At 38.2% G+C, this 1,121,245-nt stretch overlaps 32 protein-coding genes and 1 long non-coding RNA gene across 51 annotated transcripts; 18 read left to right on the forward strand and 15 right to left on the reverse strand.

Moving 5' to 3' along the window:
* Positions 1 to 2,784: 2,784 nt before the first annotated feature.
* On the forward strand, positions 2,785 to 46,239 carry LOC5571202 (probable cation-transporting ATPase 13A3). The gene is made up of 3 exons (XM_001659538.2): positions 2,785 to 3,713; positions 3,912 to 4,822; positions 40,613 to 46,239. Exons 2-3 carry the CDS (start codon positions 4,302 to 4,304, stop codon positions 44,058 to 44,060), a joined length of 3,969 nt encoding a protein of 1,322 aa, XP_001659588.2. The 5' UTR covers positions 2,785 to 3,713; positions 3,912 to 4,301; the 3' UTR covers positions 44,061 to 46,239.
* An 11,354-nt stretch (positions 46,240 to 57,593) lies between these two features.
* Positions 57,594 to 64,311, forward strand: LOC5571203 (sulfotransferase 1 family member D1). Its single transcript, XM_001659537.2, has 3 exons — positions 57,594 to 57,845; positions 57,927 to 58,106; positions 63,463 to 64,311. The coding sequence occupies exons 1-3, from the start codon at positions 57,688 to 57,690 to the stop codon at positions 64,130 to 64,132; spliced, it is 1,008 nt and encodes a 335-aa protein (XP_001659587.1). The 5' UTR covers positions 57,594 to 57,687; the 3' UTR covers positions 64,133 to 64,311.
* A 10,683-nt stretch (positions 64,312 to 74,994) lies between these two features.
* LOC5571204 (host cell factor) lies at positions 74,995 to 125,932 on the forward strand. 5 transcript variants are annotated; one of them, XM_021850595.1, is made up of 11 exons: positions 74,995 to 75,217; positions 83,515 to 84,017; positions 93,048 to 93,752; positions 93,819 to 93,970; positions 94,562 to 94,952; positions 106,245 to 107,512; positions 112,776 to 114,086; positions 114,578 to 114,936; positions 115,026 to 115,653; positions 116,139 to 116,745; positions 124,237 to 125,932. In XM_021850595.1, exons 2-11 carry the CDS (start codon positions 83,804 to 83,806, stop codon positions 124,395 to 124,397), a joined length of 5,796 nt encoding a protein of 1,931 aa, XP_021706287.1. In that variant the 5' UTR covers positions 74,995 to 75,217; positions 83,515 to 83,803; the 3' UTR covers positions 124,398 to 125,932. The 5 variants fall into 5 exon arrangements, with proteins under 5 accessions (XP_021706287.1, XP_021706286.1, XP_021706289.1 ...); XM_021850594.1 differs by having other exon boundaries at positions 74,995 to 75,212; XM_021850597.1 differs by having other exon boundaries at positions 74,995 to 75,212; positions 93,819 to 93,964.
* On the reverse strand, positions 117,798 to 119,111 carry LOC110678065. The gene is made up of 2 exons (XM_021850599.1): positions 118,734 to 119,111; positions 117,798 to 118,679 (listed from the first exon to the last, which is right to left on the reverse strand). Exons 1-2 carry the CDS (start codon positions 119,032 to 119,034, stop codon positions 118,261 to 118,263), a joined length of 720 nt encoding a protein of 239 aa, XP_021706291.1. The 5' UTR covers positions 119,035 to 119,111; the 3' UTR covers positions 117,798 to 118,260.
* Positions 125,933 to 131,831: 5,899 nt separating the features above from the next.
* On the reverse strand, positions 131,832 to 497,532 carry LOC5571208 (xaa-Pro dipeptidase). Of its 3 annotated transcripts, XM_021852482.1 has the most exons (10): positions 497,206 to 497,532; positions 361,039 to 361,056; positions 264,991 to 265,238; positions 245,192 to 245,383; positions 208,074 to 208,121; positions 152,329 to 152,390; positions 152,220 to 152,264; positions 132,328 to 133,042; positions 132,111 to 132,262; positions 131,832 to 132,045 (listed from the first exon to the last, which is right to left on the reverse strand). In XM_021852482.1, the coding sequence occupies exons 3-10, from the start codon at positions 265,192 to 265,194 to the stop codon at positions 132,012 to 132,014; spliced, it is 1,452 nt and encodes a 483-aa protein (XP_021708174.1). In that variant the 5' UTR covers positions 265,195 to 265,238; positions 361,039 to 361,056; positions 497,206 to 497,532; the 3' UTR covers positions 131,832 to 132,011. The 3 variants fall into 3 exon arrangements, with proteins under 3 accessions (XP_021708174.1, XP_001659582.2, XP_021708173.1); XM_001659532.2 differs by lacking the exon at positions 361,039 to 361,056; XM_021852481.1 differs by lacking the exons at positions 361,039 to 361,056; positions 497,206 to 497,532 and adding an exon at positions 265,358 to 265,488.
* On the forward strand, positions 140,395 to 143,342 carry LOC5571205 (FAST kinase domain-containing protein 3, mitochondrial). The gene is made up of 2 exons (XM_001659535.2): positions 140,395 to 141,856; positions 142,198 to 143,342. The coding sequence occupies exons 1-2, from the start codon at positions 140,702 to 140,704 to the stop codon at positions 143,083 to 143,085; spliced, it is 2,043 nt and encodes a 680-aa protein (XP_001659585.2). The 5' UTR covers positions 140,395 to 140,701; the 3' UTR covers positions 143,086 to 143,342.
* LOC5571206 lies at positions 156,021 to 157,333 on the forward strand. Its single transcript, XM_001659534.2, has 3 exons — positions 156,021 to 156,399; positions 156,457 to 156,819; positions 156,881 to 157,333. Exons 1-3 carry the CDS (start codon positions 156,190 to 156,192, stop codon positions 157,055 to 157,057), a joined length of 750 nt encoding a protein of 249 aa, XP_001659584.2. The 5' UTR covers positions 156,021 to 156,189; the 3' UTR covers positions 157,058 to 157,333.
* LOC110678198 (40S ribosomal protein S20-like) lies at positions 299,444 to 339,000 on the reverse strand. Its single transcript, XM_021850826.1, has 2 exons — positions 338,786 to 339,000; positions 299,444 to 299,763 (listed from the first exon to the last, which is right to left on the reverse strand). The coding sequence occupies exons 1-2, from the start codon at positions 338,998 to 339,000 to the stop codon at positions 299,526 to 299,528; spliced, it is 453 nt and encodes a 150-aa protein (XP_021706518.1). The 3' UTR covers positions 299,444 to 299,525.
* On the forward strand, positions 482,302 to 482,938 carry LOC110678896. The gene is made up of 2 exons (XR_002502026.1): positions 482,302 to 482,696; positions 482,775 to 482,938. It is a non-coding gene; the product is annotated as an uncharacterized LOC110678896 (long non-coding RNA).
* LOC5571200 (bolA-like protein 3) lies at positions 496,144 to 497,161 on the forward strand. The gene is made up of 3 exons (XM_001659531.2): positions 496,144 to 496,341; positions 496,474 to 496,563; positions 496,911 to 497,161. The coding sequence occupies exons 1-3, from the start codon at positions 496,297 to 496,299 to the stop codon at positions 497,097 to 497,099; spliced, it is 324 nt and encodes a 107-aa protein (XP_001659581.1). The 5' UTR covers positions 496,144 to 496,296; the 3' UTR covers positions 497,100 to 497,161.
* Positions 497,533 to 500,503: 2,971 nt separating the features above from the next.
* LOC5571199 (zinc finger protein 350) lies at positions 500,504 to 502,484 on the forward strand. Its single transcript, XM_001659529.2, has 4 exons — positions 500,504 to 500,759; positions 500,820 to 501,710; positions 501,850 to 502,069; positions 502,132 to 502,484. The coding sequence occupies exons 1-4, from the start codon at positions 500,618 to 500,620 to the stop codon at positions 502,406 to 502,408; spliced, it is 1,530 nt and encodes a 509-aa protein (XP_001659579.2). The 5' UTR covers positions 500,504 to 500,617; the 3' UTR covers positions 502,409 to 502,484.
* Positions 502,485 to 512,100: 9,616 nt separating this feature from the next.
* On the forward strand, positions 512,101 to 514,197 carry LOC110673992 (zinc finger and SCAN domain-containing protein 31-like). Its single transcript, XM_001661988.2, has 4 exons — positions 512,101 to 512,407; positions 512,471 to 513,412; positions 513,582 to 513,801; positions 513,862 to 514,197. The coding sequence occupies exons 1-4, from the start codon at positions 512,269 to 512,271 to the stop codon at positions 514,142 to 514,144; spliced, it is 1,584 nt and encodes a 527-aa protein (XP_001662038.2). The 5' UTR covers positions 512,101 to 512,268; the 3' UTR covers positions 514,145 to 514,197.
* A 10,358-nt stretch (positions 514,198 to 524,555) lies between these two features.
* Positions 524,556 to 528,508, reverse strand: LOC5575528 (zinc finger protein 449). The gene is made up of 4 exons (XM_001661986.2): positions 527,632 to 528,508; positions 527,234 to 527,571; positions 525,162 to 525,381; positions 524,556 to 525,102 (listed from the first exon to the last, which is right to left on the reverse strand). The coding sequence occupies exons 1-4, from the start codon at positions 528,225 to 528,227 to the stop codon at positions 524,826 to 524,828; spliced, it is 1,431 nt and encodes a 476-aa protein (XP_001662036.2). The 5' UTR covers positions 528,228 to 528,508; the 3' UTR covers positions 524,556 to 524,825.
* Positions 528,509 to 538,537: 10,029 nt separating this feature from the next.
* On the forward strand, positions 538,538 to 548,783 carry LOC110678386 (zinc finger protein 43-like). Of its 2 annotated transcripts, XM_021851214.1 has the most exons (6): positions 538,538 to 538,647; positions 538,707 to 538,894; positions 539,152 to 539,737; positions 547,252 to 547,862; positions 548,097 to 548,319; positions 548,387 to 548,783. In XM_021851214.1, exons 2-6 carry the CDS (start codon positions 538,771 to 538,773, stop codon positions 548,688 to 548,690), a joined length of 1,848 nt encoding a protein of 615 aa, XP_021706906.1. In that variant the 5' UTR covers positions 538,538 to 538,647; positions 538,707 to 538,770; the 3' UTR covers positions 548,691 to 548,783. The 2 variants fall into 2 exon arrangements, with proteins under 2 accessions (XP_021706906.1, XP_021706907.1); XM_021851215.1 differs by lacking the exon at positions 538,538 to 538,647 and having other exon boundaries at positions 538,654 to 538,894.
* An 8,108-nt stretch (positions 548,784 to 556,891) lies between these two features.
* LOC5575529 (histone H1A, sperm) lies at positions 556,892 to 557,470 on the reverse strand. The gene has a single exon (XM_001661985.2). It carries the CDS (start codon positions 557,468 to 557,470, stop codon positions 556,892 to 556,894), a length of 579 nt encoding a protein of 192 aa, XP_001662035.1.
* Positions 557,471 to 558,470: 1,000 nt separating this feature from the next.
* LOC5575530 (histone H1) lies at positions 558,471 to 559,540 on the reverse strand. Its single transcript, XM_001661984.2, has one exon. The coding sequence runs from the start codon at positions 559,450 to 559,452 to the stop codon at positions 558,847 to 558,849; it is 606 nt and encodes a 201-aa protein (XP_001662034.1). The 5' UTR covers positions 559,453 to 559,540; the 3' UTR covers positions 558,471 to 558,846.
* Positions 559,541 to 570,710: 11,170 nt separating this feature from the next.
* On the forward strand, positions 570,711 to 592,923 carry LOC5575531 (zinc finger protein 620). 3 transcript variants are annotated; one of them, XM_021849680.1, is made up of 6 exons: positions 570,711 to 571,016; positions 571,068 to 571,605; positions 576,040 to 576,491; positions 576,555 to 576,774; positions 577,129 to 577,370; positions 592,481 to 592,923. In XM_021849680.1, the coding sequence occupies exons 1-5, from the start codon at positions 570,860 to 570,862 to the stop codon at positions 577,331 to 577,333; spliced, it is 1,572 nt and encodes a 523-aa protein (XP_021705372.1). In that variant the 5' UTR covers positions 570,711 to 570,859; the 3' UTR covers positions 577,334 to 577,370; positions 592,481 to 592,923. The 3 variants fall into 3 exon arrangements, with proteins under 3 accessions (XP_021705372.1, XP_021705371.1, XP_021705370.1); XM_021849679.1 differs by having other exon boundaries at positions 592,548 to 592,574; XM_021849678.1 differs by lacking the exon at positions 592,481 to 592,923 and having other exon boundaries at positions 577,129 to 577,435.
* Positions 592,924 to 593,903: 980 nt separating this feature from the next.
* LOC5575533 (mannose-1-phosphate guanyltransferase alpha-A) lies at positions 593,904 to 597,557 on the reverse strand. Its single transcript, XM_001661982.2, has 5 exons — positions 597,318 to 597,557; positions 596,857 to 597,227; positions 594,542 to 595,054; positions 594,363 to 594,483; positions 593,904 to 594,302 (listed from the first exon to the last, which is right to left on the reverse strand). Exons 1-5 carry the CDS (start codon positions 597,355 to 597,357, stop codon positions 594,058 to 594,060), a joined length of 1,290 nt encoding a protein of 429 aa, XP_001662032.1. The 5' UTR covers positions 597,358 to 597,557; the 3' UTR covers positions 593,904 to 594,057.
* A 5,301-nt stretch (positions 597,558 to 602,858) lies between these two features.
* On the reverse strand, positions 602,859 to 692,355 carry LOC5575534. Of its 3 annotated transcripts, none has more exons than XM_021854988.1 (3): positions 692,075 to 692,355; positions 666,337 to 666,496; positions 602,859 to 610,816 (listed from the first exon to the last, which is right to left on the reverse strand). In XM_021854988.1, exon 3 carries the CDS (start codon positions 610,123 to 610,125, stop codon positions 605,242 to 605,244), a length of 4,884 nt encoding a protein of 1,627 aa, XP_021710680.1. In that variant the 5' UTR covers positions 610,126 to 610,816; positions 666,337 to 666,496; positions 692,075 to 692,355; the 3' UTR covers positions 602,859 to 605,241. The 3 variants fall into 3 exon arrangements, with proteins under 3 accessions (XP_021710680.1, XP_021710681.1, XP_001662031.1); XM_021854989.1 differs by lacking the exon at positions 692,075 to 692,355 and adding an exon at positions 691,395 to 691,867; XM_001661981.2 differs by lacking the exons at positions 666,337 to 666,496; positions 692,075 to 692,355 and adding an exon at positions 639,955 to 640,214.
* Positions 692,356 to 718,498: 26,143 nt separating this feature from the next.
* Positions 718,499 to 865,110, reverse strand: LOC5575535 (myosin-IB). 3 transcript variants are annotated; one of them, XM_021852953.1, is made up of 10 exons: positions 864,991 to 865,110; positions 853,117 to 853,558; positions 740,860 to 741,010; positions 740,426 to 740,541; positions 730,028 to 730,490; positions 728,653 to 728,859; positions 726,850 to 728,586; positions 726,476 to 726,786; positions 726,318 to 726,417; positions 718,499 to 719,267 (listed from the first exon to the last, which is right to left on the reverse strand). In XM_021852953.1, the coding sequence occupies exons 3-10, from the start codon at positions 740,983 to 740,985 to the stop codon at positions 719,253 to 719,255; spliced, it is 3,075 nt and encodes a 1,024-aa protein (XP_021708645.1). In that variant the 5' UTR covers positions 740,986 to 741,010; positions 853,117 to 853,558; positions 864,991 to 865,110; the 3' UTR covers positions 718,499 to 719,252. The 3 variants fall into 3 exon arrangements, with proteins under 3 accessions (XP_021708645.1, XP_021708644.1, XP_021708643.1); XM_021852952.1 differs by lacking the exons at positions 853,117 to 853,558; positions 864,991 to 865,110 and adding an exon at positions 774,542 to 774,722; XM_021852951.1 differs by lacking the exons at positions 853,117 to 853,558; positions 864,991 to 865,110 and adding an exon at positions 757,480 to 757,636.
* A 23,151-nt stretch (positions 865,111 to 888,261) lies between these two features.
* On the forward strand, positions 888,262 to 899,012 carry LOC5571906 (syntaxin-7). The gene is made up of 5 exons (XM_001659949.2): positions 888,262 to 888,515; positions 896,922 to 897,266; positions 897,326 to 897,491; positions 897,557 to 897,845; positions 898,234 to 899,012. Exons 2-5 carry the CDS (start codon positions 896,989 to 896,991, stop codon positions 898,410 to 898,412), a joined length of 912 nt encoding a protein of 303 aa, XP_001659999.1. The 5' UTR covers positions 888,262 to 888,515; positions 896,922 to 896,988; the 3' UTR covers positions 898,413 to 899,012.
* Positions 899,013 to 909,142: 10,130 nt separating this feature from the next.
* Positions 909,143 to 911,173, forward strand: LOC110678861. The gene is made up of 2 exons (XM_021852393.1): positions 909,143 to 909,414; positions 909,495 to 911,173. Exons 1-2 carry the CDS (start codon positions 909,385 to 909,387, stop codon positions 911,061 to 911,063), a joined length of 1,599 nt encoding a protein of 532 aa, XP_021708085.1. The 5' UTR covers positions 909,143 to 909,384; the 3' UTR covers positions 911,064 to 911,173.
* A 5,959-nt stretch (positions 911,174 to 917,132) lies between these two features.
* LOC5571905 (synembryn) lies at positions 917,133 to 924,399 on the forward strand. Its single transcript, XM_021855029.1, has 3 exons — positions 917,133 to 917,763; positions 922,799 to 922,973; positions 923,035 to 924,399. Exons 1-3 carry the CDS (start codon positions 917,315 to 917,317, stop codon positions 924,022 to 924,024), a joined length of 1,614 nt encoding a protein of 537 aa, XP_021710721.1. The 5' UTR covers positions 917,133 to 917,314; the 3' UTR covers positions 924,025 to 924,399.
* A 42-nt stretch (positions 924,400 to 924,441) lies between these two features.
* On the reverse strand, positions 924,442 to 936,978 carry LOC5571907 (NADH dehydrogenase [ubiquinone] 1 alpha subcomplex subunit 9, mitochondrial). The gene is made up of 3 exons (XM_001659951.2): positions 936,789 to 936,978; positions 935,605 to 936,674; positions 924,442 to 924,685 (listed from the first exon to the last, which is right to left on the reverse strand). Exons 1-3 carry the CDS (start codon positions 936,826 to 936,828, stop codon positions 924,590 to 924,592), a joined length of 1,206 nt encoding a protein of 401 aa, XP_001660001.1. The 5' UTR covers positions 936,829 to 936,978; the 3' UTR covers positions 924,442 to 924,589.
* Positions 936,979 to 943,654: 6,676 nt separating this feature from the next.
* LOC5571904 (CCR4-NOT transcription complex subunit 7) lies at positions 943,655 to 977,796 on the forward strand. Of its 3 annotated transcripts, XM_021855131.1 has the most exons (5): positions 943,655 to 943,963; positions 944,029 to 944,106; positions 961,027 to 961,485; positions 970,934 to 971,737; positions 976,720 to 977,796. In XM_021855131.1, the coding sequence occupies exons 4-5, from the start codon at positions 970,937 to 970,939 to the stop codon at positions 977,041 to 977,043; spliced, it is 1,125 nt and encodes a 374-aa protein (XP_021710823.1). In that variant the 5' UTR covers positions 943,655 to 943,963; positions 944,029 to 944,106; positions 961,027 to 961,485; positions 970,934 to 970,936; the 3' UTR covers positions 977,044 to 977,796. The 3 variants fall into 3 exon arrangements, with proteins under 3 accessions (XP_021710823.1, XP_001660003.1, XP_001660002.1); XM_001659953.2 differs by lacking the exon at positions 961,027 to 961,485; XM_001659952.2 differs by lacking the exons at positions 943,655 to 943,963; positions 944,029 to 944,106; positions 961,027 to 961,485 and adding an exon at positions 958,887 to 959,053.
* A 22,235-nt stretch (positions 977,797 to 1,000,031) lies between these two features.
* On the reverse strand, positions 1,000,032 to 1,046,181 carry LOC5571908. Of its 4 annotated transcripts, none has more exons than XM_021851008.1 (5): positions 1,045,992 to 1,046,181; positions 1,044,960 to 1,045,427; positions 1,013,593 to 1,014,781; positions 1,010,845 to 1,013,528; positions 1,000,032 to 1,005,026 (listed from the first exon to the last, which is right to left on the reverse strand). In XM_021851008.1, the coding sequence occupies exons 3-5, from the start codon at positions 1,014,767 to 1,014,769 to the stop codon at positions 1,001,070 to 1,001,072; spliced, it is 7,818 nt and encodes a 2,605-aa protein (XP_021706700.1). In that variant the 5' UTR covers positions 1,014,770 to 1,014,781; positions 1,044,960 to 1,045,427; positions 1,045,992 to 1,046,181; the 3' UTR covers positions 1,000,032 to 1,001,069. The 4 variants fall into 4 exon arrangements, with proteins under 4 accessions (XP_021706700.1, XP_021706697.1, XP_021706699.1 ...); XM_021851005.1 differs by having other exon boundaries at positions 1,044,960 to 1,045,430; XM_021851007.1 differs by having other exon boundaries at positions 1,044,960 to 1,045,430; positions 1,045,988 to 1,046,181.
* An 8,451-nt stretch (positions 1,046,182 to 1,054,632) lies between these two features.
* On the forward strand, positions 1,054,633 to 1,056,165 carry LOC110679573 (zinc finger protein 277-like). The gene has a single exon (XM_021854599.1). It carries the CDS (start codon positions 1,054,764 to 1,054,766, stop codon positions 1,056,114 to 1,056,116), a length of 1,353 nt encoding a protein of 450 aa, XP_021710291.1. The 5' UTR covers positions 1,054,633 to 1,054,763; the 3' UTR covers positions 1,056,117 to 1,056,165.
* Positions 1,056,083 to 1,057,738, reverse strand: LOC110679574 (GSK3-beta interaction protein). The gene is made up of 2 exons (XM_021854600.1): positions 1,056,857 to 1,057,738; positions 1,056,083 to 1,056,231 (listed from the first exon to the last, which is right to left on the reverse strand). The coding sequence occupies exon 1, from the start codon at positions 1,057,659 to 1,057,661 to the stop codon at positions 1,057,239 to 1,057,241; it is 423 nt and encodes a 140-aa protein (XP_021710292.1). The 5' UTR covers positions 1,057,662 to 1,057,738; the 3' UTR covers positions 1,056,083 to 1,056,231; positions 1,056,857 to 1,057,238.
* A 398-nt stretch (positions 1,057,739 to 1,058,136) lies between these two features.
* Positions 1,058,137 to 1,070,380, forward strand: LOC5574819. The gene is made up of 5 exons (XM_021854598.1): positions 1,058,137 to 1,058,455; positions 1,058,517 to 1,059,063; positions 1,067,467 to 1,068,937; positions 1,069,405 to 1,069,591; positions 1,069,656 to 1,070,380. Coding segments are annotated over exons 1-5 (2,277 nt in total). The 5' UTR covers positions 1,058,137 to 1,058,454; the 3' UTR covers positions 1,069,727 to 1,070,380.
* Positions 1,070,381 to 1,075,370: 4,990 nt separating this feature from the next.
* On the reverse strand, positions 1,075,371 to 1,077,453 carry LOC5574818 (odorant receptor 94b). The gene is made up of 5 exons (XM_021855870.1): positions 1,076,925 to 1,077,453; positions 1,076,504 to 1,076,863; positions 1,076,345 to 1,076,444; positions 1,076,029 to 1,076,277; positions 1,075,371 to 1,075,971 (listed from the first exon to the last, which is right to left on the reverse strand). Exons 1-5 carry the CDS (start codon positions 1,077,389 to 1,077,391, stop codon positions 1,075,918 to 1,075,920), a joined length of 1,230 nt encoding a protein of 409 aa, XP_021711562.1. The 5' UTR covers positions 1,077,392 to 1,077,453; the 3' UTR covers positions 1,075,371 to 1,075,917.
* A 983-nt stretch (positions 1,077,454 to 1,078,436) lies between these two features.
* Positions 1,078,437 to 1,089,317, reverse strand: LOC5574817 (RNA-binding motif protein, X-linked 2). Its single transcript, XM_021855871.1, has 2 exons — positions 1,089,164 to 1,089,317; positions 1,078,437 to 1,078,868 (listed from the first exon to the last, which is right to left on the reverse strand). The coding sequence occupies exons 1-2, from the start codon at positions 1,089,175 to 1,089,177 to the stop codon at positions 1,078,466 to 1,078,468; spliced, it is 417 nt and encodes a 138-aa protein (XP_021711563.1). The 5' UTR covers positions 1,089,178 to 1,089,317; the 3' UTR covers positions 1,078,437 to 1,078,465.
* Positions 1,089,318 to 1,089,365: 48 nt separating this feature from the next.
* Positions 1,089,366 to 1,090,367, forward strand: LOC5574816 (V-type proton ATPase subunit F). The gene is made up of 5 exons (XM_001655326.2): positions 1,089,366 to 1,089,495; positions 1,089,563 to 1,089,633; positions 1,089,746 to 1,089,827; positions 1,089,934 to 1,090,139; positions 1,090,208 to 1,090,367. Exons 2-5 carry the CDS (start codon positions 1,089,580 to 1,089,582, stop codon positions 1,090,247 to 1,090,249), a joined length of 384 nt encoding a protein of 127 aa, XP_001655376.1. The 5' UTR covers positions 1,089,366 to 1,089,495; positions 1,089,563 to 1,089,579; the 3' UTR covers positions 1,090,250 to 1,090,367.
* An 880-nt stretch (positions 1,090,368 to 1,091,247) lies between these two features.
* LOC5574815 (ATP-dependent RNA helicase Ddx1) lies at positions 1,091,248 to 1,105,850 on the reverse strand. Its single transcript, XM_001655325.2, has 3 exons — positions 1,105,659 to 1,105,850; positions 1,103,896 to 1,105,599; positions 1,091,248 to 1,091,791 (listed from the first exon to the last, which is right to left on the reverse strand). Exons 1-3 carry the CDS (start codon positions 1,105,672 to 1,105,674, stop codon positions 1,091,331 to 1,091,333), a joined length of 2,181 nt encoding a protein of 726 aa, XP_001655375.2. The 5' UTR covers positions 1,105,675 to 1,105,850; the 3' UTR covers positions 1,091,248 to 1,091,330.
* Between the last annotated feature and the right edge of the window lie 15,395 nt (positions 1,105,851 to 1,121,245).

Raw genomic sequence — 1,121,245 nt, forward strand, 5'->3', positions numbered from 1 at the left:
CACGCCATCAAGCCCTTTCCAACCATATAAGTGCATGCATCATGGCGCCTGATACCAACTGTGCGAAGACAAACCCCTCCCGGCAAATGTTTCACTGATGGGTTTTGTTGATTATGCGTACGGATCCTTGGTGTTTTCCAGTGAATTCCGTAGCCACCGTAGATCAGTGGATCGAAGCATCGCTAAAGAGCTAACTGGAGTTCAACCGCCGTTTGAATTGGCCAACTGTCGCCGAAGTGATATGATAGCAGAAACTGAAATTCCACCAGACGATCGTGTTGCTTCCAATCCAGCTACGGTGGAGCGCGACGAGATCAAACGAGACCAGTTCAGAATGGAACGACTGGCATATTCAGCTGATGTATGTACAGTACACTTCCTTTCATTTTCCCTTCTTGATCCCTCAATTGTTTCCATTAAACTGAGTGAATAAAATTATAAAATAAATTCTTTACTAAAAATATTGTGTTAGTTTATAATTATTTAACGGGCAATTCCCTTTCCGTCACCTCTTAAATCGTGTAAATTGAATTCGTGTTACAAGTGTGGGAAGTGAGTCCGCCCCGCAGTGATTCTTCCGAATAGACCCTGAGAGGCCTTAAATGTTAATAGTTCAGAAAATTTTGCCTAAATATTTAGTTTTTTTTTAAATGAAGTTTTTTAAAGTTTTTTTAGTGTTAATTCTCTTACATAGTTTTCTAGTTTCCTTTTCTACTTAAAATAAATAAATTACCAAAATGAATTAATGATTAACTGAATTAGTAACAAAGGGAAGAGTAACATATTCACGTTTCGGAGATCAACCGGTCCTAAGGGCTTTTTTAGCCTATTGGTAACGTCTACGGCTACAAAGTACACTGATAAAAAACTACACGTAAAGGTCGTGTGTTTTACTTATAGATTTGCGCAATGAGGAAAACCACATGACTTGAGTGTGGTAGCCATATGGATTTCGTCATTGACTTCACGGTATAATAACATATGTATCAACATTAGGTTGTCATGTGAAACAAACATGAATGTCTAAATATTAAGTCATGAAAACCAACTGATTTGCTTATTAAATTCAAAATTTAGTAGTTTTAGTCATGTGATAGAACATGAATGTCATGAGACTGAAAGAAGAAATTTGATAGAAGTAATGCAATTTATTTATAGAAAATTAGAATGAACTCCTCATCTTATCTCGGAAATCTTCACTAATAGGAAGAAAAATGAATCCGCAAATATTCCTCTAACACTTCAGAATTGGCTTCTTCTCTTTGGAACATGATGATGACTGTCGATCGACATGAGGTTCGACCGCAATTTAGTTCACTATGAGTTGATTACTAATAATTTGGAAATTTGGAACACGGGAATCGATTTCAAATCGACCAACTTGAACATGATGATCATGTCACAAGATAACCATAAGTTAAACACACTGAATCTGTGTTGGGTGATGATCTATGTACCCATAGGTTGACGCATACGAATTTGAAATGGAAAGCTTCAGGAACTTATGTGAAAAATTATGGAATTCATGTTGTCGGTTGATGAATCAGTCCATGAAGCAAAACTAAAGAATTGAATGTGTAACACACACAAAGTTTGTAAGAAAATCACAACAAATCGAAATAGATGTTCATGAATCGATCCTTAATTTCAAACATACGGATCAAACGTGTGGATTCTTCTCAGTGTGATGCCATACTGATGGTTTCCGGGGTCGATTGCTGGTCCAGCATCTAGCACGAACGCAAAAATAGCAACTTTGACAATGAAAGTTCTCAGTTAATAACTGTGTAAGTGCTCAATGAACACTAAGCCGAGAAGCAGCCTCTGAAACGCATAGTTTGGCTAAATGGAACTCTTCGTGAAATAGTGAGCTATCATGCGTCTCCACAATTTTCATTAGAAATTCAGAACTTTGTGGAGAGCGCATGGAGGCTGCTTATGCTACGCACCCAATTGAATTTAATTATGTAACTGGTTATGTCTTTTTTTTTTGTTGAGAAGAAACATCGTAATTCTACGGTAGGATATAGAGCTGTCAAATTAAAAGTTTAAGTCCCATGCCAACACCCCATTCAGAATCTTGTATCGACATCCAAGTCCGATGGCCATCAATAACGAAATTTTAAGACGCATTAGCAGATAAACGAAATCAATTGCCTCATTAGGTCCCACAGATAAATCATCTCTCACCGCCCCTACACATTGTTTATAACGTCTGAATAGCTCAGATACAGCTTATCGAGCCGTGCCGATACCGACAACAATCGATCACCACGTGCGGTTATCAGGGGCGTTCCTACGCGAATGCTGAATGCCACTTTCCATAGCTGCGGAACCTTGTTAGGGTAAATCACCCGCGATAGTGTGATGCGATGCGGGCATTCTCTCAAGGTAGCATTCCAACTGGATTTGCTGCACGTGCATTCTGGTGCATTGCATTTCTAGATTTTCCAACTGGAGAACGGCTCATATTTCGTTCGGCGGTGATTTACTCTAAACGTTTTTATTACACCTTCAGAGTGCAATTCGTGGCTATTCAGGTAGAACATCGGAACGCTAATTTGTTGAGCTGAGCCGAGATATGAGGTGGTTGCTTGCCTGAGGCAGCTGGCGTTTTCTGTTAGGCTCATCAACCGCAGTGTTCGCGCTTATCGTTCGGCAGTTATAGCACTACCCGTCCATGTGCTTGTTATTTCTTTGAGTTTATTGTGTGTTGGTGCAACGTTACTCACCAAAGCTTGGCAAAGACTAATAGGTAGGTACAGGCATAGGAATTGTGATTCGAGCTGTTGGGGTGGTGAGTTTTAACATTCTGTGCTATAATCTCTATCTCGTGCAGCGCAAAATGTCAGCCTTATGGAGTGAAAATTTTTGACAGACCCAGTCGAGATCGAGCCAGTCAGCCAGTTCAGACCAGTCCAGTACGGTACGGTCGGTTCAACCTTCAACTCGTGTACGCGAATTGCGAATTGCGGTCCGCATTGGGATACAGTCGGAACATTTTGGGAAATTTTTGGTGCCTTACAGCTTGCAAGTGGAGGTAGCCATTTCCGTGTCGATTGTCGTCGCGTCATTTGAAGGAATGAAACTGATTCGGTGATAGGAAAGTGATTTTCTGCGTAGGGAATGCTTGAAAAAGGTGCTTTGTTCAAGTGACGGGGAAAAAAAGTGTGACCAACAACGAGGAGGAAGAATTATATGTACCCAAGTGCTTTTTTCGCCTTGAGGAAGGTGTGAAAACAGAGATTGAGAGCGTGTGGGTCTCGTGGAAAGTGGGGTTTCCTGTGCGAAATTGTGTCGGACAGTGGCCTAGGCCAATGAGCTGAGGCGGCAAGGATTTTCGTGGGGTGGTCACCGAAGAGTGCAGCCCGATGTAGTTCCTTAAACAAACGCGATTTAGAATTTTACACATCAAGGGTATCACAAAACCAGAACACTGCATGCCGCTATCCCTTGAGATCATACAAAATACCAGGTTCTGCACCAATATGGTTTTTGTGTGATTGACAAGTGTTGATAAAAGCGGCAGTATTATCAATTCACACGAGCACCGAAATCAACCATCGGGAGCATTCGAAGCAAAGCATTCGAGTCTAGGATTTTCGTTCGTCTGCGAAGCAAAGGAAACCGATTGCGTGTCACATTTTCGGAATCTTGGGAGATAACCTGACTGATTGGCTGGAGTGAGGCGGGTAGCTGTTACTAGAAGCGAGGTATAGATTGTTCCAAAGAATAAAAGAAATCACGTCACGTACTGACGTGCTTATATAATTGACCCTCCGAAAGGAGCTATCGTCAGCTCGGTCAACCCACGCGGCAGCCGGCTGTATTATAGCTGCCTTTTTTCCTAAGCCAAAGACAAACTTCAACGTAGCTCTAATTGAGCATTATCTCGTCCTCTTTATCCTTAGGATTTCCCATCGAATCGATGAGCGAATAAATCCCGTCCAGCGAGTCGCAAACCTACTCACCCAGTCTGGCAAACAGCGAAACCATTTGCCACCGTAGCCAACGTGCCATGCACCAAGCTTGTTTCTGCAGAACTGCTATGAACGTCGTCTATCACCGCTTCGTGAGGAGATAGCATAGCCACAACGGTATAGAAGAATATCGCTGATTAACAGCCTCTACGATTGCCACCGCCATCATCTCGCAGCACAACCATCGGCATCAATTACTACTACTGCTGCTCTTACAATCAGACAGTCACAATTATTTCAGTTTGATTTCCCGCACCAAAATCACTAGAGCAAAACCTCCCTGACGTCCTCGTCGTCACTATAGCGAGGCACCTGTTAGCCATGCCACACGACAACAACAAAGAACATCCTCCGCCTAGCAGCGGAGGTCCCACTTCACCCGTCCCGTCCCTGAAAGCCGACATCCCGGACCAGGCCAACGGCTACCAAGAGCTCTACAGTTCAATGCGTAGCAACAAATCCAACAAGTCCAAAACGTCCATCTACGATCGGAATCATGAAAAGCAACACCCGGACGGGATGTCCACCCTGGTCGAACTCCTCACCGAAACCTCTCAAGCGTCCACGCACGACATCCTGAACGATGGCGAAGAGGACCAGATGTTCATCACCGGCTACGAAAAGTCCCCCGTCAAGTCATTCTTCTGCTACTTTGGATTCTTCCTAACGCTCGGAATCATGCGGCTGGTGATGCACTGGTGGCAACACTGGCTACTGCTGGCAACCCATCGGAAATGCTCACTGGAAGTGGCCCAGAAGGTGCTGGTGCATGAGCGCTACCAGGGCAAGCACGACGCCTTCTACGTCAAGAACGTCATCAACATGGACTCCGAATCGATCAAGTAAGTTTCATTAGCTCTGAACAACCTCACTTCGAAACGAGCGAACAGAACTTGTTGCGCTCGAGTGCATATTCAACAACTGATTACTGACTTATCGCAACCATCATCATCAGTGGGGTATAGACGATGCGGCTCATCATGAACCGACGACAGCAGAGCGCACAGCAGATTGATGCTAATCAAGCCCCTAGTTAGTCGTTCGCGGCAATAATTGTAACCTTGCGAAAGCTACTTAGTTTGTGGTCATTTCTATTTCCGTGCAATCTTTCTATATTGATCAATATCAACACTTATCAATATTTATACACATTTTCTTATGGTTCAAAACAATGCATTTATTGCGATTGGCTGTGTGATTCGGAGAAAACATCAGAACGTTTGTTCATTATTTGCATTTGGAAAAATGATAATGCCAATTTTCATTGAATTTGCATTCTGTTATTTATTCAATTGAGTTATTTATTCAATTCAATCAATTCAATTCAATTCAATTCAAAATATTACATCATTGGTCATGTTTTATTGATTTAAGAAGTGGCACAGTAAGGTGAAGCAAAAATTCTACCTTATTATAGGATTGCATGACATTTCTCAGAAACTCTTTCCCCATAATGACATACCCTAGATCGCCATCCCCCAGAATGGAACATTCCGCAGAGAACCATTTCCCAGACTATTAAAATCGAGGTTGATGGTAATACTAAAGAATGAACACATTTCACTATAAAATACGGGAAAAGTATGTTGCGGCTTGTTTTTAGAAAGTTTTCAACAGCTGAAATTCGTTTGCTCTTCTAAATTAAAATCACTACACACTACATTTGCGGATTTATATGCAAATATTAAAAATTTGTAAGATTTTAGCATTTTTGAAATGCTCACCAACAATCTGTTCTACGATTACTGTTTGTTGAAGTCATAATGAGTTCGTCACTTATTCTTGCCAGCCTAGTTGTAGTAGAACAAATCTTTTAACGAAAACCATTTTTACAAACTGAGGCCATTTTTGTAATCTAAGTGAGAAATATCCATATAGCTTTAAACGCCTAGAGGTATGCAACGCCCTATAAATGTTCCGTAATTCATTCAATTTTGTTCGATTTGTACTCCATTATCAAAGTTACCCCAGAACAGAAAACCGACTTTCGATTATATGATAAATTATATATCCATTCAGGATGAATCTTTTGGCAATCTGTCAACTGCAATCGATAGTTAGGATGCCAGTACTTGTTTTAAAAATATAAATTATAATTCTTTGAAACAGAATATGTACATAAATATTCAAGTTTTCTTCGAAAAAAAACTATCAAAGTTACCCCGTTTTACGGTACTTTTCTTAATCGATTAGCGGTTCTCTCAGGTTTCATTGTTCTCGGCATTTATGGCAAGATGTGTTTAGTCGAGAATGAGCTTATAATCTATAATATCTCCTTCTGTTGATTGCTGATCATTCTTTCTAGTTCAGCACCCAGTCTCTAAAGACTATTCTTGCACCTATTTGAACTGCATCACTTTTCGGAGAAACGAGTCATTCGGGGAGCTGGCATTTGGGGAAATGACATTCGGGAAAAAGTAGCACAATCTAGTAAAAAAAAGTTGTAAAATTGTTAAACAGAATTTTTCCCCTTAAGATTTTGGTCGGTATGGCTATGAACCTCATAGTAATTTATTTTGGCTTTTCATAACCACCTCCTTCCCTCCTTTCCAGTTTTTTCTCCTTACAAACGTTTTGAAGTTTGTATGAGCCGTAGTCTTTGGCCAAACCCTTCCTTCTCATAGATGACCAAGTAGTTTATGGACGACACCTTAGATAGTTTGCCTGAGACAAGGGAAGAAAACACTCGCCTTTTATAAGTTATTTTTTAGAACACAATTCCGGTTTTATTCGCTTGAGATCCATAATAATGAAATTGACGAAGTAATATTTTAGGTGAATTGACGTCAGTGTCCGGGATTCTGTCAGCTTCTGGGAATTCAAATCAATCCGGAAGGTAAATTTTAAATGCATAAAATTGAATCTGGGTGATATCCTATTCTGGGGAAAGGATTTTTTGGGGAATCTCATTCTGGAAAACGGGATTTTGGGGAACGTAATACTGAGAAATGTCGTTCTGGGGTTTGACTTTCTGGGAAATGTCCTTCAACCTATAGGAAGTAATATCTGAAATGTTAGTTTGTTTTCCTTTGGTGTTACCGATAACTCAGTAAAAACTTTTAACAACTGAACAGTCAGTAGTTGTTTTAACTAACTTTTTGTCCAGTTCATCAATGTTTCAACATTCAGATAAATTCAGTTGTTACAACTAGGTACTGTAGTTCAGCAAAAAGAGACAAATATTACTTAACCTCAGTAGTTACCAGCTGAAATGTCGATATTTTATGTGAATTACAATTCGGGTTCAGTATAAAAAAGTACCAGACAAACAAATCCTGATTAGGTGTTGAGGAATGATTATCGCTCAATAGGACTTATTATTCATTATCTGTAGTTTCGCTAAACGAAGTTATGTCCAATAGGGCGATATTCAAAACTGAAAAGGCAATATCCAATCGCGAAACGCAACATACTGTTAGCCATCTATACTTTGGTAGCGCAACTAGTCAGATGATGAGAGATTTGATTTTTCACGCATCCATCACATGCCGCTGTGGGGAAAAATGTTTTATTTTCCTGATATAAGACGGTTCACAGTGAAACAGTTAGGCGGAAAAGGTAGGAATATCCATTCTCTTTGTTCTACATACGTTTGTTTTTTGTATTATTGCACTACTTCCAAAAAAATTGAGATCCGGCTGGTAGGAGCACTAGTTTGAGGTTGGAAAACCAGGATATGTGAGGTTAGTTTCATTGGAACTTTCGCCTGAGCGATTTTTGCGCTTGAATAAAACACGTTTCGGGACATTCTCCGCTGCCCCTAAAAATACCATTGGGTAGATAAATGAATTCTCTACCATTGGATGTCATTCAATTTCATACATAAGTGAAGTAAGCGGTGAAAATAAATATTTTGTTCCGAATGTTTTGAAACCATGAATGAGTTTGACATAGCTCTCGTCAACCATCATCGTGACGACAGCAGCACACCCCACCGGACGAATTGTCGTATTGGGAGCGAATAGATGACTCTTTTTCAGTGGTAGTAAAAACGAAATCTTGAAGCAAAGAAATCACAATGGAAGATGAACTAAACACAAAAAGTTATGTATTCATATTACGCTTGATTTCTAATCACTACTTTTTCGCTCCAGTTTCCTAATTGCAAGTAATTTACGTTTTTCATTATTTTCCATACGTTTTGACAGTTCACCGACTACCATTCTTCCATGCGCTTGTGTTTGAAATTTGAGAAATTTGAGAATCCAGCGTAGCGCGATCAGTGAAAGGAATACACACATCAGTGTCGCCGCTAGGCGGCCAGCACAGATAAACTGAATGTTCGAAGGGTCGTTGTCTGTACTTTTTGCCACTGGCGCCAACTGTTAGCGATTAAGATCAAAATAAACAGTCGTTATCCTATTGATTTTTTTTTGTTCAAATTACTTAGAAATTGTATTCTAAACGTGGAGCAAAATTTTGAAACCAAAGTGGGCCAAAGCTGATTGAATATTTCTATGACAGCAATACTTCATACACCCTCTTCATACCAACCGCTTTTTACGACTGTTATCGGGGGGTCGTAAAAAGAATCGGTCGTAAACAAATCAGGGTTATTATTGTGTTTTTGTAAAATGCAACGTCTGGATGTGGAAAGACTGATCCGAGATATTCGGCAAAGTCGAAGCATGGGTTGAGAACTTTTCAAAATGGCCGTTCAAGTTTTCGTATTTTGGTAGTAGATGGCAACACTGCTCGATTGTTATCAAAAGAGCCAATTATATGGAGGTGTGATATGCAAATACCAATAAATTTTAAAGGTAACGATACCGAATGTTCACCAAAGTTGAAGGAAATGTTGCGTGCAGTCGGCCGAAGCACAAATGTTCATGTGGCTGGCAACACTGTTTAAGAAGAATAAAGAAAAGATCAAAACCATAAGACTTGAGCGGAATATAAAAATAGAATGCTTAGCAACATAGCAATACTCTTCAACTGTAATCCAGTTTTTCATTAAGTGTTCAACATTTTGTCGTAGCTGGCAACACTGCTCAAGTAAAATTGTGCCACCAGGCAGTACTAGTGTGCATATAATTTTTGTTTTGCGGATAGCTCAGGATCCTGGCCACTTAGAAAGGTGGCGTCTTCGGCAAAGTTATTCAGTAGCTCAAGGAATATCATTATTCTTGCCAAGAGATTCGAGATTTTGCCATCAGGTGGCGCTCGTGAACATGAAACCTTTATTTTGCGTATACCTCAGGATTCTGACCATTCAAAAAGATGGCGTCTTCGACAAAGTTATTCAGTTGCACATTGGCTACCATCATTTAAGTCAAGAGATTCGAGATTTTGCCACCAAGTGACACTAGTGAGCATGGAACTTTTGTTTTGCGGATATCTCAGGATCCTGACCGCTCAGAAACATGGCGTCTTGGTTGCATACTCACTAGCGCCGCCAGGTGGCAAAATTTTGAATCTCATAGCTTTTATAATGATAGCGCTTGAGCTACTGAACAACTTTACCGAAGGCGGCATCTTTAGGCCAGGATCCTGAGATATCCGCAAAACCAAAATTCTATGCTCGCCTGGTGGCAAAATTTTGAATCTCATAGCTTTTATAATGCTAGTCCTTGAGCTAATGAACAACATTGCCGAAGACGCCATCTTTCTAAGTGGTTAGGATCCTGAAATATCCACAAAACAATATTTCGATGCTCACTAACGCCGCCAGGTGGCAGAATTCCTCATTTCAATGATCATCGCATGTTAACCCTTAATCTAGTGAACAATTTTGCTGAAAATCATGACCATCTATTTTTAATACTTTTTAAGATCATTTATAAAAACGGTCGTTAATCTGAATTTCGATCGCAAAAAAGTGGTCGTAAAAAGAACCGTCGTAAAAAGAGGTTGGAGTGTACCAGTCAAAATTGAATGGTACAATAATTCACCAGAAATTTGCCATAAATATACTGCCGCGAATCGCAAGTCAGTCCCATCAGCGTTTTCGTCAAAATTGTGTTGGTTTCAGTTTTCAACATATTTTCCAATGCCCTTTCAACTGCACTAATGGAACAATATAGTTTGTTCGGAAAAAATAAGAAAAAACAGCAAGTTTCTGCACGGTGTAACACAAAAAAGAACCGTGTTCTGATCATCTTTGCATTTTTCTCGGATAAATGTCACAGTGAAATCCAAGTTGTGAAAGTTTCATCAAGATTGAAACATGTTCAAATGTTCTGGAATTTTTTGAATATTCCTATGAAAAACGAGTTTGTAAACATCTTATTCGATTCTCTCAATGCCTACTTTTTAAAGATGGGACCGACTTGCGATTCACGGCAGTAATAGTTGCGTTAAAATTACCCAAATGGCTGTATTCCCCAAAATAGAGCAAAGTGGGGCAGAATAACAACCTTTACGAAATAATCAATGCTACACTAAGGCAGTTGAAAATAAATAATTACTAAACAATTGGCTAAAATTTTGCTTAACAGGCTTATGCCAGAATAAAGTCTGTCCCACTTAGAGTTCGGCTGTACAAAATGAGAGATTTCTCCAAGAGGTGACAATTTACAAAAAATCTTAATGGGGACTATGCATCTGAAAAAAAAAGTAATCGCCTATCTAGATGCGTGGGAAATTTCTTGCAAGCAATGCTCACGAAAAGCATTTTTCTTTTATCGCAGTACGCAGTTAAAAACGTATGTTAATTCAAATAAAGCTCTCTGTAGAAAATTTCCAACTGTGAAGATGCAGAACAATCTTCGGTCTCTAGCAACAATGGTTGTCTAACTAACATTCCTTCCCTTCCCCAATGAGCGTAAGGACGTGGCCGGCACCGTTATTGACTTTAAATATTTGAGCTCTCGATTTGTGCACATTGAGGAATGGTAAGCTAATCTCAAGCCCCATTCATTAAAACTCTGTGCAACCTCGTTTGCTCTGGACAATCACGGAGTAGCAACTACGAATTGTACGGTCATTTATGCTCATGCTCATAAAGCTCACTCACACAAAAATGCGGAAGAAATGGTCAAGAAATTTTCTACAAGTGAGCTTTATTTCAAGTAACATACGTTTTTAACTGTGTACTGCGATATTTGAATATTCCTATGGAAAACGAGTTTGTAAACTTCTTATTCGATTTTCTCAATGCCTACTTTTTAAATATGGGACCGACTTGCGATTCACGGCGGTAATATATTTATTCAATGAGAAAAAAATATTCTATAGCAATTTCAAGTTCTAATGTGAACCTTTAATGTCATATCAAGAGAAATTTAACCTTAATAGCTTTAAAAATTTTCTTAAATGAAATTTTCTCAATGTTCATAAAAATGTACTGCACTTGCTATCTGGAATGCAGTAAAGTGCAATTCCCAGACAACCAGAAATCGCATGAAAGTTCACGTTACAACTCGTTTATTCATACTAATTACATCAAACCCGCAAAACACCGTGGATAAACTCGTCAGATTGGTGAGTTTCCTCGCATAAAACACTTCTTTTCTGAGTTCATTTATACATTTTGTTTCGTCTCGTACACTCGTACAAAATAAGTCGAATCAATCCGTAGCAGCTGTCAAATCAACGTTTGTTATCATAAGTTAAGTCGCATAAGATCACAGGTTAGTTCGGTAGCATATTTATACACTCGCAATGTATGTTATTATTCATCACATAATATATGCACGCATATCGCCTCCACTTTTGTACGTAGAAGGCCTTTTCGCGACATCTTATAAGTGAAATTTTGCACATATAATGCCTCCAGGTGATTTCGTTATACGTACATTTTGGTTGTCTGGGTTGGCATTAACACTTCAATCGTCGCGCTGTTGTATTTTGTACAACAGTGGTGAAAAAACCATGCTTTTCGTACACAGCATCAGCGTGGTGGTTCTGACGGTGGGAAACCACGTGACGACTGAAGGGTTAAAATCTTCCTTTTGATTTTCGTATGTTCATTAGGGCGGCCCATAATTTTCAAACCGTTAAAGATTACGTACACACTTAAAAAAATTACGGATTACGGTAAAATTTCACCTTAATCTCAACAGCTGAAGGCTCGGTGAAAAATCACCGAACAATCTGTAAAATCGTTGAACACAATCATAAAGAAAAACAAGAAAATGGTTCAACCGGGAATTGAACTCCCGACCTGCCGATCAGGAAGCAGGCTTGCTACCACTAAGCCAGCTTACACTGCTTATAAGTGGTGTGCAAAAATTGAAACAAAAGGAAGCTCATGCCTGCTAGAGCGGCTGTCACACGATTTCACAGAAGTTCGGTGAAAATAATGCTTTTACCGAACTGTTCGTTAAAATTTCACAGGGTTACAGTAAAATGGTTTGTTTCACGGATTTTTTCCGGTAAAATAGTAGATTACACCGATTTTCTTCGATAAAATAGCTGATTTCACGGATTTTGACGGTAGAATAGTAGATTTCACAGGAAAATCTGTATTTTTACTGTTTACAGTTCAATTTCGGTGATACTGCGATTTATTTTAAGTGTGTACGAAGATGGCACTTCGTCAGTGATGGATTATAAGTGTCTTCGAAAGAAATATGAAATGTCTCAATGAACAACTTAGCAGAAATTTTTTGCTAGGACGCTTTGCATCATGCATTTATGTATCATATCTTGAGTGATAGAGGTTTTGGCCGTCGAAAACAGCGTTCTGCTGAACTGTGCACAAGTGTGAGTGGAATTTATTTAGTCTAAGGGCACAGACAAACATACGTCACACATTGCCCTGAAAATTTTGAATCACCCCTCATCAATCAATTTTACTAAGAAACGAGCTGTCATGATGTAAACTGAAATGTCATAGAGATTTTAGATTGAAATATGTTTGGTTTAATTAGGTATAATATCAAAATGCCGAGACTGAGGCGTAACAAAAGTGTACAAAAAACTTTTTTTTTTCATTACTAAACAACCCAACAAATAACAATAATAAAAGATTGTTTTCCATATTTTTCTTGGCAATGGAAGTAATTCAAATCAAAAAAATAAGCCAACATAATGATAAAACTTGTTCTTAGGCTTGTGGGTTGCGCCTATTTAAGATATAGAGTTGGGAGCCTTCCTTAGCCGAGTGGTTAGAGTCCGCGGCTACAAAGCAAGCCATGCTGAAGGTGTCTGGGTTCAATTCCCGGTCAGTCCAGGATCTTTTCGTAATGGAAATTTCCTTGACTTTCCTGGACATAGAGTATCATCGTACCTGCCACACGATATACGAATGCGAAAATGGCAACTTTGGCATAGACAGCTCTCAGTTAATAACTGTGGAAGTGCTCATAAGAACACTAAGCTGAGAAGCAGGCTCTGTTCCAGTGGGGACGTTAATGCTAAGAAGAAGAAAGTTCGGGTTCTAAAAGTCAAATTCAAAAATAACATTCATTGCATTAAAAATATTCTTTTCAACAAAATAACAAATCTCGACATCTCACACCACCCTACTGAGACGGTGCATGCACCAACCAAGTTAAGACATGTTCATTGCCTGGTTTGGCTTTCCTTGCTTCAAAGACCTCCTCCTTTTTAGTCATCACTTCCTCCGTACAAACTCGCAAACCGCATGAAACCGGATCACCTCCAGTTCGCGCTTATTTCTGACTCACCTCAGCACAATGCGCCGAACAAACCACAACAACACCAAAATAAAAAAGAACCAACTTCACCACACGAAAACAAATTTAATAAGCACTTTTTGGGGCATCGCTTGGCATTCCGCCGGGGCTATCACCACCTACCTACCTGCCAATCTACTGGTATGGCTCAGGTGTTCCATTTAGCAGTTATACGTTTTATGTATGCTTCGGTTCAATCTCAAACTAACTGCGTTTCGTTTCAGTCTGAACTAAAAAGAAAGTTATTAAATGCGTTTTCGAATCATCAAAGTTTTCTATTCGATTTTGAAGAATTGAAGTGTATGAAAAAAAAAATTCTAAAAGCAGAAGATGAGAGATTTACAGTGATTTTTTAGACAAATTCACAAACATTTGAAATAATTAGGAACAAAAATTAGACAATTTTTCATCACGACAATCCGTTATGAAACGGCCTACTTGCCTGCACAGAAATGTGCAATGTTGAAATAATCATTTTGCGATTTCTCATCGTAATAGGCTGTTTTTCATCACGCCAATCTGTCATGGAACGGCCTACTTTCCTGCATTGAAGTATGCAGTGCAGGAATAGTCATTACGCAACTGAAACCAGTGCTGTAATGATCCATTACGCATCGCTTTCTCATTACGCAGCTGTTTTGAGTTACGTAATAAGTCATAACACAACCTTTTTTCAGAAATTGTAAAATAAAGGTGAATGCATTCCGATATTTCTGAGTGGTTCAAGTGGTTTTCCACGAAATTGTAAAAAAAATATTGTACGTAACTCGTTGCAGTACTCGATTTTTAACAGCACTTGTTTTGATTATCAACCTCAGCAAGTTCGTTAGATAAAAGTGCAACTTGTATTTCCATTATTTCAAAATTTCTGAAAATTATTGTGATTCATCGAAATGCTTTGTGTAATATTCATTATGCAACTGATTTTTGACAGTCAAACATGTGCGTTAGTGTGGCGCGAAATGCGCAATACCTACTTTGTCGCAAATTTTGGAACCCGAATCGTAACTACATTATGGTCAGTGGCACACATGGTCGATGTCTTGAATCGATAACTAACTATAAAGCTGATCGTATAGGTAACCACTCTAATGGAGATTCTATATGCATAGCGATGACGGAACGTTCCTCCTTTTCTTCGCATTCGAGAGAAACAACAACTGTCGTCATATTCATGTCATAAAAGATAAATAGACAAGCGGTGGGTTGGCTGGGTGATGACGATGTAGTCAACAGCATCGACGTCTATCGACCGACATTCCTTTCCAGAGACGAACGGAACGAAACGTGTACAATCTTGATCCGAGCAGGCACGTTTGGCGGGAAACGAACTCTGGATTGGAAGGATTTTAAATTAAATTTTTGGACACCTAACGAGTGGAAGGTGTGTAGGCTGGAATGTGTTTTTTGTGCGACTCGAACAATGAACCAAACGGATTTACTTTGGAAAACCGGCTGGAGCGCGTTGGAATGTTTGCATTTCTCGGAAAAAGTTAGTAAGTCGAATTTGCAACAAATGATTAATGGCTGAAGAAGGTGAATGTCTTCTTTCGTCCGCGGCTTCAAAGCAAAGCCATGCTGTAAGTATCTGGGTTAGTTCCTTGATTTGCCTGGGCATAAAGTATCGACATGCGACATAGAATGCGGAAATGGAAGAAAGCTTTTAGTTAATAACTGGGGAAGTAAGTACTCATTGAACATTGAACATACTGAAGCTGAGAAGCAGACTCGGTCTCAGCTGGGACGTATTACCAAGAAGAAGACGAAGAAGGTGAATGCTGCAAAGTTCGGTAAAAGTTATAAATGGGTTTATAAATCGGTGTTGGAAGATTTCCATGTGATTCGGCATATCCTAGTATCTGTCATCTCAAATAGATGCAATTATCGTGAACTACATTACATACTAGATTTCCACTTCTTTCTGAGATTAAGTCCCAAATGGAATAAAGCCCGTTTCTAAGTGTTCTTATGACCACTTTGACAGTTATTGACTGAAAGCATTTTTCGTCAATAGGGTCCAAAAAATTGTGTTTTTGCGTAGTAGTAGCGTGTTGCTACTACTTTGGCAAATTTTCCCGCTCAAATAACACTTAAACTATGATTTAAAAAATGAGTCCAAATTCGATTTATGGTGCTAAATTTAGCGTTTTTGCAATTTCGCTACGTATCAGCCTACTTGTTATTACCAGAATGGATCACATAACGCCTACTTTTCCTATCACATAAAACAGTGCTGAAAAGTGCACTTTTCAGTTCTGTTTTCGGAGTTGCCAATATACCTAATATCTGAGTGCGTCCATTAGACTAATGCAAATTTTGAAGTTTTTGCTCCCCTATGCTTAAACGGTGTCAATTATGATGAAAATCATTCTCCCAAAATTTGAAGTGATTTGGAAGAAATTTGGTTGTGCACAAGCCGTTTGTAGTTTATATGGAAATAACTATGGGAAAGCCAATCCTTTTGTGTTCAGTCCTCTATCTGCTCGTCATAATAATATATGAAAAAGCGAACACACTCTTCCCATGTAAAATCTTCCCAGCTACAACTTTGCCGAAGACCACATTTTGTTGGGACGCAAGGATAATTTGTTATTCTTGATTCCAAAGTCTAAACCATGCTGAGATGATCATTCAAATACTTTCAGCGCAACACTGCTTTTTTGCTGTAGAACATAGTAGCCTGGATTACTTTGATCTATTCTTCCCGCCAGGAGCACCACTGTTGCCTGCCGAATAGTTGGTGAAGCATGCTACATGCAAACCAACTTTATGATGATGAATAACAATTTATCCTGACGTCCAATCAAAAAGTAGTCTTCGGCAATGTTGTAGCTGGGAGGATTTTACATTAGAAGAATTAATTCACGTTTCCATAAAATTTTATGACGAAGAAATAGAAGGCTTGACACAAAAGATTGTCGTTTTCCATAGTAATCTCCATATAAACTTCAAATGGCGTGTGCACAGTCAAATTTCTTCCGAATCACTTCAAACTTTGGGAGGATGCTTTTTACCATAATTTAAATCTTTTAAGCATAGGGGAGCAAAAATTTTGAAATTTGCATCACTCTAGCGTCCATACACCATACGTTAAATTACTCTGGAATTCTCAATGACTTAATCAACTAGCTTCAGATTTTACATCCGTCGTAAGATCAAAATTCGATTCAGGTCAGGGATTCTAATTTGGAATTGGATCTTCTAGCAGACGTAGGCAAGGCAATTCACTCTCTGAAAAGTCGTGATTTTCTTCCGATTGTTCGTGTTAGCAGTTCGGCACATGAAGAATTAGGTGAACAAAAACATAGTACCTAGACAATTTTGTGCGGTGTCTTACTTGCTTTGTCTTCGAATGTAGAATATAGACCAGTAATGAAGGCGTGAAAATGTGTGACAGTCATTCAAGCCTACGTGATTGAAAAACAGTAAGCTGTTACTTCCCTTTGATGTCCATGTGGATTCTCTTGAAATATGTTAATGTTTCTAGAAATAATTCAACTTCAACGGCATTTTTCGTAATTCAAAAACAGTTGTATGCAACTTGTTGCAAAACTCGATTTTTTCAGCACTCGTCGTTATTATCCAACTCAGCAAGCCTCGTTGGATGAAACTCGTGCTGAAAAAATCACCATTTTGCAACTTGTTCCATAAATAACTACTATGATGCTAAATGGCAATTTTAATCTATTTAATATTTAATCTAACCCTATCTCCAAACATTTTAATGAAAACCTATGTCATAGCAGCAACAAGACATTCTAGCGGTTTACTGTTATTAAGTTTCACAAAATTCTAAAAAGTTTGAACATGTGTATTGTTTGGAAATTCTTTCACAGTTTCCATGCAGCTACTGATACATGACTAGATCAGATCGTACATTAAGTGCCAGTATAAATTGATGGGATTTCAGAAGAATCCACTATGGGCGGTTTCCATACAGACTGGCGGCCAAAAATATTTTTTCCATCTCATGTCGTATTTATGAGTTTTATGATACAAATTTGATGTTTTATTTTCAAAAACAAGTTTTCGAGACTAACTTTTGAATAGGGCCTATAGCGAAATATTAAACTATGTTACTTATAATGCATATAAGCCATTTATGCGATTAACGTTGTGCAAACCATTATAAATATCAAAACTTGCATAGAAATGATAATATGAATGATTTAGCGAAATTCAGTTATTTTCTGAATTAGTTTTTAGCTGTTTTCAATAGGAAATGGTTAAAAATATTAGAAAAATTCAAAAAGCCTTAAATTAAAAAAGTGCAAATTTGTGCAGCTAAATTCTTTACGATCCTTTAGTTTACATCCCAAAGTACCCTTGGAACTGAATTTAAGCCTGGGACAACTTGGGACAAAAAAGTGCTCGATGTGTTAACTATAAGCTTATTCGATTTTTTTAACCACTTTATAAAAAACATCATAAAAGCCACTATTTTGGAGCTTTTTTTATTGTTTCTAGGAAGCCTTTTTTGTAAGCTTTCAAATGGTGTAAAAACATTTTACGTAAGTATTATAGAAAAAAAGTTATATTCATTTGAGTAAACCATAGTTTTTGTTAATAAAAACAAGTTTTTCTCCATAGGCTCAACTTTGGCACCTCATATCTGAGTGTGCAATGCAAATCATGCCCTAATATTTTGAGGATTTCTTAGCAGACATGTTTACAATGAAATGGCGAACAAGAATTGAAATTTGGGGCACATCACTATTTTGATTATTGGCCACCTGATAAGCCATAGTGGAATCTCCCCAGCAAACCAGTGATCATATAAGGATGTTATTGTTAAATTGTATAAATATTCAGTTTGTGTTGTAATTGAAAACGATGCAAAACTGAGTTGTTTTAAGTTGATTATGGAGCATATTTAAATTTGCATCTTATCAAATTTCAATTAACAAAATATGTAACTTCAAGTTGTCATTCCCTTACGATTTTTACTTGACTTGATTTGGTTATATTATAATCTTAAATGTGTGATTAGATATATGTTTATTTGATGTAAATATAAACAAGGGAAGATTACACGTTACCGTATGCTTCTCAAAACCAGACATAAACCGAAAAAAAGTTATTTCTTAATAAACTAAATATTGGATAATTAATCGTCACAAACTTACAGAAACACAGTAACATCACTTTATATACAATTTCTGTTCAATTTCTTCCGTAATCACTTCACTTTGAGAAGGATGTACTGGGGGAGCGACTGAGATCCCAATTTGGACCGTATTTGTTTCCCATTCTAACAGTGTCATTACAGCTGCATAATTTTATTCGATGAATATGGTCAATCACACAGAAAGTTCCTTCAGCGTTTTACTGGTTTCTTAAAAGAGCTCTAATTTTATTAATTCAATAACTGATGGTCAGAAATATGTTTTCTTCACTTTGCTTTGGTCTGTTTGTAAAAATTAAGTCATACAAACTGCAACGCAATGTCAATGGTTGTAATAAACCCCAAATCAACTTGTCTGGAATTGTAATAGATGAAATGTAAAGATTTCACTACAAAAACTTAAAGTAATTAGTATTATGTTTTACACGAATGATTAGATTTTCATGACTAAATTGAGAAGCTGTCAATAATGTACTGATGGTACATTTTCAAACAACATTTACTTTTCATCCTTAATTTCAGTCACTATCAGCTGGTTTTGACACGAGTACACGACTAGCTGGAGCATGAGAACAAAGACAATGGCTGCAAACAAACAATGACTCATACAAAAAAAACGGGACAAGGGGAGGGGAGGGGGTAAATAAAGTCTAAATTTGACGTGACAAAATGTGTGGGGATGGTACACATTTATTTTAAGCTGAAATTGTGTACAGTGCATATCGAATATTGGCTGAATATACAGAAAATTATTCGGATAGATATATCATTACTACAACATTATGAGGCCCATGAACAATCCCAATGTAACTGTTATGCGGTTATATTTAGTAATGTGACAAAACAACTTGGTATTTTATTTTCGAAATTTCTTGAACAATCTTAAAGATTTTATTAAGTCGGTCGAAAATATTTATGCGTTCCACGGTATTAGTTCGAAATCATCAAAAATGTCGAATGTTTCACGTGTCTTTGTCATCAGAGATATTCCATGTTTTCTAGTTTATAGAATTCTCATGATGATTTTGAACTACCATGCATCCCCGCCAATTTGAACGGTATCTCATCCAAACCATCAAGGTTAATTTTCAATTTGAACGAGGTTTGGTTATTTTGTTTTGGTTCTGCGTTTTGTTTCACGACGTTCCATTTAACTTTACTTTACTTTTTGAATTTCAGATATTGGGCCATGATATAAAAGGTTCCCATAGATAGAGGTGAAACCGTATAAATGTTCAACTGACTATAATGAAGTTTGAACCCAGAGAGGTTTTATCATCGTCAATTTGGCTTCCTGATATCAACAAAATAATGATAATAACCATTTTTACTAAAATTTAACAATATTTTTTCCTGTTTGCGTTTAAGAACCCTATTCACTTCCACAAATTTGTCACCATATTGAAAAAAAGGTAAATATAAAAGTTGAAATTTTCTGCGCCATCTGTGGTGGGGTTACGAAGTAAATGTTCTGGTCACCCGAAGTGCATATTATTTGAAAATTTTTATCAGTAGACACCATGCCGATAAAAGCATGTTTCAACATGCTACAACGAAAAGTTCACATTCTTTACAGATTAGTGGGGCTCAGTTTAGTTTATTATTTCAAACTATTTAACCATTAGGTCTTTCGGGTCCGATTAGATTCGGAACCGTTCAGAATGTTATGTAAGCTTAAGTTTAAATTACTGAACTAATTTTTTAAATTATACAGCATTACAAGCATTGGATTTTGCTCATAATACCGTTAATTCTCCAATAGCTTACTCAATTCAAGGAAAATTGCCTATCTTCAGGCGTATTCTGCACATTTCCAATGTTTAATTTTATAATTTAATGATGAAATACAAGAGTTGTAAAGTAAATAGTGATCAATATGCTTACTTGGGCACCTCCAAGATTCAGGGTTTTCCTGTGACGAATTGTCTAAAATTTTACCATAAGAAACACCTCCATATAACGCTCATTGTGGCCAAATATGAGCACAATATATTTAAAAAACCCTTCTGTCGAAGCAAACTAATAGTGCTAAGAATAGGATCCAGCTCCCTAAGCGCTATTTAGGCAAAACATATTTTGTGCCTTATTAGATTTTTCATGAACTTTAGAGATGCTAAGGATGTTTACTTAGAAATAAAAATGATTTTATTTTTGACTGGAATGTTTTGTAAGTTTTTGTGTTGTTCTTTATTTTTAAAATATATATGGCAAATAGAATTATTTTGTAATCGTCAAATACGTTGGTCCCATTTAATGTGTAATAAAATAAATATATAAAAGAATAAGAGGCTGGTGTAAACAGATACCAGAATTTGAATAGTCCCACATCTCCGAGAAGTTCCCTAGAAGTTAGCTGTGGAAATATTAGTGAAAGCTGCTTAAAATAATCATCGGAACTGAAATTGATCAGAACATTGATGTTTCTAAGAGTTCCGCTTTATATAACCGTCAAAGAGTCGATTTTGACGTTTATTCGAAGAGTAAACATTGAACTCAAAATTCTCAACACAGATCGCCCGAGTGAGTGTCCAAAGAGACAAAAGCAGCACGCTGCTCTAGAGTATGTTACCGAACTCTGATGATGTCGAGGAGTATTATCAAGCCTGGCCGTAAGTTCCTCATGAGTGTAGTTTAGCATCTTAAACAAGTTTTAGCTATTCCCAAATATACCATATAAGTTTAGCTAAGTCCATTCTTCAAATCAAGACTAAAATTTAGCTCATACAGAATTATGATCAACTGGAAGATAAAAAAATGAAATGAAGCGACCTTTATTATTATTATTATTAATATTATTATTATTATTATTATTATTATTATTATTATTATTATTATTATTATTATTATTATTATTATTATTATTATTATTATTATTATTATTATTATTATTATTATTATTATTATTATTATTATTATTATTATTATTATTATTATTATTATTAATATTATTATTATTATTATTATTATTATTATTATTATTATTATTATTATTATTATTATTATTATTATTATTATTATTATTATTATTATTATTATTATTATTATTATTATTATTATTATTATTATTATTATTATTATCATTATTATTATTATTAAACTAAATTAAGTGAACTCTAATTGTGCATAAAACCAATGTCTAGTTGTGAAAACGCTGAGTCCAAAAACACTTTAGTATTTATTATGGGGTCATCTGCAAATCATAAGAACATTATACATAAATAATTAATCTAGCTTTAGTAGCTAATTTGGTCATAAGTCGTACATTTCGTTAAAAATATCACTTTTATCAAATTGTCTTCTCAATAACATTTAAAATCTGATTCTTCTAGAGTTGTGATTCACTTGCCTTTTCTTTTTTTTTTTTTCTTCAGATTGGCAAGAAACTAATTCCACAGATCTTTCTTTAGAGTTGTACAATTCAAGTGTGTACAACTTTAAAGAAAGATCTGTGGAATTAACCTCTTGCCAATCTGAAGAAAAAAAGAAATGCATTTAAAAAAAACATTCTTCAATATTCAATATTGTACACCAAAATCAAAAAGGTAATTGCCTCTGGGACTTCCACCCTCACAAAAACCTGGAAACATACAGCTCATCAATAAACTTCAGCATATACACACTTTTTTGATAAATGTACTTCCTAGAATTCAACCCTGATGAAAAATCACGCTCTTTGCCAACACTCTGTGCTTCCCGCCTAAAATTTCCCTATCACCTAGGTACTTCGCGAGTGTCTGTGCGAAAGAACGATATTGCTTATCTCTATGGTGGTCATTACCATCTGATAAAGGTCGTTCGCGGGGTTTTGCGTAAGTGGGGTGTTTCACGACCCTGTCGAGTGCTACTTGGTACTCAGTAGGGGAAACTGGGGAGCTCTGATGAGCTCTGACATTATCTTTCCTGATAGACGAAGTATTGCCGGAAGCTACTTAGAATAGAATTGTTTTAGATTCAGAGAAAATAGGGTGGGCTCAATTCTACCCAGTCTCCCCTTTACAACTCGTCTTTGCGGTCTAGCTTAGCTAGAGTGCCGATTCACTTCGCATGCAAATTTTTCGTGGAACAAACTTCTCCAGAATCCATCTTGAAGGGGGTTTTTCTTCCGGTGATTTTGCGCTTCATGTAATCCACACACACATCCACTTCGGTGTGCAAAAAGGGGAACCTCATAATGACGTTCTAACGAGCTGCCAAATTGTGATTGCCGCGATTTCAGGTATCTGATCTGTTTTTTTCCTATTTTTGAGCGCTGCTGTGGCAAAAAAATGAGAAACAACGAACAACACGATAATGCGCCATATCAGCACCCTATTTACTGACCGTAAAAGCATAACTGCATCATGTGGAAAAAGAGGCAAGGCATTTAGGAAATAGCGCTCAAAGTTTGAAGTTTGTCTTCTTACACAAATGTTCATAATTTTCTAAAACAGCACCACTGCATAGATTACTCATTCTATTATATTGTTCAGCAAAAATATAATCTTGTACATAGTCACATATTGCAGCTGCTATTGGGGTTCAAAATTCATATAGAGACTGTGCCTTTAGTTTTCAATCTGACTTGATATTTTTCCACAACATTTTCAAACAAAGTATTTATTAAAACATAACTGTTGTGATGAAAAACGGTGTTGGTTCGAATATTCATATGGGACAGTTATACTTTCATGGGCTGCTAACCGATCTATGCTGCGTTTGTCGGTCGTCGAATGCCTGTTGTTTGGCAAGAGTTCAAGGACAGAGGCCGTATCCTAGTTTTACGACCTCTTTCCCGTACGAACACGAACTGCGGTGAAGGAAATTGTTTTATCGTGCTCCTAGATACCTACACCTGGCTAGCAGGCATCATTTCGGTCGAAGACTCTATGTTCCTTGCTCTGGACAAGTGCTATTGTTCCGGTTTGCATACATAGTTTCAATGAAAAAAATGTGAAGCATTTTTTGTCATTGTATACCTACTAGGTATCTATCCTGAAGTACCATCAGATTTTCTGTGTCTGTCTATGGTTTGCAATCGGATGACAGATGAAACAAGGATCTACGAAGTTTTCCAACAATTGAGGCAACTGGCGGTGACGGGAGCAATTCTTTCTCGAGAGATAAGGATTTTATAGCTTTGCACCGTTTCGACAAGACAACGTGTGCATGGATACAGAAATTTATTTCAGAGGATGCTGTCGACGTGTTAGTCATAGGTTGAATATTTTGCTTATCATCTCAGGCTTCTTCTTTCTTTCTGGAATTACGTCACAACTGGGACAAAGCATGCTTTTTAGCTTTGTGTTCTGTGAGTTCTTCTACGGTTTCTTTTTTAATTAAATTATTAGTATCATTTCAAAAATTACATTAATTTCTAATATATGGGTTTTCTGTGTTAGGAAACCCTATCATCCTAATTCGATAAAACTAAATTAAACTTTGCCACTACTATTCAGAATTTTTACAGGTAAGTTGATATCACCTGTTTATAAGAGAAAAAAAAAGCTTTCATAACCAAACTTAACTTGAATATAAAACGCATTTATCGTGGCAATAGAAGATTACATCGACTTTTGCTTAAAAGTATTAATATTCCATATTTGTTACAGTGATTCAACATTGAGATTGAGTATTTTATGAAACTCAAAATCATCTGAGAAAATCAGTCCAATGATTTAAATGAATCCATATCATGTGCACCATAATTCCAAGAAATCTATACGTGCTTGACCTTTGAACGGCCTTCGGTCGGTTTACACAAGCCGCTTGTTACGGTCATATCGCTTCGTTGCCTTATGGCAAATACCCTCGTTGTCACACTTTACTCATCGCTTATTTCACGATGGGCTCTTTCTGAATGAACTGTGCGACTTCCTGCCAGGTCATTCAATTTGTCACTCTGCCGTTTTGTTTGGGTGCAATCTACGATGGGACGCATTACTCATCACTTAAAAGCATCACCTTCGTCACTTGCCGGTGGAATTCGTTCGGTAGAGACTTTCACCATGTGGCCAAATTGGCCCGGTTGAGCTCTGCTGGAGTCGCGTAATTTCCTAATCATTTCGAGTAATTGGAGAGGTGCAATCAGTCTGATAACCGTTACTAATACAGACGGTTTATGGCGCCTTATATGTTTCTCGCACCCTGTCGATAAGATTATGTATTGCTATGCAGAGTGTGGTCGGCTCTTGTATTGGATGTTGCCATCAATGGAAGACTCATTTTTTGGGGTATGGTGCTTCGAGATAAGACGCTTGATTGCTGGTTATCAATGTGCGAATAACGTGCTATAATTCCCAATTCAGCGCTATGATTGAATATTAGTACTAGTAGAGGTATTGTTTGTCATTATAAACTGTACATTCCAATTGGCAACAGATAATGGAATTTTCAGAATATTCAAGTTTGTAGATAGGTGATATCAGGGACATTGATAGACGCAGTTGGTGGTCTAATTGCAACCGCTTCTGCTTCATAAGCAGGTCATGGATTAAATCCCAGACCCTTCCCTGTCCTCGTACTTTGTAGTTGTATCTTTGCCTTGCTTCTATCTTCTACTCCTTAATCTGTCACACTTAAACTAATCGTTTATAGCAATAGCTAGACAGGACAAGAAAACATTTCCCTACGCTTCCTTTCTTCCATCATTATAGCACGTCTTTTCTTACGCCTGATACAAAGGCAGTCTGCTAACCAAAAGCAAGCCTCTCTGCCATAAACTTACCTTACCCTTTATACGCTCTCGCATGAACTGGCGTAGATGCAGAGGTATATCCGGTCTACTGGGGGCCTCCCCCTTTCCGTCATTGGTATTAATTTTTCGTTATCTGAAGCTTTTAATATCGAATTTATGTAAAAAAAATGAAAAATGATATTTTTGTACTTCATATTTTTTGAGCCACTAGGAACGTGTGCCAATAGTAGCGCTATTTCTGCTTTCTGATCCCATAGGATCACTACCAGAAAAAATAGTAGTTGTACCTACCTAAACACCATAAAATCTATGGCGTAAATTGGGTCTATATATGTTTTATTGTTTGAATGTTTAAGCAAGGTTAAAACAATTATTGTTCTACAGTGTTCCAGAACATTTTTATTGCTGTTTCATGTTTGTTTAAAATAGCAAAAAAATGATCCATAAGCTAGATGGAAGTTCCCTTTATGCAGTCCACAGACGCTCAGACGGTTTGACCAACATTGACTCCACACCTAAGTTAGTCAAACCGTTTGACCGACTGTCAAAGTTCGTTGCAGGAACACTATGTGTTTGTTATTTTTTTCGAATTCTTTAGAATATTTCAAAAAAATTTAGGCACTAACCATAGAGAGGAGTTCAGAACTTTAAAAATTTAAGTACCGGACGAAATGGATATTGATGTGGAATTCCAGTTATAATTTGCACAAAGCATTTCGGCAAAACTCTAAAATTATTTCGAAGATTATTCTGAACAGTTTTCGATGTGGGAATGGCAATGGGAATTTCTCCAAACACACTATTCAGAATGTTTTGGCGGTGTCCTCTAGTTACTCTACCTTGTAGTTTTTCCAGCGATACATGGGATTGCATCAGAAATTCTTCCTGGGATCCTAACAGGAATGCTATGGAGAAAATCCTTCAGATATACCTTCAGGAATTCATCAATGCATTCTTCATTTTTCAAAGTTTCCTCTGTAAATTATTCCGGGCTTCCTCCACTGTTTCCTTCAAAGATCAATCCAATTAAAATCTCAAATGATTTCTTCAGAGCTTACTCCAAAGCTGCCTCCATGAATTTCATGTAGAAGTTAATTTCGAAGATTCCATCACGCTTTATTCCAGAAATCAGATCACAAATTCTATCAGAAACTCCTCAAGATTCCTCAAGAAATTTATCACCAGAGATCCCCCCAAGACTTTTTTCAGGACTTCCTCCTAGGATTCCTCGTTAACTTCCTCCAGGAGTTCTGCGTTTCTTTAGCGATTCTCCAACGCTTCCTTTAAGAATTCCATCCAAAAATCCAACAAAGATTTATTTAAGAATATTCACATTCACATTACGTTTGATTTCTAGTCACTACTTTCTCAATCCACTTTACATAGTTTACGTTATTAATTATTTTCCATACGTTTTGACAGTTCTCGACTACCAGTCTTCCTCGAGCTTGCGTTGGAAGTTTGAGAAATTTGAGAACCGAGTGTAGCGCGTTCAGTGAGTAGAATACAAACATCAGTGTCGCCGCTGGGCGGCCAATGAGAGAAACTGAGTGTTCGAAAGGTTGATGTCTGTACTTTTTGTCGCTTACGCCAACTGCTGGCATTCAAGAACGATGTAAACAGTCGTTCTTAAATGCCCAGTCCAGCAAAAATTCAGGAATTCCTAAGCAGATTCTTTGAGGATTCATTTTCTGCGCTTCCACCAGGAATTCCTCTAGAAATTCCTAAAGAGATTGCTCATGGAATCCCTCCCTAGAAATTAATATAAGGACTCCATCAAAATTCCACTAGGAGATCTTCATATTAAAAATCTTCTAGTGGTTTTTGTAGTGATTTCCCTATGATTTCCTCTACAGATTCCTACAGAAACTCCTGATAAGATTCTTGATGGAACACCTGATAGGAACCCTAGAGGAACTCCTTATCCCTAGAAGAAACCCTGAAAGAATTCCTTGACGATCTCATGCTAGGGATTACAGAAGAATTTCCGATTTAATCCCTAAAAAACTCTCAATGGAATCTATGAAGGAACTCCTGACGGGATCCTTGCAGAGAAGTTCCGCCCTGGAAGGATTCCTGATAACATGCCTTGCGGATCTCCTTATAAAATCCCAAAAAAATCCTGATGGAATGTCATGAGGAATCCATGATATAATGTCTAGACGAATTTCAGGTGCAATCTCCCAAGGAATTAGTGATGGAATCCCTAGAGAAACTCTGATAGAATCTCTGGGGGAGTTCCATGTCGAATCTTTAAAGGAATTGCCAATTAAATCACTGGAGGAACTCGTGATGTAATCCCTATAAGAACTCCCTATGTAAAAGAACTTTTTATGTAATCCCCAAAAGAACTTCTGATGTAATCCCTGGAAAATTTCCAGGTGGAACCTCTGAAGGAACTTTTGATGGAATTGCCAGAGGAACTCCTGATGGAATCCCTATAGGAACTCCCAATGAAATTCCTTGATGAATCCCTGATAAGATTCCTGATGGAACCCATGATAGAATATCCAGAGGAACTCCTTATGATATCACTAGAAGAAATCCTGATGGAATTCCTTAAGGAACTCTTAATATAATGCCTGTAGGAACTTCTGATAGAATCGCCTGGAGGAATTCCAGGTGTAATCACTGCAAAATGGTCGGAAAAAAGTAAAGTTTGGCCAAAACTAGTTTTATCGTCTTAATCGATGAAATATGTAATCTGAATATGTTATTTGACGTTTATATTGTTTCAGCATGGGTAACTTTTTTTAGTTTTTTTTTTTATTACTAATGCAATCAAACTTGGTTAAAAGTACAAATTTCGATTGTATTTGACTGAGTTTGACCAAAATAAGTATGAAGAGTGGTTAAAAATATTTTAAATGAACTGTGTATGAAAAATATCATCAGAATATATGTAAAATATTGAATTATTCAAATAGCTCTAACATGAAAATCAGCAAATTTCTGCAAAAAAAAAGTAATCTTTTTTTGTGAGATCTAAGGATGCTTTTTGATGTGCAATTTTCGAAATGGCGGCGACATGACGCGACAAGAGTGGTTTTTATGACCAAAATCATCAAAATTACTAAAATGTAATATTAAATAGTATTAAAACTACAACCAAATATTTTTCTGTCCTCTTGCTCGACAAAAGTGTTAAACCATAAGCTTTCAGATAGTATGTAACTTTGGCGAAATATTGCGTTCCTCAAATATAAGTCATGTACTTTATTCTATGACGGTAACATTTTTAATTTTTTTGGCTTCAGTCAATATGACGTCACAAAAGTCAAAGAAATTTAAATTTTAGTTCAATTTCATTTTAGGATCATAATAATATAACACATGAGGCATATTTTAAAATGATAAAAACGTAAAAATCTCAAAAATGGTTTGGTAGTTTTGGCCACCCCTTTATATGGAGCCCGACCATTGTGCACTGAAAGAACTCCTGATGGAATTCCTAGAAAAACTCCTGATAGCATCCTCAGGAGGAGTTCCAGGCGGAATTTCCGAGGGAACTACTGATGGATTTCCTGGAGACACTTCTGTTGAAACTTTTGATGGAATTCCAGGAGAAGCTTCTGATTAATTTGCTAGAGGAACTCCTGATGGAATCCCTAGAGCAGTTCCAGGTGCAATCCCTATAGAAACTCCTGATGGAATCCCTGCACGAATTCCAAACTCTTGATGGAATCCCTAATAGAGAAACTTTCGATGAAATCCCTAGAGGGACTCCTGATAGAAAACCTTGAAGGAACTTTTGATAGAATTCTTCTTGGAATTCATGATAGAACCATTTAAAGAACACCTGATTGAATTCCTGGACGAACTCGTGTTTGAATCCCTAAAATAACTCCTAATCCCCAAAGGAACTACTAATGGAATCCCTGGAGGATATTTAAATGGCTTTCTTGGTGGAATTCTTACAATAACTTTTGATGGAAACTTTTGAAGTTCTCTTGATGGAATCCCTGGAAGAACTTTTTTAGAAATTCCTCCTGATAAAATCCCTCGAGGAACTCCTGATGCGATTCTAGGTGAACTTTCGCAAGGAATTCCTAAAAGAATCCTTACAGGAATTCTTAGTTAAATCAATGGAGAAATTAAATGTTATATTGATGTTACGAATTGTGTCTACAGTGGAAATTATTTATTGTTAAAGAAATTACTTTAGAATTCTTTAGGAAATTCCTGGGATTCTTCCTTAAATCACTCATGAATCCTTCAAACCCCCGTGGAATTGTTCTGGTAAACACAGAATTCGTACAGATATCGCTCTGTAATTCTTCCAAAGAATATTTCGTTACCCCTCCGATATTTTTCAGAGATTCATCCGTTCCCTTTGTTATTCTTCTTGGCATCTTTTTGGAATACTTGCTTAAATCGCTCTGCGGTTTTTGCGTGTATGTCCTTAAGGATTATTTTTAATATCCTGGAAATTAAATTCTTCGAAATTTTTGAAAATTCTTTCAGAAATACTTTGGAAAATTCTACCAAAAATCCTGAATTCTTCCGGATATTTTTTTTACGATTTTACCAAACATTCTATTAGGACTGTACTATAAATTCTTCTGAAATTCTTCCGAAAATAACTCTGGAATTTATTCCGGAAATACTTTTGGGATTCTTACGAAGATGCCTCTGGGATGTTTTCGGAAATCCTCTTGTAATATTTTCGGATATCTTTCGAGGATTCTTCCGAAAACCTTTTCAAAATCATTCTGTTATTTTTACGTCAATATCCTTGAATTACTTTGGGACTCGTCCAAAAATCCTGTTGGAATTCTTCAGGATATCTTTGAAGGAATCTTTTAGAAAACCTTCTGGGATTCTTTTGAAAACCTTTCTTAGGATCCTTCAATTGCTTCCTACTAGATTTTTTTTCGAGGATTCCATCCTGAATTTTTCAAGAAAACTCTCTGTGATTATTCTTTTGAGCGTCTTCTTATAATTCTGAAATTCTTCTGGAATATCGCTAGACTTCATTCAGAAATCCTGATGGATGGTTTCAAAATATCTTTAGAAGATTCTTCCAGACAGTGATTACAGTGATATCCAAAAGAATCCCAGAAGTTATTTCGCAAGAATCCCTGGTTTTAAGGTTTTAAGGAAATTCATAGGCATCCAGACGAATTAATGAATATTTTCCAGAATAACTCCAGAGCGATGTTCAGAGGAACTCCAGAAATATTTACAGAAGAATTTCAAAAGGAAATTCCGGAGCTATTCTAGACTTTCAGAAGAATCTCAGAGATAGTTTTATAGAGTCCCAGAGGACTGTCCGGAAGTTTTCTTAAGGAATTTCCGTTTGAATTCAAGAGGGGTTTTCAGAATTTCACTAAGATTTTAGAAAATTTCGAAAGATATTAACTGTTGAATCGCAAAAAAAACTCATGAACATTCCCCGAAGAATTACTGAGAGATTCTATCACAATATTAGAATTCCAGGTGGATATTTATAGCAGTATTTCCATTAGAATAGAAGAAGAATATCTAGAAAAGGGCAGTAGAAATTCCAAACATTTTCTGAGTTATCGGAAGAATTTTGTGAGAAATTTCTTGAAAAAATTCGAATGGATTTCCATAAAAAAGATTGTTAAATATACCCCAGAGAGGAAAAATCCCAAAAATTTAAACGTAATAATCTGGCAGTGAGTCAATTAATTTCCTTGAAGATTTTTTTGCTATAGTTTCAGATGGATTTCCGGGAGAATCCCCAGAAGAATCGGAATAATCATGAGAGAATCTAAGGGGTCATGCAAAAACTACGTCACGCTCTAGGGGGGGGGGGAGCCAAGCGTGACAAGCCTTACAAAATTTTCAGAGGAATCATTTAAAAAGTGTGACAAAGGGGGGGGAGGGGGTCGAAAAAGTTGAAATTTAGCGTGACATAATTTGTATACCATCCCTAAGAGGGATATCAAAATGTCCCAATGACATTCACGTAAGAATTACTGAACGATTTCTGGAAAACATTTCAGAGGGTTTAATATGATAGTTTTGGATGGATTTACGGAAGAAATTCTGAGGGATTTTTTTTTAAGAAACTCCGGAAGACTTCTGGACAATTCTTCAAAAAAATATTCAGGAGAATCCCAGATCTTTTCAAAGAATTCCATCCCTCGGATTGCTTTCAATAATAAAAACATTTTCGGCAAAGTTCCAGGGAAATGTTTGCGGAAGAAACCCGGAGAGATTTCCTGTGAAATGATTCAATTGATAATCTTAGATAAACTTTCGGAAGAATTCCAGAATAAATGAAAGGAGCTTTTGAATGCATATACTTTAGTCATTCGGTGACTATTTTTTTCCGAATCTTCTGCTATGCTGAAGATTGATTTAAGCTGTCCTAACTGCAGCCAATACCCAAACTAGACAGCTATTAGCTTATTTGCAATCTCAGCATGAGAAAAACGAGCAGCGAAACATACAAATCGGTATCTATTAAAAGTGTCCATATGCGAAAAAGCACAGAATACACTGTTCAACACGCATAAAGCGATAATGCCTGATTCAGATTCTGATTTGCCCCGTCTCAGTATCGGACGATTACATGGAAGTTGCATCGAAAGTATTTTGAGTGTCGACATGACCCTGTTTACATTCATACAGAAGATCCTTTGAAAAGGTTTGACGGGAAACCAACTGCTTCCGGGAGATCCGATATTAGTTAGATGGTTCCACTTCAAAGATTTGGGAAACGATTGATGAACATGCTGCGCGTCCACCATAGAAATCATGAAAATTCTCATAGTATTGTTTATTGATTTTCTGCCCTTAATCCTTCAGTTTTCATGCATGACCCCACTTGTCGTCCACAGCTGTTTAAAGAACAGACAGCTTCGTAGCAATTGTCATGCATAAAACATAACACGATTCCCGTTATGATGGAAAGGTGATGTGCGACACCACTATTGAGTGATCAAATATTGAAAGCGAAGAAACGTGATATAGAATCCACAATCTACTATCACACAACAATAGTAGCATAAGTTTTCGAAGCTATAGCACAAGCATCATTTGAAATATCAGAACTATGACGAATTACTGGAGAAAAAAAACTCTGATCCTTCAACGTAAATACTATTTACTACTGTAAAGGCTGCTGCACGATCCAGCATTGACCGGCACCAATTATAATTATTCGACGTGAATCTGCATGTTTTAGCGATGGTCTTACTTATGAATATTGAACGCTCAAACAGATGCTAGCCCACTTGTAAAACCCTCTCTATAAACAACACCTAGTATACTGGCGATCAAAGGTCACGTTTAGTGAATCGATCTCTAGCAGAGTGTCGGCTGTTGATCAACGGTGTCGGTGCAAGGTTTCATCGCATATTTGATGGTGGATATCATCGTAACGTGTCCAATACCAGTTCCTTTACGCTGGAACGGATTGCTCAGAATAGATTGTTTAATAAATGTGATTAGCGACTAGCGTGCTTTCATAGCAGCTGCTTTTTCTTCTTATCTGATGTTACGTCTCAACTCGGACCGTGCCTGCTTCTCAGCTTAGTGATCTATGAACAGTTTCACAGTTACTGAATAAACTTTGCAGTTACTGAATAAAGTTGCCAGTTTGCCAATAAACATCTAACGTACACCCCCGTTAATTTGAACGGTACCTCATGCAAACCATCGGGGTTCATTTTGAATTTGAACATCTAGTCACCCTAGAAACGTGATTCTGGTCACCTCGTTCACTGTTTTGTTTTGATTCTGCGTTCCGTTCCACAGCGTTCCATTTCAGTTTACTCCGTTCCATGAGCTAAATGACGTTTGAACCATTTTTAATCTGAACGATGTGCAAATTAGCGGTGTGCAGATTAAAAAGTGTTCAGATTAAATGTGGTCAAAACAACGGGAGTGCCCGGTACTGAATTTTCCATATCGTGTGATAAAACCACAAAGTTAGGACTGCTATATGCCTCGGAATGACACTTGATCGAATCGAGATTTGAACCCGACATTCGCAGTATGGCTTAATTGAATAAATCTGCGTTCACAGGAATGACGATCCTTCATGGTAGCGCATATCAATTTATTTATTTCAAAGAAAACTAGGTGATAAAGTTTTGGGTTTGGTTGCTCATTAAAAAATGAGAAATCTAAATCACAATACCAAAAAGCAAGAAAAATAAATCAATTCTACAAGATCGACAAGTAGTTGGCGGCAAAAATAAACATTGGAAACGTTTCGATTCGTTTTCAACAAACTGTGAATCTACGAATAAAAAACAACAGCGGTGACGACGGCGACAAAAAGGACGCGCAATTTACTCTAGGATTGATAATTAATCGAAATCGAACTCTCATGGGAATCGGAGCGTCACTTCCACTCGAATCTATTGGATATTTGTTTGTCATTGCAATTTATTAGCTAGGTCGATTTTGACTACTGTTGACTTCCAATTGCGCAAATCGTTCGAAACTTGGATCGGCACCAAAAAAGAATGAATGGTGGGACCCGGTACACTGTAGCTACCGACTTAAAAGTGTATTTCGGCGAGTCAAGTGACTGGCTGGCGTTTTTCGCAACTTGTTGGCCTAGGACGATTGACGGTGTAATGGGACGTCGAGAAGCACATGGATCGGTATTAATTGAACTGCAGTTAATTTGCTGTGATGTGTTGTTTTTTTTCCCTTGCATTGGTGTGATATATCTTAATGCAAATCGATCCGATGCCAATGTTGCACTTTCGGAACTGACCTTAGCCAAGGGCCGTGAGAGTGGAATTTGGTTAATGCATACAACTTGCGAAAAGGAAGTATGATATTGATTCCAGTAATGAAACACCATTGGTTTGAGCATTGCAGTAATTCAGTAGAGGTTGATAAACTTTTGAATTTCAGAAACAGAGTGGTTTATCATTTGAGGCCTTCCTTAGCCTAGTGGTAACGTTCGCGGCAGAAAAGCTGAAGGCGTCTGGGTTCAATCCCCGATCGGTCCAGGATCTTTTCGTAATGGAATTTTTTTTGACTTCCCTGGGCATAGAGTATAATCGTACATGCCACACGATACACGAATTGCGAAAAATGGCAACTTTGGCAAAAGATAGCTATCAGTTAATAACTGTGGAAGTGCTCTGAACACTAAGCTGATGAGCAGGCTCTATTTCAATGAGACGACCCTCAACTTGGTCTTATTTTTACAAGGGGGAAATCTGCCTAGAGACACCTGAAACCTCAAGTGGTGTACAGAGTGCATAGACATTACCCTCAGCCTTAGACCCTTATCTCCCCGGAACCACCTTACGGCATTTTTTTGGGGAGGGGGCAGTGCATATAGGTATAGCACTTAACACATGTAGCAGAAGTAGCCTAGACAAACTGCTTCTCCTAGCCGACTTAAATAATGTTACAGGGGGCCAGTGTCGGCAGTGCTAATTCTCTGAAGCCAACTCTTGGTCGGCGCGCCATAGGCGCTGCGATTCTAGCATAATGTGAGTGACGGCCGTAGTTATTGCATTTCAGCACTCGGCATCCGCACACACTCTCTGGATTGTATTTTCGGGGACGTGTCCCCTCCGCATATAACGAGCATGCGATCTCTCACAATCATGAAACGCGGGGAATCTAACACGACATGCTCCGCTGTTTCCTCCACACCAGCACAATTGGGGCACGCAGGAAGTGCCCGGACCTATGCAAGTACTGCCTAGCAACCATGTCCTGACAGAAACTGCGTCAGGTAGAAGTTCACTGCCCCATGGTTTCTTTTATACCAATCTAACACATTTGGTATTAGCTGATGGATCACCTTTAGTGGAGTTATCCCATTCCTGCTGCCAACTTCTAAGCGTTGCCTCTTTACATGCGTTGCAGACTTCTCCGGTACTTCTTTGGTTGAAGCATTGAACATCTTCCTTGATGATAAGCCCGATGGGCGTCATCCCAGCTATGATGCACCCGGCCTCTTTTGAAACCGTTCGGTATGCGCTTGCTACTCTTAAGTAAATGATTATATACGTGCTTTCCAAATGCTTTAGGTTTCTGCCCGTTTTAAGCCCTTTTACAGGTACATTCAACGTGGCTAGCGAAGCTGAGCTTGCCATCGATCATTACCCCAAAGATGTCTTAGTGATCGCTTGGAATCTATGGTGCAATCATCTACCGAGATAAGCACCCGTTGCTCGGACTTGCGGTTGTTGACCACCACCACCTCAGTCTTGTGATGGGCATGTTCTAGACTTCATCCATTTCTCGACTATGGAGATAGAGTGCGCTGCTGTTAACTCTCCAACATTCCTCCATCGATTCTCCATAAACCAACAATCTTAATACCCTGCCCCTTCAGCCTCAGTACGTCATCGTACATCGCATTCCATAACATCGGGTCCAGGATTGAACCTTGAGGTACTCCCGTTGTGATTCGAACGCTTTTCTGTTCCTCCTCAGTGTCATACAGTAGCATCATACAATCAAAGTAGCTTACATAACTGCACCGATACCTTGAGGCGCTGAAGTGCGTGGGCTATCGCTTCCCCCCTCATAGCCTTTATCCACACGTTCTTTTCAGCACAAGTCATCGCTTCCTTCAATGTGCTCGGCTCATCCGTTTCCAGTGCTACCATGCCCATCGCGTAGTCACTGAATCTTGCCGGCAGCGCTCCACGAGTTGTGCGCCGCGATTCCGACCGTTGGTTTACCAGACGTCCAGCAGTCTGCTCAGTATCCGCTTCTCGATCCTCTTGGGCACAAGCTTCTTCTTCGCCTGGAAACTCGTCTGCAGTACCATGGAAGTTATCCTCTTCGTCGTTGTCAGGTCTCCTAATCGCCTTCGGTAACGGCTCCAAGTCAATCATCGAATCGGTGTCCTCAACATTCTTGGGCTCAGCCGGTGCCCTTTCCTCCACCTGTAGCAGTCCGAACTCCAGATTCTCCACAAAACGGACATCTCGGCTTATCGTGCCTTCACTTCCATCTTCTTGCGCTTTTCCGCCGGTATCTGCACCAATTCCTCGCTTCCAAAAAGATTTTCAGGTGCTCGAAAGACGGTTTTCGGCCGTATCACCGTTCAAACAGACTCTTGCCGATTGATCGTGACGGCAAACGATGTTGGAGATACGTTGCAGTCACCCCATTTCCTACACATGGGCATTTCCTTCAGGTAGCGGTTGCGTCTCTACACCCTATTCTGTTTCGACGAGTATGGAGCCGTGAACTGGTGGATGATCCCTTGCTTCGCAAGAATCCCTGCAACTCCTAGGCAACGTATTCACCGCCACCGTCCGATTGCAACACTCGAGGAGTTTTTCCGATCTGTGTCTTGCAGAACAGCACAAAGTCCTTCCTCCGAAACAAGTAAACGAAAGTCATTCTAGAGTAATCGTGTAAGTGCTGGTTTCTGCTTGGTGTCGTGCTTGGACATCGAGTATCTGCTTCGAACCGCGGTTGACTGTCTTCGGAAACAGAATCCTTGGCATCTTCGCCTCCAGGCAGCATCGGCAAACCGTACGCACACTGCAGTCCAGCAGTTTCATGCCGTCAGCTGCACCGCTTTTGTGAACTACTAGGATCACTTCAACGTCCCGATGGCTGATACGCCTGTGCCACGTATGCTGGCAGTCGAGTGTAGGGGTTCCTGGGGTAATATGCACCACTTAAGGAAAATGTACCGAAATGAACACTAAACAACATGTATGTAGTGTTTTTATACACGAATCTGGTTGGTTTGGGTTCACCCTATATGGTGTTGAGCGTATTTTCATCATAATTACAGTAGATTGTTCGAAAAATTAAAGTTTTTCCAAACACTACTTTTGCATGAATTAGGATTGATGCGGGGCACGATGCACCACTTTTTGGGGCAGAACGCACCACAACATTGAGGCAAGACGCACCTAAACAAAGGGGCATTATGCACCACAACAATGAGGCAAGATGCACCATCGTGTTTTAAACGTAATTTTATTTATCGTAAAATCACGAGTTTTGGATGATTTTCGTCTACAAGATGATACAATTGTGCATAAATACGTTAATAAAGACTTCAAATGACCTAACTTTTATGATAGTAGTTAATTTTGGAATGGATCGTTCTGCCCCGACCAATGGAATGCATGTTGCCCCAACCGGGTGCTTAACAGAAAATGTTATGGAAACTAGAAATCGTTGTGATATTTCGCCAAATCATGTCATCAACAACTTACCCAGTCTCTATTCATCTGTTTTATGGTGGAAGGTTGTAAAAATTCTCAATTCATCGCTTTCAAAACAACAAGTAAATGATCGGGAGCGTTACATCAAAATCGTACTTTTCGAATTTATTGTTCTATCTCCCTGTTAATTTTTTCAAGATGTGTCAAATTCTCAGGGCGTCAACAATTTGCAACATTTCTTCATTCCGCATAGTGTTTTTCTCTCAAAACTTGTTCAATTCAGATAAATTGACAAAGTGCGTTTCGCCCCGGCAATGCATATTACCCCAGGAGCCCCTATGTGCTTCGTCCGCACTCACTACCGCTTGAACCGGAACTCGAAGTCTGTACAAGCTGCCATACTGATTGGCTATAACTGCTATCTCGCCACTGTTCTTAGGTATCTCACATCCGTTTTTCCCGAAAACAACATTAAAGCATTTGTTGGTTAGGGTACTCACCGAAACTAATCCACTTGTCAACTTTGGAACGTGAAGCACATCTGACAAGGTTAAGTCCACAGACGATCCTTCGTCCTTCACACTGGTAATCCTTCCGCTACCGTTCCATGTCGGCGTCTTCTCTCAACTCCAGATGGGTAAGATTCTTGAGAACCTCGGATCACTTGTCGTGGTAGTCCTTCAATGCTTGCCACGCATCCTTCGCACTGGTGCAGCTCCTCACTAGGCTCGTTTGGCTGTCATCGATGCAAAGGCCAATCGTCGCACGGGCCTTCAAATCCGCCAAGTTCCAGTCGTTGGTAACCGGTTCTGGTTTTGCCTGACTGATGACGTCCCACGTCCCTGAATTTCCAGCATTGGTAATTGCGGTTCGACAACTTCGGGAGTGGGAACTGTGGTGTACAGGATCTGGATTATAAAAAAATATAATACAATGATTACAATGATACTGCATGCACGGGCCACTTAGCAAAATAGGAGTGTAGAATTGCTTCACTGAAGTCAGTCGTTTGTACAAAATTCTTGTGAAATCCAAGGATTTCTAAGAGAACGAAATTCGCTTGTCCGATGTAACTACGAGTCTCTGGCTTCGGGTCGCAGTATCTTAACCAGTGTTGGTAGACTCACACTCAAATCTTAATCATCGAGTTCTCCCGCGAGGGAAAAAGTTTGGAGGCATGGATCTTGACTTCTAGTGCTCCGATTTACCAGAAATTTTTGTCGCAGTTAAGAAATAACGTGAATTTTACTCAACAGAAAACTCTTAACATTTCAAACACAAGCTTATAAGTCATTCAAAATTTCTCATTTTGTTAAAAATTACAAAAAAAAAATAAAATACTATTTTGAAAACAATGAATTTGAATGCAAAATATTCTTTTACAAACCCGTTTCCAAGAGCCTTATTTCAGAAGATCAGAATATGTACTATGAAAAATAGTGCTCCTCGAGATTCTGATTGAACCTTTTACAAGCTTGAAACTTGAGTTCAGTTTCACACATTTTATACAATCTAAATCATAGAACAGTAGAGTATCAGTTCATATGAATCCAACTAACGAGCATGCAACAGCTGTACCGTTTTGTTTAATAAACACCTCCCTATCAGCAAACACTATCTCGTTTTGCACAGATTTGCAGCTGCCCTGATGCCTTCGCGTGACTCGCTCTAATCAAATAATTGTCACCGTCCCTTGGGAAGGTAACACTGAACGAAAGCTCCTGCCCCAAATTGAATGATTTGCAATTCACACGGTTGCAAACCTCAATATTCACTATTTTGAATGAAAATAGAAGAATATGATGCATCTGCTACCTATTGAGCAAAATTCATCCAATTCGACGATGAGTTTTAGTATATATTTGAGTGGCAATAATTAGATAGTTGAATTAAAATGTCACAAACGAAAAACATGCAACTACTAAAGGATTTTATTATGTCCTATGTACCAAAACAAAAATCATTCAATTATCGTCTGAGTTGTCATGTGGACAGATAATGATCGTAGATTTCAAACCATCTTTGTTAATCCTAGAAAAATATGGCGGCAGCAGCTTGATGGTCGGTATTTTTTTGTCTATTTAACAGGTAAGTGCATTGAATTATCAATAATTATCGTTGTTTCCAGCATCTGTTTATTACCTTCAAGCATACCAAACACAACAACGCTCTCTAACCAACGATGTTGGTGCAGAAATCATGGATCAACAACAGGCTCTTTCCGGACTATGCTTCGGTCACACGTGTGTTCCTGCAAATCTAAACTTGTGATTATCGAATGATTTGTGTGAATAAAAAACTAAATAACCACTGCTTGTGATGTACGCAAACCCACAATTGTTTAGTCATTATTTGTGTTCAACTTGAATTGCTTTAAAATATGAAAAAGTATGTAACGGATTGTTTACATCTATGTATGAAAATCATTCAATATTCAACATCTTTTGCAACGATGAAAACATTCCAAGACTGGATGATTTTCATCCAGTGTAATTTGTAAACAGATGATTTTGACAGGGATGAAAATCATCTTGAATGTGTCTGAAAATAGGTATGGGGCTAGGATGAGGCAAAAATCATTCATTTTAAGGCGGGAGATTTTGTTCAGTGAACGTGCATTACACATGCGAATCTGAAATCTGCAGCCTCCTGACACCGCCCATACAACCCCATTGAAAAATAACGAGCAAACATCTCTGGTTCCCACTGGGAAGTGATTCCCACTGACAGCTCAATGTTTGTAAACAAATAACCATTTGCGGAATAACAATCGATGATGGCGAAATCTTTTTCTCCGAAAAATTTCTTCTCTCGCATAACAACAGTTATTCGAACAAACAAACGGTTGCAAACTATTGGATTGCAGTACAGCAAGTCAATTCGGGTTGATGTGATTAGCTAAAACACATTTTAGTATTGGAGGAAAAATTCCCTAATATGATTAGGCCAATGTACGTTGTTGCTCTTGAGTTTGATGTTAACCACGAAAACATGGCTGCCTAGCACCGGATTGGAAATCTGGGACACATATGTCATATGTGTATTTGCTGCATCAACCATCCCCTTTAACTGACCCCACATGTGCTTACATTTCGATCAAAATTTCCCAGTATCTACATAGTAGCTAACCCCCACCTTCTCCTCTTGTTTCTTTCCAGGGAAATCGCCTCCAACTCCAAACGCCTTTCGCCCAACGGAAAGAACGTCGTCAAAGAGCTCGAACATATCGGCATCACCGATCGGGTGCAGTTCATCCAACAAATCACCCCGTTCCAGGTGGCGTTTCACCAGTCCGGCGGCAAATTCGACCACTACAATGAAATTCGGTTCTTCAGCTGCAAGAAGCTACGCTACATCTGGAACAAGGACTCCAAGCGGTTCGTCAAGCTGACCGGGCTGGATGTGCGCGTTCCCAGCGTGACCATTCACCACACCAAGGGCCTTTCGGTGTACGAGCAGAACATCCGGCGACTGGTCTACGGAACGAACGAGATTCTGATTCCGCTGAAGGGCGTCTTCACGTTGCTGTTTCTGGAAGTGCTGAACCCATTCTACGTCTTTCAGATCTTCTCCGTCATGTTGTGGTTTGTGTACGATTACTACTACTATGCAACGGTTATTATTCTGATGAGCGGTTTCGGTATTACGGCGTCCATTCTCCAAACGCAGAAGAATCAGAAGGCGCTGTATTCCACGGTCAAGAATAGCGATACGGCGATGGTCGTTCGGGATAACTGCGAATCGGAGCAAATCGAAACCAGGTTCTTGGTACCGGGTGATGTGGTGGAAATTCCGGCCACTGGGTGTACGATGCAGTGTGACGCTGTGCTAATCTCTGGAAACTGTATCTTGGACGAATCGATGCTAACGGGGGAGAGCGTCCCAGTTACGAAAACGCCGCTCCCGTTGAAACGCGATTTGAACTACGATCACAAGGAACACGCCCGGCACACACTGTTCTGCGGAACAAAGGTAATCCAGACTCGATACATTGGCAGTGAGAAGGTCTTGGTGAAGGTGATCAACACGGGTAACATCACGGCCAAGGGTGGATTGATCCGATCGATTCTATACCCTCCTCCAGTAGACTACAAATTTGAAAAGGATTCGTACAAATTCATCATGGTATTGGCGTTCCTTGCAGGATGCGGTTTCCTCTACACCGTAGTCACAAAGATCATGCGTGGTGTTGGAGCACTGAAGATCATTGTCGAATCTCTGGATTTGATCACCATCGCTGTCCCTCCAGCTTTGCCCGCAGCTATGACCGTTGGCCGCATGTACGCTCAGAAGCGACTGCAGAAGAACAACATCTACTGCGTGTCACCGCGAGCGATCAACGTATCCGGCAGTATCGATTGTGTGTGTTTCGATAAAACTGGTACCTTGACCGAGGATGGGCTGGATATGTGGGGTGTCCTGCCCAAAGACTCCACCAACAACTTCCAGATTCCGCTCACTCAAATCACCCGGCTTCCAATGACGGAACACTTGCTCAGCGGAATGGTAACGTGTCACTCGATCACCTTCGTCAACGGAGAAATGCGAGGCGATCCACTGGATCTCAAGATCTTTGAATCAACAGGCTGGATTTTGGAGGAAGCGAACGTTTCCGATGAGACCAAGTACGATCTGCTGTTCCCAACAATCGTGAAGCCCCCGCGAGGCGGTTCCAAGGACGACCTAAATCTGGAACTGGACGTGGCGTACGATAACTCCAACGATATTGGCATTGTGCGGGAGTTTTCGTTCACCAGCGCTCTGCAGCGGATGTCGGTGATCACTAGAAAGCTGTCGGACAATCACTTCAATGTATACGTAAAAGGCTCGCCGGAGATGATCAGCAGCCTGTGCAAGCCGGAGAGCATCCCAGAAGATTTCACCACGAAACTAGGATTCTACGCACAGCAAGGTTACCGGATCATTGCGATCGCTTACAAGTCGTTGGATAAGAAGATGAACTACTCAAAGGTTCAGAAGGTGTCCAGGGAGAAGGTTGAATGCGATTTGGAATTTTTGGGTTTCGTGATCTTAGAAAATCGTTTGAAGGCGGACACGGAGGAGGTGATCGAGAGTTTGAATGTGGCGAATGTGCGATGCATTATGGTTACTGGCGATAACTTACTCACAGCGGCGAGTGTGGCTCATGATTGCGGGATGGTTATGCCTGGTCAGAGTTTGGTGACGCTGACGGCTCACGTGGACAAAAATAACCCGAACAAGCACTTCCTCAGTTATGATATAACGGGTCAACCGCAGCTGACGCAGTCGGATATAATCAACGATAACAAGGTTACCGACGACAAGCGAAACGGAAACTATACGCTTATGACCCAATCCAACAGTATCAGCAGTTGCGATACGGTCGATACCTGCACGATCTCGACACAGTTAAGTGGGTTCGATAAGGAAGAGCATCAGATCGCTATCGAGGGCGACAGTGATAAAAGTGTATCGGTGGGTGCCCAGGGTGGATCGTTCCGATTCGCTTTGACCGGAAAAACGTGGGCGGTCGTCAAAGAGCACTTCCCGGAGTTGGTACCAACGATCATAACGTTCGGAACGGTGTTTGCTCGGATGTCGCCGGATCAGAAACAGCACTTGATCACGGATTTGCAAAACTTAGGATACTACGTTGCTATGTGCGGTGATGGCGCCAATGACTGTGGAGCGTTGAAAGCTGCGCATACTGGGATTTCGTTGTCAGAAGCTGAGAGTTCGGTGGCGTCACCATTTACTTCGAAGAGTCCAACGATTGCTTGTGTACCAAAGGTGATCAAGGAGGGCCGAGCGGCATTGGTTACATCGTTTGGAATTTTTAAATACATGGCTGCATATTCGTTGGTGCAGTTTGCTTCCGTCTTGATCCTCTACTCGATCGATTCCAATCTGACAGATCTGGAGTTCCTATACATTGATCTCTTCATCATCTCGGTGACTGCGTTCTTCTTCGGCAAAACTTCGTCCTACGATGGACCGCTGGTGAAACAAGTCCCGTCAAACTCGCTTATATCGCTGAGTCCACTGCTATCGCTAGGGCTACATTTGATCGTGGCATTAGGATTCCAAGTTGCTGGCTGGTATCACATCCAGGCTCAATCTTGGTTCGTACCTTTCAACTACAGTGACGAACTGGCTCTGAACGATCTCGGATGTTACGAAAATTATGCCATCTTCAGCATCTCCTGCTACCAGTACATCATCCTCGCGATTGTATTCTCCAAGGGAGCTCCCTATCGCAAGTCCATCTTCTCAAACTACGGCTTCTTGGTCAGCATAATCATCAACACGGCTTTATCGATCTTGCTGACCCTGTACCCGCCCATGTGGCTTCAGGATCTCTTCCAACTAGTCATCCCCCAGGAGGACATCACCTTCCGAGCCTATTTGGTCGGGTATGGATTGGCTAACTTCATCATCGCACTGTTCATCGAGAAGTTCATCATCGACGAGATCGCGTTCAAGAAGCTACGCTACCGGTGGCACAACATCGCCAAGTCCCGGCGCAAGTACTTATTGATCGAGCACAACTTCCGTAAAGAAGTGCAGCACCCGAGCGATTTTAAAACCGTGCTCGGCTGGTCTAGCGAGAAGTACGATTACTGACATCACCTCCAGCGGGTGTTGAAACTAGTGGCGAGTGTGGTGATGAGCGATCGGCAAGCGTGGCTTCTAAGGCTTCAGCAGCGGATTGAACTTCGGTAGCGATCGCTACGAGCTGAATTTTAAGGGAACCGTCAAGTCATGAAGTTCTGTTTCACAGAGCAGCAGCGGAAAACTGCCAAGCGTTTAGGTTTTGATTCTGATAGGATTATTTTTGCAATGGAAACGCGCATTGTAGTTGCATGCATTAGGATGATTTTTTTTTAAAAGGCAATTGTGAAGTTCAGAATATTAGTTCTCCGGTGATTAGAGATGTAAGTGCCATAATTGTATTATGTTTTCATTAGGACTCCAGGACAAACGCTAGGGCAAATAAAGTTTACACATGTGATAATAGCGGAATGCTGGATTTTGGGCAAATCTGAACTACGGAAAGATGACGACGAGCAGGAGAAGGTTCACAAGAATACAGGAAATTTCGTGGCGCTGTGCAGAATCGAAATCAAAGGAAGACAATAATCAAAATTTGTACAGAAAAGAAGTAAAGAAAAATCAAGCCTCTGTAATTAGTGATAATTTCCAACTGGCTTTTGGCTGGAGTTCTCCTTCGCTTCTGCACGCGAAAATTGAGTACACGTTTGACGTTAGTAGGAGTGGGAGTTGATGTGGAAACTCAATTGACGACCATTATCGGATGGATATTGAATTCGACTTTGTCATATTTACTATTCCACTAATCGAAGGGAATGACTCTTTTTTCTGTAATAGAAAAATCCTTGCAACTCAAGTTCTCTCATAAACCAGTAATAGCGATTGTTACATTTTGAGGTTTGTCTGCTTCAGAAAACTTGTGTTATTTCCTTCGATTCAAACTACAACCCAAGTAAAATTTTAGGTTTTATTGTAGAAGGGTTATAACTAACTAAAACCCAAAAATATGTTTCTAAAACTATAATAAAACGCAATTTTTTACTTGGGAAAGCACAATACTAGTTTGGAATCGTCAAATCGTGCACGAATCAAAATTATTGTTTAATGCATTTTACAATTGAACAGTTCGATGGATTTTAGAAGCCGTCAATCTTCTTCATCGATGGGAGAACATGGTCAAAAGAAGAAAGCATAAAAGTGTTCCCAGCAGTTCTACTTTAAAAGAGTATAAAATCAACTTAAAAATCGCATGTTTTGCAAGTGACATAAATTCAAAGAAAAAAACTTATATATCAAACAATTGGCAGTTTTAGGTTAAAACAAAACAAAATAAAACATACACAAGCAAGCTGACACATTCTCACTTTACTGTACACCTTTAGTCATATTTGCGAGTCACAAAATATATAAAAAAAATGTTTCAATCCAAAACCTCTAGAGAAAATTATGAAGTCACGCCTTCCCTTCTGAGAAGCGTTAGCTATTTAGGATTTGTAGGTATGTAGCAAGATTTTCTAAAACAAATATTACCACAATGCATCTCACAGCCAAACGCCTAGCGACCGCTGAGAGAACACTCCAAGTGCTAGATCGATTTTGATTTACTTCTATTAAGCAAAGCTCGCGGTGTTGGTCAGGAATTTCATTTATAGTCAATTTATTTAAGCAACTTTGCGTCTGCAATAGAAACCGGGAATTTTCCGTGGCCACTATATTTCAAACACTATCATAAATACAACCACAAATATATACAACAAGGACCTCTGAATTATTTTGTTCATACACTTTGTTAAACTCCCCGATACCAAATAGGCGTAAGTTGCAAAACCGAACTGTCTTATTCGATAATAGTTGTTGATCTTTCGAAATGAGGCACTCTTAAGAAAAAAAAAATGACTCTTCCTCACTGAATCACACAAAACCATATTAGTGTGTTTGTACCGCGTATTTGTGTAGCAATTTTTTTGTTCACTTAAAATTTATATTAATGAATAGTAACTTATTGTATGCAGGCAAACAAGCGAAATTCAAACAGACGTGCAAATGCTTCAGATCGATTGCTTTCGGATCAAATACTAGAAGAATCAAACATGGAAATCGTAGAAATAAATCAAGGCAATTCAAAAGGCGGGGTTTGAAAGCAGACGATCGAGGTGGAATCAAGAAATCTACAAGGAAAAACAACTCACACTTTGTACATATACCGGGAAATATTTTACAAACCAACAAATAAAGGTTACTATATCACGAATTTCGGTTGACTAATGTTTAATTGTATGGAACATATTGTGAAACAAAGTCCCTCGTCTTCTTCAAATCATGTCTAACATGTTTACCTTAACGAACAAGCGACATAATATTAAAAACTGATACAGACACAAACGATCATTACTTCAACAGGTGCTCAATGTAATCTCCAAATGAATTGCATCGATTTGTTTTATTTTGATGACGATTTTCAGCACTGATATTATTTTTGATTGAGTATTTCAGGGTAGGAAAAAAAATTATATGACGTTATAAGGTTCACCATTCTACCAAAGACGAAATAAAGACCGCCATGTTCCATACAGTTGCTCAAAATTTTATGCACGTAAGGTAACACTGCAGAACACGTTTTTGTCTCAAGTACCAAAATACCACGATTTAGTTATATAAGGGTTGGTGAATCCATTGCCGTTTTGAAAAAGATCATAGCACGTCTAGTTTTTTTAATGGCTGTTGAAAATGCAAAATTTGACTATTTCAGTCAACTTGCATGCAAGTTTGCCAGCTTGTTAGACAATTTATTTGCTATTTTTGCCACAGAATTCAAACTTTATGTGTATAACAATACTTATCAACTAGAGTCATAGTACTTTCGATGCTCAAAAGTAAATTTTTGATGGTTTAGAAAAGTGTTGTATTTTTTCATAAGGTACCGCGGGGCAAGTGGGTAGATGGGGTAAGTGAAAACAATTGATATATTTTACTGAATATGTGAATTAACGTTTTAAACTCATGCGTAAACCTTTGAGGTCATTGAGAACATTACGATAGGTTAGAGATTTCTGAGATTTTTCAGCCATTATTGCATAATAGAGTGAAAAATTGTTAACCTGTCAACTGTTACTCCGTAACAAGTTGGCGGCGTACAATCTTATTTTATTATTTGCAGTGGAAAAATGTTGCGGAAAATAATTTCCTGTACCACTTCTTAGTTGTCCTCTGTGACAGTTTCAAACTGCAATAAAAAAGTTTTAGAATTAATTCGACGTAGACCTAAAAATAACTAAATTTAAACACCGTTAATTTTCTTATCAGGTGGGGCAAGTGAAAAGTTTATCATTAGAGATTGAATTTGTGTTTTCTCTTTAAGTAGCCATAAGTAAACATGGTTCGCAATTATTATAGAAAAACATAACGTGTTGATAATTCAAGAAACACTATACTCAAGCGTTAAAAGCTATTAGAAATCATGGAAATTCTCTAAAATATGTTGCCAAACATTACAATATCAATATGTCTACTTCGGGCAGCCAATTAAAAGGAAGACGTTGATTGAAAAGTTGCAATATTAGGGAACACACGGAAATCTCGTGAAATGTCTATGTAAAGCTAGTTCAAAACATAAAAATGGGGTATAGGTCTATCCACATAAAAGACCCAAAATACGTTATTGAAGGATTCGGTTTGATTTCTCCCGAAGAGTTATCCGACGTCATATCCGACTTTCTCAAAACCAAATAACGAGCGGTGGAAATTCTATAGAGCAGAAATGCAATTGCTGTCCTATAATGTAAGAACTGACATTGGAAATGTTGCATTTATAATGTTGTCGAATCATTTCAACTAACATAACTGAACAGAAGAAAGTTGAAGTGAAAAGAATAACATTTTCTTTGTTACTTGTGTTATTGTTCATTGGGAAGCTTTAACAAGTGTTAAAGCTAATAGAAATCGTGAATATAACTGTTTGTTTTTGAATTTATTGTTCAAAACGGTAAACTTTTCACTTGCCCCACTTTTGGGGCAAGTGATAAGTAAAGAGACATTTTTCAAAAACTTTTTCTGTATTTTTTTCTTCAATTTTTCATAAAAATCAATTTCAACATGCTGCTTATATATGGTGGTAGTCAAGCTTAAAAATATACACATCCTCATTTGTTTCAATTTAAAGTCTCTAGAATTGGAAGAATCTCAACTATGCGAATTCCATTACCCACTTGCCCCACGGTACCTTATAAGAGAAACGAAGAATTTTGTACGGAGAATGCAAGCATGTTAAAACAATCGATTCAGTCTAATTTTGATCGTTTAAATTTCAACCAAATTATATCTGAAATGAAAGTGAAAGTCCTATTTTGCATGCTTGGTGGATTAGATCACCAAAAAGTTTGAAAACTCATACTTTAAATTTCATGTAAACATCAATGAAACCAGTGTTTTATACAACTTTGGCGACCTGTGGCCAACAATTGTGACGTGTAGGAAAATTTCTGAGAACGTAATGACATTCAGCAACCCCAAACCTACTAGAGGCACAAAATTTGATCCTGGAGACATGCAGAAATCTCATTTTTGTTACTTTGTGAGCAAATCTAGAAAGCCGTGAAAAGTGTACGGCGATCTGTCAAACTATGGTATTGCGGCGCTTATTTTAAATCCACATCCAGCGGCGGCGGTAACGCGCAGAAGATATGCGCGCAATTCAAACTAAACGTCAAAATTCAAGTAGGCTTGGATTTTTTCGTTCTTCAAGGACGCAAATGTTTTAAATTTGCTAAATCTGAAACATTTGATGATTTTCATTATCGCTGCGACGGTATATTGACATTTTCATATAATCGCATTACGTGGATTTATCTTGCAGAGCACAATACCTTTGTACTGTAAATGCAGTACTAGAAGTGGTACCCAATCTGAACTTGGGTTGTTTGCCTCAGCATCAGCAATCCATTCTCCCTATAGGGCTCTGCACTGTTTTGATTTTGTGTAGAATTTTGACGTTTAGTGACCTTGTTGTTTACAAATTTTATGTGAGAGTGAAAGGAAGAGGAAGATTTTTGTGCAGTGACCCATAGAGCTTAGTGACATGTGAACACACGAACACTCGTATACGCTCATCATACACAGTTTGTTTTTGTTTTCCTCAACGAAACTTGCACACGCTTTCCATACTCATCAAAATGCATATGGAAATATTACCCAATTTGAAATTTGTTTACCCAGATTCTTGGTGTTTATTGAGTCAGAGTGCATACCGTGGTGCATCAATGCCCGGACACTTAAGTCGACACAAATGTTCAAATTCCAATATGAATGTGTTGTTTCAGAAAATCCTTAACGTTACAGTGTTTTGAACATTGTTTCAACCCAGATCTTTACGAAAGTGATGAACTTTTTGATAAAAAACATGATTTTAACTAGAAAATCATTCAAATATTAGAGCATGTCTTGTCTATAAATCCGGACACCTGATGCAAGTGGTGTCTTTAAATCCGGACACTTTTGGATCGAAATCCAGGCAACTGTTTAAAAGCATGTAATTTTCGTTTAATTTTAATGAAAATCATATCAACACACAATCAAATATCACTCTTTCATAAATATGATATCTGCGTTTACCATATTGAGGATTTTGCCCTCAAATAGACTCACACCCAAACAATTTTGTCACACCAAAATATTCTCCCACCATGTTTGGCATATATTGGATGGCGTCGTAGCTAACAAAACCAACAAGTAACGCACATGTAACGCATTATGTTGGATTGTACATTGAATGCAAGTTGCGTGCTTCTATTAAAGTGCCATAGAAACTGACGTGTGAGTATTTATTTTTCCACGTTCAAAATGTGCATGAGAATCTATTCCTCAACAAAACGAACAATACAATATCAAAAATAATAGCGAGTTCGCAATATTAGTGATTTGATTACCTGAGCTGAAGTTCATGTGAATTGAATTGCAGTTGATGCGGCTCGATATACTCAAGATATACTCAATTTATTTAACACTCTTTTGAATTCTGATAATTTACTATACTTTACATTTTTATTTTTCAAGTTTCTTCATATTTTTTCCTCCACGGAGCTTTTTTACACTAGTCAAACGTGGGTCTTTACGCACCAATAAAATAACATTTCAAACATGAAACACAACAGTGGAGTCACAGAGCCTTTAAATATATCTTCCTAAACACTTATCGATAAAACTTTCTATAGAAATGTATTTCACAAACTTTTTCTGCAACCAAAAATTGTTCGCGCGTTCATCGATTGTTGAACTTGAGTTGGGGTTGGATCGCGACGAAATGACGTCCAGCATAAACCAATTATTTGTTTTTATTTTTATTAATTATTTTACAGTGGCTACTAGATTGAAAATGAAAATAAAATTATCAGCATTGTCAAAAATAAAGGGAGAAAATAAAAACCAAACATATAATAATTTAATTTTAACTCTAATTAATCAATATAATCAGTGTCCGGATATCGGTACCATCCGGATTTTGATTCACCACGGTACTATCAGGTCCGTCCCACTCGGGCTCAAATTGGGTACCACTTCTAGTACTGCATTTGGTCCCTCAGTAGTGCAAAAGGTACCCAAGTTTAACAGATCGCAGTACACTTTGAACGGCATTCTAGATTATCTTATGAGCCATAAAATTTAGGGCAACTGCAAGTGACATGAGGGTCTTTAATTTGTCTTTGGTACTATTTTCCTCTGAGTTTCACAACTACATCCAATTAGAGCACCCACACCATTGAGCGTGATGGTTTATGGACAAAAGGTCGAAAGACAAAAGGTCGAAAGACAAAAGGTCGAAAACAATTTGCATGGTGTAAAATTTGTCCTTCTTTGAAAACATATTTTCGACCTTTTGTCCCTACTTTTTTGTTCTTCGACCTTCTGTCCTTTCGACCTTTTGTCTTTCGACCTTCTGTCCTTTCGACCTTTTGTCTTTCGACCTTTTGTCATAGATTCGAGCGTGATAACCACTATGGTCTAATCCACCGGTGTACTAAATTCACTCAGTATGAGAATTGTGACACTTAAGCGGGGCACGCTCCCGTTGATCCCCACGTGATCTGGACCCGCTCTAGTGTCAAAATCCTTTGACCGAGTCAGTTTAGTACACCAGTGGATAAGACCGTAGGCTAATTTTCAAAGCTAAACAATCACTTCGACAACTGGTGGCTAGTAGGAGAACCGTCAAAAAAGGTTGAGTTGAGAACGCACCGTGTGCGGCATAGGGCAGCGTCCATTTATTACGTATCGCTAAAATTGGAAATTTTTAAGCACCTACCACCCCTAACCCCTCTGTAACTCTTTCTGTATGAAAATTTTTTTTGTGTGCGTGAGCCGTAACGCTTGAGCCTACTCCCCCCTCCCCATCGAGCGTTACGTAATTTGTGGATGCCGCCTAGGATGGAGCACATAATTTACACTCTTTTCTCGGAATAGTTATTTTGTAGACGATCAGAGAGCATTGAAAACCATGATAAACTTTTTTTCCTTCAATAATGTACAGATCTGGTCAGTGAGTGGGATAAAATTGGAAAATTAATGTTTGGCAAAATAGGTTATAAACTTCCGGAATCCGGTTAGTGGTTAAATTTGTTGTGAAATCACGAGTATCGCAAGAATAAAGGGTTAAAATTATTATGCTAATGGAAAATAGTTCAATAATTGTTTGATTATTACCTAATTTTTAAGTTGAAAATTTGAATTTTCGACGTAACCAAACATTTTCAGTGACGTTTCTTGCCTTCTTCCCCAGCGACCTATGATGGTGGCGCATTATATTTGCCTATAGCCTGATGATGAAGTAGGAGTCGCGCTCAATAAATGAAAGATAAAGTTTGACCGCGTCTGATTTTGAGGAAAGTTTTGCGATATAGGGAGTCGATGCCGGTTATGGACCCTTTGCGTATTATGGACCCCCTACAGAAAAACATAATACACATAACATAACACTCAAAGCAACTTTATTTCTACACTCAGGCAAATAAATTAACGAATTTCATAAATTTTCCCTTATGAAGCATTGAAAAATGTACAAAAACCTATTTCAAAAGGCTATTATGGATTTCATACCATTGAAATGATAACCATAATTGATAACATAGTTAATTATAATGAACGTTCACAAATTTCATTGCGCGCCTTATGATTTCCATTGCTGTCATTAGTCATTTCCTTAATGATACCATCTTTCATAAGGCTATTATAGATTTCATATTAGTCCAATGAAAACCATAATTGCGAAGCATGTTAAACCTCATTAACGTATATCAATTTCATTAAGCCACCTTATGAAGCTCATAGCTCTCATCACTGTGAAAAACTCATAAGGTTGTTATTATGAAAATTTGCAAATGGAAGCATAATTGGATGCTGATTGCGGATTCATTTACTGAAGCATCATATTTTTTTAGAATATTCTAAAAGGTAATAAGTTGGTAATTTTTCAGAGCATTTGAAATTAATACGGATTTGAATTTTCAGGTATAATTCCATTGACAGAACAGTCATTCGACTGGAGAGCAGAATGATCGTTGACATTCCACAAACTGCAGTCAACTTTTTTACAAGTCTAGTTATGAGGAAGGAACTACGGCAATGGATGATCGTGAAAATAAAAAAAAAAAAAAAACAAAGGAATAATTATACAGATCATTAAAAAGAGAAAATGGTTCAATTCAATAGCATATTACATTAATATCTATTTCATCTTGGAAAATGGCTTAACAAACTTAACTAGAAATCGAATTTTCATTTTTCGCCGCATCACTGCTCGATATTCAATAGTACCATATAGTACTTTACTGCATAATACTGCATTATTATTCGAGCAGCAACATGTCAAAGTAGGTGGAAATTCGATTTCTGCACGTTAGGTAATCAATAACCTAATATTAAGTAAATTAACGCATTGGAAATTCTGTAAATATTCAGAATGGAATGTATAGTCCACGAGGTATACAAAATGAATGAAGAAATAATAATTAATGTTATAAAAAGTAATGAAGTTTATACTACTGAAAGAAGAAATTCTTAAAATATCATATCAATATTCATAAGGCTGTTTTATGAAATAAGCAAGACACCACATTGGCATGATTCAGTTCAATTCATAAGGTGAATCAATGAAATACATACCGATTTCTTGTGGCAAATAAACATAAGGGGAAACAATGGATATTCGTAGTACTTTTGCCTGAGTGTATGAAAATCCACCGGGGGAACTTCGATTACATTGTTAGTCAGCAGTTTCAGGCAAAATATTTGGTTTGCGACGCATAAATACAGATATTTGAACAGTTTTGTAAATGAAACCACACAAGAGGGTCCATAATACGCATTTCCAGGTGGGTCCATAATAGGCTCGTCGGCAGCGAGCCGGATTACATGGGAATCAAATGGAGGGTCCATAATACGCAACGTCAAATTTGTAAACAATCCTATTATGGACCCCGGGAGGGTCCATAATAGGCATTCGGACAACAGTTTTTCAAATGCATATTTCGCTGGAAAAATCGTATGATTTTGTATGTTTCATAGACGTACTATGAAGTAAAGACATTGAATTTGTTGTTAGACTCCACAAAACGTATATGCGTATGAGATATCATTGCGGAAAAGCGTCTAGAATGAATTTCAGCTACTAAGGGGTCCATTACTAGCATTGAAACCCTAAATAATGAATTTTCGTTCGGATTAAATTTTAAGAGGACTGAGATATAGCAAGGTTCTTGAAAATGAAGGACTCTAGCGTACCGCGTACAAGTCGAACATAGCGCATTCGGTAAAATAAGCAAACCCCTGTAACCCCTGGGTTTTCATCGACCTTTTAGTAGTTTAAGAAGCAAGTATGAAATAAACCCAACAGCAGAATAGTTTGTCATCTGTTACAAACGACACGTAGTTACGTTATCCATTTAAACCCAGAATGCTTAAATGATAATTAAGCCAAATTCAAACCTGTTCTATCCAAAATATGGCTAAGAGCTGATTTCTTCACCTTCAGCCTTAAACTATGTTTACCCATGTAAAGGAATTACAACGACTCCTATAATAATTCATAAAGTGATTGATTGTGTTCATCAGGAAATTTATTCAGCAATTCCTCGATAATTTAATTAAAAATATTCTAGAGCAAATTCTTGAGAAATCTTTAGAGCACTTTTGTAACAGTTCAGGTGGAGTTCATGGAAGAATCCCCAGTTAAAATCATAGAGCGATTTTTAAGAAAATTTTCGCTGCAATGAATACGAACGGAAACGCGATAATAGAACAACATTGCAGAAGAAAATGGGGCTATTGGCCAAAGTCACATTAACATGAAAACCAGAGCGTTGTAAAAATGTTTTGAAAAAGTGTTTGACAGCTCTGTCGGTGTGAACCGACAGATGATTAGAAAACGCATTAATGTAAACAGACATAGGGTAATAGCACCGATTTTGTCCAATCTAACAGAAATATCTTTAAAAATTACTTGGGAAGCCCTATTTATATTGACTAATCCGGTGGATATGATACACCGTGCAGCTGTTGTAAAATTTCCAAAAATACGCTGTTATCCAAAATTCTACGCGGTGAATGGTTCAGGAAAGGAACAATCGCGTTTGATGAAACACTGCAATGTTATCTCACATAAGAATGAGATAAAAAGGAAGCAAACCAACGCCACGTGTTCTTTTGAGCAAATTCGCTAACACTACAATTAGGGTGTCAATGCTAGTAATGGACCCCTTAGTAGCTGAAATTCATTCTCGATGCCTTTCCGCAATTATATATCAGGCGGATATACGTTTTGTGGAGTCTTATAACAAGTTCAATGTCTTTACTTCACAGTACACTTATGCAACATACAAAATCATACGATTTTCCCAGAGAAATATACATTTGGAAAACTGTTGTCCGAATGCCTATTATGGACCCTCCCGGGGTCCATAATAGGATTGTTTACAAATTTGACGTTGCGTATTATGGACCCTGCATTTGATTCCCATGTAGTCCGGCTCGCTGCCGACGTGCCTATTATGGACCCACCTGGAAATGCGTATTATGGACCCTCTTGTGTGGTTTCATTTACAAAACTGTTCAAATATCTGTATTTAAGCGCTTCAAACCAAATATTTTGCCTGAAACTGCTGACTAACAATGCAATCGAAGTTCCCCCGGTGGATTTTCATAGGAATAAGGTTGCTTTGAGTGTTAATTTTATGTTTTTCTGTAGGGGGTCCATAATACGCAAAGGGTCCATAACCGGCATCGACTCCCTATGTCAAACGCAAGCTTTCAATCTAATTTTGTATGAAAAATATCTTTTGTATGAAAAATATCGGAAGCGAAACCATTTTTTTCGCTTTGAAGATCTCGGTGGTCAATACAGGCCACCATAACCAGTTTCGGCCAGAGATTTAGCTTCGGTTCCTAAATTTACTTATCACATTGATTTCATATGAAAGTGGTCAAATTAGAAGAGAGTTTTGAATCAATTTGGACGAGTAAATGAATATTGCCCAATCATGTGAATGCGGTCTACTGAACACAAAAGGTTTCATGCTGATTGACTATGTCAAAATGTGTAAAATCCACTATGGCTACGACTGGCATATGGCCACAATCGGGGCTTCTACTCCACATGCAATTTGTTTGCGTACTACCGAGAAAATTACAAAAGAAAAACGCCATCAACTTAAGGCCCTTGTAGAAATTGAGCAAATTTCAAAACGGATAAAAGCAGTATTATTCCTTATAGGTAACAATCGTAGAAAAAAAAAGCTGTTTTAGTTACGAAATGGAAAGACCACAGACAAACACACGTAACACTGAAGAAATTTCCATCGACCACTCATTTAACAATCATTTCAAATTCGCTATGTTACAAATCTCACACCCAGAGGCGCGCGCATCGTTTTTCTTCGCGTTTGACGTTTCACACTACCGCCATCTGCCGGTCTCGTTACACGAAACACCTTTTCGTGTAACATGCTCACCAGATGATGGTGTAAACTGGGCGATGGAATATGAATAAATTTGTTCTAACTGTTACGTCTGTTTGTCTGTGGAAAGAATGTGTGTTTTTATTTTCCCAGATTTGGTAATTATTACGGAGAAAACTGCATTTTTAGTTTTGACATTTGATAATTTTACTAGGGACTTTATTGCCGAGAATACGTAAACTCCCATACTTCCTCAAATCGTTTCTGGAAGATCCGTTGAGTAATTTTGGGGAAATTTGCGAATAACTTTCTAATTCAAAGATTACCAAAGAATTCCTGCTTTGATTTGTTTAAGATAGTTAATAATTTGGATGGCAAAATAAGAGGGAATAATAATTCCTTACGGTGCCTTTCAACATTAATTTTAGTTCAAGCGGTTTTTTGACTGTTGGATGATTTCTGGAAATATTTTTATCAGATATCTGAGTTTCTGGTGGACTTAGAGAATTCCTCAGGAAATTTCATATCACACAATTATTTTTTTATCTTTCAAAAATTCATATATGAGATTTATATTATTAGAAATGCAATTGATATTGTTTCGATAGACCATTCTTGTTCCGTCTTAGCTACACTACACAGCTACACACAATCTTCATGAATAATTTCAATAGGTTACTATGCTTTACCTCCACATGAAGTACTAAGAAAATTCTTGAATAATTCTTGAACAATAATTATTAGCTAATTGTCGCTATAAACCGGCCTCCTCGCTCTTACTCGACCGCTAACGGAGAAGTGCATCAATGTCGTTTGTTCACATTTTTCCCTCTCTCATTCGGTTCGCCTAGAGCAGTGGTTTTCAACCATAATTTTTCATACATTTCTTTTTCCAGCTGATCAGAATTGATTACAAATATTTGTTTTTTCGACGCGATGAAAGTATAAAAAGTTATTAATCTTATTATAGTTATCAGAAAAAAAAATGAACCCAATACCCTTCCAAATAAACTTTTATCGCGAACGTGTATCGTAATTCTAGTTCGTTGTCTAGTAAGGTGCTTTCTTCAAAGGGCAAAATGCTCACTGGAAGCATTGTCGGTATCTTTTTAAAATATCTCTGAAATTTTCTGGAATCAACTACTCTCACAACCCGCACTCTGTTTCTCGATCAAAATGTCAATAGTTTCAAAATTCCATATTTTGCTGTTTTTTTTAACAATTCGCAGTTGATTCTTTGATTTTTCATTGTTGAGATAATATGAATTTTCACCGAAATAACTAAATGTTATTTAAAAGGCGCGTGTGGCTTAAATTAGATTTCCCAGGATCATTGCTTTGATCCCTTCTTGCAGCGTATTTGCAGTGTTCAATATTCCTCTGCTGAAAATTAAATTGTTTTAAGATTTTTATCTGAAATAAATCTCCAAACACCAATTTGTTTCAGCATAAATAAAAACTGGTTTAGATTTAGCCGTTAAGTACAAGTCTAAGCCATACATTTCACAAAAAATAATTTCTTCAAAAATCACTATTCTTTATGGAGGAATGACGATTGTAGAAATTTTATAAGGGATGCGTGGAACGAAGCAGGTTGAAACCCTCTGGCCTAGAGCGTGATAGGCTTAGTTGAGAAATTGTTGAAATGGTCAGCTGAATCCAATGCCCACATCAACACACAGCGCCAGTCGCTTATTGCGCTTATTCGAAGCACGCAGCAAAGTGTTTAACGGTGCTCTACGACAAACAATCCAACTGATATGGCATACGAGTACATCGCAATAGATGATCCCGTCTTCAGGGCAACCTGCGAAGAACGGAACCAGAAGGATTATGTGCTGGTCAAACCGAAGGATTTCAGCAAAGTGCCCATAACGCTTCCGAATTGGGCGCCAGAACCGTGCTGTTTGGACACAAGGTTTGTCGAGATTTTCTTATCGCACTGTACCTAAATATAATCAAATCAAACCGCAAACACGGCATTTGTGTTGTTGTGCAGATATCAGAAGCTGGACCAGCGCATTAAAGGTATGGAAATCAAACCGGACGATGTGTGGCTGGTAACGTACCCGAAGAGTGGAACCACTTGGTGCCAGGAAATGATATGGCTCATCTGCAATGATCTGGACTACGAAAAAGCTGCCACGGTTAAGCTACATGCTCGATTCCCGTTTCTAGAGTGAGTACCTACTAGACTCATGCAAATTTTGAAGTTATTACTTCCGTGAACGGTTCAAAAGTAGTTCTCTCAAAGTTTCAAATGATTTCAAGGACATTTGGCGTCGCATAGCTTTTCAATGTTGTATATGTTCATCTGGTTCCTGGTCTGTTTTCAATAATGTTGACAATGTCAACCAACTGAATGCAGGTTCAATCATTTGCTAATACACTTTTTTTATAAATATAATTTCGAACAATACATTAGGGCGATTCAAGTTTTAAAAATGTTTGAAAATCCAATCTCCCATATGCTCCTTACCATAAAAATAGTGTTCTGTGAAATATTCAATGTTCTATGTGGTGATTTAAAGGTCCAAAGACAAGGTAGGAAATTACTATGGAGAAATTTTGAGAAATGTTCCAAACACGCTAGTACTGTAATGTAAGTAGAAACTTATCATCCCATATTGAAAATTCATTGTTCAAACCTTCATGAAGGATGTTGCTGAAGAAAGAAATCCTCTTTGAGCTAATTTTGTTTGAGATTTTTGTACATGTTTGCAGGGCTATAATCCCGATGTGGGGTATTTAGAGGTGCGGGCGAACATCAAATTAGTATATGTGATAACATCAGTTTTGAAGAGGTAGTTGTGCTATGCCAACTTCGGCGAGCCGAAAGTTCACGAAGTAGCCGAAGATGACGTCACGTTGCGAAAGCTGCGAACAAAATTTTTCGCAGCCTTGTCGTCACCATCAGCTGATCGTATTGTTTACATCTTTTTCGTGACTAATACAAGCAAACACATACTAAGAGCCGGACCTGTTATATATGACATTGCTATAATCCCATATTAAGCTGAATAATAGCAAACAAACTCATGCATACACTCCCGTGCAGAAGTTTGGGATCACCCCCTCAAAAACATACAAAAGTGTTCTGTCCATATTTGTGTGATCAAACGTCCAATTGAAACCCTTTAAGCCGCATTCGAAAGACAAAGAGTTATTCTTACTTCGTATATATTTTTCCAAAAACATTTTTAGAATTTCGTATAGGGGAACTGTGGGTAAAATGAACAGGGGGGGTAAAATGAACAGGTTAGTGTTTTACGGTAATTATGCTATAAATCTATGCAAAACATAGCACCATCCTTAATCCTTAGACTAAGAAACTATTTCGACAACTCTAGCGCGATCTAGACCTGCCAAAAGCTGGAAAAGTAAACAAAAACAAAGTACGCCTCTCCGTTTTCTCATATGATGTAAATTTTCACTCGTGGAATTTAAGGTTTTTATGACTAAAATCATCAAAAATCTATTGAACTACGTAGCACATCATATCTTTAAGGTATTTATGATAAGTAGATGGAAATTTAGAGTATTTTTATCTTCTGAATTTTTAGAACAAATGATTTAATTCTGTTGATTCTATGCGGGTAAAATGAACCACTCGACATGGGGGTAATATGAACACCATGGCAGGCAGAATACTACCGGATTTTATTTCAGATGCCGAGATTTTTCCGGAGAAAATACAAAGACGAACTTCGACAGCCATCCAAATGGTCGCAGCTAAACGTTCCATCGATTCCGGAATGTCTTGATCATGTAGGTACCAGATGCCAAGAATCGTGCCACATCCCGTTCAATTCAAATGGTGTTCATTTTACCCCCACTGCATGTTCATTTTACCCCCATCATGTGTTCATTTTACCCCCAGTATATGTTCATATTACCCCCATTGTATGTTCATTTTACCCACATGTTTGGAACATTGACTCTGTGGAAAGAAATTTTCAAAATTATAATAATGATGATAAAATTCTATTTCCATCACAATATTTCAACTTGTTACATTGCATAAACATCCTTCTTCAATTCTGAGCTATTGAGCTTTTTTGAGCGCAAATAACGGTGCGTACATGATTGGTTTGAGATTTCACAGATTTTTCGTGTTTTAAGTAAGTTCAGGTGAACCCAAACTTTTGCACGATACACCATACTGAGGGGTGAACCCAAACTTTTGCACGATGACTTGAATGACTGTTTCGTTTCGTTAGTGCTCTTCAAAGAATATAAGATTACGGTTCTAATGACACCTTGTTTTAAAATTTTGGTCGATCCAATGCTGAGTAAATTTCAATTGGACGTGTAATCACAGAGATATGGACTGACCACTTTTGCATGTTTTTTAGGGGGTGAACCCGAACTTATGTACGAGAGTGTATCTCTTCTCCTGTCCGTCGGATTGTATTTCTCTCTCCAGCAAATTTCTTTATTATGGTTTGAAGAATGAGTTTTTATATGGGATAATAACACGGCGTAACAAAAATGGCATTTTTGCGTGTCTCAAAGAACCAAATTATGTATCTCTTGTAGATTTGGGGTTGCTGAATCTGATGCCGTTCTCAGACATGTTCCAGCACGTCACAATTTTTAGATACAGGTCCCCAAAGTTGTATAAAACACTGGGTTTGGGGATGTTTAAATAACATTTAAAGTATGATTTATCAAGTTGTTTTGTAATCTTATTTATCAAGCATGTATGATAGGGCTTAAACTTTTATTTTACGTATAATTTGGTTGGAATTGAACGATTAAACTTAGATTCAATCGATTTTTTCAACATGCTTGCAGTTTCCATACAAAATTCTTCGTTTCTCTTATATGGCAAAATACAATACTTTTTTAAGCCATCAAAAAATAATTTTTGAGCACCGACAATATTATAAACTCTTATGATAAGTGTTGTTTAACACATAAAGTTTGAATTCTATGGCAAATTAAGCAAATGAATTGCCATACAAGCTGGCAAACTTGCATGCAACTTGGCTGATATAGTCAAATTTTGAATTTTCAGCAGGGAATATCTCAGACGTGCTATGATATTTTTGAAAACGGAAATAGATTCAGAAACCCTTAATTGAGTAAATAGTGGTATTTTGATGCCTGAGACAAAAACTTGTTCCGCAGTGCAAGTTTGTACTTACATTATAGTACTAGCGCGTTTAGAACATATCTTAAAATTTCTCCATAGTAATTGACACATAAACCTACATTGTCTTTGGGCCACCTTCAAATCACCACCTAGAAAGCTGAAAATTTCACAGAACACTATTTTTATAGTAAGGATGGTAAGTGAAGAGCGGCACGAGGAAGAACACTCAGAGGAAATAATACACCCGAGGGCTTTCTCAGAGGCGAGCAAGAGAAACGCCTTTCTGCTTTGGAAGTTCAACTAGTAGTGATATTTATTCATCATCAATAACAGTTACAGGATTGTCAGAAGGGCGGTTATGTCAAGGTAAATAGAATGGAGGGGAATCGGTTGGGTCATACGCTGTTAATACCCCCCTTCAAGCCGATAACCCTTTTGCCCCACCGGTGGGGCAAGAGTTCGTATCTAGTGTGGGGTAAAAGTTCGCTGGCTAAAACACAAAATGTCGATATTTCTATGACAGGCATACTTTACACCAGCCGTAAACTTAAGTTTGCCGAAAAATACACACTAAATTTTCATCAAAAAATTGCCCAAAACAAGGTTAATTGTGATATACTCAAAAATAGCAGTTATTCGCTAAACTAAGTGGAAATGTAAAATTTTGGTGACATTTTTAGCACGATCAGACAAATTTTGCTAAATTTGAAGATAACATGTGGATTTTAGGCAATTTTCATTTTTTTTCCGTGAGTTTATACATGGGTCGAACTTTTGCCCCGCTGATCCCACTATGGGCTAAAAATTGTTTCCAAGCATTTATGCAAAAACTAATACACCTTAAAGCATCCTTATGATAGGCCTAGAAACGCCCTTTAATAAAATATTGAAAAAGATTTTATTTTCAATTGGTTCCATGCAACGAAAGTTTGACCAAAAATTACAATATTCACGTCGAAAAACAACAAATAGCCATAACTTTTCCGAATCTCAATCGATTTTTATGATATTTGGAGTGAAAGTCTCTTACTTGAATAACATTCGAGCCACCATGACATTTATATGTTTTGTTTTGAATTGAGCTAGAAATCTTAAAAAGAAACTCTTGCCCCATTCGAACTTTTGCCCCACTTTACTCTAATCATTTATTAAATTTTTGATTTTTTATAGTCACTTGAGAGAACTTTCAAGACGACTTTGAACAAACGTTTAGTTTTGTCGTCATAAGTAAACAAATTGTGCTTCTTCTCTTCAAGAACAAGTCCGCGATTTTAAAGAGTTTCCGGCAAAACGCGACAGTCTCCTTTCCTTGCGATTTAAAAGGAGACCATGATTCCCCTAATGGAGTTCAAGATCTGCTGCCTAAATCCCCCAAATTCGTAGCAACTGATCATGATAGGCGGCACTCTTTGCTTCCTCACATGAGTCAAAGAGCCTGGGCTAGGGACTGCTTCGATTTGTGGTTCGGAAAATTTGTCTAGAGCATCGAACTGATTGCTCACTTCGATGCAATTACTAACGTTATCCATTTCACCTTTGGAAGAAAGCGCGCATTCCCAAAAAACGTCCTTTCTTCCTTTCTTGCCACGTTTAGTGGCAGTTTTAAATCCCACTTTTTTTGAAGGAAGCTGTGATTTCAGAGATTCACCCATCCGTTTGTTTGTAGTTGAAACCATGTTTAGTGAACGGTGTCCTAGAAGGACTAGCTAGCTGGCTTTCGCTAACGGGTCCACCGAAAAATTGAAGGCACGGGTCCAAACAAGGATCGTAAAGGAATCAATAGAAGAAAAAATAGTACTGATAAGCACTGTTTTAGTGGCACTGAAAAGCACCGTTTTTTTATTTTAGTACTGAAAATTACTGTTTTTAAACACTAAGAAATACTGTTTTATTGCATTACGTAGTTAAAAATACTGCAAAGAGCAGAGAGAATTCGTGTACGCACAGCACGAAGGTACGATGCGCACTGTTTCAGCTCTTTAATATAGTTTAAGCATAGGAGAGCCAAAACTTCAAAATTTGTTTCAGCCTGGTGAGAACTTTCATCATACAAAATATTGAATTACAGTCAACTCTCCCTCACTCGATATCGAGTTAGAGAACTATAGTAGAAGTTGATTTTCATGGCTACCTCGATGGTCCCTTGGATCACATTTGTACTGGTTCTGTGAGGGCCCTTTCACAAATTTCATAACGCTGAAGGGGGTGGGTGGGTATCCTAACGTTGTTACGGCTCATGCAAATATAGAAGATTATTAATACAAAAAGCGTCACGAGGGGGTGGGTGTCCAAAATGATCAATTTAAGCGTTATGAAATATACGAACAAGCCCTGTTCTATAACTCCCTAACTCTATGGTCCCTTCAATATCTAGTTATGGATAGTTAACTATACTATGATCAGCAATCGTTCACTAATGTTTCCCTTTTCTATTCAGAATCGGAGGCATTCGTGACCTGCCCCCAGGAATGGACCCCTTCCAGGAGGCTATTTCGATGGCTTCCCCAAGGTTGATCAAATCCCACCTACCGGTTGCCTTTCTACCCGATCAGATGTGGACCGTCAAACCGAAAATGGTCTACGTCCACAGAAACCCCAAATCGGTCGCCGTGTCTTACTACCATCATTCGGTTTCACTTCACGAGTACAGAGGAACGATGGATCAGTTCATACGCTCGTTCATGAAGGAACTCGAATATTATTCGCCGTACCATCGCCACGTGATTGAGTATCACCATTTGGACTACCAGGACAATATCCTACACCTGCGCTATGAAGACATGAAAAAAGATCTTAAATCGTCCCTCCAACGTGTGAGTGCCTTCTTCAACAAATCCTACACTGATGAGCAACTGAACGCTTTGGCGCAGCATCTTTCGTTCGACACGATGAAAAACAACAGTTCCGTCAATTTTCGCGAGTGGGTCGAGTTTCTGTTGGAGAAAACTAACCGCACTGACAAGCTGAGTGATCAGGACTATCTGTTCATAAGGCGTGGGGAAGTGGATGGATGGCGCCGAGAGCTGGATCCCGAGTTGATGAAAGAGCTGGACGAGTGGACCAAACGCAAAGTTGAGGATCCGAAACACATGAAACTGTTCGAGTAGGTTATAAAACAAAAAATATGTGCTAATCACAATCGATTTGGATAAAATCTTGCAATAAGACAAAGAACTCTTAGAAATTAGGACAAATAATGCGTATTTGGATAATAAGCTTTGTAAGACTACTAAAAGCAAGAATGTCTTTTAAATAAACAAAATCATGTTTATCATTTCAAACGTTACATTATCTTCCCATCAGTGTTTGGATTTTGATCCGAATAAGCCGATCGAACCATATTCGAAGAGTGTAACAGTTCGCGAACCATAACAGTTCGTTGCACATCGCATTCGGAAAGCCCTATGAATGTTAACATTCACGTGATTCACTCGTTTGGTACGTGGCACGAGAGCGTTCAAGAGCAGCAACTCTCACAGCCTGCAACAGTATCGAGCCATTTTATTTTGCATACAATTGGAAATAACTTTCATATTTTCTGGTAATGCCAGCGAATGTTACAAGTGTTGGCACACAGTGATCGGCGCCAAACAGTGGATGGTGTGTGTCTGTCTTGTTTTCTTTGATGGCTCGTTATCTTCAACGAACGCTAAATGCCATGCGTGTTGTATGAATGCAGGCGGTTAAATGGGATGAAATTATGGCTCGTGTGTCAATGATCGTTAATTTTTCCAAAGTCTGCTTCCCATATCAAGGTGTTCTATGTTAGGCAATTCTAATTTGGTCAAAGATTGGTATGTTAATAACATATTACCACAGACAAACAGACGTAACACTTAGAACAAATCACGATCCAAATCATAGTCGAGAGAACATGTACGCCCAATGCTAAAATCGGTGTGTTTGGCCGGTGGGCCAATAGATGGCGGTAGTGTGGTCGATCGCGAACAAAATCGATGCGAGTGCTGCGCGTGGTGGATTGACCACCTTCAATATATTTGAAATGACCGTTAAAAAGATGGTCGTTGGATAATGATGAGAGTTTGGCGTCTGTTTGTCTGTGATACAACAGTATACTGTAAAACAACAACTTATGGAGCATCTACAACCGGATGATGATGGTGTGAACTGGGCGATGGATTTGGAAGAAATTTGTTCTAGGTGTCTGTTTGTCTGTGATATGCGTTTCATATAAAAAAAAACTCATAAATGGGTGAGTCAATTACCTGTTTATAAGTAAACTAATCTTATAATGATAATGATCTATAGCATGTATATTTAAGTAATTTCTCTTTACAGTATACTGTAAACTCAGCATTACACTGTAAACTCGACATTACTCTTTAATGTGGAAAAAATACCCATTATTTTCTGATATACACTGTAAACTCGTCATTACCCTTTAAAGAATAAAAAATGCCCATTTTTTGCTGATATATGCAGCTGTCAAAATAATGGGTACTTCAAAAATTTCAACAAAGAGTAATATTTGCCCATTTCCAAGTTTCATGGGTTTACCCTTTAATGGGTGAAAATTGTATTAGGTATGTATGCTCAGTCACAATCGAAACTTTTCGAAGAAGGTTGTTCTGTGATCTTGGAAGCACCAATAATGATGGAACATTGAAAACAAGTAAGTATAATAAATTTGAGTTGTTTTGAATTTGTACCCGAGGGTAACATTATCATGTATTTGTAGGCTAATTAATCAAAAAAACCTTCCGGGTGACTGGTTCCCTATCAGCTCGAAACGTGAAGTTCCAGAATTCTACGATTCGGCCAATGTCTTGAACAATCCCGTTGAGTTCAACCTGTGTTTGAGTGTGCATTATTTATAATTTTTCTATTCAATAAATCCATTTTACATATATAGCTATATACATCTTTTATTTTGATACTTTGAAATACAATTTTTATGAAAATATGCTTTGGAAATCGCCAAGAATCAACCAGAAAAAGGAGTAAATTTTACCCTTTTTCCAATTTGGTTTCTATTCGGAAAGTGGGTAAAATTCACTCGTTGACTTGACGTACAAGCCACTTACTCTTTAATGAGTAAAGGCCCTTTACTCTTTTTATGAGTTAAACTAGTTTCTCTCAAAGAGGGTACTTTTTTACTCTTTAAAGGGTACTTTGGTCTTACAGTGTATGGAAACGTCAAAATAAGGGGTATTTTATTTTTCCAGATAATGGGTATTTTTTGCCCTTTTATATGTTGCGTTCTTTTACTCTATAATGGGTGAAAAAATCCTTGCGATTCAATAATAGTGGAATTCCCCATTAGACTATTCAGCAGTTTTTGTTCACAGCAGTAGTTAGTTTCCACAACAAAGAAAAAAGTGTTTAGAAACACTAGAAGGTCAAGGTAGGTGCACTAAATAAATTCTTTTTCCTGCCGTGTGCGCTAACTAGATGAAAAATTAAATTTTACAGGATGATTTTTTTGCCGAGTATATCCCGCATAAGAATGTCCTGGCGGAGAAGCAGCCCCATTTTCCAGGCCAGCAACCTCAAATGCTGATAATCCCTTGCATTAGACCAAACATAATTGTTGTTTATTGTTAATTTTAATTGAATAAATTGATGTTTTTATATTATGGAATATAATGGAATCCTACATTGTTCATTTTTCTACGAAAATACCATACAAATCATAATCTATTCCCATATATAAAAAAGAGTAAAATTTACTCTGTTCATCAAAACATGTTTTTCGAATAGTGGGTAAAATTCACTCGTTGATCTGACGTACAAGCCGTTTACTCTTTAATGAGTACAGGGCCTTTACTCTTTTTATGAGTTAAACTAGTTTCTCTCAAAGTGGGTACTTTTTTACTCTTTAAAGGGTACTTTGACCTTACAGTGTACCCTTAAAAGTATAAAAAATGCCCAATTTTTGCTGATATATGCAGCTGTCAAAATAATGGGTGTTTCAAAATTTCCAATAAAGGGTATTTTATGCCCATTTACATATTCCGTTCATTTACTCTTTAATGGGTGAAAATTTTCTTGACAACAATCGGTCAGCATTGTTTGAGATGTGCTTCAAAGTTTTTTTTTCCATAATAACTAAATAAGTTTGCAGAATGCGGGAAGGTCCAAAAGGTAGATACATGAATTGCTTTTATTGACATGTCGCATCTATTAAACAATCTGATTTTACAGGTCCAGCCTCATCTTCCAGGTCCAAAAACAAACTGATGGATGAAGAGGATGCATGGAGATATTGATCGGAATAATAGTATATTTTATGATGCATTAAATAAATTTGTTTATATTTATAAAGTTTTTTTGTTGATTATTCTATGAATATGAATATGAAAATTAAACAAGATTTCTATCTACAAAAGAGAGTAAATTTTACTCTGTTTCTTACAAAATATGTTTTGGATAATGGGTAAAATTTACTCGTTAATTTGACGTACAAGCCGTCAACTCTTTAAAGCCTAGCACAGACAAACAGACGTCACACTCTCATCATTGTCCATCGACCACTTTTTTAACGATCGATTCAAAAATATGGTAGGTGGCCAATCCGCCACCCGCAGCGCTCGCATCGTTTTTGTTCGCGTTAGACGTTTACACACTACCGCCACCTGTTGGCCTGTCGGCCAACCACACAAATTTTAGCATTGGGCGTACATGTCCTCGTGACTATGATTTTGATCGATATTTGTTCTAAGTGTTACGTCTGTTTGTCTGTGAGCCTAGTATCAACATCCTAAGTAGAGCGGTCAAGTACAATTTGTTGCTAATTACCAAAGTAATTTTGACAGCTTGATCCAGAATAAGCGAAGTGTCACTTTTACTTGCGGAATAATTGAGCGGCACATTTTTCCGTACGGAATAGTGACAGCTCCATTTGATTTGTACAGCAGGCGTTACCAATGTTACGAAATCAGCTCTGCTTGTCAACAGGATACAGCTCAAGTAATTTGAACAGCTGAAGTATTTCTTGACCATTACTTGTCCTATCCTTTTGCACAGTACTTACGAAGTGGATACCAACCATAAAGAGTACACGGTTGTTTGCGAATACCCTTTAATCAGTAAAAATTTACCCATTTTCGAATAGGGCACGGATCTGTCAAAACATGGGTGAATTTGAAATCTCGTAAGGGGTAAAAATTTACCCATTTCTAGAATCTTCTCTAGTTCTCAATAATGGGTGAAAAATAGTTAGAAATATTCCGCTCGTTAATATTTATTAATAAAAGAGTTTGAAAATTAATATATTACCACGCACAGGGAAGGTAAGTGATGCATGTTGTAGATAATTTGGCAATAACAGAAATTTATTCTCTTTTTCTGCACTTCTAGACTGCATCAAAGTTTGCACCGAGAGCTTCACTGGATTTTTCCTGCAGATACATACGTGCATTTAAAAAACTGCTTAATCAAACGTATTGATGTTTTTTTTAATAAATCGCATGAAAATAATGTTTTCGGAGATGATTATTGAAGCAGGACGAAAAGTTTCCCTAAATTGTCATAATTCTTAATAGCTCCATTGACCATTCTCAAAATGGGTAAATTTTTACCCTTTTTATGCCGTGAACGTGATGTACAAAAATGGGTAAAAATTTACCCATCCATTGACAGAAACCGCTTTTACTCGTTAAAGAGTAAACCGTGTTCACTCATTAAATGTGGAGAGGCACTTCTAGCGAAAATGGGTGAATTTTTACCCATTAAAGGGTAAACGCAAACTACCGTGGGAAGGCCCTTTACTATTTTATGAGTTAAACTAGTTTCTCTCAAAGTGGGTACTTTTTTACCCTTTAAAGGATACTTTGACCTTACAGTGTAAGCTTGGGTTGAATGAACTCAATTTTGCGTTGAATCAAACCAAATTTAAGTAAATTTTTATTATGGCTTTAAAGGCAAAGTACCTACACGCTAAGATAAGTCTACCCAAATATGGGTAAAGTTTACCCATAATCGTCGAAAAGTGCACACACTCATTTTATGGGTAATGTTCTATTTACCTATTTATGAGTAAAGTTAGTTTACCCATAAATCGGTACTTGTTCAGCGTTTAAAACATAGGAATTTTCACCCATATATGGGTAAATTATAAAAAATTGGCTTCTATTATTAAAATAAATAAAAAATCAAACATTTGAATCGTACGGTGAATTTTATGATTAGCAAATACAATTATATCATAAAAACTTAGGCGAGAAATTTGTAGAGGAAACTTGTTTAAGCCCAGGGCCGGAACTGATGAAACAGCGATGGAAATCCCCATCCTCTCCACTTCCTTTCTAGAGGGATAATACTCTGTGAAGTTAAGATTAGATCACATGTAAAATCATTATTCAGACTATTATAAACTTAATGTACTTACCGCAGCGTTTGTCGATTGATTTATTATTTTGCGTTACGTGTTGCATCAGTAATTTTTGTAGAAGAAGGTTTTGAAGCAACATTGTGGCTGAAAGCAATAAAATGACATTATGCGTGATAAACGCAATTCATATAAGATTAAGCTTACCTCCTTTCGATGTATTTTGTTTGAATACAAATTTTAAACAAAATAAATAATGTATAACCCTACAAGTTAAGATGACGCCTGCTCTACGAAAACGAAAACGAAAAAGTCCAAAAATTTTCACTCATTTATGGGTATGAATGGTTTACCCATAATATGGGTGAAATATACCGTTTTTTATTAGTATATTTTACCCATATTATGGGTAATGTGATGAAAACCCATATTTGGGTGATTTCAATACCCATTTATGGGTAATCTCATCTAAGCGTGTAATGGAGGCCTTGGAGATTTAGCCAAATTTGGGTTATTGGGCTCAACTACGGTTTTGCGTTGAAACAACTCAAATTTGAGTAGATCCGCGTTGCCGTGTAATTTTCACGCGAAATTCTTATGCTGCATGGTCACAATTGGAGTCCCACACGGAGAAATGCGAAACCACAACGAAAGGGCCCATTCACAAATTTCATATCGCCAAAAATGGTCATTTTTGACACCCACCCACCGCCTCGTAACACATTTCGTATGGATATTTTTCGAATTTTGTATGAGGTGTAACATTCTAACGACAAACCAACTTTACCCCCAAAAGCGTTATAAATTTGTGAATGGGCCCTGAGAGCCAACACAACAGTAACAACACAGACAGACGTTTAAGCAGGAACAAAATTATTCAAATTTCCTGTGTAAATTCTACCGTGGTGCCACCTAGGGAGCAAATTTCCACAGTACAGTGACAGTTCGTAAAACCACGTGGCTCCGAGTTCTCTCTTACCACCCAATCCACCACCCACTGAACAAAAATATCAAAACAATCACTTTAAAAATGATTCACACAATTACTTTCACGCCAATTTAGTGATATGAGTAACGATCACTCAAGGGCATTTTGACTAGCATGAAACTGTGGGTAAATTGAATTCCAACATATTGTAAAAATTTCAATGGGTTTTATTGACTCTTAGTAAGAGAAATTAGATACAAAAGGAAACATCACTCACCCAACGCAAAAAAGGTGCTTTGTTTTTAGCGTTGAGCATTTCGGCTGCGGGAGCGATTGTGTGTCATGCGAAGTGTGATCGGGACGCGGGTGGCGGGACGCATACGCCACTAACGCCATCTGTTAGCTTATTGCCAGTTGGCGATTTGTGGCGGCCATATTTTTACACAAGTTGCTGAGTCTAACTTGAACGTCTGTCTGCGGTAACAACAACAAGGGGTCATGCACAAATTACGTCACGCTCCAAGGGGGGGAGGGGTTCATACCAAGCGTGACAAGCCTTACAAAAATTTTGGAGGACTCATACAAAAAACGTGACAAAGGGGGGGGAGGGGTCAAAAAAGTTGAAATTTAGCGTGACATAATTTGTGTACCATCCCCAAGTGCGTCAAGCTGTACCACTCAAGGGCATGACACATTTCTAACACATTGATCCTGTGAGGGGTCAGATACTATCAATTCCCCAACACATTCACAGATTTCATAACGCTAAAAATGACCAGAAAATGGTCATTTTTGGTACCCATCCACACTGTTTATATGGATATTCTACAAATTTTGTATAAGCCGTAACATCATTAGGACACCCACCCACCCATTTCAGCGTTATGAAATTTGAGGATGCGTCCTTTTCTACTGTTATGTTAGGTCCACCGTTTTTCAGGATGCCTAAACCTCCTCCCCCTCCGTCACGCTTTTTCCAATACTTTATACACATACTGCCACACTTTCGTAGACCACCCCTCTCTCAAATGAAGGACGTCATTTTTAAATGACCCCTTAGTTGTATCGTTCAATGATACAATGATTTTCAAGCCTGCTGTAGAACTACGACAGCTGCGGTAGAACTTGGCGCCTACCGCAGAACGAACAATTTCCAACAGAACCGCAAATTAAAATTCTTCCATTTCGACGATATTTTCCGCCTTTCCGACGATATTCCATGCCATTCTTCCATTCCGACGATATTCCTTAGCCGAGTGATTAGGGCTTATTCACAAATTAACTAACGATGTTAAATGCCCTTAGAGTCCGCGGCTACAAAGCAAAGCCATGCTGAAGGTGTCTGGGTTCGATTCCCGGTCGGTCCAGGATCTTTTCGTAATGGAAATTTCCTTGACTTCCCTGGGCATAGAGTATCATCGTATCTGCCACACGATATACGAATGCTAAAAAGGCAACTTTGGCAAAGAAAGCTCTCAGTTAATAACTGTGGAAGTGCTCATAAGAACACTAAGCTGAGAAACAGGCTCTGTCCCAGTGAGACGTAATTCCAAAAAGAAGAAGTCTTTAGTTGTGTTATGTATTGGGGCCTATTCACAAATTTCATAACGCTGATGGGGGTGGGTGGCTCATACAAAATATGCATTACAATTTTTCCATTGATTTTTACACCCCCTCCCCCCTCGTAGCATTTAGTCACAAATGCCTCCCTTGGAAAATACGTAGCATACGAAAGACAACCCCCCCCCCCCTCCCCCCTATAATATTTTATTTGTTTTCCTCAGCGATTGGGCTAAAACGAAATATTAAATCCAGATCTATTAAACAAAGTTTGATATTAATTACTGATATGAATAAAAGTTTCCAGTTTATACAGGTTAAATTGAATTTTTATTACTTTTGATGTTGTTACAATGAATATCTTGATGCGGATTGATAAAGCCAAAAGAATTAAGTAAGGGTTCAAAATATTGTATAATGTAATGAACAGAAGAATTTTTATTTTTGTGGTTAAGAAACAGATTTCAGTGAAAATGCAAAACAAAATACCTTTATTTGAAATAAATCTTCGACAGAGACCAGATAGAGAAATAATAACAATTATAATATTTGAATTATTTATTTCATAGCAATTTACGTACAATCATCTTTATTAATATTTCAACTAAACTTCTTTAGCATTTCCCATACTGAAATATTCTTACACAACTCATACTGAAACAATGAAATAATAAAAATGCTATTTATTTGCTAAAACAATGAAAAACAGTTTTTTATCGAGCTTTTTTGTTAGACTTAATAAAGTTTAGTTTCAGCTTCAAAACATTAATATGATAAGATTGAAAATTTTCTAAGAAATGTTGAGTTTTCCTAATAAAAGCAATTAGAAAAACTTAACATTCCTTAGAACATTTTCAAGCTTATCATATTAATGTTTTAAAGCTGAAACTAAAATTTATTAAGTCGAACAAAAAAGCTTGATAAGAAACTGTTTGTCATTTTTTCCAGCGTTACTCTTTTTACCTACATTATTCAAAATGCTACGTCCATTAGTTGAGACCCCTCCCTCCCCCTCGTCTCACATTGTCACAAATTAGTGAAGCCTCCCCCCTAAAATGCTGCGTCATTTATGGACGACCCCTTAATTTTTTTTGGCAAAACGATAACATGTTTAGTATACCGCTTCGCGACTAAAAATGGATGAACCAACGTGCGAAGTTCGATTTTTGACCAGCTTTGCCGCGTCGCGAGTCACTTCGCTATAGTGCGCACCTATGCCCTCCGCTGTGTGCATCATGCGCACTATTGAAGGCCCAAACGCAATGATAGCGGAACGGCAACGGAATGCGGAACCGGTTCGCCAGCATGAATCACAACATCTCGACTGAGCTGACAACAAATGAAATTGGATCAACACTGAGTCGACGAGCTGATTATAGTTCATGCTGGCGAACCGGTTCCGCATTCCGTTGCCGTTCCGCTATCATTGCGTTTGGGCCTTGAGAATCGAGTTGCGACGCGGCGAGGTTAGTCAAAAATCAAACTACTTCGCACCTTGGTTAACCCATTTCCTAACGCGAGGCAGTATATTTACAACTTTAAATCATGTCAAGAAACAAATTATTTTAAGGAAAATACATAAGGAAAGCCAGTTAGCAAGATAAGTTAACTATAGGTGCTAATTGTGATTGGCTAGTTGCTTCTGTTCAATGCTACGATGAAGAGAAGACCCACCTCTACTTCCCAGAGGTGATAGTTTTCATTCTGGACCATTCATTTGCTTGGAAACAAGGAGCTACCCAGTCGGTTACCAATGGCTTTTAGTGCGACATCACAAGTTTTGCAAGATTTAAAAATTATTAATAAAGTAATTCTGTTACTTTAAGCTAGGTATGCTGTTCCGCCAGGTCCGTCCCACTCGGGCTCTGATTTGGTACCACTTCTAGTATTGCATTTGGTCCCTCGGTAATGCAAAAGGTACCCAAGTTTGACAGATCGCAGTACACTTTTTACGGCATTCTAGATTACCTTATGAGCCATAAACTTTTGGGCAACTGCAAGGGACATGGGAGTCTCTAATCTATGGTTCCGTTCAAGAAAAGAAAAAAATCTGCGTAAAGCCTGATCCGCTGCTGACAAACAATTTCTCGGCCTATTTTGATGCATGGAAAATTTCTGCAAGGAATCGATCAAAAATCTCGCGTAACAATTCAAAAGGGCCAATCTTCAGATCGTTGACTCTGAGAAAATTCGATTTGAATATTATTCACCACATTTTCAATTCCTATTTTTCAGTATTCAATTCAATCAATGTGATTTCTTGCTAGTTGAGTGACGAATTACTATTACTACACGCTAATAATTGATTTTATTCTGAAAACTGACAAAAATGTGGAAAAAATCATAAGTTTAAATGCTTGGCCCATTTTCGATTTTCATCAAGGCATGGGCCTTTTTTATTGGCCAAAATAGAATTTTATTAGCGTGCTTGGCCCAAGGCTAGGCCTTTTCGGTTGTCAATGAATGAGCAAGAGAGAGTCATTGGCCTCTCACCATGCTAAGGCCAATGACAGTTTGCGAAATTTTCTGATTGTAGGCCCTCTTGATGGAGCGAGAACCAATCATTGGCCTTTTCGAGTGGGGGCCAATGAATGATTTGGAAAAAAGCGGTTATTGGCCGTTTTGAAAACCGAGTTTATAACGGTAAGTTTTATGATTATGTTGACAATGTTTGCATAGTTTGTGGGTGTTGGGAGATGCTATCGAATGGTATCAAAACCCGATTTGTTTACAATTTGATCATTGGCCCTTTAGAACTGTTACGCGAGAAATGCTCTTTTTTCTGATCGCAGTACGCAGTTGAAAAGAAATCAGTTCAAATGGTAGTCGCTGTAGAAAATTTCTGCAAGGAATCGGCGAGAAATTTCTTTAGCGATTCCTTTTCAGTAGCAAAAAAATGTTCAAGAAATTCTCCACAGTGAGCTCCATTTGGATTGACATTTCTTTTCAACTGCGTACTGTGATCAAAGAAAAATGCTTTTCTTGAGCATTTCTTGCAAGAAATTTCCCACGCATCGAGATAGGCGATTACTTTTCTGTTGAAGTGCATACTTCGCTTTAGGCTTTTTTCAAATGTTGAACCCGTAAATCCCATGCAGCACACAGGATGACGTTGACGTTAAACCACTCGCACGGCACCACTTTTTCGCCCGCATCGCTCATCGGGTACCCCTTTTCACAAAAGCGTCGAAAATTTTTTCGCATCGACCGCCGCCATTATCATCCTTCAGCATCATCAGCAGCAGCTAGAGTGTGAAGCTTCTTCTCGGTTTATACGCGGACGCCATTGTTTATTTTCTGCCCGCTAAGCAGCGACAAATCCGCCGTTCCGGTTTACGTTTCGACGCGTAAATAGTGCGTAACCGGTGCATATCGGAGTGCTGGGTGCCGTGGTGATAAAGTGCTTAACGTACGGTAACGGTGGGAGGGCGATTTTCCGTTTTTCAAGTCAGAAGTAACCAGGAACTTGGGCAACAAAAACGGAGACGACGACGATAGCGAAAGGGGATTTGAACATTTTGCTTGCGATACTGTTCTATCTTTACAGTGATGGTGCTCTTCGCGCACAAGGATCGAAGGTGAATGTGCAAGCGAGAGGTTGCTAGGATTTTGTTTCACTCTATATTACTGTGCTCTTCTTGCGTTTGCTGTTGAGGGATAGTTAGAAGCGAGATGGACATATAGTTGAGATAGTAATAGGGCCAGTGCAGTTGCTAGAGTGAAATGCGAAATGTTTGTGTTTGCCGGGCGAGTTTCGGTAGTTCTGCTCTAGCTCATTAATAGCTTCAGTGGTGTAAGTAGTAAAGCTGGGAGTGATACAGATAGGTAGTAAGTTGAAAAAGGACAGGTGAGTGTAGCGCTATTTTGTTTGTACGAAATTTGGTCCTGCTTATTTTTGTGCTTGTGCGCAATCGACAAATTTTATCTCTTTGCATACAGTGCAACAGGGATGTGATGGTATTTAGTTCTGCGTTCATACTTCATACGGTATGCGCGTTTAGCGGTACATTATTTTCATTTTAATTAAATAATAATCAAAAATTTTGATTTTTTAAGAAAAATATAAAATTTCACAAAAATTATCAAAAAAATCAAAAATTTCCGTTTTTCCTAGTTTTGCAGCCATTAGGGCCAACGGAGTTTTTGCTGTTTTTATTTTTTCATGAAAGTTCAGAAAATTTTACGTCTACTGTCAAATTTTCAGCGATGTATGTTATTTAGTTTTTGAGATATATATTTTTGAAAATAAAAAATCAGTCATTTTTTCGGCACACACTGTAGGTCTCAGCGCATTAGATTTTTTATTTTTAATATACAGTTGAAACTCCATGAGTCGATGTTCCATTACTCGATATCGATTCATGGAACCATACAAAATTCCAAAAATCATGGTTACTAAGATGGTCCCTCCAAACAGCTCTGCATAGAATATCTGTTCCATTACTTGATATTTCCATGAGTTGATGGTCCCTCCAATATCGACTCATGGAGGTTTGACTGTATCTCAAAAACTTAAAAACATACATCGCTGAAAATTTGACAGTAAATGTAAAATTTCTGAACTTTCAAGAAAAATTAGAACAGCTATAGCCCCTTTAATCCCAAGAGCTTCAAAACACGACAAACGGAATTTTTTGATATATTTGTCATGTAAAAAACAATTTTTGTGAAACTTTATATATTTCTTGAATAGTCAAAATCTTACCTTAAGGTGAAACTCCTTTGAATCCACTAATAACTGTATAAAAGTAGTGGTACAGAAAAAAAAATCTCCTATTTGTTGGTAATAGTGAAAGTATAATTGATAAGGCGTTGTTGCCAGTAATCGCTACTTCAATTTGAGTCTTTTCCCCTTCGACTAAATAAGATTACTTGATGTCGTACGTAACCATCAACGTATCTGACAGCCCTGCTAGCGAGCAGCCGACGTAAAATTAGAAAAATAAAAAAAGCGAAATGCTGTGATCAAGTGATTGTTTTTAGCACGGTTTGGTGAATTTTTAAGTTGTTTTCATCAGAAATCCACCAGTAATTGCTGTTTAATAAACAAGTAGTGAAAGTAAACTGTGTTGGAGGTTCTACGTTTAGCAAAAGTGGTAAAATTCGGCGAAAAGTGTTCTTCGTTCGCAGGCGGATAAGTGTAAACAATTGTAGCAAAGTTTAACGTCCGAGTTGAAAATTAGCACGGTTCACGAAATTTTCACCAGCTACTAGTGTTAAAACTACGGAAATCGTAAGGTATTAGTGTTCTGATGTCTCGTTAGCAATTTGGGAGTGAACTTAGTGTAGGTAAGTGAAATATTTTGAGAAATAATGTGGATTTCCAGAAATGTGTTTGTATATGTGAGGAAGCCATTTTCACTGCCATGACAGGGATTCTTTCCTATATGTCCTTAAGAGCGGAAACGGTTTCCGTATGAAAACAATAACGTTTTTTCCATCATTTTTTCATCTTCGCATTTCTATCACCAGCATGCTGATGGTGACGATTTTCCACGGAAAGAAGATAGAATAATACGATCCGTGGGTATCTGCAGTGGATTTGACCTCTCCTCGCAGCAAACTTTCACGAAATTAAGAATGATTCGAAAAAAGTCCAAAATGTAAACAACAGGACCAGTACCTGTCAAAATTGGGTCCTAAAATGTTTAATGAATTCTCGTTTTTATTCAATAATACGAAAGAGCATGTTCTTCCAACTACTTTAGCAAGTTTTCCTGCTCAAATAACGGCTATATCATTTTTTAACTTCAATTTTAAAAATGGTTCCAAATATCAACCTTGACACTTGTGATCTTGTTTGACATTCACTTTTTCGACAAAAATGCCACAGGGCATATAGTTTTAACACTGGGGTTGTTCCTATCTGACATTTCGGAAGGGACACGGAAAACAAAATATACCCAAAATTCGAGTTTAAACCAAGGGGTGTGACAAAATCTCAAAAATCATAAAAAAAATGTTTTTTGTACTTAAACCAATGAAAATCATTTAAAAATTGAGTAAACATGTATTTCTGCCCTAAACTTAAGCGTTTGGTAATAAAATTGAGACAGGGCTTTAGGCCCCTATTGATGCGTGACGTCACAGTGCAGTGGAGTATTCAAACAAATCTTGATTACTTTTTCAAATTGACGTAAATAGCCTTCATGAGGTTTGGAAACCACACAGGTAGTGCTTAGTGAGGCCCAAGCAGGACAGTTCGGTTTTGCGTCGTCCGATCGATTTTGCACACAATTTCGCGCGTTTTCGTCGCCGGAGATTTTTTTTTTCTGTTTTGGAGCGTCTTGCTGGGTAGTGCTTAGTGAGGCCCAAGCAGGACAGTTCGGTTTTGCGTCGTCCGATCGATTTTGCTCACGATTTCGCGCGTTTTCGTCGCCGGAGATTTTTTTTTTTCTGTTTTGGAGCGTCTTGCTGGGTAGTGCTTAGTGAGGCCCAAGCAGGACAGTTCGGTTTTGCGTCATCCGATCGATTTTGCTCACGATTTCGCGCGTTTTCGTCGCCGGAGATTTTTTTTTTTTTTTTTCTGTTTTGGAGCGTCTTGCTGGGTAGTGCTTAGTGAGGCCCAAGCAGGACAGTTCGGTTTTGCGTCGTCCGATCGATTTTGCTCACAATTTCGCGCGTTTTCGTCGCCGGAGATTTTTTTTTTCTGTTTTGGAGCGTCTTGCTGGGTAGTGCTTAGTGAGGCCCAAGCAGGACAGTTCGGTTTGCGTCGTCCGATCGATTTTGCTCACGATTTCGCGCGTTTTCGTCGCCGGAGATTTATTTTTTTTCTGTTTTGGAGCGTCTTGCTGGGTAGTGCTTCGTGAGGCCCAAGCAGGACAGTTCGGTTTTGCGTCGGCCGTTAGATTTTGCTCACGATTTCGCGCGTTTTCGTCGCCGGAGATTTTTTTCCCCTGTTTTGGAGCGTCTTGCTGGGTAGTGCTTCGTGAGGCCCAAGCAGGACAGTTCGGTTTTGCGTCGTCCGATAGATTTTGCTCACGATTTTGCGCGTTTTCGTCGCCGGAGATTTATTTTTTTTCTGTTTTGGAGCGTCTTGCTGGGTAGTGCTTCGTGAGGCCCAAGCAGGACAGTTCGGTTTTGCGTCGGCCGTTAGATTTTGCTCACGATTTCGCGCGTGTTTTCGTAGCCGGAGAATTTTTTTTTTCCCTGTTTTGGAGCGTCTTGCTGGGTAGGTATTTGGGAAGGCCCAAGCAAGACGGTTTGTTTTCGGAACGCCAAGAAGTTTTGCTGTCAGTGTCAGTTTTGTGTTCAGTCGAGAATGGATTACCAACTGGTGAGTTCGTTTCATGCTTATGATAACACATTTTTTCTTGAAAGCGTAACTTTTATGTAATACTTAAACAAACTTTGTATGGTTCGTCACTATAAGTGTCGGCATTATGCTATTTTCTTATACAATTTCAATAAACATATATTTTTCTCTTTTTGACATTATTGAAAATTATCTTTTGAATTGTTCGACATTGTGAATGTTGACGTATTTTTTAAAACTTCTACCATATCGAGACAAAATGCACAGTAATACTCATATGTCATTTTCAAACAAACTATGTATGGTTCGTCACTACAAGTGTCGGCATTATTCTTGTTTCATATAATTTAAAATATATACATGTAATTTTCAGTTTTCGTCATTAATAAAAACGTCTTTTGAATTGTTCGACATTATAGATGTTGACGTATTTTTTAAAGTTTCTACCAAAAACTTCTCGAGACAAAAATACAAAACTAGCTTTAAATATAAGTCGTATATTTCCCCCTTGTCCATGGATCGCATCACCGACCAGAGGTGACTCCCAGATCTTTTCCTCCCTCACTAATAAACACCCTTCCCGTGGTGATTGTGGAGATGCAGAGGTATTCTCGGTCTCTAGAAGCAACAATCATTACACCCTAACATTCCTTCCCCATCCCAACTGACTGTAAGGACTTGGCCGGCGCCGTTATTGATCAATAATATTGGATCTGCTAAAATTGCACTTCGAGAGTAAGCGGAAACTCCCATCCCTTATTCATTTGGATCGTAGTGCAATTCTTACCAGTTCCGATCAATCACGGAGTAGCAACCATTGACATGTACAGTCAGTCTATGCTATGCTTCATGAGGTTTGGAAACCACACAACCTGCCTTTTTAAACTGTTTCAAAATTAATCCCCTTTTAAACATGTTTTCGTTGCGTATACATTAGCCTGGGACACGGTTATATGAAAAAAAAATCTCGCTCCAGTCCACTTTTTCGATTGCATTTAGGTCCCATACCAACCGTGTAAAATTTCATCACGATCGGGGTAACTATATTTTAGCGCCAGCCGTTCGAAGTTTGTATGGGATTTGCTATGGGAAAACTTACTTTTGCAAAGAAAAATCGCCAGAGGTCGCCCATTGACCTTTATAAAAATTCTGAACACAGACCTCGATAGGTATTTCTATGATGAACAACATTGTCGAAGACCGCAAAGCAATCCGATGCTTGTGAAAAAAGTTATTAAGCATAGGCTATTCGGAAATTTTGCCCGATTTTGTTATTATTGTTATTTCTTTACGTGTTAATCAACGTCGCCTTGCCAATAGGTTTTTATTGAATAACTTTTTTCACAAGTGTCGGATTGTTTCGCGGTCTTCGGCAATATTCTTCATCGTATATAATATCATGTCTCTGGCCGGATGCAGCACGTGGTCCTTCCGTTGAGAAATTCTCATTTTAAGTCTATTTGAATCGTTAAGCAATGTAGGGTAAAAAACTACTTGGGCACTTCCATGGTTGACTTTTGGCATGCGGGATTTTTGAGGACCAATTTGTCTGAAGTTTTTCAATCAAAAGCACTTTAATACGACGCATATTGTGGCCAAATAGGGCTCAGTAGCTTTTCAAAACTACATAAGCTTCAGTTAAATTATTCTTGAAATAATATTCAATGCTATCCCTGCGTCTGAATTATAATTGTTAGTGAATGTAAAATAAAGTTTTTGGTGTTTAATTTGTTTTCGGTATTGAAGTTTGTCAGCATTGATCATGGTTTTCACTTTTGTTTTCCTCTAGAAAGTGATCCTTGTTTGACTCATAACTGCGGCTTCATCGGCGAATTTTGATTAAAAATAAGTTCTGGCAGAAGCAAGGCTCTTCAAAAAAGTGAGTGGACAAGAATCGAAACAAATTCAAACTGTAGCATAACAGTGACAATGACGACGATGGCAACAACGAAGTAGTAATGCATATGCGTGTGGCACAACATAATCTACCGAGTAGAAACAATCGTTAACTGAGACTAGTAACAGAATCACAGAAGACAATGACCGAAGTGATGGTGTAGCAAGACTATTCAGAAATTCAAAGCCAGAAATGATCCTGAATGAAAAGCAACAACTCAATCATGGATTTAAATATATTAGAGTGGAATACCGTATTATATGATTTAGTACGCTATAATGTATACTCCTTGGTTTACTATCAATTGACGTTTATCCAGTAAGTCAACGTGAACACCACTGATGCATGCCCGCAGAGTTTCAAGTTCTTATCGTGTTCCTGTGAACCCACGACCCGAAAATACGCACGAAACCGTAAATGTGAAATTTCAAAAATGTCAAGCGAGAGCTCCAATTTAAGAAAGAAAATGGAAATACATAACAGATATTCCAGGAGTTTTTTTTTAGTAAATTTGATGACTGAAATTGATTAGTGGATTCGGTATCGTAGAACATGTATGGCGAATAATTTACTAATCATCGCTACCGGTAACCGATACCATTAAATCATACATGCTAGACCAGTTTCTGTCACGTAAAGCATTGACATGCTCTTTCTCGAAGAATTCAGATCTATTGCAAAAACAGTTGCAACGTCTGAGTACCAATGGCTACCAACGTTAGACATAGCTAATCGATCTGTACGGAACCCCACAAGATGCCTTAATCGCGCTAATGAAAAGAAGCATGAAAATGGTTACAATGATTAATCTTGACAATGCGAGTACACTCTTGAAATTAACATCAAAACAAAGTCAGAAAGTACCTCGTTCATATAATCTACAAGATTTGTAAGACTCCGCATACCTAAACCAGAAGGAGCAGTACAAACTATTTAGCAGTAACCAGATCTTCAACCTGATTGAAGCTCAGCAATATATACTATATATTATATAGCTGTTAAATCTCATCCAGATGTATCAAATGTCCTGTGATGTCCTTAACACTGTTCATCATCGATTGCACATCGGATAGACAATAACTGGAATCGAACTATTATGCTTATTACTGAAGAGAGAGCCAATAGCACTGACGAAAGGATGTTAGAACCTGAGTTGAATCAAGAAACTATTCAAGCATGTAAGTGAAAATGTTGCAGACGTACTAATGAAGTTTGAGAACAATGAAAAATGGTACAAAAATCAGGATGACACATGAATGCGAAGAATGTGTACGCGCGCAAATCGGTTGAAGCAAAAGCAAATAATTTTGTGCTCCTGGTCAACAGAGACGTTAGCGAACATTCTGTCAAATTTGCTGAAACGAACAACGTTATGAATCATGTTTATCTATTGTAGTTATCTGTCATCAATTAAATTCTAATTGGGATGTGTTCATAAGAAAATGTCAATTAAAAAAGTTCCCATTAGAACACAAACTAGGCAACATAATCGTTTGTTTCAAGCTACCAGCGTATGATTAGCTGGTTCGATGTACCTTCGTTTTAATTTAAAATTCAAACCAGTTACTTATCATAAGGTGACGTCCTAAACTCACCTCCGATAAATGTGTGTGCCTCAAATCGCTTAAGCAAGTGGTGAAAAAGGGAAATAGACGACGTTGAAACATTACCTCTTCATGCAGGTGTAAGCGAGAAATCATTCATCATAGGTATGTTTCTGATTCAATTGAAACGAAATACTGCGTGACAACTACATAGAATTTACTTCATTGTCAATACACAAAAATGCTATATCAATCACGCAATTTGCTGACGTGAGAAGGAAGATCGTTGCTTTATCTCTTTTCCGACACCCACTCGCATAGGAGACATTGCCGCTTACACTCACACCTTCGAATCGACCAGAGGTAAACAATTTCCTTCTCACTGAACCCATATAGTTTTGTTTCAATCGCACCAAAGCCAAAACAGAAATCGAAAATTCAAAATAATCGAACTTTAGGGATCATCCGTTGCTTACGTCGTGGAATCATCGGAAGAGCATATATCAGTCGTATGCTATAACTTCAATATGATTCTATTGAGGACTTTCTTACCTAAGAGCAATGGTAATTGTTAAAATAAATAATCAAGTAATCGAGCATCCAAAATGAGGATTATTTATAAAAGGAGCAGAAAATCAAATGAATTTAGATTTTTATTGTCGCACCGCCACCAAACCGGATCACGCCAGTGAGACTCGCGACGCGCCTCACCTCGCCGCATTTTGAAATCAGTTTGTTTAATGTGGCGCTGCATTCTTACGATTTTTATGAACACAGCGCACTATTCACATATTAGCTGCGACGCACGGGCCCGAGAAAACAATAATTTTAAATAATTTTTGGTCTTGATTTCTACCGGATACATAATAATGTGTCGTAATCACTGAACGTTTACTTATGCGAAAAGCGAGAAAGAGCATCATCAAGTTATAGAACAGCACCATTGAAGCAAGCAGGACAGATGATGAAGAGTGCATAGTGATTCCTAGTTATTCTTATTCTTTCATCCATTCAGCAAAGTAGCCAAACTCCGGTAGTGTGAAAAAACGCAAAGTTTGGCTCGAACATTCTGCATCGAAACCCGAAAGGAATAGCCAACTAAACGCGAAATAGAAAGAAGAAAAACTGATCAGTGTAGGAAAAAAAGTGTAGAACGATTTTTTTTCAATGAAAAATCAAGTGAACGATACTTGCAAAGTGCAAAGTTTATTAATCGGTGACGCGTAGTGGCATTATTTGATCAAGAACTCCACCGACAGTGAAGTAATAGTTCAGAGTGAAAATTTTCGCATCTTCTGTGTGGCATGACAGCCATATCGGAAGTGGCTGCTGGCACCGAACTGGTCCCAGCATCCGCGAAGAATAATGCCATCCTCCGATGGAAGCGCGTAACAAATCCCAGTGGGCCGCAGCCACGGCCTCGTCATGGCCATCGGGCCGTTAACATCAAGGAGCTAATGGTGGTCTTTGGCGGTGGAAACGAAGGAATCGTCGATGAGTTACATGTCTACAATACAGGTAATTGATACTGAGTAGGTGATTGATATAGGTGTTTCTATACTTTTCAGGGACTGTTAAGGCGGCTAAGACACAGATTGTTGATAGTCCGTCAATGTTTTCAAACATTTTATCGTTCGATAAGTCAAACATTATCCATCATGATCAGCAAGTAAAACTTCGTTTCGCCCTGCAAAGAGAGAAAGGTACATTTTCTCAATCTTTCACTACCACTAGAAGAGCGCCCAGAGGCCCCAGTAAGCGTAGCAAAATCGCCGCCATATTGAATTTTTCAAAGTCGAAGCGGTGTCTTCTTCCAGGCAGGTGCCTTGATTCGAGGGCAGCAAGTTGTGTTGTTCTTCTGCGCGGCCAGTGTCGTCCGTCAGGGCGGCTGCGCTGTAATAGCAAACTTGGAACAGAAAGAGACGCAAGATGAGGACAATCCCTGTTGGAACGTTGGCAGCAAGTTGTCGCAGTCTCGACATTCGTGTTATGAGATAGCAACTATGCATGTCAAAGATAAAAAGTTAAACATAGAGACTAAAACGAACCAGAAAAGGACGGTGCGTGCACTTGGATTTGTGACATTCGGAATAGAAGACAACAGACCGATGCATTGGACTAGCAGTACGAAAAGGATGCCGATCAAAACGAGTTTTCCAGAAGTTCATATTGGATCGTTAGTTCCTACGTTGCATATTTTCAACTGGGGAGAACGTACAATCCAATTGGGAAGTGATCGAGTTGAACAAGCTACCCTAAGTTTGAATAACTTGTATGAACATGATATCTTGAATAAGAAGTAAAACAAGAACGAACGATTTAATAGATAAAATCAAAATTCTTAATTTTGAAAAAGAGCTATTAAACTGTCTTACCTCAATAAGTTGAAACCCAATAAGATTTCCCGCGCTTAGTCAAATAAAGCTGGTAATGTACGAATCCTGGTAAAATCTATAAATTTTGCAAACATACTTGCCACCGTCGGATGGTGACTGAGACACACTAACCCTTTTTGAATACATTAGCCTTACACACAAATACACGGCAAAATGAACCACCGCATTCTTCAACGTGTCTTAAATTGAATTTTAATGTGTGTTCTTTGTAAGATAACAGATTAAGACAGAAGCTCCTAAAGTTAGACTACCGATTGATAGACCAGCTCGCTACGATGAGGCTCCGATTTATGACGCGCGATGCACAAGCAGCACGAAAGAAAGGAGAGAATACGCTTGCTGTAATGAAAGGAAAGGCTTGTGGGTTTGAAACGAAGTTGTCAGGAGTCTCAATTGATAGACAAGCCTTAGTCAGTCAGCTGGGACTAAAAATGCTTTCAATGAAATGTATGTAATGTATTCGGAAGATGGCCAAAGCCGGAAGATACGATGAGCAAGGCATGTGCAAGAATGTCGGACAGCTGCAAAGATGATGTATGCTTCGGATCCTGTTGGTACAAGAAGATGTGGCGCGTAACGAGCTAGGTGGGCGGATCAAGTACACAGAGATTTAGCGAGCGTAGGGCAGAACCGAAGATGGGCCACAAACTGAACATCGTGGCGTGAAATTGTCGATTCATAGTTATCTGTTAAGATTTTAACTAAATAAATGCAATACCAATCAAGTTGAAGGCCTAATGCTGATGAAACTGCGTCCAAAACACTCGGTCGTTAACAATGTACGGTATCGACGCCCGCCTCGGTTTATCCTAGCGCGACTGACACAACCGAACGTTGCCACCACATACGCGCAGCATCTCGATGTAGCACTGACGGAAGAGGATTCTCTCGCAGTCTCGACATTCGTGTTATGAGATAGCAACTATGCATGTCAAAGATAAAAAGTTAAACATAGAGACTAAAACGAACCAGAAAAGGACGGTGCGTGCACTTGGATTTGTGACATTCGGAATAGAAGACAACAGACCGATGCATTGGACTAGCAGTACGAAAAGGATGCCGATCAAAACGAGTTTTCCAGAAGTTCATATTGGATCGTTAGTTCCTACGTTGCATATTTTCAACTGGGGAGAACGTACAATCCAATTGGGAAGTGATCGAGTTGAACAAGCTACCCTAAGTTTGAATAACTTGTATGAACATGATATCTTGAATAAGAAGTAAAACAAGAACGAACGATTTAATAGATAAAATCAAAATTCTTAATTTTGAAAAAGAGCTATTAAACTGTCTTACCTCAATAAGTTGAAACCCAATAAGATTTCCCGCGCTTAGTCAAATAAAGCTGGTAATGTACGAATCCTGGTAAAATCTATAAATTTTGCAAACATACTTGCCACCGTCGGATGGTGACTGAGACACACTAACCCTTTTTGAATACATTAGCCTTACACACAAATACACGGCAAAATGAACCACCGCATTCTTCAACGTGTCTTAAATTGAATTTTAATGTGTGTTCTTTGTAAGATAACAGATTAAGACAGAAGCTCCTAAAGTTAGACTACCGATTGATAGACCAGCTCGCTACGATGAGGCTCCGATTTATGACGCGCGATGCACAAGCAGCACGAAAGAAAGGAGAGAATACGCTTGCTGTAATGAAAGGAAAGGCTTGTGGGTTTGAAACGAAGTTGTCAGGAGTCTCAATTGATAGACAACTACTTGCCACCGTCGGATGGTGACTGAGACACACTAACCCTTTTTGAATACATTAGCCTTACACACAAATACACGGCAAAATGAACCACCGCATTCTTCAACGTGTCTTAAATTGAATTTTAATGTGTGTTCTTTGTAAGATAACAGATTAAGACAGAAGCTCCTAAAGTTAGACTACCGATTGATAGACCAGCTCGCTACGATGAGGCTCCGATTTATGACGCGCGATGCACAAGCAGCACGAAAGAAAGGAGAGAATACGCTTGCTGTAATGAAAGGAAAGGCTTGTGGGTTTGAAACGAAGTTGTCAGGAGTCTCAATTGATAGACAAGCCTTAGTCAGTCAGCTGGGACTAAAAATGCTTTCAATGAAATGTATGTAATGTATTCGGAAGATGGCCAAAGCCGGAAGATACGATGAGCAAGGCATGTGCAAGAATGTCGGACAGCTGCAAAGATGATGTATGCTTCGGATCCTGTTGGTACAAGAAGATGTGGCGCGTAACGAGCTAGGTGGGCGGATCAAGTACACAGAGATTTAGCGAGCGTAGGGCAGAACCGAAGATGGGCCACAAACTGAACATCGTGGCGTGAAATTGTCGATTCATAGTTATCTGTTAAGATTTTAACTAAATAAATGCAATACCAATCAAGTTGAAGGCCTAATGCTGATGAAACTGCGTCCAAAACACTCGGTCGTTAACAATGTACGGTATCGACGCCCGCCTCGGTTTATCCTAGCGCGACTGACACAACCGAACGTTGCCACCACATACGCGCAGCATCTCGATGTAGCACTGACGGAAGAGGATTCTCTCGCAGTCTCGACATTCGTGTTATGAGATAGCAACTATGCATGTCAAAGATAAAAAGTTAAACATAGAGACTAAAACGAACCAGAAAAGGACGGTGCGTGCACTTGGATTTGTGACATTCGGAATAGAAGACAACAGACCGATGCATTGGACTAGCAGTACGAAAAGGATGCCGATCAAAACGAGTTTTCCAGAAGTTCATATTGGATCGTTAGTTCCTACGTTGCATATTTTCAACTGGGGAGAACGTACAATCCAATTGGGAAGTGATCGAGTTGAACAAGCTACCCTAAGTTTGAATAACTTGTATGAACATGATATCTTGAATAAGAAGTAAAACAAGAACGAACGATTTAATAGATAAAATCAAAATTCTTAATTTTGAAAAAGAGCTATTAAACTGTCTTACCTCAATAAGTTGAAACCCAATAAGATTTCCCGCGCTTAGTCAAATAAAGCTGGTAATGTACGAATCCTGGTAAAATCTATAAATTTTGCAAACATACTTGCCACCGTCGGATGGTGACTGAGACACACTAACCCTTTTTGAATACATTAGCCTTACACACAAATACACGGCAAAATGAACCACCGCATTCTTCAACGTGTCTTAAATTGAATTTTAATGTGTGTTCTTTGTAAGATAACAGATTAAGACAGAAGCTCCTAAAGTTAGACTACCGATTGATAGACCAGCTCGCTACGATGAGGCTCCGATTTATGACGCGCGATGCACAAGCAGCACGAAAGAAAGGAGAGAATACGCTTGCTGTAATGAAAGGAAAGGCTTGTGGGTTTGAAACGAAGTTGTCAGGAGTCTCAATTGATAGACAAGCCTTAGTCAGTCAGCTGGGACTAAAAATGCTTTCAATGAAATGTATGTAATGTATTCGGAAGATGGCCAAAGCCGGAAGATACGATGAGCAAGGCATGTGCAAGAATGTCGGACAGCTGCAAAGATGATGTATGCTTCGGATCCTGTTGGTACAAGAAGATGTGGCGCGTAACGAGCTAGGTGGGCGGATCAAGTACACAGAGATTTAGCGAGCGTAGGGCAGAACCGAAGATGGGCCACAAACTGAACATCGTGGCGTGAAATTGTCGATTCATAGTTATCTGTTTAGATGTTAACTAAATAAATGCAATACCGATCAAGTTGAAGGCCTAATGCTGATGAAACTGCGTCCAAAACACTCCGTCGTTAACAATGTACGGTATCGACGCCCGCCTCGGTTTATCCTAGCGCGACTGACACAACCGAACGTTGCCACCACATACGCGCAGCATCTCGATGTAGCACTGACGGAAGAGGATTCTCTCGCCGAAATCCCTCTCGAGGACTGCTGGAGTACCATAAAAGCAGCCATCAACAACGCAGCCGAGAGCATCAACGGGTACGTGGAAAGGAGGGCATGTAACGATTGGTTCGGCGAAGAATGCAGGCAAGTATTTGAAGGAGAAGGATGCAATGCGAGCTGCAATGCTACAGTAAAGAACGCTACAAAACGTGGAACGATGTAAAAGAAACAAAAAGCTGGAAACCTGCCTCCGGAACATAAGCGCCGCCTGGAAGATGCGGAATATGAAAAAATGGAGCAGCTGCATGGTTCACAAGAAACGCGTAAATTCTACGAGAAGTTTAACACATCCCGAAAAGGCTTCGTGCCGCGAGCCGAAATGTGAAGGGATAAGGATGGAAGCATCCAGACGGACGAACGTGACGTGATCTAAAGGTGAAAACAGCACTACGACGAACAACCTGAATGGCATGGAGAACACTGGCGCAGAGGGCCACGACAGCCAGCTCAAGAACAACAAGGCGGCTGATAAGGATGTTATTGTAGCTGCACTCATCAAAATGTTCCCGGTTGGCCGCCTGTATGCACCAGTTGATTGCCATTATCTGGAAAATGGAACAGCCCCATCAACAGATAAGGCATAAAAATTGGAATGTGGAAACTATCGTGCGATCACTGTTCTGAATGTTGCCTACAAAGTGCTATCCCAGATTATCTTCCGTCGTCTATCGCCAATAGCAAATGAGTTTGTGGGAAGTTATCAAGCTGGTTTCATCAACCGCTTCCAAATCCTTCAGAAATGCCGTAAAGATCAAGTCCAACACATCACCTGTATGGAAGTTTTCCCCGAGGAACTCAGAAGAGTAATAAGAGCAACGATAGACGGTGTGCATAATAGCGTGAAGATTTCGGGCGAATATTCCAGTTCGTTTGAATCTCGCCGGGGACTTTGACAGGGTCATGGACTTTCGTGCCTGCTGTTCAACATTGCGTTAGAAGTTGTCATGCTGAAAGCCGGGTTCAATAACCGAGGTACGATTTTTACAAGATCTAGCCAATTTGTTTGTTTCGCGGATGATATTTATATTCTCAGTAGAACATTTGGAACGGTAGCAGATCTGTACACTTGTCTAAATCGTGAAGCGACAAAAGTCGGTTTGATTGTGAATCCGTCAAAAACAAATTTCATGCTGATAGGCGGAACCGAGCGTGACAGAGCCCGCCTAGGAAGCAGCGTTATGATATACGGGGATACTTTCGAGGTGGGTGATGAGTTCGTTCACCTCGGATCCTTGTTCACGGCTGATAACGTTAGTCGTGAAATACGTAGACGCATCATCTGTGGAAGTCATGCCTACTATGGGCTCCAGAAGAAGCTGCGATCGAGAAAGATTCACCCCGCACCAATTGTAGCATGTACAACCGCTGATCCTAGATGACCTGCAAACACTTGGAGTGTTCGAACGATGGGTGCTCAGGACCAGGCGGTGTGCAGGAGAATGAACCACGAGCTCACTATGCTCTACAGCACAGTGTTCCAGAAGGTGGCTAAAGCCGAAAAGGTGCGTTGGTCAGGCCATGTTGCAAGACTACCGGATAACAACCCTGCAACGATGGGGTTCGCGTGATCAAGTGAAACAAGATCTGGAGAGTGTGGGCCAACATCGAAATTGGAGGACCACAGCCAATAAATTGGCGTAACATCGTTAACGCGGTTTTATCAAATTAATTGATGTAACACCAAGTAAATAAATAATAATCGATCAAGAGGAGAAAATTAGACAACGATTCAATACACGTCTACTGGGAGATGCTACAGTAGAAGTCTTTCATCCAAGACCCATGCTGCAGATATTCCCGAAGATGACATTTTTAAGAAGAATGGATCATCATAAAAAAGCGCGTTAGCGGTAATCGGCTCCAGAAAATAAATTAAAACACTAGTCGATGAAGATTAGAAATCCCCAGAAATTGGCGTTATCTGTCTTCCCTGTAATATCTGACGTTGCCTAGACAGCTTCTTACCGACCTATCTGATCAAATAGAACACTGGTTGGAACATTTCGAAAACTCGACCACTCCATGAACTTCTGGGCATGATTCGACACATAATTCTCATCAACACCAAAATTCTATCATTGCAAGAGGTAGCTGTCCGAAGCATAAAATCGATTTGGTAGCACAATTGGTCCACCAACTATTCTGCAATATCTAAGAAACCAAGAACATTTCGGACGATTGGATGCAAGGCACCTTAATGTAGTTATTCAACAATGGTGACCTGGCATCACATTGTGCACTGCAGTTCTCACAGTTTTGTGCAAAATTACCCTTACCAAATACAGGAGTAGGTTAAGGTTATTCAGCGACAACAGCAGGCAAAATTTCGTGTCAAACGATCTTGGGGGCCCAGATAGCCGTAGCGGTAAACGCGCAGCTATTCAGCAAGACCAAGCTGAGGGTCGTGGGTTCGAATCCCACCGGTCGAGGATCTTTTCGGGTTGGAAATTTTCTCGACTTCCCAGGGCATAGAGTATCTTCGTACCTGCCACACGGATATACACATGCAAAAATAGTCATTGGCATAGTAAGCTCTCAGTTAATAACTGTGGAAGTGCTCATAAGAACACTAAGCTGAGAAGCAGGCTCTGTCCCAGTGGGGACGTAACTCCAAAAAGAAGAAGAAGATCTTGTGTGAACCGTATTGTCATACTCCGTATCAAACTACTACAAGTTAACAAAATCCAAGAGTACCCTAATTTGTGTCCATTGTCTACGAAAAAGCATTTGATCGATGCACAAAATATATGTGACATATCCTGACCATGAGGTCTCATTGAAGCACAATACGAGGCATCCACATGTACAGTTTTACACAAACGTCTTGTCTGACCCCATACGGGTCTTAGCTGAAGGGAGACGATGTATAAAATTATTCTTGTTCATCGCAATCGATGTTTATCAATTCGCTCAACGGTGCTCTGACATACAGAATAAGGTAAAAGATCTCGCAGCACACTCTGCAGTGACAGGTTGACGTCGACAATATAAAATTATTGGATGTAAACACATTAAGGTCAACGTGGCGTAGTTGTTTACAGGTTTGTTTTAAAAATGGATGGTCATGGATTTAGTTACCGGCCTACCCAACAAAAAAAAAACTCGGTCAAGACCCCAGCGGAGCCATCCTGCCCAACACCATTACCGTCTGTCAGAGGACGCACGATTGATTCACTTCTAAGCGATCGCACTCAAAAGACGAACCTCGATAGTACGGCTATCGATCAACAGAAATGATCGTTGGACCCTTCGGATGCACTGAGCTAGCTACTGGACATGTGCTCTTCGATTCACCGGCGAATAGAGAATGCAAGAGGCAGCGTCATCAGATCCAAAACATGTGTCTCCGGGGATTACTTTAAGAATGTCTCCAGAGCTTACTTCAGGAATACCTGTACGGTGTCCTGCAGGAATACTTTCACGCTTTCCTTCAGGGATTTCTGCATAAATTCCACCTAAGGTTTTTTCAGGAATACCTCCAGGGATTTCCTCAGGAGTACATCCAGGGAATCCTTCAGGAATTCATACAGAGATTCCTTCAGGAATTTCTCCAGTGAATCTTTCAGAAATACCTCCATGGATTCTTTCAGGAATACTTTCAAAGATCCTTCAGGGATTCCTTCAGGAATACCTGCAGGAATTCCTTTAGGATTACCTCCAATGATTCCTTCCCGAATACCTCCAATTATTCCTACAGGAATATTTTCGGGAATATCTCCAGGGATTCGTTCAGGAATACATCCAGGGATATGTTCAAGAACATCTCCAGGGATTTCTTCAAAAATACCTCCAGGGGTTCCTTCAGGAATACCTCCAGGGATTCCTTTAGGAATACCTCCAGGGATTCCTTTAGGAATACCTCCAGGGATTCCTTTAGGAATACCTCCAGGGATTCCTTTAGGAATACCTCCAGGGATTCTTTCATGAATATATCGCACACTAAATTATTGCAGATAGATGTTTAATGGACAAGGATTTCTTACCATCCGTTGTAACGAACATTGTATCCAGCATTGAAAAAGGAAATCCAGAAAATCCCAAATGATGATCAATTCTCAGCCTTTTATTAGCATTCGGATTGATTAGTCCCTTACAAATAGTAGAGCAGATCGATCCTTGAGTGCAATGCATTGAAAATCCTTACGAGAGCGACCCATACATCTGATGGTATTAATTTCTCGATGCTACTACCGTTAATCTATAATTCAATACATAATATCTACCGATATCACAATTTTCTTCCGTATTTCATCTCCAGCTACCAACCAGTGGTACGTGCCAGCCACCAAGGGAGATGTTCCGCCGGGATGTGCCGCGTACGGATTCGTCGTCGACGGAACCCGCATCTTGGTTTTCGGCGGTATGGTCGAGTACGGCAAGTACTCCAACGAACTGTATGAACTCCAGGCTACCAAATGGGAGTGGAAGAAACTGAAGCCCAAACCGCCAGAGTCCGGACTGCCACCGTGCCGACGGTTGGGTCACAGCTTTACGCTGGTCGGCGACAAGATCTATCTGTTTGGCGGCCTTGCCAACGAAAGTGACGACCCGAAGAATAATATTCCCAAGTATCTCAATGATTTGTACATTTTGGAGATCAAGAACAATCAACTGCAGTGGGAGATACCGACGACCTTCGGCGAGAGTCCACCACCGAGAGAGTCACACACTGCAGTATCTTGGTACGATAAGAAGCAAAAGAAATACTGGCTGGTCATCTACGGGGGTATGTCCGGATGTCGACTGGGTGACCTTTGGCTGCTCGATACGGACACTATGTCCTGGACTAGACCTCGAACCAGTGGCCCTCTTCCACTTCCACGGTCGCTGCACAGCTCGACCCTCATCGGCAACCGGATGTACGTCTTCGGTGGATGGGTCCCACTGGTCATGGAAGACGTCAAAGCCGAGAAACACGAAAAGGAATGGAAGTGTACCAATACGCTCGCTTGTTTGAATCTCGGTGAGTTCGATGTTCTGAACTGCGTACGATAGTTTAAGCATTTGACGACCTTATTCTCCTTCACAGAAACAATGACCTGGGAGGAGCTGGACCTAGACACGGAAGAGGACAACATGCCTCGGGCCCGAGCCGGACACTGCGCCGTCGGAATTCACACCCGGCTGTACATCTGGTCCGGACGCGATGGCTACAGGAAGGCCTGGAACAACCAGGTCAGGGTGAGCTCTGTTTTCTACAATTAAGTTATCGGTGTGAACGATTTCAATTGAAAACATTGAAAAGTGCAGCACTTTTATACTCGTCCGCTTGTGTATTGATAATGCTTTATGCCTAGCGCGATGGAGCACAAAAACTCTAGATGTAGCATTTGTTTCTATTTTGCTCGCACCGGAAGCGGCCCGGATGTTCAGCATTCGTTATGCACAATGGCCCCTCAGAAGGGTCTTTTCAGAATTTACTTATCATATTTCCAATTGGATTCAAGCTGTGAGGTTTGAGACTTCCTCAAACAATTTCACTCGCAATCATCTACCTATCGTCCATTATTCATGCTCTGATTTCATTCACTACGATATACTTTACCAAATTCACACTGATTCTTAATTTAGTTGAGAGCTCTTTTACTACCTTATTTTATGTGTTTTTGTTCGGTTTTAAACATTCAAAATTTATCCCTTACGAAGTGCCGACATCTGTTGTTGCAGCTTCCTTCCCTGGTTCTGCTTTTTAGGTTGTCTCTTTCTATGCTCCAAAATTGGTTCGATGAATAGCTTTTAACATAAAAACAACCTCGTCCTCCTTCTCAATAGGTTTGCTGCAAAGATCTGTGGTACTTGGAAGTGGAACGGCCAACAGCCGCATCCCGCGTCCAGTTGGTTCGAGCTTCAACGCACTCGCTCGAGCTCTGTTGGCCATCGGTGCCCTCGGCGGCCTACTACATTCTGGAAGTGCAGAAGATACCGCAACCTCCCCCAACACCACCGGCAGCGCCAGCACCGGCTCCGGTTCCGAGCATTACTCCAACGCCGGCAGCTGCCGCCGCAGCATCCCCGGCCCATACTCCAGCGGCCATCGCTTCCCCAATCGCTGCCATTCCGCAACCTGTACCAGTGGCTGCAGCAGCCGCCGGATCGATGTCTCCAGCAGCGGCACAGCTTCCGGCAGGGCTTACCAGCGGGGAACCTCATCTGCCGCAACCAAGTGAGTTATTTTCAATATCCGGACGTAGTACCAGGAGAGACATTCCGACCTTTTAATAGATTGTTCCGTTTAAATTGTGGATACAAGACTGGATTTTCGATAAACGGGTTGTCACTTCTCGTTACAGTCATTTATTAATTATCAAAAATGTTACCAGTTTGGACCAGTACCTGAAAGAGAAGCTCGTTAAAACATACAAATTAACGATCACAAGTATTACAGATTTCTATTCGTTATTAATTTTGTTACATATTGTTTTGTTGCCCTATAATTAGCAAATCTGCTGACCATGTAATTTGTTTTGTTTCCTTATTTACTCGAAAATCTCGAGTATAATTTAAAAAAAAAAACAAATAAATCTCATTTTTAAAGTTTTAAATGATGTTGTGTTTAAAAATATCAACAAAAACAATGGAAAATACCCGCCGCGACTTTTGGACAAAAGGACTCTCAACTACTTTTGATATCCCTTGCTCAAGGAACAGTTTCAAGAATTCGATTCAACCTTCTTGGGCGATGTGCTCGAGTTCAGAGGTGCGGTAGAAAGAAACTAGTCATCTCTTTTATTCGCTCTGGACTGGAGCACATTAATTCTAGGGATCTGTTATTTGGATGACTACAGACTATTGTCACGCCAGTGCCGGAAATCCATTGTACAACTCTAAGTAACCATCACACTGGGGTCTACCCGTTTGGCATAATGCCATTTGGCATAATAGTCGTTTGGCATAAAGGCCGTTTGGCATAATGGTCGTTTGGCATAATTTGAAAAAGAAAGATACTGCAGTGGTACAGTAAAATGCAAGACCATAAGATGCGTCATAAAATACCATGTACCTTATTCCGTACAGGCTCCCGAAGTCATGTATGATGCAACTTCAAAAGAGCTTTATTGGATATGGGTTTCCTTGGAAAATGAAGATTATAGATATGCCCTATCAATAACTGACAACGGAATGTACGATCGTGAGCAGTTTATTCACACCCATTTGCTTAATGGAAGGAATTTGATTAAATTCAATGTTTTTCACAATTATGCCAAATGGCGATTATGCCAAACGACCGTTATGCCAAACAACTATTATGCCATACGGCATTATGCCAAACAGGGTAGACCCGCACACTGAACTCTGTCGTATTTTATTAGGCAGGGTAGGGTAACATAATTAAAGGTTGTCCTAGAATTACGTGTCCCTACTTTTAGATTCTTCAGTAACGATGGGGTCTACCCCGTATGACATAATGCCGTTCGGCACATTTTTTTTTCATTATAGCCAAACGTTAGTTAAGGTTAAACCACAGACAAAGTTAAACAGTTTGGAATCTTACTTCTAAGATTGCACTGAAACTTCAAAGGCACTAATCTCACGAAGAAAACATCCAACAAGGGTGCACTATTTATTTTGGTTTTGTGCTCTAGCAGGAAGGTTAAGAGGAAAATAACCATAATCGTTTTACAAATTTTCAAAACCAGTTTTTTGCTCAAATTTGAAGCAATGTTCATGAAAATTTATCATTGCATTACACTTGCTATCTACCGTGAAGGCCCCATACTCTGCGCACTTAAGGCTTTTCAAATTTCAAACAGCTGTAATTAATTGAAAACAAAACACAATAGTCTGAAATTTTCGGAGCAAATACTTATTGATCTTATGTGGGGATTGCTCATCAAACCTTCCGGTCCGCCTCATAGTTACGTACTATTTGGTGCTGGGTGTAGTTCTTGTTTTTCCAGCTGTATTGAAAAGCATGAGCCATAGTCTTTGGCATACAATTGGATCTTTCTTTAGCAGAAAAGAACCGAAATGTCTATCGACGACCGGTGATTGCTAGCAGATATAGTGGAGAGCTTGTCTTGATACGTTCATCGCTTCAAGCTAGTTGAAAAACTGAATACACTGATTGCCTGTCGATCAGAGCCGAACTAGGCATAGATCGTCTACATACATCTGAATCTACATGTCTCCGATGTATTACATCGTTCCAGGTGGGAGTTATCTGATATGTGAATATGGTACCATAACAGAATTTTTCATCTGGATGAAGTGATAAATCATAATATTCCGCAAACTGTATCACACATCTACAGAATGTATTGCGTGAAGTTAAGACATAGCAGAGTATTGGGTACATAGGACCAAGTCCCTGCCGGGTAGCGCGAAACTGATGAGCGATAGACAATAGAATCAACAACACTGCCATAAGGGATAGTAAGCATGTGACTATTGTCGAAACTATGATTAGGAGGCAAATCAACATCCCAAGATCAATTTTTTTGTTACAACCCAATGTAGGTATTATTAAATTAGGCTGTAGAAAATGATAAATATCTGATCACTTATGAATGTGTTGCAAGGTAATAAATGCTCGTAGTCTGTTTTCTTCGAATACATATGTATAAATTGTTAAAATTGCCGAAGCATACGCGGAATTTATTAAACGGATTATGAAATTAGGACTGAAATCATAATGATGATAGATTATCAACTTTCCTTTCGTCGTGCTATTTGTTACCGTTAGAATCACCAAACTGATTGGTTTCCCACTACATACACCAATACAACTGCACGAAAACTGAAGTATTATAATCGCGCGTTGAAACTTATTCAATATCCATATATTACATTAATAAATTCTTGTATACAGCTGGTATAAATAACAGAATCATCAACAGGAAAACAGGATGCTTGTTTTATTAAACATACTCAATCTGCACCTAAAATCTCGGATCCAAATAGTTTTCTAAATAAAAATTGTGTCTAAATAAAACGTGGAGGCCAACAAAACATAATTGAGTAGGAGTTTACAAGTTACTTAGGGCTTGAAAGCACATGAAAAGCAGTTTAAATTAATCTATTAGTAGATCAACACTAATGCTCACATTTTTATATTCTCATTTCATCATGGTCCTCATTGCTCGAGCGGAGATGAACACCCTGGAGATGGAAAAAATCGACAGCGCTACGACAAGGAAACGTAACAGATGAGAAACTATCGATACATTTATCAATTATAAAACCCCGTTTTAATGTTAACACTTTGTTTCTGTTTTTTTCGTTTCAGCAATCAAACAACCGAACCAACTCTACTATCTTTTCATTTCTTCTTCGTTATACTTATAGTCCCTCTGGCACTGAACCGAGTGGTGCGCCTTCCGCTTTTATTAGCGCTGTCTTTGCTGTACGTTGAGCATGGTGTCGGAGGTGGTGTGCTCTGTAGAACATCTGATGTGCTACACGGCGCGCCACTTCCGGCATTTTGTTTGGCGTGCGGGATGGGCAGTGCTGGTGATGAGGTGGAGGGCGCTATTCGGTTTAGTGCCAGAGGGACTATATCTATTTAATGTATCTGAAACTCGTGGGACCGCTTTAATTCCGGCGCCTGCTTGTGGAAGAACCCGGTGTGCTAAACGGTATAGGACATGTTAACGGGGGAGGCTTGGTAGGTCCTCACCCAGCCCGTGTCTAGATTGGCGGACAATTGTCTGCCAGGGTGTGGATTGAGCAATTACAATTACAATTACAAATACTTATTGATCTTATGTATAAGGAATAAATATAAAAGTTTCACTAAGTAATGATTTTTATTGCATTTTTTTAATTTTTCTCAAGGGTGTCCGTGTTCCTAACTCTGCGCACTCATTTTTGCAATGCTCCTTATTCTGCGCATTTAGGTTCCTAACTCTGCGCACTCGATAAATTCTTTATAACAGTTAAAGTATTTTACTAAAAGCATTACTAGCAGTTAAACTCTGAATTAATCTTCATTTTCTTACTTTATACGACTTTACGTCCCTAGTGGAGCGTGGAATGTCTGTAACATAGAAGTTTACTAAATGAAGTGAATTTTATCTATAATTCAATCCATGATAATTAGTGTTAATGAATGCCATTAAGGGCAACTCTTAAAATAATCGAAATTACAATCACACGTACAAACTACGTCTTTTTTGCGTTCACTTTTGGCGTGTAAAGGAAAATTAGCTTGGACTGTTTATGTATTTTCATTAGAAAATATAAAACCCAAATTTGTTTGGTTCTGTTCGGGTCCGGATTCGGTATTAAATAATTGTCTCGGATTCGGGTCGGATCCGGGTTTGAAGTAAATAAATAAGAACCTGGTTCGGGTTTGTTATATGTAAAACCCAGAGTCTATATACAGAGAGTTGCGCGAAGAGGCTTCTTTGAATGATTGTTCTCCTTTTTCTTCAAAAATAGCCCCTCCCCATTAAACATTTGACAGTTCAACAGCCGACTAAATTGGTTGCAAAATCGGTCGATTATTGCACCGTCGCTTATGGAAGATTAACACAAGGATCAATCGAATATCATCCGATTTAATAGGGTGGGCCGACGCAATCCTACTAAATAGGTGGATAAATCGGTATTTTAAGTAAAATCCAAGCAAGTTGACCTACTAAAACGCAGATTTCCTCGGTCACCCGATTTAATCTAGCGATTAGTCAGTTGTTCGCTGTGTTAAACTTCCATAAGCGTCGGTGCAACAACCAATTTAGTCGGCTGTTGAACTGTCAAATGTTTAATGGGGCTATTTGTTATGCTGGTCTGCTCGATAGGTAGACGGTTTGACAGTTCGATAGGTAGATTTGGTTTCACTCTTCGCGCAACTCTTCATTTATAGACTCTGGTAAAACCCGAACATTTCTACTAAATACGAAGAATAGTTTAAGCGAAAGGGTATATCCATTCTTCATGTATTGTTCATCAATCAATCGAGAAGTATCGCCACTCTGTATAAGCGTGACGTAATTAATGAACGATTCCTATTGCAGATCAATAACAGTACTTTATTGGCGTTTCTATATAGCAAATACGATTAAACCTCGGTGTTCCATTACTCGATATTGACTCATGAAACTATACAAAATATCTAAATTATTTTATTGCATGGTTAGGGAGCATTCAAAAATTACGTCCATCGTTGAGGGGAGGAAGAGTCTATGACAATGTGACATTAGGTACTGTAAAAATCGCGACAGGGACTGAGGAGACGGAGTGTAGAAATCCTTAAAATGTGAAGGACGTCATTTTTTAATCTTCCCTTACTATGATGGTCCCCTCAAACAATTTTCCAAAGCATTTCTATTCCATATCACGATGGTGTCGACAAGTCGATGGTTCCCTTCAATATCGACCTCTGGAGGGTTGATTGTTTGTTGAAAATAACGTTTTATAACTGCTGCGCATAGTAAGGAACATAGTTGAAAAAAGGGTTCCTTACTATGCGCACTTAAGAAGAATAAGAAAATGAAGGAAAAAAAAGTTGCACTTTACCAGTGATGATTGCTCGATAAATAAACTAGTGCCTACGTACTAAAAATCTGAAACATATTCTCTTTAATTTGCTTCAAATGACTTAAGTGATGAGGTACTCCCTTAGCATTTTTGCTAACGGGCAGTCAATTTGGACGTTTTTCAATATTTTTAAAGCTATTTCATTTTTTATTAGAGTAATAAACATAATTTGTCAAGAAAATTCTTCGCGTACTTTTTTATTACTATTGTAGCAATATATGAAACAAAAATTGTAAACAAAAATTTAAGTGTTTTACCAGATTTTGGTGAATTTTGGTAAAAGTGCGCAGAGTTAGGAGCTGCGCAGAGTTAGGGGCCCTCACGGTATAATGCAATGATAGATTTTCATGAAGATTTCTTAAAAATTGAGCGGAAAAACTGGTTTTTCATTTTTGATGATTGCTGATGATTGAATGATGAAGTGCAATGTAATGCTAGATTTTCATGAACATTGCTTTGATCTTGAGCAAAAAAATACTGGTTTTGAAGTTTTTAAAACGATGATGGTTATTTTCCTCTTAAAATAAGAAGATCAGGAAAGATTCCCTTCTATTTCTCCAGTTCAGTGCCTTTGAAAAAATGAGTAGGGTCACAAGTCGGCCATTGTGACGGCCATCTTTGGATTCCGAGATGCTTCACCTTAACATCTACACAGATACCACTGAATCAACAATTTCGCAGTACAATACTTGGTTCGTTGTCGCATCTCTCCATCCTTGGTTCTGCCTCAAGCTCCCAAAATCGTTGCGCACTTGATTCACCTACCTAGCTCGCTGCACTCCATGCCTTCTTGTACCAGCCGGGTTCGAAGCGAACATCATTTTTGCAGGGTTGTTGTCCGGCATTCTTCCAACATGTCCTGCCCATCGTATCCTCCCAGCTTTGGCTACCTTCTGAATGCATTGAGAATTTGCTCGTTGGGGCTCCGCTACATGGAATGACTCGATGGTTGAAAGAGTAGATGTCAAACTGACTTTGAAGTCTGTACACCGTCGTACTGAAGTCTTCGTCGCTTCTGTTGTCCGTATCTGCTTTCTATTTTGCGGCATCAGCCATAGAATGTTTTGAACAATGCGATCCAATAAGCCATTTTACGAGACGTTTCGGAACAGCTGATCGCCGAAACGGCGTCAATTGACAGGAGACCTGGGATTAAATCCAGCGTGATTTTTAACAACGCCTCATCTTACCAAACGAGGACATGAAGAAAATGACAAAAAAGAGATTTAAAAATGTTTGTTACTGCAACTTTACACCTAGTTATTGTATCAGCTACCTCTTTTTCACCTATATTTCACATAAAAAGGCATTTTTGTGATCAGAAATATTTTAATATTTTTTCTCCATTTAAGTTTTCGCCTGTATGAAAAGCTACGCTAGAAATGCGCACAGTCATCAACCATCATCATCGCCAAAACTGACGACGATGATTGAAAAATCCCAGATCTCCTGTCATTTGACCTGCTTCGTAAAATGGCTCATTTGAGGTATTGGGTACTGCTGGCGATGATGTGATTTCTTTCCCGGTGCAACCCGCCGTTCCAGTCAGGAAATCGTTCTGATCGAAGAGTTATGTTTGGGTTGCCGAGGCTTCTTTTGGTGGTAATTCGCAGGTGATAATGATATAGTTCTTAGTGTCAATTCTGAACACTTGAGGGTCAAACAAAATGCAACGGCATTACGGCAAGAACGGCAACACCGACTCGGATGACATTTCAATGTTTTGATCAATCAGATTCAACATGGATTTGACAAGTAGAGTGCAGATCAAGATGGGCTTGCCGTTTTGCCGTTATACCGTACTGCCGTTCACATTGTGTTCGGGGCTTTACGCTTTGGATGTGCTTTCTTTTGGCAGAATTGGCAACTGATTCTCGTAAGACACCAGGGTCTTCTGATTTTCGATTTCGATAAACGATGGTATGATTGGTTTGGGTTTGGAATTATGCATCCTCCTCAGCCAACGAACGCCATTCGGGATTCCCGAATCCATTGCGGAGTGCGTTAAGCTTCTTATAGAACTTCCGTGTTCCTTGAGACCTGCACAGCTGTTCCATCTCCTCGCACTCCATACCCGCCGGTCACCCTGAGTGTTTAAATCTCCTTTGAATTTTGACATCGTGGTTTGGGCAGCTATCCTATTCGTGTTCGAGCTGCGCGTAAAAAGCGTCTGCATCATTTTTGCTTCCGGAGAGAGGGCTGTTTAAGTTTAAATTTTGATACTGAAGTCGAAAAACCGGCATTTGATCCTCAACTTGCACATTCTCTCATTAATCGGCCACCAACCAATCACGCGCTTCTGCATAACATCCAACATTATTATATAAGCTGCTCCAAGCTCGTGTGTGTTGCCGAAGCTCTGGTAAATGGTATGATTACTTCTAAACGTTTGCACCATTAATCCATTTCAACACACTTTCTGCATCGCTACGGTGCCGAAAACGACGTGACGTTCAACACATCGGCGAGTATGCGTGTACTCCCGATAAAGTTGAGAGGTTTACAGTTCCACATACCGAGCTTCTAATCAATAGGCTCTTTTCGTCGCCGATTATCTATCCCGGTTCGTATTCTCTCGTTGATTACACTTGTTTTTTTTACGGCTGTCTTGCAGGGCCTGACACCAACCCCCTTGATTTCCGGATGACCATTTCCCTTAAATTTTCGGAGGGCCATAGTGCACATTTTGGCTCAGAGTCCTTACTTAGAGTTCAGCCGCTCCTAACATGGAGTACAAACGCTCCAGGTTTGCAGAAGTAAATGCGATTTGGCACCTTTTCCCCAAATTGGGGAACCGTATGTCCTTACAGGTCGAAGTACACATTTAAACACCAACATTTTGTTTCTAGTTGATAACTTTGAATTGAACGCCGATAAATTAGCGAATACAAAGATCGGACCGATCGGACTGACTTGTCCAGTTTATCTATGGAGTACTGCTCCAAGATATTTGCTTTCATCTACCCAGGCTGAAGCCTGTCCGTTCGTGGTTATTTCTGTTCTTGGAAGGCTTCGAGCTGACCTTTTCTTGGTAAAAAGATTTGATTTTGCGTTTCAGTTGCATTGATTTTAATTCGTCATTTGCGCTGGTATTCTTCCGGGATGTTGAAGTTTCGCAACAATTTGAGTTGGATCCTTGTCGGCAGCTAAGAATGTCGTGTCATTCGCAAAAAAAGCATCCACTACTCCGTCTACCATCAGCGTATCGGAAGTAAAAATGTTGTTAAAAGCTGAACTCAAGACCAATCCTTGAGGAACGCCAAATGGTATAGAGTGTATGGTGGACCTACAACCGTTGACCACTATTTGGAGTTTTCTATCAGGCAGGAACGAATGAATGATTTCAACCAAGTAAAGCGTGCAGTTGGTTTGATATAACTTGAAGACTACGGCCTCCTGCATACCGAGTCGTAGTCGTTTCAACATAATCGTTCTAGGATTTTACTCAGGCTAATACGGCTGCATGGTCGATAGTTTCCCGGGAACGTAATATTTTCATTTGGTTTTGGAATTGCAATTACAAAAGCATACGGCAGGAAAATAAGTTGCCCTGAGACATGCATTAACGATCTTCGTCAAAGCAACGAGTGCTTTTTTCGGAAGGTGTTTAAGAACTACATTTTTAATGCCATCCAAGCCAGCAGCTTTTTTGGACTTCATTGAACAAATTGTTGACATTATTTCTTTTGGCTTGGCTAGAATACTCGGATCCAAAATAAATTCACCATGTTTAACAGTTTCAATAGTACTGTTCACTTTTGATGTAGTCTGTGCATCTCCTTCGAGCTGACGTGTGCAGTAGCAAAGGAAGTCGCGAATGCTTCTGCCTTTTGAGTGGAGCTGACTATCAACTTTCCATTCACTTTGAGCTGTAGACTGTATTTTACGTGATTCCGGAGGAATCTGCTAATTTTCCAAAATTGATTGCATCCGTTATCTGGGTTTAATTGAGCATCTCGCCAAAGTTCTTATAACGATGATCAGCACATTTACTGCGAATAATGATATTATGCTGTTCGACTATCGAACTCATACTGATGCTGACGTCACCGAGCATTTCTTAGTCTAATTGAAATCTTTTACATCATTGAAACATCTTTTCTGATGATGGGCGCTCTAGACATCATTCCAGTTATGCATCACGTTCCTGCCTCTTTGGAAACCGATAGATACGCACTTGCTACTCTCAAGCACATAATCCTATACCTACGTGCTTTCCAACCGCTTTAGGTTTATGTTTGTTTTAAGTGCTTTTGACCAGATGACCTCCAATGCCTATGTATGCAAAACGCTACGCCTGCTCAGGAGCTTAAGTTTGCTGGCAATTACAGGAGAACTGCCGCAATAGTCGTAGGTGACGTTTTTACAGGCAAATAAACCGTGGCTAGTGAGGCTGAGCTTGTTTTCGATGATTGCCTGATATGTTATAGTTGACCACCAGTACCTCAAGCTTATGGTGGGCTAGCCCCAATTGTTTAGACCTCATCCAGAGGCTATGGAGATAGAGTATGTTGCAGCCAACTATTACCTTCATCGATTCGCCATAAATCACTAGGGTGATGTCATCGACGAAACCTAACATCCTAATATCCGTCGAAAGAGGCAATCTCAGTACGGGATAGTACATCACATTCCACACGCAGCGAACTGGACCTTCGAAATTCATACATTTTGCCTTATGAAAGATGGAACGGTTATCGCAATACGAACGCGTTATGTATCGTTTTAGCATCACTCAACATCATGGCGTCGATAGGCGCGGGGTGTACAACCGAGCCTATCGATCGCAAGGTCATTGGTTCGATTGCAGGTTGCCGCGAAAACTATTTTTGTTTTCAAATTTTGGTTTCATAAGGTAAATTTATGAATTTCAACCCGACTCCTTGTGGCGAATTTTCATAAGGGGTTCCTATGTTTATCGATAGTCCATTTGCCTGAGTGCATAACACCAGCCCCAGGATTGAACCTTGAGATACTCCCGCGGTAATTCGAACGATTTTCAGCCCCTCTTCTGTATCACAAAACGATTACTTTGCAGTGATTTCTAAATTGATGGTAAACAGAAATGTTTTTTTTTTTCAAAATTGAACATTTTTTTCCAAAAAGACTAAATAAGGCAAACTAAATTTCTCTGGCTCATATTCTGCCGACTAGAAGAATCCCATATGTTACCCAGTCCTTGGAAGAATTTATGTGGAAAAGAAGTTTTACAAAAATCAATCAGATTCTTCACAAAAATTTGAGAATCATTGTCACAAAATGTTTGACATGATGTTTACGAAAAACTTAGCGCTAAATTCTCCTACAATGTTGAACAGAAAACTCTTAGAAACAATAGCAAGAATCCTAGCCAGGATTACCATTGGAACCAAAAAATCATTCTTGCTAGATCATGGGTTGGATTTTTCACAAAATTCTTCACTCAGCAGACAGCATCCAGAACAAGATTTCAAAAACAAAACTTGGACTATATTCTAACGGAAATCTGGACAAAATTTTGTCAAATTCATAAAGAGGATTCTCGCAAAATTTTGTGCAGATATCTTACACAAGTAAAAAGAATCTCGAATAATTCGAGGTGGTATTCCGACAGAATCCTATGATGCTATCTGACAGGGTTCTGAGTAAGATTCTTATGAAATTCTTTATATAATTCTCAATAGATAGGGATGGATTAAAGTTTGACGTAATTCTGAACAATTCTCACAAAATCTTTTTTATTCGAAACGTTTTTTACTGATCGGTTTTTGATCGATTACGAAAATTTTGCAATTTCTTGCTCAATGAGCTCTAATAAATTGGGCCCGCCACACAATATTGTTTCTAAGATTTTGGCTGCGTTCCTGAAAGTTTGGGCCTGCCATAAGTAGAATCATATCCTCTTTTTTTGTGATGATCCAAACTCTACATTTGATATATTCACATGCACTTTTCAAATTTACGTTCTAAACTACCCCTCCATTTTCTTTCTCCCCAGTTATCAAAACCCTTCCGGGTCGTGCCGTGGCATCGCCAATCGCCGTGTCCCCATCACCAGTGGCCGTTCATCCGTCAGCATCCCCGCTGGCTGGCAGTGCCAGTCCGAACATTTTGCAAACTGCCGCCCAAGCCATCAGCAGTCCGGTGCACAATCCACCCGGAATGCAATCGCCAACGCCGATTGCCATGGCCGCCGTACCATCCTCCCCGGTGCACAGTGTCACTTCGCCTCCGGTACAGCGCATCGTCACCAAGGTTCAAGCGGCCAAACCGCTTCAACAACAGCAACCGCAGCAACCGAAACAGGTGCTCACTCCAAGCTCTCCGATTCTTCAGCAGCAACCAACGCAGATCATCCAGACCCAGGTTCAAGCTCAACCGATTGTGCAACAGCAGCAAGTTACTCAGATCACCCAACAGCAACCGCAAACGATCCGCGTGGTCAGCGGAACGGGTGCCATTTCAAATGCCCAACAGATCACAACAGGTGCAGGAACTCCAATCCGGGTGCTGTCTTCGACCGGACAGCAAGTACGGATTGCCACTCAGCAACCGGTGGTTAATGTTAGCACCGCCACCGTTCAGCAAATGGGCGGTCAACAAACTGCTACGGTACTGCGCGGTCAGAACATCGTCACCGCCGGCGGTCAACTGCAACAGCAGCGTATTGTCAGTGCTCCGGCAGGATCGACCACTACTACCGCTACGATAGGTGGCAAACAGATTATATTGCAGAAGCCGTTGACTATCGTAGGTGGAACCGCTGGGGGAACTGCTACCGGTACGATCAATAACGCTGTCAATCAGCCACAGATCGTTACCCTGGTCAAGACCAGTCAGGGAATGACCGTTCAAACCCTGCCGAAAATGAACGTACTACAAAAGGGAACGGTAGCGGGAACCATCCAACAACCGCAGCAGATTGTCACGTCGAACATTATCGGAGGCGGTGGTACCATTCAGCAGGCGACTGTTGGTGGCCAGAAGACGGCTGTTATCGGAGGCAACGTGGTCAAGTTGATGTCGTCCACCGGAACGATAGGTGGCAAACAGATCCTGATGAAGAATCCGAACATTGTTCAGGTTGGCAAGGTGGCTACGAATGTTGCCGGCAAACCCACGCTGGTCATCACCAATAAGGCCGGTCAGCAAATTCGAACCGGCAATCAACAAGTCATCGTGGTGACGACTCCACAGGGTATCCGTACCGTCAGTGGAACCGTCACGTCGTCAGCGAATAATTTCGTCTCACTGTCAACTTCACAGGTAATTTGGAGTGGAAGACTGGGCTGGTAGCAGGTCTCTTTTTAAAAACTTGGGCACTTTAATGCAAGTTTAATGCAAGTCTCTAATTTTAGTGGATTGTCTCTAAGGTCACATTTTTTTCTCTTTCTGCTTGCACCTTCTTCCAACCTCCACTAACACGAATATTCCACAGGTTCTTCTTACATTCCTTGAGAAAAAGCTTCAGGAATTGTCCGAATTATTTATCCAAGCATTTATTCCAAGCATCTCTCCAGAAATTCCTCTAGAGATTTCCTTACCAATTCTCCCGATATTTCAAAAGATTCTCTGAAGAATTTCTCTAGAATTACCACCAGAAAATCCTTTAGCACTCCAACGCCACTAGATCTAGCAATTCCTACAGGGATTATTCTGAAAACTTCACCAAGAACTATCCCAACATTTCCTCCAAAGAATTTTACATAAACTCTTTCATCGAGTTCACCAGGAGATTCGTTTGAAGATTTTTCCCAGAGGTTGTACAAAAATTCTTCTACGAGTTGCTACGCAGATTTTCCCAGTTATTTTTCCATACATTTTTTTATACGAAATCCGTCAAGATTTCATCCCCAGTTTCTTCCAAGAATTGCTCCAAAAATCTTAGAGGTATTTCTCAATGAATTCCACCAGGAGTCATTAAGTGCCTTCACAAATTTCTCTGGATATTTCTCCAGTATCTCATCAAATAATTAATCCTCCAGTTCTTCCAAACATGTTCGATTAATTTCTTAAATATAATCTTTATGGATTATTCAAATTTCTTCAAGTTTCACAGCTGTTAATACTACAGTAGTTATTTCTGCGATTTCCTTCTCAAATAACTTCACAGATTCAGTCTAATATTTTTAGGAAACTCCATCAGAAAATCCTAAAGAATTTCCACAGCAGATGACTTTAGAATATCCTAAAATCTTCCGGATTTCTAAAGAATTTCTTCAATAATTTGTAAGGTATTCCTAATAAAAATTCCCAATGGAAATAATTTCAGGATAAATTATTAAAAATTTCAGAAAAAATAGGAAGAATCTTTGGAGTAATCAATAAAGGTATTCTTAGAGAAACTCCTGATTGACATCTTAAAGAAATCCTTATCCTGATTGTAGAAAATTCTTAAAAATCACTGATATTGATCCCTAACGAAAATCTTGGGGAAAAATCTATGAAAGAATCACTGGATGATTTCCTGGAGGAACTCCTGGTAGATTCTATGGAATAACTTCAAGGGTTGTTCTTATAAAAATTCCAAGTTGGATTCTTAAAGTCCGTAGAAAATTCTTAAATGAACTATAAATCTAACAGGGCTGGTAGGTCTTTTTTAGAGACGGGCCCTATTTTTAATGGAAGTCCCTAAAGTATCTTTGTACTAAAAACGGTCTCTGAAGTCACTATTTACTATCTCCTTGCAGAGAGTTTTGATTCGAAACACCTAATCAGGAATTTCCACAGGGATTACTCTGAAAATTTTCCAGCATACTTTTACAGAATTTCTTTCAGAAATTTTCCACTAGTTCCAGATTTTTTCCAGTAATTACTTAGCAGATGTTCCAGAAAATCTGACTGAAGTTCTTTTTTGATAATCCCCAAGGGTTTATTTAATATTTTTTAAGAAATTTGTGGAATGACTTCCAGGAATCCCTTCGTAAATTCATATACGGTCTTTCATAGAAAATGATCAGGAATTATTTCAGGGATTATTTCAGGAGATCTATGAATAAATTGCATAATAATAATTTGACCAGTTATTTATAGTTAAATTTAATAAGTGAGAGATACACTATATTTTTCTAGAATTCAACCGCTGCTGAGCAATTCTCGCTGAAACCAGGCCGCCATCGGCACCCATCGTTAGAATTCCAATTTTATGTCACTGATCGCTAGTTTTCGATAAAACTTAAGGGTGTTCCTTTCTGTTTTCTCAAATTGGTGGACCCCTCGTACGCCAGCTAGCTGAGCAGTTTGCAAAAAAGCCCATTTTTTGATAAATCTTGGGTATTTCTTCACGGGATATGTCTCATATTTCACATGGAACACATAGCAAACTAAGTGGCATCGTATAGAGAAAGGATATAGCTTTCATTTAAACTCGAAAAAAATTGGCGGCCATTTTGAATTTGGTCGCCATCTTGAATTTTGTTAGAAAAATCGTTTTTTCACCATTAGCGCACCGCTAGTTTTGAATTCTGAGATCACCATCAGAAAGCTGAGGAAAAATTGCGTAAGATAGGCTACAAAAACTAGGTGAGCAATGGTACACTGAAATAAATTTTATTGTAGAAACTACTGAATCCATGGTAAAATTAAGAACTGCACCTACGATTTTCAACCGACTACATTAATCTGTTAACTCTACCATAACATAGTCAACAAGAAAATATATTCTGTTTATTTAACCAGAGTTGTAGTATTTATGACTAGAAACATTCTAGATTTGACAAGTTTGGCATTGTACTTTTCACCATACTGTGTTGTACGGTGGGTGTCACGGATTGAAATACAATGCTTTGTAGTCGAGGCTACTATAAACATAGTCACATTTACTACACTGCTCAGTGATTTTTACCAGATTATAGTAAACTTAACAGATTTTTGTAGTCGGTTGAAAATCGTTGGTGCAGTTCTTAATTCTACCATGGATTCGGTAGATTATACAACAATATTTGTTTGCGTGTATTTACCCTATGATATGAACGATTTTTAAATCATGTTCTACTATTTTGACGTATATGGCAAGTTCAATCAATGCAAACATCATTTTTTTGTACAACAAAGAAACAAGTTTTCGATCGTTGGTGTATTATTTGAGACAGATGAAGAATAGGAGTATTATTTTGAGTGAAAAAATCTGGCGGCCATCTTGGATTTTGCCGCCATCTTGGTTTTAAGTAGTACAATGAGTTTTCACCTTGATAGCACTCAACATGTTGAATTTTAATGCTACCTTTACACTTATTCTTCTTCTTGTTCTTCTTTTTCCTGACGTTACGTCCCTACTGGAACAGAGACAGCCCCTCAGTTTAACTAGCTTTGAAAACAAATTTTCAAATATGATTTTTTAACGCTTATTTGCTACCTGAATGATTCTTCTGCATATCTTCGAGTTGAAATTAGCATTATTTCTTACATTTATTTGGTCTTAAACTATTGATAGAAATGAACAATCAGTGGAACAACTGAGATAGGATAAGAAAAATAGAATCTGATTGTTTTTTTTTAACGGAGGCCTCATAATTCAACATGATGAGCACTGAGATGGTAAAAAATCATTCAACTGCTAAAAACCAAGATGGCGTCGGAATCCAAGATGGCCGCCAGATTTTCCAACCTCGAAATGATACTCGGCATTACGTCCACATTTTTCACATGCATGCTGGGCGGTACTAAAAACAATACTTTATGGCTCAGAAAATCAAGGATGTTTTTTTGCTTCAAGATTTAAGATTTCCATTCTAAATTAATGCACTTTTGTCAATGTTTTACTACAGATATTACCACAAGACTTACTAATGTCCCGACGCGCAATCTATAAACTTCATTCAATGAACAACAATGCATATGGTAAAAATATGTTTGTTTAATACAATCAATGTTTTTGGACGGTTTTCATTTATTGAATTTTTTTATTCATTATTACTGAATTCTAAAATATGTCGAAGAATTATTCTGTTGTCAGAAATCGCATTATAAAAGAAAATTCCTATTTAATAACCTGTATTTATGATTAATAAAGCTGAGTATCAGGCTCGGTTCCAGTAGGGACGTAACGTCAGGAAAATTAAGAATAATAAGAAGAAGAGTATACGTAACCTTTCTTTATTGATAGCCTCTAAATTCAACATGCTGAGTGCTATCAAGGTGAAAAATTTATTCTTCTACCTAAAATCAAGATGGCGTCAAAATCCAAGATGGCCGCCATATTTTTTCACTCAAAATAATATTCTTATTCTTCACTCGACTCGAATAAAACACCAAAGGTTGAGAACTTGTTTCTTTGTAGTACAAAAAAGATTTTTGTATTGATTGCACTCGCCATATACGTCAAAATTGTATAACATGATTTAGAAAATCGTTCATTTGATAGGGTAAATACCATTGCTCACCTAGTTTTTGTAGCCTATCTTACGCAATTTTTCCTCAGCTTTCTGATGGTGATCTCAGAATTCAAAACTAGCGGTGCGCTAATGGTAAAAAACGAATTTTCTAACAAAATTCAAGATGGCGGCCAAATTTAAAATGGCCGCCAATTTTTTTCGAGTTCAAATGAAAGCTATATCCTTTCTCTATACGATGCCACTAAGTTTGTTATGTGTTCCTAGCGAAATATGAGACATATCCCGTGAAGAAATACCCAAGATTTATCAAAAAATGGGCTTTTTTGCAAACTGTTCAGCTAGCTGGCGTACGAGGGGTTCACCAATTTGAGAAAAAAGAAAGGACCACCCTTAAGTTTTATCGAAAACTAGCGATCAGTGACATAAAATTGGAATTCTAACGATGGGTGCCGATGGCGGCCTGGTTTCAGCGAGAATTGCTCTGCTATAGGAACAACTTCAGGTTATTTGTAATTTGTTGTTCAAATTTCAGCCAATTCGGACTGCCAAAAGCTAACATATAGAGGCATTTTGTATGGAAAACCACATCTGTTGAATAAGGCTGTGAACCGTTTCACCAATTCGTTTACCTTTTAGTTAAAATTTGACTGTTTGATAGTTATTTCCTCTTCGGTTGAAAATAAACCTGCTCTGGGGCATGGTTAAACTTGACAGTTCAAAAGTTATTTTGTGCCGGAAATTTGAGAATAACTACTATGTATCTGTCAACTTTGTTTTGAAATACTATTCGTCTTTCAAAATTCAAATGGGTCGACCGCAAACTTAAATTTAACCAAGAGAGGGGGAAATAACTATCGAAACGTCAGACTTTAAATAAAAGTTAAACGAATCGGTGAAACGGTTCACTGCCTAACTCCTGTCACTGACTGTAGGTAAAATTTTAGGTTCTTATTTTCAGACATGAGGTCTCTATTGTTGAGCATCTATTTTCAAGACATCTAGTTGCTACCAGCCCTGAGAGCGGACCATCTAGCATAATGGACATTTGACATAAACAAAATTATACTCGTTCTTTCAAATGAGGCTTGTTCATGATGTAAAGATATTATGCCAAATGACCATCATGCCTAATGGCCCATGCTCATATTATCGTTTCATGGTAAGAAAATCTCAAAAAAATCTCGTTCTAATTTCAGATGATCAATACAATATCTACGTCCCGTGCCACAAACATCGGTGGAGCAACCGTTTTGCAAGCGGGCACGGCTGGAACCGCCGGTACTGCCAATATCGGTGGACAAGCCATCAAGCTGCGGGCTGTTCAAGGAGGAAAGCCCATTACCTTCACCGTTCCCGTTGGAGGACTGCAAGCAGCGGGTCAGAAGATCAGTGGCACGCAGATAATCAACATGCAGCAGAAGTCCCTCACGATTGGTGGCAAGGCCGTCACTGTTCAGCTAGCTCCCTCGGCTGGCGGCCAGAAAACGGTTACCATTGTTCCATCGTCGACCGGAGCAGGCACTGCTGGAGGAATTGGAACCACCATGACAGGCGTTCATGGTCAGCAAAAGATTGTCATGTTGCCATCGAAGACGACTACGCGGATAGTGACTCAACAGCAATATCAGCAGATTCAACTTCAGCAACAGCAAGCGCAACTCCAACAGCAACAACAGCAGCAGCAGCAGGAACAGGTTTCGACGGATGCCGCGTTCGCCGCCCTGGCTGCTGAAGCCGGTCTGATTGAGAATGACGGCGATCAAATTGAGCAAATGGATGGATGCTTCGATATGTTCGGTTCAGACGACGACTCAGACGAGGAAGGACAGCTAGGTGCTCAAATCATAGAAGTTGAATCGATGGAAGGTGCTTCTAAATGTAAAAAGATGAAGCTATGGCCTGGCGTCATAGAACAGCTGGACGGATGCAACGATTTCCTTTCTTCCGATGACGACGAAGACGTTGCTATGGAGGAAACTGTGTCGAGGCGGACACCTCGGTACGTACGATTAGGACTGTTTGGAGGTGCTGCAGCAATTGGGACCCCGGAGGGAGAATCGACCCAAGAGCAAGATCCGCTTGCTCAAGGTGAACCACCGGCGGAAGGTACAGCGGCTGCAGCGGAAGGTGCCGAAGGCCACGCAGAAGCCAATGCTGCCGAATCGATGGATCAGGATGAACCGATGGAGGCAGATGCTGCGGCTACTGCATCAGAGTCGCAACAGCAAGCAGGTGATGAGGGTGTTTCTTCGGCCAGTGGCTTAGACGATCAGCAGCAACTTCTGTCCGGAGAGGAAGCCGGGGAAGTCGATTCCAGTCAAACTGCAAATGGTGATTTACCTCCACCGCAGCCGTCGGAAGCTACCGAAGGTGATGCTCCGGATGCCAGTGAGGCTACAGCGGCCACCGCAGAGCCGGCTGATGTTTCGATGGAGGACGTAGCCCTCCTGGCGGGCAGTGGTGTCACCGAAGCGGAGCAAAGTGGGTTTGCGGAATCGACAAACAATGTGAGTTTAAGCTATTGAAACCTTTTTTTTCGAATTGTATTGAGTTGTACGTTTTATAATTAAAGAAACAGTACAGTTAATTGTGTGGTAAACGATAAATAAAAAAAAACACATTTCGGACAACCCAAGTTTGTATCAAGCACTAAAATTCGGTTTGAGATATTCAGAAAATGTTGCGTTTAGCGATGTAACTGCTTCTAATGCCTCGTTTTAAAATATTCTTCTACGGATTTCAAAATTTCGGAATTATTCGATCAAATTCACGCACACACCAGCAAATATGTTGCCAAAATGTGACAATCATGGAGATGTAGAGCTAATCTTGGTCCGGTAACAATGGATGGCACAACTTTTTTCCTCGAAAATGTACATTCTGTTGGTTCGTTGTGCAATTTCGTTTGTTCTACTCAATCAATGCTCATGTTCATACATTGTGCATAGCCCTAGTAACAAGTCCTCATATTCGATTCCAACCCACTATTCCCCTACAGATGTCCTTCGGCGATCAACCGGATAGCAGTGCCACGTCCACGCAAGACGCGGTGAAGGATGCCCTCAGTGCAACTACCGCTGTGATGACTGGCAGTCCCGATGACACGAGCTCAAAGATGGCCGATTCAGCCTTAGCACCACCCATGACCACATCCGGTACTCCCGGAACGGTTCAACTGTTGAACGCTGACGGCACTTCGACAACCGCCACCACAATGGTCGTCAGTGTGAACAGCGCTCCCACTGCATCGGAAACCGAAGCGGCCAACATTCTCACTACCATCAAAAGCGGAGAGCTGCTTTCTCTGCAAAATGCCGATCTGCTCGCCGCTGCTGGTTCCGGTAGCGACAATATTATGTGAGTGTAAAATTGAATTCAGTTTGGAACTGCGTTACCATTTCTCGGAACCTAACTTTCAACACCGTTACTGTTTTCTTCCTTCTCAGACAACTCAACTCTGGTCTGCTGCAGTCAAGTAGTACAATGGAAGGCTTCACGAGATCTTTATCCGGCGAAACGCAAACCATCACGTTCAAAACGACCGGAAACGGTAGCGAACTAACCCAGGTTGCTACCTTGGCCGATGGAACTCAACTGGTAGCACAGCTTCCCAGCAGTTCCATGGTCAAATCGGAAGACCCTACAAACACCATTAACACTAGCACCGGAGGACATCTGGATGCACTGGCAGAGGCCGCTGCCTCGGCAACTTCCGTACTTTCAGATCTGATGAGCACGACGTCGTCATCGACGGTTTCATCATCCCCCTCGGGAGTGCTCACCATCGCTGCAAGTCCACAGACCCAGCAGCCAACGGCCACCACCATCAAGTACTTCGATGCCAACTCCGCCAACTCCAAGCAGTTTATGTTGACTTCGCCTGTGTTACAATCACCGGTAAATCCCCCGGCCAATATTTTGAGCAATAGCAGCAACGGAACGATGAATTCATCTGTCCCGACGGTCGTCACAACGATTCCTGGAACTACTGCTAATCCAGCAAGTAATAAGATAATCACCTCTACGAAAACCATACGGGGAACGAACGCCAAGGCGAAAGACGAAAAGGAAGACGTAAGTATTTTAATAATACTCACATATCGTAAATGGGGCAAACAGAAACACTTGCAGACATATTATTTGAATGTGTGTACAACTGTAACCATTCACTAACAAAAGAAGTACAGCCCTTCAAGTTCTCTGGGGTCATATTGACCCCAGAAAACAGACAAAGGGTTAATCGTACAATTGGTTATAGTGTTTATCAACGAGTCCTTGAGCATCAATACAGTACTGATACTGTTAAACACATTTTTAAGCTTTAAATTTGTCAAAGACCGTTTTAAAATCGAAGTTCTAAGACGCATGAGATTTCAATATTTTCTTTTTATCATATTCACGAAAAACGCTGCAAATTTAATTTGAAAATCAAACTGAACTAATGTAACAAAATATATTTTAAAATATTTTTATAGTTTATCTTGATATAATAGTACAATTTTTAACTGTAGGTCGATTTGTTTCTATTGTAACACTTCTTAAATCTTTTATCCTTCCAGGCCAAACCCAAAATTAAAGACGAATCGGAAAAGTGGTACACCGTGGGCATCTTCAAGACCCTATCGCACACTGTGTCCAACTTTGTCGACTTCGACGAGTGGAACTGCCTGTACGACGGCGATACGCTCACCGCGGACAACCTTCCGGATTTGGTCAAGTACAAGAGGATAAATCTGGAACCGGGTTGTGCCTATCGATTCCGCGTGGCGTCCATTAACAGTTGCGGCCGGGGCGAATGGAGCGACGTGGCACCCTTCAAGACCTGTCTGCCAGGCTTCCCCGGTGCACCATCGGCTATCAAGATTTCGAAATCGACCGACGGAGCTCACCTATCGTGGGAACCGCCACCATCGACCACCGGCGACATTTTGGAGTACTCCGTTTACCTGGCGGTCAAGTCGCAAAATGCCAAGGATAAGGCCAACCAATCGGCGCAGCTTGCATTCGTGCGGGTCTACTGCGGACCGAACAATCAGTGTACGGTGCCGAATCAATCGCTGCTGACGGCGCACGTTGACCAGACATCCAAACCGGCGATCATTTTCCGCATTGCGGCACGCAACGACAAGGGCTACGGACCGGCCACGCAAGTCAGGTGGCTGCAAGGTGAGTTGGTATTTTAAAAGTTTACAGTGCTGGTACCAAGTCTCTTTTAAGAAACTTGGTCACTATTTTAATGTGTATCTTCTTCTTTCTGGCGTTACGTCCCTACTGGGACAGAGCCTGCTTCTCAGCTTAGAGTTTTTATGAGCACTTCCACAGTTATTAACTGAGAGCTTACCATGCCAATGACAATTTTTGCATGCGTAAATCGTGTGGCAGGTACGAAGATATTGTATGCCCTGGGAAGTCGAGAAAATTTCCAACCCGAAAAAATCCTCGACCGGTGGGATTCAAACCCACGACCCTCAGCCTGGTCTTGCTGAATAGCTGCGCGTTTACCACTACGGCTATCTGGGCCCCTAATGCGTCTCTTAAAAGTCTCTATTTTTAACTAGAGATCTGGAGAGCCTTCGGGCCGCGATGGGGCGAATAGGAATACTGTTCAGTAAATATCAATACTTTTTTTCATTTTAAATGAAAAATAAACTCTTTTTCAAGTACATCTCAAAGAAATATCCCAAGGTAGGGACACTTACGTATTCTCGGCAGCTTAAGCCGATGCCGTGCTTCTTTTGTAATTTTCTCGGACATCAGCAGACAAATTCCGTGTTTGTCTATTTACATTTATGCGTTGCCTAATCCTCTATCGATACACACCGACATTAGACAGTTTCACTAAAAACAAAATTTCTGGGATTCAACCAGTCACCCCTAGTCATAGTTGCAATACTAAAACAAACCACCAGACAAATTTTTATCCAATTTGTAGAAGATTAGGAGGTGCCTCAAATCGAATTTGTGTTTTTTGGCTATTTTTTACATTCAAAAAATTCTAACGAGAATTTAGAAAAACGAAAATCAAAATAAATACCACTAGTTGAACGTATTATTAGTACTTTACAACTTTTGAGAACACTGTATGCCGATTAGAGATGGTTTTGACCTCATAAAATTTATTTCTGTTCATTAAAGTACCTGTAAAACATACATTTCTTTACAGTTTTTGTTCTACGAGATTCTTAACCTCATGCCTAATCATAAAAGTTCAACCGTAGTACCGTGTACGCACCTAACTTTGCGCAGTTAAGAAATTCTAATCTTATTTTCTCTACAAAAAATGCCAAAATATGTTTTTAAGTATTTAAATCGTTGTCAACGATTGGCCTTTAACCCTTTAGTAAGGAGCATAGTTAAAAAAGAATAATAGTGAATTATAAAAATTGAATGAAATGTAAAAGGTGATTCAATACCGTGTGCCTAACATTGCGCATAAAATCTAGATTGTGCCAAACTTTGCGCATGATGTTCCTAACATTGCGCATGGTTTAAAATTCTCGTTTGTTCTAAATAATTTCAGTTTCTATTTTACTTATAATTTTCGCTCAAACAGGAGTTGCTTTGTAGTCCATTTTGCTGCAAATAATAAAAAAAAAACTTTAGTTGAGGCACGTTAAAAGGAACATGCTTTACGTTCTTTATTTGATTTGATATTTTCAAAATTACAATCAAGTTCGCAGTTCATAAACGTGGCTTTTGTGTCTTAGTTTTCGGACGTTGTTTTACATAACTAGTTTTCTTCTTCCTTTTTGTTTCTCTGGCAGCTTTCTTTTCTTGGCGTTTCTGTTCTTCGTTTTCCTTATTCTGTTCCATCTCTTTGTACCATTCTCGGAACTCCTCGCTCGTAGCCACTGCAGGTGGTCGTGGACGATTTGACTTCGCACGCTTTGGTGATTTTCTTGAAACCGTTGGTATGGTGAATGCTTTCTCAAGAAAATCCTCTCGGCTGTTCATGTCTTCAGCCGGACGTGATGACTTTGACGAGCTTGCAGAAATAGTAGGCTCTAACGGAAGTTCAAGCGAGTTTTCATCAAGAGATTTTTCATTCACAATGCTGTCCAATAGTGCTGCAAAACTTCGGTTGTCTGCAGTGCGCTCATCTATAATATAATTAAAATGAATCATTTGAATGAGTGCATTATAAAAAATATTACCTTCAAGGGAAGCTTCGTCGAATCCTTGGAAAGCATCAACTAGTTCGGAAGATGTTTCGTTGGACGAACGGAATACATGATTTTTCTTGATTTGCTGCCATACGTAAAATAAGTTCGTATCCTCCGCTGGTCCTGGCCACACGGCAGCAGCTTGATGTTCCATAAACAACTTCAGCTGACCAACTTTGAGATAGTCCTCAAGAGACGAAAGTAATGCGACCTGCGCATCCTCGGGGTCACTGGAATTGTCTGTGCCATTACTTGCCGCTTCAGGATCTGCGTTGTGGACCTCCGGAAGCATCGCGTAATTTACGGCGTTCGGGTCCCAAGGCACGAGACCACATTTTCGAAAACCATTCGTTAATGTGTTCTTCAAATTTTCCATGTCATCGACAGCTTTCTTAAGCAGCGGTGTGAATTCGTGCTTGGCGATTGATTCTCCCGCATGATGAGTCCTCCATTCTATCAGCCTTTTGTTCCAACGAGCTTTGAGAGGTCTGAAAAATGCCACATCCAGAGGCTGAAGGATGTGGGTTGCATTCGGGAAGAGACAAATCAACTCAATTCCGTTTTCTCTACAAAACTCTGTGGTTTGATAAGAGACGTGCGATGTGTGACCATCTACATATACAATTACCGGAAGGGTAATTTTCATCTTGAGAAGCCAAGGGTGAAAAATATTCTTCAGATAATAGTAAAACGTCTCCTGGTTCATCCATCCCGATTGGGTCTTTCCCACTGCCCAGCCAGAGGGAGCATGTCTGGCTATTTCAGCTGGCATTCGCTGTTTGTAGGGAAACAGAACAAGAGGAGTCGCCAAACTTCCAGCCGCGTTAGCCGCAAATAAAGTGGTATATGCTTCTTTCTCCGAATTTGCGCAGTTCGTGTGTACGTATTTGGCTCCGGTTTTCGCAAAAACTTCTTCTCTGGTTGGAACCAGACGGATGGCTGATTCGTCCATATTGAACACACGGACGGGATCAGCAGCGACATGGTTAAGTTTGCTCGTGTCAAAGTATGATTGAATGTGATCAAACCACACTCGAATTTTCGTTTCCGTTACAGTTGCCCGTTGCTTCGACAGCGCACTAGGAATTCGACGAGATATGTTGGGATGCCGTCTGAGGAACAATTTAAGCCACTTTCTACCGGGAATTCCATCGTTGAACGGGCTTTTTCTGTCGGACAATTTGAACAAATATGCGACGGAAGTTTTTAGCCGTTGTCCATCAACCGGGAAGCCAACCTTCGCGCTATCAATGATCCAGCTTACAATAAAAGTCTCCTCTTCCTTTGTCAACACAGTCGGCCTTCCGGGATTTTTCGATGCACGCTTTGCCCTCAGCTTCATACGAACTGTACTTTCTGGAACATTACATTGAGCCGCTGCCCTACGGATTGGGTAACCGTTTCTGGCAAGATCGACAGCTTTCGCCACCTGCGTTGACGAATAAACCATGTACTTACGAGCCATTTCGAGTTGCTAGAAGTGCGCAAAAAATTAGAACACAATGTAAAATATGGTTCCCAACATTGCGCATCACTTTTTTCTAATTTAAATGCAAAATATAACCTGAAAAAACAATGTAATACAAATAATATTACCTTCCTTGCTATTACACCGCAGAAATTTTCATCACAACACAGTTTTATCACGAAAATTATTGATTTTTGACAGAGGCACTCTTTAGCGCTTGTACTAAGACAATGAAAAAGTTGACGTTTGTCTCTGTGACGATAGGGTTTTTTATTTATTTATTATCATCAAAGAGGTTTCCATAGTAAACAAATGCACGTCAAGTCCTTATTACACATAAACAATTGTTTTGCTGCGTTTCAAATGTTTGAAAAATCAATATTTTATTGGATTTTTTGAAAAAATCAGGACATTGCGCAAAGTTAGGAGCTGCGCAAAGTTAGGTGCGTACACGGTACCATTCCTTTGTCATTTCTGAACATTATTGTAGTACATCATTTTTGTATCCGAATTACAGATAAATTGTAAAAAAATATCTCAAATACGACATTCCTCATTCCCCTGCATTTAGAGCTGCTGCCAAATGGCGCAATTGCTGACATGTTTCAAAATTGAACATAGTAGCTTTGCTTTTTCAATGATGGATGATGATTGAAGAAAATAGCTATCAAATGTCATCAACGCAGTCGTGTTTCAAACAACATTTGCATTTGATGCCAAGTAATTACCAGGCTTGATAGAAACTCCTCTGCGAGGCAAAGAGGAGGCGATTTTGCCGTTTTTCTGAGGAGAATAAAATGAACTCAAAATTTTCAACACAGATCCTCAAGCAATTCGAGTGCGAGTGCAAAAAAATGTGAGGATTTTTTCAGGTACTCTCTCTCTTTCGTTGCGATGCTCACCATAACTCACACTTCAAAAGAACTCTTGAGTCTGCCGCTCGAACAGACAGTCCTCGGGGAGTTGTGAGAGCTCCCTTTTTTTATGGAATTTTACTCTGTTGTGTTTTGTGCTGCATCTTCCTCACTCATTTTTCGTTGCCTCTCTGCTTAGCATTTTTTCGCTCCCTCCCAAAGAGACAAAGGCAGCACGCTGCTCTAGAGTATGTCACCAAACTCTGATGATGTTGAGGAGAATTATCAAGCCTAGTAATTACATATGTGATATAGCCCCGAGGTCAAGCTTCTCGGCTACTGATCTTGAAGATCGGAGTTCAATTATGATTCTTTCGAATCTTTTTATTTTTTTATGTTGTTGATCATAAGTGGATGCGCGGCTCATGATTTTAGGAATGTGATTCATGATTTCGAGCGATCCGCAACAAAAACATAACGCATTTGTTGTGTTACGGCAATTTGACTCATCATGGTGTATTTTTATGGTGTATTTTCATAAGCTGAGAACACTCTGAAATCATGATATCATGAGCCATCATTTTGTTTTTGGATTATGACTTCTACCCGTGCAGAAATGTTGATGAATTTTCAAATATTTTTCATGAAAAATTTATACAGCAATCTTCAGTTGAAACATTCTATGAATTATACTTAAAGTAATTCCAAGAAGACCTTTGAGGCAATTACTGATGCCACTTTGAAGAAATTTCTAGAAATAAAAACTTAAAGGAACTTTCATATGATTTTTTAGGAATTTCGGTATCCTAAGAAAAAATCTAAGACAATGCAATGGTCATGTAGAATCATCTGAATGATTCCGGTTGTCTTAATGGCCAGTTCAAAATTGCCGATCGAGGGGAACAGTACGAATCGAATCTTTAGAATTTTTCCAATAAGTAATTCACCAAGACGTTAAATGGACTCGTTATTAAAGACACGTTCAGGACCTCTCTTTGCTTACTGTTAAAGCCTCATAGGCAGTGCATAGGGGGAGGGGGTTGGTTTTGGGGGTTCACAAGCCACAAGGGTTCATATGCAGTGTATAAAGATCGTTTTGGTGCAAAAATTGAATGGAATTGTGAGGGCCTCTTCTCCCCCTGATAAACAAAAAAAACCTGGCTACGCCCATGTCCCTCGCCCCCTCTATAGCCTATGTAGGTTGTAAACGTAGTTCATAAGCAAATATTAACACGTCAAAATTTGAAAAACAGAAACAAAAAATATGACCCGATTTTGTCAGGTTCCCCATTTTGTCAGCCTAAAATTCATCGAGGTCCCTACTGTATCGCATTGACAAAAATTCAAAAAAGGAAAAACTTTCATATTTTTTGCTATATGCAAAATAACTTTCACCGGGATAATTTCGAGCGGATTACATTTCTCCTCAAGAAAAGTTCTAAACAAACATAACGCATGTTCGTTTGGCTCACACTTTGACAGCTCTCGCTGTTCGATTGGCCCAATGAGAATATATACTAAGGTGTGGAAGAAGAAGCAAAGGCTATGTATTAGTAACAAGAAAAAACGTAAACAAAAATCTAATACGTCACTATTTTACACTGCTTCTTATGGGAGCTCGCTTGCTTGTAGTTGTGATACATTTGGCACCGTACACGGATGTCACTCACACTAAATGTCAGCTTCCGCGTATCTCTCTTATAAAGGATCACTACTAACCATATTTCAGCTGGATAAACTATTGTTCAGCTAGTAATGTTACTTGTGAGTTCTTGTCCCGCCTTACCCTACTGTGAAAATGTCCCTAAGGGATGGTACACAAATTATGTCACGCTAAATTTCACCTTTATTAACCCACGGAATCAAGATCAATCATGCCCGGATCGCGTTGTGCGAGTGTGTAAAGACATACGTGATCAGTCGAGAATGAATTACCAACTGGTGAGCTCGTTTCATGCTTAAGATAACAAATTTTTATCTAAACAACGTTACGTTTATGTAATTTTCGAACGTATATATATCGCAGGGAAATCGTTGAAGAATCACTGAATAAAATCCTCATGGAATATTTGAGGTAATTCTTCAAGGAATAGTTAACCCTCTAATACCCAACCCCGCCTTTAGACGGGGTACACTTTGGAATTTTGTGTATTTTTCCGTAGCTCGGATATCAAAGTGATATTATTTTTGGCATGAACCTTGACTCATAACACGCATATAAGAAAAGTTTTTTATGGCTTTTTAAACTTTTTTGTGTTTTTGAAAAATGTTTGAAAATTTTTATTCTTATATAACGTACAAATGCCTAGGGCTCATTTAACGTGTAATATAAAAAATCGTACCTTTTATATTTTTCTACTATCAACCTATCCCAGAAGAAGAGCTTGGTGGTATTAAAATAATTTCTAACCTGTTTTTCCGTTAATTACACGGAAAATAAAAATATTTCCAGAAAAATATTTAAAATTTAATGTTTTTAAAAGTACCGTAAAAACCTGAATTTTTATAATTGCCAAAAATCAGTAACTACAAGAGGCTTCAAGAAAAAATGGAAAAGAATAGGGATGTTCAAAAATAAATATTATAAAAATCAAAAGCCAAAATTTATAGATTTGCGAATAAAAATTAATCATTGCCCAAAACGTGTTTAGAATGATTTTAGATAACTAAAAATGATATTTGGATCGAAAATAAAAATTTGGGTATTAGAGGGTTAATGAAATTCCTGTGGTTATATTCAAGAAAGTTCCAAGTCGGATTGTTGAAAGCATCAAAACAAAATTTTTAGTGGCATTCCTTAAGATGTCCTTAAAGTCAATAAATGAAGAATTCCTGAAGAAACCTTCGAAGTAAAATCTTAAGGGAACTGTGAGCAAATTCTGATGAAATTCCTTGTGAGTTGTGATAATCATGAAAAAAAAATACGTATAGTAATATAAGCAATCGTACTTCTCGTAATGTAACGAGGAATTCCTAAAAAATGTCTTAGAAACATTTATAAAGAAATACCTTATCAGATTGTATGAGGAATCAAACTCCTGTATCCTGGTTCCTGTTTGATCTCTTTAGGTCCCTTTATAACTGCATTTAGTTGTTACCAACCAGCCCTTTGATGGCTGTCAAATTAGGTACTTAAATCTAACCGTTCTGGATTTTCTGTTCCTTTTTCCAGATCCCCAATCGGCCAAAGGAACGCCTGCCCCCGGCGCCGCAGGTCAAGGCACTGGACCGTCTTCGGCGGCGGTGAAACGACTTAGCGACAAATCTCCCTCGACGAACACGAAACGGGCAAAAACGGGCGTCAACTCGTCGATGATTACATCGCCGAACTAGGTGGGTTCCGTTGCGATTCGGTTCATACGTCGATGGTTGTAAAATGTACAGGACTATAAGAAACAGGATCGGTGTGCGATCGGAAGCAAATCGTGTAAAAAGTAGCGTCGCAAATGTAGTTTTAATAATCGGATAAAGTGTTAGGGCAAACCATATTATTACAACATATTTAGAAGAAGTTCAGACATTCATTTTCGGTTGAACGGAAACAGAATCGATTGGAGAGAACGCAATTGCATGAGTGTGATGTGTTATATATTTTTTCCTGGTCGGAAAAGCTTATTTTATGGATTGAGATATGCTACTCCCAGCTCTTTATACATAGAAATTGAAGTTGAAGGTAAGCGCAACTGAAGTTTGGCTTTTTGTCTCGTTAGTGCTTAGGGAAATGAAGAAATTTGCGGAATTTTCTATTAACCAGTTTTAAGAATGTCACTTATTAATTTACATAGCTAATTTTGAAGAATGCGACACATCCAGCAGAATTAGCAGAAGGAAGAGATTTAGCGCAAATAACAGTTGTGTGTGTGCTGATACAGAAAGACGAAGCGGATAATAATTAAATGAACATATTAGCTTTAGGAACACAAAATATAGTAGTGTACACAAACAAGATCGAAATGAACCCCTATAAACAGACAAAATGGTTGTTTTCTCGGTTTCAATTTCGTTATAATTTATGTGAATCGCAGAGATAAAGGAACAACTCTAAACTTTACTAAACTTTAAAATATGTATTCATTTTTTCACTTGAGAATGATTATTTAAGAAATGATATTTCAATCCGTGACATATTCAAGGGACGATACACATTGCAAACTGATTTCTGTATTGAGTTGTTGAAAGGTAAGCTCATAATGAAAACTGGAAATATGATTTTGTTTGTAACAACTCTCTCAACATACATCCCAACCATATTACATTGGGAAATATTATTCTGGTGGGGTGAGATGATGTGGCTCGATAACAGGAAGCACCTTCAAGCTGCCTCGTCTCACCTCATCCGTTGAATAGCCCCAGTTATTAGATCTAACATTCTCCTAATGAAAACGAAATGAAAGCAGGATCTCTTCATCCTACAGACATTATGCACATATTAACAAATTGATGCTATTCCTAATTGATAGTTGTTGTGATTTCCTAAGCAAATATAAGAAAACCCTATTGATGAACGTGTTTCCTTTGATTTTTAGTTGGTTTTGTGCGTGAATCTACTAAGGCGGTTAAACTACTTTCATTCGACGATTATGAGTGTGTCAGTGCAACAAGCTGTAGAATGAATGGACGTGGAAAAAAAATATATGCGCGATAGATCCCTTTTCTGTTTTGAAAGCTTATTCTACTCACACATGATGCATGATTTATACAGAAAACCCATTATAATAGATCGCAGAAGGATAGAACTAGAAACCCTCAATACATATAGAAATCAACAAGCAGAAAAATGGAATGGAATCCGATTCCTCGATTTTTTCTTATTTCTCGGGAAGCAGAAAAAAGTAATAAAGCTGTAAGGTATTTGTTAAAACATTCAATTGGCATGTGTTCAAATTTGGCATTTATAAGATCCGAACAACCTCTTACTCTCCTCTGAGTGGCAAAACTGCTGTCACAGTCGTTAGTCTATACTGTCAAGAATTTTACGAACAACCTCAAAGTGATTTGCACGAGTGGCGCAATTTTGGGCTTATTCTACGAGTGGATTGAGGTGAGGAATTTCGGACGAATCTGTTCTACGGTCGGTAAAGGATGTACGGAATCAAATTGCACCACTTTTTACCCGTTGGATTTTTCCTATTTGGGTGTTATTTGTTCAATGTGTATTTGATTACGCTGTATAAGCAGGGTGTCTACTACCTGGAAAAACCTGGAAAACCTGGAATTATCAGGAAATTTTATTCAACCTGGAAAAAACCTGGAATTCTCAGGGAAATTCGATCACAATCAGGGAAATTATTTGAAGGCAGTAATTCATCGTACAATATTTTCACGACAAAGGATTTTTGCGTCAAAACGCAGAGTAACCATTATTTGCTAGAAAATTCGCTTGAATTGAAAAAAATTTGGCTGCGCCGCTATCAAAACGCTATTTGACGATCATTTCGAGTATGAAATTTTGTCAACTTACCAAAACATGATTGACGTTTTCAATATTTTTACATGTAATCAGTAAAGGATTAACTTATCTAGGGCCGGTGGCAGGTTTCTTTTTAGTTAATTGGTCTTTATTTCAATTCAAGTCTCTGAAAAGTTACTATTTTTTATTAAAGGTCTCTAAAATCTCTATTTTCACCAAAATGGCCTCTGAAGTCTTTTTTTATCTTATCTTGCTTGCAGATGCAGATAATTAATATGCTGAATTTCTTCTTATATTTCTTAAGTACAGTTTCAGGAATTATCCTAATGGTTTTTTCCAGACTTCATTTAAAATACTATCAAGAACTACTACAGGGTTCTTTCCAGAAATTTCTTTACCAACTCTCTACTCTTATCCAGAGTTTGCCTTAGGAAATCCTTGAACACTTCAACGTTATTACCTCTTGTAATTTTCTCAGAAATTACTTTGAACAATTTTCCAAAGACTATCCCAGGACTTTCTCCAGTTATTTTTTTCACTAAATTTTCAATCGAGTTCTTCAGTCGTTACTCTAAGAGATCTTCAAAGATTTCTACAGAATTTGCCAAGAAAACCCGCAAAGGTAAATTCCAGAGATTTTGGTACATTTAGTTCTAGGTTTTGTTTTCAAGAAAACCTACTTTAAATTTCTACGCCATTTCATCTACGGATATTCCATGTTTCATGATTGAGTTTTCTAGATTTTATTCAAGAAATTTTTCCAGCATTGCAACCAAGGATTACTGGAGTTCTTTCAAAAAAATTTCTAAGAATTACTCAAAATCTCCCCATGGAATATTCATTTTAGGTTCCACACCAGTTAACGCTACTGCATTTTTTTTTTCAAGAAATCCTCCGATCATTCATACTTTTTTTATGGATTTCGTCCTATGTTTTTCGAGGAGTTCCTTTACAAAATCCGGCGGAATATTATCCAGAGATTCATTTAATTTTTTTTTTCAATTATCTTAGCAAAAATCTAAAAAATCTTGTGAATTTTCCTCAAGAGTGAGTTCTTCTCGAAATCCTTGTTCATCAAGGGTGACTTAAGAACATACGCAAATTTGTACAGAAGTTACCCTAAGATTTGCTTACAATTATTTGATTCCCTAAGACATATTAGGAGCAATCTCTGGAATAATCCCACTAAATTTCTCTAATGGTTAAAATCTCAAAGAAATTTGTAAAAATCCTGAGAAATCCTTGGAAACATCTGGTTGAATATTCCAACATGTTTTAAACAGGAGTCCTGGAGGATGTTCTATTTTGAGCTATTCAAAACATTTTTTTTAGAAATTCATTGAGAAAATTATTAGAGAGATTTCATGGAAAATAATCACTAAACGAACTTTTGAAGAAAAAAAAATCTCTCATATAAAGTTATACATCCATTCTCTGATAAATGTCTGGTCGTATCAAACTCTTTTCTCCTGGTTACTGTTAGGTCTCGTTTTTTTTTTTTATTACCGTTTGGTCTCTTTTCGGTCTCTTTTTGGTTCCTGCTTACTTTTTTCAAGAGATACAGTTAGTCGCTTCAAAAACTGCTTCATGCACAATTTTTAAAATTATTGGAAGATATTTGATTTCATTACTAAAAAAATCCAAGAAGACGCATATTGATGCCCTTAACAGTTCCGGTCAGTTCACGATGATGAACAGAGCTTTTATATGCAATAAAAGATTATTGGCAAATAAAATTCATTTAAATAAAACTTGAACTTTGGTACTTTTTTTAATTATGAATCGTGGTTTACGGTTAACCAGCCGAGTGGAGTTTAACAACTACCGAAAAGCTAAACATTACATATACTTTGTAAATGCATTAAAAGGACAAATTGATGTGAAGTTTTGCGAAAAAGTTACACGTCTTCTCAGTGAGAACCGAACTCACGACTCCCTGATCTCTAGTTAGAGCGCGTTACCCCTACGCCATGAGAGCACTCATAGACGCAGAAGTTAACCTGAATTCGATTTCAGCTCAATAATCACGTGGTCCTTTTTCGCCTTTTTTTTGAAATCTGGAAAAACCTGGAAATATCAGGGAATTTCATTTCGGTTAACGAGTAGACACCCTGATAAGTTTCACTAGAAGATGTGCAATGGTTGTGAAGAACACCAGCGTCGCATTATCCACGTACTTCGAAAATCCGGATCTATCTCATCGTGCCATCAGCAGAAAGTTTGAAATTGTACATTCTACGGTGTCTCGTGTTTTAAATCGGTACCACGAACGTTTGATCATTTAAAAAATGGCAAAAATAGATATCCGTTTAGTGTTAAGGATCACAAACGGGTAGTTCAAGCTTTCAAGAGCAATCTCAACAGTTCAGTTCGAGATGTGGCGAAGAAACTGAATCTATCCAAAACTTTCGTGCAAGATGCGAAAAATAAGGGGGGTCCGAAGCCTTGAGGTTACGCTTTCGCTTCAAAAGCGGAAGGTCATGGGTTCGATTCCCAGCTCCTCCACAAAAAAAACCCGTCCAGGCACCAGAAGACGCCGCACTCAGGACCGTGCTTTGGGGAGCACATCCATCCTCCTTCAGTATGAGATGGTGATGGTGACTGAGACAAACTGATTCTCTTCGAAGGCAGCTAGCCTCAAACGACTCAGGAAAACACGGCAAAAATGAACCACACCAAGAGCAATGGACTAGGGCTTATGGAAATCGATGGGACTAACAGCAGAGCACTCTCCTACCTGCTCGGTGTGCGAGTAAAAGAGTAGAAGAGAGTGAAAGTAGATTTAAGTATAGATTAGTTGAAAATAGATCTGTATCGGTAAAGACCCTCCCCTTGGTTATGCGACCTTGCCGCGATGGGAGGGCATAATCCATTAGCCCATATGATGGAAACCAAAGGCGTAACCTGTAGTGGTGGTATCACATTTTGGTATTTTTTGCTTAAAGCCGCGTCATAATTCATATGGCATAGACGCAATAATATCTCGGATGTGATCCAACGGACATTCTGCGTCATTGATAGAATTGATGCCCATTTCAAATAATTAATCTATTCGAAGTGGACATTAATACTATTGGTGACGTTCAGTTTGCCTTTTGCTAACCAGAATGATCCGTAGCCACTCTTACTATTAGCTAGCTAGATACATCGTTATCATATACGACGTAGGGAATACTTAGGAACTCTTAGGAAAATGACTAGTAGATTCACTGAGTAGAAATGAGTGGCGACAATCTTATTTTAATATGGTTTTTACATTGCCATAATAAGAAATACCTCTTTTGTAACAGCGGTATAAATAATCTAATTCCAGCTTCATTTTCGCAAAATTTACAAGTAGAAAGTAGGCGTTGTGAAGCATTGCATTTGCCACCGAAAAGTGAAAAAGGAGACTGTAATAGAAGCCTAAGGTAACTTTACTCTTCAATATTCACTATAAAAATGACTATGGAAAGTAAGACGCTGAGATCGATCATTAGGGTACACTTGCTAGTTTCGAAAAATTGTTGAACAGACAAGGAAAGCGACTTTTTTCTTGAAGGATATATGAACGTAATAACCAATAAATACTTATAACAACAAAAAATGAAATTAACTAGAACTACTACTAAACAGCCTAATTTTGTTAAGACTTGACGACACTTGACATTTAAGACTCTAATCTTACGTAAAAGACAATCAGAATAGCACTTGAATGACAAATTATTCAAAACCATTTCGACTAGACAGTATTAGTAATGCACTACTATTTCAAACAAATTCTACACTACTATTTCAAACAAATTCTAATGGAGCTGCTGATTTTCATAATGCTTCCTTTTCTCAGAAGCAAGGGAATATGGGTACTTTTCAAAAACTACCACGTCACAATACTAATAAAAAAACAGTGTTCATGTGGGCGCCATTGCCTAGTCCGTCTGAGTATTGGTCCTGGTAGAGGGGAAACTTGGCAAAAGCCAGACCGAGGGTTCAGCCTTGACAAGTTAAGCTGTCAGGCAGCTCCAACTGAATACCATACAAAAAAAAAAAAAAAAAAAAAAAAAAAAAAAAAAAAAAAAAAAAAAAAAAAATAGATCTGTATCGGTAAAGAAGCTACAGATGAACTGATTTCCGACACAGTAGTGGCCACGAGCACAGAGTGCCTTTAAAATAAATATAAGGAAAAAACGTGAAGGACACGTACAAAGTCCAAAAAGGCGCCTAATCGCGATGAACGGCAGAATACAGTAGGTAAAACACGTGCACGGTAGCTCTACACCCAGATGTTGACGGAACCACATTGCCTCGTTATGGAGACGTATGTATGTAAAAGCAAACTTCCGACAGCTTCCGGGACTCCAGTTTTTCACTGCTCATCATAAATTCGATGTCCCTTTTTTTTCTATCTTTATTAACGAGATTTTTAGGCCTGGGCTAGTTCATCTCGGGACCAACGGCTTTACTTCCCTTCCGAAGGAAGTCGTCACTGAAATTTTTTGTGACTATTTCGGGGATAGGATTCGATCCCAGGTCCACGGCGTGAGAGGCGTGTATTCTAACCACTACACCAGGTCGATGTCCCTGAGAACGTTAGAAAGCAGAATTTGCTCGTATGGAAAGCGGAGCGTCCCATTAAAATTGAATAAAACAAACATAGAAAAATACTCATAAAATATTTTCTTTTACTACCTGAAAGTTTGAAGATGATTCATTGAACGTGCGAATTTTGCCAAATATTTGTGTGTGTCGCAGTTTGCTCCCGCACACCTTTTACTCGACTCAAGTGACTTTTCATTTAAGAGAGTAAGAAGTAAAGAGGTGTAAGCAAAGGGAAGTTTCTTCAGCGATTTTTCAATCCATACAAATTATAAGGGAACCGATGAAACAAACAAATCGCGCACAACACAGCTCTCTATCTTTGGAAATACAGAAATCCTCAGAGCTTACGATTTTTTTTTTGTAATTTCTTTAAACGGTTTATAAAGCTGAAGAAGAACATTATTTCCCATCCATAACCCGTTCAATTCTTTATCGTAGAAGCTTTCCCTTCAACAAACTCGCTTTTTTGGTTTAATCTAGGATTAAAAATGTAGTTTTTGAGGAACTGGACGGGTGTTATTCGGCCGAATATTCGTTTGATCGAATAATAATTTCTCAAGTGTTCAGTATAAGGCCGACTATTTCTAATAGAGTAAGGTGGGAGAGAGAAAACTAATTATTTTTTGTGATTCTTAACTTCTGAGGTATTAATACAGTATGAAAGCGATAATACCTATGACCTATGACGATAGATAACAATACGTATGAAATTATGCAACATATGTTTTTAATATAAGGATAATTTCGGCCTTCATAAAAAACGAACCACAAACCAGGAAAACATTTTTCTATAGATTTGTATATATCATCATTTTGTACGTTTAAAAACTTTTTTAAAGAATATGTAGGCTGATTACATCATTTTGGAAGAGAAGTATGCATGCTTCTACCTTAGGTTAGTGTTACAGTGTTTATCAAAATCTTGTAGAAGTATAACGGATCGACGACTTCCGCCGCTTTCAACGTGCCATCCATGCTTCAATTTCCTCAACTCTGAAAATATAAAACAATTTCAAGTTACTTAGCTCACATCACACATGCAATATCGCGTGACTTACGTTCTTGGCACAACGGTGAAATTGTCGATTCCGGTCTTGGTGATCAGAACATCATCCTCAATGCGCACACCGCCAAAGTTACGGAAGCGATCGATTTGCTCCTTGACCAGGAACTTGCTCAGGTTCGGATCGGCGAACGCCTTGTTGAGTAACTGTAAGATAGAAAAGTACGCGAATAATAACTTGTAACCAGCTCACCCAAAAACCTCGCTCTTACCGGTTCAATGAAGTAGCATCCGGGTTCAATCGTAACGTACATTCCGGCCACCAAAGTACGCGCCATTCGCAGCCGATTGGCACCGGGCTGTGTCGGACGCTCCGGGCAGTGCGTCAGATATCCGCCGACATCGTGCACGTCCAGCCCAATCAAATGGCCCAGCCCATGCGGTTGGAAAATGGCGTTCAACCCAGCGCTCATCATCTCATCAACATCTCCCTGCAGCAATCCACCCTTTTTCATCTCGCCGAGCATGACACGATTGGCCAACAGGTGCATATCGACCCAGGAAACACCCTCCTTGGCAGCGCCACATACGGCATCCCTTGCCGCCAACACAGCGTTGTAGATCAGCTTCTGATCATCGGTGAACTTGCCGTTGACCGGGAAGCTGCACGTAATGTCCGCAGCATAGCCATTGTAGTTGGCACCCATGTCGAACAGACACATCTCGCCGTCCTTAATAAGGCGATCGTTTGGCGAACCTGCGTGGCCGTAGTGTAAGATGGCCGAATTGGTCCCGGCGCCACAGATGCACGTATATGACACGTGTCGGCAGCCACCGACCGAATACGCGTGGTGTAGAAACTCGGCCTCGCCTTGGTATTCATGCCATCCGGGGCGGATGTTCTTCATCACTCGCTTATGCGCATCAGAGGAAACCTTGGCCACGTAACGGAGGACCTCCGCCTCGGCTGGGGACTTGATGACGCGGCTGAAATAAACGAGAAATGTATATTTAGATGCGAGCGGCAATCATCAATTGAGCTTTGGGAGATTGTTACGTAGACAAAATAGTCGAAGCGTGCAGCTATTCAGCAAGACCGAGTTGAGGGTCTTGAGTTCGAATGCAGTTAGTTAAGAATCTTTCCATAATGCAATTTTTTTCTACTTCTCAGGACATAGAGTATCATCGTTCCTGTCACACGATATACGCATGTAAACATTATCAATTGGCAAAGATATTAAGTGATAATAAGAACACAAGCTGAGAAGCAGACGCTGCCCCAGTTGGTACGTTACGCCGGAAAGAAGAAGAAGAAGAGCGCAGATCTAACGGCTGTTTCTCCGATATAACTATGACGTTAGAACTTAACATAGCACTACGCAGGTATCCACAAGCCCTTTATTGGACATGATTATTTTATACGGCTAATATCAAGGACCTTGATTCAAGGCTTATAAGCATTATTTCAGCCGTATATCAACACTTTGGCCCCAAGTACAGCTTATTGGTTACTGGGTAGCATATCGTGGCGACGGATAAAGTTAATATTGATGGAGCTCGTCTTGAGAAGTTGATGCATTACCCTGCGAAACGTGTAAGCTCTACGACAAGGTCAATACCGTACACCCCCGTTAATTTGAACGGTACCTCATGCAAACCATCGGGGTTCATTTTTAATTTGAACATCTAGTCACCCTAGAAACGCGTTTCTGGTCACCTCTTTCACTGTTTTGTTTTGATTCTGCGTTCCGTTCTACAGCGTTCCATTCCACTTTAGTCCGTTCCATGAGCTAAATGACGTTTGAACCATTTTTAATTTGAACGATGTGCAAATTAGCGGGGTACAAATTAAAAAGTGTTCAAATTAAATGTGGTCAAACCAACGGGGGTACCCGGTATATCTCCTCAATGTTTCATTTCGCTTGCTAAGATATGCAGGCGTAACGACGGAAACATCTTGACGAACGAACGTAGAGGCTATCGAACCGAAAGGTGAAACCAGTAATACGATGAAAAGATGCATAGAGCACAGGCAGTAAAGGTCAAGACAGCGAAGAAAATGTCAATTCCGGCACTTTATAGGAAGGTCAACCGACACCCTTTGGCATCAGTTTACGTTCGCCTATTTCTCGTACAAAACTTAAACATGGACGCCCATGAAGACATCCACATACACCTTACATTTGTGACCCTACATATCGAAACCATCAACACATGGGCCAATACCAACGGCTTTACTTCCCTTCCGAAGGAATTTTTTTTTCTATCTTTATTAACGAGATTTTTAGCCCTGGGCTAGTTCATCTCGGGACCAACGGCTTCATTTCCCTTCCGAAGGAAGTCGTCATAAGTGACTATCTCGGGGATAGGATAGGATCCGAAGGAAGACGTGATCAGAGATTTTATGGCTCAGAAATTCCCGACGGCGTCGAGAGGAATCGATACTCGACCGATTGGGGTGGGAGTAGGCTTATCAGAAGAATGTATCAGAAAGAAGAACATTTTGCTTTACTGGTTTTGAAGGAATGTTTTTGCAAAAAAAATTGAATCATTTGTACGAGAAACAACATAAATCCATCAAAAAGTTTCAAGGAAGCAAAAACTTGTATCAAACAAACCTTAGTTTTCTATTTTCTTCGCTACAAAACTTAAGTTGAGGCAACCTTAGAAAAATATTGGTTTTGGTCTAGTTTTTTAGACAATAATCACTAATTTTGTTGAATATATTCGAGCCCAAAAAATGTATTTGTTACATTATAAACGAATTTTAAATGATGTTTGTGCCTCTGTGGAACAATATATTTATGGGAATTCACTCGAAATTATTGGTAATGGTGGCTGATGATTGGACATGCAAAGTGAGAGGACGACAAAGATTTTGATAAAGGTATCCTTTTAAGGACTTATCAAACATTATCTAGAATACAAACTAAAAATACTATATTGCATTCTCAACTCAAAGAAAATGTACAATAAACAGGTGTCTTAAACTATTCTCAAATTGAAAACAAAAAAGTAGTGAAATTTTGCATTAACATTAAGTTTAAAAGTAAAAAATCCTCCATCCTTTTTCAAGACTAGTAAATAGATAGAAAATCTAACGAACAAATACTTCAAAAACTAATAGATATGAAATTAGATATTCGATTAATTTGAAAAAGGAGGACATTTCTAGACCAAAGAAGGATGAGGGAACATAGGATTAAGAAAGAGGACATGTCTTCCCGAAGGCTACCAATTGGAAAGCCTATATGAGAGGCATAAGCGCGGCTGTTGCTGCCTCAAGGCGGAAATCTTTCGAATCAACAGCTAACAGATAGATTTAGGCATTTGTCGGCATGAATAGCCTCTAATAGAACTAGCGGTACCGTAGCTGTTGGGTGGATGAGAGATTTTCCTTAAAGAAGACCTGAATCGGGTTCGGGTTGAAACTGTGATTCAGAACGGGTTCCGCAAGTTCCAACCTGATTCAAAAACGTTTGTTTGTGAAATTTCAGGTTAGTTTCGTTGGCACTCCTGTTTGGGACGCCCTAACCGGGATCACGGTCAGTTTGAGCGCGCACCTCATTTGACGTTTCCAAATGTAAAAAAGCATCCCAATGCAGGGGTGGAATCGAACAACTGTTGCAAAATCACCACGCTGATACACATAGGGTTAAATAAACTGTGCCGTATCTCGAAATATTTTTCAAAATGTGGTGAGTATCCATGTTTTCAAAAATTTGTAAGAAAATCAGGTGTGCATATAAACAAAATCTGAAAGCGTAATATTCATTAAAAATGATTGTCTTTCGAAGAAAAATACAAAAACTGGGGGTTGGATCTGACGGAAATGGTCTATTGCCACTAGACCATCGACGCCGCTCATTCGTCGTCTATAACATGTAGTCTGTTTGTCAATTTGAGTCTTGTGGAGAATTTTGTTTTAAAACATTGTATGCCCATGGCCATGATGAACGATTTCATGTGACCCGCAGCATTTACCTTGGGAATAAACAGCAGCAGCAGCGACGAATGTGTAAAATTTATTCCGATAGGAGTCCTTCTCCGGTTGCTGGTTGACGATTAATAGACCATTTCCGTGAAAATTTTTTAATGGCTTATATGCTTTCTGTCAATTTACTGAACAAACTTTCCCAAGGAACCCATATGTTTTGAAGCCCCTAACTATTGAAAAACAGTAAAAAACTGGCGGCACGACATTATACCCCACGGTCTCCTACAATTATTTCTCTCCGATTTTTATCATACCCCTTTTCTCCTATGATTTTTGTCTCCACGTTGTGGTGAATATTTGATCAGCTGATTCGGGTCAATCATGACAGATACCTTTATTTATGTTTTCATCCGCCACTTCCACCGTGGCTGGAATCATCAAAACAATCCCGGAAACCATCTCGGTGCTGCTGCTGGTCGTCAATCATCATTGTTCTACTAATTTGATGAAGAGTTCCAGCCAGGGATCCAGCACTACTACTATTCATTACTATCGCCTGTGGCTGCTGTGGTGCTCCGCTTGGATATGAAAATGGTCTTGCTCTCTTCCGGTTTCGTGGTTGGCTGAGGGTGGCGAAAAGAATTTCGCGGAAATCCGGAAGATCGCTGCTGATCGAGAGTGCAAGAGGTCCTTGATTGGATCATCCTTCTGTTTGGATTCCTATCTTCCATTGGAATCGAGTAATCGAAAGTTTGCTGTCGCACGGTGATATCTTCGTCCCCAGTTTGCCACCGGGGAGCAGAGCCCTTTTCGAGAACTATCGCGGAGCACGGCAGAGTCTTCCGGCGCGAAGATGAAGGAAATATTTGCTGTGGTCGTGGAGGATTTTTCGGGAAGACCTTCTCCTTTTTCTTCTTGGCATTACGTCCTCACTGGGACAGAGCCTGCTTCTCAGCTTAGTGTTCTTATGAGCACTTCTACAGTTATCAACTGAGAGCTTTCTTTGCCAAACTTGCCATTTTTGCATTCGTATACCGTGTGACAAGTACGATTATACTCTATGCCCAGGGAAGTCAAGGAAATTTCCATTACGAAGAGATCCTGGCCGGACCGGGAATCGAACCCAGACACCTTAAGCATGGCTGTGCTTTGTAGCCGCGGACTCTAACCAAATGGGCGGGAAGACCTATTTGAGTAGTAAAACGGGGAAGTTTGTATGCTCCATTGACCATATGGTTCCGGAACAATTTGACGACGTAAGCAGCAGATATCAAACGGTAATTGCTACCGTTGTGAGTCCGTTTTGCCGTGTCGTGTGCTTGATTTGACATTTCATTGTGTCTACAAACACTCAACGCAGGGGTGAGATTGAAAGTTGTGGAAAAATCTCCACTTTGTTTATCCACAGGGTTGAAACAACTGTGCCGCACTACTCAAAATGTGGTGAATTCTCTAGTTTTCAAAAAATTATAATAAAATCAGGAGTACATATAAATTAGATCTGAAAGCGTCAATAATCATTAAAAACAATCATCTTTCGAATAAAAATATAAAAATAGGGGGTAAGGTCTGACGGAAATGGTCTATTAACTTGCGCGTGGCTGATTGACTGTTTAACGATAAACTTGCGACGATCGGCACGCCACCATATTTCATATAACGGAAGTTATTAGAACTAACTTGGAGGTGATGTTTTGGAGGCTATTTGGCAATTTGGAGGTTAAAATCACCTCCAAACACTAGCGATTTTGCGGTGGGATGTTGACGTTTGATCACGAATTGAGTTTAGTTGGCTTCGACTGAACACGATAGAATAAAGAGGAGTGGGTGGGTGGGTGTTGAAAATGGTCATTTTTAGCGTTACGAAATTTGTGAATGAACCCTAAAGTTATTAATAGTCTAAATCTAAACACTTCCGTGACGCGACCGATTTTCTTTTTTCGAAATTGTGCCCAAGTATGTTGCCCTAAGACGTTAAAACATGTTACGGGTCGCCATGTACAAAATGAGCCATTTTACGAAGCTGGTCAAATGACAGGAGACCTGGGAGAATCCAATCATCGTCGTCAGTTTTCGCGATGATGATGGTTGATGACTGCGCGTATTTCTAGCGTAGCTTTTCATACAGGCAAAAACTTAAATGATGATGATGATGATGATGATTATTTAGCCACCATCAGCGCAAGGATTACCTATGGCTGCAGAATCATACCGGGATGGTATGATCTACCTGATGGTTTGTTGTAGCAGGGCTAGTCAATATCTTTGAAGACCTTTGGAAGACAACACTAAGGCTGTTTTCTCATGACAAAAGGCTGGCGACCCCACGCACTTTCATCCAGTCGACAATTCAATTAACTCCCTTAGGCTACCCCTCCCCAATACCCAATATATAGTAATATATCATACATAGTGTTATTGAAGTATCTTACCGTTAAATTATAGAAATAAAGAAATTATAAATTATACTCAGCTTAATCCAAATAAACTCAAAAACAACGTCCGGGAAAGTATTTCAAGCTTGAAAGTCAACCAGTTTGAAACATGAAATGAACATCAAAAAACGACCTCTTGAATATTTTGCTTCCAACAGATCCAAAAGTTCGTCTCCAGAACGGATTAATCTGGAAACGGATCACTTCCAAACGCTCGTCACGAGCTCCAAATCTAGAAAAACAGATCACTTCCAAACGCTCGCCACAATCTCCTGGAACTTGTATTCGAAACGCCACAGCACACACGGAAACCGAAACCTCGAACAGCTTCTATGGTTCCGAAAATTTTCTCCTCCTGCAACTTGACCAGATTGGGATAGTCATACAGGCAAAAACTTAAATGGAGAAAAAATATTAAAAATTACAGATCACAAAAGTGTCTTTTTATGTGCAATATGGGTAACAAAGAGGTAGCTAATACAAAAACTAGGTGTAATGTTACAGTAACGAACATGTTTGGATCTCTTTTTTGTCATTTTCTCCATCTCTCCGTTTGCTACGATAAGGCGTTGTTAAAAATCACGCTGGATTTAATCCCAGGTCTCCTGTCAATTGACGCCGTTGCGGCGATCAGCTGCTCCGAAACGTCTCGTAAAATGGCTCACGGAGATGTGAAACAACTTAAAATCAAGATAAAAAGTACTCAAAATGAAGTCCTTACCTAAAGCCCCAAGCACAATGTGAGCGGCAGCGCGGTACAACGGCAAAACGGCAAGCCCATCTTGATCTACACTCTACTTGTCAAGTGAATGTTGGAAAGGATTTAGTCAACATTGGATTGAAAAGTAAAGTGTAGGTCAAGAAGGGCATGCCGTTTTGCCGTTGTACCGCGTTGCCGTTCACATTGTGCTTGGGGCCTAACACTGCAGATTTAAATACAATTTAATTCTGTTTTTTAAATGCATTTAACTCAAACTCGTAGTACAACCAAAACTACCTAATTTTGAGTTATTTCATAGTTGGAAGGAACACGATTGTTTTGTTTTGCTTCCTATTCTGAGAAAGTATCCAAAATTAAGTACTGATCCAGTACTTAGTTTTGGATGAAAATTTTATGTGTTGTCATGGATCGAATGCAAGTGGGATTCGTGGTAAGTAATTTAGTTTGCTTTTTCCATTCAATTTTGCGGTATTTAATGTTAATTAATTTTCAAGGCATCGTCAAACTCAAGCTGGCCCAGCAATATATCCAATTTTTTGGAATTCACAGTCGAGAACAAACAGGTAAGTTTTCAATAATAATTTGTGAACGCATCGAGTTTTTAAAGCTCTATATTTCTATACTTTACAGCACGAGGATATCGACATTCAAGGTTGAGAGGCTAATCGCAGTTTATCACAGCGGAAACGTTCGGACACGGAAGATACCAGTCGAGGGCAGATTTGGACAACAGAGACAAAAACAGTGAAATAACAATAGTGAAAAATATATCTCCTGTGTGATTTTGTGTTTGATTGAATAAAGCATAATTTGTTTCATTTGGTACAATTAATGGTATTAATTGACTTATATGTAGTACATATTTGAACATTTGGAAAAAAATCAGCTTCAGCACAACACTTTGTATTGAGTACTTTTCATCCAATATCGACTAATCGCTAAATAGTTAAAATCACTAAAATCGAAGAATAAGTGGAATGAGACAATATTAAGTACTTTGCCAACAACTCAATTTTGAATCATTCCACTTAGCTGTCAAGATGAGTGAAAAAGACTTGATTTTGAGTTGTTTCACATCTCTGTGCTTATAGCCGAAATTCAATAATTGAATGGGGGAATTATTCCCCCATCGATTTTCCCACCCATTCCCACCATTCATCTAAACCTTGAATCACATCAAACGCACGAACGCACCACCCTGTTATGCTTTGTTTACCACCCACTTTTGCTTCCACATCGTTTTGACAGTTATCGCCACCCGCTCATCGCGGCGCAGAGTTGTTTTCATTTTTCTTCGTTTCTCTGTTTTGCTCCCATCCATCATATCAGACAGCACGCCCTTTCCACCTCTTTGGTTATCGATCGGGAGATTTCGCAATCAGCTGGTGGAGCGCGAAGGTGCTGCTCTTGTGAAACAAAGGTGGAAAAGTTCCGCGAATCGAAAAGTGTGTTAAAAACTTGCATCCTCATCGTGTTTGGTAGAAAATGTGGTGCTAATCACTGCGAAGAATTAGCTGTTTTGTGAGCAACTTTCGAAGTAGATTGCCGACAAGATGTCTCGCTGTGTGTTGAGCCCTCTGAGACTTTATCGGACCGGATCTGGTTTGCAGCATTTTCTGCCAAGCTTCGCCAGGGCTTGCCTATTTTCGTCGCAAGGAGCTGCTGGAGACGGGAAAGGTAACAGCGGTGGTGGCAAAGGTTTCGTCCGGAATACGACCATTCTGGTGCAGCAAGGTTGTGACATCCAGGAACTTCCGGTGGTGGTCCGGAAGATTGCCGAGGACGAGTTTGCTGCTTTCATATCGAACAAGATCATTGATAGTCAGCCTCCACCAGGGGCAGTAGCTGCTAATGGTGAATCGAATGGCGCAGTTGGACTCGATGCCAATGCAAACGATGGCAATCAAGATGAAATCAAAAAGACCATTGAAGAGTGTCTCACAGCGCAGGGAGTCTGTCTGGTGGTGGAAGCGCTGAGCGAGAAAGAATTCACTCCGGATGTGGCGGTGCGAGCGGTGGAAAAGATTTTGAAAATCGAGAATCTGTTGGAATTGAAGCACCTGGAGAACAGGGAGGAGTTCGAGAAGATCGTCAGCTGTATCGTTTATCGCGGGGACAATCAAACGGTGCTGGAGGTTCTGGATGGGCTACGAAATTACATGGAGCTGACCAAAACGATCGACATGCTGGGGAACGAGCTGGTCTATCGGTGCTCTGAAACCAAGTTGACAATTGAGCAATGCTGCGAGGCCATCGAAAGTCTGACCCAATGTCGTCGATACGACATGGTGGAGAAGTTCTGGAGTGGACTCGCAGATCAGGAGAAGCAGATCGATGATAAGAACATTCATAAGGTTTTTGCTATTCTGCCATACCTGAAAGTAAGCCGAAGGGCTGTTCTGAACGTATTAGAGCGGAGAATTCCCTCCGTCTGGTGGCAAATGTCCCCCAACACTACGATCGATGTCCTTCAATCGCTGGAAACGTGCAAACTATCCCCATTTAGGATAACCCAAACCTTGGCGCGATGGTTGAATACAAACATTCACGCCGTGAGCGAAGACCAGCTGGAAGCGGTGTTGGAATCTTTTACGAATCTAGGCTACTCCGAGAATCAAATCGAGCGGGCCATCGAACGATACGTGAAGAACAAGGGCGTCAAAATTGTCTCGCAAAGTTTGATTGTGACCATTTTGAAACATTGTCAGGTGAGTGTTACGCAGTACAAGGCTAGTAGTAGGTCTCTTTTTATAGACTTATGGGTTTATTCTACGACTGGCGTGAGGTGACAATTGTCGGTCTCGTATAGCGAGGTGACAATTCTCGACTCGAGTGAAGTGACTCGCCGGGTAAATCAAATGGAGAGTCACTTCACTCGAGTCGAGAATTGTCACCTCGCTATACGAGACCGACAATTGTCACCTCACGCCAGTCGTAGAATAAATCCGTTAGTCACTATTTGATTGCAGGTCTCTAAAAAGTGACTATTTTCAATAGCAGGTCTTAATTAATCATTGTCTTCAACTAAAATCGTTTCCCTTTATTTCAGGCTTTCCGTCTGAGAAACTCGCACATTCTGAATGGTTGCAGCGAGTTTTTCATAGCCCATCATGAAAATCTTGATCCCGGTTATCTACGTGCAATTTTCTGCCCTTTCGGTTATCTTGACTATCAGCCCGTCAACAGTAACAAGTTTTGGGAAACACTCGACATGTATCTGGATCTCAATTTCACCAAAATACACCCCATGGAAATCATCGACATCATGTTTAGCTACGTTAGCCTCGAGCGTTATCCGCTAATGTTCGTGAACCGGATTTTTAATCCCTATTTCCTGGATGTGTTGCATGCTCGGACCCGCCCGGAGCGACTCAACCGGGTTAGAAGCCTGATCAAAGTTTTCGACACAAGCCTCACACTGGAATGTCCGGATTATGATGGTCCACTTCTGCCACGTGACCACTCCGCCAAAACCTTGTTCCACGACGGGCGTATCAAAAGAATCGTCAACTACATCACCCCGGAGTTGCAGAAACTTGCCGGCGGACCAGATTGTATGACCAAATTCACCATATTGCAGCACCTGCCGGTTCACGAGCTATACCTAGTCGATGCCATCTTCCACCCGTGCGGAATGGGAAACATTTTCTCCCTCAACACGATGAAGGAGCGTAACATCAACGTCGCAGTGCTAGTAATGCTCCCGGAGTTCTTCAACAGCACCGGAGAACATCTGATCGGATCGCAAGCGATGCGGATTCGACACCTGCGGCGCTTAGGATTGCGTGTGGTGACCTTACGATTTGATACGTTGTACAAACTGAAGGTACATCCGGCCGAGCTGGAGAAGTACCTGGTCGAGCGAATGAAGCAAGCGTTGGATGCACTGCCGACACCAAAGAGGACGACGGGTCCTGATCCTGAAGAGAGTGAATAATTTTGCTGAGCGAAATCAGAAGACTGGTTTGATACTTAGAGCAGTGAAGTTCATACACAAATGATTGTGATACTTACTTAAGTATGTAACAAGCTTACAATAGCTAGCACAAGATTACTTGACCCATTATTAAAAGCATGGATACATTTTTTCAGTTTACAAATGTAAGCAACGTAAATTTTACCTGTAATGGCACGTTTTAAATTATCAAAATAAATATATTGCGGAATGGTTAAACCTCTCCCGTAAAGACCTAACCAACATGATGTTAAATTACATTTAATATCTTTCGAAAAAAAAAAACTCAAAATTCCTCACACTCAGTTTAAGTTGTAGAAGTAGTAATTGTAGAAATGTCTTTCATTCTGAACAAATCTATGCAGTCAGTGGCATACCAGCATTAGGCGTGGTCCACAAATCACGTAACACATTAGGGCAGAGGTTCCTCAACATTTTTGAAATTGTGGTCCCTTTCAATTACTACAAACATCCGATTGACATCTGGAAATAAATTTGTTATCAAAATCAAAATATGGTGCAAACAGAATTTACTGACATATGTAGGTACATTAGACTGATGCAAATTTTGGAGTTTTTGCTCCCCTATGCTTAAACGATGTCAATTATGATGAAAATGATCCTCCCAAAGTTTGAAATTTGGTTGTGCAAACGCTATTTGAAGTTTATATGGAAATTACTATGGAAAAGGCAAACCTTTTGTGTTCAGTCCTCTAACTGATCGACATAATAATCTATGGAAAAGTAAACACACTCATCTCATGTGAAAACTTCCCAGCTACAACTTTGCCGAAGACCACTTTTCGATGGGACGTAAGGATAATTTGTTATTTTTGATAACAAAGTCTAAATCATGTTTAGATGATCATTCACTTAGTTTCAGAGCAACACTGCTTTTTTGCTGTAGAACATAGTAGCCTGGATTACTTTGATCTATTCTTCCCGCCAGGAGCCCCACTGTTGCCTGCCAAACAGTTGGTGAAGCATGCTACATGTAAACCAACTTTATGATGATGAATAACAATTTATCCTGAGGTCCAATCAAAAAGTGGTCTTCGGCAAAGTTGTAGCTGGGAGAATTTCACATTAGAAGAATTTGTTCATTTTTCCATAAAATATTATGATGAAGAGATAGAGGGCTGAACACAAAAGATTGGCGTTTTCCATAGTAATCTCTATATAAACTTCAAATGGCGTGTGCACAGTCAAATTTCTTCCGAATCATTTCAAACTTTGGGAGGATGCTAATTACCATAAATAAAATCGTTTAAGCATAGGGCAGCAAACATTTCAAAATTTGCATCACTCTAAGGTACATCTATGTTACTATCATTTTGCACTGTTCTTCCCAAAAATTCAACAAGGCTATCACAAAGAATCCAATGTTTTTATCACAGATCCAAAGAAGATCTATCAAGGATCCTTTATGAAGAATCAGAGAAGACATTCCAAAGTCATGGAATGCATCAATAGATATTCTTGATAGATACAAATCACTGAACATGTAAGAAATCTGCCATATCCTGTGTTCAAAGTCCGCATATATCACTCTCATAAGGGAAAGGTGAGATTCCAGCTAATTTGCGTCAGCATTTTGTCACAGACTTTTCAAAAATTCATTAGATACTCCCTAGAAAATAACATCAAAAGGTTTTCCGACTTTTATTCAAAGATTTTCTCACGATATGTCATATCCTTTTTTTTTCTCAAATTCCGAACACACTCATTTTCTGAATATGAGTCAAAACGGTACATTTAGAAATCCTGATTATAACTTAGAGAGTATTCCGCCGGTGATTTGTAAAGTGGTGAAAAAGTAAATAATTTTGAATTTCTTGAATTCTACAAATAGTTCGCAAAGGAACTCCCTACGATTTTTCAGAGGATCTCGCCAGGATTGGCACAGATCTCTGGCGCGATCTGTCTAGAACAGGCCTGCTCAATCTTTTTGAACCAAGGGCCAAATAGCAGAAACAATTTTGTTTGGCGGACCATGTTTTTAAATTGTCAAATATTCGCATGAAACATGACAAAACGAAGTGAGTCCTTTTTTTTGGAGATCGAAAAACAGAACATCCTGCTGAGTTTAGTAAGATTCACACGATTTCGAATGCAAGCTTGCCAAGGACATTTTTAACGATCTGCCTTATTTTCGGGCCATGTGAGAATATTGTCCAGGATTTCATTTTTCATTTATTCCTGCATATGATATTTTAATGATCATGACCAGGAATGTGTGAAAACGCCGATCAAGCATTTGCGAATATCTTTTAGAATTCTGTCCACGATTGTACAAGAACTGTTCCTAGAACCGTTTCAGAATCTCGCTCAATATGCATTTCAAAATACTATTTTGAAATGTTTGAGAATGCTGTCTCAAATTTCAAAACAAATCTGCTCATACTTCTATTATAAATTAACCTAAGCTTCTTTCATTTTAGAAAATTTCGTATCCTATCCAATTATAAAATTCTTTCATAATCCTGACCATGTTACCTTTCTTTACCGCAAGCTTTGTTCAACAATTTAACTGTCAAATGGAAGTTCTAAAAAAGTGCTTGAACAAATAATAATAATTATTAAAAAATTATAATTGTTGCAAATAATTATTCAAAGTTATTATAAAATTTTCTGATTGAAAATCAATAGTTAGTTCATCGTTTTCCAATAGTTTGAACCAAGATTTAGATTCATCAATCTATGCAGTCCGTGGGTGCGAGGTGAGGTAAGCTGCGAGGGAGGTGGAAGAAATGTCTGGAAGTACGTTGTATGTGATTGTGGAAAATAAAACTTCAAAGTGTTTTTGACTATTTTGATTTTGAATTCTGGAATACAAAGTTGCTTAACCCTCTAATACCCAATTTTTATTTTCGATTTAAGTATTATTTTTCGTTATCTAAAATCGTTCTAAACACGTTTTGGGCATTTACTTAATTTTATTCGCCAATTTTAAAAATTTTGGTTTTTTGATTTTTGTAATTTTTATTTTCGAACATCCCTAGCTTTTTTCATTTTTTCTTGAAGCCTTTTCTAGTTGTTGATTTTTGGCAATAATATAAATTTTAATTGTTACGGTATTTTGAAAAATATTAAATTTTTAATTTTTTTTCGGAGCGTATTTTATTTTCCGTGTAACTAACGGAAACACAGGTTTGAAATGATTTTAATACCACCAGGCTCTTCGTTTGTGATAGGTTAATCGTAGAAAAATATAAGAGGTACGATTTTTTATATTACACGTTAAATGAAGCCCAGGCATTTGTAGGTTATATAAGAATGCAATTTATCAAACAATTTCTAAAAATACAAAAAAGTTTCAAAAGTCATAAAAAACTTTTCTTATATGCGTGTTATGAGTCAAGGTATAAGCCAAAAATAAAATCATTTTGATTTCCGAGCTACGAAAAAATACACAAAATTCCAAATTGTACCCCGTCTAAAGGCGGGGTTGGGTATTAGAGGATTAAAGAAGTTGTTGCAATAATAAGTGCTTTTAATCAATCAAACTCTTCAGACATGTGAATGGTTGTGAAACCATGTCTCATCCAAAACAATCACGCCAGCTGTCATCTAGTATTTCAACATGACGGATTTAGTGTTTCAACACACTGGACTACCTCCCTTTTATATACCTTGTTTTGAACCTTAGGTTACTTATTTCGATGTTAAATAAGACCAATGAGCATATAAATTCGTTAACGTAATGTAAGTAACCCGATGCTGTTTTTCCATAGAAAATGTCCAAGTTTAGAGTTTTATATCTCAGCTTCTGCTTGTCCAAATCGGCTGAAATTTGGATGATGAACTTCAAACATGAGCACTTTGTATAAAAACAGCATTTTACTAGCTTTTGTCACTGACTGTATTTGACCGATCTTCTCCATACACATAAAGCTCGCTTAGCCTCCCTTTAGAAAGAATACAAGGATTGCCCTTAAATTTTCACAGTAGCAAATTAATAAATTTGAGATTGTAATTTAAGATGAAGATACATCGAAGCCAAACCTCGAATTTTTAAAAGCTCAGATCTCAAGAACCAGACAACCGTTCGCGCTGGAAAGTTGATTGATTGGTCGGTCATCATCAGCGAGGGATCGATGAGTTAACCTTCGGGTTGTCATGCTGTTATAGGGGAACTGTGGGTAAAATGAACAGGTTTGTGTTTTACGGTAATTATGCTATAAATCTATGCAAAACATTGCACCATCCTAAATCCTCAGACTATTTCGACAAGTCTAGCGCGATCTAGAATTGTCAAAAGCTGGAAAAGTAAACAAAAACAAAGTACACCTCTCCGTTTTCTCATATGATGTAAATTTTCACTCGTGGAATTTAAGGTTTTTACGACTAAAACCATCAAAAATCTATTTAAATGCGTAGCACATCATATCTTTAAAGTATTTATGATAAGTAGACGGAAATTGAAAGTATTTTTATCTTCTACTTTCGTAGAACAAATGATTTGAAGATGTTGATTCTTTGGGGGTAAAATGAACCACTCGAGATGGGGATAATATGAAAACCATCGCAGGGTGAATACAACTGGATTTTATTTCAGATGCCGAGAGTTGGACAAAACATTTGCAACTTTTTTTTATTTTCCATACAAAATGATTAACTTTGGTAAGCTAGATCTCAGTTATTTATGGACCGATTCTAATGAAATTTTCACAGAACATCAGACATAACTTGAATTTCAACATATAATTTAGAATGATTTTTCCAATCACGAGTTTGAATGTAATAACGATTTAACTGAAGTGGAATTTTATACGAAAAATTCAAAACTATTTATCTCAAAATCTGATAGCCCTACTCAAAAACTGTTTTCAGCAAACTTGTTCATTTCGTCAAAATCTACTACTTTACTGAAGATACCCTCCTATTCATCCAATGTGTTTAGTTACGTCAATTACGAAAAATCGTGAAAATCACTTCAATCATGAAACTTTTGTTTTTTTTCAGAAATCTCAGGAGCCTGACCGCTTAGAAAGATAGTATCTTGGACAAAGTGAGGGCTTTCATTGTTTGAGCCAAGAAATAGGATATTTTGCCACTAGGTGTGTGTGAGCATGAAACTTTTACTTTTCGGATACTTCAGAATCCTGACTTTTTAAAAAGATGGCATTTTCGGCAAAGTTGTTCAGAAACTCAGGGGCTATCATTATTTAACCCAATCTTAATTATTAAACAATTAAACAAAGAAAGCATCTGAGCTTCTGAACAACTGCCGATGACGCCATACTTCTAAGTGATCAGGCTCCTGAGATATTTTCAAAACAAATGTTTTATGCTTACTAGCGCCGCCTGGTGGCAAAATTTTGAATCGACTAGCTTTAGGGGCCCAGATAGTCGTAGCGGTAAACGCGCAGCTATTCAGCAAGACCAAGCTGAGGGTCGTTGGTTCGAATCCCACCGGTCGAGGATCTTTTCAGGTTGGAAATTTTCTCGACTTCCCTGGGCATAGAGTATCTTCGTACCTGCCACACGATATACACATGCAAAAATGGTCATTGGCAAGCTCTCAGTTAATAACTGTGGAAGTGCTCATAAGAACACTAAGCTGAGAAGCAGGCTCTGTCCCAGTGGGGACGTAACGCCAGAAAGAAGAAGAAGAAGAAGCTCAAACAATCATAGTCCTTGAATTACCGAACAACTGCTGAAGATGCCATCTTTCTAAGCGGTCAGGCTCCTGGGATATTCGCAAAACCAAAGGTGTTGTACAGAATACAACGCGCGACTACTTGCGTTCCAAAAATTCGCGCGGCGACCGAAAAATTAAATTTTTGGCACAAACGGTTGTCTGGTTTTCTAGATTTGTGCTCTTAAAAATTCGAGGTTTGCCTTCAATGCATCTTAACTTTAAGATTTATTTGGTTTTATCATTATACCTGGTCATCATACTCTACATTTTTCCCGAGAGTTTTTTATTTCGGATGTGACTCCCTGCATAAATGCTATTACGGATTTATCCAATAAGTTTCCAAGAAATCATCAGATAATTCTTCATGCATTCACACAAATACTAATCCAGCTATCCTTTCTCGAATAATGTCGAGATTTACTTCTGTAATCATTGTAGCGACTCTGGCAAAACTTATTCCTGAGGGTTTACAGCGAATCTACTAAGAAACATTTCAGCAGTTAATCATGATACTCGTTCCTCAACAAATTTCTTCAGGGATATCTAAAATTTATGCAATATTTCAGGCATTCATTTCTTCTCATCTTCAGGATATTTTAAGGTGAAACAGTTTAGAATCAACTTCAAAGATTGCACTAAAACTTCAAAGGCACAAATCTCGCGAAGAGAGCATCCAACAACAGTGCACTTTTTATTTTGGCTTTGTGCACTAGCATAAAGCTTAAAATAAGAAGATCAGAAACGTTTGCCAACTATTTCTCCAGTTTAGCGCCTTTGAAATCGTGAGTAGGGGCACAAGTCGGCCATCTTTGGATTCCGAGATGTTTCACCTTAAAGGATTACTGCAGACAATACTCCACAAATTTTCAACGTTTTGTCAGAACCAGGGCCGTATTTATGGGGGGTCCAAGGAGGCCATCATTGATCATAATTTGCACTTCTGAGGGTTTTAAAGCAGCTCAAGCCTATCTTCTGGTAATTAAAACATAGTGGGCTTCGTGGCGTTTTGGTAAATGTTACCAAGCATTTACCCACATTGAGTCAAGGAGTGTGGGTTCGATTTCCGCTTCAGTCCAGAAAACTTTTTGTCAGGAACGTATTTCTGTGCCACGTTGCATGCTAGTCCGTTGTCTTGTGTGGTGCTTCCTTCGAAGGACAAATCGTCCACTGGAAGCATCAACGTGTCGATGTACTTTTAAAAAGATAAAACAAACTTATCCAGAACATTGAGCATAAAAGTTATAGTGAAATTACCAATGCGAATATCCTAGTAAGGACACAATCGTATATGATACGATAAAAGAGTACAAATATGGAGACGTACGTTTTTTACATGCAGTTTAATGACGCATGTACATATATCACCTCCACATACTCTTATTCACTATCCTATACGAGTTTATGTGCACTGGGATACTATAGCATCAAATCAAATCAAATATTTGAAACCAAAATGAAATGTCCAGTTTTGCTCTTATCATTGTGTGAGCTTTATCGACGATGCACCATCGAAAATGCGGAATAATTCAGAGGAGGTGGATTCGATTTTTCAACAAATCATTTTGTTGAAACTTCTTCCGGAGACTACTCCTATATTCGGCGTTGGGACAAACAAATGGCTTTGGTGAGTTCGTTCTGATTAAAATGCTTCTTTTATGCTTCAATTTGGGCAATTTCATTAGGGTTGGGTCAATTTATCTTCTCGTTTTAGAGAGCGATTAATGGCGCTTAAACCAAAGCTAATTAGCTAGGACATTAGGTGGAAACACCTGTGTCCCATCCCTGGAAAACAAGCGCGTATGGAGTGACATAAACTTTCTTAGCTACATCACTCCCAACGTTGATAAAAACACTTCATTCACACATGTCCCCAATTACAAAAGATACACTTATCTACGCATACACTAAATTTGAATTCGGTCGCATCACTCGCTTATTGTGAATCCAAGGCCATCACCCTTTCCTATATCCAACTCCTTGACATCTATGAGGGCGTCGGTGAGTCGCTGGCCTCTTTTTAAGTAGGTGTCATACCATCATCATCCTTTCCTTTCCTCGTAACGGAGAAGAAGGGCGTGGCCGGCAATGGAAATTGTCCAATAGCAATAGCAAAGCAATTGAAATAAGAGTAGTAAAGTAACTAACATGACAGCTTTCAGTATGCAATCTACGAAATACTCCGTTACCATGCAACGAAACGTAACGCAACGCAACTGGGATACTATAGCATCAAATCAGGTCCGTCCTACTCGGGCTCAGATTGGGTACCACTTCTAGTACTGCATTTGGTCCCTCATTGTTTTCTGGGAAAAATGCCCCCACAAGACTCTGGCCCCGGGGCCCCCACGGTTGTAAATCCGGCCCTGGCCTGAACAGAAATATATGTATGAACACCGCTAAGAAAAACTTAGAGAACTCCTGAGAAATATCGAAATCAATGGAGCAATTGTTGGAATAACTCCCTGTTAGAAGTAGCTTCGGGAGGAATCGCGGGACTAATCGAAGAAATGTCTATTAAAATTTCTGTAGTGAAATGAATCAATGAAAGAACTCCAGAAAGTATACCGAGAGAAATTTGTGAGACAATTCCTGGGAAAAATGGTTAAGAAGTTCCTGAGGAGATTATAGATAAATTTTGGTAAATAATCAGCGTAAAAACTAATAGAAAAAATCTTGTAACATTTACTGGAAAATTCCTTGAGATTTTCTTGAAGAAGAATTTCTGGTGGAATTTGTGGTAGGGGATGGTACACAAAATATGCCATGCTAAAAATACACTCTTTCCATTTCTACCCCCCCCCCCCCCCTCTTCCCCCACGCTTTCTGTATAAGTGAAAATTTTGTAAGGCTTGTCACGCTATCCATGACACCCTCCCCAGGAGAAATCGTTGTAGACGAATTCCCTAAAAATCCTAAAATGAGAGGAGAATTTCTTAGGGAGCTAAGCAGTAATTTAAAGAATACCTGTGAACACTTCTGAAGCATTTTTTGGGAACATTGGGTATTATTGGAGAATTTGAAGGATTTTTATGATTCTACCTGGAAAATACTGCAGCAATACCTGGAGATTGTCTGTAACAACTGCTGAGATAATACTAGGACGAATCCTTGTTGAAATTCCTAGAGACCTATCTCAAGTAGTATTTAGAAGAATTCAAGAAGAACTTGTGGAGTAATTCCTCTGAAGAAATCTCTGAGGCCTCCAGGATCTGCACCAGAATTACGAACAAGGATTTATCTAGGAATCTTTGCGGAAATTGAGATGGGAATCAGCCCAAGAATCAGGAATTCAGAAAATATATCAGCAAGCCGGAAAAGATTTCGCAAGGAATTTATCGAGCACCTCTTCAAATAATCCACTAATAAAAACTATGCAGATTTCTGTTAAAAACTTCATCGCCGTTTTGAGTGATTAATATAATAATGAAAAATCGGCGGTGGTTGGGCTTCAACGAGACACAAAGATACGTACCATTCAGCGATTACCGGAAACAGGATATCCGAGTCGACGACAAACCTGCAAAAGTACACAAAACGAATCAATCATGATCAGCCCATTCTTTTATTGCATTAGGTCCTACTTTTCGATTCCTTTGAAGTTGGCTGGCTTTGCCTCCAGTCCGCTATCCGCGTTGGGGCCACACTGTAAGAAAAGATAATACAGTCATCGAATTAGGTTCAGAGAATACAAATTGAATCGATAATCGAATCACAGTACATGCTTAAGCTAATCACAGGGTATTGATTGGATGATTGCTATCATTGTGACACGGAGAAGGCTCTTCCCCAAACGAAGGTCATCAGGGTCTTTAATGGACGATTAGGGCCACTTAAAAGTATTTATGGTGTACCTGTTCTCGCTGGTCGGAGTCGTTGTCGAAGTCAATTATCTTTATTTGACTCCAACTCTGACACGTGCGATGCCCATTGATTGACGATCTAAGGTCCCTTGTTTGTATCTATTAACTCTGTTCATTGGTCGTGGCATATTCGTACTCAGAGCGTCGCCATCTGTACTACTTATCTCATCTAGAAGGCAATTTATATGACGCTTGAATAGGTAAAAGATATGTACCACTAGTTCGTTTCAAACCGATATCACATGTACTACTCATTCCAAGTGGATAAGCCGCTAGTGAGTATTGCATTGCCGATCCAGAGAAGACGAACGGAACGCTTTAGTACCTAATGTGAATCACTAAAATCAAATTATCAAATACTCAGAAGGTTACATACTTAAAACATTCATGAGCCTAAAGGGTCAGCAATTAATAAAATTAAAAAAAAACAATCTCTGTTACTCAATACCAGGTTTTACAATGCGCTAAAAATTGACCGAAGAAAGTGTGTGGCGCTATCTTTTATTCCGATTCAGATAATCACGTTCTGGAATCTGCTCTTCAAAAGGCGTATATCAAACTTTATGACTTTTCATTTACCTTTTACTATAGTTTGTTAGCGTGTGAAAAAGTCTAGAAAAAAGGGTCAATTTGATTTGTTTATGAAAAGTTTAAGGATCATCTTTTTTAGAAAACTCGTCTTGCCGATCCACACCTACTTTTTTTTTAATTTCTTTATTAGTATCATTCCAAACATTACATTCATTTCTTATATCTAGGTGTTCTGTGTTATTAGACAACATTATCATCCTAATTTTGTAAAACAAATTTAAGATTTTATTAACATTTTGTTAACAACATATTACATTTCATTTGCCGTAGCAGTTCAGATTTTTACAGGTGAGTTGATTTCACCTGCTTAAAAGAGAAAAAAAACGCTTTGAATATACTTAACCTAACTTAACCTAAACATATAACGCATTAATCGTGAATTGTAACGATTTTTGCCTGAAATTATTTATTATTTTATTTGACATTTGTTCCAATGTTTCAACATTGGATATTCTATGTAACTCATTGGTACTATACCAGGGAGGAAGCCTCAGAATCATTTTCAAAATTTTATTTTGAATTCTCTGCAGAGCTTTCTTCCTGGTATTACAACAGCTAGTCCATATTGGTACAGCATACAACATGGCTGGCCTGAAAATTTGTTTGAATATCAAAAGCTTGTTTTTAAGACAAAGTTTTGATTTTCCATTAATAAGGGGATAGAGACATTTTACATATTTGTTACATTTGGCTTGAATGCCCTCAATGTGATTTTTGAAAGTGAAATTCTTATCTAGCATGAGCCCTAGATACTTAACTTCATCTGACCAATTTATTGGAACCCCTCTCATCGTGACAACATGTCTACTTGAAGGTTTCAAATAAAGAGCTTTTGGTTTATGTGGGAATATTATGAGTTGAGTTTTGGAAGCATTAGGAGAAATCTTCCATTTTTGCAAGTATGAAGAAAAAATATCCAAACTTTTTTTGCAATCGACTACAGATGACACGCAGGCTTCGTCCTTTGGCGGAGAGGCCTGTGTCATCCGCAAACAAAGATTTTTGACATCCCTGAGGTAACTCAGGTAAGTCAGATGTGAAAATAGTGTACGGTATTGTATTGGTACGAAAATGCTGCCTTGAGGAACACCAGCTCTTACAGGAAGTCTTTCAGATCTGGAGTTCTGATAATTAACCTGAAGTGTACGATTTGACAGATAACTTTGAATTATTCTAACAATGTATGTTGGAAAATTAAAGTTTTTTAATTTTATAATCAAACTTTCATGCCAGACACTGTCGAATGCTTTTTCTATGTCTAGAAGAGCAAGACCAGTAGAATAGCCTTCAGATTTGTTGGAACGGATCAAATTTGTTACACGTAAAAGTTGATGAGTGGTCGAATGTCCGTGGCGGAATCCGAACTGTTCATTGGCAAAAATTGAATTTTCGTTGATGTGGGCCATCATTCTGTTCAAAATAACCTTTTCAAAAAGTTTACTGATGGAGGAAAGCAAACTGATTGCACGATAGCTAGAAGCTTCTGCAGGATTTTTGTCTGGTTTTAAAATTGGAACAACCTTAGCATTTTTACATTTGTCAGGAAAATATGCTAATTGAAAACATTTGTTAAATATATCAATTGAAAATGATAAGCTACTTTCTGAAAGTTTCTTGATGAGGATGTAGAAAATTCCATCATCGCCAGGAGCTTTCATATTTTTGAATTTTTAATAATAGTTCTCACTTCTTCCAAATCAGTCTCCCAGGCATTTTCGAAAACGTTCTCTTGATTGAGAATATTTTCGAACTCCTGAGTAACTTCATCTTCAATTGGACTAGTAAGTCCTAAATTAAAATTGTGCGCACTTTCAAACTGCATGGCAAGTTTTTGAGCTTTTTCGCAATTAGTTAGTAATAATTTGTTTTCCTCTTTCAATGCCGGTATTGGCTTCTGAGGTTTTTTCAAGATTTTAGATAATTTCCAAAAGGGCTTAGAGCCGGGGTCCAATTGAGAAATTTTATTTTCAAAATTTTTGTTTCTTAATTGAGCAAAACGTTTCTTGATTTCTTTCTGCAAATCCTGCCATATAATTTTCATAGCAGGATCGCGAGTGCGTTGAAATTGCCTTCTCCTCACGTTTTTAAGACGGATCAAGAGTTTAAGATCATCGTCTATAATCACGGATTCAAATTTTACTTCACATTTTGGAATTGCAATGCTCCGGGCTTCAACAATGGAATTTGTTAAAGTTTCAAGAGCATTGTCAATATCAAGTTTAGTTTCTAAAGAAATGTTAACATCAAGATTAGAGTCAACATACGTTTTATATATATTCCAGTCGGCTCGTAAATAATTGAAAGTGGAGCTGATAGGATTGAGAATCGCTTCTTGGGATATTTGAAATGTAACAGGGACATGATCAGAATCAAAATCAGCATGAGTAACTAATTGGCTACAAAGATGACTAGAGTCGGTTAAGACCAAATCAATCGTAGATGGATTTCTAGAAGAGGACAAACATGTAGGGCTATCAGGGTATTGAATCCACACCCTACTAATTTGTATCAAATCGGGTTATACGTAGGTCAAAATAGCCGTAGCGGTAAACGGGGTCGCCGGTCGAGGATCTTTTCGTAAAGGAAATGTTCTCGACTTTTCCGGGCATAGAGTATCTTCTCGATCTCCTACAAAAATGTTCAATTTGCAAAGAAAGCTCTCAGTTAATAACTGTGGAGGTGTTCATCAGAATAATACGCTACGAAGCAGGCTCTGTTCCAATTTGGACATAACGCTAGAAAGAAGAAGAAGAAGATGTAAACCTTCCTTGAGTTTCCAGATAACCTACTGAGCAATTGTTGTTGATTGAAACACTGTAGTTAGACATCTAATAACAGAAGCTACAAATCGACACTCATGTCTGGTTACGCTATAGTGGCACAACTTGATAGAGCTATGATTCACACTGGAAATTTGCAGATATTAACGCATCGTTAGTCCAGAGATAACATCAGCCAGACGGTAATTATTTCTGCCAAAGCACCCAGCTAATGAGTCCGGTTAGTAGACCAACCCTAGCCATCATCCCGATGATCACACGTTTATCTGCCACATGGTTGATCGTTGTCATCCTTCAACTGCTCCAGAGGAACCTCAATATGTTAGCAGTGAATTTCGGGTTTACACTCCTGGTTGTACTAACCCTAACGTTGAGCGTCGTCAAAAGTAGTCCAACAAAGAATCCACTTGTTCGGAATGAGGTAAATTTGTTTAAATTTGAGGACATTTCAGTAGCATGATTGACTATCGATTCGTAGGGAAAGACCACCTACAAAATCCGTCTCACCAAAGCCATCTGCGTAGATCTTCCGTACGAAATAGCCTGGAATGTGACCTGCCGATTGAAGCTGTATCGAGATCAACCCTCCAGGATGCTGTTTCGCGTCGAGGTCGATCAGGTGGATCATATTTTTCTCACCTTCGCAATGTACTACAAGTACCATCTGACCTATCAACCGCTGCTGATGGAGACCACCTTCGACGTGTGCAGCTATCTGGAGAAGTTCAAGAACCGCGGCTATGCGAGTGTAGCTCCCTCGCTGGACCAAACGGCAATGTTCATTCTGAGTATCCTGGAGAAGAACAACCCGACGGCCATCCGCACGGGCTGCCCGTATAAGGTTGGTAGAACTTCCTATTGTGGGTCAAACGATTTAGTATGGTTTTCCAAACTTATTTCAGGGTGTCGTCGCGTTCGAAGATTTCAGAATTGATGAGTCCATGGCTCCGCAGTTTCTGCCTGCCGGAGAGTATCGACTGGATATGCGATACTTCAACGAAAAAAATCAAACAGTCATGCATTCGCAGGTATTTGGTTCGGTTCGAGCCATCGGCATTGTGGATTTGTCGATGGGATAAATGCTGTTCCGACGTGAAAGCATGCCAATGTTAATTATGCTACTACATGCCAGCAATAAATTAAACGTTATTTGCTCCAGTGCTTTGGATGGAGTTTGAATTCTAATTCCGAGGAAAGAAGTCTATACGACAACCCTGTTCCATCAGGAATCTGCAGAACACGTGCAGGGCTGGTAGCGACTTACTACCTTTAACATAAGAAATTTAGAGACCTTATGCTTAAAAAAAGAGACCAAACAAGAACAAAAACGAAATCGAACGGGAGCCAAAAAGAGAACACACAGGAACCAAGAAAACAGAAATGATCCAAACAGGAATCAGAATATAAAAGTTTAGTATCCAGCAATCCAGCCAGACATTTCTCTACGAACATTTTTTTTTGGGAATTACAAGTATTACTAACAAGTGCTGTTAAATGTCAAAATTTTGGAAAAATTAAAATGCTTATAGTATTCTCGCATGCGAAATATCGCATAAGCAAATATTGGCAATCGATAGTAATTCGGAAAAGGTCACCGGGAAAAACATTTTCCGATGACTTTTTCCACTAGGAGCGATGATATTAGCAATATTCAAATGTCAAAGTCACGTGAAATTCATGACATTTAACAGCCCTGATTACTACTCGTATTACTGCCTGAATTTTTTCAAGTTGTTTTTCCTGGAATTTCATCACTAACTACTTCAAATATTTGCCGTAAAAAAATCATTTACTGATTCTTTTAAGGCCTTCTTAAGGAGTTCCTCCTTGAAATTGGTTCAAGGTACTTTGAAGAATTCAACTTGAAATTTTTTTATAGATAACCCCAGCAATTACTCCAGATTTCTTAAAAATTCTTGTACAAGTTTCTCAAGAAAATCCTGAAGTTCATCCAGTGAGTCTTTAATTGATTCGCTATGATTTCACCTATGATTCCCGTTTGGGTCAGTGGTTCCGAACCGGTGGTCCACAGACGTGACGGCATCTCAGAGGGTTCGCGAAGTCATTATAACTAAAGGTAGTTTATCTTGATTTATGATTAATATGAGGAGTCTCTTGTCACGCCTGTCTTGCAAAGGATCAATGTTAGCAGTGTTCAGATTTTTTACATTTCGAAATTCTTGAAATTTTATTAAGTTGGTACTTTTTTTCTACATAATTACGTATAAATAAAATACTTGACAAAGTCATCCTGTCATTGAGAGAATACAAGCATAGTTTTTCTCATCAGCTGCATTGTTTCCAACGTAAACTTGAAAACTAAATTTCGTTCCTCGAAGTATCCAAAGGAACATCAACTTTCACTTCTGGTATATTATTGGATGCATAATTGGAAGATTTTGCCAGCTTTTTAGGCAAGATCGTCAAAATGTTGTTCAAAACGGATTGAAGAAATTCTTCACAGTTTTCACTCAAACCATTGGAGGAATCTTCTGGAATTCATAGAAAGATTTTGAAGGAGAAAAGATTTTTGACTGATGTATGCAGTACTAAGATTTCCTAGATTAAATTTTCTGCGAAGATCCAACGGCGAAACTTGCCTCCCATGAAGTTCATTAGCATGTTTCATAAAATATTTAAATCAGCTTGCAGGTTTAAAACTTGGTAGGAACTTATCCTATTTTTGAACTATTTGTTAGATGGATTTCGATGGAATCAATTGGGATACAATTTTCAAATCTTTCTGAAACTCTTTTGGGATGATTTTCAGAGAAATGGTTGTACTTCTGGAAATATCTTTGACAAAATAATTGCGGAAGATTTTAGTTTCAACTGTCTGCCTGTTTGTTTTTGTTTTATGTATGTATGTATGATTCGAGGGGCCCAGATAGCCGTAGCGGTAAACGCGCAGCTATTCAGCATGACCATGCTGAGGGTCGTGGGTTCGAATCCCGCTGGTCGAGGATCTTTTCGTAAAAGGAAATTTTCTCGATTCCCAGGGCATAGAGTATCTTCGTACCTGCCACACGATATACGCATGCAAAAATGGTCATTGGCACAGTAAGCTCTCAGTTAATAACTGTGGAAGTGCTCATAAGAACACTAAGCTGAGAAGCAGGCTCTGTCCCAGTTGGGACGTAACGCCAGAAAGAAGAAGAAGAATGAATCTTTTTCAGTTCTGTATCGGACTTTTGGATGTCTGGTATTCTCATTTGTTAGTATACTTAGTGATTTCCAGATGATCTTGGCAGAAATTTTGCATTATCTTTGATGTCTAACAGACGCGACTTTTTCGTGTGTCTTTCAAGGACAGATATTTGGAAGGTTTTCATGAACTTTGATTCTGAGGGGTCCGTGGAATTTTTGTTGGACGTCTAAGGGGGCCGTGACCTTGAGTACCACTGGTTTCTTAGAATTCTTCAAAATTGTCGAGCAGTTTTTCCTAGATTTCAACAATTAGTTTATTTAAGGACTTCAGAAATCCTATTCTTATTTATACTAGAATTTATCAAGCCTATTATTTATATTGGAATTTATCCAGGGAACCATTTTTTTAAGATTTCATTGGAGAAATCTCTGAAAAATCCACAAAACATCGCTAAAACAAATCCTATAGTAATTGCTAACGAAACTTCTGTAGAATACGGGAGAGGATCTCTAAAAAACTCTTTATCCAGTCCACATTTTGGTTGGTATAACTTTGGTTATACATCATACTATATGAACCTTTCCATCGTATAAAATGCATGTAAAGACCATATACCTACCATAGTGGAGGATATATACGTACTTCGCACGACTTCTTCAGACTTTCTGAGGTCATCGATACGATACGCAACGACCGACGAGGAATGCTGTATCTTCTGAAGGCAACGAGTAATCCTTGATAAAATACTAGTATCTTATGTAAAAATGTCTAAGGAATTTAATGGAAATGGTTCTGATAGCCGCACTGATTGTTATTATGCCCATTTTATCCAAATTCCCCATTTTTTTAGATTTTTGTTAGGATTTCTCACATTATATGCAGGGAACTGTGTATGAGCTATTGAAATAACGATTTTTAGACAATACACATATAAAGATGTGAGTGCAAAAGTTGGACCTGACCGCACGAATAGTTATCATGTCCATTTCACCTAAATTCCCCAATTTATCGGATTTTTCATATGATTTATCATATTATACGCAGAAAAACCGTTATGACGTTTTTTAAGTGATAATAGCCTAGAGCAGTGATTCCCAAAGTGGGCGAATTCGCCCCCCTGGGAGCGATTTTTACGGCCAGAGGGGCGAAAGTGCTAGAAAGGGGGCGAAAGTGGGAGCAATAGATTCAATGTTTAATAGAGACACTCATATTTTAATGCAACCATATACATCTGAGAAGGAATTTATTTGGCACCTAACAATTTTATCTGTTCTTTACCTCTACACGCGCTCGTTTTTGAATTATGATAGACAAATTTAACGATTGTCATTGAGATCTGAATCTTTTTTTTTTTTTCAAATTGAATATTGAGAAGAATTTTTAGGTTTAAAATACGTCCTGGCGGAAGTAATAATGTAGTATTGATATGAATAGTAACCTACGCCTTCATAGATTTGATTACTTAGTCTCCACGTCAAATTTTAACAAAAGCTTAATTTTCAGAAGACCTCTCAAAGCACAATGACAATCATCAAAATTGTGAACACTGTTTCATTGAAATTGAATTTACTTTCCATGTATTATTTTCAAAATATTTTATTCTGAGATAACCTATCAAAATATTTGGAGAAAAACGCTTACAATTTGTTATGGATCGATAAAAATGCGAAGATTATTGTGATTAAAACTCAAAATTTGGCTCTCTTTCATACAAATATACTTTCTTCAGTAATCTAAACCAAATTTTAACACGCTTTTAACTTCACTTTTTTGCTGAGAGTAAAATAATGGTGCATCAGCCATTGGGCCATAAGAAATAAATCATATCAATTTCATATTATTTTAAGTACAAAGGTATCGACCGTGATAATTATATTTTGAATTTGTTTATCGGCATATCGGTCTGACCACAAGGAAGGACGTTTGATTTTACCCAAAATTCCTATATTTCAGTCTCTTGACTTCTCATATTTTTTTCAGGAAAGCTGATAATGAACTTTGCAATAACTAAGACTGACAGCACGGATTGGTATCATGCTCTTTTAATCGAAATTCCTCTTTTTATCAGGCTTTGGTGAGATTTCTCATATCATGAGGAATTTATTATGATCGTTTTCTGGGCAATTGTAGTCGAAGAAAATAAGTACTGGAATCAACAGTTACACAAGGATTATGATCATGCTCATTTCACCCAAATTCTCCATATTTATCTGATCCTTGATTGGGCTTCTTCTAGTATAAGCAAAAATAACCTCTAATGAGTTATTTAGGTAATTTTATCTAAGCAGTAATTTAAACTGGGCGAACGAATTGTTAAAATGTTAATTTGACCCACATTTCTAATTAAATCACAAATGTAATGTATTTCTAATGCTATGTCCAAGAAATTCTATTATGAGCTATTGAAATAACGATTTCTAAGTGATAATAGTCTAAGAAAATTTATGTATGAATAGAAACTGATCGCAAGGTTCATTATTATGCTCAATTTACACATATTTCCATTTTCATAAAACTATAAACAAAATTGAAATGGGGAATATAAGTAAAATAAGCATGATAACGATCTGCGCGGTCAGTTATAATCACTATACTTTCTTCCTTAGACTATTGTCGTCTAGATAATTTGATTTCAAATTACAATAGCAACGACTGTTTTTTTAAATAAAAATAATCAATTAAGTAAATTAAGCATAAGACAATACGTGCGATCAGTTCCACTTCTAGCAGTAATTTCCTTAGACTGTTGTCACTTAGAAAACGTCATTTCAACTATTTATAAAGTTTAATTGCTTACATGAGAGTGACGATTAGCAGTCCTTGCAGAAGCCTGATCATATGGGGAATTTGGGTAAAATGAGCATGATACCCTTCCGTGCGGTCTGTTTAAATTCCTGCACTCACTTTCTTAGACTGTTGTCACTTGGAAAACTTTATTCCAGTAGCCCATTATCAGCTTTTCTACATGTAATAACAAAAATCTTTTAAAAGGTTTGAAAAAATTAGGGAATTTGGGTAAAATGAGTATGATACCTATCCTTGCGGCAGTTTTAATTAATGCACTTACTTTCTTAGACTATTATCGCTGCAAAAACGTAATGTTTATACTGCCCATAACTTTGTCACATTCGACATTTTTGACAATTTCGAATTAATACCAGGGTGAGTCATCAAATGATAAATGCTTTCCATCAACTCACTGAAATTTGTTAGTTTGTTCTAGAAAATCCGAAAAAATACCAAGTTGTTTGGTCACATTAGTAATTGTAACTGCATAAAAGTCAGATTGAGATTATACATGAGTCCAATAATGAAGTAGCGATGAATCTATTAGAGTTATGTTTCGACTATTTACCAAGTAAGCGATATGATTTGTACAAAATTTCAGCCTCAAATAAGCACTTTTGAATTTTTGATAATTTTTAGAAATTGTAGTTGCGTTCCATACTGCCATAAAATTCACACTTGGTTCACAAATTTACGCAATGCCTACTTTTGTCGAATGTTACAAATATGAAGTTACGGGCAGTGTAGCTCATAAACGGTATCACCAAGGTATCTAGAAGGGAGGTAATCCAATCTGCCAGATTCTTCATTCCGCCATTTTGAAACAATAGGCGACTTTGTTCTGGTTGAAGTTTAACGCACCGTTAGCAGGCTCATGGACGAGAAAATTTTCACTCAACTGCTCTTACTAGCAGTAAATAACCCCTAACAATTCCATAGAAACGGTAGATTGAAGAACAGAGTACACAAAGCCGCCAGCTAATCAACTCGCCAGCTGTCACTTCCACTTCCCATGCAGCTGACCTTACTTCGCACCCACTGACTGCTTAGATTGCTGAACCTTCACTTCAATAAATCTTGGGTATCACCATCATATACTATGGTGGTTGTGCTACTTTTCCCCGAATGTCGGTTCCCCGAATTTCGGTTCCCCAAATTTCGTTTCCCCGAACGCCGTTTCCCCCAATGGTCCAGTTCGCCGTTAAGTTTTTAACCATCATAATTGTCATAACTTTTTGCATTTGAAGGCGTAGAACGAACCAGTCATCGAATATATATTTTTTACATCCTTCTTTATTTACCATCCTCAGCATTTTTGGCAATATGTATTTAGCCGAAAATGTTCAAATATCGCCTTCATTTGCTAGAATAGTCTTAAGCAGGGTTGGGAAAAAATCTGAAATTCACTCTACAGTAGCCAAGCAAGGCAAATCACAGTCATCGAAGCCAGTGAAACTCACGCCCATCGCTGCTCTAGGCAAAAAGCCTTGAAAATAGCAAAACAACCATTGCTAAGGGCAACCCAAAATTACTGAAGAAAAATGTTCTTTTTCCCGCTGCATTTCCCGTATTTGAAGCCTTCAATGACACTACCGATTCAGAAAATTCATGCACCCAACATAGGCTTCTTGGTGAGATTCACGTTTTTGAACTACTCCACGTGAGTTTCTCGAAATTCAAGCCTACTACACGCTATGTCTGAACCAGACGATTAAAATAATCGAATGTACATAGGATTTTTTCTCGCTAGAGATCAGTACCGCCGTGCGGGGTGACATTGGGCCTAGGGGGTGACTTTGACCGCCTCTATCGATGCATCTCATGGCTAGTAGGAATGTCAAAAAACTAATCTATGACCATTTATTGGCTATTTATAACGTATTCTTGAAGCTTGACACATTGTTTTCATTATTCTGGCATTAGCTTGCTGTAAAAACCTTGGCCCAAAGTCACCCTTATGGCCCAATGTCACCCCGCCTTACGGTATTTGATCCATATTTTCATAATAGGAAGGTTTTAAAATATTCTATCGGTGAATTTTTTTTCCATACATTTTATATGGGCTGAAATGCGCTGAATGAAATAGCTGAAAAGTGTAAAAAAATCAAAATTTCACCGATAGAATATTTTAAAACTTTCCGATTATGAAAATATGGATCAAATAGCGAGAAAAATCCGATGTACATTCGATTTTTATAATCGTCTGGTTCAGACATAGCGTGTACTACTATTACCATTCCCAGCACTGGTCTTAAGTACTTTTTAACCGCATCACTTTTCGGGGAAACGGATCATTCGGGGGAACGGGTCGTTCGGATAACTGGCATTCGGGGAAATAACATTCGGGGAAACGACATTTGACGTTATTTGAACAACTCATAAACGGTTTCTTTGTAGGTGAGAAATCCTACGAAATGTCTGATAAAAATGGGAAATTTGGATAAAATGGGTATGATAATGATCCATGCGTTCAGGTCCAACTCCTGTACTCACATCTTTATTCTCGTATCGTCTAAACTGCCCATAAAAGCATAACTGTCCCATATGGAATTAGTTGGCATTGAGAAAACAGCGATCAAAGTTTGAATTTTGTCTTCTCAAACAAATTTTCATAATTTTCTAATACATTTTTGCATGTTATATTCATTTGGCATTACCGCACAATTAACGCAAAATGAGTAATCAGCCAAAAATATGAACTTGTCCGAAATTCACGTTTTGCAGTTGCTATTTTGATTGAAAGTTCATATAGAGACTGTTATGCCTTTATTTTTCAATATGGGACTGCGTCAACTACATATTTTTCCACGACATTTTCAAACAAAGTGTGTAAATTTTTATATGCTTAGTAAAGTAAGGGGAAATCCCCCAGTACCGGACAGCACCCAATACCGGACAAAGTCGAAAAATTGAGAAATCATGCTCCAATCAAGATGGTTTATTATAAGAAAAGAAACTTATTATGGAGACTAGTATTTGCATAGAATAACACTTCCTTGAAATATGCAAGCTTTTTTTGGAAAAGTAGGAATGTTTAAAAATCGTCAAAAATTTGACGTATCTCCTTAAATTTGAGTCTATTCAGTAATTATTTAGAATATGACAAAATACTTTGGATCACGCAAGCATAATCCAACATAATCATAATTTCATAGTAAAAATGTATTTTCTACTATAATTGACAAAATGTTAACAAACTACAATTTAGGTTAAGCACCTCCTGTCCCTCAGTTTCAGACAGCTTGATTTGTTACATGATATCTTTGTAATATTTGCAGCAGTGTCTCAAAATACATCCATTTTTCATGGATTCCATCGATCATGGTATCAAACATGCAATAAAATTAACAATAATGCACATTTAGAACAATATCGTAAAACGTGCTATTTTTCATCATATATGAAAGAAGTTTTTAATAAACATTTTGCAAACTAAGAAAAACTCAAATCGTTCTTGTAAATGTTGCAAATGCATTGAGTTGGCAATAAAATACTATTCCTATAATAAAAACATTGAGTGATGTTCAAATTTACAGAATTCGATGCATTTTCAGATCGTGTCCGGTATTGGGTGCCAACTTTTAAGATCGATAAATTTGGTATTAAAATACATCTTCAAAGTGCAATGTCAAAATGTACATTTTTATCTTCAAATTTATTTTTGTACACTATAAAAATGATAATATTTATCATAAATGGGTAACAGGAGCACATAAAACCAATATTTTGTGAATTATGAATTTAGTGGCTTAAGTGTCCGGTACTGGGGGATCTCCCCCTATATGTTGGAATATGAATGTTGCGATGAAAAAGGGTGTTGGTTCGAAAATCTATATGAGACAGTTATGCTTTTATGGGCAGTGAAGAACGTTATAAACATAAATAGTTTCCCTGCATATAATATGTGAAGTATTATCAAAAACCTGATAAATTGGAGAATTTGGGTAAAACGAGCTTGGTACCTATCCGACCGGTTAGTTTTAATTCATGCACTCCTTCTCTAGACTATATATAGACGCGGTGCAACAAATTTTTGAAGAAAATTAAAAAATATCCCGCCTACCTACCTTGAAAAAATAAATCGAGATATGTTTGGACGAACTGCAGGAGTAATTCGTGGATGAAATTTTGGAGAAATCTCTGGAAAAATGTCTAAAAAATCAATGCTGAATCGCAAAGTGAAAAATTCCTGGAAGAGTTTTAGCTAGATTTTCAGTAATAAACCCTGGAAGAATGGAAGCAATGGAAGCAAGTGGATGGAAAAATAACTGAGCAATCGGCATAGGAACTATTTGATGGTTTTTTTGTACGAACACTTGGAACGATCTAACTTTGGATTAAACCTTTGGGAATTTTCTTGGAAGAACTCCTGAAGAAATCTTTGGGAGATTTACTAAAGTAACTACTGGAAAAATCGATGGAAAAGTAAAAATCACGTAAGAATCTCCGAAGGAGATCCTAAAATAGTATTTTGAAAAAAATTTATAGTAATCTCTGTAAAAAATCCTGATTATTTACTTCGAATTATAGTTTACTGCAAGAAGAAGGGAAATAGTGACTTTGAAGATCTTTTTTTATTAAAAAAGAGACCTTTAATTAAAAATAGAGACTTGCTTTAAAAATTGCTCTTTATTTGATACCTTCAAGTAGTCATGTTGCCACGATGAGAGGGATTCCAATAAATTTTTCAGAAGAAATTAAGTATCTAAGGCTTATGCTAGATAAAAAATCAACTTTCAAAAATCACGTTGCGGGCATTCATGTCAAATGCAACAATTATATAAAACGTCTTTATACACTAATTAAAAGAAAATCAAAACTTGAATTCCGAACAAATTTTAAAGTCAGCCATGCTGTGTTTGGGGCCTTCGTTAGCCGAGTGGTTAGGGTTCGCGATTACAAAGCAAAGCCATGCTGAAGGTGTCTGGGTTCGATTCTCGGTCGGTCCAGGATCTTTTCGTAATGTAAATTTCCTTGACTTCCCTGGGCATAAAGTATCATCGTACCTGCCACACGATATACGAATGCAAAAATGCCAACTTAGGCAAAGAAAGCTCTCAGTAAAAAAAAACTATGGAAGTGCTCATTAGAACACTACGCTGAATAGGCGGCTCTGTCCCAGTAGGGACGTAAATGCCAATAGGAAGAAGATGCTTTATGCTGTACCAATATGGACTAGCTGTTTTAATACCAGGAAGAATGCTCTGCAGAGGATTCAAATAAAATTTTAAAAATGATTCTGAAGCTCCAATGTTGAAACATTGGGACAAATGTCAAATAAAATTAATAATAATTCTGAATCAAAAAAACCTTGCTATCTTCTATTGCCACGATTAATGCGTTGTATATCTAGGTTAAGTTAATTGAAACCGTTTTTTTTTCTTATGGGCAGGTGAAATCAACTAACCTTTGTGAAATGCTACGGCAAATTATTTGGTAATACAAAATGTTAATAAAAGAATCTTAATTTAGTTATAAAATTTATCAAATTAACATGATAGCATTCCTAATACTTAAAACCTATATATAAGAAATGAATGTAATGTTTGGATTAAAATAAAAAGAGGCCTGCTACCAGCCCAGCACATGGAATCTATGGAGAAATCAAGACGTAATTTCCGTTATATAATTATTCCAACCAACCACTCAATACCAGTTCGTATCCCAATCCATCACCCCAAAACTCGCAAACTTCAACAGTTTTGATTTCCCCAAAGCCCATCGCCATGCTGGTGTATTTTTAGCCATAGTAGAATTGTTTTCCCAGTGCGCACTAATCCGATACGAACACGGCGACGACAACTACAAAAACGTTTCCCGCCCAGAGGCCAATCAGTAAACATTCTGTACGCGCCTCCTCAAGGACTCCGTTCAATAACCCTAATCGTAACCGGGAAGCTCAAAACCGCGTTGGCGAAAATATTTTTGTTTTTGTTTGCGTTTTGGATTCGGTGGATTTTGTTATCACACTCAACGTACGACGCGTGCAGTGATAGGTGTTTAGCTGTTGATTATAGATTGACTTTGGTGCATAATTTAATAGAAGCCTTTGATGAAAAGCGTTATAAGTATTGTTATGTAACCAGCAATCAATTGACTACACAAGTGCGTCACGAGCATCTTCACAGTTTCAACTCAATTTGTATTCAATTTATTTCTAATAAACGTGCATGTAATTTGATTTGTTAGCTTATATAAAGTCCATCGTAACCTCATAAGTAACCCTTATAATTTAATTTCTAGTATGGTTCCTTGAGTCGAGTTCTAAGTCGTGGAACATCGACTTATTCAGACTAGCTAAATCATTCGGCACTTAACCTGTCCACCTAGCTCTCACAGCGCTCTAAGCCTTGTCACACCAATCGAATCCACAGGGAACAGCGTCTTTGCTGCTCTAAGTTTCAGACGAGTAAACAGATATGTCATGTTTTGTAATGTTTTGCCGACAATGCCATATCAACCGCGAAGCAAACAAATTGATTGGATCTGTTAAAAATCGGGCGTTCTTCAGCTGTTATACAATGCTTATGCGGTAATCTCGCAGATATTCAACAAGACCTAGCTGAGGGTCGTGGGTTCGAATTCTACCAGTCAAGGGTCTTTTTGTAAGGGAAGTGTTTGCCAAACGATAAACACATGTGCAAGGCCCTTAACAATAAAATCAGCAACAAACTGCGGTTCCCGTAATAATTTACACCGAAAAAAAATTTTTTTTTCTACTAAATGTGAAAATTGTGACATGTTTGAAATGTCATAACTTTTTTGTTTATTGGCTTACCATCACCAAATTTTTATGGTAGATAGCTAATATAATGGACCGTTTTCCCTCAAAAAATTACGTTGGTATTCCGATAGGGTGGTCAGTGAGATATTTGAGTTTTTGTGACAAAAATGATGTTTTTTAACGCAAAAAAAAAAAAAAAAATTTTACTGTGTGTATTTTTTTTGGAATCTTTATTTAGTTGTCTAACTTTGTTTCTTTAGTTGTCTAACAATCGAACGAACCGTTTTTGCTGTGCAGCTTTTTGAATATTTTTGAACCATTTTCACATACACCCTTTTGAAAAGTTAGTCGTGACTCAACTTGAAGATTTGATATCGGAAAATGACGATTTAGATGGAACTGAAAAACTGTGCAAAGTTTCAGATATTTTTGAAATGGTCGATCAGAATCGACTTGCATGCCTCCGTGGAATCCCTCACATGCAAAAATGGTCAATTAATAAAGAAAGCCAGAGAATACATCATTTTTTTTTATTTTATACTAGTGGTCCCGGCAAGTCTGCTCTCGATTTCCCGATTATTCCGGATACTTTCCCGAACATATTCTTTGCACGAACACGTCGCATGCCTTGTTGAGTGCAACAATGAAAAACTTACGTCAATCCGTTGATCCGTACTCAACCCAACTCGTGACATACCTCCATTTGTTTTGCCAGGTCGTCCGTTTTGGACACGGCTCGGACCTATGTTCCATTTTTATTTATACAGGTTTTTAAAATATGTACTAGTATCTCAGTTATCGATTGCATCTGAAGGAAGGATAATTTTCATATAATTAAACATCGAATTTCGGTTTTGTGGCAAATTCCATAATAGATATGTAAACACATGAGAATCAACAATCAAACTACTATTTGCACTTGGAACTTGATTGGAGAATGTTAATAGAGAACGTGGAGAATTTTTTTTGGTAAAACAACAATATTTATAGAAAAAATCATCTACACAAGTGATTTAAGATATGTATGACGAACATCACTATAAGTCTGTATGGATGGGCATAAAATAATATTTCTGAAAAGATATCGATTGATATTCACTTTACGATCTCCAATTCAACATAAATCCATCGTTTTTGGAATATTAAAAAAGTATGAATAACAGGGCATTGCATACTTCTAGGAGTCCAATATTACAGTCAACTCTTCAAAACTTGATATTGAAGGGATCATCGAATTAGGGAAGTATCGAGTTATAGAACATAAAACCAATGCAAATGCGATCTCAGGGAACATTGAGGTAGACATGAAAATCAACTTCTACTAAACAGGCTCTGCTCCAATTGGAATGTAATGTCAGAAAAAAGATTAAGAAGAAAACTACTAAGCATGTGTTGAAATTAAATTACAGCTTTCAGCTTAATCCAGTAAATATCTGTCATAGTCTGCTCAATCCAAGAAGCAATTGGTGAGCTCGTTCCATTTTATTTTTTTTTTTGAATGAGTAATACATAATAATACTAAAACACACTGTTCAGAAAATTTCTCACCTTATGTGAACCAAACAGCACCCGAAATGAAGAAAAAATACTTGTATATTTATTATTATTCTTAAAGTTTAAATTATGCTACTCCAAAGCAAAGTACAAACAACAAACAAAGGAGTGCATTTGTAATCCTGCAATCACAATCTAGCCTAGCAAGCCAGTTTGCCTAATGGACCCATGGAGATGCAAATGCAATCCAGTTTGGTTCTTCTCGTCGTAAGCCTTCATCGATATGTAGTAATTCCCAGGAGGCATCAAAGATAAAGTGAAATTTTGCGGTATTATGAGATCACCAGAATTATACAAGCCCTCAATTGGGCAGGGACGGGTCAACAAATGGCCCGCAAATCTTTTGATCGTCAAATACACGTGATCGACAATTGGATTCATGTTTTCCAGGCGTCCATCTAGCACAGAGCACACATCAATCACCATCTTCGGAAACATTGGCCTGGGGCGAACCGTCTTCACGAACCACTCCACACTGAAGTACATCTTCGCCACCCTACTGAACCGAATGGCCATATTCATCTGGGACGGTTTGTTACGGAACAGCTTCAGCTCGCAACGCTCCACCGTCGACAGGGGATACGGTTGATCCACACAGACAAGGCGTGTGAAACGGATTGTCGTACCTATTGAGGAATCCTGCAAGGGATGTTTGCTAAATTTAGTTTTTTTTATTTGAAAATTTCAATTGCTGTTGTATATTTACATCAGATGCCGTAAATCGGAAAACTGAAACGAAGAATGCAGTTTCGAGTGCGATTCTTACCACCCAGCGAACCATTATCTCAGAATAATCCCTCAGTATAAAACACTGATCGCCCGGTGCGGGCGTAGGGAGGTTTCAAATTTTTCGCCACGCAAAATTCAAACAATTTTCTGGCCATTACCGTTGAATTTCGGCGCAATTGGAATGTGTCACGCGAGCTCTCGTATCCGCCGGGGTGATGACAACGGTTTATAACGCGGGCACAAAGGTCGAAAAGAAAAAAAATTGACCAAAACTAGTTTTATCGCCTTAATTGAAGAAATATTCAATTTTGAAATGCTATTTGATATTTTTAATGTTTCATAAGGGACTATTCACAAACTGCGTAACGTTTCATTACAAATGCAATCAAATTTGATTGCAAACTCAAATTTTGTTTTTATATGATAGAGTTCGATCAAAGTGTGTTTGAAGAGTGGAAAAATAGTTTTGAAATGATTTTGTTATAAAAATATTGTCAAACTTCCTGTAAAATATTGGATTTTTCAAACAGCCCTGATTCAAAACCAGCAAATTTCAAAAAACCAACAAATAAAAAAGAAGTAAATGCAAAATTTGAACACTTTTTTGTGATATCTGAGGATGCTTTCTAGTGGCTAATCAAAATGGCGGCGACATAACGCGTCACGAGTTCTTTTCCATGTTAAAAATCATCAAAATTAAAGTAAAAGACATTACTTTAACTATTTTTTTCATCGCTATGTATAATCAAATTATTAGCTTTCAGATGATGCATAATATTAGGGAAGTATTCAATTTCTGATGAACGACCCATCCATTTAACCCTTTACCAGCAGCTTATTATATTTTTGTACCAATTTTTAAAAAGTTCTTAAAAAACTTTTCTATTTTAAGAATTTGTGTCGATATTGACCATCAGTCATATGGTTTTAAAGATATTCCGATGTTCCTTGGAGGACTGACATTTCCTATTAAAATTAATTTGGCCGCCATTTTGTTTTTACTAAATTTATCAAAAAAAAAAATGTGGACAACACAATGTTAAATAAGGAGTTGCTTTGAAAATATCATACACAACGGTTGAGAAGTCTCTAAGAAATCTAAAAATTACAATTGGCTATTTTTTTAAGTTTTCAAGATATTTTTCGGCCGGAGTGGTACCAGAAACATTAATGCTCAGTACTCAAAAATGGCTTTTTTTTACAAAATACTCTTATCAAAGTATTATTTCACAAAGCGAATAGCCGAACATGAGCATGACCATGACCGTAAAATTCGTAGTTGCTACTCCGTGATTGACAAGAATCATCGAAATTGTAAGGTAACCAACAGATGTAGCTTGGGAGTAGCATACCATCTTCAATGTACATTTTCGAGGACTCTGAAATTAGTAATGTCAATAATGGCGCCGGCCACGTCCTTACGGTCATCGGGGAAGGGAAGGAATGTTAGTGTGACATCCATTGTTACTAAAGACCGAGTATACCTCTGCATCTTCATGGTTGCCACGGGAAGGAGTTTTGTTAGTGGGAAGGCTTTGAAGCTACATGATCAGGATTCACCTAGGTAAGTGATGCGATTCATGTCACCTCTGTTTAAAAAGTTATCTATCAATGCGTCGACATCTTAAACATCAAACTATTCAAAGGAATGAATCTCGAAATGTTATAAAACATGAATAAGCGCTTATGTCAACACTTAAAGTGACGAACCAATAATAGTTTGTTCAATAAATTCATAAAAAAATACATGTTATGATACAAATGTGTTATTACAAGCATGAAACGAGCTCACCAGTTGGTAATCCATCCTCGACTACAGTTATAGTCAGTCGACTAGTTGCAATCGCAGCGTCAACACGAATAGGCAGGAATATAAAATAACTCCGATGGCGTGCGAATGAAGTGCTAACTGAAAAAAAAAGATCACTCCGAGCCCGCGAAAAATGAATCGGACAGCTTGGGCCTTCGCAAAGCACTCTTCAAAAACCGAATAGCCGAACATGAGAAAAACTATGTAGGCTGAGATATATACGTGGCTATTGACTGACGAAGGATTTTTTGGAATATTTTCGGATCAGATAAGTTAGCAACAGCGCGGCCTACATCATCAGTTCATCGATCCCATAATCTCATCAGAAGACGGATGACAGATCCCAGATCACTTTCTTCGATAATCTAAACAATGATGCTATCCTAAGTCTCAAAATATACTTTGTCAAGTTCTCGAATTTGGAAGGATTAACTGATGACCAATGATCAAAATCAACACAGTAACACAGTAAACTTGCGGAAAAATGCTTCAACGGTTGCGATCGTCGATAAGTAACCACCATCGCAAAGATCATTAAGTCTGCAGCAATCACAAGATAAAGACGAGCATATAAGTAGATGCTAAAGTACAAAAGTTAAGAAAAAAACTATTGTGTAAAGTGGTACAAGTGAGGAAAGATATAAATCCAGGACCCCGTAGTTCACCAGTAGTTTTACCTGTAATCTACGTCGGAGATTATCCTGAGTTGCGCCTTGGGCCGGAGCCTGTTTTCGTCGAAGTCGCCGGAAGGGTATCGTGGTCATCTCGGATTGGCCATACCTAGGAGTTGGCCCAGAGTAGAACCGCGCGCCTCTCCGTAGAAGGCCATCGTGAGCCGTTAGACGCCGTTAGACGCCACCAAGGCGCGGCCATTTTGTAAACGGCCTAAAGTCAAGGAGTCGAAGGGCAGTGTGAAGGGGAGTAGTGCCAGCCGGCTGTCCACCCCAAACGAGGCCGTGAAGAAGAAGGTGAAGTACCCGCCGACCGTCTAGCCGAAGCTAGAAATAGAGGGGAACCGCTCAGGAAGGAAAAGAGGTGAAGTAGCAGGACAAGAAGAACGGGCCCCACCCATAGTGAAGAAGAAGACAATAAGTGAGGTAGGAGATAGCGTTAAGAAAGTGGGAGAATAAAGGTACCTTTTGTGCGAAGATTTAATTAAAGTGGGTTTGTGTTCAGCAAAGGTAGTTTAGTGTGTTCTTGGTCGCGATAGTCAAACACGTACGCCGACCCTGAGGCAATTGAAGAGAGGGGAGTCTCACCTCTGCATCTCCACAATCATCACGGGAAAGGTGTGGTTAGTGAGGAAGGAAAAAGATCTAGGAGTCACCTTTGGTCGGTGATGCGATTATAAAAAAGTCGACATTCATAATATCGAACTATTCAAAGGTTATTTTTAATAATGACGAAAACAGAAAGGTTTGTGTATTTTAAAATTGTATGCAACGAAAAAAAGGGTATTGTCGACACATGTAATGACGAACCATTCAAAGTTTGTTTGAAAAAAAAAGTCACGTCGCAACAAAAAAATGGCTTACGTCGACATTCATATTGTCGAACTATTCAAAGGTTATTTTTAGCAATGACGAAAACATAAAGGTATATTAAATTTAAATGAAACACGAAAAAGTCGACACTTGTTGTGACGAACCATTCAGTAGCTTTGCAACGATAAAAATGAATTATCATGAGCATGGAACGATCTCACCAATAGCTCATCCAGAAGCTTTTCGCACTTGAACAACACGAATCGAACACGATTGGTCTTTATTCCGCCGCTCGTCCATCCGCAACATGCAACCTAATCAAACGACCTCGCGCTACTGATTGTGTTTTTCCGCACTCAAATAACGCGAATCAAACACGATTGGTCTTGATTTTGTCGCTCGTCCTACCGGAACATGTAATCGAATCAACCACGCACTACTGTCAATTCTTTTGTCCGCTCTCGAATAACGCAAACCGAACACGTTTGGTCTTTATTCTGTCGCTCGTCCGGATCATGCAACCGAATCAAACGACCATGCACTACTCTGTAAATACTGCTGCTCTCATTATTATAACAAACAATACCGGCGCCGGCTGCGTCCAAATGCAGATTAATTTGAGGTTGAGAGGGAAATGTTAACGTGTTACTTGCTTTATAAAAGCCGAGGATTCCTCCACTTTCACAAGAAAACCCTGGGAGTTTGGATATGGGAAAAGATTATAAATATGTAATTTGAAATGAATACTTGAGCATACACACGAACGAGCAAAACTGATAATGCGATTGCTAAGCGAACAAGATACGATCCGGATTCCATCGCTCGCCCACAAAGGAGCATGCAATAGATTCAACAGATCAAACCCTACTGTCAATTTTCGTTTTTCTCACTCGCATGCTTTGTTTGTTCGCACAACGCGAACCGGACACAATTTATTCGGATTCCGTCGCTCGCCCACAAAAGAGCGTACAACAGATTCAACTCACTACAAGTCACCTGAAGAGATCAAAAATGGAATAAATAATTCACTTGGATCTTCCCCAGCCCAAGTATTGATTATGGAAAAGAGAACCCAATCTGGCGTTCGTCGGAAAGGGCTTTCTCAAGCATATTATTTAGTTCACTTTACTGTAAAAATCCACCACAAATATCTACAGAAAGTTCGACGATAATTCCCTTAGGTACTTTTTGGAAGTTTTTTTTTTTTTAATTCAATCATTGATATTTTCGGATGACATCCAAAATTTGGACTAAGAAGATGGATTTCAATACTTTTCAAAGAAATCTCAATTAAGAGAATCAGAAAAGTAGATTTCAGTATTGTAGCATCATAAGAATATAATTAATACGATATGTTCTAAAATAATAATTAATACAAAAATCTCAAAATCATTTACTTAAGTTTTGGTCGCCTCTTTGCATGGAGCCTGACCATTGTGGGGTGGTTGCGAATTCAAATTGATGTTGTTTCTCTTCGAATGAAACACTGTTTGTTTCGTCTCCACTTTCGCACAGAGGCCAATGAGATAACAGATCGTAAATTGTGGTAAGTTTTTTTTTCCACTTCATCCCCGGGCTCTACAGACAGGGTCCCGACGTGAGAAGTTTCAAAGCAGCAGGATATTTATTGGCAGACGATTCAAGGTTAGTATACAAACTGCGTTATTTCAAATGGTGAGTCTGACCTTCAAACCAGGCCCGAAAGCTAAATCACACGATTACCTGACTCAGAATGAAGTCTAATTCTAGTACAGAGCTGTTCCATTTTTGGGAATGTTTTTTTTTCAGGTTGGATGGAATATATTCTTACACTGTTTTAGTACTAGGTTCAGTATGAATCAACTAAAGCTAACGGAGTTCCTTTTTCGCTTAGCACATGTAAAGCTTGTTTGTTAATACTTCGAGCTGATTAGTGGAATACCTATAAATAAATATAACCTAATTTAATACTATACCATTCAATTCCACTAGAGTTGTAAACTTTGACAGATACGCGTATTCCGACATCAACTGTAAGGTCGTCTTCTGTGTCGAGTACTAGATTCGAGTCGAGTCTATTACACGACACTGAAGAAGGCCTTGTAGTTTGGGTCGAAATATGTGTATCTATCAAAGGATACAAAGTTGAGTGGAATTAAATGGTATAGTATGAAAGGTGAAAACGGCACTTCGATGAACACCTGAATTAAACATAGGATATGGCAATATTCTAACGTAACGAACATTTTTTGACTTGGGAATAAAACATACTTTATGCCCTAGTTCAGAAATGTTCGTTACGTTAGAATCCTGCAATAAAAGATTTAGTAATTCTACAAAATCTTGGACGTACACTTCAGTTCGTTTAATATCGTTCAGATCTCTCCGACTCGGGATGAATAATTTTTAATTGCAATGAAAAATACGTAGTCAATAACAGGAAGGCACTGTATCGAAATTCTAATCCCTTTCTTGCTTCACCATCGTGTCCTCGATTCACTTCCCATTAGGAAGTGTGTTTGTCTGTCTGTCTGTCTGTTTTATATATCGAACCCATTCATCAAGAAGAAAAAAGTAAGTAGACTTCTTGTCTACTGGAGCAACAACAAAAACACCAAACCCTCCCCAAGTTTCTCAGAGTGGTTAGGTTTTATAACTTTTTGTTTTGCTCCAAACAGCCGAAGACCGGTATAAGGTAACCGCTATCGTCGCGTTTTGCCCGGGGTCAACCAGCAAAGCGCCGGTATATGTAATGCACGATGACGCATAACCGACGACGGAACCCATTAGCAGTACAGGGTGTCCGCTTATTATCGGTGCAAACTTTGAAGAGCCATGCCTCTCAGTAACCAAGCTGAACAAATTGATGTTTCCTACACGGTTTAATATCTTGACCAATTATATTCTTAATCAGGGCTGTTAAATGTCATGAATTTCGCGTTACTTTTACATTTGAATATTGCTAATATCATCACTCCTAGTGGGAAAAGTCATCGGAAAATGTTTTTCCCGGTAACCTTTTCCGAATTACTATCGGTTGTACACATTTGCTGATGCGGTATTTCGCATGCGAGAGCAATAAGCATTTTAATTTTCCTAAAATTTTGACATTTAAGAGCACTGTTAAGCACTGTTCTAAGTAGTGAGTGTCAATTTCTGATTTCAAATATTCATTATACTAAGCCAAATTTTTTAAACTCTTTAGTGCTTTATGACGGAGGAGAAATGTTTTTCGAACTTACTGGATTTTAACTGTATAATTCTCTAGTTTTATCCTGAAGAATCTAGAAGCCAAGAATCTTAAGATCATCTAAAATATTAAGGGGGCATTTGGATTTATTTCTTTCCCATATTTTCTTGTCCGGGTAATATACGGACACCCTGTAGTCACGCGATGCTCGGGCGGGATCGGACATGGCTGGCTAGACGATGCGTAGACATAAAATGGCACCAAGCCAGCCAGCCAGACAGACAGACACAGCTTTTGGTGGAAACTAGCTTCATCATAGATGCGTGAATCCAATCAACCAATTTCGGGCAATGGATTGGCTTCATGACCTTCTGGCCGGTACTGGTGTGGAGGTACAAACCGTTGAATCGATACCTATTTGTATTCAATGAGCATATTGTTGAGTCGAAACCGAATTATAGCTGGAACATTTGATTCTTATCGAGTATTTCCGACAAGAAAGAATTTCGGAATCAAATTATCAGATATTATTTAGAGAACATTATTGAAGATCCTTGCTCAAATTGTGAAATTGATCCGAATTCTGAAATAAATTCAAATTTCATTCTCACAGTATCCAATATCCAATTTTTAGGATTCCATTTGTAAGGCTGACATGGAACCTCATAAACTTTAATAATGTCCTTTAATAATATAGAAGTTGGAACTTTAGAATCAAATGTAATGGAAAAATCAAACACACACATATGATAAATACATATTAATTTCTTGCTTTTGATGGTGCAGACTTCTCGATTTTAAAGACATGAAACTTGTTGTTAGGCTGCACAAAATGTATATCCGTCGTGCCGAAAAACGCCGAAGCTACTAAGGGGTCCATTACTAGCAATGAAACTCTAGAATTTTTTGAAAAAATCGAATAGGATCAAAAATCAATATGCACTGTGTTTTAAAATAATTTAATAATGTTTTTTTGAGTTTCCTGTTATACGTGCGCAATGTAGAAAATTCAGGCAGCTAAATATTTTGCAACGCTTTTTTTTTTCGTTGGCTCGCATTTTTATTTTGGTTTGCTTTGCGATCGACGACGATTCGCGGGGGCACGATTTTGCATTGGCCATGTCAGACCAGACCAGTAGTGGTGGTGCTGTAGTTTGGCAGGAAGCTTCGAATTGAAGCCAAGGTGGTTGAGTTTATTTTTCTTTTGGCACTCGGGGGCTCTATTTCTCATTCGCACTCATCATGGTGCGGTGGGTTATGAACGTTTCGACGTTGATTTTTTTATGTTCGGTGTTTCGGTAGCCTGTTAGAGCGAGGTGATCTATCGTTGACGGTCGTTTCAAGGAAATTTGCTAAATTTTTCAAGAGCACCCTCTTATGGGGTCAGCCAATCAATCGGTTTGGCTTCATGAGTGTGAGTTTAGGAATGAAAATCTAAAGGAATTGCCAAACGTTTTCAAATCTCTCATGAACTTTGAAAGGAAGGAAGTTTTTAATCCCAAAATTTCACTGCTTTGTGAAGTTAAAACATTACTAACAAATAGCGAAGCATTGATTTTTGTAGCATAGATTGGAAGCGATTCGCACATTTTTTTCTGAACCAACACATCACGTGTATAATTTTAATACACTGTGAAAACAGCTAATAGGCTAATTTATTCTTCTTTTTGTAAAGTGTATGATACATAAAGATGCTTTGTAATACTAAGTATATCTGTTTGTCATGAATTTTGAGAAGATAAAGCAGCACAAAAACGTCTTTTTAGGATGTGTTAAAATTACACACATAGTGAATTTGTTCAGAAGGTCTCAATTTTGTGTAACTTTGTTTCAGAGTGCACGATAATTGAACGAGGACTGTCGATTGAGTTTAAACCTAAAAATAACCAAATTTCGCACAATGCACCAAATATAGCTGATGGTCATGGCCTAGCACTTCATTGAAAACGTTTTCGATGGTGACGTTGTCAATGGCGATGAATAGCCTCTGCTGTCTGTCTTGTCTACTCTCAATAGCAAAATGGATCGACTGACGCCACTGTTGAATAACCCCGCGTATTGTTCGTTGTCTTCGTTATACCGTCATTGAAAAACCCGACCGCGCGGTTTCGCGAAAACCGTTGCACAGTTTCAGCTGATTTCGTCAATGTGTGTGATTGCATGTGTAGAAAGCAAATAATCAAAATAGAAAAGTCTATAACGAAACAGCATCAGGCGCCTTCTTCAACCTCTTCGCATATGGTGAGAGTTGATTAGATATTGGAGAGATGAAATTAGTAGGTATATAAGACATGGGAGTGTTTTAAAATGCACCTTCAAGATACACTGGAACGGTTTATACAATGCATACCTATACGAAGCATATTCAGCAATGAAGGAAGCCACAGATCAAAATTGATCAATTGGTAACATTTTAAACGTGATCAGTTCTCTAAATTTGTAAATTGCTTCTCAACGCCATTGAAAATTAACATCCTGCAAGTGGCATGGATTTGTTATAGAACGAGCTGGAACGAGAGTTCTAGAATTTGATTGAAACACCTCTTCATTTTTATTAGTGATGACAGAGGATGAAATACGGAGGAACTTTTATTACCGATATTGCTATTGGATAACAAGGAAGGAATGTCAAAAATATAACAGCCTGCGATAAGATTTACCAGATAACCAGAGATGTAAACTTTAAGGATAATGCTTTTTGGAAGAAATAACAAATTTTGAGTAAACGATTTTTTTTTCTTTTTAAAATACATACATAATTACGTATGGTTTAAAAATAGATTGAACGAGATTACAGAAGTACAAGTATTTTCATCGCAGGTCAAACATCACTTGAAGTTTACTTAACAGAAAATACACAGCATTGGAAAAATACTTTTCAGTTATTGCAAATCTTCTATTTGACTTTTTTGCTCTCGTGGAAATGTCCGGGCCTTACTGAAGGTGTCGGAGGTCGAATTTCTCAGACGATCAGCAGACACATACCTCGCATCTTTTGCAATTTTCTCAGCATCAGCAACACCTGAAATTGCTCAAGAAAGTCCTTAGCATTCCCGGAATTCATTCAGTAATTCTTTCATGAATCTCCCTAGAATTTCCCCCACAACTTTTGTTTGGGACTTTTACATGAACCAGTAATTGCTCTAAGGTTTACTCTAGAAATTCCTTCGGAGATTTCTAAGGGTTTCCTACCAAATTTTCGTTCAGTATTTCTTTAATTTTTTCAACAATAGACGCGCCAACTCGAACAAATGTTGGCAGCACCCTCTCAGATTTCAATAAAACTTTCTGGGTGTGTAAACCTTGATTAACTAAGCCACTTTGCGTACTTAGTTTTCCCAAAATTTATCTGGACTATCTCATGGAAAGAACTCAATTCAAATCCGATGTTTTTCAAAATAATGTTTTCAAAACATAGCAACTCCTACAAAAAAGTGTTGTATTGATGACTTGTAGATAATTGTCAAAAGTTTTGAATAAACATACAAAAAATATCTCATTTCAGGCTCGCACTGAAAAAAAAGTCAACCAACAAAATATTTTTTTTTTTAATTCGATGAAATTTTGTCTCAAGATGAGTAATTCTGTTTACTACTAAACGTCCATACATCGCAAGATGGACACTCATGGGGAAAAAAGTTTTTTTTTTTTCAACAAAAATGACCTAAATAAAATTTGGACGGTATTATTTTCAAGCAAAACTAAACAAGTGAAAGTCACAATTTTCTCAGAATTCAATGAAACTCAATAAGCAAGTCAATTTGGTATAATCAGTTTACTCTAAATTATCGAGAATTTCATATTAAAATTGTCTTATTTATGACCTACACTGAAAAAATAGAAAACAAATAGAAACAAAATTTAAACTCGATTTAATAATAACATTGATAAAATGGCCATTTTTTATTGAAATGGATTTTTTTCTCAAGATAGTTAATTGTGTATTGAGAAAAAATATTTTTCTAACACAATCTCAATCCTCTCAGAATAAAAAGAATCTCAATAAGCTAGTCAATTGTATCTAATCTGTTTACTTTAAACTAAACAGATTAGACGAAATTGACTCAATTATTGAGATTCATTGAATTCTTATATGACTTACTTACTTGTTCAGTTTTATTTGAAAATGAAACGCTAAGAAAAATATTTAATACAATAAATTTTTTTTTGTTAGAAAAACTTCATTTCATCAAAAATGCCAATATACGGACGGTTGGTAGTCAACACAATTACCTAGCTAGAGAAAAAATCCATTTTAATAAAAAATGGCCATTTTTTATTAAACCGACTTTAAATTTTGAATATATTTTTTTTCAGTGGTCATAAATGATACAATTTTAATTTGAAATGGTCGATAATTAAGAGTAAACTGATTGTACCAAATTGACTCGCTAATTGAGTGAAATTGCTTTTGATTAGTTTGGTTTGAAAATGGCATGCTAAAAATATACAGCATGAAAAAGTTTTTGTTAGAAAACAATTTTTTTATTTTGAAAAGTGACCATCTCGCGCTGTGTGGACGTTTGGTGTAAACATAATTACCTATCTTAAGATCAAATTTTATCAAAATAAATAGTGACAATTGTGATATTTTTTTTAGTTGAGGTCGAAATACGCGTATTTGTCCAAGGATACAAACTCTAGTGAAATTAAACAGTATAGTACTAAATTCGGTTTTTCATCTATTTTGAAAATCTTTTTTTTATAGTGCTAGCCTGGAATGAAGTTGTAAAAAGTCGGGTTAAAAAAGGTTGGCTTTTTCCAAAAGATAGTTCAGATAAATTCCAACACATCCAATTCCATTGAAATCTGAGAGCGTGCTGCCAACTCGGAATACGAATTGGCGCCAAATATTAACCCATTTGCTTTGAGAAAATTATGATTCAAATTTCTCAGGATTTGCTCCAAAGATTTCTTCCATTTCCTTCAGGACTGTTTAAATTCTGCTAGATTTCTATACAGGATTTCTCCAGCAATATGTCAAAAAATAATAATATAAAAAAAAATTGAATGTCCGGATGATTTTTCTAAAGGAAATCCTAAAGGAATCACTGATAAAAGTCCTGGTGAAACATATGATAAACCCTTACCGTAGAGAACTATTACATACATCGTGAGATGAGCACTTTTATGAAAAACAAAAACTTTTTCTTGTCCTAAATAAAATTTTTCTTGTCTTAAATAAAATTTTGACCGTATTATTTTCAAGCAAAACTAGACAAGCGAAAGTCACAATTTTCTCAGATTTCAATGAAACTCAATAAGCGAATCAATTTATTTTAATCAGTTTGCTCGAAATTATCGAGAATTTCATATAAAAATTGTCTCATTTATGACTTACACTGAAAAAAAAATGATATTCAAAATTCAAAGTCGATTCAATAAAATATGATCATTTTTATTGAAATGGATTTTTTTTCTCAAGATGTGTAATTGTGTTAACTAGCAACTTTCCATATATCGTGAGATGGACACTTTTAAGAAAAAATGTTTTTCTAGCCGAAAATTGCAAATTTTAGCGTTACGTTTTTATGCACGCTGCCAAAGAACCTAGAAAAAGTATTTCATCAAAAAATTATAACAAAATAAAAATGAAATGGTATTTGGATGTCACGAGTTGGCTTGAGAACGGGATAACGGTTTTGCAAGAATTTTTCACTATTATATACATCCAGGACTCCAAAGTGATCGTGCGAGGGAAAACTTTTGAAAATCCATTGCAAACGTTGGAAAATTGAAAAAAAAATCATAATGTTATACTGTATAGTATAAATATGTACGAATGGTCACAAACATATCCCTTTCGGGACGAACCAGCACAATTGTGCTGTTCGGCACCCTTGACATCGAATGACTATTTCAGCCAATAAATCATTGTTTTACTAAACTTTTTCGATTTCGATTATTGAATTATCATTGATACTTGTAATCAAGCACAACAGCTTTTGTTTACATCGTGTTTAGAAAACACCAGCTCAGGGTAAACAAAAAGTAAACAAACACCGTAAGAATTGAAAAAGTTTTATCTGTCGCAACTTTTCAACTATTCGTTATTTCTAGGTATGCACAGATACGAATCGAGAGTGAAAGAGTCATTCTTTGAAATGGTGAAGACCAAATGAGAATTGATTCACACAGCAAATATTTTTGGAGGGACAAAGTGGGACCAGCACAATTGTGCTGGTGCCGGCACTTACCCGGTCGATGTTCGTTGTAGACTACTAATTTTCATTTTCAGTATTATGATCGAATTGTGGCTGAATCTGGTTCTAATGTCCACAATAGTGCATAATATTGCATTAAAATATGAATGAGTGATTTCATACGAATCATAAGGATGATGTACCGTTCGAAAACTATGTAACAGAAACTCATAGCTTTGGTTTAAAAACTTTAAACCATATTGAAATAGATTGGGAATCACATTTAATGTTTTAAATCTCCTTTAGCAAAGTTTAAGACAAAGTAAAAGTTTAGGGGATCGTTCAAAAATTACGTCATTCATTTAGGGGAGTAGAGGTGTATGAAAGTGCGACAGTGCATGTGGGCAAAAGCGTGATAGTGGACATGGGGAGGATTTAGATTGACTTAAAAACAATGGACGTAATTTTTGAATTTCCCCTTGGCTTGATAATCGATCAATACCATGTTGACGCGACAATCCATTTTGATGTTCTACAATGTATGCCGGTTCAATATCTGCCATAATATTTATGAAATTTGACAACTGAAGCTGAAAACCTTTACTTACTGTTTGCTTCCGAACCACAGAGTCCTTTAAATGGCATACTATTAATATATGCAGCCTATGCTAGTCTTCTTCTTCTTGGCATTACATCCTCACTGGGGCAGAGCCTGCTTCTCAGCTCAGTGTTCTTATGAGCACTTCCATAGTTATTACCTGAGAGCTTCCATTGCCAAAGTTGCCATTTTCACATTCGTATATTATGTGGCAAGTACGATGAAACTCTGTGCCCAGGGAAGTCAAAGAAATTTCCATTACGAAAAGATCCTGGACTGACCGGGAATCGAACCCAGATACCTTCAGGCTTTGCTTTTTAGTCGTGGACTCTAACCACTCGGCTAAGGAAGGCCCCTGCAGGTATTACTCGCAAAAATGTTGTTTATGATGTATGAAATGCGTTTGAAATAGTCTACATAACAATTAAACAATGTATGAAGTTATGGAGTCTAGATTATCCGCTCATATAAAAAATATCGTTTCATTCCTTTTACGTTTAAAAATATATTGTCTAAATCTGGAATTTTGAGACTTAGATAAGCTGATATATTAAAAATAAAAATCTGTACTTTATTGCCGCATTGGAAATATGCACAGCTGAGTAGTCGACAAACGAATTACATACATTCTCGAGTATCAGTAAATCGTGCTTCGTTACTTGACAACCTACCCAACAAACATTTTCGCTGAATAAGAGCTGAAAACATCACTCTTAAGCTTATTTCAGATTAAGAAACCATTGTTCAGCTATTGATGTTACTTGGGTAGCAATTATTTGTTAAAAATGAAAAACCGAAAAACAGCCGAGTTCACGGAAAAGAAATTTGGTATGTAGGTTCATTCATGAATTTCTCTAAAAATTTCTCTAAAGGTTAAGATGCATCGAAGCCAAACCTCGAATTTTCAAGAGCACATATCTAGAGAACCAGGTAATCATTTGTACTGGAAATTTAACTCATTGGTCACATTTTGTTACATTCTTTCAGGGGTTTTTTTAAAAGTAATATCTCGAAGATTTCCTTTAAAATTTGCTCCTAATGTTTTATTGGTTTTCTGCCTTGAATAACTCTATAAGCTCTTGAAAGTATCCCTTCAAAACTACATTTTGATGAAATTTGCTCACAGTATTCTTAATGTAGTTTGGCCTAGGACTCATCAATAGTTTCAAAAACTCCTCTTAAAACTGTCTTAGAGATTCCTTCAGAAATTCCTCTTATTTCACTTCTTTTTTTTTTGCAAAATTGCTAAGATTATGAAGGATTCTTACTGGAATCATCTCACGAGATTTTTCATTAATTCGACCAGGAATTTCACGAAGATCTTTTTCAAGCATTTAATCATCCCATAGGTATGGAAATAATTTCAGATATTTATTCACGACTTTATCGAATGTCGTTTATGAATACCTCTAAGAACACAAAAAAAATCGCAAACTAAAGAAAGTTTCTTAAAATATTATTTTTTAATTTTCATACTGGAAACAATTCCAGGTCAAATTCTTGGTGAAACTTTCAAAACAATTCTATAAAAATCTTAAAAACAGTTCTGGATTAATTTAAAAATGTTTTAAAATTTACATAGAAATCTCCAGTTAAAATATTCTATGAATTAGACTTAAAGGAATTGCAAGAAGAGCTTTAAGGCAATTACTGATGCCATTTTAAAAGAAATTCTGGAAAAAAACCTAAAGAAATTTTCGATTGATTTTTCTTAGGAATTGCGGTGTCCTAAGAAAAATGCTTAGATAATTCAACGGTTAGGTAGAACTAAGATTCAGATTGATGCCGGTTGTCTTACAGGTCAGAGCAAGATTGCCGATCAAAGGGATCCTTTGGCGTGAAATTTGAGAATGAAATTGTGAGGGCCGCTTTTCTCCCCCTGATAAACAAAAAAAAACTGACTACGCCCATGTCCCTCGCCCCCTTTAAAAGCTATGTAGGTCGTAAACGTAGTTCATAAGCAAATATTAACACGTTAAAATTTGAAAAACAGAACCAAAATATATGTCCCGATTTTGTCAGGTTCCCCATTTTGTCAGCCTAAAATTCATCGGGGGCTGTCAAAATCGGGTCTCTACTGTATTACAATGACTTAAATTCCATTTTAAGCAAATAGGCTCGATGTAAAAAATAAAATAAAGTAAATTTGAAATTGGGAGCCAGATAGCCATAACGGTATACACGCAGATACTAAGCAAGATCATGCTGAGGGTCGTAGGTTAGAGTCCAGCCGGTCGAGCATCTTTTCGTAAAGGGAATTTTTTCGACTTCCCTGAGCGTTGAGTATGATCGTACCTGTCACACGATATACACATGCAACATTGGTCGATTGACAAAGAGAGCTGTTAGTTAATATCTGTGGAAGTGCTCATGAGAAGTTGAGAAGCAGGCTTCTTTAGCGTCAGAAAGAAGAAGAAGAAATTTTATGGTAATTATTTGCACTTAAAAACGTCCAAGCTGTCGGGCACATATGACGTAAATTCACATGATTTTTTAGGAAAGCTGCTTACGCAGACAGAAATTTTTTGACGTTTCCATTTTAGCTCTAGGAATAAAATGAATGATTCCAGTTATTTAAAATAAATTAGTTCCATGTTACCAACCTTAACAAAAACATCGTTCAAGCATCATTTGAAGGAGGGCTATGTGATTTCCAAAGTGGTAGTGTATATGTTGGGTAAAGTGAGTGAAAGAGGTTGGAGGGAGTCTCTAAAAAAATAATTTATTTTTTTTAAGTCTAGTACACGACTCTGACAACGGCCTTATAGTGGAGGTCGAATTATGCGTAACTGTCAAATGATACAAACTGTAGTGGAATAAAATGATATAGTTCTCAATACGGTTTTCATTTATTTATAGGTATTCCACTAAACAATTCGAAGGTTTATTATTATTTTCAATTTTAATTTTTATTGCATAATTATTTTTGAGGAAAAATCCCACATAATTTAGGAGGATATAAACAAAAATAGCAAAACAAAGACGATTTGATTGAGCCAATTAGTTTTCAAGTTATTCACACATGTATGTTTACCCATTTTTATATGACGTAGATTAGTTCTTGAATAATCTCGATAAACGTCATCGTCACGTGATGCATTGAATCTTAGAGAGAATATGAAGTATTTTTATCTCTCGTACATTGTTCTCGCTCCATTTATAAAAAAAATCATATTAATTAAAGTACATTATTTTTTTAAATTTCAATGTGCATTAAAAAAACATAATTATTTCTGAATTTTTGGGTCACCCTATCTCACGAAAGAGCAGCCTAATGACGAAATAAAAAAATACGGGTCCCAAATTTTTTAAAAAGGCATGACTTGAACAACTTTCTAAAACAATAAAAAAAAAAAATGTTCCGAACATCGACCGCCTTGGGGACGGACCAGCACAATTGTGCTGGTCTGAATTTGACCCTAAAAAGTTCATGGAGTGATAGAATAGCCAAAATAAAGGATGTTTTGTTCTACGAGATGATGAGTTTATAAGGTAAATTTTGAAATAATCACTCAAATATGGTCCGTCCCGAAAGGGATATGAAAAGCGATCTAGAGGCGGTGATTTTTGAAGAATCCATGGGAATTTACTTGAGAAATTACTCGAGAAATCGATAAGAAGACTGCTGGATTAATCCAGCACGGGATGCTAGTGCAATCCCTGAAGAAAGTTCCAGGAGAAGCTTCATGAGGAATCCCTGATCGAATAAAATGAGGAATTTCTTAAAGATTGAGTGGAATAATCTCTTGACACAATTTCTAGGAAATCAGAGCGGAAATTTTTCAAGGAAACCTTGAGGATTTATGTAAGCTTTTTGGAATAATTTCTAAACGAAGTTTCGTCAACACTAGATTACATATTTTTTAGGATAACTACTGAAGTAGTCAGTAGAATTACTGGAGAAACTTTAGAACGAAATCCTTCCGTTTTTTTGGTGTAATTCTTTTAGAAACATCAAGAGGTATTTCAAAACGAATTTCCGTAGGATTTTTAAAAGAAATTTCAGATTAGTTATTTGAAAAATACTTCAAAAACTTCTTCTCTGGAAAAATGTCTCCAGAACTCCTAGGAAAAAAAAAGTTACTTTAAAGACCATTTTCCTTCAAAACCTTATTATGAAAACAAACAAAGGATCTATGGATCTAGTTATATATTTTTACAGATTTTCAATATGAACGCATCAAAAATGATTCTCTCCACTTCAAATGCTAAAAATATATAGTCCTAAAAGCAAATTGTCTCATGCCAATGAAATTTTCCGTGCGTCCATTCATTAAGCCCAACCCAATTATGCATGAATGTAGGTTGTAGTGTACCGAAAGAAATTTGATACAAATTGAACACACGAACCGCTTGTTTCAAGTTAAATCAAGTTATTTGGTACCGAATTGGTTTCGTCCTCCCACGTTCCCGAGTACCCGAGTAGAAAGTGTTTCGTATCGACAATTACTGAGGTGTGACATGGAAAGATGAAATTCTATTTGTTGTCCTTATTGGAAAGTCTGGTCTCAAGGATAAAACATCGAAGCGAAATATATTGTGTTGATATAAGTAGTATCGAAGAAATAATATTTGAAATATTCAGTGTTAAGCATAACCTGGAGGATCTGCTTGTTTTTGATTTAAAAAAAAATTTGGGGTGGGTAATGTCTATTACATTACCGCGGGGTTGACGTAGAACTACGATGATTAATAATTTGATTTGTCATGTGTATGAGTTTGTAAGTGTACTAGTTTTGTGTTGTTATTGATCGGATGAAGTTTTCAGAAGTTAACTCTTTTTGGACTCATTTTGGTAGTCCTAAACAAAACCATTTGGCGTTCTGTGGTTCCGAGAACCAGTGTTATGTGTTCCAGGAATAATGCCAGATGATTGAATTTGTTTGTTTGGTCGTTGCTTCCTTGTGTTGCTTGGTTGGGTGATCGGTTTCTGGCTCCAGCTGTAGTTCGCCAAACTCCTCCAGTAGATTAGATGTTTGATAGCTCGGGTGCTTCGATTGTTAGAATCGATAGAATCGGTCCAGTGCTTTGGTATGTAGCAATATCCATTGCATGAGCATTTAGTATTTGACGCAGTTTGTCTCAAAGCGTCACTAATCGATGATTGCCTAAGCGCTGCAGCTCATTCCTTAAGTCAACCCTCTTGGGAGAATTGCTGCCTTTGGCGTGATGGAACTTGAAAAAATTGGTAGAGTTTGTCAAAAATAGTCCTTGCAGTGAAGTAACCCGCGACAAACCAACATACACCAATTGCTGATCCTGGCTTTTGTCATAGTCGTACACGACCTCGGGGAAAGTTCCACCTTGCGACTTATGAACAGTAAAAGCACAGGCACTAACCATCGGGAACTGAATGCGTTTGCATTTGATTATGCCGCACAGTTTGAAAGTTAAATAAAAATTCTCTATATTTTGAACTCTTATAACTGTTTGCTGGTTTAACGAAATTCCTTGAATGGCACCTCAATTGAAAGACAAGACATCAAAGGGTCATGTCGTTTACTTACTGAATCCCACATACCTGTCCAAATAGTTTAATTACTGTTTTAAAAGAGAACGTTGATTCAAGCAAATTTATAAATAGGGGTGCTAGAGAAAATTTGACGTCATTTGCTTTCCATTCTCCGCTTGGATCGCATCTCAGCAGGCAAAAGATCGTCTGGCTCTGACCGGGCGTGCTTCTCAGGCACAGACATCGATAGCGAAGGACCTCCCCGTTTGTCTTGCTTCGCTCAAATCAAACTGTCGAGCGAGCGAGAGAAGATGCCGTCCGAAGCCAAAGCCATCAGCGCTGCCACCGCCAAGAAAAAGAAGAAGAAGAAGAAGAGGAAGCAGTCCACAGGAAAATTTGCGGTCGAACTGTGAACACGGTTGGGCAAGTCATTCTCGCTTTGTGCTTCACCGCTTGTTTGCGTTCACCCAGCCAGATTTAAAAGAGAAATATTTCCGACTTTATATATGACTTCTAATATTCCTAAATCAATTTCACAGCTTCATACAAAATTTCATTTGTCATGAATAATTTATGACTAAACATTTTGAGACTGTAATCGCGGACGCTGCTGCAGTGCCGTCGGGGTGAGTGCTCAACATTCCACAACAATCGTAAAATAGAGTGGCTTTTCCAACAGCGTCTTTGATTTTCCATGTTTTATGGGAAGACTTTGATTAGCAAAATTATCACATGTAACAAAATTGCGACATATTAAGAATGCATTTGAAAAGATATTCTCATTGAACAATTGTAATAATTTTGGATCAGAAATTTACCTTCATAATAAAGAAAACTATTGATTATCAATAGCTCGTATTGAATATTTAGTTAATGTCAATCCTTCCAGCAATTCATGTTCGACCAATTTCTCACGCATTAGCATTCTCCGCAATTTTCAAGTAATTCCAAGCCCAACACATTATTGGCACATACCCATTTCCCAGATTGGTCGATCAGGAAGCGAAGAGCACAAAAGGGAGGAGCATCATCTTCTATTCTGAGGTTATAAAACATGCTTCCTTCGTCAGATTCAGTATCATTCCAATTCCGCTTTCGAGCTGTTAAGAGCTCCTCCGAACTTGCTCAGCGAGAAGTACCTCGCTGCTAGAAATCTGCTGAGCTGTTAATCTTCAAGCTGCCAATCCAGCATCTGGTTTGTGAAATCGCTCAAGATTCCTAGGTTGACCGATCCCCGCTTCTAGATTTCGACTCGTGGTCACAGCATCCAAGCTCAATTGGCCCTTTTCAGGGCCAACATACGTTCATAGAAGGGTTTATTGGATGATATTTACTGATTTATCTATAATGATCTAAATATCGCGGTATACTACAATTTGGTTCACATAATTTACCCCACAAAATAACATGAATTTGAGAATTTACCGCTGCAGCGCCGTCGGACCGTAATAACATCATACTACTCAGCATTGTATGATATTTCTAACAGCATCGTTGATTTATCATATAATAGGGGAACACTTCCTAAATTCTCGAGTATGGAAATTGGAAAATGTATTAAAATTGCGACAGATTTTAAATACTGTTCAATAAACTGTTTCCTGACCAATTGTAATGAGCAACTATTGATCTGATTTTTTTCTACATGTTAGTCTATTGCAAATGTCATAGTATATAAATCAGAACACATTGAACATTGATCAGAAATATTTAAAAATTGCACGAAACCAAAACATGCGTGATTTTAATTTATTGTAAGCTACTAAAATAATGTTGATATTTTTACTGTCCATACGAACGCGCATGTGAATTTTCCATGATATGTAAATCACTAACCAAGACATCAACTTCATGTATCTTATCCTAGATTGGTCAATCAGAAGAAGGCGAAGAATACGGAAGAAAGGAGCATCGTCTGCAATTCAAGTTATGTAAAACATACTATCTTCGACAGATTCGGTTCATTTAAGGGACGAATGACCTTCGGATTAAAATCCCTCTGTAACAACAACAAGATTCGGTTCATTTCATTTACACTTTCGAGCTAGTAAGAACTTCTCGTGATAAACACAGTATAGCTAGTAATATTTCTTAATGTGCTTACCACATACTTGCTATAATATCTTAATTCATCTCGTAGCATCATACAATATCTGATTTATCACGAATAATCGACAATACGACAATTTGAGGATGGTCCGAGAACGCAATAGACAACATGTAGAAAAATCAATTCAGATCAATTGTTGCTCATTACAATTGGTCAAGAAACAGTTTATTGAACAGTATTTAAAATCGGTCGCAATTTTAATACATTTCCCAATTTCCATACTCGAGAAATTTGGAAGCGGGGGCCATGACTGGTCCTTTCTGGAAATATTCGTGGGGAGAAACTCGACCCTTTGCTGCAGGAATTTCATTAACAACTCTTTGGCAAAGCATAAATTTTCCGAGGAAAGTTCTGCTAAAAGTGAACTTTTTCAAAACAACTCTTTTTGATTGGAACATTTATCAACAACTCTTTGTCAAGTAAAATCATCCTAAATAACTCTTTGCTCCATCGCCAAACCAAACCATTTCATTGAATTCATCAAGTACAAGAATATGAATGGTAAGGAGAGGCAGATGGTGTGTATTTCGCTGGCGTTAGTTTCCAACAGGTCGCCGGTTGGCGCTGACTACTAATCCGTCCACTGAATGTTTTTCAGTTGTTGCTTTCGCTTCGTTGCTCTCTGGTTCCGTTCGCTACTCGCACACTGCTGTGGCTTTCACGCGCTCTTCTTTGCTGCTCCGTTGCTTGATCCGTTCGTTATGCCGTTCGATTTGTGAATGAGCTGGGAGCAGAACAACCAGCGGTTTTATTTGCTCGAGCTCCGTTCACCGATGGCGAGTGGTGGGGCTCTCCCTTGATTGTTTCGTCACTCCGTTCGCTACTCGCACGCAATTGGTTATTGCTTTCGCGCTATTTTCGTTGATGGTGTGATTCTTCGCTGAGTAAAAAAACTGCAACTCTTTTGATTTTTCATGCAAAATGACCAACTTTGATAAACTATATCTCAGTTATTTATGGACCGATTTGAATGAAATTTTCACATAATATCAGACATAACTTAAATTTTAACATATATTTTTGAGTGATTTTTCCAATCACACGTTGAAAAGCAGTAACGGTTTGACTTAAGTGAATTTTTTGACGTTTTTTTTATAATTGACATAACTAAACATATTGAAGGAAAAGCTTCATGGTATCTTCAGCAAAGTTGTAGATTTTTGACGAGATGAATAAGTTTGCTGAAGACAGTTTTTGTGTAAGGCTATCAGATTTTAAGATAAAAAGTTTTGAATTTTTCGTCGAAAATTACAGTTTAGTCAAACCGTTATTACCTATAAACTTGTGATTGGAAAAATTATTCAAAAATATATGTTAAAATTCAAGTTACATCTGATGTTCTGTAAATGCAAAAATGGAAACTTTGGCAAAGAAAGCTCTCAGTTAATAACTGTGGAAGTGTCATAAGAACACTAAGCTGAGAAGCAGGCTCTGTCCCAGTGAGGACGTTAATGCCAAAAAGAAGAAGAATAAGAAGATGTGGATAAGTTCTCAGTTTATTCGACAAACCAGCTAAATATTTCATGGGTGCACAACAGCAACAGGGTAGCGGATCACAGGGATTTAGTTGAAATCTGGAAACGTAGCTCAATAGTGAGCAAGTTCGGAGGAGCTCTTACCAGCTCGAAAGCGGAAATGGAATGAAACTGACTCCCTCGAAGGCAACATGTTTTATAACCTTGGAATAGCAGATGATGCTCCTCCCTTTTGTGCTATTCGTTTTCTGATCGACCAACCCGGAAAAGGGTATGTGCTAATAATGTGTTGGGCTTGGAATTACTTGAAAATTGTGGAGAATACTAATACGTGAGAAATTGGTCGAACATGAATTGTTGGAATGATTGGCATTCCCTAAATATTCAATACGAGCTATTGATAATCAATAGTTTTCTTTATTATGACGGTAAATTTCTGATCCATGGGTGCCAAAATTATTGCAATTGTTCAATGAGAATGTCTTATCAAAAGCATTCTTAATATGTCGCAATTTTGTTACATGGGATAATTTTCCTAATCAAAGTGTTCCCATAAAATATGGAACATAAAAGGCGCTGTTGGAAAAGCCACTCTGTATTACAATCGTTGTGAAATGTTGAGCACTCATCCCGACGGCATTGCAGCAGCGTCCGCGAGTACAATCTCAAATGGTTGAGTCATAAATCATTCATGACAAATGAAATTTTGTATGAAGCTGTGAAATTGATTTAGGAATATTAGAAGTTATAAATAAAGTCGGAAATATTTCTCTTTTAACTCTTTTCCACAAATTTGATGGCTCTGAAAAGAACCGATGGCTTTGTTAGCTTCGATGTTGTTACGGATAAATAACACTGCTCGGACCAGCAAAACTCAGGGGGCTTCTTGTATTTGCTCCTATCGGGATTGCTTCTTGACCACCAATGATGATTTCATCACGAGTCGAAATTTTGATGCGCGGGTCAACAGCTCCTCGGCCGATAATTTGCGGCGGCGATGACGATGGCTGGGTGAACGCAAACAAGCGGTGAACCACAAAGCGAGAATGACTCGCCCGACCGTGTTCACAGCTCGACCGCAAATTCACCTGTGGACTGCTTCCTCTTCTTCTTCTAGGCGGCGGCAGCGGTGATGGCTTTAGCTTCGGACGGCATCTTCTCTCGCTCGCTCGACAGTTTGATTTGAGCGAAGCAAGGCAAACGGGGGGGCCCTCGCTATCGATGTCTGTGCCTGAGAAGCACGCCCGGTCAGAGCAAGCCGATCTGTCGCCTGCTGAGATGCGAGCCAATCGGAGAGTGAAAAGCAAATGACGTCAAATTTTCTCTAGCCACCCCTATTTATAGATTTGCTTGAAATCAATGTTCACTTTTAAAACAATTATTAAACTATTTGAACAGGTATTTGGGATTCAGTAAGTAAACGACATGAAGCTTTGATGTCTTATCTTTCGATTGAGGTGCTAATCAAGAAATTTCGTTAAGCCAGCGAAAAGTTATAAACGTTTAAAATATTTCATGCCAGCGTAACGCTCTTGGTTTTGAAATTCCAATTTCACTCCTGTATAGAGAAGAAAGACGTACTTCTACGTCAAAATAGACTCAAAATAAATGAAATCAAATTAAAATTATCTTTTAAGAGCGATTCTTTCTGTTATTTCAACTTAATTAATAATAATCGATACCAATAATGTATGATAACAATTTTGGTATGATAACTGAATGACTAAAATGACATACTTATCATTGGAAAAAGGTACTAATAAAATTCATATTAATTATTTTATGGGACAGATTATAATACAACAAAAGTTAATGTTTCCAATGCGTTCCATTTTGTCCATTCGGGTCCACTTCGCTACTCCATTCAGTAGACTATGTGATATGTCGCAGCTGTGTTGTTTGAGAAAATTGATACATTTCAGTTGAACCGACCATCACCCCATATAGAGTAAGGCGGAGCAAAAGTTCGAATAGGGCAAAAGTTTCTTTTCATGATTTCTAACTCAATTCCAACCAGATGTTTGTTATAAATGTAATGATTGTTCGAATACTGTACAAGTAAAACACTTCTACGCCAAATATCCATATATTATAGACATTGATTGAGATTTGGAGAGTTATGTATTACTTGCATAGTAGGGCAAAAGTTCGAGCCGTATTACCATACAGGAAAACTTGTAAATTGCCAAAAAAAAAAAAAAACATTTTTTAACACAATTATTTTAAAGTTTTAACGAAATATGTCTGATCGCGCGAAAAAATAAAACACCAAAATGTTATATTTCAGTCAGTGTGTTTTTGCTCCATACAAGTTTCAAATTCTTGAACCAACAGTGGGACAATATTTTGTTCAAGACAATTATAATAATTTAAAAATTATAGCTAAAAATTAATGAATCTTTTACCTCAAAGTTTGTTCAGCAAATTGTGACCAACATGTAAAAGGTTCACTGTGTGCTTTTTATTTCATTACAGCTGTTTTTTTTTCATAACTATACACTATTTCTCTGAGGACTTTTGCCCCACATTACACCATATTATACACATCACTGTTAGTCGCCCATTCATCGGTCATCTACTGTGTTGTGGGGGCGGACATGCGTGCACGCGTGATGAGCAACCGAATCGCCCAGCACTCGATCGATACGTAAACGTAGGTATACCTATTTGCATACATGCCTTGCCCATCCAAATCCAACCTACTAAATGTCTAATGACCATGATGTCGATGATGTACGAACGGCTAAATTTACCTATCGCAACGGGAAAAGTGGAGCGTGGTCACTTTATTGTAAATATTTACATTCTTGCCGGACGAATCAGTTTGAAATGTTCCGCACCATGTTTGACTTCGTTCGAGGAATTTGGCAACGTGCTGAGCATTAGCCGAAAAATTACTACATTATAGTTGAACGGGTTTGCGATTTAGTGAGTTCATCTTTCTATTTGGTATGAACTCTAAAAATGAAATTGTCTTTCAATACTGAAACACTATTTTTTAACCATTTTAATGATATGTATTTATTTTGCAAAACAATATACCGAACAATATAAACAAATATCCGAACAAGCATTGATATTTTCAGAACTCTCAAATGTCGAGGATTTAAAACATAAAAAAATTGATCTTGTGAATAAATTTCAGTGGTTTTCTCGAAAAAAAATCGCTTTAAAAGTTCGGAATATGAGTTATGTTCGGAATTTGAGACTAAACAATATTTTCAAGAGCAACGATATCTCTTATCATTGATTACTTTAAACGTTTTAAACTGTTATTTCGGTTGGAAACAAACATCAGCTTTTGTTGTTTCATCATACTAATAACATAAAAAAGTAAATTAAGTAAGTTCAGTCAACTCGCCGTAACTCAATATTGGAGGAACCGTCGAAGTAGGGAGGTATCGAGTTATAGATCATAAAACCAGTGTAAATGCGATACAAGGGACCATCGAGGTAGCCATGAAAACCAACTAATCTAACTCGATATCGAGAGTAGAAGCATTAACCTAAGAATGCTAATGTCGCTGCTGTTCGTGTTACCAACATCTAGTTTGCCACAAACTGACAGCGTGAGTACCGGGCTTCAAAGTGTCAGATTAATTTTAAGAACCAAAACAACATCATGGTGTAGAACAAACAATGAAAACCGTAATTTAAGGTGCAAGAAAAAATGGCACAAAAGTCAGAACTGAAAAAGCAGTTTTCTCCTTTTAAAACAACAAATTGATGAAAATAAAAACACACAGACTTTTTATTTGGCAAATAAAAGAGCTGTGTGTTTCTATTTTCTTCGATTTGTTTATTTTAAAAGAGAAAACTGCTTTTTCATTTTTGACTTTTGCACCATTTTTACTTGGGCCTTAAGGTAATAAAAATTGAAATCAGTTTTGTGACAACTACGCTATTAGCGTTCTACTACTAATAATTCTATTATATCGAGATACGGAATGTTGATTAAGGGAGATTTGACTGTAAATCATAAATAGAGGCTCAATAAACATTACTGAACGAAGGCGCCTACAAGAAGATTGAAGAATAAAGAGCATAAAAGCATTAAACGCACATTAAACGAGTTAGATTATGTCAATATAAGAACTCAAATGATCAATGTGTTTCAGTTGCAATACCACGCAGCAAATTCTGCGACAACATAACAGGCACTTGTTTGTCAACTCGAAAAGTTTCCACTAGGTTCCGTAATTGTAACATCAACAGAGAAAATCACAACGGCAGCTAATTTGCACCAAACATACACCCAAAAACGTGTGTAAATTCGCTGAAGTCACCGTCCTGTCGTATTGTGCCGAAGAAAATAAATAATCATCGTAGCGGGACATTTTGCGGAATCGCTCCTATCATACAAATCGCCTACTTTTCGTATGAGGTGGATGTGCGAATACGGTCCAATTTTCGGCACACTACTGTTGTGTATGTGTGTGTGGAGAAATTGCTGTGTCGATGGTACTTTTCCGATGTCGCCCAACAAGCGCCGGACGTGCGCAAATATCCGATTATTGCACTTTATTCTGGCTTATCGTCACTTTGACTCATGACAGTCAGGTTTTTCTGACTCAGCGTCTTTAAATTGTATCCGTCTCTAATAAACTAAGATCTCATTATATTGTATGCTACGAATAAGCTAACAAAAGGGTTTAAGATAATTTGTCACTACGCTTAATTACAAAAGTTTTTTTTAACTCTTGTTATTAATTGCTATTGTAGTTATGAAGTATATTTATATTGAAGTTTTTTATTACTACTTTAAAATTACATTATATAGAGGTGTAACTTTAATCAAATTACTACCCATATCACCTTATAGGCAATAATCTCTTCAGAGAGACATCTTGCAAAATAGCGGGAATTCTCTGTAATCGAGCTAATCGCGATGCAAATTTTGACTGGGTACAATACAAACACGGTTGTCTAGGTTATTTTGACAACGCCAACAGCGACTGTTTGTTATTATCATTTTAACCTACGTGTTTTTGATAAGCGGGCGGTCATTTAATAGCTGGCACCTATAAAAATGTCTCTTTAAATTTGTTTGCTGATTGTACCTAATGTGTGCAAGTGAAATTTTATTAGACTGAGAGTCATGAGTAGGTACTTGATTATCGAAAGGATGTCTGCATGTCGGTTCAAAATATTACGTTAGTCATTCAACCACCTAAAAAGCTTTATTCTATAGTTCCTAACCGAAACGACCACTTTTGTCATATTATGCACCCTCTCAACACTGTTTGTATAGTTATATTGAAGTCAACTTTCATTAATTTGATATTGAAGAGACAATCGAGTTATGGAACATAATTAGTGATACTGCGTTTCAAGGGACCACCGAGGTAGCCGTTAGAATAAAATGTTGTTATGGTTCTCTAACTGGAAATAGAGATATGAAATCTCTATGATAAAAAATTAAAAATAAGCATCCATGGACATCAGTGGAAAGCATTAGAGAAGAGTGCTCGTAGAAGTTTAAACTTATAGAATTAATTCTTAAGGCAAATGCAGGAAAAAATACTTCAGAAGTTCGTTAAGGAATCCTTGGGGAGCTCTCTTAGAAGTAATATTATGAGAATTAAAGAAAAAATTCTCGATGAAGCCCGTGGAGAAATGCTGAAGAGAAACTCAGTACGAATTAATGCAGGAATTTGTGGAGCGATTATTATAAGTCTCTAAACAAATTCCTGAAAAAAACCTGCCAAGACCTCCCGGAGCAAGACATGAACCCCAAATGGCCGTAGTGATAAAAGCGCACATATTCAGCAAGACTAAATTATGTCGCAAATAGGACGTAACACGAGAAAGAAGAAGAAGAAGAAGAAGAAGAAGAAGAAGAAGGAAACATGAAGTGATCCGTGGTTTTTTTTCTGGAGGGGACATAGAGGGGGCCTCTCATATTTTGGAGTCAGAGACGAGATATCCATCCCAATAATTACAAAAATTAAATTCTCATAGTTTTTGGGTTTTTTTGCGATTGTACTTTTAATAATCTTGGTGGATTTGTCTCAAATCGTTCATGAATTTTCAAATGTTTTATCAATGGTTTTTTCAGGATTATCTTCAGCAACGCCTCCATTTTTTTTCGGGTAAATCTTGCAAATCTCGCAATAAGTTTATGAAATTCACGAATTTCCCACGAAATTCACGAATTTCACTCTTGCACGGATTTATCCTAGAGTTCCTTAGCAAGTAACACCAGCTAATTCTTCAAGGTTTTCGCAAAATTTCCTTCTGAGTTTTCCTCAGACTATTTATCTAAATTGGCTTTTACAAACCCAATTCAATAATTCTTACAGTAGATTATTAAATTACAAAAAAAAAAAAAAATCCAAAACTTCAACAAGAATTATTAATAGATTCTTCCAAGAATACCCGACCAGAACCACATAACAAGATTATAACACATTCCTATCAGCACCAGTTAAAAATAACAGAAGTTGATAAAATGTTGTTATCAAGATGGCTTTGTTCTCAGCCTTTTATATTTTTAGTAACACGTTTATAACAATATTTGTTATATTTTTGACATCGTATTAATAAGTTTGTTGCAAATATTATCCGATGTCATAAACAGTAACTTAGTTTGCAATAATTTTGTTATTTTGTAACATCCTTGCAACACATTCTAATATAATTGTAACACGGTCTGTTAGATTTTAGATTCATTTTGTGCAAATTTTGTTAGAATTTTTGTTATTTTAACTACTAACGGTACATGTTTTATAACAACTGGTGATATAAAAAAATCATATCAGGGGAACACATTCTGTTATAATCTTGTTTCGTCCGTCTGGTCGGGTACATATTCCTTTTTATACTTCTATACATTTTTCATGGTAATTCTATAAGACATTTTCATTGCTTTATCTCAAAACTATCTCAAAGTATTGATCTTATTCAGAGATTCCGTTATTGTGTGCTCTAGAAATATAAAAAAAACGCAAAGTAAACTACTAGCGATTCTATAGATTTCGCCGGAAATTCATTCAGAGTTTTCTCTAGGATTCCGTTTCCATATTTTTCTACACATTATACCAGATATTTTTCCAATATATTTTCAAGTTACTTTCTTTGAAAGCGTGCCAGCGAATCTTCCTGGATTCATTTTGAATTTTCATCAGAAATCGTTCAAGTCAGGTTTCTTCAGTGAATTTTGCAATTTATTCAGGCCCAGTTAACGCCCAGGTAAGGTAGTAAGCATTTAAAAAAGCATTTATGTAGCCGTATATGCGCCTTTACTGCAGGTTATTAAATGCCAGCGAGCCGTATATGCGCCTTAAATGCTACCAAAATGCAGGTTTTGGCCCGATATACGGCTGCTTAAATGCTAACCCTTCAGGAATTTCGTATCGAACTGTCAAAAAATGAAAACGTCTTGAACGTAACGTGTCACTCTCACATGAAACCAATCAAAACAAAATTTCTCTCCCCACACCACAACCTCCTACTCTCCTCTCCCCCTTCTAACTTCATTTTTCATCACATTCTCACTGCTGGTCCCTGTTCGTATCGCATCTCTCTTGTACTACATATGTTAGTTATTCGTCAACCCACCGGGAATTTAATCCTGCGACCCTTAGCTTGTTGAGCGCATCGCGCTGCAGGATAGTCTAAAGATGAAATGTTAATGTGAATTGATTGTTTGCTCTATTTAAACTTTGCTACCACAGGATTTGTGTTTTGGATGAGTAAACGAAATAGAACTTAGAAAAGGCATTGACTCTGGCAGCATCTCTCTCGTGTTGGTGTAATGCACCCAAGTACATGGTTAGAAAAGTAAGAAGGGATTTGTCGTCGTTGGCGTTGGTATGAACGTGACCCTCGTGTAGATCACCGACACACCCTTTCATGTCATTCAACCTAACCGTAAACACTGAACATAATTATATTATTTTGTACGATGTAGGCACAATATTCAATTAATTGCTCGATAGGATTTCAATTAGTGATCAAACGTCAACATCCCACCGCCAAATCGCTAGTGTTTGGAGGGGATTTCAACCTCCAAATTGCCAAATAACCTCCAAATCATCACCTCCAAGTTAGTTCTTATAGCCTCCGTTATATGAAATATGGTGGCGCGTCGATCGTCGCAAGTTTATCGTTAAACAGTCAATATGATTTTACTGTCTTGGTCTCGTGTTTGTTGTCCCAGTGTTCTTATTTTCTACTCCCAGTGTCCCTCTTATTTTAATGCAAAGCAATGAAAATAGTATCGGAAATTTATCAGCGTTCATGTAATCACATTTATCGCATACTGTGTTTCAGTTTTCTTTGTTACTAAAACAGTACTGATTAATTATACTACTAAAATCATGTCTTCGTGATACCTCTGGAAGGTAGGAAAGGGTGTCATGCAGGCCAGTGAGAAATATCATGAAAATATTTGTTTCTCATAGCAGGTTCGTGGCAGTATAAAGACAGTTGAGATGCTCTGAAAACAAAACAAATTGCGCATTTGAAATGCTGATTAACAGTTGAAAACATTTGAATAGCAGTTCTTTTGCTAATTTGAGGCACCTAAGCAATCAGTATGCTATATTAGGGCAGTGTGCACATGAAATGCAATTAGAAGACTGATTTACGGCTTATTCATATGCTTATTGGTTACCTGGGCGGTATTCTCCACAAGTTTTTTTTTCTGTTAATCTAATAAGCCTTTTCTTGGTACGCTCATTTCTAAAACAACCATTTCGGGTTTCCATTCTCAAGCGATTTCTTCAAGAAAACAACTCCAAGCATCGCTTATTGCAGAACAATAATTTTCCCGAAGCTCAAGCTGAGCCGCACGACAACAAAAAATATAATACAATTTCCTCTACGCTAAACAAAATTGAAACAAATCTTGTTACAATTTAAACAAAAATGCGACTCATTATGTTTTAAATTAAACACAAATATAACAGAATTATAATAAAATTTGTTATGTTCTTTACATAAACAAAAGCGCACATAAGCAATTTCCCCTAGATTTTTTTTTTTTATCACGAACTGTTATTATTATTATTGTCTTTATTAAAGAGACTTTCAGCCATTGGCTGATACGTCTCGACATATCAAGAATTGTGTTATAATTATGTTTTAAATTTAAACAAATTTGAGGCAGCCATTTTTATTATAATTGATTTTTTTAAAATTATGTAACAATGTGCTTCATCATTTACGTTACGTAAATGAACGAAAATGAAACAAAATTTGATATTTGTAACAAATCTTGATGTGATTGTGATACAATTTTGATGTGATCCACTGGTCGGATACTGTGCACGTGCTGTAGCCTTATGGGCAGGAGCCACAAGATACAAGATAATCTCTACTGTAATCCTTACAGCGATTTCTCTATGGATTCCACAAGCGGTTTCCCTGAGATTGCTCCAAGAAACAAAATTTGTTCGCTACCAGAACTATTCTGATAGGGCTCCAAAAGTACCTTCAGCAATTCAATCATGAATTTTGCCAGGATTTTTTGCAGGAATATTTCTACAGGGATTTCGCCAAGAGTTTCTGAAGGATGTTTCTTCCGGAATGTCTCCAGTGATTTCTGCAAAGATTCCTCCAGTAAAATCTTTACTAGAATTTCTCGAGGAATTTCTGCAAGTATTCTTCAGGGAACTTTTAAAGATTAATTCTGGGACTCCTCCCGATATTCCTCCACATTTTTTTTCAGACACCCGACCAAATCACATAACGAGATTATTACATATTGTAACAAAAGCTGTTAAAAATAACAGAAGACTTAATTTTGTTATCAAGATGGCTTTGTTGTTAACTTGTCACATTTTTCGTAACAAATTTATTACAACATTTGTTAGTTTAACTAGTAACGGTATATGTTTCATAACAACTGGTGATATAATAAAATCATATCAGTGCAAAAATTTCTGTTACAATATTGTTTCTTCTATCTGGTCGGTAACTCTTCTAAGCATTCCTCCAAGACTATCTCTACAGGGATTTATGCGGAGATGTGTTTAAGATATTTACTTTACTCCAGATATTTCTCCAGTTATTTCTCCATAATATTCTCTGGTAGTCTTCAAGACATGCTTCAACGAAATATTCCTGAGATTTCTCCCTGGATGGCTCCAGAAATTCGCCTGGAGAAATTCATCTAGGGATTCTACAAGAAATAACTTCATGATTTCCTATAAGGACGCCTATAGAGTTTACTTTAGAAATTCGTTCAAGCATGCTTCCAGGAAATCGCTACATGAATTCTTCTAAGGATTTTCTCAGGTAATCTTCAAGGGATTCCCCTTAATTTTTTTTCCGGAGACTTGTTCTGGGCCTCCAAAAACTCCTTCGGGGAATTCTTCGAGAGTTCTTCTAGAAATTCCTTCATAGATTTACTCATGAATTCCTCCAGAGATTTCATCAAAATGAATGAGAATACATCCAGAATTTCACCTGCCATTTTTTTTAAAGATACCTCTAGAAACTCCTTTTCTAAAGAAGTTAAAAAAAACCTAGATAAGCTCCTAAAGAAATCCTGGAGCAATCCCTGGAGAAGCCGAAAAAAAGGGCACCTACACGTGAACGACTTGTCCTTTGAAAGAAGCTTTACACCTAACAACGGACTAGCATGGAACGCCACAATCGAAACACGTTCCCGACGAAAAGTTTTCCGAATTGAAGCGAGAATCAAACCCTCACTCCTTGTTCGATGCGGCTAAATGCTTTGTAATTCTAGAAGAAAAATTTTAGTAACCCCACTTGAGTTATTGTCGGTTAAATTCGTGGAAAAATCTCTGAAGTAATTTTTGCAGGAGCCTGTCGAGGAAATCTCTGGAGGAATTTATGAAAAAATCCCTGCAACATAAAATATGTTTTTTTTTCAATGGCTTTTTATAATGAAGACTGCGTAGACGAAAAGCATATTACATTAAAATGAAAGAACGAATTCCTTATCGAAACCATGGGGAAAATCATGGAGGGATTGCTATGATTTTCATGGAGCCTTATCGGAACTGGTTTAAAATGTATCATGGAGAACAATAGTTCTTCCTGGAGGAATCTCTGGCAAGAATCCTAGTGAAGAAATTGCTGTAAGGATTACGGTTGAGATTATATTGGATCTTGTGGCTCCTGCCCATGAGGATACAGCACGTGCACAGTATCCGACCAGTGGATTACAACTAAATTGTACCAAAATTGTAATCCCTGAAGAACTCGTCGAAATAATTCCTGGAGAATTCTCTGGAAGAGTCTCTGGAGAAGTTTAGAGAGAAATTCTTGAATAAATCTCTGGAGGTTTCCCTAAAAGAACATCTGCTGCCCTATTTGAGCAGGTCTCAAAATTGCGAATGGTGTCAAATGATATAACTTGCTAGCAATAACATGTCGTTCACTTATCCAAATCATGAATTATGACTTATCGATTGATTCCGATTTCTTATATTACATTTTTATTTATAATTTGATAATAACGGATATATTACATTTTTACTTTAAATTTGGTAATAACGGAAATGAAATTCGAGTATGATAACTTTATGTCTCAGAGGCTTATACAGCCTTAGTGATAAACGCGCAGCTCTCAGCAAGATCAAACTGAGGGGCCTGGGTTTGAATCCCACCGGTAGAGCATCTTTCCGGGTTGCAAATTTTCTCGACATCCCAGGCATACAGTATCATCGTGCTTGCCAAACGATATACATAGGCAAAAATAGTCAAATGGCAAACCTCTCCGTTAATAACGCTCATAAGAACACTAAGCTGAGATGCGGGCTCTGCAGGGGCATAACGTCAGGTATATGTCATGGTGTCCATTTATATCTGGATGAAAAATCGTGTATTTTGAGCCGTCGCATGATGGAAATATATGATGATCTGAAAATGTCCACATCACATCCTAGCGGAACCAGTTCCGACTTTGCGAAAAAGGACCGCGTGATTATTGAGCTGAAATCGAATTCAGGTAAACTTCTGCGTTCATGAGTCCTCTCATGGCGTAGTGGTAACGCACCCCAACTAGAGATCGGGGAGTCGTGAGTTCGATTCTCACTGAGAAAACGTGTAACTTTTTCGCAAATTTTCACATCAATTTGTCCATCTAATCCAATTGCAAATTATATGTAATGTTTAGCTTTTCGGTAGATGTTTATTCAGTTATTGAAAGAAAATCTTAAGCACAATCTTCCGATCGATGTGATTAGATGTACTGAAATCCGTTTCTGTGCTCTAACAGAGTGTTTCAAACAAAAAAGTCATAAATTAAATCATTAAGGTGAAGATAAATCGAAGCCAAACTTCAAATTTTCAAGAGCACGGATCTGGAGAACTGATCACCCGTTTAAACTGAAAACTTAATCGATTGGTCACTACCAGCTAGTGACCAATCGATTAAGTTTTCAGCCTGAACGGATGTTCGGTTCTCCAGATTCGTGCTCTTGAAAATTTGAGGTTTGGCTTCGATTCATATTCACCTTAAGTCTACTAATGGCAATCCTTCCATGTAGGACGTTATCATACACTCACTTCCTACCGCCATATCTCAGCGGTTCTAGTCAAATGAATCTATTTTTCTGGCATAACAAGTGTATAATATAGCCTTTATCGTATAACTGAGATAACGCTGTGGGAGGTATGCGCATAGATGCTGTTCAATTATATTGAATGTATTTCCCAAAAAGAAAAGAAAAGAGAAACCAAAAGAGCGAAACACTTCCGTTCTAAAGAAATATCTACTTGAAGGAATATTAAAAAGATTTCTGGAAAGACAATCTAAAGAAACTCAAGAGGGAAAATCTTGAAGAAAATTTCTTCGAATTTGAAGAAGGATTCTTGTAGAAATACCTGATCAATTTATATGAAGTATTAGTAGAGTAACTCAGACAAGAACTACTTAATGAAACCCTGGAAAAAATAATTATCCTAGGATAATTTGGAAAATTTGGATGAATGTCTGGAGTAGTTTATATAGGAATTTGAATGAAATCTGTAAAACATTGTAGAAGTCCCCCATTTTTGAACCATAACGTGGAGTTTTTTTTAATGTTACGCTGGCAATTATCAATCCATCTTGTTATAAAAAAAATAATATTGACTAAAACGCAAATATGGAACGACTTCCAACAATTCAGAGTTTATTTGCAGACCTGTTTGTAGACACATTCCATTTTGTCGTTGTTATTGTTTACACGGTAAATAGAAACGGCATTTGGAACAGCAAAGTTTGATACAAACAATTCTGGGAAGACGTTACATCGATAACAGCAGTTTTCAGTGGAACAGCTATCGATAAACGTCTGATTGGCAAATCGCTGCTCCTCGCAACAAACATACCCACATCCAATCAGCCCTTCCATGTCGGTCAGCTACGTGGAACGGCTTTTTGCACACCTTCCGTTGAGTCATGCCCACTTCCGTTGTTGGGCTTAAAACGCAAGCTCGGGTGTTGATAATGAATACTGAAGAAAACATTTTAATTGCAGTTCAACGACAATGACAACATCACATCGCCCAGTCAGTGGTTGGTGCTTAGCTGGAAGGGTAGTCGTCGTATCAATATCCGCTGACGTGAGGTGCCTCGTGAGCGAAAAATAAAAGTACAAACGCTAACTGCAAACATAAACATAAATAAATGATGCCGCGCTGATTATGGCTCTGAAGCATCGTCAGACAACTGACGAAAGCGCGCCGTGCTCGTCGAAAGGAAGAATGTCGTTGACGCAATTGATAGGCGCGACGTCGCACAGAGGAGTGACTAGAACAATTTCGTGACCATAATATTAAATTTAAAAAATTTAAATTTTTGCTCAATATTAAATTTAAAAAATTTAAATCGCTTGCTTCTGCGGGAGTAGGCAACGAATACTTGTTCGACGTACAATGCACTTATCTAATTATATCGCGAATCAGGTTATACTACTTGGATCGCATTACCAATCAAAGGTGACTCTCATATCCTTACCTTATCCCACTAACCCAATGTCTATTCCATGACAACTGTAGAGATGCAGAGTCTCTATTAACTGGTTGTCTAACTAACATTCCTTCGCTTACCCGATGAACGTAAGGACGTGGCCAGCGTGAAAAATATACTGTTCATTAATGTTTAAATGAAATTTACACTATGATGGAAATAGTTTGAATAATTATGTGACATTAAATCATTTAAAACTAACGACAATTTTTCATCAATTGCTTGGCCCCTTGTGAGCCAGGGGCTCATTAATTAAAAAACTGTTTTCACCTGTTGTAACAATTCAAAAACTCTTTGAAGGGTCCATCAAAAGAAACCATTATTTTCGTTTTTGTTTTTATGGTTACATGAGTCGATATTAAGTAATGGAACATCTACTCATAGAGGTTTTATTGTATGATAGTTTTGTCAATATTTGGGCAAAAAAGACCATTAAGGGCAGACAATGATTTTGGCCATGATTGACTCCAATTACTCCTGTGTGCTTGGTAGTCGTTGTCGAAGAGACCCAACTTTGCACGCACTGTTCGGCTGCTCGAATACGTGCTGAATCTTTGTTTCGTGACTTGTAACTTGTAGGGACATAGCTCTAGCTATGATAGATAGTAAGATCAAGCGCGAGATTGGGACATCCAGTCAGCGCGCGATCGACAAGCATGTATGAATGAATGGAAGCTTCATTACTTGATTGCTGCTCTGGATGAATAGTATACGAGAAGTTATCGCCGCAGCTTGACGACAGGATGGAAACTGTTAAGTTGAATAATGTTGATAATTAACACAGGAAATTGGAAGAGTCATACTGAGCTACAATGTCAAGGCTGGGGATTTAATGGAATCATTAAATACTGTGTAGTTTGAGCACAATAATGATGCTTTTAACATTATTTCAACATCATTAAGAATGAAGTTCCGTAATAAGCAATCAGTTGAAGTCGAGAGGGTTTTTATGAACTCTAAACATATATTCACAAGTACTTACCAAGGTGAGTAGGACGGATGGATTGAGTTCTCCAAGTTTGACGTCAATCTGTAAGACAAAAATGATAAATTTGAGATACAAAAGGTTCGAGGCAGTTTGATAGTACAGATATAATGCATTTCAATATGAAAGATAAGTAGCACAAATGAAATATTTGTATAAACACAGAACTAAGCATAACATCATGCACGAGATAAATCGACCTAGTTTGATTGAACCATTTTTTTTTTGTTAAATTTTAAACATGGATTTTTTTGTTTTTAAATCCTAATTAGCTGTTGAATATCAAAATTAGAATTTTTATTAAAACCAACTGGTGTATTGAGTATTTTTAACCCAAGGTTTCATGGTTTCACAACAATAATAAATGGTTCTTCCAAACTAATTTCTTAGTTGTTACAAACCAACTTAAATGTTTTTACTTATAATAAGGTTATTAGGGTCTTCCTTAGCCGAGTGGTTCGACTACAAAGCAAAGCTATGCTGAAGGTATCTTTTTGTAATGGAAATTTCGTTGACTTCTCTGGGCATACAGTATCATCGTACCTGCCACATGATAAACGAATACGAAAATGACAACTTTGGCAAAGAAAGTTCTCAGTTAACGCTCAACGCTTCGTCATCGTAATCATCGTCATTATCGAAACTTCAAAAGCAGTTTTTCTGTCAAAATCTAAAAATTATTCGATGAAAATGTGTTCACTGTGTTTCGGTTGGAGAATAGAATACAGTGAACACATTTTCATGTAAATTATCTGGATTTTGAACGAAAAAAGTGCTCTTGAAAATTTCAAAATCAATGACGGATCCTGCCCCTTTAAAAACTGTGGAAGAGGTCATCGAACACTAAGCTGAGAAGATGGTTATGTCCCAATAAAGACGACGACCAAGAAGAATAAGATGTTACAGAAAATCTCGCATAAACACAGTCAGAAATTTTATCCATACTCGGTTTTCCTGATTTGCAAAACATGTTGTACGCAATTCGGTGCAGATCTCGATTTTTGCAACAATTGATGTAATTATCTAACTTGGATAGCCTTGTTGGGTAGATTTAAGTATTTTGCTATGACAATCGTCATTCTGCACCTTGTTGTGTAAACAACTACTACCATATTATAATTTTGTGATTGATAAGCCATAAGTGACTATTCCTTACGACTAATGAACATTCCGAGCTGCAAATACATATTTGGCACCCACTGACATTCCACAATAACTTGGTCATCCCTTGTTTGCTTGAAAATGCATCCGTGTTTCCCGCCAAAAACCATCAACTATCGAAGGACTGTTTCTAAGCTAGGTAACGTAATCAAATTGGCCACTTTAAGTTGGATTCATAGCTTATCTAATAACAACAGCGCCCAGTTTATTGGAATATTGCCCTCAGACCAGCATTGCCAAGTTTTGACTCAAATCCCACAGGCTAGGGAGCAAATGATGTGACGGCGTGTTACAAACGTGGCATGTCCGGTCGTTGTCCACCGTCGAAAACACTGCAACCCCAAAGCAAAGGAAGTTTGAACACATCCAACCTGAATGTGTTTCGTCCAACTCCACCCCAGTTCACGGTATCAGACGTATTCTAAATATAGGGGCAAAAATTTCACTCTTCCTGAATTTGGCGAACAAGCGCAAAACCGCAAAATACCGCGCGACATCACGAGATCGTCAAACGAACGGAGAAACAGTGGCTGCGATTGTTGTGATTGCCAGCGGCACACTATGAGCCAGAAATCAAAATTCACGACCAAAGTTTAACTAACTTTTTTAAATAGTATGAACCGGTCGGTCCCGAATCTTTTCGTGAAGGAAATTTCCTTGACTTCTCTGGACATAAAGTATCATCGTACCTACCACACGATATAAGAATGCAAAAATGGCAGCTTTGGTAAAAAAGCTCTTATTTAATAACAAGGGCCTTCCTTAGCCGAGTGGTTACAGTCCACGGCTACAAAGTACAGTCTTGCTGAAGGTGTCTGGGTTCGATTCCCGGTCGGTCCAGGATCTTTTCGTAAAGGAAATTTCCTTGACTTCCCTGAGCATAGAGTATCATCGTATTTGTCATACGATGTACGTATGCGAAAATGGCAACTTTGGCAGAGAAAGCTCTCAGTTAATAACTGTGGAAGTGCTCATTGAACACTAAGCTGAGAAGCAGCTGCCGTCCCAGTAAGGACGTAATACCAAAAAGAAGAAGAAGGATAGAGATGATTTTTTTATTATTGAGAACATATATTATAATGTACCTAAGGTTTTATTCGATTTATCACACAATTTGACTCACTTTATGGTGTTAAATTTTGTTCAAACAGAAAAACTTCAGGTGGGCTAACAATGCGATTCTCATTATTCAAATTGTTGGATTATACCGTTTTGATTCATATCACGGACAGCTTCAAATTCCGGACACTCTACTTTGTATGGGAAACATTTCACATGAAAGGTTTCAATTTTTTCCGTTCAAAAGTTGTCACTTTCAAGGCTCATTTCAACAAACATTTTCCATAGATATCTATGAAAATTTATAATACCCAACTTCCGTAGGCGTCTCTCTAGTGGTTTAGCAATTTCATTTGATGATTTGACTTTTCTATTTGTGATTTGTTTGACCTGGCCGGAATTCGAATCGAAGTGTCCGGAATATGAGGCAAAAGTAAGGAAGCGTCCGGAATAAGAGTCATGTAAACTCCACACACTTCTATTTGTTTAAAATTATTCATGTTTCGAAATCGAAATCTTCACTCACCATTCGAAAGTTAAGGGTTTTGAAGGTTCGATAACGCGGAGGAATCATACGGAGTGATTTATTATACATGTTTTTTTGTGAGTTATACTTCACTGAGACCTCAAGTGTCCGTAATATGAATCAAAACGGTACTGTTGGAAGGAGATTTTCTTTGTCCCGCGGGTTTCGCGTAAGTGTCTCCCTACAGGTTCGCCACACCCTTTTTTGGCCCTTCATACAACGGTATGAAATGTACAGAAAAGCTGAAATGGATAGCTGTTTCTACTATCTGAAAGAAAAAATGTTTGTTTATCCGACCATAATTCAAAAAAATCATAAAATAAGGTTTTCACATCTAAAATCGACGTTAAAGATGTAAATCTTATGCTACGTGTGTAATAAATAATAATAATAAAGAGGAAAATTTTGATGAACTTCTACATGGAACCGATGAGAGAATCATGGACAAATTCGTAGAGGATTTAAGCATCTGATGTTAACTCTGGGATGACTTGTGTCTTGGTAAAAGATGACTTGTGGAAGACATATTGGTATCAGGAGTAGTGTATGAAGGAAATTTAGCTAAATTAATGTATGATGAAATTCCTGGAGAAAATCATGAAAAATGCCAATTAATAATATGAGCAATGATTCTTGTTGTAACTCAGAGTTTCTCAATATCAGTCATATCAACTGATAGCTGATGCACTAAAACTATCAATATCACTTGCGAGCTATCATTATCACTTTGATTTGTCAAAAATATCGATCGGATAAATTTCTAATTTATTAAGGATCAAATTATGTATCTCAAGAAAATTTGAGGTTGTTGAATCTGATGTGGCTCTCAGAAAATTTCCTAGCACGTAGCAATTTTGAACTAGAAAAATAGAAAATACTGGTTTTATTATTGTTAACATAAAATTTAAAAAACGATTGATCAAACTTTCAAGTGATCTAATCCACCAATCATGCGGAATAGGATTTCAACCTTCATGTAAGATATAACTTGGTTTGCATTATTTTAACCGTGTAACATTTAGCTTAATCGATTTTTTTCAGCATGTCTGCAGTCTAGAAACAGAATTCTGTGTTTCTGTTATATGGAAAGCTACAGTACCCGACCAGATGATTACAACAGAATTGTAACAGATTTTGTAACTCAGTAGGCGCGTTTTTTACGACAAAATATGTTATAATTTTGGCTGGTTAGTATTTAAAATAACAAAAATTATAACACAATCTCCTCTACACTAAGCAAAATTGAAACAGAATATTTTATAATTTAAACAAAAATGTAACTCATTATGTTTCAAATCAAAATAAAATATAACACATTTTGTACTTTTCCATGACTGAATTATAAAAAAAATTGTTATAATCAAATGCTCTAATTTTTTTAAAAATAAATTGAAACAAATTTGAAACAGCCTTTATTATTATAACTGATTTTGTTTTGATTGTGTTATTATATATCCATCAACTCAATCTGGTTCTAACAAAAATGAAACAAAATTTGTTATTTGTAACAAATCTTGATATAATTGTGCTGCAGTTTTGTTGTAATCCACGGGCCGGTTACTAATCTTAAGCTTCAAAAAATAACTTTATGGTGAAGATGAATCGAAGCCGAATCTCAAATTTTAAAGAGCACGAATCTGGAGAACCAAACATCCGTTTAAGCTGAAAACTTAATCGATTAGTCACTAGCTGGTGGTGACCAATCGATTAAGTTTTCAGCTCAAACGGGTGTTCGGTTCTCTAGATTTGTGCTCTTGAAAATTTGAGGTTTGGCTTCGATTCATCTTCACCTTATTGTATTATAAATTTTGAATTCTGCCTTAAATTAAGCAATCAAATCGTCATAGAAGCTGATAAACTTATATGCAAGTTGCCTGATATCGTGAAATAATGCTTTTTAGCAGTCAAAAACTAGACGTGCTACAATATTTTTGAAAGCGACAATGGATTCAGCAACCCTCAGATAAGTAAACAGCGGTGTTTCCGTGCTCGAGACAAAAAATTCATATCATTTTCGCCAATGATTTAATAATACTATGATTCTATGGGGCCGTTCATTAATAACGTAAGGGGTTATGGGGGGAGGGGGGATTGAGATTTATTACGCGTCAAACAAATTATTTTTGGTTTTCATACAAAAAATCTTGGTCCGTCCCTATGATGATTCATGGCTTTGTTAAAGATTATGTATAACACATACAGTGGATTAAAAAATATACTTAGTACCGTCGATGGGACTAGGGTCTAGGGGGTGAGATTGGGTCAAAACGGAAAATTATGATTTATGAAATATTTCAGCTAATAACGCTGATATCACTAGAATTAATCATTCATATGTTAGGGAACACATTATTACACATAATTCATCACAATATACATTTTAAGAATTAGTAGTTTTTGTTTACTATATCAATAAACTTGTATGTTGAAACTAGATAAAATTTACAACATTAAATTTTCTCCTGTGCAAAGTATAACGCATGTACTTTAACCTCTATCGTTGTATTAGTAGAAGGTTGAAAGTCCTTTCATTACACTTCACAAGTATTTCCCGGAATCAAATTGATTTTTCCCCAAAAATTTCATTTTTTTCGGTACAATGTCTAAAACATTGAAAATGGGGGTGAGATTGGGTCAAGCAAGAACGATAGTAAATGAAATTGCAAGACCACTTTTTTGACATTTTACGGTGCCGTGTGTTCTCATTCCTCATTAAGATGTGTTTATTCTTTCTAAATACAGTATCTCTGAACATCAAACAAGGCTACTTGAGGATTCCGTGCATTGAATAACAATGCAACGCATTTCGACAACTTCTCAAACCAGCAACTGTGTTTCGTGCGCAGCACCATCGTAAAATTTTATCAAATGGATTTTTTTTATTTAATTATTTATTAGTGTTTTCATGTAATAGAAACATCTCACGAAAGTACGAATGAGTTGGATCGCTGTCAGTGCGCATCGTACCTTCGTGCTGTGCGTACACGAATTCTCTCTGCTCTTGGAAGTTTTCTTAAAAACTACCTAAAGTAATAAAACAGTACTTTTCAGTGCTACAAAAACAGTACTTTTCAGTGCTAAAATTAAAAACGGTACTTTTCAGTGCTACTTAAACAGTACTTTTCAGTACTATTTTTTTCTACTATTGATCCCTTTACGATCCTTGTTTGGACCCGTGCCTTCGATTTTTCGTTGGACCCGTTGGCGAAAGCTAGCGGTGGTAATCCTTCTTGGACACCGTCTAGGGAAAAAACCTCTCGAAGGTCACGTCTTTCTCGTTTATTAACTAAACATGGTATCAACAACTAACAAAAGGAAGGGTGAATCTCTGAATTCACTACTTCCTTCCAAAAAAGTGGGTTTTAAAACTGTCACTACACGTGGCAAGAATGGAAGAAAGGACGCTTCTCCGGAATGCGAAGTTTCTTCCAAGGGTGAAATGAATAATTGTATTGAAATGAGCAATCAGTTCGATGCTCTAGACAAATTTTCCGAACACCAAATCGAAGCAGCCTCTAGCCCAGGCTCTTTGATTCAAGTGAGGAAGCAAAGAGTGCCGCCTATCGTGGTCAGTTGTTCCGAATTTGGAGGATTTAGGCAGGAGATCTTGAACTCCATTAGGGGAATCAAGGTTTCCTTCCAAATCGCAAAGAAAGGAGACTGTCGCGTTTTGCCGGAAACTCTTAAAGATCGTGAACTTCTTCTCAGATATCTTGAAGAGAAGAAGCACAAATTTTTTACTTATGACGACAAAACTGAACGTTTGTTCAAAGTCGTCTTGAAAGGTCTCTCAAGTGACTATAAGTCACCTGAAGAGATCAAAAATGGAATAAATGATTTACTTGGATTTTCCCCAGTCCAAGTAATCATTATGAAAAAGAGAACCCAATCTGGCATTGTTCGGAAAGGGCTTTCTCAAGAATATTATTTAGTTCACTTTAACAAAAAAGAACTAAATAATATTAAAGCTTTAGAAAAAGCTAAACTTATGTTCGATGTCCGTGTGACGTGGGAACATTTCCAGAAACCTGGAGGAAATTACCAGAACCCCACTCAGTGCCGTCGGTGCCAAAAGTGGGGTCATGGTACAAAAAATTGTCGCATGGATGCTAAATGCATGATTTGCGGAGGTTCTTCTCACGCTAAGGACGACTGTCCTGTGAAAGAAGATACCAGAAAATTTCAATGCGCCAATTGCAAGGGCCCTCACAAAGCTAACTTTTGGGAATGCATTTCACGCAAAAGAGTCGTTGAGGCTCGTGCCAAGCAGATGAAGGATAATATCCGTTACGATAACGGTCGTTTCCGGAATTTGCCTGGTAGAGTATCGAACAATGCTCATTTTTCAGTTAACGATCGCTTGATTAGGAATCATACCCACCAGGAAGATCATAATCATGCTCATTCACAAACAAATTTTAATCCGTCGGGTAGCCGTTCGAATCTTTCAATTTCGAATGTATCTACCCACGGTAAATCCTTTGCCGATATCGTAGCAGGTAATTTGAACTCTTCCCCTGTTCGTTCCATGAGTACCCATTCTACTTGTTTCAAATCAAATGGAAAAAACCCTACCGCCACAGGTAACTCCTACCCCGCTTCTTCGTCTACCGAAAATTCCAATGGGAAATCATCAGATGATATGTCTGCCTCTGATTTTAATTTTCTAACTGAACAATTGAATCTAATGATTGATGCAATGTTCAAAGCCACCACTATGACTGAAGCAGTCCAAGTAGGTGTAAAATTTACAAATAAAATTGTTATTGGATTACGTTTTTCTAATGGATCCAAATAATAATTTAAATATTTTAAATTGGAATGCTCGTTCTCTGAATGGTAAAGAGGACGAGCTGTTTAATTTTCTTACAGCTAATAACGTGCATATAGCAGTTATTACCGAAACTTATTTAAAACCTGGATCCAAATTTAAAAAAGATCCTAACTTTTTTGTTTATCGTAATGATCGACTTGATGGGGCATGTGGGGGAGTTGCAATCATCATTCATAGGCGTATAAAACATCAACTGTTTTCGTCATTTGAAACTAAAGTTTTTGAAACTTTAGGTGTTTCTGTTGAAACACAGTTTGGTAAATATACTTTCATAGCTGCCTATTTGCCTTTTCAATGCTCTGGACAGCAAGTTAATTGGCTTCAAACTGACTTGCGAAAATTAACTCGCAATAAGTCAAAATTTTTTGTCATTGGTGACTTTAATGCCAAACATCGGTCATGGAATAATTCTCAAAGTAATTCCAACGGCAGAATTTTATTTGATGAGTGCTCTTCAGGATATTTCTCAATTCAATACCCTGATAGCCCTACATGTTTTTCCTCTTCTAGAAATCCATCTACGATTGACTTGGTCTTAACCGACTCTAGTCATCTTTGTAGCCAATTAGTTACTCATGCTGATTTTGATTCCGATCATGTCCCTGTTACATTTCAAATATCGCATGAAGCGATTCTCAATCCTATCAGCTCCACTTTCAATTATTTACGAGCCGACTGGAATATATATGAAACGTATGTTGACTCTAATCTTGATGTTAACATTTCTTTAGAAACTAAACTTGATATTGACAATGCTCTTGAAACTTTAACAAATTCCATTGTTGAAGCCAGAAACATTGCAATTCCAAAATGTGAAGTAAAATTTGAATCCGTGATTATAGACGATGATCTTAAACTCTTGATCCGTCTTAAAAACGTGAGGAGAAGGCAATTTCAACGCACTCGTGATCCTGCTTTGAAAATTATATGGCAGGATTTGCAGAAAGAAATCAAGAAACGTTTTGCAGATTTAAGAAACAAAAATTTTGAAAATAAAATTTCTCAATTGGACCCCGGCTCTAAGCCCTTCTGGAAATTATCTAAAATCTTGAAAAAACCTCAGAAGCCTATACCGGCATTGAAAGAGGAAAACAAATTATTACTAACTAATTGCGAAAAAGCTCAAAAACTTGCTATGCAGTTTGAAAGTGCGCACAATTTTAATTTAGGACTTACTAGTCCAATTGAAAATGAAGTTACTCAGGAGTTCGAAAATATTCTCAATCAAGAGAACGTTTTCGAAAATGCCTGGGAGACTGATTTGGAAGAAGTGAGAACTATTATTAAAAAATTCAAAAACATGAAAGCTCCTGGCGATGATGGAATTTTCTACATCCTCATCAAGAAACTTCCAGAAAGTAGCTTATCATTTTTAGTTGATATATTTAACAAATGTTTTCAATTAGCATATTTTCCTGACAAATGGAAAAATGCTAAGGTTGTTCCAATTTTAAAACCAGACAAAAATCCTGCAGAAGCTTCTAGCTATCGTCCAATCAGTTTGCTTTCCTCCATCAGTAAACTTTTTGAAAAGGTTATTTTGAACAGAATGATGGCCCACATCAACGAGAATTCAATTTTTGCCAATGAACAGTTCGGATTCCGCCATGGACATTCGACCACTCATCAACTTTTACGTGTAACAAATTTGATCCGTTCCAACAAATCTGAAGGCTACTCTACTGGTCTTGCTCTTCTAGACATAGAAAAAGCATTCGACAGTGTTTGGCATGAAGGTTTGATTGTAAAATTGAAAGATTTTAATTTTCCAACATACATTGTTAGAATAATTCAAAGTTATCTGTCAAATCGTACACTTCAGGTTAATTATCAGAACTCCAGATCTGAAAGACTTCCTGTAAGAGCTGGTGTTCCCCAAGGCAGCATTTTGGGACCAATATTATACAATATTTTCACATCTGACTTACCTGAGTTACCTCAGGGATGTCAAAAATCTTTGTTTGCGGATGACACAGGCCTCTCCGCCAAAGGACGAAGCCTGCGTGTCATCTGTAGTCGATTGCAAAAAAGTTTGGATATTTTTTCTTCATACTTGCAAAAATGGAAGATTTCTCCTAATGCTTCCAAAACTCAACTAATAATATTCCCACATAAACCAAAAGCTCTTTATTTGAAACCTTCAAGTAGACATGTTGTCACGATGAGAGGGGTTCCAATAAATTGGTCAGATGAAGTTAAGTATCTAGGACTCATGCTAGATAAGAATTTAACTTTCAAAAATCACATTGAGGGCATTCAAGCCAAATGTAACAAATATGTAAAATGTCTCTATCCCCTTATTAATAGAAAATCAAAACTTTGTCTTAAGAACAAGCTTTTGATATTCAAACAAATTTTCAGGCCAGCCATGTTGTATGCAGTACCAATATGGACTAGCTGTTGTAATACCAGGAAGAAGGCTCTGCAAAGAATTCAAAATAAAATTTTGAAAATGATTCTGAGGCTTCCTCCCTGGTATAGTACCAATGAGTTACATAGGATATCCAATGTTGAAACATTGGAACAAATGTCAAATAAAATAATCAATAATTTCAGGCAAAAATCGTTACAATCTTCTATTGCCACGATTAATGCGTTATATGTTTAGGTTAAGTTAGGTTAAGTATATTAAAAACTTTTTTTTTTTCTCTTATAAGCAGGTGAAATCAACTCACCTGTAAAAAATCTGAACTGCTACGGCAAATGAAATGTAATATGTTGTTAACAAAATGTTAATAAAATCTTAGATTTGTTTTACCAAATTAGGATGATAGTGTTGTCTAATAACACAGAACACCTAGATATAAGAAATAATGAATGTAATGTTTGGAATGATACTAATAAAGAAATTTAAAAAAAAAGTTGGATCGCTGAAATACCGGGATTATGACGTCAACATCTGTCTGAAATGTATTGATCGAGTAATGTCGCACCGTAATATAACTATTTGCAAAGGTTTAAAATAATCACTGTTTCAGTACACCTCTGGGAAAACTGAATAGGCTTTATGGCAATGGTGATGAGACTTTGAAGATAATTTGAGGGAAACAAAACAGGAATATTTATGTAAACTTGACGATAAATGTTGGGTCTCATATATTTTCTCATAGCTCTTCAAATTTTTGGTAAAATCGTTCATCTAAGTGGGTTTATCATACTCGTGAAACATCTAAGATATCTTTTCGTCTTGTTTGCATCGTATTTCATCAATATTTTTCAGCTGTGAATGGTTTTGCAATAATATTCTCAAAAACAAGTTATTTCAATTCCTGTGACCCAATGTCACCCCCTCTATGGGGTGAGATTGGGTCATTTTTCATTCACTTGTAGTGCCGCTGTGAATAAATATTTTTCAATAATTTTTTGAACAGTTGTTAATATACCATCGAAGTACATAAACACCAAATTTGAAGTTTATTGGAGCTAAATTGCGATAGTTATTCAATAAACAAATCGTACATATGCCTTTTTTGACCCATTGTCACCCCCAACGACGGTAGATCTAAAGAATGAAATGCCAATTTCAAACAATTATGACTTGCTGATACTATGTTTATCACTTCTTAGAGTATTCTGAGCAACTTCAAACTGTTTCTTCAAAATACTTTGAAATTCTTCAAATTAATCCGTGATGTGGAATGTAAGCAAATTTCAAAGAAAAATACCACAGTCAATGTTTTTTTTTTTCGACAATTCATAATTCTTACAAATTTTCTCAATTCAATTCAAAATGAAAGTGATTACGAATTATGAAAGTGTTTGAAATCTTGCCACCAAATTTCGATTTCAGACCCATAGTGCAGCAGCCGCACATCGAGTGTCCACTTTATGGTGCAATTCCCGAAATTTCCGCTTTGAGCATTGAGATAGGCGGCGGCGCCCACCACATTCGCGAGTGCGGCAGCTTTTTTTTATCGCTCTCTAGAAGAAACAAAAATTCAACGGAAATCTTTCAGTATTCGGTTTGTGAGATCATCGCGCCCGGCCGACGCGACGTCCACAACAGTCTGGCTGAACGCCTACGGTCCCCATCTCGCTTGGATGACAGTTTTAAGCGACGAATTAATTTAGCAGAGCACTTTTTGACAACTCTAAACAAATGTTGGCAGTAATTAACAGTGGAAAATTGTGTCGCTGCTCACTGTATGCTCATGGGAATCTCAGCATTTTTTTTAAGTAAGATGCAATTCATTGCGCTTGAAATTAGAGATTATGAGTTTGAGTTCAAGAAGGTCAGATTTTTATCCTTGTTTCCAGTTCAATTAATTCTGATTTAAATTGTTAGGGTAACTTCTAAAGAAATATATATAGAAATGCTTTGAACGTAGATATGCCGAAAGACCTGATAGAATAATTGCAACTCGAGCTCAAAGAATAACTCTGTGTTCAATTCTTAGAAGACTTTCAGATAGCTTGGGATTTCATTCAGTATATGAATTTGATAATGAAATTGCCACATATATCTGAATTTCCATATTCTACTTCCAATAGCTCAATGTCATCAATAAAGTTTGATTTGTGTGGTACCACACAATAATTTGTTTAGAAACGTGAATTGGAATTCTACTACAACTATCGAATCTACAATGGGAATAGACCTAAAATTATTCCTATGTGAACAGAAGAATCAACTTTGTCACCAAATTTTGCTGAAACAGTGTTACTTGATGATTCACAAAATGCGTATTTTCTAATGTCTTCTGAAGCCGAAAACAGGGTTTTAGAACCCTAACTGTACCTAATGGTTACCAGTATACAAAATGATCCAGTAAAAAGAGTGAAAGCCAAATGGAGATTTTTTGAATTATATACAAATATGCAGTTTTGCAAACTCTTCATAAATTTAATTCTGAAGAGAAGTGTTTTAAACGACTAAAAATTGGTTAATTCACTCAAAGCCTCATTTTTTTAACTTACAATTCAAGCACCTTAAACTCTAAATATGTTTGGCTCAATTTTGAAAATATCTCTTTTTATGTGATACGAATTCAGATGCATAAACGATTTTTTGGCTTTAAATACTTTAGAAAAATGTTCCGCTATCCACAGTATACCTCTATGTAAAGAATTTCACTTTGAAGATAACAATATTTGGCAATGAAAATAATCTAACGCCAATTTGGGGTAGCCAAACAGTAGCAAATAAAAGCACCTCCAACTTGGTGTCGATGCGAGGCAAGAAGCGAATTTCTGCGGAAATCGGAAAGAAAACGCCGCGCGGAGAAAATAGCAAACGAACGGAACTTTGGACCCGCTTCAGTTAATCGCGATTGAGGTGCAGTAGGAACGCGTTTATAGATTGAATGGATGGAATGGATGGACGGGTGAGAGGGGCAAAAACAACAGTTAAATGTAAACAAAAACAAATCTCCATTTCTCCGACAGCCAGCGGTGTTATGGGACTTGGCAGGCACTACCTTACCTCACTCAGTATATACACTAACGTTAAAAAGTTTGATGTCACCCCAGAGAAACGTATAATTTAATTGTTTTATCCATATTTCTTTGATTACACGTCTAAAAAATAAACATAAATCTACATAAAACTCTGTAGCTGGTTCGAAAGGCAATTTTTTATATTTTAATTAGGGGGAGGTCTTCCAGTACCGGACACCTAAGCCACTAAATGCATAATTAAAAAACTATTGATTTTATGCGGTCTTGGTGCTCATTTATGATAAATATTATCATTTTTGTTGCGTACAAAAATAAATTTGAAAACATAAATATGAATTTTGACATGAAATATGAATAATTGCCAAATTTAGGCGAAAAATTTGAAAACAATTCAAGAACAATGAAACAGTCATTCAACGCCTCCTGCAAAAGTTCGGGTCACCTCTCAGTATGATGTATTGTCGAAAAATGGTAGAGAAATTAACAAAAATAACAAACTTTACTAAGGGATGATCCCAAACATTCGCAGCTGACTTGAATGATTTTTATTGATTTTAAATAGGTTTCAGGTTTTTCAGCCAAAACCTTGCAAGTCTCCTACAAAAAATAAAATTTTAATGCCACATTGATTTAATATTATGATCGTTCCAATGCTAAAAAATGAATAGTCTTGTTTTTTTTCAGTGTAATGTTCGAGAAATGTCTCAACTTCAGGTAAAAGTTTTGTTGGTAAAATAAAAAAAAATCAGAGGGGGTTGTGTACAAGACACGACCGCATGACGTTAACTACGCCAAGTGATTTGCACATTTGAATTTTAGTCAATTGTCATAATTGCAGCCTTCCTTTAGTTATTCCTTTAGTTATCATCAGTCATCGATTTTCTATTTGCCGTATGTAAATTTCAATACGACAAATTGTCAATTATTCATGAAAAGGGCTGTTAGATTCGAGTAACACCCAATTTTCAATAATTTATCATCAAAATCCCTTAGTTTTCTCCATTTGAGTGAAATGTTGTACCGATTGGGGGGAAAATATTGAAAATCTACCAAAATCTAACATAATTTCGTGACGGTCGCCACATTTTAATTTTCCAATTGACACCCAGTATATTGCCGTAAGACGTAGTTAACGTCAAAAATTGTCAAAATAAGAATAACTCATTGCCTTTCCAATGAGCCCTAGAGAGTATCAATTAGACGTGTAATCACATATATATGGACAAAACACTTTTGTATGTTTTATAGGATGATCCAAACTATTGCACGGGAGTGTACATCTTTATAGAGCGACGACGACGCTGATTGTAGCGGGGAGCAGCCGCCATGCGCTGATGATTTTGTTTTGATGTTTTGATTGAAGAGCGAACTTTTTTTTCTATTTGCATTCCAAGCAGTGCAGAGACGAGTCGAGGGCATCGCCGATTGATGTAATCGTAGACTATTCTATTCCCGGCGCTAGCCTGCCAGTCCACGGTGTTCCGCGAAAGTTTGTTAGCAACGTGTTCGTTAACGGGAAATACTTGTTCGGATGTGTTTAATTTAATAGTAGCAAAATATTTCAGTTGAAATTTGAATAAGTAGACCATTCTTCAATCTAGAAATTGATTCGTAATTGGAGTTCTATGTACTCCAGATAGCACTACAATCAAGACCTATTTTATTTTTGAAGATACACGTTTTCAAAATGTTGGTAGATATTTAGCGAATCCACAATCTTAATGTGTCAGCTTTAGATTATTATAAGTATCACTATAAAAAACTTTGTTAAAATTTAATAAGGAAACTAAAATTTTATAAAATAAGACCATTGACATTAATCAATTAAATTCTCCTTTTTTCGATTCCTTCGATAACATACATAGCTACGCACTATATAAACTTCGGAGATGCATTGAATTTGTTGAAAATAGAAAAAAATGATGATAACCGCTGTTCGCGCGCACTACACGGTCTTTCGGACACTGCACTTAAAACTCGTTTTTACAATTAAAACATTGAACAGTTTATTTACGCAAAAACACAACACTTTATTGCAACGCGAACACAAACAGTAATTTATTGCCGTCTTATACGGCCGACTGGCGATGTGTAGATCGCGACGGACTGTTTTCAACTGCCAGCTGATTGCTGGCTGGCTGGCTGGCTGGCGATCGAGAAGCGATCGGAGAGCAATTATACATAACATAAATATAAACGTACACAAACAATAGGGACGGACTGACCAGATGCGTGCGGCAGAAAAAGACCACTCTATCAACGGTGGTTGTGGATCGCATCTGATCACTCACGATTCCCGTCGGTCGGGCAACAGTGGTAGATTGTTTTTTGGCTTCAACATTTGCCGGCCGCCTTGAAATGCCCTGATTTCAACTACTACCTGCTCTAGCTATCGGCTTTTCTGTTTTGCTAAACTATTTCTGACTTAGTTATATACTACACTCTCAATAACACATATGAAACTGACACATTTCTCTGCAATTGGCAGACTGGACTACTGGGATTGGTTAGCTGGTCTGCTATTGTGCTGCCGCTGATACTGGTAGTGGACTGACCATGACCTACATTCGATCAGCTGAGTTGCATTCTGCTACTGGTAGGTGGTAGTTGACTCGTAGTGCATCTCGTCGGTAGCGGTTTTCCTCGGGATGGTGAAAAAGAGGATGTAATATCGTGGAGAAGTGCAGTATAAAACCGGAACAACTTACCTGGCAGACCTTTTTGGCTGCCTGACGATATTTCCTCAATAGTCTGCCAGGGTTGTCCAGTACTTCGACGACGACTTCAAATGAGAACACAGAGATAGAACTTGATGTTGATGGTGTGGAGATTAAACTTGGCGTTGTTGACACGGCGGTGCTGAACTCGAGGTTGATGACACGGATGGTATTCCTGCTGGTGATGCTTTCAGCTGCCTCGGCGGCAGGGCTGACAGTATGCTTGGATGGAACGGAGATTTCAGTTGCCTCTGCGGCACGACTGACGGAGTGGTTCGATCGGGTGCAAATTTTCAGTTGCCTTTGTGGCCGGACTGACGGACGGAATCGAACGATCGGCGGTTTCAGCTGCCTCTGCGGCTAAGGCTGACGGAACGGTCGAACAGATGTTCGACTGGTGGTGGCTTCTCTGGAATCAGATGAGCGGGTGCTAATTAAATTGAATTTATGTTACAAAAAACGACTTGCCCGGAACGGAGGCCCTCGTGGCCTCCGCGGACGACCTCTGGCGTCGATGAACTCCCACAAACGATTACATTCCGACGGTAGATTTTCTCCTTCACTGCTCCGAATGGCTGAACGATGGTGTAATCGATGGACGAACTGGCCAAGCTCGTTGACGACTACTACGTTGGGCCAGGGGTTGGATTGTACACTCCTTCCCCGTATTGCAGTTATTGCGGAGAGTACCTCGGAAAGTTCAAACAGGACTTAAATGAGTACCACGTACTGACAGAGCACTGCCGCGCAGTGCGGGCGCTAAGCGCTGCTGAGGCTTCCAGAAAAGCCAGACAGGAACAGATACTGAATGCTCATGCAACAAGGAACCACCACCGGACAAAACAGATTACCTCAGAGGCTCAGAGACAACTCGAGATTCAGCGTTTCGTGCTTGAATCTTCCAGAGAGGGGAAATGGGCGGATCGTGACTGCGAAAAAGAATTTGGATTAACTTTTTGCAAGTTTATACAATACATAACTTAACTGGCATGAGGAGGCCGGTTGGCCTCCGCCGTTGGAGGAGTTCTAGTTCTCCTCGTCTGGCTTTGAAAGATTGTTCCTTCTTCTGGCGAGTAACAACGTGTCGCCCGTCTTCATCCCGAACCGAAGATCTCTTCACAAGCTGACTCTTCCGTTGAATGGTTGCTGTAGAGCACACGTGTGTTAGGGAAACTGGACTCTGCACTGAATTGTCCGGAACACGGCCGGAAACTATCCACCCAAACACTGTTCTCTGCAAAGTTGGACCACCTATCGTCGCCTTTTGTCGCTCGTTGCAAAGCAGGTCCATGTAGTACTCGGCTCCGATGATTAGGTCGATTGGGCCCGGCTCATGGAAACGTGGATCCGCCAGGATCATGTCCTCAGGCAAGTTCCAACTTGATGAATCGACAACGGTAGTTGGTAGCGAAACAGTCAGCTCCGGCAATATATGGAACTGCATCTCCTCTGCGTACTCTGAAACAGTTCCGGATCGTGGACACACCAACGCTGTAACTGACTTCGAAGACACCGACTGCGAGGGTCCGATTCCCTGGACCGACAAATACGAGGGACTTTCTTGGAAGTTCATCTTACTCGAGAAGCTCTTGGTCATCAAGCAATGCTGGGAACAAGAGTCCAGCAAAGCTCGTGCTAAAATAGACTTGCCATAGCGATCGTGGATCTTGACAAGTGCCGTAGACAGGAGTATGTTTTGTGTGTGAGTAACAGGCAGTGAAACGAGATTTTGACTTGAGGTGGGAGTTTGTTCTGTGGCTGATCGTGTGTGCGTGTATTGCGAGTTGGCAGAGGTAGCTGTGTTGGTGTTCTGTGTCTGTTGGTTTGGTCGCGCTGAACTGGATTGTGGCTGTTGTTGCTGTTGGGACTGCACCGGCGGTATTGACTGCGAGTGTGGAACGGAGGATCGCATTTCTCCACCATGCAACATGGAGTGGTGCTTTTGGTGACAATGTCGGCATTCTCCTCGCTCGCATGTCCTAGCTAAATGTCCGGGTTTGAGGCAATTCCAACACAAGCGCGCTCTTGATACTGCTTCGTTCCGTTCAGCAACCTTCATCCTCTGGAACTTCGCACACTGAAACGCAGAATGCCAGAACTCGTTGCAGAAAATGCATCTGCCGGAAGACCTGACGATAGTTTGGCAAACTGTCGGATTAGGCGATCGTTGGTGCTGATCTCCATAGCTGAATTTCAGCGGAGCTACCGATTGAAGAACTGCACAGTAGTTCCGAAGAAAAGCGATGAGATTCTGGTAGGTCGGGACATTTTTTGAATTGTGGTGCGTTTCCCAGTTTCGCAAAGTGGCAGGATCTAATCGACTGCACACCATATACACCAGAAGAGTACTCCAGTTCGCTGTTTTCTCGCCAATCTTGTCAAGCATTTGGAGATTCTTCTCAAACTCACTTATCAAGTGGTTGACTTGCTTTTTATTCTCGTAGCGCGCTTGCAGTGCCTGCCACGCTACGGCGTAATTTGCAGCGGAGAGTTCCACTGAACTGATCTCCTGTAACGCTTCACCAGATAGGGACGACCGCAGATAACTAAATTTGTCCATTTCCATCAGCTGTGTGTTGCTGTCGATCAGGCTCAGGAAACTGTCCCGGAAGGTGATCCAGTCTCGAACCTTCCCACTGAACGTCGGCAGTTTGATTTCCGGTAACTTCACCCTCGGAAATATCGCAACCTGAGCAGCTGCACCGGTTTCCACTGAGACTTGAACCGCATTCTTCTCCAACAACTTCAGAATTTCCGCCTTGGCGATGAAGTAACGATCTTCAAAGTTGCTCAGCGTCTCCAAGTTCTTCGCCTGTTGAGTTTCTTCTGCTTTCACGTCTGGATCTTCATCCACTGCAAGCTCATCCAGAAGAAGCTCGATTTTCTGACGCACCTCGAAGAACTCACTGTACGTCGCATCTAGAACCTGCATCCGAACTTGGGCCTGTTTCTCATCTCTCTCCGGATTGTAGTTCGTCAAAAAGCGCTCTGTGCCATCCAACGTGTTGAACAGCTGCCGTTCTCGTTTCTGTAGACCACGCAAACTGCTCGTCATCTTAGAGTACATCACCACTTTCAGCAAGAAAAATATGCACTTCACTCCACTGTGATCAGCATCGATCTGATTCGATCCTGTTCTAATTCACACACTGCAACCAAATCCACTTATGCACTTTCACTCCCGATCAACTCGACGTTCCACTGACTCGAAACCGCGAAGCAACAACTGATTGACTTGCAACCCAATAGATGATAGCAGCCAAGGTAAACGACCAAAAATTTAAACCGACAAATCCAGCGGTACCAATCAGACCACCAATATTTTGTGACAGACACAGGGCTACTTGCCATTAAATGAAAACCTCGCATGCAAATCACGAATTTATTTTATTTCAGCCACATGCAATTGACGCAAACTCATGCAAAATACTTCCCAATCGTCGTCCAGTCCGTTTGGTCCCCGTCTTGCCCTATTCGATGGTGCTGTTGAAAAATCGATGGCGCTGCCACGGCGGCGCGGGAAGAGTTGATCGATGGCGCTTCTCGCACAATGTCTCCAGGGGGAAGATGGCCACGAACAATTCCACCACGAGAATAAAGCGCCTAATCACAAGCCACTTCGTCAAAGACAATCACTAACACACATTTTTCGGTGAATTTTTCACGCACTTTTGCACTTTCTGCGACCCACAATTGCTCTTTGACGCAAGCCACCGTGGGGAGAAAAGTGCACACACTGTATGCCTTTGGCAGAATTTCACGGTTCACTGTTTCGTTCACAGTTCAGAGTGTTATTTGTCCGAAAGTTACCGTCGGATCCGGCTCGAAGGACCAAATGTTCGCGCGCACTACACGGTCTTTCGGACACTGCACTTAAAACTCGTTTTTACAATTAAAACATTGAACAGTTTATTTACGCAAAAACACAACACTTTATTGCAACGCGAACACAAACAGTAATTTATTGCCGTCTTATACGGCCGACTGGCGATGTGTAGATCGCGACGGACTGTTTTCAACTGCCAGCTGATTGCTGGCTGGCTGGCTGGCTGGCGATCGAGAAGCGATCGGAGAGCAATTATACACTCAAAATAATCCAAACTTCATTACTACGTGAAAAATCACGTAGATCCTAAATAATGAACTTTTTCTGACTTTACCTGACTAAGGTAACAGTTACCGAGCCATAGATAAACACAATATGTTGTTCTGGTCATTTTCACAGTATCAACCTATCGCTCTTACGTGAAAACAACGTACACGCTCCAATTCATTTCGACCGTGTTCACTTCATGATTCATTTTGTGTTGTGATCAATTCAAAGATGGCGTCAGTTGTGAATAAACGTTAAGAGTTGGTAGATTGATTTTGTTCGTTTATCTGCTAAATTCAAAAGTATATTTTTATTAGGTTTTTCTCATATTAATTTGAATACTATTATTAAAACAATCATTGGACCATTTTTCTAGAAGGCGTCAAATAGAGTTTGCAATGTGAATCAGATTTGCAAACGGTTCCGGAAGAGACGGTGCTGGCTAAACTGTTCTTCTTTTAATGAAAATTGAGCGTAAGTAAACTTATTATATGGTGTAATGGTGAAAAAATAGTCATATTTGTGACATTCTCCCTCTGGCACAGGAGCATCGTCTGCGACCACTTGGCGGAAGATTCGAGCCCGAATTATATTAGAACAAGGTGATTTCGTTAACAACTTAAATTAAACTGTGTCGGTATCTAATGTTGAATAAATACAATGACTACGGTTGAACAAAAGTAATTATTTATTTTATATCATTAAATTGAAGAGAATACCAAAAATACAAGCAAAACTATTTGCAGCTATACCGAATCCTAGTAAAATTCACTGGAAATGCACCTTGAGTTCCATCAAGCTATTTGGTGAAATGTACGAACAAAAACACGTAGCTATTACGCGGTTCTCCGATGAAGTGAAACAAGTTCTTTGGTTCATTCATTCATTCATGATTCATTCATCGTCACCTACGATCCCCGTAAAAGCTACGTGGAAAGTGCGATGGAAAAAAACCACGTATGTTTCCACGTAACAATGACGTTTGGATTATTTTGAGTGTACATAACATAAATATAAACGTACACAAACAATAGGGACGGACTGACCAGATGCGTGCGGCAGAAAAAGACCACTCTATCAACGGTGGTTGTGGATCGCATCTGATCACTCACGATTCCCGTCGGTCGGGCAACAGTGGTAGATTGTTTTTTGGCTTCAACAACCGCCAAAAATGATCTAAAACTCTAAAATTCATACAAGTCGCGAAAAAATATAATCAAAAATGCTAATCATCAAGCTGTACAGAAACTAGTGGCGTTTTATAAAACTTTACAGTGTATATTTTTAGGGTAAATTCGATTTATGAGCAACTTGTGATAACTTTCAATAATAAAACAAAGGTAAATGTGTTTCAATTTACCAGCAATTGGTAATATGGCAACACTGCTTTGTTCTTTTCGAAAGATCACCACGACTTTTTCTAGCTTTATAATAAGCATTGCTCGTTTAGGGTCGTCACTGCGTACAACCAGCGTATTCGAGATTTTCCACGAAGTCGCCTACGTTTACCTGGTTCCCTGCTGAATATTGTTTTCGCAATTATTTCTTCCGACATTCGCATCAAGTGACCAGCTCACTAAAGTCTGCCGTATTTCATACACTTAATAATATTCGCATTTTACACTTGATACAACTCGTTATTCATGCGTCTGCGACACAGTATTGTCGCAGCACTTTACGCTCGAAAACATTGAAGGCTTTCTGGTCTGCACGCTCAAAAAAGAGTTCTGGAAAACGTGAACTGTCAAATATACACCGTGAACTACCATCATGTTTACGCATAAACATGATTTAGTTCACGGTGTATTTTTGCTTGTTGACGAGTTCACGTCTGCTGTTCACGGATACGAGTACGGATTTTTTTCTGTGAGCCTATTTCAACGTCCACGCTTCAAGCCATCGGAAGAATCAATGATTTATACAGAGCAAATTTTGTTTTCGTTTGCAAGCTGCGGTACCAAATCTGGTTACGTAGCCCGTAAAATTCACTATTCGCAGCCGCAACACGTCTTTTCACTACAGCGGGAAACGTCATTGTTACATATCACAAGTTTTCCAAGATAAATAAACTCTTTAATAACTTCAAACACTATCTCAGCACCAACATCACTAGGCCTACTTCTATGTCTACCTCTGCAACCATGTACTTCGTTTTGATAGAAATAAAGATCAGGCCTATCGTGGCGCTTCTTTTGCTTGGTAGTAGTTCGTGAATAAATAACCAAGCAAGCGAGACAGTTTTTCATGTTCGCGTCGTCGGAGTGCTTTTCTCGGTCTACGCGTAATTTGTGCCAAGCAAACAATAATATGGATGATGTATTTTGGGTTGGCCTGTGACCAGCAGAGCACTCAAATGAAGCGATTTCAACAAGGAGCTTTGGACTACCTCCTCTCTTTTGTTAACATTTCGTGGATTTAGGGCGGACTCTTCGATCCCATCTTTTGGGAATATTCTGTCAATCGAGGGCTTGATTTTACAGTTGTTTGTGAAAACTTTCTTCTGGAAGGAGATTCTTTTTCCCTGACGCGGTTTTCGTGCAAATGTCTCTACTTGCGGGTCCGCACACCCATTTTTAGCTCTTCTTGATCTTAATCAAATTGCTATTCAGCTTATTCCAGTGCTATGGCCAGATGCCTTGCTACAATAGATGGTGGAATCTAATCGTCATCATCATCAATTAAAGATCAGGACTATCATCGCTGTTCCATCTTCGAAGGAACCAAGACCTCCCTCACTGACCTGCGATCGATTCCAGTAAGGTCGATATCGTCCACAAAGCCAAAAAGCGCGTGCGACCGTGTGACGTAAGTGGCATTTTTTAGAGGTCATATTACGAGGTTGACACCTCGTCTGCAATCCGAACACTTGATTTCGAACCATCCAGCGTTGCATGTATCAATCTAATTAGTTTCGCCTGAAAACCATGTTCAAGCATTATCTGCCACAGTTCATTTCTTTTCAGCGCGCCAGTATTTTGTACGCCGAATTCAGCAAGGTAATCGGTGTACTCCAGTCTATGACCTTTCTTGTAGATTGGATGTATGAGGCCATCCAATCAGTCGGTGGTCATTTCATCGTCACCCCAAACTTCCAGAAGTACTCGGTGGATCGACTGCTCCCTTCCGTGCTTGAGAAGTTCGACCGGGATCTTGCCCTTCCCAGCAGCCTTACAGTTCTTCAGCTCGCGGACAGACTTTTTAACCTCTCTAGCACGAAGTAGGTAGCGCAACCCCAAACTGATGGTTAGGTGGCCTATTAAAGACATTTCACCAAACAAGAAAGCGTAGGCGGTCAATTGCGTCCAGATTCCGGAATAAAAAATGAATGAAATAATTCCCTACTCATTGATTTACGCTCTCTAACTCTTAACCATAACTAAGTATCAGTTTTGTTGTTTTCATTTATATTCTCCTGTACCTATATGAAAAATCAGAATGGTCATATTATTATTAAATACAGTGCTTCCAGTAGCATTACACTAAACACTCAAATTACGAATTTACGAAGTAAATTGAATTTACGTCACATTTTAAGAAGGAAATTCAATTTACGTCACTTTTTTTTACGAAGTGTGTAAATTGAGTTTAGACAATTATGTGGGAAATCATGTAATAAAATGACCTCCGGTTGGAGAAAATCGTTGGAAACGAATATATGACAAAAGGTCGAAAAACAAAACCTCAAAAGGACAGAAGGTCGAAAGACAAAAGGTTGAAAAGACAAAAGATCGAATAACAAATAAGTAGGGACAAAATATCGAAAATCTTTTTTCAAAGAAGGAAAAATTTCCCACCAGGCAAATCATTTTCGACCTTTTGTCCTTTCGACCTTTTGTATTTCGACTTTTTGTCCTTTCAACGTTTTATCTTTTGACTTTTTGTCCATAAACCGATGGAAACCCATGCAAAATGAGTATTTTCAGAACGGGCATGACGATTGGATGACGAAAATCGATGTCCGACGCCACTTTATATGAAGATTCAAGATTTTATGCCACAGCTAAATACAATCAATATACAACTGCTTACGCTCGTAGATCCTATATTCCGTGGATTTCTTTTTGGTCCTCCAGAAGATGCATATGAATCAGTCCAATACTACGTTACCTTATATGAAAGATTAAGGTTATATGCCATAACTTAAAACTATTGCAAGAACACTGGTTATATTTGTAGATCCTAAGGCCTGTATTACATAGTCCTTGAAAAACCAAAAACATCAGTACAAATCAGTACATTGATCCATTTACTTATATGCCGAGTTAAAATTTTATGCCACAAATAAATATCATCATATATTGATGCTTACGTTTGTACATACTCAGCCCTATACACCTGATTCTGTTTTTGCACGGATTTTTTTTTTACACGGCCGTGCAAAAAAAGTTTCCATACATTTTTTTCCGCCAAAACCTTAATTTTGCATGAAACGTTGAGAAATGGTGTTACTTTTTTTGCACGGTTTTTGAAATTTTGAACTGAAAACTTTTTTTGCACGGTACGCATCCCCCGTGCAAAAACAGAATCGGGTGTATTCCGTGGAGTCCTTAGAACATCGACAGAACTCAATTCAATACTTCATTTACCAATGTGAATAGTAAGGGGCCTTGGTAATATTAAAGAACTATCTATTGATAATTGGTTACGCTTGTAGATCCTATGGCCTATATTCGATAGACATCTAGGAGGAAATACGCACAAATAAATACAATACATCGTTTACTCACATGAATGGTTAGAAGCCTTTGGAATACAGTCAGGTGTCCTATAAGGCGCTGCCACCCACAGCAATTACTCAGCAGTTGATCATGTGATGAAGCTGATTTTTCGTAGATTACTAAGGCATAGTATAAGCTTATAACCTACCTAATTTCACCAGAATTGATAGAACAGTAGCTGAGAGAGCGTCAAATAGGAGACCTAACTGTATATGAAAACTTACCTTAAATCACTTATTACGGCCGTAGATCCCAAGGCCTATAGGCAATGGAGTCCTTGGAGGACTATGAACATCCGTATAAACCAATAAAATATTCCGATGAATTAAATGAATTCTTCTTTCTGGCGTTATGTCCTTACTGGGGCAAAGCCTGCTCCTCAGATTAGTGTTCTTATGAGCACTTCCACAGTTATTAACTGAGAGCTTTCTTTGCCGATTGACCATTTTTGCATGCGTATATCGTGAGGCAGGTACAAAGATACTCTATGCCCTGGGAATCGAGAAAATTTCCTTTACGAAAAGATCCTCGACCAGCGGGATTCGAACCCACGACCCTCAGAATGGTCATGCTGAATAGCTGCGCGTTTACCGCTACGGCTATCTGAGTCCCTGGTTAAGAGACTGTGCCATATAAAAAAAACTATCGATAGACCTTTGATCACGCTTGTAGATCCTAAGGCCTGTATTCGATGCAGACCTTGGAGGACCTAGTAAATCGGTACAAAATATAACAATACTCAATTTACTACTATGAAAAGATAAGAGCCTGTGCCATATGAAAAACATCAAAAGTTTGCTAAATATGCCAGTACATTGCCGGTATGTATTGCAGGAAGTTTTTAGATGAACTAAAACACCTGTTGTACTCACTTAGTTTCCAAAACTCTGATCTGACAATACAAACCATTCTTTAAAATATAAGAATCTTCTAGGCTCCAGTATTGTGAGATATTCTTCTACATAGAAATGATTAATCGATCTCCATTAACTCATATAGAAGCACTCCAGAGCTCTTGGAAGGCCTTAAGACGAAGTAAGCCGTCATTGAAATTTGTATGCGTCGTTGATGATTGTTGCTTATTCATCTCACGATTTCGAATCAAAGAAAATCAGTTGGTTTTGCAATGACACAGCTGAAAAACTATCAGCATACTTTATGCATGTTAGCGCGTACAGTGATACTTTTTCAAATCAATATAAACTATCAATACTGAGTTTTCACTTTGAAGAGCAAGCTGAAAAGTCATCATTGTTGCCAAAACGAATTACGGGCTACTTAACCTCAACTTGCACACATTCTAGCTTGATTAACCCCTCTACCGACAGCTTCATTTTTTACCACAAAAAAATCAAACAGCGATAACTTTTTTGTTTTTCCGCAAATTTGCACCATTTTTTTCGCAAGCCTTTTAAAAAATTCTTCTATTTTTAGAATCTGTATCAGTATTGATTCTTGGTCATATGGTTTTGAAGATATTCAGACATTTTTTTTAGTCAATTTTCAAAAGACATAAATGTGGGCTATACAACGTCAGATTATAAGGAGCTCCTCTGAAAAAATCGTATAAATCGGTTAAGTTGTCTCCAAGAAATGTTCCGTAACCGGTCGTTTGAGAACGTCGCGACCCATTGGAAGCCCACACAATAGAAACCTCAGCCAGCGCAGTTGCTGGCTAGTGTAGTGTGCTATTCCTATACCTAAAAAACAATGCGCCTAGCCCGAGAAGGCATTGGATATATATAGAAAGCGTTGTGTTTGGATGGGCATCTAATTCTTCCGAAAGAGGTGCACTTTGCGAAAAAAGACCACGTGATTATTGAGCTGAAATCGAATTCAGGTTAACTTCTGCGTTCATGAGTCCTCTCATGGCGTAGTGGTAACGCGCCCCAACTAGAGATCGGGGAGTCGTGAGTTCGATTCTCACTGAGAAGACGTGTAACTTTTTCGCAAATCTTCACATCAATTTGTCCATCTAATCCAATTGCAAATTATATGTAATGTTTAGCTTTTCGGTAGTTGTTAAACTTCCACTCGGCTGGTTAGCCATAAACCACAATTCATAATTAAAAACAAGTATACAAAATGATGTTTTTTGAAGTTTTTAAGATCTTCATACGGCCAGATTGGTAGAGGAAACAAAATTGTTCATTACTCAAAAACGGTTGCACCAATTTGCTTCATTTTTTTTACAATAGACTCTCATTGAAGTATTGTTTTGAACAGCGAATAACCGATCATGATAAAAATTCTGTGGACTGAGATATTTACGTAAATGATGGAAAAACGTCGTTCCCCCAAGAAATTCCAGAATATCTCCGGAATCAGGTTCTTAAAATAGAAGAGTGTTTGCGAAAAAATGGTGCAAAAATATCGAAAATATTTTTATGTGGTTAAAAGATGAAGCTGCCGGTAGAGGGGTTAAGAACCAAATAAATCAATAATATGTTAAAAATACTAAAAGAGTATTAATTTCTTACAAGTAGACTCCAAATGGAAAAACCTCGTTTTACGAACTGAGCTCTCTCGTTTTACGCACTGATTCAATTTACCTAACCAATTCCATTCACGAACCTCTAATCAAGTTTGACAAATGAGGTTACAGTGTATGTATTATGATTACTAAGTCATCTTCTAATCCAGAAAAAAAATCGAACAAACACTTTTCCGTCCTTGTTGAGCAATTATATTGATCTCACACAATATATAACAGCTATTCTAGTACCTAATATTTATTTTTATTGTATCATTATACTGTTGCTCTAACATCTGCGGACTGTCGTCGTGTTCGGCCTTAAAGTCACATTCCAACAGAGTGGAAATTGGGCCACCACACCACCGCCGTGTGCCGGCTTTTTGCGTCTCAATCCTGTAGGATATTGTATGTACGTAAATAGAAGGAAGGTCGGCCAAAGCAAACCGGAACGGTTTGAATTATGTAATAAGGTTTCCCCATTCCACCCCAAGGTATCCAATGGTTCTCAGCATTTTTTCCCCATGAGGCACTTGTTACGTGTGACTGGATAAGGTATGGGACAGTTGACAGCCTTCTATAATTATACGATTCAAATGATGGATTATCCAATTAGCTTAGCGGAGAAGGTCGGAGGCTACAAATAGCGAGGGGATGGGTTTGATTCTCATAGGGTGAAGAAATTTTCCAATAGCCGAGCCGCAGTTTCACGCAATGATAGACTTTTATTTTAATCAATAACTTAGAAAGTTCACATCATCGAACACAAATATTTAAGCATTTCGTATCATATGAGCAGACGAAATTCTGACGTCAGCTTAGGTGAAATGATGAGCCAAATGAGCAAGTGAAGGTTTTGTTTTTAAAAATATAGAAGAATCTGTAGCGCGTGCCATTGATTATACGCACGTCAAGCTAAGGGTCGCGTGGGATAGTCAGTTGACTGGCAGCCAAGAAAGTACGTGTCCTAATTAACTTTTAATGCAGCCAAGCGCCAAGTATATTTGTTTACACAATCGGTGTCCTATTCGTTGGCTTTGTTTGAAAAAGGACAATGAATTGGCATCAGCCGAGCAAAGTTCACGGCTTTCAAAATAACCCAAACAATAACAACACTTTGCTTAAGAAAGGCGTGTTTTGTTCTGAGAATGTCCATAAATCACGCCTAGTGAAATTTCGCCCAAGACTTAGACCTCCCTCATAAAAGCCTCATATTCAAACCTCCTAACACATTATAAGCATCCTAAAATTTCAAAGCAATTAGGTTTAGAAATATTCAATGATGATTTTAGGTTATTTTTCTTTTCAAAAAAGTGTTTTTTCCTGAAGTTTTGGAAGGTATTACTAATTGCACTGAAATCTTGTAGTTGAGCTATAGCCGCACAAAAATCTAAAAAAAATCGTTTTGTAAATTAAAAACAAGTTGGAGACAACTCAATCAATTCACGTATTTTTTTAGAGAAATTGTGAAATTGTATGGTCTATACGTTTTTTTGTTGAATAATTTATTACACACAAAATGACAGTCGAAGGATTTTTTTTTATAGAAAATTGAGGATCCCAACGAACATTGGAATACCTCCAAATCAGGTAACCAATGATAACCATTAACGAAAATTCTGAGAAATAAAATGGTGTAAAAACATAAAAATTAGCAAAGATATCGTGATTTAAACATTGTTTCGTTGTAATAAATATGCTTGCCAACCTCTTGAACGGTTAACACTGCTCTTCTGTTATAAGTTCATTTTTCGCACACTTTTTCCACTCGATTGGCCTCGAAGCATCATTCAACAGGGTACTTGTATCAGAAATGCCACAAGCTTGTCTCACTTTCTCTGATTGATATTGGAAAAATTTTGCACCGACACGTCGTTTATTTGCCTGCTTTTTAGGGTTACCAGACGTACTCTTTTAAGAGTACATGTACTCTTTTTTACCTTAAAAATTTGTGTACTATTCTTTTTTACTAAACGAGTCAATTGTACTCTTTTCTAGATATCACTGACGGTTGTTGAACAAATCAAAAAATATTTTGAAAAAAAAAAAACAAATTAAACTCTTTCCCATGGGAACAGCTAAAACAACATACAGCAAACAAATATTAGCTAAATCGAATTGGTATAATTGATTACAAAATTTTTATACGCTCAGTTATCTTGTTAAATATATAAAAAAGATAACGGTGAAACTATTCATAAACAAATATTATTGAAATTATTTTGGACAATTTACAACAACTTATGTTCAAGATTTTAACTTCAAGCACTTTTTCTAGAAACGTCGTCTTGGAGATTCCGTGGTTCAACAATACTGCAGGAATACAACGAAAATAAACAATAAAACCAACCAAACTCAATCTTTTACAATGTTCTAACAATTCGATATTGATTTTTCTTACGGGCTTTCTTGCAATGATCGATTTCTCTTTATCGTTGCTCTCTTCACAACACTTATGGTGAAACATATCGGAATCCAAAGATGGCCGTCACAATGACCGACTTTTGCCCCTACTCACTTTTGCAAAAGCACTAAACTGAAGAAATATTTGGCAAACGTTTTTGATCTTCCTTTTTTAAGCTTTCTACTTGTGGCAAAATAAAAATGCATTTTTGTTGGAAGATTTCTTCGCGAGATTAGTGCCTTTAAAGCTGTAGTGCAATCGTAGAAGTTTGCTTCCGAACTGTTTCACCTTAAAATAAAGATAAAGCTTGAGATTCTATTCATACTCAAGGTTTAAAAATTTGTTATTCTTAGTTCTTCTGTTTTCCTTTAAAAACATATATTGTTAAAAATTCGAAACATTCTTTCTTCAAATATTTGTTGGATCACAATATTATGAAAAAAATCGAACAGCTCTTTTTATTAAAGTTTTGATCATGAAAGTTTTGACTGCATAAATCGATTCACTTAGAATTATAATGCAAAGTTTGGTAAGCAAGCATATTATAGAAATGTATAATGAAAACATAGGAATCATGCCTCCTAGGCAAACTTAACAGTGATTTAAATGAAAAAATATGAATTTGATTATGAATCTGTCAATTTATGTTTGTATTAGGTGGAAAATGTGTGATAAGCACAAATTTTGTTTGTTTTTTTTTTATTTTTAATCGTCAATAAGATTAATGCAATCAAAGACTTTTGATAAAAAAAAATGGATTAAAATTGGTCAAAACAAGTAAATTAAGACAAAATATCAGTAATAAGTGCGATTTCAATAATTTTTTGTACTCTTTAGTACTCTTTTACAGAGTTGAAAAAATGTACTCTTTCCGGTGAGTTCAAATATGGTAACCCTACTGCTTTTTATGCACAATCAACAACGTCTTCTTTTGTCGCTTCTTTGTTTTGCTTTCCATTTTCTCTGTTGTTGCTGTTGTTTGCTTTCCTCCTTTCTCTCTCGTCCCCCGCATTCGATCCACACCATTTCTCGATTCGAGGCCACTGCTACTTTGTTTTTGCCTATTGTTTTCATTTCCCTCTAATTTGTGAAACCGTTTTTCCTCATTGAACCCCCACCGAAAATGTTGGATTGTTATGGTCGCTCTTTCTCGGGCGTGTTTCTAATTTTAGCAATCCGAAAACTGCAGCCAACAACGGTGATGCGGCAATAAAATTTCGACGCGAAAATAAAAACAAACGCAAATTGAGCGACAGCGAACGTGGCGCGCCAGTGGTTTCCAAACTTTTTGAAATCGTGTCGATCTTATACTGATAACATGTTTTGTCTTATTAAAAAAAAACGTTTGTATGAACAACGAAATCATTCGTTTTCTGCAACGGAACAGTAATCAGCTTCGTAAAAAAATCAATCTTCAAATCAAAACAAAAAATTGGGTCCTAAAATTTTTAATGAAATCTTGTTTTTATTTAATAACACGGAAGAGCATGTTACCGCAACTCCTATAGCAATTTTTCCTGCTCAAATAAGGACTATATCATGTTTAAACTTCAATAAAAAAATTTGGTCCATGAATGAACCTTGACACTTTTGATCATGTTTGACGTTCGCTTAGTCGTCAAAAACATCACAGGGCTTTTAGTTTTAACACTAGGGTTGTTCCTATCTGACATTTCGGAAGGGACACGGAAAACAAAATATACCCAAAAATTTGAGTTTAAGCCAAGGGGTGTGACAAAATCTAAAGAAACATAAAAAAATGGTTTTCGGGCTTAAACCAACGGAGAACATTAAAAAATTGAGTAAATACGTGTTTTTGGCCTAAACTTAAGCGTTTAGCACTAAAATTGGGACAGGGCTTTAGGACCCTATTGCTATATTGTATCAAACATTTAATAATCGAAATTCTATTTCGTATTGAGAACGAATATAGAAACACAATGTACAAATCAAATGTTTAGAGCTATAGTGCATTCGATGAAATTAGTTCGTGCATTTCACAAAACATACAGTATTGCGCAATACATTTGCAACTTTTTCGTTTTTTCCATACAAAATGGACAATTGTGGAGGCTTAGACCTCAGTTATTCATAGACAGATTTGAATGAAATGTTCACGGCACGTTAGGCATAACTCGAATTTCAAAATACAGACCGGACTCGATTATCCGGAGACTCGATTATCCGGGATTCGAATTTTAGACTCGATTAACCGGAATTTGTTTTTTGATGATCTTGTTTTTCAATTTTTTGCATAAATCTGAGAAAATTTGGTATTGCAATAAACAATATGAATGGTTTTGCAGTTTTGAACGTATTTAAGAAAAAGATAATATTTAAGTTCTTTTATTGAAGATTTTAATTTTTTTCTTAGGCTGTGAACCGTTTCACCAGTTCGTTTAACTATTAGTTAAAATTTGACATTTCAATAGTTATTTTCCCCTCAAATGGTTAAATTGAACATCGCAGTCGACCCATTTGAGCTTTGACAGTCGAGTAGTTATTTCAGAACAAAGTTGACAGATGGTTAATTATTCTCAAATTCACGGGAGCAAAAAATAACTTTCGAATTGTCAAGTTTAACCATGCTCCAGAGCAGGGTTATTTCTAACCGGAGGGGAAATAACTATCGAGCTGTCAAATTTTAACTAAAAGTTAAACGAACTGGTGAAACGGTTCACAGCCTTAGTGATTCGATTATCCAGAGGATTCGATTATCCGAAGTGAAAAATCGATACTCCGGATAATCGAGTCCGACCTGTATATATTCGAAGTATTTTTCCAATCACGAGTTCAAAAGCAATAACGGTTTGACTAAAGTGAATTTGTAGCCAATTTTTTTTTATTAATTTATAGGTGCAGATATACTTGGCACATCCATGATTCACTTTGGGGGGTTTTTTCGGCCGAGTTGACTGAAAATAAAGTGAATAAAAAATGGCAAGAATTGGATCCGGCTCCCTATAACTCAAAAAGTTAGAGGAATAGTGTAAGCTGTATTCTTAGCAAAGTTGTTAATTTATACAAGATGAACAAGTTTGCTGAAGTCAGTTGTTGTATAGGGTAGTCCTTATTTTTAGATCATTCGTTTATAATTTTTCGTCAAAAAATTCACTTCAGTCAAACCGTTATTAACTTTGAACTCATGATTGGAAAAATCGTTCAAAAACATTTGCTAAAATTAAAAATAAATTAACTTAAAATTTAAGTTATTTATAAATTTGATAATTTTGTATGGAAAATCGAAAAAGTTGCAAATATTGTGTTCAATACTGTACGATTTACTGGGATAAGTTAAGCAGTTCAAACGTAAACAAAAATATACTAAAACGTTCATTTACGAATTGAGAAACTCGTATTTTACAAATACCGGGTTTAGCCACTTTTAATCTGAACACTTGTTAATCTGCACAACGTTCAAAATTAAAATAGTTCAAGCGTCTATGGATCGGAGTAAAGTGAAATGAAACGTAGTGAAACGAAACGCAGAATCAAAAGATAACAGTCAAAAGGGTAACCCGAAATACGGTTTTAGGGTGACTATAAGTTCAAATTGGAAATGAACCCGACGGTTTGCTTGAGATATCGTTTAAATAAGCGGGGGTGTACGATATTTTATAAAATTGCTGGATCGCGAGATTCGGTCAATTACCAATATTACGAAATGTATGTTGAAAAATAAAACTCTTTACCATGCAGTACATTTCATACCCAAATCACGTGGGCATCACATGATGATAACATGAAGTCAAGAAGTATCTAAAGAAATGAATCAAAAATAAAACTTGAACGAAGTTTAATACAGAATAATTGGGATTAATCTTTAAAATGACATTATCAATATGGAATTGATAAAAATGTTGATTTATTGATTTTAAAATGCAGTATTGCAATTTGATCTTCGTTAGTTCAACGAATCGATTCTTCGGTACATTAACGAAACGATTTTTCATCTGCTTGTTAGGTTGTGAACAGTACTTTTCATTGTTTTTTTGTTATTAGATTTAGATAATACAGTTTACAGTTTTCCGGCGACATGCATCTCAGTAACACTACCGCCACATGTTGAGCGAGAAGTATGTAAATATCATTTTGCCAAATTTCAAACCATCGTGCAATCAAAAACTGATGATTGAGAAAGAATACACGGGAAATATTCTGTATTAAGAATTACTATTTTAATAACGCCTATTCTCAAAACTACAATGGAATTTCAGATCAAATTACTATGTTTATAGTATATTAGGGGCCTAGATAGCCGTAGCGGTAAACGCGCAGCTATTCAGGAAGACCAAGCTGAGGGTCGTGGGTTCGAATCCCACCGGTCGAGGATCTTTTCGGGTTGGAAATTTTCTCGACTTACCAGGGCATCAAGTATCTTCGTACCTACCACACGATATACGCATGCAAAAATGGTCATTGGCATAGTAAGCTCTCAGTTAATAACTGGTGGAAGTGCTCATTAGAACACTAAGCTGAGAAGCAGGCTCTGTCCCAGTGGGGACGTACGCCAGAAAGAAAAAGATAGTATATTACATTAGACAGAAACAATTTTCACCAATCTGATTTCGACTACAGACATTTTTTACATTTTTTTTTGCATGTAGAAAACAAATACACAAATTGAATGACATCAGTCTTAGAATAACATGTGAAAAGAGCTTAACTCAGATATGTAAACAAATATTTTTTTTTTGCTGAGAAACATTGCTATCTACTCATCTTACTGCTGACAGTTTTGAAAGTTTTCGTTTTATGATAATTATCAAAGGGCCTATACCAAATCAGAGCACCAGTTCGACGTGACTCGTTTCAAAAGGAACTAACTAGAATGTGATGAAAAACTGATAATCACATTTAAAAAAGCATATGAATCTTCTTCAAACCTTTTCTATGTAATTGTTGGGCCTTTACATCGATTCACGCTTACACTTTATCAGATAAATAATACTTGGTTCCAGTAATAGAGCAACGATATTGATTTAAATGTGTGGATTAGATTTGCCGCTACTGAAGATGAAATCGACTTGTCTACAAAAAATATAGCAGTCAGTTTCAAATGTTACGTGAAATATGTTGAGATGAACCAGCCTGGGGCTGAAAATCTCTTAAATAAAGATAACAATAATAACAATGTTATGCGAAAGATGATTCAACTTATTGTGTACTAGTTGACTCTTAACTCACCAGAGAGCGCTATTCATGTCGTCTGTATAGAATGGCAACTTTTTTTTAAAACTTTTTGTAATATTTTCCTTATGAATTCAGATATTTACCTTGAAATATTGACAAATAAATTTGGACAATCAGTATTTCGTTGATCTCTATGAGTCTACTATTTTTTTTTTATTCAACTGCATTCAACAACCTCAAAAATTTAGAACTAAAAATTACTCTCTGAAGCGAAACTAAGCGCAAGACCAATATTGATAAACATTACTATGAATTAAAATATGCCATATACACTAGATTTAAGTACCCAAAAACTGAACAAGGTGTTCAAAACCTTACAATTATAAATTTAGAGGTAGCGTACTTCTGGTAAGTATACCATAGGGGCAAGTAGATCACTCCTGATTTGGTTTTATAAAATCGAGAAAACATATTTTCTCTTTGAGTTTAACAATATGTTCCCAAATATTTCGGAATACAATTAACAAAATATGATAAAAATTGCTTTATTTTTACACGCGTTTTTTTCGATAACGGGTTCGACAACCAGTAATTACTGGATTTTTATAAGATTTTGTTTTTTTTTTTCAAATAGCATGGTAGAAGGTAAATTATAAACAGCTTCTCTAATGTACGTTACATACATGCAACTGATCAAATGTATAAACTGTTGTGACATTTGAACGAAAAAGTACCTGGGTTAGTTCATATTGGAACCAACGGGTTTATATCCCCTCCGAAAGAAGTCGTCACCATAACTTTTACGTAATAAGGGAGTATCTCGGGAATGGCATTGATCTCAGGTTTTCGGCGTAAGAGGCGTGTGTTCTAACAACTACACCAGGCGTCCCCAGCAAATATATATTTTTTGGGGTAAGTGTGTCACCTATTTAATAAACGAAAAATTGTTGACTAAAATTAATGAAAATGAAAACATTATTTACGAAATCATAATAATATATCAAATTGAGGCACCAGTAGTGTTCTCTGGAGTATAGAACATTTTGCTCCCAAAGTGATTTTTCCCCAAATGTTCAATAATAACATGTTTTTTTTCGGCGTGTTGAATACTTCTTTGCTTACCTACATCAATGTTATACCGTTAAAGAGCTGATCTAATGCAATATTATACAAATCCGCCGTAATCTATGGTAACACATAGTTCGCATGGAATGGCGACAAAAATAACAATTGAGGAAGTTAGAGGCAAAGGGATGTATGTGACAAAAACCTAGTTGAGGAAATCGACTTTAAAGGTTTTTTTAACAACTTTTCATTCCATACAAATTTTATGGGAGCCAGAAAACAAGCCAATATTCTACGATTTTTTTTTTTGAACGGAAAACTCACGAAAAAAAATACATTTAGAAAGCTTGAAAATAATAGAAATTTTTGGTACGCTTAATTCCAAACCGACCAAAATGTCACTTACACCCGATTGCGTTTGGGTCCCTCAATTTCAGTTATTTTAATTGACTTAAAGAGTTCCCCATGTGATGAACCTTGTTCTAAACTAAAGTATCCACTAATGACGGTAAACTTAAAATATGTTTAAAATTGATATTAATTTAAATAATAAACAAAGAAATTTTCATTGCACTTACAAACTCGTGCAATGTTTATTCGGTGGCCGTCTTATCAAGTGTTGAAACATACGTTATTTTGAATGATATTTGAGAAGCTTGAAAACTAAAAAAAATTGCTTTTTTGAAATTATTCTCTTAGAAAAATGGCACACAATTATGAACAGACTTCCGAGTTAGTTAGTTAGTTTTGGCTCAACGCGCAGCGCACTTGTATAAGTTCTGTGGCGCACCGTTTGGAAACTACTGCGTTACGGTGAAGGAGAAACTAATTTGATGAGAAACGTGAATTAACCGCCTGCCAAACCTTGATCGATGTGTGGTGGTTGGGGGCGACATAGAGGTAGCGAGGTTTGGGACAAGGCGCGGTTTGTTATGGTTGCATAAAGCATCGTGGCCCGGCGGCGGCGACGACGGCATTGGAAGCGGAATCTGCGCCTGCAATCGTGTTGCAAATCGAGTAAGCAATTCCGAAAACAATCGCTTTCCACAGTTAGTTCGAGTGTGGGTGGGCGTCGATCAATGACGTCCGAGTTTGAGTGGCAATAATACCGTATGCTGATGGGCAATCGGTAGCTGCAGAGCTCGTTTCTTCGGTTTCCTTAATTACTCATCAAATTAATCTTTTATTATTGTTGATCATTAAACTGACAATGATATTTTTGACTTTCAAGTTAGGCGCATTTGGAATGTGATCGCTTAGCCATAGATACTTGAAATCAAATTGAATATCCCCATGAGAACTTTCATGTACCATCTTCAGAAGTATCGAAATTTAATTACCTGGATTGCATCTGATCCTAATCCTGTTAAGTTTTATAGAGATATTGCTTAAAAATAGAAAATGTGTTCCCTATAAGTTTTTTTGCGGTATTTCCTAGAGTCGTTCAAAAATATTGCAAACCATTTTTGACTTTAAATGTTCGTACGTTTAGTTCTGAGTGTTTCCTATAAAAAATGGGAATGTTCGAGACTTACCTCATCCGCGTAGTACACCGCATCGACCTCGTACTTCTGCTTGAAATCGTCACACGAGAGCAATGGGCCCATCCAAACGGCATACTCGGACGGAAGGCGCGGCACGAACAAGGTGGTACTTCCGGTCGCGACGTCAACAGTACCGTAGCAGCCGGGTTCCGTTACGCCGAACAGGTACATGAAGTATGACTCCTATGGGAGAAAGAATAGAATATAAGACAAATGGAATTAGTTGAGATGTACGAGAATACACTCCACAAACATGGCTCGTGAGCAAATCATTAATTCATTGACGTCAGCTTCCACAATTGGACCGGAATCATCGTTGAACAGTTAATCTATAATAATGGCATAAAGTTTTTTAAAGCCGTATCAACCTAACGAGCTTGGAGAAAAACTTGAATGAATAGCTTTGATTATACAGTACATATACCAAAAGTTATCTAGTTATGTTTGAGGCTGAGCAAATACGTACAATGTAATTCTAAAGTAATCGTACAAAACGATCGGAGAAGGGTCGGCTCAAAGCTGTGGGCTTTGCAGCCTGAGTTGATCATTGGCAACAATATTCTACAGACTGCTTTTACCTTTCAGTCGCATGGCCGATACAGCCATAACAAAATAATGTAAATGATTTCTTAATTCGAGCCACTATGGATATAACCATACGTAGAGCGACTAGGCATTACTGTAGTTCATGAAAATCTGAATTTCATTTAAATTTAGGTGTCATATATGACTCAATGGCAACACCGATTGATTGATTTGACCAGTCTAAGAGAAAATGTCTTCAAACATATATGGAAAGCCCTATTTATACTACAAATATGTCAAACGCAAGCTTTCAATTCATATAATGTATGAACAATATCGGAAATAAACTGAAACCATTTTTTCGCTTTCGCTCGTTGGTTAATATTGGCCGTCAGAACAAGTTTCGGCCAGAGATTTAACTTCGGTTCCTAAATTGGCCACCCGGGTAGAGGAGAATAGCAAAAGAATAACAAAATTTACTATTAAAATAGAATGTTTGAATAGCAAAATTTGTTCTTTGTTTGTTTGAAATAAGAGATAAAATAACAAAAATAATAACTAAGTTTGTATGGCATAAAAACTAAATAATAACATATTTTGCCATTGTAATAACAAAATAATAGCAAAAATATAGGCTACCGTAAATAACAAAATATGTTATTATTTAGATATTGATAACAAAATAATAACTAAATAAGCTATTCACAAGTAGATTAAAAAATGGTAATTTTAGTTCTTTGACTTTAATATCTAAATTTGGCATGATTGAAAAATAAACTTTTTGCTTTTCTGCTATAATACTTCTGCTTTTTAATCTTCAATGAATATCATACGAATAGTAAAATGAGTTATTATGGCAAAATTTGATGTTTGTTTGTTCTCATGAAATATTTAAATAAACTTTTCAAATATCAAAATAATGACATATTTCACTGTGATGGCGATGTTTGTTATTCTTTAGATATTTAATAGTTTTTTAGTATGTTTGCACAAATAACAAATTTTACAATGATAGTATATTTTGTTGTTGATTAGTTATTACATGACTTTCAAGGATAACATACCAATGACAAAATTTGCTATGATTGTATGTTTTGCTATTGATAAGATATTTATATCATATATTAATAACATAATAATGGTTAAACCAGATATGATTGCAAAATTTGTTCTGATATTACCGTTATTTTGTTATTCACCTCTACCCGGGCAATCATATTGATTTCTTATGAGAGTGGCTAAATTAGGAGAACCCTGGCCAGATTAGGTGTAGGGGAGTAAAAACTATAAGGAAAATAATTCTTTTCTTTATGTTTTGAATTAATTAGGACGAGTGATTGAATGTTGCTCTATTATATGAATGTGGTCCACTGAACACAAAAGATTTGCTGCTGGTTGGCTATGTAAAACAGTGAATAATCCACTATGACTACAACTGGCGTATGGCCAAAAATGGTGTTTCTACCCTAAAGCTAATTCGTCCACCTTTCCATCACCACCGAAAACTTTGAACGTTTGACAAAACTTTATTTAATCGTAAAGACATCGTGGTAACAAAAATATGGGAGATGAAAATTTCATAGAACGCTATTTTTATTACTTTTACGGCAAGTAAGATGGGAGGCTGGATTATCTTTTTTATGATTCTGAACCACCTTATTGTTCAGTTTTGCCTGGGTATGTGGAACATATTCGGTGTAACCAGGTTAACTCTGGTTGGTCTTTCAACCTTGTAATAACCATTTCAACGGCTTCATCCCATTACTCCGAACACCATTACCCCGAACGCCACTACCCCGAATGGGTCACTACCCCGAAAGCCATTACCCCGAATGGGTCAATACCCCGAACGCCGCTACCCCGCATGAGCCATTACCCCGAAAAGTATGAGAGACAGTACTGTACTGTATCTTGTTTTGTGGGCTAAAATGTTGACCATACTTTTACAAAGGATTGACCATTCATATATACGTCTCTAATGTAAACTGGTAATAAATGGTGCATTAAATTCATCGTTAAGGGCATTAAGTCATTCATTGAAATTAATCTTGCTGTCATTTTAATCAGAAATTTTCCCTTCTTTCATCTTATTGTCAGGTCAGGTGTCTTATGGAACTGCTCACCACTTTGAAGTCATTATCATTTATTCATTGTCTGAAATCGAACACAACTATTTTTGGTGGTTATCTTATCGAAATTCAGGTGAATGATCCACCAAACCAACGAAAGTTTTTACTGTAGCGGCGATCAGAGGTCACCGTTTTTATAACATGTACAAGAGTAATAGCGTTTCTATGCCACAGCGGAACGATTGTCTATCATATTGGTCTTTGCGGGTTCCATAGAACACCACTTGCAGGGATAATATCAGGGTGATCTTCTATTGCCATCTTTTACGAAACAAAATCTTTTAGAAGATCTTAATGCTAGAAGACCTGCATCTAAAAAAACTGAGTTAAAGAAGTGGGTAGCAGCGTGTTAAAGGAGACTTTAATACATCCTTATTTTGTGCATATTATAGCCCTCCTTTTCATTATAAATCCACCGTATCGCCAGCTTTCTAGACGAATCCTGACAATATACCTTCCCCAACCTCCAACTCCGTAGCACTTATGAGGGTGTCGCTGAGTCGGTGGCCTCTCATTAAGTAAGTGCTGCATCAACATTTCCTTCCCCTATCCCAAGTTACGGTAAAGATGGGCGTGGCCGGGAATAGCGATATTCATGCTTTTAGTATTCTTGTTTATGATTTGAACAGGGTATACTCCCCTGCCTTGTTCTTGAAAGTAGTCAGGATGAGATTATCAAAAAGAAACATGAATGTTGCTAGTATCCAATCTACGAAGTATACCGTAACTACGCTAACGCTATTATAGCCCTCCTTTTCATTATAAATCCACCCTTCTTTTCGAAATAGTCTTTTCTTCAGAAAATTGCAGTGTGGCTGTGTGAATCTCAACAAAATTAGAGGACAAATCCAAACGAAACATATTATATAAAATTCATTTGCTGAAAATCTAGCCCCTTTTTGACCTTTTTGTATTTGAAAAATACATTGTTGAGCCAAACTTGTTTAATTCTCATATGGAATAGTACAATTATCTCCCCACCTTCTAATTATGATTAGTTTCAAAATGTTATGCATTCGGGGTAATGACGTTCGGGGTAGTGACCCATTCGAGGAAGTGGCGTTCGGGGTAATGACCCATTCGGGGTAATGACTTTCGGAGTAATGGCTTTCGGGGTAATGACATTCGGGGTAGTGTCATAGAGTAATTTCAACTCATTCATCATTTGATGAATCATGACGTTTGAAGTATCGCTCGAAAACTTTTGATAACATTCGGGGTTTACATAACAACATAGGTTTACATAACAACCCCAACTAAGCACAACTTCTTCTTCTACTTCTTCTTGGCATTTACGTCCCCACTGGGACAAAGCCTGCTTCTCAGCGTAGTGTTCTTATAAGCACTTCCACAGTTATTAACTGAGAGCTTTCTTTGCCAAAGTTGCCATTTTCGCATTCGTATATCGTGTGGCAGGTACGATGATACTCTATGCCCAGGGAAGTCAAGGAAATTTCCATTACGAAAAGATTCTGGACCGACCGGGATTCGAACCCAGACACCTTCAGCATGGCTTTGCTTTGTAGCCGTGGACTCTAACCACTCGGCTAAGGAAGGCCCCACAACTAATCCCCTTTATTTTGAAGAAACATATTAGAAACATGTTATAAAACAACCAAATAATGGCAGTTTTAGCAGAGTAAGATCATCCTGGGTATGTACGGATTAGATACGTTACACTATGGAGAGGAGAAGCTATGGGTGCTAGTTTGTGTGGTAAATAATATATGAGTCTAAGAAAATAGATGCTGTATTAGTGATTCGACCATAATTTGTGGTATAAACAAATATATTTGCAATCATAGATCGTAAAAAAAGATTTGCCATACTAGCTAGATGTATCCATGTATCAAAGCCATATCTACTCAAATCGTTAAATGGAAAAATGATTTTATCGATTCAAACCAATTGGAATTGCTTTCTTACGTCACATATCAGGTGCAATTTAAATTGCATCCATAGAACGGAAATCCCTAGCAAAACAGTTTTGCTACTGCTCTGCTGCAGTTGTTGCTCGCTAATAATTGCATACTGCGCTCGTATATGCACGTAACAATACGGTAGCATTCGTTGCTGCTGTCGTCATCATTGCCGTTGTTATTCATTGCCCAGGGCAGGAAACAGATTAGACATATACACCGGCACCGAATGAGAGTCAAGTCCGAGAGTCGTATCACCAGCAAACTCAGTCCTCTTTCGGACGATGAGTCCGGTCCAGTTGTGCTCTACGATAATGCAGAATTCATAAACTGACCGGTCCGCAGAACTTCACGTCTTGTTTACTCCATAGTTATCTCCGACGATGCGAAAGGGGGAGACTAGGGTTGGCTTCAATTTTGTGTAAAAATATCATATATGTTAGTTAGAAGATGTCTGATTTGGACCCACCCTAGCTAGATGTCTGATTTGGACCCACCCTAGCTAGTACAATATTGCAATTAACGTACAAAACAACGTCCGGAATCCGGACGCAAGTCATACATCCCGGAGCAACAATCACACACATATACTGCAGAACATCGGTAGGGATATAAAGTAAACAATCCCGTCCACCCCCGCAGTTTATCACATTTCGCCATCAATGAAGCTTCCGTACAGTTAGCGCCTCCGGTACCGTAATATGGGGTAAAATTGATTGCTGGGTGTCAGTGATCAGGTCAAAACCAAATAGCAATCTCTTTCAAGGATGCGAAATGCGTCGTAAGCATCGGAGATATTTTATGTGTTTTACTTTAAAACTACGTAATGGTGATTTAAAAGTATTTTATTTTTCAAAAAACTTGCTTTTGTAAGATTTGAAGTTTTTAAATTCCTAGGTGATACTAGGTTCAAACAGTCAGTACTAAACAATAGCCTGAGGCTAATCTTACGTGCAAACTTTGAGTTTTCAAAATATTGCGTGAGCTTAAATATCTTTTCCATTTGGTAAATTATACAGCTTTCCCAGCTTAGTTCTTCAATAATATAATCAGTTGTTCACGGAAAAACGTACTGATTTCAAAGAAAATTGCCTGCTTTTACTCATTCGACGATGATTTCATAAGTTTAGTTTTAATGGTTTTAATAGTTCAAATTGCCAAATAAACGTGTTGTAAAATATTTGTTCCCATTTTTTGATTCAGTGGCCACCGGCACACATAGTTAGAATTCATTTTTTTTTTGTTATTTTTTGACAGAGTATGCTAAAACTAGAGGATAAACAAACGTTTTACTTTATTCAAATTGGTGGAACCCTCGTTAGCCAGTAAGTCAAACATATTGAGAAAATGATTTTTTTCATGAATCTTAGGTATTTATTCACTTAACATGTCTCAAATATATATCGGGGGCCTGGCATTGCTCAAATGAGAAATATGTAATGGTCTTATCCTTAAGAATATATGGTTATTACGCATTTCTTTCATTACTGGACTATCGCAGAAATTTTCACACGTGTGGAAACTTTTATTAAGTTGCGCGATGGCATGAAACCGAATCGGTGTCTTCAACGAACTAATTCTTAGCACATATCATAGAATGAGTGCACTTTCGCACTTATGAAGCCGGACTGCAAACCAGTGGTTGAAGAAATACAAAAAAAAATGATGATCAATTCCATCCTGGAGTGGTATTTTAAATTTTTAATTTGCATGCTTGTAAATGAAAAGTTTTATTAACTCATAAAAATCAACGATGCATCAATTTTGTCAAAATTAGTTTGACAATATCTGAATTCCTAAGTACAAAATAGTGATCAATTTTTTCCCGGCTTACGGTACCTATCTTCCAGTACGTTTTCTTCGATGACGATTCAAGGGGTTGTTGTTCATATCAAAGCTTAATCAGTGCAGTAGAGTTTTACGAGTTGTATCACTCGTGTGACGACCACCATGTCGCCTGTTTAATTCGTCTTCATAATGATAATGACTGGCGGTCTTGCTTAGCTCAGTTGGCATAGGCGCAGCTTTAAAGTTTCGAGAGTTCGACTCCCAAACCAATTTGAGAAAAAACATAGTGCAACATATCTGTTCTTTAACGTATTGCGAAAACACCTCTCCTTAAGCGAAGTTACGATTGAGATGCGCGTGTCCTGGAATAGCACTATTCATGATTTTGGTATTCTTGCTCCAAATTGGGTCAGGGTTCACTTCAAAAAATTGTTCCTTAAAGCAATCTAGATGAAGTAATCTAAAGGAAATTTAGTATTGTTGGTATCTAATCTACGAAGTATGTTGTAACAGTACCTTAACGCTAAAATTAACGCTAACTATTGCAAGAAACATTGTATAGATACGTTTAGGCTGGAAAATAATCTCTGTTCCAGTTGGGAAGTAATTGCGTAAACTAAAAGAAGACTTATAATGGTCATCACCACGTACCACAGCACAGCACGACACATAGTTGCTATACATATGGTGACAGCCATCCGCAGCGATGCTCAGGCAATCCCGGGCAAATTACGGTCACTGATAATGGGGTGTGATATCGCGTTTTCCGCCGTTCTCTCTACTGCGATGCGATGCGTAAATTTAACGCGGTAGGTAGATACGAGGACGCACAAGTACGCAAATCAACACAAACCGCCATGTAAGCATTAATGATAACGATTATGGGAATCTCTTTTTTTGCTGCAGTTGTGGGAAAGGTACCTAGTTGATAGTGGTGAAATTAAGGTGATACGGTGCGGGTTTCATGTTGCTCAACGTAGGCTCGTTTCGTTTGTAGGTATATGGCATATATGACCTAGAAAGTTGTTCAATAGTGGTATCATATTGGAACCTATCTGGTGATATGATACGTGTAAAATGAGGTTATTAAGCAGTGAAGAGTTGTATGTTGCTCACTCACAAAGTTGAAATCATGCCACTTGGAATTTCACAAAACGTTACTAGTGCTGGCAATATAAACTTAAAAAAAAACCATAAAGAACAGTCAAGTTGTTTAATTAACATCTAAACAAACAACATTGAATTATCAAATTAACTAGACAATACTCGCCAAATCATTGTCTGCTTACAGTAGCGTTACTGTCCGGAATTCTAGCGACATGTTCCGCACATAGTATCCTTCCTGCTTTCGCCATATTTTAATACTTGAACTTGGCTCACCGTGGACCCACCCATGGTTCATCCTTCGCCGTCACGCACGATCTCCTGCACACTGCCGTTCAAAAAGCTCAAGTGCTTGCACTATATTCTACGTTTTGTAGTCATAGAGAACTACCTGTCTTATAAGCGCTTTGTAAGTGGCATATTTTAGCAGCCATTAACGAAGATGTCGAACGCTACCCCATTACCTTGAATGCCATTAATCCGATTCCTCCGAATCTCATTAAACTGCGGAAATGTCATCCAGGGTAATTGTGCATTCGGGACAACAGCCGGCTCTAGGTCTGGACTTCAGGGAGATGGAATTCGGGGTAATGGGTTTCGGAGTTATGGGGTAGAATCGCGACACAGCAAACCCGCCTATTCCGAGACAGAAAGCACCACCTGGAAGAGCCGAAATGCCGAACGATGATGTTACTGTACCGTTCTCAAGAAACGCAAAAATTTTGTTAGAAGCTCAGCGCATCCCACAAAGGCTTCATACTGCGAGCTGAAGTCTGCAGGGTAAAGAACGGGAGCAACTTGGTGAGGTGATCGAAAGGTGGAAGCAGCACTACGATGAACACTTGAATGGCGAAGAGAGCACAGGCATCGAGGTTCAGGACAGCAAAGATGATGGCTACGTTAGCACACACAGACAGTGGAAACCAATCAGTTCCCGCAATGGGGGAAGTTAAGGATGCCATTTAAAAGCTTAAGAACAACAAGGCCGCTTGCGTGGATAGTCTTTTTCTTTCTGGCGTTACGTCCTCAATGGGACAGAGCTTGCTTCTCAGCTTAGTGTTCTTATGAGCACTTCCACAGTTATTAACTGAGAGAGCTTACTATGCCAATGACCATTTTTGCTTGTGTATATCGTGTGGCAGGTACGAAGATACTCTATGCCCAGGGAAGTCGAGAAAATTTCCAACCCGAAAAGATCCTCGACCGGTGGGATTCGAACCCACAACCCTCAGCTTGGTCTTGCTGAATAGCTGCGCGTTTACCGCTACGGCTATCTTGGCCCCATGATGCGTGGATAGTATCGCAGCCAAATTCAAATGGATGGGCCCGGAGAGGTTGGCATTTTGTCTGCATCGGCTTGTAGTCACACGGCAACGCGGATCTACTTCAACCTGAGTTGTTTCAACGCAAAGCCGTAGTTGAGGCCAATAAACCAAATTTGGTTAAATTTAAAAGGCCTCCATAAGGTACTTTGACTTTTAAGACCTGAGAAAAATATACTTAAATGTAGTTTGATTGAACGCAAAATTGAGTTAAGTCATCCCATTCTTCTTCTTTCTGGCGTTACGTCCCCACTGGGACAGAGCCTGCTTCTCAGCTTAGTGTTCTTATGAGCACTTCCACAGTTATTAACTGAGAGAGCTTACTATGCCAATGACCATTTTTGCTTGTGTATATCGTGTGGCAGGTACGAAGATACTCTATGCCCAGGGAAGTCGAGAAAATTTCCAACCCGAAAAGATCCTCGACCGGTGGGATTCGAACCCACGACCCTCAGCTTGGTCTTGCTGAATAGTTGCGCGTTTACCGCTACGGCTATCTGGGCCCCTATCCCATACTTGAGAATAATGCATTTACCCAAATTTAGCCTATTGGGCCAAACTACCCCCATTAGGTAGGTGGGGAAGAGTGAGTGAGAGAGAGAATACCTAGTGATTTTGAGTTGAGAGAATAATCGAATATACTTAATTTTGAGTAAAGTCAACTAAAAAATTAGGTAAAATGTTTTTTTTTTCGTGCGGAATCTGAGAGACGACACAGCTACCAGAGCAATGGAAGCTATTTAGGCGCTATTTGTGCCATATACAAAACAGGCGACAAACTGCTTTGTGAAAACTGAATCTATGACATTAGGTCGAAAGACATTTGGTCGAATGAAATTTAGTCGAATGACGTTTGGTCGAAAGTACGTTTGGTCGAATGGACATTTGGTCGAACAGTTTTAATTGCAACAGAAAGCATATGACATTTGATCGTACCAACATTATGTGGAAAGGATATTTGGTCGAATCTAAGTAGTATGAAAACAAAGATTTACGTTTAGTACGATTATCGTCGGAAGTAACATTTTGTCAATAATACACAGAATGGTTGAATAGTAGAAAAAGGTATCAGCCATTTAACCAACAATCTATATGCGATTGGCAAAACTTTGTTATTAAATTTGATGGACCCTACACTCCCAACATATTGATCAAGCTGGATTTATAAGCTAATCTTATATGGAAGCAAGCCGACTTTTGTCACCTCAATCACCTCGTCTTTCTTTGCCCGGTGCATAATTTATTTATTTATTCATATTTTATGTATTTAAAGCTTCTACCGCAAATCCTGTTAGGCAGCTTCCATTTATTCTTCTTCTTCTTTCTGACGTTACGTCCCCACTGGGACAGAGCCTGCTTCTCAGCTTAGTATTCTTATGAGCACTTCCACAGATATTGACTGAGAGCTTACTATGCCAATGACCATTTTTGCATGTGTATATCGTGTGGCAGGTACGAAGATACTCTATGCCCTGGGAAGTCGAGAAAATTTCCAACCCGAAAAGATCCTCGACCGGTGGGATTTGAACCCACGACCCTCAGCTTGGTCTTGCTGAATAGCTGCGCGTTTACCGCTACGGCTATCTGGGCCCCACGTCCATTTATTACGTAACGCTAAAATTGGAAATTGTTGGCACCCTCCCTTTCTGTAACGCTTTTTGTATGAAAAATTTCAAATTTTTGTATGAGCCGTAACGCTAGAGCCTACTCCCCCCTCCCCCTAGAGTGTTACGTAATTAATGGATGCCGCTTTATTCATCAGAGGTCATCAACATCGTCAGCAAAGCCATATATTTGCAAAGCCAATCGCTCATAAATAGAGTTATCGATATTTAACATTCACTTCGCCGTAAGGGTTTCCAAAAGCAAATTTTTCCTGTCGTTTCGTTTAAATCTTACCCTCGTCCGTCAGCTGCAAGACTCGGAATTCAAAGAAAGATCCCGAGCACTCTCTCCAAATGCTTCTATCAGATGAAGGTCAGCAGTTCATTACGAAGAACGATAATATTTGAAAAGAATTATGAATTTTAAAAAATCAAAAAAGTCACATCGTTGAGCAATAAAATAACTTTGGGAGCAGTTTTTCAAAGAATGATGTCATTTTAAAAGAATAATAAATTCACTAGAACTAAATATTTTAGTCAATGTAGCTTTTAAAAGTTTATTTGTATAATCATTGAAATCCTAGATATTGGCAGAACTTCAAAACACAAACGAATAGATTTATGAAATTTTAAAATATACACAAAATTTCCCATTTTTCATTGAATGACAGGTTCAGATTGTTAAAAAGAATACGTAAACTTACCAACTTTGCAAAACTTAGTCAATAGTAGTCAATTTTATTAAATGATCTTTCAATAAACCTTTCAAAAATATGCTTTCGAGTAAATTACCGTTCAACAAAAACGAAATGTTCTAAAGCTTTTCGACCAAATGACCGTTCGGCCAATTGTCCCTTCGACCAAATATACTTTTGACCAAATGACATTCGACGAAACCAAATATCATTCGACGAAATGTTCTAAAGCCGTAAAAACTATCACCGTCTACAAAGTGCTATCCCAGATAATCTTCCGTCGTATAGCTCCCATAACAAAAAAAATCGTGGGAAATTATCAAGCGGGATTCATCGATGGCCTAAATGACCTAATTCATCCATCCCAAGGAATCTATGACATTTGGTCGAAAGACATTTGGTCGAATGACATTTGGTCGAAAGTACATTTGGTCGAATGGACATTTCGTCGAATGGACATTTGTTCGAAAATGTTTAGTTGTAACAGGAAGCATATGATATTTGGCCGAACCGACATTTCGTGGAAAAGATAGTGGTCGAATCTAAATAGTATGAAAACGAAGGTTTACCTTTTACCCGTAACGCGGGTAGATCACCTTTTCGTGGTGCGTTACGGGGTAAGATCTACCAATTTGAACCCTAGTCTCATCTTGTTTGTCGAGCTAGGGTAATATGTTCTGGTAATTCAAGGATTCGCGGTACAAAGTCCTTGTTACTGGCAAAAGTTTCTGAAAATTAATCTATTTTACCTAGCAGATGATTAAAGACTCGGAGTTGGTCAGTCCCGAGACTACACTTGAAGCCAGGATAACAATCATGAGTATTAACTCAACAAGGACTGTAAGTACTGGTAATTCAAGGACTCACGTGAATTCTGATTACTAAACAAATGTTCTAGCTTGATTCGGTTTTGCTGCTAGTATAAAGCCCCTTTTTTCTAGTATTTTTCTGGGACTAAACTAAAAGCGAAACAAGGATGGGACTAGAGCTCCGTTGCATGGTCAAATATCAGTAGTACCGATTTGGTTTCTCAGAAATTTAATCGATTATGTTTGCTAAGGGGCGCGCCTTCGCTGAAATGTAAATTTCTATGAAGGGTGTAAATAGCGGGACCTTTTCATCATAGTCGATTTGTATCAATATCTGAGGAATCAAAACAAGAACTGTACAGAAATCTATGCTTCATTACCTATCAATGGAAATGGAGTAATGCGACATGCACTATACACTAAGGATACGGGTAATGCCACAATACATCTAAATACTGGTCGCAGTGGCGCATACGAACAGGAAAAAAAGGTTTACCTTTAGTCTAACTATCGTCGAGAGATTAACGACAAAATGCTGTTAATACAAAAGTGATTGAATAATTGAAAGAGTATCAGTCATTTGACCAATATTCCATATACGCAATCCCACTTTTGACGCCTCAGTCAACTCGTCTTCCCATAGATTTGCTTAAAGAATATTATTAAGCTGGAAGTCACAATAAGCCAATTGGCCATAAGTAGAGATACCGACACCTAAAAATCACTTCGCCATAAAGGGTTTGCTCAAACAAAATTTTTCCTTCCGTTTTATTCCTAATTTCCACATCAAAAATCTTACCCACGTCCATAAACTGCAAGACACGTAATTCAAAGAAAGATACCGAGTACTCTCTCCGAATGCTTCCATCAGGTGAAGATCAGCAGTTCATTACGAAGAATGGTGACATTTCAAAAGAATAATAAATAATAAAAACATTATGTTCACATCGTGGAGCAATAAAATAACATTTTTAGTAGTTTTTTTCAAAGAATGATGAAATTTTCAAAGAATAATAAATTCATTAGAGATAAACAGTTCAGGCAATGTACAAAAAACCTACATCTGAAACTAAACGTCATTCGACCAAAATAAATGTTTCAAAGCAATTCGACCAAATGTCCTTTCGACCAAATGTACTTTCGACCAAATGTCATTCGACGAAATGTCCTAAAGCCCATCCCAAGGCGGCATACGAGGCTGTAGGACATTTAGTCGAAAGACATTTGGTCGAATGACGTTTGGTCGAATGATATTTAATCGGAAGTACATTTGGTCGAATGACTTGAGATTGATTGAAAAATCGTTTGCTTCAACAGATATAAAACCGCACTAGAGTTTGTGCTCAATGAATGATCTCAAGTTTATGTTGGGAAAACATAGTTTCCATTAGAATCAATAATGGTCTTTCTGCTTAATAATTGTTACCGACTCTTTACAACGTAATAAGTATGTATACTAGTATATCAAGAGGCATTAGCATTATCAATTAAAAGACGGGACGTTTTGTTTTACCTAACTTTGTACTAGTTCAAGGGCAATTGTGTCAAATGCTATAAAATTATGTTTATCACATTTATTATTTAATTAGCAGATTTTAAATTCTATATGAAATAGTATCCTATTTATTCACACTTTTTAATTATGATGCGTGGTATACGGCTAACCAGCCGAAAAACTAATCATTACATCCCAAGTAACATTTTGAGTTTTTTCATTTACTACAAGCTGTTGTTACCACCATATCGTTAAAACTCATTTTAGAACTTATTAGTCTTAATAACCTTAATAAACCTTTGCTTAAACTCTGTTAAGCCCGAAAAGGCCCACACTACAGGAGGTTGTTAAGACTATACCTTAAACCCGTTTCTAAACTTCTTAGTTTTGTATCGTATGAATACATCTACCCTTGTAGTATGGTATAAAACATTCATAAGAGCTATTGTATTGTATTATTGAGCTCAACTAGCGGTATTAAATCTTTTACGATATCCTAATACACAGAATAAAACCAATGTTAAGAGCATATGATTGAACAAACACCAACCAATAATTTGTTTATAAACCATAACCTTTTTTTGATATTGAAACCATCATGATGTCTGCCGACTCATAATAATAAATTAAAATAATCATTTTTTGCGTGGCAGAAAATTTTCTTACTAGCGCGTGAAATTCCTGCCAACAAAAATTTACTGGTGGAATGACATAAAATTTTTCGATTTACAGCAACGCGCCACAATTACGACATCATTATTGGCTATCCAATATTTTACTCCATTCCATTTTCAGAATGATTTCATGCTCATCTCAATCATAAATTGGAATTTCCCACGCATATTGTAATTATCAATCCGAAACGGCGACAATAAAAATGGATTCCATCCAGTTAAATCTTGCTGGTCTTGTCTGGGATGGTTTAAGATCAATTGGTGATTATTCCGAACAATATAATCATTCATAAACGCTTTTGATCTTAAGAACCCGTGCGCAAAACCCTCACTGGCTAAAATATTCCTAAACCAGAATATTTGTTCTGCACTAAGACAAATTGGTTTTTTGGGAGCCTTGACTTAAACTTAATGCACTCAGGAAAGCTAGTGCTGTCAAAAAGGTCAATAAATCGGAAGATTCGATATTGTGATGTAATTAATTTTATTAAATTTGTGCCGTAATGTATCTGACTGTTTTATTGGAATGAATTATTATAATAAAGCCAGTCGTGCTTGATCGGTTGTATTGATGCAGAAAACGGTAAGTGATAAGTGCCTGAAAAATAAAAGCTTTTTTCGTGTAGCTCAGCTGTTGTGTGCAGCATATTTGTCCCACTAGAACGGGAAGTTCAGGCAAGTATGGGAAAAATATGCGATATTCTGTTAATTCTTCGAGAGGAATGTTTGTCATTTCTATGTTTGCGTTCTATTTAATCCATAATCAACTACGTGATTATCATTATCAACATAATGATATTGATACCCACACGTAGACTGCATTCCAATAACATGCATCAGACAGTCGAGATTTAAGAAGGCTTTAACATGACTTAGCGTAGTCTTAGAAGTTTTATTTATGCCTTGACAAGACAAGCAAGATGAGGTTTTAAGTATAGGTTTTAATAGACACTACACAGTTCCTTCAAAATACAATTTATTATCAAAAAATGTGGCCAGCAAATAAGTTTTAACAGGAGCTCTTATAGATATCTACAAAGCATTTTAAAGTGGGTTTTACCGAAAAGAACGTTTGGCACTTTGCAATGCTTTATTAAACCTGTTAGGAATACATCTCTAATAAAACCTCTAAAATAACATCTAAGATCAAAAAGCACTGAAATTGTTACTTGGGATATACTTTGCAATTAGATTAAATGGACAAATTGATGTGGAATTTTCGAAAAAGTTACACGTCTTCTCGGTGAGAATCGAGCTCACGACTCCCTGTTTACTGATTGGGCGCATTACCCCTACATTACACCACTACGAGAGGACTCATGGACACAGAAGTCAAGCTGTATTCGAACTGTGACAGATTTATTCACTCGCCTGCAACGTGAAGCAAGGAAAGTCGGACTGGTAGTGAATTCGTCAAAAGCAAAGTACATGCTGACATGGATTCTACCCCATTACCCCGTATGCCATTTCCCCGAATGCAATCACCCCGAATTCCATTACCCTGAATGTACTAGTACCCCGAATTCCATCACCCCGAAAGCTATTTCCCAGAATTTACAATTATCTTGACATGATAATATTGATGACATTTCTCCACGATATTGGAATTCGGAGTGATGGGTCGTTCGGGGTTTTGGAATTCGGGGTAACGGCGTTCGGGTTAATGGCATTCGGGATAATGGGGTAGAATCGCTGACATGGGATCATCCATAAACCACGAGGTCATTTAGGGGGGAAAGGGGTTCTGGCCAATGATCACGGTCCATACAAATTAAAAAAAAAACTTGTGTGGACAAAAGACCATGAGGGAAGGATGGGAGTTCTGGAAATCCAAAAAAATGACGACGTGGATAATGGACGATCCTTTTGTGGAACTGAACTCAATAGGTTCACCTTGGAATCATTGTCGCGTTAGACGGGAATACTTCTAAGATGCTGGATGAGTTCGCCTGAAGACGGCTGAAAACAACGTTAGTCGAGGAAGCCGACCCGACACAAATCACTTAACTAGCGGGGGCCTCTGGAGTCGACCCTTCTGATGGTCGTGGAGGACCTGCAAGCTTCAGGGGTTCTCGAATGTTGGGTTCTTATGACGATCTTCGGCAGTGTGCAGGAGAATGATGGGTGGTGGATAATAAAAGACCACGAGCTTGCCCATCTCTACGGTGAACGCAATCTCCTGAAGGTAGCTAAACATGGAAGGGTACGCTGGGCAGGGCATGTTGAAAGAATGTCAGACAACAACCCTGCAAAAACGGTGTTCGTTTCGAATGGCGTGTGGCACAGCGAGCTAGGTGGATATCCCAGGTGAACCAGGACCTAGAGAACGTGGATCGCAGCCGAGGATGACCATGGGCAATACGGTCATTACGGAAGGGAAGGAATGTTAGTTAGACAAACATTGTTACTAAAGACCGAAGAATCTTCTGTAAATCCACAGTTGTCTTAGAATGAATATTGAGTTAGTGGGATGAGGTCTGGGAGCCACGTATGGTTGGTGGTATGATTCATTATATATTCACGCCTCACCGGGTTCGTTATACAGTTAACTCTCCCTTACTCGATATTCTGTATCTCGATATCAAGTTAGAGAACCATAGTAAAAATTGATTTTCATGGCTAACTCGATGGTTCCTTGGATCGCAGTTGCGCTGGTTTTATGTTCTATAATTCGATACCTCCCTAACTCGATGGTTCCTTCAATATCGAGTTATGGAGAGTTGACTGTACTACTCGCTCGCTCCCCCAGAAGCCAGCGACACAATTAACGGGCTTTAGGACATTTCGTCGAATGACATTTGGTCGAATGACGTTTGGTCGAATGACATTTGGTCGAAAGTACATTTGGTCGAAAGGACATTTGGTCGAATGGACATTTGGTCGAATTGCATTGGAACATTAATTTTGGTCGAATGACGGCTAGTTGGACGGAAAAATGGTTGAAAGCTTATTTTGAACTGCTTCGTTGGAAGATAATTCTTTGGAATAATCTGAATCATTAACTTCGAATAACATTTTATGTAGTCTTAATTTTAAATTTCATACATCTTTTGATTTGTAATTTGAAGTTATGCCAAAATCTAGGCTTTCGATGATTATTCAAATGTAGTTTTTTTTTACATTGACTGAAATATTTAGCTCTAGTTATTTTATTATTCTTTGAAAATATCGTCATTCTTCGGCTGCTCATCAAGTTTATATTTCATTACTCAATGATGTGAACATAATGTTTTCATTATTTATTATTCCTTTGAAATGTAGTCATTCTTCGAAATTAACTGCTGATCTTAATCTGATGGACGAATTCAGAGAAATGAATTGCAGCTTACGGACGTGGGTAAGATTGTTGAATGCGGTAATCAGAATTAAAACGGCAGGAAAAAATTGCTTTAGAAAATCCTTCAGGACGAAGTGAATAAAAAACTACAAACTTTTAACACTTCACTTTAACAAAAAAAAATAAAATACTAAAATCACTTGTAAGGCGAGCAAATACCTTTTTAATTTGTAAAAGTGAAGTGTTAAAGTTTGTAGTTTTAAACAAACTCTAATAATCTCTCCCCTAAATTTAATATAAAAAGTGTAACGAAGTGAATGTTAGGTGTCGGTAACTCTACTTATGGTTAATTGGCTTATTATGACTTCCAGCTTAATAACATTCCAAAAACAAACATATGGCTTTGCTGGCAGTGTTTATGACATCCAGTGAATAACAGAGTTTGTTGCAGAAAATTGAAAATTAAGCTAATTCTATGTACCGGGTAAGTAAAGACGAGTTGACTGAGACTTCCATCTATGATCAGCTTATCTCGAATCGAGTTTGCAGTAGAAGCTTTGAATTATTACAAATGAAAATTGTGCTAATTCTATGTATCGGGAAAGAGAAGGCGACAAAATTTAGGATCAGCTTATCTCGAATCGCAGAACGGACCTGAACGAAAAAGCAGCATGAAAAGTCAAAAACCGCCAGAGGTTGATTATTATGTTGGGAGAGCATCCATCAAATTGAATAACAAAATGTTGCTAATCGCATAGAGATTATTGGTAAAATGGATAATGCTTTTTCGATTATTCAACCATTCTCGTATTAGCGACAAAATGCTACTCTCTAAATATGCTATGCTTTCTGTTGCAACTAAACCTTTTCGACCAAATGTCCATTCGACGGAATGTTCGTTCGACCAAATGTACTTTCGACCAAACGTCATTCGATCATATGTCATTCGACCAAATGTCTTTCGACCAAATGTCATAGATTCCAATTAACGGACCGAACACTACTGACTTGCTTCGTTAAGACAAAACAATCGGGAGCTAAGTTGGAGTATTTTACAAACGGGCAATAATTATGTCGGATCTCAGGTTAGTAACAAATTTATTTTTTGATTTCAGAAGATCAATACTTTATTTATGAAAAACTTTATCTTGCATCATATAGGTTCTTATGAGATATACTGGAGAGGTTCAAATAATAATTCTGAAAGGAAGCTGATTAGATGAGGTTTCTGGAAGGCTTTCGATAAGATCCCTGGTCGCTTTCTTATAAGTTGCCTGAAAGGTATTGTGATGTGAAATTGAGATAAAAATAGTGGTTTCTGTTGAGAACTCTGCAATGTTTCTGAAGAGAATCCTGGAAAGTTTGCATCAGAATCTTGAAAAGATTTTATGGGAATCCTGGAAGAATAATAATGAAAATTCGTGAAGGATTCTGCTGGTAACCCATGGAGTATTCTGATGAGAATCCAAGAAGTATTCTGACGACAATAATGGAAGGATTCTGATGATAATACTGAATGAAATTCCAGGAAGTTTTATGATGAGTACCATGAAAGAATTTTGAAGAGAATATTGAAAGTATTTCTGATGGTTCTGATGAAAATCCGGCGAGGATTCTGATGAGAATTCTTCAAGGAAACTGTGTGAGTTCTAATGAAAGTCCTGCAAAGAATCTGATGAGAATCCGGGAAGGATTATGATGAGAATTTTATAAGGTCTCATCAGAAACTTTCTAGGATCTTCATCAGAATCCTTTCAGGATACTCAATAGAAACAAAATTTTATAAACAAAGAATTGAAATTCCTTCATCAAAAAGTGGAGCTTTGTTACTAACCTGAGTTTCGGCATATTGATCGACCATATCCAAAATATTCCATTTCTGCTTCCGATAGTTTAACTTTTACGACACCGTAACATTCAATATTTCTCATGATGAGAATTTGCATAAAATTTGTATTTTTGTGCCACACTTGCTCCCGATGGTCATCTTTTGTCTACCCACTCGACATGTGATCATATACGTCACAGTATAGAACTAAACATTAGATTTAGGTTGGTTCTCCGGGATCGCATACTTGGAGATCCATTCCTCATATGTCTGGACACGTCAAATGCTCAAGCAATTATTGCAATAATTGGTTGGTGGTTTAAAAATGTTCCACATGAGATCTCAAGATTGAATACATACTGTACAGGTCGGACTCGATTATCCGGAGGCTCGATTATTCGGTGACTCGAATATCCGGGATTCGATTATCCGGAATTTTAGACTCGATTATCCGGAATTGGTTTTTTGATGTCTTGTTTTTCAAACTATAACAGTAGCTTCTGAAGGTTCAATTTTAGTTATGGGTGTAACATACATTGTTTGCATTCAAATTTTTAAGGATATATATCTGATGCTAAGAGAGTTCACTATAACAACAAAATACCATAAATCTCGACTCACCTGCCGGAAGACGTAATCCACATCGGTGTCATAGTGGCTGATATTGTCGCCACCCTGCAGCAAAATCAGCGCTGTTCCATCGAACTTACGCACCTTCCGCAGCTCCCCAATGACCTTTTCCCGGTTCTCGCGGAACATTGTCATCGGAATGGGCAAAGTTTGAGCTCCCATCCAGAATGCGGCTCCCTTATCGCTGGCGGCCATTGTTGCAATAGTTTCAGGTTACACTATAGGAGAATGTTTTCAAGCTGAAAATAGAGCGAGATAGGAACCGATACACAAATCGATTAGATTTGGCTTTTGCGAGGGAAAACAATCAGCTGCTTATTAAGATAAGTCCCAACTTGTTAGAAAACTGTTTACTAACGATTTTTAACGGATGTATGTTCCTGAGGAATGTCGCAACTGGAATGCTACTCTCCACGTCACCTGCCGGGCACTAAATAACAATTGAATGATTAAACCAGAGAGTGGCTTGTCGTCCCCAGCAAGTGATTGTTGAGGGCTAATCAAGTTGTATAATCAGTCAAGTCAGCTGATAGTCAACCGAGTCGCTTTCAATGGTCAATAGAGGGATTTGTGCCAACAAATCAATCATCGTCGTCGGTGAGAATCTCTTACTAGTGCTGCCAAGTGGTTCAAAATTCGCATGAAATCAAATTCAAGATATTCGTCCAGAGAAGAAATGAGTTCACAACAAATCTTCGCCGCCATCGCAAAGAAGACATCGCGTGTGTGATCATACAAACAGAGCCAAAATAAACAGTCCAAGTCGCGGACGCAAATCCCGCCTAAACAGAGCATCGCACGTTCAGCGAGGGTTTTTCGTGCGCTAATCCACTTGTAAACAGAAACACAAATAGTCACCATGAGTAAAAAAACGGTCGGGTAAGCGTTTCAAGGAAACAACGGCCGACATACGCCAGATGGATGTGTCAGGGACACTGAAGGGGGTTTGTTCTTGGACTTGCTAGTTCGAAAATGAATTCATCTAAATTTTGAGTTGTGGATATTTAGATATGTTTTCTAACTTACTAACTCACGCTTACACCATGCTATATTTAAAGTTTTTGAAGATCTGATCAGTTTCGCTTAATATTATCCAAGAGCTAATTGGAATACGTATGAAACATACACCAATTTATGTAGCAAACTTGACCTAAACACTTCTTTGCAAACGAAATTTGATATTGACTATGTTCTCGAAACATTAAAAAAATCCATCGTTGTAGTAAGGGGTATTCTCGATAGCAATACGTCAAGTGAAATTTGGATCTGTTATAAGCTTAGCTTAGCTTAGCTTCAATCTACACTTATCAATGGTTGCTATTCCGTGATTGACCGAAGTCAGTGAAGATGCACAAAGAATCAACTAGAAGTTCGGCTGAGATTGGTCATAATCTTCTTCAGTGTGCATAATTGAGTGTAACGGTGCCGGGCACGTTCTTGTAGTCAGGTGGGATTGGGAGAAGGAATGTTAGTGTATAACCAATGCTATTTGGAGACCGTGTTTACCTCTGCATCTCCACAAAGGTTACTGGGAGGCATGTTTGTCAATGGAGAGGATCGTCGGGTCGCAGAATTCACTTTGATAAGCGATTAGACCATGATACATTATTTGTGAGGTATAAACATGCTTTTAAATAAAATATTTGAATTGATAAGAAAAATAGAAGTAGAAGAAAATAATGTCGAAACTTGAAGTGACGAACCACTCAAAGCTTGTTGAACAAATAGTTAAACATAACATTCCTACAGCTGCCTGGACGAAAGCATATATTACCATATTTTACTCATATGGAAAGAAATAAAACTCGACTGGCTGGACCATCACAGCATACTCTTATGCCGACACTTACAGTGGCGATCCATTCAAAGTTTTTTTTTTCAATAACAAATAAATTATATATATATATAAAAACATCTGTAAAACATAAATAATTTAAGAATTAGAGTTTTTGTCAACACTCACAGTGACGAACCATTAATGATTTATTGATAAATCATATTTACGTCCCACCGTTGTAGCGAATAAATGTGCTCTTACAGATTTGAAGTGAAAGCATGAAACGAGCTCACCAATTGATCCTTCACCCTCGATTGAGCAGCCACAAGCAGCTTTCAGCTTTACTTAAAACCAGTGAATGAAATTATCGCGGAAATGAGACGAAAATAGGCATTTTTCAAGCAACCCGACAATTAGTTGCCGCCTTTATCTGCGAGAAACAGATTTCGTGAACTGCTATAATTGTTGATCATTCTACTGACGAAAAGCCAAGATCGATCCGATCATATGCACTGATCCAACTTTATCGGCTCTGAACTTATCGCGATAATTATCACAAGGGAAGTACTAAAAATGTTTGCCGCCGAAGGGGTTTGAACCCATGCTCATGAGCAAAAACCTTTTCAAAACGCGCGAGCATCATAATCACTCGACCACGCCAGTTGGACGGAGGGGGAGAAAAATTTGGTATATAAAAGCTACATGCGGAAGCGAAGGACACTCAAAACGACGAAACAAGAGTAGAAAAGAAGGAAGACAACTTTTCGTTGCTGGTGATGATATAAATTCGCTGCTGCAGATCTCGTGAGAGCACACTCTCACAGTGCTGGACGGGTAGGATATTATCGCACGTCTCTTTTAACCGGAAAATCGGCTTGAGCGATAGGCTTATGATTATCGCCGTAACCGATAATTTCACTCCCTGCTTAAAACATATAGACTAACTGAGAAACGCGATTCTTTTTCCGCACTCGCACCACGCGACCGCACACGATTGGTCTTGATTCCGTCGGTCACCCTAAAGAAGCATACAATGGAATCAAAAGATTACACACTAGGGGAAAAGCACTAATTTTCGACCTACAAGAATCCTGTGCCAAATTTCGGATTTTCATACAAAGTAGGCCAAAATCGTATGGATGGGTCGAAAATTGGTGCTTTTCCCCTATTTAATTAGGTAAAGAATGCATAGCAACGAAAAAGCCCATGTTGATCACATTGGCGCTTACGTCGAATATGCAAACATAGGCAGCGGAAAAAACTCTGGAAAATTTACAAAAAATGGACGAATTCCTCAAAGAATCTCCTGAGTATTTTTCAAGTAATTCCTGTGGAATTCGAATCGCTATGCCATCCTTCGCCGAAGACGCCATCTTTCAAAGTGGTCAGGATCCTGAGATATTCGCAAAACAAAAGTTCCATGCACACTAGACTACCTGGTGGCGCAATTTTACTTGAGCAGTGTTGCCAGCTACGACAAAATTTTGAACCCTTCATGAAAAACTGGATTACAGTTGAAGAGTATTGCTATGTTTCTAGGCATTCTATTTTTCTATTCCGACCCGACCGATTCTTTCTAAGACCCTTCGATAACGGTCGTAAAAAGAGGTGGGGGTGTATATCATAAGCCATTCATTTGTCTACTTCATAAAACACGCTATTTTATCATTGGTCCTATACTACAACAGTGTAACAAAAAAAAAACCATACTACATTCAGTACAATTATACCAATGGAAATAAAAAGTGTTTATATATTGGATACGGTGTAAGGAATTGTTCCAAGAAAATCCACAATAATTTATTCTGAAGTTTTAGAAGAAATTCGTTTATGGATTTTCTCTGGAAATACAACTAGAATTCCGAAAGGAGCACCTTCTCTAACATCTCATTCAGGAATTACTTTTGTAGTTCTTTCAAACGTATCTCGAGTAATTTCACAAGTCAAAATATTCAGTTCCTCAAATCGTGCCTTTTCAAATTTCATCAGAGACTCCATCCTGTGTTTCCTTCAGAAAATTCTGCATGATATTAGTCAGGGATTCAGTTTTTTTAATAGCATTAGCAATTTATTAAAATAATAGAAAAATCGTTGAGCGGGGTAATATTAGGTCATGAGGAAGACTTTGAGCCATTAAAGTAAACTAATATTAGATGTCCTGATTGAAAATCTAGGATAAAAATCTTAGAATAAAACTTCAAAAAACCACTGGAAGAAATGTATGCGCCTTTGGAACGTTATTGGGATGAGTCAAAAAGATGGTTGAATTCGTGAAGCTGTATTGACACGAATATGTTTATCAGAAGTCATCTCATAGATCATCTCTAGAAGTAGCCATTTTTGAGTTACTTCAAGTTGAATGCAAAAATGTATTGTTTAAATAATGCAATAGAATATTTTCATAAGTTATTCTTGATGGAGAATCAAAACCAATAGGTTTTATAAAGTGTAGGTTATTTGTCTCTCTACTGACATATTTTTCTTGATATAGAATAGCGAATAATTGATGTAAATGGCTTATTTTATGATGCTATTTGCAAGATTTCTCCTGGCATTCAGGCAAGGAAACATTCTGAAACTCGGGTTCTAAGAGGAATCGTAACAGAAATACCAGTTGTACCCCTGATTCATGAAGGGTTCAAAATTTTGTCGTAGCTGGCAACACTGCTCAAGTAAAATTGCGCCACCAGGTAGTCTAGTGTGCATGGAACTTTTGTTTTGCGAATATCTCAGGATCCTGACCACTTTGAAAGATGGCGTCTTCGGCGAAGTTGTTCAGTAACTCAAGGACTATCATTATTCTAGTCAAGAAATACGAGATTTTTTCACCATGCGGCGCTAGTGAACTTGAAAATTTTGTATTGCGGATATCTCAGGATCCTGACTACTTAGAAAGATGGAATCTTCGGCAAAGTTGTTCAATAGTTCTAGGACTATTATTATGCTAGTCAAGAAATTCTAGATTTTCCCACCAGACAGTGCAAGGCAGTTTGACGGTACTAGTGGGTATGATTTTTTGACAATAATCTCGAACTTCTTGGCCGAAATAAATTATTTTTATGAAGACGCCATCTTTCTAAATAGTCAGGGCTACAAGATATCTTTAGAATAAAAATTCCGTGCTCACTTAGTGGCAAAACTTCGAATCTCTCTGGTAGAATAATTATAGATCTTGGGCTACTAAACAACTTTGCCGAAAACGTAATCTTACTAGGTGTTCAAAATCATGAGATATTTGCAAAACAAAAGTTTCATGAACACTAGCGCTGCTTGGTGGCTAAATTTTGAATCTCATAGCTTTTATAATGATAGCGCTTGAACTAGTGAACAACTCCTATTTCTAAGTGGTCAGGATACTGAGATAACCGCAAAACAAAAGTGCCAAGCTAACTAGCACCGCCTGGTGGCAGAATTCCGCAATTCAATGACCACCACATGTTAGCCCTTAATCTACTGAACAAGTAGTACATACAAGAACAGGAAGTATTTCAAAGCAGGCATATAACACTCGTTATGCCAAATGTTTATTATGCCAAACGTCCCTATGCGAAATGGGACACCCCCAAAGAAATTAACAGAAGATTTAGTGGAAACATTTCCTGATATCCAACCGTGGATAATTTTCAGAGTAGTAGTATTGGAATACTCAAAGGTATCATGGTGCAAATTCTGGATAAACTACTTCAAGAAGGAATCACTTGTGGTGTATTTGAAGTTATAAGCAGTGCTGGAAAAGTTCGCATCACGAAGCAGCTCACGAGTGTATACCAACGCATAACGAGCATCAAAGACTCGGGAACTGGCTAGGTGTCAGTAAGTCCGCACCCGTCTGCTCGGGAGAACATGTCAAAAAAAGTAGCAACAAGCTCGGGAGCGTTTACTCGCGAGTAACTATGCAAGGTGTGATTTATTATGGTTTTGACAGACAAATTAATTGTATAACCATCATATCGACAGTAAACTACTAGTTTGTAGTCAAAAGCCCTTGAAAACCATAAATCTCGGAGGGGACGCAGCTTTTTTTTCCCAAAAGCACAATATGACTCTGAACAGCTCCGAACACGTTCGCGAATCACTTTTAGCTTCAGTTACTCGGGAGCCGACAGATGCGAGTAAACCAGTGCTCTGACGCTTGGGAGCGTTTGGTTTTGATATTGTTCCAGTTCAGAAGAAGTGTTCGCCACTTTCCATCACTGGTTATAAGTCCTTCAGAGTATTCCAGTATCGCTGGAGAAATCACTTGAAGGATTCTGAAGAAACACAAAATCTAGAAAAAAAACACGTTAAAGTATCTCAACAGATCTCTGAAGCATTTTAAATTTTTAACGAAGATTCGCAGCAAGCAGAAGAATAAAAAAAAATGAATTGGAGACCATTTTGGTTCTTAACCTCGTCGACTTAGAGACTTTTTGTAGACTTGCATTAAAATAGTGATCCAAGTCTCTAAAAGGAGACCTACTACCAGTCCTGCGAAAAGTATTAATAATCATCTTGGACCTCTAGTTTGCCAGAACAAAAGTTTTGGTGAATAAGGAATGCCTTTGATGTTGCTCGAACACTTTGGCCCTCGTCATTTTGATGGTAATCCAAAAAGGTAAATATGTTTATTGAAATAGTTAAAACTATATCACAAGGATTACCAGTGCGCACATAGCCCAAAATCCGTGTCCTGGATGCACTTCTGGTTGAGTTTTTCTGACGGGTCCCCATTCAATGGTGGATGATTTTGAAAATGAGTCCATCCCGCTACACACGATCGTTTCTTGTCAATCAAACACAACAACGACGACGACTCCTCCGGCGACAACGAACTACAGCCCGGCTGAAAATAGTTTCTCTTCTGTGACCGTAAGCAGAATCTTGGGAACAGGAGGCAGACAGACAGCTCCACTGGGAAATGACAAATTTGAGGACAGCGGCCTGGCGTGGACTTCGGCTGTGACCGTGTGTTGTATAGAACAATTTGACCGGCGATGGTAGAGGCGTTACATCGGCGACAGACATGGCGTTCTGAATTTCCGTCTAGAATAGACGATCCAATTTAGCACTAAAAATAGAGATTCGGTGTTCTACATGAGGAAAAGTGCTCTGTCGGATTCCGACACCGGATTTCACCGGTTATAATGGGAGAGAATGTTTTCTGCTGCAGACAGACGATAATTAATCTCCATGGGAGGTGGGACATCAATCTCGGGATAATGCAATGGGGAATAGTTTTGGTTGAATAAAAAAGCTATTATGTTACTCTTTCGGTGACTATTCAAACATCCATTTTTATTCTGCACCATTTCTCGGCTTCGATTCTGATTGTTTGATTTCTTCCTTCAATTTCCGATTTCTACGCGTTACATCACAATCTCTATCGTTTCGAATTTGAAATGCTAAAATATCGCCAATCTGTGAACCAAATCTTCACCAAATGTTTCGATGCGCACCATATCAGGGTAGTTCAAATAACGCAAAGTTTGTAAATTCCATCTCCTGTATTTTTTTAAACAATCTTCAAGATTAAAACAGAGTTCGGCCAATTTTTCAGCCATTTCCAAAGACGATGTGTGTTGGGATGGGATTCCAATGTGGATTTTGGAGCTTCATTCTGGGGTTTATGGACGAAAGGTCTAAAAGACAGAAGGTCGAAAGACAAAAGGTCGAAAGGACAAAAGGTCGAAAATGATTTGTATGGTGGGAAAATTTTCCTTCTTTAAAAATATATTTTCGACCTTTTGTCCATTCTATTTCTTCTTCGACCTTTTGTCTATTCGACCTTTTGTCTTTCGACCTTTTGTCATAGATTCTCTCAGTGTGCACCCTTAGATCTCAATATGGATCTTGGGATTCCAGGGTGGATTATGGCATTTCAGTGACAATGCTTTGATAACAGTGTTAATCCTGAGATTGTAATGTGGATCGTATGGTTTCAGTGTGGATCCTCTTTCACTAAGCAATACCAAGCTTGAATCCAATCGAAATGACAGAATTCACGGTATAATGGAATACAGACATACAGAGAGTTTTTTCATATGAGTTTTCATAAAAACCATCAACGTTTTGAAATTCTTACCAAAATGGGCGAAAATTTTGAAGTTTTTTATTTTAATCATAAATATCTCAAGGAAGATATGTGACATGAGATTTTCAAACTTCTTTTTTTTTGTAATTTGAACCACCCTAGCCACACAAGTTCCCATCCCAGCTCCGGTCGACGCAGCCTTATTGGAACGCCGAGGAATTGCACACGTAAACATGAGAACGCCACTGAGTCAGACCGCCGTCGCGGCCAAATGTTTACAGTGGCGCAAAATGCTAAAATATGCCTCGGCCAGCATAGAATGGCACCCGGAGGGGCCTTATTACGAAATCCGACCCGGTGAAAATATTGGGAGCGCCAATAGCCTCCGTCTGTGGGATTGTTTCGTTCAGACGCCGATATTTTTGAATAAACATTTGACCCGTGCACATATTGTGCTTCTCGGAAGTTTCACCCAATTCGAAGGCAAACTTTAATGTGGCGGATAAGCTATCATAAATATGCGATAATGGATAAGAGCCGCAGTTTTGGAGTGATTTCCCTATACTTAACAGGGAGTTTTGGGACAAATTCTTACACTTTCTTCCTTCCAGTGGATTACACTTGCCTTTGAAGGAAGCTCATTCTTCACTATGCTGTAAGCGACAATACACTTATATAGGTCAAAATACGCGTATCTGTCGAAGGATACAAACTCTAGTGAATTTAAATGGTATTCCACTAAACAGCTCGAAGATTTATTATCATCTTGGATTCGATGCTAAATTTATCAGCTATTTTTGTTGGATGTACACGTACGGAATCTGAAAAGAGTAGGGTTACCATCTGTCCTGATTTTTGAGTTTCTTTTGAGGTGTCTTGATTTATTTTTCAAGTTTAATTAACTAATTACTGAGGCGTCCAATTTGAAAATGGTCTTCGACAAAATTGTAGCTGATTATTATATCTCACAGTATCAACGTAGTTCTAATCCCCAAGGACATATGGGAAAACACTATGATCGATTGAATAATTTGCTTGCATTTCCCATAGTAATTCCCATATAAACTTTGAAGGGCTTGTGCAGTCTCAGTTTTCATCCGAATGAGCTCAAATTTTGGGAGGATACTCAGAATTTGATCTTCAATCGAATGAGCGGTGTGGAGTAAAAACGATTTTTTGACCCACTCTAGTATGTATATTTATTTTATGAACTTATATATGGAATTGAAACTTTCATCGAGCTTAAGACCAACGAAACTGTCTTTCACAATGATTACATATAAAAATAATGTACCCTAAACAACAAAAATTTAAAATAAAAAAAATGTTCGGGATCCCTCGGTGGATTTTTTTTATGGAACACGTCAAATGAAAGCTAAAACATATATTTTCGAATATTGAAAGATGCCTATTTTTTGTGATAAACCTCTCCCATATACACACCGTGACACGTGTTAGTAATTAAAAAAAACTATCGCTAATACATCAAAAGTTAATGAAAGGTGTTGAAACCTACAGCTAAAATATCACAAACAGTTTAAAACCTTCAAGCTAAATAGTACCGATCTTTGTTTGTCATCACCCCAACAGTTGGTAATTAGACATTATCGAAATAAAGTATATATCACCTCAGCTAGGTTACCATTGGTTAAAACGTACGACGTAGACCAACAGCTAGGAGCTTTAAGACCTCGCAAGAATACCTGGACCAAAGCGATTCGTATCAATTTCCTTCCACGAGCCCAATGGCTGCGTTGGTTGGTGGCTGCTTTGACACTACTCCACTAGTCCTCAATAGGGTCTTCGGTAAGCTCTTCCTCATCCGGCAATGCTGGTCATTGGCGTAGGAACAGGGGGGGCCAGGGGGGCTTGGCCCCCTCCAGAATCATCCAGGCCCCCCCCCCCAGAATTTTTGATTATAATAAAAATACAATTTAAAAATAACGATTTAACATGAAGCAAAATCTTTGGAATCAAAAAATGACTCTTATTATTAAAAAAATCTCTTCAGTAGTTACGTTATTTTAGAGAAAACATCGCTTGTCTTACACAGCATCAGCGTGGTGGTTCTGACTTCGGTGAATCGCGCGAAAACCGAAAGCTTAACCGTCTGGCTGTCGATCGATTGGTTACTGTTAGAACTAGATTCTTGTTGGATGCAATAAGTGCAATTTTTCGAAATTTCTGCTGCAAAAAAAACCGTGATACAAAAAATCGTCAGTATTCTGGAGATTTGATTAAAAAAATTGTTTTATTCTGAAAAATGTTTCAGCACAAAGCAGCATATTCCCTGCATCCTGATTACTCTTTTTTGTTTTTGAGGATACCCTGCTTCAGGTGTCCGGAGATGATAATTTCCCTTATGAGAATTCACTAAAGAAACCCATATATTTACTTCAACTCGTATTATGTTCAAAAAATAATTGAAAAAATAGAAAAAAAAATACTAAAAAAATTTCTTAGACAATACATAGGGGCAGAATGGCAGAAATTTAACCTGGAGTGAGAAAATGTTACGAAATCGACCATAGTGTTTCATTCCAGCAATAAATTCTCTTAAACTATATTTTTCCAAGAAAAGTTATTATTTCATTTGTCATTTTAATAATTTCCAACAGATTGTAGCCATTTTTTATAACTTTTCGATATGCTTTATAGAATTGCAATACAATCAAATTCCTCAAGGAATGTTGAAAGGTGGCTTTAGAAGTTTTGCAATTCTCTTGGAAATTTGTTGATTAATATTGTATGTGGGACTTGTTCATACTTTCAAAGCAAATTCCTCCTGATGGGCATCCATTCCTTCTATGTCTTTTTTTTTTAGAAAATTGATTCCGAAATATGTTTCCGGATTTACCTAAACATGTTACTCTATCTATCAAAAATTCAGTTTTCCCTCGCAATTTCTCCAAAAAACATTATTTTGTCAAATCCAATATTGAGATATTTCGCTAAAAATACTACTAGAAATTCTGCTGTGATTAATTTTTCAAATAGTTTTCCCATATATTTTATTACAAATTCTTCAGCGAAGTTCATCAAAAATCCTTGAGAATTTTTTCCAAAATACTTCACAAATTTCGTCAAAAATTATTCTATGTTTTTCATTCTAGAAACTTTGCTTTAAATCCCTGGGTTGTTCAAGAATTTAAAAAAATGGTTTTGAAGCGTCTCTTGCCTTCGAATCTTCAGAGGAAATTTGTTCAAAACCCCAGTAAAACTTTTGCTTCAGAAATTAGCATGGCGGTAAAGGAATCTGTGGAGAAACATGAAGCTGAATAACTGGAAAGGGGGAAAGGATTTATTGTGATATTCATAAAAAATTGTATTGATGTTCCTTAAAACACTTCTTCAGAAATAGTTTTACCAATAATTGTCACAATTTATATTCTTGGATGCAATACGAGGGCGGCATTCTTAGAGGCTCTCTGGCAGAGTTCTAGAAATCCAGAAGTCCAGAAGGATAGATTTCTAGGATAATTTCTAATGGATGGAACTTCTTGAGAAATATGTTTTATTTGTTAATTCATTGAAAAGGTTTTGAATAAAATAGATTATAAATTATTTTTTATTGTGCTATTGCACATCTATTAGTCTACCTGCTTCAACATTTTGTAGGTTCTTGTTCCTTCGCATGACGCTTTGAAGAACTTCGTGCGAAACATTTACCATACTCCGAAAAGCAACATTTCAAAGAATCTAAGAAAAGGTAAACTACCGGAGGTTTAAAAAGTTACCGATTTTTTATACGTATGGTTCCTGATTTTTGAAAATCCAAAATTCTTCAACAAATTTTCTGGGTAATGCAAAAATTTTTCTTAACATTTTAATTTATTCAAATCTTACATTACAAATTTTACCAAAACAATCTACAGTAATATTACTAAAAAATACCGGCAATATTTTCGCGTCAAACTTCTTCTTCTTCTTTCTGGCGTTACGTCCCCACTGGGACAGAGCCTGCTTCTCAGCTTAGTGTTTAATGAGCACTTCCACAGTTATTCACTGAGAGCTTACTATGCCAATGACCATTTTTGCATGTGTATATCGTGTGGCAGGTACGAAGATACTCTATGCCCTGGGAAGTCGAGAAAGTTTCCAACCCAAAAAGATCCTCGACCGGTGGGATTCGAACCCACGACCCTCAGCTTGGTCTTGCTGAATAGCTGCGCGTTTACCGCTACGGCTATCTGGGCCCCGCGTCAAACTTCTACAGTGCTGAAAAATAATTGATAAAAGACCATTCAAAAAAAAAAAAATTGTTTGTAATTTCTAAAGGTAGGAAAAAATGTTTTTTTTTTCTAGTTGAATATGTTTACCATAGTATAATAAAACTTCGGAGTTCATACAAAAAATTATCTATGCTTTTAGTTACAAAGTTTTTCAGTAAAAATTCCACCTGTTTTAACGCCAATCGTTTTCTACTATGAAAAACGAAGAAACAAGATAAAGCATTTTAGTAAATCATACAAGGACAATTTAAGGTTGTCTGTGAGGTACATTGTTAACATGTTGCAGAAATTCTACGGTTTAATTTTTGCATTTAACGACAAGGATTTAGTAAATTTTTCACAATTATAGTTAATTTACAATTATTCATATAATTACCAACAAAAGTTCTTTCAAATCTTTTTTGTATGTGTTTTTCTAGAAATCTGATATGGTGTGATTCGTATAGGAATTTGTAAAGCAATCTCTAAAAATATTGAAATATTCCTGGAGTAGTTTTTGAACCTAAAAATAGACGGTGGATAAATTTTTAAATGTTATGTTCGGAAGAATCCTGAGATTACCATTCGGAAAAAATGGAGTTATTTCTAGAACCTGACAAAATACTTGATGCCAGAATGGAAATCAAGTATTTTAAAATTGTTTAACAAGTTCAAGAATAAATAGAAAAATCCAAGTAAATCTGATGAGAAATATCTTCAAAAAATTCCCAAAAGAATTTTAGTGCGGTTCAAAGAAAAACAAAAAAACTTTGGAAAATACTAAGATAAATCAGGGAAACAATAATATAATTCCTCAGGAAATCCCTGAACAAATGACTCGGGAAATATTTAAGTATTTTTGCGGAAGAGTTTTTGAAAGAACAGTAGAACGTATTCTGCTGGGAACTTTATAGGAATTTTAGAATCCTTAATCATCTCTTAGATAAGCATTTTTAGAAAATAACAAAACATATTTTCGAGGGAGTTTTGAAGCATCCCGCTGTTTGATTTTAGAGAAATATAAAAAATAATTATCTGTGAAGAAATGCAGATAAATCTGCGGAGAATTTATTTGAAAAATCATTAACAACATTTTCCCAATTGAGTTCTTTTTTGGAATATTACGAGAAATCCTTAGAGTAACACCTGGAAAAACCATTTTTTTTTGCAGGAAATCTGGATAATTTTTGCTGCGATTTTTTCAAACAATCCTGTATAGAAACTTTAGGAAGAACTTCAAAAGCAAAGTTGGAAAAAGTGTTGGAATACTCTGTGAAGAATCCGTGGGATGAGTTTTGGCTTGGTGATCTTGAAAACATTTTCAGTGAGACTCTTAGAATTTTTTGTACTTCTTTTTGGAGAAATCCTCAGTTTATCTTGAAAATCATAAACAACTTAATAATGAAAAATTGGAGGATGCTTTAAACTTACAATTGGATTTTATATGTAATAAGTACGTAGAAGACCTTCCAGGAGAAATGGTTAAAAGAAGTTCTAAAGCATTCTCTGACAGCATTTTCTGGTGAGATCAGACAGTCTGGGAATAGTTTTCCGTGAAAATCCCAGGACGTACCTAATACGTGAAAACTGGTAAGAGAGCTCTTGAAGAAATAGTGGAAGAATCACAAATACTTGTGAGTATTTTTTGCTAGAATTCTTGAAAAATTTTCGACTGGATTACTGGATCTTTTCCGTAGCGAAAGTTGAAATTTTTAAATATCACTGATGTGTCCGGAAATGAGACAAAATAACAAATAAATAAAATCAATACTGTTAAAACTACGAGATTTGTTAAAATCTCGATTATTGTGACCAGGATTGGAAAAAAATCTGAAATTAATTCTACAGTAGCCAAACAAAGTCAATCGCAGTCAGCAAAGCCAGTGAAACTCACGCCTATCGCTGCTGTAGGAAAAGAGCCTTGAAAATTGCAAACACCCGTTGCTAAGGGCAACCCAAAATTACTGTAGAAAAATGTTCTATTTCCCACTGCATTTCCCGCATTTAGAGCCTTCAATTACTCTAACGATTTAGAAAATTCATGCACGCAACATAGGCTACTCGATGAGAATCACGTTTTTGAACTACTGTACTGGGAAAGCCACGTGATTTTCGCGAAATTCAAGCCTACTACTATTACCATTCCCAGCACTGCACAGTGGACTTTTTTGCAAAAAAATGTCTTTAAATTCAATATCTCTGGATGCCGCTGGAATAAAATCGATCTTTTTACCGTAAAAGAAAGATATTTTTATGGACTAAACGATAGTGAGGTGTGTGTTCACTGCACGTTATTTTTTCGTACGATTTTGACCTATTAAATGTCATTTTACCCTATTTTCAATGGAAATTATATATCTGTAAATCAATATCTCTGGATTCCGCTGGAATAAATTCGATCTTTTTACCGCAAAAGAAAGATTTTTTCATGGACTAAACGATAGTGAGATGAGTGTTCACTGCACGTTATTTTTTCGTACGGTTTTGACCTATTAAAGGTCATTTTACCCTATTTCCAATGGAAATGATACATTCATAAATTAATATCTCTGGATTCCGCTGGAATAAAATCGATCTTTTTACTGCAAAAGAAAGATATTTTTATGGCCGAAACGATAGTGAGGTGAGAGTTTACTGCACGTTATTTTTTCGTACGGTTTTGACCTATTAAAGGTCATTTTACACTATTTTCAATGGAAATTATATATTTGTAAATCAATATCTCTGGATTCCGCTGGAATAAATTCGATCTTTTTACCGCAAAAGAAAGATTTTTTCATGGACTAAACGATAGTGAGATGAGTGTTCACTGCACGTTATTTTTTCGTACGGTTTTGGCCTATTAAAGGTCATTTTACCCTATTTTCAATGGAAATGATACATTCATAAATTAATATCTCTGGATTCCGCTGGAATAAAATCGATCTTTTTACTGCAAAAGAAAGATATTTTTATGGGCAAAACGAAAGTAAGGTGAATGTTCACTGCACGTTATTTTTTCGTACGGTTTTGACCTATTAAAGGTCATTTTACCCTATTTTCAATGGAAATTATATATTTGTAAATCAATATCTCTGGATTCCGCTGGAATAAATTCGATCTTTTTACCGCAAAAGAAAGATTTTTTCATGGACTAAACGATAGTGAGATGAGTGTTCACTGCACGTTATTTTTTCGTACGGTTTTGGCCTATTAAAGGTCATTTTACCCTATTTTCAATGGAAATGATACATTCATAAATTAATATCTCTGGATTCCGCTGGAATAAAATCGATCTTTTTACTGCAAAAGAAAGATATTTTTATGGGCAAAACGAAAGTAAGGTGAATGTTCACTGCACGTTATTTTTTCGTACGGTTTTGACCTATTAAAAGTCATTTTACCCTATTTTCAATGGAAATGATACATTCATAAATCAATATCTCTGGATTCCGCTGGAATAAAATCGATCTTTTCACTGCAAAGGAAAGATATTTTTATGGCCAAAACGATAGTGAGGTGAGAGTTTCCTGCACGTTATTTTTTCGTACGATTTTGGCCTATTAAAGGTCATTTTACCCTATTTTCAATCGAAGTTATACATTCATAATTCAATATCTCTGGATTCCGCTGGAATAAAATCAATTTTTTTTTACCGTCAAAGAAATTTTTTTTATATGGGCAAAATGTGAGTGTTTTTATGGGATTTAGATGTTTATAAATATATATCTATAGACTCCGCTGAGATAGAAACGAACCTCTGAAGAAAGATTATTTCATATTTAAATGGATGGTGGGATGAGTATTCGCGGCAAACGAGTTTTTTGCACGAGTTTGTCCGACCGATTGTCAAATTACTGTTTTTGTTAGAAATTATATACTTTTTAATCAATATCTCCGAATTTTGCAGAGATATAACCGATATTTTGCCTCAAAAGAAAGACATTCTCAATAGCAAAACAATATTGAGGTGAGAAGGTGGGGAACGTGATTTTTGCGTACGATTTTTGCCAATTGAAGGTTACTTTTTTATATCATTTTTTTTATAGGAATGAGATATTCACTAATCGTTTCTTTTGATTCCGCTGAGATACTACTCGAGGTAGTAAGAGTCAAAAATTTCATGAGTAAATTAATGGTGGAGTGAGTACTTACGGTACGTTATTTTTTCGCATAGGTTTGTCCTATCAAAGGTAATTTGACCCTGTATTTGTTAGAAAAGAGATACCTCAATATAAACCTTACCATCGATAAATATATATAAAGTAGTTATTAATATGGGTTATGCTCTGATTTTTTGTTATGTTAAAACATTCTAGAAATAATTATCTAATCGGTACTTGGTCGTTGTCAATACTTAAAGTAGATAGGTGTAATGATTTTTTATTGGATGCGAGTAACTGACGCTGAAAAAGACAACTGGTAATCGAAAACGCGTATCTGTCAAAAGATAATTAATCAGTATGGAATTAAGAGGTACAATAATCAAATCATTTTTTTTGTTCCTGTTCGTTGCAATTAGTAAATACTGAGTGCAAGTGTCTAACTCGGCCATATTAAAAATAATCTAGCACCTTGAAATTCGACCTCAACCTTCTCATAAGAATTATTATTATTATAGCTTTATTAAGGAGATTTTCAGCCCTAGGCTGGTTCATCTCCGTGACTCATAAGAAGGATTTTTTCATTAAAAAGTCGAAAATCGATTATACACCAGAAGAATCTAGTAATTCCACTTAAAAATATTGTCGAGAGTGGGTATAATGACCATCAAATAACTAAATCGGTAAGAAAAATCGCGCGCCCTAATTACTCACCCAATTATCATGTTACTCGTGAAACTTAGTTACTTTTTAGGTAAAAAGTTCGTTTCTATCTGAGCGGAACCAAATATGATATTTATAAAAATCTCATTTCTATGAAAAATGAAAATCAATTCTAACAAAACAGAAAAACTCATGCAAATAAATCGTGTGTCGAGATTATTCAACAAACCATTAATAATTTAAAAATTAACCTTACGAAACAGTACCTTACTGTGAAAACTTACCCCATCATCGTTTTGCCCATGAAAAATCTTTATTTTGCGGTTAAAAATATGATTTTAATGCAGTGGAATCCAGAGATATTGATTTATGAATATATCATTCCAATTGAAAATAGGATAAAAAGCCCATTGATAGGTCAAACTTGTACGAAAAAATAACGTGCAGTAAACTTTCACCTCACTACCGTTTCGCCCATAAAAATATCTTTCTTTTGCAGTAAAAAGATCGATTTTATTCCAGCGGAATCCAGAGATATTGAATTATGAATGTATAATTTCCATTGAAAATAGGGTAAAATGACCTTTAATAGGCCAAAACCGTACGAAAAAATAACGTCCAGTGAACACTCACCTCACTATCGTCTAGCCCATGCAAAACTCTTTCTTTTGCGGTAATAAGATTGATTTTATTCCAGCGGAATCCAGAGATATTGATTTATAAATATATCATTTCCATTGAAAATAGGGTAAAATGACCTTTAATAGGTCAAAACCGTTCGAATAAAACAACGTGCAGTGAACTTTCACCTGAATATCGTTTTGCTCATAAAAATATCTTTCTTTTGCAGTAAAAAGATCGATTTTATTCCAGCGGAATCCAGAGATATTAACTTATGAATGTATAACTTCCATTGAAAATAGGGTAAAATGACCTTCAACAGGCCAAAACCGTACGAAAAAATAACGTGCAGTGAACACTCATTTCACTATCGTTTAGTCCATGAAAAAATCTTTCTTTTGCGGTAAAAAGATCGAATTTATTCCAGCGGAATCCAGAGATATTGATTTACAAATATATAATTTCCATTGAAAATAGAGTAAAATTACCATTAATAGGTCAAAACCGTACAAAAAATAACGTGCAGTGAACACACACCTCACTATCGTTTAGTCCATGAAAAAATCTTTCTTTTGCGGTAAAAAGATCGAATTTATTCCAGCGGAATCCAGAGATATTGATCTACAAATATATAATTTCCATTGAAAATAGGGTAAAATGACCTTTAATAGGTCAAAACCGTACGAAAAAATAACGTGCAGTGAACACACACCTCACTATCGTTTAGCCATGAAAAAATCTTTCTTTTGCGGTAAAAAGATCGATTTTATTCCAGCGGCATCCAGAGATATTGAATTTAAAGACATTTTTTTGCAGAAAAGTCCACTGTGCACTGGTTGTGACCAACATTACTTCTGTAAGACAGATTTTTGCTAGGCCCCCCCTAGGCCCCCTCCAGAAAAAAATCCTAGCTACGCCAATGACGCTGGTTCAAGGCTTTGCGCGTAATCAGTTGCGACTTCAAGCTCTTAGTCAGTGCCATTAAGCTGAGAAGCAGTCCCAGTGGGGACGTTATGCTCCCCACAAGAAGGAGAATTTCTGAAACAATTCTTGAGATATCCTTGAAAGCACACGGGAAAAAAACCCCAAACTTTATTATTCATGATATCATGACCACGAGTCATGATGACGATTATTATGAATAATAAACACTGGTTTCATGAACATAAGTCATAATCGTCCAGAGCGTTATGCCAAAGATATTTCCGCGTTCAAAAGTGACGCTGCGTCATATAATCATGACGCTGAGTCATGGAACCATGACTTCTTTTTATGAATTCATGAATTTTCATAATCACGAATTAAAATAACCAGATTTGGGCGCACTTCACGTTACGCAAATCTGTCAGCCATTTTTCTCATTTGATTCAGAGCGTCTTTTGCGATCGGCGGTGTTTTACTGTGAGAAAAAGTAAATTCGGCGAAAAAATAATACGAAACGTGCAAAGGGTAAGGGGGATGAAAAAACCTTGTTATCATGAACCACCACCTTCTTGAATCCAGACTCAGCTTGCTACTTTTCATCGCCAATCTGGAATCATAAATGACAGGTTTTCTATCGGTTCTATGTATAGGATAGGTTTTCTATCGGAAGAGCATTCGAACGTAAATAAGAATAGGGGTGTTAATCTCTAAAAATAGAATTATAAGTGAAAGGTACCTAAATTCATAAAGAGTGCTTATGCTTTCATGAACTGTGTTCATGATTACAGTTCAAATGCTTCATGATATCATGACGCACCCTGCCACTTTTCATCTCCAAAATTGGAATTATAAAAGACTGGTACCTAAATTCATGAATAGTGCTAATGTTTTCATGAATTGTGTTCATGATTCCAGATCAGATGCTTCATGATTCATGACGCAATTTGCCACTTTTCATATCCAAAATTAGAATCATAAATGACAGGTATCTATATTCATGAATAGTGCTTATGCTTTCATGATTTCAGATCAGATGCTTAATGAAATCATGACGCAGTTTGCCACTTTTCATATCCAAAATGGAATAAGGAGATCTTTTAAGCATTCACAATATTGTGAGAAATGAAATCATAATATTGAAAAGGTCTAAAGTTGATTCAATCCTCTAACGCTCAAGAAACATGTACAGCACTATCAATTTCCATCGAATCCAATGCAAAATCGAAAAAGTGAAAGTGATAGTTCAATCTGTTTTGAGCTAAATAAACTGAAAATATCCACCTTTTTCAAGCTCTTCAACATATGTTTAGGTGATTTTTCTGTCCAATCGTAAAACATTCGTAGAAAAATTGCTTATTTTTTGACTCCCACACAATTTGTTTTGGAATGAAAAAATGCAAAAATAAATGAAAACCATTCTTTGCCATGCAACTTGATAATTGAAATAAGAACGAGCTGATGAATTATCAATATCTAATATCTAAATGGTGTCAAAACTTATGAGCTCCATGAGACTTGCTCCAACCACTTGTTTAGCTAAAAAAAATAAAACGGAGTTCTTACACCGCCAAGAACTCACCCAAGGGAAACGGGGCTTCGGTAATTATCATCCATTTCCGGTTCGCTCAACTTTCTTCCAAATGATTGCTGGGTAAGTAAGTAAGTATGTACCCTACGCATAAAACATGTAGTAAATATTTATGATCTGCTCTAGCTGCAAAGCGACCGGATTCTACGAAGGTCAACGATCACGAAGAACCCTGGCGTAGAAGAAAAAAAAAGCTTCAATCCCATCAGACCTGAATGGGCAATTATTCGCTTCATGTTGCTGTCATAATTAGTTGTGGGTAATCACTGCCGCAACAACCTTCCCCCCATCAAAGGGTAAAAGTACCAATTATGGATATAGTAACAATTGCAAAGTGGAATAAATATAACATTTTTGTGTATCTCAAGGATCGAATCATATGTGTTTGGGGTTGCTAAATATTATTCGTTTCTTCAAAATCTTCAAAAAATAACTTTTTGATATGTATTATTCAGTACATAAAGTCTGAAGCAAATGTAACGAATAAACTAACTTGCATGCATTATAATTGGTATACCTAACCTAGTCGTCATCATCATTGGTAGGCTCTTTACCATTCGTAAAGGGGTTGTAGCTGTTCTTCAGTGGATAACGCTGATAGGAAATCAGCTTATTCACGAAACTATGACGCGACGTATAGGGAGCTGCTGAGCATTGGTGCGCCGTGACGATTCATATGCTATCTAGGTTTCACTGATTGTTACGTCCAAGGGAAACCATTTTACGGCAATGCGATAACGTTTTGTTTTGTCTGTGATGATATGACTGTTTGATGTAGCAACTGATTCGTCGAACATTGGACAGCGAATCATGTGCCCATTACTGGTGGCTGCTATCTGCGATGGCAAAACATGTGATCTGAAACGTGTGTTAGTGAAGTAGTAAACGACGTGAGTTGGTAAACATTGGTCAAAAGTAAATACAAGGCGGGACACATGATCCACCTATCATCACTATGAAAGTTATTTTATGTGAGGACTGTGACGAACTTGATTTTTAAAATTCAAACAATGATAACGTTAAAATCAATGCAAGTGTATAAACTTCAGGTTTTTCAAATTTTAAAGCAACAGTGTCAGAAATATGTCACACGTGTAAAAAATCTATTTTCAGTATCTATCATCATATGCTGCACATTATAAGAGACTGTTTAACGTATACTGCTACAACTTTGATCAGATTGGGGGGATAGTAGTGCATGATGAAACCCCTCTAAACATGCTCCAAACTTGGGGGACACTGTTGCTATTGGAAGTTCGTGGATTGTTTATCGTGCCAGTAAAGAAAAACACCTACCCGCAACGGTAAACAAGCGAGAAAAATGGATTTTATCATCGTTCTTTCTTTGTGGCTCTCGTTCGCTGCTTCCATTTATCAAACTTGTTACAGCTTGCGATACATTGACGATCTCACGATCCCACCGCAACAGATGGGATGTTTTTCTTTGCTTGCTTTGATCGTTCTTCATACTCAAATGAGAGCGAATCCTGCAATGCCTGGGTATATCTCAAAATCCAGATAATTTCGAAACTTGGGGTCTTCAGTAAAGTTGTTCTGAAGGAGGAGCGCTATCTGATGGTACCATTTAAAGTTGTTCAGTAGCTCAAGGGTTTCTATTATTTTAGTTAATTACAAATTTTACGGCTTAGATAAAGAAAGGCATTGGGCTACTGAAAAACTTTGCCGAAGACGCCATCTTTCTAAGTGATCAGGCTCCTGAGATATCTGCAAAACAAAAATGTCATGCTCACTAGCGCCGCTTACTGGCAAAATTTTTGAATCAACTAGGTATCCTTGGAAAATGCTTATCAAAATGAACCTCCAAAGTGAGAACCTTTGAGCGGTAATTATTGAAACACTTCGTCTGAAATGTTTCCCATACAAAATCGAGTGTACGGAATTTGAATCAGAACGGAAATCATTTTATTCTGTTATGTTACCTGAACTTCTAGATTCTTCTACGGAAATTAGGACTGGAAAAGCAAAAATATCTTATCAATCAATCCAAATAAATTTCACGTCTTTTGATTGTTCTTGTTTACTCTGCACCCATGCGCTCAATATCTAACCTCAAAGCGAACATTGAAGTCAACTCAAGCATGTCCGTTCCAATTAGCACCACCAAACGTCAGGGATGATAACAGCTTAAAGTTTGATCTAAGCATGGCGAGAAGAAAACTTCCTATTAGTGTGACTGCTTAGCCGGTGATCGTGATCTCAAATACCCGTAGATAAAGCAAAGAAGAAGAAAAAACATGATAGGGAGACCCATCTATGGAATCGACGGTCGCAAATGCTAATTGAAATGACTTGAACGTGCCGGAGTAAACTAGATCGAGGTGAGTACACATCACATTCACCGGGTGCATTACGAGGCGCTTCGTATATGTTGGTATCTATAGTTTGAGACACGAACGCTCAGAAGAGCCTCTAGGCCGCTGGATGCACTGGATTTCGATTAAATAAACTTCTCTTTGGTTGTGTAAATATCTGCCGCTTGCTGGAAGCTTGTGTGACAGATGATTAGGAAAGGCATTCTCTTGCGCGCGGGTGCTTTCGTAATGTATTTCAGTTGATGCTATATAAGATCTAGTTGGGAGGAGGTATGTTTGATAGTAAACAGTACCATAAACTTAATGGGACTGCATTCATTCAAAGTAACCGTTCTATGATAAATACGGCGATAGACTGTTGAATTTGGTGAGCTCGTTTTATACTATTTTTTTTCTTTAATCTCCTACACGCAACAAGGGACTGCAATATTTTAATACAATTACATACTCTGTATATGATATTACTAAGAAGACAACTTGTACCGTCTTCAGCTGAAGGCTGTACGGACTAAACGTTCATTAACATAAGGCAACGGACAATATGGAACACCTATTAGCCCAATGAAGTGTTTTTTTTTTTTTGTTTGACGAAAAGTTTCCTCCTTTGCCAGGAAGAATTTTCCTTAGACGAAAGGTTTCAGTAACGATTGCGATATGTATGTTATTATCTGTTAAAAAGCTCAACAGGAAAGGAAAGAATAATTTCTTCTTTTTTACCACACAGAAAACGAGCATTCCAATTTGGAATATGGGCGACGTTGGCATAGGTAGCTCCATTCGAATTGACAAAATACGAACGGTTACACGCGTCAGTGTGGGTATGACTAAAATTTGATTGTTGATTTACATGAATTTGATTTACCCGGCAATGTGTGTGATTATTAATCAAGTGATGAGAATTGCTTGTGATTCAGCAGATAAATTACGGGTACGATAATTGTTCCCGTTCATCTGCCTGGTACGGTCCTCCACAGTCGTTTGTGTGAAGGGCAATCGCAAAAGATGAACATATAATTGCCCCTGAAATCTACAAATATAAGCTTTTCGGTATCTTCTTTCACAAAACACATGTCTATCTTTAGAGTGAAAAGAGTCTCTATAACTGAATTTTTCTGTCCGTTCACCCCTGGGGAAAACCGAATTTCAGATTCATTAGGTATCCCGACTAAGGGTCAGAGTTGCTCGAAGTCACTATCAATGCTTACAATTTGCTGATTTGTACAGGCCGACTGCGATACAAATTGCATCATTCCATATCACATCAACATCATGCTGTCTACTCCATCACCAGTGCATTGATGGCGATAGACTATGGCATAGGTTCCCAAACTTTTCGAGTGCGCGACCCACCTAGCTGTCTGGCATATTCTTCGCGACCCACCAGGTGAAAAAAGTTGATAAATTAATTTTTCCACTAAAATTTTTGAAGTCTATCGTTACTTTTTGAAAATGACATGCACCGCGAACGTTTAAATTACAAAGTCTACGATGTTGCTTACATTTCAATGTGACTAATTCTCGTTCAATTGACAACAACAATCACATCGAAATATTCTATTCCACCATATTACATATTTGATGGGAATATAAACTTTTCATAAAATTTTACGAACCAAGGAAAACAGTTTTTCTCAGCTAAAAAGTTATTTATTTTTTGATATTTAAGATAATTATTTTTTTCTGAGCTGGAAATTTCAACAGTAAGAGTACTGTTTATCAATTAAACTCACTGAACTCCCAATATTTGTGATAGAATTATTTGAACAAAGATTTCAAATTTCATTTTTGCTAAATTTATTGTACCGTTTTGACTCATATTCCGAACACTTAAGGCCAACAGTGACTTCATATGCATCTGATAGGCATAAATCGGCAGATATTTGGGTAAATTTTAATTTACTCGCAAAGCCTAACTGTTAGCTGTTGGGTGTACCGATAATAATGTTGATTTCATTAGTTTTAGTATTGTTTTTATGTTAAAGTATGGAACAACATTTTGACTCAAATGCCGAACACTGTGTTCATTCTGTCTCATATTCCGAACACCTTGATTCAAATTCCGAACAGCACGAAAAAATCGTATTCAAATTAATAATTTCGCAAATTAATGTACTTAAGCTTGTTCTTCAGGTCTGAAACTAGAGAATCATCACTACTCCCGCAGTATAATTTATATTGGAGGCGTTAAAATTGAATTACAATTGACTGCCATTTCCTTGTTATGTGGTGACATATTTCAGCGAAACATTTCAACCAAATCGCCATACAAAAACCGAGTGTTCGGAATATGAGTCTGTTCGGAATTTGAGACAAAACGGTACACAGCAAAAAGTTGTGACTATTAAGTAGCACGCAATTTGGAAATCAACGGAAAATTGTGGCAGGCATTTGAAAATTACAAGCGTTAGCCAACAGCTGAAGCAAATCAGACCATCTGTCAACCAATCATGACCCTTGCAATAACAAATTCAGTTCAGTGCGCTAGAAATTTATTGTTGGCTGCTCTTTCAAATTCACGATGAAACCGCCAACCATCGAGCGATTCTGTGACACATTCATTTAAGAAAGAAGCTGTTCCACTTTCATTTTTCATTTACTGAGATGGTGAAACAGCCGAGAAAGCTGGAGCGTGTAGCTATCACTAAAGGGTCGCGAGTTCGATTCTTGGATACATTTCTGTATTTTCTCTTTTAATTTTGAAGCTATCATCAACTTATTTTCAAACCAGCAGCAATGTAGTTTTAAGATCGCACATAATGATGAATATATTTTGATACATTCAATCCGTCATAGTTTTAGACGTTTCGTTCGCACTATGTTTGTTTCCGAAATTTGCCACAAAAATGTAGTATGTAAATCTATAAATTTATCCAAACTCCTTGTACAGTTACGTTAATGTGAAAAAAATCACCATATTTATACAAAACTTTTCTTATACGAGAAAAAAGTTTTGTTTGAAACGAAATGTTTTTAAAGCTTCAATTTTCTAACATCTTTCAAAAAAAAAAAAATAAAATAAATGCCATATCAAGTGTTTTGATCATCAGTACTTATGACTGTTAGGCTCTAGAAGAAATGCTGAAATGAATAAATGGGAACAATTTCAAACCATTTGCTTCGAATCGAGGAGACATATGAAAATGTAGGAAAAAATCTAAGTCGATCAACACAAAATGAGATATTTTTTCGCGACCCACCAGAGAGCAGCTCACGACCCCCCTGGGGGTCGCGACCCACAGTTTGGGAAACTATGGACTATGGATATTACTGATAGGTTAAGTTTAGATTTAAATTAAGCAGGTAAAATGGCAATTCATCAGTACGATATTTTCGACAGTGTTGCAGATAGATTGAAACAATGTGTTGGTCACTGAAAAACATCAATAGCATGGATAATGACCACGTGATCACTCATTCTGCAGTAATTTTGATCTAGATTGCGATGTCGCATCACTGATGTTGGTTGTAAAATCAAAGTGATATTGATAGCTCGCAAGTGATATTGATAGTTTTAGACCATCAGCCATCAGCTGATTTGATTGATATTAAGCAACTCTGCTAAGGGTACATAACAAAATTATATCAACATATGTTATTATGTTATAAGGTTTTTTTTTCGAACATAGGTTGTTATAAACTTGATGCAGGATGTTGTTAAAATAACTAAAATTATAACAAAAAGTGCATGAATAGTAACATATACATAACAAAATGTGTTTTAATTATAGCAAAAACATATCAAACCAAGTTATAATATTTGATACAAAGTATCAAAATTATAAAACTGTTCGATATAAGATAATAATGTTTTTTATTGAAATGCATTACTATCTATTTAATTTTGTTATAAAGCTGTTAAAAATAAACAAACAATATCTTAAAGGGAAATAAAACACATTATGTTATATTTTTGTTTTAATATGTTCTGTGAATAACGGAGCCTAACAAAATTATATCATAATATGATATGCATATAAAATTTTATTATATTTTTGCTACAAGCCTCTAGTCGGTATAACTTGGTCTTTGTTTCTTAACGAAAAGACTTCCAGATGAAAGAAGAATCTCCAGGTCAGGAGCGAAATAATTTCATGAACTGAACCCTATGATGAAAAATGTAGTGGGAACAGTTTTTCTTACATTTGGTCGATTTTCTCCATACAAACTTAAAGCTAGTTTACTAGTTTAGCTTTCCCTTAGAGTTGACGGATCCCGCTCAAACTTTCACAGAAGTTTCAACAGGTCCAAATTAACAATTTTTTTTACAGTTGGGCTTAGTGATACTTAGTTTGTTATAAGAGTGTATTATTACATAGTTTCATTTTTTTTTGCATATATGATATTACTTTTTAAATGAGATTTAAGAATAATTTCTACATGCATAAGCTTTAAAATAAAACTAAGATTATCTCTAGAGATATTCAAAGGAAATTCCGGGAATATTTGCAGTTTAACCCTTGCCAGCTAAGATTTTACCAGCTTCCTTGCGAAATGCTCGAGAAATTATTCAAAACCCTGTTATTTGACGGTGCGAATCAAAAAAATCAAAAATCTGCCTTGTTTTCATCACATGGTCAATTTCTCTCGAATCTATCTCAAGGATTTTCGGGTAGATTTTCAACTGTAATAGTTATCTTTGGTAGGTTTCTATGAATATTCTTGACGGTTATTTTTTAATGTTTTCAGAGAGTTCCTGGAGATTTTTAAACTAATTCTTCCCATGTCTGATAACTAGCAGTAAAAAAACCAATTTGTTCTCCTAAGAGGTGCATTAGCAAGTCTTAACTTCTACAATTCAACCAATATTTAAAAGACATGGACACCGTCTTCATCCATTTAGCTGCACAGACTGTAACTTGACACTAGACAACGGACAAGCATACTCCAATGGTCCAGCCGAGAAACATTCCTGACGAAAAGTTTTCAATGGCTGCAGCGGGAATCGAAGCCTACGAGGACTCCAGGAATTTTATAAAATTGCAAGTTTTAAAATTTGACCTTCAGTGATGTATTTATAACTTTGTTATTTCCAACCAATTTCAAACCTTACAACATCATTCTCTTCAAAATTAAATTCATAAAAAATTGTAGAACATCGAATTTCTTTGTTGGACCATAACTTCATGAATACTGAACCAATTATTTTAGAAAGAAAATTAGTTGTTTAAAATTGTGAATACAACATATTTGAATAAAAAACGTTTTGACCCAGTTATTCAACAAAAACTTCTTAAAAACAAAATTTTCGACGAAAAATACCATTTTTTTCATTTTTTTCAGCAAGACCAAGCTGAGGGTCGTGGGTTCGAATCCCACCGGTCGAGGATCTTTTCGGGTAGGAAATTTTCTCGACTTCCCAGGGCATAGAGTATCTTCGTACCTGCCACACGATATACACATGCAAAAATGGTCATTGGCATAGTAAGCTCTCAGTTAATAACTGTGGAAGTGCTCATAAGAACACTAAGCTGAGAAGCAGGCTCTGTCCCAGTGGGGACGTAACGCCAGAAAGAAGAACCATTTTTTTCATATCCTGTGAAACGTTAAAACTAAATCTGAAACTGGTGTTTCATATGTGTTAAACGTTAGAAAAGGTCATCAATCATAAAACAAAAATATGTTTGCGTTTATTAATATATTTTGGTACTATTCATCTCGTAGTTATAGAAACATCAGTTTAATAGTAAAAATGTAGTTTCCGGCAATAAATCAACAATCCATATAAATCCTTTTTTTTTTCCTTTTAAATAAGTACTTGTGTAGTTTTTGTTGGATAACTAAGTCAAAACACTTGTTATGTTGAATATACAATTTAAAACAACTAAATTAGCTTCAAAAGCATGAAGAAAGATTTGAAATCAATTGAGTATTCGTGATGATACGATCAAACAAAGATGATTTTTTTAGTACAATGAGTAAAAAAGTAGAAAGCTATTTTTAACTAATACTTGTTTTAATTTTAGACAAATTTGCTGTCCTACAAAATTTCCATAAATTTAATTTCAAAGAGAATGATTATAAAATTGGTTCTAAAATAACAAAGTTATGAAGATTTCACTGAATGTCATATTTTATCGCTTGAAAATTCACCTTCAAGCCGCTTGCGCCAACTTTAAATCATAATATTTTTAGCTATTTTTTTAGTTGAAGGTTTTTCTTTTTATGTGAATTGAATTCAGAAGAGCACACGAGTTTTTGATTTAAGAAATTTTCGAAAATTAAGCAGCATTCTAGGGGAGAGGAGTTCAAAAAACTAAAAGGGTACTTTTTGAATCTTCCCTTATTCAGAAGGCAACCCTAAAGTAACAATTAATGCAGCTTGATTGGGTTTTTATGTAATCCTTGATTAACTCCCACAATTGTCTCTGAACAAAATCATACATTTTCGAGAAAAACTTGAGGGACATACTAGACAAACTATCAAAACAATTGAAAAAAAAAATCAATCGAATCTCTGGATAATATTTTGCAGCAATTCCTTGAGTTTTGTGATCGGAAGAATGCTGGCTTAAAACCTTAAAAAAAAACTTTTGACAAGTCCATGGAAATTTTGCTATTAACTGTTAGGAAGAGCTGCATGAGCAAATCTTGGATAAAATGCAAGTGAAATTCCTAGAGAAATTTCAAGAGGAATCCGAAGTCAAAAATATTGAAAAATGGTTGTGAGAGTAATACATTTAATACATTTACTTGAATATTCCTAGGAGGAATTTTTGTAGCTACTCCTGGAAGTAAATGTGATAGTTTTTGTCGGAATTTATATGAAGAAGGCAGAAAGGATAACTGTAAAATTTGAGGTGGGAAATCTTAAAGATCATCCTAAAAAAAATCCCTAAAAGAATTTCTTAAAAATTTAAAAAAATATCTCTATGGATTTTCTCAGAAGAACTGCGCGCGCGAACGAATGTGTTGAAAATTAATCGGTCACGTTTTATCGTCTCCGCAAATTCTTAGATATTGCTAGTGCAGTTTTTGAAAAAAGTGTCGGAAAAAAAAACGGTTTATTTTGCACGCTTTCTGCTTGACAGTGCTTCGTTAATGCTCAAGCAAAAGTTGAAGATGCTTCGATGCCAGGTCTCAAATTTTTGGGGAGCACAAGTCTGGAGAGCCAGAAAGCGGATCGGGCTGAAGGCTTGATCGAACTCGCTGGTGGTGACCAATCAGATTTTCAGGCAGAACCGTTGCCTGGTACTCTAGATTTGTGCTCTTGATGGTTGACTCTTGACTTCGTTTCATCATCACCAGGATTTGTATGCAAGAAATATCGAAATCTATCGAAAATCCTTAGAGCTACAAATCCTCAAAGTTGAAGAATGTGGAAATATTGTCAAAAGAAGCCCCGTTTGCCGGTACTGACAGGTGATTTTTTGAACTAGTTGCACGAATCGCATCACTTACTAAGGTGAATCCTGATCTTGCAGCTATAATCCCTCCCCACTAAAAAAAGCTCCTTTCCATGACAACCATGGAGATGCAGAGGTGATCTCGGTCTCTAGTAACAATGTGTGTCCTTCCCTTCCCCGATTACCGTAAGGACGTGGCCGGTGCCGTTATTGACTTTATAGTGTATGGAGTTCTCGAAAGTGTACATTGAAGATGGAATGCTACTCTCAAGCTACATCTCTTGGTTCCTTGTGCAACTTCGATTATCGAAGTAGCAACTACGAATTGTACGGTCATCAATGATTGTGCTTATGCTTTTCTTGGAAAAACTTTTGTAGGAGTCTTTGGAAGTTTTCTTATGATAACTATTGGTAAAATCTGTGAAAGAATCAATCGAAAAATATATGGATCTTGAGAAAGTCTCTGGAAAATTAATGGAGGTAGCGGAATTTGGGGCAAGTATGCCACCTTAAGCAAATTGTTCTCTAACTTTGCCTGGAGCTTATAAAATGCACCAATTTAGCCTCATGAGGTTAGTATCACATCTTTTCATAACCACTGTGCCATTTAAAAAGAAAATAATTTCAAAAAATATTAAATTTGGAGCTTCTCAAATATCATCCAAAATAACCTATTTTTCGACACTATGGGGCAAGTGTGCCACCCATATGGGGCAAGACGGCCACCGAATGAACATCGCATGTAATTCTACTTGTAATGAAATTTTCTTTACATCCTATTAATATTACTTACAAAGCAGACGCTAATCGATAATTTTAAAAATAATTTTAAGTTTACCGTAATGAGGGGAGGCTTTATAACAAGGTTCAAAACATGCGTAACTCCCTATTACTCAATTCGAATTACTAAAATGGTTATTTTTGTCTCGATTCAATACAATATATGTATTACCCTTATATTATGGCGAATATGTATAATATTAAACTAGATCAGCACTAAATAACGGTAAAAAAAAAATGATGTAAATTTGAAAAACGGTACTTAATAAGCCGAATAACATGTTATTATTGAATATTTTGAGAAAAAATCGCTTTGGGGGGAAAAATGTCAGTTATTCCCCTACTATAGTTCAGAAACTACTACTGGTGCCTCATTTTAGTTTATTATTATGATTTTGTTGATGGTGTTTACATTTTTTTATATTTCACTCCAATAATTTTTGTTTATCAAAAAGGTGGCACACTTGCCCCAATAAGTGTACTTTTCAACCAAACTGGATTTCGTGTGTAAAACTTAATACTTTTTTCGTTCAAATGCCACAATAAGTTACACATTTCAACAGTTTCACGACGTACAGTACGTTATAAAAATCTGTTAATAATTTATCTTTCACCATGCTATTTAAATTTGGTTGTCTTTGCACAAGTCGATGTAAATACGTGAAAAATAGAGCAATTTCCATCATATTTTGATCATTGTATTGTGAACTATAAGGGAACATATTGTTAAGCTCAAAGAGAAAATATATATTGTAGTTTTTATAAAAAGCAGGGGTGGCACACTTGCCCCTATGGCACACTTGCCCCAAAGTCCGCTACCTAAAAACGTTGGTGTGCTCAAGAATGTTCTGGAGCAAATTCTGAAAAAAAAATCTAAGCATTCCTTAAAACACTATTGAATTTTTGGAAGAATTAGTAGAGGAAACACCAGAGGAATTTTCGGAAAGATATCTTTTAGATTTCCAGAGAGTATGCCAGAAGCTAAAGACGTCACTAGCAGAATTCCTAATGCTTTTCCTCGAGAAAGCTGAGACGAAATTCATGGAGAAAATCTCATAGAAAATATCCCTTAGTTACCATACATTGTTGTTAATCTGATGAAAACCCTGAATGGTTCAACGATAAGAATAGCAACAAACAATAATCGCTCGTCTTCCAGATGACTGTTGCTGATAATGATTCTAAATCGTAAAGACTTTGCCACCTCCGGTCTACAACACACATCGTTCCGAACAGTCTGTAGCCCACCTCCGCCTCCCATTCGAACACACATTGTTTGTTATTGTTTTCGTTACGGACGACGACGATAAACCCACCACTAGTTAGAGGCCACCGAAGAGAGCATGCGCCGACCCGCAATGTTTTGTTGTGCTGCGATGAAAGTTTCACTCCAATCATCATCATCATCATCATCATCATCGTCAACGGCGTCCTTCTCTCAATGGTTTCCCTTTTATGGGAAAGCACCCCTCGAATTCACCACCCACTTCGTTTGGTACAAAGTTGCAGTCTCTTGCCACCGGGTGGGTGGGAAACTGGGTAAATATAGAATAAGCGAGGTCGGTGTCTCTCTCTATTATGCACAGAGGTCCAGCTGGAGAATAACCCCAATTACTGTACAATTGAGCTTCTTTTCCTCGGAATCCCCGAATGACCCGTTCAAGTTCAAAAGATTTAAGGAATAGGCTTCAGTAACAGAGTGGTGAAATAGAAAGAAAGATAAGCAATCGAAGGATCAAGATAATTGGCCATATATCGCGAAATGCTAAGGACGGTGAAACTCGAAAGAACCGCCGATCAATTAAAGAAGAGTACATATCGGATAAAAAGACTTGTTGATCACCTTGAAATGTATAAGGTTATGATAATCATGAATGCCAAATTTTTTTCGGGAAAATGGGCTATCCGGGGAAACGGGGAAACGCCATTCGGGGATTCGAGAATCGGGGAAAAGTAGCACAACCTTCTATTCATAGCTTTACGGTGAAAATAAAACCAAACATTCATCTTCAAAACCAGATAGTTAGGATTACATACAATACATAGATGAGAAAAATGGTCTCATCATGTTTGAAAGCTGAATTGCTGCATAAACTTTAAATTTTATTTGAAAACTCGACTTTTTCATCTTCACAAAAACCCGTGAAATTTTGGATTTCAGCTATTGTCCGACATTTTCCCGAAAACCATTTCTCCAAATGACGTTTTCCCGAATCAATTTTTCCCCCGAAAACTGTTTTTCCGAATGTACAATATCACCGAAAAAAGAATGTAATATTTAAAGATACAAAAAAAAAATTCTAATCCGAAACAACAATTATAATTTAAATAAAAATAATCAACAGGATAGTACTCTTAACAAAAATAAATTATTATGTATGAAAAATATAATTTCCAAAACAATTTCTATGAATAATAATAGTAAAATATAGAGAATACGGAATATTCGTCGACCACTGTGTTACGGCGGCAGGGCACTGTATTGATTCATGGTAGAGTTCAGGATCCGTTTCGAACTGTAGGGTGAAACGAGGTGGTGGTAAGGATATCTGGGGAGCTCGTGATCCTTATGTACAATGAAGTTCGCTTGCATTGGATTTCTGAGTTGGGTGGTTGACGGAGATGTACAGTTTTATCCACATCCACATATGTGGGTGTATGTTTGTAAGTGTCTGTGTGCGGAACCGGGGATGATGTTCTTTCAGCTCCACCATGACAAACTACGGCGAAAGCTGAGCAACCGAAAGGGATTTGCGGAAGGTAAGGAGCCCGGAGCAATGTAAACGATGGGAATCTATTTCTGTTGTGTCGAGGATTAATTTCATATCAACTGACAAATTGATTGGACTTGAACGAGTGCATTGTGTCGAATATCGACGTTTATTGCGTGAGCAGTTTATGGTATTTATGCGCTAGATGTGGTTTGGCGATCAGAAGGTAATTGATGTTAAATAAATTTATAAGAGCATTAATTTATAACAGCACAAAAAAAAACAAAGCTATTGTGAAGCAAGTTGAGATTTAGAAAAATGACCAAAATGTTATCATAAAAACAGGACCCTTTATGAAATAGTTCCGATTTAACCGGTTAATAACCGAGCTAATATTGAATAATGTGATACATAAAATATCAAATAAAATGAAATCAGAACTAATATTTATTGACGATTAGCTTCAATAGAGTATTAGGCTAGTGAGCTCGTTTCATGCATTTTTTTAGATACGAATATTAAGAACTTTAATTTAATTCGAATTAAATGCAACAAGTATTTTTCATGTACCACAATCTAAATTGCATATGATTTCCGATTGGCTTGGAACCTGGATCCAATTGGGAGATTTTACATTAAAAACATTTTAAAAAAAAATACACCAAACCGTAATGCTTCTAGTGGACGATTTGTCCTTTTGTTTCTCAGTACAGAAGAAAAGTATTCTAGTTTCATTTTATATATGCTTTCAAAACAGAATCGCGAGTACGTTGAAATTGCCTCTGTTCATGTTTTTATGATAAGTAACAAGCTCAAGATCGTAGTTATAATTACTAAACCGAATTTCACGTCAAATTTTGGTATCGTCGTACCTCTTGCGTCAACAATGGAATTTTAGGAATGATTGTGTTAAGATTGCTGTCGATGTACGGTTTATATATCTTAATCAGCTCTATGCAGGGTTTTTTTTTTTGAATTTCTTTATTGGTATCATTCCACACATTACATTCATTTCTTATATCTACGTGTTCTGTGTTATTAGACAACACTATCATCCTAATTTGGTAAAACAAATTTAAGATTTTATTAACATTTTGTTAACAACATATTACATTTCATTTGCCGTATCAGTTCAGATTTTTTACAGGTGAGTTGATTCCACCTGCTTATAAGAGAAAAATCTATGCAGGGGTTTAATTCTGAGAAAATTGAGAGTATCTCTCACTTATCATTCCCTGTAACAATCATGTAACACAGTACATCATGAGAATCTGATCATCATCTTCTGCTACAGCTCTGACTGTATCGAAGGATAACAGTGCATGATAAAACCCAACTAAACAAGCTCCAAACATTGGGGACAGTATTACTACCGGATGTTCGAGGATTGTTTTTATAGTGTTTTATTTTATTTTATTTTTGTAACTTTTTAATATAAAAAGTTAAACCCATTGCATTGGGGAACGCAACAAGAACGAATCGCTCAAGGGTCGGCGATGGTGACCTCGACCTCTACACCGGGTTCGATGTTGATCGAGGTGATCTGCTTGACGATCTCCGATGGCGAGTGCAGATCGATGATACGCTTGTGCAGGCGCATCTGGAAGCGATCCCAAGTCTTGGAACCCTCACCGCAAGGGGTCTTACGGGTGGTGATACGCAGGATCTTGGTTGGCATGCGAACTGGGCCCTTAACACGCAGCTTCTGCTGTTTATCACTCCTATAAGATAAATCACCAATGATAAAAAGCGAGGCTCTTGTTCGCTGCTGTTATTTATCAAGCTTGTTAGAACTTGCGAAACATTGCAGATCATGGACAGACTACAGATGTGTTGTTCTTCTTCTCTTGTTTTTTCGTGCTGTGCAATTAAATCCGGAGAAAATCGCGAATTTGACGAAACTGACAAAATGTACGCAACTGAACAAAGTAAGCTGCTCACAAACTTTTCCCCTTCTGATAGTTTAACTAGTTGAAAACCCGAAATCAAATAGTGAACACGGCGTAGCAGTAATAGGTGATATTGAAAATAATATCGATGACGGGCGATGCTAACATGTTCGAGTACTTTTCAGGCGATACTTAGTAAATACTTTTTAAACGAAAAACCAAAGGTAACTAAAGGAGCTATGTGTCGTATTTTAATGGTTTAAAAATTGGTTTATGAATTGTGAATTTCATCTATCTTCTTCTATATAAATAAAAATGGAGTGGTGTTTGTATGTCACGAAATGGCTTACAAACGGGTAAACGGATTTGAATGATTTTTTCTCCGTTTTGTTCGACGTGTTTGTGTGTATAAAAATCTGAGAATCTGAAATACGAGAGTGAACGGAACTGTCATTGTGTATGGGATATAGCGTTTTTGAACAGCCTAATTGATGGCTGGCAAGGCCAAGTTTGCCGGGTTAAAAATATTTAAGTTTGAGTATATGTTCTCCAATTGCTATTTTAAATTGTACTTGTAAATTTCATTCGTTATTTTCCCATCGTTATTGATTTATCAGTTGAGCCCTAATCGCAAATCTCCTTTGAAATGTTAATAAATTGTGCTCTGTGTAAAACTGATAGGATTGAGAATAACTTCATGTAAAATTTGAAATGTAACTGAAAATGTATAAAACCAGAATCAAAGCAAACATGAGTTACCAGTTGCCTTTGGTCAACTTTGGTTAACAAAATTCGGTGAGACCTAATCGATAGTTGAAGGATTTGTAAAAGAGAAAAAAAAACAAGAAGGTGTATCAGGGTATAGAGTTGCTCGCTGTCACTATCAAAGCTTCACGGTGCCCCGACAGACCGTTATTATGCAAAATAAATATCCATCAAATCTGAGTACAGGGCTCGATTCCTTATATTATTTTGCACCTCTGGGCCAATTTTTAAAAAAATTCCTAGGAAGAATCTCGAAAAATCTTGATTTGAAGTTTTTGACTAAAAATTCCAATATAAACCATATTAAAATTACGTAAGAGCACTGAAAAAACCTACAAAAACGCACAAAAAGTTGATCAATTTGTTCTAAATAAGTATAAAATAAATACCGTTGTTATAATTAGAAATGTTTACATCTAATTTAGCTTACCGGAGTGGCTTAATAATGTTTTTTTTTATAGTTTACTAGTGTAAGTTTAATTGATTGTTGTTTTCTACGTTAAGCCGGCTTAAAATTAGCTGATTTCGACTGGCCGACTGCGATACAACTCAGATTATTCTGTATATCATCAACATCATGCTGGTTAGGGGTCGTCCATAAATGACGTAGCTTTTTAGGGGGAGGGGGGTCTTTACGAATTTGTGACTATGTGTGACGAGGGGGGGGGGAGGGGTCCTAGCTAGTGGACGTAGCATTTTGAATCACGGCGGTAAAATGAGAGGCGCTGAAAAAAATTAAGTACAATTATTTTTTACCAAACTTCTTTTTTCTTTGTTTGACTCATAAAGTTGGGTTCTAAAATGATGATTCAGCTTTAAAACATCCATATGACAAGATTGAAAGAAATCTAAGAAATTTAAGATTTTCTGTAGTGCAATCAAACAGATTTTTTTATGCTTTAAATAATTATGCGAACATTATATTCATGTATTAATAAATTAATTTATAAAAATATAAATTGAAAGATAATTATTAAAAATCAAGGCTTTAACGACTTGGAAAACATTGATTTAGTTTTGTTCAGAGTTCTGCTAGAGCTTATTTCTTTAAAAAAAAAAACATATGTTCGCTTTGGCAAATATTACATTAAAACAAGATATTCATTCCGTGAATTATTCTCTCAATGTTGCAGAAGCTCTCCACCCAATCAATTCATCGATTTATTTTGATATATCAATGCTCTTGATGGAATAACCTTAATTAAAATTGATGGAAAAGCCTGGACAACAGATTCAACTTGGTAATTTGAAGAAAGATTATGCTTAGTATTTAATTGTTTCGTTATAGGTTGTGTAAGATTATTTCAGTATGGAGAAAGATAATGAAGTTGAGCTGAAATATTAATAAAGTTGAATAATCGCTAAGATTTTCTGAACATTACAAATATTACAAGTGTAATCTTTTCTACATCTGGCAACTGATTGCTAAATGGATTTGAATTTTGATAATAATGACGAATATCCATTTCAAATTAAATATATCTTATCTTGATCATTTTCATAGAAATATGTTTCCTAACAACGAATAATTAAAAAACAATCCTCTAATATAACTAAATGTCTTTTGAACATATTATAAAATCTATTGTACCCTAACTCGTTACTGTTAGCTTCATCAATCCACTCGAAGATTTTTCCTTTTTTCTATATTTTCAGCTGTAAACTAATTTTTCATGGTAACAACAGCAAAAGTAATACAATTTAGCCAACAACTTAAACAGGAACAAGTTTGTTTAAAACTGTTCTCCAAATTACTTTTGAGCGTTACGACAAATCAAACATTTATTCGTTAGATTATCCTTACGTTTCAGTCAGTAATTAATATCAAAATCTGTATTGAACTTCCGAATTCTAATTTTTTGTTTGAAAACAAATAAAAAAAAAATGTAGGGGGAGGGGTGCTTGATATGCTACGTATTTTCCAAGGGGGGTATCAGCATTTGTGACGAAATGCTACGAGGGGGGAGGGGGTGTAAAAAATCAGTGAAAAAATGCTACGTCATTTATGGACGGCCCCTTATATTCAGCAAATACCTTCACCGTTCAGCATGCATTGTTACTTGGGTATCTCATCTGCAAGGAGCATCAAAATTTAGTTCAGGGTTATTTTTGTTTGTAACACTTTTGTACAAACAAAAATAACCTTGATCTAAATTGTGATGCTCCTGAGGAAGTGGTGTTTCATAAAAAATGATTAAATCATTCGACAAACTCTGCTCCAGATGTAGTAGAAACAATTATGTCTCAGCATTTGCTTTTTCAATCATTTGTTGTCAAACTTATCCTGCTTCAGTATGAATTGTGTGTAAGCATAGCTTTTCATGTTTTCAGAACCAGTAAATCATAATAATATGCTGACAGGTACCCACCCACTCATCAATCATTTGGAGCCACTGCTGCAAATCAACCTGTGACCTTTCGCCATCCCACCGTTCAGCGACATACATTCCTCACGTTTCGAAGATGCTATGACTGTTACAGAGTTACGAGGATAACAAGCACGGCGTTAGCAGGTGGATTCCCATGCAGCTGTTATATCATGCAATAACACTTAAGTAACCATGAACCGGGAGCAATGCATTTACAACCTGTGCACTCACTCACACAACTATCACTCCAAAATACATATAAGTACTCATGGAAAGAGTATCCATCCTTCATCCACCATCCCACCAACACTTGCTCAAAACCTGCCTCGCCACCCATGTAGACGAATGTGGGCTGGCCAAGTTCTAGCCCCCTCGTCATTTTCCAGAAATTTCCATTCAGATCCGTCGACTGCATGGCCGCAGGTTGTTGTACAAACATTGCTCCCCGTTTTCCGGAAAACTTTGCAGCAGCGCCTCCGAAACCGAAATCGTCATGTGCAGTAGTAGTGCATTTGAGGGTGTGGGTGGTCGCGTTATAACTAGACACGGTTCTGAACTATGAACTCTGGGAGCACCCACCCCCTATCATTGGTATGAAAATGAGAATGAAAACAGAGGAAAACAAAACGGGACTCCAGGTGTAGTACACCTACGCTGAACACCCGAACGATGCACCGGGGGAGAATGGGAGCGTAGGATGCAAAAATAAATCTTTCCAATGCGCTTGTTGCAGCTGATGTGGGAGGGTGTCCCGTGTGGGCGTTTGACGAAGAATGAATCGGTGGGAAAATGTTTTTGAAGGGCGGTCTTCGAGAACATTGTAACAGGCAATTTTTCACTGGCTTTAGAATTTGTCTTGCTCTATTTTGAACTCATGGGGAACACTCCAACGGAGCATCAACGAACATAACAGTTGATCATGCTAAGAATAGATAAGTTTCATTGAGTAGAATTCCATATATTTTATAGGCAACGGAGAGAATAGGATTCAATTGGATTAGATTTGTGTTTGAATTTAAGATTGAATTTGTGATTAGATTTATAATTGTGTTTGGGGTTTAACGCAGGGTATCCATTCAAAAATATTTTTTCAATTCCCGGATTTTTCCCGGATGCATGAAAGTTTAATCATATCATGATTTTTCAACTTGATTTTTTGATATTTTATTCGATTTTCAAAACATTCGTTTTCAAGCTTTGGATTTTAAGCAGTACTTTTCATCATTGGAATTTCAGGCTGCTTGATAATATCATAAAAGTAAGATTATGATATATTGGAAATTTAGCAGTACCATTAAACTTGCATAAATATTGGATTACTAGTGGTCCCGGCAAACTTCGTCTTGCCATCAAGTAGGCTGTTGAAAAATATCATGAAATCTTCTATACAAAACGGTAAATTAGTTTACTCCCGTTTTCCTAAATATTCCGAAAACTTTCCTAGACTTTTTCCCCGCACGAACACGTCGCATCCCCTGTCGAATAAAACAGTGAAAGAATTATGCAAATCCGTTGACACGTTCAAAAGCCATTTCGTGACATACAAACACCATTCCATTTTTATTTATATAGAAGATATAGAGTAGACGATTTATCAGGTATTTCAATACAATTACTACAGATTTTGTAAATTTTGTATTTGCTTGCTCTTGGATGTTAGCTATTGAGTGGTACAAAACTATTCAAAACATTTTTCCGAGATGGGCCAGCCTCGGGCTGCAAATGTCGTAATAAAGATAATAATAATGGTAATTATCAAAACATTTCAAATTTGGAGAACTAGATTTAAGTTATTTAAGAATAAATTTTGATTTTACAATACAGAAGGATTTCAAACCAGCAGTTTGAAACGTGTTGAAAAAAATTGGGGTGGGTAATGTCTATTACATTACCGCGGGGTTGACGTAGAACTACGATGATTAATAATTTGATTTGTCAAGTGTATGAATTTGTAAGTGTACTAGTTTTGTGTTGTTATTGAACGGATGAAGTTTTCAGAAGTATACTCTTTTTGGACTCATTTTGGTAGTCCTGAAAAGAACCATTTATCGTTCTGTAGTTCCGAGAACCATTGTTTGGTGTTCCAGGAATAATGCCAGATGATTGAATTTGTTTTTTGGTCGTTGCTTCCTTGTGTTGCTTGGTTGGGTGATCGGTTTCTGGCTCCAGCTGTAGTTCGCCAAACTCCTCCAGTAGATTAGATGTTTGATAGCTCGGGTGCTTCGATCGTTAGAATCGATAGAATCGGTCCAGTGCTTTGGTCTGTAGCAATATCCATTGCATGAGCATTTAGGCTCTGTACATTGATACTCATCAATATGCAGGCTTGGCCGCTATGATCCAGTATTTCACGCAGTTTGTCTCAAAGCGTCACTAATCGATGATTGCCTAAGCGCTGCAACTCATTCATCAAGTCAACCCTCTTGGGAGAATTGCTGCCTTTGGCGTGATGGAACTTAAAAAGTAAGAGGTTGTTTCCGAGATACGACCGCCAAAGTGACGTTGGATAACATTAGCATCTTCTATTTCCTGGCTTGAGACCGTCACGAACTTATGAAAGATTTCTGAGAGAACAGCACCAATTTTCGACCCAACACTAACTTTCGACCGATTTTCGATACGGTTTTGGCCTACTTTGTATGAAAATCCGAAAATTGGCACAGAATTCTTGTAGGTCGAAAATAAGTGCTCTTCTAATCAATTTTCACACTATTTGTTGCATGCCATTGTTGACCTATTATGAACATTTTGTGTTATTATTTGATTAACTCTTCAACCGGTCGATGGAAGAAGAAGCATGAGCGATAACGTTTGTTCAACAAACAAATATTGCGCTTGAAGGTCCACGCATGATCCACTAAGATTGATTGCTTAAGTGGATTCCGAAGCCTTTCGATACTCGTCGTATCCGTGGCGAACGTGCTGAAACTGCATTGAAGCACAATTTACAACAACTGCCCTTTTCAGGGCAACAATTGATTAAATAATTAATTTAGTTATCAATTATAGTTTCGGATGATTAGTTTTCAACGGAGATAAATGGCAAACAAAGTTTAACATAGGTTCCCGTCGTTGGGGTCGGGCGGCGGTAGCATTTTCGCAGTCTTTTCTGTGTGCGTATTTCCATTCGATCGACAATGTCTTACCAAATCGAAACGTCAACAAAGCTGTTGCTGATTAGTTTTAACTCTGTGTTCGACGAGTTTATACTGATCGCTCTAGTATCATTTATGTAGCGACGGCGACAACGGCATTATGCGATCATCTCTAAATGCGAAACAAACCGGGAGGGATTCTTCATTCAAGTGCCGTTCGCAATTTATCCGACTCATGCACACACTGTCGAGGATCGCCTCGCGCCCGCACAATGGGAAATTTATTTCCCATTTATGGTTGCGTGCAAATGACTGACCAAAATCTGAATCAATCACATCCAATCATCAAAATGTCGCTCTTCACGGTGGAAAATTCTCACAACTCTTTTAAAATGAAATTGTCGTCCTGAAAAGGACGGTTGGTGGTAGTCACCGTCGATCAAACTGGGTTTTCATTCCATTGTTAGACAGAAACACACCAAAAGATCACCGAAAACGATTAAATTAAAATGCGGTCGGTAATTTTGTGCTCTCTTGTCCATTCTTGTATTCGATGGTTTGCTCACTCCTCCGACAGCTTTTAGCTTGGGAATAAACAGCAGCAGCAGCGACGAACGTGTAAATTTTATTCCGATATGAGTCCTTCTCCGGTTGCTGGTCAACGATTGACTAATGCGCGCGTGAAGTCGAGTTTGGTTGGCTTCGACTGAACACGAGATAATAAAGAGAAGTAAGAAGAAGACCGAAAGGGGCGTTTCCTTTTGAATGACGAAAGTGGCTAAGATATCGCGCAATGATGTCTGTGTCAGGAATACACAAGAAAAATGTGCTTTTCTGTGAAAAATAAGACATGCTTCGATATTTCCCAATTTTTCAAAAGTTTAGTCATGATAATCAATAGTTTTCATTGTTGGAGTAGATTAAAAAGATTTCCAGTCGATTGGTGCTCTGTCCCAGTGAGGACGTTAATGCCAAGAAGAAGAATAAGAAGATGTGAATAAGTTCTCAGTTTATTCGACAAACCAGCTAAATATTTCATGGGTGCACAACAGCAACAGGGTAGCGGATCACAGGGATTAAGTTGAAATCTGGAAACGTAGCTCAATCTTGAAATCATGAGCGATTTCACAAACCAGATTCTGGATTAACGGCTAGCAGGCTTCTAGCAGCGAGGTACTTCTCGCTAAGCAAGTTCGGAGGAGCTCTTACCAGCTCGAAAGCGGAAATGGAATGAAACTGAATCCAACGAAGGCAGCATGTTTTATAACCTTGGAATAGCAGATGATGCTCCTCCCTTTTGTGCTCTTCGCTTTCTGATCGACCAATCTGGGAAATGGGTATGTGCCAATAATGTGTTGGGCTTGCAATTACTTAAAAATTGTGGAGAATACTAATACGTGAGAAATTGGTCGAATATGAATTGTTGGAATGATTGGCATTCCCTAAATATTCAATACGAGCTATTGATAATCAATAGTTTTCTTTATTATGACGGTAAATTTCTGATCCATGGGTGCCAAAATTATTACAATTGTTCAATGAGAATGTCTTTTCAAAAGCATTCTAAATATGTCGCAATTTTGTTACATGGGATAATTTTCCTAATTAAAGTGTTCCCATAAAATATGGAACAAAAAAGGCGCTGTTGGAAAAGCCACTCTATTTTACAATCGTTGTGAAATGTTGAACACTCACCCCGACGGCACTGCAGCAGCGTCCGCGAGTACAATCTCAAATGGTTGAGTCATAAATTATTCATGACAAATGAAATTTTGTATGAAGCCGTGAAATTGATTTAGGAATATTAGAAGCTATAAATAAAGTCGTAAATATTTCTCTTTTAACTCTTTTCCACAAATTTGATGGCTCTGAAAAGAACCGATGGCTTTGTTAGCTTCGATGTTGTTACGGATAAATAACACTTCTCGGACCAGCAAAACTCAGGGGGCTTCTGGTATTTGCTTCTAACGGGATTGCTTCTTGACCACCAATGATGATTTCATCACCAGTCGAAATTTTGAAGCGCGGGTCAACAGCTCCTCGGCCGATGAAATTTGCTTTGGCGATGACGATGGCTGGGTGAACGCAAACAAGCGGTGAAGCACAAAGCGAGAATGGCTCGCTCGACCGTGTTCACAGTTCGACCGCAAATTCACCTGTGGACTGCTTCCTCTTATTCTTCTAGGCGGCGACAGCTGTGATGGCTTTGGCTTCGGACGGCATCTTCTTTCGCTCGCTCAACAGTTTGATTTGAGCGAAGCAAGACAAACGGGGGCGTCCTTCGCTATCGATGTCTGTGCCTGAGAGGCACGCCCGGTCAGAGCAAGCCGATCTGTCGCCTGCTGAGATGCGAGCCAATCGGAGAGTGAAAAGCAAATGACGTCAAATTTTCTCTAGATACCCCTATTTATAGATTTGCTTGAAATCAACGTTCTATTTTAAAACAGTTATTAAACTATTTGGACAGGTATGTGGGATTCAGTAAGTAAACGACATGAAGCTTTGATGTCTTATCTTTCGATTGAGGTGCTAATCAAGAAATTTCGTTAGGCCAGCGAAAAGTTATAAACGTTTAAAATATTTCATGCCAGCGTAACGCTCTTGGTTTTGAAATTCCAATTTCACTCCTGTATAGAGAAGAAAGACGTACTTCTACGTCAAAAACAAAAAAGAAAAAAAATCAGGGTCGATAATTTTCCCGGAAAACTCAGTTGGAATTTTTTTGTTTTCCCCTGACACTACTTACTTTGAAAAATTATAACTCAAGAACGAAGCATCGTAGAAACAAAGTTTTTTTATGATAATGAAAACAAATTTTCTCAGGAATAAAAAAAAAATTAACTGTAAACAGTTTTCCACAAAACTTTCCACCGTTGAGAAAATTTGTAAAGAAAAGCCGGAAAAACTATGCTCCAACTCGTGGAAAATTTTCAAATAAAATATTTTTGAGAAGATAATTTCATAAGCTTTAATCGCTGAAATTTTTGATATGTACTTTTTTTTCGTTTTTGAGTTATGGCCAATTTTGTAAAAAATGGGCATTTTGAGCCTTTTCTTTGAAAAATCATAACTCAAGAACGAAGCACCGTAGAAACAAAGCTTTTTATGAAAATGAAAGCAAATTTTCTCAGGAATAAAACAAAATATTAACTGGAAACAGTTTTCCACCAAATTTTTTACCGTTGAGAAAATTCGTAAAGAAAAGCCGGAAAAACTATGCTCCAACTCGTGGAAAATTTTCAAAAAAATATTTTTGAGAAGATAATTGCATAAGCTTCAATTGCTGAAATTTTTGAAATGTACTTTTTTTTCGTTTTTGAGTTATGGCCAAAATTTTGTAAAAAATGTGCTAATGTGCCATTTTGAACCTTTTCTTTGAAAAATCATAACTCAAGAAAGAAGCATCGCAGAAACAAAGTTTTTTTTTATGATAATGAAAGCAAATTTTCTCAGGGATAAAAAAAATATTAACTGGAAACAGTTTTCCACCAAATTTTGCACTGTTGAGAAAATTCGTAAAGAAAAGCCGGAAAAACTATGTTCCAAAGTGGAAAACTTTCAAAAATATATTTTTGAGAAGGTAATTTCATAAGCTTTAATCGCTGAAATTTTTGAAATGTACTTTTTTTTTTCGTTTTTGAGTTATGGCCAATTTTGTGGAAAATGACCATATAAGCCTTTTCTTTGAAAATCCACATTTCAATCGAAGCATCGGAAAAACAAAGATTTTTTATCAAAGCAATTGCAAATTTTCTAAAACATCTGAAAAAAAGATATGGAATTGGTTTCAATGAAGTATATGTCGGAATGGATGATATTTTTCATGAAAAATTACATCGCTAAGAAAAACTGAAAAAAACTGTTTCTGCCTCAATTTTTCATTACACTGAAAAGGGATTCTTTCTTTTCTATGGAACAAATAAGATTATTATTATTTTTTTTATTTTATTTATTCAATTATTCAGTATATAACTTACATTTTCATCTTAATACTATCTATTTTTTCAACCGGGAAGATTGTCTTTGGTTTCTAACACCAGAAGATTTTCGTTTCTTTGTATTATTAGGAACAAAGCATGCTGTATTTTCTTGGTTTTCATGTGCATCTGAGAATTCACTAGCAAAAATGCTTCGTTCGTCTTTTGGTATAAATGAATGATATTTTTTTGTTCCAGGAATTGGAACAAGGTTAGAAAATCTTTCCTGAAGAAATTTTTCAGCCTCTGAATAGTCATTTTCAGTTGCATAGATAAATTCCCAATCTTTTCAAATTGGTGTTTCACTTTTTGCGACACAGCCCAGTCGAAAAATTGTTTGGCGTTATTAATTTCTGCTGACTTCCTAATACTAGCATCTCTAGCCATTCGCTGTTTTTGTTTCGAATTTCCCGGTTGGATGGACATCCCCCCGAACGGTTCAACTTGAAATTGAATTGAGAATTAAATCTGGGACTAATTTAGGATTACCTTCGCAATTGAATTTGGGGTTAAATTTGGTATTAAATTTGCTATTGAATTTGGGCTTTTTATGTTACAAATTTTGGGTAGAATTTGGAATTGAATTTGGGATTGAATTTGTGATTACATTTCTGGATGAATTTGAGAATGAATGATTGATTTTGGGATTGAATTTTGAACTAAATTTGCGATGATTGAATTTAGGATTGGATGTGGGATTTAATATGAAATTGTATGTGTAATTGAATTGGAGATTCATTTTGGGATTGAACATTGGACTGAATTAGTGGTTGAATTTGAAATTGAATTCAGGATTGGATTTGGGATCGAATTTTGAATTGAGATGAATTTGGAATTAAAGCACTACCTATCTTGTATCTTCATGGCTACATCGTAGCGTCACGCCATTGCCAGTTGTATTGTAGAGCTCAATCTTCGTCGGTCTTGGGCAATAGTAATCCAGTTGCCCCGAACGTTTAGGGCCGCCAGGTCATCTTTCACTGCGTACAGCCAACGCATTCGTGGTCTTCCACGAAGTCGCCTACCTCTACCTGGTTTCCTGCTGAATATTATTTTCACAATTGTATCTTCCGACATTCGCACTAAGTGACCATCCCACTGAAGTCTGACTTATTTCGCACGCTAAATAATGTTCGCATCTTTATACACTTGATACAACTAGTAATTCATGCGTCTGCGCCACACATCATTATTAGTTTCCCACCGAATATTGCCCGCAGCAATTTCCGTTCGAAAACACCGAAGGCTTTCGTGTCTACCTCTTTCAACGTCAACGCTTCGTATCCGTAGAGAGCCACCGGAAGAATCAATGTTTTATACATGTCGAATTTTGTTTCTGTTTACAAGTTGCGGAACTCAAGCTGGTTACGTAGTCCGTAAAAGGGCCTATTCGCAGCCGCAACACTTCTTTTTACTTCGCGGGAAATGACGTTCTCACATATCACAAGTGTTCCAAGGTAAACAAATTCTTCAACAACTTCAAATACATCCTCATCAAATACTACCTCAACACACCACCAAGCCTACCTCTATCTCTACCTGTAATTTTGTACTTCGTTTTGGAAGGATTGATTGTCAGGCCTATCCTTGCTGTCTCCTTCTTCAACCTCCATTGACCTGCGATCGATTCAAATAAAGTCGATATCGTCCGCAAAGCCAAGGAGTATGTGCGACCTTGTGATTATACCGCTGTTTAACTGCATACCAGATCCCCTAACAGCACCTTCGAGTACAAATGTTGAACAGCAAAATCCGAAAGTGCGAATCCCTGCTTCAATCTGTCTAACGGTACAAACGAGGTTAACACCTCGTCTGCAATCCGAACACTTGGTTTCGAACCATCCAGTGTAGCACATATCAGACTAATTAGTTTCGCCTGAAAACCATGTTCCGATATTATCTGGCTCATCTCATTTCTTTCCACTGATTCGTACACCGCCTTGAAATCAATAAACAGATGGTGATCCTGCGAGTTATCTGCTCCGTTGTCAAGCAGCCCTTACGAAAATCAGCTTGGTATTCGCCGACAAAGGACTTTTCGAGCGGTTCCAGTCTGTTGAACAGGATGTGCGACAGTATTTTGTACGCCCAATCCACCTGGATAATTCCACTGTAATTGGCACACTCCAGTCTGTGTCCTTTCTAGTAGATTGTACGTATGAGGCCATTGAACTAGCCGGTGCACATTTCTTCGTTCTCCCATGCAGCAGCCTAACAGTTCTTCGACTCGCTAAAAGCCTTTATAATATTTTCTATGGTCGATGGGTTCACAGATTAGTCATCATCATCAATGTTCACCCTGTTTCTCGTTATATTTCCTTTTTCTCCGTTCAACAACTACTGCAAGAGCTCCTTTCACCTGGCATCCACCGCCATTTTATCGATCAGCAAATCCTCTCCTCGAACAATCCACATGACGAGCACTGGCACGGTATTGTGTCGCGCGCCATTGACCGTTGCATAAAATCTCCACATATAGTTCCGATTCATGTTACCTTGAACTTCAGCTACCACACTTTCTTCGTGTTGTATTTTCTTTCTGCGGTGGATTCGCTTTTCTTCGGCTCTCGCTGCCCTATACCGCTGTATTCTGTCAGATGCATACGGCTTCTGGCGACATTCTTCATGTCTGTCACTCTCTGGCACTCTACACCAGTGGTAGAACCAGTCATTTCGTCTTCGTCGTTGACTAGTGCCAATCACGTGCCGTTGTTGTCACAGTTGTCGTCTGCTGGCGGTACTGTACAGCTACCCCATCAATCTGCAAGTGTTGCATATTGGAGCCCAGCGTTCTTTTAGTTCTAGAATTTGTGACGCTGGATAACCACGCCCGAACTTTAGCTACAACGAGATAAGGATCCGAATCGATATTTGGGCCACGGAAGGCCTCGACATACATGGCATCTGAGAAATATCACTCATCAACCAGCACGTGGTCTATTTGGCAACAGGCATCATCACTCAAGTGTCACCAAATGTGTTTGCGGAGATTCTTGCGTGCGAAGTAGATACTGCTGATCCCTCTAGCAGCAGTGAAAATTATAAGCCGCACGCCATTATCATTGGTAACGGAATGGAGGCTTTCCGTTCCTATGACAGGTCGGAAGAAGTCTTATTTCTCGTTCTGCGCATTAACGTCCGCCGATGACTATTTTGACATCTTGTTTTAAGTACTCTCCGTAGGTCTTATCTAGGATTCCATAGAACTCATCCTTCATGTCATCGAACTTATCGTTTGTTGTGGCGCATATATGCTGATTGAGCTGTAGTTGAAGAACTTGCCTTTTAATCTCAATACACAGATTCCATCGCTTATCCACCGAATAGTTCGCTTCATCTGCTTCCTAAACACTAAGGAGCCAACTCCACGTCCTGCTCTGTCACCGCCGCTGTATTACTTAAATGAAGTGTTGGCGATGGGATCCACCGCTCGGAATTCACGTTTTCCGATTTTCGGCCAGTGTATTTCCTGAATAGCTGCCCCGTCTCCGACATTCCGCAGATCAAGAGCCAGCCAGATTGATAGTTCTAATGATCAAAGACCCGACGTTCCAAACGTTGTCCCTCATTCGTTGCCGGGTCTGTTGGTGAAACACTTATTGAGTTTTTGACATTTCACTTGACTTCATCACTCACCTTGCTTGTACTTGAGCTTGATTGGCAGCCCGTTGTTGGTACTCCAGTATCGCCAGGTCAGCTAAACTTGCAAAAGGAATCAACTAGATGACTGCTTGGGACTAACAGACACCCTCAGTATTTAAGTGCTGATGATATTTTATTTTAGGAAATAATGGCACCAGCCAGAATGCAGACCAATGAGGGGATTGGAGGAATTGAGGATGCATTAAAATTGCTCCCACAGTAGACCGGATACACCCCTGCATCTACGCCATTTCATGCTGGAAGGTGTAGAGGTGGTAAATGTATGGCAGAGAGGTTAGCTGATTGGTTAGCAGACTGCCTATGTATCAGGCGTAAAGAAGGGCGTGCTATAATGATGGAAAATAGAAGCGTAGGGGATCGGTTCTTCTTTTTTTTTTGGCCGTCTCTTGTTCTAGCAAATGCTATGAACTGTGATAGATCAACTGTGATATATTAAGAGTGGAAGATAGAAGTAATTAAACGATACAACTACAAAGTACGTGGAAAGGAATGGGTCTGCTTATGAAGCTGAAGCGGTAGTCATTGGACCACCAACCCCATCATTTCACTTTACTCCATCACATCATCACTCACCTTGCAAAAATAAGGAAACACTTTAAAAATAACTAGTAAGAGCATGAGGTGGAATGCCAAGAGATGGAGTTACTGTACCGTTCTCAAGAAACGCGGAAGTTCTATCAGAAGCTCAACACGTCCCGCAAAGGCTTCGTGCCGCGAGCTGAGATTTGCCGGGATAAGGATGGGAGCATCTTGACGGACGGACGCGAGGTGATCGAAAGGTGGAAGCAGCACTACGATGAACACCTGAATGGCGCAGATAACACAGGCACAGAAGATCAGGACTACGTCAGCACAGCGGACAGCGGAAACCAACCAGCTCCCACGATGGGGGAAGTTAAGGATGCCATTCAACAGCTCAAGAACAACAAGGCCGCTGGCAAGGATGGTATCGGAGCCGAACTTATCTAGATGGGCCGGGACAGGTTGGCCGCTTGTCTGCATCGGCTGATATTCAAAATCTGGGAAACGGAACAACTACCGGAGGAGTGGAAGCAAGACGTTATATGCCCTATCTACAAAAAGGGCGACAAACTGGAGTGTGAAAATTATCGTGTAATCACCATCCTAAACGCCGCCTACAAAGTGCTATCCCATATTCTCTTCCGTCGTCTATCACCTATAGCAAACGAGTTCGTGGGAAGTTATCAAGCAATCGACGGCCGCTCGACAACGGACCAGATCTTTTCCGTGCGGCAAATCCTCCAGAAATGCCGTGAGTACCAGGTCCCTACGCACCATTTGTTCATCGATTTCAAAGCGGCATACGATAGTATCGACCGCGTAGAGCTATGGAAAATCATGGACGAAAACAGCTTTCCCGGGAAGCTCACAAGATTGATCAGAGCAACGATGGATGGTATGCAAAACTGCGTGAAGATTTCGGGCGAACACTCCAGTTCATTCGAGTCTCGACGGGGACTACGACAGGGCGATGGACTTTCGTGCCTGTTGTTCAATATTGCGCTTGAAGGTGTTATGCGGAGAGCCGGACTTAACAGTCGAGGCACGATTTTCACGAGATCCGGACAATTTGTTTGCTTCGCGGACGACATGGATATTATTGGGAGAAAATTTGAAACGGTGGCAGATTTGTTCACCCGCCTAAAATGCGAAGCAACAAGAGTCGGGCTAATGGTGAATGCGTCGAAAACAAAGTACATGCTGGTTGGCGGAACTGAGCGCGACAGGACCCGCCTAGGAAGCAGTGTTACGATAGACGGAGATACCTTCGAGGTGGTGGACGAGTTCGTCTACCTCGGATCCTTGTTGACGGCTGATAACAATGTTAGTCGAGAAATACGAAGGCGCATCATCAGCGGAAGTTGTGCCTACTATGGGCTCCAGAAGAAACTGCGGTCAAGAAAGATTCACCCCCGCATCAAATGTACGATGTACAAAACGCTCATAAGACCGGTAATCCTCTACAGGCATGAGGCGTGGACTATGCTCGAGGAGGACTTGCAAGCTCTTGGGGTTTTCGAACGCCGAGTGCTCAGAACGATCTTCGGCGGCGTACAGGAGAATGGCGTGTGGCGGCGAAGGATGAACCACGAGCTCGCTCAACTCTACTGCGAACCCAGTATCGTGAAGGTAGCTAAAGCTGGAAGGATACTTTTTGTCTATGACTGTGTCGAGAGCGATATCTGCGAGGATGGGCGAAAGTGAACTACCCATTGCTGTGCCGAAAATCTGTCTGAAATACTGTCCTTCAAACCTGAATGTTCTCTCTCCCTTTTCCAATTCCAATATTGAAAAAATATGTGGATGATATTTTCATTGCTATCCCTGTCGATGCCATGGAACTAGTTGTACAAGAGTTCAACCGCCACGAAGAGAGGTTACAATTTACAATCGAAACCGAAATAGAAGGAAAATTACCCTACTTGGATATGACTGTCATCAGAACGGAGGATCAATCCCTACATACTGAATGGTTCATCAAACCCATCGCTTCAGGAAGGATACTAAACTGGCATTCCTTTCACCTACCGAAATACAAGGTAAACGTAGCAAGAAACTTCATACACCGTGTCTGTGCTCTGTCCACCAACCTAAACACCACAGCGAAGAAGGCAATCGTACAGAAGCATCTCATCAAAAATGGATACCCAAGAACACTAATCAACAGAATCTTCCACTTTTACAACAACCAAACAAACCATCATCAACGACAGCAACAACCCGCCTCGATCTCAGAGTTTTCTATCCAATCACCACCAGCAATTACAGTCAATCAATCGACTCTCTCGAACATAGGATGTTCGTCCACGACAATAAGGTCCAACACTGTGTCATCACTACAACCAATTATCGAAGTCAACAACAATCCCTCGACGCCTGAAATCAGCAACCGACTCTCCATCCCGAAATCCATCAATCGTTATTTCAACAACAAACCAGAAATCCAACCGCATCTACCGATCCATTCCATAAATCGCTGGAGTGTCGGAACGAATCATTCGGGTTCTAAACAGAGACTACAACAACATCATGATAGCATGCAGACAAACCAAAACAATCCAACGCTTCCACACATTTGTAAAAGACCCTATTGATAAGCTAGATCGTAGTAAAATAATATACAAAATGCCATGCAGCAACTGCCAACAGTGCTACATAGGTATGACAAGAAACAGATTAAAAACAAGATTATACGGACACAAAACACACACCAACAAACTTTATAGATACAGGGTTAGGGTACAGCAAAACAGATGCAGACATGCTATCACTAAAAGAGAAAACAGCACTTATCGAACATTGTATTGACCACGACCACCGTTTCGATATGGATCGCGTAACAGTATTAGACAGTAGCAACCACATAAATACACATACCTTTTTGGAAATGTGTCATATCACTAATACACCACATACAGTAAACCATCGCACAGATATTAGTGGCTTAAAGTCAACATACGCAGCCATTCTACAAACCATATATGATACATTTCAAGATCGTCAAATTTCAAATCAACCACCATCTTCGAACCAACCGTTACCGCCTTCAGATGTGTAGTGCAGTTGAAGTGGTTATATTAAGTGAAATTCAAAGAAAAGTTGCTACGTTTCACTTAATACTATGTGTAGGTTCTATCGTAGTAACATGCTAAATTATAAAACTTAAATTTACGTCCGTTCACAGCCCATGTACAAATTCCAAAACCTTGACACCAACAGTTATATGTTAACATACACAAAGAACGATTAAGAAAAAGAAGACTCGATTCTGAGTCGAAACGTCGGGAAAAATCTAAAAACATCGTTTTGATTCCTCCCAAGACTGCAGTGCCGAATCCAGTAGCTATAAAATTACGTTTCTAATGAAATAGATCGTATTTCTGTATTCTGACACAGTTTCAAGGATTTTTCCAGTTCTTGAATAAAGGTCACTCCTGCGATTATTTTTCTACATGACTTATATAGAAATGGTATATATGAAGCTTACAGAATCGTTGAAAGCAATTTGTGTGCTTAAAAGTATCCAACCTCCAACTCTGGCCATTATAGTGTTTCATAAGGGTGATTTAACAATATTTTAATGATATTTTCAAAACCAAATTTTTGAAAAATGAAATGAAAAATGGGTTCTGAATCATGCCATATAAATTCATGGACATCTTGAGGCCTTGACAAGTTTTTCATTCTTGTGTTATGAAGACCAAGCGAATAACGTTTGTTACATACAATTTGAATAAAAAAAAATAAGAAGTTATAGCTATTTTTGTGATTTTTTTATCCAATATTGTATGGGTCAGAAAAATGTTAAATTTTCGTTTTAGGAAACATATAAACATTACCTCCATCGTTTTCTTCCCTCCCAACAATTTTTCCTCGCTTTTATATTTTTGGGAAGTTCCCTTATCCACTATCTTCGCATGATATTCCCAAGGCCTGGGTACACAAGGATTAATCCCTATTCGAAATCCGGGATTGGCAGTCTGCTGCAATCCCCCTATTCGGTTCGTCAAATACAAATCTGCCTCGGTCGTTAGCGATGTGGGTTTTCCTTTCAAGGTCGTCCACCTTTTTCCTGCCGTGGTTCGTTCACATATGGAAGTGTTCCTTCGCTACAAGCACATAATGTGCTTACCCATTGGATTTATGTAGTATACCACGTCATGCGATTATCGTAACGATGGACAACTATTTAGTGATGGAAATAGAGCTGGTCAGAAATATCAAACAATACAATGGTAACTATATGATTCAACGATAAATTCTATTTAGCAGAGTTGATAGACTCACACTCAAGTTCCAGTTATAGAGTTCTCCTGCTAGAGCAATCTCATTTGAGACCTGCTCCACAACTCACGCATGAGATTTTGATGGTAAATCACTATCTCACGTTCGTGCCGTCAAAAATGATTCGGAAATGTCAAAAACCCAATATGATAGTAGACATTGGAAAATTATGTTATATTTTTAGCAGAAAAACAAGGAATAAATTGTTTGCTTGATAAAATTGTGGAAATAACCCAATTATTTAAACGGAGGAGCCAACTCATGCAGCTGTTCAGTTGCTTCAATTAAAAATGAGATATGAGAATTTCGTAACGCTGCTATTTTGGCCATCTGTTGGATGGAACATTCCCACTGTGCTCCCCAGCGAAACGAACGACATCGGAAAAGTCTGATTTATGTGTGGTCGATTGCTGGGGCGGTCATAATCAAATTTTCCCACCCAACAGTGAACTCGGGCAACAGCAGCTCACTTCAGTGTGCCAGTGTCGAGGAGAAAAGCTTTCCATTTTCCAGCAATCATCGACCCAATAAAGTGCAACATTTTTGCTCGTCGCGAATCGTGTCGTCGTTCGGTGTTGCGTGTTCACTACCTTGTTTGTACATAGGGTAACTTCCTGTAATACGTCCCATCCGGTCAAAATGCCCATTTAATTTTCAAGGGATTCAAGCTTATTATGCGGTACATGGGGCCTTCCTTAGCCGGGTGGTTAGAGTCCGTGGCTACATAGCAAAGCCATGCTGAAGGTGTCTGGGTTCGATTCCCGTTCGGTCCAGGATCTTTTCGTAATGGAAATTTCCCTGACTTCCTTGAACAAATCAAACGACCTTTTGAAACAAAAACAGATTAACCTATTTCCTATTAGTGATTAGTGATCATCTGATTTTTGACTAATACTACAGTCGCCTCTCCACATCTCGATATCGAAGGGACCATCGAGATAGGGAGAGATCGAGACAAAGAAGAAATTTTTGATGAATACTAGATTGAAAAACACTCCGTTGCCAAAAAAGCAATACACAAACAAACATCATTTTGCGCTCCTAATTTGTTTTGAATCCCAAAACTTTGATCTAGTAACCTTCGATAATGTTCATATCGAAATACGGAGAGAATCTTGAGAACGAAAAATTAACAGAAACACATCGAGATATGGAGATATCGAGATAAGGAGGATATCGAAATATGGAGAATGAAAATGTATGCAGACTGAAGGGACTTATGAAATCATCGACATAGGGAGAGATATCGAGATGTAGAACATCGAGATGTAGAGAGTCGACTGTAGCTTAATTGAATTGGTACGAATAACTCAATAATGATTAGAAAGAATTTATACGGTCCTATTAACTCCTATACAAATAGTTAACATAATTTTTTTCCCTGCCAGGAAAAAAGAGCAGTAGAGCTAGACAACGTTATAAACAACGCCTTGAGGTAATCAGCATGAAAAAAAAATACATTCGTTGCAGCGATATATGTTGTAGTTTTTCCTTAGAGGGGGGCGTATTATACCTGTTTACCTTACAACTTCTTTTACGGGGGATATACCTTCCTAACTTAGTAGACCTGCATCTCGTATCGACCCACCTCATCCCGACCAAATAAGTCTTGACAGGAGAGTGGCTGAAATATATGCGAGCTCTGAAACTGCCATCGAGTTGTTGCTCGTTCATTTTGCTACTATCAATCGTTGCCCGTACCAGTGCTGCTGCTCCGTGGCTGTATATGAAAATTGAATAGCGTAAGATGGGGCAAAAGAAACTTTCACTCTAAACATTATAGAAAGCGATTGAGATATGGAAAAAGTTATGGCAAGCTGTTGTTTTTTGACATGGAAATTGCAATTTTTTATCAAATTTCCATTACATAGAGAGAAATAAAAATGAAATCTCACTCGATTTTTATGAAAGAATGCTTTAGGTGTATTAGTTTTTGCATAAACCCTTTTGAGCCCTATAGTGAGGCTAAATTTCTAGCCATCATGTGATAAAGTTCTCACAGCTCAAAATTCATAAATTTCCTTTAAATTAAATGATATATCCTAATCACGCAAAAAAGTAACTTAAATTTCCTGTTAAACTGCTTTTTTTTGGGAATATTACAATTTTCTCTTTTCTGGAGGAATTTCCGATCAAAATTTACCATTCACCGGAAAGACAAAAGTTCGTCTAAAACAGTTATCTTTAAATTGTTTAACCTTGGTTATTACTAAGTATAAATAATTATGAATCATGAATTTGTTCCACAAAAGATATTGAAGGGACACTGTGTGGTATTTGTTCATTGTCAAACAAAAAAAAGACGATGATCGTACTTTTGCCCCATCTTACTCTATATTGTAGGTACCTTCCTACATATGGCCGCCGGGGAGGTGCAACAGCAGCATTGCGAAAGATTGAGGCTTTTGGGTTAGGAGTTGGAAAGCTGCGAGTGCGATGCTCCACCGGAGAAAACGGAAGGCCGATCACCGGCAGCAACAACAACGGACGGAAAGTGTGCTGACGATATGACGATTAAGGAAGGGATGGCCATATTTAGCAACACATGGCTGCAAGCAAGGGAAACTCTGAAATCGCTCGGAAGTTGAACCGATGGTACAGGTGGATGCGCGCAAATGAAAACAAACATCCATAGCCGTGTTAGCGGCTATAGAATGGACGGGGATGTCGACGGACGATATTTATGGCTATTGGTATAGACCGCTCCCCGAGTTTGACCTCCATTCGAGCGCAAATGCGACCTGTTTTATTTGTAACGTAACACGGTTGTAAAGCGATTGCAAAAAGGTGCGAATGTGACATGGTATCAGAAGGCTGACTCCAGAGGCACGTTTCCCACCAATTGGGACAATTGCGTAATAAGGAAGGAGGAAAGGTTGTTTATCACATAATTTCAAATTGTCCTGAGGCTTAAATTCGACGGAAACGGAAGAAAATTGCGAACGGATCTTTAGGTCGTTGAATTTTATTCTTTCCATCAGTCATGAAACTGATCGGAGAGCATATATTCTCAATTAAACAACATCGGAGGTAAGTATCTCCCTCGAGAGCCAACTTATTAGGGATCTGCTTCGCAAATCTCACGCTTGAGATTTTGATGCAAAATCACTCAATCAACTCAAAACGTTGATTCAACCGCAAAAACTCGTCAAGCCCGAATGTTGTTGTTTACGTTAAAAAGGACTACTATAATTTTACCAGACTACCAATAAATTATTGCCGTGTGTGAGTAAACTGTGGAAATACGAGACAATGAGTCAAAAAGATGAGCCAACGCATCCATGATTTTTTGACTGCTGAGATGCGTGATTGAAAACTCACGCATGAAAAATTTCAAGCGTGAGTTAAGAGAAATTGAGTTTTTCACAACACTGTCCAGCATTAAATAGATATTGGTCATTGAAGCAAATGTTATAACGACGATCTATAAACTTGTTAAAAAAACTCAATATCCGCCCATTTTCGACTCAATCTCCCTTATCCGTCTCATTATCGACTCAATCACTATTTTAACCTAGTGTTTAAGTCATTATCTACTCTGTTATCATTTATTCTCGACTCAATCTCTTCCTAACTTCTTCTCATTCCAGCCTCAGAATCACCACATTCTCTACTCTTCTCATTTCAGTCTCAAACTGTTCATTAACTTATTCTGAATCACTTCTTCTCAAACTCAATTACTGTTCATTAGTGACTCAATCCCTATCCAATTCTTGATTTGGACTCTATATGATTTGGACTCTATATATGAACTCTATATCTATGAACTCAATTTCAAATAATTTCAAACGATTGTCGTTTATCCTTGAATCAATCTTTATCAGTGCTCACTTGCATCAAAATGTGTTTACTCTTGAGACAATTACATTAAGAGCTATCATTCAACTCATTTTCAATAATGTTTACACTTTTTTCATAAATCAATCCTCATATTCTCGACACATTATCCGATATTTACTCGTTATTCACCTTTTTAAGACTCAGTCATTGTTGATTATTCGAAATATCCACTCATTCAGCAATCTACACTTAGCATTTAGCATTTTGCACAATTTCGTCGTAGGTGGTACAGTCCTAGACCATGGTATGATTGTTCCCGTCCGTAACCAAAGTCAGAAATTGAGGACTAACCTCTAACTCTTAGATAATATTGACGCATCATCCAATAATCGAGAGCTATCCTGGCCACGTTCTTGCGAAAGCTGGGGAATGGGAAAGGATGATTGATTGAACACTTAGGGAGACTTACGGCTTCGGCACCATTCGACTATTATCGGCAACCAAATTTCAAACTCCAAATACACAGTATTTCATGATCAAAACACATCAATGAAAACATTCAGATGATTCTTTGTTCTGCCCGCTTCCCGCTGACGAGATTTCCGAGACTAAACAAACAATATCGCTAGAGCTGTCATCAATTAAAATGAACACGCCTCAAAATGCGGCTGATTTGGAGCTGCCGAAGAGATTGACCAGCAGCTCTTATGGGAAAGTTGCCGAAGAGAATGAGACTGCCAGCAAAAGTCACACTGACAAGAGATGTTCGCAGCGTTGTAAAAACGTTTATAAAAGGGTTTTGACAAGTTTGTCGGTGCAAATCGACAGAGGATTGAGCAACGCATAAATGTAAACAGACAAATACGGAATTTGTCAGCTGATGTGCGAGAAAATTACAAAAGAAGCGCGGCATCGGCTTAGACTGCCGAGAATACGTAAGTTCCCCTACTTAAGACAGATGCAGATAACTCTGCGACCTCTTATAGGTGTTACAGGATGTTGTGGAATGTTCATGGAAAGGGTAGTGGCCGAACGCCGTTTGGCCGAATGCCAACTGGCCGAACGGGTCGTTTTAATTTGCATAAATCATTAAGATCTGATATTCAACATTATAAATGAAGAGTTTTGCACCGTTTAAAATATATCGGATGTGGCCATTTGGACGTAACGCCTGGAACAACCGGCTATAGATTTGTTAGATACTAATTCATTTCAATTCTCGAAAAGTAGAAATCAAACATAATTGTGCACTAAAATGCGTTTCCATAAGCACAGATGTTCAGATACAAATTGGCCACTTTTCCGTAAGTTTGAGCCGTACCGGGACCCGAAAATGGTCATATGTAGGATTAATCAAATGCAATACTCATAGTTATCCAATTCAATCGTTTCTCAAAAGATTTACACAGATGCAATTTTCATAAAATTCCGTCATGTAGTGGCCACATTATAACTGATTCCGGAAATTATCTGTGGCTTGTCATTTTCCTACCTTCAGGGGCTCAAACGCACAGCACCACCTTCTCACCCGACCTGACCCTATGATCCATCGGAAGAACTCCGACCACAGGAATATTTCCGCATTCCTCTGTCCACTTCTAGAAACTAGATATGTGTACCAGTATACTGACAAAAAATCATTTGATTCCATTAAAAATTCGCTGAGCGGTGAGGGTTTTAGAATTTTTGCTTTCACTCAGGCCTATACGGGTTAAAAAGATTGCAACGTGCAAACTGAACTCTGCAGCGACTAGGTGTACACTGTTTCTCCATTGTAATAAAAATAAACCTAAACTTCGTATTATGTTGTGAATTTTATTGCTAGAACTGTGGAATAATTTACTAAGTATGAAACTTGAGGGATCGAAGCAAACCGATCCTGCAGAAGGGCGAATGAGTCGTAAACCATTTTAGTTACTGACAAAAGATGATGACAAACGCAATGAGAAAACTGTCTACTGGTAGCTATTGCCGCTAGTAGAGAAGTGGATAGTTGCTCATATTCTGGATACTCTACTTTCAGCTCTGACTGTTTCTTGATCTGATGAAAACAGCAAATTTATTTTTTTGAGTTTTGTCATTTTAAATGTTTGTCCTAGAGTTTGCCTTTATATGATTGCATCTTGTAAACTATTTGAAATTTTGGAATGTAACTTCCAGACAATATGTTCCTTATATTAAATGTAAAACTTATGTAATTTCGATGCAGAAATGGTTTCTGTAACCAAAGTCAAAATGATTTAACATTTTATGTGTTATGAAGAATCACCACCACTCATTTTCTGATCAATTTTGTCTCATGAACAAACTCTATTCATTCTTGACATTTTTTACACCCCATTCTGAATCCAATCTCTCTTTATTATCATAATGGGGAAATCAGTCAAAACATGCCAACATGGCAGCATTTTGAATTCTTATCTATTTGCTGGACGGATACGGGTTAAAACTATTGTTATGGTAACTTGTTCTTATTTGAAAAAATAGGGTATTTTTGAATGCATTTAAAACCTTCTTGATTGTATTATTGAAGGCATTTAAAGTGTTCTTAAACATATTAAAAAAAAAGGTATCTAATCATATGCAACTAGATGAAGGATAGCTCAAAACCTAGAATGCATAGCTCAGATAAATTTAACATAAACCCGAAGGAAATGACTTGGAAACTAAATTGAACAAAGTTGTAAGAAATATAATTTGTAAACAGAATACTTCATATATGGTATTCCCAAGTTCATAATGCTATTTAGCTATCAAAATATAAAAATCACTTTGACGAAAATCACTACATATTCTTCTAGAATCCAGACTATCCTTAATCGTCCCTTCTCGTCATAGCGCTCTTTAAAAATAATCCTGCCAAAACTTCGCATGAATCCCCAATGTAAGTTCTAGATATCATACCGCGACGAACATTGCGACAAACGCCCATAAACTGCAGAATCATGCCATGTTGTAAAACACTTAAGCACACTTTAGTGCGATATTAAAACCCTGCTGTGTCTCATATACCTATGGACGGACATCGTTAATGCGTCAATGTGAGTTTCAACCTGCGTGCTTATGAAACCATACCGCCGAGTAAGGAGGTAAAAAAATTGGTACCTTGCGGACGCTTACTGGGGTTTTAGTCCAACTTACACGATGCGTTTTTACACATACACTGCCGTGCAAAAGTTTGGGGTCAACCTTAAAGAAACAAACCTGAGGTTTTTTTTTCATTTATCTGTGATTACAAGTCTGATTGAAACTTTGAAACATTCGGTAGTCACTGAGTTGATCTTTCTTCCTAGATATTTGGATTGAAACATTTTTTGAATTTCGTTTACTATATTTTTTATTGAAGTAGTGACATTTTCCTTTTTTATAAACAACCATAGCTAAATTTATTTTGCAATATGACTTAAATGACTAATTTATTTATTATGAGAAGATTCCGATTTTTGTACCAAAATGACCTTCAAAGAGGATATAATTAAGATTTTGATAACAAATTGAACGAATCCTGTGGTCAACCCAATACTGAGAAAATTGGCTTTGTTTTCAAGTATGAATTTGTCATACATGTCCCTACTTTAAGTAAAACTATAGTAAACGAAGTTCGAAAAATGTTTCGATTAAAATACCTAGGGAGTTATATCAAGCCATTGACATTCGAATTTGCCATTAGAGAGATTCAATCAGATGTGGAATTACAGAGAGATCCACAACAATCTTTGTTATTTTTTGAGAGTATTCCCAAACTTTTACACATGAGTGCACCTTGCACAGTTGCCGCCATATGTGCACTGCCGTTCGTGTACTACACTGATAAGGAAAAAAGGCCGGTTCTGGGGCACGGCACTTGGAAAGCAGACAGAGCAAACACAAAGCAAAAACACGGTCCAGTGTACTCAACCCCTTTTTCTACAAGTGCGACAAGAATGTGAATGTGACTTACTGATTCTACGTGAAAAGAGAAGAAAACAACTCTGACTAAACTACCCCAGTAATAAAGTACTGAAGGTGACGAGAACTTGGACAAGACAATACACATTTCACTATCTTGGAACTATTTTTATATTTCATTACAATAACATTCAACAGCTAGGGTGTACCTCGAATTGAGCAGAATGGTATCATTTAAAGAATTTTCATTCGAAAATAAAGTATTGACTCATATCCAATTGTTGAGTTTGAGCATACAAATCTTGGAACTATTTCTATAAATAATCCTATATTAATCTCTGATGAAATTTCGGTAGAAAATTCTGAAAAACTCTTAAAACCCACATAATTCTCGAGAAAGTGTTTATGAATTTTCTAGATAAATTGATAAGAAAATTGTGGAAGAAATGATCAATCAAATCCCAAGTTTCTTGAAAAACAGCGAATGTTATCTTTGAAGATTTGTTATAAGAATGACCAGAATAATTGTTGTTCATATTTTATTTTTGAAAGCTTAAATTAAATTCTGAAGAATAAATGGAGATCTAACATGAGAAGCCACTCAACAATTGATAGAAAAAAAGCAATGTAGGAAAATATCTAGAAAAAAAAAATCAGGAAGAACTTCATGAGAAATGTCTTGTCGAAATGATTTAGGACTTCCTGGAAGAGTTCTCAATAGATTTCCTGAAATAGTCATTGGAGGTATTTTGAAGCAATTCCAGAGACAAACCGGAGATGAATTCATTGAAGAAACCATATGAAAACAGCTGAAAGAAAATTGGCGTGTTAACTCCTTGATGAATTCTGTAGTTTAGAAGATCTTTTGTATGAATCATTGGAAGATCTGCTAGAGTAACTATTGGAGAAATCGGTGGAAGAATGTATGGACAAATCTCTGAAGGAAATCCCAAAATATAGTATCTAGGACAAATCTCAAAGTTTTCCGCTTCCAAATGAATTAAGGCAGTTCAGTTGGATTTTCTGCAGCAAATTTTGGAATTTCTCTAAATATTCCCTGAAAAGACTCTGGGGGATTTTCTGGAAAAATCCCTGAAGAAATTACTAGGGGAATTCCTGAAGCTTGTCCTCGAGGAATCTGAAAATAATAGCATAAGAGCATCTGCTGGTTTTAGTAAAATATAGAATCACTGCAAGAAGGGAAAATAGTGACTTTAAATACCATTTGTTTAAAAACGAGACTTTAAAGAAGTTCCATAAAAATAGAGACTTTTTAGACACATCAAAAGAGTGACCAGATCATTGATGACTTACACAACATGGCTTCAATATTTGGAAAAAGCATTGTAGGTTCACTTATGATATTCGAAGTATTATTTTGCTAAATATCAGATGCATAAGATCTAGAACTTCAAAACACGTTCTTGAAGTGGTCATCTAACTATTCATATCGCTTAGTTGTAAGAACAGCAAAAAGCCACCGGAGGAAGCAAACTGGTCTCCAATGAATTATTGAAGGTTTTGTGGCCGACAAAGCGCACTCCACAAAGAAACACAAGACGCTCAAGAAGAAGTAGAGCAAAACACAAACAATACGGCGATTCGTTTGTTGGCACTTTTGGCCCAGCGTTGTCCACCTTGCACTTTTACGAATACTGAGTACCCTCGCAAAAAAGTATCACTGCGTATATTAGCGATAAGAACAGTTGATGCTAGGGCGTTGTGTTAAGTGCAGAGGTAGCACCTAGTAAAAGATATGGCTCCCTTCGTGAATGAAATATATGACATGAATCATTTGCACTTGTGCTAAAAAAAACACGCAATCCTAAAAGGGTTAGATAAGGACGCTTATGATGGATGATTTCTCCATTTACTATATTCCGGGGTACGTTTTCAGTATGAGTCATAGTTCACATTTTTTCAGTAAACTCAAAATTTGGTTAATGAAATTTAAAGTCAAATATCATTCCAATCAGACATCAAGATACAAAAGAAGAGAAGAACCTGTTGATGAATCTACTTGAAGTCGTGGGCAGGCATTGCAGAATTCGCACTCATTTGAATTTGAAGCACGATAAAAGCAAGCGAAGAAAAAACATTAAATCTGCATCGATCCATGATCGCAAGTTCTAACAAGTATGATCAATAACAGCAGCAAACGAGAGCCACAAGGAGAGAACGATGATAAAACCAATTTATCTCACTTATTTACGATTAGAGATTGACGTTTTATTTTACTGACACGATAAACAATCCTAGAACACACGAATAGAAATTCTATCTCGCAGGTTTGGAGCTTTATCATTCACTGTTATCGCCCCGATCTAATCAAAGCTGCAGCAGAGGATGATAAGCAGACTCTCGTGATGTGCTGCGGATCATGATTGTTACAGAGAGCGATGAGTGAGAGATACTCTCAATTTACTCAGCATTCAATTCCTGGTCGCGGGAGAAATACTCCCATATCCGCATATTTGTAACATTCAACAAAAATAGGTTTTGAGGAAATGGAGTACCAAGTGTGTATTTTTATTAGAAAGAAACTGAATTTTTTTAAAATTACCTGTAACAGTGGTTTTTCGAGTTTTTTACGCTCGAAAAAAGTGTAAGATATAGGGTTCCTCATAGATATTGAAAAAGGTAGCTTTTATTTCAATGTTAAAAAACAGTATTTTTAACAGAAAATCGTTTTTGTATTTCAAAATACTGTGTTCTGTTAATCCTCGAACATCCGGATGCCCTCTATAACTTGAGCCTGAAAAAGACAGGAACAGGTTCGAAAACATTTTATGATGAACCATATTCTGAACCAATTCGAAAAACCAAAATGTATCTGTATGTCCCTTTTTTGCAGATTGCAATGAATCACTCCGGATAATCGAATCCTCCGGATCATCGAACCACTAAAAGCAAAATTAAAATCTGTGATAAAAGAAATAAAAGTTATCTTTTTCCGTTGTTTTATTTATATAATGCAGTGGCGTAGCCAGAAATTATTTCTAGGAATAGAAAAATATAATTTTTGACCGTCATACACAAAAAATCTTTTTCGAACCCCCTTTTCTTACGTACGCCCAAAACTGCTAAACCATTCATATTGTATAATGCAATAATAAATTATATCAAAATTATGCATAAAAACTGAAAAACAAGAATATCAAAAAATATATTTCGAATAATCGAGTATAAAAACCCGGATAATCGAGTCCGACATGTATTTCAAGGTATCTTAGAAAACATTCCTACAGAAATTCTTCCAGAAAAAATAAGATTTATTCTAGGATTGAAGGTCTCATAACAATTTTTCAGATACCTATATCTTCGGTTTCAGAACCAATCCTTCATCAATTACCCACAGAATATCCCTGGAAAAGCTCCATACATTCTTCCATGGATTATTCCAAAAGAAATCTATTAAGAATTCTTCAACGAGTTTAATAATAAGATGAACCAGAATCTCGTCATAAAATTCTGCCGAAATTTCGAGGTCCTTCAAAGATTACTTGAATTATTTTTGAAATAAATTCACAATGGATTCTTCAATTTAAAAATTCTCTCAGAGTTTAGAACCACAAAATGATACAGAATTTTTCAAGTAACTCTTCCAAGAATTCCACTCGAAATATTTAAGGGATTTCCTCTAGAAATCCTGCGGGAAATTATGCAGGGTTTCGTTTGGTAGATTTTTCAATAATTATTTCAAGAGATCCGTAGATCTTTAAAAAACTTCTCTCTTGCAGGAATTTATCGATTGTACGACATTTCCCAGAAACCCATTCCCCAGAATGACGTTCCCCAGAACGCCATTCCCCAGAAAGGGACATTCCCCAGAATTCCATTCCCCAGAATAGGACATTACTCAGAAAACCATTCCCCAGAATGGGACATTCCTCATAAAAAAAATATAGGAAATTTTTGGGCTGTTAAAATCCAGGTAAATGGTAAATAGTGAACACAAATAACTGGAAAATTTAGGGAAAATCAAATTTTAGCTTTCATGGCTCAATTTTTTTTTCAACGACAAAACTTCCTGTTTGTTATAGTCTTTTATTAACTAAATGAGAATCTACAAATTAATATATCAAGAAATTCCAGTTCATTACAGCGCCAACTATGGTCGGAAATGTTATTAGAACCGTTTGGACAATTTTCATGTATTTGGATGACTTTCTCCTAACAAACTTCAAGCTCGTAAAAACCCCACCTTAGAGTTGATGGATGCTGCTCCGCATCCATCCTCTAATTGATTAAAGTAGTTTGCTGTAAAAAGGAATTATCAAAGACAAAGGAAATTTTCTAGTGTATTTATATTTCATTATTCTTCATAATTACGAACACAATAAACCTAGGAAGAACAGCTAATGTTCAAAAGAAGAGAAAACATGCTATGAAAGCAAAAAAAAAACAAATTCCATCAATTTATTTCGTGAATATAAAGAATACTACAGTAATACAAGTCACCTAAAATACAATTAGAAAGAACAGCCATTTTTAAAAGAAGGCAGAATAACTATGAATACAAAACTAATAATTTTTCGAATAGCTTGGATAAAGTTTGATCATAAAAAAGAGTATAACATACATATTTAAGAGCAGTTTATCTTAAACAGTTTTTCTACTTTTCCAAGAATGTCGGTTCCCCGAACGCCAGTTCACCAAATACTCCGTTTTCCCGAATAGCCCAATTCCCCGAAAAGTTTTTAGCTCTCATAATAGCCATAACTTTTTGTGCTTCAAGGTGATGAACGAACCGGTCATCTGATATGCACCCTTCTTTACACACTTAAATTATTTCACCGACCTCAGTAAAATTTTTCGCCGAGAACCCAACAGCTGAGAATACGGTAATTTTTAACGCCGAATTTCGGTACTTATTTTACCGAGATTTCAGCAATCCAAATTTTTAGCCGAGATCTCGGCGAACGTTACCGAGATTCGGTGAACGTTTACCGAGATCTCGGTAAGTTTTACCGAGAATCGTCAAATGATTACCGAGATATCAGCTGTTGGGTTCTCGGCGAAACCGTTTAAGTGTGTACTGGATTGGTGATTCTTCCGAGTTTAACCGATCTTGGCATTTTTGGCAATGATCTTATAATCTCCTCATTTTGATTACTTATAAATCTTGCTAGTTCAGAACCCAGTCCCTAGTCTATTCTTGTACCTGTTTACACTGCATCGCTTTTCGAGGCAACAGGTCATTCGGGGAAATGGCTTTCGGTGAAATGGGTCATTCTGAGACCTGGCATTCGGGGAAAAGTAACACAATCATGTTGAACAGCTTATAAACAGCATTTTCTCTATAAGATTTTGGTCGGGTCTGGCCATGAATCACGTAGACATTTATTTAATATTTTCAAGACCACTTCATTCTCGCTGATCATTTGGGCCGTAATCTTTGGCCAAAACCTTCTCACCCCATATATGACCAAATAACTTGTGGGGGACTTCTTAGATGGTTTGCCTGAGACAAGCAAACATTTAAAAGGTTTTTTTGGACTCAACTTGTATTCGCTTGAGATCCATAATGATGATTTTAATGAAATAACATTTTGGGTGAATTGATGTTGATGTCCGGAATTCATAGCGTCTGGGAATTCAAATCAGTTCGATAAGTTCATTTTTTTAACGACAAAAGACTTAAAAAAAACCAAATTTATTTCTTTCCGCTATTTAAAAATGTATTAAAACAATTCTGGGGAATGGTTTTCTGGGGAATGGTTTTCTGGGGAATGGTTTTCTGGGGAATGGATTTCTGGGGAATATCTCATTCTGGGGAATGGGATTCTGGGGAACGTCATTCTGGGGAATGTCATTCTGGGAAATGTCCTACAACCGAATTTATCATGTTTTTCATCAGTTATATCTTTAAGTTTCTTAAATGAATATCTACCGGGGTTTTTTAATCCCCACCAAATATTTCTGAAAAATTTCCTTTGCACCTTGGACAAATTTCTAGTGAAATCCTGTACGAATTCTTTGAGTACTTCTTTGTGAATTTCAGAGGGTAGCTTTGGAAAAAAATCTGAGAGTACCATTAGAAAAGAATCTGGTTTAATAGTTCAAGGCATTCATTTATTTAGTTGACATCTCAACAGATAACACTGAACCAACAATTTCACGCCACAATACTCGGTTCGTGGCCGCATCTCTCCATCCCACATTGGTCTAGTTTTGAAAAATCATGACAGAAATTACGAGTTCTCAATATTTTACTAGTTTTAACCATTACAAGTGTTTTGGAACTTGATTTAGGGTGGAAGACTCTATTTTGGGTAGTCACAAGTTTTTGGTTAGGGCAAAATTCTAACAAAAATGCTGTTTTCATACGTTTTTTGACTGTCAACTTTTTCAAACAACTATCGCTCAGATAAACTTAGGCAAGAAGAATCTTCTTCAGTCGATTTCTTAGTCTTAAACGCGCGTCTGAGCAAGATCGTTGACCAGAAAAAATATGCTGAAACTAAAATTTGCACGGGTTTTGGTGAAAATTGATTAGTTGAGTTTTGAAGCAAAAATTTAGGTTTTTGGACATGTACAGCTATTTAACGTCTGAACATGTATTCTCGTTCGTATTTTCAACTATCTGATATAGTGTTTGCTTTTGTTTTCCATCAAAAAACTAAGTTTGGAAATGGGGTTTTTGCTAGCTACTAAATCTGGACCAATGTGCATCCTCGGTTCTGCCTCACGCTCGCCAAATCGATGCGCACTTGATCCGCCCACCTAGCTCGTTGCGCTCCAAGCCCTCTTGTACCAATCAGATCCGAAGCGAACACCATCTTCGCAGGGTTGCTGTCCGGCATTCTTGCAACATTCCCTGCCCATCGTATCCTTCCAGCTTTGGCCACCTTCTGGATACTGGGTTCGCCGTAGAGTTTGGCGAGCTCGTGGTTCATCCTTCGCCGCCACACAACGTTTTCCCGCAAACCGCCAAAGCACCCGATGTTCGTAGACTCCAAGTGCTTGCAAGTCCTCCTCGAGCATCATCCACGTTTCATGACCGTAGGGGACTACCGGCCTTATGAGCGTTTTGTACATTTGGTGTGGGGGTAATTTTTTTTGCCGCAGCTTCTTGTGGGGGCCATAGTAGGCCCGACTTCCACTGATGATGCGCCTCCGCATTTCATGGCTAACGTTATTGTTGGCCGGCAGCAAGGATCTAAGGTAGACGAACTCGTCGACCACCTCAAACGTATCCCCGTCTATCGTAACACTGCTACCTAAGCGAGCCCTGTCGCGCTCGGCCACAACAGCTAGCATGTACTCTGTCTTGGACGCATTCACCGAATAGGTCATAAGGCTGAATGAGTTAAAACATTATAGAAGACATCTGCTTTCATAAATGATCTTTCAATGCAATTTTTTAAAATTATTTTGATATAAGGAAAGACTTAAAGATGAAGCTTTGCTGTATTAGGAAATTAATTCCAATTTTATAAAGACTAGAACGCGCAAAAGTTAGTCGACAAAAAAATCGTATCTTTTAGTCAAAACTAATAATACAAAACCGTCTTATTTTCTTTTGGTAACCTAATTCATATATTCAAAAGAAAAAATATTCGTTTATTATTTTGGTTTGCCAAATTCGAACTGCCGTCCTTTCAGGTTAACCTCTATCCGTAAAATTTTGCACAGTGGTCTCATCGACCTTATTCGCCGCTGAACGCCAATTTAATTTGAACTGCTCAGTGCTTGGATTTTGATCCGAATAAGCCGATCGAACAATATTCAGAGAGTGTTACAGTTCGCGAATCACAACAGTTCATGGCACATCGCATTCGGAGCGCCCTATGAATGTAAACATTCACTCTCTCGTTTGGTACGTGGCACGAGAGCGTTCAAGAGCAGCAACTCTCACAGATTGCAACAGTATAGAGCCATTCGGGTGATTTATGTTTTGCAATTAAATTGGTAATAACTTTCATATTTTCTGGTAATGCCGCCTTTAACAACCTTATTATAATCCATTGGACCATTGAACACCCCTTTAGTTGCAAACATAGCACAGCAAATAAAAAATATTCGCCTCTGTTTCTTGATCAGAATGAGAGTGGGTCAGCGAATGTTACAAGTGTTGACACACAATGATCGGCGCCAAAAAGTGGGTGGTGTGTGTCTGTCTTATTTTCGTTCATGGCTCGTTATCTCCCACGAACGATAAATGTCATGCGTGTTATTAAATTATGGCTCGTGTATCAATGATCATTGAATTTTCCAAAACCTGAAACTGCTGCTTGTTTTCCACGGATTTATTAGTTGTTTTGAAATTCCATCTGACCAAGGCCCAATACCGTTCGATAGGACGGAATTCTGGGCTGTTGGGAGGGCTGTGGTCTTTGGGTTCCAAAACCACGTTTTTCGCTTCGTACACGGGTAAAAATGCGGCACTCAAAACAAGCAGAAAAGGTCATGATTTTGGGAGGAACGTGTATTTTCATGTTATGAAAATACACCATGACCAAAGGTCATGAAATCATGAATCTTTTTACCGTAACGCCAGCTGTACGTTACGTTTCCAAAGCGTAAATTCAAATCATCAAATCATAAACTATGTATGCTGGAACCATGAAATAAATTCATGAAAACATAAACACTATTCATGGATTTAGATACCTGTCATTTATGATTCCAGTTTTGTTGATGAAAAGTGGAAATTTGAGTCATGAAATCATGACGCAGGATCATGAAATCATGAATTAAGTTCATGAAAACATACAAACGTCAATTATGATCCCAGTATATTTGTTATAGGTAAACAAATAACATGAAAATGGATTTTGTGCCGGTAGTTTCGGAATAAATTGTGAGAAGAGTCAACTTAACGAGTGCCACATCTTTGGCAGGAACGCGAACATCCGGTGGTTAGGTTTGCACGCAAAATGTCAATTTAAACATCAATTGAATTGGCACATCGTCCCTGCGCTGCAAAATGCTGGTGGATTGTATTGGCGATGGAAAAATCCTAAACGACTCTGCGGGCGTGGAAAGTGGTAAAGATCATCCGGCTGCCGAAGGTTTGTGTGAGCTGCTCTATTGTAAGATGTGGAGAACGCATCACATCCGAACATTTAAATCCGCCGACGCATTTGTCAAGCAAAACCTTCGTCAATCATCCTCGGTACTGAATGATCAGTGTGAAAGCTTGTAAGTACATATTCGCACATTTGATAGCACCGGCAGTTTAATTGGGTCATCGGGAATGTCATCGATATGATGGCAAAGTTCTGACGAGCATGGTATTCAAATTAATCACTTCCGCAAACAAAACTTATTTATAATTTCACTGAAAAAAAAACACTACCGATCGCAAAAGACGTGTTGACTTAAATGAAAAAAGTGACAGTTGGATTTATGTAACGCCCTGAGCTCACAAATTCTTGATTAATAGTAATGGTTTCATGACTTATAGTCATGATATTATGAAACATAAAATTTTATGATTTCATGACTTTTTGTTCATGATTCCGGAAACGGATTTTTTTCCGTGTACCACTCGATTGCCTTTTTCCCATAATGACAGCTCGCCAAATCTGGCCAGAATACCACAGGTCTATTATGTTGCTTTAGGAATGGTAGAAGACGCTTTTCGAGGCACTCCTAGATGTAGATCTTATGATTGATGGTTCCCGTAGTGATGGAAACGTCACTTTTTAGACCACAAGAACGTATGACGTGCCAGACGAGATATTGTCTCGGAAATTTCGATAGTTTTGAAAATTTCGCCCACCCTTTTACTGATCTGGTTTAACTCCTGCCCCGGAAGCTGTTTCAACATGAGTTTCGTGAGAGAACCTCGAATTCTCTTGCTGTGCGACCAAATTTTTGACACACTGTTTTTTCTTTTGTAATTTTTTGTTCAACCACAATTTTGTAAAAAAAATTGGCTTGTTTATACATTTATAGCTTGGGTGAAAATAGTTGAAACGATGAGTAACATATCTGCAAAAAAAACTATAAATACAGCTGATATTTCAATTACTAAAACTTTCGTTATTTTGAGCGACTGCACCTGGTGTTTAAATTTTATCCTTTGTACTGTGAGAAAAATCAAATTTAGTAATAATAAAATTGAGGATATTTGTAGTTCTCTGCCAAAATGTCATGCCGATTGCTCATAAAGAAACAAAGTTACAGCATGCCAAAGTTGAGCGTTTTGTATGGAAATCGGCTTCCACTACTATTTTTCTGAACATGAGTATGACAGCAAAACTAGAATGAGGAGGCTTATTAAAAGAAGAAGTAAATGAGTCACATGACGCCAGGTACAAAGACATTGGTTGTAAGAACAGTGTAATCCGAAAGCAATTTCAACAGAAGAATCTCCGTTGAAAACATTAACGCTGAGCTACCATAATGAGCAAGAACGGGCTCATGTTTGTTTTTAAGAGTTTCGTTTATTACAGTTAGCTCCATTGAAAACATTATTTCTTCTATGGTGATAAGCTTACCACCACTAGAGTGCTTGAGGACCACCTATATTCTAACGAGCCCTCTTCAAAAATGATTAAAAGTATTCCAGATAATCAACCAAAATGCTAAAAAAACATAAACAAATCATTGAAAAAACTGCTCTAATTGAGTTTAGTAGGATTCGGTCTAATGATCCATTCGTACGTACTTCGGCGTGATAGTCCATTCGGAATAATGTCATTCGGCTTAATGACTGTCGGACACCGTATCAAACTATATCATTTTTAAAAACAAACTCAGACCTGATCAAGCGAATCATTTGAAGGGTAAGGCTAACCTGAAGTCGAAAATTAATTGACAACATTCTTTCAATTCGAAATCGCCTTTATTTGTAAATGAAAAACTGATTCATAGCGAAATTACTAAAACTGGCATATAAGTGGCCAATATCCTCAGAATAGTTTGACTTTCAAATTTGATGACCTGGATGAAACCAGTTCTACGTTGTTGCGGAGAAAAACAGAAAAATTACTCAAGACCAAAGCTCGTCCCATTGTCCAATATAATTCTCACATAATGTTCATATTTGAAGCCCTAAAAACACGTTGAAGTGGCAACAGAATGTTGAAAGTTGTTTTTACCAAATCTGAACCAGCGACCTATCGGAATAACTTCGAAATGGTGGACATTTCGGATATTTCCAATGATACCCAAAATATTAAACATTCACGTGATTCCATCGAAGCTAAAAAGAAAGCAATTAGTTGCAGCATTTTTAAATGTTAGAGTAAGGTGGGGCAAAAGTTCGACCTTAGTGGTATAATCAAAATTGTCAGGAAAACAATAGCAGTTAAAAAAACAAATACCATACAGTGAACCTTCAACATATTGGCTATAATTTTTCTGAGCAAACTTGTGTCAAAATATTTACTCATTTTTAGTTATAACAGTTTCAAAATTGATTGTCTTATTCGAACTTTTGCCCCACCGGTGGGGCAAGAGTTCGAATCTAGTGTGGGGCAAAAGTTCGCTGGCTAAAACACGAAATATCGATCCTTTTATGACAGGCATACCTTACACCAGCCGTAAACTTAAGTTTAACGAAAAATACACACTAAATTTTCATCAAAAAATTGCCCAAAACCGAGTTAATTGTAATATACTCAAAAATATCAGTTTTTTGCAAAACTAAGTGGAAATGTAAAATTTTGGTGACAATTTTCACACGATCAGACAAATTTAACTGAATTTGAAGTAATATGTGCATTTTAGGCAATTTGCAAATTTTTGCGTGATTTTATACATGGGTCGAACTTTTGCCCCGCTGATTCGAACTTTTGCCCCACTATGGGCCAAAAATTGTTTTCAAGCATTTATGCAAAAACTAATACACCTCAAAGCAACCTTATGATAGGTCTAGAAACGCCCTTACATAAAATATTGAAAAAGATTTTATCTTTAATTAGTTCCATGCAACGAAAGTTTGACCAAAAATTACAATATTCACGTCGAAAAACAACAAATAGCCATAACTTTTCCAAATCTCAATCGATTTTTATGATATTTGGATTGAAGGTCTCTTACTTGAATAGCATTCAAACCACTATGACATTTATAAGATTTGCTTTGAATTGAGCTAGAAATCTTAAAAAGAAACTCTTACCCCACTCGAACTTTTGCCCCACTTTACTCTATCCTTTTGCTGGACGGATATGGATCAATAAAAACTACTTTTACGACATTAGATTTTTATCACACGGAAAAAAATCCGTTTCCGGAATCATGAACAAAAAGTCATGAAATCATAAAATTTTATGTTTCATAATATCATGACTATAAGTCATGAAACCATTACTATTAATCAAGAATTTGTGAGCTCAGGGCGTTACATAAATCCAACTGTCACTTTTTTCATTTAAGTCAACACGTCTTTTGCGATCGGTAGTGTTTTTTTTTCAGTGAAATTATAAATAAGTTTTGTTTGCGGAAGTGATTAATTTGAATACCATGCTCGTCAGAACTTTGCCATCATATCGATGACATTCCCGATGACCCAATTAAACTGCCGGTGCTATCAAATGTGCGAATATGTACTTACAAGCTTTCACACTGATCATTCAGTACCGAGGATGATTGACGAAGGTTTTGCTTGACAAATGCGTCGGCGGATTTAAATGTTCGGATGTGATGCGTTCTCCACATCTTACAATAGAGCAGCTCACACAAACCTTCGGCAGCCGGATGATCTTTACCACTTTCCACGCCCGCAGAGTCGTTTAGGATTTTTCCATCGCCAATACAATCCACCAGCATTTTGCAGCGCAGGGACGATGTGCCAATTCAATTGATGTTTAAATTGACATTTTGCGTGCAAACCTAACCACCGGATGTTCGCGTTCCTGCCAAAGATGTGGCACTCGTTAAGTTGACTCTTCTCACAATTTATTCCGAAACTACCGGCACAAAATCCATTTTCATGTTATTTGTTTACCTATAACAAATATACTGGGATCATAATTGACGTTTGTATGTTTTCATGAACTTAATTCATGATTTCATGATCCTGCGTCATGATTTCATGACTCAAATTTCCACTTTTCATCAACAAAACTGGAATCATAAATGACAGGTATCTAAATCCATGAATAGTGTTTATGTTTTCATGAATTTATTTCATGGTTCCAGCATACATAGTTTATGATTTGATGATTTGAATTTACGCTTTGGAAACGTAACGTACAGCTGGCGTTACGGTAAAAAGATTCATGATTTCATGACCTTTGGTCATGGTGTATTTTCATAACATGAAAATACACGTTCCTCCCAAAATCATGACCTTTTCTGCTTGTTTTGAGTGCCGCATTTTTACCCGTGCAGAATCATATCACTAAGTATAGCTGAACTTCAAATGAGATTCCAGAAATTAAAAACTTATGTGCCGGCCTATAACTGTCAATGTCTGAACTAGCATTGGGCATTTCTGAAAATCGATGTTTTCATTCCGATTAATCGATTGTTTTCAATCGATGTTTAGAGCATCCAAAATCAAGTGAATCGATCATTCGATATTTTGTTTCGGTTCATTAGGATGAGTTTAACAAATATTTTCTAGTGAATTGATGAAAAGTCAACTTTATTTCAAACCAGCCTTGGAGTGTTTATTCTGTTCTATATGATTTCAAGCATGATTTAAGGCGAAGTAGGCCGTCATTGAAATTTGTACGCGTCGTTGATGATTGTTGTTAATTCATCTCACAATTTCGAATAAAAGAAAATCAGTTGGCTTTGCACTGACACAACTGAAAAAGTATAAGCATACTTTATGCATGTTAGCGCGTACAGTGATACTTTTTCAAGTCAATATAAACTATCAAGACTGAGTTATATCACTTTGAAAGGCAAGCTGAAAAGTTATCATTGCTGCCAAAACGAATGACGGGCTACTTAGCCTTAATTGATAGATGTAAAAACGGGTACAAATGCCTTTACTCTCATTAATTTCAAACTAATCTGGAGATCGAGTGTATCCATGTTCTGAGCTCCAGAACAGTTTGGGTGACCAAAGTCTACTGAATACTCACATGATACTATTAGATATTCCAAAAGATTCGCTAAATAAACTCAACATAGCAAAACAAGAGTATGATGTACCTGTCAATCCTAAGTTTCGGGACAGTTTAGAGAACCTATAATATTGCAGGAATTAGGTTTCAAAACGCTTTACGGTTCAAAACAACTCTTATAATTTCGAATGAATCATTTAGGTATTTATTTTGTTGAACTTCTCTTTGTTCGTGATGTCCTGGACTGCAGATGAGCCCTTAAACGTATAAAATCATTTTTTTCTGATTTGATTCTCAGTTTACAATAACGAGATAAGGACAGAAACGGATCATACTCCAAATTATTACATTGATATTATTGTAGCAAGAATTAAGGTTATGTGAGTCGACGCCTCACCCCAAATCTGCATAGGCTCAAATCAGTAGAACCAAAATGTAGCTCAAATCTAAAAATTTTATCGATTGGTCATCAAAAGAGAACTACCAATCGATCAAATTTTCGTCTTGAGTGAATCTGGAGAACCTAACCTCCAGGTTTTTGCTATTGAAAGATCTAGTTGTGGACTTAAGTATTGCTACCTTTGTTTCACGATAATAAGTAGGGTAAATTGGTATAATGCGCCCCAACTGGACAATACGCCCCAATTCATTTTACAGGGATTGAGGCTTCTTTAGTGCGTAAATATGATTACATATCTTAAATATCCGCGAAAAAATGATGTTGCGCATATAAGATCTTTGGGAAGTATAAATAACCAACAGAAAAACCAAAAATATCAAAAATCAGTTTTTTGGCGTAACATTTTGGGTCCGATAGGGAAGCCTCGTTGTAAATGAAGCCCATCCTTTACTATTGTACTTATTAAGGTACCGCGGGGCAAGTGGGAACTAAAAAAACGATAGTTCCAACAAATTTTTCAATACAATTTGCAAATGACAATATTTTTCAAATCCAACATCACAATCACATGTTGGCAACATATTTACTGCTGTGTGCATGAAACTTATCGAATAATTTCGAAATTGTGAAAACCTTGGAAGAAAATTTTAGAATGAGCCATTGGACGCAGTTACCTCGCTAAACGGGGCAAGTGGGACACATCCAATTTCATGCGTCAATACACATCAGTAGGTCAACCATTACAATAATAGCATTGATAAATCATAGATTTTTAAATTTAAGTTCATATTTGATGTTCATAAGGGATCAACCATAAAATACGTGACGTTTTAGGAAGAAAACCTTTATTTAATAGTATGTCAGCTCACATTTAATATTAACTAAAAATTCCTTAATAAAAGCGTAAAAAGGAAATAAACATGTTCAAAATATATCATTTATAAGTTTTTAATCAAAATGTAGCACATAAACAATCAATAATTGACGAAATTATAAATATGTTTTGTTATTTTTTATATGCATGACAGAAAATCACTTAATGGGGTGGAATTGTTTTGCATAACTACTTAATTTGGTAGAAATAGCAAATAAAGTTCAAATACAATAGAAAAGTAATCGTTCTCATGATGCATTTCAAATTTCAACTTTGTGTTTGTTCAATTTTGAAGTCGTATTTCAAAAATAAAAAATAAATAAAATAATAAAGAATAATTACACTTTTCTTCTCCCTCTTATGCAATTATGTAATTTGAGATTGATCTTTTTTTTGATAAAATTCATTTTTTTGAATGTTTTAGTGCTACTCTCTAGGAAAATGTATGAAACGTCTACGAAAAGTATTGATTCTGGTTTTTGTTTTGATAGGTCCCACTTACCCCGGGTACAAACATATTTTGGGGTAAGATAGACCATAAAAAATTTCATATGAAATGAAAACAAAATACTGGTTTATCGTTAACAGCTTGTAATAATACTTAAAATTGTAGCTTACAGATGGAAATTCGATTTATAACACATTTATTTTTTGCGAGCCAATGCAAGACGTGAAACGTGTCACAATTTATCATGCAAGTTAAAAATGGCGCAGAACTGACAACTGTTACATGAACCACATGGTAATAAAAATAACAATATTTTTAGTACTAAATACATTCCTTGTCATTGTATCTTCAACTTTCTAGAGGAATACCACCATGAAAAACTTTTCCTAAGTGAGCTATGACGAAACGCCCCACTTACCCCGTATTGTCACTTGCCCCGGGGTACCTTACAAAAACTTTAACCGGAAGACGACTGCTAATGGACCCCTTTAAGCTTAGCAAGTGGTGGAATTCTTCTTGGAAACATTTCTACAATGCTACGAAACTTTTTCTACGGGAGGGGCATATTGCCCGGTTTGTTTTGAAACGTCAATATTTCGACCATTTACAGAAAACGTCTTCTACTCTTTTTAGAAGCCACCTGGCAAGAAAAAGTTGCATGCAGAGCATGACCAAATAAGTAAATAATACTTTGACACCAAAAACTATAGAAGTAATGCATTTGCCACTGCGATAGAGCAGTTTTTCCTAAGGGGGGGGGGGCGTATTATACCTGTTTACCCTATTGGTTATTGCTTTCAATACGATCGAAAATGATTCTCAGTCCCGTAGACACCTTCAACCGATGCTCATCCATCACTTTTCTTCACACAACCCACTTCATCACATCATCCATAATGACCAAACCGCACCATAGCGCCAAGGTGACAACCACTTTCCTCTCTTCTTGACTTTTTTTGTGCAGATATTCCTTTTTGTACCCTCGAAAATCCGTCATCACCTTGTGGTCAACCAAAGAAAACACAGTCCCACACTTGAACGAATTCGAGTCCACCAAAGAGTGCGTACCTCTACCAAACTAATAGCATTTGTTCAAGCAGGCTGTGCGATTGCACAGTGTAGGTAACTACGACGATAATGCGTACGTGAGAAATCGACAAAGCCGGCAGTTTATGGAAGAGCGGAAAAGAAGAAACCGCAACCAAAACAAAAACAACAACAACGTACGCCAAAGACTGGTCGCGAGTTTATGGAGTCGAGGGGTATATAAATCAATAGCTAGTGCTGACGCGGCTACAAAATGGCGTCAGCAAACCTGTTACCATTCAACCGGTCGTCCAAGACTCCCCAAACGGCGACCGTGTCGCGCTTTGCGGCGGTTAGTTTTCTTCTTCAATCACCGCTTGTACCTATATCGAACGATAATCGAAGCGGACCTAGACAGCTTGGTGAATGCAACACGAACGATTTGAGTCAAAGTAGGCCTCCCAAGATGGGGGAGCGGAGATGCGAACGCATCGGAAACCAACAAGGAGATTTGGAAGCAGACAAACAATACTGGACGGCAATGGATGTTCATTGTTTTCAATGTTATTAGTTTTCACTAATGCTTTTTATTCAAGTTTTTTGTGTTTTCACTTTTCTGGTTTTTTGTTTAGATTTTTACCTTTACAACAGGGAGTCACTTAAAACTAAATTATTACAGTTGAATTTTTTGGATTTTACAGTATTTTTTGTGTTTTTTTCCGTGTTTGGATCAACATACTCTTTCGATTGTTTCTTTTTTCAGTGTACTTGTATATCGGATGTGTATGTGTGCTCCAACACTGTCAAAAATTTTTGTTCTTGTCCTAATGCAATTCTGCTCTGAATGTTCGTTTCCATTCCTTTATCGATGAATGCCGTTCTGGAGATTTTGATGTGTTTGTGTGAGTGTGCTTTTGTTTATTATTTTACGTGTGTGCAAACAAACAGGAAAAGAACGTCACTCTCGCGATCAAGCAACCAATCAAAGGGTTGTTAAAGCAAACTGACACTGGCACACCTCAAAATAAACTCAGCGAGCGGCTGTCAAACCATTCAGTCGGAGATCGACAATCAGAATGAATTAAAAAATGGTGAAAATAGGAAAATAAATTTTGCCTACATTACTTTTTTTGTTGTTAATGCAACTTTTGTTTTGCAGTTTTGTTCATTCATGGTTTTATTTCCGAACCAAACGTCAGAAATTGATTTGCCTAGGATTTCTTTAGTGTTTTTCGTGTTTTTGTTTGTGAGTGTAATTTTGTTTATTTTGATTTGCTTACACAGTAGCTATAATATATACAAAACGTCACAAAAATACAAACGGATTTGTTGAGAAAATTACACAATAATAGCTAGTAGTAGAAGTAATAGTGATAGTAGCAATAGTTGTTTTGCAGCTCAGTAGAAGTCTCTCGCTCTCTTTCTAAAACAGAGTGGAGTGGGTGTGTCTGTGTTTGTGTTTATGTGTCAAGAACTACCCTGTTTTCACTAACTTCCAATATTCGTGTCGATTTAACTCCAGCAGTTATTTCGGACACGGTTACCGCTTACATTCCAATACAATGGGTACTATCATAATATATAGCGATTAATGCTTGCAGATGTTATAAGACTATATAGATGTCGCTTTGTAGTGTTAATATAAATTTAATAATTGAATTTCATACGATATTATTACGCTCTTTAAATTACATAATAAGGTACCAAGGAACATTGTTATTGTTGCTGTTGTTTTCTCACGCAAAGAGAACAATTGTGTGGGTTTATTCGAAAACCAAACTCAAGCCGAAACGAGGCGAACTGAAAAAGTTGGGAACAATTTACTCGATTTTTTTAACTCTTTTTTTATAACACGCCGCCTAAGCGATTTTACACGTTTCACCCGAATTTGAATAAGTGTGTTTATGTCAGTGTGTACGTGTCTGAGTGTGTGTCTAAATGTTCATCTACTCTCATTCGCACAACAGTCGTTCTTTAGTTGACTTCATACCATTTAAAAGATTATAAATGCATTTCTTTTTTTCTTTGAATAACTTGCCTTAAAAGTTACCGTTGTTTTCACTAATGTTTTACATTGTTTTTCATCGATAAATACCAATCTAGCCTACTTGTGTTGATTTTTTCTTTTATTTCACTAATATTTACCACCATTCGGAGCCAAGTGTTTGTCTATTTTCATTATCGTTATGATTATTATTATTAGCCTTACGTTTTGAGTAGGGTGTGTCCAACACATCTTCTGTTCTGTTTACACTGTTTGTGGCGGATTAAAATTGAATGTGCATGTACGCGTGTCTTTGTGTTGATGTGTTTTTACATGTTTACTGACGGAACGGAATTTGAGTTGCGTTTTGCGGTGTTTTTTACTTTGTTACTGTTGGTTTTCCCACATCTAGATTTGAGTTGTTCTGATTTTTAAAGTTGGTATGTTTTGAAAACTGCAGAAACGGATCTGTTATAGTTGAATGTATTTGCTTTTTTTGTTTGTTTTCATTTTTTTTCAATCTTCAATTCGATTACAACTACACACAGAGACTAAAAGATCTATTCTAAATCATTCCATTTCATATTATTCGCGATAGAAGCTTGTGTGTTTGCGTTTGCCTCGGTTTTACTTTTCCAGCGCTTGCTGTGATCTCTTCTGCTGGAGTAGAACAGCAACGAAAGGATGGATAAAGTTCAAATTAAGCTGACATGTCAAACGGAGACATAAGCGTAAGCGCAATTTTCTATTGTGTTTTGAGGGGGCATTAAAAGAAGAGTTTGTTATCGCAAACGAGAATAGTTTTCGCAGTCGGGGGAAACGTCAAAATTTGCTTCGTTTTCCTTCATCTGGCTTTTGCTTGCGCCGGTTACTCAATACACAGAGGAAGGGGAATAATCCTAAAACGGATTGTAAATTTTCTGCTGTTCTGGTTTTGTTTTTTTTTTCACTAATAATATTTGCTTACGCGCGAGTCCTTTCTCACTTTTTCTACGATAAGAAAAAATGAGCAGCAGGTAGAGAAACAAAACAACTAACACTAAAATGAGAAGGGGAGTAAAAACCTTCGAACGTCTCTGGGCAAAACGGAACGAGAGAAACACTAACTAAATTCGATACACGTACTATTTGTATACTATGTTTTCCTTCATTTTTATATTATTCAGATTGGTTTGTTGAAAAAAAGCGAAACTAAAACTGAAGAAAATGAAACTTTAGTTATTTTTTGAACCAGCTTCTCTTCGGAGTAATTACACTGAAAAATCATCATTTTTAAAGTCAATGATTTTCATATAGTAGCCAATGTGTCACTTATTGATAGATTTTCATTGTACTTTGATAAATCAAAAAAACTTACGTCACATAATTTATCATGTGAAAATCATTAAAATTCAAACTGATGTTTCCGCTCAGTGTAGTGAGATCTAGGATCGAAAGATTTTTTGGAAAATAAGTCGAGCATAAATCAATATTTTGGCAATTTTCGATTACTTTTATACAAAAAAAATCAGTTAGTGAATCTGTTTTTATGCAGAGATAGGAAAGGGATCAAAAGTCAAATTTCAAATATTCAATTAGAAGAGCCTATCTAAACAGCATTCGCAAGTACACCATTCGCTTCTTGATTTATTCGATGAGTTTCTATTGTTTCTAAACTTCCAGCGGACTTTTTCGGTTCTTTAAAACGAAAAAAAAAACGCAACAGATGTCAAACTTATCGGCCCATGGCATTTCGGCCCCTCAGTTCGCTAATAACTCAAATTAGTTTCGCTGACTGTTTCGATCGGGTGAAGGGATCTTGTGGCTCTCTTGTGAGCCGGTTCCTCAAACCTTCGATGGCCGAAACAGAAAACGGTGGGGCATCTATAAGCTTATTATCAGTCTTTTGGAGATAGGAGAAAGCACAGCCACAATCTGAAAGTCGCGATACGTGTTATTTTTTTGTCGCTTTTGTCTTGTCGCAGATGCTTGCTTCAATCGAATATGCACTACACGTAGCATTCTGTCAACGATGGTGGTCATATTGCATTGCCTAGACTTTAAATTATAAACAGTAAACAAACAAACGCGGGAAAAAGTCCATTTCCTTGTGGGAGAAAATGTGGCCTCGCGACAGCCAATGCTACTACTGCGCGTTAGAAAAATGCTACTTCTAAAATTTCTTAAACTCTAAATATTTGGAGCCGGAAAATGCGACAAGCTTGACATCATTCTACACATCATAACCGAATTGGAAGATTTGATTGAAAATAGTTTAAAACGAATCGTTCGTATTAATAAGCTCTTCCCTGCACTTTCCGCCAACTGCGATCGCAGCAGCCACCAACTACATTCATCGCGCGTATTTATAAACATAAATAAACGGCGGCCATTTTGGATGTTTTGCGCGCCTCTGCTTTGAACACATCGTCGCCCGTAGCAGTATGCCACGGCGTGCACTAACACCAACGCGAAGCGATTTCTCGTTTGTCATCGTCGTCGGGCAAAGGAAAACCGCAAGACATGATTTTCAAAAGACAAAGCCAATACATTCACTTCTGTGGCCGCCGATTGCCGTTCGATTGTTGCGACGAACTCGCTGACTGCCATCGATTGATTTTGTCGGGCTTCGTTTGCCCGGAGAGAAAATCGCTTCACGTATTGCATCATCTTTTTTTCGTTCGCGGAATCGCGTGTTCAACGTGCAAAGGTCACACACTACCAAAAATTCATCGAGTTTATTCAATGACCTGACCGTCCAGCATGTAGAATACGCACCGTGCGCGCAAACATACACAAAAAGCTCTGATCTAGAATGCGGGCAACACCCCGAATGAGTTTTTTTTTGTTTTGTTTGTGTGTGTATGCGCAGGCCCGAGCGTTTGCGTGTCTACTGATATTGATTTTTTGACGAGTACTTTCGAGAAAACCGATTCAAAGTAGGCGAGATGCTTTAAAAATAAAGATTGGGACCTACTGTGTAACGGATTGCTTCTTTTTCTATGGCTACTGCGATTTGCATGCGATAGTTAAGACGAAGAGCTTGTAAAACAGGAAAAATCGCGATTGAAACTTTCGTTTAACTAACCGAAAAACTGCCGGGATTATGATTTTTATGTATGAAACTAAACTTTCCTTCTCACTTCAATTTTACCTTGCGGTCACTAATTTTCAATTGGTTTGTTCTAGAATAAATTACGTGTTTTCATCATCATCAGTCATCCTGTCAGAACTACTCATCCAACTGCTCGGTCATACAGAACTGTTCTGTATTGGTTTGCTCCGGCATTACGCACTCGTTCTATCTCTCACAATCGATCATTCTCGTCATCGTCGCCCTCCTTGCGACCATTCTCAACTACTGTAGTAACTTAGTGATACGAATAAAATTACAGACAAAAGATAACTTAAGACTCTAGCTGACACATCACCACGATCGGCGATCGGGACTCTTCGTCGCTCTCGTAAAAGTACCGCTGCTTGGGTGATAGGCCGTGCTGTAACCGCCGCACGGCCTCCTTCACCAGGTTGTTGTTTTTCAGCAGGGTCTGCAGGAACTCGTACGGGTCTTCTATCGTTTCCTCCTCCGGTTGTTTCTTGCAGGATTTGATCGGTCGCTTCTCGCCATTCCCACAGGCGGGTTCCGACCAAGATCGACATGGTATGTGATAGGGTGAGGGTCGCGAGCTACGCGAAGGCTGATGGGCGGGTTTGGCTTTCAGGCGGAGATTTTCTCGAATTTCGTGCACTAGCTCTTCGACCGCTAGTACATCGTTAGTCTGCTTGCTGGGCATCGTCGTACTGGTGCTGCTTCTGCTACTACCGCTGACAACCACCACCGGAGGTTGATCCTGTTGCTCGTTGTTTTCAATTATTGCAAAATTTATCAGACTATCTTCAACACCGACACACAATTCCACAAGCTTTCGAAATTCTTCCAACTAATAAAACTTCTCTCACAATATGGATGATTCCCTTAATTCACTCTCACACCAATTACGGTTCCGCTGGATAGGTCCCGTTAGCTTTCCAAACTTCTACGAGTGAAGTGGTAAACCACTGTGCACAATTTCTTCACCACGAACACAGAATCAGAGCTTCACTTCCGCTTTCTCCTTAGATGTCGCTGCAATTGCTGTGATCACTTCTCTTCCACGAATCGCCAACACACAAAATACGATAATTTTGTTTTTGCTGGCTGGAACAGTAGGCTGCGGAAATGACGATTCACTTCTCTGGCAGCGATTAATTCGATCAAGTAACTTTCTATGACCCGACGATACAGTAGATGGGTCTTCTTTATTTTTTGTCGAGAAGTGTAAACAGAGTAATATATTTTTCTGCGTTCACTTCGTCTGCTTCGCCTCCAGTGCGATTTTTTTGCTCTCAATTAAAGCTACTATTTTTCCACTTAGCAGTATAACTTCACAGATTACGATATCACTTCCGAACGGACGAACCAACGACCGTACGAGGGGAGCTCTTCAACTTTCCTTTCTCTTGCGTGCGAGTTATGTATATTGCTATGCTCGGACGCGAACCGTTGTATGTTTTGCTCTCTATCTCCTCTGTGCTGCTGGCTTGGTTATTCTTCTTCTCTTCGACGGCTCCCGTTGTCGTAGTAGTAGTCGTCGTCTCTCGTAGTCTTTTTTTACTCGGCGCGGCAGGTAGAATGTATGTGAAACTGTTTTGCTTTGCTTTGCTTATGTACAGAGTTGGCCTTATGTGTTTGCCTTCACTAGTAGTTTATTTACAGGGAGCGAATAGCGACGCGGTGCTACCGTCTCGAATGTCTACAGCCGACTGAGAGCGAACGAGCCAATGTTTTTCCTTTTAGCGAGCGAGCAGCCACGAACCCCGGGCCAGTCAGCGCGAGTTGCCCGATACGGGCGAAAAGCACCGAACGTGACCCGATTGTACTCCCGGGTAAGAGGGTAATCGTACCTGTTTCTGGTAATTGCCTGAAAAAGGGTATTTTCAAAAATCCTCTTTTATTCGAAAATATACTTGAAAACAATGCATTTCACAATAATCTTCTCATTTACGCCATAAATAAGCATCTCTTACCCTACGGAATCCGTTACATCACAATCGAGTGCAGGATTTTCTCCGCAATCGGGTAACCCCAAGCCGAAGTCCAGCCGAAGCTCACCCGAACGGTTGTACAAGAGGAAAAAACACAAATATTGTTGCTCTCTCTCACTCCCACTGCTGTTCAAATTCCAACCCCAATCTGAACCCGGCCAACTTTGATGATCATCAACCGCCGCCGAGCGAAGGCAGAAAACTCATTCACCTCGTTCGACATATTTTCTCGCTTCGCATGTCTCTCTGCTCCACCTCGATACTTCGTGCGTTGCCCAGGGGCGCCCACCAATACACTGCAAATACCCAAAACGGGCAATACCGAACGCGCCAGTGTTGTTTTTGTTTTGACGCGGGTTTGCCTTTCCTTTCAACCATTCACCGCTGACGATCGATGATGGCGACGATGACGGTTGATGATGGGTGTGTGTAGATTGTAAACTATACAAACCGATGGAGTGGTCTGCTGACTCCGTGGAAGTGGCTGACACCTCCGGCGCTTCCGCCTGCGTCTCATCCGCTGTTCAGGCAGGAATTAGATTGCTCTATGTTTTGAACTGAGGGTTGGCCAAGTCATCTCCCTGCAACCGCCAGCTACCTAGAGAGGGCCGCAGTACGTGGGAGACGTGGGCAGAAAGTCGATAAAACCATTCTCCCCCATGTTTAATGTTTTGTATGCTGTTGCCACAAAAGACACTTCGATAAACTCGCAGCAAGCCATGAAGTGGCGTACTTTCTAGCAACTCACTGTCTCTCAAACAGAAGCTAGACCGCCCAGGCCTGCTAAATTGAACCGAACCGAATAGAGAAATGCACTTTTGGGGCAAATTTCTCCAAATTTTCGAGTTTCGCCCGTCGCATGTGAGTTGAAAGCTAATTGAGTGCAAAGCAGAAATTAGGGGGTGCACGTACGGGACTTTCTTCATGCTGCATCACCCTTTACATTGCACACGTATGTAATTCTCCCTCTGCTTCTTCAACCGCCATACGGTTGCAAACCCACGCGCAAGCCGAAGATCCATCGAAAGCAAATCGTGGGAATGCTCGCTCGAAACCTGTGGGAACATGTCCGATCGAGTCCACGGCCAACGACTGTCGCACGTTGGGAATCGACAGTAACGGCAATGAAACGACTCCGAACAAGGATGCCCTCGTCGATCATCATAATGATGATCATCTCGTTTTCACGGTGGGAAGACATGCTTTTTGCGGCGACACAGAAAACCAAACATCGACTGCTGAGCGAAGAAAAGGTACAATCGCGGACCATGGTTTCATGGGAAACACGATACTGAGGTCGACGACGCTACAAAAGGAAGAACCTCTCTGCTCCACCCAACTGCCCACCACACCCAATACGATACCCACGCAACTGAATAACAACATAAGAACCGGTATGATGCAGAATTTCACAGCAATGCAAACACGGACGACAGTGATGGTGCGATAAGACCCGTTTTTGGACGACGGAATAATTGTTATCAATTGCGAGCTGAAGTTTGTGACAAGATTTCGCAGCATTACCATCAATAATACTGGGAAGGCGTAGCTGATAAGCGCTTGAGTCCGCAGGAATCACGGGCGCAGTCCAAGGTTGTCGCATTGCCTGTCGCCGGGTTTGATCGAGATTGACGGAATGGAGATTAGACTTTTATGGTGAAGTGTAAATAAACAAGCTCAGAAGGATGCATTTTTGATCGGTTGGTCGATATGCACTAGAAGATGATAAGTGAAACTGGTGAGAAAATCTCTAGAGCATAGTAAGCATGGATATCTCAGTAGTCACCCGTGGTCTTATGGTCAAACGCTAGGATAAGATAGAACACGAGAGATCACATTGGCACTTGTTATGTGTTCTATAACTCGATACCTTCATATCTCGATAATCCCATCAATATCGAGTTATGAAGAGTTGATTGTAAACGGAAATGTTTATTTTGTTTGTCTATACAATTCAAAATACAATTCTATACATTCAAGTTTGAAACATAATAATGCATTATTATGTGCATAATGCATAATGTACAATAATGTGCATTATTAATGCACATGAACTCTGCTTTCTTAAAGCAGACGCACAAACACACACACACGATTATTATTATTTTTTTTTGTTGCTATCGAGGTGACGCGTCTCTGTGCATCCAGATCATTTTTTTTTTTGTCAAACCATGTAAAGCTATAAGCCATTTTACGAGACGTTTCGGAACAGCTGATCGCTGAAGCGGCATCTATTGACAGGAGACCTGGGATTAAATCCAGCGTGATTTTTAACAACGCCTCATCTTACTAAACGGGGCATGGAGAAAATGGTAAAAAAGAGACCTAAAAATGTTCGTTACTGCAACATTACACCTAGATATTGTATAAGCCATCTATATTTCACATAAAAAGGCATGTTTGTGATCAGAAATATTTTAATATTTTTTCTCCATTTATGTTTTTGCCTGTATGAAAAGCTACGCTAAAAATGCACACAGTTATCAGCCATCATCATCGCGAAAACAGACGACAATGATTGAAAAGTCTCAGGTTTCCTGTCATTTGACCTGCTTCGTAAAATGGCTTATTACCAATTAATATTTGACCAACTTTCTCGAGAAATACAATTTAACCGTTAGAAAATGAACCTTCTTGCATCATGAAAATTCTTGCTTTCAGTGTTCCTAAACGCTTGAAGGTATAACCTTCATGATCATGACCCCAAAATTACCATCAATAGCCAAGATAACGAACTGAGAATCGGTTTCCCTGAAGTTGTTTCCCATCTAATTCCACAACCTCAATCATTGGAGATTTGTTTTCTAACTTGAACCCTTGCTTATATCATATAGCAGCACATACAAAGCTGCAAAAAAAAACGCCAGTTCAAGGTTGTATCGGTTAACATTATGATGGCGGTCGCTGGCCGCACCACGCCGAGCTCCATATTGCACAATCTCGGAAAAGAGCTGCTCCTGGCCTGGGGCGGGCCTCCCCGGCGGAAGGATGATGACTGGTGTTTATTTTCACCCACCCGAGAGCAAGTAGAACCCATAAGGTTGAGAACCTGGCTCGTATCTGCGGTAAAGACGGTAGGTAGTCACGGTGTGTCTAAAACCGTTATTGATGAAAAAATTGACCATCGATTCTGCACCCACCACTCGAAACATATGGTATTACTATATCCTCTTTGTAGATTTGAAAATGTTTCATTGAGGGAAATGTAAGTGGTAGTAATTTGAAGATTTTCAAGATTCAAGAAATTTTTCTATGTTCGAAAACAATTCCATGCGATACATCATTCATCAATCATCTATTTATCTATCTATATAAATAAAAATGGAATGGTGTTTGTATGTCACGAAATGACTTACGAGCGGGTCAACGGATTTGAATGATTTATTCTCCGTTTTGTTCATCCAGGGTTCCGACGTGTTTGTGTGTATGGAAAGCCCAGGATATTCACCGGGAAAGTCGGAAAAAACGAGAGTGAACGTAACTGTCATTTTGTATGGGACGATCCTTGGCGATTTTCAACAGCCTACTTGATGGCAAGACGAAGTTTGCCGGGACCACTAGTAATCAAATAAAATATCAATCAGTTTCACATTCAGCATTCAGGTGAAAACAGATGTGCGTCAACATTCGGATTGTACTGTTTTTCACGATAACTAACACGATCTGTAACTTTGGCGAATACTAAATGGAACTGAACACAATATTAGTTATCTTATAACTGATGTAACTAACAACTGCTTCACAAAAGCTTATAAAATATGTTGATAAGATCGAACAGATTATTCAACCAAGATTGAAAAAAAAATGTTTTGCTTTTAACTGCCACACATAAAAATGTACTGAAAGCATGAAATAAAAATCATTGAATTAGATCTAAAAATAGAATTTATCCGATGAAATTGCATTTCTTTCATTAATACTCCTCCTATCAATGAGAAGAGGACAGACACTTTTTCCTATTCGGACACCAAACTTTCAAGTATTTGTTTTACAAGCTTGATAAGCAGATTGGAGGGCTTTTTAATTCTTTATTTATATCATGCATTTAAGATTTGGAATAAGTTCCCCATGCAGTATCTTCTTATTTTTTCTGGGCATTTTGTCCTCACTGGTTCAGAGCCTGCATCTCAGCTGTTCTAAGTGACCTAAGTGCACAATTATTAAGAGCACAGTTACCGTTTTGATGCATATTACGGACAGCCTCGAATTCCGGACACTCTACTTTATATGGGAAACATTTCACACGAAATGTTTCAATTTTTACCGTTCAAAAGTCCTCACTTTCAAGGATCATGTTAATAAACATTTTCCATAGATATCTATGAAAATGTATAATGCCCAACTTCCTTAGGCGTCTCTCTAGTGGTTTAACGATTTCATTTGATGATTTGACTTTTTTATTTATGATTTGTTTGACCTGTCCGCATTTCGAATCGAAGTGTCCGGAATATGAGGCAAAAGTGAGAAAGCGTCCGGAATCAGAGTCATGTAAAGTCCACACATTTCTATTTATCTAAAATTATTCATGTTTTGGAATCGAAATTTATTCTCACCATTCGAAAGTTAATGGGTTTGAAGGTTCGATAACGTGGAGGAATCATACTGAGTGATTTATTTTGCATGCTTTTTTGTGAGTTATACTTCACAAAGACCTCAAGTGTCCGTAAAATGAATCAAAACATCAAATTAGTCATTTTTCATATTCGTATATGGTACGACAGGAACACTCAGAAACACGGGTAGACACAGAATTACTAAATTTTAGTAAATAATGACTGTTTTCTATCTGCATTTCTATAATTCTGTAGGGAATTTTATTCCTGCTTGTCAATTCGTCTGGGTTTAAGCATCACTAAACTTCAACCCAGTCGAAATGACAGTTAGTGTAAATATTCGCAGCAGAATGAAAGAGAGGCAGATAGAAAATAGTAATCAATGCAAAAACTTTAGTAATTCTGTGACTATTTTTATTTCTGAGTGTAGGATGATCAGTGATGAAAATATTTGCATCACGAAGCAATGAGTAAGTTCGTACTCGCTTGCTCGGGAGAACATACCAAAAGAAATAGCAAAAAGTTCGCGAATAACCGAACGAAGTATGATATAAGTTGGTTTTGACAAACAAATCAATTGTACCAATATCAATTAAATCGAAAGTAACTACTAGTTTGTAATATAAAATCTTTTAAACCCAGAAATCGCGAAGGAGAAATAGCTTTTTTTTTTCGTTTACTCGCGAGCACGACAGATGCGAGTAAATCAGCACTGTGATGCTCGCGAGCATTTTGTTTTGTTTTTATTTCGGTTCTGTCTACTGTTCGCTACTTTCCATCGCTGACAATGATACTCTATGCCCATTCAAGGAAATTTCCATTACGGACCGCTCAAGATTTTCAAAATTATCATGAGTATTTTTAATTCAGCAAAATTGACAAATTACTATGAAGAATGTCTATCTTAAGGTGATTCAAGGTAATTTCAATTGTTTAAAAAATAACTCAAAATGTAAATGACTTGTAAAACTTCATATTTGACTTCAGGTCACGGGAGACAAGTGTCGGTACTTGTTTTGAAAATATAAAACTTGCATCATTTGCATTTTAGAACGAATTACTTAATAAATATTTAAAAAAAAAAATCAATGTTACCCCACGTTACGGAACGAAATCATGCTGAGCTTTTCAGCCGTTGAATATTTTGTCCCTACCCAGATTTACTATGTTCAACTAAAAAACTGTAAAACTTCCAAAACAATGTCAATTTTTGGAATTTTGATTTTTTGAGCATATTTGAAAGCACTACAATAAACAGATATCATTGTATCTTGAGATTCCATCAACGAAATGTTATCGAATTTAAAGGGAAGAAGCATAGACATACGAATCAAATCAAATTTAATGTGCTTTATCTTTGCATATGGCAGTTATTACTGAGACTTATTTTAAACCTCGCTCCACAACTCAAAAGCATAGCATAGCATAGCATAGACTGAGGGAGTTTCCGCTTATTCTCGAAGTGCAATTTTAGCAGATCTAATATTATTGAACAATAACGGCGCCGGCCAAGTTGGGATGGGGAAGAAATGTTGGGGTGTAATGATTGATACTTCTTAGAGACCGAGAATACCTCTACATCTCCACAATCACCACGGGAAGGATGTTTATTAGTAAGGAAGGAAAAGATCTGAGATTGGTCAGTGATGCGATCCATGGATGAGGAGAAAAAATACGACTTGAACTTGAAGCTAGTTTTTTTTTGTCTTGAGAAGTTTTTGGTAGAAGATTTAAAAAATACGTCAACATCCATTATGTCGAACCATTCAAAAGATGTTTTTAGTAATGGCGAAAAGAGGAAAATATATGTATATATTTCAAATAATATGAAACAAGAACAAGAGCTGTGAAATGGTGAGCCGACAACTTGGAAGAAGCGTCCAAAATAGCTCTGGTCCTCACAAGTCCCTACCTCACGCTTCCTCGGGTCAAACGATGACAAAGACCACCAGCTAAGGGTTGCGTACTTAGCTGGTAGTGCAGCCACTGTTGTCCTTCTGACATCAGCTAGAGTGAGGAGGTGCGTCTCGAGCGTCTGCTCACCAAGGAGGTGCGGCTCAAACAGACCGGTTTAGTTATCCTTCGCCAAACCACCCTACGGGGAATTACATACATTTAGGCGTATTCTCCAAATCAGCTTGAAATCAATATCTGGGTTAGAACAACTTTAACAAACATAATAACAAATAAATCATTTTGGAATTTAGGGTAAACATACCAATTATGGGTAATTAGCCCTATATTTGGACAATATCGAATAATATTCAATTTCATGGGCACAGTACTCTGTTTCCGAATACAATGAAGAGAACGGTTGTACATAAATATGTATAATCCTGCAAATGACCACTGGACCGAGCCCAGTGGAGAAGAATTATCCATTCGGCGTAGATTCAACGTAGCGGATTGTAGCCCATCAAGTATCAAGTACGAGTCGTAATGACGAACCATACATAGTATGTACGAAAATTACATGAGAGTAACGCTGAAAAGTTGTTTGGCCTCTATGCTTGATTGTAAAATGAACAAAAAAATCCAACATATACTGTTAGAACAATCCAAAATTATCTGTTAAATCGTACACTTCAGGGTAATTATCAGAATTCCAAGTGTCTTTCAGACTTGTGAGAGCTGATGTTCCTCAAGGCAGCATATTACACATATTTTCACATCTGACTTACCTGAGTTATCTCAGGGATGACAAAATATATGATACATAAATGATGATACAGACCTCTCCGCCAAAAGACGCCACACTTTCAAAAATGGAAGATTTATCCGAATGCTTCCAAAACTCAACTTATAATATTTCAACATAAACCAAAAGCTCTTTATTTGAAACCTTCAAGTAGACATGTTGTCACGATGATAGAGGTTCCAATAAATTGGTCAGATGAAGTTAAGTATCTAGGGCTCTTGCTTGATAATAATTTAACTTCCAAACATCACATCGGGGGTATTCAAACTAAATGTAACAAATATATGAAATGTCTTTATCCACTCGCTCATTAACAGAATATCAACACTTTGTCTTAAGAACAAGCTTTTGATGTTAATAAAGAATTAAAAGAAAATTTTTTAATGCTTTACCAATATGGACTAGCTGATATAATACCAAGAAGAAACCTCTGCAGAGGATTCAAAATAAAATTTGAAAAATGATTCTGAAGCTCCCTCACTTTAATATAACTTTTAATAATTTTAGACAAAAACCGTTGCAATCTTCCACTGTCACGATTAATGCGTTGTATATTTAGGTTAAGTTAATTGAAAGCGTTTTTTTTTTTCTTATAGGCAAGTGAAATCAACCCACCTGTAAAAATATTGAACTGTTACGGTAAATCAAATGTAAAATGTCGTTAACAAAAGCTTAATTTAGTTGTACCAATTTAAGATGATAGTGTTTTCAACCACAGAACACAGAGGGACTTTTTTTTGTTAACAACGATTTCAGACACACCGTAGTGGTATATAAGGATTGCAAGTGTGTTTGAGTGTGGGTGCCAAACGCTTTCGGATGTCTGACTCCGAGTGTCCTCTTTCCACGTAAGATTTTCCTCGTAGGTACATACATTGTTGCCATTCGTTCGCCCATTTATCTGCCCAGCAATATTGGCGGAGTGACATGGGGGTGGTTGTTTTTCGCATCTATAGCTAGATTTCCCCACACAAAAGGGAGGCATGGGACTGAGAGGTCATTAATCAACCGATACGTTCTAGATGCCGACGAAGATCTGCTGCCAACCAGTCAACAACGCCAACGAGCCCGCAAACATCCCTTCCTTTAGCAAACTCGTTGGAGCAATCGTTTTCCACTGGCAAAAACCGGAATTTTCCTTCCTTTGCATTCTGATGACACAAACAAACTTGAAACAGGAAGAATCGAGAGCAACATGACCTAATTTTAGGATCCCCCTGGAAAACGATTGCAAAAGAACAACAAGCTTTTCCGACACAAGCACCCACGACACGACCCCATCTTTCTAAAGATCTCGAGAGATGTTTGTACACCGAAGACGGTATTTTCTTCGGAAGTGGGGCGGCGACGGCGCTTTCCATTTCCATCACAGTTTGGTGTTTGAAGGTCAAAAAGGATATCGCATTCCTGCTGCAGGGTGGCAGCAATAATGATAGCAACAGCAAGCATCGGTAAGCTTATGAGCGCAGAATGTGAATGAAAATGTGTTTTTGTGCGTTTAGCGCGAAGTTTTCCCGGTTCAAAGAAGCGAGTGCTCTAAATAATGTATAATAAATAATTTATTTAGCTGAAATGATTTTGGAAACCGTGATGATTGATGGCTGGTTTATGCTTATTTCGAAGGAAGTGTATCACGATCCCCATTCGTGTTCTGGATGAATGGACTACAAAAGAGTGTTTGAAGCATTCACGAAATGGATGGAACAAATTAAATTAGATAATTATACCGGAAAAATTCACATTTCGTTGTAAGACGTCAACGACCGAACGAGGTTCTGATTAATTCAGATTTTAAGCCATGTTCATCATACATTTCTGGATAATCTAAAACATTTTCATCTAGTGAAATGATGCTGAAATGTATGTATTCTATCGGCTCTTGACTGTAATGGTTTAGATTAGATGAAACAAACAAGGGTAGTATAGAAGCATGGCCACTAGGCCGAATACCGTTTGGCCGAATGCCGGTTACGAACAAAAAATATTCAAAATGCATCAACGCTGATGTATAGGTTGGTTCGTCTCTGGGTTTCCAACGGTATGCTATGGGGTTTAAAGTGTTTTTCAATTATTTTATCCGGTTTTTTTAGTTATGCTGATATAAAGGATATTTACATTTCACTTGCCTAAATTTTCATAAGACATTTTTCCTTCTTTTGATCATTGGCAGGCTGGCTTTCAAAAGAAGATATTTTTTCATAATTATGGAAATCAAGGCTTATAATATGTTCATAAAGAGTCTTATCCAAAACATTATATTAGCCAAGGGATTATCTTAGAAGAGAAGCAATTCTCGCTGAAACCAGGCCGCCATCGGCACCCATCGTTAAAATTCTGATTTGATGTCACTGATCGCTAGTATATGCTAAAACTAAAGGGTGGTTCTTTCGGTTTTCTCAAATTGGCGGACCCCTCTTACGCCAGCTAGCAAAACAGCTTGCAAAAAATCCCATTTTTTTTGTTTCTTTATTAAGGTGAATTTTAGCACATTAACATATGGCTAGATGTTCACCCAATCCCATTTTTTGATAAATTTTAGGTATTTCTTCACGTGATATGTCTCATATTTCACTTGAAACACATAGCGAACTTGGTGGCATCGTATAGAGGAAGGATATACAGTCAACCCTCCATGAGTCGATGTTGAAGGGACCATCAACTCATGGAATATCGAGCCATGGAACAGCAATGCTATGGGAAGCTATTTAAGGGGACCATCATAGCAACCATGAAATTTTATTTTTAGTATGGTTCCATGAGTCGATATCGAGTAATGGAACATCGACTCATGGAGGTTTAACTGTAGTTTTCATCTGAGACAAAAAATTTCATTGATTGCACTCGTAATATACGTCAAAATCGTAGAGCATGATTTGGAAAATCGTTCATTTCATAGGGTAAATACCATTGCTCACCTAGTTTTTGCAGCCTATTTTACTTAGTTTTTCTCAGCTTTCTGAAGGTGGCCTAAGAATTCTAAACGAACGGGACGCTAATGGTGAAAGAAGTGAAAAAACGGTTTTTCTAACAACGTTCAAGATGGCGGGCAAATTAAATATAACCGCCAAAATGTGTTTAGTCACAGATGAAAGCTATATCCTTCCTCTATACGATATCACTAAGTTTGCTATGTGATGTGTTCCAAGGGAAATATGAGACATATCACGTGAAGAAATACCAAAGATTAATCAAAAAATGGGCTTTTTCACAAATTGTTTAGCTACTAGCTACGAGGGGTCTACCAATTTGAGAAAACCGAAAGGACCACTCTTTAGTTTTAGCATATACTAGTGATCAGTGACATAAAATGGAATTCTAACGATGAGTGCCCATGGCGGCCTGGTTTCAGCGAGAATTGCTCAGAGATGTCCTTCACCTCCAAGATAAAGATTGCAACGTGTGAACTGAACTCTGCATCGTGGCTTGCCTATATCAGTAAATCGAACGACTCGGTGAACACTTACATCAAAGAAGTTCACTGTTTCTCCGTTGTGAAAAGAAATAGCCAAACCTTCTGGTTGGTAGAACTATGATACAATTTACTTAGTACGGTTCGAGACATCGAAGCAAACCGATTTTGTAGAAGGACGAATAAGTCGTAAGCCGTATTATTTACAGTCAAACGCTGAACTGCAGTTCACTATTGTTTTCAATTTCAGCCAAACGGCATTCGGCCGAATGATCCGGAACCAGCTACAGTAAGTAGTCCATGCTAGTAGAATTAACAGTACTAATACTTACCAAATCAGTTATGAATTTCTGAAACGAAACAAAGAATAATGAAACTATTACTTTGGTGAATTTTAGAAACAAATGTTATAGTAATAGTTGAACTATAAAGAAGCACACTTAAACTATAAATACACAATATTACAAAGTTAAACCAGCATTTGTACTCCAGAAGGATGTTTAAGATTTCTTCCACATTTTTTCATTATGGAATATACTTGCTGGCTACACGATAGCGGTTACTTGAAAGGCTGGTAGACATCTTAGCTTAGCTTAGCTTAAACTGACTACGCATATCAATGGTTGTTATTCCGTGATTGACCGAAGTCAGTGAAGATGCACAAAGAATCAACTAGAAGTTCGGCTTGGATTGGCCAAAATCTTCTTCAGTGTGCATAATTTATTGCCTCTATTTACACAGAGTCAATAACGGCTCCGGCCACGTCCTTGCAGCCAGGTGGAATTGGGGGAAATAACGTTAGTGTGTAACCTTTACTATTTGGAGACCGTGTTTTCCTCTGCATCTCCACAAAGTTTACTGGGAGGGATGTTTGTTAGTGGGGAGGATCGTTGGGTCACAGGATTCACTTTAATAAGCGATTAGACCATGATAAACGATTAATTTTAAGATATAAACATGCTTATTAATATATTGTATTCCATTGATATGAAAAATTTTCATGTAGAAGAAAATAATGTCGATACTTGAAGTGATAAGCGCAACATTCCTATGGCTGTCAGAAAGAAAGCATGTGTTATCATATTTTACTCATATGAAAATAAAAAAAACTCGATTGGCTGGACCATCATAGAACAACAATCTTATTTACGTCCCACCGTTGTAACGATTAAATGTGCATTCACACATATTTTACAGATTTGAAATGAAAACATGAAACGAGCTCACCAATTGATTCTTCATCCTTGACTGAGCAGCCACAATCTTCTTTCGGCTTCACTTAAAGCATACAGTCAAATGAGAAAGAAATCACTCTGGAGACGCGATAAAAATAATTCTTTAGCGTTTCATGCAAAAGATTGCTCTGATGTAAAAAAAACACGAACAATTGGGCTTCCACGAAGGACTACTCAGCAAAAATACTCGCTAACCGAAAGAGAGTAACATAACAACAACGAGACCGACTCGTTTGCTCAGGCCATATTAAAGCTCTCAAAAACAAAAAGAGTACGCGCAACCCAAAAGGGTAAAAACCGGGATTGCTTCGGGCTTTCTCGACGCACTGCCTGGCAAAAGAACGCGCAACCCGAACAGGGGAAAAAATGACACTTCTTGTTTTAAAATTGACACATGTATGGCTGGTAGACATCTAACGAATTACAGAATTTCAGTGCAGAAAGCTTTTAGTAGATGTATGCTGAATCTCAACAATTTGGTTTTCTAAAAATATCAACTCAGCATATTCATACGAGCCTTGGTCAGTTCCTTATTATTTATTCACAAATTTCATAAAGCTAAAAATGACCATTTTTGACACCCACCCACCTCCTCATAATGTATTTTTTTTTGCATAAAATTTTTTCAAATTTTGTATGAACTGTAACAACTTAAAGACACCAACCTACCCCCTTCAGCGTTATGGAATTTGTGAATGAAACCACAGTATCTATGTCTTTTCGCCCGCACTATCTTCAGTGTCTTCTGAAAATTTCTCAATAATGGCTCATTCCGGGTAGTGGCGTTCAGGATAGTGGCATTCGAAATATTATCGTTTGGGCCAAAGGGGTGGAGCCAGCAAAACAGTTTTCAACTAGTTTGCATTGAGAGCAAAAATAGTTATGAATTTGATTTCATGGGAATATATTTCTGCTCTTAGTTTTATCATTTTAACCGTTAAAACGACTATCAAAATTTGCGAAATCCCAGCATAAAAAATAGTTTTCAACATCATTGCAATGCCTTAATTTGATATTTCTTAACAAATGTCTTATGTTCGGGAAACCACAGCTCCGGTGCTGATAATCAATTTGTATCTCCAAAAGAATTGGCTGCAATTCTTAATTATCACACCTGAGGTTAAATAAGGGTTCTAGCTTGGATTTTCATCATTAGTATTACATAGTGTATTCTGTAATTTTACATTTGACGTTACTCAATCGGTTCCAAACTAGTTTTTTCATTACTATTTGCATTTTAATTGTGCCAAGCCTAATATGATTTTTTATCTCTATCTAAAGCAGGGCTACTCAATCTTTTTAAATCGCGGACAAACATCTTAGAAACATTCTATGCTGCGGGCCAAATGTTTTTATGCGGCATTTTCAAAATGTATGGAAAAAATAAATTGAAGTGATAAAAATTCTTTTGGATGTATTGGAGATAGATATTTTCGTCTTTAAAGGGAGGCCTGTGTCATCCGCAAAGTTATTTTGACATCCTTGAGATAAGTCAGATGTAAAAAGTTTGTATAATATTGATCCCAAAATGCTGCCTTGAGCAGTTCTTACAGAAAGTCTTTCGGACTTAGAATTATGGTAATTAAAATAAAGTGTTCGATTTGACATATAATTAAGGATGTAAGCATGTTGAAAATTAGTTTTTTTCTTTTTATTTTGCAATCAAACTTTCAAGCCACAAACGGTCGAATATGTTTTTCTATATCTAGAGGAGCAAGACCAGTTGTTTGCTTCTTTAATAATTTTGCAGAATATTTTGTGAGAATTGTGCTCATGATTTCTTCAGAATCCAGTCCAGGAACATTTGAAAACAAATATGTTATCTCTTAAACGTTATCTCTCAAACGCCTTTCCATGGCGACTATGGAAATACAGAGGCATTCGCGATATCTATAAGCAATAGTTCTATAACTATCATTTCTTCTCTTTTCCCGATAAATTTTGAGCTACCGAATTGAGTACGTTGAGCTTGGTTAGCTATTTACAAGCCCTATTCATGGCATCTCTTTGCAAGTTCGATTGTTCTGATTCATGTCATTCACGGAGTAACAACTACGAATTGTACGGACATCTATGCTATGTTATGTTAGAGCTGATGCTACTTGATTTATGGACAACCCCTACTCTCAAGTGTTCGACTTCATTGGTATGTGTCTGATCTTCCTAATATTACATCTTTATTGAGCCTGTTAATCATCTTGGAGATCCAGTAGTACCTTCACACACCGGGAGAATTTCTTTGACTGAGTACTATTGTCAGGTTTGATGATACCTTACACCCTTAGTTTTTCTCCTGAGATTGGCTTAATAAAATTTTGTCTGAAAACTATCACCACTGGGACGTAGAGGATCTTCTTTTCATCACAGCATTGTAGAATAAAGTGTAAATCCATTCGTTTGCTCGGTAACAACAAGCTACGCACTCGGTTACCAATGGCTTTTAGGGCGAGATCGCAAGTTATGCGAAAAATCTCGCTTCTTCGATTTTGACCGAGATTATGCTAACAAATTTTCGGGATACTTTGTAACGAAGCATGATGATTTCAGTACACCGAAGATGCATTTCAACAAACTTCATAAGTTGCAATTGTTGTTTGTCCGTCTAGCGTGACGATTGCCGACCAAGATGTACTGTTACCAACCATAAGATTGTACAGGCATTTGTTTAGCTCTCAAAAAACACGTTAGCCAGTTCCAAGTTTATGGAAAACAAACGTTTCCCTCTCCGTGTATGGTACATTGTTTGCTAATAACTTCATTTTGCACATCTCTGTTCTCGGTCTCTCCAAGCTGTTGCCGACTTCAGGGTTGCCCTTTTCTAAATCACCCTACCAGAGCTGCAAATGCAATGGGCAAATTGAAATTGCATTCCAGTCGACAACAGAGTTTAACTCACCAATACCACACGGCAAAATGTCCGACGACCACACACCGCTCAGTGTCTTTACTAAGCACAATCGCTCGGTGAATTCCGTGCCGCAGCAGTGCAAACGTAAACAAACAACACTGGTTATTTACCAAACAACTATTTAGCTCTGAGAATGCGAATTGCCTATCGGTTTTGCCTTCATTCGACTGCCTATGGTGCAGGAGATGCATACGTCAATTTGCAATGCGCACCGCATTTATTCCAAGGCGCCGCGCGTCGTTTTTTCGCCGTGACGCAAACCGCGACGACGATCGTTAACAGATCTCTCATCTCGTCTTGTCCAAAGTACCGTAAATCGGGGGCTAATTGATCAAAATTTTAGAACTTATTGGTATATTATCTTCAACTTTTCACATATTGTCAAACTACTTTCAACCAGAACAGTACTTCGCTAATCCCTTTCAACCCACGTAATTGATTTTTAAGAAACAACAGTCATAAGCTCATAACATAACCCCAACAATTGAAAAAATGAAAATAATAATATAGGGCGTAATTGATCACTATATAAAACATGTTTTGAAATGTAAGTGTTTTATCGGTCCTCTGAATTTGAAAAACGTGACAAAACTCTTACAATTCTCACATAACTTTTGATTGGTAATCGAGTGTGAAGCTCCTTGTTTCTCAAGCAAATATATGAAACAAAACAAAAACTATAGCCACTGGAAAATAGAGAAGAATCTTCTTTCAACGCAACATTGTTAAATAAAGTGTAAATCCCTTCATTTGCTTATTAACAGCAGACTATATACTCGGATACCAATGTTTTAGGGTGAGATCATAAATTAAGCGAGAATTGTACCATTTGAATCTCTAAAATTTATTCAAGAAGTCGTAAGTCAGATGAGTAAACAAAAGTAGTTTATCAATACTACGTTTTTCGAAGTATAAAACAAGTTAAAATCAACATTAGACCTTGAATATCTGTATAGCGAACGAAACGCCAAGCATCCTTCAAAAGAATTGTAACTCAGGACCAGAGCCGTAGCGCGGTCTCATGGCGCCCTTGGCGAACCGACATTTGAGCGCCCCTTGTTTGAAGCTCAAGTTGTTTTTAAATATATTAAGAAAGCATTATATTACCTGTAATACGCGAAATTCTAGCGCGACTTCTGTAAAAATGGTTCATCAAAATTCTCAAGGATTATGATATTGCTGTTTATTAAAACTTTGTATACAGACATTCAATGATGGAATAAAGTTCTGTAAGAAGTCATACACAGCATACCAAATTTTATACTCAGGAGGATTATCTGATAGCCCGGAAGTTATTGAATTTTCTAATACATTTCCTGTTAAAACCACTGGGATCTATTGAAATATCAGTATAGTGTATATTCCCTAAGAAATGCTTGTTGACAATTGCTGACCCATATACTTTTGCTTAAGTTTCTTAAATTCTTGTCCAATAGAGTAAAACTTAGTATTATGGCTTTTCACTACTGTTCTCATTTCAATGTCAAATATTTTTTTAATAGCTTGATACGGAATGATGTGAGAATTGTTCTGAATATTCGATCTGATTCTTGAATAAGATACTATTCGATTCAAAATCACGTGAAAACGCCCTCCAAAGCTGACTAGGGATCCTACTTAAAATTTTGTCAAAAACTCGCATGGTATTCTGTCAAAGTCCCATATACATGCAGGCCTGGATTTGGGGGGGGGGGTGTTTGCCGAGGGGGCAAATGCCCCGGGCCCCCCGATCAAGGGGACCCCTAGAGAAGGGAAAAAAGTGAAACACAAATTAATGAAATATTTTCTACATCAATGATTTTAAATTTAAAGACATATCGGAAACGATTTCTAACAGATGTATTATGACATGAAATTATATTATTGTAAAGTAAGTAGTAAATTAAATCGCATGTAACTGAATTTTTCAGTATCAATGAAAACATTGCAATTCTCTGATGAAAATCATCGAAGTTATATCGAAAACTTTAAAACTCTTTTTGGTTTCTTATACAGCAAACTGTCACAGTTTTCTGGAAAGATACTGTCATAATTACAGTACTTTATGTCCTGGAATGATCATTAAAAGACTAAGACACTAAGTAATTCACATTTTTTTTGTATTTGATTACCAGGGTACTGAAGCTGTTATTCTATCAAAAACATTCAAAATTCAAACGGTAATTCGATATTTCTTTATTTTACTGTACCCTTGTGATATATTTATAATTTTGTTTTAATATTTTCATAGTTTTGTTTAAATATATCAATATTTACCAAAGCTCAGAATTTACCAAAATGTCTGACCCAAATCTACATTATTTAAATTTAGTTATATTTTTAGTTATATATTTTCCCTGATCCCCAAATTACTAACCCAAGGTAATTTGGATATGGTGTTTGTAAAATTTCCGCTCGAGGACTAACTGTTGTCAATATCTGGGCCATAAAAATTATAAACATTCCTTTTGAGCCTGCCTTCTGAAGACATGAGCCTTGGGGAAGGCTCAAATAGCTAATTCTGAAAGTTGTTAGTTGACCAAAAGTGAAGTTCATGTGCTTTTCTGAAAGCAATTGCTTCCTGTCCGCAATTACTAGTTGTATATCTGATTAAAGCAACGCTAGACAATCGTTTGTTCCTTTTCCGTTACGAACATAAAATTGATTTTTGAAGCGTATAGTTCAATCCAGTCGTTTTAGGATCATATTTTTATAACAGTGATGGTGGGAGATCAGAAATTTTCTACACAATAAAATAAAATAGCTTATCGATTTTCTCATTGCTTCATGTGCAAGTATTTTATGCTGATGATTAATTTTGCGCAACCTTAACGAAGTGATGTGGGTATAGTCATGTTCGAGTGATAATACATTTTTTTAGTTTTCCTAATATATCATTTTCAAAATACTAAACTTGCCTATACTAAACGTTTCCTGCACATTTTGTGTCAAGGACCCCCTTCAAGAGATCTGACCCGGGCCCCATGAATCCCAAATCCGGCACTGCATACATGTATACCTATGTGGAAATTTTAAAAGAGATTTTTTAATGGACATTATGTCCTGATTTGTGTGATAATATGAGTAATAATTATGTGGAATCCTACTGTTTCATTTTTACTGAAAAAATAGTAAATTAATTGACCAAACCTTTTTTTCTGCTAGTGCACAAAATACTTAAATTAGAATTTCACTGTTGTTCGCGGCTTCTTTCAAAAGATTTGTGCCTTTAAAGTTTTGATTCAATATTTCATTTGTCTTCTTAACTGTTTCGCCTTTACCTTTATTTTTGTGTAGAGATCTCCAAATCATTGCTGGAATTGGAAAGTTTTTATTTAATGTACATTGATAAGTTTGAGGTTTGTCACAGGAGTTTTAAATTAACTATATTTTTAATTTTTCTGCATTTTTTCAAGATTCTTCAAAAATATTTTATTAAAATCAATTGAGTAACACTATTTTCAAATTCTCATTTTTCACCTTGTTTTTCTGGTGTTACATCTTAACTGGGACAAAGCCTGCTTTTCAGATAAACCTGCCTAAACTAAGTGGTGTTCTTATGAGCACTTCCGCAGTTTTTACTGAAAGCTATACTTGCCAATTGACCAATTTTGCATTTGGATTGGATATCGTGTAGCAAGCACGTATATTCGTATATTCTATTCCCAGGAGAATATAAGTTTTAAACTAACAACCCTCATTGTAGCTGCGCGTTTTTCGCTAGGACTATCTAGGTCCCATAATTTGCATGGTCATGTTTAGAGTTTTTTTAACTGTCTCTTTGAGAGACCCCCTAATGAAATATGTCTGTTCTAAATGTTTACAAATTATGGCACGCATTTTGGCGCCCCCTAAAGGCTGGCGCCCTTGGCGGGTGCCAACCTGGCCAATAGCACGCTACGGCACTGCTCAGGACCGAACTGGTCAAATTTACCCCAGTGATCAATTTGACTCCGGATTACGGTACTAGTATCAGGCGCAGCAGGCGGCGAATTGCGCGCTTCGCTCGGTCCGGTCTGTTTCGATCGACCGTTGTAACGAGATTTGCACATGCAGGACCGCGCCGCCGTTTGTATTTGGGTGGTACAGAAACGAGTGCACCACCATCTGCGAAAACTGTAAATATTTGCACGAGTCTTGGCGAACAGAAAATGAGCACATACTTACTAAGTGCAGTTAGTGCAATAACAACAACACAACTGCGAGACGGGGAGAGACCTCGATGGTATCGCTTTCTTTGCATTTGCAGCTTGTTCAGAGCGAGTAAGAAGCGATCTCTTGGCTTTTTTTAAATATTTTGGAAAATAGAAATAGTTAGAAGAAGTATTCTGCTGATTTTAAGCAACATTTTTAGTTTAACTATTAAGCTAAACTTAGCTCAACTCAGCATATCTTTCTATCTTCTATCTTCTTTATTATATCTTCTATCTTCTATCTTCTATCTTCTATCTTCTATCTTCTATCTTCTATCTTCTATCTTCTATCTTCTATTTCTATCTTCTATCTTCTATCTTCTATCTTCTATCTTCTATCTTCTATCTTCTATCTTCTATCTTCTATCTTCTATCTTCTATCTTCTATCTTCTATCTTCTATCTTCTATCTTCTATCTTCTATCTTCTATCTTCTATCTTCTATTCTTCTATCTTCTATCTTCTATCTTCTATCTTCTATCTTCTATCTTCTATCTTCTATCTTCTATCTTCTATCTTCTATCTTCTATCTTCTATCTTCTATCTTCTATCTTCTATCTTCTATCTTCTATCTTCTATCTTCTATCTTCTATCTTCTATCTTCTATCTTCTATCTTCTATCTTCTATCTTCTATCTTCTATCTTCTATCTTCTATCTTCTATCTTCTATCTTCTATCTTCTATCTTCTATCTTCTATCTTCTATCTTCTATCTTCTATCTTCTATCTTCTATCTTCTATCTTCTATCTTCTATCTTCTATCTTCTATCTTCTATCTTCTATCTTCTATCTTCTATCTTCTATCTTCTATCTTCTATCTTCTATCTTCTATCTTCTATCTTCTATCTTCTATCTTCTATCTTCTATCTTCTATCTTCTATCTTCTATCTTCTATCTTCTATCTTCTATCTTCTATCTTCTATCTTTCTCTATCTTCTATCTTCTATCTTCTATCTTCTATCTTCTATCTTCTATCTTCTATCTTCTATCTTCTATCTTCTATCTTCTATCTTCTATCTTCTATCTTCTATCTTCTATCTTCTATCTTCTATCTTCTATCTTCTATCTTCTATCTTCTATCTTCTATCTTCTATCTTCTATCTTCTATCTTCTATCTTCTATCTTCTATCTTCTATCTTCTATCTTCTATCTTCTATCTTCTATCTTCTATCTTCTATCTTCTATCTTCTATCTTCTATCTTCTATCTTCTATCTTCTATCTTCTATCTTCTATCTTCTATCTTCTATCTTCTATCTTCTATCTTCTATCTTCTATCTTCTATCTTCTATCTTCTATCTTCTATCTTCTATCTTCTATCTTCTATCTTCTATCTTCTATCTTCTATCTTCTATCTTCTATCTTCTATCTTCTATCTTCTATCTTCTATCTTCTATCTTCTATCTTCTATCTTCTATCTTCTATCTTCTATCTTCTATCTTCTATCTTCTATCTTCTATCTATCTTCTATCTTCTATCTTCTATCTTCTATCTTCTATCTTCTATCTTCTATCTTCTATCTTCTATCTTCTATCTTCTATCTTCTATCTTCTATCTTCTATCTTCTATCTTCTATCTTCTATCTTCTATCTTCTATCTTCTATCTTCTATCTTCTATCTTCTATCTTCTATCTTCTATCTTCTATCTTCTATCTTCTATCTTCTATCTTCTATCTTCTATCTTCTATCTTCTATCTTCTATCTTCTATCTTCTATCTTCTATCTTCTATCTTCTATCTTCTATCTTCTATCTTCTATCTTCTATCTTCTATCTTCTATCTTCTATCTTCTATCTTCTATCTTCTATCTTCTATCTTCTATCTTCTATCTTCTATCTTCTATCTTCTATCTTCTATCTTCTATCTTCTATCTTCTATCTTCTATCTTCTATCTTCTATCTTCTATCTTCTATCTTCTATCTTCTATCTTCTATCTTCTATCTTCTATCTTCTATCTTCTATCTTCTATCTTCTATCTTCTATCTTCTATCTTCTATCTTCTATCTTCTATCTTCTATCTTCTATCTTCTATCTTCTATCTTCTATCTTCTATCTTCTATCTTCTATCTTCTATCTTCTATCTTCTATCTTCTATCTTCTATCTTCTATCTTCTATCTTCTATCTTCTATCTTCTATCTTCTATCTTCTATCTTCTATCTTCTATCTTCTATCTTCTATCTTCTATCTTCTATCTTCTATCTTCTATCTTCTATCTTCTATCTTCTATCTTCTATCTTCTATCTTCTATCTTCTATCTTCTATCTTCTATCTTCTATCTTCTATCTTCTATCTTCTATCTTCTATCTTCTATCTTCTATCTTCTATCTTCTATCTTCTATCTTCTATCTTCTATCTTCTATCTTCTATCTTCTATCTTCTATCTTCTATCTTTTATCTTCTATCTTCTATCTTCTATCTTCTATCTTCTATCTTCTATTTTGAAAATTCTGCCACAGTTAAGTTCCTGAAGTGTTCCGACGCGTTTATGTACATTATACGCTAGGACGCATCATGACGTTTTTCAACAGTCTACTTGATGACAAAACAAAGTTTGCCGGGATCACTAGTTTAATATAAAAATGATCGCAAAATGTTCGTAACTGATGAAACCGTTTATGTGCTATTCCTGCAGGAAGTTCTGGGTAAATTGGTAATGAAATCTCTGTTTTAATTCATCTATGACTTTTCATGGAAGGAACTCATGAAGGGCTTTGGGAAAAAAACACATGGATTAATTCCTGAACATATTCCTTTTAAGAATATCCGAAGAATAATTTTGAAGAACTCTTGCAGAAATCACGAAGTAATACTTGAACAAATATGTTTGGGTGATTCTTGGAAAATTTCTTCAAAAGTTCCTGGAAAGAACCTTGGTATTATAATTAAAGAACTTAAAGAAATTTTTGCAAGAACATTTGAAAGAATTCTCACAATTCTTAGAAGAGAATATACGGGAGATAATTCTTAAGGAATAGTTGGAAGGATCTTCGTTGACGTTTTTGCAGAACTCCTGAACCTGAAAAAATATATGGAGAAATCTACTAAATTCTCCAATCTCTGGAGAAATTTCAAAAGAAATCTCTTTATTAACTCTAATGAGCAGTACTGGAAGTGTTACTGAGACAATCTTAAGATTAACCTTAAGGGCAGATGAATTATAGGAGAATGTTTTGGAAAAATCCCTAGGCAGCATGATTGTGCGATATTTGCCAGAAAACCATTCGCCAGAAAACTATTCGCCAGAATGACATTCGCCAGAAAGTACCATATGCCAGAAAACCATTTGCCAGAATGTACCATTCGCCAGAAAACCATTCGCCAGAATGTACCATTCCCCAGAATTTACTATCCCCTAGATTTTTTTATTTTATTTTCAGGTAAATCAAGTTTGCAATTGTAGAGCCTTAAAAAATGTGTGAGATTATTTTGGTTCATATACTCAAAAAAGTACAGTGTCTCTTGGACACAATCTACCGTTGACTTAGTGAGCAAGCTTCGAATATCCATATTCTAATTGTTGGACTAGGTACATATTATGAAAATATCGATTTCTAGAGCATTCAACAATCAACATCAATATTTGAAGTTTTATAAATATGAATTGAAAAAGCAACACTTAATGCTGGGGGACCGTGGAACTAGAAAGAATATACAATATAATAACAGTTGCATTCATTAAAAGCTGCTTCACTATGAATGAAAGATACTGCTTACTGCATACGCCATCTTCTATCTTCTATCTTCTATCTTCTATCTTCTATCTTCTATCTTCTATCTTCTATCTTCTATCTTCTATCTTCTATCTTCTATCTTCTATCTTCTATCTTCTATCTTCTATCTTCTATCTTTCTATCTTCTATCTTCTATCTTCTATCTTCTATCTTCTATCTTCTATCTTCTATCTTCTATCTTCTATCTTCTATCTTCTATCTTCTATCTTCTATCTTCTATCTTCTATCTTCTATCTTCTATCTTCTATCTTCTATCTTCTATCTTCTATCTTCTATCTTCTATCTTCTATCTTCTATCTTCTATCTTCTATCTTCTATCTTCTATCTTCTATCTTCTATCTTCTATCTTCTATCTTCTATCTTCTATCTTCTATCTTCTATCTTCTATCTTCTATCTTCTATCTTCTATCTTCTATCTTCTATCTTCTATCTTCTATCTTCTATCTTCTATCTTCTATCTTCTATCTTCTATCTTCTATCTTCTATCTTCTATCTTCTATCTTCTATCTTCTATCTTCTATCTTCTATCTTCTATCTTCTATCTTCTATCTTCTATCTTCTATCTTCTATCTTCTATCTTCTATCTTCTATCTTCTATCTTCTATCTTCTATCTTCTATCTTCTATCTTCTATCTTCTATCTTCTATCTTCTATCTTCTATCTTCTATCTTCTATCTTCTATCTTCTATCTTCTATCTTCTATCTTCTATCTTCTATCTTCTATCTTCTATCTTCTATCTTCTATCTTCTATCTTCTATCTTCTATCTTCTATCTTCTATCTTCTATCTTCTATCTTCTATCTTCTATCTTCTATCTTCTATCTTCTATCTTCTATCTTCTATCTTCTATCTTCTATCTTCTATCTTCTATCTTCTATCTTCTATCTTCTATCTTCTATCTTCTATCTTCTATCTTCTATCTTCTATCTTCTATCTTCTATCTTCTATCTTCTATCTTCTATCTTCTATCTTCTATCTTCTATCTTCTATCTTCTATCTTCTATCTTCTATCTTCTATCTTCTATCTTCTATCTTCTATCTTCTATCTTCTATCTTCTATCTTCTATCTTCTATCTTCTATCTTCTATCTTCTATCTTCTATCTTCTATCTTCTATCTTCTATCGTCTATCTTCTATCTTCTTATCTTCTATCTTCTATCTTCTATCTTCTATCTTCTATCTTCTATCTTCTATCTTCTATCTTCTATCTTCTATCTTCTATCTTCTATCTTCTATCTTCTATCTTCTATCTTCTATCTTCTATCTTCTATCTTCTATCTTCTATCTTCTATCTTCTATCTTCTATTTTGAAAAATTCTGCCACAGTTAAGTTCCTGAAGTGTTCCGACGCGTTTATGTACATTATACGCTAGGACGCATCAATGACGTTTTTCAACAGTCTACTTGATGACAAAACAAAGTTTGCCGGGATCACTAGTTTAATATAAAAATGATCGCAAAATGTTCGTAACTGATGAAACCGTTTATGTGCTATTCCTGCAGGAAGTTCTGGGTAAATTGGTAATGAAATCTCTGTTTTAATTCATCTATGACTTTTCATGGAAGGAACTCATGAAGGGCTTTGGGAAAAAAACACATGGATTAATTCCTGAACATATTCCTTTTAAGAATATCCGAAGAATAATTTTGAAGAACTCTTGCAGAAATCACGAAGTAATACTTGAACAAATATGTTTGGGTGATTCTTGGAAAATTTCTTCAAAAGTTCCTGGAAAGAACCTTGGTATTATAATTAAAGAACTTAAAGAAATTTTTGCAAGAACATTTGAAAGAATTCTCACAATTCTTAGAAGAGAATATACGGGAGATAATTCTTAAGGAATAGTTGGAAGGATCTTCGTTGACGTTTTTGCAGAACTCCTGAACCTGAAAAAATATATGGAGAAATCTACTAAATTCTCCAATCTCTGGAGAAATTTCAAAAGAAATCTCTTTATTAACTCTAATGAGCAGTACTGGAAGTGTTACTGAGACAATCTTAAGATTAACCTTAAGGGCAGATGAATTATAGGAGAATGTTTTGGAAGAATCCCTAGGCAGCATGATTGTGCGATATTTGCCAGAAAACCATTCGCCAGAAAACTATTCGCCAGAATGACATTCGCCAGAAAGTACCATATGCCAGAAAACCATTTGCCAGAATGTACCATTCGCCAGAAAACCATTCGCCAGAAAACCATTCGCCAGAATGTACCATTCCCCAGAATTTACTATCCCCTAGATTTTTTTATTTTATTTTCAGGTAAATCAAGTTTGCAATTGTAGAGCCTTAAAAAATGTGTGAGATTATTTTGGTTCATATACTCAAAAAAGTACAGTGTCTCTTGGACACAATCTACCGTTGACTTAGTGAGCAAGCTTCGAATATCCATATTCTAATTGTTGGACTAGGTACATATTATGAAAATATCGATTTCTAGAGCATTCAACAATCAACATCAATATTTGAAGTTTTATAAATATGAATTGAAAAAGCAACACTTAATGCTGGGGGACCGTGGAACTAGAAAGAATATACAATATAATAACAGTTGCATTCATTAAAAGCTGCTTCACTATGAATGAAAGATACTGCTTACTGCATACGCCATCTTCTATCTTCTATCTTCTATCTTCTATCTTCTATCTTCTATCTTCTATCTTCTATCTTCTATCTTCTATCTTCTATCTTCTATCTTCTATCTTCTATCTTCTATCTTCTATCTTCTATCTTCTATCTTCTATCTTCTATCTTCTATCTTCTATCTTCTATCTTCTATCTTCTATCTTCTATCTTCTATCTTCTATCTTCTATCTTCTATCTTCTATCTTCTATCTTCTATCTTCTATCTTCTATCTTCTATCTTCTATCTTCTATCTTCTATCTTCTATCTTCTATCTTCTATCTTCTATCTTCTATCTTCTATCTTCTATCTTCTATCTTCTATCTTCTATCTTCTATCTTCTATCTTCTATCTTCTATCTTCTATCTTCTATCTTCTATCTTCTATCTTCTATCTTCTATCTTCTATCTTCTATCTTCTATCTTCTATCTTCTATCTTCTATCTTCTATCTTCTATCTTCTATCTTCTATCTTTCTTCTATCTTCTATCTTCTATCTTCTATCTTCTATCTTCTATCTTCTATCTTCTATCTTCTATCTTCTATCTTCTATCTTCTATCTTCTATCTTCTATCTTCTATCTTCTATCTTCTATCTTCTATCTTCTATCTTCTATCTTCTATCTTCTATCTTCTATCTTCTATCTTCTATCTTCTATCTTCTATCTTCTATCTTCTATCTTCTATCTTCTATCTTCTATCTTCTATCTTCTATCTTCTATCTTCTATCTTCTATCTTCTATCTTCTATCTTCTATCTTCTATCTTCTATCTTCTATCTTCTATCTTCTATCTTCTATCTTCTATCTTCTATCTTCTATCTTCTATCTTCTATCTTCTATCTTCTATCTTCTATCTTCTATCTTCTATCTTCTATCTTCTATCTTCTATCTTCTATCTTCTATCTTCTATCTTCTATCTTCTATCTTCTATCTTCTATCTTCTATCTTCTATCTTCTATCTTCTATCTTCTATCTTCTATCTTCTATCTTCTATTTTGAAAATTCTGCCACAGTTAAGTTCCTGAAGTGTTCCGACGCGTTTATGTACATTATACGCTAGGACGCATCATGACGTTTTTCAACAGTCTACTTGATGACAAAACAAAGTTTGCCGGGATCACTAGTTTAATATAAAAATGATCGCAAAATGTTCGTAACTGATGAAACCGTTTATGTGCTATTCCTGCAGGAAGTTCTGGGTAAATTGGTAATGAAATCTCTGTTTTAATTCATCTATGACTTTTCATGGAAGGAACTCATGAAGGGCTTTGGGAAAAAAACACATGGATTAATTCCTGAACATATTCCTTTTAAGAATATCCGAAGAATAATTTTGAAGAACTCTTGCAGAAATCACGAAGTAATACTTGAACAAATATGTTTGGGTGATTCTTGGAAAATTTCTTCAAAAGTTCCTGGAAAGAACCTTGGTATTATAATTAAAGAACTTAAAGAAATTTTTGCAAGAACATTTGAAAGAATTCTCACAATTCTTAGAAGAGAATATACGGGAGATAATTCTTAAGGAATAGTTGGAAGGATCTTCGTTGACGTTTTTGCAGAACTCCTGAACCTGAAAAAATATATGGAGAAATCTACTAAATTCTCCAATCTCTGGAGAAATTTCAAAAGAAATCTCTTTATTAACTCTAATGAGCAGTACTGGAAGTGTTACTGAGACAATCTTAAGATTAACCTTAAGGGCAGATGAATTATAGGAGAATGTTTTGGAAGAATCCCTAGGCAGCATGATTGTGCGATATTTGCCAGAAAACCATTCGCCAGAAAACTATTCGCCAGAATGACATTCGCCAGAAAGTACCATATGCCAGAAAACCATTTGCCAGAATGTACCATTCGCCAGAAAACCATTCGCCAGAAAACCATTCGCCAGAATGTACCATTCCCCAGAATTTACTATCCCCTAGATTTTTTTATTTTATTTTCAGGTAAATCAAGTTTGCAATTGTAGAGCCTTAAAAAATGTGTGAGATTATTTTGGTTCATATACTCAAAAAAGTACAGTGTCTCTTGGACACAATCTACCGTTGACTTAGTGAGCAAGCTTCGAATATCCATATTCTAATTGTTGGACTAGGTACATATTATGAAAATATCGATTTCTAGAGCATTCAACAATCAACATCAATATTTGAAGTTTTATAAATATGAATTGAAAAAGCAACACTTAATGCTGGGGGACCGTGGAACTAGAAAGAATATACAATATAATAACAGTTGCATTCATTAAAAGCTGCTTCACTATGAATGAAAGATACTGCTTACTGATGTAAAGTTTAATACTTAGCATGACTGATAGCATAGTAAGTTTTTTTTAATATACGTTGTCCTTGTAAAATGGTATTAGGGTAAAAGCACCGGTTTTGGCCAGCCTAAGAGAAAATGATAATAAAAATTAAATGGAAAGCCGTATTTATACTACAAATATGTCAAATGCAAGCTTTCAATCCATATTATGTGTGAAAAACATCAAAGCTATGCTAAAACCATTTTTTCGCTTTGAAAATGCCGTTGGTCAATATAGGCCAATGGAACCAGTTTCGACCAGAGATTTTGGATATGTAAAACGGTGTATAATCCCCTGTGGCTATAACTGGCGTATGGCCAAAACGGGTGCTTCTACCCTACGGTTTGAAAGGCTTCACAAGATGTTCACCCTTCTTTTCAGCAAAAGCTGTTCTTCAAAGTTTTGCTTCTTCTACAAGATTTCAATATACATTGCAACTATCGTTCTACAGATGTTATAGCATGAGATTATGCTATTTTATAATTATCTTTCTGTTTTTTTCAGTTTCAATTATTTTTTTTTTATATATTATTAAGTTTTACAGGGAATTATTGTTTGGAATATTTCACAAGTATTGCTCCCTTCTTTTCATCATAAGCTGTTCTTAAAAGTTTTGTTGCTTCTTAAGGGCTAGTTCAATGGATATTTACAAGATTTCGATATACGTTGCAGCTATTTGTGCCGTCAGTTCGATGAAGTAATTAATGCCTGCACTCGCAAACCAAATTTACATTTACTATAACATTTTTCAGGAGGAGGACAAATAAGACAGTTGTAAAATTAATAGGAACATCCTATATATGGAGAATGGAGAATTCTTATTGACCAAACACCATGTCAAGTAGTGGTCAGCAAATACTCTTTTTTGAATACTTTTTCATGTACTGAAATTTAGGTACCATTATTACTAAAAACCTTTTGGTCTATTTTTACCCGAATGTTGTTCCCTCGAATATCATTTCCCCGAACGCCAGACACCCGAATGACACTTTTTCCTGCAATCCATTATCCCGAATGACCCAAAATTTGTATGGATCGTGGTATTATGATAGAACCACCCACTTCTACTCCCTTTTGAACGACCACGTGATTCATGGATGGCCCCAAAATAGATGCAGTTCAAAATGGATAAGAAACAATCTTCAGAGACAGAGTGGTGAACTAGAAAGAACGATAAAGAAGACAAGAAAAAATGCTGAGTTCGGAGAAACTTTAAAGAACCGCTGATCAAAAAAGAAGGGTGTATTTCATATGAACCGTTCATCACCCTGAAATAATCAATAAGTTCTGATAATTATGAGTGCCAAAACATTTTCGAGGAAATAGTCCACTTGAGAAAACGGGGTATTCTGGGAAACGACATTCGAGGTATCGATATTCGGGAGAAAGTAGCACAACCCCAATAAACTGTCAATTGAAAAGCAAAAAACATCTGGTAGTTGCACGAAAAATTCTGTACAATACAATATTCTGAAGAAGAACAGCTCGAGGTGACAGGAAATGAAATTTTCTTAAAACTAGGTAAAACAGCTCAGAATATTGTATCAAAACCTGATAGGCAAAAATCTCATGAGAGATGTAGAATAACAGTGTTATATTGTCTCCGCTCTGTGCACTTGAAGTAAGCTTAAAATGAGAAGAACGAGATAGTTACCGTACTATTTTTCAATTTAGTGCTTTTGAACATGTGAAAAGTGGCACAAGTCGAATATTGTGACGGCCATCCTTGGATTCCGAGATGTTTCATGATCAAAATCGACAAGAAAAATAATTCTGGGGAATGGTACTTTCTGGCGAATGGTACATTCTGGCAAATGGTTTTCTGGTAAATGGTACATTCTGGCGAATGGTTTTCTGGCAGATGTCATTCTGGCGAATAGTTTTCTGGCGAATGGTTTTCTGGCAAATATCGCACAATCGGCAGCATCCATTTATCACGTAACGCGAAAATCTAACGCTTCCTGTTGGCAAATTTAGAGTCGTAACGCTAGAGCTTATCCCCTTCCTTTCAAGCGTTACATTATTTGTGGACTGCGCCCCAGAGGAATGCCACAGAGCTTCTTATGCTTCTTCCTAAAAAAAAATTGAAATGTCTTAGAAAAATCCTTTTAGAAATCATTCAGAGGTATTATTCAATAAATGTTAAAAGAAATTGAAGGAGCACTGTGAAAATTCCTAAATAATCTTTTCGGAAAAACTTTTGAAGAAATACATCAAGGAAGAGAGAAAGAGACCATCGAAGGATTTACTAGAAGAAATTTCTTGAAAGAATTTTCGGAAAAAATCTCAGAAAATCTATAAAGAAATTCACAGAGGAATCGCTAGAAAAAATCCGTTGACAAATTCTGCTACAATCCCCTAAGAGTTTTTTTTTTAATTTACTTCAAGTAGTCCTGCGCGGAAATTGGGAAAACTTCTGCCTACAAATTGTGAAAGCTTCTTCTCGGAAGCTGGGAAAGTTTCTACTCACAAGCTTGCAGATCGTCTGCTCAGAAGCTAGGAGCACTTCTGCTCAGAAGCTGGAAAAGCTTCTATTCAGAAGTTGGAAAAACTTCTGGCCAGAAGCTAAGAGAGGTTCCGCTCAGAAGCTAGGGAAGCTTCTGAACAGAATCTGGGAAAGCATCTGCTCAGAAGCTGGGAAAGCTTCTGCTCAGAAGCTGGGAAAGCTTCTGCTCAGAAGCTGGGAAAGCTTCTGCTCAGAAGCTGGGAAAGCTTCTGCTCAGAAGCTGGGAAAGCTTCTGCTCAGAAGCTGGGAAAGCTTCTGCTCAGAAGCTGCAAAAGCTTCTGCTCAGAAGCTGCAAAAGCTTCTGCTCAGAAGCTGGAAAAGCTTCTGCTCAGAAGCTGGGAAAGCTTCTGCTCAGAAGTTGGGAAAGCTTCTCCTCAGAAGCTGGGAAAGCTTCTGCTCAGAAGCTGGGAAAGCTTCTGCTCAGAAGCTGGGAAAGCTTCTGCTGAGAAGTTGGGAAGACTTCTGCTCAGAAGTTAAGAGAGATTACACTCACAAGCTAGGGAAGCTTCTGTAGAAGCTGGGAAAGCATCTGTTTAGAAGCTTAGAAAGCTTCTGCTTAGAAGCTGGGAAAGCAACTGCTCGGAAGCTGGGATAGCTTTTGCTCAGAAGCTGAGAAAGCTTCTATTCAGAAGCTGGGAAAGCTTCTGCTCAGAAGCTGGGAATGTTTCTGCTCATAAGCTGGGATTGCTTCTGCACGGAAACTGGGATAACTTCTGCTCAGAAGCTGGAAAGCTTCTGTACAGAATCCAAGAGAGCTTCTGCTGGGGAAGCTCCTGCTCAGAACCTGAAAGAGCTTCTGCTCGTAGATGGGGAAGTTTCTGCGCAGAAGCTGGGGAAGCTTTTACTCAGAAGCTAGGGAAGCTCCTACACAGAAGCTGGGGAAGCTTCTACTCAGAAGCTGGGGAAGCTTCTGCTCAGAAGCTGGGAGAACTTCTGCTCAGAAGCTGAAAATTGCATCTGCTCAGAAGCTGGGGAAGCTTCTACTCAGAAGCTGGGGAAGCTTCTACTCAGAAGCTGGGAAAGCATCTGCTCAGAAGCTGGGAAAGCTTCTGCTCAGAAGCTGGGAGAACTTCTGCTTAGAAGCTGAAAATTGCATCTGCTCAGAAGCTGGAAAAGCTTCTGCTGAGAAGGTGGGAAAGCTTCTGCTGAGAAGTTGGGAAAGCTCCTTCTCAGAAGCTTAGAAATTTTTGCTCGGTAGCTGGGAAAGCTTCTGCTCGTAAACTGGGAAAACTTCTGCTCAAAAGCTGGGAGAGCTTCTGTTTAGAATCTAAGAAAGCTTCTACTCTGAAGGTGGGAAAGCCTCTGCTCAGAAGCTGGGAATGCTCCTTACGGAAGCTGGGAAAGCTCCTTCCGGGGAAGCTCCGTCCTGAAGTTGAGAAAACTTTTAGATCCCTCAAAGAATTCTTTAAAAACAGCTCTAAAGATCAATTATAATCTGTAGAGATCTGTAAACATCTCAACTTCTGAATCTCAGCAGAACAGGATAAAATTTTGAGGAGTACTAGCATTGAATCACTAGGCAAAACAACATTACCATCAAGCATTTTTTTATGCTATGGTAACCTCATAGATAGGTTAGTTAATCGATGATTCCGACCACGATGATGATTCAAACGGTTTCTGCTGGCTTAAAATGCCAAATAACTGAACAACAGAGCAACGTACAACAGTTTCTCAACTGTTCGATGTCGATGATGATGATGACGACGACGACGACGACGACGACGACGACGACTACAATCCGATCGCTTTCTTCTACCCTTCACTTGGAAACTCGTGATTCATCTAACGACCAATCTTCACTCCCATTCACAACAACGAACCGGAGAAGCTCTGAAGACTCAAATGGTACCGAATGATGACGATGAAGACGGTGACGGGCTGTTGTTTCCCTTCTGCCATCCACTTAAAATCTTCCAGAAGACAAAAAGAAAGAATGCAGCAATCTCCCTTACACGGATAGAAAAACAAATGCACATTGAAACAAAAATAGTGCTTGTTGTTTTCAATCACAGATTTTTGTTTGAAATTATCGGAAATATTACAGTTTTTATTATATTTAATAAGTTATAAAGTATTGAGGTTTTTTAGATATGACGTTTTTTTTGATACTACAAAACAAGTATATGAGTGAAATCTTATAGAAATAAAAACCATTCCTTCTAATGGTTTTACATATAACAATAATTTCAAATCTAAACCAATTTGATTACCGTAAAATGGGGTAAAGTTGATCACTTTTGAGCGATTATAGTCAATAAGATCTGGTGGGATGCATGTATTATCATCCAAATATTTTTAACACCAGTACTGGATGAATGTTTATCAAATTATGTAGGGGGAATTTTAACCAAATGCTGTTATAATAACAAAAATAATTTTTAGTAATCGAAAAGTGAAGTTTTTGTTTACGGGGTGAAGTTGATTATATACTGTGATAGGTTTCCAAAAGTAAAAAGACATGCTTTTCACTAAATATGGGGTCGCTGAATTCGAATCAAGCCTCAAAAATCTTACAACTTGTTGATAAATCGATAAATTTTGGAATTGAAGCTTATGAATGAAAGAATAAAACACATTAAACGCCTAAATGTAGGCAATTTTCTTTGAAATTGACGACTTGTTCACGAAAAGAACATATTTTATCTTCGGAAATGATTTCTTATACTCAATTCAAATTCGAAACTGGATTCAGAAAAGAAGTGTGGAATTTATGAGACAGTTCATTTGAATGGTGTATTTGTATGGGCTCGGTAAAACTCGATTGTTTGAAGAAGAACCCTTCAACAGTTCATAAAACATTTTCTGAAAATTCTGTTTTTTTTTTCATAGTATAATTATCTCCAATGTCAATTCAAATTTAGAAACATCAAGAGCAGTTATCAGACAATACGACATCACAGAAATTTTGAAAATCGAAATCTAATTATAGCTCTACTGGCAGACTAAACATGTGGGTACGGGAATGATCAAATTCACCCCACTGATCAACTACACCCCGAATTACGGTACCCATTTCCTCGGTATTCTGACATGAAAGAAAACAAAATGTAGAAATATCAACAATTAATATAAACTGAAAAAAATGTTTACGGTTACGATAATTTTGATACTGATGATCCCTGGATAGCATTTCGTGTTTGACCGTTTCAAATTGTTTCAAATTTCTTTGACCAAATTCTGAAAATTTGATGAAGATTCCGAAGTTTGCAGTAGTATTCTCTGCGTGTACAGCCCATGGAACTATCATCCTAGCGGTAGACGATCAAGTTCTCCGTTAAATGAAAGGCTGGCAGCCGAACTGGCAAGACCTGGATTGCGCAGCACACGGTGTCAAAATCCACTTCCCATACGGAAACCAAAACGAACGACGACAAATGCCAAACGAAGCTCGGACAAAAAAAAAACATGCCCGAACAGCTGTTTTCAAACCTGTATGCGACGATGCCTTACGTAAATTTCTTCCAAGACGTCGTTGGGTTGTTTCGGTGGCTCAAAGACTTCGCCGAGAGGAACGAGAGGTTTCTTTTTGTTTTGGTTTGGCAGTGCGTCGTTTCACCCGACAACGATCTTTTTTTTCTGCACCACCGCATAATGACAAATATATAAGTTTGGGCAAGAAAAAATAAGTTAGGCTCTGTGTGTTGCGTTGGGGTCTCTGGAATAATGATACGCAAAGATGAAAACCGGAAGCGAACCAGACGAATCGGCTTTCGAATAAGGTTGCATATGCGGGAGAATACGGAGAAGAAAGTGCACTCAGTGGGCAGATGGTTGCAAGATGGATTTTTGTGATATTTCATTATTTCATATTTGGCAAAAAGTAGATATTTCAATCTGCCACAGAAAATACAATTATTATCGGTCATGGTGCTTCAATTACATCGTAGAAATTGAACAAGCGTATCTAAGATGCTGGGAAAGCTCATCTCAAAGACTTGCAGAGTTTCTCCCGAACGATAGATAAAAAAGACAAATGTTTGGATTAAAAATTCGTTTTAGAACCATGATCAAACCACAAAGGATATCTCGAGCTCTCCCAAGAAGTGGGTAAGCTTTAGCCCATAAGGTTCTTGAAGGTTCTTGAAGAAGCTGAAAAAGCTTCTCCCAGAAGCTGAAAATCCTTCCCTTAAAAGCTGGAAAAGCTTCTTCCATAACCTGGAAAAGCTTCTTCCATAAGCTGGAAAAGCTTCTCCTAGAGGTAGGAAAAGCTTCTCCCAGAAGCTGAAATAGTTTCACCCAGAAACTGGAATAGTTTCTCCCAGAAGCTGAAAAAGCTTCTCCCAAAAGCTGGAAAAGCATCTCCTAGGAGCTGGAAAAGCTTCTCCAAAAAGCTGTAAAAGCTTCTCCCAGAAACTGGAAAAGCTTCTCTCAAATGCTGGAAAAGCTTCTCCCAGCAGCTGAAAAGCGAGTCCCAGAAGCTGGAAAAGCTTCTCCCAGGAGGTGGAAAAGTTTCTCCCAGGAGCTGGGAAACCTTCTCTCAGGAGCAGGAAAAGCTTCTTCCAGGAGCTGGAAGAGCTTCTCCCAGGAGCTGTAAAACCTTCTACCAGGAGCTGGAAAAGCATCTCTCAGTAGCTGGAAAACATTCTCCCAGGAGCTGGAATAGCTTCTCCTATAATAAAAAAAAAGTAAAGAAGCTGGGAAAAATTCTCACAGCTGGAAAAACTTCTCCCAGAAGCTGGAAGAGCTACTCCCAGAAGTTGGAAGAGCTTCTCCCAGAAGCTGGAAAAGCTTCTCCCAGAAACTGGAAAAGCTTCTCCCAGAAACTGGAAAAGCTTCTTTCCAGAAGCTGGAAAAGCTTCTTCCCAAAAGCTGGAAAAGCTTCTTCCCAGAAGCTGGAAAAGATTCTCGCAGAAGCTGGAAAAGCTTCTTATAGATGCAGGGAAAGCTTCTCCCAGGAGCTGGAAAAGCTTTTGCCAGAGGTAGTGAAAGTTTTTTTCCGAGAAGCTGGAAAAGTTTCTCCTAGAAGCTGGAAAAGCTTCTCCTAGAAACTGGAAAAGTTTCTCCTAGAAGCTGGAAAAGCTTCTTCCCAGAAGCTGGAAAAGCTTCTTCCCAAAAGCAGGAAAAGCTTCTCCCAGAAGCTGGAAAAACTTCTCCCAGATGCTGGGAAAGCTTCTCTCAGAAGCTGGGAAAGCTTCTCCCAGAAGGTGGAAAAGCTTCTCCCAGAAGCTGGAAAAGCTTTTCCCAAAAGCTGGAAGAGCTTCTCCCAGAAGCTGGAAAAGCTTCTCCCAGAAGCTGGAAAAGCTTTTCCCAAAAGCTGGAAGAGCTTCTCCCAGAAGCTGGAAAAGCTTTTCCCAGAAGCTGGAAAAGCTTTTCCCAGAAGCTGGAAAAGCTTCTCCCAGAAGCTGGAAAAGCTTTTCCCAAAAGCTGGAAAAACTTCTCCCAGAAGCTGGAAAAGCTTCTCCCATAAGCTGGAAAAGCTTTTCCCAAAAGCTGGAAGAGCTTCTCCCAGAAGCTGGAAAAGCTTCTCCCAGAAGCTGGAAAAGCTTTTCCCAAAAGCTGGAAGAGCTTCTCCCAGAAGCTGGAAAAGCTTTTCCCAGAAGCTGGAAAAGCTTTTCCCAGAAGCTGGAAAAGCTTCTCCCAGAAGCTGGAAAAGCTTTTCCCAGAAGCTGGAAAAACTTCTCCCAGAAGCTAAAAAAGCTTCTCCCAGAAGCTGGAAAAGCTTTTCTCAAAAGCTGGAAGAGCTTCTCCCAGAAGCTGGAAAAGCTTTTCCCAGAAGCTGGAAAAGCTTTTCCCAGAAGCTAGAAAAGCTTCTCCCAGAAGCTGGAAAATCTTCTCCCAGAAGCTGGGAAAGTTTCTCCCAGAAGCTGGAAAAGCTTCTCCCAGAAGCTGGAAAAGCTTCTCCCAGAAGCTGGAAAAGCTTCTCCCAAAAGCTGTAAAAACTTCTCCCAACAGCTGGAAAAGCTTATCCCTGAAGATAGAAATGCTTCACCCAGAAGCTGGAAAAGCTTATCGCAGAAGCTGGAAAAGCTTTTCCCAGAAGCTACTCTTACAAGTGCATCATGGTAAAGCTTACCTATATCCATTATCCCAAAAAAAAATTATCCGTGAGCTGAAAAGACTTCTCTTGAAGTATCGAAAAGCTTTCTTCACAAGTAGGAAAACTTGAGCCCAGCAGCTGTTAAAGCTTTGCGTTATGAACTGAACAAATTCTCATCTCTCTTTAATAGCCGGATAGAGCTTCTACCACACGCTTTAAAAGCTTTTTTAAGAAGCCCGGAAAACTTATAACAAAGTTTGGAAAGCCTTCTCTTAGGGAATGGAAAAGCTTCTTTAGCATAATCTGGAGGAACTATTCCAGAAGTTTTTCCTCACCCAGACGAACAAACTTCACTCAGAAGCATGAACGCGCATTTTCCAGAACTCGAACGAGATTTTCTCAAAAGCTGGAACGAGCATCTTTCAAATATTCGACGATCATCTCTCAGAAGCTTGAAAGAGGTTTGCTCAAAAGCTTTTACGTAGTTTTCTCGGAAACTTCAAAACCATTTCTCAAAAGCGTAGACAACCTACATTTACAACCTTAAACGATCTTTTCTCAGCATTTTAAAGAAGTTTTCCCAGAAACTTGAAGATTTTCTCTAAGAAGCTTGAACGAACTGCTCGCACAAGAATGATGCACAAGAAGCTTGATGGAATTTCGTTCAGAAGCTTGAACATACTCTTTTGAAGTTGGAATGAGCTTCTCTTAGAACAAAATTTCCTCAGAAGCTTGAACGAGCTACTTTCAAAAATTCGAGCGAGCTTCTCCTGGTATCATGATCATCTTTTCTCAGAAGCTTCTACAAGTTTCTCTCAGAAGCTTGCGGAATTTATCTCAGATATTTGAGGAACTTCTTCCAATAGTTTGATGAGCTTCTCTCGTTAGCTTGAAGAGCTTTCCTTAGAAGCTTCATGGAGAAACTCGTTCAAGTTTCTGAGCGAAGCTCTTGAGGATTATTACAGAAGCTGCAATAATCCTCAAGAGCTTCTCTCAGAAGCTTGAACGAGTTTCTCCAAGAAGCTTGAATAAGCTTCTCCCAGAAGTGGATGAAACCCCGAATTTAGTACTATACTATTTAATTCTACTAGAGTTTGTATTCTTTGACAGATACGCGTATTTCGACCTCAATTGTAAGGCCGTCTTCAGTGTCGTGTACTAGACTCGACTTGTACACGACACAGAAGACGGCCTTACAGTTGAGGTCGAAATACGCATATCTGTCAAAGGATACAAACTCTAATGGAATTAAACAGTATTGTACTAACTTCCGTTTTTCATCTTCTTATAGGTATTCCACTAAACGGCTCGAAGATTCATTATTCTCCCAGAGTCTTGAACCAACTTCTTCCACAGGCATGAACTAGCTTCTCTCAGGAGCTTGAAAAGTTTCTCTCAGACGCTTGAACAGCTTCTCTCAGAAGCTTGAACGAGCTTCTCTCAGAAGCTTGAACAGCTTCTCTCAGAAGCTTGAACGAGCTTCTCTCAGAAGCTTGAATGAGCTTCTCTCAGAAGCTTGAACGAGCTTCTCTCAGAAGCTTGAATGAGCTTCTCTCAGAAGTTTGAATGAGCTTCTCTTAGAAGGTTGAAGAACTTCTTTCATAAGCATGGACGAGCTTCTCTTCGAAGCTTAACCAGCTGTTCTCAGTAGTTTAAACAAGCTTCTCTCTGAAGCTTGAATGAGTTTCTCTCCGAAGCATAACAAGAATCTTTCAGTAGCTTAAACGATATTTTCTTAGCCGCTTGAACGAACATCTCTCAGAAGCTTGAACGACCTTCTCGCAGACGCTTAAACGAGTTTCTTCCAGAAACTTCAACAAGATTCTTCCACAGGCACGAACGAGCTTCTCTCAGAAGATTGAATGCGCTTCTCTCAGAAGCTCGAATGAGCTTCTCTCAAAAGATTGAAGAGCTTTTCTTTAAGCAAGAAGATCTATTTTCATAAGCTTGAACGAGCTTCTCTTCGAAGCTTTTCACAATCTTCTCCCAGAAGCTGGGAAAGTTTCTCCCAGAAGCTGGAAAAGCTTCTCCCAGAAGCTGGAAAAGCTTCTCCCAGAAGCTGGAAAAGCTTCTCCCAAAAGCTGTAAAAACTTCTCCCAACAGCTGGAAAAGCAGTGTGTACGAGCTTCTCTCTGAAGCTTGAATAAGCTTATCTCCGAAACATAACAAGAATCTCTGAGTAGCGGAATGAACGAACATCTCTTTGAAGCTCGCACGAGCTTCTTTGTTTGAGCGAACTTTTCTTCGAACGAAGATGATTAAACGAGTATCTTGCAAAAGCTCGGGTGAACATCTCTCGGAAGCTTGAATTAACTTCTCTTAGAAGCTTGAGTGAATTTCTTTAAGAAACTTAAAAGAGAAGCTTTATTGTACGTTTTTTCAAAACACTTTTGTTCAGAAGCTTGAACAAACTTCTCTTGAAAGCTTCAATGTTCTTTTCACTGAAAGTTTCGTTCAGAAGCTCGTTAACATCTGTCAGAATATTACATCTAAAATAAATTAGCACAGTGAATAAGATTTCTCCAGCGATCGAAAAGCATTTTGTATTTTTACATATCTCGATCTTCCTTTCTTATAATAAATGAGACTGACGAAATAATTTCCTTAAAAATATTAAGATCACCATAATAACCTATATAAGTTTCTCCAAACATATTAGTTTTTCTAGTAACCAAGATTTTTTTTAACAAATAAACGTCTCACATCGTTTTCTATTCGATAGTACCTTTCCAATTATAATCCTACAACAACAGTCCGTTCAAATGACGAACCGATGATCCAGATTTACGCCAAAAAATGACTCAAGAAAACGGTTAATGATGTGCATCCGTTTTGTTCATTGTCTGCCGTCGCGTTGTTGCGTCTTGCTTTTTCTCGGGATTTCTCAAGTGCAAACCCCACATCTCAAAACAACAATAGTAAACAAACCGCGCGCGCACTTCTCCTCTGCCTCTACTCACTGTATTGCATCCATCGTGAGTAAAGCCAAACGGTACCTCGGTCTTTTTTTTTCGTTTCTATTTTTATTTCTACCATTCATGGCTATGATGCACTTTGCGGCGCACTGTTCACGCTATTTGGCTGCTGCAACATCCTCGAGTGCATGTCCCGCTATATTGCCAACGTTGTTTGTTGATGCTTTTGCCGTTTCTTATAACAAAGTTGCACAGAAAGGCCAGAGTTTCATCTAGAAAGCAAAGTTATAAATCCATGATAATACCAGTAAATTACGCTGCTAAATTTTAATAGCTAATCATAGCAATTGTTGTTACTGGTTTTATAATGGTTTTATTACTGACTCAAATCCAAAAATTGGTCTACTAACCCATAATGAAACCAAATTTTCTAACTGGGTAGACAAAAGGTAAAATCTATGACCACAAGTCGAAAGGACAAAAAGTCAAAAAGACAAAAGGTAGAGAGCACAAATGCTTAGCTCGTATTGGCACTGCTAGGCAAACCATTCGAACAATTCAGTTCACAATCTCTGCAAGCAATTGTACGACCACGTCATCGCCGTCATATACAGCGTTGGTCGACGCTGTCGTCATCAGCACCATCATCATGAACAAATTGTGAGCACCTTGTTTCTCTTCAAATTCAATAGGTGAATCAAGCCGTGTGTCTCAATCCGCACTGGCATTGCAGCCTAATGCATGAATGAAAGTCACGCTCGCGCTGCATCGTTAGCATCCAGTAGACTAAAGTTGTGGGAGTTGCTGCCCCGCGGTATGAATTTCAATCCAAACGTCATTCGCGAAACTGGGTGAGCGTAGCTGTCTTGGTTTCGAATGCAAACTCATTCCACATGTGTGAATCGAGCAACAGTTCTACTTGGGTTTTTGCGATGGAGCACAGCCCCTGAGTTAAAGGTTCTGAGCACCTTGTTTTTTAAGCTCATTGCAGCTCAAACTTTTAAAGCAGTTTCATTAAATCACTGGCAGGTATACCTACTGCGCTCAATGAGTAAGGCTGCATGTCTAGGTTGTATGTATGATACACACCGGCGGCAGTATGACGATGTGCTGTAAACTCATGACTCACCTTGTGGATGTTGTTTACGTCGATACCAAAACATGTGACTTAATCACGATGAGACAGTGGGATTTTTCGATTGCAAACGATGATTGGAACAAATATGAGGACCAGGGTTCTGAATTTTCGTATCAATGATGAGAAATCTACGATTTTTCGCACGTAAGGAGAATGCTTTTTTCGCTTCCTCGCGTGAACATCTATTATCGCTCACACTAATTTTCCCTGGAGCTACGATGGTGGATAACCGAAAATCACTCCACACTGTGGATAATTTGATTTTCACTCCATCATATTTTCGCTCACCAACTGCTCCGGAGAATTATCACTATGTGGATAAACAAAAACTAGTGCCGGCGATGGGATTCGAACCTAGAACATTGCTAAAAACAACCGCGATGCGTGCACGCTAACCATGCTACCACACCAACTTGACGAAAGGAGTGGTTAATTTGGTGCATAAAAGCAACTGCTGCTCGTGGCGATGGATACAGGAAAAATTCTCCATGGATCGGAGAAAGAGAAAACAAACTTCTCACAGCTGCGGAAATGTGCAATTATCTATTTTCGCTTTGTTTTGTGGACGGATAAAATCCCAAGGCAGCTGATCGCTGAAAATTGCTGTGAGGGATAAATCCATTATCGTGAGAGTGAGTGAGAATTCGGAAGCCTGATGAGGACATTTAGTTGCAAGTTTTGCAACAATTTAGCAAAACAATCATTTTAATTCAAGGTTTTCAATCAAACATTCCGATTGTCTACGATTATTTTTTGAAGGAGCTTCTTTCATAAACTTACATCGCAGAAATTCAAACGAGTTTCTCTTAGAAACTAAAACAAACTTATTGCAAAATCTAGGAAACTTCAATGATTTGCATTCTTACAATGTTTAACGGATTTTTATCCTAATCTTGAAAGCACATCTCTCAAAATCTTGAGCAAATTTTATTTCAATGAGTTTTTTTTCAAAAAGTTTAACAGGGATGTCTCAGAAGCTCAATAGACCTACTCTGTACTCTGTAAAGCTTGAACAAGCATCTCATATGTAGTATTCTAGCTTCTACCACAAGTATAAACGAGCTTATCTTAAGAGCTTGGACAAGCATTGCAGGGCCCAGATAGCCGTAGCGGTAAACGTGCAGCTATTCAGCAAGACCAAGCTGAGGGTCGTGGGTTCGAATTCCACTGGTCGAGGATCTTTTCGTGTTGGAAATTTTCTCGATTTCCCTGGGCATATAGTGAGTATCTTCGTACCTGCCACACGATATACGAATGCAAACATGGTCAAGCGGCAAAGAAAGCTCTCAGTTAATAACTGTGGAAGTGCTCATAAGAACACTAAGCTGAGAAGCAGGCTCTGTCCCAGTCGGGACGTAACGCCAGAAAGAAGAAGAAGAAGAAGCATTGTAGAATTCGTTCTCATTTGATTTCGAAGCACGAAGCAAGCGAAGAAAAACATCACTTCTGTTTCGGTCCATGATCGACGGCAATGTTTCACAAGTTGTAACAAGTTTGATAAATGAAACCAGTGAACGAGTGCCCCAAATAGAGAACGATGATAAAACCCATTTTTCTCGCTTATTTCACATTGGGGGTAGGTGTTTTATTTAACAGGCGTGATAAACAATTCCCAAACAACAGATAGCAATAGACTCCCAGGTTTGGAACTTGTTTAGATGGATTTTGTAGCAGAAGGCTCTCAGAGTTACAAAGAGCGGTAAGTGAGAGACACTCTCAATTTTCTCAGAGTTCAATCCATGTTGCTTTAAGTTTAAGCTTTAACTAAAAAGTAGATTGGAGTACCTTGTACCTTTCAATTCCGCCCTAAATGCTTATCTTTGACAGATACGCGTATTTCGACTACCAGTTGCAGTCTTCTTCATTGTCAGTTACTCGAAAAGACTGCAAGTGGTAGTCAAAATACGCGTATCTGTCAAAGATAAGCATTTAGGGCGGAATTAAAAGGTACAAGGTACTCCAATCTACTTTTTAGTTTCTCTATTGAGATTCTGCTCAGGGGATTCGAATACATTGAAAAGAGTTAAACTTTAAACAGTTTCCTTAAGGAAAATCTCTCTCGTGTAAATTCTTGACCAACTCCCAAAATTTCTTACTAAAACTTGACGAGGTGTTCCTAAAAGCATCGAAAGCTTTTTCAGAAGCATAAGCGAGTTTCTTGCAGAATTATCTTCTTCTCTCAAAAAAGATTCAAAAGCTCTTCTCAGAAGCTTGAATGATGTTCGAACAACATTGTCTCATAAGCTTGCACTAGCTTCTCCCACAAACTAAACCTAGCTTTTAAGGTTCTAACAGATATTTGATCAACATTCTACTATAAACTTGTTAACTTGTTTTAAGTAAATCTTAAATAGCTTATTTAAGATGCTTGAAGACGCTTCTCTCCCTATTACTTTCATTGAGAACAAACTTAATAGCTTATTTAAGATGTTTGAAGAAGTTTCTTTCCCTATTACTTTCATTGAGATCATGTACAGGCGACTATGACGGGTTTAGTGGTCTTATGGCTACCGCTTATAGTTGGTGCATAGTATACCGTGAACACATTTTCTTTTAAACTATGTTGATTTTGAAAATTCTGAAAATGATGACGAACCCTGCCCCCCCCCCTCCTTAATGCATCACATTTAAGGTGAATCATCCCGGAATCCAAACAATGGCCGACTTGTGTCTCTACTCACGTTTTCAAATTCACTTAACTGGAAATAGAGTTGGCTAACGTTTCTTATCATCTTATTTAAAGTTTTCTGCTTGCGCACAAAGCCCGAATAAAAAGGGCACTGTTGTTGAATGGTTTCTTCTCGAGATTAGTGCCTTTGACGTTTTAGTGCAATCTCAAAAGTTTGATTCCAAACTGTTTTACCTTAAACGATTCGTTTACAGCAAACGCTAGAACATGCACGGACAAGAAACCGTTTCCCTACGCTTCCATTCTTCCATCATTATAGCACGCCATTCCTTACTCTTGATAGTTTGCTATCCAAATTCAAGTTTCTCTGCTATAAAATTTACCACCCCTACATCTTTCCGCATAAACTGGCGTAGATGCACGGGTATATCCGATCTACGTTAAACCAGTTCTAAATGCATCACCAATTCCTCCCCCTTCACCTCATTGATCAACATTCTGACGTGGTAGGAACCATTATTTCCTAAAAGTAGATCACCAGCACTTATACACTGATAGTGTCTGTTAGTCGTAAGCATTTATCTAATTGGTTCCTTGTATAAGTGGAGCTGATCTGGCGATACTGGAATAGCTACTACAGGCGGCCAATCAAGCTCAAACTCAAGCTCATTGGGAACATGAACGGGCGTCTGTCAAATGCATGCACGAGCTTCTGAAAAATGCTTAAACTTTTTTTTCAGGAACATTTTCAGGAGCATGAAAACATATGTCTGAAGCAAGAACACTGAACAAACTTCTCTCTCCCATACGGTGGAACGAGATTCATTCATAATTTTAAATGAGAGTCACTCATGAGAATGAAGTACTCATCTTAGACCTGCAATAGCTGCTCTGAGAAGTTTCAAGAACAATTTTAACTGAAGATTATATAAAATTATCTCAAAATATGGTATTATCCCGTTGTGCTGAATGCCGTTAGTTCAAATTCCGTTAGATCGAATGTAATTCAGCCAAAAGCCATTACCCCGAAAGGGTCGTTAGGCCGAAAATGTTTCATAGTTCTTATTGGTCGTGAGGCCGAATGGGTTGTTAAATATTTGGATAAAGTATTTTTCCATTACCTCAAATGTTACAATATCCGCTGTGAAATATATCAAGGAGAAAAAACAAAGATAAATGTGTTAGCCATGTGAAGCAGTAGTTTATGTTCTTCATCTTAAGCAGTCAAATGTTATTTTGGCCTAACGAACCTTTCGGCCTAACAACATTTTCAGCCTAACGGTATTCGGCCTTACGACGTTCGGCCTAACGACATGTTCGCTCAGAATATAAACAAATCTATCGATGAACTTCTATCCATAGTAAACATAGCTTAGAGAAGCTTGTCATTTCGTCTCTAGCACTTCAGAACAAACTATTCTCATGAATTTTGAAAAGCTTCTCAAGAAATTTTCACTCCTCAGAAACTTCAAAAGTCTGCTTTTAGAAGGTTAAACTTGTTTTGTTAAATCTTGAACGTGCTTCTCTCAAAAACTTGAAAACTAGAATGTACATTTAAGATAAGCTATAAAAGCTTAGAAAGGTTTCTCAGAAGCAACAACGAGGTTCCTTAAAGCTGAACCTACTTGTTACTTAGCTTCAATAGCTTCTATTTAGAGTTGAGAAAAAAGTTATTCTTAGAGATTGGAAGTTCTGTAGAGTAATGCGAGGCAAAGGTTCGCACCTAACGTTTCGCAGATAGTATCTATTAAGCTAAAAACATGTAATCTCCGTCTTGCAATGCAAATTGTACATCAACATATTACCATCATAATATATTACTAGATTTTTAAAAGTATCGCTTGTATCTCTCTCTTGGCATTAAGTTCTTATAGTTCTTATCTTAGTTCTTTTTCAATTTTTATTGAACAATTAGGAATATTACAACAGAACAACTCGAAAACACAATTTTATTAATAACTTCGTAGTAGTTTGATGATATTGCTTGTGTTTATATCTTTAAACAACCGACCTAATTAGATATCAAACCCATACAGTGTTGCCAGGGTTTCTTACTTGTTTGATGTAAAAGACCCACTAAAAGACACTAAGTATTGTAAAGAACTTGTTCAGGAATTGCAACGAATTTCCCTTATAATTTAGAACAATCTCATTTCACAAGGTTCACTGAAAGGGTTTATCCAAAAAGAGCGTTAAAGATTTTATCACAGAAGATTGGGCGTAAATCTTTTAGAAGTTTGAAAAGCTTCTACCAGCAGATTGAATAGTTTCACTTTGAACTCAAAAAACTCAATTAAAAGTTTCCTCAGAATATTTAAAAATGTTTTCTAATCTGGAACGATTTTGAACAGGAACGAACTTCTCCTTAACAACTTCAACGATCACAAGATCTTCATGCAGCCAGATCGGTTCCATAACCATTAATTCTATTTTATAAGAAAACGGTTGCACCAATTTGCTTCATTTTTTCACAACCGGCTCACAAGTATCGTTTCTAAAAATGAATAATCACATATGAGAAAAATTATGGAATATCTTCAAAATTACATAAACATTTGAAGATTGTTTAGGTATTGTCCATAAAGATTGAATTTAAAAGAGCTTTTTCAAAATTAATTATAAATGGTGCGATATTTCTAAAAATAATAAGCTCACGATCACGATATAAATATTTATTCCGGCAAAACAATGACGCAGATGGGGGTGACTCATTTCGCATAAAGATAATAGACGTTTGGACTGGTTATTTGGGATAATGAACATTTCGCATAAAGCAATTTAATATGATGACAGGTAGCATTTTGAAGAAGGCACATAATTATATTTATGTAAAACGTCCACTCTAAAATAATGAAAAACGTTCTTATGTGAAACGTCTTTATGCGAAATGTCTCACCCCTGACGCTGACTTTAATAAGGTTAGGTTTTGGGTAATCAACTACAGGAAATTATTCTCAATCCTATCAGCTCCACTTTCAATTATTTACGAGCCGACTGGAATATATATAAAACATTTATTGACTCTAATCTTGATGTTAATATTCCCTTACAATCAAAACTTGATATTGACAATGCTCTTGAAACTTTAACAAATTCCATTGTTGAAGCCAGGAGCATTGCAATTCCAAAATGTGAAGTAAAATTTGAATCCGTGATTATAGACGATGATCTTAAACTCTTGATCCGTCTTAAAAATGTGAGGAGAAGGCAATTTCAACGCACTCGTGATCCTGCTATGAAAATTATATGGCAGGATTTGCAGAAAGAAATCAAGAAACGTTTTGCTCAATTAAGAAACAAAAATTTTGAAAATCAGATTTCTCAATTGGACCCTGGCTCTAAGCCCTTCTGGAAATTATCTAAAATTTTGAAAAAACCTCAGAAGCCAATACCGGCATTAAAAGAGGAAAACAAATTATTACTAACTAATTGTGAAAAAGCTCAAAAACTTGCTATGCAGTTTGAAAGTGCGCACAATTTTAATTTAGGACTTACTAGTCCAATTGAAAATCAAGTTACTCAGGACTTCGAAAATATTCTCAATCAAGAGAACGTTTTCGAAAATGCCTGGGAGACTGATTTGGAAGAAGTGAGAACTATTATTAAAAAATTCAAAAACATGAAAGCTCCTGGCGATGATGGAATTTTCTACATCCTCATCAATAAACTTCCAGAAAGTAGCTTATCATTTTTAGTTGATATATTTAACAAATGTTTTCAATTAGCATATTTTCCTGACAAATGGAAAAATGCTAAGGTTGTTCCAATTTTAAAACCAGACAAAAATCCTGCAGAAGCTTCTAGCTATCGTCCAATCAGTTTGCTATCCTCCATCAGTAAACTTTTTGAAAAGGTTATTTTGAACAGAATGATGGCCCACATCAACGAAAATTCAATTTTTGCCAATGAACAGTTCGGATTCCGCCATGGACATTCGACCACTCATCAACTCTTACGTGTAACAAATTTGATCCGTTCCAACAAATCTGAAGGCTACTCTACTGGTCTTGCTCTCCTAGACATAGAAAAAGCATTCGACAGTGTTTGGCATGAAGGTTTGATTGTAAAATTAAAAAACTTTAATTTTCCAACATACATTGTTAGAATAATTCAAAGTTATCTGTCAAATCGTACACTTCAGGTTAATTATCAAAACTCCAGATCTGAAAGACTTCCTGTAAGAGCTGGTGTTCCTCAAGGCAGCATTTTGGGACCAATATTATACAATATTTTCACATCTGACTTACCTGAGTTACCTCAGGGATGTCAAAAATCTTTGTTTGCGGATGACACAGGCCTCTCCGCCAAAGGACGAAGCTTGCGCGTCATCTGTAGTCGATTGCAAAAAAGTTTGGATATTTTTTCTTCATACTTGCAAAAATGGAAGATTTCTCCTAATGCTTCCAAAACTCAACTAATAATATTCCCACATAAACCAAAAGCTCTTTATTTGAAACCTTCAAGTAGACATGTTGTCACGATGAGAGGGGTTCCAATAAATTGGTCAGATGAAGTTAAGTATCTAGGGCTCATGCTAGATAAGAATTTAACTTTCAAAAATCACATTGAGGGCATTCAAGCCAAATGTAACAAATATGTAAAATGTCTCTATCCCCTTATTAATAGAAAATCAAAACTTTGTCTTAAGAACAAGCTTTTGATATTCAAACAAGCCAGCCATGTTGTATGCTGTACCAATATGGACTAGCTGTTGTAGTACCAGGAAGAAAGCTCTGCAGAGAATTCAAAATAAAATTTTGAAAATAATTCTGAGGCTTCCTCCCTGGGATAGTACCAATGAGTTACATAGAATATCCAATGTTGAAACATTGGAACAAATGTCAAATAAAATGATCAATAATTTCAGGCAAAAATCGTTACAATCTTCTATTGCAACGATTAATGCGTTATATGTTTAGGTTAAGTTAGGTTAAGTATATTCAAAGCGTTTTTTTTTCTCTTATAAGCAGGTGAAAACAACTCACCTGTAAAAAATCTGAACTGCTACGGCAAATGAAATGTAATATGTTGTTAACAAAATGTTAATAAAATCTTAGATTTGTTTTACCAAATTAGGATGATAGTGTTGTCTAATTACACAGAACACCTAGATATAAGAAATAATGAATGTAATGTTTGGAATGATACTAATAAAGAAATTAAAAAAAAAAAAAAAGAGGAAGATATGAAGAAAAAATGGACTTCCACGCAAAAAAAGTTGGTTCAAGTGTTGTACAGGACTTTATGACTAGTGTGAAGAGACAGGTTCGTGCATTAGGATATCGAATTGAAATTGAATAAAACAAACATGGGAATTCAGTGCGCATCGTACCTTCGTGCTGTGCGTACACGAATTCTCTCTGCTCTTGGAAGTTTTCTTAAAAACTACCTAAAGCAATAAAACAGTACTTTCCAGTGCTACAAAAACAGTACTTTTCAGTGCTAAAATTAAAAACGGTGCTTTTCAGTGCTACTAAAACAGTACTTTTCAGTACTATTTTTTCTACTATTGATCCCTTTACGATCCTTGTTTGGACCCGTGCCTTCGATTTTTCGTTGGACCCGTTGGCGAAAGCTAGCGGTGGTAATCCTACTTGGACACCGTCTTGGGAAAAAACCTTTCGAAGGTCACGTCTTCTTTCGTTTATTAATTAAACATGGTATCAACAACAAACAAAAGGAAGGGTGAATCTCTGAATTCACTACTTCCTTCCAAAAAAGTGGGTTTTAAAACTGTCACTACACGTGGCAAGAATGGAAGAAAGGACGCTCCTCCGGAATGCGTTCTTCCAAGGGTGAAATGAATAATTGTATCGAAATGAGCAATCAGTTCGATGCTCTAGACAAATTTTCCGAACACCAAATCGAAGCAGCCTCTAGCCCAGGCTCTTTGATTCAAGTGAGGAAGCAAAGAGTGCCGCCTATCGTGGTCAGTTGTTCCGAATTTGGGGGATTTAGGCAGGAGATCTTGAACTCCATTAGGGGAATCAAGGTTTCCTTCCAAATCGCAAAGAAAGGAGACTGTCGCGTTTTGCCGGAAACTCTTAAAGATCGTGAGCTTCTTCTCAAACATCTTGAAGAGAAGAAGCACAAGTTTTTTACTTATGACGACAAAACTGAACGTTTGTTCAAAGTTGTCTTGAAAGGTCTCTCAAGTGACTATAAATCACCTGAAGAGATCAAAAATGGAATAAATGATTTACTTGGATTTTCCCCAGTCCAAGTAATCATTATGAAAAAGAGAACCCAATCTGGCATTGTTCGGAAAGGGCTTTCTCAAGAATTTTATTTAGTTCACTTTAACAAAAAAGAACTAAATAATATTAAAGCTTTAGAAAAAGCAAAACTTTTGTTTGATGTCCGTGTGACATGGGAACATTTCCAGAAACCTGGAGGAAATTACCAGAACCCCACTCAGTGCCGTCGGTGCCAAAAGTGGGGTCATGGTACAAAAAATTGTCGCATGGATGCTAAATGCATGATTTGCGGAGGTTCTTCTCACGCCAAAGACGTCTGTCCAGTGAAGGAAGATACCACCAAATTCATATGTTGTAATTGCGGGGCTAACCATAAGTCCAATTTTTGGAATTGTCCTTCACGCAAAAAGGTCATTGAGGCTCGTGCCAGGCAGATGAAAGATAATATCCGTTACGATAATGGTCGTTTCCGGAATTTGCCTGGTAGAGTATCGAACAATGCTCATTTTTCAGTTAACGATCGCTTGATCATGAATCATACCCATCAGGAAGATCATAAGCATGCTCATTCACAAACTAATTTTAATCCGTCGGGTAGCCGTTCGAATCTTTCAATTTCGAATGTATCTACCCACGGTAAATCCTTTGCCGATATCGTAGCAGGAAATTTGAACTCCTCCCCTGTTCGATCCATGGGTACCCATTCTACTTGTTTCAAATCAAATGGAAAAAACCCTACCGCCACAGGTAACTCCGCTTTTTCGTCTACCGGAAATTCCAATGGGAAATCACATGACATGTCTGCCTCTGATTTTAATTTTCTAACTGAACAATTGAATCTAATGATTGATGCAATGTTCAAAGCCACCACTATGACTGAAGCAGTCCAAGTAGGTGTAAAATTTACAAATCAAATTGTTATTGGATTACGTTTTTCTAATGGATCCAAATAATAATTTAAATATTTTAAATTGGAATGCTCGTTCTCTGAATGGTAAAGAGGACGAGCTGTTTAATTTTCTTACGGTTAATAACGTGCATATAGCAGTTATTACCGAAACGTATTTAAAACCTGGATCTAAACTCAAAAGAGATCCTAACTTTTTTGTTTATCGTAATGATAGACTTGATGGGGCAGAGTAGTGTGTGGTCTTCCGATTCCATGGCATGCTCTTGCAGGGCGAGCGACGGAATCAAGACCAATTGTTTTCGGTCCGCGTGGCGCGAGTGCGAAAAAATATTCGCGTTAGTAGTGTGTGGTCTTCCGATTCCATGGCATGCTCTTGCAGGGTGAGCGATGGAATCAAGACCAATCGTTTTCGGTCCGCGTGGCGCGAGTGCGAAAAGAGATCCGCGTTAGTAGTGTGTGGTCTTCCGATTCCATGGCAAGCTCCTGCAGGGCGAGCGACGGAATCAAGACCAATTGTTTTCGGTCCGCGTGGCGCGAGTGCGAAAAAATATTCGCGTTAGTAGTGTGTGGTCTTCCGATTCCATGGCAAGCTCCTGCAGGGCGAGCGACGGAATCAAGACCAATTGTTTTCGGTCCGCGTGGCGCGAGTGCGAAAAGAGATTCGCGTTAGTAGTGTGTGGTCTTCCGATTCCATGGCATGCTCTTGCAGGGTGAGCGATGGAATCAAGACCAATCGTTTTCGGTCCGCGTGGCGCGAGTGCGAAAAGAGATCCGCGTTAGTAGTGTGTGGTCTTCCGATTCCATGGCAAGCTCCTGCAGGGCGAGCGACGGAATCAAGACCAATTGTTTTCGGTCCGCGTGGCGCGAGTGCGAAAAAATATTCGCGTTAGTAGTGTGTGGTCTTCCGATTCCATGGCATGCTCTTGCAGGGTGAGCGATGGAATCAAGACCAATCGTTTTCGGTCCGCGTGGCGCGAGTGCGAAAAGAGATCCGCGTTAGTAGTGTGTGGTCTTCCGATTCCATGGCAAGCTCCTGCAGGGCGAGCGATGGAATCAAGACCAATCGTTTTCGGTCCGCGTGGCGCGAGTGCGAAAAGAGATCCGCGTTAGTAGTGTGTGGTCTTCCGATTCCATGGCAAGCTCCTGCAGGGCGAGCGACGGAATCAAGACCAATTGTTTTCGGTCCGCGTGGCGCGAGTGCGAAAAAATATTCGCGTTAGTAGTGTGTGGTCTTCCGATTCCATGGCATGCTCTTGCAGGGTGAGCGATGGAATCAAGACCAATCGTTTTCGGTCCGCGTGGCGCGAGTGCGAAAAGAGATCCGCGTTAGTAGTGTGTGGTCTTCCGATTCCATGGCAAGCTCCTGCAGGGCGAGCGACGGAATCAAGACCAATCGTTTTCGGTCCGCGTGGCGCGAGTGCGAAAAAAATATTCGCGTTTCTCAGTTAGTATGTATGCTTCAAATAAAGCTGAAAATTGTGGCTGCTTAATCAAGGATGAAGGATCAATTGGTGAGCTCGTTTCATGCTTTTTTAATCTATAAAATATGTATGACCGCACATTCAATCGTTACAACGGTGGGACATAAATATGATTATTCAACAAACTATGAATGGTTCGTCACTGTAAGTGTCGGCATAAACTCTAATTCATATTTTTATGCATAAAATCCTTCCTTTTACCTTTATTTTTATTAAAAAAGGCTTTGAATGGTTTGGTCTGTTTGTCTGTGCTAGAAGTATAGACTTGCAAAACGTTAATTTTATTCAAAACACTTTGAATGGTTCGCCACTGTAAGTGTCGGCATAAGAATATTATGTGATGATCCAGCCAATCGATTTATATTTTTTAATTTGAGTAAAATATTGTTACACATGCTTTCGTCATAACAGCTGTAGGAATGTTGCTTTTACCTATTTGTTCAACAAACTTTGAATGGTTCGTCACTTCATGTAACGACATTATTTACTCCTATTTTAAAATTTTCCATGTCAATTGAATATATTATATTCCTAAGCATGTAAACAAATAATCGTTTATCATGGTCTAATCGCTTATCAAAGTGAATCCTGTGACCCAACGATCCTCCCCATTAACAACCATCCCTCCCAGTAACCTTTGTGGAGATGCAGAGGTAAACACGGTCTCCAAATAGCAAAGGTTACACACTAACATTCCTTCCCTCAACCCCACCTGACTGCAAGGACGTGGCCGGCGCCGTTATTGACCATGAATGAATAGAGGCACTGAATTATGCACACTGAAGAAGATTATGGCCAATCCCAGCCGAACTTCTAGTTGATTCTTTGTGCATCTTCACTGACTTTGGTCAATCACGGAATAGCAACCATTGATATGTGTAGTCAGTCTAAGCTAAGCTAAGCTAATGATAGACTTGATGGGGCATGTGGGGGAGTTGCAATCATCATTCATAGGCGTATAAAACATCAACTGTTTTCATCATTTGAAACTAAAGTTTTTGAAACTTTAGGTGTTTCTGTTGAAACACAGTTTGGTAAATATACTTTCATAGCTGCCTATTTGCCTTTTCAATGCTCTGGGCAGCAAGTTAATTTGCTCCAAACTGACTTGCGTAAATTGACTCGCAATAAGTCAAAATTTTTTGTCATTGGTGACTTTAATGCCAAACATCGGTCATGGAATAATTCTCAAAGTAATTCCAACGGCAGAATTTTATTTGATGAGTGCTCTTCAGGATATTTCTCAATTCAATACCCTGATAGCCCCACATGTTTTTCCTCTTCTAGAAATCCATCTACGATTGATTTGGTCTTAACCGACTCTAGTCATCTTTGTAGCCAACTGATTACTCATGCTGATTTTGATTCTGATCATGTCCCTGTTACATTTCAAATATCCCAAGAAGCGATTCTCAATCCTATCAGCTCCACTTTCAATTATTTACGAGCCGACTGGAATATATATAAAACGTATGTTGACTCCAATCTTGATGTTAACATTTCTTTAGAAACTAAATTTGATATTGACAATGCTCTTGAAACTTTAACAAATTCCATTGTTGAAGCCCGGAGCATTGCAATTCCAAAATGTGAAGTAAAATTTGAATCCGTGATTATAGACGATGATCTTAAACTCTTGATCCGTCTTAAAAACGTGAGGAGAAGGCAATTTCAACGCACTCGCGATCCTGCTATGAAAATTATATGGCAGGATTTGCAGAAAGAAATCAAGAAACGTTTTGCTCAATTAAGAAACAAAAATTTTGAAAATAAAATTTCTCAAATGGACCCTGGCTCTAAGTCCTTTTGGAAATTATCGAAAATCTTAAAAAAAACCTCAGAAGCCAATACCGGCATTGAAAGAGGAAAACAAATTATTACTAACTAATTGCGAAAAAGCTCAAAAACTTGCTATGCAGTTTGAAAGTGCGCACAATTTTAATTTAGGACTTACTAGTCCAATTGAAAATGAAGTTACTCAGGAGTTCGAAAATATTCTCAATCAAGAGAACGTTTTCGAAAATGCCTGGGAGACTGATTTGGAAGAAGTGAGAACTATTATTAAAAAATTCAAAAACATGAAAGCTCCTGGCGATGATGGAATTTTCTACATCCTCATCAAGAAACTTCCAGAAAGTAGCTTATCATTTTTAGTTGATATATTTAACAAATGTTTTCAATTAGCATATTTTCCTGACAAATGGAAAAATGCTAAGGTTGTTCCAATTTTAAAACCAGACAAAAATCCTGCAGAAGCTTCTAGCTATCGTCCAATCAGTTTGCTTTCCTCCATCAGTAAACTTTTTGAAAAGGTTATTTTGAACAGAATGATGGCCCACATCAACGAAAATTCAATTTTTGCCAATGAACAGTTCGGATTCCGCCATGGACATTCGACCACTCATCAACTTTTACGTGTAACAAATTTGATCCGTTCCAACAAATCTGAAGGCTATTCTACTGGTCTTGCTCTTCTAGACATAGAAAAAGCATTCGACAGTGTTTGGCATGAAGGTTTGATTGTAAAATTAAAAAACTTTAATTTTCCAACATACATTGTTAGAATAATTCAAAGTTATCTGTCAAATCGTACACTTCAGGTTAATTATCAGAACTCCAGATCTGAAAGACTTCCTGTAAGAGCTGGTGTTCCTCAAGGCAGCATTTTGGGACCAATATTATACAATATTTTCACATCTGACTTACCTGAGTTACCTCAGGGATGTCAAAAATCTTTATTTGCGGATGACACAGGCCTCTCCGCCAAAGGACGAAGCCTGCGTGTCATCTGTAGTCGATTGCAAAAAAGTTTGGATATTTTTTCTTCATACTTGCAAAAATGGAAGATTTCTCCTAATGCTTCCAAAACTCAACTAATAATATTCCCACATAAACCAAAAGCTCTTTATTTGAAACCTTCAAGTAGACATGTTGTCACGATGAGAGGGGTTCCAATAAATTGGTCAGATGAAGTTAAGTATCTAGGGCTCATGCTAGATAAGAATTTAACTTTCAAAAATCACATTGAGGGCATTCAAGCCAAATGTAATAAATATGTAAAATGTCTCTATCCCCTTATTAATAGAAAATCAAAACTTTGTCTTAAGAACAAGCTGTTGATATTCAAACAAATTTTCAGGCCAGCCATGTTGTATGCTGTACCAATATGGACTAGCTGTTGTAATACCAGGAAGAAAGCTCTGCAGAGAATTCAAAATAAAATTTTGAAAATGATTCTGAGGCTTCCTCCCTGGTATAGTACCAATGAGTTACATAGAATATCCAATGTTGAAACATTGGAACAAATGTCAAATAAAATAATTAATAATTTCAGGCAAAAATCGTTACAATCTTCTATTGCCACGATTAATGCGTTATATGTTTAGGTTAAGTTAGGTTAAGTATATTAAAAACATTTTTTTTTCTCTTATAAGCAGGTGAAATCAACTCACCTGTAAAAAAAAAACTGAACTGCTACGGCAAATGAAATGTAATATGTTGTTAACAAAATGTTAATTAAATCTTAAATTTGTTTTACCAAATTAGGATGATAGTGTTGTCAAATAACACAGAACACCTAGATATAAGAAATGAATGTAATGTTTGGAATGATACTAATAAAGAAATTAAAAAAAAAAAAAAAAAAAAAAAACATGGGAAAATATTCATAACATGTTTTATTTTACTACCTGAAAGTTTGAAGATGTTTGGTTGAACGCGCGAATTTTTCCAAATATTTGTGTTTGTCGCAATTTGATTCCGGTCCCCCCTTTAGATTCTCATATTTAAACCTATTTATATATTTAAGGTGAAACAGTTTGGAATCATCTTCTAAGATTGCACTGAAACTTCAAAGGCACAAATCTCACGAAGAACGCATCCATCAACAGTGAACTTTTTATTTTGGCTTTGTGCACTAGCAGAAAGCTTAAAATAAGAAGATCAGAAACGTTTGCCAACTATTTCTCCAGTTTAGTGCCTTTGAAAACGTGAGTAGGGGCACAAGTCGGCCATTGTGGCGGCCATTTTTGGATTCCGAGATGTTTCACCTTAATTCAGATGTTCCAGGTTAAGGATTCTCACTAGCCGAATCTTGAATTACATCCTTATAGAACTTCTTGAGGAAATCATGAACCATAAAATTTAGTTTTTAGAATGATTCATATTCAGATTCACAGATATTAAATATTGGTTATTTGGACTTAGATATTTAAATACAGATATTCAGATATTTTGGTTCAGATCTTCAATACCAGATATTCAGATTCACATATTTGAATTAAGAAATTAAAATCTCAATAATAGAGAAAAAATATTTAGGTGTTTAGATTTAGATTCAGATATCCAGATTCAGATTTTAAAAGTTGAGGTATTCAGGTACAGATATTCCAATTCGATATTCAGATTCACATATTCGAGTTCAACTATACAAATTCAGATATTTAAATTCAGATATTTAAATTCAGATATTTAGATTCAGATTCAGATATTCAGATTCAGATATTCAGATTCAGATATTCAGATTCAGATATTCAGATTCAGATATTCAGATTTAGATATTCAGATTCAGATATTCAGATTCAGATATTCAGATTTAGATATTCAGATTCAGATATTCAGATCCAGATATTCAGATTCAGATATTCAGATTCAGATATTCAGATTCAGATATTCAATTTCAGATATTCAGATTCAAATATTCAGATTTAGATATTCAGATATCCAGATTCCGATATTCTGATTCAAATATTCAGATTCAGATATTCAGTTTCAGATATTCTGATTCAGATATTCAGATTATTCAGATATTCAGATTCAGATGGTCAGATACCGTTTTGAATCATATTACGGACAGCTTCAAATTCCGGACACTCGGCTTTGTATGGGAAACATTTCACACGAAATGTTTCAATTTTCGCTGTTCAAAAGTTATCACTTTCGAAGCTCGTTATAATAAGCTTTTTCCATAAAAATCTATGCAAACTTATAATGTCCATCTGCCTTAGACGTCTCAACTGATGGTTTGACTTTTCTATAAATGATTTTCATGAGCTGTCCGCAATTCGAATCAAAGTGTCCGGAATATGAGGCAAAAGTGAGGAAGCGTCCGGAATAAGAATCATGAAAAGGCAACCCATTTCAATTTATTTAAGATTATTCAAGTTGTGGAAGCGTATTCTTTACCCACCATTCGAAAGTTAAAGTTTTCCGACGCTCGCTAACGCTGAAAAATCATACAGAATGATTTATTTTGTATGCTCTATGCTGAGTTATACTTCACTAAGGCCTTAAGTGTCCGTAATATGAATCAAAACGGTATTTAGGTTCAGAATGTCAGATTCAGATATACAGATCTTCAATCCCAGATATTCAGATTCAGATGTTCAATTTCAGATAATCAGATTCAGATTCAGGTATTTCGATATTTGAGGCCTTCCTTATTTGAGTGGTTCTCAACTTCAGATAAGTATTTAAATTTATTGAGTTGTAAGTTGTTATGATCAAAAGTATAATGACTGCTCCGTTTCTGTATTATTCGAACATGCTGCCTATATATGCAGCAGACACTCCCAAATACCCCGATAAACTTATGTAAACATTCAGCAAAAAACGACAAAAGAGTGTAAAATTAGGTCACATTCATCACCGCCGGTCGCGGCCAATCCTCCGGGGACAAGCGTGACGCACACATATCAATTATGCGAGCGCAAAAAAGGCAGCCAACAAAACATTTTCAACAGTTACTGGCTGCCGCAGCCACTACATACCAACAGCTCGATGTTCAGTTCATATTTACAACATAGGCTGCAAACCCATTGGGTACAAGTAGTTATCGGTGGTGAGTTCACTCGTTCGTACATTACCAGCAGGTTTACCAGCAGCCGTTGATCTGTTGAAGTGACCGCGCGTGAAATTGTGCATTTTAGTGTCAGTTTCACCTTGTTGGGCATGCACATTAGGGTGTTACCCGAGCAACACACTTGTTATAATTGTGTATTATCAACTGAAATATGACTAGTTTTGGTCATATATCAGTTGATAATACACAATTATAACATGTGTGTTGCTGGGGTACAGATAAAATAATCAATGTTTGAAAAGTCATGGTGCTCAACCCCAATACGAAAGATATGATATGATTTTTCTAACATTGATATTTCCTGGAACACCCTAATGCACATAGGCGCGCGCACTGCACAGCCTGTACCGAAAAGTGCACAACCGGCGATGGCGGGGATAAGGGTACATGCAACTCATAATAATTCTAGAAAGATTCGCGAACTAGGCGAAACTGACAAAATGTACACAATTTAAGAAACTATAGCGTTGAAATGGTAGCTTGATTGTCTATTCACTGCACTTAAGCTTTTCCCCTATCGATAATTTAACTATTCAAAAAACGCAAATTTGTAAGAGACGAAACTTCACTTCATGCAAAACCACACACTGTATTGATTACGCCTGTGTTTTTGTTTATCATAGTGATGGGCGCATCTGAAATCGAAATCAAAACACGGCGAAAGTAAACGGCGACACTGCAAACAAAAAATAAACAAGGCGTACATGGCGGGCTTAATTGAAGCCAGAATGTAAACACGGCGCAAAAGTAATAGGCGACACTGAAAATGATATCAAACATTGGGCGATACTGTCATTCTCGAGTACGTTTTAGGCGAAACCTTTAAAGATTTTTTGAGTACGAAATAGCTAGGGGAATTGCAGGAGATGTGTGTGGTATTAGGGTGGGGCTTATTTCCAAAAATCTTCCGTAGTCAGGATTTACAAAGTGGAAAATGATCATCGGTCCCAAAATAACATCCTGTGAAAAAATGAGAATTTTTGGCGAAGGTTCAGAGGTGGCGCAAAGGGCGTATGTGCAGTTTTCCCATTTTAGTGAACTCTGAAAAATTTTGGTATGCTTTTCAGCTTATTTTGGTGATTTTAGGACCCTGAAGGGCAAAAAATAACCTCAAAATTGCGATATCTCCACTCCTTTAGATGATATTTGACGAAATATATTTTATGCATGCGATTTTTGGCCCTTGAATAGGATACGCTGGCTGATTACTATGAACCCGAATAAGCATATGAACAGCTGGGAAGAATTCCTATGCTAGTAGAATGGAACAAAGAGTAAAGAAGAATGAGAGAAAGAACAAAGGACACAGAAGAATGTAAGGTGGGGTGGGTTAAACAGGTGGGAGGGTTTTGAACCATCTCTAGTTTTCGACCCATGCATACGATTTTAGATTACTCTTTATGGAAAAATTGCAATAACGGCTAAAATGTCCTCAACTCCATGCGAAGTTTCATCATTATTCTTCTGGTAGATATATATCAATGCATGTCCACTTTATTGCTTTAGTTCAATAATCGTTTGGTTGTGTTTTTTTCCTGAATGATGATGGCAATATATCCAAAGGGAACGTTGCAAAATATACATCCTGGAAATTCAGCCTCACGCAGTATCTATTGAGTTCATAACCAATTTATATAATTATTTATGTATACATAGGACATCCTGTGAAAATTCCTTCATGTAGCTCTGTCGCAATTCCAAAAAAATGTGTTTCAGAACTGTGAAGACTTAATTTTGGTTTTATTCGAGAGGTTTGCAACCTGAAGTGCTTTATCTCTTGCACCCTATAGAAGTTCGTGCACTAATTTGAAGTTTGTTGTTTATATACATCGATTTCAAATACAGATGTAGAACGATGTATTGAACTTTAACTGCATTTTCGTTCGTCCGAAGTTGTGTTGAAGGTGTTGTGGCGAAAGTGAAGTATTGGAAGCCCAAACGCAATGAATTGCTGAAATGGCATCCTAATCCAGATATTCCTGTGGAAATTCTTAGAGGAAGTGCTATTGCTAGAAAGCAGAAATCGTTTATGGATTTACCTAATAAGGATATATTGTGCGGGATCAAATTCCGAACACTTAAGAAATGAATCTAAACTCTTCCACTTTATAAAAAAAACTCCTTCTATTTGTATAAAGTGTACGGATTTTGAGCCTGTATGGATTTAGGTCCCCTCTGTTATTTCTTTCAGATTATAAAAGCAATTTCTAGAGTTATATCAAACGGACATTCTAAAATACTAAATTAGTGTTAAACTTGCATATAATCACATCTCATACATCCAACCGAGATATTTTCACGGTTCCGTAGTTGATTCTAATATAATATCATCAGTTACACCCTCCCACCTCTTTAACCCACCCCACCTTACATTCGTCTGTGTTCTTTGTTCTTTCTCTCATTCTTCTTTGCTCTTTGTTCCATTCTACTAGCATAGGAATCCTCCCCAGCTATTCATGTGCTTATTCGGGTTCATAGTAATCAGTCAGCGTAACCTACTCAAGGGCCAAAAATCGCATGCACAAAATATATTTTGTCAAATATCATCTAAAGGAGTGGAGATATCGCAATTTTGAGGTTATTTTTTGCCCTTAAGGGTCCTAAAATCACCAAAATAAGCTGAAAAGCATACCAAAATTTTTCAGAGTTCACTAAAATGGGAAAACTGCACATACGCCCTTTGCGCCACCTCTGAACCTTCGCCAAAAATTCTCATTTTTTCACAGGATGTTATTTTGGGACCGATGATCATTTTCCACTTTGTAAATCCTGACTACGGAAGATTTTTGGAAATAAGCCCCATCCTAGTGTGGTATTGATGAGGATTTTAAAACTAGGTTTATGAAATGTTTATTAAAATGAAAAGGTTAAAGTTTGAGTATATTTTCTCCAATTGGGATTTAAAATTGCACATGAGAATTTCATTGATTATTTTCTCATTGTTATTGATTTGTCAGATAGGCCCTTATCGCGAATCCCTCTTGAATTGCTGAAAAGGTGCGGAATGGCGATCGTCCTCGTCGTCGTCGTCGCCGGCGTCGGCGTCGTTTGGTGTGCTGACAAAAACAAAAACAAACCAAACCCCCACGCCGATGACCTATCGTATGTACAGGGTGTCTGGCTGCTGGCATGACGGTGGCGGCAAACTACTTTAATGTACTCTACCTACCTACATAAGGATCGAACTTGGGTCTCCAGTATTTGCGCGATTTTATGGATATGGGTAGGTTGGTACATACACTCCCGTGCAAAAGTTTGGGCTCACCTCCTAAAAACATAAGAAAGTGTATTGTTTATATCTTTGTGGTTACAAGTCTAATTCAAACTCTCTATGGCTCGTTCGAGGAGAAACATGGATTATTTTCAATCAAAATTTACAATCAATGAGGCTTTAGACTTTTGCACCGGAGTGTAACTGATGATGGATGTGGGAGGTATGGCGCGACTTGCAAGTAGGTAGTAGCTATGCCTACAGACGAGTCAACGTCGCGCGAATCGACCAGGCTTGTCTTGTCATACCTAAATGTAGATACGTCGATTATGCAACGTGGCGTGAGTTGCGGGTTTTACCTACACGACACCCTCCCCCCGTATGCCACCCCATCGTGTACCTGTTCAGAATTCCTATGCTAGTAGAATGGAACAAAGAGTAAAGAAGAATGAGAGAAAGAACAAAGGACACAGAAGAATGTAAGGTGGGGTGGGTTAAACAGGTGGGAGGGTTTTGAACCATCTCTAGTTTTCGACCCATGCATACGATTTTAGATTACTCTTTATGGAAAAATTGCAATAACGGCTAAAATGTCCTCAACTCCATGCGAAGTTTCATCATTATTCTTCTGGTAGATATATATCAATGCATGTCCACTTTATTGCTTTAGTTCAATAATCGTTTGGTTGTGTTTTTTTCCTGAATGATGATGGCAATATATCCAAAGGGAACGTTGCAAAATATACATCCTGGAAATTCAGCCTCACGCAGTATCTATTGAGTTCATAACCAATTTATATAATTATTTATGTATACATAGGACATCCTGTGAAAATTCCTTCATGTAGCTCTGTCGCAATTCCAAAAAAATGTGTTTCAGAACTGTGAAGACTTAATTTTGGTTTTATTCGAGAGGTTTGCAACCTGAAGTGCTTTATCTCTTGCACCCTATAGAAGTTCGTGCACTAATTTGAAGTTTGTTGTTTATATACATCGATTTCAAATACAGATGTAGAACGATGTATTGAACTTTAACTGCATTTTCGTTCGTCCGAAGTTGTGTTGAAGGTGTTGTGGCGAAAGTGAAGTATTGGAAGCCCAAACGCAATGAATTGCTGAAATGGCATCCTAATCCAGATATTCCTGTGGAAATTCTTAGAGGAAGTGCTATTGCTAGAAAGCAGAAATCGTTTATGGATTTACCTAATAAGGATATATTGTGCGGGATCAAATTCCGAACACTTAAGAAATGAATCTAAACTCTTCCACTTTATAAAAAAAACTCCTTCTATTTGTATAAAGTGTACGGATTTTGAGCCTGTATGGATTTAGGTCCCCTCTGTTATTTCTTTCAGATTATAAAAGCAATTTCTAGAGTTATATCAAACGGACATTCTAAAATACTAAATTAGTGTTAAACTTGCATATAATCACATCTCATACATCCAACCGAGATATTTTCACGGTTCCGTAGTTGATTCTAATATAATATCATCAGTTACACCCTCCCACCTCTTTAACCCACCCCACCTTACATTCGTCTGTGTTCTTTGTTCTTTCTCTCATTCTTCTTTGCTCTTTGTTCCATTCTACTAGCATAGGAATCCTCCCCAGCTATTCATGTGCTTATTCGGGTTCATAGTAATCAGTCAGCGTAACCTACTCAAGGGCCAAAAATCGCATGCACAAAATATATTTTGTCAAATATCATCTAAAGGAGTGGAGATATCGCAATTTTGAGGTTATTTTTTGCCCTTAAGGGTCCTAAAATCACCAAAATAAGCTGAAAAGCATACCAAAATTTTTCAGAGTTCACTAAAATGGGAAAACTGCACATACGCCCTTTGCGCCACCTCTGAACCTTCGCCAAAAATTCTCATTTTTTCACAGGATGTTATTTTGGGACCGATGATCATTTTCCACTTTGTAAATCCTGACTACGGAAGATTTTTGGAAATAAGCCCCATCCTAGTGTGGTATTGATGAGGATTTTAAAACTAGGTTTATGAAATGTTTATTAAAATGAAAAGGTTAAAGTTTGAGTATATTTTCTCCAATTGGGATTTAAAATTGCACATGAGAATTTCATTGATTATTTTCTCATTGTTATTGATTTGTCAGATAGGCCCTTATCGCGAATCCCTCTTGAATTGCTGAAAAGGTGCGGAATGGCGATCGTCCTCGTCGTCGTCGTCGCCGGCGTCGGCGTCGTTTGGTGTGCTGACAAAAACAAAAACAAACCAAACCCCCACGCCGATGACCTATCGTATGTACAGGGTGTCTGGCTGCTGGCATGACGGTGGCGGCAAACTACTTTAATGTACTCTACCTACCTACATAAGGATCGAACTTGGGTCTCCAGTATTTGCGCGATTTTATGGATATGGGTAGGTTGGTACATACACTCCCGTGCAAAAGTTTGGGCTCACCTCCTAAAAACATAAGAAAGTGTATTGTTTATATCTTTGTGGTTACAAGTCTAATTCAAACTCTCTATGGCTCGTTCGAGGAGAAACATGGATTATTTTCAATCAAAATTTACAATCAATGAGGCTTTAGACTTTTGCACCGGAGTGTAACTGATGATGGATGTGGGAGGTATGGCGCGACTTGCAAGTAGGTAGTAGCTATGCCTACAGACGAGTCAACGTCGCGCGAATCGACCAGGCTTGTCTTGTCATACCTAAATGTAGATACGTCGATTATGCAACGTGGCGTGAGTTGCGGGTTTTACCTACACGACACCCTCCCCCCGTATGCCACCCCATCGTGTACCTGTTCAGAAATACAACACGTCATTGTCAGGGTTCTCTATTGGATGATGACGGTGATTAGGTGATGCATTTCGCGGGAATTAGATCGCCGGCATCGGCACTTGATCGGATAGTTACGCGACGAACTATTCAAGTTCATCCGATAATACAATAGCAGAGCGAGAGAAAATAGACCGAAAAACAGGATTAGTCTTCTTAAGTAATCTGGAATATTTTAAGAAACTATGCTTGCAAGGCCGTACTCAATGACCAAAATAAAGGGTGTACGGAATCAAATTGCACCCGTTGGGTATTTTCTTTTGAAATTGTGTGTGTGTAATTTGTTCAGTGTGTATTTGTTTACACTATGTAAGTTTCACGAGATGTGCAATCGTTGTGAAGATGGAGTCGGAAGAACAGCAGCGGCGCAAAGAAATTTTGCACACGAACCTCGAAAATCCGGATCAGAGCGGTTCCACGCCGTTTCGCAAACCCGATTATTTTTGTATTTTTTGAATCGCCTGGAAATTTGTATACAGATTCTTTATGACCAAAAATGCCATTATGCACTTTCAGACCGCCATTTTGAACCTCGTCTTATTTTTGAGAAGGGCGTATCGGAAAATGCATGGCAAATCTTTAAAAAACTGTAACTTGAAAACGGTTTGTCCGATCGATTTGAGATTCTCTACAAATTAGTAGGTATTGCTTAGGACTATATGGAGAAAAATATGCACGGTAAAAAAAGTTACAGATTATTTTTTATTTCAAAAACAAAATTTTAAAATCGATTTTCTCCAGAAACGCAGTTTTGATTTTTTTTTATTTTTGGATATGTTTTAGGGGACAACTTATGTGATTTATTGCACAATGTTTCAAAATGGAAGAATTATGGACAAAAAAGTTATGATTTTTTAAAAAATTACAGATTTTGAAAAAAAAATCGAAATAGAGGAAAACAATAATTTTTTGTGTGATTATTTGAAAGTACAGAAAAATTGCAATCGAAAAGTACTTAAGTAAATTTTTTCTAGGTTGCATCAATTTCGAGATATACTCATATTTATATAAAATTTTCAAATAAAAAAAGAAAAATAGGCTCTTTTCAAGCATATTTCGTGTTTCTCCATTCCAGAAAAAAAATATTTTGATTGAGCGAATCGTAGCTTAATCGTTTATCGTTTGATCAAAACATTTATGCTTAAGTATTGAAAAAAGAGTGCACGGTAAAAAATATAAACGATATTTTCAAATGAAAATTTGAAGCTAATAGTTCTTAAAAACCGCAACATTGATGTTTTTAATTTTTGGATATATTTTGCGGTTGTTGTAGGTATTGTTTAGGACTATTTGGAAAAAAAATATGCACGGTAAAAAATAATGACAGATTTTTTCAATAAAAAAAATTAAAATCGATTTTCTATGAAAATGCATCTGTGATTTTTATTATTTTTGGACATGTTTTAGGGGACAACTTATGTGATTTATTGCACAATGTTTCATAATGGAAGAATTATGGACAAAAAAGTTATAACTTTATAAAATATTACAAATTTTGAAAAAAATCGAAATAAAGGAAAACAATATTTTTTATGTGTATATTTGATAGTACAGAAAATACATTGGAAGAGTACTTAAGTAAAATTGTTCTAGATTCTACTACCTTTGAACGAAGCGTTTTATCAGAAATCGAAGAGAATGGCATTGACGAATTACAATTTGAACTGTGGGTCACAACCGACAGGTGTGATATTGAAACTTTTTTAAAGAAGCCTGATGAATTTGTATCATATTTTACTCGTAAATTGGAGAAACTAATACCTCATGATTTCATCAAAACAGAGCAAGCTACATTTTGAAATCACACAAAAAACAATTTGATAGAAGGTGAATTTGTGGTAATTTGTGATTTTTCGGAAAACTACACATTTATTCTTCAAGATGAAGTTCAAAGCTATCATTGGAATACTCAGCAAGCTACTTTGCATCCGTTTGTAATATATTATCGTCAAGATGACAAAGTCAATCATTTAAGTTTTGTTGTAATTTCAGAAGATTTGCGCCACGATTCTGTATCTGTTAACTTATCTAAAATGATAGATTTTTTGCGATTGGATCACAAATTAACTGTCAACAAGTATATTTTATGTCTGACGGAGCTGCATCACAGTATAAAAATAGGAGAAACTTTTCAACTCTTTGGCAATTTTAAATCAAATATGATATAGAATTTGAATGGCATTTTTTTGCAACATCACATGGAAAAGGGCCATGCGATGCCATAGGAGGGACACTAAAACGTATGGCTACCAGAGCCAGTCTTGCCAAAGAACGTGAACATCCGATAAAAATGCTAAGGAATTATATGATTGGGCTCAAAATCGGAAAGAAGAGCAGCTTACACAAATCTTCTTTTGTTATTCAACTACTGAGGAATATGATATCATTGCATAAGAACTTAACCAACTATTTTCAAACAAACTCCTTCTGGTTGTACGATCTTGCCGCGATGAGAGGGCTTTACCCATTAGCCGGGCTTAGCCCTGGGGACCAAAGGTACACCGTTGTGACAGAATCACATTTTTAATGCCACGTTTAGATTTACCGTGTATATCTCGGAAGTGATGCATCTCAGCTAAATTTTACTTGAGTATTTTTCGATAGAAATTTTTCATATTTAAAAATATATAGTTATTTTTCTGTACTCAAACAAACGCACCAATAATATCGTTTTACATAAATTCGTTTTTTTTTTCTTATATACTTTATTTTTTATCCAAAAATTTTCTGTTTTGAGGCATTGTGCAAGAAATTACAAACAATATGCTGCAAAACATATCCAAAAATTAATAACATCAATTTTGCGGTTTTTAAGAACAATGAACTTCAAATTTTCATTTGAAAATTTCGTTTATATTTTTTTTTACCGTGCATCCTTTTTAAATACTTTAGTATATAGGTTTTGATCAAACAATAAACAATTCAGCTACGATTCTTTCAATCAAAATAAAATATTTCTGGAATGGAGCAACACGAAATATGTTTGAAAAGGGCCTATTTTACTTTTTTTATTTGAAAATTTTATATAAATATGAGTACATCTCGAAATTCATGCAACCTAGAAAAAATTTATTTAAGTACTTTTCGATTGCAATTTTTCTGTACTTTCAAATAATCACATAAAAAAATATTGTTTTCCTCTATTTCGATTTTTTTTTCAAAATCTGTAATTTTTTAAAAAATCATAACTTTTTTGTCCATAATTCTTCCATTTTGAAACATTGTGCAATAAATCACATAAGTTGTCCCCTAAAACATATCCAAAAATAAAAAAATCGAAGCTGCGTTTCTGGAGAAAATCGATTTTAAAATTTTGTTTTTGAAATAAAAAATAATCTGTAACTTTTTTTAACCGTGCATATTTTTCTCCATATAGTCCAAAGCAATACCTACAACTTTGTAGAAGATCTCAAATCGATCGGACAAACCGTTTTCGAGTTACAGTTTTTTAAAGATTTGCTATGCATTTTCCGATACGCCCTTCTCAAAAATAAGACGAGGTTCAAAATGGCGGTCTGAAGGTGCAAAATGGCATTTTTGGTCATAAATAATCTGTATGCAAATTTTCAGGCGATTCAAAAAATACAAAAATTAAATTTAAAGAAAAATTCGTCATGTTCGGTGGAATTGCTCATCAACCTCATCGTACCATCAGCAGGAAGCTGGGAATGGTACATTCTACGGTGTCTCGTGTTTTAAATCGGTACCACGAACGTTTGACTATCGATCGGAAAAAGTGGCATATATGAAACTGTATAGTGTTAAGGATCACAAACCGGTGGATCAAGCTTTCAAGAGAAATCCCAACAGTTCAGTTCGAGATGTGGCGAAACTGAATTTATCCAAAACTTTTACGCAAGATGCGAAAAACGTGAAGCACGACATACGTACAAAGTCAAAAAGGCGCCTAATCGCGACGAACGGCAGGAGCATAGAGCGTTATGGATGATGGGACGTATTGAAAAGCAGACTTCCGGCACTTTCTGAGGCTCCAGTTTTCCACTGCTCATCATAAATTCGATGCCCCTGTGGACGTTAGAAAGCAGAATATGTCAAAATTTGTTAAAAAAAAAGTCTGATTTGGCAAGCAATTTGCTCGTGTGGAAAGCGGAGCACCCCATTCGTGACAAATGGAACGGTCAATGGGCAGGTGTACATAAAGGAATGCCAAAAGCGTCTACTTCTTCTTCTGAGGGCACACGATAGTCCTATGGTTTTCTGGTCTGATTTCGCCTCGTGCTATTACTCGAAAAAGGTTTTGGAGGGATACAAGGCTAAGGGGGTCAATTTCGTGCCGAAGCATCTCAACCCCCCGAACACACCGGAACTGCGGCCAATTGAAAAGTACTGGGCCATCATGAGCAGGCACTTAGGAAGCCTAAGAAAGCGAAATCCGAGGAAGATATGAAGAAAAAATGGACAGCCACGCAAAAAAAGATGTTCCAAGTGTTGTGCAGGACCTTATGAGTAGTGTGAAGAGAAAAGTTCGTGAATTTGGGTATGGAATTTAAATTGAATAAAACAAACATGGGAAAATATTCATAACATGTTTTACTTTACTCCCTGAAAGTTTGAAGATGATTTGTTAAACGTGCGAATTTTGCCAAATATTTGTGTGTGTCGCAATTAGATTCCGTACACCCTTTTTATCCTTTATCGTTCACATACAGAAAACGTAAGATTTTTGCATACGAAATGTAAGATATCAATACAAATACTGTATAAAAACCTTACATTATCCGTATATGAAAAATATTATACTATATTTGTAAGGTATACATGCAATATTTTTCACAATTTTACAGATACTATTAAGATGTATTACTTCTGCTGGAACTCTTTTAGGATTTCCTACAGATTTCAGAGATACTGCTTCAAAAATAGTAGGCTTTTGCTGCCTTCATGAATTGTCTTAAACTTGTTTTATTCAAGGTCCATCCAAGTATTTATCTTGGATTTTTCAAGGTTCATCCAAGTATTTATCTGAAGATACTACTGATAAATCCTCCAGAAATTTATCAAACAAATTGTCCATAAAACTTCTTCCGCCTGGAGTTTTTAAAGAAACTACACCATGAATTCCTGAGGGTATTTCAGAAATACTTTCATTTTTTTCACAGAAGATTTCCCTAACTATTTATCTTTTTTTGAGGTTCCTTCAGTATTACTACGAAATATTTCTGCACAGATGTTTTCTGGCAGATCTTCTCAATTGTACCCAGTAGTTCACCTAAGATAAGTGCTCTTGATGAAACGCATTCAGGATTTTTTTCTTTTTTTTAGAGATTCTTTGATCATTTGAGGAATTTTAGGTCTCTAAAAAATCTTGATTTATAAAGAAATTGATAAGGATAAATAAATAAAATTAAAATAAATCGTATTTAGTACTATACCTTTTAATTCCAACCAGAACTTGTAAACGATTTTACAGTTGGTGAGGAAATACGGTATTCTACTAAACAGCTCGTAGATTTATTATCTAACTGGAGATATATAAGGCATCAATAGAAAAATTCTGAATTTAAACTCTAGACCGTAAGAATCCTAGAACGAATGAAAGGAGGAATCCATGGAAGAATTTTAGAAAGCTATCTCATTAAGAATCCCAGGAATTTGTATACAAAACTTCTGGAAAACAGATAGCAGGTTTTTTTTAAGTATTCGTCATTGCCAGATAATTAATAGAAATAAAAACAAAATAGTACCCCCAGTCAGACGTCAACTCATTGCCAGTGCTAGTTAAATTTTAAAATCGGTGACGAACGCAGCGCAACATTTAGTCAACGAAATAGTGCTGAAATTATATTCTTTGATTAATGTTTCATCATGAAAGTGAAAAGCAACGATTATTCAAGGATTTGGCTACCAAGCGGTCTTAAAATATAGTGTGTATTAACATTAAAAGTAGTGAACGGAAGCTGTCCTAGATCTCAGGCAAGTGGTTTTAAATCCGGACATCATTTTAAATCCACATTTTTACTTGTGCGAGCTTGTATTTCAATAAAATGAATTTAATACCAATACAACATTATTGTAAAAAGTGTTATCAGTGAATAGAAAGCCTAAAAACAATTTATTCGCATAATCAATAAACCAGTTTAAACCCGCAGCGCCAAACCAGATATTTTTTGTCTCAAGTGAGGTAATCAAAACCAAAAGCTGTTTATTTCTCATACAGTTATATGCGTTAAAGCTAAAAATTCTTATATATGTGGCATTTATCGATTAAAGCTATGCCTCTGTTTTCCCGGTTCGATGACAAGACTTATCTCATTGTACTAGCAATTTACACGCTCTAATTGACGGATTTCACGCCAACTCGACACGCGATTGGCGGCACCCCTTCAGAATTCAATGAAATTTTGTGGATGTCAAAAGTATGTGAAACTAAGATACTTTGCATATTTTGTATTTTCAAAATCGATCTAGAGTAACATTTGAAAAGGGTCAAGTTTTTTTTTACTTTTTTTATAAACCCGTATAACTCGAAAACGGTAAGACCTACAAAAAAGTGTTGTATGGGGGACTGTCGTGAAATTTCCTGAAGTCTTAGAAAAAAATATTGAAAAAATAAAAACACATTTTCTACACCGAAAAAACAATGATTCAAAACTTTAAAGTCGATTAAAAAAAACGGCCATTTCAGATTTTGATCATCCTTAAGCAAAAAGTTTCGTAATTAAATTTACCTACTAAAATTCGTCCATACATTGCAAATTGGGCATATTTTAGGGAAAAAAGTTTTTCTAACAACGAATTTTTTAAGTCCAAAATTTTTTTTTTGTTTTTTTTTTTATTTCGCTTTAAATAGTCTAGTATGCTCATATTTTGAAGTGATAAATGAGTTTTAATCACAAAATAGATTATATTTGTTTTATTGGGAGTAGTTAAAAGAAATAAAACGGAATTATACAGTTTTTTTAAATTAAATACAATTGATCTCGCACCAAACTGCTTATGAGAAAATGAACTCCGTCTAACAATCCGATGGGTTTTTAATGGTTGGAAAGATATCACAATAATATTTTATTTCTTATTTGGTCAAAGCCAATCTTAACAGGTGTCTGGAAAGGGTCAATATTATGCTTATAAAAAAAAGTCGTGGTTTTTTTTTATCATGCATCATTATTTTTATTATTGCTATATATCCTAAAACGTAGTATCTGCACATGAATATTTACATTATGTTTGGGCTTTACTGAATAAATTGAATAGTTTTGGTTCATCCTCTGAATTGGTATACCGTTTGGATGCAATTTGTGTATCACTAATAGGCATAAAACAATGATATTTTTGGGTACCAGGGACAGTTTTAACCTTATCAAACAATTCCATCAATTCCTCTGACATTTTAACATACTGTTCATTAGATATATAACAGAAATTTAATTTGGTGATACATGTATCAGTTTGTTTCACTGCCCAGTCGAATAGTTCTCGCGGAGTTGCGATTGTGTTTCCATAGTCTTTTGCAAGACTTGCTCTTTTTGCCATTCGCTTGAGAGTGCCACCAATAGCGTCACAGGGGCCTTTGCCGTGGGATGTGGCAAAAAAGTGCCATTCTGCTTCCAATCCATATATTTTCTTGTAATTACATAAGCTGGTAAATTTTTTTTTATTTTTATAATGAGCTGCAGCTCCATCTGACATAAAAATAACTTTTGAGAAATTTATTTTTTGTTTAACAAAATTTATCAATTTTGAAATAAATAGCTGAACTGCTACTGTATCATGGGTCAACCCTTCTGATATTATAATAAAACTAACGTTTTCCAATTTATTATCTTTTTTATGGTAAATCTCGAATGGGTGTATCGTTGCTTGGGAATTATTCCAGTGATATCCTTGAGCAGCGTTTTGTATGATAAAACTATAATTTTCAGAAAAGTCGCTAATTACCAGTATTTCACCTTGTTTTAAGGAGTTTTGTTTTTTGTTTCGTAGAAAAGAAGACTGTTCTTTGCAAATAAAATCATGAGTTATTAGCATAACAGTTTTTCACAAATTTCTGCCTGAGAGACAATTCCTAAACTGTTAAGCATTAATTTAACATTTTCGTGGTATATGCACACACATACATTGTGAATTCCTGTGCTATCGAGAAGCCTACAATGTTTAGGCTTCAACATAGTAAACAAAGTAAAACCAATTTCTACATTTTGGCATCTTTCTTCAAAAATCATGTACGCCTCTTTAAGAGACATCATCAATAGACGCTTTTGAACTTATTCTTTACTACCATTTCGGTACTCAGAAACGAAGTCATTGGCTCCTGGCATAGGCCTACTAATATCATCACTATCAAAGAAATCAATAACAACCTGTTTATCTGTTTCACTAATTCCATGCCCACTTCGAGCCCTTGTGGTACATAGAATGCCCTGTTCATTCACAAGTTGTTTCATTTGTCTTACCATGTAAACTGGTGCCTCGAACTCCTCGACAATTTTGTTGATCGACCACGACTTAGGAAGAACCGATAATATTTTCAACTGGTCATTTCTGTCAATACCAGGTGAGTTGAATTTTTCTTTCAACTGATTGATGATTTCCTCGAATGCCTCCACCTTGTCGACGTCCATTGCATCCATGCCTAGTATGTCATGACGTACAGCTTTGGTGATCTCCACTGACTTTTTAATTCGATAGTCCAAGCTCCTCATGTTTCTCGACGAGATTGGGGATAAATTCAAAGTTTCAATAATACTGTTGAATTTTTCCACGTTGTAGGCTGCTTCTGAAATATACAATAATGTCGAATTAATATATTGATATGGGTTCTATGTAAACAATCATTGTCGTTTAATATGCTGCAAAGTAAATTTATCTTACCTAGCATTTCATTGGAGGCCTGACCGCTTATGGATTTTGATTCACTTCGCCTCCACCCGAACGTCGTTTTTTCTTAGGCGGACTTCTGTGGAGCCTGATCACTAAGCGACATGACTCACAAATATGCATAGTTTCATCAAGCTGATGACTATATCCCATAGCACGTATGTGTTCCATCATTGTTGGTGACAAGTTTCGCAACTGGCTACGCCTGCACTTAGGATTGTTTATACCGGCGCAACATCTTGAAATTTTAGTGCGCGTTAAATCTTGTTGATCCATCTTTAACTTCTTTTCACAAATGACTTAGATAAAATGAAAAGAGTTTTATTGACATCAAGCTTAAATAGTTATATGCATAGGTAGAACGACAATTATAAGTTAAATACCTATCTTTCTATACACTCACGCGGTGATTGTTGAGTAACTCAGGTCGTTAACGGACATTTTAGGTAGATTACAATACAAACATTATTTCTTATTCATCTGGCTTGTAACGCAGGTACGTTTAGTAGTATTTTCTAGAAGAAAATTTAATGGGGTATGGATCAGGTTGTTTCTTTTCAATGTTTGCAATCTTTCGAACCATAAAAATCCGTCGGAGTTGATTTTCTCATAGGCAGAGGCGAAATCCATAGATTGCCTTCATTCAAAAAACATAATCACTGCATAATTCCGTTTTTTAACTATTCTCAATAAAAAATACAATTTATTTCTGATTCAAACTCATTTATCACTTGAAAACACGATCATATTTGACGGTTTAGAACAAAATCTTTGAAAAAAAAATTCAGTTTTGGACTTGAAAAATTCGATGTTAGAAAAACTTTTTTCCCTAAAATATGCCCTATTTGCAATGTATGGATGACTTTTAGTAAATTTAATTACGAAACTTTTTGCTTAAGGATGATCAAAATCTGAAATGGCCGTTTTTTTTAAATCGACTTTAAAGTTTTGAATATTTTTTTTTTCAGTGTAGAAAATGTGTTTTTATTTTTTCAATATTTTTCTCTAAAACGTCAGGAAATTTCACGACAGTCCCCCATACAACACTTTTTTGTAGGTCTTACCGTTTTCGAGTTATACGGGTTTATAAAAAAAGTAAAAAAAATCTTTGACCCTTTCCAAATGTTAGTCTAGAACGATTTTGAAAAAAAAACAAAGTATGTAAAGTATCTTAGTTTCACATAGTCTTTACACCCAGAAAGTTTCATTGAATTCTGAAGGGGTGCTGCCAATCCCTTTGTCGAGTTGGCGTGAATCCGTCAATTGTAATTTTTAACGTAAAATGTATCATTATTAGCAAGATATAATGTATAAATGTCTGTTGGATAATTGGACTTCAACTTTAATCGATGAAAACCTATTCAAAACTGAGTTTGAAGACACACCCTTGCTTAAGCGTCCGAGTATTGATGCATCACGGTATTTTTTTCTCTAACCAAAACACAGTGAACACATTTTCATCGAAAAATGTTTAGTTTTGAGCAGAAAATGTGCTTTTGAAGTTCCGATGATGACAATTATTACGATGACAGATCCTTGAACGTTAATAGAGATGAGCTTACAATAAACAATGCGTAAATTTTGAAAAAAAAATAAGATTTTATGGAAAAATTGCCGAACAAAAATTCTACACATAAATCTAACTTGAGAAAATCGACTTGCGATTAATTATAAGAAAACAAGTTTATTGGATTAATCTTGTTAGAATTACAACAACATTTTTTCTACAACGACTTCATTCAACGTCGATTATTGATATCTGGACAAAAGTCATCGGTAAAAGACTAAATTGTCAAACATAATTCTCACAGAACTCTGGAAATCAATTTGACCAACATCTGAGAGTAATTTACGAAGAATTGTTGGCAGAACAGACAGGCTCTTTACAATATTTCAAAGCGAATTTTCGAAAAATTCTGGACACGATTTTCACGGATAACATGTGTAGGATTCTCACAAAATCTTCAACATGATACCATAAATTTCTGGCCAGGATTTTTTAAGAATTTATCACGTAATTTTCTAGAATCCTTGACAATGCTACAATATAACCCTACGTAGGGTTTTCACAGAATCTCAGGCGAATTCATAATAGAATTTTGAGCAGATTTCTGTTGCAAATTGGACAACATTGATGATTTGATTTGTAAGGCAACATTCTAGGTAGAGATGTGAAAGTAGCATTTCAAAATGAATATTTAGCTAGATTATAAAGGCACATTTCTTTAAAATCCTGCACAGTATTCTTACTTAATTCTAACCAAAACTTTCGCAAGAAAAAAGCTGGATTTTCACTCGTTCTTGGTAATAATTTTAACAAAATCTTTTTGGGGATTTCGACTGCGAGGTTTAATGCTGTGTATGGTTTTTATAAAATACTGGACATTACTCTCACAAATTCTGAAGAATATTGTAGGCTAGATTTTTACATGATTTCGAAAGCGATTTTCAAATATGTATAATTATGCTTCATTCACTTATTTTTGTCGGATTTCATAAACATCATTTACTGAATTTTGTCACAAAATTCTTTCTGCGATTTTGCTCGCGGTTCAAAAAAAAAGGCAGACTTGCAGGCAAATGCCGGCGCGTATTTTCTTCGAAGAAAAAATAATTCTTGCTGGTGAGTAGTTGAAGAAACTTTCTTCTTTTCGAAGAAATCTTTCGCCAGAATTCACCTACTGCTCTATGGTAACAATCGTAGTAAAAAATAAGATATTTTTTGTTTTCTATTATTATTTTTTCAGTTATTTTGTTGTACAAAAATGATGTTAGCATTGATTGCATTCGTCATGTCGGTCAAAACCGTAGAACATTATTTAGAAAATCTCACTTTTCCGATGGTGACTTTAGAATTTTAAGCGGGCGACGCGCTAGTGAAAAAACGGTGTTTCTTTTAAAACTCAAAATGGCAATCAAATTCAAAATGGCAGCCAACATTTGTTTTATTTGGCTTTAGCACATTTCATCGAATGACATTTGATCGAATGTTGTTTAGTCGAATGACATTTGGTCGAAACTACATTTGGTCGAAAGGACATTCGGTCGAATAGACATTTGGTTGAATTCCTTTGGAACATTTCGTCGAAGACGTTTAATTGGAAGGAAATTTGGTTGAAAGCTTATTTTCAAATGATTTATTGAAAGATCATTTGGTAAAATTGATAATTGTTTTCTAAATTTAGCAAAGTTGGTAATACAAGGTATTCTTTTGAATAATCTGAATCATTAATAGTTGATGAATACAAAATGGAAATAGAAGACTACATCTATTTAAATTACATACATCTTCTGATTGTGATGCCAAAGTCTAAGATTACGATGATTATTGTAATGTACTCTCTAGAAATAGCTTTTTTTGTTTATTGACTGAATTATTTATTGATTGACTGAAATATTTAGTCTTTAGAAGTAGTATTTTTCGTTCATTGACTAAAATATTTAGCTTTTAGAAGTAGTTTTTTTTTGTTCATTGACTGAGATATTTAGCTCTAGTGAATTTATTATTCTTTGAAAATATCATCATCTTTTAAAAACTGCTTAACTTAAAAAGTTTTTATTTTATTACTCAACGATGTTAACATAATGTTTTCATTATTTATTATTCACTTGAAATGTCATCATTCTTCGTAAGGATCATCTGATGGTAGATTTCGGATAGAGTGCTTTGGGATCTTTCTTTAAAGTCCGGGTCTTGCAGCTTACAGACGTGGGTGAGATTTTTGAATGCGGCAATAAGAATTAAAACGGCAGGAAAATGCTTTGAGGAAAACCTTTATGGCGAAGTGAATGTTAGGTGTCGGTAACTCTACTTATGACCAATTGGCTTATTGTGACTTCCAGCTAATAAGCTAATAGTAATAACATTCCTCAAGCAAATATATGGTTTTGCTGACAATGTTGATGACCTTGGCTGAATAACAGAGTTTGTAGTAGAAGCTTTGGATTATTAAAAAAAAGAATATTGTGCTAATTCTATGTATAGGGTAAGGGAAGACTAGTTGACTGAGGAGACAAAAGTTGGATTGCTTTCATATAGTATCAGCATATCTCGAATCGCAGAACATGCCTGAACGCAAAAGTAGCATGAAAATTAAAAACGCAAGAGGTTGATCAATATGGTGGGAGAGCGTCCATCAAATTGAATAACAAAATTTTACTAATCGCATAGAGATTATTGGTTAAATGGCTGATACTTTTTTTATATTATTCAATCACTCTTGCATTAGCGACAAAATGCTACTCTCGACGATAGTCAGACTAAACGTAAAACTTTGTTTCCATACTATTTAGATTCGACCACTATCCTTTCCACGAAATGTCGGTTCGACCAAATATCATATGCTTTCTGCTGCAACAAAACCTTTTCGACCAAATGTCCATTCGACGAAGTGTCCGTTCGACCAAATGTCATAGGTTCGTTTTACAGTGGGATTCCGTTTTTGGCAACAAAGTTTAAATTTTCAGTTGCCAAAAACGGAACCGTGCCAAAATCGGAACCCATATTTCAAATTTTATATTTCAATTATTGGTTTTGAAATCATCATTGCAATGTTAATACATCATTTTTATGGTATCATAAGGCTTTGAGACTTTGAAAAAGTTCACTTCGAAGTATTTTTCCGAAGGGTTATACTATGCTATGAATCTATAGCCCCGTAATGTTAAATCTGGCAAACGTTTTTCTGATGGCGTTTTTATGCCTCAACGTCTTCAATTATATTTAGGTTTTTTTTTTATTTTTTGTATAAAAGGGCCTTGTAAAACCAATAATCGCATAAGTGACCTTTATTCAAGAACTAGACATTTTCTTAAAACTATGAAAGAACACGAAAAAAATATTTTTGTTTTCTTATAAAGACGTATCTACGAATCAAAAGCGCTGGGTACTGCATAACGGCATTAGCTTTTTTTTTAATTGAATGAACATTAAAAATCAGTTTAACTTTTAGAGTTAAGCATAAAATATGAAAAAATCGGTAAGTTTAGAATTGCTCTTTCAATTTATGTTTCTGATAAAGTAAAGCATTTTAAAATGAACGGTTAACTGCAATCAAAAGGGCAAACATAAAGATGAGATGATGCATAAATGTGACTTGTAATTCTGTAGAATTTAATTTTTACTTGAAATAATTTTTCATTGAGCTTGATATATGTTTTACACCTACCTTATGGAATCAACTGAAATTTACAGGATCCTGTTATGAAACCTCAAGAACCTTATAGGAATCTTCAGGTTCTCATAAGAAATATACAGAAAAATACTTGAGCTCTGAAGCATCTTGCCAAGCATCTTGCATAGGAAGGATCTTGCATAGAGTTCTCAGGATCTTGCTAAGGATTTTGCTAGGAGTCAATATCTTGGAATTCCGCTGCGATGTTGCTGAAAATTCTCAAGTCTCCGATGAAAAAACATTTTAAGTTTATTATTATTAGGCTACCACTAGCACACCTCAAATTCCTCTGGGAACCTTTTCAAAACCCCCAAGCTTTCGCCGGAAATATTAAAAATACCACTAGAAATTCTCATTATCCCGCTTTAAATTTACAGGACTCCCTAGTGTTTATTAGGAATTACCAGATTTTGGACATAATTCTCCATAACCATTTATACACTCTAAGGATCCCTCAAGAAGCCCTCAGTGTCCACTTGGAATCTGCAGATATCCTCATGAATTCGTTAAAATTTTTGGAAAGTCCAACAAGAACCAAGAATCCCTTAAGGATTCTCCAGGGTACAGTTAGGAATCTCATAGACTCAGCTCGTAAGGAACATTTTGATGATGTTAAGACACGTATGCTTGATTACAGAATTCTGGATCGTCTCTTAACAAATCTAACGCCTTCTAGAGTCTATAGAAAAAAGGAAACGTAGCTTTCAATAGTTCACGCAGAGAGGTCAATATACACACCAATACCACAGACAAATAGTTAAAACACTCTCAGTCGTATTTATCGCACGCTTCAATGATATTATTGAGAATACATAAATTGTAGTTTGGACTGTATTCGCATTTGTCATGTTATTTAATGAAATTTATTAAAAGTTATGATGCACGACATTTTGCTGTACATGTTTGTATATATTATTGCGGTGTTTGATTTACATGCGCTATGTTTGTAAATCCATAATTATAAAGACAGTGAGCCAAAAAGATGAGACAAAATTTATGATTGTAACTCTGTGTGAGTCATAGATTTTTTGTTGCTCTTATGTCGGTGCTGAGGCTTTGTTCAAACAAGCTGTTCCAAATCTGAAGAATAGTGTTTTTTTATTGTATCGCCTACTGGCAGACTCAAGTGGGCTGGACACTCAATATGAATGCCTAAGAAAAGAGTCTTTAGTTGAGATACTGGTGGAGATTATTGGCCTCATGAAACGTTGTCAATGTATGACCAATGACCATTCTGAAGTAAATAAGCGCGTACGCGAGTCCTTAGTAGTTGGTGAGATTTGGGGAAATATCGACGAAAATTGTGCTTTGGAATGTAATCAGTGTGGAGGTGACATGCTGTTCAAATGACTAAAGCAACAGACACGATAATATTTACAAAAAAATACAAATTTTAATGGTATTGAAAAATGTTGCCAAAAACGGATCCATTTTGTTGCCAAAATCGGGGGGTGCCAAAATCGGAGCATGCCAAAAACGGAGCATGCCAAAAACGGAATCCCACTGTACTTCAAATGAAAGCTACACCTTTCTTATATACGATGCCACTCTGTTATGTTCTACAATGGAAAAATAAAACATATCACGTAAAAAAATATCTAAGATATGATATCTAAATTGATTGAAATGTAAAACAATGCATCATATGTAGTAGATCCTTCAATTAATTGAAAAAAAATCGCTCAGTCGAGTGTTCATATAATGAGTGATGATGATACGACCAACAAAGCATTCTTGGATCTATAAACTGTTGAAATAATTAAACTGAAATGTCACTTGAAACAATTCAAATAATTAATTTACGATGATTAGTAATGGAAGTGTTACCTAGATTTCTTCGTAAACTTGATAAAAAAAACTTAAATGAAATTCAGGTAAAACATAAGCCCTCATAAAACAAAATTTCAGTGGAATAGGTCTATCGTTCAAACGCATTTCACAACAGTTTGTTTATATTGCCTGAGTCGTTGCCTCACCGGGGTACGAGTTGTTTACCAACAAATCGCAGTTTTCACTCACAAACTTGATCTATGACTATGACTCAACAACCCCCGCTCGTTTCGAGTGGTGAACGAACCTTGACGTGTCATTTTCAACCCCAACCCCAAAAAGTGCGCAAATCAATGCGTCAGCGTGGCGGCCGTTGAGTGAGTGCAGCAGCTTCGGCAAACTCGTTATAAGGCTTAATTCTACCGCTGCAGCAGCTGATGCCAATGGAACACACTATTATTGTCGAAGTCACTTTGAACTGGACGACCGACAAACAGCTGCCGCCACACCGCCTCGGTAATTGCGATTGTGTACAAGTAATGAACAAAACAACGCTACCTTGTGTTTTGGTGGCGGTCAGCTAGCTTGATCACTAGCCTCCAGTAGTAGGTAAGTAAAGTAGCACGTATACATGCCGGTTTAGAAGCTTCTGGAAATTCTCTCTCTCTAGAGCCGGACAATTCCGGACCAGAACTGTAGTGGAATGAGACATAAAATGAGGGAAGAAGTGGACAGACAACGTTCACCCAAATTAGTAAGCAACTTTGATTCAAGTTCAAATAAACAAGCTTGTTGTCGGTTTTAGAGTGTGAAGCAGGGCGTTCGAAAATTTAATGCATCGATTGTCACGTATCGGGGTTATGAATGAGAGTAAACAACAACAGATGATGTTATGATTCAAGTTGTTGTTATACAGAGCGACAGGTTTGTGACTTTCCAATGTGGAATACTTCAAATCCGGTACGGCTGCATTGGAGTGAGTCACAAGGTTTGTTTTTGCTGGGAAGTACAGATTCAAGTATTACACCCTTTCAAGCCGTCTCCAACACATTCTTCCATTCCTAACATTTGAATCATAATATAACATACAAAGAACAGAAAAAAGGTTTTTCTTTAACTGAACGAAGTTCATAAAATCCTTTAAGATTGTTTTCTTCTGGTATATAAAATAGGATAGAGTCCTTTTGAATGTGGATACAGCTCATAGTAGTTCACTTTTTTCAATTTATTTGGTGAGCTCGTTTCACGTTGTTTTTTTACGAGTGCCAGGGACCTAATGTTATTGATTTTTTTTTTCTTTCAGCATTAGATCCACGTAGATAAAGTACATGCTTGGTGTTCTAAGTACGCGTCTACAGTTCCACTACTACTTGGAATATTAAGATGCAGAAGCTGTAGTTACAGAAAGCTGATAAATTGATTATGTCAACGTCAGAAATGTGAAAAACGCTTTTTAGCAGCTTTAAGCTTTGTAAAATAACTAAAACTGTTGGCAGCTTTCTGAAAGAAAACAATATTAAAATGATTAACATAGTAGGTAATCGTTCTTTTTTCAAATAGAAACGTTAAAATTGGGATTCAATTCTGGAGCAGAAAATTGACAAGACACGTTTTTATTGTGAATTTTATAGAATAGATTGTTATGAGAAAACCGCCATAATTTTTTCATTCTTACCACTAGATAGCCTTTTCTAGCCATGTGGAACAGTCTGCGCCTACAAATCAAGCATGGCTTTTGAAATCTGGAATGAATTCCCGGTAGGTCCGGAATCTTTCCGTTATGGATATTTCCTTGACTTCCCTGGACATAGAATATCCTCGTGCCCGGCAACACAATATACGAATGCGAAAACGGCAATGACAGAGAAACCTCTCAGTCAATAACTGTGGAAGTGCTTATAGAACACTGATCTGCGAAGCAAGCTCTGCCCCAGTGGGGACGGAATGCCATTATATTCACAGTGTGCAAGAGCCTGTTTTTCAGTTTGGTGTTTTATAAGCACTTCCAAAGTTATTGACTGAGAGCTTTCTTTGTTATAATCTTTGCATTCGTACATCATATGGCTGATATGATGAAACTTATGCCTAGCGAAGACTTTTAAATTTCATAACCAAAATATTTTAGAACCTCTAAGAATCGATCCCTGATACTCTTAACATTTTTACATCAAATGAAAGCTATTCATCCTACCCATGGTTTATGAAACACCGGATTTAGAGAAGTTACAGGAAGAAATGATCAGGAAAAAATCTATAAGGGATAAGGGATTCGAGAATGAATTGAAAGAAATTTTCCTGTACATGTTTCTAGAAGGATTCGTGAAGGATTCTCTGAAAAATCACTCTAAGAATTTTGTGAGAAATATTTTGAGTAATTCCCAACAATCTACGCATGGATGCGAGTAACTGACACTAAAGTAGACTGCAAGTGGTAGTCGCAGTACGGGTATCTGTCAAAAGATAAGAAATTGGGGCGGAATTGAAAGGTACAATTGTCAAATCCACTTTTTTGATCCTCTTTATATAGTCTTCAGTGTAGTCAAGCATAGAGAATGATCAAGCATGGTCCATCCGTACTCAAGAGGATTGTTAGTTGCATTTTTAGATTATAATGTGCTGAATTTCTCTATTTTAATAGGTGTTTGTTTATAATTGAAAAGTATTGTAAGCTTTTTCTCCCATTTCAACACTGTTTATAACCGTCTTCATTGCGAAATTCACTCTGCTGATCGCAGAAAGTTCAACTTTTTTGCCATCATTCAACTTTTCCACGGTTGAAACTCCGTTTGATTCCGATTCCTTGTTTGGCAGGCGCACTTCGTCGCTACTTAGCGTACATGGACCAGCACAGCCGACAACCTTTCGGAATGGGAACGAACGTGACTGTGTCGTGCCAATTCCAAGAAAGCTTAAAAGCGCAAAAAGGCACTGAACAGCGCACAAAAACCCACCAAACGAAACGAACGAAAAACACACATTCCTCTGAAGAACAGTGCAAACAGCAGGAAAACGGCCTAACAAACGGCAGACACAGGGGGCTCTCCCGACCGTTATTATCAGAAAAAGTAATCTTTATCAAATTGGTTCTCATCTGTCCCGTCATTATGAAATAAAAATCAAATTAGAGTACAGGGCCCGATTTCTAAGGTCATTCTACACCTCTGGACCAATTTTTAATGATGAAGGTCGAGAAATCTTTATTTGAAGTTTTTAGCCAGAAAATTAAAAAATAAACATTTTAAAATTACGCAATAACACCAAAAAATTCACAAAAACGCTCAAAAAATTGGCCAAGTTGTTTTCGATTAATACATAATTGTTCTTTCTCTACATGGCATTACGCCCTCACTGGAACAAAGCCTGGTTCTCATCTTAATGGTTAATGAGCTCTTCCACAGTTATTATCTGAGAGCTTTCTTTGCCAAAGTTGTCATTTTCGCATTCGTATATCGTGTGGCAGGTACGATGATACTCTATGCCCAGTCAAGGAAATTGCATTACGAAAAGTTCTTCTATTTAACCCTCTAATACCCAACCCCGCCTTTAGACGGGGTACACTTTGGAATTTTATGTATTTTTTCGTAGCTCGGAAATCAAAATGATTTTATTTTTGGCTTATACCTTGACTCATAACACGCATATAAGAAAAGTTTTTTATGACTTTTGAAACTTTTTTGTATTTTTAGAAATTGTTTGAAAAATTGCATTCTTATATAACCTACAAATGCCTGGGCTTCATTTAACGTGTTATATAAAAAATCGTACCTTTTATATTTTTCTACGATTAACCTATCACAAACGAGGAGCCTGGTGGTATTAAAATCATTTCAAATCTGTTTTTCCGTTAGTTACACGGAAAATAAAATACGCTCCGAAAAAAAATTAAAAATTTAATATTTTTCAAAATACCGTAACAATTAAAATTTGTATTATTGCCAAAAATCAACAACTAGAAAAGGCTTCAAGAAAAAATGAAAAAAGCTAGGGATGTTCAAAAATAAAAATTATAAAAATCAAAAAATAAAATTTAAAAATTTGCGAATAAAAATAAATAAATGCCCAAAACGTGTTTAGAACGATTTTAGATAACGAAAAATAATACTTAAATCGAAAATAAAAATTTGGGTATTAGAGGGTTAAAGTTTGAGGTATATAGGGAAATTGTTAAAATTCATCTAAAGTTTTCCGGGAAAATAGGCCACTATATTTTTTTTGAATTTCACTTTTGGTCCTATTTCCACGAGCTCTACCTCTGGTGAAAATTTCATGCAAATCGGAGAGCCTCCGGCCCAAACCTGTCCGATAATTTAAAAAAATGCCCATCTACTCATTTTCGCAAATTTCAGGTTAAACGAAGTGAGTGTTACTCTAATTTAGACATTTGACAGTGTGAAAACTGTTCAGCAAGTGCCAATAAACATTGAAATACTGAATTAAATAAAAACTATACATGCACAATAGGCAAATATTAGAGGAGTTAAAATCCATGCACAACTTAACCTAAAACACACACATTTCACAGCGACAGCACGGTCAGAAATTGCACAGACAGTTGTCAGTAGTACAGACGAAAAACCAAGCGACTGGGAACTCTAAACGTAAATAATTTGTGATTATGTATAATTAAAATGAGTTTAGAATGATATCCTAAAACACTGAAATCGAAACACAAATATTTTCAAGACAAAGTAGACAGCCACACTGATAAAATGCTTTCTCCTTAAGGGTTTTTATAACCTACCCTATCCTATCAGCAATGAACGGTTACATGAGCATGAGCATGAGCATGAGCAGCATGAGCATGATTGACCGCCCGCAGTTGCTACTTCGTTATTGCAAGAACAGCTGTACTTACACAGGGAACCAACAGATGCTACTCAGGATCAGTAGCATCTTCAATGTGTAAGTACTGCTGTTGCTCTCATTATTATAACAAACAATACCGGCGCCGGCTGCGTCCGAATGCAGGTCAATTTGGGAATGGGAGGGAAATGTTGAAGTGTTACTTGCTTTATGGAAGCCGGGGAGTCCTCTGCACTTCCACAAGAAAACACTGGGAGTTTGGATATGGGAAAGGATTCGTTTTGGTAAACGATAAAGATATATTGTTTAATGAATACGTGAACTTATACACGAATGATCGATACCGATACACTATGCGAACCGAACACGATCCGAATTCCGTCGCTCGCCCTTAAAGGAGCATGCAACAGATTCAACGGATTTAACACTACTCCCTATCAGCAATGAACGGTTACAATTGGAAATATTAGTTTTTGCATAAATGTTTCGAAAACTTGTACAATTCAGCAAACGTGAAACATTTGATAAATATTCTTTGAAGCAAAGTAATGTTATGAAATGTTAAATGGAAGAGCTGGACCCAAGTGACATTTTCAGAGCTGCTTGAGTTTATTTGTGTTTAATGAGAGTTGTATGTATGCCTGTGATTGATAATTTCATCAATAAAAGTTCCATTAAATAAACGTCCTTCAGAATCCCGATAAAACCATATTAAAACTAATCGCTATTACATCTTATTGCCTCTTAATTCTATTTTAACTTAGTTTTTTTGATGGTTAAGCCTCAAAAAGGGCGTAAACCTTTTTTTTCAATCTATCGATTTAAAACTCCATCTATTTCTTTTGAATTTTTGGACTTTATCATAAAAGATGGAGTAACTTCAAAGCTTTTTTTAGTTTAACCATAGAAAGCGACCGGTATTCACAGATTTGATATTAGATATTTTTCTCATAATAACGTTCTGGAGAGCACCATAGCACAGGTTTGCTTTCGGTTTTTTTTTGCCAATTGGCCAAACACGGCTTGAGTCGGGGTGGAACCGGGCCAGGCGATGGTGGCGACGCTGAAGATGCGATGCGGTCTGTTGGTAAACATTGACCAGAACACGAAGCCAGTTTACGCCGGCCAGCCGGTTCGGTGCGCAGCAAGGAATGCGGACAAAACAAAACCCAAACGAAGAAAAGCACACACATTACAACAATCTTTTACCGGCGAGGTTCCCTTCTCGTTCTTCGCGTGGAATAATACTTTAAACCTCTTTATTTGTGCGGTCAATTTGGTTCTGGTCGTCCCGGGTGGAATACGAAATTCGATTTTTTGGGGCAGCCAAATTAACAAGCATTTAAAGAAGGGGGTTACTCCGTGTTTCATTAAAAAGCAGTCAATAAAATGACATGAGCAGAAGTTTGAAAAGATTTACAACAAAAAAACAAGAACCACTAAATCGATAAAAATAAGCAAGTATGATTGCTATTTATAAAACTTCAAGTGTTAGTTCTGATTTTTATTTGCCAAATTTTCAATATTGTTATTGTTTTTCTTGGAAAATAATTAATTCCAAAATGCTGATTTCTAATTTCGTATAACCCTTTTTTGCTATTTTTTTCAGCGTAAAATATTAACTGCTATTTTGGAATTTTTAATTGAAAATATATACCCAATTGTTGCTTGTTTTGATTTTATTGAATGTTTTCGGGTAAAATAGTGATGGTTATCTATTTCCTAGAACATTATTTTTTCATCTCTTGGGGCTGATGCCCGAAGAGTCCGTTCTTGGCGTTGAATGAACTCGGGTTCGACACACGCCCGCGGATCGGTTTTGGTTTTGGTTTTGGGGCCGCGTGAGAAGAGTTGAACTGCGATTCGGCGATCGTTGACCGCTTTCCTGCTGCTTGCGTGGATGATGGGATTTCTGTTGTTGTTGTTTTTTTCTCGGGGGGGAATTACAGCCAAAAGTGGCGAGCGAGATCCGGATGGGAAGAGTGTGACCACGTGGGCGGGGTATTTCGTTGTTTGACGTGAATGGGAGATTCCTAGAGGAAGAGTCGTTGATCCCAACGACGATCGTATCTGATTCATAGCTCTATAAATTTGGTCAAGAAATGATGGGGGTATGGTGGGAATGATAATTGTACACATTATATATATTTTATTGACAGGATGAACGCATTAGGCAACTCAGCAAACAGGGCATTGAAGCTCAAAAGGTTGTTAACCAATTATTATTTAAAATATTCAATAAAAATGTTGACACCTTTTTGAAACTCCGACATGGAATTGAACAAAACGTTGGAAAATTAATGTTTTTCGATCTTCTGAGTGTGAATTGCCACACATGATAGATTGAATGAATCCTTTTAGATTGAGTAGGTACTCCTTAATCAAGAATCAACCTTCTCATATTTAACGTTAGATTGAATGCTGATAAGATAAGATTCCTGAGCTACTTCAGTAGCTTCTTCTTCTTCTCTTCTCTCTGGCATTACGTCCCAACTGAGACAGAGCTAGACCTCGAATCGAGGTTTCCTGTATCCTATTCCGAGTAGGAATCAATATTTTGGTATTGTTATGGTATTTTTATGGTATTTAAAATATTGTTTAAAACAAATCAAAATACGGCATTGGAATACTCGAAAGCTATTGAGGACTGCTCAAGGTACCGTAATTTCGGGTGAAATTGATCATTTTTCACTGTTTTCTTGGTATGTTTTCTAAAATGTTATCAAAACCATACAACTAAATGCAGAAAAACAAGTAGGACGGTGAACCTCGAAGGCTCATGGACCGAATTTTTTTAACAAATGTGGTGTTAGTGCCAAAAATCAGCTCTAAAATTAAAAATCGGGGTGAAATTGATCACTTGACAAAGTTATTATTGTTAGTTTCGAATTCAACTTTACAAACTTAATTTGGGCCTCCTGAATCCAAATATGCTTGCAAAATTCTTAACGAGACAATATTTATGGAAATAATCAATAATTAAATTTCAAGAATACCGCAAAAAACACCTAAATGTAGGCAATTTCCAAAGAATTTCCCTACTTTGTAACGAAAATTAAATTTTTCAACAAAACGAGCAAATTGGTTTGGTTTTGATAGTAAAATCTTTTTTGGAGATATATTTTAGCATCCTCACAAACTTTTAGGTTTACCCCATGTCCAAATCCTAGACATTTAGAACTAGAAGTTTATAGATGATTATTGATTTCACACCATACTTGATTCTAGAATTTTACATTATTTTCAAAGAAATAAACATTCTGTGACACAAAAAACTTCACTATACACAATTAGACATTATTTAAGACAAACAACGTTCATTTACTATAGGTTGCAATGAATTTGGTGCACTATTAGTAAGAAATAAAATCGCATGACACGGTGTTCAATTTCACCCTACTGATCAATTACACCCGAATTTACGGTATTGAACTATTATTGAAAAATTTCATTTTTGTGTGAAAATCAATCATGTAACATTACGCAATACCTGATTCATCTACATTTTTTTTGTAGAATATGTATGGATATTATCTGCATGGCTATTTAATACCTTATTTAGGTCGTAAGCATTGAAGATTATCTGATAAGGAAAAGCTCAGGTTGATATTCGGCAGCAGTTTTACTCTGGTCGGGGTACACCCCAAAATTAAAAATAACCCCTAATCGATTCTTCCAAATTCATTGCCCCTAAGGCCAGGTGGCAAACAGACAATTGCGATTAGGTGAACAAACCTGGCGGAAGAATTCTCGCTCCACAACACACGCAGTGTTAACGCAGCAATTTTCAGACAGGTGAAAGAACTTCACCGCGTGCGATTGGACTCTAGGAAAAAAAAACAAAAAAAATAAGTGAGAAGGTGCTGCAAGACAAAGGGCAGGTGCGGAAACCAGGTTGATGAAGTCGTTGGCGATCTCTTGCTGCTTCGTTTTTATCGACTAAACCGACATTCATCCACGAGATCCCCCTAGAGGCTATGTGGCGATCGATGAGTGTGGCCCACCGCTCACGCCTTCTTCTGGCCAAGAGCAATGGAATCCATTATTCGCTTCTCTTCGGGTTCGTTCAATGGACACGTACACTCCCGTGCAAAATTTTATGATAACCCCAAAAAATATATCGAAAGAAGTATTTATTGTCCGTATCCTAGTCATTATCTTTATTTCAGTGATGGAAAGTGACGGACATGTCTGTTGAATGGGAACAAAAACAGAAAAAAATGTTCACGGGCCTCAGAGTGCTGATTTACTCGCATCTGTCGTGCTCGCGAGTAAACGAAGCTGAAATGATTCGTGAACCTGTTTAGAGCTGTTTTTGTGTCAATTGGGCTTTTGGGAAAAAGCTTTATGGTTATTAAGGGTTTTTTTACTACGAACTCAGGTTAACTTCAGCGCTCATGAGGCCTCTTGTGGTGTAGGGGTAACGCGTACAAACTGTTAGATAACTGTTTGTTTAATGGATAAACTTTTGATTTGTCTGTCAAAATCGCAAGAAATCACAACTTGTTCGATTACTCGCTAGTAAATATTCGCGAACTATTTCTGTGGTATATTCTCTCCAGCAGGCCGGTGCGAGTCTATCATGCTTGTTTTGCGTTGGTTTACACTCGTGAGGTGCATCGTGATGCGAACATTTCCACCACTGCTCTATGGTTCACTCGGAAAGCAATGTGAGGACTTTTACCAAATGAGTATCTTGCAAATTTGTAACTTTGGAAATCTCTTGCTATAAAAAAGAGCCCAAAATCAAGATCGAACAGAAACTAAAACAAGAACTAAGAAAACAGAAGGAATCTTAGCCCCAGGGATAAAAGTTTTATTAGAAAAAGTTTCCTTCAGATAAAAATATTGAAATTCAAATGTAGTGTAAACTGAGGAATAGAGTAAAAATAAACGAAATTCATCTATTGTTACGGTATTTAGTTTAATTTTCAACTAAAAATGCTAGAATGCTACATGATCGTGTAAATTTAAAGTGCACTAGATTGAAAAATAAGCGATTTATCATTGAGATTTCAGTTTATTTTGATGCTCCAAATATGTGCATGTAAATCAATTTAAATTCACAACATATTTTTAGCTGTGTACTACTCTGATGAGCTCTTCAGGAGTTCAATAAGTGATTCTCTTAGGGGCTTTCTAATAACTTCCTTCAATGATTTTGTTTAAAATACCTTCAAAATCCAATCTGGTAATCCCAGAAATAACCTTATAAATTTCAGCAGGCATTCATTCAAAGAATCACTTTTTTTAAGCCCCTAGTCCTCCATTATCCATCCAGTGATTTTTCCATTAAATTTCTACGTATTTCTACCAGATTTTAATTTAGAAAATATACACGAATTCAACCAACAAAGAACTACTCCACACATTCCTCCTAAGATTCTTTCAGAAATTTGTTGAAAAATGGCCAAAATAAGTCTTCAAATAATTTGAGAGGCATTCTCCTATGAATGTCGCCAGGGAAATGTCAAGGGTTTTTTTTTCTAGAATAGCCTCTCATTTATTCTAAAATAGCATTTCATTAATGAACTCCTGCAAGGAACTTTGAAAAAAAATACTGGACTCTTGAGCAAGTCTTTCAGGATTTGCTAGATGAATTGCAATCATAATTATTGAATAAAATAACCAACCGAACATCGGAAATGATAAATCGAAAAACATTGGATGGAATCCCCGAAAAAAAATTGTAAAGGAATCTTTGAAATTTACACATGTGAACACATGTGAAACAATTTATAATCTTTTGTAGAAACCGTGAAGATTTTACTTGAGAAATGTTTCGAAGAGCTGCAGGAGCATTGCTGGAACAGTTTTCAAATGATTTCCTCAAATAATCCTTGGAGGTTTTTCAAGCAATTCCTAGGATAAACCGTGGATGTATTCTAGAAAGAATCCTTCTGAAATTGCCTGGAAGCATAACTGGAATCGTCGTAGAAATTTTTGGAGGTTTCGCTGGAAAAAAAATCCTTTAAAGAATTTCATAAAAATCTCTGGAATAAAGATTTCATTGGAAAGACTCCTGTAGGAATTATTGAAAAATTTATAAGAGTAAAAATGGAGAAGTAGAAAAATATCTGCAGAAAAATCCCAAGATAATCTGTGGGAAAATATTTTAGAGTGTTCTCTGTGGAAATTACTGGTGGTAGTAGCCTTGAAGTGTTCAAGCATTTCCTGCAACAAATTTTGGGGAAATTTCTCTAAACGTCTCTTGAGAAATCACTGTCATAATTTCAGAAAGAATTCGTAGAAATATATCTACAAAAATGTCTATAGAAACTCCTGGAGAAGTCCGTAATAATATTCCATAAGAAATCTCTGGATAAATCAATAAAAGACTTCCTGAAGCTTTTCTTCTTGAGAAATCTGAAACAAAATAACTGAAAAAATATGGAAGAAACGGATAAAAGTCTTACAAAGTTTAAACTGCAGCCAAGACTGCAAGAAAAATAAGGATTTTTTCCTTATCATGGTAATCCGCGTAAAGTTTTCAACACGGTATTTTGAGAAAAAATATGACTTTGTAAATATTGACCTTTTTTTGATTTTGCTTACTAAGTTTGAACCTAAAATAGTAACATTTTTCAAAAAATACGCTAATAAATATGGCTCGTTTTTTTAACATTGCGTAGACCAAAATTTCTTCAGAAAATATAGGAAATACGATTAAAATGTCGCATTGACATCAAAGGAGAATGGCCAAAAATTAATGGAGTTTGATCCATACTGTGTAAATGACTCAGACCTCATTCGAAAGATAAACGAAACGAAGTCTATATGGGGCCAAAATTTTATGGTAAGCTTCAGTTTTGTGGTTTTGTAGTTATTATTCTCACACTGTATTTCTTTAATAATTTTTAACAAAGTCAATGTTACTCACAACTGGGGATTTTTTTTTATTACCGTACGGGTTTGGGCCGAAGGGTCTCAGATTCTCATGAAACTTTTTCCACAGGCAGGGCTCATGGATATATGAATAAAAAAAAATTGAGAAAAATTCAGGGTCGCCTATTTTTCCGGAAAACTCAGGTGGAAATTTTTTGTTTTCCCTTGACACTACTAACTTTGAAAAATCATAACTCAAGAACGAAGCATCGTAGAAACAAAGTTTTATATGAAAATTCATGCAAATTTTCTCAAAAATCCAAAAAAAATATGAACTGGAAAAAGTTTTCCACAAAATTTTTCACCGTTGGGAAAATTTGTAAAGAAAAGCCGGAAAAACTATGCCCGAACTCGTGGAAAATTTTCAAAAAAATATTTTCGAGAAGGTAATTTTATAAGCTTTAAACACTGAAATCTTTGGAATGAACTTTTTTTTCGTTTTTGAGTTATGGCCAATTTTGTGAAAAATGTCCAGATGTGCCATATAGGACTTTTCTTTGAAAAATCATAACTCAAGAACGAAACATTGTAGAAACAAAGTTTTTATATGAAAATTTAAGCAAATTTTCTCAGAAATCCAAAAAAAATGGAACTGGAAAAAGTTTTCCACAAAATTTTTCACCGTTGGGGAAATTCATAAAGAAAAGCTGGAAAATCTATGCCCGAACTCGCGGAAATTTTTTAATAAAATATTTTTAAGAAAGAAACTTTACAAACTTCAATTCTGGTAACTTTTAGGATGTACTTTTCTTTAGTTCCTGATCTATGGTCAATTTTGTAAAAAATGCAAAGATTTGCCATACATGCCTTTTCGTTTAAAAATCATGACTCAAGACTTGTCGAACCGGATTCAAATTATCTCAAAAATATGAAATTTTTGAAATGGAATCAGTTTCCCAGGACATTTTTTACTGTTTATGAAAACAAATAATGAAAACCCGATTAGCTATTCCAGCTTTCAAACAAAGTATATTTGAAAAGAGCGATCAATAAGATTCAATCCTACAATATTTTACAATACGCTCATTTTTCGTTCCTAAAACGAAAATCTTCTGGTGGTAGCAACCAAAGGCAATCTTCCCGGTTGAAAAAATAGATAGTTTTAAGATAAAATGTAAGTTATGTACTGAATAATTAAATAAATAAAATTAATGAAAAATATAAAAAGAATCTTATTTGCTCCATAGAAAAGAAAGAATCCCTTGGAATGGAAAAGAAACAGTTTTTTCAGCTTTGCTTAACGGTGTAATGTTTCATGAAAAATATAATCCAATCCGACTTACACTTCATTAAAACCAATCCCATGTCGATTCTTTCAGATCTATTAGAAAATTTGCAATTGCTTTGATAAAAAACCTTGTTTTTCTTATGCTTCGATTGAAATATGGGTTTTCAAAGAAAAGGCTAATATGGTCATTTTTCACAAAATTGATCATAACTCAGAAACAAAAAAAAAAGTACATCCTAAAAGTTACTAGAATTGAAGTTTATAAAGTTTCCTTCTCAAAAATTTTAATAAAAATTTTCCGTGAGTTCAGGCATAGATTTTCCAGCTTTTCTTTATGAATTTCCCTAACGGTGGAAAATTTTGTGGAAAACTTTTTCTAGTTCATATTTTTTTTTGGATTTCTGAGAAAATTTGCTTAAATTTTCATATAAAAACTTTGTTTCTACAATGTTTCGTTCTTGAGTTATGATTTTTCAAAGAAAAGTCTTATATGGCACATCTGGACATTTTTCACAAAATTGGCCATAACTCAAAAACGAAAAAAAAGTGCATCCCAAAAATTTCAGTGATTAAAGCTTATAAAATTACCTTCTCGAAAATATTTTTTTGAAAATTTTCCACGAGTTCGGGCATAGTTTTTCCGGTTTTTTTTACGAATTTTCCCAACGGTGGAAAATTTTGTGGAAAACTTTTTCCAGTTCATATTTTTTTTTTTTTTGATTTTTGAGAAAATTTGCTTAAATTTTCACATAAAAACTTTGTTTCTACGATGCTTCGTTCTTGAGTTATGATTTTTCAAAGTAAGTAGCGTCAAGGGAAAACAAAAATTTTCCACCTGAGTTTTCCGGAAAAATAGGCGATCCTGGATTTTTCTCATTTTTTTTTATTCATATATCTATGAGCCCTGCCTGTGGAAAAAGTTTCATGAAAATCTGAGACTCTTCGGCCCAATTTGTACGATAGTAAAAAAAAATCCCCAACTGTCTTATAGAGCTTGTAACTCTTAAGATAATACATCAAAATAACCAACAAGTAATATATTATCTATATAAATAAAAATGGAGTGGTGTCACGAAATGACTTGAGAACGGGACAACCGATTTGCAAAATTCTATCACTGTTGTGTTCTTGAAGGATTGCGATGTGTTCGTGTAACGAAAAAGTTTAGGGAAGTACTCGGCAAAATAGGTAAAACGGGAGAGTATTAATTTGTCATTCTGTATGGGCGGTTCAATGACATTTTTCAACAGCCTACTTGATGGCAAGACGAAGTTTGCCGGGACCACTAGTTTTAAGTAAAAAAATTTTTAGGTGAAAAAAAGAATGTGATAGTGTATGAAATTAGGAAATGAACGAAAAATAATGCGTTAGAGTGATATATTGTGCTATTCAGACATCACTATCTGCAATTTTCAACCTATTCAGCTTACTCAGTGGTAAAAATTTCACGAAGATTCACGCATATTTGCAAAAGTTATCGAAGTTGGAGTGCATAAGACGTGAGAGAATTTTGCACAATTTCTTTGAAAACCAATCACAAACAAGAGAAATGATTGCGAAAATTTTTAAATTTTTAAATTCTGCACCTATAATTTTACCGTGTAGAACTGATATGGATACAGATATGCTCAAATAAGTTTTTGCAGATGAATTCACTTGCAAATTGCTGGTTTGACAAGCAAAACATAACTTTTTTCATCAGTGGAACAAACAAATTAACAAATTTGCAAATGAAAGTATCTTTAGAATAGATTTTTTTCCATTCATTCAATCGAACCTCACGGGACAGGTTCTAATCCGACTTAGGGTTTATGCACAAATTATGTCACGCTTCAAAGGAAGGGAGGAGGGGGTGAGGCCAAGTTGTGACAAGCCTTACAAAATTTTCGGAGGATTTAAACAAAAAACGTGACAAAGGGGAAGAGGAGGTCGACAAAGTTGAAATTTGATATGGCATAACCATCCCTTAGCCACTTGCCATTGCTGACCTGACGTCATAGCATGGTATGTCAACAACAAAAGTCGAACAATTTCATAACCAAAGAAATTCTACAGGTTCAAGCAACGATTTTTTTAATATCTGATGAAACCCCAAATTTAGTTTCATATACAGTGAAACCTCCATGAGTCGATATTGAAGGGACGATCGACTCATGGAAATATCGAGTCATGGAACAGCAACCCTTTGGAAAGCTGCTTCTAGGGACCATCATAGTAACCATGAAATTTTGTTTTTAGTATGGTTCCATGAGTCGATATCGAGTCATGGAACATCGACTCATGGAGGTATCACTGTATATGCTCATTGTCACAATTTAACATTGAAATAAACAGTTTGCTCAGTCAAATAAAACAAACAGATTAGATTGAGGATTGCAAACTAACAAAAGATATACCAACATAAATCTTATTTCACGATTTTCGAAGAAATCATAATCGTTTTTTTTTTTTTTGTGAAGTATCGACTGTATGGTTTAATTTTATTATTTCGGCAACGCAGTCTTTGTTAAGATAAAACGAGGTGCTTATTTGCCCAACACGAGTCGCGTCGAAACGTCAGGCAAATAAGCACCTCGTTTCATCTTAATATAGACTGCGTTGCTGAAATATTAAGATTATAATCGGTTTGGGCGTTTAGGTTTTTATCTTGAAGTTAATATAAAATGCTACAAAATGATGTGCAACGTTTTTTTTTTCTTGGAGAAGTTACTTATTTTGATCGTAAATACTGCATAATAGAAACAGTTATTTAATCTATCTAGCAATCAAGTCGTATTGTGAAGCCTTAGCAATTTTTTCTTGTGCTTTTTCTCGATTTCCCGGTTGTTTCCCATGTTTTCCAGATCATTTGTAATTCTCGTGTTTTTTTTCTGATTCTCCAGGATTTCCCGGCTGGATGGACACCCTGCACAAACAGTGGCTACTTCTCCAAAGCAATGTACTTAAACAGTGATTAGATCGATCTTCAGTTCATTAATTCAATTACTAAATTAAATGTTTTGCCAGAAATCAATATATGGCTGGTTAAGACTTGGCTGGCGTATCATTGGTAACTTGCGTACCTGAAGGAATAGTGTAGATTCTACCCATTCGCACCTTTGCGATGATCTAAGCAGCCGCTAATTGACTTGACTGATTTTTGCAGTATAGTAAACCCTTAAAAAATAAAAACAAGAATATTTGGTTCCTATGCACCATCTGTCCATTTAGTTCCAAACGGCATACAAAATATCGACTGTACATATAGAAAGACGATCATGGACGAGGAACAGCTTTCTCTGGAAGGTAAAAAAAAAACAGATTAGAGCGACGGAAAACGGTGAAGATCTCGGAAACTATAGTTCGTTTCTATTCCGCAGGCAAGGCAATGGACTGCCGTGCCTGTTGTTCAATATTGTGGACTCTAAAAGAACCTGCGATTGAAGAAGTTCAGAAACGTAGAATATGCTGGAGGAAGTCCTGCAATCGATTTTTAGTCATAATTATGTTTGGTAGATCCTCATTATCTATAAATAAATTAACATTGTTCGGAAATAACCAATCTCGAATTTTACGACAACAACCTTATTCATATAAAAATTCACCTGGGTAATGGACACAGACGGAGCCCATAATAGGAAAACACTTTTCCAAATGTACATTTCGCTGGAAAATTTGAATGATTTTTGTTTTAAAAACGTACTATAAATTAAAGATATGGAACATGTTAGACTGCACAAAACGTATTTCCGTCTGAGATATCATTGCAGAAAAGCATCAAAAATGAATTTCAGCTACTAAGAGGTCCATTACTAGCAATGAAACCCTAGACTTCGTCTCGTATTCGCGAGTCTTTCGATTGAGATATAAACGATTAGTGTACGCTATTTAGACCAGATGGCTAATTCTCCTTTTGGTCCATTTAAAGCTGAGAAAATTTACAAATTGAAGTAAGATTCACTCATTGTCTTTCGAATGAGCCTTAGAAATTTTCAAATAAACATAGGCACAGATATGTGGACAAAACACTTTTTGTATGTTGTGTATGTTTTTTTCGCGGGCGACCCCAAACTATTGCACGGGAGTGTTTAAGACTGGGGTGTTCAGTCTGCGGTATTTCACTTCTCGTCTGAACCTTCGCTATTTACCCCTTTCAAGCAGCACGATCAGCGCCGCTTTTCTTATGCTTATGCTTGGTCTGAGCAGGTCAACAACTACTACACCGCACACTTCCATCCCCCGCTGAGTTGATACATACATATGTATGCTGCTCTTTCTCGCCAATGATGATGACGGTGATGATAATCATCATCATTACCACACTACCATCGCATGACGATCATGTTCAGCTTTATTTTTATTTTTCTTCCAGTTCTGTTTTTACTTCATGTTTCTCCACATAGGCAGAGCGGTTGCGCACTCAAACGGAACGAGGTTGCCGACTGGCTGTGCTTTGCCTGGTTCAACTCCCTGCCATCCCTGCCTCTTCCTCCGATCTCTGTCTGTGAAGCCGCCGACACTTCAATTCAACGTTCGTTTTGCTCCCTTTGTTATTGTTGTTCCTTCTTCGAACCTGCGGCGTTGGGAGAAAACGATCGCCGCAGTTTCGAGATGGAAGAACAAGAAAACGCGAAGAAGTTTCTTCTTTTACCACCATCTCTCTCGACATTCATTCAATCTTCGCCTCGATCTCCCAGCTCTCCTCACGATCTGGATATTTCTGGTTTCGGAGCACAAGGAGTTCTTGTCGTCTTGTGTTTCGTCGCCTTCTCCGTCCTCAAGCTATTTCTTTGTGTGTGATACATTGCCCATCATGATCGCGTCGCTTCAGTATTTTCCCGCGTAAATTTTGTTTACGGTTTTTGCTTGTTTCCACCCCCTCTTCGGCTTTCCACCCCCGGCAGAATGTCTCGCACAGCATGCAACTGACTGCTGTTGCATGGTGCAGCACTTGAATGGTGTCCGACGACGATGTCTGGCGTCCACATTTTTCTCCGAATAAGCTCAGCTCCTACACATCTTCTACACCTACCTTCTGCTTGTTGACTTCGGCTAAGATTTATCTACCAGGTAACAAATTTTACGACTTTAGGATCCGAATGCAGATCAGCTATGGAGTGACTTGTTTACCAAGACGGTGTGAAGTCTGAGACTGATTTGTTCTTATTTCTCTCCGCTTCGGAAACTATTGAAGTCGAATTAGGTTTTCCAAGAAGCCCTCGAAATTTCCGTCACGTGATCGTCCAAGGTGGTCTTCGTCATGTTTGCTCTTATCGCATACTAACGTAAATTTAATGCAATGAAGATATCGATGATACGAAAGGTTTTAGGATAAAAAAGTCAAACGGGGAATTTACTTCTCTTAAAGATTGTGCCATAAATGCATATATCATAATTGATTTTAAAAACATGTTTGTAATATGTCATGAAATGTTCTTCTGAGTATGAGAATACGTTTAGGGGTTATGCATTTGCTCGGGTTTCTGGCAAAGTCCCAAGCTGAGGGTCTGTATGTAAGTGAAACTGGAAATGGATTGTGGCTGCTCAGTCCAGGATGAAGGATCAATTAATGAGTTCGTTTCATGCTGTAAATATTGTTTTTCAACAAACTATGAACGGTTTGTCACTATGAGTGTTGGCTTAAACTTTTATTCATAAATTATTTATGTTTTCTTCATATTTTGTTTTCATTTTTTTTTAAGTTACGTCGATTTAAAAAGTAATCGAGAATTGTTGAACACTATTTATTTATTGTTTTTTTTATTGTAGATGTGTCAAATAATAAAATCTCGCGGAACATTACTAAAGGACCTATGTGCAAATGAGATATCCTCTCCTCTCTCGTTCTCTTTCGATTATAACAGTGGAAAACTAAAGATTTTGGGAAGTCTTTCACTATAGATCGAAAGTCAAGAAAGTAAACAAAGAGAGCCTCTCAATGTTAGATAGGTCCTTTAGAAACGTTGCGCGAGAAATCTTAACTTCTTGATACTGTACAAATCGTTCCTCGCCACGCCCCGCGGATATATCTTGCTCGAATGCTACTTTAAGTTTGAGGTATCGGTTAAACAGGAATCTTCTTTCTTAAGTTTGCCTGAACACTTTTTTTTTTGCAAAATTAAAAGCCTAAAAATTTATGAAAAACAGAATTTTTAATATTGTTATCTTTATAGACGAGATTTGCAGCCGGTAAAGCTTTTTTTTTATTCTATGAAAGCCAAAAAAACGATGACTGCTCAAAATAAGGTCTGCGTCTTTCAAACATTTTGCAGAACATTTGTTGTGATCAAAACTTATGAAGTATTTTTTTTTTTTACCAATTCATTTATTTAAGGCTCTATCGCGTTTAACGCTTTACGGAGCCGAGATTCATTTTTGTACTTTTTTACAATTGTTTAACTTCTTAAGTACCAAGTTTAGTCCGGGTTGGAGCCAGGGTACTCGTGGCAACTCGAGGTTAGTGGTCACAAATATTTTTAGGAAGGGCTAGGTTGGGATTGGGTTACAGGGTTCTTTGCAGCTCATCCGGGAGGTATTTCATGGTTGCTCGTTTGTCGTATCATGGCGTATACCAACTTCATGTGGGTTTTCGATTGCCGGATGGCCAGGAACATCAATCCAACACAAATGGGACATAACACAGAGAGAAAAAAAAAACTGGGGAAGAGAACACAAGAGAATTAAACTTTTATACAACACAAGCGAAGATAATCGTAAATCGACAACATGTAGACGAGATCGCGGGAGCCCAGCACATCTCTAACTGAAACATAGGGTTGTCTACCTCGGGCCGCAAGGGTATCCATAAGTTGTGCTCTGGAGGCGTCCATATCCGGGCACTGCCAAACTACGTGATCGATGTCATCATAACCGGAACCACACCTATTACATATATTGCTCAGCGCGAGGTTGATCCTGTGCAAATGTGCGTCTAGCGAGTAATGGTTGGACATAAGTCTTGACATCACGCGAATGAAATCTCGACTTACATCCCAACCTTTCCACCACGCTCGCAAGGAAACTCTAGGGATTATGGAATGTAACCACCGTCCCAGTTGGTCATTTAGCCAGTCGCTTTGCCAACCGTGAAGAGAACTTTGACGTACTAAATGAAACAATTCATCGTGTGAAATTCTTCTATCATATATCTCACCTTCCTCAGCGCCCACCTTTGCGAGAGAGTCCGCCTTCTCATTGCCATAAATTAAGCAATGTGAGGGGACCCATACAAAGGTAATCTTATATGATCTTTCGACCAGTGCACACATCTGCTCTCTTATTTTTGTAAGAAAGTAAGATGCATGCTTTACAGGTTTCATCGATCGGAGTGCCTCAATAGAACTGAGACTATCCGAGAAGATGAAGAAGTGGTCTGCGGGCATGTTAGAGATCATCCCCAAAGCGAAGTTGATTGCTGCCAGCTCAGCAACATAAACCGTGCAAGGATCCTGAAGTTTTCGGAAGGCGGAAGAGTTTTCATTGAAGACACCGAAGCCAGTGGATCCATTTATACGGGACCCGTCAGTGAAATATCTCCTGTAGGAATCGACATTCTGGTACTTTGCGTTAAAAATACGTGGGATAGTAATACATCGAAGTTGATCTGGAATTCCATGAATAGCTTGTTTCATGGACAGATCATATTCAACAGAGGAACTGTCATTGGTGAAGCGTACACGTGGAGGGTTATAACATGGAAGGCTAATATCAGATGACATGTAGTAGAGATAAACTCTCATGAATTTTGACTGAGTGTTCAGTTTGAGCAATTCTTCGAAGTTTTCGATGACGAGTGTGTTGCTCACTCCACACTTAATAAGTATTCTTAGCGAGAGCTCCCAGAATCGGTTTTGTAGCGGTAAAACCCCTGCCAGAACCTCTAGGCTCGCATTATGTGTCGAGTGCATACACCCTAAGGCGATACGCAAACAACGATATTGAATTCGTTCCAATTTAATCAAGTGGCAGTTTGCTGCTGAGAGAAAACAGAAAGAGCCATACTCTAGAACAGAGAGAATGGTTGTTTTATAGAGTTTTATGAGGTCTTCCGGGTGAGCACCCCACCATGTTCCGGTAATTGTTCGTAGAAAATTGATCCTTTGTTGGCATTTTTCCGTTAAATACCTAATATGAGTTCGCCAAGTGCCTTTTGAATCAAACCAGACCCCAAGGTATTTTGAAGTCAAAGACTGGTCGATGTCTGTTCCCAAAAGCTTAAGCTTTAGTTGGGCAGGATTCCGCTTCCTTGAAAATACGACCAGTTGAGTTTTTTGCGGAGCAAACTCGATCCCTAAATTTCTAGCCCAAGTGGATAGATTATCAAGGGAATTTTGCAATGGTCTTTGCAAGATTTCCGCTCGTGGGCCCTTCATAGAAACCACAGCATCATCTGCAAGTTGTCTTAGCGTGCATGGTTCTTCCAAACAGTTGTCAATATCTTTAACATAAAAATTATAAAGCAAGGGACTCAGACATGAGCCTTGGGGAAGGCCCATATAGCTAATTCTGGAAGTTGTCAGTTGACCGAGAGTGAAGCTCATGTGTTTTTCTGACAACAGATTGTACAAGAAATTATTCAATATTCCAGGTAATCCACTATTGTGCAGGCTTTCTGACAATATTTCTATGGAAACTGAATCAAAAGCGCCCTTAATATCCAAGAAAACCGAAGCCAATTGCTCCTTGTCCGCAAAGGCTAGTTGAATATCTGATGAAAGCAACGCTAGACAATCGTTTGTTCCTTTGCCCTTGCGAAAGCCAAATTGTGTACTGGAAAGCATGTTGTTTGATTCGACCCAGTGATCAAGTCGGGATAGGATCATTTTTTCTAACAATTTCCTTAAACATGATAACATAGCGATCGGGCGGTACGAATTATGATCAGACGCTGGTTTCCCAGGCTTTTGAATAGCTATTACTTTGACCTGTCTCCATTCAGGTGGAACAATGTTGTGCTCCATGAATAAGTTGAACAGGTCAAGCAACCGTCTTTTAGCGATATCAGGGAGATTTTTAAGAAGATTGAACTTAATCATATCGCGTCCCGGAGAGGAGTTGTTTGATGAAAGAAGAGCCATAGAAAATTCCAGCATAGTGAATGGTCTGTCCAACGCATCGTCTCTCTGGGTTTCCCAGGATGGCGGTTGAGCTGGAACTGAGTCTGGACAGACCTTTTTCGCGAAGTTGAATATCCAACGATTGGAGTATTCGTCACTCTCATTTGAGGATGAGCGGTTTCGCATGTTGCGAGCCACTCTCCAAAGCGTCGTCATTGAAGTTTCTCGTGAGAGGCCATCGATGAAACGTCGCCAATAGCTACGCTTCTTCGCTTTAATAAGATTCTTCAGTCTTTTTTCGAGCTTCGAGTACTCTAAATAAAGTTCTGAGGTACCATATCTACGAAAAGCTTTAAAGGCATTGGATTTTTCTCGATACAACTGAGTGCATTCATCATCCCAACCAGGTGTGGCTGGTCGTCTTTTGAAGGATGCACTTGGAACTCGTTGCTTTTGGGATTCTAATGCACTTTTATAAATCAATTCTGTTAGGAATCGATACTCATCCAACGGTGGGAGAGTGTTGAATGATTCGATACCAAAGGTTACCGCTGATGCAAATTTTTGCCAATCGATATTCCTAGTGAGGTCAAAAGGAACCTGAATTGACTGTTCTGACCTTTCAAAATTATTTCTGATAGAAGTTATTATGGGCAAGTGATCACTACCATGGGGGTCATCGATCACCTTCCACATGCAATCGAATGATAGTGAACTTGATCCCAAAGACAGGTCAAGGCGGCTTTCTTTGCCGTCGGATGAAATACGTGTCACTTCACCTGTGTTCAAAATGTTCAAGTTGAAATCGTCGCATAAGTCATAGAAAATAGCCGCTCTATAATCGTCATAAGATTCGCCCCATCCAGTACCATGTGAGTTCATATCACCCAGTATTAAAACTGGAGATGAGAGCATGGAGACTGCATTCCAGAGATGACGGCGGTTTATTGAAACTCTTGGAGGAATATAAACAGAAGCTACGCAAAGGTCTTTACCCTTTACGCTTATTTGGCAAGCAACGATTTCTATGCCTGGATGAGTCGGGATGGGGATTCTGTAGAATGAATGGCACTTTTTGATCCCTAAAAGCACTCCCCCGTAATTATCATCTCGATCCTGGCGTATAATGTTAAAATCGTAGAAGTTAAGATCATCTTCAGAAGAAAGCCATGTTTCACAGAGTGCAAATATATCACAATCGGAGTTGTGAAGCAAAAACTTAAATGTGTCTAATTTAGGTTTTAGACTATGACAGTTCCACTGTAGCACAGTGATCATATCTTGTACCTCACTCGATGAATTATCCATCGAAAGATATGATCGAAGCAAGGAGGGGCCACGAAATAGTCAATTCCCTGAGATACTCTTCTATTGCGGGGAGAAAAAGGTCGAGTATGCCTCTGAATGAGTCTGAAACTCCGAGGGCATTGCATATGCGATCCACAAGGGCCGTAAAAGTTATCAGTCCTCGCTTGGCCCCGGGGGTTTTCGAGGAAGAGCGAGGGACTTCAGTAGCTTTTTTCTTGCTATCTTGTCTAGAGCTTCTTTTTGAAGTATATTTAATCGGTGGAGGCGGGGGCGGCAGATCTTTGCTGCAACACGGAACGGAAGCATCAAAGACCTGTTTCTTCGGCAATTTCAAATTTGCCCCACCTCCTTTTGAATTAGGCAAACTTTTGAGGGAAGATTTCATTACCTTTCGGCGCAGTCCCGGAGAAGATTGAGACTTTCGTTTACCGGGTGCGCGTACCTCCGAAGAATCTCCCCCATCGGTTTCGTCGTCGTTCGCTTCATCGGAAGACAACTCTTGAAAAGAGTTACCAACTGGGATGGCTGATGAAGACTCTTTTGCGGACGGATTTAAAGATTTTACCATTTCCGCGTATGTCTTCTTGGAGCGCTTCACAATTGAGCGACTCTCATTTCGAATGCGTCTTTTATAAGCCGGGCATTTCTGCAGGTCATGAAGTTCCTCGCGACAGTAGCTACATTTTTCGGCTTCCTGTGTGCAAGCATCTTCCAAGTGAGCTTGGTTGCATTTGCCACAACGGGGCTTGTTGTCGCAATAGCTAGCACTGTGGCCAAGCTGCTTGCAGTTGGTACAATTGAATACCTTCGGCACGTAAAGACGCACTGGGTAAAAAGCACTGTCAATACAAACAAATTTCGGGAGGACGGAACCGGGGAAAGTCACTCGAAACGAGGCTGACGGCGAAAACACTTTCTTATTTCCTTCCATGGAAACTGATTGTAATTGTTTACAATCCAGTATAGCCACATCAGGAATGGACCGGTTCTCAAAGACGCCTTTGCCAGTCTTAATGTCTTCGCATGTTAGACTCGCGTCGATAATTTTCCCTTCCACCTCGACTTCTCGTGCCGGCACATAGACGCAATATTCCACAGTAAAAGCCTCATGCTGAGCAATTTCATTCGCTGCTTTGTAACTAGGTGCAGTTACACGCAGCTTGGATTCTTTCACTTGGTGAATAACGGTCCCAGGATATTTACGCGTCAGCTCCCGAGAAATCGAGAGCACGTTCAAAATCTTCTTTTTGCGCCGGAAATAGACAACCCAAGGCCCAGCCGAAGACGGTTGATAGAACCGCGTTCGAGCAACGAGATCTCTAGGAGGCGTATCGCCTCCATCCGATTCATCCATGCGGAAAAAAGCTTAACCGCAACCAAATGAAGAAAAAAAAAATAATAATAAAAAAAAAAACAAAAACAGAAAAAATATGTGTAAAAAAAAATTATTAATCAGTGGACTATATTGTACACACCTCCCCTAAATGGGTAAATCAAATTCACAAAAAAAAAAAAAAAAAAATTAACCAATCAGTGGGCTATTTTGTACCCAACTCCCCTATATGGGCAAAATTGCACCGGGAGAGAGACAGAGGAGGAGCGAAAAACAACCTTGAACTCAACACTGTTGTTCGGAGATGCGAAAGCAATTCAATAGATAATGTATACTTATCCGTTCTACAGCAGGAGAACGTCCACGCGCCGTAGGTAGTAGACCGACCGGGTCGGCCTTCTGCCTTGTTGTTGTTCTCGGTGCGGGAGAAAAATCAATCACCGATAATTGATGATGGGCGATGATTTTATTGCGGTGGAACGATACTAGTTTCACTAGTTCGCTTCCTTCGCAAAGCGCAATCGTCTAAGCACTCACTTTGCACAAAACTGAAACTTGTTTAACTCACTAATTAAACCAAAAACCCACGCGGGCGGTGGGGAAAAAGGCCTAAATGAACTCTGCAAAAAGTGCCGTACGATGAGACCGGGATCCTGTCGACCGACTCGTTCAAGCGCTAAGCAAGGAATGAACTTATGAAGTATTAGAAATATGTAATTGTTACTATGAGTTTTTTTTTAAGTGGACTACTGTGCAGCAATTTGATGCAATATTTTAGGAAATTTCAGGACAACAAATAAATGGATTTTTAGATGAAACTATAGAAGAACTTTTTGATGAATTGTTATCAAAATTTCTTAGCGAATATAAGACTTGAATTTTAAAGGGTATTTCAGCGTAATGATGTTTGGCAAAAATTTGTCAGAATTTGTAAAGTACGTAATTTTCAACAACTTTTTTTTAGAAAGTCAGATTTTTGCTAAAAATTATTCAAATCTTTGAGCAAAACATCCATACTACTTCCTCAAGAACTGTGTCACAAACTTTTCCGAAAGTTTTTCTTTCAGAATTATAAGATTCTTAACTCTTCCACAATATATTTTAAGGAACCAGAGTAAATCGTTGTCATTTAGATATTAAGGATCTTTAAGTTATTCACAAGATCTTTAAATAACTCAATTTTATAGTTCATATTTCATGACGCCCGTTTTGGGAACCTACATTGTATACATAATAGGTCATAAAACCAAACCCCATAAAATCCCGATGATTATGCATTCCTCACAAAAATTTACGATCGAAAATATTCCTCTCGTACAGAAACAGAACCTACATCATCCGCCAAAGCATCGCTTCTCGCACTTGCTTGCTCCCTGTGATGACTTTGCAGCATATCGATCCAGAAAAACCGGCTCAACTCTCGAAGGAGCCACCGCATTTGTACCAAGCCGTCCCTGTGTCTGTAACTCAACCTCGACAGGAAAAAAAGAAGGTTCTCTCAAATTTCGCCAAGTTAACCACACCAGGCCAGCATACTGACCTTCTTGAAGCCAAGCATATTGCTAATATGGCAACTCAGCACGCAAAACGTTTATCCAACCAGGAAAACTGGACAGATCGATTCGTTTGCATTCCCTCGGCGGCGGATTATTGCAAATAATTCTGATAGGAGGATTAATTTTCCGGGGGCACAAAAGCCCTTTCACAAAACGCTATTTCACAACTGGTTGATATTGGATTTAAGAACGTCCTAAGCAAGGAGGTCAGTAGTTCTCAAACGATACCATTTTCAAACAAAGGAAATAGATTCAGGATAGTTAGTTACGTGCATATATCGTGATCCCTTCGTTTCAGATGGAGCTGGATAAGCATCTTCCAGAATCTGAAAAAGCTTCTCCTAGAAGCTGGAAAAGTTTATTGCAAAAGCTGGAAAGCTTCTCCCAGAAGCTGGAAAAGCATCTATCAAAAGCTGTATAAGCGATTCTACCCCATTACCCCGAATGCCATTTCCCCGAATGCCATCACCCCGAATGCCATCACCCCGAATGCCATCACCCCGAATGCCATTACCCCGAATGTACCACTACCCCGAATTCCATTACCCCGAATGCTATTTCCCCGAATTTACAATTATCTTCACATGATGATATTGATGACTTTTCCCCATCATATTGGAATTCGGGGTAATGTCATTCGGGGTGATGGATCGTTCGGGGTTTTGGATTTCGGGGTAATGGCGTTCGGGTTAATGGCATTCGGGGTAATGGGATTCGGGGTAATGGGGTAGAATCTGTATAAGCTAATCCCAGAAACTGATCTGGCAAAGCTACTTTTAGAAGATGGAAAAGAAGCTCAAAACAGCTTATTTCAGATGCTGAGCTTTATGCAAATGCTTACGGAAACATTAGCAAACTGCACCAGCATTTCGAGTTTTCTTAAAAAAATTAAAGTTTTTATCTGGGTTTTTGCAAGTAATGCGTTCGAAAACTTCTCTAGCTTCACTACTAATTAGCAAAGCTTGTCTCAAGCTTCTTTCCACATATTCTGAAGGTTTTCTGAATGTCTTAAAGAGCTATTCTTACGAGCCAAGAGTATCACTTAAAAGTACTAGACGAATTTTACTTGAAACAGCCTCTGTCAGATTGAGTATCTTGGTTAGACTAAGATTGATAAAAGCATGGACAAGTCACTTTCAGTCTCAACACATTGCTCCTCTAAACAAACAAATTTCATCCAGACGATAGACCTAGCTTCAGTCCATGCTAAGTTCACTCTGAAGCTTAGAGCATCTCATGTAATCTAGAACGAGTTTCACTTAGACGCTTGAACTAGTTTCTCTCAAATGCTTTGACGAGCTATTCACAGAGCTCGAATGAACTTCGTTCAAAATCTTGTACGAACGTTCTCCAAAAGTAAAGGCAAAGCTTTGCTCAGAAGCTAGTAGAGCTTCTCCATAAGCAGATTAAGCTTCTCTCTCAGAACCTAGTAAAGCTAGAAGCTATAAGAGCTTTGCTCAGAACCATGAACGAGCTTCTCTCAGCATCTTGAAGAGTTTCTCATAAGAGCTTTAAGACTTCAGATGCTTTAAAAGGTTCTATAAGAAGTTTCAAAAGTTTTTCTAGAACTCTAGAAAGGCTTCTTCCTTTTTTTTTCAGAAAACTATAGTAAAAATGAAAATCTATCCTACGAATAACGAAGACTTTGAAATATTATCCGAACGTCATATCTACTAGTATAAATTGATCTCCAAAACATATCAAGGTTTTGAATTAATGGAATAATGTCCCCGGGAAATTTGCTAATTTATTTAACAGCTTTGTATCTTAAGATGCTGTTAAAATATAAGGATTGTATTTGAGGAACAGTTGAACCTCAGATGAAAATTTAAAGGCTGCTTGTCCGATTATTTCTAAAACGTATAATAGGACCATGAACGAAACTCAAGGAGGAGCATAATCTTTCGAAATTTCTTGTTTCATATTATAATAAATCTTTGACGAGTTTCAGGAGAGACCGTGTTGAAATAAATACCAGAATCCTGAAAGATTTTGAATACTTTCATGTTGAATTAACCTATAGGGTGCCAGATCCTATTCTTGACACTTTTGATTCACTTCGGCAGTGTTTTTTTGTAAGCTTATGTTATGCTTATGTATGCTGAGTAGGCCTTTAATCTATCAGCGCTTTGAGATACCTATATAGGATAAAGAAGTACTTGGGCACACTAAAACAAAAAGCCCTTTAATACGACGTATATTGCGGCCAAATATGAGCTCAAAAACTTCCAAAAAACTCCTGCCGAAGTCAATCAAAAGTGCCAAGAATTGGACCCGGCTCCTAACAAGTTGAAAATATTAGATGCACATAAAGATCATCTAGAGGTGACATTGTCAATAAACTCTTTTTTTCCAACACCTTTTGATTCCCTGAGAAACTTTATTGAATGGAGATGAACCAGCCACCGGTTGAAAAACTAGGTAATAATAAAAATTAAAATAATAATAATAACAACAATAACATAGTTGAAGATACGAATTTTCTTAACTTTCAAAATCATGATCCAGTTTGTAGTTTAGCTTCTCACTAGCGCCATCTACTGTGGAAATTCCAAGTGGATGTGTAGGGGAAGGGGTGGTAATATGAACAGGGGTGGTTAAATGAACACCATGCCTTTTACCGAGAAACAACAAATCTCGATTTTTTTTTATCACGCACGGACGATTTCGAGCATAAATCGGAGTGTTCGGGTTGATACGAAGGTCAACTTAAGTGAAAATATCAACGAAAACTAAGATTTTAGAAAACCACGTTTTAAATTTAGAACTGACATAACTTTTAGCTCGGAGGTCTTGAGGTTTGTCAGTAAGGTGAATATCGTTATGATATGATGTCAAATCTGATACCTTTAGATTTCTGTTTGAATGGGTCACAATCATTATTGGATATATTTTCGGGAATGCAATGAAACATTTTAGAAAGATTTGTTTTGCTCACGTGTTTTACATGATGTTCATTTTACCACAATCTGACATTTCTGTCAAAGTGTGAGCCAATCGCGCAGCGAGAGCTGTCAAAGCGTGAGCCAAACGAACAGGCGTTATGTTTGTTTTGAACTTTTCTTGAGGAGTAATGTAATCCGCTTGAAATTATTTCGGTGAAAGTTGTTTTGCATAGAGCAAAAAATATGAAATATTTACCTTTTTTTAATTTTTTTCAATGCGATATTTAGTTAGTGATTTTTTCTGCTGTTTATTAGTTTGGAAATGTAGCTCAAAGATCTATAATGAAACAAAATACACTTTTTAGCAATTCGAAAGTCATGTCCGAGTTATAATATTATTCTCGACGCCGAGCAAACTCAGCACTGCTGGTGTGTTGTTCCGCTAATCTCTCATATAAAGGATCACTAGTTACAACTTGCGATACATTGTCGATCGTAGACCGCAACAGATGGGATGTTTTTCTTTGCTTGCTTTGATCGTGCTTCATACTCAAATGAGAGCGAATTCTGCAAAGCCTGTCTGAGGCGATCAAAAATTATACAACATGAGCAAATTAGATGATCGCTTCATAGTTGCATTCTGTGATTGACCAGAACAATCGAAGTTGCTCAGAGATTCAAAGAACGGGGCTTCACGCTAAACTTACTAAACTCAAAAATAAGTGCCGAGCGCACAAAATCTGCCTCATTTCGTGCAGCACAGATTCTGTGCAGAGGGGGCTGTACACAGTTTTGTGCAAACGGTGGTAAACAAACCGAATGAGTGAAATGCGCACAGAGGAGGAACGCTTGGAATGCGGAATTCGCTTCCATTTTTATTTTGCTTCTGAAAACATTAAAAAAACATTACAATTTAAAAGATTTTCAGAGATTTTTTCATTTGAGTAGCCGAAGCGAATGCAAATGGAGAAAAAAACTTTCGCATTTGCGACCATGTTCCGGCTTTTCGCTAGAAAAAATCCCGGAAAACTCCTCATCCTACCAACGGCCAACTGTTTGCTGCCGCGCGGGAGATGATTGACAGTTTCGTTTCCATCGATCCCCGCACAGCCGAAGGTCAACACGTCGGCTACTCATAGAATGAGTGCGACCTACACAGAATTTTCACTCAGTCAGCCAGTTCTGCATTGGTTGCCTCATTCTGTGTAGTTTTAACACATGGGCTGCGTGGAGCTGGCTTAGCGTGTTGGGATTAGCTTACACTGAGCCAAAAATTGCGTACGAATTTCATAAGAGAACGCTTGTGAATTGATTTCTTGACTGGTTTTCTCTCTTTCATAAGACTCTTATGAAACACAAAACGTCCGATATTCACAAGAAATTCTTGTCGTTATCATTAGAGATCTTATGAATATCTTTATTTTCCTAAATTCAAAGAGCGATTCTCTAAATACATAATGGTCCTAAAGAATTCCATAATTGATATCTATGATCCTTCATAAGAGTATCTTATGATATTATACCTATTTGTATTATGAACGCAATGATCGATGGAAGTTCACAAGTTTTTCTTATGAGTCTCATTAGATGTTTCTTATGTCTTTATTCCAAAAGAATTTCGTATGAAATTCTTACGAGGTTTTTGATAGGAAGTCGACTGTTTTTCACAAGTGTTACTATAACACTAAGTCAATAACGGCGCCGGCCACGTCGGAAAGGATGTTAATTAGACAACCATTGTTACTGGAGGTCAAATACACCTCTGCATCTCCACAGTTGTCATCGAAAGGATAGTGGGTTAGCGGGGTAAGATAGGGATTAGGGGGTCACCCTTATTTAGTGATAGGATCCATGATATATGCACGCCTAACCGGGTTCGCTAAATGACTTGATCGCATTGCACGCCGAACTATCCTGATTGATCCCGATTGTTAAATAATATTTGAATAAACACTGTTTCTCGATAGCAGTAGCCACAAACTAGAAGATAATTATTAATTACTGATTGGAGAACATTTGGTATGGTTAAGGTTATCACTTACAATTTCAGTGTTTGTATCAAATTTGAAGAATATTCTCATTATTAGCTTTACTAAAGAGCTTTACAAAAGGTTACTCAGCAAATCAAAAGTGAATTGTGGAAGAAAACTTGATAATAATAGTGGATTGTGGCTTCTCATTATGTTTTTTTTTATTTTCTAAAACATTAAAGATTACAATCTTTACGTTTCATTAAAATTGCTCATGACCAGTAATAAATTGGGAACACCTGTCCTATCAACTTGAGAAAAAACTCTTTAAGTGCCTCAGCAAAAATTTGCCGTTTGTTTACACTCGTATCGCTCACGCTTTCGATAACAGCGTACTTCTTCTTTAGAAGACGACGACGACGACCACTACTACTTATACGGGCAAACTCTCTACAATAGCCGTCGGCTCCGTCTCGCGCTCCTGCGGTCACGTTAGCAAAATCCAAAATCGGTCGGGGAGCAAGAATTGAAGGAAAAAAAAGAAGGGTTTAACAACCGAATTCAAGGTTAGAAGCAGGAAGCCGGGTATACATAGGGGAGCCAGTAGTGTCGGGAATAGCAAAGCAGGGTCGGTGCGCGCTGATCTGGTTCTAAGCAGAGCAAAAGCAAAGTGGCTGCCTAACCACTCAGTGGGCACTCTTGTGGAAAATTTTGGATTGCGTCGTCTAGGCGTAGCACTATGGGCATAGTTGCATATAGTTTGGTGGCCAAAAATATTGTTTCCGTATTATGTCATATTTATGAGTTCTGTAATACAAATTTGTTTCAGCTGATATTGTAGGAAAATTTATGGAAATAAAAAAAAACAATGATTTCTAATGAAACAGTGCAAATGCAACAAGATGATTCGATCTTATAATTATTATTATTTTTAGATTTTTGTCCCCCTGATCGCCTATAGTGCGTATTCGTCGATGAATGATGTGGTGATGCGATGCGGCGCTCCCTCGATGGATCGCGTGATCCGGGAAGAATGGGGAAGTCCGTCGCAGAAACTGCTTTCGTGTTTAGGCCGCGTGCGAATTTGATAGAACGACATTTTTTTATTCACGCAGTGTTTTGGTTGGATTTTTTTTTTACCCGGTGGGGTGAGACGAGTTCAAGTTGTAAATTAGATGAATTCTAATTTACGCCTGATATGACGGGATGAGTGTGGTTGGTGTTTGGAATTCTTAACTAGACTTGGATGATGCCAGCTGCCTGTCAGTATGACGAGGGTTTAGCAAAATTAGATTTATTACGTTTCATGAAAACTAACTAGCTGATTATGGCAGGGATATTGAGTAAAGAAACCTAAAATGATTTAATCTCATTGTATCCAGAATTTGGGACAAAATTACAAGGTGGGAGATATTTTAATTTAACATGAATAAGATCTTGGAAATTCAGAAATTTTGAGACAGCACCACCATTTACATGAAAACCAACAAGACGTTGAAAACCTAGAATCTAAAATATTCAATAACCACGATTTGGAAGTCCTTGAGGAACACCAGCTCTTACACGGAGAAATCAGATAACTCAAAAAATAAGTTCTTTAAACTCAAATTTGGGTAAACTGCCTTTAGTTTTAATTTGGGTTGTTTTTCCTCTCTCTCAACAGCATTGTTGTCAAAAACAGAGAGACGCGCACCGACCCATCGTCAAAGTTCAATGGAATATGCCAAAGTTGGGTTCTTCGAATTTACCTAAAGTTAATTTGCTTCAACCCACTACGGAGTCTTCGAAAACTAACGCTGGGTAGATTTTTATTTGCACTGAGTTATTTTTTTCGCTGTTATCAAAGGGAAACTACCTAATGATAGCTATATGTCTGTTAACCCAAATTTGGGTTATCCCACGGAAGAGCCGAATTGCGTCAAAAGAAGTCAAAGTTGGGTTGATTTGTGGCTCCGTGTACAGCTTCATCCCAAAACCATCGAATGCTTTTTCCTTTCTCTATATCTAGAAGAACATGACCAGTAGAATAGCCTGCAGATTTGTTGGAACGAATCAAATATGTTGATGAGTGGTCGAAAGTCCATGTCTTAATTCGAACTATTCATTGGCAAACATTGAATTTTCGTTTATATGAACCATCATACTGTGCATAATGACCTTAATTCCTGAAACAAACAGTTGAATCACATTGTCCTTTTCTTCTCCGAAACTTATTTTGTCCTTTCATCAAAATCGCGCATAATCGTTACCTGTAACGAAAGAAAAACAACAAGAATTTTAGCATAAGGTTAACAATTACTGAAGATAGTCTATGTTAATAACATATGTTACAATCCAAATAATAACGTCAACATGTACACTGAACTTTTTGAGATTTTTCAAGTGATTTTGAGATTTGAAGTAACATAAAATAGATAATAGACTATGAGCTTTGAATCTCAACAGTTTCATTTCAGAACAACACGTTAATCTGCTAGAACTGACAATTTTGTTTACAAACATATACTTCTTCCGCATTGTGATTCCCATCTTGTTGTGCACCGTTTCAAGTTATTCAAATTTATGATAACCATCGGCAATTTAGCACACGAGTCTTACTTAACAAACCACTCATCCCACCCAACCGCCATGAGTTCAATGGACTAATTTATCTCTGTTTAGTCTAGTCTCCACGGGGAAATCCTATACACGTTCCAGGTTGAAATAAAAAGAAATAATAAAAACAATCCAAGCAATTTGCAACGGCCACTCAACGATTCGCGTTTTGTTTATCCAGCTATTCACACCGCAGTGTTGTTGTGGTTCTAGCCAACGTGAAATCCGAACCAGCGCTTGATGTGCGCTTTTCATTTTCATATTAACAACTTACACGCGCGTGCTATCTAGAAAACTAATACGGTCTAGTTTCACTGTTTACCTACAGTTTGCTGACAAGCGAAGTCAATTTCATGCACAGACATGTATCGTTGACAATCTCAAGTGATGAAAGTTCAGAGGGAATCAAATGGGAATTTCGTCCAATACTAGGGCAGAAACAAATTTTTCAAATCTTTTTGTTAGTATCATTTTAAAAATTACAAACAAAACGTATGATTTCAAATATTTAATGTAATCCTCTTATGAATTTCAAGCATTCATATCATGTATCGTATCTAGGTGTTCTGTGAAAGGCAACACAATCAGCCTAATTTGGAAAAAAAAACTGAACTGAGCTATTGTTAACATTTTGTTAACAGTAAAATTGTTAAAAGCAACAATTTTGTTGTTCATTTGCCACGGCAGCTCATATTTTTTTGAATCAAATTCACCTTCTTAACCTTGAACCAGTGTTTGGATTTCGATCAGAATAAGCCGATCGAACCATATTCGGAGAGTGTTACAGTTCGCGAACCATAACAGTTCGTGGCACATCGTATTCGGAGATCCCTATGAATGTTAACATTCACTCTCTCGTTTGGTACGTGGCACGAGAGCGTTCAATAGCAGCAACTCTCACAGACTGCAACAGTATCGAGCCATTCGGGCGGTTTATGTTTTGGATAAAATTGGTAATAACTTTCATATCATTTCTGGTAATGCACCCCTTAACAACCAAATTATAATTTATTGGACCATTAAACAATGGTTGCAAACATAGCACAGAAAATAAAAAAAAATCGCCTCTGTTTCTTGATCAGAATAAGAGTGGGTCAGCGAATGTTACAAGTGTTGACACACAGTGATCGGGGCCAAACAGTGGGTGGTGTGTGTCTGTCTTGTTTTCGTTCATGGTTCGTTATCTTCCACGAACGATAAATGTCATGCGCGTTGTATGAATGAAGGCGGATAAATGGGCTGAAACTATGGCTCGCTTGTCAATGATGTTTAAATTTTCCAAAGCCTGCCTTGAACAAATGCAAATGTTGCAAATGCGCATTCTCAATATTTCATTATTTTTCACCATTACAAGTGTTTTGGAACATGATTTGGGGTTGAAGGCTCTATTTTAGACAAAGTCACATTTGTTTTAATTCTTTTATAGCAAAATTCTAACAAAGAAGCTGTTTTTCGTACATTTCTCGACATTCAACTTGTTCAAACAGCTATAGTTTAGGCAAACTTAGGCAAGAAAAATCTTCTTCAATCGATTCCTTAGTCTTGAACGCGCGTTTGAGCAAGATATCTCCTCGGGAGTGACGGGGAGCGATTTGTACAGTATAAAAATGCTCTTCTTCAATTATTTGAAGTACCTACAACAACAAGTATAAAATATACTGAAACCCAACTTTGCACATCCAATTCTGCTAATAGGAGGTTGCCCTAGAAATTCTTACAAGATTTATGCTCCAAATAGCTTTGAGAATTCAACCAGAATTTTTTCCAAAGGTACCTCCTAAAACTCTTATTTATTCGTCAAGGAATAACTTTTCGGATACTCGATTTTTTTACTCTTTAGATTTCTTCCGGTATTCTCACAGATTTTTTTAAAGTCCTCAAACAATTTTTTAACAAATGCATCCATTTATTGTACTCTTTATAGTCCTAAAATTTTCTTCAAAAGTTTGTTACGAGTTAGGATTCATCCATTAACTTCCTCAAGGATATAACAAAAAATGTTCCGCAGAATCCTATACGAACAACCAAAACGTACGTATAACGAAATCACCTTTTGCGTTAAGCGAAGTAATGTTCCCGTAAAAGATGTCAAAACGCCTTAAAAGAGGAGGCGATATATGTGCATATGTTATATGATGAAATTTGGCAGGCAATGCAAGTGACATTGACAGCTGCTACGGATTGATTCGATTTACTTTCTTCACATATGCAGAACAAAATAAAATGCACAGATGAACTCAGAAAATAGCGTTTTACTAGAGGAAACTCGTCAATCGAACGATTTCATGCACCGTGTTGTCAGTGCCGTAGCGTGCGGTTGGCCAGGTTGGCACCCGCCAGGGGCGCCAGCATTCAGAGGGCGCCAAAATCCGCAATGCACTTGACAAGATTTTGGAAGAGACATTTTCAACAAGACGTCAATTTCACATAACAGCGAAGAATTGAAAAATTAGATTTGGTGAACATTTTATGAAGTTTACTTTAAAATTGTTTAATTTCAAAATTTCGCATACGTCGTTTACACATAAATTTATTTTTTATTTGATTTAAGTTTCAAAATAAGAACGCACAAGGTGTTTTATATATTGCGTTTATTTTACAAGCCCAAACTGACATTTGTTCGACAAATATGTTCACTGTGTTTCGAATGCAGAATAGAATACAGTGATAAATATTTTCATGTAAACTTCGATGATTTTGAACGAAAAAAAAAATGCTTTTAAAAATATATTCTGAATTCTAAGGTTTTTTAAGTTTTGGGCAGAGTTTTTACATTATCTTTAGCAAGATTCACACTAAATATAGATTAGAATTGTTGCACAATGCTCAACACAATCTGTGATTTTTTGGCAGCTCCTTCTCTTTGCGTTGCAAAGAGGAGGAGATTTTACCGTTTTTCTGAGGAGAAAAAGATGAACTCAAAATTTTCATCACGGATTCTCAAGCGATTCGAGTGCAAAACAAAATGCGAGGATTTTTTTGTGGTTCTCTCTCTCTCTTGTTGTGATGCTCACCATGCTACCCATATTTGCATGGATGACGTAACCACCAGCACTATCTTTGCTGAAAAAACGCATTTTTGTGTTCCCAGCTGCAATTTTGAACATTTCAACAATTTCGTTCGATCAAAGAATCTGTGCATATGCTTAAGATTGAAATTCAAAAATTGACTAGGGGAGACTGTTTGAATAATTTCTTACTTTTGTCATCTGCAGACGCATACGTCGTTTTATCCGTCAGTTTGATGAACGATTATATGGATGAATTCACGTATATACCAGGTCACTGTCATAGTAATCTGGTTTACACGCTAAACTATTTGAATAAACACTCTACAAGCCGGATGTTTCTTCGGATTAGTTGTTATATGTGCTAATATCAATACATTTTTCTCCTATAGTTCAAATATTGCAGAACAATTATGCGTTTTGCGGACATGCGCAACCAGTGTATTATTAGGTAAAGAATGTAAGGTACACCGGGGAAAGTGGGTGGGGCAAGTTGAAATGCGAAGTTTTGAATATGATGCAAATATATTTTATCAGATTTTTCTTCCCCAAAAGCTTGTTCCATCTTTGCAGTCAAATTTCGCAACATTATAAAAATTCAATATGATACCTTGCCTTAAGTCGCTATAGAATTTCAAATAGAAGCCGTCTGGAATTTTTATGGAATGTTAGGCTTGTTTTATGAATAGAACAAAGATAAGTTTTGTTTTAATCTTTGACAAGGGGGCGCTCAAATGGGGGTTCGCCAAGGGCGCCATGATGCAACGCTACGGCTCTGCGTGTTGTGTGAATATAATGCAATTTGTACAAGCGAACAACTTGTTACGCATATTTTTATGTGACTTCAAGTTGTCTAGGTAGGAATTTGACCAAAGATTTTCCAGATTTTTGTTTCAACAGAAGTCTTTGTAAAGTTTTTCAAAAATTCTCCATAAATTCATTCAGTGTCCCTTCCGCAGACATCCTTCGGGTTCGTTCTAAGTTTCTTTAAGAATTTAACCAGGTAGTTCTCCAAGGAAATTCTTCAAAGTATCTTCCAGTGATTCCTTCAAGAATATCTGCAAACATTTCTCCAGAAAATACCAGACACAAAAGTCAATTTGGACAAATTGAGATTAATAGAATTGTTCTGGTGGGCTTCGATCCCACGACTCCCAATACGCTAGACTGGGCGCGTCAACCAACTGCGCCACAGAACGGGTAATGATTCTGCAGCGCAATCGGCCAACCTGAAACCAAAGTCCGTCACGACCCCATTTTCTCCTTCACAACCAAATTGTCCAAATAGACTTTTGTGTCTACGACCTTCAGGTATTTTCAAAACACCGTCGGCTGGTTAAGCCGTAATAGACATGACAACCCTAGTTGAGTATTCCCCCAGAGATTATCCAAAAAAGTCCTTTAGAAATTTGTACAAATTTTGTCTAATCATTCCTATAGAAATTTTCTCAAAGAGCTAGCCAGGAAATATTAGAGAATTTATTTCAAGAATTTATGATAGAGCAAACAAACCACAATTATCTGGAAGAATCCCTATTGAAATTTGTATAGGAATAATTAGGGGAAATTGCCTATAAAACTAAGAATCGCTAGAGAGTAGAGATATTTAGTAAGATTTTTTCGAGGAACTGCATAGAAAAATTCTGGACGAATTGTCATGAGTATTTTTGCTTATTCTCGAAATGCATATTTTATCAGATTTCATATTATTGATCAATAAAGGCGCCGACTAGGTCCTGACAGTCAGTTAGGATGGAGAAGAATAATAGTGGGTAAAAAGTATTGCTTCTAGAGATCCATAATGACCACAGGAAGAAGATCTGTAAGTTATTTTTTTGATCAGTGATGCGACTCTAATTTGAAACTAGTTTTGCATTTTTTGTCTCGTGGTGAAAAGATATTTTTCAGGAACCGTTTAGGAAAGCGGAACCGTTTCGCCAGCATGAACTATAACCTGCTTGTCGACTTAGTGTTGGTTCACTTTCATTCATTGACAGCTCAGTCGATATGGTGTAATTAATTCTGGCCATTTCGCTATCATTGCGTTTGGGCCTTAAGGGTTTACGTCGACGCTTGTAGTGAGGAATCATCAAAAATGTGTTTCAAAATTATTTAAACGAAACGTTGCCACGATAAAAATTGATTATCATAAGCATGAAACGAGCTCACCAGTTGATAATCCTGCTTCGACTGCAGACAAAAATTTCTTTTCGCACTCGAACAACGCAAACCGAACACATTATATCTTGATTCCGTCACTCACCTCACAGGGGTAGTTTGTCTACCAAATGTCCGGTGACAAATCTAAAACCGAAAATAGTGACTTTAGAATATCTTTTATTTAAAAAAGAGAATCTAGAGAGCTCCCATTGTAATTAGAAACTTCTAGAGACCTGCATTGAAGTAGTGACAAACTCTCTAAAAAGAGACCTGCTACCAGCCCTGCACTGAGATGGGTGCTAGAAATTATCTCTAGGCTTCTTGAAATGTTTTCATATCACAAGAACATAGGACAAGCGCTTCCTCCATATTGTACAGATCAATTTTGTTGAAGTGAACAGCACTGAGAAGTACTGTTGTATTGCTATAAATGGTATGAATCACTTGAATAGACAGGACGCATGTAATAATAAGGGTAAAGTAGGGTAACGTTTAGAATACCTCAGAAAACAAATGTTTATGCTTGAATGCCATTTTTTTCCTAAACAAAGATTTCAAACAAATAAAAGATGAACCTTGTATTGACAACTTGGAGAAATCACAAATTCAAACTAAGATTATCATTGCTTCCGAAACTATGAGAATAAGAAGAAATTTTCATGTACTTCACTAGAGATCTAATAAAAAAGATGTCAAGAATACTGACTAACATCTGGATCCGGAAGATAAATTTACTTTTTCTTTAAAGCAAAAGTCTTGTTTATTAATTTGTTTCAGTCTCATATTGCAGAATGATTTTTTTTTGTAATTGTATTTATTGAACTTGATTGTCTTTCGAAGGGAAATACAAAGTATGCATGGTTAGATGTGACGCAAAAGCACTATGTGTCATTTTAACATTCTCAACTTCAGTTTACGCAAAGCAAACAGTATCCCCGCTGACGGCACATTTCTGGAACGCCAACAAGCAGTTATCCAGCTCCCACCGGAAAATCGAATCGGGACGCATATGCTATAACTTTGTCGAACCCGTCGTCAGTATACAACACATAGAACCACCCATCAGCTATGAGTAGTTTTATGAATGGGTGTTTGAACTTAGAAATATTCAAGGTTACCAGGAAGACGCACACCCTTATACGGCGAAACCCGTGCCCGTTTGGAACAGGAATCGTAGGGTGGGGCTTGTGCGGATACCCAGTTAAGGTGACTCATTTTCACATGAAAAAAATGTAATAGAAGTTTACGAGGCTTGCCGATTTTATAATTAAGACACATCTGTAAAAATCGAGTTCTGCTACAAGTAACGCACTACATTTTTTGTAATTTCTCATAGTAATAGGTTGTTTATCATCACGTCAATCTTTCATGAAACGGCCTTACGGGTGTTCAATAAATAATTTAAAAAAAATCAGTCATGGTACCAAAAAAATTCAACGAATCCAGTATTGTTTTATTACACACAAAATGTTTATTCTTCAAAAAAACGTTAATAAATATTAGAGGAGGGGCCCTGATCAGCCATACGACGCAACTTAGTCGCGATGCTCTCAGAAGAGCGCTGGACGGCACTGATGTCCATCTTCCGGATACAATTTCGGTTCCTCGTGGTCAACTGCATCGTATCCTCGTCCCGCCAGTTATTTTTGTACACTAGGGCACTAAGGAAGCCGAGAAAATCATCAACGGGACGGCACTGGGGCAAGTTGTTCGGATTTCTTTCTTGTTACGATAAAACCGTTAAACCGTACAACACGCTCTCGGAGTGCTTGCTGTTTCGACGCCATCTTCGATTGAACTGACAGCACCCGACCGAAAAGAAACATGTCACCCCATTTTAGGGAGTTCAGAGAGAAATTCTCTTGGAGGGAAACAAATTACGCTCTTTACTTCAATTATAAAAAGGTATTGAAATCATTATCATTTTTTACTAAACGCGTACCCCAGTGGTCACCAAACTGCGGCCCGCGGGCCGCATGCGGCCCTCAGGAAGGTTTTGTGCGGCCCGCGGAGTGATTTTGAATATTGGAGTTGTGCGGCCCGCATCTTGTGATTTCAGAAGTTATCTTAGATAACTAGATATCTTCTGCAATATCTGGCAAAGTAAGCCATTCGATAATTTTCCAGATTTTCTCTTCCTCATGCAATGGTTATCAAGAAACGAAGGAAAACAATTTCAATTTCTTATTCCTTTGTTTGTTTGATAACCCATAGTTTCTTCAAGTCTGATATCATCGTTTCTTTAAAACACCAAAGTTTTCAACGTTCCAGTAGCGCAGTTTTCAAAGTTCAAGTAAAAAAGCGATTTTTCTAAGTATTTTTTTATTTTAATTCTAAAATAACGCTGAAGTCATAGTTTTCATTCGGCTAAGGTTTTTTTTTTCTTCTATGGAGGTTAATTGTTGTCATTATTCTAATGTTACAATTATTGTATTAAAAATGTTTATAATATTGAAGATTTATCAAATCCATCCTCATCTTTAAATAATACACTCGCCTTATCTTTCATTTTCGGAAATCCTATAATTTTTGACATTTATCTTTGCACGAAGGATGAACTCTTGAGAATCCAGGGACCTCAGTGTTATTTGAAAAGATGAAAGAAATCGCTAGTAACTGCCAGACATAATAAGCACGCAAATTCCGGAAATCACTTGCCGACCCCTAAAACAAGATGTGACACCTGGCTTCTTATTAGTTCTCTTCTTCTCTTGCATGATCCTTGTGTTGCCAGAAAACTGGTACACATCATTGAAAATTGAAAAGGAGAGAAAAAAAGCTGAACACAGAAGGTGCTGAAGCTTCTTCTTCTTTTCTGGCGTTACGTCCCCACTGGGACAGAGCCTGCTTCTCAGCTTAGTGTTCTTATGAGCACTTCCACAGTTATCAACTGAGAGCTTACTATGCCAATGACCATTTTTGCATGCGTATATCGTGTGGCAGGTACGAAGATACCCTATGCCCTGGGAAGTCGAGAAAATTTCCAACCCGAAAAGATCCTCGACCGGTGGGATTCGAACCCACGACCCTCAGCTTGGTCTTGCTGAATAGCTGCGCGTTTACCGCTACGGCTATCTGGGCCCAAGGTGCTGAAGCTATCGTACAATAATCATTGATGGTAACGCTGTCTGGCGGACCAATCAGAGGCTGGTTCATTTGGCACGAAATTTAAGTAAGTGTTGTCGATTCTCGTTTCAAATCGACCCCAATCGTTCAAGTTAAGTAACAAATGTCGAAAAACTTGTTTAAATGAGTCGTGCCAATCGAATTTTTTTGGTCGAAAGTAATTCTAAGCGAGTCGTTTTGGTCGAACTTATATGTTTACATCTAGTGGCCCGCGACGTGTTTTAAGAGCAAAAGGGTGGCCCGCACAACCATTTAGGCTGAGGACCACTGGCGTACCCTATCACGTTCTAGTAAAACACTATCTGGAGTACTGGATTTCGAACGGAATTTTACGTGACGTGTTATTGTACTGCTTATTACTTCAAATAAAAGTTTAACATGGTCTAATCACCTATCAAAATGTATCCTGTGATCCTACTAACCTCCCTATCATCAAACATCTCTTCCAGTGGCTTTTGTGGAAATGCAAACACGGTCTCCAAATAGCAAATGTTACAAAATAATATTGACCTGATATGAATAGAGGCGCTGAATTATGTGTATGCTTACTAAAATACTGGCTCCCCTATGGTAAAACGGGAAACTCCACAGAAAAAATGTATTTTAAGAAGTTGTTTATTGCAGCCTTCTATACACTGATTGGAGAATCTGCAAACTGCTAACAAAAGAAATTCAAAAACTACACACTTAAAACAGAATGCCGATCTCAGCTGTGCAAATCTCGGTTAAATTTCGTTTGCAGACATCTCAGCAAAATTGACATTTGATGTCAGCGGCATCCAAAGGTGCTGCTATAAACAAACTAACTTTAACAGTAGCTTCTGGGGATCCGAATGGGGGGTGTAACTTAAGATGTTTGTACTTTGATGATTATGGGCCACCCTCATACCCAGTAAAACAGGAGGAACAGCCGCTAAGTATCCCCACGAGGCTCTTTGTCAGCGGCGGTGCGGTAGTTGGGGCGTTGGGGATTGTTGTGTTTACCGACCGGGATCATCGCAGAAAGGCACAGGGACGGGACTCGGACGGACACGTTACTTTGTTGATGTTGTTAAAATGTACGGAAACCGGCAGGCGCAAGCTAACTAGCTATTGCTACATCATCATCATCGAATGACTTTATGGTGGCCTGATTGCTTTGCGTTGTCGTAGTCGTCGTCGTCGTTGCTGTGGAATGGGCGATAGGTCTGCGAAATATGACACATTCTGCGGCTGTTGAATTTCTAATCTGCTCCACGAGGCGACACTTGACGCTCCGGGACTAAGACCTGGCTGATGGGGTTTCCAATGGATTGGGCTTGCCGTGGAGGAGATAACGCTTAGCCGTGAAGACACAAAGGGTGATTTGGCGAAAAACGTGTACGGAAACAGGAACCTAGAACTGCGCGTCATCTTTATTGATCGTGTTGGTTTGAGTTGAAGAAAGCTAATCTTGCATTGTTCGATTGATGACAGTAATAATAATAATAATCATAGTTTACTATTGAAATGCGATTGAATGATTGTCTGCTTCTTGAACATCCGTGATCTGATTCAATCTAGAATAAAATTGAGATCACAATTTGAGATTTTGTTTACAGATTATGTACATCATAATTTTCATATTTCGTCTTGAAGATCTTTCAAGTGACTATTCGTCCCCTGAAGAGATCAAAAATGGAATAAATGATTTACTTGGATTTTCTCCGATCCAAGTAATCATTATGATAAAAAGAGAACTCAATCTGGCATTCTTCGAAAATTATAATATTAAAGCTCAGAAAAAAAAAATCCAGAAACCTAGAAGAAATTTCCAAAATCCACGCAGTGCCGTCGGTGCCAAAAGAGGGGTTATGGTACTAAACATTGCCGTATGGATGCTAAATCCACGCTAAGGACGTCTGTCCTGTGAAGGACGATACCAAAAACGTTTGTATGCACAAATTGTGGGGGCAATCATAAGTCTAACTTTTGGCATTGCCCTTCGCGTAGGCGAGTCGTCAAGACTCGTGCCAGGTAGATGAACGCTAATGTTTTACTTCCGGAATTCCCTTGGTATCGAACAATTCTCATTTTTCACTTAACGGTCGCTTGATTAAGAATAATACCCATCAGGTTATAATCCACTCATTCACAAACCAATTTTATTCCGTTTGGTAGACGTTCGAGTATTTTAAATTCGAATGGATCTACCCAAAGAAAACCCTATGCCGATATCATAGCAGGTAATTTAAACTCTTCCCCTTTACATGCTACGAGTAACCGTTCAAATTGTTGCGAAATAAATGAAAAAGGAAACTTTTATTCCGCCTCTTCGTCTACCGAAAATCCTAACGGAAAATCATCAGATAATGTACCTACTTCAAGTAGTATGTCTCCTCCCTCTGATTTTAATTTTCTAAATGAACAATTGAATCTAATGATTGATGCAATGTTCAAAACCACCACTATGACTGAAGCAATACAAGTTGGGGTAAATTTTCTTATCAAATTGTTGTTGGATTACGTTTCTCTAATGGATCCAAATAATGATTTTAATATTATAAATTGGAATGCTCGTTTTTTCAATGGTAAAGAGGACAAGCTGTTTAATTTTCTTACAGATAATAACGTACATATAGCAGTTATTACTGAAACCTATTTGAAACCTGGATCCAAACTCAAAAGAGTTCCAAACTTTTTTGTTTATCATAATGATCGACTTGATGGGGCATGTGGGGGAGTTGCAATCATTATTCATAGGCGTATAAAACATCAACTGTTTTCGTCATTTGAAACTAAAGTTTTTGAAACTTTAGGTGTTTCTGTTGAAACACAGCAAGATAAATATACTTTCATATCTGTCTATTTGCCTTTTCAATGCTGTGGGCAGCAAGTTAATTTGCTCCAAACTGACTTGCGAAAATTGACTCGCAATAAGTCATTTTTTTGTCATCGGTGACTTTAATGCCAAACATCGGTCATGGAATAATTCACAAATTATTTCAACCGGCAGAATTTTATTTGATGAGTTCTCTTCAGGATATTTCTCAATTCAATACCCTGATAGCCTTACATGTTTTTCCTTTTTTAGAAACCCATCTAAGATTGATTTGGTCTTAAACGACTGTAGTCATCTTTGTAGCCAACTGATTACTCATACTGGTTTTGATTCTGATCATGTCCCTGTTACATTTCAAATATCCCATGAAGCGATTCTCAATCCTATCTGCTCCACTTTCAATTATTTTCGAGCCGACTGGAAGATATACGAAACATATATTGACTAATCTTGATGTTAACATTTCTTTACAAACAAAACTTGATATTGACAATGTTCTTGAAACTTCAACAAATTACATTTTTGAAGCCAGGAGCATTGCAATTCTAAAATGTGAAGTATGTATGTATGTATATTTATTAGAGACCGTTTAACCATTTGGTCATTCCGGTCGTTGATTTTATGTTAAATACAATTTGGTCTTATTATGTTGTTCACTTCTTAATTCTAACACTTTTTAAAAGGTTCTATGTTCCATTTGTTTCCGTGGTTGGAGATTTCTGCCTAGACATCAAGGGCTGCTACAGATTTTGCAGCTTTTATTGCGGTTTTCTTCCACTGTTTCCTTAGGATAGTGAGGATGCCGATGAGCAGTTGTATTGTTGAGATTACAAGGATCAGGTTAATCTTCCATTCGTGGTCTTCTAGAAGTCCGGTGTGGACTTCCTGATGCTCGATGATGGTGACGTCCTGGTCACCGTTTTGGGTGGGTTTCTTGTAGTTGTCGTTGCCCATGATGTTGATGAGGTTTGGTTTTCCACTGGTGGTCGATAATATTACTGATGCTTGTTTGTCATTCGTCGACGGTATAAGTAGGAGAATTATGCTGACATGTTGGCTTGATGGTGGATGGCTTTTGCAGCTTAATGTTGGATCAGCATTGGTGTGCGTTTTTGGTGTTTTTTGTAGGTTTATATCAGCTTGTCGAGTTTGCAGTCTTTCAGAAATTGTTTTGTTTTTTCAAGGGTGCTCGTGTCGTTCCCCAACAGTTCATGCAGGGAATTGCCGAGTTTGTAATTTCTGCGCTCTGTTTCGTAGAGACGACATTTGATTAGTATGTGGCTTACGGTGATTGGTTCACCGCATGTTCTACAAATTGCTGGATCTTGTAGTTCGGCGGTTTGGCTTCTGAGGCCATTACAGTTCCATTGGATTAATTCTGCTGTTGTTTGATGTATAATAGAGGGGTCCATATTCAGTTCCTTTGTTTGTTGAGCTAGTCTTCTTCAATGATTGAATCATCAGATTCAATCACTAATGACTGTGTGTCCATTTTTTTGCAGGATTTTTTTCTTAATGGTGACGTTTGATAGTCTGAGCTTTGCCTTCCATGTTTCGTTCCGGATTCAATGTTTTGAGCTTGTGTTTTTTTCCTTTCGGTGGATTGAATCCACTTCGAAAGGTCGTCGTATTCTTTCTCTGCGCGTTTCCGAGCTGTTCTTTCTTCCGTCATCCTGTTTAGTGCCTTTTGGTAATTTCCGTTAGTTTTATGAACTTCCATTTCCAGTGACTTGATTTTGTTTTCGTATGCTTTGATCATTTCCTTGAACTCGTTTTCTCTTTGCAATGCAGCTTTCTCGTAAACCTCTGCTGTCGCTTGTTTAACTTGTTCCGCATAGCTTTTCTTCTGTTCTGCTTCAATTAACTTTTTGGCTTCCCAGTAGCTTATTCTCTTATCTACTTTCAGCTTCGTGATTTTAACTTGTTCTTGGTATTTTTCGCACTCGTTGCTGAGAGCATTGTGTTTGCCCTTGCAGTTTATGCATTTTTCTTCTTCTTCACAGGATTCACTGTGATAAACTTGGCTGCACTTTCTACATGTTTTTTCTCTTTTGCACTCTCTTCCTAGATGTCCGAACTGTAGACAGTTAGAAGCATCTTAGTGGCCTTGGATAATACGGCCTTGCTACCACTGATAGATATCCAATTTTAAAGTTTGATGGGGGGACACTTTCACGTGTACAATGAAGGATGAGGTTTTTTGGAGTTCCGCATCCCTTTTCCTCATAATTCGTTCCACTTTTGTCACGCCTTGTGGTTTCAGTACTTTTTCGATTTCCGAGTCTTCTTCGTACAGCAGTTCTCTATCTGAGATCACTACGCGACAGGTGTTGAGCGACCTGTGCTCAACAACCGACACTTCGTAATTTCCCATTTTTTCCAACTTCATCATCACTTTTGCTTGTTTTTCCGATTTTGTCAACACCAAGATTTTGCCATCGCTAGTTTTTTTCATAGATTGCACTTCACCGCATGTAGCTTTGACGGTTTTTTCCACCAGAATTGGAGAAGCTTTGGCAAGGTTTTCGTCTTCGGATTTGCACTGAATTACAAGATAAGTCCCGTTTGATTTGTTCGGGTTTTCTCCCAAGACGGGAAAGGCCCCAGTTCCGCCGCTGGGAGGCGGCATTGCGGAATTTGATCCCCCCTGAGGGGTGTATGGTTCTTGATTTATTATTTATGCACTGATTTGTTCGCTATGTCACCTCGCGGTCACCTGCTTGCACTGCGTAATTTGATCCCTCCCGATGGTTGGTGTCGGCGAAGTTAAATTAAATTGCTTTATCGCACCGATTTGTATGCACGTCCGAATGCACCGGATAGTTAAACTCGACTGAAAATGTGAAGTAAAATTTGAATCCGTGATTACAGACGATGTTCTTCAACTCTTGATCTGTGATTGATTGGACCTTGGCTCTAAGCCCTTTTGGAAATTATCTAAAATTTTGAAAAAAAAAAAAAAACTCTGAAGCCAATAACGGCATTGAAAGAGGAAAACAAACTATTACTAATTGCGAAAAAGCTCAAAAACTTGCTATGCAGTTTGAAAGCACGCACAATTTTAATTTAGGACTTACTAGTCACGTTTTCGGAAATTCCTGAAAGAATGATTTGGAAGAAGTGAGAACTATTACTAAAAAAATTAAAAATATGAAAGCTCCTGGCGATGATGTAATTTTTTACATCTTCATTAAGAAACTTCCAGAGAGTAGCTTATCATTCTTAGTTGATATATTGGACAAATGTTTTCAGTTGGCATATTTTCCTGACCAATGTAAAAATATCAAAGTTGTACCATTTTTAGAACTGGATAAAAATCCTGCCGATGCTTCTGAATATCGTTCAATCAGATTTCTTTCCTCTATCAGCAAATTTTCTGAAAAAGTTATTTTGAACATAATATTTTTTATCAGCGAAAATTCATTTATTTACATGGACATCACATGGATGACTCATTAAATTTAACGTTCAACGAATTTTTTTCGGTCAAAGAAATCAAAAGGATATTCAAATTCTTGCACTTTTGGACATAGAAAAGCATAAGAATGTTCTCTTCTCTTCTGAGAATTGTTATTACTGAATATATTTATATCACGAACAAAACCATAGAATACGATTATAAACACTAAAATTCATCGCTTTCAAAATCTAACACGACAATCAATCCACCCAGCTTTATTGCTCCTCATCAACAATTCCAACATCCCGGCCACTGCCCTCATTCTTCTACAAGTCGTTAAACTTGCCACATTTGTTGCGTCCAAACTCGACGGCGAATTGCTTCGTCATCGTCGTTCATCATCATCTCCCCAAACAGTTTGTGCGTAGCTATCTTACGACGGATCTCTTCTTCAAACAGACGAACCTCTTCTGGGCGATGGAAATCATCATTCCATTCGATCCATCCGTTCCGACTTTTTCGGTAAACCGGGGATGTTTTGCCGTGGGATGTTTGATTTACAAATGTGTTTTATCTACTTTCTTCTGGTTGGTACTGGTCGGCGGGCACTTCTTGTTTGAACCAGTGAAATGCACGACTATCATTGTGTACTCGACGTTTCACTTCCTTTCTCTTTTCCCTTCGTTTTGTCGGATTTCTACGCTTTTCATTGCTCCGTCAAGTATCGGTTAAGTGACTTTTGACTTTCAATTTATGAGAGAATTTTCACGCTTAGTTCCACGTTACATTCCAAGATTCTAAATTGGGCATCGTAACATAAGAATAAACTGTTTTCAAAGTCACCTCGATCATCAACTCCTTTCCCGCATAAAAGTAAACCATTGGATGTATGATAAATACCATTGGGTAACTATTGATCAGTTGAAATATTTACCCGTCATATGTACTATGTGTTCACAGTCTGAAATAGATCATTGAAGGTCACTTTTTCGGCACTCATCGCATCAAAATAGCGGCGCCAACGTATATTGGATTTCACATTGTGACAGTATTGCTGTTCTGTCAAACATACAAGACTACGGTGGCGCTATCTATGCTTTCTATAACGATCGTTTTGATTATTTTAATGATCAACCAGGCCCATGGTACGGGACGACTTTTAGCGTAGTCAACATCTCCATGTGTTTACTCATTTTCGGGTGATTTGAATCGAGAGTTTAATCAGAATGCGAAGTTTTGTTTAATGTTTACGATCCATAATTGAGCAAGTTTCGCAATCAAATCACTGATTGCTTGCTTGGAGGCTTGCAGGATGCCTTTTAACGTTTGCAACTTTTTGGCACATTATTAGCTGATTTAACAATATCAAAAATTGATAATCAAACCATAGCAAACAATTAAACAAAACAATGGTATTTATTTTCACAGTGCTTACAACTGACAGTGGGGGATATTCACTTATGGACCAATGCACGAGTTTACTAATTTGACGTTTGAGCGGTGCCTAATTCACTCGTTGCCATGGTCACGTAAAAAACACGGCACCGCTCAAACGTCAAATAGTGAACTCGTGCATCGGTCCATTGCCCGGGACATCCTGGCTACGAAGAACACTGTGTATCGATATATGGTTGTGTATCAGTAAATGGATTGCCGGGAATGCAACATATTAGACGTCAATAATTATTTGACTACTTTCAATTTATCAATACCATTCGCTGTTTGGTAAAATTCTACGATTCCTGTATCGTAATTTTCTACCATAATTTCTATGGTTTACATATGGTTACAAATGGTGATGTTGCAATGAATGGTCTTTCTACAGCTTTTCTTGACCCGGGTAGCCCGACTTAACTCTCCGTCTCAAGGTTTCAAATATTTACTTCGGCCTGCTTTGCCGGTTGATCGGTCGGCCTTTGTTATTATTTTTTTCCCGTCTCTGCTTTGTTTCACTCTTCTTGCTCAACAGTTTTCGTTCTGTTGTGTTTTTTCTTCCTTCCCGAGTCGGCAATGACGATGATCGCATTTTGAGCGCCAACTGCACAGCGTGTCTGGGTTTTCTTCTCTTAGTTGCGTTGCGGCCATATACATCATCCGTTTCGATCCATGGATATGGAGAAACATGACGATGATGGACCGCCGGTCGAGGGCTTTGGACTCTCTTGGGATGCCGCATGGTTTCACGTCTCGCTTCTTGCGCATTCTAACCTCGAAACGACGAACACTCAACTCCAAGAAGAAACGAACGTCTTTTTTTGCTCGAATCGATTCGTCGAGAAGAGAAAAAAAAAACGCAAAAAGAACAATAACCCCATCTTCTAATAACGACGATAAACTTACAGCGAAAGAGACGCAACAACTAAGACCAAAACAACAACAACAACCGGCTGGAGCCGGTTCGAAAATTGAAGCAGTAAAAGAAGGTAATGCTTCGGTAAATTCGTGGAAGCGCTGGCCGACAAAAGCCACGACGCAGCACCGCGCGAAAGCAACTTGTCCGAACAGGAACAAACTGGAACGGTAGGAATTATTCCCACTTTACAACCATTATCACGCACCATCAGATATCGGGCCACCACCACCACGGTCAACTGTCAGATATACTACAGTGACGTTTTAACAATAACGAGCCATATTGTGCGTCGTATATTTACACACAAACCGAAGGGCACACGGATGACAGTGATATTTTGCTGCGTCGCAGTAGGCATCGACTTGGGGGCACCACCGCCGGGCTTGCCGGTTTGTTTACAACGCCTAAAATGAAAACAACAACACTCTCTAATCAATGTGCCCTTCGTTTCCGTTAGAAAGGAAACGTACACATGGTAGGCCTGGTTCGACCTCGTGCTTCCCATAGGTACTCCTCGGAAGTTTCTACAAAAATAGAACGAGGGTTTTGTTTACGTGTACTTACAGACATTAGAAGGGGCTCATCTCCATCCGAGGGGCGTAAATAGCCTCTGACTGTGTGATAATAGCTTTGTTTTCAAAAGATTTCATATAGTTGAGAGTTTTCGGAAGCAGAACATAACATAGGTCTAAAATTACTTATCAGTCAAGGGCAGCGCGAGAATCTGGTTCTGTTTACGGTTACTACGCCATATTTTACTACGCCATAATGTCGTAATCGCAAGGTCGCAGTTTGTTTGTTGATATTGATAGATTTTGGAAAAAATGAGTAAATATTGACACATCGGTTATTGTTTTGCTTATGCGTTGATGATGGTGTCTGATCAGTGGTTTATGGAACAAGTTGCAGAATGTTGATTTTTGCAGTAGTAGTAGGATAATTACGACGAGTGCTGTAAAAATCGAGTTCTGCAACGAGTTACGTACAAAATTTTTTGCAATTTCGTAGAAGACCACTTGAGGGTATCAGAAATTATATCGGAATGCATTCAGCATTATTTTACAATTTCTGAAAAATTGTTGTGTTATGATTCATTACGCAACTCAACAAAGTGGCGTAATGAGAAAGCGTTGCGTAATGAATCATTACAGCACTGGTTTCAGTTGCGTAATGACTTTTCCCGCACTGCATACTTCAGTGCAGGAAAGTAGGCCGTTTCATGACAGATTGGCGTGATAAAAAACAGCCTATTATGATGAGAAATTGCAAAAATAATTTTTCACTAGCAATTTCTTAATCAAACCATGTGACATTCAAATTTTCTTGGTCTTGTTTTTAAACTCTCTTGAAAACATTGGGTTGCCATGTTATTTATGTAAGAGTTCAAGCTACATAGGCCTTTTCATTTGTGTCAAACATTTTTCGAATCAGCTGGTTTGCAAAGTCTCGTGGAAAGGTCTATTCAGCACCAACTGACAATAATTTAACATCTGTCATTCAATCGTTACAATTTGTGAATGTATTTTTAGTGTTAAAACGTACACTTGTGGGTCTCATCGAACGTTTACTGTGCTTTGAACGTTTTCGGCAAGAATCCAACAGCTAAGATCTCGATAATTATTTGCCGAACCTCGGTAAAACCTTTACCGAATAGGATACGTCTCGCTATGGCAGGTTGGGATTATGAACGATGCGTGATAAAATCGTTCCCAGATTTCAATCGCTCTTTTATATCTTTTTTCAATCGATTGTAGAACATTACGTACTATTAAACGTATATAATATACTTATTGCATAGCCAACAACATATGCCGAGTTTCATCAAAAAATTACGTCTATAAGCCCCACTGTGAAAAAAGCTTTCATTCTGGAAAGTCAGGCAGCCATCGTTGTGTTCAACTGAAAGCTTTTGCCACTTGCTAACAGATGGCTTCGGCACAGCGGGCCGTTAAATTATGAAATGTGGTAAATATTTATTGTTGAGATTTTTGAAATGATTTACTGAAACATATTCAAAAATTCATACACGATTATTTTTCTCCAACCTAAATTGGATACATGCTCATTCAGTGTTACAATTTCTTTATAGATCTTTGTCCAGTGATGGCGATCGCCAACGATTCAAAACGAATCAATATCGATCGCTATCGAAATTCACTGCCCGCATAGAAAAATACATTTTGCCTTACATTCCAAACAATAAATTGCTTCTAACTGGTAATGTTAATGTATCACAAACAGTCAATTTCATGTTGAACAATACGAGATCCCACATTTTAAACAATAAAGAAAAGTTTATGTAATCCATGACATACAGTAACAATTCATTATGCTGTCGTGATACTGTTAAATGGTATATGAATGAAGGCTCGCGAGATATGGTAGAAAAATATCATTACCTTCTGACGAATTGTTATTAATTATATTTGCGCAACACACTACTACACGTACACTTCACTGTATGTTACAGATCTTCGACAGTTTGGCAAACAGTATCACGTTTTGGTATTCGTAAATGGAAAAAACATCACTCTGCTGCACACGCTCAACAAAAATGAAAGAATGGTTGAGTAGGTTTCATGAAACAGACATTCTTTTACTGGACTTTCACATATCTCATCCGAAAAAAAAATGCACGACTGAGGGTACAGTACAAATTTTGTTTCGGTTTCAATCTTATTTTCACTTTTTGTTCGGGATTTAAAAAAAAAACTTTTTTGTGACTGTGAAAATTCGAAACTAATGTGTAATTTTTTAAGCGTGTTAAGTTTGTTTGCCTCCGACGTAGAAAAAAAGAAAAAAAAGTTGTGAAGCGAAAAAAGGTGAATCAATTTGTGTTGAATGTTGTATTTTTCAAAAAGAAGTGTTCCAATGAGGTTTCTACTACTTTTCGGGAACGAAAACCTCTGCGCCTTGTGTAAAATTGAAACCTCCGGATGTGAAGCCTGCATCAAAACCAATTCAAACACAACATCCCGCTCGGACCGATATATCCCCGTAGGGTTCGTCATCGCTCGGTCCCCAGCAATCAACAAGCGGATTATCTACAACAAGCATTCGACGGATAACACTTTCGGCGAACCTAAATCATTGCAAACCCGGGACAAATTCAGCACATTTTATAAATGTGATCGCGAAGTACATAGTTGGGTGAGTTTGTAATCGTAAAATATTATTGAAAATATTGGTTTTATGTTTTTTAACCTCATCTTGTCTCATTTTTCATAGGATCTATTTCCCTTCGGCAAAAGGAAATGACAGCGGCCGAAATTCAGCAGCTTTTACCAATCAGAAGAGCTCGGCAAAAGTGATTTTTGTGTGACTTCGCAAATCTAGGAAATCCGGAAAATGATTTCATTTTTATAAGTGAAAATATATTATAAGCATTTCAACATTGTGTTTGTTGTTTTTAAACTTGAAGAAGAAAAAGAAAACAGTATAGTATGGGGTGAAAATACTATAACGCACCGTTAAACAATCATTACACGTACGTTATTTATTTCTTTTCCGGCTTTATGGGTTTACTATTTTGAAACTGTTTGTCTTACAGTAAAATGAGCGAAAAATGGATGGTATATCTACAATTTGACAAATTGTAAACGCTAAAATTTGTTCGGGAAAATTGGCGTTTTTTTATGGTTACATAACTTAACCGCCTATTCCCCATATTGTGATTTTCGCAATTACCATTTCCCAGACTGTAAAAACCGTTACCGATACGGTTGGTTTATTGTTTTTTTGGATGTCAAATGAAATTATTCATATATTGTCGCAAATTGTGGAGGATAATAAAGGAAATAGTAGAAATATAGTTTACAATTATGCGGGTGACTGGTTGACCGGGTAATCCAATCAGGGCTGGTAGCGCCACCAATGGCTTTTAGAGCGAGATCATAAGTTATGCGAGAAATATTATATTTTCTTAGTGGAAGACAATTTACAGTGCTATGATTTAGTGGAAAATATGGACAAATCCATTCCCTATGTTCTACATTGAGATCCAGCCGGTAAGAATGGATCATTAAAATAACCAAAACGGCCGCTATGGAAAGCATAGATAGCGCCACCGTAGCCTTGTGTGTTTGACATAACAGCAATGCTGTCACAATGTTAAATCCCATATACTGTGGCGCCTTCGTTTTGATGCGGTGAGCACTTGCAAAAACTACCTTCAGTGATCCATTCTCTAAGTTGAGATTGACAAACTTAGTTATTAGAGGTTAGTTTCGTTGGCCTTCCTGTACGGGGCGTTCTGACACAGTAAAGTTGAGTCCGCACCTGGTTTGACGTTTAAACGGTAAATAAACATCTCAATGTAGAAGTGGGACCCAGAAAATAAATATTCTGAAAAAATTTAGTAGAATCAAACATTTAAAAACAAGCTATAAATAGATACTCAAGCAAGGTATGCTGTTCCGGTGAAGAAAAGTAAATATTTCTGCGAAAAAAATGGCTAAGAAAATGTCTACAGTGAGCTCCATTTAAATGGACTTTTTTTTTTCAACTGCGATCGAAGAAAAATGCGTTTCTTGAACATTTCTTGCAAGAAATTTCCAACGCAACGAGATAGGTTTTTACTTTTCTGTTGAAGTGCACACTTCCCATTACTGAAAAGCTGAGCAACAAATAATCCTAATATTCAAATGTTTGTTAGGTTTGTTTGCCTTTCTAGCTTCAAATGGGAAGTATGCACTTCAACAGAGAAGTAAAAGCATATCTGGATCCGTGTGAAATTTCTTGCAAGAGATGCTCAAGAAAAACTATAGCTTCTTCTTTTCTTCTTTTCGGCATTACGTCCCCACTGGGACAGAGCCTGCATCTCAGCGTAGTGTTCTAAGAGCACTTCCACAGTTATTAACTGAGAGCTTACTATGCCAATGACCATTTTTGCATGTGTATATCGTGTGGCAGGTACGAAGATACTCTATGCCCTGGGAAGTCGAGAAAATTTCCAACCCGAAAAGATCCTCGACCAGTGGGATTCGAACCCACGACCTTGCTGAATAGCTTGCTGGTCTTGCTGAATAGCTGCGCGTTTACCGCTACGGCTATATGGGCCCATATAGCTATAGCTATAGCTAAAGGGTTGGAAATTCACATTAATTTTGCACCTTGATTCAGCCAATCTAAAATTTAAAACTGCATACTGTTTTATCCAGCTTTTTACGCTAGCCATGCTATAAAATCTTTGACAGAAGCTGACTATCACCACTGAACTGAAACTCGAAAATAAATCCTTAGTAACCCATCACTCACTGAAATAATTTTCGTTGCTACCCAAACTAACATCTAATTCCGATTTGATGTTACTTGCTGTAGCGGAAACTTGATTTGTTGGAGAATTCATCATTTTATTCGCCATTTCCGCCAGCTTCCCGATAGTACTGTCGCTGATTGTGAGAAAAGCCTTGACACTCGACGACATCAGTTGCAAAAACAACATCTTGAGAAGGTCGTCTGTGACATTCAATCCGGCGGCAAGCTACATCATTTTCGCGAGGAAATGCGTTGGCCGCATGTCTCCCGACGTTCCAGTCTTCCCTCTGCGGACAGTTGAAACAGTTGGGTTAGATATGAAAACAAGGATAAAGACAGAAAAAATGTTAGTGATTGTTACATGCTTTGCTGCAGTATTGGCCTACATTGAAGTCATACAAAATTCGCTCTTTGGATTCCCACTATAACAATTCCTGAGACTAATGATAAACAACAAAAAATGAATCCGAAAGAGCGAAAACCTTGATGTTCCAATGTAGGACAATCCAGCTTTATTGCATGTGAGTAGTTCTTAGTGATATTCTCACAACGGCCATTCAGAATGGTTCGACTGATGTAGATAAAAGATCATTGTGATAGAATTAACGCGACATGTTAGTAAGCTCAGAACGATTATTGTATTTGCAACTGTTACGCTAAGGGTCGGTTATTGTATATAACTTTTAGATAAGCAGAAGTAAAGCAGGAACGCGAAGTAATGACCTTCCATCCCATATTCAAGTGCTCCCCACAAGCACAACACTTCATTCTGGCACTTTGGAACGTCCATGTTGTAACTTGTTCACATAAGAAATCTGCCTCGACCGAGTTGGCAGAACGTGCCCATACCCCTTTCTGAACAGAAGGACAGGGCCAATAACGAATAAGATTAGTTTCGCAAATTCGTTTGATTGACAGAAAGAAAAACAATGTATTTTGACGGTTCGTCAAGGCATGCTGAGGATATATTTCCAAGTTTCAGTTCAGTGCTGATAGTCGGCATCTGCCAAATATTTTATAGCATATTGTTTTTATGGCGAGCGTAAAAAGCTGGATATACTGCTTCGCTTAGCTTAGCTTAGCTTAGCTTAGACTGACTACACATATCAATGGTTGCTATTCCGTGATTGACCGAGGTCAGTGAAAATGCACAAAGAATCAACTAGAAGATCGGCTGGGATTGGCCAAAATCTTCTTCAGTGTGCATAATTCAGTGCCTCTATTTATACATGGTCAATAACGGCGCCGGCCACGTCCTTGCAGTCAGGTGGGATTGGGGGAAGGAATGTTAGTGTGTAACCTTTGCTATTTGGAGACCGTGTTTGCCTCTGCATCTCCACAAAGGTTACTGGGAGGGATGTTTGTTAATGGGGAGGATCGTTGGGTCACAGGATTCACTTTGATAAGTGATTAGACCATGATAAATAATTATTTGTGAGCTATAAATATGCTTATATGTAAATATAAAATTTTCTATTTGGTGTGAACAATATCTATGTAGAGAAAAATTATGCCGACACTTGAGGTGACGAACTTATCAAAGTTTGTTGAATAAAGTGAACCTTTCGCAAGTCTACACTCGTAGTGTCGAACCATTCAAAGTTTTTTTTTTAATTACAAAAATAAAAGTAAAAGGAAAAAGGTGTTTTGAGTAAAAAAAATTTGACGTAAATAATTTATGAATCAGAGTTTATGTCGACACTCACAGTGACGAACATTTCATAGTTTGTTTAAAAATTATTAAAGGTGCAATCATACATATTTTATAGATTAGATATAGTAGCATGAAACGAGCTCACCAATTGATCCGTCATCCTTGAGCAGCAACAATCCACTTTCAGCTTCACTCGTTTGCTCGGCTATATGAAAACACACAGAGAAAATAGGCGCGCGTCCCGAGAGGGAAAACAACTGACGACTGCTCGGGCTTTCTTGACGCACTGCCAAGGAGCAAGCGTCAACGTCGAAAGATCAAAAAGAACTTATCGAACGCGGCACTTTTTCACTTTACTCGACCGATGCGCGACATGTTTGATCCTGCCCTCATCGCCGGCCCCCGCAGGAGCAAGCATCAAGGTCGAAGGATCAAACACAACTAAGCGATCACGCCACTTTTTCACTTTCACTCGACCGACGCGCGACATGTTTGATCCTGTCCTCATCGCCGGCCCCCGCAGGAGCAAGCATCAAGGTCGAAGGATCAAACACAACTAAGCGATCACGCCACTTTTTCACTTTCACTCGACCGACGCGCGACATGTTTGATCCTGCCCTCATCGCCGGCCCCCGCAGGAGCAAACGTCAAGGTCGAAGGATCAAACACAACTCAATCCGTAAAAAGCTGGATATACTGCTTCGCGTTAAAAAAGTGGGTTAACCAACGTGCGAAGTTTGATTTTTGACCAACGTCGCCACGTCACAACTCAATTCTCAATAGTGCGCAAATGCACATGGCGGACGGCATAGATGCGCACTATAGCGAAGTGACTCGCGACGCGGCGAAGTTCGCACGATGGCTCACACATTTTTAGTCGCGAAGCAGTACAATTCCGTTGAAAACTTTTGTTCAAACCAAATTGGAAAGGTGAATATGTTTCCTGTTTTTAGTCTCCTTTGTATTATTTATATACTTGTACTTCAATCAAGTTCTGTATGATTCGGTAAAAAATGACATCTTTGCAAAATAAACCAATTTTTTTTTTCGTAGCGGGCATTGCAAAGTTATGTAAGTCCTTTATTACCTTTAATGAAAAAAACATGTGTTTTGTTGATTCCAGAACAATCAAAACAATCAAATCATGTTGAATCACTTGATATTTGAGTTGCTGAATCAATTACCAGTTCCTAAAATAACACTTCTTTTTCTCATAGAGACTGTTTAAAATGCATTATTAAACAATTGCAGTCAACTTGTATGTAAATTTACCAGCTTGTCTGGCAAATTATTTTCTCTATTTTATTTAAAATACTTTCGATGCGCAAAACCTATTTTTTACCCAAGTATTATTATTTGTAGCTGAATCACAGTTTAATCAATTGATGTATGGTTTAGAGTAGCTTGTTAAACTCTTATTCTGCAACAATGTTTGTTGGATATGTTGGATATATCTTTTATATGGCAGGATAAAAATATTTTATCCTGCCATATAAAAGAAACTATGAATTTTGTATGGAGAGCGTTTTGAAAAAAAAAAAGATGTATTCAAACCAAACTATATCGAAACAAAACCAGTATTTTGTACAGCTTTGAGGACCTGTAGCTCGAAATGGTAGCATGTTATATCATTTCCGAAAACGGCATCAGATTCAACAACCTCCAATTTGCACAAGATACATGATTTAACTCTTGAGATTTTTGTTATGCCACAGTCGGCCACGAAACCTGGAGAGAGAAGGACCGTTTTCATATTCAAATGGGGCACCACCACAGCAGCACCAGGCGAAGGCAGGGCTGACTTTTCCTCAGTGCTAACAGGAAAACACAAAGAGTTTGCACTTTGTGTTTATCATAAATGTGAGTGCAGTGCGACAGCTACACATGTTAACTGGTTCTAATCTCGAGGCCTCAATATTTGTGCTTCTGCTCTCGCTGCCATGCATCCTTCGACACAAAGTGTTGATGGAACATGATGAATACGCACTTTTTGTGTGGCTCATTGAGTACCTAAAAAATGGGGCCTCTATTGGGAAATATGGGAGAATTTTTGGAACGGGACCGACGAGTAGATGACGGAAATCGAAGTCCGACGCCATTTTGGAATCCAAAATGGTAACTTCCGGTTTGTGAAAATCACATCAAACCCATGCAATGTGGGTATTTTTGGAAGTCGCCACCTTGGATTCCAAAACAACGTAGGACATCGATTTCCGTCAACTACTCATCGGCCTCGTTCTAAAAATACCCATATTGTATATCGATTTTCGTCATCTACTCGTTGGTCTCGTTCTGAAAATTCTCCCATATTTCCCAATAGAAGACCCATTTTGTAGGTAGTCAATGAGCCACACAAAAATAGGTATAAAGTAAAAAGAGCCAAATTTCGTACACTTTGAGAATGTTTTGCCAACACACTCCGTCTGCATCACTCTTTGCATAATCGCTTACACTCTCTTCCCTACTGCGCGTCCTCATTGAGTTCGTGTTGTTACACTATGCGCGCGTCTGTCTCCTCTTTGTGCAGTGGTTAAATTCTGCTCTTTGCGCGCTTTGTGCGAGTTGATGCCAGCCCAGGGCGAACGAGATGAAGAGGGTACCCACCGTAGACGTAAAACATTTTATCGTGACGGGAAATTAGGAGAACTACAACGATGGGAAATATTTGGGGAGTCTAGAGAATTGAGGAAATAATATTGTTTATGCGAGCATTGGTTTCGGTGATGGAACCAAAGTTAGAAACAGCGTCCAAGATGGTTTCCAGGATGGTTTTGGATATTACAGTCACGGAAGTGGCACGGAAAACAGCACCCAAAAAATATTGAATAGTCCATTTCGCACCATAAACATCTGTTGGTCATGTCGCACGAAATACGATTATAGGCTTTTTCACGTGAGGTTTCAAATCAGCTGAATCGGAGGCTCTTTGGCAGTTTTCGATGAAAATGACAGGCCCGTGTAAGCTCCGGTCTTCCATCGATGTAAACAATGCATAGACGAACCTGTCACATGAAAAAAGCCTATGAGCAACAAGTCCTGCAGAAAGCGCTCATGTAAAACATCAAACACGAAAAACGATGCCCGCGCTTTTGGTCGAGTTCACTGTGGCTGTGAACCGTTTCACCAATGTCTAACTTATAGTTAAAATTTGACATTTCGATAGATAGTTTCCCCTCAAAATTAAATTGAATTTCGTGGTCGACCCATTTGAGTTTAGACAGTCAAATAATGTTTCAGAATAAAGTTGACAGATGATTAGTTATTTTCACATTACCGGGAGTAGAAAAGACCTGGCAAGTTTAACCATGCTCCAGAATAGGGTTATTTTCAAGCGGAGGGGAAATAACTATTGAACTGTCAAATTTTAACAAAAACCTAAACGAATTGGTGAATCGCTTCTCAGCCTTGGGTGTGCGCCAGGGTAGACGCGTCACGCGAAGCGATGCGAAAATCCGTTGGAGTTTGACATTTCATTATTAATAATTGTTATTCCTTCCCGTGCAATTTTCGCTTCGCAATTCGCGTCTACCCTGGTCGCGCCCTTAGAATGCCAATTTTCGTCTAACTTTAATCGAGATTTGCGCAGCCGAATACTCGGAAATCAAATTTAATGAGATCTCATTAAATAAAAGCCTGTAGTAGTGCTTCGTCACTGTAGGCAATTTAACATTTTGTTAGCTGGATCTAAATATAGAAAGATTCACGAATCAGGCGAAACTGACAAAATGTACACAATTTAAGAAAATATAGCGTTGAAATTATAGCTCGATTGTCTATTCACTACACTTGCACTTTTCCCTTATCGATAATTGAACTATTCAAAAAACGCAAATTTGTAGAAGACGAAACTTCAATTCATGCCAAACCACACACTTTATTGATTACGCCTGTGTTTTTGTTTATCAAAGTGATGGGCGCATCTGAAATCGAAACCAAAACACGGCGAGAGTAAACGGCGACACTGCAAACGAAAAATAAACAAGGCGTACATGGCGGGCTTAATTGAAACCAGAATGTAAACACGGCGCAAAAGTAATAGGCGACACTGAAAATAATATCGATTACAGGCTCATAACATTGGGCGATACTGGCATTCTTGAGTGCGTTTAAGGCGAAACCTTATAATATTTTTTAGTACGAAATAGCTAGGGAAATTGTAGGAGATGTGTGTGGTATTGATGAGGATTTTAAAACTAGGTTTATAAAATGTGTATTAAAGTGAAAAGTTTAAAGTTCGAGTATATTTTCTCCAATGGGGATTAAAATTTGCACATGAGAATTTCATTGGTTATTTTCTCATTGTTATTGAATTGTCAGATAGGCCCTTATCGCGAATCCCTCTCGAAATTAAATCGAGAAACCGAGATTCGCACAACCGAGCTTACGAAAACAAAATTAGCATAGACCAATCCAATTGCCTGCGTGGTAGTGCAATGTTGACAAAATTTTCTTCGTTTGCTGTGAGAACTGTCACAACATTGCTTCTGTTTGCTGTGAGAAAGCAAACATAAACATAATTGCTGCAGAGCATTCACTTTCTTGTTAGACTGACGTTGACCGTAAGCTCAGATGACGTCAAACATACATCGATACGTTTTCATTTTGAGGAAATAGACTTGTATAAGATTTATCGTGTGTTGATGTTCGTGGCAGTTTGCTTGTAGACGTCTATGTGAAGTATGAAAATAGGAAATTTGGAAAATGACCATTTAATGCGTGGTCAATGGATGTTTCGTCAGGGTTATGGTTTCCTTGGGAAAGTTTGTCCAGTAAATTTAAATAAAGGTTATGAGCAAATCTAATTTTTACACGGAAGTGGTCCATCACGATGCTGTAAAAATCGAGTTTTGCAATTAGTTGATTACAATTTTTTTGCAATTTCTTAAAAGAGCACTTGAAGTACCAGACACGTTCTCCATTATTTTGCAATTTCTGTCAACTATTTTGTAATGATTTGTTACGCAACTCAAACGTTTTGCATATTGCGTCATTACGCAAGTGAAACCAGTTCCGTGTTGGCTATTATGATACAGTGGGATTCCGGTTTTGGCATGCTCCATTTCTGGCACCCCCCGATTTTGGCAACAAAATGGATCCGTTTTTGGCAACATCAAAGAATACCATTAAAATTTGTATATTTTTTGTAAATATTATCATATCTGTTGCTTTAGACATTTGAATAGCAGGTCAACTACCCATGGATTACATTCCAGAGCTCTATTTTCGTGGATATTCCCCCAAATCTCCAACTACTAAGAGCTTCAGTACGCGCTTATTGACTTCGAGATGGTCATTGGTAAAGCATTCTTAATGACGTTTCATGAGGCCATTAATCTCCACCAGTATCTCAATTAGAGACCAATCTCTTACTCTTACATTCATACTGAGTGACAAGCCCACTTGAGACTGCCAGAAGGTAAGAAAAACTTTAGAAAAAAATTCTCCAGATTTTGAACAGCTTGTTTGAACTAAGCACTAGATCTTTCTGCGTCAACTATTCAGAGCTACGTTCCCTCTTTAAGACGTTAGATTTATTAATATACGATTCCAGAATTCTAAACTCTTAAGATTTCTGGAGTGTCCTGTAAATTACTAGCGAGGTAATGTGAATGTCTAGTAGTATTTTGAGTATTTCTGGCGAAATCTTGGGGATTTTCAACAGGTTTTCAAATGAATGTGAGGAGTACTATAAGTAGCTTAAGAATAATAAACTTTTGAAAATTTTCATCAAAGGCTTGAGAGTTTTCAGCAATGTCTCAGCGGAGTCCCAAGATGTTAATTTCTATATCCTTAACGAGATCCAGGGAATTCTAGGCGAGATCCTACGGATTCCTAGAAAGATGCTTCAGATTCCTAGCGTTTTCCTGTAGATTCCTTACGAGAGCACCTGAAGATTCCTATCAGGCTCTTGAGGTTTCATTGCAGAATCCTGTAGATTTCCGTTGATTTAATAAGGTAGGTGTACAACATGATTGTGCTAGTTTTCTCCGAATGTCGATTCCCCGAATGGCATTTCCCCGAAAGACCCATTTCCCATAAAAGTGATGCAGTTGACAGAGGTACAAAAATAGTTTTTAGTGACAGGGTGCTGAACTAGACAGACCGATGAACATTCAAAAGAAGGAGACATTTCGTTCTAGACTAAACACATATTTCCAAAAATGCTGAGCACAGTAAAACTCGAAAGAATCGCCACTCAAATATAAATGAGTGTATATCGATGACATCAAAATGCAACAATTAGTGACAATTATGAATACTAAAAACTTTTCTGGGAACTTGGCTATTCGGGGAAAGTAGCACAACGTAAAACACATATCAAGCTCAATTGAGACTCATTTCAACTAAAAATTATAAGAAGCTTGTTTGTGTATTCTACAAAGTTACGAGTCGTGGATCATGAGATGTAGTTGTTTATGTTTGCTTTTTTTTACTCCAATTAATCATTCATTATGGAATGCTTTACCTTATCAGAAACATAAATTAAAGGAACAAATGTTAACCTACTGAATTATGGTCAAATTATATGCTGAAGCCTAGAAAATAAACTGATTTTTCATGTTCAATAAATTTAAAAAAATCTAATGCCGTTTTGTAATACCCAGCGCTTTTGTTTTGTAATAACGTCTTCGTAAGAATACAGTAATAATCTTTTTTTTCGTATTTTTCCACAGCTTCATGAAAATTACCAGTTTTTGAATAGAGGTCACTTATGCGATTATTGATTTACAGTGTGCTTCGTGAAGCCCAAGCTGGACAGTTCGGTTTTGCGTCGTCCGATAGATTTTGCTCATGGTTTCGCGCGTGGTTTCGTCGCCGAAGATTTTTTTTTCTGTTTTGAAGCGTCTTGCTGGGTAGGTATTTGGGAAGGCACAAGAAAGACGGTTTGTTTTCGGGACGCCAATGCGTTTTACGATTACCAACTGGTGAGTTCATTTCATGCTTGTGATAACACATTTTTTTCTTGAAAGCGTAACTTTTTAGTAATATTAAAACAAATTTTGTATGGTTCGTCACTATAAGTGTCGGCATTATGCTTTTTTCTTATACAATTTCAATATACATATATTTTTCTCTTTTTGACATTATTAAAAATTATTTTTTGAATTGTTCGACATTGTGAATGTTGACGTATTTTTTAAAACTTCTACCATATCGAGACAAAATGCACAGTAATACTCATATGTAATTTCCAAACAAACTATGTTTAATTCGTCACTATAAGTGTCGGCATTATTTCTGTTTCATATAATTTAAAATATATACATGTAATTTTCAGTTTTCGTCATTAATAGAAACATCTTTTGAATTGTTCGACATTATAGATGTTGACGTATTTTTTAAAGCTTCTACCAAAAACTTCTCGAGACAAAAAAAACTAGCTTTAAATATAAGTCGTATATTTCCCCCTTGTCCATGGATCGCATCATCGACCAGAGGTGACTCCCAGATCTTTTCCTCCCTCACTAATAAACACTCTTCCCGTGGTGATTGTGGAGATGCAGAGGTATTCTCGGTCTCTAGAAGCAACAATCATTACACCCTAACATTCCTTCCCCATCCCAACTGACTGTAAGGACTAAGCCGGCGCCGTTATTGATCAATAATATTAGATCTGCTAAAATTGCACTTCGAGAGTAAGCGGAAACTCCCATCCCTTAATCATTTGGATCATAGTGCAATTCTTACCAGTTCCGATCAATCACGGAGTAGAAACCATTGACATGTACAGTCAGTCTATGCTATGCTTATGCGATTATTGATTATTGACAAAAAGTGTATATAAAGCACCTAAAAAATCATTGAAGAAGTTGTGGTGTAAAAAGTATGTAGAACGTTTGTCACAAAGACCATTACGGGGCTATGGATTCGTAGTACAGTACAACCCTAGTGAAAACTGCTTCGAAGTGAACCGTTCCGAAGTCTCGATTCAATATGGGCCATAAGGATGATGTAATATTACTCTAATGATGTTTTCAAAACCAATAGTTGAGAAATAAAATATAAAATATGGGTTCCGATTTTGGCACGGTTCCGTTTTTGGCAACTGAAAATTTCGACTTTGTTGCCAAAAACGGAATCCCACTGTACTGCTTTATTTGTTTGTTTTATTAGTTTATATTGGTTGTGTAAAAAAACTACGAAATTTTTAAATTTTGTGTGGACAAAAAGATCACAAGTGAGTAGAAGGTTAGTCAGAAAATCCATTAAATAGTTATTTATGCAACAAGTTGCAAAATGATGATTTTTTCAGCACGAGTTGTACATTTATCCAACGAGGCTCACCGAGTTGGATAAATACAACGAGTGCTGAAAAAATCGAGTTTTGCAACGAGTTGCATACAACATTTTTTGCTATTACGAAAAACTCCGTTTAAGCTAGATCATTTCCTAAAGCACAAACAAACATTTCAACAGAAACCACGTGGGCATACATCCACGCGTAGTATCATTTCAGTATTTTTCAATCGCGTAGGCTGCGACATAGTAGTATCTACGAATGTCACAAATTTTCTCGTTCACAGACCTATATTCCCTATTGGTGGACAGAACAGGTAAGACGACGCGTACCGTAGCGGATTCTGCTGCCACCTCTACGAATTCTGAACGATCCCAAACCAGTATTGTCAGTCAACCGATAGAAAATGCAGTTCACCGGTAATGGATTTTTCTCGTTATCCGTGCAAGATACCCTGCATCAGAAGTAGGGTGCATTAGTGTATATCCAAATGCGAATTGAATGCACCACTTCCGAAGTTGGGTATCTCGCATAGATTCTGATAAAATTCCAACATTGGTGAGAAACCGATTCTAACTTTTTATCGCGCCGACAGTATCACCAGTCTTGCATCTGTATCGCGCATCAGCTATAGAGTCAGATGCTATGGCAGAATAGACTGGAATATTTGGCTGATGCCTCTCAAACAATACTGAAAAGTGCTACTTTTCAGCACCGAAAACAGTGCTGAAAAGTAGCACTTTTCAGCATTGTTTTTATTTTGGTAGGAAAAGCAGGCCATTATGTAGAGCAAATTGTCAGTGAAAATTTGATTGATTTGCAACGGAATAACAAAATAGTAGTTTACGGAACAAGTTGCAGAATGATGATTTTTACAGCACGAGTCGTAAATTTATCCTACGAGGCTTGCCGAGTAGGATAATTACGACGAGTGCTGTAAAAATCGAGTTCTGCAACGAGTTACGTACAACATTTTTTGCAATTTCGTTGAAGACCACTTGAGGGTATCAGAAATAATATCGGAATGCATTCACCATCATTTTACAATTTCTGAAAAATGGTTGGGTAATGATTCATTACGCAACTCAAAACAGTTGCGTAATGAGAAAGCGTTGCGTAATGAATCATTACAGCACTGGTTTCAGTTGCGTAATGACTACTCCCGCACTGCATACTTCAGTGCAGGAAAGTAGGCCGTTTCATGACAGATTGGCGTGATGAAAATCAGCCTATTACGATGAGAAATTGCAAAAAAAATATTATGATTTTATGACCGCATTTTTCAATTACCGTTCCACTGTTCGCAATTAAGCTTCCGGCTCGCAAGACAGTAAGGCAAGCTTTTAAAAGCTTTGCAGTCCCCCCCCCCTTTGTTCCAAAAGGGCAAATCCGTGAAGCAACATTTCGCGGAAGGGGTGGGTCGGTAAAGTAGGCGAAACATCAACCCAAAGCAAAGATCTGTTTCATAACAATCGTCGGTCCGGCGCCGCAAGTTCCACAACATTTTTATGCTGCTCGCAGCATCGTTTCTGCTCCGGAAAAAAGTGCAAATTATCTGTTGTTCTTCAAATTGATAGTGTTAAGGTTAAATTTTAGTCATAATGAGCGGTCAAATGATGCGGCTTGCCGGGAAGCGATACATTTCGGTGAGTAAAAATCCGTATCAAGAGGATTTTCCGGGTTTGGGGGTTATGTTTACATTGTTTTCATCTGTCAGGCTTGCTGTGGTCGAAATGGAGAGTCGCAGTAAAATTTAAATGGTTTTGGTAATTTTTCAGATCTTGAGTCGAGTTTGGTCAGGAACAAACGGAGCAGCCAAAAATTCAGAAGATGCCCTCCGAAAAACACTTCAGAACAAATTTCCGCAGGTATGTTGTTGAAATATTGTACCTTGTCTGTATTGATTCAATCATTATCAGTTTAATTTAGTACTATCTTCAAATTAACCTACATTGCAAAATTGTCCCAGGGCGGGTAGCGAGTCCCTTTTCTGTGACTCGATCACTATTTTTACAAAACGGATTACTGAGGGATCTGATGAAGAAATAAACTATGATGTTGATAAGCTTCCCTTATCTTAGAGTATGAAAACAAACTATTACCTGATCTCAAAATTAAAATAATTTAGGTCAAAAATCAGCATACAAAATTCTGAGTCACTAAAAGTACTATTATACCAGCCCTGTTATCCTAATCGTTATTGTTTAACCAACAGGCCAAAAGCGTGATGGTGAACGATATCTCCGGTGGCTGTGGCTCAATGTACGAAATCTACGTAGAGGCCATCGAGTTCAAGGGGCTGTCTACAGTGAAGCAACACCGGCTGATAACGGAAACCCTAAAAAGCGAAATCAAAGACATGCACGGCCTCAGGATACATACGGCAGTGCCGCCCAGTGAGTGAACCGAAACGGCGTAGAAGATTGTAAAACAACCAATAAACGTTATACTGTGATCCCCCCAAAAGAAAACTATGAATCTCTTGAAAAGAAATGGGGACAATGACTCACCTTTTGACGATGCAAATGGGGGGGGGTTGATTCCAAGGACGATTCACTTTATACACAAAATATTCAACGACAAACTTTGGATCCGAAACACAACCGACTGAAACACTGGACCGATTAAAATTGGATATTCACTCAAGCAGCATTCCTTCAATCACTCTTACCGCACTGATAAGTGATAACACACTTTGAAACGGAAACCGCAAACCAACGCAACGATATAAAACTCTAGTGATTTTGCAAACGAACGCAATTTTTGCATGGGGAGGATAGAAAGATGCAACACAACTAATTTTGTTTTGTTTGTTCAGTGAAAGCACCCGCTCAGCTGTTTGGCTGCGAAATCGAGATGACTGATGGAATGCTTTCTCTACTTTACCGATATTATTTAAGGCAGTGTGGAACTTATTCGAGGGGTCCACCAGTGCCGTTCGGCACCTCATCTTCATAGCTTTTGCATTGTTTTATGCCTAGCTGCCTCTCTATCATTTTGCTGTGAATTTTTACACTAAATGTCATTTTGACTGCTGGGTTGATGCTTAACGATGCTTCAACCCTGGAGAATTGACAAAATTTGTATATCCTAAAGGATCAAAATTCTCTGCAGAATAAGAGAGAGAGGCATCCGCTTTCCCTATAGGCCTATTCACATGACGTCTCAAATCAGCTGATCGGGAAGCACTTTGACATTTCTCGCGTAACTTTTCAAAACGGCCTATCTAACAATTCACACATTTCGAGTAAATCGAGCTTGAAGGTTGTGAAAATATATTTTGAAACTGTATCAAAATGAAACAATTTTTCCCCACTGTGTTGCTTGTAGAGGGAAGCAGTGTAATAGAGTTCAACGTAAGAAATGAAATTTTGTCAATTTATTTGGAAATTACACTGAAATCTATAAAAACATCAAATAGGACGTTTTGACCAAAAATATGTACATAGGATAAATCACATAGGTCGTTCTGTTTCAACAATTGTTACATTGGACATTCATCACATTGGTCATTTTTTTTTTTCAGTTATAGTACATCGAACATTTTGATTTGAGTACAAAGCAAGCATGTTTTATTTCATTTTGTATCCACGTGCGTTGAACTGCTTCAACATTCAAGATGAACTGCTCATTTTGTTGCGGTGTGATAATCGCAGGCACCAGCTGTGCTTTGTTTTGATTCATTTGAAGAAGGGACGAATGACCTTCGGTTTAAAGTCTCTCACAAACAACAACAATTTGATTCATTCAATGCCACGCCGTCACTTTTTCCCCTCCGTCTATGTGACCTATGTAACAACAGAAGGAGGGGAAACGTTGAGCTGTATTTGGGACTTTTTGCTTTCTCGCTGTTCCTCTCTCAATCTTCCCCCCGTTTCAATGCTGGTTTCGCCCACACTTGTTCGTGTGTGAGTTACCCACTGCACGACGGGTGGTGACGACTGTGTTGCATTCGGCACCAGCCGTCGGCGCAAACAAGAAATAGCGGTGGGAAATGATGACGATGACGGCGCCGTCGATTGTGTTGTAGGAAACCAATGCCAAACAAATACATACAGCTTCTCCGCTCTTCGGTGAATGATTGCTCTGCAAATATATGTGCGCAAGTCGCGCATGCACGTTGCTCGTGTTGCTGCCGTGAAGCATATGTATATGCTTCATCGACCATGAATCTGAATCGGATTGATACAATAAGATCATGATGCTCAATATCATTTCCCTACATGCACTCAATACGCTGATAACATGAAAAGAGAACTGGCAGCTGAGCGAATGCTGATCCAATGCAGTTTAAGGGTTCATTCATTTATTTCATAACGCTGAAATTGGCCATTTTGGGCACCCACCCACCGCCTAGTAACGCTTTTTGTATGAATGTTATTCAGTTTTTGTATGGGCCGTAACATCGCTAGGACACCCACCCACCCCCTCTAGCGTTATGAAATTTGTGAATGGGCCCTAAGCCTAAAACATGATTTGGCAAAAAGACCAAAATACAGTTTTGTGTACCTCGTTCTCTTTTTTTTATTTAGCATATTCAATATTGCGAGGCAGAGCGACTCTGAAAATATCGACATTTTGTTGCGGTGTGCTAATCGGAGACACCAGCTGTGCTTTGTTTTGATTCATTCAATCCCACGACGTCACTGACGTCACTTCTTCCCGTCCGTCTATGTGTCCGATGTAACAACAGAAGGAGGGGAAACGTTGAGCTGTATGTAGGACATTTTGCTCTCTCACTGATTCTCCCTCAATTTTCCCCCCGTTTTTATGACGGTTTCGCCCACATGATCATGTGTGAGTTTCCCACTGCATGACGTGGTGATGGTGACGGCTGTGTTGCAATCAGCACCAGCCGTCGGTTGAAACAAGAAATTGCGGTGGGGAATGATGACGATGACGACGCCGTCCATCTTGTTGTAGGAACTCGAGAAAGGAGCCCACGCCTAACAAATACATACAGCTTCTCCTCTCTTCGGTGATTGATCGCTCTGCAAATATGTGTGAGCAAGTCGCGCATGTACGTTGCTCGTGTTGCTGCCGGGAAGCATATTTATATGCTTAATTGACCATGCATCTTAATCAGATTGATACAATGACATCATGATGCTCAATCTTGTGCTCAATATCATTCCCCTATATGCACGCAATGCGCTAATAATATGAAAAGAGAAGTTGCAGCTGATCCAATCCAGCGAAACGGTAAAACATGGTTTGTCAAAAAGACCAAAATACAGTTTTGTGTAACTCATTCTCTTTTTGTCACTTGAGCGTTTTCAATGTTGCGAGGCAGTGTGACTCTGAAAATATCGACTGAAATGATTGAGAAGCAGTTATTATGGCATTCTATACATCTAAGTAGTGTCTCAGACACGCTTCTACAAATCATTCTACCTTGTAAACTCCGTTCCAAAGCTTTATTTAGGAATGTCCAATGTAACATTAGAATCGTGTTTATTCATAAATGTTACATAGGACATGTGGTTGGTTCTCTGATCAAAGGTCCAATGTAACAATTGATTAAAAGCGATGCAGTTTTGAACATTGGTCATTTTATTAAACTTTTAATAGATTAATTTGTTGTTAATATATCAGAACGAGTGTTCTAGTGTGCTGCTAAGTGGTGCAACGCAAATGATTTGCAACGATAATCTCGATTTGTTTACATTTGTTACTTAGGACGTTTTGAAAAGTTACGCGAGATTTCTTCTATGAAAATGACAGGCCTGTGTTAGCACCGGTCCTTCACCGATGTAAACAAATGCATAGACGGATCTGTCACATGAAAAGGCCTATCAGCAATCAAATATGTGGAACTTATGTTTTATATTTACATGGAGCTCTTCTGTTTTACAAAACTTTTTCATTAGTTTCTAAGTTTTTATTTAATAACACCGATTGATTGCTGCATTATAGACAGAAATGCCGCGAGTGAGTAAAAAACGGCAAGCAGCCAAGAATCGGTATGCAATGAGAAAACTTGCATGCCTAACAGGTCAGGTTTTGCCAAATCCGTTCGGACAACCCGCAGGTTCCGGACCGTGGATCAAACTGCCCCCGGAAGGTAATTTCAACTTTTCACTATATAGCAAGAATTGAAATAATCAATTATATCTCATTCCAGAGGAAGAACCGATCCCAACGGAACCGACCGTGGACATACACGTCAAGCAGGAACTGTTGGAACTGGACGCGAATCCTTTCGCTCCGGAACACCTGGAGGAAGAAATCAAAGTTGAAGTGTTGGAACCGACGGAGACGGAACCCGATCCGATCGGTGAGTTGCAGTTGGATTACGCTGAAGACCGGAAGCCACTGGATGATCTTCCGGCGATCACTTTGGCAGAACCAGAACCACCCACCGACATAACTTGCCAGTTTTGTCTGAAGCAGTTCCGGGAAAGCGTCGGGAGAGGAGTTATCACCCGGAAGAGGATTGCTTTCGTGCTGGGCGTTCGGAAATGGGGCCCGACTCATCAGCATCTGGACTGCTGCAAGGATTGCAAGAAAATGTTTGATCTGTTCTACGACTTTAAGAGGTCCTGCCTGGCCGCTTTGGCCCGGCCTCTGTTTCTGCTAAGCTGCACTAAAAAAGAAGTATCGACCGAGGTGATCGATTTGAGACCCAAGAATGTTCGGATGAAGAAAAGGAAACAGCCGAAGCCTGAATCTCCCCCTGCTTTGCCTCCGAGTTCGAACGATAACTCGGACGTTGAAGTTGATGACGAACAGGTAAATCCTGATCCTCCGGACGATGTAGACGGAACGATGACGGATCAGTCCACCACAGAAGAGATTGCACCTAACGAAAGCGAAGAGAACACCAACCAACCGAAAAAGCGACGCAAATATTGCTACCGGTGCAAAGAGTTCTACGAAACGGAAGCCCTCTATCTGGAGCACAAACCAACGTGCACCAAACCGGCCAGAGATCCGCCCCCTTTGGAATGTTCCTTGTGTGCGAGAAGGTTTACGCGTCCCGATAAGCTGATGTATCATATGAACAAGCATAATGGTAAGAATATAGAAATACAAGTGACGTTAGAGACCATTTTCGTTAAAATCGAGACCTTGGAGACCTTTCATTAAAATTAGAAACTTTTACATGAGTAAACATACCTGCTACAAACTCTGCACTTCTCGATCGATTCCAGGAGTACGAACGGTTCCCTGTCGGCGAGAAGGCTGTACCAAGATGTTCTTCGATACCAACAATCGGCACAACCACGAACAGCACTGCGGCCAGGATGTGCAGGTGATCTGCAGCATTTGTGGTGCCATCTTCCGTTCGAAGGGTGCCCTCAGGGCGCACATGCCTTCCCACGGGGAACCCACGGTCGTATGTGAAGTGTGCAACAAGGCTTTCCACACGAGGTGAGATCTTTTGAACTCATCTTCTTAGCATGCTTCTCTATATCATTATCATCTTCCCGTAGGGCCAAGCTCAAGAAGCACATGTCCGTCCACTCGGAGGAACGCCGATTCCAGTGCAAAGTCTGCGGCAAGCGGTTCAAATCTCACGAAGCCAATCGGGTTCACCAGCGGATCCACACCCAGGAGAAGCCGTACATTTGTCACATCTGTGGGATGGCTTTTACCTACAACTGTTTGCTCAAGACGCACTTGGAGAGGGGCCATGAAGTGGTCGATTCGCCCCAGAAGGAGCTGATGCAAGCATCCAGGGCTCTGGAGATGGCGGGCGGTGGCTATTGAGCGCGGGGAAGCATGCGAGGTGTATGGTAAGGTAAAGCATACTCTTTGAATACTGAATTTAGTTGTATCGTAATGATAGAAAGTAGTTTTTAAATACGTTGAAGAATCCTTGCAAGTACAAAACCAAGATCTATCATTGCAGTTTCTTCGTTATTGTAGTACCTATTTTCGATGCTTAAGTCCTCCAATGTAATATTCACGTGTTCGTCGTATCGTTGTTTCCACCTTTCAATCACCATAGTCCAAAAATTTCTCCAGCGATTTTTCAAGGGGAATCGCTAAGAAAGTAATTCGGTCGAAGCTGAATCGAGTTGAGGCTGAATCTGTGAATCGACAAAGAATTTCTCATGAAGTGCCTTAACAAATTTCCCTAGGTATTTCTGCAGCATTTTATCCAGAAATTTCTCTTACAGTTTTTCCAAGCATTTCTTGAGTAATTTCCTAAGTGAAATCTTTATGGATTCTTCGATAGTTTATATAAGGTGTCTCACACCAATTCAGATTAGTATTCAATAAGCACATTTGTTTCACTGAGAGGTTTCTATGTCAATTTACCATTTTCGCATTCGTATCATTGTGTGGCAGGTACTATGATAGTCTATGCCAACGGAAATTGAGAAAATTTCCTGAACCGGACCGGGAATCGAGTGTTATGTCTTGTTTCACGTCACCGTTTCGTGAATGCCGAGAATCGAACCCTGGCCAGCGTGGTCTTGCTTTGCAGCCCTGAGCTTGCGCAACTCTACGGTGTACCCAGTATGCAGAAAGTCGCCAAAGCTGGGCGGGACACGTTGTGAGAATGCCGGACAACAATCCCGCAAAAATAGTGTTCACCTCAAATCCGGCCGGTACAAGACGAAGGGGAGCGCAACGAGCTAGGTGGTTTGAACAAGTGGAGCAGGATCTTGGGAAGTGTGGGGCGGTCGAGAAATTGGAGGTTAGCAGCCATGGACCGAGTTAGTTGGCGTAACATTGTGGCGCAGGTCATGTCTTAAAGGACGTAGAGCCAGCAAAAGTAAAGTCAACTACCAATGGCTTTTAGGGCGAGCGAGTCTTCATTTGATGCCATATGGCACATATGGCATATGTGATGATTTGCTCCCGAGCCCAGAATCCATTCAATACACGATTTTTTCTTCAGTTCATCTTTTTGTTCTTGTGACAGTACAAGCGCAATTTCTACTAGAAGTGTGAGGAACATCAATTGAAAAGACTTGTTTCCGAGCCTCTAGCTTTGTCAGCCCGGATTCAATGCATTTCTTCATTTTGTTCATTTGACCTTTTGAGAGATTTTTGCGCCATTTTATGTTTGAACCATTCTTGCTTCGAGGTTGTTCGGTACCAATCTTATCTGCAATACTAGGTTCAACAGGATAATAGACCATTTCCGTCAAATTTTTTTATTGGCCCATATGCTTCCTGTTATTTTACTGAACAAACTTTTCTAAGGAACCAATGTGTTTTGAAGCCTCTAACTATTAGAAAACAATGAAAAACTGGCGGCACGTTAGTTCTCCCCTCGGTCCCCTACAATTTATTTCACCTCGAAAAAACGCAGACCCCTTTTTACCCTATGATTTTACCATCACGTTGTGGTGAGTTTTTGATCAGCTGGCATTACAGATGATTTTTGTTTATATTTACATTCATCATAATGGGCTTCGCAGGTTTCGCTACCGGGTCACAGAAATCTCCGCGGAAACAGCCTTTACGGACTCTAAAGCATCGTTTTATGACCGTCAACGTCGCCAGAATTATTTTCCATCTTCTCCCGCACCCGGGGCACGATACATGCCGACTTCTACATTGTGGCTGCTGTTAATCTACGCAAGGAGTGTGCTACTCAAACAGAACAGATGCCTGATATCTTTCTGTTTCATGTCAACGAGAACGAATGATCCGGAAGATTTTCGATTTGAGACAGCAGCAGCAGCGCAAAATGTGGCTGCTGCTGCCTCAAGGCGCAAATCTTCCGGACCATCAGCCTACAGTTTGGTCAGGTATTTGTCAGCATGAGTAGCATAAATTATGATACCTAAAGTCATTCATAATGAAATTTTTTTAATTTCGAATCTGTGGAGGGAAACATTATAATTTCCCGCTGGGAAACGATTTACAAGGCTATAACTTTGTATAAAGGGTGGAAAAATTCATACTGAAAGTTCTACAATTGCTTGTTTTCCATATTATTCCAAAGTTTTCAGAAAAATTGTGATCCGGCCGGTGAGAATTCTAAGCTGAGATCTGCAAACTAAGTTATTTGAGATTAGTTTCGGTGGCGCTCCTGTCTGGGGGCGCCCTGACCGGGATCTCGCAGTCAATCCGAGCGCGGACCTGATTTGACGTTTCTTAATGTAAATAAGCATCCCAATGCAGGGGTGTGATCCAAATTTACCACGATGTATACCCATAGGGTTGAACAAACTGTGCCGCATCTCGAATTATTTTTCAAAATGTGGTGAGTATCCATGTTTTCAAAAATTTGTAAGAAAATCAGGAGGGCATATAATTGATACCATTGATACCATTTTCATCATTGTCACTACACGCAAAAAAATTGTGCGGTAAGAACTACTATTTTAGGGGGTTAACTTAAGCGCTCGCACCGGCAATTTTCAGCAGACCAGAAATGCGCTTGATTTTACCATGTTTGTAGTCGAAATTAGATTGTTGTAAATTATTTCTGTCAAATGTACCAGTTATATGGTGGGATGTACCGTAAACATAGTAAATTGGTCTAAAATTCCATGGTAGTTTCAAGAATGGGCGTAGTCAGCTACAATAGTAATTATTACCACAGAATTTTTTCCCGTGTATCAATCGGGTCATCATGTTTTGGAAAATTTAGAATGGACGAGGAACATGATTGAACTTCTGTAGCGGAGTCGCTCGAAAGAAGTTGTTCTCCAGCTTCTACGATACCGTCGGTCACTTTTGTGTCCAATGTTCAATCCCACGCAGATTACCTGAGTTTTCTGCGTTTTTGGAAGAATCCGTCATGGTGTCAGAACAGGATATAGGGTGAATGAATGGAAATCTTTTGAGAATAGCGATATTGTAACAAAACAGGAATATTAATCCATTTATGGTCAGAAAATTTTAAAAGGAAATAAATAAGAATAATAATAAAATATAATAAAAATAAAATCAACAAGAATAATAATAATGACAAATATATAAACAGATAAATTATTGAATAATCGAATTCAGTAGTAATGCACATAAATTGTTCCTTAAGTTGAATTATGTATCAGAGTAAATTATGTTACGTATAACAATGTCATGTATTGTATTTTTTGCCATAATCCAAAGTGCGATCGCAGCTCAGTTTGGAAGCTGCGAGCTTAATTGCACGTTGAAAGAAAATTACTCACTACATAGTATAAAAACGTTGCTAATTTCTAATACCACAAACAGCTGAATAGTTGGGAATTCACATCACTGATTCGTATTTTCAGGCAGACAAGAGACCTACGAATAATAATTGATGAAAATGCAACCCTTTTGAAGTGAAATTCATACTTCTGAAACGTAATTATCTAAAGTTGCACAACATTTCTTTTATTTTCTTCATTATTGACATAGTGTGTAAGAGATCTGTTAAGCCGTTTATTTACATTCGTGAAAGCCGCCCGGAGTGTTCACAGCCGCAGGGCCATTGTTTCGACTTTGACATTAGCTTCGCATCTAGAAAAGTTCGCACCTCATGAGCAGGCGCGATTACGGTTTGGTGCTGCGAAGTCAATATTATATTTTTTTAACATGTGATATTTATTGTTCAATAGACCATTTCCGTGAAATTTTTTTATTGGCTTATATGCTTTCTGTCAATTTACTGAACAAACTTTCCTAAGGAACCGATATGTTTTGGGGCCTTTAACTGTTAGAAAACAATGAAAAACTTGCGGCACGTTAGTTCACCCCTCGGTCCCCTACAATTTGTTTCACCTCGAAAAAATGCAGACCCCTTTTTCCCCTATAATTTTGCCACCACGTTGTGGTGAATTTACGATCAGCTGGCATGACCAGATGATTTTTGTTTATGTTTTCATTCATCATAATGGGCTCCGTTGCGGTTTCGCTCCCTTCTTCCTTCACGGCTCCTGAAGTCTCCGTAATCACCGCGGAAACCACCCGAATAAAAAATACAATACAAAAACAATATAACGTATTGTAACAGTACCATTCAATATATTGGAAATACAATACAGTATATGTAAAATGACAATACAATTACAGTACAATATATTGTTTTGAACAGTTCACTGTACGGTTTATGAGATTTTTGCAATATAATGTATGGGTGGTTAAGTATCGTAACAATACAAATATAGATATTTTCTCATACAAAAATTTTGAAAATACAATACGATATAATGTTCATGTATTGTCTTGATTAGCAATTCGTGTATTGTTGTACAATACAAAAACAATTCAACGAACTGTATCATGGTTGCATTCGTCGTTACGGCTAATGTCAAGTGACTTCTAAAAAACTACTTATTTTTACTTTTTGAATATTTTTCACCCAACATTTCTTGCTTTCTGAACTTGTTTTGTTTATTTCTTTGAGCAAAGCTACATAGAAAAAAGCAACAGTTGTTTTACGCAAAAATAGGAATTTGACCAAAATTGTAAGGTATAAAACCAATTAAAAACAATACAATGTTCTGTTATTGGGGGGGTCTGTAGTCTTGAGGTTACGCTTTCGCTTCATAAGCGGAAGGTCATGGGTTCGATTCCCAGCCCCTCCACAAAAAAAAACGTCCAGCCACCAGAAGACGCCTCACGGAGGACCGTGCTTTGGGGAGCACATCCATCCTCCGTCAGTATCAGATGGTGACTGAGACAAACTGACCCTCTTCGCAGGCAGCTAGCCTCACTAATAGGAGAGCTCTCTCCTACCTGCTCGGTGTGAGAGTAAAAGAGTAGGAGAGAGTAGGAGTAGGAGAGAGTGACAAGCACGGAGCGCCTTAAAAAAAAAAAAAAAAAAAAAAAAAAAAAAAAAAAAAAAAAAAAAAAAAAAAAAAAAAGGTTCTGTTACAATATATTATATTGTTTTTGAACTATATATCCAAACAAGAATAATGTTGCTCGACATTCAATTACAATACGCTGTATTGTATCTAATACGTTATATTGTACATTAATGGTTTATTCCATTCACTGAATGATACGTTTTAATCCGGGCACCTTCACTGCTTCGGCCGGTTATGACCGCACCCGGCGAACGGTTCTGTAACGCAAGGATTGTAGTCGACAGATGAGTGATCTCTCTGCTTTGTGCCGACGAGGATTGAAGGGATTGAATATGCCGGAAGATTTCCGCCTAGAGGCAGCAACGGCCGCTCAAAATTTCCTTACGCGGCTGCTGCTGCCTCAAGGCGGAAATCTTCCGGATCAACAGCCAACAGATAGATTAAGGCATTTGTCGGCATGAATAGTAAAAATAGCCTCTAATAGAACTAGCGGTACCGTAACTGCTGGGTGGATGAGAGATTTGTTGTTAGGGGGTGGTTTTGAATTTTGAATCTGCGGAGGAAAATATATTGCTGTTTGCCTTTGAGGTGCAAATCTTCACTAAACGTCCTCCAAATGCGGTAACACAAAACAATCAAAGGACACCTAGCAACGGTCATACAAATCACCGCCGACCTAGCAAGAAAAATGTATCTTTGACATCGCATTTCTTGTGGAAAATCTTATCGCGTTTGGTGTTCCCGCATTTGATATTTGCATTTCAAACGCACACAGCAATATTTTCCTAAAGGAAGACTTGAATCGGGTTGGAGTTGGAACTATTATTCAGAACGGGTTGCGCCAGTTCCAACCTGGTTTAAAAACGTTTGTTAGAGTAGTTTCGGTGGCGCTCCTGTTTGGGGCGCCCTGACCGGGATCACGGTCAGTTTGAACGCGCACCTGATTTGACGTTTGCAAATGTAAACAAGCATCCCAATGCAGGGGTGTTATCGAAAAACTGATGCAAAATCACCACGCTGATACCCATAGGGTTGAACAAACTGTGCCGCATCTCGAATTATTTTTCAAAATGTGGTGGGTATCCATGTTTTCAAAAATTTGTATGAAAATCAGGAGTGCATATAAACAAAATCTGAAAGCGTTAATATTCATTAAAAATGATTGTCTTTCGAAGCAAAATACAAAAACTGGGGGTTAGATCTGACGGAAATGGTCTATTAATTTACGTCCCACATGCAATATTTCATGGAAGTTTCCAGACAAGCAATGACGATTTTATCTACAACAAAATTATTGTAGCTTCATCGTCGTCATTCATGATGGCCGTTTACTACGCCCTTTAACTTTCCATTATTGTCAAAAAACAATTCAAGGAAATTACACTTTTGCTCGGTTTCCTACGTGTACACTCGTAAGCAAACAGAAGAGCCTTTTGCGCCACAATTCACTAATTTTCTTCTCGAAGTTCACTCTGAAAAACACGATCAGAATTTGAGCCTGCGAATACACTTGTCTACACGGAAACAGTGTTGCCAGAACACCTTGCAACTTACTTCTTTGCTTGTTTTGCTCTGACTTCGCTGCAAACGCACTTCCCGATCCATCCGAAACACAATTAACGATTGAACCGTTCTCTCTTCCCGATTGTTTCTACCTTCAGCCAATAATCGTGCCTTCGCAATGTCCTATTTCAACAGATCATCTCCAAGGTTCTCCATAGCCGTAGTGACAACATCATAAGACGACGGCAGTGAAATGAACAACTGACTTATGGCATCAAACTTCGAAATAATAGCTCCAGCTCCTTTTAACATACGGATCTACTCATCGAAGCGACTGAAATGGTCCATTAGCGGTGTTCTTTCTTCCATCTTAAGCGTTGCCAGGGATCTTCGAATATAGGTTTGCATTGCAAAACCCTTCTTCGCAAACGTATTCGCTAGGGAGCTCCACATCTCTTTCGCAGTATTCTTGTCACGCACGTTGTTGGCACGGTAAATGGCTGGGCATGGCGTACCATTGGTACCTCGCGTTCCTGCAGGAATAAAATAGACCCCTTTGTGACCCCTTTTGCCCAGCAACTCCTATCCCTATCATCCTCGGTGGAAACTTTGGTCGTAAGCTGACAGGGAAGGGGCGGTTTGCTGCGGCAACACACACGAGCTGGGAACAGCTTTTATAGTGATGGGTGATATGCAGAGGGGCGTGATCGGGTGGTGGCCGATCAATGAGACAATGTGCAAGTTGAGGCTCAAAAACCGGATCTTTAACTTCAGCATAATAAACGTACACAGCCCTCACTCAGGAAGCACTGATGATGACAAAGATGCTTTTTACGCGCAGCTCGAACGCGAGTACGATAGCTGCCCAAGCTACGGCGTCAAAATCATCATAGGGGATCTAAACGCTCAGGTTGGCCAGGAGGAGGAGTTCAGACCGACTATTGAAAAGTTCAGCGCCCACCGGCTGACGAACGAAAACGGCTTACGTTTAATTGATTTCGCCGCCTCCAAGAATATGACCATTCGTAGCACCTACTTCCAGCACAGCCTTTCCTTATCTGGTGATGGTTAAACTGCGCCCAAAACTCTCCGTCGTCAACATCGTACGGTACCGGCCTCCCCGGTATGATCTAGAGCATCTTAAGCAAACGGATGTCGCAACTGCGTACGCGCAGCACCTCGAGGCTGCTTTACCGGAAGAGGGTGAGCTGGATGAAGCTCCTCTTGAGGACTTCTGGAGAACAGTGAAAGCAGCCATCAACGATGCAGCTGAGAGCATCTTCGGGTACGTAGGACGGAGTTGACGGAACGATTGGTTTGACGATGAATGTAGGCAGATTCTGGAGGAGAAGAATGCAGCGCGGGCGTTCATGCTGCAGCGAGGGACCCGGCAGAACGTGGAACGTTATAGATGGAAACGGCAACAGCAGACCCGCCTCTTTCGGGAGAAAAAACGCCGCTTGGAGGGGACGGAGTGCGAGGAGATGGAACAGCTGTGCCGGTCTCAAGAAACACGTATGTTCTATCAGAAGCTCAACGCATCCCGCAACGGCTTCGTGCCGGGAGCCGAGATGTGCAGGGATAAGGAAGGGAGCATTTTTACGGACGAGCGTGAGGTGATTGAAAGGTGGAAGCAGCACTTCGACGAACACCTGAATGGCGCTGAGAGAACAGACAATGAAGCTTCCGGACGATTGGAAGGAAGGGATTATATGCTCCATCTACAAGAAAGGCGACAAGTTAGATTGTGAGAACTTTTGAGCGATCAACTTTTGGCAGATCTGTACACCCGCCTGAAACGCGAGGCAGCAAAGGTTGGATTGGTGCTGAATGCGGCCAAGACAAAATACATGCTAGCTGGTGGGGCCAAGCGCAACAGGGCTCGCCTAGGTAGCAGTGTTACGATAGACGGGGATACATTCGAGGTAGTCGTCGAGTTCGTCTACCTTGGATCCTTGCTGACGGCTGACAATAACGTTAGCCGTAAAATACGGAGGCGCATCATCATTGGAAGTCGGGTCTACTATGGCTTCCACAAGAAGCTGCGGTCAAAAAAGATTCACACCTGCACTAAATGTATCATGTACAAAACGCTCATAAGGTCGGTAGTCTTCTACGGGCATGAAACTTTGGCGGTGTGCAGGAAATCGGTGTATGGCGGCGACGGATGAACCACGAGCTCGCCCAACTCTACGGCGAACCCAGTATCCAGAAGGTGGCCAAAGCTGGAAGGATACGATGGGCAGGGCATGTTGCAAGAATGCCGGACAGCCACTCTGCAAAGATGGTGTTCGCTTCGGATCCGGTTGGTACAAGAAGGCGTAGAGCGCAGCGAGCTAGGTGGGCGGATCAAGTGCGTATAGATTTGGCGAGCGTGGGGCAGAATCGAGGATGTAGAGATACGGCCACGAACCGAGTATTGTGGCGTGAAATTGTTGATTCAGTGTTATCAGTTTAGATGTTAACTAAATAAATGAATTGTCACGCACGTTTCTAGATGCAAATCAGCAATGTAGGCCACCAGAAAAGCTTGTCTATGAGCTTCATTCGTGAGAGCATCCTTCGTAAGCATCTCTTTGACTTCGTGAGCTGCCATCTGCATTTCTACTCGGAACTTCCATACGTCGTATCCCTCTCCAGCAAATTGTACAATTTCAACCTTGGCAGCACCCAACAACCTTGTATCCTTTTCGTAGATCTTTAACAAACTTAACGTTTTTCAATAGCTGTTAAGGTATAAACAACCTATTAGTAACCAAGGTGGGGATAGATTTTTCGGTTTCATAGGGCAAATTGATGAATTTCAACCCGATTTCTGGTAGCGAATTTTCATAAGGGTTGCATCCCGCATAACTTATGTATATTCGCTTTATCGTAGCATTGTTAAACAACATTACAATCCATTCGTTTGCTCAGTAAAAACAAGCTAACACTTGACTACCTATTTCTCTTAGAGCGAAATCAAAAGTCAAGCGAGAATTATGCGAAAGATGAAATAGATTTTCGGTACAGATAAAAATGGGGTATCACTGCTCGTATCCCATTTGCCCCTAAAAAGATGAAAATGTAAAATGTTATTTATTTATTTTATTTTATTATTTTTATTGAAAATTATAGTTTGTGCACCCTGATACCCCATTTTCCCCTAAAAGTTATGACGCACGCATGCTTGTGACTGTGGATTTTATTTGTGGATTATATGTTTTGTTGATATGCATAGGGGAGGGGCTGTGCAGTCAGTACAGTAATCGAACAGATGAAGACTCGGTGTTATCCAAGTTGCAGTGATTTACAATACCTATATCAAATTTAAATTAGAGTTGTCGGAACAAGTCACAGTTTGTTCAATAAATTGAATCTACACCCACAAAATCGACCATGCCAAGGTCCAAAAAAGCAAAAGCAGCAAAAATGAGGGAGGCAGCGAAAAAACTGGCTCGCCAATCTGCCCAGGCTTTGCTAAATCCTTTTTCACTCAATCAGCTGCCCAATGCAGACACCCCGGATTTAAACAATGGTAAGTTACTTTGGTATCGTAAAATTAATATGATCCTACGGTAATTCTCATATCAACTTTCAGAAGGGACTGCGATCCCTTTGGAACCGATCATCACCATCAGCGTCAAACAGGAACCGGAACGGGAAATCGAAGTGAGTTCTTTCGAAGCGGAAGTCAAAGTGGAGCCGCTGGAACCGGCGACGGAAGGGGAAGAACTGGACCCAATCGGGGCAGCCAATGATGAACCAGAGGAGTTTGACCAGAAGCATTTCGAGCTGGCACCGTTAGACCCGCATGATCCCCGCTGCCAGTTCTGCTTAAAACCCTTCCGGGAATCCGGAGGACAAGGCATCATTTCGCGGAAACGGATTGTGTTCGTCTTGGGCGAACGGCGCTGGGGATCTCCTCGGGAGCATCCTAGGTGCTGCAATAGTTGCAAGCAGCTATTCGAGCTGTTCTACGAGTTCAAGAGATCCTGTTTGATAGCTTTGACCCGACCGGAACTGCTTTTAGCCAGCTTGGCTAAAACTGAGAGGCACGAGGTGCCCGTTCTGGAAGGGGAGACAAAGTTCAAATGGATCCAAGGGTCCACGGAAGAAACAGAAGTCGAAGATCCCGAGTCACATCCGCAGGATATGGAGCAAAGGAATGAAGGACTGGGAGTAGATTTTCAGGAAAAGGAGATTGAAGAAAATCAGGTTTCTCAATTTCTTGACGATACGGACGATAAGCAAGATCGTACCGAGAATTATTCTGATTGGGAATCTGAAAAATCATACCCTGAAACAGGGGACTTATCGTCGAAGGAAGGCCACACTAAGCGGCAGAACAAGAAGCCTAAGGACAGTACAAGGAAGTACTGTTTCCGTTGTAAGAAGTTTTACGAAACGGAAGCCGTCTACTGGGAGCACAAACCAAGCTGCACCAGACCACCGCGAGATCCACCACCGCTGGCGTGTCCTCAGTGTCCGAAGAGGTTCAATCGCCAGGAGCAGCTGATGTATCACGTTAACCAACATAATGGTAAGTTTTGTGTTAAAAATTCATTTCAGGGCTGAGCAATTGCTTAGGTACCTAAGTCATTATTTGATCATTATTTCCTCAGATCTGGTCACCTAAATAACTGTTTCTGGCAGCATTTTTCGCTACCAGCCCTGAAATTCTCGATAAAATTTAAAGGAGGTTTTTCCAGGAATAAGAACGGTGCCCTGCCGCCGAGAGGGTTGCACAAAAATGTTCTTCCGGCCCAGCGTTCGCCAAAGGCACGAATTGTTTTGCGGTAAGGATCCGCAGATTATGTGCACCATGTGCGCCGCTATCTTTCGCTCGAGTAGCGCCTTGGCAGCTCACATGGCCACCCATGGGGATCCGACGTACATCTGCGAGGTGTGCAACAAGGGATTCTACACGAAGTAAGTTTAGAATGTTGAATTTGCGTGACCCACGATCTCGATTCATTTCCTCACTTGTAGAGCTAGTCTGCAAAAGCACGCTCCAGCCCACTCCGGGGAGCGGAAATTCGAGTGCAAAGTGTGCGGCAAGCGTTTCAAGTCCTACGAAGCCAATCGGGTGCACCAGCGGATCCACACCCAGGAAAAGCCGTACATTTGTCCCAACTGCGGTATGGCTTTCATGTACAAGTGCATACTGAAAACGCACCTGCAGAAGGGGCAGTGCGTCGGACAGGCTTCGGTGGAATTAGCGCAAAATGAGTTGGCTAAAGCCACCAGTTCCATGGAGATCCAGATGACTTAGATTGAAGGTAGGAAGGTTTTGAATTAGCAATAAAGGACGCGCTATTAGTTGGAGATTCGTCTACCAATTGTGAGAAAGCCATGAATTCAAAAAGCCAAATCGTAAGTACAATCATCCCAAAGTTACATTATTGTTTATATTTATTAAAGTAGTTTTTCGCCATTGGCCAGTTCGCCGCAAACTAATGCGGAAACTAATGAATGGGGTGGCTAATAAACAATTGCAGCGTTATCGCGTATCTTCAATCGCAGGATCGACGTGTATTACGAAGCGGATCCAATGATATCGTTCAACCGACCAGCAGCAGCGTCAGGAGTGTTGCGTATAGGGCTCATTCACAAATTTCATAAAGCTGAAGGGGGTGGGTGGGTGTCCCCATGATGTTACAGCTCATACAAAATTTGTAGAACACCCATACGAGGGGGTGGGTGGGTGTCAAAAATGGTCATGAATGGCGTTATTAAATATGTGAATGAACCCATAGCATATCAATCATTTAGAGGATGCAGAAACTCAATCAGAACACACTACGACTAGCTTAGGCTACAGGCCTCCGATAGGAATAAAAATAAATTACAAGAGAGGTCAAATTTCAGTTGATGTCGTGGAATGTGCGTGAATGCTCCGAGGCCCGAAATAGATAATTCCTCCGGAAACTAGAATGTCGGAATGTATGGTGGAAATCGATAATTATATTTGGTTCAACGCCAACAGTGAAACGATAATAGATCGGATAGGTGGTGGCTGACGTGTTCGGAGAAAAAATTCTCATGATATCGACTTACATCAGATCAGAAAACCAAACGGAAAACCCGGAGTTTCAAATACTATTGTCGCGCGCCCACCAAATCGGAACGCGCGTGTGGGGCACGCGACGTGTGACTCGTTCCCGACATTACTGCCATAATGACATGTGTGGCGCTGCATTCTTACGATGTTCATGAATACAGCGCACTATTCAAATATAAGTCGCGTCGCTTGGAGATTGAGAAAAAATATATTTAAGAAAAAATGTTTGTCCTTATTTCTGTCGGATCCATAATATTCAGATATATTGTTATTCTTCCTCAAGCTATAAAAACCAATTAATCATCATTGGGAACTGTAACGCTCATAACGGTAAAAGGGATTTGTCAACGGAGTACACCGGGTTAATAGGAAAGAGTTCATTACATGAATATTGAAATCATGTTCCCAGCTAGATCACGTAATTATGATAAAAATACAGTTCATGAAACTCCAGTTCATGAGAGCCTATGATTCCTTCCATCTGAAGTGATTACAAAATGATGGAACGCATCTTAAAAAAAAAAAAACAGCACGACGGATGAACGAAAACATATAAATAGTAAAGGAGCAAAGCGCCTCAAATTTGATTTAGACTCACTAAAGAACAACTAAGACGAAAGGACAAGATTCTAAGCAAGGATCAATGATCATCTACAAAGACATCAATCGATAGTCGTGGGAAATTATGTAGAAGACAAGTAGACTAGAATCAAAGAAGCAACGTCCAAAGCTGAAAAAATAGTTCTTCAAAAACCAGGATCGCCGCTAACTCCGCGACGGGTAAACGCATCGAAGAACTATTTTAATGCACATCATACACATCATAGAAGCAAAACAGACTGGAAAAATTAAAAAGCAAGCGAACCTTGATCATTTTAACGACAAGGTGAAATTCTTCCTGTTTGAAATCGAAGGAGGAAGTCCGCTGTCTCAAATGACGAAAACTTTCCGTTCTATAAGGAAGCACAAAGGGAACCACACATCCCAAAAAAGACTGATATATTCCTATTCAAACTGGAACTGGTTTGTCAGATCATGACAGTCGAGTTTATTTAGAGGATAACGACAGGGACGCAGTGGAAGAGCCTACAAAGAAGAAGGTCAGATATATTATTTGGAACATGCCCGGCGATTCTTGTTTTCTAAAATGGAAGCGAATGGATGAATAACCACAACTACTTAAACAAGTGTTTAGAACGAACGTCACCCCAAAAGAGTTGAAGGCTACTGTCTAAATTCCTATACCCAAAACGCATAATCCTCAATCCATTGATGACTTGAGGTATATAACCCTATGCGCTCCACCGTTTATAAAATACACGCGAAAATTCTTCTGGATCGATTAAAGCAGCAAATTGAGCCGATTCCGACATACCAGATGGCATTTTAGGCAAAAAGAAGCGCCGCTGACCACATTTTTGCGCTGAGAAGGATTTTGGATGAACGGTGGAGAAAATGTTACAAAGCATGTCCCAAGCAAGGTCCCAAGATATTGAACAAGCGTTCGACAAGGTGGATACATCCAAAACCGGCGAGATTCTAATAGACATGGGCGTATCGAAAGCATTAGTGAACAGAATAGTAGAAGTATGGTTACATAGAACAACTGTGCCCTCGACTATTCATAATCTGATGTTTATTTATCGAACGAGAGAGGAAGTGGAGAGACTGTCTAAGATACTAGAACCATTGCTGTTTTCAAATGGTTTGGAAATAAATGTTCGCAAAACGAAAGTTCTATATTGCAATCCCGATACAACAAACAACATGGCTTTGGAGACAATCGCCAAATTTGTAAAACACAAATTGCCGGTAGTGGCGATCATGAAAAACCTAAGTGCTCAGATTACCAGAAGTCTGACACGTGGAGCAGCAACAGCAGATCGCATACGTAATGTGCAAAAGGTATTCATTTCAGCACCATTTGTGCTCATTAAAAAAAAATACCACACCAGTAGTTTCACGGAAGTTTTTACCGTTATCACACGGAATCGAGATTAGCTTCGAAAGATGGAAAATGAAATGCTTCTAACACTAGAAGGCCTAAGCGTCTAAGAAGATGAGCAAGGTATTAATCAAAAAGAAAATGCTGACCCCGAGGATTCTACAGGAGACCAGCAAGCATCTGAAATTGCTGGATCGCTTGACGCAAATGATGTTGATGATTATCAAAAAGCTGCTCTAAAGTGGCTAAAAGGATACACAATAAATAACCATGTATGACCATTTTTCCTCGCAGAGAGAAGCTTTTAAAAAGTCAGGTTTTATTGTAAAATGCTGGATAGATTCAAAAGTGTTAAAAAAGGCTGATATGGATTGAAAGCTTATTTCTGAATTTCATAGTTTATAACAATTTCAAGATTCGAGGAACAAAATACATTTTCAGGAATATTAGCACTTCACTTTGGGGCTCAGATAGCCGTTGCGGTCAACGCGCAGCTATTAAGCAAGACCAAGCTGAGGGTCGTGGGTTCGAATCCCACCGGTCGAGGATCTTTTCGGGTTGGAAATTTTCTAAGCTCACAGTTAATAACTGTGGAAGTGCTCATAAGAACACTAAGCTGAGAAGCAGGCTTTGTCCCAGTGGGGACGTAACGCCAGAAAGAAGAAGAAGAAGCACTTCAGTAACACATTTTGACAGAGTTTTCTCTGTGAAGTATATTCGAAGTATTATCTGAAACATCATATAGCCAGGAGACAATTTAACCTGTTCTTCTTCTTTCTGGCGTTACGTCCCAACTAGGACAAAGCCTGCTTCTCAGATTAGTGTTCTTATGAGCACTTCCACAGTTATTAACTGAGAGCTTTCTTTGCCGGTTGACCATTTTTGCATGTGTATATCGTGTGGCAGGTACGAAGACACTCTATGCCCTGGGAATCGAGAAAATTTCCTTTACGAAAAGATCCTCGACCAGCGGGATTCGAACCCACGACCCTCAGCATGGTCATGCTGAATAGCTGCGCGTTTACCGCTACGGCTATCTGGACCCTGTTAGTGAGGTCAATTTGAGGGTGCCCCGTATGATCATATTGCCCCTACTAGAGAGCACATGATGTACAAAACCCTAAAAAGAACAATACATTTCAGACAGTTCTTGAAGGGATATGTGATTTTAGAAGCATTAGCAGCAAATTCGTTCAGCAATCACTAAGCTATAGTTTAAGCAAGGAACCATTCCTCGTCGTGCGCTCTATCGAGACGGTCGATATTATTCCGTGCACTTACCTTTCGTTATTTTGCGGTAGAGTTTTTTCTCCACACGCAAGTTTTCAAATAGTGGAGTTTTTTATATCATACGCTCATCCTATCAGTGAACGAAAATTGGTATTTCGCGCAACACGTGGAAGCAGCTAGTCTTGGCATAGTCCAACGGCTAGACTGTGCATCATCTAAGGGCAAACCGGGGGTCCCCCCTTCCCGACATCTACCATCGTGCTCATCGCAGTCATACATCAGCGGGCTTTCATCGTAGTACCCAGCTCCAGTAGATCGAACGAGCCAAGGTCATCAACGAGCAAACGCCAGTTGACTACCTACAGTAAGCAGATAACACGCGGTGTGTGGTTAGGTAAATTGTTCCTCCTTCCTTGGGTTGCATTGTTTGCCGTTGGTCGGTCAATTTCATATTCTTTGGTCGAATAGTTACACAGTGGTCTCGCAGTATATTTTTTCTCAACTAAAATAGAACCCAATTTTTTTTTTGAATTATTTTTTATTATAAATTGATATTTTCGTGTCGCATTAATAGCGATTAATTCACTTAACAGTACAAAAACGTATTTTTTTTATTAATTTTTTTTTGCATATATATACATTTTTTTTCACGTTTTTTATTATTATTGATATTGGAGTTTTTCTCGAAGCGTAATACAACGCTACATTTCTTGAGTTTTGTGAGCTAAATTAATTAAAAGCTCCTTGCAAATATTGGTTAGGTAATTGATTTTTCCTTTGTGTCTAAAATTACTGCACAATGGATCCAAATGATGAAGGCGGGGGCAATTCGCAGTTCCTAATATCTTCCGAAGATGAATCAAACACTAATCATGCTCAAAATAGGACCTCTATGGAGACCAGTGATCGTGAACAGGCAAATAGAATTGCTTCCTACGAGCTCTTCTCGATGGAGTACAGAGTATACATACCAAGTCGAGACATTGAGATCGCAGGGGTTGTCACCGAACCGCATTTGAGTTGCGCTGACATCAAAGCTGGTGCTGGAGGGTTTAAAAACCGTGCTGTTCCCCCAGTCACTATCCTTGATGTCAGACAAATTAATCAGGTGGCTCCTGATGGCACAAAACTGCCCTCAAATTCGTTTTGCGTCACATTCTCTGGATCGGCGCTTCCGGACTACTTGGTGATCGGGAAACTTCGGTTACCCGTTCGCCTCTATAAACCTACGGTCATGCACTGTGATAAGTGCCAACAGATTGGTCATACCACACCTTTCTGTTGTAACAAACCTCGATGCGCTAAATGTGGTGAGCAACATGTTGAGGGTGCCTGCAGTACAGAACCTAAGTGTACATGTTGTGGTCAAGCTCCACATGAGCTCACCACATGTCCTAGGTATATAGAGAGGGAGAAACATCAAATTCGATCTCTACAGCAGCGATCGAAGCGTTCTTACGCAGAAATGCTGAAGAAGATCGCCCCAGCTGTTGCTCCGCCAGCCCAACCGATAGCTAGCAACAATATCTTCACCTCCCTAGCTGACGATGAGCAAGGTTCTGACTCTGAGGAGGGTGAAGAGTATACTATTGTGCAAACAGGATCAAAGAGAAAGCGAGCTGTTGCTAGACAGCTGCGACATCGTCAGCACATTTCTCAAAACGCACAGCAGGAACTCCGACCCTCCCTGAAAAAGTCAAGAAGTGGCGGAAATGCTTTTAAAGCGAATCCACCAGGTTTCAGACTTGTCCCTGGAGACTTTCCGTCACTTCCGGGATCATCTAAAACCCCAGATATCCCAGTTTTTCGCCCAGAAAGCCAACACGCAAATATTCCTTCGGCTCGACAGGAAAGTGTCGAAATTTCCGACAAACTAACACTTTCTGGGATTGTGGAAATCATCTTCAAAATATTGGAAGTTTCTCCCGCAACAAGAAACCTCATTAACATGGCTCTTCCTTTCGTAAAACCTCTTCTGAAACGTCTGTTTTCACAATGGCCGATCCTTGATTCGTTCATATCTCTCGATGGATAATTCAACCAACGAGGTCGGGGATATGATCGAGATCCTACAGTGGAATTGTAGAAGCCTTCTTAAAAATATCGATGCGTTTAAATTTTTAGTCCACAGCACGCGCTGTGACGTATTCGCCCTTAGTGAAACATGGCTCACTTCTGATAAAGATATTTCTTTCCACGATTTTAACATTATCCGCCAGGATCGAGGGGACGGTTATGGAGGGGTGTTATTGGGGATCAGAAAACTCCACTCCTTTTATAGAGTTGACTTCCCTCCGATGACTGGCACCGAAGTAGTCGCATTGCAGGTCACGATACGAGGCAAAAGCTTTAGCATAGCAAGTGTGTACCTGCCGCCGAGCGCCAGGGTATCTCGCAGGGACCTTGCAGCCATCTGCGGCGCCATGCCAGCTCCAAGGTTAGTCGTTGGCGATTTTAATTCGCACGGTACAGCCTGGGGGTCAATGTATGACGATAACCGTTCGTCCTTGATATACGACTTGTGCGACGACTTCAACTTGACAATTTTAAACACTGGGGAAGCAACACGAGTAAAACCTCCAGCTCCACCAAGCATGTTAGACCTCTCAATCTGTTCGAGTTCGCTATCATTGGATTGCACGTGGAAAGTGATTCAAGATCCCCATGGTAGTGAACACCTGTCTATCAAAATTTCTATCACCAATGATTCGTGTCAGGCCCGCCAGATCGACTTAGCGTATGACCTCACGAAACATATTTGGGTTTATTCTACGACTGGCGTGAGGTGACAATTGTCGGTGTCGTATAGCGAGGTGACAATCCTCGACTCGAGTGAAGTGACTCTCCATTTGATTTACATGGCGAGTCACTTCACTCGAGCCGAGAATTGTCACCTCGCTATACGACACCGACAATTGTCACCTCACGCCAGTCGTAGAATAAACCCAATTGACTGGGGAAAGTACGCTGAGTTGATCATCGATGGCGAGCAGTCGGTCGAATTACTTCCTCCGTTGGAAGAGTATCAGTTCCTATCCGAATTAATCGTCAACAGTGCTATTCAAGCACAGCGTCGACCAATACCGGGATCGAAAGTTCGACGTCGGCCACCCACCCCGTGGTGGGATGAGGAGTGCACCGCAGTATATCGGGAAAAATCCGCCGCGTTTAAAGAATACCGGAAACGCGGTTCTCGGGAAAACTACGAGCGCTATACCTCCCTTGAACGCAAGTTTGGTAGCCTTGTCAAAGCGAAGAAACGAGGATATTGGCGAAATTTCGTAAACGGTCTTTCGAGAGAAACGTCGATGACAGCATTATGGTCCGCCGGGAGAAGAATGCGCAACGCGTCGTCGGTAAATGAAGATAAAGAACACTCTTCTAGGTGGATCTTCCAGTTCGCTAAGAAAGTGTGTCCTGACTCCGTTCCCGTGTACAGGACGGTTCGCGCTTGTTTGCCAGAGAGAAACGAAGTTGATAGACCCTTTTCGATGCTTGAGTTCTCACTTGCTCTCCTTTCATGTAACAACTCCGCCCCAGGAATGGATAGGATTAAGTTCAACTTGCTCAAAAACCTCCCAGACGTCGCGAAGAGGCGCTTTTTGGACTTATACAATCAGTTTCTTGAAGGCAACATTGTTCCGGATGATTGGAGACAAGTGAGAGTAATTGCCATCCAAAAGCCCGGAAAACCCGCGTCGGATTACAACTCGTACCGCCCTATCGCGATGCTGCAGTGCTTACGCAAGCTGTTAGAGAAGATGATTCTTTATCGGCTTGACAAATGGGTTGAATCGAACGGCTTTCTCTCAGATACGCAATTTGGTTTCCGCAGAGGCAAAGGAACGAACAACTGTCTTGCGTTACTTTCAACAGAAATCCAACTAGCCTATGCTCAAAAGGAGCAAATGGGCTCAGTATTTTTGGACATTAAGGGGGCTTTTGATTCAGTATGCATAGATGTCCTTTCTGACAAACTCCATGATTGTGGGCTTTCATTATTATTAAACAACTACTTGTATAATTTGTTGTCTGAGAAACGTATGAACTTTTCTCACGGTACCTCGACAACTTCACGAATAAGTTACATGGGTCTCCCCCAGGGCTCATGTTTAAGTCCCCTTCTTTACAATTTCTATGTCAGAGACATTGATAATTGTCTCGTGGAAAATTGCTCGCTAAGACAGCTTGCGGATGATGCCGTTGTTTCTGTAACAGGACCAGGGGCGGATGATTTGCAAAGACCACTGCAAGATACTCTAGACAATTTGTCTACTTGGGCCTTGAAGCTGGGTATCGAATTTTCCCCGGAGAAAACTGAGTTGGTTGTCTTTTCTAAGAAGCGTGATCCTGCAAAGGTAGAGCTTCAACTCATGGGTAAGGAGCTTGCTCAGGGTATTTCACACATGTATCTAGGGGCCTAGTTCGACTCTAAATGCACCTGGGGAAAGCACATCAAATATTTGTATCAGAAATGCCAGCAACGAATCAACTTCATGCGTACCCTCACTGGAACATGGTGGTGAGCCCACCCGGAAGATCTGATAAAGCTTTATCGAACAACGATTTTGTCGGTCCTCGAATACGGTAGCTTTTGTTTTCAATCCGCCGCGAAAACACACATCCTGAAGCTGGAGCGTATCCAGTATCGTTGTCTTCGGATCGCGCTAGGATGCATGTCCTCAACTCATATGATGAGTTTAGAAGTTTTAGCAGGAGTACTGCCTTTATCAGATCGTTTCGCGGAATTATCGCTACGCTTCCTCATCCGATGTGAGGTGTTAAATCCATTGGTGATTGGAAATTTTGAAAAGCTAATCGAACGAAATCCTCAAACAAAATTTATGACACTGTACTACTGGTACATGAGTCTGGAGGTTAACCCTTCATTGAATGCTCCAAATCGTAGTTGCTTCCCAGACTTCTCCAGTTCTACTGTAGGTTTTGATCCATGGAATTCCAGATCATCTCCGATCGGAGTATATTCCACTAATTTTTGCAAACAAGTTCGGTCATGTCAGCAGCGACAGAACGTTTTACACTGATGGGTCAAAAACAAATGATTCCACTGGATTTGGTGTTTATAACGAATTTCATAGTGCCGCCCACAAACTTCAAAACCCTTGTTCGGTATACGTCGCAGAATTAGCGACTATACACTATGCATTAGAGCGAATAGCCTCTCTTCCCTCTGATCGATATTTCATTTTTACGGATAGCCTCAGCTCCATTGAGGCTATACGTTCAATGAGGCCGGTAAAGCACTCCTCGTATTTCCTTCGCGAAATACGATCTTCACTGAGTGCTTTATCGAATCACACCATCACCTTGGTATGGGTCCCTTCACATTGTTCGATACCGGGCAATGAGAAAGCAGACTCACTCGGCAAGGTGGGCGCTATGGAAGGCGATATTTATGGCCGTCAAATCGCCTTCTATGAATTTTTCGCTATTGCTCGTCAGCAAACCCTGCTCAGTTGGCAACAAAAACGGGACAATGGTGACTTGGGTAGGTGGTTGCATTCCATTCTCCCTCGGGTGTCCAAGAAGCCGTGGTATAAAGGGTTAGACATGAGTCGAGACTTTATCAAGGTAATGTGTCGGCTGATGTCCAACCACTACTCTTTGGGATCGCACCTCTATCGAATAGGGCTCTCAGACAGTAACCGTTGCGGTTGTGGTGCAGGATACAGAGACATCAATCACGTGGTGTGGTACTGTTCCGAATACGGCATTGCCAGATCCGATTTATGTGAATCCCTCAGGGCCCGAGGGAAACCAGATAAGGAAGACATTAGAGATGTTCTGGGTAGGCTGGATTTCGATTACATTATGCTTATTTACAAATTTTTGAAGCAAAATGATGTCATTGTTTGATTTCCCATTCTCGCTGTCCACATAATCCCCTTTTTGGTCTCGTTTGTCCACCTTGTCCCCTCGAAACACGTTTGTTTGTACCGTTACAGGTTGTCGTCATGTCCACTCAACGGTTGACCTGCAGCAACAACGATACTCACTACCACGCTGAACGTCAACATGTAAACCTTAACCCTATCCTCTCCTTCATTTTTTTTGTTATCCTTAACCTCGGCCAAACCGCGAGTTTTACGGTTCCCCAAAACTAATATAGATTATTAAGAAGCAATTATGAATTTGTAAAAAAAAATCAATTGAATTCGGCTCCGTTATGCCTAGTGGCGCTTGAGCCTGTTAAATAAACGTTAAAGTAAAAAAAAAAAAGCAAGGATCCAACCAGCGGGTTGCCTTCTGAAGTTCTTTGTTGGGAGGCCATTGAATCCTAAATGCGAACGTCACATTTGACACTTCAGACTGGGCGTATTAAAACAGTCGCAAAATCAAAATTAATAGAGCTCACTTAAGAATTGGCAGTGAATTATAACGAAGCTCAAAAATTGTCGTTGAAAGGATTCTTCAAAATTATCGACATATGCAGAGAAGTAATCATATTTATCATCGAATATGTACCGTAATGTGCCATAATTCCGTGCGCAATTAATAATGGTATTGTGCTGAAATACCATGATGTATTATAATTAAATACGGATAGCGAAATTGACAAGTCAAAAGTTCTAAAAAAAAGCATGCAGTTCTAAACCAAATACGCGAAATTAGATAACGTTCTGAATTGGGGCACTTTACGGTATCTGTTTTTCTTGAGATTTTCGTGCTCTTATCCTAATGTCCTCATCCATCGTATTAAAACCAGCCGATCGTTGAATCGGAAGAATTAACGTTGGCTTTCAGTTTTGGCTGGTTCAGTTCTCCCGGGTCGTGTCCTCTCTCCAGGTGCGCCTTCAGTCCACAGTTATATCGGAAGGCCCTGCTGCAAATGTGGCACGCGTATGGCCGCTCCTCGGTGTGAACTCGCTGATGCACGCGATTGGCTTCCTTCGACTTGAAGCGCTTTCCGCAAACGTTGCACTCGTGGTTACGCGCATCGGAGTGCACCGAGGCGTGCTTGTCCAGCTTGGCTCTGAAAAAGGGACTGATTAGGATTAGGAGTTCGGAAACACTTGCTATAAGGTGACTCACTTCCGATAGAAACCCTTGCCGCACACCTTGCAGAAGAACTTCAGTTCTCCGTGACCGGCCATGTGAGTCCGCAGGGCACTCATCGAACGGAAGATTGCGGCACACACACTGCACATGATCTTTACGTCCTTGCCGCAGCCAATCTCGTGCGCGTGGCGATGCTGAGTATCGAAGAACTTCTTGTCGCAGCCTTCGCGACGACAGGCGACCGTGCGTATGCCTGAAAAAGATACGAATAGAATAGATTTATGGATTACAATGATGAATTGAGAGAAAGCTCCCTATGGGCACTGATAAATCTTTCTCTAGAAATTGAAGAAGTGCTAATGCAGTTGGCAAATCTTCATTTTGGAGCTGGAATATTTTCACACCACTGGATCTGAAGAAGCTTTCCTCGGAAAGTGTGAAAGCTTCCCCCAGAAGCTGGAAAGGCTGTAAAATCTTCCCATTGTAGCTGGAAATGCTTCTCTCTAAAGCTGGGAAAGCTTTTATCGGAAGCTGAAAAAGCTTTCCCCGTAGGAGATGGAAAACCTTCTTATTAAAGCTGAAAAAGTTTCCTATCGAAAGACAGAAAAGCTTCCTATCAGAAGTTGGAGAAGTTTCCCTTGGAATCTGAAGAAGCTTTCATAAGAAGCTGGAAAAGTTTCCTTTGGAAAAACTGGAAAACCCTGTTACTAACGTTGGATAAGCTTCATATGGAAACTGGAAATTTTACCCGAGAAGCCGAAAAATCTTCCCATTGAAGTCGGGACAGCTTTTATTGGAAGCGGGAAATGTTTATCCCGTAAAAGATAGTAAAAGTTCTTACTGAAACTGAGAGAGCTGAGCTTCTCATTGAAAGTTGGAAAGCTTCCTATCAGATGCAGAAAACGGTTCTCACACAAGTTGGAAAAGCTTCATCTTGAAGCTGGAAGAATTTTTCCCGAAAGTGGGAGAAGCTTCCCTTAGATGCTGAGAAAGCTTTCTTCGGAAGCAGGAGGTTTCACCCGGAAAAAAATGGAAGACTAAAGCTAGAAATTCTTCTCATCGGATGCTGGAAAAGCTTGCAGTCAGAAGTTGAAGAAGATTTAAATCAATAGCTGAAGATGCTTACAGACAGAAGCTGAAAACGCTTCTCACTGGGAAAGCTTCCCATCGTAAGCTGGAAAAGTTTTCCATCGGAAGTTGGAAAAGCTTTCCACAGAAATTGGAAAATTTTCCCTTGGATAACCGGAAAAGCTTCCCATCGAAAGCTGGGGCCTCCCATGGAAACTGAAGCTTCTCACAGAAGCTGGAAAACCTTCCCACGGATACCGATCGCTCCTCAAGCTGGAAATTTTTCCCATAAAGTCTAGAAAAGCTTCCGTCTAAAGCTAGAGAAGTTTCCCACCAAACTATAAAAGTTTTACACTTTAAGGTGAAGATGCATCGAAGCCAAACCTCGAATTTTCAAGAGCACAAATCTAGAGAACCAGACAACCGTTCGTGTTGAAAATCTAATCGATTGGTCACCACCAGCAAGTGACCAGTGAGTAGCATTTTCAGCACAAACGGTTGTCTGGTTCTCTAGATTTGTGCTCTTGAAAATTCGAGGTTTGGCTTCGATGCATCTTCACGTTAAATGAAAAAGGTTTGAAGTTTGGAAAGCTCTCCATTGGAGTTGAGAGAGCTTTCCAAATTGAAAAAGCTTCTTCCTGAAGTTTGGAAAGCTTTCCACTGAAGCTGGAAAACCGTCTTCTTGAAAAGGTTCGTACTAGAGCCAATTTCGAAACAGTAATTTATCGTTCTTTTTCTTCTTCTATTCTAATCGGTGATGCCTTTCTTTTGCGTAATCCCACCTTCTAATGGATCAGCATCTAAGGCTATATGTCCAACCTATTTCTATTTATACTCCGTGATGTTTAAAATGCTTAAACCTGCTTTATTCATCACAAGAATGTTTCTGTGTCCGTAGATTTCCCTTTTCTTTTTACGCCCCGGAGGGGGCCGTCTATCCCTTACAGCTAAAGAAGTGAAGGGGATGGGAATCTAACCCATGACCTCATTATCAATCAAACGTGTAGACAACTACTCTACATCCTCCCGTAACTTACCGTTGTGTCTATTCATGTGAAGAGTCCATTGTTTCTCGGTTGTGAAGGTATTCGAGCACAGCTCACACGTATATGTAGTTTTCTTCCGCCTCTGATATTTCTTTCGAGGGATTTCTTCGGATTCCGCCTTAGGCGTTGCCGAAGGATTACCTTCTTCTTCGGTTGCTGATTGGTTTGCTGTAGGAAGTTCATCGTTCGGCGTTTTCGGTGTCTTGGCTTTGGGCTTTACACTTCTGCGTTTCTTGGGCTTGGTTGGGCTCAAATCATCGCTTGAGGATGGTGGAACACTAGAGCTACTGTCAGTTTCTTTTGGTACGGTTTCCGGTTGAACCATGTCCCTGATTTAGATTAGATAAACTTTAAATGATTGAACAGTTTATAGGTAATTCTGAACTTACTTTGGACTGTCTAAACGTGATTTATCGTTATTCTGAGCTGCCTCTGGAAGGGGTTCCACGAAGGTATCATCGTCATCATCCTGAAACCCCTTTTCATCCATATCCGAGTCACATATCTCCTGAAGCGGAGGTTCAAAACTTCCGCCCACTTTTTCGACGGTCGGTTCCGAAGGGATTTTCAAATCCCGTTCGTTGCTGGTTACATTCTTCTCGGACAACAGGACCTTCGCTCGAGCTATGGCTGCCAGGCAGGATTTTTTGAACTCGTAAAACATATCGAACATAGTTTTACACTCCTGGCAGCAATCCGGATGATCCGAATCTGGTGCCCACTTGCGTACACCCAGAACGTAAGTAATTGTTTTGCGCGTGGTAACAGCCGGGCCTCCGGATTCGGAAACTAGCTTGGAGCAGAACTGGCATCGCGATCCGTCCGAGCACTGATCGATCGGGTCATCTAGCGGTACCAGTGGTTCCACCTTAATTTCCTCCATGTGGTCCATTTTCAGTGAATGCAGTTCGACCTTTGGCAGGGGTTCTTCCTTGATCTCCTCGGTCGCGACGGTTGCCTTAGCTTTCCTCGGATACCTGGGCATTTTCACTTGGATTACACTACCAACATCAATTTAAGGGATTTCAAATCCGGAGGCTGAAGACGCCGCTTCTGGAACGATGATTTCGGCGGTGGTTTTCCGGAGAAAAGTTTGTATGATACAGTCGACCCACAGTTATGGATAGCCCACTGTTATGGATAACTCACAGATATGAATCAATCGATTTTTGAATCATTTAGATATAAAATTATTTAAAATTAGTTTCATGAAAACAGAAGCGCAACTTTTTACAAACATTGGAATGATTAAAACCATCTTCCACAAACATGATCCATCGGTGCTTAACGAACAAAGATGCCAGATAATTTATCTCCATAATGACACGGAAAAATGTCTTCTAATGACTTCCACACTCTGAAAAAAAACTAAATATTTATTGTCGCACCGCCACCAAACCGGATCGCGCCATGGCCAATGGCCAATTCAACGAACTGTATTTCAATTAGTGGTGAAAAGTATAGAATTTGTATTTCGTATGGATTATCCCCCAACTTGCCGGATATTCGTACTGTTGGCACGTCCGGCAAAATAATTTTAACTCTTATAGAAGTAAATATATTTATCATGATTGCATTCGTCGTCACAGCTAATGTCAAGTGGCTTCTACAAAACTACTTATTTTTACTTTTTGAATATTTTTCACCCCACATTTCTTGCTTTCTGAACTTGTTTTGTTTACTTCTTTCAACCAAGGTACACAGAAAAAAGCAACAGTTGTTTTACGTGAAAACAGGAATTTGCCCAAAATTGTAAGGTATAAAACCAAAAAAAAACAATAAAATGTTCTGTTACAATATATTATATTGTTTTTAAATTGTATATCCAAACTGCAAAATGGTGAGTCGACAATCAGGAAGGAGCGACCAACACAGCTCTGGTCCTCACAAGTTCCTACCTCGCGCTTCCATGGGTCAAGTGATGACAAAGACCGCCAGCTAAGGGTTGCGTACTTAGCTGGTAGTGCAGCCTGGGCACTGTTGTCCTTCTGGCATCAGCTAGAGTGAGGAGATGCGTTTTGAGCGTCTGTACATCAGGAGGTGCGGCTCAAACAGCGTCTGTTCTGGCATCCAGCGGCTGAGTATGAAACGCTGTATCACGTCAGCTACACCTAAGATGGCAGTCCCATCAACGTGATGTAGGTAGTGCGACCCCGGTAAGGTAGCATACCGAATTCATTACCCACCACGAAAAATGGAGAAAGAAGAAGACGTTATTTTCGGCAACCGACCTGACAACGAAATAAGGACTATGATTGGAAACTCGGTACCTGGAACGTCAGGACCTTAAATGAACCTGGACGAGTGAGCCTTTTGGCTCGTGAATTGCGAAAAGTTGGCGTGTGCGTGGCTGCAATTCAGGAAGTGCGTTGGCTAAGGGTTCATTTATTTATTTCATAACGCCGAAAATGGCCAATTTTGATACCCACCCAGCCCCTCGTAACACTTTTTGTATGAATAGTTTACAAAATTTGTATGAGCCGTAACATCATGAGGAGACCCACCCACCCCCTTTAGCGTTATGAAATTTGTGAATGAGCCCTAAGATCTGAAGAACGTGAATTCAGAGCGGTAGACCCCATCGCTAACACCGCTTTAAAATACAACATCTACCACAGCGGTGGCGATAAAGCTGAACACGGAGTCGGTTTCATAGTGATCGGGAAGCAGATGAAGCGCGTTATTAGGTGGAAGCCGATCAACGAGCGGATCTGCGTATTGAGGATTCGGGGCAAGTTCTTCAACTACAGCCTGATCAACGTATATGCACCGACTAACGACAAACCCGATGACGTGAAGGACGCGTTTTATGAATGTCTCGACAAGACCTATGGAGAATGCCCAAAACACGACGTGAAAATTGTCATCGGCGACGCTAATGCGCAGGTCGGAAAAGAGGACTTCTTCCGCCCTATCATTGGTAAAGAGAGCCTTCACTCTGTTACCAACGACAACGGCCTACGTTTAATGAACTTTGCTGCCACCAGGGGATGGCCATCAGTAGCACTTACTTTGCCCGCAAGGATATCCGCAAGCACACCTGGCAACACCCAAATGGCGAACTTTGTGACCAAATCGACCATGTTCTGGTAGACGGCCGACATTTTTCCGATGTCATTGATGTTAGAACTTTTAGGAGTCCTAATATCGACTCAGACCACTATCTCGTTGTAAGCAAAATTCGGGCGCGATTATCAACCGTTTCGAGTTCTAGAAATCGACAATCGTTGCGTTTCAATATCCAACGCCTGTCAGCAGATGGCGTAGCAGCGGACTACCATCAAAAGCTCGACGAGCGGATTAGCGAAATCGACGAAAGCGTCAACCTCAGCGTTCTGTGGGAGTCAGTCCACGGAGCGGTGAGCACAGTAGCGCGAGAAGTGGTAGGTACTGCTCAACGGAGACCAAAGAACGGTTGGTTCGACGAGGAGTGCCAGAGAAAGACGAACGAGAAGAACTTGGCTAGAAGCCGGATGCTGGTGTCTGGTACCCGTCAGAGCAGAGAGCGGTACAAGGAAGCAAGGGCAGCCGAAAAACGGATCCATCGCAGAAAGAAAAAGGAGCATGAAGAGGCAGTTATTGCTCAGGCGCAAGATGCTATGGAACAGAACAACATGCGACGGTTCTACGAGTCCGTAAATGGTGTGCGGAGAAAAACAGCGCCGTCTCCGGCCATGTGCAACGACCGCGAAGGAAACTTGCTGACGGATAAAACAATGGTGGCCGCCAGGTGGAAAGAGTACTTCGAGTCATTGTTAAACGGAGATAATGGAAGTGGATCTGGTAGCAGAATTCAAATCGATGACGATGGACAGTCTGTGGAACCTCCAACGCTAGATGAGGTAAAAAAAGCTATCAATGGGCTGAAGAACAACAAGGCTGCTGGGAAGGTCGAGCTCCCGGCCGAACTTCTCAAACACGGAAGTGAGCAGCTGCACGAACTCCTCCACCGTATCATATTGAGGATATGGGAGGAAGAACAAATGCCTACTAGTTGGTTGGAAGGTCTCATCTCCCCTCTGTACAAGAAAGGGCATCGACTGGAGTGCGCCAATTACCGAGGGATAACACTCCTTAATTCGGCGTACAAAATCATGTCTGGAATTCTGTTCAACAGATTGAGACCGTATGAGGAGTCCTTTGTCGGCGAATACAAAGCTGGTTTTCGAGAGGGCCGATCAACGACGGATCAAATGTTTACCCTGCGTCAAATCCTAGATAAATTCCGGGAGTACAACTTGCAGACTCATCATCTATTTGTAGATTTCAAAGCAGCGTACGATTCAGTGAAGAGAAGCGAGTTGTGGCAAATTATGTCCGAACATGGCTTTCCGGCGAAGCTGATTAGACTGATTCGTGCAACGCTTGATGGATTGAAATCAAGTGTGCGGATGGTGGACGAGATTTCGTCATTGTTCGTAACCTTAGATGGATTGAAACAGGGTGACGCTCTTTCTAACTTGCTGTTTAACATAGCGCTCGAAGGTGCTATCAGGAGAGCCGGTGTGCAGAGAAGTGGTACCATTATCACACGTTCTCATATGCTCCTTGGCTTTGCGGACGATATCGACATCATCGGGATTGACCGTCGGGCAGTGAAAGAGGCATTCGTGCCTTTCAAGAGGGAGACAGCGAGGATTGGGCTCACGATCAACACCACAAAAACGAAGTACATGATAGCTGGTGGTCAACGTGGGTCCGGACGTGTTAGTGGTAACGAAATGGTGCTAGGTGGTGAAAAGTTTGAAGTGGTGGAAGAATTTGTGTATCTTGGAACACTAGTGACATGCGATAATGATGTTACCCGCGAGGTGAAAAGACGTATTGCAGCTGCGAATCGGGCTTTCTACGGGCTCCGTAACCAGCTGAAGTCCCGTAGCCTGCAAACGAAAACAAAACTCGCGTTATATAAGACACTGATCCTTCCGGTTGTCCTATATGGCCATGAATCATGGACATTGAAGGAAGTCGACCGGAGAGCTTTCGAAGTGTTTGAACGTAAAGTGCTGCGAACAATACTCGGCAGTAAACTAGATAACGGCATCTGGCGGCGTCGCATGAATCACGAGTTGTACCAAGTGTATAAAGAGGTGGATATTGTCAAGCGCATAAAACAGGGCAGGCTGCGTTGGGCTGGTCACGTTGCCCGTATGCCGGAAGAACGACAAGCAAAGATAATATTCAACAGAGAACCCGGACGAGGCCGCCGACTTCATGGCAGGCCGCGCACACGATGGCTTTTTGCGGTTGAGGAGGACTTAAGGGCACTTAACGTTCAGGGCGACTGGAAGCGATTGGCCCAGGACCGAGCCCAGTGGAGAAGACTCATCCATTTGGCGCAGATTCATCTTGTAGCCCATCAAGTATCAAGTATCAAGTAAGTATCCAAACAAGAATAATGTAGCTTCGACATTCAATTACAATACGCTGTATTGTATCCAATGCGTTATATTGTACATAAATGGTTTATTCCATTCACTGAATTATACGTTTTTATCCGGGCAGTGAGACTCGCGACGCGCCTCAACTTGTCACATTTTAAAATCAGTTTTTTAGTGTGGCGCTGCATTCTTACGATTTTTATGAACACAACGCACTATTCACATATTAGCTGCGACGCACTGGGTCCGAGAAAACAATAATTATAAATAAATGTTGGTCTTGATATCTACCGGATACATAATATAATAAATCTTCAGGGAGTTTAGTTTTTTCGACTTTGGTTTAGTGGAATATATATTAGCGCATTTGCTCAAAAGGACACGCGGCGTTCCCCAGAGGAAGGAACAACCGCGGTTTTGCTCCCTTTTTACTTCATTCTCATGGGAGATAACATTGCGGTGTTTCGGCAAACGCGGCTGTTCCTTTCCTGGACCATTCGCCGCGTGGAATATCGAGCAAATGGTTCAATTTAAACCATTTCAATAATGGTACATTGGACCGTAAACCTACTATAGCTGGATAATGTTTCGACTGCAGTAGCTAAGGTTTTCAAAGATTCGACCGTATAATGGGTTGTTGAGAATATTTATCATTTGAAAATTATTTTTTTCTCACACAAATTCAAAACAACTATCTAGTAAGGTGAACAATTACACTACGTGAGAATAGGAACTATCCCTGTTAAGTGGTCGTCTATTAATTACAAAAGACCACTTCGATTTTTTTTGGTATGAGAAATAACAATAATTTGTATTTATGCCTCATAAGGTTTCTAACCCCCCTAACTCATTACGTAATTAATGGACGGCCACAAACGGCCTCAGAATGAAAACGTATCGATGTTTGTTTGATGTCATTGAGCTTTCGGTCAACGGCATGCCAACAAGGAAGTGGTTGCTTTGCAGCATTTCTGTTTATATTTGGATTTTCACAGCAAACAAATGTTGGAAGCGAAGCGACTATGAAACTCCAGTAGGCTATGGCTAGCTGACGTATAATTGTAAATGAGTAGAAAAATAAATTTGTTCATTCTGTTCTTGCCCACTGAAGTAGAAGGTTGTTTTTATTATTACGACTACGGCCCACCTTCCCATAGGTTATTGGCCCAGAATATTTTACTGCGAGTAGTTCAGAAGTTTATTTTCAAGATTACGATGGACGGTGGAAAGTTTAGCGTTGAAAAGCTACGAAGCGGCGGATATGAAACTTGGCGGTTCAAAGTTGAGATGCTGTTAGTCCGGGAGAATTTGTGGAAGTACGTTTCGGAGGCCGCCCCCAACCCTCTGACGGACGCCTGGAAGGAAGGCGATGCGAAAGCCCGGGCTACGATTGCTCTTCTGGTGGACGACTGCCAACATCCGTTGATTCGCGATAGCAAGACGGCGCAATCTACGTGGGACAACATCAAGAATCACCATCAAAAGACGACCATGACGACGAAGGTATCGCTTTTGAAGAAGCTGTGCCGGGCGGAATACAATGAAAACGGCGACATGGAAGGACACTTGTTCAAGATGGAAGAACTTTTCTCAAGTCTGGCGAACGCGGGTCAGGAACTGGATGCGAACCTGAAAGTGGCAATGGTTCTGAAGAGCATGCCAGATTCCTTCGACAACCTGACAACGGCTTTGGAGACCCGTGAAGACAAGGACCTCACTATGGATTTGGTAAAAGGCAAATTACTGGATGAAGCACAGAAGAGAATGGAGAAGACCCATCCAAGCGAATCCATCCTACGTGTCGGTGCCGAGAAGAAGATCATTTGCCATCAATGTCGCAAGCCAGGCCACATGAAGCGTGACTGTCCGATGATGAAGAACGAAGGTTCATCCACATCCGGTGGACGAAGCGGCGGTCAAAACGGTCAACCGAAGCACAAGCCCAAGGGGAAAGCAGCGAAGACCACACCTTTTGCATTCACGGTGTCCAAGAACCGGAAGCTGATGAAGACGTGGATCGTTGATTCCGGGGCAACCGCCCATATGTGTTGCGACCGGTCATTTTTTCAAGCGTTGAAACCTAGTTCGGAAGTGACCATTACTCTAGCTGATGGTAACGAGACGGCTGTCCAGGGAATTGGTTCCGGCCGTTTGTTATGCTATGACGATAGCGGAAATCAGCAAGAAGTCATCCTCAGTGACGTGTTCTACGTGCCTGATCTGGAATCTAACTTGGTTTCCGTCGGATGTCTGGTCAACAAGGGAGCTGAGGTCACATTTGGAAAATCCCGAGGCTGTGTGATTCAATGCGGAGGCGTTGTCGCAGCTGTTGCGCAGAAGGTAGGTGGCCTATACCAACTCAACACAGGTGCCGAGCGAAGCATGAACGTTGTGCACCACACGAAGGACTGCATTCATTCTTGGCACCGCAAGCTGGGACATCGAGATCCAGAAGCGATCCAGCGAGTTGTGCGTGAAGGCTTAGCGAAGGGAGTGTCGATCAAGAAATGTGACATTTACCAGACCTGCGAGTGTTGTGCTGAAGGCAAGATTGCACGGAAGCCATTCCCGAGGAAGACGGAGCGACAATCGACAAAAGTTTTGGACCTGATTCATACGGACATCTGCGGTCCGATGAATACTGTGACGCCTGGCGGATCAAGATATTTCCTTACAATGATCGACGACCACAGTCGCTACACTGTGGTGTATTTCTTGAAGCGAAAATCGGATGCCGCGGACGTGATCAAGGAGTACGTTACCATGGTTCGCAACCGGTTTGGACGAAATCCGGTAGCAGTCCGCTCTGACCAGGGCGGTGAGTACAAGGCGAAGCGCTTGGGACAATTCTATCGAGCCAACGGAATCGTTCCGCAGTATACGGCAGGTTACTCCCCTCAACAAAATGGAGTTGCGGAACGCAAAAATCGTACGCTAGTGGAAATGGCCCGCTGCATGTTACTCGATGCAAAGCTTGGCCACCGTTACTGGGCTGAAGCCATCAATGCAGCAGTGTATCTCCAGAACATCCTTCCGTCAAGATCCGTTGAGAAGACTTCTTTTGAACTGTGGTACGGGAAGCAACCGGACTACAGCAATCTGCACATTTTTGGAAGTGCGGCTATCGTGCACGTACCGGCCGAGAAACGGAAGAAGCTAGATCCAAAGGGGAAGAAGCTAACATTCGTCGGGTATGCCGATAATCATAAAGCGTTCCGGTTCATCGATGTGTCCACCGACAAGGTTACCATCAGTCGTGATGCGCAGTTCATAGAGATGGAGGAGCCGAAGACACAGAATTCTTTCGATCATCCGGGATCACTGCAAGTTGTGGAGTATGAACCCGAAGTCATTCCGTTCTATCCTGGTCCAGAAGAAGAAGATGATGACAACGTGGATGAAGATTACGAAGAAGATGATAACGCCGGCGAAGATGCTGAAGAAGGTAGCAACGCCGACGAAGATGATGAAATTAACAACGTCGATGAAACTCTGGTTGAGGAGGAGCATGCAGCTACGGATTCCAGTATGTACGAAACCCCAAACGAAGACGACGGCAGCGAAACCGATACGCCTGTGAGACGATCTTCCCGCAGCACAAAGGGTGTGTTGCCGCAACGGTACAGAGAAACAACTGGAATGGTGAGAAAACTGACTGACGAACCAAGGACGTACAAGGAAGCCATGAGAGGACCTGAAGCTGAACTATGGAAGGCCGCTATGGACGACGAGATGAAGTCACTGCAAGAAAACGGTACGTGGCAACTGACTGGTTTACCACCGGGCCGCAAAGCGATAGGCAGTAAGTGGATCTTCAAGCGGAAACTAGATGAAGATGGCAACGTGGTGAGATACAAGGCCCGTCTAGTTGCGCAAGGCTTCACCCAAAAGTTTGGGACAGACTATGATGAGGTCTTTGCGCCAGTGGTTCGTCAAGTTACGTTTCGAGTGCTGCTAACGGTTGCCAGCCAACGAGGAATGCTGGTGAAACATGCTGATGTGAAGACCGCCTACCTCAACGGAGAACTGAAGGAATCAATTTTCATGCGACAGCCCCCCGGATACGAAACTGAAGATATGAATGCGGTGTGCTCGTTACAAAGATCCTTGTACGGACTGAAGCAAGCGGGCCATGTTTGGAACAAGAAGTTTGATCAAGTCTTGAAGCAGATGAGGTTCCAGCAGTCGAAGAACGACCCGTGCCTGTACGTGCGGCGCAACGGAGCACACTACACGTATCTGGTAATTTATGTGGACGACATGGTGATTGCCTGCAACGATGAAGAGGAGTATGAAGAGATCATCAAAACTCTAAACCGGAATTTCAAGGTAACATCGTTGGGCGATATCAGTCACTTTCTTGGAATCAAGATCAAACGCAACGAGAAAGGATTTTCCTTGAACCAGCAGACGTACATTCAACAAGTCTTGGAGCGATTCGGCATGGATCAAGCGAAGCCGTCCAAGTATCCTCTTGATCCTGGCCACATTCAGCAAAAGGAGGAGCAAGAGAAGCTGGCCAACAACCATCAATATGCCAGTCTCATTGGAAGTTTGCTGTACGTGGCGGTGAATACTAGGCCGGATATTGCGGTAAGCGTTTCAATTCTAGGAAGATCGGTAAGTGCACCAACACATGCCGATTGGAACGAAGCTAAGCGAATACTTCGCTACCTCAAGCTAACCATGGACCACGAACTTGTGCTGGGAGAAGACGAATCCGACCTGGAAATATACGTAGATGCGGACTGGGCGAATGACGCGAAGAGTCGCAAATCCAACTCTGGGTACCTTTTCCTGTTCGGCGGTGGTCCAATATGCTGGGGGTCCCGCAAGCAAACATGCGTCGCCCTCAGTAGCACCGAAGCTGAATTTGTAGCACTGGCGGAGAGCTGTCAAGAGCTACAATGGATTGACCGATTGCTAACGGATTTTTCGATGAAAACTATCAAGCCGATCCTGATTCATGAGGACAATCAATCCTGCATTAAGCAAATGGAGTCCGGACGTGCCACCAACCGTTCGAAACACGTGGATACGAAATACCATTTCGTTTACCAACTGATGGCGGATGGCGTGATCCGGATGCAGTATTGCCCAACCGAGCACATGATAGCCGACATGTTAACAAAGCCCCTGACCAACGTGCAGCTGACCAGATTCAGAGAAGCAGCTGGAGTTTATCCGTCGAGGAGGAGTGTTGGAAGCGAAGCGACTATGAAACTCCAGTAGGCTATGGCTAGCTGACGTATAATTGTAAATGAGTAGAAAAATAAATTTGTTCATTCTGTTCTTGCCCACTGAAGTAGAAGGTTGTTTTTATTATTACGACTACGGCCCACCTTCCCATAACAAAAGCAATGTTGTGACAGTTCTCACAGCAAACAAAGAAAATTTTGTCAACATTGCACTACTACGCAGGCAATTGGATTGGACTATTCAGATCCAAGTAATCGTTATTAGTTGTGAGCAAAAAGCGAGTAACTCAAGCTTGCTCTGTGTTCAAAATGTTGTTCTGAGTAAAGCTGTCCCGCCCTAGGAACTATCCCTGTTAAGTGGTCGTCTATTAATTACAAAAAACCACTTCGAAATTTTTTTTGTATGAGAAATAAAAATAATTTGTATTTCTCGCATACTCTGAGATAACGCCCTAAAAGCCATTGGTAACCACGTGTGTAGCTCGTTGTTTCTGAGCAAATGAAAGAATAAGCACCCAAACCAACATCACGGGCAGGTAGATAATGATCTTTTCTTCCCTATAGCGTTTATCAATAACATGAAAATACATTCAAATGCTCAGAAACAACGAGCTACACACATGGTTACCAATGGCTTTTAGGGCGAGATCAGAAATTATGCGAGATTTATGCCTCATAAGGTTTCTAACCCCCCCTAACTCATTACGTAATTAATGGACGGCCACGAACGAGTGAAATTGTTCCACAAATATGTTCCACACAAAGAAACGTCAGATTGCAAAACTTTCAGCCCTCAGTCTGCTTCTGAATTTTGGTGAGCTCGTTTGTATGTTTTGTTATTTGTATCGATTATTGGTGCGCTTATATTTTGCTTAATTTCTTCAGAAATCTACGTTGTCCATACAATAATTATCGAGTGGTGTTGAGCTGTCTGCTGTTGTAAGTCAAAATGAAGCTTACAAAAGCCAAACTGGCCGCTCGAAAGCGGGAAGAGGCAAAAAGAAAAGCCAAGGAAAGTTTACTGCAGCCGAAGCAAGAGCTGAACCCAGTGACACTGGAAATGCAAGTGGAAGGTAATTGTAATTGTAATTGTAATTTTATTGATCACGGTATCCTATCAGTGTACACTTTTTATCAGGACAAGGAAAATCAAATATATTTGAAGAAAATCTACTTTTGAAACAACAAACATTTACAAATCACTAAATCATTTAGAAACTACGAAAAAGATTAAATGAAAAGTCAAGAGTTATTCTAGTCTAATTATTGCTTTCTTTCTTGAGTGGCCAACTTTCTGTACGGGACACATTTTCATCGTTCTATCTTCCAGTTGATCCGACTCATCCAGAAGAAGTCAAGCAGGAACCACAATGGGAAACACTGAAAGATGTGCTAAATGAGGAAGTCAAAGTGGAACCACTGGAGTCCACCGAGGAAGGCCCGGATCCGATCGGTGGTCAGCAGTTGACGGTTCCGGTGATCCCATTGCAACCGAAACTGGAATACGAAACTGATCGGTGCCAGTTCTGTTTGAGTTCCTTCGACGAAGTCGGCGGTCGAGCGTTTGTCAACCGACGGAAGGTCGTATTTGTCCTGGGACTGCGAAGAGGAAGGATTCGTCAGCAGAACCCAGAATGCTGTCAATGTTGCAAGCTACTGTTCGACCAGTCGTTCGGTTTTAAGAAGTCCTGCCTGGCTGCGTTGGCTATTTCGGAGAAAGTGCTGGCCTCTGGTGAACGGAAGGACGAGTACGAGATTGTCGATTTGAAAGCAGCTTTTGGAATCCCACTGAAAACGGCTGCCGATCGGAGCGGGGAAAGTGGTATGGATGAGATGGGAAAGGCTGGAGCTTCGTCACTGGCGGGAGAAGTATCGAGCATGGAATGCAGTATTTGCAAGGAGAAGTTTTTCGAATGGTGAGATATAACTTTTAGTATTACAAACTACTTGTCTCTAATTTAATGCAAGTCTCTTAAAAGCTCATGTTTTTAACGGAAGGTCTCTAAAGTCTCTATTTAAACCAGTCACAAGTAACATTTTTCATTATACTGCTTGACGTGAATCCGGTTGCCAAATTTTAGAGGTTTCTGAGAAGCCTACAGAACCTTTTTTGGCTACTATTTCACAGGTTCTTCTCAGATACCTTGGAAAAAAGCTGCGGAAATTCTGATAGTGATTTATTTAGAAATTTCTGTTGGCATACTTTCGGGAACTGCTTCAGAGAACTTTTTGAGAATTACAAGTATTACTGTATGCATTCTTCAAGATTTTTCCCATGATTTTCATCAGATGTCCCACATGTTCCTCAACGGCTTTCTCAAGGAATTCCTCCATGAAATAAGTTCAAGATACCTTCAAGAAATCAATCTGGAATTTTTCTAGAATAACCCAGAAATTACTCCAGAGACTTCAATATATTTTTTTCAGGGATTCCTTCGAAGATTCTTTCACGTTTTTTTCAAGAAAATCGTGGATTTTATCCAGTGGTGAATTTTTAATCAATTCCGCTAGGACTTTTACCTCCTGCTCAGGACATTTTCAAGAACTCGAGCAATCATTTCTCTAGAGATGTCTGTAAAGAATTCCTCTTAGGATAACTTAAGAAATCAATCCAGAAATTTCTTATATGTTCCCAAATTTCCCAAAAAAAAAATCAAAGACATTTTTAATACATCATTGGAAAAATCGCTGGAAAAATCCAAAGTATTTCATTAGAAATCCTATAGCAATTCCTAAGAAAACTTCTGTAGAAATTTATGATGAACTCTTTCGTAGATCTCTAAAACTCCCCAAGTTCTGAAAATTTTTAGCCCTAGGCTAGTTCATCTCGGAACCAACGACTGTGCTTCCTTCCGTCTAACTTTTTCGTCATAAGCGACTCGGGGATGGGATTCGATCTCAGGTCCTTGGCGTGAGAAGCGTGTTCTTGCACCAGATCCGTCCCCCTTTCCTCCAGATATTTTTTGAGTAATTCTTTCATCGATTTCGCCAGTTGTTATTGAACGATATCTTCCAAATGTTTGGAGGTGCTCTTCCAAGATAATCCACAAAAATCAATTTCAGAGTTTTTGAATGAATTCTTTCAATATTTTCCAGGAAGTTCAACAAGATTTTCCACTCCATTTTTTTAAGCTATGTTTGCAGGCATTTTCATATGAATTTCTACAAGAACTCATCCACATTTACTCCTAGAGTTCCTCCGTTCGTTTTACACAAATTTCTTTCGAGACTTCGTCGGATTATTTTCAAGGAATTCCTGCAGGATATCATCCGGAGATTTCATAGATTATTTTTATCAATTGTCTTAGCAATTTGTCTAGAAAATCCTTTTTCCTCAAATGATTTCCTCAAGAGTCCATGGACCGGAAAAATCATTTGAAGACTTCATAGGGAAATTATTCAAACAATTTCTGGCATAATTCCTGAAGGAATCTCTGGAGATATTCTGGGAGAAATTTTTGATTTAAATCCTAAAGAAATTTTGTACAACAATTTTGTAGGCACTTCTAGAAAATCTGCGGAGAAAATAATGGAAAAATTGTAGAATATGTTCTGAACGAGAATCTCCCTGAGAAACCGATTGCATGATCATTGTGTAAACTCCTGGTGGACTTAGAATTGTCTTGAAAAATTTCTAAGAGATTCTTTGGAGTAATTTCTTATGGAATCCTTAGGTAATTTCAGTAACCAAAGTTTTGATGGAATCCTTAAATAGTTCGTAGAAATCACTAAATTAATTCTTGAAGAAATCTTTGGAGTAGTATATGGAAAAAACTTTGGATGAATACCTGAGTCAATTCCTGCAGAAAATAATGAAAATAATAATTGAAAAAGGAAATCGAGCAGTAAAACTTGTCGTGTTGTCATGAGGAGTTCTCAAAAAATGCCTTCAAAATATTTTTATTGAAATATCAAGTAAGATTCTCTTAGGAATTCGTTCTCTTTCTGATTCCTATGTGGACTCTTCTTTCATACAAAAAGTATCTTCTTCTCCTTCTTCTTCTTGGCATTACGTCCTCACTGGAACAGAGCCTACTTCTCAGCTTTGTATTGAACACACATTGAGCACTCCACAGTTATTAGCTGAGAGCTTTCCTGGCCAAAGTTGCCATTACTTGATTCGTAGACGTGTGGCAAGTAATATGCACAGGGAAGTCAAGCAAATCTCCATTACGAAAAGATACTGGACCGACCGGGAATCGAACCTTCAGCATGGTTTTGCTTTGTAGCCGCGAACTCTAACCACTCGGCTAAGGAAGGCAAAAAGTCTCTATGGTTCCTATTTTTAAGACACTTAGTCGCTACCAGCCCTGACTGCAGACGTTCTGCAGATATCAGGACGTGTAGTACATCTCTTTTTCAATACTTGGCCATTATTTTTTTAATCAATCCTCTTAAAAGTCTCTATTTTCAATGAAAGATCACTTTTACCAAATTGATCTGAAAAGTCACTTTGTTTCCCTTTTACTTACAGTGAATCCTAGTGCGAAACTATATTAGCTCTAGCTCCTTCAGAGACTCACGCGATTATCCCACAGATTTGTCAAGAATTTCTTCTGTAATTTTTCGAACGAAGATTCACCCTGTCCTTTGGTTCAGAAAGGGGTATGGGCGCGTTCTGCCAACTCGGTCGAGGCAGATTTCTTGTGTGAACAAGTTACAACATGGACGTTCTAAAGTGCCAGAATGAAGTGTTGTGCTTGTGGGGAGCACTTGAAGATGGGATGGAAGGTCATTACTTCGCGTTCGTGCTTTACTCCTGCTTATCTTAAAAGTTATAGACAATAACCGATCCTAAGTTTAACTATCGAAATTAACAGTTGCAAATACAATAATCGTTCTGAGTTCACTAACATGTCGTCGCGTTAATTTTATCATAATGATCTTTTATCTACATCCGTCGAACCATGCTGAATGGCCGTTGTGAGAATATCACCAAGAACTTCTCACATGCATTAAAGCTGAATTGTCCTACATTGAAACATTGAGGTTTTCGCTCTTTTGGATTCATTTGTTGTTGTTCGTCCTCAGTATTGTTGAGATGTCCTGAATGCCGCACATGGCGTACAGTGATCATTGCCATGGAGTTTCTCGTAAGCTGCATGGGGATTGTTATCATGGGAATCCAAAGAGCGAATTTTCTATGATTTCATTGTAGGCCAATACAGCAATAAAGCATGTAAAAATCACTAACTTTTCTTCTCTCTTTATCCTTGTTTTCATATCTAACCCGCCATTACAACGAGGAAAAATCCATTGGAGAGGAAAGACATGGCACCGTATTGGCCGAGAAAAGTTAAGTATCATGTTTTTGTAAATATTCTTATTACTGATTGCAAGGTGAATCAGATTAACTAAATTTTAAACTAATAACAAACTTGTTCCACAGAGCTATTTACAAAACACCACCCAAAATCCCTCCTTTCCCATATCCTTAGGCAAAACACTTCACTACCGCTATATGTATGACTGATTCATGTTCTTTTGACCTTGCATCATTCATACGTGTATTGGAAGTCAAGAGTAGAAGCAAAACTTAAAGAACCTTCTGGTCAAAGATGTTGCGTTGCCTACTTCCCAAACTCCAAAACCCTCCGGTGTATTATGGACGGTGTGAGTTTTCAAACTTATGCTGGAGACTTGGCCCCTGACCCCCTTGTACATCAATAAAATAAAATAAAATAAAATAATTTTTCGAACGAAGATTCAGGAATTCCTCTAGTGAGTTCTGCTGGAATACTTTCAAGGCCTCCTCTACAAATTCTTTAGGAGATTCCCACCAATTCTCCCAGGAATTCGTTTAGGGATTTTATGGTTTCCTGCCCAACAAAAATTCCTCCAGGTCTTGTTCTCTATTAGAATGTAGGATTCTAAAATGTCTTTATTTTTAATGGAAGGTCTCTTTTTTACAATGATGGTCTCTAATGTCATTTTCCTTCTTTTCCGCCTTGTGAATTATTCTGTGCATAGTGATAGAGGCTCCAGAGATTTTTCTGCGACTATTCCACAGATTCTCCAGGAATTACTTCACGGATTCCTCAAGGAAATGCTTCAAGAATCCTTGTAATAATTTCTCCAGCAATACGTCTATAGATATTTCCACCAATTCTCCCAAGAATTCGATTAGAAATTCCTCTAGCGATTTCTTAAAAAATGTTTAGTTTATTTATTTTCCTGATTTTTTTACTGGATACCAGTACTTCTTTAATAATATTCGTAGGAAATACTTTGAAAAAAATCTTAAGGATTAGCCCAGGATTTCCTCCAGTTGTTGCTCCATCGATTCCCAAATTTGTACAGAAGTTCTTCTAAAAATACCGACAAAGGGTTTTTCTTCTGATTTTTTGCTAAAAAACGTTCAAGATTTTTTTCAGAAAATTCAACAAGAATCCTTCCTTCACTTCCTAGGCCGATTTTGTCAGTTACTGTTCCAACAATTTTAATAAAAATTCCTTAAAAAATTGATCAACGATTTCTTCCAGGAATTGCTAAAATTTCCGTCAGGAATTATTCAAGGAAGTCTAGTAAGATTTTTTCCAGAATGTCTGGATTTGTCGAAGACATTTCTAATGCAATCTCTGAAACTTAATTAACCAGACTGAACTGTTAAATTTTTGGAAGAATTAGAAGGCCCCTATAAATTACTATATGAACTTCTGAAGAAATTTTCGGAAACTTTGGATGATTTAATTTCTGCTAATCTGCTAATCTGCTAATATCAACGCACCCCCTAGCCATGGCCAATCTGCGTTGTTTACACAAACATCCCTATAAACCTCACGCTGGGAAATACGTTTACCAAAAAAGGCGTTATGAGGTTCTGCACTGCATTCTTGTATTGGATTTACTTTAATGGCATTGTTGTTAGCAATTTACAAAAAAGTGAAAGAGAAAGAAAACATGATTTGTGTAGGCGGAGCCCCATAGGCCATGCTATACCAGTTAGCACGCCCGACGCCCACCGATGACAGAGTGGGTAGGCTCGCACCATCGTTCCGCCCTTCTACCTATTTTCGAGATAGGCAGTTCTGTCAGGGTGTAAATAGTTATTATCTGAGAGAGACTCGCGAAGAGGAAAAATATCAACGTCATATGCAGCCCAGATTCCCCTCTCACGAAACGTCAAATGCAGCCCACCGTTTTTATGGCTGAAAAAGTGAAAAGTATTGTGTTCAAAGTAAATTGTTATTGAAAACCTCAGTCAGCGGAGCAGTTTTTTCCAAAGTTGCTGATAAATCTAAGCAGAAGATTAATTATTTCTAATGTCTGCTACGTTTGCTGGCATGAAATTTCACTCAAACGGCTATTTATGATTCGTTGTGATGCAAACTCAATCATTTTTTGCTGAGAGGTTCATGTGAGGATTTGAACGGCTTGCGCATAATTGGTATAAACACAAAGTGGAATAAGAAAAAACTCAGCAATCACAGAAAAAGAAGACCGTCTTCGCGAGTTTCGTCTCAGGTTATTATTATCAATGTAATCAAAATATAATGCACCGATTTACGACCTTCTACGTGTTAACGACCTTAAGGTGGGAATATTTGCGTGCCTGGTTTGCTCATATTCCTGTTGTGACATCACTTCTACACAATGGCTTGGAGGTTTCCTTCTTCATTTCGGTTATTCTGGAAAGATTTAGTTTCTCATCTGTTACGTTTCCTTATCGTAGCGCTATCGATTTTTTCCATCTCCAGGGTGTTCGTCTCCTCTCGAGCAATGAGGACCATGATGAAATGAGAATATAAAAATGTGAGCATTAGTGTTGATCTACTAATAGATTAATTTAAACTGCTTTTCATGTGCTAAGTAACTTGTAAACTCCTACTCAATTATGTTTTGTTGGCCTACACGTTTTATTTAGACACAATTTTATTTAGAAAACTATTTGGATCCGAGATTTTAGGTGCAGATTGAGCATGTTTGATAAAACAAGCATCCTGTTTTCAGTTAAAGAATTTTTAAGAAATTGATGATTCTGTTATTTATACTAGCTATATACAAGAATTCACTATTGATGTAATATATGGATATTGAATAAGTTTCAACGCGCGATTATAATACTTCAGTTTTCGTGCTGTTGTATTGGTGTATGTAATCAGTTTGGTGATTCTAACGGTAACAAATAACACGACGAAAGGAAAGTTGATAATCTATCATCATTATGATTTCAGTCTCAATGTCATAATCCGTTTAATAAATTCCGCGTATGATTCGGCAATTTTAACAATTTATACATGTGTATTCGAAGAAACTGACTACGAGAATTTATTACCTTGCAACACATTCCTAAGTGATCAGATATTTATCATTTTCTCATTTTCTACAGCCTAATTTAATAATACCTACATTGGGTTGTAACAAAAATATGATCTTGGGATGTTGATTTGCCTCCTAATCATAGTTTCGACAATAGTCACATGCTTACTATCCCTTATGGCAGTGTTGTTGATTCTATTGTCTATCGCTCATCAGTTTCGCGCTACCCGGTAGGGACTTGGTCCTCTGTACCCAATACTCTGCTTTGTCTTAACTTCACGCAATACATTCTGTAGATGTGTGATACAGTTTGCGGAATATTTTGATTTATCACTTCGTTCAGATGGAAAATTCTGTTATGGTACCATATTCACATATCAGATTACTCCCACCTGGAACGATGTAATACATCGGAGACATGTAGATTCAGATGTATGTATACGATCTATGCCTAGTTCGGCTCTGATCGACAGGCAATCAGTGTATTCAGTTTTTCAACTAGCTTGAAGCGATGAACGTTTCAAGACAAGCTCTCCACTATATCTGCTAGCAATCACCGGTCGTCGATAGACATTTCGGTTCTTTTCTGCTAAAGAATGATCCTATTGTATGCCAAAGACTATGGCTCATGCTTTTCAATACAGCTGGAAAAACAAGAACTACACCCAGCACCAAATAGTACGTAACTATGAGGCGGACCGGAAGGTTTGATGAGCAATCCCCACCAATACCTGATTTAATTTCTGATGAAATTCCTGGAGGAAAACATGAAAAAGTACATACAAGCTGAATTACAGAGAACCTTGCAGGAGCTCATGAGGAATATCTACAGAAGCTTACTCATAGATTAGTTTAAGATTTGGTTTCAGGAATATCTCCAAAAATCTCTAATTCTAAGAAATTAGTGAAGGTAACTCTGAAAAAAATACTACCTAATTCTTGAAGATGTTTGAAACGGAAATCTTGAAGGAATTGCTTAGGATGTCCGTGAATGAACTCCAGAGGCAAACTTCAATATGATGCCTGTAAAAAATCCTTTGCAATGAACTTCTAGGCAAAAATATAGTAGACCGAGCAGTTACTAACCCAAAAATATAGATAATCCACAAATTTTGATCAGTACTGGATTTTCCGAACATTTTTGATCATAACTTGTTGTAAACTGTTTAAGGTCAAAACTGGAGCAGCACTGGATGAGCCATTATTCAGTTCCCGCACAAGAACCGACGACAGACCCCGGATCTGTACCGGAGGGTCAACAGGGGAAAGAGCAGAAAAGTGTCGAGCTTTACTGCTTCCGTTGTCGAAAATGGTTCCCAACTGAACCAGTTTTCACCCAGCACAAACCATTGTGTACAGAGGCCCAGGAACCTGTGCCACAGGATAAGCCTGCCAAAGGAAGTGGAGATTTCTACTGTTATCGGTGCCGCAAATGGTTCCAAACGGAATCCATCTTCGCAAACCACAAACCGTCTTGTATCGAGGCCACGAAAGATAAGTATCCAACGGAAGCCATCCAGATAAATTCGGGCTTTTTAAGCATGCAGTTCGATTCGGATGCCAATCCAACTACTACGCAGCCACCGCCGGAAGATCAATCGAAAAAATCCAAGCTCTACTGTCGACGCTGTCGGAAAAGGTTCCAGACAGAGCTGCTTTTCACGCACCACAAGGCGTTATGCAAAAAATCACATGAGAAAAAGCCAGTGTTTGCGTGCCCGCAGTGCCCGAAGAAATGCTCTTCCGAGAAATATCTAACGCTTCACATCAACAAACATAACGGTAAGTGTTTCAGTCTTTGGAACATCATTTATTTTTTTTGATACGTCTAATGCATTGAGTTCACCAACGCGGAAAGGTGTCATAAGCAACCTTTTCCCTGATGATACCTATGCAAACCTCGAAAACTCGCACACGATCTGTCATAACGCGGCCTGTAGTTTATCTAGGCAATCCAACTCAAGCAGACATAACCGATGGAACATTTTTGCTAACATTCAGAACCATTCCTTCCAGGAATACGAACCATTCCCTGTCGCCGCGAAGGTTGCTCCAAGCTGTTCCTGGACGCTACCGTTCGAAACAATCACGAAATGGCATGCGGCAAAGATGTTCCTGTCACTATCTGCAGTGTGTGTGGTGCCACCTTCCGGTGGTTGGCAAGCCTGCAAACCCACATGAAAATCCATGGAGAGCCGAAATTCGCCTGTGATGTGTGCGACAAAAAGTTCCACTCAAAGTAAGTATTTCTGGCTCAGCGTAATCGATTGCCCACTTAAATTCGTTTCTTTGTCGTCCCTGTCAAGCTCCCGGCTCAAAAAGCACTCCGCAGTGCACTCAGATGCCCGGAACTACGAGTGCAAAGTGTGCGGAAAACGATTCAAGTCACACGAAGCTAACCGGGTCCATCAGCGTATTCACACGCAGGAAAAGCCGTACGTTTGTCACATTTGTGGGATGGCTTTCACGTACAACTGTTTGCTCAAAACGCACCTGGAGAAGGGACACGATTCGCAGAACTCGGGCCGGAAGGAACTGCCTGTCCGGCCGGTCGCCACCAGTTCGTTCCAGTTTCCTCCTTCGATGTGGCCTACGGATGGAGGGTACTGAAATGTCCTGTGCGAGTAACTGTGTGTTGCTGTAATGAGGTAAACTTATTACAGTTTAATTTCTATTAATAATTCGTCGGCAGAAAATCAAAAAGATGGATTATGTTTGACCCAAGGTTTGAAGAGTTCTGAGGAAATCTGCGTATTTATGGATCTTTTTAATCTATTCCTGTTTCTTCTTGTTTAACATGAGACCAGAAAATAAGATCAAACTAAAGTAGGCTGTATATCATGTTCAAAACCAAATGCCGGAACTGCGGAAGGCTCGCTTACGGAACTACGAAGACGTTCAAAGTACTTTAATACAACCAGTTTACACGGCAATCAACCAATGGTAATGTACAATGGACCCTTTTAGCTAGCAACATTACGTGCTTTTGGATCTAATGGCGAAAGTAGATTGTAAAGAAGCAATGTCGCATCAGATCTAAAATAAGTCACATTTGGTCCAAAAAGCCGTAGCATCAAACGCACAGCTTGTTAGGGGGGTCTCGTAGCCTCGAGATTACGCTTTCGCTTCGTAAACGGAAGGTCATGGGTTCGATTCCCAACCTCCCCACCCAAAAAACTCCGTCCAGCCACCAGAAGACGCAGCACGAAGGACCGTGTATTGGGGAACTCATCCATCCTCCGTCAGTATCGGACCCTCTTTGTAGGCTGTTGCCTAACACGATACGGAAACATAGGATTACGGCTATATGAATATGGATTGGACCAACGGCAGCACTGTTCTCTACCTGCTCAGTAGTTGTAGTTGTGTAGCTATAAAAACGATATGATAGTCGGCATAGTAGCAGCCAAGTGCACGGAGTGCCTAACAAATAAAAGTAAGGAATAAAAAAAATAAACGCACGGCCATTCAGCAATATCATGCTGAGGGTGGTGCGTTAGGAACCCGAATCCAGAGGCTTCAAATAGTAAGAGAAATAAAAATGAATCGAAGCGATCTTCCAACCAGGATGGCCAGAAAGCCGAATTAAGGAACGAATTGGATGGTGCTATCAAGCTAGAAGTGTGGAAGTAAAATGTTGATGGTTTTAAGGATACGAATGCACCAAATAGTATGGATCACGGCTGGTCGTGCGTGCGGGTTGCCACTTTTTAAGTTTTCTGTAACGCTTTATTTCGGTTCAGCGTTCTTTTCCATTCGGCCGATGAAAAATTAAATCAGTGCTATGACACCCGGAAAATTGTTTTTAATCAGTAGTGGAGTTATCGTATGTAATAGTGGATCCGGATATTGAAAGCTGAAGTAAGAATTTGGTGAGATCTTTCCTGTATATTATTGTTTTATTGTATTTTACGTTATATTCAGTTGTTCGCCAATATGTATACCTCCTTCATCTATGAAAGCTGTTACTGTTCCGAGCGCTTTTGTTAGTAGATCAAGTAGATGTGAGTTGGTGAAAGCAGGCTTCTTCCTTGCTCTTGACTTATCCTCTTTCTCCCCCTTTTAATGATCAACTACAAAAGAGAAGCGATTTTACCCACACACAAACTGAGCGTACGAGCTCTGCGGGATGAAGAGTTCACACGTTTGTGTTTTGTTATTTTCATTCCCACAGTGGTGAAGAGCTTGTTTTGACAACCTCAGTGCTTAAAAGAGAAGGAGATTATTTTCTCCCTTTCTCAGTTAGGGGGAGAGCATGTTTTCGCATTTCTCAGTTCGGGGAAGAGCATTTCCAGACAGCTCTTCGTTGTCTCTTTGTAGCTCTTTGCCCAAAAGGGCAAAGAGGACAGCGAAATCATGCTCTTGTGTTGACGGAGAAACCAACCTCAGTTCATCCCAAAAGCAATGATGATGTGTTTGCAGAGCCTCGCAGTAAGCTAGAGCTGTCAAATGGAAGATGTGCGTTTGGATAGAGCCAACGTTTCTCTCCACTCTCTCAGCCACGGATTATTCAACCAACAGCGAATGCTGGTTCATAATTGTTGTGAGCGTACGAGGTCGCTTCATCTATCAGATCAAGATGAACAGAATAAAGCCTGGGTGAAAGTAGAGAGTGTTGAGAGTGTAATCAAATGTCCATGTTCCGGAAGCGATTTAAATATCTTCAGTAAGTGAAGAGCGATTGTGAAGACATAATCAACTATGGTGAACACCGAACCGAGCCTGTGAAGATTTTCAATTCCTTAACCTCACTCTCCTCACTGTTGATCATTTCAAGTGCCTGATGTTTGTCAGCGGATTGAAAGTCTTGAAGTACGCCAATATACGAGCAAGATTACTTTCAATACTGGATAGCGAATTTTTGAGCCTGATTTTTTGATTGACGAGCTTCAACGCTTTGTTAACCTGAAACTAGACACCACGATCATATAACAGTAGGGCAGTTCGAAATTTATGGTCCACGCCGTCAGAGACAGGAAGAGCGCAACGCATCAGCAAGTTTCCGTGAAAGTAAGAAGCCAAAGTCTCCCATGGTGGCCAAATGCATTTTGTGAAGGAATGTGAATACAGCACCCACCTCTGCAAGGAACATTGGCGTAGGGGGTCTTAGTCCCCCTAGAAAATTTAAAATCTCATGCAAAGTATGCACCTTGCTTGAGGGATTTTTTCCAATGGGTAAAGCCCCCTCTAGATTTGAGTTCAACTTACGCTAATGGCAAGGAATGTAATCGTATCGGCCATAAGGAAGGATATTGTTCCTGCTCCATGAAGTCTGCATCCAGCTCAAACAAACAACAGCAAAAAGCGGATGAAGAGAGAACCCAGCGCTTCGTCACTACGATGATCAACGACGTTCCGGCCTCTCTTCAAATGGATTCAGCCAGCGATATTTCCATCGTTTCGGAAGCAGTTTGAGAAGAACTCGGCAAGCCGGAAACATCACCAAGTCAAGCTTCCAACGCTTCGGTGAGTTTGATTGGAATGTCGATTCCGTTTGAAATAATCTGCAATCAAGTCTTGGTTTCTTCAAAGCAATAAATCAAGCGAGAAATTCAACAACTGAAGATGAAGCTTAAGGACGTTTACAATCGTTTGGGTTGTGCAAACGCACGAAGGTCCAGCTACATCTGAAGCCCGGAAGCAAGCCAGTTTTCTGCCCAAAACAATATGTTCCATTACATTCCGTTCCGATTATCGATGATGAGCTTAATCGTCTTCAAAACCTAGGAATCATTAAACCTGTTGATTTTTCGGAATAGAGTTCGGATTTGCGCAGATTACTCGGCCGGACTTGTCAATGCGTTGGAAGCCACAACTACACGCTGCCCACACCTGAAGAATTTTTTGCACAGTAAGCAGGAAATCAATAGTACAGCGTGATCGACTTATCCGATGCGAAAAAATCAAGCAAGTGTTGAAATCCGGCCTCGTTGCCGCAGACGCATCGAAAACTGGAATTGGAGCCGAAATCTTCCACAATTTTCCGAAAGGAAGCATGAAAGCCATTCAACACGCTTCGCGCTCTCTCACTCATGCAGAGCAAGCCTAAGGATAGCTGGAAAATGACGCCTTAGCTCTTGTGTACGCTGTAAGCAAGTTCCACAAATTTCTCCTGGGAAGAAGATATATGCTCCAGACGGATTACAAGCCACTTTTTCGATTTTTTTTATCGAAGAAAGATATATCAGTGCACATTGCCACCCGGCTGTAGCGTTGGGCACTCATCATGCTGAATTATGATTTCGACATTGAATATATTTCGACCAACGAATTTGGATTCGCTGACATGCTTTCCCGTCTCATCGACCGAAGCATGCGTCCAGAAGAACACTACAACATCACTTCAGTGTCGCTGGAAGAAGATATGGTCATTTTGAATACGATGGTAGAAGCAGTCCCTGTTTCTTTCTCCAAGATCCCACGAAAAAGTACAAGATCCGTCAGCAAGTAAAATGGTACATCTTGCACGAATGGTCAGCTGATTTCCAGCAAGTAGCCTAAAAAGTTCAACCGTACTACAACCGACGTCAATCTCTCAGCATAATCAGCGAATGCGTAATGTTCAAGGAAAGAGTGATCGTTCCGGAGACTTTTCGACGACGCCTGCTCAATTAATTCCAGCATGGTCATCCTGGCGTAGTGCGTATGAAATCAATCGTTCGCAACTAAGTGAACTGGCCCGGAGTAGATGGTGAAATCGAAGATTACATCAGACGTTGCGTTCATTGTGCTAATGCTGCAAATGCTTCTATCAAGACGAAGTCAGAACCATGGCCCACTCCTGAAAAACCGTGGTCCGCATCCACATTGACCACGCTGGATCGGTAGATGGGAACTACTGCCTGGTGGTCGTTGATCCTTTCACTGGATGGTCTGAAGTAGTAATCCTTTATAAGAGAGATTTGCGGAAGTTGACATTTCTGTCAAAGTGTGAGCCAATCGAGCAGCGAGAGCTGTCAAAGTGTGAGCCAAACGAACATGCGTAATGTTTGTTTTGAACTTTTCTTGAAGAGTAATGTAATCCGCTTGAAATTATTTCGGTAAAAGTAATTTTGCATGAAGCAAAAAAATGAAATATTTACTTTTTTAATTTTTTGTCAATGCGGTATTTAGTTGTTGATTTTTTCTGCTGTTTATTAGTTTTGTTATGTAGCTCGAAGATCTATAACGAAACAAAATACACTTTTTAGCAATGAGGCAGTCATGTCCGTGTTACAATATTATTCTCGACGCCGAGCAAAATCAGCACTGCTGGTCTGTTGCCAAATCATTCCATTTTACTTCCGCTTATCTCTCTATAAAGGATCACTAGTCTGAAGTAGGGCTGACCGATTCAAACACGGCAAAAGTGACAATCAAACTCTTCAAGCTGATGTTCTCCACGTTTGGAATTCCCGAGATTGGAACAATGGAACACAGTTCACCGGTTCGGAGTTCTAGAATTTTTGCAAATCTTTCGGAATTAGGCACTCCCGTATGGCTTCGTATCATCCTCAGTCAGACGGATTGGCGTTTTGTGGACACCTTTAAGAGAAGCGTGAGGAAAAATCGTTCGAGAGGAGAGTCTCTAGAAGACAGTCTATGGACATGCCCTATATCAACTGCAGTGATTCGCAGTAGACAGGATGTCCCGGGCCCAATCCATCTGACAAGCCAATCGAGCCCATAGAAGATGATGTCTCCATCCATGTCGATAGCCTGCTAGAAGATTCACTGCACACTTTTCTCACCGTATACCGCTCCACTCCAATACATGATCTCGGAGGTCAGTCACCGGCGCAGAAGATGCTAGGACGGCCAATGTGGACGGCAGCTCTATTGAAACCTCCAGATAGCCAACAACATCAAAATCTCGAAGCAACAGAACTTCAGGATGTTACCGAACGAAAAAATAGGAAGTTTGACCGAGGTGATACGCTGTATGTCCAAGTCCACCAAGCCAATTCATGGACCTGAATGCCTGGTATCATCGAACGCATTGAAAAAGTCAACTACAACGTAATACTGAACCAAGGCAAACGATTAGTCCGTTCCCATATCAATCAACTGAAAAGCCAAGTCGAAGCAGAAATACTGCCACACGAACCTGTCGAATCACCCCCAATCAACGTCCAAGAACTAAATGCTGTTCATGACCAAGTTCTGCTTGAAAAAGAACCAATTTTACTAATACCTACAGCAGAAGAACCTGATCAAGAACAACATGAAGTGTCTGAGCCAGCACCAACATATGAGCCTCATCAACCTAGACGATTACTTAGGCTTCCGTCAAAGCTTCAAGGATATTGCCTGTTTTGAAGAGGGAGATGTTACATCAAGACAACCTATGAAAAGTTGGCCTTGACAGATCAATCTGTAATTTTATTCATCGTATATCCAACCACCTTGTTTTATTCTAGGGGCGTATCAATTAACAACAAATAACCGTAGCGTTAAACGACATTTATCTAATATTGTGTATTTCTTTCACTACTGGACTGCGAAGTGCGGCCTCATAAGTGCGAAAGTGTAAATAAAAGTGCGGGATTGCATTGAACCCTGTTGGTGTCTTCAGAGCACTTATTCTTTGATTTACGAAGAATAAGTCCCCCGAAGACATCTACACGATTTGATGCCATTGCGCACTTTTTTTTGCGTTTCCGCACTTGTAAAAACTTCTGCGATAGTCCAGTGGTGAAAGAAATGCGCAATAAATGCATGCTGAGAATTGTAGGGCTTGAATTCCGGAATCCAAGGCTCCAAGTAGTATTTACGAGGAATGAAAATCAACTCAAGCGATCATGCAACCGGAGCATCCGAAAGCTGGCGAAACAAATAACTCATCAAGGCAAACGTGTGGATGTGAAGCAATATGGAATGAATTGAATTTGAATGTTGATTATTTTTTAAGACAAAATTTAAGGTCGGAACATAAGGCAGGGTTAACGTTTTCTTTGACCAAAAGAACCTAAGCTTCTCGAGGGATTAAAGTGGAGATCGAAATGTGGAAACAGCACTGTGACGAAAACCTGAATCGTGCAGAGTATACAAAATTATCTCGTCAAAAGCAGTGTTTACAAACAGGAGACTTGTGCAGTGATTTTTTCGGCTGCACTGAACGAAAACTCCGGTCGCATATTGAATGATTTGTAATTCACATGATACTAAAACTTTACATTCCACATTTTGAATGACTATGAAAGAATATGATGTATCCACAGTCTGTTGAGCAAAAACCATCCAATTCAGAGATGAATTTTAGATCACAATAGAATGGTATTATAGGCAGCTAATCGAACAATGTTATCAAATGAAGAGCATGCAACTTATGACGGATTTTAATTTCTTCCATGTCCCAAACCAAAAATCATTCAATTACTGTCTGAAGTACCAGACGAAAAGGGGATGGTCAAATGTCAAATCAATCTTCTAAATCTAAACGTAAACATAACAACGGCAGCGTGGTTTTCCAAGCGTTTCTGGGTGAATTTAACAGGTAATTGCACTTGAAATCTTACATTAGCCCCTTCGGTATCATTTATTTTACACTTCTTATTGGTATCTACCAACCACAGGTCGCTAATATGCTGGTATTCCATGGAGCTCATACAAAGTGTTCGGCAGGTTGGCATCTGTTCCCGAAGACTGGCGAATAATACATTTTATAACCTCGTAGTGGAAATAAAAAATAATGTACATCCATCAACAAAGCTCCGAAGTTGATTTTTTTATTTGAATTCTTTAAATTATTAACTAGAATGGAATAAGAATTGTTTACATGTGTGTATGATAATCATTCAATTTGAGGCATCTATTTGAAAGATAAAAATCATTCCAAGACTGGATGATTTTCATTCGGAGTAATTTGTAAACAGATGATTTTCGCGCAGATGAAAATCATCTTGATTGTGTCTGAAAATAGGTATGGGGCTCGGATGAGTCAATAATCATTCAATGTGCGACCGGAGTTTTCGTTCAGTGTGGTTTTTGCTAAACCATTACAATATTCGACATGATTTGAAAGTCAGATTGATTGATTTCAAGTGCAACGCTTTCAACTAAACATATAACACATTTAAAAAAGGCTTACTCTACTTGATAAATTACAAGTCAAGTCTAGTACACGACTAGTGGAATTAAATGGTATAGTACTAAACTCGGTTTTTATTTACTTACAAAAAAAGGTTTAAACGTAAAATTTTCGATTTTTTAGGATTGTCGTTTACTTTAAAAGAGAACTATTGAGATCTAGAAAGTTAAAATTGCATGGGTTCATTGCGAAAATATGTAAGTGGTTTACAAAATATTATCAATTTGCTGATAATAATTTATATATTAGCTGAGTTTTTCATTTAGATTTTACTTAGAATGCCAACAATAATTTGATTCTTACTTTCTTGTTGGAATCCTATGTTTGAAATAAATTTATCTACCCTTCCATTCCTACCAACAGTGTTTGTTGACAGCGGCACGTGTGTTCAACAGCGAAAGCTTCTTTACCACTGAGCTTCTAGCAACTGCCATCTGTCGATCGTTCCTAGAATCAGTTCGAACTGCATCTAAAAATGTAAACAAATTCATTGCGGCCTCCCATCACCCACAATTAATCCGAAAATGTATTTATTTCTAATTAACTCTTTTGTGCAATATGTGCTGTAGTCCTGAAAAGGACTGATTTGGAAAGATTTTTGGTGGACGCTTGGAAATCCGAACGCGCCCGACTAATAAAAGATGATGTGTGGAAAAATGCAATGGCTGCCTGGTGCTGTTGTTCAGTCCTTGTCGTAGTTTTACAGAAAATGGCCTCCTTCGGCCGAAGTTGCTTTCGAAATTTACTTCTTTCTGCCTGGGCGTCCTTTCTTGCCAGACGCCGGAGTGCTGACCTTCTTGGCAGGGGTAGCTTTTTTCGGGGTGGCCATTTCCTTTTTCTCCGGCTTCGGTTTCGGCTTGCTGACTTTTTTTGAATTGGGCAGTTCTTGGTAGTCTTCCGGAGCGAGCCGCTTCTTAATCATGGTCGGTTTGCTGTGCTTTACCTTGAAGCGCCCGCTGCAACCGACGCCCCGTGTTCGAATGATGTCTCCATTTTCGACGCATTTGGCCATAATCTTGCGAACGTGCGAAGCCTGTTTGGTAGTGTCGACGTGATAGTTGTCCTCCATGTAGCGCTTGATGGCCTGAAACGTCACACCTTTGCGTTCGTCCAGAACGTCCAGCGCCTCGATGATCATGTCGTGGACGTTCGGAGTGTCCACATTGCGGTAGACCTTTTTTGGTTTTTCCTTATCGGAGGAATCCTCTTTATTTTCCTTGGTTTTGCGAGCCTTTTTCGGTTTCTTCTCCTTGGTGGCCTTCTTGGTTGCTTCGTCGCTACCGGTGGCCGCTTCGGTTTGTTTTTCTTCCACTTCCGCCATGTTTGCTGTTAGCTGCACTAACTTACACCAACGCAGGCGTACTGAATCAGAACGTTGTATTAGAAAGCTTTAGAATACAATGAAGACACTGCAATCGCTACGATGCCTATCATTAAACTGGTGGGAAAGTTGTTTTGGTTTGGCACTCGAACCTGATGTCTGTGTTAGGGAAATTGTTTTGTTTTGATGCATCCAATAATATGGAATTTTTGGATAAATTCGTAGAAAACGATTCATTTCTGATAATAAAAATGAGAAAATTTATCAACCTAAATGGGTTGCTTTTAATCATTAAATTTGTTTATGTAATTGATGTGTTTTATTTTTGTTTCTATAAAGGCATTGTAGGCTATCGCATTGCTGGAGCGCAACTTCAGTCACACTGAGTAGTCAACAGCATTTATTTTAATGTTTCGCTACATCAGCTATCTATGTTTTTTCTAACGTGATTTCCATTAAAACACGAATTATAAATGAGGTCTTGATACGATTTGTATCATTTTGAAACGGTATTCACATTACATTTTCATGAAAATTGGAATTACACAATCGATTATCAATCATAAGAACTTGAAGAGTCCTACACATTGCCTAAAATCAAATTCTATCAACTTGATTCTGATTGGAGCTCTTCATGTTATGTATACAGTCCAAAATATAGAAGAACATACTACGGTACGGTAGAATCGCAATATTTGTGTTGAACAAGAATAAACTTCGATGATGCTCGGATATACTTATCGCCCAAATCATAGGCTCCTCATGTCAGTTGCAATGATGAAGATATGCGCTTGTAATTCCCATCAATAATTAATAAGGCAGATACTTAAAACATACATTCCCAGTTCTAAGTTTTTGATCTACGAAATGAAATTGGAATACTATTGAAGGCTGTCATCAATTAATTTATTTCGCAACCATTGTTGATTCGAATTTGCTTTATTCAGATCAACCGAAATTAGCAATTTCTCGATACATTACTGCGCAAAAAGAGCCACCATTTTCAAAATACTTTTCCCATAAGAAAAATATGCCTACTTTTTATTCATATTCGAATAGGTGAGCTTTCCGTTCCGTCCGATACCGTGCTGAAAATTGCAACAAGTTGCAAGATTTTCATTTCCTCGCATTGTAACTTGTTTACAGCGGCACAAACATTCAATCAATTCCAATCAAACCCCCTATCCCATGGCTTTCTTTCATTTCAGATTGGTTTTCTCCCCTAAAACCACATCCAAGGAAATTTTTCCTCTAACTCTTTGGCAAAAATCGTTCGGTAGTCCTGAGAAGGACTGATTGTTATCAAAAAAAGAAATGGAGAATGCCTTCCTGCAGCATCCATGCAAAATCCCGTCGCAGCGAAGCAGAGATCCATCTTACTTCTTGGCGGACTTCTTCGATGCTCCGGAGGCCTTCTTCGGTTTCGGGGCCTTTGGCTTCTTGGCAACGCTCTTGGAATGCTTGGTGGACTTTTGCTTCAACCCAGCGCCAGTGGCCTTCTTCTTGGCACCTCCAGCTCTCGCCGGGGAAGTCTTGGCCTTCTTGGGCTTTGCCACTCCAGCGGTCAGCTTCTTACCAGGCTTCTTGGCAGCTTTCTTTTTCTCTCCGCCAGTTGCCTTCTTCTTAGCCTTCTCGCCGGAAGCTGCCTTTGGTTTCACCTTCAACTTGAACGATCCGGAAGCACCGGTTCCTTTGGTCTGAACCAGAGCACCCTTAGCGACACCGCTCTTCAGCGCCTTCTTGATGAATGGAGACAGCTTGGTCAAATCGCACTTATAGTTGGCCCCGATGTACTTCTTAACGGCTTGCAGAGACGTTCCGTGGCGTTCCTTGAGAGCGTTGAGGGCAGCCACCACCATATCGTTGACCGGTGGATGAGTTGATGGCTTCTTCGCCTTCTTCTCGCCCTTGGAGGCGGCCTTGGCCTTCTTTGGAGACGTTCCGTGTGCCACGTGGGCAGGATGTAGTGCAACATCAGCCATGACGATTGTTGTTTTTCACCGTTTGTTTTGGTTTGATTATTCCAAATAAAAACACGATAGATAGCAAAACACTGTTGAATATTGCACGTGTCGAAGACTGCTTCCTACTCGATACCGATGTCCGTGTTAGGGAAACGCGCGCCAATGTTTGAAATTCGGGCACATGGAAACCGTTTCGACAATTTCCGATCAAACAGTTTTCGATCGATATTTTCGTCATAAAACTTTCGAATCCAATACGTATATTTGAAGATTCATCAATGAAAATGTTTAAATTGGTAATCCATCATAAAAATGTGATTCTATCAGCAGTTTACGTCGAATTTTACCTGTTTTTATCTGCCAACCAGAATTTCAGTTCTTCATGGCACAATTTTAGTAATGAATAATTACTTAATTAAAAACTATATAACAATATTTTTAACGCAGAGTTCTTGAAATATATTTCCCATGTCCAATGAAACCATTCAACTAAACATCCTATTGGAATTCACAGAGATAATTCGTCCACAACAAGCTCATGTAGGGAACCCATTCTCCCAAAATAGTTCAATCAAGTAACAATTTCGCCCTATTTGTTAGACAATAGTTGTGATAAAATAGTCACCAAAAATCATAGTTTTTCCGCAGAATACATCTGAAAACGTGTCAATTTTAAAATTTTAATGATATTCTCAGAAATTCTTGTATTATTTACTTCCGTTCGTTTAATTGCGCATCAGAATTTACTTGCCTTAGAAGTATCATGGAGCAAAACAGTGTTCAATAGGGGAAATGAAATCCAATCATGATTTCACTATTGCCAATTACTATTCAAATTATCAATGAAAAAATTGAACAATTTTACCAAAAAACATTCCAATCAATTATCATCTACGCATTACACATTTATCACCCTTTCCTTTGCAACGACGACTTCAACAGCAACTTGAATTTCGATGAAAGGGAATTTGGAATAGAGAAACAAAAAACTAGGCACTGCCAGCGTTATAAATTATGTTTACGAACGGTACGTAGCGCCTTTGTCTAGCATGTGAAGGAATTTTAAGTGCGCCTATTGGAAACATATTTTTGATGATCTCGTGATCCTCACGTGTAATGGGATTCCCTTTCCATCACCAATGCAGTCCGTCAACATAAACATATTAACATTTATGAGTTCTGATAGGATTTGGTTTAAGATGGATCCTGTGGCAAAGCATAAGCTAATGAATAACGCTTGAAAGCTTCTCAGAGCTGATGTACTTTTTTTGTTTCTAAAGTTTATCGATAGTATAGATTTGTAGCTCATATTTGTTGTTCTTCTAAGTTCAAAATGATGTATGACAGAGTTTGAAAACTATTTAAACATTCTAAATAGTGAAAAATTGCGCTACAATCTTTTAATAAAATCTTTTGAGGACTTTCTGGCAGAATTCTTTTGAATACAGATGTTCAAGGTAAGATTACTGGCAGAAATATCTGCAGAATCCGTGGGGTAATAATTGACCAATTTGTTGTACTAGGGAATCGAGGAATAAATTAGTGAACGAACATTTCGATGCATACTGTATTTCATTTATTCAATTTCACCATGAATTCTTGTGATTTTCCCCAGAAATTGGAATTTGTAGCAAGAATATGCTCAGAGATTTCACCACAAAATTCGGCAGAATCTATTCAAATGTACCCTTACGAATATCCTGTTAGAAATTATTATTATGATTGTATACGTGCTCCTAAAACATTCCTAAAACTTTTAGAAAATGTACATAATTAACACGCTAGAAATTTCACCAAAAATATCACCAAGAATTTTCGGGAGAAGGTTAAATCAATTCTTCCCAAACAATTGCCATTGATCACGCCAATAATATCGTGAAAAACTTTTCCTGGACCTATTCTTAGGATCAGTAAGTAGTATATTGAGTACACAAATATTCTCAGTGGTGTTCTTTCGTTATTATGACACTGGTAATGGACTGTTTTTTACCAGACAAAAAAAATATAACTGCTGAGATACACTCCGACGTTTTTTTGACACCAAACTCCAAATTTCTTGCTAAACCTTTTTAAGTAATCACGTCAAAATTAATGCTAGCAATTTTCAAAGAAACATCCGTAGGAGTTTTGCCAAGAAATCTTCCTCACTGTACTGCCAGTTATTCTTTCAGACATTTCGTAGAAAATCGTCGAATACTTCCGCATTAACTTTGAAAAATGAGATATTTTTTTGATGTCCTGTCTTAATTTTCAAGTCGAGAGAAATTTCCATTTCTTCAACCCAAAAAAAAAATCCTTCAAACGTGTCTCAGTAGTTTTCTACAAATAAATATATCGATAACAACTCACACAAAACAATGTTTTCAAAACATGGAATTTTGGCAAAATAAAAAAAACGTGTTAAGAATTTCTTCAGAAATTCCACTGGGGGCGATATTTTCAAGGGATAATCCCCAGGAATTCCTCTGGGGATTTAATTTAAAAGTTCCTCCGGGGATTTATCCGGAGATTTCCTTCAGGAAATTCTCCGGGAATTCCCTCCAGGAATTCCTCCGGAAATTTCAAGGATTCCTTCGGGGATAACCCTGAAGAACTCATGCGGAGATTTTCTCCAGAAATTCCACAGAGAATTTGTAGTAGCAATTTCTCCGGGGATTTCCCCCAGAAATTCTTCTGAGGATTTCGTCCAGGAATTCTTTAAGAAACTCCTTTGGCGGTTTGCTCCATGAATTTCTCCGGGTATTCCCCAAGAACTTCGAGAATTTTCTCCAGGAATCCCTCCGGCGATTTGTTCCAGGAATTCCTCATGGGATTTCCAACAGCAATTATTCCAGGGATTACCTCCAGGAATTGCTCCGGGAATTTCCTCAAATAGCAATGAGATTTCTTCCCGAAAATCCTCTTGGAATTTCCTCCAAAAATGCCTCCGGAAATTTTTTCCAAGAATTCCTCCGGGGATTTTATTCAGACATTTTATCGGTTTTTTTTTTCAGAGTATTCTTCCGGAGATTTCCTCCAAGAAGTTTTTGAGGATTCGCACCAGGAATTTCTCAGAGGATTCCTTCGGTGATATCCCCCAAGAACTATTCCGGGATTTTCACAACGAATACCTCAGGAAATTCCCAATAGCAATTCCTCCGGGTGTTTCATCCAGAAAATTTCCCGGGATTTCCTTCAGAAATTCCTCCGGGCATTTGCTCCAGTAACTCCTCCGGGGATTTACTCCAAGAACTCCTTCGAGAATTTTCTCCACGAATCATTCCGGGATTTCCTCCAGTAATTCCTCCGGGGATTTTGTCCATAAATTTCTGCGGGGAATTCTTACAGAAATTCCTCCGAAGATGTGCTCCAGAAATTTATTCGGGATTTCCTCACAGAATTCCTCCGAGGATTTGCTGCAGGAAGTCATCCGGGGATTTCCCCCAGGAATTGCTGTGGAAATTTTCTCTAAGAATTCCTCCGGGATTTCCTTATAGAATTCCTCCGGGGATATGCTCCGGGCATTTATCCGGAGATTACCTCCAGGAATTGCTCTGGGGATTTCCCCCGATAATATTCTCCAGGAGTAATTCTAGGGAATTATCTCAAGAACTCCTTAAAGTTCTTAAGAATTTCCTCCGGGGCCGAGGATTTCCTTCAGGAATTCCTCCTTTTTTCCAAGAATTCTTTCGGGAATTCTTTTGTAGCTCCACCAGGAATTCCTTCACATTTCCTCCATAGTTCCTCAGGTGTTTTTCCAAAATTTCTCCAGGAATTCTTCAGAGTTCCTCAGATTATTCCACTAGGAATTTTTCTGAAGCTGCTTCGAAAAATTCCCTACATTTTCTCCGAGAATTCCACCAGATTTCTTCAGAAAATGAATGATGATTTATTGAGCCTTAAGACTAAAGCTGTCAGTACACTATGGCAAATATTTGGCTTGGATTGATACAGAACCAAACAAATGTTTCATATCGCAATATATTCATATCGCATATTTGCGACTTCCAATTTTAAAGATATTTTTTTAAATTCTTGATTAGTATCATTCCAAACATTACATTCATTTCTTATATCTAGGTGTTCAGTGTTAGACAACACTATCATCCTAATTTGGTGTAACAAAATTAAGCTTTTATTGACATTTTACATTTCATTTGCCGTAGCAGCTACGAATTTTTACAGATGAGTTGATTTCGCCTGCTTATAAGAGAAAAAAAGCTTTCAATTTACTTAACCTAACTTAACCTAAATATATAACGCATTAATCGTGGCAATAAAAGATTGTAACGATTTTTGCCTAAAATTATTGATTATTTTATTTAACAAATTTTGTTCCAATGTTTCTACATTGGATATTCTATGTAACTCATTGGTACTATACCAGGAAGGAAGCTTCAGTATCATTTTCAAAATTTTATTTAGAATTCTCTGCAGACCTTTCTTCCTGGTATTACAACAGCTACTCTATATTGGTATAGCATACAACATGGCTGGCCTGAAAATTTGTTTGAATATCTAAAGCTTGTTCTTGAGACAAAGTTTTGATTTTCTATTAATAAGGGGATAGAGACATTTTACATATTTGTTACATTTGGCTTCAGTGCCCTCGATGTGATTTTTGAAAGGTCAATTCTTATCTAGCATGAGCCCTAGATACTTAACTTCGTCTGACCAATTTATTGGAACCCGTCTCATCGTGACAACATGTCTACCTGAAGGTTTCAAATAAAGAGCTTTTGGTTTATGTGAGAATATTATTAGTTGAGTAGTTTGGAAGCATTAGGAGAAATCTTCCATTTTTGCAAGTATGAAGAAAAAATATACAAACTTTTTTGCAATCGACTACATCCTTTGGCGGAGAGGCCTGTATCATCCGCAAACAAGGTTTTTTGACATCCCTGAGGTAACTCTGGTACCGTAAAATCTGGTGTAATTGATCAGAAGGGTGAAATTGATCATCGTATCACACGATTTTATTTATTCCATCAAATATCAATGGAAGCTGCAGTAAATGAACGTTGTTTGTCGTAACTATTGTCGGATTGTGTGTTGTGAAGTTTTTTGCGTTGAAGAATGTTTATTACTATGAAAATAATGTAAAATTTCAAAATCATGCACGGTGCAGTATTGACAAACACCTATGAACTTCTATTTCTAAGCAAGGATTTGAACATGGTATAAAACTGAAGGTTTGTGAGGATGCTTGACATATATCCCCAAACCAGATTTCATCACCAAAACTCGTACCAATTAGCTCATATGGTTGAAATAATTGAATTTCTGTTAGATATCATTGAATTCCTTAGGAAATTGCATACAATTAGGCGTTTTCCTCGTAATTCTTGAAATTTAACTCTTCGTTATTTACCGTGCACCCCCGCTAATTTGAACGGTACCTCATGCAAACCAACGGGGTTCTTTTTTAATTTGAACATCTAGTCACCCTAGAAACGTGTTTCTGGTTACCTCTTTCACTGTTTTGTTTTGATTCTGCGTTCTATTTCACTTCACACCGTTCCATGAGCTAAATGACGTTTGAACCATTTTTAATCTGAACGATGTGCAAATTAGCGGGGTACAGATTAAAAAGTGTTCAGATTAAATGTGGTCAAACCAACGGGGGTACCCGGTATATAAATATTGCATTGTTGAGAATTTGACAAGTATATTCGGATTCGGGGAGCTCAAATTTATCACGTAGAGTTGTTTTGAAAACTAACAATAATGGCATTGACAAGTGATAAATTTCACCCCGAAATGAGATTCCCTGATTTTTTTATTTGAGAGATATTTTTTAACACTAAAATGACATTTGTTATAAATTTTCGGTACATGAGTCGACGAGGCTCATTTTCGTACTTGTTTTCCTGCATTTAATTGTTTGGCTTTGTTAACATTATAGAAAACAGACTAGGAAAAACGTGAAAAATGATCAATTTCACCTGAAACTACGGTAAGGCAGATGTGAAAATATTGTATAATATTGGTCCCAAAATGCTGCCTTGGGGAACACCAGCTCTTACAGGAAGTCTTTCAGATCTGGAGTTCTGATAATTAACCTGAAGTGTACGATTTGACAGATAACTTTGAATTATTCTAACAATGTATGTTGGAAAATTAAAGTTTTTTAACTTTACGATCAAACCTTCATGCCAAACACTGTCCAATGCTTTTTCTATGTCTAGAAGAGCAAGACCAGTAGAATAGCCTTCAGATTTGTTGGAACGGATCAAATTTGTTACACGTACCCGAGTAACACACAAGTTATAATTAAGGCAGAATAACTTTTAAATGACCAGATCTCGTCATATAAAAGATATTTCGCATCAATTATAACATGTGTGCTACTAGCGTAAAAGTTGATAAGTGGTCGAATGTCCATGGCGGAATCCGAACTGTTCATTGGCAAAAAATGAATTTTCGTTGATGTGGGCTATCATTCTGTTCAAAATGACCTTTTCAAAAAGTTTACTGATAAAGGAAAGCAAACTGATTGGACGGTAGCTAGAACCTTCTGCAGGATTTTTGTCTGGTTTTAAAATTGGAAATTAGCATTTTTCCATTTGTCTGGAAAATATGCTAATTGAAAACATTTGTGTTATCACAAGCAATCCAGTGGTAGCATCGTAGCAGCCCATGGCAGCCAACTCAGAGTTGGCATTGTGACAAGTTACTCTGAAAAGAGTGTTTCCATTAAGGTACCGTGGGGCAAGTGGGTAATGGATTTCGCATAGTTGGGATTCTTCAAATTCTAGAGACTACTTCTACTTCTACTGAAATTGATTTTTATGTAAAATTGAAGAAAAAAGTACAGAAAAAGTTTTTGAAAAACGTCTCTTTACTTTTCACTTGCCCCACAGGTGGGGCAAGTGAAAAGTTTATCGTTTTGAACAATAAATTAAAAAACTAACAGTAACATTCACGATTTCTATTACCTTTAACATTTGTTAAGGCGTCCCAATGAACAATAACATAAGTAACATGTAAACAAAGAAAATTTTATTTTTGTTACTTGAATTTTCTTCTGTTCAGTTATGTTTGTTGAAATAATTCGACAACATTATAACTGCAACATTTCTAATGTTAGTTCTTACATCATAGGACAGCAATTCCATTTCCGCTCTGTAGAATTTTTACCGCTCATTATTTGTTTTTAAGAAAATCGAATATGACGTCGGATAACTCTTCAAAATAAATCAAACGAAATCCTTCAATAAAGTATTTAGAAACTTTTTGATGTGGATACACCTATACCCCATTTTTTATGTTTTGAACTAGCTTTACATAGACATTCCACGAGATTTCCGTGCGTTGCCTTATATTGGACTTTTCAATCAACGTCTTTCTTTTAATCGGCTGTCCGAAGTAAACATATTAATATCGTAATATTTGGCAACCTGATTTTTAGAGAAGTTTCATGATTTGGCCATGATAATAGCATTTAACGCTTTGAGGATAGTGTTTCTTGAATTATCAGCACGTTCTGTTGTTTTATGATAATTGCGAACCTTTTATACTTATAGCTACCTAAAGAAAAAACACAAATTCAATCTCTATTGAGAAACTTTTCACTTGCCCCACGTGATTAGAAAATTGACAGTGTATCAATATAGTTATTTTTAGATCTATGTCAAATTAGTACTAAAATTTTTTTATTGCAGTTTAAAACTGTCAGAGGGAACAACTTAGAAGTGGTACAGAAAATTATTTTCCGCAACTTTTTTCTACTGAAAATATCAAAATAAGATTGCACGCCGCCAACTTGTTACGGAGTAATAGTTGACAGGTTGACAATACTTCGCTCTATTTTGCAATAATGTCTGAAAAATCTTAAGAATCTCTTACCTATCGTAATGTTCTCAATGGCCTCAAAGGTTTAGGCATGAGTTTAAAACGTTGATTCACATATTCAGTAAAATATACCAATTATTTTCACTTACCCCATTTACCCACTTGCCCCGCGGTACCTTACCAGCTCTTGTACAGAACAGTCGCAATTAGCTCTAATAAAGATTATTTTAGAATATAATAATTTGTTAAATATATCAGCTAAGACTATATTTGTTAAATATATCAACTAAGGAAGTTTCTTGATGAGACTTATTTAGTATTTTATCACGCTTGGCACACCTTGGCGCTCTGGAGGCACAACTGTGCCGAATGAAATGCGTAGAGTGACCGCTCCCTTGGCATTTTGAATACTTTTGAATGTTTTAACATCAGGGTACACGCAGCGAACTGGACAATCGAATTTCATACATTTTGCCTTATGAAAGGTGGAACGATTATTGCAATACGAACGCTTTATGGATCGTTTTAGCATCACTCCATTTCAAGGCGTCGATAGGCGCGTGGTGTACGCTCGGGTCTATCAATTGCAAGGTTCTTGGTTCGATTCCAGGTTGCCGCGTAAATGTTTTTTGTTTTCAAATTTTGGTTTCATAAGGCAAATTTATGAATTTCAACCCGATTTCTTGTGGCGAATTTTCATAAGGGGTTCCTATGTTTATCGATAGTCCATTTGCCTGAGTGTTACTTACCAGTCAGGCTAAGGCCTGGGTGGCCTCTGCTGTACGTAGGAGACGTCTCTATTCGACTCGGTCCATGGCTGCCCGTTGCCAGCCACGCATTCTGCGAAGGGTCCGCAGATCGTCCTCAACTTGATCGACCCATCTTGCTCGCTGCGCACCACGTCGTCTTGTGCCGGTCGGATTGTTTTCGAGAACCATTTTCACCGGGTTGGTATCCGACATTCTGGTTACATGCCCGGCCCACCGCAGCCTCCCAATTTTTGCGAGGTGGACAATGGTTGGTTCTCCCAGCAGCTGGTGCAATTCATGGTTCATCCGCCTTCTCCACGTTCCGTCTTCCATCTGCACTCCGCCGTAGATGGTCCGCAACACCTTCCGTTCGAAAACACCAAGGGCGCGTTGATCCTCTGCACGTAGGGTCCATGTTTCGTGCCCATAGAGGAGTACCGGTCTAATCAGCGTCTTGTAGATGGTCAACTTCGTGCGATGGCGAACTTTGCTCGATCGGAGCGTTCTGCGGAGTCCAAAGTAGGCACGATTTCCAGCAACGATGCGTCTCTGGATTTCTCTGCTGGTGTCGTTGTCGGCGGTCACCAGTGAGCCCAAGTACACGAATTCTTCGACAACCTCGATTTCATCACCGTCAATATGAACTCGAGGTGGGGGGCGTGCCGTGTCTTCTCTTGAGCCCCTCGCTATCATGTACTTCGTCTTTGACACATTGATGTTCAGTCCGATTCGCCTAGCTTCAGCCCTTAGTCGGATGTACGTATCCGCCATCGTCTCAAAGTTCCGTGCTACGATATCAATGTCGTCGGCGAAACCAAGTAACTGAACGGACTTTCTGAAAATCGTGCCACTCGTGTCTATCCCCGCTCTTCTTATCACACCCTCTAAAGCAATGTTGAACAGTAAACACGAAAGGCCATCACCTTGCCGTAACCCTCTGCGAGATTCGAAGGGACTCGAGAGTGTCCCTGATACTCGGACTACGCACATCACTCGCTCCATCGTCGCCTTGATCAATCTTATCAGTTTGTCCGGGAAACCGTATTCGTGCATAATCTGCCATAGCTGTTCTCGATCGATTGTATCATAGGCCAATTTAAAATCGATGAATAAATGATGTGTGGGTACATTGTATTCGCGGCATTTCTGCAACACCTGGCGGATGGCGAATATCTGGTCCGTTGTTGCTCGTTCGCCCATAAATCCTGCCTGATATTGTCCAACGAATTCTCTAGCAATTGGTGATAGACGGCGGCATAGAATTTGGGAGAGTACCTTGTAGGCGGCGCTCAAAATTGTGATCGCACGATAATTGGCGCAATCCAACTTGTCGCCCTTTTTGTAGATGGGACACACGACACCTTCCATCCACTCCTCCGGCAATACTTCCTCCTCCCAAATCTTGGAAATAACCCAGTGCAGCGCTCTTGCCAGTGCATCACCACCGTATTTTAGCAACTCGCTAGGAAGTTGGTCCACTCCAGCGGCTTTGTTGTTTTTCAACCGTCTAATCTCCGTTTCTACCTCTTGGAGATCTGGAGGCGGAAGTCTTTCGTCGTCCGCGCGTGCTCCCAAAGTTATTTCCGTGCCACCTCCGCTACTGGCCACATCACCATTAAGGTGCTCGTCGTAGTGCTGCCGCCACCTTTCGACCACCTCACGTTCGTTCGTGAGAAGATTTCCGTCAAAGTCTCTGCACATGTCGGCTTGTGGCACAAAGCTTTGCGCGAACGGTTAAGCTTCTCGTAGAACTTCCGTGTGTCTTTAGCGCGGAACAGCTCTTCCATCGCTTCGCGATCTCGTTCTTCTTGATGGCGCTTTTTTCTTCGGAAGATCGAGTTTTGTCTGTTCCGCGCCTGTTTATACCGTGCCTCGTTCGCTCTCGTGCGGTGTTGCAGCATTCTCGCCCATGCTGCATTCTTCTCATTCTTCAACTGCTCGCATTCGCCGTCGTACCAGTCATTTCTCTGATTCGGGGTCGCAATTTGCCTGAGTGTATATATGATATTAAGCTACCAGAATGGACCAGAACACACAAATTGATTACAAATTTGAAAACAATAAATTATCACATATGGCGAAATAGGGAACCATTATGTCCATAACTGGTACACCTACCGTCTGATCAGGTCCGTCGCACTCGGGCTCAGATTGGGTACCACTTCTAGTACTGCATTTGGTCCCTCGGTAGTGCAAAAGGTACCCAAGTTTGACAGATCGCAGTACACTTTGAACGGCATTCTAGATTACCTTATGAGCCATAAAATTTTGGGCAACTGCAAGGGACATCGGGGTCTTTAATTTGTCTTTGGTCTGATGGCTACGAACTAATCTACGTTGACGTCACACTGCAACTTCCAGCGGGAAGAAAACCTTTACTGCGGGCCGTGTTTACAGAAAAAGTACGATTTCGTTGTGCATTCATCCACTTCATGTTCATCCGGTGAACATTCGTTGTCCGGATGTTGGTCCGGATGTCATTTAATGTAAACATTGCCCGCATTTAGAGCAGAAAAGAATAATAAAGTCGAGGATAAAAGAATAGGCCTTTTCATGTGACAGGTCCGTCTATGCATTTGTTTACATCGGTGGAGGACCGGTGCTAACACGGGCCTGTCATTTTCATAGAAGAACTGTCAAAGAGCTTCCGGATCAGCTGATTTGAAACGTCATGTGAATAGGCCTATACCGTGGATAAGATCGGCTACATACCTACATGTCTGATTGGCAACACTGACATTGAATTGTGGAACATATTTGTGGATGTAATGTTTTTTGCATGTTGTGTTGTCATTTTTAGTGCATTCAAGAATTTTGTTTCAATCGATTTTATAAAAAAAAACTATTGTATCTTGCTTATCTAAATAGGTGGGTGTTACTTAAAACCTTAGTGCAGTACACGTATGCCTTTCTTTAAAACTAAAAAAAGTAAAGCAGCTCTGGCTAGGGCGGCAAAACAAAGGTTGATTCACCAATCTGAATCTTCGCTAGCCAATCAAACAGCTGATCATCATATTATTGGCCACTCAACCCAGGAACACCACGAAATGCTGGCGCAAGGTAATTATATTCATCATTTTTGGGGCTATCATTATAACAACCTATTTGCAGAAGATTACGCGATCCCTCCGGAAGTAATCGTCGACATCAAAGAGGAGGAACCTTCCGAACTTGAAACGAATCCGTTCGTTGACGGGATTCACACGGAGGAAATCAAGGTGGAACTTGTGCAATATGCGGAAGCGAGAATGGATCCAATCGGTGGGGGCCAGCAGCAGCAGCAGTATGGTCCCGGTGGTGGATCGGCTCGATGTCGATTCTGTTTGAGGCTGTTCCGCCACGAGTATCGAATGAAAGGATCCATCACGAAGATGGTGATCGAATTCGTTTTGGGTGTGCAAACAGGGGGATCGTCGGATCAAGAGGATCCCGTTTGTTGCATTCAGTGCAGCAATATGTTCAGGATGTTTTACGATTTCAAGAAATCGTGTTTGGCGGCATTGACCCGATTTGATGCACACTTGTTGATTGGCGTAAAGGAGAAGAATTGGAATATGGTGGTAAGTCCTTCTGGAAGCATGTCTCAAGAGGGGATGACCGGAGAGTTAAGACAACAGCTACAAACAGAAGAATCCACGCTTTGTGAAATGTAAGTTTTAAGTTCATTCCTGTTCATACTAACCTTTACGACCCCAACCATCGACAAGGAATTTAAAAATTTTTAGTCAGTTTATTTATAATTGAGTGGCTTTTTGTCTAGAAACGTGGTATTTTTAAATAGCTGCTATTTCGACCATATTTTTGAATTCCCTCCAAGTAGATTTTAAAAGGGTACAATTTATTTTACAAAATGGTATTACAGAGTTAACTCATTGCCTTACGAATGGGCATAGACGGTTTCAATAAGACGTGTAATTACAGAGATATTACCAAAACATGTTTTTAAGGGATGACCCGAACTTTTGCATGGGAGTGTATGTGAAATTGAGCATACAATGAAGAATATTCAAGGATTGAAATAAGCAAAATTTTTGAATAATCCTATGGAAATTTGATTCATTATTACTATGTCAAATCGCTAACACATTCATCATTTTTTTTCCTTCTTTCAATCAAAGGCTATTCCACAGACAAACAGACGTAACAGTTAGAACAAATTTCTTCAAATTCCATCGCCCAGTTTACACCATCATCATCTGGTGAGCATGTTACACGAAAAGGTGTTTCGTGCAACAAGACCGGCAGATGGCGGCAATGTCATATATAACAGGTCCGGGTCTTAGTATGTGTTTGCTTGTATTAGTCACGAAAAAGATGTAAACAAAACGATCAGCTGATGGTGACGACAAGGCTGCGAAAAATTTTGTTCGCAGCTTTCGCAACGTGACGTCATCTTCGGCTACTTCGTGAACTTTCGGCTCGCCGAAGTTGCCATTGCACAACTACCACTTCAAAACTGATGTTATCACATATACTAATTTGATGTTCGCCCGCACCTCTAAATACCCCACATCGAGATGGCGGTAGTGTGAAACGTCAAACGCGAAGAAAAACGATGCGCGCGTCTCTGAGTGTGAGATTTGTAACATAGCGAATTTGAAATGATTGTTAAATGAGTGGTCGATGGAAATTTCGTCAGTGTTACGTCTGTTTGTCTGTGGCTATTCTTTCTAGTTATGTTTCACAGCGGATATTGTGGCCTTCTAGATACAGGTATGTTCCGTTTTTATCACGTTCCGATTTTGTCACGCTCCGATTTTGTCACGTTCCGATTTCGTCAACAAATTATTCCGTTTTTATCAACACACAAAAAATGTTTGTTTTTTGTTTTCAAAATGTTTAAAATATAAACTAAATACTTATTTTGAAGTAGTTTGAATGCTTTTCAATAGCCTCAGAGTTAAATTTTCGACATTATGTTAATGATGAGCACCTACGATACATGGTAGGTGTCAAGTTATATACGATTCAATAAGGTGTGACTCCTTCTTATCCACTAATCAATTGGAGTTTTCAAACTTAGCATGGTCTGTTCGACAAGATTGACTCATGCTTCAACAATCGAGAGTTGCTCTGGCCACGTCCTAGCAACAACTGGAATTTGTGATTAGTTGAATTCGTACTTAAGAGAGTTGCAGAGACATCTCCTTTTTCACACATGGCATCAAAGCACTTTCTATGGGAATTTGATTTTGTCGGTTTTTCGACCCCTCTCTCCCTATGGTATTGATTTTTTGTATGAAAATAAAAAATAATTTGTATGGCACGTAAAATATCTCAAACACCCTCACTCCCCCATAACTCCTCACGTGATTAATGGTGGATCCCATATATGTTCAGTTCTTTTTTTATAAGGGATGCACTTGAGAATGAACTCCAGAGTGTTTGGGCAACGGCAAGAGATATGATCGAGTTTATTTCATTTTTGATAAGACTGTCGACCCCGTCATATTTTGGGACATTATCTTCTATCTGCCAAACTCGATAGCATTGCACAAATTATAGCAAACAGCCATTGATTAGATCCTGTTCTAAGGGATAGGAGAAAAGGTCCAGTCTACATTAGTCTAAGGGATAGGGGAAAAGGTCAAGCAATCTATAGAAATCTCCATATAATATATTAGTATCGAGGAAGAGGATAAAGGGCTGAAATTGCTGACAATTTGAGAAACTGTTGATACTGGACGTTCCCACGTCACGCACGTTGCCATCCCAAACCCTTACCCCACATGGAGACCAAAAGGTTAACTAGGAGTCTTGTACCAACAGCCATACGCTTATTCATAAAACTTTACAAAAGAGTTTCTTACCAACAAGTTCTAATATGGTGCTTCTAATATGCTTGTTCTATAATTTGTACACTTTTGTGTTTTTGATGAACTTCTAAATAAATTAAAATAGAATGGTGTTTGTATGCCACGAAATGACTTAAGAACGGGGTAATAGACTACATGATTATTTCACTGTTGCATTGGTCCGAGTGTTCCGATGTGTTTGAGTAAAGAAAACCGATTTGGAAAATTCTCTGGAACAACTGGAAAAAAACAACTAAAAACTAATCTGTCGTTTTGTAAGGGAGATTGCATACCATATTTCAGCAGCTTACATGATGGCAAAACGTTTGACGGGGCCACTAGTATTTAAGATGATTTTTACTTAACAAAAAACTAGAACTTTAGGTTAGTTTATTGCCAGTCTACTTGTGATGTAACGTAAAGCTAAAAGGCTATGGTGGCGCTGTTCTAGATTGGCGATTAGAGCATCCCTGTCGAAGTTGGTAGTAATAACTTTAGAAGAAAGATCACGCAATCGTTTTACTGATAAGATTTTGGCAATTGAGCAACACAGGAAACCGTAAATGTTCATTTCAGTTTGCAAAACTTTTGCAACATAACCATAACATTTAATCGCCAATCGTGTGTGGCCAAAAATGAAAAAAATGTACCTTGGCATAAAAGCTCTCAGTTAATAACTGCGGTAGAACACTAAGCTGAGAAGAAGGCTCTTATTCAGTTGGGATGTAATGCCATAAAGAAGAAGAAGAAGCATAGGATGGGCAGTAGAAAAAAAGTTGTTTCTTATATAATATTTCTTGAAAAAATAAAAATGATCAGCATGACCCACTTCTTTGTAGTTATTTTTACAAATATGACGCATCTTATGATGCAAAGGACATTTATGTGATTATAATTTTCTATAATAACATCACATTTATTAAAATTATAATATTCTAAATTACATTTATTAAAATTCTAATCAAGAAAACTAAAACTATTAATGATTTATGACAAAATCATATTGATTGATAGTAGTATGCAATCAACTTTCATTACGAACCCATAAGAATGAACAATCTAAATGCTTCTCACAGCTCCTAAACACCAATACTGTGCATTTATATGATGGAAATGTGTATTATCCTGACAAAACTGCAATTTGTTTTTCAAATTTGTAAAATGTTTTGTCTAAGAAAATTATTCCGTTTTTGTCAACTGAAAATTGCCGATCGTGTTGATAAAAACGGAACATACCTGTAATGCAAATTAACGATCTAACAACTATCAATCCATTCGACTTGAAAATTCATTCGGCGGCTTCTACACGAAGAAAACGGAAGACTCATATTTGATTTTTTTTTTACTTGTGTTATTTTTCTCTTTTCTTTCGCTCCTTCTATTGTTGTCAGAGAGCGAAGAGCAACCGACCCAAAACTGTTACCTCAAATTTGAGTAAGTGGCATAGTACTGGAAGTTAAGTTATTTGATCTGCCGGTTGAGTCAAAAGATCTTAGCCAGTAGGTATTTTTTTTTCGCATGGCTGCAAGTGAAAACAATCCCATCAACTCAAAATTAGATTGACGCACGAACTCCTGGAGTTGAGTGCAATGAACTCACTTTTGAGTACTTCATTTTCTCCGTGTAGGTAATTCAACATATCCTGACTCAGATCCTGACCTATCCCTGTTAGTTTTTTCTTTATTTGTATCATTCTAAACATTACATTCATTTCTTATATCTAGGTGTACTGGTGTTCTGTGTTATTAGACAACACTATCATCCTAATTTGGTAAAACAAAACTAAGATTTTATTAACATTCTGTTAACAACAGCAGTTCAGATTTTTTACAGGTGAGTTGATTTCACCTGCTTATAAATAAGAGAAAAAACGCTTTGAATCTACTTAACCAAACTTAACCTAAACGCATTAATCGTGGCAATAGAAGATTGTCTGAAATCATTAATTATTTTTTTGACACTTGTTCCAATGTTTCTACATTGGATATTCTATGTAATATTCCTGCCTGTTAGTTACCCATTCGATACGGTTCATTAGAACTCTCAGATTGGAACTATTGGCTATTTTCGGCCTAACGGCATTCGGCCTAATGACCTTTGGTCTAACGGGGTAGAACCGACCCATTATACGGCAAAATATTTGTATTCTTTAAAATCAACTGAGAGTGGTTTCTAAAAAGAATCGAATGAAAATTGATGAAATGGCAACTATTTGGAAATGCCTTGTTGATGGTCGGGGACATAAAGGTACAGACACTCAGAAGATCATTAATTGTAAATAATTACAGATCGGCTCCCCAACAGCACTGGCAGACTGATTTTTCAACTCCCGCAAACATTGTTACTCCTGATTTGGTGCCAGAGTCTTCAAATGATTTGGATGTTTCAAATATTTCAAACGTGGAAATGATCGAAGATGGTATATCAAAAGTGAACGAAAACAATCCATCGGGTCAGCAATTCTCAAATGATATTCAATCGTCTTCAAATGAGTTTGATAAACCTTCGACATCGGAATCGAATTCAGCGATTGATCAAGAGCAAATTGAACAGCTCCAAAATAACCAACGCAAGCAATGCACTCGGTGTTGGAAATTTTTCGAAACGGAATTCATCTATAAGCATCACAAACCGTTCTGCATTAAGGCGCGGAGTAAGCCACAGTTTATGACCTGTACTATGTGTCCTGAGCAATTCAAAACCGAACGGCAATTGGAGCTCCATATGAACAGACACAACGGTTGTTACCTTTAATCAATTTTCCACAAAATTCTTTTGACAACATCTGATCTCTTCATTGCAGGACTTCGAACGATTCCCTGTCGGCGCGAGAACTGTACCAAAAAGTTTTTCACCATCAAGACACGCTCCGAGCATGAAAGCATTTGTGGCCAAACCAATCAACTGGTATGCTTCATTTGTGCAGCTGTGCTGAAAACGACGGGTACCCTTCGGGCACATTTGGCTAACCATGGGGAACCGTCCTTCGTTTGTACGCAGTGCAATAAGGCTTTCCATACGAAGTAAGGCTTTTTAAATCGCCTCGGTGTCCCAAAATTTCACTCTGTCAGACAACCTCAGGTTGAGACCTCAAAGACCCCAATTGTGCGCATTCTAAACAAATTAGTAAATTGAAAATCGTATATGTTGGTATTATTGTGATAAATTGTGATGTGAACAATGATATTATGAACAATCTCAGAGAAAACAATCTTTAAACGTCATTTCTCAGAGTTTCACCCACACAAAAGTTTGTTTGTAACATCCTTAGCTATTGGTTGAAGGTTGAGTCCCCTAAGTTGTCTGACAATATGAAATTCTAAGACCCCTACTCAATAGTCTGTCCGTAACTCATTCGTATTTCAAATCCAACGTAGCACCAAGCTGAAGAAGCACTACGCTGTTCATTCCGATGCACGGAACTTCGAGTGCGAAGTGTGTGGGAAGCGTTTCAAATCGCACGAAGCCCACCGGGTCCATCAACGGATCCACACGCAGGAGAAGCCGTACGCTTGCCACATCTGCGGGACGGCTTTCACGTACAACTGTTCGCTCAAAACGCACCTGGAGAAGGGCCATTAGCCCCGGAAGCATGTTGGGTGCGTGCACGTGCAATGAGGTGAGTGTTTTTAATGGATATTGGAGAAGGAGGTTAAAAGAGATCGCTGGCTGTATTCAAATTAACATGCGTTTGTTTTATTTATGATCATAGTTTTGACGAAGCTTTAAAGGGTTTTGGTCGACTGGACCTTGTTCCATATAGTATGGCCCAGAGGCGTCGCGTGACCAAATCAACCACCTGTGCAACAAGAAATATTTATTTTTTAATTTGGTTAATAACGCCTATTTAAACGGTGCATTGATGATTCCAAACAAAATACAGTTGCATGTTTCAGCTACAAAACATATAAGAAATAACAAAATGTATCAATGTGCAAATATGCATTCTTGCATTTATGCAGTAAGAAAACTGCAGTGTTCGATTTTTTTTACAATTTCTTGGTACGTTTTACTTGACCTGAAAAAGTTTTAAGCCCTCCCTTAATCTCGAGTATCTCGCAGAAATTTAGAAAAAAAAACACAATTTTTAAAAATAATTTTCTTGGTCACCAGGCATTGCAACCAATATACAAATACCTATGTGTGTATTGTGCTCTGCAAGAAAAATCCACCGAGTGCGATTAACTGAAAATCGCTATATACCGTCGCAGTGATAATAAAAATCACCAAATGTTTCAGATTTAGCTAACTTGAAACATTAGCGTCCTTGAATTGTGTGAATGCAGCGTAAAAACACATCGCGAATGATTTGTACGCCGTCCGCTTCGGTTCCGTTAGAAAGGTTAATCCTTCTTTAAAAAAACAACACAATAAAGTTTAGAGAAAATAGATAAGGAATCATCTATTATTAAAATATGGAAATTCCCTGGCCACGATCACAGGGTTTGACGGTGCCAAAGTAGAAGGTGCACCATAATAATACCCGTCTGTGAAACATATCACCTTCCCAATACTTTGGCACACCTCCAACGGTTCATGATTTATCATGAAACGGCTGCATTCAGGTGGAGGATCTGTTAATATGTTTCGGCATATTATCAGGTCCTCTTCGAACGGAGGGACCGCCAGGGCTCATTAGTTACTTATAAACCAGTGCTGGTTGTTTGATGTTTCAATTCGTTTACACGAGCTGTGGCATCCTTTGTACTAATCAGCAATGGTGGTTAAGTTTCGAAGCCAACGTGTGATCAATCGTTTTATAATGCAACATAAGAATGGGTGTTTGGTGGAACTGTGCGTTACACTCGTCGTTATTAAATTTAGTGATTGTGAAGGTGCTAATAGTGATTTTATAATTAAATCTATAGTGATGAAAATTTGAAAATTAAGTGGAAGTGATTCTGATAGTTTTGTTAAAAATATAATAATAATGATGTGAACTCTACTAATTTAATAATGGTCATAATACATTGTGCAATCATTTTTCTGAATATAAACTTAATTGCCTAGTTCTTTAAACGTACATGATAAAATTGTTAATGACAGCGAGTGCAAAAGAATGGATCGAAGTGATTTTGTTTAATGTAACTTTCTTGATCATAGTGCTAAATCGTAGTTTGAATAGTAATGACTCTGCAGCAACAAAAATAATGATACATTTAAATTGAATATCTTTTAATTACTTAGTAATGCTAACAGATGGTAATGCTAACAGATTTATATGAAAATGGTGTGATGTGAAAAGTGATATAATAGAAAGTATATCTGAAGTGTATGACGAAAGTTGATGAGTGATAATCGGTGATACGTGATAGTGTCAAAAATAAAAGTGACTATAGTGAGTGATGAAATGAAATGGGGAATGAGGACCTTTTGATAAAACTATTTCGTTCTTCACTCTAACCACTCTAGTAGCATTTCAGGCCTTATCATAGTTTGATAGTAGTCTGAACTACTAGACTGCAAAACTACGGCAAGGGCTGATTGCTGCTAGCGTACACAGTGACCATTTGAGCAACATTGCTTAGGAACGTCTGTGTGATGAACGCAATAGAGGCTTATAAAAGCAAATGCTGGGAAGGAGCTTAGGGCAGATTAAGAGTGCCAGTACTACCCCTATCGCTACCGACAAAAAAAAAAAAAAATCTATTATTAAAATATGGAAATTGGAGCAGTCTTAATACATTTTAAGTTAAGTTAAGTTAATACATTTTTCCTGAGCTTTTATCATCTTTCCAGCCTGTTCAAATCGACCGGTTGAGCGTGTCGAGAGCAACCGACTTCGTATTGCATGAAAGTTAGCATCATACTTGCATGCTTAACACTCTAAGAACACTCCATTTCCATATTAACTGCGCTAACCTCACCAAAGACCAAAATTTATTAGTTTAACAATGCATAAATCAAATTTACGCAAGCTTGGTATGCATTTGATTGTTATAAATTTGATTTTAATTAATAATTATTTCTTTCTAAGTTGATGTAAATATATCTGGATGAAAAATGGACATCCAATCTATTCCGAACAAAATACATTCTATTAGGAAACTTCTTAGCGTGCACCAATCTTTCGGAAAGAGAAACCTGTTCAATTTATTTCGTTGAACGGATTGTTTGCACACATGTCCCGATCAACCAGTCTTCCGATTTCTTTAAAGATCTTTGTCCAGCGTTGGCGATCGCCATCGATTCAAAACGAATCGATATCGATCGCTATCGAAAATCACTGACTGGTTGACCGGGGTATGTTTCTGAGCATGTACAGATTACTAAGCTGTGAATGTATGTGGTACCTTGGTTATATGAAGTTTGGTTCAACAGTTGCAGTTAAACAGGTTGAACGCACAGTAGTGTTTTCCGACGGCATGTCTCTTCAACTTTTGCGCTGATGTCTTTAGTGAAATATCACGCTCGTGCTGTGGGTATCAAGCGAGCTTTTTATATGGTGCGAGAACTAAGCACACTACGCGATCGTTCTTGGCGCATTGGGACAATTACTTTGCTACTTTCTATGTAGTGCGTATGAACCCACACTATAGTAAACCCTCATGCTATTTTAAGAATTGTTGAATTTGATTTGGTTTTGTAAAATAGTTGTACGATTTTGATTCAAATGGTCTACCTGTTCAATGAACAGGTTGAACAGGCTGACGAGACGCCTCTGGTATGGCCATCAGATTGCACACTAAATCCAGAAGGCTTTCAGGACCAAGATCGGGGAGTAAACCTTGATCCAATCTTAAAGAAGAAAATCAAAAGCATGAGAACCGCTATTACCGAAATGAGAATTTGAGATTTTCGCAACGCTGAAAGGTGGGCATGGCACCTTTCAGCGTTGCGAAAATCTCAAATTCTCATTTCTCATGCTTGAGATTTTTCATGCCTGAGTTGTAGTTCACTCAACTCAAAAGCCAAAACATCATGCATGAGTTGACTCATCCGTTTGACTCGTTGGCTTGTAACACCACATTTTTTCACGCAAAGCATTTCTCGCATAACCTGTGATCTCGCCCTAAAAGCCATTGGTAACCGAGTGTGTAGCTTGTTGTTACCGAGCAAAAGCATGGATTTACACGTTATTCAACAATGCTACGATGAAGATCCTCCTCTATCTCCCACTCCCAGCAGTGATAGTGTCCATCCTGAGCCATTCCTTTGCTTAGAAACAACGAGCTACACACTCAGTTACCAATGGCTTTTAGGGCGAGATCACAAGTTATGCGAGATTTATTCTTAGTTTCCCTGCTGCTAACAAACCTAACATTGGGTTTTGACAGTTCCCGAATGGGTTTTGCTTCAAAATCTCATGCGTGAGATTTTCAAAGCAAATCTCAATTGATATTGGTTGAATTTATCACCGTGAACTTCTATTTAATATTCTAAATTGACTTTTCTCCGAGAAGTCTCAATTGAGTTTGCTCTCGTGGAAGTAGGGAAAAAGCACGGATGTTCGACCTAAAGATTGGAACGCGCAAAAATGGGTCGACTTCAAATTGATGTGTTTCTATTGAAAATGCATTAAAAACAAACTAAAATACTGCATTTGGAAATTGAGTGTACAGGGGACTACACGCCGCGGTTGCTAAGATAAAAATTTCTAAGTGTATCACGTTTCGTGGCCTTGTTGTTTACGGTTCGGACTTAGAAAATGTCTGTTCGTGCTTGTGAAGCAGCCCAGCAATGCATCGATCTTTTGGAACGCGTTCGGAGGATGTCCAGCATGTCTAAAAGATTCACGATATCAATGATCTTGAGCCGTATTGTATCCGGAATGATCGTGATATTCCGGATAGTGTTAATATGGGGCAAGTAGTGAATTATCTTTTGAATCACAAGTCTCCGTTTCCGGGTTCTTCTTCTTCTTTCTGGCGTTACGTCCCAACTGAGACAAAGCCTGCTTCTCAGCTTAGTGTTCTTATGAGCACTTCCACATTTATTAACTGAGAGCTTTCTATGCCAATTGACCATTTTTGCATGTGTATATCGTGTGGCAGGTACGAAGATACTCTATGCCCTGGGAAGTCGAGAAAATTTCCAACCCGAAAAGATCCTCGACCGGTGGGATTCGAACCCACGACCCTCAGCTTGGTCATGCTGAATAGCTGCGCGTTTACCGCTACGGCTATCTGGGCCCCGTTTCCGGGTTGTTGGTTGGAAGTACCAAAAGCTTGGAAACATACAAGAAATTTGAAGCAGGATATGTGAGCTCGATAGAAGGGTGTACAATTCAAGCGTGTGCTAGAATAAGGGCGTAAGTCGCATGATCGATTTCTCTTCATCGATCCTCTCTTCTGTGAATAAAGGTGACAAGATGCAAGTTTGTCAGCATTTTTTCACCTCAGGACGCAAGATTGCATCGCTGCCAAGGGTCTAAAGTGAAAAAATGTCGACAAACCCGCATCTTGTCACCTTTATTCACAGAAGAGAGGATCGATGAAGAGAAATCGATCATGCGACTTACGCCCTTATTCTATCACACGCTTTAATTAATGAACACTATGTCATTCGGTGAAAGGTAATTGTATTTTTCAATGCACATGAACCAAGTGATAATTACTCTTTATTCCAGGTCCAGAAATCTATGCATTTATTAAAACCACCGTATTGTGCGTGGATAATTATAGAGAAATGTGGTACCGTAATCCGGGGTAAGATTGATCATTTTTTTTTTTTTGAATATTTCTTAAATCTTTCGTTTGAAAATGCAAATATTGCCACTTTTATATTTTTCAAACAAGTATTGACATCCATAGCTCGTGACTATATACTGCATTTTGTGTTTTGAAAGATTTAAGTATGTTTAAAAAATGTTTATAGTGATTTTTTTTTATTTAGCTGATATGGGGTAACATTGATCACCTATGTAAACAAAGTTCAGTAATATTGAAAATGTCGTTACATACTTAAATCATGGCTCCTGAAGCCGAATATGAAAGCCAAACATTTACAAGTCATTTACTTTTAGAATTATTTTAAAATTAAAAACACCTCGAACTACGGAATACGCCTAAAGGTAGGCAATTTCCTAAAGGAATTCTATATTATTTGCACTAATTCGTTAATGTTACCTAATTGAGCATACTTATGAAAGTTTTGACAATGGAATCGTTTTCGGGGATGCCATTTTAAGTAAGAACCGCATTTTCCTTGCTTATATCGTTTGCAGAACATGTGAGACATGAATCTTCGGTAGTGTCATCCTTACCCATTAAACTCATTGTTTCGAAAAGTTAAAAAATTTACGCATAAGATAAACGCAATTTTCGCAAAAACCTTCACTTTCATTCATGAATATAAGAAAGAGCAGCACAATTCATTATTTGGAAATGTTCCATCAAAAAATGATGATACGAACTTTTTACGAGATGAGTCATTCCGATCAATGTTACTCCGCTGATCAATGATACCCCGGATTAGGGTACGTGCTACTATTAAGTCAGCACACTGTGGACATCCTGTGGGCATTTCTGAATCCTGCTCACATGTTGCGACAATTCTGTACGCTCTAGCGAATCTGCATTCAATAACTATAAATCAAAAGGTGAAATATTTTCATGAAATTTTTTTAGTATTTCGTTTCATACTGTAAGTTATTTTTAACATTGCCTGTTTTGTATGTTACCTATAGTTCACAGTCACAGAAGTTCCGGCGTATTGGATGAGGCTATCCAAAGCGATTAAAGATGATTTGTACATAAAGTAAATGAAATCGATTACGGTCGACAAATCAAGCGTTTTAACGATACTGAATGCAGAGGAGCTTCTAGAGCTGACTTTTTAAACCTAATAAAGAAGCTGAAAAATGATGAGTCTAAAGCCGCAGTTCTTAGCAAGTTTTGTGACCAAGCCTAATTGATGTGCAAAAATGTGAAGAAGAATTACTATCTGACGATATCTATTTGAATGAGAATATGATGAGCTAAGACAAATAAGCAAACATATCTCATATTGAGTCTTAAGTTGAGCAACTTACAAGAGGACAATCTGCTTCCGAGTTTTGGCACCTTGTTATGATTGGCAGAATAACCGCTTCGAAACTTAAAGAAGTTACAAACTCATCGATTATCCTCCCGCTAAGCAAAGTTTGCTAACTCAAATTTGTCACTTTTATTATTATTACATTGTAAATTTGATTCTCCTGCTACCATGAAAAGCATAGCAAGAAACATGTTAGATTGTTATTCCATATCCATGAAAACGTCACGTTTCATGAATTATTTCTAAGAAAAGGCCGTACCTTGCAGCATCACCAGATTTAATTGTAAAATGTTCTTGCTGTGGTGTAATTTCTGTTGAATTTAAATGTCCATACCGATTACGCCCAAACTCCTCGTTAGATCGTCAATTATAAATTGCGGAATTGTTGAATTCAAATGATCGATTTTGATGCATCGCTGATAGTAATCCAAATACATTTAAGCTTGAAAAATCCCACAAATACTACTACTAAGTTCAAGCCCAAATATTTGTGACGAATGCTGATTTAGGATTATTTATTGTATGGAGTAGAAGGGAACATATATCGATTGTTGTACAAAAAGATTTATCGTTTACAATTCATGGCCAAAATAAACTTTTTGAAGAAAATATTTCGAACAGCGACATTCGACCACTCATTTAACTTTAGCGTGTAAGAAGTTTGATTCCTGGTGTTACTTTTCTAGACATGGAAATAGATTTCGATAGTGTTTGGCATGAAGGTTTGATTGTAAAATTAAATAATAATAAGAATTGTGGTAGAATAAGCACGCCAAATAAAACTAACGGGTCTACCCCGTTTGGCATAATGCCGTTTGGCATAATGCCGTTTGGCATACAGTCGTTTGGCATAAAGTCGTTTGGCATAATAGTCATTTGGCATAACAGTCGTTTGGCATAATGGTCATTTGGCATAATGGTCGTTTGGCATAATTTGAAAAGAAGCTTTAGATTAAATAATAAAAAACAAAACATATACATGATGAACATCTTTATCTAGTCGTACGCTTCTCACACTGTTATGGGTCACTTTGTCACGATCCATTAGTCACTGTTTTTCAAATGTATTTCAAATGAAAATGCCTTATACTAGTTTATTTGATATTTGTACTACGAAGCTGGAAATGTTTTAACGAATAACTTGTCATGATAAATAATAATTACACAAGTCTCAGTTTAATCATGGGATGAATTGGTTGAGTATGCGGATAACGTGATCTAAAAAATAAGAAGTTTGTTTTATTTTATTTATGTTTTATTAGCCAATGATTTCTCTATTTTTTTGCAGTACCATTCAAGTATTCAATTCGCTTATGACTCATACAATATGCATAATACCGATTCTGTGTTGTTGCTAGACAATAATACTTGAAAAGTGAGAATATTTCGTTTCGGTATCTTTCAAAACTATTTCCTTTAACATCAACAATAAAGTTCATCCACTCTGAAGCGTCTTGTAATCCATTCACGTACAAAAATGTTGTCAATTTAAGTCGCTCTTGATATTTCAATGTCTTGGATGCGATTATTTTTTTGATATTAGAAGGCCATAAATAAACTGGTCCACAGACGTCTTGGAACGTAAATAGTGGATTCGTTATATCTTCATATTCACGGTAAACTTTACACATTTTGTTTAAAGGATTGTTCATTTTGTTAACTTTAAAAACACTTCAATTTATTTAATATACAAATAAGCCAAATTAATTAAAACTTTTAGCGATAAAATCACTCGGCAGACATGCGTACGTAAAACTGTTACAATTTTATTCGAACATGCCTCGTCCAACACCTGTAATGCCCGTAAATGCATGTCAGTCCCATGTTTGCTGGATTTCCTATTCACATGGGACAATTATGCATTTATGCTCAGTGTACCTACCTCATGCTTAGGAATTCAAATAGAACGCAGCTTGCTGTGATCCAATTGAATTTAAAAGTCACCCATTGGTCGAAAAATCGAAAAATTTAAAATATGATCAGTAGGCTGTGACCACGTTGTACCCCGTTGATACTGGTTGCTAAGTAACGAGGCCGGTATCATTGTAAGAGGCATACTAGTGGAAGTTGGAGAAAGGGTTCTTTTCTGATTCTGCTGTACGGCGGTTTAGACGCGAAAAATGGACTCGGACAGCGATAGCGATTTTTACGGAGTGGATGCAGCCGAAGCGGAAAATGATGTGCCGAAAGTGCTTAAATCATCCAGAGGAAAGGATTGTTTGGCTTTCAAAGGATTTTTATTCTATTCAAACAGAACACCGGTAAGTTTTTTTTTAAATTGTGCGAAATAATAATACAACTAAAAACCAAATTAATGTTTTAGAATGGTCCCACCCACTACTGGGAATGTAGGGGTAGACCACATGGACGCGGCTCGGGAAGCAGATGCTCTGCGCGTATGGTAACGTTCAAGGCGGGGAACGAACACCGCGTTCTGTCATGTTCGGACCATAACCACGAAAGCGACCCAATTCATTTAATGGGGCTAATGATGAGGAGTTCCCTAAAGCGACGGGCCAACCAAAACAATGCAACGCCAGCGAAAATAGTACGCCAAGCCGGAGCAGAATTTTCTAATGCGGTGCAGCAGAGGATGTCGTTAAATGCACAACGTAAAATCATCGACCGAGTGCGAAAAAGTGACGAACTCCCAAAGGAACCCACTTCGTTGGCCGAATTTGAGGTGCCGATCAGCTTAAGGACAACCGTCGATGGAGAATCTTTCCTTATGTCTGATATTAAGGAAGGAAGCGACAGAGCAATCATTTTTGGTACGCTGGAAGGATTACGACGTTTAGCCCTTGCCAAATACTGGATCGTTGACGGAACGTTCGATTGCGTTCCAGGTTTGTTTCGGCAACTGTTCACCATTCTTGGTAGCAGTTCGCCAAACCACGAACATGCGTTCCCCATAATACACACGTTGATGACAGCAAAAAATGAAGCGCTGTATCGGGCAGTCTTTGCAACGCTAATAGAAAAGGCAAATGAGCTGGGGATCGATCTAGATCCACCAGTCATTTTATCAGATTTTGAAAAGGCTATCATCAACGCTATAAAATCTGAGTTCCCAGAAACAAAGCAAAATGCGTGCTTCTTTCACCTGTCCCAGAATTTCTGGAAAAGAATTCAAGAGGCAAAGCTTATTGGAGAAATGACCAACAATATCGCCCTGTATCATTTCTTCAAAAAGACGCAAGCCCTTGCTTTTTTACCAACTGAACGTATACCAGCCGCGTTTGAGAATTTGAAAAAAAATGCGCCTGTTCAACTGAAGGATTTTATATCTTATGTGGACGAATACTACATTATGGGTCGTGTCCGGCGTATCGGAAAGGATGGGCGAATCGTTCGTACAGAACCACTGTACCCGCCGTCGTTGTGGTCGATTTATGACAACGTTTTGTCAAACGTTCCGCGTACCACAAACCAGATTGAAGCCTGGCACCGACGTTGGCAAACACTGGTAGCACGTCAAACTGGAGTGATCAAGCTGATGGGTGAGTTAAGGCTGGAGGAAAAATATACGGTTGGACAAATCGCAGCTCTTCTGGCTGGTACGTCCAGCAAGCAGAAGAAGACGATGCATCAAATTAATGATCAAGCGGTGAAGAATATTGTTGAAAATATTGATAAATATCAGGAAACTGATTATCTTGAGGCAATTGCAGCTCACTTAGGATCAAAATCAAAATAAGAGAGAGGTTTTTCATTACATTTCTATGTATACATAACAAAAATTGAAATAATAAATGAATTGGTAAATATATATTTCTTTTCATTGACTCATGTGAACAACGGTAACAAAAATGTTTTAAAAATACGATTTCTGGTTATGGTTATGCCAAACGACTATTATGCCAAATGACCATTATGCCAAATGACTATTATGCCAAATGGCATTATGCCAAACGACTATTATGCCAAACGACTGTATGCCAAACGGCATTATGCCAAACGGCATTATGCCAAACGGGGTAGACCCAAAACTAACAGCCGTGATCAATCGTTTTATAACGCAACATAAGAATGGGTGTTTGGTGAAACTGCGCGTAACACTCGTTGTTATTAAATTTAGTGATTGTGAGGGTGCTAATAGTGATTTTATAATAAAATCTATGGTGATGACAATTTGAAAATGAAATTGGAAGTGATTTTGATAGTTTTGTTTATTTTTAACAAATAATGATTATGTATAATGATGTGAACTCTACTAATTTAGGCCATAATACATTTTGCAATCATTTCTCTGAATATAAACATTATTGCCTAGTTCTTCAAACATGCATGATAAAAGTGTTAATAATGACAGCGAGTGCAGAAGAATGGATCGAAGTGATTTTGTTTTACTGTAACTTTCTTGATAGTGCTAAATTGTAATTTGAATACCGGGAACCCCCGTTGGTTTGACCACATTTAATCTGAACACTTTTTAATCTGTACCCCGCTAATTTGCACATCGTTCAGATTAAAAATGGTTCAAACGTCATTTAGCTCATGGAACGGTGTGAAGTGAAATGGAACGCCGTGGAACGGAACGCAGAATCAAAACAAAACAGTGAAAGAGGTAACCAGAAACACGTTTTTAGAGTGACAAATTAAAAATGAACCCCGATGGTTTGCATGAAGTACCGTTCAAATTAGCGGGGGTGCACGGTAGTAATGACTCTACAGCAACAAAAATAATGAAACATTTAAATTGAATATCTTTTAATTACTTAGTAATGCTAACGGATTGTAAATGGTAAAATAAATGAATTTATATGAAAATGGTGTGATGTGAAAAGTAATATAATGGAAAGTATATCTGAAGTGTTTTACGAAAGTTGATGAGTGATAATCGGTGATATACGTAATAGTGTCGAAAACAAAAGTGACGATAGTGAGTGATGAAATGAAATGGGGAATGACCCAAGTAATCACGAAGCTATATATGAATACTTTATGTTTGCTCTATAGTATGCTATCAGATTTTGTTTTAAAGTGACATAACCGTTAAGAGCTTTATAAAGCATAATTAAAGTGGAAAAGGGCCCCACAACAACCAAATTAATGCAATACTTAGTAAAGCAGTTTTAATGCACAAGCCCTACTAAAGCATTTATGTTTGTATTTTTAGGGTTGATGATGTATATTAGCTTAAAATTATGTATATTTAGGGCATGCGTTGAAAGTAAACAAAATAATGAGTCCAATGGTTTTTCTTTACCACTTCAATGATTTTTTTTTATGGAATCAGGATTCGAACTCACAACTAGGATGATGGTGTGCTGGATGCCTGGCGCGTTGGTGTCCTGTGCTAAAGCTGCTGATGTGATAAGGTAGGATAAAAGTTCCTTATAAACAAAGTCACTTTGTGTGTTAACCATTACTATTCGCCCAGTTATTACGAATAGAAAGAATTGTCTTCGGCGATTGATTTCCTTTCCTCACCAAATGAAACATCAATAGAAATAATTTGATCACCATTCTTTCTCGTAGAGGAAATAACAGAACTTAATCCACAAAACAAAGCCCTTGCGCATTAAGGCTAAGTAGCCCGTCATTCGTTTTGGCAACAATGATAACTTTTCAGCTTGCATTTCAAAGTGATATAACTCAGTCTTGATAGTTTATATGGACTTGAAAAAGTATCACTGTACGCGCTAACATGCATAAAGTATGCTGATACTTTTTCAGCTGTGTCATTGCAAAACCAACTGATTTTCTTTAATTCGAAATCGTGAGATGAATTAGCAACAATCATTAACGACGCGTACAAATTTCAATGACGGCATACTTCGCCTTAAACAGATATCGGGAGAGAGAAATTGATCGAAATTTCCTCTCGCTCCTTATGAATAAAAGAGTCTCATAGATAAAATACAATAATTTGAATGAATACATATATCCTTAGATCATGAAATGGGAGTTCGAGATGAAAGAAAGTCATTTAATTATTCTTCCATATCCCAAAAAACTAAATGAGCGAGTGTTAACGTGCTAGATCGTCTTACTTATTTATTAAAGATTCGAATGCGTTTAATGAGGTTATGCAATCTTGTATGACAGCATAACTGTATATTCACTCTAAATGCTTAGCATAATGCTATATTAAAATAATGCTACAAAGCATTTACAATGTTATTCAAATGCATCATTGCTTGACAGTTTTTGAATAAATGCATGATAACCAGGCATTGCAGAATTAGCTCTCATTTGAGTATGAAGCATGATCAAAGCAAGTAAAGAAAAACATCCCATCTGTTGCGGTCCACGATCGCCATTGTATCGCAAGGTGTAACAAGTCTGATAAATGAAAGCAGCGAGCGAGAGCCCCAAAGAGAGAGCGATGATAAAATCCATTTTACTCGCTTGTTTACCGTTGGGGATAGGAGTTTTTCTTTACTGGCGCGATTAACAATCCACGAATTTTCAATAGCAATAGTGTCCCCCAGGATTGGAGCATGTTTAAGGGGTTTTATCATGCACTATTATCCCCCCAATCTGATCAAAGTTGTAGCAGTATACGATAAACAGTCTCTCATAACGTGCAGCATGTTATGATAGTTACAGAGAGTGATACGTGAGAGATTCTCTCAATTTTCTCAGGATTCAATCCCTGATGATAACATTATTAATGCAAAAAATGTTGACTTTCGACCAAATTAATGCAATGGTATAATGCTTGAGGTTACTTGGGGAGGATCTTTTAATAAAACTATTTCGTTCTTCACTTCAACCACTCTAGTAGCATTTCAGGCCTTATAATAGTTTGATAGTAGTCTGAACTACTAGACTGCAAAACTACGGTAAGGGCTGATTGCTGCTAGGGTACACAGTGACCATTTGAGCAACATTGCTTAGGAACGTCTGTGTGATGAACGCAATAGAGGCTTATAAAAGCAAATGCTGGGAAGGAGCTTAGGGCAGATTAAAAGTGCCAGTACTACCCCTATCGCTACCGAAAAAAAAGAAACGTTAAAAAAACGTTAAAAATCTTTGAAGAAAAGGTATGATAAAAAATAAGATTTTTTGGGACCATTCACATACAACGGCATATATCTCAAAAACACAAGGGCTAGGAAAATTGTGTGTTGCCACTTCTACAAGTTTACCGAAGACACCGTTCTTCTTCTGGGACAGAGCCTGCTTCTAAGCTTAGTGTTCAATGAGCACTTTCACAATTATTTAACTGAGAGCTTTCTTTGCCAAAGTTGCCATTTTCGCTTGCGTATATCGTGTAGCAGGTACGATGATACTCTATGCCCAGGGAAGTCAAGGAAATTTTCATTACGAAAAGATCCTGGACCGAGAAAGGTCGAAGACACCATATGTTTATCTAAATTTTATGAAAAGTTGAGTCTAGTACACGACACTGAAGACGGCCTTAAAGTTGAAGTCGAAATATGCGTATCTGTCAAAGGATACAAACTCTAGCGGAATTAAATGGTACAGTACTAAATTTGGTTTTTCGTTTATTCATAAAAAATAGTTTTTCTTCCTCACTGCTCGGCGGATTCACCACAAAACTTTTTGCATCAAAAGATGCGCGAAACTTCTCCGAACAAACTATAATGGGCGGCATAATAGAACATATTGCAGGAACGTGCCACAGAGGATCTTAGCAGGAGTGTAAAAATACTTTTTTCGATAAGAATAATATGAGTATTCCCAAGAAACGGTCTTGGACGAATTGGAAAAAGTCTGCAAAAGAGGCTTTTTAGATAGTTATATGTAGTTTCAGAATTTCGGAAGGAATCCTGCAAAGATTTTTCAAAAGATTTTCTCAAGATTTTATCTCGAGATTCCTTTAGATTTTTTTCAGGAAATCTGTCAGACATTTCTTCAGGAACTTGAGACTATTCTAGTACCAATATTTTCTAGGTCAAAGTTTTCCAAACTGTGGCTAAACTTCGCTTTATTTTTGATGGAAACTGATGGAAATGCTCATAGATGCTACTGATCGATCAAGATAGCGATATTGCACAGAGAACCCTTGGATGGAGTTTGAATTTCTTGCGTTGTTCCATCTTTAATGTGCACCTTCACCTAAATATTGTTTTATTCACAACTAGTGGTCCCGGCAAACTTCGTCTTGCCATCAAGTAGGCTGTTGCAAAAAGGCTTTTGATCGTCCCATACAAAATGACAGTTTCGTTCGTGCTCGTTTTTTCAACTTTCCCGGTGAATATCCTGGGATTTTTATGCACACAAACACGTCGGAACCCCTGACGAACAAAACTGAGAAAGAATCATTAAAATCCGTTTACCCGTTCGTAAGTCATTTCGTGACATACAAACACCATTCCATTTTTATTTATATATAGATAAACAAAAAAAATAAACATATCCAATTTTTTTCTAATTCAAATCGTGATGATTTATTTTTAATTTAACTCGCCATGTACCAAACGAGAGAGTGAATATAAAATCCAAACACTGATCACTAGGTAACTCGTACTTTCTAAAAGTTGAGGAGCCTATGTTCTAGGTATTTCATCAAAGATTTTGCTTTTGAAAGTGCAGTTTTTTTCCAGGAATTTAAGTAAACATTCCCCCATAACACAAGGCAGTTTACGGCTTCATCCACTATTCTTGGCAACCTATTATGAAACGTTGAATTTGCAGTATTTTTCTATCGAGATATTTCAAAATGTACCTCCTAGTTTGTCAGCTTCGTCTTGATTGAAATAAATACAGTGCAAAATACAATACGCAATAAAAAATGCTCTAGAAAATCTCCCAAAGTTTATAAACCAATTCTTCTAGTAATGATTCCAGGGTATCTTCCAGACGTTCCTACAGTCCAGAGCTCGTATTCTTTCGTTTATTCCAGGACGACGTCCAGTGAATCGAAAGATGGTAACAAAAAACGACGGAAAACTTTGTTACAATCGCGAGAACCCAGATCATCGACAGCTTAGTGCTCATATTTCAAAAGACGTTCATTATAGGTAAGTAGAAATCGACCTGTACCAGAACCAAGTTTTACTAGCAACGCACACGCCGGTTGAAGATTGAAAAATCGATCAACTGAACAATATTTTTGAGACAGTTTGCTGAGAGAACGCAACCCGTGCAGTTGTGAAACAGTTTATACCTCCTGAATGCAGTGATAATTTAGCGGAAGTATTTATAAGTTGCTACTAATTTTGTTGGCTGTGCAAAGTGAATTCAGAATAAAGTGAAACTGTTGAAAGTGTCCCACAATATGACAGTAAAACTCCATGTGAAATTATAGAATAATGCTGTACAAAAAGTGTTCAGCAACATCACAACGATAGTCAACTTCAGTTGCAAGCTAAAAATAGCCCGGTTCAGAGATTAACTCATCATTCAAAGCAATAGCTACAGAATACTAAAGCGCCAGTGTTGGTGTCTTCAACATTTGTGGCATTTAAGCGCGTGTATCCAGAATACGGCTTCTATTGCTGAAGTCCACAATAACCTGCTTTTTGATCTGTGAAACATGGAATAATGGAATAGGAAACAATGTATGATGGGTTCTTGCAGCTCTGAGGTAGATTTTTCGGCATGGTAACGCTTGATCCAATATGATCTAGCTAGAAGAACAAGTATAAGAACCGCTAGAAGTTGATTGTTCGTTATAACGGCGAAAATTATGAACGAGTGCATTATAATGTAGCCGAAAATTTCGATTGAGATTCAGTCTACTGCTTTACAGGATAGCGCGTTCGACGGAAAAAGTTTGAACCAAGTGACAAAGATATATTTGTACACACGAAGATGTGTCTCTCTAATCCGCATGACGATGAAATGGTTAAACGGATAATGAGATTTAGTAATGCGGAGTCGAAAGCAGCAGACGAGTCAGATTGAGAACACAACAATGTTGGTCTATTTATCTCATGATTGCATGCTCACCTAATATAAGGTTATTTGAAGCAAATCTCACGAGATTTTAAGTCCTTTGAAGAATCGCCAATTCTATCAATAGTACTACTAAGTAGAAAATGAATATCAAAAAGACGGATTCTTCGAATTTGTTTACTTGTTTCTTCAATATGATACAGAGCGTAACAATTTAGATCAGAAAAATCGTCTGGCCACGAATCCTGCTTTCTGTCGTCTTTCTTCTGTAGCGGGTTAAAGATCACAAAACTTCGATAATCATAGCATAGGCATAGCATCAGCAACGGAAGTCACGTACAAAATACAGAACAAATGCTAATCCTTTATATTTAAAATCCATCTTTATTAAGCATAACTGGCACAAACTTGAATTGGGATTAATAGCAATTTTCGTTTCTAAACTATCATATACCGATTAAAACAGAACAGAACAAAATTACATCATCATCGAAACGGAAAAACGGTGACCCACGTTACAGGATGATCTCGTTCTTGAAACTTCGGCTCAATTCCTTGTGCGGCAGGACGATCGAGTTGAGCAGCACCATCTCCGAGGGGACGCTCACCGAGTAACCCAGGATCGTGATCGACGGATTGAGGCGCCCGTCGTTGTTGAACAACGGCGGGTTATCCATCTTGGCAAATGGCTTGTTCGGATCCGGATCGCTGGGAGTGCCCTCGACACGGGCCCACATACCAATCTGCGAACTGCGCCCAACTGGAGTAGAAGGGAAGGTTAACAAACGTGTAATGGTAGAGTGAAACGGGAGATACTTACTGATGCTATGCAAGACGAGTGTGTGATCCTTGATGACAGCATTCTCCAGGATTATCGATTCGCGGATGCGAACCCCCGGACCGATGACTACTCCGGGTCCGACGGATACATTTGGTCCAAGCTGGAAGTACCGTCTTTATTTAGTGAGATCTGGGATCCTAATGGGCTGAATTACTCACCGTGGCTGTTGGGTGCACCGACGCCGTGGGATGGATATGCACATCCGGAATGATATTACACACCAGGCTTCCGTTACTGTTTTCAGACGTCTTAAGTCCAGCATTGGCCAATCGTTCCGGATGCGTATTTTTGTACAGTGCCAAGTAGTGCCGGTTAGCGTAGATGGCCGATCCGGCAGTCTTGATCTGCGACCACCAGTTGCTCACCGGCAGGGCATACATCAGCCCCGTCCCTGCCAGTGGCGTGAGAATTTCCTGTTCCAGCTGAATGTGACCCAGATCCTTTCCGTTGCCGTTGTTCAACGAGTTGTAATCCAACTGTTTCGAATGGAAGACGTTTCCCATCCGGGAGAACAGCTCCATCGAGCACACGTACACGCCACAGTTGATCAGGGTCGAGACGTAGGTGCGAGGCTTCTCCACGTAATGGGTCACTTCCTCGTCGTTTCCTAGCACCAGACATCCGTAGTGAACCGCTTGCTGGCGGGTTGCTTCCGTTCCCATAATGGATACCTAGAATTTAGGCCAAATAATACATTAAGGGCCCAGATAGACGTAGCGGTAAACGCGCAGCTATTCAGCAAGACCAAGCTGAGGGTCGTGGGTTCGAATCCCACCGGTCGAGGATCTTTTCGGGTTGGAAATTTTCTCGACTTCCCAGGGCATAGAGTATCTTCGTACCTGCCACACGATATACGCATGAAAAAATGGTCATTGGCACAGTAGGCTCTCAGTTAATGACTGTGGAAGTGCTCATAAGAACACTAAGCTGAGAAGCAGGCTCTATCCCAGTGGGGACGTAATTCCAGAAAGAAGAAGAAGTAGAATACATTAAGGTAGACATTGGCGTAGTTATAAATAGGTTAACGTAGACAGTAGCGTAGTTAGGGTTTTCAGGGTCCGGTGCGGAGTTAAATTTAGCGGCACTCAAAATCAAGATGAACGCCGCCCAAATGTAACGATCAACGCTCCGTCATCGTAATCATCGAAACTTCAAAAGCAGTTTTTCTGTTGAAAACTAAAAATTACAACGATGAAAATGTGTTCACTGTGTTTCGGTTGGAAAACAGTGAACATATTCTCTTGTATTTTTTTCTTTGCCAAACGATGTGAAAATATGTTTACCCAAGAGTTGCCGCTACAACCCTTGAACATAAACTCATAGATTTTTCCTTAAATTCCCGGTGAAATTCAACAGTTTTTACTTTTTTGCCTAAATATTAAGGTTTTTCGATGATTTTATTAACGAATAAATGCTTTTTAAAATTACGAAATCAATGACGGATCCTGCCCCCGTAAGGCGCCGACGTGAAATCGGCTGTTCAAGATGACCAAGTAGCATTTTTTTCATATTATTATAGAACTTGTGTCGTTTAATGGCAACAATGACCACTAATAGTTATAATCATTAATTTTAGTAAAGGTCACAATGCTTCATTAACTAATTAAGGTCAAAGATACAGTACTAGCATAGAAGTACCATGGCTTTAGTCATAATTGGCAATAGTGAGAACAAAAGTTTTTTTTTATTTTTTTCACTAGAGGAAAATGCTAATATTCATAGAAATTATAAAACTATCTGTTTTTGATGATATTTAGACCTTGATAAGAACATTCGTACAATTCTTCTTCTTGGCATTAACGTTCTCAATCGGACAGAGCCTGCTGGTCAGCCTAGTGTTCTTTTGAGCACTTCCACAGTTATTATCTGAGAGCTTTCTTTGTCAAAGTTGCCATTTTCGCATTCGTATATCGTGTGGCAGGTACGATGATACTCTATGCCCAGGGAAGTCAAGAAAATTTACATTACGAAAAGATCCTGGACCGAGCGGGAATCGAACCCAGACACCTTTAGCATGGCTTCGCTTTATAGCCGCGGACTCAAACCACTCGGCTAAGGAAGGCCCCGTATATAAGCAGTAGTGTGCGACAAAATTCAGATTCACGCTCCAATACACTTTTGGATTACATTTTAGGTCCCATAACTATGCAAAATTTTAGCTCGATCGGTGCAACTATATTTTAGCGCCAGCCGTTCAAATTTTCTATGGGATCAACTAGGCGAAAACTCACTTTTGCAAAGAAAAATCGCCAGAGGTTGCCTATTGATCTCTATAAACATTTTGAATACAGATAGGTATTTTTACGATTAAGAATATTGCCGAAGACCGCGAAACAATCTAACACTTGTGAAAAAAGTATTTTTTTTAGTTATGGAATTTGCTCGATTTGTATTTAGACCATTTGGGGGAAATCGGGGTCCGGTGAGGATCGAACCCCTTTCGCTACGCTACTGAATGTAGATTCTAACTCACCAGCGCCTTCTCCCCCTTGCTGACGTGAAAATCGTACAACTTCTGCAGAGGAAAATCTGCACATACATCCCCGTTCAGTACAAAGAATGCACTCGGATTCCCGGAGCGGATCTGGTCCCGGAAGTGGTACATACCGCCGGCCGTTCCCAGCGACGTAAACTCCTGCAGATATCGGATGTTCACGTCGTAGAGATTCTGCATATTGCTAACAAACTGTTGCATCTGCGAGGCCGGATAGAAGCCCAGGATCAGAATCTCCTTGAGCTCCTTGATGCGAACGCAGGCCTCGACATGGTGTTGAATGACCGGTTTTCCCGCGATGGGGAACAACGGCTTTGGGGTGTCCAATGACAATGGGCGGAACCGAGTGCCTTTCGATAGGAATAGAAATGGATGACGAATTAAAGTAAACAATCGTTATGTGGTATCTTCTGCATGCCAAGTTTCAAACCAGTACCTACCCTTTTCCGGTCCACCAATAAGGATTATTGCTTTCAACATGTTGAGCCTCAACACTTGGAGTTCTACAATACGAAAATCATAAATTTAATTATCGCAATTTTTCGACACCAAATTTTAACGGGAAATTGGATGCGAAATTCGTGATGATGAAAACACTACACGTCTTCAGCTCTGACGTTTCGATTTTGGTTTCCTTTGCTTTTGTTGCGACCGCTTATCATCGCCCTGCCTTTTGGTTCCCGTTCTATACATTCCGGAACGAGAGACAGAGCTATGCGAAGGAAGCATGTTTGTAAACTGCTGGAGAGGACCCGGAGCGGAGAGAGCCGTTTTGTCCATATGCGGCGACTCTGGATTTGCTCAAGTAAAAGAAGGGGCATGGAACGCATTAGGGTGATTACTTATATTGAAAAGTACAGTCTTTAAAAAATCCCACTCCAAGAGCTGCTGAGGTCAAAAACCAGAGCAAGATTTATTTCGCGCGTACCTTTTGTTCAAATCCATGTGAGGATTCAATACTACGTACCATGACCCCACAGTTATGGATCAAATAGTGTGGAGTCCAACCTATAAAATTCAATAAAACGACATGGAAAACGTAAAATTGTAATATAAAAGCACGAATCGAATCGTTTCAAATTGGAACTTCGGTTAGTAAACTGTTTTGAGTGTAATATTTACATAGGATTGCATAAAAATTAAAAATTGTATAGGTTCCTGAAAACCATATTATGGATCAATTTTCATATTATGGATCAAAATGTGACATATTACGGATCAGTGCGCAAAATCAAGAGATTTTCAACTCAATGCATCTGTATTGCATGGTATAGCGAAAGTTAACAATGTGTCATATATTACTGCAAAAAATAGCAGTGTTAGAGCTGGAACCAAGGGTTAAATGGCCTTTTTTTTGTGATACTGCATTGTAGTAACTGAGGCATGAACTGTTTTCGCTATACACCAAGTTTACCACCCATTTTTGTCTGCTAAAAATGAAATTTACAAACCTTGATGTTTTATTAGTTTTATCCTTAGTGCTATTGTCTGAAAATGTCGAATCCAATGCACAAAATAGCAGAAATCTACATTCTTTGGAAGTGATCCATAACCGTGGTAAACGATCATTTCCTGGTCCATATTATGGATCACTAGTTAGAAGTGCTAATATTCAATATTTAGAATCAACAATCAAGAAAAATGTTTTCCAAAGATGAATTCATACTAAATCGAAGCGAACGAGCATAAAATATGTTATAACATTTGAATTTTACCACCTGTGGGAGCTTATGAATGCTGACGGCACTTCTTACAGAAAACGACCATATAATGATAGCTGTGTGGTACCAACTAAACATTTGTCAAATACACCGTTATTTAGCGGTCGAATGTTGTGCTTAACATTACAAATGGTAGAAGACAAATAGTATAACATGGGAAAAATATGTTTTACGTCAACGTTTATGTTTTGAGCGAGTTATCCGATGTTGAACGACAAAGTGATCCGTCACTGTGGGTGATCCGTAACTGTGTGGGTATGGTAGATCGATTGTTATCCGAGTAAAATTGATTGAGTTGAAATACTATTCATTGTTAAAAAAAAAAACATTATATCGGATAAGAGAAAGTTGATTGTATTGTTCTGAGCACTCGTAAACGTTTTGTTTTTTGTTTCGTTTTGCCATACAAATTTGGAACGCTGTATCCAAAATAGGCAGTGGTATTAGGGTTTCAATGCTAGTAATGGACCCCTTAGTAGCCGAAATTCATTCTAGACGCTTTCCCGCAATGATATCTCAGACGCATATACATTTTGTGAAGCCTAACAACAAATTCAATGTCTTTACTTCATAGTACGTCTATGAAACATACAAAATCATTCGATTTTTCCAGCAAAATATGCATTTGAAAAACTGTTGTCCGAATGCCTATTATGGACCCTCCCGGGGTCCATAATAGGATTGTTTACAAATTTGACGTTGCGTATTATGGACCCTCCATTTGATTCCCATGCAATCCGGCTCGCTGCCGACGAGCCTATTATGGACCCACCTGAAAATGCGTGTTATGGACCCTCTTGTGTGGTTTCATTTACAAAACTGTTCAAATATCTGTATTTATGCGTCTCAAACCAAATATTTTGCCTGAAACTGCTAACTAACAATGTAATCGAAGTTTCCCCGGTGGATTTTCAAAGGAATAAAGTTGCTTTGAGTGTTAATTTTATGTTTTTCTGTAGGGGGTCCATAATACGCAAAGGGTCCATAACCGGCAACGACTCCCTAATGGACCGATGCACGAGTTCACTATCTGACGTTTGAGCGGTGCCGTGTTATTTACGTGACCATGGCAACAAGTGAATTCGGCACCGCTCAAACGTCAAATTCGTGAACTCGTGCACAGGTTCATAGAGATTCTTTTCAAGTTGCTGATTTATTGATTACTTTTTTTTTGTCGACTACCGTATTTCATAGATTTTTCGAAGACTTTTACTTTACCGCAACAGGAACAAAGGCACCATCCATAAATATTACAACTTCTGTGATTTTCTGGCAAGTCGAGAAGACTTTCACGGATTAGAGCTTTTGAAATAGACTTCGTTCGTTGAAAAAGCAAGAGGTCCGTATTGAACCACATCAAAAGGTCCGGATTGGTCCAATACACATTTTGAGATATTCAAACTAGTTGAGCACAAACAGTGCATAGACATTTGAAAACCATATGGTCAGATGAAAGCTTAGGCTTGGGGGATTCGATTATGAAATAACAGAAAGATTGGAGAATTATTGTCAATTTCAGAGGCTTGGAAATAATGTTAACCGATAGCACACTAGAGCACTTCAAAACAACAAACTAACATAAAAATCAAACGAATTAACTGGAAGGCGTCAAATGTTTTGTATTATATCCTATGCAGACGGTGGGTAGAAAAACGGTACACACGATCTTTACAATAGCGCCAGTATTGAGAAATGTTTGATGGTCCGAATTGGACCACCTTTCCCTATTAAAAAAATCATAAATATGAAAGCTCCTGGCGGTGATGGAATTTTCTACATCCTCATCAAGAAACTTCCAGAAAGTAGATTATCATTTTTAGTTGATATATTTAACAAATGTTTTCAATTAGCATATTTTACTGACAAATGGAAAAATGCTAAGGTTGTTCCAATTTTAAAACCAGACAAAAATCCTGCAGAAACTTCTAGCTATCGTCCAATCAGTTTGTTATCCTCCATCAGTAAACTTTTTGAAAAGGTTATTTTGAACAGAATGATGGCCCACATCAACGAAAATTCAATTTTTGCCAATGAACAGTTCGGATTCCGCCATGGACATTCGACCACTCATCAACTTTTACGTGTAACAAATTTGATCCGTTTCAACAAATCTGAAGGCTATTCTACTGGTCTTGCTCTTCTAGACATAGAAAAAGCTTTCGACAGTGTTTGGCATGAAGGTTTGATTGTAAAATTAAAAAACTTTAATTTTCCATCATACATTGTTAGGATAATTCAAAGTTATCTGTCAAATCGTACGCTTCAGGTTAATTATCAGAACTCCAGATCTGAAAGACTTCCTGTAAGAGCTCTCAAGGCAGCATTTTGGGACCAATATTATACACATACAACATTTTCACATCTGACTCACCTGAGTTACCTCAGGGATGTCAAAAATCTTTGTTTGCGGATGACACAGGCGACTCCGTCAAAGAACGAAGTCTGCGTGTCATCTGTAGTCGATTGCAAAAAAGTTTGAATATTTTTTCTTCATACTTGCAAAAATGGAAGATTTCTCCTAATGCTTCCAAAACTCAACTAATAATATTCCCACATAAACCCAAAGCTCTTTATTAAATTTGAAACCTTCAAGTAGACATGTTGTCACGATGAGAGGGGTTCCAATAAATTGTTCAAATGAAGTTAAGTATCTAGGATGAACCCTAGCTAGATAGAAATTTAACTTTCAAAAATTACATTGAGGGCATTCAAGCCAAATGTAACAAATATATAAAATGTATGTATCCACTTATTAACAGAAAATCGAAACTTTTTCTTAAGAACAAGCTTTTGATCTTCAAACAAACTTTCAGGCCAGTTATGTTGTATGCTGTACCAATATGGACTAGCTGTTGCTCTGCAGAGGATTCAAAATAAAATTTTAAAAATTTTCTGAAGCTTCCTCCCTGGCATAGTACCGATGAGTTACATAGAATATCCAATGCTGAAACATTGGAACAAATGTCAAAAAAAAAAAAAATAATTTTAAACAAAAACCGTTACAATCTTCTATTGCCACTATACGTTACATATTTAGGTTAAGTTGGGTTAAGTAAATTGAAAGTGTGTTTTTTTTTTACTTTTATAAGCAGGTGAAATCAACTCACCTGTAAGAATACTGAACTTATACCAAAGACAAATTAAAGACCTCCATGTGCAAAGACAAATTAAAGACCCCGATGTCCCTTGCAGTTGCCCAAAATTTTATGGCTCATAAGGTAATCTAGAATACCGTTCAAAGTGTACTGCGATCTGTCAAACTTGGGTACCTTTTGCACTACCGAGGGACCAAATGCAGTACTAGAAGTGGTACCCAATCTGAGCCCGAGTGCGACGGACCTGTCCATGTGCCTTGCAGTTGCCCAAAATTTTATGGCTCATAAGGTAATCTAGAATGCCGTGAAAAGTGTACTGCGATCTGTCAAACTTGGGTACCTTTTGCACTACCGAGGGACCAAATGCAGTACTAGAAGTGGTACCCAATCTGAGCCCGAGTGTGACGGACCTGCTTATACCATTATGTTATACCAAATTAAAATGATAGTGTTGTCTAATACAGAACACCTCTGAAGCTCAATATGATTTAGACATTTAAAGAAAGTCTGAAACTTGGAGATTACAGTAAAACATTAAACACTCCAGATTTCAACGGATTGTTCATTAAATATATGTGTACTACCGAAAAAAAGACAACATTTTTCTTCGATCCGGAAAAGTTCACTCAACCCTGTCTACTCGCGATTTGGACGCCGAGGTTTACATGAACAATGAACTGTCAAACGAGGACATACTTCCAATCTAATTACCACCAGCAGAATGATAATTGCCATTCGGTGAAGTCCGCCCAATTTGATATTCAATGCTTGTAGTTCTGCGGATGGTGGTTATCCAAGCCGACTGGTAAAATTGACTCATGAAGAAGATTTGTGCGATCGGTGTTTGCGGCCGATTGGACCTTAATGCCGATCGACTCTCTCGATCGCGGTAATCGTTAGCGCATATTAATCGATTCATTATAAAGGAATGAGGCTGTCGATCGCGTAGATCTGAAATTGAAATACATTAGTTTTGTCGAATTGCACATTACGTATGTAGGGAGGAATTTCGGATTAATGCCACGGATTGGGACAGGTTTTTTTTTTCTCCAAATTTCGATCAATTTTATTCATCAACAAAAGAGTAAGATAAGAAGAGTATAAAAAGCCGGTACACGTTGCGATGCAACGACCGCGCACTGGTTTTGAGTTTTTATTGCATTAAAATGAATCCATTTCATTGTTTGTTTCACGGTGAAATTTGCAACTGGAAAACGTATACCTTTTATGTTGTTTTTATTTGCCTTACAAAAATATAGACAGGGAATGTTTTGTTCAGTGTTTAGAAAACCGAAGCTTTTGTTCGACTTTTGGAATGTAGTTGTGCGTTTTCTGATTTTTTTGGCTTGCCCCCAAGATGTCACAACTGGAGCGTGAATGTTTACGCCCACGAATTGAATCTTTTTCATTGAAACAATCGCACATTTTGCGCTGGAGATCGCCTCGTTCGTCTTCAATAAGGCAGTGTCGTTCTACTTCATTCGACGAGCCGAGGAGTGTCGCCTCACGCAGTGGCTTTAAAGAACATCACGAACTCCGCAGTGCCATCTGGCGGAACTTTTGTTTTGCTTTCATTTCTATCAATTTTTAGTTTTCAATATATATTCTGTTTTAAACGTTAGACATTAAACAGAGACACCTGCATGACTGTGATTTTTCCTTAATTTTCATGTATAGACATAGTTTTAGATATAATTTTCGTTCTAAGTTGGCCATGATTTTATTTAATTTAAGATTAAATTTTGACGGATCGAAATAGTTGTCTCTCCTGTCAATCGTTCACGATCTACCTGTCAGTCTGCTTACAATCTATTCAAATTATTCACGCGAGCTATTTCTTATGTTGGTTGATTGTATGCCCCTATCATTTTTATGTTTTGTGTGATTTTGATGCTGTTACTGTTCGATTGACAGATGTCTGTGAATGCAACGCTGTTTTCTTGTTTTTTGTTTTTGCATGTCAATTTCTACATTATGATGCATAGCAATTTAATATATTATATTAAATTCGGTGCATGCATAACAAGTGTCTACCTAATAAATAATATATACTTCATAGTGTTTTTTGTTTTCGTTCTCGGAGATCACGGCCAACGTTTCGGCTCACGTCTCGGAAATCGTTTACTTCGTCAGGGTTGCGATGCGAGGTTTTCTTTTGTTTATGTTTGTTGTGAGTTCAACTCGGTCGAAATTTCGATTCGTTTGAATCGAAGCCGAAAAACGCCACCGGTCACCGGAACGAAAATATATGCGAGGTTTCGTTACTTAAAGGTACGATAAAAAAGTATTTTCTTTTCTTCTCATATGTGTGTATCTGTACTGCTATCTTGTCTATTATCAAGTCTTATGCTACGAAAAAAAGCTTATCACTACAGTCGCCAAAGATTACGCGAAAGGAAAGCAATTCCACTCTAAAGTATAGCGTTCCTAAAATCTGATCTCTCTACCACTGATCACTTGTTTATCTTCAATGTGCAAATTCTTACACTTTTACATAGTAAATCACGAATTAAACTATTGTATTTTCTGTCTGTTTTGGACAATCCATTCTAAAGTAAGCTATTTTTGTGTGAGATATATTCATATTACATTGATATCGGCAATATTTTTTGCTCCAGCCTTCTGAAGTCTGCATTTATGACAACACTGCTCTAAGGGTTGCCAGTTTTTCTGACCATGCCAGTTTCCTTTCGACAAATTTAGAAATTATTCGTTAAAACTACGGATTTTAAAATTTTGAGATTATAATTTACGAGATTGTGAGATAAACATGTTCCCTGCACAGCTTCCGTGGGAAATTTTGAACTTGGGATACATAAGGGCAAACGTTCGCTGGTACTTGTTGGTTTTTTGTTCGCAGATGGTGACGCCCGGACGGGCAGGATCACCGCTTGGGAAACGAATGGCACTCTCACACACATATCCCATACTGACTAGAACGAACGGAGGTTTGCCTGAATACTGGAAGGAGCAGGCCGACGACCTATTTCCAATTCCGGAAGCCACAGAACTGCAGCTGGGCTCGTCTCGGTTTTCAGTAATGCTAAGAGTTGGTAAGATTGCCTCAAAGTGTTCATGAGAATTCCGCTATAAAGATAAAACAGTGTATGAAAAATATCGAATCTCGGATGAAAAGCATCTTCGCCCGAATTCAGTTTCGATGAACTCTTCGTACGCTTTGTAGCAACCTTACTGAAAAGGAGGAACTTTCAATCAAAGCCGAGTGAATCTAGCTGCAGATGGACATCCTCAAATGAAATCGCACGTCTTGTTGGAGGTTGTCTAGTTCATCATCCGTACGTTGATGACTTCCGTACTCAATTTTACTGAGTAAGCTGTTCGGTAGTCAAATTCTGGAGCAGCACACGGTGCTGATCAACCAGTGGTCAACTCGACAGCAGGAGATACTATCCATTGCAATCTATTGTGTTGAGGTCTAGATCTTTTGCCTCATTTCGGCACGGAAGTCATCAACCCCTCATGGAACTAGCAAGCTAAGGAAATGGATAATAGCTCACGGGGAAAGGAAATACTGGTGGCATTGGGTCTCACATCATCCCCGTCGGATCGAAGTACCGCTGTGGAGTTATCTGGGACTTTTTCCGCTTCTTGCCTCGTAGGAACTCGGCCACATCGAAGTTCTTGCATTCGTTGGCAATAGCCAAAGGAGTTCGGCCGTTGGTGTCCTGCTGCTCTGTTTGAACCCGACACCAGTCGATCAGGAATTGGACGATCTGAAGGTTGTTGCTGTAGCATGCTTTATGCAGCAGATTCTGTTGATTACGGCCGTCTCGTACGTTCGGATCATACTGCAGCTGTAGGATCATAAACTCCAGCAATCCGTAGTTGTCGGAAAACATGTGGATCGTTGGAATCTTCGACATCTTTTCGATTTCGGCCAGGTGGATCTTCAACAGTTCAATGTTCGCTCCGGCACCTATCAACAGCTTCATAATGTCCAAATTACGCGAATACATCGCTTGGACTAATGGAGTCATTCCGGAAGAATTTCGCTCGTCGATCGTTGCATACTTCAAGATTAGCATCCGCGCGGCTATGATATTGCTATGCTTAGCGGCCACATGCAGCGGAGTATCGCCGAACTTGGTCACTGCGTTGATCTCCGCTCCACTTTCCATCAGATATGCTGCGATCTCATTGCATCCGATCGCAATTGCAACGTGCAATGCCGTGCTATCGTACGGATCTCTGTAGTTCAAACACGGCTTATTACTTTCCACCAAGAACTTCACCAGATCTACCGACTGTGCGTACACCGCCTTTATTAAACATAACGGCTCCGCGCTCAAACTGTATCCGATTTTGTTCAAGTACTTTAACATCCTTATGTTGCGCTTCTCAACTGCGATGGTCAACGGCAGCTGTTTGATGCAGCTCCTTTGCTGTGCAAAATTGTACTTTACGAACAACTTCAGCATCTTCATACTGTTCTCCTCCAAGATCCACTCTACCGCGTTCAAACCACTCTGATCCGTCACCGTCACGGAAGCCTTCTGTTGCAGCAGTAATTCCACCACTTCGTACCGTTTGCAACTAACGCCCACATGCAACGCGGTTTTCAAATAACAGTTCTGTCTGTTGAGGTTCTCTTGGACGTACTTCGAATGACTGGCGATCAAGTACTTCAAAATTTCCACCCGATTGTATACTGCGCACAAATGGATCAATGTGTTTCCTTCTTGATCCAGTCGGCCATTTATTCCAATTTGCCGGATATCCAGCAAGAATTTCAACGCATCCAGATTTCCATACTTCACTGCTCGTCGCACCAATCCGAATCGCTCAGACCCGAGGTCAACATCGTCTCCAATCAACATCGGAATAAGATCATTCTCTCCGTACTGCACGGCATAACTCACCGGCAGACAGTCGGCCTCATTCACAGCCCCAATCTGGACGTTCTGCTTGATCAATAACCGCACCACGTCGCTCATTCCCAGACTGCACGCACGATGCAACGCTGTCATGCTGTCCACATTGCACTGATTCACATCCACATTCAACTTGATCAACTTCTTGATCGCCTGGACGTCTCCTTTCTGAACGCACTGGTCCAGCACCGTTACTCCATTTTCGTCCATACAGTTCCATCCAATGTCCTTCATCTGCTTTGCGATTTTGTCGATGAACTCAACATCTATATACTTTGCAATCTTGGACAGATTGATGCTCAACTCAAACTTCTTCACATTCTCCAGAAATACTTCGTACGCTCGGAAATACAGCGCCATATACAGAATCGTGGCTTGCCGTTCGTACTGCCCGGTCAAGTTCACATGGGCATCCACGAACATCGATCCGAAGCTCCTCACCAACAAGTACTGGAAGAACTGTTGCTTTTCGAACGAAATAGCCTGCACGTCCTCTGCCAGGAAATCAATCATCGCTTTCAGATTGTTCTTGATGGTGTAGTCTACGATCTCGTACTCTGCTATCGGTGCTCCGTCCTGCAGTGAACCGAGTCTCATCCCCCGGATATCCGCGTAGTCCGGTGTCAGTGCCTGCAACAGTTTCAGGTCGATATTTTCCACCGATTTGAACAATCGCTCTTGCTGTTCGACCCAGCTCCACTTCATCTTGTAGCTGTTGATGAGATTCTCGTTGATCGTTGCCAGATCACTGACGTTGACTTTCAAGTTGTTCGGTGGCTGGTACAGTTTGAAATCGTTACTCTTGAAGATCAACCCGTTCAGGAAAACTTTCACCTTGGTGCTGTGTGTTAACGTGAGCATGTCGTAAACTAGCGGATCCTGCAGTAGGTATTCACGTAAATTCCGCCCGCTAATTATGGACGATTGCAGCTTTAGTACGTAGGAATTGTCTTGGAATACGTTAAGATCTGTGAGGATCTCGCAAATCTCCAGGAGACAGAACTCTAGGGCGAACTCCACGTGCGGGGCAGCTTCGTTGATGAACTGCGTGACTTCGTTGAAGTCACTACACGGCAGGAACTGACCAATTTGTTTGAGCTTATTCTCCAGATAGGACTGAAATTCTTCCCGGTCCATCCGCTTGTTGCGTTTGACGATGGCATCGTTGATCTGCCGGTTAGTGGTCTTCATGAACATGGTCAACACGGCGTACTTTTTGTCCAAATTAAAGCAGTTATCGTAATAGTTGATGGCCAGCTGTTCGTGTAGTACGGCAAACTCGATCGAACTGAGGTTCTGGAGATTAAACTTTTTCAACATTTCGTTGGTGTAGTTTTGGTGGATAAGACTCTCGTATTCCTTCCCTCTGGCTGGCAGGAAATGATCGATCGCAAAGTATCGTTCAACGTTGAGAGTGCAGAGCATGGTGATGAAGTTCTTCGCAACTCGTTCGTCCATCTGGTACTGGTAGACGTAGTTGGTAAAGAGGTGTAACATCTCCTGGAGTACAAAGTGAACGCCCACCAGGTGACTGTCGGTACTGATGTCATATTTGGGAAATTTTTCTCCAAGGAAAGACCGAACAATTCGTTTGACTTTCGCCATATCCTGGTTGGCGGATCCCAGTAATAAGCTGGTGTTGAAATTTGAACTGATGGTGGTGAGAAGCTCTTTGCCTTCTTTGAGCAGTGACTCATACCGGTAGACCAGTGGTTTATGGACGCACCTCAGCAGATCACTGATTTTGTCGTCGTGCTGCTGGTTGAACGTGTCCTGCAGTTCTTCAACGACTCGTATACAATCTTCCAGCTCGAAGAAAAGATCATCCAATGTGTGATTTTCAAAGTACAGCCGATTCGCTTCCCCAACATACTGGTTGTAGGATTTGACCTGAACTCGGTCTTTCAACTGGTAGACGTTTCCCAGATAGCATTTGTACGCTTCCAAAATCTTAAGGTCGAAAATGTGGGAGAAGTACCGTCGAACGGATTTCAAACTGCATTGCACTTCGGCAAACGGCATCAACCGGTTTTCCAGCTTATCCGAGCACATCTTGTAGAGGGTGACATTGGGGGTGTAGAAGTCCTTCAAGTCGACGTCTAGATTGAGCGGCAGGACTTTGTTGACTACGTATTCCAACTTACGCTGAATACGAGGACTGTATTTTGTACTGTTGGTGACTTGCGACAAGATTTGAAGGGTTCGTTTGATTGCAAGGATTCCGGACACTTGATACTGCGGGAGTTGTACTCGCGAGATTCCGTCCAAATAACGAAGAATCTTTTTGATTGCGTACAGTTGCGCCAGATGGTCGGATGTCTTCCGAAGCCGTCTGAACACAATGTAGTTTTTGCGCGAAACGGTTCGCGTTAGGTTGAGAAACTCCTTGGACTTCATTTCCGCTCGGATTACCTCAAGCTCGTTTTTGGATAGATTATTGATTAGCCTAGCTTGGATTGCGTTAAGCTCGGTGTTACTTTTGAGCCGTGCTTTAACGTAGTAGATAAGCTTCTTTTTTAGCGGGCATTTTTTCTTCCAAAGCGCGTTGATCGCTTTGGTGGACTTTGCCGGTGCTGCATCACGAATGCAGTTGATCAGATGCAGTAGCAGATCGTTGGTCCATTTTTGTTGGCTGCGGTTTTCTTTGTCAAGGAGGTCCTTTTTGATCTTGTCCAATTCGTCGCAGATTGCCGATAGAAATACCAACAGTTGCTTCTTGTTGATGATCAGTTTGTAGATCTCGTAGTCTGGAGTCTTTTTGAAGATGGCTAGGAAGATCGCTAGACATCGTTCGATCTCCAGCATCGGCAGATGAGCGAATTCGTGCTTGTCTTTGATGAAGAACAGATTGTCGTAGATTATTTTGATTGCTAGCAGGAACTTGTCGTCGAAGTCGTTGAGATTGTCGGTGGTGTAGTGATCGGTGAGGTACTTGGTGTACTCCACGATTAGATCGATGCGGTTTTCGTGCTCTTTGTCGAACTTTAGCCGGTCCGGTTTCTGATTCGGTGGATGATGATATGCATAGCTGTAGTTGAGCAATTGATATTCGAGAAAGTTTTCCATGTTTTTCGATATCTGCACGTTTTTGACGTATAATTCATGCCACACGCTGGACACATAGTGGATTTGTTGGTGGACATCGAAGCTTTTCAACTCCAAGTATAACTGCAGCAGTGGTACTGATCCGCGTCGAATCAATCGATAGAAGCACCGGTAATCGGACAGATTGCGGAACTCGATAGCCAACATAAATTTGGTCACGTCCAGAAAGTTGAGATTGATTGCTAACTCTGATGCGGTGAGGTTCATGGAGTTCCGTAGATCACAATCTGCACCGGATTCGATCAGAAACTGAATGATCTCGTTACGGTTCTGTTGGGCAATGATCGAGAGATGCAGAGGAGTATTGAGATCTTCCGGTGTTTGATAGTCTAGGACGAAGTCCTTGAATTTGGACTTGATCTTGGCAAGATCCCCCTCGACGACCAGCTTGCAAAATTCGCCGGCATATTTGCTGACATAGTTTCCTTGAGACATTTTTGTCGCGATCGTTTGTAAACTGCTTGCTTGCTTAGTCTTACTGCTTATCCTTAAATCTAACTGTTCTCCCGCTTCTCTCGCTCTTCACTAGTCTTCTGCCTTAGCAAAAGGCAAACCGCGAGGTGTTGGAATGTGTTGTTTTGTTGCCTTAATCACAGATGATGAAGAGAAAAGCTCTCCGATTCTCTTCGTGGTCGTTTGGCGCGCACGCTCCGCATTCAGCTGCTCATGGCACGATCGCGTAGCTCGGCGAGCAACTCTCGAACGACGACCGATCGTGACTTGTCGGGCTTTTGTTGTAGATGTTGTTGTTTAGGGGGTCGCCGCTTCATGTCGATGCCTCTTGCCGTTTGCGCTGTTTTGATTGGGGTCCACTCGGTGTCTGGTTCTCTAGGTGTCGATCGACCTCATCAGGGCAGTGGCGGGACACGCCCCAGAGAAGGGCGCGCGATCAAGGAGGTCTCCGTTAATTAATTTAATGCCTTCACCTCGACGAGCTGGAGATTAATCTCTCTGCACCTCGTTCGTCTTTTTCGCGCCTTCCGCTGCCCTCGGAATGTCTCCGCTTAATTCAGTGAGGGGTCCGATCAATTGACTGGGGTCCGAAGGCGATGACGAGTCGTAAAAGTTGTTGGTGATCGGTCGCGGTTTGCCCTCGTGCGATGATTGCGGGAGGAAGGTTATTTATCTGGAAAAGAAACGGAGAGAAAACAGGCGGTGAATAAGTAATCTTGTGTTAACTGCGGGTAAATTAGCGAACTGGAACGGGATGATGTTGGGGAAATTTCGATGGAGAGTGATGATGATCGCTAGTTTATTTAGCTTAATTGATTGTCACTCTCAAGAGTTCAATGGCCTGATCAGCCCTAGGCGAATTCAAGTGATGTCCATTGACATTATTGCAACGACCTCGAAAGCATTATCCACAAAATGAAGACTTTCGACATAAAATGGAAGACACAGTAGAGTCCAACATACAATTTAATTCAATTTCTTGACTTGGTAACATTGAAGATTTGAACGCATCGAAAACAGTGCCAAAAAAGACGAACCTACGAAAATTTTCAGAGGAATTTTCAACATAAGCATCAATTACATTTAGGGTTTTTCGATTGATTGTAGCATATGTCTCTCTAGTATAGAATTTCTGCCTGAATAAAATATTGATATGAATTTTGAAGAAATCACAAACTTTTAGGCTAAATAGCTGAAAACTTACTTCTACTTAATATTTTTTTGAAGAAAATTTAATAAAAAAAACTGGAAAAAGTTGACATAAAAGTTCATGGAATCCCTTCAATAATTTGTTGAAGACCTATTTAAGGATTCCTCAGGAGAACGTCTGAAACTCTTGGAAAACCTGTGGTGGAATCGTTAAAGATCTCTTGGATAAATTTCCTACAAGAATTCGAAAAGATGCGAAAGGAATAAACTTTCTCTCAACAACACTTGAAAATATCCTATTTAATTCTAAAGAGCACTCCGGCAATAATTCCTGGAGAAATTTCTGAGAAAATACCCAACAATATTTGACTTACATTTCTGAAAGTATCGCTACAGTAGTTTTTATAAGAATTCAAGAGCGAATACTAGGAAAATCTTCGGCACTTTTAGGGTATCCCTGCCAAGAGAAATGATTGGATGTGTCCTTAGAGAAATGTCAGAACGAATCCTTTAATATATCTGTACTTAAAAATCTTAATACGAATTTCTGATAAAGTTTTTGAACTTGTTTCCGGACTGTTTTGTATGTTTTTGTTTGCTCTAGATCTTGGAATTATTTCGTTCGGAAATCCTTGTAAAAGTGTCTAAAGAATTTCTTAGAAAACTGTAAAAGAATTCTCTAGAATTCTTGTTAGAGAGAATCTCTGGAGGGATTTCAGAATGAATCTCGATAACTTCAATTTTTCGGAATTTCTTCCAGAAGTATACCTGGAAAAATCCCTGATGAAAACCTGAAAGGTTTCTTTGGTGAAATCATGGAGGAATTCGTTGGGAAATCCCTGCAAGAGGAGTTCGCTTGGGAATTTATTCTTATTGACATTACATCCCTACTGAGACCGAACCTGCATCTCAGATTGTTTTATGACAGGGTTTCTCAACCGGTGGTCCGCGGACCCTAGGGGGCCGTGACGAGCTCTGAGGCTTGATATGAGGAATCTGTTCCTAATATATTAGGCGCCGTCCACACATTACGTAACTCTCTAGGGGGAGTGGGAGTAGCCTCAAGCGTTATGACTCACACAAAAAAATTAAATTTTTCTTACAAAAAGCGTTACGGACGATGGTCATAAATTTCCAATTTTAGCATTACGTAATAAATGGACGCTGTCTTAGTACCCAGTTGCAAATTTTTCATCTTTCAAATATTTTCAAGCCGTTACCTTTTTTGTTTCTTTCCATTGTGATAATACTGGGAAATTACCTTCAATGTCTTTCTGTCGGCTTACATAGCAAGCCAGTGATGATTACTTATCGCTGATCCGTTCCAGTTCAATTCAGTGTAATCTTAAAAATAGTTTAATTCTTGGCAGATTTTGCCAGCTTTCTGGCAAGATCCTTCAAAAATTCATCAGAAATTTGTTGGTTATTGGAAGTAGTGAACAAAACAAATTTTAAACAGCTTTTTGTGATTTTTTCATTAAGTTTTGAAGTAGAATTTTCGATTGATTTTTGTTACAGTGATCTTCGGTAGATTTCTGCAAAGATTCCTCGCGGATATCTGACAAAGCTATCGAAGATTTCCTGGCGAAACTTTTGACAAATTTTCCCTACAGAAGAATATAGCAGAGCATAGAAGCACATCAGCAAGTCTCTCAAAATATGCAATGCAGAGCATCTAGAGCTGACGATTTCTGATGAAATCTTCAATTGGGTCCTAAAATTTTTGATAAAAAAAATTATTTTTATTAAATCACACGGTAGGGCGTGTTCTTGTTACTATTTTGGCAAATTTTCCGCGCAAATAACAGCTATATCAAATTTAAACTTTAATTTAAAAAATGGGTTCAAATTTTTCAAAAACTTTCACACTTTTGATCATGTTTGACGTTCACTTAGTCGACAAAACCGTCACAGGGGCTCTTTGATTTAAAAAATGGGTTCAAATTTTTCAAAAACTTTCACACTTTTAATCATGTTTGACGTTCACTTAGTCGACAAAACCGTCACAGGGGCTAGTTTTCAACACTGGGGTTGTTGCTATCTGTCATTTCCCTGCACAAAATACACCCGAAATTTAAGTATGAACTAAGAGGTGTGACAAAATCTCATAATTCAGGAAAAAATTAATTAATTCATTACGCGTGGTAAAGATGGACAAATTATGGGTGAAATTATGAAAAAATCCACGTGCTCGGCTGGGATTTGAACCCAGGACTCTTGTATGCTAGACGAGCGCTTTACCAACGATACGTTGATAACCTACACACATCTTTACTCTTCCACAATACCGTTGTTATCCTTTGCACTTTTGTTTCACGTCGGCAGGATATGTTGAAAGCTTCTTAGCTCATATTTGGGCTAAAATGCATTTTTTGAAGAAATTTTTTAATTGCAAAATATCGGCCGAGAAAATTTCACCAGCCTATAGTGAATCGTTGTTTTTCCAAGTTTTTCTTTACTCTATTCTAAAACCGGATATAAATGCGATTTACTGCAGAGTTTCAGACCTTCGGATAGAGGAAAATCCACATTCCGTTATAGTGAAAGATGAAGGTTCCCAAGGAGTTTATCCTACTTGCCCTGCATTATTTTTTGTTGGATTTTGTCATACTTTCGAAAAGATGCTTGTAGTCAGAAATCCACATTCCAGGCTCAATTATTAGTAAACTCCTCAAAAGGATCATAGCAGGATTCTTGCATTTGGTTGATTGCACTTGATTTAAAGAAAATTCACCTTTAAGGGTCCGCGAGATGTTTATAAAGCTTCAAAGGGAGTCGCAGCACCGAAAAGGTTAAGAACCGCTGTTCTATGAGCACTTCAATAGTTGTTAAGGAGAACTTCTTTGCCAAAATTTCCATTTTTCCAATTATATATCGTGTGATTTGATATGACGATATTTTATGCCTAGGGTAGTCAAGGTCATTTCCATAACGATAAAATCATGGATTGTCAGACACCCTTAGCAAGGCTTTGCTTCATAGCTGTGATCATTACCACAAGACAAAGGTAGGCCCCCCATATTACATGTCCGTGTTGATTCCAAGATCAATTCCAAACAAGCTCCAATCAGTCCGAATTTTCTCGCCCAGCACCGCAAAAACAAATCAAGCGTAATCTCAACGAATTACGAAAATTTTTCACAACCATCGAGCATTGATGCAGCTATCATACCCGGTGATCTCCGGCGTTCGCAAATTCGTGTGATTGGCAACGGGAGCTGCACCGCATACATTCCACGCGTGGGTCATTTCTTCACAGTGTCGGCGTTAGGGTTCCTAGTTCCGGCCACTTTTGCTGAATGTATGAATGAATTTCTGAATGTTATAGGGTACTACAGGGATTGCAACAGTCATACACGTACTGATGGATTTTTAACAAATTAGAGAAAATAATACTACATTTTCCATGTTTTTCATAAGAAAACTAAAATGTAGGGGGAATAAAATTGCAGATAGGGTGCCGGTGCCATTAGTGGACTACCTAAGCTATAAAATATCATAACAAAATAACGAAGAGCCTTAACAGAGATCTTTTGGCGTCAACAGGCAGATTTCAACCTCTACTATATGGCAAAAATATAAAAAGAGTGATAAAACTAATGTTTTAACAAGAAATCGCTTGAGCCACTATTGGTACATGTGTTCCAATAGTTGCGCTAGTGCTCCAGTAGTAGACGTTAGGGAATGATACAAGGAATTTTAAACAAAATGATAAATTTTTACATAGATTTGACATTTTTCCCTTGGAACAGCAATTAATATCTTTCGAATGAAACATAAAGATCATCTCTAGGACTTTTCTTCATTTTTATACATCCATTTTAAAAACTGCTTCCATCCGTTGATCCACTACTGGAACACGACGGCAACTCCTGGTGTAAGGGAGCAAATTGATTCTATAACATTCCCCAGAAAACCGTTCCCCCGAAAACCATTCCCCAGAATTCCGATCCCCAGAATGAACCATTCCCCAGAAAATCGTTCCCCAGAATGTAACATTCCCCAGAATTCCATTCCCCAGAATGCACCATTCCCCAGAAAGCCATCCATTTGAATATCCATTTTTTTTTTCTTTTTTTAATTATTGCTTTGCGTGAGTCACTTATGTGGGGGCGCAGATTGCCGTAGCGGTAAACGCGCAGCTATTCAGCAAGACCAAGATGAGGGTCGTGGGTTCGAATCCCACCGGTCGAGGATCTTTTCGGGTTGGAAATTTTCTCGACTTCCCAGGGCATAGAGTATCTTCGTACCTGCCACACGATATACACATGCAAAAATGGTCATTGGCATAGTAAGCTCTCAGTTCATAACTGTGGAAGTGCTCATAAGAACACTAAGCTGAGAAACAGGCTCTGTCCCAGTAGGGACGTATCGCTAGAAAAGAGGAAGAAGAGTCACTTATGTGACAGGCTAAGGTCTGATGTGACAAAGCAAATATGTAGGCAGGAGGGTTAGGGACATAATGAACACACGGGGCGAAATGGACACCCCCTTACTCTCTGGGAATATGCATATTTCAGCAAAACTTTATAAACTGTACGAAATCTGTTTTGACGGTATAAAATTTGTCCTCTGAAATTCTACTATATTTTTTTTCTCAGCTTCAAATTAGTTTATAAGCAAAGCAGAGGAAGCGGTGGATTTATTTTAGAGCAAAGAAACATATTTCCATTCTATGTAAAATAATCATTTACCTAGTTGTCCAGTATGCCCCTAATCCCCCTATTCATGAGTATTTTGCATATTATTATAATACAACCTTCTTTTAATACATTCCCATAAAATATACAGACTATATGTTTATTTTTGCATATATAGTGATGCACCCTTCTTTCAGTATTATCTCATTAATGATATAGGCAAAATATATCGATGGAGAGCCTATAGCAAAAGGTCACTTGGCATAAAATAATTTGGTATAAAGCCATTTGCCATCCAGCCATACTTATGCTTCTTCTTTTCAAAAAGGATGTTCTTCATGTCATGCCAAATGGTCATTGGCCAAATGACCATTATATCAAATGGTCCTTGATCATTTAATCACTCATGCCAAATGCCTTCTTGCCATTTGGTATCCTTACGGAAAATTTTGTCTATATCGTCAACAGGATAAGACTGAAAGAAGGGTGTATCACTATTTTGTGCAAAATTAAACAAGTCATTTGTAATTTAGACTTGACGCAAAGAAGGGCGTATCATTTTATTGTGCAGAATAGTAAGTTTTTATTCTGCCGAGTTTACGTAATCATTATAACGGAAACGTATGATATGATACTACGAACGTCTTTATTCTAATCGGTGTAGCTCTAAAAAGTAAGAGATGATGCGCCTTCTTAAAACATTGATGAAAAGCTGCATACATCACTACATTTGATAAAAATTGGACATACATGTGAAATTATACATTTGGAATCTACTATACCGAAAGAAGGGTGTAGCTCTATTTTGTGCAGAGTAGTGATGAGTTGTATATTCTTTTAAATAAATATTGGATATTGTGTTTCCCCATAGACTGATCTATCAGTTTTCATAAGTGCCAATAAAAGTGAAACTACTGTGATAGTTCATTGCAAATGAAATTTGAATTATGCGTAAAGTGTTCATAATTAGCAGCACCAATGCTAATCTTCTCATGTACCATCAGTGCACCAGTATGTTGTTCCAGTCCACTCATGTTCCTGTAGCCCGCTCACGAGTTTCAAAAGTAAGGTAATTTGAGTAAATACGCAAAAGATTGTCCACAGTATAATTCAATTTGTCGATTTAAATCGTCTAGTGGCTATAGTTTCCATATTTATTTTGTTTGAACTTATCTTTTTTCGGTGTGAGCGGGCTACTGGTACATGAGCAGATACTGTTGCACTGATGGTACTTGTAAACAACTTTGTATGGAGTTTAATTTTCAAGTTTTTTAAATAGATTATTTCAAAGCTTTAAAGTAGGTATATGAGTAGTGTTTGATCCTTCGACCTTGACGCTTGCTCCTGCGGGGGCGAGCGATGAGGGCAGGATCAAACATGTCGCGCGTTGGTTGCTAGGAGTGAAAAAGTGCGCGGTCCGTTAGTAGTGTTTGATCCTTCGACCTTGACGCTTGCTCCTGCGGGGGCGAGCGATGAGGGCAGGATCAAACATGTCGCGCGTCGGTAGTGAAGCAGTGAAAAAGTGATCGGTTCGTTAGTAGTGTTTGATCCTTCGACCTTGACGCTTGCTCCTGCGGGGGCGAGCGATGAGGACAGGATCAAATATGTGGCGCGTCGGACGAGTAAAGTGAAAAAGTGCCGCGTTCGATTAGTCCTTATATGTATATATGATTTTTCAACAAACTATGAATGGTTCGTCACTGTGAGTGTCGACATAAACTCTGATTCATGAATTATTAATATTTAACTTTTTTTTTTCAAAACACCCCTTTCTTTTTACCTTTATTTTTGTAATTAAAAAAAACTTTGAATGGTTCGACACTACAAGTGTAGACTTCCGAAAGGTTCACTTTATTCAACAAACTTTGGATGGTTCGTCACTGTAAGTGTCGGCATAAGAATAGGAGTGTTAGGAATGTAACATTTAGGTATTTGTTCAACAAACTTTGAATGGTTCGTCACCTCAAGTGTCGGCATAATCATGTTTATATCTCACAAATAATTATTTATCATGGTCTAATCGCTTATCAAAGTGAATCCTGTGACCCAACGACCCTCCCCATTAACAAATATCCCTCCCAGTAACCTTTGTGGAGATGCAGAGGCAAACACGGTCTCCAAATAGCAAAGGTTACACACTAACATTCCTTCCCTCAATCCCACCTGACTGCAAGGACGTGGCCGGCGCCGTTATTGACCCTGTATAAATAGAGGCACTGAATTATGCACACTGAAGAAGATTATGGCCAATCCCAGTCAAACTTCTAGTTGATTCTTTGTGCATTTTCACTGACTTCGGTCAATCACGGAATAGCAACCATTGATATGTGTAGTCAGTCTAAGCTAAGCTAAGCTAAGCTAAGCTAGATTATTTCAAAGCTTTAAAGTAGGTATATAATTTTCTGGGGAATGGTCCATTCTGGGGATTGGTTTTCTGGGGAATGGTTCATTCTGGGGAGTGAAATTCTGGGGAATGGTACATTCTGGGGAATGAGATTCTGGGGAATGGAATTCTGGGGAATGGGTTTCGGGGGAATGGTTTTCTGGGGAATGTTATAGAATCGAGCAAATTTTTTGCATAAACTTAATTGTTTATATGACTTTTTGATAAAATAAAAAGCTGAAATTTGGCAAATCGACTAAACTAGAGACGATCTATCCACTAAAAATAGCACATGTCGTTTTTATCGAAAAATGTTCGTTTTATTCCATAGTCCAATCTACTGGTACATTACAACCATTGGTACCGGTACCCTATTAACAAATAAAGAATGAAACATTTTCGGTAGTTTATAAAAGTCATTGAAAAATGTTGCAAGATTTTCTATTACCATTATTAAGAATAGAAGAATTTCAAGGATGTGTTATTCTACGCAAACATTAGTCTACATAATAGCTTTCTTTTCTACTAATACACCATCTTGATTAGACCATGATTTCTCAATGTTTCGACTTTGTCCGGTATTGGGTGCTGTCCGGCACTGGGGGATCTCCCCCTACAACAAAATGTTAGGATACCGTCAAACGTGGTGGCTTGCAACATTTTTCAATTTGACTGAACTTATATTCAACTAAAGCCAACATCTAAACGACATCTTACACTATAAATTGCTTATGGAAATTTTATTGGCCGGTCTGGCTACAAAATGAGACAAAATGACAGAAGTTTGAATCGCCTCATTTATCATATAGCAAATTCTAAAAAAAGTTGCTAATGCCTTTTTAACCAGAAACAGTAATGGATGCAGAACCCTAATTTAATTAAATAGCGATATTTTGATGCATGGGACAAAACAATGTTCCGCAGTGTTAGTAATAAAATGATGTTTTCCCATATAAATTGCTAAAGTTTGGAGTTCTGTATCTCAGCTGATGGTAGTCCCACTTGACTGAAATTTTGATGACGAACTACAATTAATCTGAAATTATGTCTGCAGCTGCAGTAAATTCATTATATTAAAGTCATTTTTTCAAAAATTTTCAGAGGATTATTTGAATTATTATAATATTATAATTTCAGTTTATTTGTAGTTCATCATAAAAAAAATCAATCACTTCGGACTACCAGAATCTGAGATACAGATCCCCAAACTTGAGCATTTGGTATGGGAAAACAGCTAACTTTTGTCACTGACTGCAAATTGCCCTACTGCGGGTGACTTGCAACATTCAATGCAAATGTCGTTTTTTTATATGCCGCATGTTGTAAGTATTTTTGTTGTGTAGCGGAACATCCCCAAGTACTAACACCAAAGCCGCTAAATTTATATTTAAAAAACTATTGATTTTATGGTGCCCATTTATGATAAATACTGTAGCGTAGCATACTGTACTGTAGCGTACTGTGTTGTGTACAAAAATAAATTTGAAAATATAAATATGAATTTTGACATTGCATTTTTGTATGTATTTTTAGTGCCAAATTAACCCGACTTGAATGGTGGCGCTCAATACCGGACAAGATCTGAATAGGAGGCACACAAAATGTTTCAAAACTCTTTTCAATAGCACAAATCTAAATCGGACGGTTGTCTGCGTTTAAGCTGATGATTACCTATCGAACAAGTTTTCAGCTCGAAATGCTGTCAAGATAGATAAAAAAAAGCCATACCTCAAGGCTTCGACACATCTTCGCCTTTAGACAGTGCCGAATCTTTTGTTTTTGCATATGTATATAATACATTTCTCGCATTACTTGTGATTTCGCCCTAAAAACCATTGGTAACCGAGTGTGTAGCTTGTTGTTACAGAGCAAACGAATGGATTTTCACGTTATTCAACAATGCTACCATGAAGAGAAGAACATTTATCTGAGAAGCAGGCTCTGTCCCAGTGAGGACATAATGCCAAAAAGAAGAAGAACAATTAAGAGAAGATCCTCCTCTATTTCCCAGTGGTGATAGTTTCCATCCTGGTTAATTCATTTGCTTAGAAACAATGAGCTACACACTCGGTTTTCAATGGCTTTTAGGGCAAGATCACATATTATGCGAGATATGATCAATTTTTTAAAATAAATTCTCATTGATGCTAATCGTTAACCACATTTTGTTGACATGAAAAACGCGAGCAACTACAGTATATTTTCAATGTATTTCTTAAGCAACTTTTTCAATAATCAATAATCAATTTTTTGTCTTAAAACATAAATTAATTCCAAGAATTTTTATCGCAGTTCTAAGAGTTTGTATACAAACATATTTTATTTATTTATTTATTTTTTGATAAATACCCAAAAAGATCATAAAAGTGAATCCGATCTTAGGAAATTTTGCCATAATATCCTCTAGAAGCTTAAATGAAAATAAAAATATGGAATTGAATAGATAATTATGTCACTTACCAATAAAACCCTTCTTAAAATGTTAGGGACTTTTGCACCGTTTTTTATGAATTCTTATGGACAAACAAACTTCAATTATAACATTTTCGTTTTTTCAAACTATTGTCGGTTAGCCTGGAATATTCGTTTGGAGAAACTGAAAAGCTGTTGTTACGATTAATACCCAATTTCATGTTCTCATTTATATATTTTACAGTTCTTTGACAATCCTATTCAGGATCCCTTACAAAAGGTGTACGGAATCAAATTGCACCACTGTAAATGTTTACCCATTGGATATTTTCTATTAAATTAGGTATATTTAGGTATAATTTGTTCAATGTGTAAAACGTTTGACCATCGATCGAAATGAAAAGAAGTAGAAAAAATGGATCTCCGTATAGTGTTAAGGATCACAAACGGATAACTCAAGTTTTCAAGAGACACCCCAACAGTCCAGTTTGAGATATGGCGAAGAAACTGAATATATTCAAAACTTTCGTTCAAGATGCGAAAAAACGTGAAGAGCTACCTACATACGTACAAAGTCCAAAAGACGCCTAATCGCGTAAAACACGTGCACGGAAGCTCTACACCCAGATGTTGACGAAACCACATTGCCTCGTTATGGATGATGAGACGTATATAAAAGCAGAGCTCCGGCAGCTTCCGGGGCACCAGTTTTTCATTGCTCATCATAAATAAGATGTCTCTGAGGACGTTAGAAAGCAGAAGATGTTAAAGTTTGCCAAAAAATATATGACTTCGCAAGCAATTTGATCGTGTGGAAAGCGGAGCACCCCATTATGACAACTGGTGTATCTAAATAATGGACCGATGCACGTGTTCACTAATTTGACGTTTGAGCGGTGCCAAATTCACTGGTTGTGATGGTCACATAAATAACACGGCACCGCTAAAACGTCAAATAGTGAATCCGTGCAAAGGTCCATAGAAATGGGATCGAAGCGTGCTGTGGTCAACGAAGGACGTAAAAAAATGCATGCGTCAAATTCAAGAATTTACAGTTATTTTATAATTAGTGATTGCTGCAATAATTACGTTAATAAGTGTATGCATCAAGCAATAGTGGTCTTACTGAGGAGATTTTCCATCCAATGTCCCTGCTATTTCGAAAAACGGTGAACTTACAATAAGTTCAGTCGGAGGAATGATTTTGGCTTGTGGTGGACCAACAAGAAACACAATTCAGTGTCGGCATTGGCGTACGGTTGGACGGATATATACCTAGATGACGGGAAATATACCAATAGCTCAAGGCTTGAAGACACGAAAAATGCTGTCTTTGTTGACCACCGAAAAGCTACCGCTGACTGTTAAAGCACAACATGCAAGCAATGGCGATAACAGCGGGGTGCACGACCCAGGAGTAAAATAAACAACTAACGTTGGTACCACAGACAAACAGACGTAACACTTAAAACCAATTTCTTTAAAATCCATCACCCAGTTTACACCATCATCATCTGGTGAGCATGTTGCACGAAAAGGTGTTTCGTGTAACAAGACCGGCAGATGGCGTCAAATGCAAAGAAAAACGATGCGCGCGCCTCTGGTTGTGAGATTTGTAACATAGCGAATTTGAAATGATCGTTGAAATAAATTGTCGATGGAAATTTCTTCAGTGTTACGTCTGTTTGTCTGTGTTGGTACTCTACTGAAATCTGGTGAGATCGTTTTAAATACTCAATATTATAATTTTTGGTCAAATTGCACACATTAATTCATGTGAAACAACTCCTGTATAGCAGTTTAATTTTTAAACTCGTTTCAGAGAGCGAGCAAAGGCGCTTAAATCAAGGCTCTAGAGCAAGGACATGTGGAAGAAATGCCTATGTCCCATCCGAGGAGAACAACAGTGAAGTGTGCATTAACTTTCTTAGCGACGCCACTTCCAACGATTTTACCTAAAAACCCTGAATTGAAATGGTTGGTACGGTTGTCCCCGTTGCATCCTTTCTTGAATTGAAAGTTTTTTGCCTATCAGTTTATTCATGCGTGAATAACCTAATCGTCAAGATTTTTTCAATTGTCTTCAACCCCAAAGTCTGCACAGTGGGCCTGGCCATTTTAATATTTGTATCTTATCGCCGATATTCTGCAAATATTAATACTGTCAAGAAAATACCTTAATTAATTAAGATATTTCCAGGATGCTTTTCAATATTGGCTGTGCAAGCGCTTAGATTAGATTAGATTAGATTGAGTGTATCTAAATAATAGAAATAATAAACCATAGAAGAAGAATGTCGCTGGCGTCGCTGTCGGAACATCGTTTGTTGGCGAAGATAGGCGGGGATATAAACGTCAACGCGAAAATGTATGCAGTTTGACACTTATGTATCCAACATGTTTCAGAGCTAGAACAAAGGGAAACCAGCGACATTCATCCTCTATAGTTTTCTATCTCTATTATCTAAATGAGTGCCTCCATAAGCGTCTATTTCATCAGGTCATATGATGGTTTTCTAACCGGATTTGGCCTTTTGCCATTACTTGAAAGAGGTTTTGGAGTGGTACAAGGTTAAGGAGGTCAATTTCGTGCCGAAGCATCTCAATCCCCCGAACGCAACTGCGGCCAATTGAAAAGTACTGGGCCATAATGAAGCAGGCACTTCGGAAGCATCCTAAGGCAGTGAAGTTGGAGGAAGATATGAAGAAAAAATGAACTGCCACGCAAAAATGTTGGTCCAAGTGTTGTACAGGATCTTATGAGTAGTAGAGAAAAGTTCTTGCAGTACGATATGGAATTCAAATTAAATAAAACAAACATGGGAAAATATTCATAACATGTATTATTTTACCCCTTGAAAGTTTGAAGATGATTGGTTGAACACCACTTGAATATTATGTCATAAACATTATAATGCAGATTAATTAAAAAAAATCTTCTGATACTTGTGATTTATAGTGAAATAAGTTGATAAACTACCGTCGATGGGGGTGACAATGGGTCTAGGGGGTGAGATTGGGTCAAAACGGAACAGTATGATTTATGAAATATTTCAGCTAATAACGCTTATATTACTTAAATTAATAATTCATATGTTAGGGAACATATGATAACACGTGATTCATCACAGTATACATTTTTAGAAATAGTAGTTTTTATTTACTTTACCAATAAACTTGTATGTTGAAACTAGATAAAATTTACCACATTAAATTTCTCCTGTGCAAATTATCACGCATGTAGTTAAACCTCTAGCGTTATATTAGTAGAAGGTTGAAAGCCTTTTCATTACACTCCACACGTATTTTCCGGAATCTATTTGATTTTTCCACAAAATTTTTATATTTTTCGGTACGGTGTCTTAAACATCAAAAATGGGGGTGAGATTGGGTCAAGTGAAAACGATAGTAAATGATATTGCAAGTTCACTTTTTTGACATTTCACGGTTCCGGGTGTTCTCTTTTTTCATTAAGATGTGTTTATACAGTTAACTCTCCCTTACTCGATATTCCGTACCTCGATATCGAGTTAGAGAACCATAGTAAAAGTTGGTTTTCATGGCTACCTCGATGGTCCCTTGGATCGCCGTTGCACTGGTTTTGTGTTCTGTAACTCGATATCTCCCTAATTCGATGGTCCCTTCAATATCGAGTAAGGGAGAGAATTCTGTACTTTCTAAATACAGCATATCTGAAACATCAAACAAGTCTACTTAAGTATTTCGTGCATTGAATAGCAATGCAACGCATTTTGACAACTTCTCAAACCCGCAACTGTGTTTCGAGCGCAGCAACATCGTAAAATTTTATCAAAGGGTTTTTTTTTTGGAATTTAATATTTATCAGTGTGTTTATATTATCCCGTATAGGCCTGAGTGAAAAAAAAATACTGAAACTCTTACCGCTCAGCAAATTCTTAACGGATTCAAATGATTTTTTGTCAGTTCACTGGCCCACATATCTAGTTTCTGGAAGTGGCCAGGGGAACTCGGAAATATTCTTGTGGCTGGAGTTATTCCGGTGGGTTACTGGGTCAAATCGGGTTAAAAAGGGCTATTTTTTGGGACATGCAAAACTACCTTTATTTGCTATGACAATCATTTTAATTTGCATAAATCATTAAGAGCTGACATTCAACATTATAAATGAAGAGTTTTGTATCGTTTAAAATGTACCAGATGTGGCCATTCGTACGTAAAGCCCGGAAGAACCGGCTACAGATTTGTTGGATACTAAACCGTTTCAAGTCTCGAAAAGTAGAAATCAAACATAATTGTGCACTAAAATGCGTTCCCATAAGCTTGGCACAGATGTTCAGATACAAATTGGCCACTTTATTATAAGTTTGGAGCGTCCCGGGACCCGAAAATGGTCATTGGTAGGATTGATCGAATGCAAAACTCATAGTTATCCAATTCAATTGTTTCTCAAAAACTTTACACTGACGCAATTTTCTTAAAATTCCGTCATGTAGTGGCCACATTATAGCCGATTTCGAAAATAATCTGTGATTTGAAATGTGCCTACCTCCAATGGCACAAACGCACAGTACCCTTCTTACCCGACCTGACCCAGTGATCCACCGGAATAACTTCGGCCACAAGAATATTTCCGCGTTACTCTGTCCACTTCTAGAAAGTAGATATGTAAGCCAGTATACTGACAAAAAATAATTTGAATCCATTAAGAATTCACTGAGCAGTGAGAATTTTAGAATTTTTTCTTTCACTCAGGCCTATACGGGTTATAGAAACATCTCACGGAAGTATAAATGAGTTGGATCGCTGAAATACTGGGATTATGACGTCAACATCTGCCTGAAATGTACTGACCGTGGAATGTCGCACCTAAATTTAACTATTTTCAAAGGTTTAAAATAATCACTGTTTCAGTACACCTTTGGGGAAATTGAATAGGCTTTATGGCAATGAGGATGCGACTTTGAAGACAATTTAAGGGAAAAAAAAACAAGTAAATTCAAGTAAACTTGACGATAAATGTTGGGTTTACATATTTTCCTCATAGGTCTTCATTTTTTTGTATAATCGTTCTTTTAAGTGGGTTTATCATACCTGCGAAACATTTAAGACATCTTTTCGTCTTGTTTGCATCGTATTTCATCAATATTTTTCAACTGTGAATGGTTTTGCAATCATATTCTCAAATCCAAGTTATTTCAATTACAGTGACCCAATGTCACCCCCTCTATGGGGTGAGATTGGGTCATTTTTCATTCACTTGTGGTGCCGCTGTGAATAAATATTTCTCTATAATTATTTGAACAGTTGTTAATGTACCATCAAAGTACATACACACCAAATTTGAAGTTTATTGGAGTTAAATTGCGATAGTTATTCAATAAATAAATTGCACATGTCCCTTTTTGACCCATTGTCACCCCCAACGACGGTACCATGAGTTACAAGCCTCTTGCCGTTGCAAGTTCCTCGTTTGACTGTTATCATGACAGTAGATACGAATCAAAAAATATAAATAATAATCAGTAATTTGTAATATCAACAATTATTGGCAAGATTACATAAATCTAAAGATAGCCATCAAAATGCATGCCTTGCTTCCTTCTCGATTTTCATTATCCAAAAGACCTACAAAACTTATACTTAATACTAGGGTGCCGGTGCCAATGGTTGTAATGTACCAGTAGATTGGACTACGAAACAAAACGTACATTTTTTTGATAAAAACGACATGTGCTATTTTTGGTGGATAGATCGCCTCTAGTTTAGTCAATTTGCCAAATTTCAGCTTTTTATTTCATCAAAAAGTCATATAAATAATTAAGTTTACGCAAAAAGTTTGCTCCCTTGCACCAATAGTTGCCGTCGTGTTCCAGTAGTGGATCAATGGATGGAAGCAGTTTTTGAAAGTGATGTATAAAAATGGAGAAAAGTCCCAGAGATGATCTTTATGCTTCATTCGAAAGATATTAATTGCTGTTCCGAGGGAAAAATGTTAAACCTTTGTAAAAAATTGCCATTTTGTTTAAAATTCCTTGTATAATTCCCGAACGTCTACTACTGGAGCACTAGCGCAACTACTGGAACACGTGTACCAATAGTGGCTCAAGCGATTTTATGTTAAAAATTTAGTTTTATCACTCTTTTTATATTTTTCCCATATAGTAGAGGTTAAAATCTTTCTGTTGACGCCAAAAAATCTCTGCTAAGGCTTTTCGTTATTTTGTTATGATTTTTTATAGCTTAGGTAGTCCACTAATGGCACCGGCACCCTACTCGCGTCTTATGCATTTTTTTGCTAACATTGAGTAGCATAGTTACTGCGCTACCAAAGACAAATTAAAGACCTCCATGTCCCTTGTAGTTGCCCAAAATTTTATGGCTCATAAGGTAATCTAGAATGCCGTGAAAAGTGTACTGCGATCTGTCAAACTTGGGTACCTTTTGCACTACCGAGGGACCAAATGCAGTACTAGAAGTGGTACCCAATTTGAGCCCGAGTCGGACGGACCTGGCGCTACGTTTGATTTGTCGTCAGGTGTGTGTTCATTAGTATCAAAACTTTATCTACTTTGGAAAATTATAAAATTCAGGATTTAAGTCAGATTTATGAGTACCGTCATTGGCACACTCAACATACTTCACATAAAACTACTGCAGATTGATACTGGTAATAAGTCCAAAAAATTGACTGAATCAGATAATTTCTGACCGTACTTTAGTAAGAAATATACTACATCAGACTTTCTATAAACTTATGCATAAACAAGACCAAGTAACGTTTTTCAAAAATTGGAAGTTCTTATGTCACATAAAATGCATAACATTTTTTTAGCGTGACTAAGTAATGACCGCACACTCCTAGGCATACTCGCATAATTTTCATGATTTTTTTTTCTTGACAGCAGCCTGGCTGCTTGTTGATATCCAGTTCGCATCCTCCAGATCAGAATGTATTTATTTCAACAAAAAACAAAACAAAATTTGGAAATTCGACCAAAAATTGTTCTTAGAAAAACTTTTTTATCAAAAACTAGTGGGCCCGGCAAACTTCGTCTTGCCATCAAGTAGGCTGTTGAAAAACGCTATGGATCGTTCCATACAAAATGACTCCACTCCATTTTTATTTATATAGATGTTTCCAGCATGACACTTTGTCCCAAACACCTGTTCTGTTAACTGTCAAGATTCTTAGTGAAAATTGAAACAAAAAAATTAAAAATGTGGTTTTTGTGTTATTTAAAATTTACGTTTTATTTTTGAATTTATTAAACATTTTTTTCAGTGTGTATTTTTTTTTATTGTACTCCAAACGATTCACTACAAGTTCTTCATACATTTTTTTTCTCTAAAATCAACAGTTTCGGAGTTAGAATTTTTCGAATAAGTTGCATGCAAAAATTTATACATAAGGTACCGTGGGGCAAGTGGGTAATGGAATTCGCATAGTTGAGATTCTTCAAATTCTAGAGACTTAAAATTGAAACAAATGAGGTCGTGTATATTTTTTAGTTTGACTCCCACCAAATATAAGCAGCATGCTTAAATTGATTTTTATGAAAAATTGAAGAAAAAAATATAGAAAAAGGTTTTGAAAAATGTCTCCTTACTTTTCACTTGCCCCAAAAGTGGGGCAAGTGAAAAGTTTACCGTTTTGAACAATAAATTCAAAAACAAACAGTTATATTCACGATTTCTATTAGCTTTAACATTTGTTAAGGCTTCCCAATGAACAATAACATAAGTAACATGTAAACAAAGAAAATGTTATTCTTTACACTTGAATTTTCTTCTGTTCAGTTATGTTAGTTGAAATGATTCGACAACATTATGACTGCAACATTTCCAATGTTAGTTCTTACATTATAGGACAGCAATTGCATTTCTGCTCTGTAGATTTCCACCGCTAGTTATTTGTTTTTGAGTAAGTCGGCTATGACGTCGGATAACTCTTCGGGAGATATCAAATGGAATCCTTCAATAACGTATTTAGAATATTTTTTATGTGGATAGACCTATACCCCATTTTTATGTTTTGAACTAGCTTTACATAGACATTCCACGAGATTTCCGTGTGTTCTATAATATTGCAACTTTTCAATCAAAGTCTTCCTTTCAATTGGCTGCCCGAAGTAGACATATTAATATTGTAATGTTTGGCAACATATTTTAGAGAAGTTCCATGATTTCTAACAGCTTTTAACACTATACTCCAGTGTTTCTTGAATTATCAGCACGTTATGTTTTTCTATGATAATTGCGAACCATGTTTACTTATGGCTACTTAAAGAGAAAACACAAATTCAATCTCTAATGATAAACTTTTCACTTGCCCCACCTGATTAGAAAATTGACGGTGTTTCAAGTTGGTTATTTTTAAGTCTATGTCGAATTAATTCTAAAACTTTTTTTATTGCAGTTTGAAACTGTCACAGAGGACAACTAAGAAGTGGTACAGGAAATTATTTTCCGCAACTTTTTTCCACTGAAAATATTAAAATAAGATTGTACGCCGCCAACTTGTTACGGAGTAACAGTTGACAGGTTAACAATTTTTCGCTCTATTATACAATAATGGCTGAAAATTTTCAGAAATTTTTTACCTATCGTAATGTTCTCAATTGCCTCGAAGGTTTACGCATGAGTTTGAAACATTAATTCACATATTCAGTAAAATATATCAACTGTTTTCACTTACCCCATTTACCCACTTGCCCCGCGGTACCTTATACCATTTTCAAAAGTTATTCTCGAGTCAAAATGGTAGATTTTTCTATGGAAAACACTTATTGTGCCATACCAAAAACATGTGCAAAATTCACTGCAAATCGAAGATGGTCGTATTCTGTGACTGACCGATTTGATATGGAATTCGTCAGTTCCGGTACCGTAATCCGGGGTATCATTGATCAGCGGGGTAACATTGATCGGAATGACCCATCTCATAAAAAGTTCGCATTATCATTTATTGATAGAACATTTCCAAATCATGGATGGTGCTTCTCTTTCATATATTCATCAGCTGATAAAAGTGAAGATTCTTGCGAAAATTGCGTTTACCCTATGCGTAAATTTGTCAACTTTTCGAAACAATGATTTCAATGGTTAAGGATGACACTACCAAACATTCATGTCTCACATAAGTTCTGTAAATGATTTGAGCAAGGAAAATGCGGTTCTTACTAAAAACGGCATCGCCGAAAACGATTCCGTTGTCAAAACTTTCATAAGTATGTTCAATTATGCAACATTAACGAATTACTGTTAAGAATATAACTTTCCCTTAAGAAATTGCCTACCTTTAGGCGTATTCCGTGGTTCGAGATGTTTTTAATTTTAAAATAACTCAAAAAGTAAATGACTTGTAAGCATTTGGCCTTCATATTCGGCTTCAGGGGCCATGATTTTAGTAGGTAACGACATTTTCATTGATCAATGTTACCCCAAATCAACTAAATCAAAAAATCACTTAAAACATTTTTTTTAACATGCTTAAACCTTTCAAAAAACAAAATAAAGTATATAGTCTCGAGCTATGGGTGGCAGTACTTGTTTTAAAAATATAAAATTTGCAACTATTGCATTTTGGAACCAATTATTGAAGAAATATTCAAAAAAAATGATCAATGTTCCCCCGGATTACGGTACTCAGATTTAAGGAATGAGACAGCATTACAGGTATTTTTGGTACCGGTACTACAAGTAACCCTATTCGGCGTGAATTACGTGCGAGAAAAAAGCTCTCAAAAAACAGCCCTGTTTTTCATTACTGTTTGCGCTTATTGTTGGGTGGGTACCTTCTAGCGCGCATCATCAAGGCGGTGCTACCAACTCGTCAAGCGAAGTTTCCTTCCAGTATTAGGCTCAAGAAGCGCACCCGACCGGGGGGTGGCTATGTGTGTATCATCACATCTCATTAACAAGCGCTAAAATTACACGTTAGCCTAGCGGAAAATATCTGTTTGATTGAATAGGTGGATTAATTAACGCCTTTCGCTATGGACCTGCCGGAGCGAGCTGCTTGCTGGTAGGTTGTACCGTGAAGGTGGAACATCAGGTTTTATGATGGGTTGCCATGGCTAATGAGTGTATTAGGGAAAACGAGCTTGTCGAAATGGGAATGGAAGGAATTCGGAAATGAGCAGAGATGGGAGCGTACATGGAGGCTGAGAACAGTTCATCTTTTGAAATGATGATTTTTCGATCAGTTCTCCGTCAGTCCGCTTCCCATTTTGAGAGATAAGGGCAGGAAAACGACATTTAGGATACAGGGGCTTCCTGGTTTTATCTGCACCCTATTTTCTTCTAATCTATGTTTCTTCTAGCTGTGCATCTACCAGCTGAACTTAAAAAGATATTTATTCAGATTAATCATGTTATTCATCTAACTTGAATAAACTTATTTCTAAAATTGACAAGTGACTCCAATGCATTATTTTAAGCTTTCAAAATTCGTATTGATTAAATAAAAAAACAAATAAATAAATATTCCCGAATTTGGAAACATAAAACTTCTACCTTGTAGCCGAAATCGGGAAGACACTATGTGTTAGATTTCAAGGCTTTCTACTTTCATAGAACGATCCCAACGTCGCCAAAGGTCGGACTAATTCCTTTCAGCATGGCAACGAACGAGTCCAACAAATTGCCACAAGCACTTATCGCCCTGACCTCACACCTGGTTCTACGGCCACCAATAAGCTCAAAGCCATCTCACATTGATCCGAATAGATTGGCTAAACATACTTAAGGTAATATCCCCCTCTCGATCGGAGAGAACCAGGGAATGAAAAGAAAGCGCAAACATTCGCGATCGCTAATCCTAGGCACGGGTGAACCGTCGTTCGTCGTCGCCAACGAGTGCGGGTGGTTGGTTTTCTTGGGCTCTCCCCGTGACTGAAGCTTGCCGATCGTTGCCCGCAATCGGTGGGGAGAATAGGCAAAGGAGGCGGTGCGTGGCTCTATCATGTCAATCGCGTCCATCCGTCGATGGAATGGGAACAACTTTGACTTGGTCGACCAAAGTGGGCTTGTGTGTCTCACTCAACAGGCATCTCGATCGCATCGATCGATGTGCTGGAGTTGGTTGCGTTGGCAGCCTATTTAATGCATCAATAAAAAAATGGAAAATGATCCGTAGATAATTAATAACTTCTCTATAATAAAAGCATAACAATTTGTGATATGCTCCATAAATTTATCAGATTGCTTTAAAAAGGTCAGATAATCCTCTTTATCAAGGCAAACATCAAAACCGATGCTTCATCCTGGACAGTGAATAAATTGTCACCCAACACCCAACAACAAAGACATTATCATCTTCTATTCTTGTTGCAACAATTTTATTCCGCAACATGAGTTTATCATCACTTGAACAGAATATGACAAAGATCGATCACCACGTGCGCAGCGATTTTCTTGGCTTCGCATTGCAATTTTCGAGAACTTTCTCTGTGTTGGTAAACATTGGCACATTATTGAACAGCATGCATAAAACAAATTTGGTTTTGTGTTTAAAATAACTGATTAATCTCGAGTCGAAAAAGTTGCTACAATGTTGTGCCCTGTGATTGTCATGACAATTTTGCTTCTGATTGTATCCCTATCCGTAACAGTATGGATAAACGGGTTGTGAGCGACTTGGTTTGTTGTTTGTTTTTCGTCTCCTTTGAAGACAATTTGATTCACTGATCCTGGATTCTTTTGCTAAAGAGCGCAATTTTACAATTTTTATTTCAATTCTTTTTCATTACTACAAAGATTTCAACCTAATAGAGTGTTGCATGTGATATTATTTCGTTAAAATGTCCTATTAACTTAGACATTTGAACAATCTATTTTAATTTACCTTATACCACACTATTTGAAAACATACAATATTGTAAAAATCCACTGGTATTTGGTTGTTCATACGAAAATCGATAAAAATACGTATTAAAATTTGATAATTTTCATAAAAAATACTTTGTACTCAGACTTATAAAGGAACATAGGCACTGTGTTTGGATGGGCATCTAATTCTTTCGAAAGAGGTGCGCTTTGCGAATGAGAACCACGTGATTATTAAGTTGAAATCGAATTGGTTAACTTCTGCGTTCATGGGTCCTATTGTGGCGTAGCGGTAACGCTCCCTTTCTAGCGAAATGGGAATTGTAAGTTCGATTCTCACCGAAAATCGTGCCACAGAGGTTATTTATGGAGCAATTTCGTTTATTTATGGAACAATATAAAAATAGTAATGATAAATAGTCTGGAGCAGTTTTCGATTTTCTATGGAGCGATTTAATTTTCTTATAGTCTCAAAAACCTTTCGCCGGTTGCGATCTCGTCGTAGCTTATGGGCTTCGGTGTGGATTCAAATCAAGAGCAGCGGTGGGTGACCAACGGCAAAACTATTCCGGCGCGGTGGGATTGTTATGAAAGGGAGGCACTCTCGGAGAAGAGGTTCAATGGCCATCGTCGGGCAGAAGCAGAGAAGGTCGTGCGGACGATCATCGCATCCATCCCAGCAAGCCGGAGATCGTTATTGGTTTTGAGGTGGACTGCTTGGATGGTCGTTTGCTTACTCGCTCGCTCGCTCGCTCTTTGCCTTCTTCGGTGTTCTGTCGAATGGATCGTGAAGACGACGTCGGAGACACAAGAAGGTGTTGCTTCCCCCTCGCTTCATATCCAGTTTTAATTCATTAGAGAAATTGAAAAATGGTTCCCGGGTGTTGGAAATGAAATAAAGATTAAGATTTGTTTGACCTTTTTCTTGAAGTGGAGAAGGGAGACGACGTCGACGTGTGTAGTACAAAGTCGAATGCGGAGCAGGAATTTCATTTCACACCTTGTTTTCGTTGGGGTATGCACACATGGAGTAACAGTTAAAATTTAAAATTTTAAATGTGACTCATACGTGGAAGAGTGACAGTTGATTAAATGGTTTAGTTTAAAGAAGCTCATCATTCACACATACTCTCCACATCTAAAGTTCTTCCCAATCATTGGGTTACGCTATTAGATCTATATTTGCGTTCTTTGTCTAGGATGAGATGCTTCTCAGTTCAAACAAAACGTGTAAATTTATGAGACATATAATGCACATATTTGGAGCATGGAACATCATGGATATTTACATGATATGTCATGTAAACTCCAATTATATGCCATGTAATCTAGCAGGATCCTGAGTGATTACATGACATATAACTCATTTTTACATGATTTCAAACGGAAATTTACATGACGTCATGTTTACATCGCATAAATGAAGGGTGGTTGGTCATTTGGCATAAAGTCGTTTGGCATAATGGTCATTTGGCATAAAGTCGTTTGGCATAATGAGTCTGAAATCAAGAATTTCTTAAGATGACATTCGTTCTTACGTTTCTATTGAATCTTTCTGATGACATTAGACTTATTGTGGAGTTAATTGACACAAAATGTCACTAAATTCAACAACCATATGCTCTTGAATAAACTTTAACGTATTAGGAAAGTTGTTGCCAATATTATTTCATTATTCATCTAGAAATTTTTAATTATAGTTTAAGATTTTGATATATTTAGCACAAATTTACGCTTCTTTCAAACATTCAATGATTTTTTTTTTTCTAAATGTGATGTAATCATAATTATAGGTACAAAAACTGTAGATTTAAAAATTAAATTAATTTCACCTTCTTTCATACATAGGCTATTCTTTGGAGCTACAGTCGACTCTCAACATCTCGATGTTCTACATCTCGATATTTCTCCCTATATCGATGATTGCTTCGGTCCCTTCATTCTGCATACGATTTCTCTCTCCATATTTCGATATCTTCATGTCTTGATGTGTTCCTGATGAGTTTTTGTTCCCAATTCTCTCTAGATTTGTGGATATGAACATTATCAAAGGTTACTAGACCAGTTTTAAGTGATTCAAAATAATTTGAAAACTCGAAATGAAGTTTGTTTGTTTATTATTTTCCTAGTAACGGAGTGATTTTCAATCTAGTGTTCATTATATTGATGTTTTTTGTCTCGATCTCTCCCTATCTCTGGCCCCTTCGATATCGACATATGGATTTTTTAGATAAGGTACAGTGGGGGAAGTGTATCAGTGGGGTAAGTGGATCATTTGTCAATATAAAGCACGAATACTTGAATATGTTGAATGTTTTCGCACCATTGCTACGTTTTAGGTTATATTCTTACGCTCACACTGATACTATTGCAAAACTGGTATGACACGTACACTAACACAAGCAAACTTGTGAGCTGCAATAAGTAATTAATTTGAAAATTGTTTTCCATCAATCCAAAATCCATTGTATCGCTGTCTAAAATCGAATTCTATTGTTTTTTTCGACACATGGTGAGCATTTCAGTTCTAATTGAATGAATCACAATGAAAAATATGTGATTTTTCTAAATAATTACAGATATATTGTACATGGTACACTTACCCCTACTTTTTAATGGGGTTTTTAAGTGGATCAAGAATTATTATCATTTATTGGCAGACTGCTTACGAGAATTTCAATAAGCTTCAATATCCACAATTGTTGTTTTCCCTTATTTTGTTCCATTTCCAGCTTGAATATGTCAAATAGACCATAGAAAATTTAAATTAATCCACCTTACATTTTTTTTTACCTTTCTAATATAAAAAATATAAAAGAATAATAAGTTCTAAATTCACACGAAACATTTCGTGGTTTATCTAAGCTGAGTTGTAAGAGAGCAATATATACTAATTTTCCAATTGAATGCGTATTATCGTACCTTATTTGACCATTTAAATTGTTCTAGACGGATGATACAAATATATTCACAAATAAAATAGAAGGATTTCAGTTTGTTATTCAAAGTAAATGTAATCAATATTTTAAAACTAAGAGTGTTTTTCAAAAATATCGTTAGGAATAATCCTACAATACTTCTGTATTACTTATGCGTATAAATGGATGAATTTCCTCATTTTTTTTTATTTACAATATTTTTTTTGTTCGAATTTGTATAAACTAATATATACATACCGTTTATTATATTTTGATTAAATAAAGACACATTTTCAATTTCAAAGTATCAAAATGTAACATTACTAGCACTATTAACAAGAACGAGAGTAATTTCATTCTTATTATACATAATTACACCACATTTGTTTCGAGAACAGATTTTTTTAATGGTGGATCATTTGGCGCAAATTTTTAACTCTCTCATACTCAATACATAACAATCAGAAAAATCGAAATAAATGACGATTTGTAGTATAATAGTCCCTCATTTGTTATCCACAGAAAAAAGTTTGAATTACATTATTCACGTTAGCTGCACATAACAATGAAGTTAACTATTGATTTTTCTGTATCCACTTACCCCACGGTACCTTATATTTTTTGTTTCCAACTGACAAAAGGGAGGCAATAGATAACAAATAATCTGCACAAGTTATCAGCCAAAAAAATAAAATCGATTACTGCAGTTACTTCGACGGGTTGTGCTACTTTTCCCCGAATGTCGTTACTCCGAACGCCAGTTCCCCGATCGCCAGTTCCCCGAATGCCAGTTCCCCGAATATCCCGCTTCTCCGAAAAGTTTTTGGCACTCATAATTGTCAAAAATTTATACATTTCAGGGTGGTGAACGAACTGGCCATCTGATATGCACCCTTCTTTATTTTATTGGTGGTTCTTTCGAATTTTACCGTCTTCAGCATTTTTGTCAACATGTTGATAGCCGAGAATAACAGAATACCCCCTTCTTTTAATTGCTTATCGTTCTTTCTCGTTCACCATCCAGCCACTGAAGACTATTATAGCACCAATTTAAACTGCACCACTTTTCGGGAATACGGGTCATTCGGGGAAGAGGGTAATTTGAGGAACTGGTGTTCAGATAACCAACATTCAGAGAAACGACATTCGGGGAAAAGTAGCACAATCACTTCGATGATTCTGAACACAATTTTTGATGTCTTTTCGTTTTATTATGCCGCAATAATTTTAGGCGTCCAATCTTCTATTGGTTTAATTATGAATTTTGCCTTCTTTTAAAAAATAAGCAGTTCTTTATATTTATACTGTTTTAAATTTTGTTATTTAGTTAAGCTAAATGTTAATCATTTTTGTATTTGGCTGTTTTATAAATTCTTGCAAGACGTGCTGTTAGGATGATTTCTACTTTAGAATCAGCCAATATACAGTGTTTTTAATGTACACTTCCAAAATTCAAATTTATATTGAATCGTTCAGAAGCTTTGCCACAAATATTTTCTTTCAAAAATGTGTTGTTCATTTGAGTTATGATGTGAGAAGATTTTTTTTGCTTTAGCCTTAAACATTTTAAACGGAAGATAATATTATCTCGTATATAGGCTATTTTTGCATAATGCTTTGGATAGATCTTTGGATAAGAGCTTTTAATATTTGCCAAATAAATTTTCCTTTTTTTATCAAGTAATTTTCATCAAGTGTTACGTCTAAACTAGGACAGATCTTGATCTGCAGCGAAATATTCTATGAGCGTTCCCTTTATTAATAACTGCGAACTTTCTTTGCCAATTTACTATTTTCAAATATATGTATATCGCAACAAGCTCAAAGATACTCTATGTTCTGGAATGTGAAGAAAATTCTTATTCCGAAAATATCTACCACCAGACCCGTCACGAATTTTATTTAGTTATGCTATCTAATTCACTACAATTTTTGACATTCGTAGCTTGGAATATCTCTAAACATCTACGACGCTTATTGAGAACCTACGTAATTTTTTGCTATGGGCTCGGTGGTGCTGATCTCGGTAAAAGCTTCAAAAATGCCGATATTCATTCTTAGTCAATCATTATGCCAAACGGCCATTATGCCAAATGACCATTATGCCAAACGACCATTATGTCAAACGGCTTTATGCCAAACGACCTTATGCCAAACGACTTTATGCCAAACGGAGTACAATCTAAATGAAGTATACATCACGTGTAATCTTCATTATTTTTAACTGTGTTGTTCAGTACCAGACCCGACGGTTGTAAGAGAGATCAAAAACGCTTCAGGAGTTCTTCGTCAACTAATACCAGGTCCGTTCGAAAACGGAAGCGAATTATCTCAGATGAATTCCGGAAAGCAGCGTCCACTCTATGCCAAACAGTGAATCAAATTGTCATCAAAATAGACGAAAAACAACCAACAAAGCAAGCGCACTCACAACCGTTTGTACCAAGTGTTGCGGATTGGGATACAATCAAAAGAAAAATTGTCATGACAATATCAGGCGGTAACATTGTTGCAACCTTTTAAACCAGTGATTAATCAGTTGTTTTAAACATAAAATCATTTTTTTTATGGATGCTGTTAGATAATGTGGCAATGTTTACCAACACGGAGAAAGTTGTCGAAAATTGTAATGCAAAGTCTAGAAAACCGCTGTGAATCCGATGAGCGATCGTTGTCATATTGTTTCCAAGTGGTGATCATCTGTTGTTGCAGAATAGAATTGTTGCAACAAGAATAGGAGAGGACAATGTCCTTGTTGACGTGAGTTTGTTGAGAATTGATTCACTGATGCCGAATAAATGTCTGAACATGTTTTTCCGGTGAAACTAATTAGGTTGATAACGCTGGATGGTTCGAAATCAAGTGCTCGGTTTGCAAACGAGGTTTCAATCTAAGTCAACGTTAAACGGATTGAAGCAAGGAGATGTAGGGGAACTTACGTATTCTTGGCAGTCTAAGCCGATGCCGCGCTTCTTTTGTAATTTTCTCGCACATCAGCAGACAAATTACGTGTTTGTCTGTTTACATTTATGCGTTGCTCAATCCTCTATCGATTCGCATCATCAGACTTGTCAAAATGCTTTTGGAAACGTTTTTACAACGCTGCGAACATCTCTTGTCAGTGTGACTATTGTTGGCAGCCTCATTCTCTTCGGCAACTTTCCCATAAGAGCTGCTGATGAATCTCTTCGACAGCTCCAAATCAGCTGAATTTTCAGGCGTGTTCATTTCAATTGATGACATCTCTGGCGATATTGTTTGTTTAGTCTCGGAAATCTCGTCAGCGGGAAGCGGGCAAAACAAAGAATCATCTGAATGTTTTCATTGATGTGTTTTGATTGAAAAATACTGTGTTTTTGACGTTTGAAATTTGGCTGCCGATAATAGCCGAATGGTGCCGAAGCCGTAAGTCTCCCTATTTTCGAATTTACTGATTGCACTCAAGGGTACGATCAGGATTTATTGGGTACAGGGAAATGGCACTATCATCACACTTTTGCATATGCTCCTTGCCTTAGCGGACGATTTTATTGGAATCGATTCCATGGCAGTGAGAAAGGTCTTTGTGCCTTTGAAAAGGGATAGAACGAGAATAACCTTGATCATTAATTTTACCAAAATAAACTATGTACATGCTCGCAGATGCAGGCCTACTTACTGGTGTTCATCTTGGAACACTTGTAGACTGCGCTGTGCTGTGGACAAAATTCTATTGAAAACTAGAATCGCCTGGATATAGAGTATCGTATCTGCAATACAATATGTAAAGCTTTTAATTCGCGATTGTGGATGTGTTGTTATAATACTTAGTTGAGGTTTAATACCAATGGGTATGTAATCCCTAGAAAAAAAGATGCAAATACGTTAGTCATGACCAACTACAATAAAACAAATCTAATGATGTTATAAAAATGTGACAGATATTTACGTGCCACGCAATCATTCAAGCGTTTTGAGAAACTTTAGACATAAATTTGCGTGCCTAATCGCTAGTTTATAGCAACGCCTCTTCTATTACCAATAGACCCATTAAACTCTAAGTTAAGAATTATTATTTCTAATTAGTATGCAGAGATGGCGACCGCCGACGAAGATTTGTCTTCCAATTTTAAATCTTCTTCCATACGATAGCGTCTCCTCCGCCATCCTGTAGAGACGGGCATAAGAAGCGATTAACTTGACTTGCTGTTCGAGATGTTGGAAGCTTTCCTACGCATCCAGCTTGCTTTGAGATGTTTTGTCAATCATTAAAATAAATTTATGCAAATTTCCCGACACATCATTAATTATTTCGATTCCATCGAAATGAAACACTGGTCGGCTTTTTAATGCCCTGCCATAATCGCCATCCATCGTCGATTAATTTGAATAAAAATGGAAAATTTCAGCTTCCTTCATCTTGGCTAACTGCAAAGCGTCAAGGATCCTCATCGTATATTGCTCGCACTCTTTCTCTCGTTCGCTAAGTGGATTCAAAATTCTTTTTTTTTATCACACTCACATCTTGTTCTCCGGTGTGGGGCTTCGTTCCTGGCTGTAAAATCAAAGCACGCTGTGCAAAATTTCGCGTCACTTTTTTTCGAACTTCCGCTCGCAAATCACAAAAACCCGTCACGATTAATTATCACACACAATACATCCCGACACACGGTTACTAAGATCAAAGCCTACCGAGATTTCTCAGCCCAAAACCAAAGCTGAGCCCTCAAAACGACACAGTGGCGACCGGTGGTTGTGGCAGACACTGACTGCTGCCCAGAAAGTAATTTAGCCTTTGACAGAAGTAATTAAAATACCTTGGAAATATATGTAAAAAAAAATCGCGAACCGATTCGGGCTAAAGACACGCGTTTGCGCAGTAAAAAGACGCGACGTCCGTGGAAGTGATTCTTCTCTTCCGACGACGGTTTTGCATATACACACCGAAATTTGCACACTAACGACCGACACTAAGGACGACGACGTTGGTCTTCATCGGCTCAGTACATCCCGAACTGTGCACCGTTGCGTCCCACATAGGCACAGTTTTTCAAAGCTCAAAGCTAAATTGTTAAACAGTTTAAGTCAAAAACCTATCTACAACATTAGAACACTCGAGATTGAAGAAGTCTGTAATTCGCAGACGAAACAGGTCTATCTGAATGCCATATATTGAAGTTTAACGGAATTTGCTCGTCTTACTGCACACAGCCAAAGAAAAACGCACAAAAAATGATTGTATTTATTTCGATATCCAAATGATTTCATGACAGAATATGGTGAATTGACAAAACATCCATGTAAAAAAATATCGTTCTGCTTTGTTATATTTAAATTTTCGAACTTTTTCTTTGTATAAATACCTCAAGAACAAACTAAATTTACTATTCCAACCCAATATCATTCAGACACCTTTAAGGTTAGATACTTCATAATATTTGCCCAAAAAAACCCTAACAAAAAGCTATAACATATAACGACGAATTTATGAAAATGTGCTGCAACCATCACAATGAAATTTTTCGTTTTCAGTGAAAATCAAATTTTTGAAAGATACAATAAATATCAGAAATAATCATCATCAGTAGGTTCTTTAAATCCGTGGTTGTTCTAAATTGAAGCACGTTTGGGAACCTCTGGCCGCTATGGGAACGAAAGAGCAAGCCTCTGCCATCCTTGCCGCCAAAGGTTGTAAAGAATCGAGCAATTTTTCTAAGTTTTCAGTGATTTTTTGCGCGTGTCTGAGTGCCCCTTCTAGCTCCCGGAAAACGGATTTTATTGCAATTTTCATTTCGCATTTTTTGAGGGAAAATATACATATTTGCACCCGCGCGCGAGTTTGCACCGTTCGAGATTTGTCACCCCTTCCCTGTAGGTTTTTTCTTGCTGGGGTGAATTTTTTGCCGATTCTCCGAAAAAAAGAAACGGAAGCCTGGTCGGAGTCAACCGGCGAAACGAGAATAAGGTGCTTTCGAAATGCTTCTTGGTAAAACGATGCTGTCGCCTGAACATTGTCACCCCCACCCGATTTCCTTTCGTGACGTCATACGAATGAGAAAGCATGTGTGTACAAAATGGATTTTCATTCCAATAGTATTGAAACTGAAATGAAATTTAAATTGACGCCACTTGGTCAGAATAGGATTGAGTAACTCTCGCTGAGACCGGCCCATTATTTACATTTAGTCTTTCAAAATGTTTAAAAATTTGCTTATTCGAAAGCTTTTGTCGAGTAACATGAGGAACTGCATTCAGTTGGTCAAATTGACCCCTCGATAGTTATAATTAAAACAGTTATTGAGGACCCCTCGATTTTTGACAATTTTTGCCTCACTCAAACTGCCATAATTCGAAAATTACTTCAACAACCCCATTGCATACCGCAATGTACGGGCGCTTCGAATTCCGGACAGCGGCCTTAACTCACCAATAAAAAAAAATCGCCAACTTTCTTAAATGCAACACGTAGAACTCGTCATAGTTATGGACCCCTATCAAAAAACATCGAAATTTAGTCCAAAATACCGTCGGTTTTTAAAGCGTTTGGCATTCTTTGACATAATCGCACATAACTTTAGATAAAAAAACATACACCTCTGGTTTTTTATGTTTTGTGTAAAACTAGCTCAGCTTTCCAGTGATGCAAAAACTTTTAAAATCAGTGGTTGAGAACACCATGAAAATTCAGTTTTTCCGATAAAATCCGGTATGGCGGCCAAATACAATTTGGCAATTGAAGCTCCTATGTTTTCTCTTCCTAAATGTTATTGTGAAGAGGTTGTTGGTGAAATTTTCGAGTTATGGCAGTTTGAGTGAGGCAAGAATTGTCAAAAATCGAGGGGTCCTCAATAACTGTTTTGATTATAACTACCGAGGGGTCCATCAATTAGACCAACCGAACGCAGTTCCTTTAGTTACTCAGCTGGAGCTTTCAAATGAACAGAATTTAAAACATTTTGAAAGACCATTTTTGATTTTGATTTTTACAATTTTAAAATTGTAAAAATTCTAATTCAATTTTCAAATTGGCCTACTTGTATCAAATTAGCATGAACAACAACTTATAACTTATTGTAATTTGATGTGTAATTTTAAAACTGTATATTTATCAATTTCAATATTAAAATGATGAAAATTCAATCAAGTGTACGGATTTTGGTCCCACATGGTACACTTGAAAAAAAAAATGAATTTACGCCACATGTGCACGACTTATTAAAACAAGCAAAATGACGTAAATTTAAGTTACAAATGACGTAGTTTTCCTTCACATTTACCCCGAACGCCATTACCCGAATGGGTCATTGTCAATTGAAAATTTTATTGATTATGCTATGCAAAGTTTGGTCATTACTTCTCTTCCTTCCCCTTATGGCACTTTTTTATGAAGATTCCGAAAATTATATGAACACCTTTCCCTACAACGCCTCCTCCCCTCTAGAATGGCGGCGAACATTTGAAATTGATGTGGAGTAGAAGTTGAACAAATATTATAGTAATAATGTGGTTCGTTATGGTAATTATTTTTATTGTTTATTGTTAATTCTACTCTAAAAAGTTTCATGTAATATTTCAATCAACTAGATTAGCAAGTAATCCTAGATTAATTCAAATAACTTGGTTCCTGATTTGAGTGTGAATAACTGAAATGCTTTGAAAAATTTTTGAAAAGGAGGATAAATCATATGATAATGAAAGACATAAAATCGTCTCCTTAATGCTACAACTATATAACTCGAAAATCAAAGTTTTGAGATATGCAACTTTGAAAATATGACCGTTTTTCAAGGTGATGGTTAATCGCAGAGAATATGATTGAAAAATAAACTTTAACTTGTGCATTTTGAATCACACGCTAATGAGCTGTGGATATTTTGCAGATCTAATTGAAAATAATGTTTTAACACTTTGAAGTCAAAAATTTCTAATTTCGAGTTATCTAGTTGTAGCATCAAGGGGACGAAATGTTTCAAATCGCATTAGGGTCAGGTGTCTAACTTCCTCACTCGCAGTTCGCCAGTTGTAATTTCATCGACACAAGGATCCTCCATGCAACTTTTGTTTGCATCTACACAGTAGTAAAATCATGGAGACCGTTGATCTTCACAGCGAAAAAATCACGTTGGTTTGAAGATTACTTTAACTGATTTTCAATAAGTCAAACTTATGCCATGTTCATCAATTTTTATTAATCTTTCGTGTTAGCAACAAAACTTACGAAAGATCAGTTTTCTTTTATGAGAAATTGAAGAGAATTTCTTGTGAGAAAATTGGTGGACAGTCATATAACAGATTTTATCGAAGCAATATACACAGTCTATGTTTAAAAAAATGCAAAAGTTAACATTAAAATTATAGCAGCCTCAACGTCAATGAACGCTAAGCACAGAATCGGTAACCACTATAACAGCATAAGCATTCTTTAAGACATATTAATTTTTCAAATGATTCACAGTTTCTAACGTTCACAGTTTAGAAAGAAGGGAAAATTTATGATAACGTGATAGCCACTATGATAACAATTATCATTATAACACCGTGAAACCAAGGAATGGCCATTAGAGTGGTTCAAAAAATTGTTTTTGATCAACAGCGCTCATTCGATTCTAGATCAAATTCTGATTGTCCTCCCAAAATTTGAGCTCATTTGGATGAAAACTGAGACTGCACAAGCCCTTTCAAGTTTATATGGGAATTACTATGAGAAAAGCAACCAATTCATTCTATCGATCATAGTGTTTGCCCATGTGCTCTTGGGATTACAACTACGTTGATACTGTGAGATACATCCATCAGCTACAATGCTCGCACCTATGATGCCAATTATCACTATAACCACGTAAAACTAAGGAATGGCCAATGTTCGAATTAGGGAAAAAAATCTCTTATAAAAAAGTAGGAAGGTTATAATCACTAACACAATAATTTAGAGAAAGGGAAACTCTCTGATGAAATTTTTACCATGAGATTTTTGTGCCTCGTTGGTAACCACCAGCTAACATTAGAGACGCATACAGAAACGTTGAACTTTGATCAATAAGCCATTTTACGAGACGTTTCGGAACAGCTGATCGCCGAAACGGCGTCAATTGACAGGAGACCTGGGATTAAATACAGCGTGATTTTTAACAACGCCTCATCTTACCAAATGGGGGACATGGAGAAAATGACAAAAAAGAGATCCAAAAATGTTCGTTACTGCAACATTACACCTAGTTGTTGTAGCAGCTAGTTCTTTGTTACCCAAATTGCACATAAAAAGGCACTTTTGTGATTAGAAATATTTTAATAATTTTTCTCCATTTAAGTTTTCGCCTGTATGAAAAGCTACGCTAGAAATGCGCACAGTCATTAACCATCATCGTCGCGAAAACTGACGATTGAATTCTCCCAGGTCTCCTGTCATTTGACCAGCTTCGTAAAATGGCTCATAAGCCATTTTACGAAGCTGGTCAAATGACAGGAGACCTGGGATTAAACCAGGATTTCGATCATCGTCATCAGTTTTCGCGATGATGATGGTTGATGACTGTGCGCATTTCTAGCGTAGCTTTTCATACAAGCGAAAACTTAAAGGGAGAATAATTTTTAAAATTTTTTTGATCACAAAAGTAAAAAATGGGTAACAAAGTAGTAGCTGATAAAATAACTAGGTGTAACCTTGCAGTAACGAAAATGTTTGAATCTCTGTTTTGCCATTTTGTGTTGTTAAAAATCATGCTGCATTTTATCAAAACCAAATCCCAGGTCTCCTGTCAATTGACACCGTTGCGACGATCATCTGTCTCGTAAAATGGCTTATGCTTATATAGATTGCATTACCCTCGAGCGGGTTAACATTGGGCCTAAGGGGTGGCTTTAACCACCCTTTTTTATTCATCTCATGGCTAGTGTAAACGTAAAAAAAAACTAATATTTCACCTGTAGTCACGGGTTGAAAATCTCCCTAATAAAGCATATAATAATAATAATAACCCTTCACCATATAGTTATAATGTATTCTAGAAGCTTGTTGTATTGTTTTCATTATTACGGTATTAGTTTGCAGTAAAAATAGTGGCCAAAGTCACTCTTATGGTTCAATTTCACCCCGCACAAATGTGCCGTTCATATTTTTGTCCTCACTATTGTTTTGTCCCTATCTTCTAATCTATTCGAGGTAATGGCTTATTCGGGGGGTCAGCCCTTATTTAATTATAAAATAAAAATACGTTTATGACAAAATTATCAATAAGTATTCGTGAATGAAACAGGATTTTCCTACTTCTTCGCGTTACGATAGCGCCAGCTTTTACAAAAATGTGCGTAAGAAAGTACCCATTCAATTCAAGTAGTTTCATTCGGACTGTAAAGTAACGATTCCAATTAAACTTGGTATTGAATAAAAAATATATTGTATTTACTTGGATGGATTCATCCCTATATGCAGATTCATCCCAGTATGCATAGCTTCTACTTTTTACACCACTTGGTTGTCTACTGTTTACACCACCTGGTTGTAATGTAGTTTCCTATTTTCAAAAACTGAAATTAGTTTTCAGGCGCATTATGAATTTCATTCTCGGTCAATATGAAAGACATAAATGCCTTATGGAAGTTAAATTTTATCAATTCGTATTATTTTATAAGGTTGCTTTTTGATATTCGTGTGTTCTTTTTTCTTCGTGTAGGGATTAATGGAGCCAAAATGATGTACATTTACATAATTGGTTTAGGTTTGGGAATGGAAGTTAAGGATTATAAAATTACAAAAAAAAAGTATCTCGAGAAGTGTATAATCTCGAATTTTCAAATATTGTCGCTCCCAACTCACTGCTCCCTATGTAAGGATGCACATGAGGGTATTCGCTCGTTCTCCCGTGCAAACTGATTTTCCCTTCTTGTAGAACTAATTCCCATATCTCTGACGACGAAGACCGCGCACAACGCCAAACAAGCCAAGGATATGCTTTTTATTTCATTTTAATCCTCACGAAATAGGAACTACACATATGCAAACCATTGCATGTGAAGGAGTCGCGTCACGCGTATTCTTCTCTCTTCTCTCGATTGCAATGAAACGACCTCGAACTTGTAGAGCTGCCATATTAGGGAGGAGGGTAGCCAGAGACAAGCAGTGGGAATGACAAAATTTGCGAAATGGAAAATTGGTAGAAAATCAACCAGTTTCCTTTCCTACGTCAGCGGTGCGTGGCTCTAACGGCGACGTTTCTTTAATTTCTTACTGGAGATGCTGAAAGGGCTTAATTTCGCAAATAAAATTGTTTTTTTTTGTACTCACTTTACTACTTTTAGTTATTTAGTAGTTTTGTCCAAACTGAAAGGCATATTTTTTTTACGTGAAACGCTTTTTTGTGAAAAATGCCTCAAAAAACGATGTTTCAAATGGACTCCACATCATTTTTCTAAAAAAGTTTCCAAAATTAAGCTGTTTAGTAGTAAATTGATTGTTAGTTGACTTTTTTTAAATAATTTGATTAGTATGGCTTATTCTTCGATAGTTATCAAAACCAAAAGAGCAAAAAGAATGGCTTTTCTAAAGAAAAAATATTACTATAATTCATCCAATTAAACCAGTGGCCGGCAATGATATTTTCATTCTTTTTTTGAAACATCGTCTTCTGAATAGAAAGCTGTGTACTTTCCAACTTGTAAGCGATTCATTATGAGTAATATAAATAGCAAAACTAGGTAGCTTATATTTTACTTGGTATATATATAATAAAAAGTTGCTACGGTAAGAAGTTTTATTATAATAATTTATAGAATATTATGAATGTAACATAAATGCTCAAAAAAAGTATCCATAGCTCTGGTTGGATTAATCGCATTTTTTCATTGTTTCTCAACTTCCGTTCCGTTCACCAAGACAAAAGGACAATTGTCAACTGGTCTTGGTGCTTACTGCTGCTGCTACTGCTATTCCCCGCGCATAGCATAGCAAAATCTCGCGTTGTTTTAGCACACACTCGTTAGAGAGACACATCTTAAGGGATCGAGTGGATGTAATTGGATTCGTTTTTGAATTTTGCTTCAGCAGCATCGGATGGCAAAAAGGGTGCAATTTTTTTTTCCTAGCTATACCACTGTAGAGGGGAACGTTCCTGGTTGTTGTATTCGATCGTTCTTTTTTTTTCTTTCTTTTAATTTCATCGATTGCTTCCCTCGGTGCGTTCCTATTTGTAGAAGCTGCGCCTCAACTAAGACTCATCATCTTTAATTGACCGGACAAGAAAGATGGCTCGCGCACTCTCACACCGTGTGATTCCGTCCAGCTCGTTGAGGCCGAAAATGGGCAGCTCGTTTGGGTACAAGCCAAACTACCTACAGTATTGGACAATACATTTGTAATTTTTTCCATGTTCCGTACAAAATGGTCAACGTTAGAGGGTTTGATCTGAGTTGTTTATGGACCTATTTGATTGAAATTTTTACAATCTTCTTCTTTTTGGCATTAACGTCATCACTAGGACAGAGCCTGCTTCTCAGCTTAGTGTTCTTGCTTGCTTGCTTAGTGCCAAAGTTGCTATTTTCGCATTCGTATATCGTGTGACATGTACGATGATACTCTATGCCCAGAGAAGTCAGGGAAATTTCCATTACGTAAAGATCCTAGACCGACCGGGAATCGACATCTTCAGCATGTTGATTTGTAGCCGCGGACTCTAACCACTCGGCTAAGGAAGATTCCAAATTTTTACAATACTTCAGGCATAACTCAATTTCAATTTCGTGTAGGGTTTTCATAGTTTTGGATAGATTGTTCAAGTTAGTTTGTAGTTAGATAAAGTTCAAGTTATGTCTCAAGAACCGTGAAAAATTTCATTCAAATCAATCCATAAATAACTAAGATCTAGCCTACCAAATTAGACCATTCTGTATCGAAAACCGAAAAAGTTTCAGATGTATTGCACAGTACTGTAGATACAGGCCGTTCGAATGTTAATTAACTAATTTAAAAATAACCTCCATCATCGCGTGAGAGCAGAATCTCGGAGCAGCGCGAATGTTGGCACGCTGATAATAACCGCGACGAATTACCAATTTATTTCGCTGTGCGCTTTCTTCATAGAAAATTCGGAGGATTTAAGACGAGTACGGATTACCTATACGTTCATTCATTCAGGTTTTCGGTGCCTCGGCACCACCAATAAGAAGTAGCTCATTTTTGTGGCCAGTTCCCGCCAGTTCTCTTTCAGCGCCAATTAAAGTTCATAATTGGTCGATGATATGTTTTCTGCTTCCCAACTACGAGGAATTCGATTTTAAACACTTTTGTGCAGACAACTTAATCAGCCTTAAATGAGAAATATTTAATTTAGCAAGGGTGAGAAGCAGGAGAAGTGAGAGGGATAGGCGCCAAATTAATGAAGATGATTAGAAAGGTTGGCTAGAGAAGTTGGCTACCCATTTGGGTAAATTTGTTTTGTACGCTTCAACAATGAAAATGTAAGTGAAGGTAAGGCGTCTAATTTAGAGCCTGCTGAGCGTAAGCAGTTATCAATTTATTTCTGAACGGTTTCTACAGTTTAGCGATGCTGTATCTAGGCTATCTCATCTACCTCTGTTTTCCCATGAATGAATCGTGATAGCAAGAATGCCTAGTGATGTTTTCAAATGTCTTTACAAAGTATGAGAAAATGTCTTCCAAGAAAACCCTGAAAGAATTTTTTTAATAGATTCCATCACAAATATCACTTGGAATTCGTTCAATAATGTATCATACCCATTGTCCAACTATTCATTCAAACTATTTTTCATGTTATTCTCCAGGGATTATAATATGTTGTTAGATACCTCAAGAAAATTCATCGAGGATTCCTGTTTCGGGATTATCTACACAGGAACACATTTTGTATCTGTTTATGGAAGTCTTTTGCATTTCTATTTTTTTGCATTTCTCAGTAATTTATCCTGTAGATGGTCTATAAATTCATCCAGGAGTTCATGCAAAAAATCTTTAACTTATTTCTACACAACTCATTTTTTAAGAGTTTTCAATTTAATTCTTGAATTCTTCTTAGATTTCTTCGAGAAGTTCTTTATGCCTTTGCTGAATCCCGTTCCTTTGAAGGTATCACGAGAGATTTTTCTATAAATCCCTTCAAAGATTTCTTATTGAGCATTTGAGTTCTGTTTGATCCTTCGACCTTGACGCTTGTTCCTACGGGGGGTGGGCGACGAGGGCAGGATCAAACATGTCGCGCGTCGGTCGTGTAGTGAAATGAAAAAGCGCCGCGGATCGTTAATAGTGTTTGATCTATTGATCGCGTCGCTTGCTCTTGCGTGGGCGAGTGATTAACACTTGTTCGGCGTACAATGCGACTATAGAATTAAATCGCGAATCCGATTAGGCGTGATTATATCATGGATCGCATCACCAACCATTGGTGACTCCCAGATCTTTACCTTATCCCACTAACCCAATATCCTTTCCATGACAACTGTGGAAATGCAGAGGTATACTCGGTCTCTAGTAACAACGGTTGTCTAACTAACATTCCTTCCCTTACCCGATGACCGTAAGGACGTGGCCGGCGCTGTTATTGACTTTTAAATTTAAGCTTTCGATTTGTGCACATTGAACAGTGGTGAGCTAATCCCAAGCCGCATTCATTAATTTCCTGTGCAACTTCGATTGCTCTAGTCAATCACGGAGTAGCAACTACGAATTGTACGGTCATCTATGCTCATGCTCATGCTCAAATCCCTTCAAAGATTTCTTATTGAGCATATTTTTAAATATTATTTCAGAGGATCCTCAAGCTGTTTTTTTATAAGCTTCATCGGGGATTTTTTCTTAAAAATATGACAAAGATATTTTGAAGAGTTCTTGAAGATGATTTTCTAGCAGTAATGCATTTTTTTTGAAAAGCATATTTAGTAATTTATTATATAATTCCTGGAGTAACATTGATTTTAGAAAAACTCCTATGACTTTTTCTAAGTAATTTTTAGAAAATTTTAAATATTCGAATAACTTTGTAGGTATTTCTTGGTGGTTAGTTGGCGGAATACCAGAACTTATCCTTAGAAGAATTATAATATGAATCTTTGAGTGAACACTTGAAGATTTAGAAGAACTATAACATGAATCTTTGAGAGATTTTTTTCTTTGGGTTTAGGAGATAACTGTAAAATTGTTTGGTGGAGTTTTTTTTATAGAATTACTTGAAGAATCATCGGGTAAACTACTGTAAGAAACCAAAAAAAAGTCTGTAGTAATTACAGGACAATGAGATGAGGAAGTTTTATACAACTCGTGGAAAAATCCTGTACTGTATGACTAATGAACGTGTAAAGTCTTGAAGTCCCTTGTTAAAAATCATACTGATTGTTCAGATGGTACCCCTGAATAAGTTCATTTAGAATCAACTAGAAGGATTTCGATAAAAAATCCTTCAATTCTTTTTCTGGATTTGTGCACGGTTTTCTTCTAGGCAGTGCTGCAATTTTTTTTACAGAAATTGTGATATGGGGAGAAGTTAAGAAAGAAATTGACGATTTTTTCGCAGAAAAGCTTTCAAAAAAAACCTCGAGCATGATCTTTGCTAGTTTCTGGAGAAATGCCTTGCGAAATTTTTTGGACATGTTCTTTGAAGAGTTCAAACGCATTTCCATACAATTTGCATGAAATGAAAAATTTCAGTAAAAACTATTTACGCAAATTGATTTTCGCAAAAGTAGGTTTTTGTTACTCAAACCGTTTTGCTTTAAACGCCCTCGATTATTGCACCACAAAAACGTGAATGCTCTCATATAAAGTTTATCATGTTTCACACTTCAGTAGTCGCGCTGTTATATTCTGTACTACACATGTAGAAAAACATCGAATTTCGCTTGTTCGGTGATTCAAAACGTAATGATTTATTCCTCTCTTCCCTTTAACACAGCCGTTTTCAACCTTTTTGAAGGTGCGACCTCCCTTGAAGTTCTACAACCATCCTACGGACCTCCTAAATATTAATGTTATTGAAATAAAGGTTAACGGAACCCTTCCAAAGATCTTATTACAATACAACAGCTGTTCTTGACATACCACTCAAAAGTTACGTATGTAAAAAAAATGCACGAATTCTGCCAGGATAATCTGGATTTACTGAGAATCTTGACAAACATCTTCCAAGTGCACAATAAAGAACTAAAAAATGACAAAAAATCAGGTTGTTGAGCATCATTCTCTGCAAGCTGTTTTAAATATTTTAAGAAACTTTCAAATGCGCTTCTTAGGAATCAATTAACAACTTAAAATAATTGAAAATTTCGAAATTCTTCGATAATTTGTCATTTGTATATGATTAGTTCTGAAATTCTTCAATAATTTGTCATTTGTCCGTCAAGAATTTTCACAAGAATCTTTCGAGGATCATTAACACAGATATCCATCAAAAAGCTCATTTCATCTCATCATGCTGATAGATTCGAGAAGGTTTCGCCAGTGGTTAAAGAGGAAACGTGAACGATTTCGAATTTCTTCAGTCCGGTCAACAGTTCGCCAAGGAACTTAAAATAAATTTCGAGGATCTGAAGACATATGCCAAGGATCAGGCCGAAACAAACCCAGTAATTTCCTAGGGATACCTCGAGGCTCTAGAAGCGATAGTAATTTCATTTTTAAAGCTTGCACTGAAAAAAACGTGCACGCCGGTGAGTTAAAATTTGGCTTGTATTCTCTTATTGACAAAAAGACATTTGAGGCATTTTATCAGTAATAATGATAAAAATGATTGAAATGGATAAAAATTACAAGAAGCAAGTGAGACAAGGTACTTCTTACATTTATTCATCAATCGAAAATAATTAATCTTATTTACAATGTTTCGCGGATCCCCTGAGAAGTCATAACGGCCGATTGTGCTCCTTTTCCTCGCATATCGTTTCCCTTAATGTCTTTTCCCCGAACGCCAGTTCCCCGAATGTCCATTTTCCCGTGATAGAAAGTAGCGAATATGTCTGCTGAACCGGAACAAAAACAAAACAATGCTCTGAGAGTCTTCAGTGTATAACCCCCTCGGCTATGCTCAGTGGAAAAGAGGATCTGCAGGGTCGGAATCAGGGAAATCGGTACAAGGCACTCACCTATGTTCACAGGTCTATTTCCAGCAGGAATTCGCAGAAGTGTGCTCAGAATGGGTGGCATTCACAAACAACGTCTCAAGGGAAATATGCTCAAAGGCCACACTGCCAATTCAATTAAGATCTAACGCAAAGTAAGGGAGGTTTGAAGACAGCTTTCGAGTCCAGAAACGAAGCAAATCTAAATAATAGTGAGTTATTTAACTTTCTGGAAATCCTCTAAAACACGTAAAACAATTTACGTGTACTAACATTGTGTATTGAGTGTTTTTACATAAATATTCGTGTATAATGGTCATTTCTTATGATCTAGCTATAACGTGACGTCACTTGCGGTTTTAAATCATGCGTGGTGGACTTTCTTCGGACTAACGACACCTTGAGGTGGTCGGGGAGGATTTTGCAACGGCTAATGGTGCATAGGGTCGTTCTTGGTTATTCCCATTGGAAGGGCACTGGACCTACAGGGGATCGGGTATTCCTACGTCACTCGTAGTTGGCGATCGAAGACCTGGCCTTTCGGAACTTTTTTTTAAACTTATTTTGTAGTGTTTCAGATACGTTGGACCAAGCTAGGTCACTCTACCCTAGATTAACACAATACAATTTTAGACATTTGACCACTATTTTTCTACTAACGTTTCTAACCGTTTTTTAATAACTTCTTCACAACTTTTTTTATATACGTCGTTTATTTGCACACTTAATGTATTTCGCCGAGGCCGGCGAAATATTGTGCCGAGAACCCAACAGCTGAGATTTCGGCGAAAATCTCGGTAAAAGTTCAAAGTGCAGACTATACTGCAAAATGAGGAGACCAGCTCAGCTGTCAAAATATTACGAAAAGATCGGTAATCCGGTGCCGAAAATCTCGGCAGTTTTTACCGAAATTCAGCAAAATATTTTTGGTTTTTATGGAGGCAAAAAGGAAAAAGAAGAAGCAGAACTAAAACTAATGATGAGGGTGGCATAATAAATTAAATGTATTGAATTTTATTTTAAAATTTTATTTAGAAAGTTACAATTCATCCAAGGTTTCAATTGTCTTTTTTATTGTCATTTTACACAAATCCTTGGATAATGGTCTACTAGCCACTGATTGCCGTTCTTCTTTGATACGACGAGATGCTCCAGAACATTAACTGAAAATAAAATAAAGCTATGAATGTCTAAGGAACTGGATAGGTCATTTATACGCACGATCAATTTCGTTTATTATCAAATAAAAAGTAAATTACTTACTTGATATCAACCTACGAATAATAAATCTCAAGTTTGCACATAGAACTTCAAGGAGTGTTAATGCGTTCAACGTGTTAATGTATTTTCAACAGTAGCAGCATTTTTTTTTTCCGATTTTGACAGTTGGGCTTTGCCGAAATTCGGAGAAATCAATCTTTTGCTGATTACTACGGCAAATTAAATTGCCGTATTTCGGTTCTATATGTAAATTGCCGAAATTCGTCAATTTGAATTTTGGAGTTTTATTTATCTGTCAAAATTAAACGAGATTTCAGTAAAACTAAGCTTTACCGAGTGTATTCGTCATTAAACGTTAACGAAATGAAATTCTGAGATCAAGTATTTGGCAGGCTCGGGCGCCGTATGGCATGACAGAGCCGAAAATCTTCACAACTAACACTACTAACAATGAAAATGAGCCAAACAGATGAGCCAAATCATCCATGATTTGCTGAGTTGCGTGATTGACAACTCACGCATGAAAACTTTTAATCGTGAGTTATGAGAATTTGAGTTTCTCACTTCACTGGATAGGTAATTCTCGACTATACTCATGTTGCCATAAATGCTGAGGTCTGTGAAACTCAAAAGAAAGAGTGCATATCAGATGACCAGTTTGTTCACCACCTGTATAACATTATGACAATTATGAGTACCAATAACTTTTCAGGGAACTGGGCTATTTTGGGAAACGGGATATTTGAGAAAATGGCGTTGGTGTAGATGACATACGGGGAACCGATATTCGGACAAACGTAGCACAACCGTCACGGTCTCCTAGGAGTTGAAATTCTATTTCGGTCTTAAATCTTACAAAAAAATCGGTAGGTGTGTCGGGAAGGATTAAATGTAAATCTTTACAGAAGTATCAGTTAAACGTGAAATCCACAAAAGGTTTTGTTACGAATCTGTGCAAGTGTTTCATAATTCGTGAAAAACTCGACAGTATCTCATCAGTGATTATACTGGGCGTTTACCAAGAATTAGCTGAGGATGATGTTTGAAATCTGTCACTGATCGGCACTGGTCAACGACGAAGGCGGAACGACTGGTTCGATGAAGAGTGCCATCGAGTGACAGACATGAAGAATTTCGCCAGAAGCCGTATGCTTGTTGCAGGTACTCGGCAGAGCAGAGAGTGGTACTAGGCAGCGAGAGCTGAAGAAAAGCGAACCCTCCACATAAAGAAAAGCTAGCACGACAAAAGTTTGGTAGCTGAAGTTCAAGATAGCATGAACCGGAAAAGATATATGGAGATTTTATGCCATGGTTAACGGCATGGTCGCGGTACAATACCTCACCAGTGTGCAATGATCGAGAGGGGATTTGCTGATCGATAAAACGGAGGAGGTTGCCAGATGGAAGGGTAACTTTCAGCAATTGTTGAACGGCACAAAATCGAAATGAAGCGCGAAACAGGGTGAATACTGATGAAGACGGTCAAGCTGTGGACCCACCAGGTTGAAAAGGTTGTCGATGAGCTGAAGAACTGTAAGGATGAGATTCCGGAAGTGAGCAGCTATTCCAGTCGATCCACCGAGTACTACTGAAGGTATGGGAGGACGAAGAATGCCTACCAATTGGTTGGATGGCCTCATACGTCCAATCTTCAAGAAAGGGTACATAATGGAGTGCGACAATTACAGAGGAAATACCCTGCTGAATTCAGCGTACAAAATACTGTGACGCATCCTGTTTAACAGACTGAGACCGTTCGAGGTGTTCTTCGTCGGCAAATACCAAGCTGATTTTCGTGAGGGTCGCTCGACAACGGGCCAGATGTTCACCTTACGAATGCTTTTAGATAATTATCTGTCTGAACATGGTTTTCCAGCAAAACTAATTAGGCTAATACGTGCAACGCTGAATGGTCAGGATTGCAGATGAGGTGTCAACCTCGTTTGTGACGTTAGACGGATTGAAGCCTTTGAATACAAATCAGCAGACTATGAAAAAATTAAATGTAGATCAAATAGTGTTAATTGGCAAGAAATAATCAGAAATTAAGGAAATGTCGAAACTACTGCATACATATTCAATGAAATTGTACTAGAAATCATGAAACAAGAAATTCCTTCCAAGAAAATACGGCGAAACCTCAGTACCATTTAAGTACGTTCCAAATCCGTCGCCTGGTTGTTCCAACTGGGCGGGAGTAGGCTCAGATGCCATTACCTGACCTGCGCCGATCCGGCTCTGAACATAGTACCCCATAAAGGACTATGTAAACCCTAGCATGGCCTCCCTGCTTGCATAGATTACCATGGGATCATAAAGGCGACTATTCCAGCGGAGATGGATAGCGGCTCTTAGGGGGACCCATAAGAGATGATCAACCAAAACAAACATCTAGCGGAATGTGAAGGAGAGGCTTCTGGACCTATCAGTAACCGGCTAAGGTTCCCGCCAAGGAAGGAGGCGACCAACTTTATTGAAAACAGTGTGGGCAAAAGCCTACATACTGTGACGACGGCAAGCACTGGCCGCTCCAGTGCAACATGTGAGATGACCGATGGCCCGGGACTAATCGAGGCCATGGATCGCAATAGGGAGTACCTCCCTAAAATGCAGGTAGCTGCTGAGCAACTTGATGTCATCATCGAGTGTGTTAAGAGCAAAAGCAATATCAGCAAAGACTTGAAAACAAGTCTACTCAAATTGCGACAATCAGTCCTAGCTGCAAAGCAGGACTACGAGAAAGCCAAGGAACAACTGGGCAAGGTAGAAGGCCAAAAAGACACTAGGTCGTGTCAGACCGAAGTGTTTTCCTTCACAGGCAACGCGAATATATCTGATGATATTATTCGATACGCGATGCGGAAGAGGGAAGCTTCCGGGGATGAATACGTGGCGAAAAGACGTATGGTTGCTAAGGGAAAAGTGACCTACGCGGCCGTCCTCCAAAGCGGAAAAGCTGGCACGAGCCAAGCCCCGCGATCAAGAGGACATGGCAACAAAGGAGAGGCCAACACCAATCCTAAGGCCAAGAAAGCCAAGAAAAAGGAGCCACGGGTTAACCGGAACCAGGCAGTGCATCCACAGGAACCACGGGCGCAAGGCAACAGCAACCCGTGGATACGAGTTGGAAATAAGAAAAAACAGAGGAAACCGAAAACGGAGCCCAAGGAGAGTGCTAAACCGAAAACAGCGAAACGTAGGAATTTAGGCGAAGCCCTCGTTATCAAAACGGAGGAAGCAAAATACGCCGAGGTTCTGAAGGCGATGCGAAGCACAGAGAAGCTATCGCCATTGGGCGCAGACGTGCGGAGCATAAGGCGAACTAGGATTGGTGAAATGATCCTAGTCTTAAAGAAGGACGCCAAGGAAAAGGGTGCAGTCTATAAGCAACTGGCACAAGAAGTACTTGGTGACGAGGTTGATGTAAGATCCCTTACTGCTGAAGCGACTCTCCAGTGTAAAAATCTGGATGAGGTCACCGATGCAGCGGAGGTCTCGGCTGCCCTCAAAGAGCAGTGTGACATCGACGTAGCCAGTAAGGTCATCCACCTTAGAAAGGGCCCGCAGGGCACCCAGGTGGCGGCGATCAGGCTGCCGGTCGCAGAGGCCAACAAAGCGAAGAACTTGGGCATACTCAAGGTAGGCTGGTCGGTTTGCCGGCTGAGCATACAACAGCCTCCTGAAGTTTGCTTCAAGTGTTTCGGGAAGGGCCATAAGTCGTGGAATTGCAATGGTCCCGACAGAAGTAAGATGTGCAGAAAATGCGGCACTGAAGGCCATAGGGCAAGCGATTGTAAGCAAATCGCTAAGTGCCTAATATGTGTCGACAGAGCAGACAACGGACACTGAACGGGCGGACCCAAATGTCCGGGCTCAAGCGGAGTATCAAAACAGCCAAAACGGAAGTAACACAGTTAAATTTAAACCACTGTGATGCAGCCCAGCAGCTGCTTTGGCAATCAGTCTCGGAAACCAAGACTGACGTGGTGTTACTATCGGACCCATACCGCATACCAGTCAACAACGGGAACTGGGTGACGGATAGGTCTCAACAGCTAGCAGCTATAGGGACGACAGGACGATACCCAATCCAAGAAGTAGTCTCTACCTCAAATGACGGTTTTGTGATAGCAAAAATCAACGGCGTGTTCTATTGCAGTTGTTACGCGCCCCCAAGGTGGTCGATAGAGGAATTTTCCCACATAGTCGACAGGATGATAGCCGAACTAGCTAATCGGCGGCCAGTAGTGATAGCTGGCGACTTTAATGCATGGGCAGTGGAGTGGGGTAGCCGCTGCACCAATCAAAGAGGCCAGCTATTGTTGGAATCCCTGGCCGCATTAAATGTAGAGCTGGCAAATGTGGGTACAGTGAGTACCTTCCGCAGAAATGGTGCAGAATCGATTATCGACGTGACGTTTTGTAGTCCTAACCTTTTAGGTACCATGAACTGGCGCGTTGATGACGGTTATACTCATAGCGATCATCAATCGATTCGCTATAGTATAATACCAGGCGGGCGGAAGGCAGCGCGATGTATTTCGACCCAAGCACGAGGATGGAAAACAGCGCGCTTCGACGGCGAAGTATTCACTGAAGCCCTGAGGCGCGAACGGAACACTCTGGACCTAAACGGTGAAGAGCTAGTTGCTGTGATATCACGAGCGTGTGATGCTTCCATGCCGAGAAAAGCCCCTCCTAGAGAGAACAGACCGCCGGTGTATTGGTGGTGCGAATCAATTGCAAATCTTCGAGCAATCTGCTTTCGGGCTAGACGAAGAATGCAACGCGCACGCACAGAAGCACAAAGAGAAGAACGCGGTGCAGCATTCAGAGAGGCAAAGTTGACTCTCAAAAAGGAAATCAAGAGTCGAAAACGGGCATGCTTTGAAAGTCTATGCGAGAGTGCCAATTCTAGTCCATGGGGTGACGCCTACAGAGTGGTAATGGCTAAGACCAAAGGAGCCATAGCGCCCCAAGAGAAGTCGCCCGAGTTGCTGCGATCGATAATCGATGTACTCTTCCCACACCATCCCATAAGCCCATGGCCCCCAGCGCCGTATGCGGCAGATGAAGGAGAAGAAGTGGCGAGAGTGACGAACGAAGAGCTGGCAGAAATCGTGAAATCATTCGCGTCAAACAAGGCACCGGGACCCGATGGTATCCCGAATGTTGCCTTAAAAGCGGCAGTGAACGTGGATCCAGACATGTTCAGAACCACGATGCAACCGTCGGCGTATAGACCTATCTGTCTACTGGATACGACGGGCAAGTTATTGGAGAGGTTGATTCTCAACAGACTAGTACCGTATACGGAGAGTGCGGACGGTCTGTCCGACAACCAGTTTGGATTCAGAAAAGGTAAATCTACTCTCGACGCCATCCAGTCGGTCGTTCAGACAGCTGAGGTGGCAATCGAGCATAAAAGGAGCGGCATCCGTTACTGCGCGGTTGTCACTCTGGACGTGAAGAATGCGTTCAACAGCGCAAGCTGGGAAGCAATAGCAAACGCGCTTCACCGCCTCAAGGTACCGGTGCAGTTGTGTAAGCTTCTAGAAAGCTATTTTGATGGTAGGATTCTACTGTATGACACAGAGGAGGGGCAGAAAAGCGTTCGAATTACCGCGGGAGTACCTCAAGGTTCAATCCTGGGCCCGCTGTTATGGAATGCGATGTACGATGACGTACTGAGGCTGCCCCTTCCGACGGGTGTTAAGATTGTTGGCTTCGCCGACGATATCACCCTAGTGGTTTATGGTGAATCGATGGAGGAAGTAGAGTTGACAGCAGCGCACTCTATTTCCCTAGTTGAGGAATGGATGAAGTCTAGGAAACTAGGACTGGCCCGTCACAAGACTGAGGTGGTGGTGGTCAACAACCGCAAATCCGAGCAACGGGCGCTCATCTCGGTAGGTGATTGCACCATAGAGTCCAAGCGATCCCTTAGGCATCTTGGGGTAATGATCGATGACAAGCTGAGCTTCGCTAGCCACGTTGAATATGCCTGTAAAAGGACATCTACGGCTATAGCGGCGCTTTCGAGGATGATGTCTAACAGCTCTGCTGTAATTACCAGCAAACGCAAGCTACTGGCAAGCGTAGCGCTATCCATACTAAGGTATGGAGGACCAATCTGGTCAAAAGCGCTTAGAACGAGCAGAAACTTAAAGCGGTTGGAAAGCACGTACAGGATAATGTGGTTAAGAGTAGCAAGTGCATACCGGACGGTATCTAAAGAGGCCGTGTGCATCATAGCCGGGATGACGCCCATCGGGCTCATCATCAAGGAAGATGTTCAATGCTTCAACCAAAGGGGTACCAGAGGAGTCCGCGACACGTGTAAAGAGGAAACGCTTAGAAGCTGGCAGCAGGAATGGGATAACTTCACTAAGGGTAGATGGACTCATCGGCTAATACCAAATGTGTCAGATTGGTATGGTAGAAACCATGGGGAACTGAACTTCCACCTGACGCAGTTTCTGTCAGGACATGGTTGCTATAGACAGTACCTGCATAGGTTCGGGCACTCAGAATCTCCTGCGTGCCCCAATTGTGCTGGTGTGGAGGAAACAGCGGAGCATGTCGTGTTCGATTGCCCCCGTTTCATTGTTGTGAGAGGTCGCATGCTCAATACATGCGGAGGGGACACGTTCCCCGACAATATTATAGAGAGAATGTGTGCGGATGCCGAGTGCTGGAATGCAGTAACTATGGCGCGCCGACCAAGATTTGGCTGAAGAGGATTAGCCCTGCCGAGGCTGGTCCCTTGTAACATTGTTTAAGTCGGCTAGGAGAAGCAGTTTGCCTAGGCTACTTCTGCTACACGTGTTGTGCTATATGCACAGGCCCCTCCCCGAAGAAATACCGTAAGGTGGTTCCGGGGAGATAAGGGTCTGAGGCCAAGAGTAATGTCGATGCACTGTTCACCACTTGACAGTGCATAGGCTGGTTTTAGCGGGTCGTCGTTGGTGCGTTTTCCCCGCATTCCCTGAGTTACCTTCTCTTGCAGATTTCCCCCTTGTAAAAAACAAAAAAAATGCCCCATAGTCTAGCAGTAAAGCTCGCGGCTACAAACTACAGCCTTGCTGAAGGTGTCTAGGTGTAATTCCCAATCGGTCAAGGAGCTTTTCGCAATGAAATTCCCTTGTCTTCCCTGGGCATAGAGTATCATCGTACCTGCCACACGGAATGCTAAAATAGCACCCTAGGCAAAGAAAGCTCTCAGTTAATAAATGTAAAAGTGCTCATTGAACGCTAGGCTGAGAAGCAGGTTCTGTTCCATTGATGACGTAATGCCAAGAAGAAAAACACTAGTCGCAGACTTGAAAACAATTTATATAGGTATAAGTTGGTATCCTGAACGACATCTGGCACATTGCGTAGTACCTAACATTAAAATTTATGTTCCTTCGAACGGTAGCGAAGTCCCGGGCCGCCACAGAAACAAATAATCAATTAGTACAGCCGTAAAACTTCCACACTTTTTCACGGATTGCACCCTCCGCACCCAAACCCACCAGCTGTCCGTCCCATTTGTTGCTACCTTACACGTCCTATAGCTACACCAGTCAGTCTGATTCCTCAGCGTCCAACATAATTTTCACCTTGCCACAGCACACCCCGTCCCATAATTTCTTCGTCTAGTGACGTCCGCCTGGGCGACCCCTTTAGACGGGAGACGTCCGTTCCTTGGGCCGCTTACTCATCACGTGTACCGGTGGGATGGAAGTCATAAATTTTACTTCGGTTTTCTTATAGCTAGGCAACCGCAACCACTGGCTGACTGGCCGCTAGTACGAAGGATGAAGTGCAGTAGGAATTCGGAAAAAGGATCTACCTGTCTGCTCCACAGAATCATTTGGGATGTGGGTTCGCGTCTGAAAGCGGGATGGAACCCATACCGGAGTCATGCTACAACAGCAGTACCCGATCCGGAAGGTATAACAAAATTTAAACTTAATGTTATAGTTTCAAGACAATAAACAGTGGGCTCTTGTGATTTACAGCTATAATCGACTTAAGATAGAATCAACCCGACATTGACTGGACATAGATCCAACTACATTTTGCTCACCGACCCAACACTGACTCGTCTTTTACCCGATGTCAACCTAACATTGGTCCGTCATACAATTAAACCCAACTTGGAGCCGATGTCTGGTGGAAATCAGCCCATTTTAAAGACAAAAAAAAAAATCAGCCCATGTTTCCTTATATGTGTATCAATATGTGTTCATATTTTGTTGAGTCAGTGTATAATTTGTTTTAATATATGTTATTTTAACAGTTCATCAACTTATGTTACAAAAAAGTTTAAATAAATAACTCCAGCTGTTATTATTATGTTTCGCTCTTTCGATCGGGTGGCGGTGACAGAGCGGCAAACAAGAAGATATGGTGTTGCAGAAGAATAACGACCACCGTTGGACCGTTCCGCAGTTTTGTGTGTTGTGCAACATGCTTAGGCCATTTCACGACCGCACAGTGATATGGGCGGTTTTTTTACGAGGTGATAGCATGAGGTTTTTTTTGCTACTGCGCTCGGTGGGCGTCGAAATTTGTTCGCATAATGTAGCACTGAAAGGATTTCTCACAAGAATTTTTAGTAAAATTTTTCACAAATTCTTGAGAAAATTAGAGATAGAATTCCTGAAGATATTATCAGAACAATTTTAAGAAGTGGTCTCGGAGAAATCACTAGAGAATTACACTATTTTCTTGGGAAAGTTTCTGGATGAACTTGTAGAAGTCGAATAAGAAGTTTTGGTAGAATCCCTGTCGAAATCTCTGGCCGAATATTTGAAAAAGTTCTTGAAAGGTTTTTTGATACATACTTTTTAAGAATTCCTGCAGAATTTTTTTTACAGGTTTTTGGAGTAGAAAGTTCAATTAGTAAATTTCGGGAATCTTGGAGAAATCCCCGAAGAAATGCCCCCGCTGAAAAATCAGTGGATAAACCGGTACATAAATGCACACTTGAAGGAAATTCTCATCACGAGAAATACAAACTCGGAGTACTTTGATTATATTCAATAATTGTGCTGAAACTCAGGTTTAGTAACAATGTTCTAATTAATTATTTCTGAAACTTTGATTCTAATGAATATCCAGAAATGAAGGATGGAAATCTCAGAAAGTTTCTGATGAATCCCATCAGGGATCTCTTCGAATCCTCACAAAATTATCATCAGTATAATCCTAAAAAAAATACTGATACTCTTAGAATTCGTGACAAAAACATCTCAGGATTCTCATCAGAAACCTTTCAGGATTCTCAACAGAATTCTCTCGAAAGAAGCACTAGTACCAGAAAAAAATCCAGGATTCTCATCAGAATCTTCTCCAAGTTCTCATCGGAATCCTTTCATGAATCTCGTCAGAATCCTTAAAGGATTGCTTTCACCAGCATCGATGCCGAATTCTCATCAGAATCGTTCCAGGAATCTTTTTAGAATCGTTTCAGAATTTGTAAACAGGATTCTCATCAGAATCCTTCCAAGTTTATCAACACATTTATTTATTTAATTTTCATTAGAATTCCTCCAGGATTCTCCACTAAATGCTTCCAGGATAGTTTACTAACTGGATTCTCAACAGAGTCCTTCCAGAATTCTCAACAGAATTCGTCTAAGATTCTCATCAGAATTCATATAGTATTCTCATAAGAATCCTTACTTGCTAATGCGTTTCTCAGGAATTAACTAAAGATCTTTGGAACAACTCTTTAAAAACTTCGTTAGAAATTCATCAAAACTATAATCATATATTCTTCAAGAATGTCCGCAGAAGCCTTTCGAGGATCATTACCATAGATCAGTCATGCTGACAGATTCGAGAAGATTTCGCACGTGAAGTGAGTGGAAATAATGAATAATTTTCAGAAGAAGTTGACGACAAGAATTAAACTATTTTCGCCGACATCTGCCAAGAATTGAGCAGCCAAAAATAATTGCGACGTCTTGTACATTTTCCATGCATAAAAGTTGTCGGAATAATCATTTTTAAGTGAATTTAGGCCAGTTTCCGCGATCCGAAGTGTCCAAGCAATTCGAATTTACACGATACTTGTAGACCTTTAAAACGATAGTAATTTCATCGTCAAGTTCGCACTATAAAAAATATTCATGCAAAGCCTTTGATATAAAATTTGTCTTGTATTCATTTTTTGACAAAATAACATTGTAAGTATTTTTTTATCAGTAATTGTGTTAATAAATACAAAACAAGCTAACTAAAATTTTAAAAATATTGACTATTTTAACCATCTGAAGCAAGTAAGGTAAGATTTTACTCATATTCAATCATCATTTATGAAAAACGACTCTTATTTAGAATGGCTTCGCGAATCCCCTGAGAAGCAAATTGCGGACCCTGGCTGGGAAGTCCTGTTTGAAAGAATACCTGGCTTAATACTTTGAATTACTTATAGAGCTATCTCTGAAACAACCCCTGGATGAACTCTTACAATAATTCCTGAAAGAATGCCTGCAGGAATTATTTCAGGAAATTCTCAAGATAAGGGGCTGTCCATTAATTACGTAAGGCAATTTCGGTTGATTTTTCACAATCCCTCCCCCCATAGTTAGATTTTTTATATGAAAAATTAAATCTCAACCTCCTTATAAACCTTAACGTAATTAATGAACGGCTTCATTATGCGTGCTTATTTTGAGGATCTACCGTTTTGATTCATATTACGGACAGCTTCTTATTCCGGACACTCTACTTTGTATGGGAAACATTTCACATGAAATGTTTCAATTTTTGACGTTCAAAAGTTCTCACTTTCAAGGCTCGTTTAAGTCAATGTTTTCCATAGATAATTATGAAAATTTATAATGCTCAACTGCCTTAGACGCCTCTTCAGAGGTTTTCTGATTTCAATTAATGGTTTGACTTTTCTATTCATGATTTTCAAGACCTGTCCGGAATTCGAATCAAACTGTCCGGAATATGAGGCAAAAGTAACCCGAGTAACCAATAAGCATTTTAAAAAGCATTTAACCAGCATTATATGCGCCGGCACGGCAGAGCAGTTAATGCTGATTGAACATATAGCTGCCAGTAGTGCTACCTAATAGCAGGTTTTGGCGAAATATCGGGCTGTTCCAATGCTACACCTTCAGAAACGTTGCATATTACTGTCAAAAACCGTAACGCTTGCTTGTAGAAAAAAAAAACAACAAAAATATTTCTCACCCTCACTCGTCTCTCCCGGCTTTGTCCTAATTATGGATACTTTTCTCGTTGCCGTTGATTTATTTTGTTCGTTTTCTACCTGAACTGATAACCTGGAGATTATTAGTGACGATATCGACGACGCTGCAGGGTATGCTGCAGTTGTTATATTGCCGAGCATTGATTGTTGCCCTACATAAGGTATGTTTTGTCCGTTGGAACATTCAATTGCGAACCAACTCATTATGGATGGTCCTGTGAAAAGTAATCTAATGTAGGAACGCGCTAAGATAGTTTAAATTTATGGAAGCAGATCAAGATGGGTTGATACATTTGTTTATCCCACATGTCAGAAAGATCTGCGAAACTAGCGCTCCGATAAACAAGAAAATGGTACTTTGCGGATGTTCCTCTCTACCGTGGAAATTAGGTTGTTTTTAACTATCCCTCTCCTACTCCAAATCGTCTCCATGAAATGCCAAAACCGGGACATGGGTGAGAAAGAGATAAAAAGTGGAGTCAAACATGTAACACACAACCCGTACTGCTCTCTCGTTGCATTCGTGTGACTATTGGAAAGCATTTTGTTTGCTATTACTCGAAAATAGCCTGTGCAGTACAAATGCTTATTAAGAACCGATAGATGTTAAATAGCAATGCTTGTGCTGGAGCATTGCTGCTAAGCTATGAACTTACTTTCATAGGGCAGCAAGCAGAGCAAATGCTGTAAGCAGTCTACTGCGCGGCTTATTTAAGTGCTTATTGATTACCTGGGAAGGATGCGTCCGGAATAAGAATCAAGAAAAGTCCATATATTTCTATTTATTTAAAATGATTAAGGAAGTGGAATCAAAATCTTTACCCACCAATTGAAAGTTTAGTGTTTTGAATGCTCCATAACGCGGATCAATCATACAAAATGATTTATTTTATATGCGTTGTGATGAGTTATAAGTCACTGAGGCCTTAAGTGCTCGTAATATGAATCAAAACGGTAATCATCAACCATAGGTGACTCCCAGATTCTTACTTTATCTTGCTAACACAATACCCTTTCCATGATAACTGTGGAGATGTAGAGGTTTACTTGGTCTCTAGTAACAATGGTAGTCTAACTAACATTCCTTCCCTTCCCTCTCGATTTGTGCACATTGAAATGGTAAGCTAATCTCAAGTCACATTCATTAAATCTCTGTGCAACTTCGATTGTTCTGAAAGAAACTACGAATTGTACGATCATCTATGTGCATGCTCATGTTTAATTACTTAGGCATACTCATATTTAATTACTTATGCCATTAAAATGTTACTTTCGAAGACAAAAAAATGTTTCTTTTTTGTCTGTAAAGTAGTTAAAAACTAATCCATAATGTCAATCGAACAAGTAGGAATTAACATTTATCTTTTCCGATTATGTCCATAATGTAATTTAACTTTTGCTTCAACTTACCTCTTAATCTTCGATGAATACTATATTTCATAGCCCATCACGTGCCAGCAGTGTCATCTGGTTCATTATCATATGATCGCTCATCTCGCGGCTACACGTCTCCATCACACCAATTTCACCAATTAACACGCGTCCATAAGGGAACCATCAGATGAAATCACTGCAATGAGAAAATCATTCGAAGATAGACGTTATTTTTGACTGCCTCAAATATGTATGCCGAAAAATAGAGCCATTTACGTGCTTCCCCAAACACGCAGAATGGACGCTCTATTTGATTTAATTATTTTTATTATTTAACAAGTTTCAGTCGGTGGTGTACTTCGGCGACTTCCCTCGCGCCTATTCATGATACCGTATTCACATTAACCATTTTTTCCCAATCCGTCGTCGTCGGGAACTCGCGTGTGTTGTTCTCAGTCTCGGTTCTCTTCTTCCCGTGTGCCACTGATTTTATGCGTTGACCAATATGGATAAAAACACTCATTGTAATGGATTGTAATTCGTGTGTAGTATCTTACTCTCTCCCTCTCTCACATAACCCACTAGACGTGATGCTACTTGGTGTGTTGGAATAATTTTCGACTATGAAACAGACAGCTGGTTCCTCCATGCCGAGTCGGGGAACGGATGTTGTTCATTAACTGACAAAATTAGGATAATTAACGCCTCTGGTTTGGCTCTCACCGCAACCGCTGGGCTACGGGTACACGTATCTACTTAGTTGCTTCAACGGTTGCCCAGCCCACTGATAACCGTTAATTAGATGTCGTTCAACTTTGTTTGGCGTTAGATAAGTGAATAGAAGATAATGAATTTTGATTTAGTTTTGCAAATAGCATTCATAATATTATTTATTTGTTTAATTCTATGTAAATTTTCTTTATAGAACCTCGCCAAAATTATTTCTCGTTTTTTTCTCGATTCTCTCCATCCTCGTATACTGCCCAAACTCGCATAACAGCCCCATTTATATAGGAAATCCCATAGATGATGGGACTGATATGCGAGTATGGGCAGTATAGGACCCACACTCTCAACTAGTCTGACTCCAATCCATATCCAAGTCGTTCGCAAAGCAAACAAACCGACTGGATCACGTGAAAATCGAAGCTTGGCATAGGTACCTCGATTGTTAAGCCCGGCTCTCCGCAAGACAAGTGTAATATCGACCAGCATGTACGAAATTCCATCATCATGTCATAGTCCTCGGCGAGCTTCGAATGAACTGGAGAACTTTAGATCTCCACGAATTTTTGTTTATCATCCATCGTCGGTGTGCAAATATGCAAATATCGAAAGCATGTAATAGAGAGGTGAGGTAAAAGCTAGTCTGAACAAATTAGTAAATCTCTAGAATGCACCTGGTTCTCCTTGACTACACAAGGATCAAGATTGTGTAGAGAAAGTAAGAGATTCAGATGGTGGATCTGAATATCAACCAAGTCGGGTCCAGTTTGAATTTTCTGCTAAATCCTGTCTGCCTGTTTAACAGAAACAAAACCAGATGTCCTTCTAAGGCTGAAACAACTCATATAACTTTACCGCCAATCGGCGAAGAGCAATGGAAAATATTACTGAAGAATCATCGGACGCGGTTGTGCGAACGAAAGTATGAACCGTCGACAGTATTGATTGGGGGCATATCGTAAAACACGTATCTTTTTGAAGAAAGGGTTTGATCACAGTCTACACTGCATATTGATTTAAAAAAAAAAACACTCCATATACGTAGGTTATGATCGGCTCATTTCGCGCCGACTAGCTGGTACGGGGATTAACATTCAGGGCTGAAAATTAACGAGAATGAGAACGCGATCCGAGGAGCCGTTGTTGTTTGAACAGTGATATTGACTTGGCTGCTCGAATCAAGAACTGCAGAACTAACGGTGTTATTTTATTTTAGGGAACCGAGTGTATGGAGCTGATCAATAATGAAGTTGATTATTCTGCGCTTAAGCAAAGGTGTGGCAGAGAAAAAGGGGTTTGTTTGCCGGTTCCGATAGATAGGAGGTAAAACAGCAAGGCGTCCAGACCAATACGGTGGTCGAGACTGTTTGATCAAGGCGAAGCGTTTCATTTAGGTATCAGGAAATTCCTGGAATTGTCAGGCTGCGTATTTGATTAGTTGGACTTAATTTGATAAAAGAAATTGAAGCATATGTCGTTTTCAAAACTGTAGGCATGTTCGTGGGGCCTCTTTATGCTAATCGTGCGCAGCTATGAAGTTAGCCGACTGATATTGAATTTCGATCGGATAATACTTTCAGATTGGTAATTACCTCAATCTTCCAGGATCATGCAGAAAGTGCTAACTTGAGCGGAAAATTAGCTTATATTGTAACTGGTGCGTAATACCCGAAAGAAGAATCAATTAAATGAAGAAATAACAACACTGTATTGCTTTCGATATTAAATATTTATTTTCGGCGAAAACTTCTTAGCATAATCAGCAGTTTTGCAACGCTTAGATTAGGGGGAATACCATATTATGTGTGTATTAATTTCGGTTTTCAACCGAATTGATAACATCATACATTGCAGTGGCAATAAAGTAGTTTTAGGTCGATTCAACGGCATCCAACGCTCATATAAATCAGAGCACAATTTTGGGTAAATTTTCTGTTTGGTCTTTCCCACACAAAGTACCTGCAAACATTTTTACTTTCAATGTTTCATCAATTTCAAACAAATCGTGCCACGGAAATAGTTGAACTCAGTAGTCAGTGTCATTCAGATTCCAAGACATTTAAATTCAACGCAAGAATGACGCTCAGTTTTCTGTACGAAGTAAACCTGCATAACAACAGGGCTACATAAAAAGAATAAAACTCTGCTAAAAATTTCGAGGGTGAACACACATTCATTGATTGACATTATTGAGAATACATTTATTTTTTTCCCTTCTTTTTTTATTCTTTCCGTTTGCCTCGCCAGAATATCTTCACTCACAGAAACTTCTTCATTCTCATACTACCGTTGCAACCTTGTCGGAAAGGGAATAAAAAACATACATGTTGTACGCTTCTTAGCACTGAGAAGCGCATGGAACCTCATTTCAGGTTTTACATAATTTTCAATATTTTTGGGCTCCCTAAAATTCACTCATATTGCATCGACTTTTCTTGTCTTGTCTTTAGATTTTTCCGCAAAAAAATATGTTCTTCAACGAGTATAGAATTATAATGCCGCAGTACATGTAAGTTCTAATGCAGCGTTGATTTGAAATTTTGGTTGATCCATTGCTGTAAAAATTATCTATTTCCTTAAGCGGAAATTTCAGAAAATGTCATATCTTGAAGTGAAAATTTAGCGAACAAAATAAAAAAAAGTTTTATTCTTAACAGCTACGAAAAAAAAAGTTATTTGTGGGTAGTTCCTAGCATTTTAGTGATCCAAACCTTTGGATCACTACGTTTTTTCTATGAAAGTGTAGCAGGCTAAGAAAAATTCACGTTATGTGGAAATGCAATGCTATTAAAGACACCGACACGTTAATGCTTCCAGTGGACAAATTGACCTTTGAAAGGAGCACCACACTTGACAACAGACTAGCATGCAACGCCCAGTGGCATTGTCGAAAAACCTTCCTGACGAAAAGTTTTCTGGGCTGAAGCGAGAATCGAACGCACACTCCTTGGATCGATGCGGCTAAATGCTTGGTAACACTAACTGCACGGCTAGGGTTTTGGTACCGGGAGTACCGGTACTACCGACCATTTTTTGGTACCGAAATACCGGTACCGGAGAGCACTGAGTACCGGTATTTTCGGTACTGATGAAAAATCTAATAACCGTTTGAATCAAAAAATTCCTTCACAATAAATGGTACGTAAGTTTGGAAAAGTTTGTTGATGGTGAATTTCTCAGGTCGATCAAGGAACATTTACATACAGGCCTATTCGAATTATAATCTTTCCAGCACTAAGGACGGTTTATCTCCTTACATAAAACGTTAGATGCACGCTTATTGTTTGCATCTTGTTAAAACAATTTTTTTGAACATCTAAATTAAAACTTAAATTATTAAACGGAAATGATTCAGCAGATCCTATGGTTATCAACAGGATTATCGAATTATCGATTGCCGAATACAAATGAAGTTTCTAATGGTGAATATCAAGCTTTCTAGACAACTTTTTACCTATCAGGATATTGAAGCATTTAAAGGTGCTTCAATTATGATACAACGATTGATATAAATTGTTGGAATAATTCGTGAATTACGAATCTGTTCAAAACGAAAAAAATGTTGACACTTCAGGATGCATGGGCAACAATTCGAGATGCATCCAGATGGGCTAGGAAAGAGATATCTCCGTGTCTGAAAGTTAAGTCATATAAATACACAAGTATGGCAGTTAAACATTGACCTTTCAACAAGCTTTGCTTTTTTAAATCCTTCTTTATGAATGATAAGCAAGGTGTTAACATGAAAATAGTCAATAAACTATTCATTTTGAACGATTTTCCGCACTATATAGAATATTACACAATGCATCTGCAACTTTTTCTAATTTCCTGTAAACGGTCAACTATGGATGGTTAAAGAACATATATGAATCAATGTGAGCCACCACGTCAGACCAAACTTGAATGTCTACGCCTATTTTTGATTGTTTCATGAGTTATAAAGTTAGAACGGTTTACTCATTTATAAAAATGAAGAACAAGCTTTACCAAACTTGGGCTTATTGGTGAATGTGAAAAAGATGATTCAATTTTGTCCAATATTGAATGCTTTATATTGATTGCAAAAAAATCTTCCAGTACCGGTATTTTACCGGTACTACCGGTACTGAGAGTTCCAGTACCGTGGAACCGGTACTCGTCAACAGGGGTCGGTACTAGGAACCCTATGCACGGCCACGGCCTGCGGTTTTGATGACGAATACATTCCCTAATAAGCTATATACATGAGGGATTCCACGGAGGCATGCAAGTCGATTCTGATCGACCATTTCAAAAATATCTGAAACTTTGCACAGTTTTTCAGTTCCATCTAAATCGTCATTTTCCGATATCAAATCTTCAAGTTGAGTCACGACTAACTTTTCAAAAGAGTGTATGTGAAAATGGTTCAAAAATATTCAAAAAGCTGCACAGCAAAAACGGTTCGTTCGATTGTTAGACAATAAAAAAAAAAAAAGATTCCAAAAAAATACACACAGTAAAAAAAATTTTTTATTTGCATTAAAAAACATCATTTTTGTCACAAAAACTCAAATATCTCAAAACCCTATCGGAATACCAACGTAATTTTTTGAGGGAAAACGGTCCATTATATTAGCTATCTACCATAAAAATTTGGTGATGGTAAGCCAATAAACAAAAAAGTTATGACATATCAAATATTTCACAAATTTGACACTTAGTGAAATTTTTTTTTTTCATTGTTAATTTTTTTTAGGACCGCAGTTTGTTGCTGAATTTTTTGTTAAGGGTACCACATGGAGTTAACAAGTTGTTTTCATGATATTTTATTTAGTTATTCATAACTATTATAGCATCTATTAGAAAGTTAGACGCGATCCAGTGTTGTGATCTAAAATCTTGATAGTGTCATATTTTTTATTGTACGTAACTGAAGAAAAATTCTCTCAATAGTGTTGAAACCTTTTGATAAAAGAAACCTATAAGAAATCTAATATTGAAGACAAAAGCTACAAAAAAAGTTTTCTATACAGGTATACGACTAGTTTACCTGCAAAAAGTTTACCTCGTAGAGAACAAGGCGGGTCTATACCCAGGTGATCTAGTATACGTAAAACAGGTCGGTTTTCTCGGCGCTGGTTTTCTCCACAAAGTTAAAATCTGATTACACCTGGGTATAGACCCGCCTTGGTAGAGAATAGACTTTGTTAATCATATTTGGGAGAAAGCGAGTAACTTCAACAACATCAAAAACATGATAGGTACATACCATGAACATACTCACGAAAAAGCTAAAAATATACTACCACTATGGTTATAAAAGATTTAATTGTAAAATTTTTCTTCAGTCAAGCAAACGACACCAAACTAGTCAGTAAAAACTTAAAAGTGATTTTGTTTATTAAAATCTAACGAGCAACATGAGTAGTCGCTTTCTCAACTGTTGCAGGCCGTTTGCAGAAAAAAAGTGTTCGAAAGAGCTACAAAATCTCACCGAAAGCACCATAGATAAACTGAAAGCGGCTGGTTATGCTCCAATGTCTACATTGAATACAAATTTACGCATTTGTACGTCCTGCCGTTTAAACGTTGACAAACGGGCAATCTGTACATCATCGGTGGATCAGGTTGCAGGAAGTTCGAAAACAACAACAACTGAGGAATTACTAGATGCACCGACAACAACTGAGAAGTTACCAGAAGTACCAAGTGCAGATAGTCTTGCCACGGTACCATCAGCGACATCTGTTTCAACAAATCAATCAGAAGATGAGTGCATCCAGAAGGTCAACATCGAACGCTTCAACGAAGGGATAGCTGGAATAAAAGTGACTCCGATTAAATGGACGAAGATGGGTTACGTCAATTATCCCGAGAAAAAATACCGTGAAATCAACGAAGCTGTACGAAGAAACCTCTTCAAATTAGGACCTGAGGATGTGGAAAATACAGACTACGATGAGGTAATTATGAATATGAAGGAAAGGTTCTCGAATCTAGCCACGACAAGGAAAGAAAAATTATTGATTTTGTCGATGCTGCCAAGCTCGTGGTCTATTCAAGACGCCATTGATGAGTTCAAAACCAATAGAAATACAGCAAAAGAGGCAAAACAATTCAAAAATAACTGTCTTGCAACCAAAAATGCTAGGTCGAGTACTTCATTAACAGATGAGACAAAAGAAAAAATAATTCAATATTTTGAAGACGATGAAGTAAGTAGAGCTATGCCTGGCAAAAAAGATTATGTATCTGTAAAAAAAGATGGAAAGCGTCAAGCAATCCAAAAACGATTAATGATGACTACTTTGAAAGAAGCGTATACACGCTTCAAGGAAATTAACGAAAATATTAAGGTAGGTTTTTCCTCATTTGCAAGCCTTCGTCCAAGGCAATGCAAGCTTCTATCCAATTCAGGAACACATAATGTTTGTGTGTGCACAACACACGAAAATATTAACCTAATCTTACATAGTTTGAAAAGAATCAATTTATCAAAGGATATTAAAATCTTAACTGGTAGTCTTTTGTGTGAAAATACAACATCAAATTGCTATCTACGATCTTGTTCGGATTGTCCAGATTCTTCATCATTGGAAAATACTTTATTCGCTGAGTTTGAAGAAAATTATATTGATCAGTTATCATTTGAGCAATGGGTGACCACGGATAGGTGTGACCTAGAAACTATTGTAAAACCTGTAGATGAGTTTGTGTCATTTTTTTGCTTGAAATTAGAAAGTTTGATTCCTCACGACTTTATTACAACAGAGCAATCCCGCTTTTTAAAAAATACGAAAAATACATTACAAGATGGTGAATTTTTAGTCATTTGTGATTTTTCTGAAAACTATAGCTTTGTATTGCAAGATGAAGTGCAGTCCCATCACTGGAACGTACAACAAGCTACAATTCATCCATTCGTTATTTATTTCAATGGAAGTACGCAAATTGAACATTTTAGTTTTATTGTAATTTCCGAAGATTTAAGACACGACTCAGTATCTGTAAATTTGTTCATTGCCAAAATGATTAACTTTTTACGCGTTGATAAGTATAAAGAAATCAGAAAGATATATTTCATGTCTGATGGAGCAGCATCGCAGTACAAAAACCGTAAGAATTTTTCGAGCCTATGTCAATTTAAATCAAAGTACGGAATTGATGCAGAATGGCATTTCTTTGCTACGTCACATGGCAAAGGTCCTTGTGATGCTATTGGAGGAACCATAAAGCGCATGGCCACAAGAGCAAGTTTAGCCAAAGAACGTGAGCATCCAATTAAAACTGCAAAAGCACTATTTGATTGGGCGAATCGCAGAAAAGAAGAAGATTTATCAAAATTATCATTTTGTTTTACTACTACTGAAGAGTACGAGTAGAGTACTCAGCGAGCAATATAATAACACGAAAACGATCCAAGGAACCCAAAAATTTCACTGTTTCATTCCATTGTCAGAAAATAAAATTAAAGCAAAACTATACTCGAACTGTACTGATAATGATGCAAAAGTGTTCGATATTGTAAAAAAATTGAATAACAATAAATAAATAAATAAGTATTAACAAAATGTTTTCATGATCTCATAACGCATACCCAAATCCAAAACTTTTAAAGTTTATATATAACATTTAGAAACTCATCGATCATACTCTAAAAAAAATATCCTGGTAAAAAAAAAATATGTTCGTGTAATCTGTTAATTCATTTTAATTTATACATATATACATATACATATAATATTTATACATATAATATACATAATACTAATGAATACATGAAAACGACTTGTTTAATTCACGCAAGGCCCTTAACAATAAAATCAGCAACAAACTGCGGTTCCCGTAATAATTTACACCGAAAAAAAATTTTTTTTTTCTACTAAATGTGAAAATTGTGACATGTTTGAAATGTCATAACTTTTTTGTTTATTGGTTTACCATCACCAAATTTTTATGGTAGATAGCTAATATAATGGACCGTTTTCCCTCAAAAAATTACGTTGGTGTTCCGATAGGGTTTTGAGATATTTGAGTTTTTGTGTCAAAAATTATGTTTTTTTATGCCTGTGTGTATTTTTTTTGGAATTTTTATTTAGTTGTCTAACTTTGTTTCTTTAGTTGTCTAACAATCGAACGAACCGTTTTTGCTGTGCAGCTTTTTGAATATTTTTGAACCATTTTCACATACACCCTTTTGAAAAGTTAGTCGTGACTCAACTTGAAGATTTGATATCGGAAAATGACGATTTAGATGGAACTGGAAAACTGTGCAAAGTTTCAGCTCAATAGAAAAAAATGAATTAAAAAATTTACCAAATTTTGGTGCTGTTGCTTGGAATCACTCACATATGTTCTTTTCGGAAACAATGAATTTTTGAAGTCTGGAAAAAAATCATGAAGCACAGCAAAAAATAAACTGTTATATCACGCCAGTTGCACATCGGTCCCGTCGCAAATATGATGTACAATTATATCATTTAAACGTATAAAACTAGCCAACTACTGCTAAAAATTGAGGTCGAGCTATCAATGGAACCGGTTCGACAAGTTGGCGAAAAGATGTAAAAGTAAAACTGGGATTCAAGCCCTGTTCTAGCGAGTGAGAGCTGCGCCCGACATCTTTCAGTCATCTCTCCACGCTGAATGTAATGAATTGAATTTGATACAAGTTTTGTGTTGCTACTCGAAATGTTTTTTTTTTTAAATTTTCGTCGATCGAATACGATTAAGTTTTGAGCGGTTTTTAAATGAAATCTCATATTATGTGTGATATTTTCTTTTTCTTCGTATGTTTCTTTTCAGATTTATAGAGTTTTTTACTGTTTGTGGTATCTCAATAATCCTCAATAATCTCATTTTCAAGAAACTGGCTCTGCTATGGGTCATTATCGTTTGAGCCTTTTATTATTAAGATTGTTGATTTTATAATGTATTCTGAAAAGATAAAGAGGTTTAGTGCCTTTTTGAGAAAGAGTTAAATTAAAAATCACTCAAAGGGGCTTTTCCCTCTTTCAAAATTTGAAGTTAAAAAATAAAATGAATAAATAAATAAGTTTTGAGCGGAATATTGTTGTTAAATGGATGTAATCCAATTCATTCTTGATGCATAGTTAATTTGCGTGAGGATTATTCTGTACGGATTTTAAGAGGATAAACCACAAATGGTTCATTTCAGGAGAAAATGTTTGCATGAAAATCTTGTGAATTTGCTTGGAGTGTACAGAATGTAATTGTTAGTGGAATAGGTGAAGAACTTTTTCTTACGATCGGGAAAATGTTTGGCAGTTTTTCGGAACAAGTTAGTAGTAGTTTCTGGAAGAAGTTAGGCGATTTTTAGTTGCAAATCCATTAATCCTTCATGGATCAAATTCTTCGATAATTCTTAGTTTTTTTGTATTATACTTTAATAATATTGTTGAAAAGTGTGAACCAAACTGTTACTGTCTGACCACATTAAAGAAAGATCAATAAAATTAAAACAAATTGTGTGTTGTTAGTCGAGAGGGGTTTATTGGCATTTTAATCGATGTCATTCATTCAAATTTGAAGCGGAATATTGTAAGAAAACTAGATGTGATCGAATGAAATTACGTTCAAAAGTACCAATAGCTGAAATTTACGTCGGTCGATATTACTATTTTTTTTGCTGTGTACGTCACTTACTTGCTTACTGATTCACAAATTCACCTAGAAAGACATTTACCTACAATGCCAAAGTTTTGGGTCACCTGTAACGCATGAACATCATTTTTTGTTAATGTTTCTGCCATTGTTCGACAAATTTCGATAATCAACAGCCAAACTCTTTTAGGACACAATAATTCGGTTTTAAAAAATCAGAGGAATTTTCAAAAAAAAAAAAAAATTTTTTGCCTACGCAGCGTCCCTGAAACAACATCATGAATTCAATACTTCTTCTTCTTCATAGCATTACGCCACGCCCTCACTGAGAAAAAAAAAAAACAAAATAAAGAAACAAAAAAATCTGTCATGAAATTTGCAGCTGTTTTCGAACGTATGATTGATTGTACATTTATCCAACGAGGCACGCCGAGTTGGATAAATACAACGAGTGCTGAAAAAATCGTGTTTTGCAACGAGTAGCATACAACATTTTTTGCTATTTCGAAAAATGCCGTTTCAACTGGATTAATTCTAAAAGCACAAACCAACATTTCAAGAGAACCCACATGGACATACAGCCATGCGTATACGCAGTCTCAATTCAGTATTTTTCTATCACGTAGCCTGTGACACAGTAGTACCCATGAATGTCACAATATTTTTCGCTCCCTTCGGTATCATGCAGATCTATATTCCCTATGGACCTATGCACGGGTTCACTGTCTGACGTTTTAGCGGTGCCGTGTTATTTATGGGACCATGGCAACCAGTGAATTCGACACCGCTCAAACGTCAAATTAGTGAACTCGTGCATCGGTCCATGGATCAATGCACGAGTTCACTAATTTGACGTTTGAGCGGTGCCGAATTCACTGGTTTCCATGGTCACATAAATAACACGGCACCGCTAAAACGTCAAATAATGAACGCGTGCATCGGTCCATTAGAGGAATGAATAGGTAAGAAAGCACAGACAGCAGCTGATAATAAATGCTGGACGATCCGATCCCTCGTCAGAATCGCCAACCTGTGTCGGAGCCTGATCGCACAATTGATGTAGAATCTATTGAAGTGACTCGCCGTGTAAACCAAATGGAAAGTCACTTCGCTCGAGTCGGGAATTGTCACCTCGCTATAGGACACCGACAATTCTCTCCTAACGCCAGACGTAGAAAGAACTCAAGAATCATATGCAATTTTACTTATTCTGTGCGGCATTTAAGCCAAGACGAGTCGGTGAGGTGTCGACTCGCTTCCATTTGATTAACATTAGTCGCCTCACGTCACCCGAGGTGAGAACGACTCGTCTCGACTCATACGCCGTGCAGAATAAGCATGGCATGAAGAGACTGGGCTGGGACACAGGGTTATTCCGTCAGCCGCCTAGTAAAATAGTACTGAAAAGTGCTACTTTTCAGCACTGAAAAGAGTGCTGAAAAGTAGCACTTTTCAGCACTGTTTCTTTTGGTAAGAAAAGTAGGCCGTTGTGTTGATCAACTTCTCAGTGAAAAGTTGATTGGTTTGCAACGGAATTGCAAAATAGTAGTTTACGGAACAAGTCGCAGAATGATGATTTTTACAGCACAAGTCGTAAATTTATCCTACGAGGCTTGCCGAGTAGCATAATCACGACGAGTGCTGTAAAAATCGAGTTCTGCAACGAGTTACGTACAACATTTTTTTCAATGTCGTAGAAGACCACTTGAGGGTATCAGAAATTATATCGGAATGCAATCACCATTATTTTACAATTTCTAAAAAAATGTTGTGTTATGATTCATTACGCAACACAAACCAGTTGCGTAATGAGAAAGCGTTGCGTAATGAATCATTACAGCACTGGTTTCAGTTGCGTAATGACTATTCCCGCACTGCATACTTCAGTGCAGGAAAGTAGGCCGTTGCATGACAGATTGGCGTGATGAAAAACAGCCTATTACGATGAGAAATTGCAAAAAAAATCATTTTTTTACTCTAATTTGTATACAATTTTTGAATTCATTTAATTCTATCACTTCAATTCACACACTGAGTAAAATTAAGTTTATTTGAACGATGAAAGTCGATTCACATCAATCTAATTAATCTGAACGAAAACATCGATTTTGGGAGCATCGATCAAAAACCATCCAACGCTACAGCCCATCCATAATAATGTAAGCATAGCTGTATGCTAACCTCAGCAGATCACACTTCCGATAGATGGATGAATCAAGCTTATTGTGTCCAAGTTCGATTGTGTATCTCTTTTTCCCGATGCAGTCGCATTAATTTTCCTCATCATTCGCTTGATTCGTTTTTTTAAATATCTCTCTTCTATCCTCCCTTTCCCGCACTACTCCAGGCTTCACGTAGAATCTGCATCCGTCGTCTCATCGTTGTCATTTAAATTAGCATTTTGTAAAATTTTTTACCTCGTTTGCAATGGGCGGGTGGAAGCTCACCGAACCGCTTCGGAAACTGCTTACGGGTTCAATGAGTTTTATTACACTACTAATTGGGGGGAGACTTAATTTTCCGTATGTGTGTATGCTTGCGGAACGTAATTACGGATTCCCTCCCTTTGCCATGGTTCCACCTACGCATTACCGGCTCCAACGGTTTGGGTAACGATTGTAACTAGGCCCCACCCCTAAAGGAGACGCAGGGTAATTGGAGGTTGAAGGTAATTTCACCTATAATGGGAAAACAATTACATGATCTCGCGTTGCGGTCGTCGTCATCGTCGTTGCGGTGGCGATGCACTGCTTTAGGGTGTCCTAGAAGTATCGCTTTGATAACTAGCAAATACATATTTGTACCGAATGTAGAAGGAGAAAAGAACAAATTTTCGACAAATTTTGGCCCACTTTGTATAAAAATCCGAAAATTGGCACAGAATTCTTGAGTTCTTGGCAATAGTTTATTATCTGGAGAAAAATTTCTCTCTAACTACACTCCAAATTACGGTATTTAAGTTTATAGTTTCAATCCAGATATGTGATCTCCTGTTTCAGAGTTCTTCTTGGCATTACGTACAGAGCCTGCTTATCAGCTTAGTGTTCTTATGAGCACTTCCACAGTTATTAACTGAGAGTTTTCTTTACCAAAGATGCCATTTTCGCATTTGTATCGTGTGGCAAGTACGATGATACTCTATGCACAGGGAAGTCAAGTAAATTTCCATCACGAAAAGATCCTGGACCGACCGGGAATCGAACCCAGACACCTTCAGCATGGCTTTGCTTTGTAGCCGCGGACTCTAAAAACTCGACTAAGGAAGGCCCCAGAGTTATTTAATATATTGTTTCAGGTTTTCGACAGAATGTACCTTCTGTTTTAGCGCCAAAGTCTCTCAGAAACAACGGAGATTGAGAAAAACTGGGTTTAGGTGCTTCTTTTGGTGGATACCGTAAACCAAGAGCAGATTGATCACTATTTTACAACTAATTGATTAATAAACGAAAATCCGAATTTAGTATTATACTATTTAATTCCGCTAGAGTTTGTATCCTTTGACAGATACGCGTATTTCAACCTCAACTGTGTGGCCGTGTTCAGTGTCATGTACTAGACCAAGTCGAGTCTAGTACACAACACTAAAGATGGCCTTTAGTTGAGGTCGAAATACGCGTATCTGTCAAAGGATACAAACTCTAGCGGAATTAAATGCTATAGGGAAAGTGTACCAGTTATGGCCATAGTGGTTCCCTATTTGGACACATATGAACTTTCAATACCTTTCACATTTTACATCTTTTTGAATGTCTCAACATCAAGATATATCTTTATTCTTCCTACTACAACACACAAAATCTTTCAAAATGTGAAGACATTCAAGTAATCACGTATGGCGAAATAGGGAACCACTATGTCCATAACTGGTACACCTACCCTAGTATTAAATTCGGTTTTTCGTTTAGTTATAGGTGGTAGACTGGACTTAGAATGACAGTGTTGAGAAGCCGTACCCATATTTTCTGGGACACCCTATAGCTAAGTGAGGTAGACGCGAGAGAAGCTCCCCTCCAACCCCCAAAACCTCAGTCCGTCTGTAGCGGTGGTGGTGGGTTACCGGTTGGCGGTGAAATAAAAGAAAATATTGTGCATTTATAATATGCGCGCACGATATGCACACGGTATGCAATCGACGCAGAGCTGCGATGCGACCTCAGCGACAAAAGAAGCGCAAGGCAGACAAGGTGAAGACGAAGATAATCATGGTCCCTGGAATCGCAGGACGGCAAGCCTATACCTACATACATAAGCAACGCTGCATTGGAATGAGAGAAATCAGCATAAAAGAGCAAACAGAATCCGCAAGAAGGAATACGGAGAACATGCAGTAGGAAACTTCAAGATATGAGAAGTGAGACTGCAGTTGGTGGCTGATACTGAATGGAAGTTACCCAGGAAGGGCCCTCATTAGATCAGTTCACGCTCTGCTCTATTCGTTCAAAAATATGAATTCAGAATGGCACTTCGAAGAAGGTGTGTATTCAATCCCTGATAATACTGTAATCGTAGTTTTTGCAATTTCTCATCGTAGTGGGTTATTCATCGTGGTAATCTGTCATGAAACAGCATCGAACTATGTTTATCGGAAGAGTTCATTACACAACTGATTCCAATTGCGTAATAATTCATTACGTAACTCATTTGAATTCTGAAATACTCATGGGTGTTCTACGAAATTGCAAACTAGTATTTTACGCAACAAGGTGCAGAATGAAGATTTTTACAGCACGAGTTGTACGTTTGGATAATTACGACGAGTGCTGTAAAATCGAGTTCTGCGCCGAATTGCGTATATTTTTTTTGCAATTTCATGAAAGCTTACTTGAGGAATAATTTTAAAACAATTTAAAAAAAATATTTTCCATCAATCTGCGCATGGCCGTCCGCAGCCATGTTTGAACAATTCTAATCATAGTAGGTTTTACTGAGCAATTGTCACAATTTTTCAAACCATCGTCCGGATAGTATCATAATTCGAAACAATGAGAGATTTCGATTCTGATGTTCCGATTGATGTTGAGTCGGCAGCCGAAGTGGCCCTGGATGGTCTCCTACCGGAGAAATCTATTCTGAGTCCAGTGCAAAAGGCGGCGGGAGAAGTCATGATATATCCAACTGAAGATTCCAGAGCCACAGTAGGAGCGGAAAATATTCCTCAGCTACCCAGTACATTGTTTCGAAGTTCCAACATTTGCACCCAAATGCGACTGAAAGCTCGAATGTTCCAAACCCAGTTCAAATTAATAACTGTGTTATTACTGTTTACCAAAATAAACAAGTAGACATTTTTTCATTTAAATATACTCGTTTGAACTGATAAAAGAAATAATTTGTTAATTCAATAAAAGTACAACAACTTATTGAACTCTCTTGAATTATCCATTTTATTCAGATAATGATGATTACCGTCAAACGGGGTAACTTGCAACAATTTTCAACTTCAAAGCTATATGGATGAAGAATTTGAGGGTTCAAATGAGACAAAAACTATCTGGTACCCTCATCGCCATATGAAGAATACTACGTGGTATTAATTTTATCAGTATTTAGTTTTCTGCGTTCAGGAGAGACAAAAAAATATGCATTTTTAATGCTACCCCTGATTTGGGGTAACATGCAACACATAGTGCTACCTAAAGCATACTATTAAAAACTTATCCTATATCGTGTTATTATGATCATATAATGGTTTTCTGCACAGAAAAAAATATTTAATTTTCAATGAGATGTAAACTGAAGTCTGCTGTAAAAATAAATCAAATTCGTGTGTTGTTACAGCATCATGTAAATTTAAATGAATAAACATTTAATTTTCAACTAATAATGGTTGAATATTACATGATCGTGTAAGTTTAAAGCGAATTCGATTGAAAAATAATGGATTGGTCGTTGAAATTTAGGTTTATTTTGATGCTCCAAATATGTGCATGAAATTAAACTTAAATTTACAACATTTTTTTAGCTGTGTGCAGTAAAAGCATGACAATAATTAGAAACAGACTACACATCTCTTAGAAAACTAAATATTATTGATTGAATTATGAGTATTGAACCAATTTGATTGAAAACAGCATTGGCATTGCATAGGTTGTCCACACAGGAAAATTCTAGCATATCATAAGTCTTGACAGTTATTGAAAAGCCATTAAGACGTTTTTATGCAACTTTTCCACAAATACAATGGTATTTTAGGTTTTACTTCACAAAACTTATTTTTTAGACATATTTAAATCAAAGCAACGTATTACATATTGATATGTATGTCTTAAAAGGGTCGCTGTTGGTGTTTTGTCATAACTTTCATCAAATTTCATGCAGAGAGTTCCCAATGGCAGATTTGTTAGGTAATTTTCATGCAGATTTTCTAAAATATTCATTATTTTCATGAAGAAAATAAGACAAAATCTAATAATAATAAGATTTATTTAAATTTGTCAACAATAAGTACCAAACGCGTATTGAATTGGTTGAGGTACAAAAATTTTAATGTTCAATTTTGCCTTTTCATGTGTTTTTGAAGACGAACGGCAGGAAATATCAAATAATTGAGATCAAAATTGCTGTTGCATGTTACCCCACAAGGGTAGTCAAAAACGTTTTTGGATTTTTATAGTTAACACCATAAAATTATCAAAACTTTTATATTGTCAATTTGTACACTACTAAGTACTGTAACTGATAGCAACCCAACTAACATTTAGTGCAAATGTTAACATTCTCTAGGCCTTCTTTATACGGCTTTATGCTGAATAAAGGCGCTGTATATACGAACGAAAGCTTCTATGCGATCATTTTACCAACAAATCTGGCGAATCTACTCAGCTACTTTTAAGCTGTGTTGGTAGCTCTTATTCATATCGATCATTGCTCTATCTCGACAGTTATACGACAAGTAGCTATGTAACATCTTCGGAAGGCGCTTTCTCAACCATTTTGCAACTGTTGAATAATTATTATACAGCTTCGCTGTATTATCTATTAAATATTATTTTCAAGCTGTTTCACAGCTTCCGGAGTTCATATCATAAGTATCTGAATTTAATGTTCCCAACGTTACCTGCCACCGCTTGGAATCGAACTCACGATCTCTGCATCCACAAGTCTCGACGCTGTCCTTGTTGCCACAGTCTATATCGAAAGGCAAACACACCGTTTTGTTCTACGTCGAAAACGGATCACACAATATTTTATAATGATCGTAAAAGATGCCATAGCCACGCTTACACCACTTCATCAGGCTCAGGGGGGGTATATGCAACGAGGTTCGCCTACTGTACATGTTTTGTGGGTGTATTCGTTTGGCTCACAACGCTGCTAGGCATCCCGCTGTTTGAGTGTTGAAATGCATCAGCATTTGCTGTCTGGCATGGCCCGCGTTCGACCTGTGCTGTTTGGGTCGCCCCGTGTGAGAGATGATGCTGTTTGGGACGGCCCGCCCGAGAGATGATTGTTAGGCGAGCTTTGTTTGTAGTTGACAGCCGTACACCCACCCTGATCAGGCTGTAACAGGATGCGAAACGTCAAACGCAATGTTTACATCCAACAAGCTGAGTAGATGCGCCACAAGTTGTTGTTTATAGCATACTGCTGTATGCTCGCTGTATAACTAACGACAAAGCGCTTCTTAAATATATATTGAGCAGCATAACAAATCATATTGTATAGAAGCAGCCGGATTGATGATGGCGAGTTTTATTGCACATCATTAGGTTGCTATCCTTTAAGGTGTTGAGTTACAGTTTAGTGAAAGTTGCAAAAGCGATAACTGACGAAATTTATTCAGCTAAGATTTGTAGCTGCAAAACGTTTGCGTTACAGCTGTATTAACGCTAATCGTTCTATTTTTGACAGCTTTCATTTTTTGCTGCGTTCGCTGATTCAATTCAACTGTTATACAGCACAAAGCAAATAATCTTGGCTTATAGCGCTAAAATTGTTAGTTGGAAAATGCTTCAAATGACATATTTTGACCGTTTGTGTGATACGAGGAACGATTTTCAACATTAATTTCGTACAATCCAATGTGTAATATGATTTTCTCCTCCAGCAAACCATCCAAAAAAAAAAAACAATACCCAAACCCTTTTTAAAATCTTATGAACCTAAGGTCAATAAACGGCGTAATAAATTATAATAATTTAACTCAATGTTGAACGAAACGACAATTCGGTTACATGTCGAAGTGTTTCACCCCTGTTGCAAGATACCCCGTTTGACGGTACACAAAACCTAAGCACAAAAATTCATAGACCTCTCCGTTTTTCTAAGAATGAAGTGGTGTAAATTGATTATGCTTCATTATGTTACTTAAAAGCGCTGGCGTAATAAGCCATTTCGCAGCTAAAATGCATTGCGTAATGAGTCATTACCAAACGCTTTTCAGTTGGGTAATAGACTCATACGACAATGCGGGAAAGCAGACCATTCCATGACGGGTTGCGTGATGAAAAACAGCCTATTACGATGAAAAATTGCAAAGAATATGTACGCAACTTATTAGTGCGTAATAAGCCAATACAACTTTAACGCTAGTTTGCTATAATTTATGAATCACCCCCTTCTGACATTTCTTGCCTACACTATAATATTTTTGTTTATAGTTTAATCGAAGCAAGCTTTGTGTTTATAATTGTTTAATGTCAGAATATTTCGCACGTGTATTCAGTCTCAGGTCTTCAGGCAATCCATATTCCAGGTTACAAGTTGAGAGTTCAAAGTGGCTAACGAAGGACAATAACACAAATTGACTTCATACCAAGTATTGCAACTTTTGCACCCTTTTAGAATCACCCAAAATTTCTTATTATCACAGTCGAATCTCGCATACAATTTCGCAGAGCTAATGTATACAAGCAAGGTCTGTCATAAGATTGGTTGTTTCAGCTCTTTGACAGTTGGCCAGTTAGCCAACCTAGTTAAACAGATCTTGCTGTGTGCATTTAATCCAAGAGGATGTCAGATTGTGATGCTTCCGTAGCCAGCATCAAAACTATGCAACCCTGCATTGAGGTTGTCTGTCAGCTTGGGCCTTTGACTCGAGCCTGGTAATGCTGGCTACGGGAACATTGTGTTGGTTGGTATAGTGCTGCCAGTGCCTTGATTAAATCGTAGTGTGATAATCGTTGAGCCCAATCGGGGGGTCGAGGCGAAATTATGCTTGCAGGGATGTCACAATTATTGCAACAATCTTAACATTCGTGGAAGACCTAATATATGTTCAATGAAATGGTGTATTGAAGAGAATAGGTGACATGTAGGGTTCCTAGTACCGACCCCTTTTGATGAGTACCGGTTTTACGGTACTGTAACTCTCAGTACCGGTAGTACCGGTAAAATACCGGTACTGGAAGATTTTTTCCAATAAATATAAAAATATGCAGCTTTTTTAAATTCGTCAATAAATACAGGTTTGCTTAAACCTGTTCTTGCTTTTAATGACTTAAAACACTTACAAATATGGTCTTACAATAACAATGAGTAAACCGTTTCTACTTTATAACTCATGAAATAGATACTCAAACATATGTTTGAACTTCATGTTTTGTCTGACGTGGTGGACTACATTTATGTAAATCATCCTTACTTGATCGTTTTATAGGAAATTCAAAAAAGTTGCACACGTATTGTGTAATGTTGTACGTGGTGCGGAAAATCGTTCTAAATTAATAATTTATGGACTATTTTCATGTACCTTTAAATGCTTCAATATTCTGAAACCTTTCTTTACATTTGTACCTAGTCAAGGATTCTTGGTATTCACCATCAGTTGCTTCATTTGTATTCGTTAATCAATCATTAGATAATCCTGTTGATAATCAACTGAATCATTTCAGTGCAAAAACTCTCATTTTTTTTAATGTTCCAAAACATGTTTTAGCAGAAACAAGATGCAAACAATGATCATGCTTCTAACAATTTTATGTAAAGAGATAAATGATCCTTAGTGCTGATAAAATTATAATTCGAATAAGCCTTTATGTAATACAATCGATGATCGATCGAAGAATTTGGTTATCAACGAACTTTACCAAACTTACGTATTATTTATTGTGAAGTAATTTAATGATTTAAACGATATTATATTTTTCATCAGAACCGAAAATACCGGTACTCAAAGCATTCCTTTACCGGTATTTCGGTACCAAAAATTGGTCGGTATTACCGGTACTTTCGGTACCGGTACTCCCGGTACCAAAACCCTAGTGACATGCAACGGATCACCATACAACAACACAAATCAGGTGAATAGAATTGTGCCAAATTTATTTGATGAACCTTTGCTAAATTTATCAAAGAATTCATGCTCAAGTGTTTATTCATTATAGTCTTCCAGGTCGTATCTATTGATGTGATCCTCTCTAAAGGGCTTTAAATGTGGTAACACAACATAATTAAAGGACGTTTAGCAACCATTATCAATATTACCGCCAACTTAGCATATATCGCTTATCTTTGACTTCGCTTTACTTGTGAAACGCGTTTGGTGCTCCCGCATTTGATATTTGCATTTTAAACGCACACAGCGATATCTCTCAAAAGCTAGCAAATGTTGAACTAGATTTTGAACCTGTATTTGAACTGACATGTTAACTCTCCCTAACTCCCCGAGCAGCACACATGTTATAATCGTGCATTATCAACTGATATATGACTAAATCTGGTCATATATAGTTTTAAAATACTCTATTATAACATCTGTGTTGCTCGGGTCGGTATTGAAGGGATCATCGAGTTATCGAGGTATCGGGTTACAGAACACAAAACCAGTGCAACTGTGATCCAAGAGACCATCGAGTTAGCCATGAAAACCAACTTTTACTATGGTTCTCTAACTCGATATCGCGATAAGTAGAGTTAACTGTATAATACTTTTGAACAATCATCGTAAGTGCAGCGTCGGAGATCTTGTGGTTGTTTTATGGACAAACGCAATTCTAATGTGTCAACGAAGCTCGTAAAATACCAACGACAAACTTTTACAATATTTTGCGACAATTATTATGCAGTGGGAGAGAAGAGGGGGCTATGTTATGTTAAAATAAATGTAAATGATTATATTCAATGACAATCTATTAATACAGCGCCATTGATTTGCCATCCATTTTTAACTCCAACGGCACATCCCGGTAAATTTGCCGCACATTCCGACTGTGTTGAGCAAATTATCAACAAAACAAGTTTCGGCGATTCTGTGGTGATTGTTGGGAACTACAATCTGCCACATTTACTATGGTCATACGATGACGACGTGAATTCCTACATTCCGACGAATGTCTCGACTGAGCAAGAGCTTTCTTTTGCTGAAAACATTGTCGCTACTGGACTACAGCAGATTTGTAACGCGCGTAATTCCAACGGTAGATTGCTCTACTTGGCTTTTGTTCACAGTAGTGAGGTTGAACTACAGTGATACCTCCATGAGTCTATGTTCCATGACTCGATATCGACTCATGGAACCATTCTAAAACCAAAATTTCATGGTTACTGTGATGGTCCCTAGAAGCAGCTTTCCAAAGGATTGCTGTTCCATGACTCGATATTTCCATGAGTCGATGGTCCCTTCAATATCGACTCATGGAGGTTTCACTGTACTTGAAGCGCCATCAGCTATTTTACCAACTGCCGCCATTATAAACCGTGTGTGCTACGCCTGGCCACGCGCAATGCCAGCGAGAATCCAGACGTTGCAGTAGGCCAAGATTTTGATTTTCTACGATGTAACTATGAAGTCGTTATTGATGATCTACATCTGTTGAACTGGGAGGAAATCTTCAACGGAGCAAATATCAACGAAACGGTCGATACTTTCTACACATTGGAATTCGGAATCATTAGCAGACACACTCCGCTCCGCAGAACTAATCCTCAGCGGTCAAACTATCAGCCATGGTGAAATTCGGATCATCGACACCAAAGAAACGTTATAACGTTAGAACTCTTAGTTCATAGTAAAATGTACGCTGCGGCTATTCCAGTAATATCGCAATATCAGCACGGCTTCGTGAAGAATCGGTCAACAGCTACTAACCTCATGGTGTACGCTAGTGCTGTGAACTCTAGCTTGGAAAATCGCTGCCAAGTGGATGGCGTTTACGTAGATTTTTCCAAAGCTTTCGATAAGGTACCCCATGAGTCAGCAATGCGTAAACTTGAGCGGATAGGTTTTTCCGACTGGTTGATCTAGTGGCAACAATTACATCTACGAGACAGAACCGCCTTTGTTAATCTACGATCCACTAAATCAACTAGTTTCGCTACTCCGTCTGGCGTGCCACAAGGTAGCCACCTCGTTCCTTTGATTTTCATTTTGTTCATCAACGACTTGAGTCATCGACTGAATTCGAAGCATACATAAGGCGATTTGAAATTATACCGTATCATCAGTTCCATGGTCGACTGTGCTGCACTTCAGCAAGATATCGACGTTGTAGCACGCTGATGCGTAATGAACGGGATGGAAATGAATGCGTTGAAGTGCAAAGTGAGAAGCTTCACTAAATCACGGTCGCAGTTGAGCTTCAACTGCATTGCAAATGGTGTCAGCTTTGAACGTGTAACATCGATAAAAGACTTGGGAGTGATAATGGACCGTAAGCTGAATTTCGCTGAACACATCTCAAAGACAACAACGAAAGCTTTCGCTGTGTTGGGCTTCATTCGCCGTAATGCATCCGAGTTTCAAGATATTTACGCCCTGAAGACCGTTTACTGCGCAATCGTTCGTAGCCTTCTCGAATATGCTGTTCGAATCTGGGCATCATATCAAGAAACGCATATTACTCGCATAGAAAGGGTGCAACATTGTTTCATGCAAAGTTTCATCAAAGTGCGGTGCAAATTATGTTCGTTTCTTCAGAGCACTTATTATTTGGACTGCGACGAATAACCCCGCTGAAGACACCGACTCGATTTGATGCTATCGCGCACTTCTATTAGCGTTCCCGCACATGTTAAAACTTCTGCGATAGTCCAGTGGAGAAAGAAATGCGCAAATATGAAGTCATTGAAAAATATGTGCTTGATAGGCGTTTTCCATACAAATTTCATTATTATATAACTCTTCTATAAGAAATACCCGAAATTGGGTACTTCTTGGAAATTTCGATTTCAAATCACAAGAAACCGCATATCAAATCTTTGAACCATTATGTTGGTGCACTTGCATAAAAAACGAGCGATTGTCAGTCAGTATAATAATATCAATAATGCCAGGAAAAATTGTTTCCATGTTCTCACGTAGTACCTAGATAGAAAATATTTGGCGAATTCTACTTATGCGGACTATGCACCTCAAAAGAAAAGTAAACGACTATCTCGATGCGTAGAAAATTCTGGCAAGAAGTGGTCTACAAATCATTTTTCTTTAATGTAGGTACGCACTTAAAAATAAATGTCAATTCAAAGGAACTGTAAAAAATGTCTTGACCATTTCTTCCGCAGAAATGTTTATTTTTCTTGAGCGGAACAGCATAGGGTAAAAGCACCAGTTTTGGCCAACCTAAGAGAAAATGTCAATAACAAATATATGGAAAGCCCTATTCATACTGCAAATATGTCAAATGCAAGCTCTCAATCCATATTATGTGTGTAAAATATCGAAACTGAGCTAAAATCATCATTTCACTTCGAAAATATCGTTGGTCAATATAGGCAACCAGAACCAGTTTCGGCCAGAGACTTAACTTCGGTTTCTAATTCGTCCAATCACATTGATTTCTTATGAGAGTGGCCAGATTAGGAGTACCCTGGCCAAATTAGGAATATGGGAATTTAAATTATAAGGAAAATGGTTTGTTTTTCTTATGTTTTGAATCAATTTGGACAAGTGAATGAAAGTAGCTCTATCATGTGAACGTGATTTACTGAACACAAAAGGTTTCATGCTGATTGGCTATGTAAACGGTGTAACTATGGCCACAACTGGAGTATGGCCAAAACCGGTGCTTCTACCCTACTTTGCTTTAAAATTCTGAAAGAACTGCTGCTAACATTATATGAGAATCTGGATGTACATTCTGCAAAAATTCTGTCTAGGACTATTTGAGACTATTTTTGAAATAATTATAATTGTTGATGCAGATAGTCCAAATATTCGTCTGTCATTTTTTGCTAATAATAACGATGTCATTAAAAATAAATATGTAGCATATATTCGTATGTTTGCAAATTTATTATGAGTTCAAAAATACAGGTTCAATTTATGTTAGTTCTTTTCTCCGATGTATCAAAACCAATATGCAAACGATGATTTTCTTTCTGAGTTTAGTTATAATATTTGGTGTAGTTTTTGCTTGGCTTGCAAATTTTAAAACGAGATAATTTTTGCCAAAATTTACATTCAGTCACATCAAATCCACTGAAAACCGAAGCCCTTAATCGCACATTTACGGTGCCATCTTATTCTTGGTAGGTCCGCCGCCGCTTCCGTCCCGTTTCGCAGTAGTAGGAGTGAGCCCTCGCTCAGATCCGCTTCTTTTTCTCGATTCGCTTCATTATGCAAACTTTCCTCGAGACGCGACTCTTATAGCGGTAAAAGCAATCCTTTTATATTCCATGGAAACGGCATCCGTTCCGCCGCACCGATGTCACCTTACCCTGGCTCGCTACATATGCGTTGATACAATCTCAAAGAGCGCAAGAGAGAGAGAGGGAGCGCAGAAAGATTGCATGAAATGCGACTCAAAACGGAGACATTTCGCGCACTCTCGTGTTCTTCTTGCATTTGCGGTAAGTGCTCCTTTAGACGATTTTGCGCACACCAACACCCGTATCCGTCTCACCATGTTTTCGATCCTAGTAGGATGTATCCAGGTTTTTGTATGAATTCTTAAATCACATGAGTACTTCAATGCCTACACTTTTTCCTCGTCTTTTTATTCTGCCTAATTAATCAAGGTACTCTACTGTTACACATTGAAATTGAAGTGCACTAATACACAGCGGTTCGTTTTTTATTATAATTCGTCCCGTTCGCTCTCGCTTGAACACCGAATGTCACGCGCTTCTCTTGGTCGGTCTTTCGCATATACCAAATCTCCAGGAGAGATCAAACGACATTATAACCCAAAAAAAAAAACATCGTGTGAACCAACCATTTATCGGAAAGAGATAAAGTTGCCACACACCGAAATGAATAAAAACTCCTTCTCACACCCGATCCCGACGCGACGCGAATAACAAAACATCGTAAAAAGATAACAATGTTACGAAGAAGAATCCACACCGGGAAGGATACGACGAACAAAAGCAAGAGAGAGAGAGCGAGCAAACGCACCCAGCACACAATGCAAATCGATGGTTGGATAAAACGAGAGAGCGAGACGGAGAACAACACCGCACGAAGGTATCACACAATTTTTTTCTCCTGTCCCGAAGACTGGTTTTCATTCATGGAGGTACCCGAGAAAGTATTTCACCTTTGCTCGGGAGTGCTAGCATATTTTTTGGCACGATTCTTCACCTCTTTAGCTGCTTGCTGATGAAATGCTGGTCAGCGGTGATTTCAAAATGCACTGATATATTTTCGTTTATTGAAGAGAATTCACTATGACCGGTACGCGTCGTCTTCGAGATTTCACGAGACAAGTCCTAAGCCAGTCCGAAAATGATTGGTTTTAATGTGTCCAATTGGTGATTACCCTAGCCACTCTAATTTGCCTTAATGAGACTGAATTAACGCGAACCGATTTTGCACAAGCCAATGGGTAAGACCGATTCCATTAACTGTACCTTCTCGACTGAAGCGAGCGGTGGTTTGGCTGGACTCGGGAACCTTTCGCGAGAGGAGAATAACAATGGGCTGTCGGATCGGATCGGTGAGAATAAGGTGCAATGAGAGATGAGTGATGAAGAACGAGAGGGAGAGAGAAATAATTGACGTTTTTGGTTGAAATTGGTGCTGATGCTGACGTCTGGTGGCGATGGAGGGAAAATGGGATGCATAGGTAATCGATAAGCGGTTGCCTACGGACATCATGATCGGAGGATATTTTGAGGAATTCGTTTTAATCGGACATCATTATCACAAGTGTTATAATGTAAGGAACCAAAGAGATCACACAAAAACACACAGGAGGTCCTTTCTCATCGTATCTGTTTCGCTACCAATCCATTTGATTCAAATAAGGGTATATTTACAATCGATTGTGTTAGTTTTCGCCCAATGTAATTTCTGCTTTTTTTTTTTTTTTTTTTTTTTTTTTTTTTTTTTTTTTTTTTTTTTTTTTTTTAGATTAGATGGATAGGTACCGTAAGGGAACGGCGAGAGAAAATTGGATTAGATGTTGAAGAGGGCATACCATATGAAACAGTATTACATGAAACGTCACTTCCTTGTGGCTAACGTCCCCTATGTGTTTTGAGAATGACACTACCAAGACAGCCAAATAACACATTCCAAGGGCCAAATAACACATTCGTTCATAGCTTCTGGTTTCCATAATTAAAAGCTTTTTTCATTAATTACTAACTTTTGATGGCACTACGTCCTTCAAGACATAACCTGCGCCACAATGTTACGCCTAAAAACTCGATGCATGGTTGCTAACCTCCAGTTTCTCGATCGCCCCACTCTATCAAGATTCTGCTCCACTTGGTCAAATCATCTAGCTTGTTGCGCTCCTCTTCGTCTTGTACCGGCCGGATTCGAGGTGAACACCTGGGAGGGAGGCATAGATACTACACACGAAATTTAAAAAACAAAGTTTTTCTAAACTACAAGATAACTCCAGTTTGCCAACGACAATCAAGGCAGGCTTGGTGAAAATCGCTAGTTTTCATTTAATTCATTGCGTTTAATTTTCATTTTTAGTGAAAACAGTAAAAAGATGCGTATTTCAACACATTATATCCGGGGTCACAGTGACAGTTCGTGACAGCACAATCTCGGCTCATTTTTACGTTGAGAAATTTTGCATCGGTTTCTCCCTCCCAGGTGAACACCATTTTTGCGGGATTGTTGCCCGGAATTCTCACAACATGCCGTACTCTTCCAGCTTTGGCGACTTTCTGAATACTGGGTTCATCATAGAGCTGCGCAAGCTCGTGGTAAGTTCTTCTCCTCTATACGCCGTCCTCACATACTCTGCCAAAGATTCGTTCAAAAGCTTCTAGCGCTTGCAGGTTCTTTTCCAGCACTGTCCACATTTCATGCCCGTAGAGGACTACAGGTCTTATCAGCGTCGTATACATGGTACACTTAGTACAGAGGTGAAATTTACCAGACCGGAGATCTTGTGGAGTCCGTAAGCACGATTTCCGGCAATGAGAAGTCTTTGAATTTATCTGCTGCAGGTGCTATCCAACGTTACTAATGATCCGAGTTAGACAAATTCGAGCTCTATCCTGCTCAGCTCCTCCAACCAGCAGATATTTCGTCTTCGACGTGTTCAGCAACCACTGGAACGTTCTCCCCACAATGTCCACGTCGTCAGCGAAACAGATGAACTGGCTGGATTTATTGAAAATCGTGCCTCGCATGTTGTTGCCCGTCAATCACTGACTGTCAATCAGTGCACATAAGTAGTCAAGGGGCCTTCCTTAAGGCTGAGCTACAATGATGTTAGCGGCAACGCGGCGCGGCAGTTTTTGACAGAAAATGTATGGGTTAACTGTCAAATCCTGCCGCGCCGCGTTGCCGCTCACATCATAGGCCTATTCACATGACGTCTCAAATCAGCTGATCGGGAAGCACTTTGACAGTTCTTCTAGGAAAATGACAGGCCCGTGTTAGCACCGGTCCTCCACCGATTTGTTTACATGCATAGACGGATCTGTCACATGAAAAGGCCTATTGTAGCTCAGCCTTTAGCCGTGTGGTTTGAGTCCGCGGCAAAGCAAAGCCTTGCTAAAGGTGTCTGGGTTCGATTCCCGGTCGGTCCAGGATCCTTTCGTAATGGGAATTTCTTTGACATCCCTGGGCATAAAGTATCATCGTACTTGCCACACGATATACAAATCGGTTGCAAAATGGTGAGTCGACAACCAGCAAGGAGCGTCCAGCATAGCTCTGGTCCTGATGAGTACCTACTTCACGCTTCCACGGGTCTAACGATGACAAAGACCGCCAGCTAAGGGTTGTGTACTTAGCTGGTAGTGCAACCTGGGCACTGTTGTCCTTCTGACATCAGCTAGAGTGAGGGGGTGCCAGGTGGGAGCTTGAGATTATTGCCTACTCCAAGCGAAAGTCATGCGTATGTTTGATACCTTTACTCTTACTGGCTGACAGCTGAGACGGTAATGCATGCGTATGCTATGATCGTAATATTAGTGTGTGCGTGGTGTGGCCGTCAGTATTCCAATCGCCTCAAGTCAGTCAGTGGTAGATCTCCGGTGAAGTATTCCGGGTGATTCTTCCGCAGTGTTATAAGATGGATGACAGTCTCCCACTTTGTGATTGTTGATTATTTACACCACTTTTAGTACTTCCTCCGGGAAGTGGACGAGCGTCTGGTCTATCAGACCAGGAGCTCAAGCATTGTCTACCTTGGATGTGGCGGGGGCATCGGTGGGATCTGGTGAATCTCTACAAAAACCCACATATCTGCAAGTAGCCCTGAACAAGCGACCTGGTACCACTTTCAAAGTACCTTAGCCCTCTGGAGTGCCAACCGGCACATCAGGATGGATGCCAGTACAATCCTGATTATGGTATACTGCCCGCAACCAACATGGGCACGTTTACGGAATACGTATAGACACCGATTATGCAGAGCTGACAGTCGTGCTATTCCACTTCCCTAGTAAGGATGGATGACACCTCCTCGAAACGGCGAGTGGGCTATTAGTGCGGTTGCCACGTCCCGTTAAAACTTTAGCAAGCCTCCGAGTACGTTCCAAATCGACCACCTTAGCTGATGGAATTAGGTACAGTTGAACGTTTCCTGTCTTGCGCCGATGTGGCTCAGAACACGGTACCCCATGAAGGATCGTGTCAGTCGTTTACATCGTTCACACCGAAATCGAGCAACAGCATTTGCCAGGAAGGGCTAACGGGGAATTCGAAGATAATGGAGGTCAAAAATAAGGTCAATGAACTCTACGAATACAAGAAGGACAAGACTAATGTGCATCACAAGATTAGGAATCTAGTAATGAGCATAAAATCCGCCATAAACGCAGCCGAAAACGAACAGAAAGCGCTACAGATGAGAGCCGAGGCAGCCGAAAAGGCACTACAAAATGCTAAGGAACAAACAGTGGCTGACATGCCAAAAACCCCTAAGGCACATGCCAACAAGCCGTCGAAGAAACGTGATAGATGCAGGGAAACTATCTGCTGAACGGAGCAAAAAACGGTGAAGGATGGCAAACCGTCAGGAGCCTGAAAAACAGAGGGAAGAAACATGGCGAAGGAAGAGAAAAGAAAAAGGACGGTACCAAGAAAGTGACTAGCCTCTCACGGCGGGAGTGGTTGAAGGGGGACGCCATACTGGTTAGGGCAAACGACCAAACCATGTACGCAGCGATTCTTCGTAAGGTCAGAGACGATCCGAAGCTAAAAGTCCTAGGAGAGAACGTGGTCAGAACGTAGCGTACTCAGAGAGGAGAAATCAAAAAGCTCGGCCTACCAGGAGTTGATTGCTGAATCATTGGTCAACGAAGCAAGCGTGAAAGCCTTAACTCAGGAGGCAGTGGTTGAGTGCAGATACCTGGACGAGATAACATTCAATGGTGATCTGCTACAGGAGTTGCGATCACAGTGCGATATTGGAGATGTGGCATAACAATCCGGCTTACTAAGTCGTACGATGGCATACAGTTAGCGACGATTCGGCTGCCAGTGGCCGCAGCCAACAAACTATAGTGGAGAAGGAAAAGGTGAAAATTGGATGTCCGCTGAGACTCGTCTCCCGAGCCGTGGCCGATGAGGTGCTTCAAGTTCATGAACTTCGGACACCAGGCGGCAATCTGTAACTGTACCGCTCGATAATGTCAACTGGGTGGCCGACAGCATGGGAATAGTGGCGATACAGGTGATGGGTAGATTCCCCATCCGAGAAGTGGTTTCTAGCACCAAAGAAGGATTCGTGATCGCGAAAGTCAATGGTGTCTACATAGGCAGCTGCTATGCTCCTCTGAGGTGGACGCTCAACGAATTCAGGCGGATGTTAGAGGAATTAACTGATCAGCTTGTCAGTCGGAAGCCAGTACTGACTGGAGGAGACTTCAATGCATTGGCCGTGGAGTGGGGTAGCAGGGTAACCAATCCCAGGGGTTACAGCCTGCTGGAGGCCTTGAGAAAGCTAGATCTCCAGCTGTGCAATAAAGGTACCGTTAGCACGTTTAGCATAAACGGACGAGCATCGATCATCGATCTTACATGGTGTAGCCCATCGCTGACGGGCAACATGAACTGGAGGGTTAGTGAGGAGTATACCCATAGCGATCACCAGGCAATCCGCTATACCATTGGCCGACGGGACTGCGTGGCAACGCCGAGAACCACAACTATCGTACAGCAGTGGAAGACGAAGGCCTTTGATAAGGACCTTTTCGTCGAAGTACTTCGTGTAGACAGCGATATCCCGAATCTTGATGCGGTGGGGCTGACAAGGGCGATGGTCAGGGCAAGCCATCAAACAAACGACAAACATTAATTACGCATCACATGATATAAGTCCATCTTAACAGCTACATACATGTTAATAGATACTTTTATGGCATAATTTAAATTTTCTTTTGTAGATTTGTTACAAGATCTTTGAAAACATTCTAGGGAGTTCCTTGGAAAATAATCGGCAGAGACGAGGAAAATCTTCACTTACACTCAAAACATTGACGTATACCTCTCAAATTAAAAAAAATCCTAGCTAAACGATTAATGAATTCTTTCCACGCTCGCTATTGAACTATGAAGCTAATTAGAAAAAAATCAAATATTTTCAGCAGCCTTGCTAGATAGATTCCTCACAAAATCCTGGCGAAAATTCCTTGGTGGTAAGATCTTTGCGGACTTCTGGTGAACCTGGAAAAATTTTACAAATTTTGAAAAACCTACAAATATACTTTTCGATGAAGCCTTTAAAATTAATGCCTGGAAAAATCTATGATGTACTGCAGGCGAAATTTTAGGGATCATCCCAAGAACTTAATCAGCAAAACTATTGAAAAATTGGGGTAGATTCATTTGGGATGTTTCTTAGAAAGATACATAAAAGACACCTAACTTGATTTTCAGTGAATTTCTACTAATCTACGTGTAGGATCATAACAGATTTATTACAAGAAACCAATATGTGATTTTTGGATGTTCCTGTCAATAAAATATGCACGGATAACAATCTGATCCCCACAGCATGATTTACAAATCATGAAATTCATAAATTGGTTAGGTCATAGTATCAGGATCACAAATCATGGTTCCTGGAGTCATAATCATGATTCCTCATAAGCGTAACATCCAGTGTGAAAACACCAAGCGGCGCACTTTGCTTCATCTCATTCGTATTGATCACTCCTAATTCAAGATGATGAAGCGGTTGAGTGGTAGATACGTGGCTTACAATCGGAAGGTTCTTGGCTCGAGTCTCAATGTATGCTATTTTTAACTTTTTTTTTTATTTTGTCGATCATAAACGGATGCGCGAGCATCAGCATTTTTGGCATTTGAATCATGATTCCGAGCAGTCAGCAACAAAAACCTAACGCGTGTGTTGCGTTACGGCAATCTGACTCATGATATCATGAGTCCAAATCATGGTGTATTTTCATAAGATAATAATCTTGTTTTTGAATACTGATTCCTACCCGTGTGTTGATTCTTTTGTAATTTTTCACAGGTTTTCGCAGGTTCTTTCATACAAGTTTTCCATGCCTGTATGGTCATTAGCAAATCCTTTCGATTTAATTCGTATTTATTTCTTGTTTGATTTGGGGGTATAATTACTCTTACAGCTAAATTGGTCGGCCAGGAGCCTTTCAATCTTGGTCGTTTTGATATAGTGTTATGGAATTTAAAATTGATTATTCTAATTTGACAATTTGGCTCTTTGGAGCCTAGGAGGGTGCGACTATAGCACGGAAGACCTGCTGGTCTGACGTGCGGCAACGAGCCCTGTACCTTTCGATAGACTCACTAAAGCGATCTTCGAGAGTTTGTTTCTCGGCCAGACGGTGGACCTCAGAATTTCGCATTCTCCTAGGGGCGTTCAGCGCTATTCTCAGAAACTTGTTCTGAACCTTCTGGAGTTTGAAATTGTGTGATTTAGCGCAGCTCTCCCAGACCGGCATGCCGTACTCGATGACGGGACGGATGATTTGTTTGTAAACAGCAAGCTTGTTCTTTTGGGACAGTGTCGACTTACGGTTTATGAGAGGATACAACATTCGCAGCATCGTGCTGCACCTCGTGACCGTTTTGTCGATTTGTTGTCGAAAGATCAGCTTGCTGTTCAGAGTCAAGCCTAGATAATCGGCCTCGTTGGACCATTCCACCGCTGTGCCGTTTAGTGTGATTTTGCAATCCGCAGCCGGAACAAGTCTGGGGGATTTGGAGTGGGGGAAGAGGATGACCTGGGTCTTCGCCGCGTTAATACATCTTCCAGCTGGTGAGGTATTCTGTAAGGACATCCAGGCCTCGTTGGAGTTTTGCCGTGAGCGCTCTGATCACCCTACCACTGTAGACGATGGAGGTGTCATCTGCGAACAGAGACAGGGCGCCGCCTCCTGGGAGTGCGAGCATATCGGAGGTGAACAGGCTGAATAGCAGGGGCCTGAGGATACTGCCCTGGGGGACGCCTGCGATGATGTCGTGCGCATCGGATGGGAAGTAGCTAAGCTGAAGGCACTGGTTGAAGATCACCGCGAGCTGATCGTAGAACTGGACACTAGAGTGGTTCAAAAAATCGTTTTTGCTCCACACCGCTCATTCGATTCTAGATCAAATCCTGTGTGTCCTCCCAAAATTTGAGCTCATTTGGATGAAAACTGAGACTGCACAAGCCCTTTGAATTTTATATGGGAATTACTATGGGAAAAGCAAGCAATTCATTCAATCGGTCATAGTGTTTGCCCATGTGCTCTTGGGGATTAGAACGATGTTGATACTGTGAGATACAATAATCAGCTACAACTTTGCCGAAGACCGTTTTCAAATCGGACGCCTCAGTAATTAGTTATTGATTTATATCCAGTCACAAATTCTTCAGCAGAGCTCATTTAATTTCTGAACAGGCAACATTGCTGCACCTGGCGCGAAAGATAGCACGCACAAATCATGGCTACTATGTTTTACTGCATATATCCAGTGATGCCTGCAGAATAGCCCAATAATTATAGCCAAAGTTTTACAAGTCATTCAAAAATCAATAACTAATTACTGGGGCGTCCGATTTAAAAATGGTCTTCGGCAAAGTTGTAGCTGATTATTGTATCTCACAGTATCAACTTAGTTCTAATCTCCAAGAGCACATGGGCAAACACTATGACCGATTGAATGAATTGCTTGCTTTTCCCATAGTAATTCCCATATAAACTTTAAAGGGCTTGTGCAGTCTCAGTTTTCATCCAAATGAGCTCAAATTTTGGGAGAACACTCAGAATTTGATCTAGAATCGAATGAGCGGTGTGGAGCAAAAACGATTTTTTGAACCACTCTACTGGACACTCATGTGCTTGAGTTCCAAGTTCATGATGTTATCGAAACCTGGGGCCTTCATGTTTTTGGAGTGTTTTTTAAATAGGTCGACAGTTCGTCAGCTGTGATCTCCAACTCCTCCGAGAAGTCGTTGGGAATCTGATGGTGGTTGTATGCATGCTAATTCACGGCAGCTTCATACGGACTGATGATATTGTGTCCGAGATTATGGGGTCTATTTTATAAGTCGAGTCGATCAAAATGACTCGACTGGAGTCACTCTATCACTCTATGTGACTGGATTAATATGGGAGTCGACGGGTGACATCTGAAATTTGCATGTTTGCTTTGATCGACAATGAACACAAACGAGTCACATGAATCTGCTCGATTTACAAAATAGGCCTCTAAAATCTGTGAGATTGTTCTAGAAAATTCGAAAAAATACCTAATTGTTTTGTCACATTGGCAATTGTAACCGCATAACAGTCACATTGAGATTATACATGAGCCTGATAAGGTAGTAGCAACGAAATTTCTATCAGAATTATTTTCAGACTATTCACCCAATAAGCGATATGAGTTGTAAACAATTTCAGCCTCAAAAAGGCTCTTTTGAATTCTTAATGATTTTTTGAAATTTTAGTTTCCTCCCATACTGCAGTAAAATGCAAACTTGGTATCCCATTTACTCAATGCCTACTTTTGTCGAATGTTACAAATATGCAGTTATGGGCAGTACGGGGCTATTGTTATCTTGTGGAACCAGCGGTGGAATTGGTCTAGGCTTGGTTTTTAAAACGTTCGTGAGCTTCCAGAACGGCTGAGCACAGTCTTGGAGAGCGCGGATCTTGTTTGCAAAATTTTGATTTCTGGAATCCAACATTTTGGCCTTGATAATTTTGTTCATCCGATTTACATCGGATTTAAGGGCAGGCAGCCCAGCTCGCTGGTACTGCCTGCGGATGGTGTTGCGAAGTATGATCAAATCTTTAGTAAGTTTATCGATTGGTATGTTGTTGCTGACTGGTTGCCGGCACGTGTTGTTCCCTGGCCTGGGAGATCGCTTCTTCGATGGCCTGTAGCTGCCGATCGACGTCATCGGTTGACTTGGGTAGCACCTCGTAGTCGACGAGGGTGTCGACACACTGCCGGAATCAATATCATTTGGTCCCAGTTGACGCGATGATAGTTGCGCCGAGTCTTGATATGTATGCCGGTTGACCGAGGACCCAACTTCCACCACCACCGGATAGTGGTCCGAGCTGAGTTCCTGGTAGACGACTGGATGGGAGATGCTTACCATGTTGGTGATAAACAGGTCGATGCTGGCGTGGGTTCCCGATCTGCTTAACTGGGTGGGAGTATCCGGGCCCAAGATGTTGAAGTGGCCCTCCTCCAAGCCTTGCTGCAGGATGACTCCGTTTCGATTTCTTCGAGGGTTCCCCCAGGCTTCGTGCTTCGCGTTGAGGTCGCCGGCGATGATGTACCGCTCGTGCCGCCGAAATAGCTTGGTGATGTCCTGTCGTAGGGCCGTTGCCGATCCGTCGTTGAGGTTCGCTTCCGTTCACGGGTAGAAATCAGAATCCAAAAACAAGATTATGACTCATGATATCATGATTCCAGCGTATTTTCGTCTTATGAAAATACACCATGATTTGGACTCATGATATCATGAGTCAGATTGCCGTAACGCAACACATGCGTTAGATTTTTGTAGCTGATTGCTCGGAATCATGATTCAAATTCCAAAAATGCTGAGTCGCGCATCCGTTTATGATCGACAAAATAAAAAAAAAAGTTAAAAATAGCATACATTGAAATTCGAGCCAAGAACCTTCCGATTGTGAGCCACGTACTCTACCACTCAACCGCATCGTCATCTTGAAATACAGTGGCCCAATTTCATATTCGTACAGGATACTGATTCCACATCAAGTTAGTAAAAAACTATTAAATGAAGTATTGAGCTACAAATACTTTATCCACATTGAAGGTAATAGGTGTCATCTATTGTTTGCGAATCACAAAATGTTTCCATTTACATTCATCTTTGGATTAATAGAAAAGTATTGAATTGATGTCTGAAATTCACCCAATTCCATATTCGTACACCTACCAAAATTCAAACGCACAACGTTCAAATCTAAATTTAGAAGCTCTATTTGATTACTGAAGTGCTTTGTTATGATGTTCAGAAGTAGTGAAATACATTTGGACAATTTATTAGTGGATATATATAAAATTTAGGTAAAATTATGAGAAATGCCAGTTTTCCAATGATTTTTGCTATAAAATCCAATAATTCGAACAATTACGTTTATTTTTGTCATTGGATCCAATCTATAGATTATACTCGTAAGCTCTGATAGAAATTTAGTTGAAATATATACACTTTACAGAAATCATAAACAGTTTTTATCTTTTTTGAGTTCAGAAAATTGTTGTGCCATAAGTTCAAAACTCTTCTAAAATGATATTTTTAATCAATGTAAACCAAATTTTCATTCTAAACAACAGGTAAATGTTAATTTCGAATTTGTCTGTAAAAATAATTTGAACTACGAACTTCGTTTTATAATTAAGTACCCTAAACTACGCTGTACATACCTCCACATAATTGATGTCATCGTAATATTTAATTATCTTTGAGATAATATTTAAATTATATTCAAAATAGCACCCTATTTTGCAATTTATTGATTTTATAAGAAAAATACAAAATAACTTGAATGAGCAGAAAGCATTGATACACTATTTAATAGAATATATCCTGTTGTTTTCATCATTTTAAAAACACGTTTGTGTTGCGGTTATGACAATAATATTTATTCTATAAATCTCTATAATCATGTTTGGTAGTAAAATGTAAATTAAAAATGATAATTACGCAATGTTTTGATAGGAACATTAACTATGGATTATGTATATACATTTAGGAGCCAAACATAAAGAAATTGACTAAAATTTTTGGTTTTGGATTTGTTATAAATTTTATATTACCTAAGATTCAAAAGTATAAGTTGTCGATATCCACTCTTAGCTACTCTAAAACTGATTATAATTTTTTGAAACTTGTGCAATATTCGCAATTATCATTCTTAAGGAAGTGATGATGAAAAAAATGCAATTTATTGTTCGACTTATCGAATATTTTAGCAAAAAACATGGGAAAACTGGTATTTTTCTTAAATTTACTTAAGTTTCAAATATATCCGTTTATAAATTTTCCAAATGTATTCTACTGCATCTGAACAACACAACGAAGAGCTTGAGTAGTCATCTAGTCCATTAAAAATTAGTTTTGAATGCTGTATATTTCTTTTTTGTTAGGTGTACGAATATGGAATTGGGTCAATTATAGACACAATCTCAATACTTTTCCATTATTCCAAAGATTTAAGCAAATGAATACAGTTTGTCATTGCCAAACAATAGATGACACCTATCACCTTCATTATTGGTAAAGTATATCGAAGTCCATGCACCATTTAATAGTTTTATACCAACTTGATATGAAAACAGTGCCCCGTACGAAAATGAAATTGAGCCACTGTAAGAGTGATCGATACGAATGAGATGAAGCAAAGTGCGCCGCTTGGTGTTCCCACACTGGATGTTACGCTTATGAGGAATCATGATTATGACTCCAGGAACCATGATTTGTGATCCTGATACTATGACCTAACCAATTTATGAATTTCATGATTTGTAAATCATGGTGTGGGGATCAGATTTTTGTCCGTGTTGGGTGCTGCATACTACTGCATACTACTGGGTGCTGCATGATGGTGATCGGGCCGTCCGAAGCTTGCACTTCTACTCCTACAGCCTCGATGAGCTTGACCTGCAGGTTCGACAGCAGGCGGCAGTTCACGTTGTGGCGCAAAGCGATGGCGACTCCCCCTCCTTCAAAGCCGGTGCGATCTAGCCGCACAAGTCGATGGTTTGGAATGGAGACGCTCAGCTCAGGCTTGAGGTGCGTCTCCGTGATGATGGCGATGTCGATGCTTTTCTCTTCTAGTAAGTCGACGAGCTCGATAGTTTTGTTCCGGAGGGAACAAGCGTTCCAGTTTGCGATCCTGGTGATGGCCTCACGGGCCATATTTGGAAAGGAAAGCAAATACCGTAAAACGCGGTAACTTTGATAGTTTTTTCTAAGAAAACTTGAATATTTATGCATGCTATTTCAAAGAATTGTAATTCATATTTTTAAAACATGTACTGGTATCCTAGCTATCGATTGCAGTTGATAGATTGCCGAAAGATTTATTCTGAATGGTTATATAATTTTTCATATAATCGAAAGTTGGTTTTCTGTTTTGGGGTAACTTTGATAATGAAGCATGAATCGAACAAAATTGAATGTATTACGGAACATTTGTAGGGCGTTACATACCTTTAGGCGTTTGACGCTATATGGAAATTTCTGACCTAGATTACAAAAATGGTCCCAGTTTGTAAAAATAGTGTTCGCTAAGAGTTTTGAGACCGAATTCATGTTCTACTATAACTAGGCTGTCAAGTATAAATGACGAATTCATTATGACTTTATCAAATAGTGATAGTAGAACAGATTGTTTGAGTGCGTTTCAAAATTCCTAAAATCTTATAAATTTTCCATATTTGCATATAAATCCTCAAATGTACTTGATTGCAACGAAAATAGCTTCAACATGAAGTGTCATACTAAAACTCTTTACTTTTGCATTCGTTTTGCTTAACAGATTAACAGAAACTTTGTTATTTCGTTTAGTATGTTGAGAGTCTCGCACTATCAAAGTTACCCGCATTATCAAAGTTACCCCGTTTTACGGTACCACCGAATTGGCGGCGTCGATCTGTTCCGAATTGGAACGGCAGGCTCGCAGCCGTTGGAACAAGTTCCTGGTGTATTCCAACATTTGCTCCGGCGTGTACAGAAAGCCGTCGTCGGTGGGAGGAGAAGTGCCGGTTCTTCATGTGGCTGTTCCTCGTCCCGTGACCGAACGCGAGGCAGTTGCCGCACTGCGTCACGTCTCGTTTCTTCGGTCCCATTCAACGACAATGTTGAAGAGCGCTCTCACCCTCGTCAGGCCCGCCATGGTGATGTAACCATTCTCCAGGTGGGCCAGGTACAGGTTGTCCCTGGACCTTCCTCTTTGCACTCGCCGGATGGGGAAAACCTTCATCGGCTTCAGTCCGGCCAACACCATCTCCTCGATGATAGCCTCCGGGATGTGCCCTCGAATGATGACCTTCACGACCTTACTGAACGGCTGTCCGAAACAGTATGATAGCAAATTCTTAAGCTATCAGTACACGCTTTGAAATATTGCAATGTGCAATGCAATGCAAATTTGCATGCAAATGCAATGTGCAAATATTTGGCTAGGCATAAATCAACACACAATCGTCGGTTTCAACTCTGACAAAATATTTGAGGTGTCAAATATTTGTTTCATTCAATCCAAGCCAAATATTTGTCATAGTGTACACTATGTACATACTGATAGCTATAGAGATTTTTGAAAAGCTGGGGAGAACTTTAAAATTAGAATCATATTTTTAGCTGCATACAAATTATAGATCTAAAATATCTAATTTCACACCATTTCAAAATTTTCATCTTAATGAAATACCCCAAAAGCTCCAAGCACAAAGTTACACTAAGCCTAATTTTAAAACTTGGTTTTCTTATATGTTTTCACTTCATTTGCCCTTCGTATCAGTATGAACATCCTAGATTATACTTTTAATCGTCGGAGCTTGATAACAATTCATTGAAGTTTGTTTTTCCTCCCTTATTAACACGGTGTTCATTTTACCACCTCCTACGTCAGTCTTAGTGGGCAGGTCACATTGTGCGGATATCAGAAGCATGAATTGCGAAAATAATGTTCAGCAGGGAATCCGGCAGAGGTAGGCGACTCCTTCGAAGGCCACGAATACGCTGGATATACACAGCGGAAGAGGACCAGGGAACCTTAAAGGTTTGGGGCAATTAAATCGAAGAAACACAAGTAACATTAGTAGCTGAGCAACGGCTTAGTCAGCTGAAATGAGTATATTTCAGCTGAATGAACTGCTATTCAGCTGAAAACGTTACTTGGGAAGAGCTGTTCAATACATCTGGTGAAGGCGTTACGCTACGTTGTAGTCATTAAGGTATCACTTTTTACCTGAAGTTACCGAAAAAATACCTTCAAGGATATTAATATAACTCATTCATATGTTTCATTAGAAATTATTTTAGAATATCAACTGTTATTATCTCAATTATTCACGTTAGAATTACTTCAAGGATTGCACTTAAAACATTCGCGATTCAGATTTCCATGAATATCTCTGAAATCTTATTCAAAGATTCTTACAGGAATTTTCCCTAGGATGCCTACCCTACATGTTTTTTCAGCAATCCTCACTAGAAATACTTTAAGGAGTTCGTTAAAAATGCTTTTAGAAATCAATCGAACGATTCCCCAAGGGATCTTTTAGGAATACCTTTAGGAGTTTGCTCAGAAAGTCTTCTTAAAAATCTTTGGAGGATCAGTTTTTGTAGGGGTTGTATTTATTCTGCATGTATGTTTCTTCTTCTTCTTCTTGGCATTACCTCCTCACTAGGATACCTTAGTGTTCAATGAACACTTCCAACACTTAACTGAGAGTATTCTTTACCAAAGTTGCCATTTTCGCATTCGTATATCGTGTGGCAAGTACGATGATACATTATGCCCAGGGAAGTCAAGGAATCATACCCAGACATCTTCAGCATGGCTTGAATGCTTCTGAGTTTTTAAAATTTAGTACTTCTTTGCAATTCAATAAAACATGGAATACCGTTTCTATGCCTCGGCTTCTTCTGCTTCATCTTCCTCTCCTAACAACACACCACCAATCGAACTCATTCATTAATAACATTTGTCCCTAATCAATAAAAAAATATAAAATTTTTACGAGCATCCATCCGATCGAACACGGCTGCAAACTGTCGCTCCTTTCTATGGGTAACGTGTCGCATCATTTCGCCATGGTGACACTGAATTCCGGATGGTTTGCTCCCTCGCCTGCCGTTGCCGTTCCCACACACAAAGTGCATTAATTCCAGTCTTCAACCCTCGCATTATAAATAAAAAAAACTCAGTCCATGCTCTTCCTCGATCCTTAAACTGCATCGAAATTAGAGACAAGGACAATCGCTAAGCAAAGGCAAGCGACATGGATACAGTATTGGACGTTACATTTGAAACTTTTTCGATTATCTAAGATATTAATGGACATATTTGAATGATATTTTCACAGATAAGCAAACATGACTTGAATTTTAATATACCTATACATTTGTGTTTTTTTCAGTCACTAGTTTGAAATTAAGTGAATTTTTTGACAAAAATAGAAACAATTTATCTGAAAATGCAAAATGCACTTAAACAATTTTGGAACAAACTTTACTATACTTCCACGCAAAATGCTTTTATAAAAAATTTAACAAATTTTGATATTTGTAGCAGATTTTAGTATAACTGAGACATCATTTTGTTCCAATTCACCGGTCTAGAACAACTGTGGAAATCTCGCACAAATCGATCCATAAATCATTCAGATCAAACTTTAAAATTGTGTATTGAAAATCTAAAAAGTTGCAAATGTATTGCCCACTACTGTATACGTATAAAACAAGCCAAGGGAAAGGCAACATCGAAACTCTCGTAATTAATTCCCCGATGAGTTCTCGTTCGAGGGCTGCCCGAAATCGCAAGAACAATAGATTTTTTCGATTTCGTCCCTCCACCGCTGCTGCTGCTGCTGTGAATGTGATGATCATTATGACTGATGGTTGGTTTTTGGGTAGCTCACTGCTGCTGCCGTTTCGAGCAGGACTTGTTTTGATGTTCGTTTCCTTTTTGCTTTCCATCCGGGATGTTTCAAGGTAATTGTCACCACAGTGGTTTTGGCTTATAATCAGGTTGTGTCGAATCAAAACCATATGGCATGTCAGCTATAGGTAAAACTACCATCGAGTCTAGGACTAGGACCGAATAAGAAGCGTAAAAGGATACACCTTTGTCTTCGGATGCGTTGTTTCCACGGTTACCTCATTGCAAACGATGAAAAGGTGTTGGAAGAGAGTGATGGGTCATAAAAGCAGATGGAAATTTTAACAGTAATGCAAGAGGTTCCATCTTCGCTAGTCATTCAAGTCTTTTTATTGAAGGAGAACGCGGAATAAATCGCATGTATTGAGTTTAGTGATTGCAAATATTATTGACTTTTTTCTTCTCACATTTGACGAACGAATTTGAGTTTATCTGATCTGATACTTCATAAAAGCTATGGAAAATTCAAATTTAAAAATTTAAAATTATGTTGCAAAACTTTTTTTCTGGGATGCTCTTCTAGGTCTAGGGTAAACAACTTCCTATTATATTAAAGTATGGCCATTGTCCATGCAGTCTCATTGAATCGAGAGAACATCATGTATAACATTTCAAATGCATAAAAGTAATCAAGATATTGCAGAACCTCCTACGGTAAAGTTGTAGCTGACGAATGTATCCAACAGTATCAACGTAGCTCTAACTCTCAAGAGCACATGGAGAAACACTATGATCGATTGAATGAATCGCTTGCATTTTTCATATTAATTCCCATGAAAACTTTGAAGGGCTTGTTCAGTCTCAGTTTTCATCATGAGCTCAAATTTTTGGGAGGACACTCAGAATATGATCTAGAATCGAATGAGGGGTGTGGAGCAAAAACAATTTTTTGAACCACCCTAATCTCCATGCATTTCCACAAACATTACTGATTGAATTAAAGCTTACAATATGAAATCCGGGAACAATACCTTGAACATAACTCTTGAAACAGTCTGATGTAGATCCTGATAGGATTTAAATAAGACTTCTCAAAATATTTTGATGAACAGATTTTAATGAGAACCATGAGAGGATTCTAATGAGAATCCTGACAGGATCCATATGAGAATCCTGAGAGGATCCAAATGAGAACCATGAAAGGATTCAGATGAGAATCCCGACAGGATTCAGATGATAATCCTGGAAAAAAATAGATGAGAGGATTCTGATGAGAACCCTGACCATGAGAATCCTAATGAATCCTAAAAGATGAGAGTCTTGAGAGGATTAAGATGGTAGTACTGAGATGATTTTACGACATTTCCCAGAAACCCATTCCCCAGAATAGGACGTTCCCCAGCAAACCATTCCCCATAATAGGACATTCTCCAGAAAAAGAAATAAAAGATTTTTGGGCTGTTAAAATCCAGGTAAATGGTAAATAGTTAATAGTAAACACAATTAACTGGAAGATTTATGGATAACCAAATTTTAGTTTTCATGGGTAAACCATTTTTGTTTTTTTTGCGACAACACTTTCTGTTTATTGCAGTCTTTTATTTATTAAATAGAGTATCTTTAAATCAATAAATTAAGAAAGTCATCAAATTCAGCGCCACCAATGGTCAGAAATGTAATTAGAACCTTTTGATCAATTTTTATATATTTGGATGACGTTCTTCATACAAACTTCATGCTCGCTTAACCCCTCCTTAGAGTTTATGGACGCTGCTCAAATTTTCACAGCAGTAGTTTGGTGTGAAATGAATTATCAATGACAAGGCAAATTTTCTTGTGTATATATATATATGAAGAACTGCCAATGTTCAAAAGAAGGGAGATTATGTTATGAAAGCAAAAAAAAAAAAAACAAATTCCATCAATATATTTTGTGAATATAAAGAATATTACGCTAATACAAATCGCGTTTCGAAAATACAATTAGAAAGAACAGTCTATTTTAAAAGAAGGAATCTTGGATTATTAAAACAAAACAAAGAAATTTTTCGAAGTGCTCTGGTCAAGTTTGATTATAAAACTTAGTATGACATATGTAAGAGCAGCTTCAAATCCCCCAATACTCCGTTTTCCCGAACAGCCCAGTGTCCCGAAAAGTTTTCTGCTCTCATAATTGTCGTAACTGTTGGTGTTTCAATGTGGTGAACGAACTGGTCATTTGATATGCACCCTTCTACACTTGATTGGCGATTCTTCCTAGTTTCACCGTCCTCGGTATTTTTGGTAAGATGTGTTTTGTCTAAAATTACCTTATAATCTATTAAATCTTCTTCGCTTGATTGCTTATCATTCTTGCTAGTTCAGCACCTAGTATCTGACGTCGCTTTTCGAGGAAACGGGTTATTCGGGTAAATGGCTTTTGGTGAAATGGGTCATTCGGAGAGCTGGCATTCGGGGAATTGACTTTCTGGGAAAAGTTACACGATCATGGTAAACAGCTTTTAAACAGAATTCTGGCCATGAATCACGTAGTCATTTATTTTGGATTTCCAAAAACACATCATTCCCCCTGCGTAATCTTTTGTCCAGACAAACGTTTTGAAATGTATATGGGTTGTTGTCTTTAACCAAAACCTTTCTACCCCTATATATGATAAAGTGGTTTATGGGAGGCGCCTTAGATGGTTTGCGTAAGACAAGGGAACCAAACATTCGCCTTTTAAAATGTTTTTTTGGGCTCCGCTTGAGATTCATAATAATGATATTGACGAAATAATATTTTGGGTGAATTGACGTTGGTGTCCGGGATTCGAAGCGCGTGGGAATTCGAATCAATTCGCCAAGTACATTTTTTAAGGACAAAAGACTAAAGAAAACCTAATTATTTTTTTTATTAAATGTATAAAAACGATGTATAAAACCTAATTAATGTATAAAAACGGTTCTGGGGAATGTCCTTTTCTGGGGAATGTCTCATTTCTGGAGAATGGGATTATGGGGAACGTTATTCTGGGAAATGTCCTACAACCGAAAACGGTTGTAGGACATTTCCCAGAAAGCCAAACCCTAGAACGACATTCCCCAGAATGGGACATTCCCCAGAAAACCGTTCACCAGAATAGGATATTCCCCAGAATCGTTTATATACGTTTTCAAAAAGCGGAAAAAAATTCAAAATGTACTTACTGAATTCATTCTCAAACGAATAAAATCGGAATGGATTCCAAAAAAAGGCGAGTGTTTGCTTCCGTTTTCTCATGCAAACCATCTAAGGGGCCGTCCATAAACCACTTGGTTATCAAAGGGGGTGCATGGTTTGGGCAAATACAACGGCCCATACAAATTTCAAAACGTTTGTACGGACAAAGAAGTGGGAAGGAGGGGGTTTGAAAATCCAATATAAATGAGTACGTGGTTCTCAATCCAAAATCTCAAGAGGAAAATACTGTTTAAAATTTTTACATCTGCTTAACATGATTGTGTTACTGTCGTTTCCCTGATAAACATTATTTCCCCGAATGCCAGCATACCGAATGACCCATTTCCCCAAATGACTTGTTTCCCCAAAAAGTGATGCAGTTCAAACAGGTGCAAGGATAGTCTTCAGGGACTGGGCGCTGAACTAGAGAGAATGATAAGCCATTAAAAGAAGAAGATAATATAGATTATAAGGTTATCCTCGACTAAATATGTAAGTACATCTTGCCAAAAATGCCGATGATGGTGAAACTCGAAAGAACCGCAAATCAAGTAAAGAAGGGTGCATATCAGATGACAGGATCATTCACCACCTTGAAACACATAAAGTTATGACAATTATAAGACCTAAAACTTTTCGGGGAACTTGGCTATTCGGGGAAACAGGGTGTTCGAGGCACTGGCATTATGGGAACTGGCGTTCATGGAAACGAAATTCGGGGAATCGATTTTCGGAGAAAAGTAGCACAACCGTTTAAAATAAGCTGCTCTATCATATGTCATACTATGTTTTATGATCAAACTTGACCCAAGCTATTGAATTTTTTTGTTTTCATAGTTATTCTTCCTTCTTTTAAAATTGGCTGTTCTTTCTTATTGTATTGGCAAAGGGTGATTTATATTAGTGTAATATTTTTCATATGTACAACATAAATTGAAGGAATTTGTTTTTTTTTTTTTTTCATAGCATATTCTCCCTTCTTTTGAACATATGCTGTTCTTCTTAGGTTTATTGCCTTCGTAATTATGTAGATAAATGAATCACAATTGCACTAGAAAATTTCTCTTGTCTTTGATAATTTCCTTTTACAGCAAAACTTAATAGCTACAAAATATCGTAGTATGTATGCACTAGGGTGGCCCATATTAGACTACAATAAACTACTGTTAACATTTGAACAGAATCCATCAATTCTAAGAAGAGGCTAAACGAGTTTGTAAGGAGAAAATCGTCAAATTAAAGAAAAATCGTCCAAACGGTTCTATTTACATTTCCGATGATAGGTGACGCTGTATTTGATTATTTTTTTGAATTTTAGATCAAAAGAATTTCAAATAATAAATGAAAGACTGCAACAAATCGGAAGTGCTGTCATTTAAAAGAAACACAAAACTAAAATGTTTCATTTATGAAAACTATAATTTGGTTTTCCTCGAATTTTTCAGTTAAATGTGTTCACTATTTACTATTTACCATTTATCTGGATTTTAACAGCCCAAAAATCTCTTTTTTTCTGGGAAATGTCCCATTCTGGGAATCGGTTTTCTGGGGAATGTCCCATTCTGGGGAATGGATTTCTGGGGAATGTACTATTCTGGGGAATGGCGTTCTGGGAATGTCATTCTAGAGAACGTCATTCTGGGAAATGTCGTACAATCCCAGAAAACACCAAAAACTTGTAATATTACTTGAAATTTGACTATACCCTTATCGTTTCGTGAATGTTGCGTAAAAAAAATCATCTTTTAAAATACTTGAAAAGTCGTACTTAGTACATGATCGGATTGAATAAAAAGATTCTTTTCATATGTTTTCAATTTTGCTGCAAATATTTCCAAATAATGAATTAGAACGACTTTCGTTTGGAAACAATAAGCAAATCGATTAACTATTTTATTTTATTGTGAAAAGATTTTCAAATTTTCTACCTTTATTGTTAGAAAAATGATCCTATCACGAGTGTATTAAACAATATGCTTTTAAATACTCAATTTGATTTCTGCCTTTCAGCTTAGTATTCAATGAGCATTTCTAGAGTTATTAACTGAGAGCTTTCTCTTGCCAAAGTTGCCATTTTCTCATTCGTATATCGTGTGGCAGGTGCGATGAAACTCTATGTTCAGGGAAGACTAGGAAATTTACATTATATTTTTTTTTTCGAAAAGGAGCTGGACTGACCGGTAATTGAACCTAGATACATTCAGCATGGCTTTGCTTTGTAGCCGCGTACTCTAACTCTCGGCTAATGAAGGCCCCTATCCACTTGAACTAGTAATTTAGGGATCGAGGAAATAAAATTGTATATAAATAATATATACAATGTCTTACCGATTTTGGCAACAAGGCTCGATTTTTATGTTGCCAAAATGGGGATGCTGCCAGATTCGGGAATTTTGAAATGCTTATATTTTTATCATATTAATCTCTAAAAGTATCAGAAAATGCATGGCAATTACTACGAATGATGTGAAAAATGTCTGGGAGCCTTCTTCAGTTCAGATTTTGGCACATATGAATTTACTCAAGGATTTCACCAATTGATGCTTCTGGTAGAAATACAATGTTTCAATTTGATTTCTGTAAGATTCTGTAACATCCGTAAAAATGAAAACGGGGGGCAAAAAAATGTAGCTTAGATGTAGTAATCATTAATTCTTTCTTCTTTTTAATTGTAGAGGTGTCTAAAGTATGCATCCATATAATCTTCTATATCAATTATCGCAAGGATGAACACATCCTGGAACTTTTGACTGCTGAAGAAGCGTTAATCTGGTCTACATAAATTGCTAGAGATGGTCTCCTTATGCCTGTATTTGATAAATGCGACAGTAAGAAGAACCATATAAATGTTAACAATGTCCAAAGAATTTCGATCATGTTCTCTTCTTTTACTCACTCTTAGAATTCTTCTATGAAAGTTTTTTCAATGACTACTTCAAAATCCATTTTCAACAATTTGCCCAAATTGTCATTTAGTGTAATGATCAAACTTTCTCGATATTTTCCTCAACAACTGTTACTAAAATGCCTACAGAAATATCCAAAAGAAATCACTCATTGATTATTCAATAAAATCCTCAACGGATTAACATGACTACAAGTCATGAAAGCATGAATATTTTTCAAAAATTTGTGTGCTCCGGGCGTTCTAACTGTCAATTTTTTCATCTGAGTCAAAGCGTCTTTTGCGTTAGGTGGTGTTTTCGAGTGAAATTAGAAAAAAAAACATTATTTGTGAAAAGGATTCCAAATTACTCATGACCCAAATAATATATCGGTGCTGCTGGAGCGAATATATTACTTGACACGCTCGTCGGAGATTTTAACTGTTCGAATATGATACGTTTCCCCACGTCTTAGAATAGCACGGTTCACACAAGTGTTCCAGTTCCAGTTCCACCTCTGCAGAGTAAAGAACTGTCTCATCACCAAACAATCGTTCAGCGTTTTGTGAGCACGGAACGATTTGCTGCTTAAATTGATGTTTGAAAGAACATTTTACGTACACACCTAAGTACTGGATGTTCGCGTTCCTGCTAGAGTTGTCGCATTCTTGGTGGAACTCGTTACGGTTGACAGTTTTGAAATGTTTTTCACGATTACAACCTTCATGTTATTTGTTTATATATGACTTTATATAACTTTATATAACATATAACATATTATATAACATATGACTAAATAAACTGGAATTTTGATTGAGTTCTTGATTCTATGATCCTGCATCATGATTTCATGACTCAACTTGCTATGTTCAGCAACAAAATCGGAACCATAAATGATAGGTATCTAAATTCATAAATAGTGATTATGTTTTCATGAATTGTATACATGATTTTAGATCCTGCTTCATGATTTCATGACCGAAATTGCCACTTTTCATTTCAACAATAAGAATCATAAATGACGGGTAACGAAATTCATGAATAGCGCTTATGCTTTCATGAATTGCATTCATGGTTAAATGATTCATGATTCATGATTTCATGACTTTTAGTCATGGTGTATTGTCTAACATAAAAATACACGTTCCTCCCGAAATCATAACTCTTTTATCTAGTTTGGAGTGGCGCATTTTCCCCCGTGAATCTTGAGAGGATTCTGATGAAAACCCTGAGAGGTTCCTTATGACAAACCATAGAGGATCCCTACATGAATCCTGAGATGATCCTAATAAGAATCTTGAGATGATTCTAATGAGAATTCTGAGAGGATCCTAATGATAACCATGAGAGGATTCTGATGAGAACTTTGAGAGAATGATGGTTCTCTTACGCGATTTATACCTTCGAAGTGTAGCCATAGGTCATAAATCGAAAAAATCGACTTCAACGAAATTGTGATACTTTTTGTAATGATATCATGTTAATACAAGGTTCCATAATTGTTTTAGCTGAAATCTTGCTTTTACGTTTTGATATGGGAGTTAAGATATGGGATTTGTGGAGTTAAGTAGAGGTATAAATCATAAAAATCTTAACATTTTTAACACTTCATTACACTGTCAGAAATGCTAACGATACTTTACAAGTACGCTCTCAATGGCACTGGTTTTCAATAAGGTTTTCAACAATCTCTAAGAAAAACAAACTTAAAATTTGCATATTCTGCTTGGAAACTACTTCGCTGATATACAGCCTAAACTCGAAAAAACTCGAATTTCTAGAAACGTTTACTAAGCCGAAAAGAATGTTTCCCCTCCAAATCCCTTCATGGGGTCTTCTATGGAACTTACCTATTACATTTTGCACATATATGCTGCTGCGACCATTTGCGACCAGATTGGTGGTAACCGCTTATGTGTCGTATGTCAAGTTTACCAAATCATAACTTGATTAACAACTTATTGTAGCTGTCAAGTTTCCTAATTTTGAGTTTTAAATGTATAATCGTAGTAGGCTACTCAACAATATATTAAAGAAAGTCTTTATTGTACAGCTTTTGCGAGTTTGTTCACTTTTCTGAATAAAGCTGAAGGGATTCTGATGAGAACCCTAAGAGGATTCTGATGGGAATTCTGAGAGGATACTAATGAGAATCCTGAGGATCTTAATGAGAATCTTGAGAGGATTCAGATGAGAATTCGAGGATCCAAATGAGAGGGTTCTAATGCAAATTCTGAAAGGATTCTGATAAGAGTCATGAGAGGATCCTGAGAGGATTCTTATCAGAATAATGGAAAGATTCTGATGAGTTTCCTGAAAGGATTCAGATAAGAAGCCTGAGAACATGAGAGAATTTTGATGAGAATCTGGAAAGGATTCTGAAGAGGATTCTGATGAAAATTCTGAGAAGATTCTGATGAAAATCATGAAAGAATTCTGATGAGAATTCTGAGAGGATTCTAATGAGAATGTTTAGAGGATACTGATGAGAATCCTGGAAGTATTTTGATGAGGATCCTGAGTGGATGCTGATGAGAAATCTGAGAGAATTCTAAGAAAATAGAAATATTAGTAGTAGAACGCTAGTAACGTTGTCACAAAACTCATTTAACTAATAATTACCTTTAATTGTTATTTTTCATTAATTACTCGATCCCACGCAAAAGAGGATGATTTGTTTTGACCTTTGACACTTTGAGGCCCGGTGCTCACGCTGTCACATCGCAGCAAACTAGATGTTAGTAACACGAACAGCAGCGACATTAGCATTCTTAGCTTAATGCTTCTACTAATGAGAATCCTGATATCTAATAAGAATCATGAGGATTCTGATGAGAATCACGTGGGGATCCAATGAGAATCCTGAGAGGATTGAGATGAGAATTCTGGAAGTGTTCTAATGAGAACCGTGAGAGGATTCTGATTAGAATCCTGAAAAGATTCTTATGAGAATCCTGAGAGGATCCTAATGAGAATCTTGAGAGGATCCAGATGAGAGTTCTGAGAAGATTCAAATGAGAATCTCGCAAGAATTCAGATGAGAAACCCAAGAGGATTCTGATAAGAATCATGAGAGGATTTTAATGAGAGTCCTTAAAAGTTCCTGATGAAAATCCTGAAAGGATTATAATGAGAATCCTGAGATTGAGATGAGAATTCTGAAAGTATCGTAGTGAGAAATATGAGAGAATTCTGATGGAAATTTTGAATCCTGGAATGATTCGATGTTAATACTGAGATAATTCATATGGGAATTCTGAGAGGATCTTAATGAGAGCCATGAAGGAATCCAATGAGCATCTTGGGAGTGCTCCTGAGAGGATTATGATGAAAATCCTGAGAATCCTAAGAGGATTCAGATAAGTATTTCGTGAGGATCTGATGAGAATTCTGAGAGGATCCTTATGAGAAACCTGAAGCGATCCTTATGAGAATCTTGAAAGAATTTAGATGAGTATCCTAGTAGAGGACACTGAAAATCCTGAGAGGATTGCAATGATAATTATTAGAATCCTGAGACGATTCTAATAACAATTCCAATATGATTCTAATGAACATCCTGACCAGATTCTAATGAGAATCATGGAAGAATTCTAATGAGAGTCCTCAGAGGATTCGGATGAGAATTTTTAAAGAACAATTAAGATAATCCTGAGAAGAATAACGTATTAGCGTTTTTTTTTTAATTTTGTAATATAAAGCCCCTACAGATTCATCACTTCATAAAAATAATCCTCAAATTTGAAATATGTCGACTAAAAATCTTATTAATGAAGAAACAAAAATATTTCGATGCACTATTGTCATAAAAGCGATTCGTCTGAAGAGCAAAACATGTCTTCACGATTGCTCCTATAATTAATGTAACGTATGGTGCGGAAAAGCATCAATTTTTAGACGAACGTTATGTCACTAGCATACATCTGTGTGTATGCGCCGTAATAATGGGCATAAAACAGTAACAGGCAAAACTCTCCCCCTTTGCTGATTTTTGTGGATTTTTCTATCTCGCATCTCTAACGCAAACTGACTTCTTCGCGCAAAAGGTTAGCCACCCAGGGCAAGTTTACTTTTTTAGGGTTATTTCAGCCATTCTCGAATCGTGTCATGTTGAAAGAAGGGATCGATTGGCATCGATTTCCAATAAACCGCGTGCACGCTTTTAATGGGACACGGCGAAAAATGTTGTCATCGAAGTGCATTTCATTAAAAGTATGGATTCACTGACAAATTTTCGGCAGTGTTTCCAATTGGCTCGTGCCAGTTTTCCAACGAAATTTAAAATTCCTCACAAGAATATCCTGCTAAGGCAAATCACGTGTCCTTGCTCTTCATTACGCATTTCAGGAAGGGTTCATCGCAATCGTCGTCGTCGTTGTCTTGAAGGGGATTTCGAATGGGACTGAGAGAAACAACAGTAGGGCAGGGATTAGATTTGATACTTTTGTATTTAATTTCGGCATTGTGTAAAATTGAAACGGGTTCTCTATATTACTGAAAGTATTAAAACCTACTGGCTAGAGTTGTTCGCTGTTGAACGTTTTTCGCCTGTTTTCTGTTGTATAACATAAGGGGGGTATTTGTTTGTATACTTGCTTCAAGGTTATCATAAAATAAAACTTAATGCTAACGTTGTTGTCTTGGAAAGTAAATAATTTAGAGAAGAAAAAAAAATAACACGTATCATTGTGATCTTACGATCCCGCATCTACCACCTAATGGCACTTGTAGCTAAACGAATAAAAATGCTAGATTTCTAAATTTTGTTTGTGTGTATAGTTTGCTTCTAACAATCAATGTTCTTGTTTTATGTTTTCAACAGCCTGTTTTTTTTCGTTCGTTGAATTCCCATCGAAAAGGCACATCATCTTGCACGCTTGTGTTCACAATTTCCTCAAAATTAACATTTCAACATTTTTTCAGAAAAGGCTCTTTGCAATTGGTTAAAAGTGGTTTTACCTCTACGAATGTTAGGATTTATGTTTATTGTGGTGCAGCGCACAAAGACGATGAAGCATTAAAAAAATTTTCTTGAAAATTGATAAGTACAATGTATATGGAGTTGTGTGTCCAGTAGATTGCAGTAAAGTAGTCAGCTGTGCTGTCTTGAAAAAATGGATTCTTTTTCCGCTGCCCGGTTCGATTGATGAAGTACGACTTGCTCCTCTTGGTGTGTGGCTTGATTATTGACCGGCAATCTGAAAATAGAAGAACATTGTAAGTCATTTTGGGTTTCCTACATAACGAAGGGCTGGGCTGTACATTGTAGGTTTTTAATTTTAAATGAGTTAGGACTGCATTTGGATTATATACGAAATACTTCTTTTGAATATAGGCTGTTTTTCTCTAGTTCTGTTGATAATGTATTTATTCGACAATCGAGTTGACCCTTAAAATCCCGAGACGAACCTTGAATTTTTAAATGGCCACTATTCGGAGACTAATAGGTTAATTAATTTGAAATAAGTTTTGAAGTGAATGCGGTTAGTTGGTCTGACCCCTGACCTCTCCCCTTTCTAGGTAGCGGGAAAAGCGTGGACACGAGGGGTTCAAAATTGGCCTATGACGGATATCTCAACACCTAAATGAGTTAGAAGGTTGGAGTCTTCGGCAAAGTTGTTCAGAAGAACAAGGGCTATGTGGCGAAGAAAAATCTAATTGAGAATTCATCCACAAAACGGCGATAGTGGCAATTTTTATTCCATCATCTGTATCTCAAGATCCCTACAAGCTAAGTAGAAGAATTTTGTCTTCGGCAAAGTTGTATAGCAGATCAAGAGCTATCTGGCGGTGAAGATTCTGATTAAGAATTTTGCCGCTAGGTGGCGCCAGTGATAATTTTTCTTCAATGGGTTACATGCATGCTCTGATTCGCTACTCGCCACATAGTAGCGCGCATGCTTTCCCCATACAAAATTAAATGAGAAAAATTCTGCTGATCAACTGTGGGCAAGAGCGAAGCGGGTAATCTATTGTCCATATGTGCAGCAGACCAAGGTCTTTCTGGCGGTGAATAGTATGATTGTGAATTTATCCACTAGGTGGCGCTAATTAAAAGAAATTTTTAATCTTCTCTACATCAAGATCCTTATTAGTTAGAAAGTTGGTGTCTTCGGTATAGATATTCAGAGATGAAAAATATTGGCGCCAATGTATGGCCAACCTATGGGGCCTTCCTTAGCCAAGTGGTTAGAGTCCGCGACTACAAAGCAAAGCCATGCTGAAGGTGTCTGGGTGCGAATCCTGGTCGGTCCAGGATCTTTTCGTAACGGAAATTTTCTTGACTTTCCTGGGCATAGAGTATCATCATATCTGCCACACGATATACGAATGCAAAAATGGCAAGTTTGGTAAAGAAAGCTCTCTGCTAATAACTGTGGACGTGCTCATAAGGATACTAAGCTGAGAAGCAGGCTCTGTCTCAGTGAGGACGTAATGCCAAGAAGAAGAAGCAGTATGACCAACCAGAAATTATTATCAATGCATTACTCAAACAGTTATGAAGTATGCCATAGCCTAAAGCTGACTACATATAAAAGCACTGATCAGATTTGGCATGGATATTCAAAACCTGATAGGGCGCATGGCCGTAGCAAATCGGCAACAATATGCAACAATATTGTTGCTCAAGATCTCTGTCAGATAGAAAGTGGGTGTCTAGGGTAAATATATTAAGCAGATTGAGGACTATCTGGAGGTGAAAAATCTTTTTGAGAATGTATTTGCTAGGCGCGCTAGTAACAATTTTTCTCTAATTGTCTCTCTCAAGATGCTTATCTGCTACGTAGAAGGTTGGTGTGTTCGGCTAAGTCTTTCAAAAGATTAAGGTCTATCTATTGATGGAAAATCTGATAAGAAACACATCCACTTGGAGGCGCTAGAAACAAATCATCTTCAATCTTTTGTATCTGAAGATCCTTATCAGCTGATCAAGGGCTATCTGGTCATAAACAATCTGATTGAGAATCTAACTGCTAGGTGACGCTAGTAACATTTTTTATTCATTTCCCAGTATCTCGATGTACTGCAACACTAAGGATTCGTGTATAACGGTGGAATCTGTTTGAGAAACAATCCGATGAATACAGTCATCTATCCATAAATCTTTATATTGAGTTATACAACCATGTTAAAAGTTGGTTTTCATGACTTATTTAATAGTCTCTTGAAACGCAGGTTGCATTGATTTTGTAACGTTTGTATCTATATATCGACATTTCCGTTATTTAGTTTCTTGAAAATTGAGTAATTGACAGCTGACTATAGTTTGATGTTGAACACAACTATTGTGTTGTTTGGATTGGATTACAATAACGAATTAGTCTCGCTAGGATTAGCGTGAGCTTAGCGGACTAGTTATCTACATTTTAAAGTAAAGGTAAATCTACAAGTAATTGCAAATTTTGTTACTGATGACAACACTTGTAGAAAAATGTTTGAGTTTAAAGTTACAAAACCTGTATGATTGATGTTTTGTTAATACCGAGAATAACATTTGTTTACAGAAATTGTGTATAAAGATACATTTTTCTCTTTTTAAATAATCAAAAAGCAATAGGATGATCGCCTGATTTGCGCATGATGCTTCTGTATATAGTAACCACTCCCTTGAGTGCTTATTTGATGCTGATATTTTGTACAACTCATATCGCATACGAGGTGAGTAGTCAGAAAATAATTCTGATAGAGATTTAATTGCTATTTCATTACGAGGCTCATTTATAATTTCAATGTGACTGTTATGCGGTTATAATGACCAATGTGGAAAAACGACTTGGTATTTTTTTCAAATTTTCTAAAACAATCTCACAAATTTCTGTAAGTTGATCGAAAGTCTTAATCATTTGGTGACTCTCCTCGGTATTAACTCCAATTTGTCAAAAATGTCGAATGTGACTGTTATGCAGTTATGGGCAGTATAGTGCTCCCATAGTTTCGTAGGTTCAATGTCAACATGACGTCGATTGCAAGTGAACAAACAACGGTATAGAAATTGAGTTAGTTTGTAGCAGTGTATAAAATGTAACGCTGCAGCACTATCGGCTTCAGCTTGGACACTAGCCTTGCATTCGGTTTTCGTCAGTTCGTACGCACGCTTATAATTTTCTACCTAAAGCTATAATCTGTGATCTGTGACGAGATTCTCGTCACGAAAAGTATTATAAAGTTAAATTTCATCAGCGTGCATTCGAACTGCTTTCTTTCGATTTGTTTTGTACCATGGTTTGAACCGATATTTCAAGCCTCGGTTCAACCGAACTTCAAGTGTACCGGGTTCAATGTGCAACGCGAGTTTGTTTTTTCGACGTGCGTTTGCTGTTAACCCTCTAATACCCAATTTTTTATTTTCGATCTAAATATCATTTTTTGTTATCTAAAATCGTTCCTTACACGTTTTAACAATGATTTATTTTTATTCGTAAATTTGAAAATTTTGGTTTTTGTCTTTCATAATTTTTATTTTTGAACATCCCTATCCTTCTTCATTTTTCTTGGAGCCTTTTCTGATAGCCAGAATTTCCGCCTAGCGGATGAATTTCCAATCAGTTTTTTTCACCGTCAGATAGCCCTTGATCTGCTGCACAATTTTGCCGAAGATACCAACTTTCTAACTGATAAAGTGGGCTTCGTAGCCGTGCGGTTAGTGTCACCGATGCATTTAGCCGCATCGTGCCAAGGAGTGTGGGTTCGATTCCCGCCTCAGTCCGAAAAACTTTTCGAGAGGAATGTTTTCCGACTGTACCACTGGGCGTTGCATGCTAGTCTGTGTCTATTCAAAAGGATCTTGAAATATGAACAATTGAAGAAAATTTGTCACTAGCACCACCTAGCGGAAAAATTCTTACTCAGAATCTTCACTGCTTGATAGTTCTTGATCTGCTGAACAACTTTGCCAAAGACAACATGCTTGTAAGGATCATGAGATACAGATGATTGAATAAAAATTGCCACTAGCGCCGCCTAGCGGATGAATTCTCAATCAGATTTTTTTCGCCAGAAAGCCCTTGTTCTTCTGAACAACTTTGCCCAAGACACCAAGCTTCTAACTCATTTAGATGTTTAAATATCCAGAGGCCAATTTTGAACCCCTCGCTTTTTCCACTACCTAGAAAAGTGGGAGGGATCAGGATAATATGACCAACTAATCGCATTCACTTCAAAACTTGTTTTTAATTGATTGACCCACTAGTCTCCGAATAGTGGCCATTTAAAAATGCAAGGTTTGTCTCGGGCTTTTAAGGGTTAAGATCGGGGGACGTTCGACAAGATTGGGAAGCTATGTCTGAGAACAAAACGCATTTCTTTTTTCACATAAGTAATTTAGGGGGAGATCCCCCAGTACCGGACACTTAAGCCACTAAATTCATTATTCGAAAGATATTGATTTCATGGGCTCGTGGTACCCATTTATGAAAAATATTATCATTTTTATGGTGTACAAAAATAAATATGAATTTTGACATTGCATTTTGATGATGTATTTTAGTACCAAATTGATCGATCTTGAAAGGTGGCACCCAATACCGGACACGATCTGGAAATGCTTCGAATTCTGTGAATTTGAACATCATTGAATGTGTACTGTACACAATAGGAATAGTTTATAATTACCAATTCAATGCATTTGCAATGTTGCAATGTTGCGCAACATTCACAAGAATAATTTGAGTTTTTCCTAGTTTGCAAGATGCCTATCAAAAACCTCTTTCATATATGAATGTTCATTCTTTTTAATTTTATTGCATGTTTGATACCATGATCGACGGAACCCATGAAAAATGAGAATATATTGAGACACTGATGCAATAATTGCAAAGATATCATATAACAAATCAAGCTGTCCAAAACTGAGGGAGGTGCTTAACCAAAACCATGCTTGCGGGATCCAAAGTATTTTTTCATATGCAAAACAATTACTAAATAGACTCAAAATTAAGAAAATACGTCAATTTTTGAAAGATTTTCAAACTTTTCTACTTTTTTAAAAAGGTATGCATATTTCAAGGATGTGTTATTCTACGCAAACATTAGTCTACATAATAGCTTTTTTTTCTCAATGTTTCGACTCTGTCCGGTATTGGGTGCTGTCCGGCACTGGGGGATCTCCCCCTAAATGTTTTCTATCATTCTCTCCAATATTCATGTTCCAACACCACAGAATGTATGTTTTAAGTTACTTTTGGCTTCTTACTGGGTGTGTCCTCGGATAGGCATAGCGATTGAATCAGTATGGCTTCGATGCAAATGTGAAAATTCGTTACAGTCATACCACTGCACTGTATCACAGTCTACGTGATTGAAAAAATACCGAGACGATACTACGGAAGGATACCCATGCACTTGAAATATGTTTCAGCTAATAGAAATAATCCAACGAAAATGGCATTTTTCGTAATACAGTTAACTCTCCCTTACTCGATATTCCGTATCTCGATATCGAGTTAGAGAACCATAGTAAAAGTTGGTTTTCATGGCTAACTCGATGGTCCCTTGGAACGCAAATGCACTGCTTTTGTGTTCTGTAACTCGATACCTCCCTAACTCGATGGTCCCTTCAATATCGAGTAAGGGAGAGATGACTGTAGCAAAAATGCTGTATGCAGCTCGTTGCAAAACTTGATGTTTTCAGCACTCGTCGTATTTATCCAACTCGGCAGTGTTTGAATTTTGATCCGAATAAGCCGATCAAACCATATTCGGAAAGTGTAACAGTTCGCGAACCATAACAGTTCGTGGCACATCGCAATCGGAGAGCCCTATGAATGTAAACATTCACTCTCTCGTTTGGTACGTGGCACGAGAGCGTTCAAGAGCAGCAACTCTCACAGACTTCAACAGTATCAAGCCATTCGGGTGATTTATGTTTTGCATAAAATTGGTAATAACTTTCATATTTTTTGGTAATGCAGCCTTTAACAACCTAATTATAATCTATTGGATCAATGAACACCCCTTTGGTTGCAAACATAGCACAGAAAATGGAAAATATTCGCCTCTGTTTCTTGATCAGAATGAGTGTAGGTCAGCGATTGTTACAAGTGTGATCGGCGCCAAACAGTGGGTGGTGTGTGTCTGTCTTGTTTGGCTCGTTATCTTCCACGAACGATAAATGTCATGCGTGTTGTATGAATGTAGGCGGATAAATGGGATGACATTATGGCTCGTGTGTCAATGATCGTTAAATTTTCCAAAGCCTGCAAATCAGCAAGCTTCGTTGGATAAATGTACGACTCGTGCTGGAAAAATCTTAATTTTGCATCTTGTTGCTTAAATAACTATTATGCTAGAAACAACATAGATACCTCTTACATTAACTCAACTATATTGGATGTAAATATATTTCTTTGGATGTACCACAAATAGTTACTTCCATTTCCATCGTTGCCATTCTGGATGTACGAAATCTTTGCTTAATTTCTATACAATGTCGATCAATGTATTGGTGGCATAACTCTTTTGGCATTTCGATGTCCTTATACCAGCACAGCATGCAAATATTGAAGTAGGTATTACTTTTTGAACTCAAGTTACACTTATGTTATGTGATACTGGTCCAATAGGCGGGTCCAATTACGTCACCATATAACTACCAAAAACTTCTAAAGGTAAATATCGGCTTTAAAAAATGCAATAACCAATTAATTTAAATGCTTTTTAAAAATTGGTGTACAGAAATTGTTCCAATTTCTGATCGTATTTAAAAATATGAAAAATCGCCTATAATCAAAATCAGATACATCTAATTATGTAATAATTATGAATTTCTATTGATGGGTGAAAACAAAATCATTCCATGCCAAAAAATCTGACAAACCACTTGGAATGTCTTGCATTTTCTCGAAACCCTCAGCGCGCTTTTCGTTTGCATTGTCTTAGTCCACTCTAACTGCATACTTTTAAAGATTTTTATTGATTATCCAAAGTAAATAGCCACATTTCTCTCCCAGTTTACAGCATTCATCATATCTGATCAAAGTGAAATGGAGATGAAGTTTATAATGACAGAATAATCCAATTTTCTCAAGTTTTGTACTTGGTCCACTCTGACTACATCAAGATTAGAAACTTTAGAATATTACACGATATTTATTTAGTATTGTTGTATGTATAATTTTAGATAGTTTGATAAAATACGCTGTTATTTTTAGTAACATTATTACGACTTTTTGGTCAAATCTGTCACTTATTACTGAGAAAAACTGTTTTAGAACAACATACAAAGTCTATCATACATCAGCAATACTTACAACCAACAGGTTTCCGCTCTTAGCTCTGGTAATACTGGGCTGTGGTCCGGTAATAATCTCAATCATACCAGTTTTGCCTCTGACTAGATTGTGCGATAGTCTAAAACGAAAGAATGTTTAACGTTTTGCCTCTACTATAAAGATCTCCAAAAACTCACGATCCCGTCTCGACGATGTTGACAATGTTGCGATTGCCGGTCGCGTTCAGTATCCAGATGCAGCACTCGATGATGTCCGGCACGTCCAGTATCAGGTCGCCCTTGTCCTTCTTGAGCTCGAGCGGAATCCGGATCAGCATGATGCCGTCCCGCTCGCTGGTGATGCAGAAGTCCACCTTGTCCAGCGGGAGGCGATGCTTCTGTTTGTACGTTTTGCCATCGAGCAGGTAGACGGCCTTGTCCGTGAGGAGGAAGAACCGCTCGCGGGGTTTGTATCCGCGCCGGTCGTACTTGATCACCGGGGTGGAGTACTGGAATTAGGAAGTGGCTTTGATTAGACATTTCGAAATAGACAAATATTTTTTTAAACTTACGTGAAGCTTCTCGCTGTTCATCTGCGTTACCACAAAGTTACTGATGGGGGTCGCATGCTGCTTGGAGATCCTATCGTCCATGAACCAAGGCCCAATGCTCTCCGGGTAATTCTTCTTCTTGCCCTTGAAAAAGGCTTCGGACAAAACCTTGAGTTCGAACTGCTTCTTTTTCTCCGGAGGTAGGGCCACTCGGTACTGCCGGGCGAGGTGAAGTTTGTGCATTCTTCGTAGAACTATGGACGCCTCTTGGCAGTGCATAGGGGCGGGAATCCAGGTGTGGTTCATGAATGTCTTCGGAAGACTCTTGGCCAGTTTGTTAAGCCAGTGGCGCTTGGTGTGCTCGATGAAGGACTTGTTGCACTCGTTGGGGGCGTCGTGTCTGGTGATGAAGCCCTTGATGAAGAACCGAATCTTGTCAGCGGCAGCCCGACGCCGTTTTCTTTCCTGGATGGCGAGATACCGTCGAATGTACTTCTGACAGGTGATGATCTTGGAGTAGGTTTCCAGATAGATCTTACGCTGACGCCTACCCTTCCAGCGCGCTTGGATGATCGACGCCAGGTAGTGTTTCTTGAATTGGAATGCATCTTCAGTCTCGAACAGAGTCTTGGGGAAGCGAATGAAGATCTTGGTCTTGCCCATGCGGTAATCGTCTCGTTCGTAGCCCAACTCGCAAGCCAATATCTGAACGCCCTCCTTAGCGGGACCGTGGTAGTGGGGCCAAGTTTGTTTGCTGAGACATTTGTAACGCTGCAGGAACATTTCGTATGTGCGGCGGTAGGCAAAACCAGCTCGACGGACTCGAAGGTTCTCCATCAGGCCAAGGTACTTGACCTGATGACGTACCAGTTCGTAGTCGAAGTTACTCGCCGTTTGCAGGTCATTCGGTTTGATGCACCGAATGTATGAAGGTTCCTTGCACATGAGGATGTCCATTAGGTTGTTCAGAGAGTTCTTGAACTGAGTCACGGCTGTTTCTGGACGTCTTTTGCTAGTAATGTCCGCCAACGGGAAGCAAGCCTTGATTATTCCGTTGTTGCATTCGGACATGGTCTCCTTCAAATCTCTGAATAGTAAATCGTTGTTCTTGTCTAGGAATCCATGCACGTTGTATGTCACGTCTCCTGCATAGTGCACTAGTCTGAACTCTTCGCGACCTAGGGTCTTCTGGACGGTTGTTGAAGCTCTGCTATGGCAAATGTAGTGAGCGTGGTTTCCCAAATTATCATTCATCTTTCTGAGGAAGCTCAAATCCGTGGGATCTCCCGGACGCAGACACTCCTCATCCATCAGAGCAATAATACCTTTGTGCTTCTCCTCAATCAAATTACAGATAACCTTGTTGTCGAAGTATTCCACCGGTTCCCACTCGATGCCTTCCCTCAGATATTCCTCCTGTTCCGACTTCAGCGTCAGCTCGATGAACAACTGCTGGAGTTTCTCGTTGCAGAAGTTGATGCAGAACTGCTCGAAACTGTTCTTCTTGAATATCTCGAAGCCGTAGATGTCCAAGATACCCATCACGCTGTTTTTCTTTGCAATATGCTCCGCGTGTAGCGAAGTGTTGATCCGCGAAACCAACCACGTGAACAGTCGATCATAGACAGCCTTAGCGAGGGCATCTCGTGCGTAAATGGCCATATCGCGGTTTAGAGGGCTTGTAACGACGTCACCTCGGGCTTCAATCGTCCGATTGGTGAAAGCGTTGCGTAGCTGATCTTCCTCGCATCCCAGGAGCTGAAATATAGAAAGATGAAAGTCGTTAAAGTTCTCAAGCATTTTATCAACATTCAATATAGTTACTTTGGCAATTGCCGTAACGGATTCCGGCTTCAGAATTTTAGCCCTTCCTTCTTCTTCGGTGAAGCCTACGTTTCCCATATGAAGCACACTGGCTACAATCTCCAGGATTAGCTTCTGTTCTTCCCCAGGGATCTCGATCACCGACATAGCAGTCTGCACCTGCCGGAAGTTGTCCGCATCCCTAATATTGCCTCCGTTGCCATTGTCCTAAAAGTACAAATCTCTTGTAATTGTGGGCTTCGTGGCCGTGTGGTGTATTGTGTCACGAGGTGTGGTTTCGATTCCCGCAACCAGTTTCCTAATGCGACTGTTCTGAAATGTTGCTATTGCTTAGCAAAAATTTCACTTTCGAAACGTGATATTCAATCTTTAAGGGAATAAAACGAGGTTGATTACTTGCCCTTTTGTCCTTTTTGGTCTTATGTTTTGTCAAACTGTAACTGTCTAGTAAATTAGTTGTTGATACATGACATGTAAATAGTTCCTCTGTACATATAACGGACTTGTTGGTACATTACTTAAATAGTATCTCTAAAGTTATAACGTACTAAGTTTAGATAAACCATCCAAGTCTTGTACCAAAAACCAATTTACAAGACAGTTACAGTTAGATAAAACTTAAGACCGAAAACAACAAAATTAGTTTCTTCTTAAAGAAGACAACAACCCCGTGTCAAAACGTTGGGCAAGTAATGAACCTCGTTTTATTCCTTTAAAGACTGCGTAGCCGTAAGATCCGAACGATTCAATATCACGTTTCGGAAGTGAAATTTTTGCTAAGCTTTAGCAAAATTTTACAACAGCCGCATAAGGAAACTGTTTTACTCAGAAATAGCCTGACATAATCTTCCAGCAATGTTTGAAATTTTATGAATTTTATGCTCCTACCTTAACAATAATGAAATATTATGGAAAAAAAAACAAAAGAGTTGAATTTAAACGTTTAAGCATTAAACATTAAATGTTTGAATTGTGAACAATTCATCATTCATTGAGATTTAGCTTAATGTTTACATTAAGTTATCGTTATCCACAATTTGAAGAAATTGTTTGTCAGATGAATATTGAATACCGAAAATTGAATATTTTGAAAAAAACATACCGCACAAGTGACTAAGCATACCCATAGAAAAATAAAAATAATACAAATTAAGAGTCTATTAAAACAACTGCATATAACGTTAAAGTATAACAAATTTCAACAAAAAATACAATTTTTATAAACCGCTCTAGCGGAACTTCTAAAAGATTTTCAGAAAGGCAAATTATTCTACAAAAACGTTATCAATAAAAATATCTTTCATCCTAGGGTTGAGCATTACGAGGAAAAGAACTTTTTTTGGGACACCCTAGTATTGACCCACTCTCAGCTTACCCCATCCGTCAAATAGTAGTACGTATCAAGCTTCCGCTTCAAATGCAGTTCCTGTAGCAATCCATCATCCGCCCCGGCCAACAGCTGGTAGAAAATGTGGAAGTTCCGCTCCCCAACGCTCTGGTGCACCACCCGGCTCTTCTCCAGCAGATAGTTTAAAATGTTTCCGCCCTCGGGTGCCCCCCTAAAATCAAACTGCACGTCCATGTACTTGCCGAAGCGCGAAGAATTGTCATTCCTGTTGGTTTTGGCATTCCCGAACGCTTCCAACACCGGATTGCTCTGCAGCAGCTTGTCCTTGACGCCTTCGACGCTGGTCGTGTGCCCCGTGGCCGCGGCAATGAACTGTAGGACCTTTTTCGAGGCTTCCGTTTTGCCCGAGCCGCTCTCGCCCGAAATCAGAATGCATTGGCCGCGGTTTTCCTCGGTCAGCGAACGGTACGCGTTGTCGCTCAAGGCAAACCTGCAACGTAGTAAGAAAAGGAAGTTGGTGAGATGCTATTTTTAGCAGTTGCATGCGGCGTGGAGTGCGTTTGCACGGTGTGGTTGGAATGGTCTTTTAATTCAGTGCGACCATGCGGACAGAGTTGCCGCAGCAGATGACGGACCGTTGGACATGATGACGACGGCTGTAAATCATTTTAATAGAGTGGAAAATTAACTCCAGTCTGGGAGAGATCAACCGAAGGATTCCTGTTGAGAGATCTATGACTAGATTTGTTATAAGCAATCCTATTAAACACAGTTACGTAGTTCGGATTTTTATTTCCCGAGGGAAGCGGCGTCTACAAAACACGGATGTAAAAACCGACAAATCAACCATTCTACCAGCAGCATCATTTTTTTACCACTGAAAATATTTAATCCACGATATATTTTTTTGTTTGTTGTATATAATTTTGCGCCATTTTCTAACGATTTTTCGAAAGAAATAGTATCGATTTTGATCATTGGCCACCTTTTTACCCATTGAATATTTTAAAAGTTCTTCATATTATGAAAATATAACCCAAATACTGAACTCTAGCGATAAAAAATTCGATGTGCATTCGATTTTTATAATCTGCTGGATTAGACATATCGTGTGTCAGGTATTGAGGAGCTTATCTGAAAAATCATACAAATAGGTTAAGCTGTCTCCTACAAATCTGGAAATTACAGAGGTTTGTAGAACCTTATACTATTAGAGGGTTGTAGAACAAAAGGTCGAAGGACAGAAGGTCGAATGACAAAAGTTCGAATGTACGAAAGACCGAATGGAATGGTCATCAAAATCATCGACATAATTGAAACTGATGAATATGTTTCGGTGGAAGAATAGAATATAGTCAACTCATTTTCGTGTTAGCTTTCCTGCTTTTGAATGAAAATACTACTTTACAAAATTTTAAAATCATTATGGATGGTACCCTCTTAATGATTTAACAAGGTTTTGTCCTTTTATAGAAATAGGCTGTTCTTTAAAATTATATTGTAAAAAAGATTATTGGCATTTAAATCGTGAATATTTTCATCAAAAATTAGTCTGTCGTACAAACATTGGCTTTTTTTCATAGAAACGCTTCATGGAAATAAACAAAAATTAGTTATTTTGTACATTTTTACCGTCATTTACATATTACCTGTAATTTTCCAATTGAAATTTTGCTTTCTTATAATATCGGCTGATCTTTTTGCTTTGGAGCGTTGTTTTACAAAGGTTTCTCCTTTTTTGAAGTTTTGGTGATTTTCAGGGTAATGTATTATTGTATTATATGACTGTTGGTTTCGGCTAATTTCAATTAGCAGAAGAGAATTATCATTACCCCGGGATAAGTCCTGCCTCTCAGACACACATATATTAACTGAGAGCTTCCGTGGCCCGTTGACCATTTTTGCATTCGCACATATTTTTTTTTGTTTTTTTGCAAGATGGAGATTTACAACTCGATCGCTGAGAATATAATTCAGGGAGTATAGGACTACCGCACCACCAACGACCCACTAAAATCTGCCCATGCTCTGCATTGAGGTTTACAAAAGACGCTATTCTTCATGGAACCACCTTAGGGTATTATTTCGAAGAGGGGCCAAAACTGTTTCTCCTAGCCGACTTGACAATTCTACAAGGGACCAGCCTCGACAGGGCGAACCCTCTGCAATCGACTCTTGTTTCGAGCGTCACATGCACATCGAGTATGCCCTAGCTATGGGGTAGTCCACAAAGTTTCCACCCCAAAAAGATCATTGCTCAGCTGAAATTATCCCTATTACATATTGTGTATTTCGTTCACTACTGGACTGCGAAGTGTGGCCTCATAAGTGCGAAAGTGTGAATAAAAGTGCGGGATTGCATTGAATCTTGTTGGTGTCTTCAGAACACTTATTCTTTGATTTACAAATAATAAGTCCCCCGAAGAAATCTACACGATTTGATGTAATTGCGCACTTTTATTAGCGTTTCCGCACTTGTAAAAACTTCTGCGATAGCCCAGTGGTGAAAGTAATGCGCAATATTAGTCCATTTGATCTTTTGTCCCTTCGATCTTATGTCCATTCGGCCTTTCGTTCATTCGACCATTTTCCTTCACCTTTTGTCTTTCGATCTTTTGCAATAGATTCCTACCAGAGTGGTACCAGGATCTTGAAAGCTCATTACTCAAAAATAGTTACTCCAATTTGCTTCAGTTTCCACAACAGAGTTTTGTTTTGATAAGCGAATAAGCGGAAAACGCTGTAGAAAAAAATCATTGAACATACGCGAGTTGGATTTTTTTTTCAAACATTTTATTCCAGCATTTCCTACAAAATTCTGTTCAAAATTTTTCTTATCTCTTGTTTTTCTTTTTTGTATGTATTTTTTTGTCTAACAACTTTTAATTTATCATTTAATTTAATTTGATTTTAACAATTCATAGAGTAGCTATCCAAAAACCTCATTAGGGTATCCTACAAGATTGCATGCTTCAGGAACTACCCTTGACATTCCTTTCGATGATTCGCAAAAGTTTTCGTTGGGACAACTTACTTAAAAGACTTCGTTTTAGAAATCTTCCAAGATATACCTCAGGTTTTTTTAGAAACTTATTATGATTCTTCTGGATATTCTTTTTGATATTGCTTAATTGCATTCTTCAGAGATAATCTCGAAATTATATGTCCCTATGCTCTTCGCCATTACTTTCTCCCTAAACACTCAAAATAATTCATTGATCAATACTTCTAGCTGTGCTTCAAAACATTTCTCCAAATTTTTTTCCAATGGTTTTTGTTATATTTTTTCTAGAGCTTGAGCTTGATTGGCCGTGGTTGCTCTCCAGTATCGCCAGATCAGCTGCACTTACACAAGAAACCAACCGAATGATTGCTTGGGACTAACATACAGTGAACTACTATTTTTAGGCAACAATGGCGCCTGCCACGTTAGAATGCAGACCGATGAGGAAGATGGAAAGAAATGATATTGCACTTATACTGGCCCACACTGAGGAAAGCAAACGTAAGACTGTCATAAGATTTGCTTATGGAATTACGACACAAGAAAAATCTTTGAAATTCATAAGACCATCGTATGGTTTTCGGCAGATGATGTTTCCATAATACACCTCGAAGGAATTTCGTAAGATGATCTTATGAACCAGCATTGACTTGATAACAAAATCCATAGATAGTCTTATGAATTACGTTCTGATCCATTCTTGGTTCCATAATACTGTCTTGTGTAATTTGAGCTTTAGATTATAAATTTCAATGAATGAATAATATTAATCCGCGTTGAAAAATAGGTTAACCAACTTGGGAAAATCAAATTTTCATCCATTTTGTCATGTCGCAATTCAATTAAAGCACTTTACTGTAAGCATTAGAATCGATTTGCGATACGACAAAATGGATGAAAATTCGATTTTCTCTAGTTGGCTAACCTATTTTGAACGCGAAGAAGTATATTATAGAAACGAAACATTATTGAGAAAAGTTGTGAAGAACGCCTGAATTGGTGCAGGTTTACGTTAGGGGCGGATTAATGGATGAGGGGTGTTTGTAATTTCTTACGCGTCATACAAATTGTTTTAAATTTTCATTCAAAAATCTTATTCCTTGGATCCAATTCCTTAATCTGATCGAAAGAAAGTGTTAGTTACAGCGGAATCGATGATAATTAGAAAATATTTACCCTTTGATGCATTAGAAACGGAGTCAGCCAGCGACAAATCAGCAAACACTTCCATTTCGGAAGCCATATTGAATTTATGATAGTGAAATGGCTGTACAGAGAAAATTTGCCTCACGTGGTTCTTCACAATGATGAGCAATGGGGTTCATAAGCGTTCTTATGACATTGACAATTGATTGTTATGAAAAAATTACACTTGTCTTATGAATCTCAATCTCGTCGAATGAAATACGCAAGTGTCTTATGAACCAACAAAAAAATAATAAAAAACGCGTTCATTAGTGTGATTTTATGAAAATCATGCGAGATTTTTGCCTCAGTGCACTGTAGACCATTGTTTCCGACTGCATCTACGCTAGTTCATGCGGGTGTATACACGGAGAAAATGAAGTACAGGTCGGACTCGATTATCCGGAGACTCGATTATCCGGGGACTCGATTATCCGGGATTCGATTATCCGGAATTTTAGACTCGATTATCCGGAATTTGTTTTTTGATGTTTTTGTTTTTCAATTTTTATGCATAAATCTGAGATAATTTGGTATTGTAATATACAATATGAATGATTTTGCAGTTTAAAACGTATTTAAGAAAAGGGGGGTTTGAAAAAGTGTTTTTTTGTGTATGCTGGTCAAACTTTTTTTTTTTTCTTGTAAAGACCCCTACTGTCCCTAGGAAAAAATTCTGGCTACGCCACCGCATCAAACAAATAAAATAACGAAAAAGAAATAATATTTAAGTTCTTTTGTCAAAGATTTCAATTTTTTCTTAGTGATTCGATTATCCGGAGGATTCGATTATCCGGAGTGAAAAAAAAATCGATACTCCGGATAATCGAGTCCGACCTGTACTCAAAAGTGAGTTCATTCCACTCAATTCCGAGGGTTCGTGCGTTAACCTAATTTTGAGTTGATGGGGTAGAAGTTGTTTTCATTTGCAGCCATTCGAAAAATACCTACTGGCTAAGTTCTTTTCACTCAACCGGCAGATCAAATAACTCAACTTCCAGTACTATGTCACTTACTCAAATTTGAGGTAACGCACAAAGGTTCGGTTTTTGGGTTGTTTTGCTCTTCGCTCTCTGACAACAATAGAAAGAGCGAATGAAATAGGGAGAGAAAAATAACTCAAAAGTAAGTTTAAAAAAACTCAAATATGTGTTTTCCGTTTTCTCCGTGTATGGGTTGGGGGAAAGGCTTGGCAGAGAGGTTTGCTTTTTGGGTAGCAGACTGCCTATGTATCAGGCGTAAGGAAAGGCGTGCTATAATTTTGAAAGAATGAAGCGTTAGGAAACGGTTTCTTGTCCGTCTCTGGTTCTAGCGTTTGCTATGAAAGAATAGTATGAGTGGGATAGATTGAGCACGGAAGATAGAAAAGCAAGTGAAAGATACAACTACAAAGTAGGAGGAAAAGGACGGGCCTGGGATTGAACCCATGACCTTCTGTTTTTGAAGCAGAAACGGTAGCAATACGACCACCAACTCCGTCTGACAGTAAACTTTCAAGATATTCATAAATCAGTCAAAATCCTTCATGAATTTCATCCATTCCGTTAATTATAAGAAGAAATCAATAAAAAAAATCTTCCTTTCTGTAATTATCCAGATATCCCAAGTAACAATTTTAGTTTTACGAATTACTTCCAGGGTGCTTTAAATAAACGCCCATAAAACCATGGTCAAGGCACGGTTGCCTTCATCGCATCCCCCAAAACTTCTTGTAGATTAGAACGTGACTAGTTTGCCCACTCTGAAAGAGGCTATGAAGAGTATAATTATGTCACACGAATAAAGCAAAATACCATTTATGGTAGCTATTACGAGGCCACCTTTTCTGGATGAATGTCGCTTCATCTTGAAAATAATTTTATCATAACTATTGCCGAATTTATTCCAACGTAAACAAAACAAAATAAGTTTGAAAACACGTCTGTGATAATTTATTTCTCAGTGCTTTTTATTTGAAGTGATTTATTTGGATATAGTGCTCGAATCTTTAGTACCGAGTGAGATTTACTGTGAAATGTGATGAGAAAGAAGTAAATTTGTCTGTACCCCCTCTGAAAGTGGCGTATTTCTAGTTATTTAGCATTTGCTAAAATAAACCGCCAGGTGAAGAATTCAACATTTATTGGTTTGACTGGGCAGTAAATGTGCTTTAAATTATATTCAGTCAGTTAAATCATCACGCCATAGCATCTCACGAGCGAATTCATGGAGACAATATAATTTGAAAAAGTGAAATTGTGGCAACTGGAGTGTAATTAATATGGCGGAACCATAATTGATAGATTGCCATCGACAAATGCTGTTTTGTTATCATAAATACATAAATAAGGGCACGCTGTTATGATTCGGCATTTGTGGATGTAAAATTGCCTTAATAAATGCTGATTGAAGATGATTCAGCTTTTTTTCGCTTTTTATGGTAACTAAGCAGCATTTCACATAGTTTGACAGTTCGGGCGTGCTGTTTTGAAGAAAATACGCAAAAAAATGAAAACGCATATTAGTTTTGCATTTTACCATGAGGAATAAGTGTACCTTGGTAATAACGCAATGTTAGTGACGTTATATTGGTGTGGTAAGTATTAAATTTGCAATGCAAATAGTGTTTTCGCATCTTATGAGTCCCAATACTGATTTGTGAGGTATAAATAAGGTAAGTCATCAGAAACCAAATGGAAGTCATGCAGCTTAAAAGCAGCTTTTATGACAACAAGCTGTATTATATGAGTCTTTTATCATAGCCGTAACAAATAAGAGTCGTTCAGCCACAGCAAGTAGTTGGAATAAGGTAGAGTAAAGTGGGGCAAAAGTTCGAGTGGGGTAAGAGTTTCTTTTTAAGATTTCCAGCTCAATTCAAAACAAATCTTATAAATGTTATGGTGGTTGGAATGCTTTTCAAGTAAGAGACTTTCAATCCAAATATCATAAAAATCGATTGAGATTTGGAAAAGTTATGGCTATTTGTTGTTTTACGACGTGAATATTGTAATTTTTGGTCAAACTTTCGTTGCATGGAACCAATTGAAGATAAAATCTTTTTCAATATTTTATGTAAGGGCGTTTCTAGGCCTGTCATAAGGTTGATTTGAGGTGTATAAGTTTTTGCATAGATGCTTGAAAACAATTTTTGGCCCATAGTGGGGCAAAAGTTCGAATCAGCGGGGCAAAAGTTCGACCCATGTATAAAATCACGGAAAAATTTGCAAATTGCCTAAAATCCACATATTATCTTCAAATTCAGTTAAATTTGTTTGATCGTGTGAAAATTGTCACCAAAATTTTTCATTTCCACATAGTTTTGTGAAAAACTGCTATTTTTGAGTATATTACAATAAACCCGGTTTTGGGCATTTTTTTGATGAAAATTTAGTGTGTATTTTTCGTCAAACTTAAGTTTATGGCTGGTGTATCATAAAAAGATCAATATTTTGTGTTTTAGCCAGCGAACTTTTGCCCCACACTAGATTCGAACTCTTGCCCCACCGGTGGGGCAAAAGTTCGAATAAGACAATTAATTTTGAAACTGTTATAACTAAAAATGGGTAAATATTTTGACACAAGTTTGTTCAGCAAAATTATAGCCAATACGTTGAAGATTCAATGTTTGGTTTTTGTTTTGTTTCAACTGCTATTGTTTTCCTGGAAACTTTGATTATACCACTAAGGTCGAACTTTTGCCCCACCTTGTATGCTGCAATAAAGCAGTTTTTGTAGCCACAAAATTTTGACTTTATGTTTTGGCTCGAAAAGGTTTTAAAAACAGCCAAGAGCCGAATCACAAAATATCATCTTTTGGCAACGTTAAATGTCGCCTCTAAGTATTAGAGCAATCACGTAACTGTCATAAAACATTAATAAATCCTCACGAAAACCAGGTTTCTGTGGAATTGTTACTTGGGATATAACCTACAACCATGAATTAGGCTGATACAAATATAAATTTACTTAAATGTGACCCCCCTTTCAAGAAGTCGAAAATTTTGAAAGGGGAGAAAGAGTAAAATGCAAGATTCCCAAAAAAAATTTAGGCGGAATTTTTGAAGTTAATTTTTGTCAGCATGTTTTACGAATTCTCGTAGGAACATGGCTAAAAAATCCGATAGAACACCTAATAAATATTTCGAGGATTTTCTGTAAAATTTTGGCCGAATAATCAACGATTACAAGAAGTTTCTGAAAGCGTTACTAACAATACATCTTGAATTATGTTTACTTACACTCATGTCTTAGAAAATTGCTGGCATAAATTTTGGTGCAAATACTTGTGGGCTTCTAGAAGGAACTTATTTCACAATATATTTATTCGAAGACTTCGGGTGCAGTTCATGATAATTATAAATAAAAATTATAAATTAAATATTACAAATAAATTATAAATTACAAAATAATGAAAGAACTTTGAAACATTATTGAATATATTTTACACACACAGCCAATTTTGATTTTTTGAAATGTTTTTGCTGCACTTCTACAAATAATAATAAATATAAGGTAACCTACATCTGAATCGTATCATTATTTCTACATTTTTTGTTTCACATTTCTCTAAAAAGTAGTTTATGGAAAAGTTGTAGATCTAGCTAAAACCTACAACTTTGCTGAAGGCAGTACGCCACAAGAATTACAAACTTGCAATGTTCAGCAAAAATGCGTATCATTACTTCCTTTACTACTTTTTCGAATGCCATATTCCCGTGAAACTGAAAACAAAAGAGTTCGACCAAAATAACTGATTTTTAGGGTCCGCCCTAAGTAAAAACTTTCAGAATCAATTTACTTAGCTTAAACGAAGAGTTAGATAAAAAATGTCTTCTCAATAATCACGTGGTCCTTTTTCTCAAAGTGCACCTCTTTCGGAAGAATTAGATGCCCATCCAAACACAACGCTTTCTATATACATCCAATGGCTAGCCCGAGAGCGCATTATTTTTTAGGTATTGAAATAGCACACTACACTAGCCAGCAACTGCGCTGGCTGAGGTTTCTATTGTGTGGGCTTTGGGTAGTTGTTAAACTTCCACTCGGCTGGTTAGCCGTAAACCAGTAAATTTATTACATAATTTACTTTGGATGATCAATAAAAATCGATAGAAGTATGCGATCATAGTGGACCAAGTGCTGATTACCATAAGAGCAAAAATGATCAGCGCGCTGAGGAATGCGAGAAAATTGAATACATTTCAAGAGATTTGTCAGATTTTTTAACATCGAACGATTCTTCTACTCATCCATCAAAAGAAATTTACAAATATTACTTCATTCTATGGATTTGATTTTCATTTTTGACCATTTACCATATTTGGGTAGGTGGTCAGAATTTGCAACAATTTCTGTGCAGACAGAGCGTACCAAGTGTTGAAAAGCAATAAACTGATTGATTATTGCAATTTTTGAGTCAATTTCAGAGTGCAATAGAAGTTTATGGTAGTTCGATGGTGTACGTATGGAATATCCTAGAACCCGTTCATTGGACCAGTATATTTTGGTCGGTACTCAAAATTTTCACTTGAACCACTCTGACTGAACGCTAATTTGAATATTTCTGGTCTTCAATGCTCTGACCCTGCAAAACCTCAATTTTCAAGCTATTGTAATGCCACTAATTTCGATATTGCCGATATGAATTATTGAATAATTTACGATATTGGTGTCGATGGATCTTGATAATCTGTTTATCTGAGAGATATGCACCCAGTTTTACCATGGAAGCATTAAATGATTGTTGTTTTCCTAGAAATTGTTCAGTCAGAATGAACCAACTCGCTGAACGGTGGTCTTTAGTTCAGTCAGAGTGGACCAAGTACATATAGTCTATCAAAAAATCGTTATATCAGAGGTTTGGATTATGATTTTTCATGATTATCACTTCACATTATACTGTTTGAAAGTAACACAAAGATGTGTAGAAATATTGAACCAAAATTTAAACAAATTAAAAAATTACAGTGCCTTAGACTTCAAGCCCATTTTTCTCAAAGTATGAAAAATGTAGCTTGGTCCACTCTGACTTAACGCCGACCATTTATGCTTCATTTTTACAAATTTCATGTCATATTGCGAAGCATCTTCATGTGTCATATACTTTGCGAAAAGGCAAAATAAATTCAAAAGGGGCAGTTCTTTTAGAATGTGCTAAAATTACACACATGATGTCCAGAAGAGCTCGATTTAGTGCGAATCGTATTCAACTCTGTGTAATTTCGTTTAAGCGTGTACAGAACAGAGCTCATACTTACACATGTGGTGGTGCCTCGAAAAAGTGTCGCTTGCGGTACTCCTTGACGTCCTGCTCGGTGTAGATCGGAAGTTCTTTGTACGGATTAACGGATATCAGCACGTGCCCGATGTAAGTCTGTTGGGATTGAAAGCAAAACGTAAATCAATGTTAACGCTCCTTCGATTATGGTGCATGCAGACACCAAAGTGAATCGCTTCTGCTAGCAATATGTCGGTAATCTGATCCGAGTTGTAATCCAAACTGTGACTTGCACTGGCAACAGCACACCATAAGGGATTATGCCATCGAATGGCGATGATTTGTGCTGGGCAAACATGTTTGCAAGCAACCCTTCTGCTTCTTTCGCTCTTCTCGAGTTGCAAAATTGCATAAACCGTCGTCATGTGACATTTTAGCATTGCAAACAAAAAGGTGGTCGTGGTGGGCACTTACGTAAATCAAATTCTCCTGGAACCGTTTCTTCAGATTATCGATGAAGGCATCCTCGCTCTGGTAGTTTTCGAGTAGGACCTGATCCTGCAGTCCCACCCGGTCCCGATCATGAAGTCCCCGTTCCATCGTGGTGCGGAATTTTGGCGGATGTCTGTGAAGAAACGAAACGTAAGCGGATGATTAGATTGAATCTACCATAGTTTTGAAATTGGTTCATTATCTCATGGTTGTAAAATGCTTATCGAAGCCCTTCGATTGATTGGAAGTGCTGGAATTGATTGATCTTATAGTGTCAGCTCTGAAATTTATAGCTCGATATGTGCAAGGTTCTGACTGCCCTTGGTTTTGTGAATTGATTCACTCCATTTACCGTAACAAATTTGACTGTGAAGTAACAGTGTTTGGGTGGGCATCATAAAGTTTTACAAGATTGTATCATTCAATTCGTATGATCAGAGCCGTCGATCTGAAGGCTGCTGAAACGCCAAGGTTAAACGCAATGAAAATTGGCCGGTAAATATAACGACCACTAACCGAAGGCGCAGCCCCAAACACGATGGAGTTTCAGTGTTTCATCAATGGTAGGTCATTAGTTAAGAGTGATTTAATAGCAAAATTTCACGATAGAAGCCAATGGAATTATAAACGAAGATTATTTGCCGTTTAACTCCTGAATTTCTGCAAACATCCCTAACATAGTTTTTTGAATGATACCTAATTATAAATTCAATTTCTCAACAGATTGTATTGCATATTTTCCCTTGATTTCATCCAGGAATAACACTTAGAATTCCATAAGCAATTATTGCAGGATACTATCGATGTTTATTTCAGGAATCAATCAAATTTATTTAAAGTTCTAATTTATTTTTCTATTTTTGTCTAAATTAGGGTTTAAATCGTCAAGAAGTATATTTAGATATTACTCATAGTCAAGTTTACTGCGTGAAGATCTAATATTTTTAATAAACAATTTTTCCTAAAAAAAATTAAATAAACAAGTTTTCCTAAGAAAAACAGTTGGTCGTTATTCAAAATTTTGGTTTTTGTCTTAATAAATACGTTCTGATGATACAACGAGAATCTTGAAATCTTTCTAAACCATAATTATTATTATGATCACTTCTCTAGAAGTAGCTATTATCGAATAATATCAAGTTTGAAGCAGAAAAATATTAATTAAATAATAAAATAGGCCGTTTTCATTAGTTATTCGAGATTTTCCACCAAGAAAAATGAGTAAGTGGAGATAAATATAGGCTATACTCTCGGAAACGTATTTGCGAATAACTAATGAAAATGGTCTATTTTATTATTTAAATAATCATTTTTTTTTTCATTAAACTTGATATAATTAAAATGGTAACTTTTAGAGAAGTGATCATGATAATCATTATGGTTTAGAATGACTTCGTATTTTCATTGTATCATCAAAACGTATTTATTATGACAAAAAAATAAAAATTTTGGAGATCGACCAGAAGTTGTTGGCTTCATAGCCGTGTGATTAGTGTCTTTTTTTTTCTTTTTTCTGGCGTTACGTCCCAACTGGGACAGAGCCTGCTTCTCAGATTAGTGTTCTTATGAGCACTTCCACAGTTATTCACTGAGAGCTTACTATGCCAATGACCATTTTTGCATGTGTATATCGTGTGGCAGGTACGAAGATACTCTATGCCCTGGGAAGTCGAGAAAATTTCCAACCCGAAAAGATCCTCGACCGGTGGGATTCGAACCCACTACCCTCAGCTTGGTCTTGCTGAATAGCTGCGCGTTTACCGCTACGGCTATCTGGGCCCCTGGTGATCTGGTGATTAGTGTCACCGAGGCATTTAGCCACATCGTGCTTAGGAGTGTTGGTTCGAATCTCGCCTCAGGCCGAAAAACTTTTCGAGAGGAATGTTTTCCGACTGTGCCACTGAGCGTTGAATGCTAGTTCGTTGTCAAGTGTGGTACTTCCTTCAAAGGGCAAATAGCATTAACGTGTAGTGTCTTTTTTAACTTTTTCTTAGAAAAACATTAAAAAAAAATATCTGCATCATGAAACTTTGTCCCAAACATCTGTTTTCTATCAAGATTCTATGGGGAAATTTTTTAAAATTCATAAAAATGGAATTTTTGTGTAAATTTAAATGTATGTTTTATTATCGAATTTTTCATGAGAAAAATTAAATATATATATATATATATATATATATATATATATATATATATATATATATATATATATATATATATATATATATATATATATATATATATATATATACAGTGTATATTTTATTCTTGTAGTTTAAATGGTTCGCTAAAACTTCTTAATAGAGTAACACATACATATATTGAGCTTTTCGGTAATCCAATCCGCAAGGTTATTAAAGTATCCATTTTTACCACGCGTAATGAGGTAATTAATTTCTTAATAGAGCATTTTTCTTAAAAATTAACAGTTTCAGTGTTAGAATTTTTTAAATATATTGCATGCAATAACTTATAGGCCATTTTGGAAAGTTATTCTTGAGACAAAATTATCGATTTTTCTTGGGAAAAAACTTATTCTACCATGACGAAATCATGTGCAAAATTTACTGCAAATCGAAGACGGCCAAGTTCTGTGACTGACCGATTTAACATGGAATGTGACATAATTGTTCAACTTAAAACATGGTTGAAGATTTGATTTTTAGAAAACTGGACCTCGGTTCATCGTATGACTCAAACTAAAGATACTGTAAACAAAGAGTCGAAATGCTCCAACTAGAATTCCAAATTTACTGTGAAGGTCATTCCAATCTAGCAGAAGACCTGGCATAAGCTTCGCTTCTTAACGCACACTAAAAATGGCTCGCACAAAAATTTGCATCATAGCAAATTATCTGTGTAAACGTGCCGGTTATAATTTTCAAGTTTTGCGCAGGGCTGTTAAGTCTCATGACCAACTTGCGACACTGGCGAAACGATTCTTCTCACTGTCACTAGACAAAGCTATATTTCATGTGTCCACTTCGTCACGTCGGAATGACTGAACTCTTATGAGAGCAATACGGCGATGTTTAAAACTGATAAGGCAACAGATGGCTCTTTTTCCTTGGTAGTGAAAACGAAATCCTGAATCAAAGAAAGCACCACGGAAGATGAACTAAACACCAAAAATTATCTATCCACATTACACTTGATTTCTAATGAATTCGATCCAGTTGCAAGTAATTAACGTTTTTCATTATCTTCCATACGTTTTGACAGTTCTCGACTACCATTCTTCCATGCACTTGTGTTGAAAGTTTGAGAAATTTGAGAAACAAGCGTAGCGCGATTAGTGAGTGGAATCTAAACATCAGAATTGACGCTCGGCGGCCAGTGAGAGAAACTGGATGTTCGAAAGGCTGTTGTCTGTACTTTTTGCCGCTGGCGCCAACTGTTAGCATTTTAGAACGAAATAAACAGCCATTACCCTATTTTAATGTTGTTTTGCTATTAAAATGTCTATCTCATTTTGGAGAATTTCGGGAAGTAAATGTGTTTGATAAGTTAAGTGGATATCCTTCCATGACTCCAGCAGTGTAAATAACAATCATACCGTAATTTCGGGTGAAATTGATCATTTTTCACGGTTTTTCTATTCTGTTTTCTATAATGTTAACAATACCAAACAACTAAATGCAGGAAAACAAGTACGAAGGTGAGTCTCATCGACTTATGTACCGAAATTTTCTAACAAATGTCATTTTAGTGTTAACAAATACCTTTAAAATAAAAAATCAGGAGATCTCATTTCGGGGTGAAATTGATCACTTGTCAATGCCATTATTGTTAGTTTCCAAAACAACTCTATATGATAAATTTGAGCTTCCTGAATCCGAATATGCTTGTAAAATTCTTAACAATGCAATATTTATATAAATAACGAATAGTTAAATTTCAAGAATTCCGTGGAAAACGCCTAAATGTATGCAATTTCCTAAGGAATTCAATGATATCTAACAGAAATTTGATTATGTCAACCATATGAGTTAATTGGCCCGAGTTTTGGTGATGAAATCTGGTTTGGGGATATGTCTCAAGCATCCTCACAAACTTTCAGGTTCATACCATGTTCAAATCCTTGCTTATGAATAGAAGTTCATAGCTGTTTGTCAATACTGCACCGTGCATGATTTTGAAATTTTACGTTATTTTCATAGTAATGAACATTATTTAACGCAAAAAACTTCACAACACACAATTCTACAATAGTTATGACAAGCAACGTACATTTACTGTAGCTTACATTGATATTTGTGCCCCATTACGAATAAATAAAATCGTGTGATACGATGATCAATTTCACCCTTCTGATCAATTACACCCGATTTTACGGTACCAGATAATGAACTGAAATTTATCAAGTATACTACTCCGTCGAAAGCTGTAGCAACGGAAGAATGAAAGAGAATTTGAAAAAAATGTTCAGATGTTCAGATGTTCGGCTCTTCGTATTTCAGTCTCTTTATCTCAAACGTACACGTAGAAATCAGACTACCTAAAAAAAAAGCTTTTTTAAACTATATTTTAACTTGTTTCTAAGAAAATTCAGAATTCAAATACGAATTATTTCTGTAAAGACATCTGATGTTGATTTGAGCTTTTTAAAACTATGATTAAATTATACCATTGTAATATGTTTTTGGAAGTACGATTTCGATGGTACATAACATAATACAATTGTTCCGATCGGAAATTATAACAATACGCCCGATCAATTAACGCATCTATCGGGAAAAAAATTGAGTAACTCGTGCATCTGCCTATATTCACATAGTCGACATAAGTGCCAATATGACCAAAATGCATTTTTTTATTGTTATTCTTTACCATTCTTTACCTCATAATAATACACTGGTTGGACATGCAAACATCGCTTACCCAGCGTAACAAAAATGGCATTTATTTTGTGTCTCAAGAATCAAATTATGTATCTCTAGTAGATTTTGGGCCGCTGAATCTGATGCCGTTTTCAGAAATGTTCCAGCACGTCACAAATTTTAGCTACAGGTCGCCAAAGTTGTATAAAACACTGATTTCATTGATGTTTACATGAGATTTAAAGTATGATTTGTCAAACTTTTTTGTAATCTAATCTACCAAGCATGCGAATTAATACTTAAACTTTCAATTTAAATATAATTTAGTTGAAATTACACGATAAAATTTAGATTCAATCGCAAAAAAATTGCAGTCTGGATACTAAATTATTCGTTTCACTTATATGGCAAAATACAATATTTTTCTGAATCACCGTAAAATAAGTTTTAGCATTGAAAATGTTATGAGCTTTGTTGATTAATATTGTTTTACACATGAAGTTTGAATGGTGTGGCAAATTAAGCAAATGAATTGCCGCACAAGCTGGTAAACTTGCATGCAAGTTGGTTGAAATAGTCAAATTTTGCATTTTCAACAGTCAATATCTCAAAAACTAGACGTGCTATGATATTTTTGAAAACGGCAATAGATTCAGCAACCCTTGATTGAGAAAATAGAGGTATTTTGGTGCTTGAGTCAATTACGTGTACCGCAGTGTTATTTGTTCTGAAATATTTGAACTTTAAGAGGAGAACGGATTGAAATGAGCATATTCTTATCTTAAATTAACACAAACTTTCAATTCGTACGTATAATCGTTCATCAATCTCACTGATTGGACCGATAAAACGACGTATGTGTTTGCAGATGACAAAAGTAAAAAATCAAGCAAAAAGTCTCGCACAGTCGATTATTGAATTTCAATCTTTAGCAAATGCACAGATTATTTGACCAAAATTGTTTTAAGATTCTAGAATGCGTTGGGAACACAAAAACGTAGTTTTCCAGCAAAGATAGTGCTGAGGGTTACATCGACCATGCATATGGGCAGTGCTTCAGAGACATTTCCATTTTTCCTTAGAGAAGGGGGCATAGTTTATTTACTTTACCTATTTCCCTATGCGAATACAAACAAACTGTTTGGATATTGATAATTCTGTCAATTATCAAAGATCCGAGAAAATGATGCTAGGAAATTTGAATCTGCTGAATGTTTTTTTTTTTTCATCAAACATGGACATCCATCGAAGAGATAAGCAAAGAGATCATAAAACATACGCTAATGAGCTAATGAGAAAAAAAAAATCCGCATAAACACTCTGCTAAGAATCCACCGAAGTTCTCGACAATAAATATTGCAGCACGCTCAGGAGCAAGGTTGGCAAAAATTGAGTGGCTTGAACTTTAGATGCAATTGGAGCCTATTTGAATAATCATGTGCTGATATATTTGGCTAAACAAGTTTGTTAAAAGTTTAGCTCTAGCTTATAATTCAAATTTGCTGATAATTTAAAATATGATAATAATAATAATCAGCTAAAAGAAGGGTGAATTGATGATTAAACAATTGGCTAAAAGTTGAAATTTGAAACTTTCCAATCAGAGGGGAATCTAACGTGGGAACGGACGAACTAAGTGATGGAACGAACAACTATGCACTTGCGCTTCGATTGACTTGTATTACTTCGATACATAATTCCGACTTAAATTATTGTTCGTTGCACTTTATCCGTTCACAACCAATCTACTTAAACTACCGGTCAGCCAGCTCCTTATCGAGCAAAGCACAATGAAGACGAATGGGAAAAGTAAACTTGAAAATATAATTAAATAAGCGCATCATACTCTGGTGGTGAACAAATCCATCAAAGAGTATCGTTTGGTTTGCACTATACATATAATGAGGACTTTGGCGTATTGGAACCATTTATGAAATGGGGCTATGGCCAGGTAGGTGCCTAATCGGAAGATTAGTTTGGAACGAATTTTACTGGAACTATTTTGACCTAGCTAAATGTGCACCTGAAACAAGACTTAATACAAAAATTATATAATGTGGTTGCCAATACAGAAAGAGTATGATTTCAATACAAAAACTGCATAAGAACCTTGCAATGTTTATATTTGTAACGATTTATACAATACAACAATCCATTCATCCATACTGTGATAGATACGCGAAAAAAAAGAGATAAGCAAAATCAGAACGTTCGATTGAAGGGATTGAACTCTTGGCTTAACCCACCGTCGGTCGCCCTAGTGTACTGAGTACACGCACTTTGCGAAAAGCCGAAAAACACGTTGAAAATCTCTTCAAATTGATCCGGGTGTTGGTCCTATTCCAAGATCTACTCTTCTTTTTGCTTGTACAGAAGAAATTTTCCGAAAAAATCAACGAAAAGTATTCGAAAACATCGTGTTTTCAACCTAAGTTTTTACGCGTGTACTCAGTACACCAGTGCGACCGCTCGTGTAACTTTTTTTACCGGGCCCGTCACACGAGTGGTCGCATCGTGTACTGAGTACACGCGGAGCATTTTGATTATAAATCTAAAACTAGGCAAGATAGAGTATTGATGTCTTCGGCAAATTTCTTCAGTTCAACGGTACCAATTGGTCAGTGGACAAATGAAACTTTGGAAACATCCTCAACTTCCAGTGGCCATCGGATTGTTCCCCGGGGGAACCGATGAAGGGGACATTTTGCAATGCAACTTCTCGAACACAAATATCTCAGGATCTAGATTGTTTAGCACGATGGTGTCTTCGGCAAAGTTGTTCAATAGGTCAAGGACTAACATGTGATAGGCCGCTTGATTCGGAATTCTGCCACCAGTTGGCGCTAGTGAGCATGTATTTTTTCAAACACAGATATCTCAGCATCCCGACTACCTAGAAAGATGCGGTCTTCGACAAAGTTGTTTAGTAGGTCATGCACTAACATATTATAGGCCATCTAACTTGAAATTCTGCTATCAGATGGCGCTAGTGAGTACACAATATTTCAATCACGAATATCTCAGGATCCCGATTTTTTAGAAAGATGGTGTTTTGGGCAAAGTTGTTCAGTAGTTCAAGGACTAATATGTGATGATCTATTCAATTCGGAATTCATTCACCAGATGGCGCTAGTGAGCATGACATTTTTCGAACACATATATCTCAGGATCCCGATTACCTAGAAAGTTGACGTCTTCAACAAAAGTGTTTTTTGTTTATTAAAGACACTTTACACTCAAAGAGTGCATTCGTGTCGTAAATTGTATTTTTTCATTTCACATATCAACAGCGTCTTACAAATTAAGAACATCTTGAAATTTTTCTACATTCAATTTGAAATGCAGTGGGCGGCTAGATTTTAAATACTTACATCAGGCTACACTAGAGGTCCTGATTCAAATGTTTCTAATACAGAATCTCGAGTTCCCGATTATTTTAAAACTTGACGTCTTCGTCAAAGTTATTAAGTAAGCAAAGTGCTGACATGTTATGAACAATTATATTTGGAATTATGTAATCCGGTGCCAGTGAGCATTTTATTTTTTAAACATCTTTTTATGCTGATATTTGGGCTATCAGTGCACGTTTTGTCAAATGTTTAAATATTTCGCTACCAATGAATTAATAGACAAGCACAACATAAAATGAGAGATATAAGGTTCATTCTATAGTTCTAGATTAAAATTGAACTTCTTTTTTACATTTAGCCCATTGAACGAACTTCTGATGAATACATTGATTATGTTTGCGTGAAAAGACTTCGTAAAACGCACAGAAGTTCTCACATAAAACGCACTATATCTACGCGGTTTACAGGTAGAATCATCTCGGAAATTCTTATGATATGGTGAACTAGATAAATGGAGATCCGTACACACTTACATTATGTCTCCGACCTCAGCGAAACATTTCAAGAACCCAAGAGCTGAGAATTCGGTAGTTTTTAAAATCGAATCTCGGAATATATTCTCCCGAGATATCGGAAAACCGAATTTTTCACAACATAAGTACTGTTCGGTTTTGGTAACATTTGTTTTCGACCCCAATGCAATGGGTTTCCTAAATTTGTTATGATAAAGCATCAATTATGAACAATGTGTATAACAAAATCAATGTTTTAGGATGATTTACTATTTCAATATCTAAATAATTTGACTACAAAACTGAGTCACAAAAAGATCGTTTAATTTTGGCATGCTTCGTTTATAGCAACATAAATATTATTGAATTTTGCTGCACTGGTATATTTGCGTCAATTCTACGAGTGGCGTGAGGTGACAATTGTCGGTGTCGTATAGAGAGGTGACAATTCTCGACTCGAGTGAATTGACGCTTCATTTGATTTGCACGGCGAGTCACGTAACTCGAGTCGAGAATTGTCACCTTGCTATACGACATCGACAATTGTCACCTCACACCAGTCGTAGAATAAACCCAATTGTGAAACCTCCATGAGTAAATTTTTCGCTACTCGATATCGACTCATGGAATCATACTATAATTCAAATTTCAAGTTTACTGTTATTACCCCCAACAACAGCTTTCCCCCAACATCAGAAGGCGCTAGTGAGCATGCAATATTTCAATCACGAGTATCTCATGATCCCGATTTTTTATAAATATGGTTTTTTTGGCAAAGTTGTTTGATAGTTCAAGGACTAATATGTGATGATCTATTTAATTCGGAATTCTTTCACCAGATGGCACTAGTGAGTATGACATTTTTTGGACACAGATATCTCAGGATCCCGATTACTTAGAAAGTTGACGTCTTCGACAAAAGTGTTGAGTAGGTGATAGGCCACCCAACTTGAAATTCTACTACCAGATGGCGCTTGTGAGCATGCTGTATTTTGATTGGGGCAAGCTGTCAAGTAGATCAAGGACTAAACATGTGATGTGACGTTTGATTCGCAATTTTTCCACAACACGGTGTTAATGATTATTAGAGCGGTTCATAATATAAAAAAGTTTGAAAATCCAATCTCGCATATGTTCGTTACTATAATTACCATAACTATAATGTTCTGTGAAATTTTCAGTTTTCTAGGTGGTTATTGAAAGGTGGCCCAAAGACGATGTAGGTTTATATGCAAATTACCATGGAGAAATTTTAAAAAATGTTCCAAACACGTTAATACTAGATTGTAAGTACAAACTTATCATCACATAGTAAAAACTCATTCTTCAAACTATAATAAAATAATTTGCTGAAGAGATAAATTCATTCCAACGGATAGGAGAAGAGATATTCATGAGTTTGTTTGCTTTTATTTAGCTTCATACGGGATTATAGCCCTGCAAACATTAAAAAGAAATTCCCAAACAATTTAGATCGAAAGGGATTTGTTTTTTCAGCAACATCCTTAATTAGGGTTTGAAGAATGAGTTTTTACTATGGGATGATAAATTTGTATTTACATTGCAGTACTAACGTGTCTGGAACATTTCTTTAAAATATTTCATAGTAATTTCCATGTAAACCTACATTGTCTTTGGGCCACCTTTAAATCACCACCGAAAAAGCTAAAAATTTCACAGAACACTATTTTTATGGTAAGGATGATAAGGAAGATGCGGGAGATTGGATTTTCAAACATATTTATATTTCTCATTTTGAAAATAAAATTAGATTAGAAAGATGACCTCTTTGATCAAGTTATTCTGTAAAGCACGGGCCAACGTGTAAGGGGTAAAATGTACTCAAAATTCTTCCACATTCAATTTAAAATACAGTGGGATGCTAGATGTACTTCCATCAGGCTACGCAAGAGGTCCCAATTCAATTTTTTCTAATGCAGAATCTCAAGTTCCCGATCATTTGGAAAGTTGACGTCTTCTTCAAAGTTATTTAGTAAGCAAGTGCTGACATGTTATGGGCAATTATATTTGGAATTATGTAACCCGGCGAAAGTGAGCATTTTATTTTCCGAGCATCTTATGATTCTGATCATTTGGGCTCTCAGTGCACGTTTTGTCAAATGTTAAAATATTTCGCTACCAGTGAATTGATAGGCAAACACAAAATAAAACGAGAGATATAAGGTTCATTATCGTTCAAACTCTAGATTCAAATTGATCAATCTTATTTTTATATTTAGCCTATTAATCGAACTTCTGATGAATACATTGATTTTGTTGCGTGAAAAGACTTCGTAAAACGCAAATCAGTTCTCCTCACATAAGACGCACTATATCTACGCGATATACAGGTGAATGAAGATCCATACACACTTATATTAGGTCTCCGACCTCAGCGAAACATTTCGCCCAGAACCCAAGAGCTGAGTATTCGGTAATTTTAAATATCGAATCTCGGAACATAATCTACCGAGATGTCGGCTAACCGAATTTTTCACAACATAATTACTGTTAGATTTTGGTAAGATTCGTTTTCGACACCATGCCAAAGTGTTTCCTAAATTTGTTATGATATAGCATTAATAAAGAACAAAGTGTAAAATAAAATCAATGTTGAAGGATGATTTTCTATCTTATTGTTTAAATAATATGACTACAAAAATGAGTCATGAAAAGATCGTTTAATTTCGACATGCTTTGGTTTATAACAACATAAATAACATTGAACTTTCTCTGCACTGGTATATTGTGAAACCTCCATGAGTCACTGTAATTATCCCCAACAACAGCTTTCCAAGGTATTACTGTACATAACGCGATATTACAATGAGTCGATGATCCCTTCAATTATCAGAGCAATCATGGAGCGTTGACTATAATGATAAACCCAGAAAATATGATTATACTAGAGATGCACTGAGAGTATTTTGAATTTATTTATAAACAACAAAGGCAGTGACAATAGATCGTTGCACGCCTGACGTAACCTCGAAACTCCATATAAAAAAAATGTCAACAATTCCAGAAGTGGATGACAGAGATGGGGAATTTTTTGTGACCTCACCATGCACTCTTCTATCACATTCGAGGTGATTCGAAAAATGTTGTAGTATGCGTGTCATCCCGTGAGTCGCCATAATAGACCGAGATAACCGGAGACGTCACTTTCATATCGCTTTGCACTACCACACACCCATCTTCATTTTTGTGTAACAGCTTTCTGCCGCCCATTGGACAGGCCTTTTCATGAGACAAGTCCGTGTTTCCATTCGTTTCTATCGGTGGAGGACCGATGCATTCAAGGGACTGTCATTTATATTCAAGACTTCAAAGACCTTCCGAATCAGTTGATTTAAAACATCTCGTGAAAAGGCCTATTGCTCGATTGGAACAACGTTTGACAGTTCTTTGATTCCAGTATTCACGCATCTCTATATAAACAAATTCTGTGGATAACCCTACTTTCTGGATAATCTTGAACTTCAAGTAGTATAGTAAAATACCTTAAGATGAATGAAAGATGGCAGATTTGACAGATACGCGTCTTTTGAGCTCAATTGTAAGACCGTCTTCAGTGTCGTGTACTCGGAAAGCAATTCTATTGAAAAAAACGATGTCAAAAATGAATATGAAAAGGAATTTTATAAAAATTGCTGGTGCAGCTGATATAGAAAGGAAAACTAATATAATTCACAGTTCAGCCAAGATTTCTTAGGGTTTTTTTTTTGTAATAGGAGCCAGGAAGCTATTAGTTTCGAGAAAAATCCAACACAGTTGGTAAAGAGAACATAAGACGCCATATTTACAGTCAAACCTCCATGAGTCGATGTTACATAGCTCGATATTGACTCATGAAACCATACTTGAAACAAAAGCAAAAATCATGGTTGCTATTATGCTTCAATCAATCAGCTTTCAAAGAATATCTGTTCCATGTGTCGATGATTCCATAACTATCGACTGGAAGTTTGACTGTAGTGAAGATTCTGAAGTATTTACTTATGGAATTTTCATGCTGTAAAGCGTCGTTTGGTGGGATAATTTCGAAACAAACGGATTATAACAACATGCTTTAGCCTTGAATAGAATAAACCTGATACTGAGACTCGGTACATCATATGTTTAGTCCTTGATCTACTTAACAGCTTTGCCGAAGACACCATCTTGCTATAAAATCGCTATTGAGATAGCCGCGATCAATATACAGCATGCTCACTAGTGCTATCTGGTGGTAGAATTTCTAGTTGGGTGGCCTATCACATGCTAGACCTTGACCTACTCAACACTTTTGTCGAAGACATCAACTTTCTAGGTAATCGGGATCCTGAGATATATGTGTTCGAAAAATGTCATGCTCACTAGCGCCATCTGGTGAATGAATTCCGAATTGAATAGATCATCACATATTAGTCCTTGAACTACTGAACAACTTTGCCCAAAACACCATCTTTCTAAAAAATCGGGATCCTGAGATATTCGTGATTGAAATATTGTGTACTCACTAGCGCCATCTGATAGCAGAATTTCAAGTTAGATGGCCTATAATATGTTAGTGCATGACCTACTAAACAACTTTGTCGAAGACCGCATCTTTCTAGGTAGTCGGGATGCTGAGATATCTGTGTTTGAAAAAATACATGCTCACTAGCGCCAACTGGTGGCAGAATTCCGAATCAAGCGGCCTATCACATGTTAGTCCTTGACCTACTGAACAACTTTGCCGAAGACACCATCGGGCTAAACAATCTAGATCCTGAGATATTTGTGTTCGAGAAGTTGCATTGCAAAATGTCCCCTTCATCGGTTCCCCCGGGGAACAATCCGATGGCCACTGGAAGTTGAGGATGTTTCCAAAGTTTCATTTGTCCACTGACCAATTGGTACCGTTGAACTGAAGAAATTTGCCGAAGACATCAATACTCTATCTTGCCTAGCTTTAGATTGACAAGCAAAATTGCTCCGCGTGTACTCAGTACACGATGCGACCGCTGGTGTACCGTAAAATCGGGTGTAATTGATCAGAAGGGTGAAATTGATCATCGTATCACACGATTTTATTTATTCGTAATGGGGCACAAATATCAATGTAAGCTACAGTAAATGTACGTTGCTTGTCATAACTATTGTAGAATTGTGTGTTGTGAAGTTTTTTGCGTTAAATAATGTTCATTACTATGAAAATAACGTAAAATTTCAAAATCATGCACGGTGCAGTATTGACAAACAGCTATGAACTTCTATTCATAAGCAAGGATTTGAACATGGTATGAACCTGAAAGTTTGTGAGGATGCTTGAGACATATCCCCAAACCAGATTTCATCACCAAAACTCGGGCCAATTAACTCATATGGTTGACATAATCGAATTTCTGTTAGATATCATTGAATTCCTTAGGAAATTGCATACATTTAGGCGTTTTCCACGGAATTCTTGAAATTTAACTATTCGTTATTTATATAAATATTGCATTGTTAAGAATTTTACAAGCATATTCGGATTCAGGAAGCTCAAATTTATCATATAGAGTTGTTTTGGAAACTAACAATAATGGCATTGACAAGTGATCAATTTCACCCCGAAATGAGATCTCCTGATTTTTTATTTTAAAGGTATTTGTTAACACTAAAATGACATTTGTTAGAAAATTTCGGTACATAAGTCGATGAGACTCACCTTCGTACTTGTTTTCCTGCATTTAGTTGTTTGGTATTGTTAACATTATAGAAAACAGAATAGAAAAACCGTGAAAAATGATCAATTTCACCCGAAATTACGGTAACTTTTTTTTGAGCGACTGACGGAAGGTTAACTCAAAACACATATCACCATAATTTGAAGAGTTCTTACTTTGGATAGCCCCTACTGTTTCTAGCACTAGGGTTCGAAGTTAAAAGTTGTTGATTTTGAACATCATGTGTCTTGTGTGAAAGCAAGCATTGACAGCTCGTTGTAGAAGTATATTGAGTTCAATTCAACCACTTCAAATAGATGCGATACAAGATTTGCACTCCGAGTATAAAGGTTCCAATCTGGGTCGGGCAGAAACGTTTATATTGACTTTTTTTTTATTTTCATACCATAAGATTGATTCATTTATTTAGTTAACATCTACACAGTTAACACTGAATCAACCATTTCACGCCACAATACTCGGTTCGTGGCCGCATCTCTCCATCTTCGGCTCTGCCCCACGCTCGCCAAATCGATACGCACTTGATCCGCCCACCTAGCTCGCTGCGTTCCACGCCTTCTTGTACGAACCGGATCCGAAGCTAACACTATCTTTGCAGGATGGCTGTCCGGCATTCTTGCAATGTGCCCTGCCCATCGTATCCTTCCAGCTTTTGCCACCTTCTGGATACTGGGTTCGCCGTAGAGTTGGGCGAGCTCGTGGTTCATCCTTCGCCGCCACACACCGTTCTCCTGCACACCGCCGAAGATCGTCCTAAGCACCCGTCGTTCGAAGACTCCAAGTGATTGCAGGTCCTCCTCAAGCATCGTCCACGTTTCATGCTCGCAGAGGACTACCGGCCTTATGAGCATTTTGTACATGGTACATTTGGTGCGGACGTGAATCTTTTTTGACCGCAGCTTCTTGTGGAGGCCATAGTAGGCCCGACTTCCACTGATGATGCGCCTCCGTATTTCATGGCTAACGTTATTGTCAGCCGTCAGCAAGGATCCAAGGTAGACGAACTCGTCGACCACCTCGAAAGTATCCCCGTCTATCGTAACACTGCTACCTAGGCGAGCCCTGTCGCACTCGGCCCCACCAGCTAGCATGTACTTTGTCTTGGCCGCATTCACTACCAGTCCAACCTTTACTGCCTCGCGTTTCGCCATAACATGGCGCGAACGTTCTGATTTTTTACCGTGTAGGGGAACTGGGTGTAAAATGCGCCGTTGGGGTAAAACGCGCCACCCTTCTTCTGAACGAACTACGTGCTTTGGGACGCTGTTTTTCACCCGAGATAATGGAAAATGTATTAAAATGCTTCTCTATATATATTTTTAAGTGTTTTCCTGGTAAAAATCGTAAAAAACTCGAAAAAACGTTTTTCGCTGTTTTCGTTGTAATATTGTGTTTTTTTCTAGGCCATTTTTCAGGCCGATAAACAACAAAATTTTTGAAACTATCACCGAGAATCGACTTGTGCACTCCCATAGTTTGTATTTCATGCAAAAAAAGTGTTGAATCTATCCTTAAAAAGCGTATTGAAGGACTTAAACTTTAATCAACTCGTGGGGCAAAACGGCCACACCTATTTCATAACACCAAAACAGCCGTTTGAATTCAAATTCCAGCAAACGTAATGCCAAGCTGTAGTTACGTGCCAATTTGAACCTTACAAATGCACATTTTTAGAATCAGCATGTATACTATAATCGAACAATAACATCTGATTAAACGCCCTTATGTATGCAACGTATTTGCAAGCATGATTGCGCATGCGTGCGCGCGAACGACTAACGCCGAGATCAGGTGGCGCGTTTTACCCCGCAAAAAATAAAAATGCAGATAAGCAAGCATTTTATAAAAAATGATTTATTAACTCCTGAAATAATAAAATGGATAGCTGTTTCTACTATTTGATAGAAAACATGTTTGTCTATGAGATAATGAATAAAAAAAGTCTTATAATAATGTTCTTCATAGTTAAAAACGCTTCCATCCTTAGAGGGCGCATTTTACCCCCAGTTACCCTACACAAATTGTAGATTGCATTAAATGTGTGATGAAAATGCACGGTTGACATCAGATCATCTCGACGTATTCGGTGCACTAGTTCCTTGGACTATAAGGTATAAGTGCACCAAAGACATCACCAGGATTCGACGTAACACTGAGCTGCTATTAAATTTTGAAGGAATGTGCACACTTGGAATGTTATCAGCAATAGCATATTTCTTAAACTTACAGCATGGTGCAGCTTGTTGATTGATGAGATACTTATTTAAAACTATTGCCCCGATTAAAATTAACTAAGTTAAAATACACACTAAAATCACTACTTTTCACTAACAAGTTCAACCATCTCAAACGACACATTCGCAACTGACGAAAACTATTCACCGACTACGAATTCTTCCGCAACAACTTGATAGTGGGGCTCCCATATTATGGGTATTCTCCGTGCATGTACGCGACGAACATCTATTCGAGTGCGGTATCTTTCTGTACACTGAACTGATACACAGCAGCTGATAAACAGTTGATTGTGTACGAAAATAAATGCTCAAGCTGGACCACATATCCGTGTATTTTGCGTTCCCCTTATAGAAGAATACAACTTAGCTGCGATCAAGAATTTCAAATTGATTTTTTTTTTGAAAATGGTTAAATGTAAACAGGTCAAAAGATCATAATCTTTTTTAGTTCCTAAGATGAGACGTACAATAATATACTGATTGTATTTCAGGCACTGTCTGTTAATACAAACAAAATGATTTTATTGAGGTTTTGTAGTCCAATTTTTGGTGTTAAGTCAATTATAAGTCTTTTATAAAACTTGAAATGTGATTTAAGTAATTATTTTGGCATTTATCTGTTGGAAAAAGGCCAATTGCAATGCAATGCGAAGAGCACATATTACCATCGAGGTGCACTGAGTCCATATATTATCGTGCTCATCATTTTGAAAGTGGTGTCCCTATCGCACTGGAGTGTGATAAAAAGCCAGCGAAAACAAACAACCGCACAAGAACAGAGGCCGACTTGATCAATTAACACATTTGAGCGGCAGTCATCGATGAGCAAATTTTATGCAAATTTTTCACACCTTGTTGGATCTAGTTTGCGGTGTGTTTCTTTTTTCACGTCCACCACGCGAGCTCGACAAATGATCGGAAATTTATGGCCGATTAATTAAAAACGGGAAAGACACTCTCGCACTCGGCGCTGTCAATTCTATTCCATTCCGTTGTGGCCTGCTGGGATCCTATCGGAACACCAATCGATAAGAGCTCAGAGCAAGCGCCGGTTTTCAATAGCCTTGTAAACAAACTATTTACCATTCGATTTAATCTTCTGATAATATTTGTTATCAAAACAGAGCGTCGGTACCACACCATAAACCATTACCGGCATATGTGCCGGTATCGATGTTCGCGGCAGTAAACGTGACACGAATATCACGTACGTTGTTATCGATTCTAATGTTTATTGTGAACATAATAGAATCCTTTTCGGATTCTGTATAGCGCATATTGAATCCTTCTGAGTTTTAGTGTTTTTCATTTTTCCGTACCTCTACATTTTCAATATTTTTCCAGTAATTCTATCAGTGTGAAAATTCAGTTAATACAGGACACAAACTACGCATTGGTCGTTTTAGTTTAGAGTATTTCTAATACACCAATTGACCTGTATTTTTCGATTGTATAACATTTTGCGGTAATCCACTTCGCGGTATACCATTTCGCGGTTTGTCATTTCGCGGTACGACATTTCTCTGTTAGTACCATTTGGAGGCATGTCAATTCGCGGTCAGTACCATTTTGCGATGTACTGTTTCGCGGTTTGGATCGAGAAGTTTCATCTATCCTATCAGAGCAATTTGAGGGGCTGCCTGTGTTCAAAAGAAGGGTAAATCACCGATGAAAATATTATAAGTGATAATGCCAACAATTTTCAATGCAACTCGTAGGAAAAACCACACCGCGAAATGGTATAGACCGCGAAACGACATACCGCGAAATGGTACTAACTGCAAGACGGTAAACCGCAAAATGATACAAACCGCGAAATGGTACACCCCGAAATGGTTGAACGCGGAATGGTTTACCGCGAAATGTCGGACAACCGTATGTAATATATTATTTTCGAAACATAATCGAATCAAATTTAAAACATTTGTTTCCAAATTATAGTTTTTTTTCATAACATATATCTTCTTTTTGTACTGGAGATCGCAGTAAGCTGCGCTCGCGGACGGCTGTGTTTTGATTTTTTTTTGTCACGTTTACTTTGGTTCCGCGTTGTTTGTAATTCTGCTGAAGAAAAATATAATCGGCTGATGGTGGCATAGCAAATGTTTTGTAAAGTGATAAGTGTGTTTTGTTGTTACGAAGATTGAATTCAAAAACGGCTTGTGGCGCACTTATAGAAAACAATGAGTACCGTAATTTCGGGTGAAATTGATCACTTTTCTCTGTTTTCCATGTTTGTTTTCTATGATGTTGCCAATTCCAAACAACTTAATGCAGGAAATCAAGAACGACGGTGAGCCTTATTTGTTTATATACTCAAATTTTCATACAGTTGTTATTTTAGTGCTGAAAATCGTCACTAAAATAAAAAATCAAGGAATTCCATTTCGAGGTGAAATTGATCATCTGTCAAAATAATTATTGTTAGTTTTGAAATCAACTTTACTTATTCAATTTGGACCTTCTGAATCCAAATATGCTTACCAAATGCTTAACAATGCAAAATTTATGGAAATAAAAAACAATTAATTTTCAACAATACCACAGAAAACGCCTAAATGTAGGCAATTTCCGAAGGAATCTTTTGATATCTATAAAAAATTCAATTATTACAACAAAATGAACAAATTTGTACGAATTTTGATAATAAAATTCGTTTTGGAGATATATTTTAAGCATCCTTACAAATTTTCAGGTTGACACCATGTCCAAATCCTTGTTTAAAACTATAAGTTTATTGATGTCTGCCAATACCACACAGAACACGATTATGTAATTTTCTATTCTTTTCATAGAAATAAACATTCCTTAACACAAAAAGCTTCACAACATGCAATTCGATAATAATTAAGACAAACAACGTTCATTTACATAGGTTGCATTGATTTCTGTACTCTATTAGAGGGAAATAAAATCGTGTGACACAGTGATCAATTTCACCAGAATTTACGGTAAGCATATCTATTATGGTTATGAGTTCTGATGGTGCCGTTTAGTGTTTTCATGCAGAGTTGCTCAATATCAGTCATCAGGTGATAGCTGATGAACTAAAACTAAAAATATCACTTGCGAGCTAGCAATATCATTTTGATATGACAACTAACAACAGTGATGGACATCGCTCTCTAGATAATACTTACTGCAGAACGAGTGATCACGTGGTAATTATCCAAGTTATTAATATATTACAGTGACCAACACATAGTTTCAATCAAGCTGTAGCACTGTTGAACAAATCGTACTGAAAAACGGCCATTTTATTTGCTTAATTTAAGGTTAAACTTAACCGATCAGCGATATCCATAGTCTCTCGCTATCAACGCACTGGTGATGTAGTAGACAGCATGATGTTGATGTAATATAGAATGATCCGAATTAAATCGCAGTCGGTCTGCACAAATCAGCAAACTTCAAGCGTTGACAGTGATAACAAGCAACTCTGCTTTCTTGACGACATGCTTTTTTTCTTTGGTTTTTTTTTTTCGTTTCAAGAATGTGTCCGGTATTGGAGGCCGTCTTTCATATTTTCAAAATGATTTTTGCACGTTACAATTATGTTCATCATAAATAAAACCCATCATATTGGAATCATGCATTTATCGTTTTAGATGTCCGGTACTACTACTTCCCCCTAACTATCTAATTGCTCGAAGAACACTTAGTCCAAAAGCGGCATCTGTTCTAGTTGTGGGGCGTTACTACGTAGAAAAGAAATAATGTTGATGCATTTAAAATGCGATGCCATTACATTTTAACATTCGATAAATCACCTAAAATTTGAGCCCAATCAAGAGTGGCAACTGATAAGAGCCAATGCACTCATGAAAGCACAGCGTTTGTCAGTGACGACGTCAAGCCTCACACAACGAAGTCATTATCTGCCCGCATAATACCACCGATGGGCCAGGTACCTATCTGGAGTAAATAAGTGATTTAGGGCTGTTCATTAGTGATACGCGCGCGTGACTGAAAGAAAAAAAATCGCCGTTTCTCAAGTGGCTGCTAAAACATGATGTAATGCGATGAGGTGCTAAGTGGTTTCCGGTCGTTTAAGCATGCCATCTGTGAGATTCGAGGTGGAACATAGAAAAGCTTAGAAGCACATCTACTTTCGATTGATTAAAATGTATTGCAGCTCGAAGTCAAAGCTCTCCTTAGATATGGTCCATTACTGCATCGTGCAGGGTGTTAGTACACTTCCGTGTAAAAGTTTGGGTTCACCCCCTTAAAAAACATACAAACGTGTTTTGTCTTTATCTCTGTGAGCATTCACTAAAATTTGGCGTAAAAATCTGAAAACTATTAAAAATCATTAAACAGTCATTCAAGTCATCGTGTATAAGTTTGGTTTTGCTCTTCAATATGGTGTACCGTAATTCGGGGTGTAGTTGATCAGCGGGGAGAAGTTGATCATTCCCGTACCCACATGTATAGAATGTTATAAGAGCTATGACACGATTTCAATTATCACAATTTCTGAGTTGTGGCATTACCTGATAGCTACTCTTGATTTTCATAAATTCGGTTTGGCATTCAAGGTAATTATTTCATGGAAAAACAGATTTTTTAGGAAATGTGTCATGAACTGTTGAAGGGTTCTTCTTCAAACAATCGACTTTTTCCATGACTACACAAAGCTACAGTTTTAATAAACTGTTTCATACATTCCAGATATGTTTTGGGTACCCAGTTTCGAATTTGTATTGAGGATACAAATTCTTTTTTAGAGAAAAAATGATCTTTTTGCAAGAGGGTTGCTAATTTCAAAGAAAATAGCCTACCTTTAGGCGTTTAATGTGGTGTAATCTGTAATTCACAACTTTCAATTAAAAAATTACCCGATTTATCAATAAGTTGTAAGATTTTTAAGTCTTGATTCAGATTCAGAGACCCCAAATTTAGTGAATAGCATACTTCTTTATTTTAGGAAACCTATCGCAGTAATTGATCAACTTCATCCCGGAATCAAAAACACCACTTTTTGATCTCCAAAAATTGTTTTTGTTATTACGATAATAATTCGTCAAAATTTCATTTATATAGTTCGTTAAACATTCAACCAGTACAGGTTTTAAAAATATTTGGATGATAATACATGCATCCCACTAGGAATTATAGCACAGAATCGCTCAAAAGTGATCAACTTCCCCCCAGTTTACGGTATCGTGCAGGTGGGTTCACCTGAACTTACTTAAACGATGGAAAGGAATAGAGTCGATTTGCAAGAATAGCATTATTTGAGCGTGCTCTAAGAAGGTTAATATAAATACGATATTACCTATGATGGTCTCAGTGTGCATGAGTGACAGTTCGAAACCAGAAATTATACTAGAGAAGCGCGGAGAGGATTTTGACTTTGTTTATAAACAATATTTGCAATGACTATCAATAATTGAGGTCATTCAAACAATATTTTAGTGTGCGTGTCATCCTGTCAGTCGCCATAAGAAACCAAGCTTATCAATGACGTCACTTTCGTATTGCTTTTCACTAACACACATTCATCGTCATTTTTGCGTAACATCTCTTTGAGTCTCATTGAATTTGCTCGATTGGAACCACGTTTGACGGTTCAATTGGAACCTTTGGTTTCAGAATCAGCGCTTCTCTATATAAACAAATTCTCTGTTCGAAACCATGCAGAGTAGATGCTTGTAAAACTTGAGATAAATTCAGTTGAGTGAATATTGATGTGAAGTGAAGATGTACTGTAAGTAGCAGCGGGAGAATAATTCGGCTGATGGCTGTGCTCTAAAAAGCAAAATTTAAAAGAATCTAAAAAAGAGGTAAATTATAGGAGTTTTAAAAATTACAGAATTCTTATACGTATGGCTCCTGTTTTCTGAAAGCCCATAAGGAATTCCTTAACAATAATACAAGTAATAATACAAGTAATACAAAATTTTTCCCCATGATTTAAATTTATTAAAATCTTACATTACAAAGTTTACCACAATACATCTTTGGTAAAGGTCTTAAAAAATACTGGCAATATTTACGCGTTAAACTTCTACAGTACTGGCGCGGTAAAAGGCTGGGCATGGCGTACCATTGGTACTTCGCGTACCTGCAGGAATAAAATAGACCCCTTTGTGCGGTCCTTAGCCTCTTGCCCAGCAACTCCTATCCCTACCTCCTCGTGGTACTGGCCGGGGTACGAGTAACCTTGGGGAAGATCGGGTAACCAACCCCCGGTGGGAACTTTGGTCGTATGCTGACAGGGAAGGGGGGGTTTGCTTTTGCAAACCTGGAGCGTCTGTACTCCACGTTAGGAGCGGCTCACAACAGCGTCTGTTCCCCATGTCAGGGGCGGCTGATCATCGTCCGAGTGCCAGAGAAGGACTCTAAGCTAAACTGCGCACTATGGCCCTCCGAACATTTAGGGGGAATGGTCCTCCGGAAATCTAGGGGGTTGGTGTCAGGCCCTGCGAGCCAGCCGTAAAAACACATCAGCACAGGAACGTCAACGAGAGAATACGGACCGGAACAATCGGCAAAGACCACAGCGACGAAAATGGACTAGCGATTGGAAACTCGGTACGTGGAACTGCAAATCTCTCAACTTCATTGGAAGTACTCGCATACTCTCCGATGTACTGAAGACCCGCGGTTTCGACATCGTAGCGCTGCAGGAGGTGTGCTGGACAGGAGCATTGGTGCGAACGTTTAGAGGTAATCATACCATCTACCAGAGCTGCGGCAACACACGCGAGCTGGGAACAGCTTTTATAGTGATGGGTGATATGCAAAGGCGCGTGATCGGGTGGTGGCCGATCAATGAACGAATGTGCAAGTTAAGAATCAAAGGCTGATTCTTTAACTTCAGCATAATCAACGTGCATAGCCCACACTCCGGAAGCACTGATGATGATAAGGACGCATTTTACGCGCAGCTCGAACGCGAGTACGACCGCTGCCCAAGCCACGACGTCAAGATCATCATAGGAGATTTGAACGCTCAGGTTGGCCAGGAGGAGGAGTTCAGACCGACGATTGGAAAGTTCAGCGCCCACCGGCTGACGAACGAGAACGGCCTACGACTGATAGATTTTGCCGCCTCCAAGAATATGGCTATTCGTAGCACCTATTTCCAACACAGCCTCCCGTATCGGTACACCTGGAGATCACCTCAGCAGACAGAATCGCAAATCGACCACGTTTTGATCGATGGACGGCACTTCTCCGACATAACCGACGTCAGAACCTATCGTGGCGCCAACATTGACTCCGACCACTACCTGGTGATGGTGAAACTGCGCCCAAAACTATCCGTCATCAACAATGTACGGTACCGACGCCCGCCCCGGTACAATCTCGAACGGCTGAAACAACCGGATGTCGCCAATGCGTACGCGCAGCATCTTGAGGCAGCGTTGCCGGATAAGGGCGAGCTCGATAGGGCCCCTCTTGAGGACTGCTGGAGGACAGTCAAAGCAGCCATTAACGACGCTGCCGAAAGCGTTGTCGGATATGTGGAACGGAGCTCAAGAAACGATTGGTTCGACGAGGAGTGCCAAGAGGTTTTAGAGGAGAAGAATGCAGCGCGGGCAAACGCGGCAAAACGTGGAACGATACAGACTGAAGCGGAAACAGCAAACCCGCCTATTCCGGGACAAAAAGCGCCGCCTGGAAGAGGTTGGCATTGGAGATGGAGTTGCTGTACCGTTCTCAAGAAACGCGTAAGTTCTATCAGAAGCTCAACACATCCCGCAAAGGCTTCGTGCCGCGAGCTGAGATGTGCCGGGATAAGGATGGGAGCATCTTGACGGACGGACGCGAGGTGATCGAAAGGTGAAAGCAGCACTACGATGAACACCTGAATGGCGCAGAGAACACAGGCACAGAAGGTCAGGACAGCGAATGCGATGGCTACGTCAGCACAGCGGACAGCGGAAATCAACCAGCTCCCACGATGGGGGAAGTTAAGGATGCCATTCAACAGCTCAAGAACAACAAAGCCGCTGGCAAGGATGGTATCGGAGCCGAACTCATCAAGATGGGCCCGGACAGGTTGGCCGCTTGTCTGCATCGGCTGATAGTCAGAATCTGGGAAACGGAACAGCTACCGGAGGAGTGGAAGCAAGGCGTTATATGCCCTATCTACAAAAAGGGCGACAAACTGGAGTGTGAAAATTATCGTGCAATCACCATCCTAAACGCCGCCTATAAAGTGCTATCCCAGATTCTCTTCCGTCGTCTATCACCTATAGCAAACGAGTTCGTGGGAAGTTATCAAGCAGGTTTCATCGACGGCCGCTCGACAACGGACCAGATCTTTTCCGTGCGGCAAATGCTCCAGAAATGCCGTGAGTACCAGGTCCCTACGCACCATTTGTTCATCGATTTCAAGGCGGCATACGATAGTATCGACCGCATAATGCTATGCAAAATCATGGACGAGAACAGCTTTCCCGGGAAGCTCACAAGATTGATCAGAGCAACGATGGACGGTGTGCAAAACTGCGTGAAGATCTCGGGCGAACACTCCAGTTCGTTCGAGTCTCGGCGGGGACTACGACAGGGCGACGGACTTTCGTGCCTGTTGTTCAATATTGCGCTTGAAGGTGTCATGCGGAGAGCCGGACTTAACAGTCGAGGCACGATTTTCACGAGATCCGGACAATTTGTTTGCTTCGCGGACGACATGGATATTATTGGGAGAAAATTTGAAACGGTGGCAGATTTGTTCACCCGCCTGAAACGCGAAGCAACAAGAGTCGGGCTAATGGTGAATGCGTCGAAAACAAAGTACATGCTGGTTGGCGGAACTGAGCGCGACAGGACCCGCCTAGGAAGCAGTGTTACGATAGACGGGGATACCTTCGAGGTGGTGGACGAGTTCGTCTACCTCGGATCCTTGTTGACGGCTGACAACAATGTTAGTCGGGAAATACGAAGGCGCATCATCAGCGGAAGTCGTGCCTACTATGGGCTCCAGCAGAAACTGCGGTCAAGAAAGATTCACCCCCGCACCAAATGCACGATGTACAAAACGCTCATAAGACCGGTAGTCCTCTATGGGCATGAGGCGTGGACTATGCACGAGGAGGACTTGCAAGCTCTTGGGGTTTTCGAACGCCGAGTGCTAAGGACGAACTTCGGCGGCGTGCAGGAAAACGGCGTGTGGCGGCGAAGGATGAACCACGAGCTCGCTCAACTCTACGGCGAACCCAGTATCGTGAAGGTAGCTAAAGCTGGAAGGATACGCTGGGCAGGGCATGTTGCAAGAATGCCGGACAACAACCCTGTAAAGATGGTGTTCGCCACGAATCCGGTCGGAACAAGAAGGCGTGGGGCGCAGCGAGCTAGGTGGATTGATCAGGTACACCAGGACCTGGAGAGCGTGGGTCACAGTCGAGGATGGAGAGAAGCGGCCATGAACCGAGGGAATTGGCGAAATATTGTTGGCGAGGCTTTATCAAGATAATTGATGTAAAGCCAAATAAGTAAGTAAGTAGTTCTACAGTACTAAAAACATCGATAATAGACCCTACAAAAAAAGTTTGTATGGAATTTCTAAATGTAGTAACAAATAGATTCTTTCTACATCAATATGTTTACCATAGTATCATGAAACTTCGGAGTTCATATAAAATATTATCTAAGATTTATAAATATAAATATAAATATAAATATAAATATAAATATAAATATAAATATAAATATAAATATAAATATAAATATAAATATAAATATAAATATAAATATAAATATAAATATAAATATAAATATAAATATAAATATAAATATAAATATAAATATAAATATAAATATAAATATAAATATTTTCAGTAAAAATTCCATCCGTTTTTACACCAATAATTTTCTATTATAAAAGATAAAATTTTTTGTAGTAAATCCTACAAGAACCACTTAAGTTTTTTTGTGAGGTACATTATCAACAAATTTCAGAAATTGTATGGTTCTTGAATTCTTGATTCTTGAGCTTTACGACATGAATTCAGTGAATTTTTCCGAATCATATTGAAACAGCAATTATTCAAAAAATATCAACAAGTTTCAAACCTTGTTTATGTGTATTTCTCTAGAATTTTGATATGAAGTGATTCGTGGCGGAATTTGTAAAGCAATCCCTAAAAACATTGAGATATATTTAAATATTATTTATGAAAGAATCCTGAGATTACCTTTACGAAAAAATGGAGTTATTTCTAGAGCCTGAAAGAATACTTGATGTATTTTTTTTAATCTGGCGTTACGTCCCCACTGAAACAGAGCCTGCTTCTCAGCTGTTATTATGAGCACTTCCACAGTTATTGACTGAGAGCTTACTATGCCAATGACCTTTTTTGGCATGTGTATATCGTGTGGCAGGTATGATGATACTCTATGCCCTGGGAAGTCGAGAAAATTTCCAACCTGAAAATATCCTCGACCGGTGGGATTCGAACCCACGACCCTCAGCTTGGTCTTGCTGAATAGCTGCCCGTTTACCGCTACGGCTATCCGGACCCCTTACTTGATACTTGATGTATCTTCTGGAGATTTTTTTTTTGAGAATTTCAAGAATGAATTGTAATATCTTAGTAAATCTGATGAAAAAGTTTTTCAAGAAATTCCCAAATGAATTGTTAGCGCGGTTTTAAATATAAAAATCTCCGGGAAATACTTAGATAAGTTTCTGGTAAAATTTTCGGGTGGATTTTAGGAAAACAACAATATAATTCTCTAAGAAATCCCTGTTCACATTGCTCGGAAAATCATTAAGCATTTTTGCGGAAGAGTTTTCGAAAGAACACTTGAACGTATTCCGCTAGGAACTTTATAAAAATGTTAGAATTCATTAAACATTTTTAATTAGGCATTTTTGAAAAAAAAAAATCGTGTTTGTTTTGAAGGAATGCGGGATGTTGCTCCTTGACTGTAGAGAAATATAGAAAATGATTATCTTCGAAAAAAATGCAGATAGATCCGCGGAGAACTTCTTTTAATAAGCATGAATAACATTTTCCCAATTGAATTATTTTTAATTGCTCATGAAATTCTTGTGGAAAATTACGAGGAATCCTTAGAATACCTGGAAGAATAATGTTATGTTTTTGCGGAAAGTATGTACAATTTTTGCTGCGATTCTTTCAAACAATCCTTTAGAGTTTCTAGGAAGAATATCAAAAGCGAAGTTAGAAAAACTGTTGGCGAACTCGTTGAAGAATTCGTGGAATGAATACTTGCTTGGTGATCTTGAAGACATTTTTGGTGAGACTCCTAGAATTTATTGTACTAATTTTTGGAGCAATCCTCAGTAATTCTTCAAACTTCTAAATAACTGGATGATACTTTAAACTAACAATTGGAATTTATGTGTTATAAGTACGTATAGAACCTTCCAGGAGAAATGATTAAAATAATTTCTAAAGCATTCACTGGTGGTATTCTTCAAGAGGTTTATAAGCATAGAGATTTCTGGAAAAAAAATCTGGTAGGATCAGAACGTCTGGGAATGATTTTCCGTGGGAAGATCTTGAAGAAACCACTGAGAAGTACGAAAATAATTCATGAAGAAATTAACATGCAGTCAACTCTCCCTTACTCGATATTGAAGGGACCATCGAGTTAGGGAGGTATCGACTTACAGAACACAAAATCAGTGCAACTACGAGACCATCGAGTTAGCCATGAAAACCAGACATCATGTATACGCGCTTCACATCAAGAGCTTGAGATCAGCTTGCCATGAGCGCACAAAAATAACCGCGCGCTTGAGCACGTGCTATGGTGAGACACATTTTTTTAGATCTCATGTAGCAATGTACTAGCTCAAACGATCACATCTGCACTGGCTCATGTGCCGTCTCATGAGAAAATCTCAATGTGACAGTGCATTTGAGACTCGCTGCCAAAGGTTCCAAAAGCAGGGGAAAGGGATCAAATCATGGATTAAACTGCCTGTAAGCACTGACGCGGTTCAACGCGGTTAAGATTCTAGCATTTGAATTGAAAAACTTGTGCTGGCCACCAAAGAAGCATAGGCATAGACCGAAGCCGTATGCTTCCGTGGAGCTGTTGTACTAGGCAAACATAACTGCAAAAAAGTACTCCAAGTAAGCGCATGTGACGAGCCTCACGAGATGTCTCATGAGACTCGCTCACTAAGATATATTTTGTACGTATCTGCATCTCGTGTCTCACATAATCTGTGAGCTGCGATATGGGATATCGCATGGCACACTAGCTCATTTAGGTATACATGAGAAATACGACACTCTGATGAAAACCACCTTTTACTATGGTTCTCTAGCTCGATATCGAGATACGGAATATCAAGTAAGGGAGAGTTAACTGTAGTAATTCTGAGAAGAATCACTCCAAAGCACATTGTTGAATACCTGAAAACATCATTGAACTCTTGTTCATGTTTGACATAACATCTATCCTTCTACCTATTTCTTGTTATTAAAGAAACACCTTTTCGACTTACAATAGGTTCATGTTGTCTCTACTGTTTTATGTGTGACTTTTTGAACTGAGGCTACATGAATTGCATCACTTACCAAGGTGCATCCTGTTTATGTAGCTTTTAAACTCTCTCCACTAACAAATTCCTTCCTGTGAGAACTATGGTGCTGCAGAGGTGATCTCGGTCTCTAGTCATTGTATGTCACATCTCAACAAACATTTTTGTTGAACAAGAGTTGAACAAATCACTCTTAGGCTTATTTCAGTTTAATATACCATTCTTCAGCTGCTAATATTACTTGGGATTAATTATCCTTAATTTCCCCGATGACCGTAAGGACGTGGCCGGTGCCGTGATTGACTTTATAATGTTTGGGGTTCTCAAAAGTGTACATTGAAGATGGAAAGCTACTCCCAAGCTACATCTGTTAGTTCCTTGAGCAACTTCGATTATTCTGGTCAATCACGGAGTAGCAACTACGAATTGTACGGTCATCAATGCTTATGCTAATGCTAAAAACCTACGAAGTAAGAATAACTCATTGTCTTTCGAATGCGCCATAGAGAGTTTCAATTGGACGTGTAATCACAGATATATAGACAAAACACTTTTGTATGTTTTTAAGTAAGTTTACCCAAACTTTTACACGAGAGTGCCAGAATATCATGTATGTATGATACCTTTTGACGGCTCAAAATTCATGATTTTTATCGCAGAAGTGATTAAACAACCTTCTGACCATTTTTGGACACTCGGTGATAGATTCCGATAGGAACCAAATGGCCAATTTAGAAACTCTTCTGCCAACTAACATAACAGCTAAAATTCCATGATTTTTCACATAGAAGTGTTTCTCATAGGTGAACTGTAGGTAAAATGGAAAAGGAAGCGGAGGTTCAAAATGATCGGTAATTATGTTTCAAACCGATGCAACCATTCTTAACGCTTAAACTGCGGAACTATTTCGACAACTCTAGGACGATCTAGAACTGTCAAAAGCTGGAAAAGTAAACAAAAACAAAGATCGTCTCTCCGTTTTCTCATATAGAGGTCTACAAGCAAAGTGTCACTAATACCAACGCACGACCAATCTTACACATGTCGATTTCCACAGAATGAAAACCTTTCGATGTTTGTTTGACGTTTTTTGAGCTTTGGGTCAACGTCAGTCCAACAAGGAAATGGATGCTTAGTAGCAATTTTTTTTATTGTTACTATCTCACACCAAACAAAAGCAATATTGTGACAGTTCTCACAGCAAACAAAGAACATTTTGTCAACATTGCACTACTACGCAGGCAATTGGATTAGTCTATGATGTAAATTTTCACTCATGGAATATAAGGTATTTTGACTGAAACCATTAACAATCGACTGAATTTCGTAGCCTACGATATCTTTAAAGTATTTATGAATAGTAGATGGAAATAGTTCTGCAAATCAACGAGCATAATATTCTACAAATTGAAGAATTTTGAATATGGTACCATGATACATGCTCAGAAATATTTGAAGAATATAACTGCGAATCTTGGTAATGCAACGGAAGTTCTAAGTCATTCCAGAACTTCTGAAAAGACAGTCTATAAGATCTAGAAGATCTATCAGCGTAATAACTTATTGTTCGTAAAGCGTTACATGTCCTGGTTACGACATGTTATTATGCTGAATAAATTGAGGGTGCTCTTCATACAATATTTTACTTTTATGAAAGAAATATTTTGAAACTATTAATATATCACTAGCTACGCTTATAGATCCTACAGCTTCTTCGAGGACCAAGAATATCCGTATATATCATAACAATACTCCATTTACTCAGAAGAAGGATTCAGAGACTTTGTCATAGTAAAATAAAACATAAATATACAGTGTATGCCGCTGTAGATTCTATGCCCTGCATTCTATCAAGTCCTTGGAGGATCAAAAACATCTGTACGAATAAAATTAAAACTCTATAAGTATACAGAGTTATAGGAAAGTTATAACTAGGGAAAGTGTACCAGTTATGGTCATAGTGGTTCCCTATTTGGCCATATGTGAAATTTCAGTAACTTTCACATTTTCAATCGTTTTGATGTTTTAACATCAAGATATATCCTATATATTATTGCCAAAAATAGGCGAAATAGGGAACCACTATGGCCATAACTGGGACACCTTCCCTATATGCCAAAATTCGAAACAATTTTCATACAACTACTTACACGTGTAGATCTCAAATCCTGTATTCCATGGAGTCCTTATAATGTTAATAGCTCGGTATTGATCAAAACAATATTCCGTTTGCTTATGTGCATGGCTAAGGGTCTTTGTAATAATCAAAATCATTCAATAGACCGCTTATTACACTTAGAAATTCATAGATCTATATTCGATGGAGTCCATGGAGTACCAAGAACATCCGTACAAATCAATTCAATACTGAAGGGTTAAGAGTCTATGCAATATTAATAATAATCAATATACAATACTCCGTTTACTTGAATGGTCAATAGTCTGTGACATTTGAAAAGAGATTTCTCATTACACTGGTAGATTGAAGGTATTTGTTCCAGGACGTTTGTGTATAAACTAGACTACCTGTTGTACTAAATTAGCTACCCAAACGGGGATCTTGACGAAAGAAAAGGTTCTTCAAAGCAGAATTGCTCGCTGTCACCTTAAACGCTTAAAATTTGCTGATTTCTACAGGCCGACTTCGATACAATTAGGATCAATATACATCATATCAATATCAAAGTTCAAAGTATAAAAATTTTCCAGGATTCTGAATTGTGAGATATTCTTCTATTTGGAATGATGAATAGATTTCATACGTGTAGAATCATATGCTCAAATTCCGAGGAATTCTTGGAAGACCTTATCTTGCTCACATTTTAGCCGAATTAAGTATAAAATAAATCAATAATATGCTTAGGATACTTAAAAACCATAATTTCTCGAAATGATAGAAATCAATTGATTACAAATAAACTCGAAAGGCAAACCTCGTTTTACGAACCAATTAAATTTACAAACTCCCGATATAGTTTGTTAATTGAGATTACAGTGTAGTCTAATTCAAACTCTATGGCAACTCTCGTGATTTTTTGGCAACTCCTGCGATTTTCCTAATTCTTGGTATTACCTGGGACCTCTGCGGGCTCTTTAAAAGCCACTGGATAGCCCCTACAAATTTGGACTAGCTCGGATCAAAATGGTTGCATCTATATATAGTTACATGATTACACCCGTAGACGTAACAACCTATGTTTTAAAATGTTATTAGATGAGCTAGATTATTCGTTGAAATGAATAAATTATGCCATCTATTTTTCTGAACGTTTGTGTCCACGTTTGTGAACGTTACGACATTTCTTCCAGGATGTTCTTGTACATCCATCAATATCAACAGAGCATACTGTTATTTTACCTGAACGTCTATGCGCATGCATGTCTTTCAAAATATTTTGGGGTGCACTTGAAGATTCAAAGGCCTACATTCCAGGGGGTTTTGGAATTCAGAGCAGAAACGCACAAGATCATCTATAGCAGAAATTTGTTTTTCGACCATTCTGAATAGACTTTGTCGTTTATTATTATCAGCACTTGACGCTAATTGGCACCTGCGAATGATTGCCGATATTAGCTAATCAAACTCGTGCCCGGCCAGTGTCACCATTCTTCGATACAGATAAGACTGGGTAAAAGTAAAGACAAACATTTTACTGCCCATGACCGATTGCCAATCAATAGAGCAAGCAATTCAGGGTGCTTAACTCCTCAAGATGAGTGATTTTTTTTTAATGTTTCAGTGTAACAGAATCTCTTCTAGGAATAGCATGAGTTATTAAATCTAACTGTTATCTTTATTTTTTTTTTTTTTAAGAGAAGGCTATCTATTGAATTTTTTTTCGTATTTTCGTTAAGTAAATATGAAATTAATGGGCATATTCTGTTAAATATTCTTGCTGATTCTTGATTCAGTCCTAACTTTTCTTCTCAAATTATTGTACACCATTTGGTATAGATTTTTTCACATTCTCGAAACTCACATTGGTTGGATGGCCCCTTATTACAACACTTCCGAGGTCAAGTCAGATTATTATGATTCATTAGGGTAATTTGACAAAAATACACAGACGAAAAGCTCTAGCTGACCGCACAAACCGGTCGATGATTCATCTCCCCAGTTGTTTTGATCCAATGATCACAGCATCAAGAATTGCTTCTTTTAACGGCGACCAGATTGACATCATCCAAACTTACGGCTGCGGAGAAATGCAACTCTGTGTCTGACCAACGAAGCAGTAAAGGTGTGTAAAGCCACTGTTGAGATCATTTGCATAACACCGGCCGGGCTGATGTTAATGAAATATTGTTGATTAACATCAATATACGCATTACCGATGCAAAAGTGCTCAGGTAACTTCACTGTTATGACTCATTTCATTGTGGATGAGTTCCATTATCGTGTGTTTCACTGCGAAATTTATCATTTTCACTGACAAACTGCCACATCATCACATCACCGTTGAAAATCTTTCCTTCAATCACCATTACTTATCGATATTCCACACCCAGGAAATGAAAATTCAAAACCCACAAATTGAAGACGCTTCCGATGTGCCTTTGCGCATACTGACACTCACCTTGAACTAGTTAACTGCCTCGATTTTCAATGGCAACCGGACAGGTCGAAAGTCAACCAAACCCCCCTTGGAAAAGTCACTTCCGCAATTCCAGCTGTGGGCAAACGGTGGTTCTTCTTCGAAATCAACTGGGGAACTGTGTCGTCCGAAAGCATTTATTTTTTGCCAATAACGCGACCGTGAGTTTGCTATCAGTCAGTGGTCGAAGCCGTTATCAGCTACCCGTTGAAGCACCCAGTAAATATAGGTACCGGTGGCACAGAACCGGGGTACCTGTGGGTTTGGGGGAGTGAATCCCTATCAGTCCACGAATCGAGGGGCTTTTAAATGTTGAGCCACAGACAAACAGGCGTAAACTTTTAAAATTTTCATCGACCATGCTTTAAATGATACTTGAAGCTTTAAAATGTAACGCTTATATTTAATGTGGAATATTATAAGATGAGTTTTAAAAGCATTAGAAGAAATCTTCCATTTTTGCAAGTATGAAGAAAAAATATCCAAACTTTTTTGCAATCTTCTACAGATGACACTAAATCTTCGTCCTTTGGCGGAGAGGCCTGTGTCATCCGCAAACAAAGATTTTTGATTTCCCTCAGGTAAGTCAGATGTGAAAATATTGTATAATATTGGGCCCAGAATGTTACTTTGAAAAACACCAGCTCTTAAAAGAAGTCTGAGAGGTGCACACATTGTTTTCCTTTGATTTGACGCATAGCACTAGCGCCTTTTCAGGGCTTTTTGCACATAACCATATGTTGTACAACATGGCTATCAAATGATGATGGTGTTAAGTCGGCGATAGATTTTAAAGGAAATCGTGCCAAGTGTTACGTCCGTTTATCTTTGGTTTACGTACAGTGTTAATCCTTACAGAAACACGAACTATGGTGTTACCCCTTTGCAGGCACTCGCACTCTTATCAGTGGCGCGTAGGTCGTTATCTGTATGAATTACCAATAATATTATCACTCTCAGAATGTGACAAATATTGATTCCTTTTCGCTTTGCTTTTACCAGAGGAAAATCACACAAACAAACATTCTTTTTGATTGTGAATGTGATTTGTTTTAGCGGTCGGTTAACCAAATTTCATTGACTTTTGTGACACATTCATTATGCATTCTGGGAAGAGTAGAAACAATAATACCGTGGTGAATCAAAATCCGGACGGTACCAATATCCGGACACTCTGATTGTATTTATCAAACTAAATATGAAATCAAACAATAAATGTAGGCTTCATTCATAGCTTTCAATATTGCTCTCCATTTTAGTTCATTGTTCCATCTAGTAATCCTTTGCAATTAAATATAAAAAATAAAAACAAATAAGCAGCACCAGTTGAACGTCGTTTCTCCAGAGCATCGAATCCATTGGTGAAGAGTTTTCGACAAGAACGTCAGCTACTCTCGACTGACGTTGAAGCTAATTAATCATACAATTTGAATATTGTCTGTGTCTGAAAAGTGTTCGGAATGATAGTTTTAATGTGTAGTGCACGAAAAAGTGGGAACATTTGTGCAAAAAAGCATTTGTGATGTGAAAATAGGCTGCCTCGAACACTGTCCGGATTTATAGGCCAGTGATCATAAACCCGGACGTTTCGTAAAAACCTTATATTTATCGAGCTTTTGGAAAACAATTCATTGTGAATTGAAACAAAACTGTATAATAACAGAACAAAAAGTGTAACTAATTACCAGACAAAAGAGTTACGCAGGAAAAGTATAAATATTGATGATCATTTCAGTGAACCCAAAATGCAGGCTGTTGGCAGGAGTGCAGGTAAAACAATAGTAATTTTACTCAACGTTTTGGCCTTCCATGTATGTTTAAGCTTACGAATACATCAAATTCTATTATATTGAAGATTGTAGGTTTAAGTTATGTGTCTTTTATTAGTTTTTCATATGTATTGTCTACCCAAACGCTTCTGTCCGGATTTCGATTCAAAAGCGTCCGGCAATTCGGTGCATGTGTCCGGATTTAAGAACACGACATGCTTAATTAATTTAACGTTTTTCGTGTTTAACTTGCATTTTTAATTATATTTTTTGTCCATGATTCAAAGTTTAGACGTTTATCTATGTGAATAATAATAACACTTATACTAGATCTGGCAGAAACATACTTAAAGTAGCGTTTGAACTTTTGGTGTTGCTTAAGTGTCCGGGTAATGATGCATCACGGTAATGACGCTATTTATGACTAATTCATTTAATCATTTCTTTTAACCGGTTAACTTCAGCATTTTTTTTATTTTACTCCAGCAAACTACTTAGGGTTGGTACACAAATTATGTCACGCTAAATTTCAACTGTTTTGACCCCCCCCCCTTTGTCGTTATTTTTTGTATGAGTCCTCAGAAATTTTTGTAAGGCTTGTCACGCTTGGCTTGACCCCCTCCCTCCCGTCGGAGCGTGACGTAATTTGTGCATGACCCCTTACTACTTAAGAAAATTGTTCTTCAACATTGTCCAACGCTTATCAAACCCACCAAATTTAGCCTCATGATGTTAGTTTCTCATCTTTTCATAAGCCATTTGAAAAGAAAATAGCTTAAAAAAATAGGACTAACTCAAATATCATCCAAAATAACATATTTTTCAGTACCACGGGCCACCAGAGTTGCTCACTGTCACTATCAAGACTTAAAAGTTGCTGATTTCGACTGGCCGACTGCAATACAACTCAGATTATTATGTATACCATCATCATCATGCTGGTTTATTCCATCACCAGTGCACTGATGGTGATAGAGTATGGATATCACTGAAAGGTTAAGTTGGGTCTCAAATTAAGTTAGTAAAACGGCAACTCATCAGTACGATATTTTTGACAGTACTGTGGATGGATGGCAACTATTTGTTGGTCGCCGAAAAACATTGATAGCTTGTATAATTACTAGTGATGGTCGGGTTTAACATTTTTCAAACCCGAACCCGACCCGTACCCGACTTATTTTATTTCTTCAAACCCGGACCCGTCCCGAACTCGAGATAATAATCGAAAAGCAAACTCGGACCCGACCCGAATCCGAAAAAATTTCGCTGTGTGAGCCCGAACCCGACCCGAAAGAATGTAAGAAAAACCCGAATAAAACCGAGTTTGAAAAGATGGGAAAAAAATTCAGTCAGTGCCACTAGTAAGCAAATAAAATTAAGGATTTCAAGCTGGTTATATTTTCTGATCCAGATAAGATAGAAAATTGGAGTCTTGAATATCCAATCTCTTTAATATTAAGTGTATCAGTCTTAAATTATTTAAATATAAAGTGAATCAGACCTGAATCATTAGAAGACATGAATCACTGGAAAATGCAGAAAAAAAGAATAACATAAACTTGAAATAAATCAGACTTGAATCACTTGAATATGAAGTAATTCAGACCTGAATAACGTAAATAAAGTGCCTATAAAGTGAATCAGACCTGATGCACTTGAATAAGCAAAGAATCTGACACGAATCACTTGGATGTGGAGAGAATCTAACATGAATCACTTGACTATGAAGTGAATCAGTTCTGAATCACTTGAATATAGAGCGAATCAGACTTAAATCACCTGTATATGAAGTGAATCTGATTCAATTTAATTCTTAAATATGAAGAATGACAGACCTGAAACATTTAAATATAGCGAATCAGTCTCGATTATGAAGAGATTTTGAAAAGAATAATTTAAAAACTGAAGTAATTAAAACATAACTTGAAAATGAAGTAAATCAAAGCTGAATCACATGAAAATGAAGTAAATCAGTATTGAATTCCTGAAGCAAATTAGACCCGAACGACTAAAATATAAATTAAATCAAACATTATACACTTGAATATAGAGTAAATCAGACATGAATCGCTTGTAAATGAATGAATCAGACCTGAATCACTCAAATAATGTTTCTCTAATATGAAGTAAATCAGCCCTGAATCTCTAGAAAATGCAGTCAATCGTAACTGAAACACTTGATTTTTTTTTCTGAAAAAGACAACGACACGTTAATACTTCCAGTGGGCATTTTGCCCTTTGAAGGAAGCACCACACTAGACAACCGACTAGCATGCAACACCTAGTGGCACAGTCGGAAAACATTCCTCACGAAGCTTTTCGCCCGAGGCTGGAATCGAACCCACACTTCTTAGCACGATGTGGCTAATTGCCTGGTGACACTAACCACACGGCTATGAAGCCCACAAAGTGAATCAGACATGATTCACTTGAAAATGAAGTGAATCAACCCTAAACTGCATGAACATAAAGTGAATCATACCTGATCAACTGGAAAATGCAGTAAAACAAATCTAAACAACCTAATTATTTGAATATAAAGTATTTTGTACTTGTAACAGGTGAATATGAAGTAATTCAGACCTGGCTCACTTGAATATCAAGTGAATCCGGCATAAATCACTAAAATATGGAGTAAATCAATCCTAAATCACTTCACGCAGAGGAAATTATTGTAAAGGCTAAAGAAGAAGTTTGGAGCGATGCATTTTTTTTTTTTTTTGAATTCCAAATACTATCACTATCGATCCTGAATTATCTGATTTGGCTTCGAGTTCAAAAGTTCTAAAAATGATTAGAATGATATTTTTTCACATTTTCGATAAATCCTTCGCAATTTACCTGCACTGTTGATAATCTTTTTTTTTCCCTTTTTAGATATGAATATTTCCTCCTAAGACAGCGAAGAAAAAGATTTTCCAACTATTCTTCATGGATATTGATTCACCAAATTTTTCGCAAACATAAAATGACAACAGTTTTCATTTCACCATTCAACGTTTTTGATTCAATAATGCTTAAATTTTGTTAATCAACAAATAAAACCAATTAAAATTAAAATAGAGCAGAACAAATTATTTCTACTCGAAATTTTGTTGTTTTATGAATAAGCCTGCATTGAAACAAAAAAATAAATGCATAAACTCAATGGATACATAATAGGTTGTATTTAATGACTGCGTTTTTAAGATCAACACAACAGTTTTATTCTGCGTGTTGAATATGAAGTGAATCAATCCTGGATCATTTGAATATGTGAATCGGATATGAATCACTTTCACATAAAGTGAATCAAGCGTGAAACACATGAAAATGAAGTGAAACAGACATGAACCACTTAAATCAATTGAACATAAGGTGAATCTCAGGTGATGAATATGAAGTCAATCAGGTATGAATCACTTGAATATGGAGCGAATTGAATAACTTGGAAATTAATCATTTGAATATGAGATGAATCAATCCTGAATTACTTGAAAATAAAACGAATCAGACGTGAATCATTTGGATATGAAACGAACCAAACCAAACGATCAAACCACTTGAATATGAAAATCATGAGCCACTTGAACATGGAGTGAATCTGGTATGATTTATTTAATATTAAGAAAATCAAACCTGAATTACTTCATTATGAAGCGAATCAAGTCTGAAACACATGGTTATAAAGAGTATCAGACATTAATCACTACATTAATCGCTTGGATATGAAGAGTTCTGACTTAAATAATTTGAATATGATGTGCGTCAGCCATGAATCACTCGCACATGAAGTAAAACATACCCGAATCCTTAAAAGATGCATCAGATCTGAAACACTTGAATATTCAATAGATAACACCTGAATTAACTAAATATGATTCTGATCTCGATCACTTCCAAATGCCAAAGGCTATTTGAACAACATGCTATCTTATTAAATCATGAGAATTATCAACAGTCAACCCTCCATAAGTTGATGTTACATATCTCGACAAAGTGTTGAAGAATCGGAGTGAAAGTTGGTTTTCTTCGCAAACTTGGAACTCAGTAACGTCAGTGACGTTCGGATTTCTTTGGCTGTGTAATCAGCTTTGTTGAAGACTCGAACTTGCTTTCTCATTATAATCACAAAACAGAACTAGCTAAAAATTATTCATTCAACATGCTCACTACCGCCACCAAGTGACAAAATTACGAGCTATACTGTTTACCTTTCGGATTACTTTGACCTTCTAACAATTTTGCCAAAAACTTGAACATTCTTCCTTATCAAGATTATGAGATAGAATTGTATGTAGTAAATAAATCTTTTTTCCGGATGGCCTGTATACTATTAAAAAAAATTTCTTATAAAGACTCCTACTGTTCCTGAAAATAATTTCTAGCTACGCCACCACATCATATAAATAAAACAACAAAAAAAGATACTATTTAAGTTCTTTTATCGAACATTTCAATTTTTTTCATAATGATTCGATTATCCGGAGGATTCGATTATACGGAGTGAAAAAAAATCGATACTCCGGATAATCGAGTTCGACCTGTACTTCATTTGGCCAACCGCGAACTAGGTGGCGGTAGTGAGCAAACGTCAATTTCGAACAATAGTGATATGAGCGTCACGAGTGGCTCGTCGGCCAACTACCAATTATAAGAATAGTTCGCTATCAAAGCACTTGAATATTATTTTTTTCGTTGTTTTTTATATATGATGCAGTGGCGTAGCCAGAAATTATTTCTAAGAACATTGGGGGTCTTAAGAAGGAAAAAAACATGATCAGCATACACAAAAAACCCCTTTTCAAATCCCCCATTTCTTACCTACGTCTAAAACGGCTAAACCATTCATATTGTATATTGCAATACTAAATTATCTCAAATGTATGGATAAAAACTGAAAAAAACGAGAACATCAAAAACATACTCTGGGTAATCGAGTTCTCTCGCCGGATAATTGAGTCAGACCTGTATTGCCAAAAATGCCGAGGTCGATGGAACTCGAAAGAATCGCTAACCAAATAAAGAATTCACCCTTCTTAACCCATTGGGTCATTCGAGGAAAAGGGTTACTCGGGGTATTTGCATTAGAGCTATTGACGTTAGCTGAAACGACATTCGGTTAACTGATACTAGGAGAAAAGTAGCAGAATAAATCGTATTATTATTTTAATCATTGCTTATTTCTCAACATTTGGACACTTGGAGAACAGAGTTCGAATATTCAAGGTAAAGTTACATATTTGTAGCCAAATTTAGCTAGATCAGACAAGACAAATTTCAGAGCAAACTATCAAGAAAAGCTTAAAAATAAGGGGAAAAATCTATGAAAGGCAAATATTTGGAGATGGTGCATATTGACATGATTGAGTATGTAGATATCTCAGACTCATCGTCGATGCTTATGTATTTCGAAGGAAGGACCTCCCCTGTCCATTATCTTTGGTGGTCAAACCAAATATTTACGATGTACCGTACATTAGTAAAATATGTTTATGATTGAACCTATTTGAAAACTACTGAAATATGGTTGTTTATATAAAAGCCGATATATTCGGAACTATGTATAAGGGAACATATTGTTAAACTCTGCGAGAAAATATATATTTTGTTGTTTCAATAAAAAGCACGGGTGGCACATTTGCCCCAACGTTTGCTATATAGCGTAGTTGTACACGATGTGGCTCATTGATAAAGTCAACTGAATTTACATTGAAAGACATTTGCGTCAATAAAGACGTATCTTGGAACCAGGGCTGGGCATTTTCGAAAGCATTTTGTGAAACACGAAGGCTTGGTTGTATCGTCTCGATGGTGACGAACAACTGCGTCGCTTCGTTCTTCGTTCCACACTCATTCGTTTCGTTATCCGAATTGAAAGCAACGAACAAGAAAGGTGAAATGAAAGAGTAAGAATTTCGTTTCATTTAATTTCATTGAAATCTATCAAAATGTTTCAAATTGCATTTTACCTATTTCTTGCAATGTAATTATGTAACTTGTTGAGTAATTAATTAAGATAGAGAAACTATACGGGCCACCACGTCGGTCATTTGAATTAATCTGCTCCTAAAGTTAGGGACTACCGATTGAAAGACCAGATCGCTGCGGTGAGGCTCCGATTTATGACGCGCGACGCACAAGCAGTACGAAAGAGATGAGAGACTATGCTTGCTGCGATGAAAGGAAAGGTTCGTCGGATTGAAACGAAACAGTAGAGTTTCAATTGAAAGGCAAGCTTGACTCAGTCAGTTGGGGACTGAAAATGCTTTCAATGAAATGAAAATGTACGGCCCTGCTTGGAACTACATCTGGCCATATAACAACTGCCGGTTCGGTTCTAATGCGAAACTTCTGCTTTCTTGCCAAGGCCACACGATTCGCCTGTGTGACCCGTGCCGAACAACTACCACCAAGCGAATAAGGAAATGCGTACATCGTGTAAGCAAGTGCAAGTACTAACATCTGACGCCATTCCCGGTTTGCCACATTGATGACCGGAAGCGTGCCATTGGCAGTGAAAAAAACACATTTTTATGGATATCCAACCATATGACGACCGGGCAAATAAATCGCGTCACGCGTCCATGTGCCAAGGAAGGCGACTATAAATCTGTCTTATTCCATTCGGATGCGCAGATAATTCGAAGATTGATGTTTGGTTCAAACTGATTGGATTGCCATGTGCGATGGAAGTTGTGGTTCTTGAATCCGTCGATCAACTTGGTCATGTAAGTGTCTGAGATTTATTTTTGTCGTTTTAAATGACAAATTTTGGGCTTAAGAAAGGTGGATTTTACCTCACAATAAATCCGGTCTCAATTAATGACGCGAATCTGCGCTTACTTCAGTCGCATTGGCGTGGCATCATACCTGTAGAAAAAGAAGTAAAAATGTAATTAGATTGATAATGAAAACAATAATTTAGATTAATTTACTTATGATAATGGACGTTCATTAAAATAAAATGAAAAGCGATCAAACATACAGAATGTAGCAATTGTGCTACAGTTAGATTGATCACGCTTAGCTGAACCATCAAACCTCTACACAGCAGCATTTGCTGAGAAATTAGTTACGTTCAAGGCTATCAATTTATGGTTTGTTCACTCCATAACAACTGTCATCAGGTACAGATTATCTTCTACTGTTGACTTAGCTTCAGGCTTCCTAGGCGCCATCGTCTATGCGAGCAGCCATAAACGTCGTTTAGCCGGAGTCGCTTTCCGTGAAATTGTCTACGGTCTATACTTGCTTTAAACAAAGTAATATTCTAAGATATCTGTGTCCAGAATCATGACCACGACAACGGTTACTTAGATACAGCGTTATTTGCTGCGTGAGCCGAGCGTCGCTTGCTGTGATGGCGAAATAGAATTATGGATAATACGTAAGCAATAAGCTCCATGGTGAGCGCTTGGTTCTGGTGCACTGCATTCAAAAAGTGTGCCATGCACTTTGCCAGAACTGCAACTGGTAATTCAGCATGCAGCATGCTCTGGTAAAGTCGCTAAATGTACCGCCGACTGCATGCATCGAACTTACTTCCCCAACTTGATGAAACATTCAAACAACAAATTTGGAGACGAACGGGACCAACCAGCTTGGCGCCATCACCGCTTTAATTCGGTGTTGCAGCTACACATGTACCTCATATAAAAGGTACCGTAATCCGAGGTTTAATTCGTCCCCTTGATGCTACAACTAGATATCTCGAAATTTGAAATTTTTGACTTCAATATGTCAAAACATTTTTCTTAATTAGATCTGCAAAATATCCACAGGTCTTAAGCGTGTGATTCAAAATACACAAGTTAAAGATTATTTTTAAATCATAATCACTGCGATTAACCATCACCTTGTTAAACGGTCATACTTTCAAAGTTGCACATCTCAAAATTTTGATTTTCGAGTTATCTAGTTGTAGCATTAAGGGGACGAATTGATCCTTTGGGGCGAATTTGATCAGGTCGGTAGCAAATAGCATTTTCATCCATGCTATTATTCAATGCTTAAACATTCAATATTATCTGGTTTATAGATGTCTTGCGATGATTTTAAACAATTTAATTTTCTTAAAGTTTAGTTTTGCATTACAGTAAGCTGTATTGCTGGAAAATTCAGGATCAAAAATTTTTTCTAACTCAGCAGACCCAAATTTTGGATATAGCTATTTTTTTATTCTAAACTCTGTTTTGTTATATGATCGGTTTTTTTTCTGTCTTTATTAACGAAATTTTTAGCCCTGGGCAAGTGCATCTTGGAACCAACGGCTTTACATCCCTTCCGAAGAAAGTCGTCACTATAACGTTTCGTCATAAGTGACTATCTCGGGGATGGCATTCGATCCCAGGTCCTCGGCGTGAGAGGCGTGTGTTCTAACCACTACACCAGGTCCGTCCCCAGCCATATATGGTCGGTCATCAATTACGTCCCAGAGTGTCATTTTGTATTTTCAATATTCAACCAAATTTTATTAAATGCTAAATATTATTTTATAAAAATTGAATTATTATTATTATTATAGCTTTATTAAGGAGATTTTCAGCCCTAGGCTGGTTCATCTCCGTAAAAAAAAAATGAATTACGTGAACTGATAGAGATCAATGTAGTTCTTTTTTTGGCGAAATAAATTTGACTATATATAAATTATTGTGGATAGTTTAACAAAAAAGTTATAAAATATTGATCAATTTGCCCCCGGTTTACGGTATCCACTCTACACTCAACGTTGCGAAGCGTTGCACAAGAAACCTGAGAAGCGTTATTTTCAGATTTGTCGGTGCGTGTAACAATAAATCGCCAAAAGAAAACATCCGGCGACGGGAAATCTCGAGACCCGTGTCACGCTTGCTTCGGAAAGTACAACGAAAACAATCAACGGCCCAGCCTCACTTCGGGGAATGGTCATTTGGTATGAAGTTAATTAACACGCTGTTTGGCAGTGGTCCGGTGTGAGTTTAAGTTTAACATTAACAATACAATATTTTCTTATGTTCTCTCGTTTTGATTTGCAACTTACATTTTTAAGATTTCGGCAATACATAAGAACATTCCGTCCTTAGAAACATTTTATGAATTATCCAAATCCAAGTTTTGACTCTATGTTGTTAATAGAAGTATTTTTTAATTTATGACATCCAAAAATTCTAATGTGGAAACGATATTTCATTGTGTTGGTAGTCCATTGAAATAAGTAAGTTTTACTGACAATTCTTTTCTCAAAGATTTTTTTCATAAAAGTAAATATTAACATTCTAACATTAGTCCAATCAGTTTCTTCATGATTTCCTACACCATGCTTAATTTCAACAGCGATTACTCTATGATTTTTTTCAAAGATTCATCCAGAAACCCCATCAACCCATCAACAGTTTTCCAATGATTTATCTAGAAATTTATTCAGATATGTATTCACCTGTTTGGCTTGTATCATTTGCTCTAGAAACACCATTGGAATCTTTTTGTGGTAATCCTTTAGAGATTTTACTAGAAACCCACAAACTTCACTAACTTTTCAGAAAATCTTCCATTAGGACAATCGTGAAAGGATTCGTCTCGGAATTATGTACGGAATTTATTCAAATATTCCTCCAGCAACTCATTAAACTATTACTATAGAGATTCTTCAGGAAGTTCCTTCTACAGGGTGCACTATATACATTATACGAATAAAACCATGGAAATGTTACATATCTTCATTAAAAACGATAAAAAAGCTAATATCAATATACATTTTTTATTCCACCTTTTTTTTTCAAAAATAGATTATTTTTCCAGTTTTACAATGATCGCTCCGTTCTGAGCGGGTTCAAAGACTTTTTTCGCGAGGGCCGCTAGCCGTTCTAGAGATATTTTCTCTCTAAATTTTAAAAGCAGAGCATTTGCTGTCTGAACCAGCAAATTATTAAAAGCGAATGATCAGTGAGTGTAGGCTCCCAGATGCTGGTACAAACCGATGCCAAACAATTCTTTCCCAAGATAGCATTATGCAATAATATTTTGATAAATATTGATCGTTTATTGGAAATAATGCAATTAAATCATTATTTACCGTTGCCTCTATTCGTCGTATATTTTCACTTCAATCACAATCAGTTTTCAGATTCGTCTCACAACTAAGAGCTCACTGTGATATATTGAGTGGTCAAAATACAATTTTTTAACGTTATAATAAAATGTTTTACTATAATATCTAGATCTACAGACATCTCTCTCTCCATTCATTCAGCATTATGAACTATATGTATGTATTTTCTTCAAAATTCATTCGCGCCATCAAAATACAGTCCAAACATATAGGCACAATTCATTTTGACCGAACTATCATGCCATCAACTCACAGTGCAGCGAAAACCCCCCGCAAAGGAACCGGTTCTACGCCGAACACCACGCACACATTGAAGCGCGAGTTTTTTTTCTCAGTGGGGATAGATGAAAAACTTTGCTTACGTTCTTAATTATAAGCGGTCGTTAAGGGAATTTCTTAAAATTTTGTAAATTACACAGAAAAAAATATTTCATTTTCAATGAGATGTAAACTGAAGTCTGCTGTAAAAATAAATCAAATTCGTGTGTTGTTACAGCATCATGTAAATTTAAATGAATAAACATTTAATTTTCAACTAATAATGGTTGAATATTACATGATCGTGTAAGTTTAAAGCGAATTCGATTGAAAAATAATGGATTGGTCGTTGAAATTTAGTTTTATATTGATGCTCCAAATATGTGCATGAAATTAAACTTAAATTTACAACATTTTTTAGCTGTGTATAGAAATATTACTAAAAGACACGGACACCGTCTTCAGTCATTTAGCTGCACAGACTGTAACTTAACACTAGACAACGGACAAGCATGCTCCCATGGTACAGCCGAGAAACATTCCTGACGAAAAGTTTCATTGGCTGCAGCGAGAATCGAACCAACACCCCACCAAATCCTTCAATGAAGATGTACGAAGATTTTCCGAAAAAGTGTAAGGTGGAGAAAGTCACACATAGGGGCGGGAAGATATTTGAATCGTAAAATGGCGTGGCTCAGTCGATCGCTAATCAGAATTCGTTATTTCTGTGAAAATGTCCTAAATGGATAATTGAACTGAAGTTATTTATTGAAATACACTAGTTTTATTACATTTATGGTATACAAGTGAACGAACTGTAACAGCTTTCACAAAATAACTCTTAGAAAATGAATCTATGTTGCAGGTAAGTTTGAATATCCGCCGTTGAGTTTGATAAGACGAATAATAGTACTTACGACGAAGTAGATACGCATTTTTTTTGTTGTCAAAATTCATTGATATATGATAGACTAAACGCTGTAAGATTTTTCAACAAGGAAGGCGAGGTCAACAATGGATCATTGAAGGTAGTTTTTGCAAGTCGCCGCATCAAAACAAAGGCGCCACTGTATATGGGATTTAACATTGTGATTGCTGTTCTGTCAAACACACAAGGTTACGGTGGCGCTATCTATGCTTTGCATAGCGGCCGTTTTGGTTATTTTAATGATCCATTGGTTTTCTTTGTTAGGTTGGCGGTGATATGGGCTATGGTTGCTAAGTATCCTTTGGTTACTTTGTGTTACCGCGTTTGAAGCTCCATTAGATTGGATTTGCACCTCAAATGCAAACAGCAATATATTACAACTAACCCGGTTTTAAGAAAATTCAATGTGTATTTTTCTGTAAACATAAGTTTACGGCTGTTCTAAAAGTACCGTTTTGATTCATATTACGGACACTTAAGGCCTCAGTGAAGTATAACCCAGCTTGGACCATACAAAATAAATCATTCTGTATATTTTTTTAGCGTTATCGAGCGTCGGAAGCCCTTAACTTTCGGATGGTGGGTAAAGAATACGCGTCCGCAACTTGAATAATTTTAAATAAATCAAAACGTGTGGCCTTTTCATGATTCTTATTCCGGACGCTCCCTCACTTTTGCCTCATATTCCGGACGCTTTGATTCGAATTACGGACAGCTCATGATAATCATTAATGGAACAGTCAAATCATCAATTGAAATCGTTCAACCACTTAAGAGACGTCTAAGGTAGTTGGGCATTATAAATTTGCAATGATATTTATGGAAAAAACCTAATAAAACGAGCCTCGAAAATGAGAACTTTTGGACGGCGAAAATTGAAACATTTCATGTGAAATGTTTCCCATACAAACGAGAGTGTCCGGAATTTGAATCTGTCCGTAATATGAATCAAAACGGTATCTATATTTTGTGTTTTAGCCAGCGAGCTTTTGCCCCACAGTAGATTCGAACTCTGCCCCACTGTGGGGCAAAAATTCGTTTAAGACAATCAATTTTTAAACTGTTATAACTAAAAATGGGTAAATATTTTGACACTAGTTTGTTCAGCAAAATTGTAGCCAATATGTTGAAGGTTCACTGTATGCGTTTTATTTTGTTTCAACTGCTATTATTTTTCTGTAAACTTTAATTATACCACTAAGGTCGAACTTTTGCCCCACCTTACTCTAAGGGTTGGGATTTTTCGCATATTCTTGAAGTGCAATTTTAGTAGGTCCCATTTTATTGATCAATAACGGCGCCGGCCAAGTCCTTATAGTCAGTAGGCAAGGGGAATGAACGTTATTGTGTAATGATCGTTGCTTGTAGAGACCGAGTATACCTCTGTATCTCCACAATCATCATGAGAAAGGTGTGATTAGTGAGGGAGGAAAAAGATTTTGGAATCACCTTAGTTCGGTGAAGCGATCCATGGTAAGGAGGGAAAATACGACCCTCACTTAAAACTAGTTTTGCATTTTTGTATCGTGGTAAACATATATTACACAGTACGAACGAAGCGTGTAAATTTCTGAGACATATAATGCACATAATTGGAGCGTGGAATATCATGGATATTTACATGATATGTCATGTAAACTTCAATTATATGTCATGTAATCCAGAAGGATCCTGAGTGGTTACATGACATATAACACATTTTTACATTATTTCGGACTTAAATTTACATGATTTCGGGTTTACATGGCATAAATGAAGTTTAGATGACATGTAATCTTCATTATTTTTAACTGTGTAGAAACATTATAATAAAGTCGGCATTCATGATATCGAACTATTCAAAGTTATTTTAGCAATTACGAAAACAGAAAGGTATACTCAACTAAATGAAACACGAATAAGTCGACACTTGTAGTGACGAACCATTCAAAGCTTGTTTGAAAAAAAAAACAAAGAAGCAGCTTTGCACTGATAAAAATGAATTATCGTAAGCATGAAACGATCTTACCAGTAGTTCATCTTCGGCTGACCACGAAGCTTTTTGCACTCGAACAACACGAACCGAACACGATTGGTCTTGATGCCGTCGCTCGTCCCACTGGAACATGCAACTGAATCAAAAGACCACGCACTACCGACGATTTTTTTTCCGCACTCAAACCACTCAAATAACGCGAACCGAGCTCGATAAGTCTTGATTCCCGGACCGATTTTTTATCTCAAGCTGCAAAACATCACTATTAACTTGAGTTAGGGTCGCTGATTCTATTATTATTGTCGTTTTTTGAAAGATTGACGTGGTGAAAATATGCTGTTTATTAAATTAATACGAGTAGTTACGATGAGAAATCTCAAAAAAAGAAATAACGAATTTTGTATGAAGGCTGCAAACATGTTACAAAATTCGATTAAATAGATATGAACGTTTAAGGGGACAGGATCCGTCATTAATTTCGGAATTTTCATAAGCAGTTTTTTCGTTCAAAATCAAAAAAATGTTCAGAAAAATGTGTTCACTGTATTCTAATCTCCTACCGCAACACAATGAACACATTTTCAGCGAATAATTTTCAGTTTTGAAGAGAAAAACTGCTTTTGAAGTTTCAATGATGACGATGATTACGATGACGGACCGTTGATCGTTAAGTCCTATATTGCATGATCAGTGGGTTAATTTACCAAAAAGTTTCATAAATCATACTTACAATTCTCTTTCAAAATCAATAAAATCGTCTATAATTTATCCATCTTTACTACGCGTACTAAGTTAATCAATTCAATAAAATCAGTATTTCATAAAATTCAGACGACCTGTAGCGAAAATTGTGACGTGCTGGAGTCTTTCAGAAAACAGCAACGGATTAATCAACCCAAGATCTGGGAGAGACACCTAATTTGATCTTTGAGTCTCCTGGATAATAATGATGATGATGATAATAATATACTTCCAAGTATTGTAGCAAGGCCTATAGTATTGTTATGATGAAGAAATATTTCTATAAAATGGCACAGTGGCGGACCTTCATGCAAAGGTCGGACGAAACCTCAAATACGTACCAAATCGCTTGATACTGGTATTATAATAACTATTTTGGATGCCTAATATCATCCCGTTGAAAATAACTGTCAAATTGAAAATTCGATTATCAAGTGAAATGAAAGTTTTATCATTCAATCGAATAAGGAGGTTATTTCCACCAAAAATTTGGTTGTAATGCAGAAATTGGTACATAACCCTGAACAACAGATACGACTTTAACTTCCTTTTACTAATTTAGGTAAACTTTTAAACGAGTTATGACTCATGATGCAGATTTAAATGATTAAATAAATAAATTAAAATGGAAAATGAAACTGGAATTTTTACCTCTAGGGGCAAAAAGGGGTAAGAAAATCTTTTGTATGTCTGAAGGTATAGCTGAAGGCTGCTTCATAGTGAGTAACTCATATTCACGAAACACTCCACAAAAAACGTACAACATTTTGAAAATTTATCAAAATTTTGGAGAAAGGCTGTAAAAACATGTTTTGCTACAAACAAAAACTTAACCTAAATTAAATTATGTTATTATAGCCAAATCATAGGCTTAAGATTACGCTTTCAAATGAAGCCTATTAAGCTTAAATCAGTTATGATTTTGTTGAGATACAGCTGTTTGAAGTATGCTAGTTGAACAATAGTTGATGAATTTGAAGCAGTCCAATTTTGCTGACTTTCCACACTTACAATGCAGTTTAAAATCGAAAACAAAACAGATCAATCTAAAATTTTGAGAAGTCGTCACTCAACGGTATTGAAGTCTATAAAAATATTAACAAGTAATTTACATTATTTTTTTAGGTTTTGTCCGGCCGTACGCCACTGTGCGGCGGTATTACCCTTACGTCTGCCTTTTGTCTTGATTTGGCAGGAAAAATATGTAAAATTTGAAAAATCATTTTTTTTTGTATTTGGAATTGCTTGCGCCATTATAGGAACACATGCGCCTATACTAGCACTATTTCTAATTTCTGATCCTTTAGTAGAATAGCTTGACTACACGGCCAGAACACGAATCAGAATCAGTTTTACAAAACTTTTATATTTTTCCCGTAAAAAAGGTACAAAGCTTTCGATTGATGCAAACATAATTTCTTAATTCTTCCCTTGTTTGGTTTAATAAATACGACGCATTATTATATAGTTGGTGTTACATCAATTAATTTGATAAAACCTCGTTAACGATGTTACGCCAATTTACTCGGTTCATGGCGGTGTCTCTCCAACTTCGATTTTGGCCCACGTTCTCCAGATCTTGTTGCACCTGATCAAGCCACCTCGCTCGCATATTTTGACAAATTATGAGCTCAGTAGCTTTCAAAAAACTCCATTGCCGAAGTGAATCAAAAGTGCCAAGAATGGGATCCGGCGGACCAATTTGTGTATCTGATTATGGAACTTCTTATCATTATATGTAACGGTTCAGCTTATGCGTAACAACGTTTGCAATTACTGATTGAATGAACCTGATTGCAGAAACCTGAATGTTTAGGACATTCTAATATTCTTACTCCGAGGAGCCACGGCTTTAAAAAAAATAATGTTTGAATACAATTATGCTTGAAGTAAAAACTTTTGTGCAAAAAATAAAAGATTTTGTTATCAAACTATGCTTTGATAACTGTGTGTAGAGGATTAATCGCTAAACTTTCGATTGATGATACAGTACAAGTTCAGGGAGTTCAGTTTTTTTTACTAAAGACATTGAAACATCAGATCACGCCCAACTCCAGCAGTGAATGTGATACTTTCCAAGCGCAAGATCGATCGATTTTATATTCCCAACGCATGTACTCACACTGATAGAAAGCGAGACTTCATTTGTTTGGTCGGCTCCAACTGCCCGCTCGTGGATCTGGATTGAATGATTAATGGCTTATTGAAATGATCGTACGTACTCTCGGGTGAGGTTGATTTACCCAGCAGGACAAACTTGAATCGCTTCTTGGCCATTGGCGAAACTCGTAAAAGTGTGATTGAATGTTCGATTGTTTGCAGTCGGCAACATCCGGCGTGGTATTTCCAATAATAATATCTGCAGTTGAGGAAAATAATTCTTGTTTGATTTGTGCAAAATTGTTCATCATGCTCGATCAAGTGCCTCCCCATCAAGTATCTAGGGCAGATTTCGGGTGCAGGCAAACATATTTACGAGCTGCGTGACAAACGTGTCACAATTATCTCCTCTCGCGGGAATCAATTAAAAGCTAAAACACAGCGATGCTAATGATTTTGGATGATGACCCATGATGACAAAGATGTTAACCGTGATGAGAACGTCTGAAATCTTTTTCCGCCTGTCCGTTTCCTTTCCCGAGCAGAAAAACATGATAAACGAATAGCATATAATAATACCAGCGAATAATAGTGTGCTCTCCTTAAGATGGGTAAAAGAGGAAAAATAACAAAAATAATACCTGCAAATAAATAGGCTAAAGTATTTTAATACTAAATGCATATCAAAAAGTTGTAATACGTTCAATAAGTTATTGAGTAGGTAATGAATAATAAGTGAAAAGCAAACCTTGTTATTGAAGTGGTATTGAATAACATTGCAAGTTTTTAAAGGACCTTTTTTTAATAATATTTTATCGCAAACAAAATCCAGAATAACAGCTTATAAGCAGCTAATTCTATCATGATATCATAATATAGTCTTCATCAGGCCCTAATAATTATCCATAAAATAGTATGTCAAAAACAAGCCAAGGTATTGTAGCCCATTCTGGTACGTGATTGTTATAGGCTTGCTATTTTCTTCTGATCAGATTCAGAAAGTGCGTGCGAGTGTCATTTCAGCATCGTTGATGCAACCGAGTGTCAAACAGCGAAATGTCATAAAACTAACCCAACGAACGCGGCACAGATTGAGTGTTCGCATCAGTTGGATGGTTATTTTAGAAGACGCTCGAGACATGGTGCCAAGCGCGAGCCTAGATGATGGGTCAAGAAACGCAACTTCCCTGCGTATTTTAAAAATATCCATCTGGTGTGAAATGTTGCAAAACAAAGCGTGATCTATACGGTATATACGGTATCTATATCGGTATATACGGTATCTATATAGGGCATTCGGGAGATGAAGTGCATATGCAGTCATTTTGAGGTGATAGTAGATGTGTGAAGTGATTCGGTGCTTCCCTAGAGGATTTATGGTGAAGATGAATCAAAACCACATTAAAAAATTGTTCTTTTTACCACGTCTTATCCTATAAGCTTCGCATAAATTAGGGTAATGCCCTAGAATTTATTGGTAATGACATGTGTAGCTGATTGTTTTTGAGACGACATTAAAGGTGAAGACACTGAAGACGAGTTTATAGTTAAGGTCGAAATAAGTGTATCTGTCAAAGGATACAAATTCTAATTAGATTTACACAGTATAGCACTGAATTCGGATTTTTTTTTCCTAAATTTTAAAGTCCTTTGCACTAATTTTGGCCAGGGTATGTTTAAATCTGTCATTATCATCAGAATTCAAGCTAATCATCTAATTAAAGAACCGAAGATTAAAAAAGTGTCCGAAACAGGTTCTGGTAGAATATATTTACCAACACAATTTTCAATGCAAAAAAGAATTTTCAGCTCAGTATGGATGGAAAGCTTTTATTTGACTATTTCAATTCATATAATTTCTACAGGTTTCCTATATATTTTTTTAAAACTATGTTCTCATTAGCCTGCCAAAACCGGTGCTTCCAACCAGATCAGTCAGCCGTTGTAACCTTCAATAATTGCGTGGGTAATCCCAGGCCAGGCAGGCGCCACAATATTATGCCTTTTTTAGTGGCACCTATACAAAAGCCTTAAACTCTGTCAAGTACATAAGACGATGACCGTTGAGAACCAACGAAAGCAATAATTTTTAGACTTCGAGTACTTTTGAATGTTATACACTCGGTACGAAAAAAAACAACAAGAAGAAATGGAAAAGTGAGCCGAGAACGTGACGATTGAGATCTTCTTCGCTATTATCAGCTCGACACCAGAGGGGGTTTGTGCGGTTTGAGGGCAAAACCGGGCTCCTAGTGCCTATCTGGGACGTGGTGTCCCGCAGAGAGGTTGCCCCGCTGAGATTTTTGATCAATTTGACCAATCTATATGGCTAGTGTCAAAAAAAAAAAAATATATTTCTAGTCCAGTAAAATTTCGATCCTTCGGCGTCCAAACAATCTGGGAAAGTTCATTTACTGCATGTTTTGCATAAAAATATCGCATACTATTTTTTTGAATATTCAAAAACTATGATTTTTCAGAACATTTTTCTTTTATATCTCTTAAAGTGGGCATCAAACTTAACGCTAGTATTATTCTTCACCTATGAAAAGATGGAAAATTTTGTAAGAAAAAACGTTGCCAAAGACCTCATACTCCTTGTTTTATGATTTTTAGGGTTATTTATATTAAGATTCATGAAAAACAAAAATTTGAATTATTGGTGTTTTTTGTAGAATACTAGGGGAAATTCTAATTTTCGACCTACAAGAAATCTGTGTCAATTTTCTGATTTTCATACAAAATAGGCCAAATTGTATAATGGGTTGATAATTAGTACTAGCTCGAAAATTGGGGCTCTTCCTCTATACAAATGTTATCCAATTTCCGACATATGTTTTGAAAAATCCGATGGAAATTCAGTAGTGCGATATTTTTCATATAAAATTGTTGTGAAGGCTGTATTTATTAGTTGGTGGACAGTTTATGTCATACGCCCAATCTACAAGAAACGGTATTATGTACCTTATGAAATGGACAAATTCATAAGTTGATTTTGTACAAATCCTACCAAATTAGAGTGTGTCAATTACAGAGAAATTACCCTACTGAATTCGGCGTAAACATACTGTCGTGCATCCTGTTCAATAGACAGAGACCACTCGAAGGAGAATACTAAGCTGGTTTTCTTCCGACCTGCTCGACAACGGATCCGATGTTTACCTTGCAAATGATCCTGGATAAACTCCGGGAGTATAACATGCAGAATCATCATTTATTTATTGATTTCAAGGCGCCATACAATTCAATTGAAATTGATTAGGCTGAAACGTGCTACGATAGATGGTTCGAATCAAGTGTTCAGATTGACACTATGACACTACCTCGAACGCCACTACCTCGAATGCCATTACCCCGAATGGGTCAAAGCCATTTCCCCGAAAGCATGAGGAAATTCCATTAACTACGTTCGGTCATTTACTACCGCCTCCGTCTCTTTATGGCACATTTTTTGTATGGAGGCTTTGAAAATTTTGTGTGAATCATTACACTCCCTCCCACTCTAGAATGGCGGCGTAATTTATTAGCGTTCCTTAATATTTTGAGATTGATGCAAAGTAGAAGTTGAACAAATTTTACAGTACTTATCTGTTTCACAACCTTGGTAACTGTTGAAAAATTAAACTAAAATATCCCATGTAATATTTCAATCAACTATATGCTAGGAACGAGACTGTTGTTATGACTTGTTCATAAAAGTGAATAAATCTTTCGTGTGATCAGCAAAACTTACATGAATTTTCTTTGATGAGATAGTGAAGAAATTTTCTGCAGTTATAAGAAATTTTACTTTTACAACTCAAATAAAAAGACAGCCTGTGTCAAAAAAAATTAAAAATACAGTTATAGTAGTTTCAACATCAATGAAAGCTAAGCACAGCAGAGCAGCCCATGTTACTAATCAATAACCACATTAACAGCATAATTCTTAGAGAATAAGTATTTTTTCCAGCAATAACTCAAAAAAACAGCCTATTTTGGAAAAAGGGAAAATTTATGATAAAATGCCACCACCTATGAAGCCAGCAATCAATATAACAACGTGAATACAAAGAATAACCAAAAAAATATAGCAAGGTTGTAATCACCAAAAGAATAGCTTGGAATAGTAGCAGGCATATTGAAGAAGGGAAACACTCTGATGAAAATATTAGTTTTCGTACATCGTTAGTGAACACCAACTCATATTAGAGGTCCGTACACATACGTTGGACCTTGGTCGTTCCAATATTACAGTACAGTTCACATTTTCGCCGTCACTATTGTTTTGTCCCTATTTTCTAGGCAATTCGGGGTAATGGCTCATTCGAGGTAGTGACGTTTTTGACGTTAGACGGATTGAAGCAGGGAGACGCACTGTTTACTGTTCAACATTGCACTTGAGGGCGCTGTTAGGAGATCTGGCGTGCAGAGAAACGGCACTATCATCACACGGTTGCACATGCTCCTTGGCTTTGCAGTGTTGATAAACTCACACACAAATCTCAATCAATACGCTCTCTCGTGAGAGCAAACTCATTAGAGATCTATTTCGCAAATCTCATGCTTGAGATTTTGATGCAAAATCACTCAATCAACTCAAACTGTAAAAAACGATCCAGTCGCAAAACCCGTCAAAAACTCGTGAAACCCGAATGTTGTTGTTTACGTTAGAAAGGATTACTATAATTTTACCAGACTAACAAGAAATTATTGCCGTTTGTGAGTAAACTGTGGAAACACGAGACAATGAGTCAAAAAGGTGATCCAACTCATCCATGATTTTTTTTACTGCTGAGTTGCGTGATTGACAACCCGAGGAGGAACAAATAACTCCCCAATAACTTATGCATACCATTTTTTGGTATCATACCAAAATTAGGTATTGTTCAGTTGTCAATACCTCAATTTGGTATTATAATGGTATTGAAAAAAATCTTTAAAACAATTAAGAATACTTCATTGAGGTATTGAACAGCTATTGAGGTCTGCTGGAGGTATTGAACTACAATTGAAAAATTTCATTTTTATATGAAAATCCATCAAGTATTATTGAGGTATTACAATACCTGATCTAGTTATCAGTTTGGTGTTCGTAGAATATGCTTGAGATATTATTTGAGGTATTTTACCTCTTATGCAGGGCTAATTCATACCTCATTCAGGTATGTAGTATTGGAAATTATCTGGTATGGAATACCTCAATTTGGTATTCAGTAGTTATTTTCTTCTGCTCGGGAACTCACGCATGAAAAATCTAAAGCGTGAGTTATAAGAAATTGAATTTTTCACAACACTGCTTACAAGCGTAACGAGTGACCTTTCAGAATCTTGCAAACTAGGATAATGCACAAACGACTCTATGATACTACCCCTCAGCACAGTTGCTGGCTAGTGTGGTGTGCTATTTCAATTCCTAAAAAAATAATTTGCTTTCGGATTAGGCATTGGATATATATATATATATATATATATATATATATATATATATATATATAAAAAAACAATATGCACTCTGTTTATATATATATATATATATATATATATATATATATATATATATATATATATACATAGAAAGCGTTGTTTTTGGATGGGCATCTAATTCTTCCGAAAGAGGTGCACTTTGCGAAAAAGGACCACGTGATTATTGAGCTGAAATCGAATTCAGGTTAACTTCTGCGTCCATGATTCCTCTCATGGCGTAGGGGTAACGCGCCCTAACTAGAGATCAGGGAGTCGTGAGTTTGATTCTCACTGAGAAGACGTGTAACTTTTTCGCAAAAACTTCACATCAATTTGTCCATTTGATCCAACTGCAAAGTATATGTAATGTTTAGCTTTTCGGTAGTTGTTAAAAATGTTATTCATTCGGGGTAGTGACCCATTCGGGGAAACGACTTCCGGGGTAATGGCGTTCGGGGTAGTGGCGTTCGGGTAACGGGATGGAGCCGTGCATACATGCTCATATAGTTAGACTGTACCATGTTTTTAGTTCAAAGACTATTCAACGCTGTACTTGAACTTTTTCGAGTACAGAATTTCATATTTTCAAGCGTGACCAGTGATCTTTCGTAGATTCATGAAAAAAAAAAATATACTCAGATAGGCTCATCAAAATATGTTTGGAAGATATCTGGTTACGTTTTTAGATACAAAGGCCTTCACTCAAAGATTTTTTTTTGGATAACTGTAAGCAGTCGTTGATTTTGAATCTTGATAGGACATATTTCATCCTGGTTAGCTGTACACCTTATTTATTAATATCAAAAAAATGTCAAACTCGGCTCATAGATCTGAAGGTTCTTACTGAAAGGAGTTCAATACTTACCGGAAAATGTTGAATTTGGTGTACCTTAATTGTATGAGCCACATGAGTGTAAACCTTATTAATTTATCCTCAAGAAATTACTGATTACGTTTGTTGATCTGAAGACCTAGGCTCAACGGAGTTTTTGGTTGACGCTAGTCAATTGTTGGACTCCAACTTGAAAGAACATGTTTATTTGACTCTGCTTGGGCATGAAGCTTATTCATACCCAAGTTTCAAGTTTCCGAATATACGAAAGATCCATAAAAATGTACCAAAAATCAATTACGTAAATTGAATTCACGTAAAGAGGTTACGTAGAAGGAGGTTACGTAAAATGGGATTACGTAAAAATAAATTTTGTTTGTACTAGCGTTAGCGAACATCGCTAGCGCAAGACAGCTCACCATAATAGCATGTCCGAAAGAACTTGAAACTATTGAGAACCAGAGCTACAGGTCCAAAGTCCTGATAAAGTTGGATGGTTGTGTTGGCTATGACCATGGTCATCATATAACGAACAAACGGACAATGCTGTATCGGGTCAGCACCGAGGAGGCAGTCCCTCTAGCACGATGTAGGTAGCGCACCCCTGGTTAGGTGGCCTATCGAAGACTCTTCACCAACCAAGAAAGGCAAAAGTAGAGCAAACGGATTGATTTTACGGCAACAGACCCGGCAACGAATAAAGGACAACGATTAGAAAGTTGGATCTTGGAACTTGAGAATTTTGAATGAACCCGCTCGTGTTGGGCTCTTGGCTCGTGAATTGCGGAATGTTGGCGTGAACGTGGTAGCTATCCAGGAAATACGCCGAGAACCGGAGAACGTGAATTCCGTGCTATATAGTATAGATAGATAGTTTTTGCATTACGAATTTAGCGGCTTAGGTGTCCGGTACTGGGGGATCTCCCCCTGCAGTTAATTATTTTTCCCAGTTATTTTGGACCCTGAGACATCCCCAAGTATTACATAAATAATAAGTTCCACGGAATGTTGCTCCTTTAAAAATACTTTTTAATAATAGTCACGAAACTCGAACTTTCATTAAAAAAAATCAAAGGGGAAACCTCTAAACGACATTTCTCAGAGTTCTTCCCATACAAAAGATTGATTGTACCATCCCTAGGTACTGTTTGGAGGTTGAGCCCTGAAGTTTTCTGCCAAAGTGAAAATTTGGGACACCCTAGTGTACATACGGAGCGTCCGAAATTATGCTGTCGGCCTGTCGTCGTGTCGTGACGCTGACACATCATTTTCCCGTGACCGCAAGTCATACACGAGTTCACACTCCCGGAGTTGGCTGAAGCTGATAATAAAAAAAAGTGGGATAGACTAGACTTACGCTGCTGGTTCGACTAAAGACCAGAAGCATCCAGTATGTCTGATGCATCATCTATGGAGTCATCGCATCAAATTTTCGTGGCGGCGAGTAACAGTGAACTTTCGACATCAACATCGACGTAGGTATACTGGCAGAAGCACTCGAGACTTGGTACACTCGCATATTCAATAAAGATGAAATGGGAGCTTTGGAGTGCAAACCTAAGTAAAACATGAAACTAGGTTCAGCGGTGAGAATAGACGCACTGCGATTCCGGGGAAGTTTCAGTGATCACAATAGTGGCGAGAGTGGGTGGGAATATCACAGCGAGATCATCATCGGAAGTGATCTGTACAACGTGATACGATACAAAAGATTGAAGTTTAACTTGCAAATGATGGGGTTGGTATGATGTTGTGTTACGCAGTTTTATTTGTACAAAATTCAAAACTATGTTCCACGCTCTGCACATTTTGTTAGTAATAACCTCTCTATAATTAAACAATTGAGCGTATCAACGGCGGAGTTCCCTCCAATAACTTTTAATACATTTGTACCAGCAGAATAAATTGGCTAAAATAGAAAATTTATATTCGACGACTGCTTTCATCATCAAAAGGATAAGATACAGCGTTCATTGTTGTTTTAATCACTGAAAAACAGACGTAACACTCTAATTATTTTCATCGTACAGCAGAATAGCGCCCAATTTTAATATTTGGTAATTGGCCGACGGGCCACTCGTGGCGCTCGCAACACTTTTGTTCGAGTTTGACGTTTGATCACTACCGCCACCTAGTTCACGGTTGGCCAAATGAAGTATTTTTATCATTGGGCATAAATGTTCGCGTGGCTATGTTTTAAATTGATAATTGTTCTAGTTGTTACGTCTGTGTTTTAATTATCAAAGATGTGAAAAGGCTCTATTTTTTTGTTTATTTGTTTAAAGCTTTTCTTTAATTTATTTGGACGACGGTTCGTCTTCGAGATACTGAGAAGATACTGGTTCGCATTGTGCGAGTGCGAAAAGATATTCGTGTTGTGTCGAGGATGGATTACCAACTGGTGAGCTCATTTCATGCTTATGATAACACATTTGTTTTTGTGTTTTTTTGAAAATTACATAAAAGTAACGCTACTTTTATATAATTTTTAACCAAACTAATTAGTTTTATGTAAGAGTTGTATCTTTCCTCCTTATTCATGGATCGCAACACCGACCAAAGGTGACTCCTAGATCTTCTCCTCTTTCACTAATTGACATCCTTCCTGTGATGAATTTAGGGATGCAGAGGTATTCCCGGTCTCTAGAAACAACAATCATTACACCCTAACATTCCTTTCCCATCCCAATTGAGACCGTAAGGACATGACCGGCGCTGTTATTGATCTATAATATGAGATCTGCTAAATTATGCACTTCCAGAATAGGCGGAAAGTCTCATCCCTTATTAATTTGGATCAAATTGCAATTCTAATCGGTTCCGATCAATCATTGTGTAGAAACCATTGACATGTGCAGTCAGTCTATGTTATGCTATGTTATGCTATGCTATGCTATGCTATTTATTTGGACGACCATTTTTGTAACTACGGCAATGTGTCTATCCGTATTCTAGGATTTTTTGCAAAGATTCGTGCTGAATTTCACCTAAGGATTTCTCAGGGAAATCTTCTAGGAATGATTATATAGAATTCTGAAGAAAACCGTTTAAGGATTTTTACAAAAACTACTATATATATTACTTCAAAGCACATACCGTAATTTCTTCAAGAGCACGTATCACTTGAATCATTCGAAGAATTTAAAGTTTATAATATACTTATAAAGAAACTTATGGAAATATCTTCGGAGGAATTGTATAAGAATTCTCTAAGGAGAATCCTTAGAACAATTCCTGCAGTAATTCCTGAAGAACGCTGGTAATCATCCTAAAGAAGTTTATCTGCGAATCAGAAAAACTCCCTAACATGATTCCTGAAACAATTTCTTCAAAATATTTTAGGCAAATTCTGGCGTAATTTGTACAATCTCAGAATGAATATGTAGAATTCAACGGTCTTCGTAGATTAATAAAATTATGGGGTTATCCATGAAGTACTCAGATAATACTAACCCCTGCAATAATTGCTTGGGGCCAATTTGATGAACAACTATTGGTCCAGGCAAACTTTATCTTGCCATCAAGTTGAAAAATGCTATGAAACGTTCCGAAAAAAAAATATTGTTACGTTCACTCCCGTTTTTTCGACTTTCCCGTTCAATATCCTGTGCTATTTATATACACAAATACGCCGAAACACTTTAGGAGCATAACTAGGGAAAAATTTTAAAATCCGTTAGCCCGTTCTCAAGCCATTTCGTGACATACAAACTCCATTCCATTTTTATTAATTTAGATGCACTGATATATTTTAAAGATGTATTTAGAGATTTTAGAGAAAGATTTCTTGAAAGTTCTAAGTTGGGTTGCTTCGGTCGACTTCTACGGCTTCACTTACGCGAATTACATCAGGAAAAAGAAACTCTTAGTAGACTTTTGGGTGATTGTTTCAAAAAATCTACTTGCGTGCTAGCTAGCTGTTACAGCTTTTGAACAACGCATGTAACTAAAAACTTAGGTAAACGAAGAAAGATTCAATCTTTTGCAAAACAGCAAAATCAATAAGGACCAGGGTTGTTAACGTTAATCAACTATTAAGGCCGTTTCGTTAATTCGTTGACGTTAACCTGTAACGATTAACGAAGCTTGCGTTAAAAAAACAATTTAACGATAACGTTAACGTACAGCGTTAATTCAACGTCAACGACTTCGTTATTTCTAACGTTAACGATTTGGAGATTCTAATATCTGAAAAAAAAAATAACTTAGACACTGAAACATGCCATGTTCACAAACGAAGCAAAAAAACTTAATCTCATTGCAGGTTTTATGGAATGTTAACTGACTTTCTCTCAGTCGGATTTGATGGAAAATGCTGTTTATATAAGAAGTGGGAAAATTTGCTCTACGACCATTACCACTTTCGATTGCAATGAAAACTTTTGTCTGATATGGTATGTTAAGGACCCTAACTTAGGGTATTATGGCAACTTGTATTTGAAATTGAGAATCCTGTAGGCGGTCACTCAGAAACATTTGGTTTTTGGATTAGTAAAAAAAAGGACACCATGTGCTGGCTGGAGGCAAAGAAAGCCGCTTTCTGGCAACAATTTCAATATTGCTAGGAAAATCTTTGCGGTTTGTAAAAGTTCTCCCAAGTAATCACAAACTGACGTTCAAAGAGGCTGACCAAAATTGATCTGCACAGTGAACTTAGATTTTTTTAATCAATTTTCCATGGATACGGGGCGTCAGCATCAAGGATGGAAATCTAGTGATCATGACAAAACAAATGATGCATCGTGGTTGTTCTTTATCATGCGATCATAGCAACAATAATAAACCCTTAGTCGTCAAGCCATCACAACAAACTCCGCTCCGCGAAAAATTAATCGCTCGACCTGTGAGTTGACGATCAATTGTTCGCGAATCAAAGTCATAATTTTGGAAGATGCCTGATTTCACTCCACGATTTGTCTCCTAGCTTGTCGTTTTTAATCTGAAAGTCAATCGTGCATGGTATGTGAGAAAGATTATCCGTGAATTTCAAATTGATTCGCATTGATCGCAACATGTTACAATATCCGACAAACCCTTTGTCCTACGACAAACAGTTTATCGGATGCTCGATATATCTATGATTAGTGCGCGTGGTGAGGTGTTGAATTCATGTTGCAGCAAGAGCGGCGGCCCTCTTGGACCATTCATATACCGTGTTGTTTGTCGTTAGAGCTGATTTTTTTTTCATCCTTGGTCAGCATATAAACGTGTTGTTTATTGAAGTTTCGAAACATTCTTGGAGTATCTGTATGAAACATAAAATCAACGCTTGGGTTAGCGGTGATCGTTGATGTTGATTCAACGCAAACACGTTAACGTTGACGCTCACAACCATGAAAATTAACGCAACGACGTTGACGTTGATCCAGAGCACAATCAACGTTAACGGCGTTTATAGTTGATTAACGTTAACAACCCTGATAAGGACCAAAACGATTGACCATTTTTCCCTTGAAAATAGCCACAAAAATGACCGAAACGTCATGTAAAATAGAATAAAACGTTTGTAGATTAAGACTGAGTTAGCCGACAACCAAGAATTCATATTAAATCTTCACTTTTTCAAAACAAACTTCATAGATGTACAAAACCGGGTGTAGACTCGATATTAAAAATTACACATGCATCTGTTTTCTATGAGCGTTTACACGTTTACACAGGATACATAACAATTAATTAGAAGTCTCGTCATTCCGTAAAGTTCAAAGTACAGGGTTGGTGATAGCAGGTCTACTTTCAGAGACAATGTCATTTCAATGCAAATCTCTAAAAAATCTCTATTTTTGTTTGAAGGTCTCAAAAGTCTCTGTGCTAAAATCACTATTTAAGTTTTTCTTCTTGCATTGAAGCCTGTTGCAAAGTTTTAGAGGCTCCGGGGAAACCCTTCGCAACTCTTTTTCGCGTTTATCCCACAAGATCTTCAGGAATTTATTCTTCGGGATTCTTCAAGGAAATGCTTCAGGAATTGTTCAAGTTACTTTTCCAAAGATTTTTTCAGGAATACCTTCAGAAACCATTCCAGAAACCCTCAAGAAATGTCCTTAGATATTTCCCACCCATTCTCTCAGGATTCATCAAGAAATTTTATTACTGATATTTTTAACGGAGGGAGCGTCATGAATTCCCTTCTCCTTCTATCTGGCGTTACGTCCCCACTGGGACAAAGCCTACTTCTCAGATTAGTGTTCTTATGAGCACTTCCACAGTAATTAACTGAGAGCTTTCTTTGCCAATTGACCATTTTTGCATGTGTATATCGTGTGGCAGGTACGAAGATACTCTATGCCCTGGGAATCGAGAAAATTTCCTTTACGAAAAGATCCTCGACAAGCGGGATTCGAACCAACGACCCTCATGGATTTAAATTCCAACAAACCCCTCGCGATCAACAACACACACTTGATTAAAAGTTATCAATCTCTCTTCAATGTGATGACCGAGAGATAACGGTCATGGTTGTCATTCGCTGGATCTAAGTTCAAATGCCGGGCCCAGATAGCCGTAGCGGTAAACGCGCAGCTATTCAGCAAGACCAAGCTGAGGGTCGTGGGTTCGAATCCCACCGGTCGAGGATCTTTTCGGGTTGGAAATTTCCTCGACTTCCCAGGGCATAGAGTATCTTCGTACCTGCCACACGATATACACATGCAAAAATGGTCATTGGCATAGTAAGCTCTCAGTTAATAACTGTGGAAGTGCTCATAAGAACATTAAGCTGAGAAGCAGGCTCTGTCCCAGTGGGGACGTAACGCCAGAAAGAAGAAGTAGTTCAAATGCCGCTCGAATTTCGATGTTACTAATGTTCATTATTAAAGCGGGATCTAACCCCCTTGAAAAAATGGGTTTTACGCGTTTGACAGATGTTATTGTATATCATATTTGCGACGAGAATGATGTGTATCTAAAATGACGTGCACTCTTAAAAATAATGAAAATTACTCTGGACGTAATTCTGGTTATGACTGAATGATACATGATGTAAGTGATGGAACGACACAAAAACGTGTCCTTGAAGATGTATTGAACAAAAAATGTAATTTTACATGTTAAAGGACACGAAAACGATGGAACTGTGATCGTCATTTCCCGAATCAGACACTAACGTATTTGAAATTGGACACCAATTTACGTCATTCGTCTCGCTTCTTTTATGTGCATTCCAAAAGACGTAAATCACATTATTTTTTGGTACTGTGTGGTATTAAAATTTATTTTTTGCTGTGTGGACTTCATCTGGAGAAATCTTAGGAGAGGTCTGTGAACCAATACTTGATGGTATCTTTATAGAAATTCCTGGTTGAAATCTAAAAGAAATCCAGAAAGACAATTTTGGAGAATCCTAATAAATCATTGGACGCATCTATTCATAAAGGAAATCTTTCACAATCTAAGGATGTTTTTGAGAAATTTGTGGAAGAATCTGGAAACGAATCTGGTGTAATCTCTGGCATTATTTTTGGCGACAAAAACAGCCAGATTGAATTCATCTAACCATCATGAACGACATTTTTGGAGGAATTCCTAAGCAAGCCCGTAAAATAATTTATGGATGAACTAATGAAAAAAGCTTTGTAGAAATACTTATAGATAACTTTTGACAAATACCTGAACTACTGTCTGATGGAATACCTGAAATAAAGAAAAAAGAAGAGTTAAATAGATACACTAATATGATCAATAATACGTAATCCTTATGTCACTGGTAATACTTGTAGAATATAAGAAACATTCTTAGAGAAATCTCTAGCCGGATTCTCTGAAAATTCCCTAGGAAAGCTTCTATTTTTCGGTTGCTGTTATTTGAAAAAAAAAATGCTAACAGGATGTGAATACTAATCTACTATACAAACATCGCACATGATCTCTCACGCAGTGTAGTTTAAATGGTAAACAAAGTAGTGTTTCGCTACATCCAACTCGTGTTTAGAGTCAAATTTTAGCGAAAGTGAAACGATTCATCAAATACCGAGTGAAAGTCCACACGATCAGAGCTAACCCCGATCCGTGCCTAGTAAGAATTTTCTCCCGAAACGAACACTGCATAAATCGATCGATGCACGATGCTTCGGTCCAGCACGTGAGTTGGATTTTTTATACAACTGCCTGACCTAGTGGCCGCTCCAGACCTAAGGCACGTGAGAGGCATTCGAAATTTGAGCGCTGTGATTAATCGACTCTCCGGGGCTTTGTTATTCCATCCACTCGCAACGAAGAGGCCAATCATTCACGTTTGGTTGTTTCTCATGCAGAGGAGCAGACACTACACCATAAACAGCCCCATAAACGCATTTGGAGGAAAGTGTTGATCGATTGGATTCGTTCCGGTTGGGATTGCATTCTGATGGTGGCGATGACACGATGCCACAATTCCGATCAGCCGTGAAAATGCTTCCATGAGTTCGACTAACCATCACAATTTCCTACATGCGACGACAAGTTCCGAGAATTCGGAAAAAATGTATCACTTCCACTGCACAGTGTTTTATTTTGTCGATTTCGTGTTCTTTTTCAAAAGCGTCTGTACCGTTGATTTTAGCGATATCCCCATTACACCTAAACATATCGTTGAAAGTATGTTTACAGAAATAGTATTTCATTTCCAATTCAAAACATTTGCTACATTTACAAAAGTGAATTGAGCTTGACTTAGTCCATCAACAAAATTCTTCCATATATGATAAAAAAATAACACATTTTTCAATCTTCTTATTTTATTGCATGTTTGATACCATGATCGATAAAATAAACGAAAAATTAATTTTGAGACACAAATGCAAAAACTTACAAAGATATCATGCAACAAATCAAGCTGTCCGAAACAAAAAGACAGGAGGTGCTAAACCAAAATTGTAACTTGTCAACATATAGTTCAAATCTATCTCGATGTGAGGTGGTTTGATCACAAACCTTTTTGGATATGACAAAAACTTCTTCGAACAACTCATTTCGCTAAAATCTTAAGCATCCTAACGCTAAAAGCGCACAATATTGATGAAACAAAACACTGAGCACTGCTAAGCGCACTCGCAAACCAGCGGAAAATGAAAATACCTCGCAAACCCATAATTGGGGCTCTTTAACGGGCACCTCCCGCCACATCTTCACCTATAGGTGATCGGTAGCTGTTAATGAAATGGAAAACCTTCGCCGGTGGCTTCCCCCATACTAGCTACTACTGCCCAAGCGTGCGGAAAAAAAGTTTATTGGATTGTGTGACTTTCAATTTTCTTACGCATGCCGAACCAATGTGGGTATTGGTAAGTATAACTTTAATTAGTGGTGGCGGAGGCGCCCTGATGTAATGCGCAAATTGAGCCACTATTGAGTAATGGATAATTTGCCGTCCGAAAGGTATACTCTTCGAGACTTAATTCATTGTCGCTGAATTGAGTGTTGCGTGGGTTACGAAGTTCTTGCGCTATAATTAGAACAATCAGATCACCTTCTTCTTGAAATGGGGGTGACTTATTTATGCAGGGTCGCAAGTAACATGGAGCCCTATGTATGGGAAGATACCCCAGCACCGGACACCTAAGTATAGCATAGCATTAGCATAGCAGAACAATAGGGTCCTAAAGGGCTGTACCAATTTCAGTGCCAAACGCTTAAGTTTAGGCCAAAAACACATGTTTACTCAATTTTTCAATGTTTTTCTTTTGTTTGAGTCCAAAAAACATTTTTTTAGAATTTGTCATACTCCTTGGCTTAAACTTAAATTTTGGGTGTATTTTGATTTCCGTGTCCCTTCCGAAATGTCGGATAGGAACAACCCCAGTGTTAAAACTAAAAGCCCTGTGGTGTTTTTGTCGATTGAGCGAACGTCAAACATGATCAAAAGTGTCAAGGTTCATTTATGGCCCCAATTTCAAAATTAAAGTTTAAATATGATATAGCCGTCATTTGAGCGGGAAAAATTGCTAAAATAGTTGCAGTAACATGCTCTTTCGTGTCATTAAATAAAAACAAGATTTCATTCAACATTTTAGGACCCAATTCTCGCTGAAACCAGGCACCCATCTTTGGAATTCAAATTTTATGTCACTGATCGCTAGTCTATATAAATAAAAATGGAATGGTGTTTGTATGTCACGAAATGGCTTGAAAACGGGCTATCGGATTTTGAAAATTCTTCCATAGTTATGTTCCTGAGGTGTTCCGACGTGTTTGTGGATATAAAAAGTAGAGGATATTTAACGGGAAAGTTGAAAAAACTAGAGTGAACGGAACTTCCATTTTGCACGGGACGTTTCATGACGTTTTTCAACAGCCTACTTGATGGCAAGACGAAGTTTGCCGGGACCACTAGTTTTTTATAAAACTTAAGGGTGGTCCTTTCTGTTTTCTCAAATTGGTGGACCCCTCGTACGCCAGCTAGCTAAACTTTTTTCGAAAAAGCCCATTTTTTGATAAACATAGGGTATTTCTTCACGTGATATGTCTCATATTTCGCTTGCAACACATAGAAAACTTAGTGGATCGTATAGAGAAAGGATATAGCTTTCATTTAAAGTTAAAACAATTTTGGCGGCCATTTTGAATTTGGCCGCCATCTTGAATTTTGTAAGAAAAATCAATTTTTCACCATTTGCGCACCGCTCGTTTTGAATTCTGAGATCACCATCAGAAAGCTGAGGAAAAATTGCGTAAGATAGGCTACAGAAAATAGGTGAGCAATGGTATTTACCCTATGAAATGAACGGTTTTCTAAATCATGTTCTACGATTTTGACGTATATGGCGAGTACAATCAATACAAACATTATTTTTTGAACAACAAAGAGACAAGTTTTCAATCGTTGGTGTTTTATTCGATGCAGATAAAGAATAGGAATATTATTTAGGGTGAAAAAATCTGGCGGCCATCTTGGATTGTGACGCCAATTTGGTTTTAAGTAGTAGACTGAGTTTTCACCTTATTAGCACTCAACATGTTGAATTTTAATGCTATCGTTACACTTACTCTTCTTCTTGTTCTTCTTTTTCCTGACATTACGTTCCTACTGGAACAGAGCCAGCCCTTCAGCAGCTTCAAAAACAAATTATCAAATAGGATTTTTTTAACGCTTATTTGCTATCTGAATGATTATTCTGCATATCTTCGATTTGAAAAACAGCATTAATTCTTTCATTTATTTGGTCTAACTATGATAGAAATGAACAATAAGTTGAACAGCTGAGATTAGATAAGAAATAAAGAAACTGATGGTTTTATTTCTAACGGAGGCCTTATAATTAAATTAATTGAGATGGTAAAAATCATTCAACTGCTAAAAACTAAGATGGCGTCTAAATCCAAGATGGCCACCATGATTCCCAACCTCAAAATGATACACCTGCGTTTCAGCGTTACGCCCACATTAGAACAAAGCCTGATTCTCATCTTTCAATTTCGCTATTTTTCACATGCATGTTGGGCGATAGTAAAAACAATACTATATGGTTCGGAAAATCAAGGATTTTTTTTGCTTAAAAATTTAAGATTTCTATTCTTAATTAATGCACTTTTGGCAATGTTTTACGTTGAAACTACAGATATTACCACAAAACCTACTAATGTCCAAACGCGCAATTTATAAACTTTATTTAATGACAAAAATACATATGGTAAAAAAATGTTTGTTTATTTCAATCAATGTTTTGGGACGGTATTTATTCAATAAATTTATTTATTCATTATTACTGAATTAAAAAAAAAGATTATTATTACTGAATTAAAAAAAAAAAGATTTGTTGAAGAATTATTCTGACATTATAAATCGCATTATAAAAGAAAATTCCTATTTAATAGCCTGTATTTATAATCAATAAAGCTGAGTATCAGGCTCGGTTCCGGTAAGGACGTAACGTCAGGAAAATAAAGAGTAATAAGAAGAAGAGTATACGTAACCTTGTTTTATTGGTAGCCTCTGAATTCGACATGCTACATGTGCTATCAAGGTGAAAATTCATTCTACTAACTAAAACCAAGATGGCGTCGCAATCCAAGATGGCCGCTAGATTTTTTCACTCAAAATAATACTCTTATTCTTCACTCGACTCGAACAAAACACCAACTATTGAAAACTTGTTTCTTTGTTGTACAAAAAATAATGTTTTCAATTATTGCACTCGCCATATACGTCAAAATCGTAGAACATGATTTAGAAAATCGTTCATTTCATAGGGTAAATACCATTGCTCACCTGGTTTCTGTAGCCTATCTTACGCACATTTTCCTCAGCTTTCTGATGGTGATCTCAGAATTCAAAACGAGCGGTGCGCTAATGGTGAAAAAACGATTTTTCTAACAAAATTCAAGATGGCAGCCAAATTCAAAATGGCCGCCGAATTTTTTTCGAGTTTAAATGAAAGCTATATCCTTTCTCTATACGATGCCACTAAGTTTGCTATGTGTTCCAAGCGAAATAGGAGACATATCCCGTGAAGAAATACCCAAGAGTTATCAAAAAATGGGCTTTTTCGCAAACTGTTCAGCTGGCTGGCGTACGAGGTGTCCACTAATTTGAGTAAACAGAAAGGACCACCCTTAAGTTTTATCGAAAACTAGCGATCAGTGACATAAAATTGGAATTCTAACGATGGGTGCCGATGGCGGCCTGGTTTCAGCGAGAATTGCTCAGCATAGCATAGACTGGCAATGGTCAATGGTTGCTATTCCGTGATTTATCGGAACCAGTGAGAATTGCACTTAAATTGAAATGAATAAGGAATGAAACTTTCCGTTTATTCTCAAATTGCACATTTTAGCAGTTCTCATATTATTGATCAATACAGCGCCGGCCAAGTCCTTACAGTCAATTGAGATGGAAAAGGTTATTGAAAGGTGTTAGTGTGTAATTATTGTTGCTTCAATCATCACGAGTGAGGAAGGGAAATATCTGGGATCACCTTTGTTCGGTGATGCAATCCATGCATAAGGTGGTACAATACGACTCTTACTTAAAACTAGTTTTGCATTTTTGTCTCGCGATGAAAAGTTATTGCTAGAACATTCGAAATGTCGAACTATTCAAAAGCAGTTTGGGGTCGTACAGAAATTATGTCAAAGGGGGATGGGGTCGAAAAAGTCGAAATTTGCGTCACATAATTTGTGTACCATCCCATTTCAGTAATTGATTATACAAGACGTAACGAAATGTACATATGAACTCATAAAATAGCGTTATATACGAGGGAACTCATCAATCGAACGATTTCATTCACCATGCAGTCCGGGTGTGATGCAAAGTGTACAAATAAACGACTTTGTTCGTAAACTGTTGTCCGACTTCTGGTTGTCTGGGCTCTGCGTCTACACCAGTTCATGCGGGAAGGTGTAGGTTAGCAGACTGCCTATGTATCAGGCGTAAGGAAAGGCGTGCTGATGGAAGAATGAAAGTTTATCGGGTTCTAACAAATGCTAAGAACTGTGATAGATCAACTGAGATATATTAAGAGTGGAAGACAGAAGCAAGTGAAATGTACAACTACAAAGTACGAAGAAAGGGACGGCCTGGGATTGAACACATGATCTTCTGCTTATGAAGCAGAAGCGGTAGTCATTAGATTATCAAACCCGTTGTATTCAAAAGTAGTTTTCAGTCACGTGTCACTTTTTTTTTACTGTGCCTTTTTATTGCGTGGGTAAAAATTAATGAAATTTGAGTAATACCAGTTTATGTGTGCATCGTGATCTGTCAAGCAGTTTTAAAGATGCATTCAAAACAAGAAGAGCTACGCTAGCAAATCTTGGGCACGGTGAACGTTAATCCTGGTTAGTCACACATATGGATCGGCTCTCACATGCGTAAGTGGCTGGTCAAGCCAAGCTGTATCGTCATGGTCGACGACATCAAGGCGAACACCAAACAAATCCCCGACCTCCAGTTGTTTGTCGGTACGTCCCGCATGGAGGTTCCGGAAAAGTCCCGAAAGAGAAAGATGGAGAAATTTTCGAAGAAGTTCCTCTTGTGGCAGGCGATTTGCGAGTGCGGACGGTACAGCAAGCCGTTACAACAGGCACCATAACACCCACGCTGTTCTGGCCGGATTCCGCTTCGTGTCATTACACCTAGCCTCTAATGGATTGATATGAAGGGAAGAGCGTTAGTGTGGACCCGAAGGAAGCGAACCCGCCAAACACACCAGAACTTCGTCCGATCGAAAAGTTTTGGGCGATAATGAAGAAGAAGTTGAAGAAAATCGGAAAAATATTCAAATCCGATGCAGCTTTGAAGAAAAACTGGGAAGAAATTGTGTAAAAAAGATGGACAAAGCCTCGCCCAAGATCTTATGAGCAGTGTTGAGAGAAATGTACGTGCATTCAGCTTGGGGAAGGAAATTCAATAAATAAATTATGCCAATCATAGCTAATATATAGTTATTTAATCCCTGAAAATTTGAGAAATATCCGATTTAAAGTGAATTTTTGGTGATCATTTTGGAGTGTCTCTTTTTTTCCGAGTCCAGTCTTGTTTGAAAATTATATGAAAGTAACACTGTTACGACAGAAATGTGTTATCATAAGCATGGAACGAGCTCACCAGTAGGTAATCCATCCTGATACGCTCAACGCGAAAGGGATACGATTGATTCTTGGGATTTTCGAAGCATTGTCCAGCAAAACACGCAAAATGAAAACAATAGCTGCTCGTCGTCACAAAAACAAACCCCTGGCTTGGACTTTCCGAATCACTGCCGATTTCCCAGCGCCAGTACCGGACACCTAAGTGAAAAAATTCATAAGCTTTTTATGCTATTTTCGATCCATCATTGTGTTCGTTGTTAACAAAAATAAATTTGAAAATATAAATACGTTTTTAGTATGCTAGTACCAACTTTATCAATCTCAAAAGGTGACTTCCAACATCTGACACATTTTTTTTAAAGTCAATATATTTCTATCTCATTGGATGCTCAAAAAGAGTGATTTGTTTCCAATTCAAAGCGTTTTGAATTTGATTTAAGTTTAACTTAGCCTGCAAAACGTCCATCAAAAAACCTTTTAAAATATGATGACAAGTTAGACTTTTTGAACGTTGTTCGAAATTCCCATTATTCGTATTTTCACTTCAAGCCTGTAACCATGTTCGGCTAAATCCAATAAAATCAATGTTTTTTTAACACTGGTGCAAATCAAGCCGTCCTAAACTGGGGAAGAAGGAGATGTACGATCAAAATAATCATAGTTTGCCGATTGGAGGGGCCCAGATAGCCGTAGCGGTAAACGCGCAGCTATTCAGCATGACCATGCTGAGGGTCGTGGGCAAAGAAAGCTCTCAGTTAATAACTGTGGAAGTGCTCATAAGAACACTAATCTGAGAAGCAGGCTTTGTCCCAGTTGGGACGTAACGCCAGAAAGAAGAAGATAGTTTGCCGATAGTAAATTTTAAAGTGGTACAAAACATAATCATACTTTTTAGTTATGATTGTTTCGATCATGATTCAAATTTCGTGTTAATAAGATTGAAATATAAAGCTAAACGTCAATTTATATCGATTTCCAAACGTTTGCAGTTATTCAAAAGACCATGCATGTTAAAAGGAAGTTATATTCTACGCAAAACTTGCCCCTTAATAGCTTCCTTTTCTTCTAATACACCAACATGATTGGACCACGATTTCTCCAGTTTTTGATCGATATTTGGTATTGGGTACTGTTTCGTACTGAGGGATCTCCCTCTACATTCCTGTACTTATCTATCTACACTCCGTGCAAAAGTTTGGGTTCACCCTCTAAAGAACATACAAAAGTGTTCAGTCCATATCTCTGGAATTACACGTCCAATTGAAACTCTCTTTGCCGCATTCGAAAGGCAAAGAGTTTTTTTTTTGTTTCGTATGTAGTTTTCCAAAAACATTATTCGAACTTTGTATACTAAATCTTTACTTGAAATTGTGACATTAAAAAAAAAAAAGAAAACACACTGAAAAAACATAGCTTATTTCCTCAGTATTGGATCGACCAAAAATTTCCAATCAATGTGTCATTAGAATCATAACCTTATATTCTTTGAAGGGCGCTCACGAAATTTTTGTGGAAAAATCTGAAAACTATTCAAAATCATTGAAACAGTCATTCAAGTCATCGTGCAGAAGTTTGGGTTCACCCATCAGTATGGTGTGTCGTGCGAGAGTTTGGTTTCACCTAAACTTAAACGAAAAATCTGTGAAATCTCAAAACAATCATGTACGCGCCATTATTTGCATTTGAAAAAGCTATGAATTATTAAAATCGGTTAGAAAAATTGCAGAGATATTGACAAAAATGATTTGCGTGCGGCTCAGGTGAACCCAAACTTTTGCACGATGACTTGAATGACTGTTTCATTGATTTTGAATAGTTTTCAGATTTTTCCGCAAAAATTTCGTGAGCGCCCTTCAAAGAATACCGTTTTGATTCATATTACGGACAGCTTCAAATTCCGGACACTCTACTTTGTATGGGAAACATTTTACACGTAATGTTGCAATTTTTGCGGTTCAAAAGTTTTCATTTTCGAGGCTCAATTTAATAAGCATAATCCATAGATATGTATGAAAAATTTATAATGCCTAAATGCCTAAGACGTGATTTCAATTGATGATTTGACTTTTCTTTTTATGATTTTCATAAGCTGTCCGGGATTCGAATCGAAGTGTCCGAAATATGAGGCAAAAGTAAGGAATCGTCCGGAATAAGAAACATGGAATGTCTAATAATTGAATATTATTCATGTTACGGAATTAAAATCTTCACTCACCATTTGAAAGTTAAGTGTTTTAAGGTGAAGATGAAACGAAGCCAATCTTCAAATTTTCAAGAGCACAAATCTGAAGAACCGAACATCCATTTGAACTGAAACCTTAATCGATTGGTCACCACCAGCTAGTGACCAATCGATTAAGTTTTCAGTTCAAATGGATATTTGATTCTTCATATTTGTGCTCTTGAAAATTTGAAGATTGTCTTCGATTCATCTTCACATTAAAGACTCGATAACGTGAAGGAATCATACAGAATGATTTATTTTATATGTTTTTTTGATGATTTATGCGTCATTGAGGCCTTAAGTGTCCGTAATATGAATCAAAACGGTACAAGATTAAGATTCATCCAATACTGAGGAAATTAACTATTTTTTTTCAGTATATTTTTTTTTTTAAATGTCACAACTTTAAGTAAAAATTTAAAATACAACATTCAAAAAATGTTTTTGTTAAAATACATACGAAGTAAGTATAACGCTTTGCTTTTCGAATGCGGCTTAGAAAGTTTCAATTGGACGTGTAATCCCAGAGATATGGACTAAACACTTTTTGTATGTTTTTTAGGGGATGGACCCAAACTTATGCACGGGAGTGTATGTAAGTAACCTCATTGCGATGGAAGAGAACCAGGTCAGAGACCGACATAATCGCACAAAGCACACACATTCAGGATCGATGACCAGTTTATCTCACATCGATCACGGCGCATTAAACATAAGTCACATCCCGATCGTAAATAAATAACAGAAAGATAACTGATTTATAGCAAAAGTTGTAATTTATGTCAACATTGTTAGATTTTGATCCTTTGCAAAATATTGGTCTGAGAACATTTTCCTATAATGTACATATATCATAACTATAACAGGATTAGTTATAATTATGGGTAAAGCATGCGATTTAGCTTATTTTTTATATCGAATTGGTCACAAACGTTGTTATCTATCTATCTATATAAATAAAAATGGAATGGTGTTTGTATGTCACGAAGTGGCTTACGAACGGATCAACGGATTTGAATGATTCCTTCTCCATTTTGTTCGTCAAGGGTTCCGACGTGTTTGTGTGTATAAAAATCCCAGGATATTCACCGGGAACGTTGAAAAAAACGAGAATGCACGAAACTGTCATTTTGTATGGACGACTAATTGCGTTTTTCTACAGCCTACTTGATGGCAAGACGAAGTTTGCCGGGACCACTAGTATATAAATAAAAATGGAATGGTGTTTGTATGTCACGAAATGGCTTACGAACGGGTCAGCGGATTTTGATGATACTTTCTCCATTTTGTTCGTCAAGGGTTCCGACGTGTTTGTGTGTATAAAAGTTCCAGGATATTCACCGGGAAAGTCGGAAAAACGAGAGTGAACGGAACTGTTATTTTGTATGAGACGATTCGTAGCGGTTTTCAACAGCCTACTTGATGGCAAGACGAAGTTTGCCGGGACCACTAGTAATAAATAAATTTCAAATTCATTATTTAATCTCATTTTGTTACAGTATCAATCATATAGAGTAAGGTGGGGCAAAAGTTCGACCTTAGTGGTATAATCAAAGTTTCCAGGAAAACAATAGCAGTTAAAACAAAACAAATACCATACAGTGAACCTTCAACATATTGGCTATAATTTTGATGAATAAACTTGTGTCAAAATATTTACTCACTTTTAGTTATAACAGTTTCAAAATTGATTGTCTTATTCGAACTTTTGCCCCACCGGTGGGGCAAGAGTTCGAATCTAGTGTGGGGCAAAAGTTCGCTGGCTAAAACACAAAATATTGATACTTTTATGACAGACATACTTTATACCAGCCGTAAACTTAAGTTTAACGAAAAATACACACTAAATTTTCATCAAAAAATTGCCCAAACCGAGTTTAATGTAATATACTCAAAAATAGCAGTTTTTCGCAAAACTAAGTGGAAATGTAAAATTTTGGTGACAATTTTCACACGATCAGACGAATTTAACTAAATTTGAAGATAATACGTGGGTTTTAGGCAATGCTATTTTTTCCGTGATCCTCCTCATCTGATGATGAGGTAGCGCTACGACTCGTGTAGGTGCTGCGCAAAATGGAATAACTAGGTACTCGTAAAAAGGAAGAACAACGCATGGCACCTTTAGAGCTTTAAAGTTGTGCCACCAAGGTCATGGAACTCTTGAACCGAGCAAAAGAGGAAAAGTTCATGATCAACTTTTTGAAGTCATTATATTTGCGGTTGAGATGCATTCGCTATGGTGGTACCGCGCACAGGGAACAACAAAAGTAGGAACATTACTTATGACGGAAGCGAACATAAACACGACCAGTGTGAAGTATGGCAACGGGGTAATAATTTGCCAGAAATATGGTCTTTGATTCAAGTATGAAGAGAAGTAAATTGCGAAAAACTAACACACTGGATATGATGTGAGTCATCAGTTGGTGCAGGCAAATAAAGGTTTTCAATTACCAATCCGTGAGGTAGATTCCCGTTCCGATCAAGGACATGTAGTATGATATTCCTCCGATTTCCAAGGTATGGTTTATGTTCTTTAAAGAATTTAAAGTTGTTCAGATCAGAGTGACTTAGGCCATTGCAAGTACCATCGAATACGTGAGTAGGGTTAGAATTTGATCTTCTTTGCATTCCGAGATGTTTCAATGTAACGACGATTGATTGAAGCTTAGAAAAGATGTACGGAAACTGAAAAAAAGTCGGTCAATGCATATTTTAATTTTAAAATCAATTTTTTACCAAAAATATGTTTTATAATCATTCAATAATGAAATCGTTATCGTTGAAAACGGTTATAATATTAATCAACAAAACTTTATCACGAATATATTTCAGCTCCTCTGAGTAACATTAAGGATCGATCTACCATTGAAAATTCAAATAATTGAACGAGACTTGATAGTGGATGTATTTGTGTTCCAAATTCATTCCAGATCCCATTAATTGACGAGAAAGGCAAAAAAACTACAAATGATTCCCAGTTATGGCCTATGGCGTCTAACAAATGAGCGAATTAACTAAAAGCTATGATCGCTCCTCCAGAAAGAACCTCTCATTCGCAACATGACGCTTACATTATTGATGGGCAAACAAAAATATTGTGCATTATAACTGTGCAAACCAATTTTATAGGTCAATAGAAAGCGCAAGTCGAAGAAGAACTAGGAGAATCACCTATCAAATCATAAACCGAAGCAATGCAATGATTAGACGGGAGAGAGAAAAAATTAAGCAGCAATAACCAATTGTTGATAAATAGCCTAATTTCTAAATGGGTTATGCGATCTCCTTTTCACCAACGCTTCGTCCGTATCGAACATTGCCTGCGGCTGTAAAAAGCTCTATCGGCCAAGTAAGTATATTATGCTAACATTTTCCTGGAGCGACTCCATCCGTCGAGATGAAGCATGTGCGCGAAGAATCGAAACATTGTCGATTACAGCGACGTGCTGTGCGATCGAATCAAAGATCTATATCGCTTCATAATCTGATTTCCTCACTACTCCAGGGATGGTAGCAAATCTTTTTTTAGAAACTTGGTCTCTGAAGAGTCTCAATTTTGAGTGGAAAGTCTCTGAAATCTCTTATTTAACCAAAATTTAAGTACACCCAAACCACTTTTTACGACCCCCCGATCGTAAAAAGAATCGGTCGTAAAACAATCAGAGTTATGTTTTTTAAAAATGCAATGTCAAGCTCTGGAAATACTGATCCGAGATATTTGGCAAAGTTGAAGCATGGATTGAGAACTTTCCAAAATTGCCATTGAAGTTTTCTGATAATGATGATGATATTCTGATAATAGATGGCAACACTGCTCGATTGTTATCAAAAGAGCCAATTATATGGAGTATACCCCATTAGGCATAAAGACGTTAGGCATAAGTATGTTAGGCATAATGGACGTTGGGCATAAAGACATTAAGCATAATGGATATTAGGCATAAAATAATATGCGTGTGTGTCATTCAAAACTCTTCTCCTATCGAAAATTGTTTGGGTCCATTAACAAATTCCATTACGTTGATGGGGGTGAGTGGGTGTCCTTAAGATGTAACAGCTCATATAAAATAGTAGAAAATTCATATAAAAAGCGTTACGAGGGTGTGGGTTATAAATTACTATTATTGTTATTTATTTTTAGAGATGTGTAGTTTGGATAGTATATGACATCTTTTGTAAGAAAAATACACAATTTCGTTAATTCTAAAGAAGGAAAATCTTCCATGTAATTATTAGTACATATAATACAAATGATTAACTTGAAGACAACCATCTAAAGTCAAGTCAAAAATTCATGCTGTGACATTATCTTCAGCAATAATGTTCTGATAGTGTGACGCCAATAAAAGTGTTACATTCCCACTATGAGTCTGCAAATCAATTTAATGTGGTGAAAACAGTTCCGTTGCCTCTTCGATAATTTTCAAACAACCTTGAAAATATTTGAAATTCATCTAGTTTAAAAAGTAAAATTAGATTTCAAAGTCAACTTAACAGTCAAGCTCATATTTAACATAGCATAATATGCAGCATTCAGCATGGCGTGCATTTTTTGATGGAAATATTTACATCTACAATTCCAATAACGCAATAACTATTAGAAAAGCAAGAATCCATAAAACAGCATATTATTGGAAAAGGTCCCTTTGTTACAGTCATTAAATCGACCGTATAAGTTTAAAGAATAGCCTATGATTCAAAGAAGGGAAAATGTATGATGGAAGTATTAAGAGCAATAGTGACATTAATTTTTGAATAAGTATTTCTCGAAAGAACAGTTTAATTATAAAAGAAGAAAAATTTTCTGTTTAAAACATTAGCAGCAATAGCTCCAATAATTTTGTCGACAGTATAACTATAAAGAACAGCCTTCAATTTAAAGAAGGGATAATCTATGATGCGTCGTTCATATTATTGGCCTTACACCCCAACCCAAGCTCTTAGCTTAGTGATCTAGAAGCACTTCCACAGTTATTACCCAAACGTTTGCTTTGCCAAAGTGGCCATTTTGCATTCTCATTTGTGAACGATACATCAGGACGTTTATACTTCGTGGCCATGGATCCTGGATCGACTTGAAACCGAATTAAAATACCTTCAGCATGGCTTTACTCTATGGTCACAGAAGTTACCACAAAACTAATAAAGGCACTTGTTTTTAATTATGAATCGTGGTTTACGGCCAACCAGCCGAGTGGAGTCGTTAGTTGTTAATAAAGGCAATTGACAGCATTTTCATGTTAATCATTTAATCAAGTTTTGTTCTAGAAATTGACCTCAAACGATTCACAACAATGGGACGACTGCAAGGCAATCGTATTTCAAAGGACACACTTTTGATCTTTGAAGCCCTCCACAATTACCTAAAAAATCAGCTCACATTTTACACAAACAATTTCATTCTTTTTATTTTGGGAATTATGCCCATCGTCCATTATGCCTAATGTACATTATGCCAAACATCCATTATGTCAAACGTCCATTATACCTATCGTACTTATGCCTAATGTCTTTATGCCTAACGTACTTATGTCTAACGTCGTGCACCCAATTATATGGGAGTGTTATATGCGGATACCATTAATATTAAGGATAGCTATACCGAACACTGCGCAAGTGAAAATCCACCACCAGGCAGTGCTGGTGTGCATTAAATTGTTGTTTATGCAGATCTTGGCCACTCAGAAAAATGGCGTATCGGTAAAATTGTTCAGTAGCTCAAGGGCTATCATGATAAAAGCCATTATATTAGAAATTTAGCCCCTACTAGCCGGCGCTAGTGAGCGTACAATTTTTGTTTTGCAAATATCTCAGGATCCTGACTACTTAGGATGATGGCGTATTCGGCGAAGTTGCTTAGTAGCTCAAGGGACTCGAGTCTAGTACACGAAGCTGAGTATATCTCGTGATCCTGACCACTAAGAAAGATGGCGTCTTCGTAAAAATTGTTTATTCTAGCCAAGAGGTTTGAGATTTTTGCAAAAAAATCATACTCATACTGATTACTTTTTAAGATATTGATCATTCAATTGAGCCCAGAATGACAAATACACTAGTTGATACCCTAATGAACATAATTGCAGAAGGTTGTATCTAGATTTAAGCTCGTTTTCATTAACATTTCAGTTATTGAAAGTTAGGCTTAGATCAGCCTCCCGTACAGTCACATATAGGCATGCGCCTTGTGCAGCAGCTCGCCCAGCGTCATAGGTGGCTGTGATGCACTTAGTGGCTATGTTGAGGAAATACAAAGCAGTATAGCATGAGGTTAGCAAATCTGCTTCAAATAGTTAAAACACAAACTTTATCAATGTTAATCATGATACAACCTTCTACAATATTGTTTGCTATGGTATCAAGTAGTGTTTTTGACATTCTGGGTTCAATTGAACGCGATCAACGATTTTCTTGAACCAAACATTATATGATGCGCTAAATCCTATATGTTTGAGCTGAAAATCCCATATTAACTTCAATTCAAATGCGCCAGCTCATAGAACGACCAAATGAGCTGAAACTTTCAGGAAGTCTTCTTCTAACTCTAAGGAATAATTCTGGAGGGTGCCCCGTGGAATTATACAACTTTAATTTTCTTTCATACTAAGCTGGGCCAGTCTAGTGGTGAAGCATGGTGAATGGTGTAATCCGGAAGGATGGAAGACTTACTTGAGAAATTAGTGGACGACTCTCTGTAATAATATCAGGAGGTATAGTAGAAAAAAAACTCTGGTTGAGTTCTTGACAGTATTCTATACCATAGTCCTTGTGAAAAAAAAACTCGGAAACTCCGTGAAAGAATCAATGGACCAATTCATTAAGAAATATTGAAGAAAACTTCAAGCAAATAGCTGAATCACATACATCCTGATGTAATCTCTGGAGGAAATCATAAAAAACATAGTCATACTTAACGTAATGTCACGAGGAATCCCAAAGGAAGTTCTTTTTTTTTTGGTAGACAACATGTTGAGTGCTAACGAGGTGAAAACTCATTCTACTACTTAAAACCAAAATGGCGTCAAAATCCAAGACGGCCACCAAATTTTTTCACCCAAAATAATACTCTTATTCTTCATATCTGACTCGAATAATACACCAACGATTGAAAACTTGTTTCTTTGTTGTACAAAAAACGATGTTTGCATTGATTGCATTCGTCATATACGTCAAAATCGTAGAACATGATTTATAAAATCGATTATTTCATAGGGTAAATACCATTGCTCACCTAGTTTTTGTAGCCTTTCTCTATACGATGCCACTAAGTTTGCTATGTGTTCCAAGGGAAATATGAGACATATCACGTAAAGAAATACCCTATATTTATCAAAAAAATGGGCTTTTTTGCAAACTGTTTAGCTAGCTGGCGTACGAGGGGTCCACCAATTTGAGAAAACCGAAAGGACCACCCTTAAGTTTTATCGAAAACTAACGATCAGTGACATAAAAACGCAATTCTAACGCCATCGGCCCTGGTTTCAGCGAGAATTGCTCACTATAACATTTTACAGATATGCGTATTTCGACCTCATCTGTTGGGCCGCCTTCAAATCTTGTCGGCCTTACCGTTGATGTCGAAATGGGGGGTGGCACATTTCACATAAGGGCGTATGGCATAATGGACATTTGACACAATGTTACTTCATAAAAATGCTACCTGTTCGCTAGTAGATCGTGAAACTACTTTATGCGAAATGTCCATTATGCCAAACGTCTTTATGCAAAATGGGCCATCCCCTAAGAGGAAATATTCGTATAAAATCGAAAAATAAAGTCAGCGGAAATTTTTATTACGTCATCTGAAAGCTTTTCATCTCGGTTTTGTGTAAAAATATGAAAACTACGAAAAATCATATTTTTGTATTTAATATCACCTGTGCCACTATAGGAACACATGGGCCTATAGTAGCACTATTTCCAATTTCTATTCTGTTCTAAAGTCCTGTTCCTTTTGCTTCACGGTGTAGGAAAAACATAAATTAAAATTCTATTTTTACGAAATTTTTATATATTCCTTTAAAGAATGGATTAAAAACTGCCGATGATGTAAAAAAGTTCTAAATTCTTCGATTATTTTGTTTTATTGAAAAAATAATTTTTCTTACTAGTGCTACTACTGGATCGATAGGTCTACTATAGGTGCAAGGGAACTTAAATTTTGTGCAAAACTATTTATTTCGAACATTTTTTGTACAACATTAATGGTAATCAGATAAATAGCTCCTGACCTTCGTGTCAAAAAATATTTTGCAACAATTTATAGCAAAACGGCTGTAAAAGTGCGACTCTTTAAGACTGCCTACTAAGGGTACACCGACCCTACTCAATTTGGTTTTCATTTACTTAATTTAAAAGATATCTGATCAGATCCTCAGAAGAATGCTCATACAAAATTTCAGAACTACGTTTTGCTCCCTGTTTGTTTTTTATTTCTAGTCACTGTTCAATTTCTTTCCTTTTTTTTAAGCATAGGGTTTCCAAAATTCCTTATTTTGTCTGGTCGGATTCACTGAGAATCCCTTGTTGAAGATTTTATAAGTATTTCCTGGTCCTGGTTTGGGCTATTTTAGTTCCTGTCCAATCTCTTTTTGGCCTTTTTTTTCAGACAAGCTTTCTAAAGTTCCTCAAGTAGACACTTAAACGCTACCTGCCCTGCTCGTTTCTCGAATGGCCGAAGTATGTTTCCTGCATTGAATTTTCGGGTTTATCTACACACACTGGTTTGGGATTCGATCCCCATCAAATCCGCGTGTAATGTTGTCCAAATTTCCCATAGTAAAATACGTACCCAAAGCATAAACTGCAATACTCGACATTGATGCTTCTAACTCCAGTAAATCAAAATTCCAAAATTTGCATCACTTTTACTTTCAGCCTTCATTTTTACCCAATTAGAAAAACTTATAAGCTTACATAACCCGAAATCGAAAATGCCGCTTTTCGCCACACACAAATTGAGATGATCGCCGAGAGGCCGCACTTTTAATTATCTCTCGGAAGCAACAAGCCTTCCGCTGCCGCGAGTGCCTCTTTTCGGTGGATGGTGGCCACATTCGCATATGCGTGATCTTGATTTGTATAATGTGAGTGCGATCGACCACACATCACATCGCATTGCAACTTCAACAACCTTGCAATTTGTGTAGAGTTAAACAAACGGACACTTTTTGTAAGTACATTTTTTTTCTTCGTATTTGAGTCTTTCGGCCTACAATCTGGTTCGGTCGAAGGCCGCATGATGCGATCGTGAGCAACTTTGTTTTTAGATTTACTTCAGTAAACTGCACAACAGATCAACGATCAGGTCATGCAATGTCAAAAATATTTCGATTCTAATGGTCAAGTACTCGTAATATGGAGCAAATAGAAATCCAATGCACACAGTAGTCAAAATCCATTTGAAAACTCCTCTCACTATAGTATAATTTCATGCAACCCACATTTCGAACCTGTCGTTCAACTCTTTGGCAACCCTCGGTCAAATGCAGCATTACCGGTGAAATCAACATCGGCCACGTGCTTGCCCCAAGTTAATTTTCTATGAACAATTTCTTCACGTCTATAAGCTAGCTAGTAATATCTCACATCATAGACAACTATCATCACGTCGCGACACTTGGACGACTTTATGCTCCACTTTGAATGGAGACCTACCATGAAATATATAAAACGATACACTTCTTGGAACAAACTCAATCGTGATCGTGAGTACTGTGGCTATACCTCGAAGGAAGGTGTATGGAGGTACAAAGGGGCTTTATTACTCTCTTCATGCTCGTAAAAGTTGCATTCGATTCACACACGGTCAACTAACGACACTGCCTCGGATGTTAAATGCATGTGCAGCATATTTGATAGGCATATACCACCTTCAACCATGATCATTTTAGATTTATATACCTATCACTTGAATCTAATCTAGATAGGATTTTATTTTTGCCATGATTCGTCGTTGATTCCAAGTTTTATTTGATTTCTCCAGTTTGTTGTGACCATTAAAAAGGGGGTGTCATTTTTCAGAGAAAGTTCGCCAAATTGTGAATTTCAAGTTCAATATGCAGATGATTTGACCTTCCCTTGCGAACAGATTTCGTTCGCAGCCGATACAATTCCAATTGAGCCATGCCATAAACACCTACAGAGTCATTTCGCAGCTTTCAAACAGTTTGGCCATAGACAAACAGCCGTCACACTCTCATAATTGTCCATCGACCACCTTTTAAACGGTCGTTTCAAATTTGTGATCGAATGTTTGACGTCCACACACTACCGCCATCTGTTGGCACATCGACCAAACACACCGATTCTGGCCTTGGGCGTACATGCTCTAAGTGTTACGTCTGTCTGTCTGTGGTTTGGCTTTATCAAGTTCAATTATTTCCAATAAGCCGGCGATGATAATGAATCAGACACAGACAATCACTTCTGAACTCAATTGGTTGCATCATCATCGATTGCACACCGAGGCATCATCGTCGCAACTCGCGCCGGTACCGGATCGGTCTCTTTGGAAGAAAGCAACTCAGGAAAAAAAAATGCATTCTCACCACACCATGCACATTTTACGGTAGGTGTCAGATCAAATGGCAACCCGAGTGTTGGGCGCTGGCCGCTGGATTTTGTTTTGTTTGCAGAATTTGTTTCTCAGGAATGTGAATTTGCAGTTCTGGTTAATCGTATGAGGAGACAAATTTTGAGTTGGACAGTACATTTGCAACATTTTTGTTTTATTTTATACAAAATAGGCAGCTAGGGAAGGCTAGATCTGAGTTAATATGAATCAATTTGCAATAATTTATTACAATACTCCATTTATCAAGTAAAAGCATGAATTATCATTCATTGGTTGTCGATCTCTTCATATACTTTTGCCATAAACATTAAATAATCAACCTAGCGTTGCCTTACTTGCGCATTCATGTTTCCATAATGACCTAAATTCCAATGGCCAAAATTTCACGACATTCAGTTCATTTTGCCAATGTTAATTTTCACGAAAATGATTTAACACTGCAGGTAATATGGCTTGAACTATATTTTGGACTTAAGATATGACACAACGACATAAATTTGTTATAATTGACCATCTTTCTTGCCGTAGTCATATTAATCAACTGCAGATCAGAATATTTTGTATCAAAGAATGAAAAATATAGTTGTTTTCAATCTATGCAATTTATCATTTTGCAGTTTGATCATGCAGTTTTTATGGAACCGTAAATGATTTTTTTTTGCTGAAAATTTTACTCGAGGGAAATATCGATATTGATGATTTTTGTACTTATTAGAAATACTTCACTTATTCAATAGATTTCCATTCACATTACAGTCAGGTCTACTATAAGACACATGGTTGGGGGGCGTTATAGGAGACCCATGGTTTATGAGATTGCACAATACGGTCGTGGGCGAAGTTACAGTGCTTAGTACGATCTACCTTTAGGAGTTGAGGATCATCCTTTTAGTTGAGAACTTGGCTGGTAGGAGCGCTATTTCTGACTTGCACTATATGAACCTTGAGGGATGAGAATGCAAACTTTGTAACATATGATATCTCAAAGTCCTGATATTTTGGATATCATGTACTTCACCAAATTTCCCCGAGGACGTTCTTACTAAAGGCGACTCATGAATAGTCAACCTGAAAAATTGTCTGAGTGATCAAATATTTTCTTTATCATAGGTTATAAGACGCCGTCCACAGGTTCCTTTGAAGCACCTGATGGTCACTAATCAAGATTGACCACTATAGTCGAAAATACTCTTTGAGCCTACAGTTACCCTATTAATGACAACCCGACCACTGGATTACAACACAATTGAATCACAGTTATATCAAAATTTGTTTCAAATAACAAACACAATAAAAAAATCAATTATAATAATTGAGGTTGTTAAAAATCCATTGCTTCAGTCTATAACTTAATTATAACACAATTTGTTAAAAGTGATTTTAAATCGAATGAAAATAACAAATTTGATTATAATTCAGTTACATACCTGAATTATAACCAAATTTGTTATTTTCATTCGATTTAAAATCACTTTTAACAAATTGTGGTATAGTTAAGTTATAGACTAAAGCAATGGATTGATGAATTATATTTTTGATTAATTTGAAGCATAGTGAGTTAAACTTTTGTATAAATTATAACAATTTTTTTTTAAATCTTGTTCAATGTAGAGAAAATTTTGTTATAATTTTTGTTCTTTTAACTACTAACCAGCCAAAATTATATAATATTTTGTTAGAAAAAACGTGCTTACTGAGTAACAAAATTTGTTACAACTCTGTAATCCACAGGTCAGATTTATTTGCTGTATATTCTCATAATATGCGATATGAGATTACAAAACTTCAAATGCAAAGAAATATTGTTGAGCTCTCGGTAATTACAAATTAAAAATGCATACTTGGTGCTCCATTTACTCAATGCCTACTTTTGTTGAATGTTATAAATAAGTATACAGTTTTGGGCAGAATAGATGTCAAATTTTTCTTGCTTCATTTAGTCAAATCATTATAAAAAAAAAAAACATTAAATTTAAAATACCTTACTAAGTAATTTCACGACCTTTGAATCATATGGAGGCCATAAACCAAGAAGTGATTTATTTTAAAATTAAATATCATAAACCTCGGTATACGCATAATGGTAGGCAACTCCTTGAAATATTTCTACATTAGTTACAGTTAGTGCACAATGGTCGGGCTCCGTATAAAGGGGCGTCCAAAACTACCAACAAAATTTTATGAGATTTTAATGTTTTTTATCATTTCAAAATATACCTCTTTAATTGAAATTAAACTAAAATTTAATTTATTTGACTTCTATAAAGTCAAAAAATTGAACAAAAAAAAACAATAAAATAAAATACAAAACTCTTATTAAACGAATGCAATATTTCCCCAAATTTATGCACTATCTGAAAGCTTATGGTTAAATACTTTTATCGAGCATGAGGATGGAAAAAATATTTGGTCAATTCAATACTATTCAATTTTACACTATAGTAATTTTAATGATTTTGAACATGAAAAACCACTTTTGTCGCCGCCATTTTGGAGATTGCACATCAAAAAGCATCCTTAGATCTTACGAAAAACGTTCAAATTTGCTGATTTTCAAGTTAGAGCTTTGTAAATAATTCAATGTTTTACATATATTTTGCCGATATTTCTCATACAAAGTTCATTTAAAATATATTCAACCACTTTTCTTACACATTTTGATCAAACTCGGTCAAATACAAACAAAATTTGTGCTTTCAGCCAAATTTGATTGCATTTTTAATAAAAAAAAAAACTTTAAAAAAAGTTACGTTACATGTGAATAATCCCTTCTGAAACAATACAAACGTCAAATAACATATTAAGGCGATAAAACTAGTGTTGGCCAACCTTTTTTTTTTTCGACCATTGTGCGGTGTTGATCAATATCATGAATTTCACATGACATTGGCAATTGAACATTGTCCTTATCTTTCTTGATGGTGAAACATGTCATAAGTCCGAGTTACTATCAATTGGTCATACTAGCAGATGCCATATTCCACTTCGGAGAGTGTTGTTTAATTTTCTTTTTCCAAAATTCTGACATTTAACCGCACTATTTACAGTGATCCGATATTTTTTTCAGATCATCCAGAATCATGCATTACATTACACATCAGTTTATGTTCTTATCTCGCGGCCACATTTTTTTAAGCGTCATTCATTTATGTGTACTTGCGAACAAATCTTTCATGAAGTAGGCGGTGCGCGTAAATGGACGGACGTGTAAAATTTTACTGCTGTCAATTCGTCGCGAAAAAATTCACTTTTTTCGAAGGAAAATAATACTAAGGAAGTTTATGGTGCAGTTTTGCCATCAAAGTGTTTGATTTCGGTGGAGTGCAAGTTGGGAAGTGTTTCGTAGAGGTTAGAAAATCGTTCTGTTTCGGCTTCAGCAAGATGGCAGATGCGGGTCCGCCATGCGATCTTTTCTTTGATACCAAGCGTGGAAACGAGCTTGATCTACGTAGAATGATGACAGCTACCGTATGGCTTAACCGCCAGAAGTGATTGTGACGGTTTTGTATAAAACAAACAAGTGGACATATGAAGTGTTAGTAGGTGAAGGATATTGAGTCCGAGATATTTACGTGGAGTGGATAATGGACAGTTCTGCAAGTTGGTCTCACGTCTCACAAAAAAAACATGCTGAATGCGGAAATCGGCCGAAAGCGGATAAAAGATTTGGTGAGTTTGTTCCGATTATTCTCTTTTAGATATGATATATCACTATATATTGGGTATTGGGGAGTGGTAGCTTAAGGGAGTTAATTGAACTGTTGACTGGATGAAAGTGCGTGGGGTCGCCAGCCTTTTGTAATGAGAAAACAGCCTTAGTGTTGTCTTCCAAAGGTCTTTAAAGATATTAACTAGCCCTGCTACAACAAACCATCAGGTAGATCATATCATCCTGGTATGATTCTGCAGCCATAGGTAATCCTTGCGCTGATAATGGCTAAATAATCATCATCATCATCATCACTTGCGAACAAATCTTTCATAAATGGATGTGTATAAAACCTTGTTTTAGCAGAACACAAAAATGAAACTGTGGGCGAAAAAGGGACGGATTCCGTGGGTAACTTTAGAACATACTATGAGTAACAAAATTTGAGCGTCAATAGTAGCGACTAAAATTTATGTAGAATTTTTGAAAAAAAAACGGAAAGTAGGCTGAAAATGTATGATTTAGGAAGAGATAACACTTGATTAGCCATTTAGAAACATGCTAGAACTCACTAAATATAAGGTTTTCAAAACAATTTATGGATCAAAGATTTGGATCTTAAGGTGAAGATGAATCAAAGCCAAACCTCAAATTTTCAAGAGCACAAATCTGGAGAACCGAACACCCGTTCATGAGCATGAGCATGATTGACAGAACAGCCATTATTGCAAGAACAGCTGTACTTACACAGGGAACCAACAGACGCTACTCGGGATCAGTAGCATCCTCAATGTGTAAGTACTGGTGCTCTCATTATTATAACAAACAATAACGGCACCGGCTGCGTCCGAATGCAGGTCAATTTAGGGATGGGAGGAAAATGTAGACGTGTTACTTGCTTTATGGAAGCCGAGGAGTCCTCTGCACTTCCACAAGTAAACACTGGGAGTTTGGATATGGGGGAGGGATTCGTTTTGGTAAACGATAAATATATAATTTGAAATGAATGCGCCTAACCGGATTCGCGATATTACTCGATAAACGAATTGAACGCCGAACAAGTGTTCGTCACTCGCCCTCATAGGAGCAAGCGACAAGATCGAAGGATCAAACACTACTAACGCGTTCCGCGACCCGCGATACTATTCCACCGTGCCATGCGAGCGACGCGCAACACGATTAATCCTGCCCTCATCACCCGCTCCCGAAGAAGCAAGCGTCAAGGTCGAAAGATCAAACAGAACTCTCTCGAGAACCGAAACCCGTTCAAGCTGAAAACTTAATCGATTGGGCACAACCAGCTAGTGACCAATCGATTAAGTTTTCAGCTCTCACAAATATTTGGTTCTCCAGATTTGTGCTCTTGAAAATTTGAGATTTGGCTTCGATTCATCTTAACCTTGAAATGTAGCTTCACCAGCAACAGCAAGATGATTTTCATTCATTTGTTCTCGTATACCGTTCTGACTCCAATTCCGAAAAGTCCCTTTTGAATAAAGATTTTTTTCTTGCTAGACTGTGAGAAACGTATTGATTATACAGATAGATGTCAATAGATCCGAAACTATTGCTATTTTAATTCAAATGCCTTATATATTCATGCAGCTCAGATTTTTTATAAAGGTTTTCGGAATATGAGAAAGAATGAGCACAGTGTTCATCATTTGAAGCAAAATGTTATACTATATATATAACCAAAATAAGTATAGTTTTAATTTTACTTACACTTCACCAGCTCTGCTAAACTAAGGGGTCATCTATAAATTACATCACATCACTAAGGGGGGAGGGGAGGGAATTTCTTTGTAGTGTGATAATCCAGAAAAAAATAGCAAAATCCATACCAAATGTGAAACGGGTATCCATTTGCAAAATTTTGTGTGACACAATATATGAACGTTCTCTTATGAACAAATGTTTTGTGTAAAACGTCATTATAGTAACAGTCCCTTGTACGAAGCTTTTCGTTTGGCCTCCCAACCGTTCAATCACTACACTGTTGAAAATAATAAAGACTACATGTCATGAAAACTTCATAAATGCGAAACATTTTCTACACCTCCTACCCTAAGCTCCCCCTTACCCCTGAGTGTCCCCCTTGATACGTTCATACTTGCTTGATCGTATATACAAGCATGGAAGTACATTATCATTTGAATGCATAATTTCTATCGTTTGCAAGCAATAATTGAAGTTGAATATATGGAGCGCCCCCTAGTGTTGTCCTAGCTACGCTTATGTTTCTTCAAATGATCATATGTTAAAAAAATTCAATTTCTATATTCGTTTGAATTTATGAACTTGAATAGCTACACTGCGTAAAATCAAGTTTTAAAGTGTGGAAATATAAAGGAAGCTAAAATATAAAGAAAATCGATCTGAAATATAAAGAAAATCGATTAGGATTTGGAGATGGTATAGCTCTTTATTGTTTTAAGGCGTTAAAATTGTTATTTACGGCCGAACTTTCATTGCATGGAACAAAATAAAAATAAAATCTTATTGGATTTAAAAAAATCGTAATAAAACCATAAGGACAAGTTCAAGTTTATACATAAACGCTTGGAAACTATTTTTAGAGTGCTTTGCGAAGGCCCAAGCTGTCCGATTCATTTTTCGCGTGCTCGAAGTGTTTTTTCGGTTAGCGCTTCATTCGCGCGCCGTTAGATTTATATTATATTCCTGCTTATTCGCTGGGGGTGCGAATTGGATATCAACAAGCAGCCAGGCTGCTGTCAAGCTAAATTTTTCATGAAAATGATCCGGGTATGCCTCGAAGTGTGCGGTCACTACTTAAAACTACTACTTAAACTACTAAGCATTTTACGTGACAGAAGAACTTCCTACTTTTGAAAAGACGTTATACTTTGTCTTATTAATACATAAGTGTATGAAAAATCTGATGAAATATATTTCTTACTAAAGTATGGTCAGAAACTATCTGATTCAATCGATTTATTGGACTTATTACCAACACCGATCTGCAGTAGTTTTGTTTGAAGTATGTTAAGTGTGCACCTTGAAAATGGTTTCCTGCGATACAAGCAAACAAGCAACGATTAGTACTAGTGGAAAAAGTTGTGTTCAAATTGAAAAACCAAAATGTTCGAGTTCGCAACTCTTACCTTAAACGCATTGACGCTGCGATTGTGACTGTTCAGTAGAGGATGGATTACCAACTGGTGAGCTTGTTTCATGCTTGTAATAACACATTTGTATCAGAACATGTATTTTTTTATGAATTTTTTGAACAAACTATGGATGGTTCGCCACTTCAAGTGTCAACATAAGCGCTTGATCATGTTTTATAAAATTTCCAGATTCAAACCTTTGAATAGTTCGATGTTTAAGATGTCGACGCATTGATAGATAGCCAGGGTTCTGAATTGTCGTATCAATTATGCGAAATCTACGATTTTTTGCACCTAAGGAGAATGCTTTTTCGCTTCCTCACGTGAACATCTTTTATCGCTCACTAATTTTCCCTGGATCTACGATGGAGGATAATCGAAAATCACTCCACTCTGGGGATAATATATTTTACGCTCCATCATATTTTCGCTCACCAACTGCTCCCAAGAATTATCACTATGTGGATAAACAAAAACTAGTGCCAGTAATGGGATTCGAACCTAGAACATTGCACTTGACAAAAGGAGTGGTTAATTTGGTGCATAAAAGCAACTGCTGCTCGTGGCGATGGATACAGGAAAAAGTGAAAACAAACTTCTCACAGCTGCGGAAATGTGCAATTATCTATTTTCGCTTTGTTTTGTGGACGAATAAAATCACAAGGCAGCTTATCGCTGAAAATTGCTGTGAGGGATAAATCCATTATCGTGAGAGTGAGTGAGAATTCGGAAGCCTATAGATAACTTTTTAAACAGAGGTTACGTAAATCGCATCACTTAGCAAGCTGAATCCTGATCATGTAGCTTTTAAGCCCTCCCACTAACAAAACTCCTTCCCGAGGCAACCATGAAGATGCCGAGGTATACTGACTAATTTCAGAGTCCTCTAAAATGTACATTGAAGATGGTATGCTACTCCCAAGCAACATCTGTTTATTCCCTGTACAATTAATACAATCACGGAGTAGCAACTATGAATAGTACGGTCATCGATGCTCAAACGCTTGGAAACCATTTTTAGTCTTAGTGGGGCAGAAATTCGAATCAGGGGTGCAAAGTTCGATCCATGTATTAGTTCGCGGAAATTCTTGTAAATTGCTTAAAATCCACATATCATCTTTAAATTTAGCGAAATTTGCCTGATCCCGCAAAAAATGCCACCAAAACTTAGCGTTCAACTTAGTGTTGTGAAAACCTGCTATTTTTAGGTTTATTACAATCAACCCAGTTTTGGCCATTTTTTCGATGAAATTTAGAGTATGCAAACATAAGTCTATGGCTAGTATGAAGTATCCCAGTGAACCACGTATCGTATGAGAATGTGTGCCAAAAATCTCATATTTATACGTCAAAAATCAGAATCGCACAATATGCCAAATCATAACGAATAAATGTTAACACAAATTGTATATAATTCTCCACTACGATTCATTGTCGACAAACTTTGTTGACAACAAACCATGCCGTAAATAGTATAATCACAAACAAACAGACGTAACACTCTAATTATTAGCATCGTACAGCATAATAGCACCCAATTCTAATATTTGGTAGTAGGCCGACGGGCCACTCGTAGCGCTTGCGTCGCTTTCGTTCGAGTTTGACGTTTGCTCACAATCGCCACCTTGTTCGCGGTTGGCCAAGTGAAGTATTTTAGCATTGGGCGTAAATCTTCACGTGACTATATTTTAAATTGATAATTATTCCAGCTGTTACGTCTGTTTGTCTGTGGTATAATCTAGAATCGCGTCAAGTTGTATAAACTGACAGATCATATATCAATGCAGACTAGCATCAAATGAAATCGCAATAACTTAGCGAAATTTACCACCCGAGGTTGGTATCTTCTGGCGGTGGGCTTCAAAGAACAACAAAGCGTGTGTGTTGTAGAGCAAACTTCCTTCCATATTGGCAAATAATCACTCCTTATTCATGAAGCGGTCTATGGTGTAGTGGTATGGTACTGGGTTAGGGATCCAAAGGTCTGGTGTTCGAGTCTCGCTGGGAACTTTTTTTTATTTTTATCGGAATTTTGTGGCATCGTATTGCTGACCATGGAAAGTCTGAAAAAGTCGTGCGAAGTGCGTATATGGCCTCCACTTTGGTGTGTATATAGCGTTTTCATGCATTTCATACGAGTGATTTGATTCATATAGAATGATGTATAGCAAAAAATATACCAGCCAAAATGTTTACTGGGATACCTTTCGTAAAAGTATAGATATTTTGTTTTTCAGACGGCGAACTTTTACCCCATCAGTGGGTGTATTTGTTTGTTTGTTTATTACCGACACTTTACACCTTCGGTGCATTCGTGTCGAAACCATCATTGGGACAAAAGTACGTTTAAGACTATGAATTTTAAACCTGTTATAGCTAAAAATGTAAAATTAAAGAAATAATTATTTTACATTTTACAATCATAACTTTTTTATAGAAAAAATATGTTTCAACTATGGTCGAACTTTTGCCCCATCTTACTCTTCATTTGCGACAAATTATTGATAAAATATTAAAACATGATCAATATTTTAATCAACATACCTAATAGAATTTGATTTCATAACTAAATTTCTTACATATGTCAGATAATTCATTCCACTGAGATGCATATAAAGTCACTGTATGCCTTAATTGTTCGGAATATGAATCAATACGGCTAGTTGTAGTTATTGCCATAATCATAGATCTTAATTATTATATAGACAAAAAAGTATCAGCAAAACATTGAGAACCTCTACGATAGGTCACCATCAGTCAAGACAAGACAACAAATCGCTACCTTGAGGGGATGCAGAAAAAGCGAACGCAGAGGCGATTACGTTGAGAGCACCTCCACAAGCTCCCGATCCTGTGCCAGTCCAAGCCTAAATCTGCCTACAAATGGCTCGAGCGAGTGCCCGTTCGTTTCGTAGCACACGTAACTATGATTTCGATCCAACTCCTCGGTGGTGTGCATCTTTGAGCTGCCAAAATGCCCTACCTTATATACAGCCTTGTCTTGTCTTGCCTTGGCGGCGAGCTTGAAAAACTGGTTTTCTTCCTTATGGAACGAAACAAGCAATCCATCTGCCCTGGAAGTTCCTTGCTAGCGATGATTTTATGTACGTATGTGTTGCTTGTTACGTACATGAAGAACAGGGTGGTTCAAAATACATAAAGAATTAAAAATCCAATCTCTTATAACTTCCTTAAGCCCACTACGGTAAAAAAGCGTTCTGAGAAATGTTTAGCATATTCTATGGCGATTTAAAGTTGTCGCAAAGACGATGTACAGTATTGGACAAAACATTTGCAACTTTTTCGATTTTCCATACAAAATGACCAACTTTGGTAAGCTAGATCTCAGTTGTTTATGGACCGATTTGAATGAAATTTTCACAGAACATCAGATATAACTTGAATTTTAACATATATTTTTGTATAATTTTTCCAATCACGAGTATATAAGTTATAACGATTTAACTAAAGTGTAATTTTCGACGAAAAATTCAAAACAATTTATCTCATAATCTAATAGCTCTACACACAAATTGTCTTCAGCAAACTTGTTTATCTCGTTAACAACTACAACTTTGCTGAAGATACCATGAAGCTATGCCTTCAAAATGTTTAGTAATGTCATTTTTAAAAAATTTTCAAAAAATTCACTTTAGTCAAACCGTTACTACTTTTGACCTTGTGATTGGTAAAATCACCTAAAAATATATGTGTAAATTCAAGTTATGTCTCATGTTCTGCCAAAATTTCATTCTAATCGGTCCATAAATAGCTGAGATATAGCTTGCTAAAGTTGGTCATTTTGTATGGAAAATCGAAAAAGTTGCAAATGTTTTGTCCAATACTGTAGATTTACACGGAAATTACTATGGAGCAACTTTTAAAATATAGCCAGATTATTAGTATTTAACGGAAAGTTAAAACTTATCATCTCTAAATAAAAACTAATTCTTCAAACCATAATAAAGGAATTTACTAAAGAGATGAATTGTATACGAAAGATGGGATTTTTTTTTTTACTTTCAATATAAGTTTTTACTTTTAGATCAATAAGAATATTTATATTTTATTCGTTCTAGGAAGAAGATTGAGTCCAAATTTATTCTTAATTTTAGGTTGAGGATATCAACATGACAAATTCCGAGGAAATAGGGTAGGATCAAGTCTCCCCGGGAATTAGACTTGAAATAGCCTCCCCTATTCGAATCAGATCAATTTTGTATTCTGTGAGTACAGTCTCGATTTGCTTACCAACATGTTAAATTTTGATCCCCTTTTAATCATGCCGCTGCATCAAAATTTTCTTTAAATTGGCATTATAGCTATAGATCTCTGAAAAACTGTTTTCATTACAATCTACAAACTTTACTTTTTTTGTTCATAATATTCATGAATATAATGAGCTTTATTCAAACTAAAATAACGTCGTTCAGAAAAGCGTGACTTGATTTAAATAGAACCCGGGGTAAAACCGAGAATGAAAATTGCGAGTAGTGATTAAAATGAGTGAGTATAAAACCGAAACATCACTGTACTGGTGTTAGAGGTATTGTATCAGTTTCTTTTTAAAATTGTATAAACCTTTCACTTTCTTTTACACCCTTCCTTGGCAGAATTCTATTTTTATCAGAAGGATTGTAAAAACATATGAAAGATAGAATATCCAAACTTTTATGTATTTTGAACCACCCTAATAAACACCAGCATTAACATCATCATTGGTTTTATGGCGAACCAGAGTAGCGCCTCGAAAAGAATCGTTTGGCAAAGAGGCAAATTAAACATCTCGTGCTTCGTCAAGGAGGCTCATCTGGTGTGGCCTCGGTGGTGCCCATCAGCTCCAGTGGCATCCGAATGGCCTCGGGTGGTGGTCTCCTCTCTTCGGATGCGATAATGTGGGCATCAATCACATTAAACTCAGTATTTTGCGCAAACTGACCGCCACCAATTGACGCCGATTTGCGAATTTCGCTTGGCCAGCGGTGAGCGATTAAACTAGTTTTGGGAACAATTTTCGGGTTGTTACGTTTTTGCTGAGGCTTTTTTTATCCCTTTCTATGAGTCCTCTGCCTGCAGTGCAGATTTTTTTTAGCAAACTTTATATCTAGTTCAATGCCGTTGCAATTTCATTCGGACCGGCAATCATCGAGATGGAAAATTTCGACTCGACATAATATGCATTGTTGGCAATTCCATAAATGCTGCACGTGAGCAGTGCAGCTTGAATCGATGCCAAAATGAGGATTGCATAGGTCATTTAGCTGAATGCGTTAATTTATTCATGTGTTTGGTTTTATATATAAAAAATGTACCACTTAGGGTGGTTCAAAATTCTGATTCTGGTCCAAGCCATGCATCCCAGACAACCAGAAGTCGCATAGCAGTATACGAACAAAGTCACTTATTTGTACAAACTGCATCACTTCCGCACTACTTGGTGGATGAAATCGTTTTATCGATGAGTTTCCTCGCATAAAACGCTATTTTATGAGTTCATATGTACATTCCATTTCGTCCCGTATACTTTGTACAAAGTAAGTCGGTTCAATCCGTAGCAGCTGTCAAATCAGTTTTGTTATCATGAATTAAGTCGCATAAGAGTTCAGACTAATTCGCAAGAAAATCTACACACTCGCATTGCATGTTATGTTCCATCATATAAAATATGCACGTATATCGCCTCCACTTTTGTACGTATAAGGCCTTTTCGCGACATCTTATACGTGAAACTTCGCTCATATAAGCATCGCACAACGCAAAAGGTGAGTTGGTTATACGTACATTCTGGTTGTCTGGGATGCGATTCTAGGTCGAATTCTGAGTGCCCTCCCTAAATTTGAGCTCATTTGGATGAAAATTGATACTGCACAAACTTCTCAAACTTCGCTGAAAATTACTATGGGTTTTAGTGTTTCACCATATCGCTTTGAGCGTTAGTTGTTGTTGTTGTTTGAGGGGGACTTTAACCTGAAGGTCATTTGTCCCTTTTGAAAGTTAGTACCGGGTACCCCCGTTGGTTTGACCTCATTTAATCTGAACACTTTTTAATCTGTACCCCGCTAATTTGCACATCGTTCAGATTAAAAATGGTTCAAACGTCATTTAGCCCATGGAACGGAGTGAAATGAGATGGAACACTGTGGAACGGAACGCAGAATCAAAACAAAACAGTGAAAGAGGTAACCAGAAACACGTTTCTAGGGTGACTAGATATTCAAATTAAAAATGAACCCCGATGGTTTGCATGAGGTACCGTTCAAATTAACGGGGGTGCACGGTACTACGCTAATACTGTTAGATTTATTCATGAGCCACAACTTTACCGAAGATCGTTATCAAATCGGACGTCACACTAATTGTTATTGTTTTTTTTTTTTTTGAATTGAAAACCTTTGGTTATGTATAATAATGAAGCTAGGGAAGGTGCTCCGGTAATAGGCTCACCATTAGGGCGGTTCAGATTTTAAAAATGTTTGAAAATCCAATCTCCTATATCTTCCTTACCATGCTTGACATATAAATAGTGCTCTGTGAAATTCAGCTTTCTAGGTGGCGATTTAAAGGTGGCCCAAAGATAAAGTTGGTTTATATGGAAATTACTATGGAGAAATTTTGAAAAATGTTCCAAACCTAACGTGCAATGTAAGTACAAACTCATCATCCCATAGTGATTTTGATATGAGTTGAAGAGCTTTAGCTATTATAATTTGGCTGATCTGCTGGTATCACTGGATATATGCAGTAAAACATAGTAGCCATGATTTTGTATGCTATCTTTCGCGCCAGATGCAGCAATGTTGCCTGTTCAGAAGATAAATGAGCACTGTAGAAGAATTTGCGATTGGATATAAAGCAATAACTAATTACTGAGACGTCCGATTTGAAAACGGTCTTCGGCAAAGCTGTAGCTGATGAATGAATCTACATTTTCTTAACAGCTTTAATTCCTAAAAGCACATGGACAAACACTATGACCGATTGAATGATATGCTTGCTTTTCCTATAGTAATTCCCATATAAACTTTGAAGGGCTTTCCATCCGAATGAGCTCAAATTTTGGGAGGACACTCAGAATTTGATCTTGAATCGAATGAACGGTGTGGAGCAAAAACGATTTTTGAACCACTCTAACAGATACTGCATATCACATAACATTTAAAACAAAAAAAATATCATTATAATAACCAGTTTTTATTTATTTCAGAGTCTTAATATTGTTTTTTCAGTAGTAATCAGTTTCTCATTCAAAGTAAAGCAAAATTTGTAGACAGGATATGCTTTTGATTAACTTTTTGTGTTTCATGCTTAAAAATACGCCAATTTTTGGCCGATTGTTATGATTGGGTCTCAGTTATTTTTTTGTTTATATAAGAATATAATAAGTTTGAAGAATCCAGATGCAATGATACATTGTTTTTGGATATTGTTGAAATTTCATATGAATCAGCAACATTTTCTCAAGTATAGCCTAAAATTAAGGCTTATTTTAGAGATTTGGAGGAGAGTCCAGCAACCGTACCTGTTTGCAACCTCCTTCCAAATTTTCTTTTACAAAACTTGATTTAAACCAAAACATTTTTGTCCTGAAATCTTATGTACACCATCGATCAAAATTTGAGGTCATTCATCGACATCAAGTATTACTTAAATCTTTCATATAAACATAAAAGAGTAAAGATTGAAAGAAAGGACGAATTTATCTGTATTTAATACATATTATAAATCAATCTTCCAAACCTCCCATCATTGTAAATTAAATTGAACGACATTCTAATTTTACTTTTGATACTCAATTGGTTAGATTATAATTAGAAAAAAAATGTACAGTAGTTTCTCGATTTTATCACTGCTCGTTTTAATATCGCTTCAATATATCCCTCTCGATTTTAGCACGGTTTCCTGTTCGATTTTTTTCACGTCGCAATAATAGTATGAAATTTATACATTTTACATTGAAAAATGACCCTTAACAATCGGTATATAGATACAGCCATTCCATGAAAAACCGATCTATTGGGTCACCGAATTCCGTGAAAATTTGCTATTTTGTTCCTTATCCGAAATAAGGATACACGTATTTTTGGGTTTTTTGATTAGGGTGACCATTTCCGAAATAGGGTGACCAGAAAAATCGCGATTTTGCAAAAAAAAATTTTTTTATATTATAACTTTTGAACCATTTGACCGATTTTCAATCTTTTTGGACGAAATGAAAGCTAAAGATTTTGCGGGTTGAATCACCGAACAGTTCGATATATATGTAAATATTTATCAGACCTGCTTTATTACAATAAATGACATAGTCATATGCTACATATGGTATAGTAATTGAAAATAAAACAAGCAAAACTCACATATTACAATTTTTTAACAAATCGTTTTTACTGAAAAAATAGTAGGCCTTGGAAATTCGACGTCTTCAGCAATCATATTAACCTGAGAGAAACTCGCGAATAGGTAAAATATCAACGTCATATTCAGCCCAAATTCCGCTGTCACGAAACGTCAAATGCAGCCCGCCGTTTTTATGGCTGCAAAAGTGAAAAGTATTGTATTCACAATAAACTGTTATTAACAACCTTAGTCAACGAAGTAGTTTTTTCCAAAGTTGCTGATAAAACTAAACACAAAATTAGATACTTCCAATGTCTGCTACGTTTGCTGGCATGAAATTTCACTCAAACGGCTATTTATGATTCGATGTGATGCAAACGCAATCATTTTTTGCTGAGAGGTTCATGTGAGAGTTTAAACGGCTTGCGCATGGTTGGCATAAACACCAAGTGGAATAAGAAAAAATCCGCAATCACAGAAAAAGAAGACCGTCTTCGCGAGTCTCGTCTCAGATATTAACGATCAACTTTGCCGAAGAAACTATGCACCTAAACAACCATTTGAACACTACATTACTTTATCTCAATACATCGGCCTCATTGAAAGGATCATTTTTGCTGCAGACACCAAACGTCTATCTCTTCTTTCCGAAGAGCTTCAGGTTGTTTCCGCGTTTTGTCGATTCTTCCAATAGAAATGTTAGATTTAGAACGCTAGAGGCGCTGTTTGTTCCATGCAATGGCTGTGATAGTGATGAATCAGCCACAGTAGCCTTGATTTTCCGTTGGCTCGATCCAACGGTACGCAAAGTGTCACATGGATTGTTTTGTTTTTTACATAGGTGAGGAGAGAAATAAAATTTTTCCAATCTCTGGAATGACTCTACCCCATTACCCCGAATCCCAGTTCCCCGAATGCCATTACCCCGAATTGTATTACCCCGAAAGTACCATTACTCCGAATTCCCTCACCCCGAACGCTATTTCTCCAAATTAACAATTATCTTGACATGGTGATATTGATGACATTTCCCCATGATATTGGGATTCGGAATAATGTCATTCGGGGTTATGGGTCGATCGGCATTCGAGTTAATGGCATTCGGGGTAATGGGGTAGAATCTCTGGAATAACTGCGGGTGCAAAACTCACATTAGAAACCAGGTGGTCATTTTTTTGGACTTTCAGACCCCCCTCCCTTCACGTGGACTTTTGTCCATACAAAAAATTTCAAATTTGTATGAACCGTGATCACTGGCTAGACCCCCCTCTCCCCCATAGATGCCCACGTGGTTTATGGACGACCCCTTAGGAGATATTTGAACCCCTGTTCGGTACGCCCCATTAGCCACAATTTGAATTTTATAGTCGCTTTTTAAAGACACTTGCGTGTCAATGCTTTCAGTGGCCATGTTGCCTTTTTGTGTGCCCCACGAATGCAACGATACGTCTTACAACTTGTCAGGGTTTTGTGATGCTAGCTCACAAATCTTCATAGTTGTTATGTTGATTGGTAGGGGCCTTCCTTAGCCGAGTGGTTAGAGTCCGCGGCTACAAAGCAAAGCCATGCTGAAGGTGTCTGGGTTCGAATCCCGGCCGGTCCATGATCTTTTCGTAATGGAAATTTTCTTGATTTCTCTGGACATAGTGTATACTGAAAATTTCTCAGGAAATTTAAATTTTAAATTGACCAATGACCAACTAATCCTTTTGATTACGAGGTTTTGTTCGAGACATGATAGCTGATTAGAAGAGCCAATAAAGGACAGCAATATACACTAAGAGCAACGAAAGTTCTTCTAAGCTCAAAAACCTTGGTTGTTCCATACAGGGACGAAAAAAATCATGCTCACTATACTCAATGGACCAATGCATGAGTTCACTGGTTAACGTTTGAGAGGAGCCGTGATATTCACGTGACCATAGCAACGAGTGAATTCAGCACCGCTCAAACGTTAAAATTCTGAACTCGTGCATTGGTCCATTCACTGAATTTATGCCACCATCAAAGTAACCGCACCACCACCAATATGATTGTACCAATGAAGATGGCACAAAAGTAGATGGGCAAAACAAACAACGATGCCCGTATGTCGTTGGTGTTTTTGATTATCAGAAGCAGAAGAGTATCAATTTTAGAAAATTGATTATCAATGAGGTTCAAATTATTTAAAAAATATGCTGCTATACGGATAATGAAGGATCCGATGCACGGAATGGATTATATTGACGCGTCTTTAGTGTGCCTCGTGCAAAAATTACAACTTCCCGAAGCGGAATGTAAAAAAGTCAAGCTGGTTAGAATGAATATCATTTTTTACTTCTAATTATCAAAAAGCGGTTGAGTAGCAGCAGGTTAAAAGGAAACTGACAATCTTGCGCAAGCGCTTTGCCAATCTATGCTGTGTTGTCAAGGTGAGGATAAAAACAAATAAAAATCAACGAAGATTCTACCCAGCAAGTATCAATGTAGGCGAGGGTAGATTGAGTATTTTCGTCCCTGGTTCCATATCATTGGTTGACTTTAAAGCTTCTTTGGGTTATGAATAAATTCCAAGTTTCCAAGAAGTCATTCGCCCTACGTAAACTGTAGGCCCGTAGAAATTCTTAGAAACAAACATACGCTTTTTAACCATACTTGCGTTAAGTAAGAACATATGAACATTATATTTCGAACACCAGAAATTATGTTCTTTCAAACAATAGGATTGTTATGTTGAAAATAAAGTTTATAAAGTAAAATAAAATCAGCTCCGTAATGACATGTAGCACTTGAGCTTGCACATTTTCAGTGATTTATGCCAAGTTTTTATTAAATTAAATGATTTTATGTGATTGAAAACATTCCAAACCCGCTTCCGGTATCGAAATATATGTTGTTAATGATTTTAACTCATCAACGTTTCGTCTAAGGATTTGTTTTTGAAAATTTTGTCAGAGGTATACTGCCGTGAATCGTAAGTCAGTCCCATCTGTAAAAGTAGGCATTGAGAAAATGGGCTGTGAAGTTTCCAAACTTGTTTTCCATGCGAATATTCAAAAAATTCTTAATGAAACTTTCACAATCTGGTCTTAATTACGATATGTTTCCAAGAAAAATATAAAGATGATCAAAACACGGTTCATTTTTGTGTTACACGGTGCGAAATACTGTAGTGGGGCTGATATGCGATTACTTTTCATTATAGGACAATATGACTTACTGTTTTTTTTTTCCTAATATTATCTCATTAGTGCAGCAGAAAGAGCATTGGAAGATATGTTGAAAAAGCTCGAGATGAATTAGTATCAATCTTCGAGGACGCGTTTTTCAACTTCAATGATGGGAAAATTCACCTCAAACCACCGTTTGGTTCTCTAGATTTGTATTCTTCAAGTTTTTAGGTTTGACCAAACCTCTAAAATTTATACAGTTATGCTTTTATGAGCATTGTAGTAAATGTGAAATGCTCTATAGTAACAAAAATATTTGCTACACCTACAGCTGCCGTGAATCGCAAGTCAGTCCCATCTGCATTTTCGTTCAAATTGAGTTAAGTTCAGTTTACAACATATCTTCCAATGCTCTTTCAGCTGCCTTAATGAGATTTGTTCGGAAAAAGTAGGAAAAAACAGCAAGTCAAATTGACCCATAATGAAAAGTAACGGCATATCAGTCCCATTACAGATTTCCGCACCGTGTAACCCAAAAATGAACCATGCTTTGATCATCTTTATATTTTTCTCAGAAATATATCGTAGTGAAAAGCAAATTTTGTAAGTTTCATTTAGATTTGGACAGATTCCAACCCTCTGGAATTTTTTGAATATTGGAAACCTCACAGCCCTATTTTCTCAATGCCTACTTTTTACAGATGGGACTGACTTGCGATTCACGGCAAACACTACGAATATCTCAGATCATTCGTCTCGCAAAAATCTTAAAATTCCACCTATCAATAAAAATATCGAGTAGCAAGTTACTGCGCCAATAAGAGTCCGTTTGTTCAAAGAATAGATATTGACTCAGTGGTAACAAACCTACCAACCCAACCCAACGCAACGCATTTGAACTCACCCAGCATGGCTAGTGTTCCAATGCTCAAACCACATAAAAAAATAAGACATAAATACATGCTGCACGGATGATGATGGCAATCGTGCGTACATGCAGTACATTTTTAGCCATGGAACCAGATCTCTTTCAACTCAAGCCCAGAAGTGGTTTGACATGGAATATCGACTCTGCCACTACTGTGTTACGGGAACGACGACGATGGCGATGGACGACATGTCCAGTTTTCACCGTCATCTGGCAGTGCGTCTCCCCCATTATGTCACACCGACTGTTTTACCATGGTGAGGATAGAGCAGTGGTCCTCAACCTAGTTGATCATGCGAATCTATGAATATGAATAGGTTCTATGGAAACACTCAAATTGCATGTGATCAACAATGATGTAGGAAATAACAAAAACAAAATATATTCTTTAAATTCAAACCACAGTTCGCTTCATTATTTGAAAGTAACCCATAGATAGAAGTGTTTTAACCAAAGTTAAAATTATGAGGTTTTGTATTTTTTATTTTTGTAAGTTAGTTATTAAGAAAATTATGTTTAATCCATTCTAAAACATCTAAAAAATAAAAAGACCTCAACAAGACTGTGGTTTTCAGGCCCCCATATTTGCAAATTCGATGTATATGCCATAAATTTAATTATAAATTTTTGAAGAACATACTTCTAACAAAGAAAGACGCAGTTTGGTAACCACTGGGATAGGAGTTTGAAACATAGATTTACCCAGTTACCGTTCAGAGACCAGTTTGCGAGCGGTGAAACTAGTTGCATTTGAGAGGCGCATCTTAATCTCGATCTTTGTTTGCGACATGAAAATCAACCCGTTCAATCGTCGCTGATTGTAGGTCATCGGAAGCAGAAAGCGGTGGACGTCAATCGATCGATTGATCGATTGGCCAACCAACCAACCAACGGTAAGGTCAAATCAGCTGGCAATCACGTCGAAAAACCAATGACCATAATTCGGGGTAACATTGATCAGCTCTTTTGGATTTCTTCAAAGTTTCCTTTAAAAGTGCTAATATTGCAAGTTTTACATTACTAAAAGAAGTACTGCTATCCAAAACTCGTGGCTATAGAATGCATTTTGTTTTCTGAAATTTTTAATCATATTTGAATAGTGGTCTTATCTAGGTTCTTATTGACTTCTCGATTTTGTCCATACAATTTAAATTACATAATACGCCTAAAAGTAGACAATTTCTAAAAGAAATTCTACATTATTTACAGTGATTTGCTCAGTTTGCCAAATTGATCTTACTTGAAATTGGATTTGATTTATGCGATTCAACTTTTAATAAAAGAAAAAATTTCCTTATATAATTTTCGGAAATCACAAGAGGTATGAATCTTCCATTAGGCTAATTAGAATAATTCAAATCATTGTTTTGAAAGCATTGAATATGTATGCGTAGACAAAATCCATTTATTTAAGATAAACTCAAAAATATCGGATTGAAAAGCATAATTGATAGTTTCAAAACATTCAAACCAAAAATTGTACATATTTCAGCTTTTTGCGAGATGGGTCCTAACGATCAATGATACCTCATTTTACGGTACCAAAAGTACTTCCATCGGCCGCGGCTTTGGTAAATTTACCCAAATCAAATGCACTTATTCCATCTTCACACTTCTCCGGGAGGGGGAGATTTTAGCAAACATTACCCGTTAATGGGGGGCACTTAGTGCGAGCGGAACCTACGAATTAGTGCTTATAATTCGCACACATTTTTGCGTTCGGCGAATGTGTTGGGAGTTTTTGCTAAAAGCATCCATATAGCAGCAGCAGCAGCATCAGTCAAATCTCCGAAGATGATTCCAATAATAAACCATTCGGCAAAACATCAACAGAAGAAGGCTCTTCTCTTTTCGTGCTGCTGCAGCAAGGTCGCCCTCCGAAAGATGATCGTCCGTCTCAGGGCAGCAATGTGAGTCACGGCTGATCTCTTTTTCGTTTTTTTTTTGCTGTAAAATAAGACTCTAGCTTTACCAAAAGCAAAGGTATTGCATCGAATTCAGCAAGAAATGCATCAGCAAAAAATCGGATAGCTCTTGGAAAGACAGGACCTATACGCTGGGAAGATTGCGAAAGATCCCACGTTATTAGAAATGGAGGTCAATCATAGGTTAAAACATGTATTTTTTTGCAAAGAAATGTAGACCTAATACCCTCAGGAATGAAAACGTGTGAATGCGTTGGTGATCCAATTCCAAGCTGCTCAGTACTGCAGCAAGACAGACTGATGGAGGCTTTCAAATCAATTCGAACTGCTCACATCATGAAATCATTGGTGTAAAATAGACTTATTGTTGGCGTACTCCTGATGATCCATGATGATGAATGGGTCGGATAAGTAGAAGCATTAACCTAAGAATGCTAATGTCGCTGCTGTTCGTGTTACCAACATCTAGTTTGCCACGAACTGACAGCGTGAGTACCGGGCTTCAAAGTGTCAGATTAATTTTCAAAACCAAAACAATAACATGGTATTGAACAAACAATAAAAACCCATAATTTAAGGCAATAATTATTAAAATCAATTTTGTGACAACAACGCCACTAGCGTTCTACTACTTTTATTTCTATTGTCGGATATAAGTGCTTCTACCATATATTCATAGCAAGATTCAGAGAGAAAGGGATAAAATAAACCCGGTTGAATGGTTCATAGCTTCCTGTTCATCTACTACTAGCTCTAGCTTCTCGACGGGTTACGAGCAACCTTGAAGAAGATCAGATAACCAACCCAGGTGAGAACTCTGGTCGTGGGCATATAGGGAAGGGGGGACCTGCAGCATCTGTTCTGCATGCAAGAAGAGGTTGATCATCGTCCGCAAATGCTTCGTGATGATACATTCCGCCAAAGGTTCGTGCCGCGAACCGAAATGTGTAGGAATAAAGAAGGAATCTTACTAACAAATGGACGCGAGATGATTGAAAGGTGGAAGTAGCACTACGACGAACGGTGTTTAGCGACGAAGGATGAACTACCAGCTTGCGAGATGGATCAACTAGGTCCGAGCTCTAAAGACAGCAAAGAAAAAAAAAAAAACTACCAGCTCGCCCAATTCTAAGCTTAGAGGTGAACCTTGGTTAAATGAAAGTGGTGTTGGTGAGCGTGTAGAACAACTCAAGCGTGTGCTAGAACAAGGACGTGAGTAACGATAGATTGATTTAAGTGAATAAAAGTGACAAGATCCCAGTTTGTTATTTGCATACAACTAGTTGACCCGACAAACCTTGCTTTGTCACGCAGTAGGCTGTCTGATGAAACAAATTCAAACTAAAATAGTGTTAGTTTCCTTCTTCCAGTTTCTCTACTTTTCCCATAAAGTTCTTCGACTTTTTGTATGCACAAATACTCGGAATACTTCAAGAACCCAAAGTGGGTATAGCATAAAATTTACATACATATTATCTTCGAAATATGCATGATCGCTCAAAAACAAATCACCAAAATTTCTTATTTGACCTTAATTTTGTAAAGTACTGCTATTAGTGTGTTGTATTGTTATGCAAATATCTCTTTATGGCCGATAGAACTTATTCCTGTCACAAAAGTAGCGATGTTTTGTGTTTCCATCAAAAATTTTTTGTCCCACACTCGGTTCGAACTTATGCCTCAAGGGAGATTCCATCCAAACGTATTTTTAACGTTTTCATTGTTTCAACTCACGCTTAGTTGAATGTAACATCGATTCAACCAAACAATTATTCTTGACTACGATCGAACTAGGTCGAGCTGAGGTTGAAATATGCCTATCTGTCAAAAGATACTAATTAGAAATCTAACAAAGCCCCTGGGGTCGATCTGGGACACCGCGACTTTACCGTCCGACTGGATGCAAGGCGTGTTGGCTCTACCCCATTTGCAGGGTTCTGAATTTTCGTATCAATGATGCGAAATCTACGATTTTTCGCACGTAAGGAGAATGCTTTTTTCGCTTTCTCGCGTGAACATCTTTTATCGCTCACACTAATGTTCGATGGAGGATAACCGAAAATCACTCCACTCTGTGGATAATTTGTTTTTCACTCCATCATATTTTCGCTCACCAACTGCTCCCGAGAATTATCACTATGTGGATAAACAAAAACTAGTGCCGGCGACGGGATTCGAACCTAGAACATTGCTAAAAACAACCGCGATGCGTGCACGCTAACCATGCTACCACACCTACTTGACGCAAGGAGTGGATAATTTGGTGCATAAAAGCAACTGCTGCTCGTGGCGATGGATACAGGAAAAATTCTCCATGGATCGGAGAAAGAGAAAACAAACTTCTCACAGCTGCGGAAATGTGCAATTATCTATTTTCGCTATCGCAAGGCAGCTGATCGCTGAAAATTGCTGTGAGGGATAAATCATTATCGTGAGAGTGAGTGAGAATTCGGAAGCCTGCCCATTTGGCATAATGCCATCTAGCATAATGCCGTTTGGCATAATGCCATTTGGCATAATGGCCATTTGGCATAATAGCCATTTGGCATAACGGCCATCTGGCATAATTAAAAATATATATATTTTTCTCACACATTTCACATTTAACGTTCAACGGTCCGTCATTGTAATCATCGTCATCATCGAAACTTCCAAAGCAGTTTTTCTGTTCAAAACTGAAAATTATTCGATGAAAATGTGTTCACTGTGTATCAGTTGGAGAATAGAATACAGTGAACACATTTTCCGGTAAATTTTCTTGATTTTGAACGAAAAAACTGCTTTTGAAAATTCCGAAATCAATGACGGAAAGTGCTTGAAATATTTGTCTAGGACAAGTCAAATTGACTGGAAAAAGGGACTAATATTGACAATGATTTTTAGTCCAAAGAAGTTAATGTGAAGTAAGTACGAGGAAATACTTTAAGATAGGCTCGTCCAAATAATGTGTTTGAGGCTGATGATAATAATATTACCAACATTATTACTTGTCACATCTGAGGTTGAGCATATCGCTGGAGAGGCATCCCATAACATATGGGGTAATTAATTTAGATTGGTGGTCGTCCATGAACCATGTGGTCATTTATGGGCGGAAGGGGGGTTTGGCCGAAGACCAAAGTCCATACAAATTTTAATTTTTTTGTGTGGACAAAATTCCGAAAAAATGACCATAGGTTAATGGGCAGTTACTTCACCTTCTTTCAAACATGAGCTGTTCTTTTGAGTTTGCAGTTTAGCGAGTCATAACGAACTGTGGATGCTGCGAATGCCGGACAGTGGCCTTTTCGCGATGTTTTTAGACTAAATTCCGACTTTTTCGTTTAAAGTCCATAATTACCACGTCCTTTACATTCTCCATGCATAAAGTAGAAGAAAAATGACTTTTGGGTGAATTAGGGGCAGTGTCTGGGATTGAGTAGTGTTTAGTCCATTGGATGTGTCGCTTGCTCCAGCGGGAAATTTGTGAACAAGCCCAAACAGAGATGATATCTTCGATAAAGTGGGGAAAATTTGGAAGAAAACTATTTCTAATTATAACTTGTTTTGATTAGAGACAAATTTGATGTTCTATAACCGTTTCATAAATTTGATTTTGAAGAGAATGATTTGAGAACGACAAAGTAATTAAAGACTTCACTGAAGGTCATACCTTAGAACTTACATATTCATCTTCAAGCCGCTTGCGCCACGTCTGAATGTTATTGTTTTTGGCTCAATCTTTAAGTTTGGTTTCAGAAGAGCACATGAATTTTTGGTTTTGAGAGTATTCGAAAAATAAACCATGAATCTTCTGAAAAAGGTCTTCAGAACTGAGAAAGAAAATAGAAACACTTTAAGGGGCCAGTGAAATTGGAGCAAATGCCAAAATTGAAAAAGATGTTTCCTTCATAATAATTGATAAATCGAAAACAAACATTAATTCACAACCCTTTTATTCTCGAAATAAATCAGCTGTGTGTTTTTATTTTTGTTGATTTGTCAATAAGTATGACGAAAACTGCTTTTTAGTTTGACATTTGCTCCAATTTTACTAGGGCTAGTATTAAACTGTCAAGTAGAGTTGCAATATCACTCGAAAGAACAGCTATATATAAAAATAAGGGAAAATCGCCGATAAAAAGCAGATCATTTTCCTAAAGAAAACATTAACAGCTTCCATGCCAATAATATATACAATTCCAATGAATTATGGTAATGTAAAACCAGCATAAGGAGAAAGAACAACCAATTTTTAAAAGAAGTTTATGTCCATAAGAAAATATTGACAGCTTCAATGACAATGACTATAGTAAAAATATAGAGGAAAAGGAATATCGTTGAAAACCAATAATAATATTGACAGTACATAGGAAGCAGACACCCGTTTTTGCCGAGTATGTTTTTTTAATCAGAGGTGGCAATATGGTCTATCGGGGTAATGGAATTAGGGGTAATGAGTCAATCGGGATAATTGAATTCTGGGTAATGGAATTCGGGGAAATGAAGCTCAGGGTAGTGTCCGTTTATCTACCCTTGCTTCAAAGTTCCAAGGTTTTCTTTTTTTAATTAGTTTGTGATTTTAAATTTTAATTAACTCCGCAATTTTGGTACGTCTACGGTATATATTTAGCAGCAGATCCTAAAACAGACATAATACAGTTTTCTTCCTTTTGAAATGTGTCATTCTGATCTTGCTTCAATCAACGTTTTACAATATACAATTACTGCACTCAGGAAACTGTACTGGACATACGAACATCAAAAGAAAAACCTCATGAAATGAAACGGATAATCACAATTATTGTGAAAATTGCGCTTTTATGAGGCACTTAAGCTTTATGAAGAGCTATAAGTAGACTTTTTTGCGCGTTATGAAGAGCTCAAGTGCCTTATGAAAGCTTTTCAAATGTGACACATGCTTTCTATGAATCATGAGACTGAATTTAAAAATGCGCTATATGAACTATTTCAGTTGCCATAATCAAAGAGCAATAAACTTAAGTCAAAAGTGTTGTCACAAGTATATGTACATTAGGGCGGTTTAAGATTTAAAAAAATGTTTGAGAATCTAATCTCCCATATGCTTCTTACCATAAAAATAGTGTCCTGTGAAATTTTCAGCTTTCTAGGTGGTGATTTAAAGGTGGCCCAAAGAAATGTAGGTTTATATGGAAATTACTATGAAGAAATTTTGAGATATGTTCCAAACACGCTAGAACTGTAATGTAAGTAAAAACCCATTATCCCATAGTAAAAACTCATTCTTCAAACCATAATAAAGAAGTTTGCTGAAGAGAGGTATTTAATCCGACGGATAGCAGAGTTAGTGTTTGGAACATTTCTCAAAATTTCTCCTTAGTAATTTCCATATAAACCTACGTTGTCTTCGGGCTACCTTTAAATCACCTCCTAGAAAGCTGAAAATTTCACAGAACACTATTTCTATGACAAGGATGGTAAGGAACATATGGGAGATTTGTTTTTCGAACCTTTTTGAAATTTGAATCGCCCTAATGTACGTCGTTCCATTTAGTTCCAGAGCAGTTCAAAATAGCACAGAAGAAAGGCTCCCAATGAATCACGAGTGATTGACATTGAGCGATGATGTATTTGGTAAAATAAACATTTATAATCATCAGAAATTTCATAATTGATAAATTCCGTGTTGTTAATTTAACAAACGTTTTACTAGGGTTCGTCATTTAGTTTAATATGCAACATTACAATGGCTCAGGTTATGACTATTTGACCTAGAATAAATCTTTGAGTATAGTAAAACAATGATATGATTCCAACCTGGAAACCCCTTAGGAAAGATTCAAGTTTTGCAGGGCTAGTATATTCTTTCACAACTTTTTACCAGAGCGTCCCACATTGCTCAAAACGATAACTGTCCACTTACAATGGCCCCATAATTCGTCATTCATTCACAACAAAGGCGCACTCACTTCCACACATAATAAACATAGTTAGTTTTTTTTTCACAAACCAAACCCAAACTGACGAAGCTGACGACGGGTTCAAGACCTACCTTGGTTGAGTCTGTCTAATCCAAATCCGTATCGCTTTCCGCTACCGCTATGGTTCAGGCGTATCCACGTGTGTACCGACGCGTTCAAGCGTATCCAATACCTTCGACCGGTCAAACTAAGCCGGTCCGAATTCGCAAATAGTTCACAGGCCTCTTTTCGGTGAGCCCCACTTCTGCTGCTGCTGCTACTGCTGGTGGTTCCTTTCACTAGACTTTTTGCACACTTTTGGCCAGGAATGTCATGCACCAAATGGTAATAATCCCACACTCTGGCACCGACTGACTGGTAGTACTATTTCACCACTCCCCCAATTTCCGCTAGCTTCGAGAAGGTTTCGGTTTTTTTGTGCAGTTCGATATGTTTTCCTTGCACTTAGGCTACGGTCGCTCTTCCCATGCGAGCCACGCTACCGGCTACTTCGAATGATTTGGTTTTCTTGACCTATATATCGCCGGTAAGATCGGAAAAGACAAACATACAATCTCCGCTCTGTGTTTTGTTGGTACGCTCTATGAGAAGTTGCCTTCACAGTCCAGTATTTGATACCAAACGCAAACACACAGTTTGGAAGACCTTAGCCAGGCACAAATTAGCGGACAAATTTCCGAACACAGCATCGCAGAGCACTTCCACACAGATGGTCGGCATCATCTTTAAATTTATCGAATCATTAGGTGGCTCCGTCTGCCACATCAACTGCCGTCTCTGTTGCATGTGAGGTTTTAGAGTGTAGCCAATCGATGATTGACTTGTGTGACGTACCACAGTTTGATACAGTGACTGACAAACTAAAACATTACATGTTTTATGCTACAAGGATGACTTATTTGAAAGCCAAATCGAAAAAAGAAGTGTTCTTGGTAAGGATTCCTTGCTCTCTAAAACAAAGTTTGACAAAATAAGACTATTCTCTTTTTACACATCTAGAAAAACTACTTTATTATACCTTAGTTGAGCACTGCTTTATTTTTTAGTCAACCAACTTTATACATAACAGATATATCCAGGGCTGGGAATGGTAATAGTAGTAGGCTTTAAGGTGAAGATGAATCGAAGCCAAACCTCAAATTTTCAAGAGCACGGATCTGGAGAACCGAACACCCGTTTGAGCTGAAAAGTTAATCGATTGGTCACCACCAGCGAGTGACCAATCGATTAGGTTTTCAGCTCAAACGGATGTTTGGTTCTCCAGATCCGTGCTCTTGAAAATTTGAGGTTTGGCTTCGATTTATCTTCACCTTAATTTCGCGAAAATCACGAGGCTCTCTCACTACAGTAGTTTAAAATCGTGAATCTCATCAAGTAGCCTATGTTGGGTACATGAATTTCTCTAAATCAGTAGTGTCATTGAAGGCAGTAAATGCGGGAAATGCAACGGAAAATAGAACATTTTTCTACAGTAGTTTTGGGTTGCCCTTAGCAACGAGTGTTTTGCCCCCTGTTCGATCCATGGGTACCGATTCTACTTGTTTCAAATCAAATGGAAAAAACCCTACCGCCACAGGTAACTCCACTTCTTCGTCTACCGGAAATTCTAATGGGAAATCACATGACATGTCTGCCTCTGATTTTAATTTTCTAACTGAACAATTGAATCTAATGATTGATGCAATGTTCAAAGCCACCACTATGACTGAAGCAGTCCAAGTAGGTGTAAAATTTACAAATCAAATTGTTATTGGATTACGTTTTTCTAATGGATCCAAATAATAATTTAAATATTTTAAATTGGAATGCTCGTTCTCTGAATGGTAAAGAGGACGAGCTGTTTAATTTTCTTACGGTTAATAACGTGCATATAGCAGTTATTACCGAAACGTATTTAAAACCTGGATCTAAACTCAAAAGAGATCCTAACTTTTTTGTTTATCGTAATGATCGACTTGATGGGGCATGTGGGGGAGTTGCAATCATCATTCGTAGGCGTATGAAACATCTACTGTTTTCATCATTTGAAACTAAAGTTTTTGAAACTTTAGGTGTTTCTGTTGAAACACAGTTTGGTAAATATACTTTCATATAGTGATGCATTTGAACGCGTTCAGTTCGCGTTCCAGTTCAATTTTTTGAACGAAGTGATCAAGTAGGCTTGCTCATTGTTCAGTTCAAAAATTTGAACGCTAGAGTGCAGAAAATTGAACGCAGGTGGTTTTGACCGATTTCACGGCATCTGAACGTGCCAAAGTTGTTTTGAAGGTACTCAAAGCTAGAAATGCTATGTTAATTATAATTGAATGGAACTTAGCATCAATTTAAGAAATATTTTCCAGGTATAAACCTAAACCCATGCTTTGATTACCGTTGTAATGCATTGCGTTCTGAACGGGCCGGTCGAGAGCAACGACAGGCTCTGGCTCGAGAGTTCAATGTTTACTGCGTTCTCGTTCAAAATTTGAACGCGCTCCGTTCATTTTTGGCTCGCGTTCAGTTCAAAATGCATCACTGCTTTCATAGCTGCCTATTTGCCTTTTCAATGCTCTGGACAGCAAGTTAATTTGCTCCAAACTGACTTGCGTAAATTGACTCGCAATAAGACAAAATTTTTTGTCATTGGTGACTTTAATGCCAAACATCGGTCATGGAATAATTCTCAAAGTAATTCCAACGGCAGAATTTTATTTGATGAGTGCTCTTTAGGATATTTCTCAATTAAATACCCTGATAGCCCCACATGTTTTTCCTCTTCTAGAAATCCGTCTACGATTGATTTGGTCTTAACCGACTCTAGTCATCTTTGTAGCCAACTGATTACTCATGCTGATTTTGATTCTGATCATGTCCCTGTTACATTTCAAATATCCCAAGAAGCGATTCTCAATCCTATCAGCTCCACTTTCAATTATTTACGAGCCGACTGGAATATATATAAAACGTATGTTGACTCTAATCTTGATGTTAACATTTCTTTAGAAACTAAACTTGATATTGACAATGCTCTTGAAACTTTAACAAATTCCATTGTTGAAGCCCGGAGCATTGCAATTCCAAAATGTGAAGTAAAATTTGAATCCGTGATTATAGACGATGATCTTAAACTCTTGATCCGTCTTAAAAACGTGAGGAGAAGGCAATTTCAACGCACTCGCGATCCTGCTATGAAAATTATATGGCAGGATTTGCAGAAAGAAATCAAGAAACGTTTTGCTCAATTAAGAAACAAATATTTTGAAAATAAAATTTCTCAATTGGACCCTGGCTCTAAGCCCTTTTGGAAATTATCTAAAATCTTGAAATAACCTCAGAAGCCAATACCGGCATTGAAAGAGGAAAACAAATTATTACTAACAAATTGCGAAAAAGCTCAAAAACTTGCTATGCAGTTTGAAAGTGCGCACAATTTTAATTTAGGACTTACTAGTCCAATTGAAAATGAAGTTACTCAGGAGTTCGAAAATATTCTCAATCAAGAGAACGTTTTCGAAAATGCCTGGGAGACTGATTTGGAAGAAGTGAGAACTATTATTTAAAAATTCAAAAACATGAAAGCTCCTGGCGATGATGGAATTTTCTACATCCTCATCAAGAAACTTCCAGAAAGTAGCTTATCATTTTTAGTTGATATATTTAACAAATGTTTTCAATTAGCATATTTTCCTGACAAATGGAAAAATGCTAAGGTTGTTCCAATTTTAAAACCAGACAAAAATCCTGCAGAAGCTTCTAGCTATCGTCCAATCAGTTTGCTTTCCTCCATCAGTAAACTTTTTGAAAAGGTTATTTTGAACAGAATGATGGCCCACATCAACGAAAATTCAATTTTTGCCAATGAACAGTTCGGATTCCGCCATGGACATTCGACCACTCATCAACTTTTACGTGTAACAAATTTGATCCGTTCCAACAAATCTGAAGGCTATTCTACTGGTCTTGCTCTTCTAGACATAGAAAAAGCATTCGACAGTGTTTGGCATGAAGGTTTGATCGTAAAATTAAAAAACTTTAATTTTCCAACATACATTGTTAGAATAATTCAAAGTTATCTGTCAAATCGTACACTTCAGGTTAATTATCAGAACTCCAGATCTGAAAGACTTCCTGTAAGAGCTGGTGTTCCCCAAGGCAGCATTTTGGGACCAATATTATACAATATTTTCACATCTGACTTACCTGAGTTACCTCAGGGATGTCAAAAATCTTTGTTTGCGGATGACACAGGCCTCTCCGCCAAAGGACGAAGCCTGCGTGTCATCTGTAGTCGATTGCAAAAAAGTTTGGATATTTTTTCTTCATACTTGCAAAAATGGAAGATTTCTCCTAATGCTTCCAAAACTCAACTAATAATATTCCCACATAAACCAAAAGCTCTTTATTTGAAACCTTCAAGTAGACATGTTGTCACGATGAGAGGGGTTCCAATAAATTGGTCAGATGAAGTTAAGTATCTAGGGCTCATGCTAGATAAGAATTTAACTGTCAAAAATTACATTGATGACATTCAAGTCAAATGTAACAAATATGTAAAATGTCTCTACCCCCTTATTAATACAAAATCACAACTTTGTCTTAAGAACAAGCTTTTGATATTCAAACAAATTTTCAAGCCTGCCATGTTGTATGCTGTACCAATATGGACTAGCTGTTGTAATACCAGAAAGAAAGCTCTGCAGAGAATTCAAAATGAAATTTTGAAAATGATTCTGAAGCTTCCTCCCTGGTATAGTACCAATGAGTTACATAGAATATCCAATGTAGAAACATTGGAACAAATGTCAAATAAAATAAAAAATAATTTCAGGCAAAAATCGTTACAATCTTCTATTGCCACGATTAATGCGTTATATGTTTAGGTTAAGTATATTCAAAGCGTTTTTTTTTTCTCTTATAAGCAGGTGAAATAAACTCACCTGTAAAAAATCTGAACTGCTACGGCAAATGAAATGTAATATGTTATTAACAAAATGTTAATTAAATCTTAAATTTGTTTTACCAAATTAAGATGATAGTGTTGTCTAATAACACAGAACACCTAGATATAAGAAATGAATGTAATGTTTGGAATGATACTAATGAAGAAATTAAAAAAAAAAGGGTGTTTTGCTATTTTCAAGGCATTTTGGGTTAAACAATTTTTGTTTTTAATATCAGAAGACACTAATGGTGCTAGGGTTTCTGCAAATAATTCTTGCACGCAAAGCATTCATTTTTTGTAAGATTCACACACATATAATGCAATGCTCTTAAGAACTGCCTTCAAAAAGAAGGGTAAATTTATTATGAAAAGTATAATTTTGCTATCTACTATGCGCAAAATTACAATGAAGTAAGGCCTTCTTTTTGACCTTGCTACCCAATTTCTCCACTCAAAATCTTTAGATTTCAGTCTGCCGGCACTTCGATATTCCAAAAAAATGTTTGTTAAACGATAGCAGTTGATGATCACCCAGATATTATCGCTTTTTCTACGGGCACAAACCCTGACAACCATTTGCCACTGATGCTGAAAATTGTCTGGTTCTCTAGATTTGTAATCTTTAAAATTCGAGGTTTGGCTGAAGCCAAACATGCATTAAAATGCATCTTCACCTTAAAGACTAACCTGATAGGCAATCGTTCCACTGTTGCTTAGTCGAAACACGGAAGCCTCTGATCGTCGCTACACGCAAATAAAATTGTTCCAAAAAATGGGCACTATCAGTCACGAACTCTGGATCAAGTGGATTTTCGGTTTATGAAAATACACCATGAATAAAAATCATGGATTCGAAAACAAAATTCCACAAATCATTCGTAACGCCTGTTGAAATGATCACTGACAGCATGAAGACATCATGGAGACGTGAAGTTTGTTCCGGTAAACAAGAACTATTTTCACGAAATCAAGAGCACATTTCTGAATTGCCCACTTTCTAAAGATTCATTTAACAGAACTAAGATTTGAGATGCTGCAACTTATTTTCAATACGGCACCATGACTACAAACACACTAGTTGCACATCTATTAATTGCCCAGAAAACTATTTAATTTTAAGGAGTATCAACAGAAAAATTTCCGTCGTTCGTGCGGTTGAAAAAACAGCTAAGCTCTCGAGGAAACATACATGCTATCAGCTGCAATTTCAGTCCACTTGATCAGCAGGCTTCATTTTAAGCAGGAGCAACAACTCCATCCATCTTTGGTATCCATTTGAATAAAATTCCGCCTGTAATCAAACAAATTGCAAGTGAAAAAGAAAGCTTCTGGGAGAAAATCATTGGCAGCTTCGTACTAGGGTCTGTTTTGTTGACTTGAGTTAATTGAGGTTTTGCGCATGTGTTACTATTATAGTGCGCGTGAACAGAGTTCGTGCTATCTGGAACCAAGTCACAAATATGAATTTAAGGGTTTTCGTATGGTGATTTCAGAATCATGGTATGGAAACTGTTACGAAATGAAGACGCCTGTACAGAAAGAGGACTTTTGTCATCAAACTTGAGAAAAATATCACGGAAACAAGAAGTGTTGTATCACGATTACGGGAACTAAATCATGAATAGGCATAAGCTGTGTGTTCTGCATCTTGTGATATTTTGTTCACGAATATCAGAATGGATTTTTTACGTGTACAATAAAAACATTCGTTGGTTTATGAGATGATTCTGCTGATTTCAATAAGATATCTACAAAAAATGGTTGATTCAAGACGATGGATAAATTATGATGTCAGAAAAGTGGAGAGCAGTTCCAAAAGAGACCTGACTAATTTGGCAAGTTTTTTTCCCAAACAGACACAAATTCTAGAAAAGTTAAAACGTCCGTTCTTCGTTTTGTCAAATATAATACACGAATGTTCTTGCTTTTCTTGATTTAGTAATCAATCAGAAAAAATGAGGTTTTCAGTTTTGACAAATGACCGAGCTAGAGCCTAAACTAAAAAAACCTGTGAGGATATCCTGCTTTCAGAAGAATTAGCTGTTATTAATATATGAGTGACTAGCTTTTAAATTGACAACTTGAAAGAACAGCCTATTTAAGAAAGAAGGGCAAATAACTGATAAAATGCTTGAAGCTATGACGTGAATAATCACTGTAACAACGTAGAGTAAGGTGGGGCAAAAGTTCGACCTTAGTGGTACCGTAATCCGGGGTATCATTGATCAGCGGGGTAACATTGATCGGAAAGACTCATCTCGTAATAAGTTAGTATCATCATTTATTGATGAAACATTTCCAAAGCATGAATATTGCTTCTCTTTCTTATATTTGTGAGCTATTAAAAATTAGGATTTTTGCAAAAATTGGGTTTTAATTCATGCGTAAATTTGTCAAGTTTGTAAAACAATGATTTCAATGGTTAAGGATGACACTACCAAAGATTCATGTCTCACATAAGTTCTGCAAGCGATATGAGCAAGGAAAATGCGGTTCTCACTAAAAATGGCATCGCTTAAAACGATTCCGCTGTCAAAACTTCATAAGTATGTTCAATTAGGCAACACTAACGAAATATTGTTAAGAATGTAGAATTCCTTTAGGAAATTGCCTACCTTTAGGCGTATTCCGCTGTTCGAGGTGTTTTTAATTTTAAAATAACTTAAAAAGTAAATGAGATGTAAGCGTTTGGACATCATATTCGGCTTCAGGGGCCATGATTTATGTAATTAACGACATTTTCAATATTACCGAACGTTATTTACATGGATGATCAAATCATCAAAATCAAATAAAAAAAATCACATAAAACATTTTTGTAAACATGTTTAAATCTTTCAAAAAACAAAATACAGTATATAGTCACGAGCTATGGGTGGCAGTACTTGTTTTAAAAATATAAAACTCACAACATTTACATTTTTTGATGAAATATTTAAGAAATATCCTAAAAACTGATCAATGTTACCCCGGATTACGGTATCATCAAAGTTTCCAGACAAACAATAGCAGTTGAAACAAAATAAATACCAAACAGTAGATATTCAACACATTGGCTATAGTTTTGCTGAACAAACTTGTGTCAAAATTTTAACCCACTTTTGGTTATAATAGTGTCAAAATGAATAGTCTTTTACCTCACCGGTGGGGCAAAAGTTCAAACCTAGTGTGGGGCAAAAGTTCGTTGGCAAAAACACAAAATATTGATATTTTTATGACAGGCATACTCTATACCAGCCGTAAACTTCCGTTTGCCGAAAAATACAAACTAAATTTTTATCAAAAAATTGCCTAAGACAGGGTTAATTGTAATATACCCAAAAATAGCAGTTTTTTGCAAAATTAAGTAAAAATTTAGAATTTTGATGACATTTTTAGCACGATCAAGCAAATTTTGCTAAATTTGAAGATAATATGTGGATTTTAGGCAGTTTGCAATTTTTTCCGTGAATTTATACATATGTAGGTCGAACTTTTGCCCCGCTGATTCAAACTTTTGCCCCACTGCGGGTCAAAATTTTTTTTCCAAGCATTTATGTAAAAACTAATACACCTCAAAGCATCCTTATGATAGGCCTTGGAACGCCCTTACATAAAATATTAAAAAATATTTTTTTTATTTGGTTCCATACAACGAAAGTTTGACCAAAAATTACAATATTCTCGTCGAAAAACAACAAATAGCCATAACTTTGCCAAATCTCACTCAATTTTAATAATATTTGGAGTGAAAGCCGTATTCAAGAGTATTCGAACCACCATAATAATTATAAGTTTTGTTTTGAATTGAGTTAGAAATCTTGAAAAGAAACTCTTGCCTCACTTTACTCTAATTATGTAGCACAACCTTTGTTCATAAGAAAGTAAAATATTTGTTGAAAAATAAAATTGAAATATGGTCCACCATCAAGGAGCTCAAATACAAATTGAGGATTATGGGTTGACTATGAAAGTGCTTACTGAGCTGAAAAATAGGATTTGCCCCCGTAATTTGAAGAAGACTGTTGCCAATAGGATACATTGCAAGAAAAGCTGACATATGGAAGAAGGGAAAATATTCGAATATTACGCACCATTAAATACTAGTTCGCATTATTACAGTGTCGTCAACAATTTATGGTCGCAAGAGAAGAAATTGCGCTATATTTAATACTATTCAGGGAAATGGCTCATTCGGGGTAGTGGCGTTCGGGGTAATGACCCATTCGGGGTAATGGCTTTCGGGGTAGTATCATTCGGGGTAAAGAGTGGGAGCCCCCAAAAGTCAAGAGAACCTGTCATCAACTGTGCTGGAAAACCGCACATTCGAAGGGCAGAACGTGAAAAACCGTCAAAATTCAAGTAAACGCAATTTAAATTTCTAGGTGTTTTTCGATGATTTCACATTTTAAAAAGTTAAATACCTACATATAGTTGTGTGTTGGCAAACTGCTATTGATTTTTTTCATATTCATATCGTTTTCGTACAAAACGAACGTAACGGTTTTTCAATTTTGCTTAGTAAAGATGCATGATTTACTGATACTCGAGATCTTATGAAATTCTGACAATATCTGACAAGATTTTTTTAAAAAGCCTGATTGTTTGGTCAATTCCGGCATTGAAAATGGAAAATAAATTATGACTAACTAATTGTGATAAAGCTCAAAAACTATGCTATGTGCTAGCTAGTGTTTCTAATACAGAACACTTAGATATAAAAACTGAATATAATGTTCAGAATAATACTAATAAAGGAATAAAAAACTAATTATTCTTGTTTCCCGCAAGTCACTGTTAAATTTGTTCACCAATAAATTGTATGTTGTACGACACATGTGTGACCAGCGACACTAACAGTGTCGGGCAGTGAATCCAAAAAAAAAATAATAGGCGTTTGTTCATAGTGAAAATCACTCAAAACACAAACCAATTGAATTTGTTATGCTGTAATTATATACTGCGCCTGTCGGAGGTGGCAGCAATCGCCGGTTGGTAACCGTGGACAAATCATGCTCTGCTGGAGATTGGACTGCCAGCAGAGTATTCACGTAACCTTATAAGCAGAGGTGCTACCCGTTATTTATTCGATTCAGTTTGAACTGTAGAGCGAACTTTTGCGCTTCGTGGTGCAAGTTTTCAATTTTTAAGGAGTAAAGTAAGATGACAAGTTTAAGGCTAAAAAAGAACCATTTGAGAAGATGAGAAGAGTTCCAAAGTAGTGCCTAAATAATTGTCTGCATTTGACGATGACAAGAACTGCTTGGGATTTCTGTAAACTGAACACATTTAACCCGAAATTTTTAAGTGTTCAAGAATGACATTCGTACAGCAGATCCATTAGCAAAATATACAATTGAATTTATAGCAGAAATCGATAAAAAAGTATTGTTTTAAAATATGTCCTTTTATAAAGTGTCTGAATTTAACTCCAATATGTTTGAACAACATTATAAAAGACTGGCATACAAGAAATTCCGATTTTGACAAAAAATCTCTCAGTTAATAACTGTAGAAGTGATGATTGAACACTAAGCTGAGAAGCAGGCTGTATTGAGATGATCTGTGCTACAATTGGAAAAACTGTTGCCAAAAAATCAGTTTCAGAAAACTTTAAACATTTGGCGAATATTGGGTAAGTTTGTATCACTTTGTCAGCAAGTATTCAGTACTATATGACAAATCGTTAAAGGTTTTGAAGTGTCGAGTGATCGATAGTTTAGAATCTAGAAACTCAATAACCGAGCCCGGTAATCAACTTTAAGTGTGTAGTTCTAAACGTTGTATGTTTCATTTATTTTTTTTGGGTACAAATATGGGATTGGGTAAATTTGTATCACAAATTAAATACTTTTCCATTCCAAAGATTCAAGAAAATGGAAACAGTCAAGGTTAGTCGAATAATAGATGATACCTATGACTTTCAACATTGATAAAGTAATTTGGATTCTTATGTATAATTTGATAGTATTTCATCAACTTGATGTGAAAACAGTGTACTGCACGATAATGAAATCGAGTCACTGTATAATATTTTTTATCACAACCAGTTTCAACGATGAATTTAACTAGCAGAATGCCAAACCAATCACAAGACCGTCATTACGATCGATTATGATCATTACCCAATCCAAACAAACATTTCGCAGCATTTCTCCGATTAACTTATTGAACTTCTCCATACGATCGACACGATTGGTGATGCGGCCGGCTCGACAGCGATGCCCAGCCACTAATGACGGTTCAAAGATCGATGGCCAAAAGACCAGAAACACATCGTGTGGAAGCTGTCTGGCGCTGGCTGTTGGCATTTTGTTGTTTGGTACTCCTGTGGCCAAGCCACATTTGAACTCTTCGCGTAAGTAGAAGTGCAGTTTGTGCCGGAATTCACACGCGAACATATATGCAACAGCACAAGGTGAGGAACTGCACTTTCCCTCGCGCTTCTCTGTCCCCGCACCTTACCCGACCAGAATCTCATAACATTATCATTATACATTTCTAACATTAATTATAACAGACGTTGATATCATTTTGTTATCAAGATAGCTTAGTTATTATTTTTTTGTAACAGATCTATAACAACTTTGTTATCTTTTTGACATTATGAGTTCGTTGTAATTCGCAATAATTTTGTTGTTTTGTAACATTCTTGCAAACATTCTGTTTTAATGTTGTTATAATTATAATAGGATTTGTTATATTCTTTGCTTGGGGCAAATTTTGCTAGTATAACGATACGTATTTCATAACAACTGGTGATCATATTCTGTCTTGTTTCTTCCGTCTGGTCGGGTTGGTTTAAATCTTCCAAACTGTGCACATTTTCGTGTAGGAAAAACAACACTTCCACCGTCTTGAAAAAAAAAAATGAATTCACAACACTGATGGGCTACAAGATCGGAATCACTTCCACAAGCACTGTGCACGAAATTCAAAACCCACGAGAAGAAAATCTCAACCCGGCGAAAAGACAAATAAACCGAAAAAAATATAAAACACAATAAAACCGAGCCGCGTTGCGTTCGATCACTTTGCTCATTACCGTGTGGTGTAAATGCGCGCGATTCGTCTTCCTCTGTGGAAAGAAAGGAACAACCGACAAACTTCTTAACGTTACGGAAGACCCGCGCGAACTGGACTGGCAAGTTTGCCACTGCGGACAAGACTGCGTTGCGTTCGTTACACGGACTCCGATTCGGACTCGGAGATCAACCTGAGTCATGCACCTAATGCTGTCTAGCAGAGAGTAACCTTCCCTGGGCGAGACGATGTTGAGTGACCGAACGAACGCGCGAACCGCTGAGAGTGAGTTTTATGTTTATGTTGCCGACAGTCGCTTGCTTCGTTTCGGTGGAAATGCAAATGAACACAGATCTCTCCGATGTTGGAGTTGGAGAGAGCATGCGGCGGCGAAATGGCGCTCATTTTCCACAGGTGGAAGCAGTTAAGAGACTCGCCACGAGGTAGGTGAATTCGATCTGAATCATTTCTTTGATTATTTTTTTTCTATGTAAGAAAACACTATCATCCTTATTTGGTGAAATAATATTAAGATTTATGAACATTTTCTTAACAACATATTACATTTCATTTGCCGTAGCAGTTCAGAATTTTTACAGGTCAGTTGAATTCACCTGCTTATAATAGAAATAAAAACCATTGGCGTAGCTAGGATTTTTTTCTGGAGGGGGCCTAGAGGGGGCCTAGCAAATACTTGTTTTTCAGAAGTAATGTTGGTCCCAATAATCATGGTTTTCACAAATGTCCTAGTTTTAACAGATATGTATTGATATTATTTATTTGTCGTGGTACATGGGTAAATTTCAATTTTCGCTACGGAAATCATTGATTCTTTTTTTAATCCAGTGAAAAATCCTTCAAGAATTCTAGCAAAAAAAAAGAACTTACAAAGAATGCCTTTTTTTATTCTTCTACGATTTTTCAGGTATTCAACCATGTTCTTTGAAGAGATTCCTCTGAGAATTCCTCCGTGAATTTCTTCATGATAATTTTCGTACTCTTCAGTGCTTTCTTCAAGAACTCCTTAACCAGTTTTCACTCAGTTTGTCCTGGAATTCCTACGGAAAATCATTCCCAGAGTTTCTGATCTCACTAAAAAGTTTCACGAAGAATCTCTTTCGAATCGTTTGAAAATCTCATGAAGAATTCCGCCAGAGAACGCTTTAGAAATTATTTTAATAATTTCTCCTGTAAGGTCCTCTACGTACATATTAAAAATAAATTCCAATGGATAGTTTGATATATCCTGTTTGTTAAGGATTTTCAGGAATTACTGAAGGATTTCTTCAAAAAAGAGTATAAAGCAAGATTCATTCCACGAATTTTTCATAGAGTCCGCTTACAGCTTTTACAACTTTGATTTTCAAAACATCCTAAAGTTTCTGTACAGGATTGAAAAAAATGCAGCAAAGATTATCCAGACTTCCTGCAAAAAAAATAAATGATTCTTCCAGCTGTTACTCTAAGGATTCCTCGTAATATTCCACAAGAATTTCATGAGCAATTAAAAATATCTATTGGGAGAATGTCATTCATGATTCTTAAAGAAATTCTCCGCAGATCTATCGGCATTTTTAACAGATATTTATTTTAGATTTCACATAAATCAAGAAGCAACATCCCGCATTCTTTCAAAACTCTCTAGAAAATGTGTTTTCTTATTTTTCAAAAATGCCTATCTAAGAAATGTTTGAAATGCTCCAACATTCAATAAAGTTCTTAGCGGAATATGTCCAACTGTTCTTTCAAAAACTCTTCCGCGAAGATATTCATAGATTTACCGAGTAGTTTGTTCATGGATATCTTAGAGAATTATATTATTGTTTCCCTAAGATTCTAAAAAAAAATACCATAGTTCGTTCCCAGAGATTTTTTTTTCGAGCGATTTCTTTTGCAATGATTTTTTTTTCTACCACACTAACCGATTTTTTGATGAAATTTTCATTAGATTTTTGCAATTCATTCTTGAACTCCTCAAAAAATTTCTCCAGAAGTTCTTTGAGGTTCTAGAAATAACTCATTTTTTCCGAATGGTAATCAAATTCCCATAAATAAGGAAAGTGTACCAGTTATGGTCATAGTGGTTCCCTATTTGGCATATGGGAAATTTCTATAACTTTTACATTCTAAATCTTTTTGAATGTTCAAACATCAGGATATATCGTAAACCTTACTACTACAACACACAAAATCTTTCAAAATGTGAAAACATTCAAGTAATCCCGTATGGCGAAACAGGGAACCACTATGTCCATAACTGGTACACTTGCCCTAACATTTCAAAAAAATTTCCACTCTCCATATTTGGTTCAAATCTCAATATTTTTAGGGATTACTTTACAAATTTCTCTACAAAACACTCCATATCTGATTTCCAGAGAAATACTTACAAACTAGATTTGAAAGAACTTTGTTAGTATTTTTTTAATGCAGCTTTAATATAATTCGGAAAAAAAACTAAATTCCAGTCGTAAAATGCAATAATTAAACCGTAGAATTGATAATAGAAAATTGTTGGAACAGATGGATATTTTACTGAAAGTATTTGTAACTAAAATCTTATTATTATTTTGTATGAACTCATGATACTATATTTCATGTGGAAAGGACCCAATTCCTCATGAACTTCCGGGGACGGACCTGGTGTAGTGGTTAGAACACTCGCCTCTCACGCCGAGGACCTGGGATCGAATCCCATCCCCGACATAGTCACTTATGACGTAAAAAGTTATAGTGACGACTTCCTTCGGAAGGGAAGTAAAGCCGTTGGTCCCGAGATGAACTAGCCCAGGGCTAAAAATCTCGTTAATAAAGTCAAACCAACCAACCAACCTCATGAACTTCCAGAAATCAGGAACCATACGTATAAGAATTCTGCCATTTTTCAGAACTGTTATAATTTACCATTTTCATATTCTTTTACATATTGTTTCCTGGAGTATGAAAAGATATTTATACGAAGTTCCTCAAAACATCATCCAAAAGAAGGAGAAACAACAAAATGTTGAAACAGGTAGAACAATAGATGAGCAATGGTACAATAAAAAAAATATCTTCTAATAAAATAAGCAAATAATCTTTTCTTTAGAGGTGAAATTATAGAAAAGTTAAAACCTCTCCAATAAATTTACAAATAAAACACAAAATTTATCAAGAAGTTTCATCAGAATCTTCTTTAAATATTATCCTTAAAGTCTATTCTTCCATGTCTTCTGGTTTCCTAGAATTCTGCCAGAAAGCTTTTAGAAATTCCGCCCTTGTATCGCAAAAAAATTCAAACCAAGAATATGGATTCTGATAATAATTTGTAACATTATTTCTAGAGATTTGTTTTAAGGAAGATCAATACAAATTTATTTATGAATATCTTAATAATAATGTGAAGGGGAAAATTCTCAGCTATTTTGTTACATGTTTCTCTACTGATTCCTCTACCGCTATCCTAGTGCCTGAAGCAAAAGTTTGACTGAGAATTTTCAACAAACTTCCTCTGAAGATTCGAAGGCAAGAGACATTTCAAAAACAATTTTGCGTCCAATTCTTGAATAATCTGGAGATTTGAAGCAAAATTTCTAGAAAAAAACATAGAAGAATTTTTGACGTAATACGTGATAGATTTTGGAATTGAGGGGGGCCTGTTCCTACGCCAATGATAAAAACTTTCCCAATTTAAATAACATAAATTAACCTAAATTTATAAAGCATTATTCCTAGTAATAGAAGATTGCAAAGATTGTTGCCAAAAATTATTAAAAATCTTATTCGAATTTTTTCTAATGTTTCAATCTTGGATACTCTATATAACTCATTAGTAGGTACTATATCAGGAAGGGAGCTTCAGAATCATTTTCAAAATTTTGTTTTAAATCCTCTGCTGAGCTCTCTTCCTGGTATTACAACAGCTACCTAGTCCATATTGAGCAATTCTCGCTGAAACCAGGCCATCATCGGCACCCATCTTTAGAATTCCAATTTTATGTCACTGATTTCCCACTTCTCTAAAGCGTCGGACTGATTACTCATTTTGATACAATTATCAACATTAACTATTTCACCCTTGGGAAAAGGCACTCATCCCATGGATTTTGTACCAGTCTACCGTACAACATTCTAGCGAAACCAGAATTTCTCAAAGACTCGAAAACCATCAATTGACAAGACGGATGGAAAAGAGGCCCCAATAAATGCTCGTATGATTTTCTTTGCAATCACTCACCAAGCAGACGAATGAAGCATACCACTCTGTTAGCTCGTGCGCTGCGGAACTCAGAGCGTTGCCAGTATGTAACTGGCAAAAGAGAATTCCAACATGCAAACAGGAAAGAGCATAAAGACAAACATAGACCGGTGTACCGGTATGCTGCTGGATGACATTTTAAGTATAAGTCTATTTAATTCAGGCAGATGTATGAAGCAGAATTTTCAACTTGATATTAGCTCACAGTTGAGGACGCAGTTTCCTCAACAACAGAAAATCAACACCGAAAGAGAAATTAACGCCAAATTACGTTCCGAGATCAATGATATAACCTAAGCTTGGATGATATCCTCATTAATCACGGATGGATCACCGCCCGGCTTACCGGCTTGGAGGTCAAGAAAAGTGAATTAAATCAGTTTACAAACACTGTGTTGTTTTGTGTTTTGTTCGTTCCACTCGGAGCACACAATTTGTACGGAAGTCGCTCTAGCGCATCATCTTTTTGAGGAAAAATATGTGGACCAACAGGGTGACATCAGTGTCTGACAGTCTGTAGGTAGTGAAAACTCCGTCAACAAGTGAAATCGACCAAAATTTCATCCATTTCCTCATTTGAAATTCGTATAAGCTCGAATCAAAGTAGGGGCGTTAGTTTGGGCCAGTGATTTTCCACTTGATATATGCAGGCTCTTTAAACCTACAGGTGTTTTATGATTAAAAAAATGTAATTTGTGTATTACAGTTTGTTGCCATAGTTTTGCTGTTAAATTGCCATTCGTTTTTACATACCAGAAATTCTGGTGAAATTGAATATTTTTCACAGTTTACCATGCCTAGTTTTTATAATGTTGAAAAAATAAGTGCAGCAATTGTTTTTGTGCTGAAAATTTACGTCATAATAGAAAATCGATGACTCTTATTTTGGTATTTTTTGATTTTCCCCTAGATTGATGGAGTGCAAAGTTAAGTTGTTACATACCAATGTTCCCTAATTCTTCCCTACTTCAACAGTCCTCTCAAAATCAAATCAAAAAAAAGTTGAATGTACTCAATTTTGAATCAAATTTGTATTTCATTCACATTTTTTTAATGAAATTCACATATTACTTGGGCAAGTTCTGAATTAGAATAAACTAGAATTTGTTATCAATTGCGGCTAAAATTGCGTTTACAAAAAAAAAAGTCAATAAACTTGAAACCATACAACCATAGGCGTAAATAGTCATCAGACTTGAGGGTGGCCATGGTCCCTTCTTATTATAGGTAATAGATCGTATATGATTTACATAACTCGGAGGAACGCTATCAACTGAGGGAACTGACAGTGATCTGTTGCAGTCAGTGTAAATCAAAAGCTGATTCGTTTCAATTGTCCGACGTTTTGAATACACCTTTTCTCTAATCTTAGAAAAAGGTGTTAAATACATCGAAACGTCGGACAATTGAAACGAATCAGCTTTGGATTTACATAACTTTATAATGCTTGTTTCGATAATATTTTCATTATATTGAATTTTTTCTCCAAAACTTTTGGGGGAGGGAGGGGAAGCCCATGTTTCGGAAGGACCAGGCCCCCTCTTATTTACGCTAATGCATACAAATGAATTTATTATATTGCAGTCAAGTCGGTCTCTAGCAACAATGGTTGTTACAACTCATAATACTTCCTACCCCCCATCGACCGTAAGGAGGTGGCCGGCTCCGTTATTGTATTCATGATGTTTGGAGTTCTTAAAAGGGTACTTTGAAAATGGCATGTTACCTCCGAGTTACATCTATTGGTTCCTTTTGTAACTTCGATTATTCTGGACAATCACGGAGTAGCAACTAGGAATTTTGCGGTCATCAATGCCAATACACCCGATTCTGTTTTTGCACGGATTTTTTTACACGGCCGTGCAAAAAAAGTTTCCATACATTTTTTTCGTCAAAACCTTATTTTTGCATGAAACGTCGAGAAATGGTGTTACTTTTTTTGCACGGTTTTTGAAATTTTGAACTGAAATCTTTTTTTGTACGGTACGCATCCCCCGTGCAAAAACAGAATCGGGTGTACTTATATCCTTGACAGCATAATTATAGCAGACCTAAATTTGATCTTAAATCTCTTATTGAAAAGCATTTTTACAATTTGCAGCTATTTATGTAATCAAAGAAAGTTATTTCCATATAACGTGATTCATTTGATTTTGTACGACGAAAATTTTTGTGTGTTTCAAAATTGATTGATTTGTGTTGATTTCAATGATAGAACATTACAATCAATCAATCAAATGAATATACAATATACAATATTTTTTTTAGCATAAGGACGTTTAGCATAATAGACGTTTCGCTCAGAACGGATTCATATAAACATAGGTAGCTTTTTTAAGAAGGCATATAATTCTCTTTACGCAAACGTCCGTTAGGTGAAACTACTTTACTTACTTTTGATGGCGCTACGTCCTTCAACACATGACCTGCGCAACAATGTTACGCCAACTAACTCGATCCATGGCTGCTAACCTCCAGTTACGCGATCGCCCCACACTTCCAAGATCCTGCTCCACTTGGTCAAACCACCTAGCTCGTTGCGCTCCTCTTCGTCTTGTACCGGCCGGATTCGAAGTGAACACCACTTTTGCGGGATTGTTGTCCGGCATTCTCACAACGTGTTCCGCCCATCGCATCCTTCCAGCTTTGGCGACTTTCTGGATACTGGGCTCACCGTAGTGTTGCGCTAGCTCGTGGTTCGTTTTTCTCCTCTATACGCCGTTCTCACATAATCCGTCAAAGATCGTCCTAAGCACACGTCGTTCAAAAACTTCTAGCGCTTGCAGGTCCTCTTCGAACATCGTCCACGTCTCATGCTCGTAGAAACTACCGGTCTTTTCAGCGTCTTGTACATGCTACACTTAGTACAGAAGTGAAGTTTACCAGATCGCAAGGTCTTGTGGAGTCCGTAGTAAGCACGACTTGCGGCAATGATACGTCTTCGAATTTATCGGCTGAAGTTGTTATCCGACGTTATCGAAGATACGAGGTAGACAAATTCATCCACCACCTCGAATTTATCCCCGTCAATCATCTCGCGTCTGCCAATGCGAGCTCTATCGCGCTCGGTTCCTCCAGCCAGCAGATATTTCGTCTTCGACGTATTTACCTTCAATCCAATCCGGTCTGCCTCACGTTTCAGCCTGGTATACTGTTCAGAAACCACCTGGAACGTTCTTCCGACAATGTCGTCGTCGTCAGCAAAACAGATGAACTGGCTGGATTTATTGAAGATCGTGCCCCGCATGTTGAAGCCCGCCCGTTTCATAACACCTTCTAGCGCAATATTGAACAGGAGGCAGGAGAGACAATCGCCTTGTCGAAGTCCTTTGCGGGTTTAAAACGGGTCCGATCATGCACCCGATATCTTACCACAGCACTGTACGCTATCCATCTTTGCCTTGATCAGTCTAGTCAGTTTCCCGGGAAAACCATTCTCGTCCATAATATTCCATGGTTCTCCGCGGTAGATGGTAATTTGATGAATATGAGGTACGTAGGGACTTGATATTCGCGACACTTTTGGAGAATCTGTCGCAACATGAAGATTTGGTCTGTCGTCGATCGCCCGTTCATAAAACCGGCTTGATAACTTCCCACAAATCTGCTTTCGAGTGGCGATAGACGGCGGAAGATGATCTGGGAAATCACTTTAAAGGCTGCGTTAAGAATGGTGATCGCTCGATAATTCACACATGCTAACTGGTCACCCTTTTTGTATATTGCTTCCTGCTGCCTTGGTCTTCCTCCTTTGCGCCATTCAGGTGTTCATCGTAGTGCTGCTTCCACTCTTCGCACTCCAGCTATTCCAGACGGCGCTTTTTATCCAGGAATAGATGGGTTTGCTGTCTTCGCTTCTGATTGTATCGTTGCACGTTTTAACGGGTGCCTTGCTGCAGCATAATGGCCCGCGCTGCGTTTTTCTCGTCCATCTGACACTCTTTGTCGAACCAACCGTTCCGTCGATTTCCTTCCACGAACCCAATGGCGCCTTCCACTGCGTTGTTATTGGCTGCTTTGACACTACTTTAGCAGTCCTCAAGAGGGGCTTCGGTGAGCTCTTCCTCTTCCGGCAACGCTGCTTCAAGGCTTTGCGCGTAATCAGTTGCGACCTCGGGTATCTTGAGTCGTTCCAGATTGTACCGTGGCGGGCGTCGGTACCGAATGTTTTTCACGACGGAAGATCTTTGGCACACTTTAACCGTCACAAGGTAGTGGTTAGGTGAAACTGCTACTCATAAAATTATGCGAAACGTCGCACTCCGGATACATACCCATTATGAAAGATAGCCATAACCAAGAGCCGACTCTTTTCCAAAATTGCAATACAATTGTGAATGCATCCCCACATGATTCCTGATACCCTGAAGTGGTCTTCTTCGAAATTGAATACATGTTGTACCGTAAAACGGGGTATAAGTGTTAATGCGTGTAACTTTGATAGCGTGGAACCGACTATGTAATGAATGAAATAGCATAATTTCTGTAAAGCTGTGAAGTAAAACGGAAGCAAAAGTGGAAACTATCGGTATGGTTCTTAACATCAGAACTATTTTCATCTTCAAATTCAAAAAAAAAACTAAGGAATCTTAGCATTTTTGAAAAGTTTACAAACAATCTGCCCTACAATCACTATTTGATTAAGTTTTTAAGAACTCGTCACTTGTCCGTGATAGCCTTGTTAAAGTGAAACATGAATTCATTTCAATTCAATTCTCTTAGCGAAAGCATTTTTACCAATTAGTGTCATTTTTGTAACCAAAGTAAGAAATGTCCATAACGTTGAACGCCTAGAGGCATGCAATGCCCTATATACTTTACGTAATTTGTTTAATATTGTTCGAAATATACTTATTTATATTAAAAAATTGATTTATGTTGCATTCAATGTAGAACTATGAGGTTCAATCAAAATTTATTCAAGAATATAATTTTATGCAAGTTCTTATATACTTTCAATGAAGTTTAACAAGTAATGTTGCAACCTTAAACAGATTTTAGGTAATTTTTTCTATAAGTTCTGTACCTCAATGCACGACATTTAAACCACGTTCCTCATTAACATTTTCAATTCAGTCCCGACTTCTATTATGCAAAACAGTATTAAGGTTGAGGATTTCCAATTGTGAACAAATTCATTATCAAAGTTATCGTAATCCGGGGCAAATTGATCACTGTGGTGAATTTGATCAGGTCGGTGCCAAAAAACACTTCCTCCCAAGGATGCTGAAGGTTTTACTGGCACCCTTTCACCATGTCTTTGATTTATAGATGTCTTATGATGATTTTGAACTTTTTCATTTTTATTAGGGTCAGTTCTACATAGAAATATTCACACTTTTTGAAGGCGTAAGCAATACAGTTGAAAATGTTGGTGCTAAACAATCCACTGCTGCTATGCTTACATGTCAACTTTGAGTATTTAAAATGTTGTGTAAGTATAAGTATGAACTACTGAGCTCACTACTGAGGTACCCCAAAACCAAAAATCGACATTTGATTATAGGAGAAAATTATAGGTGTGTTCAACTGCAATTGATAACCGAGATACCAGTACTTGTTTTAAAAATATAAAACATAAATCATTAAAACAGAATGCAGAAATAATCTTTTCTTTTTCAATAAAAAAAACTATCAAAGTTATCCCGTTTTACGGTACGTAACTCGTTGCAGTACTCGATTTTTACAGCTGTCGTCCTAATAAATATAGGACTCGTGCTGTAAAAAATATCATACTGCCACTTGTTGCGTAATAGTAGTTTACGGAACAAGTTGCAGAATGATGATTTTTACAGCACGAGTCGTACATTTATCCTGCGAGGCTTGCCGAGTGGGATAATTCCGACGAGTGCTGTAAAAATCGAGTTCTGCAACGAGTTACGTACAACATTTTTTGCAATTTCTTTGAAGACCACTTGAGGGTATCCGAAATTATATCGGAATGCATTCACCGTTATTTTACAATTTCTGAAAAATTGTTGTGTACTGATTCATTACGCAACTCCAAACAGTTACGTAATGAGAAAGCGTTGTGTAATGAATCATTACAGCACTGTTTTCAGTTGCGTAGTGCCTATTCTCGCACTGTATACTTCAGTGCAGGAAAGTAGGCCGTTTCATGACAGAATTGCGTGATTAAAAACAGCCTATTACGATGAGAATTTGAAAAACAACTATTTCCAATATTTTTTAGTCTTATTAAAGTTTTGCTGTAAGAATAGTTTTATATGCGAATTGAATTCTTCTCTATACCTTCATGAGTGAATTCAACTCAACTTTCCCGCTTTTAGATTGTAATAATGCTACACACGGTCAACTTGTTCCAATATTGAGTTTTGATGCAAATTGGTAGTCACTGCTTTAATTAGAAACATCTTTAACGATACAACCCGTATAGCTGAGCGCAAGTCATCCGGTTGTAGGAGCAAATTTTCGCGAATCTAATTTGCACAGCAAACTTATTTCGTCAGAAGGGTACAACTCGCGTGGAAATCAGAGAAGAACCACGCTGCACACTTTCGGTTTCGCTGGCCACCTCGCTTCCTCCACATGCACCGGAAAAAGAGCGCTCTCTGGACAAAGGTAAAAGAGTGCGGAAAATTAGTGAAACGTTTTACGCGGTGCCGCCAACGCCGCTATCCACGTGCAATCAAGTCGGACTTTCGGATCGGTACCGAAAAGGTTTTTGGAGGATGATTTAATTCATCTTGCATACATTTCCTCGGCAACGAATAAATGGAAAAGATTTGAAACACTTTTCTTCGGAGTTTATGAATAAATATGATTTGGTGGAATTTTAATTTTGGGCACAATAAAATGACGCAACTGATCTCAAATTATGGAAATTTAAGTTTCTTTTGGGTTGAAAGTGAAATTTGTGCGGTTACTCGGAAGCATGCCAAAAGGGTTGTTGAATCCTAACGAGGTACCGGGTGATAGCAGTTGAAGTGATAACATTGCTATAATTCCCAACGCATGCACTGTATTATGCATTCCAATTGAGTATCGTTCAGAGAAAACATTAAATCAAATTTCGCAAAGAACAATTTCGAATTTCTGAACGCTCCGCATCAGTTTTTTTTTTTTTCAAATAATTGATAAATCAGAGCCCAATTCATGTGACATCATAATTGGCAAGACACATACCGTAAGTTCGGGTGAAATTGATCACAGTGTCATACAATTTTGTTTCTTACTAATTGAGCACAAAAATCAATGCCACCTATAGCAAATGAACGTCGTTCGTCCTAACAATTGTCGAATTGTATATTGTGAAGTTTTTTTTTTTGTGTTAAATAATGTTTTTTCTATGAAAATAATGTAAAATTCCATAATTGTGTTCGGTGTGGTATTGGCAGACATCAGTTCAATTTCACCCCGAAATGGATTCCCTTGATTTTATGTTTTAGAGACGATTTTCAGCACAAATCTCACATCTGAATGAAAGTTTTGGTATATGAGCCAATGACTTGTCGTACTTGTTTTTCTGCATTCAGTTGTTTGCCATTGGCATCATTATGGAAAACAGGCATGGAAAAAAGTGAAAAATGATCAATGTAATCAGAAATTACGGTACTGTAACATTGATTAGTGTGGTAACAATGATCGGAATGATTCTACTCGTAAAAAAAATCGTATCATTATTTTTCAAAAACCGAATTTAGTACTATACCATTTAATTCCACTAGAGTTTGTATCCTTTGACAGATACGCGTATTTCGACCTCAACTGTAAGGCCGTCTTCAGTGTTGTGTACTAGACTCAACTTCGAGTCGAGTCTAGTACACGACACTAAAGACGGCTTTACAGTTGAGGTCGAAATACGCGTATCTGTCAAAGGATACAAACTCTAGTGGAATTAAATGGTATAGTAATAGTACTAAATTCGTTTTTTTCATCTACTTATAGGTATTCTACTAAACAGCTCGAAGATTTATTATCACTATTTTTCGTTTACATATTTTAAATGCATAAATGGTTCTTCTCTTTCTTTTATTGATTACCTTTAATTATTTTTTTTTTTTGCGAAAATTGAGGTTTGTTCATGCGTAAGTTTTTCAATTCACAATGGTCGGAAAAAAATTTCATTTATGTAGTTAAGGTGAAGACGAATCAAAACCAAGTCTCAAATTTTCAAGAGCACATATCTGGAGAACCAAACATCCGTTTAAGCTGAAAACTTAATCGATAGGTCACTAGCTGGTGGTGTGTTCAGATCGTTAAGTTGTTAGTTAAGTGCAGTGCAAAAATCTAATACACCCCTCCCCTTAGAGAGGGATGAAATGGGAATGCTAGCCTGCCTCCGTTTAGGTAAATTAGGTCTGAGTTCCCCTATTGACCCCCTGAAGGAACATATCCATCCTATTTATGACCTCGTAACCGTTAATTAAGAACGGTCAACACACGGCGGCTCGGAAGTCAAGATGGCTTCCGAGCCTAATTGCGAAGGATTTACCTTCGTCCGTCAACCGACGGATCTCTCAGGCCTCAGGTGAGTACAACGATTACCCAAGTCTCGCTTACACGCCACACACAATGTCAGACCCACACCCACACGCCACACAAGGTTAAATAAATGTTTAGGAATGTGAAATTTCTAGTTTTCATACTTTGTTTAAGTAGCCCCTCCGATTACCCAGTAAAGGTTTATTCACAAATTTCATAACGCCAAAAATGTCTATTTTCGAAACCCACCCACCCCTTCGTAACGATTTTTGTATGAATATTTTACAAATTTTGTATGAGCCGTAACATCACGGGGACACCCACCCACCCCCTTTTAGCGTTATGGAATTTGTGAATGGGCCCTAACATGCCGACCCTGCGACACTGTTCAGGGGTCTCATGTTACTAAGCTAGTTTTCCGGGAGCGGCTGGAAGCCACTGTAGCTCTTCAGGGGTTCCCTAGGGAACTTTTGGGGTTGTTATAAGATGTGTGCTTTTTAAAATTTTAGATTTGGCTTCGATTAATCTTCACCTTAACATCTACACAGATAACACTGAATCAACAATTTCACGCCACAATACTCGGTTCGTGGCCACATCTTTCCATCCTCGGTTCTGCCCCACGCTCGCCAAATCGATACGCACTTGATCCGCCCACCTAGCTCGCTGCGCTCCACGCCTTCTTGTACCAACCGGATCCGACGCGAACACCATCTTTGCAGGGTTGCTGTCTTGCAACATGCCCTGCCCATCGTATCCTTCCAGTTTTGGCCACCTTCTGGATACTGGGTTCGCTGTTGATTACTCGCGTTTCAGGCGGGTGTACAAGTCTGCTACCTTTTCAAATGGCCAGTCTCTCCGGGCCCATCTTTATGAGTTCAGCTCCGATACCATACCTTGATTGTACCTTGACCAGTGGCGTAGCTAGACTTTTAGGGGCCCGGTGCGGAGGCAGATTTGGGGGGCCCTGAAATAGAGATTTGAAAAATATTCTTTATATTCACCAAACTCACACGTAACTTTACCATTTTATTTTCGAACGTGTTTAACGCATCGTAAAATGTTTGATTTTATGATTGATGTTATGAAGTAAACATATTTTGCTGGACCTCTTCTGAAAATTCCTTAATTTTTTTTTAGAAATTACTTGTAAAAGAATTTTTTAAAGAAATCCTGCAATAATATTTAGAATTCTTAAAGAATTCTTAAAAACAAACTGGTGGAATCGTTGAAGAGTTTCTGGGATAATAACTGCTTTTATCACTTGAAGAACTCCTTGTTGTAATATTCGAATTCAGGAGATGCTCCCTGGGAAAAATGAAAGAGAAATCCATATGGATTTTCAATTATCTGAGGAATTCTCGTAAACTTCTAAGATGAATACCAAAAACAACTTAGATAAATCTTAACAAGGATGGAAAAAAATCGTCTCTAGCGACTAACAACACAGTATTTGAACAGTCTAAGAGGGCCGTTGTTCTTGCAAAAGCATGATTTCAACACCTCGTTACGCGCGCTGATCACAGATACATGGAGCATCTGATGCACTGTTTGTCGTAGGACAAACCGTTTGTTGGATGTTGTAACATATTGCGATTAACGTTAATCGGAACACATTCACGGCACTAATTTTCGTCCAAACCATGCCAAATAAACTTTAGGATCAAGAATTGCATACCAGGAGTCAAATCATGGAGTAAAATCACAAAAATCTTCCAAAAGTTACGACTTCGGTTTGCGAACATTTGATCGTTGGCACACATGCAGAATGATGCAATTTTCGCGGAGCGTAGTTTGTTATGATAACTTGACGACAAAAGGTTGATCGTTGTTGCTATAATCGCAGGATAAAGAACAACCGCGATGCATTATTTATTTTGTCATGATCACTAGATTTCCATCCTTGAAACTTAATAAATTCGTGGAAGAATCGCTGTAAAGAAATTGTACTTGGGAAAACCACTGAATTTCTTGGCCAAGGGTAGGTACACCAAAAAATCCCTTCAGTGATTTTCAGGGGGGGAATGCTCGGAGGTCTCCACAGTGGAATACTTAATTCAAACCTGGGATTCGTAGCCATGCAATTAGTGTCACCAAGGCGTTTAACCGCATCGTTCTAAAGATTGCTTTAGACCGAAAAACTTTTCGAGAGGAAATAGAGGCGTTGCATGTTAGTCCGTTGTCTAGTGAGGTGCTTCCTAATACAGCCCACTGGAAGCATTCACGTGTCTTCAATAAAAAAAACCTTATAAATTACTAAAATGATTCCTGCAGGAAATATTGAAGAATCTTTGTAAAAATCCAGATCGGGATTTTCTAAATGTTCTTATAAATTTCTTCAAGATTCCCTTTATGAATTGACGTCCATATAGGAACGCTAGAGAGATTATTAATAGTTATATTACAGGGGTTTCACGCCAAATCAACTACTAGAAAAAATCTTGGTGACATTGCGCTGAATATTCTGTAGAGTTTCTACATGAAAGCGCTAGTAATAGATGCTAGGATTTGTTGCTAATGTTGCTTTCGAAAAAAAAATCTGAACAATTTTTGTGAGTATTTTCTTGTTTTTTCAACGATTGACGGAACCTTTGGATAAGATTTTTTTAATAATACGTGTCCAAAAATTTCTTCCAAGATCTCGATAAAAAAAGTAGAAAAATACTCGCAAGAATTCCAAAATGTTGATAAAATCCGTGTCATAATTTCATATTTAATTCTCAATGAGAAATTTTTAAAAACATATCCTGATGTTCTTTTTAGAGTTACGTTAGAATAAATTTTGATGATTTTTGGTAGGATTTTTTGAAAATAAAACAAAAATAATACCTGAAGGAATTTTGATTCACAATATATTTAATGGAGGAGCAATTGTAAAGTTTTAAGTGAAACTCTCGAGGAATCATCATAATACTCCCTCAAACAATTTCAACAAATCATCGGTATACTTTATAGCTGAAATTCTGGAAAAATACCTGTGTTTATCTAAAGGATTGGCTTTGAGGTAAGGCTGATACAAACATTATTTTTTTTTTAATCGAAAATTTTGGAGAGGAGAATAAAATATTATTCTGTTCACCTATTGCAAAGTCAAAAAACTCCATCCTTCAACGACCCAAAGGACAACCTAGAAACATGAAAAGCATAACACTACTTTATTGTCACTGTTGAAATAAAAAGAAAATAAAAATTTGTGTTTTTTTTTTGTATTTTATTTGTTTGTACCCTTGATATTTTCCCTGGACATAAAATAAAATTAATATTTGCATTAGCCTAAAAAGTAAGTATAAAACCGAAACCTTTGGCTTACTCATTCCACAAAACTCATGATTTTGAAATAATCCCAAATGTGAAATCTTAAAAAAATAAAATCCCCTAATTAATGTATATTCTATTGAGAAGGTTTTTATATAATTTCTAAAATGTCATTCAGATCGTAAGAAAAAACTCAAACCAATGCTCCAGATTTTTGGAGCCTACAAACTAGAGTAGATTTTATTCAGAATTTTGAAGTAAATATTTATGAATTCAAAGTCGTTATTAGACTCGCAATCTTCATAATAGGAATCTGAACCTACTTAATTATCTACATCAGGGCCACGTTTAGCTATAAGAAGGCTCAGTTTTCTCATGCGTGTAATCGATTAATCAGCAACAAGGAAATAACTTACTAAACAAATAAGGCACCTTAAATGTGGGGGCCCAAAACTACGGTCCCACTGGGCCCCTCGGCACAAAGCTAGCCCTTAAATATTAAAAATAAGGGATAATCATGGGGCTCCTATACATTGCTGATGCAAGTCTCCTCTAAAAGTCCATGCTAATTTTTTTTTAAATCTTACAAATTGTGAATTTTTTAAAAACTATGTTGAACTGTTTATGCTATGAGAAATCCGCACTGTGATTTTGGGGCCCCTAGGTGCTCGGGGCCCGGTGCGGACCGCACCTCCCACACCCCCTAGCTACGCTACTGATCTTGACTGCTTTATTGTTCTTGATCTGTCGAATGGCATCCTTAACCTCCCTCAAAGTGGGGGCTGGTTGGTTTCCCTCCTCCGCAGTACCGACGAATGCATTTCCTCCGTTGTCCCGACCTTAATTCGCTGTGCTCTCAGCGCCATTCAGGTGTTCATCGAAGTGCTGCTTCCACCTTTCGATCACCTCACGCTCGTCCGTCAAAATGCTCCCATCCTTATCCCTGCACATCTCGGCTCGCGGCACGAAGCCGTTGCGGGAAGCATTGAGCTTCTTATAGATCTTGCGTGTTTCTTGAGACCGGCACAGCTGTTCCATCTCCTCGCACTCCGCCTCCTCCAGGCGGCGTTTTTTCTCCCGAAAGAGGTGGGTCTGCTGTTGCCGTTTCCGTCTATAACGTTCCACGTTCTGACGGGTCCCTTGCTGCAGCATGACCGCTCGAGCTGCATTCTTCTCCTCCAAAACCTCCTGGCACTCCTCGTCGAACCAATCGTTCCGTCGACCGTCCCACGTCGCAGTCAAAGAAATACAGGGTGTCCGCAAATTATCCGAACAGCAAAATATGGGAAAGATGATCTCGCATTGAAAACAATGAAAAATCAACGTCCATGTACATTAGAGTGATCAAATTTTGAAATTTTAGCTCCCCTATGCTTAAACGATTATAATTATGGTAACTAGCATCCTCCCAAAGTTTGAAGTGATTCGGAAGAAATTTGACTGTACACACGCCGTTTGAAGTTTATATGGTCGCCGTTAAGTCAGAGGGGACCAAGTACAAAACTTGGAAAAATAGGATTATTCTCTCATTAGATGCGAAATTACCTTACCTACGTTACACTTTGATCAGATTTGAAGAATGCTGTAAACTGCAAGAGATATGTAATAAATTTACTTTAAAAATCGATAAAAGTTTGCAGTCAGAGTGGACCAAGTGCTTATTACCATAACAGCGAAAATAATCAGCGCGATGAGAAATGCGAGGAAATGAAAAACATATTAGGAGATTTGTCAAATTTTTCGACATCAAATCATTCTTCTACTTATCCATCAGTAGAAATTCATAAATATTACATAATTAGATGCATTTGATTTTGATTTTTGACCATTTACCATATTCGGTGGGTGATCAGAAATTGCTACAAATTCTGTGCAGACAGAGCGGACCAAGTGTTGAAAAGCAATAAAATGATTGATTATTGCATTTTTTACTAAATTTCAGAGTCCGATAGAAGTTTATGGTAGTATTATGGTGTATGTATGGTATGTCCTAGGACCCGTTTATTGGACCAGCATATTATGGTCGGTACTCACTTTTCATTTCACTTCGTCAGAATTTTCACTTGGTCCACTCTGACTGAACGCATATTTGAATTTTTTTGTCAAAATAACTGGGACAGGCAAAAATTAGTTCAAATTTAGAATGCTGGAACTTTGACAAAAATTGATCGATTTTAATTATTTAAGAAGTAATGGACGGGTCAACTAATCTAGTTTTGAGGTGCATCCACGGAGATGAACAATGGCCACCGAATACTGGAAATAATCCGGATTTCCGGAAGCATGTCTTATGCAGTAAAATTATGGCGTGTTTTTAGCAAAGATCTCGCTTAAAAAATCAAAATTTTACTGCACATGAAGATAGAAGATCAAATTCTGAAGCGATTGGTGCGCCAAGTATTAAGATCGGTCCAAAAACAACCAAGATTTGGCCATTTCCCCGGATTCAGTGCCGGTAGTGGATCCGAATTGGGATGAAACAATTTATTCACTCAAAATACGTCGCGTAATATTGTTTTCTCTCTAGCTTATCATAAAATACCCTATTATAAGTTGAAAATGAGTCTTGTACAGATTTGGCCACTCATGGCGTCGCCAAGTGCGCCGGGGGAACCTTCCATAGGGGACATTTCGATTTTGTCACCAAAACATATCATGCGACGGCTCATTCTTCATGTCTTGTCGTAAATAGGGCTATTGTAGACTCAAAATGGATTGTTGACTACAGTGACTACTTTTGGGACCACCGGATGTCCCCGAGGGAACCTGTAATTAGGGACAATTGAAATTGAACTCCAATACATATCGTGCGACGGTTCATTTTCCATGTCTGGTGCTAAACAGGGCTATTGTAGACCTAAAATGGATATTTGACTACAGTGGCCACTTTTGGGACCACCGGAATTTCCCGGAGTAACCTGTCATTGGGGACATTTCTGTTTTTACTCCAAAACATATCATGCGACGGCTCTTTCTTCATGCCTTGTCGTGAATAAAGTAACTGTAGACTCAAAGTGGGAATTCAATTGAAGTGGCCACTTTTGGGACCACTGGGTGTCCCCTAGGGAACCTATGATTGCGGACAATTGGAATTGAGCTCCAATACTCATCGAGCGACGGCTCATTCTTCATGTCTAGTCATGAATAGGTCATTTTTAGACCGAAAATGGATATTTTTGTATGTTCTACAGCAAAAAAGCAGTGTTGCTCTGAATGTAATTGAATGATCATCTCAGCATAATTTAGACTTTGTTATCAATAATAACAAATTATCCTGACGTCCCATCAAAATGTGGTCTTCGGCAAAGTTGTAGCTGGGAAGTTTTCACATGAGATGAGTGTGTTCACTTTTCCATACATTATTATGACGAGCAGTTAGAGGACTGAACACAAAAGATTTGCGTTTTCCATAGTAATTTCCATATAAACTTCAAATAGCGTGTGCACAACCAAAGTTCTTCCGAATTACTTCAAATTTTGGGAGGTTCATTTTCATCATAATTGACGTCGTTTAAGCATAGGGGAGTAAAAACTTTAAAATTTACATCAGTCTAATGTACATTTTATAATACATCTATATGCTAACACAAAATACAACTTTAAATAGTTTTGAATTGATTGCTTGTTACTGAGATAGACAAATTTGAATTTTCCAGAGACGATTTTCCTGAGGGCCGCTAGTCATACTAGAGATGTGTTATCCCTAAAACCTAAAAGAGATAAATTTTTCGCAAAACTTCTCATCAATTTGTCCATTTTAATGCAATTGCGAAGTATATGTAATGTTTAGTTTTTCGGTAGTTGTTATAGTATCCGGATCTGCTAAAATAATCACTTTCGGCCGATTCCGCCATCGGTCGAATAAACATGAGCTGGGTTTGAACTAGCACAACCATCCGCGACAAAAACGTTCATTAAACTAACTTCTCGAGTTCTCGACCACGTGGTGAAGCTCAAATCGTTTTCCCGCTCATTCTTTTTTTGAACTGTCAATCAAAAGCACGCTCAAAAGATTCCTGTCAAGTATATTGTACACTGACAACAAATCGTATACACTGAAATAATTGCATGAAATAATATTTTTTCTTCACATACATAAATTCTTAACATATCAACTCTAGCTACCACAGTTGTCAGAATTAAAATAGTTATTTATGCAACAAGTTGCAAAATGACATTTTTTTCAGCAAGAATCGTATGTTTATCCAACGATGCTTGCCGTGGGCACTCATGCATAATTACCCAGTGGCTAATTAGGCTAATTTAATTAATTAGGCTGTGGAATGACTGTCACAAATGTTCACACTTCCATTGCTCATTCAATTTTCAAAGAAAGATCAGGTGAGAGGCCGTATTCACTTTTCAGTCATTTTTTAGTCATTCTTGGGCTGAATCGTCTATAAATACGTTTACACGAATCGCCTCATAAAGCTCATGTCTGTTTTTGTAGTGAACTTACAAATTCTACTGCCTCCTCTACGTCGTATTTCGACTCAAAATCCCACACAGTCAATTAGCTCCTGATTCTACATACGAATCTACGATTCGAATCCAACTCAATTCGGTTTGTCAAACGTATGTGGAACCATTCAAATATGACGTCCATCGTGTTTCGGGATTTCTAGACTCCCCCCCCCCCTCTGTCACGCTTTTTCCAATACCTTATACGCGTACTGTCACACTTTCGTAGACCCCCCACCTCGCCCAAATGATGGACGTCATATTTGAATGACCCCTGTACAATAAGAACCTAGTTGACTGAGTCATTGAGAAATTCAGAACATTTGAATAAATGACGTATTGATGCAATCCTGACGTCAATTTGATAACTCACTGTTTCTTTCGGTAGGAAAAGTAAGCCGTTATTTTGTCCATTCTCCTGACAAAAAGTAGTCTGATTTGCAACGAAATTAAAAAAAAAAAAGTACTATTATAACTATTGGCGTAAATAGGGAGGGGCCAGGGGGGGGCTTGGCCTGCAATACTGATTCAATGCGTTTTTTCTCTCAAGTAAACTTTGATTGGATTGTTTCCTTCTTATAAAACGATTTCCAACTCTTTGGTAGAACTTTGACAGCTGAATTAGAACTTTGAGGCTACCCAAAACCGGAAAGTTTTCTCAACAACACCAATATTTAGAGTTTTGTTGTTCTATCAATTATTTTAAATTATAATACGAATCTTTGTTACTGGAAAATTTTTGTATTTAATATCTCTCTAATCTGTGTTTTCAATGCAATTTTAAAAAAATCTTCAAGGTATAATTATAAGATTTATTGAAGGTCTCAATATCATAAAAAAAATCGTTAATAGAAAATCACAACACATTTTAAGATTATTTTTTTTTTTGACTCAGACTTTTTTTTGTTCTACGAAGCCCGATGAAACAGGCGTAAAGTTAATGTCCTTCACTTACATCTATTCCAATTTCCTGGTAGAAAACTGTTGAGTTTTTCATGAATCAGCTCATGTTTTTCTCAGTAAATACATATTATATAGTCGTACATTCATAGTTTGACTGTTCATTTTTCGATTTAGTGTAGAAGCCCAAAGGTTGACAAGTCATTAAAATACATAGTATATTGTTAAATTGAAAGTACCATCTATCTTGCTTATTGCGAATAGCGGTAACAGCGTGCGAATCGCAGGTCGACAGCTTCATATGAAAAACACGTTTCAATCCTTCAATTTGACGATAGCCATGCAGCTTTGACATGTTAAGTCTTTAACTGTAACAGAGAAGATATTTTTGAAACTTATGTTAAAATTTTGAGAATTTTACAGATTTTATGTTTTATCCATTAAGAGATTTGGCTAACGAAGTCACTCGCTGATAGAATGCCGAGCAACAAATAATCCATATTTTCAAACGTGCGTTATTTCTGTTTGACTTTTTAATACTGTTCTATAATTCTGTTCAAATTTTAGTTTAAACAAAATCAGCATGGGTGAACTTGATTTCCTCCTATTAGTTTGATTTTAAATCTTTGTATTTCATTTGAGTTCTATGAATATTCATATGATTGGGAAAGAAAACGTTATATTGGCAATATATACCGAAATTATTAATTTTTTAATAGAGTGGCAGCCAAACTACTGTGTCGTCGCTCGACAGTTGGTGATGGAAACTGAATGTTCGAAAGGCATTGGAAAGTTATGTAAATCCTTAACGATCCGCAATAAAGATAGAAAACTATAGAGGACAAATGTCGCTGTTGTTCGCTCTGTTCTCGCTCGGAAACATGTCGGGTTGATAAGTGTCAAACATGCATGCAGTTTCACGTTGATAGTTATAGCCACGCCTATCTTGTCCAGCAAAAGATGTTTCGAAAGCGACGTCAGCATCATTATTCCTCTATAGATTATTAGCTCTATTTGATCCACCACCTCCAATGCCATAGAACCATTAAATAAACAATCTATAACAGTATGCTTTACATAGCTAATTATCTATGAAAAAGCAAAAGTGTGGATTTTTTTCAAGACAAGTAATCCTACTACCTTGTTCTGTTTGTCGGACCGTAGATGAACCTTCCTTCGACAGAAGATCCCTTACTAAAAAATTTATCCATTTTAATTCAAACCCAATTAAATTCAAAAAAAATAGAACTAAACAACCAAATAACTAAAACTAGTTTAGAACTAAACGAATCAAAACTTGTCCATCAAAGGACGGTTTATCGTAAAAAATCACATAATTCATTGAATTAGCTAGAGCTGCTCAAAACATAATTCAAACTGCAATTTCAAACTGCTCGGATGTGAGTACTATTTAACAAATCTTCCTGCTCGACTCGACGAAAGCGAGACATAATCTGACCTTCATCCACTTTAAACGTCTAGCACAAAGAAAAAATCAACATCAGCTGACCATATTTTCATTACCTTTCATTCGCTCGCTCCTGTAAGCAAAACCGAATGAGCATCTTGTCGTCTTTTTTGCTTTTATTTTGTTTGCTGGAACAGGGCGAGAGACAAACGCAATAATAAAAACATAATATGATAATTGATGCCAGATGTAAAACAGTTTATGGCTTTGGGAGAAAAATGTTTGTAGAAAATTTCTATAGTCCATTCCTAAATTACATAAAATCATGCATTATTACATAAAATCTAAAAAAAATGACATTATATGATTTAAACTGTTATTTTATGCATGAAGTTTAATATACTAAAATTTATATAACTCATTGTATTGAAATTTACGTAATGTAAAAGCACATTTAAACTTATAAATTCGCTCGCACTTTCCTACAAGCAGCAATGAAAACCCAAAAATCAAAATATAAACAAGTGGCAGAAACAAAAAACCAAGCGAGACAGTATTACATATCTTCCACACCAAAACAACATTCATTCACAGAAGACACTCCATCCAATCGAGTTGAGTCGTCATATCTGACAACTACTGACGACGAGATAGCGAAGGAAGCCAACAGCAGCAGGCAGTAGAATCGAACTCGGCAGAGTAAAATTTGTGCAAGGCGTGTGCCTCAAATCAGTTTAATTTGCTTACGATTTGTGGGCAATTTGTGAACTTTTAGGTGTTTGGTATCTACAGTGCAATCCCCTCCGGCGATTGGTGGTGAAAAGTTTCGAATTTGATTTGTGTAAGTAATGTAATTGAAGTTTGAAATTCCCTCAGCTGCTGCATATGATGGTGGTAGAGTGCAATTGCACCAATCGAGTCATGGTCAGAAATTTGATCTGACTCATTGTGTGCTAAATCTTTGGAATACTATGTAGTAGATGGACAACAGCAATTCATCATGCAGGTCGTGCAGTGTGCAGTAATATTTCGAGTATGAACATGTTGACCATCCGATCAAAATGTAAGACGCTGCGAGATTAGATTGCGATGAAGGCATATATGCTCTTCCTGATTCCAAGGTCCGAACTACGCAGTGTATCGGGTTTCGCATGACGAGTTCAATTCAGAAGTGTATTGTGTATGGCTTTATTTGAGAATGTGAAGTTTCAAACTAATAACATGAAGTGATTCCAAAAATATAAGTAAATTCATCAAATTCATATATGATACAAGAATAATGACCCAATTCATAGACTACACAATTTATGCTGAACAGTCAACCCTTAAAATCCTCAGACCTGGAAATACATATTGACATATTATAATAATAATAATTTGCTTTTTTTTTATTTGGAGATTCAATTTTATTTTGAGAATTTAGTATTCACTTTGCCATCCTAGGGTTTCAGTAATCCGATATGAAAACCATGGATATTGTTAGTAAATCTTGCTTCGCATTTAAAATTTTGTTTATGATCGTTGAGCAATCAAGATCTGGGGATTCTATTGCTCCACAATGGGGCTCTTCACAAAAATCATTCTCTCTCTTTCACTCCCGTATGGAATTAGTAAACAACAAGACCAGTAAACGTTAAAACCCTATGCAAAATCAAAACAGTGCAGAGCCCAATATCAATATGTTTATGCTTTCAAATATGACAACCTAAAGGAAACATTATATTTACAGCACAAAAATCATAAAATGCAACAAACAGAATGGCATTGCATGAACACAACATATTAAACTCATCTTTTTTAATAATCAGTTTCCTGCGATTTTTCAAGTGAGTGCTTGAAACGCTTGTCGTTCAGCTGACATGCCTTATTTACCCTATTGAGGCCTATTCTCAACTTAGCATTTAGCTTCAGTGCATCACATTTTTCAAATTAAAAATAATATTTGTTATTTTGACGGTTGAAATTTTGTCCAATTGTCGTGGGATTGAAGTGGTCAATAGTGGCAATAAATTGATCAATTTAGTAATTCGTATAGTTAAAATCCTTGCACGAAATTCAACAATATCCAACTGTGTGCTGTATGACAAATGTATTTCCCATTTCTACCAAAAGTTCAGGCATTTTGACTGAAGGAATTGATACAAATTTAAGATACAGTTAAACTTTGAAAAGGCTCCAACTATTTCTACGTTTAACTCAATCAGTTGGTCGTCCTGCTGTATCAGGACAACTTCTACAAAGTGCAAGCATATTCTAAAAGGAATTCCATATTATTCATTTAACGACCTCATGACTTGTCCGCTTTACCCCCACCAGAAACGTTCGATAATTATTGAAATATATCTGCATCATGTGTGACACACATCTCTGCTTTGTAAGCGCTCAGGATGTCGCTCCGACAGTTTCGATCGCCCCCTTGCCGTTAGTCAAGCAAGCAAGGCATCACCCTCCGTTAATTCTTACGTTGAACGACCGCCATACAATCGAAATGAAAGGAATTGTTCCTGTTTCCTATGACTTTCCGAATGCTGACCATGGTGGAATTGCAGAATATTTTGCCTCCATCGATTGGTTAAACGTTCTGGATGGACGAGATGCTGATGAGGCGGCTTTGACTCTCTCAAACATAATTGGGCATGTTATTGATCGGCATCTGCCCAAGAAAGCTTTCAATGGTAACAGGAAACCATGGATTACACGTGAGCTTAGTTCATTGAAAACCGCAAATAGAGCAGCACTCAGGCATTATTGTAAGCACCGCACGATTCCGTTGCGTGATCAATATCGGAGTTTGAACGCCGAATACAAATTGCGAATTCGTGAGAGTTTTAGGCATTACCAACACGGAATCCAGCGAAACCTGCAGGCAAAGCCAAAATCTTTTTGGAGTTATGTGAATTCTCAACGGAAGGAGACAGGTTTCCCTTCAACCATGACTCTTAATGGTGAAGTTACCTCAGAGCCACAAAAAGTCAGTCAACTTTGCGAGTACTTTCTGCGATGAAATAATTTCCGATGAACAAGTCAACCAAGCTACATCCAATGTTCCTTTGCTGGTAGGGAGCACTCTGAGCTCCCTCGACATCGATGACGCCGTGATATTTAGAGCTGCCTCGCAGTTAAAATCATCTACAAACCTCGGACCAGACGGCATTCCAGCCGTTTTCGTTAAAAAATACATCGATAACCTCATCGTACCACTTCGACATGTATTCAACCTGTCACTATCTAGTCCCGTCTATTTGGAAAACCGCCATCATGTTTCCTGTCCACAAAAAAGGAGATCGAAAGGACGTAAACAACTACCGTGGCATTTCGTCTTTGTCCTCCATTTCCAAGTTGTTTGAACTCATAGTCCTGGATGCATTGATGTCTCACAGTAAGCAGTATCTGAGCGATGAACAACATGGCTTTATCTCGGGAAGATCTACCACTACAAATCTCCTGTGCCTTACGTCGCATGTCACAGAGAGTTTTGCGAATAAGGGTCAAACGGATGTCATCTATACCGACTTGTCTGTGGCATTCGATAAGATCAATCACGCCATTACGATTGCCAAATTGGAAACATATGGTGTCAGCGGTAATTTGTTACGTTGGCTCAAAACATACCTGATTGGACGGAAACTCTCCGTTACAGTAGAAGGTTTTCGTTCAAAAAATTTTCTCGCCGCATCGGGAATGCCACAAGGAAGTCATCTTGGACCGCTAATATTCCTATTATACTTCAATGATGTCAACTACGTGCTCCATGGCCCTCGCTTATCCTATGCTGATGACTTGAAGATTTATTCGAGGATTCGTTCTAAAGCCGATGCAATTCGGCTTCAACAAGATTTGGACAACTTCAAGAACTGGTGTACCCTGAACTGTATGGTTGTTAACCCTGACAAGTGCAGCATTATTTCTTTTGTCAGAATTCGCGATCCTGTAGTTTTTGACTACAAGCTGCATGATACCGTAATTCAGCGAATAGATCATGTGAAGGATCTAGGTGTAGTTTTAGACAACCAGTTAACATTCAAACGGCATGTTTCATATGTCGTAGAGAAGGCATCCCGTACGTTAGGGTTTATCTTTCGCATCGCAAAGGACTTCACGAATGTGTATTGTGTTAAATCGTTGTACTGTTCGCTAGTTCGATCCAATCTCGAATACTGCTCGGTCGTATGGCATCCTTACTATCAGAATGGTATAGAGAGGATCGAATCAGTACAACGTCGCTTCGTACGGTTCGCCCTTCGTCGACTTCCTTGGCGTGATCCATTCCATCTACTGAGCTATGAAAGTCGATGTCGTTTAATACATCGACACACTTCAAGTGCGAAGGGACGTTTCGAGAGCTCTATTTGTAGCCGATACTTTACAAGGCCGGATTGACTGCCCTGATATTCTACGGGCGGTGAACTTGAACGTTCGTCCTAGAACGCTTCGAAATAATTCGTTATTGAGACTACCTTTTCAACGCACTAATTACGGACAGAACAGCGTAATAATAGGCATGCAAAGGACGTTCAATAGGGCCGCTTCTGTGTTTGATTTTAATTTGTCTCGTGAAACTGTTCGTCGTAATTTCTATGTACTATTTTCCAATTTAAATGACGATTAGTGATATCCTTATGTGTTATATTTTTTATTGTTCACAAATTATGTTTAGGTTAAGGAATCATTGGGACAATTGTTGTCTGTTGGTGTAATATAATAAATAAATAAATAAACAAATAAATACTTGTTTATTGTCAGCTTTGCTGTATAGTTTCTTTTGGATTCAATAAAAAGCTCGATTGACAACTATCATTGAACAGATTTGAACAATTTTGTCCTAAAGTTATAATAAGTTGCTTCAAAATTTGTCAATTGTTAATTAGCTAAAACAATATGTATTGACCGAGAGAAATAAAATATTGCTAACTGAAAGAGACACCCAATGGGCACTTCATTTTGACACACCTTTTTTGGCTAAGCTTTAAATTTAAAGACCCGTCGTGTTAATTGTGACAGACGCTCCACATACTATTGATTGCTTAAATGTCTTCAATAATCAAGAATCTTATTTATAATTGTTGGGCCATGTAAAAACAATCGCATAAGTGAGTTTCATTCAAGAACTCAAATTTCTCAAAACTGTGTAAGAATACAGTACATTAAATTTGAAACATATTTACAAACAAGTTCTAGGTGTTACAAAACTCAATGATTTTCGTAATTTATACTGCGAAGCACGATTCTGTCTCAAGCACCAAAACACCGCTATTTACTTGATTTAGGGTTGTTAAATCCTTTGCCGTTTTCAAAAATATCATAGCACGTCTAGTTTTTGAGATATTGGCTGTTGAAAATGCAAAAATTGTCTATTCCAGCCATCTTGCAGGCAGATTGGCCGGTTTGTAAGGCAATTTATTTGCTTAATTTGCCACAGAACTTAAACTCTATGTGTATAACAATGCTTATTAGTAAAGTTTATTATACTGTCGATGCGGAAAAATTATTTTTTGATGATTTAAAGAAGTATTGTACTTTCCCATATAAGAGAAACGAAGAATTTTGTATGGAGACAGCAAGCATGTTGAAAAAATCGGTTTAAACTAAATTTAATCGTGCAATTTCAACCAAATTATATCCAAACTGAAATTTCAGGTCCTATTTTGCATGCTTAGTGGATTAGATCATAAAAATGTTTTATAAATTATACTTGTGGGCTGCGTGACCGTGCGGTTAGTGTTACCAAACATTTAGCCGCATCGTGTCAAGGAGTGTGGGTTCGATTCCCGCTGCAGTCCGGAAAACTTTTCGTCAGGAAAGTATTTCGACTGTGCCACTGGGCGTTGCATGCTGGTCCTTTGTCTAGTGTGGTGCTTCCTTCAAAGGGCATATCGTCCACTGGAAGCATTGATGTGTGGGTGTCTTTACTTTAAATTTTATGTAAACACCAAGAAAACCAGTGTTTTATACAACTTCGGCGACCTGTAGCTAAAAATTGTGACGTGCTGGAAAATTTCTGAAAATGGCATCAGATTCAGCAACCCCAAAACTACTTGAGACACATAATTTGATCCTTGAGACACGCAAAAATGACATTTTTGCTACATTGTGTTATTGAACTTAAAATATCCCCTTATCATTGAAGCCCTAACGGTTATTTAAAAATTAATCAATTGGTTTTACTCAAAAAATAATCCATTGATTTTACTCAAAAATACACAGAACATAGACTAAGCCTTCAAAAGTTTTTCCAGGAGGGATGTAAAATTCCAATAGAAATTATTACAAAATGGTTTAGAGCAGTGGTGCTCAACATGCGGTCCTCATGATCCATATATGTGGCTCTTAATTTTGTACAATACACAAATAAACTTCATTCACTGTAATTTTAAATGAGTGTTATTGTGTTTTCGGAGTAGTGCTTGTCATCCATATGAAATCAACGGAAATTCGCAAGATCTCGCTATGAAACCCCAGGAGCCTGATAGTAAATTTAGGTGGTCGTTGAGAATCCACAGAAACCCGCTGGAACTCTGAAATAGCACGCTCAGAATTCGCCGGATCCTGCTTAGCATTCAGATAGGGATTGAAACCTGTCCTGAATCTCGCCATGAAATTTGAGGACATTTGAGGATTCCGCTGTGATATCTGCTACCATCAACTCAAAAATTCCACTGCGATATTGCTGAAAATTCTCAAATCGATCGAAATTCTCTAAAATCAATTAGTACTTTCCAAACCAACGAACATAGAATGCCAGATATTCTCAAAATACCATTACAAATCCACAGCGTTCGAATTCACAGGACGCCTTTTAAATCTTAGCAGTTTACTAGGAATCGCCAGATTTTGCGCAGCATCCCCATAAACTAATTATACATTCACAGGATCCCGCAATAATGTTCGATCTAGAATATTTTGACCATTCCGTTTCTATAGTAAAATCCTGACTCTTCTCGAGATGTATTTTTTGTAAAGTTCTTCTATTCAATCTAAGATTCTGCTAGAGTATCACCAAGAAATCTTGATGCTCAAAAACTTTGCCGAATATACACTGCTTGAAGTTCTTCCAAGCATTTACCATATATTTCTACTGGATATTTTCCAGAACAAATCCTAGCAACTACTCCAGGAATGCTTAGACCGATTTCTAAAAGAAGCCCTAGAGAAAAAGGTTACGCTAATCAATCCAGAGGAATTTGCGTTCCGAATTTTATTTCTTTCTCTCTTATTTCATACGAGAGGTAAGAATGGGTCATACATTTATAGATCAGTGAAAAAACAAAATTGATAATTGTTTCAATATTAGTAAATGTTGAACGTATTCCCCTACTGGAAAGAATATTTCAAGATAAATCATGATAGCTATCCAACAGTCAACTTGGCCTTTTGCGATCTGATGGTATTTCTATGAGGAATTTGAAGAAAAAGATGTTAAGTCTAATCTATATAGCAAGACCACTGTGAGAAGATTAAAAAATGATAACCATCGTTTTCGGGATTCTTATACACCCTGCTCTGTCATGCTTTTTCCAATACCTAATACGCGCAGTATCACACTTTCGTAGACCTCCCCTCCCCCTTGATTATCTCCTAGAAAAATCCCAGAAATAAATCTTGGAAAATTACATAGGGTAATACCTGGAAAAACTGAACTCAATTTTGCATAATTAATTTTTTTTAATAACTATTAAAAGTTATTTCATAAAAAATCTATCAATGAAGGACATTCTTGACAAACTCAGGACCAGATAAAATTCAGAAGTTTCTCATTCTGGAATAATTTTGTGAATCATTGAGTAAATCAGGATGACGCTGCTGAGGAAACTCTCGAGAGATTTGTCTGTAAGTCGTTGGAATAATTCCCGAATGATTTTAGATCAGTAATCAATTGTGTGAATTAAAAAAACAGCTCTGTAAGAATTTTTAGAGTAATGCCTAGCAAAGTTCTGGGAGATGTTCGTAGTGGCATCTCCCTATTATTTCTCCAAAATTTTTGAAAGATTTCTCATGTGAGAAAGCCTTAGAAAATGATTGATGGAATTCATAGAGGTACTCTTAGGGACTCTCCCGGATTTATCTTCAATGAAATATCGCGAACGATTACTGGGGTATCCTAAATAAATGGATAGATTCAAAGAAGGATTCCTCAACAATTGTGTAGGAGTGAAGCCTGTAAAAAAATCTTAGCAATGTTCCTGAAGTAACTCCGGAAATCTCAGATGTAATTCTTGGGGAATTTCTTGAAAGAATGAAATTATGAAGGTGTAATTGGTGGCATCCATAGATGAAAACTTGGAAGAACCGTTGCAAAATTTCTAGAAATAACTGTCTTCGAATAAGTTTGTAGCACTTCCAGAACGAAACAACGCAATTGTGCTTGACGGCTTATCCAGGGCCGGATTCACCATGCCCACACAGTTATCGATCACTTTGGCGTTGAACAACGGATAACTCGCTCAAAACATACACGTTGACGTAAAACATATTTCTTCCAAGTCATACTATCTGTCTCCTTGTGATGAAAATATTCAATCGTAAAATTAGGGTTGTAATACCAAAGGAACATTTGGCAAATGTTCAATTGGTATTACAAAGCTACGAAATATCGTCGTTTGTGTAAAAAGTATCATCAGCACTCATAAGCTCCCACAGACAATATAAAAATTGCTCGTTCGCTTAGATTCAGTATATATTCATCTTTAGACAACATCCACCGGAATAACTCCGGCCACAGGAATATTTCCGCTTTCCTCTGTCCACTTCTAAAAACTTGATATTGTATGTGCCAATATACTGACAAAAAACCCTTTGAATCCAGGAATTTCCAGGAACGCCAATTCATTACCTGGCTACTTACAAATGAAAAGAATTCTAGAAATTCTCGTTTACATTTCCAAGTACATTCCTGCATTATCAATTAATTAACATAGATTGCATAACATACAACCTACGACAACAAATTGCCGAATCACGTCATAAAAGCATTTACTTCTTGATTCTGCCACTCAAAGCATCAATGAATCCCATAGAAGCACATCGTTATCACTTCTTGCTTGAAAACCACACGCCACGGATAAGCAACGAATCAAAATGTTATCATCCTTCCGTTTTGGTAGAAAAAAAAATGCAGCCATGAATATGTGGCATTCTTCCTGTACTGATTAGGATTATGTCACTCATGTTCAATTCACTTCGAGAGGTTGCACGAACATAGCCATACTCGTTCGCTGATCTTGATTCACAATTTCTCACTTAATTTCAGAGTCGGCAAATCGTTTGCAACAAAAGACGGTACCTGAGCCCGGTTAACCCTCCCCGACCCTCAACACATGTCACGCGAAGGAACGGGCCTATCCCGCAGCGGAAGTGGCGGCGCCAGCAGTAGTGGACCACGCGATTACGGGGCAACCGGCAGTAGTAGCAGTAGCGCGGTCATGGCATCGACCGACGCCAGTAACTTTGGTGGCTTCAGCCCAACGGAATTTATCTCGCTGAGCGAGTCCATTGCCGCCAATACGATCTTTGTGAAGCAGAGCTGGCAGTTTCTGGAGAAGGCTAACAGGACTGTCGGAACGGCCAAGGACAACCAGACGCTGCGGGATAAAGTGTAAGAAATAGTTTGAACTAATAAAGACAGTCTAACCTATTGATATGAAACTTTTGTAGGCACGATGTACAAACCGGAACCAATCAGAGGATTTCAACCACCAGCAAAGATCTTCAGCGATTGACGGTGGTGGTGAGGCGGGGCGACAAGCAACAGAAGCTTCAGGTGGAGAAACTCACATCCGATTTCACCCATGTAGTGCAAATGTATTCCAAGAGCCAGCAGGTAAGGCCTCTGTAGTTTTTGATTTAAAGAAGAGCGAAATTTCGACAAATCGTTACTTATTTCAGGTCATCGCTGCCAAGATGAAGCAGGTCCTGCTGGTGAATGCTTCCCAGCAGGATGATATGAACCGAGACTTGATAGGATTCGGTGATGGAAGCCAACAACAGCAACAGCAGCAGCAGCAACAACAGGAGCAGCTGCGTCAACAGCAAATGCATCGGGATATGCAGTTCGAGCAGGATATGCTGATGGAGCGGGAGCAACGAATGCGACAGATCGAAGCCGATGTGTTGGACGTGAACCAGATCATGAAGGAACTGAGCAGCATTACCCACCAGCAGAGTGAAGTTATCGGTAAGTTTTGATTGAGGTTAGTTGATTGCATTGAGGATCAAGAGATTGCGGCGAAATCGATACTTCTTGTTTCGAACATTGGGAGATTCCTCCAAGAATTGTCTGATGTTACTCTAAAACTCCGAGTGATTTTCTATCAAACACTGCAACTTACTTCACGCCCACAAACTGATTAAAGGTCTAGAAAATACTAAGTTGTTTAAATATCAATATATATGTGAATGAACATGTACATCGGTAAATCTCTATTCATAATTCAGAAATGTTTATGCCTTATTGAAAAATCTAATTATCCTTCCGTGATTCGTAATCAATTATTACTTACTTTTACTTACTCTTACTCTTATCTTTTATCTATTACATTCTCTTCATTCATCCCTTGTCACAGATACCATCGAGAACACCATCGAGCACACGGTAGGCAACGTCGAATCAGGCCACACGGAACTGGCCAAGGCGGCCGAATATCAGAACCGGTACCGCCGCAAAGTGATGATCCTACTGCTCATTGCCGTGATATTGGGAGTAATCATTACCGGAATCATCGTATCCAGGCTGAAAAATTAGACCAAGTACTGGAAACAGCGGGAACGGTAGTCTTTCGCTTTCGCTTTGATTTTTTTTAGTAGATAAGAGTTATTATTTTTATCGAAATGTTAATCCTATCATTACTGAATAGATAGCCTTTAGTCAACGAACGATTCGAATTTAGGTCTCTCCTACTTGTGTATAGTTGTTTGAGGCTTGAGGTTAGGGAGGTCGAATTTTCTTGGGTTGATTCAGAGAGAATAGATATGAATACAAAATGTTCTGTTTTGCTATTTTTCCATCGATTTCTGCTCGTTAAACAATATGGAATCAAACTTATTCTAGCACTATGTCTAGATTAGGAAAACAAACAGGATCAAAATATTCGAATTGGATTTGCTAGGTGAATCCGCATAGAAAGTATCTGCTTGCCTATTTAATTCACGCTTGTTAGTCAAATCGAAAATGATACTTCATTTTTTCTCTTTTTAAAATTATCAATGTTGTACGATAGCAAAAATATATAAACCCAGCTGATTAGCCTAAAGAAAAAAAATACAATTGTTTACGATCAGTGTATTGGACGGAACCGCAGTCTTACAACGGATGTATAATAAATACCCAAAAAGATTTGTTTAATTCTTCATTTTGTAGAACAAACAATCATTACTACGACTTAATAAAAAATATTCAACAATAAGTATAATGAAAATAAAAGATGATAAGTATCAATAAATTATTTTATGATGTGTTCGTCTGAAGAATCCTTATAGATTTCATTCATCTATCTTAACATCCCAAAAGTTTAACACATTCAAGATCGCAAAAAAAAGTGTTTCTGGCCGCTAAATTTGGAAAATTATTGAGTTTTTGACAATTGTAAGTTTGATTTTTCTATCACCACAAGCGCACAATAATCTTAAAAATAAACCATATTTTTTCACTACACTAACACTTTACTTCACTTTTGCTAAAGACTTTCATTTGACTGAAGAACAGTGTGAGTCGATGACGATGACGATGAGTCGAGCACTCGACACTGAAGAGGTCTGTAAATCGCAGACGAAATAGGCCTATTTGCCAAGTTAAGCAACATATTAGACTTTAAAGAGATTTGCTCGCATTGTTAGTGATTTTAAGTATTTTCTTTTTTTTTTGCAAAAGTGAAGTGAAGTGAACTAAAGTAGCAATATTTTTCACTAAAGAAACTAATCCCAAAAACTAAATAATAGAAATATTAGCAAAAACTCTAGTAACAGTTCTTAAGCCCGGTTTGCTACTGAGAAGAAAATTCATGGTCTATCTTGATGCGTGGGAAATTCAGCAAGGAACCGTCAAAGAAAGTATTTTTTTCTGATCGCAATACGCAGTTGAAATAAAGTGTCAGTTCAAACGGGAGCCACTGTAGAAAATTTCTGCAAGGAATCGACGAGTAATTTCTTGAGCCATTCCTTTTCAACAGCAAATTAGCCTTTAGAGGCATTTGAGAGCCTTAGATAGTCTGAAGTTTTGAAGATAAGCCGGGAAATGTTGGAACAATTGGGATAAAAAAAGTATAATCATGAAGAGATAACTTGGAGTATTTTTAATACAGATTACCAATGCTGACTTCAGTGGCAATTTTTCTTAGTTATGTGGGGATTTTGTCGAACAAATCTTCTGAAATTTAGCAGCAAGATTTACTTCTATGTTTAAAGTATTGGTGGAAAATGTGTGGTCAATAGGTTTTAGAAAACCACTCAAGGCAAAGAGAACTATGCTGTCTAAAATACATCAATCGCCCTACATATTTACTTAAAAATTTTCATCAATATTTTTTGCATAAAAAGCAATTATGAATTTTAGACAACTTATATAAAAAATAGAAACGTCCATTAAATTAAAAAAAACTATCAAAACTTTTACGATTATATTCTAAAGCCTAAGTTGCTGCTAAAAAGGAATCGCTAAAGAATTTCCTTGCCGATTCCTTACAAAAATTTTCTCCTGCGACTCCCGTTTGAACTGACATTTCGTTTCAACTGCGATCAGAAAAAAATCGAGTCGTACATTTATCCAACGAGGCTTGCCGAGTTGAATAATTACGACGAGTGGTGTAAAAATCGAGTTCTGGAACGAGTTGCGTACATTTTTTTTATTTTTTGCAATTTCGTAGAAGACCACTTGAGGGTAAAAGAAATCATATCGGAATGTGTTCACCATTATTTTGCAATTTCTGAAAAATTGTTTTGTAATATGATTCTTTACGCAACTCAAAATAGTTGCGTAATGAGAAAGCGTTGCGTTATGTATCATAACACCACTGGTCTCAGTTGCGTAATGACTATTACCACACTGCATAATTCAGTACAGGAAAGTAGGCCGTTTCATGACAGAATAGCGTGAGGAAATACAGCCTATTACGATGAGAAATTGCAAAAATTACTTTTCAGCAGCGAATAAGGCTTAAGGTGAAACTCCTTTGAATCCACTAAAAACTGTATAAAAGTAGTGGTACACAAATATATTCTCCTATTTGTTGGTAATTGTGAAATTATAATTGATAAGACGTTGTTGCCAGCAATCGCTATTTCAATTTAAGTCTTTTCCCCTTGGACTAAATAAGATTTCTTGATGTCGTACGCAACCATCAATGTATCTGACAGCCCTGCAAGCGACAGCCGGCGTAAACTTAGAAAAAAAAAGCGAAATGCTGTGATCAAGTGATTGTTTTAAGCACGGTTTGGTGAAATCTTAAGTTGTTTTCATCAGAAATCAACCAGTAATTGTTCTTTAATGGACAAGTAGTGAAAGTAAACTGTGTTGGAGGTTCTACGTTTAGCGAAAGTGGTAAAATTCAGCGAAAAGTGTTCTCCATTCGCAGACGGATAAGTGTAAACAATTGTAGCAAAGTTAAACGTCTGTGTTGAAAATCAGCACGGTTCATGAAATTACCACCAGCTACTAGTGTTAAAACTACGGAAATCGTAAGGTAATAGTGTTCTGATGTCCCGTTAGCAATTTGAGAGTGAACTTAGTGTAGGTAAGTGAAATATTTTGAGAAGTAATGTGGACCTCCAGAAATGTGTTTGTATATGTGAGGAAGCCATTTTCACTGCCATGACAGGGATTCCTTCCTATATGTCCCAAACTACTTTATAGATAAGCACAGACAGGACTACGCTTGATTCGTAGTTCATACTTTCGACGTGAGCTGGACAAAGCGTTAAACTTTTTCAACATCTTCTTAAATTCAGAATGGTTTTACCGGGAAACTGACTAGACTGATCAAAGCAACGATGGATAGTGTACAGTGCTGTGTGAAGATATCGGGTGCATTAACGGACCCGTATGAAACACGCAAAGGACTTCGACAAGGCGATGGTCTTTCCTGCCTCCTGTTCAATATTGCGCTAGAAGGTGTTATGAAACGGGCGGGCTCCAACATGCGGGACACAATCTTCAATAAATCCAGCCAGTTCATCTGCTTTGCTGACGGCGTGGACATTATCGAAAGAACGTTCCAGGTGGTTCCTGAGCAGTATACCAGACTGAAACTTGAAGCAGATCGGGTTGGATTGAAGGTAAATACGTCGAAGACGAAATATCTGCTGGCTGGAGGAATCGAGCGCGATAGAGCTCGCATTGGCAGACGCGTGATGATCGACGGGGATGAGTTCGAGGTGGTGGACGAATTTGTCTACCTCGGATCATTGATAACGTCGGATAACAACCGCAGCAGGGAAATTCGAAGACGTATCATTGCCGCAAGTCGTGCTTACTACGGACTCCACAAGACCTTGCGGTATGGTAAACTTCACTTCCGTACCAAGTGTACCATGTACAAGACGCTGATAAGACCGGTAGTCCTCTACGGGCATGAAACGTGGACAATGCTCGAAGAGGACCTGCAAGCGCTAGGAGTTTTTGAACGACGTGTGCTTAGGACGATCTTCGGCGGAGTATGTGAGAACCAGAGTGTCGTATTTCTCATGTATACCTAATTTTATATCGCAGTTCACAGATTATGTGAGACACGAGATGCAGATACTTACAAAATATATCTTAGTGAGCGAGTCTCATGAGACATCTCGTGAGGCTCGTCGCATGCTCTTACGAGGAGTACTTTCATGCAGTTATGTTTGCCTGGTACAATAACCCTACGGAAGCATACGGCTTCGGTCTATGCCTATGTTTCTTCGGTGGCCAGTACAAGTTTTTCAATTCAAATGCTAGAATCTGAACCGTGTTGAACCGCGTCAATCCGTTCAAACTGCCTACGGACAATTAAATCCAAAATTTAACCTCTTTTTCTTGCTTTTGAAACCTTCGCCTGCGAGTCTCAAATGCACTGTCACATTGAGATTTTCTCATGAGACGACGCAAGAGCCAATGCAAATGTGATCGTTTGAGCTAGTACATTGCTACATGAGATCTAAAAAAATGTGTCTCACCATAGCACGTGCTCAAGCGCGCGATTATTTTTGTGCGCTCATGGCAAGCTGATCTCAAGCTCTTGATGTGAACGACGTATGGAGGTGAAGAATGAACCACGAGCTTGCGCAACTCTACGGTGAACCCAGTATCCAGAAAGTCGCCTAAGCTGGAAGGGTACGATGTGCGGGACACGTTGTGAGAATGTCGGACAACAATCCTGCAAAAATGGTGTTCACCTCAAATCCGGCCGGTACAAGACGAAGGGGAGCGCAACGAGCTAGGTGGTTTGACCAAGTGGAGCAGGATCTTGAAAGTGTGGGGCGATCGAGAAATTGGAGGTAAAGTAAAGTAAAGTAAAGTTAAATCTGAGACAATTACTAAAACACATCAAATATTAATAATTTCGGATAGGAATGAGAAATGTGGCTCCACTTCAGAGCGAGAATTGTACAAATTTATCTGCAATTGAATAAGTTTCAAAATTAAATTTCCGTTCAAATATTGGGAGGCGAAATGATACTTCGCGTCTCTGGAAAATTATTGAGGCAAAAAGTGTTTAAAAGCATCGAAATATTATAAAAATCCACTGGAATTTGGTGGTTTATACAAAATTTGATGTAAATACGTAAACAATAGAGCAACTCTCATGATATTTTGATCATTGCATTGAAAACTGTAAAGGAAAATATTGTTAAACTCAAAGAGAAAATGTATTTTGTCGTTTTTATATCAAGCAGGGGTGACAAACTTGCCAAAAAGTCCGCTACTCGCTCTCTGAAACGAGAAGTTAAATGGATCCTACGATGATACAGAAATAGCCTAGATTGCATTGAAAATAAGCAGTCGGAACAAACTCACCAAATCCATTCGTTTATTGCGATTCTTTTGAAAATTGTCCATTCTGCAATAGCCGTCAAGTTCTATCACAGCTGATAAATTTCTACCACAAGCTTGGGAATCATTGTATCATTGAACGAAATCATTTAATCATAATATACTTGTAGAGTCTAAAGCTTGGAAAAACTGCCGAAAGCAACAGTCATTAGCATGGTTTCCAAGGTATCATCGCAGCCGATCGTTGATGCTTTGTGAAAATCAGTAATGTGATAGCTGCGGTAGTTTTCTGTTCAATCGAATAGCGGAAAGTTAGCTCTACATATAGCTAGGTATACTGTTCCGCTCAAGAAAAGTACAAAAATCTTCGGAAAAAATGGTCAAGAAATTTTCTACAGCGAGCTCCATTTGAATTGACATTTCTTTTCTACTGCGTACTGCGATCAAAGAAAAATGTTTTTCTTGAGCATTTCTTGCAAGAAATTTCCCACGCATCGAGATAGGCGTTTACTTTTCTGATAAAGTGCATACTTCCCATAAAATTGCAATATTTATCTCATCACTGAATAAAGAAGCCATCTCCACAAGGCGTTCCAATCGTTTTGTTGAAAAATGGTGCTTTCCTTCATAATTAACGACATGGTTTCTCAAACAATCCTTTATGGGAAGTATGCACTACAACAGAAAAGTAATCGCCTATCTCGATGCGTGGGAAATTTCTTGCAAGAAATGCTCAAGAAAAGTTTTGCGCAGTACGCAGTTGAAAAGAAATGTCAATTCAAATGGGGCTCTGTTCCTATCAGAAACACACTTTTCACAAACGAAAAAAAACTATCCGTGTAGCGTAGCACCAGCCAAAATAAACGTGTTTGAAAATTCAAAACGCAGCCGACCGCACGTGCGGCTTGCTGCGATCTCCATGACTCACTCAACATTGGATAATGTTAGAACAGCAACAAAATAACGCAGTATATGCAAAAATGCCCATTTTCGACAAATGTATGGGTATGGGCCTGGCCCCCTCCGGAACCATCCAGGCCCCCCCAGATTTTTGTCTTATACAGCATCAGCGTGATGGTTCTGACTTTGGTGAATCACGCGACAACCGAAAGCTTATCCGTCCGGCTGTCGATCGATTGGTTACTGTTAGAACTAGCTTCATGTTGTATGCGGTAAGCACAACTTTTCTGACATATCCATTACCAAAAAATTCGTGGTATAAAAAAGTGGAAGTTTGATCCCAAAAATTCGTTTTTTTCTGATCAATCCAATTACTTCGGTTTTAGCATAGAGCAGCACTGCATTCTGATTTCTCATATTTTTGGAGGATACCCTGCTCGAGGTGTGTGGTGATGATGATTACCCTTATTAACTTCAACTCGTATAATGTCCGAAAAAAATAATTGAAAAAATAGACAAAGTTACTAAAGGATTGTCTCAGACAATACATAGCGGGAATTCTTGTCGAAAAATAAGGCTTAACTTTCAAAGAATTTCGGCATGGCCAAGTTTTCTTCAAATGAATGGTAGAAATTTAACATGGCGTGAAAAAAAATGTAACAAAATCGACCATAGTGTCCTTAGCTCTCTTTGGTTTTGATTCAATTTTTTAAGTAGTTTTGCATGAATAAATTTATTGCTTGAACAATATTTTTTCAAGAGAGATTATTATTTCCAAAATTATTTGATTATTATTCAACAAATTTGTAATACAATTTTTCAAAAAGCTTTTCGATATGCATTATAAAATTTTAGTTCAATCAAATACCTTAAGGAATATTTAAGGGGGGCTTCAGAACTTTTGCAAATCTTTTCGAAATTAGTTTAATAATATTGTGGGACTTGTTCATACTTTCAAAGCGAATTCATCCTGGTGGACATCCACTCCTATGTCAACTTTTTATTATCAAATTGGTTTCGGAAAATGTTCCCGGATTTACCTTAAAGTAACATTTTTATCTTTCAAAAATTCAGTTTTCGCTCCAAAAAATCATTAATTCTGTTAAATCTATTTCAGAGGTATTTCGCTGAAAGTTCTATTAGAAATTCTTCTTTGAATTGCTTTAAAAAGTTTTCCTACAAATTCTTCCGCAAATTTAATCAAAAGTCCTTAAGAAATATTTCTAAAATATTTCACAAATTGCGTCAAAAAGTTTTCTTTGTTTTCTTTTTTAGAAAGTTTGATTCAAATCCCCGGATTATTCAAGAATTGTAAAAAAAAATGTTTTCAAAATGTCTCTTACCCTGAAATCTTTAGAGGAAATTTGTTGAAAACCCCCCGGAAAATTTTGCTTTCGAAATAAGCATAGCGGTAGAGGAGTCTGTAGCAAAATAACTGGGAAGGGGAAAATTTATGAAGATATTCATAAAGACATTTTTATTGATTTTTCTTAAAACACTTCGTTAGAAATTGGTTCTTGGTTTGAATTTTTGTGCGATACGAAAGCGTAATTTCTAGAGGCTTTCTGGCAGAATTCTGGAAAACCAGAAATCAAGGAATGATAGCATTTAAGCATAAAGAAGATTCTGATGGACCTTGAGAAATTTGTTTTATTTGTTAATTCATTAGAGAATATTTTACTATCCTGTAATTTACCTGTAGAGAAGATATTATAAATTATCTTTCATTGTACCATTGCCCACCTATTGTTCGACTTGCTTCAACATTTTAATGTTTCTTCTTCCTTCGCAAACCGCTTTGAGGAACCTCGTACAAATCTTTCCATACTCCAAAAAGCAACGTTTTAAAGAATCTAAATCTTATTATACAAATTGTGAAATATTACAGAATTCTTATGGGTATGGAATTCCTCAACAAAATTTTAAAGTAATGCAGAAGTTTCCACTAAGATTTAACCATTTCCCATGGTAGCACAGGTGCCACCGATTTTCAACGAACAGTAGCTAAACCGAATTGGTACGAGTAGCTCAATAATGGTTGGAATAAATTAATTCGCTCATTTGTCTTATATAACATCGAAATAAGTGGCCTTATGGTCAAACTATTGTAAAACAATCAACTAACTATTGAAAAACAATCAAAAAATTTTATTGTGATTTTGAATAATATAGCTTATTTGTAAAAACTTTTGTTCAAGCATTATTTTTTGAAACGCCATTTTGATAGATAAATTGTCAAACAAAGCTGTAGGAAAGAAAGGGTTAAATTAGAATCTTACATTTTCGCGTTAAACTTCTACAGTACTACATAATAGTCGATAATAAAACCTTCAAAAAAGTTTGTTTGGAATTTCTAGAGGTAGGAAAAAATGGGTTCTACATCAATATGTTCACCATAGTATCATGAATCTTCAGAGTTCATATTAAATATTATATAAGATTCTAGTTACAAATACTTTCAGTATATATTTCATACGTTTTAACATGAATCATTTTTTATTATAAAAGACGTCGAAAAAGAACACGGTTTTATGTAGTAAATCCTACAAGAACCACTTAAGCTTTTCTGTGAGGTACATTGTTAACATGTTTCAGAAATTCAGTGATATTTTCCGAATTATGTTTAAGCTGCATTTATTCAATAACTTATCAACAAGGTTATTTCAAACCTTTCGTTACTTTAGAAATCTAATATGGTGTGATTCATAGAGGAATTTATAAAGCAATCCCTAAAAAATATTTAGTTTTCCCAGGAGTAGTTTTAGACCCAAAAAATTGAGAGCGTTTAAATTTTTATATGTCTTTTTTATGGAAGATTCCTGAGATTTATATTCGCAAAAAAAATGAGTTATTTCTAGAACTTGAAAGAATACTCGATGGAACTTCTGGAGATATTTTTTTTTTTTTTTTTTGAAGATTAAGAATGAATTGCAAGTGTTTAGTGAATCTGGTGAAAAAAATGTTCAATTAAAATCCCAAAAGAATCGTTAGTGCAGTTTTATGAAAAAAGCTCTGGAAAATGCTAAGATGAATCTTTGGTAATTTTTCAGAAGAATCTACAAGAAACAATAATATATCTCTGTACAAATTACTCGGGAATTTTTGATTATTTTCACGGAAGAGATGTTGCACCTTGATTTTAAATAAATCAAAAAAATAATTATCTGTGAAAAAATACAGATTTATTGCTGAGAGCTTCTCTGAGAAATCATGAATAAAATTTCCCAGTTGAATTCTTTTAAATTGCTCAGGAAATTTTTGTGGAATATTGCTAGGAATCCTTAAAGTAACACCTGGAAGAGTCAATTAATATTTTTGCAGGATGTCTGGATAATTTTGCTAAGATTTCTTCAAACAATTCTATAGAGAAACCTTAGAAAGAAATTCAAAAGCAAAGTTGGAAAAACTGTTGGCGAACTCTCTGAAGAATTCGTGGAATGAATCCTTGCTTGTTGATTGTGAAGTCATTTTTGGTGAGAATCCTATATATTTTTGTTCTATATTTTGGAGAAATCCTTAGAAATCCTAAACAAATTATTTATGAACACAGGAGGATACTTTAAACTAACAATTGGAATTTATATGTAATGTGTACCTAGAGGACCTTCGAGGAGAAAGTATTAAAAGAATTTGTAATGTGGAATTCTTCAAACAATTTTTGAAGTAGTTCGATAGAGATTCTTCGAGAAATTTTCTGATGAGATCAAAAAGTCTGAGAATGATTCTCTTGGGGAATCCCAGGACGAACTCAATGTAAACTAGTAAAGGAGTTCTTGAAAAGAGCACTGAAAAGTGCGAACATAATTCATGAATAAATTCCCGTGGGAATTCTCAGAGGAAACTCTTCAAAGCACATGATTTACTTCCTGAAATAATCAAAGGAGAAACACAAAAGACAATCCTTGTGAGCTTTTTGCTAGAATTCTTTAAAGATTTTTGACTGGTTACAACAAGAATGAATCTTTTTCGTAGCGATAATTGAAATTTACAAATATCACTGATATGCCACGAAATGAGACAAAATTATAAATGAATGAAATCGATACAAATCTGTAAAAACTACCAAATTTGTGAAAATCGTGATTATTGCGACCGACATTACTTCTGTAAAACAAGTATTTGCTAGGCCCCCCCTAGGCCCCCTCCAGAAAAAAATCCTAGCTACGCCAATGCCGGCATACTTATCATGTATCAATATATATAATCGGACATAACTTATTTCGATCACATTCAAAGTTTGTAGCGCAGAATTTTTAGAAAATATTTTAGTTAAGTCTCAAGCTAATATTATGTATGCAATATGAATGTTTTATCATTCATTTCGCCGAACAAAAAAGGCCGCATAATAATATGGCAATAGCGTCCTGCAAATTTTGAGCAAAGTTTAAAAATCGATATCCATATTATGTATCTGTTGTCCTGAAGGAAAATTCCAAGGTTCCGGTTTCAACTAAGACTAAAAACTTAAATGTCTTTGATCAAATGAAGCCTAGATGAGAAAGTAGATTGATACGCAGAGAGTTGACGACCGTTAAATTATAGACATTAGCGCCAAACGAAATCAGGAGTATTACAATCACTGCGCATGATCCGGACCGGAAACTGTCATGTGTTGTCGTTCTCATGCATCGGCCGATCCTTTGCTCGATTGTTTGTTTATTTCCATCCACAAACAAGTCAATTTTTGCATCAATCTGGTTTATTGCCATCAAATCGAAACTAAATAATTGGGCATTCCCTAGTTTTTAATTAGAAAATGTAGAACAATCTAAGGTGGCACTTCATGGTTTCAAAACCAACATCGCGAAATCTAGGCGTATTTCACATTCTCTGTAGCATGTTGAACCGTATTTCCTAGGCCATGTCCAGCTTCGAGTTCCTCCCTTTTGAGGTGAGTCAGCTCAAACATTTTGTTTCCTAGTTTTGTTTAATATTGTTGGTTCTGGAATCCTCGATTCCATATTGTTGCAGATTTGTTGTATGATATTCGACTACCTGAGCGTATCAGATCTGAAAAATGCTTCCCTCACCTGTCGACGCTGGTGTCACATCATCTTTTCCGATTACTACATCCGGCGGTTCATGTTGCGAATCAATCTGCACCGATCCGATCAAACACGGATGGTCAAGTCGATGGGCTCTCCGCTATTATCGGAAAGATCTCGGGTCAGCGTTCCTAGTTCATTTCCCTGTTCGCTGTATCAGCGCTGTCGAACTGGGAAAGGAAAATCCAAGTGTGAACTTCGCCATATGTCGATGGTCCTTAGGCGATCCTGTCGTCACTACAATAACATTACTTTTGTCTGCGACAACCGCAGCGAGTTCACCGACAACGTGTTCAATGTTATCCTGAATTTGCTCAGACCCAGCGGATTAGAGCGCGTTGAAATACTGAAAATCATTCTTTCGTCAAATTTGAACGTTCTCGTTACGATACTCAACAGTGCAATTAGAAACATGGCACGCTTACGTAGTTTCCACTTGATCTACGATCCTCAACGGAGACTACAGTGCGGAGATCAGGTACGACCCTGTGTAGTGATCGAAAGTCAAACTATTACTCACATAGAACTGAAATCTGTGATTCCGGAGCAGATGCGTCTACCGAAATTGAACTCTCTGGACGTTAGTCTACAACCAGGAATCGCCGGAATCATCGAAAGCGTAGCACGCAATCTCACAACGCTACAGCTTCAACTCGACTGCACTTCGGCGAACTGCGGTGAAGAGGAAATTTACGCCCTGAGCCTGAATCAACTGAAAACCCTTAAACTTAGTCGCGGTATTATGAATGAGTTCAGCTTTCCTATCCCTGTTAGCTCCAATCGGCCCGGTCTGAAGCTCCGCTTCTTTCGGCATCTGGACAAGTTGGAAAAACTTATACTGGAGGAAAAATACACCGCAGAGAACATATTCCTGGCAATCTGTGAAACTTCGCGCAATCTAGTTGAGCTCAAAATAGATCACCTTAAGGTTGTAAACTGCACCGTACTCGATAAGCTATCCCTCTTACAGAACCTGAAAATTCTCTCACTTCCAAATATCTACTCTTCGCACGAAATCTCTTTCCACTACGTCTACCTTCCGAAGCTGGAGAGTCTCCATCTGGAGGTTTTCAAGGACTCGTCCTACTCGTTTAGCAAGTTTGTAAATCTGAAACGCCTTACAGTTGGATCGTACTCGTCGCAAGCTCCAGAGGTGATCGACATCATCTCAATGCACATTCAGCGGCTGCACGAGCTACGGTTGTACTTCTTGGACTACGCCGGAGTGCCATCGAGAACATTCCGCAAGCTGACCTATTTAGGCCAACTGAGGAAACTGGAGCTCATCAAGGGTCACCTAAGGCGAGACGTATTCGGGCGGTGTCCACCGGGGCTGAGTGCCCTCGAGACGATCGTGTTCAGCTTCTGCCAGCTGGACACGGAACATTTTGACGGACTGAGGGAAAAGTTTCCGAAACTGAAGGACGTTCGGTTTGTGGACTGTCTGGTACGGGGACAGCTTCCGTACTCGGAGGTGAGGCTGAGCTACCGCTGAAGTAAGCGATGGTATAGGCTATCAAAGGCGATGTGACTTCAAAGGGTTGGGATGGGAAGGATTTTAAATATTTTATCGTTAATAAAGATATTGTTGATGCAATTCGTTCATTTGGATGTTTTTTCGTTAATTCAACAATACGGATCAGTTTTGAAATAAACATATTAGGTATTGTCTCGCCAAATAGATATGCATTTACCTCAAACCGGGAACAAATTAATAATTATTTCATTTTATTTTTTGTAATTTGATCCTTATACAGGGGATAGGCAAAATTTTACCTAAATTCAAATGTTTATAACTTTATGAAAAATTGATGAAATTGGATGCATCCGGAAGCAGTCGACGGCAAATTTGGTCTAGTTTCAGGAACTTGCTTGGCAATGTACATTGGCCACTGGACACCAGAGATGTTCCGAATTTTCCGAGGTCATGTCTAAATGTCATTTTTTTCTGTCGCTTGTATTTTTGTGCGGTGTAAAGATAGATAGATGTTTACTATTCTCATAGAAACTAGAAATAATAGGAAGTTGAATGCCGCCGGACGCATTAAAATTGGTTGGAAATCTTCAGAAATTTGACCATTTCCGTAAAATGGTTCCGGAAAACATGGTCAGTCATGTTTGTATTTCCAATTGAGTTATTTTAAAATTAAAAAAAAACACCTTGAATTGTGGAATACGCCTAAAGTTAGACAATAGGGTCCTAAAGCCCTTTCCCAATTTTAGTGCCAAACGCTTAAGTTTAGGCCAATAACACATGTTTATTCAATTTTCTAATGTTTTCGGTTGGTTTGAGTTCAAAAAACATTTCTTTAGATTTGGTCACACCCCTTGGCTTAAACTCAAATATTGGGTACATTTTGTTTTCCGTGTCCCTTCCGAAATGTCAGATAGTAACAACCCCAGTGTTAAAACTAAAACCCTGTGGTGTTTTTGTCGACTAAGCGAACGTCAAACATGATCTTAAGTGTCAAGGTTCATTTATGGACCCAATTTTTAAATTAAAGTTTAAACATGATATAGCCGTTATTTGAGCGGGAAAAATTGCTAAAGTAGTTGCAGTGAGATGCTTTTTCGTGTTATTGAATAAAAACAAGATTTCATTAAAAATTTTAAGACCCAATTTCATAAGGAATTTTTGCATTCAGATTTTTAGCATGTGAATTATGCTAAGGGTTCATTCAAATATTACGTAACGCTAAATTTGCTAAATTTAGACCCCCTCCCTCCCCCTACGTAACAGCTTTTGTATGGAGAATTTTAAATTTTTGTATGGACCGTAACACTATACTAGACCCCCTTCCTCCCCCTGTTGCGTTACGTAATATTTGAACGATCCCTAAATTGAACATATTTATAAAAGTTTTGACAACGGAATCGTTTTTGGCGACCACAATCGCATTTTACTTGCTATTAAAATGATTGATCTCACAACTCATGTGAGACACGATTCTTTGATCGTGTTATCCATGATCATGAAAATCATTTTTCCCAAAAGTTGAAAAATTGCATGCATGCATGAACGCAACTTGATTTTCGCAAAAATTTCAATGTTCATTAGCTCATAAATGGAAGAAAGAGAAAAAACATTCATGCATTAAAAATATATCATGGATAAATGTTGATTCAATATTTTTATGAGGGTCATTGCGATCAATGTTACCCCGCTGATCAATGTTACCGCGGATTACGGTACTCTCTACCTATGAGAAATTCGGTCCACTTCTTTATTAACAGACTTTAAAAATTCCTGCAGGTGTTATGTGGTAAAGATTATCATTCTTGCAATATCCTTCAAATAAGACAAGATTCATACAAAAACAGATTTTGAATTTAACGGATTTAAAAATGGTGATCAGGTGCTTTGTGATGTAGTGCAACGCAGATAGATTTATTTTTTCCATATGTTGATCATTTTGGAGAAAACTTCATTTTCAGTTTTTACATTAAATGTATTTCAATAAATTTTGTTCCAATTTTACTTTGGCCTGGTCTTAAAACATTAATCTGAAAAGAAGGCTCTGTCCCAGTGTGGATGTTATGCAAAAAGAAGAAGAAGAAAAAGAAGTGAGCATTGCATCATTGTGTATTCAGTACCATGATCGGCTATATTTAAAATGCATTTGATGGTATTTCAGTAAAATATAAATATCTAAACTTTATTTTGACATCTAAAGCGCAAATGCGGAAATTGGGTCCTAAATTTTTTAATGAAATCTTGTTTTTATTCAATAACACGAAAAAGCATCTCACTGCAACTACTTTAGCAATTTTTCCCGCTCAAATAACGGCTATATCATGTTTAAACTTTAATTTAAAAATTGGGTCCATAAATGAACCTTGACACTTAAGATCATGTTTGACGTTCGCTTAGTCGACAAAAACACCACAGGGGTTTTAGTTTTAACACTGGGGTTGTTCCTATCTGACATTTTGGAAGGGACACGAAAAACAAAATGCACCCAAAATTTGAGTTTAAGCCAAGGGGTGTGACAAAATCTAAAAAAATGTTTTTTGAACTCAAACCAACCGAAAACATTAGAAAATTGAGTAAACATGTGTTATTGGCCTAAACTTAAGCGTTTGGCACTAAAATTGGGACAGGGCTTTGGGACCCTATTAAGTTTAATCATTAACTCCGTTGTTGAAGGGATTTTTTTTCTATCTTTATTAACGAGATTTCTAGACCTGGGCTAGTTCATCTCGGGACCAACGGCTTTACTTCCCTTCCGAAGGAAGTCGTCACTGAATTTTTTAGTGACTATCTCAGGGATGGGATTCGATCCCAGGTCCTCGGCGTGAGAGACGTGTGTTCTAACCACTACACCAGGTCCGTCCCCTGAAGGGATTTTTGTTTTAGCAAAAACATTGGATTATGTTATACAACCATTTATGGTCTAAGTCTACACATGTATCCAATAGGCAGGTTATCATGAGAGTATATAGATTTTTACCAATGATTACGTGTGGATCTTCTAGTGTGAACGATTGAAGTTGTGCGGAGTGATGTGGGATGCAAAAGTACTAATTTTTTATTTCTCCGCTCGATATTGAAAACCTGAAAACAGACGGCTGTGCCAGGAGGTTTCGGAGGAGAAGAATGCTCTTCGTGCCGCGAGCTGAAATGTGCCGGGATAAGGATGGGAGCATCTTGACGGACGGACGCGAGGTGATTGAAAGATGGAAGCAGCACTACGATGAACACCTGAATAGCGCAGAGAACACAGGCACATAAGGTCAGGACAGCGAAGGCGATGGCTACGTCAGCACAGCGGACAGTAGAAACACAGACAATCAGACGTCACACTCTCACTGCTGTCCATCGTACAACTTTTTAACGTTCGATTCGAATATATGATAGGTGGTCAATCGACCACCCTCAGCGCTCGCGTCGTTTTTGTTCGTGTTTGACGTTTACACACTACCGCCACCTGTTGGTCCATCGGCCACCTACAGTGTTTTTAGCATTGGGCGTACATGTTTTCACGACAATGATTTTGATCGCGATTTGTTCTAAGTGTTACGTCTGTTTCTCTGTGGTAGAAACCAACCAGCTCCCACGATGGGGGAAGTTAAGGATGCCATTCAACAGCTCAAAAACAACAAGGCCGCTGGCAAGGATGGTATCGGAGTCTAACTCATCAAGATGGGCCCGGACAGGTTGGCCGCTTGTCTGCATCGGCCAGTGTTTGGATTTCGATCCGAATAAGCCGATCAAACCATATTCGGAGAGTGTTACAGTTCGCGAACCATGACAGTTCGTGGCACATCGCAATCGGAGAGCCCTATGAATGTAAACATTCACTCTCTCATTGGGTACGTGGCACGAGAGCGTTCAAAACCAGCAACTCTCACAGACTGCAACAGTATCGAGCCATTCGGGTGATTTATGTTTTGCATAAAATTGGTGATAACTTTCATATTTTCTGGTAATGCGGCCTTTAACAACCTAATTATAATCTATTGGACCATTGAACACCTCTTTGGTTGCAAACATACACAGTTAAAAATAATGAATTTTACACGTCATGTAAACTTCATTCACGCCATGTAAATATGATGTCATGTAAATTTAAGTCTGAGATGATGTAAATATGTGTCATATGTCACGTAATCACACAGAATTCTGCTGGATTACATGACATATAATTGAAGTTTACATGACATATCATGTAAATATCCATGATATACCACGCTCCAATTATGTGCATTATATGTCACAGAAATTTACACGTTTCGTTCGAACTGTGTAGCACAGAAAATGGAAAATATTCGCCTCTGTTCCTTGATCAGAATGAGAGTGGGTCAGCGAATGTTACAAGTGTTGACACACAGTGATCGGCGCCAAACAGTGAGTGGTGTGTGTCTGTCTTGATTATGTTCATGGCTCATGATCTTCGAACGGTAAATATCATGGGTGTTGTATGAATGTAGGCGAATAGGAGGATTAGGGGCATAATGAAAACCCGGGGCGAAATGGACACCCCCTCAATCTCTGAGAATACGCATACTTCATAAAAAGTTCATACACTGCATGAAAGCTGTATTGCATTTGAAATGTTTGATGGTAAAAAAAGTTTATGTTTTGCTTCAATTGTCGTTTGTACATTGACTTTATGTTTTTCTCTGCTTCAAATTGGCATATAAGCAAGGTGGTGGGAGAATCTAATTTTTCAACAAAATAACAAACCCAGAAAGGTTCTTTTTTGCTCTTATGATAGAGGGAGAGCCCTTTTTACACGTCGGAATGGCTGACAGACATTGATTATTTTGAATTTCATTCATGTGTTCATTTTGCCCCGATACGTTTTTACCAGCTTTGTTTTAGACTTGTTTTTCAATCTCACTTTTCTGATATATGATATGATTTTTATTACCATGAATGAATGTAGCACGTCGTACAGGTTCGATCATTTATTTCATAACGCCGAAAATGACCAATTTTGACACCCACCCATCCCCTCGTAACGCTTTTTGTATGAAAATAATTTTCATTATTCTACAAACTTTGTATGAGCCGTAACATCATGAGGACACCCACCCACCCCCTACTATTGTAAAACTTAAAAACTACCCGGGAGTACTTAGCAATCATGATGCATATCATCGCCAACCTAGCAAAGAAAATCAAATTTTGACTTCGCCTTCCTTGTTGAAAATCTTACCGCATTTGTTGTTCCCGCATTTGATATTTGCATTTCAAACGCACACAGCAATAATTACACGAATACCGCGGAAAACGCCTAAACGTAGGCAAGAAAAATTTCCTAATATCATGCAGAAATTCAATTGTTTCAACAAAATGAGCAAATTGGTACGAATTTTGATGGAAAAATCTGTTTTGGGCTTATTCACAAATTTCATAACGGTGGGAGTCCTCTTGACGTTACAGCTCATACAAAATTTTCAGAATGTTCATACAAAAAGCGTTATGGGGGGGTGGGTGGTTGTTGAAAATGGCAATAGGGTCCTAAAGCCCTGTAACAATTTTAGTGCCAAACGCTTAAGTTTAGGCCAATAACACATGTTTACTCAATTTTCTAATGTTTTCGGTTGGTTTGAGTTCAAAAAACATTTTTTTAGATTTGGTCACACCCCTTGGCTTAAACTCAAATATTGGGTGCATTTTGTTTCCGTGTCCCTTCCAAAATGTCAGATAGTAACAACCCCAGTGTTAAAACTAAAACCCTGTGGTGTTTTTGTCGACTAAGCGAACGTCAAACATGATCTTAAGTGTCAAGGTTCATTTATGGACCCAATTTTTAAATTAAAGTTTAAACATGATATAGCCGTTTTTTGAGCGGGAAAAATTGCTAAAGTAGTTGCAGTGAGATCAATAATAATAATGTTATTGAATAAAAACAATATTTCATTAAAAATTTTAGGACCCAATTTTTGCCGTAATAAATTTGTGGATAAACCCTACGACAAACCATTTAATTGCACTAGAGTTCGTGAAACATCGCGTATCCAAGCAGAATTTTCTCATAGTGCAATTTATAGTACAAGGACTGAATATCTCAATGGGTCAATCCCATTTTGTGCTATAAAACGTATAAAACCGAACCGTGACAAAAGCTGCCACCCACGCACGATATCAGCAACGCAAAACAAAAACATCGTAGTGAATGATTCCAGCTCGCTGTGGAAAATTTACGTTTCTCACTACAGTTCATTAATCCTGGTTAATTAAATTAAAAATAAGTGGTAAAACAGTGAAGTAGTGAATCGGAAACAGATCCCGGAATCATGGAAGCGGCGGCATTGAACCGATTGCTTGGCGAAGATCGATCCCAGCTGGGGCCGGGTCTGGAACAGTTCAACAAACAGCACCAGCAGATTTTCAACTTTTCCCATCTGACCACCAGCGGCCAGTGGGTGCTGCTGTGGAATCGCCTTTTCGAGCTGCTGGCCGACCCTGAAATGCCCCACCGGGTGGAGTGTCTGGTGGCCATTAAGTTGCTGAGCCGCGATAAGACGTATCTGAATGATACGGTTCGCGAGGATCAACTGGATTGTTTGCTGGGTTTGGCCGGAATCGGGGCGTTGGGGGATGTGCGGTTTACGGCTGGAGAGGAGGTGCAGATAGAGGCACTAAAGTGCCTGAGCAATTTGATATTCCAGAGCAGCAAGTGCCAGGAGCTGTGCCTGAGAAATGCTTCCACCGAGGGCATTATGAGGAGGATCAAAACCTACAAGTAAGGATTCATATGGCAACCGCAAGGCTGGTAATGGCCTGCAAGACTTACCTCTAGAATGTCGGTATTTTTAATTATACCTAAAATTTATTTTTTCCTTATTCAGCTTGCAGTGAATTATAATGCAAAATTATAATGGCTTCATAAAAATCTTCAGATACTATTTCGCGATTATTTAACTGTTTATTCAAGGATCTCTTGTCAGATTCCTCTAGGAAAAGCTTCATTCTTTCAGAGATTCTTCTGCCAATTCTTCCAGCGACTTTACGAAGGATGCGTAGAGGAATTTCTCCAGAATTCACTTCAAAAAATTAAGCACCCAAACGCTACTAACTTCAGTAACTTTCTCAAAAATTACTTTGAAGATTTTTTCAAGGACTATCCTAGGATTTCCTCCATATATTTTTCCACTAATCTTCCAATCGAATTTTTCAGTTGTTACTCTAGGAGATCCTCCAAAGATTCCTACAGAAATTATCCTAAGAAAATCAATAAAGGTTTTTTTTCCAGAGTTCCGAGTTTATCAACGAACTTCTAAAAAAAAACATGAAATCTTCAAAAGTTTATTGCAATTCCTACACCAACTAACACCGACAGCCATTTTTCCAGTAAGTCCTCCGATCATTCCTACACAAATTTCTTTAAGGATTCCGTCCGATTTTTTAAAGGATTTCCTTCAGAAAATTTGGCTAGATATTATCCAAAGATTCTATTATAACATTTTTTTCAATATTATCTTAGCAATTTATCTAGGAAATCTTCTGAACCTTCCTCAGGAATTCACGAGTTCTTTCAGAAGTTCATATTCATCCATGATGACTTCAGAACATATGCAAGTTTCATTTAAGATTTTATTTGAAAAAGTCTCAAGATTGTTTTTGAAAAATTTCTCTTATTTCTAAAAAAAATCATTCACATTCCCCTGGAGACATGCTTGTAGAAACTCCTGGAACAATCCCTGAACAAATCTTTGAGAAATATAGCAAAGAATTACTGGTGATTTTTTTAGAAATCTATGGAAGAACCCCTGAAAGTCTAAAAAAAACAAACTCAAGGACAATATGGTGTGAAATCATAAGAAATCTCTGGAAAAGCTTCTTGTTGAATTTTTGAACATACTCAAATACTCCCACTTGTGGGAACTTCCGGATAAAACCTTGGGACTTTCTTGAAAAACATCTAAAAGAATTTTTGGAGGTATTTCTGATCTCTGAGGTAACTTCTGCAGCTATCTTTAGAAATAAATCCAAGTTGTTTCTTGAAAATTAAATTGGAAATAAAATTCTAGGTGGAATTGGGTTGTTTAGCGATGAAAAAGTTACAGTTTTGCATAGCTTGATCGAAAGAGCACAATTTTCTAAGTAACTTTTTATCGCGTGGGTAAAAATTAATAATCTTTGATTATTTTTCTCAATTTTCTTATCAATTTGGCTATGAAATCCTCCAAGACGTTCCCTAGAGTCCAGAATTTTTTTCAGAGGACCTTGTGGGAGTTGGTCAAGGATTTCGTTAAGATTAAGTTCTATTAAGTTTTATCAGATGCAACATTAAGATTTCTTTCAAAACCTCCTCTTGGATTAAAAAAAATTTCTAAAGCATGTCTTAAAAAAGGCCTTGACATTTCCGTGAAGAGATTTCTGATAAAAAATATTTCAAGTTTTACTCGTTTAGTTTTAGTTTAGTTTTTTTTAATTTTTGATTGCAATCCTAATGAAATCTTGAACGACAATTTTGCAGAAAATCATACAAAATCCGTGTTCTAAGCGAGCATCTTTGAGGAAGTCATAGAGAAAACTACAGTCACTCTATTAACAGTCTGGATGATAGAACTATCGGAGCCAATCCGTAGACCGTAAAAATGTTTGAATTCAATGAAAAATAGATCGCATTTAAGGACAAATTAACGAAAACAAAGTGCAGCTCAAAAATATTCGGCAAAATTTGACCTTTATGGGACTCGTTGGTTGATCGAGAAAAAAATTATATTGTCATTGTTTAAACAGGAAGGTCACTTGAAGGCTTAAACTTTTTGCTCAGTTGCCAGCAATTTCATCACGTTGTAGAATAATTGGATAAATCCAAATGGATCTGGGGCTTTCTTCTTGGGAATTTCTGATAAAATCTAAGAGTTAACTTCTGTATATTCTAAGAAAAATTCCCGTAGGCATCCAAAGCGAAACTATTGGAAGGATTCTTTAGAAAGTTCATAAAAATCACTAAATGAATCTCTGAAGAAATATTTGAAGTGATATCGGGAAGAAGCTTTGAATAAATATCTGAATCAATTCCTAACAAAATAGTAAAAAAATACATTCAGAAATCCGAGCAGTAATACCTGTAGTAATTTCAAGAGGAATTCTCAAAAATATTCTTAGAGCACTTATTAATCTAGAGGCTCCAGAGAAACTTTCAGAGACTCTTACGCAATTATTCTCCAGGAATATCTTTTCAGAAATCTCGAGAAATAGGTTCAAGAATTCGTCTAGTGATTTCCCACGAACTTTTCTAGGAATTCGTCCAGAAATTACTCCAAATTATTCAAGAAATAATTGAGGTGGCAGAACCCATCTTTACTTTACTATTAGTAAAAGCGGTTTTTTCGTTAAAATTCATAAAAAAATACAAATCATTTGAAAATGTGTTCTCTGTTTTGTACCCTCCAACCGAAACGTAGTAAGCATACTATTATCGAAAAAAAAAAACAGTTTTGAACAGAAAAGCTGATTTTGAAGCTTCGATGATAGCAATAATTACGACCATTGATTTTTGATCGTTGGGAAATTGGAAAAGAATTTACTCCAGGAAATCCGACGCAACTATCTCCAGTAATTTTCCCAGATACTTTCGCAGGATTTCATCCAGAGATTTCTCCGCCAATTATTTCACTGATTTTGCCACTAGTTACTTCAGATCTTCCCAAGATTTCTACAGTGCTTACAAAAAAAATTAAAGTTCATTCTACAGTTTTTGAAGGTTTTTTAAGGAAGCACTATAAGAATCCCACAAGAAGTTCCTACGTATTTTTTTGTATTTCCTTTTCCAGCCATTTTTATAAAGATTCGGAACTCATTTCAAGAGTTCATCGAAAATTTCTACAATTGTTTCATCAGAGAGTACTATAAGAATTCAACAATTTTAAAAAATAATCCTAAGCGAAAATCTCCGACAAAATTCTAGCGAATTTGATGGAAAAATAACGTCATGGACTTCTGGAAGTCTTAGTATTTCTTTGAGAAATTTGTGGAAGAATCATTCCAAATAGATTTAAAGTAATTGAGTTTTTAAAGGTATTAATGATTTAATTAAATACATGGAGGATTTCCATAAGAAGGCCGTTAAACAATAATTCAATTGATTGTTGAAGAAATGTTAGGAGTAATACCTAAAGAGGACTTAGGGCAAAAACCAGAATAAGTTTCTAATCACACAATGAAACAAAATATCTGGTCGACTTTTCTGAAAAAATAATCTTATAAGGTACCGTGGGGCAAGTGGGTAATGAAAATCGTATACTTGAGGTTCTTCAAATCATAAAGACTTCAAATTGGAATAAATGAGGTCATGTATATTTTTTAGCTCGAATCCCACCAAATATAAGCGGTATGCTGAAATACATTTGTATGTAAAATTGAAGAAAAAAATACAGAAAAAGTTTTTGAAACATGTTTCTTTACTTTTCATGTGTTTCACAAGTGGGGCAAGTGAAAAGTTTATCGTTTTCAACATTGAAATAAAAAACTAACCGTTATATTTACGATTTCTATTATCTTTAGCATTTGATAAGGAGTCCCAATGAACAATAACATAAGTAGCATGTAAATAAGTAAATTGTTATTCTTGTCAATTCTATTTTCTTCTGTTCAGTTATGTTTGTTCAAATGCTTCTACAACATTATAACTACACCGTTTTCAATGTTAGTTCTTACATCATGGGACAGCAAATGCATTTCTGAGCTGTAGAATTCCACGCTCGTAATTTGTTTTTAAGAAAGTTAGATATGACGTCGGATCTTCGGGAAAATTATTCCTTGAAACGGAATCTTTCAATAAAATATTTTGAATCTTTTTTTGAGTTGATACACCCCACTTTCATGTTTTGAACTAGCTTTACATAGACATTCCACGAGATTCCCGTGCGTTCTCTTATATTGGAACTTTTCGATCAACGTCTACCTTTCAATCGGCTGTCTAAAGTAGACACAATTATATCGGAATGCTTGGCAACCTCTTTAAGAGATGTTCCATGTTTTTAATAGCTTTAAACTTTTTGAGTAAAGTGTTTTTGAATTATCAGCACGTTCTGTTTTTATATGATAATTGCGAACCTTATTAACCTATAGCTATCTGAAAAGCAAACGCAAATTCAATCTCTAATAAGAAACTTTTCACTTGCCCCACGTGATTAGAAAATTGTAGGTGTTTTAATTTAGTTATTTGTAGGTCTACAACGAATGAATTCTACAACCTTTTCTATTTTAATTTGAAATTGTAAGAGAAACAACTTAGAAGTAGTACAGGAACATTTTTTTCGGCAACTTTTTTCCACTGAAAATATTAAAATAATGTTGCATGTCGCCAACTTGTTACGGAGTTATAGTTGACAGGTTAAAAATCTTTTGCTCTATTATGCAATAATGGTTGAAAAATCTCAGGAATCTCTTACTTATCGTAATGCTTTGAATGACCTCAAAGGTTTACGCATGAGTTTAAAACGTTAATTCACATATTCAGGAAAATATACAAATTATTTTCACTTACCCCATTTACCCACTTACCCCGCGGTACCTTAAAGACATTTTTCTTCTGGTCCCAGCCCTGCAGCCGTAATTAAAAAAAACGCTCAGGTACCATAGAAAAATATCTAACTTGATTATCTGAAAAGTCTTTCAAAAATTATTCTATGTTTTGTTTTCTTTGTTCTTGCATGCTCTCTTTTCGTTCCTTTTTGATCTTCAACGATTTTAGCCAGAATTTCTATTGTCCCTAGGTACATATGATTTGACTATACATAAATTGAACGCTTTTCTAATTGCAGGGACGGAAACGTGTGCTACGATATTCGATACTTCGACATGAAACTGCTGTTTCTGCTGACCGCCATTAATTGTGATATTCGAGCCAAAGTGAGGGAAGAACTTCACGGATTGGTTTATTTGGTGGAAACGTTGGATCTCTTCATGGGACAGGCTGCCGAGGAAAAAGAGTTCAGCGTTAGTATAGCTTTAGAGAATTTCAGTGTTAGATTGCATTTGAATTTGATTCTATTTTCAGGACAAAGATGTCGAACTGATAAACGAAGTGTTGAAAGTCTTGTTCAACCTCACCGTTCGAACTCCCCTCAATGCCATCCCTGAGGAAGAGGAAGCCAATCAATTCCACCGGCTAGTCATCGTTGTGCACGATCTTTTCTTTTACCGAACTCTGAACAGGGACAAGATCATTTCGCTGCAGTCGAATATCGTCAACCTGTTGACTAGCGTTCCGGTGAGTTGCTACACTGAACTGCTTACTCCCCTAAATTCGGACGATCTGGATTCGAAAAACGTTGTCCCCTTCGAGGGTAAAAACGTGTACGTACTGCACGTGTTGGTTGAGTTCCTACGGCGAGTTTTCCAGAAATCAGAGAAGAAGTCCGATCAATATGAATTGCTATCTCCAATCCTGACCGTCCTAATCAAAACGATTCGGGCCTCGGCGTTGAATCGTCGGTACATTCGGTCGGAGATTCTTCCGCCGTTAAAGAATGTTAAAGATCGGCCGGAGATCGGAACGGAACTACGTAATTACCTGTGCTCTCTGCTGACCAGTCAGATCACTCAGATCGCTGATCTGTCCGCAGAACTGCTATTTGTCCTGTGCAAAGAGAACGTCGGTCGGATGATCAAATACACCGGCTACGGGAATGCGGCCGGTTTGTTCGCGAACCGTGGATTGCTGGGCGGCCGCCAGGGCAACACGGAACAGTATTCGTCCGATTCGGAGGACAGTGACACGGAAGAGTACAAACAGATCCAACATGCCATCAATCCGGTGCTGGGATGTTACGAGCCCCCGAAACCCAATCCCCTGGAGGGAATGTCCGAGGAGCAGAAGGAGTACGAAGCGATGCAGCTGGTGGCGCTGATGGATAAACTCCAGCGGCAGGGAATCGTCCAGGCGTGCAAGATTGGCGAAGATGGCCGCCCGCAGCCAGTGGAGCACATCATGGAGCTGCAGGACGAAATCCCCGAACAGCAGCGGGATCATAAGCGTAAGACCTAGAGAGAGGGCGGTTTCAAGGTAAGTGTCGTTTGTGTGGTTTCAGTATTCGGTAGCCAAATCGTAGCCTGATGTGTTCCTTTCGGAAAAAGGTGAACCATTTCGGCGATTCCAAAAATTTGTTTGACTAATGAAATGTCCATGAATTACTATACGCGTAGGGACGATGAAGATGTTCTGAGATTCTATTAGAGTTAAGCAGCGATTGATGTAGGCATTTCCTGTTCTTCTGCTAAATTACATCTATACCGATCTAGAAAGCTTTCATTTAGATTCAAATCGTGATATAAAAGTCGTGTCCGTGTGTAGGTGTAGTCAGTAAAATTTTATTTATTATCTATTGTTCCGAAGCGAAGTAATAGATGCTTTTAGACGTTACGGCTGTGTCATCATTGGGAAAGAAATCGTCCTTGATTACGCTTTAGTTATTTTTTATAATTTATTATAATGATTTCGAAATTTAACACAATTTTTCAACCGAATCGGAAAACTGTATATTGTGTAATCGACAGCACCTGTGTGGCTGAGATGTTCGTTACCACTGGAGTAGCCTTTCCCCCTAAATAATCTATTGAATGAACTGTGGTGGAGTTGGCTTTTCGAATTCGCCCAACTCGGCGTCGTAGTACAGAGCAGCCCGGAATGGTCTCAGCTCCCATGGGACCTGAAAAGAAAGGAAGGGATATTGTACGTTCATTATCTGTTAGCAAAGGCGTTTTTCTTTTTTTCTGTTGCCAAAGGCGTTGACAATTTTAGCTGATAGCCAGTTGAAAGTTTTTTTCGGGTAAGGTACCGCGGGGCAAGTGGGTAAATGGGGTAAGTGAAAACAATTGATATATTTTACTGAATATGTGAATTAACGTTTTAAACTCATGCGTAAACCTTTGAGGACATTGAGAACATTACGATAGGTAAGAGATTTCTGAGATTTTTCAGCCATTATTGCATAATAGAGTGAAAATTGTTAACCTGTCAATTGTTACTCCGTAACAAGTTGGCGGCGTACAATCTTATTTTAATATTTTCAGTGGAAAAAAGTTGCGGAAAATAATTTCCTGTACCACTTCTTAGTCGTCCTCTGTGACAGTTTCAAACTGCATTAAAAAAAGTTTTGGAATTAATTTGACGTAGACCTAAAAATAACTAAATTTAAACACCGTCAATTTTCTTATCAGGTGGGGCAAGTGAAAAGTTTATCATTAGAGATTGAATTTGTGCTTTCTCTTTAAGTAGCCATAAGTAAACATGGTTCACAATTATCATAGAAAAACATAACGTACTGATAATTCAAGAAACACAATACTCAAGCGTCAAAAGCTATTAGAAATCATGGAAATTCTCTAAAAAATGTTGCCAAACATTACAAAATCAATATGTCTACTTCAGGCAGCCAATTAAAAGGAAGACGTTGACTGAAAAGTTACAATATTAGAGAACACACGGAAATCTCGTGGAATGTCTATGTAAAGCTAGTTCAAAACATAAAAATGGGGTAAAGGTCTATCCACATTAAAAAGGTCCAAGAAATTATGTCTTCCGAAGAGTTATCCGACGTCATATTCGATTTTCTTAAAAACAAATAACGAGCGGTGGAAATTCTACAGATCAGAAATGCAATTGCTGTCCCATGATGTGAGAACTAACATTGGAAATGTTGCAGTTAAAATGTTGTCGAATCATTTCAACTAACATAACTGAACAGAAGAAAATTGAAGTGAAAAGAGTAACATTTTATTTGTTTACATGTTACTTATGTTATTGTTCATTAGGAAGCCTTAACAAGTGTTAAAGCTAATAGAAATCGTGAATATAACTGTTTGTTTTTGAACTTATTGTTTAAAACGGTAAACTTTTCACTTGCCCCACTTTTGGGGCAAGTGAAAAGTAAGGAGACATTTTTCAAAAACTTTTTCTGTATATTTTTCTTCAATTTTTCATAAAAATCAATTTCAGCGTGCTGCTTATATACGGTGGGAGTCAAGCTAAAAAATATACACAACCTCATTTGTTTCAATTTAAAGTCTCTAGAATTGGAAGAATCTCAACTATGCGAATTCCATTACCCACTTGCCCCACGGTACCTTATAAAAGACTTCAGATCTTTTGTGGCGCTAACATCGATAAGGATAACTTCCTAGTTTAGTTGAGGTACGCTAAAAACTTTCCTTCTGAATAACTTAGCCGCTGGGTAAAAACAGACAAGGGAACAGCAAACCCATCTTTTCCGTGATAACAAGCAACGTATTTTTTCGCAAATTCATGTCTCAATTTGTCAAACAAACACACTGTGTCTTCTGATTGCAAGTTTCCAAAGACCAACAAGCAACGCTTGAAAGAGTTGTGTTGTGAAGAAATAGAGCAGCGGTGTCATTCTCAGGAATGCTCAAATTATACAAGAAACCCAACTCATTTCCGAATAAGGATGTAGGTATCGTGACGGATGAGCTTAAGGTGATTGAAAGGTGAAAGGAGTACTACGATTGACATCTGAATGGAGTAGAGGGGGAATACCAAGATCGTTGGAAGCATAACTATATCGGTACGGTGTACGAGCCTCTTTTGAGGACTGGATACAATATTGAACGAAGTTGACGGAACGAATGGTTCTACCAGGTGTGTATAATGTCGGACGGACTAAAGATGGAAGCAGCACTATGACAAACATCTGGATAACGCTGATGGCAAAAGCACGGAGGCAATTGGATAAATAACTGCGTAGGAATATTGGACAAGAACAACCAATCAGCATCCACTTTAAGGGAAGTTATGAATGCCGTTAAACAGTTCAAGGATAATAAGGCAGCTGAAAAGAATAGTATCGAAGCGATAATTATTAAGATGAGCCCGGAAAAGTTTCTTGCCTGTCTGTATCGACTAATACTCATAATCTGTGAAACAGAACAGCTTCCAGAAGAGTGTAGGCAAGGGATTATATGTCCTACTAGTGGTCCCGGCAAACGTCGTCTTGCCATCAAGTACGCTTTCGATCGTCCCATATAAAATGACAGTTTCGTTCGCGCTCGTTTTTTTTTTCAACTTTCCCGGTGAATATTCTGAGATTTTTATACACACAAACACGTCGGAACCCTAGAAGAACAAAACTGAAAAAGAATCATTCAAATCCGTTGACCCGTTCGTAAGCCATTTCGTGACATACGAACACCACTCCGTTTTTATTTAGATAGATATATAGAAGAAGATAGATAGAAGATGTACAAAAGGAGACCCAACTAACAATTTGGCGCTATAAGACAAGATTATATGCTTTCTGTTGTATACAGGCAAGCGTATGTGGCCGCTGCTACAAACCAATGTGAAATAATACATAATTATATAGCACGAGATGGCTATTCAACAAATCCGACATGGGCGTACCCACAAGCCCTCAGAAAGTACGACTTTCGTCAAGGGGCCAACCTAAGCAATGGCACCTTTTCTGGAATCGTTAAAGCCAGTAAAGATACTGAACTCATGGAGCTTAAGAACATGAGCCCTTCCGGCGGGTCAAATTGCTCAAAAACCACCTCCAAGCGGAAAAGTAAACACTGCAAAAGAGTAGGTAAAACTGAAAATAAAAAGAAACTCCGCACGCTCAGTCGTCACATGATTTATAGGTCTTTACCAATCAGGGATAACATAATCTCATACAATTTTCACTCCGCAACCTAACATCGAAACGGTAAAAAGCCAAGAGTTTAGAGATGTAAGGAATATCTCTATTGATTGTTGGAGATCAGGTACATCACACACCCTGTGGCGGAGGTGTCTGGAGGTAAACATATTGTATGATAGAGGTAAGAGAAGGAAATTGTAATATATACAGGAGATGTACACTATTCGGCCTTTGACCGAATACCGAATAGTTGAAATATTATTATTCGGCCGAACATTCGGCCGAATAATGACTTAATATTTGGTCAAATAAAACCTAAATATTCGGCCGAATAACACCCGTATGTGCAGTTTTTTAAGTAGGGAAAGCTGAACAATTAAACGAAGTAAAAATGGAAATGAATGATCGTCTTCTTGAGCTTTTGAAACCGTTTGCAGAAATCATAAGTTCAGAGGATTTCTGTATTTCTGAAGCTAGGAAGCTGTATCCTATTGTTGATTTTTGTTCAAGAAATTTGGTTTACTATTCATCCGACTTTTGGAAGTGTTTCATAAAAATTGAGGCAAATAGACGGCAGACCCCTGACTCTCATAATAATAGAAGAACGTGATCAGTAGGTTTTGCAAAGAATATAGAACGTATAGAAAGTCCCGATAATTGACGGACTTTAAGGTGAAGATGCATCGAAGCCAAACCTGCATCGAAGAGCATAAATCTAGATAATCTGACAGCCGTTCGCGCTGAATATTGGAATGATTGGTCAACACCAGCGATTGACCAGAAAGTTAAATTTTCAGCACAAACGGTTGTCTGGTTCTCTAGATTTGTGCTCTTGAAAATGCCGGGTTCAGCTTCGATGCATCTGTACCTTGAAAACAAATTTTCAAACGCTTCTAACTAGCCAAGCGGTACGTTACAGCTCCTGCAAGATGAGATACAATTTGATTTGCAGAAAACGCCATAGAACAGAGAAATTCTCACTTTTTCAATATTTGACATCAAAGTCTATTCAAGGTGTCCATAAAAAGAAAAATTCGGTCACAGACAAACAGACGTAACACTTAGAACAAATCTCGATCACAATCATAGTCACGAGGACATGTGCGCCCAATGCTAAAATTATTGTATTTGGCCGACGGGCCAACAGATGGCGGTAGTGTGCAAACGTCAAACGCGAACAAAAACGATACGAGCGCTGCGGGTGGCGGATTGGCCACCTACCATATTTTTGAATCGACCGTTAAAAAGGTGGTTGATGGACAATGATGAGAGTGTGACGTCTGTTTGTCTGTGATTCGGTCATCATTTGAATAAATTATTGATTTTTTAAATTTTCCTTACATAAACATAATATTTTTTTTACAGTTTAGTTTATTTTGTTATTATTCGGTCACTATTCGGTCGAATAACGGATTTTATTATTCGGCAAAATTAAAAAAAATCGAGATATTCGGCCCGAATATTCGGTACCGTAAAATGGGGTGTTAAGGACTCGTGGGGTTTTAAGGGATTGAACTTCTCCATCAAGTTTGACAAGTCATAAAAAATTTGATAAGTAAATAACTTGTAAATATGGGATTTTTCTTGATACTATTTCCAAAACTTGGTCGATCACCCTGGTAAAATATTCTGGAAGTTTGAATGATTATTTTATTTGAAAATGGTTTTGCAGCCATTGATCCTTGTAGTGGCAATTCTATGAGGTGATAAACAATAATAATATTTTGTAATTTCTCAGAGTTTTTAAATGAAGCGTTGCGCAAAGAATGAAACCAAATCTACCTATAGAACTGTCAAACCGTCTACCTATCGAGCAGACCAGCAAAATAAATAGGGGTTATTTTCAAAGACGAAGGAGAACAATCATTCAAAGAGGCAACTCTCTGTATGTAGACTCTGTTAATTTGGCTACAATCGACCAATTTTTCATCCAATTTACCTCTGTTGAACTGTCAAATGTTTAATGGGGAAGCTAGCTTCTTTATTGATCCAGAATTAGAAATGTAGTTTTTAAGAAATTGGACGAACATACGGGTTTTATTCGGCCGAATATTTAGGTTTTATTTAATCGAATATTAAGTCATTGTTCGGCCGAATATTATTTCAACTATTCGGTATTCGATCAAAAGCCAAATAGGCCAAAAATCAAATTCCTAATAGGCTGTCCTGGCAGCCAGGGCCCCGCCGCTACGGAAGTCTTGGTTGTACCGGAACCGGCGGACATCCTTTGGTACTCTCTTCTTCTTCTTTCTGGCGTTACGTCCCCACTGGGACAAAGCCTGCTTCTCAGCTTAGTGTTCTTATGAGCACTTCCGCAGTTAATAACTGAGAGCTTACTATGCCAATGACCATTGTTGCATGTGTATATCGTGTGGCAGGTACGAAGATACTTTATGCCCTGGGAAGTCAAGAAAATTTCCTTTACGAAAAGATCCTCGACCGGTGGGATTCGAACCCACGGCCCTCAGCTTGGTCTTGCTGAATAGCTGCGCGTTTACCGCTACGGCTATCTGGGCCCTTTGGTACTCGTTCAGCAGTATTGATAGAGGGACGCAAAAGGGACTCATGTCATATTCCCTAAGGACAACGAGGGAAGCAAGCAAACGGAAACTAAACTGCCAGCCTCTGCCACCATACAGAGGGTGAAGATCGGGACGCCCAATTCCCCGAAGGACAACATTGGAGTCAATAACCAACCCAGGCGCAACTACCGATACCACACCAAGCACCCCTGTCTACGACCCCATTTCGGAGACATCTTTCTTCGCCCCACTTGGACCGGAGGCTATGAATGCACAACTCTATGACATCGTGCATTGCACCCGCAATGGATCTCAAGCTGTAATTTTACCTGGCTGTTCCACAGACTACAACAAAGAATACCTTCGAAGTCTTAGATCAGCGAATCGAACAACTCTGACGATTATGGGACATCTACACGACGCAACCATGTTGGAATCCACACTCTATTTGCTCCAGAAAATTCGGCAAAGGTGACAACTGAAGTAGCCACGCCGCTCAAGCTGTAGTTCATGTATATAAACGGTGTATATAAAGCTAGCATGTACAATTAAAGTTGATTTAAAGTGGGGGAAGTTTTGTGATCTGGTTGATCAAGTAACAGAACCAGTCCTTCTCCTCCGAAATTTCAACAGTCATCATGGGTAATCAGAAAATTCAATATACGAGGTACTGCTATCACAAATTTCGCCGTTCGCAAAAACCTCGCGATTATAAACGATGAGAAGCCTACGTTCATCCGTGGTCGAGTGGAGTCTCACATCGACTTATCAATCGTATCTGCGCTGCAGAAGGTTTGCTGAAAAAAAGTCAACGGTACATACGTATAGGGATTCCAGTTTCGGTACACCTGGAGATCTGTTGGGGTGATCGCAAATCGATTGATTGATGGAAGACACTTCTCGGACATTATCGAAGTCAGAGCCTATCGCGGCGCAAACATTGATTCGGACCATCACCTTGTGATCGTTAAAGTGCGCCAAAGACTTTTCGTTGTGAACAACAGTTGGTACTGACGCCCGCCACGTTAGTATCTGGAACGACTCAAACTACCCGAAGTCACAACTGATTACGCGCAAAGCCTTGAAACAGCGTTGCCGGAAGGGAGAGCTCACCGAAACCCCTCTTGAGGACACGCTCCACGCAGCGCATGTGTTAAAACTACACAGAATGAGGCAACCAATGCAGAACTGGCTGACTGAGTGGAAATTCTGTGTAGGTCGCACTCTTTCTGTGAGTAGCCGACGTGTTGGACTTCGGCAGTTCGGGGATCGATGGAAACGGAACTGTCAATCATCTCCCGCGCGGCAGCCAACAATTAAACGTTCGTAAGATGGGGAGTTTTCAGGGATTTTTTCTATTGAAAAGAATTTTTTCCCATTTGCTTTTGCTTCGGCTATTCGATTGAAAAAATCTATGAAAAACTTTAAAATTAGTATGTTTTTATTATGTTTTCAGAAGCAAAACGAAAATGGAAGCGAATTCTGCATTCCAAGCGTTCCTCCTCTGTGCGCAATTCACTCATTCAGTTTTGTTTACCACCGTTTGAACAAAACTGTGTACAGTCTCCTTTGCACAGAAAATGTGCTGCACGAAGGCCGATTTTGTGCGCTCGGAATTCATTTTTGAGCGGAAGAAGTTTAGCGTGGACTGCATGAGACTCTCGCCATTAACAACGCAGCGAAAAGTGCCATTGGGTTCGTGGAAGGAAATCGACGGAACGGTTGGTTCGACGAGGAATGTCAGAGGGTTTTGGACGAGAAGAATGCAGCGCTGGCGATTATGCTGCAGGGAGACACCCGTCAAAACGTGGAACGATACAAACAGAAGCGAAGACAGCAATCCCATCTACTACGGGATAAAAAGCGCCGCCTGGAAGAGTTGGAGTGCAAAGAAATGGAGCAGCTGTATCGTTCACAAGAAACGCGTATGTTCTACAAGAAACTAAATACATCTCGCAAAGGCTTTATGCCGCGTGCCGGGATAAGGATGGATGTATCTTGACGGACGAACGTGAGGTGATTGAAAGGTGGAAGCAGCACTACGATGAACATCTGAATGGCGCAGAGGAGGAAGACCAAGGCAGCAGGAGAAATGGCTTTATCAGTACGGCGAATGAGAGAGACGTGCTAACTCACACAATAGGTGAAGTTAAGGCTATCAAACAGCTCAAGACCAACAAAGCAGCTGTGAAGGATGGTATTCGAGCGGAACTTATTAAAATGGGCCCGGACAGGTTGGCTACTTGTCTGCACCAATTGGTCAAGATCTGCGATACAGAACAGCTACCGGAGTAGTGGAAGGAAGGAGTAATATAACCAATATACAAAAAGGGTGACAAATTAGAATGTGCAAACTATCGAGCGATCACCATTCTTAACGCAGCCTATAAAGTGCTTTCCCAGATCATCTTCCGCCGTCTATCGCCGCTAGCAAGCAGGTTTGTGAGAAGTTATCCAGGGTGTCGACCCAATTTTGAAAATAAAATTCCCTGACTTTCCCTGACCTTCCAGTCGTTTTCCAGAAAAATTACAGACCATGTTGATTTGTTTTTTTTTGGTAGGGTTTATGTTTTAGGTCGTATGAATAAACTGAACAATAGTTTTTACGATAACTTTCTTCAAGTTGATATGATAAAACTGAGCACTTGGGTATGCACTTTTCAAACATGATAATTCGTATTAATAAAAACCGAGTAGAAGCTGATCACATTGGAATCTTTAAGCGCAAAAGTTATCTTTAAAATTGTAGAAAATGATGCATATGGATATTGAACTACCTCAGATATTATTTCACAAGTTTCAGACATAAAGGACAATTTTGAACACCTTCCGCAACCTGATTATACCATTCTTCATATATAAGATATCACTCTATTACCTTTTAATCGACCGGTTTCGAGCTCGATCTAGCCCATCTAAGGGACGATGTCCGACTAACCTTCCAAGTAATATCACAAACTATCAAAGGATTATCGAACAGATTCCTTCAAATTAAATTCCTGAAATGTCTGCTTCCATGAATTGTATGGATTCACAAATATATCTTAGATAATGATCTTCATAATTTTGAAGAATTTCCTTTATCATATTAGAACAAAAAACAAACAAATAAGCTCCTGAATAAAATCCTGAAATGACGCTTGGAATTCACGATATTTTCATAAAATCCTGCAAAAATTGAAATTGAAAAATCGAAATTGAAATAAATAGCAAAATGGACAACTATCAATATTAGAGCACTTTGCAGTATTATCTTTATTGTTTCCAGAAACGAAATGATATAAAATTCAGGAAATATCAGGTCTTACAGATTTGTACTCTTTAAATTTTGAGATACAGTTTTCATCTTCACCTAAATACGAGAATCTTAATTGGTTGTTTCGTTTTAACTTGGATATTTTGGGCAAAGTTGTAAAGATTGACATGATTTGGTAAAGCGGATTCCATTTTTTTCCTCAAGATTTTGAAGAGAAGACAATGATTTGATCTAGGAAAATTTAAAACTAAATATTAATAGATCAAACTACGCCAACTTTGAAGAAATTTTTCAGAGACCACTGTTGACGCTTTTCATTTCAGATAATTTTGAATTCTAAGAATAAATATAGGTAGTAAAGTACAGCTTGACTTTCCCTGACTTTCCAGGTCAAAAATCGAATTCCCTGACATTCCCTGACATTCCCTGACTTTCCAGGTTTTTTCAGATAGTCGACACCCTGTTATCAAGCCAGTTTTGTGGACGGACGATCGACGACAGACCAAATCTTTATGTTGCGGCAGATCCTCCAAAATTCGCGACACTTTTGGAGGATCTGCCGCAACATAAAGATTTGGTCTGTCGTCGATCACCCGTCCACAAAACCGGCTCAAGTCCCTACACACCACCTATTCATCGATTTCAAAGCGGCCTATGATACCATCGACCGCGAAGAGCTATGGAAGGTTATGGACGAGAATGGTTTTCCCGGGAAACTGACTAGACTGATCAAGGCAACGATGGATATTGTACAGTGCTGTGTGAAGATATCAAGTGCATTATCGGACCCGTTTGAAACACGCAAAGGACTTCGACAAGGCGATGGTCTTTCCTGTCTCCTGTCCAATATTGCACTAGAAGGTGTTATGAAACGGGAATGCTTCAACATGCGGGGCACGATCTTCAATAAATCCAGCCAGTTCATCTGCTTTGCGACGTAGACATTGTCGGAAGAACATTCCAGGTGGTTTCTGAACAGAATACCAGGCAGAAACGTGAAGCAGATCGGGTTGGATTGAAGGTAAATACGTCGAAGACGAAATATCTGCTGGCTGGAGGAACCGAGCGCGATAGAGCTCGCATTGGCAGACGCGTGATGATCGACGGGGATGAGTTCGAGGTGGTGGACGATTTTGTCTACCGTCGGATTTGTACAGCGTCGGATAACAACTGTAGCAGAGAAAAACGAAGACGTATCATTGCTGGAAGTCGTGCCTACTACGGACTCCACAACACCTTGCAGTCTGGTAAACTTCACCTCCGTACTTAGTGTACTATGTACCAGACGCTGATAAGACCGATAGCAATTTTTGAACGACGTATGCTTAGGACGATATTTGGCGGAGTAAGTGAGAACGGCGTATGAAGGAGAAGAATGAACGACGAGCTTGTGAAACTCTTCGGTGAACCCAGTATCCAGAAAGTCGTCATAGTTGGAAGGGTACGATGGGCGGGACACGTTGTAAGAATGCCGGACAACAATCCCTCAAAAATGGTCAAAAATGATTCGATCGATGCCGCACAACGAATAGGGTTAGGATGAGACCCTTAAAAACGAAAACTGATCCAGCGAATAAAAGGACCCAAGAAAGCCAGCATCATAGCCAGAATCTCGACTTTACCCAAAGCTACAATTTTTAATTCTTTCCTTCTCCTAAAACTGCCAAAAAGTTTCCCAGTTACATGAACCATACACTCAGTCAATTGGACTATCGATAAACATAGAAACCCCTTATGAAAATTCGCCACAAGAAATCAGGTTGAAATTCATAATATTTGAAAACAAAAAACGTTTACGCGGCACCCTGGAATCGAACCAAGAACCTTGCGACCGATAGGCCCGAACGTACACCACGCGCCTATCGACGCCTTGATGTGGAGTGATCCTTAAACGATACATAAAGCGTTTGTATTGCAATAATTGTTGCACCTTTCATAAGGCAAAATGTATGAAATTCGATAGTCCAGTTCGCTGCGTTTATGAAAGTTTCAAAAACTCTGTCAGCTCTGAAGGGCTCCTATAGCTTCTCACCATGCTTTTACGGAAACAAACCAAAAGAGAGGTGGCCCACATTGTCCTGTATGGTCATATGCCCCCTGCCTATCCCTATGGGATTCTTTTTTTTAAACTTCTCGAACCATAATATGTACCGCCCTAAAAATAGCCACAGTCCCACCGCCATCCAACTCACCTGATCCTCCATCAGCGTCAGGTTGACGCCCAAATCCTCCAGCGTCTTTACGCCCTTCTTGACGTCGTCGGTCACGTACTCCCGCTCGACGCGTTCGGTGTGCAAATCCCCGACCGGGAACGACGGACTAATGAACTCGGTCAGCTTCACCTTCAGCATGAAGGTCGGATCGAAACGCAGATCGTAACGCCAATAGCCCCACCAATCGGCATCCTTACGCATCTCCCGGTGGAACCAGTCGACCAGTTCGGACAGTTTGTAGCGACGGGGACCCACGGCCTGGTACACTTGGTTCTGGCTGTCGGAGTCCTTGATGGCATTCACAATACCCTGGGCAACGTCCGAACAATGGACCGGTTGCTTGACGGTCCTTTCACCTTTGTACCAGAGTGGCATTCCACGGAACTGGCGACGCCACAGGTGCGCATAGTAGCGCAGGAAACGATCCTCCTGTCCGTAGATGTCCGCTGGGCGGAAGATGACGGCTTCAGGGAATTCCTCACGGACCGCCAGCTCGCCGTAGTATTTGCTCTTGAGGAACTTGCTGCCCTCCTTGGTCAGAATCGGCGTCGGGTTCGGAGTGCAATTCAAGCTCGACAGATGGATGAACTTCTCCACTCCGGCTTGCTTGGAAATGCGCGCCAATCGACGAGCCCCCTGAACGTGGACATCATCAAACGTAAAGTTCTTCGTTTCCCAATCGCGGCCAACCAGGTTGATAACGACATTCGAATGCTTCACCGCCTTGTAGATCGATTCCTCATCGCACAGATGGTACGGGGTGAACAGAACCTGTCCCAGGTCCCCGACCAACTTCAAGCGCAATGCTTCGTAATGGTCCGCCCGATACGGAATAATCACCTGGGAACCCGTCTTGCCCAGCTTGTTACAAACGTAACGGCCCAAAAATCCGGTGCTTCCGAAAACGGTGGCCACAACTCCGTTAAAGCTCGACCTTCCTCCCGTGCCGCGCTTCATCTCGGCCAGATTGGTGGTCCGCAGCTTACGCGGCGCATCCGAGCTGTAGTTGGCCCTCAGGCAGACAATCCCCAGGGCACCGGTTTGCTGCTCTGGAAGCAACAAAAGAATAACCAATTACGATTAACCCCAAACATAAATTACATAACAAAACACCCGAAAGTCCACTCCGGAATCCGGGATGTTCCCGGAGACGAAATACTTACTGGCCAGCTGGGCACCGTTCAACAGAATTAGCGAAGCCATGGTGGCCCTTCCGCGAGTGCACTGGAGTGACGGAAGTTTGCGATTTTTTCAAGAAACTATTTCTCGGTTTGGATTAGGAGAAAATTTGGTGTGATTCGATGTGTGGTGACAGACAGTGCGACGAAGCGCTCGCCGTTTCGCGAAAACCCAGATGTGACAGCAGCACGTGAGATGGATTTTCCTCACCGATGCTATAAAATTCGATCTGTATCTCACGTGGGGTTTTAATAATTAGACCAACTGCTGTGCGCGCTATAAAACCTTCAACTCTCCTTTTAATTACGCTCATAAAGCTACACTGAGATGAAATCTCCATTATATTTTATGTGCAGCAAACATAATGGATCATTGAAGATAGTTTTTGTCAGTGCTCGCCGCATCAAAAAAAAAATGGGATTAACATTGTGACAGTGTTAGCAAGCCATAATTTATAATCAATTAATCATAGCAAGCCTTGTATCCTAGGAGATTAAATTAAACATTCTAGTTTTCGCCTTAATCCAGTCTAGACGTATATAACAGTTTTTGGCGACGAGGATTACGGAATTTTCATAATGAATCCAGAAATTCATTCGCTATTGGACATTTTACAAAACCAACAAAAAATACTCGATCAACTTATGCAAAACCAGTATTCTGCAAGTTCATCAAGCCAACAAGCAGTCGTTTCAACGCAGAGGAATTATAACCAGGAATTTCTTATCGAGTCTCTGTCCAGCGGTATTACGGAGTTCACGTACGATCCAGAGAACGGCGTAACATTTGCAGCGTTGTTCTCAAGATACGAGGATTTATTCATTGAAGACGCGAAGAATTTGGATGATGCAGCGAAAATTAGACTCTTGCTTCGGAATATTAGCACGGTGGCTCATCAAAAGTATATCAGCTATATTCTTCCAAAAAAACCTAAGGATCAAAACTTTGAACAGACGGTTTCTACATTGAAGATCATTTTTGGAAGGCAGATATCCTTATTCAACGCTAGATACCAGTGTTTGCAGTTGTCGAAGAGTTCCGGAGACGATTTTTACACATATGCAGGAGTTGTAAACCAAAAATGTGAGAAGTTCAAGCTGAACGAAGTTACATCGGATCAATTTAAATGCCTTATGTACGTATGTGGCCTCAAATCTCATCGCGATGCAGATATACGCACTACGCTATTATCCAGGATCGAAAGTAATAAGCCAAGTGAAGAGATGACGGTACACAAGCTAGCCGAAGAATGTCAGCGACTAATCAATCTCAAGCGTGATACAGCAATGGTAGAGAAGCAAGGCAACATGCAGCAAACAGTTTGCGCAATCAATCGTTCAAATCCATCGAAATCAACAAATAGTGAAGAATGCAACGACGTTCCTAGATCACCATGTTGGAGATGTGGGGATATGCACTACTCAAAATACTGTTCGTTCATCAACCACGAGTGTCGAGCGTGCCAGAAAACAGGACATAAGGAGGGTTATTGTGCTTGTTTTGAGAAGGTAGGCAAGAAACAGAAGGAAAACGGTAAGCAACGATTCAACCACAAAATGCAAGCGCAAGCACAAGGAGTGTTCTCCGTCGATCAGATCGGGCTAATGGACAGACGGAAGTACATCACAGTTCAAATCAACGGAGCATCAACCAAACTTCAACTTGACTGTGCCTCTGACATTACCATCATTCCAGAGGGCGTCTACGTTCAATTAGGTTCACCAGCCGGAAGAGCACCATCCATTGACGCGGTTAATGCAAGTGGCGAGGATGTTGGTCTCAGTCGAGAAGTAGAATGCAATGTTTCGTTCAACGGAATAACTAAAAAAGGACGATGTTTCGTAACAACAGTACCAGCATTGTCTTTATTTGGTATCGAGTGGATAGAGATGTTCAACCTGTGGAATGTGCCGATCAATGCTGTGTGCAATAATGTGAAACTGCAGAGTTTACCTCAGACGGAAGAATTTATTGAAGAGCTTAAAAAAGAGTTTGCAAGCATTTTCAGTGATGAACTCGGGCTATGTAAGAAGAAAGTATCGCTCACGGTTAAATCTGGCATCAAACCCATCTTTCGTTTGAAACAACCTGTTCCATACGCATCGACAGCCAAGATTGAAGCATAATTAGAACGTCTTCAGAAACTCAGAATCATCAATCCGGTGCCATATTCGGAATGGGCGGCTCCAATAGTAGCAGTGAACAATCCAAATGGACGAGTGAGAATATGTGCTGATTACTCAACTGGATTAAATTCTGCATTGGAACCGCATCAACATCCTTTACCGCTATCTCAAGATATTTTTGCGAAGCTAGCTAATAAGAAAGTTTTCAGTCAAATAGACCTTTCCGACGCTTATCTACAGGTTGAGGTCGAGCCGTCATCGCGTAAGCTACTTACGATCAATACTCACAAAGGACTTTTCGAGTTCACAAGACTTTCTCCTGGCGTCAAAACAGCTCCAGGGGCATTTCAAGAAATTGTGGATAACATGATAGCTGGTCTCGAAGGAGTAAGTGGATACCTGGACGATCTAATTGTCGCAAGCGATTCTGTTGAAGAACACATTCATCATCTCGAGTGCCTATTTGCTTGTATTCGTGAGTTCGGGTTCACGCTCAAGATTGAAAAGTGTAACTTATTCATGAGTGAAATCAAGTACGTAGGCTTTATCGTTGATTGTCAAGGAATTCGTCCGGATCCGGAGAAAGTTCGTGCCATCAATGAGATGCCAGCACCACATGATGTGACTTCATTGAGATCATTTCTGGGAGCCGTGAATTATTACAGCAAGTTTGTACGAGGAATGCATGAACTAAGACAACCCATGGATGCATTACTCAAGAAAGACGTTAAGTGGAACTGGTCACAAGCTTGTCAACAGTCATTCAACCAATTCAAGCTAATTTTACAGTCAAATCTATTGCTCACACATTACGATCCAAGGCTCGAAATAATTGTGGCCGCTGATGCCTCCATGAGTGTCGTGGGAGCTGTTTTGTTTCATCGATATCCGAATGGAAGCATCAAAGCAGTTTGTCACGCTTCACGAACCATGACTCAAGCAGAAAAAGGATACAGCCAAGGAGAAAAAGAAGCATTACCGCTCATCTTTGCTGTTACGAAATTCCATCGGATGCTATTTGGCCGTCAATTCACATTATAAACGGACCATAAGCCGCTGATTTCCATTTTTGGCTCAAAAAAAGAGTATCCCGGTTCACACAGCCAACCGGCTACAGCGTTGGGCTTTAACTATGCTGCTGTATAACTTCAAAATTGAATTCAAGTCAACAGAAAGTTTTGGCTATGCTGATTTTTTATCAAGGTTTACCAATCAGCATTCAAGACCTGAAGAGGAATACGTAATTGCAAGTACTCGAATGGAAACTAGCATTAGAAATATTCAAGCCGAATCTCTTTCAACGCTTCCAATCACACATGAAATGGTTGTAGCTGCTACCAAGAAAGATAAAACACTTTAAAATGTACTTCAACAGATAAACATTGGATGGTCAACAAACAATTTAACACGAGAGGTCAAATCATTCAAAAATCGTCAAGAATCGTTATACAGCTCAGGCGATTGTATAATGTTGTCCGATAGAGTGGTAATTCCCGGAGTCCTTCGTACTGCAGTTCTGAAACAATTACACGCCGGGCATCCTGGTATGGAAAGGATGAAAGGAATAGCACGTAGCTATGTATTCTGGCCAAAGATCGATGTGGATATTGAAAATTACGTCCGTACTTGTACCCGTTGTGCAGCAGTGGCCAAATCTCCAGTAAAAACAACGCTTTCATCATGGCCTATTCCAGCGCAGCCTTGGTCCCGGATTCATATGGATTACGCTGGTCCATTCAAGGGCAAGTATTTTCTGGTTATCGTCGACGCACTTACAAAGTGGCCAGAAATATACTGTACAAATTCCATGGCTGCTACCGTAACTGTGAATAAACTTCGAGAATCTACAGCACGTTTTGGACTACCAGATGCAATTATCACCGATAATGGTACACAATTTGATTCCAGCTCGTTCGAGACGTTTTGCAAGAAGAATGGTATCGAACACATCAAGATTCCTCCATACCATCCTCAATCAAATGGACAAGCCGAGCGCTTCGTAGATACATTGAAAAGAGCACTGAAAAAAATGGATGATGACGGACTGGAAGAAGCACTCCAAACGTTTTTGTTCACATATAGATACACTCCAAACAAATCTATCAAAGATATGAAGTCACCTGCAGAGGCCATGTTAGGAAGAAAACTAAAGACGAATTTGGACCTGTTGAAGAAACCAGCACATAAATCGTTTCAGATCAATCATCAGCAAAACTTTCAATTCAATCGAGCGCACGGTGCTAAAGAAAGAACGTCCCAGACACCGTTCACGCTGAAAATTTGATCGGTTGGTCACCACCAGCGAGTGACAAATCGATTAAGTCTTCAGCTTGAACGGATGTCTGATTCTCCAGATTAATGCTCTTGAAAATTTGAAGTGTCGTTTCAATTCATTTCACCTTAAATCAAACATTGTTAGATTGAAACATTATTCACTATAATACATTTTTTTAACTCTTATCACATTTCCGTTCTGGAGTGAAACCTATAGTTGTATCCTAAGTGATGGCCCTCTTGTGTCAACGATTCTCTGCTGCGGGTTCGGTTGCGGGCCGAAATTCTTGGGTATTGTGTCATTTAGCGATAGTCGAATTCGTCGAAACTAAAACGGAGATGAATTATTAAATAATATTCTCACACGTAGGCTTATCGAATCTTACATGATCATTCCATTCACGTAGGTGGTGGCACATTCAGGTTCCTGCTTCTTGGGTGCTCCGAGACTCGGTTTCTGGAGTTTTCTAGCAATCTGCTTGCACCCATCAGTTCTTGGGTGATTATCGTCATATCTCGTGCTTTTTTCCTGGACGCAACGCTTGACGGGTGTTGCGGGCCGTATTTCGATAATATTATAAACCACGGAAGACTGAACTGGACACTTTTTTACTAAATTTAAGCCAGAATGAATATTCTTTTTGGCCGTTTTCGAACTCTTGTTTCTTTGTTTTGATCTGAAAGATGACAGAAACGCAAAAATCACGGAGATACACACGATTAAAAATATCATAAAGCGTTTCAAATTTTATAGCTGATTTAATTTCCTATTGTCATTCTACTTTTTTGGAATAGAAGAGAAATCTGTATATCCTAATGAAAAGAGCAAAATGTCGCGAATTTATTTATTTATGTGAAACGGAAACAGATCAAAATAATTGAAAACTGCACAGCCAGCATGCATTTTTTTAGTGTGTATAACAAACACCAACGTGTTCAAACTGTTTAAAATAGGTATTATATAGTAAAATGCAGTTGCGCAAATACAATTTCACTAAAGGTTATATTACATTGCAACTATTTCAAATGAGTTAGCAGTGCCAAATAATTTTACAATTTTTGTACGCTATAATAAATTGTCACTTTTCTACATACATTACTTAAAAAGCTTTTTACAGTTCAAGGTTTCAGATCCTTAATATTGTTCAACGTAAAATACATCGTTTGTGATACACTTACATTAACAGAAAGAAGAATCATACTGTTTGGAATAATGGGCAAATTGTATTTTTCTATGCGGGCACTCTCATCTCATGTAAAAACTTCCCAGCTACAACTTTGCCGAAGACCACATTTCGATGGGAGTAAGGATAATTTGTTATTATAGGTTACAAAGTTTAAATCATGCTAAGATTATCATTCAATTACTTTCAGAGCAACACTGCTTTTTTTGCTGTAGAACATAGTAGCCTGGATTACTTTGATCTATTCTTCCCGCCATGAGCACCACTGTTGCCTGCATAACATAAATTCTTGATAGGTCAACCGTGATTGGAATAGTAAAATTAAAAACTTGTTGATGGTTCTCATTACTTCAACGTTTGTTTCAGTGCAGGCTCATGGGGATGATTCAAATATTACATAACGCAAAATTTGACAATTTTAGACCCCCTCCCTCCCCCACCTAACAGCTTTTGTATGAAGAATTCAAATTTTTTGTATGGACCGTAACACTACGAAAGACCCGCTCCCTCCCTATTGCGTTACGTAATATTTGAACGAACCCATGGTTGAGCGGGAAAAGCTAAGTATGCAGCTCAGCTCAAGAAAAGTAAAAATGTCTGCTCAAAAAATGGTCAAGAAATTTTCTACAGTGAGCTCCATTTGAATTGACATTTCTTTTCAACAGCGTACTGCGATAAAAGAAAAATGCTTTTCTTGAGCATTTCTTGCAAGAAATTTCCCACGCATTGGTGAACTAACGCAAAGCTAAAATGCGTAGATGGCGCTTTTCTAGAATAGGAATAAGGGCATCTTAATAAAAATTTTAATGATAAAATTGGAAGAAAAATCACCACAATTATTTAACTGACAAGATTTTTGCAATTTACGGCACAGGAAATCGTAAATATTCATTTCAATTTGAAAAACATTCGCAATCTAACCTCACTTTTGATCACCAATCGAGATAGGCGATTACTTTTCTGTTGAGGTGCATGAACCTTTGCATGCTATAAAACGTTTGACTTTTACTGTGCGCCCTGTTTTCAAGTTGCCCGGAAGAGAGAGCGAGACAGCACCAACACACGGCGCACAGTAAAAGTCATGAGAACAAAAGAATTTATGGCACGTATAGAGGCTCATACTTCGCTAAAAAGCCAAAAAAATTATAGCAACACACACGTGGTTGAATCCCCTCACTTGTGCGAGCTTACCTTACAAATTCTGAGCTACCTTGATCACATTGTGACAGATGCGTGTCAGTTTTTTTTTTTCGACTGCATTCTCGCACGCACACCAGCAAAAAACGCGCATCAGTCTGAGCTCGAAGAAGACACAAACGATACGTCTCGAAGTCGAAAACGGAACGCGATTCACTTTTTTTCCTCATTAGCCGAAACAGGGAGAGGAAAAAACGCTTCTAAGAAAAGCTATTTTCCGATAAAACGGCTCGCGACAGCATCATCCTTTGAACCTGCACGAAGTGAGGGCATTGGATAGTGAAGGCATCCCGTAGCAGCGGAAAAAAACGTCCAGAGAAGATTCGGTGTCGTAATCCGTGTTTGTGTGAAGGACAAGAGTGAAGCGGATTCCGCACGGTAATTATTATTTTTCATCGGTACGGACTTTTGCGGGTATAAACTGGCATTATTTTCTTTTCAAGGCCGTGGATAGCGACAGCACCCAACTGGCGCCTGTGTCGAAGTTCTTCTTCACCCCCTCGTTGCGTTTCCGCGATTGGGTAAGTGGTTCCTTTCCGACATTTTTCTCTACCAAAACCCCCCACACCTCCCTCCTTTTCCGCACCTGTGCGAGGGTTAGGGATGCTCACTCGGCTCCACCATCAATGATCATTTTGAGGGGCTGTGGGGATCGTGCTTGGGCGTGATCCGGTTATTCTAAAAGATTTGCAGCTCCTCACCTCACATCATCATTCTGATAAAACAACTCTCCGGAAAGAGTCTGGAACATTTGAGATCCTTGTGAAACAGGAATTACAAGAAGCATAAAATATTTGTTAGAGATTGAAAATTAAGCTCCGGAATAGGTTCCCTGGGATGTCTTTCTTTTGGAAAAACAGCTAAATAAGGGAAAGATTAGAAACATGATTTTAATTAATTTAAATTATTACTTATTCATTTTACACAGTGTATTCTGTGTTTTTCGTCTTCGGCGAATTTCAATTGATACCGTTTTACTTTTAGGCTGCTGGTCTTTTTATTACTGTGAGTACAAAAAGCTCAATCCTGCCTAGTTTGGATAGTAGCTACACTTAGTACACAAATTATATCACGCTAAATTTCAACTTTTTCGATCACCTCCTTAGTGTTCTTAAGAGCACTTCCACAGTTATTACTTAGAGCTTTCTATGCCAAAGTGGCCATTTTTGCATTCGTATATCGTGTGGCAGGTACGATTATACTCTATGCCCAGGGAAGTCAAGAAAATTTCCATTACGAAAAAAATCATAACCGACCGGAAATCGAACCTTAATACCTTGAGCATGGTTTTGCTTTGTAGCCGCGGACTCTATCACTCGGTTAAGAGCGACCCCATAGCTCAGATCAGCATAAAAAAACAGCAACGATCAATCTTTTCAGACCCATGCAAAATGGTACACCCCATGTGGCGGTAGTTGAAGAACCATACTTTCATAAGGAAAACTTCTGTCTAGGTAACCTTGTGGATCCAGTTTTTGCTACTTTCAGCAAGCATGAAATGGCAAACTTGTGCCATTCTCCATGCATTGCTACTCTTATTCCTAAACTACCAGAAATATATGTGCTAACGCAATTGATGTTTATGTTGGTGACTTCAATGGGAAATATGTTTATAGTCGGTTTATTTACTACATGATAAACCATCCCCAACGGATGATTTCAAACGAGTAGTTGTCGTACATTAAGTAACAAAAGGCCTTCAGATTGCAGGCAGTGAAGCGAATGTATCCTCTCGAGCAGCTCAGATATTAATTTGAGAGTCTTCAGTCTGAAAGAACACTTGAGGGAGCGTCCATAAATGACGTATCGTTTTTCATTGATTTTACATACCTTGTCCTCCTCTGTAGCATTTTATCACCGAAGTTGACACCCCCTTCCCTTAAAAATCTCAGACAAAAATTTAAAAAAGAAAAATTATTTCATATTTTTGCTTCACGCAAAATGACTTTTACCGAAATAATTTCAAGCGTATTGCATTACTCCTCAAGAAAAGTTCAAAACAAACATAACGCATGTTCGTTTGGCTCACACTTTGACAGCTCTCGCTGCTCGATTAGCTCACACTTTGACAGAAATGTCAGCTTCCGCGAATCTCTCTTATAAAGGATTACTAGTTTTTAGGAAAAATGCATTTTTAGAGTCATGGTCATTATTTGAATACATGTCTCTATTTTTGGTTAAGGTCTCTAAAATCTCTATTTCAATTAAAATGGTCGCAAAAGTCGCTCTTCTGTTTGCAGTGAATCCTTGTGCAAAATTCTAGAGACTCCATAGACATTTTCCAAGATACAGTCGCCTCTCCACATCTCGATATCGAAGGGACCATCGAGATAGGGAGAGATCGAGACATAGAACAAATTTGTAATGAGTACTAGATTGAAAATCACTCCGTTACCAAGTAAATTGAAAACAAACAGACGTCATTCCGTCTTCGCAAAGTGGTTTGAATCCCTAAAATCTAGTCTAGTAACCTATGATAATGGGCATATCGACATACGGAGAGAAAATTGAGAACGAAAATCACATCGAGATAGGGAGGTATCGAGATAAGGAGGATATCGAGATATGGAGAGTGAAAATGTATGCAGCATGAAGGGACCGAAAAAATCATCGACATAGGGAGAGATATCGAGATGTAGAACATCGAGATGTGGAGAGTCGACTGTACTATGCTATAACTCCCACGTCGATTTTTATTTAGTAGTGTTTGATCCTTTGACCTTGACGCTTACTCATGCGGGGGCGGGTGATGAGGGCAGGATCAAACTTGTCGCGCGTCGTTCGCTCAGAGAAATGAAAAAGCGCCGCGGATCGTTAGTAGTGTTTGATCTATTGATCGCGTCGCTTGCTCTTGCGTGGGCGAGTGACGAACCCTTGTTCGGCGTACAATACGATTATCAATTATCATTTCGCGAATCCGGTTAGGCGTGATTATATCATAAATCGCATCACCAAACATTGGTGACTCCCAGATCTCTACCTTATCCTACTAACCCAATATCCTTCCCATGACAACCGTGGAGATGCAGAGGTGATCTCGGTCTCTAGTAACAACGGTAGTCACACTAACATTCCTTCTCTTTCCCGAGGACGTGGACGGCGCCGTTATTGACTTTTAAATTTGAGCTCGCGATTTGTGCACATTGAAGAATGGTAAGCTAATACCAAGCCCCAATCATTAATTCCCTGTGCAACTTCGATTGTTCTGGTCAATCACGGAGTAGCAACTACGAATTGTACGGTCCTCTATGCTTATGCTAATAACTCCCACGTCGATTTTTTCATTTATTCGATTCATTTTCATAATGATTGTTTTTCAAAATTCATTACTCTCAGGAATTTCTCCAAGAATCCTTCAGGAATTGTTCGATAAAATCTATTATAAACTTTTATAGGAATTGCTAGACAAATTTGACCTGGGATTTCTCATTAAGTTCCTCCAAAACTTTCTCACTGCATTTCTCCAGCATTTCATCAAAATATTTCTGCTGTGGTTCAAAATTTCTCTAATAATTTTTCAAATTAAATTTCTAAATCTCCATGGATTTTTCAAAATTTTATTCAAGGTTCCACACCTGCTAATACTACAACAATTATAACAGTTTTTTTTTGTATTCAGTTGCAGCTGCCTGACAGCTTTACTTGTCAAGGCTGAACCCTCAGTTCTACCAAAGACAAATTAAAGACCTCCATATCCCTTGCAGTTGCCCAAAATTTTATGACTCATAAGGTAATCTAGAATTCCGTGAAAGTGTACTGCGATCTGTCAAACTTGGGTACCTTTTGCTTTACCGAGGGACCAAATGCAGTACTAGAAGTACCAAATTGAGCCCGAGCGGGACGGACCTGGTTCTACCAGGATCAATACTAAGACGGACTATGATACCCACTTAAACACTTTTTTCATTAGTATTGTGACGTGGTAGTTTTTGAAAAATACCCATATTCTCTTGCTTCTGAGAAAAAGAAGCATTGTGAAAATCAGCAACTCCATCAGAATTTGTTTGAAGTAGTAGTGTCATTACTGTCTAGTCCAAATGATTTTAAAAAAATTGTCATTTAAGTGTCTTTTTAGTCATGATATTGTGACTGTTCATGTCTTTTACGTGAGATTAGAGTCTTAAATATCAATTGTTAAAATCTGAAAAAATAGGCTGCTCTGCTGGCTAGTAGTGCCACGTAGTTGGAAATGGCTGTGGCCATGCCACGAAGCATGGGTTCGATTCCCGCTCCAGTCGGTGGAAACTTTTCGTCAAACGAAAAATTCATCATTGGACTACTGGGTGTTTCGTGTTGTCCGTTGCCTAATGTTAGTGATCGTTCAGCCTGTGCAGCCTTTGGCTGAAGACGGTGTAAATTGTCGTTTTTAGAATATTGTACTTCTCAGAAGTAACATACAGAACCAAATTATAGTCTATGTTGACAACTAATAGTACCGATGTTATCTTCAAGTTTTTTAGAATACTGATCAACTGAAAAGATGTTTTGATAAATAATAATCGCGTTCAAATCGTAAACTGTCGTGCTTGGGTTTGTATATCTAAACTAGAGTTGGTCACTTTCAGCGTTGAATCTTCTCGAATAATCTTATTGAAATTAAAATTGTGTCATAAGCATTCTTATCTGTACGTGGATGAGAATCATAGAACATGCATGTTGTTATTTTATGTTTTGTTGTTCTGGTTGTAGTTCTAGTTTATTTCGTTATTCGTTATCGTTACTGTTGTTGAAAGTATTTATTGGTCATTACGTTCATATGTCCTTCAAGAAATAATCTTCGAAATCTCTAAATGGAATACTCCGTAAACGGTTCTTTTCTAACGAGAAGCAATCACCCATTCAGCATTCTCCTTATGAATCGTAGAAGAATAAATTGCTCATTTGTTCCAACCCTCTATTATGACATAATCAACCCCCCATAACTTCTCATGAACCATTCCAATTTCATACATTTCTGACTACACAGTTCGTTTTGAGGATATATAACAAATTTGATCAGTTTGCAAGTCTGTATACGCATGTCTATGGTTGTTCAAAAGTTTTTTTTTTATTATTCACACAAGAAAGATACAGCATTGGATACAGCAGGTAAAACCTGCATAGTGACAGACAGATGCTGCAACAATGTCACGGGTGACTAGGATGAATCTGATGGAAAATTTTTCGATAGATTGCTTTGGATTTTCCACAAATCAATTTTTTTCTTGCAACGCGTATTACCTTAGGCTTCAACATATATTACTGTCCCCCACGGTATACACGACAAGGTAGGCTATTCCCACGTGTAAACAACGATTTTCATTAATAACATGTGTCGTCATTCCTATCGCCAAGCATGGGTCTAGAAGGATAGAAAAAGAGAGCAGGCTTTGCTTTCTCTTACACTCGTTCGAGATTGCGATAGGAATGACGTCACTACCAAATGTCATTTTTCGGAATATAATACCTTGTTTCTTTTTATCGTGACTGTCTCCTACAAGATTCACTTTTTGGTATCAAAAGCAATGCTTCACAACCAGTGCCGGATTTGCGCTTCGAGGGGCCCGGATCAGATCTCACAAAAGAGATCCTTCTATACAAAAGTCAGCACGTTTTGAGATTCCACAAACTAACATCCTGAATTTGAGTTTTAAACGAAATGGTCGGTTCCAAGATATGAGGGGCCCAAATGCAAAGTGGTGTAACTGACATTAAAAAATTGAACTGTTTTCAAAGTGTTTTTGGTAATTTTTTTCGTCCAATGGGGACAAAATATAACAACTCGTAGAAGATTAGCTCATTTTTTGGTTTCTATATAGTTTCTATGGAGTTAAAAAATTGCTGAAAACATTGAAAGTCTGTTTTCACCAAAGCTCCTTTAAGTTTCCAGTTTGTTTCTGGTTGGAAAAAAAGTAGTTACAGTATTGGCAACAATAAAGTACACATAGCCTGATTTTCGTACAAAATGGTCAAGTTTAGAGACCTGCATCTCTGTTTTTAGAAAACCGATTGAACTGCATGTTGGAAATAACTTCAAATTAGATCTTTCTATGCAAAAGGGTCTAGGTTCTTAAAATCCGCCCATTCTGACACAAATGATAAAATTTTGATACTAATATATTTTAAAAACAAACAATTTACGATAAGTAGGTATAATCTCATATAGTTTTGCATCCCATTTAAGTGAACAAATTTGCAGAAGTAGTCCTTCTTCTACATATTCACATTTTAAAAATATTCCAATTCGAAAATTTTAGCATTTTTCTCAAAATAGTTTTTTTTAATAGCTTCCAAAGTCTTGAAAAGTATTTGATTAACTTCTCATAAATCAAATTTCATGTTATTTATGAGATGTAGTTTAAAGATAGTCGTAGCGGTAAACGCGCAGCTATTCAGCATGACCATGCTGATGGTCGTGGGTTCGAATCCCGCTGGTCGGGGATCTTTTCGTAAAGGAAATTTTCTCGATTCCCAGGGCATAGAGTATCTTCGTACCTGCCACACGATATACACATGCAAAAATGGTCAATCGGCAAAGAAAGCTCTTAGTTAATAACTGTGGAAGTGCTCATAAGAACACTAACCTGAGAAGCAGGCTTTGTCCCAGTTGGGACGTAACGCCAGAAAGAAGAAGAAGAAGTTTAAATTCCTTTTCAAGCTGCTATACAGTTCCCCAAACTTGACTATTTTGTATGAATATCGGCCTTTATGTACTTTATTCTTTCCAGAACTGTATATTGAGTAGTGTTTGTCGCTTGCTCCTGCGGAGGCGGGCGGTGAGGGCAGGATCCAACATTGCGCGCGTCGTTCGCTCAGTGGAATGAAAAAGCGCCGCGGATCTTTAGTAGTGTTTGATCTATTGATCGCGTCGCTAGCTTTTGCGTGGGGGAGTGACGAACACTTGTTTTTGGCGTACAATGCGATTATCGAATTATTTCGCGAATCCGGTTAGGCGTGATTATATCATAGATTGCATCAACTGTGGAGATGCAGAGGTGATCTCGGTCTCTAGTAACAACGGTTGTCGAACTAACATTCCTTCCCTTTCTCGATTACCGTAAGGACGTGGCCGGCGCCGTTATTGACTTTTAAAATTTTAGCTCTTGATTTGTGCACATTGGGAATGGTAAGCTAATCCCAAGCCATTAAATCTCTGTGCAATTTCGATTGTTTTGGTCAATCACGGAGTAGCAACTACGAATTGTACGGTCATCTATGCTTATGCTTATGCTTTACTGTATATTCTATGGATTATATTCATAGCTTACACTAAGCCTTAACTGAATTCAAAGAAAACTTTATCGACTACGGTATACAAAATAGAAAAGTATTTAAAATACTGACTACCGCGTCACAAAACAATTTTCCTTACAATTCAAGTATCTTATAGAATTGCAAATATGTTTAAATTTTAAAGTTATGATAGGAATCTAATAAACTCTTTGAATTAAGCAGTACCTTAAAGGTAACCGTATATTTAAGACCCTGCATAAGGTTTAAGCGCATTTTTAATTCCAACTTTTTTCGAAAACTAACTAGAGAAGAATTTTGATGAACATTTTGATAACATTCATGATGTTTTGTAAGGTATTGTAAATTTAGCATCTTATCGAACGCGACGATTTGTAATCGTCGCCAATGAAACCGCTAGTCTTACCAACACAACGGCGAATCACCTCTTTTGATTAGTTTGTTAGCGACGATTTTTTCGGTCTGTTTGAAAGATGGTGACGCGTTTTGTTATGAACGAAACAGACAATATTAATATGTTGGTATTCAGACAGTATTTGCAATGCCATAGTTTTCAAAACAAGATTCTATATAGATTAGAACAACATAATAGTCAATTTATTGTTCCAATAGTGAAACTATTGATGAACTATTGATGGTTATGCGACCTTGCCGCGATGGGAGGGCACAATCCATTAGCCCATTAGATGGAAATCAAAGGCGTAACCTGTAGTGGTGGTATCACATTTTGGCATTTTTGCTTAAAGCTGCGTCATAATTTATATGGCATAGACGCATCAATATCTCGGATGGGATCCAACGGACGTTCTGCGTCGTTGATAGCATTGATGCCCGTTTCAAATAATTAATCTATTCGAAGTGGAGATTAATACTATTGGCGGCGACCAGTTTGCATTTTGCTAACCAGAATAATCCGTAGCCACTCTTACAATTAGCTAGGTAGACACATCGTTATCATATACGACGTAGAGAATATTACTCTGAGGAAAATGACTTGTTGATTCACTGAGTAGAAATAAGTGGCGGCAATCTTATTTTAATATGGTTTTACATTGCCATAATAAGAAATTCCTCTTTTGTAACAATGGTATAAGCAATCTAATTCCAGCTTCATTGTCTCAAAATTTACAATAGAACGTAGGCGTTGTGGAACATTGCGTTTGCCACCTTAAAGGAGACTGTAATATATGTTAAACATAAGGTATTAATGACTATGGAAAGTAATACGCTGAGATTGATCATTAGGGTACACATGCTGTTTCGAGAAATTGTTGAACAGACAAGGAAAGCGACTTATTTCTTCAAGGACATGAACGTAATAATCAATAATTCTTTCAACAACAAGAATTACGAAATGAACTAGAACTATGACTAAACAGCTAAAAATTTCTACTTATGAAATTTGTGGACAAATATGTTTTTATGTTGAAAAAGTTATCTATGAGTGTTTAATTTTATAAGTCGATAAACCTAATCACTTGTCAATACATCAGTGCAATTCAGCGTGTCATACTTTGTTGTGTACTTGAGCAATGCAATCGAAACGAGTTTTTATACATTTTATCTGTTAAAAATATCTACATTATAATTCAGGATCAATTATTACTTTGTCAAACTATTTTTGTGCTAAACAAAATCTCAATTTTATTTTTTTTTATTGTTTTTATTTTTGATGAAAAACTGTTTGTCAAATAATGATTGTGTACTACTGTTTTATCCATTAGATTCAATATGCTACGTCCACTGGTTAAAGACCTCTCCCTCCTCCTCGTCACCCATCGTAACAAATTCGTAAATACCCTATGCGGTCTGTGAAGACTACTGATAGACATACTGCATGGTGCCGATCTGACTGGATCAGAATCGTTCAAGTCGTCTCGCATGGCTTACAAGAAGGCTCTTCGATCTGCAGAACGATCCGCCTGGAAAAACCTTTGCACAAATGTATTCAGTTTGAGTAACGTCAGTCGGCTGAACAAAATCCTTGAAAAATCAAAGGATTTTAGGTCAGCGAAATTCGTTTACCTAATGGAGACGGGACTTTTTCTGATGAAGAAGATTTAGAATGTTTAAAATGTAAATAATGATTTGATTGTCAAACCCTGGGCTTGGGATTATATTTTCCAGGGAGCGATGAGTTTTGATAATTGATCGCTGTTGTTAGTAGATTGATTAGATGTTAGGTGAATTTCAAAGCAATGGCAAACTTTTTATTACAAAATTTAGATTTTGTCTTCAGACCTAAAGATTCTGGTTAAACTACTGCATAGTACGGCTATCACTCATCAAAATTACTTTCACTTCGGGAAAATATAATTTCAATCTGGCGAGAAGATTACAAACTGAGGGTGGGTTAGGAGCACAGTCAGACCCTTGAATGTGCAATGTGGGGTAGTAATTGGGAATGCCATTGACGGTTTGTAATCTTCTACGAGGTTTTCGAAAACCAACAGGGCGCGTGCACCGGGTTGCGGATAGGAGCAAAGGGAGATCAATAGCATCTACTTAAAATAATAGAGCAAAAAGCCGTTCCATGATTAGGTAATGTTTAGCGATCTTCTATGGTGTTCTAGTACTATAAAATTCTTCACTCAATGGGAATTCTGGCCTTGATAATATCAATAGTGATAAAAACATAAAATAATACCTAATACTCAATAAGTACAGTGTAGCTTCAATGTAGTCATAAATGAAATAAAATCAATTTTCTATACTTGACAAGGTTTTGAAGACAATCAATGAGTGAAAGAACTACCTATTAGAAAAGCCACATCAGCTAAGGCTATACATATACAAATGTTGGTCATAGGGTCATGGCGAGCATTCGGTATGTATGTCTATGACTGATTCTAATCTAATAGGGGCACTAGAAGACCACGCGGACAATTTCGAAACAAATTATTTTTATACATCGGTCTTATGATCCGAAAGGCTCAGCTATGCTGTAATGTCATTTTTTAAGCTATTCATTAGTGCTGTTTAATTGTTTATTATTATAACAAAATTACATAATTACTCATTACTAATCACTGTTCCTATATTCTCTCTTTCTCACCTTCTTAACTGTTGCATGATTATGATCATTACTAATATAATGCATGAGCATGCACAATAAGAATAATTTCAGAACTGTAAGCAGTCCATGGATAACTGGATAGAATAGCTTCGAAAAGAATGCTCAAAACAGAATAATTCTGGTCAGGGAAGTATGAACCACATGAGTAAGTAATACATTTCATTTTAATAATATCAAATATTTTTAAATAAATCAGCACCGCCAATCAGTAAACTGAATTATAATTTTATATCTGTACATAATAAAAACAGATAAAGTTTGTAAAGTTGTCACCATCGATTGAATTGCGTTCTTTATAGTAATGTTCAATCATTATCAAAAGCTCCTAAAGCGTCGCATCGTGCCATCAGCAAGCATCACTCTCATATTGTTATTACTTTGTTGTTTATTAAATTTCTATAAAGCGATCAGCTCATTCTTTCTTACTTGTACAATTGTTTGAAATTTAATTAAATTAAACCAAACTTCAAAACTCAAATTAAATTGCTCTCAGCACATTTACATTTTGCAGCATTAATCGCATTACTGTGTCAAGTCTTCTCCAATTTCCTATACCCTACCCCAACCCTTCCTATCATTTCCGATGGTGTTCAAGTGGTCCGCATAGACTATTACGGCCATTACCTATCCCTGCCCCCGGCTTTGGACTGACTTGCGCTCTCATTGCCCCACCAAACGCTGCAAAATGAAAATGAAAATGAAATAATGATTTGATTGTCAATCAATAGTTACATTATATAATCAATAACACTGCGGAACACGGTTTTGTCTCAAACACCAAAATACCGCAATTTACTAAATTAAGGGTTGCTGAGTTCATTGCCGTTTTCAGAAATATCATGGCACGTTTAGGTTTTGAGATATTGACTGTTGAAAATGCAAAATTTGACTGTTTAAGCCAACTTGCATACAAGTTTGTCAACTTGTACGGCAATTTATTTGCTCAATTTGTCACAAAATTCAAACTTCATGTGTAAAACAATACTTACCAATAAAGTTCATAATATTTTCGATGGTAAAATGTAATTTTTTGGTTATTCAGAAAAGTATTGTATTATGCCATATAAGAGAAACGAAGAATTTTATATGAAGACTGCAAGCATGTTGAAAAAAAAAAACGATTTAAACTAAATTTTATCGTGCAATTTCAACTGATTTGTATCTAAATTGAAAGTTCAAGTCCTATTTAGCATGTTTGGTAGATTATATCACAAAAAAGTTTGATAAATCATACCTTAAATTTCATGTAAACATCAATAAAACCAGTGTTTTATATAACTTTGGCGACCTGTAGCTAAAAGTTGTGACGTGCTGGAATATTTCTGAGAACGGCATCAGATTTAGCGACCCAAATTATACTAGAGACACATAATTTGATCCTTGAGACACGCAAAAGTGTCATTTTTGTTACGCAGGTGTAAGAGATTATTTAAGTAGACTCACGAGCCTTTAACTCTCTAATACCCAACCCCGCCTTTAAACGGGGTACACTTTGGAATTTTGCGTATTTTTTTGTAACTCAGAAAAATACGGAAATTTCATTAAACCTTAGCTCATAACACGCATATAAGGAAAGTTTGTTATGACTTTTGAAACTTTTTTGTTAATAAATCTTCGAGCTGTTTAGTGGAATACCTATAAGTAGATGAAAAACCGAATTTAGTACTATACCATTTAATTCCACTAGAGTTTGTATCTTTTGACAGATGGGTGAAATTATGAAAAATATCCACGTGCTCGGCTGGGATTGGGCTGGGAACCCAGGACTCTTGTATGCTAGACGAGTGTTTTACCAACTAAGCTACCGAGCCACTTGGTGACCCAATAACTAAGTTGGTTACAAGTTTAGAATTCAAATCCCTACAGACCACGCGGACCCCTTTCATAACCCATATCTTTCCGTCAGTTACACAGAAAATTAAATATGCTCCAAAATAAAAATAAAAAATTCATATTGTCAAAAGTGAACAAAAAATTTTATAAAATCAGTGGCCAGAAGAGGATCAAAGAAAAAAATAAAAAAGATAGGGATGTTCAAAAATAAAAATTATAAAAATCAAAAACCAAAAATCATAAATTCGTGAATAAAAATAAATCATTGCCCAAAACGTGTGTAGAACGATTTCAGATAACAAAAAATGATATTTAGATCGAAAATAAAAATTTGGTTATTTGAGGGTATGAAACCGCTAAAGGATTAACTTCAAATTTACGATTAAAATGCTAGAACAACCTCAAATGATGTTCTCAAGACTTTTCTGAAGAAATGTATGCGACAGTTTTTTAAACACACAATTGACATTTTCTAACACAGCTACGCAAAGATATTTAATTTTTCTTAAAAAAATTTTTTTTTTTTTTGGTAATTGGTACTTTTACTAAAAGTAATATCTTTGAATAGTAAGTATTGACTTCTCGACCACCCTAATTACCACAGTAATTAATCTGTTTCTGTTTAAGTTCTAAGTGCAAATTCGAAACAAGATCTTATTGAACCCATAACAGAAAATGAATTGCTAGATACTATTAAACGCTGTACTTTGAAAAAAGCACCTGGGCCAGATGGGATCACCTACGAGTTTTATCTAGTTCATTACACTACATTAAAAACCGATCTACTAAGGCTTTTCAACGGAATATTTAACGGTTCAGTGAAACCATTAGAGAGTTTTTCCGATGGGATTGTGACACTAATCCCGAAAATAGGAAACAAGAATGACATAAACAATTATAGACCAATTAGTCTATTGAACACCGACTACAAGCTTTTATGTAAAATTATCGCAAACCGTCTTAAGAAATGTCTTGAAGAAATTATTGATGAGGACCAAACAGCTGGTATTAAAAACAAAAGTTGTACAGATAGTCTCGACATCATTCGTACTCTTGTAATTAAAGCTCAACAATCAAAAAAATTCAAATTTGCTTTGCTCAGTCTAGATCTGGAGAAAGCTTTTGACAAGGTTTGCCATGAACGTTTGTGGGAAATCATGCTTAAGTTTGATATACCGCAACAAGTCGTAAACTGCATTAAGCAGCTATACAAAAATGCCTTTTCTAAAGTTTTAGTAAACGGGTTTTTGACACAATCCTTTAAAATAGAGAAATCAGTACGACAAGGTTGTCCTTTGTCAATGTTACTTTTCACGTTATACATTGAGCCATTAATAAGACATTTAAATAAAAGTTTATCAGGAATTCTGATTTTGAACAGATTCGTACGTGTTCTTGCTTTCGCAGATGATTTGACTTTGATCATTAGATCTGACCAAGAAATTGATACAGTGATGGAAATTTTAGAAAATTTCTCTAAATTCGCTGGTATAAAGCTGAATTTAAGGAAATCAGGTTTTTTGCGTTTTAACAATTGTGTGATAGGACCACAGAAGATCACTGAAAAAGATGAATTGAAAATTTTAGGTATTTTTATTGGTACCAATTATAGAAAAGTAGTCGAAACCAACTACAGAAAAGTTATTCAAGCAATAAATGCTACAATCCAAGCTCATATGTCTAGAAGACTTAATCTTTTGGAAAAGGTCGTTGTTTTAAACACCTATATTCTCTCGAAATTGTGGTATATTGCTCAAATTATACCAGCCAGCAATATACACATTGCACAAATACGTAAAATAACGGGAAGTTTTTTATGGGGTCATCATAGAATCTTTAAAATAGAACGCTCACAATTATACTTGCATTATTTTAAGGGAGGGTTGAATTTAATAGATGTAGACACTAAGTGTAAATCTCTTTTCGTGAGAAGTTTACTTTTCAAAGGTGCCACTGCTATAAGTCACTATTTGATAAGAACACACAATTTGAAAGGACTAAGTTTAAATACACAACGTCTTATTCAGAAAGCAAAAGAAATCAAAGATATGACGCATCTAGTAACTAACAAGCAAATTTATGAATACATGTTAACTAAACTAAATATTGAAATTAAGGTTGAAAAAAAGTATCCTCAAATACATTGGGAAGTAGTATGGGAGAACATTAATCAAAACTTTTTAAGTTTATCAGCTAGGTCAACATTGTATGAGATATTTAATGACATCATTCCGAACAAAATTAAAATGTTTAACAATCTTGCTAACATAGATAGCTTTTCATGCGATGTGTGTGGAAAACCAGATAATAACGTCCATCGGTTTATGAATTGTATAAAAACAGCTGATATATGGAACTGGGTGTCTGACATAATCAAAAACCGATTAAAAATTAAAATAACTTCGCCACATTTGCTACTTTATCGTGGAATAGGAAAACATAATTGTAGATTAAAAGCAGCATTATGGTTAGTATGTGAAGCAATTGTGTACAATGTCAAAAATCATAAGAATCCAAGTTTATACATGTTCAAGAAAGATATACAAGATTATAGATGGAATAATCGCATACTGTTTTGTAAACATTTCAAAAACTATCTTAACATCTGTTGAACACCAACAGAATTTAGTTAATGATTAGAATTAAGGTACATTTTATTAAAAAAAAAAACACTATGTATGCTAGAATATACATTGTTTCGTTTGTGAATGTTGTAAAAAGTTAAATAAACAGTAAAAATGAAAAAAAAAAAAAACGTGTGTAGAACGATTTCAGATAACAAAAAATGATATTTAGATCGAAAATAAAAATTTGATTATTTGAGGGTATGAAACCGCTAAAGGATTAACTTCAAATTTACGATTAAAATGCTAGAACAACCTCAAATGATGTTCTCAAGACTTTTCTGAAGAAATGTATGCGACAGTTTTTTAAACACACAATTGACATTTTTTAACACAGCTACGCAAAGATATTTAATTTTTCTTAAAAAAAATTTTTTTTTTTTTGGTAATTGGTACTTTTACTAAAAGTAATATCTTTGAATAGTAAGTATTGACTTCTCGACCACCCTAATTACCACAGTAATTAATCTGTTTCTACACAAACGGTCAACTGTGGCAGCTCTGGTATTGTTCTTCGGTTTTTGACACTGCTCCCTCCACGAATGATCGCACAGTAGTCAGCAAGTGTGGTTTGCAATGGACGTCGGTGCGGGAAATGGCTTCGTTGGTGCATATTATAACGATTACAATGTTGGTGCATATTACAACGAATCATTCGCTGCCGGGATGGAACGTTTCGTGTCGTATCGACATGATGTGATAATGGTAATGTTACGATTGAATAGCTACTGGTTCTATCTGATTAAAAATGTATTTTTCTCTAAGCGATATCAAATGTATCAAATGATAAAGTATCATCATTTGATTCGGGATATTTTCAATTTTGTAGTATCTGGCCGAATAGAGTAAGCAGACACATTTGACAATTTTTATCTGGCGTAGAAATCGGAGATCGATGTGTTTGACCCAATAAGGTACGTTCTGAAAGTTGCAATCAGTAATTTGAGAAAATGTATTTGGACTTTTTTTATGTCAAGTGAACTTAGTAAAATTATCACCGAATTGAAAAACTTCTACTGGATGATACTTATGATGGGTACCCATTATAAGTATGGGATCGCGGGTTGCAACACTGGTGCTAGATGAATATAGGGGCAATGGGGGCAATATGAATATACAGCGCAAAAACTATTAGAATTGTCGTTTCAAAAAAAATAGGCAAATTTGTCCTCTGTCATGAAAAGCTTATAATTTTGGCAGTTTTCAATTAAGGCTATGAGATTATTATATTTATTACAGTAAATTTTACCAATCCATTGAAACTTCTGATCATGTTGAACAATTCGTCCCTTCGACCAAATGTTGCGTTTTTTGCTCTCCTTCAAAAAGGTAACAAGTTATCAGGATTCTTTATATTCATAATAATCGTCACAAAAAGGGGCTGACAAATTGGCTCAGTACTGCAATCGAAAGAAAGCGAGAGAGGAGCGAATCTCTCATTGTTGAATATCAGCCTACCCGATCAACCAACGTTACAATTTCTTTACTATTACTATTACTATTTTTAACTAGTTTAATTCGAAATTCTATTGCTAGGTGACATCAAACTTGAATACGATGTGAGGCAATTATATATTGAATATTAAGAAAATTGTTTCTAAATAACTTGAATTTCAAATGAAATAATCGGTAATCATAGAAATTAGAAGTGAATCAGCCCTAAATCAAAGATAAAAGTTCATCAGACCTGAAACACTGTCTCATTTCAGTAAATTAAACATGATTCAAATGAATGTAAAGTAAAGCAGATCCAAATCACTTGAAATACAATTTCAAATATGCAGTGAATGATGTGAGTTAGACTTTGGATATAAAGTGAATAAGACCTGAATGACTTAAATATGAAGAGTATCAGATCGACATCACTTGAACATAAAGTTAATCTGGGTTATATAACTGAAATAAGAAATAAATCACACCAGAAGTTGATTCGATCTGAATCACTTGATTTGGGTATAAAATAATATTAAGTTCCAAATGCGTAATTATTGATTTTTTATTTTTTAAACAGACTGCTTCCTTGAGACAGAGCATCTCATATAGGATAATACTTTATGCCCAACAAATTCATGTAAATTTACATGAATATGAGGCACTGAACCGTTCGAGAATCGAATCCAGATACATTCAGTATGGCTTTACTATATAGCTTATCAATAATTCATAACAATTCTCGTTTGAGCTACTTTGTCATATTTGAAACATTGGGTAACAAGCAATTAATCATTATGTTAGGGTCATTTCAAACAATATTCTTGCAGTTGATTTAGGAATATAAGATATACGTTGTAAATGAATTCTATTGGAACGCGACGTTTGCGTTTTATTGGCTTTTATCATCTTTCATAATTCACGGTGGAATCGTGAGCATATCTATATGACCAGTTTATTTTACTCTAAGTAATCATGTCAACCCAGACTACCTGTTTCCATTTTCCTGTTTTTTGAATCCCGACTAACACACATTCGAATGTGCTCCATTGCCCAAAACGTTCGTCTTAATTATCGATAGAGGAAAAGTACCTCACTGAAATCACTTTCATTTTTGTCTTTCTTCTTTTCCGTCTATCTATACGTGCCCGCTACCTGTCCCGTGTACGTCTCGCGAACTATGTGGAACCTGGTTAATGGTGGTGGTTTTCAAACGAATAATTGTACGACGCGCGCTTCTCCTAAAGAATTAGAAAGAAACCCTTTGTCGGAACCCGTTGAACGCAATAAGCGATCCAGCAGATTTGAAGTAGGTTCTCGCGAAACTTGGCACCAACTAGTAGCCACGCAGATCCTTTCTTGGTTCTGGGAACAGTGAGACTGACGACACGGCGGCCGCCGAAGCAGATCAACAACAGCCGGACGCTGGAGCGAGAGATTTCGAAAACGAAGACGATCACGATAACGAGGACGACGACGACGAAAAGAACCACCACCGCCAGAAGCGACAATCGCCAACGGATGAAAACCAGAAAGAATCCAGCGGTAGTCCAACGTTAAGTGGTAGTGAAGGTCAAAATCCGAAAGAGGATACTCAGGCAGAGGAAAAGGGAAGGGAGATAGAAGAGCAGCATCGGAAGGAACTTCCGCAACATTCGAGGCAGGGACAACTGAATTCAAAGCCAAAGCTCCAAACCGAAGCGCAGGTAATTTCAGTGTGGCCATGCATGAGTGTATGGTTTGTCTATAGCCTATCAAAGAAGATTGAGGATGAGGTTTTTAGTAATGTTGATCGAATAAAAGTATATCGCTAAATTCATACCTCACTAAAATAACAAACAAGCGTGCCATATAACTTCGCGGATTTGGACAAAATCTAGGTGAAATGCTATTTTTGTTCAAATAGATCATTTGATTTCATAAGCAGACAAAAACACATGTTTTGCATGATACGTGTCAGTGGCGAGCTAGCCAAAGGTGAAAAGCCACTCTAATAAAGATAAATAGATATAAAAATAATGATACGACCTACATTAATTTTAAGCGCTACGCATTGAGTTATAGCCACTGTAACGTTTAGTCCAAAAGATTTAAAGAAGAAATAATTTTTGCCACTATTTAAAATGCAATTCCCTAAAAGGTATTTATTATTGATGGAATGTCTCGTTAAGGTGATTATAAAACGAAGCCAAACTTTGAATTTTCAAATGCACAAGACTGGAGAATCTGACAACAGTTCACGTTGAATATCAATCAAATTACTTGCTTGCTGGTGGTGACCAATGGGATAAATTTTCAACGCGGAGCGCTGTTTGGTTCTCAAGTCTTGTGCTCTTGAAAATTTGAGGTGTGGTTTCGTTCTATTAAGTCTGTATTTTAACCAAAATGATCTCTAAAGCCACTATTTCAATTATCTGCTTGAAATAAATTCTGGTGCAAAATTATAGAGGCTCCAAAGAAACCTTCAGAATCTCTTATATGACTATTCCACAGGATCTTCAATTTTTTTCAGATTTCTTCAGTAAACGTTTAAGGAATTCTTCTAATGATTTTTGCAAAGGTCACAAGTAGAATATTTTCAGGGTTTCCCCCTGAGATTCCTCCATAAATTCCACTAAAGAGCCTTCAATGAATTCTCCAATTGATTAATCCAAGAAGCTCTGAACGATTTTGAAAGTTTTCCCAGGGGCTATCCCACGATTTTTTATAGAGATTTTTCTACTACTTCCTCTATCGATTTCTTCAGTTGATATTCTAGGAGATCTTCTACTTATTCCTACAGGAGTTCTTCCAAAAAATCAACAAAACAAAGACTTATTCAAGAAATTATGAAGATGTTCCTTACAAGAAACGCTTAAACAGTTCCTACGCCGATTTTGTCAGCTATTCTTAATGCCGTTTTCATATAGATTCCATCTGACATTTATGCACGATTTTCCCAGGAATTGCTTCGGGGATTATTCGAAGGAGTCTTCTACGAACTCTTCCAGGCACTCTTTAATGAATTTTGATCAGAGATTACTAATGAAGTTCATCCAGAAATACGCCAACAGTTCTTCCAAACATTTCTCGCGTAATTTCTCAAATGCTATCTTCATGAATTTTTTGGAAGTTTATTAAACAAACTTTTTTTGGAAGTTAGGTATATACAATTCTATGGTTTTACACCAGTAAATACTACAGCAATTTTTCTATTCATTTATTTGATCGTTCATGCACAATTGTTGTATTCATGATTCAAGATTACTTTAAGATTTCCATTTTTGGTTGTTTTAAGATTTGTTTGTCCAATAATTTCTGAAAAAACAATCCTCTACAATTCCTTGGATACATTCCTAGATAAATTCTCTGAAGAATTACATGAGAAATTTGTGAAAAAAAATCTGGAAGAATACCTGAAGGAATGTTGGGAAGAATCTCTGGAGTAACTTCTGCAGGATCCTCGGAGATAAAATCCTTTCTGGTTGAAATCTTAAAGAAATCTTGATCGACAAGTATGTAGGAAATCTAAAGAGAGCTGATGGAAAAATTACTGGCTAAATTCCTAGATGACTTCGGTTTTTTTAGAAATCTGATAGAATCTAAGTAAATGATAAACCGAATTTAGTACTATACCATTTAATTCCACTAGAGTTTGTATCCTTCGACAAATACGCGTATTTCGACCTCAACTGTAAGGCCGTCTTCAGTGTCGTGTACTAGTCGAGTCTACAGTTGAAGTAGACGGCATTACAGTTGAAGTGGAAACACGCGTATTTGTCAAAGGATACAAACTCTAGTGGAATTAAATGGTATAGTACAGGTCGGACTCGATTATCCGGGGACTCGATTATCCGCAATTTTAGACTCGATTATCCGGAATTTGTTTTTTGGTATTACAATATACAATATGAATGAGTTTGCAGTTTAGAACGTATTTAAGAAAAGGGGGTTTGAAACAGTGGTTTTTTGTGTATGCCGGTCAATTTTTTTTCTTGTAAAGACCCCTACTGTTCCTAGAAAAAATGTCTGGCTACGCCATCGCATCATATAAATGAAATAACGTAAAAAAGATACTATTCAAGTTTCTTTATCAATGATTTCAATTTTTTTCTTAGTGATTCGATTGTCCGGAATGAAAAAAAATGATACTCCGGATAATCGAGTTTGACCTGTACTAAATTCGGTTTTTCATTTACTTATAGGTATTCCACTAAACAGCTTGAAGATTTATTATGGTAGAATCCGTAGAATCTGTTGGTAGCAAGTCACTTCTTAGTGACAACCACTTATTTTGACTTGGTCACTAAAGTCACTATTTTCGTTATCTGATGATAATGAAATTTAAGGCTAGGTTAGTTTTTCAAACACAAACAGCAAGAAATAGTTGTTTGTTATCATAAAGACAAATATGGTGTTATTTGAAAATCAAGGTACAAGTAAGATAGGGACTACTAGCTAACTTTCTGGAAGAATTCACATGAATATTTCGTAAACATTTCCAACGGAAAATGGTCGGAAACTTTCTGCAGTAACCTGCCTTAAACCTTAAACTTGAAAAGCGAGTACTAATTTTGCTAAATATCATTTCAGAAATTGCATTAGGAATTCCAACAAATAAGCTATACATTTTTTCCACCGGGAAATTGTAGAACACGCTAGGAAAAATATATATTTCAAACAAAGAAACATCGATTAGTTTAAATTTTAAGCACTATGGGTGCAACTCGAAAATTTTGTAAGAGGGTGCACAACTGCCTGACAATTTGCACTTCGCATCATGACTAACTTTTAGTGAATGCTAGAGGTTTCCCTGAGTCCATACGCTTGAGTCCTTATGTAATCCCTCTTCCCCTGTAATAAGGTAAAGTGGGGGAAGTGTATCAGTGGGGTAAGTGGATCATTTGTCAATATAAAGCATAAATACTTGAATATGTTGAATGTTTTCGCACCATTGCTTCGTTTTAGGTTATATTCTTACGCTCACACTGATACTATTGCAAAACTGGTATTACACGTACACTAACACAAGCAAACTTGTGAGCTGCAAAAAGTAATTAATTTGAAAATTGTTTTCCATCAATCAAAAATCCATTGTATCTCTGTCTAAAATCGAATTCTATTATTTTTTTCGACACATGGTGAGCATTTCAGTTCTAATTGAATGAATCACAATGAAAAATATGTCATTTTTATAAATAAATACAAATATATTGGACATGGTACACTTACCCCTACTTTTTAATGGGGTGGAGTAAGAATAATTATCATTTATTGGCAGACTGCTTACGAGAATTTTAAAAAGCTTTAATATCCGCAAATGTTGTGTTCCTTTATTTTGTTCCATTCTCAGCTTGAATTTGTCAAATTGACAAAATTTGAATTAATCCACCTAAAAGTTTTTTTAACCTTTCGGGTATAAAAAAATATAAAAAATATAATAATTTCAAAATTTACACGAAACTCTTCGTGGTTTATATAAGCTAAGTTGTAAAAGAGCAAAATATACTAATTTTCCAATCGAAAGCATAGTATCGTACCTTATTTGACCTTATAAATTGCTCTAGACAGATGATAAACATGTATTCATAAAAAAATAGAAGTATTTCAGTTTGTTATTCAAAAGTAAATGTAACTAATATTTTTAAATCAAGAGTGTTTTTCAAAAATATCGTTAGGAATAATCCTACAATACTTCTGTATTACTTATGCGTATAAATGGATGAATTTTCTCCAAATTTATCCAGTTACAATGTTTTTTTTTTGTTCAAATTAGTATGAACTAATATATACGTACTTTTTATTATATTTTGATTAAATAAAGGTACTTTTTAATTTTAAAGTATTAAAATGTAACATTACTAGCACTAATAACTTGAACGAGGGTAATATCATTCTTATTGAACATAATCACACTACATTTGTTTCGAGAACAGATTTTTTTTAATGGTGATCCACTTACCCCACCATAGTGGAGCAAGTGAATCATTTGGCGCAAATTTTTAAGTCTCTCATACTCAATAAATAACAATCAGAAAATTCGAAGTAAATGACGATTTGAAGTATAATAGTCCCTTATTTGTTATCCACAGAAAAAAGTTTGAGTTACATTATTCACGTTAGCTGTACATAACATTGAATTTAACGGTTGATTCTGCTGTATCCACTTACCCCACGGTACCTTACTGGAAAGATACTTTTGGAAATCATAGCAAAGTTTTTAGCAAGATTGCAAAGAAAATATTCTTGTTTAGCTTATTCAAAATCTCTTTCAATATCCTATACATTCTTGGAGTTGCCCTGGCACCCTCCGTAATCCTGGCTACTAAGTGATATCAGTACAGTACCAGAATTCACCTAACAGTTTATTTGATAAATTACAATCATATAATGCACAGCTGTTCCTTAAAAATAACGTTTTTCACGAAATAAGTGAGGAAAACATAAAGACGCATTTGATATTCTCTTTCGATACCAACTCTGATGTTAATTTCAGCCATCTTCCCCCTCTTCGGTAACGCATTTGAGAATTGCGTGTGGCAGAAGGGGGCATTTGAAACTGATTGTGCAGAAGGGCGAAAGTGATGAAGGTTCGAGTGAAAAAGTGTAGCAAAACGGCGAAGCTGATGATAGTCAAACCAGAAGGACGAGGTCAAAAGGCGCAATCGCTGCTGTCAAACTGAAGGAGACGAAAAAGCGAGAGGTGTATTCTAAATTTTGATGAATGGCGCATGATCCATTTTTATTTAAAATAAGTTGTTCATAATAAGAAGGTTTGCAACAAAAGTAATACTGTAATGGATCATACAAAAATGCATCATTTGATTAAATCGATGGGAAACATAATATTCAATTGAAATTTTATCTGCCTAACAGATTTTACTGAAAATGTATTAGTTTTTACATTCGCTCTAATTTTGACTCTGTATTGATATGTCTAAAAATCGAATACCTAGCAGAGTTGCTCGCTGTCACTATCCACACTTTGAATTTACAGACCGATTGCGATACAATAAGCCATTTTATGAGACGTTTCTTATGTTTTTCGTTTGTTTGCCAACTTTGAAACTTCCTGGGGACCGTTTTTTCAAACGCCACATTTGGAAGGAGCTCATTCAACAATGACGCTGGTGTCTATGCAACATGCTTTTTAATCTTTCCATGTAAAATTAAAATCTGCAGGTGGGGAAGAAGTTATTTTATCTACTGGTAACTTCAACCATGGAAACCGAGTACAAACATGCTCAGAAAGAGACGTGAACGTCATCACTAATAAAGATGTGATCAGCGCCATTCATATATCAAGCTAGTTTTTTGAACAATAACAATGAGCGGCCCGTCATATAACGCCATCCGGACATCTCGTAAAATGGCTTATTCGGATCATTCCAGTGCTTTGATGGCGATAGACTATGGATATCAATGATAAGTTAGCCTTGATTTAAGCAAATAAATTAGCAATATATCAGTACCGTAATTCGGGGTGTAGTTGATCAGTGGGGAGAAGTTGATCATTGAGAGCTATTATCCGTTTTCAATTATCACAAGAAATGTCATATCGTATTACCTGATAGCTACTCTTGATGTTTCTAATTTCGGTTCGTCGTTCAAGATAGTTATACCATGGAAAAAAACAGATTTTTAAGGAAATGTTCGATGAACTGTTGAAGTGTTCTACCCCAAACATTCGACTATTGCCAAGGTTATATAAAGACCCCATTTAAATAAACTGTTTCGTACATTCCATATATGTTTTGTGAACCCAGTTTTATATTTGCATTGAGGATAAAAAATCATTTTCAGAGATAAAATCGTTCTTTTTGTGAGAGAGTTTCTAATTGCATAAGAAAATTGCATACCTTAAGGCGTTTTATTTGGTGTATTCTGGATTTCACAACATTCAATTCTAAAATTGACCGATTTATCAACAAGTTGTAAGATTTTTGAGACTTGATTCGGGATCAGTGATCCCAAATTTTGTAAATAGCATGTCTCTTTGTTTTAGAAAACGTGTCACAGTAATTGATCAACTTCACCCCGGAATCGAAAATTCAATTTTTGATCTCTAAAAAATGTTTTTGTTATTATGATAATAATTAGTAATAATTTCGTTTGTATAAATTGATTAACATCCAACCAGTACAGATGTTAAAAATATTTGGATGACAATACATGCATCCTACTAGTAATTATAGAACAGAATCGCTCAAAAGTGATCAACTTCACCCCATTTTACGGTACGATATTTTTGATAGTGCTGCCGATCGATTGAAACTGGGTGTTGATTACTGAAAAACATCAACAGCTTGGATAATTTCCACGTGATCACTCATTCTGCAGTGATTATGATCTAGAGTGCGATTTCGCATCACTGCTGTTGGTTGTCAAATCAGAGTGATATTGATAGTTTTACTACATCAGCCATCAGCTGATATGACTGATCTAGTCTAAAGGTAATTTAATCGAATTTCTAGTTCTAGGAATTCATTCGTTTGCTTAAAAAATCTTCAGCTGGGGTCTTCAATAAATCGTTTATATCTGTCTGTTTAAAAGTTCAACCGACAGTGTTTTGAAAAACATCATAAATATTGATTATTGAATAACTCAGATCAAGTTGACCAAATTTGATCATTTTGTTTTAAATATATATTACAAATGTTTTGATTATTTATGTATTACTCAATATTTAACATCGCAAGAGCTAGCAGCTGGATAAATTACAAACATTTATTTTGAGAGATACTAGTTAAATTCTAATCGACATTGATTTTTTCATTAGGACTTACTTGCAATGATCGATTTCTCTTCATCGATGCTCTCTTCGCATTATTACAAAAAAAAAAACTGATTCACTTTTCAAAACACTTTTCAGTTGCATAGCAAGCTAGGAATATTGCGAAAGTATTTATTTTGGCGAAGTTATTAGCGAAAGAGAGTATCGATGAAGTCAGATGAGCCCTTATAAAGGAACACACGCTATGTTTAAACCAGCAGATTATGCAAATCGGATGTACCTCCGATTTTTTTTTTGCTAGAGTTCAGTATTTGGTCTATAATTTCATAATCGAAAAGTTACAAAATATTCTATCGGTGAAATTTTTCCCATACATTTTGTATGGGCTGAAATGTGTAGGAAAACATGATTTTCACTGATTTGCATAGTCTGTATATGAAAAAATAGCTCAATTTCACCGATGGAATATTTTAAAACCTTCTGATTATGAAAATATAACCCAATTACTGAACTCTAGCGAAAAAAAAATCGAGGTACATTCGATTTGCATAATCTGCTGGTTAAGACATAGCGTGGAACAGTGTCAAATTAGCAGTTCAATCTTCTACTTTATTTAATCCAACATTTATGCAATTGCAATGGTAATGCTAATATTTCCAAATATTGAGTATAAATAAATATATTTTAATAAAAAATGTGCTCTGATGTACCCAAAATGCACAAAAATATCTTGTGTATTTGAAGATACTTTTTCAACATACTTAATTTTGAAACGAATATTTGGAAAGTCAAATCCAACATCAATACTTTCTACCTAACGTTTGGAAAATGTTGAGCTGCCTTAGTATGACGTCGCTCGGCTTTATTTTTTTAGGCATTCGGGAAAAATCTGGGAATTGGAAAACTGATTTTGAATGGACACTAGAGTGGTTCAAAAAATCGTTTTTGCTCCACATAGTTCATTCGTTTCTAGATCAAATTCTGAGTGTCCTCCCAAAATTTGAGCTCATTTGGATGAAAACTGAGACTGCACAAGCCCTTTAAAGTTTATATGGGAATTACTATGAGAAAAGCAACCCATTCATTCAATCGGTCATAGTGTTTGCCCATGTGCTCTTGGAGATTAGAACTACGTTGATACTGTGAGATACATTCATCAGCTACAACTTTGCCGGAGACCGTTTTCAAATCGGACGCCTCAGTAATTAGTTATTGATTTATATCCAGTAACAAATTCTTCAGCTGTGCTCATTTAACTTCTGAACAGGCAACATTGCTGCACATGGCGCGAAAGATAGCCCGCACAAATCATGGCTACTATGTTTTACTGCATATATCCAGTGATGTCTGCAGAGCAGCCCAATAATTATAACCAAAATTTTACAACTCATTCAAAAATCAATAACTAATTACTGGGGCGTCCGATGTAAAAACGGTCTTCGGCAAAGTTGTAGCTGATTTTTGTATCTCACAGTATCATTGTAGTTCTAATCTCCAAGAGCACATGGGCAAATACTATGACCGATTGAACGAATTGTTTGCTTTTCTCATAGTAATTCCCATATAAATTTTATAGGGCTTGTGCAGTCTCAGTTTTCATCCAAATGAGCTCAAATTTTGGGAGGACACTCAGAATTTGATCTAGAATCGAATGAGCGGTGTGGAGCAAAAACGATTTTTTGAACCACTCTAATAGACACCCTGATTATTGTTTTTATTAGTAAGACTGGCCTGTTCGTATCTGAAAATGTTTGTCTCAATGACCTCCTCAAGAAATCTCCGGAATAATGTCTGAAGGAAACTGAACTGAAGGAAAGGCTAACAACTGAAATAATATCTGATTAAATTATACTTAAATATCCTTAAAGAAATGTCTGCTCAGATTCCTTGAGTAATCTTCACGAAAACTACTATCTCTTGGTTATTGTTTAGTTTCTATTTGTTTTCGTGATTCCTGTTGGGTCTCATTTAGGTCTCTTTTTTGTTTCTAATTAATTTTCTTTTATGTTACCCCCCCCCCCCTTCAAAAATCCGAAAATTTTGAAGGGGAGAAAAAAAATCATCATTTTTTTGACTTCAGATACGTTTTTTTTCAAATTTTAAAGTAAAAAACAAGTAAAATAATGATCCAGAGGACGTTTAAAAAAAAAACAATTTTCGTTAAAAATAAATATTCGAAAAAAAAACTCATTTTTCATTTTTTTTTTTTGTTCCTTATATTTATTTTTATCCCCCCTCGTACCTTTCAAGTGGTCTCGGACATACAAGAAATATTTGTATCAACCTTATTTTCGAAAAAAAAAAAATGTTCGTGAATCCAATTATAATTTCCAGCGGAAACATTGCCAGGCACAAATTCTGCCTGTGGTGCAAAACTCATCATTAGTTTATCGAAGTTAATGCAAGGCAGCTAACATTCTCTTACGTTTCACCCCTTACAGGGAATGCCATCGGCAGTCAGCGGTGGCGGCGGGGGAGGAGGAAACCACACCGGAGGCGGTGGTGGCAATGGCAACAACATGAACCCCCAGACCAACGAAGAATGCGGCATTCGCGATGTCTGGCGACACAATTTGGACGAGGAATTCCGCACCATTCGGCACATCGTTCAGAAGTACCACTACGTGGCGATGGACACGGAATTTCCCGGCGTTGTCGCACGACCGGTGGGCGAGTTTCGCTCATCGGCTGACTATCAGTATCAATTTTTGCGGTGCAATGTCGATTTGCTACGGATCATCCAGCTGGGGTTGACCTTCATGGACGAAGAAGGCCACACACCGCCCGGCTTCTCCACGTGGCAGTTCAACTTCAAGTTCAATCTCAACGAAGACATGTACGCACAGGACTCGATCGATCTACTGCAGAACTCGGGAATCCAGTTCAAGAAACACGAAGAGGACGGAATCGACCCGTTGGATTTCGCCGAACTGTTGATGACCTCCGGCATAGTGCTGATGGACAACATCAAATGGCTCAGTTTTCACTCGGGCTATGATTTCGGTTATCTGTTGAAGCTTCTGACGGACCAGAACCTTCCGGCCGAGGAGAGCGACTTCTTCGAATTGCTTCGAATCTACTTCCCGACGATCTACGACGTCAAATATCTGATGAAAAGTTGCAAGAATCTTAAGGGCGGTCTGCAGGAGGTGGCCGATCAGTTGGAACTACGTCGTGTCGGCCCACAGCATCAGGCCGGCTCGGACTCCCTGTTGACCGGGATGGCGTTCTTCAAGATGCGTGAGGTACATGGTTTTGGTTTTCTTAATACTAGCTGTAGCAGTAAGAACGATGACAATAACGTGACCGATTGCTGCACTGACAGTGGTGTAGGAAATGGTTCCGGGGAACTTGGGGATGATGGTAGTGGTGGAGGTGGATGCACTGGCAAATGTGCCGACAATAACTGCAGTGGCTTTGTAAGCTTTGAGTGCAATTGTGGCGAGAGCTTTGAAAGTGTGCTGAATCAATCGATCAATCACATTGACACCAAGTTGAAGGTTCATGTTAGGAAGGGGTCAACAGATTAGATGCTTCCACTACTTGAAATAACTGTTATCGCAATAATTGAAACATAGTTCCTATGTCTATGAGACTGAATTGAATTACTACTACCATTACTAAGGATAGGATACAGCAAATGAATATATTCCATTGACCGAGGCGATATTGTTGAATTGATGTTAGATTGTTTATGAACTGTTGAATTGTGAATATCTATTGGATAATATGAAATCGATAAATAAATCACTGAATTGAAATCAAACGAAAAATGCGAGTCATTGTTAATTTTTTCTGTTAGCATGAAAGAGAAGCATAACCGAGAATGGAGCGAGGATTTACGCGTACGCGATGCAAGTAAACGTCTTCATTTGCTGTATCTTACCGTCATGTGGGAATTCCAACATAAGACTGAAACACTAGAGGCTGAAAACTTGTAATGCTGAAACAGTTAATTCATTAAAAAAAACTCTGAAAATATAGGTTATTGTCAATAAGTCATTGAAAGCTGGACAAGAGATGATAACATCAGAGATTCTTTTTTTGGAATATCGCGATTTTTTCAAACTACCTTGAGTGTACAGTACACCAATGAGAATATATACCGAGGTGTGGAAGAAGACATTTAGTGTGCGTGACCTCCGTGTACGGTGCAAAATATTTCACAACTACAAGCGAGTGAGCTCCTATAAGATCCCGTGTAAATTAGTGACGTAGTTATTTTGTTTACGTTTTTTTTCTTTTTGCTAATATATAGCCATTGCTTCTTCTTCCACACTTTAGTATATACTCTCATGGACAGTACACGTAGCCGCTCATGCCCATATTACCGCTCACTAGTGTAAACACTTATTTTTCGTGTAAAAGTTCAATATTTTTTAGCACAGATATCTTCAGGCAATTTTAACAAATTTCTAAATGAAGACATCTGACATTATTTTCATTTGTTAAAATAATCCTTTATATTAAAAACACATGACCTTGTGAGCGCCTATTGGATCACTAGGTATTGTTTTTGTTTTCCAATAAAACACTCATGCAAAAAGTTTAACAAAAATTTAAAATTATATATCAGTATGCAGCCTTCTTCATTGCTGTTGTAGCTATGGTTTGACCAGAACAAATACCAGGATAAATAACGAAATTCGAAATAATGCATATTTTACTTTGTTCGTTATGAAATCCGTTTTCCGTGAGCGGAAATAGTAACACTTAGATGCAGTAACATACTACTAGGAGACCTTTCAAGGCGACTATGAACAAACGTTCAGTTTTGTCGCCATAAAATGTTTTTTGAGACGTAATTTGCGATCTTTTTGGGTTTCCTGCAAAACGTGTCAGTCTCCTTCATTTGAAAAGAAACCTTGATTTCTGTTCAAGATTTCCTGCCTCGTGACTAGTGTCGTTGGACAGTAATCGCATCGGGTAACGTCATTAAATTGCATGTAGTTTCATGGTACTATAACAAAAACAATAAGTTTGTTCTAGAAATGTTAAAAACAACATCGAACTTGGTCTGTCGCTCGTTACTAATAAACGTATGTCAGTCTCGCGACTTATGTGATAATGAGGAAGTCAAGTAAGGGAAATATATTTACCCACAATTCGTCCCCTTAAAGCTACAACTATATAACTCGAAATTTCGATTTTTAAAGTTCAATTTGTCGAAACATAAATTCTAATTAAATCTGCCAGATATTCAGAGATCATAAGCGTGTGATTTTTCCTCGTACTTGTAGCGACGCCGTCTTTGAACATCCACTTGTTCCACGCTCTGGCAAATATAGCTGGTTCTCTCGTGAATCCAATGCCCAGAACACCGTATTAAAACGAATACGGTGTTCCTTCGAGATGTTAAGCCCGCAGTTCATTATGCACCCATAATCGACAAGCATTACTTGGTGCGGTGTATCTCGCTTTCAAATCATTTTTGTCCACTCGCGTTTTTGGCGAATTCATCAATGGCCGTATAATTTCCGTCTGAGTCCATTTCATCAGTCCCCGTCGCATATTCAGTGTCCTCCAACGATTTCAAATACCTTACCCAATGGACCAGGGGACGAGTTCACTAATTTGACGTTTGAGCGGTGCCGAATTCACTAGTTTCCATGATCACATAATAACAAAAAATAAACAAAAAATAACACGGCACCGCTCAAACGTCAAATAATGAACCGAGCCCGCGTCAATGTCCAACGGGTCGCCATCGGCCAATGAACTAATCTACGATGACGTCACGCCGCAACCTCTAGCGGGAAGTAAATCTTTACTGCGGGCCGTGTTTACAAAAAATGAACAATATCGCTGCACATGCATCCACTCAATGTTCATCCGGTGAACATTCATTCACTGGATGTTGGTCCGGATGTCATTTTAGAATGTTCTTTAAAATTTAATCTTTTTGCACGGAATGTTTTTAAATACTAATAACTTCAAGGTGTAGTGAAAAAAAATGAATTTTCAGCTCACATGAGATAATTTTACAACCAAAATTGGGAGGGTGCTCATTTCGAAAAATGACAAATTTTTAATAATAAACTTTTTAAGACAACGGAAAACATGCCGATCTAGTATTGATCCAAAACTTGTTGGAAATCAAGCAAAAATCCGAATACTCTATAATGTTTAGCCCTTTTATCGACTTTTCCTTAAGATGTGCTAATTCTTGAAACTACCATGCAATTTCAGAACAATTTGCTATGTTTATGCTACACCCCACCACCTTACCGGTACGTTTGACAGACATAATTTTCATCAATCTGATTTCGGCTATAGACATAGTAAAATCAAGCGCGTATCTGTTTGCTGAAAATTGCCGGTGCGAGCTCGTAGGTTAACCCCCTAAAATGGTAGTTTTTATCGCACTTTTTTATGTGTCTATGAGTTGTTTCAAATATTCAAAAAAAAAAACACTTGCTCATGAGCTTCTAATGGTCAACTAACGACGTTTGAAAGAACTTTTTTTAAATCATAAAGAATCTTTGCAAAAATCTTTCAAGATACAGTTTTAAATCTTAGGTTTCAGTGGGACAGCGAATAATTTCGAATTTCTAAGTAGATGAAAAACCGAATTTAGTACTGTACCATTTAATTCCAATAGAGTTTGTATCCTTTGACAGATACGCGTAACTGTAAAGCCGTCTTCAGTGTCGTGTACTAGACTCGACTTTGAATTTCTGTAATCCTATCAAAAGTTTGTTCCCCAAAAAAACCACTTAAGTTTTGCTGCACGCTTTAGATTTTCATTGAAAATCACTCAATCAAGCTCATATAGACAAAAATGATTATTTTTTAAAACCCCCCAAAACTCAATATAGTTCTTAAGATCAAACATATTTGTTGTATTTTGCTACAAGACAAACAAAGGACAAAAAACTTATCAATGGTTTTAGGACTAAATATCATCATCAAAAATTTTAAACTTGTTTATAGTGATCTATTGCAAGGCAAGTGTAGTAAGAGATTCGTCACATTTAGGGGTCTGTATGATGACTCGTGTCGTGCGAATTTTCTGGTCGACAGTGACGCAAATCGAGTCATTTTGATCGATTAGAAATATAAAATAGCGCAATATTTTTTTTTTTTGATGTGCCTATCAATCATGAAACATTATACTTATTTATAATGGCTTCGCGGACTCCCTGAGAAGTCGTCTCGGCCTCCTAGGAGTCTGCGGACCACCGGTTGAGTAACACTGTTATAACCGATGCGAGTTGGTGTCGAGATAATATACAAGACTTGAATTCCGAAAATAAAGGTTAAAATCTGGGTCGGGCTGAAATTTATTTTTTTATGCAACGTTGAATTCAAGAGTCGTTCCTTTGATATTGTCAAGATCAAACAGTAGTGCAAATCTAATAGCAGGACTATCGATACCAACGTGCTGATTTTTTACCGTGTAGAGCTCTGGAGCTACCATGGAAAAGAGAGGGTTATATGACACACATATATGGCATGATACAATTATCTTGAAATAAGTTCCATACTCATAATTGTCTTCATTCAAGATAGCCTTAGAATAATTTTCTTAACAACTTGTACCATGGAATATATACCAGGTATCTGTCGGTTTATGGACAAAAGGTCGAAAGACAAAAAGTCGAAAGGACAAAAGGTCGAAAATGATTTGCTTGGTGGGAAATTTTTCCTTCTTTGAAAAAAGATTTTCGACCTTTTGTCCCTTCTTTTTTGTTCTTCGACCTTTTGTCTTTCGACCTTTTGTCATAGATTCGTATCTGTTCAAGGTATTGAAGTAAAACATCCCAGAATTTAAAGATGACGGTTACAATGACCGACATCCTACTTAAGATTTCGATAGAACAAAACTGAAAAAATAATAAATGTAAAAGCTCGATCTTCTTGTTTAAAACTTTCAGTTAGTGCACACAAATAATAATTGCACTGTTGTTTGTTTGCTTTTTAAATGAAGACTTTTCAAAATGTAGAAATCTAGCCATTACAATGGGATTTTTCCGAAAGAGTTGCGTTTTACCAAAAAGCACCACGTAATTCATTCAGGTTACCTTCTGTGTTCATGTACCCTCTCGTGGCGTAGTTTGTAACACTCTTGGCTGGCAAGTTGGGAGTCATGGTGCCTCCAGTCGCATATCGAATTACAGATGTCGCAATTTTCGCGGATAAGACTTTGAAGTTTTTGTAACAGCTCTGCATATGTATAACTGTATTTGGAAGAACGAAATTCACCTAGATTTCATTTGATTTCCAGATGTTCTTCGAGGACAACATTGACAACGCCAAGTACTGTGGCCATCTGTACGGTCTGGGAACATCATTCATCGTGAACGGAAGTAGCAATACGATCAGCAGCAGCACTAACAACAGTTCGAGTGCCACCATTAGCAACTCGAATGCTAACGCAAACACCGGTTCAGGAACGACCGGCACTTCTGGTGCTGGAACAGGCGGAAATGGTGGCACCACGAGCTCCTCCAACAACAGTAATAACAACAACAACAATAATAATAATAACACAAATAGCAGTAGCGGAAACAACTATCACGACAATGGCGAAACGAACGCGACATCCTGATTTCGTCTGTTAGTTCGTTAGGAAATCAAACACTGTCCCAATTGACCGACACACTTTGAGGAAATCCAACCAGGCACTCTAACGAAGCAAGTAATATTCTCTTTAAAGGACACACACAATATTTATTACAGCTTTAGTACTAAATCCCTTATCTATCGTAACTAGGCATAGAGAGCACCGATGAATGCGTGGTCGTTCATTTTTCTTATTTTAAGTTCAGAGCTGGGGAAGAGAAGCAAACTTGTTTCTCTTCACTTTCCGAAATTGAAGTAAACCTCATTTTATCATCTTCGACGAATGATAGGAGCCACACTGCTGATTATCAGATTTTGTTTTTAACAGCCGAACAGGCAGGAAGTTAAGACGATTGGAGTGATTTATAACTTACGCATTTTCTATCAATAGAGAAGAAGGAAAGAGTGTAGTTAGAAGGAACTTTGAATCCAAAATGAAAGGGACAACTACCACGTAGGAAAACTACAAGTTAGATTTATGTTTTATGGCCAATTGTTTTCTGTTCCATTCGGACCACCACGAATCATCGATGGGGTTAGTACCGAAGACAGCTGGATATTGGCTAAACAAGTTGAAATGTCATGTATTTATATTGAGGGTCTTTGACACGGTTATCAGGCTTCGTTTCATATTCAAGCAAAGAAAAGTTATGAAAATTTCACTCTGTAAAACACTGTTATTAGAAATATAAAAAAATGAATCGAATGATAGGAGAATTTTCTATTGGGAAGTAACTACCGAACTGATGGAAAAGATTAATGTTGATGGGAAATTATACCTGTCAACAATCGTACAGAGAGGGATTGATGCATGGGGAGAACACAGTATAGTTCTAACACATTTTACAGTTTGCGATTAGATTCCAATGATGGGCATTTTGTAGAAGCCACAAAACCAATAGAAAAGAAAGCATAACTTTTTGACAGTTTAATATTGGAAAAGTGAAATAATAAAACCACACACTTATATATAGAAATACAAATGTTTTATTGATTCAACCTTACATCAGTTATACGAGCTTTACGAGTCATGTTTGAAGAATGTCCCAAGTCAATTTCTTCTCAATAGCGGTCTCAGCATGTCAAGCAGATGCTATATACTTTTTTGCAATTTCTCATCGTAATAGGCTGTTTTTCATCACGCCAATCTGTCATGAAACGGCCCACTTTCCTGCACTGAAGTATGCAGTGCGGGAATAGTCATTACCTAACTGAAACCAGTGCTGTAATGATTCATTACGCAACGCTTTCTCATTACGCAACTGTTTTGAGTTGCGTAATGAATCATAACACAACAATTTCTCAGAAATTGTAAAATGTTAGTGTATGCATTCCTATATAATTTCTGATACCCTCGAGTGGTCTTCTACGAAATTGCAAAAAATGTTGTACGTAACTCGTTGCAGAACTCGATTTTTACAGCACTCGTCGTAATTATCCTACTCGGCAAGCCTCGTAGGATAAATTTACGACTCGTGCTGTAAAAATCATCATTCTGTAACTTGTTCCGTAAACTACTATTTTCGGCGAGTTCAGAAAAGGGATCTCTCTGTAACAGGTGCACTTTAGAATATACTGTTTCTCGGTTAGGCTATCAGCCTAGGTATGTGCATTTCTCCTACCTCCTCCGTAGATCGAATGATATAGGGCCCTATCACGAATACCACTCACGGTGACAAACAGGTGAAGTGATCACTTTCCTATTACGGATATCACCTAAGTGAGAAAATGGGCCCTATGGACCGATGCACGAGTTCACTATCTGACGTTTCAGCGGTGCCGTGTTATTTACGTGACCATGGCAACAAATGAATTCGGCACCGCTCAAACGTCAAATTGGTGAACTCGTGCATTGGTCCATTATGGATATCACTTTCACGTTCACTTACACTTCACCTTCCAGTCACTTCACTTGTTATGTTCTATTACCGTTGTCACGGATGGTGAAGTGATTGAAAATGAACTCAGTGGAGTGACATTTGCGGTGAAGTGGTATTCATAATGGACCGATGCACGAGTTCACTAATTTGACGTTTGAGCGATGCCAAATTCACTCGTTGCCATGGTCTCGTAAATAACACGGCACCGCTCAAAAGTCAGATAATGAATTCGTGCATCGGTCCATAGCATTGTTTATAGTGAAATGCCGGTTGGTAAATGGCTGGGTATGGCGTATCATTGGTACCTCGCGTACCTGAAGGAATAAAATAGACCCCTTTGTGCGGTCCTTAGCCTCTTGCCCAGCAACTCCTATCCCTACCTCCTCGCGGTACTGGCCGGGGTACGAGTAACCTTATGGAAGGTTGGGTAACCAACCCCCGGTGGAAACTTTGGTCGTATGCTGACAGGGAAGGGGGGGGTTTGCTTTTGCTTCTGCAAACCTTGAGCGTCTGTACTCCATGTTAGAAGCGGCTCACAACAGCGTCTGTTCCCCATGTCAGGAGCGGCTGATCATCGTCCGAGTGCCAGAGAAGGACTCTAAGCTAAACTGCGCACTATGGTCCTCCGAACATTTAGGGGGAATGGTCCTCCGGAAATCTAGGGGGTTGGTGTCAGGCCCTGCAAGCCAGCCGTAAAAAAAAACAAGCAACGAATAATCAACGAGAGAATACGAACCGGGACAATCGGCGAAGACCACAGCGACGTAAAGGGACTAGCGATTGGAAGCTCGGTACGTGGAACTGTAAATCTCTCAACTTCATCGGGAGCACACGCATACTCGCCGACGTGCTGAAAGACCGTGGATTCGGCATCGTAGCGTTGCAGGAAGTGTGTTGGAAGGGATCAATGGTGCGAACGTTTAGAGGTAACCATACCATCTACCAGAGCTGCGGCAATACACATGAGCTGGGAACAGCTTTTATAGTGATGGGTGATATGCAGAGGCGCGTGATCGGGTGGTGGCCGATCAATGAGAGAATGTGCAAGTTGAGGATCAAAGGCCGGTTCTTCAACTTCAGCATAATAAACGTGCACAGCCCTCACTCCGGAAGCACTGATGATGATAAAAACGCTTTTTACGCGCAGCTTGAACGCGAGTACGACAGTTGCCTAAGCCACGACGTCAAAATCATCATAGGAGATCTAAACGCTCAGGTTGGCCAGGAGGAGGAATTCAGACCGACGATTGGAAAGTTCAGCGCCCACCGGCTGACGAACGAAAACGGCCTACGACTAATTGATTTTGCCGCCTCCAAGAATATGGCCATTCGTAGCACCTACTTCCAGCACAACCTTCCGTACCGATACACCTGGAGATCACCACAGCAGACAGAATCGCAAATCGACCACGTTCTGATTGATGGTCGGCACTTCTCCGACATTATCGACGTCAGGACCTATCGTGGCGCTAACATCGACTCTGACCACTATCTGGTGATGGTCAAACTGCGCCCAAAACTCTCCGTCGTTAACAACGTACGGTACCGACGGCCGCCCCGGTATGACCTAGAGCGGCTCAAGCAACCGGATGTCGCAGCGGCATACGCGCAGCAACTCGAGGCTGCATTACCGGAAGAGGGTGAGCTGGACGAAGCCCCTCTTGAGGACTGCTGGAGCAACGTCGGGTACGTGGGACGGAGTCGACGGAACGATTGGTTCGACGAGGAGTGCCAGGAGGTTTTGAAGGAGAAGAATGCAGCGCGGGCGGTCATGCTGCAGCAAGGGACCCGGCAGAACGTGGAACGCTATAAACGGAAACGGCTACAGTAAACCCGCCTCTTTCGGGAGAAAAAAACGCCGCCTGGAGGAGTCGGAGTGCGAGGAGATGGAACAGCTGTGCCGGTCTCAGGAAACGCGTAGGTTCTATCAGAAGCTCAACGCATCCCGCAACGGCTTCGTGCCGCGAGCCGACATGTGCAGGGATAAGGATGGGAGCATTCTGACGGACGAGCGTGAGGTGATCGAAAGTTGGAAGCAGCACTTCGACGAGCACCTGAATGGTGCTGAGAGCACAGGCAATGAAGGACGGGACAACGGAGGAAATGCCTTCGTCAGTACTGCGGAAGATGGGAACCAACGAGCCCCCACTTTGAGGGAGGTTAAGGATGCCATTCACCAGGTCAAGAACAATAAAGCTGCTGGTAAGGATGGTATCGGAGCTGAACTCATAAAGATGGGTCCGGAAAGGCTGGCCATTTGTCTGCACCGGCTGATAGGCACAATCTGGGAAACAGAACAGCTACCGGAGGAGTGGAAGGAAGGGGTAATCTGCCCCATCTACAAGAAAGGCGACAAGTTAGATTGTGAGAACTTTCGAGCGATCACCATTCTAAATGCGGCCTGCAAAGTATTATCCCAGATCATCTTCCGTCGTCTGTCACCCGTAGTAAACGAGTTCGTGGGAAGTTATCAAGCCGGCTTCGACAACGGACCAGATCTTTACTGTACGGCAAATCCTCCAAAAATGTCGTGAATACCAGGTCCCAACGCATCACCTTTTCATCGATTTCAAGGCGGCATACGACAGTATCGACCGCGTAGAGCTATGGAAAATCATGGACGAGAATAGCTTTCCCGTGAAGCTCACGAGACTGATAAGAGCGACGATGGAAGATGTGCAAAATTGTGTGAAGGTTTCAGGCGAACACTCCAGTTCGTTTGGATCCCACCGGGGACTACGACAAGGTGATGGACTTTCGTGCCTGTTGTTCAATATTGCGCTAGAAGGTGATATGCGGAGAGCCGGGCTTAACAGCCGGGGTACGATTTTTACGAGATCCAGTCAATTTGTTTGCTTCGCGGATGATATGGACATCGTCGGCCGAACATTTGAAAAGTTGGCAGACCTGTACACCCGCCTGAAACGCGAGGCAGCAAAAGTTGGACTGGTGGTTAATGCGGCCAAGACAAAGTACATGCTAGCTGGTGGGGCCGAGCGCGACAGGGCTCGCCTAGGTAGCAGTGTTACGATAGACGGGGATACGTTCGAGGTGGTCGACGAGTTCGTCTACCTTGGATCCTTGATGACGGCTGACAATAACGTTAGCCGTGAGATACGGAGGCGCATCATCAGTGGAAGTCGGGCCTACTATGGCCTCCAGAAGAAACTGCGGTCAAAAAAGATTCACGCCCGCACCAAATGTACCATGTACAAAACGCTCATAAGGCCGGTAGTCTTCTACGGGCATGAAACGTGGACGATGCTCGAGGAAAACCTGCAAGCACTTGGAGTTTTCGAACGTCGGGTGCTTAGGACGATCTTCGGCGGTGTGCAGGAGAACGGTGTGTGGCGGCGAAGGATGAACCACGAGCTCGCCCAACTCTACGGCGAACCCAGTATCCAGAAGGTGGCCAAAGCTGGAAGGATACGATAGGCAGGGCATTTTGCAAGAATGCCCGACAGCAACCCTGCAAAGATGGTATTCGCTTCGGATCCGGTTGGTACAAGAAGGCGTGGAGCGCAGCGAGCTAGGTGGGCGGATCAAGTGCGTATCGATTTGGCGAGCGTGGGGCAGAACCGAGGATGGAGAGATGCGGCCACGAACCGAGTATTGTGGCGTGAAATTGTTGATTCAGTGTTATCTGTGTAGATGTTAACCACAGACAAACAGACGTCACACTCTCACCGATCTCCATCGACCACCTTTTTAACGGCCGATTCAAATAGATGGTAGGTGGCCAATACACCACCCGCAGCGCTCGAATCGTTTTTGTTCGCGTTTGACGTTTACACACTACCGCCATCTGTTGGTCCATCGGCCAAACACACCGATTTTAGCATTGGGCGTACATGTCATCGTGACTATGATTTTGATCGGGATTTGTTCTAAGTGTTACGTTTGTTTGTCTGTGTGTTAACTAATGTCGTTTTTCTTTATTTGCACCGCTTGCACCGTTTTCCCACCGGTGTAGCAAAAGTTGCACCCAAACCGTTCTTTTATTCCGCAGGTAGCACACCGTTTCTACACCCGATTGCCCCCGGTGCAGAAAATCCTACACCCTGATCGAGCTGGGTGTAGCAGGTAATGCACTCTTTTTACCAATACATATATGGTTCTTAACTGTCAGTGGCGTTCTTGTTTTGGTCCTTTTGGCAGATTTTGTTGTTTTCGGTAACGAACAAGCAAGATCTTCATTTGCGCTCATTTTCGACTGCGTGGATAAAATTGATTTGTTTCGGAATTGTTTTTTTTTATTCAGTAAAAGAAGAAATATTCTAAGCATTTATTAATGCTAAAATAAATACAGGCTTATAAGAATAATAAAGGATACTGAGTATGTTTCATCATTAGTAGCTTTTACGGCTTATATTAAAAAAAGGAATTCTCTCAGATGTTTGGATTGCATGTATACCAGTAAGTACTATATTAAAAACACTTGAGTTCAGTCAAATTTTCCGAAATTTGCTCATGGATGCATATTTTTAAAAATATTGACGAGTGATCGATATTGATTTTCCATTAGAATTCTATTCTAATGCAATGATTGATTTCCGTTGCTCTCTTCGCCTTATTACAAAAAAAAGATTCACCTTTTGCATCGTGAGCTAGAAATATTGCGGATGTATGAGTTTTGGCGAAATTATTAGCCCGAAAGATTGGGTGAAATTAAACAAGATCTTACAGTATTGAAATATGAAAATTCTGAATTTTAAACATATATTATTCAATTACGAAACATGCGTGTGAGCCTAAAATAAACGAATTGGTAAAAAAAATTACGAAACGTGTATCATGGTATCAATTCTCAGGAAAAATAAATTAATGTACTTATACCGAACAATTATTTAAACATTTTATATTCAGCCAGTGCTGTAAACACCATTAACAAAATATACAAAACACGAACAAATCTAATGGTTCCGAATCCCTTACAGCAAATTAAGAATAACAGAAACAGCTGTTCTATCTGTTTGAAGAAAGACATTTTGTTTTGATTGACGCCTTCACTAATACTATCATACGCTGTCAAAATATTGCACCGAAACCGTTCTATTTTCCGGTGTCAATTGTTACACTCGCGCGGTGCACCGTCGGGAATAATCGAAAACGACATAAATAAATGAAATAGTGAAATGCCACTAATAGTCACTTGTTGCGTTCAATCGTTTTTGAACATGAAATAGTTATGAAGTGTAGAATTTTGTTTGTGTTTCTAAAAGAATTACATAAAGATTAAAATACAGATTTGTTTAGCGGGGTTTTGAAAGTAGATTTGGATGTTTCGCGCGGATATGATCTATTGAATTTCAATCCGATTATTCCAATTATGATCAATAATTCAAATGACTAACAGTTTGAATTGATTACGTGCCTATTCTGCGCGGCGTGTGAGGTGACACTAGTCGAATGAGGTGACAATTGTCGACTCGCTCCCATTTGATTAACATTAGTCGTCTCACGTCACTCGCGGTGAGAGCGAGTCGCCTCGACTCACACGCCGCGCAGAATAAGCAGCTATGTAGAACATATGTTAAGTCTAACAAGAATTGTATATTCGTGTTCCTTCAAGCGTTGGATGCTATTGAATTTCATAGGAAAGAATATCGTAGCTTGGTAGAGAATTAGAATTAAAAGTTTTTCATCGACTACTAAATGCTTTAAACTATATTAAATAGTGGTGAACGAAAACATGATTTCCAATATTGGGTGTCTTGAATACATTTCGAGATAGATAATTTTTCAGCTTTTAATTGTCTATCACGTTCAAAATATTAAATGTTATTTTTAATTACGGAGCACTTATCGATTCTCGGCAGAAGACCTATCTCAATACATTGTAATTACCAGCTAAAACTATGCTCATTATATTATTTTTGATAAGAAACATTTAAGGAGATAGGAGTCCACATCCTTCAATTTTTCATATACAATGACTCGTTGTAATATTAAAAAAATAACAGTTCAGTAGTGAGTAATTTATTTAACCCTACTAGAAATATAACAAGTTTATGTTTTATTAAGGTGGGTTTTCTACTATATGTATGTATGTATGTAGGTAGCCACCATCCTTGCTTGAGTCTTGCTCTGCTTGCGGTTCCACTCAACAGTGAGGTCAAATTTCATTACCAACCTGATTTCAACATACTGCTGTATGAAGGGCCAAAAGGGGGGTGGCGGACCCGTAAGCAGAGACACTTACGCGAAACCCGCGGGAAGTAAAGAATCTCCTTCCAACAGTATGATCCAACAGATTGAGTATTGGAATTTGCATTACTTGTCGAGCTTTCCACGGGATGGTTTGTTAGAAGAAGGGCGCGTCAAATTAATTGCAACTGTTGGAGAGAAAAGTATTAATCGCGAGCGACTAACATTTTTCCTCCTGACTCCGATTGGCACTCCACTTCATTGTCCAGTTGTAAGTTAAATGATGCCCTGATGCTCCCTCCCTTCCCAGTATATTGTCAATGTTAAATAATATTATATGTAATATAATATATAGTTTATAATGTAATATAATAAAATGTAATGTAATATAATGACACATAATATAATGTAATATAATATAGTATTTTGAAACTCTCGATTCAGTATCCTGAAAATGGCTAATGAGGTAAATGAACGCTGTACATGGCATTTAGCAAAAATTCCATGTAACAATTCTGTAAAAACAAAGTTCGCGTCACGTTCAGTAACTCCACATCATTGTCCAGTTGCACCTTCAATGCTGCTCTCATGCTCCGTCCCTTTTCCAGTATATTGTCAATACAGAACATATATTATATGGTATATAGTATAGTACTAAAATATGAAATAATTTAATTCAATTTAATATAATACGATATAGGATACATAATATAATAGTATACAATACGCGAATCCAAGCATCCTCAAAATTATCAAAGCTAGAAGTGTACGCTAGAAAGGGCCGATAGTAATAATTCCGAATAACAATCCTGAAAAACGAAGTTCACGTCTCGTTCAGGAACTCCCTCGATGCTCCTTCTTTTTCCTGTATATTGTCAATATAGTCATTATGTTATGTAGTATATAGCATAATATGAAATAATGTAGTACAATATAATATAATACAATATAATATAATATAATATAATATAATATAATATAATATAATATAATGTAATATAATATAATATAATATAATATAATATAATATAATATAATATAATATAATATAATATAATATAATATAATATAATATAATATAATATAATATAATATAATATGATATAATAAAATATAATATAATATAATATCATAAAATATAATTTGATACAATCTAATACAATATAATATGGACATATGTAATGAAATAAAATATAACATTACATTATATAATACGCTGACTTTCGCGTCAAGTTGTCAAGAAGCCTCTCAGTGGAATATGAAGATTAACAAGGCGCAACAGGATCTGAAGAACGTGCCTTGTGACCGAAGATGAAAGATGGCAGTCATGATCCAAATTAATATTGTGAATGAGATCTTATATTGATAATAATGCAGAAATAAAATATACAAGACATAATAAATTATTAAATTTAATAAAAATAATTAAAAGGAATTAAAGATATAATATGACCAATCTTTTCCCATGTGTTTGCACATCACGTGAGTTGAAACAGCTACTTAAAATCAAACATTCTGTTGTATTAAGGACATCTATACAAACTCCTTCTAACGTGGTGATCCAACAGTATAAACACCGAAATTGCGAATACCTGTATATCATTGTAACTTAAATGCTATAATGCTGTAATAAGAATTTACGATTTTAATCATCATCACAAAATTGTATCGGCGAATGCTGGAATAACGATCTACTATAGTGTGATAACATCAAATGTGAATAAAGAAAAATTATCTTCTATCACATACATAGATGACCCGATTTTGTCAGCCCCTGATTCAAAAATTCTTTCAGCTCTTCTTCAAAATGTTTTTTTCCCTATTTTATACGTATTCCGAGTAAGTTCAACAGGTTTGTAATGAATTTGGAGAAAATTCTAAAATGAAACGGTGACAAAAAAAAAAGTTCTCCGTGAAAAGGGATTGACAAAATCTGGTCATTGTTGTATTTGATTTAATCGTCAATAGATGGTCCATGAATTGCTGAAATAATTTAAGATATGTTCGAAGTTGATTTATTTATTTATTTATTGAGGAAATGTTCGAAGATGATGCCAGTTTATCTGAAATAAAGAATTATGGTATGTACATGTAACTAACAATTGAAATTGTGATCATAAGAAACATGCTGGTTTTCACCCAAATATAATCGTCAGTGACTGCATAACGACAGCAAAAGCGGAAAATCATCAAAATAATAAAATTGCTAAGATATATACAATAATAATATAAATCTATGTATTTCAAACAATGAAAAGGTTAGATGATAGGGTGCCTTACTGATTTTCATTGTTGGGTAGAACCATCTCACCGTATTCTGAAAAATTTTTTTTTTTTATTTAGGGATAGAATTATGCAGACAGAAATTTATCTACACTAGGGAAAAGACACTAATTTTCGAACTATCATAAAACAAATTATTATACAAATAGGTCAAAATCGTATGAATGGGTCCAAAACTAGTGAGTGATGGGTTTAAAATTTTAAAGAGTTTTGAATATGCGCATCTACTTAGGTCCAAGCATGAATAGAAGAAAATTTCTGCTGAAATATTTGTATCAATCTGGTGCTGAAGACAAATGCTTGACTTTATTGTGCAGCAAAACAGATGTTTTGAAATTGAGTTCTTACCAGCTTTTTGAAAACTTTACCCCTGTGTGTTGCCCAGCAACGAAAAATCTGCTCCATTCACTGAGAAAAATCTACACGTCAAGGTCGTGTGTTTTACTTATAGATTTGCGCAATGAGGAAAACCACATGATTTGAGTGTGGTAGCCATATGGATTTCATCATTGATTTCACGGTATAATGACATGTGTATCAACATTAGGTTGTCATGTGAAACAAACATGAATTTCCAAATATTAAATCATGAAAACCAACTGATTTGGTTATTGAATTCGAAATGTAGTACCTTTAGATAGTCATGTGTGATAGAACATAAATGTCATGGGACTGAAAGAAGAAATTTGGTAGAAAAACTTTTGCTCCCCAAAATATGGATGCGAGGCTCCTCTGCTTGTCGCAAGCTCTCTTGATTTTTTTTCAAACCCGTGAGCCAGCAACAAGCGGGGCGCCGCAAATCCATAATTTGGGAAGCCAGAGATAAGCATATTCCATTTTTTTCGAAACTGAAAGCCAGGAAAATCTGTTAGTGGAATCCGATTTTTCTACTAAACTATACATTATAATCAATGTTTTCTAATAGAAAAGTAGAATTCTCGTACATCGGTCAACTTCACTAATAAAAGAAAAATCGAATTCACAAATTTTCATCTAACACTTTCAGCTTCTAAATTTGCTTCTTCTCTTTGGAAGCATGATGATGACTGTCGTTCGACACGAGGTCCAACCGCAATTCAGTTCACTATGCATCCCATGGGTTGATCACAAACAATTTAGAAGCTTTGAACATGGAAATCGATAGCATAGCTCATGGATTTCATCATAACAATCTCATTGTGCATATCAATGAATCGACCAACTTGAACATGATGATTATGACACAAGATAACCATAAGCAAAACACACTGAATCCGTGTTGGAGTGATGATCTATGCGTCCATGTCAAAAGTGCGCCGGCGCGGGGAGCACCGCAAACCGCTGTCATTTACTTATCATCTTACCTGGTTAGTGATGCGTCGCTACAGCTCTTACCTTATCAATGACCAATCCTTTTCCCATACAATAACTTTCATGTGTTTGTCAAGAGCACCATCCATTAAAAACCTCCATAAAGTGCCTCGTACGTAACGCAGTTCAAAGACTCTACGATTCTTCGAGGATGTTATCGTTGCATTTTTGTTCACTATTTTATACACACACTTCTTCATTCAAACCCCTTCCAGCACCACATCACGCACGTACACTTTTTAGCTCTTCTCGATCGGAGGGGAGAAGCATCGCGTAACCACACACACATTCTCAATCAGACCCATTTCTTTTCTGATTCCACTTGCCCCTTTGATGATCCGACCATGTTTGAAATGCAAAAAAACTACTCTGAACACTTTTTTTAACAATACTCCATGTTTCTCCACTAGATTGTAGATTAATTAATTCACCGAAGCTGGTTCGAAATCATATTTCTTCTTTTTTCATGCACTAATCACATTTTTTTTAGCACTCCAGAGACTGCACGTTCACTTCCTTGCAATGTTGCCAAAACTTGTGCACTCTTTATTTAGTAGTTATTATGCACAAAACACTATTTTGTTCTCTAAATCATCTATTTTTCCTCACCAAAGTCACGAGGCGCTTGTTCTTTTATCGGCAATCCAATTACTATTGTCAGCAGCTAAATTGTTCTCTTCGGCAATCCAAAACTGTACAAAAACTGTTATTAAGGTGGGTTTTCTACTGAACAGAAAAGAAATCGCTTATCACGAAAATGAAATTTCTGTTCAGAATTCTCCAAGGATTTTTTTTTCAAATAGTAAATTTATCAAAATAAAAAGTTCTGAATTATTAGTTCATAATAACACACATAACCTTTCATATTGCAACATTTGATTGAGAAGTTTTATTGAATGTCCAATAAATGGTGCTTAAAGTTGCCGCGCATCGGTCGAGTAAAGTGAAAAAGTGCCACGTTCGATTACCCGCATAATCACGAACCATTTGTCCACTGTTTCCCGTAATGTACACAACAATTTACGACAATTTCTGAACAATTTCAAATAACATCATAAATAACAATAAATCAACCATTCTGTGAACGGTTTTAACAGTTCGATGAACGGTGATTGAGAAAATAACAGTATGGGAAATAGGCGGTTAAGTTATGTCACCATAAAAAATCGCCGATTTTTCCGAACAAAATTTTGGATTTACATTTCGTCAAATGGTGGCTATATTATCCATTTTTCATCCAATTTACTGTAATGCAAATAGGTTGAAAATTGTTTTACCATAAAATTCAAACAAAAAGCCTAATGTATGTGTTATTATTGGTTTACTGTTCGTTATTGTATTTGAACCCTTTGCAGTATTGTTGCTTTGCGTTAATACCATACAAATTTATTAATGTAATTATATTGGAAACATGGTAGGAAATAATGAAGCAAGAAAGTACATGTAGCAAAATTTTACTTCAGTTGAAATCTATTAGGCTGGAGTAAATTTTGACAACCCGTAGTTCCTGTTTCATTATTATTTAAAATAAATCAACAAGAATATTTTCATAATATCATAGTTAGTTTCAAAGTACTCTCTTGTTTTATTCCAACATATAAATAAATCAGGTGAGTGGCATATATAGCTAACACATAGCCTCCCCGGAGAGATTCGTGATGACAATATCCGGTTCATAATTTCAATGTGCTGGATCGTAGCCGCGATTGTCCCCATTTCATATCAGGTCCTGAAAGATAACAACATGTTATAGAAAACGTTTAATGATCCTAAATAATATCACTTACCAAACAAAACAACATCCTTATTTGCAGTCTTCGTATACCATGGCTTCCGGAAATTTCTTCTACTGATCGAATGAACTGCCAGATATTGGAAGCGTATCCTCCGGCTCCGGTGAAATTTCAGCACAGATGAATTGAGGATTAGCAGCACAGTTTTCCAACTTGGTACACACTTTCGGCCAGCCGGGCAACAAGCTTTTTTACAGACAGCAGGAGTATTTTTATTGCTACTTTTTCAAACTGCAATTGATTTTTAAGTTCTTAGCTTTTTTGCTCTTTTTCACTGTACCATGGGAAAACATTGCAGAGTTGGCAGCAAAAATATAAGTTACGCACACTATGATGGATTTGACTGTTTGCCAAATTATTACACTATAGTAATTTACGGTAGAATGTCTATGTGTGAGTGTGTTGGCGTTGTTTCAAACACAACCATTCCGCAAATTGTTGTGGTAATGTTTTACCATTTCCCGGTTCCATGTTGTATCACATTTAAGCGACTGTTTGTGGAACATTAACCGTAACCAATAAGAGATATATACTGTAATGAATGTAAGGAAAATTGTAGATTTCTATGCGGGTAGTTCTTTTTGATCTTTCGACGTTGACGCTTGCTCCTGGGCAGTGCGTGAAGAAAGCCCGAGCAGTTGTTTTACCTCTCGGGTCGCGCGCCTATTTTCTCTGAGTGCTTTTATATAGCCGAGCAAACGAGTGAAGCTGAAAGTGGATTGTTGCTGCTCAAGGATGACGGATCAATTGTTGAGCTCGTTTCATGCTACTATTAACTAACCTATAAAATATGTATTAGACTGGCCCAGCTCAGTATGGGAAAAAAATAAAGTTGTATGATTCCACGGGGCACCCTCCAGGATAATTTCTTGGGATTAGACGAAGCCTTTCTGAAAAAATCAGCTCATTTGGTCGTTCCATGAGCTGGCGCAATTGAATTGAAGTTAATATGGGATTTTCAGCTCAAACATATGAGCAACAGCACATCATCTACTGTTTGGTTCAGGAAAAATGATGATCGCGTTCAATTGGACCCAGAATGTCAAAAACACTACTTGATAGAAGAATATTGTAGAAGATTGTACCATGGTCAAAATTAATAAAGTTGGTGTTTTAACCATCTGAAGTATATCATGCAATACTGCTTGTATTTCTTCAACATAGCTTGGAGGTAGCCACTAAGCGCATCATAGCCACCTATGACGCTGAGCGAGCTGAGGCACATGTGGCATGCATATAAGTGACTGTACGGGAGTGCTGATCTAAGCCTAACTTTCAACGACTGAAAGAATAATGAAAATGAGAATAAATGCAGATACAACCATCTGCAATTATGTTCATTAGGGTATCAACTAGTGTATTTGTCATTCTGGGCTTATTTGAACGCGAACAATTAGTATACGGAACGAAACAGTGACATAGGATCAATTTTCAATATATTTGAGACGGATATCCCATACAAACTTCAAATCGAATGCGCCAGCTGGTGAAGCAACCAATTGAGTTGAAATTTGGAGAGAGTGTTTTTCTTACCCTAAGGCTCATATCTAGGGGGTGCCCCGTTGAGTTTTACAACTTTTTTGTTTGAGGGCCAGTCTAATATGTATGACTGCACCTTTAATCGTTACAACGGTGAGACGTAAATATGATTTTTCAACAAACTATGAAAGGTTCGTCACTGTCAGTGTCGACATAAACTCTGATTCATAAATTATTTATGTCTATTTTTTTTTTCAAAGCACCTTTTTTCTTTTATCTTTATTTTTGTAATTAAAAAAAAAACTTTGAATGGTTCGACACTACGAGTGTAGACTTGCGAAAGGTTCACTTTATTCAACAAACTTTGAAAGGTTCGTCACGTCAAGTGTCGGCATATTTTTTCTCTACATAGATATTGTTCATATTAAATGAAAATATTATATTTACATATAAGCATGTTTATATCTCACTAATAATTATTTTCAATGGTCTAATCGCTTATCAAAGTGAATCATGTGACCCAAAGATCCTATCCATTAACAAACATCCCTCCCAGTGACCTTTGTGGAGCTGCAGAGGCAAACACGGTCTCCAAATAGCAAAGGTTACTCACTAACATTCCTTCCCCCAATCCCACCTGACTGCAAGGACGTGGCCGGCGCCGTTATTGACCATGTATAAATAGAGGCACTGAATTATGCACACTGAAGAAGATTATGGCCAATCCCAGCCGATCTTCTAGTTGATTCTTTGTGCATTTTCACTGACTTCGGTTAATCACGGAATAGCAACCATTGATATGTGTAGTCAGTCTAAGCTAAGCTAAGAATTCTCCAAGGATTATATTTTTGTTTTACCGCAGTACGCAGTTGAAAAGAAATGTAATTTGAAATGGAGCTCTTTGTTGAAAATATGTATTACGATCCTTTCGGTCAATTCGGTATTATCATTTTTCTTCAACAAAACATAATACTTAACTTTGGACTGCTTTGAAGTTAACAATGAAGCAATGTTTTTGAGGCGGAATAATAAGTACGTAGTTGGAGCTACTGGATCCAACCAGGGTAGAAGCACCGGTTTTGGCCATACGCCAGTGTGAGGAAGTAATGAACAGTATTCAAATAATCTATTCAGGAAAAACGTATGATTAGCAGGCTTAGAGAAATTTGATATGGAAACCGAGTAACAAACATCCTGTCAGTTATTGGTTTAATCTTGGCTTGGAAAGACGCTTCCAATTAACTACATTGGCGCAGTCGGTAGAATAAAGGTGAGAAAATATTAAAATATCTAGCATATAATGAGGTTTAGATGAACAAAACCAGAAACCCTATGGAATTATCAATAAAGTTGTCTCCGACGGACATGGGCGGAAACAAAAATTGACGGTTTCTGATGGAAATAGGCAGAAATCCGTGGAAAAAGGTCTCTGATGGACAAAGGCAGAGAACCAAAAGTTAGATTCTGACGGAAATGGGCAGATATCTAGAATAAAAATGATAAGGTATAATCCTCATTTAATAAAAAAATAGAATGTTTGTTATGCGCGAACGAATAAATAGCACAGAATGTAATAAACAAATCGAAATACCAAGAGAGAAAACAACATTATTTCGAGTTTCATGAATGGCAAACTGATTTATATGTACGCACATATTTTTAAGTGTATCAATCGATGGAACTAACGCACTTTTCCATGTTTGTCGATTTTGTTCAACATGATTAAAAGATAATGGTAGCTGTGAAAAAACACAGCAAAGCGAGAGAATGCAAAACAGGCTTATGTTACATGTGTGAAAATTTTGTTACGAGCTTTTAGTTACAACCCATGCAGCTGAAGGGTTAAAGACGGTGTCTGCGTTTTAAAAGAAAAGATGATTTGCATTACCTGTAAATTGCGAACTTGTTGGAAATGAATGATCGTCAAGTGCTGACTGAGAAGTTCTTTATAGTGAGTAAAAACCAGTAACTTTTGGGTTTCAATATAGCTCTTTGATATAGTGTTCAGTGGTTCACGTTGGCTATGTTTACGCAATATTATATAACATCCAAATTATGATCAGAGTAATGGTATCAACATTGAGGATAAATAATTATTGTACATTTTATTTGTGATCCAACGCAAAGCTAAAATGCGAGAGTGGCGCTATTCTAGACTGATGACAACCATACATTTGATCGTCAATTGCTTAAATCATAGAATCAGTCCTGCTCTATGATATACAGAGAGTAATTTTTGACATGGACATATCGGGAATTCCATGCGAAGATATTACTAACAATGAAAAATTTAATGAAGAACTTTAAAAATTACTCTATGGTCTGATTTCTAAACAGCGGATTATTTGATATTGTAACGATTTGAGTTCTAGGTCAAACACTTTAGATAACTTTAGATAACCAAAGGTGTTCGAAGATTGTAAAAATGTACTTCCTAGAAGTATACAATATTCAATTAGCAATCTGCTCAATAAAGCCATGTTTTGGCAACTAAAAAAACTTGTGTCAGTGTGCCCAAGAAGCAGACCAGTATGTCAGAGATTATGAAACATGCGCGAAAGCCCGCCATGTATGAAATCGCGTAAACCCACACCAATGTCTCTGTAAGTCAAACTCTTCGACATGGGCTATAATAGGTCCTTCAATTCAATACTGATGCTTCCGGAATATCCATTGCTATTCAGAATAATAAAAGTCCATTGGAAGACCAACTAATGAGTTGGATAAACTTTTTGAAAATAAATTGAATCAATTAGATCTTGAATAAACTTATTGCAAACATTATTGAAAACAAGAAAAATTAAATACTGTTTGATTTATAAAAAGTAGAAAGAGCGAGTAATGTGAGGAAGTAATGAACAGTATTCAAATAATCTATTCAGGAAAAACGTATGATTAGCAGGCTTAGAGAAATTTGATATGGAAACCGAGTAACAAACATCCTGTCAGTTATTGGTTTAATCTTGGCTTGGAAAGACGCTTCCAATTAACTACAGCCAGTTGTAGCCATAGTGGATTATACACCGTTTTACATAGCCAATCAGCATGAAACCATTTGTGTTCAATAGATCACAGTCATATGATAGAACTACATTCATTTACTCATCCAAATTGATTTAAAACACAAGAAAACAATTCATTTTCCTTATATTTGTAACTTCCATACACCTAATTCGGCCAGGTCACTCATAATTTGGCCACTCTCATGAGAAATCAATGCAATTGGCCAATTTAGGAACCTAAGTTAAATCTCTGGCCGAAACTGGTTCCGATTGCCTATATTGATCAACGGGATTTTCAAAGCGAAAACTTGGTTTTAGCTCATTTTTGATATTTTATACACATAATATGGATTGAAAGGTTGCATTTGACATATTTGTAGTATGAATACGGCTTCCCATTTAATTTTTATTGACATTTTCTCTTAGGCTGGCCAAAACAAGTGCTTTTACCCTACGTGCTTATTATTCCGCTACATTTTTTACATGTGTCGGTCCATATCTGTTTTCTAATTTACAATTAAAAAAATGTTCTTGAGATTTCTGTCGATAGGCAGAAATTTTCTACTGCGACTCCCGTTCAAATTAACCTTTTTTCCCTTTGCGTACAGCGAGCGGAAAAAAATGTTCGATTCTTGCCTCACTTTTTTGTACAAAAAAAGAAAGGCCAATAAATTGCTTTTTACCTGCAAACCGGGCCTAAATATAGTGTTCTGCTGTCTAGAATAACAAAAACATAAGGTTTGTTAAACAAAAAGCAGAAAAAATGTTGTTTTAAACTTTTTTCATTTTACGTGACCACTCTTCACCTACCCGAACGGTGGTGAAAAGTTTCCAATAATTTTGCAAATTACTAACAGATGATGATGAAAATCTTGCACACCTCTGAAAAAAATGATATGTAAAAAAAAATGTGTTAAAAAATATATAGAAAAATATATTAACGAGCATTTGAGAGCAAATACAAAAATCGAAAAAAGTCGATTTTTAAGGACCTTGTTTTTTTTTTTATTTTTCCTTTCTATACGTTACCATATCGAACGATTGAAACGAATAAAAATTTTGTTTTTGATTGGAAAAGTTTATTTGCATATTTATGAAGTGACGAAAGCAAACAAATGGTACTCTACATAATTACCGCTGTATAAGACAGAGCTTCAAAAGTTGATTATACAAAAGTGACTTTCAAAACCGACCTATAATTCCAATAATTGAGCTTTCTTAGAGCAATATTTTTTTTTTTTTTAATCCGTTTCACTTGCTGTATGAAGTAAACATATTTTCCGATAGAATAAGCTTTTCATCCTATTTTGTTTGATATAAATTTTGTTCAATACAAATCAAGATTTTGTGCAAGATTTCATTTTTTATGCTCTATAAATCTTGTTGTTTTTATATTAAGACTGCATATTATTCAGTTTTTTTAGTCGATCCAAAATTTGCTGACATGATGAAGATTTGCGTGAAAAAAGCTTTTGAAAAGATTTACTATGCTCTGAGATATACCGTTTTGAATGTTTGCGACTACTTTTCGATACACTCCTTAGGGCTCTCCGAATGTGATGTGCCACGAACTGCTATGGTTCGTGAACTGTTACACTCTCCGAATATCATTCGATCAGCTTATTCGGATCAATATCCAAACACTGATAATAATTATTGATTATTATGAAAATGTTGAGAGTAGGTAATTTTTGTATAAATTACTGGAGGTAATTGTCGTGAGGCAAGAATTAGCGTTTAACGAAGTGACAATTGGGCTTATTCTGCGAGTGGTGTGAGGAGAGAATTGTCGGTCTCGTATAACAAGGTGACAATTCTCAACTCGAGTGAAGTGTCTCTCCGTTTGATTTGCGAGTCACTTCACTCGGGTCGAGAATTGTCACCTCACCCCACTCGTAGAATAAACCCAAGTAGCGTTTGAATGTCTAAGGGTGTCCAGGAACAAATTCTGACGAAATTCCTCAAACAATCGCTGGAGAAATTTCTGGACGAAATAATGCGAGAATTGGTGAAGGATCTGTAAGAATTTCTAGTGTCATTCTGGGTGAGTCATTGACGGTATTCTGAAAAAAAACTAGAGAAATCATTCGAAGAATTTTCGAAGCTCCTCCTCGAAGAATATTCGACTGTCCAATCATTGTCGGGTCATTACCTTGTTCTTGTTTTCTGATGTTTTCAAGTCTCGCATAGACCGAGGCATGTCACTCCACCCCTGGAACAAATACGAAACGAGATAGTTTCGTAAATCCGAGCAACCGAAATACGTACCCCAGGGATTTCTCAATAAAACCAATCAAACGAGATGGATGATACTTTTCCATTAGCGTCAACATTAGTCTGACTATGTGTTGGTAGGTATATTTTGGGAGAAATTTTCGTTAAACGTTACACTTTACCATTGATTTTGTTGGGGCGTATGTGAACAATTACGTTATTCGATTTACATATTACCTGGCATCCCCTTTGGTAGCGCGTACAGCATCTAGATTTGTTTTTCCATTTTTATTCTCCACACTATCACCTGTCTCAGGTAGCTCCAATAGTAGTTGATAATTTTGTATGTTTTAGGAAAACATCATCACACCGGGGGACTGACTATGCCTAAAACCTTACAGTTCTACCAATCCATTCTATTCTGACCGTGAATCCGAATCTCTGTCAATATTTTGCGCACTGCGGACTTCTCGAAAGCTTCCTAAACCACACGTTGTCAAAGGAGTGAGAATTTACGTCGATTTACGGATTAGTGTATCTATGTCTGCAGATGCGAAAAATTGGAAATAAGTTTCTCAAACGTTATTTCCCAAGCGTGTCATTTTTCTCTTTTGTAGTGAGTGTAGGAATGAAATTGGGTAAAACGCTACACTCGGCTATCTTCCTCTTCAAACAAAAACACATTCATCAAAAAGGAAAAAAGATAAAACCCAAAATACAACTCTACTGCTATGTACACTAGCTTCTGCCACGTATATCTACAGGTTTGTGTTGTGTTTTTGCTTACAAAGCAGCTAAATCTACTATCATACAAAACTACGGCGTAAAACTAGGGATGAAACAACTATCTAGGTAAATGATTTTTTTTTCATATCTGCGTCGTTTGATGTATTTCTCACAAATATAAGCGTTTCAAAATTATTTTTGTTCTCTAAATCTACTGCTTCTGTCCTCTTTCTCTCTAGAGAATTTTCCTTCATGAACGATAATATACATAGTAGATAATACTCATATTCGGACAGGATACTGTTTTCACATCAATTTGGTAAAAAACTATCAAATGATACATATATCGACTTCAGAACACTTCATGAAAAATGTTCTATTGTTCTTCAAACATAAAACTGTTTTCATTCAGTTTCATCTTTGGAATAATAGAAAAGTATTGTATTTGTGTCTAAATTTGATTCAATTCCTTGAAAAACATCGATTCCGTATGATTTCCTAATGAAATTCCGTGGGATTTATTTCGAGAAAATCATTGATAATTGTTTGGAAGAACTTTAGTAGTAATCTTCTGAAGAAGTTCCTTGAAAAATTCTAGAGGAACTTCCATTACTCACAGGTCAAATTTATTGAATTTATTTATGTAATTCTTAGAAAAAATCCTAATCCTCGCATGATCCCTCGAGAAATTTTTGGAGCTCTTCCTGACAGTTCCCGTTTCTGACAAGAAAAAAACCGAACGAATTTCATAAACCTTTGTAAATTTTCTTGGAAGAACTCCTGTAGGAATCTTCGGAAGATCGCCTAGAGTAACTGGAACATTTATTTGAAAGATTAGTGGAAACATATATGGAGCAAATCCTAGGAGTGAAGTGATTCTCCATTCGTTTTACACGGCGATCGAGTCGTGAATTGTCATTTCGCTATGCGAGACCGACAATTCACACCTCAAGCCACTCATAGAATAAACACAAATTTTGGAGAGATCCCTGTAGGAGCTTTTGATAAAATTTATGGAGAAATCACTAAGATAATTCCTGAAGCTTTCCCACAAGGAATCTGAGAGGAAATTTCTGAAGAATCATTTGAATAGTCGCGTAATATAGGTTTATTCTACGAGTGGCGTGAGGTGACAACTGTCGGTGTCGTATAGCGAGGTGACAATTCTCGACTCGAGTGAAGTGACTCTCCATTTGAATTACACGGCGAGTCACTTCACTCGAGTCGAGTATTGTCACCTCGCTATAAGATACCGACAGTTCTCACCTCACGCCAGTCGTATGTTGATAGGTGTACAAATATGGTCAAATTTAGACGTAAATTCAATATTTTTCCCTTAGTCAAAAGATGAAAGTAAATGGAAGGGTGGCCAGTGAAAAGTCAATATCAAATTCCCGGTTTTCTCCCGGGTTTTTCCCGATATTTCAAAAATATTCCCGGTTCAATTATAATCTATTTTTTACCATTTCAAACGACTTGAAATACGATTTTTTGGTTTTATTTTTTGGATAGATGGAAATCAATTTTTTTTGCCCTGCATTATAATTTTGTGGGCCCATTATGTTTCTGCTAAATTCCAGTCTGATCAATGCAACGATATTTTAATGTTTCAAGTAATCGTGAAATTTGTTTTGAAACTTTTTATTGTAAAAACGAAGTTTGTATTTTTTTTTTCGAAGACCCACACGTTAGAGCTTTTAGGGGACGATTTTCCCACACGAAGGACGAAGGAAGCACCACACTAGACAACGGACTAGCATGCAACGCCCAGTGGCACAGTCGGAAAACATTCCTCACGAAAAGTTTTACGACCTGAACCGGGAATCGAACCCACACTCCTTGACTCGATGCGCCTAAATACTTGGTAACACTAACCGCACGGCCACGAATCCCAAGAATGCATCATAGTTTGAATTGTAAAACAAGTTTATCAATTGTCATACATTTCTCGAACACAAGACAATAGCAAGCCTTTAACATCAGAAGAAAATAGCAAGCTTGAAACAAAAATGTTTTTTGAAAAGTTAGGTAATCTTTCCCATAAGTTGATTTCGAAAAATGATTGAAGTAATATTATCATAGGCATCCTTATATGTCTTAAAAAATATACCTTAAGCAATAAAAATAGAAGTATTATGTGGAGGAATTTTTAGCTTAAATTAATAGAAAATCAAAAATGCAATTGTCGAGAGCTTTGCGAATATCAAGCTTGCTTAGATAAATGTAATTGATGGCATCCAAATACTGTATTTTGCAACACGAAATTGTTCAAGGAATGTTATGAAAAAATCATTATTCACAAGATTCTTCAACATTGAAAGGTTTTAACATTTTATGTAGTTAATTAATGAAAGTCGTCGTTTTTATAAAATATTTATCTAATTGGCTTGTTTAGGGGTATCCTGCTTTTTACATATTCTGATTGTATGTTAGCCGGAGCCAGAATCCAAAGTTCCACTGAAGAAGAAGAAGAAGACTTACAAAAAACTGTGAATTTTTCATCACTAAACAACCCAATTGGCAACATATGTATACAGATTCTGTTTCTACATACTGTACCCTGATTTTATTGACAAGGTTGAGATTCGAATGTTGAAGCTATATTAAAAGCCCACTAATCAATTTTATAGGGATTGTGTTGGATATTATCTGGTATGCACAATTTTCCCGGTGGTAATTGAAATTCCCGTATTTTTCCCGGTTTTCTCCCGGTGATTTGAAATTCCCGGCTTTTTCCCGGTTTTCCCGATTTCCCGGTGCGCTGGTCACCCTGCAGTTTACGATTGTCGAACAATAGATGCTTCATAAAGTATTTTAAATTTAATACATCATTTGATTGTTTTTTAACAACTTGCTGTGAAAACAATGACATGTACGCATATGAAACTGAATCACTGTACTTTTGAACATTGTTTCTGTTTAATGTTCATCATTTTACATTTATTTGCTTTTGTATTTTTGCGTTTACTTGTATACAGAACTAGCAAACTACTTTAGTCTATACATATACATCATAATTTATCTCACAATGAACTATATGAGATTTTATTTTTATTAAAACCAACTAAAACGTGTATGCCAACAATGCAAAAGCAAGTCAAACAAAAGAACAAATTCAGATCGCCAAAAAAAAGAACTCTAATTTGAATCCAGCAAATCGTCCTGCAGTTCCGCGTTCGCCGCTATATGTGCCCCTCCTGCTCCGCCCGATTGTTGCTTCAGTTTGCACTCGGGGCAGAACCATTTTCCCTTCGGGGGCATGATGATGCCAACGCACTCGAAGTGGAACCACTCGATCCGGCAATTGTCCCCGTCGCAAGCAATCATTTCCGACACCTCGTCGTACGGACACCGGCAGTAACAGTAGACGGATTCGCCCTCGCGAGGGGGCCGCCACCCGGCCGGGATGCGGATCTGGTTGGCGGGGAAAAACTCCGACTGGATGCTGGGGAACGAGCCCAGGGGAGGAACTTTCGGAGCAGCAGGATCGACGATGGGTGGCTGGAAGGGGGTGGCCACAACCGGTGCCGGTGGAAATGCTGGTGGGTTCTGGGCAGCTGTTGGTACGGGAGGGGCGGATTTGGGAGTTTTGGACTTTGGTGGAGCACGCTTTCGTGCCGCAGGAGTCTTGGGAGTTCCACGAGCTGTTGGGGTAGACTTTTTCGGCACGGAAAGTTTCAGCTTCGGAAGCGGTGGCGCCGGTCGTTGAGGGGTTGACTTGGTGGTAGGTTTTTGGCTGATTTGAAGGGCGCCTTCTTGACTGGAATCGCTGTCGGCGTCATTGTGCATCGGGGTACTCAGCGGACTGGGTATAACGTGATGCACCGGAACAGTGGGGATTCGCGTTGTGTCGACTCGGGGTGGTTGTTGTAGGGGTGCTTGTTGCGGGCTTGGAGCAGCTGCTGGAGGTGCTGATCGTGAGCTCAGAGGAGTGCTGGGATCTAACGGCTTTGCTTTGGAGGATTTTATTTTAGGCGGTGAAGGGAGATCCTCTTTGCTCCATACCAGATTTGGAGGAGGAGTAGGTTTCATAACCGAAAGGATGGATTTCTCAGGATTCTTCGATACCAGAGGTGTCAGAATCGGCGGAATCTCATCGTCACTGGTGTAGCCGTAGAACTTGTTCGGCTTACGGCTGCGTTGAGATCTTTTTAGGGGCGCATCTGATTCGGAACTATTTCCGGTACTGAGCCGAGGGGTTTTCGAAGCGGATCCGGGTGAAAACGAATTATCCAGGTTGGTGGTCGATGCCGAAGGGAGCATTAGGCTCTCTACTGAATGCAATGTGGGCGGGGCTGTCAACGGAGTCGTCACAGCAGCTGGGGCAGGTGAGAACTGATCTACATGGCTCAAATTCAACGCAGGAGGAATGTTTGGTATATGATCTTGAAGCAGCAGCGGTGGAGGAGTCTTTTTTGTTATCTTCCGCTCACGCTTTCTCTTCTTCAGCTTTACCTTTTTCTTGGCCACCATTTCTTCCGGTAGCGACGGAGTTGAGGGGCGACTGTTCTCCACGATACCGAAGCTGCTCATTGGACTCATACAGGTTTGCTGCATCAGTTGGCGTCGTTTCTCCGCCAAGAGTTGACTCGCCATCTTCTGCGGGTGTTCATCATAGAACTCTTCGTCCGTTTCCGACTCGTCCGTTTCCAAATCCGATTCGTGAATTACGGTGTCCGGATCGATTGGTTCCGGTGGCTCTACTGGTGGTTCCTCCTGCACTGGCGCTACCGGTTCTTCCACCTTCGTTTGCTGTAGTTCTCCTGCTTTCTTCTTCTTTTCGTCCTTCTTCTTCGCATTGTTCTCATCGGAGCTATCCGAATCGTCCGAACTGGAACTGCTGCTTCCGGAACTACTAGAACTACAGCTGCAGTTTGATCCGCATTCGCAACTCGAATCTGAATCGCTGCCACTGTCGCTGGAGGAAGAATCTGATCCACTCTTGGACGGCTTCCGCTTCCTTGGCGATTTCTGCTTCTTCGTTGGACTTCCCACCCGGGTACCACTCTTTAGCAACGATTCCTGCTGTTTTCCCTTCTCCATGTTGCCATCGTCATCGATCACAATCGTCTCTCCCGCTTCGCTGGCCTTGACTTCCGGGTAAACCTTCTTGAACATCATACAGTAGTCGTGATCCGATTGTGACACGTGCAGCACCTTGCTCTTCAACATTTTCTCCACAAACTGCTCTTCGGTCACCTCGTCCGAAAGTGAAGGCCGCCGACTGTTCGCACGACTGGCCTGATAGTTTTTGAAGTTGTTCCAGATGTTCACAATCTCTTCTGATCCCACTTTTTCCAGGGCATCTTCATCTTCTTCCGCCTTCACTTCCTCTCTCTTTGGCTCCGGCAATCCTGCTTCGTCACCGGAATTGTCATCCTTGCTGGTACCTGGAGCAGATGGGAATCGTCGACTACTAGCATTTGAATGATCCGCGTCCGAGTCATCACTACTGTCGCTCTCGGACAAATTCAACGCCGGTAGATTCATCAGATCAACCAGTGACTTCTCCGGGTCATCCTTAGAGCGTTTCTTTTTCTTTTTCCTCGGAGTTTCTTCATTAGCTTTGGACTCCTCCGCAGCCTCCTCCTTCACTTCGGCCTTAACTTTGCTTTCTCCTTCATCCTTCACTTCTTCCTTAACTTTCTCGATGTCTTCCTCCTTCGGTTTGACATCTTCGACGGGGGGTGGCACTGGTTCTGGAGTGGGTTCTTTCGGCTTCGGCGGAGACGGTGGTGCCGGAGGAGGTTCATAGTGCCTCTGCACATGTTTCACTAGTAACTTCTTCGAAATGAACTTCTTCTCGCACCCATCCTCGCTGCAATGATACTTCTCCTCTCCGTTGTGCAACCTTCGGTGAACCTTCAAAGCCAAAGACTTTCGGAAGCCCATTTGACACACCTCGCAGATAAACTGCGCCGGAGGGACGCAGAAGTGGTACACGTGGGGCCACTTCTTCTGCAGACACCTCTTGCACACCACACCCTCCGTTCCGTGCTTCCAGAACAGATGCTTTAAAATGTCTGCCTTGTTACGATAGGCAATTCCGCACCGGTAGCAAAGGTGGTGCAATTTGTGCTTCCACACGTGATTCGACAAAGCACCTTGCTCCACGCACTGTTCCAAACAGATATCGCAAGCATAGTGTCGTTTACGGAGGTGAACCATCAACCGGAATGCCGAAGGGATGCCATCGATGTTACACGAACAACAGCGGAAAGTGCAATCCAGTGCAATTTGCCTGTTCGGAGCTCCCGGACACATGTGGCATAGCAGTTCGCTGTAGCTGAAGAAGTTCGAACGACACATCAAACATATCAGCACTGACTTTTGATGCATTTTCCTATTGTGCAGGTACAGTTCCTTGTGTATCCTCGTTATAAATCTACACTGGAAGCACTCGAACTGTTTTGGATAGGTGACGGCCTTCTGCTCCGGCGTCCAACTGGAATCGAACGTCTCCAGATTGAAGTACAGTGGCTCCAGTTCTTCCAAACATGCCTTGAACCTTTGCACGATTGTGGCCGGCAAAAGCTCCTCGGCTGTAATGCTGTTCACCGTCGCTTGGAAGCGATGCGTCGCAACAAGATGCAACGCCAAATATTTCCCATTTACGGCGATTCGCCTTGCGTGATTACAATACAAACAGAACGGCACCGTCGAACGGAGACAAATTTTGATAAAATCTCTTATGTGTATCTTGTCAAGTGGTTCGTCTAGGACTAGTTCAAAAACTTGAGCATCCTCATCCGCTACCACGATGCCATCGGATGGCGGCACTGGCGACGGTGCAGCTGGTGCCAACTCTGGTGCTTCTGATGCGATTTCGGATTCAGCCGGTGGGGCGGTGACTGGTTCCGCGGGTGGTGAAAGTTCGTCATCGACTGCCATCGGTTCCGGTGCCGGTTGATGATGTTCCGGCATAGGAGCTGGACCCATCTCTGGTGGCAAATGAACTGGTTGCCGATCGCCTTCCTCTTCAATGTCCATCTCGACCGGGTCAAGTTTGACATCGTCCTCAACTCGGGCTGGTGGTGCAGCAGGGGCTTCTGGTAGTTGTTGCTGTTGCGGCGCCTCTGGATGTCCGATGGGTGCCTGAAAATATGAGTTATTTATAAGTAATGGATAATAGGAAAGCTGTTCGATGTTTCGAGAAATCGCGACTTAGAGCACTTCAATAGATGTGTACAAAAGTCTTCATAAATAATTACGTTGCTTAGATTAACTCTCAAGCTATGAGATGATGAAGAAATCAAATTTGACCTTTTTTAAATCAATCGAATGCACACATTCAAAACGATTTACATGTTTGCAGACAGAGACAGAGATAAGCCAGCCGTGTTAACAATCTCCGACTAAGCGATTTACAAGTGGAAGTCACGAAGTGGAAGTCAAATAGAAAAGAAATTCTGTTTAAAACGCGCTGAATACTGATGATTGCTCCATGCATGCCGTAATTAGTTCTTCGTATTGACAAGCGTAGCATAGCATTATACCGGAGCTTCAGATCGACCAACTGCTCTTATAGCTTGGCAGTTGAAACGGATATCTCCAAGGCAGTTGCCGAAGTGCAAATTGAAGAAAGCGATGTTATACGGACTCAATCCTTTTGAAGCCGTTGTCGTAAGCATAACTCCAGGTGGAGCGCACGAAATCGCACCTAGAGTGGTGCGGAAAATTTTGCCGTGTGAAATTAGGGCAGGACACAAATTACGTCCTACAGCATACGAATATATTGGGACCAACTAAACACGCTACATCACTCGATCGAAGGTGAGATCTCTTCGTTTGTGATCAGAAACGTACCGATCCCATAGATTCGCTCCAAGCGATTCGAAATCAGACAAAGAAATGTGCTTCACCGCGCATAGCTGTCCAAGCGATCAGGCAATACGCAAACCCCCTCGCGATTCGTGCCGAGCAAAATCCTAAGCGATTAGTTTCCCTAGGTCTATTTGTTAGTTTGCTTTCGTCGCATCGTTTGGAGGATTTGCTATTGTTGGACGGGTACCGCGTGACAGCGGGGAGTAAAAGACCAAGTGCCAATGTCAAGATCCTCTCGAAGTAGTGATTCGCGAGTGGTGGTGACCTGAATCACTAGCAGAACCAGCTGGAGCAGTGGGAGATCAACATGTCTATGTGTGAGCCGGTATGGTGGACGATTTGTACAGCCACGAGTCATCGGCGAGGGGATGCCCAGCAGTAAGTAGGGGGTTCTGAGGCCCACGGCAGACGGCACGGACGATATCGATCTTATAGGAATCGATCGCAGGTCAGTGGAGCAGGCCTTCGTGCCTCTGAAGAAGGAGACAGCGAGGATAGGCCCGACCATTACTTCTACCAGTGGCTCTCTGCGGGCACGAAGCGTGGACGTTGAAAGAGGCAGTCCGGAATGCCTTCGGTGTTTTCGAGCGTAAAGTGCTGCGGACAATACTGAGGGAAACTCGAAAATGGTGTGTGGCGCAGACGCATGAATCACGAGTTGTATCAAGTGTACAAAGGTGCGAATATTATTAAGTGTGTGAAGTACGACAGTCAGACTTCAATGGGTTGAGAAAATAATATTCGGCAGGGAACCAGGTAAAGATAGGCGACTTCGTGGAAGACCACGAATACGCTGACTGTACGCAGTGGAAGAGGTACTGGCTATCCTGAATATTCGGGGCAACAGGAAAAGTATCGCCAAAAACCGATGAAGATGGAGCTCTACAAGACGCCTGGCAATGGCGTGACGTTACGCTGTAGCCATCAAGGTACCAGCGCAGATCAAGTCTTTACAGTCAGGTAAGATGGTGAAGGAATGTCAGCGTGTAAAGATTGTTTCTGCTAGAGACCGAGTATATCTCTGCACTTCCACAATCACTCCAGAAGGGTGTTGTTACTAAGGAAAACGATCTGGGTGTCACCTTTGGTCGGTGATGCGATCCATGTGTAAGGAATAAAAATACGACTCTAACTAAAAATGAGTTATGCATTTTTGTCTCGCGGTGAAAAATATTGATAGAAGATTAGAAAAGAACTTCGACATCTTTAATGTCTAACTACTCAATTGTTTTTAGTACTTACTTACGAAAAAAGAAAGGTATGAGTACCTATATTGAAATTATATGAATCATGGTTTCATTCGACATTATTAACTGGTAGAGCTATGAAAGATCAACCTGGATGTCTTGGACTAACATTTTCAGGGGGTGAGACAGCAGCACAATTTTTCATCGCCTATTATAATCCTCTTTATGAACCATTACTTTGTTGAGAATAAACATTTAATGGAACTGAGACTGTTCTCTATTACTAAACCCAGAGAATATAATGATCCTTATAGTATATTTTCGATAGATATTATGACATAGAGCTCCATGCAAATAAATCCTTTAGCCGTTGCTATGTAAGCAATTCGGATGAGCATAGTACGCTGACATAATGCCGAATTATATCAAAGCAATTCTTTTTGCAATCTTTCCCAAAGTAAATAACGTGTACGTTACGATATTGAAGGTTGGCGGTTAAAAACCTTGTACGGTGTGTAATAAATTATTGTTTTGTTTGACGAAAATAAAGGAAGAAGTTCAATTATTCCAATATTATCTATATTAAAACTCTTTTACGAATTGATCTACTGGCCCTGAGAAGAGCCATTTTGTATAACGGCAATCATTTATTACGAAATTCTGCCTGTACTGTATAACTGTGTTTATATAACAACGGTGCGAGTACCCAGATATGTTTTTTGCCTTGGTCTGGATAGTTCCATCATACTGCCGCCAGCAGCAACAAAAGTAGCGTCAGTTTTGGCCAGCTTGTATATTCGGTGACATGGACGGCGCGCAACAACATGAACAGGTAGTTATCGCAGGATAATGGAAGCCGAAATCTGGAAGCGCAGTTCATCTTGAAATCTTGAGCGATTTCACAAACCAGAAGCTGAATTGGAAGCTCTTGGGATCAGCAACTGAGTACACTGATGATAGGAATGTATTTCAGGCGCAAGTGGCTTTAGCGATCAACTTCTTAAGACGAGCAGTTACCAGCTTGAAAGTGGAATTAAGCCATTTCTGGCGAAGGGAGTTTGTTTAAATAAAACCTCTGAATCAACAGATAATGTTCCTCCTCTGTTCGTGCTCTTCGCTTCGCCTTCTGATTAAACAATACCCCAGTTGTGTATATGATGTCCTCGTGTAAAAAGCTTAGGCACATTCGGATGGATAAGTGGTTGACAATTTTGAAATAATTTCCAATTCAAAATCGTAAATTCCTAATTAGAAACACAATTACCATAGTTTCAAATTCGATCATCATAAGGGATTTAGAGAGTTGAATTATTAAGGATCGTTGATAGGAAATTTCCTGTTAACTTATTTGTAGAATGATATGGGGCCCTTATAAAAGCCATTTTGCACAGTAATACAATATTGAATTCCAGTCAAAATATCGGGCTTTCATAAACTGAAATTGGAGTGACTGTCGTTTTGTAGCTGCTTGCACTGTTTGGCTTCCCAAATCAACGCAATTTAATTAAAGTGACTGCGACGAAGAATGGCCGCAATTTCGTCATTGCAATTTTGCTGCATGCACACTGCACAGTTTTAGGAGCGCGTCTGAAACATGGCGGCTCGATTCACCAGCAATCTCCTTCGGTCTAGATGGTTCCATATGAGTGCTTGCAGCGCCACAACGACGAAATCGCGACTATTTTCGTCGCTGTCGCTGGATAAAATCGCTTTGTTTTGGGTAGCCTGTCAATACAGCAGCTTCAAATCTACCCGTCAAGTCTGGGAGCCAAGTCTGGGAAGCTGGTCCCTTGCATGGACGGTGACGGGTGTGACGCTGCGAACCGGCAATCAGAAAGATCGCGTTAGCCTTTCACATGGCCATGACAGCGGAGCACTGACTGGTAGAGCCGGATTTCTGGCCGAAAACGATGAAGCTGGCTGGTGCGCTCACTGAGAGCGGCTTTAGTTACGGTGGCTCCGATATGCGTGTTGCTCCATTCACGTCCCAATGAAAACTGAACTGATGACGCGAACGTCTCTCGAAACTTGCTTGCCAACCGTGTTCACAGTCTGACGGCAGAAAGAAGACTGAGGGAAGAAGCAGGGACCGGGCGCTTTTATAGCCCAAAAATGTGTTTGAACGTGATTGGTTAGATAAGAAAGGGGTCAACATTGTGAGATTTTTCAATAGTTTGTTGCTAATAATCAATAGTGTTCTCCATTTGAATCGACGCTTAGATAAATTTTCGATCCATTGCTGGATAAATATTGAAAATCTATCGATAAATGGCCAAGGTATTAGCGGTCAAAACCTGACCATTTTTCGTTACATTCTCGATTATTTGTTTTTTGGATTTGTACCCCCATATGTTGCCGAAGGACGTCAAAAATGAGACTGATGCCAACGTAAATCCAAAAAAGACCTTACTGGATAAGCTGCTCAGTAGTCACAAGGAAAACCAACCAAACCTTAACCATCAACCAGTAGTAATCTACGTATACCATCAGAATATCTGTACTCAAGCCAAATTTCCTATTAGGTAGGGGGAAGTCCTCTATGCCCGGACACTTTTTGTTTTTTGGTAATATTTCAAAATCTACATTAGTTTTACCGTTAATTTTCGTACAGTATAAAAAAAATCACATTATTTTAAGTAAAAATTCACATGAGAACAAAAATGAACCTTTACAATTAATTTTTATGATGGATTACATTATGTACCAAAAATGGTGTGCACTGAAATGTGTCCTCTATGGCCGGACACTATGTCCTCTATGCTCCGACACTATGATTTTCACCATCAAAGTTTACTCCAAACCCACAGAAAGGCCAAGGGGTGCTTCGTATGTCAGCACATGCCTTGTGGGTTCAATCTTTGCATGATGGACAGCGTATAAAGCATATTAGCGAGATCATAGGTCAGTTCCAGCGCCATAGATCGATTCGCCATACGTCGCCGTCTATGTTGCATAAGCGGTTGCTCGTATTCAGATGAAAATGTCTTCGAGAATTCAACGCGTTTATAGTTCTTCACAATTTCTTTGTCAGCTCGAAGGTTGAAATGTGCTCTTAGGTAGTCTAAGGAAGCCAACTCTCCCTTACTCGATCTCAGTATCTCAATATCTAGTTAGAGAACCATAGTAAAATTTGGTGTTCATGGCTACCTCGATGGTCCCTTGAATCGCATATTTGCACTGTTTTTGTATTCTGTAACACGATATCCCCCTAACTCGATGGTCCCTTCATTATCGAATTATGGAGAGATGACTGTACAACATATCTTGTGGCTGCTTCTAGTACGCTCATTTGCCTTAAAAGCATCATGTTTACAGCACTTTATAAGTCCTCTAAGCACCGAAAGTTTTGTTGTTTATGCTTTATTTTTGTTGCTGTTTGTTTTTTTTTGTACCCTACATTTATGAAAAAGACGAATTATAAATTAGATCCCAGTTATTAGGTTAAAATTTTCACTGCCCGGTCATAGAGGACAATAGGTGTCCGGCCATAGAGGTTGCTTTTCTTTGAAATTCTACATTTTCTAAAATAAATTGCATTGTGATTAATGCAAAACATACTGAAGTCAACGTACGGAGACAATTCAGCTTAAATTATAAGAAACATTTGTGGCTACACTTGGATGAAATTTTATCGTTTCACATTTTTTTGGTAGATTGTATCAGAGTGAAACTTTTAACAGCTACTGTTTGTTTACGTTTGGACATGAAAACGTCATAGTTTGTATACACTGCAAAAATGTGTTTTGATATAATCCTGGAATACTAAAATCATAATACCATTATTCGTTTTTGGAAAATTCAAACTGTCCGGTCATAGAGGCTGTCCGGCCATGGAGGACTTCCCCCTAGTCGCCATTTCTCTCTATAATAATTTAATACAAAACCAACACAAACCAACTCACCTCCACCTCATTCGTATTCGCGAGCTCATCGCCTTTGGCGTGCTGTTGTTCCTCAGGATGCTCCTGCTGTTGTTCTTCCTCTTCCTCGTCGTCATCATCGTCATCCTCCTGGTCAGCTCCTTCGTCCTCGTAGTCGCTCTCGGTGGACGACTCCTCGCTTTCGATCGGAGTGCAGTATTCTTTCGGAATCTTCACCTTCAGCTTTGGCACCAACGGAGGTCGATCAAATTGTTCGTCTTCTTCCCTAGAGGCCTGTTGCTGCTGTTGGGCCACCATTGCCGACAGTGGCAACTCCGTTGGGACCGGTGGTAGTTCCGTTGGTGCTTCCTGCACGTTCAGCAGGCTGGCCGGTATGGTCGACAGGGTAGTGGTAGTGTTCTGACTGAAACCGACCAGAGCTGGAGGCAGCTGCAGAAGATAGGACTGTTGCTGCTGATTCTGCAGCAACTCGGGTGGATAGGAAACTGGGGCGGGTAGCTGTACGGGTGCTTCCAATGGTTTCAGCAGTTGCGATTGAAGAATGGGACTGTTGAAATTTTGGAAGTGGCTAAGCGTCTGATTTGGATGGGAGAGTTTCATCTTTTTGTTTTGTGGCTTTCGGTTTGGAGGGGCGTGTGCAGGTCCAGTCCTAAGCAGACTATTCCCTTGATAGATGTTTTCGTGAGTACTATTACCGTTAGTCGTATGCTTATCGTAGTTTAACATCACAGCCGTTGAATTACTACTAACACTAGTGCCGTCGTAGTTGTTGTTAAGATTACTTTTAACGCTACTATTTATATTGTTGCTAGAACTTAAATTGTTGCTGAATAGTCTGGTTTGCTCAGGCGGTTGTTCCACCTTCTTATCGCATTTGTGTTTGGACTGCTTGAGCTCACCGCAGTTTCCACATCGCTCCAAATAGTCCGCACAATCGTGCTGTACTATCGCTGCCCCATCGTCGGTGGACTCTTTCTCGAAAATGTGTTCACACCGAGCACACATCAAATACAGCGGTTTGCTGGTGTCCATGTTCTGCTGCTGCTGTTGCTGTTGATACTCGTCGATGCTGGCCACGTGCTTCTTGCGAACTTGATGCTTCGCTTCCAGATGGGTCACCAGCTTATCGGCACTCTGGAAGATGCCTAAGCAGTACAGACAGATGTACTTTTTGTGCACCTCCCGCATGTGCTTGAAAAGGTTCCAGTTCTCGTAGTGAGTTCCACACGGTGAGCAGAGGAACACTTTCTTCTTATCTTTTTTCTTGTTTTCTGGTGGTAATGGAGGCTGTGTCTGAGCAGGCATTTGAGGTTGCTGCTGAGGCTGGGGATGAGACAGAAGTGATTGCTGCACCGTTTGGGGAGGTATTTGGGAAGCTGGAGGAACTGATGGAGCCACTGGCAAGTGGATTTGAGATTGCTTACTGGTGGTCTGCATGGATCTTATTAGGGACTGTTGTACCCGTTGCTGCGGGTGCTGTGGTCGTTTGGCATTTGTTTTCGGTGCCATTCCAAGTCGCATCATACCCAGTTGGTAGTTTCCTCCGTATGGCAAATGTTGTTGCCAACTTTGCTGTAATTGAGGCTGTTTCACTGGAGAGCTGTCCTTTTTGCGCCCTCGTCGTTGCTTCTCTGCGATCACTAATCTATTCTCCTCATCCAACGTATCGGATGATTCGTCCATCAGAAAGTTTGTGGAATCTACTCCCACGTAATTTGTTTTCAATTGGTTGTTCAGCAAACTGAAACCTCCTGTTGAAGTTGGATCCGTTGGAAGTGGTTTACTGGCCAATTCTTGTTGCACCTGATCGCTGATATTGTGCACCTGAGGTTTGCTATTGTAATCTATCTTTAGAAGCTCTGATTGATGACCGCCTATCATTTTTTCCTGATTGAAAAGGTTGCTGAAGTCCACCGGCTGTGGTGGAACTGGAGGTAAACTGGAATTAATCACTGGGGGCAACTTTTCCTCTTCTTCCAGAGGCCTCTCCTCCGCGGGTGGTCGTTTCAGCGAAATAGACAATTTCAAACCTTCACTTCTTGTTATCTTCGCTGGCTCCTCATCTTCATCTTCCTCCTCATCCTCTTCGTCGTCTTCTTCCTCCGATTGTGACTCGTCGATTTCCAACCGTGACCTGCTGTCGTTTTCGTCCAGAGCATTAGTTATCTGTTCAGGCTCCGGTTGCTCAACCTGATGAGTATTGGAAGGTTCTCGGTGCTCTTCATCATCTGCCTTCTGTTCTTCATCAGAACTGTCCGAATCGGAACTAGAACTCGAAGAACTTGACGAACTTGAGCTACTGGATTTATCATCGTCCAACTCATCATCGTCATCAATGTTATCATCTCCATTGGGTTGTGCTATTGGTTGAGGTTCTTCTTCCAACGGTTCTGGCACTACGGTTGCCTGGGCGGTAGCTTCTTCATCCGGTTCATTGCTGTCTCCGAGTGAAGATTTGCCCGAATCTATGGACTGATCTAACTTTCCGCCTTCTAGCAACAGATCAGTCTCGTAGCTATGTTTGTGTGCTGCATCAGAAGGTTTAGTTTCCGAAACACTGCTTTCGCTTAGCCTAAGCTGTTTGCTGAGCGGTTCCTGCTTTTCACTGTTGTGTTCCGTTGGACTCTCCGATCGTGCCCGTTTGAGACCAACTGTTTCCGACTCTTCTTCGTCGTCGTGTGCTATGTCACCGTTCACTCGAGGCTCTGTGAATAAAAAATGAAAAACATAAACTTCCGAATTGGACGTCTACATGCTTCTAACACTTACCCATTGAACCAGTTTTGTCCAAATGAACATCATATTGTTCTTGGACATCCATTTGCTCATCTTCTCTTTCACTATCAGTTAATCGTCGTTCCATCTTAGGATTTGACTGATCGTCTTCGTCTTGACTTTGTGTATGATCTATTTGTTCATCCGCATCGTTCTCTTCCGCTTTATACGACACAGTCGCTTGATACCCTTCTTCTTCACACTCCATATCTTCGTTTTGTTCATGTTCAACATTAGCTTCCTCATTTTCCTCGACTCTTTTCTCATCGTTCACAATGTCTGTCTGCTGCTCGGCTGCATCCTCATCGTCTTCTTCGTTCTCGTTTTCAGTTGTTTCGTCATCTACATCTTCTACAGCTTTCATGGTATCAGCTTCACGATCCAACTCTACCGATCGCCTCGTCAACGCCCCATTAACCTTATGCCTTATATGACAACTGTCCGCAACAGATTTCGATTCCTCCGCTTTGTCACAGACCTCTTCTTGTGCTTCCTCGTCATTTTCTCCATTCGAATGTTTTGCATCCGGCACAGGAACATTCTCATCTTCATCCCCGGGTTCGTCATTTTCTGCGAACGGTTCGTCTGAAACGTCTTCCTCCGATGGTGGAGACCGCTGTTGTTTTTCATTTTCTTGTTCAATATCTGGACTGTCGTCAGCCGGCGGGGCATCAGCTGCGTCGTCCATATTTTCTTCTGGTTCCTCTCTATCAGCATTGTCATCGACAACGGGGGATTCTTCCTCAGCTTCTTGTACCGCCGATGCTTCATTGTCGTTCGATACAATGTCTTCCGAAGCTGGATTTGATTCAGTAGGCTCTTCGACCAATTGTTCTGAACAATCTGCATTCTCGGAATCATCCTTTTCGGCAAGGCCAGCTTCATCGGTTTGCTGTGGTTCTTCTTGGTCTGCTTCATCGATAAGGTCTGGGATCGTTGACTGTTCGGCTGGTGATGGTTCGCCACTCGCAGCTTCCGGTTGCTGAAGCTCAGGCGGGCTGTCAGGGTTTTCCTCTGCCTGCAGTGTGTTATTGGGCTCCAGTGCAGTAGCCTCAGAATTTTCCACCTCATCTTCAATGGGTTTATCGGTGGCATCGATAGTATGTGTTTCATTGCTTACACTGCTGGTATCGTCGACTGGAGCCGCTGTGGATCCATCTTCATCGTCCATAATTTGTTCTACCTGGGAAGAGATGAAAAAAAGATTTCTGTCATTCAACGGATCTATATATTTGAGAGGATTCTACCCTATTACCCCGAATGTCATTTCCCCGAATGCCATCACCCCGAATTCCATCACCCCGAATGCGATTTCCCCGAATTTAAATTATCTTGACATGATGATATTGATGACATTTCCCCATGATATTGAAATTCGGGGTAATGTCATTCGGGGTGATGGGTCGTTCGGGGATTTGGAATTCGGGGTAATGGCGTTCGGGTTAATGGCATTCGGGGTGATGGGATTCGGGGTAATGGGGTAGAATTATTTGAGAGTTTTTCAGGAATTAGGTGGTAGATTGAGTTCCAAATCTACAAAATATTGAAAACACTATTTTGTTTCGAAAAATTATATCTTGTCTAAGAGAGTCTTCCTTTCCAAACCACGGCAACTTCAATTCAGAGTTTTTCTAGGTGTCCAAAGATGGACAGGTTTCGGATTCGAAAATTCGTAATTTTTACGGGTTTGGGTTTGAACCGGGTTCGAAAGGCTGCAAAACTATCTGGTACAGGTCGGATCCGGGCTTGAAAAAGTCGGGTTTGGCGAGAATTGTCAACAGCACAATAATCTGAAAGCTTTCTTATTTATCATAAACGATTAATCAATCTTTTTTCAAACTCGGGTTATCTGGGTCTTCCTCTTCAAATTTTTTCTCGAGTTTGATATTAAGTAATTGTCTCGGGTTCGAGTCGGGTCCAGATTTAGAAAACAATATGCCTAGTATGGATCGCGATTGTAAAATGTGAAACCCAACCATACTTCAATAAATTACTCCAGAATGTCTTCTAGTTGATGTTTTGGAACAGGGTACATTGAAAATCTTGAAGGAATTTATTGGAAAACCTGAGAAAAAATAACAAATAGAAAAAGACACGTCTATACTTATTACCTTGATGCTGTTATTATGAAGTTTCTATTTATTGAACAGATATGTTAGGAAATCATCACGGGACTCTTTTATTTGCTAGCATTTTCTTCATGATATTCGCTCAGGGCTATCATAGATATTGAATCCTATTTTCTTATGAATTCGTCCTGGGGTTTTATTATAAGAATTTCTTTGAGAATTCAAAAAATTATCTAAGGATACATTTAGAAATTATCAAAGAGATTCATCCAAAAATGCCTCAATGATGTGTTCCTCTAGAAATTCATCCAGCGATTCTTCTACGGATTTTCCTAGAACTGCCGTCAAAATTATCGTTTGAATACTCTACAAGAATTCAAGCAGTAAGCAAGAATTTAATCATTAGCATATCTCTAGAATTATTTCAGAGCGTTTTCCACGGACTGTAAGAATTATTTCAGAGATTCATACAGAAATTTCTTGACATTTTTTCAGCAATACATATCTTCCACGGACTTATCTAGCATCGTCTTCAAAATGTTCGTGTTCAACTGATTCCTATAATTTTACCCAGGAATTTCTCTAAGGAAACCCCAGGAATTACTTCAGAGTCCTCCAAGACACCCTTCCGAGATTTCCTCAGAGAGTCTTTATTTATTTGACACCGTCTTGGATTCTTGCAAGTATTTCCCAAGAAAGTCCTCAAATAGTATAACAAAATATGCCTTTTGCCTTTGACTGTTGGCTTGGAAATGCTTTTCCTAGATCATGGTATCAATCGGAGGATATTTCTAAAAAAATATATAGATTGATACAATCAACAAATGCCATGATCTCTGAATAACCTTCTGTACAATTGAAGATGTATTGGATAGTTCTCTAGATCATCTTAGATCATCATTTCTGTGCTACAAACAATGAGCTGATCGAATGGTTGGGGAGTCACGAAAACCAAGTTTGCAAAATAACGTAGACAAATTGCTGAGATAATAATTGGGAAAACTACCAAACGGTTCCCTTGGTATCCTGCAAGATTTTCTGGAGAGAACTCGAAAAAACTTGATTGAAACACTTATAAGACTCGACGTGAGACAAGACACAACACTTATTGTTCCTATAACGGTTAAAAAAATAGTCAAAATTACCTTTTTAGTCGACCGGTCTCGGGCACGTCCCGTAGGTGGGAAACATCGAGCTCGAAACAGGTCGACCAAAATGGTAATTTTAAATCTTGTTTTACTGTTGTAAGGAAGAATAAGTCCTGTGTCCTGTCTCACGTCGCGTCTTATGAGTACTGTCGAGGTTTTGACAAACCCCAAGAACTCGAGTGGAGTCCCTATAAAAAATCGTATAAGAATAATCAGAACAGTTACTTAAATAGTTGCTGTAGCATTTTGTAATGGAAATCCCAAATGAACTATTAGAGGAATCAAAGGAAAATTTTCCTCTATTTGGACAACGACGGCGTCTGACGCCTTAGAATGAAAGGTCGGTCAGGAATTGATGTAGCATTATCTCCCTCACTGCAGACCATAGAGTTCACTACGCCTGCACGAGGTCGAGATGCAGATTGCATGGATATGTTCATGGCACCTGCTTGTTTTGGTTAGCAGATTGCCATAGAGGGATTCCACGGAGGCATGCAAGTCGATTCTGATCGACCATATCAAAAATATCTGAAACTTTGCACAGTTTTTCAGTTCCATCTAAATCGTCATTTTCCGATATCAAATCTTCAAGTTGAGTCACGACTAACTTTTCAAAAGGGTGTATGTGAAAATGGTTCAAAAATATTCAAAAAGCTGCACAGCAAAAACGGTTCGTTCGATTGTTAGACAACTAAAGAAACAAAGTTAGACAACTAAATAAAGATTCCAAAAAAAATACACACAGTACAAAAATATTTTTTTTTTTTTGCATTAAAAAACATCATTTTTGTCACAAAAACTCAAATATCTCAAAACCCTATCGGAATACCAACGTAATTTTTTGAGGGAAAACGGTCCTATCCTAGCTATCTACCATAAAAATTTGGTGATGGTAAGCCAATAAACAAAAAAGTTATGATATTTCAAATATTTCACAAATTTGACACTTAGTGAAAAAAAAAATTCTTTTTCATTGTTAATTTTTTTAAGGACCGCTGTTTGTTGCTGAATTTTTTGTTAAGGGTACCACATGAGGTTAACAAGTTGTTTTCATGATATTTTATTTAATTATTCATAACTATTATAACATCTATTAGAAAGTTAGACGCGATCCAGTCTTGTGATCTAAAGTCTTGATAGTGTCATATTTTTTATTGTACGTAACTGAAGGAAAATTCTCTCAATAGTGTTGAAACCTTTTGATAAAAGAAACCTATAAGAAATCTAATATTGAAGACAAAAGCTACAAAAAAAGTTTTCTATACAGGTATACGACTAGTTTACCTGCAAAAAGTTTACCTCGTAGAGAACAAGGCGGGTCTATACCCAGGTGATCTAGTATACGTAAAGCAGGTCGGTTTTCTCGGCGCTGGTTTTCTCCACAAAGTTAAAATCTGATTACACCTGGGTATAGACCCGCCTTGGTAGAGAATAGACTTTGTTAATCATATTTGGGAGAAAGCGAGTAACTTCAACAACATGAAAAACATGATAGGTACATACCATGAACATACTCACGAAAAAGCTAAAAATATACTACCACTATGGTTATAAAAGATTTAATTGTAAAATTTTTCTTCAGTCAAGCAAACGACACCAAACTAGTCAGTAAAAACTTAAAAGTGATTTTGTTTATTAAAATCTAACGAGCAACATGAGTAGTCGCTTTCTCAACTGTTGCAGGCCGTTTGCAGAAAAAAAGTGTTCGAAAGAGCTACGAAATCTCACCGAAAGCACCATAGATAAACTGAAAGCGGTTGGTTATGCTCCAATGTCTACATTGAATACAAATTTACGCATTTGTACGTCCTGCCGTTTAAACGTTGACAAACGGGCAATCTGTATATCATCGGTGGATCAGGTTGCAGGAAGTTCGAAAACAACAACAACTGAGGAATTACTAGATGCACCGACAACAACTGAGGAGTTACCAGAAGTATTATTATCATTTATCATTTTGTTTTACTACTACTGAAGAGTACGAATTAACGGCATCAGAGCTCAGAGAGCAATATAATAACGCGAAATCGATCCGTGGAACCCAAAAATTTCACTGTTTCATTCCATTGTCAGAAAATAAAATTAAAGCAAAACTATACTCGAACTGTACTGATAATGATGCAAAAGTGTTCGATATTGTAAAAAAATTGAATAACAATAAATAAATAAATAAGTATTAATAAAATGTTTTCATGATCTCATAACGCATACCCAAATCCAAAACTTTTAAAGTTTATATATAACATTTAGAAACTCATCGATCATACTCTAAAAAAAATATCCTGGTAAAAAAAAATTTATTTTCGTGTAATCTGTTAATTTATTTTAATTTATACATATATACATATACATATAATATTTATACATATACATAATATTTATACATATACATAATATTTATACATATAATATACATAATACTAATGAATATATGAAAACGACTTGTTTAATTCACGCAAGGCCCTTAACAATAAAATCAGCAACAAACTGCGGTTCCCGTAATAATTTACACCGAAAAAAAATTTTTTTTTCTACTAAATGTGAAAATTGTGACATGTTTGAAATGTCATAACTTTTTTGTTTATTGGTTTACCAAATTTTTATGGTAGATAGCTAATATAATGGACCGTTTTCCCTCAAAAAATTACGTTGGTATTCCGATAGGGTTTTGAGATATTTGAGTTTTTGTGTCAAAAATTATGTTTTTTAATGCAAAAAAAAATATTTTTTTACTGTGTGTATTTTTTTGGAATCTTTATTTAGTTGTCTAACTTTGTTTCTTTAGTTGTCTAACAATAGAACGAACCGTTTTTGCTGTGCAGCTTTTTGTATATTTTTGAACCATTTTCACATACACCCTTTTGAAAAGTTAGTCGTGACTCAACTTGAAGATTTGATATCGGAAAATGACGATTTAGATGGAACTGGAAAACTCGATTTAAGGCGTACGCTAGAGCAGTGGCGATTCCCTAACCTCAAATCTACCTGTTCCACGAATAGAAATTCTTGAATTTCAGCAACAGATTTGCATGTAATAAGTAAAGAATTGTTAGAAAGGACGGTTTCAATAATTAACTTTTTGATTTATAATCTAAATTTGCCGAAATAGTCATTTTTAGAGTCGTAGAACAGGTAGAGAGTAAGGTTACAAGTCGCCACTGCGCTAGAGCCTACACTCTGTCTTCCGTTGAAATTAAGTGAAACAGTTTTCAGAACAATGCTGGTTTAAGTAATAACTAAGAAGGTATGTGAGATTTAGAATTAGAGATAGACACAAGATAGATAGATATTCAACTATCCAGTGCGTTGAAAAGGACAAGCTTTATAAAATTTGACCTCTAAGCAATCATGCTAAGTAACTAACCCAATCCAGACGCGTATGGTAATAAATCATTGGGAGAACTAAGGCGGTCTAACTAAGGAGGGAGTGGTAACCCTAATTGATGATACTTAAATCGAAATCAATCGAAAAATCGTCAATTACTCCCCTAGGGATTGGCGATTTCTTTTATAAGAACAAGCACGTTATTGATTCCACATTCCATCCATCGAAAGATGTCTCGTATGAAAGAAGCACTTACTATCGGGCTACTGACCCTACTGCTAGTCGGAGCGCGTGGAGGATGTCCTACGTTGCCGGAAAATGTCCTCAACCCGTTACAATACAACGCTTCACTGGTACAGTACACTATCGACACGGGACTCGTGGGGCAACCCAGGCTAACGGTGAACGGATGCATCAATCTGTACGTTTCGCGCAGCTCCTACATCTTCGAAGTGGGCTTCGAGTGTTGCAGCGAACCCCGGATCCCTTGCAACGAGAGCCATTTTACGTACGTCACGGATCGGGTACATCAGTGGAATCCGCGTCTTTCCCAGAAAGGACCGAGACACCTGGGATTGGTGATCTGCTGGATCGGCGGCTATTTTCAGACTGTGGCGAATTTGAATGAAAATTGTGCCGGAAGGATGGAGGAAGGGGCCGTTTGTCGTAAAATGGCCTCAGGCAAAAACTTTCTCCATCAGGGCCCAAACTTTGCAGCAAACTTTGACATGGATAAAGAGAACCGCGCGGGAGAAACCACAGGGCCGCTTGTGTTTGTTCTCGTTGGAGTTGTTGTTTTACTGTTATTTTAAATAGTGTATAATGACTCTCTGCAAAATGCAATCTGAATCTGAACTACAAAGTGCAATAAATATCTAAGTGTGAATTCAAATACAGACATATTATATTCAATTTACCACGACTTAAGTCTAAAATTAAGCTTCTAGTGTTCCTTGTCCCAAAAAGCTAATTGTTTTCGGATTTTTTGAATTCTATTGGAAATTGATGGAGTTTGTAGAAGATTTTTTTTTGTAAATATGGTGAAGTGAAATGGAGGGCAGGATTTGCAAGAAATCGACAAGAGTGAAATTAATTAGCTGGTAAAAAGTGAGCAATCCGTCAGGGAATCAGTGAACATCGACTCGTTTTGTACTTTGACTAGCTTCTCTACTGCGGAAGGGTTGGCTCAAAGCTGTGATTTTTACTACCAAGTCAGGCTAAATACATGAGGCTTTAATATGTACATATACTCAGGCGGTTCTATATATCGATATCTAATTTTGGGAATTCACACGCAGTCATGGATTGCTTGCCCATATCATGTGTGCTGTTCCCGTCTGTAACTGTGGAATAGAAAATGCACATAGAACACCAAGCTGAGAAGCAGGCTCTGTTCCAGTGAGGACGTAATGCCAAAGAGAAGAATAGATTTCTGATGAATTCTTGCAAGAATCCCTGGATATTGCAGGGTTTTCACGAGGAATTTCTTGAAAAACATAGGACAGAATCCTTGAAGAAATTTGTGAACGAAGGAATAATTTGAGCAAGCTTGTGCGAAATCCTCAATAACATTTTTTAAGAATCCATGAAGATTTTACTTGTGGAACTACTCGATTGTGGAACTTGTCAAAAATGTTTTGAAGAATTATACTAGTACAAAAGAATTATCTTGAAAAAAAATCTGAATAACTTCTGAATAAATTTATGTGAATTCTCTTCGAAGAACTCTAGCAGGAATCTTTGTAAAATATCCTAGAGTACCAAATGGAAAAATCAATGGAAGAGATAGTGAAACAACCTGTGGAGAAAATTCCTCGCAGAATATTCATAGTAATTCTTATGGAAATTACTGACGTAGTAGCGTTGGAGTGCTCAAGGATTTCCCGGAATAAAAATAAATTCTGGCGAAATTCCTATGATAATCGGTGGTGGAACTTTCGGACAATTGGCGATGAAATCTATAGATGAACTTCTGGCGTGATCGCTGGAAGAATATTTGAAAGTATTCCAGAAGTTGTCTTTGGAAAAATTATTAAAAGAATTCATGAAGCTTTCTTTCTCAAAGAAGCTAAGAAGACAATAACAATAGAGTGCTTTTATGAAGCCTGTATAATTTTCACTGTACTGGATTCACTGAAAGCAGAAATCTGAAAAAGTGACCATCAAAAAATAGAGGCTAAATATTTGTCAGTTTGGTACAATGGTAAAGTAATTGTGTGCGGTTTTTGATTAACCTTTAGTTTTCTAACATTACTTATTTAAGGTTTGGATCCAATGTTGCTTCGCTCTTGTGTTTTCTAATAATTAATTAACGCATATTCGTCATTGAAAATCGACCTCCAGACTGAATGTCGACAGGCGCGTGGCGTGGATAACTTAATCTAGACTCATACGCACCAACACTTAACTCCGATGCCCAAAAAGAGCTTATCCAAAACATGCATTGTTTCCATCGGTTTTGTTCGTGCGAAGTACTTTTTCTTGTAAATTCAGCTCACGACACGAACCAACCATAAACAGACAGAAAAGACGGACATATGCCCGAAACCGGCAGCCGGCTCAATGCATCAGTAATAGTGACCACACCACCAGTCGCATGAATCAAAAACCACATGGTTGGTCTCCACTTGCTGCAGTTAGTAGGAAAACCTGTTTCTCCATGGATCTTGCAACCGGTGACTTTGCGGGAAGAGAGCTGCTCCCAAAACTACATTGCCGAACGAAGTGAAGCACATGCTCGCTTCAAAACGTCTTGCGTAGATCTCGTTGTTCGTGGTCTTGCTACTTCTATGGCAACAACTTATGATTAGTTGTTATGATGCTATTTATGTGTGTATTAGTGCTGAAGCGCGGATTTACAGGCCGCGGGAGAAGGGGAGTAACCGCGAGCGGAGCAAACAAAAAGCAAAATCAGGCGGTGGATTTCAAGGTCATACTTTGTGCGGGGCGTTTGACGTGACGACAGAAATTGTTAGGACCACGCTCAGTTTTGTTTGATGTTTATGTGATCGTTTGGCTAACAAAGAATTGTTTGGTTAACATAGATTTGTTCCACACTTGATAAGTGGTCGAGATTAGTTCCCTTAATCGTTGCAGCAAATGTGGGAGCTCAACGAATAACGCTGTTTTTTAGAGGAAGCTGAACTTCTCAGGCTGTGAACCGTTTCACCGATTCGTTTAACTTTCAGTTAAAATTTGACAGCTCGATAGTTATTTCCCCTCCGGTTAGAAATAACCCTGCTCTGGAGCATGGTTAAACTTGACTACTCGACTGTCAAAGCTCAAATGGGTCGACCGCGAAGTTCAATTTAACCTTTTGAGGGGAAAATAACTATCGAAATGTCAAATTTTAACTAATAGTTAAACGAACTGGTGAAACGGTTCACTCGTGGAATTTAAGGTTTTTATGACTAAAATCATCAAACAAAATTTAAACAGCGTAGCACATCATATCTTTAAAGTATTTATGATAAGTAGACGGAAATTGAAAGTATTTTATCTACTAAATTATTAGAACAGATGATTTGAATATGTTGATTCTTTGGGGGTATATTGTATCACTCTAGATGGGGGTAATATGAACACCATGGCATGGCGGATGCTGACGGATTTGATTTCAGATGCCGAGAATTTTCCGGAGAAAATACAAAGACAGACATGGATAGCCATCCAAATGGTCGCGGTTAAACGTTCCATCGATTCTGGAATGCCTGTGAGATATGCATTGATCATGTACCAGATGCCGAGAATCATACCGCAACCCGTACAATTTGAAAGGTGTTCATTTTACCCCCATTATATGTTTATATTACCCTCGTTACATGTTCATTTTACTCACATGTTTGGAACATTGACTATGTGTAAAGAAATTTTCAAAATTATAGTAATGTTGATAAAATTCTACTTCCATCACAATATATCATCTTGTTACATTGCATAAACTGCCCCTCTTTGCACAACAGTCCCATGTTGGAAAACGAAAAACTGAGAAAAAGACGATTGAAATGTGGAAACAATTTATGGAGCGAAATTTATTTGGTCTTTATTTGGCCTAAAATGTGTTAAATTGCTACTTATCATTGTTCGTTGAGTACACGAACAAACCTAATAAATTTCTTTTGAATTCATGTTGAAAATTTGCCTTAAAATGCACAAAAATCGTAGCGAGACTGTTATGCGATTATATACAATATAATATACCAATGTAATTGCATACCAGTCCCATCATGTTCACCGGCTCGTTCAACAGCTACTAAAACACTCATTGTTATTAATGCAGTGGTTGTTTCATTTGCTATTTATGTTCTTTGGCCGTAAAAATTTAGTTATTCTAGTACAGTCAACTCTCCGTAACTCGATGTTAAGGCGACTATCAAGTTAGGGAAATATCGTGTTAAAGAACACAAAATCAGGGTAACTTTGGTTAAAAAGACCCTCGAGGTATCCATGAAACCCACATTTACTACATATTCTATACCTCAACATCGAGATTATGAATAGCGAGTTACGGATAGTATACTGTATGCCTATGGATGAATCACCAGATAAAAAAAAACATCGGATTGAAAGATTTCTCAAAACACACGTTATGATGTGGAATGCGCTTACAGTCATGAGTCCCTGTCATGAGGGACCCAGTCACCCAGAGATCATCTTTTGGATAATGCGGAAATGGAATCCAATGGAAATGATTCGAGATGTTCCAGAACAATCTAGCTAATCTGTTATATGGGAGATCCAGAATGACGAAACAAATTTTTCAAGCAACTTCTGTAAGCCTTGACCGCAGATCTAAACTACAGTGGCTCGTGGTATGTGCCGAGCCAGTCTTTCTGTATTCTCCCAATAAGCAGATGAAGAAGACGATGTGGTTGCTGATTGTTTTTATATGGAAATCTTGGTTTCTCATTGAAAAGTTTTCATTTTGCACACTTACAAGCGAGTACTCCTTAAGTCAATTTTACCAGTTATCGAAAAACGCAAAAATAAGTTTTAGTTCGATATTCCTGAGCACCAGCAAAGAATCATTACAAAATTTAATTAAAAAATGTAGAATGAACTTTATTGTATTTTATTTTTTGTTGCTCATTTGTTTTTATTCCCCTCTTACCACACAAATGGTTACCTACGGACATAAAAGAAGATTATTATTTGTATAAGCCTTATTTAGAATGAAAAATTCTAATGCATCGTAATTGAAAATACATAATTATGTGTGATATCCACTAATTTAAAAATATTTTCGAAACAACGTGAATACATGACATTTACAATGTCGTAAGCAAGTGTGTATTAAATACAGTCAAACCTCCATGAGTCGATATCTGAAGGAATCATAGACTCATGGAAACATCGAGTCATAGAATTGAAATGCTTCGGAAAGTTTTTTGAGCGAACCATCATAGTTACCATGAAATTTTGTTTAAGTATGGTTCCATGAGTCGATATTAAGACATAGAACATCGACTCATGGAGGTTTCACTGTAATTGATTTCCCTTTACTTCGCTACACATCAGTGAATAACTAGTAGTATCGAGAGTCCGAATGTAGTACTAGAAGTGGTACCCATTCTGAGCCCGATCACTATACGGACTTTGATGTGACTGTTATGCGAATATTTTCAAGATGGGACAACACAAATGGGGTTTGTTTTTGTACAAGTTAGGAACAAAGGCTACTTTTTTAGCAGTTTTTATCGATCTTCTGACGATGTTGAGTTGATTTATGCAAAAAACGCAAATCGGTCAAAAGTCGACATGGGATTGTTATGCGATTATGGGCAGTAAACATCCTTCTTCAATTCTGAGCAATTTAAAAATAATCTGACAGCTTCATAAGCAAGAAAACATGAAAATTACTTAGGGTGTTCATTTTACCCCCAGTTCCCCTACGAAGTGTCCTGCACTGAACCAAGAAATATCATAGAAAGTATTAAAAACCTCACATACCCTTTAATAGGGGGCCCAGATAGCCGTAGCGGTAAACGCGCAGCTATTCAGCATGACCATGCTGAGGGTCGTGGGTTCGAATCCCACTGGTCGAGGATCTTTTCGTAAAGGAAATTTACTCGATTCCCAGGGCATAGAGTATCATCGTACCTGCCACACGATATACACATGCAAAAATGGTCAATCGGCAAAGAAAGCTCTCAAGTGGAAGTGGAAGTGCTCATAAGAACACTAATCTGAGAAGCAGGCTTTGTCCCAGTTGGGACGTAACGCCAGAAAGAAGAAGAAGAACCCTTGCAATAATTGAAATCCGATTCATGTTATGTGCTTCCATTGATATTCATTCAAAGACCACATGAAACACATTATGAAATTTCATACCATTCATTTATCAACACTGTGGATTGTATATGAACAAAAGTCATGTATGTTATCCGATGAATGCTATGTGATTTGCCGATGTGAAAATCCAGTCTCATTTTCGTTCTTTCATGATGGCGGTTTGGCTCTCAATATTTAATTGTGGTGGTTTAAAGAATGTTTTAATTTAAACTGAACATGAACTGGAATTGTGAAATAGTTAGCGAATGTATGAAAGAAGGGTAAGTTAAATATTTATTGATTGAATGTAAATAAATGTTAATTAATTTAGACTTGTATTTACAGGAGACATCACTTTCATTGGAAGTTGGCTGGCTATCCGACGTGTTTAATGCATCACTTATTCACACATTATGATGATAATATTGAAACATTATATTTTCGAATGAAACCTAGGACAAGCTCAATTGATTGTAACTAATCCCTTAGGTCAACGCAGATAATTTATCAAATAAACTTTTCTTCAATTATAATTATATTGTTTTCTTATTTCTATTGAAAAAAGTGATATGAAATCATCGCAAGCTTATTAAACTATAATGTAAAAATCACTGACAATACTAATACTTGTCATCGGAATTCAACATAACATTGATTGACAACATCCAATGGTTTTTATTTTCAGTTAGCATGAAGAGTATGTGTTTTATCAGATGAATTTGATTAACATGAAATCTCGCAAATTTATGTGATAAATTGATGAGCGTTATGTGAAAAGCTATATGGAAAAAAACTATATGTGTTTTCAGATAGATCTGACATGAATAATCGGTTCAGTGTGGGAAGTCGAGAAAATCTCGATTACTTTTTCAAATCGACGCAAGTAACTTTCATACGTGTTTGAGAAAGTTAATTAAGAAGAATCACAACCTTTCTCCTAAAACTGTTTTAAAATGAATCCCTTTTTTAACATTTTTTTCCGTGTATATCGCTAAAATTTTGCATACAAACAAGTTGGTTTACAGTGGAACGTGTAGAATTTCGTCTGAAAAACACGTAGGATTGATAAAGTAAGTTTGTTAACTTTTCTGACTTGAGTCTGTTTGAATAAGTCTTCGAGAAATCTTTATTACAAAAAGATTCGAACTCAGCATGGTCTCACTTAATAGTTGCGCGTTCACCATTACGGCTATCTGGTCCCCATGTTAGCTTCTAAAAAAACAATGTTGCTACAGTCGCCTCTCCACATCTCGATATCGAAGGGACCATCGAGATAGGGCGAGATCGAGAAAAAGAACATTAATTTTATGAAAACTAGATTGAAAATCACTCCGTTACTAGGAAAATAATAAACAAACAAACTTCATTTCGAGTTTCCAAAGTGTTCTGAATCGCTTAAATCTGGTCTAGTAACATTTGATAATGTTCATATCGACATATAGAGAAAATTGGAAACAAAAAATCAACAGGAATAGATCGAGATATGGAGATATCGAGATAAAGAGGATATTGAGATATGGAGAGAGAAATCGTATGTAGAATAAAGGGACCGAAGCAATCATCGACAAAGGAAGAGATATCGAGATGTATAACATCGATATGTGGAGAGTCGACTGTATATGACACAGAGTAAGAACGAAAAGGTATTCGAATTACCGCGGGAGCATTTCAAGGTTTAATCCTGAGCCCGATATTATGGAATGCGATGTATGATGTTCTGAGGCTGCCGCTTCCGACGGGTGTTTAAAATTGTTGGCTACGTCGACGACATCACCCTAGGCGTGTCTTTGGCGGATCGATGGTGGAAGCAGAATTGATAACAGCCCAGTCTATCTTCATAGTTGAGGAATGGATCAGGTCTAGGAAACATACTTAGTTAGGACAATAGAAATATTAGTAGTAGAACGCTAGTAGCGCTGATGTCACAAAACTGATTTAATTATGGTTTTCCATTGTTTGTTCAATGCCTTGTTGTTGTATATGTTTTTATAATTGATTTGACACTTTGATGCCCGGTACTCAGGCTGTCAATTCGTGGCAAACTAGATGTTGGTAACACGAACAGCAGCGACATTAGCATTCTTAGGTTAATGCTTCTACTGTTAGGACTTAGTCTAGGAAACAACTGACGTTGCTGGTTAATCCCTTAAGCACCTTGGGGTAATGATCGGTGACCAGCTCAGCTTCGCTAGCCACGTTGAATATGCCTGTAAAAGGACATCTACGGCTATAGCGGCGCTTCGGGGAGGGGCCAGTGCATGTAACACAACACATGTAGCAGAAGTAGCCTAGGCAAACTGCTTCTCCTAGCCGACATAAACAATGTTACAAGGGACAAACCTCGGCAGGGCTAATCCTCTGTAGTTAAGTCTTGGTCGGTGCGCCATAGGCGCTGCAATTCTAACATAATGTGAGTGACAGCCGTAGTTACTGCATTCCAACACTCGGCATCCGCACACATTCTCTCTTTTATATTGTCGGGGGACGTGTCCCCTCCGCATGTAGTGAGCATGCGACCTCTCACAACTATGAAACGGGGGCAACCAACACGACATGCTTCGCTGTTCCTCCACACCAGCACAATTGGGGCACGCTGGAGATTCTGAGTGCCCGAACCTATGCAGGTACTGTCTATAGCAACCATGTCCTTACAGAAACTGCGTCAGGTGGAAGTTCACTTCCCCATGCCTTCTTCCATACCAATCTGACACATTTGGTATTAGCCGATGAGTTCATCTACCCTTAGTGGAGTTATCCCATTCCTGCTGCCAACTTCTGAGCGTTTCCTCTTTACACGTGTAGCGGACTCCTCTGGTATCTCTTTGGTTGTAGCATTGAACATCTTTCTTGATGATGAGCCCGATGGGTATCATCCCAGCTATGATGCACACAGCTTTTTAAGATACCGTTCGATATGCGCTTGCTACAGGGTGGCCACCCAATTTCGATTTTGAAATTCCCGCTTTTTTCCCGGTTTTCCCGGCATATTTTACAAAATTTTCCCGGTTTTTGATCCATTCTTTCCAACGACTTTAATTAACTTTTTCTAAATCGTTTCTATGAAAAACACTTCATTTTTTTTAATCGTTTCAAATTAGTTTAGTTGTGTTTCCAAAGTAATTTGAATGTTTATCAATACTTTTACTATTGGAACAATAAGTTGACTATTAGATTGTTCTAATCTATATAGAATGTTATTCTGAAAACTATGGCATAGTATAGCATTCATCTGAATCGAACCTGAGAACCTGACAACCGTACGCTTTGAAAATTTGATGGATTTGTTGCATTCTGGTGATCATAAAACGAACAAAATTTCAGCACTACACATTTTATATGAGCTGTAACAGCTTGATCGTTATTAAAATCGTAAATGAGCCCTTATTCAGAAATTTTGTCGATTAGATTACTAATGACATATTGAAAGATTTTATAAATAAAGACATGTTTTAAAGTTGTGGTATTCAGCAATTACAAAAGAGTGCAAAACCAATCTGCAATAAGTAATTAAACTTTGCTTAGCTTAGCTTAGCTTAGCTTAGACTGACTACACATATCAATGGTTGCTATTCCGTGATTGACCGAAGTCAGTGAAAATGCACAAAGAATCAACTAGAAGTTCAGCTGGGATTGGCCATAATCTTCTTCAGTGTGCATAATTCAGTGCCTCTATTTATACAAGGTCAATAACGGCGCTGGCCACGTCCTTGCAGTCAGGTGGGATTGAGGGAAGCAATGTTAGTGTGTAACCTTTGTTATTTGGAGAACGTGTTTGCCTCTGCATCTCCACAAAGGTTACTGGGAGGGATGTTTGTTAATGGGGAGGATCGTTGGGTCAAAGGATTCACTTTGATAAGCGATTAGACCATGATAAACAATGATTTGTGAGATATTTACATGCTTATACGTAAATATAATTGTTCATATAATTTCTATGTAGAGGAAAATTATGCCGACACTTGAGGTGACGAACCATTCAAAGTTTGTTGAACAAATACCTAAATGTAACATTCCTACAGCTGTCAGTACGAAAGCATGTGTTATTATATTTTACTCTATATTTATTTGAAAAGAAACAAAAGACTCAATTGGTTGGGACATCATAGAACACTCTTATTCTTATGCCGACACTTACAGTGGCGAACCATCCAAAGTTTGTTGAATAAAGTGAACCTTTCGCAAGTCTACACTTGTAGTGTCGAACCATTCAAAGTTTTTTTTAATTACAAAAATACAGGTATATAAGGGGTGTTCTGAAAAAAAAAATGTTAAACATAAATAAATCATGAATCAGAGTTTGTGTCGACACTCACAGTGACGAACCATCCATAGTTTGTTGAAACATCATATTTACATCCCACCATTGTAACGATTAAATGTCAGTAATACATATTTTATAGATTAGAAATAGTAGCATGAAACGAGCTCACCAATTGATCCGTTATCCTTGACGGAGCAGCCACAATCCACTTTCAGCTTCACTCGTTTGCTCGGCTAACACTCAGAAAAAAAAAAAAAAAAAAAAAATAGGCGCGCGACCCGAAAAAAAAACACGGACGACAGCTCGGGCTTTCTTGACGCACTGCCCAGGAGCAAGCGTCAAGGTCGTCGAAAGATCAAAAAGAACGAACCGATCGCGGCACTTTTTAACTTACTCCAACCGAACTCCCCGATCACGCCACTTTTTCACTTACTAGACCGACGCGCGACATGTTTGATCCTGCCCTCGTCGCTCGCTCCGGCAAAAGCAAGCGTCAAGGTCGAAAGATCAAACAGAACTCTGCAATAAGTAATTAAACTTTGATTCAAAAAGTCGAATACAAAAAGTTAGAGAAAAAATGAAAAAACATTGGCCTTGACAGTGCGAGAACAAAAATTTAAAAAAATATTTCGAAACATTGCTAAGAGTGAAACATTTTGTAAGAAATATGATGTAGCATAGTAGAAATTAAATCATTAATGTTTGAAAGATATTTTTTTTGTGTGGTATTCAGTTGGAGCTGCCTGACAGCTTAACTTGTCAAGGCTGAACCCTCGGTCAGGCTTTTGCCAAGTTTCCCCTCTACCAGGACCAAAACTCAGACGGACTAGGCAATGGCGCCCACATGAACACTGCTTTTTTATTAGTATTGTGACGTGGTAGTTTTTGAAAAGTACCCATATTCCCTTGCTTCTGAGAAAAGGAAGCATTGTGAAAATCAGCAGCTCCATCAGAATTTGTTTGAAATAGTAGTGTAGTAGTGTCATTACTAATACTGTCTAGTCGAAATGGTTTTGAATAATTTGTCATTCAAGTGCTATTCTGATTACTCCTGTCTTTTACGTAAGATTAGAGTCTTAAATGTCAATTGTCGTCAAGCTAGCGCAGCTGAGCTTGTCATCGATCATTACCCCTAGATGCCTAAGGGATCGCTTGGACTCTATGGTGCAATCACCTACCGAGATAAGAGCCCGTTGCTCGGACTTGCGGTTGTTGACCACCACCACCTCAGTCTTGTGACGGACCAGTCCTAGTTTCCTAGACTTCATCCATTCCTCAACTATGGAAATAGAGTGCGCTGCTGTCAACTCTACTTCCTCCATCGATTCACCATAGACCACTAGGGTGATATCGTCGGCGAAGCCAACAATCTTAACACCCGTCGAAAGGGGCACCCTCAGTACGTCATCATACATCGCATTCCATAATATCGGGCCCAGGATTAGACCTTGAGATGTTCCCGCGGTAATTCGAACGATTTTCTGCATACATACAGTAGAATCCTACCATCAAAATAGCTTTCTAGAAGCTTACACAACTGCACCGGTACCTTGAGACGGTGAAGTGCGTGTGCTATTGCTTCCCAGCTTGCGCTGTTGAACGCATTCTTCACATCCAGACTGGATGGCGTCCAGAGTAGGGTGGGGCTTATTTCCAAAAATCTTCCGTAGTCAGGATTTACAAAGTGGAAAATGATCATCGGTCCCAAAATAACATCCTGTGAAAAAATGAGAATTTTTGGTGAAGGATCAGAGGTGGCGCAAAGGGCGTATGTGCAGTTTTCCCATTTTAGTGAACTCTGAAAAATTTTGGTATGCTTTTCAGCTTATTTTGGTGATTTTAGGACCCTTAAGGGCAAAAAATCACCTCAAAATTGCGATATCTCAACCCCTTTAGATGATATTTGACGAAATATATTTTATGCATGCGATTTTTGGCCCTTGAATAGGTTACGCTGACTGATTACTATGAACCCGAATAAGCATTTGAATAGCTGGGGAGGATTCCTATGCTAGTAGAATGGAACAAAGAACAAAGAAGAATGAGAGATAGAACAAAGAACAGAGAAGAATGTAAGGGGTCATGTACAAATTACGTCACGCTCCAAGGGGGGGGGGGGAGGTGGTTGAGCCACGCGTGACAAGCCTTACAAAATCTTCGGAGGACTCATACAAAAAGTGTGACAAAGGGGGGGGAAATGTTGAAATTTAGCGTGACATAATTTGTGTACCATCCCTAAGGTGGGCTGGGTTAAACAGGTGGGAGGGTGTAACTGATGATATTATATTAGAATCAACTACGGAGCCGTGAAAATATCTCGGTTGGATGTATGAGATGTGATTATATGCAAGTTTAACACTAATTTAGTATTTCAGAATGTCCGTTTGATATAACTCCAGCAATTGCCTTTATAATCTGAAAGAAATAACAGAGGAGGCCTAAATCCATACACGGTCAAAATCTGTACACTTCATACAAATAGAAGTAGTTTTTAGTAAGTGGAAGAGTTTAGATTCATTTCTTAGGTGTTCGGAATTTGATCCCGCACAATATATCCTTATAAGGTAAATCCATAAACGATTTCTGCCTTCTAGCAATAAAACTTCCTCTTAGAATTTCCACAGAAATATCTGGATTCCAATACTTCACTTTCGCCACAACACCTTCAACACAACTTCGGACGAACGAAAATGTAGTTGAAGTTCAATACATCGTTCTACATCTGTATTTGAAATCGATGTATATAAACAACAGCAGAAGGCAAAAATCGGTAGTCAAAATTCAAATTAGTGCACGATCTTCTATAGGGTGCAAGAGATAAAGCACTTCAGGTTGCAAACCTCTCGAGTAAAAACAAAATTAAGGGGTCTATTTTGTAATTCGAGCGATTTTACGTGACTCGTTCGTAGTCATTGTCGATCAAAGTAAGCTTGCATATTTCAGATGTCACCCGTCGACTCCCATAATAATTCAGTCACATAGAGTGACAACTGTCGAGAAACTCGAGTGACAGAGATGAGTCGAACGATATTGTCGGTCGACAGTGACTCCAGTCGAGTCATTTTGATCGACTCGACTTATAAAATAGACCCCTATATCTACCAGGAAAATAATGATGAAACTTCGCATGGAGTTGAGGACATTTTAGCCGTTACTGCAATTTTTCCATAAAGAGTAATCTAAAATCGTATGCATGGGTCGAAAACTAGAGATGGTTCAAAAATTGGTGCTCTTCCCCTACTTGGAGAAAAATTGTTCGAAATATTTCTGAACTAGATAATATTAAATAGAGGTCAATATAATCATCGTTTTCTACTGGAACTTTTCTCCATTGCGTAAAATCGAGATTTTTCAAGATTCCTCAGTTACACTCAAGATATCACTAGTTTCACCTTCCCACCTGTTTAACCCATTGTTCCATTCTACTAGGAATCCTCCCCAGCTATTCACATGCTTATTCGGGTTCATAGTAACCCGTCAGCGTAACCTATTCAAGGGCCAAAAATCGCATGCATAAAATATATTTCGTCAAATATCATCAAAAGGAGTGGAGATATCGCAATTTTGAGGTGATTTTTTGCCCTTAAGGGTCCTAAAATCACCAAAATAAGCTGAAAAGCATACCAAAATTTTTCAGAGTTCACTAAAATGGGAAAACTGCACATACGCCCTTTGCGCCACCTCTAAACCTTCACCAAAAATTCTCATTTTTTCACAGAATGTTATTTTGGGACCGATGATCATTTTCCACTTTGTAAATCTTGACTACGGAAGATTTTTGGAAATAAGCCCCACCCTAGTCCAGAGTAGATTTACCTTTTCTAAATTCAAACTGGTTGTTGGATAGGCCGTCCGCACTCTCCGTATACGGTACTAGCCTGTTGAGAATCAACCTCTCCAATAACTTGCCCGTCGTATCTAGTAGACAGATAGGTCTATACGCCGACGGGTCACCTGGTGGTTTCCCCGCCTTTGGTAGTAGCACCAATTTCTGTCGCTTCCATACATCCGTTTAGATTCCTTAATCAATGCAGCGTTGCATCGTGGTTCTGAACATGTCTGGATCTGCGTTCACTGCCGCTTTTAAGGCAACATTCGGGATACCATCGGGTCCCGGTGCCTTGTTTGACGCGAATGATTTCACGACTTCTGCCAGCTCTTCATTTGTCACTCTCGCCACTTCTTCTCCTTCATCTGCCGAATACGGCGCTGAGGGCCATGGGCTTATGGGATGGTGCGAGTTACAGTTTTCCGGAAAAACAAATCTTCAGACAGTAGTTGTTAAACGCTTCGATTCTAGCAAAGCGAATTGATTTTGATGGCCATCATAGACGAACGTGGGTCCTTTCATTACCAATGTGGAGTTTCTTGTTCATATTTAATAATGATCTTGGAGTAGTCATGGCGTACTGTGAATTATAAATCACCACAATACCTAAAGCCCAAACCGACAAATTTGCAGCTCAAACAACTAGGGTAGGTGTACCAGTTATGGACATAGTGATTCCCTATTTCGCCATACGTAATTACTTTAATGTCTTCAAATTTTGAAAATTTTTGTGTGTTGTAGTAGTTAGATTTAAGATATATCTTGATGTTAAAACATTCAAAAAGATTTAAAATGTTAAAGTTATCAAAATTTCCCATATGGCCAAATAGGGATACACTTTCCCTACTTTCGCAATGAATGACTGACTTTTATACCCGATAACTATATTATTACTAGATTAGATAATTACTCACGCATATTGTGGATTTACCCGAGTTTAAGTAAGTACCACTAATAATTATGTGACCAACATGAAATGCTATGCTGAACTGCATGTTTGAAGTCCCACTAGCACCAGAGTACATAATATTTTTGAGGAAACAAGAAACTAGAGAAATTCAAAATCCTTGAATTCAAAATTTTGTGTACACAGAATTCCTTAGAAACATTTGCTAAACATATTCTGGGCATTTTTTTTAATAATCCCTGATGTAACTAATGGATAAATTCCTGGAGGAGTGTTTGATATATTTCTCAGTACAACTCCTGGAGAATTTCCTGATGGAATTGCCACAGGAATCCTTAATACAAGAATCCGTCTAATTTGATCGAAAGTTTATACTAACTCTTGGTGGAAACTCTGAAATCACTTTGAAAAAATGTGGTGGAATCCTGAGAATAATTTCTAGAGGAATTCTCAGAAGTTTTTATAGGTGAATATCAGGAGGCTTAGTAAGTGATTTTTCTGATCCCTGTCGGAATTATTTGAAGAATACATGGTACAATACTTGAAAACATTCCTGGAGCGATTCCCGGAGCAACCCATGAATTCTTATATGTATTTCAAGGGACTCCATGGATAAATTATTGGAGGAATCTCTTTAAACACCCACAGCAAAATTAATTTTCTGATATCATACATTTTTCATATTTTACATCGAAGTTGTGAGCATATGTTGATTCTACGATTGAAGGCAATAAAATATTAATAAATTATTTCAAGCATAATTCTTCAATCCGACGTATCTGCAAAAATAAACAAACCGAGATTTGCTTTGCATGGGCTTGACAAACGCATAATCTACATATTGAGCCAACAAAAGTATTCCTAAAACCATTTTTCGATTTTTTGAAATAAATTTCAATGCTGCCCTATGTGCACTTTACTCAGTGTTTTTAATTTGGCTACATACACCCTGTGTTTGTAAAGCGACTCAACTATCAACATTTTCATGCTAGCACATACACCGTACATATGCTCATAGTGAAGCGACCTATATGCCGAATCAAAACATAAAATTTGAATCAGCAGATACGTCATACCGTTTCCGAATCACTAAACATGTTGGAAATCGAGGAATTCGGATTTCTACAATTGTAGCTAGCTGACGCGTCGGCAAACTGATGTGGAACATCATCAGTATTCGGTTCTAGACAATGTTTCTAACCAAATTTCTCACAAAAACTGTTCTCCATCTACTTTTGTTACTCACAGCTCCGTCCGGTGCTCCTGTTAGTCGAGTTGAAATTGGAAATATTCGCAAACCAATATTCGTTGTAGTTTAACGTAGAAACTGTCGAATTAACGAACTCTATTAGGTTTTAAGGGAATTTGCAAATCGGTGTATGTGCAACTTCAAAACAATACTGGTGTATATGACGTGACGCATGTGAAAAATGAACTGTCAAACCGACGCATCAAGCAAGGTGTATGTATCAATCAAGGTATGGTACGGACGAATCATCATGGTGTATGTGAGCAGCACAAAGCAAAAGGGTTTATTCGATAATTTCACCAGTTTTTCAATCTTATTCAAAACGAATCGTAATTGTTTAATAGTGGTTAGAAACAGTGTTCTTTTTTTCAACTTGTAGAAGACACAACAATAGAAAAAATGCAAAACATTTTAAATAGGATTTAAAATGCTTTACAATATATTGCATCGCATTTTTCTCGAATCCATCCAAATGTTAGATACGCCGATTTGAAAAATTATGCTTGATTTATCTTTTTTTATGTCACGTTACAGAAGAGCTGTGGATGAACATACAATGGTCCTAATTGAAATGTACATGGATGTGTTTTACAATGTTTTATCATAATGCATAAACATAGCCATACCCGTATCTTGAAAATGAACCACTTAATACAAGGCCCTGTAGCACTGTTTCATAAAGCTGTATTGAAACATGAAATTGACTGGATTTTGTTCATTAACGTTCAACGCTCCGTCATCGTAATCATCGTCATCATCGAAACTTCGAAAGCAGTTTTTCTGTTCAAAACTAAAAACTATTTGATGAAAATGTGTTCACTGTGTTTCGGTTGGAGAATAGAATACAGTGAACACATTTTCCTGTAAATTTTCTTGATTTTGAACGAAAACACTGCTTTTGAAAATTCCCAAATCAATGACGGATCCTGTCCCCTTAAATCAATTCCGTTAGCACAGAACGATCATCAAATATCATCAAAATTGAGCCGAGACGTTCTGATCTCAACTTACATGATATGAGACGATTAATGTTAATCTAATGGAAGCGAGTTCATAGAATAATCTTGTTTTTTCGCTGCTAGAACCGTGTGCATTCAGTCTAGATTTAGTGCATTTATCTCTAGCATATTAATATAAAACATTCTCAGAACTAGAGAAAACGAAGTATTCTTTTCGTAACAATTCTGTTGACCTAGACGTGAAAGACAAAAAGAACTTTCTCACATGTTACGTTATTCTTCGACATAGAACGAAACCTGTTTTGTAACTTCTTCAATAGTAGCTGAGTTTTCAAGGTGGAAACTTTATGCATATTGCAGAGTTTTATTACAACTATTCGTCAAACAAACCAGAATCCTTTATTTTACAACATGGAAGCGTCTATTAGTTCCATGGAAACACCTTAAAACGTTCATGAATCCGCTTGCCGGTCATGACACTCACAGTTTGTCATGTCAAACTATTGTAGGATATTTCTTCTTCTACCGCCTAAAACAAGTTTTACATTTGTCTCTCATAGATATACTCTGTCTAATCAGAGACCAGTTTTTTTTTGGAAGATTACTGCCTACTTCCGTCAGAATCTTGTTTCAGGTTCTCTGTCTTTATCCATCAGAGACCTTTCTCTCACTGATTTCTGCCTATTCCTATCAGAAACCATCAATATTCATCTCCGCCCTTGTCCGTCGGAAATTACTTTTTTAATCATTTGATCAAGCATTTTAAGAGTCAGAGTTGCTCGATATTTTCTAAATCACATTTGTTTTACCGACTACGCCATTGTAGTTAACTTGAGAGGCATCTTTGCGAGCCAAGATTGGACCAATAACTGACAGTCACGGTGTACTATATTAAGAAGGTGATATATTCCGAAAACTGACAGACAGCTACTTGACGACGTCATTCCTATCCACCTCGAACAAATTTGCGAAAAAAATGGTCTAGTGCTCCGTAAGGTATATGGTACGATAGGAGAATAGAAATATAAGTAGTAGAACGCTAGTGGCGCTGTTATCACAAAACATAATTATTTTATTAATACTTACTACAGTCAACTCTCCACATCTCGATGTTCTACATCTCGATATCTCTCCCTATGTCGATTATTGCTTCGGTCCCTTCATTCTGCATACGATTTCCTTTCTAAAAACTATCTGTTTTGTTCTAAACGTTTAAGCAACATAGGAAAAACCATTCAAAAATATTGATGATTTTTACTTAATTTCCACAAAAAAAAAACAAGAATGTTTATCAACTGATCTGAAAATGCTTTTAATCATCAGTCAGATATTCCCCAGTCTATTAAATCTTTTTTTTTTTTTTTTTTGTCGGTTGCGATAGGGGTAGTACTGGCACTCTTAATCTGCCCTAAGCTCCTTCCCAGCATTTGCTTTTATAAGCCTCTATTGCGTTCATCACACAGACGTTCCTAAGCAATGTTGCTCAAATGGTCACTGTGTACGCTAGCAGCAATCAGCCCTTGCCGTAGTTTTGCAGTCTTGTAGTTCAGACTACTATTAAACTATGATAAGGCCTGAAATGCTACTAGAGTGGTTAAAGTGAAGAACGAAATAGTTTTATTAAAAGGTCCTCATTCCCCATTTCATTTCATCACTCACTATCGTCACTTTTATTTCCGACACTATCACGTATATCACCGATTATCACTCATCAACTTTCGTAATACACTTCAGACAGAGGCGTCCCGTGAGGAATTTGATTACCTGTGCACTGACTCGCACAAACCGTTTATTTTGAATTATGAATACGATTTTTTCAATTGATTTTTTAAAATGTATTTCAGCTTAAAATGTAATTTCTTATTATAAACACCTTAAAATGTAATTTCCAATACTGTATGCAATCTTGAAGTGTCTGGAAGCTATTATATTTGTTGCTCATTGGACGTATTTTTTGTTTGTTTTCTTCGTTTCAATCACTAGTTGTAAGTTTTAAGAATTTTGGATGATTCCAATATACAATGTTTAGGGACAAGGAAAATTCTCAAAATTTCGCTGATACCAATGCGATGAAAGAAAAATTGTGCGTATTAATCGCGGACCCATAGTTTGATAATACTTGACATAAAAATGTATATTTACAGTAAAAATGACCTTTATATGCGTAGATTTCAAGCATTTTTCGTATTTTGCGAACTGAGATAATAAGTTTAATATCATATTATCAATACAAAATTTAAAGCAAGAAGAAAGACGCTAAATTTGAAACTAAACGATTAGCACATTTTTTTATATGAAACTCGGCTTACAAATAAATAAACCATTCTTATGAGCAAAAAATCTGAAGTTTTCTGAGATTATCATATAAATTTTCAGAATTCAACTATCTACGCGTTATTTTCCAAGTTTCGCGATGAAGGATAAATTCCGTGGATTTCGTGGCTTTCGCGAACTTCTGAATTTCCATTATTCCTAACGTTGTTATTCTATATAATAATTCTTATTATTTACAGCTTGTCAATTGTATCACGATATCTTAGCTTTTCGACGATGTCCAGCGCTGGTACATCTCTTTGTATACTTTTGTTGATACATCAAAGCTTCTAAATGAAATGATGACTGACTGTTGAACGCTGAAACCCACTTTTCGCCCACCGCAATTTATCAGTTGTCGGTCTGTCGAGCAAGAAAAACTTTATTCACGCATAGTTTAAATGTTGTGTATTTAATAAGATAAAACATAATCAATTTGGCCAATATGTTTATAACATCTAGTTTTGGTTCCTATCAATATTGCGCCTACTATCGCGCGACACCTGGAAGCAGGGTTGGAAAGCGTCAATGTAAATAGAGAGTGTCGTGCGACCTTTACATAGATGCTTCCCTCACTGTCATCGGACGGCGAGACAATGACAGAGATTTTTCTCAAACTCTCTTTCATTTTTCCGTCGCTACAGCTTGTGACGAAATCGTAAACTTGTTAATTTTGAGTTCATTATCTAGTATGATTGTTATTTATATCGCTAGAATCATGGAAGGATATCCACTTAACACATCCAACACATTTACTTCCCGAAATTCTTCAAAATTAGATATAAATTTTAATAGCAAAACAACATTAAAATTGCTCTCGTGAGAGCTCCGTCATTGTGACGTGACGAAGTGAGCACATGAAATATAGTTTCGTCCCGTGACGGTGAGAAGACTCTTTTCGTCAGTGTCGCAAGTCGATCATGACACTTAACAGCCCTGCCTGGAAGCTCCATGCAACATACATACACACAAAGTATGCATGGCGTTGACGCTTTCTCTTCCAACAGCAGACGTCGTGACGCCAATTGCGCGCGCTTTCTCAATTCTTGCAAATCAATGCTAGCGTCATGGGCAATTTCTCTATCGGGTGCACAAATTGGAGTGAACCAGATTTTACCTATCCAACGCCACTGTTGCTCTAGAAATGCCAATACAAATGTACATTCCTGCTGTGTCCATACACGCTTTTTTCGTGCACAAGAAAGAGTGCACGGCTGAAATGAACATTCTCTGCAATACGATGGAGACGCATGGCAGTTTGTCTTGTTTGCTTTGCTGTTTTCGCTTGCTGGTTGAGCAAGACCATGGGGGGGAGAATCAAACGGTTTGATCACTGAGGGCGATGCACCAATTAAAGGTGAAGAAATCAAACAACATTTTCAAGCAACTACACATTATGAATGTTGGAAGTATTGAGAATTATAATATATATCTTATTTGTTAGTTTGAAATCTTTGACTGTGCAGTGCACCAAGTGCACCTTAGGACGAGACGCCGCTGACTTCAGATATACACACTAAGCTCTTACGGTGAATTTCACCGTAATCTCAACAGCTGAACAGTTCGGTAAAATAAAACACCGTAATTCCGTCGAAATTTTACGGATTCCGGTGATTTTTCACCGAATACTGTAAAAATTTACCGTACTCCGTTAATTTATTTCACCGAACTGTTCAGCTGTTGAGATTTTTACAGGAATCCGTAAAATAATTTAAGTGTGTACTTTCTATTATATCACTTTTCCCCATCACACCATTTTCATATAAATTTGTTAGCATTACCATTTGTTAGCATTACTAAGTAATTTAAAGATATTCAATTTAAATGTATCATTATTTTTGATGCTGTAGAGTCATTACTATTCAAACTACGATTTAGCACTATGATCAAGAAAGTTACATTAAAAAAAATACTTCAATCCATTCTTCTGCACTCGCTGTCATTACATTAACACTTTTATCATGCACGTTTGAAGAACTAGGCAATTAAGTTTATATTCAGAAAAATGATTGCACAATGTATTATGGCTATTATTAAATTAGTAGAGTTCACATCATTATTATTATATTTTTAACAAAACTATCAGAATCACTTCCACCTTAATTTTCAAATTTTCATCACTATAGATTTAATTATAAAATCACTATTAGCACCTTCACAATCACTAAATTTAATAACGACGAGTGTAACGCACAGTTTCACCAACCACCCATTCTTATGTTGCATTATAAAACGATTGATCACACGTTGGCTTCGAAACTTAACCACCATTGCTGATTAGTACAAAGGATGCTACAGCTCGTGCAAACGAATTGAAACATCAAACAACTAGCACTGGTTTATAAGTAACTAATGAGCCCTGGCGGTCCCTCCGTTCGAAGAAGACTTGATAATATGCCGAAACATATTAACAGATCCTCCGCCTGAATGCAGCCGTTTCATGATAAATCATGAACCGTTGGAGGTGTGCCAAAGTATTGGGAAGGTGATATGTTTCACAGACGGGTATTATTATGGTGCACCTTCTACTTTAGCACCGTCAAACCCTGTGATCGTGGCCAGGGATATTCCCCAGTCTATTAAATCTTAAGTAAAATATAACCTTTCGTTTAAAATGAAATTAAGATTTATGAACATCAGCGACATACCCAGAATATTTCTCTGTACATTATTTTGTATTTTTTCGTGATTGACATATTGGAAAACTCTGGGCTGGTAGCGACTGAAAATAAGAACTTTAGAGACCTCTTGTTTGAAAAAAAAAAAAAGAAAAATTACAAACCAAAACGAGGTCTTACTTACATGAATTATGAATACAAAAAGCAACCTAACATGGACCACGACTTGAGAGTTAGATTCCAGACATTTTTAAAAGACTATTACTTGTGACATTACAAGTGCAACTGCTCGTTTTACTGTGGATCACGAACTTTCTAAGAATTCTTCCAAAAAATCGTTTTGAATACCTTCAAAAATTCAATCTAGACTTTTGACGTTAAGGGGGCAGGATCCGTCATTGATTTCGGAATTTTCAAATGCAGTTTTTCGTTCAAAATTAAGAAAATTTACAGGAAAATTTGTTCACTGTATTCTATTCTCCAACCGAAACACAGTGAACACGTTTTCATCGAATAATTTTTAGTTTTGAACGAAAAAACTGCTTTTGAAGTTTCGATGATGACGATGATTACGATGACGGAGCGTTGAACGTTAACTACGTCTTACGGCAATATACTGGGTGTCAATTGAAAATCTAAAATGTCGCGACCGTCACGATATTATGTTAGATTTTGAACTAAAGGAAGGCTGCAACTATGACAATCGACTAAAATTCAAATGCAGAAAATCACTTGGCGTAGTTAACGTCATGCGGTCGTGTCTTGTACACAAGCCCCTCTGATTTTTTTTACAGAAATTACTTTGAAGATTCCATAAAGAATCCATACAAAGATCGTTTCAGACATTTTTCAATTATGCATCAAATTCTCCAAAAAATATTCCATTGATTTCCCTATGACTTCCCCCAGCCTCCCGATTAGAAGGGCACCTTCAAGAATTCAAAACTCCTTCAGAAATCCTTTTAATTTTTTTTTTTTAATTACTCAAGGAGGTCTTCAAACATTATTCTTAGTCATTCATACAGGAATTTCTCCAGAGAAACGTCAAGGAAATTTTTCAGATTGTTTTGGAGAAGGCTGTTAAACATGTGCACGAGTAATTTCGAAAGAAAATCCTAGAGTAACCTCTGTTGAAAATTATGTGAGTTCTAAGTATGCTTTGATGAATTTCTACAAGGATCTTTGAAAGAACTCCTATATTTTTGATAAAATTTTTCTTAGAATGTTCTTGATAAATTGCTAAGATAACTGAAAACAATTACAATCTCGGAGTAATGTCCTACAAGAAGTTTTGAAAAATTGGGACTGAATCCGTGAAAAAAACTATCTATGAATGATCAGAGCAATACCTATAATAATTGCTATAGTATTAACTGGTGTGGAAACTTGAATAAAGTTTTGAATAATCCATAGAGATTTGGAAATTTTAATCATTTTTTTTTAGAGAAATCTTTGAACCGCAGCAATAATATTCTGATGAAATGCTGACGAAATGCAGTGAGAAAGATCTGGGGGAACCAAATGAGGAACCGCAGGTCAAATTCATCGAGGAATATTTGGAAAAGTATATGAGATTTTTCCAATATAATGGTAACTCTGGAATAAAAAAGAGAACCTGCATAATCTGTGGTTAATCTCTAAAGTAACAACAGGAAATATTGATGAAAAATTCCGTGGAAAAGCATCTGGAGGAAATCCTGGGAAAATCTTTGTGAAAATTATTGCAGTTTTTTAACTCTGGAATAAACGTTTGTGGAAGCGTTGGACTGCGCTAGATTTTGCTGAACTAAGTTCTGAAATATTCTTTTGAGCTTCCATTGAAAAATCGCTGGTAGTATTCTGAAGTATTCCAGAAGAATTTGGAAGCAAATTTAGAATGTTTACACTTGTTTCATATGCTCATGAACGACATATAATTGGAACTTTACTTGCCTTTACCAATTTGGCAATCTTAAAGTCTGTTCCATGTCTAAACATGTTTTATGCTGAATAATTAAAAAACGTTAAAAGAACCAAATATGTCAACTAGCGTTTTAATAGCGGAGCAGCAGAAAATTTGTTGATTGAATACTACCATGTACTACTGCTTCAAAACAAATTCCCTGAATGTAGCCGAAATTCCCTGAGAATTCCAGGTTTTTTCCAGGTTCAATCAAATTCACTGATAATTCCAGGTTTTCCAGGTTTTTTCCAGGTAGTAGACACCCTGCTAATCAATTGGTCACTACCAGCTAGTGACTAATCGATTAAGTTTTCAGTTCAAACGGGTGTTCAGTTCTCCAGATTTGTGCTCTTGAAAATTTGAGGTTTGGCTTCGATTCATCTTCACCTTAAGCAATGAATTTTAAAGAGTCAAAATATGTCGGACATATACCTAGTACAAGTGCCCCAAACAGGATATCGTTTCACTTACCGTATTTCCTTCAGTTTCTCAGCGCAAATCCAAGCTCCTTCGATGATCGATTTATGTTTATTCCGTCCAGATGCACTGTCTATTTCCAGCCGTCCTGTTTCGTCCCCTTTTCGCCCCAGGCTGGAATTGGCATCAGCGGCAGCACAAGCACAGGAACAGGCATTTGCCAAAACCGATGGTACCAGAGCACTTTGAATTCGAGCTCACTTCTTTTTTGCTAATAATACGCTTCTCTTTTCTTGCAAGTGGGGAAAACACCCTTTCCTATTCTTGCCACCACTACCGTCGAACAATTTCCTCTGCCTGCTTCCTAAGGCAGCACACTTTCAAGTCTTTAGTGATTTGCTTCTTCGAACTAAATTGTGTTTACATTGTGTAGGATTCGTACAAAGAAATTCTTCACTTTGGAAGCACTAACTTCACACTATATATATTCGTCAAATTCAGCTTGCTTCCAATGATCCAATCCTGCTGCAATTGAGAAAGGGAGAAAAACTACTGTAACACCAAATAGAAGTGATGATGAAATCCAGAATGATTCTGCAGAAACAACGCAATCCCCAGAAAAGGCATAACGCTAGTGCTCCCGTTTTCTTTCACTGCGCGGCAACACACACAATCATACACCGAATAAAACTTATTCCGACGATCCAATTTCCGTGACCTGTCTGCTGTTTCGATTCTCTCTTCTTCCGTCCTCAAACCCAATTTGATTCACTTCCGCAAAGGCAAAAAGATCCAAAACTTCTTGGCTAGCTTCTCTTGTCGTATCCAAAAAGCAGCGAGAAAAGTCACTTTTCGTCGTCGTACGTAGCATCTCCTGCGTCGCTTCCCACTTCCAATCCTGTATGCCGTTTTCTCTGACCGTGTTCTCGAGCTGCCACCAGCTCCACCACACTCACCGCCCTTTTCACCCACAAACCAACAACCCGGACCAGAGAAAAAAAGAAAAAGCCAAAAAAAACCGCACCGACGACCGACCGAAGGAAAAATTCTCCTCCCCGTCCAGTTTTGAAATGCAATTTTACCCACCAAAACACCGCCGTTTCCAACGCACTTTATATGCACCGAACGCCGGAAGTGTTCCGCTACCGGCTGGAACCACTTTCGATCGGTTCCGGGATGGGCGCGGACCGTAAATTTAGATTTTTCACCGCGTACAATCGAACACGCACACGTTTTGTCAATCCGGAGTTTCTTCATGAGCGCGACGGACGACGACGACGACGAGAAAACGTAATGGCGATCGATGTCGATTGCGGTGTGAATGTTGCTGTGAAGGATGATTAGAAAATCGGGTTGTGGTGGGTTGTGCTGCAGGGGCGCATGTTTACGTCGAACACGGTGAAACTGTTTCATACACGAATATGAAGAAAAATAAAACCGATCCAATGTATCATTAAAATATCCAAAACGGCCGCTATGAAAAGCATAGATAGCGCCACCGTAGCCTTGTGTGTTTGACAGAACAGCAATGCTGTCACAATGTTAAATCCCATATACAGTGGCGCCTTTGTTGTGATGCGGTGATCACTTGCAAAAACTACCGTCAATGATCCATTTTAGGAACGATTGATTCACTTCAACAGAGGGTCGTTTTTTTAACTTTCTGGCCTAGATCAAAATTTAAGTCAATGTTCAACATTTTTCATTGGAATGAATAATAGTAGAATCAACACTAATTAAACTTTTCTAAAGAATCTCTGTCAACCTGTCAAAATTGTTTTACTAATCAGTTGAACAAGTCATTTTTCCTTCTTTTAAAGAGCCAATATTCCACCAAACAAATATAATAGACCATTTCCGAAGAAAACGATATGTTTTGGAGCCTTTAACTGTTAGAAAACAATGAAAAACTTGCGGCACGTTAGTTCACCCCTCGGTCCCCTACAATTTGTTTCACCTCGAAAAAATGCAAACCCCTTTTTCCCCTATGGTTTTGCCACCACGTTGTGGTGAACTTATGATCAGCTGGCATGACCAGATGATTTTTGTTTATGTTTTCCTTCATCACAATGGGCCCCGCTGCGGTTTCGCTACCTTCTTCATTCACGGCTCCTGAAGTCTCCGTAATCACCGCGGAAACCACTTTCACCGCTTCGGCCGGTTATGACCGCTCCCGGCGAACACTACGCGGTTCTGTAACGCAAGGATTGTAGTCGAAAGATGCCTGATCTCTCTGCTTTGTGCCGACGAGAATTGAAGGGATTGAATATGCCGGAAAATTCCCGCCTAGAGGCAGCAACAGCCGCTCAGAATTTCCTTGCGCGGTTGTTGCTGCCTCAAGGCGGAAATCTTTCGGATCAACAGCCAACAGATAGATTAAGGCATTTGTCGGCATGAATAGTTAAAAAATAGCCTCTATTAGAACTAGCGGTACCGTAACTGCTGGGTGGATGAGAAATTTGTTGTTAGGGGGTGGTTTTGAATTTTAAATCTGTGGAGGAAAATATATTTTCCTTAAGGAAGACTTGAATCGGGTTGGAGTTTGAACTATGATTCAGAACAGGTTGCGCAAGTTCCAACCTGGTTTAAAAACGTTTGTTTGAGTAGTTTCGGTGGCGCTCCTGTTTGGGGCGCCCTGACCGGGTCACGGTCAGTTTGAGCGCGCACCTGATTTGACGTTTGCAAATGTAAACAAGCATCCCAATGCAGGGGTGGAATCGACTGTTGCAAAATCACCACGCTGATACCCATAGGGTGGAACAAACTGTGCCGCATCTCAAATTATTTTTCAAAATGTGGTGAGTATCCATGTTTTCAATTTTTTCTTATGAAAATCAGGAGTGCATATAAACAAAATCTGGAAGCGTTAATATTCATTAAAAATGATTGTCTTTCGAAGAAAAATACAAAAACTGGGGGTTAAATCTGACGGAAATGGTCTATTGTGTAAACAGCTGTACATAAGAGGAACTAACGTTTTGGTTGCTTCGCACTTCAGCTGTTTCCATGCTTAAGCTAAGTATGCTGTTCCGCTCAAGAAAAGTAAAAATTTCTGCCCAAGAAATGGTCAAGAAATTTCCTACAGTGAGCTCCATTTGAATTGACATTTCTTTTCAACTGCGTACTGCGATCAAAGAAAAATGCTTTTCTTGATCAATGGATCATTGAATGTAGTTTTTGCAAGTGCTCACCGTATCAAAACAAAGGCACTACTGTATATGGGATTTAACATTGCATTGCTGTTCTGTCAAACACACAAGGCTACGGTGGCGCTATCTATGCTTTCCATAGCGGCCGTTTTGGTTATTTTAATGATCCATTCCCACGCATCGAGATAGGCGATTACTTTTCTGTTGAAGTGCATACTTCGCTTTAGCATGAACATGATTAAAATCTGAATAGGTATTTTATAAAATCCTAATACAACGTATCTATCCGAGCAGTTAATGCAAAGAAAGCCAAAAAAACTAATAATTAACACATTCACGGTTAAATATTTCCACTCTAAATAGCTTATTTGTTATACTAAAACCATATTCGGTCTATTCACCCCATGTAATGCATTTATGCCTTTTATACTTTGCTAGTATACCGTGGGACCAAGATAGCCGTAGCGGTAAACGCGCAGCTATTCAGCATGACCATGCTAAGGGTCGTGGGTTCGAATCCCGCTGGTTGAGGATCTTTTCGTAAAGGAAATTTTCTCGATTCCCAGGGCATAGAGTATCTTCGTACCTGCCACACGATATACACATGCAAAAATGGTCAATCGGCAAAGAAAGCTCTCAGTTAATAACTGTGGAAGTGCTCATAAGAACACTAATCTGAGAAGCAGGCTTTGTCCCAGTTGGGACGTAACGCCATAAAGAAGAAGAAGATTCATATATCAAGCGTGTGTTAGAATAAGGGCGAAAATCGCATGATCGATTTCTCTTCATCGATCCTCTCTTCTGTGAATAAAGGTGATAAGATGCAAGTTTGTCAGCATTTTTTCACCTCAGGACGCAAAATTGTATCACAGCCAAGCGATATGAAGTGTAAAAAATCAGTGGGGGTTGTGTACAAGACACGACCGCATGACGTTAACTACGCCATGTGATTTGCTGCATTTGAATTTACGTCAATTGTCATAATAGCAACCTTCCAGAATGTAACGGTTTGTGAATTTAAGAACAGTGAGAAGCTCTTCGTTCGGAAAAGTGCTCAAGTCATCGATATCGTCATCGCCAACGTAAATTTCAATTTGTCGTATTGTCAATTATTCTTCTTCTTGGCATAACGTCCCCACTGTGACAGAGCCTACTTCTCAGCTGTTCAATGAGTACTTCCACAGTTATTAACTAAGAGCTTTCTTTGCCAAAGTTGCCATTTTCGCATTCGTACATCGTGTGGCAGGTACGATGATACTTTATGCCCAGGGAAATTAAGAAAATTTCCATTACGAAATTACCGACAGGTAATCAAACCCAGACACATTCAGCATGACTTTGCTTTGTAGCCGCGGACTCTAACCACTCGGCTAAGGAAGGCTCCTATTTGCAATTATTCATAACATATCAGATATTGTATGATGTTACGAGAAGCATTAAGTGATTTTAGCAAGTATGTGGTATTAGGAAATATTACACAATAGTCTTATCCACCGGTATACTAAATTTTCTCGGTCCAAGAATTTTGACACTTGAGCGGGTCCGAAACACGTGGAAAGCATACAGAAGCGTATCCCGCTCAAGTGTCACAATTCTCAGATCGAGTGAATTTAGTACACCGGTGGATTGGACCATTAACTCTTTAGTACACATTTGTTGGCTCTGGAAAGGGCCGATTGAATTGTTAAATTCGAGTAACACAGACATATTTTGACAGCACACAGACTAAAATTATCCTCGCCCGAAGAGATTTGCGGTGGCGATGACGATGGACGTTTCTACAGGCGGCTTTGGCTGATTTTCTTCAGTCATCTCGTACAAATCTTGCATTAGCGCACACTGATTCCTGCAGGTCCAATTTTCAAAGCGCGAGCCAATCTAGAAATCTTGTTCGATTTCACAAACCAGACGCTGGATTGGCAACTTGAAAATCTACATCTCAGCAGGCTTCTGGCAGCGAGGTACTCCTCGCTGAGCAGGTTCGGAGCACTTACCAGCTCGAAAGCGAAAATGGAATGAAACCGAATCTGACGTAGAAAGCATGTTTTATTACCTTAGAATAGCAAATGATGCTCCTCCCTTTCGTGTTCTTCTCTTTCTGATAGTCCAATCTGGGAAATGGGCATGTGCCAATGATGTGTTGGGCTGAGAATTACTTGAAAATCTCAGAAAATGCTAATGCGTAAGAAATGAATGATTTGTCGGAAGAGTTGACATTTACTAAATATTCAATAATTAGCTATTGATAATCATTAGTTTTATTTATTATTAAGGTAAATTTCTGATCCATTACTACAATTGCCAGAATTATTACAATCTACTTCAAGATTATGAAACCGAGTTTAGTACAATACCATTAAATTCCACTAGAGTTTGTATCCTTTGACAGATACGCGTATTTCGACCTCAACTGTAAGGCCGTCTTCAGTGTAGTGTCGAGTCTAGTACTCGACTGTGCAATTTTGTTACATGTGATAATTTACGTCATCGAAGTTGTCCCATAAAATATGGGAAAACAATGACGCCGTTTGAAATGCCACTCTATTTTACAATCGTTTTGAAATGTTGAGCACTCATCCCAACGGCACTGCAGCAGCGTCCTCGAAAGCATCCTCAAATTGCCGTATTGTCAATTATTCGTAATAAATCAGTTATTGAATGATGCTATGAGATGAATAAAGAGATGTGGTAAACACATTAGGGAATATTACACAATCAACTCTTTAAAACACATTTGTTGGCTCTGAAAAGGGCCGATTGAATTGTTGAATTTGCGTAACACGGACACATTTTGGCGGCTTTGGTCGATTTTCTTCAGCCATCTCGAACAAATTAAAGAATATTACACAATCAACTCTTTAAAACACATTTGTTGGCTCTGAAAAGTGCCGAATGAATTGTTGAATTTGCGTAACACGGACACATTTTGACGGCGCACTGGTTGCAATTTTCCTCGCCCGGTGAGATTTTCGGTGCTGATGACGATGTGCGCTTCAACAAGCGGCTTTGGTAGATTTTCTTCAGCCATCTCGAACAATTCAAGGAATATTACACAATCAACTCTTTAAAACACATTTGTTGGCTCTGAAAAGGGCCGATTGAGTTGTTGAATTTGCGTAACACGGACACACTTTGACGGCGCACTGGTAGCAATCCTCCTCGCCCGATGAGATTTGCGGTGCGGATGGCGATGTGCGCTTCAACAAGCGGCTTTGGTCGGTTTTCTTCAGCCATCTCGTACAAACAGCTTGCCTCTGGTAGCGAGGAGCTGAGCAGGTTTGCAGGAGCTCTTACCAGCTCGAAAGCGAAAACAGAATGAAACCGAATTCAACGAAGAAGGGATGCTTTATACCCTTGGAATAGCAGGTGATGCTCCTCCTTTCAAATTCTTCGTTTTCTTATCTGGGAAATATGCTATATGAAACTGATGTCTGGGTAAGGGATGTACAAGATTAGCATTATGCTGTTATTGCATACCGACGGCACTGCAGCAGCGTCCTCGGAAACATCCTCAAATTGCCGTATTGTCAATTATTCGTAATAAATCAGTTATTGAATGATGCTATGAGATGAATAAAGAGATGTGGTAAACACATTAGGGAATATTACACAATCAACTCTTTAAAACACATTTGTTGGCTCTGAAAAGGGCCGATTGAATTGTTGAATTTGCGTAACACGGACACATTTTGGCGGCTTTGGTCGATTTTCTTCAGCCATCTCGAACAAATTAAAGAATATTACACAATCAACTCTTTAAAACACATTTGTTGGCTCTGAAAAGTGCCGAATGAATTGTTGAATTTGCGTAACACGGACACATTTTGACGGCGCACTGGTTGCAATCTTCCTCGCCCGGTGAGATTTTCGGTGCTGATGACGATGTGCGCTTCAACAAGCGGCTTTGGTAGATTTTCTTCAGCCATCTCGAACAATTCAAGGAATATTACACAATCAACTCTTTAAACCGTATTTGCGTAACACGGACACACTTTGACGGCGCACTGGTAGCAATCCTTCTCGCCCGATGAGATTTGCGTTGCGGATGACGATGTGCGCTTCAACAAGCGGCTTCGGTCGATTTTCTTCAGCCATCTCGTACAAACAGCTTGCCTCTGGTAGCGAGGAGCTGAGCAGGTTTGCAGGAGCTCTTACCAGCTCGAAAGCGAAAACAGAATGAAACCGAATTCAACGAAGAAGGGATGCTTTATACCCTTAGAATAGCAGGTGATGCTCCTCCTTTCAAATTCTTCGTTTTCTTATCTGGGAAATAGGCTATATGAAACTGATGTCTGGGTAAGGGAATTACAAGATTAGCATTATGCTATTATTGCATCCCGACGGCACTGCAGCAGCGTCCTCGGAAACATCCTCAAATTGCCGTATTGTCAATTATTCGTAATAAATCAATTATTGTATGCTGCTATGAGATGAATTAAGAAATTATAGCAAGTATGTGGTATACACATTAGGGAATATTACACAATTAACTCTTTAAAACACATTTGTTGGCTCCGGAAAGGGCCGATTGAATTGTTGAATTTGCGTAACACGGACACATTTTGGCGGCTTTGGTCGATTTTCTTCAGCCATCTCGAACAAATTAAAGAATATTACACAATCAACTCTTTAAAACACATTTGTTGGCTCTGAAAAGTGCCGATTGAATTGTTGAGTTTGCGTAACACGGACACATTTTGACGGCGCAATGGTTGCAATCCTCCTCGCCCGGTGAGATTTTCGGTGCTGATGACGATGTGCGCTTCAACAAGAGGCTTTGGTAGATTTTCTTCAGCCATCTCGAACAATTCAAGGAATATTACACAATCAACTCTTTAAAACACATTTGTTGGCTCTGAAAAGTGCCGATTGAATTGTTGAATTTGCGTAACACGGACACATTTTGACGGCGCACTGGTTGCAATCTTCCTCGCCCGGTGAGATTTTCGGTGCTGATGACGATATGCGCTTCAACAAGCGGCTTTGGTAGATTTTCTTCAGCCATCTCGAACAATTCAAGGAATATTACACAATCAACTCTTTAAAACACATTTGTTGGCTCTGAAAAGGGCCGATTGAATTGTTGAATTTGCGTAACACGGACACACTTTGACGGCGCACTGGTAGCAATCCTCCTCGCCCGATGAGATTTGCGGTGCGGATGGCGATGTGCGCTTCAACAAGCGGCTTTGGTCGATTTTCTTCAGCCATCTCGTACAAACAGCTTGCCTCTGGTAGCGAGGAGCTGAGCAGGTTTGCAGGAGCTCTTACCAGCTCGAAAGCGAAAACAGAATGAAACCGAATTCAACGAAGAAGGGATGCTTTATACCCTTAGAATAGCAGGTGATGCTCCTCCTTTCAAATTCTTCGTTTTCTTATCTGGGAAATAGGCTATATGAAACTGATGTCTGGGTAAGGGAATTACAAGATTAGCATTATGCTATTATTGCATCCCGACGGCACTGCAGCAGCGTCCTCGGAAACATCCTCAAATTGCCGTATTGTCAATTATTCGTAATAAATCAATTATCGTATGCTGCTATGAGATGAATTAAGAAATTATAGCAAGTATGTGGTATACACATTAGGGAATATTACACAATTAACTCTTTAAAACACATTTGTTGGCTCCGGAAAGGGCCGATTGAATTGTTGAATTTGCGTAACACGGACACATTTTGACGGCGCACTGGTTGCAATCCTCCTCGCCCGGTGAGATTTTCGGTGCTGATGACGATGTGCGCTTCAACAAGCGGCTTTGGTCGATTTTCTTCAGCCAGCTCGAACAAATTAAGGAATATTACACAATCAACTCTTAAAAACACATTCGTTGGCTCTGGAAAGGGCCGATTGAAATGTTGAATTTGTGTAACACGGACACACTTTGACGGCGCACTGGTAGAAATCCTCCTCGCCCGATGAGGTTTGCGGTGGCGATGACGATTGCGCTTCAACAAGCGGCTTCAGTCGTGGCGGCGTGTTGTTGTTCCATTCGCGTTCCATTGAAAACTGAGCTGAGAATGCGAAAGGCACTCGAGACTTGCTCGCCGACCATGTTCACAGTCTGACGGCAAAAAGAAGAATGTGCGAAGAAGCAGGAATCGGTCTGCTTTTATAGTGCGAAGCGGAACGCAAAAGAAGCGTGGAAAACTGCTTGCACGTGATTGGTTGCGTAAGAAAGGGGTCGACATTTTCCAAATTTTCAATAGTTTATTGTCGATATTCAATAGTTTTCTCCATTCGAGAAAATTGCTGTATACATTTCCGACCGATTGGTGGGAAAATTTTTAAAATCTATAGATAAATGACTGAGTTATTAGCGTTCAAAATCTTTCATAATTTCGTGACGGTCGCAAAATTTTAGATTTTCAATTGACACCCAGTATATTGCCGTAAGACGTAGTTAACGTCAAAATGCTAACAAACTTTCATCTTGTAACCTTTATTCACAGAAGAGAGGATCGATGAAGAGAAATCGATCATGCGACTTACGCCCTTACTCCAGCACACGCTTGATTTATGCTGCAAAGGATACGTAAATTTGTTGGTTAGAATTTGTTCAGAATGTGCTGTCACATCTGTCACGTGCATCGTGTGCTTTGTTGTTGTTTCCAGATCAATATGCCCATCACAATCAACAAAAAAATCCAATTTCAAGCGTTTTCATAAGAAAAGTGATAATCGTGCGTGGAGATCTTCTAATGCTACGATGACATCCGCCAGCGGTGAAACGGATGTGGCCAGAGCCTGCGACGCAGCGAAAGCCGGATCATCGGTGATCGGACCGCTCAATTTCAAGGACGAAAGTTCCAATCCACCGCCTTCCCGTTTAGCGGACGACACATCCGTCGAGTGTATGTTTTGCGATAAAGTGTATAACTTTCGGCAAGGGGACGAACGGGACCAGTACCTCGCGCACCTGTACATGGTTCATCGGTTGGTGATTGCCGACGTCGGTGAGGTGGAATGTCTGGCCAGTTATAGTCGGTTTTGGAAGGAACGGTTTAGAGAGCATCCGATGGAAAAGTATTGCTCTGCGTTGCTGTTGAATCATCTTCCGGACGGAACGCCGGCTAGCAATGAGAAATACTTCATGCTGAGTGACATTGAACCGGTGGACTACGAACTGCGACAGAGATTGAAACGGGAAATGATGGAGCTGGTACTGGCGAGACATCAGTTCGAAAGAACGGATCGGAATTTTAATCGGGGGTGTTTGTACTGCCGGGATCTGCACGCGGAAACGAGAACCGAATTCCTCGAGCATCTGTACTCTAAACATTTCTTACTGCTAGGGAAAGCTGAAAACTTAGTTTTTGTAGATGAGTTAATAGATACGGTGCAGGAGAAGATGGACAATTTGATTTGCTTGTTCTGTGAGAAGGTATTCAAAGATCGTCCGACCCTCAAGGAGCACATGAGAAAGAAAGGTCACAAGAGGATAAACCCAGAGAACAAATTCTATGATCGTTTCTTTCTAGTGAACTACAGGAATGATCGTCTGAAGAAACCGTCGTCTGTTGGGAAGCAACCGGTTCCGATCAAAGCCCGAGCCAAGGAAAGTTCCCCGTTTCATACGGACGATTCAGATTCGGATTGGTCCGACTGGTACGGAGAGGAACAACCAACTACCTGTCTGTTCTGCACCATAGCGAAAGCGAAAATAGATGACCTGAAGCAGCACATGAAAACGGACCACGGCTTCGATTTTGATGCTCAGGTCGTTGGCCTAACTTTCTACCAGCGGGTGAAAATCGTCAACTACATTCGCCGGCAGATGCATGTACTGAAATGCGTGCTTTGTCGTGAAGAGTTTCCTTCAAAAGATGATCTGCAATGTCACCTACGAGAAACAGCACATTACTCCACCGGGGAGCAGCAGTTTTGGGATCAGCCGGAGTTTTTCTTCCCCACCTACGAAGACGATCAGTTCCTTTGCCACCTGGAGGACGACAGCCCGGACCTTTCGGATGACAGCTCGGTGGTCATTTCGGAGAAGGTAGAAGCAAAAGTCAACACCGAGGCGGAATCGTTATCGCTGGAAAACTTTAGATTAGATTAAGTTTATTCGATGGCCGTTGTATAAAATATAATACTAAAAGAATATATCATTGGGGTGTTTTAGAAAAAAAAAATCATTGTTCGAAAATTCAAAGTCAACCCTAGAAAGGAATACGCTTAATTGGGTCCTAAAATTTTTAATGGAATCTTGTTTTTATTTAACAACACGAAAGAGCATGTTAATGTAACTACTTTAGCAATTTTTCCCGTTCGAATGACGGCTATATCATGTTTAAACTTTAATTTAAAAATTGGGTCCATAAATCAGAGCTGCCAGATGATTTGATAGAAAACCTGTATCCACGAGGTTAAAAAATCTGTGTCCCATACGAAAAAATCTGTGTCCATACAAAAATTGTTGAAAGAAAATCTGTGTTCCATACAAATTGAATCTGTCTCAGAATAAAAATATCTGTGTAATACAGAGAAATCTGTACATCTGGCAGCCCTGCCATAAATGAACCTTGACACTTGAGATCATGTTTGACGTTCGCCTAGTCGACAAAAACACCACAGGGGTTTTAGTTTTAACACTGGGGTTGTTCCTATCTGACATTTCGGAAGGGAAACGGAAAACAAAATACACCCTAAATTTGAGTTTAAGCCTAGGGGTGTGACAAAATCTAAAAAAAAATGTTTTTTGGACTTAAACCAACGGAAAACATTAGAAAATTGAGTAAGCATGTATTTTTGGCCTAAACTTAAGCGATTGGCACTTAAATCGGGACAGGGCTTTAGGACCCTATTATAGTATTTTTGTAGAACATATTAACTTTCTAAAATATTACAGCACATGCTCAAAAAAACTATTGGAAAAATAAATAAAAAATAGAAAAATAATAGGCTTTAGAAACCAAAACGTCACAATATGAATTTTCAACAAAAATAATAAAATTTCATAAGTCGATCTGACGATACTTTTTTAAGAAAATTAATATGTTCAACAAAAATGTTATAAATAGCCATATTTTTCTTCTTGACTTTTCGAACATTGTTTCCACTGAAACAGCCTAATATATCATGCTTATTCGAGAAAATCGTCACGCCTAACATTACTAAACAAAATTATACTACCAGCAGTAAATATGGATTGAAAATATCTAACAAACAACACTCTTTTGTCCTAATCTGCCCCTTCGACCTTTTCGTCTTCCGCCTGGGCACCGTTTCCTACCATCCGTTCCTGAATCTGTTTGCTGAGGGCATCCGCCAGGCAGCTTCCAAACGATTCCACATAGGCCGGACTTACATGCGACAGCAGCGAGTACGGTGTCTCAAAGCATTCATCGCCCAACAACTGATGGTCCACGCAGTCGAACCGATCGCCCACAATCCGGAGACCTTCCCGGTTCAGTTTGATGCACACTTCCGTCCCTTCCAGCGTGCGCAGATTGATGTAGGCTTCGGAGTCGGTGGTCGGGAGCTGGTTGGAAATTTGCGCTTCCTTTACGTGGCGGACGATATCCTGGATGACGCCCTGTGCTTCCTTAGTCCAATCGAGGACGTCGTCCTGTTCGGAGTAGAACTTTTCGTATGCGCTTTCCATTTTTGTTCAAACAACTCAAAATTTAATATTACTGCATCCGAATGTGACGCAGTCGGTCGGGCTAATGGCTAATTAACAAATTTTGCTTTTGTAAACAACGACACCCGCACGTAGAATGATTAAGCCCTTTCTGATTATGCACCATAGTCTTTTTCTTTTCGTTTCGCGATGACAGTCTTGCAAACGCTTCACATCGTTTTGTTTCTCGTAAATCGAGAGCAAACAGCTATTCGGGCGTAATTTTATATCATGACAATGATGAAACATTATATTTTTCAGGAAATCTAGACGATTTTATAAACAAATTTCCAGGAAAGGTAAAGAAAAAAATACTGTTTGGGCTTATGAATGCACCAACATCAAATTCCGGAAGTATCTCATCGAAAAATACGTGGTATCTTTCAAAGCTCTTGGCCCGCATCGTAAGTTGCTCCCATATTCCCGCATCGAAAGGTGAGACATTGAAAAAGAAGAAGGGCAAGAGAAAACAAAAGCCAAACGCATCATCGCACCAAAAGATCTCCATCACTTCGCGGAGCGAAAAGCAAAAATTTGCCAGCTGCAAACGAAACGTTGTTTTGCGAACTTCAGTTGATTTTGTGTTTCCTTTTGCAAAATTTATACATCTGCCGGGGCTCTGAACAAAGGGTCTCGCAGGTAGAAAGTGAAAGAAGTGTGTTCGAGCGAGAATTTGCATCCGAAAAGAACACGTTTTTTCCCGACCGAAAGTGAAGGAAGGATCTGTCTGCGACAGATTGCGGTCGCCGAAGTGATCCATTGAAGTTTGGGAAAAAGTAAGTAAAATCGCAATGTTGGCTTCTGGTGGAATTATGAAACGATATATGTTCTTGACAGTGAGTCGTCGTGGTCGGGGACGTGGTCGTGGTCGAGGAGGTGCCAACCGAGGTCGTAATCGCAATCCAGCTCCTCCGCACAATAATTGGGACGACCTTGGGAATTTCAACACGTCGAGTGACAGCGACGAAGATACGGATTTGATCAACGGTTTGGCGCTGATGGAGGCCCTGAATCAGATGCGAGGAGGCTTTTCGGGAAAGTCCCACTTCGGAATGGGGCCGGATCCAAGCGATTCGGACGAACGAATTTTCCACACCGAGGATGGCTTCCCGGTCAACACTATCTATGCGAGTTTCACCCAGAATCCGGAATCGATAACGGAAGCAGTGGTACGCAAGATGTTCGAACAGTTTGGCCGCGTCAAAAGCGTCCGGATTCACACCAATCAGAACAACAACTTGTACGACGAGGGAGGAGATGTGGCGAGTGGCGGCGGTGGCGGAGGACGACCCAGCAGACGCGGAGGTTATCGCCGGAATAACCGGAACGACAGAATCATCCGGTACGGGTTCATCTCATACGAACGGTGCGAGGATGCTGCCAAGTAAGTTGAACTCCCTTTTCTTCACGATTGATGGTTAGCAAGGGATGAACAATTCTCTACCTATTTTGGATGAAAAGGTGTTTGCCCTGTCTCTTGCAAGGTTCATTCCGATTAATATTGATTTAACATTCGTTCACCTTTGCGAAACTATGTCAAGGGGATTCTATAACATTCCCCAGAAAAGGATCCATCCAAGATTTAAGTTCATACAGTTAACTCTCCATAACTCAATATTGAAGGGACCATCGAGGTAGCCATGAAAACCAACTCTTATTTTTTCCTAACTCGATATCGAGATACGAAATATCGAGTAAGGAAGAGTTGACTGTATTGTAAAATTATACCTTAAGAGGTATTCTGCCGTCATTGATTTCGGAATTTTCAAAAGCAGTTTTTTCGAATTTAGAAAACTTATAGGTAAATGTGTTCAATGCATTCTATTCTTTAACCGAAATGCAGTGAACACTTTTTCATCGAATAATTTTTATTAAAAAAACTGCTTTTAAGTTTCCATGATGACGTTGATGAGATTAATGCTACAATAAGATAATTCGAAATTTGGAATTTTTAAGGTTGAGTATACCAAAATATTGGTCTTAACTACAGTCGCCTCTCCACATCTCGACCATCCAGATAGGAAGAGATCGAGACAATGAACATTAATTGAATGAACACTGAATTGAAAATCACTCCGTTACTAGGAAAATGATAAACAAACAAACTTCATTTCGAGTTTCCATTTTTTTTCCGAATCACTTAAATCTGGTCTAGTAACCTAGTATGAACACTATCATATCGACATATGGAGAGAAAATTGGGAACGAAAAATCAACAGAAGCACATCGAGATATGGGATATCGAGATGTGGAGAGGGAAATCGTATGCAGAATGAAGGGACCGAAGCAATCATCGACATAGGGAGAGATATCGAGATGTAAAACATCGAGATGTGGAGAGTCGACTGTAGCTTTAACATATGTAAAGCTCATAAACGTGTGAATTTAAACAAATAAGTTATACTATATTTTCCAAACTAGGTATCTCAACTCAGAATAAACATGTTTTTATGCTAACTAGTATGAACTCCAAATTTTGCTCTAATACATGTGAGTAAGTAATGAAGTGTAAACATACAGTCATCTCTCCCTTACTCGATATTGAAGGGACCATCGAGTTAGGGAAGTATCGAGTTACAGAACGCAAAACCAATGCAACTGCGGTTCAAGGGACCACCGAGGTAGCCATGAAAACCAACTTTTACTATGGTTCTCTAACTCGATATCGAGATACGGAGTATCGAGTAAGGGAGAGTTAACTGACAATGGAACAATACGGTCGGCGATAGTGCGTACTAAAACAGGAGTGAAGCACAGGACTGAAACGGCTGTCATCCACGAACAACACTGAAGTGAAGCCAAAAATTTGGTGCTGGAGAAGGTGCTGATTTGACAGCTCGTCCAAAAATACCGTTTTAGGCACGAGACACACTCGTTTTCGAATGCGACATTTATATTTTACAAATCAATCTGGTGTTGAGTGCGTATTACTTTATTAAGTTTTTCTGTAATTGCTAGATAATTTTGCCACATTTTATTAGGCACAACGAAAAACGATTATCAATATTATAATGTTTTTCCCATACGACATTTGTCGCTTCCGCACGGGGTTTGATGAGGGCAAAGCCTAAATTTGTTTACTCCAGCACTAGCGCCACACAGATGGTGGTAGGCTTCAAGAACTAGCGCTTTCTTCAGGGGGTTGGAGTGAAGAAGCGAGCAGTAGCAAAATTAGCAGTTCTAGAGATCGGAGCCTAGGAGTGGTAAGCACAGTAGTGACTACCATCAACTACAAGGCTTACGGGCCGGGGAGATGTTACGCCGGGATAGAAAGGGTTCACTTTGTGGACGCGACCATGAAAACGTTGGTTTAGCTGAGAGCGTGACGGAGATTATAAACATATGGAATGACTGTCAAACCGTAGGGCGCTGACATATTAGTTGAAAGAGTTGAAACTGAAGTGTAAGAACATTGAATTTATCGAAGATATATTGGAAACACTAGAGAAATAGGATTGTTACTGGAATTAATTGTTGAATTGAAATAGTAAGTAGAAAATTTTTATTAATTAAACCTAGCTAAATTTTTATTAAAGCCGTTGAACTATTGATGCTGAAGTTGGAACAAAGGATTCTATGAAATAGCGCACAAGTTGTTACATACCGTGAGTTAATGCTAATGCTTGAACTGATTATTCAGTGTCAATTCAGGGTATACATTGTAGGGAGATTGGAACGTTCAAAGGCTGAATTTATAATTCGAAGACTAAATTCGTGTAGTAAGACAAACTTGTAACATATGCGAAATTTATTGAATATATTTTTAGCTTTGAGTGTGTCGAAAAGCAGTAGTTCAAGAGATAGTTTTATCGATATGCTGCCCCAAACTCCTTCCAACAATGTCCTTCAATTCTGTACACAAGCTAGAAGTGACACCTTGTGCATTTTATATCTTTTAAAATCATCAATGGAATCGCAATTCCATGATTCACTTGACTTTGGGGGGTTTTCTCAAACGAATTGTTTGACATTTTGCAATGAGAAGCACATCGACGTGGCGCATGTTGTTGCCAAAAATGTGCTGTGTAATCAAGAACAACGCTTAGAACGGTCGATTTTTGAAGGTTATTAACCCTCCTCCCTTTCCCATGGTAGCTTCAGGTGATTATAGAACGAAGCCACATCTCAAATTTTCAAGAGCACAAGACTTGAGAACCAAACAGCGCTTCGCGTTGAAAATGTTTCCCATTGGTCACCACCAGCAAGCAAGAAATTTGATTGGTTTTGAACGCGAACTGTTGTCAGATACTCTCGTCTTGTCCGATCACTCATTTGACGTTTGAGCGATGCCATATAGGGAGTCGATGCCGGTTATGGACCCTTTGTGTATTATGGACCCCCTACAGAAAAACATAAAATTAACACGCAAAGCAACTTTATTCCTATGAAAATCCACCGGGGGAACTTCGATTACATTGTTAGTCAGCAGTTTCAGGCAAAATATTTGGTTTGAGACGCATAAATACAGATATTTGAACAGTTTTGTAAATGAAACCACACAAGAGGGTCCATAATACGCATTTCCAGGTGGGTCCATAATAGGCTCGTCGGCAGCGAGCCGGATTACATGGGAATCAAATGGAGGGTCCATAATACGCAACGTCAAATTTGTAAACAATCCTATTATGGACCCCGGGAGGGTCCATAATAGGCATTCGGACAACAGTTTTTCAAATGCATATTTCGCTGGAAAAATCGAATGGTTTTGTATGTTTCATATACGTACTAGGGTGCCGGTGCCATTAGTGGACTACCTAAGCTATAAAAAATCATAATAAAATAACGATAAGCCCTAACAGAGATCTTTTGGCGTCAACAGAAAGATTTTAACCTCTACTATAGAAGAAAAATATAAAAAGAGTGATAAAGCTAATTTTTTAACATAAAATCGCTTGAGCCACTATTGGTACACGTGTTCCAGTAGTTGCGCTAGTGCTCCAGTAGTAGACGTTCGGGAATGATACAAGGAAGTTTAAACAAAATGGTAAATTTTTACATAGGTTTAACATTTTTCCCTCGGAACAGCAATCAATATCTTTCGAATGAAGCATAAAGATCATCTCTAGGACTTTTCTTCATTTTTATACATCCATTTTAAAAACTGCTTCCAACCGTTGATCCACTACTTGAACACGACGGCTACTATTGGTGCAAGGGAGCCAATTTTTTACGTAAACCTCATTATTTATATGACTTTTTGATAAGATAAAAAGCTGAAATTTGACAAATCGACTAAACTAGAGGCGATCTATCCACCAAAAATAGCACATGTCGTTTTTATCGAAAAATGTACGTTTTATTCCATAGTCCAATCTACTGGTACATTACAACCATTGGTACCGGCACCCTATGAAGTAAAGACATTGAATTTGTTGTTAGACTCCACAAAACGTATATGCGTCTGAGATATCATTGCGGAAAAACGTCTAGAATGAATTTCAGCTACTAAGGGGTCCATTACTAGCATTGAAACCCTACACGCAAAAAAATTGTGCGGTAAAAACTACCATTTTAGGGGGTTAACTTAAGCGCTCGCACCGGCAATTTTCAGCAGACCAGAAATGCGCTTGATTTTACCATGTCTGTAGTCGAAATCAGATTGTTGTAATTTTGTTCTGTCAAATGTACCAGTAATGCGGTGAGGTGTACCGTAAACATAGTAAATTGGTCTGAATTTCCATGGAAGTTTTAAGAATGGGCGTAGTCAGCTAAAATAGTTATTATTACCACAGAATTTTTTCCCGTGTAGGCCTTTTCATGTGACAGGTCCGTCTATGCATTTGTTTACATCGGTGGAGGACCTGTGCTAACACGAGGCTGTCATTCCCATAGAATAACTATCAAAGAGCTTCCCGATCAGCTGATTTGGAACGTCATATGGAAAGACTCATTCATTGAAAGTGAAACTTTTTTCTTGAAGTTCAGTAAACACTGTACCACTCAAACGTCAAATCGTGTTCCACCCATTTCACCGACCATTTTGCTTACACCCTCAGTGCACTTGCAGTTAAGTTATTTAATTTAAAAAAATACACAAAATTCCTCTAAAATGAATGACAGTGAAGGTGATTTTATTGGTTTCTTGGAAGATAAAATCGAATTTGTTATTTCTTCATTGGAAAACACCGGAAACGATGCAGTTCGTGAATGCTTTCGACTTATTCCAGACACTTTCGTCGTTGAATCAGATTGGTATAAGCATTGAAGCGAAGTGAAATTTAGTTTTGACCCTGTACTTTTCACATTCCAAACAGCGATAGTAACTAGAACTAGAACGCTTTTCAGAAAAGCCTGTCGATGCTACCCGTTTTTATGGTACATCTGATGGTGAAGATCAGGATGGAACCAGTGGATGTGATCAAGCCGCTTCTGCATCCGTTAAACCAAAAATAAGACGGGTCAAAAATCTAATAGTAGAAAGCCAAAGAAAATGCAGGTAACAACGCGGACAGTATCTTCGAAAAAACGCCACAACTCCCGTTGAATTCCACTGAAAGATAAAACACGAGATCCTCCAGCATGTTCATTAGTGTGGGACATAAATTAGATTCTCGCTCCAGTCCACTTTTTGGATTGCATTTAGGATCCCATTTTGCATTTGGATTGCATTTGCATCCCATACCAACTGTGCAAAATTTCAGCTCGATCGGAGAAATTATATTTTAGCGCCAGCCGTTCAAAGTTTGTATGTGATTTACTATGGGAAAACTTGCTTTTGCAAAGAAAAATCGCTAGAGGTCGCCCATTTACTTCTATAAAAATTCTGAACACAGACCTCGATAGGTATTTTTACGATGAAAAATATTGCCGAATACCGCAAAACAAACCGACACTTGTAAAAACAGTCATTCAATGAAAACCTATTGGCAAGGCGACGTTGGTTAACACATAAAAGAATAACAATAATAACAAAATCGGGTAAAATTTCAGAATAGTCTATGCTTAATAACTTTTTTCAAAAGCATTGGATTGCTTTGCGGTCTTTGGCAATATTGTTCATCGTAGAAATACCTATCGAGATCTGTGTTCAGAATTTTTATAGAGGCCAATGGGCGACCTCTGGCGATTTTTCTTTGCAAAAGTATGTTTTCCCATAGTAAATCCCATACCGTGACATGCTCTATTACCGTGAGGTTAAAAAAACTCAAGTTTCGATCGATCAGATAAAAATAACGTATGATTATTTTCAAGTCTTTCATGTTTTATATACTGCCTATAAAAACATGTCAGTCCCATGTTTGCTGGATTTCCTATGCACATGGGACAATTATGCGTTTATGGGCAGTATAGTAGACCGTTTTATATACTTTGCATAAAAAATATGATTTGAACCATTTTGAAAATTTTAACCATAGTTACAGTTGATATTTGTTAAACATACCAGTGTTCCGAATACCGTGCATCTGACCCCGACTGCCGGGTCACATTTTGAAACATCTCTCAATTGAACGAACGAAGCGCATCAAAAATAAAACTTTTATATCAAACAACGTATTGAGGTTTGCATGATTGATTCGGGAAATAAAATATATATTTCACTTCGCCATTTTGGAATCATAACTGAAACACGGTATTTGGAACACATAAGCAACCGTGCCCTAATACCGTGTGTTGGCACCAGGCGATTACATTCTAACATTAATTTGTTTGTTTGTGTGTGCAACTTTAGTTCAAGTTTGGCATGGCTTTCTAAATACTACTTAATGTGCTAACGTTTGTGACAATCATTTAGAAAAATAAAAAATATGATATGTTAGAAATCCACCTAATTCCCAAATACACGGTATTAGGCAACTTACGGAATTAAAGCAGGTCACGGTACAAACTTTGAAAGGCTGGCGCTAAAATATAGTTTCACCGATCGAGCTGACATTTTTCACAGTTGTTATGGGACCTAAATGCAATCCAAAAAGTGGACTGGAGCGAGAATCTAAATTTTTCATATAACCGTGTCCCAGGCTAATGTTCATTGTCTATGTGCCCGTTAGAGTTTTACTCCTTGCCAGTACGCCGAGGACCTGGGATCGAATCCCATCCCCGAGATAGTCACTTATGACAACAAAGTTATAGTGACGACTTCCTTCAGAAGGGAAGTAATGCCGTTGGTCCCGAAATAAACTAGCCCAGGGCTAAAAATCTCGTTAGTAAAGATAGAAAAAAATACTTGTTTCACAAAAAGTACGCTGTATACCCAATGGAGCTCAGGAGCTCCATTTGTTTTTTTGACAGTTGTCTGCTTGTTCAATAACTTTGACCTAAATAAAAGATATTTTATTTTATTATTTTTATTTACTTGAAATAGTCGTGGGAAAGAAAGGGTTAAAATCCATAATTGGAAATTCGACAATTTGTTATTATTATTTTTTTCAAAGAAGGCTTGTTCTTCAAAAGCATCATCAAAAATCAAGTTATTTTTGAGGAACATTTTTCAGCTATCATAAAAACAATTTTCATCGCCTTTAAAAGGGTGTAAATCTAAGTTTCCTCTAACGATTTTTCTTGGGAATGCTCCAGAAGTGTAAAGCAACTAGCTGACGTAATTTTCACAAAAGTGTGGTTCACTGAACGAAATCTCCCGCCACGGATTGAATGATTTTTGCCTCATCCGAGCCCCATACCTGTTTTCAGACAAATTCCGGATGATTTTCATCTTCGTTGAAATCATCTCTTTACATATCGCACCGAATGAAAATCATCCAATTTTGAAATGATTTCAATCCCTCTAGAAATTGAATTAATTTGAATGATTATCATTCATAGCTATAAACAAACGCCATTGCATGCTGGTTAATAATTAAAAAGAGATAAAATAAAATTAAATTTTTTACACGTTTCCTGGAGATTTATTAGCAATGTATCGAATAGGTGATCATACATAATTGTCATTCTTGACAGCCGGAAAAGATGACAGCCTGCCGCAAACATGCTGAGAGTTGTTTATTCTCCAAAATCCGCGAGCTTGAATGGTTTGCGGTTCAGGAATCGGCGGTCAAACAAGCCTTTAAGAGTAAACAAATGCTTGAAAACGGTACAAATTTGGGTTATTCTTCCATAAAATGTGTTCACTGTGTTTCGGTTGGAGGATAGATTACAGTGAACACATTTTCCTGTGAATTTTCTTGATTTTGAAAGTAAAAACTGCTTGTGAAAATTTCGAAATCAATGACGGATCCTGCCCCTTAAGCTTTTGTATGATAGTTAAGACGATAATTGAATGATTTTTGATTCATGACATGGAAGAAATTACAAACCGTCAAAAGTCCAATGTTATTCATTCCAATTAGTATAACTCAACTACCTGCTTAAAATCATACGGAAATAGATGAGAAATCATCCTCGAATCGGATGATTTTCGTTCAATTGTCGAAGGGTGCATCATATTGTTCCATATTCATTCAAAATAAAGAATATGGAGATTGGTAGCCCGTTTTATTTTTACCTTTCTCAGGTAAAATCGAGGTAGAATTAGGTATTTGGATTATTTCACGTAGCAATAACGTTTGGGTTTTAAGTATAGTTTTCAGGTGTCCTGGGCAAAGTTACACATCTGAAACTTGTCCGGAACCTATTCAAACCACCTATATGCTCGATTCGATAGGCCCTAAAATCAATAAATTTTCATTAGCTCAATTTCTCAAATAGATATGAGCATTTGAAGTCAGACAACATTTTGCCCAAATCAATCGTTTTGCACAATCCCCTGTATATGCAAAAGCTAGCTAATGTTTTAGAATCGTCGAGGGAACTTAGCTTGAGCGTAATCATCTCCATTTGTTTCTCGTTCAAGGTGCTTGCAGAAGAAAATTATCCTCAAGAAACGATGCTACGTGGCTCCGGCTGACAGCTGGCACCAGGAGGCCTACCACAAGAAAATGAAGGAGACGGAACAAGGCGATAAAGAATCGAAAGACTTGGATGCTGCTGGCAGCTCTGGAACTGGAGCTGCTGAAGGGGCATTGGAGCCATCAAAGACTGCCGAAGCGGATCTCAACAGTAGCGTCAAAGCGGATAGTGTCCATTCCACCGATGCAGAACCGGAAGGTATGAACATTCTACATCTGAACGACGATTGCTTGTTGATGATTTGCGACTATCTTGAGCTCATGGATCTATTGGCACTGAAGAAATCCTGCTCCCGAATGGAAAGCATCACAGCGGAAACGTTCAAACGGTACAAGATTTTGGACTTTGACATCGACCCCATGGATAAGAAGTACCTCACCTTATTGGATGCCAAAAACATTCTCACGGAAATCGGGCCTTACGTAGAACATCTGTTCATTGCTAGGGATCGGTTTTTGAAGCCCAGTGTGAGGATCCTCAATTTAATACCTCGCTATTGTCCTAATTTGAAGGAACTGGACATCAACGATTTTTCGATAAAACCTAAGACTCTGAGCGGGTTCGATGAAGTGTTTAAATCTCTCGAAGGACTGACGCTAGTGGCATGCAGTATCGAAGATACGATCGGACGAAGTTTGAAACTCGCTACAAAGCTAGAGCGATTAGACCTTTCCGAAAACAGCGAAATTACCGGGAAATGTCTGGCAAGCGTCAATGACCAGTTGAAATACTTGAATTTGGAAAGTTGTCAGAACATTCAGGGAAAACCGTTTACCACATTCGCAACGAACCACAAATTGCTAGAATACTTGAACATTACCTGCTGCAGTCGGTTGACCTCGGGAGCGATCAAAGCCATCGCTAGCAGCATGACTGAATTGAAGCACCTGGTGTGCAACAATCAATACGAAGGTGTGGATCAGGCTAGTATGGCACTGCTGGCCAGAATGCCGAGCCTTAGGAAGATCCAGTTCAAAATCAACGGCTACAACACGATTGATCATATGCTGGAAGGATTTGCCGAAATGAATCAACTGGAGCATCTGGATCTCTCGGACGGTCTCTTCACCTCGATCGACTACAATGTCCTTAGCCGGTTAACTAATCTCAAAGAACTGAAGCTGAATTACAAGCTGGACTTTGCCGACGAACACTTGGCCAAGTTGTGCAGTACAGGTCGCTTTATCGAGCTGCACATTGCCGGCTGTACGAAGATCACCGACAAGCAGCTGATCGAGTTCATTCGCAAGAACCCGCAGCTAAAGCTGTTGGACATATCCTACTGCCAGATAACGGAGGGGTTGATCTTCTCCGCGATCGACATCCTGAAGGAGCAAGCGGTCGGCTGTCGGGAGGGAGGTCGCCAGCTCAAGATGATGGTTGGCCAAACCAGCATCTGCCAAGTGATATTGCAAGTAAGTGCATCGTTGCTCGTAAGATTTGTAGAAGACTAAAATGTATGAATTCACGAAATCGAAATCTTGCACCTTCAAAGTAGTTTGGAGTTTTACTAGAGAATTTACTACATTTTTGGTATAAAAAAAATATTTCGAACATGTAGGTAATTGTGATAAAAATTATAGAAATGTAAGAAAAATGATTTTTATCAGAATCTTGACAAATTTAGGCGACAGCAAATCAGAATTAGCTTATTCAAATTCTAAATTTTCCGAAACATAATCCAACTTTTATTCGTCAATACAGAATAATGGCTTTCGGTGTAGTGTATCGTTCGGGGTTGTGGCATAGAATCGCTGAGAAGCAGGTTCTATACATCCATTAAGACGTAATGCTAGTGACCCGAAATATCATTTAAATGTACAAGATTTCCAATTCCAGTCTTCCCATTTAAACAATAAATAAATTCTGTTTCAATTCCCAGAACACACTGGTCGAAGCCAATCGACATCTGCTGAACATCTCGTTCGACAGTACGGAAGGCTTCTACGGTGGAATGGAGGCCGACGACATGTACGACGACATCATGGATGAGGACGACGACGAAGACTTCATGGGCTACGATTACGAGGATGACGATTCCGTTATGTGGGGCCTGGATCACGATCTAGGTAACGACGGTCATCTCTATTGGTGTGATCGACAGAACACTAAATTTACCCTTTTTTATTACAGATTTTGAGGAAATGTGCCAGTACTTCTACGACAGCGATACGGACGACTATCGTTATATGTACTACATGTAAGCCACTGCAGCAACGCTTAAGCTCCCTCTACCGACCTGTTTGCTGCTGCCAGAAAAGACAAATAGCACAGATTAGCGAGGCGCGTATATTAAAAAACTAGAGAAAACAATCATTCTTCTCAGTCGAATTTCTTAGGTTCTTTACAGGGGCAAGAATAGTTCAGAACTATGTAACCGTTGCGGAGGCGGGTTTTCTTCGGTTCGGTAATGTTGCGAAACAGAGTAGTAGTGAAACACGAATCGCCAGTTTTATCTCAGCTACCTGAGGCTGTAATGCGTAAATTCCAAATCATCTTGTAAATCTGCACAGAACAGTTACTTCCGAATAGAAAAAAAAATCCCTGGAGTAATTCGATATTCCGGTGACATTAAAAAAACGACAGTTGTTATACTCTTATATTATCATTCTAATAACAATTTTTACATACAGAATAGTAGAGGTTGAGCGGACCGGCTATTTGGTTAAGTATCGTTTTTCTTTTTATAAGTTAATGTTAATTTGTTGCATCATCTCATATTTTTCTGTATCCAAAGCGATCTGTTCTTCTCCTCCGAAAGAAAGTCGATTCAAATGTCAAAACCGAGAACGTCCATCTCGATAATTTGAAAATACAATAAAATGAAATGAATTGGAACAAAGTTTCGTCACTCGATATAATACTATGTATTTAGCATTGAAGAGTCCACATATCCATATCCTATTAGCCGCTATTATTTTATAGCCGACATCTCTTTATGGTAATGAGTTTTGAGTCTTTAACGCACAAGTTGTCAGTAGACCACCATCACTTCCTCCTCCAGACGACGCTTTATGTTCTGGAATGGAAAGGATTGCTGTTTCCGCTTCAGTCGGTATTTCTTATTCTACCTGGCGTTACGTCTTAACTGGGACAGAGCCTGCTTTTCAGCTTAGTGTTCTTATGAGCACTTCCACCGTTCTTAACTGAGAGCTTTCTTTGTCGATTGACCATTTTTGCATGTGTATATCATGTGACAGGTACGATGATACTTTAGCCCTGGGAAATCGTTAAAATTTCCAACCCGAAAAGATCCTCGACCGTTGGTATTCGAAAACACGACCCCCTTGGTCTTGCTGAATAGCTGCACGTTTACCGCTACGGCTATCTGGGCCACTGGGGTATTCAGCATTTCATCCAAACGTCTATCATGGAATTTCTCGAATATACTACCCATGGAATCGTCAAAAGTGAATTAAGGCCCAAACGCAATGATAGCGGAACGGCAACGGAAAGCGGAACCGGTTCGCCAGCATGAATCACCCCATCTCGACTGAGCTGACAACGGACGAAACTGAACCAACACTGATTCGACAAGCATGTTATAGTTCATGCTGGCGAACCGGTTCCGCTTTCCGTTGCCGTTCCGCTATCATTGCGTTTGGGCCTTTACTGGTGGGGAACCCCAGTTAATACTAAAGATTTTTTTTTCCAAAAAAATCTCCGATTATTACTACACAAATTTGTTTAGAAATTCCTTTCCGTTCCGTTTGTTTAGAATTCTCCTTCGATCAAAATCCGTTTTGCATTCCAGTTTACGCCAGCAAAATCAAGTGGGTTGAAGCTTCGAACGAATAGAATTTGATCGAAAGTTGAATTCGTCTTTCACAAGATTTTTTCATAGATCCTTTATCAAGATTTACTTTGAAACATACACAATTTTCGTCAGAGGCCGCTTGAGGATTTTCTTCTGAAATACCCCAGTTTTTTTTTTCAAAGATTACTTTAATAACTTCCGAAATTTTGACGTTGTCTGTTTTGATTACGTCCCTCGGCAACATATGGAGGTACAATTCCAGAAAACGAAAAATTGAGCATGTAACGAAAAATGGACAGGGTTTGACCGCTAATAACTCAGCCATTTATCGATAAATTTTCAATATTTATCCATCAATCGATCGGACCACGGTGTACTAAATTAAGAAGGTGATATATTCCGAAAACTGACAGCTACTTGACGACGTCATTCCTATCCACCTCGAACAAATTTACGAAAAAAATGATCTAGTGGTCCGGAAGGTATATGGTACGATAGGAGTGACGTCACATGTTTACAATGAAACTTGATGTTTACATCAGTAAAGAGCCTGCCTTGTTAATTTTTATGCCGTGGATCGGACATTTAGGACAACAGCAGCGCGGTGGTTCTGAGGAGATCGCAGCAAGCCGTGCGCGCTGGCGGCTGCGTTTTGAATTTTGTGTCACGTTTACCTCGCTCCGAGTTTTTTTTTTCGATTCGGCTTGTGAAAATTAGATTTCGCGGATGGTGCTATGTCACGTGCAAATGTTCTGTGGAAACATGTTGTTTAAACTGATACGTGTTTTTTTTTTTTGGAAGATGATATGATTGCTCGAAAGTGCTCTGTGATGGCTCCAGCAATTGAATTCATTTCGCGCGACTCGTTTTTTATCTTCTGTGTGTGTGTTAAGCGCGTTGATAAAAAAAATATATATGTGGTTCGCGGATGCTCAGATCGGGATAGGTTATGAACTACAGTTTTTATGTCTGCGGTGCATCCATTTTGATGGGCAGTGCCAAGTTACGGCTCACGCTATTGTTCATTATTAGAGAAGCGACGGATTGCAGAGGAGTTTCGAAAAAATAATTTGAAGAGATTGTTCTGATCAGCAGCGCATGATCACAATGTGTAAATATTATCCATTTGTCGGCCAGAACGTCTACCGAACGTATCCTATGGCACTACACTTTCCATCAAAATTTCACAACATCCCATAACACCTATGAGAGGTCGTAGAGTTCTCTGCATCTTTCTTAAGTAGGTGTTCCTTTCCCATTCCCCAGCTTTCGCAAGGACGTGGCCAGGACAGCTCTCGATTATTGGAGGATGCGTCAATCTTGTCCAAGAGTTAGAGGTTATTCCCAAATTTCTAACCTTGGTAACGGACGGGAAGGAGGCAACCCTCATAAAATGGTCTAGGACTATAACACCTACGAATTTGTGCGAAATGCTTAATACTAATGCTAACGCTAATCAATCGATCGGCAATTTATCTACGCGTCGATCCAAATGGAGAACACTTTTGATTATTGACATCAAACTATTGAACAATCGTTGACCCCTTTCTTATCTAACCAATCACGTTCAAGCACATTTTTGGGTTCCGCTTTGCACTATAAAAGCGCACTGGTCCTGCTTCTTTCCTCATTCTTCTTTTTACCGTCAGACTGTGAACACGTTCGGCAAGCAAGTCACGAGTGTCTTTTGCGTCCTCAGCTCAGTGTTCAATGGAACGCGAATGGAATTCGATTTCGGCAAGAAATCCGTCACTACTAGTTAGTGCTCCGCTGTCATTGCCAAGCGGGAGGCTAGCGCGGCCATTTTGGTTTATCGGATCGAGCGGCACAACCGTCGCCGTCCACGCAAAGGACCAGCAATGAAGTTCGCGCTGATGGGCTCCCGGATTTGACGCGATAGATTTGCAGCTGCTCTCCCAAATCAACGCGATTTCATTCAGCGACGAAAAATCACCGCTACCTTCGCCAGATTTGGCTTCATTCTATTTTTACTTTCAAGCTGGAAAGTGCTCGTCTTAAGAAGTTGATCGCCAAAGCCACTTGCGCGTTGAGTTCTTTCCTGTCATGAGCCTTTCAATTCAGCTTCTGGTTTGTGAAATCGCTTAACATTTCACGATTGAGCTGAGCTTTCATTGCCCTGCGATCACTACCTGTTCATGTTGTTGTGCGCCGTCCATGCATGCCACCGAACTTAAAAGTTGGCCAAATCTTACACAACTTTTGTCGCTTTGTTGCTTCTGGCAATATGATGTAACCATCTAAATTAAGGCAACAAACATAGCTGGGTTCTCGACACAGTACTGACAGAATTTCGTAATCATTTATTGTTGTTCTACAAAATGACCAAGATTTGCTTCGATATAATTCCAACTCAATTTGATACACTGGTGTATTTGTCAGCGTACTATAAGCTCATCCGAATTGCTTACATAACAGCGGCTAAGATTTTTATTTCCAAGGAGTTCTAGTTCATATCTATCTAATATAAGCTTTAAGGATCACAATAATAATTATAGTTAAGTCTTAGAAATATTTTTTGAGAAATGTCTATAAAAGCTGTGCCCTGCTCCTGCTCATTGTTAGATGTTCGACACACCTACTCCCGCGCTACTATTCCGATACCGCGCACCTTCAGTACATCGAAGAATATGCGTGTACTTCTGATGAAGTTGAAAAATTTCCTACATAGGGTCGGTGTTTCCTTAGTGGACAGTCCCCTATAGTCGCACTAGTGTGGCTTTTTACGGCCTTTTTGCTACAAACCTTTTCAAAACATTTTTTGACATGAAGGTCAGGAGCTATTTATCTAAGTACCATTGATACACAGCTTGATTTTGTTCAAAAAATGATCGAAATAATTAGTTTTGCTTAAAATTTGAGCTCCCTTGCGCCTATAGTAAACCTATTGTTCCTATAGTAGCACTACTGAGAGAAACTTTTTTTTTTAAATTTAAATTACCAACTTTTTTACATCAAACGAAAGCTTTTGATCCATACTTTGAAGGAAAAATATGAAAGATTTGTAAAAACATGGTTCTGATTAGCAACGCCGTGATGCTAGTGCTACTATAGGAACAGAAATTAGAAATAGTGCTACTATAGGCACATGTATTCCTATAGTGGCCCACGCGATAATAAATGCAAACGCTTGAGTTTTCGTAGTTTTCATACTATATTTGTTGGTACATATTTGATTATATAATTGCATGTTATGTATCCATAACTGAAGTAGAATTGTTCAACATATTATATTAGCCAGCAAAAAATTCTTATGCAAAACATGTTTAAAATGTCAGTGAGCGAAGTTAGGAGCGCGTGCGAAATATGGGTACTTTACGGTATTTTTCCCACAAAACCAAGATAAAAAGCTTAGATGATGAAAAAATAATAACGATAGCGTTATTTTTCGATTTTATACGAATTTTTGTTCTTAGCTATGCGGCTATTGCTACATCGACCCTACTGAGTTTTCAATCGCTATTCCATTTTCGTCGCTGTGGTCTTTGCCGATTGTTCCGGTGCTTATCCTCTCGCATGACACTAAACCCCTAGAATTTCTCGTATCACGGCTAGTACATCAAAAAGGTACACGCAGAGAAACGTATACAAAAAAAAAAACACACAAACGTCAAATGGATGACAAGAAGGAATGAACAGCTATGCGGTGCGGTGGGGTAAGTCACCAATTAATTCTTGATTTTGTCTATGGGAACAATAGAACAATGTCATGTTATAATGAAAGTGCCAATACTTCGTATGTGCATTAACTGTGTATCAAAAAGTCGGGTCTACCCCGTTTGGCATAATGCCGTTTGGCATAATAGCTTTTTGGCATAATGCCATTTGGCATAACGGTCGTTTGGCATAATCGCCATTTGGCATAATAGCTCTTTGGCATAATTGTGAAAAATTTTGAATTTGATCAAATTCCTTCCATTAAGCAAAGGGGTGTGGATAAACAGTTCAAGATCGTATGTTCCGTTGTCAATTATTGATTGGACATACTTCTAATCTTCATTTTTCAAGGAAACCAATATCCAATGAAGCTCTTTTGAAATTACATCACACATGACTTCCGGGGTCATTATGTCCGGGATATTATAGAGCATTTTTAACAAAAATGTATCCGACGCCTAAGTTATTCCATGTAATTTGAAAAAAAGGAACATAGTATTTTATGACGCATCTTATGGCCCCGCATATTACTGTACCATTACAGTATCTTCCTTTTTCAAATTATGCCAAATGACCATTATGCCAAACGACTATTATGCCAAACAACTGTTATGCCAAACGACTATTATGCCAAACGACTTTATGCCAAACGACTGTATGCCAAACGGCATTATGCCAAATGGCATTATGCCATACGGGGTAGACCCCAAAATGTCCTTTCGATGTTTAGTCTTTCGATATTTTGGTTCTAAGCCATTAACCCTAAAAGATCCCTTCGTGACCTCGGTTTGGTCGCCTTGCCGAGCATGTTCAGTGAACAGTGAGCATTTTTGGACGTATGTGGTCAAATCGACCCCAGGATACTATTAGAGAGTTGAGGACCTAAAAGGTAATTCTACATGCATTCTAAATAAGCAAAAACATCGTGAGCATGCTATTGGCAAGGTTATTCAGATAAGACCCTCAATTCATCATGTTATGCAAGAATGCGTTGCAGCTATAGGCGGTTTTCATGATCTGGAAAAAAGACTTCATCAAGCTCCATTCACTATTCAATGACCTTACCTAACCCACCTCAGCAAACGCGTCGTATGACAGAAATCCAAATCCTCCGAATGAAAAGCCCACATTGCGGTGTGCATTGGCCAGCATAAATTGAATCACCTTAAGATCCTTCTTGGACCACAACTGATACCACCGATTGGTGTACATCGCCTCAGAGAGTTCGTTGGATTTGGTGACGACTAGTTCGCCACAGTAGCAAAAGATCCACATCTTGGCCACGTTGGTTGCGAGCATACCGTAAGAGCTGTTTTTCCATTTCTTGTGGATAGACGTTAATGGATGAGTTCTTCAAACAGAAGAATGAGTGTCTCTGAGGGAAACTTACCAGCTGAACATGGAACAGCGAAACGCAGATGTGAGCTATGGAGAATAGAACTTGGGTCAAGTAGATCTCGTTGTAAAAGTTAGAGCAATCTCTTAGAAATCTAAAAAATAGAATAATTGAATGTTAAGGACTTTGTACGAAAAAGTATGAATTCGGTACTCTAAAACTTGTGTATGTATTTCAATAATCTTCCTCATCAATGTCCTTTGCTCCTCAATGTCGTTGGTTTCGCCGATCTTCTCGGTGTAGCTCTTCAAAATCTCCAGTTTACATGACGAGTAACACACGTATAAATAGAACGGACCGTCGCAACCAATAAAAGCCAATGTACACCAAGCCATTTGGACGATGGTTATCAGATAGTTTATTGTGTACCAAGGATGCTGCTTGTAGTTTATAAACGGAATCGAGTAGCCCACCGGAAGTACGTATTCGTCCAGCTTTCCGACAAGCACCGGATAGGACAGCAACATCAGTGCCGTGAACGGGTACGAAATGATCGTAATGTACATTAACTTCCTAAATCCGCAATTGGTATCAAGACTTAAAATATTTAAGACTGATCTACTTGATAACTTACCTCGCTAGGGTGTGATACTTGAGGAATGTGAATCGTTCAACCTCGCCATCCTCGTAACTACGATCTTCCAAAATGGTGTTCATCAACCTAGCTCCAAGTTTTCGCTTCAATGCCATACCTCCGACCTTGATCAAGACTTCGAATGCAGCAAAAAACGCAGCCAAACTCAGAATAGTAACATCAGTGTCTCCAAGATATCGAATCAGATGAATCAAACATGCTACCAACGAGTAGTAACCGGTCAACATAGGACCCACAAATCGGAACATATTCACTGGTCCAACCATGAAGTCTTCGTCGAAGAAATTCACACCACATATCAGCATGAACACTCTGAACACGGCAAAAGTGCCACGATAGTTCGGAGTTCGTGCACGAACAAAGTTGGACATCCGAAATAGAAGACCCATGGCTAATTTCGCATCCGGCTTGCCAATCTGGCTCTTATATGCTTGCGAGAAAACCATCACCGGAAATGTGCATAAATTGACTCCATACAGGCACTCAATTTCATATTGGTACAGAGCATTATTTTGATAACAAGTTGTTAGAATATTAGCAAATGTTGAATCAAATTTAAAATACTTCAATGATAAAAAGGTGTAATTTATTGTTCGTCAATGATTTACGGTGAAACAGATTGGCAACTTCTAAGATTGCACTAAAACTTCAAAGACACAAATCTCGCGAAGATAGCATCCCATAACAGTGCACTTTTTATTTTGGTTTTGTGCACTAGCAGAAACCTTAAAATGAGAAGCTCAGAAACGTTTGCCAACTATTAAATAAAAAAGAAAAAAAAAGAAATTTTCTCCAGTCTAGTGCCTTTGCAAACGTGAGTAGGTAGACAAGCCGGCCACTGTCCCGGCCATCTTTGGATTCCGAGATTTACCTTGTGGTTTCCATATAGGTACCTACTTTCATTTTTTTGAATATGGAAAAGTATTAAATTTGTGCTTACAATTAATTCAATTCCATATTCGTACATCTATCAAGGTTCAAACATACAACTCATATCTATCTATATAAATAAAAATGGAGTGGTGTTTGTATGTCACGATATGGCTCGAGAACGGGTCAACGGATCGTCGCAAATTTTTCACTGTTGCCCTTAACAAGGGATGCGACGTGTTCGTGCGAGGAAAAAGTTCAGAAAAGTCTCTGAAATAATAGGGAAAACGGGAGAAGACTAAAGTATCGTTTTGTTCAAGGGATTTCTTGACGTTTTCCAACAGCCTACTTGATGACAAGACGAAGTTTGCCGGGACCACTAGTAGACAATAAATATAAATGTTTAATACTCTACATATAGCGTGCGTATCTATTGAATTCCATGTATTATTTGCTAGTTTTTTACAAACTTTGTATGAAAAAGGTGCCCTGTGCGAATATGAATTTAAATCACTGTATGTTTGATTTGCCAAATTGATCAATTTGGCGTTATTATTGCGTGAGAAAAGCAAACATTTTAATACAGGCTGTGATACATTTCCGCTACATAATTCCATCAGGTTCGTTAAATCAATTAATCTATTATTCATCTAGTTGTACTTGGGTGCACACCCTTCCATGTAGAGTCGTTTCGTTTCCTCATCCGCTTTGTCATCCTTGGGTGGTTTGTAGTCGGACACGTGATCCACCCGCAGCGTCCTCCCCAGCAGTTTGATGCCGTTCATGTTGTCCACCGTTAGGACCGTCGAGCGTTGGTCCTCGAAGCAGATGAAGGAGAATCCTTTCGATTTGCCGGTTTTCTTGTCCCGCACCAGGTTGATGTTGACGATTTCGCCATACTGGGAAAAGACCGCCAACAGGTCGCCCTCGGTCAGCTCGGACGGGAGGCCCCCGACGAATATCCACGCGCTGTCCTTGTACTGATCGTGCCAGGAGTTTGTGCCGCCATATTTGAGGTCCTGTTCGCTCAATTTGAGCACGTTTTTCATATTGCTGGTTGTGTGATGAGGAAACGGACGATCATATTTGAAATATACTGATTCTCTTCGCATAACTGCCTCATGTTCTATGAAGGGATTTTCTATATACATTATGCAACATAGTGTATTATGATTAAGTTACAAAACTGAAAAATCTCAATTAAACCTGTAGAAACGTAACAACTTCTAGAAATGTTAGTTCGGTGATACCATCCTATTACCTCCCCAAAAACGTTTATGTGATTCTTTTTGGATTTACGCATAAAAATCCACAGTCAAGGTGTGAAAGCTGAGGCGCAAGACATATGGACCAGAACGATATTATATATTATGAGCCGTTCGAGGAAGCTCCGTCATTGTTAATTGTCGCTAATGCATATCACACTTCAATACATTCTATACAGAACATGTGTCAAGCTACACAGTTTTGTGCAAGAGTTTTTTGGCTTTATTAATGATATTTTCAACACTGGGTTAGTTCATCTCGGAACCAACGGCTTTACAAATATGTCGTTACTATAACAAATCATAAGTGATTATCTCGGTGATGGCATTCCTCGGCGTGAGAGGTGTGTGTTCTAACAACTACTCCAGGTCCGTGCCCAAGTTATGGTAAAGTTATACACCTTTATATTTCAATTCCTTTTAATCCGCAGTTTTTCACTCATTTTTGTGTACCTACTGGTGGACCAGGGTTTTCACACATCCATGAGTGAATGCTTCGTCTAACAGTAGACAAAAGTGAGTGAAAAAACTGTCGGCAAAATAGGGATGGAAACAGTAGCGTAGTTAGGGGATGCGATGGGTGGGGTCCGCACCGGGTTCTTGGGGCCTCCGAAATCATTGTGGCAATTTTCCATAGCAGAATAAGTTGAGCTTTTAACAAACTGAAATGTATACAGGCAACGAAAATCGGGTTTGGAAAGGTCCTAAATTGGTAATGTGTATCCACACTCCTTCCACGACCTTCCTTAGCCGAGTGGTTAGAGTCCGCGGCTACAAAGCAAAGCCATGTTGAAGGTGTCTGGGTTCGAATCCCGCTCGGTCAGGATCTTTTCGTAAAGGAAATTTCCTTGACTTCCCTGGGCATAGAGTATCATCGTACCTCTGCCACACGATATACGAATGCGAAAATGGTAACTTTGGCAATGAAAGCTCTCAGTTAATAACTGTGGAAGTGCTCATAAGAACACTAAGCTGAGAAGCAGGCTCTGTCCCAGTGAGGACGTAAATGCCGAGAAGAAGAGAAGAAGATACACACTCAAAATAATTCACACGTCAAGACTACGTGAAAAATCACGTAGATTCCAAAATAATGAAATTTTTTCAATTTTACCTGACGACGGTAACTAGACGTAGATATGTATGAAATGAACCCTTCTCGCATAACTTCTGATCTCGCCCTAAAAGCCATTGGTAACCATGTGTGTAGCTCGTTGTTTCTGAGCATTTGAATGGATTTTATTGCTATTTAACAACGCTATGGGGAAGAAAGGATCATTATCTACCTGCCCGTGATGTTGGTTTGGATGCTTATTCCTTCTTTTGCTCAGAAACAACAAGCTACATAGGTGGCTACCAATGGCTTTTAGGGCGTTATCTCAGAGTATGCGAGCCTTAATAACATTTACTGTTGGTAACATCACCCTTACGTGAGAAGAACGTACGGATGAATGAACTGAAATTTTGACAGTTTAACTTCTAGTTTATTCTGTGTTATGGTGAGTTTAAAAATGGCCAGAGGTTGAAAAAAATTGCAAGTTTGACTTCAAGACCTTCAAAACCGCATACATATTTAAAAGATGATGGTAAGTAAACTTTGTTTAATATAAACTTTAATTCTTTATTGATTTATTTTTTATTTCTTCTAATAGAGCTGAGTGGAGAATGTAGTACTTTTTAACAACATCAAAAAGCGAATCAACTGGAAAGTATCCCGTTTCAGACCAAAGGCAGAATCGTCGACACGCAAAGATCTATTATTTTGCAACCCCACACTCAAAAAAATCCAAACGTCATTGCTACGTGAAAAATCACATAGATCATTCCAAGTTCATTTTGCCTTCACTTCACCTGACTAAGATAAAGATCACTAAGCCATTCATAACCATCAAACAGTGAATCGGTAATTGTTACTGAGGTTACCTATCGCACTTACGTGAAATTCACGTAGGTACCTAAGTTCATTTTGACATCTGCATATTGAACGTACACTCGGTGTTGAGCGCAAATCCTAAGATGGCGCCCGCATGATTTTTGCAGAACATCAGAAGCTGCTGAACTTTAAACCCTGTGTTAGATTGATTTTAAGGTAAATATGCTTTGAATAACGAAGAATCCCTGCATTACTTCATATTTTACACCTGATTTATAACCTCTATCAATTACAGCACGCGAAGGCTGCAACAAACAGAACACACTCACAACAATTTGGAAACAAGATTCACAATGCTCAGATTGAATATAAAAATATCACAATCTTTTAGATTTGTTTACATTTTCCAATTGGGAATTAGTTTTCTTCCAAAGCCTATTAGAGATAAGGTTGGTCTATATTCTAGTTAATTTAATGCAAAACCATCTAGGTCCTATTGAAACGCTTCGTAAAGGTTACAGGAAAATCCACGTAGCTCTTACTTGTAGCGCCGGTGGAATGGACGAAGTTCAAAAGTTCATGCGTTCATTCTGGGCTACCTATGATTAACGTAAGAGCTACGTGAAAAGTGCGATGGAAAAAAACCACGTATGTTTTCACGTAACAATGACGTTTGGATTATTTTGAGTGCATGTACCGGAAACGGATCTGGTGGTCTCCAAATGGGTTGCAACCGGATTGATACCACGATGGCAGACGGAATCCGTTGGTTTTCTCAAGGTGGAGCTAAAGTGGTTTCTATTTGTGGCTGAATAAATGTTTAAATGTAATTGCTTGTTAGTTTCATTTTAATTTCTTTCCTACAATTAAAATAAAAACATATTAGAACAGTGAAAAAGAACCTGAAATATATGTCTTTCCTATCTAAAATTCTCGTGAAACCTACTGGAAAAAATGTTTAGAATCCAACGAAATGCTCCGTAAAAGGTACGCACATCCCTGATAACTGCTACGTGAAACTCCGGTGGATCGAAAAAAGTTCATTAGCTCTTGTTGTTGTTGTTTGTGAGGGACTTTAACCCGAAGGTCATTCGTCCCTCCGTTCATTAGCTCGTGAGTTCATTCAGTGCCACCTATGATTCACGTAGCTGCTACGTGAAAAGTGCTGGAAGTGAAATGGAAAAAAAACTACGTATGTTTTCACGTAGCCTCGACGTGTAGATTTTTTTGAGTGCAGCATCCAGTATATTGATAGGCAAATATAATGCGCCTCCATCATAGAGGTCGCTGGGGAAGAACAAGAGAAATGTCACTGGAAATGTTTGTTTACGTTCAACATTCAATTTTTCAATCCAAAAATTAGGTCATATTCAGTCGATTATTGAACTATTTTCCATCGGCATAATCATTTCGAACCATTATTTTTGTGATACGCGTGATTTCACAACAAATTTATTGGGATTTCGTTACCGGAACTCGGAATTGAAAAACGCGGATACTTCGAGAACAATTAAGGAGCTTTATTTAAATGCGACTATACTGCACGATGTGCAAAATTGAAAGAGGAAGAACAATTTGAATATGGGTCGCAGCTTACTACGACCTTGTTGGGTTGGTTGCTATGCAACAGGCATTGCCACCCAGCATGGATGGAATGACCAGAATAGCCGATTGCTACTTGGATTACACCCCCTCTCAATCCGCTATTCCGAGACGACGTCCAAGTTGTCCCAATCGACTGGCATCCATCGGCTTAGTAAAAAGGTCAGCTAGTTGATCTTCGGTTCGTACATATTCAATCTTCACACTGCCGTTGGAAATATGATCGCGAACAAAATGATGCCTTACATCTATATGCTTCGACCTTTTTGATTCGCAGTTCTTTGCCATTCCAATACAACCTTGGTTGTCCTCGTAGATTGTAACTGGAATGTTGGAGCTTTTCAACTTCAGATCATCCAGGATACCAGATAGCCAAACTGCTTCGGAAACCGCGGAGCTGAGGGCGATATACTCAGCCTCGCTGGATGAAGTAGCCACCGTAGTTTGCTTCTTACTTGACCAGCTGACGAGATTACCGAAAACGAGGAAAATGAATCCACTCACCGACTTACGATCTTCGACGTCCGAAGCCCAGTCCGCATCGACGTAACCTACCAATGGCTCGGCAGATTCGGTTCGCTTGTACTCCAAACATTTAGTTTTGGTTCCTTTGATGAACCGGACCACCCTTTTCAAGCTCTGCCAATGTTGTGTGGTTGGCTTCTGTTGAAATCGTCCTAAGAATCCAACGGAATAGCAGATGTCCGGCCTGGTGCACAACATCACGTACATCAACGACCCCAGAAGTTCTCTGTACGGACGATCCGTTGGTTCCCCGGTTCGAGTTAATTGGATTCCTTTTTCCATTGGAGTCTTCACTGGATTACAGTCCACCATATCGAAGCGCGCCAAAAGTTTGTCTACGTTAGCTTCTTGCGTTAAACGTAAACTTCCACGCCTAACATCGTAGTCCAAACGCATGCCAAGGAAATGGCTGACTTCCCCGCAATCGGTCATCGCAAACATCGTGGTTAATTGGCTTTTCAGCTTCAAGATGGTCATTGGGTTCCTTCCACATATCAGCAGGTCATCCACATACAGAACGATATAGATTTCGTTACCATCCTGAATCCTAGTATAGAGGCAGTAATCATGCCGGGAGCGTGTGAAACCCAATTTCAATAATTGTTCATTGAATTTCTCATTCCAGCATCTTGGCGATTGTTTCAAGCCATAGAGAGACTTGAGAAGTTGGCATACTGTGTTCGACGGTGCTTTGACTCCATCCGGGACCGCCATGTAGATGTTTTCCTTCAACTCACCGTACAGGAAGGCTGTCTTGACGTCCATGTGGTGAAAGGAAAAACCTTGGTGAACGCCCGCTGCCAGTATCGTTCGAATTGTGGCCAGCTTCGCCACGGGGGCAAACGTCTCTTCATAATCCAACCCAGCCTTTTGAAGAAAACCTTTGGCGACAAGTCGCGCCTTGTACCGCACTGGCTTTCCATTCACATCGTCCTTGACTCGGAACACCCATTTGGCCTTAAGGGGTTTGACGCCATCCGGGCACTTGACGAAACGCCACACGTTGTTTGCAGCCATCGAATGTAGCTCGTCCTTAACGGCACCAAGCCATTGTTGTCGGTCGTCACGTTGCATGATGTCGTCATAACGCATGGGTACATCTGTGGAAATCGATTCGCCAGAAGTTGCTCTATAGTTTACAAAGTAATCGAACAACTTACCAGGAAGCCTGCGCTCCCGTTCGCTACGCCTCGACACCGGCTCACTCGGAGTTTCGTGTCTTTCAATTTGCGAAGGGAGCGCGTCTGCTGAATCCTCGTAGTCCGTTGAAATGTCGTCATCCTCAATAGTGCCACCAGCAGCCTCATCACCATCAGAATCGCTTTCAGCATCGTTAGGCACAATGCCAAGATCTTCATCTGCAGAGCTTTCCCCCTCTTGCTCGAAAGGGAAATTCACCACCAGTGGAACATCGTCGACAGGCTTCAGCTGAGCATACGGAAAAGTATCTTCGTCGAATTTTACGTCACGAGCAATTTTCACCTTTCGCGCTTGCATGTCCCAAAGACGATATCCGTTGGGTGCGTAGCCGATCATAATCATCTCACGGCTCTTTGGATCCAACTTTTTGCGCTGCTGATTTGGAATCCATGCAAAACACCGACACCCAAATACTCGTAACTTGTCCAAACTTGGCTTCGAACCAAACCATCTTTCAGCCGGAGAAACACCGACCGGTAGGGCAACCGTGGGGCTTCGGTTCAACAAGTACACGCACGCCAACGCTGCTTCGGACCAAAGATATTTCGGTACACCAGAATCAATCAGAACAGCACGAATTCTTTCTACGAGAGTTCGGTTGAACCTCTCAGCAACCCCGTTTTGTTGAGGTGTATACGCAACGGTGCTTTCAATTTGGATGCCTTTTCGCTTGTAATACTGTTTCTGGGCGTTAGAACAGTATTCTCTCCCTTGGTCAACGGTGATTTTCGAAATCTGCAACCCAAATGCGGCGGAAACTGTGGCTTCATACTCACGAAATTTTTCAAAGACGTTGGATTTCTTCTTGAGCAGGTAGATCATCGCAAAATGTGTGTAGTCGTCGATGAAGGAAACGATGTACTTTGACCCGTCCCAGGCTGTCGGGTCGATTGGGCCACACACGTCGGAGTGAATGCGCTCGAGGGGGCGACTTGCATGACTTCTAGTTCCATTGAACGGCTCACGACACTGTTTACCTTGCACGCAAGCTTCACAAAAACCGACCGTGGGTAGTTTCTTGATTCCTTGCAGCATACCTTCTCTAAGCATGGTGTCCATTCCATGTTGGCTGATATGACCCAGCCGCCGATGCCACAGCGTGCCCGGATCCGTCTCACAGACATTCGCGCAAACGTTTTCCAACGTCAGCACTATTTCGTATAGGCTACCTACCAACTTGCCGGTCGCTAAAATTTCGCCACGTTTCTTCAACAAAGCCTTGTTGTCGGAGAACACTACATCGATGCCAGCTCGTGCCAGCTTTTTCACCGACATCAAATTTTCTCTCAGGTCCGGGACAAAGAGGACATCCTTCATGTTGAACAGGACCCCCTTGTTGCTCGTTGCATCAATCTTACCGATCGTCCTGGCAACCATCTCCTGACCTTCTTTTGCCACTTTTATTTCTATTGGGCGTACTAGCGTTTCGAACGACGAGAAAAAAGATTTTTGACTCACCAAATGATCGCTGCAGCCAGAGTCCAATTTGAACGCCACAGTGTTCATCCGGTCACGTTTTGATAACGATGCGTCCGCCATGAAGCTCACCGCGCTTCTTTTAACGCAGTTGGCTTCGCGTTTTCCACGCCCGTTGCTATGGGCGTTACCACGTGCACCGTTGCTATGCCCATCGTCTTGACCACGTTGCTTGCAATCTTTTTTCATGTGACCACGCATGCCACATTTGTGGCACTTACCATCGAATTTGCGTTGACTGCTTCCGGAAAATGCGGCTGGCTTGTCTTCGCTGGCATCTTCTTGTCGATCCGACCGTTTTGACTCCTCAGCCAAAAGCCGTTGCTTCACCAAATCGAGCGTTAAATCCTCTTCGCTTACGTTTTCCAGCGCCGTCACCAACGGGTCGTACGAGTCCGGTAGCGTCAGGAAAAGTTGAGACACCAGATCCCCTTCCGCTAGGGTTGCACCGGCCGTTTTGAGCTTTCGTACAAGCCCATCGAATTCCACCAGATGACTCCGCATACCGTTGCCTTCTTTCATCCGGAGCCGTGCCAGTTGCTTCCTTATCAACGTCTGGCTGGCTACGGACTTTTTCGCGTACGTTGCCTCCAGACTCTCCCACATTTCTTTTGCGGTTGCCTTTTCCCGAACGACTTCCAAGCACTCGTCGGAAATAAAACTCACCAACAGTGATTTCGCCTTCCGGTCCATTTCCACGAACTTCGCTCGATCAGCTTCTACTTCCGGGGCTTCCCCGGTGAGAACCACTGACACGCCAGCTGCTTCGATGAAAAGCTTCACCCGGTAACTCCAATTCTGGAACTCGCTTCCATTCCCGCGGAACTGCGGAATTCCGTGCGCCAGCTCTTTCTGTGTGGTGCCCATAACCTATTGGGATTTCGTTACCGGAACTCGGAATTGAAAAACGCGGATACTTCGAGAACAATTAAGGAGCTTTATTTAAATGCGACTATACTGCACGATGTGCAAAATTGAAAGAGGAAGAACAATTTGAATATGGGTCGCAGCTTACTACGACCTTGTTGGGTTGGTTGCTATGCAACAGGCATTGCCACCCAGCATGGATGGAATGACCAGAATAGCCGATTGCTACTTGGATTACAAAATTTAACCACTAACAAAGAATCCGTTTATAACCTATGTTGCCAAACACCAATTTTACAATTTTATCCAACTAATCATACATGAACACTGATCGGATCTGTACATTTTCGAAGAAAAAAAAGTTTATTATGTTTTTCAATGCTCTCTGATCGTCTACAAAATAACTATTCCGAGAAAAAGTGTAAATTGTGTGCTTCTTCGTATGCTGCACACGGTGCGTGCCACCAGGTGTCGGAGTGATCGTTTAGCTTTGAAAATATTTGCCTATAACGGTAGCGTTGATTTCAACGTTATAGGACGATACTTTTTACGAACATCCAGGGCCCTCTATCATTTCTACCTGAGAAAGTCAAGAACAGATTTGGAAACCTTTTGTGTACAAACATTCATTTCAGCTTCTTGGCTTGGTTCAGGTTATGTCTCATATTAACCTGAACCAAGCCAAGAAGCTGAAATGAATGTTTGTACACAATATTTTAAAAATTCTTGAAAAGTACCAAGGAGCGAACAAAGGTCTCTAAAGTCTCTTTTTACGCAAACCTTATCTAAAGTACTTTTTGCGCATTGCAATGAATTTTGATGTAAATTTTTGAGACTCCAGAGATTACTACGCGCAACATTGTAAAAATCTCATATTCTCATATCTAGTGCTTAAGATTTTTCATATTTGTGTTGTTGCTCACGTAACTTAACAGCCAAAATATCATGTGCACTCATGCTCATCCGTTTGACTCATTGACTTGTATATGACGGATTTCACGCCAACTCGACACGCGATTGGCAGCACCCCTTCAGAATTCAATGAAACTTTCTGGGTGTGAAGACTATGTGGAACTAAGATACTTTAAATACTTTGTTTTTTTTTTCAAAATCGATCTAGACTAACATTTGGAAAGGGTCAGTATTTTCACTTTTTTTTATAAACCCTTATAACTCGAAAACGGTAAGACCTACAAAAAAGTGTTGTATGGGGGACTTTCGTGAAATTTCCTGAATATATTGAAATATTTTTTATTTGTTATTCTTTCATATTTTTTCTAAAACTTCAGGAAATTTCACGACAGTCCCCCATACAACACTTTTTTGTAGGTCTTATCGTTTTCGAGTTATACGGGTTTGTAAAAAATAAATAAAAACAAACTTTGGCTCTTTCCAGATATTAGTCTTGATCGATCTTGAAAAAAAAACAATGTATTTAAAGTATCTTAGTTTCACATACATATATAGCAGATAAAAAAAAATAAAACAAAAATTTCATTGAATAAAATGACTTAACAAAAAGGTGTTTTTTAGTTGGCATAAATATACGCTGCGGGGCAAAAAGGGTACTCACTTAATTAACATTTTTAACTAACAATGGTTTCTCATTGATACGCATTGTATATTCTGCAGCAAGCTTTACATTTAAAATTTTGTTTGAGCAGAAAATTATTGAATCATTTCACAATTTCTAGATATAAATAGATTACCTATTTTATTTTACTAGAAATGGAAAAAAACCGATGAGAAACGACTGTATAACGGCTCAATTTTATGAATACAAGCCAACCAACACAATTAAATTATTTTACAGATTCCTGTGAAACTTCAACAGCTGAACGGTTCGGGAAAATAAATTAACGGAGTACGGTAAGTTTTTACAGTATTCGGTCAAAATTGATCGGAATCCGTTAAATTCCGACGGAGTTACGGTGTTTTATTTCACCAAACTGTTCAGCTGTTGAGATTACGGTGAAATTCGCCGATTTCCGGTAAAATAAGCTGTGTGAACACATGTAATAAAGCTAAAGCATGTAGTCCAAGCATTGCTCAGCGTATTTGAATTATTAAAAAAAAAAATCACATTTCCATAAGGGGTGCTCATCTTTCCCCGACTTACTAAAGAATTACTAAAATCTAATAAAGTACTGTGTAAATTGTTAGTTGATTTTTTTCTTCGTTTCTTTATTTACCAAAATATTCTCCAAAAGGCTTGAAATGTGGGCTGAGAATTTGCCCAAAATACGACCGTTACCCTAATTTTATACATTCTGAAGGGCTTGTGCAGTCTTAATTTTCATCAAAAAGAGTTGAAATTTTAGGAGGGCACTTGAATAAGCGGCGTGGCGCACATCAGCCTAATTAACGAATTTTAGACAATATTTACAAACAAAAGTTAGCGCCAGAGTTAATCATGGGAAACTGCAAAAAGGGCTTTACCTTACTGAAATATTGATACGAAGCTTGACTTGACTGCGGAACCCCTTCATCCCCTAACATAGTTCCATGCTAACCGATCTACAAACTAAGGTGCATTTACTTACGTCATTGGATTCATTTTTGAACTCAGTATTAATAACGACTAAGAATCTAAGCACTTATCTCTTAAACGTACAAATCACTTTTTAATAATGTAAAAAATAAAATGCTTTAAAAATCGCGATGTGATTCCAGGCAGATTGTTTACAAACAACTCGCATCGCGTTGCAAAGCTAATCAGGCGTTACGTTTTCTAATCCAGATCCATCAGCAGCGGAGGAAACAAAAAATCAAACCAGTTAACGAATGTAACGCCAACAAGGCCTTTGACAGCTCCCATCTGATCAATTTTTGATCAGGTGACATATTTTCCTTGTTCCAGGCAATCACTCTTTAGGTAAGTTGTGGATGAAATTTTGGCTAATTTGCTGGAAAATCTAATATTTTATTAATTTAAATTGCAGGAAACCGTACATTCACGATGGCTCTACTGTCTGCCGTTAAGGGAAAGCTCATTTCCGTGATTGGGGATGAGGTAAGCTGGGAATGATTCGGGCTCTCTTGTGTTGTTGATCTGTGCAGTACTGAAAATTAGTGCTTAATGTAAGTTGAATGGTAATGGACTCAAAACGGATTCTTTATTTTAGGACACTTGCGTAGGTTTTCTGCTGGGAGGCATTGGCGAGATCAACAAGAACCGTCACCCCAACTTCATGGTCGTCGATAAGAGTAAGTTGATCGCTAATGCAAGATCTGGACTCAATTTGATATTGATCTTAATCACTGTCGAAACTGCTCTTCTTGCTTTAACATTCTAATTAATACCAATCGCCAGATACCGCCGTCAGCGAGATCGAGGATTGCTTCAAGCGCTTCATCAAGCGTGACGACATCGACATCATCCTGATCAACCAGAACTACGCGGAAATGATCCGTCACGTGATCGATGCGCACACTTCGCCAACGCCTGCCGTGCTGGAGATTCCCTCCAAGGATCACCCGTACGACGCCAGCAAGGACTCGATTCTGCGACGTGCCAAGGTAAGGAATATCCTCACTCATGCGAGAGCCAATTCCTGTTGCATATAATTCTTCTTTCCTTTCCCCAGGGCATGTTCAACCCGGATGATATGGTTGCCAACCGTGGTTAAAGTTCAATCTTCCGCCTCATGGTATTATAAGCTGTTTTCATTATTTGTTGCTTACTTTTCGGTTCAAACTGAGACATCTATTAGATCAATAAAACCATTCCGTGTGTAATCGTGAAAAGAGGATGTTTTGATTGCCACATAGAGCAGAGGTTCCCAACCTTTTTGCCCCCTTGTAAAGTCCTACAATCATTTCGCAGACCCCTATACCATAGCTACCCAAACTCTGTTTTCGCGGCGCAGCAGCCGTTCGTCGGATCGCTTTTTTGTTCATCTTCAAGCGAGCTCGCAACAAACTGGTGCGCCGCGAAAAGCGAGTTGGTGAAGCGCGGCCCTAAAGTCAAGGAAATTTCCATTAAGAAAAGATCCTGGATCGACCGGGAATCGAACCCAGACACCTTCAGCATGGCTTTGCTTTGTAGCCGCGGACTCTAACCACTAGGCAAAGGAAGGCCCCTGAAATCAAAATTATAAAAAAGCAAATCAAACTCAATGCAGCTCAAAAGAAGAATCAAATTTGCTTGACTTGACTAGCAACTCAGGGTTATTTATCTTTATTAGAGTGGCTTTTCGCCCTTGGCGAGTTCACCACTTATAAGAACTCAGGGTTGTTAGCGCCTGACTTTCTTAAAAATATAGGAGCAACCACTAATCTTCCTAATAGTGGTGCTAGCTTACGAGTGCGAGCTAAAAGGGCTCAACATCAAAGTTTATGAGAAAAGGCTCAAGACCTCTACGGTCCTTCTCTAACGTTTGCCCATAATTAGGTAATTTCAATGAGTGAACTTAAAAAAATACAGTTGTAAATTATGAATATAGTCTAGTTTATACTTTTTCATGTAAAATACATTTTCTAGCGATCCTCTCATCAAGTTCTTTTGTTGATGCAATACTCATTTTTAATTAACGGTTTAAACAGTTTTATCCCTTGATTGCGCTGAATTACGGCACTTTACGCTAGAGGATTTCTCACATTTCTATCAATGATTTGTCAGTTTGGCTTCGCATATGTTACTTGCCATTATATATTACGATTAGACAGATTAGGAAATAGCGTAGAAAGATTACCTTACCTTAAACGATCTTACTGTACCGTCATTCGCTTGAGGAAAAGATTCTGCGCCTCGCGTTCCAGTTTGGCCAGCTCCTTGACGACCGGCGTCAACTGTTCCACGTGATCCTTGTACCCGGTGCCGGTATTCAGTCGTTTCTCACCGTAGACCACCTTGCCGTCGAAATCGTTCATCGGAACCTTGAGGTTCTTGTCGATTTGTTGGATGGTCACGTTCAGATGGTCTTCGATTTCCGCTAGGTACATTTTCTCGTCGTACCACATGCAACAACCTTTCACATCGGTCAGATTGGTGTTCCAGCAATTTTTGCCTCGCGAGGCGCACCACTGTCCATGGTACCAGACCTTCTCGGGGACGGTCGAAACCAGCGAAATGGCCAATCCCATGCGCTCAGCACGACCAACGCGACCAATTCGGTGCACGTAGTTGCTCTTCTCGTCCGGCAGGGTGACGTTGATGATGAAAGGAAGTCCTGTAGGAAAATTGAATAAAGAAGTTAACACATTTGCTAGGACTTAGGAACTCTAAAGCGCCTTTCACAACCGTTGAGTCCTCATAAAGTCCTCAAACGATTCCCATAAATAATCTTCAAGGAAAACTCAAAGGTATTATCAAGCGATGTGCGGGGAAACTCCTTTAGGGAAATTTAATTCACGGATTCTGTCAGAATTTTATGATGGGATTCTCCTAGAGATTTCTTTAGAGATTCTTCAATAATAATTCTTCAATCCTCTATTGAAGATTCCTCTAGAGATTCCTTCGGTATAATAATTCAGTATGATTCAATTAAAAAATACTGTTTTTTATTTAAAAAATATATTAGAAAACAAAAATAGGGTTTAAACATTATTATTCCATTCAATTAATATATTATAATTAGACAGAGGAAAAACAAAGTACGCTTCTCCGTTTTTTCATATGATGTAACTCGTGGAATTTAAGGTTTTGACTTAAATAATAAAAAAATCTATTGAACTGCGTAGCACATCATATCTTTAAGGTATTTATGATAAGTAGACGGAAATTGAAAATACAAAGCCAGATATCGACAACCATCCAAATGGTCGCAGATAAACGTTCCATAGATTCCGGAATGTCTGTGTGATATGTATTAATCATGTAGCAGATGCCGAGAATCATGCCGTAACCCGTTTAATTTAAATGGTTCTCATTTTACCTTCAGTATATGTTCATATTACCCCCATTACATGTTCATTTTACCCACATGTTAGAAACATTGACTCTGTGGAAAGAAATTTTCAAAATTATAACAATGTTGATAAAATTCTATTTCCATCACAATATTTCAATTTGTTACGTTGCATAAACATCCTTCTTCAATTCTGAGCTCTTGCAAAGGAAAAGGTTATTTAATTTATCTATCAGTATCTCTATCTATCGAGTATTTTGTATCATATTTGAGTTAAGTATTTCTGTACTACGATGTGACAAAACATCAACATGTTTGAAATATACATAATAAGTTGCGAATCAGTAATAAAAGCAAATTTTCAACATTTCATATTTAAGCTCTTCAACGCATATCAACACTTCAAGTTGGGTATTATGGTAAGACTAAGTTCAAGTATGGTAGCTCAAGCAAGAAACTTTTCAACCATTATTATACTATAATTGGTACAGTAACTTCAGTTTCTAATACAGGGCTGTTGTTTTACCATTTGGCTTGGAATGTAGAGTGAACATATAGTAAACGGGTAACAATGGTGAATATGCTCCTGTTATGTTTGTGAATATTTCAGGTACGGTAAATTTTCATGCGACATGTTATTTCTGAGAACAGGGTGGCCACCGAATTTCGATTTTGAAATTCCCGCTTTTTTCCCGGTTTTCTCGGTATATTTTACATAATTTTCCCGGTTTTCCATCTATTCTTTCGAACAACTTTAATTGAGTTTTTCTGTATCAAAAATCGTTTCTATGAAAAACACTGCATCATTTTTTTTTAAACTGGTTTAAAAATTTTTTTTTTTCATAGTAATTTAATTGTTTATCAATAGTTTCACTATTGGAACAATAAGTTGACTATTAGATTGTCCTAATCTATATGGAATCTTATTCCGAAAACTATGGCTATAGTATTCATCTGAATCGATTTGTCTCGCGTACATCGAAAATCAATGAATGCTATTTGACCCATATTTACCAACAATATGTCCTTTAAGCCAAACTTTGAATTGACAAGTTTAATATTGAATACCTTTACCCTAAAAGTAAAAATCGCTAACTGCAAAAGTCGAAAATAAAACAGAAAAAGAGTAAACCCCTTTGATACGGATGTATCATAGCCGTCGTTGGTCAGTGTGTACGGCAGCTGCCACGCACCTATTCTTCAGCCGAATCGACAACCCGTGCGATCATATGGGGATGTAGGTACAATAGTGTTGCGTTTTCTCACACCGACTGTATTCAATGCCGGCAGATATGGCAGAGATATGGTGAGGGATAAGTGTGGTATATTGGACTAGTAAGATTGTGGGGCTTGGGGATGCTACAAAGGTCATTAGCCAAATACTACAGTTTACCGTGGCGTAGCTGTAGTAATGCGTCCGTGTACAGAATGGAAATTGTGGGTTCAAGTCCCGCCGGCTACATAATCTTTTAGCACAATGTTACCACAATTACACTTAATTTGGCAAACATATCTCTATCTGCCGATATTGAATACCTTTACCCTAAAAGTAAAAATAGCTGACTGCAAAAGTCGAAAATAAAAAAGCAAAAGACAAGTTTAAATTTTAAGATCTACAGAATCTGATAACCGTTCGCGGTGAAGATTTGATGGATTGTTTGCATTCTGGTAATGGTAAAACGATCACAATTTCAGCTCAGAGCTCTGTTTGATTCTCAAGACTCGTGCTCTTGAAATTTCTAGGCTTGGCTTTGGCTTTTCATCATCTTAAGTGCATCTTAATGCTGAATTTCAGACATTTGGCCAACAAAAGCCCCAGGTGTCTAAGTAAATCATCAAGATGCCCAAGTGGTTCTTTACCGTAATTGAAATTATTTCAATTCTTAATCCTCTGAAGGCCACACATGTAGAAGCACTTACCTAGGGCTCGCTCACAATTTTAATAACACCGAAAATGATCATTTTTGACATCCACACACTCTCTCGTAATGCCTTTTGTATGAATATTCTACACATTTTATACGAGCTGTAACAGCTTGATCGTTATTAAAATCGTAAATGAGCCCTTATTCAAAACTTTCTCGATTAGATCACTAGTGACATATTAAAAGCATTTTTAAATAGGATTGTTTTCCAGATAAGTTGTATTGAGCTAAGATATTGAGTATTGAGATAAGATATTGAGCAATTACAGAAGAATGCTAAACCAATCTGCAATAAGTAATTCAACTTCGATTCAAAACGTGAGTACAAAAATATATAGAGACAAATTCAAAAAATCGCCCTGACAGTCCGAGGACGAAAATTAAAAAAAAATGTTTCGAAGCATTGCTAAGAGAGAAAAGAGTGAAACATTTTTAAGAAATATGGTGTTGCATAGAAGAAATTGAATCATGAATGTTTGAAAGCAACTGGTTAAAAATTGCGGATGCCTCATGAAAATATCATTAATCATAACTATTTTCTATATCTTATTTTGGAGGTTGGTTTGTAGATTACTGCTTGAAGATGTTCGTTCAAAACGATTTTCCCGGTGATCGCCTCAAATTCCCGGTTTTTCCCGTCTTTTTTCCGGTGGATCCAAATTCCCGTCTTTTTCCCGCTTTTCCCGTTTTTCCCGGTTCGGTGGCCACCCTGTGAGAATAATTGATAAATATTGAAAATTCGATTTCCCTTTGAGCCTCTGTATATGCCATCAATTCTTTTGTCCTCATGACTTTTACTGTGCGCCGTGTGTTGGTTTTATAGCATGCAAAGGCTCATTAAGCGATTTCTTACAGCAAAACGAATTGAAAAAAAAAAATGACAAACGAATCAACGATTCTAGGTCTTAGCTTACTTAGATCATGCTATAAAATCTGTAAGCAAGAAACTTCAAATTGATTCTCCCCTTTCAGTTTTTTAGCTAGCGTAAAAAGCTGGAATCCCAGAATCCACACTGATATGCCTGAGTCCACACTGAAACCCTAGAATCCGCACTGAAATACCAGAAATTACACAAGTATCGCAGATTTCACACTGGAATCCCAGCATCTGTACTGTAATCTCAGAATCAATACCAGAATACCAGGATCCATGGTGGAATCCTAACTGGAGTGTGTCCTAACTGAAATTCCACGATCAAAGCTATACAGTCTTAGGATCCATACTGGAATATCAAGATGCATAATGTTACACCTGGATCCAAATTGGAACCCTAGGATCCTCACTGGAATCCCAGCATCCACAATGCAGGGTCCATATTGAAGTCCCAGGACACACGCTGGAATACCTATTTTTAAACTGGAACACTTTTTTACGTTTTCTATTTTAATTATGTTAAGATAAATTAATCTCAGTGTGCAAACCCAAAATTTATAAAACAAATCATGCTGCAAAGGAATTTTGCTTGAAAAAAAAAATGCTTGTCAAAAATTGATCTTGCAAAATTCGAGCCGGCAAAACGTTAGAACGACTTCCGCCAAGAAAGAGAAACCTATCGACAAAAAAGCACCGGATCGACGAGACGGGTATATGCGAAAATCGCTGAAACAAGGCCGCCGCACCGAGCGAAGCGAAAAAAGCTAGTGCTGTGGAACAAGAGAGATAGAAAACTCTGCAGTTCCCTTTGTTCTCGCTCAGAAACATGTCGGGTACATAACTGTCAAACTGCATACTTTTTCTCATTGACACAGCGACACAGGTTTGAAGAATGAGTTTTTAGAATGGGGTGATGAGTTCATACTTACATTCCAGTACTCAGCATCTAGAAAGCTAAAAATTTCACAGAACACTATTCTCATGATAAGGATGGTATTGCGGCGCTCATTTTAAATCCGCATCCAGCGGCGGCGGTAACGCGCAGAAGATATGCGCGCAATTCAAACGCAACGTCAAAATTCAAGTAGGCTTGGATTTTTTCGTTCTTCATGGACGCAAATGTTTCAAATTTGCTAAAATTGAAACATTTGGTATTTTTTTTTATTATCACTGCGACGGTATATCGACATTTTCAGATAATCGCATTACGTGGATTTATCTTGCAGAGCACAATAAGGAAGATATGGGAGTTTGGATTTTCAAACATTTTTAAATTTTGAAGCGCCCTACTAGATCACTAAGATTCACACCGTAATCCGGATTTACACGGGAATTCAAAGATCTGTGTAGCCTTTGCTCCATTGTAAATTCATTATTAAAGTTAGAAGCCAATAAATTAATTCATAACATGATGATAGAAATAAATAAACCTATACTGCCGTGTACCGCAAGTCAGTCCCATCTCTAAAAAGTAGGCATTGAGAAAATGAGCTGTGAAGTTTCCAAAATCGTTTTCCATACGAATATTCAAAAAATTCCAGAGAATTGGAACATGTTAAAATCTTTATGAAACTTTCGCAATTTGCTCTTCACTACGGTATCTTTCCGAGAAAAATACAAAGATGATCCAAAAACGGTTTATGTTTGTGTTATACTGTGAGAAAATCTGTAGTGGGACTGATATGCAATTACTTTTCATAATGAAACAATTTGACTTGCTGTTTTTTTCTAATATTTCCGAACAAATCATATCATCTCATTAGTGTAGCTAAAAGAGCATTGGAAGATATGTTGAAAACTGAACTCAATTTTGACGAAAATGCAGATGGGACTGACTTGCGATTCACGGCAGTATAATCTCCGTGCATGTACTAATTGTTGCGTGAACAACTGCGGCTATCTTCTTCCCTACCAGCGACGCTTGTCTGCCGTTCGAGTTGGAAAGTTCTAGCGATCCAAAACCCGCCAAAGAAAACGGTCTGCCACTACACCGTTTCGAGTAACAGCCGTGGTCGTCAAGTGCCACGTTGGGTGACCACCATCCCGGAGGTCAACCGGGAGTACACCTTGCCACGTGGATCCTCGATCACACGTGTGGCAAGCGATTGATCTACTGCCTCCCATTGGCGCGACCAACTAGGAGCGCAGAATCACCAGCAAGCCAACAGTAATCCAGCGAGGAATCCCACCGCAGCCGTCGCTAGTGATAACTCGGTGAGTCGATTCCTTTTTGTGGAATGTTTATTGAAATCCTAGGATCCACACTGCAAATCCAGAATACACACTGGAATCCCACGATCTATACTCCAATTCCAATATCCACACGGGAATCGAATCATACATAGCTGAAATACCAGGATCCGCATTAAAATGCTACAATCTACACTAAAATCCTAGGATTCAGGAAATCAAAGAATCCACTCTGAAATACCAGGATCCACACTGGAAAACCAGGATCCATTCGGGAATTTCAGAATCCGCATTGGTTTCCAGGGTCCATTCTACAATCATTCAGGAATCTCTGATTTTGAAACCACGCTTGTTGTATAACATAAGACGAGCGTGGTGATGCCGACAAGAGCTGCCGACAAATTTCCTTGACTTCCATGGGCATAGATTATCATCGTGCCTGCCACACGATATACGAATGCGAAAATGGCAATACGCTTCCAATCGCAAAACGCGCAACATACTGTTAGCCATCTATACTTTGGTAGCGCAACTAGTCAGATGATGAGAGCAACCCCCTGAAGAAAGCGCTAGTTCATGAAGCCTGCCACCATCTGTGTGGCGCTAGTGCTGAAGTAAACAAATTTAGGCTTTGCCCTCATCAAACCCCGTGCGGTAGCGACAAATGTCGTATGATAATAGTAGTTTACGGAACAAGTTGCAGAATGATGATTTTTACAGCACGAGTTGTAAGTTTATCCTACGAGGCTCGCCGAGTAGAGTAATTACGACGAGTGCTGTAAAAATCGAGTTCTGCAACGAGTTACGTACAACATTTTTTGCAATTTCGTGGAAAACCACTTGAGGGTATCAGAAATCATATAGGAATGCATTCACCATCATTCTACAATTTCTGAAAAATTGTTGTGTAATGATTCATTACGCAACTCAAAACAGTTGCGTAATGAGAAAGCGTTGCGTAATGAATCATTACAGCACTGGTTTCAGTAAGGTAATGACTATTACCACTCTGCATACTTCAGTGCAGGAAAGTAAGCCGTTTCATGACAGATTGGCGTGATGAAAAACAGCCTATTACGATGAGAAATTGCAAAAAAAACATTATACTATTGATAATCGTTTTTCGTTGTGCCAAATAAAATGTGGCTAAATTATCTAGCAATTACAGAAAAACTGGATATAGTAATACGCACTCAACACCAGATTGATAGGTAAAAGATGGATGTCGCATTCGAAAACGAGTGTGTCTCGTGCCTAAAACGGTATTTTTGGACGAGATGTCAAATCAGCACCTTCTCCAGCACCAAATTTTTGGCTTCATTTCAGTTGTTCGTGGATGACAGCCGTTTCAGTCCTGTGGATGAGAGATTTGATTTTTCACGCATCCATCACATGCCGCTGTGGGGAAAAATGTTTTATTTTCCTGATATAAGACGGTTCACAGTGAAACAGTTGGGCGGAAAAGGTAGGAATATCCATTCTCTATGTTCTACATACGTTTGTTTTTTGTATTATTGCACTACTTTCATAAAAATTGAGATCCGGCTGGTAGGAGCACAAGTTTGAGGTTGAAAAACCAGGATATGTGAGGTTAGTTTCATTGGAACTTTCGCCTGAGCGATTTTTGCGCTTGAATAAAACCACAGGACTGAAACGGCTGTCATCCACGAACAACTGAAATGAAGCCAAAAATTTGGTGCTGGAGAAGGTGCTGATTTGACATCTCGTCCAAAAATACCGTTTTAGGCACGAGACACACTCGTTTTCGAATGCGACATCCATCTTTTACCTATCAATCTGGTGTTGAGTGCGTATTACTATATCCAGTTTTTCTGTAATTGCTAGATAATTTAGCCACATTTTATTTGGCACAACGAAAAACGATTATCAATAGTATAATGTTTTTTTTGCAATTTCTCATCGTAATAGGCTGTTTTTCATCACGCCAATCTGTCATGAAACGGCTTACTTTCCTGCACTGAAGTATGCAGAGTGGTAATAGTCATTACCTTACTGAAACCAGTGCTGTAATGATTCATTACGCAACGCTTTCTCATTACGCAACTGTTTTGAGTTGCGTAATGAATCATTACACAACAATTTTTCAGAAATTGTAGAATGATGGTGAATGCATTCCTATATGATTTCTGATACCCTCAAGTGGTTTTCCACGAAATTGCAAAAAATGTTGTACGTAACTCGTTGCAGAACTCGATTTTTACAGCACTCGTCGTAATTACTCTACTCGGCGAGCCTCGTAGGATAAACTTACAACTCGTGCTGTAAAAATCATCATTCTGCAACTTGTTCCGTAAACTACTATTATCATACGACATTTGTCGCTACCGCACGGGGTTTGATGAGGGCAAAGCCTAAATTTGTTTACTTCAGCACTAGCGCCACACAGATGGTGGCAGGCTTCATGAACTAGCGCTTTCTTCAGGGGGTTGAATAAAACACGCTTCGGGACATTCTCCGCTGCCCCTAAAAATACCATTAGGTAGATAAATGAATTCTCTACCATTGGTTCTCATTCAATTTCATACATAAGTGAAGTAAGCGGTGAAAATAAATATTTTGTTCCGAATGTTTTGAAACCATGAATGAGTTTGACATTGCTCTCGTCAACCATCATCATGACGACAGCAGCACACCCCACCGGACGAATTGTCGTATTGGGAGCGTATTTAGGCAAAGAAAGCTCTCAGTTAATAACTGTGGAAGTGCTCATAAGAACACTAAGCTGAGAAGCAGGCTCTGTTCCAGTGGGAACGTTAATGTCAAGAAGAAGAAGAAGCGTTAATGGGTTAACAATAAGTCTTACAGGCATGTAAAATGTGGTGATCAAGAAGGCCCAGGGTAGTTATTTAGTCTCACTTGTATTATACCGGTCACATAACCAAACAAACAGAAAAATTAAACCGTTGAATATTAAGTCTAGGTACAACTACTAAATTATCCCACAAAATGTTAAATATTCTTGGACTGTTTGGGAGACCACGATCTATAATCACGAACTTAGATTAGATGCTCCTTTTTGCGAGCTGTTCAATTATATAACTTTCCTATAATTCATTTTTTATTATTATTTTTTCTATGGACTAAAAAAAGGTTCAAAACCTGCACTTTGAGAATGAAGCCTAGGATTTTAAAAAATCCCTTCAAAATGTTTCCCAGGATACTGTCTCGAATTTTGTGGAAATCTCGTCCACGATTTTGTGAGAATCCAATGCAGGATTATGTGAGAATAACGCCAACGATTTATATTAATATCCTGTTCAGGAAGCTATGAAAATGTTTTCTTAGGTTACAAGAATATGTTTCAATAGGTATTCTGTCAGAAATCCATCTAGAATAATGTGTAAACTCTGCCAGCGGATGTTTTGAGAATAGTGTTCCGGATTAGGTGGTATCTTGGCTATGATTTTATGGATTTTTTCTTAAGATTCTGTTATAAATCTGCCTAATTTTGTGAGAACACAGGGTTCTGCACAAATCCTTTCCAGGAATGCGTAAGAGCTCATACCTTCGATTGTGTAAGAATTCAGCCTATAATTTAGTGAGTTTATGTTTACCTTATTTGGCACTTTCGCAACAAATTTTGATTAGGCTTATATTTTCTCATTATAAACCTCCGATCGATCAACTCAAATTAGTTTTATTTGTAGAACACACGGTTATACACGGTTTGAAGAAGCACCCGGGTGCTTACAAATAAAGTTTTAAACATTCAAGTATATTCAACATTTGAGTTTGATTTATATTTAAGGTTTCACGAACTTAAGAAAACCTCAATAAATCAAAAATTATTGAAATAACCACCGGACAAATATAATAAATTGAAGTTTGATCAAGAGTTGAAATAAATAAACCATGTAGCTTCTAATTACATGTTGGTAGAAAAGCTCACGGTCCACTGGCCAGATACAACAAAAATTGTAAAACTCTTCAAGGACCTCACAAAATGATAGGCTACAACTTGGGTCTTTCTCAATTAATTCACTTCAATTCACATGTAAATTTAAAAACCAAAACGCAAATGAGTAAAATTCTTCGACACTAGTGCTTTAGATGTTCCTCATAATTCGATCAACTTTTTCCATAAAACTTAAAAATTATTTCTGGTGAAACAGTTGAAATTTTTAGGAAGTTATACCGCGATGTTAGCATATTTTATTTAAAATCTTAATGATTTCAGTATTGGCAGCGGCATTGAAAAGTGTCTTCCCAAAAAAACTTCAAGCTAGCTGTCCCGCTCAAGAAAAACAAAAATTTCTGCGCAAGAAATGGTTAAGAAATTTTCCACGGTGAGCTCCATTTGAATTGACATTTCTTTTCAACTGCGTACTGCGATCGAAGCTTTTCTTGAGCATTTCTTGCAAAAAATTTTCCACGCATCGAGATAAGCGATTACTTTTCTGTTGAAGTGCATACTTCCCATCAGCCTGAAAAATAGGAAGGAAAAATAGCAGAAACCAGAAAATACTTCTAGAATTGTTTATAGGGATCGATCCAATCTATCCAATATAATCCGGGTAGACATTTCTCTGAGGGTGCGATTAAGTATGGTTTTGAGAATTCCCCCCTAGGAAAATACGTAGCATTACACGCAAAACCCCCCCCCCCCTCTCTCCCTAATTTTTTTATTAACGAAACATCAATATTCAGAAATTGAAATTTTGATATCAATTACTGACCAAAACGTCAGGATAATCTGACGAATGATAGTTTGATATATCGTAGTGCTCAAAAATCATTTAGAAAACAGTTTAAACTAACTTATTCCCAGATCAAATTAAAGGCTAAATTTAGGTTAAATTTGATTTGTAGTACTTTTGATAATGTTAAAACCTAAAACAAGTTCGGATTTATAAATCTAACAGCAATGAGTAAGGGTTCAACATATTTTAAAATATATTAAACATAAATTTTATTATATTAGAGGATTTTTTTAATTTTTCGTGGTAAAGAAACAGATTTCAGTGAATATGATCAACAAAATACATTAATTTGTTAAGTATCTCCGTAATTATTCGCTAAATTCAAATCCATCCAGCAAACAGTGGCTAGATAGAGAAAAAATAACAATTGTAATATTTGAATTACCGATTTTTATACAATCATCTTTATTAGTATTTCAACTAAACTTCATCATCGTCACCTATAGTGAAATATTCTTACACAAATTGAAGACAAATAAGTTCAAGTACACCATCTTTTTTGGGAGAAAAAAAGATAATACTGGAATAAATTTGTAATGAACAACCTAAAAGAAAATGAAATGCACGTTAATCCTGAAAATAATGGTAAAAGAGGATTCTGGTAGTCCTGGGAAGATAATCTAGATTGTAGAACTGGATAATCTAGTTCCATCAAGATCATTGCTATATCAAAACGAATTGTTGAGTTGACTGAGTGGAGATCTCCTGTAACATTGAACGCACTTAAATATCTTGTTTTATTATAATAACGTTAATATTTACCTAAATGGGGAAATAAAGCTCCAACAAAAAATGTGAAATAAAGTAAAACATTTGATTCTATGTCTTGTTAGTAAACAAAATCTTCCAAGTCAACAAAGCATTGATTTTTACTTAACTTTTTAAACTTTCGATTTGTTAATTTATAAATAAAATAGTTTGAACACAAATACAATAAAAAAATTCACATAACTGTTCAAAGCTTCATGAAATCTGTTTTATTGTCAGGAAAATTATAAATTTCTTAGACATTTTTGAATTTGTTAATATTGATGTTTTGAATGTTTGAATTTTTAACTTAAGTTTAAAAATTCAAACAAAGAAGTTTGATAAAAAAATGTTTGTCAAGTTTTTCTACTCTTTATAACGAAATTATTCAAAATGCTACGTCTACAAGTTGGGACCCCTCCCTCATCACACATCGTTACAAATTCGAGAAGCCCCCCCTCCCCCACAAAATGCTACGTCATTTATGGACAACCCCTTACGGACTTTATCGAGAATTGAACAACTATCTATTATTTTGCTAGAATTTTTTTATGATTCCGTTCAGGTTTTCTAGAGAATTCTACCAGAGTCTCTTCCACAGATACATCTTAAAACCTCTTTGGGTATTCATCCAAGATTATTTTTTAGAGATTCTTACAGACATTTTAATTCTCAATTATATTCTAGCACTTTCTCCAAGTTTTTTGTTCATTACTTTTCAATGAATTCAATTGGTAATTTCTTTGAGGATTGCTCCACCCTCTCTAGGAATGTCTGTAGGAATTTCTCTGAAGATTCTTTCATACATTTGTTATTAAATCCAAGAATATCTGAAGAAACTTTTGTATCTCTTTGTTTTGGATTTTCGAGATACATAAACTATTTAATAAATTGCTGGAAAGAGTATCAAATCAAAAATGCCGCAGGATGGTTTATAGGAATCCCTAAAAACGACAAATTCCAACTCACCTGTAACGTCCAAGCCACGAGCCGCCACATCCGTGCAGATCAGGAACTTGACCTGTTTGTTCTTGAACTTCTCCAGGTTGGCCTTGCGCTCCTGCGGCTTCCGGTCACCGTGCAGACAAACGCACGAGTACTTGTTGCCGCCCACCTGCCGCAAATAGCGCTCCAGGTTGTCGCAGTCCAACTTGGTACGGCAGAAAATAATTGCCCGGTCCATGTTGTGCTCGTTGATGGCATTCAGAGTGTACTCGCCCTTGAGCATTTTGACCGCCTCGGAGAGGGTTTCCGCCGTGTTGGATCCGGGTCGGACGTTGTCCCGGGCGTGCACACCGTCGGTTTGAATGTGAGAGCGCAACGATTGCCAGCTGTTGTCCTTCTGGGGATCGACCATGCAGACAACGTGATGGACTGTTTCCGGGACGGCATCCTCACCTTTTAGATCGACCCAAGTCGGGAAATGCATCAGCTTTTCGGCGAGTTTCTTGACTTCGAACGAGTGCAAAGTAGCACTGCAAACGACCATTTGGAGGCGACGACCGTCCGCCGTAATTTTGGGAATCTGTTTATGCAAACGTTCGATGAGCTCCGTATAGCCTTGCTTGAGCAAACCGTCAGCTTCGTCCAGAACAAAGAATCGACAACCGCTCAGCAGCACGTAGCCATTGCCGATCAAATCCTCCAGACGACCGGGAGTTCCGACAATGATATCGACACCTCGCTGCAAAACTTCCATCTGATCCTTGATGTTAACTCCTCCGATCAATAACAACTCTTGGACCTCAGGATCTTTCAGGTATTTCTTGAACTTCTGAATCTGATTGAACGTTTGTTCGGCCAACTCTCGAGAGGGTTCAATTACAATTGCCTGTGGAGCATTGGGCTTGGGTTTGGAATCAACTGCAGCTTCGCTTCCTGTATTCGGATTGACCGCCAGATAATCATGGGGAACTTTGCAAACAGCCACGAACCCATCCGGAATGGCATACTTGAAATCGGTTTCGCCAAAGTTGAACGACATTTCAGCATTTTTCAACACCACAGCTGGGAAAAAGCTAGACTCTCTAATTTTGGCATCGTTGATCTTGAACGCCAAGCCCAGCGAAGTGCCATTCTTCGTGAAACTGACCTCTCCACGGTCCAAATCCAACATGCACCCAATTACGTCCATTTTCCCGAACGCCTCACCATAGCTGTCGAACTGCTTGCAATTGGACTTCTTTCCCGTGCCGCCAAATCCGAATCCAAACTTGTCCGTTCCCAGGTCCAGATTGGCTATCTCAGTGCTCCATCCCACACGGCACAGACCCTCGTCCGTAACTGTGGCCTCGTAGTAGTACTTGCCCTTTCCGCGCACGCCAGTGGTCGCTCGACATCCGTGCCATTCCTTGAATTCCCGTGACTGGCATCGCAACCCGTCCGGCGTGACGGCCATCGCATTACCACGATCCGTAAACGACAGTGTCCACGGTTTTCCCATATTGCCAACCGCCTTCCCGGCCTTTCCCTCTCGGATGTCACGCAGCGTTTCCCACACGATCTGCAGAATCGGCAAACAGAACGCACCGGTTTTGCCACTGCCGGTCTCGGCAGCCATCAGCACATCGCCCCCGCCCAGGATCAGCGGAATGGCCTCCGCTTGGACGTCCGTTGGAAGCATCCACTCCATTTCGTCGATCGCTTTGCCGATCTCCGGCATGACGCCAAATTCTGCAGAGGTCGAACGCCGTTATAAAACTTTTCAGGGAAAAGAAATACGATAATATTACCTTCGAAAGCAGTCATGTTTCAATGTGTCCCTGCTGAGAACTACGAAAAATGCACAAACTGCAAGATTAATCACCGTTTTCTTACGATTTATTTCACAATTTGTATTGAAAAATTGTGTTGCGGAAAAGCCGACACGACAAAACTTTGTAAATAAATTTACGCTGTCAGTGAGAAGAGGAGCTCAAAATGTCTATCCAGGGTCGAACTCAGGAGAATGGCCAAAACGTAACAGAAGTAACGGCCAAAAGGTGATGGAAGATGGATCTCAAAATCCAGGCCCATGGCACGGGACGACTTTTAGCGTAGTCAACATCTCCATGTGTTTACTCATTTTCGGGTAATTTGAATCGAGAGTGCAATCAGAATGCGAAGTTTTGTTTGATGTTCATGATCCATAATCGAGCAAGTTTCGCAATAAAATCACTGATTGCTTGCTTGGAGGCTTGCAGGATGCCTTTTAATGTTTGCTCTCCTTCCAAAACCATCGAAATGTTTAATGTGCTTCAACATTTTGGCACATTAGCTAATTTAACAATATCAAAAATTGATAATCAAGCCATAGCAAACAATTAAACAAAACAATGGTCTTTATTTTCACAGTTCTTACAACTGACAGTGGGCGATATTCACTTATCGCCCGGGAAATCCTGGCTACGAAGAACACTGTGTATCGATATATGGTTGTCATGGGCCTGTCAAAATCGGAACAAATATTAGAAAAGGGCACATTATCAGGGCCCATTCACATATTTCATAACGCTGGAGGGGGTGGGTGGCTGTCCAAACGATGTTACCGTCCTGGGTGCTGTGGTCTGACTCAATATGCTTGTCAAGCGGAAGCCTGATTGTCGGAGCCAAACATTCCAGATTGTGGTTATGTCAGGTTCGTCCCACTCCGGCTCAGATTTGGTACCACTTCTAGTACTGCATTTGGTCCCTCGATAGTGCAAAAGGTACCCAAGTTCGACAGACCGCAGTACACTTTTCACGGCATTCTAGATTACCTGATGAGCCATACAATTTTGGGCAACTGCAAGGGACATGGAGGTCTTTAATGTGTCTTTGGTTATGTTAAATACTTGTGAGAGAGTAATGTATCTCGTGAGAAAGTATTGTAATCTCAGAAATAAAAAAATATACATATTTATTTTTGTTTTTTTTTTATATTTAAACAAATTGTTCAATAGTCTAAATAATATTTAAGGAATAAACTAATTTCAACAACAGTGTACCTAATTTACACCCAAGGATAAATACTTGACATTCCATGCGCAACATTTCAAACTTGTCGGTTGAGTATTTCTTCTTCTTCTGGCTTTTGGCCTCCCAAATTTAATAATCTTTAAAATCAAAGCGTTCGAGAATCGTCATTTTTGATGTTATTCGGTTTGATGCTAAGAATCGAGTTTATACATCTTATTAGCCCACCTTCTTGATTGAGGGGGTATGCTACGGCCGGAATGATAAAACCATCGACATGATCCCTTTCAATAGACCATTTCCGTCAGATCTAACCCCCAGTTTTTGTATTTTTCTTCGAAAGACAATCATTTTTAATGAATATTAACGCTTTCAGATTTTGTTTATATGCACCCCTGATTTTCTTGCAAATTTTTGAAAACATGGATACTCACCACATTTTGAAAAATAATTCGAGATGCGGCACAGTTTGTTCAACCCTATGGATATCAGCGTGGTGATTTTGCAACAGTTTTTCGATTCCACCCCTGCATTGGGATGCTTGTTTACATTTGCAAACGTCAAATCAGGTGCGCGCTCAAACTGACCGTGATCCCGGTCAGGGCGCCCCAAACAGGAGCGCCACCGAAACTACTCAAACAAACGTTTTTAAGCCAGGTTGGAACTGGCGCAACCCGTTCTGAATCACAGTTCCAACTCCAACCCGATTAAAGTCTTCCTTTAGGAAAATATGTTTTCCTCCACAGATTCAAAATTTAAAACCACCCCCTAAGGGCAACTTCACCGGTGGTCCAAATCACCGGTTGGTTCCAAATTTTTGGACCATGTTAAAAATTGGAGCTTGCACCGGTGTTGCAAATTATGTTCCAATTCTATTTTATACCAGTTTTCTGGTCTATTTTTTTGGAACAGGCTAACTGCCTGGTCCATTTTTGGTCGGATTTGGAACAAGATTTGAGCTGTTCCAAATCTGATTTGACACATAAAAACAAGGAGAGAGATATTTTTGCTTTTTTTTTCACGCTCACGATGACAGCTCCTTACGAGGTTTTCCGTTGGTACGTGTGCATTGTGGAATCTCTTTTTTCTTCGTCGTCGCGAATAGTCTACGAAGGCTACGAAGTGAAAAAAAAGTGATTAAAAAAGGAACGCCAAAAAACAATCTCCTCTGGGGTTTTCTTCCAGGATTTGGTGCAAGAATTACGCCAGGGATTTGCTCCAGGAATCCCTTCGGGTATGTACTTTCTTCAGAAATTTCTTCGTGAATTTCTTCCAAATTCCTCCGTCGATTTGCACCAGGAATTCTCAGGATTTCCCCCAAAAAATTCCTTTTAGGATTTTCGCTAGGAATCCCTCCGTGGATTTCCTTCAAGGATTCCGTCGGGAACGTCCAACTGGACGTTGGACAACGCCGTTTGATGACCCACCAGAAGGCGCTAAGCGGAAAGAGGAATTCCGACTACGTTGCCATGTTGACTGCTTACCGGATGTGGGGCGAGGAAGCGGAAATCCAATACTGCGAATGGAAGGGACTGCAGCTATAGACGTTCCGAGTCATGTCGGAAGCCAAGCGCCAACTGTTGGAACTGCTATCGCAGGCTGGGATCCCCGAAGAGACCATGGTTGAGATGGGCTTCGATCAAAACGATGACGATCCTCGCCTAGATATGGCCCTATCGCTGCTTTGCGTTGGTCTGTATCCGAACGTGTGCGTTCACAGGAAGAAACGAAAGGTGCTGACCACGGAATCGAAGGCCGCCCTGATCCACAAGACTTCGGTCAACTGCAGCAACCTGCAGGTGACTTTATCGTATCCGATGTTCGTGTTCGGGGAAAAGATTCGTACCAGAGCCGTGTCCTGTAAGCAGATACCCATGGTTTTCCCGATCCATATCCAGCTGTTCGGTAGCAAGAAGGTGGAATGGGTCGACAACATGGTTCGCATCGATAATGGATCATTAAAATAACCAAAACGGCCGCTATGGAAAGCATAGATAGCGCCACCGTAGCCTTGTGTGTTTGACAGAACAGCAATGCTGTCACAATGTTAAATCCCATATACAGTGGCACCTTTGTTTTGATGCGATGAGCACTGACAAAAACTACCTTCAATGATCCATTGGATGAACTTTGAAATAGATCCCCACTCGGTTTGACACCTTTGGACCAGGCTCGATCGAACGCGAATAAGTTCCCTCGTTTTGATAATGGTGGTGGTAACCGCTTTGGTTCATTCAGGATTTTCTCCGGGGATTTTTTCCAGGAATTCCTCTGAGGATTTATCCAGGAATTCTTTCGGAAATTTAAGGCATTCTTCCGGAAATTTCTTCGGGGCTTCTTTCAGAGAATTCATCCGAGAATGTTTCTAGGGATTTGCAGCATGAATGTTTTCGGAGATTTTGTCTAGAAATTCCTTCGGCGATTTCATTATGAAATTCCTCTAGACATTTTATCCTGAAATTCCTTCGGGGATTTATTCAGAGAATTTATTTGGAGATTTCCACCGGGTATTTCTCCACGGAATGTCGTTCAGGAATTCCTCCGGAAATTTGCTCTGGGGATTTTGTCCAGAAATTCTTCCGGAGATTCTTCCAAGAACTCTTCTGGTTATTTTCTCCATGTGGATTTCCAATAGAAATTACTCAAGGGGCTTTTTCAGAGAATTTATCTGGAGATTTTTTGCAGAAATTTCTCTGAATTCCTTCGGGGATTTCATTATGCAATTCCTGCAGCCAATTTCTCCAGGAAATCCCTCGGGGATTTTTTCATCAAATTCACTCGTGGATGGAATCTCCGAATTTCTCCGGGGATTTTCTTCAGAAATTCTTCTGAAGATATTTTCTAAAAATTCCTCCGGGAATTTCCCCCCAAAGTTCCCCGGGGATTTCCTCCTGGTCAAGATTAAGATTTGCATTAGGATTTTCTCCAGAAATTCATCCAGGAATTCCTCATGAGATTTTGATTAGAATTTACTCCGTGGATTTCCTCCACAAATTTATGCGGGGTTTTCTTACAGGAATTCCTTTGCCCCAAAAATTCCCCCGGGGATTTCACGCAGAATTTCCTCTTGAAATTTGCACCAGAAATTCTTCCGGGGATTTCCTTCTGGAATTTTCCATGGGATTTCAACCAGGAATTCCTGCGAGGTTTTCTTACATAAAATCTCCGGGATTCCCTCCAGGAATTCCACCAAGGAATTGCTCCATGAATTCATCCGGGGATATTCTTCAGGAATTCCTCTGAAGATTTCCACCAGGAATTATTCCAGATATTTCTCCAGCATTTTCTCATGGGATTTCCACCACGGATTGCCTCCAGCTATTATCGCAGGGGTTTATAACAGCAATTCCTTCAAAATTTTCCAGGAATTTCTTTGGAGATCCTCCCGGATTTTCTTCTCAATTCCTACGGAGTTCCTGCAGGAATTCTTCCAGACTTCCTCTGGAAAATCCTCAGAGTTCTGCCGGGAATTCCTCCAGAGTTACTCCGAGATACCCCCAAGAATTTCTTCGGAATTCCTGCAAGATTTACTTCGGAGTTTTTCCAGGACTTCCTTCGGAGTTTCTCCAGGGATAATTTTTGAGTTTTTCCAGGAATACCTTCGGTGTTCCTTTAAACGTTTCTCCAGGAATTCCTTAAGAGTTCCTCTGGGAATTTCTCCAAGAATATTTTCAGAGTTCCTGCAGCAATTCCTACGGAGTTCCTGCAGGAATTTTTCCAGACTTTTTCTGAAAAATCCTCAAGAGTTCTGCCGGGAATTCCTCCAGAGTTACTCCGAGCATACCCCCAAGAATTTCTTCAGAATTCTTTCAAGAATAATTTCGGAGTTTCTCCAGGAATAATTTTTGAGTGTTCCTTTTAAAGATCCTCCAGGAATTCTTCCAGACTTTACCTCTGGAAAATCCTCAAGAGTTCTGCCGGAAATTCCTCCAGAGTTACTCAAGATTTACTTCGGAGTTTCTCCAGGAATATTTTTTGAGTTTTTCCAGGAATTCCTCCGGTGTTCCTTTAACCCTTCCAGGAATTCCTTCCTCTGGGAATTTCTCCAAGAATATTTTTTGAGTTCCTGCAGCAATAGACCATTTCCGTCAGACCTTGCCCCCATTTTTTATATTTTTCTTCGAAAGGCAATTATTTTTAATGATTATTGACGCTTTCAGATATTTTTTATATGCACTCCTGATTTTCTTACATTTTTTTGAAAATTTGGGAATTTGAGGTGAATTTCGTCATGCGGCACAGTTGTTTCAACCCTGTGGGTATAGAAAGTGGAGACTTTTCCTAAACTTATACAACATCCCTGCATTGAATGTTTGTAGACCCAACAAAATGTCAAATCCAGCCCAAAACAAAATTTTGCCCATTGCACGGTGAGGTCATCAGAAAATTGCTCTCTTTCCCTCCTTCGGGAAATCTGAAAACAACGGTGCCAGTACCCGTCAAAGTTGACAGGTACTGGCACCGTTGTTTGCAAGTTTTGTTGAAGAGCGAAAGAGAGAGAATTTGTCCATGAAATGCCTAATTCTCGATTACTTTTTCAAATCGACGTAAGTAACTTTCATACGGTTTTGAGAAAACTAATTGAGAAGAATCACAACCTGTCTTCTAAAACTGTTTTAAAATGAATCATCTTTTTAACATTTTTTCGCCGTGTACATCGCTCAAATTTTGCATACAATCAGATCGCGTTCAAAAACTAGGTAGTTTCTATTATTTTCAACAAAAATAACTATAACAAAATGATAAGCCGTTTCACACAGTTACTTTCGACGTTTTTCTACCAGTGTAAAATCGGCTCAAGTAGTGTTTTGTTTTGATTCGTGGTTAAGTCACTTTGTCTCTCCATACAGCGGGGCGGCGAAAGTAGTGGTTAGGTTGCGAAAGTTGAAAATCTTACTTTCGTCGTTTTGTAAATCCGAAAATTAAACGTTCTAAAAGAGAATAATCGAGTTATTTCAGAGCGAAACGTGTAGAATTTCGTCTGCGAAACACGTAGGATCAATAAGATAAGTTTGTACACTTTTTTGACTTGAGTCTATATGAATAAGTTTTCGAGAATTGACTCGCTCCACTAAAAATGGCCATCATTGTAGCTGGAAAAAAAAATTGATGGCCTTCTTCAACAATGAAACGACCACAACGAATAACCCATTCATCTCATTATCTGAAGCTGCTGGGGTTCGCCGGATGATCCGCGATAGGTTTCGAAATGGATCCTGCTCTCTTGTGGTTTTGTAGTCGGCGGCAGACTGGCAACGAAGATTTCACTGTGCGAGAGCGTATCATTGTTATTCCCGGATATCCGTGGAAGCCGGGCGGAAGCTCTTGCAACCTTGAAAGCGGTAATATTCCGGATTTCCATTTGAGATCAATGGCTTTAATATGCTGCCATACAGTGAAATCAGTCGCCAATTTTCCACTGGCCACAAAAGCAAGAGAGAGTAGAACTCTTTTCGGAAATTATTCAGCTGGAGCACCACAGCAACTTCATGCGAAGGACATGAAGAATTTCGTCGTGACGGCTCTCTTCGTGTCCTGATGATTCCAGTTTCCACTTGGATGGGGTCTTTGGGAATAAAACGGGGAAATATGTCTGCGCGCGCAATTAACATAAAGGTTCCGGTGTTGTAACCTGTTAATATAGATATTTGAACGGCCAGTACCGGCACCAAGGTCGTTTCCGGGACGGATGAGGGGATTGCAGTCACCGCCATTACCAAAAAATGAAAAAGTAGTGCGTTCAAATCAGAAGATCAACAAAGTTGAGACCAATGTTCTGAATTTACTTAGGTGGCGCAAATCATAGATTCGTGCCACTATTTCTTTCTTTTATTTTCCGGCTGACGTCACTATTTGCTCTGCATAAGAATAGCGAAAGAATAAAAGAGAGAACTAGTGTCACGCATCAATGATCTGCACCACCTGAGTAAATCCAGAAGCTTAAGTGGAGACCGTAGAGGAACAGCGGGAACAGCTGATCAAAATTCACCACAACGTGGAGATAAAATCATAGGGGAAAAATGGGTCTGATAAAAATCGGAGAGAAATAAATTGTAGGGGACCGTCGGGCGAACTGTCGTGCCGCCAGTTTTTCATTGTTTTTCAATAGTTAGGAGCTTCAAAACATATGGGTTCCTTAGAGAAGTTTGTCTAGTAAATTGAAAGGAAGCTCATGAGCAAATAAAATTTTTTGACGGAAATGGTCTATTTGACTTATACAGTGACTAATTAATGTTAAAATCCAATTCTGGAGTGAGTTGATCGATGAGTAGGAGAAGCCATCGGACCTATTTGGGTCGAACGTAATTTGGAATCAACTCTGGAGTGAGTTGGTCGATGGGTCGGAAGCCATCGGACCTAGTTGTGTCAAACGAACTTTGAAATCCAAATTTGGAGTGAGTTGGTCGATGGGTCGAAAAGCCATCGGACCTAGTTGGGTCGAACGAAATTTGAAATCCAACTCTGGTGTGAGTTGGTCGATGGGTCGAAAAGCCGTCGGACCTAGTTGGGTCGAACAAAATTTAAAATCCAACTCTGGTGTGAGTTGGTCGATGGGTCGGAGAACCCATCGGACCTAGTTGGGTCGAACGAACTTCGAAATCCAACTTTGGAGTGAGTTGGTCGATGGGTCGGAGAACCCATCGGACCTAGTTGGGTCGAACGAACTTCGAAATCCAACTTTGGAGTGAGTTGGTCGATGGGTCGGAGAAGCCATCGGACCTAGTTGGGTCGAACGAACTTTGAAATCCAACTTTGGAGTGAGTTGGTCGATGGGTCGGAGAAGCCATCGGACCTGGTTGGATTAAACGAAATCAAACAATAGCATGACTAGAATCAGAGTGAGCTATTTGTAGTGCGTTAGAATATGTAGAACGAAATGATTGTAGGAAATAATTGAAAATTTTCTGATTTTGCTGCTAAAGGGATGCTTCGAGTCTGGTAAGCTCAATCCGGAATAACATGACTAGAATCAGAGTTCTATAGGGATGCTTCGAGTCTGGTGAGCTCAATCCAGAATAGCATGACTGTAATCAGAGTGAGCTATTTGTAGTGTGATAGAACATGTAAAATGAGATGATTTGAGGAAATTGTTGGACATTTTCTGATATTGCTTCTAAAGGGATGCTTCAAGTTTGGTAACCTCAATCCAGAATAGCATGACTAGAATCAGAGTGAGCTTTTTTAGTGCGTTAGAATATTTAGAACGAAATGATTGTAGGAAATTGTTGAAATTTTCTGATTTAGCTGCTAAAGGGATGCTTCGAGCCTGGTAAGCTCAATCCAGAATAGCATGACTAGAACCAGAGTGAGCTATTTGTAGTGCGTTAGAATATTAAGAACGAAATGATTGTAGGAAATTGTTGAAAATTTTCTGATTTAGCTGCTAAAGGGATGCTTCGAGCCTGGTAAGCTCAATCCAGAATAGCATGACTGTAATCAGAGTGAGCTATTTGTAGTGTGATAGAACATGTAAAATGAGATGATTTGAGGAAATTGTTGGACATTTTCTGATTTTTGTTGTAATTTTGGACCAGTCTGTTTTATGTTGACGATGTTTATCATCATTGCCTTGCGCCGACCCTGTGATTCGTATGTATGTTGTTTGTTGTTTATATGTTATATTAGTAATAAACCGACCGCCGCGACGAGCAAACGCAACTTGTGTCTAGTGTTCTTCCCTGTATCGCGTACCGAAATTCCCCCGGCTGTTTGTTCGGTGCCACTATGTACCTGGTGGGCATCTCCGTGGTCAAAGCCTTCCCACAGGTAATGGGCCCAGTTAGTGGAAGAACCGGAAAGTTTGCCTCGGAAAGTCGCGTGTGAAATTGGTTCGCGAACGATTCTCCTGTGTGGTGCCGGTCGGTGGGAGCCAATCGTTTAATTGCGCTCGTTTTGGCTTGTGGTCGGGCTGCTGCTGTGTGAAGAAAACAGCTGCGACCGGGACTATTGGAAGTGTTTGGTGCCGTTGTTTCCCGTCTGGTTGGAAGCCCAGTACGAGGAAGAAAGTGCCGGTTAGGCTGTGTTGCACCATTTTGTCCCGTGAAGCCAAAGAAGATTGTCATTTTGTGCCGCGAATTCGTTGCCGTAGCCGTAGTAATAATTGAACAGTAGTGACGGAGTCTGTGTGTACTGCCGTCGAGTGTGTACGTTCGGTTGAAGTGTTGTTGGCTGTACATAAATATCTTCGTGAGTACAGTGTGCGCCAACGGAAAAACGAAAATTTCAGAAATGGCTGAGAAAATTTTTATCGCCCGTTTGGATAATCGAAATTATCAAACGTGGAAGGTGAAGATCGAAATGTTGTTGATCAGTGTCGATCTGTGGCATACGGTTTCTGAAGAAAAACCGATGCCAGTGACTGCGGCGTGGTCAAAAGAGGATCAGAAGGCAAAGGCCTTGATCATCCTGAATGTGGAAGATTCTCAGTTAGCCTTGGTGAAGGACGCAAAATCTGCGGTCGATGTGTGGGAACGTTTGAAGAAGTACCACGAAAAGGCTACGGTGACGTCGCGAGTGTCGCTTCTGAAGAAGCTTTGTAGTTTTAACTATGAAGAGGGTGCGGACATGGAAAAGCACCTGTTCGCGATCGAAGAGTTGTTCGATCGGCTATCGTGTGCGGGGCAGAAGCTCGAGAGTTCGCTGCAAGTGGCGATGGTGTATCGCAGTCTGCCGGAATCGTACAACGGGTTGGTGACGGCTTTGGAAAGCCGGCCAGATGACGACCAGACTCTGGAGTTCGTGAAGCAGCGGCTGATGGACGAGTACCACCGACGGATGGAGAAGCGTGATGTGTCCAGTGAGCGCAGTGACCGTGCGCTGAAAGCGAATAACGAGGGCAGAGGAAGAAGAAGACAGCGAGTGTGCTACTACTGCCGGAAACCTGGCCACTTCCGCAGGGATTGCCCAGAGCTACGTGAAAGGGAAGAAAAAGGGCCGGAAGTAAAGAAAGCGGTGAAGAAAAATACCGGAATCTGTTTTGGTGTTGGCGGAGAGCGTAAGCGGAACGGCTGGTACGTGGACAGTGGCTGTTCGAGCCACATGACCAGCGACAGGAAGTTCTTCGATAAGATCGACGAAAGTGTGAAGGTTGAAGTGAACTTGGCGGATGGCTCGGTGCTGAGATCCGCCGGTGTAGGAGAAGGCTTCCTGAAGTGCGTCACTGACAACGACAAAGTGAATGAAGTTGTGGTGAAAGACGTGCTGTACGTTCCGGAGCTGGACAGTGGATTGCTTTCAGTCCGGAAGCTGGCACAGAAGGGACTAAGAGTGAGCTTTGTGAAGTCTAGGTGCCAGATAGTGAATTCCAGCGGGAAAGTGCAAGCAGAAGCGAATCTTTGTGGGGAGCTCTACGTTCTGAAGACTGCAGAAGTGAGGAAGAGCGGCAACCGCCGGAAAACTGCAGCTGGGCATCTCGTTGAGAAGGAGTGCCACCAGCAAGAAGAATTTTATGACTGTTTTGACGAGGGAAACCGATGCTAAGTGTTACATCGTGGATAGTCTGTGAACTTGGTGAACTTTGTGGTATACTTGACGAAGCAGGAGTGTTCGGTGCAAGAGGAGGAACTTTGTGGAGACTGTGTTGTCCATTGAGAACTTTTCAAGACTTTGTGTAACTGTGAAGACAAGTGATGAATACATCGAGGAGGAGTGTTGTAATTTGGACCAGTCTGTTTTATGTTGACGATGTTTATCATCATTGCCTTGCGCCTACCCTGTGATTCGTATGTATGTTGTTGTTTATGTTATATTTGTTTAGTAATAAACCGACCGCCGCGACGAGCAAAAGTACTTTGTGTGCCTTCCGTGTTCTTCCCGTTAACGTTACCGAAATTCCCCCGGTGGTTTTGTCGGTACCACTGTGTACCTGGTGGGTCTCCGTGGTCTAGCCTTCCCACAATTTTGCTTCTAAAGGGATGCTTCAAGTTTGGTAACCTCAATCCAGAATAGCATGACTAGAATCAGAGTGAGCTTTTTTAGTGCGTTAGAATATTTAGAACGAAATGATTGTAGGAAATTGTTGAAATTTTCTGATTTAGCTGCTAAAGGGATGCTTCGAGCCTGGTAAGCTCAATCCAGAATAGCATGACTAGAATCAGAGTGAGCTATTTGTAGTGCGTTAGAATATTTAGAACGAAATGATTGTAGGAAATTGTTGAAAATTTTCTGATTCAGCTGCTAAAGGGATGCTTCGAGCCTGGTGAGCTCAATCCAGAATAGCATGACTGTAATCAGAGTGATCTATTTGTAGTGTGATAAAACATGTAAAATGAGATGATTTGAGGAAATTGTTGGACATTTTCTAATTTTGCTGCTAAAGGGATGCTTTCAGCCTGGTAAGCTCAATCCAGAATAGCATGACTAGAATCAGAGTGAGCTATTTGTAGTGTGATAGAATATTTAGAACGAAATGATTGTAGGAAATTGTTGAAAATTTTGAAAATAGTGTGATAGAACATGTAAAATGAGATGGTTTGAGGAAATTGTTGGACATTTTCTGATATTGCTTCAATAGGGATGCTTCGAGCCTGGTAAGCTCAATCCAGAATAGCATGACTAGAACCAGAGTGAGCTATTTGTAGTGCGTTAGAATATTAAGAACGAAATGATTGTAGGAAATTGTTGAAAATTTTCCGATTTAGCTGCTAAAGGGATGCTTCGAGCCTGGTAAGCTCAATCCAGAATAGCATGACTGTAATAAGAGTGAGCTATTTGTAGTGTGATAGAACATGTAAAATGAGATGATTTGAGGAAATTATTGGACATTTTCTGATTTTGCTTCTAAAGGGATGCTTCGAGTTTGGTAAGCTCAATCCAGAATAGCATGACTAGAATCAGAGTGAGCTTATTTTAGTGCGTTAGAATATTTAGAACGAAATGATTGTAGGAAATTGTTGAAATTTTCTGATTAAGCTGCTAAAGGGATGCTTCGAGCCTGGTAAGCTCAATCCAGAATAGCATGACTAGAATCAGAGTGAGCTATTTGTAGTGCGTTAGAATATTTAGAACGAAATGATTGTAGGAAATTGTTGAAAATTTTCTGATTCAGCTGCTAAAGGGATGCTTCGAGCCTGGTGAGCTCAATCCAGAATAGCATGACTGTAATCAGAGTGAGCTATTTGTAGTGTGATCAGTGAATAAATTGTCACCCAACACGCAGCAACAAAGACATTGTCACCTCCTATTCTTGTTGCAACAATTTTATTCTGCAACATGAGTTTGTCATCACCTGAACAGAATATGACAAAGATCGATCACCAAGTGCGCGGCGATTTTTTGGGCTTCGCATTGCAATTTTCGAGAACTTTCTCCGTGTTGGTAAACATTGACACATTATCAAACAGCATCCATAAAACAAATTTGGTTTTGTGTTTAAAATTACTGATTAATCGCGAGTTGAAAAGGTTGCAACAATATTGCGTCCTGTGATTGTCATGACAATTCTGCTTTTAATTGTGTCCTTATCCGCAACAGTTGTGACAAACGGTTGTGAGCGAGCTTGCTTTGTTGTTTGTTTTTCGTCTATTTTGATGATAATTTGATTCACTGAGTGTGATAAAACATGTAAAATGAGATGATTTGAGGAAATTGTTGGACATTTTCTAATTTTGCTGCTAAAGGGATGCTTTGAGCCTGGTAAGCTCAATCCAGAATAGCATGACTAGAATCAGAGTGAGCTATTTGTAGTGTGATAGAATATTTAGAACGAAATGATTGTAGGAAATTGTTGAAAATTTTCCGATTTAGCTGCTAAAGGGATGCTTCGAGCCTGGTAAGCTCAATCCAGAATAGCATGACTGTAATAAGAGTGAGCTATTTGTAGTGTGATAGAACATGTAAAATGAGATGATTTGAGGAAATTGTTGGACATTTTCTGATTTTGCTTCTAAAGGGATGCTTCGAGTTTGGTAAGCTCAATCCAGAATAGCATGACTAGAATCAGAGTGAGCTTATTTTAGTGCGTTAGAATATTTAGAACGAAATGATTGTAGGAAATTGTTGAAATTTTCTGATTAAGCTGCTAAAGGGATGCTTCGAGCCTGGTAAGCTCAATCCAGAATAGCATGACTAGAATCAGAGTGAGCTATTTGTAGTGCGTTAGAATATTTAGAACGAAATGATTGTAGGAAATTGTTGAAAATTTTCTGATTCAGCTGCTAAAGGGATGCTTCGAGCCTGGTGAGCTCAATCCAGAATAGCATGACTGTAATCAGAGTGAGCTATTTGTAGTGTGATCAGTGAATAAATTGTCACCCAACACGCAGCAACAAAGACATTGTCACCTCCTATTCTTGTTGCAACAATTTTATTCTGCAACATGAGTTTGTCATCACCTGAACAGAATATGACAAAGATCGATCACCAAGTGCGCGGCGATTTTTTGGGCTTCGCATTGCAATTTTCGAGAACTTTCTCCGTGTTGGTAAACATTGACACATTATCAAACAGCATCCATAAAACAAATTTGGTTTTGTGTTTAAAATTACTGATTAATCGCGAGTTGAAAAGGTTGCAACAATATTGCGTCCTGTGATTGTCATGACAATTCTGCTTTTAATTGTGTCCTTATCCGCAACAGTTGTGACAAACGGTTGTGAGCGAGCTTGCTTTGTTGTTTGTTTTTCGTCTATTTTGATGATAATTTGATTCACTGAGTGTGATAAAACATGTAAAATGAGATGATTTGAGGAAATTGTTGGACATTTTCTAATTTTGCTGCTAAAGGGATGCTTTGAGCCTGGTAAGCTCAATCCAGAATAGCATGACTAGAATCAGAGTGAGCTATTTGTAGTGTGATAGAATATTTAGAACGAAATGATTGTAGGAAATTGTTGAAAATTTTGAAAATAGTGTGATAGAACATGTAAAATGAGATGATTTGAGGAAATTGTTGGACATTTTCTGTTATTGCTTCTATAGGGATGCTTCGAGCCTGGTAAGCTCAATCCAGAATAGCATGACTAGAACCAGAGTGAGCTATTTGTAGTGCGTTAGAATATTAAGAACGAAATGATTGTAGGAAATTGTTGAAAATTTTCTGATTTAGCTGCTAAAGGGATGCTTCGAGCCTGGTAAGCTCAATCCAGAATAGCATGACTGTAATCAGAGTGAGCTATTTGTAGTGTGATAGAACATGTAAAATGAGATGATTTGAGGAAACTGTTGGACATTTTCTGATTTTGCTTCTAAAGGGATGCTTCGAGTTTGGTAAGCTCAATCCAGAATAGCATGACTAGAATCAGAGTGAGCTTTTTTTAGTGCGTTAGAATATTTAGAACGAAATGATTGAAGGAAATTGTTGAAATTTTCTGATTTAGCTGCTAAAGGGATGCTTCGAGCCTGGTAAGCTCAATCTAGAATAGCATGACTGTAATCAGAGTGAGCTAATTGTAGTGTGATAGAACATGTAAAATGAGATGATTGTAAGAAATTGTTGGACATTTTCTGATTTTGCTTCTAAAGGGATGCTTCGAGCCTGGTGAGCTCAATCCAGAATAGCATGACTAGAATCAGAGTGAGCTTTTTTTAGTGCGTTAGAATATTTAGAACGAAATGATTGTAGGAAATTGTTGAAATTTTCTGATTTAGCTGCTAAAGGGATGCTTCGAGCCTAGTAAGCTCAATCCAGAATAGCATGACTAGAATCAGAGTGAGCTATTTGTAGTGCGTTAGAAAATTTAGAACGAAATGATTGTAGGAAATTGTTGAAAATTTTCGGATTTAGCTGCTAAAGGGATGCTTCGATTTCGAGTTACGTATCGCCTATCATCATCGTCATTCTACCAAGCATTTAAAACACGTGAACCATATTGTGATTAATGTAGAGTAATTGTCAGAAAACTACTAAAACACTTCCTTCAAAGAGCTCATTGCTCACTGGAATGTGTTCCAAATGAGCTGTATATACTTGAATTGTTCTCAATAAATGAAAAGACGAGGAGGTTTTGTGCCTGTTGGAGGAAGCAGCTTTAAAAAAGTTCACCTCCAATGGGTTTTTCCCTGCTCCCTGCTCGAGCCTGGTAAGCTCAATCCAGAATAGCATGACTGTAATCAGAGTGAGCTATTTGTAGTGTGATAGAACATGTAAAATGAGATGATTTGAGGAAATTGTTGAACATTTTCTGATTTTGCTTCTAAAGGGATGCTTCGAGCCTGGTAAGCTCAATCCAGAATAGCATGACTAGAATCAGAGTGAGCTATTTTTAGTGCGTTAGAATATTTAGAACGAAATGATTGTAGGAAATTGTTGAAATTTTTTGATTTAGCTGCTAAAGGGATGCTTCGAGCCTGGTAAGCTCAATCCAGAAAAGCATGACTAGAATTAGAGTGAGCTATTTATAGTGCGTTAGCACATGTAGAATGAGATGATTTGAGGAAATTGTTGGAA

This window comes from Aedes aegypti, chromosome 3 (assembly GCF_002204515.2).
Source record: "Aedes aegypti strain LVP_AGWG chromosome 3, AaegL5.0 Primary Assembly, whole genome shotgun sequence".
In the NCBI taxonomy this organism is placed as follows: domain Eukaryota; kingdom Metazoa; phylum Arthropoda; class Insecta; order Diptera; family Culicidae; genus Aedes; species Aedes aegypti.

Bases quoted from the DNA above. Each gene is read 5' to 3' on its own strand.
- LOC5571905 (XM_021855029.1), top strand. From the start codon at position 917,315: ATGGAAGCGGCGGCATTGAACCGATTGCTTGGCGAAGATCGATCCCAG. The intron at 917,764-922,798 runs GTAAGGATTCAT...TTCTAATTGCAG, and splicing joins AGGAGGATCAAAACCTACAA to GGACGGAAACGTGTGCTACG. The intron at 922,974-923,034 runs GTTAGTATAGCT...TTCTATTTTCAG, and splicing joins CCGAGGAAAAAGAGTTCAGC to GACAAAGATGTCGAACTGAT.
- LOC5571202 (XM_001659538.2), top strand. From the start codon at position 4,302: ATGCCACACGACAACAACAAAGAACATCCTCCGCCTAGCAGCGGAGGT. The intron at 4,823-40,612 runs GTAAGTTTCATT...GTTTCTTTCCAG, and splicing joins ATGGACTCCGAATCGATCAA to GGAAATCGCCTCCAACTCCA.
- LOC5574816 (XM_001655326.2), top strand. From the start codon at position 1,089,580: ATGGCTCTACTGTCTGCCGTTAAGGGAAAGCTCATTTCCGTGATTGGG. The intron at 1,089,634-1,089,745 runs GTAAGCTGGGAA...TCTTTATTTTAG, and splicing joins TTTCCGTGATTGGGGATGAG to GACACTTGCGTAGGTTTTCT. The intron at 1,090,140-1,090,207 runs GTAAGGAATATC...TCCTTTCCCCAG, and splicing joins CGATTCTGCGACGTGCCAAG to GGCATGTTCAACCCGGATGA.
- LOC5571206 (XM_001659534.2), top strand. From the start codon at position 156,190: ATGAGTCCGGTTAGTAGACCAACCCTAGCCATCATCCCGATGATCACA. The intron at 156,400-156,456 runs GTAAATTTGTTT...ATCGATTCGTAG, and splicing joins ATCCACTTGTTCGGAATGAG to GGAAAGACCACCTACAAAAT. The intron at 156,820-156,880 runs GTTGGTAGAACT...AACTTATTTCAG, and splicing joins GCACGGGCTGCCCGTATAAG to GGTGTCGTCGCGTTCGAAGA.
- LOC110678198 (XM_021850826.1), bottom strand. From the start codon at position 339,000: ATGCTGGTGGATTGTATTGGCGATGGAAAAATCCTAAACGACTCTGCG. The intron at 299,764-338,785 runs GTAAGTACATAT...TTTATCTTATAG, and splicing joins AATGATCAGTGTGAAAGCTT to GAGTGATAAACAGCAGAAGC.
- LOC5574818 (XM_021855870.1), bottom strand. From the start codon at position 1,077,391: ATGGTTTTCTCGCAAGCATATAAGAGCCAGATTGGCAAGCCGGATGCG. The intron at 1,076,278-1,076,344 runs GTAAGTTTCCCT...TCTATCCACAAG, and splicing joins CGCTGTTCCATGTTCAGCTG to AAATGGAAAAACAGCTCTTA. The intron at 1,075,972-1,076,028 runs GTGGGTTAGGTA...TCTTTTTTCCAG, and splicing joins CATACGACGCGTTTGCTGAG to ATCATGAAAACCGCCTATAG.
- LOC5574815 (XM_001655325.2), bottom strand. The intron at 1,091,792-1,103,895 runs GTGAGTTGGAAT...ATTTTCCTACAG, and splicing joins TCGTGGCTTGGACGTTACAG to GACTTCCTTTCATCATCAAC.
- LOC5575531 (XM_021849680.1), top strand. From the start codon at position 570,860: ATGCCTTTCTTTAAAACTAAAAAAAGTAAAGCAGCTCTGGCTAGGGCG. The intron at 571,017-571,067 runs GTAATTATATTC...ACCTATTTGCAG, and splicing joins CCACGAAATGCTGGCGCAAG to AAGATTACGCGATCCCTCCG. The intron at 576,775-577,128 runs GTAAGGCTTTTT...AATCCAACGTAG, and splicing joins AATAAGGCTTTCCATACGAA to CACCAAGCTGAAGAAGCACT.
- LOC5571204 (XM_021850595.1), top strand. From the start codon at position 83,804: ATGACAGCCATATCGGAAGTGGCTGCTGGCACCGAACTGGTCCCAGCA. The intron at 107,513-112,775 runs GTAATTTGGAGT...TTCTAATTTCAG, and splicing joins TCTCACTGTCAACTTCACAG to ATGATCAATACAATATCTAC. The intron at 114,937-115,025 runs GTGAGTGTAAAA...CTTCCTTCTCAG, and splicing joins TCCGGTAGCGACAATATTAT to ACAACTCAACTCTGGTCTGC.
- LOC5571904 (XM_001659952.2), top strand. From the start codon at position 958,925: ATGGACGTCGGTGCGGGAAATGGCTTCGTTGGTGCATATTATAACGAT. The intron at 959,054-970,933 runs GTAATGTTACGA...CACCCCTTACAG, and splicing joins ATCGACATGATGTGATAATG to GGAATGCCATCGGCAGTCAG. The intron at 971,738-976,719 runs GTACATGGTTTT...TTTGATTTCCAG, and splicing joins CGTTCTTCAAGATGCGTGAG to ATGTTCTTCGAGGACAACAT.
- LOC110679574 (XM_021854600.1), bottom strand. From the start codon at position 1,057,661: ATGGAAAGCGCATACGAAAAGTTCTACTCCGAACAGGACGACGTCCTC.
- LOC5571199 (XM_001659529.2), top strand. From the start codon at position 500,618: ATGCCGCGAGTGAGTAAAAAACGGCAAGCAGCCAAGAATCGGTATGCA. The intron at 500,760-500,819 runs GTAATTTCAACT...ATCTCATTCCAG, and splicing joins GATCAAACTGCCCCCGGAAG to AGGAAGAACCGATCCCAACG. The intron at 502,070-502,131 runs GTGAGATCTTTT...ATCTTCCCGTAG, and splicing joins AACAAGGCTTTCCACACGAG to GGCCAAGCTCAAGAAGCACA.
- LOC5571200 (XM_001659531.2), top strand. From the start codon at position 496,297: ATGAGCGGTCAAATGATGCGGCTTGCCGGGAAGCGATACATTTCG. The intron at 496,342-496,473 runs GTGAGTAAAAAT...GTAATTTTTCAG, and splicing joins CCGGGAAGCGATACATTTCG to ATCTTGAGTCGAGTTTGGTC. The intron at 496,564-496,910 runs GTATGTTGTTGA...TTTAACCAACAG, and splicing joins TTCAGAACAAATTTCCGCAG to GCCAAAAGCGTGATGGTGAA.
- LOC5571906 (XM_001659949.2), top strand. From the start codon at position 896,989: ATGTCACGCGAAGGAACGGGCCTATCCCGCAGCGGAAGTGGCGGCGCC. The intron at 897,492-897,556 runs GTAAGGCCTCTG...TACTTATTTCAG, and splicing joins TGTATTCCAAGAGCCAGCAG to GTCATCGCTGCCAAGATGAA. The intron at 897,846-898,233 runs GTAAGTTTTGAT...CCCTTGTCACAG, and splicing joins CCAGCAGAGTGAAGTTATCG to ATACCATCGAGAACACCATC.
- LOC5575534 (XM_021854988.1), bottom strand. From the start codon at position 610,125: ATGTCTCAAGGAAACTATGTCAGCAAATATGCCGGCGAATTTTGCAAG.
- LOC5571907 (XM_001659951.2), bottom strand. From the start codon at position 936,828: ATGGCTTCGCTAATTCTGTTGAACGGTGCCCAGCTGGCCA. The intron at 936,675-936,788 runs GTAAGTATTTCG...TGTTGCTTCCAG, and splicing joins GAACGGTGCCCAGCTGGCCA to AGCAGCAAACCGGTGCCCTG. The intron at 924,686-935,604 runs GTGAGTTGGATG...CTTTCTTTTCAG, and splicing joins TGACGCTGATGGAGGATCAG to GTCCCATGGGAGCTGAGACC.
- LOC110679573 (XM_021854599.1), top strand. From the start codon at position 1,054,764: ATGACATCCGCCAGCGGTGAAACGGATGTGGCCAGAGCCTGCGACGCA.
- LOC5571203 (XM_001659537.2), top strand. From the start codon at position 57,688: ATGGCATACGAGTACATCGCAATAGATGATCCCGTCTTCAGGGCAACC. The intron at 57,846-57,926 runs GTTTGTCGAGAT...GTTGTTGTGCAG, and splicing joins CCGTGCTGTTTGGACACAAG to ATATCAGAAGCTGGACCAGC. The intron at 58,107-63,462 runs GTGAGTACCTAC...TTTTCTATTCAG, and splicing joins GCTCGATTCCCGTTTCTAGA to AATCGGAGGCATTCGTGACC.
- LOC110673992 (XM_001661988.2), top strand. From the start codon at position 512,269: ATGCCAAGGTCCAAAAAAGCAAAAGCAGCAAAAATGAGGGAGGCAGCG. The intron at 513,413-513,581 runs GTAAGTTTTGTG...AGGTTTTTCCAG, and splicing joins TCACGTTAACCAACATAATG to GAATAAGAACGGTGCCCTGC. The intron at 513,802-513,861 runs GTAAGTTTAGAA...CCTCACTTGTAG, and splicing joins AACAAGGGATTCTACACGAA to AGCTAGTCTGCAAAAGCACG.
- LOC5575533 (XM_001661982.2), bottom strand. From the start codon at position 597,357: ATGTTGAAAGCAATAATCCTTATTGGTGGACCGGAAAAGG. The intron at 597,228-597,317 runs GTAGGTACTGGT...TCCTATCGAAAG, and splicing joins TATTGGTGGACCGGAAAAGG to GCACTCGGTTCCGCCCATTG. The intron at 594,484-594,541 runs GTGAGTAATTCA...CGGTACTTCCAG, and splicing joins CGGTGCACCCAACAGCCACG to CTTGGACCAAATGTATCCGT.
- LOC5575535 (XM_021852951.1), bottom strand. The intron at 726,787-726,849 runs GTAAGTTTAAAA...TCCTAATTCCAG, and splicing joins TGAACAGCGAGAAGCTTCAC to TACTCCACCCCGGTGATCAA. The intron at 726,418-726,475 runs GTGAGTTTTTGG...CTTTCGTTTTAG, and splicing joins AACATCGTCGAGACGGGATC to ACTATCGCACAATCTAGTCA.
- LOC110678861 (XM_021852393.1), top strand. From the start codon at position 909,385: ATGTCCAGCTTCGAGTTCCTCCCTTTTGAG. The intron at 909,415-909,494 runs GTGAGTCAGCTC...ATATTGTTGCAG, and splicing joins TCGAGTTCCTCCCTTTTGAG to ATTTGTTGTATGATATTCGA.
- LOC110678386 (XM_021851214.1), top strand. From the start codon at position 538,771: ATGAAGCTTACAAAAGCCAAACTGGCCGCTCGAAAGCGGGAAGAGGCA. The intron at 538,895-539,151 runs GTAATTGTAATT...TCTATCTTCCAG, and splicing joins ACTGGAAATGCAAGTGGAAG to TTGATCCGACTCATCCAGAA. The intron at 547,863-548,096 runs GTAAGTGTTTCA...CATTCCTTCCAG, and splicing joins TCACATCAACAAACATAACG to GAATACGAACCATTCCCTGT.
- LOC5574819 (XM_021854598.1), top strand. The intron at 1,059,064-1,067,466 runs GTAAGTTGAACT...TTCTCGTTCAAG, and splicing joins CGGTGCGAGGATGCTGCCAA to GTGCTTGCAGAAGAAAATTA. The intron at 1,068,938-1,069,404 runs GTAAGTGCATCG...TTCAATTCCCAG, and splicing joins TCTGCCAAGTGATATTGCAA to AACACACTGGTCGAAGCCAA.
- LOC5571205 (XM_001659535.2), top strand. From the start codon at position 140,702: ATGTCTCGCTGTGTGTTGAGCCCTCTGAGACTTTATCGGACCGGATCT. The intron at 141,857-142,197 runs GTGAGTGTTACG...CCTTTATTTCAG, and splicing joins CCATTTTGAAACATTGTCAG to GCTTTCCGTCTGAGAAACTC.
- LOC5571208 (XM_001659532.2), bottom strand. From the start codon at position 265,194: ATGGCCGCCAGCGATAAGGGAGCCGCATTCTGGATGGGAGCTCAAACT. The intron at 133,043-152,219 runs GTACGTATCTTT...CGTTTATTTCAG, and splicing joins TTTCCGGTAATCGCTGAATG to CCGCGTCATCAAGTCCCCAG. The intron at 132,263-132,327 runs GTAAGAGCGAGG...TCTATCTTACAG, and splicing joins GATGCTACTTCATTGAACCG to TTACTCAACAAGGCGTTCGC.
- LOC5571908 (XM_021851008.1), bottom strand. From the start codon at position 1,014,769: ATGGACGATGAAGATGGATCCACAGCGGCTCCAGTCGACGATACCAGC. The intron at 1,013,529-1,013,592 runs GTAAGTGTTAGA...TTTTATTCACAG, and splicing joins GGACAAAACTGGTTCAATGG to AGCCTCGAGTGAACGGTGAC. The intron at 1,005,027-1,010,844 runs GTGAGTTGGTTT...TCATATTTTCAG, and splicing joins CGAATACGAATGAGGTGGAG to GCACCCATCGGACATCCAGA.
- LOC110678065 (XM_021850599.1), bottom strand. From the start codon at position 119,034: ATGCTTCCGGAGGTCCACAACGCAGATCCTGAAGCGGCAAGTAATGGC. The intron at 118,680-118,733 runs GTAATATTTTTT...ATTATATTATAG, and splicing joins CGACGAAGCTTCCCTTGAAG to ATGAGCGCACTGCAGACAAC.
- LOC5575529 (XM_001661985.2), bottom strand. From the start codon at position 557,470: ATGGCGGAAGTGGAAGAAAAACAAACCGAAGCGGCCACCGGTAGCGAC.
- LOC5575528 (XM_001661986.2), bottom strand. From the start codon at position 528,227: ATGCCCAGGTATCCGAGGAAAGCTAAGGCAACCGTCGCGACCGAGGAG. The intron at 527,572-527,631 runs GTAAGTTCAGAA...AATCTAAATCAG, and splicing joins TCACGTTTAGACAGTCCAAA to GGACATGGTTCAACCGGAAA. The intron at 525,382-527,233 runs GTAAGTTACGGG...TATCTTTTTCAG, and splicing joins TCACATGAATAGACACAACG to GCATACGCACGGTCGCCTGT.
- LOC5575530 (XM_001661984.2), bottom strand. From the start codon at position 559,452: ATGGCTGATGTTGCACTACATCCTGCCCACGTGGCACACGGAACGTCT.